The sequence below is a fragment of the Macaca nemestrina genome, chromosome 18, assembly GCF_043159975.1.
Source record: "Macaca nemestrina isolate mMacNem1 chromosome 18, mMacNem.hap1, whole genome shotgun sequence".
Taxonomy (NCBI): Eukaryota; Metazoa; Chordata; class Mammalia; order Primates; family Cercopithecidae; genus Macaca; species Macaca nemestrina.
In genome coordinates, this window is record NC_092142.1 from 69981690 (window position 1) to 71135122 (window position 1153433).

Genomic DNA, 1153433 nt, shown 5'->3' on the forward strand with positions numbered 1-1153433 from the left:
AAATTCAAAGAAAGAAAAAAAAATCCCAGTTCCGCTCCTCTTCCTTTCATGAGGACCTTCCTGTACCGGAGCCAGACAAACCTGGCCACGGAAGTGACCCAGAATTACTCGGAGGTGACGGGGATGGCTTCTGGGGCAGATACAGAAGCTAAACACCAAGCAGGCCTGGTGACCGGGAGAGACAGTGTCCCCTCTGCAGTAGAACAAAAGGTAATAAATGGCTTTTGCAGCAATTAAACACAAGAGCAAAGGGGAACCTCCAACTCCTCAGCATTATCCCTTTTTTAAGGAAAACAAAGATGACCAAGAGCCACCAACTCGGAAGAACCTCACCCCTAACTGGGGACACAAGCAACTGTCTGTTTTTTTTTTTTTTTCTATCAGTGAACTTTTCGCTGCGGCACCTTACGGCTTTCATAGATCAGATGTTCAGGAGCAGCCGGGGGAGTCCCATTCCATCTTGCATTTGCTAAAATGCATTCGGAATCACATTATTATAGATGACGCAAGATTGGAAGATAGCGAAGATGAAAATGTAGCCCGGGATACTTCTGAGAGAAGGAAGTCAGACTGACCCCGTGGAGACCAAGCTGCGGGCTCTTTGTTTGCCACAGATCTGCTTGCCTGAGGGAATGGTTCAGCTCTTCCTTCCTTTTCATTCCCGTCTTGTGGGAGAAATGAAAACATGAAACAGGGAGAGAATATCCCCGCAAACTCCCGTCACACACCAACAGCTCATGTACACGCACACACATGCACAAACAAAACGGGGCCACGGTTTTAGCATTTTGCTCAGACCTGCCACCTTGTTCATGCGGAAACTCGCTTGTGAGAATTGAAAATAAGGAAGGCAGGAACTTGTATCTTCTCTGGTTAGCTGTGTGGCGTCAGGGCAATCACTTACCCTCTCTGTGCCTCAGTTTCCTCATCTGAAAAAACAACAAAGCTTTGGATTTGATAACCTTAGTGATTTTTTTTTTTTATAGATTTGACTTTCTCTGATTCACTAAATTCATCTGTAAAGAAAAGCCTCACTCAGGAAAGCTCATGGGTTTTGTACACACGGGTGTGAACACCTATGTCTGTATGTCTGTTATTGTGTGTGCAGCCTCAGCTTTGCACAGGCAGTAATGCAATAATGCAGTAATCCATTTCATTCCTTCTCCAAGTCTAGCCTCTGGGGGTATACCCTCCGCTGTCTACACACACACACACACACACACACACCACACACACACTTTGCACACACTTGTGATGGTTCTGTTGTATCCAGACAGCTACATCTTCTGAAAATCATAATTAGGGTGATGCCGGAATGACACATCTCTCCAGTCCCCCAGCACGGAGACAAAACAGCACTCGATTCCTGTTGGAGGCAGTGGAGGTAACCACGGCCCGCTCAAGCGTGTCGGGGGATTGGCTGCATGCTCCAGTGCACTGCAGCATGTCGATACTCCTGAATAAACTAATCAACCCATTTGCACCTTCGTGAAAACGCATCTTAGAGTCAATGAAATAGGTGTGGTAGAGACAATGCCAAGACTGAGTGGAGGAAAAAGAAAGAAGGATTATAAAAAACAAACGTGCTATCATGGGGTGCTGTGTGTCCCCAGGGTTGGAGAGATGTCTTAATATCCAAAAAACTGGAGTCCCTTCTGCTTGCTTTCACGGGGTGAAGTATTTACCTCAGTGTTTCCACCCATGCCTCAGAGGAAGGGAACTCCCCAGGTTCCCAGATTGTTTGTAACAATTGTTTAGTAAAGAGAATATTCTACCTTTCTAAGAATTCCACAAAAATCCGGATACTCAGGTTCCCAACCCTTCCCTTTAACATTTTTCTAAGGCTGCTTAAGATCCACTGCCAGCCGGGCACAGTGGCTCACACCTGTAATCCTAGCACTTTGGGGGGCCGAGATGAGTGGATCACCTGAGGTCAGGAGTTTGAGACTGGCCTTGCCAACGTGGCGAAACCCTGATTCTACTAAAAATACCAAAAAAAAAAAAAAAAAATTAGCGGGGCATGGTAGTGCAGACCTGTAATCCCAGCTACCTGGGAGGCTTAGGCAGGAAAATTGCTTGAACCCAGGAGGCATAAGTTGCAGTGAGCTGAGATGGTGCCACTACATTCCAGCCTAGGCAACAGAGTGAGACTCTATCTCAAAAAAAAAAAATAAAACAAACAAACAAACAAAAAACCCACTGCTACTTACCATGTACTTGTGCTGGCAAGAGAGCAACGCTGGATGGAGGTCTCAGTGTTATAGGAGTTCCCAGCCAATGGGATCGTGCCATCATGTACTACAAATGGTGTGCTTACGGGTCAGCTTATGTAAGAAGTGAGTCAGATGGTATCTGGGCATCCCATGCCATTTCTCTGATAAGTCTGGACACAAAGTATGGAGGGCACCAGTGGTTTGCTAATAAATAGGCTCTCAAAAATTTTTAAAGATCATCCTATGGATAATTTGCTGATTTCTGTGTTATAAATGCTCCACCTGACTTCCACAATAATAGCTGTATTTAATAACTGGCTCACACGACTCCTGAAAATTTAACAAACAGCTCTCATGAGCCAATGCAGGCCAACACCAGCACTCGCAGAAAGAAATTCTCATGGTACCAATTGCAATTACCAACAGTGGAGGCTCTTCCCTGCTTCCCTAGAAATGCTGATGTGTTGTTTATCCTAGACACTGGTGAGAAGATGCGTAAATGTCTGCTAGACACTTTTTCCCAGGTCTTCTCCTCTTTTTCTCCCATTTCCCTTTCCCTAAGAGCACACATCTAGGTCTATGGCTTTAAATTCTATCGATTTCCCAAAGACTCCTCAGTAATCTCTCCTGAACCCCAGACTCTCCATGTCAACCTCTAACAAGCATCTTAAGCTTAGCACTTTTAAAACAGGCCTCCTGGCCAGGTGCAGTGGCTCACACCTGTAATCCCAGCACTATGGGAGGCCAAGGCAGTTGGATCACCTGAGGTCAGGAGTTTGAGACCAGCCTGGCCAATATGGTGAAATCCTGTCTTGACTAAACATATAAAAATTAGCCAGGCATGGTGGCCGACACCTATAATCCCAGCTACTCAGGAGGCTGAGGCAGGAGCATCACTTGAACTGGGAGGCAGAGGTTGCGGTGAGCCAATATTGCGCCATTGCACTCCAGCCTGGGTGGCAGAGGGAGACTCTGTCTCCAAAAAAAAAAAAAACACACACACACACACAAAACAGGTCTCTTGATGTCCCCCCATTTCCAAGACCTCCCAAAGTCTTGCCCAGCTTAATAAATACCACCACTACCCACATGCTCAAGATAAGAACTGTTTTTCACCGTCTACTTCCAATCTGTCAGCCAGACCCATTGAGTTTCTCTTCAAACACATCCCTGAATCCAGCCTTTTTCCACATCCCCACTACTAATAGCCTGGTCCAAGCCACCGTCATTGCTCACTGAACCACTACAATTCTGTCTTCGCTTTTCTCATTTCTATTCTTGATCCTTGCAATCTGTTTTCTATGCCATCGCCAAAGGTGATCTTCAACATGCAAATCAAATGCTATCTCTTTCCTTCTCTCCCTTTCTCTCTCTCTACACACACGCCTATACTCACTTTAAGACACTCTAGTGGCTTCACGTCACACTTAGAACTGTCTCCACTTACTCTTCGTCTGCCTCCTCTCAACCTCACCCAGTGACGCTCTGAACCCATCACTGCATTGCAGCCACATCACTCTTCTATTCCTCAGACACAAGTTAATTTCTGCCTTTGCATTTGATTTTCTGTCTGCCTGAGCACCCAGATCTTTGCATGACTGATAATCCTTACTGTTCAGGTCTCATCATAAATGTCACCTCCTCAGAGAGGCCTCCCTGATTATCTTTGGTATTTACTGTCTGTCTAGATTATGAAGTCCATGAGTGCATAGACTGCTATTAGACATTCGTGTAAGTACAAAGGCTGCTGACAAAGATGCCCCCAAATAGAGCAGCTGGATGAGCAAAGAAGTGAATTTCTTGCTCACAAGAGAGCCGCTTAGGTTCATTTTCTTATGCTGCTTCCACACTGCAGGGGGCATTGCCACCACCTACAGGATCAGTGTTAAGGTCTGGGTAGAGAAGTAGCTGGCATCGCTTAGGCTCATCTGCACTGGTAAGAACTCATCCACGTGGCCCCACCTCACCACAAAGGAGGTTGGGAAATGTAGGCCATCTGTGTACTCAGGAGGATACCCTGGTGCTTAGTGATATGGTTTGGCCCTGTGTCCCCACCAACCTCTCATCTTTAATTGTAATCCCTATGGGTCGAGGGAGGGACATGATGGGAGGTGATTGGATCATGGCGGTGGTTTCCCCATGCTCTTCTGGCGATAGTGAGGGAGTTCTCATAAGATCTGGTGGTTTGATAAGTCTGGTGCACTGCCCCCTTCTTTCTCTCTCTCTCTCCTGCTGCCGTGTAAGACGTACTTGCGTCCCCTTTGCTGTCTGCCATGATTGTAAGTTTCCTTTCCAGTCATGTAGAACTGTGAGTCAGTTAAATCTCTTTCCTTTGTAAGTTACCCAGTCTCAGGCAGTTCTTCATAGCAGCATGGAAACAGATTAATACACTTAGTATGTGTTGAATGAATGAATGGAAAAAAAAATAAATGAGTCTTCCAGTTAACAATTAAATATGTCAATTCCCCTTTGAAAACTTTCATTAAAGCTGCAAAAGGAGGTTAAGAAGGTAAAATACAGCCTTCTCCAGTTTGAGCCTACATGGTACACTTGCACTGTGCAAGACATTCATAAATAAGCCAATCTTCAGTTATCATGGGTGTGACCTAATTCTCCATCCCCTCCTCCGCATAAGCCTCTTCCCATCATACAAACTAGAAAGGCGTGGAGAAAGATGCCCGCTGGGAGGCTAACAGGGAATATTGTGTCTTTCCATTTTCTAACTCCCCGTCTTCCATTTAGGCCCTTCGGCCACTTTCCCATAACTTCAACAGAATTGCTACATTCCTCTAAGGCCCTGGCCTATTTATTCCAGGTAGGGTGATGATTATGAAATAACAAAGGGAAAAGAAAACCCAAGAAGTGTATAGTAAGCATTGTTTTCTTCTAAACCTTGTTGAAAGTGTAATTCTAAGATGTACATATAAGCATACTTAACAAAGTCCTGTGGGACAACTGGTGTGTAGTGAAACCAATTGGTAGATGTCTTATATATCTGCACTTAAGGTAAGTACTTAGGGTCTATTCCTGGGACTTCTATAGCATCCCTGGGAAATTTTACTTATCAGGGCCCCTGTTCCAAGCACCTGTGGTAAGGTTCAAGTCTATAGGCCTTTTTAAAGTATTAGGCACATAATCACTTATGAAAGAAAAACAATTGGTGTCTTTTTATGTAGCCATATAGGGTCTTAATAATTTCAGAAAAAGAATCCATTTGCTAATAGTTAGGAGACAACAGCCTACTATGTGCCAGCCACAAGTCTAGATGCTGTGGATAGGATGATGTGCAATTAGTTCAGAATTTCTTAAAGAAAAAACAAGCAGAGCACAGTGCAAGGTGACCCTGTGGGCATGGGGGCCAGATGATTGGTTTTTTGGGGGGATTTTGGAGATGGACCCTCGCTTTGTTACCCAGGCTGGAGTGCAGTGGTGTGATCTTGGCTCACTGAAACCTCCGCCTCCCAGGTTCAAGCAATTCTCCTACCTCAGCTATCTGAGTAGCTAGGATTACAGGCAAGCGCCTCCACACCTGGCTAATTTTTCTATTTTTAGTAGAGAAAGGGTTTCACCGTGTTGGCCAGGCTGATCTCAAACTCCTGACAGTGGTGATCCACCTGCTTCGGGCTCCCAAAGTGCTGGGATTACAGGCGCTTTGTAGTCCTGGCTTTACTAACGTGAACTTTCAATCCCAAGGCAAATGTCTTTACCCTTCTGGGCCTTGGTTTCCTTATCTATCAAATGGGTTAATAAGAATGTGACACAATACAATGAATATAAGATGCTTAGGTCAGTGTCTGGCATGTAGTACACTGAAAATGTTACCTAAGGGGTACAGAGTTCAATTTACTTTGGGACCATGTCAAAGCCTCAATTAATATAAAATCTAAAAAGTTATTTACCATACCAGTTTTTATGATTTCAACAGGGTTTTCTGTACCATTACAAGTATATCTGGGTCCTTTTGTCTCTGTTCATGTAAAGTATTATTTTAAAATATTAAATAGGGCTGGGTGCAGTTGCTCACACCCATAATCTCAGCAATTTGGGAGGCCGAGGTGGGTGGATCACTTGTGGCCAGGAGTTCAAGTGCAGCCTGGCCAACATGGTGAAACCCCATCTCTACTGAAAATACAAAAAATTAGCTGGATGTGGTGGGGGGTGCCTGTAATCTTAGCTACTTGGGAGGTTGAGGCACGAAAATCAGTTGAACCCAGGAGATGGAAGTTGCAGTGAGTCAAGATCGCACCACTGCACTCCAGCCTCGACAACAGAGCAAGACTCTGTCTCAAAAAGAAAAATATGTGTGTGTATATATATGTGTGTGTGTGTGTGTGTGTATATATCATATATATCATAAAAGGATATCTGTAGTGTTGGCATATAGGTAGAAAACCACTAAAGAATCAATGTTCTTAATTGAACAATTCAGTATTTTCTAGTACTTTTCCTTTTGAAACAGTGCTTTGACCCACTGGATACTATGGTGATTCTCAAGAGAATGTGTTTTCCTGCAAGAATCATCATCCTTTCGTTTTGGAGATTAGGTCCCAACTTTCATAGTGTATTCAGTGTGCTCAGAGCTAGGAAACAGCACACAGTATCAGAAGGAAGATTCATGTGAGAAGGGATGCACGTGACTAGTAGCAACTCGATTTTCTCGCCAGCGACTTTAAAGTCGTGAACAGCACCAAATACCTTTGGTATGTTATCATCTCTGCTTCAAATTTGAGTTCATAATTTTGATCTCAAAGGAACTAGCATATGAACAGCTGTCTAGATTGAGAGTACTGAATGTGACGTTTGTATGGAGGAAGGGGGAGGACCAGGAACTGCAGTTTCAGGAATGGTAAAACACTGTCAGTGATCACGGGGGATGTCATGGGCCCAATCATCAGCCCGCTGAGACTGACAAGAACATACTGACAAGCAACATACTGACTTGATCAAAGAAATGTTCAGCTTAAATTGGAGGGAAGGACCGGGTACAATGGCTCCCATCTGTAATCCCAACATCTGGGGAGGCTGAGGTGGAAGGATTGCTTGAGCCCAGCCAGTCATGCTGACCTGTGAGCCAATGAAACTTCTTTCCTGGTCAGGCATGGTGGCTCACACCTGTAACTCCAGCACTTTGGGAGGCTGAGGCGGGCAGATCACCTGAGGTCAGGAGTTCAAGACGAGCCTGGCCAATGTGGTGAAACCCCATCTCTACTAAAAATACAAAAATTAGCTGGGGGTCATGGCAGGTGCCTATAGCCCCAGCTACTCAGGAGGCTGAGGCAGGAGAATCTCTTGAACCTAGGAAGTGGAGGTTGCATTGAGCTGAGATCATGCCACTACACTCCAGCCTGGGCAACAGAGTGAGACTCTGTCTCAAAAAAAAAAAAAAACAAACCAAAGATACACTTCTGAAAACACTCTTGACCTGCCTTATTCAACGTTTCATCTGTCAGAAGGAGCAGAGAAACTGTTAAATCTGGTCTTAATCTTGATAAATCCAGAGGAACTGGTGGTGAAATCAATTGATGGGACCCATTTCAATAGGAATTTTATTTCATTTTACTTTTATCGAAGTTACTTATATACACAGTTTGTAGATTGATACAGTCCTTCTAGCTTTGTTGCAGAAATACACCAAAATCCCCCATCTAGCTCCTACTCCCTTATGGATAAACTCTTTTAATGCTTTAAACTGATTCCTTAGAACTTTACCTCCATACCGCTCAATAAAATGCTTTTTTTTTTTTTTTTTTTTTTTTTTTTTTTTGAGACATAGTCTCATTCTGTCACCCAGGCTGGAGTACCGTGGTATGATCTCGGCTTACTGCAACCTCCACCTCCAGGGTTCAAGGGTCCCGTGCCTCAGCCTCCTGAGTAACTGGGACTGTAGGCACATGCCACCATATCCAGTTCATTTTTTGTGTGTTTTTGAGTAGAGATGAGGTTTTACCATGTTGACCAGGCTGGTATCGAACTCCTGGCCTCAAGTGATCCGCCGGCCTCAGCCTCCCAAAGTGCTGGGATTACAGGTATGAGCCACTGCACCTGGCCTTGTTGCTATTTCTTGATTTTTATTTCTAGGAATTATCTACTAACTTCCCACTGTGAAAAATGAGGGCCCAGCTCTCTTTTAAATTCCCCTTCAAAAAACTCTCCTAAAATTCCCATCTTGCCAATATCGTGGTATTGTCATTTTTATCAGATCAATATTTAGCCTACCCAAGCCATGTAGTGTATTCCGTTTACTCTCCTTTCCTGAAGAACTCTGTTTTCAGTGGTTCTGTTTTTGCTTTTCTTAGTCTTCTGTCATTGACTTATACCTGAAGTCTCCCCCAGTTGTGTGCATTGTCTCTCAAGGTATCCAAATATATTGGGTATTCTACCAATTTCATCTTATGAAAGTTCTTCTAGAGCCTTCTGATCTGCCCCGCTTGGCACTGGTTGATTTCTAAGCCCAGAGCCCAGCTGTTGCTTCCAGATGTCCCTCCCTGTCCATCATCCTGTAGATTCCTTTCTTCTCTTTGATATGTTAGAGTCTGTTTCCTGCTTCCTATTTCATTTTGTCTCCACCTGGTAGTAGGTACTATTATGGGATCCATTTCACAGATGAGCCAAACCAAGGCATGAGGAACTTAAGTAAAATTCCCTAAAGTCTTAAGGTTTTGGCACAAGCAATGCAGCTAAGCCTCAAACTTAGAATCCAACACCAAACCTAGACTTTTTTTTTTTTCGAGGCAGAGTTTAAGTTTGTCACCCAGCCTGGAGTGCAGTAGTGTGATCTTGGCTCACTGCAACCTCTGCCTCCTGGGTTCAAGCAATTCTCCTGCCTTAGCCTCCTGAGTAGCTGGGATTACAGGTGCCTGTTACCATGGCTGGCTAATTTTTAGTAGACACAGGGTTTCACCACGTTGGCCAGGTTAGTCTCGAATTCATCCGCACACCTTGGCCTCCCACAGTGCTGGAATTACAGGCATGAGCTGCTGCATCCGGCCAAAACCTAGGCTCTTAATTACTCACTGGGCAGTCACTGCACAAGCTGGGCCCTGTCCGCCCCAGGTGACTAAGGGCCTTGTGCAGGCTGTGCCTCCCACGTTCAGGTCAGTCTGTTGCCACAGTCCTCTCCTAAAGCACTTTTACAGGCCCTGACTCACTGTCCCTCATGGCAATTTCTTATTTCTGGGATTAGCTGGTTTAAAAAAGAAAAAAAATAGCTTCTGGGCATGTGACACTATTCTCGGGCCTTTAATGTCAGAAATAATGATGGCGTTAAATTGGAGCTCATTACCACGGAATGAGACCTCATTGAGCCCTCTTTTGCGGGGGGTGGGGGGGTTGTTTAATGATTTTATTTTTTTAAACCTCCTCCTCAGTAACTCTGACATGGTACACCAGGGGGAGAAGTGGGTGTTTGGAGTAGCAAATTTTTAAATAATAAGAAAGATCTCCTTTCATCGATGAAAAAAAAAAAAGGGTCCATCCTCCATTGTTCCCACCAAATGCTGGCTGTTCCTTTGTTACGGTCTCATGGAAATTTCCTGAGCCCCTTAAGCCACTAATACCAGTTGTATCCCCAGCAGCAACAACACGTCCTTAAGGCATTATTTTCAGGGCAGCTTTTCCCATAATGAGTCTGACAATCCTGCTTTATGATTTGTTGAGTGGTTAATTCAAAATATACCATTCTCTAGAACCAGCTTTCCAGTGGAATCCCCGCTAGGCCTCCAGCCACCGATGCAAAGGCTTGGCATATCCAGCTTCAGAGGGTCTCTTAGGACCCGATTAGATGATGGTGCCACCCTGTGCCGCTGCTTCAGAAAGAGAGCAGCAAGCCTCTGCTCCTGCCCGCCAGAGGCTTCTCACACTTCGTTGGTGAACTCTCAGCACCATGGTGACCAGGAATGAATGCTCATCTTGAGAAAGCGCGTGATGTCTTCACAGTCCTCATGGCTTTCGAAGTTTAAGAGGGATATTGGCCACCAAGAGAAAGTACAGAGGTGGTGGGGCCTTGAGACCATACCACCCCAGGAACAGGTAAAGGGACTGGGGTTATTTTTTAACCAGGAGAAGCAAAACATAAAGGTGAGGCACGTCAGTTACCTCCAGATACTTGATGCTTTATTTTTTTATTATTTATTTATTTATTTGAGATGTACTCTCGCTCTGTCACCCAGGCTGGAGTGCAGTGGTGCAGTCACGGCTCACTGCAACCTTCACCTCCCAAGTTCAAGTGATTCTCCTGCCTCAGCCTCCTGAGTAGCTGGGACTACAGGCGTGTGCCACCATGCCGGGCTAATTTTTGTATTTTCACCATGTTGGCCAGGCTGGTCTCGAACTCCTGACCTCAGGTGATCCGCCTGCCTCTGCCTTCCAAAGTGTTGGGATTACAGGCACAAGCCACCGTGCCTGGCCGATTTTTCAAAGAGGATTGTCCTCCTTTTCCTGACTGGCCCCAAAGGGTAGAATGGGAACCAGTGGGTGGAAATGATAGGAAATCAAATTTTCACTGCAGATAAAAAAGAACTTTCCAGTAGAGCTCTTGGGAAGCATCACAGCTTCCCTGTGAACAGCTGTGTGCTGCCTTGTACTGGAGCCATCAAGAGAAATGAGACGTCCATAGGTATCCTATCAGAGAATCAGGCACTAGGCCATAAGTAGGACTAATAATCTAAAATACACCTTCTAATTACATGGCTCCATAACTCTAAGAGGTACAGGTTTATGAATCACTTTTAAGATGAGAGAAAGACCTTTTGACAATTTTTAAGAAATAGATTTTCTAGATACAAGATGCTGCTTTAGACTAGGGGAGCAGCAAACTTTTTCTTAATGGGCCAGTGAGCAAATATTTCAGACTGTGTGGTCTTTTTTTGTGACTACTCAGTCCTGTTCTAGTGCAAAAGCAGCCAGAATGATACACAAACGAATCAGCAGGTGTGTGTTCCAGCAAAACTTTATTTACAAAGCAGGCAGTGACGGGATTTAGCTTATGAGCCATAGTGTGCCACTGCCCGCTTTGGAGGATGCTGGGTGCTGGGAAACACAAGAGGGACTTGCGGGGGAGGGGGGAAAGGCTATGCTAATACCCCACGCGCGTGTGAGTGTCACACTGATGTACAATATACATATGTGCATCTTTGCATATGGGGATGTATATTTGTGTGAGTGTGGTTTGGAGAGTGGTGAGGAGAGAAAGAAACAGAGCACATGGACGCCCACAGAGAAACAAAACCTCTAAGACGCGGTAGCCATAGTCCGTGAGGGCCAGTTCTCTGTCGTTGTGATGTAAAGACGCCAGCCCCAGAGGTATCCCAAGGGGAGTTGTTCAGAGTGTCTGAAATTCTGACTGCTTCACTCTCTCTGCTTTGGGCATCTGCCTTGGGAAGGAAAAAACCGAGCTGAATGTAACCATGTCCTGAAGGAGGGAAAACACAGTTACTCAGATTGGTGCATCAGATTGGCTGGTTGTCACAGAGGCCTTCCAGTAGGGAAGTTGAGCCAGATTGGTGTCTGATGCAGCCAGGAGCATTCGGAAGTCTTCAACTCTCAGGGGGAAGGGAGCTAGCAGTGGGAGGTTGGGAAAGGCAGAAACTTGCCTGCCTGCCTGGCAGGTTGGCTCAGGGATAGCCCTCCATGGAGCCTCCAATCCCCTGCCAACTTACCCGGGGTAGTGAAGGGGTCATTTTAAAGGGGATATTTAAAAAGTGGCTAGTGAGCGTTTACAGGGACTAGGATATTTTTGATTACTTGAGCTGGCATGGTTATATAGTCTCAGGGTGGCTAAAATACTGTAAATTCTGTTTCTTGGGGCCATTGTACTTTCTTGGAGCCTTGGGTTTTCCCAGATCATTACCCTTTGGTGCTGTCTGACCACTTTCCTTGTCAATTGTCCATTCCTTCTAAATGCCTCCCTTTTCTTCACCCTGACTTTAAAAGCCTGCTACCCTAGGAATACCCCACACAGGCCTGGACACACGTAGACACTTCCTCAAGCATCTAGGAAGACCTGTGGCAGCCATTTGCTGCTGCTTCCTGTTTCCATGGCGGCCATTTTGTCATATCCAAGGAGAGGGCAAGAACAGCCTCCTGCGTTGCTTCTCAAGTACACTGTGTAGCACTGATTTTTTCCAATCATCTCTAAATAGAGGTTTCTCTCCCCCTCCTCCCAGCTCAGCATCCGAGGGCACAATGAGCGTGCCCTGCATTTGAAATCTGACGTCTCCCTCTCTCACTCATTCGCTCCGTCTTCAGCTTGGCAGAGCGTTTAAAAATTGGTATCCCTTTAACTAGGCGAGCTATTCTTCTGCTGGGAGATGACCTTTTACACAGAAGATAAGACTGTCATACATGATCTCTGACATATGGAAGTTTCCAACAAGGAACAGTAAGTACCACACCAAAAGCAGTGGGTGTTTCTGTGCAACTTGTGTGTAAAGATATATTACTATACATGGTTCTAAATAAATTATTACCAGTTCTTAAAAGTACCACCAGCCCTCTTGAGGCACATCTGTTCAATTTTTTTATTTTAATTGAAAAGAAAAATTTTGTCAAATTTAAAGACTCTTGGGGAAAAAGATGGGGGAAAAATTATTGAAAAGAGGCAATTTTTCCATGAGTTTTGTAGAAATTAATTGTAGTCTCAAAGTTATGAAAATAACCTTTTCTTTAAAAAAAAAAAAAAAAACCCTCCCACAGACTTGGGGAGTGACCCACTGAATGGCTTTTTCTTCTCCAAGGTATGTTATCCTGAAGTCTTCAGCATGACCCCTTGTTTCTTATAAGAAGCCTAATGTCTGATTTTCCCTCAAGCAGAACATTATTTGTTATTTTTTTTGCAAAATGTTAATCTATATTATCATGAAGTTTTGGGATCCACAAAGCAGAATGAAATGTGAAATTTCCAAAATGGGAAATGAGAAGGATCTGCTCACCTGGCACAAATCCACTGGGTACCGCTCTCAGCGTTCATGAATCTTAACTTCAGAAGCTTGTCAGCTGTTCAGATAATGCAGGGACCGTGGGTTTTTAGTGTACTGTGGAAGTGGGGCTCATACAGTCTCATATAGTATGTCGTAAGAGGGAGTGGGTTGTGCCAGGGATGTACTGACTCCTTGCAGCTCTCTCTAGTTTGTCAGTTAAGCAAGATGGCTGCTCTTGGAATGGAAGAACTTCTCTCTTAGCTATCGTTGGTTCCTTTCTGAAAACTACTGGAAAAATGGATCCTGAGAGAATTCCTAGGTTATGCGAGGAAGATCACTAACAGATTTATTCATTGGATGATGCTACCCCTGACCAAATAGAAGGAAATCTGATGTGGCAGGAGGTGTATGTAATCCCACCCTAAGCCAGTTCCAGATAGCCCATCAGTGATTATAGCCTGATTATTGCTCAGTGACCCCTCCAATCTCTGGAATCTTTTTTTTTTTTTTCCCACATATATGGCCTGAGTTTCTGATTCTCAGTGTCATTGTCTAAGGACTGTGTAGGGCTCTTGAACACCTTCTTTAAGTAGCCATCTGTCAGATATAAACTTAGCAACAGGTCTGTCACCGAGGCTGAAATTCTGACATTACAGTTCCTAATGTTGGGTTAAGAAAGGAATTGCTCGTTATGAAAATGCAAACACCTCCAGGAGGCTAAAACTATATTAATGTTATGTCCGTAATATTATTTTTATGGTTTGATGATAGTCTTACACCTAACCACTATATGCCTTATCTCATCTCCCTATGATAACTCAGCAAAGCATGTATTTTAAAAATAAGCAAACTGAGATTCAGAGCATTTAAGTTGCTTATTTATACATGCACATCTAGTAAGGGGTGAGCCTGGAATTCAAATCCAGATCTATCTGGTTAAAAAACTGGTGAACCTGACTCCTGTGGGTTAATAAGATCCTTTCCTATCTGTTTACTAGTTGAAAGTTGTTTTGGTAAGAGAGTTAAACAGAGAGAGAGACGGAGGGAGAGAAACAGAGGGAGAAAGAGAGCGAGAGTGAGCATTGGTTACTTTAGGGTCAAGAAGACGCTAAGAGAACATGGAATGGTGCTAAAGAAAACATTACCTGGTATAGTTTCGCTTGAGATGATCTACCCTTTGGTAAGTTCTTTAGTGGTTCTTTGTGTTAGACCAAACTGCATCATTTTGTAAACCCACCCCCACCCTCTGCCATTTCATAGACCTTGGTCAAGTGAAACATTCCACGGGGGTTCGGGGCGTGAGACGCATCCTGCCCAACCACCTGACCACAAGGCACAGGAACGTCCTTATCACACCCTGCTGGGAGGAAGTGCAAGGAACATCACATTCCGTGGGAACAAAGGCCAAACTGCCTCATCATGGGCGTGTCTTATCAATATCATCCTGGGCAGCCAGTCATACTGCCCAGACCCCTCCTGCCCATACCTATAAGTACCCCAGCCTGTAAGCAGTAGTGGGCACTGGCATTAGGCTGGTCCTCCACCTCTGGAGGTCTTATGTTGGACATAAAGCCTACATTTTCTGTAGAGCTGCCACTTTCTCTCTCTCTGTATCTTTCTTTAACCCTCACCTTCCCTTCAAAACCTAGCAGTTGACTTGTAGCAGGATTCCTGAACCCTTTCCCAGGATCCCTTCTCTTGTTTTGACTGGAGCTGTTTACAGTTGGAGAGACTGGGGCTGCCAGGGTCTATAAGCAATAGCAGCCTTGGTGATGGTCAAGGCAGCAAGTGCCTCAGCTCTAAGACAGGCAGCCGTTGACTCATGCTCCTCCTGTAGATGTGCCAAAATGTGTCCAAACATGCAGGATTCTCATGCAGGAGTGTTCATGGCCCTAACTGCTCAGCCACAGTCAGATGGAAAGTTTTGGTAACTTTTCCTATCTGAATTTTTTTTCAATTGCAAAGCACAGAAATTGCAACTCCAAATGGCAGAAGCAAAAAGGGATGTATGGGCTCATATAACTGAAAAACCCATGGGAACATCCTGTGGCTAGGGGTATCATTGGATTAGGAGCCTAAACAAAGTCAGCAAGTTTCTTCTCCCCGTGTTGCTTGGAACTGTCCCCTCCATACTTATTCCTTTCCTCCTTAGAGTCCCTTCTTAGGGTCATGAGATACCTACAGCAGCTCAGATTCTATGTTGTCTCACGACAGATGCTCTAGGAAAGAGAGAACATTGTTTTCACAGAAGTCTCTGCAAAGGTCCCATAGGAACACACTGGGACACATGCTCACCCCTGAACCAATCAGAGTAACTTAGGAAGGATGCAAGATGCTGATTGGGCTAAGGCTGGAGTCAGCCCTGCCCAAAGCACATGAATGGAAATGGGAAGAGAGAAATATATCAAAATTGCTGCCATTGGGAGAGGGATGAATGGATGCTGGAAGTCAAAAGGCAATGAATGTCCACTGAGCTGTCTGTCTAGATTTGTGGCTATCGATGAACTAAACAGGAATGTTCCAGTATCTTCCTTGGTATATGCTGCTAGGCTCGTATCAGTAAGTGAGGCCAATGAGGTGAGAAACAGGGATATCCAAGACTTTCTTTGGTTGCAGCTGACTCAAGTTATGTGATACTGCAGGGCCGAATTCATGCCGTGTACGATATTGGTACTTAATGTTTAATGGTTCATCATACTTTTGTTTGTTTTGGAAAAAGAGAGTGCCTAAAACCTTGCTTCACAAAGGGTGGCTCCAAGACTGACTGCATCAACTTCAAGTGAAAGCTGCTTAGAAACATGAAATCCTTGACCTCACCTCAGACCTTCTATATCCAGGAAGTTGCCTAGAGCAGGAGTCTGCAAAATTTTTCTGTGAAGAGCCAAGTAATAAATATTTCAGGCTTTGCAGCCCATATGATCTCTGTTGTAACTACTCAAGTCGGCCTACTGTTAACAGCTCAAAAACAGCCCATAGACTATATGTAAACACAGGGGTGTGGCAGTGTTCCAATAAATCTTTATTTATAAAAACAGGGTGCAGGCCAGATTTGGTCCTTGGGCTGCAGTTTGCCAATTCCTGGCCAAAAGCATCTGACATCATGGCAGGAATTGAATTCACATGGTTGTTGCCTCTGTTTGGGAGTCTACATACCCAGATGGATTATTAGAACATGATTCCAAAATAATCTCATTCATTCATTTATTTCTTCGAATTGTGTTTATGGAGCACCCGCCGTTTGGGAGGCCTTTAAAATGATTGCAGGATCCTGAATTTCCTGAGTGTCTACCACATGGCAGATGCTCTTCAGAAGGCATGCGTTCTTCTGGATGTGCAGAAATGTGTATTTGTGAAGAGCACAAGGCGCTGCTGTTTTGTTAAAGACCAGCATCATTGGCAAGCAGGGTCCATTGTGCCCATCTCCCTGGGAAACCAGACACAGGCTTGGTCATGGAGAACAGAGCATCCTCAATTGGCCCGGATGCAGCTGTGAGGGGCAGAGTTGGAGGGGAGCTAACACTGCCCACCCCTCACCCCCGCAGTTCCTTCGGATCCACTTTCTTGTGCTTGCTCCACAAGGGATTTCGGGCAACAGAGAGGACTCCACAAAGATAAGCCGCAAGAGCTCTGTTGCTGGATTCAGGGTCCCTCTGCGGCGATGCTATTCTCTTCCCTTTGCAGAAAATGTCAGCTCCGCTGCCTCTCCCCGGCAGCTCTCGTCTGTGTGCGTTCTTTCATTTTTCTCCAGAGATCGCTCCTGTCCAGGATGGTTTTTATTTTACATTTGAAAAAGCGGAGGCTCTGCACGGAGCCACCGAGCCTGAGTTACCAGCTCCAGGCCCAGTGCTGCTCTACAGCCTCAGCTTTTTGCCTCGGGCTTCCTAAACCTTGCAGAGGGAGGGAGGGACGTTTCTTTGTGCTGCCTGTCACTCCAGCTGCTGTTCCAGCTGCTGGGTGGATGGCCAGAGTCTCCAAACCCGCTTCCTAGCTGAGGTGAAGCAAGTTGTTACTTCGTTTTGACTATTTATCGCTTGAAAACTGTTGGCTGCACGTGCGGACCAATGACTTGCAGTTAAGTCATTGGGTCCCCAAGCCTTATGAGAAGAGAAGATATTATTCAGTACAAGCCCTTCCTCCTCATGTAGGAATGTGGGGAGTGTCCAGGCATGTGGTCTGTCATCTCCTGTGTTAGTTTAGGATCCCACTTCCTTGTCAGTTTCATCCCCTTCCTCCTGTGTCCTGCCTCCTTAGACTAAGAATTCAGCGGTTCCTTCAGACTGCAACAGGTCTTCTTGCCTCCCCTTTCCATAACCAGAGCCAAGAGGGGCAACCGCACGGAGCCGTGGACGAGAATGGCAGGATTTCTCAGGGTTAGCCCTCATCCAGGCTCCTGGGTTTCATCAACCAGAGACACACGTTTGTTTCTAGTGAAAGTTGAAAAGAGTCCTACCACATTCTGAACCTCACACACCCTCAAGGGAAGGTCAAGGAGTCAGCTCAGGGACCCCTGGCCTAGATGCCATAGCGGGGCACGGCATAGACGTTTCCATCAAAAATCAGCCTACATTTATTGAACATCTATTAAGCCTTCTCTTGGGGGAAGTGGGGTAGTCTGCAAAAACATCCCAGCCAGCCTCCCTGGTTTCCTCATTGCCTCCTGCCCCCGGCAATCCATTCCCCACACAGAAGCCTGAGTGGGCTTTTTAAAACATAAATCATATTATTCTCTTGCTGGAAACCTCCAAGGGTTCCAATTGCACTTAAACTAAAATCCATACCCTTTGTTCATTTTTCGGTTGGGTTGTTTGTCTTTTTCTTGCCAATCGGTAAGAGCCTTTTGTAAATTAGAGATACCAGTCATCCGTACTGCAAACATTCTTCTCAAATCTGTTATCTTCAGACTTTGTATATAACATCTTTGTCGTATAAAAGTTTTACATTTTTATAAATTCAAATAGGTCCAGCTTTTCCTTTATGGCTTCTGAATTTTCTGACTTAAGATGGTTACCCTTCGTAATACGATCGCACCTTATCACATCTGGATTTTTCTTCTAAGAGGTTTCTATTTTACATTTAAGTCCTTGTTCCATCGGGAATTTATTTCTGTATTTGGTCAGAAATGGGGGACTACTTTATTTCCCTCTGAACCAGAGGTTGACACACTATGGCCCACAGGCCAGCTGCCTGTGTTTGTAAATAAAGTTTTATTGGAACACAGCCATGCCCATTCATTTATGTATTGTCTAGCTCTGCTCTCACACCATAATGGCAGAGTTGTGTAGTAGCAGCAGAGACCGTAATGTTTTAGACCAAAGTCTAAGCAAGCTTGTCCAACCCGCAGCCCATGGCTACATGCAGCCGGGGATGGCTTTGAATGTGGCCTGTCACAGATTGGTAGACTTTCTTTAAACATGAGATCTATGCATGGACTTTCGTTTTTTATTTATTTTTAGCTCATCAGCTATTGTCATTGTTAGTGTACGTTATGTGTGTCCCAAGACAATTCTTCTTCCAATGTGGCCCAGGGAAGCCAAAAGATTGGATATCCCTGGTCTACAATATTTACTGTCTGGCTCCTTATAGAAAAAGCTTGCCAACCTCTACTCTAGATGACTAGTCATTGGTGCCAGCCCATTTTTTTTTTAAATAAACCACTTTCTGCCCTCTGAAATGAAATTCTGTCTTTGTAATAGATGAAATTTGAATGTATCCTAAGATCTTTCCCAGAATTTTTCCATTCTTTTCCCCTCATCTCTTTGTTCTCTGTCTCTCTGCCCAAACCACTTAGATTTGATTACTGTGGCTTTATATACAGGTAGTCATATCCCTCATCACAATTTTTATTTTTCATGCTTTTTGTAGCTGTTCATAAAATTACCCTACCATCAGAATCTAAGATATTTTTATCCATTTCCAAAAATAACAAAAATCTTACTGGAATTCTAATTAGAATATCATTAAGTTTATATGTGTTTTCTGGGAAGAAAAGGCATCTTACAGTAGTAAGTCTTTCTATCTGAGAAAATATCTATTGGTTTAGTTCTTGTTTGGGCATCTTTCAGTAAGATTTTATAGTTTATTCATATAGGTCTGCATCAGTCAGGGTCTGGAGAAAGAAACCACACCAGTAATTTAAACAGGGAACATTTATGTAAGATTTTAACTAGTAAAATAGTGGTTAACTACTAAAAGAGTTAAAAACAAGACTCTAAGGAAGATAGGAATAGTAAATGCAAAAAGCAGCCACTATATCTAGGACTGAAAGACAGCAAGCAAAGATAGAATAGAGAACCCAGGGTTGAAATTCAGACCTCACTGGTGAGGATATAGTGACCCCAGGAATATATAACTCTGGGTCCAAGTTCCTTTTGTAGAGATGGGGTCTCAGGTTTCCCAGTCTGGTCTCAAACTCCTGGGCTCAAGTCATCCTCCCACCTCGGCCTCCCAAACAGTTGGGGATTACAGGTGTGAGCCCCTGCACCTGACCACCAAAGTTCCTCTTATGTTAAATTTCTAAGTATTTTTAAAGTTTTTAAAACCTTTTAATCTCTTGTCATTTTTTCCCATTCTCATTTCTGGGTGCTTAACGCTAGTGGAGAGTGAAGCAATTGATTTTTGTGTATTTATCTTTACTATCGTTACTGAGTTGTCTAATTTATTTGGCTAGTGTTTCATTAGAGTCTCTTGGGCATTCTAGGTATTCAGATATATCAACACAAAAGTGAGAATTTTATCTACGTTTCTCAATATTGATGCCGGTGATTTTATTTTGTTATGTCAGTGCATTTCACTAGTTTCTCAGATAATGTAACTTTAGCAAGTTATCTATTCTACTGAGTTCTTTAAAAAATATTGAATTCCCTCTGTTCTTATTTTTGTCTTGTAAATATGTCTAATTCTGAGAGATGTGTATGGATACTCCAACTCTTACTTTCATTAAAATCTTGTATTTTAAGCTCTTTTTTCCCTTATATATTTAACTGTCGTGTTGTATGTTGCATACAGGTTTATATCTCCTTTATCAGCTGTGCTTTTTAACATTATATAATGTCATTCTCCATTCTGTTGTATACCTTCAACCTTAAATTTCATTCTTTCTGATGTCCACATTGCTACTTTTGCTTTCTCTTTTGCTTGGTTATGCTTCATCTGTACTTTGCATTTTCACCCTCCTTTGCCAGTTTTCATTGCAGAATCAATTAATGTAGCTATACTCTAGAGTTCCTCCAGGAGCTTCACAGTTACTGTGTTTTTAGTCTCCAAAATTTCTGGTTGTTGTTTCCAGTGACTCTCAGTAGCCCTGGATGCTCCCTTCAGTCAGAAGTAAGCATCGCACATACACTGTGCAATTTCCATCCTAATTTACCCCCTGAATTGGAACAGGAATTAGTGCCCTACAGAGTAGGATAAGTACTTTAGCAGTGGACCCCAAATAAGACTCCACCCTTTGTCCCTTATTACCTTGGACATGCCTGACTTTATTTTAGCTCATGTTGACCCAACCTCTTGCTTCATGCCAAAACAGAAATGACCAGCAGGGTCCTCTTCCTTTCTGCTTACATTAATACCTTCCATGCATTGAGTTCTGGCTCTGCGGAGATAACTTTGCCTGCTCTATACACATTGTCTTACTTCATTCTCAGAAGAATCCTGGGGAATATATTACTGTCTCTGGTATGTGGGTGAAGAGAGTTAGGTAGCCTGCCTATGGAGACACAGCCCGTAAATAGCAGAGGTGGAACTTGGCTTTTATTCCATTTTATCTTGTATGCTGCTTTTCCATTGTCCAGAGACTGCCAGCCCACAATACAGTGCTGAGATTGGGGCTTGTGGGGTGATAGATTGGGGCCTGTGCTGAGACTGGGGCTTGTGGGTCGAACAGAAGCAGAAAGCCACGGCATTCCAGAATGACCCAATAATGGCTACTTACCAACTTCAGCAGACTTCACTATAACCTGTACTTGCCCTTAATACCTTTACTCCTCCGTGACTGTATTATCATTAAACATCTGAAAATTCAGTAAAAACATCATAAAAATATTTGGGATTATGCAGATATAAAGGTATAGAAATCTCATCTCCCCCTCCCCAACATGCCATTGACAGATCCTCCTTCATGGGATCATCAGAATCATCCACACACTGAGTTCTTGGGACTGTACGAAACACTAGCATAAAAGAACCTCAAGGTGTACTGTCTTCTTCCTTGAGAGTTTTACACTTCAGTTAGAACATGTGCCCCCAAAAGAACAATCTTAAAAAGGTAGATGGCATGAAGCATGGGAAGGTACTACAGTAAGTATCTCGGAAGGTCAGAGGTGATATTCTCCCAGGGAAAGATTTAAGGGGATAACGCACTTGAGCTTGGCATAAAGGGAGATAAGAAACTGAGCAAGTGAAAAGAAAATTCTGAGATGAGAGCAATGAGAGCCAAAGCATGGAGGGAGGAATATGTCACATGGAGAAGGAACAGAGAGCAGACCAAGTTGGTCAAGGACGAGGGTTATGGTGGAAGAGAATACTGAGGTTAGTTTGGTGCAGATCAACCTCTGGTGAAAGACTTTGGCCCTTATCTTGCAGGAAGCAAGAAGCATGTCTTTTATCTTAAATTTATCTGTACGTATTTTTATATTTTTTTTAACCTTTAGCATTTAACCTTTAGAATTTCTTAGAACAGCGAAACCAGGTACTCAAGAGTTGCTTAGAGATAGTAATTTCACAGTGGCATACCTGGTGGATTGCAGTGGTGTCAGAAAGAGCAGTTTAGTAACCATGTAGGAACAAAAACAAGTATTTTACAAAAGAAAAACCTTAAAGGGTCAATCATTTGTGGGGGAGGAATGATTAGTTTTATGTGTTATCAAGTAAATGCAAATTAAAACAACTATGAGTTACCCTTCCTTATTCCCGAAATGCAAAAAGATTTTAAAGTAACAATATTCCATGTTGTCAGAGGAAGCACGTTGACTCTTTCATAGGCTGTTAATGGGAGTAGCAGACCTTTCAGGAAAGATATGTGGACCATCCTTTCCCAAAATACCTGAGCCCTTTGACCTATTAGCTCCATCTGATGAATTAATCCTAACCAAGGACATAAGAATGTGTATAACATTTTTAAATACAAAAATCTCCATTGCAGCATTATTTGTAATAGGAAAAAAACCAAAAAAACAAAAAAAACCAGAGTCACTTAAATGTTAAGGGATAGGGATTGGTGAAATGAATGGTGGTGCCATGATGGTATGTTCATATGGCTGAGTACCGTGTAGCTACTAAAAGTGATGTCTGTGAATGGCAGCTGAGATGGAAAGATGTGCATGAGACAGTGTGCTCATCTTTACACAATGATTTCCAATACCACCTCTGTCATGAAGCAGGCATCTAAATGTGCAAGGGTCTGTTTCTGTCTCTCAGTTCTATTCCATTGATCTAGTTGTCCATCTCTGTGCTGATATTGTCTTAATCACTATGGCTTTATGGTAAGTCTTAATACCTGGTAGGTCTGAGTCCTCCTCGATGGTCACTATGTGCGGGACAGATTTGGGCGAGGGGGACAGAGTGAAAGCAGGGAGACCACTGGGGGCACTGCTATAGGAATCAAAAGTAGCCATGGGCCAAGCATGGTGGCTCATGCCTGTAATTATAGCACTTTGGGAGGCTGAGATGGGTGGATCATTTGAGATCAGGAGTTCGAGACCAGCCTGGCCAACATGGCAAAACCCCATCTCTACTAAAAATACAAAAATTAGCCAGGCATGGTGGCGTGCACCTGTAATCCCAGCTATTCAGGAGGCTGAGGCAGGAGAATCACTTGAATGTGAGGGATGGAGGTTCCAGTGAGCCAAGATGGTGCCATTGCACTCCAGTCTGGGCAACAGAGTGACTCTCTCTCTCAAAAGAAAAAAAAAAAAAAAGAAAAAAAGTAGTCATGGTAGTGAAAATGTTTCTGAAAAAACTGGAAAAATTGGAGTTACTATTTTGCAAAGCCCAGGATATTAAAGGGCAATAATTAGAAGGTCTTATCCCAATATATTAGCAGCTTAGTAAAATGTCTTAGATCATGGAGCAACTCTCCAACCAGTTTTATAATTGTCAAGACAGAGAAGTCAGTTGCTCAGCAGGACATCAAATGTAAGGTGGGTCATCTATGTCGTCCATTGACACCGAGGATGCACATCCTCCTCTTCACAACTGCCACACTCCATCCGCCTCTCAACCACACTTCCTGGAAAGCGTAAATCTTCTCCTACAGTTGTTGCCCTTATAAACACCATGAATTAAGATTTCAACATTGACTCCAGCCAATGATGCAAAAAGCACGACGTGGCTGCTCACACAACAAACATGAAAGAGTCCCAGATGGCTGTGCCTTTTTAGAAGAACTAATCAATGATTTCAAGGGATTTCCTTCCTTTCATGAAAATGAAATGAATTAAAGTTCAGCAAGTAGTTGGTAGAAGCCTTGCTGACGTGGCTGAAAAATTCTGTGGACGAGCTGAGTAAAGGTCAGAGAGTGAAAATGGTCCAGAACCTTTAAGAATTTTTCAAGCATTTTCTACAGTGTTAAAGAATTGTAACAAGTCAGTAATAACCTTCTTAAATTTGAACTGTTCTAGGATTTAAAACTGTACTTCAGCAATTATGATCCAGCAACAGTTTAGAAAACTTAATTCTATAATATATAAAACTGCTGATTCTATAACAAAAAAATTATATAAAATCTAACATAAAAAGGTAGCTGTTTATATTGTTTAAAAGAAACCAATTGAAGAATAAGCCATAACTTATCTCAAACTTACCTGTAGTGGGAAGGAGGAGGAATAGGATAGCCATGATGGCAAGGAGACAGACTTCTCTGAATATACCTTGTTTTGTACATTTGACTTCGGACATATGTAGATATTTACAGAGATATAAACCAAAAGTAAAATTTAGAAAGCCATCCTTCAAATCAAAATCAACATGAAATAAATGAACCCAATAGTATATCCAATGGATGGCATGATCACAGAGAAGGACCCATCTAAATTATTTTAAAGCATAGTAATTTGGTGTACATCCTTAAGGACAAAAAGACCTATAAAAAACAGTAAGCTGTTTTCAGTAATGATGTCCGATGGTTGGATTTCTGTTTTTCTGGGACTATTGGGTGTCTAGTATGGGATAAAGCAAATAAATATTTAGATTATTGTCATGGATAATTGAAATTATTTTAGCATGAAGAAAAGGAGATACAGCTGAAGGATCAGTAAAGTTAAATAAAAACTTGTAACTCTGAATTTGAATTTGAATGAGAAGTGTCAGTATAAACTTATAATGTATTTTATCTTAAATATCTATAAATGCCTATATAGTTATATAATTTTATATGTTACATAGAGTGTATGTGTGTCTACAATTTTTGCTGTGTTCACTGAAAAGGCTTGGAAAGGGTGACTAACCCATTAGTAGTGACCAACCCTAACATCTAAATTATGGTTTCTAAATGCTACTTCTCACTAAAAGGGCCCAGGGCTTTTTGGAGAAATGGCTAGTTTCAAATCTCGGGAAGGAAGTACACAAGATGAGCCTGGAACATTTTGTCACATCGAAAAGCAAGGATGCATGAGTCAACTTGAAGTGCCATTAGCCAAAGACGACACAAAATGATTATCAAAAGTAATAACTACCATGAATTATAATGGATTGAAACGCACAGATCAACTGTGTTTCAATCATGAGTTTATAATGATTCAGAATGAATAAATGAAAACCAAAACCTCAAGGTAACCAAATAGGGGAAAATTTCTCTTTATAGAAGTATTCTAGCTTTATTAAAAAGGGGGAAGAAGAGAAGGAGAAGGAGGAGGAAGAGAAAGAATGATAGAATTGAAAGATGCCCATTTTGTGAACCTTAAATAATTAACGGGTATAAGCAATGATTATAAATAACTGTTCACATCAAGAAAAGAGATGCAAGCAGGCAATGAAATCCCCTGATAGAGATCCATACCATCACCTATGACACAATCTTGCCAAAGAAGTTAACCTGGTCAAGCCATTGGATCTAACCACCAACTTGCCAGAGAAAAAGGAGACAGCAGAACATGTAAACACCACTGTAAGAATGCAATCTGCAAAATCAGTGTGTGAAACTTTATAACTCTCATGACCCAATTTCTTTGACAACAGTTTTTTTAAAAATCCCGGACAAAAAGAGATTGAAAGTTCACCACATTGATTAAAGAGACTTAAAAAGACCTATCAACCATCGTAATGTATGGGCCTTATTGGACCCTAATTCAGGCGTCAAAAGTAAAATGTACGGGACAATCAGAGAAATTTAAATACTGCCTGGATGTTTGATGACATTAAGGGAATCTTTTTAGGTGTAATCATGGTATTTTGGTTATGTTTTTAAACTGTATCACTGTGTTTTAGAGATGCATGCTGAAATAGTTACAGATGAAATTTTAAGTCTGAGATTTGCTTCAAAATAATAAAGTAAAGGAGAATGGGAGGAATAGATGAACCAAGACTGGCCTTGATCGTTGTTGAAGCTAAGTGATAAATACATGGAGGCTTGTTATTTTCTATAATGAAAAAAATCTAAGTTATAATTTGTGTAATTTCCTATACTATACAATTATATATGTTTGTATATATGTTTAAAAATTCCAAACAAGTCATTCTTTAAGAAATAACCTACCTGCTCTCTTTTGCTTCACATTTTTCCTGTTGCCGGCTCCCTCATTTTCTCCGCTAACTGCTTTTCTTGCCTCTGCATTGATGGACCTGCAGAAGGGCTGGAGGATCTGGCAAATCTGCTGCATCCCAATTTACCCCGTGCATGCTGCATTCCATCCCCGTTCTCATCCCGAGAGTGCACATACTATGTAGCTTTGATTTTTGCAGATCCCGTCAATCTCGTGTGCAATAACATAGCGTTTATTTTAGCAGCATAACTTTCTTCAATAGCTTTGTGAGTCATTTGAGTCCAAAGTTTGCACAATCATTAATAGTCTGAAGGGTTAACTCAAAATTTCCAGTTACATTTTCTTGTATTGTGTAGGGAAATCGTACATCATAGGAATGTCAGAGATGGGAGTTTGTGAAGCCCTCTTTGTAAATTTCTAAACCAAAGACATATTCAGAGGCATGGCCTGAGGCACAGAAGGAGAATTTTATCATGTACCGCCTCATTTTGTTCTTTGAACACAGATAATCTTGTGCACCTGTCCTTAGCAGAACCTATACTTTCTGCTTTCAGTTTTCTTCAGCAGTCTAGTTCATTTGGTGGTAGCTCGGTTTTCTAGCTAGCAGGAGTTGAACTGGAAGGCGACAGGACCCCAGGGAGTTTCCACATCCTGATCCGCTAAGACTCTTGGGGGTCACCCCTGAAGGAATCTCTCGTGGACAGGACACTATCAAGAGGCTCTTCCATATTGCCTCCACAAAGATCCATTTCCTGAGGACCATTTGCCGCAGCATGCTCGTTGACCTAGGGGTCAGTGGGGGTAGAATGCAGTTAGTCTCTGCCTATCTGATCCATCTCACCCAAAACTCCTGACCTGAGAGCAATGTTTCATAAAACACAGCACAATTCAGCCAAAGGGCTAGGGAGTGAATAGCTAAACTGGTGAGAAAGTAGAAGGTGAAAAGCAGTCTGACAATTTCTCTCTCTTAAAGAAAATGGATCTGGAGACTTTGGAACCACTCCACCCCCACGCCCCACCACCACCACCCCACAAACTTAAGTCCCCAGGCCCAGGTGTCTCTAATTCTTCACACTGGAAAAGTTAGAAGTCTCAGGACCAGTGGCAACTACAAGTGTGTCTCTGGATGTTCAACTCGTTAAACTCTGTGAAAGCAATTTGACAGCATCTGGGATGTGTTTTGTCATTAGGGGTGGGGATTGGGACTGTTATTTATTTTAGCTAGGAAGAGGTGTGTGTGAAGGTGTCTGCATGCGAGGGTGTATGTTTCGGATGTAGGTGTCACTGAGTTTGTGTTAATGGATGAGTGTGAGATTTTTGAGGGTTTCATTACTATTTTTGTTTTGTGTCGGCCCTCTGAAGAAATCCCCCTAAGCCCCAGGACTTTGATTCATCTGGAAATTCTGTGCTTCTCTCCAATGTCACTGGAATCATCCAAGGTCCTGTCCTTCTTCAAAATCATGGGCCATTTTGGCGGTGGTTATTCTGAGCAGCCAGAGAAAATCATCTCTGAAATTTACATTTTCCCTTCCTTCTACCTAGAGGAGCAAGTTGTCATTCTAATTAAACAACAACTTTATTACACGATGCAAGGAATAAAACCTTTGAATTAACTTTGACAAAATTCTAGTTTGAATAAAGTCTTGCAAATAATTACTTGAGTATAAATTATTTACCCATTAATTCTTTATTTGAATTTGGGGAAATTCAAATACGTTTTCTGGCAAGAGCTTCGTGATAAATGACTTGTGTAATTAGTAGTAAACGTGTTATTCTTATAATTTCTAATGTATAATAAGCAGAGCGCAGACATTTCTGTCTCACATGTTCCTTTTTAAACCCTTTATCGCCCTTAAAAAAAATCTTGTTTAATAGATCACAGACATGATCTTTTAAACTGTTTTCAGTAGTTATGCAAAATCTTCACAAAAGTACTGGTAGGCGGACTACAGGGACTTCTGGACTTTAATCAGCCATGAGAGTAGACAGGATTTAGAAGTCATTTCTCAACTCGGGATCACCTGCAGAAAATGAAAAAGTCCCAGGGAAGACTGCTGAGTATAAAATGCCATTGTGTACATAGACTTTCATGGACTCTGAAAAGCCCTTTGACTCCTTGGAAATAGAAGCTATGCTGGAAGTGGAAAGAGTAGAAAAATTCGCGTGACATGTGCATGTGAACGCAGCACTGATGTTTAGGCTTGAAAAAGAGTGGAGAGGTCCAGGAAGGGGGCTCATAGCCACTGAAAATCTTAACTGCTCGCCCAGAGGGGCTGGGCCGAGACCTTGAATGGGAGGGAAAGGGCATCGCGATCAGCGAGAGAGACTTTGAACTATTTACCAGCGACATTGACTTCAGGGCCCCAAACCAGGCAGCAATAAACCAGGAAGTGGAGCAAGGTATGAAAAATGGGCTTAGCATGAGGATGAAGAAACCATATTTAAAGGAAGTATGATAAAGGATAACTCCTGTTCCATAGATGATGCCTCTGTGAGCCTCACTAGTGCTTGCTGCAGCAAACCAAGATGGGCTGAGGGGTACACACTGTGTACCAGTTTCTGTTGGTGGAGGGAGCTTCCTGCCCTGCCTGTGCCACTTCTTATCGTTTAACACTGGGCAACTCACTTAACTTACTTGGGCCTTGGTTTCTTTACCTATACAATTGGAAGTTGGCAGGAGGCAGAGGTTGCAGTGAGCTGAGTTCGCACCACTGTACTCCAGCCTAGGTGATAGGGCGACTCTGTCTCAAAAATAATAATAATAAAAAGTAAAAAATTTGGGGTTGGAATGACTGACCTTAAGAACCCTTGCATATGCAACATTCTACAATTCAATGATGAGGTCTTTTTGTTTTGAGATGGAGTCTCGCTCTCTCGCCCAGGCTGGAGTGCAGTGGTGCGATCTCTGCTCACTGCAACCTCCACCTCCTGGGTTCAAGTGATTCTCCTGCCTCAGCCTCCTGAGTAGCTAGGACTACAGGCACTCACCACCATGTATTTGTAGTAGAGACAGGTTTTCACCGTGTTGGCCAGACTGGTCTTGAACTCCTGGCCTTGGGTGATCCACCCACCTTGGCCTCCCAAAGTGCTGGGATTACAGCCATGAGCCACCACACCTGACCGATGATTAGGTCTTAAGAGAGAAAAACTTGGCTTCCCAAAAGGATTCCAATCAGGAGAGCATCATCTCAAAGAGCTTCTTTGCTCCCTTCATTCCCAAGCATCTTGCACCTCTGGGTTGTCAACCACCCATACATCCATCACAGATTGTCCAGAAAACAGGGAAGAACCCATTACGTCCGAGATGACTGGAAAAAGAGAAAGTGAAGGACAGACCCGTGGCCAGTGAGGCATATATCGGTTGAGTTTTTAAGCAGTCAAGTACCAAAAGAAAGGAGCCAGCGGCCTCCATGGCAGTCCAGGATGGCCCTTTGATTGGATCAGGATGGTCAGCTGTGCATGGCACCATGGGGACAGAAGCCTTCTGCAGTTGACCGTCATAACCTGGTAATCACACTGACAGTCCCGGGATATATAGTAGGTTGAAAGTTACCGCCTGGAAACTCGAGTTGAGCTTGCATCATGTTATGGGGTTAGCACATGTGCTTTACTGGCCCCCAGCTAGCCACTCCAGGGAGCGCTGAGCTTCCTATTCATGTTTATGTGCCACCCAAATGACACCCCATTAATGGCACATGCATGTGCCAGCTTTGCCTTGTCACCACTGCCCTGAAGCTCTCAAATGTCTTAAACCTGCCTCCCCATATGCTCGAACCTTCATTAATACTTTTGTTCAGGGAGAACGCAGTCTGCTAAAAAATAAAAAAAAAAAAAATCAAATGACTTTGATGAGAGGATGCACGTGACTTGTTGGTCGTGGCCATTCTGTGACTCCCGAAGCTGACACCAGGTGACAATGCAGCTGAGTTACAGCGGCATGTGCCAGGTGGCATGAAAGCCATCACCTTATGATCAGTTTTCTCCGTGGACTGAGGTGTTTCCAAAGAAAGGCTGCTGTGGCATACCCATTCTCACTGGCACTGGTCTGTTCTGGTTATGTGGCAGCAAGAAGCCGGAAGACTGGGGGCGGGAGGCACAAACCTCTGTGTGAAAACTTTGGCCTTGACATTACAGATGCAAGTGAGGAATCGTTCCATGTCTAGTGGTATAAAAGGGATCTTTTGTGTGCCTGGAGCCATATCACAAACAATCTGACCAAGTGATATATTGAAACAATTTCATAGGTGAGTTTCAAAAGATTGGCCCTGCAAATATGCCTTGACTATAATCTTGAGAGAGATGAGAGAAAGGACCATCCTAATTCTAAGTAATTAAGCTTAGTGTTCTTATATTAAAGAATATCTTTGCCGGACACGGTGGCTCAAGCCTGTAATCCCAGCACTTTGGGAGGCCGAGACGGGCAGATCACGAGGTCAGGAGATCGAGACCATCCTGGCTAACACAGTGAAACCCCATCTCTACTAAAAAAAAATACAAAAAAACTAGCCAGGCGAGGTGGTGGGCGCCTGTAGTCCCAACTACTCAGGAGGCTGAGGCAGGAGAATGGCGTGAACCCGGGAGGCGGAGCTTGCAGTGAGCTGAGATCCGTCCTCTGCACTCCAGCCTGGGCAACAGAGCCAGACTCCGTCTCAAAAAAAAAAAAAAAAGAATATCTTTGGCTTGTTAGCACAATCAGAATCACCTTGAATTTTTTAATAACACAAAAGCACAGCCTTGCCCTCCTGATCCAAATCTTCAGGAGCAAGAGCCGCCAGAATCGATGGTTTTAGCAGGCTCACAGGTGGTCCTGGTGCATAGTTAGGATTGAGAACCGCTGGCCTGCTGTTTTGTGGTGGAGCCGGACTTTTTCATCCAACAGCTTGTTTATTTCTTCCTATAATCTGTGAGGCAGGAATGGTCTTCATTTTACTAATGAGCAATCAGAGAGGCTCAGAAAGTTCCACTGCATTCCCCAAGACCACAGATTGTAGCTAAGGCAGCCTCGATTCCCACCACAGGTGCTGGCTTCATCGGCATTCGATTTGTGCATTTGCAGAGATTCTGGTGCTTAGAAACCCAGTGCTCGGTTCAATGCTCTGCTGTCACCATCTTGAAGTCCTTAATGTTTTTTGACAAGGACACCACATTTTACTTTGCAGTGGACCATGGAAATTATGTAGCCAGTTCTGCTGCCTAGACCTGTGCACTGTATTGTTTCAACCCTACTAAATCCATGCTGGCGAGTAGAAAGTATTTCTCTCCAAATCGAACCCCAGCCCTGGAGTTGTTAGCTTAAGTGTGCTAGAATGGCATTTCAGGAGACAACGACAATAGAGAACAATGCTTTCATTTATTGAGCACTGTGTTCTGAGCTTTTCTTATTCATCTCAGTCCTCACAGAAACCTAATATAATTACTGTCACCATACTATAGGTGAGGACACCAAGGCAGAGAAGTCACAGAGGTCACATTGTATCTGTCTGTGACAGTGGATTCTGGAGATGGTTTTCCCAGATTCCAATCTCAGCTCTGCCATTTATCAGCTGTGTGACCTTAGGCAAGTCACTTGACATCTCTGAATTTCAATTTCCTTACCAGTAAAATGGGGCTGGTAATAATTGCCTCCATGAGTTAATTGTTTCAAGAATTAAATGAATTAATGTGGACAAAGTGCCTAGCACATAATAGATACTCAATGAATATTGGGTCCGTTAACAACCTTTGCACTGAAGAATATTACCCATTACAGACCGAAATAGGTATTTAAATGGTACCTTACTTAAGGATCTGAAGTGTTTTCACAGCACTGGATAATATAGTCAAGGTGCAATTAGCCATACATTATAATATTTTTAAGTGATTCAAGTGACACTTCTTACGTCTAAGTGTAATCTTTCCCACTTTAGCATTTATCATAGTTTAATAACTACTGAATGCTGTTGAATTAAAATACGATTCTGTCTGGGGATATGTTGACCCTTAGCATGATAAAACTCATCCAAGGCTCAGCTAGAGCCTAGAAAAAAAGCTTACCACAGCCACTGAATTCACACACTCTTTGGAAGCACAAGAAAAGACCATAAGTAAAATGGGGAGCCTGTGACCTCTGGAAAACGAGGCGGCTTCACACCTACACAGGCTAGGAGCTTACTCATATCATGATATTTCTGTCATATTTTACAGAGGCTTTTTGTTTTGCAGCTCTTCCTTACTTCATTAATTCATTTAATCTGCGCAACAACCTGGGTGATAAAAGGGGATGTAGTGTTAAGACCTTCCAGCTGGGCGCCGTGGCTCATGCCTGTACTTCCCCAGCACTTTGGGAGGCCAAGGTGGGTGGATCACCTGAGGTCAGGAGTTCGAGACCAGCCTAGCCAACATGGTAAAACCCTGACTCTACTGAAAATAAAAAAAGTTAGCGAGGTGTGGTGGCATATGCCTGTAATCCCAGCTACTTGGGAGGCTGAGGCATGGGAATTGCTTGAAAACCCAGGAGGTGGAGGTTGCAGTAAGCTGAGACCATGCCACTGCGCTCCAACCCGGGCAACAGAGTAAGACTCTGTCTCAAAAAAAAAAAAAAAAAAAAGACCTTCCTTAATTATTACCTCTATGTATACGCCAGAGTAGACCTACTACGTGCTTGTGTCTTGTGTTTGGTGCCGTACATACATTCACTCACGGAGTTCTCATGTGATTTGCATGATAACTAAGGCCACCCATTTTACAGATGAGAGGAATGAGGCTCCGAGGATACCGTTGATTTGCCTGGTGGCAGAGGTATTCAAGCCCAAGGTAGGCTGGCCAGCATCTGTAATCCTTAATCCCTTTCATTCTTTCCACACCCACAGCCACATGATTTTCTTGTTCTTTGATGGAAAGGGAGAAACCAAGCATGTGGGAGGTGGCCAGTAAACATTTGGTGACTGAAGGACTATGAGCTGGACCAGAATAGCACCAGAATGTTTTCATGTCTCTGTGAGCCGGCTTGAACCCAAGACCCAGTCAAATGTACCATCATTTTTAATTATTCAAAAGCCGTGGAACATTTGTTTTTCTAAGTGGCTATTTTTCTTTGTTGCATATTGTTCTTCCTGCTGCACGCTGTGAAGTGTGCCACCTTGATATAAGGGCATGTGGTCTTCTGGACAGTGAGCCATCTTGGTTCATCAGCCTCATGGGATCTCTTTCTGCCTTGAGTACCTCAGATTGGTTCCAAAGCCATGGATCTCGATTTTCCCATGACCACGCACTGGGCGGTGATGTAATGTTTCGTAAAGCCCTATGCGGTCCCTGAAATGATTTTCGTAAGAGATTCCTTCACTCCTCAGAAGTGTTCCCTAGTGAGGGAGAACCGGGAGAGCAGATGAAAATTACTCACTGTGCGAGAGAAAGTGTGTGTGTGCCTGTGTGTGAGTGTGTATGAGTGTGTCAGCATTGACTCCAGCAGAGGGAATGCCTGGGCCCGCACACAAATCATTTGTAATGTGGGTCATCAGAATGTTGGGAGTCAGATGTTAGGCAAAAATACTTTTTAGTTATTTCAAAGAACTTTAGAATCCCAACCAAAAATGAACACTCTTTGTGGTACAATAATTCGAACTTTCCTCTATAGTCTTGATCATAGACCCTTTTAGGAAGTAATGAAATCTTGGAGCTGTCACCTCATCTCAGGAAAAATTGACCCATGCATTGCATGCAGACACACACGCATGTGCACACACACACTTTTGCCGACAATATCACGTAATTAATGGGATCTGTGGGCTACTCTGGAACCATTGCTCCATGGACTTGCTTACCTCTCTCTCTCTCTCTCTTTCTTTCTTTTTTTTTTTTTTTTTTTGGTTTTGATTTTGTATTTTTGTAGAGACAGGGTCTCACTATGTTGCCAAGGCTGGTCTCAAAATCCTGGGCTCAAGCAATCCTCCTGCCTCAGCCTCCCAAAGTACTGGGACTATCAGTGTGAACCACCATGCCTAGCCCCTGTCTTTCTCTTTTCATCTATTTCTTTGTTTTTTTTCCACTTAGAAATCAAAATAGAGCAGAATTTTATTTTCTGTAGTTTTCCCCCACTGTATTACATCATGAGCCTTTTAAAAAATGGTGCTACAAAATCTTCATAATGATCTCTATTAATAGCTACATGGTATCCCATCCAGTGTCCTTCTCAGAATTTTCCTCGGTACTCCCCTATTGCTGGACACTGAGGTAGTTCCACTCCTTTGCTATTTTAAATAACATTTCAGCAAATGATTTGCCAACATAATTCCCATTGCCAAACCTTTTCCATTCTCTTGGAGTATCCTAGTGATCATCACTTGCCTTTATTTAATTTAAATGTTCTTGCATCTAACCTTCCTGCCTGCGCAGAAAACATCTTCCTTATCACCTCCGCTGGATGTTTGGTTTGATCCCATCCTGCCACCATCAATTGTTCCATTTTGTTTTCTCTTGTACCTTTCCTGGGTTCCTTCCTTTTGACCAAGCAGACCCAAGTCCCCTCTTCTAGATAAATCTCTGTTGCCTCTATGAATTTGTATGCGCTGATTCCCTTGTCTGGAACATCCTTTCCTCTTGCCTGCACCTGGGAATCTCTATCAAGCCTGAGCCTAAGAAAGATGTTTTTTAAGAAGGTAGCTCCAGGATCGGGAGGGGAGGAATGTGACTTTCTACAGGCTGTGTCTATTTTGGTGAGCGGGGGGCCAGAGGGCTGATACAGATCTGTGCCCATGTTTAAGGATCTCAGCTTCTGTAGAGATGGAGATCTTGGTCATCTTTGTAAGTTCCTGAAGCAAAACTAGAAAGATCACAGTGTTTAGAATTGGGCTGACATCAAACCAAGTCTCAGCTGCATCATTTACTAACTCTGTGCCTCTCTATATGTCACTGAACAGCAGTTTCATCTGTAAAGGGATTAATGAGATATTATTTGGCTCGGTGGTGAGCCCCATAGCTAGCAAGTCATAAACAATTTCTCTCCTCCATTATAAGCTTTCATGCCCCAGCAATGTCTAGACTCATGTAAGGGCTCATAGTAGACACTCAATAAATATTTGCTGAATGAATAAACATGGACTGATAGCTCAGAGGTGTGGGCACCAGCTCTCGTCTGCATCCCCTCCTGTTGCCTGCTGCAGCCCCAGGCAATCTGTATGTGAAGCAGAAAAGCCTCTGATTGCAAATGCACGGGCGGCCAGGCAGCAGCTGTCTCCAGATAAGGGGGTGGCACCATGCCAAGTACCGGAGGTCTCTCCACAGAGGCTCAGTAATCATCACAATCCCTCATGGAATTCCTCTGGAGAACGCCTCTCTTCTCGGAACATGTGGCACTTCACAAACATCGTCTCAGTGATCTTCGCCACATGCCTGGGAGGGGGCGAGGCGCCACAGGGCACCCCAGATGCCCTAAGGACACATGGCAAAGGAGGGCCGATAATGAAAAAGGAGGGGGTGGGGTGGAGGTGGCACGTGTCCTCACTTTACAGGTAGACAATGGCAGAGACAGGTTTCAGTGGCTTACCCATGTGAAATGGGGCACAGGAAGCAAATCCATGGTATCTTGTCCCAATATCTAGACTTTAGCTATAGCACTCCCATGAATGAAAAAATGCCCACAAATGGCAACTATGAGATGGGAGACAAAGGGAGACGGAACCACACAGTCCCAGGGTGCTTACAAGCCAACAGTTCAAGTCCATGGACTCCATAAAACTCAGTCCCAAGTCCTCAAAACCTTATATTAATAAGAATGTCCTAAAACTCACCAGCTAGAGTCATGATGCCATTATACCAAGCCTCTTGCTATGCCTGAGTTCCCTGGCTAGACTAGGCCATTGCTACCCTGTGACCACACTGTGGGGCTTTCCTTTGTAGAACTTGGCTAATTTGTAATTATTTGCTTAGTAGAGTGATTATACATATAATCTCTGTCTCCCTGACCAGACCGAAAGAACTACGAGGTCAGGAAATACTTTTATTTAGTTTCTATTATGTATACCTACTACTATATTGGTTGAATGGCTGGATTTATTATAAAATTTAAATAAATAGGAAATAATAGACGCCAGTCAGAAATCAAATCACAGGCAAGAAAATACCTGTACCAGGATGAGACAGCATTTGTTATGGTTATATGTACCCATAACTTTACTTGTTGCTACTTAAAGGTTTTTTTTTTTTTTTTTTTTTTTTTTTTTTTTCCATTTTTTAAAACAGAGTCTCACTCACTTGTCACCCAGGCTGGAGTGCAGTGGTACTATTTTGGCTCATTGCAACCTCCGCCTCTTGGGTTCAAGCAATTCTTGTGCGTCAGCCTCCCAAGTAGCTGGGATGACAGGCACGTGCCACCATGCCTGGCTAAGTTTTGTATTTTTAGTAGAGACAAGCTTTCACCATATTGGCCAGGCTGGTCTCAAACTCCTAATCTCAAGTGATCCACCCACCTTGGCCTCCCAAAGTGCAGGGATTACAGGCATGAGCTACCGCGACCAGAACTGTAGCTACCTACGGTCCTAACATGAAATTAATTCTATGTTAGGCACAATTAATGGTGTACATTCCTACAGCTCCATGAGGCCAAGGATGCTATCCGTCTTGCTTATCCATTGTATCCTGGGGGTGAGCATAGTGCAAAATACAAATTATGTACTAAGTAAATATTTGTTGAAGAGTGGATAGAAGGAGCTCACAGATGCTTTAAAATTCATCAATCCATGCCCCATTAATTAAGAATATTGCATAATTAAGACATAGTCTAATTGTGTTTTTCCTTTCTATTTTATTCATTTATCTTGTATTTATCATTATTTCCTGCCTCATTTGGGAAAAAAAAATTAAAGTGCCAGCAAGAGAAGTCTATTTCACACTATTGTTTTACTCAACAAATACTTGAGTGCATACTCAGGGGTATGCATAGGGTAAGGAGATGGAGATAAAATGGGAGAAAAACGATGCTGAGTGTCTTTCTTCATAGATTGCATTGTTGAAATGATGTTGGCTGAACAAGTCAATAGAATTTGGAGTCTTTTAAAAATATGTAACAGTTAGCTTTCGCTGCATAACAAACCACCCCAAAACTCTCTGTTTTGAAACAACAACCATTTATTTAAAGTGTGATTCTGTGGGTCAGCAATTTGATCTGGGTCCTCTGAGTTGCTCTGCTGCTGCCCTGAGCCAGGCTCACTTAATCACAGCTGGGCTTCTTTGTGAACTGGTAGGTTGGCTGGGGACTGGCTGACCATCAGCCTGGTGCCTCAGTTCTATTCCATGTGGCCTGGCCACCGGGACTCACACAGTGTCCTTTGTGCTGTCCTCTACAGCTGAAAGAAAGGCATGAGGCCAGCCCAGATCCCAGGTGGAGAAATAGACTCAACCTCTTGATGGAATGAGTTACAAAGTATTGTGATCATTTGTTTAATCAAATACAACACCTTTACCAAAAATGTTTTAGGTCCTATAGGTTACTTTAGTAGTTCTTACTTGTATATAAACTAAGCATGATGATGAAAGAGATATAAACCTACCAGGAGTTTTATTTGACAGTACTCTGTTTGCTATTTTAGCTTCCTAATTCAGACAGCCTATCTGCCCTCCCCCTAATTTCATATTAGAGTGATGTTATTATTCATTTTCACCTCCAGGAGATAAGGATGACTTCATAACTGTACAGTCATGAGGACAGTGCCATTGGCTGGTGGGCAGGTACCCTGTTTGCCCTGCCTTGTCTTATATTATGCTGCACATTCTGTTCACATTCTAGGTACTGAAATATTAGATGAACTCATCGGTGGTTCTGAATGTTTCTTTGTGATTCATTTGCAGGATGTTCACTGATCCTTCTTTACACTCTGTGAAGTGTGCGGTGTGTGTCTGGTGAGGCCTAACACCCATTAGACGCTCCTGCTGTAAATTGGATGCGCCATCCCCCGTGAGCTGGTGCCAAGGTGTGAATTAGATAGAGACACTCTCAACTGTTCCTCTGGCCTCTGACTCGGTTCCTGGGCCATCCCATAGGTGGCCAAGCCCCCAGGCAGCAAGCCTGATCTTGGCTGCCCCAGGATAAGGAGACTCCAAAGTAGATAATGGGGGGGGGAGCTCCGGAAGCCCCCATGTCCGTTTGCAAACTCACACAAAACATTGTGCCTCTCGGAGACCTGAGCTTCTCCTGATTCCTCTCCCTAGATGCAAATATTCCTTACGTAGGGAATGTAGCAGGGAACAGAGGTACTGGGTGGGGGTTGGCAAGGAAGGCAAGGAGGCATGTGGCCCGGAGTGGAAAACCAAACCATTCTTAGCTGTCATCCTCCCAAATCATGCTGGAATAAGTTGTCCCGGATGGATTTATCCTCCATGAGGATATGAGAAATGACAATTGGCTCCTAAATCCCCTGGCTCGTTGATTTGGGTTCATGACAAGCATGAGGGCAGACGGATGGACAGCATGATTAGGGGCAAGTTGATTTTTTTTTTCAGACAATGTCAATGTTGAAAAAGAGAAACCCCTCCTATTGGCCAAACTGTACCACATGTTATGGGGGAGAACTGTCACCTTCATCTTCAAGTACATCAAGGCAGTCGCTTACAATATTGCCCCAAAGTTGCAGTAGGAAGTAATCTCAAAAACTGATGTATTATCTATGAGTACATATTTGTGTATGTGACAGTTTCTTTAAAAATCTTTGTTTGATGGACACCAGACCCCTAATTTGCTTACTTTTACAATGAGGGGAAGGAGACCAAGACTGAGGATGGAACTTTGGCCTTTATCTATAGTATTCTATTTTTAAAAAAAGAATAGATTCCTATATATCATGTATAATTGAAAATTATATTTAAGAGAGAAAAAATCATTGAATCTGTTGTTTGTTTCTGCATAACCAGACACCTCAAGATTGAGTGACTTAAAACCACAATGGTGGTATTCTCCATGATTTCAGCTGGGCAATTCAGCTGTGAGCTAGGCTGAAGCGCTGTGGTCCCTCTCTCATCACTCAGACCAAAGCATCTTTGCAGGATGGTGGCTGGCTTCCAAGAGGGCAAGCCCCAAGTGCAAGCACCTATCAAGCCTCTACTTGCTTTGAGCTTGCCACTGTCTCATCGGCCAAAGAAAATCACACAGCCAAGGTCAGAGTTGGTATGGGAGGAGGCAAACAAGGGCATGAATCCCAAGAAGTGTGGTTCACTGGGGGCCACCAGTGTGCCAGCCTACCAGAGTCCTTTAGTTATTCCAGACCAAACGATGCTCTTGGGAACAGGACTTAGGCATGCAATGTGGCATTTGTTGACACTTTCCAAGCTTTGATGAGCTTTCCTACATCTCAAACTCAAAATGCCAAAACTACCCCCATTTCCTTATTTGCTTTTATATGTGTGTTTTTGCTTTTTCATTATCTTTCTTTTTATCTTCTTGTCTCCATCATCCAGTATGGAGGCTGGGGTGGCTTATGACCTCTCATTACTTTCTTTTTCATGGATCCCTGCATTGTCCCATCAGAAAAATAGTGAGGCCCTCCAGAATCAGAACTATGATTTCAGCAGCTTGTAAAGACCAAAAGTAAGAGACAGCATGGACTTCTAGGTCTCCTATCAACATATATGCTGTCAATTATTCAGTATCTATTTAGCATCATATACCAGACACTGCAGTCTTATGTTAAAACTGTATTCTCCAGAGTTAACAGTGCCAGCTCTGAACACAGACTACCCAACTTCAAATCCTGGCTTTATAGGGCCGGGCATGGTGGCTCATGCCTGTAATCCCAGCACTTTGGGAGGCCAAGGTGGGTGGATCACTTGAGGCCAGCAGTTCAAGACCAGCCTGGCCAACATGGTGAAACCCCATCTCTAGTAAAAATATAAAAATTAGCTGGGCATGGTGGTGGGCACCTGTAATCCCAGCTACTCAGGAGGCTGAGGCAGGAGAATCACTTGAACCCTGGAGGCGGAGGCTGTAGTGAGCCCAGATTGCACCACTGCACTCCAGCCTGGGTGACAGAGCAAGCCTTCGTCTCACAATAAAACAAAACAAAGCAAATCTCGGCTTTATGCTGTGTAAGCTTTGGCAAGTTTCCTCATTGGGTGGTTGTGATAATTAAATTAGTCTATACACAACCCACTGTTGTGTTGTTGCAATTATTATTATACTATTATTGTCACCTGTATCTTGCTGTTTAATTGTCACAACGACTTCGTGCTATAGATATTGACTGTCTTATTGTCCCTGTAAGGAACCTGAGGCACAGAGAATTTGGGTAACATATCTAATGCCACCCAACTAATAAGTGATAAACTCAGGACTCAAACCCACATCTCTCTGCCTTCAAAACTGTGCAGTCAATCACTGCATTATGTCTTACTCAGGTTTACAGCACCTCAAACAAGGTAGGTTCGGGTGGGTCATTCTTACTTAGTTTTCTACCAATAGTTATTTGATCATTTAAAAAAATCCCATCTAACAAGAACCACCCCCATGATCAATACCCATCCACACTGAATCTTTAATGTTCTGTCTTATCAAATTAGCGGCTTCTGCCACAACTCAGGGCGGAAATCAATGTTCCCTTGACCTTAAACACGCACCAACTTGCAGACACTCATGCCTCGGGGCTTCAGTGGCTTGTGGGTAATGGGGGCTACTCTCAGACTCACCCACTTCCGGAGAGAAGATAGCTCCAGACGTTCCCTGCTACAGCTGGTCCGGCAGGGGTGGCCTCTCCATCCCCACGTGGGGCCTTTCCTTCCCAATGCCCCTGGGCTCACAGACACAGCCAGCCAGCCTCTGGTCTCCAGTCCTAAGAACATGGCACCTCTCAGCCTTCGGGTTCTTCTGCCTCTAAACTCTCCTGTTTGCAGCACTTTTCACAAATACTGAGCTAGCCACAGAGTTCCCCAGTCCTAGAGTTGAGATTGAGCCTTTGCTGATGGTGTGTAAGTTTCTACGCTAATTGATGTCCTTTTCCCCCAGTACTCACCTTCCACTCCAGCCAAGCCTCTTGCCCTCTTATTCACCCCTGTGTCCCTACCTCTGCTTCTCTGCTCATGCCATTCCCTACTTCTTCCTTTTGTGCCCACTTGGAGTCTAATAATCTTTCTTGCCTAGTTAAAGCTTCACTGTGAAACATTCCAGGGGAGTCTCGCCCTTTTTGTTAAAAAAACAAAAACAAAAACAAAAAATAAACCCTCTTCTAAACTCCTTTTAGAACTTAAAGAACACGATGTAGCACCTAATTGTCTATTACCTTGTATCATCTTCCTTTATGAGCTGTGGCATCTAGCAGAAAGCAAGATGCTCAATTTCCAAAAATTATATTATACCCTCTCTTATCATCCTCGTAAGAGTGATAATAGGCTGCATTTATTAAATACTTATTATGGACCAGGTACTGTTTGAAACAACGTACAAGTGTTATCTAGTTTAATCCTTGCAACCACTTTATAAGGTGACTCTTATTATTACCTCTGTTTCGTAGATGAAGAACTGAATCCCAGAAGGCACGTAACTGACACAGAGTCCTCTGGCTGGAATTCAGATCCTGGTGGTCTGACTTCAGAGGCCCTGCTCTTGGCCACTAGGCCATGGTGCCTCCCATAGCTGGACACAGAGTTGTTTTACAGTCCATACCTGTTGTAAAACTGTCCCCTAAAGCATACACTGTGTGCGTATATGGATAAGAAGTCATCTGCATTAGTTATCTATTGCTGCCTAACAAGTTACCCTAAGACCTAGTGGCTTGAAACGTTTACCATCTTAGTTTCTACAGGGCAGGAATCTGGGCACAGCTTAGCTTGGGTTCCTCATAAGGTTGCATTTGGTGTCAGCCAGGGCTGCCCTCATCTCAAGGCTTGAATGGGGAAGGATCTGCTTCTGAACTCACTCACCAGGTCGTTGGCAAGATTCACCTCCTCATGGGTTCTTGGCCAGAGGCTGCACTCGGTTTCCTGCCACGTAGCCACTTCACAGGGCAGCTCACATCAGAGCAAGTGATGGAGAAGCGAGCGTGAGAGGCCGCCATCCTTGTGACTTAATCCTGCAGGCGCCACGCCTTCACTTTTGCCATATTCTATCCATTAGAAGTTGGTCACTAAGTCCAGCCCACACTCGAGGGGAGGGGACTACACGAGAGTCCAGATGCCAGGGAGTGGACAGTGCTGGGGGCCATTTCGGGAGCTGCCTACCACAAATCCATACAAAGCAAGGCCTCCCGAAGAAGCTCCTAAGCTGACACTTGACAGATACGGAAGAGTTGGCGCAGGTCCATGCCCAGGCCTGGGAAGTCAGGCAGAGGTAGGATATGGTGGGAAGCCCTGGAAGGAGCAGGGCTGATTCACGCAGCAGCAAGATGCTTCCGAGTGGGGATGGGAGAGGGGTACAGGGAAAGATCCAGACGTAGCTGGGTGGGCCCAGGGTGCCCTTCCTTCTCCTGAGAGCAGTGCGAAGTCCCTGAAGGATTTTACACAGCAGTGGGTGGGCATGGAAAGTGGGTTGGAGCAGACCAGCCTGGAAGAGGGAAATGGGCAATTCCAGATGGAGCCAAAGAAATGTGAGGAGTCTGAGAGAGTGACCCGGAAGCGGAATCCACTCAAACTACACACCTCCCAACACAGGCTAGGGTTCAAATTCTCACGCCCTAAAAATTCCTGCCAGGTGCAGCCTGAACGCTACCACTCCCCTGTCTACTGGTCCAAGGGGAACCTATCATTTTAGGCTCCTTTTAGAACCTGGAGGAATGGGGCCTATAGGGTAAGCCCTCTGGTTTTCTGGCAAAACCGCGGTGACATTGAAGTAGCTCATCTGTAACAGGGCCCAGTGTGCCTCCAAGGGGTGCTCTCTCTCTCTCTCTCTCTCTCTCTCTCTCTCTCAATTCTAGAAGGCTCTGGCCTTCCCTCTACTCTTCTTACTTGCCATGTCAGTTGCCCTAGGTTACTTCTGTCACCATTTGTTTGCTTCCAAAAGACTTTACCATTATTTTTCCATATTCCTGTTTTCTCTCTCTTTCCCTCTCAATTTTTATTATTTTTTGTAATTAATTTCATTTTAACCTTCTTCCAAGTTGCAAACCTGCTGATGCATTTTGTGCCTGAAATTTTCAGTTGAGTAACAAGTATTATCGCTGGGGTTTTGTGGTGGGGGGTATTATTATTATTATTAATATCTATTATCTTAGTTTGGGTTTTCCCAGAAATAGAACCAGAGATAAAAATTTGAGAAATCATCTATTTGGAAGGTGAAATACTGGTAGAGGAGTGGGGAAAAGGAAAGAGGGGAAGGAAAGAAGCCCATGAAATGTGTATTATGAAGCACATTTCCACCATGGCCAATTGGAGCTGAGCTCCGCTGGGTAACTTTGGGAGGTGGGAGGTGATATGGGACACATACTCAGAGTTGTCCCACCCGAGGGAGGAGGAAATCCCAGTCAGTCTCTGTTTAATGGCTGCTTCCCACCCTGTTAACTCTTGGGCAACTCCCAGCACAGGCCTAGTGGACTCCCATGGCCAGGAAAAAAAAAAAAAAAAAAAAAAAAATCCCTCAGGTGAGCATCATAGGTGTTTGCAGCAAACAACCTTCATGTATAGGGTGAGTGTTGAAAGGACGTGAGTGAAACTGAACAAAATCTAATGATAATATTAATAGCTACAAATACTTTCAGGTAATTAGTCTACTTAATCCCCCATGGAAATGCTGGCTCCATCCTTGACACAAGAAGGTGCTCAGCATATGTTAATTAAACTTGTTAGCATTGCCATTGTATTGTCCAAGGTCGCTCAGCTTGTAAGTGTCGGAGCTGGGTCTCCCACTGGATGATCTGGTGCAGAGTCCATTGGTCTTTAGCATGTAGAACAAGGAATGTGTCACTACAGTGAGGGGTCCTGTCTCAGCGTGGGGAGAAGTTGAAGACAAAGCTGGAACTGGTATTACAGAGCACCGACTTTGCCAACATCACCATCTTGCTCTAGGTCAGTCCAATTAGCAGGGTTTGTCTGATAAAATTATGAAGAGGAAAACCCCAGAATGACCCCTGGGGCTGTACGTGAGACTGCAGGAAGAACAAATGAGGGTGTTACAAAGTGCATGCCAGCTGTCTCCATCGGGCCAGCCGTACCAGGCTGAAAAGCAATCAGTTAGGTCCTGTCTTGTGTTTGTTTCTGGAGACCCAAGTAGCTTGCTTATCCAGTGGGTTGGCAATGGTCGGCAGGGGGTGAATCCACCATTCAGAAACTGCTCATTCAACTAAAACCTAGTTGGTTTCTTGGCTGTATTATTCTTGGCCTGGATCTCTTCTTTAATTCTGAAGCCTTGATGTTATTTCAGAAATGTGGGTCTCCGGGATGAATTCTAAACAGAATGGAAAGTGTGCAGTGGAAGGGTTGCGGGAGAGGCAGCATGAATGTGGGGGAGGAAAAACTCTGGACTTGGGAAGGACAATGGCTCCAGGCTCAACTCTCTCAGTAAGGAGCTGTGTGACCCTGAGTAAGAGAAAGGGAGGGAGCAAACCTAGACACAAGCGCTCCTACTATGCGTCAAGCCCTGTCCTTGGTACTGTCACGCCCTCTTGGAACTGATCAGCAGCACAGCCCTGGAAAGCAGGCATTATGGTCACCTTTGTACATAGTCTGAGATGTAAAGCGACTCGCCCAAGGTCACCTAGATATTAAGCAGAGGGAGCATTTGAACTCAATTCTGCCTGACTCCAACGTCCTTGATCTGTCCTCCCTGCTGTGCCACAGTTTCCTTATGTCCTTTATAGGGCTCTTGTATCACAGAAAGTGCCTTTTCTAAAGTGTCATTTCCTGTACATGACGATGTTGAGGATTGGATGAAGCAGAGCACCCCAGCTCCTGCCCTGCTCTTTAGTGTCCCTATTTAGGAAGAGGTAGCCACCAAAAACTCCATGGCACCTGCCTTTTCTGCCCCTAGTTGAAGGAGTCTGTGGCTCAAGAGAAGAACTCCTCAGTATGTGCAAATCAACGGGACAGGATCTGGTTCTAGTCACAGAGTTAGAAAAAACCCAAATGGAATTTTTTAAGCCAGGTTTCCTCTTATTATTATTATTCATGTCAGGAGTCCACTGGGAAAATCTTTATCTGCATTAAAACATACATAAGAAGAGGACAGAAGAAAAGGCAGAAAAGAGTGTGTCCTACAAAGCGTTTCTTTGAGCCCAGCTCTGTTCCTCTGTAAAGTTCTTTGCTGCGCTCTCCACAAAGATGGAATCTGGGTTCAAGGTTGAATGGAAGCCGGCTCCTAATGGAACACGTATCCCCCGAACACACCTCTAGGAGATTAGCCCGTCATTAAATATTTGTAGGATAACAGGGGAAGCCTAATTTAGTTTTTGTTTCTCTCTCTCTGTGGTTTAATCACAGATGAAAGAGACTAATAGCACTGCAGAGCTTTCTGGTGATCAAAGGCCAATCAATCCTCTTTGTGGAGTAATTAACTATTTGCTAAACTTGCAGAATTGATTTCCATTTAGGGCTAAGAGAGAGGGTTTTAAATGAAGACCGATTCAGCAGGCGAGAGGAGGGAATCTCGGGGCTGATGCCAGGAGATACTCAGGGTGATGAATTGGAATCTGCTAATTAGAGACTGAAAAATACAGCCAGAACCTGACCCTATTCAGGAGTACTTTAGGGGAAGGACAGGCAGGAAGAAGGGTGGCTGAGGTTGCTGTCTCTGGCTGCCAGGCAGCTGTGCACACTGAAAGCGGGAAAATCCTTGGCATCCTGTTTGGGGCAGAAAGAGCTTGAATGCAGGCAGATGCTGGACTGGGGAGGAGGTCAAATGCACGTCGTCCGGAGGCCATGCTGGGGTCTGCAGGTAACAGGGCGTGGAAGGGAGACCTCGTGAAATGAGGGCCCCATACGGAAATGCCCCCCAGCACAGAGCTGGGCAGTCATTGTGCATGCCTGAGATTCTACTCGGGCACTTAAAACTTGGTTTTGCAGCCAGTTAAGAATTTGGATCCTGTTGGCGTCTATACAGATGCACTGAGAATCTGATCAGATGAATACACTCGAGACCTTACGTTTCAAGTTTCTGCCAGCTTAAAACTAGAAAAACTTGAGACAACCTCATAATGCCTCTGTCTGGGGATGCCAGACGAAACACAAGATGCCAGTTCAGTTTGAATTTCAGATAAATGGATACATTTTTTTAGTATAATGTCTTAAATGATTTTTAGTTTTAATGTAAGTGTGTGCCAGATGATTTGGGATTTCTTTGGAGTTCAGATTGAACTGGGTGTCCTGTATTTTTATTTGCTAAATCCCACAGCCCTACTCTGGTTAGATTTTGTTCCCATATGACTGAGTTATAACCTCTCTGAGTCTCAGTTTCCTTCTCTCTGAATGAGATTCATAGTAATAAGTGATGGCTTCATTGTGAATATTAAATGAAATAACCGAATGTGAAGTACTTCATGCAATGCAGCACGTGGCATATTTTATGCTCTCCATAAATGTTACCTGTCGTTATGGCGAACACTATTTATTTGGTAAATAAAAATAACAATGTTAAGTATTAATAATGTATTTCTCTTTTTCCTATCTCCCCCTGTTCTTTATGCCAAACCTCCTTTCTTCCTTTCTCCTCCTGCCTCTTCTTCTCCCGCTTCCTTTCGTTTTTCACCGCACACTGGGTCTGTACTAGCAGCATTCATGTGATTTTGTAAACTGCAGCGTCTCCATCCACTTTCCTCTCTGCAGAGGGGCAGGATGGCTAAGTGGCCACGAGCTGGTTCAAAGTCCCAACTCTGTGATCTCAGTCATGCTCTTTAACCTCTCTGTGCCTTGGTTTCCTCAGATGAAATGACAGTGATGTTACATGTCAGATTAAGTGAACTGATAGAAGAAGAGCACTTAAATAGTATCCAGCATATCATCAATCTTATTGCTAATAGCATGCATGTGTTAGTTTGGGCTTCTCCAGAAATGGTCCAGAGCGTGCTCATTTCAGTCAGGTTGTTTGAGCCAAGCAGGATCCTGGGCCAACCCAGAGTGAGTAAATGGATGGGAGTCTCCGCCTTGGCTTTCACAGATCCGCTCTGGCCAGGGGAACTCGGTGAAAACCAAAACACCTTTGGCGAAATGAGCCCGTGGGTGATTTCAGTGTTTTTAAACAAACGGGAATATTTTTCTTGTCTCTCGCAGACAGGTTCTAACTGTGTCTTACCATTTGCCTGAGTGGAGCCTCCCAGCAGGTCAGTTGTGAATGAACAGTGTTTCTTGAGAACTTAGATGATCAATTTCTCTCATGGTCGCTGCCACCATGAACTCATTGCCACTGCCTGTGTGGATTCCCCCTAGAACTAGGGCGGGGCAGGCAGGGACACATCTCTTCATGTCCTGCTCCACATCTCCCCATCAGCAACCTACCCCTGGACCATGAGGCTTCTGGTCAGGCACACACACAGGCTTGGGACCCCGGCCCCGAACCAAGCCAGTTTAGGGAGGCCAGGCTGGATAGCATGGCTGATTGATCAGTAGACTGAGGGTTTCACAGCAGATGAAGTCCCAGATGAAGAAAAGCTTCAGGAAGGCTGTTTCTATTGGACACCCCTTGTACTACCCTGTAAGTGGCTAATTGTGTCCCTACTTAAAGCTTCTATGTGTCCCAGGTGCAGTTTCAACAGCTTGATGAGTATTGAAGCCTAGGCAACATAGCAAGGTCCCCATCATTACCCCCCGCCCAAAATTTTTAAAATCAACCTGGGGTGTTGACATGTGCCTGTAGTCCCAGCTACTCGAGAGACTGGGATGGGAGGATTGCTTGAACCCAGGAGGCGGAGATTGCAGTGAGTCATGATCTTGCCCAGTGCCCTCCAGCCTGGGTGACAGAGAGAGACCCTGTCTCAAAAAAAAAAAAAAAAAAAAAAAAGAGAGAGAGAGAGAAAGAAACCAAAGACTTGACAAATAGTGTCTCAGTTTATCCTTATAACAACCTCATGCTACAGGAGCTATCCTTATTTCAAAGATGAAGAAATGCAGTCCAGGCACAGAGAGGTTAAGCTATTACCCATGCTTACACAGCTATTTGATGGTCATTTTGTCATTAAAAATCACTTTAATTCAACTCCACACAGAGTTGCTGAGTACCGCTTTAGGCCATGCAGTGCACTGGGTGTCAAGAGGACAAGGATGCCTTAGACCTCACTCCTGCCCTTTCTGTGGGTGACAGGCATGAGCTAAAAGGCTGTGTATAAAAGGTAGTACCAGTATGGCAATTCCCCAGACTGAGAGAAATATGTAAGTTTCTCTCAGTCTGAATGGAAGTGATGAATGGAAAGGAAAATTGTGGTCTTTGAGGCTTGCCACTATTCTTGCATCCAGGGAGAAGTTATTTTATTTGGATATCCTGGAAATGGTATAAAAGTTCTCATACTCCTTATAATGGATCTGCCAGCTTTGGGAAGCCATTGACATTTAGATACTTTTGTAATGTTCAGCTGAAAGTTTGAAGGTCATACTACATTTGACAGACAAGGACCTGGACCAGAGGCTTTGAGTGAGAGCCTTTTGGGGGAAGGCACTGTGCTGGAAGGTCACCCCTATGGACCTGCCCCCCAGAAGGCTGGAGACCCAGAGGTAATGAAAACCATGCTGCCAAAAAGGCTTTGAAGAAAGGAAGAGGTTAAACATTGAAGCGTTTTAAAAGGATTCCATTGATTCTTTATCGTAAATTGAATTCGCCTATCAAACAGCCAGGACTTGATATTCATTGGCACATGAGACCAAGGCCTCTACCACTCCTTGTAAACAGGGGCAAGACAATGCCCACTTAAGACGGAGCTGCGCAAAATCCCCACTGCTCTTTAAATTTTTTAGGAAGCGGGGAGAAAATTGGCTGGGGGGAAAGAAATGGGTTCCCAAGTGATGTTTGAAGAAGGCCCCTCTGCACAGCTGTCCCCTCTCCTGGGCTGACCAACAGCGTTTAAATGCAGGGGCCGCCGTGAACTGACTCACTGCTGGATAATTACGTTAGGGACCAATACGGCCTGTTGAAAATCAATTCTGTTGGACCAGTGTGTTTGTTCTGAAAGCCACTCAGCCAATTCAGGAGTATATTAGGCAGCAGGCCCAGTGCGGTGACCTCTTCCGGATTGGGGTTGACACTTGAACGAAGGCGTTTGTCCAGTTAAAGGACAGTACTAGCAGCAGGCTCTTATCTCCCCTAAATTGGATTACTCAGATCTGCTTGTTCTCTTTAAAGATAGCTACTCTTGGGTTTTTTCCCCTCTCTTTCTATCTGTCTGAGATGGTTACCTGGTGATTACTGTTTAACTTGCCATCCTTACGTATCCTCGGACTGTTAACGCCAAATGCCACCAGTTTCACTTCCCTTTCCTATGCGGGGAAGGTCATTGGATGCTGACACCTCCATTTTTCAGGTCACCGATTGGACCGGCGCATGGGTTTGGATCCCGATGAGCTGGCCCGCGTGCCCCCTTGAGGAGCTTATGATACGCTTTCCAGGAAGCAGAACTCAAGCTCTGGGATTGCACAGACTTCCTTGCACACATGCTGCTTCCCTAGAAAGAGATTTCTCCCAAGAGGCCGTCTTTGGCTCGCAGACTCTCAAAGCTGCTCACCAGTCAGTGTCCCTTGAGTAGAAATGCCACTAGTCACCAGGACCATAAACAGCATTCAACTGTCTCGTCTTCTGGAACATTCTAGCACTTGACCGAAGGGTCAGGATACAGGAGAAATGATGAGTGAAACAGGAGCCTATATGAGAAGCCCAAGAAATCCGACATAGGGCCAACTTTCTCAGTTGAGTCTTCACCACCTGAAGCTGCAACAGCTGCCTTCACCACGCCTGAAGTTGTGTAGGGTGTCAAGGAGACACTCAGGAGTCCAGGGAGTCCCAAGTACCACCTCCTGAAAGAATCCAGGAAAAACGTGTGGCCAGAATTATGGTTCTTTTAATGACACATAAAATGAAACACTCCACATATCCATTTGCTTTGACAGCTGAAGTTTTCAGTGTGATAAAAGTAGGGCCATGCACACTGTCAGCAATTTACATTTCACATCCCAAACCCTGTCAGCCAATTAGACTGCAAGAAGGAGCGGCCGCATTTTCTAATGAGGCTATCATCAGGCTGCTCCCTCACCCAGAAAGAGCAGATATTCTTGTTCAGAATGGAACAGGTAATCATCAGGGAAAAAGGGTTGAATAAATCAGATGTGATTTCAGTGCAGCTTGCTATAGGTCCATTATAATTGGAATCTAGGCTGATGAAGACTCAGCATCCCCCCCTCAAACTGTTTTGCTTAAAAGAAGGCAGATTTTTCTGTGTGGAAAAAGGTGACTTTCCCTACACAAGGAGAAAGGCTTCTGCCTTGCCAGTTCTTTATTTCAGAATAAAGAACTGAAAAGGCAAAAGCCATGGGTATCAGGCCTGAGTTCTCAAGGATCCATGGAAAGGGGAGAAAAGGAGAGGAGAGGAGAAAGGAGGGGAAGGGAGGGAAGAAGAAGGGGAATAAAGAAGAGTGGAGGGGGGAAAGAAAGGAAAAGAGGGAGGGAGCAAGGGAGGGAAGGAAGAAAAAAGGGAGAGACAAAGGGAGGGAAGGAGGGAGGGAAGAGGGGAGAAGGATGGAAGAGGGGGGAGAAAGGGAGGGAGGGAGGGAGGGAAGAGAGAAGGAGGAAGGAAGAGAGAGAGAAGTGGGAGGAAGGAAGGAGGGAGGGAAGGAAGGAGGGAGGGAATGAAGGGAGGGAGGTAAAGAGATAGACTAGCTCTCTACCCAAGCTTCCTCACTTACAAAAACTGATAGCATCTGTACTCCTTATCTCTTGAAATGATTGTGAAAATTAAACAAGATCACCCCAATGAAAGTTATAGTTACAATCACCTTTTATTAACACAACTGTTAACACCTCCTGCAAGAGCACACTACACACTGTATGGGATCTCACAAATCCTGTGTGAGTCTGCTGACTGTGAACTTGGCTAGAGATAATTCTTCTGATCAGGTGATCAATCTCCAACTAGGTGTTGGGATTCCAGTGTGACTCCAGTGGGAGGGCGTGAGAACGGTGTGCGACAAGCAGCTTGGGGAATTCTCGGGGAATGTTGCCTTCCAAGCCTTGGCCCTGTCTCCTTTCCAGATTTTAAGATGTTTGATACCTTTGCTGTGGCATAACAAAAGTCTAGAGGTACCAGGAAGCCACAAGAGCTCCCTCAGGAGATCCCTGGGTGGGAAAGTGTGAAAAACACTCCTTGGGAATCTGTTCTGTTTTGATCTGTGTTATTAATTGATGCCCCCAAAAGAAGGCTGAGACACACAAGGTCCTGTGGACCCCCAGGGTAATAAAACCATCCCCATTCTTGCTTCGAAATCTTTTAAAAGTATATTTTCACACTGTGTTTTAATGAAGTCATGGATTTTCCACTGAACCAACGTATTGAAATGCCACAAGACGGTATCTGATTCCCTACATAGGAACATAAGCGTTGCCTCCAATGAATGAGAAGTCCTTGGGCTTCTGATGGCTGAATTTGCCTCTACACCTGTCTTGGTGAGGGTTGGTCATCCTCAAGGAAATTTCCCATCTTTAACTGAGAATGCGGGTCCCACAAGAGCCTCCCAAATGAGCACCAAGGGTTCAGTGCAAAGAACATGAGTGTGTTGCTCGTGCCAATTGGGCTTGTGTGGCTAATTGCACCGTGTGCAGAAAATAACACCTGCGAAGATCAGTACGTCTTCTGAACGCCAGACTCTCAAAGTCAACGACAAAGCTCTCCGGGTGAAGCCCGTCAGTAGAAACGCCCGTGGAAACATCAAACACGGCTTCAAGTGGGAGGGTGACTGAGAGTGAAACTTTAAAGATGAATGAGAAGGCCACATTGAACGGAATTCTTTCAGGCTCTGAAGAGGATGGAGGCTGGGGTTGGGGGGCTGGGAGGAGGGCAAATGACCCACCCCAAGGGTGACGGACCCTTGCCAGAGAGGTGATTAACAACCCATCGCAGGGAGACTTAACAGAGCTGCTCCCAGTTGCATGGAAGATTCCAACAACACTAGGCTTTTCCTGAGGACTTATTTTCTCACCAATGTCAAGTAAACTTGGAGAAGCCGAGTGCTTGGGATGTAATTACATGGAGTATGTCTTGGTGGCCAGCAGAAAAATAAACCGTGGCTTTGGCTGGTTGGAGGCAGTTTCCTTTTAAGCAGTCGGCCTGCCCAAGTTCAAGAAGATTAGTAAACAGAGATGGAGAGGCCTTGTTTATAGTGAGAATGAAGCAGGCCACACAGTTCCTTTAAAAGGTATTTGTGAAGTTGCTTTTTTTCCCCCTTTAACCAGTCAACTGCCTAAGGAACAAGCTTGATATTCTGCTAGCTTTTTAAGAAAATACTTAAATATCAAAAGTTTTCAGTCTTTCTGTGTGTGCAAAATATCAGCTTCAAGCCCAATGGGAATCAAAGTTCTTGCTTAGCATACAAAGGCTTATGAGTTTTATAGTGTTCGGGACTTTAATCTACAAAGTATAATTTAATCCTCTTTGAGCTATCTGCACCATGGAGCTCTGGTTGTAAATAAACCATATGGTTACAGTGGGTGCAGCCACAGCTGCCTGCCTCCATCACTCACCCTTAGTAAATATTTCTGCAAAACAGATGAAATTAACTACTGTAACAGACAAATAGAGAGTGTAGTCCTCAGTGCAAATGTGTTACCACGGCACTCATGCTTAAACACAACTGATAGCTCCAAGTCGAGCCTCAGCCACCTGCCAATAACAATGACTTTCTCTCTCACTGAGTCTCACTGCCCCTGGTTGCTGGTATCTACCTCTTAGAAGGGTGAAGACGGTGCAGAGACACCCGCTGGGCAAGGAGGTTATGTGTGACGAACGGGCTGAGTCCCGGATGCCCTAGATGGAGCAGATACTGATATCACAGAGTGTTTCCAGGGCTGGGTATCCCAACGAAGCTGTGAACACCATTGTGGACTGCGGGAATACCTGTTATGGGGCATCCAGGCCTGGAGAGCAGACAGGAATGAAGCTAAGAAAAGGTAGCAATTCCCTCCGGGCTGAGGGTACTCCCAGTAAAAGGAATGGTTGCGATTGTGAGCCCTGCTGTGTCAGGAAGTAGAATCAGATGGAAGAAGTTTGTTTGGGATGATATGAATTGGGGACTTAACTGTGTAAACATAGAGTTTGCAAACATTTATTTGTGTGTCTTCTGTATGGCTCTGGCATCACAGAGACCTGGATTTGAATCTGGGTTCAGCCACCTAGCAGTTCCAGGATCCTGTGCTGGTTATTTCATGACTCTGAGCTTCAATTTCCTCCCCTTGTAACATAGGAATGACCATACCTCCTTATAGTGAACATGAAGATTAATTGGAATCATCATCATTATCATTCTTAAATGAAATAATAAGGATAATTACAACAGTGGTAAATAGTTAACTTCATGATTTAGGGAGGAGAGAAGTCTCCTCTTCCTTGGCCTCTTTAAGTCACAGGTCTCTTTGGCCAGGTCTGCGGTCCCCATTCTCAGTGTCCAAAGAGCATGACAGGCTGGGCACAGTGACGCACGCCCTTATTCCCAGCATTTTGAGAGGCCAAGGTAGGCAGATCACTTGAGGTCAGAAGTTTGAGACCAACCTGGCGAACATGGTGAAACCACACCTCTACAAAAAATACAAAAATTAGCCAGGCGTGGTGGCATACACCTGTAGTCCCAGCTACTCCAGTGGCTGAGGCACAAGAATCGCTTGAACCTGGGAGGTGGAGGTTGCAGTAAGCCGAGATCGCACCTCTGCACTCCAGCTTGGGTAACAGAGTGAGACTCTGTATAAGTAAATAAATAAAGTGCATGACAACTTGGGATGACCCATTGCATAGCTGTTTTGGCCAATCAGTGATTCTTCTTCACCGTGGGTATCACAGGTCTGGGCTGAGTGGGTAGATGCTGCCTGCCCAAACAAAGGGGGCCCTGTGCATCCATGGTGGCAAGAGGACAGATGGTGGGAAAGCCCAGAGTGTTACAGGTGTATGAGGCTTTCAAAGACAAACTGTCAGTGGTCTGGGAGGGACAGATGTTTCCCAAATGCTGCAAAAGTTCCAAAAGGCAGGCAGAGGGTGTATCCATTGGATCATCACACTTGGTCTGTGCATCTGAATGTGATGTTGAGATGGGGATGGTTCGGCTGGGGGGTCTCTCAATGCTCACAGCCAGGAGAGGGGCTGATCATAAGGTGCAGGGCCCCTGAGCCTTGAGGGAAAAACCCAAGGGTGAGAAGGGTCTCAGAGGGGCAGCTCCCTCATTCTGGCCTGGGAGCCCTCCCCAAGGAATAATACATAGCCCAGAAGGTGCTCAGTAGAGAATCCCAGTGTCTTTGTGGCTCAGTTTCACACCCCAGAACCAAGATGTTCTAAATCCTGGCCACAGCTGTGTCGGGAACCCATCTGTGCCCTAGGGAAGCAGGGCCCTGGGCTGGAGTCACTGAGCACCACAGCCCTTCAGGGCAGCTTTCAGGACTTCACACTCACAGATCAACATCATATAGAAAATCGCTGGGTCTCAGCCATCCCATTACTGGGTGTATATACCCAAAGGATTATAAGTCGTTCTATTACAGAGATATATGCAACCGTATGTTCATTGCAGCACTACTCACAATAGCCAAGGCATGGAATCAGCCCAAATGCCCATCAATGATAGAGCTGATAAAGAAAATGTGGTACACCATGGAATACGATGCAGCCATAAAAAGGAACGAGATCATGTCCTTCACAGGGACATGGATGGAGCAAGAAGCCATTATCCTCAGCAAACTAACGCAGGAACAGAAAAACAAACACATGTATCTAACTTATAAGTGGGACCTGAAAAATGAGAACACGTGTATGCAGGGAGGGGAACAACACACACTGGAGCTTGTTGGGAGGGGGTGGGGTGGAGGGAGGGAGAGCATTAAGAAAGATAACTAATGCATGCTGGGCTTAATACCTAGGTGATGGGTTGGTAGGTGCAGGAAACCATCATTGGCACATGTTTACCTATGTTTAACAAATCTGCACATCCTGTACATGTACCCTGGAACTTAAAAACTAAAATTAATTTTAAAAAGAAATAATCAAATAATATTTTTATTGTCTGAAAATAAAAGAAAATAGCTGTGTCTAATTGGATAATATTTCTGTATAAAAAGGATTTAAATCCAGGGCTATGAAAAAAATGCTGTTAACTAAGATTTTGCTCCAAACCATTGACATTCAACCGCTTTAAGCTGAGTAAGGCTGAGAAGTTCCACAAACAGGACAAGGGATACAGGGCAAGTTGGTGCAACTTGAAAAACAAAGGCCCAAGGGACCCGGGTTCTCTATGCAGCTCCCCAGGTTCCCAAGCAAGTGTCAAAACTGAGATGTAGCAGTCGTCCACTCTCAAAGACCTGTGAGCAATGCTTTCTTGACTTTTCATTTTTATTGTCAAAGTTACAAAAAGCAGCAAGTATAGTAGAAAAATTACTGACACTTCATCCAGCTTCCCCAGCAGTTTACGTTTTGTCCCATTCCCTTACCATTCATGCCTTTTCTCCTCTTCCCCACATCCCTGTCTCCCTGTCTGTCTGTCTGTCTGTCCCTCTCTCTAGAGATGTAATTTTTCTCAGTCATTTGAGAATAAATTGCTGGCTTTGTGCTCTTTATCCCTAAACATGTTGGTGTATGTTTCCTAAGAACAAGAACATTATTTTACCTAATCACCGTGCAATTATCTAAATCAGAAAATTGAACGTGAGTACAATACCATCAATGAATCCATAGTCCAAATTCAAATTTTTTCCATCCATCCAATAATGTGCTTTATCTGGAAACACATATTGCCTTTCATTGTCACATCTCTCTAGTTTCTTTCAAAGCAGAACAATTCCTCATTCTTTATCTTCACCCATTCTTTTACTTTCTTTAACCTTGACATTTTTGAAGAGTACAGACCATTTATTTTGTAGAAGGTTACTCAATTTGGGTTTGTCTGATGTTTCCTCATGATTAGATCCAGGTGATGAATTTTTGGCAGTAGCACCCCAGAAGTGATACTGTGTCTTCCTCAGTGCCTCAAGTCAGAGGATATGATTTTGGGTCAGTGCCATTATTTGTGATGTTATCTTTGATGACTTGGCTGAGGTGCTATGTGCCAGGTTTATGCATTATTAGGTTGCTATTTTTCCCTTTGCAACTAATAAGAAATTGTGGAGAGATACTTTGAAGCAACATAAATATCCTGCTCTTCATCAAATATTCACCCCCTAGTTTTAGCATCCATGGACACTTTTTGTTTGAACCAGTTATTACTGTGATGTTTGCCCAATGATTTTCTAATTCCATCATTCCACATTTATTAGTTAAATTCTACTGCAAGAAGGAGCTTTCCCTTCTCCCCATTTAATGGCATATTTATGCATCCATTTATATCAGTATGAATTCATGGATTCTGATGGATTATTCAAGGGGTTGTAATCCATTACCATCATGATTTATTTTGATACTCAAATTGTCCCAGAGTTGGATAGCAGGAGCCCTTTCTGTTCTTTTCACATGTCTTTTTGTTGTGGTGGTGGTTGTTTAAGAGATGGGATCTCACTGTGTTGCCTAGGCTGGAGTGCAGTGGCATTATCATGGCTCACTTTAACTCCTGGGCTCAAGCAATCTTCCCACTTCAGCTTCCTAAGTAGCCAAGACTACAGGTAGGCACCATCATGCCCAGCTAACTTTTTAAATGTTTTAGAGAGGTGGGCTCTTGCTATGTTGCCCAGACTGGTCTCAAACTCCTGGGCTCAAGCATTCCGCCCACCTTTGCCTCCCAAATAGCTGAGATTACAGGTGTGAGCCACCACACGTGGCCTCCTCTTCATGCTTTGAGCACTTTCTTGTTTTCTGTAGCAAGATGTTCAGGATCAGCTATAACTTACCTGACCTGGAATTCAGCCATCTCTCCAAAGAGTCCTGTATTCTTTTGGTGAAGAAGAGAATTTTAAAGATCTGAGCCTCAGGGCTACTGGGATATCATTAAATCAAGACTCTTTCAGTGGACAGAATGTATATATACAGACACACACACACACACACACACACATACATATATATGAGAAACATACTGATACTTTCCATTTCAGTCCTACAACATTTTAGCTTTCCCCTTCCTGTATATTTGGGGGAAAATAAAGTCTTCACTAAAAGAAACCAGACACCTAGCTCTCATGTTTCTCAATATATTCATTCATTTGTTCAATCCTGGAATACATAGGAGGTTGTTTTGGAATTGTTCATGCATACCGCTGTGAAAAAGATACCTGCTAACTAGACTGTAATATTTCAGCGAGTATTTAGACTGAGGATAGCTGGCCAGAACTCTGTTGGAAAGTCACTTGGGGCAGTTCCCCAACCCCACACAGTGTCACTGTGTTGCTCATTTGAAATACTGTTTGGTTCATTTGTTTCTATTAGGGGTGTTCTCCCCATCCCTGTGGATTTTTTGAGTATATAAAACATTAGCATGATCATAAAAGTTAAAATTAAGTAAAAAGGCATATTCAGAGAAGTGCCACTTTCCTTCCTAGCCCTTCCACCTGTTCCTACCCACTTCTTGCAGGAAACCAATCTCTTCCATTTCTGATTTTCTTTCCAATGTTTCCTTTTGTTAAAATAGGTAGATACATGTATAGTTTATTTCCTCTTCTTTCTTATAAAAAATAGAGGATACTAGAAATGATCTTTTGCACTCGTTTTCTTCCCTCAATATATCCTGGAAATCATTCCTCATTGACACCTGGAGCTCTTCCTCATTCTTCTAAAGCTGAATAGTACTGCATTGTCTGATTGCACCATCGTTTATCCAACCAGTCTTCTATTCGTGGCCAATGAGATTGTTTCCAATATCTTTCCATTGTGAACCATGCTTCAATATATAACCGTGTGAATATGTATTATATTGTTGGACAGGTATCTTCAGGGTAAATTACCTAGGTGAATTCCTAAAAGTGAGATTGCTGGGTCACTAGGTGTACAAGTACGTAGTTTTGTTAGCTTTTGCAAAGGCGCTCTCCTTAACTGTTGTACCGATTTGCATTCCCTCTAACAAGGTATGAAAAGGCCTGTTTCCCCCTAACCTCACCAGCAGAATGTCTCAAGCTGTCTAATATTTGCGAGTCTAATAGGTGAGAAATAATATTTCAAGGTAGTTTTTCAAAAACCACTTCATGTAGATATAATTCACATACCATACAATTCACCCATTTTACACTGCACAATTGAGTGAATTATAGTATATTCACATATATCTGCAACCATCACCATAGCCGATTTTAGAAATCTAGTACCATTTACCTATCACTCTCCTGATGTCCCATAACCCCCCACCCTAAGCAACCATAAATCCATTTTCTGTCTATAGATTTGGCTGTTTAAGATACTTTGTGTAAATGGACTCATAGAATATGTGGCCTTTTGTGACTTGCTTCTTAACCTGAGCATTATATTTTCAAGCCTTATCTATATTATGGTATACATCAGTACTCCATTCCTTTTTATGACCCAGTAGTATGCCATTGTATATATACCATATCTTGTTTATCCATTTATCTGTGGAATTTATCTGTTTGTCTGTTATCTAATTAAGTTGTTTCTACCATTAGTCTATTATGAATAATGCAACTCCAAGCATTCATGTATGTTGTGTGTGGACAGATGTTTTCATTTCTTTTGGGTATACCTCTAGGAGTAGAATTTCTGGGTCATATGGCAACTCTTTGAGTAATCATTTGAGGAACCGTCAAACTGTTTTAATGTTTCATTTGCATTTCACTTATTATGTATGAAGTTGAACATTTTTTCTTATGTTTAAAGGCTGCTTACATATCTTTTTTTTGGAATCATCTGTTCCCATCCTTCATCGATTTTTTTATTGACCTTTTTTCCCTCTATTATTATTATTATTATTATTATTATTATTATTATTTTGAGATGGAGTCTTGCTCTGTCACCCAGGCTGGAGTGCAGTGTTGCAATCTCAGCTCACTGCAAGCTCTGCCTCCCGGGTTCAAGCAATTCTCCTGCCTCAGCCTTCTGAGTAGCTGGGATTACAGGTGCCCGCCACCACGCCAGGCTAATTTTTGTATTTTCAGTAGAGACAGGGTTTTACTGTGTTGGCCAGTCTAGTCTTGAACTCCTGACCTCATGATCCACCCACCTCAGCCTCCCAAAGTTCTGGGACTACAGGCGTGAGCCACTGCATCTGGCCCCCTCAATTTTTAAGAAGCCTTTGTATATTTCAGAAATTAGCCTTTGGCCTGTGATACATATTTCAAACAATTTTCTCCCGTTTGTCACGCATCTTTTGATTTTGCTTATGATGTTTTTTTCCATGCAATTTTTTAAAATGTTATATAATCAAATTTATCAATCTTTTCTTCTATTGACTGTGGATATTGACTCAAATTAGAAGTCATTTCTTCGTGACCAAGAATTCACCCATATTTTTTTCCAGTACTTGTAGGGTTCATTTATTCACGTAGCTCTTTGATCCACTTGGAAGATAGTCTTTTATGTAGTTGGAAGGGATAGATCTAACTTTACTAACTTTATCAAAAAACTGTCTAGCCAGTCGTCCTAGCACCACCTAGTAGAAAGATCAGCCAGGCATGTGACTCACACCTGTAATCCCAGCACTTTAGGAGGCCGAAGTGAGAGGGTCGCTTGTACCCAAGAGTTCAAGGCCAGCCTAGGCAACATGGTGAGACTTCATCTCTACAAAATAAAAAAACACGCATACACAAAAACCCAAGGTAGCTGGACATGGTGGCATGCACCTATAATCCCAGCTACTCAGGAGGCTGAGATGGGAGGATTGCTTGAGCCCAGCAAGGCTAGGGTGAGCCATGATCATCGTGCCACTACACTCCAGCCTGGGTGACAGAGCAAGACCTGTTTCTAAATAAATAAATAAGATCATCTGCACCCCAGTGATTGCCAGTGCCACCTTTATTATGTCCTAAATTTTCATATACACTTGGCTCTATTCCCAGACTGTCTGCTCTATTCCAGTGGTTTATTCAGGCACCAAGACCATGCTGCTTTAACTCTTATGAGCAAGTTCAATAACCTTCCTCTGCTAAGACCTTAGCTCTCTGGAAGTTCTTCCTTGTATCTGAGCATCAGTCTTCCCTACTGCAACGTAAGCCTGTTTCCTCCTTGAGTCTTCCTGATCCCAGAGTTCTCCTTGCTCACCTCCCTCTGAGCTGTCAGGTGCTAGGAGCTGTCTCTTTTTATGCAAATGTGGCCGCTGCTTTCTGGCCCAAAGGTGACTCTCTCATTGACAGCCCTGACTGCCAACTCTACAAGTAATTTGCTGCGTTTGTTGAGCACTGCTGAATCATATCAACGCCATGATCGTTTTTGTCATCACCTACTCTTTAGAGCAAATGAAGGAGCTGCTGATGCCCCAAAGATAGGCTTTATCTGTGAAATATCCAAAGTCCTAAACCCTTGTAGGTCAGTTCATGCCTGGAACTCACCAGAAGAACATCCTGCCAGGATCAATATTACCATATGCCTCCTACTCTTCATGATTGATTAGTTGGCTTATCTCAATGGTTGAATAAGCAACCCACTCCCGCCCCATTGCACTTTTTCTTCTGCTCTTGGTGTGGTGGCAAAATGTCTAATAGAAAAATATAGGCTGGGCGCGGTGGCTCACACCTGCTGGTGGCTCCCAGCACTTTGGGAGGCCGAGATGAGTGGATCACGAGGTCAGGAGATGGAGACCATCGTGGCTAACACAGTGAAACCCCGTCTCTACTTAAAAATACGAAAAACTAGCCAGGCGAGGTGGCGGGGGCCTGTAGTCCCAGCTACTTGGGAGGCTGGGGCAGGAGAATGGCATAAACCCGGGAGGCAGGGCTTGCAGTGAGCCAAGATCACGCCCCTGCACTCCAGCCTGGGTGACAGAGCGAGACTCCGTCTCAAAAAAAAAAAAAAAAAAAAGAGAGAGAAAGAAAGAAAAATATATTAGTGCTTTAAAATTGTTATGGAACAAAAAGACAAAATAGACCTTATATACCTATTTCTCCCATTGTTAGATGGTAGACTATAAGGTTACATGCTTGGAGCAGTTAACCACTATTTGAGTTCATTTAACAAATACCTGGTGAGCAGCTCCTCTGTGTAGAGCTTCGTAATAGAACCTCTGAGGGACTCAAAGATGACTAAGACAAGATGGAGTCTTCTGGGAGTTCACTCAAAACTGGAGGAGATAATGAGAGAAGAGAGACGGGCACAAACAACTTCATTACAAGGCAGATGAGAGCAGGTGAAGAAAGAAAAAGTTGCAAAGTGCTATGGGAGGGTAGGAGAAAAGCTCTTCATTTGGAGCCTCTTTGGAAGGGATGAGACTTAAAATCAGATTCTGGAGCCCAAGTTGGGTGGCCCGAAGTGTATTGGCACATTCTCGCATTGCTATAAAGAAATACCTGAGAATGGGTAGTTTAAAAGAAAAGTTTAATTGGCTTACAGTTCTGCAGGCTGTACAGGAAGCATCGCACTTGGATCTGCTGGGGAGGCTTCTGGAAATGTGCAATGATGGTGAAAGGCAAAGGGAAACAGACACATCATGTGGCGAAGGCAGGAGGAAGAGAGCAAGGGAGGTAGGTGCCACACACTTTAAATGATCAGATCTTGCAAGAACTCACTCACTATGGCAAGGACAGCACCAAGGGGATGGTGTTAAACCATTCATGAGCAGTCTGCCCCCATGAGTCAATCATCTCCACCAGGCCCCTCCTCCAATACTGGGGATTACATTTCAGCATGAGATTTGATCAGGGACACACATCCAAACTATATCACCCAGAAAGATAATCTGGCATTTAAAATGGCTTAAGCAAAATCACAGAGGCAGAAACATATATTGGCGGGAGTGGGGGTGCATATGAAATTGCTGTTTTGTAGGTCAAAGCAGTCACATAAGTTTGCATGATTCCGTCAAATCTATCATATTTTGGGGATACTATAGTCTGTTTGTAGACCTAATAGAACTGATAGACTAATTTGAAGGGGTTAAGAGGCCCCATATAGGAGATGTGGCTGAACCAAGTTGCAGAGGATTCTGACTGTTAAAATGAAAAAAAGTTGACCTTTATTTAGTGTGATTCATTTAATTACTTACATATCAAATATTTGCTGAGGCCCTATGATGTGCCCAGCCTCCCGGTTGGGGAAGCTCTGAGAACACAGCCATGTTTCAAAAGGATAAAACTGTCAGTAGTGTGTGTGGTGGGCTGGAGACAGGGGAGACGGTGGGTGACAAGACTCCTTAGGGGCTGCCTATAATGGTGTGGTGGGGATTGCTAGGCAGGGCTGAGGGTCCACGTGACACTCCTGGTCATAAATTTAAAGTGAGGCCAGGCAGCCTGGCTGTGCTGTTTTCTTCAGCACATTCTGATGCTCATCTGCAGACTGGGAAACAAATTAGTTAATTAGACATAGGGTTGTGATGAGCAAGATCAGTTAGGGTTTTGATTGGGCAACTTAGGATTTTGATGATCCAGGAGGCTGAGAGTATGCACGAGTTTTAGTTTTAGTCATGAACCCTGGAATCTAAACTGTGTAAGAAGGGAAGCAAAACATGAGGCAGAGGATGGGCATAAAAAGGGGATTAGGACCCCCCCAAGAGGAGACGAAGACTTGTTGAAATTGGAAAACTAGAAAGAGTGAGCTGGGAAGATAGAAGGTTCAAAAAGAGTGGGATGCTTCTAAAAGAGCATTTTAGAAGTGATGACATTGCTGGTGATGACAAGGTCCAGGGTATGACCAGGACAGTGGGGACCTAGAAAAGGTAGGAAAAAGGGTCATTAGAAGTGAGCAAGTCAAGCAGCGGAGAGGCCAGCACATTAGATGGATTGTCTACGTGGATATTGAAGTCATCAGGAGTAATGACAAGCAGGGATGGAGACAAAAACGGTGAGTCAGGCATTAAAAGATTCCATGAGTCAGCAGATGTGCTATGCAAGGTGATCAGTGGCTACAGTGAGGAGGAGGATTCGGTGCACGGTGTGACGGGATGTGCCTCAAAGGAGACTTTGGAGAACAGTAGCCTGGAAGCAGTAATGAGAGGTGTTGAATACATCCACCCACCTCCTGGCACTATTTGGGATGTGGAAGGAACAAAGCTCACCACTGAAGGGGCCTCAGAGAAAGCAGTGGCCTCCAGAGAATACTGTGGCAAAACAGTCAACAGAACATGTGGAGAGGAGGTTCAGGGACAGGGGGTTTTGGTGATGACAGAACAGGAGACCCACATGACATAGGATAAGGATTTGGGGGGCTAGGAATGGATGGAAGATTGGGTCAGGTTAAGAGCACACAGTCATGAAGGATAAGCATCTGGGAACATATGGATGATTGAAAGCCTGGGACTAACAGGTAAATGGAAATAAACAGGGATTTTTGAAACATGATGGTATTGAGTCTGATGGTCGTTTAAGGGAAAGTTGTAAATTATGCCTCACTTTTGGGAGGTCCCTTTGGCAGGCAGTGGTGGTAAGAAGCGGTGGTCAGAGCAGGAGTCCAGGGAACCTTGCAGTTCTGCCTTAAATCTTTCTGAGGGTGATATTAAGGCTGGATAGGGGGCTCTTATGGAGAAATGGTAGAGGTTTGGGCAAGTGGGGGAAGGATCATGAGAAGGAAATTTGAAATTATGATTGTTTTAAATTTAGTTAAGGGTTGATGACCCTTGAGAGTGCAGGGGATGAGGTTGCAAAGATGGCAGAGAACGGATTCTGCTTTAGTGGGTGAAAGGTTTGGACCCAGAGTTGTTAAGAGGATTTAATGATTCTACCCTAAAGATACATGCGCACATATATTCATCATGGTACTATTCACAATAGCAAAGACGTGGAATCAACCTAGATGCCCATCAGTGGTAGACTGGATATAGAAAATATGGCATGGATACACCATGAACTACTACACAGTCATAAAAAAGAACAAGATCATGTCTTTTGCAGCAACATGGATGGAGCTAGAGACCATTATCCTAGGCAAACTAATGCAGGAACAGCAAATCAAACACCACATGTTTTCACTTGTAAGTGGGAGCCAAACACTGAGTACACATGGATGCAAAGAAGGGAACAATAGACACAGGGGCCTCCCTGAGGGTGTGGGGGATGGGAGGAGGGTAAGGACCAAAAAACTATCAGGTGCTATGCTTATTGTCCAGGTGACGGATTACTCTGTACACCAAACCCCCGTGACACGCAATTTACCCATGTAACAAACCTGCACATGTACCCCTGAAACTAAAATAAAAGTTAAAAATATAAGAAGATTCAAGGAGATAATTAACACCCAGTGCCTTGGCACAATCCCTGGTGCTTCACAGGTTAATAATGGAGTTAGTTCCCTGCCTCTACACCACCTTCCACTGCCTGCAACTGCCACCCCAGATACACACTGGTGGACACCCCAGAACAAATAGGAGCCTGGGTGTGGAGCTGTAAAGATCCATCTCCAGCTGTTAACACAACTTAGAACATGTGCACAGCTGTGAATGGCTAGAGGCAGAACTGGGCATTGAACTAGAAGAAAAAGAATCTGTGATGTGCTCTCTGTAGAAATGTAGAAATGTGGCCAGACGTTTCAAGACATGGTGAGGGCGTGAAGGCAGTGAGAATCAAAAACTCATTAACTGCCCAAACTGCTGAGGACAAATAGAATAATGAACTTCTAGGCAAGAATGAAATACAGTTTTGCTTCCAGGAGACCATTTCCGCTCTCAGAGCTGAAGGCAGGGGGACTCTGTGCCTTCCTCCACTGTCAACTTCTGGTCCCTTTCAATTCAAATCACAAATGCTCATGATATTGAATTCAGTTATTGGGAGAATCAAACGACAGGACCTTGGGGACATTCAGGGACATAATTGTTATGTACATGAAATTTAGCCAAAACAAAGGTGACTGATACCCTGATCATGAATCTTCATTGGCCACGAACAGTAGAAATAGCTGTCAGAGTTGTATCTGAGTTTGTTTTGATGGCTTTAACTATACAGTCATGGATGGTTACATCAGTGCTTTAAATATATCAATTAAAGGGGAAAAATATTCTGTAGCAGGAACTTGACTCCTGGAAATATTGGATAGATTCAGCAAAGTTACACGGGGTAAAAGAGAAGTCCTTTACTCAGTTGTTGAGTTTTTTAAAATCACTTTTTATCTTTTAAGTTCTAATTCACTCCAGTGTTTGTTTAATTCGGAATTGTAAAATTTCTGGAAAAATCGAAGTCATAGGGAAAAGAAACCTGTCTTTGTTTGTTTGATTTCTTCGTTTTCTGGGGAAAAACCCAGGGCCTAGCACATAACACTTGGTAAATATTATTATTATTATAGTTATCACTTCAACAGTTTGGCACTCTTTTCTTACTAAAATTTATCTTCTTAACGTAGGAGAGTGAAACTCTTTATGTATGTCTCGGTTTTTCTGAGAAAGACTCACATTTTGGATGTTGAAAACTGTGTTTGGTCAGCTAATAATTGGTTCTACATTTGCTAATGGAATTTACCTTGAAATGTTTTAAATTTGGCTGTGAATAGAGCTGCTGAATTCAGTTTAGTTTTGAGGATTTTTTCCCCCTTTGTGCAAAGCAGGCAAACTCAAGAACAAAACAAGCCATCAACATTAGGGTGGAACAAAGAGAGTTCTTATGTCAAGCAGATTCAGAAGCATTCATTTTGCAAAAAAATGAATGAGAAAGAAAAGGAGGAAAAGAGATCTCCTTATCCAATTTAATGGAAGATCACAGGACTGAGAGGAGGAGGGGCCAGGTTCAAACTTGGGGACTCTAAAACCCCTTCCACTTGCCCGGAGCGTCTGTCTTGGAGCCTCTTGAGCTTCCGTTCTTCGTTTCTAATCTCTCCAGGCACAAAGAAGAGCGACTGCGAGTGGCCACTTGGCTGGCAGTCCTTTGAGGAGGGGCAGAACAATGGCCCCTCTGCCAACCTCGGGGGCTGCAGGGGACAGGAAGTTGACAGCAGGGGGAAGGCACAGAGCCCCACTTCCTTCAGCTCCAAGAGCTGAAGTGGTCTCCTGGAGGCAAAACTGCATTTCCTTCTTGCCTAGAAGTTTGTTATTCTATTTGTCCCCAGCATTTAGGGCAGTTAATGAGTTTTCAGCTCTCACTGCCTTCATGCCCTCGACATCCCCTTCCTCCTTAACCCCCTGCAGTCTGTCCTCTTGCCTACCTCCCTGAAAATGGCCCTCCCACGGATCAGCAAATTCAACAACCTCTTCTCTCTGATCAGCCTGTGTGGCTTATTCTCAGCAGAGAGGCAGCGATGAAGCTGGTGACCCTCTGTGGCCCCCTCTGCTTTCCTAGAAGGACGTCCTCCTCTGGCCCTGACGACTCCATTCTCCTGGCTCTGCTGCCTTTGGGGCAGACCTTCCTGTCCCCTTTCTCCTTCCTCCTTCAGCACATAAGCCTTGTCCTTGACCCCATCCTCTTCTCTGTCTGACTGCATCCTGGACATTCTCCCTCCTTGATGAGTGGGTGCATCACCCATTCTCAAACCAGCATCCCAGACTTGACTTATCTGAGACTGCACCAGCTCAACACTTCCACCTGCACCAGCAGCAGGATCTTCAGCCTGCCTGTTACAAGGTGGAAGTCAGCAGCCGTCCTTACCCTGCTCCTCCTCTTGTGTACCTTCTGTCTCGTGAAGGGACCACTTTTTGTTTTTTTGGTTTTGTTTAGTCACTTGGGATAAAAACCTCCTTTGACCTCATTGCACATCTGATTTGTTGCCAAGTCTCACTGTTTCTATTTGAAGCAGATCTCACATCTGCCTTCTCCTTTACCAGTTCCTATGCTGGTTATACCTGGTATAGAGCCCTTGTTACCCCTAGAAAATCCAAATGCTTTCTGACTACCCCACACATACACCCTCATTATTGTTCTTTGTCAAATCATCCTATACCCCACCATCAACTGAATTGCTCTTCAACAAGATTATGATCAGGACACCACTAGCCTGGGCTAACTGGCTGGCTGGCTTGCCTGCTTGCTTGCTTTCTTGCTTTCTGTCTGTCTGTATGTCTATGTATCTGTGTATCTACCTATTTATGTGTCTATCTATGTATCTTTCTATGTGTCTATGTGTCTATGTATGTGTCTACGTATGTATTATGTCTATGTATCTATGTGTCTATGTATCTATGTATTTATGTGTCTGTCTACTACATGTCTATGTAACTGTATCTTTCTATGTGTCTATGTATCTATCTATATATATATATCTTTCTATTTATGTATCTATATGTCTACTTAACTATCCATGTGTCTCTGTATCTATGTATTTATGTGTATATCTACTATGTATCTATCTATGTAACTATTTATGTATTTATATGTCTATGCACCTGTCTATCTAAAATCTTTGGGAGGCCGAGACGGGAGGATCACGAGGTCAGGAGATCGAGACCATCCTGGCTGACACGGTGAAACCCCATCTCTACTTTAAAAATACAAAAAACTAGCCGGGCGAGGTGGCGGGCGCCTGTAGTCCCAGCTACTCGGGAGGCTGAGGCAGGAGAATGGCGTGAACCCGGGAGGCGGAGCTTGCAGTGAGCTGAGATCCGGCCACTGCACTCCAGCCTGGGCGGCAGAGCGAGACTCCGTCTCAAAAAATAAATAAATAAAATAAAATAAAATAAAATAAAATCTTTCTGTCCTAGAACCGTATAGTAAGTAAATGTGAGGGAGAAGACAGAGAGATGGAAGGAGCGAGGGAGGGAGTAAGGAGGGAAGGAAGTCATAAAGGAAGGAAAGAGGAAAGAGATGAAGGCAAAAAGAAAGGAAAGAAGGAAGTACAAGACAACAACCATAGGTTTGTTTCTAGGTTTGTTGCTAATTTGGTCTCTAGAAAATCACTAGTCTTCACTATGTCTCAGTTTCCTTTTTGGAAACTGTACAAACTCTTGCCACCACTCTTGCTGCATGGAGTACGTTCACTGACTACCTTGAGGGCTCTGTGAGCTCTTTATGGAAAGAGATCACTATATATTTATTCATGCCATTGCCTCATCACTTTTGTTGGTGGTTTGAATTAGTCCCAGGTCCACATAAGTTTTTGCTGTTCCAGCGGTCTTCCCATATCCAGTACAGTTAATATTCTTACACACCAGCAAAGGATTTAGTTTCTTCTCCTGACCGGAGGAAAATCTTGAGAGGACTTTATTTGCTAGAGGAAACTGAAAGAGGCAAAAAGAAAATACGTAAGTTTTTCTCTGGGTGGTAGTTCAGCCAGAGACCTGTGCTGCTGGGAAGATGTACAACCCTCTGTAACTCCAGGTGCTCAGAAACATGTGCAGCTAGTGGACATGGCCAAGTCGGGCATCCTGACATCCTTGCAGGAAGCAGGGGCAGCTCAGGCCCCTACACTGTCGTGTAAATGATTTAATCACTCACAAACACAAGTTAGGTTCTTTTCTTTTTCTCTCTAGTAGATAGAGAGCTTTGTTATATAATTTTTTTTCTCCCGGTGTGTAATCTCTGTCTCTCAATGACTTCTTGTTTATTAGCTCCAGTTTTCTCCAAATTTCGTTTCTATCATCATCTGCTTTTATTACATAGTCAACTTTTTTAGGATACTGGAAATGTCTCCTGGCCAGCCCGTCTTTGAGAAGGAACCTTGAGAAAGAGAGAATCAACATTACTCTGATGGCTCAGGCTCTATACAAGCCACATTGTCCGAAGCCACTTAGCATAGGGCATGGAGTTGACCATGGGTAAGAGAATCTTGGAAGATCTCATTTTTTTTCTTCTGCCTTGTTTTTCTTTGGGTGTGTGGTATAGGACTTTTAACCACTGATTTCCCAACTCTTCCTGTGTGATGCTAGCTGTCTTCTTTTAGAATAAGGATACTATGGCAGATGAAAGTTTTACTTGTGGCCATCTTTTTCTAATCCCCAGATACAAATTATTGAAGAGAAATGTCATCACTTAAAATCCAACCCCTCTACTGGTTTTAAATGATGACATCTTCTCTGCATAAGACTCAAGTTCCAGGTCCCTGGGAATGTAGCAGAACTTGCATACAAATGTGTTACTTTAATATACTATATCAACAGCTCATGATCTTCTACAGAAAGTAACAAGACTTCTAGGCATTCTCACCACTGAGAATGAGTTACTCCTCTTAACTACATCTCATGGGTACATCATGACACTTAGGAAAGCACAGCTGTGGATGTACTCTCTGTACAGACCAGATAGCATGGTTTTGTTCTGTGGTGACAGAAGAACAAAGGACTCCAGGCATAAGGCCAGGGATGGCTCAACTCAAAGCATGGCTCTTGTCACATTGAGGAATAGTTAACACATTCTTGCCAATCATCTCTCTTGGACGTTTTCTACTCTCAGGATGCCCTTTCTACAAATGCTGCTAATATGGTTTAGCTGTGCCCCTACCCAAATATCATCTTGAATTGTAGTTCCCATAATTCCCACGTGTCATGGGAGGGACTCCATGAGAGACGATTAGATTATGGGGGCGTTTCCTCCATGCTGTTCTCATGATAGTGAGTTCTCACGAGATCTGATGGTTTTATAAGGGGCTTTCTCTGCTTCACTCTGCACTTATCTCTCCTGCCGCCATGTGAAGAAGGATGTGTTTGCTTCCCCTTCCACCATGATTGTAAGTTTCCTGAGGCCTTCTCAGCCATGCGGAACTGTGAGTCAATTAAACCTCTTTCCTTTATAAATTACCCAGTCTTGGGTATTCTTTCATAGCAGCGTGACAATGGACTAATACAGCTGCCCACAGCTTTTCCCCTGAGGATCACTAAGCTAGTCCATGACCAGCAAGAACACTGGAAGCGTAAGGATTCATCAGAACAAGGCCAACATGGAGAGAAAGAAGGAAAGCCACCAATGAGTATAGGGTTGCTGTCACTCTTCCTTTCAGAAGGGACAAAGCCAGACCACTGGGAAAATCATCGTGTCTTAAGCCTATTGTCTTACTATCTGTCTTTTAATTACCTCCATGCCTCCACCAAACCACAATCATAAATATTTGACAATGACCCTTCCTCCCCTCAACCTCAGCATCAACATGCCCTTGCCTCCCCCCTTGTTCAGCGATCATCGTAGCTGAACATATCCATATCCACCCATCAGCCTAGACATTTTTCCTTGCTCAAGCCCACTTCAAAGTTCAACCAGGCCATCTGTGTCTTAAAGAAGACCCTTAAATAAACAACCAAGGCAGTTTCTGACTACAAAATCCTGACATTTGCCTGTATTCCATTCCCTATGTGATACTCAGTGCAAAAGAGTATCTTCTAGTACATGCATGAATTGTTGTCTTCACTTTGCATGATCATCTAACAAACACAATCTACAGCTACTCTTAACCACACCTGTAATCAATCCCCTTTTTAATATCCATATTAACCAGAACCTGACTGATACCATCCTGGTAACTATATTCATTAACCTGCCCAGATTAATTATGAAATCTGCTTTATTTGCCACTCCTACTTTCCTTTCTTTCTTTCCTTCCTGGTCATTAGCTACTACCTGGGCCACCTGGGCTATTTCCCTTGTTTAGCAGTAGGTGGCTCAAAACTCTCTCCTCTCTTCCCCCGTTCTGCCCTAAGTATGAGGCTCCTTCTGCTATTGGAGCGACTGCTCAGACTGACTCTACTTGATCCCTGTCACATTCCTCTGGGCTTGTCAAAGGTCTGTATTGTGTCCCTGAGTAGCTAGGGCATGCCATGAAGAGTGAGCCCAGCCCAGCCCTAATCATGACAACCCAGCCCCTGTGAAAGATGAATAATAACAACTGCTCTAGCCAGTCCCAGAAGAGCCCACTGAGGACGTTTGTTTTGGAATAATGAATATGGAAATTTGGAATCTGTAATAAACTGCAAGCAGTCTTTCAACTCACTCGTGCCGAAAATTCACGCTCGCCTTTCCCATAACTTGTCACTTGTGTTTTTTATTGTTCGATATGTAAACAAGGCCGGGAAGGCCTTTGTTCCTTGGTGCCTACTTAGATTTGCCCATTAATCCCAACTCCCCCCTCCCTGCTTTCCCACCAATGCATGCAGGATTACACAAAGCAAAAGTCATTAATTTTTATCTCTGACTATCTGTAGGGTTTTTAATGTGGCCTGGCTTGCTTATGCACCACCAATTACATGTCATAAGTGCTTGTAGATGCTGGAGCAGCATCATGGGCTGATGAATCACTGCCTCCTCTCCTGATTAGTATGCAAGGGGCCGTGTTCCTCTTGGAGCAGCTGGCATGCCAATGAGGATCTGGCTCCGCCGGTCAAGGCATCTGGACATGAATTCAATATGGATTGCTTTAATTAAATGGCTAAGCGCACAAGACGCTGAGAAACAACTCCATCATTGAGTGAAACTCGAAAATATAGTCGACACAAGCAAGAGGGTGGAAAGGGTAGGAAGATATTTCATCAACACCGCCCACTACCTAAAATCCTTGAAATCCCCGCCGCTGCTCCCCACCGTGTGAAGCACAACCACTTGCTAAGAGCATGAGGAATTGTGGAATCCACAGTGAAACACCAGAGGCGAATCTGGTTCACCACCCTTACATTTAGAAATCAAAACAGCAGAAGCAAAACCTACTAAAACCTACTCTTCTGCCCTTTGGAAAGGTTTTATTTTAACTAGACACTTGCTTTCACACTACCAATGAGGCTGATTTTGAGAAGGAAGGCAGCAATGAAAGGAGGGTGAAAAGTCTGAACTGAATGTACCTGTGACCAACAGTCCTAGAGGAAAAGAATGAGTTCATGTAGCTTTGCAAATATAAGGAGGACAGAGAGGTCCCTCGATGTGCTAATTCGCTGAAGAGGAGAAGGGAAGAGCAGTGTGGATTTGCACTGCCCACTTGGGATGGGCTTTGCATAGATCAGAAAGATGAAGTATCTGCTTGCTTATATTTGCTTTCAACCTGTCACTTGTTAGTCTGTTTCAACAGGAAGCAAATGGAATATTTTCATAAGGAACAGATATTGCAGCAATCACCCTGGTTTTATCCTTCTGAGCACTTGTCTTTAATTCTGTTACAAGTTCCCTCTTATGTCCACCACACATTGTATTTGGTTTGCCTGTGTATTTCATCAGGAGACAGTATCAAATAATAGCTGAGAGAGAACTCTGGATACAGGTGAGCCTGAGCTCTCATTTCATCTTCATTAACTTCTAGCTATGTGGTCTTAGGCAACTTATGGGGCTTCTCTGAATCTCCTTTTCCCCATATTTAAAACAGGGATAAGAATTAAACCTACCTCATCAAAATGTCACGAAGATTGAGTTAATCCACACCAAACCTATAAAGCACGTCTTAGACTCTCAAAAATGATGGCTACTACTAGTATCTTGTGGAATGCAATCTGGTCAAGCAGTGATGTTTCACTGACCAAATACAGGGAATACTACTTCCTGATATTGACCAGATTTACCTATCTACACCAATAGGTATTTAAGGAAGACCTTTAAAATGGATGACTGTGCAACCACCGCCTCTCCAGTTTCTACCACTTCTCTGTTCCCCACCGAAGATCTGGTAACATCCGTTGATTATAATACTCCCTACAGATGGATCCAAGAATCCAAGACTATTTTCTTTTTAAAATAATGTGAGACCTCATTGTTTAAAAGACCCTGAGTTGCTCTGCAAAAAAAAAAAAAAAAAAAAAAAAAAAAGGCATAGGAAAATGGTCAAATAGGTTCAGCATTCTGGCTGGTGTTCCTCCCTGATCCTGAGCTGAAAAGGTTGATGACTAGTAAAGGAAATTAAATGCTTGTGTCTATGTTCACCCTGAGTCTGCACAGCCCATTCTCTGGGATTTTATAAATCCATAGAGAATTGATGCATTCTAGGCCAGCAAGACCATTAAGGTCCTAAGAGTCCCCTGGCGGCAAATGACAGAAAGAAAACTGTCTACTGTGCACAAAATTCAGTTAAAACACACATGAGTGTATGTAAGATTGCAGTTATGGTTAATCACAAAGATTTTATTCCAGGGCAACTCAACATATGACACTCCAGCCTGTCAGGTCTAAGCTTCTTGACATAAAGGTGGTATTCTTGAATAATAAGGCAAGATACTTGCTGAATCCTGTCAGTGTCTTTCAAATTTTCAGAAAGAAGTCCAATCTAGTTTCTCCTTGGAGCATCATTCATTCATCTGCCAGGCGACACCTTTGTAAGGAACTATGTTATTAAAAGTAGCCATCATAGAAGAAGGGACCTGAGGACTGTGGTTTCATCCAACCATGGGTCATCCTTGTTTTCAATAAGGCAGACCCAGATCTGCTTCTAGGGAAGTTGGGGAGGGAATAGAAGTGGGTTATTTGGTTAAGCACTGACTCTTTGAGGGGTGGGAGTGGATTTAGGGAATGAGTCATCATACCTGGTCTCGTGGAATACTTGGAATATTGATCAGCAGTCACCGCAGTTGTGGTAGGTTGTGGCAGTAGAAGCCAACCTACTTGGGTCTTAAAATCAGCTCACATGCCATCGATTGCTTCTCCCTGTTCTACGTGCGTAAGAGGAATGTAGAGCATCCACAGAACTCAAGAACAAGTAAGCCAAAAGGCTTCTCTGAACACTACTCTCCCAGCAAATAAAAACAAAAAATAGTTTAATCCTTAAGACCCATGACCATTTGTCTGGGCTTCGTTCCTGCAAATGTTCTGTTTTGTGTTATTTAGACAAAGCCTTTCAAAGAGCCTTTGTGAGATATGGTTTTCTCAGGGCTGTGACTTCTCTTATCCCCAGGAATGTTTATGTCCTATTCTTTGAACCACAAATATGTGTGGAGAGCTATCTAAGATGTCAAAATATGGACTTTGATGAGTTTGGCAAAGGAGTTGATGGCATCGCCTCCAAGGTATGTTGATGTTGGGAGTTTTAATATTTAAATAAATACACTGGAGACCCAAATAGGGGCTTATAGCTTCAGGTTTTGTTAACAACTTTACTGAGATATTATTCATTTACCATAAAATTCATCCATTTGAAGTATAGGATTCAAGAGTGTTTAGTATATTCACAGGTCTGTGCACCCATCGTCATAATCTAAGTTGAGAATATTTTCATCACCCCAAAATAAAAACCACACCCCCATTATCAGTTATACCCTATACTTCCTCCCCTCAACCCTTGGCAACCACTAAACTACTTTCTGTCTCTATAGATTTGCCTATCTTGGCATTTCAAATAAATAGACTCATACAATATGTCGTCCTTTGTGTCTGGCTTCTTTCACTTAAAGTCGTGTTTTTAAGGTTTGTCCTCTTTGTAGTGTGTGTCAGAACTACATTCCTTTACGACTTCAGTTTTAAAACTGGTGAGCACACACTGCATCACACTGAGAACTGGCAAGTCAGCTCAGAATGGATTTCTGAACTTACTAACTGTTGAACATTAGCCCGTTACTGGACTTAAGGCTTTTCATATGTGGTTCATTGTCTTCTGGTCTGTCCTTTAGCTGCCTTCCAGATTCCCAAATTCTTAAATGGCCGTTGACATGATACATCATTCTTTATGATTTATCTGTATTAGGAAATACAAAGTATAATTGAATAAATGATAAAGTATTTTGTCAATCCTGCAGATCTTGAGGCCATGGGCATGCCACTCAGCCGCTTCAGCCTCTGTCTCTCCACCTGTAAAAGGACCATCCCATTCCTGGGCCTCAAACCTCCATGATACTTCCATGACTTGGCAATGAAATGCCAACTTCTTAGTGTAATCACATGAGGTTCTCACAATATAGCCTCAGTTGACCTCAGTACACCGTCCCCTGTGTGTGTATGTAGTATTAGACCAAACTCCCTAATTCTGGGACACATGCATTTCTGTATATGCTGCTGCTTCTAACTGGCATGGCCTTCTGCCTTTCTCTTCTACGAAAAATCACTTCTCATTTGATATTGCTTTGATATTGCTGGATGGTTTTTTTTTTCTAACAGTATCATTCTTGGAGGTGAAGAGGCTTAACCCATGTTTTAATCGTCATGGATAAATTAGCAGTGGTATGTTTTCTGTTGTAGGCTTGTTGGATTGATCTTTGAATGTTGCAGACGTGACTATCATTCACCAATACCCATTCTCCTCTACTCTAGACACTTAAAGGGCTACTTCCCACCTACCTTGAAGCAAGGCATGGCCATATGATATGAAATGAGAATGGATGTGACTCGTGTCGCTGTACTGGCCAGCTCCCCTGTGGAAACCTTCTCTAGATTCCCCAGGCAGAGTCATCAGACTCACCCCAGTTCCTAGGGCACTTAGATTCATTCCAGCCATTCTCTTATTGTGCCATAGCTATTTACCCACACATCTGTCTTAGCACTGTGCATGCCATTTTTAGGCAATCTTAATACAGAGCACCTCTAAGCACCCAGAACCTAACCCCATGCTTGGGCCATAGTATAGCCCCATAAATATTTGTTAAACTTATAAATTAATTAGTTTGAGGGAACTGACCTCAAATCAACCATCCACCTCTCCCCATCCTCATGGCACCATCCTGGACTGAGCTACCACATTGCCTCTTGCCTGGACTACTCCAGGGCCCCTTGTGTTCTTTCTTCTGTCCTATAATCCATTCTCTACTTCGCAGCCAGAGAGGCTGTGAAAGAGTCAAATGAGCTCTAACATACACAACAGAGATTTACAAGTTCCAAAAGCACTATACAAAAATATAAGGTTTTTTATTATTTAATTTTATGCCTGTCCAATCTTGATTTTTAGAATAAAAGTGATCAAGAAAAGAGCAAATGTTGATCCCCTTGAGATACTTGGAAGCACTCTGGCTGTCACAAGACCGAGGCTGAGAACTTCAGGAGGCACGATTATTCTCTCAGGCGTGTGCTCCACACCCAGGGCCCAGAAATTCTAACTTGACCCTTCCAGTCCTCGTTTATATCTTCTCCAGAAGTTCTGTAACTCCTGCCAGAGGACGTGAAATCACAGAGTTCAGGTGAAGCCTCGCTAATTTGTACAGTTTCTGTAGCCTAATACTCCCTCGACCAAAGGCCTCTCCCTTCTGTGTGTCATGTTGCAAGTAGTGGCTGGTGCCACACCCATTCTCAAATCACCAGGACAGCTTTCTTCAACCCACTTTCATGATTGCATTCTCTTCTTGTTCTCCATCATGCGATGAGACAGCTCGTAGGGCCACCTTACTTATTTAGTTTGCTTTGTGAAAACTACCATATCACTTCCTCTCTTGATCTTCCCACAAAAATGAATGCCTTACTTCAAGGGAGCTGGGCAGTCCAGCCCTTCACGTGTCTAGAAGTAGAGGTGAATGGGTATTGGTTAATTGTAGTCAAGTCTACCACACTCAAAGATCAATCCAGCGAGCTACAACAGAAAACATACCACTGCTAATTTACTCAGGATGATTGAAACATGGGCCAAGCCACTTCACCTCCAAGAATGACACTGTTAGGGGAAAAAAAAAATAAATCCAGCAATATCAAAGACTAATCCCAGGTGAATTTCAGCAAGCCTCCTATCTGACTCAGTTGCTTCTGTGAGTATGAGTCCATTCCTCTCCATGTGGTCCACTAGGTCCAGTTTGGCTACGCTTGGCTCTATGCCTAACTCCGAGGTTCTTGTCAGCTACTCCAGTTCCTTTTTACTCATATCATAGATAATCCCATTCAGTGGGCTTTCTTCTGGGTCAACATCAACCTGAACTACCTCTACCACACACTCAGGGCCAAGCCAAAGACCTCTGCCGAGAAATGTTATCACAGTAAGCAGTCATGGCTCCCATGGAAGGTTGCTTTGATGCTCAAAGAGCCCTTCTGGCACCTAAACAGATCTTTTATTCACTTGCCAATCCTCTTAAGCCCAGATGGGTCCATCAGCTTTGCTTTTCATCCTTTATGAGATGAAGGAGACCATCTGGGAACATTGCCTAGCTACCCACTGCTCTACCCAGAATGTATGTCTGTTCTCTCAGGGTCTTCACTGGTCTTAGAGGCAGGAAGTGATCCTCCTCCTCCTCCTCCTCCATTCCCCTGACTTTCTAGCTTCCTAGATCCTCAGCCCCTTCCTATCTGCTGTTGCCCTTTTACCCAAAGACATGTACAGTCTCCTTTAACCCGGCAAATTCTGCAGTCAACCTTACCATTTACTCAAATTATTAACCTGCTTCTGTTCCTTCATGTCTTGGTCCAACTTCTCTAGCAAGTGGTCCATACTTATTACTTCCATTTCTTTGTTTTCCTTCAATTCCTTTATCTTCCACACTCTTGTTCTTCTGAACGATAGCACCAGATACTGCTTACCTCCCTTGTTCCCTCGCGTCTTGAAAATCCACTTCTCCCTTGGCTTCAGGAATCCCATACTTTTTTGGTTTGCCTCTCACTTATCAGACCATCCTTCCTGCCAACTGCTTTGGAATGAAACAGGCTATCCTAGCTGGATGGTTAATCTTGCCATCCCTCAAACAGTGGTGCTGCCTCTTTCCTTTGCACCCTTTACTGTACTGTTTGCCCTACCAAGGATGCCTTCTCAACTCTGCTGAGTCTGTCCAGGTCCCACCAGGCCCTCCTGAAAGGCCATCCTTGCATGATCCCCACCCCCAGCCGCGATGATAGCTGTCCTTCCCAACCTAGAACGACCCTTGTTCTTGGCAAACTCTTTTGGTAAAAGGCCAGATAGTGAATATTTTAAGCAGACCACAGGGTCTCTGTTGCAGCTCTTCATCCCCGTCATTGTAAGGAAAAAGCATCAGTAGACAATATGTAAACAATGTGTCTTCGAACACATTGAAATGTATTCCAATAGGACTTCATTTACACAAAACAAGTGGCAGACCAGTTTGGGCCCATCCAGGCTGCAGTTTGCTGACCGTGAGCTAGACCATTTTATTTTCCAACTAAATTATAAACTCCTTGAAAGTGGAAGCTCTTTTTCATACTTCTTAGTGCTTTGAAATGCACTCGAAGAGAATTTATACACATTAATGGGCATTCAGTAAATAGAGAATGGTCGAATATGGAGACAGACCTTATAATGATCTATGTCGTTGGATGTTTCCTAGTTAGATCACCCAGCATAGCTCTCACCACACATTCAGAGTTCAGCATTTTCTGTTTGCTATTCTTCCTACAAAAACACTTCCCAAGCCAAGGGCTACTGGGGAAGATTGGAAACCAAGAGCAATTCTGCCTACAAGATAAGGGCTGTTCCTATGTTTGCTATTCCTGCGTTTGCTCTGCGACACTAGAAGCCGAACATCCTTCTCTAGGTGTCCTATTCAGATTCAATATCACAGCATATTTCCATCACCATTCTACCTGATGGGACTGTACATCAAGACATGCCACATAACCTTATTATTCTGTTATGGCACATTTAAATGGGAAAGTTTCTTTAAACCTAGCTGCGTCGCCATTAAATGTGTGAAAAGTATATCATAAGCTGCCAAAAAAAAAAAAAAAAAAAGTCATGAAGATTCAAATGCCTTCTCTCTTTTCAGTGCTTTCTGGCTTATTTCATCTGCCTCTGGGCTCCCCCACGCCCCCATGCCTTCATTATGCAGACCAGGCTGGTGGACCAGGCAGGTCAGGGGCCCAGCCTTCCTCCCTCTCCTCTCAGAGCTGTGTGTAGGGCTAATGTTGCCAGCTTACTGAGCAAAGTCAGATCGACGGAGGGAAGCAAATGAACTGTGAGGGCTGGGCTTTGATGCCTTTTGGTTGGGAAATCACGAGTTTTATTCTCAGCGTCTACCTCCGGGATTTTTATGTGCTTAACGATTTCATACACTTTGTAGTTATTTTGGTCCTCAGGAGGGAACATGAGTGCAGCTGTCATGGAAAGTTGATAGGTACCAGAAGGTTTCCCTCTTTCTCTCTCAATCTCTCTCTCTCTCTCTGTCTTTTTCTGTACATATAGTTTACCATGCTTAGGAAGAGACACTCGCCCACCCTTTGGAGGAGAGGGACAAAGCTGGTGTTTTGTCAGTAGTCAAAATATAGAACAAAAGGAAAGACATCTAGCAGAAGAAGGCAAGTTGAGCTGCAGGCCAGGCCTGCCTCTCTCTGGTGGCCTGTAGCATGTAGGGAAGAAGGTTCTGGGATAAATATGTCCAAGCTACATCCTATTCTGGATCCTTCCAAAATAGGTGAATAGCCTTTGACCTGTTGTTCAAGAACTTATCATCTGAAAGTCACGTTTTTGTCTGTTGCTAAAATTGCAATGGAAACAATGCTGTATGCCACGAGTGGCTGGGTCCAAAGGGAATAACAATAATTCATAAAATGTACATGCCCTGGACTGAGTTATGTCCCTTTATAACTATTATGTAATTCTCCTAACAACCTGAGGAGGTCAGGTACCGCCGTGCCCCCATTTTTCAGGTCAGAAAACTGGGGCTCAGAGAGGTCACCCAGCTAGCTAGTGACAGGGCAGGTCTCTACTGCAAAGTTTAGGGTCTCACCTCCTGAGCTATCCTGCTTCCCTGTACTGCTTATATGGACTCCTAAGGAAGCCAGAGCATGTTATGGAACCCTAGAAAATTTTAGAGAGCAATATTCTATCACCTAAGACTCAGGAGAAATGTGGGGATGGGAGTGGAGGAGGCAATTTATGAGTGGGATTGGCCTTCCTCTCTGTCCTAGTATTCAGCTCCTTCTGCAGCTCTTAGAGCACCGTGCCTTCCCCCTTCTCGGCCACGACAGGACCTCCTGGGGCTCAGATCCCTCTGTCGGCACCCAGGCATCTACAGCATTGGCACAAAGAAGGAACTGAGTCAGTGGCTCATGGTTAGAGATGAGCCCTGTGCTGGTAGGATTGCTGTCATCCGAAACTATGACATTGCCAAGCTCATCTTCTGCCATTCTCCAATTCAAAAGATATTTGCAGGTGTGAAGCCTTCACTTCACTTTATGGTAATGAGATTTTCAAATAAAGCACAGCCAGCCACACTGAGGTGGGAAGGGGGCAGAATAAGTGAGGGATATGGGAATTTGGGGGCCTCAGGCATCCCACAGATGGTTTATGGTATCACTGGGAGCCCCCAGTGGGATGACAGAGCCCTGAGACTTCTGGCTGTCTCATGTGTGCCACAGCAGTGCTTGCTAAATAGCAGAAAGAAATCAAGCACAGGTAGATAGGTAGGGCTACTGGGATAATATCCACTGAAATATTACCACCCTTTCGATATCAGTAGGAGGAAAAATTGTCACTACGTTAAAGGAAACAGGAAACCCGATTTCCAAAGGAAATCTTCCCCACTAGCTCTAATGTGAGATGATGTCGATCTGTAGCTGTCAATGGACTTTTATGTTCAATAAATAAATGCTGTGTAATTTGCCACCCTCGCAGTTATTAGAGTATTTTATTTAAGTGGCATTCGCGCTTGGCTATTGGTTACAGCCACAGCTCATGGATGGGTTTTGTTCACTGTTGATGTTTTCTAGAGCCAAGGTACAGCAGGTTCATCTGGAATATGTTTTTTTTTTTTTTTTAAATAGGGGGTCATTAGCCTGATGGGCTGATTCGAACGATGAATTCTGTGTCAAACAAAACTCATTGTCCACCTTCTGAATCCCAGGCCCTTGACTGAGACACAGAACTGAGGGTCTTCCTTTTCATAGTGATTGCATCCCTGCGGTTCTTCCCTCTTCCAGACCTCCAACCTTTACCACCTCCTCCTTTTCTCCCTCGTTTGTACTGGATGCCAGTCTCTGTCCAGCTCTCTCTGGAGATAAAGACTCGCTTTAGCATACAGCACACTCTCCTTAATGCAACCGAGTTCACTCTCATCATTTTAATAGTGGACCTAAGGTATGTTGCCATGTGAACAAACCATCACGTCGCCATAGCAACCAGCCAGATTGCAGCACACCAGTCTGAGGACTGGACCTTTCTCTCTCTCTCTCTCCTCTCTCTCCTTCGCCTGGGCTCTTTCTTTTGTTAAATTTGCTGAAGTGCTCACAATAGGAAGATTCAGTCTGCTTTTTCAAGCGGGGTTTCGTTTAAACCTATAAATTGTTGTATAAACAGAAAGGCCAGTGTGGCACTAGACTTACTTTCAAAGCCAACTGGATGAGGACTTTGAATGTGGACCCCACCCCCACTCTCTGCCATGCCTTACAGTTTGATCAAAAAGAGATGATCACACGTATTGGTGGCATTTGGACTTAACCAACCCCCCGCCCCTGAGTTTCTTCTTAGCTTCCCCCAGCGGGACTTCGTGACTCTCCCGTCTGGGCCTGGTGACCACAGCTAGCCCTCAACGACGCTCGGAAGCCCTTTACAGTTTCTGAGCTCTGTGGGACCCGAATTAGACCCAATTAAAGATGTGGATTCTCCTTCCCCATCCCCTATTGCCAAGTAACCTGTGCTGGTTCCAATTCCAACCGCGTGGGGAGAGTGGGGATGTTGAAAGGATAAAATGATAAAGGGATATGGATCTCGTCTGCCTGCCCATATTCATCAACGTTGCTTGGCCTTTGATGCTCCTAACCTTCTCATCTTTGTTCAGGGAAGCATAAAGAATCATTTTTCCAAGCCCTCACATCTTTTCCTATTTGATTCCCTGCTTTCTTGCACATGGCGCATCTATTACCTGCTCCAGTCCTCGTGCGTCCCCTGCCCCCCATCCCCCACCTCCCCTCCCCTCCCCTCAGCACCTCACCCCCTCCATGGTATTGACTGCTGAGCCGGTCCTGAGAAATGCACCAGTGGGCCAGGCTGCGTGTGGGCCGACCGCAGGCTCAGCTGCAGACGAGTGTGGGGTTGGGTGCACAGCCCTCCACAAGCAAGAAGGTCCAGTTGGGCTTTGTGCATAAAATCACAGCAAACAAGCTTCAAATAATGTAGGACACTTTCATAATTGATTTATGCAGGGGCGCTGAAAGTTCTATTACCTTTTGTTTAGCTCAGGGGGCCTGACTCTATGCAATCCATTGCTGAAACTAATTACAAGATATAATTAAACTGTGACACAAAGATATTATACCGTTAGTTTACTAATGACACCGCGAAGCTGTACCACTAGCGCAGGACAGTGATTACGCTTCATTTATTATTTATCCTTTTGCTAAATGAGACGCTGACATTTTCAAAAATTACTTTGAGGTTTCTTAATTGTCGGCAGCAGGATGGACTAGAAGGAGATCTCCTTCCTCTTAGTTACTTATCCAAACCTCAGAAGCATTATTAGCCAAAAGAAAAAGGAATAAAGAAAAAAAAAAAAAAAGCAAAAACAGTCACCCAATAGTAATAAGTAAAGCCTAATTGCATCTTTGGATATTTTTGAATTTTTACAAACAGTGCTCTACAGTATACAGGGTTGCTGACCTGGGGTTTAGGTCCAGGGGAGAGAAGCTGTGTCGTGAGATTAAAGGTGACTCTAATTCTGTAACCTGGACAAGTGCAGGTGGCCCTGGATGTGTGTGGGAAGAGGCTGGGCCGAGAATGGCTGGAAGAAAACTGACCCCATGGTTCCAGCTTTTTCCAGGAGCCCATTTCAGCAGGTAGGGCTCTGATACTATAATATGGTTGGGTTTGGGCTTTTTCATTTTGTTTTGTTTTTGCAGCTTTTCACCTTCTCCATGTCCCCAAACAAAACAACTGATTGGCATTACTGACATGGAAACTTTTGCATGTGAGACACTCAAGTCTACCTGACAAGGACCAGGACTAATGTGCACTTCTGGTTTGGCCTTTGCATTCTTACCCTCTGTAGCTGGGAGGACTCCCTGTAAGGACTCCTACCCCAAATGGATGCTTTTGCTTCATTGTAAAGGTTGTTGCCCACCTTTACCTTAATTGTCAGCATCACTCTGGCTATTGGCAAGAAATGCTCTGGGAAAGATTGGGAATGAGAATTCCCTCTGTCCACTTTTAGGACCGGAATTCTCTGGGCCCATTTATTTGCCATCCCTTCATCTCCATGTGTGAACCTGGCTTTATTACCCCTCTCATTTATCACATTCTTGGAACAATGAAAGATTAATTTACTGGCTGCCATTTGATGAGTATTTGATGCCGCGCATGTGTATGTGCACGAGTGGGTCTCCTTAGGGCTCATCTGGGTCAGGCTTCCTTACAAGGTACTGCTGGCCCCCAATGGCCACTAACCTCTCCGTAACCCCAGCAGTGATGCAATCACAGCAACCGCTGTTCGGCTTGAGACAGGGTTTAATTTCTTCTGAGTGTAATGGCATCCGGCATCTATAATTATGCTATTTTCTCTCCTGTGCTGATTAAATACGATTTACCCAGAGAGCTAAATGATGAATATTTGAGTGTAGTGTGTTGAGCCAATAGCTGGTAAAATAGCCACAATAAATAAACTTGGGAGGGGCCCAGCGACAGCCGTGACTCTGCCAGGTAACATTAGCAGGTGCAGATGGGAAGAGAGCAAGCTTAATACTGAAACCAGAACAATACTATCACCACCACCACCACCCAGAACAATACCATCACCACCACCACCACCCAGAACAATGCCATCACCACCACCACCACCCAGAACAATACCATCACCGCCACCACCACCCAGAACAATGCCATCACCGCCACCACCACCCAGAACAATGCCATCACCGCCACCACCACCCAGAACAATGCCATCACCGCCACCACCACCCAGAACAATGCCATCACCGCCACCACCACCCAGAACAATGCCATCACCGCCACCACCACCGAGAACAATGCCATCACCGCCACCACCACCGAGAACAATGCCATCACCGCCACCACCACCGAGAACAATACCATCACCGCCACCACCACCCAGAACAATACCATCACCGCCACCACCACCCAGAACAATACCATCACCGCCACCACCACCGAGAACAATACCATCACCGCCACCACCACCCGGAACAATACCATCACCGCCACCACCACCCGGAACAATACCATCACCGCCACCACCACCCGGAACAATACCATCACTGCCACCACCACCCCCCGGCTGCTGTTTAAAGGGGAAGTGGCCCTGGATCATGGAAGTCTCATCTTGGGAGCTTCCTGAACCTCAGCAGTGGTTATACAACCAGACCTGCCCATCAATATCATGGTTGGGTATTGTTTTCACCACCACCCACCCACCTCTTAAGAATAATCTTTATTCTCTTGTATATAGCTAAGAAATGAAATTCAATATCACCTCTTCCCATCACCCTAGACCTGCCCATCTCATGTCTCCTGTGTTTATTAAAACGAGGCCTGGCTAGTCTCCAAGCTCCTCTGTCTGTATCAGTGTCTCATAGATTGAGTAAAATGTCTTTACATATCTCACAAAAGGGCGATACCAAAATCAGCCAGGAAACACTTGCAAGCATTCCCCCCCTCCCCCCGCCTTAGCTCAGGAAACAAATCAAGAATCTTGAGAAATGACAATTCCTTTCTCCACCATATCCGGATTTTTCTCCAAAATGATGCCTTGGGTGTTTGTATTCTCTGGTCAGGAGTGCAATGTGAATGTGAAGGCCTAAGCATAGCAACTGTTCGGAAGTATAGGTATGAAGGTGATAAAATCAAGCATTTTATCACAAGAATTTGCTGAGGTCACCAAAGTACTAGATCTAGTGAAGTGGGGAATCCCCAACAAGTATAAGACAAGATCCTTTCTTTCAAGGCACGTGGCATATTATTTGGTAGAAAAGATCTGTGTACATGAAACCATTGGAAAAGAATATCGAAGAGTGTCTACTAAGTATTAGGTTGAATGGTAGAGATTACTTAAATCATCCGAGGTCAGAGAAGGAACAGGCCATTGTGAGTTGGGAGCAACAGGGAAGGCCCAGCATAGGTGATGACCTGTGGACAGTCAAGAGTGTTGGGGGTGAGGGTGGGGCGGACATAAAGGGGCAGGTCTGGAGGGGCTGCCACTACAAGAAAGGGAGGCAGCCTGTGCCTGGAAACAAAGCCTCGTGTCCTGTCACCTTTAAATTGTATTGCCTGAGACCCTGCTTTTTCTCTCCATTCAGGTTGGTTTTCCTCAGTGACATTCACTGACCTCAGGGTTAGACTGCAAGACAGAGATTTGCAATGGGGATTTTCTCCTGGGGCAAGAGACCTGCTGTCTTTGCTAGAACACCTGAGGTTTGGGTTAGACTAGAAGCTTCCGGATTTATTTTTCCTGTGGTATCACCTTCTTTGTGATAAAACATCCAACAAAGGAGAGAGTGTCCTCTGAGAGCCTTCCCCATGGTCTGGCCAGTGCGGGCCCACGGTTTCCAACGCTCACTAAGAGGTCAGGGAGGGCTGGTCCAGGCAGGATGAGGAGGCTGATGAGTATGCATCTTGTCTATCCTTGACTTTCAGGCTGAGCATTGCCTACTTTAGTAGCAACACCTTCTTCCTTGCAACTCCCAGGGGGGCTGAAAATAGAGTTAAAAGCTTCTCTTACACATAACTGAAAACAGGAAGCGAGTGGGCAATGACACCCTTGTAGGGAAATACTCTTTGAGTGTATGTTGATGCATACAAAGAAAACACCATTTCCTTAGGCACTTCATGTTTGTTAGTCATTTTGCTTTCCTTTCCTCTTTTGCTAACCTTGCTTTTTCCTTTCTTCTTTACTGCTGAAGGCTCGTATAATAAAACCATTGTATTTCTGTTTGGGTCTGTTTCAATGCCTTTTTTTTTCTTCAATACCTGGTCCCATGGCATGTTTTTGTGCGGCTTTTGTCTGTGTTGTCTTTTTGTTTGGAAATTATGTGAAAGATGAGCCTCCAGAGGAGGATAGCTTTGGATGGTCCAAAGAGATACTGGTATTCATGGAAATCTGGTAAAAGTGAAATTAAACTGAGAATATCAAGAGCGATTTTCCTATCGGTGAGAGGTCTAGTAAACTAAAAGGTAGAAACTTTACCATAGAAATTGCTGAAATCAGGGCAAGGCTTCAAAACTTTGGAAAGGCAATAACGTGAGTATTTGTGCATTTCTACCACGTAGGGGAAGCTGAGGAGACATTATATCATTATATGTCACTTGAACTATTTTAAATGTTCTTTTTTCTTTCTTTTTTTTTTTTTTTTGAGATGGAGTTTTCACTCTTGCCATGCAGGCTAGAGTGCAATGGCACTCACTGCAGCTCCCAGGTTCAAGCACTTCTCCTGCCTCAGCCCCCTGAGTAGCTGGGATTATAGGTGCACCCCACCACATCCAACTAATTTTTGTATTTTTATTAGAGACAGGGTTTCACTATGTTGGCCAGGCTGGTCTCAAACTCCTGACCTTAGGTGATCCGCCAGCCTCGGCCTCCCAAAGTGCTGGAATTACAGGCATGACACCCAGCCTGAATTATTTTAAATATTCTGTATTCAAATCACAAATTATCTAATGAGAATCAAGAGTCAGGAGACAAGACAGTTGCCTCTAATTTATGGGAAAGTGGAAGGTGCTCAGTAAATTCTTTTTCTGTTGAATTGAACAATACCAGGAGGAAGAAAAGTTGTTGAGTCTTTTACCCTTCAATCTGTCAAATATTAAGAAATGTCCTAATGTGACAAGGGCTATCTGGAAGAATGAATAAACAGCCATCTGGTAGGAGGAGGAGCAGCCCAGGGATGTCATTCTTTCTCTGCGACTAGCAACTTTTCCTGTCTTGAGAGTTTACCTTTTTCATCCCCTCATTTCATGTCACCTAGACCATAACACACACAACAGTTGAGAGAGGAAGGAGCTCCAGAGATTGCCATGTAGGAGCACAGACTACAGAGCCCAGTAGTTGGAGTTTCCATCCCGGTTCTGCCATTTATTAGTCATGTGACTTTGACCCATTTCTTGGATGTCTCTGGGTCTCTTATTAAAATGATGATAATAGTTGTACCTACCTATATTAGGGTTCTGCAGAAAAATAGAACCAATAGGAAATGTATAGGCAGCAAAGGAGAATTATAAGGAACTAGTTCACAAGGGGTGATTATAGAGGCTGGCAAGTCCAAAATTTACAGGGTCAGCCAGCAGGCTCAAGACTCAGCAGTGTTGATAGTGCAGATGAAGTCCAAAGACAACCTGCTAAAAAATTTCCTCTTGCTCAGGGAGGCCTATCTTTCTATTCTATTCAGGCCTTCAACTGGTTGGGTGAGGCCCACCTCTTAAGGAGGATAACTGCTTACTCAAAGCTCACCAGTATTTTTTTTTCTTTTGAGACAGGGTCTCTCTCTGTTACCCAGGCTGAAGTGCAGTGGTGTAATCTTGGCTCACTGCAACCACCACCTCCTGGGTTCAAGCCAGTCTCCCACCTCAGCCTCTCAAGGAGCTGGGACTACAGGTGTGTGCCACCACGCCCAGCTAATTTTTGTAGAGATGGAGTTTCCCCGTGTTACCCAAGCTGGTCTCGAACTCCAGAGTTCAAGAGATCCACCGGCCACAGCCTCCCAAAGTGTTGGGACTACAGGTATGAGCTACCATGCCTGACCAAAGTTTACCAATTTTAAATGTTAATCTCATCCAAAAACACTCTCCAAGCTGAAACTTAAAATTAAGCATCATACTACCTCCTAGGGCTGTTGTGTTTGCCTGACACATAGTGTGGCCTATGTACGTATTTGTGCCATTCTTATGACTGGGAAAATGACAGTGATGATGATGAGGATTCCTAGTACTACTGTTACTAATAGCACTAGGGAGTCTGAAATGCCAGGTGTTAAAACCCAGCTCTGTTGCTCATTAGTTGTGTGACCTTGAGCAAGATCTTTAACCTCCTGGAGTCTACATTTTCTCATCTATGAAATAGGGACAATAAGAGAGATCTTCTAGGGTGTTATGGTAAATAAAGTCTTGTAAGTGCAGCATTCCAAATTGTGTTTTTTGACATGTAGTACAGACTGTATGAGTGTTTGTAGCCATGGTTGTGATGATGATGACTAGTACCATTTTAGCATTACTACTGAATCTGGCTGTATTCGTCTGTTCTCACACTGCTATAAATAACTACCCAAGACTAAGTAATTTATGAGGAAAAAAGGTTTAATTGACTCCCAGTTCCACAGAAGAAGCATGGTTAGGAGGCCTCAGGAAACTTACAATCATGGCGGAAGGGGAAGGGGAAGCAAGCATGTCTTTACCATGGTGGAGCAGGACAGAGAGAGAGAAAAGGGGGAGGTGCCACACACTTGTAAACTATCAGATCTCGGGACAACTCACTATCACGAGAACAGCAAGAGGGAAATTTGTCCCCATGATCCAGTCACCTCCCACCAGGCCCCTTCCCTGACACATGGGGATGACAACTCAACATGAGATTTGGGTGTGGACACAGAGCCAAACCATATCACTGGCCCATTGCTGGCCTTGGACAAGATTCTTTACCTACCCAAAACTTATCTGTAAAATGAGGATAGAGGCATAGCACTTTGAACTCTGATGCATAGTACGCATTATACAAATGTTTGCAACTACAGTTTTGATGATGATGACTGTTACTATTACTGGCATTACTGTAGAATCTGATACGTTAACTAGCTGTTGACCTTGAGCATGCCCCTAAACTTCCCTGAGCCTGTACTTCCTCATCAGGAAAACGAGGCAAATGTAGAGTCGTGCCTTTCTTGCAAGGTGGCTATAAGGAACAAGTTGGACAGAGCATGTGAAGCATTTGGCACCATTCCTGGCCCATGGCCCATGGCCCACTGAAAGCACTCAATGAATGTTGAACCTTCTGCCTTTGCTCATGCATTGAGCGACAGGCACCAGGAAGGCATGAGTAACATTGCTGCTCTCTCATTTTCCCAGCCCGCCATCCTCTCAGCAACAACCTTGATACACTGTCATTAAGTCAGTGATCGGGACCGGATGACTTCCCAAGTTAGCCACTCTATTTTGGACAACTCTTAAGATTTAGAAGAGTTGTTTTTTTGTTTGTTTGTTTGTTTTTTCTCTGTGTTTGGAAATTATGTGGAAGAAGATAAGTGATCAGTTCTCATCATTGATTAGTGCCAGCTCTGTGGTCTGGGCCCATGCATAGCACGTGTGACCCTCTCCTTATGACAGCCCTCCAAATACTTAAAGATAGCTCTCACACCTCTCCTAAGCGTTCTTGTCATCAGACGAAACATCCCAACCTCCTTCATCCTTTTGTCATGTGACACAGTTTCAAGCTTCTTACTACTTTGGTTGCTGTCATCTGGACCTACTCCAGGTTTTCAACAGCCCCCTTAAAATACGTCACACACGACTGCATTCAGCAATCATGAGTGCCCCACAGAGGCCTGCTGCATGCGTCATCCTGGCGCAACCTTTCATCAAGGTGTCCTAAGTTCGGATCACTCTTTCAGCAACCTCATCAGGTCTCTTCTGTTTGATTTTGTGCTTCCATTGACTCACACCCTTTTTACGTAAATGGCTCATAAGCTAAAGCATCCTGCTCCTGCCTTTGACAACTGACTCTTTGAACCTATACGTAAATGTTGCACAGTCCAATTATATTTCATCTTGTTAAGTTTGGCGTATGTTTCAAATCACTGAGATGTTTAGAAAAAAACATTTATTTTGATCAGAAAATTAATTCATGCTTATCATATTTCAGAAATATAGAAAAGTTCAAAGAAGAGAACAAACATTTATATCTACCAATCCAGAGATAACCATTGTTGGCTTTCTGGTGATTTTTTTTTTTTTTTTTTTGAGATGGAGTCTGTCTCTGTCGCCCAGGCTGGAGTGCTGTGGCATAATCTCGGCTCACTGCAACCTCTGCCTCCCAGGATTAAATGATTCTCGTGCCTCAGCTTCCCCGCAGCTGGGATTACAAGCGTCTGCTAATTTTTGTATTTTTAGTAGAGACAGGGTTTCACCATGTTGGCCAGGCTGGTCTTGAAATCCTGACCTCAGGTGATCTGCCTGCCTCGGCCTCCCAAGGTGCTGGGATTACAGGTGTGAGCCACTACGTCCAGCCATTTTGGTTACTTATTAACAGTCTGTCTTGGGGTGTTTATGCTGGTTTTTTTGTTTGTTTGTTTGTTTGTTTTTTGGTAGAGGGAGACGAAGTCTCGCTCTTGTCCCCCAGGCTGGAGTACAGTGGCGTGATCTTGGCTCTCTGCAACCTTCGCCTCCCGGGTTCAAGTGATTCTCTTGCCTCAGCCTCCCAAGTAGCTGGGATTACAGGTGCCTGCCACCATGCCCGGATAAATTTTGTATTTTTAGTAAAGACAGGGTTTCACCATGTTGGCCAGGCTGGTCTCAAACTCCTGACCTCGGGTGATCCACCCGCCTCGGCCTCCCAAAGTGCTGAGATTACAGACGTGAGCCACCATGTCCAGCTGGGGTGTTTGTGTTTATGATGTGTGTGGGATGCATTTGTTGTTACAAAATTGGGATTGCAAGTATACACAGCTTTGATTCTTATTTTTTTATTTAATATTACAGGGTGAGCCTATATCAAGTTATAATGGAAAACATGACTGCAAAGTACATCCTGTGGACATATGATAATCCATGATTTTTTAAACCATTCCTTTATTGCTAGAAATGAAGATTATTTCCAGAATTTTGCTGTTAAAAATAATGCTTCATTGAGCACCTTTGTATATATCAGTGTTTCTGAGCCTCATTACTATTGACGTATTGGACTGGATAATTCATTGTTGTAAGGATGGTCCTATGTACTATAGCATATTTGGCCTCTCCCTATTAGATGACAGCAGCACTGCTGCCAGCCCAGTTGTGAAAACAAAAAATGTTTCTGGACATTACTAAATTTCCCTGGGGGTAAAATTGCCCCTATGGAGAGTTGCTGGTCTTTGTCTCTTCAGTTGCATATGCAGGAAAGGAGAGAGTGAGAGCAGGGAGCCTGAGTGCAGACGGCAAAGGAATGCATTGTCAGTTTTACAACAATCACAAACCGACTAAAAGTTGGTCACTTTTTATTACCATCCTGTGCTAGTAATATTAATAATAAAATTAGTCTTCCTGCCAGGGTAGAATGTTCCCATTTCACTACCACCATCACTACCTCAGATGGTTTTGCCATTGTCTCTGTTAGAAAGAGTCCCAAAGCAGGCCAGGTGCGGTGGCTCACACCTGTAATCCCAGCACTTTTGGAGGCCAAGGCGGGCGGATCACAAGGTCAGATGTTTGAGACCAGCCTGGCCAATATGGTGAAACCCCGTCTCTACTAAAAATACAAAAATTAGCCAGGCAAGGTGGTGGGCACCTGTAATCCCAGCAGTTTGGGAGGCTGAGGCAGGAGAACCGCTCGAACCCGGGAGGCAGAGCTTGCAGAGAGCGAAGATCGCTCCATTGTACTCCAGCCTGGGTGACAGGATGAGACTCCATCTGAAAAAAAAAAAAAAAAAAGCAAGGAGAAACAGAGTCCCAAAGTATGTTTATGCCTCCTAAAGTTTTACAGAATTTTAAGAAAACTGCTATTTTGGTCCTCACAGGTCTCAGACCACTTGAGGACAGGGCCAGGAGACTGTGGCTATACTCAGAATCATCTCGTCCCTCTGTTAAGCATTATCGTCCTCCTGGATCAAGTTCAAAGGGCTTATCTCTTCTCTAGGTTCCTGAGAGTACATGCTTGAGGCTCTGGGATCCTGCCCTAGTTTCTCAAAACATATTCCCATTGTAATACTCCTCTGCTTAAAAATCACTTTCAGTATCTTCCTTTACTGCTAATCAAGTATAAATCCCACTTTCATCTGTCACTTCCGAGATCATCAAATTTGATTTTCCACAGCCCCCTCATGGGTTCATTCCACTGCTGTGGACTAGTTTCCTTGCAGGAGTGCACATTAAACTCCATAAAGAATTGTAGTTCATAGATAGCATGGAATACTATGCAGCCATAAAAAAGAACAAGATTATGGCCTTTGCAGGAACATCGATGGAGCTGGAGGCCATCATCCTTAGAAAACTAACACAGAAACAGAAAACCAAATATCACATGTTCTCACTTATAAGTGGGAGCTAAATGATGAGAACACATGGACACAGGGAGGGGAACAAGAGACACTGGGGCCTACTTGAAAGTGGAGGGTAGGAGAAGGGAGAGGATCCAAAAAACCAACTATGGGGTACTAGGCTTAGTACTTAGATAACAAAATAGTCCATACAACAAACCCCTGTGACACACAAGTTTACCTATGTAATCAAACCCGCACATGTATCCCTGAACCTAAAATAAAAGATTAAAAAATCATAATAAAAAATAGTAAACTAAATAGCTTCCCATGTATGTTCCACAATCTTGGAATACCCTTGCTTGCAAGTTTTTCTATATAAACCCTGTCAGGGGAAGCCTTTCTTGGGATCTAACTTCCTCACTGATAATTCTGCTTCTCCAGATTCTTACCTTGATTGTGTAGTCCCTATCATATCATGTCATGTAATTTTGTCCTTAACTTACGTATCTATATATTTTTAATTGTTTTAATGACTTAGTCCCATCTCAACAATTAAGAATGTAAACTTCCTGCAGGAAAAAAAAAAAAATGTCTAATACTCATATGTCTTCTCAAAAATGAGTCTGAAAACACTCAAAAAATAGTTGATGATAAATGCATAATTTGTTCCATTCTAACATTACTTAATCAATTTCTTCATTTCCTAGCTTAGCGCTATAAAATTCAATGTGAGAATTAAAAAGTAGGCTGGGTGTGGTGGCTCAGGCCTGTAATCTCAGCACTTTGGGAGACCCAGGTGGGTGGATTACCGCCTGGTGAACTCCCACCTGGTCAGGAGTTCAAGACCAGCCTGGCCAACAGGGTGAAACCCCGTCTCTACTAAAATTACAAAAATGAGCCAGGTGTGGTGGTGAGTGCTTATAATCCCAGCTCCTAGGGAGACTGAGGCAGGAGGCGGAGGTGGCAGTGAGCGGAGAACCCAGGAGGTGGAGGTGGCAGCGAGTGGAGATTGCGCCATTGCACTCCAGCCTGGGTGACAAGAGTGAAACTCTGTCTCAAAAATAAATGAATAAATAAATAAAATATATGTATAGATATATGCATGCACATGGCTCAGATAATCTAAACTTAAAATTAACTAGGTAGACATCCAAACCTAAATCTCAAAATATGTGCTAGATTTTTTCATTACTTATCTCTCTGACAAGTATTTTCTACAGAAATCAAATGATCGGTAACACTCTCTAGTTGTAGGTGCCTTTTTACCCTCTTTGGCTGTTTATATCCTTTAGCCTTCAAACCCAAGCCATCATTTAGCATAGGCTGCAGAAATCACGGGAGCTGGCAAATTTGGGGGTGAGTGCTGGTCCTACAGAATTAAGGAACTTCCTGAACTTTCTGTTCAGTGTTCCCGTAAAAGCAATTGCTCATCTTCGAGGTACCTGGTGCCCATTTCTAAATGTCATCCTGTAGTTCATTTAAACTGAAAATAATGCTGAGTACTTCTTGTGCCTTCCCCCAATTTTTCAAACTCTGAACTTTTAGGAAATTATCATCACCTCCTGGGTATAAAATTTTAAGGAAAATTTCAACTGTGACTTTTAACAACCCAGGATACTAAGAAACCAAAAAGATATAAGAGAAGGAAAGGGTGAGAAGGGAAGAAAAGAAAGATCTCATCGCTGTGTTCCTCTTGAGAATGAGCCTATTTCTCCTGTTTCTGCAGCTGTGGTACCCACCTGTATACACCAGAACAAAATGAACTTAACCTTGACTTGGTTACTGGCGTGACTGTTTTGAAGGACTGTCCTAGAACAGACCAAATTCTGTTCCGAGAATATGTTTTTGCAGGAAGAAGCAGTTTTTCCCGTTTCAGAGAAATGAGAGTTCTTTTAAGTCCAGCCTCCAAAAGCTCCTTGGTCAACAACCTTCAGTGCTCACTGTCCTCGTGGGGTCAGCCCAGATTGATTTAGTGATTAACTCCAACATTTTTCTGGCTTCTCCACTGCACCAGCACATTTCAGGTTTCTAAATATAGGTCAACCCAGGCAATTAGGAGAGAGCTTCTGTTTTTCAAAGGTATTCAGCAGGCAGGAAGCCCAGTTTACAAATGAGTGATCATGTGTACGATGGTTGGCCTCAGATGACTTGATGGACAGGGGCTGCTATCTTCTCAGCTACTGTGTTTAAACATGTTGGGATGTATGAAAACCTTCTGCATTTCTTACTCCAAAGATCATCTTAACCATAAGAGACTTTATCATCCAAAGAGGAATTCGTCAATGATCTTGTTATCACCTCCATTTTAGGTTGTCAATTGTGTGGTCTTCCTGTTCTTGTTGTGTAGTAGATGAACTGGTCCCACTGACCAGCCTGCCATTGGTAACTTGATCATGAATGTTTTCATTTAGTCTTCACCTAACTCTATACCCTTCTCTCAGTAACGTCCCAGCTGGGAAATTGATCTTACTGCCCCAGGAGGCTAGAAATGATCATGTAGCATTGGCTGTGGGTAGAGCATTTGCCACCAATATTCTGCATAAACCATCTGATTCCCTGTGGGCAGGGTCTAGCAGCCTATCACTGCTGGGCCCAAAGGTAAATTGGCCTCGATCTTACACTCAGAGAGAACCTCAAATATGGATTCTTGTCATCATCTCCAAGTGAGATGACACTTTCCATCTGGAGGCATTAAAAATATTCATGTGGGCCAGATGCAGGGGCTCACGCCTCCAGTCTCAGCACTTTGGGAGGTCAAGGCGGGTGGATCACTTGAGGTCAGGAGTTTGAGACCAGCCTGGCCAACGTGGTGAAACCCTATCTCTACTAAAAAAAAAAAAAATACAAAAATTAGCTGAGTGTGGTGGCGGGCACCTATAATCCCAGCTACTTGGGAGGCTGAGGCAGGAGAATCACTTGAACCTGGGAGCCAGATGTTACAGTGAGCTGAGATGGCACCACTGCACTCCAGCCTGGGCGACAGAGCAAGACTCTGTCTCAAAACAAACAAAAACAAGTATTCACGTGTTAAATGCAAATATTCAAATCATCACAATTTTTTAAACTCTGCTTTGATATATATTGATTTTTTTTTAATATATGAAGAACAAAGAACAAAATATTTGAGAACGGAGAAACAGACTGGGTTCTCTTGGGTTTGGAGCCACATATACACTCTAGGGCAGGAGAGCAGTAGGTACGCAGTAGAAACGTGGTAGAACCTAAAACCTCATTCCTTAACGTGTGGTCCACAGGTCGCATCAGCGTCACCTGAGATTTTGTAAGAAATCCGGACTTGCGGGTTCCACTGAACCAGAATCCGCATTTGAGGATCCCCAGGTAATTCCTGTCTGCTTCACAGTTGGCAATACTTTCATTTAAAAGTCTGCCAAAGTTTTGGTCTGTGATTGTGTGGCTCTTCACGCACAAAGAAGCTAGGCCTATGTGTTTTTCCTGCCAGGATGCTGAACTGTGCCCTCTTCAAAGAGGAAGTAGCTTATAACACAAAATATTCCACCATCGTGAGACGTTAACATATCAAAGCCAGCTTTTCTTTCTTCCTTTCCTGGGCACCTCGCCCACCGTAATGGATATGGCTGGCAAGTTAGAAATGCAGAAACTCCCAGGGACTTGGGGCATTTCGAGGAAGCGGAAATTCCTGGGCATCGGTGAGTTTTGGCTTCAGCTCTGCCGAGTGGTCTCAAGTTGCAGGGCTGATAACTAGGAAAATGCACACGGCCATGTGAGCGCTCCCTTCTGGATTAGCAAAGACATGTGAGTTAGTGAAATCTGGGAATCAACTGATTGTTATTCCTAAGCTACAGGGGTGTCTTTCTTCCTCATCTTTCCGACCATAACAACTCACTTTGGAAGTCATCTCTGGGCTATTTCTGAATCCACCATCCTCTCTGAGTGGACTGATTGCCCAGTATCTTCCCAGGGCAATGACCACCTAACTAATGTTTAGGAACAGCTTTCTGTTGCTCTCCTTTATAATGATGTATTGACCCAAACTTGGGCTTTCTTCTTATCTGACAAGTGTACCTAGTAAGAAGCTCCTTCCTCCAGGCTCCCCTAGTGAATTGCTTCCATCCTGAGGACTGTGAAATTGCCCAACTTGCACCCTCCTTCCTCCCCCTGGCCACCCCGCCTCATGTTGGCAGCTCATGCCGCTGCTGTGAGGTGAGCGTGGCTCTTTCTCTCCGATCTTGGGCCATTTTTCCTAGGCTGCTTTTTTTTTTTTAATTTTTTATTTTATTTTATTTTATTTTATTTGTGGTCTCTGTCATTCTGCCGGGGCAAGGGGGTAAAGAGATCTGACACTAAGTGCAGGGAAATGCTGAATCTGGAATCTATCTTCCAGACGGCGCAAGAATAAAAATTCATAGCAGGACAGCAGCTACTGACACGCTCCCAAAGACATATTGCAGGTAGCATTATTTATTGTGGCAAGGAGTTCATAGAAGTGCTACCTCAAAGCACCCTGAGAGATCCTAAAAAGCCCATCTCCCATCAGGTGAGGCAGATTTATGGAGGCTGCTCTTAGAGAGGTCAGGCGGTGCAGCTCAGGAATCAGGCTCCTCACAGAACGCCTGGATTCCCTTAACATATTCAGTGCAGTTTGATTGGTTCAAAGGAGGGCTTGAGTCTGTAATGTTGACCATAAAATTGCAGTGACATGCTGCTTTAGATAAGAGGGCTGGAGGAAGGGGGCAGGGATGCTGTGGGCACTAGAGCAGCCAACACAGGCGAGACCAGAGCATGCGCTCATATTTTAGGTTAATGTGCGGGGGGAGAGTGGGGGATGGGACCAGGCAGATTAATACTTGCACAAAGGAAAGCTGAACCCACCAGCCTGGACACAGCAGACAACCCTGCCTCTGCACATAAGACCACTTGCACACAAACACACAGAGGCAGCGGGGACCTCGAGGTGCGTTATGTCTCCACCCAGATAGAAACAGCATGGCAAACCCACACCAGCCAGTGTGACCTCACTATTGTTCCAAAGTCACCCAGAGGAGGGGCTCTTTTCCCATGACCCCTGTGAACTTCATCAGGGGTCTCCCAGCTCTTCATCTGCCCTGTCTACATGACATCATTTCCCATGCTGCTGGCTAACCAGCCTCGGAGGCACAAATCCCGACTCGCACCCTGAACCCAGATACAGACCAGAAATGAGGCTCTTCTGCAAGCTCCGTGAGACTGAGACTGGTGGGAGGCTGCCAGAGAAGGGCACTGAATTCCTCTCTTCCGGAATCAGTGACATTCACGCAGGACCAAGGGTGGAGCAGATAACTTGAGGATGCACAATACAGAGAGATGACTTTCCTGCATTTCTTTCTTTCTTTCTTTTTTTATTTGTTGCATCTAGGGTTTTGGAACCTCTATCAGATCGGGTGAGCATCACTTAGTGATTCAATGCCAATGTCTTCCACATCAGTTTCTTCATCCTGGTCGGTTTCCGCTGATCCTGTTTCGAGAGTACCACATTTGTTAGTCCAAATCGGTGGCCTCCTGTGGGGGGCTTGGTCAAGAGACTTAATTGCTGTCGACTTTCCACATCCAAGTTAGAGAGATGGAGTATATAAGGGAGTGAGATGGCCGTCTAAATAATTGAGGTGATTATCTTTTTCTGAATTATTCAGCTAGGACCTAAATTGTCCTATAAATTCATAGAAAGGTAGGTTTTTGGTTTGACTTATACAGATAATAGCTTTAATTCTTCACTCAAACCCAGAGGTCCAGTTATAAAGTGACTTTTTCTCCTTTTGTTGAAACTGACATCATTGAGGCCTTTGGCTCCATCTGTTTTTAAATGAGCCTTCAACCAGGTGTCTTATTTGTGTGAGGTGTTTGGAATGTCCACGTCAATTGTAAGGTCAGCCTCCGGAATGTGAACCATAGGAAGTAGGAGCATGAGAGTTTTTATATATTGAAATGAGCCTTCTCTCATTATGTTCTCATCAAAGTGGAGAAGCTGTTAACATTTTTCCATTGCTCGGCCCAACGTAATGGCTCATGCCTGTAATTCCAACTCTTTGGGAGGCTGAGATGGGAGAATTGCTTGAAGTTAGGAGTTCAAGACTAGCCTGAGCAACACAGCAAGTCCCCATTCCTAATAAAATTTACAAATTAGCCAGGCATGGTGGTGTGTGCCTGTAGTCCTGGCTACTAGGGAGGCCGAGGTGGGAGGATCACTTGAGCCCAGGAGTTTAAGGCTACAGGGAGCCAAGATCACATCGCTGTACTCCAGGCTGGGCAACAGAGCAAGACCCTGTCTCAAAAAAAAAAGTCTCCATTGCTTTTTACTCTTTCAGAATCCTGCCCATTTAGAGAGTCCCCTCATTATTTGCATACTCTGTTGATCTCTCCCATCTGTGATTCTAAAAATGTAAACACCTGCCGTTGTTTAATGCCACCTGCTCACAGCAAATAGTCCAAGGCATTGCTGTTTTTCTATTTTGCTCTCAGTTCTAGCCTCCCTGTGCAAGCTCTGTCCCGAGGGATGTGGCCACTGCCTTCTCCAAAGCGAGGAGGATGCTCAGAGCCTCTGAATGCCACTGCTCAGATGGTCATCATCACCCACCGGCCTTGACAGTCGTTCCTCCGAGTACCACTGTTGAACCCCTGAGGTCCCACGCTTGACCTCATTAATACAAAAGGGGAGAAAGCTAAGTGAATGTTTTCACAGCCTCCTTTTTCTCCAGGCCAACTGGAGGTTATCAAGGCCAGAGGCTGCTCTCTAGTTCATAAACCTGTTAGGGTATTCGGAGTCATGATTCTCTTATTCAACTGTCTGTGCTTTTCCTTGGGACAACTAATCCCTCAGCGTGACTGGTGGAAGCCGCAGTATTGATTTCTGTGTCTCTCTAAACCTCAGTTGTGTTCAACGCTTGTTAGACATCTGAAGGAATATCCAGTGGGCTCTGGGGGCAATTTGAGAGCCAGGCTCAATAGGCGGCTCTTGAGAGAAGTTTCTGTAAGGTTGCTGGGCAAGCCAGTTGAATGGATTTTTAAATGAGAGGGAGAGAGAGAGGAGAAAGGGAGGGGAAGGAGGGGATGAGAGACAAGAGAAAGAGAAGGGAGGAAGGGAAAAAGATACAAAGGAAAGAGAGAATCAAGAGAGAGGAAAACTAGAAAGGGCAAAGAGAGGGGGAAAAGAAAGAGAAAAGGAGCTTTCTTCTGCTAAGAGAGATCTTGAAGGATTTCCATCTTCTGCTCCTTTTGTCTTCTGTCTCCCTTTGTTAATAAAAGGGGATTTTTTTTTTTTTAATTTTCCTGATCAGCACTACCTGGAATGAGAAGAGGGTGTCCCCAAGTAGGCATCTGGCTGGTGCACAGGTTGGGGCGCACCTGTGTGGGTTTGTGACTTACGTGGACTCTGTTGGGCCTTGTGGTGGCTGCAGCACCCACAGCCCTTGTCCAGGTTTCATCTCTGCTTCTTGGCAAAGGTGGGGGCTTGAGTGATCCTCCTGCCGGATCAGATTGAAGCTGTAAGAAAGGCTTATGCACACTGCAAGATTCTCTTTAGTGTTAAGAGAATCTTAAATGAATGCTTGTAACAAAAAAAAAAAAAAAAAAAAAAAAAAAAAAAAAAAAAAAAAAAAGAGGCTGGAATCAAGTTTCTTTCCAGGGAATATAATCACGAGGTGAAAGACTGGCTCATTGCATTAAGCCATGAGGGACTTGGCCATGATATTTCTCTGCTTTTTGGTATCTGGACCTTGTTGAGGTGCCCACATTGCAAAGCCTCTAGGATTGTCTAGGCCAGTGGTTCTCAACTGGGGCTAATTTTGTATCCCCCTACCCCTGTCCAGAGGACATTTGGAAGTATCTGGAGACGTTTTTGATTGTCACAACTGATGGAGGTTCCAGTAGGCATCTGGAGGTTAGAGGCCAGGGGTGCTACTAAAAATCCTACTATGCACAGGACAGCCCCCTACAGTAAAAAATCATCCCATCTGAAATGTCATTAGATCCAAGATTGAGTGACCCTGATGTAAGCTCTGAAGAAGTATGACTTCCCATTTTTTTCTGTCCTATTTGCTCCCCACTTTTACCTCAAACCCTTCTTTCTTCCTCCAGAAACAAATGATAGTCACCTCTAGGAGGTTTCTTTAAAAATAAGAGAACAAAAAGGAAAGACAAAGGATGTCCTTAAGTCCAGGCCACAACTGCCCAAGTCCTCCTAAACCAACCTCTCTAGGGATGGCCCCAAGAATCTCTACTTTGAAGTTATCCAAAGGACTCTGGTACACAACCAGATTTGAGACTTCTGGGAAAAGCTGGTCCCTTCAAGATGCCATTGAGTGTCCAGATGCTGAACATGTCCAGATTTCTTTCAATCAGAAATCTATTTCCTGACTTCTAGAATTGGATGAGGGTCCACCCATCTGACACAGCCCACAGCCATGCAGGCCCATCTTGTCAAGCTCTCCAGCATCACAGTCCCCTTCTCCAGCAAAGATCAGAGACTGCTCCAGCATCAACGTGCTGGACACTTCCCCATCACAGCATTCGGAACCAGTAAAGCCTGGACCACTGGTCTGCAAAGTCAAAGAAGACTAGGTCAGTCATGTTGGCTCACGCTTGTAATCCCAATACTTTGGGATGCCAAGGTGGACAGATTGCTTGAGGCCATGAGTTCCAGACCAGCCTGGCCAACATGGCAAAACTCCATCTCTACCAAAAGTACAAAAATTAGCCAGGCATGGTGGCATGCACCTGTAATCCCAGCTACTCGGGAGGCTGAGGCATGAGAATCACTTGAACCTGGGAAGCGGAGGTTGCAGTGAGCCAAGATCACATCGTTGCATTCCAGCCTGGGTGACAGAGCAAGATTCTGTCCAAAAAAAAAAAAAAAAGTTAAAGGGCACCTTTGGCTGTTAGACTCCCAATATCCCATATCCTGGCACCCACAGCCACCTGTGGGCCATGCCCGCAGGACATCTTTGTGCCTCATTGTCCTCCAGGTAGAGTCCAGAGGGGCTGCTCAAGTATTCACATGCTATTTCAAACACATCAAACCTCATCCTTATAATGACCTCATGGAATCTTTATTTTCTACAATGAGGCATTTTAGGGAGTCCTTTTTTTTTTTTTTTAAAGATAGAGTCCCGCTCTGTCACCCAGGCTGGTGTGCAGTGGGGCAATCATAGCTCACCACAGCCTTAAACTCCTGGGCTCAAGTGATCTGGGCTCAAACCTCAGCCTCCTGAGTAGCTGAGACTACAGGTGCACACCACCATGCCCAGCTAATTAATTTACTTTTTGTCCTTTGTCTTACCAAGTGGCCCTTGGAGCACATTTGGGAAGGAACAATAGCAAAGGGATCACACCAAACTTGTTAACTAAAAAAAGCCAAAGCAATTCATGGTAGTATCTATCACAGTCAAAATAAAGTAGAGACTTCAGATGAGAACACAAATCATTCAGATTTGTAAAATGTTTTCTTTCTGCCACAGAAGAAAGAGAGAGATCATGAGACTACCCTAACTGTTTTTGGTAATTGTCATAGGTGTGCTTTGCTGGGCCAGTGGAAAATTGACTTAGAAGCATAGAACGCTTCTCATTACCTTTTGTTTGCTTCTGTCAAATCCTGCAAACATGGTAGACCCTGTAATGTGCACCGTGAAATACAGGGCATTTTGGGTAAATAAACGACTAGTCGGCCTGCCCTTTGCAGGCCCAGGTCTCAGCCTGCTCCTTCTGGGCTGGGACATGTTCTTGGTTTTCCTCTTCATCTGCAGCATGGGCTCTTGCCTCTCGTCATGATCATTACTTTTCCAGAGACTCGGGCCTGCCCCTCATCAAGATTTATATCGCCACATTCATTAGGTGATACAATACTGTCAACAGAATCAGCGGTGGCAGCGGTGGCCTCATTATCTCAGTGGTTAACCCCTGCTTCCCCAGTGTTGGGCCCTGTCAGGGATTTTAAATTCAAATTAAATTTTAATGCGGCAGCTTTGATGTTGGAGGTAGAACTGCCTAGTCAGGAGGTGGCTGGGGATGGAGACTCCATTGTTAATGTTATTTCACCCTCTTATGAACTCCAAGCAAAATGTCCCTGGAAAATGCTTTTTCTCTTCTAGGGGATGAACAGCAATGTTCGAATGCTATAACTTATTTCAATTTGTGGCTGCAATAATAAATTAAGGAATGTATGTTTCAAATGTATAGATTGTACTAGATTGTCTAAGGACTATCGTAGTAGGGGTCAGATGCTGTATGTGACTCTAGCAGCTGGTGAAAGGACCCCAGTCTGTAAAATAATCATCATCATAATTTATATTTAGAGAGAAAATTAGTCACTTTAGAGACTCTTTGACATTAAAAAGTAACAGCACTCTTTTCTGGAACTTCATCCCCTTGTAGTTCTCCCTGTCTGCACAGATACTGGTGGTGTTTGAGATCTTTAAAAAATACACATAGCTTTTGTTTTCATGCGTTTACAAACTGAAGTGAAATTGTTCTGGCTGTATTCACAGCTCTGCAAAGTAGAGACCTTACCTTATGTCAGGCATCATGATCAGTAATGAAACAAATTTTCACTGTGGTAACTGGCATAGGGTAGGTATTCCCGGAATGTTAGTTTCTTTTCTGCTTACAGCATCTTCCTCGCCTGCCCCCATGCCTGTCTAAGTTGGGATTCTCAGTAAAAACCCGTCAGTTCACATGGCTGAGCTCGGCCTCCATCCATCGGCCTCATAGTTAAGAACATCACATCACAGCTGGTCACTGCAACCCCTTGGTAAGGCCTAGAAGTCTAAAATTTGTTCTGTGAGCTTTCTGCTTAATCGCCCTCTATACAATCAGCAGTCTCTCTTAAAATTGTTGATTAAAGGAGTGAAAAAAAAAAAAACCATAAATAGGCCAGGCGCAGTGGCTCACACCTGTAATCCCAGTACTTTGTGAGGCTGAGGTGGGTAGATCACCTGAGGTCGGGGGTTCGAGACTAGTCTGACCAACATGGAAAAACCCCATCTCTACTAAAAACACAAAATTAGCCGGGCATGGTGGCGTATGCCTGTAATCCCAGCTACTTGGGAGGCTGAGGCAGGAGAATCGCTTGAACCTGGGAGGGGCAGAGGTTGCAGTGAGCTGAGATCAAACTCCGTCTCAAAAAAAAAAATCTGTTTTTTGTTGTTGTTAGAGACAGGGTCTTGCTCTCTCACTCAGGCTGGAATACAGTGACTCATTCATAGCTCACTGTAACCTCAAACTCCTAGACTCAAGCAATCCTCCTACCTCAGCCTCCCACATAGCTAGTGTTATAGGCACATGCCACCATGTCTGGCTAATTTTTATTTATTTATTTTTTTTTAGAGACAGGGTCTTGCTATGTTGCCCAGGCTGGTCTCAAATTCCTGGCCTCAAGCAATCCTCGACCCTGTCGGCCTCCCAAAGCACTGGGATTATAGGTGTCAGTCACCAAGCCTGGACAAAGGCTAATATGAATTGTGTTCTCATTATGTGCCAGGAACTGTGCTAAGTGCTATCTCATTTATTCAGCTGAACAACCCTACAAGATAAGGTTATTATCACACAGACACTTTTCAGAGAAGAAATGGAGGCTCAGAGAGGTTCTGTAACTTGCCCAAGGTCACATAATAAAAGAACAGATTTGAACCTGGTCTGCATATCTCCAAAGCTCATCGACATTCTCCTTACACTCCTTCTTGTTTCTCTTTTAAAATGAGAAGTCCATGAGGTATCAGGGCTACATCTGTCCTGTTTGACTCCTACATGCTAAAGTAAGCAGGTTGTGGATAGAAGGATTTGGCTTACTTCTACCTTTAATAGTTAATCTTACATTTACAGGTTTACCTACTGAAGCTGCATTATAAATAAGACCAAAAATAGGGGTTGGATACTTGTTGTAAACATACATGTTGGTAGCACTCCTATTGTGTCCATGTCAGATAACAGGGTTACCAGCTGTCTGGGGAAGGACAGTGCTTTTCAACGCACAGGTAGGTTTGTCCTAGGATCAGTGGCTACAGCACCAGGAACATGAGAGGGTTCTTCATCATTAAACACGTGGGCTTTGAGACCTGGGTTTGTATCTTGGCTCCACCACTTGCTAGCTTGGCAACTTTAATCAATTACTTAGCCTTTCTTAACCTCAGTTTCCATATCTTAAAAAATTGTTAATAATCATGCCTGCTTCACATGGCGATTATAAAGTAAATGAGAGGATGCCTCTGAAGCCCTTTGAATAGTAGATGGCCCATGATAGGTGCTTTATTGTCACTATGACGTTGTTCATTGCCATTATCATTGTCAATATCATTATTAGTAGTATTTGTCTTAGACAAATCGATGCAAAGAATCTACCTGTACCCATGATCCAATACATAACTGCCTATCTTAGGTAACAGATCAAGGGTATTAATTCTATTTATACATCTCTCTGAATAAGGGACTGGGGAATAGAGGAGTGAAAAGCAAGAAGGAAGCCATTAACAGAATTGTTATCTGGTAAATTCGTTGGGCCTTGTAATGTACAAGTCAATCTTAAACACTGCTGAGAGAGAGTAATTTTCTAATTGTATTCACATAGATTATCATCATATTCGGACAGTACTGTCCTTGGGTATATCTTCAGAGCGAGTCCTAGAAATGCTGCTGTTTAGCATTCATTTCCCACATCGAGGGCACGGAAGGCCCATTAAAGTTCTGCCATCCTTCCTTTGTGGACTTTATTTCTGCCATCTTCTTAATTCAGTTGTAACATTGCACTTAACCATTACCATACAAGGTCTTAGCTTGTAGTGATGTTTTTAAATGAGAGAGTTTGGACATTTTTATGCTTTTTCAGTTATGTCTCTTAAATGAAATTTCATAAGCATTTAGCCGGTGATATGAACCAATTGCCTACATTATTTCCAAACAGAATATGCAAAAGTCAGGATATTATGGTTTGAAACAGACACAGACACAGACACACACACACACACACACACACACACACACGATTGTAATTAAAGGACTAGAACTGTGCATTTCCCTAGGAATGATGCATGGACTGTGGCTGAACCATTAGACCCCATCCAGGGAGCCAACAGTGCCTGGGGCACCATTCCTGCTGGTGCCATTGGAATTGGGGGAAGAGCCACAGGTGGCTTTTCCACAGTAGGATTGGAGAAAGCTATTTCCTGCAGAGGAGGTGCCTGTTGGGTAAAGCCCAGCCAGAGCTGTGGTCTCCCTCTGTCCCCTGTTCTTCTTGCTTATGCATCTCTTCCATTGTCACCATCCCTTGTGCCCCCAGTCCCTTGATAAAGTGTGAAAGGGCAGCCACTGCCTTGCCATCCATCCCCTGTCTGGCCCAGGCCCCCACTCCTTGCTTTTTCCTGGTGACCCTCCATCAGCCACTTCACAGCAGCTTCCCATCTGTGCTACTAACTGAAAAGCAAATGGACTTGCTGACATCGTAAACGTTCTTACCCAGTTCTGCAAGTGGAAACCAGGCAACCCTGAAAATTCTGCAGATTGCGCGTGCAAATGGTTGTCAATGTTCAGAAAATGTGCTGAAATGTAGTTGGAGCTTAATTCTCAAAGCCAATGAGAAATGTTTAATAACTGTACAAATTAAACCTTTAAAAAATTCATACCTTACATTCGATACTCTTTCCAAACCAGCAAATGCCCAGCCACTACCAAATTTTGTTTTCTAACGCTAAAAACAATGAGGAAACAGGACATTGGAAGAGGGAGAAGCAAAGATTCGAAATCATCCCTCAACTGGCTCAGTAGTTGAAGAGTCAAGAGTTGGCCATTCTGGAAGAGCGTAACTGTGGATGTTTGTTTGTTTGTTTGTTTGTTTGTTTGTTTGTTTGTTTTTGAGACGGAGTCCTGCTCTGTCCCCCAGGCTGGAGTGCAGTGGCGCAATCTCGGCTCACTATAAGCTCCACCTCCCGGGTTCACGCCATTCTCCTGCCTCAGCCTCCCAAGTAGCTGGGACTACAGGTGCCCACCACCATGCCCGGCTAATTTTTTTTTTTTTTTGTATTTTTAGTAAAGATGGGGTTTCAGCATGTTAGCCAGGATGGTCTTGATCTCCTGACCTCGTGATCTGCCCGCCTCGGCCTCCCAAAGTGCTGGGATTACAGGCGTGAGCCACCATGCCTGGCCATGGCTGTGGAGGTTGAGACTGATATCTGTCCACAAAGGAAAACCATAAGAATTCATATTTCTGCCTCTTCCATGGCCAATATGAGCTCTTCTGTTTGCATGCTTTGGTCCCAGGCCTGTTTTTTTTCTTGTTTTTTTAAATTTTTATTTATTTATATATTTATTTTGAGTCAGAGTCTTACTTTGTTGCCCAGGCTGGAGTGCAGTGGTACGATCTAGGCTCACTGCAACCTCTGCCTCCTGGGTTCAAGTGATTCTCCTGCCTCAGCCTCCCGAGTAGCTGGGATTATAGGCGCTCACCACCAAACCCAGCTAATTTTTGTGTTTTTAGTAGAGACAGGGTTTCACCTTGTTGGCCAGGCTGGTCTCAAGCTCCTGACCTCAGGTGATCTGCCCACCTCAGTCTCCCAAAGTAATGGGATTATAGGCATGAGCCACCGCGCCCAGCCCCCCGGCCTGTTTTTAAACTGTATGTTACTGAGCACCATCTTCTTATATTCTACTGTCTCCAAAATAAGCACATTATCCAGCCCCCCACTCTATAGTTTTAAGAATCCTTGCCGTTGTTTGTAGAAAACTTAAATATGATCGACATGTCCATCCTGGGGGAGAGGGACTGCTTATCTTGGGAGAGGCTTTGAGGCTCAGCATGACATCCATCACCTGGCTGTTTTTATGATCTTTGCAGATGTGGTTCTCAACCTTCTAGGCTAAGAAACAAATGACGCCTACCTTCCAGGAATGGACCCTCCTCCTCTCAGGGACAGACTCCCTTAAGCACATTTGCGAAATAAAACAAGGACAGTTTACAAATGTACAGTACTGTATATATCCAATTGTCATAAATATCCCAACACAACAAGCTCTGTCACTAAAATCAGAATCCAACTATAAATGTATTAATTTACAGTGAGAATAACTTTTCCAGAAACTAGATATTTCAGAGTTTTAATATTGAGCTTTGTTTTTTTTGGCATAATGACTTAGAAAGCCAAGGAATAATGCAAAGGTTTTCTAGTGAGCATTGAATCTGATCAAAGTAAAACAGGTGAAACAAATGTACAATGGAAGGTCTTGCCAGTGACCCCAAGTCCCCGAGGTCTTTGGCCAGCGCTCACTGAATCTTTATCCACGTTGACTTTGCCAATAATACTTGAATACTGCTTCAGCTCTAGTGAATGGTTCTTAGTAGGTGCTGGCAATGCTGGTTTCCGTGCATCACCTTGCCCTGTGCTGCCCAACCCTGACCTACCCTGCTTCTGATGGACACATTCTTCTATTACATCCAACAGGCATGGCCACGCTGGCCTGGGCTTTAGTCTGTCTCTTTGAAGTGACTGTGTCCAGAAAGAGTTAAACTTTAAAATCCACACTCCTTTAATTCATTTTCCTCATTCCCAGACCCATGGGGGAATCTCCTCACTATTGTCTTCATGCACCAATAGCAGAAAATAGAGAATAGAAGATAGTTAATTAAACTACAGGGACATTATAGGCACCAAAATCTTAAAAGTACTATTTATAATGATTTCTGGCTTTCATTTAAATTTGTAATCCCCTTCCTAGAAATTCCAGTGGAAACTCCTAGTTCTCCTCCTGCAAATCAGTCAGTCTTTACCCTCTTGGTGTTGGGTGCTTCATCAAGGGCTTTGTGGAGTTGTTTCCTGGTCTAGCGGGATTCAGAGTCTTGTTCATAGCCTGTTTCCCAAACTTTTACCAGCTGTGACTCCAGTGTTGCCCGGGTATTCTCTCTCAAAAATTCTAACTTTGCAGTGATTTATTACACCTGCCTCTGATGTGATTCTCGTCCCCATCCCCATCTCCTCATCCAAACCTATGTTCCTCTTCTGGTAGGTTGGTCTAAAACACATGCAGCAACTGGGTTTGAAGGTGGGTTCTACCTGTAGACACAGCGCAGTGTCTCTGTCCTTTTGTTTCAAGGCAGTTAGGACAGCCTCTCTCGGGAGGCCACGTGCTTTCATGGTAGATGCCATCTCTGAATCCCAGGTGTGTTGACTTGGCTTCTTCCAAAACTCTCAGCAGACTATCTGCCTTCTTCAAAATTCAGGTCCCCTATAGAACATACCAGAAAGTTTCTGCTTCCAGCCCGAGGAATACCTCCTCCTTTAGTCCGTGAACAGAACAAAGATGACTGATGTGTCTTGGAATCAAGCCTACCTGGGCTCAAGAGGCCACCCCTCACCATGGCCTCAGGCTCTCCCTTGTGACCCATCAGGAACGCCATCCCCTCCTTATGTGTAGCACCCACCACACACACACACACACACACACACACACACATCACACAATAGGAAGCATTCGCACCAAGGGAAGAGCTGGGCAATTTCTCTTAGAAGCTTCAGGAAAATGTTTTACCTTAAGATTTGAAAGGAGCTGATGGACATAAAGGATCCTTTTTCAGGAGATTATTCCATTCCCTCCAGAATTTACATATTTTGAGTTTTCATTTTAGCCTCCTAGAAGTGTTCTACTAAAATAAAACCTGGCATTTCTATAAACTAACTCACAATGTCAAGGGGTTCTAGATTTGGGCTGGAAGTTAAAGCCACGGAATGCTGCCATGGACCATCACCCTGGAGTAGGGACGGTCAGAACTTCTTTGCAGGCTCTGAATACCTTAACTGCAGGCCTGAGATATCCTAGCCATCTCCCTGGAGAAATATCTGCACCCAAATGTCACACCCTGTGCTGTGCTGGGTAAAGTACACTAATCACAGTCAAGGTCATTAACCTGCCCTGATTCCACTTCTTTCTCTTCTTAATAATAAATTTCCTTCTGTCTTCTAACATGGGCAGTGTTTCCCTTTGATTTGTTTTATTTTTGCTTTTAGGGTTTTCTCCCCAGTCTATACCACTATCTATAAGATAAGTAACATAATGAAATTGAACGTGGTCTTAAATGACTTCTCAGAACTTCACTAATACCAATACTTAGAAACTTCGGTTCTAGGCATGCCCTCTGCTTACCCAGAGGGGAGGTACAGAGTGCTCTATTCAGACCATTTCTACAAATGTACATAAAACATTATCAAACAAAGACGAAAGTGAGATGCTTGCCAAGTGACTAGCACCCAAAAGTTCTTTCCAGAGTATGTGGCATACTCAGAGGCAGCCCCCAAGCCAGGCCCTGTTAACCTTGACAGTTTATATAGATCTCTCATGTAAAATGATCAAAAGCATCTTCTCAGAAGCCTATCCAGCCTTCTAGAAATGGCCATGATGGCTCATGACAGATTCTGGGCAAGGCATATAGTTAAAGGGACCTGCCTATTCCTTCAGGGACAATACAGCTGCTCACCAGGTGCTTAGACCTCTTCTGGTGGCCGTCCATTACAGAGAGGGAGAGGCGAAAGAGCAGATGCCATTCATACTTCAGGCTTTCTAATCAGGGGTGAACAGATGCTCTCCTGAACAACTCCATGTTGAGATGCCATTAATGTAAAAATTAGTGTTTTTTTCTTTCTGCCAGAATGCGGGATTTACATGATCCTTTGCACGTGTCTCTGGAGGACTGGGGTATAATCTCATAACCAGCAAGGAGCCAATAAACCTTTATTCCAGAGAAAATGTTCAAGTACCTGGAAATTCCGAGAGCATTTTTCCACTGGCAGCTCCCCAGATTCCTCAACCCTGCTGTCCCTTTGATGATGGTCATGATGATGCCCTCCCTTTGATGATGGCCCAGCTGTACCCTAGGCAGCCAGAGACGTCAGTGGGGATGAAGAAGGGGTAAAGCCCATGTCTAGGTGAACATATACAGAGCTGGTGTGGGGTTTGATTGTCAGGAAGCCTAAACCGTGGGTACCGTTGGAAGGAGAATGGGATAATTCTACAGACATTGAGAGCACTTGGGCATCAGCTTCACAAGCTGTACTTCTGTGCTGTGGGGTTTGGTTGGATTGGGTTTGTTGTGGCAGGCGAGGTCAACTTGATTGACTAGAAGGTGTTTCTAATGGCTTTACATCTTCTGAGCCCTCCTGATCTGCTGCAGATGTCGCCAGCCCTGGTCAGAAGGTTCTCATGATGTTTTTTCCCAAGGCCATGTTTTCTAGTTCTCTATGTTCTGCATTTCCCATTTGCTCCCAAAAGATCCTCCTGGCTTTGCTTTGAATAGAAATTTACCCCACTAACCAAGGTTTCTTCATTCTGCCAACAGAGCTAAGCCCCCAAGCTATCTGGGAACTTGAAAAATAGACTGAGAGGCTGGTGGCTCTGCAAAGCACCTTTGTGGCTATTTCCTCCTCTGTCTACCCTGAAACCCAAAAAGCACCAGGGAAGGGGGCAGGCCCCCATTGAAAGCCAGGCACCTTTGTGATGTGTAGCATAAGAGAAGAAACCCATCTCACTGTTGGTCCCACACTCTGAGCCCATACCCAACTGGGGTCCTTTTCCACCTCTCTTCCCTGTCCACCTCTGTTTCTCCTGGAAACCTACTAGGCTGAAACCTACAAGTTAGACTTCAGGCTTATAACATTTTTAGCTGAGGACCCCATGGCGTCCTCGTTCTATTGCATTCAGCAGGCCCTTGCCTACCCCAGGACCTTTGCACAGGCTCTTCCCTCTGCCTGGAACATCTTTTCACCTGCTTCATGCCAACTCATCTTTTCCATCTCCACTTTACTGTGTTTTTTTAGAGGAGCCTTTCCTGACCTCCCAGATGAGCTCCAGTGTTTCTATTAGGTTCTCATGGTGCTGAACATTGCAGTTTTATACTCACTTCCCATCATTTGGTCAGGGGCTGTTGGTTAGGAAATTCACTAAGCTGTAATCCCCATCAGGGAAGGCGCAGGGTCTGTTTGGACTCATCCCTGATTCCCCTGTGCCTAGCCCTGGGGAATATGGCGAGCACTCAGTGAATACTGTTTGAAACCTTGTGATTTACAGAGATGAGCTTATATTCTTAGTTCATATATAAATGTCTGTATTTGTGTGTGTGTGTGTGTGTGTGTGTGTGTGTGTGTGTGTGTGTGGTTATTTCTGTCTAACACCTGTCACTTCCACATTATAATCTTCACATTAGAATTGAAGCTTAGAAAACACCTTTCCTCAGCACCTCTGAAGGGGGCACCCCAAAGGGGCCCCACGTAACTTGGCACAGGGGGCCTGGTGTAGACACCCCACCCAACAAGGCCTTCTGCAAAGCCCCTTCCTCTCACACTCCCTCCTGGATTCCTGGTTTGTAGCCACATTTTGGTGCACCTGGTAGGGTCTCTTGCTCCCCCGGGGGCGCACCAGAATGGTAAATGGGTGGTAGTTTTGTCTCATTAGCCACCACTTACCAGTAGGACTGAGACCAGCCGCCCTGGCTTTGCAGAGCGGGTGTATAGGAAAGGATGATGCAGCTCCTGCTTGGGGATGGCCCTCAGGGTGCCCTGGGGACAGGACTTGGACTGCCAGCCTAGGACCTCAGCTGTGGATTAGAGAGTAGCAGCTCTGAGCTGCCGAGAAATGTTTCATGTGCCTCATCCCCTCCTTATTAGAGATACATGTCTGGGGCTATTCACATGGGGTGCAAAGCCAGGAGGTTCTTTCTCCACCTCGAAAACACACAGCTGGGCTCCCCTGAAGATGCTGTTTTGAGTCACCCTCTTACATCCCCACCAAAAGGGTAGAGTAATTGCTGATGAGGGAACCACCTACCTCCCCCTAGCCTGCCCTTGCTCTGAATGACTGGAGCGGGAACACACATATAATGAGTTACAGGAGCTTTAAATCACCAACTAAAACCACACGCTCGATTTCCCCTTTGGAGGGGTGTTCAGCCAGACACCGGCATTTTCCTCCCCAGCCACACGGTTTTTAAATATTGCATTTCAAATAGGAACCGGCCAGCGATCAGAGGACCTCTCCCATTTTAGGAGAGGAGCCCCTCTTCAGTCCTGGCCTTCAGTTCATCCACTTTCTGCTTTCCTTTTGAAGGAGTCGGGTTGATTCAGTAGTTTGGGGACTTGGTGACATTAATTTATCTGTTTTATGTAACACAAAGTCGTTATTAACAGCATCCTAGATCATAAAAAAGGTATAACAAGAGACAAAGAGGGGTTTTTTTTCCCCTTGAAGATAATAGCAGTCTTGCTGAAGAAGAGAGGGGTCGCGGAGCCGCTCTCCGATTGGTGGCTTAGACCCCGCATTGACATTTCTGCAGTTTCATCAGAAATTCTAAATAATCCATGTGAAAACGGGCAGTTATTTACCGAAGATATACGCACTGCATGTGCCCGTAATGCACTGAAGACATAATCTTGGCTCTCAGAGCTGCCTTTTGTGTAGGGCGGCAGCAGCTGCTGCAAAAGCCTCAAACGAAGCAGTCCAAGACATCTGGGGGAAACTGAGTTTGGGGGCGACAAATATGAGGGCTTGATAACACGAACGATAAGGAAATCCATCTCCGCTGTGGACAGCGGGAGGAGTCGCTAAGTAGGCACATCTGGACCACATCACAGAGCCTAGACCCAGGGCCTTTTTGTTTTTTCCAAGCTGGTTCTCATTTTCTGTAGGTGAAGAAAAGCATCTTCAGCTATCAGTGCAGGGCCAGATCCTGTGCGATCTCGTCCCGTCCATTTTGTCAGTGCCCATCAGCAAGGAGGTCTCAGCACCTGGCCTTCCTTTTCCTTCTTATGCTAATAGGACGGGATCAAGAAACAACCACATGGAGGGATCGAGAGTCCAGCGTCTGTCTGGGACTGGGATTCTGCGATCCCCTGGCTGGATTTTTATTTGGGAAATAATTCCGGCTGCTTTCAAAGGTCCCCTTCCATCTTCTTCCCACCTCTCCACCCCCAGCCTGCAAAGTCCCCCTTCTCTCCCTCCCTCCTTCCATGGGGTGACAGGCAGGAGAGGCTGATAAAGAGCCAGACCCCCACCCTCCTCCTTGGCTCCCCGCTGAGATTGAACGGCTAAGAGCAAATGTGCAGGGTCAGAACATTAATGGGGGCACAGGCAGTCCATCTCCGCCGGCCCAGATGCTGGGGACGCTCTCCATCCTGTGAGAGGGAGGAACGGAGAGGAGACAGCAAGGTGGGTAGGAGGAGGGCCCCTCCTGAATGGGGACGTTTGTTTTCCTGGATTTTCATGAGCCTGCTGCTGGTTCACACCCACACAGCCGCACACCAACCCACACATCCCCACATATCCACACATCCACACAATGACCCACACACCCACATATCAGCCCGCACAGCCGCTCACCAACCCACACAGCCACACAATGACCCACACACCCACATATCAGCCCACACAGCCACTCACCAACCCACACATCCACACAATGACCCACACACCCACATATCAGCCCACACAGCCGCTCACCAACCCACACAGCCACACACCGGCCCACACAGTCACACACTGACCCACACACCCCACAGCCACACAGTCACACATCAGCCCACACAGCCGCTCACCAACCCACACATCCACACACCGGCCCACACAGCCACACACCCACACAGCCATACAGCCACACAGCCACACACCAACCCACACACCCACACACCGACCCACACACCCACACACCCACACACCAACCCACACAGCCACACACCGACCCACACACCCACACACCGACCCACACACCCCACACACCCACACACCAACCCACACAGCCACACACCAACCCATATAGCCCTCACCAACCCACACAGTCACACACCCACACACCCACACACCAACCCATACACCCACACATCAGCCCACACAGCCACACACCAACCCACATAGCCCTCACCAACCCACACAGCCACACACCGACCCACACAGCCACACACCAACCCACACACCCACACACCCACACATCAGCCCACACAGCCACACACCAACCCACATAGCCCTCACCAACCCACACAGCCACACACCGACCCACACACCCACACACCAACCCACACACCCACGCACCCACACATCAGCCCACACAGCCACACACCAACCCACATAGCCCTCACCAACCCACACAGCCACACACCAACCCACACACCCACACACCGACCCACACACCCACATACCAACCCACACACCCACACATCAGCCCACACAGCCACACACCAACCCACATAGCCCTCACCAACCCACACAGCCACACACCGACCCACACAGCCACACACCAACCCACACACCCACACACCCACACATCAGCCCACACAGCCACACACCAACCCACATAGCCCTCACCAACCCACACAGCCACACACCGACCCACACAGCCACACACCAACCCACACACCCACACACCAACCCACACACCCACACACCCACACATCAGCCCACACAGCCACACACCAACCCACATAGCCCTCACCAACCCACACAGCCACACACCGACCCACACAGCCACACACCAACCCACGCACCCACACACCAACCCACGTAGCCCTCACCAACCCACACAGCCACACACCAACCCACACAGCCATACAGCCACACACCAACCCACACAGCCACACACCAAACCACACAGCCACATACCGACCCACACACCCAACAGCCACACACCAACCCACGCACCCACACAGCCACACACCGACCCACACAGCCACACACCCACACACAAACCTACACAGCCACACACTGACCCACACAGCCTTACCAAGGAGACCAGGGTCTGGAACACTTCCTATTCACCAACTGCACAATTTGATTTCAGATCAAGTCTTGTACTTAAGGTCACAGCTTGGGGTATTTGAAGAACATACTTGACGGGGGTTCATAGAGCCATTTCCCTAATTTGGAGCCGCCCAATCTATAGGGTTCTGAATTGTTGCTTTTCCCAAGGTTACTTCACTTGATGATTTTTGTGCAGCTTTGAAAATCAGATTTATTCCTAACAGAGCTTTCCTCTGGGGCTGTTGTTCCATTACTGTTTTTATTATTTATCTGTATGGGTGTGACTGCAGGAGGAGGGGGAGAGGGGCATGTGTGTGAGAGAGAGAGACAGAGAGAGAGAGAGGGAGGGAGAGACCATGGGAGCTGCGGGGGGAAGAATTGGTTGGCCCTGTCTAAAGCATTTGTATGAAGGCCCTTCCAGAAATGTGTTTACATGACAGACTGTCTCAGATCCAGCGAGGCAGAGGCTGCTTTTCTGCGCATATTATGAATTCCAAAATGTATAATAAATACGAGTTTTGCAAAAGCAATATGTGTTTTAAAATATCATATATGCAAACAATCTTGTAAATCACCAGACTTGACACTAGTCAGCCAGAGAAGCTTCTGGGGAAATGGCGTTGTGCGGGTGCGTGTGTTTTTAATAATGTACAAATATGTGTAATATGTTTGAAAAACAACAGCCAAAAACCTCTTCTACCTGCCAACTTTACAATACTTATTTCCCCAGAGCCGGCTGTATCCTAGACTCTCAGAGAAATAACAGGGGGCTTAAATAAAAAGTGTAAATATGAGTAAGATGTGAAAGCTCCACCCATCTCGGATATATTTCCCTGATGGACATGACCAGCCAAGACTTCATATGTCAAAAAATATGCATTTCATGGTCTTCACGCAGAGGTTTCCGTAATATTAGTACATGAGGTAGAGCCACAGATGGCAAGAGAGGGGAGTTTCGTCGGATCCCCGGTCCCGACGCACCCCACAGAGCCTCATGCTGTCGTGGTGTGTTAAGGGCTAAATGTCAACCCAGAGTATGAATTTTGTGCCCTTTGTCAGCTGACGACACCCTTTGGATATTTTTTCATGCCCACTTTTAGTATTTAATGGTTTAATGGCGCTCTCCTGGTGTTAGGTGGTAATGGTCACAATGGGATTTCTGACTCACACAATTACCTTCTACCAGATCCCTTAATCTCTTCAGGTGGTTATGTGGACCTCATCGCCTTGTGGGTACTGCCTCACAGAGCATCGATATCCTAATCCTAATGAAGGTTGTCTACCATTCCTCCCACCCCACCAAAACTAGCAAAGAGAACCACCATTTCTCAAGTGTTGCAACCAAGTTTTCAACACAGGAACGAGACCAGCTCCCAAAGGAGGTAAAACATATTTATAAAGAAGAACTCTTTTACCAAGGGCATACTGCTAGCCTGGGCAACAAAGGGAGACCCCATCTCTACAAAAAAGAAAAATTTTAAAAAGCATTAGCCAGACGTGCTGGTGCATGCCTGTAGACTCAGCTGCTTGGGAGGCTGAGACAGGAGGATCCGTTGAGCACAGGAGTTTAAGGTTACAGTGAGCTGATCCCGCCGGTGCGCTCCAGCCTGAGCAACAGAGAGAGACCCTGTCTTAAAAACAAAACAAAAACGAAGCACCCTGGCAGGAAAAAAAAAAAAAAAAAAAAAAAAGAATATATGCCTATTTAGGCGAAAGGATACTCATTCCAGTGTTGATCATAGGATTGAAAAAATAGAAGCAAAGTAAATTCCCAAGAAGGAGAGATTCTTTAAATAAGTTATGGTACATCTGTGCAGTGGACTACTATGCAACCATTGCCAAAAAAAAAAACAAAAGAGACTTATAAAAGTTTTCATGATATATTCATAAAGGCAAAAAGCAGTTTATAAAGCAGGCCAATTTGAGAGTATTTCACACTCTGTGACATATGTTATTGCTACCATGTATTACTTATTGATGGCTGCAAAGTGCTACATATTCAGTATGAGTCCATTTTAATGTTAATGTTTTAGTATTAATAATAATACATTTCACATATATTCATATTTTATATAGATTTATATTTTGAAGAATGTATCTAGAAATGTTAACATTAGTCATCTTGGGATAGTGGATTCAGGATCATATTTATTTTCTTTCTTTCTTTCTTTTTTTTTTTTTTGAGACAGTCTCACTCTGTCGCCCAGGCTGGAATGCAGTGGCATGATCTCGGCTCACCACAACCTCTGCCCTCCGAGTTCAAGCAATTCTTGTGCCTCAGCCTCCCAAGTAACTGGGATTACAGGTGCCTGCCACCATGCCCAGCTAATTTTTGTATTTTTAGTAGAGACGGGGTTTCACCATCTTGTCCACGCTGGTCTTGAACTCCTGACCTCGTGATCCACCTGCCTCGCCCCCTCAGTGCTGGGATTACAGGCATGAGCCACCGCGCCCAGCCAGGATCATATTTATTTTCTTCTCTTTGCCTATCCGCATTTGTCTCTGCAGTGAATAAAAACTGTTTTCCAAAATAAGAGGGCTTTTTTGAGACAGGGTCTCACTCTGTTTCCCAGGCTGGAGTGCAGTGGCACGATCATATCTCATTACAAATTCAAACTCCTGGGCTCAAGCGAGGCTCCCATCTCTGCCCCTGGAGTAGCTGGGATGACAGCTATGTGCCATCATGCCTGGCTAATTTTCTTCTTTCACTTTTAGTAGAGATAAGGTCTCAGTATGTCGTCCAGGCAGGTAATAAGAATTTTAAAATGTATTTTTAAAGTATTTTTGTGGCCTAGGAAAATAAGCTGACCCTTACATGTTTAAGTGTACCTACCATGTTCATAAAAGGAGCAGGCGGTAGAAGCAGTACTAAGTCAGCAGGTGTCAATGCAATGTGCCTGTGACCTCTTACTCCATTAGGGAAATGTCATCGGTGGATCCCCATGTTTTCTTATTATCTGGGTCCCCCGTTAGTTGATAGTCATCCCAGTAGCAGGCCTGGAGAATTGCAGGATGAAGCCAGTATCAGATTCCAACTTTCACGTTCTTACATACAAAAAACCAGAAATAGATCATGGCCAGGAGAGGTCAAAATGACCCTTTCCCCTTGGTCTTGAAATAATTGTAAGTGAAGGAAAGGGCTCAACACATGTCCTTGGGGATGGTCATCATCCTCCTTTCTCTTCACTGGCCTGCCCAGGACTTTATACCTCATTGTCATACCATCAGTAAGCGAAATGACCTCAGAAAGCAATACCAAAACGAGGACGAGAATAACATTGGTAAATGTAAATAGTTGCCTGGAAGCACGTGTCAGCAAAGTTTTCTTGGAACACAGCCATGCTCATGAGTTTACCTATTGTCTGTGGCTGCTTTTGCAAGGCAGTGGCAATGGAGAAGTTGAGAGTTGAGCAGTTAGCCAGGAGCTCACAAACCCAAAATACTGGCCATCTTGATGCTTTATTATAGATTTATTTATTTGTTGTTTGACTTCTCTGTCTGAGATGTAATGTCCATGAGGGCAGGAATGTGGTTTCCCTAACAGGCCTTTCCCTAACTTTAAGAATAGTGCCTGGCACAAAGTAGATGCTCAGTAACTCAATATTGAACGAAGAAAACTGAACACAAAAATGACAAATGAAGGACTTAATCTGGAAGAAAACATAAGCCAAGAAAAGGAAGACAATTTTATGCAACTGCACATGTTGTTAAAGAATGAAATAACATACATAGTTTAAAGGAAATAAAAGATTATAAACAATGAAACAAGAATAAAAGAAAGACTGCAGAGTTAAAGAAGAAACTGAGGGCTAAAACAACACTACCATAGAACTGGTAGATAAATTAGAATAGCAAAGACTGAAATACAATTAGCTACCTTAAAATTCTGATATAAAGCAAAGGCTTAATTTAATCGCAGTGAGTGTAGAGAACACAAGGCAAAGCAATAAGAGACAATGTAATCAATATGGAAGACAGTCAAAAAGTGATCAATATAAAAACAATTGATGTTCCTGAAGTAGAGAACTCACCAATGAAAAATCCTTCAAAGATGGAATAGCCAGAAGATTTCCCTAAAATAAAGAGATAACAGCATTACAGATAAAAAGCAAGTTAATAATAGACTTGTAGAGAAATGCTAACCTTAAGCCATATGCTGGTTAAAATTTTTCACCTTGAAAACAGAAAAATTGTGTAGATTTCTAGGCAGAAAATGCAAGTCACTAACAAAGGATCACCATCCTTCCAGGATGAAGATCAAATAACCTCTTGGCTTTGCCAAACCATTGCTTACTGATGAATAAGGGGGTAAAGGTTCCTCAGGACTGAAATAAGAAATGCACCTGTGGAATGGGGGAAAAACACAAAGGTAAAAGTTTGTTAACTTTTCAAACAATTTCTGGAAAAATAAAAGATGCACACAAACGCACACACATAATTTGTGGACTTCATTTTCTTTAGAATTGCAATTAGTTTTTTTCACGTTGTGTGTCATTTTGGCATTTTGGATTCCTTTGAGGTAGCTTTGTGCTGTGAGTCTTAATGAATCCTCATTTAGTTGTCCCTAAACTTGGCTTCTCCATGTCTGGCCCCAAAACAGGCCGAGTAATCAGGTATGCTGCCTCTGCAAGCCCAATGATATTCATATTCTCTGATTAGTGTGTTCCACAAGCCTTTTGTTTGTTTGTTTACATATTTAATATATAACCTTATGATCAATTTGGGGATAAACTATTCATGAAACCCTCACCATCATCAAAGGTATAAACATATCTGTCACCTCTCAAAGTTTCCTCCCATGCCTTTTATTATGACTGTTGTTGTTTGTTTTGTTAAGATGACTTAATACAAGATGTACCCTCTTAGCAATTTTAAGTACACAATACAGTACTGTTAGCTATAGGCACTAGGCACAGTATTGTTAGCTATAGCCTTAGCTATAGGCACTAGGCTGAAACTCTGTACCCTGTAACCATCACTTCCCAGTCTTCCCCTTCCCCCAGCCCCTGCAACCACCATGCTACTCTCTGCTTCTATGAGTTTCACTCTTTTAGGTTTCACATATAAGTAATATCATACAATATTTGTCTATCTGTGTCTGGCTTATTTCACTTAACATAATGTCCTCTGGGTTCATCCATGTTGTCACAAATGGCAGGGTTTCCCTCTTTTTTAGGGCTAAATAATATTCCATTGTGTATATACACCACAATTTCTTCATCCATTCATCTATCAACTGACATTTAGATTGTTTTCATATCTTGTCTATTGAGAGTGCTGCAATGAACATGAGAGTGCAAATATCTTTCCACCATACTGATTTCAATTCCTATGGATAGATACCCAGTAGTGGGATTGCTGGACCACATGGCAGTTGTATGTTTAATTTTTGGGGAAATCTCTATACTATTTTCTTTCTTCCTTTCCTTTCCTTTCCTTTCCTTTCCTTTCCTTTCCTTTCCTTTTCTTTCTTTCTCTCTTTCTCTCTTTCTTTGATGGAGTTTCCCTCTTTTTGCCCAGGCTGGAGTGCAATGGCAAAATCTTGGTTCACCACAACCTCCGCCTCCCAGGTTCAAGAGATTCTCCTGCCTCAGTCTCCCATGTACCTGGGATTACAAGCATGCGCCACAACGTCCAGCTCATTTTTTGTATTTTTAGTAAAGATGGGATTTCTACATGTTGGTCAAGCTGGTCTTGAACTTCCGACCTCAGGTGATCTGCCTGCCTCAGCCTCCCACAGTTCTGGGATACAGGTGTGAGCCGCCGTGCCCAGCCACCTCTATACTGTTTTCTATAATGGCTGTACCAATTGACAGTCCCTCCAGTAATATACAAGGTTTTCTTTTTTCCGCATCATCACCAACACTTACCTTTAAAAAAAGAAAAAAAGAAATGAGTCATCCTAACTAGCATGAGGTGATACCTCATTGTGCTTTTGATTTGCATTTCCCTGATGATTAGTGATAGTAAGTGACTTTTCCTGTGTCTGTTGGTCATTTGTATGTCTTCTTTGGAGAAATGTCTATTTAGGTCCTTTGCCCACTTTTTAATCAGGTCATTTGTGCAGTTTTTTGCTATTCAGCTATATAAGTTTTTAATGTATTTTGGATATTAAACTCTTACCAGATATATGGTTTGCAAATATTTTCTCCCATTCTATAGGTTACCTTTTCATTTTATTGATTGTTTACTGTGCAAAAGCATTTTAGTTTGATAGAGTCCCACTTGTTTATTTTTGCTTTTGTTGTCTGGATTTTTGGTGTTATATCCAATATCCCTATGTTCCCGTATGTTCTCTTCTAAGAGTTTTATGGTGTCAGGTCATTTAAGTCTTTAATCCATTTTGAGTTGATTTTTTTAGTACGGTGTACAACAGGAGTCCAGTTTCATTCTTTTGCATGTGTATGTCCAGTTTCCCCAACATCATGTATTGAAGAGACTCTCATTTTCCTATTGTGTATTCTTGGTACCCTTGTTAAAATTTAGTTGACCATCTATACATGGGTTTATTTCTGGGCTCTCTATTCTGTTCCATTAGTCTATGTATCTGTTTTTTACAAATCTTACCGTCATGCATAGTTGTTATCACAGACTACAAGAGCATCTGAGGTACTTTTTAATTTGTTGCAGTGTCTTATTTATGGAGCTAGTGATTGCTTCATTTGCTCAGTTGCAGGACTCTGCTCTGAGAGAAACAGGGTTAATATTCCGTGCAACCTCCTTCAAGCTGCAGCTGTATGTCTTCATGTCTTCAGCCTGTTCTGCTTGAGAGATGAGTTCTAGTGCCTGCCAAGCTTCTAACTACAAAGAATAATACCATTGTTGAAAAGATCCAAAACCACGTGAATGAAAAGACCTGATTGCCTTTACAATGCCGTATCAGACATGAGAAATGTACAGACAAAAGAATCACTCAGTACCGACACCTTAGAGAGTCTGCTAGCACTTTCCATTGGGTTCCTCGTTACCTTTGTCTTAAAATTATTTTCTCAATATAAAAGATGCAATATTCCACTGAATATGAGCTCATTCTTTTTTCTTTATAACCATAAGATAGTATGTCACTTTCAGATCCCTAATATATGATAAAATGTAAATATATTGTATACTTCTGACCCCTAGTAGGATAAAATACCCAATAATTTATGGGTATTTTGTGTATGACAGATATATTAATCTTTGGGGATGTTTGATAACAAAAACCTGATTACTATCTGGGACTCAGTTTTCTGAAAACTCCTTGGAGGGAAAAAACCAATACCTTTGATAGGTTCCTTGGGTCAAAACTTCTGTCCTAGCTTAAAATTTGTGCAAAATGAATTAACTCTAAGGTGAGAAAAAAAAAAAATCCCTAAGATGATTAGCATTGTAATTTGTAAAGACTACAAAAAGAATGCATAGACAGGAAGTTTAAGACTGTAAAGGAAGATATATTACATTTAACTGAGAAGTATGGGGATGCCCCCTACTTACTAGTAGAAAAAACAGAAGACAGGTGAAAATTTTTTGAAGCTGTCCTGCTAAGAGGTGAACCCAGCTGGACTTCCTAGGTCGAGTGGGGACCTGGAGAATTTTTCTGTCTTACAAGAGGATTGTAAAATGCACAAATCAGCGCTCTGTAGCTACAAGGGGATTGTAAAATGCACCAATCAGCACTCTGTAGCTAGCAAGAGGATTGTAAAATGCAGCAATCAGCACTTTGTGAAATGCACCAATCAGTGCTCTGTAAAATGCACCAATCAACACTCTGGAAAAAGCACCAATCGGCAGGATCCTAAAAGTAGCTAATCGCAGAGAGGACTGAAAAAAGGGCACTCTGATAGGACAAAAATGGAACATGGGAGGGGACAAATAAGGGAATAAAAGCTGGACACCTCAACCAGCACAGGCAACTGGCTCGGGTCTCCTTCCACAGTGTGGAAGCTCTGTTCTTTTGCTCTTCACAATAAACCTTGCTACTGCTCACTCTTTGGGTCCATGCCATCTTTAAGAGCTGTAACACTCACCTTGAAGGTCTGTGGCCTCATTCTTGAAGTTGGCGAGACCACGCACCCACTGAAAGGAACCAACTCTGGACACACTGCAAGCAAGCAACCAACCACAGCTTACTTCCTCCATCATTACACTTTACCAAAAACATGCATGCTGGGATTAACTCACACTTTTGACTGTCTGAGACTATAGTGATAAAGTTGATTAACAAGAGATTTTCTGCAACAGCAGTAACAAAAACTTTATTTTAACTTAGAATATCAAGATTCTTATTTTTGTAATTATTTAGTTTGAGAAACTTGGGTTTAAATGATCATTTACCAAATTAATGGAAAAGAAAAAAGTATCCAAAAATATTCCCTTTTGGACACAAAAATGTAAATAGACTGGTAGGGCTTAGATTTGTATCCTCACCGAATTTCATGTCAAATTGTAATCCCCAGTATTGGAGGTGGGGCCTGGTGGGAGGCGACTGGACCATGAGGACAGATACTCCCCTCGCTAATATCATTGTGATAGTAAGTGAATTCTCATGAGATCTTGTTGTTTAAAGGTATATAGCACCTTCCTTCTTTCTCTCTCTCATGCTCCTGCCTTGTAAAACACCTTGCTCCCTCTTTGCCTTCCACCATGTTTGGAAGCTCCTTGAGGCCTCCGCAAAAGCCAAAACCACTATATTTCCTGTATAGCCTGCAGAACCGGGAGCCCACTAAACCTCTTTTCTTTAAAAATTACTGGGTCCCAAGTATTTCTTTATAGCAATGCGAGAATGGATTCTCGCAGAGACATTTCCCTTTCCACCATAAGCAAGGCAGATGAATTCGAAGATGAGTGAATCAGAAAATCTTCAGCGATGACTTCTCTAGCTTTATTAGGTACATTGGTGACCTACAGACACAAGTGCTTGCATTGGGTGACATCTACAAAGCAGACAAGGTCATGAGAATTTAATTCATCTACAATTTGGGGAGTTATTCTCCTCTATAAATGGTAGCCCCTGAGGATAAATACTATAAATACTTTCGGATTTTAATAAAGATTTCATCTACCCAGTAAGAAAGACAAATGGGAGGACACATAGAGCTAAAATCCAGAGAGCCTGGCCCTGCTGTGGGCCTCTGGAGACACAGTGCTGCCCTTGAGAATGATTTGTCATCTGAGGCAAGGTTGGTATTAAGTAAATCCGGGGTGACTTTCAGTTCATTCTGAAAATTAAATATTTTCATTAGATAGAAAACAAGGACATCAACATGCAGTTTGTCGGCCCTGAGATTTGTCACGATTAAAATGCTGAGATCGTGCCAACCATGTTTTGTAAGTCAACTTAGCAAGTGTTTGTCAGGCCCTTAGCAAATCCTTTGGAGAACATTTTTTAAAGTGTGAGGCATATTCACTCATCTTAAGGAGCTTGCCAGTACGTTTAATGAAAACAACTCAGGATACCCAAAAATGTATCATGTAAATTAACCAGTTTCTCAGTTTCTATAGAAGCTCTCCTCTAGAAAACATGGCATTTTGTCCATGTCTGACCTCTTCTAATAGGGAGAAATTCCTCCTAAACCTTGAAGGTAGAAAGGAACATGGCAGAGGATAGTTTCAAGGACGTCACAGTCTGACTTAGCCCATATGATAGAAAGTTTGTCTCATCCCCAAACATCCTTTCTCCTTATGTAATCGACTATTTCCCACATTCATGGACAATTTAACATTTGTCTTGAGTGGTTCCCCTGTGAGAATATGAAAGCATTACTACCTTTGAAAAAATGAGAAAATAACCACAGCAGAAATATGACAAGATTTCACATTTAAGATCCCAAAACATCATTTCACTCTGTATATCAAAACATCATTTTGTACACTTTAAATACATACACTAAAAAAAGGAAACATTTTTAAAAGAACCAAAGAAATGGGAGAGTATATTTTTTTTACTTTCTGTTGTTTTCAATATTATGTAAACCTGTACCATGTGCAATACTGTAAGAAATACAACCACTGGGGGTGGGCACAGTGGCTCACACCTGTAAATCCCAGCACTTTGGGAGGCCAAGGCAGGCAGATCACTTGAGGCCAAGAGTTGGAGACCAGCCTGGACAAAATGGTGAAATCCCATCTCTACTAAAAATACCAAAAATTAGCTGGTCTGGTGATGTACACCCGTAATCCCAGCTACTCTGGAGGCTGAGGCAAGTGAATTGCTTGAACCCAGGAGGTGGAGGTTGCAGTGAGCCAAGATCACGCCATTGCACTCCAGCCTGGGTAACAAGAGTGAAACTCTGTCTCAAAAAAAAAAAAGAAAGAAAAGAAAGAAAAGGAAGGAAGGAAGGAAGGAAGGAAGGAGGGAGGGAGGGAGGGAGGGAGGGAGGGAGGGAGGGAAGGAAGGAAGGAAGGAAGGAAGGAAGGAAGGAAGGAAGGAAGGAAGGAAGGAAGGAAGGAAGGAAAATACAGCCCCTCCAATGCCTGGTTTTCTAATCCAACAGCACAACCAACTAGATCAGAGAATTCATATTAAACAATCTGCTGTGTAGGAAAAATGATAAGAGTTTTAAAAATGGGGCATGGATGCTTCATCATGTATTAAGTTCACAGTATCATCCTTCCCTATCCCCACCCATCACTCTTGACTGCCCCTAACTTTCGAGTTAGATGTGGAGCAAAGGATACTGCCTATAGACTAAAGCTCAAAAGTCTCACTGGAAGGCTGAGCAAAAATATATACCAGGATACCTTCTTTTATTGTCCTTCACTTTACGGCACTTCACAGATACTGAATTTTTTACAAATTGACGATTTGTGGCAACCCTGCATCAAGCAAGTGTATTGGCACAATTTTTAGCACAAGAGCATGTGCTCCCTTCATGACTTGGCATCAGCATTTGCTAGCAATAAAGTGTTTTAAATTGGGCTTTTAAACATAAGGCTATAGCTCACTCAGTAGACAACAGTATAGTGTAAACATTAACCTTTCCATGCAGTGGAAAACCAAAAAATTTGTATGACTCACTTTATTGTGCTACTCACTTTATTGAGGCAGTCTGGAATCAAACTCAGAATATCTCTGAGGTATATAGTGGAAATCTTGATTATGCATGGGGATTTTAACATATTGGAGTTTCTAGATGTAAAAACAAACCTCCAAAACAACCCCTAATGAAAGATAACCATGTGATCTTGTCCCTAAGCCCCAGCGGTCATGACCACCCGAAGCTTCGTCAAGTGATAATTATGCTTCTAGATTCTGAGAATCTCTTTTTAAAAATCTAAGAAGGAAATACACACACACAGATTTCCTATCAGGAGGGCATGGTAAATTCACACATTGACTCACTCCCTCTGTTCTAACATGTAAAATAGAGGAAGAGAAAGGTAAGTACGTAACTGGACTCAAAAGCATGGTAGATTTCCCTATGGACCAGAAATGGAACACAAATACAAAGTAACAAATAAGACTAAAGCCAGGGACCTCTCAGACTCTCTGTCCAAAAACAGTCAGGGGCAACCTGGAATCCGGCTACTGCATGGTGATATAGACTAAATGTTCTTCATAAAAGTTGGGAAATTAACAGGCTCTTTAAATCTCCGTGCTTGAATCTAGAGGCTAAAGCAAGTTTTAAAACAGAAAAAAAAAAAAAATTGAAGACAAAAGTCCTGCTTGCTTACTGCCTGTAGACATAGCTTTATAGGGAACTACAGTTTCTCAGACCAATAAAGGGTATCTATCAGAAATACACACCAGATGTCATTCAGAATATTTACAGCATACCAAGAGGCATTTCCTTTTGGTAAAGAAAGTTCAGAAAATAATACTGGTAATTATTGTGGCATAAATATAGCAAGGATTCTTCAGGGAGGAGGTAGGGAAGTCTAATGGAGTAAGCTGTGCCTATTAGATTATGAAAACAGATTAAGAAGCAACAATAATTAAAGCAATTTGGTATTGCTAAAGAACTAGACAGATGGGTGGCATCCAGAAGTAGACTTAAACATAAAAATAGGGTATCAGGTCAAGAAAGAATAGAGAAATTACTCAATAAATAGTGTGGAACACCTGGCTAAACATTTGAGGAAAAATAAAGTGACATCAGTAAACCCAAATAAATTCCAAATGGATCAAAGACTTTCAAGTAACAAAAGCATAAAAGTTACGAAATAGAACATAAGTGAACTCAGCATACTGAAGTAGGCACACTTCCTAAAACAAAGATGAAGACCGGAAGCCACAAAGGAAAAGATGAGTAAGTTTGACTATATACAAACCACTAAAGAAAAGCTGAACAAGCAAATATGAAAATAAGCAAAGTAAAACATCGATATCATATCAAAAGTCAACTAACAAGTTGGAAAAAATACAAAAATTTGAGAACACAAATCGCTGGCCAAGAATTACACCACTGTTCTTCACAGGAATACAAATTTATGTACCTCTTTGCAAGGCAATTTGGTAATAACTATTACAATTTTTTTGCTGAGACAGAGTTTCATTCAGTTACCCAGGCTGGAGTGCAGAGGTGTGATCTCAGCTCACTGCAACCTCCAGCTCCTGGGTTCAAGCACTTCTCCTGCCTCAGCCTCCTGAGTAGCTGGGATTACAGGTGCGTGCCACCACAGTGGGCTAATATTTTGTATTTTTAGTAGAGATGGGGTTTTACCATGTTGGCCAGGCTGGTCTCAAACTCCTGACCTCAGGTGATCTGCCCGCCTCGGCCTCCTAAAGTTCTGGGATTACAGGCGTGAGCCACCGCACCCAGCCTACAAATTTAAATATATATATATTCTTCTAAGCAGCATTCCACCTGTAGGAATTTGCAGATATGCCTCAAAAGTACACTAAAATATCTATACAGAGACACTCGAAGTCATTATTTGTAACAAAAGACATTAAATATCTGGCAAATGGGAGATTGGTTTTTTAAAAAAAGAATAGCCTCTGATAGAATACTATATATCCTTTAAAAAGAGGGGGATAGATCTTAAAAAACTGATAGAGAATTATCTCTGGGATATATTTTCAAGTAAAAAGCAGTGGAGAAGAGTGTGGTTCACTATGAGTCCTTTGCCTTAAAAAAAAATTGATGGATTATGTGTATTGTATTATGTGATGTGAGTTTTATATATAAATTTTGATGGTATATGCATGGAAAATATGTCTGAACAGATACATGGAGAGGGCCTACTGAGAGGAGTCAGAACTCATTTTTATTTTATGCTCTCCTATTTTTAAGTTGAATTTTCTAGCCACATGATGAAATGCTTTTTATTTTCATATCCAACAGGAGTTATTTAGATAGTAGGTTTATGGTTCATTCTTTGTATTTTAATATTCTTTATATTTTCATAAATGTCTTTCAAATGATCCATAGCCCTTATATCTATGCTTTTTTGTTAGAAATCTCATTGCTGTCTGCACTTCCTCCTTGTAGCAGGTGAACCCCAAGAATGTTACCAAATGAGGGTTAGAATACCCTTATCAGTTTAGCCTCATTAGCGGCTGATAGACTGGTGGAGAGATAGAAACGTTGTGCCCTGTCTAGTGGTATTTTTCTTCTAAGGGTTAAAAGACACCCTTGGCTGGGCACGGTGGCTCACACATGTTATCTCAGCACTTTAGGATGCTGAGGCAGGAGGATCACTTGAGCCCAGGAGTTCAAGACCAGCCCAGGAAACATAGGGAGATCCCATCCCTACAAAAAATTTTAAAATTAGCCAGGTATGATGGCACCTGCCTGTAGTCCCAGCTATGTAGGAGGCCAAGGCAGGAGGATTGCCTGAACCCAGGAGGTTAAGGCTGCAGTGAGCCATGTCACTGCCACTGTGCTCCAGTCTGGGCGACAGAGTAAGACCCTGTCTCAAAAAAACAACATTGCATTAAAAACACCCTTAGCAAATATTGATATTCATTGAATATTTTTACAATATTGATATTTCTGTTGAAATATTGATTGGTTATGCTAGCAGCAATGTTCCTTTTTCTCCCAACCTAACTGTTGGGCATGATGCTAGGTTCTTTGAGGGCAGCAGTCATGTTTTATTTGTGTCCATAGACTCTAGCACAGTGCTTGGCACAAATTAGGTGCTCAATAAATAGCGGTGTAAATTAAATTAGGAACTGAAAGATTTTCTCTTCCTTCCTTCTGTTGGCAACAAGTTTGCATCAGGAGTTAATGTAAAGTGTCATATTTATTGATTTAACCAATACAGATTGAGCATCATTTTATATACAGCTGTTTTTTAGACTAACAGGTCTCAGATTTTTTTACTTCAAAGACCAATAACATTTTACCGGAAAAAAAACTGGGAGAGAAAAATATAGAATACTCAATTTATTTTGCAATGTAAAGTCATTTAAAAAATCTACTGCAACCTCCTATCACTACCATGCCGTTAATGAAAGAGCATTTAAAATTTTTTTAAAAGGGAGTAATATAATCTCCAAATAAAAGCCAGTCCTTTAAGTAAATGCGGTTAGCTCTACCTTCTCTTTTCTTATTTTTGCCTCAGATGAGTGAAAACTTCGGCATGGATGAATGTTATCCCATAGGCTGTGTGATCTTAGATGATTATACAGCTCCCTGAGGTATTAGTTGCTTGTCTGAAAAACAGACATTCAAAAAATGTTAGCTATTATTATTTTGTGGATGATGATATTGTAGCCTTGGAATGACCACTATAGAAGGAAGGGTGTAAAACCTTGTCTCTCCCCTCTAAGAACCCAGCATCTAACTGAGAAAGGAAGCAGGTGATGAGACACTGCCCTATCAGCAGTGTGGCCGGTAGAGACAAAACATTGTCAGAGAAAGAAGGCAGTTCGGTGGAAGGGAGGAAGCATGGCATAGGGTGGACCAGAAGATGGGTAGGCATCAATCAGCCAGACAGAATTCCTCCTTTTTCAGGCACTGGCCGTGCTCCTGGCCTGCAGCAGGAGCTTTACCATCCTCTTTTCATCTTCATTTGGAAGCTATGCGGCTGTTCCTATTATCATCCCCATTTTACCGATGAAGAAACTGAGGCACAGGGAGGTTAAGGAACATATCCAGGGGCACAAAGCTGGCCAGTGGCCGAGGTGGGATTTTGATCCAGTTCCCTCTGACTCAGAAGCGGAGCTGCAGTGTGGACTCGAGTGTCTGCCCCTACTCCGGAGCAGCCTGGACTTTCACCAGTGGCTCGGGAAAAGCCACTGGGGAGGAATGAGCAGGGGCTGTGACCTGCCAGTGGGTGCCATAGGGAGATGGCCTCTGGGACACATTGAAATAGGAGGGTCTCAAAACAAGAAGACTGACTTAGAGGAAAACAAAAAGGGCCCGTTTGGTTGAAGGGCTGATGTTTAAAATGACAAGGGCTCACACATGACTGGGATCTTTCCTGACGGCTTGCAGCCTACACCTGGTCATTAGTGGACGCTGTAACCATGTGGTGCAACCCTGAGGCACATTCCACTCAACGCCAAGCTCTAAAAATTGCCAGGGCCTGGGCCACACCCCAGACAAATTAAATCACAACCTCTGGGGTGACACCCAGCAGTGGCAGATCCAGGTTTTGTGAGAACTTCTTAATGAAAAACAGAACAAAATGAAATCACCAATTAAAAAAAAAAATTCCATGCTTAGTATTGCTTTAAAAGGAGGGAAGAAACCATACACATTACCTAGTCAGGTCCCTTGGTTTGGAGATCTTTTCGAGTGTTATAATTGCAACCTAGTTTCTTCCCCTCCATACCTAGAACACTCTAGAACTCCGAGGACCTCCCAGCACCCAGTGGGTACCATGCAGGTGAGCCTTGAAGCTTGAATCTCATTAGCATCAAGGTAAATCCACCTCTGGTCCTGGGCATCCATATGTTTTTAAACTCTTTCCCTGGTTCTAATGAGCAGCCTGATAGGGGACCACTGACCTCCATATACCATGAATGCCTTCCACTGGGCAGATCTTTTACTAAGTGGTCAATCAGCCCTCTCTAGTTCTAACACCTCACACTACACAGGCACACACCCTAGTCATGTCCACTGGGAACAAGAGCCACCATCTTGCTTCAGTCAATCATCAAATATTTATTGAAGCACCTGCTGTTGTGTTTGACCCCGGGCTGGGTGCTGTGGGAGATGGAGAGGCTCGGTTCCTCCCCTGAGATGAGCTCAGCATGGAAGAAAAGTTAAATAAAGCAGTTCCTGTTCTCCAAGCACATCGATGGTCATGGCTATGTTTTCCTTTTCCTGGGCTGCATGTTTCTAAGCACGTGGGAGAGATTTGACAAATTCCCACTAAAATAAGTTGCATGAGACCTGTCTTCAACATGAATTTGAGCAGAGTAGATTTAAAGTGATTTTTAAAATAAATTATAACATGAAAAGAATCTCAGTATCATTAGTCCTTAGGAAAATGCAACCTAAAAATCCCAATTAGATACTTCTAGATCCTTATCAGAATGACTAAACTTTTCAAAACTTGCAATACCAAGTGTTAACAAGGAAGAGCAATTTTAGCTTGCATATGTTGCTGATAGCAATGCAAGTTGAAAAATATATGGGCAGGCCAGGCACAGTGGCTCGTGCCTGTAATCCCAGCACTTTGGGAGCCCAAGGTGAGTGGATCACCTGAGCTCAGGAGTTTGAGACCAGCCTGGTCAACATGGTGAAACCCCGCCTCTACTAAAAATACAAAAGTTAGCCAGGCATGGTGGCGCACACCTGTAATCCCAGCAACTCCGGAGGCTGAGGCAGGAGAATCGCTTGAACTCAGGAGGCAGAGGTTGCAGTGAGCCAAGATCACACCACTGCACTCTGGCACTGCCTGGGTGCCAGAGCGAGACTCTGTCTCAAAAAAAAAAAAAAAAAAAGAAAAGATAAAAAGAAAAATATATGGGAAGTTTCTTGTAAAGTTAAATATATGACAAAGGACCAAGCAATCCCCCTCCTAGGTATCTACCCAAAAGGAATAAAAAATATATATATACTCACACAAAGATGTACATGAATATTCATGGCAGATTATTAATAATAACTAAAAGTTGGAAATAGCCCAGATGTCCATTTGCTGGAAAATAAACTACAGTACATCCATGCCGTGAAATACCACTTAACAATAAAACAACAAACTGCTGATACACAAAGGAACATAGATGGATCTCAAAGGCATTATGCTAAGTGAAATAAGTCGCTAACAAAGAACACTGAATTATTCCATTTATATGGCATTGTGGAAAAAGCAGAATAATAGGAACAAAAATTAGATCAGTAAATTCCTGAGCTGGGGGCAGGGAAGGGTAACTGACAAGAAATGAACAAGAAAGAATGTTCAGGGACAATAGAACCATCCAATGGCTCCCTGGTGGTGGTGGTGGTTATGTGCATGTTGACATTTGTCAAAACTCATAGATCCATACACTTTAAAGGGGAGAATTTTCCTGAATATAAGTTATTTTTCAAACCTAACTTTAACAGGAAAAAGCACAAAAATTAATAAATGATCAATACCAAATTAGGACAAAAAGTATATTCTTAGAATAAGCCCAGGTACTAGGTTAGATGATGAGGCTAAAAGAAAACAATAACCAAAGAGCTTTTTAGCTTAAAAGTGGAGGCAGTCCAGGTCTTTATTCCCAAGTATTGTGTCTGCGGTGACTTTCGAAGAGTCTCCAGTGGTGGTTACTGCTGTAGACCAAGCTTCTGCACCTCTGTGGAGTGTCCCTGGGGCCCACCCTGTCTGCAACTGCCCACAGTAAACAGCTGCTTGGGCTCCCTGTAGCTCGCTGTGCCCCTTTGTAGGAAGCACGTCCCGGGGATGGCCACCAGGATGCACTCCAGGTCTCCCCTGGGTCTCCATGGTTATCCCTGACCAAGGAGAGAATGCAGTGTTTTGGGTTGCACCAACCCCTCATTTTAAAACAAAAGGCTGATGAAAGGGCAGGTGCGCCCCGAGCCCTCTGTGATTAGCTGTAATTCTTGGCAGAGTTGCGACAGGCTTATTCTTCTGAATTAGCACAGAGCACAAGGCATTTACCACGGTGCTAATTGCTATTGGATGAAAACAAGCAAGTCCCAGTGTGTGGGCTTGAGGCAAGACAAAACAGATGCCAGAGCCATTCAGAGCCATGCCCTGCGTCGGGCGCGGCGCCGGTGGTTGAGAACAAGTTTGTCTAAATGTCAGTCTCCTGTGGGTAGGGTCCAAGACATGATTCTCGCTGGATAACTGGGCAACCACACATCCTTGTCCCTCCCCAGCAATGCACTCAGCATTCTGTTCTGTTCTTCAGATTCATGTACAGTTTGAGAGGAATCGTGCACCACATTCTAAAGCATCTCCCCCAAAACTCCAGTACACGGAATTTCCTACTCCATATGGGAATAATTGTGCTCAAGCAAACCCAATCGGAGGCCAAGTTTAACTCGTACCACCACGCTTGTTACAAAACCCAAGTCTAGGGAAAAAAAGGAAGAAGAGTATGATTTCAGTCATTTATTGTGGAAAAAAATGGATTTATTCACATCCTACTTTGTGTTTCTTTTTGACTTCCCACTCATCACCATAGCCATACAGAGATGGAAATATTGGGTAAATCAAATCCTCTGAAATCTTCCAAGTATAACAATGGGGGTTAATAATAGCGCTAATATCACTTTCCATTTTTACCAAGAAATACATTAGAGGTGGTGATGAGGAGACACCACAAATTGAAAAAATAAATACACATCCTGGGATCCTTAATTACTTCTCCTTTAGTTAAAAATCAAACTCTGGGGGAAAAAGTAAAATGAGGAAGAAGTTCATTTAATGAAAATTTGCGTATCATCTTCAAGATGAATGGAAGCAGCAATGCTGAGTCTTTGAGAATCTACTGGGATAAACTGGTCTAGCCCAGCGTCCCCTCAAGGTCTAGCCCAGCCTCCTCTCAAGGCTACCCCAGGCTAGACCAATCTGCCCATGGAGGGCTTTGACAGGCAGAGGGGTCACAGAATGCAAAGGTTTCATGGCAGGTGGTCAGGGTTCAAGAGGGAAAAGACATCCTGTAGCAAGGAAGCCACCATCTGATGTCATCGAGGCTTGTCCCTTTTGTATAAAAATGCCCCATGATTTAGTACATGTCCAATTTGTAAGACTGGGATGCTGTATAAATACAGATCTGAGCCTGGTTAGTCATCACCAGGGACGACTCCATATGCCCAAATTTCACTTCTTCAAACTGAGTCAGAAGTACTCTCCCCGCTGAAACCTAGCTGTTCCATCATAGTTGGGGGTGGCCATGTTGAAGCCTTGTGTTTCCTGTGTAAGCAAGATGACCCCCAAGACCCTGTGCCCTAGACCCAAGATGAAGTTACAAAGGAAACGTGTATTCCACAGGCCCAAGGGAGAGATGGTAATTCAGTGAAGTGCTTGATGCTGCAGAAAGATGCATCAGAACCCCCTTCTCCTTCTGCCCTTCCCCTAATCCCAGTCAAATGTATCTGCCATAGATTTTCCCTCTTCAATGACACCACAGCCCTGAGGCTCTCATGAAAGTGTAATCAAACCACAGGTCATGCTTGTGCTTTTTTATCATCATGCACTTGACTACAAGTGTATCCTGAATGTATACTGGGATTGGAGTCAATATATCTAGGCTCAAATCTCCTTTCTGCCTTGCAGTACCTGAGTGTATTAGTATGTTTTTGTGCTGCTGATAGACATACGCAAAACTGGATAATTTTTAAAGGGAAAATGTTTAATGGACTCACAGTTCCATGTGGCTAGGGAGACCTCAAAATCATGGCGGAAGGCGAAAGGCCTATCTTACATGGCAGCAGGTAAGAGAGCGTGTGCAAGGAAATTCCCCTTATAAAACCATCACATCTCATGAGACTTATTCACTATCATGAGAACGGCACGGGAAAGCCCCACTCCCAGGATTCAGTTACCTCCCGGCAATTCCCTCCTGTGACATGTGGGGATTGTGAAAGCTACAATTCAAGATGAGATTTGGGTGAGGACACAGGCAATCCACATCACCAAGTAATCATGGCCAAGCTCCTTATGTGCTTGGAATCTGTCTTCACGTCTGCAGGATGGAGACATGTGGGTGACTGTTACTCCTTCACAGTAGCATTGTAAAAATTCCAGGTGCTAACACTTCTCATGATGCCTGGCACCTCCTAGCTCTTCATTTAGTTCTTGAATCTCAAAAGGGAAGTATAGATATTATGTTGTATGTAAGTTTGCTTTGGAAACTAATATTAAATAGAAATAATATAAACTATACTAAATAGAAACTAAATATTAACTAATACTAATTCTTTAAAATGTGTAGCAGTAACATTCTGTACCCACCCACCAATAAATGCAGAATTTGTGATGATACGTTTATAAAAATACTAGAATTGAGAAAAGAACCCAGCCTCAACTGCCCACTGGGTAGAGGCGGTGAGCACTGCCTTTGCCTATAGGACCTAAAGGTTACATTTGCATTTGTAATCACTGTCCTGCCACATTTTGATGAATGGGAGAGCAGCTAGATCTTTCTCCTGAAAAACTTCAGTCCCTTTGCTGTAAAGAGTAAGTGGTTTGTTTTCGAAATGGACTTCCCCATTGCTGTGTTTCCTCTCCTCTCTGTTAGCAATGGAGAAAGTGATCAGGTTTGGGAAATTTCTGCTGGAAGATGAAATCGCTCAGATGGCACCCACGCCTGGTAGCTGTTTACATTTTCCTTACTGTCCTTGGGAGTGCTTGCTTTTCCCTTCAGGACCCTTTATGCTTTGACCAGCATCCTTAATGCCCCTACAGAAGAGAGCCTGAACTGCTCTCCTGCATCACCAAACAAAACGCTGTGAATCACTGCTGCCATTTTTATACAAATGCCCAGAATATTCTATTAATGTAGGTGATTTGCATTTAGGACAGAAAACTGACCAGGGAAATTCCAGGAGGGCTGTTGAGGTCATGGACCAGAATTTCCAGGTGATGACACAGATTTCCTCATTCCTCTTCTAAAGCATTTCTCAAAAGTACCAAATACCTGACAGGTGAATGGGAATGGGTGAAACCACTTTGCTCTGAACTGCATGGTCAGTGTACCTCAGCTTATTCCAAGAGTCTTGGGTAGAAACTTAGCATTCACAAAAAACAAACAAACAAAAAAACCCCCACCATTTTAGAGTTCAAGGGTGATGGAATTCTGAGAACTGTATCCAGCACCAAGTTAGGAAGCATAGGAACTAGCCCTGGCAAGAAGGAAACTGCAGCAAAGCTGACTCCAGCTGACTCCTCCCACCAGCATGGCTCCTCCCATCAGCCTGGCTCCTCCTCATGACTGCTGCTCCGCCCCAGGATTTCCAGATACCCAGGTGATTCCACCCTTGTCTCCACAATCAAATGTTCCCAAGAAGTCACTGGATGAAAAAGATACTTGCACATGTGTGTTTATAGCAGCACAATTCACAATTACAAAAATGTGGAACCAGCCCAAATGCCCATAAAAAGGAATGAATTAATGGCATTCATAGCAACCTGGATGGGATTGGAGATGATTATTCTAAGTGAAGTAACTCAGGAATGGAAAACCAAACACTGTATGTTCTCACTCGTAAGTGAGAGCTAAGCTATGAGGATACAAAGGCATAAGAATGATATCATGGACTTTGGGGACTCAGGGGGAAAGGTTGGGAAGGATGTAAGGGATAAAGGACTACAAATTCAGTTCAGTGTATACTGCTTGGGTGATGGGTGCACTGAAATGTCACAGATCACCACTAAAGAACTCACCCATGTAACCAAATACCACCCGTTCCCCAAAAATATATATAAATAAAAAACTTTAAAAAAAAAATTGAGTGTTCCTTTGTCCATGTGTCTTTGGGCTCTTCGTAATACTAGAGTAGTGGAACTTCCTAAGATTCTGATTGAGAGAATCTTGGGGCTTTCGTCAGGAGCCTGGCATTTCTAGAATCTTCTATGTGAGGGCAGTTAGGGGGAAAGTTGTAAAAGAGAAAAATGAAAAGATTCCTAAAGTTGGAAGGAGGGGGAATAAGTAGAGGATATGGGCATTAAATTTAATGGAAACCAGGAAACCCTTCATGTGTTTCTAGAAATGGATATGGATACCTTGAGGAAACAGGAAAGAAAATATTAATGGAAGCCAAGGAAAAGGGAAATGAGGGATAAAAAGAAGAGGGGGAGTGAATACTTGGAAACCTGATACTCAAGAAACTCACTCTCAGGCCCTTTTTTTCCCCCCCAGATAGAGTCGTCCTCTGTTGCCCAGGCTGGAGTGCAGTGGCGCGATCTCAGCTCACTGCAGCCCCTGCCTCCCAGGTTCAATCTATTCTCGTGCCTCAGTGTTCCAACTAGCTGGGACCCCAGGCACCCGCCACCACGCCTGGCTGATTTATGTATATTTGGTAGGGACGGGGTTTCGCCATGTTGGTGAGGCTGGTCTCGAACTCCTGACCTCAAGTGATCTGCCCTCCTGAGCCTCCCAAAGTGCTGGGATTACAGGCAGGAGCCACCATGCCCAGCCATCAGGGCTCTCATTTTTAAAGGATGTTCTTTCCCTGTTGCTTATCACCTTCCAGCCAGTGCCAGGTAAGGACCTTTCCTTCTAATCCTGAGTAATTTAATGATAGTGTAAGTGGCATACCCAGTAACAGGGGTCTAGAGTCTGTGAAGTAAGAGGTGGGGCAGTAGGACTCCTGCAACTAGCAGCTATGTGGGTCCTATACCAATCTCTGTTGCTGCTGCTGCAGAAGGATGATGGTCTGTGACTCTGGAGGTCATACATTTATCCCTCCCTTCATAGGATCCCAGGGAGAAACAGAAGCTGCTGCTGGGAGGAGAGGGACCCGGACCAGGCAACATGTGGGTGGGGAGAGACAGTCAATCTACGTGGAAAATTGGTCACCCAAGACTTCCTAGAGGCTGGGCACAGTGGCTCATGCAGTGGCTCACGCCTGTAATTCCAGCAGTTTGGGAGACCGAGGCAGGAGGATCACTTGAGGCTAGGAGTTCAAGATCAGCCTGGATAACATATTGAGACCCCCATCTCTTAAAAAATAAAAATAAAAAGAAATTAGCCAAGTTTAGTGGCATGTGCCTGTAGTCCTAGCTAGTCAGGAGGCTGAGGTGGGAGGATCATTTGAACCCAAGAGGCTGAGGCTGCAGTGACTGACTGCACTCTAGTCTGGGTGACAGAGTGAGACTCTGTCTCTAAATTTTTTTTTTTAAAAAAAGGACTTCCTAAAAATGAATTGTAAATATGGTTTCATTGAAAAGAGGCTATCATTGGGTTTGTTATCAGTTAGCTTTTGCTGTGAAACAAACGCTCCAAACTTAAAACAACAAGCATTTTATTGATTTATCTCATGGTTCCTTGGGGTGGCTGGGATGGCTGGGTGGCTAGGGCAGCTCTTCTAATCTGAACTAACTCAGTTGGTTTCTGTAGCCTGCCGGTGGCTTGGTTGGGCCTGGGAGCTCTGGGGCCCCTCACTCTCATGCCTGGCAGTCGGCCAGCTGATTGGCATGGGAGGGCTTCCTCTGGGGATTCTTGTCTCTGCTCCACGTGGTCTCTCATCATCCCACAGGCTAACCCCGGTTTTTTTTTTTCACATGGCAGCAGCATTCCAAGCGTGAGAGGAGCAAAAGGAAACCCAAAGACCCCTTACAGCCCAGGCTTGACTCTCCCACAACTTCATTTTCACTACGTTACAGGGGTAGAGGGAAAGACTCTTTTTCTTGATGAGAGGAGCTGCAAGGAATTTGTGCCTATCTGCAGTCTACCTCCTATGTTCTAGGGCCAAATCTGCTTCTGGGTGATGATGCCACCTTGGGCAACCACTTTGTCTCCTCATGCCCTTTTTTACCTTGTCTGATCATCTGGAAAATAAGAGACACAGATTAGATCATCTCTGAGAACCCTTCTAGCTCTAGAGGAACCTGAGGCAGAGAGAGGTTGAAAAACTTGTAACTTGCTCCAGGTCACACAACTAGTATGGCAGAGTCAGACTATGAATGTAAGTTTCCTGACTCTAAAACCTGTGGCATCAGCTGCTAGGCTGTGTTGCTTCCCTGGAGTATCACAATTCTTATGTGAAGTATTGGATCACAAGATGCATTAACACAATCTGTCTACCTTAAGTCTGCTCCTTAAATTTATTCCTGTGCTTTTGAGAGGTTTTTCTTGAATCTCAATCAATTCAACATAATTCTTCTCCCATCTTCCTTCTCCTATAACTTTACCCATCCATGCGTTCATTCTTTTGTTCACAAATATTGATTAAATTCACCTAAATGTGAAAATGTGGCATTATTAATAGTTACAGTAGCCTGGTACTTTGTGTTTTTAGACTGCTTCTCTTATTACTACTGCTTCAGTTTCATTTTCTCTGGTATATGGGTTAGTGATGTTATTATACCATATTACAGATGGAGAAGTTAAGTCATGGAAGAATCACAGGGCCGGGCGCAGTGGCCCACACCTGTAATCCCAACACTTTGGGAGACTGAGGTGGGCGGATTACCTGAGTTTGGGAGTTTGAGACCAGTCTGACGAATGTGGAGAAACCCTGTCTCTGCTAAAAATACAAAATTCGCCAAGCATGGTGGTGCTTCCCTGTAATCCCAGCTACTCAGGAGGCTGAGGCAGGAGAATCACTTGAACCTGGGAGGCGGAGGTTGCAGTGAGCCGAGATCGCGCCATTGCACTCCAGCCTGGGCAACAAGAGCGAAACTGTGTCTTAAAAAAATAATAATGATAAAGAATCCCAGGAATGTTTGCATTTATACAAAGGAATAGTGACCAAATTGGAGTTTCACTATTAGTTAGCCAATTTTCTTAGAAAACAGAATTCCCCTTCTGATATTTGAGTTATCAATGAATAACTTAGGTTAAAATAATGCTTTTTTAATGCTATATCTATTTTATGTTTTATAGTATTTTATTTTTAGTACTTCATATAGTCCCAAATTTAAGTGGAACAGCAAAGTTTATAGTAAACATCATCTTCCCTCTGTTCCCCATGCTACCCAATTCTCTTCCTCACAGTCAATGTTTTTGGCTTCTTGTGCATTTTTCCAGCGATATTTTATGCATTTATCAGCAAGTATATACACATATACATGTAACCGTATGTATATTTCTCCTTTTTGTAGTGCATAAATGGTAATGCACTAGACACAAAGTTGTATTTTTTAACAATATATTTTTGAAGCACTTATTAATCGTTTATGGATACATAATATTTCATTGTATGGATTCAAATAATTTTTTTAACCAGTCTCCTATTAATAGATCTTTAAGTTATGTCTAATCTTTTGCTATCCTATATAATGCTGCAGTTAATAACCTTGCACATAAATCCTTTAACAAGTATGTGGGCATATCTGCGGCAAGAATTCCTGAAAGAGAAATTGCTAGGTTAAAAGTTAGGTGCATAGGCTGGGCACAGTGGCTCACGCCCGTAATCCCAGCATTTTGGGAGGCCAAGGCAGGTGGATCACCTGAAGTCAGGAGTTCGAAATCAGCCTGGCCAACATGGTGAAACCCCACCTCTACTAAAAATATACAAATTAGCTGGGCCTGATGGTGAGTGCCTGTAATCCCAGCTACTTGGGAGGCTGAGGCAGGAGAATTGTTTAAACCCAGGAGGCAGAGGTTGCAGTGAGCTGAGACTGCACTCCAGCCTGGGCGACAAGAGCGAAGCTCCATCTCCAAAAAAAAAAAAAAAAAAAAAAAAAAGGTGCACCACTAACAAAGAACATGCCTAGTACCCAGATCTTGGTTTCTAAATATCATTCTCTACTTATTGGAAAATGGCCCATTCCAGGACAGTAGCTGGGAAAACAGAAGATGAACCTGGGATATCTTATTGTGCCAGAAAGTAAGGAAATGCTCATGGAAAAATGGGGACATGTCAGAAGACACACATCAGGAGCAAGAATGAAGGGGTCCACACTGGCCAAGCATGGAAAAATTTGGACATGAAAATAAACATTGATATTACTCAGTATATAACACAGTATAACTCATTATATCCGTGAGTCCATGCTGATATAAATAGAATGTTTCCACAGTCTCATAATATCTCCCAAAAAGATACTTACCAATTACAAAAAAGACAATAGAAACCTGGCAGACACCACTCTAACCAAGCAATTGAAATGACGTCACCAGTATGGGGACAAACTGACATATGGAGCACACAATGTCAATTCCATGTTATTTTTGTCAAAAATGCATACTCTGAATCTAATCATGAGGAAACATCAGACAAACCTAAAATGAGGGATATTCTTCAAAATAACTGACCGGCGCTCTTAAAAAATATCAAGGTCCTAAAAGACAAAAAAGGGCTAAAGAATTATTCCATATTAAATGAAATTGAAGAGACTTGACAACTCAGTACAATAAATGATCTCAGAGTGGATCCTGGAGGAGGAAAAAAAATATTTTACAGTTAAGGACAATAGTAAGGCAGTTGATAAAATCTGAATAAGATGTACAAACTAGGTAATGGTATTATAGCAATGTTAATTTCTTGATTTTGACAACTCTTCCATGGTTATATAGCAGAATGTTTATAGAAAATTGTCAGAGTTAACATCATTGGGAAAATAATGTGTGTGTACATATAATACACATGCACATAAACATTATAATTTAAATGTGATTAAAATGTTAATGCTTAGACAATCTGGGTGTACAGAAATTCTCTTCACTATTTTTGCGACTTTTCTATAATTTTGAAATTGTTTTTTACGTTCAAAGAAAATACGTCTACGTTTGAAATTTTGATAGATTTCATCAAATTGCCTGCTATAGAAACCACATTTTCTCTCCACTGCCAGCAATGAACAAAAGTGGCACTTCATATTTAGAAAATGCATTCGCATATTACACCAGGAGAATTTATTACTACTCCAAGAAATCGAAAAAGGTATTTTCTCCATTTTACATAACTGAAGCTTCAAGAAGTGTAGACAGTAAGAGTAGTGGTTAAGAACACAGGCTTTTGAAACAATAATTATATGCTATTTCACCCCAATCAGACTGGCAAACATTATAAAGTTTGAAAATACTGAACATTGGCAAGGATGTGAAGAAATGAATACTCTTGCAGTGTGTTGGAGGGAGTGTAATTTAGTACAATCATTTTGGAGAGCAATTTAGCAATATCTAATAAAGTTGAAGATATGCACATCCTGCAACCCAGGAATCCCACATCTAGCTGTCTTTCCTAGGGAAACGCTCACACGTGTGTACACACACACACACACATGCCATGTTCCCCGCACTGTGACTTGTAACAGTGAAAAACAAGAGACCACCCAAATGTCAAGCCATTGTGGTCTATTTATTCTCATACAATAACAGTAAAGGAATTGAAACTGTAGCTCCAACATAGAAAAAACTCAAAAACTTAATGTTGGGTAAAGAAAACAGAAAAACAGATTGCACAAGCATTTGTACCTTTATGTACTTTTCTTCAAGTGCTATATATCATTTATGAGACTACTCATGTACATGTAAGAAAATATAAACTCTTTTGCGGGAAGGACATGGCAACAATCTCAGTAGAATGGTTATTTGGGGGAAAAAGTGAGAGGGAAAGAATTGAGAAAGTCTAAAAGAAAGATCCATCTCTATTTATACCATTTTATTGTCCAAAAACATAGATATAAAGCAATGGGAGAAAATATTAGCAGTGATCAAAATGGAATTCTAAGTATATAGTATAGGTCTTTATTAGGTTATCCTCTGTACTTTTCCAAATGCTTAAAATATGTCATAGCAAAATAATAGGGAACAATGAACATAAGCCTTGAAGTCAAATAACTCTGGGCTCAAATCTTTTCCAATACTTGCTAATTGTGTAATATTGGATGATTCCCTTAACATCTCTGGACCTTAGTTTCACCATGTTTTGAATAGAAATAAGAATGCTTGCTTTGAAAAGCTAGTGTCAAGACTGAATGTGAAGATATATATTAAGTCCTGGCACAATGCCCCTAAAAAATAGTAGTTACTACTATATTCCAGTGGTTCTTTTTTTTTTTTTTTTTTTTTTTTTTGAGACGGAGTCCTGCTCTGTCGCCCAGGCTGGAGTGCAGTGGCCGGATCTCGGCTCACTGTAAGCTCCGCCTCCCGGGTTCACGCCGTTCTCCTGCCTCAGCCTCCTGAGTATCTGGGACTACAGGCGGTCGCCACATTGCCCGGCTGGTTTTTTTGTATTTTTTAGTAAAGACGAGGTTCCACCGTGTTAGCCAGGATGGTCTCGTTCTCCTGACCTCGTGATCCGCCCGCCTCGGCCTCCCAAAGTGCTGGGATTACAGGCGTGAGCCACCGCGCCTGGCCCACTCCAGTGATTGTTACCAGGGACATTTGGCAAAATCTGGAGATGTGTTTGGTTGTCATAACTGGAGGGTGGGGTGATGCTACTGGCATCTAGAGGCCAGGAATGCTGCGAAACATTTTACAGTGCACAGGACAGTCCACACGCCCCAAAATATTTATTCATCCACAAGTATCAATACTGTTGAGGTTGAGAAACCTTCCTATAGCCCAAGGTCTCCCAGAACTTGACCCAGGCCACTTTACTCCCACTTAAGTGCTCTTGCCTGTATAACCAACCTGTAAGGTTGTTAGGCCTTGGCCTTTCTTCTAAATTATTATAAGATTAATAACTAATGATGGGTATTTGCCCTCCTTTCAGGCAATCTGTTTCACATTGGGTTAAAACCTGCCATCTTACTGAATAGAACAACTGCCTAGCACATGAAAAGTTTTCATAAATCATTCTTGAATGAATGAATGAGTCAATCAACCAACCCATCAATGAGTGCAAATATAAACTCTGAAATCTTGAAGATCTAGTCACTCTTCTTGGCTTGCCTTCTCTGACTTCCCATTCATTTGAAATAAGGTCGTATTCAGTTTTCACTCTCTTCTAAAAGGGGACCCCAAAAAAAAAATGAGTCAAAAGTTCTCAGCGCTTCATATCCCATGTCTGAGGGAGTCTTCTATTATAACAATTCAGAGTCAAGTCCATGGGCTAATCTTCCAATGGCCCTTACCAAGACACATCTGGAATTTGCTGAGACACAGAACTCTTCAGCTTAAACTGACAATGGAGACACAAAGTCAAGTGAGGTATTGACCTAGTGGTGATGACCATATTTATGACACCTCAATCTGGTTTGACTCTAGAAAGGCTTGTGGAAAGCATGTCCTGTTCTTTTGATACAATATCAGGAATATGTACAATAAAATAGTTTTTTGAAACTATTTATTTTTTGCTTTGTTATAGACTCCGATTTGGGGAACCCAGATGTTGTGCTTGTTCACAGAATAACTTTGAGACCTTGCTATCTTCATCTTAACCATCGATTTGGAGAAGGTAGGTGCCACTTCTTTCTGAATTCATTTTTTCTAGTGTTTGTTTTGGCAACACTGAAGTTCTCAGCAGTTGTTTCAATGATATAAAAATTATCCACGTCATTATAATTATATTATAATTTAAATAGTATCATTATAATGCGTTTGGATTATCATCCAATGTACACTAGTTTTTTCTACTTACTTGTGTACATGTCCAACAGGACTTGATGGAGAGGAGATTCACCAAATGAAATGGTACAAAGGGCACTATGATTAAAGGTTGCTTGTCATCCTAACTTTGTACTTGTGACTGTCTGAGTGACCTTGAGAAAGTAACTTGACCCCTCAATTTTTTCACCTGCAAAATAAGAAATTTAAACTGGATTACTTTGAACGTATTTCCCTAAACTCTACATTGCACCCTTGCAAAGATTGAGAAACACTGATTTAAAGCAATGATTTCCAAAAGCATGGTGGACAGGCCATCTGCTCCCATCACTGGAGTGCCTGCTAAAAACATCCTCATCCCGGATCTACCAAGTCAGAATCTCTGAGGTTGTAGAACAGAAATCTGCTTTTTTTGAACTCTCCAGGTGATTGGGATGATCAGTAATGTTTGAGAACCGCCATCCTAACCATTGGAAACATTATATTGTTCACATGTATATTCAGTTCTATAAGATGTGATGAGCTAGGTCTGCACCATGCGGAAACTGGCTGGAATCATCTTCTATTTGTAGAAAACATAGCAAGGTCAGCACTTGATGGCTGTATTGCCTTTTGATTCCTGGCTCTGTAATCCTCTATTCAATACTTCATTGGTAGATCTAGTTGTCTGGTGTATGCTCATTGGCTCTGCTTCCCTTGGCTGAAATTGAATGAGAGTAAAATTGTTTTGGAAGTGACCTCTGAAGAATGGCATCTCCTCCTAGATGATGTTCAAGCGTGATCTTGCCAGTCTGTGTCACTCCCTGAGATGTCATGGTCATCGCCTCCTAATTTGCAATGAGCTTTGCTGTCGGTCTTTTGTTATGCAAGGTTGCGCTTCGCTCCTAAGGGTGTCATCACTGTGAAATGACTAAGGGAATGTGAGTCCTAGGAAATCATGTTTATACGTGCAACCAAGATGGCAGACTCCTAGAGAGAAGGGGCCATGCCCAGATCAAACAGCACCAGGCCATGGTCAGAGCTCTGGACTGTGAATCAGAAAACCACTCAGACCATACTGTATCCAATTCAGTTGCCAATACAGGATTATGTGGCATTTCAGGCTTTGCAGATTGTGTGCCTAAACCCTCAAGGAATCGCAGGGACCCCTGAAAAGACTTATGTCTGAAAGGAAAACTAAATCCTGGCTTTGAAATACAAACAGTGTCTCCCAGTACTGCCTACAGAGACTCCCCGCCAGGATCAGTCTAATTGCTCAGTGGGGTGACTGTTACTCTTCTCCAGGGCTTCAGTAGACATTATTTTCTGGCATCAAATAAAGGGAATTGGAGCCTTAAGAATATAGTGTTGCTATTGTCTACTGTGGGCTGGATATAAAACTCTTCTCCCAAATCACAGGCAAGGCATAGTATGTGATCTGTCAGGTAAAATACTAACAAGTGCCCCTTCACGAGATAACCACTCACCCATAAAGAGCATTCCACACAACACCCACTGCTGGCTGGGATGGATGTAGGCTTTATTTGATTTGGGGTTGATTTATTTGTTTGCCTTGTTTCTCGAACAGCATAACTTGGATTTAATGTCTCGAATACTGAATCCAATACTTCTAGGTTCACTGACTTGTTATTATTTAGCATTTATGAAGTATATGTCAATGCACTTGGCACTTTACAATGACTCATAAAAAGGCATGATCTTAGCCATTGAGCATAAGGTTGCTATCAGTTGAATTACTGCCAATGTGGAAACATTCACAGGACTGATTTGGATATTCTTTGCCAACGAGACACCCTGGTTCCTCATTGCATCTGAGCCCAAACAGAAGCACAATAGCTGCTGCTACCATTTTGATGTTAGTATCTCAGTGCAATAGAAAGTGCATAGTTCCTGACGCAAGGGAAAGGCTTAACAAACATGGATGGATGGGTGGGTGGGTGGGTGGATGGATGGATGGATGGATGGATGGATGGATGGATGGATGGTGGATGGATGGTGGGTGGGTGGGTGGGTGGGTGGATGGACGGATGGATGGATAAACAGGTGGATGCAGAACTCTTTCCTCAATGGACATCTCTCATTTTCTATTTCCTTTTCACCTGCAGCTTTATTTATGTGTCTTACAACCCTTGCAGTTATAGAGCCGGTTTACTTAGAAATAAACTACTACTTAAGTGACTTTTTGCAATGAAGATGAGATCAATATATCTATGAGACAAAAACATGATGAGAATCTGATTGCATAAAATCATATAAACTGGTTGTGAATATTATATCGATGTCAATTTCTTGGTTTTAATATCCTTCTAAACTTATATAAGATGCTGCCATTGGAGCAAGCTGGGTGAAGGGTATAGGGGATTCTGTACTATTTTTGCAACTTCCTGTGAATCTATCATTATTTCAAAAAAGAATCCCATGATTCTTTCCCGTCGGCCTCACATCTCTGTAGTCACACCTCACTGCCTACACTTTTCAGTTACTAAACGTTTACCTCCATGAATAATTAGCAATTCCAGTTGTGTCAGTTCAGAACCTCCAACAAGCAGAAGCCAAAACAATTAGACATGCGAGAGATGTATTGGGAGAAATTTCCTGTGAATCATAAAGTGAGAGGGAGCTGGAGTGGGCAGGGAAAGCTTCAACCTGCTAAGCAGTTCCAACACATGTGAAAGGAGAGAGGGAAGGAAGGATCCGGTAAGAAATGCTTCAGACCACGTGTATGTAATTCAGAGAAAAATCTCAGCTGGGCCAGTAAAAAGTCCCCAAGCAACCATTGCCTGTTAAAGGAGTCCCACAGGGTTGGGAATGGAATGCCACAGTTCTGGTATCCCCACTGTTCTCAGTCATTACCTGGAACAGCCTGGGAGCAGCATGGCCTGGAATGAAAGCCAGATGGATCCAAAGGTGCAAAGACAACTGTAGACTGCCAGTCAGCTCTGCTTCCAGAGCAGGTTATCTTAGAGGGAAATTTGAACTGGATACCTCCAAGGACACTATTAGCAGGCTTTTTTTTTTTTTTTTTTTTTTTTTCTCTTAGTCTTCTTACATTTCTAACCTGCCCTTTAGGGACCTTGACTCCTTCTCCCTCTGTTGGCCTCATAATCAATCTCCTAAACCAGAGTGACATCTGCTCTGTGTCTTCTGTCCCTGTTTCTTGCCTACCCAGTGCATTATAAACAAAATCATAGAACCAATCCAACTGATGCACCATTTGTGTGTGTGTTGTCCAAGATCAGGTGGTCCTCAGTGTTCCTTGGTGTGTTTCACTTTCTCTTTCCTGTTGATTTCATTTCTCACAGTCTTTATTGCAACCCCATTCTCCTTTTATTACACCCACAGTCTTGCTGTTTTCTGGATACAGCCTTCCCTTGTGAAGTCCCTAAGTATTCCTCATCTCCCTGCTCCATATCTGTAGCTTTCTTGATCCTCTCCTTCTTTCTTTACATCTCAGCCAGGCCAAGGAGGAGTCCTTGAGCAAATGTTGCCTGTTGGAGGAGTCCCATGGGGTTGGGGGTGGAATGGTGCAGTTCTAGCACTTTGCCATGCTCAGTCATTGCCTGGAACAGCCTGGGAGCAGCGTGACCTGCAATGAATGCTGGGTGAATCCAAAGGTGCAAAGACAGCTGGAGGTTGTCAATCAACTCTGCTTCCAGAACTGCTTTCCTGCTCTGCTTTCTCTGCTGGAGAAAGGTCATTCTCTCTAAGCTCCCCTCTCTTTGGACTCTTGGTGGCCTTCCACCAGAGTGCTTTGGTTGCATTGGTTGTTCCTTTCTGTCTCCTGCATTTTCTTTCTCTTTGTTCCACTGGAGTCTGCCCCTTGGTCTATGAACATTGGCTCCTTTATCCTCTGCTAAAGTTTCTCTGGCTCTTTCCGCCCCTTTAAACTGTCCTGACATCTCTCTTCTTTCCTCATCATCAGTCCGTGTGACAGATGTTTCTACATTTGCTGCTCCTCCCCTTGCTCACCAAACACTCAGCCCCAGCTCCTTTCCTCCTGCTCTGAGCTTTTGAAACTGCTTCTGCATGGGGCTCTGCTGCAAAACCCAGTGCCTGCTCTTGGGTCTCATCTCCGTGACCTTGCATCTTGCCTGTCACCCCCTGCGTTCTCCAAATATTCCCCTTTCTTGGATTCCAGGTTATGCCGCCTTCATCTCTCTTCCTATCTTTCTGGCTTCAACTTTTCTGACTTCTCTTCTTATTGCCACTAACCATAAATGTTCCCTAAGGTTCTGCCTTCGTCACTCCTGATTTGACTCCACATTTTCTCCCTTCGCATTCTCATCTATTTCATGCTTTTACATCTCCATGCTCTGCGGGGGTTCTTGGTCCCAGCTCTGACTTCCTTCTTAAACAACTCCCAGAGCCCCTGTGCATCTCGCCAGGGCCTCATATTCTGTGCCTGTACTTCCACTCCCATATTCCCTTCTTCTCCCAGCTTTCCTATTTCTCTTCATGAGACCCCCACAGCCTGTTAGCCATTCAGGTTACAATCTTGCAGTCAACTTGACTTCCATACCCACTGTTCTACCTGTGCTGCTTCTACAGGGTCTCTCTCAGCTTCTCTGTCCCCAGGCCACTATCCCAGCTCCAGCTCCAGCCCTCACTGCCTGCCCTGCACATTCCTGTAGACCCCTCTACATTGGCCTTTCCACCTCAAGTCTTTTCTTCTTCCAGGCCCTCATACTCATGGATCACAGTTTTATTTTCCTGAAAGTATAGCGTTCATTATGTCCCTTTTGTGTTGAAATCCTTCAGTAGCCCTGCACTGTATACTCAACTCCTTCCTGCCCAGCAGCTGAAAATAATCTCTTCCCACCTAAACTGCCATATTTTTTCTAAATGTTTTTGTTTGAGCAGTTATTACTGACTGGCTAATTCCCCAAGCTCCCTCCCCACCCCTCAATGACCCCCAAAGACATAAAGATGTGTTCGTGTGTGTGTGTGTGCATGGTGCATATGTATGTGTGCATGGTGTGTGTGTGTGTGTGGTGTGTATGGGGGGGTGTATGTGTGTGAATGTGTGTTTTACTCCTGTCACTAACCTAGTCTATCTGTTTTTCATTTGGAATATCCAGCCTTCCAGAAAGAATGTGAAAGTCGAGTATTCTTCTGGATTCTACTGTTCGTTTGGGGTTGTGGTGCAGTGACTAAGACCAAGGTTCTGGGATTATCCTGACTGGGCTCAGATGCTGTCACTTGGACACATGATTCACTTCTCTGAGCCTCAGTTTCCCCATCTATAAAATAGGCTAGTAATTGTCCGTATGCCATGGGGTTGTCGTGATGACCAAATAAGGTAATACATGTAACAGATTTAGAGCCACGTCTGGCCCCTAACGGTGCTCCGTGTTTGCTGTTGTCATTATCATCATCGTTACCGTTTTATCAAACTTGCGGCGTGACATTTTCCACAGCTTAATGATTCACTGTTTAGCAAGAGAGACTAACTTGGGGATTGTACACAGTTGGTCAGTTAATACCCATAGTACCCCCACTAAGAGTCTGAGCTAGTCATTTTTGATACTTTGGATTATCTGTGAGGGGTCTCAGAGGATTCTGAAACCAAGAGTCTACATTATTCCTAGTAAGAAGGGACACTTTTTTGAGTTTTAACTGCCCGTAGTTTAATGGCAGCTTCTGTTACTGGACAACTGTAAGCCAAATTGAAGAAGAAAAGAAATTCTTTTGAAACAGAGATCTCTGGTCGCCCAGATAAATAATACATGTAACTCAGATTGTAAATGAGACCAGGAACTGGCAAAGATAGTAAAAGATGAAATGTAGGAAGAAGGAAGGGCTATATTGAAGGAGGGGAAAAAAGAAGAAATTTGAAATACAAAAGTTGACTTTTATAATTCAGATATTAAAATGAGGGTAGCTGGGCGTGGTGGCTCATGCCTCTAATCTCAGCACTTTGGGAGGCCGAGGCAGGCAGATCACGAGGTCAGGAGATCGAGACCATCTTGGCTAACACAGTGAAACCCTGTCTCTACTAAAAAATAAAAATAAAAATAGCTAGGCATGGTGGCAGGCGCCTGTAGTCCCAGCTACTTGGGAGGCTGAGGCAGAAGAATGGCATGAACCCGGGAGGAGGAGCTTGCAGTGAGCCAAGATCTCACCACTGCACTCTAGCCTGGGCAACAGAGCGAGATTCCGTCTCAAAATAAATAAAATAAAATAAAATAAAATAAAATGAGGGTTGACACTGGACAACTAGATGGTTATTTATTGTGAATGTAATTAATGCCACGGAACTGTACAATTAAAAATGGATGAAATGGCAAATTTTATACTATATAAATGTTACCACAAGAAAAAATAAAAATGCACACCCCCCCCCAAAAAAAAAATGGAACAGCTAGAATATATAGCAATTGATAACATCTTACTTCAGGAATGTTTTATTATATGACAGATATGTCAACTTAGTGTTCACTGAGCATCTATTGTGTACAAGCACCATGCTTGGTATATCACGATATGTAGCTATTTTATGTATTAGTACTCAAGTGATACATTACTGTTGATGAAAGCACTCGATTGTACCTGAAAGGGTAAGAACCTATCAGTGCAACCGTATCATAGACTTGTGGGGAAAGTACACCTGCCTTCATTGAAAGAAAAGAAAAATAAGGACCTGGTCTCAAAATCGAAAAGTACTTTCTGCATTACATGGACAACACTGAAGTATGAGCCAAGTAGCACCAACAGTGTAGGAAGTTGCTGTCATACTTTATATCCATGCTGACACTTGTTATTGTCAGACTTCAATATTTGCCAAGTTGGTGGGTGCGGGAATGGTCCCTCATGATGATTTTAATTTGCATTTCCTTAATTGCACCGATTGGTCATTTGAGTTTTGTGTGTGTGTGAAGTGCCTGTTCAAGTCATTTGCCCATTTTTCTTTGAGTTATCTGGGTTTTTTTTCTTACTCATATGTCAGTACTATTTACTGAAGAAACTACAATAGAATTTTCACTAATGAATTTTTAAAACCTAAAGAAATCTTAGTATAGTGTGACAAAATATCTGATGTGGTTTGGCTGTGTCCCCACCCAAATCTCTTCTTGTAGCTCCCTTAATTCCCATGTGTTGTGGGAGGGACCTGATGGGAGATGATTGAATCTTGGGGGCGGTTTCCCCCATACTGTTCTTGTGATAGTGAGTAAGACTCACGAGATCTGATAGTTTTATGAGGGGTTTCCCCTTTCACTTGGCTCTGATTCTCTCTTGCCTGCTGCCATTTAAGACATGCCTTTCACCTTCTGCCATGATTGTGAGGCCTCCCCAGCCATTTGGAACTGTGAGTCCATTAAACCACTTTTTCTTTACAAATTGCCCAGTCTTAGGTATTACTTTATTAGCAGCATGAGAACAGACTAATACAATCTCCTTTAATAATAGCAAGAAAAAATTAGAGAATTATTTTGATAGCCTCTTTTTGCAAATGGCTTCAAATAAAGTAAGTTAGGGACATTTTCTTCAAACAAGTTACTAAGTCTAGAGGCAAAATCATGGGGAGGAATTATCAGCATTCCCTATACATCTGCTGAAAATGTGTCTGCAAGTACAAGGCCATCTTTAAGTGGCAATAATGCAACTGAAATAGATTATTTAAGGAAAGGAGGTGTATTATTGAAGCCAACATGACTACTGGCACTCGTTAGCTTGTCTCTGAAGAACAAAACACTGAGCAACAAAAGTTTAAAGTGAATGAAAACGTATCTAATCCCAATCTAATGAAAATGCCTTGGGTGCTAGGCCAGAGAGTAGATTTGGACCACAGACTAAACATTTTTTTAAGGTCTTAAATTTAAATTACTTGAATTATTTTTAAAGTGCCATCCTACTCAGTCTTTGGAATAAAAACATGTTTTTCAATTAAAAAAAATACTTCAACATAAGGATGGAATGCAACTTCTTTGACATCACTCATGTGGTCCAGAAAAGCAGACGTTCCATTCTAGTGCATACTCAGCACGTAGTGGAGACACCCAGCATAGCCTCCATTGACCCACAACATGCACACGCATGCACACGCATGCACATACCTTCTCCACATACAGGCACATAGACACACAGACACAGACACAGTACATATACACACATGCACATATACACACAGACACATTTTATACACAGTACACACACATATATGTACACACACGTATACGGAGTATCTACACACACACGTATACACATAGACACGTTATATACACAGTATACACACACATGAACATACACACAGACACATTTTATACACAGTACACACACACATATACACAGTATACACACACACCACATACAGGCACATAAACAGACACATTGCACAGTATACACACATATATACACACAGACACATTATATACACACACACACTCCACATACAGGCACATATACACAGACATATATACAGTATACACACACTCATACACTCCACATACAGGTACATATACACAGACACATTATATACATAGTATATACACACTCATACACTCCACATAGAGGCACATAGACACACAGACATATATACATAGTATACAAACATGCATATAATCCACATACAGGCACATAGACACAGTATACACAGTATACACACACTCATACACTCCACATACAGGCAGATATACACAGACACATTATATACACAGTATACGCACACTCCACATACAGGCACATATACATAGACACATTATATACACAGTATATATACACTCATACACTCCACATACAGGCACATAGACATACAGACACGTTATATACACAGTATACACATACACACTCCACATATAGGCACATATACACAGACACATATACACAGTATACACACACTCATACACTCCACATACAGGCACATATACACAGACACATTATATACACAGTATACGCACACACTCCACATACAGGCACATATACACAGACACATTATATACACAGTATATATACACTCATACACTCCACATACAGGCACATAGACATACAGACACATTATATACACAGTATACACACACACATATACTCCACATACAGGCACATATACACAGACACATTACATACACAGTATACACACACTCATATACTCCACATACAGGCACATATACACAGACACATTATATACACAGTATACACACACTCATATACTCCACATACAGGCACATAGACATACAGACACATTATATACACAGTATACACACACACATATACTCCACATACAGGCACATAGACACACACATTATATACACAGTACACATACATACATTTACACTCCACATACAGGCACATAGACACACAGACACATATGCACAGTACACACGCACACACAAATGCATACAGACATGTCACATACACAGATATGCATACACATCCACACTGGCACTTAGTGCCTGAAAACCTTGAAGCAAATACACACATACATGAAGGAGCATAAAGGGACATAACTTCCTCTGAGGACACTAAATATTACATTACAAAACTTCTACAACCCTCAGTTTCTCAACCAGTCAAGAATGAAGGAATCATTTTAGAATTACTAGTTTCTATAATACTTTATTATCTAGGAACGGAAGTCAGTTGCAAGTTTTAAAAGTGAAAAAGTGTACCCTAAATTGCTGCTTATTTTAAGCACATCATGTCTAAAGAACATGTAGACTTGCTTTAAGATACGAGCATTTAGAAGGACATTGTGTTGTTATGGCTCTCTCCTTTTTAAAATAAGTATAGATGAACAGCAAATAGAGATTAATCAAGAGATATGTTCAGCTGGGAAAGATCACTTTACAAGGCTATGGTCATGGAGGAGACGGCTTCCAAAAGCCTGGCCCACCCAGCACCTCAGGGTTTGATGGCTGGCGATGACCCAGCTGGCTGTTTAGGGGTGCAGTCAGCCTGGATTCTGTACCATTACCCACAGACTTCTGAACCGGATCCTTGTGTTCATAGCTCCAAACCTGGATAGGGACAGAGACCTCGTAGATACGTGACTTATGAGCCTTTCATTGGCCAAGCCTCATTCTCCAAAGCTCCTGGCTGGGAGGGGAAAGCCAGTCCCAGCACTCACCTGATGTTGCCAGCCATGCTTGGTGTTCAGGATGCTTCACTCCTGGCTCATAATGCCTCGGCTGTCTCCAAAAAGGTCACAACTCTGCGGCTTGGAATCAACAGACATGTGACGGCCCTGTCATCTAGTGGAGCTCCTCTGGCCAAAGTGCCACCCTTATTGGAAGCATAACCAAGAAACCTTGGCTGGGAGCCTGGGACTGCTCACGGGAGTGGAGCTTCCTTATTACATCCTGAGAGAAGGAAACAGGGGAATGGTCTCTGTCGTGTGGAATGGTCTCTGTGCACATCCCACAGCAGCCCAAGGCCCACACCTCACTGAAGTATAGCCAATCATGGGCCAAGCCCAAGGACCCAACCCTCTTAAAGTTTGCAGACCTAAGGAGACAGGACGAGTTCATCTGTCATCTCTTCTCACCTTCTAGGACCCTTACTCTTACCCTTTCACGTCTTCAATTACTGAGGGTTTAAAGTAGTTGAGTTGTGACCCAGCCACCCTCTCTGCTCACCTCAGGGACACCTAGATCAACACTAGGAGCTACAATCTGATGAGTTTCTGGGGGTTTCTGGAAGGGTTCAGGTAGGGGCCAGCTCTGGACCATACAAATTCCTACTAACTCCTCATGACAGCCTCCCCAGAAGGAGCTCTATGTCTTTGGAACAACATCCTTGGACACCATCTTGGCTTATTTACATAACCACCTCTCATTTGAGGCCATCTCATTATTATGACTTATTCATCATCTGTTTATTCATCCAACACACCTGGATTGCGTGTCTGCTGTTTGCCTGACACAGGTGTTGAAAATTTGGGACATGGGCCGCATGCAGTGGTTCATGCCTGTAATCTCAGTGCTTTGGGAGGCTGAGGCAGGAGGATCGCTAGAGCCCAAGAGTTTGAGGCTACAGTGAGCTATGATCACGCCACTGCACTCCAGCCTGGGTGACAGAGTGAGATTGTCTAAAAAAAAAAAAAAGCAAAAACCAGAAAAGTGTGGATGTGAAGATGAATAAAATATAATTCCTTTCCTCAAGGAGTTTACATCTTGCAAATTGAGACAGATGAGTAAAATCAACAATAAGAGGACAGTGTGGTGACTGCTGTGAGCTTTGGGGGAAATGTAGGCGCAAGGTTCTAAATCAGTTATCATTGTCCATTCAAGTGGAGTTTGACCACCCATCCTCCCTTCACAGAGTTTCCAGGAATAGGTTGCTGAGATCACCAGTTTCTCCAGTACACATATACACAGCTTCCACAGCGTGGAAGGAGACCTGAGTGGGTTGCTGCTGCTGGCTGGGGTGGCCAGCTTTTATTCCCTTATTTGTCCCCTCCCCATGTCCTGTTTCTGTCCTATCAGAATGCTCTTTTCTCCCACAATTGATTACTGTTAGAATCTTGTTGATTGGTCCATTTTACAGACCAGGTCACAGCAGTATACAGCTGGGCTCTGTTAATGTAGTTGGCTTTGACCTCCACCTGCAATTGAAGGACCCCCACTTCTGCTCCAAATTTCCCCCAGGTACTCTGGGGAGTGAACTGGGGAAGGGGATGTCATGTGTGCTCACATCAGTCTTCTCAGCCCCCACTGGCTTCTAAGTCCTCTGCCATGTATCAGTCTTTGTGAGGGTGCCTCATCCTGCTCTGTCCCTGCTGCTGGGAGGGCTCTTGGTTGCTGTCCACGCAAAGGCAGTCCCTCCTGTCCTTTCTCAAGCTGGTGGCATCATTGTATGGCATCACCATAGTTGGTGATATCACATGTTCCAGTCACTAAGGGATCCCACTGGAGATGGGGCTGGTATGGCCATGAGCACAGGTGTCTGCTTTGGGTTGAAATTCCCTCAATTCTACTTTGTCATTTTCACCTTTGGCATTTCCACAGCCTGGAAACTCCGCCATCGCTGGAAAGAATCTCTTTCCTTAACTTTTATGCCATAATCAGTTACCTTGGTCCCAAAGCCCTTCTGGCCCCAATGTCCTGTCCCTCAAAGAGGCTTTGTATGAAAGTCGTTCTTGAATGTTTCACTTGTCACTGGGACTCAGCCTCTGTGCTGGGATGTGGCTTGGAGGATGGAGGAGACAAGGACAATCTGTCTTCTTCACAGTGGAAGGCATGCTGTACCCCAAATCCGCCCACCCCTTTCATTACCGTGTCATCCTTCTTAAGTCAAGCCTGTGTGTCTGACCCTCTCCTCGGGATGAATACTTTTCTAGAATCCTTCATCTGTCACTCAAAAATATTCCCAAACAACCTCCTCCAGTGGACCAGTGCTGCTACCTCCAATCCTTGCAAAGACCAAACTTGCCTTCCTGCAAATCCCACACTAAAAAAGATCTAAGATCCCAAGTCCTGACTTTACAAGCCTTTCTTTGAAAGGAGGACTGCCTAGCATGGTGCATGATCCCCAAGGGCTCCTGGCCATCAGTGTACCCTTCTTAAAACAGACCTCACAGCCAACTGAGACCAAGCTCTTGAGGCGCTCTCTGCCATCTCTGAATGTCCATGATGTCACTTCAGTGACAACTTCTCCAGCTTCTTAGAAAACATTTATGATTATCAATTCCAGACAAGTAACATGGTTGCTGAATAGTTAGATTCTGGGTGAGTGATCTGTTACATAAGTCCAAATTAAGCCACTGAACAGACTATACAAAAAAAAAAACACATATCATGTTGGATATTTATGTATATTTGTTGTGATTTTTTTTTTTCTGTCTGTAGGGTGGTGACATCACTGAAGCAAAACCCCAACGAAAGCTATTCACAATTTAGCATTTACCATTGTATGGAAATGTCAGTTCCATCTAGCAATGAGAATATTACAGGGATGTTCAATATAAAATGCAAATATAATAGCTTAGTGGGTTGGATATGTCAGCTGTGTTTCACTTAAACCTATTACCTTGGCAGATTAAATATAGCTACAGATCTTTCAGAAAGAGGATATTCTGATGAAGTTATATCTGATATCAGCCTTTGTGGATCCTCAGTTCAACTGGCTATGAGTACAATGAGGACAAAAATGGGGGAAGAATAGAGAGTGAATGGGGACACAGCCATGGAGAAATAGGATCTGCCTGTTGCCTCCAGACCTTCCAATACCCATTAAGAAATATTGTTCTTTGCTGAAGCATGAGCAATTTATAGCAAAGATTTATCTCTTATGTGATGAAGGAGCACCCATCCCACCAGGCCTATATAACCACTTCAAAATGTTGATACCTGCTTATATAACCCAACTTAGCTAAGCAGAGGTGAGGCAACCTGAGCTGTGCCACTAGCTCCAATCTTGGTGCTTCTGTAGCCATCTGGACCACTCAGCCCTCATGGCTGAACTGCACAATGGTAGACCCTTCTCATTTAACCACACACTCCAGCTTCTGACCTCCTCTTCACTGTCAGGGCCCACTAAGTGCTTCATGATTTGTCTTACTATTGCCGCATCCTTCTGGTTATAACTTCTTGCCCAAATGCCTTGTAATTCTTTACTCTATGGCACTGCCCAGTTCCTGCAAGTGCTTCCCCAGGACTGTGCTATCTTACCCTCTACCCCACACCTCCACACTGATGGCAAGGTTGCTGGCACCTTGAAATGGCCCATGTTAAGCCTGTACTCCACTCCAACACAGGCTTGGTCGAAATTAACCAGCCTCATCCAGTTTGTCCAGCACAGCTTTCTTGTCTCATTATTGCATGATCAGTTATAAGCTTTAGGGTTTATGTATCCAGCAGCATTTCCCTGTGGGCTTTTCCAAGGGAGCATCTTACAAATTGCTACAGAGAACTGAAGAAATAATTGATCTCTTTTAAAAGGAGCATTCCTTCTGTAGCTTCTGTGATCCGTTTTGCTTTGTCTTATATTAATATGCTGTGAATATTATCTGTTCATAGCTATTTATATGTATAGTCAAGAGACATGAAAAACTCACACTCAGTGGTTCCTGCTCTAAAAAATTCTACTTGGCTGATGTAGCGCCAAGTCTTTCTGCCAAAGAAGACACTAACCCATGCAGCAGTAACCACTGCTATTGGGGTAGGGGTGGGGGTGGGGGTGGCAGACAGTTCATAGTTGTAGAAGGAGGATCTGGAGTGGAAATCTAGGCACACAGCACCCTACTGTATAATTGTGAACTGGGCTTCAGGGAGCTGGGTTCTCCTTCTGATTCTGCCCTAACTACCTTTGTGATACTCGTACTGGTTGGACCCCACTCAGCCTGCTTTCTCCCCTGGAAAGTAGGAAGTTGACCCAGAGCAGTTCTCTTCAACTCCAATCTTCCACATTTCCATGAATATGCACAAAAAGTCAGATAGCTAGTTAGGAACCCAGAAGATGCTAGCAAAAGCAATGATTACCAGCTTTCTGCTGGACTTAGAACCCAGCACTTGACATAAGTTATCTCGTTTAAGCCTCACTGATTCCGAGAGTTTGGTATTGTGGTCCCATTTCACAGAAGACAGTGCAGTTCTCAAAGGGGTCACTCAACTTTTTAGGATCACAGTGCTAATAAATAAGAGCAGAGAGTCTGATCCTGATGGAACTAACTCCAAATGCACTTTTAATAAGAGGTAGTAAGAAGTTCCTTTTTTGGTTTTTTTTGTTTGTTTGCTTTTTTAAGCGGAGCTTCACTCTTGTTGCCCAGGCTGGAGTGCAATGGCTCAATCTTGCTTCACCGCAACCTCCGCCTCCCAGGTTCAAGCGATTCTCCTGCCTCAGCCTCCCGAGTAGCTGGGATTACAGGCATGCGCCACCATGCCCAGCTTATTTTATATTTTTAGTAGAGATGGGGTTTCTCCATGTTGGTCAGGCTGGTCTTGAACTCCCGGCCTCAGGTGATCCGCCTGCCTGGGCCTCCTAAAGTGCTGGGATTACAGGCGTGAGCCACCGCACCGGCCCCCAACCCTCCTTTTATTACTCTCAGTTTCTGAATCTCACTACTCTTCTCCTCTCGGTCCACTCTGCATGCCTGAGTGACCCCCTTTCCTGACATCTAAAACACACGTACCTCTGTGCCTTTGGTTAGTGTGAAAAGGGTAGCATTGCATTTTAGAATTCTCTATCCATTGTTTGCAACAAGATGGGACTCAATAAGCAAAAAGCAAAAATGAATTTCTAAGCAGCTGCTTGCCATATGAAATGTCATGAAGGTATAACTCAAAAAGGGCAAGATTTAGCTCAAAAGAATACTTTTCAGACTATCATGTGTAATCCTCTGTATATGGGCACAGGTGTCTAACGTGAGTCATCTGTCATTTCGCCAAGGCCAACTTTAAATCATAAACAGCGGGAAGTTCTTCAGTTTCCAGTGGGGTCTCATTGATTGCCTAGTCTTTGCCTCTCCTGGAAGCAAACCAGTTTTGTTTCTTTGAGAAAAATGCGTCACCCCATCCCCAACAATTAGATAACTTCTGGTAAGTGCCAATTATTTATATGAAAACTTCTAAGAAAGCACAGATGAACTTTGCCAGAAAGTAGATGTTTTGTACAATTTAAAGAATGGACTTCAAAGTCAGAAATGCCCTGTGAGTTTGATGATCCTATTCTCCATTTGGAAATAAGCAAAAGCTCTACGCTTTCGTCAATATATCCTGATAGTATATATTACCTCATTATTCACAGTCAATCCTCATTATTCATAGATTCCGCACTTGCAAATTCACCTACTCACTGAAATTTAGTTGTAACTTCAAAATCAATAATTGCAGCACTTTCATCATTATTCACAGACATGTGCAGAGAGGTGAAAACATCAAATCACCCAACGTGTGTGTTCCCAACTGAGGTCAAATAAGGGTCTGCTTCCTGTTTTGTCTCTCATACTATAAACAAGTGTTCTTTTCACAATGCCATGTTGTTGACATTATGTGCTTTTAGTTGGTGATTTTGTCATTTAAAATACCCTGCAACGCTGGGCACAGTGGCTCACACCTGTAATCCCAGGACCTTGGGAGGCCAAGGCGGGCAGATCGCTTGAGGTCAGGAGTTCGAGACCAGACTGGCGAACATGGCGAAACCCTGTCTCTACTAAAAATACAAAAATGATCCAGGCGTGGTGGTGTGTGCCTGTAATCCCAGCTACTCAGGAGGCTGAGGAAGGAGAATCGCTTGAACCCAGGAGGCGAAGGTTGCAGTGAGCCAAAATGGCACCACTGCACTCCAGCCTGAGTGACAGAGTGAGACTCTGTCTCAAAAAAAAAAAGAAAGAAAATATTCTGCAAGCATAGTGCAGAAGTACTATCTGGTGATGCTAAGCACAAGAAGGCTGTGATGGCCCTTACAAAGAAAACACACGTGTAAATTAAGCTTCATTCAGGCATGAGTTATAGTGTTATCGGCCATGAGTTTAATGTTAAGTAACTATATGTGTAGTTACATATATATATACACACACACACACACACACACACAGACACGCAAAATAAGATTCTTAAACCAGAGGCTTGCAGGAACCTAACTGTCTGTTTCCCCTAGGAGCAGTGGTTCAGTACCCGAATTCAGTGTTTGTGGCAACTTTACAGAGCATAACTACTGCAAATAACAAGAATCAGTGCATTTCCAAATTTAGAAATTGCAGATAATATCTTGAGATATTTCTTGGGACTGCCAGGGAGGTCTGGTACTACTGATCTCATGCCCTTTTCTGCTTCATGGAAAATGGGAACTTACGAAACCATCCCCATTCCTTCTTCTGTGATGAGCAGATTTTCTCACTATTCAACTCCGCCAGGTACTAACTGAGTGCCGCAGAATCTACTGCTGCTGGAAGATAGGCAAAGAATCAGTCCCTGACCTCAAGAGCTTTCACCTGTGTTGGAATGACTGGGCTGAGGGTGGCAAACGTACCCAGGTCAAAAGGAAAATGGAAACATCTTAGAAATGGCAGAGAGAAGAACAAACTCTCTGAGGCATAACATAGGGAAACAGGCCATTTTTCTAGTAGTAACCTTGAACTGTTAATTTAGTGTTTCCTCCCAGGAACTCCGCAAAGGAAGTTTGGCCTTAGCCAGAGTTTCTAATTAACTCCAAAGTTTCTACCACATCAGCAAACACCTAAAGGCCACCCCAGTGCTTGTCTCTCTCCTGACAGAAGTCAAAAAAGTGATGTAGGTGAGAATTGCCCAATAGGAAATCCTTTTTTCTCTATGGGAAATGGTCGCTGTATTTCCCTCAGCTTGATTATTTTGGAGGCCTGTAATCTTACAGCTGGAAAAATACCATTTATGATACTTGGAATAAAGATAGTAATATTAATTTATTAAGCACCCAGTTTATGTCGGGATCTGTGCTGGGTGCTGGGAAGACAGGGATGAAAGACACGGTCTCTGGCTCTACGTGTCTCCTGGTCAAATGGGCAAACTTGGTCATTGTGAAAGTGGAGTCATGCCGTGGGAGAGGGAAGCAGGAATAGGGGCTTGCAGCAGCACATAACCCAGCGCGGGAGGTTACGGTGTGTGGAGAAATGCTTCTTGCTGGAACAGTCTTGAAAGGGGAGGAGGAGTTGGTCAAATGAAGGAAGCCGAGGTGAACATTCCAGGAAGCAGGAACCTCATATGGAACCCTAGAGGCATGAAAGCGTTATGGGGCATTTTATGACCTGAAAGCACAGCGTGGGCAATGGACGAGTTAGTAGAGAGCAGGCAAGGGAGAGGCAGCACCCAGGTCATGAACAGCCTGGAAGGGCATGTGGGATCCTCAGAAGGATCTCACAAAGGCGAGCAAGTTAATCACGTTTGCACTTTCTGTAGGTCAGTTAGACATAGTACAGAGAATGCATTGTGGGCAGGGTATATCTGAGAATGATGAGAACAGTTAGGCTTTTGGAAAAGCCACTAGGAAAATAAGAGAAGAGCAGTAGGAATACAGTAAAAGAGAGAAGTTAGAGAGAAATAGGGAAAGAAATGACAGAATTTGAAGAGCAGCTGGGGGAAAAAGAGAAGAGGGTGAAGGAAGGCAGGTTTGGGGATGATTTGGGGTACCCTGAATTGGAGGGCTCATGGACCATCCCAAGGAGGTTACAGCAGGGAGCCAGAGATCCTGGGTTGAATTCAGGAGAGTGGTTTGGGATGGAGATGATAATTGATGATCATTCTGTAGATGATCATTGAAGCCAAGGCTTTCCATTACACAAAGCAGAGTGTATACAGTTAAGAATAGAAGATGGCCACAGAAACCCTCTTCAGAAACACTAATATTTAAGGTATTAATAAAGGAAGATAAGTCTGACCTGAAGCTAGAGAGGAGGTAACCAGAAATGAAGAAGGAATCGAATGATGCCAGGTATGACAAAGGAGACATCTTGCAGGAGGGAGTGGTCACCGAATAGGATGATACAGGGAGGAAGGCACAGTGGAATTGGTTGTTAATGACCTAGAGCAGTTTTAATGGGAAAGCAGGAATGAAAGCAGATAGCTCTGGGTAGAGATGCAAAGCGGGGCGAAGAAGTAAAAACAGTACAAATGTAGACCAGCTCGTGTGTAAAGTTGACTTTCAAGGAAAGAAGGAACAAATCGAGGGGAATGGGAAGTTAAGGAGGGTTTCTACCTTTGCCAATGGAAATTAGCTGTGGTTCTTCCTTGCTGGCAGGATACAGGGAGCATTTTCAAAGTGCACATAACTACAAATAACACAGGCTATGAGACAAAAACAAAAACAACAACAAAAAAAACCTCATGGTGAAGAAGTGACGGGGGATGAACGTGGATCAAGAATCAAGGAAGGGGCTGGTCATGATGACTCACGCCTATAATCCCAGAACTTTAGGAGGCTGAGGCAGGAAGATCACTTGAGGCCAGGAGTTCAATACCAGCTCAAGCAACAAAGCAAGACCCTGTTTTCTCCAAAAAAAAAAAAAAAAGGCTGTGTATGGTGGCTCACACCCATAGTTCCAGCAATTTGGAGGAGGATTGTTTGAGGACAGGAGTTCCAGTCCAGTGTGGACAACATGGGAAAACCCCATCTTTTAAAAAAAATTAGCTGGGCATAGTGGTGTGCAGCTATAGTCCCAGCTACTTAAGAGGCTGAGGTGAGAGGATTGCTTGATCCCAGGAGAATAAGGCTGCAGTGAGCCGTGACCACTCCAGCCTGGACAATACAGCAAGACCCTATCTCTAATGACTTTTTTTTTTTTAAGAATCAAGGGACCTTTTAAGTCACGGGTTCTAAAGAGGATGTTTTTTATAAGAACCTATGAAAAATACTAAAATGGCACCAGATTAAGACCCAGAAGACCTGCAACTGCCTCTTATTAGCTTTCAACCTTAGGCAAGTCCTCTCTTTGTGAGCCTGAGTACCCTCATCCATAAAGTCAGCTAAAGACTATCTGTCTCGCCTGTATCACTGGTTGTAGTGAGAATTAAACAGGATAATATGTGTGAAGAGCACCGTGGAAATTGGAAAGCCCTGCACGATTGTGAGATGTCATTGTGTGAGAAGAGGAGCCTCCTTGCTGCCTTCACCATTTGCTGAAGTGCCCTTTGCTGTTGAAGTTATCTCAGGCACCGTGTGGCTTCTTCCAAACTACAGGCAAGATCTCTCTCTTCTGGGGATTTCTGTCTTTTTCTTACTCACTCGAAATGAAGAGTGCTGTGGAGGGGTAAGAAGAACATTTTTTTAGATCAAAAAGAAAAATGTTGAACTGACACTAATCACTAATCATTTTAAATCGTTTTGATGAAAGAATTTCTAGTCTTTCATCAAAAAACAAAAACAAAAAAACAAACACAAAAAAGGATCTGACAGAGGACATAGTTAAGTGGCTGGCGCGCATGGCTGTGCCGGCTTCAGAGAGACGAGACGGCCATTTACTGATTGTGAGGAGGGGGTTGACGTCCTTGGTTATGCAAGTTCATCTCCTGCATTTAACATGTAGATCTGCATCAGAACTATTTGAGTGCATTTCTTTTTAGATATTTAACCTTCCCAGTTATGACCCTTTGGGGGGAAAAAACCCTTTGTAGAGATCACACTACTTACATTTTTTTTAAGATGGAGTCTTACTCTGTTGCCCAGACTGGGGTGCGGTGGCGTGATCTCAGCTCACGACAACCTCCGCCTCTCAGGCTCAAGCAATTCTTGTGCTTCAGCCCAAGTAGCTGGGATTACAGACACATGCCACCATTCCCAGCTAATTCTTTGTAGAGATGGGGTTTCTCTGTGTTGGCCAGGCTGGTCTCCAACTCCTGATCTCAAGCGATCCGCCTGCCTCAGCCTTGCAAAGTGCTGTGATTATAGGCGTGAGCCACTGCGCCCGGCCAGAGATCACTGCTTTAAAGAAAGATGGCATTACATCGTGCCTGCTAAAATGGTGGTGACCATAGGGCAGGCAGGCCACACTGACATCCATTCTCTTCCTCTCTTTATTGCTTTAAATTAGCATTTCTCTCCTAGTCCAGCAAAATGCATACTCCCTTAACGTATGCCATGTCCTTGCTAATATCTATATTTTTAATTAATACAAAATAGAATAAAAGCCAAAACACCTGTGCTAGGAACTTTAACACAAAGACTACAAAGTAATGTCTGTAGGCAAAGACTGTCTTTGTGAATATGTTTCACTTAACTCATAGATGGTTTTAAAAAGATTGATATATTTGGGCCAGGTGCAGTGGCTCACGCCTGTAATCTCAGCCCTTTGGGAAGCCGAGGTGGACAGATTGCTTGAGCCCAGGAGTTCAAGACTAGCCTGGGCAACATGGTGAAACCTGGTGGCTTCAAAAAATACAAAACTTTGCCTAGTGTGGTGGTGCATGCCTATAGTCCCAGCCACTCTGGAGGCTGAGGTGGGAGGATTGCTTGAGCCCAGGAGGTCAAGGCTGCAGTGAGCCATGAATGCGCCACTGCACTCCAGCACAGGTGACAGAGCGAGATGCTATCTCAAAAACAATTGATATATTTGATATTTCCACATACCAGTCTCTACCACCTCTTGGAACAGTGGAAGATCAGGCAACACATGGCAGGGCTTTTATTCCCCCAAACATCAGGTGACCAGAGCCGAGTGTCTCTCTGGTCCATTTCGTCCCAAGCCCCACTCCTCCTCATCATCTCTTCAGGCTGGTGTGCACAGGTGCCTGGAGATTTCAGAGTGTATAACCCCTGGTTTAAAGCCAAATCAGTGAAGTACAGTAGAAAGAAAGAAGTTTGTTTCTGAGGATGAAGTAGATAAAATAAACAAAAAGTGGCCAAGCGTGGTGGTTCATGCTTGTGGTTCCAGCACTTTGGGAGGCTGAGGCAGGTAGATGACGAGGTCAGGAGATTGAGACCATCCTGGTGAACACAGGGAAACCCCGCCTCTACTAAAAATACAAAAGATTAGCTGGGTGTGGTGGTGGGCACCTGTAATCCCAGCTACTCGGGAGGCTGAGGCGGGAGAATCGCTTGAACCCAGGAGACGGAGGTTGCAGTGAGCTGAGATTGCCCCACTGCACTCCAGCCTGGGTGACAGAGTGAGACTCTGTCTCAAAAAAAGTAAATAAATAAAAAAATAAAGAAAAAGTAAGTAAACATTTCCCAGCTTAAATACTGGGGCTAGTATGCCTGATTCTCAACTTTTAGACAACATTGTCTGCTTTAGGATGAGATTCTCTAAGAGTGGACATCAAATTGTTTTCTCTGTGTACTTCTTTGTATGACAGAGATTAAAATAAAAGCAGCTACTATCTTTGGGGAAGGCCTAATGCACAGCCCAAAAGAAAAATTCATGTCACTTCAAAAGCTGAGGCAATTGGCCAAAAAGGTCCAGAAGGCACTTCCTACCCCAACGAGGTCAAGAAACTTTGATAACCTTGAGCCTGGTGGAGAGACATCTGGTAGACCACACTTCTCTTTTACAGTTAGGAAGATAAAGTTCATTCTCAGTATTATTAACGCAGACACACCAGTCATGGCCGATCTGTGCCACACAGAAGAAATATTCCCAAGCAAAGCATTCTTTGGCTCTCGTCAAGTGGTCTGCTGTCTGCGGAATTTCCTATTCTCCAGCCCCAGAGCAGAAAGCAATCCCCGCCCGCCTGGCTTTGGCCGTCATGAGGTTTAAAGAGGATCATTTGTTTTCATTACAGCCCCTTGAAGCCCTTCCTTCCCTCCTCATTAATGAATTTCCAGTCTTTCATCAAAAAACAAAAACAAAAAAACAAACACAAAAAAGGATCTGACAGAGGACATAGTTAAGTGGCTGGCGCGCATGGCTGTGCCGGCTTTAGAGAGACGAGACGGCCATTTACTGATTGTGAGGAGGGGGTTGACATCCTTGGTTAGTATGCTAATTTCATCTCCTGCATTTAACATTCAGATCAGGTCTGTACAGGCCCTCCACAGCCACAGAGTCCAGGGATGGGTGACTGTCTGCCTTGCAGCACTGAACATTCTCTGCATGAATTACATAAATACCCAAACATTCCGCCTGTTCTGACTTCGCTCCCTTTCCCTCCCTCTCGGAGAGACACATAGTCACGGAGCCACACTCATGCAAGCATACATTCCCCACGATGCCATCACACACACGCACACACTGCAGACACGGGTCTCTATGAATGCCAAACACACGCGATGGAGGGTGCCCGAGTCATCCACAGCTGGCTTATTTCCTCCTCATTTGGGTCTCCGCGGCTCACTTCTGCAAGATCTATTTCTCCTGCTCAGGAAACTTGGAATGTATTGGGGAATCCTAAATAAGGAAGCAATATGAAATTAAAACCTCAATCAGAAAAGAAGGAGGATATCTTAAAAGGGTGACCTTACAGTCCCAGAAATCCTTAAAGAGCCCCGATGCCACTCATGTGAAAGAGAACCATTTAGCTCAGTTAACACCCAGAAAGAAAGAAAACCCGGCTCATTTTATTACTTGGGGTCCCCACTTTGTCATGTGCGTTTGGAACACTGTATTAAGAGAGTCCTATTTATGGGTGGTTTGGGACTCACCAAGCCACAGCTGGGTGACAACAGAAGAGGAATCCCAAACTGGCACCCCCATGGCTGTCCAAATGGCAGACAATCGCCTGGCACATTTGCCAGAAACCCAACCAATGGAAAACTGAATTTCCTCAACCTCCTTTTTGCAGCGTCTTTCCGTAACCTTGCAGCAGCTTCTGGAGACAGAGACTCAGCAGCTCCTACTATCAGAAGGCACATTTGGGGGTTGCTTTTAATAAATTGAAGCAGAAGCCTCCCATAACAAGGAAAGGACACAAGTTGGTTTTTATTGTTTTGGTTTGATCTGGTCTGGTTTTGGGGTTTTCATTTTTTTCTCCACGTACGACATCACTGTGTACCCTGGCATATCGTGGCTCTTTCCTCCAGACTCTGGTGGTCCCTCGTTCTGTCCCCTTGTGCCCACACAATATTCCATACTTGGCTAAGGAACATCGGGCAATTCCTGTCGGAGCTTCCCACTGGAGCGACGGGTGTTTTCTCCGAGCTGCAGACTTGATTTGCCTCGATTTTTTTTTTTTTTTTTTTTGGCTCTGGTCCAAGATGTTTTCCTGTCATCATTTCACTGTCTTTTCCAGTAATCCCTTTCTTAAACATTGCCAACAATTAGTCGATCTATCTCTACCATCACCACTACCCCCCCAACCCCATATCCACGCAAACACACCCTCCACTGAGCCCATCACTGTCTCGGCTTGCCTTGAAGTATAAGAAATTACAGCTTCTCATTAGCTGGAGAGCACGATTGGAACGGCTCTGTGTTTACTCACTTAGTAAGTGATGCTGGCCTTTTTAATTATTCTCCCTCCGCGTGCCATCAGAGAGCAGCAAGCTGTTCAAGTCAAACCAAACGACTGCACATCCTCCGCAAGGCAGTTGGAAGTAATCGTGTTTTACCTCACTGCTGCTGCTGTCTTCCTTGCCTGTCAGCAAGCCAAGGAATCCCCCCAAAGCTCTTACGTAGGAGATACCAAAACTGTGAGTCACTTTTCACTCCCAGAGCAGAGAAAGTCCACTGCGTCCTGCACGTAACAGCAGACCCAAGATGGGGGTTTCCTCCAAGCCATCGAGATTCCCTGGGACCAGATGTCCGGTCATCGATTCCTTTTTTCTTGCTATTGCTCCCTCTTTCTCTTCCACCCTTGTCCATTCCTTGGTTTTGAGGTGCTTTTCTCTTTTTCTCTTCCCTTCTGTGTTGCCGACAGCCGCAGACCCAGCAAGAGCTGGGTCCCTCTCGCCTTCTGTTATTTTTTTCCCCCTGCAGCAGCCTTTGGCTGCTACCTCTGCAAGCTGGATCACCAAAGACACACGACTCACTCACAATGAATAATCAATACGGATATTGATCTGGGGAAAATGTTTGTAAATTCCTGAAAGGGAATCAGGAGCAGGGGCAGGGAGGCTCGTGGAGGACGACACTGCAGTGCTCCACGGCCGGAGGAGGCAGAACCGCATTTGGATCCCAGGTCTCGCTGGCTCCGAGGTGACGGGTACCGGAATGCGTGCGAACCAGGGTGTGCGCGTGTGAGGAGGGGGTCCTGTATTCTCATTTCGCTACAGCTGCTTTCCCCGAAGAATCAAGAGCCAAATGGTCGGGGAGCTCCCGTCAGCGCCATGTCTTGGCTGCGGGCCAGCACTGTTTTGTTTTCATTATCACACGCTACTTTGCAATTTGCATAAATACAGGGTTATTTTTTATCGTGTCGCCCAAAAGATAGAAAAAAAAAAAAAAATAGAAGTCTTTGTTGTATGCAAGAAGGGCTTGCTGCCTACTCATCGAGGCTAAGGATTTACCTCCAAGGCAGGGCTTCGGAGCCTATGTAGAGAGCTCCAGAAGAAATACGCAAAGAAGTGGTAATCACAGAGAGAAAAGAATACAGGAGACAAAGAATGGAATTTAACGAGAACTGAAGGGCACTCGGCGTGGCGAAACCCAATATTAGGGATACATTTGCTTCTTGGAGAAGTGGCGTAGACTTAGACAAGCAAAGTAGAGATAAGGACCACCAGGATCTAACCCGTGTCCCTGTTAGACAACATTTCACGCTCTCAGCTGGAATGAACTATTGATCCCTGGAGGAAAAGGTATGCAGGACAATGAACTCGAACTTGCCTTCTTACCCCCTTGCTGCTTCCAAAACGTAGAAAGAGTGAGCACAGATAGATAGAGCGTTCCCTCTCAGCTGCTATGCGCTGATGGTTTTCCAGCAGATGAGGGGTTTTAAATCTGGTCTTTTTCCCTCACTTGCCCTACACCTTGAGCAGTTCAGCTAAGCTCCCTGAATTGCACTTGCTCTAGTATTGAATGGGATTTGCATTGTCCCCTCGGTTCTCTCATCTTCAGGAAAGTGAATGCAAGAGTGTGTTCAGCTAAACAACAAGATATAGGTGGCTTTCTCCTGCAAGCGCCTCTTGGCTTTGGGGATGAGACCTCAGATTCCTGAAGTCGTATCCCACAGTGATGCTGGGCATGCACCTGTGTCCCAGGGAGTGGTACCTCATTTCAGAAAAGCCTTCCAGCTCTCTCAGGCCATTGGATGGTGGTCCCCGCCCCTTTCATCTCTCCCCACACACTCTGTTTTTGCAATTTGGTAATAAAATCTCTCTGGGCTCACATCACCCTTTCTCCCATTGCCCTATCTATCTCCTCCTGGTCTGGTGACAGAAGGGCTGTGTCGCCTTTGAGATAGCCATCTAGAGTGAGACCTCCGCATGAGGATTCAATTCCAGCTCCCCCTGCCCTCCTGTCCTGAAAAGAGCTGTCTGCTTTATCAGCCAGCAGCAGCAGCGGCAGCAGGAACACTGATTTTTTTATTCCTTTTCTGGCTTCTGATTAGCTCTAGCAATCCAATTAGCAGAGGAATTTATATCACACGGGCTGAGGTGCCCCTACTCATCACAGTAGCTCAAACCCACTCATAAATTCTGCCAATCTTACATCTGCCTGTGACATGGATTAATTACAGCACCAGGCCTTCCAGAGTAGGTCTACTGATGAAGGTATATGTGAATATCAGAGTTAAGAACAGGCAAAAAGGGATGACTTTTGTGTATCACTAAGGATGTATAAAGGCTGCCCAGTGAAGTCACTTTTTTCTTCCACTTGCATGTTGTTCTAAAGAGGCCAAATGGGCCAGAATGGGGCACTAGGGAGGATTCAGAAGTGGCCTAATCATGGCACACTCATGTATTTTTTTATATCATTGAGTCACATATTATGAAACTTCAGGGCTCTTTGAGACTAATTTTCTGCCACCAGTCCATACGTTCCCAAAACAGTTAAACTATTTAAAATAGTTCCATGAAGAGAAATGTCATTATCTTCATTAGTTTTCCATTCCAGTTGAGTACAATCATAATATTGTCATACCCTTGCATCTATCTACAATTTCATTCCAAATTCACCCTTACATTCATCAGTCTCTAGCATCTATCCATTCATCTAGCGATATGCATTTATATATCAACTATTTATTCTGCTTCCAAGTCATCTATTCATCCATGTGCATCCCGCTACTCATTTTCTAACCATGTATTGATCTATGAATATCTTTCTATTATCTGTCATCTCCTTGTCTATCCATTTGTGTCTCTATTAATTCGTCTGTATTATCCATCTATCTGCTTTTCTATCTATTCATTAATCCATTCATGTATCTATCCACTCAATCATCTATCATTTGCTTATCAGTTACCAATCCCTTTTTACTTTACTTTGTGCCTTTTGTTAGCTGTAATCTTAGCAGAATCCTAGATTCACATTCTCAATCATTTTTAAGGTAAATAACGCCCAATTTCCAAATGAAGTCTATAAAGGTTATATATTTGGTTCTCTGTCCTCTTTCAAAGAGTCTTATGAACTAAAGTCAGTCACTAGAATCACAAGATTTTAAATGAATTAAAAATTACAAGGAAACTATTTTATCCTGGATTTCTGCAGCATTTTCCTTACTGAATAAAAGCATGTGTTACTAGTCCCTTTTGAACCATGCTGCCCTTAAAAGAGGGGAATTTCAAATAACGTCTACATGTAAATCTCATTCCATCTGTCATATCTACCACTGAGAGACTTTCATGAAAGGGACCCAATTCAAGTAGACCTTAATTGAGATTACTTTTATCATGAACCAAAACGGATATTAACCCTAAAAGTATCATGTAGTTATACATGTTTGGCTTTCTCCTATATCCAGGTTGGAGTTGAGGAACAATTTGGAAACTAAAAATAGTATTTTCTCCCACATTACTTTTATTCAAAATATATTCAAGTCTGGACCAAACCTTAAGATTCAACACCTTCTCAGAGTGGCCTCTAGTCCTTTAGCTCCAAAGACAATGGGTCAAGCAAAGCGTCACTGGGTTGGGGAAAGATTCTAATGGATAAATCATATTTCTGTCTAAGACAGAAACCCCAGTTTGTTGCTGTGAGCAGAGAGTGCTGGGGAGCTTGGTTGGGCTTTCTTTCTGTTTCAGAGAATCACTTCCCAAGCAATAGCACAAGTCAGAATCCTAGGTGAGCAGCAGCTCTTGTTATCTCTGACAATACTGACCATCTCTAATATGCTATTACTTGCAGGTAGGATTATCAGTTAAGAATCCTGAACAGAATTATACTGAGGTAAAGTCCATAGAGACCACATCAGTTCTGGAGTTGTAGTCCTAAAATAGCAGGCAGGACCCAAGCCATGATGTCTTCCAAAAACACAAGGGAGAAGGAAACCAGCTGTTTCCTTTTCTCCTGTTAATGACGCTTATTCTGTCACCATAGTTTTCTGGATTCCATTGTCATCAGAAATGAGACCACAGAATCCCAGGTTCTGGTCATGGATTTATCTGTGATGCTAACCAAGGCTGACTTCTTCATGAACTACAGTAACTCAGTGCCTCAGGCCCACAACATTTTTAAGGGCCCTTAAAAGTGGTTTTCGGTTTGGTCTTGTTTTTTGAGACAGGGTCTCCCTCTGTCACCCATGCTGGAGTACAATGGTGCAGCCACAACCCACTACAGCCTTGACCTTCCAGGCTCAAGCAATCCTCCCAGCTCTGCCTCCCAAGTAGCTGGGACTACAGGCACATGTCACTACACCTGGCTAATTTTTGTATTTGTTGTAGAGATGGGGTTTCACCATGTTGCCTAGGCTGGTCTGAAACTTCTGACCTAGAGTGATCTGCCCGCCTCAGCCTCCCAAAGTGCTGGGATTATAGGCGTGAGCCACCATGCCTGGACTTGATTTCTTTTAAACTCATTTAGAAAGTAAACTTTTAGGTCAAAGAAAATGTTTTAACACATAATATCTTTAATTTTAATATTTATCTCTATACCAATGCAGTCATAAAATATAAGTTTAATAATTTTTAGAAAGGAAGGGGCCCTGTAGGTAAAAGCACACAGGGCCTGCAAAAGTCATATGTAATGTGGCTTCAATGTTAACCAGATTATCAATAACTTGGTTGTTATGCTCCAAAAAGCATGATGTCTAAGTACCTGTATAGGAGCCAGACTGCCTGGCTTCAAATCCTGATGGCACTATGTGCTAAAGTCATTTTCTTTCTCTAGTCCTCACTCTCCTTATCTTTAAAATGGAGATAATAATAGTGCCTAATACATAGGGATATTGTGAAGGGATGTCAGTTGCTTAGTATAGAGTCTATACATAATGAAGCCTACATAAAATTTGCTATAATAATTGTTGTTGTTTCAGCTTTGATGTCTTTTTTTTTTTTTTTAGACAGAATCTTGCTCTGTTGCTCAGGCTAGAATGCAGTGGTGCGATCTCAGCTCACTGCAATCTCTGCCTCCATGGTTCAAATGATTATCATGCCCTCAGCCTCCCGAGCAGCTGGGATTACATGCTCACACCATCACGCCTGGCTAATTTTTGGATTTTTAGTAGATATGTGGTTTTGCCATGTTGCCCAGGCTGGTCTCAAACTCGTGAGCTCAAGCAATCTGCCTGCCTCGACCTCCCCAAAGTGCTAGGATTACAGACTTGAGCCACCACGCCGGTCTAGCTTGCATGTTTTTGCCTTAAAAGCATATCTCTCTGTAATCCAGCAGCTATGACCAAATCAATTCCTTTTCTTAAAAAAAAAAAAAAAAAAAAAAAAAAAAAAAGATTATCTTCTAGTCACCATGGAAGGAAGAAAAAGGTGGTAATTGAAGTTTCCTCCCTTCTCTGAAAATCAGAAAATTTTCTCTCCTATAAGTAGAAAGTTCTGCAGTCTACCTGGAGCTAGGTCTTTATTCTGCATTATAAAACTCCTTCAATAAATCAGCGTCATCTCTCCTGATCGGGGATTTGATTCTTTCCTAACCTAAAACAATCCTGCAAAAATCTTATTAAGAACCACAGGTTAAAAAGAATATTGTCAAAACTTTCTCTCTCCTTTTCTCTCTTTACTTTATTATCTCCTCATTTTTTTTGTCATTTAACTCCAATTATGAGATGCTAAGTGCTTTTGGAAATTCATTGTTAATATCTTCTTACAGTGCTATTAACGTAAATCAAGTTTAATAGTGTCCCAGCAAGTGTAAAAGCAATCAAAAATTCAGTACTCACGAATCATTCTGTAATTTCAGCATAAAATGTTAATAGAAATAATATCTAATACCATAAAATATCGGTAAATTCAACTTTAAATATACGTGATGAATTACTTCACTATCCTATAGCATTGGTGGAATATTCTAGTATGAAATACTTAATTGGCCAAGCCATACCTCAGTCATGCTGAGGCTGCTGGAAGACCCCTCCTCTGCTTCATACTGACTAGCCAATCCTGGATGAATGAATAGTTCAATCAAAGGCATTTCCTTATCCCAAACAGACTGATGTAATTGGCAATAAGAAAAAAATGTGTAAGATTAAGGTGGGAAGTACCATCAATTTGGAAGAATTCAAATACATGCAAACAAAGACATTGGAGTTCAAGTGTAAGAACACTGATGCATAACTACAAGGCCTTATTCTCTGTGCAATCGGCAAAGGTGGCTACAGTACACGCTCTGTCTTTGGGGAGCTCACAGCTCATGAGACAGGCCAAGGCCAAGACCCATGGCTAACATTTCAGACCCAGCAGTTAAAACGGCTTTCCTCCGTGCTCATAGGAAATCTCTCATGAATCCGTACTTGGTCAATTAATTTTAAATGTTGACTAAAGCAGGAGCACACTTTTTAAAATAGCATATGCTTTAAACATTTCGGCTTAGAACATGTGTACATTCACTCACAGATTCTTAGATGTAGGACGAAGCCGTTCCTGTGAGTGATCCACTTAGAGTTCCACACTGTCTTATTGCAGGAACCAGCTCCCTGTTGCTTGTCTACAGTTTCCTGTTTCCATTTCTTTGGAAGGAAGGGAGATTTTGAGGCACTTGGGAGGCCCTGGGTGCAGAATCCTTCAGTTACAGTTGTCCTGCCTACATGGCTATTTATAGTGACTGACGTGATTGTTTTCACAGAGCTAGTTTAGCTGTCACAGAAGCAACTCTTTTTGTGCCCCTATGTCCCCAGTTTATTTTTTATTTCATGAAGTGGTGTATTTTATGAACAAGAATTACTTCCATGAAGAGGCTTGGGGGCAAACACTTTTGACTCCTAGGAAGGACACATCTCAGCTTCTGGGGCCAGGAGCTCAGGTGCTCAAGAGTGTAGGGTATTACCTGGGACTGTGTGGAGTGCAGTAGGCGTCGGTCAATAGGGCTTCCAAAAGGAACGGACGGTGACTTCAGTTCAGTGAGTTAGTGAAGTGGATGTTGCTTACAGAGCTTACAGACAAGCAGTGCAACAGTGGGTGGGAACGAAAAGCCACATGGGCCAATATTCAGCCTGTGTTCAGATGACACTATGCAGAACACAGTCTTCATGGGTCATGACATCAGAGGACCAAGTTGGTATCTTCAGTACCCCTACCTGAACAGCTTGTGGCGGATATGACCTCTAGACATTTATTCAAATCTTTTCAATTTTTTTTTTTTATTTTGAGACAGGGTCTTGCTTTATCACCCAAGCTGGAAGGCAGTGTGTGATCACAGCTCACTGCAACCTCAACCTTCCAGGCTCAAGTGACCCTCCCACTTTAACTTCCTGGGACCATGGGTGTGTGCTACCGTACCAGTAAGATCTCCCTATGTTGCCCAGGCTAGTCTCAAACTCCTGGACTCAAGCATTCCTTTCACCTCGGCCTCACAAAGTGCTGAGATTATAAGTGTGAGCCACCACACCAGGCCCTCAAATCTTTTTAAACCTGGCTTGATTTATAGCCTATAAGGCTGTTCAGAAAAATAAGCCTCAAATGTTTACTCTCTGTTGTAGACAGTCATATTTTCCATATTTGTCCCCAAAAAGGATTCCTTAAACTAATGCCTCTCCAAGTGTGTAATACATACCCACGGTGATGTGAAAGACAAGACTTGGCAGTACGCTAATAATTTTTTAAATTTTAACATCTATGCATATATAAAAATATATAGCCAGTACATAGTCTCATGATTTCATAGATATTATCTCTTAGGATGAGGCTAAATCTATTTAAATAAGTATGAGTCCATTGCAAGAAAAATAATCACAGTGAAGGTGGCACAGAAATAGGGCAAAATCATGAAGGTGATAGGCAGGTGACTGAAGTTTAGGAGAACCAGCTTAAGCTTTAAGAGGTATCTCTAAATCAGAGCATTCTGCAATTCAACCACCTCCACCGTTCAGACTTTCCAAGCAGAAGATCATGGAAGATAGTCTGTGTTTATGTCAAGCAACTTTCCTTTTTGATCTTGTGCCAGTTACTGGTACACCGTCATTGTCTTTGTCCATTCAGTTGAAACATTCAGGTTTCCACTCATGAGCCTGTGTTTGAAAAAGACACCTAAGAGGCATCTTTTTAGCAAACAGTCTATGTGGCTACTATAGCATTTCATCAGTCAGGAGACAATAGAGTCCTTTTTCCTATAAGGGAGACTCTTTTGGCCACGTTTCTGCAAAATGTCTAGAAATGTGGTGCCAGGTACTTACTCAGAAACAGCCTTTGAGAAATGCTAGCTTGTGTTCCTTGACTTGTCTTGGTCAGATGAGGCCCATCTGCTTTTCATGACTTGTCCTTGGAAAAGTGCATGTCAAGCAAAGAAATGCAACCACATAATGTGGTAGCTGGTTTGAACAAGAAAAACCTCCAATTATTTTATATGTACATTGTGATGCTAAATCTACTTTTTGTAATACGCTTTCGAGCAGTGTACGCTCACAGCAAAATTGAGGAGCAGGACAAAGAGTTCTCATTTACTCTCTGCCTTCACACATGTGTTGTCTCCGCCATTATTAACATCCACCACCAGAAGGACACATTTCTTACAAATGGTAAACCTACATTGACACATCAGTATCACCCAAAGTCCGTAGTTCTCATTAGGGTTCACTCTTGGTGTTGTATATTCTATGGGTTTGGACAAATCTATTATGACATGTATCTACAATTATAGTACCATACAGAGTAATTTCACTGCCCTAAAACTCATATATGCCCTGCCTACTCATCCCTTCCTCCTCGCTAGCCCGTAGCAACCGCTGATCTTTTCCTGTCTCCACAGTTTTGCGTTTTACAGAATGACATGTAGTTAGAATCATGCAATATGCAGTCTTTTCAGACTGGCTTTTTTCACTTAGTAATATACATTTATGTTAATAGTGTGTTTCTTTTTAGCACTGAATAATATCCCATTGTCTGAATGTACCATGGTTTATTCATTCACCTACTGAAGGACATCTTGGTTACTCTCAAGTTTTGGCAATTATGAATAGACCTGTTATAAATCTCTGTGTGCAGGTTTTTGAGTAGATGTAAGTTTTCAACTCATTTGGGTAAATACTAAGAATAGTTGCTGGATCATGTGGAAGAGTATGCTTAATTTTGTAAGAAATGGTTAAACTGTCTTCCAAAGAGGCTACACAATTTTACATTCCCATCAGCAGTAAATGAGAGTTCCTGTTGCTCCATATCCTTACCAATATTTCATTTGATGTTGTCCTTATTTTGGATGTTGGCCATTCTAATGGGTGTGTAATTTGCACTTTCTTAATGATGTATGACATGGAGCATCTTCTCATATGCTCGTTTACCATCTATATATCTTCTTTGGTGAGATGTCTGTTAAGGTCTTTGACCCATTTTTTACTTAGACTCTTGTTTCCTACTGTTGAGTTTTAAGAGTTCTTTGTATATTTTGGGTAACAGTCCTTTATCAGATATTTTGTTTGTAAATATTTTTTCCTAGTCTGTGGCTTGTCTATTAATTCTCTTGACCATGTCTTTGGCACCGCAGAAAATTTTAATTTTTATGAAATCTAGTTTATCAGTTCTTTCATGGACCATGCTTTTGGGGTTATAGCTAAAATGTCATCGCCAAACCCAAGGCCATTTAGATTTTCTCCTATGTTGTTATCTAGGGGTTTTATAGTTTTATGTTTTACATTTAGGTCTTTGACACATTTTGAGTTAACCTTTGTTATGGGTGTAAGGAGGTTTATGCCTAGATTCATTTTTTTATACTGGATGTCCAGTTGTTCCACCAACATTTGTTTAAAAGACTATCTTTCCTCTGTTCAATGGCCTTTCCTTCTTTTTCAAAGATCAGTTGACTATTTATGCAGGTATATTTCTGGGCTTTCTATTCTGTTCCATTGATCTGTTTGTCTATCTTGTTACCAATAATTTACTGTCTTAATTGCTGTGCCTTTACTGCAAGTCTTGAAGTTGGCTAGTACCTGTCCTTCAACTCTTTTCTTCTCTTTCAATATTATGTTGGCTATTCTTGGTCTTTGCCATCTCCATATAAACTTTAGAATCAGTTTGTCAATGAACATAAAATAACCTGCTAGGGTTTTGATTGAGATTACACTGAATCTATAAATCATGTTGGGAAGAACTGACATCTTAACAATATTGAGTCTTTGAATCCATGATCATGAAATATCTCTCCATTTTTTTGAATCTTCTTTGATCTTCCATCAAAGTTTTGTGGTTTTCCTCATCTAGATCCTGTACATATTTTGTTAATTTTTTACCTAGGTATTTCATTTTGAGGAATGCTCATTTAGATTGTATTGTGTTTTTAATTTCAAATTCCATTTGTTCATTGCTGGTATATAGGAGAATGATTGAGTTTTGTATATTAAGCTTGTATCCTGCAACCTTACTATAATCACTTATTAGTTCCAGGAAGGCTTTTTGTTGATTTCTTTCAGATTTCCTACATAGACAATATCATCTGTGAAAAAATCTTATGATATAAGAGAAAGTAATAATACTTTAAAGTTAAGTACTTTAAATGCACAACTTTGCATTGTCTATCTTAGTGTATAACACTCATATCAGGAAAGATTATTCACACTTAGTATTGCATTTGTCTTTGGGAAATAATTACAACCGGAAGTGACTACATCAGGGTTAGCAGTATTATAGGAGTATGAAGAAAAGATGTAAGAAGCTCTGAGAAACAATCAGAGATGTGAAAAAAAGAGTTCATCATTGAGTTATATATAATAGGGAAATTTTTAAAATAATGTCCAACAATGTATTAAATAAAATACAATTAAATATTTAACTTTATTAAATAAAATATGGTATGTCTGTACAATAATACATCGTGCAGCCATGTTGTGAAGCGATACTTAAAGATATGGAAAGAATATACAATATATTGATATGTGATTTTTTCTTTTTTTTTTTAAGAATGAGTACAATAGAGGGTCTTTTTATTTGAATAGTACTTTATAGTTTACAAATCACTGATAACAAAAGATTTTGATCTTTTTTAGGACGTGATCTCTTTGAGAAGATGATAAAAACTACAGATCTTATTTTCAGAAAAAAGAAACAGTACGTTACGTACACACACAAACACAATTTTACATACAATTCAGAGAAGATGGGAGTTCCCATACATCTTTTCTTTTTTTCAATAGTTTTTGGGGAACAGGTGGTTGTTGGTTTCACGAGTAAGTTCTTTAGCAGCGATTTCTGAGATTTTGGTGCACCCGTCACCTGAGCTGTGTACACTGTACCCAATGTGATACGTGATTTTTTAAGAGGTTACAGATTAGTATAGATAGGAGATCGCAATTTTATTTCAAAATCTATAAAAATGTATGCAATTTTAAAAATAAAATGTAGGCCAGGTGCGGTGGCTCACGCCTGTAATCCCAGTACTTTGGGAGGCCAAGGCGGGTGGATCCACGAGGTCAGGGGATGGAGACCATCCTGGCTAACACGGTGATACCCTGTCTGTACTAAAAATACCAAAAAAAAAAAAAAGAAAAGAAATTAGCCGGGCGAGGTGGCGGGCACCTGTAGCCCCAGCTACTCAGGAGGCTGAGGTAGGAGAATGGCGTGAACCCAGGAGGCAGAGCTTGCAGTGAGCCAAGATCGCACCACCGCACTCCAGCCTGGGTGACAGAGCAAGACTCTGTCTCAAAAAAAAAAATAAAATGTATACTCATGTATAAGTAATCTATAACAATAAAATATATCTTCATATATGAAGATGTATAAAATAGATACACCAAAATTATAACCATGAATAGAGGTATTAACAGTGATTTTTATTTTCTTCTTTGTATTTTTTTGCAGATTACAAATTTTATACAGTGGGCACACATATCTTTTGTAAGCTGAAAAAATAAGACATGTATAATATATAGAAAAGCACATTCTCAAGTTCAGTCTTCTACGGAGGTCAGAAGCAAGTCAAGTTCAAAATCTCAAATATGATGACTCTATTTCAACAATAGGGTTATGCTGTGCCTCCCAAGAGTCTTTGTCCCTAATGAATTCCATGGTGGAATGCCCCCAGAGATCAATCTTTGGATTCCTTTGCCCTTGATAACAGTGCTTCTCCCCAGCTCTAGGGCTTTCCCCATATAGGATAAGCCCAGAAATTCCCTGGGTCACTGTTGTCCCTGAGTACACCTCCCTCCCATACACAAAAACATCCATCCCCCATGCTCCACCAAAAAGGGTTCAGGGACTTCACTATCCTATAGAGCATCCTTATGAAAATTAGAAAACGGAGGACATCAGTAGGCAAACTGTAAACACACACACACACACAAAGAATGCAAGAATGCAACCCCTCTGGGTGAACACAGCCCCGCAGACACTTGCCTTGGCAAGCAAAGTGCAGGGTACATACACCTCAGCTCCCACTAGCCCCCTTCACCAGATGCCTTTGTATAGCACAAAAACTGCACAGTGAACATAGCAGCATGAAGGGATTCTATAGTCAAAGAATTTTGGAAAATACTGCATACTATGTGTCTGGCCTATTGGAGCTTTAGGATGTACATTGCAATATTAAAGCCTCTGGGAAGGCCTGTAAACCACAACCTATTTAACGTCCTTTAACATAGTATTTCTGATTTGTTTGTCAATGGAAGCCCAGTCCTTGTTTGTTTGTTTGTTTTATTGGTTTACATTTCACCTAGCTTTCCCCCATGTTTTCTTTTTTTATGTCAAAATGTTATTTTATTGTTTTATAATTTCAACTTTTATTTTAGATTCAGGGGTACATGTGCAGATTTGTTATATGAAAATATTGTGAGATGCGGTGGTTTGGGATATGATGGATCCCATCACCCAGGTAGTAAGCATAGTATCCAAAAGTTAGTTTTTCAACCCTTGCCCCTACTCCCTTCCTATCCTCTCTAGTAGTCTCCAACATCTATTGTTGCTGTCTTTATGTCTATGTATCCCCAATGCCTAAACATGTTTTTTTTGTTGTTTGTTTTTTGTTTTTGTGTTTGTTTGTTTTGAGAGGAAGTTTCGCTCTTGTTGCCCAGACTGGAGTGCAATGGCACAACCTCAGCTCACTGCAACTTCCACCTCCCAAGTTCAAGCAATTCTCCTGCCTCAGGCTCCTGAGTAGCTTGGATTACAGGCATGTGTCACCACACCTGGCTAATTTTTGTATTTTTAGTAGAGATGGGGTTTCACCATGTTGGCCAGGCTGATCTCAAACTCCTGACCTCAGGTGATCGCCTCACTTAAGCCTCCGAAAGTTCTGGGATTATAGGTGTGAGCCACCACACCCAGCCTCCAAACATATTTTTCGAAAGAAGCTTTGCCCAATTTCCTGGGTCCCTGCTGACTGGACGAGGCAGCCTTCAACTCTCACCAACATGATTCCAAGATAGGACCAGTCCGGAAGAAGCCATCACAGTACTCTCTACACACTGCCTTGTGGGCCATTTCTTTATTTCAGAATCTCTTATCAGCTACCATTTGTTGAAATACTGATAGGAAATTGCAGTACCCCTCAGACAGCAGGGTCTCTTAGATGCAACAGGGCTTTAACTGTCAACTGGGCATGCCTCAGTATTATCCTGCCCCAGTTGTAGGGTGTCTCTACAGCATGACATGTTCATATACTGCCTGCACCATTCCTTAATATTTCCTGTAGTTCTTTCTTTCTTTCTGGCCTGCCCAACCACAGCCCTAGAAGCAAGAATGTGAACTTTCATCAAGCAGCATGGGTTGAGTGCCTATCATGCTGGTACTTATTAATGGTGATTGACAGTACAATCTGTTAATAACATGGCGTGTTAGAAACAATCACAACAGCATAGGTCTGTATGCTGTTTCTATGAATTTTGGTTACCATAAGGAGAACCAAAAACCACATCTAAGAACCTAAATGTCCATTGACAGATGCATGGACAAACAAAATGTGATCTATCCATACAGTGGAATATTATTCAGTCATTTAAAACATGAAGTTCTGATACATGCTTCAGTATGAATGAACCTTGAAGACATTAGGTTAAGTGAAAGACCAGACACAAAGGGCCACATATTGTAGGATTCCATTTATGTGAAATATCTAGAATGGACAAATCCATAGATTCAGAGAATTGATTTGTGGTGGCCAGAAGCTGGGGGAAGAGGAGATGGGAGAATGACTGATGATAGATATGGGATTTCCACCTGGGTGATGAAAACATTCTGGAATTAGATAGTGATGGTTGCACAACATGGTGAATGTACTTCATGACACTGAATTATATGCTTAGAATGATTATAATGATAAATTTTATGTTGTATGTGTTTACTTTTTTATTTACTTATTTATTTATTTTTTGAGACAGGGTCTCACTCTGTTACCCAGGCTGGAGTGCAGTGGCACGATCTCGGCTCACTGCAGCCTCCACCTCCCGGGTTCAAGCAATTCTACTGCCTCAGCCTCCTGAGTAGCTGGGATTACAGGCGCACACCACCACACCCAGCCAAGTTTTGTATTTTTGGTAGAGACGGGGTTTCGCCATGTTGGCCAGGCTGGTCTCGAACTCCTGACCTCAAGTGATCTGCCCACCTCAGCCTTCCAAAGTGATGGGATTACAGGCATGAGCCACCACACCTGACCTGTATTTGTAGTTTTTAAAAAACCAAACTAATTTTAAGAAAGCTCTGGCACTGCTGAGATGCTTAAAAGAGTTAATTGGGTCATTCCTACAGCCAGCTCAGCACTATTCTCCATAATCCTGTATTTCCTCATCCAAGAAGTTTCACTGGACAGACTAATCATCACATCTCTGTTATGAGATTTTAAGACTGGAATTTCTTTTAATCATTCAGGCCAAACCGAACCTGAATGAAAAAGGAGTTTCCTTTTTCTTATTTAGGCATGGTTGTGACGCACTACAAAATTTTTCTGATGTGCTATCTCTAGCCTCCTAATGTCTATAAATATTGATAAGGCCACACCATGTGCTGGGCTCCATTCTGGCTACCCTATTCTGCAGGATGGGCGGTTCTACACTGCACTAAATACGCAATCACTGAAGGCCCATTAGGGTTGGAGGAGAGGATGGAGTAACAAAAAGCTTTTATTCTCGGAATAAAACTGGAGGGCACCAGAACTTCTATACTCTAGCCATGACTTATGGACCATATCAATCCCTAATAAAGATTGTTTAGTTTTGGCTTTTTTCAATCCTGGTGTCTGTAGGTTAAAAGAGTTGAATTTTTTTTTAGGTTAACTACAAAGCCACCAGCAGGGGGAAGTGTGCAAAGAGAAGTCTGGACCGCCTTTGGGGCCCCAAAATGTCCTGGGCTCCTCTGTAAATAGGGAGGCTTCTTTTGTGCCTTGGGTAGAAAAAAATAAATAGCCCTATTGTAAGACTGTGAGAGAAACAACCTTTAATCCTTGCAAAGCCCAATAATATTATGTATATTGACTGAAACCCCGTGGAGTGGGCCTGACGGGTTTTTTCATTACCAGGGTACATTGTAACCTAGCTACCTTTGAAAAGTAACCAACATCGAGAGGTACTTGACATTTGCAAAGTATTATGGGTGTCCTCTCTATGTCTTCTCAAGTTCACAAATTTACAATGGTCTTAATTTAAAAGTTAAGCCAGGGGATCAATTGCTTAGTGTAGGGCCAGGCTGCCCTTTTTAAAACAAAACAAAAAATACCAAACCCCTGTGGGCCAGTGTGACCTGACTTCCTTATTTGACTCAGATTTTGGTGGGTTGCATGTTGCCTTGTGTTGAATTTCAAAGGAAGGTGTCTGAACTCAAATCGGACAGTCATGTTCCACTTCTCCAGGTGTTGCTGAGACATACGAAGGCTGCAGCAGCTGGTAATGAGTTGGTGAAAATGAAAAAGGAACATAAGTAGCTTCTTTAGCAAATCCCCTGGAAATGACATGGAGCCTTGAGGATCGATAACATCGACCCATCTGAGGGCTACAGCACTGCTCCGTCTCACTCATCTGCAACAGTCACAGCCCAGGGAAACAGCAGCATTATTACGGGCAAAATTGTGACCAAATCAACTGGGAAAATCAAACTCCAGCCTGCTTTCAGCTCACTGTATTTGGGCAATGGCTGTGGGTCAACATTAGAGCAAGGATCAGGCTGAAATCCCAAGGGAGAAGTTAAGTGGGCCACGGCCTTGCTTTCGGAACATGTCTTTAAGACCTTCGGCGATATTTGCACCACTGTCTCCTTCTGAAACCCAGATCATTGTTCAGGAAGCTGAACTCCTGAATTAGAAAATTAGAGGAAGGGGACACAGAGTCCAAGTTACTTTTTTGAAAGTATTCAGATAATATTTGAGTTTTTTTTTTTTTTTTGAGACGGAGTCTCGCTCTGCCCCCCAGGCTGGAGTGCAGTGGCACTATCTTGGCACACTGCAAGCTCCACCTCCTGGTTTCATGCCATTCTCCTGCCTCAGCCTCCCAAGTAGCTGGGACAATATTTGTGTCTTTTGTAGTCAAATGATCTATCAGTGTTTCCTATCAAAATCAGGCAGGCTATCATCTTTGCTAAGTAAGTTCAGTTTGTTTACCATAGGTTCATGCTGAGACTACAAAGATGAATGAGTTGACTCTTGGCTTTGGAGTTCATGGTCTTTTGAGGGAGATGGATATAATACTAGCGATATCCATTTTTATCAGTACTGTTGCAGCAGATCACTGGAGGGCTCTGGAAACTCAGAGGAGGGGAACCAATTCAGTTGGGGAAGGATTTGCAGAGAAACTGACACTTAAACTAGAGCTGGATTGCTGGGGACCTTGAATGACATGGCACAGAGTTTGGACTTGACCTGTAAGCAGCAAGAAGCCATAAATCAAGGGACTAACATAATCCCATGGCAGTGTTGGAAAGATAACTTAGGTGGCAAGTGTATCTGTCAGCGACTGCCACAATAATGCTGTGTAACAAAGCTTCCCAAAATGTAACATCTTAAAACAGCAAGCATTTATTTTTCCCTTGTGTATCTATAGGCCTGCTTTGGTTCTTCTGTGCTTGACTGGGATCAGCTGAGCTTGGCTCCACATTGCAAGATGGGTTCAAGTTAGCTGTGCTTTCTCATTCTTCTCAGATCAATCACTATCTACATCGTATCATTCTCATGCCACATCATCTGAGAATAAAAGCATGAACAGAAATATGCAGTGTTTCTTGAGGTCTCATTGTAGACCTAGCATGCACATACACACGCACGTGCGCACGCACACACACACCTCTCTCTCTCCATTAGCCAAGTCAAGTCATATGATTGAGCAACAGACCAATGCAATGAGGAAATATGTTCCACCTTTAATGAGAAGAACCACAAAGTCACAGGCAAAAGGTGTAATGTATAATTCTCATTCACAGAGGGCATGATCAGTTGTGAACAGTGATTCATTCTGCACCGGGGGAGAACAAGCTAAGGGTGGAGAAAACACAAGCAGCTTGTGATACTTTGAGTATGGGGCCATGTCAAACAGAAGGAAATAATCCATTGAGCAACACAGAGAACTCTTCTGAAACTGCAGGGTCCTAGCAAGTTAGCCTCACTCATATATTTAGAACAGGGAGAAAACTCCAGCTAGAACATTATTAAATGGCTGGTTGAAACATTTAGGAATTCCCAGTTGAATTATAGTCTTGGCAGCAGCTGCCTTTCAGACCCATCTGGTTTGAATTGGCAAAACTGCAGCTGTGCTTGTTGGTATGGGTGAGCCTTTCTTTTGAGTAATGGGCCTGCGTGGAAGGGGTGGAGAAAGGATGAAGCCGTTGTCATGAAAAATGGGTAGAGAGAACAACAGAGCTACTACTGTTTTGCTTTGTAACATGGAAGTAGGCCTGTGGTTCTGGGCTGGAGGACAGATTCTTGCAGGATTACTGGGTCTCCTCAGCTTCTCTAGAGCTGTCATACCCAGTAGATGCTGTCACATCACATACTTTGGTTATGAATTGGTTGTTTTGCTTTTATGGGACTGGTATAATTAGTTTCACATTTTTAATTTATAGCATCAGCTAAGCTTTTTAATCCGTTATTTATGGCAAAGAACTAAGAACTAAATTGCCTCCTGCCCCCTCTACAGAAAGCATTGCAGTTCCATAGTTTGTAATCAGTTGTTTGGCTAAGCCTTGTGGCCTCCTTAAAGGAAAAGTTTTCCCACAGAGGAGTTGGTGTGGTTTCTTTGGATTTCTTCATCCTGAATTATGGAAACCCTGAACAACAAGAGAAAAAAAAGGTGGGGCCGGGGGGCCTCCTGCGTTTCAATGGAGTAATGTTTCTCCAAAGCCCTGCTTTAGAAGAAAGTGAAGCTGGCAGGGATGAGAAACTCATGCCAGAAAATTTCCATCTGAAGAAAGGCTACTGTGTTGGGTTGTATTTTCTGTCTTGGGCTTCCCCGCCATGTAGTACTCAGGTGTATCATAACTGAAACAACTAAGAGATCTTGATCACATGGGAAGTGAACTCAGATGTCTTGGATGTGTGTGAAGAGGTCACCACCATGAATCAAGGGTCGTGAAGATTAGGCAAGTGAAGGACAAAGCAGAGGGATGGACTCAGAGAGCATCCTGGTGTATATCTAGTTTATTTAACAGGGCTCCGATGCATCTAGCCTGGTTTGAAAGAACAGCTGGGAGATTTTGGAATCTTCCTCCTTTTTTTGCAAGGAATTGTATTGAAGGCCATACCGTAAGTCACCGAAAAAAAAAAATTCACAGTCACACTGTAGGGCTGGAAATACAGGGCACCCCATAGCTCATACTTGGCTCTGTTGCTGAGATGGCATGAGGAGAACGTGGACTGCATCCAGCCTGGTAGCCCCAGTGGGAGCCTGAGCTGTATGTAAGCTACAGTTTAGGCTTTCATCCCGACTTTGACTCTTGGCCCAAGCCCATTTGAGCTGGAGTGTTGAAGGGTTAAAGATGAAGCACTGGGCTGTGCAGGAGCAGTTTCTATAGGACAAAGGGGCACACTGACACTGAGCTGGGGTCCTCCCCCTTCCCCCTATCTAGGCTGAGGGGTCTCCGTGTTTACTGAATGTTAAATAAATACCGATTGAATCATATGTTTAATGAGGTGTATCAAACATGTAATAAGATACATATCTATTAAACAGTTGTGAAATCTCTGTAAATATGTTCTTAATAATAAAGGGTGCAGATGGCTTACAGATTGGAGCAGAGAACAAAGACCAAAGCAGCTTATGGAAGGAATAGGAGAGCCATCTTCTGAAAACCGAGAGGACAGCTGATTTTCAACCAGAATTTGAGACACGCATCTGCACTCAACTAGAGGAAAAATGGGACCTGGGCCCATAAAGGAGAAAGCCAGAAACTTCAAAACCTCAAGACTAGGATAAACAGCAACTAAAATTGAAGACAGAAAACATGGCTATTCACAAAAGCATCACCCGTGTTTTAAATACACCTTCAGATTTCAGTAGTACGCAGTTCTCATTATCATGCACTTACCCCCTGAATGTCCCCAAACTGCGGGGACCAGCCAAGTATTAGAAAACAAAAGAGTTACATGAGATGTAGGTAAAGGATTATTAACTTGTTTTTCTTTCCCTAAAAAGTGATAATTACGATATTATATTGCAAAATGCTATTGAAATGACCTCAGCAAACTACTGTTGAAAACCGATCTCTTTCTCCTTGCACATGTAGGTCAAGCTAAGTGTCTGGTTAGTTGTGATTGTTTGCCAAATAATCGGTGCTTACAGTTGAGAGAAAAGAGAAGGAAAGGAAAACTTGGTGAGGCAGGGTGTCAAAGTAAAATCTGAAATAAACACAAAGCCCATGACCACGTTTCCCCACCTTTCTCAAGTCATTGCACATGACAGAAGTGATTCTGTTTGTAATCAAAGGTTGGGTGCTATCAGCCCAGGGGCTCTGATCCCTCAGGCCTTGCCAGATGATCTTCAGGGCAAAAGAATCCCTCTCTCATCATACCTTTTGGGGAGCTATGTCCTATGCCATATGGAGAGACACAGATCATCAGGGACAAAGGTCACGTTCTGTCTTTCAGATCAGAAACCATCCCAGCTTGGAAATAGTCAAAAAGAGTCAAGGACACTAATAATTAACATCCTGATTACTTCCTGCATTTCTGACGTTGTTCTGAGTGTTTATACGTATGCACTTTTTAAACAACACGATTACTAGGAGGCAGATATTATAATTACTTCCACTTAAGAAATGAGGAAATTAAGGGACACACACACAAAAGTCACTTACCCAAGATCCCCCAGCTGATAGAGGGTGACCCTGAGACTCAAAGTCTGCTGCGCTGGCTGCAGAGGGCATATTTGTAATTCTAACTCCATATCAATACTCTGCAAGAATTTCAGAGTCATGGGTCACATAGAAAAGCACATGTGTAGACTATATTGAGGTAAACACTAGGGGCTGCTCACAGCCCCAGGTGATGGTCATGAGTTGGGGGCAGATCAGCAAATGACCCAGGTGGTTCCATATCTCCACACACCTGTGACCATTTGCAATCTATCAGTCTGCCAGAGCACAGCAGTTAGAAGCTCTGCTCTATATAGTAATCTAGAATGTTCACAGCAGGATTGTTTATGATAGCAGAATAAATACCTTACCAGAAGGCACTGGATAAGCTGGACGTATGATAGAAATGGATCAAGTCTACATGCTAACATACTACACAGCCTTTATAAAGTATGATGTAGAAGTATGTTGATTGCCATGGAAGTTTGTTCATAATATACATTAATAAAATCAAGTGACGGCCGGGAGCGGTGGTTCATGCCTGTAATCCCAGCACTTTGGGAGGCTGACGCGGGCGGGCGAATCACGAGGTCAGGAGAACGAGAGCACCCTGGCTAACACGGTGAAACCCCGTCTCTACTAAAAATACAAAAAAATTAGGCGTGGTGGCAGGCGCCTGTAGTCCCAGCTACTCGGGAGACTGAGGCAGGAGAATGGCTTGAACCCAGGAGGTGGAGCTTGCAGTGAGCCGAGATTGCGCCACTGCACTCCAGCCTGGGCGACACAGCGAGACTCCATCTCAAAAAAAAAAAAAAAATCAAGTGACAGTGTGTAGAGTATGTAGAGTTTTTATTTCTTTTTTATTTAAAAAAGGATGTATAGATATATATGCACAGAAAAAAAAAAAAAAAAACAGGCTAATAAGTTGTTACCAAAGTTTACAGCTGTGATTTCAGGATTGCAGGATTAGGATGGGTGCTTTTGTTGTTTTCTTTTTGCTTATCTATTTTTCTCTGTACTTTTTAAAATAATGAATATGGATAACTTGAAACTTTTTTAAAAAAGAGAAGTCACCTGCTGATTTCCTACAGAAGAATTATTAATGTTCAGGGTCCATTTCAGTCTAAACATAGTTTCCCTGGATCAGTGACTTTCAACCTCTCATTGTCATTGTTTTTAGCAGCAAAATTCTTTTTCTAATAAAATCTTACTCCTAGCCTCAATATATAAAAACAGATCAAATACAGCTGCCCTGATTGAAGCCAGGTGTGAGGCGCAGGCCCACTACTCACTTGCCACCCGCCTCCCCACCATTCCATCCCCAAGACTCCTGGTTCAGAAAACACCACTCAACCACTGCAGGAGAATCATGCTAACCCCCAACAAATATGCTTTGCAGGAATAAATCTATTTAAATAATCAAAATCATAATAACCAAGAGAAAGAACAGAAAACTTGATTGGTTAGAAAAAAAAAAAAAAAACATAGATTCTTTGGGATTTAAATACAAATACATGGAATTTTGCCAGATCCTGCTCTGTGGACACAAAATAGGCTCCACCAGGGGCTTTCTCCATCTGGCAGCCTCACTGGTAGCTAGCAGGATGCCTTCATCGTTGATACAGGTATATTTCTCCTTGCTTTGTATTTTTACTTACGTTGAATTTCTGCTCATTTCTATATTACCCTGTGCTTTGCCTCTCTTTAAAAAAAAAATGGATAAATTTATCTGAATTGATACATTTAAGTGATAAAATCTGAGTGATAAAACCAAGCATATCCATAATCACTCTCAAGTGTCATTGGTCATTGACTTCAAGAAAAGTCCAGAAAGAAGCCCAGTGCCCAGAAACTCTGTTTTTCCACACTTTGCTTTCATGATATTCACCTGCTTCTTAAAGAAGCAAATCAATTGCCATTTGGTAAAAAATGATTGTGAAGAAAGCTGGGGGGCTTTAAAGTGATATGGTCCTCGTCAACCAACCAGTATTTGTGACTGGTAAAGTAACGGCAAAGTGAGAAAGATCAGAACCAATCCATGACACTGTCCTGATGTGGACTTCGAATGTAAAGCCAGGGGTCGTGGGCCTCATCCTCTATTTCTGTGGAATGGACCCAAGAGTCAACTAAAGAGACTGCTCATCTGTACCGTTCAGTCTTAATGGGAAAGTTGAGTAGAGCCGTAATGCACAAGACTATGATGAGTCATCATTCAATCGTTGGAAGGCTATGGTTCTGCTATCTGTGCATCCTACCTGCTCAGGAAACCAAAATGACATTTGAAAAAAATCTTTTAGGAAAAAAAAGAAGCTAAGATGCTTCTGCCTCTTTCCTCTTTCCGTGGTTTTCTTGTCTGCCATCTCTCTTGTTCCCCCACATTAGAGGAGCCTCATGACTCTGAGAGAGGATTAATTGTGACACTTTAAGCTCAGCTCTGCAGAACTGACTTGAAACCATGTTCTGTATGCTACAGGTTATTAGGGTTAGCTGAAAGAATGTGCATTTATTTACTGAAGGTACTTTATAAATCAATACCTTGTTTTTGAATTCAGGTCAATAGGAATAACTCTGAAACACAACCAACAACTACAGCAACCCTAAAACAGCACTTTCAACGTATTGATTTTTAGAAAAGTATCTTTTCCTGGCATTATTCACACACTCTTGATAAGCAACTCAATGCAATCAAAAAATTTAATGGATTTCTTTTACCCCCAAAATATATATTTATATTTTTTCAACCTGTCTTTGAATTGCAGCCAGTTAGGTTCTTTGAAAAAAGACAAGTTTGGGAGAGAAGTGAAAGATGGAGTTTGCCCTTATCCCTTGCCATTTGTATGGGGAGGCATTTTGCTGACTCAGTGTTAGAGCACAGCTAACCAGATCCAGCAGTTATTTACCATTTAATTTCATTTAATCTTTTGGCGATTTTAGACATTTCTCTAATTTTGCTGAGAAATTTTTATTTCATTTCATGCAACAGTATTTATCAAGCACCTTAACTGAGCATGGTCTTGACCTGGGAACTTCAGCATGCAAAAATAGCCAGAATAATTCTTACCTTCCTTCCAGGCCAAGTTCTTAATCTGGGGTGTCCATAGACTTCAGGGTATTAGTGAACCCCCAAAGTTATTTACAAATGTGTGTGTACATATGTGTGCATGCTCATTTCTTAGAGAAGGAAGAACATGTATGGCTTTTTGGGGAACCATGACCCTGAAAAAGTCATGAACATTGACTGCCTCTCAACGTGTGGTCTGGGGACCCCGGGTTTCTACGGTCTCTGAAATCAATACAATTTCCATATTAATACAAAGGTATTATTTGCCTTTTTCACTCTCATTCTCTCACAAGCGTACAGTGGAGTTTTCCAGAAGCTACATGATGTATAATATTGCAAAAGATTGAATGTCAAAGCAGATCAAAGAATCTAGCATCCTTCTCTTAAACCAAAGATTTACAAAAATGCAAAACAATACCTGCTATAGTTTGAATGTTTGTCCCCTCCGAAACCCATGTTGAAATTTTACTCCCAACACAACCATGCTGGGAGATGGGAGCTAACAGAAAGTGCTTCATGGATTAATGCTGCTATAAAAAGGGCTTGTGGAAGTGGGTTTGCTCTCTTTTGCTCTTCTACCATGTGAGGAACAACGTTCCTCTCCTCCATAAAAGGATGCGGCATCCAAGGCAACATCTTGTAAGCAGTGACCAGGCTGTCATCAGACACCAGACCTGCAGGTGCCTTGACCTTGGACTTCTCAGCCTCCAGAACCATGGGGGAAAATTTTTATTGTTCATAAATTACCCAGTCTATGGTATTCTGCTCTAGCAGCACAAACAGACCAAGACAATGCTATTCCTCTCCTAAATTATTTTTATTTGGGAAATACAATCATTTTCACTGAAATATATTACTTATATTAACATGCAATGGGTTATTTTGGTTTTAAATGAATTTTTTTAGTATTTCTCCATTTCAATCTCTAATGTATTAGTAGATATAACTCACACAAACAAAACTCTTGTTTTTATGTTGTTTGGCCTTGGCTTTGTGGCTACAGAAGTAGAGAGTATGATAATTAATTTGATAAGTAGCCATTTCTTCCTCATATAGTGGGTTAAACCATATGAAATTGCCAATATTTGACCATTATTTGCTTACAAAAAAATGGTAATTGCATTGGCAAAACCCAATAAAAGGATGACACATATTATTAATCTACCAGATGAGTTACTGTCATGTGGCATTTCCAAGTTGTTTGGGGCAGTACTGATAAAAAGATTTTCACTGTTTTATCTGCACACTCTCACCTAGATTCATTTTGCAAAATAACATTTTCTTTCCCAAGTATTTTATTCATTATTTCCAATTATAAAAGTAATACATGGCTTGGAGGAAGTACAGAAGAGTAGGCATCTCTAATCCTACCATCCAAAGATAGCTACCTGTGTAGCATTCTTAGCAGTGTATTACTTTCGGTCTGTTTTATAGGCGTACTTACCTAGATAAGAGCATATTGTGCCTTTCCATCTTGAATCCTACTTTTGTCATTTAATGCTATTTTATAAACATTTCTCATTTTGTTTAAATTTCCTTATTTTTAAAGACGTAAATATTTTTCCAATTATGAAAATTAACATGCTATTTTCATTTAAATCTTTGAACATTTAGAAAACTGTGAAGAATTAAGTCACTCTTCATGTCACCATCTGGTATAATCCTGCCTGTGATGTTGGTAGATTTTTCTCCATCTACACATGTTGTTTGGCACCAATGCTATATTGTGTACATGGCTTTATATTCTGTTTTTCATATGATAAACATGCATTGTGTCAGTGGAAAACTTGTCACACACATCAGTTTCTTACAGAATAATATTTTATCATATGGATGTAACATAATTTACTAACTATCCCACTGTTATTATGTTGCTTATACTTTTTCAAAAACAAATAATGTGCTAGGAACGTTTTGGGGCAGACATAAATCTTTTTTGCTTTACTAGAGGCTTTTTGTGTGTTGTTCGTTTGTTTCTTTGTTTGAACCTTGTTTCTCAAAAATGGAACCATCCAGTTTGCTCTTGGAGGCTTTTGTCACTCAAACGCCACTGCTGATGTTAAAGTCTAGGAGATAGTGCAAAGAATGTTCTGGAGGAAAGTGACAACTTCCACAAATCCGTAGGATAGATTCCTTAGAAGTAGAAAAACCAAAACAAAGGGCATAGACATATATTTGGCTCTTCTCTTGTCATTTTTTTTTTTCCAAAACGTTGGCCCAATTTACACCTGCCATGTTAGAGTGGCTATTTCACTTCTCCAGGTCAGTACTGGGTTTTCTCTCTGTCTCTTACTTACTGTTACTTATTACTTACTGTTTCCTCTCCTCTCCGCCCCTCCCCTTCTCTTCTCTTTTCCCAAGTAACTTAATGGACAAAATGTTCCCTTATTTTAATTTGCATGACTTTGATGTTTACTGATGTCAAAATTATTTTCCCAAATAATACTTGCTGGCCACTGATATCACCTCTCTAGTGAGCCACTTATTTTCGAGATGGTTAACTTGTACTGGAGTCAAACCTTAATGTCTACTCTGTTTATTAAATGAGTGAAGCCAACTGGCCCAAGGGGTACTGCTCTCGTTCTTTTGGCTTTATTATTACCTATTTACTAACCAAATGAACCAACTGGCCACTGTTGGAAATATTTCTGGCTAGAAATACAGAATGTTGAAACCACAGGTAGTCTTCTCATTATATCCTACATTGGTAAACACCCTGCCACAGTCTAATTTTGTGCCCTATAATTTAAGAGGAAAGTGAACAACGTTTACTTCATAAAAGAGCAGTAACAGAAGAATAAACTTGAAACTGGCCTTATTTAACTGGTCCAGAAGCTCTAGAACCATGTGTCATCTAGTGCTTGCTGGCTCTTTCCTTTAGGTTTAAGTTTCATGAATGTTCTTGACAGCCTTTATATATGATCATCAATATATTTGAGATAGTAAACCTTGCAGTATACAGACTGAGTCAATTCTCTTGTTACCATTCTGCACAAATAGGTCCTTCTTTTTATTTTTATTTTTTATTTTTTTATTTTTATTTTTTATTTATTTATTTTTTTGAGACAGATTCTCGCTCTGTCACCTGTGCTGGAGTGCAGTGGCGTAATCTCAGCTCACTGCACCCTCCACCTCTCAGGTTCAAGCGATTCTCCCACCTCAGCCTCCCAAATAGCTGCAACTACAGGTGCCTGCCACCACACCCGGATAATTTTAATATTTTTATTAGAAATGGGGTTTCACCATGTTGACCAGGCTGGTCTCGAAATCCTCAGATGATCCACCCACCTCCCAAAGTTCTGGGATTACAGGCATGAGCCACCACGCCCAGCCCACAAATAGATACTTCATGAGAATTCTGTTTAATTGTATATCGAGATGATGGCCATGTGTAGTGGGGAGAAAGAAAAATGAGTAGGAGAATTGTCATAAATGTATTTAATTGGAAAAAAAATACTGAATACATGTTGATAAAGGAGAAGACTACAGATGCCAGTATGAATCTTTGAATGAGAAAATATTGAGAAATCTTACTATGATGTAACCAAGCTCTGGCCTAGATAAGAAAGGCAGTAGCGAACTATAAGCTTCCCTAGGGATATAAAGAGATCAAAATTGAAAGGGAGACACCCTGACATAAATGTCTAAAACAGCAGACTCCCTGTTTTCCTGTGTTTTGTTGGCCAGATCTCTTCATTAACTATCTCCCATGCCTCCCCAGTATCAATAGTGGTTCATAATGATGACCTGGGGGCACAGCAAGATCTTGAAGTGCCCTCTGACTCATCAAAGAAATATTAAATTAAATGTATTTTCTGGTGGCCTAATTCTTTTAAAATTGGTAATCCATGTGTGGTATATATGATAATTCCCTATTAATTCAATCTTTGATTCAACCAGAGCAATATTTGAGTTATCCATTTCCCAACCACAGGAAAGCGTTGACGGTAGTTTTTAAAATGTAGTCAATCGCATCTCTATTGTATGTTGCCCAAAGAATTTACATAAGCACGGCAGACTATCTGTTGTTTTCTTGCTCTGTGATAAAAGTTCATTTTTAAAACCTCAAATTGCGATTTGTCAAAGTCCATTTGCCAGTTCTTTAACAATTTCAGCCAAATTGTAAATTGTATAACTGTCTGCATCATTTGCATACATAATCATGTTAGAGTGATGGTATAATCTGGGCACATCATTTATGAGAAGAAGGAACAATAGAAGCCAGCTTTCCATTCTTGGGATACTCAAGAGTAATTTATTACAAGGCTGATGTTTTCTTTCTAATTTCCACCAAATGATCTCTTTTAGAATGATGAGCGCTAAGGACTGCTGTCCCTTGTGTATTATTTTTACTGCTTTCCTAATCTTGAATTGAAAGCCAAAATGAGCACCATGTTACAAAGCTGCTTCATTCACGCACACATACACACTCACAGCCACACGCGGTCATTTCAGTCCAAATAATATCACAAGAGTTCAATGAAACATCCTCCTCAAATGGTGCCCCCATGTTAAATTAATTTAATCTCTGGATCTCGTTATTGAGGATTCTTTTTTCTGTGCATTGACAATTTGCCAATTGCCCACTTCCTATTTTTAATCAATCTTGCAGATAATTTACCAGCCAACTAAATCGTTTTACTGGCCTATCATACTTCTCAACCCAACAGAGAGCAAAAGTAAATACAATCAGTCTTGTGTTGCGTCATCAGAAATTTATGATGACCCCGGGCAAGTAGCTTTCTGCAAGACTAATTTATGTATAGTCATATCTGTCACTGTGGCACTTGGACACGTCCTAGGCTTTTTTATTAGTTATTTCTGGTAACAACCCTGTGAGATTGTAAGGTGGGTTAGGTACACCCTTTCTCGAGAGGCCTCTGAAATTGCATTAGATACCTACATTTTGGGACTCAGCCCTTCACTCAAGACTATGGTCCAGACCATCAATCAGGGTCACTCGGAGTCCTAGGACTCTGAATCTTTGAGCAGCCCACATTCGTTATTCCACTTGCTAGTTTCTTACCCCAGAATAAACACTGCAGCCCAGAAAGAAAATCACCTCCCTGGGGTCATAAAACAATTTAGTAGTAGTAAGATTAGGCTCCCTTGTAAGTTAATGGTTAATACAGACTCAGATAAGCATGGATTGAAATCCAAACTCAGCCGTCTACTCACGCAACAACTATGGGCAAGTTGCCTAACTCCTTTTGTAGCACTTTTAACCTCTTTGAAATGAGGAAAACCGTGACTACCCTGCTAAGGTTATTGTGAGGGTTCAACTAGCAACAGCTCCCCATCCAAGTGTTTTCTGTGCTAGGCTATTTATGCTCTTTACTATGTTCAGTCTGCACTGTATCCTTGCAAGGTGGAGGGTTCCTGATACAAGGGGTATAGAGCTCCCAAGACAGCAGGGATCCCGCAGAGACTGGTACCAGTCCATGGCCTGTTAGGAACCAGGTCGCACAGCAGGAGGTGAGTGGCAGGTGAGCAAGGGAAGCTTCATCTGTATTTACAGCCACTCCCCATCAGGCACATTACCACTGAGCTCTGCCTCCTGTCACAACAGCAGTGACATTAGATTCTCACAGGAGCACAAGCTGTATTGTGAACTGCACTTGTGAGGGATCTAGGTTGCGCACTCCTTGTGAGAATCTAATGTCTGATGATCTGTCACTGTCTCCCATCACCCCCTAGTTGCAGGAAAACGAGCTCAGAGCTCCCATTGAATTTACATTTTGGTGAGTTGTATAATTATTTCATTATATATTAGAATGTAGTAATAATAATCGAAATAAAGTGCACAGTAAATGTGATGCGTTTGATTCATCCCCAAACCATTCCCCCGACCCCCAACCCATCATGGTCCATGGAAAAACTGTCTTTCATGAAACCAATCCTTGATGCCAGAAAAATTGGGGACCGCTGCAGTGGAGAATACCACCTCAATTATCTTTCTTTCCTGTCTAAAACCAACTATTTATTTACTAAAAACGTCTTGAAATTCAGAGAGGAATCTTTTCCATTCAAGTTGTAAAATCATAGGTTAATGGAATTCAAAATAATTTTGGCTTAACATAGTCAAGTGTGGGCAGAGAGCAATCGATGAAGCTCTCTGCTAATTCTTAGAACAATTCCAGCTTTCATATACAAGCCTGAAACCCACCAGACCCAACTCTCTCCCCTGAGGTATAGATGGAAAATTGTCAGTGGCTCAAATGGAAGTCATGTCCAGGTACCACTGAGCATTTGTAAAGTAGTGGTTTGATGCACATAAGTCTCTTAGTACAGCCTGTATACTGCAGTAAGTGCTTGGTAAGTGTTAGCTAAGCATTATTACTATGAGCATTCACCTATCCCCAGCCCACCCTACTGCTTAGGTTAGATGGACCAGATTTTTAAATATCCAAAACTAGGAAGTTTCCTGTCCAGCTCAGAATTTGTTTGAATGGTTTTCACATGTTTTCTGGCCGAACGGTACCATATAATTTTCCACAAATGTTTACGGAACAGAAACAAATATGTACCCACTATGAACAAGGCATCTTTAGGGATATAAAGATGGAGATTGAATTCTGACCTCAAAGAGCTTACACCCTATTGAAAGAGAGAAGCAGGGCCTATCTGTAATGCCAGTCAAATTGTGGGAATTTTAAAAAAGAATGTCTATATGTAAAGTACAAAAGGGCTGGATGGGCTATGGAACTTTCTAGAGGAAGTTACGTGAAAGCAGGGCCTTGAAGGATTAAGTCACCCTTCCTTCCTTCCAGCCAGCTTTCTCTCCACCCACCCTTCCTACTGAGTGCCAGACACTAAGTGAAAGGAACGTAAAGTCAGTTGATGCATGGTCTTGACCCTCAAGGCCATTCCAGGCATATGGAAGAGATACACATGTGGGTCAGTGACTCCTGGACAATGGAGTAGATGCTGATAAAATAGGCATTGAGAGACTGTATGGGCATGAAGGAGGGTCTTCTGAATTAAAAGGAGAGATCAGGGAAGGCTTCCAGGAGGTGGTGATGCTTCAGCTAAATTTAGAAGACTAGGTTGGGGAGATCAAAAAGAGGGTAGAAGACAGGAAGGAAAAGAAAAAGTTATGTCGAGACATGGAGGAAAAAAAAAAGAGAGAGAGAGAAAGATGAAGCCTTGTGGCACCCCAGGTAGTTCAGAGTGTGCAGAAGGGCTGGGGATAAAAGCACAGTAAGGTGTGTGGCATGGTCATGACTTTGATGGGGGTGGAGGAGAGCAAAGGAGGTGGTTGTTCCAGAGAGAAGGACCCGCATAATCAAAGGCAAAGAGGTGTGAAAAGTGCATCACATGAAAGAAGGCCAACAAGCAGTGGAGTGTGGCTGGAGCAGAGGGTAGCGGAGAGGTGAGCCTGGAAAGCTAGACTAGAGCCGAAGTCCATCTTCCTGCTGTGGAATTCCTGCCTGGTTCCCTCAGCACCATCTGGTTGGCCCAGTCTCAGCGTTACAGTGTAGTCATTTCGACTCCATCAGCCCAAACATCTTCCCCTGCCATAGCGATGGTTTTACGACTTTGATTTTGATTCTGGGCCAAACTGGCCATATGGCTGGGCTGCCTTAGTACAGAAACTCTTTGAGCTATTCACCCTGGGTGAGGTTCATATTTTCTTCTCAGGCTTCATATTTCTCTTCCATGTGGCTTTTGATTGGCATTCTCTTTTGGCCAACAGTTAGTATCAGAAAGAGATGGTTAGGAAATAACTAAGAGATGGTTGATTCAAAATGAACACATTCTTTTAATGGTGTTCATTCTAGAGAGTTTCAGGGGCTCAGAAATATTGAGTCTCGCCCAGGTTTTGGCCACATTTGTGAATTCTAACAAGGACAGTACTCTTACACATCATCCAGGGACAAAGAATGGGTGGTTGGCGACATAGACTTATAGTGAATAATATTGAGCCTCAGATCTTTGCATTTAAATGCCTTTTTTAAGAAAATGATTGTGAGTCACAGTAGGAAAAAAAAAAAAAAAAGGTTCTTCCCGCTAATTTATGTTCTTGGTATTTTCTGGGAATTTTGTCAATCTTCAGAGAAGTCTGATCATTTTTGGATTGTGTTAAATTCCTGAGAAACACTGCCACGCTGTAAGTGGCTTTCATTTTTTTAATACGTAGGAAGCATGAAGAACAGACAGCAATTCTATCTAATGAGTTTAGTCCAGTAATCCAGTAAATGCCTACTGTGTACCTAGCTCTTTGTTTGGTATTGCAGATGCTGAGGAAATACAATGCCTATTCTTAAGAAGATTTCATGTAATTCAGTGTTACCTGAACCAAAACAAAACAAAAATAGTGAATCTTCATCTTCATTATTACTTTTAAGGATTTTTCAGCATCTCTCTTCTTGCTCTAGTAGAGCTTTTCTCATACCAAAGCATTGCACAGTCAAGCCTAAGATGCTTTTTCAGCATTTTCCTCTTGGATGGACAACAAAATTGTTGAAGCCTTTCAATTTAGTGAACCTGCCTAAACATTCCAAATTTATTTCAGATTAAGTTTGAAACATGCAGATTGTTCACAGACAGAATTGTCCTAATTAATCAAGCCTCTTTGGGTTGAAACTAACTATAACCAAATTCACATTAGCTTAAGTAAAAATGGAAGTGTTTTAATTCATAGACTAAAATGCATGGGGTTGGCTGCTTTAGGCTTAGCTGGATTCAACAGCTCAAACAGTAATATCTGACTCCCCTACTCTCCCCACACCTATTTTGGTTCTGTTTTCCTCTGTGTTTGCCTCATTTCCAGGTGGGCTATTGGCATGTGGTAGCCCCTGGCAGCCCAAGTTCATATCCCACCAGCATAAATACCCCAAGGGCACAGAGCCCCCCATTGCCAGTGGTTTCAGCAAAAGACCTCGTTTTGGCTCTCATTGTCTCAGCTCATGTCCATCACTGTAGACAGGGAGGTGTAGTGTCCAGTTGGCCTGGCTTGGATCAACCTAGAGCCAGGGAGTAGGGTCTGCCCTGCCCAAAACAGGGAAGAGAGCAAGGAAAGGTGCTTCCCCATCAAAGAAATCTAGAGTGCACATTTCAAAAGAAAGGGAAGCAATATAGAGCAAGCAAGCACCATGTTCATTACAATTATCTCAGTAAGTCCCAAAGCATTGGAAAATTGGGTGGTATACATCAGGTGAAGTATGAATAATCATAAGCATAACAGGTAATAGATAATTAAAAAATAAAGTATGTCATCAAAAAATTGGCTTTTAAAATCTTCAAATGCTAAATAGCTCCTTTGATAGGATTATTTTTCCCTGATTTCAACAAATTAACTATAATTGATCCAGAAGCTTTCTAAATTCACTTCAAGCTTAAAAAAAAAAAAAAAAAAAAAAAAAAACCTCTGTGATTTGTGAATTAGTTAGGTTCATTGTTTTGGAAGCATCCAGAAATGGTTTTCAGGTCATAGAGTTAGGTAAGCTACATGACACTGTGTAAACAGTCTGACATTTATCGGTTTTTTCAGACTATGGCTTCCTCACAAGGCCAATCTAAAATACACTTCTTCAAGGGATCTTTTATTTAATATCATTTTGTAGTGGAAGTAACAAGAGAATTCAATCCTGTCTTTGGTTGAAAAGGCATCACATCATTTTTCATATGATTATTTGATAATATTAAATTTTCCTTCAAATGTATAAATCACATTCTCACCATAATTCTAAATATATAAAATAAAAATTCATGAAGGGGTTTTATGGCTGAAACAAAAAATATTTCCTGGTAATATATAACAAAATAGCTGAGTAATTTTTTTAATTATAAACTTTTGAAGGCAAAATAATGAAATCTGGATAGGAGACTTTAGAAATTCTACCAGTTTAATTTGATTTATTACTATTAATCAGAATTATACCCTTCTGCATAAAATGTGCATTTTTAGTTTATTTTCTTCTTCATAACACTGGAATGTTATACCCAAAAACTCTTCAGAAGACACTTACTTTATTCTATCATGCTGACATTTTTCTTTACTTCCATTTCTTTTTTCCATGTGGAACCTTAATTACAACAAAGGCAAACACATATTTTACAAATTGATTAGAGTGGTGATTAATTTTTTAAAAGATCATAATAAATCCAGTGTTACCAGCTTTCGGGTTATTTCATAGGCTTTCTTTTTTTTTTTTTAACTAAGAACTGCCAATCTATAAAACTCTGTATTTCATTCCCGAAATAAAAGTTGCACAGACTTCAGTAGTGTAACAAGAATGTGACAACATCCATTTTGGAGTTGGCCTCGTTCACCCTCTCACTGTAGCACCTGGAGGATTGTGATGCTACTTTCCATCCACCGTGGCCTCCCAAAGGAGCCTGTGTTAGCAAGGAGACTCACCAATTTTTCATCATTCTAGAAAAGAATGTCTCTCTCTAGTGGACTCAGTGATCTTACCTTGAGGTGTTAAGAATCGCTAAGGGCTGTAAGGACTTGTGTAAATTACAGCCATGCAGAGAGGCGTTGAAAAATCAATAAGTAATGAAATAGTACTGGAGTGAAGTAGCCAAGAGAGCAATGGGTGGGAAACTCCCAAGGACGCAGTTTCATTTTGTCAAAAGGTAAAAGAAGATGTTCTGATGCGTTCCTATAAAACGGGCTTCCTTGGAAACAAGAGGCTTTGGGCATAGATGGCAGCAGAGTCACTTTCATGGGCCATGGACTTGGTGCCACTGTTTCATTTTAGACATTTCATTTTAGTGCATTTTATCCCACTAAAGCAGTAAATATGGCAATTTCTTTGTCACCTTAGGTGTCTGCCTGTCAGCAGGTCTTCTGTACTCTGGGTACCCAAGTGTACCCCCTTATGCCCCATGTTACGAGGGACCAGCCGCATTGTCTACACAAACCGTCCTCTTCCTTTCTGATCATACGTTAGCAATCTTCTCCAGAATTTGATGATATAGTTGAACCTGGACATCAGTTTCTAAAGGTTCCCCCCTATTCACAGATGACTCTGGAAACATACACCTGGAAGGTAAAACTGTCTGGTCTCGGCCTAAGAGTCAAAGGGCTATGTTTTGAATGGGACATTCATAAGGTCGAGAGTCCCTGAGCTGACATTTGAATCTGTTTATTTCTTTTCTTTTTCATTTAAAATGACATGCAAACCATGTTTTTGATGTTGATGGTTTGCTTCGAGAAGGCAGAACTGATTTTTTATAAAAAGAAGAGGGTGAAGTATTTGAATATAACAAGCAGGTTGGGGGAAAGGATCCAATTCCGTTGACTTTGCCTGGGAGAACTTGCTTCCCTCCTTTCCCTCCTGCATCTGAGTGAAGGTCCTCTTGCGTTTCTGCCCTTCCCAATGATGACAGAAGCCCTTTGCTTCTAACATGTCCCTGTGGTGTGTTAAGGAAGTTTCTGTAGCGAGGATGAGCCACCAACTGAATCTGAAGGTCTAGATGTAGGAAAAGGAAACCATAAAGATGTCACCCAATAACTCATCTAAATGATGGGATTGCATTTGCTTTTTGTGTCTCTTTGTTTTACATGCAGTTTTGGGGCTTTGTTTCTCAATAGACCAATGAAAGCTAGAGAAGATCCCCAAGCTCTCATTTGAGTCCATTGGTGTCACTCCAGCAATGGAGTTAAACTTCAAAAAAAAAGATACCAGCATGGAAGAGAATAAAGTAACCGATGGTGTTCATGCAGTTAAAAGACTTACAGTCTTTGTGATAATGGTGACATGATTCTTAAAATATCAAATAAGGGGGGCCGGGTGCGGTGGCTGACACCTGTAATCACGACACTTTGGGAGGCGAGGCGGATGGATCACGAGGTCAGGAGCTCGAGACCATCCTGCCTAACACAGTGAAACCCCGCCTCTACTAAAAATACAAAAAATTAGCTGGGCATGGTGGCACATGCCTGTAGTCCCACCTACTCAGGAAGCTGAAGCAGGAGAATTGCTTGAACCTGTGAGACAGAGGTTGTAGTGAGCCAAGATCGTGCCACTGCACTCCAGCCTTGGTGACAGAGCGATACTCCATCTAAAAAAAAAAAAAAAAAAAATCACCAAATCAGATACTCTACTTACCTTCTTTTTCTTTACCGACACCCAAGTACATTTGGAACACTGACAAGAAGAATCTTTTATACCTGAAATAAAACAGGGTAATAACCATAAACTGAAAAGCACTGGGATTTGAACCAATGGCCAGCCCATTCCCGGCCCACTTAGTCTATGTCAAGTAAGTTTTGTGATAATGAATGAAAGAGTTGTAATTATTGTTTTTTACCCTCAGGCTATATCTGCCTATAGTATGTAACATTAGAAAGGAAGACATCTATCATGTTTAGTAGAAATACACATGATCAAAACCCAAAAAGAAATATACTTGTCTCTGAAATATCCAGATAAGTCATGGGGAAGTGGTTTAGGTGGTTTGAATTATCTGCTTAGTTGACTTTCCTCACCTCCTTGCATGAGCATATACAATCCAATTGCTTTATGTTTACTCATGATTTGCTACAATGTCTGGATCAGGGTACCAAGATGAAAAATACAACAGACATGGTACTTGGGCCAATCACCATATCCACCTTGCTAGCTTGTCCTCTGCTTGATGTGCTCATAGTAAATCCTTGCTAGTCACGCTCTCATGCCGTGGATATAGCAATACCCACCTCCTCCAACAATTCATCTGTTGATGCCATTATCCATTGTTTATGACATTGTAACCGCAGTAATGAATTGATATGTCTTGATCTTTGAAATGCTTAGACAGGAGGCCACACATTATAAGAAAACAACAATGTCAAGACTCATTTCTATTCGGCAGGGGTTAGAAGTGGATATTGTGCAGAAAAATGCATTAAAGTTGAAGGGGGGGTTGTTTAACATGATGGTTTTAAAGATATAAACAATTATGGTGGGTAATAACTCCTTCGGTCAGAAGATGGTAAAGAGGCCCTACTTAGGCCAGGGTTGCTGGTGGCGTTCCAAGTCGTGCTACCAACATGAAACACTAGGGGTCACCATGTTAATACCAGTGCCCCAGCTCCATGGCCCTCTAGAACTACCAGAGTCCTGGGCTCCCTGCTCATCCAAGGAATGCCGCTTAGTGCCTTTCATGTGGTATGGGACCATTTGCAGTTATTTCAAGCATGGCTGAAATAGTGAGGTTGAGTCCCCTCTAAACCTCATTCTGGTGAATGGTATTTTTTAAGTGCCACCTACACTTATGGGTCCATTATTTGGGCTAGATGTCATTATAAGGAGTGGACAGACCGGTCATTCAAATATGGCACATTTTCATTCCATAGCTACATGGGATTCCAGCTCAGACGTTCTGCTAAAGTCAGATTCTCTAAAACCAGGAGAACACTTTTTTTTTTTTTTTCTGGCCAGGATGGACACTACTGTTGAGTGTTAACCACAAAATTAGTGTTTCTCTTGTCCTTTGTTTCTCAACTCTATGTTTTCAAGCCCCAGCTCAGAAATTATTTTTCAGAGAAGAAATGTAAGTAGTTGTCTATAATCTACAGATATGATGTCACCAGGCTCTATCGAAGTCTGTAGCCATCAGGATGGAAGATTGCTGGCCCGAGTCCTCAGGGAGCCCCCAAGCTCACCGTGATATGATTTCTGCATCCTCCTATTGTAATCTTGAGGATAATCTGACCCTCCCCACCACCCCAAGTAGGAAGCTCTAGATATCCCATTTGGGGCAGAGCTTCTGAAGCCTGGGATTAATTAAAGTAGTTGAAGATCTGTGAAGAGCATTTAAACTGTACCACCCCACCTCACACCTCCCCACCCCGAAAAAAAATATTTCAAGATGGCACTTGATAATAATGGTAAGATCACAGCCTAGATTAAGCACACTTCTAAGTCAAAATTAATCTGAAAGCTTCTGGTGTTTTACACATCCTCTTTGTTTCTGTTTCATTAACTTATTGAGTACCTAATATGTACACGGCATGTGGGTCAGGCAGTGAGGGAGATATAAAGTTATACGTGTACGAAGACGGTAACTAGTGGTTGCTGCATTCTCTTCCCTCTCTGCACCATTGGCATAACTGCCTGCCCCAAATCTATCTCTTCTCCAACCACCACTTCTCTCCTACCTGTTCAGTCAGGCCCCTCACTCGCTCTAGCACTTCCTGCCGTTCCTGATTCCCCTTCACTGACCTTTACCTGTCCTTTTTTTTGCTCTTTCTAGTCACTTTAATTAGTTGTAATAGCAAAGACACAGGCCAGGCACGGTGGCTCACGCCTGTAATCCCAGCACTTTGAAAGGCCAAGGAGGGTGGATCATGAGGTCAGGAGTTCAGGACCAGCCTGGCCAATATGGTGAAACCCCATCTCTACTAAAAATACAAAAACTAGCTAGGCATGGTGGCGCATGCCTGTGGTCCCAGCTGCTCGGGAGGCTGAGGCAGAAAAATCACTTGAACCCAGGAGGCGGAGGTTGCAGTGAGCCCAGATCACGCCACTGCAGTCCAGACTTGGTGACAGAGCAAGACTCCATCTCAAAAACAAACAAAATAGTAAAGACACAACCGTATTTTGTGGTATTTCTGTATCTTCTCTGTACTTAATTTTCAAAACAGGTATTTGTTTCCCTGAGAAAAGAAAATGCAGATACTTGATTTTTTTGGGTAGCCTTCAATCAGTATTTCCTGTGGGTTGTCAGCCCTTAATAGGAAAAACAAAGGGTCCTCCCCTTCTTCCTTTTCCAAACCATATACATGGTTTGGTGAGAAAGTGATTTAAGTTATTTCCATGTGGCAAATTAATTTTGCAAAGCCAATGGTATAGAAGTAGAGAAATAAATTGAGAACATGCAAAAGGCGGTATTTGTTAAGTAGGTATTTGGGGAGACTTGAAATATGCTTCTGTCTAACCTGAAAATGAAACTTTTGTGGGTCTAAGCCTTAATTCCTACCAAACTATAATGAAGTCGTCCACGTAGAATCCTATCGAAAGGTATAGTTGCCATTATTTGCTTTTTGATTCAGGTTTTTGCAAACCCTAGCCTATAAACACCATACTTGACAGTTCTTCATAAAACTTAAAATAAGGAAACTTCCACTATTAACTGAGAGGTTCATGACTTTGACGTTCCATTTCTCCAGAATTAGGAATTCTTGACAAAGTGACTCTTGGCTATTCACAATTGACACGGAAATAGAAGCAAAGAGAAAGTGTCTCCAGGGTTCTCTCAGAGCAGTGTACATTGGGTGTGTACAAAAACTGCAATGATGTGCATCAAAGGCATACCATTCGAGAAAAAGATTTATGAAGCCTAGCTTGGGTTCATTTATATCATACATTTTCTTTCTTTTTTGGACCTCTAGTTGATGTAACCGTAACATAATTTTCTGACCAGATACTTATCCTTACTATATCCAAAGCTGTACTTGGATGATCCTGGCAACCTAGCAAATAAGAAGGCAATAAGGTTGGATGCAGTGGCTCATGCCTGTAATCCCAGCACTTTGGGAGGCCAAGGTGGGAGGATCCCTCGAGCCCAGGAGTTTGAGACCAGCCTGGACAAACATGGTGAAACCCCGTCTGTACTGAAAATACAAAATTAGCTGGATGTGGTGGTGCATGCCTATAGTCCCAGCTACTCTGGAGGCTGTGGTGGGAGGATTGCTTGAGCCTGGGAGGTCAAGGCTGCAGTGAGCCGTGATCGCACCACTGCACTCCAGCCTGGGTGGCAAAGTGAGACCCTGTCTCAAAATAAATAAATAAAATAAAATAAAGGAAGGCAGTAAAATAAGAAGTTCCTAATCCAGGGTCTATGAACCCCAGCAAGTTCATGGATGGGTTGAAACACCCTGAAGATATATGTGAAATTTGGGGGCATATGTTAACTCTTCTGCAGAGAAAGTTCATAACATTTATCATACAAGCCATGACCCCCAGAAGCTTAAGAAGACACAGGACTAGAGGGTCCTAGCAAGGTCTTTCAGAAACGAATCAGGCTTCATCACTGCATGGACCAGAAACATTTGACTCATGACGATTATACTCTCACTATGTCTTGAGTGTGTGCCATGTGCCAGGGCACGGTTTAAGCATGTGGTGCACACTTACATAATCCTTATCAGATGGAAACTCTTATTATCCCCACTGCAGCTGAGGATGCTGAAACACAGAGAGGGAGGCGGCTTCCCAAGGACATAGGAGGGAAAGTGGCAGAGTTAGAATGTGACCAGGGTCTGGCCCCATAATCTGTGGTTTTAACCAGCTGCTTCACCACTATGCAGTACTGCCTCTTGACTGAAGGCTCCTCCCAGCCAGGAGTTGTCCCCTTTTGAAACAAACCAGAACTGAGAGTCTGAGGAACTGTGAACCCTACAAAGTGAGTAAGATAATACATACCTTAACTTGCTTCACTCCAGTCCTTACCCCCAGGATACTGGAAATTCAGGGGGATCCCAGCAAACTGCCAATGTGCTCCTTGGCGCCAGGGAAAATGCCAGTGGCAGCAGCAGAGCTAGTTAAACATCGACCTTCAGGACCCTTCACACCTAACATCTGATTACCGCTTTCCATTGGCAGTTCGCCGCCCCCATCTCTCCTTTCCTCTCTTGCTCCCCAGCTGCCCTGCAAAGCAGACAGGGTAGAGATGAGGTTACAGGCTAGAAAACTGAGGCCCAGAGAGGAGGTGCCTTCCGGAGTGAGGGTCACAAGACTAGGTTATAGCAGAGCTATGAATAGGACCTACATCTTCAGGCCCCCAGTAACAATTCTCTTTCCACTGCTCTTTGCTGTCTCACCCACCAGTATCACTTGGCATTGAAGAACAGGGCACCCCAAAAAGCAAGAATTCCACTTGCATCCAACTTTCCTGCAGAGGGCACATTTTTGTTTGTGAACCTATAGGAGGCATTACCCTGAACCCATGCAAAGCACTTTCCTTCCATTATTTCATTTAATCCTCAAAACAACCCAATGAGGTGGCTGTTATTCCTCCAGTTTCACAGACAGGGAAACCACGGCTTAGTAGCATAGTTAGGAAGTTACAGACTTCAGACCCACATATGTCCAACTCCCCACCGTTGGCTCTTCCCCGTTGGGCCAGTCTATCCGCCGAGAAGACAGGAAAAAGGAGAGGGAAGGAAATGAATGACCTCGTTTGTACGATGAGCAATGCTTTCTACCTTCTCTGAGGACGGACAAACGGAAATCTGTTTAAAGCACCAGCGCATGAGGTTAAAATTAACGAGGACAATTACGAGCGATTCGTCACTGGAGCGGGGCTCCGTGGCTTCTTCAAAAACAGGACCGGCCCTCACTCACTTGGACCCAGCACAGAGGAGCCATCAAAGAAGTCTTTTTCTAGGCCTGTGATTCTGTGATTAGCTGTTTTAAAGGAGCCAGACAGCTCAGACGCATCAGAAACAATGACTCCATTTCTCAGGAGCTGTCGAGCCCAGCGGATCCTGAGGAACTTTCTTTGGCACCCGGCGATCGTGAAATTAACACCAGGGCCGCTGGCAACCGGATCGCTCTCCCTGTTGTGTCCCGGGGAGGGGAGAAGTCACTCAACCTTTTTTGTCCAGAAATCCCAGGAAGCCAGGGCGGCAGGTGGTTTGGGTTTCAGCACTTCTCAATGCCTCGTTTCAGTCACTCTTCCTAAATTTTCATTCATTCCAAGGTCCTAAGAGAAGCATCCTGAACAGACAGAGGGGCAGGGAGGGCTTTGAAACAGCGGTGGGATACGGTGTTTGGGGAGGAGATCACTGGACATCTGATCCCAGGGGCTGAGACTTCCAGAACTGGAGGGAAGGTAGCAAGTGAGGCTCGTGTGCTAGTGCCAGGGAGGAAGGCGCCCCTCTCTCCCCAGAGCGCCTTGGAATAAGAAGAAAAGCAACCTGAACAGTTTTGCGTGAACCCCCATCACCCGGCCAACTAGGGCGACTGAGCTGCTGCCAGCAGCACTTCTAACGGGGGAGGCCCAGGGTGCTGCATCTTTGATGTGTTCAGTGGGTCAGTTTCCTCTTTGTGGAAACTTCCCTCTGCTCCCAACATATGTCCACTAAAGCGTGTTTGCACAGCGTGAGGGGGCCTGGCCCCACCGCAGCTGCAAGCCAGAGAGGCCAGCTTCTCTCCTTCTCCTCTTTTAAGAGATTCCCAGGGCAGCCCAGTGCAGGTACCTGACCCCAGACCACAGGGAATTCAGGATTCTCTTCCAGCAGAAAAAAAAATACAGCTCTAGGGTTGTCTCTGAAAGAGCTGTGGGTAAGAGGGGACCAGAGAGAGATCTGACTTACTGCCACTGTAAAGAAAAGGCGAGAAGCTGGGGGGAAAAATCGAGTAGGATGGAGGCGAATAAATGGGAGGGGTTTGGTTTGGGTTTTTGTTTTTCTGCAGCAGTTTCTCTTTTGGAGATCTAAAATCTGCAAGTGTTACGTCAAAGCTTTCTCCAAATGACTTGATGAGGGTTTTTTTGTTGTTGGGTTGCTGTACCCCCGGGACTCATTGGGATGGCAGGATAAAAATTAATTAGAGGCAGTTTGGAAGGGGCTTTGCAAGACAGCCTGAGGCTACGCTTCAGTCTGGTTGTTAGAAGCAATATCATCACCGCCTCCTTGCCCAGCGAACAGACCTGTGCTGGGGCAGCCGGGGGGAGCCACAGAACGTTCAACACAGACATCAGAGCCAAGACTTCCTCCCAGAGAGATTACTTACCACAAACCAGTGGATCTACCTGCTGACAACCTCAGAAATATGTCTTCTTTCATTTTCAGATTTTTAAGAGGGGTTGCATAGAAAGCCCACAGAATCCTCATGAAACAGCTCCTGCAGGAGGGGCTCTGCCTCTCCCATGCCTCTGAATATGACATCAGGCTGGGCAGAGCCACCACGTAGCTACCAGGAAAGCAGGATCCTTTTCAGCCCTGGATTTGGCCCTATTTTTAGGGGGTGGCAAACTAAAAAGGGGTTTTAATAAGCCAACACGTTTCTCCTGACCAATGATTATTTCAAATTCAGGCAATTTACCAAAAAATTAAAAAAAAATCTGGTCCCTCTTTACTCTGGTCTCTGTCCTTCTCCCTTTTCTTCCTTCGCCCTGTAGCCCCTCATGTCCTCACTGTGCTCTTACCCACACGTAATCCTCCTCTACCTGAGACACTGGTTCAGTGAGTGACCTTGGAGTCTGATTAATTGGAAACTGGCTCCTTAAATCCGGATAAAACAGTTCAAAGCATGATATCAGTGCTGGCATTTCATCAGCCACAACAAGTAGCTTTTCCAGCTGTGTATCTCACCCTGGAAATGGAGACAGAAAAGTGAACAGATGCCTGGGTCCCCTTCTTACGTGCACCTACACTGTCATGAAGGATCCTTTTCACTTATGTAACAGAGTGTGTCTCCAGGCCAGTGTAAAAATGTGAGCTAGTTCGTCCTTACAACATTTTCTGTGATGCAAGCAATCATTAAGGTCCCTGTTTTATGGCTGGAAAACCTGAAATTGTTCTTCTTTCCCATGTCCAGAAAAAGGCAATCTATGTGTGAGCTCAAAGAAAACTTGGAAACTCCTAGGGCCTGTCCCCATTCTCTCTAAACTTAGCTGTGTCTTTTTTATTGCCTATAATTGTTTCCTTGCATCATAGTGGGGATTGGGGTGGGGGAAGCCAATGGGAACAATTACCAAAAGAAAAACAGCAACTTCTTCCCCCAAAACAGCCACTTCCAGAATGAATTCACCAGCTGTGTAATACAAAGTTGCACCATTGCACGTGTCAGCAGCTTCCTGCTTCCAAAGGTGTGTTTCTTAAGGTGACTCTTAGTCCCTTGGCCTCAGATAAGGAACGGTCCAGATGTTCATTCTATCTTACGAAGAAACAAAAAGACTTCTTCCTAGGGAGGCTCACCACTGACTCTGAGCACTTGGCTTATTTCAAGAGTGGATGTGAGATGTTGGTGAGCCCATAACATCACCTCCATTTCTCAGTTGTGTTCTTTAGGCTTTTCGTTTTTAATTTTTTTTTTTTTTTTAGAGATGAGGGTCTCCTTATGTTGCCCAGGATGGTCTTGAACTCCTGGGCTCAGCCTCCTAAAGCTCTAGGATCACAGGCATGAGCCACCATGCCTGCCCAGTCCTTACACTTTCACAATACAGACAAGGAGTCGTCCCTGGTACACAGAGACACTCCTACTGGTTGGTGAGCTCAGGGGGAATGCCCAAGACAACTCCTTCCCCATTTGCTCCCTACCAAAGAGAGGTGAGAGGAGAGATGCCAGGGTTGCCCTCAGAAACCACATGTGGCCTAAAGTGGGCATCAAGGAACATGGCTGCAAAAAGCCAAATCGTCTCCACTCACTGCTTCCAAAACTAACCAGTCTGCCTGAAAATTGATCTTCCGCTCTATAAGCAGCCAGCATATTTAGAACCATGGAAATTAAAGACGGAAAAGACCTATTAAGTCTTCTAGATCATTCCCTAGGGCCCAGTGCCGGCTCGTTCCCTGTAGTACATTTGTTATTGCTATGTCAGGCCTAATTTCAAGTGTCTCAAGCAATGAACGTAAAGGAAGCAGAGACAGGGTGTCTGCCCACCCCAGTGAACAATGATCATGTGATTAGAATTCTGCTAGCTGCTCACTGGCCTTTGGCATGCCTGGAAAGGGTTTGGAATCCGCGGGGTGTGGCCCAGGAGCTTCTAGAAGGTAGAGATATTGGAGAATGTCTTCACCCTTTTGTGTTAAGCAGGAAAACATACTGCCTCTTAGAAATATCCAGACATGGCCAGGCGCAGTGGCTCATACCTGTAGTCCTAGCTACTTGGGAGGCTGAGGCAGGAGAATCACTTGAACCCGGGAGGCGGAGGTTGTAGTGAGCCAAGACCGCGCCACTGCACTCTAGCCTAGGCGACAGAGCAAGACTCCCTCTCAAAAAAAAAAAAAAAAAAAAAAAAGAAATATCTAGACTCTAACCTCCCTGTAAATAGACAGCCATAGGGGAAAAAGAGAGAACCTAGGTGTTTCAGGATTTATTCTGAAACTAAACAAATCCTACACCTGGAAATCTAACATTTTCTCTCCCAGGTTTTCTTCTGGGTTGGTCACCAGTCAACAGAGCCACCTTTCCAACCAGTAGCAAACTAGCGGAAATATTTTCAGAGATGCCAGTGCTTCACTCTAGAACATGCAGGACCAAGTGATAGGAAAATAAGGGCAGGTGACTTCACCGTAGTTTAGCCAGGGTTTTCTGAAAAAAAACTGTTTCTCTCTTTATCCCTGTTCCCCCGCTAGAGAGGAAGCAAGTCAAATTCACCATTTCAGGTGAGAGTGTCTTCACAGGAAAGTGGACGGAAGCTCATCAGCTCAAGAGGACGAAGGGATCCAGACAAACTATTAGCAAGGTTCTTTTTCCTTCTCTATTTTGAAATGGCTGCCAAAGTCCCTTTAGGGATCCCTTTTAAGGGGTAGGCCTGGTGACTCATGCCTGTAATCTCAGTGCTTTGGGAGGCCAAGGCAGGAGGATTACTGCAACCTAGGAGTTCGAGGCCGCAGTGAAGTATGGTTGTGCCACTGCACTCCAGCCTGGGTGACAGAGCCAGACTCTGTCTCTTAAAAAGAAAATAATAATAATAAAGATATCCCCGTTAAAAATTCCAAACCTGGGCCAGGCACAGTGGTTCACACCTGTAATCCCAACACTTTGGGAGGCCGATGCGGGCGGATCACGAGGTCAGGAGCTCGAGACCATCCTGGCTAACATGATGAAACCCCATCTCTACTAAAAGTACAAAAAACTAGCCGGGCGTGGTGGCGGGCACCTGTAGTCCCAGCTACTCGGGAGGCTGAGGCAGGAGAATGGCATGAAACCCGGAGGCGGAGCTTGCAGTGAGCAGAGATGGCACCACTGCACTCCAGCCTGGGCAACAGAGTGAGACTCCGTCTCAAAAAAAAATAAAATTCCAAACCTGTGCATTACAAAGCGCAACTCTGTTATACAACGTGAGTGAAGTGAAAAGGAGTGCTTGGTCCACTGTAGAAACTACACAACAGTTTCTCTACACCAAGCATCATGAAAATGTCACCACTTCACGTGATCAGACAGGATCACCCAAAGAGGGCAAATCGCTGTCATCCAAAGAGACGCTCCTGCTCCATTTCTGGTCTAGAGGATGAGACCCATTTTCTTTACCAGATACTTTAAGCAAAACTGAACTTTGAAAAGCCTGAAGTTTGACTCACAGGCCAGCAGCACATTCACTTCTGAAATGCCCCCATCCTCCGCAGGAGTCTCAGCACACTCCGTTTCTCTTTCCTTTAAAACATTATCTCATCTCAGCATTGCAGCGTTTTTAAGTTCAATGTCAATAGCTAGTTAGGAGAGGGCAGGGAGGTCAGGGATTAGGACTACAAACTGTCCTTGACGTCTCTCTGTAGGCTGATCTGCTGTTTGCATCAGCCCAATTTAAAAAAAAAAAAAAATCCCTCTTTACTATCTGAGAAAAGATCAGAACAGGAAAATGTCAGTTTGAGAGCTGACAGAATTCTGATAAGAATGAACTGGAAATAAGAGAAAGAAAGGAAGAAATGCTGTCACTCTAAGAAGTTGTTAATTTAATGTTTTTAGACAAATACGTTTCCCATTGAGTGTGTGTGTGTGTGTGACATACAACTTGTCCATTCCTCCACCTCTTTTTCAAACCCTCTTCTTGAGAGAAAGGCTGTCTATTTTGACTTGATTTGATTTGATTTCTACAGTCTTTCCACAACCTTTCAAAGATCTGGAAGGGTCAACCTTTCTGGCCTGAAAGCTGTGAGCACATTCACTCCCACAGAATTTCTTCTAAGCCCTGAAATAGTTTCCCCTTTCAGTAGTATCTGTACATATTTTTAGAGTTAGAGAGATAATTTAAATTCTCAGGCTTAATTGAACCGACAGAATGGAGAATGGAGTGCTACAGATGGAAACATTTTCCAAGTGTGACGACCTCTGAGGTCAAATTTAATACCTACATAATAAAGGCCTGAAGATAATGTAATGGGCATTGTTTCTGTTGCCCTATTTTTTTTTTAACTTGTGTAGCAACTTTATCATTAAAAGAAATGGCTGGTGTTTTTAAATACAGGATACATGAAACATCGAAAAGCGACCCCCATTAAAAGATGTTTTTCATGAAGAAAAGGCCAACTTCTTTGATGCATAAAACACTCAATAGGAGTTGAGTGTTCTGAGTTAAAAAAGAAAAAGAAAAAAAAACTTTTCCTGGAAACTAGGGAATTGCCTTGTAGATCTACAAAGTGTTTCTTGAGTAGCTACTATATACCTAGCACACTACTGGGCATTGGATGTCATCTCATTTCACCCTCTAATAACTCTACCAGGCGAATGCTATTGTCCATGTTTTGCTGTTGAAGATAGTGAGGCTGGGTGAGGGGGGTTCTAGTCATGATCACACAACCTAAGGTGTGACAGACCCAAGGTACACACCTGGTAGGGCAGCAGTCCCACACCTTTTTGCCACCAGGGACCAGTTTCATGGAAGGCAGTTTTTCCATGGATGGTGAGGGGGTATGGTTTTGGGATGATTCAAGCCTGTTCCATTTATTGTATACTTTATTTCTATTATAATTACTTTGTAATATATAATGAAATAATTATACAACTTACTATCATATAGAATCAGTGGGAGCCCTGAGCTTTTCTTGCAACTAGATGGTCCCATCTGGGGGTGATGGGAGACAGTAACAGATCATCAGGCATTAGATTCTCACAGGGAGTGCGCAACCTAGATCCCTCGTGCGCAACCTAGATCCCTCGCATATGCAGTTCCCAAAACAGTTTGCACTCCTGTGAGAATCTAATGTCGCAGCTGATCTGACAGGAGGCGGAGCTAAGGCGGTAATGAGAGGGATAGGGAGCAGCTGTAAATACAGACGAAGCTTCACTCGCTTGTGCACTGCTTACCTTCTGCTATGTGGTCCAGCTCCTGACAGGCCATGGACCAGTACTGGTCTATGGTCTGGGGATTGGGGACCCCTGTGGTTGGGGATCTAGGGGGCCCATGTATACAAGTCATGTCCTGTCCTTAATCATTTTGTCTTCTGTCATTATTCACTTTGTCAAAATGCCCAAATTGTCCTGCATTCAGCTATTTTTAACACATTACAAAAATTCATTAGAGCAATTCTTCAAATTTAACTGGGAGTCAGTCTTGCATTTTTATGTGCTAAAACTGACAAGCCCAACCTCTGAGTCTCATGCCCTCAAATCCAGGGGTTTGCCCATTCCACACAAAAGGAATAGCTTTTGGAGGACATTTGCTTACTCCTTGATAAAGCAAACACTGTATACATTCAATTTGATCTATAGTAGTTAAGAGTGTGGGCTCTTGATTCAGTTAGACTTGGGTTCCACCCTTTGCTCTGCCACTTGCAAACTGTGCAACGTTGGGCAAGTGTCTCAACCTCCCTGAACCTCAGGTTGCCATTCGGTAAAATGAGGACAGGAATAATGCTTACCTCATAGGGTTACATGGGGATTTAAAAAGAGAATGCATATAATAAGACAACCCACTTCCCGGCACATAGTAGGTGTTCAAGAAATATTAGCCATCACCTATGCCCTCAACATCATTCTAATATGGCTCTTATAAAGCACAGCTCTGCTCAGGTCCTCCCTTCTTTAAAACATTCACTGCGTATAGAAGATGGTACATGTAGTCCCAGCTACCAGGGAGGCTGAGGCAGGAGGACTGCTTGAGCACAGGAAGTCAAGGCTGCAGTGAGCTATGATCGTACCACTACACTCCAGCCTGGGTGACTGAGACCCTGTCTCAAAAAAAAAAAAAAAACAAAAACAGATGGTGCAAGTTCCTTAACTTTGCACACAGTATCTGCTGTGCACTGACCCTGCCAATATCGCCAGCCTGGCTCCTACTTCCACACACAGGAGATAATCAATTTACGTTTCTCAGGATAACCTGTTGAATTTCAGGTCAAAATTGAAATTCACTCTGAATTTCATTAAGGGAACAATTATGTTTTCAGGTTTACGTTTGAAATTTTTTTTCTCCCAAATAGGGTTTCACTGACATCGAATCCTTGGGCCTCCTCATCCTTACAAATGGATTTCACTTTTTAATTAAAGATGCCAGGCAGGTGGGGATGTTCAAGGACCCTGCAAGCAAGAACCCCACACTGGGGTGGCCGGAACGCTAGGGAGAGTGTCGCTGGGAAGGCTTTTCGTAGGAAGAGTCAAGATTTTGACTCTCCACCTGCCCCACAGGCTCACGACCTGCCCTTCCCTCAGGCTGAGCCCATTTGAAATAAATCCCCACTTGGGCAGTGGCAGCGTACCTCCTGGCTTAGAAGTAGCCAAGCCATAAACACAAAGAAGGAATTTTACTGGCTTATCCTCACCTCACTATTTTATTGTCTGTCTGGCATTTCCACTTCCACTGCCTTCTCTTGAAAACTGACAAAAATGTCTTCCATAAAACCCTCGTTGGTCTTCCAGGCTTGGATTCACATTGGCTGCAAAAGTCTGTAGGTAGCTGCCTTGCTGTCTCTTGATCACTCTGAAAGTAGAGGTGTGGGCCCCTGCCTGGACGCATCCATCACTGACCTGAGGAAACACTGGTGACACCACTGAGCCACGTGGCAAGCCCTAGCACCCCTGGAGGTGGGACAGGGTAGATGGTGAGGTCAGAAGGGAGGGTCTGGTCACAACCCGAAAGAGCCCACATACCTCTAGGAGAGAAAAGACGCAGTAGACCAGAAGCTTGGGGCGCTCAAAGCCAGACCAGGCCTCTTTAGAGACACATGGCCCGCATCCCTGAGGCCCTGCTCTTTACAGATTCATGCGCTGACAAAAGTTCTAAATTGCTGCCAGTTTCACAACTGTTTTTAATTTAAAGGGCTCCGGGCCATGATATTCCAGGGCAAAGAGGTTTTTTCAGCAAGCAGAGCATAAGAACGAGATCAGAGCGCCCCCACGGTTCGCAGGAGCCTTCCCAGCTCCCGAAATCGTCATTTCTTCCCATCTCCAAAACGCGCTTCAGCTCACAGATAAGGACGCACCCTGGAAACCATTCAGAGAAGAAGGCTCGCAGAGGGCAGAGCAGTTAAGCACAGCAGCTATAAACATAACTTCCTTTAGGAAAAAATAATCATAATAAAGGACAGCACAGAGTTTTCCGGAACGTGTGACGTCTGGGCAGTAGCAACAACCATCTCGAGAGGCTGATGGAAAGAGGGGTTCAGTGACAGCCCTGGTCAAGGAGTTCCCTCACTCAGACAGGGAACACTGGACGGATCCCTTCAGGGAGAAAACACAAAGAAACGCCCACCTCACTTTACAGTAAACCAGTTGCGAAAGGACCACAGAGCCAGCCAGGATCGTTCTCCAGACATTTTATTATTCACTGCTGCCTTTTAAAAGGCAAAGAGTGAACGTCTTTCTTTTTTCTTTTTTTTTCTTTTTTTTTTTTTTGCGTTTTTATATATTTAGAGGGTACACATGCAGGCTTCTTATATGTATATATCACACAGTGATGAAGTCTGGCTTTTAGTGTCCCCATCACCCAGATAGTGAACATTGTACCCAAGAGGTAATTTTTGTTTGTTTGTTTTAGACAGAGTCTCACTCTGTTGCCCAGGCTGGAGTGCAGTGGCACGATCTTGGTTCACCGCAACCTGCGCTTCCTGGGTTCAAGTAATTCTCCTGTCTCAGCCTCCCGAGTAGCTGGGACTACAGGTGCCCGCCACCATGCCCCGCTAATTTTTGTATTTTTAGTAGAGATGAATTTTCACCATATTGGTCAGGCTGGTGTTGAACTCCTGACCTCAGGTGATCCACCCACCTCGGCCTTCCAAAGTGCTGGGATTACAGGCGTGAGCCACCACGCCCAGCCCCAAGAGGTAATTTTTCACCCCTCAGTCCCCTCCTACCCTCCCGCCTTTCACAGTCTCCAGTGTCTGTGATTCTAATCTGTGTGTCCATGGGTGCCCATTGTTTAGTTCTCACTTAGAAGTGAGAGCATGCAGTATTGGACTTTCTGTTTTTTAGCTATTTCAGGATAATGGCCTCTAGTTCTATTCATGTTGCTGCAAAAGACATGATTTCATTTTTCTGATGGCTGAATATTATTCCATGGTATATACACACATTTTCTTTATCCAGTTCTCCATTGGATAACACTTAGGTTGATTCCAGGTCTTTGCTATTGTGTATACTGCTATGATAAATACATGAATGCATGTGTCTTTTTGATGTAATGATTTATTTCCCTTTGGGTAGATACCTAGTAGTGGGATTGCTAGATCGGATGGTAGTTCTATTTTTAGTTATCTGAGAAATCTCCATACTGTTTTTTTGTTTTGTTTTGCAACAGAGTGTCGCTCTGCCACCCATGCTGGAGTACAATGGCATGATCTCTCAGCTCACTGCAACCTCTCCCTCCCAGGTTCAAGCGATTCTCACGCCTCAGCCTCCCAAGTAGCTGGGATTACAGGCGTGCGCCACCACACCCAGCTGACTTTTGTATTTTTAGTAGAGATAGGGTTTCACTATGTTGGCCAGGCTGGTCTCGAACTCCAAACTTCAGGTGATCTGCCCGCCGTGGCCTCCCAAAGTGCTGGGATTATAGGCATGAGCCACCACGCCTGGCCCTCCATACTGTTTTAGAGGATGAACTTCTGAATGCTCTAGTTGGGATCTTCTTCACCTATACTTCCTCCCAGCTCTGAGGAAAAGGTCAGAAGATTCTGAGCCTTGTCTAGCCTATTCTGTACCCTTGTATCATATGAAACAAGATGCCCTCCTCCGGAGGAACAATTAGAAAAAAGTGCTCCCACTCAGTAGACAAAACTCAAAGAGCTGCTGGCTTGAATAACCAACTTCTCCTTGGTGTGAAGAAAAAGTTACCTGTCCCTCTCGGTGGATGCCACCCTGCGTCAGGGCATGCATGGCAGATTGGCAGGTAGAACGTCAGCTGCTTTCAGCCCACAATTGCACCTTCAGCTGGTGCCTTTACATAGTCCACAGAACGCCCAACCACACACAGGGGCCCTGACAGGAACTATATCCCCAACATACTTCTGTTACTTCTTGACATTGCATAGATGATCATTTCCCACCTCCCACTCATTAAAGCCCATTTGTCCCAGAACACGTTTGCTCAGTTCTCTTTAAGTGATGATTGTATATTCACAGTCAAGGGCACAAGAAGAGGGGATAGAACTTGGGTTACAAGGGCAAAATTTAACACCAAGACTACTCATGAATAATGGAGCCAGTGGTGACGTTAAACAGCCTCTTGCAGGTTTCCCCCATTCATCAGACATAAACCTATATTGCCTTTTATTGGGATACAGTGGTTTGGGATGATGGTCCTACTCCCACAGGCAGAGCTGGGAAGAAGAAATCCATGAGGCTCTAAAAACTAGCTGCAGCTGGCTGGGCGGGATGGCTCATGCCTGTAATCCCAGTACTTTGGGAGGTCGAGGCAGGTGGATCAGTAGGTCAGGAGATCAAGACCATCCTGGCCAACATGGAGAAACCTTGTCTCTACTAAAAATACAAAAATTAGCTGGGCATGGTAGCATGTGCCTGTAATCCTAGCTACTCAGGAGGCTGAGGCAGGAGAATCCTTGAACCAGGGAGTTGGAGGTTGCAGTGAGCCGAGATCACGCCACTGTACTCCAACCTGGCGACAGAGCAAGACTCGGTCTCAAAACAAAACAAAACAAACAAAACTAGCTGCAGCCTTGCTTCTAAAGCCCTGCCTACACAAATGACTCCAAGACATTCCCAAAAGGTATTTCTCTTACTCAAGGAGAATGCCATTTAAAGAAGCACAATGGGCGGGGCTCACACCTGTAATCCCAGCGCTTTGGGAGGCTGAGGTGGGTGGATCATTTGAGGCCGTAAGTTTGAGACCAGACTGACCAAAATGGTGAAACGCTGTCTCATCTAGAAGTACAAAAATTAGCTGGGCGTGGTGGTGCGCACCTGTAATCCCAGCTACTCAGGAGGCTGAGGCATGAGAATCACTTGAACCCGGGAAGCGGAGGTTGCAGTGAGCTGAGATAGCACCACTGCACTGCAGCCTGGGATATAGAGCAAGACTCTGTCTCCCAAAAAGAAAAAAAAGAAGCAGAATAGCAGTAAGCATGTGATACACACTGAGGGACTGGGGTGGCAGAGCAGAGATTCATTTCCCCTGGAAACACCAACATGAGCACCCCAGAGAGGGTAAACACGGTGGATTGGCATAGAAAGCTGATTGGCTCTACATGCAAGTCGTGAACCTCTGATGGGCGTGGCTTCGTGCCCACTCATGTCTCCTACATCTACCTCCCTTCCGCATTTGTAGCCTCAGCACCTCTGCTGGCCGGCAGGGTATACAGAGCAGCTTTCTGAGTCTTTCTAGTGAGTCTAGACCAAACTTCAGCGTAAACACACAAAAAAATAATAATAATAATAAAGAGAAGAATGAAATAAGAGGATTCCTTGTGAATGGATATGAGCCCTGAATCTCTTCCCAACACGCCTTTAAATTTTCCCTACAAATATTTGGATCTGTGTACAGCAAGCCTGCGTTTCGTGGAGCAACTTGCTCTCTCGGTGACCCCTGGGTCCAAGAGTTGGCTGGAAACAGGAACGACTGGCCAAAGCCTGGATGGATTCGGCTGGTCTCAGTCCCTGCAGGCTTTGTTCTTCAATCTGTTTATACAGTTTCCCGTAGGAGTCTGTAATTTTAATCAGTAAATATCTCCCTTGATTTATCACCTTCTATTGACATAGTGGTAATTCAAGCAGTGGAGCTAAAGCTGGGCCTGCTGTGTGTTTTTTCCCTTCATTGTGCCCGAGCTCTGTTTGATTTTTCTCAGTCCTCTTAGGTAATTGGACCGCCTCTGACACACTCTGTATGACAAGGCTGTGGTCAGGGGTCAGTGAGTCCCCCTTCTGAAGGGCAAAATGCTCAGACCAATCATGGCGAAACCCCATCTCGAGTTTGCTAAAAGCAGAGCAGACAAACCACAGACTGATAGGGCCCAGTGGATTTCATTTAAAAAGCAGAAATCCAAGATGCTTATAAAGGACACTGTTATTCATTCCCTCTAGCCCCAGAGACAACTTGGAGACTTAATCTCCTGATTTAGTGTCTCTGAGTTGAACAGGGAGACCCTCCTTCCCTAACCTTCTAAAGCTGCCAATTTCCACGTGAGCACATTGAGCCCTCTACAAAAATGGGGTTGGATAAGGCCTGGTACTTAGTTCTACTATTTTTTGTTGTTGTTTTGGTTTGTTTTTTGTTTTTTGTTTTTTTTTTAGACGGAGTCTCGCTCTGTCGCCCAGGCTGGAGTGCAGTGGCGCGATCTCGGCTCACTGCAAGCTCCGCCTCCCGGGTTCACGCCATTCTCCTGCCTCAGCCTCCCGAGTAGCTGGGACTACAGGTGCCCGCCACCGCGCCCGGCTAGTTTTTTGTATTTTTAGTAGAGACGGGGTTTCACCGTGGTCTCGATCTCCTGACCTTGTGATCCGCCCGCCTCGGCCTCCCAAAGTGCTGGGATTACAGGCGTGAGCCACCGCGCCCGGCCCTATTTTTTTTTTTTTTAATTAATGCACTTATTTGTTTGGTATTTGTCCTAGTAAATTTGTAACATTTTTTGGGCACTCAGCATCCTGATTTCAATATCACCTTTGACCAAAAGTGTTCATGAGCTCCTTGATGGTCAAAGAAATGAAAACTTGATAGTCATGGAGGGGAGTGGAGTCGAAGCTGTCTTGAAAGGCCCAAGTTTCTGTGCTAAGCTACTTGTGTTAATTGTAGGTGGCCCAGAAATAAAAGGAATGGTTTGACGTTGGAGGACAGGATCTAGATTCCCAAAAGATCTCAATGAACTAAACAGTCGACTGAAACTTAAAATGGTAAAATGAATATAAGTGCTGAACTTTGGTTCCAGAAATCAAATGCCAAGCCACCAAACACGGGCAATCTGTGTAAGCATAAATTTTGTGAGAATATGTTAGAAGTCCAGGTATCCACAAGATCAGTAGATGCTAACTGTATGAGTTACGGCTGCCAAAAATACTAATAAAATCTTTGGTTGTGTTGGTGTGTGAGCATGGTTCCCTCCAACCATTGTCTCACTCGATTTGACTTTCATTTACAATTTTCATCATTGTATCCCCTGTAGTAACTAAACAGTGCCTCATATCACAAAAGCTTATTTACGTATTGTTGGATGGGTGGGTGCATGGATGGATGGATGAATGGATAGATGGCAGGATCGATGGACGGATAACGGGGCAGAACTGACTCACTAGTCAACACATATCTAAAATAATATATTGCTTCTGCCATGCTTCTGTGCCTGTAATCCCAGCTATTTGGAAGGTTAAGGTGAGAGGTTCGCTTGAGGACAGAAGTTTGAGACCAGCCTGGGTAACATAGTGAGACCTGGTCTCAACAAAAATAAAAATAAAATAAAATATTGTGTTGAATTTTCAATGCCATGTTTAAGGATGAACATGAATAAAGTGGAATTTATCAAGAGAAGAATGCCAGAGAGTGAAGGACTGGGGAATCATGCCATAGGCAAATGAGTTGAAGAAATTGGTACATTTAATCCAAAATAGGAAAATGGTGAAGGAGTCTTTGGGGTAGGGGCACTGGGGAAAAGGAAAGAAATATCATCTATGGCCAGGCACGGTGGCTCATGCCTGCAATCCCAGCACTTTGGGAGGCCGAGGCAGGCAGATCACTTGAGGTCAGAAGTTCGAGACTAGCCTGGCCAACATGGTGAAACCCCATCTCTACTAAAAATACAAACAATTAGCTGGGTGTGGTGGCGGGTGCCTGTAATCGTAGCTACTCAGGAGGCTGAGGCAGGAACATTGTTGGAACTGGGGAGGCAGAGGTTGTAGTGAGCCAAGATCACACCACTGTTCTCCAGAGTGAGACCCTGTCTCAAAAAAAAAAAAAAAAAAAAAAAAAAGTTATCTACATTTAGAATTTTGAAGGATGGTGTGTGGGAGAGGGATTAAACTAGTTTACATTGCTTCAGAGGACAAAGCTAGAAGCACACAGTGGAAGCTACAGATAGGTAGATTTAAGCTCTGAATAAGGAAGCTAGAAGGACTCCCTGATGCCTGCATAGAGGTAGCCTGCCCCGACTGATGGTCTGTTTCTCACGTGCGGCTGACTGTTATAGCGGCCCCTGTTCGCGGCAGCTCTTTCCCTACCGTGCCTCTGCAACTAATTGCCAGTGTCCCTTGCTCAATGCTTTATTTAACAGTGCTTTGCATTAAAGTGAGCTCGTATGTCTGTCTCCTCCACTAAGCTATAAATTCCTTGAGAACAAGGCCTATGCCTTTCCTACTCTTTATATGTAGCAGAAACACAATCAACATTTACTTCATTTGTTCAGTTAAATAGGAATTGGCTGCCTTTTCTCTTCAAGTCCACTACCCAAGAAAATGCATTTGGTCTAGTCTGAGATCTGCAGAAACACAGCAACTCCTGAATGGTAATATAACCATACTGGCTGTATGCCAGTGTTCTGTGTATTTTGGGAAAGGTCACATCTGTGAATCCGTTCTTCCCATCTTTAAAGCAGGGATACCTACATTCTTGAGGCTCACAATGCTGTGCACATAATGTTTCATATGCTTTCAAAGAAAAGTAATCTCTAAATGTAAGGTGCCATTAGGATGATATATGTCACATTAAATAAACATTTTCTCCTTCCCCTTTAACATTAGCATTCTCTTTTGTTTCCCAAGTTTTCACCATAAGATTCTAGAAAGTTCATTTCAAAAAACCCCATTTATCTGCTACCCATTCAAACATCTACAAACCACTGGAACTTCTTTGGCATAGAATGGAAGATATGTTTATTTTCCCTCCAACCATTATCTCACTTAATTTGAATTTGACTTGGGTATTTGGTTGGTTGGTTGGTTGGTTGGTTGGTTGGTTGGTTGGTTGGTTTTGAGATGGAGTCTTGCTCTGTCACCCAGGCTGGAGTGCAGATATTAATTTTAGGAATTCATCGTTATTTGGGCTGTTTCTAATAACTCACGTCATTGAGTATTTTGGTCTGAGGGATATACAAATGTCACCTTCAAGTCACATTAATTGGACGGAGTGCCTCCAACGTGCTGATGAAATCAACTTGCCTCCATGACTTAGTCATGCTGATGCTGCAAATCTAGGTGGGGCCAAAGATGAAATGATGAAGGCACTTTTCTTTATGCTTATTCTGTGGATGAAAAAAAATTGCTCTGATGCAAGCCTTGTGCTTGTTCTCATTATTACGTCACTGCATTCCCAGCATTTTAGATGGCAGGGTCTTCTCCACTCTTAGCTCTTGTCTAGCCTACATTTTATCACACTGCCACATTCCTTCCCAAAGGTGGCAGCATTCTGGAGAATGGTAAAGTGAAATGATTTCCAGAGAAGTAATTAGCAAAATGCATAGAGGCTTAAAGAAAAAAAAAAAAAAGGAGAAGAAGAAGAAGGCTATCAATCAATAAATAATAAAAAATTCAGCCAAGAGCATTTTCCATCTTGGTGTTCTTGGCTATGAGAGCGAGAAAGAGAGATTCATGAGGACAGGTCAGGTTACCCCTCCTTAGCTCACATTACACAGCTTCAATATAATGCAGTGTACTCGCATAAAGGGAGGTGATAAGGAACAAAAATGGGAACTATGCTTTCACCTGCACTTGACTTCCTACCATCACTTCAGACTTTCAGGTAGCACTGTAAGATACCTGATCTTAGATATTCATGGAGTAATTGCATCGACATTGATCTCTTAATGGTAGATGATGAGTTAATTCATCCCCAAACCCTTCTGACTTGGCAGATGAGGAGTCATTAGTCATTGAACTTATTCTGGGCATTACAGATTCTATTATTTATCATTTACATATAAATGAAAGTGTGAGCCTCCTAGAGTGATGGGACGGTGCTAGATGGTTTAGAGATTTTTCCATTGCCAGGAGACCAGAGTCAATAATGCAACCGGATGAGAGAATAAGTAAATACAGGATTTGGAGAGAAGAGTTGGCATAGCTGACGAGGTGGGTTGGGGATGGCTCTGGTATTAGAAGAAGAAAGGTAAGGAGTTATATTCACTCATTTATGCATTCATTCCACAAATATTCCTTGTGCTAGATAAGATTATTAGACATAGCCCTGCCCCTCCAAGTAAACAAATCATATGTCATCCCAAGTTGGGAAAAGTGCTTTGAAGGAAACAGACAGGGTGTTGTAGGAGAAAATAATGGGAATGGGGGTTCAAGGGTTGGGAGTGTATTTGAATAGACTGGTTAGAGAAGATCTCTAAAGAGTTAACATGTAAACTTGAACCCAAAGGATAATAAAGAGCCAGCCATATAAAGGGGAAATGATAAGTGACAGAGGCTTTGTGAGGCCTTGAAGCGGGAAAAGTCCTTGGCAAATTCAAAGAAGTAAACTGTTAATGGCACTTCCCTTTATCGAGTACCTATCATGGCCAGACCCTGGTCTAGATGCTTTGTGTGTGTTAATGCATTTACTCCCCCAGCCCTCTGAGCAGGCGTTGTCACATCCCCACTCTACTGGTGATGAAAATGAAGCTAGTGTGGCTGGAACATAAAGGGTGAAGGGGAGATGGCTCAAGACCAAGTTGGAGAAGCAGGCAGTAGCCACCAGTGTTTTTTTGTTTGTTTGTTTGTTTTTGTTTTTGGAGACAGAGTCTCACTCTGTTGCCTAGGCTAGAGTGCAGTGGTGCAATCTCAGCTCACTGCAGCCTCTGCCTCCTGGGTTCGAGTGATTCTCCTGCCTCAGCCTCCCAAGTAGCTGGGATTACAGGCACAAGCCACCACGCCCAGCTAATTTTTGTATTTTTAGTAGAGATGGGGTTTCACCATGTTGGCCAGACTGGTCTCAAACTCCTGACCCCAAGTAATCTGCCCACCTCGGCCTTCCAAAGTGCTGGGATTACAGGTGTGAGCCACCGCGCCCGGCCAAGTGGGGTTTTCACCAGGGAAATGGGCTTAATCTGATTTTGGTGTTTGATTGGTTGGTTGGTTGGTTTTGAGAGGGAGTCTTGCTCTATCACCCAGGCTGGAGTGTAGTGGCGCTATCTTGGTTCACTGCAGCCTCCACCTCCCAGGTTCAAGCGATTCTCCTGCCTCCTGAGTAGCTGGAATTATAGGCATGTGTCACCATGCCTGGCTAATTTTTTTTTGTATTTTTAGTAGAGACGGGGTTTTGCCATGTTGCCCAGGCTGGTCTTGAATTTCTGACCTCAAGTGATCCACCCGCCTCAGCCTCCCAAAATGCTGGGATTATAGGCATGAGCCTCTGCACCCGGCCCTGATTTGGGTTTTTAAAGGATCCCTCTGGGCTGCTCATTGATGAGCGGACTGCAATGGGGCAGGAGAAGAAGTGCGGGGACCATTTAGAAGGCATTACGGGTTTCCAGCAAGAGGAGATGTGACTGGACCAGGAGGGTTACAGCAGAGGAGATGACAGGAAATGATGGGTTGGAGGCAGGTTTTGGCTGCGTGGAGAGTTGAGAGGCAGCCCAAGCAGTGAGGATGCAAAAAGAAAACACATGAACTCAAACCTAATACCAGCCTTCTTCTACCACTAAAGAGAGGGAAGAGAGAGAGTCGCAGAATAGATTCCTTGAAATTGGAAGAGTTTCAGGCATCTGACCAGGATCCTGCCTCGCTGTCAGTATAAAACTTAAATACCCATTGCCTGCATGTTGCGGTTTGGCAGTTCTTATTCCTCCTTTTTGTTGTTGTTGTGGTTGTTGTTGTTGTGTGAACACACACACCACCCCCTCCTGATCCACTGGGGCCTTAGAAGGCATCAGAAAGCGAGGTTTCCTCCTGTGGCCAGGAAGGTCTCCATGCAGAGAAGAGAAGTCTGCTACCCAGAAACTGAAGTGAAGGAAAAAAAGGTGGCTCACCTGGAGGAAACAGGTCCAGCGAACTGCAAGCCAATCATTAACTCTGCCCAAAGCCTTGAGGACACTCACACACGGGAATTTTGGGAGCCCGGAAACTAACTGCAAAGTTTACTTTCAGAACAAGGCCCAGAGAAGGAAGCAAAAGATAAACAGGGACCGAATGTTTTAATTATTTTACATGGTTCCACCCCAACACCATTCCCTAAATCTTAAAGGAATGAAGGTCCAAAGGGGTTTATGGGAGAGCATTTTCTTCCTTCCCCTCTCTGCCATACAGGCTTGCAACTGCCCTGCGCCCCCACTTCTACAGCGTTCCCTTCATGGGAATGGCTGGGTATATCCGTGGCTATCTTGTGACTTTGACCAAACCTGGGTGTCGGAGCCTGGTGAGTTTCCTGGGCGGTTGTGGTCGGCTTCACAACAGTAGCCACACGGGATGCTCTCCAGGGACTGCCTCTGAGTTTCGTGGATACAGTTCTTCATCTGGGTTTTATAGAGAACAGGGGTCCTGACCTTGGAGTGCAAGAGAGCAGAGCTTTGTTAGTAAACTGTCCAGGGAAGACTTTAAGGAAAACGAATGAGGTGGGGAAAAGGGAAACTGGGAAGGGCCAAAGGAATCCAGACCCTTCAACACGTTCAGGCACAAGCAGACTCCCTGGGTGTGGCCGTCGGACTCACAAAATCAACTCCAGATATCTTGGGGAGAGCAAGAAGAGAGGACAAATATGCAGGGGCAGGAGGGTCAGGGGGAGGGTCGGGGGAATACCTGCTAATGCAATCAACTGCAAGTGGAAACGACGAGCCGTCGCCCACGGAAGATCTCAGAAAACACAGCTCGAAAAAGTACAAAAGTCCTTCAGTGTGAGGAAATGAGGCGCATCTAATTATATTTAAGAAAGAAACAGCAAGAACTGCTTTAAAAGCCTCCTCTTAGTCTTCCCCTCTCAAACCAGTAAGGATCCCAAAGCCAGAGACATCGTTGCTTCACAGAAAGTGAGGAATTGAAGAGCGCATCACAGGAAACAAGGTTATTTTCCCAGAACTGAGAAAAACTATCACCCAAGACCTTCCCTGCCTGTTCTCTTTTCCCCTCCCAAAAAAGAAAAAAAAAAAAAAAAAAGTCCCATCAGGAAACAGCAGGGGGAGAAAGAAAGAAAAAAAAAACCACAGGCAACGCCACCATGAGAAATGAAGGCAGTCGAAATGACATTTGACACCGCCAGGCCACAGCTGAAGAACAAGGGAAAAGTTTTAGGGCGACTGTCAATGACCCATGCTCCTTCACTCCTAACCTTGCTCCTAGCATATGTTTCTCATTTCCTTGCTTATAGCTGGTCCAAGCTAATGATATGTGTTTTGGCCGGGATCCCGTGCTTGGCATACAGCCGGTCTTGTTCTCATTGTCCGGGCTACTTACAGAAACCTCTTTCTCTGTCTCTTTCTCTCTCTCAAAAAACCGGCTTTAAAGAACAGTAAATATGCAAAACAGCCCCCACGCTCTATAGAGCTACCATCTTGAACACGGCCTACGCCATCCTCACACACCCCATCAATAAAGGCCTGAAGAGACTGCCCACAGGAGAGGGGTAAGTTCAACACAAAAGCAGTGGAAATTCAAACAAATTGGCCCATTAGAGTCTCACACGGCTATAAATACAGCTCGGCTGGGGCTATTTTGAGGGACGGTGGCATGGGAAAGTTCGGCCTGGAATCTTGAGTCTGTCAGAGGAGACGGATCTCTCCCAAGACATGGGAAGAACGCGAAGCGCCTGGCGGGCAGGAGGAAGGAGGGCGCTGGAGCTGGTCAGTTTCAGGGCCAGGTTACACGTGGATGGCTGAGACAAGGCCGGGCCTCGCCCCTGCACTCCGGGGCTGCCGGACTTGCTGTTGGAGGCTTGGGCTCCGGTGTCACTCAGAGTGTCCATAACCTCTAAAAAGACCGAACATGCCCTTTTGCTCCTCAGGGGTCAATGGACCATTTCACTCTTCCTGAAGGACCCGGCAGGCGGGTGGAGGAGGGGTGGGAAACGGAGGGGCTGGGGAGTCTGGGCAGGACCCGGTCTGCAGTCAGCATCTCTGGCGGACCCGGAGGGGAATTTTTTTTTTCCGTTTTTTTATTGATACATAATCATTGTGCCTATTGATGGGGTAGATGTGATATTTTGATATAATGTGTAATTATCAAATTAGGGTATTTAGGGTAACCATCATCTCAAGCATTTAGCATTTCTTTGTGTTGGGAACGGTTGAGGAGGGCATTTTTGCCCATTCAACCCCAAAGGTTGACACCGGGTACGTATATGTTACGAAATTAGGGGCACAGTAGCATGGATTTGAGGAAATGGATCCCATTAACAAGAGTTAGTAAAATATGTAGGCAGAGAATATATATGCAGATGTCAAGAACTGCTTAACATTCCCCCTCAGGGTGTGTCAACAGATGGCAATTAACTGCTAGCAGTTAGGAACCAGTAAATACAGAATACACAGATGCTTATGCTTCGTGTACCTGCCTGAGCTGCAGGAACACAGATTCCCCTTTGTGGCTGTGAAATTGCGAGGAACGTTTGGGTTCTCTCTGCACCCCCCGCCTATTTTCTGTTCAGAAAGCACACCCAGGACAACTGTGGACTTACTGAATAAGTCTGAGCATTCACTGTAGACCAAGCACTTTCCCAGGCACGAGAGTCACACAGACAGAGCTCCTACTGCCTGAGGCTTTCAGCCCAGTGGATGCATTTGATTGGTCCCTGACCCTATAGTTTCCTTGACAATGCCTCTGCATTTCCCTGGAACAGCCCAGTTTATATCTGTTATCCCAGAGTAATTATTAATAGCACTTCTTTTCACTCTCCAAAGCGTCCCAGTTTGGATGATAAATTATATGGCTACTCTATCTAGAGTCCCTTTTTTAAAAGGGTTTTTTTTGGGGGCGGGGGGTATGAAATCTAATACACAGAGATAAAAAGTGCAAAAATATAGCATCCTCTATTTGAGAGGCTCTTTGGAACTTGCTGAAGTCAAGAGAGGGTTCCCAAATGATGAAGAAAATGGCTTTAGCAGATTAAATTTTAATTAGTTCATAACAGGTTCCACCTCATTCTGGACTTGAATCTCTGCCGCATGCTGTCGCCGGTTCTGTAGTCCCAGACATTGTCGGCTCTGGATTTTCCACAGTGCGTCAGAAAACTCAAACTGACTGCCCTCTTCCACCAAGCCCGGGGACAGCTGGGGCACATGAGGGCACTTGTCCCCACACAGCCTGATGGGGAAGAGCCAATTCAGGTTACCATGACAACACCCTTTCCTGAAAATCTCTAACTGACACTTCCTGGGGAGACAGGAAGTACCGACAGGAAGATCCCGAGGTCATTCTTTTCCTTTGTCCAGCTTTTCCCACCTCCCAGACTCTCTGATGATTTGACCTTTCCTAGCTCAGCATATCTTCTGCCAGCCCCATCAGCAAAGCTGGGGGCAAAAAGCAAGCAACTGTTTCTGTCCGCTTCTTCCCAGCAGGCCGGTGGAACGCCCAAAATATTTTAGTAATAACCTGCATCAAAGTAACTACGGAGGGCTGGGCATGGTGGCTCACTCCTGTAATCCCAGCACTTTGAGAGGCCGAGGCAGGCGGATCACCTGAGGTCAGGAGTTCGAGACCAGTCTGGCCAATATGGTGAAACCCTGTCTCTACCAAAATACAACAAATTAGCTGGGTCTAGTGACATGTGAGTGTAGTCCCAGCTACTCAGGAGGCTGAAGAATGAGAATCGTTTGAACCCGGGAGGTGGAGGTTGCAGTGAGCCGAGATCATGCCACTGCACTCCAAACTGGGTGACAAAGTAAGACTATGTCTCAAAAAAAAAAAAAGGAAAAAAAAAAAAAAAAACTAGTGAAAGGACGATGCTTCAAAAAGTGATAGTGCCGATTCGAAAGTAAACGAATAATTTATGGACTGCCTGCACTTTTGCAATTAACATCAGGACATTAATAATCATCCCACAAGTGTTACTGAGTGCCTACCACGTGCCAGGCCCTGTGTTGCAGACAGGGTATTAAGTATTGAACAGAATGGATATGGCCCCTGCCTCCATGTAGCTTACAGTGTCCTAAGGAGACAGACATTCAATGGATAATCATACAGTAAATATGCAACTACCAATTGTAATAAATGCAGCAAAGGAAAAGTGCAGAGTAGGAGCGGCCGGGCTCAGTGGCTCACGCCTGTAATCCCAGCACTTTGGGAGGCCGAGGCGGGTGGATCACGAGGTCAGGAGATCGAGACCATCCTGACTAACATGGTTAAACCCCGTCTCTACTAAAAAATACAAAAAAATTAGCCGGGCGTGGTGGTGGGGCGGGGGTGCCTGTAGTCCCAGCTACTTGGGAGGCTGAGACAGGAGAATGGCGTGAGCCTGGGAGGTGGAGCTGGCAGTGAGCCAAGATCACGCCACTGCACTCCAGCCTGGGTGACAGAGCAAGACTCTGTCTCAAAAAAAAAAAAAAAAAGAAAAATGCAGAGTAGGAGAGAACCTACAACAGGGGTACCTAATTTACAATTGGGTGGGTCAGAGAAACACCAACTCGTAAAAAAAGCAGCTTTAATCTAAGACCTGAAGGATGACAAGAGGTAGGCAAAGAATGAATATCTGTCATCCATTTAATAAGAATCCAGGCGTCTCCACCATACCGGGCATAACCTTGATGCTTTACTGAAATATTTTACTTCTAGTCCAAAAGAAGATTTCCCTCACTAGTTACTTTTCTTTTTTCTTTTTTGAGACATCGTCTCACTCCGTCGCCCAGGATGGAGTGCAGTAGCGCGATCTTGGCTCACTGCAACCTCTGCCTCCCAGGTTCAAGTGATTCTCCTGACTCAACCTCCTGAGTAGCGGGGATTACAGGCATGCGCCAGCACACCCAGCTAATTTTTTGAATTTTAGTAGAGACGGGGTTTCACCACGTTGCCCAGATGTTGCCTAGAAGTCATACCTCATGGTATGACTTTCAGGCCTACGTGTTTACAACCTGCATTAAAAACAATACAAGAGATTCATAATGCCACCATTCTAGATTGTTAGTTAGCTGTGCTTGAAATGTAGGAAAAGTTCAGAGCATGCCCTTCATCTATTTCAGCAAATCTCTCATATCTGAATCCCCAACACCTAGCATGACTGAAAGCATTGTTACCATGTAATCGTTTTATGTATTAGGCGCTCAGTGTGCATTGAATAAATGAAGGTATCAATGAACAAATAAGTGAACTTTAATAGGTGTCTTCTATGGACTAGGCGTGTGCCAGATACCCTCACAAATATCCTCCAATTTCAACACCCTAACCTTATTGCACCTTTCTCAAAGATAGGAGTCTAATGTGCTGAACCAAACAGTAGTTCTAAAAATAATTCTGAAATATAAGCTGAATGAAGTTTGGAGATGCAGATAAGGGAGAAAATGCATTTTCAGAAGCATTTTGAAATAGCAAGGCAAGATGGCAGTCAGCAAAACGAAAGGGTGCCATGCTCTCAAGGGTCATAGATGTGGACAAGGAGGTGACTTGAAAGGGAGCAGAGGTGTAAAGAGGAGTACACGGTCAGTATTGCTGAAACCCAGAGGGCAGCTGAAGATCCTGAGACGGTGCACAGAATGTGTTGTCGATGGAGATGATACATTTGTATTCTGTTGCTCCTGGAACAAGTGCTGAATACACTCCCAACAGTCTGGGGGCAGATTGGGGGATGTGGGGAGGGACAGTGTGGGTTTGGAGAGAATGGAGAGAAGAGAATTAGGGCTCGGTACAACATTTAGGTGCAGAGAAGCTTCCAAAACTGTAATGCTAGACCAGATACAGTGGCTCACACCTGCAGTCCCAGCACTTTGGGAGGCTGGGGTAGGAGAGTTGCTTGAGGCCAGTTCAAGACCAGCCTTGGCAACACAGCAAGACCTCATTTCTTGGCTGGGCGCGGTGGCTCACGCCTGTAATCCCAGCACTTTGGGAGGCCGAGGTGGGTGGATCTCGAGGTCAGGAGATCGAGACCATCCTGGCTAACACAGTGAAACCCCATCTCTACTAAAAATACAAAAAACTTAGCCAGGCATGGTGGTGGGTGCCTATAGTCCCAGCTACTCTGGAGGCTGAGGCAAGAGAATGGCGTGAACCTGGGAGGCAGAGCTTGCAGTGAGCCGAGATCGCACCACTGCACTCCAGCCTGGGTTACAGAGTGAGACTCCGTCTCAAAAAAAAAAACAAAAAAACAAAAAACACCTCATTTCTACAAAAAAAATTTTTTTCACTTAGCCAGGCACTCCTGTAGTCCTAGCTACTCTGGATGCTGAGGCAGGAGAATCTCTTGAGTCCGGGAGGTCAAGTCTACAGTGAACTATCATCACAGCACTGCACTCCAGCGTGGATGACAGAGTGAGACCTTGCCTTAAAAAAAAAAAGAAGAAAGAAAACAAAAGAAACTATAATGTTAAAAGGCTGGCATTTATGGGGCAGGTGATAATAGAGAAGTCTTTTGAAACAAAAGTAATGAAAAGAAGTGTGAATTCAGAAGTAGCTTTACATCTCACTAGTATAAGAAAGAGCATTAGAAAAGGAAGGAAAATAAGCAGATGATTTTATATTTTAAGAGGTTCTTCTAGTCTAAAAGGAGCAGGTCTTACTGTGAACAATTTAGACAAAAGAAAGTTTAAACAGAGGTAGGAATTTATTTCAACAAAGACGACAGTGGGAAGCATTGAGTCGTTTTAGGGTTGGAAATCTCTACATTTTTAAACCATTCACATTAGACTGGGGATGAATGGGAAAGGGAAGTGTCTAAAAAGGTTCAAGGGGGTAGGAAAAAACCCAAAGGCAAAAATTATTGCCCCTGGTAGGAACCTCTAATATTCAAGAGAACTTTCTGCAGAAAAGGATGTTGGTTTGAAGTTGCTGTTCTTCTCTTGAATCTCTGCAGTTCCCTGAGCTGGTGACATGTTCCATAATTGTTCTAGCTTTATTGTTTTTTCTCCACAAAGCTATTTGTGAAAGAGCCATAAAATTGTCTTACCCAACGTTCTCAGTTTCAAGAAATATGATACACAGCAGATCAGGAGAAATTCTTATTTTTTTTTTCTATTTCACAGCATCTTGGCACAAGTTCAGCACTGAAACAGTTAAAATATCAGCACATTTCACTAGTCTTGGGTTACTCATAAACATTCAGCAAAGCAATTTCACTCAATCGCACATATTAACTGCTTAAGTTCTTCTCTCTGAGGATGTGGACTGTTATTTTATGCCAAAAGTCCTGTAATTAAGTTTGACATAAGCGCATGGATTAAATGTGTGGCTGGGAGGGAGGGGAGCTGGTCCAGAATGGAAGAGTTTCTCCCCTTGCCTTCTTGCCATATGGAAACTGTAACCAAATAATGTGCAAAAAATTTTAAGAGAATTTCCAATCCTATTACTCAGTGTTGTTTATCAGGTAAATCTCAAGGCCAATATAGTTACAAAGCCAGTTTTTCTTTTCCCCAATTTTGCAATAAGTACAACAACAAAACATTAACCATCCAACAGCCCAGGACGCTCAGATTATCACTTTTACAGGGCAGAGAACAGAACAGCTATTAGAAACTCTTCGGATGGGCAAGGGACTGTGGCTATGGTTTGGAACTAATTTATCAAACTGATCTCATTCAGGGAAGTCATGAGGAGGATGCTGTGTGTTGTGTTGTGTTGTCAATGACATTAAGGAATGCAACATTCTGATGCACTTTGTTCAGATGGCACTTTGATCTCATCAAGATTTTCCCTGTCTGGAGGGTCCTCAGGTGACTCTGAAAAGGCTCAAATCACTTAAGCAACATAATAACAAATTTACTTTCAATTTCTGGCCATATTCATGAAGGTTTCTTGCGGTTTGAGAGAGGAATGCTCTTGTTCCTGCCTTCCTAAAAACAGCTGAAAATAGCTTTTCAAATGTGTGAAGGAGAAAACATCCTCCTTGAGTTTCCCCCAAATCAGGGGGAGCACGCAGGAAATTAACCCGACAAGGGTAACCAGGCAGTAGGCCCCTCCCTGCCTCTCCTGGTAAATGCTGCCCCGCACTCTTGCCCAATCCGGCTCTTCCTTGCTCCTCTCTTTCCATCGGTTGAGCTGGGTTGACTGCTGTCTTGGTGGCTTCGTCTAGCCATAACTTCCTTAAAGCATCCAGAAATGTTATCCAAATGCCTGCCAGGTTCAAGTTCTTTATACTTGAGCCATCATTCTAAAAAAATCTCATTGCAACTATTCCCAGCTTCCTTCTTGATTTGTCTCTGTTTGTCCAAACCCGACTCTGAATCTCTTCCTCTTAGAGGACCACAGACCAGGCAGTTCATAACACTGCCGTGCGAAGCCCCATAAATCTCCATGTCACACCGATTTCTGGTATGGGTTTCTGACCATTTTCACATATCCATTTTTATTTTATAATAGGTGGCTCAAGGGGAGCCCAGCATTGAGATAAAGCCTTAAAAATCTGCTACACAGGAGTGAATAATTTACTTAGGCCCAATGCGGCTCTCTGTATTCCCCCTAATTTGGGGAGAATATCTGCCACATCTTTTAAAAGCCCATCCCAAGCCCTCCAGGAATATTCTTGTTTCTCAGTTTATCCTCCTGGTTTTATAGTTCATATTTCTGCTCATTAAATTACATAAACCTGTTATTAGGCCCACAGTCTTAATGTATTCCAGGCATTCTGAATTGTCCTGTACTCTTCTATATTATCCCCCAATTTGGTACAAAATATAATTACTACCTTCGACTCTACTCTCCATGTCATTGTTGGGAATTGCCTGGTTCTCTTAAATAGCTTTCACTTACCCGGGGCTTCTTTTTCTTTGATATCCCAGGTAGTTCTTTTTATTCCCCAAACTTATTCTTTAGAGGGGCCAGCTTGTAAGACTAGCCCAAGAGAGGTAATGGAACACGTACCTCTACCCCACAGCTGGGCTCTTGCTTTGGTAGGGAGGGGTAGGAAGAAAAGACATCAGGGGTTTGCCATTTTCTGAGTCTAGTCCACGACTTGACATTAATGGGATTGACCCAGGCCACACTGAGAACAGCGAGCTCGGTACACTTTCTAACTATGTCTGGTTACGTTTTCCATAGACCAAGTTTGCCATTTGATTCTGCCAATATCTGATTCCTCCACAACAACTCCAGAATGAAGCCACAGCAAAGACACATTGCCATAGGCGGGGCCCAGGCAGAGTACGGATGGGGTTCCCTGCAGCTGATTGAAGTGGGGCAAAGTGTGGTATGTTAAGAATCCGGAGGCTTCAGCATAATCGTACAAGACCTCCTTGAAGTCCCGTTGAAACACTTTCTGCACCTGAGCCTCTTCTACGTTTGTCCCCAAATATAATAACTTAGTCCAATTTTTCCTCCCAGCTGCCGGCGTGTTTTGCATCTAAGCTGGGGTAATTCCAGCTTGGACCTTGCATTCCTCCTGCACTCCCTGTCTTCCCTCTGAGAAATCTGTAAGACTAAGAACCTGGTAGAATTTTTTGAGGTCCATGCTCACAGCTTTCTAAATCTGACCTCGCCATGTCAAAGAGCATGGCCATTTCCTGTGCAGTTTATGCATAGCATCTTTTGGTTCCAAACTTCTTGAGCATAATTCAAAATTATACATCCTCATGCTTCTCAATGAGTTGCATTATGGAAGAATGCAGTAAATAAGGATGCAAGCTCTGAAGCCTGGATTCGAATTTTGACTCAGACATTTTATTAGTTGTCTAACCTCAAGCGCGTGAACTCCTTGCAACACATTTGCCTCATCTGTGTAATAGGTACATAATAGTACCTACTTCTTGAGGTCATTGTGAGGATTGAACACATAAAGCGTTAATGAGAGTGCTTGGTCCATGGCGAAGCCTTCAGGAAGTGTTGGCAATAGCCAAACAGATGGTGTGGATTCCAAATTTTCTTTTTCTTTCTTTCCTTTTTTTTTTTTTTTTTTTTTTTTTTGAAACAGAGTCTCACTTTGTCACCCAGGCTGGAGTGCAGTGGTGCGATCTCAGCTCACTGTAGCCTCTGTCTCCCCTGTTCAAGCCATTCTCCTGCCTCAGCCTCCTGAGTAGCTGAGATTACAGGTGTGTGCCACCATGCCTGGCTAGTTTTTGTACTTTTAATAGAGATAGGATTTCCCCATGTTGGTCAGACTGGTCTTAAACTCCTGGTCTCAAGTGATCCACCCGCCTTGGCCTCCCAAAGTGCTGGGATTACAAGTGTGAGCCACCATGCTCGGCCCCACATTTTCTAAGGGCATCAGCCACATTGTTTTTGGGAGATGAGCTGGTCCTTGAAAGATCTGAGATGCTGAGGCGTTCAAGAGGATGAGCGACAAGCATATCCATGTCTTTGGGCTTATCTTTACTTTGCAGGATTTAAACATAGCCTTATATCCAGACTCACTGTCAAACCATGCATGATTCAGCTTCTCACAGCCTAGCATTACTGAAGGACAGAGAGATTCAGGAAATGGAAAAATTGATATAAAAATTAATAAAAGAATTTAGTTTCAGATTTCTTACTGTTTTGTCTGCTGCATATAGTCACAAATTGCCAAGTTCTCCTGTGAGCTCCCTATAAAAATCAAAACCTTGCTGCAGTTGTAGGATTGGCTTAGCAGCTCTGCAATGCTTTCAACTGACAGCAAGGCTTTCAACCGACAGCAAGGCTTTCAACCAACTTCTCTGACGGTCATCTGCCAAACTGGGGTAATTCACTACCGTGCCTCACAAGACTATAGCAAGCAAGAAAGAGAGTGAAAATGTTTGGAAATATAATCGTTGTTATTATTAAACATACAGCGTCAGTTAATCTACCTTAAAATTAATAAGAGTATTTTCATTTATTTATGTATGTAAAATATTGATATGGAAAGTTGCCACATACCCTTGGATTACTCCATCTTTCTCATCTCCTTATCGAAGTTCTACTTTTCTCTAATTCTCTAAAAAGCCACCCCCTCACATACACACACAGACATTGCAGGAAACATTCACTCTTCTGAACTCTTAGTCCACTTACCATTGTCCTTTCACTTGCTTTGGTATTTAATCATCCACTTCCAGGAGTCAGCAGACTTTTCTATAAAGGTCCAGAGAGCAAATATTTTCATTTTTGCAGGCCATACTGTCTCTGTTGCAACTACTCTCAACTGTGCTTTTGTAGCACAGAAGCATCATAGAGAATACATCAATGAATGGACATGACTGAGTTCCAATAAAACTTTATTTAGAAAAACAAGTGGAGGGCTGGATTTGGTCTGTGAGCCACAGCTTGCAGCCACTAATGTGCAGCCTGGTTTTGTTATTAAGTCCCTTTCCTGGTGCCTTTATTTTTTTTTGTCTACCTGATTAGACTGTCAGAACCTCAGAGACAAGACTCATTGTTAGGTCTTTAGAATACCCTATCCCCCAGGTCTCCAAATCCCTGCACCTGGCTCAGTATGTGCTTGTTGGATTAAGCTGTCTCGTGGGACAATTGTATATTTATTGTGAGTAGATGGACTTAGGCAATCAAGCCAGGCAGAGTTAAATTAGAAAAAATACATGTGCTGTCCCGACTGAATGAAAGACGGCCATCTATGTGTCAAAGACATCAGTACAGGAAAAATGCTGCCTACCAATCACTATCAAATCCTGGGGGAAAAGCTATGGAAAACACCTGAAGACCACATGTTCCTGGAATCTGAGCTCCGTGCATGGATCATGCCATATAAGACCAGCAACATGGGTAGCCTGACTCTTTTCTGAGGACGTAGTTATAATTCTGAATTCACAGATGACCACCATTCTTTAGAGACAACTCTTTCATCATTATCCTTGAGTGTAGAAGAATTTCCCTTTTGTTTCTCATTTAGATTCATCTGAAAATAAATATTTTTATTTGTGGAAAATATGATATTCCAAGGTTAAGAGCGGTTAAGCCTGTAATCCCAGCACTTTGGGAGGCCGAGGCGGGCAGATTGCTTGAGCCCAGGAGTTCAAGACCAGCCTGGGCAACATGGTGAAACCCCATCTCTACAAAAAAATGCAAAAATTAGCTGGATGTGGTTGTGCATGCTTGTGGTCCCAGCTACTCAGGAGGCTGAGATAGGAGGATGGCTTGAGCCTGGGAGGTGGAGGCTGCAGTGAGCCAAGATGGAGACACTGCATTCCAGCCTGGGTGGCGGAGCGAGACCTTGTCTCAAAAAGAAAAAAAAAAAAAAGAGTGTTTAAGAGCAGCACGGCCTAGAGTTTGACCTAAACTCAAATCTGTGAGCCTTTAAGTAAGTCACTTAACTTCTCTATGCCTCAGTCTTCCTTTCTGTGAAATGGGGAATTTGTTAAATGAGACCATGTATGTGAAGAACTGAGTACAAGCTCGGGATAAACACTCAATAATTATTAGCATCCAGTAATAGCCATAGTTTAGCAGTCAAAGTCACAAAAGTAAAAGATATTTCTGGCCAGGTACAGTGGCTCACACCTGTAATCCCAGCACTTTGGGAGGCCAAGGCAAGCCGATTGCTTGAGGTCAGGATTTCGAGACCAGCCTGGGCAACATGACAAAACCTTGTCTCTACAAAAAAACAAAAATTAGCTGGGTATGGCAGCACATACCTATAGTCTTAGCTACTCAGAGGGCTGAGGCATAAGAATCACATAAGCCGGCCGGGCACGGTGGCTCACACCTGTAATCCCAGCACTTTGGGAGGCCGAGACAGGCGGATCACGAGGTCAGCAGATCGAGACCATCCTGGCTAACACAGTGAAACCCTATCTCTACTAAAAATACAAAAATTAGCCGGGTGCAGTGGCGGGCACCTGTAGTCCCAGCTACATGGGAGGCTGAGGCAGGAGAATGGCGTGAACCTGGGAGGCGGAGCTTGCAGTGAGTGGAGACCGCACCACTGCACTCCAGCCTGGGCGACAGAGCGAGACTCCATCTCAAAAAAAAAAAAAAGAATCACATAAGCCCAGGAGGTGGAGGTTACAGTGAGCCAAGACTGTGCCACTGCACTCCAGCCTGGGCAACAGAGTGAGACCCTGTTTAAAAAACAATAATAATAAATAATGATTTCCTTTGCTAATCATAGAGCTACCATATGACCCAGGAATTCCACTCCTAGACATATACCTGAGAAAAATGAAAACCTTGTCCCCAACACAGACTTGTACACAAATATTCATAGCAGAATTATTCACAATAGCCAAAAAGTGGAAATAACCAAAATGTCCATCAAACGGCAAGAAAGAGAAACAAAATGTGGTGTATCCAAATGATCAGTATTACTTGGCCAGGAAAAGGAGTGGAGTGCTGATACATGTTACGACATGGAAGAACCTTGAAAGCATAATGCTACACGAAAAAAGCCAGTCACAAAAGACCACATATTGTATGAGTCCATTTACATGAAATGTCCAGAATAGGTCAATACAAAGAGACACAGAGTAGATTCGTAGTTGCCAGGGGCTGAGGTGGAGGAAGAAGGGAGGAGGAGTGATTGTTCATTGGTGTGGAGTTTCTTTGGGGGGGATGATGAAAATATTCTAGATCATGGTTATTGTTGCACAACTCTGTGAAATACTAAAAACCACTGAATTATATACTGCCAAAGGGTACCTTTTATGGTATGTAAATGATATCGCAATAAAGCTATTATTTTTTTCAAAAGCATTTTCTTTAAGAAAAAAAAAAAAATTCAACCGGGCGTGGTGGCTCACGCCTGTAATCCCTGCTCTTTGGGAGGCCAAGGCAGGCAGATCGTGAGGTCAGGAGTTCAAGACCAGCCTGACCAACATGGTGAAACGCCGTCTCTACTAAAAATACAAAATTAGCTGAGCATGGTGGCAGGAACCTGTAATTCCAGCTACTTAGGAAGCTGAGGCAGGAGAATCACTTGAATCCAGGAGGCGGAGGTTGTAGTGGGCCAAGATCATGCGTCTGCCCTCCAGCCTGGGCAATAAGAGTGAAACTTTGTCTCAAAAAAATCAAATTCACTCAGCTATCCTCATCACAAATTAATCTACATTAAATGCTGCTTTATCCTTGATATAAGCTAGAAGTTTGTAGTTTAAGAACTCCACACACACACACACGCACAAATGTGTTATGTGCAGATCTTTTAAAAGCGGATTTGCTTTTGTTAAGTTTCTACATTCCTGATGCTTAATGTACTTGTTGAAGGTGTGCATCCATAATCTTCAAACTCTAGTTAATGATAAGAATTACTCAAAATAAATAAAATTGTGTATTGAGGACCTACTGTGTGCCGTGCATTACCTTGGACATGGGGACATGGCAAAGGATAATGACTTTATTCGTAAAATGAAGGTTCCCAACCTTTTTGGCACCAGGAACCAGTTTCATGGAAGATATTTTTTCCATGAACTGGGGGTTGGGGAGATGGTTTTGGGATGATTCAAGTGCATTACATTTATTGTGTGCTTTATTTCTATAATTATTACATTGGAATATATAATGAAAAAATTCTACAACTCACCATCATGTAGAATCAGTGGGAGCTCTGAGCTTGTTTTCCTGCAGCAATACAGTCCCATCTGGGGGTGATGGGAGACAGTGACAGATCATCGGGCATTAGATTCTCATAAGGAGCACACAACCTAGATTCCTCACATGCACAGTTCACAATAGGGTTCCTGCTCCTATGATAATCTAATACCGCTGCAGTCTGGCAGGAGGCGGAGCTCAGGCGGTAATGAAAGTGATGGGGAGCAGCTGTAAATACAGATGAACTTTAGCGCACTCACCTGCTGTTCACCTACTGCTGTGTGGCTTAGTTCCTAACAGGCCATGAACTGATACTGGTCTGTGCCCCCGGGGTGGGAACCCTGCTCTATAAAGTCATTAAGCTAATCATTCAGCATTCTTTATGCATCACACCAACTGAGATTTGGTCATTCTCCACTTGCCTGAAGTTTGTATCATTATAACAATGGGCTGTTCCCAAGTATAAATCATATTATTATCTCAAATGATGCCTTTCAAACCCTGTTTCTTAGAGGCAAACCCCTCTTCTTCTCAGTTGAAAGTCACAGTTCTGAGTTCTAGAAGGTTCAGTAAGTCTAGGATCCCTAGGTTTTGCGTCAAGAATTAAGGGGTCCACCAGGCCACCTATGGATTCAATTTGCCCACTTGAGGGCCTGCAGAAAAGAGGGATTCTCACATTTTTATGAACCTAAAAATGACCTTGACAGGTTGTTTACCATGCAGATTCCTGGGCCTTCCTAGCAGAAAGGCAAACTTATTAGGTCTTAGAAGGGTCCCAGAGGTGGTGAGACAGTGTTTAACAAGCACTCCTCATCACGCTGATGCAGGAATACACAAACCACACTTTGAGAAATGCTGCTAGCAAAGGTTGGAAACCAGTGCAGTGCTAAATGTCTACTGAGCACCAACCTTAAACAATGCCCTCTGCTAAGCACTTTGGGGGCACAAAGACATAGAATCCCTTCCACAAATAGCACATAATCAAGTCTGAAGACAGTATGATAACTGAGTATGCTTGTGGAATGTGATCAATAACCATTGAGCAACTGAGACTCTAAGGCTCCAAGAATTCAGAAGAGCAAAGCATCTCCATGAGCCGAGGTGGTTGGAGAAGACTCTATCAAGGAGAGGGGTCATTTAGGTCTAACCTTAGAAAGTGACTGTGGGCAGGGTGGTGACTCACACCTGTAATCCTAGCACTTTGGGAGGCTGAGACAGGAAGATTGCTTGAGCCCAGGAGTTCAAGACCAACCTGGGCAATATAGGGAGACCCTATCTCTACAAAAATATGTTAAAAAGATTAGCCAGGCATGGTGCCAGGTGCCTGTAGTCCCACCTACTCAGGAGGCTGAGGCAGGAGAATCACTTGAGCCTGGGATGTGGAGGTTGTAGTGAGCTGAGATGGTACCACTGCACTCCAGCCTGGGTGACAGAGCCAGTACCTCTAGAGGGTTTGTGTCACCTTAGCTATCAACCCATTGGCCAAAGAAAGTCATAGACCAGAGTCCGTGAGAGGGCATCACTCAAGGACTAGACTAAAAGGGGAGAAAATGTGGACCATTTTTATCACCACAGCAATATACATCTAATATATTATGTACCTCTAAAGGAAGTGCTAATTATCTTGTAAATTCTGTCTCAAAAAAAATAAATAAATAAAATAAGTGTGCCATGACAGAATTCCTGTTTTGCTTAAAAGGGTAAAGCAATCCAAATATCCTTTCTTTCTTGCACTCATGGTAAGAGAGATGCTACCTTGAACCAAGCAATTAAGGAATGTGATTATGATGGCAGTAATGAGGGAAATGCAGATGGAAGGAGGGTTAAACCCTCTATGTAGATGGAGGGAGGCTCAGAGATTACAAAACGTGACTGTGGGGTAGGAAAGAGAAGGGGACAGAAAACCACACCTGCTAAGCCCTGTGTGGGTGCGGAGTTCTCATCCTTAGAAATTTGCTCAGGATAGCTAGAATGAGAAACACTGCTTCCCGTGAAAGAGGGCCATCAACATGCTAGAAACAACCTTGGCAAATCACCATACTCACTATTCAGGAAGACTCATCAGGTCCTTGGCTTTTTTTGGTTGGTGGGCTATTTATTACTGATTCAGTTTTGGAGCTCATTATTGGTCTTTTCAAGGAATCAATTTCTTCCTGCTTCAGCATTGGGAGGGTACATGTGTCCAGGAATTTATCCACATTTTCTAGGTTTTCTAGCTTGGATAAGGAAAAGGAACAACGCTCTTACCCAGAAAGGGAGCACTGCCGTTGCATAACAGCTAATCATCTCAAATCCGAACAATGCCTTATATTTAAGAAAAGATGTCCCTAATAATCTAGCTTAGGCCAGGCATGGTGGCTCATGCCTGTAATCCCAGCACTTTGGGAGGCTGAGGCAGATGGATCACTTGAGGTCAGGAGTTCAAAACCAGGCTGACCAACATGGCAAAACCCCGTCTATACTAAAAACACAAAAATTACCCAGGCATGGTGGCGGGCACCTGCAGTCTCAGCTACTTGGGAGGCTGAGGCAGGAGAATCGCTTGAACCTGGGAGGCAGAGGTTGTAGTGAGCCGAGATCATGCCACTGTACTCCAGCCTGAGTGACAGAGCAAGACTCTGTATCAAAAAATCATAATGATAGTAATAATAATAATTGAGCTTAACTGACAAAAATAACAACTTTGGTTATGGCGTGTTATGCAGCTTTTGCCATAATAACAAAGCACCTCAAAACTTAGTAACTTAAAACAATCAATTATTTCTCACAATTCTTGGGGAAGCTGGGCCATTCTCCTAGTCTCAGTTGGCTTGACTGAGATGGATAAACAAGAATGGCCTCCCTTTGGTGGTCTGGAGTAGACTCCGTGTCAGCTGAAGTAGTTCCTCATCTCTCAGCAGGTGACCCTGAGCTTGTTCACATGGTGGCCTCAGGGCTCCAAAGGACAGCAAAATAGCAAGCTCCAGTGCACACGTACTTTTCCAGTTTGGGTTTGTGTCACATTATCTATCATCCCATTGGCCAAAAAAAGTAATATGGCCAGACTGGAGTCTGTGAGAGGGCACCACCCAATGACATAGATAAAAAGGGGGAAAAATGTGTGACCATTTTTACCATGACAGCAATGAACATCTAATATATCATGTTTCTCTAAAGGAAGTGCTGATTGTCTTGTAAATTTAAGTTCCTTATAGATGCTGGATATTAGACCCTTTGTTAGATGCACAGTTTGCAAACATTTTCTCCCATTCTGTAGGTTGTCTGTGTACTCTGTTGACAGTTTCTTTTGCTGTGCAGAAGCTCTTTAGTTTAATTAGATCTCATTTGTCAAATTTTGCTTTTGTTATGATTGCTTTTGGCATCTTCCGTATGAAATATTTGCCTGTTCCTATGTCCAGAGTGGTATTGCCTAGCTTGTCTTCCAAGTTTTTCATGGTTTTGAGTTTTACATTTAAGTGTTTAATCCATCTTGAGTTGATTTTTGCATATGATATAAGGAAGGGGTCCAGTTTCAATCTTCTGCAGGTGGCTAGTCAGTTATCCCAGCACTGTTTACTGAATAGGGAGTCCTTTCCTATTTGCTTGTTTTTGTCAGCTTTGCCAAAGATCAGATGGTTGTAGGTGTGCGGCCTTATTTCTGGGCTCTCTATTCTGTTTCATTGGTCTATGCATCTGTTTTTGTACCAGTACCATGCTGTTTTGGCTACTGTAGCCCTGTAGTGTAGTTTGAAGTCAGATAGCATGATGCCTCCAGCTTTGTTCTTTTTGTTTATGAGCGGCAATGATGTATTCAATTCTACCTAAAGAAGCTAGAAGGGTAAGGGTCAATGTTGGTTTATGCAGTATATGTCTAAATGTAAACGTTTGAACTCTTGTGAAAAACATTTACAAGCGTATATAACTGATTTTTTAAAAGTTTTTAAAAGAAAGAAGAGAAAAGAGAAGGGAGGGGAAAGGAAGGGAAGGGAGGAAGGAAGGGAGCGAGAAAGAAAAGAAAAGAAAAAGACTTTCTTGTCATATTTAGTTTTATTACTTTGCACTGGCAGAATACTACTAGTCGTATACAGATTTTAAACTATTCCGTTGTCATTACTTTTTCTTGTAAAAAGGCTTCCTATCTCCTGAACTCCTGGCTGGGTTAGATTTCAACACTGTAGAGAGGTACTCGTGGTATGTGTCCAGGAACCCAAGTTTCTAATCCCCAGAGTGGTAAATGCCGGGGCTGCCGTCCCAGCCTTGGAAAGAACAAAGATGCAGACCTGCAATGTCCCATTCTTAGGACGTAATTAATGTGCTGGTAATTTTTTTCATCAACAAAGGATTACCAAAATACCGCATGATTTCCTCCAAAAATGTGACCCTCCCTTTCCTGTCTCATTTTTCTTTTCCTGGATCCAAACATGGTTTCCATTGGCCTCACAAAAAACAGTTATTTCTGTTCATTTTCCTCAACTCATCTCAGTTCCTGCATCCCAAGAAGTCCAGAAATGCTAATGCCAATTATTAGCAGAGTTTTAAGGGGCTGCTTCTCTCTCTCAGAGGCTCTTCTCTGAAATGTTCCTTCTCCCTTTGAGGCCAATGGCATCCACAGCAGCCCACAGCAAACCTCATGGTATTATAAAAAGCCAACTAACTAAATAATGCCATAGGAATCTTAATGACTAGGGCCATTTGGCCAACAACATTACACAGTTTTTTCCTCTCAAAATTCAAGCATTCAAAATTACAAATATCCCATCCAATTTAGATTTAATTACCACTGTTCAAACTTTAAGAACTTTCTCAGTTTCAGTTAAGCCATATTGGAAACAATAAACTGCTAAGGGATGGTGACTCGACCCCCTTTTTTAAGGAGGAGCAGAAAAATGGCATAATTGTTATGGCAGATAAAATGTCTGTCGTGGACTGGCCGTTTTTTTTACCAAACATTCCTAAATCACCCAGGACCATTTCTCCACATTGATCATAGCCAAGAATGAAGTTAACCGGTGGCAACCCCTGATGTCTGATTGGGCCACAGACACCATTGTTTCCACAACACAAGTCCATGTCTGATAGCTGAGCTGATGCAAGGTTTTAGGTATGGCAGAGGGTATTTAAGGGAACAACTGTTGTGGAAAACCCTGGACTTAAGAGGCACCATCTACCCAAACATACCTGGAGCTACTCTGTACCGTCTGCTGGGTAAGGAAAGGGAACTAAAGGAGACAGCCCTTTGGGGCCTTCAAATGACTACATTCATGACTTGTCCTCCCTCCTGTGGGCGGCTACACTTCAGAGTCAGGCATATCTGAGTGTGCTTTAGAAATGTGGCTTATATCCTCGGCAATGTAGTAAGAACTCGTCTCTACAAAAAATTAAAAAGTAAGCCAGGAGGCCGGGTATGGTGGCTCACGCCTGCAATCCAAGCACTTTGGGAGGCCGAGGTGGGCGGATCACAAAGTCAGGAGATTGAGACCATCCTGGCCAACATGGTGAAATCCTGTCTCTACTAAAAATATATAAATTAGCTAGGTGTGGCGGCACGTGCCTGTAATCCCAGCTACTCGGGAGGCTGAGGCAGGAGAATCACTTGAACCCAGGAGGTGAAGGTTGCCGTGACCCGAGATCGCACTACTGCACTCCAGCCTGGCAACAGAGCTAGACTCTGTCAAAAAAAAAAAAAAAAAAAAAAAAGCCAGACATGGTGATGTGCGCCTGTAGTCCCAGCTACTTGGGAGACTGAAGGTGGGAGGATCACTTGAACCCAGGAAGTTGAGGCTGCAGTGAGCCAGGATCATGCCACTGCACTCCAGCTTGTGGGACACAGTGAGACCCTATCTAAAATTTAAATTATATTAAATTAAAAGAAACATGTCTTCTAAAAAAGCAAGACCAGGAGCAAAGGCTTAGTTTAAGAGAACCCTACCTATTTGGGAGATGTCTTCTTGAAATAATGATGGATCCACGGTAACAGTTCTCTGAAGATCCATTTCAGTCTGCTTGGCAATCTACCCCATTGTCTGTAATGATCATCTTTTTTAAAAACCACAGTTTTCTTTTAGTACCTCAAATCATTTTTTTAAATAGGAACTACCCACCCACCTATTAGCTAGTTCTTATAATAAGCCTGACTTTTGTGTTACTGGAAAAGAACACTTTATATATATTCCCTTTTTTTTTTTTTTTTTTTGAAACGGAGTCTCACTTTGTCACTCAGGCTGGAGTGCAGTGGCGCAGTCTCAGCTCACTGCAAGCTCTGCCTCCCAGGTTCACGCCATTCTCCTGCCTCAGCCTCCTGAGTAGCTGGGACTACAGGTGCCCGCCACCACGCCCAGCTAATTTTTTTGAATTTTTAGTAGAGGTGAGGTTTCACTGTGTTAGCCAGGATGGTCTCGATCTCCTGACCTTGTGATACGCCCACCTCGGCCTCCCAAAGTGCTGGGATTACAGGTGTGAGCTACTGTGCCTGGCCACTTTATATATATTCTTATACATATATATGTATATGTATATGATATGTACTATATATAATGACATATGTGTCTCATATATACACATATACATGTACTTTTTTTCTCTCTCTCTCATCGCTCAGGCTGGAGTGCAATGGTGCGATCTCGGCTCACTGTGACCTATGCCTCCTGGGTTCAAGCGATTCTCCTGCCTCAGCCTCCTGAGTAGCTGGGATTACAGGCACGTGCCACCATGCCCAGATAATTTTTTTTATTTTTAGCAGAGACGTTTTTTCACCTCATTGGTCAGGCTGGTCTGGAACTCCTGAACTCAGGTGATCCACCCGCCTCAGCCCCTCAAAGTGCTGGGATTATAGGCGTGAGCCACCGCGCCCAGCCTTTATATATGTTATTATATCATTGTGTCATTATATCACTAGCACTTGTTTAAAATGTGCTTCATTTTGTCACCATTGGCTGTTCTGCTTCCATGGAAAGCTGAGATATTGGGGCAAGGGCTGAATTTCCACTCTGTTTCCTCTTGGGCAACAAGATCCTTGCCATCTGGGAGATGCTCCTAGCTTCATGTAGGACCAACGTCCTTTATATTGACCACTGAAGCCTAACGCCCTAAGAATTATTTACCTTTAAGCTTAATGTTGTTTTGGCTTGGTAGATCAAGTGGAACTATTCAGAGTATACCTGCCAACTTTTTTTTTTTTTTTTTTTTTTCTGAGACAGAGTCTCACTCTTTTGCCCAGGCTGAAGTGCAATGGCGCAATCTTAGCTCACTTGCAATCTCTGCCTCCAGCGTTCAAGCGATTCTTGTGCCTCAGCCTCCGAGTAGCTGGGACTACAGGTGCAGCCACCATGCCTAGCTAATTTTTATATTTTTAGTAGAGATGGGATTTCGCCTTGTTGGCCAGGCTGGTCTCGAACTCCTGGGCTCAAGTGATCCATTCACCTCGGCCTCCCAAAGTTCTGGGATTACAGACGTGAGCCACCACCTGTAATCCCAACAGATATCTTTCTTTATCTTTATGCTGGAATCCAATTTATGCTTCTTTATTTTCAAAATCTTAGCTTTTGATTTTTTTAATGGCCTTCACTACACACGTCTCCCCCTTTCTTCACTCATCTTTAGTAGTATGAAGCTTTTGAAGGTTGAGCATTTTGCATCTGATGTAATGTCCACTTTTTGCCCAGAACGTATTTCTATTTTTCAAAGTCTCAAATTACCATAGTAACTATCAAGAGTCCCTAAAATGTATGTTGCATTCTCTGGACTCAAACCTACTGCAGAGTCACCGCAAATGCCCTGGGGATTGTGAGCTTCATCCTGAGCTGCGAGAAGAGCCGCCCACCCCCAAATCATTCATTTCTATCCATTTTAGTGTGTCTTGGGGGAGACTGAGTGCTAGACCTGCAAGGATAGTGGAATCGTCAGTAGAGGCTCTGGTTATTGCAGACAGGGAGTGACTGTCCAGTGGCCGCCTGTGCCCAGTCACTGGTGTAGGAGAAAGAAGAGGAAGTACAGAAAAACGGAACAGGAAACAGATGGGAGACATGATCTCTCAAAACTCGAAAACTTCTGAAAAACCTCAGACTAGCCTGGTTGCTTGAAGATTAGGACAACACTGAGATCTGTGCATTGACCAAAGAAAGGCCATCGGAAGCAGGCCCCAGCAAGGAGCCATGTCACGTGGATGCCAAATCCTGGGGGCTGCAATTCTGCAATACCCAAGGGAAGTGAGAAAGCAAGACAATCACTGAGTCCATCTGGGCTGAGATGCCGACCAAAGATTGCACATTTTCGCAATGGTCGCCTTCACTCCAGCATCACGTTGACAGCCAGAATCTCTGCAGACGTGTGATTTGGGGTTAAGAATGCTTGTTTTGAGGTCGGGCACCGTGGCTCACGCCTGTAATCCCAGCACTTTGGGAGGTCGAGGCGAGCGAATCATGAGGTCAAGAGATGGAGATCATCCTGGCCAACATGGTGAAACCCCGACTCTACTAAAAATACCAAAATTAGCTGAGTGTGGTGATGCGTGCCTTTAGTCCCAGCTACTCAGGAGGCTGAGGCAGGAGAATTGCTTGAACCTGGGAAGTGGAGGTTGCAGTGAACCGAGATCATGCCACTGCACACCAGCCTGGCAACAGGACTAGACCCCATCTCAAAAAAAAAAAAATTGAAGTAAAATAAAGAGTGCTTTTTTCTTCCCTTGAACTTAAGAAATATTTATTTACTGAAAATTAAAGCCCGTAATGGTGACCAGAGGGAAAGGACTCAGTCTTCCTCATCTGCAGCCTTTAGGGCTCACACAAGGGAAGGAAGGGGACAGAACCTGGAGTTAATGTGTTGAGGCCGTTTTCAATGACTACAGTGCAGAAAAATATAAAATAATCTAATGGGCTTCATTAAAATTCACCCCAAGGCTAGGCGTGACTGTAATCCCAGCACTTTGGGAGACCGAGGCAGGAGGCTTCTTTGAGTCTTTGAGCTGGAGTTTGAGATCAGCCTAGGCAACATAGGGAGACACCCCGTCTCTAAAAACATAAAATAAATTTAAATTTAAAAATTCATCCCAACGTGCAATTATTTATCAAAGATGATTCTTACGCCCAAAGTTGAGAGCTCTGGGAGAAACTTTCCAGGCAAGAATGAACATTCAGGCCTCCACGTTCCCTTCCTTCACTGGTTTGGCAAGTGGTTTGGGGTGGTGGGGCTGGAGGGATGGAAGAGGGTCTCTCCCTAACAACCAGAGAGTTGAACCTGCTTCCTAAGGAGATGCTAAAATCTGACAACCTATCTGACCTTCTCCTAACAAAGCCTGATAGCAAAACCATCCAAAAATTCCAGACACCCCTCCCGCTTCCCAGCAACTGCATTTCACTTGTGACCCTGCTCAGCCTGTGGTCAGGAAAGAGCCTTTGAACACATCCCCAGAGCTGCAGCGATTAGAAGGGCTTTGATTACCCAGCTCAGCTGGCCCTCTCTTCTCGTGATTACTCCCCTCCCTTCCCCCCAGTCCCCTTCCCTCGCCTCCTCACCCCCAGTAGCCCAGACCAGGGCTTTTTTTTTTTCCCCCCCAGTAACCGATTTTTTTTTCTCTCTCTCTTTTCATTTTCCTATAGCATCCTAAACCTCAAGATGTGGTTAACACTAATCCTGATTTATTTAGGGTTTATCTGCATTATTAATTCCAATCACGTGAAAAAAAAAAGAAAAGTGCTACAGGCTCCTAGTTTGTATACAAAGTTTGGGTGTTTGTGAAAAGAGCCAGCAATCCCTAAGAAACATATTTTCTTTAGTTATCATTTAAATCCAAACAACTTTCTTTTCTAGTCTGAAAATATTCCTTGAAATGGGCCCTGTCCTTAATAATTTCATTTATTATTATTTCCCCCCCAGTCAATATCCTTTGAAGCTACTTCCTGCATTAATCTGGACTTAATATGGATTTAAACATTGACAATGGAAAATAATTTGGGTTAAAAAATAATCTTCCTTGATAAAGCTAGAAAAGTCCCCACAACTGTCACCATCTCTGACAGCTGGGAATAGAATGAGATTCTTGAATCTGCATATTGAAGACGAGGAAAAGCAGAACTAACAGGCTGTATGTTATATTTTATATTTGTCAGCTGTTATGACTGACTGGAGTTGAGTGATATCCAGGGTCTTGACTTGTTGTTTGAATGAATTCATCATCGTTTGGGACATATGAGCAGTTATTTGGTGCCTGGGATGCTAAAAATATCTTGTTGGAGTGAGGGAAGTGTCTCAGGCATGGAAGCTTGCGTGTCTCCTCCACAGAGTGGCTTCTCAGTAACTAACAGGGTCTGGAGGTTCTAAATCCCCTTCCCAGCTCTCGTCTCCACCCCTCTCCATTTTTTAATTTTTTCTGGGGGCGGGGGAGTCTTTTTTCTTTCTTTCTCTTTTTTTTTTTTTTTTTTAATACATTCTTTTTTTAACTGGTATAATGCTGGAAATAGTAAGTTCACTTTTCTTTGGGTTAGGCCCCCGGCAAGGCCAGTGTTATCATGTGAATTCTTCCTGACTTTGACTCAAGGAACCCATGGAGATTGAAATATTTTCATGGGAATTTAGAGGAATTCAGATTACATCTCCAACTCTACTTCGTCAGACCTCAACACGTAGGACAGACCTAAATGTGTTTTGATTTCTCGGGTACTTGCAGAATGAAGGCTCCTGGAGGAGTAGAAAATGTGTGGCATTGATTCATCACGGCCCATTCCTATGCCCGAGCAGATATCACCAATCAATCACGATGTGCTTTCCCACTGAGCAGGAGGCAGCAGCCTCTGTATCCTGATATCAGGCCCAGATCCTTCTCACAGTTCCTCAAGGCCTTCCTCCCACCTGCCTCTGACTGGTTCCCCCTTTCACTCCTGCTACGGAATGCTGTTCTCTACATGTGACATTCTTTTCCCAACCAGGAAGCCTTCTCCAACCCCCACACACCTTCCTTTCCCCTCTGAGATGCCTGACCTCAGTAACCAAGTCTCCCCTTCCCTCCACGTCCCTCACCACTTTTTGTTTGTGTTGTACGTTTTATTTTAATAACACTTACCTCTTTCCAAAGTAATATAAATTAATTGTAGAAATTATATACAACATAGATATGCAAAAAAGTGGGGGATTTGGTTGCCCTTAGCAATCACTAATCTATTTTCTGTCTCTATGAATTTTTGTGTTGTAGACATTTGATATAAATGGAATCATTCAATGTGTGGTCTTTTGTGACTGGCTTCTTACATTTAGCATGTTTTCAAGGTTCTTCTACATGGTAGCGTTCCTTTATTCCCTTTTATTGCCAAATGATATTCCATCATATTTGCCCATTCTGTGTAAGCCTTCCTGTGTTGCTTTTGTTAGAGTGATGCTGGTTTCAACACTGTATTCGTGTCTGTCATCTGTGCGCACACTTGAGTTGTGACAGTGATTATTTTTGGTAGCATTCTACTGAATTTACAAAGAAATCCAATTCAGGGCCGGACACAGTGGCTCATGCCTGTAATCCCAGCACTTTGGGAGGCCGAGGCTGGCGTATCACGAGATCAGGAGATCGAGACCATCCTGGCTAACACGATGAAACCCCGTCTCTACTAAAAAAATACAAAAAATTAGCCAGGCGCCGTGGTGGGCACCTGTAGTCCCAGCTACTTGGGAGGCTGAGGCAGGAGAATGGTGTGAACCTGGGAGGTGGAGCTTGCAGTGAGCTGAGCTCGCGCCGCTGCACTCCAGCCTGGGCGACAGAGCGAGACTCTGTCTCAAAAAAAAAAAAAAAAAAAAAGAAATCCAGTTCAACTTAGTTCAACAGACACATGCTAAGGGTTAAAATGTACAAGGTTCTTTGCTAGAAAATGCTGGAGATACAAAGATGTGTACAGCCTCTGTCATCCGGGAATTTGAAATTTATTTACACCAAATCATGAGAGCAATTCATGTCCACCAGTCACTCTGATACCCCTGGCTTTTAACTAGTCTTTTAGTTTACATTATATAGATGAAGACGTGTAAATGTTTTTCAAGGTTATTTCATGTTTTTCTGTTTATATACTGTTATCCTCTAAGCCACTCCAAAACAGAAACTAGGGCTTCTATTTCTTTTCTATTATAATAATATAATTACAACAGCTGCCACTTGCTGTGTATTTATTTTATTTGATATGCAAAGCAATGTGTGAGGTGGTTATTGTTACTTTCATTTATTGATGAGGACACTGAAGCTGACAATGAGAAGTAACTTGACAAAGGTCATCTGCTGGGAAGGGGCAGGAGCAGGACTTGAACCCAGGGCCATCTTACTTCAAAGAAGCTCACACATTTGACCACTGAGCCACACCAGCCCCAAACTACAGGGAGAATATTCTTAGCAACCAGTAGATGACATTGTCCGCCTACCACTCTGGCCAGCCTCTCTGCACCTTGGTCTGGACGACCTGAACCAGTCTATGGTGGGGGAAGAGTGAATCCAAAGGGGTCTGGAGCCTCCATCCAGTGGCATCTATGGTTGTGTCTGTTCTGCTCTTCTGTTGACAGTGGTGGAAAATGTAACTGCCCCAAGGTACATCTTGTACCAAAATGTAACTTGCTTGGTACAAGAAATCATTGAATGTCATCTTTGGAAACGACCACTCTGGACTCAACCTGTAGAAGATGCACTTAGGGATAACAAATTAGAAACCAGTCAACCCAAAATGTGCCCTTTGACAGCGCAGGTCTCAGATGAAAGCGTCTGAGAACCTGGGCCTCCAAAGCGGTCCGACTACTTCCCCAGACACACCTGCCTGCACTCTGCTGTCATCTTCAACAATAAGGCAGGTTACATCTGTGAGTCTGCGTAGCACAATGAATACAATAAATATTAAATAATAATTATTGTTTCTTTCACATTCTCTGACAGGATAAAATCCAGGTAAAGAGCCTTTAAGGTCTAATTACTTCGTAAGCGTTGAAACCAAACTGCTAGTTGAAAAATTAATTGTGGAGCAGTCGGAGACGGAGTAGTAGGAAGTTGTTTTGAGCGGTGGTGTCACTCTGAGATGCCGCAGAAGATGTAAAGCAATAAACACCAACGCAAAGTGCCGAGAATGACTGAGCAAGAGAGGACTAGACGTGCAGCTGGTATTGCATGGACCTTGGTTCATTTCCTGATTACTTTGGCACACAACAGATGTGTGGAGTGAGTGGCCAACTGAATTAATTAACTAATAAGCAGAAATGTCATTAGGGATATTTAGAACAATATGCAAGTGATCTTTACAGCATGAGTGAAGGCCCCACGTATTAATAACAATAATTTAGGCCGGGCGCGGTGGCTCAAGCCTGTAATCCCAGCACTTTGGGAGGCCGAGACGGGCGGATCACGAGGTCAGGAGATCGAGACCATCCTGGCTAACACGGTGAAACCCCGTCTCTACTAAAAATACAAAAAACTAGCCGGGCGAGGTGGCGGGCGCCTGTAGTCCCAGCTACTCAGGAGGCTGAGGCAGGAGAATGGCGTAAACCTGGGAGGTGGAGCTTGCAGTGAGCTGAGATCCGGCCACTGCACTCCAACCTGGGCGACAGAGCGAGACTCCGCCTCAAAAAAAACAAACAAACAAACAAAAAAAAAAAACCACAATAATTTATACTAATATAACAAAATATTATATTAATGTCAATATTATTAATAAAGTATATCTGCTGATAATGTTATATAATAATGTCATTAATGTAAAATATTATGTTAATATTATAATAAAATATAGTAATGACATTAATATTAATATTATAAATATAATATAAAATATATTATAAGATAAAATAAAATGTATTGACATTAATCTTATTAATAAAGTATAATATCTGTTGATAATAGTCTATAATATTAATATAATTAATATAAAATATCAACAATAATTACATTTACTGAGCTCTATGAGCCAGGCCCTATTTTAAGTGCTCTATTTATATATATAGCACTTAAATATATATATATAAATATATATATAATCTCATTTAATTCTTACAACAAATTGTGAAGCAAATACAATTATCCTTTTTTTTGAGATGGAGCCTTGCTCTGTCTCCCAGACTGGAATACAGTGACACCATCTCGGCTCATTGCAGCCTCCACCTCCCAGGTTCAAATGGTTCTACTGCCTCAGCCTCTTGAGTAGCTGGGACTACAGACTCATGACACCACACCTGACTCATTTTTGTATTTTTATTAGAGACAGGGTTTCTCCATGTTGGCCAGGCTGGTCTTGAGCTCCTGACCTCAGGCGATTTGCTGGCCTCAGCCTCCCAAAGTGCTGGGATTATAGACGTGAGCCACCACTCCCAGCCCAACTTCCTTTATTTTTAAAATGAGGAAATGGAAGCACAGAGGAGTTAAGTAACCTGCCCAACAACACACAGATAATAGTAAAAAAAAAAAAAAAAAAAAAAAAAAAAAAAAAAAAAAAGCCCAACATTTGCCAGACGAAGGCACATTTGCTGCCATTCTCTAATCTCTTAAGAAATGACTGAGTTTCTAGGACCTTAAGGAAGTATCCAGAGATTATCCAGTTGATAGTTTTCAAACTGCTCCATGGAACCATGGAAGTTGCTGTAGAATTTCTACCAATGATGGACTTTTTCTGCCAAACAAGGAAGAGTTCAGCTTCCTGTGGAAATATTTGTTTCTTGAACCTGCTTTGCATATTGAATTTCCACATAAGATTTTACTTTTAAAGAGAGGAAAGAATGTTCCATTGTTGCAGGTCAGGGCTGGCAAACATTTTCTATAAAGGGCCAAATGGTAAATATGTTAGGTTTCCTAAGCCACACTCTCTCTGTCGTAACAAGTCAACTCTGCTGTCATGGTGCAAAAAGAATCGTAGACAATACATAAATGAATGAGTGTGACTGTGTTCCAATAAAACTTTATTTACAATAGTGGGCCATGGGCAAAATTTAGCCTGCTGGCCATAGCTTGCTAAGCTCTGGGCTAAGTCATCTTCCTGTGGTCAAATGGAGTTTGCCGAAACTTTCTAAATAGATACTAGACTTTCTTGCTCACAAAGAGAAAATATATCATCCAACACCTCATATTTAACAATGTCCATCATCAAAAAGCCCGGCTATGGTCTTTTTTATTTTTGTTTTTGGGAAAGGATCTCGCTCTGTCACCGAGATGGAGTGCAGTGGCATGATCACGGCTCACTGCAGCCTGAAACTCCTGAGCTTAAGTGATCACCCACCTCAGCCTCCTGAATGGCTGGGACTACAGGCACACGCCATCATGCCTGGCTAATTTTTTTATTTTAATTTTTGTTTTTCAGTAGAGACGCAGTCTGGCTATGTTGCTCAGGCTTCAGGCTATAGTATAAGGCAAAAGGAAACTATTGTGTTTTGAAGGTTGAATTTGTCTAACAGTCTAACAGTTCTACATCCAAATTCATCCCCGTTGTACCTGTGTTGGGTGGATGGCATGATCCCCTTTAACAATGAAGAAAATAGGCTTAAAGAGGTATAAGTAGTACCTTGAGTCATGCCAATATCTCCCCATATGCCATCACACCATATTGGCATGGCCAAAGCAACATGGCTTATCCTACCATGGAATACAGTGGAAGGTCATTCATGTCACCCCTAACCTGTTCTTTTCCAAGAAAAATGATTCCACTTCACTTCCCAGCCTCAATTTACTGCCTAAGATGTTTTACTACTTCTATTAATAAGAGGCTTAAGAACTAGTACTTCCAGCCAGGCATGGTGGCTCATGCCTGTAATTCTAGCACTTTTGGAAGACCAAGGCAGGTAGATGGCTTGAGCCCAGGAGTTCGAGACCAGCCTGGGCAACATGGCAAAATCCCATATCTACAAAAAATACAAAAGCATTAGCTGGGCTTGGTGGCTGCACTTGTAGTCCCAGCTATTTGGGAGGCTGAGATGAGAGGATTGATTGAGCCTAGGAGATCAAATTTGCAGGATTGTGGCACTGCACTCCAGCCTGGCAACAGAGCAAAACATTGTCTCAAAAAAAAAAAGTTTAAAAAACTAGTACTACCATGTTCATATGGTTTTCTCAAGGCACAACTCAAGAGGAGAATAACCTTGCAATTTCAACAAGCCATTCTCGCATTCATGCTTTCTAGTCATTTATTGTCTGTCTTAGCAGAGGCTGCGTTGGGGGTTTGTATTAGCTGATCCTTCATGGTCCATATGCCTTTTAGAATATCTTTTTTTTTTTTTCTTTTGAGACGGAGTCTCGCTTTGTCACCAGGCTAGAGTGCAGTGGCTTGATCTCAGCTCACTGCAACCTCCTCCTCCCAGGTTGAAGTGATTCTCCTGCCTCAGCCTCCCAAGTAGCTGGGACTACAAGTGTGTGCCACCACGCCCAGTTAATTTTTGTATTTTTAATAGAGATGAGGTTTCACTATGTTGGCCAGGATGATCTCAATCTCTTGATCTTGTGATCCACCCACCTCAGCCTCCCAAAGTGCTGGGATTCCAGGCGTGAGCCACCGCGACCAGCCAAGATCATTTTTTTATCTCTATACTTTTTCTCCTCCTGTTTTTGTCTCTCTTAAATTCACACTATCTTGGGAAATTTTTGAATTCTTCCACTTTGGTAACCTCATTTTCATCAAATATTTAGTGGCACTACTAGCCTGGTTATAGGCCACCAGTAGATAAAGAAATATAATTTCTTCCTCCTGCCTGAGATAGGTGGAAAATTTGAGGCTGGGCTATTGATAGTTAGAATACTAAGTCTCTTCCAGAACACATTGATTGTCTCCTTTTTATGTTCGCCGAACTGTCTTGGACTTGCAGGACCTCTTACATCTATTTTTCAATTCATTCTGGATTGATTTCATTTCAAGAACCCAATCAGCCCCATTCAACTGTCAATAGGAGGTTGGTGCCATCCCAGAAGTCAGTGACAGTACCGCCTCTCGTGGCTCTCAGTTCCAGAAAAGTCTGTGTCCATGCGTCACGCAATCCACCTCCATGACTGAATGGAAATCCAGCTACATGTGAAACAGAAGAGAAATCCATCATAAGTGGAAAACTCAGTCATCAATAAGTGGCTCTGCAGGCCTTTCAGTTAGGGACCAACCAGAGAACCGGCTCTCCATCAACAATCAAACAGTCTTTAGCTGTGATCAGCCACTTCCATCACCTCTGAGACTGGCAGGTTTCCAATAAAGCCAATCACCCCCTCCCCCCAGGGTAAGGTCCTCAGCGGGAGGCCGCCATTGTCTTTTAGCCCAGCAATTTGACAACAGTGTTAGCTGACACTCTATTAGCCAGCAGCTACACCCTGACCTCTGACCCTGACATTGGCCCCTGGCATTGGACCCTGACGTTGGCTACACCCTGACCCCTGACTTTGATCATTTGAGGTGGCCCGCCCTGCTGGTTAGCGTGAGAGAAGGCTGGCCAGGACAGAGCGGGGCTTTCTGATCACCCTGCTCCCCCAACAGGAGACTTAGGCTTGAAGTACAGAAACAAGCCAGAGTTGAACCTAAGATGGCAAAGGTGAAAGTTCAGAAGCATGTCCATCAGCAGCCTGTCACCACAGGACGATGTACAAACCATGGGGGCTTTTAGCACAGGGATAACCGTTGTCACCAGACAGTTCTGCTCCTTAATGGAATAGACGTATCAAAATATGGCTTACAAAATACAAAATAATGGACTGAAATGTACATTATATGAGGGTGTTAGATTGCAATGTACTTTACAGTGGGGGAATTAGATTGCAGTGTTATGCCAGGGTAGTTAGGTTGAAATATGGATTATCCCAGGAATGTTAGCTTGAGATGTGCTTTATAACACAGTTGTTAAATTAAGATGTGCTTTTCAGTGCAGGCATTAGCCAAGAGATGTGCATTATAGCCAAGTTGTTAGGGGAAGATGTGGATTCCACTTTGCGGGGAGGGGGGGGTAGGAGAGAGGAAAAACATCTTGGATTGAATATCATTCAAGGTTAGGGAATGTCTTCTGCATTCGATGGATTTCAGGGGTCCGAATACGTGGAGTAGGACAGAGCATGGTGTATAATGTTCCTTCTCATCTCCTTTCTCCCCGGCCAAACAATCTGCCACTTTCCCCACTTTTCCTGTTAGAGACTTAAAGGCTTCCCCCATCAATAAAAACATTAGCTCACTAAACAGCCTGATGGCTTTTCCTTCCCTGGCTTAACCCTTCGGGAGCTGGGGTTTCCTTTGGATTTGTAAAGATATTGATTCCAGATAATGTTTGCCTTTCTAACTCTCTCTTCCTTAGACTTGATGGATAGGTTCAGGGCTACATCTCGGCAGCCAACTCACCGCAGCTACCCGGGGAAAGAGGAATGGAAAACGAGGCAAGTGTTCAGTAGTTAACACCATTTGAATCCTTTCCCCGGGATGGACAGGCAGAAATGCGGTGGCCGGGAGAAACTCGAAGGCTGACGGTCACATTCAATGAGTATGGGATTTCACTCTCAGTTTCTCTCATCCTTGTCCTGATCCCGCTACCAGTATTTCTTTAGTTCAACTTAGAGTGTTTTATGATTTTTAATTAATATCAGATGCTGTCTTGAGGTTGGCTGCCCTGAGTTGCATTTTTAAAAATGCCTTTCCCAGTTCAAGAATGTGCTTTTCTACAGCCTAGGCAACATAAGTGAATACAGGGAACTGTGTCATTTGCCTATGATGCTGGCTGATGAGGGGGTGACTTGAATAAACCCTCAACCTAGAAACAAATCTTATTTAAGAAAAATAAGTGAAAAGCAATGGGAGAATCATCTCATTCATTAACCATTCGGCCTACGACGGTTTGCCAAACATCTCCCAACCGTGTTTTTCTCCTTTCTTTTCTTCCTCAGCTCAGAAGATATAAGTTACAGCCCCCAGAAGTCTAGCCTAGTGCTATTGGATGGTGTCCAGCTTTGCCGGAATTAGAGAGGTGAGTTCTAGCTTTCTTGTTTCTCAGTGAAAGAAAATGTTATACCAGGTGAGTTAACGCAGTCAAAAAAGACTAACCAGCCAGACAACGACGCCAAACAAAACCAAACAGTTCAAAGGAAATTGCTGTGTTACTAGACACCTCTGCAGTGTGCCTGGGGTTTCAAGAAAGAGACAAGCGGGCATTTCTGTGTGCATTTTTCAGGCTGTATTTCTCTAGTTAGAAAAGCGGGTTTGCTGCAAAACAACAGCGTTTACCTTCCCTGGCTGAGCTTTCCATGGACAAAACACAATGAATGTGACAGAAATATGCTGTTTGGGTGAAGGAAGAAGAAAAAAGCAATTTCACCCACCCTACTATGTCTCTGCCAATATTATCTTTGTCAGTCTTCTCAATTCTCCTCTCTGAGCATTTCTTGGTGAAGCATTTGTTAGAAGTTGACCCTATTCTCCAGCCTGGTGAGTTTTCTTCTCTTCTTGGGGTCCATTCCTGTCTCATTTTCTAATGTCATGCTTTCCTTAAAAAATAGGCTACGAGAGCTAGTTCTAACCTCCATCAAGGGATCCGTCCAACCAGACTCCCATGAGATGTGAGAGTGAGCTTAAACCAATCCTGGAGAAGAAAGGGGGAAAACAAGGTTGGCTTATTCCCAGACTCAGTTTTAAAAGAAAAAAAAAAATCTGTTGGATCAAGTGAGATATTTGAGGCCCCTCCCTAGAAGGGAAATGACAATATGGTTCTCCTTAAACATCACCTAAAACCCCACCCCAAAGAAGAGACCAAATTGTATCCTGGCAGAATCATGGAAGCCTGGGGATTAGGAGCAGCTTTGGAGTCAATTCCTTCCCCATCACTTAATTGCCTTGGAATATGGACCAATCACTGGGCCTTTCTGGATGTCAGTTTCTCCATCCATGAAATGGACATAGTAGTATCTGACGTATAAGGATATTACGACTCTCAAACAGGGTAGTGCATATAAAATGCTTAGTCTTGTGCCTATAACCACTCAACGGATAGCAGCTGTTAACTTTATCATTTTCTTACCGTATCAACAGCTAGCCAGAGCCTCATGCCAATTCACACTAGCAAGAGCGGCACTCTTTATCACATTCCACACTACCCCTCACACACTCATTAATGCATCTGGTTTTAAAAACACAATGTATCTCTTAGCCTCACTCCTTTATGTGACTACTGTTTATAAGGATTTTCTCTGTACAGGAAGAAAGGTAGCCCTGCTGATGGGGGGAGAAACAGATTACAAGGGCCTCACTGATGGAATATAATCCCCCTTCTGTACTCACTGGTTAACTAGCCATGATTGTATTTCAAAGGTAACAGTTCTTCTCTACGGCGGGTATTGGCGTGCAGTCCGTAAATAGGACCTAATGTGATCCGACAGCCCTGATTTCTCTAGATATATATTAAAACAACATGCCCAGTGCTGATGGCTCAGAGGTCCTGACCTTTGACAAGGACTTATGACGTAAGGTAACCTGCCCAGGAGAGCAGGCAGGGCAAAAGGCCAGAGGGACAAGGTCATCGGCTAATGAAGTGGTCAGCATTGAGTTTCTGTCACTCAGCTGGTTAAGAGGAAACCGAGAGAGAAGTAAAGGAAAATGGGAACATTTAAGAAACAAAGGGAGGGACCATGTTTGAGCTAATGCTCTGAAGGTGAATGATACTGTCAGAAGGCAGGGTGATGATGTGCAACCACCTGAGCCTTTATCGCGGCCTTGTTCAGTTTCACCTGCTCAGCACGGGCTGGTTGAAAGAGCATCTGCAAGAAGCCAACTCAATATAAACCCTGAGTTAGAATGAAAATAAACAGGTCCCAAACCACCCTGCTCTTTGTTGCAAATCTGCCCCAGACACACAGTCAGGAAAGAGATCAAGATTACAGGCTGGGAAGTGGCTTCCAGACCTATTCTTTCTCCGCATGGGCAGACTACCTCCTGAGCCTCAGAATCAGAATCTGAAAAACTGGAATGATAATGCCACCTACCTCAGAGGGAGGTTGGTAGGATTAAATTAGAAAATTTATTTAGCTCAGCATGATGTGATGCCTTATGCCTGTAATCCCAATACTTTGGGAGGCAGAGGCAGGAGGATCGCTTGAGCCCAGGAGTTTGAGACCAGCCTGGGTAACACAGCAAGACCCTGTCTCCACAAAAAATTTAGAAATCAGTCCTACACAGTGGAGAACAACTGTAGTCCCTACTGCTCGGGAGGCTGAGATGGGAGTATCCCTTGAGCCCAGGAGTTCGAGGCTACAGTAAACTATGATCGAGCCACTGCACTCCAGCCTGGGTGACAGAGCAAAACCCTGTCTCTGGGGAAAAAAAAAAAAAAAATATATATATATATATATATATATATACACACACACACACACACACACACAAGTATACATATATGTATATGTGTGTATATATATATTTAGAGATTAGCACAGTGCTTGGCACAAAGTGACCAGTCAAATGTCGGCAACTACTTTTGTCATTCCACATACTCTAACAATCTCAGAAAGTGTGTGACCTTTTTTAAATGGGTAATACATCGTATATTTCAGAGTAAAACAGTTCCATGAGTTTCTCTGTTGCAATCTCTAAGGTATTTCCTTGGTGGAGTACTTTGAATTTCTGAACCATTCACCCAGTCGGCAAACATCTATTGAAAACTGCGGTATTAGGTCATAGGCGTGGTATTTATATTGACTCAGAATCATTCTTGACTTTGTTCTTTCACAGCCCGACTGGGGAGGCAGAAACCTCAAGATGTAGAGTGTAAGTGGCAGCATATTACAAGAATGTGCTGTGGAGTAGGATGACCAGCTGCTCTCGAGAAGGCTAAAGAGAAGTCAAAGAGAGGGACTTCTTAGCTCTTCCATCACTTGATCCTCCAAATGATGCCTTCGGGAGTGTAAGGCCAAGCTTTCTCTCCCATTCATGTTTTTTTGGTTCGGTTGTTTGTTGTTTTGGGGGCAGAGTCTTGCTCTGTCACCCAGGCTGGAGTACAGTGGCACAATCTCAGCTTACTGCAACCTCCACCTCCTGGGTTCAATTTATTCTCGTTCCTCAGCCTCCCAAGTAGCTGGGACTACAGGCACTTGCCACCACATCTGGCTAACTTTTGTATTTTTAGTAGAGACAGGGTTATGCCATGTTGGCCAGGCTGGTCTTGAACTCCTGACCTCAAGTGATCCACCCACTTCGGCCTCCCAAAGTGCTGGGATTACAAGTGTGAGCCACCACGCCCGGCCTCCCCACCTGTTTTAGGTATGAAAAGGTTGAGACCTAGTCAGGTTAACCCTTGCCTTTGTTTGTCACTGTTAATAGTAGAACTGAAACCTTTAATCCAAACTCCAGACTTCCCTGAGAGCACTGTCTCAGCAGATAAGGACGAATCAGGACCCATAATGGCCATAAGAGGCCCAAAAATATTCCTCTTAATGAGCACTTTGATCACAGCCAGATTATAATCCAACTCTTGAACATCCCTACACACAAAGATACAGATGGTTTTAGTTTCATTTCCTGAATTATTAAAAAGGTTATTTTATTTTAAACTTTTGTTTTTTTTGAGACAGGGTTTCACTCTGTCTCCCAGGATGGAGTGTAGTGACATGATCATAGCTCACTTCAGCCTCAAACTTAAGCAATTCTCCCACCTCAGCCTCCCAAGTAGCTGGGAATACAGGCATGTGCCCACCGTGCCCAGCTAGTTTTTAAATTATCTGTAGAGATAAGGTCTCACTATGTTGCCCAGGCTGGTCTCAAACTCGTGGCCTCAAGCGATTCTCCCACCATGGCCTCCCAAAGTGCTGGGATTACAGGTGTGAGCCGCCATGCCTGGTTCCATCTCACTTCTGAAATTGAAGCACTAGGGGTTCATGGAAGAAGCCCTGAGCTGAGAGATTGAGAACCAGTACACTAGTCTCGGCAGTACCATTGTCTCCCTCAAGTCCCATAGCCACTGATGTCTCGGGTCCTGAAATTTTTCTTCTTATTCCCTACCTACCTCTGCCTTACAAAGATGATATGAGGATGAACTTGAAAGCATTGATCCAAGGAAGCACTTTGAGTGTTTAGTAGGGAGCATAAAGTTTTAATGGAAATGATTATCAAATTAGACTGTCGTAGCCTGGGAATAAAGAGTTGGAGCATCACAGGGGCAGCCAACTCCCTGTTCCCATCATGACCCAGCCAAAGCTCTTTCCCAGGATTCAATGCCATGGGAAATTTTTTGGGTTTGGAGACTTTAGGAGAACAGCGTAATGACTCACATACCATTAACCAAGGCTGTTCTTTTTTCTCTCAAATGTAGACCTAGCTTTAAGCTTTATTTTTCTGATTAAAAGATGATGTACAATATCTTGAGAAATGCAAGCAATTTATCAACGCATAAAAATTAAAATCGCCAAAAATTCCACCACCCAGAAGTAAACATGGTTAACCTGGACTTCATCCTATCAGATGTCTCTTATGCATACACATATACATGTTTTATTTCATGCCAGTGGTATCATGGTATGCATACTGTCTGCAACAGTATACCATGTCATTGGGTTATAGATTTTCAATAATGTTTGATGATTTTTCATAGTTTCATTGCAATGACCACATTGCATTCCAGTGTTGGATATACCATCATTTATTTAACTAATTTCCCTATTAATGAGCAGTGATGTTGTAAACAATGATGTGATGGACATCTTTGTGCTTGGTGAATCTGTCTCATTGTCTCATTAGGATACATTTCTATAAGGTGGAATTGCTGGAGATGCTGTCCCCTTCAACCAAATGTTGAAAGGGATTCACATGGTGTAGTGAGAGAATAAAAGGGCAGTGACCAGGCAGGGTGCAGTGGCTCACACCGGTAATGCCAGCCCTTTGGGAGGTCGAGGCAGGAAGATTGCCTGAGCCTAGGAGTTTGAGACTGGCCTGGGCAATACAGTGAGACTCTGTCTCTACAAAAACGTTTTCAAAAATTAGCCAGGCATAGTGGCGCATGCCTGTGGTCCCAGCTACTCAGGAGGCTGAGGTGGGAGGATTGCTTGAGCCTGGGCAGTCCAGGCTGCAGTGAGCCATGATCATCCCACTGCACTCCAGCCTGGGTGACAGAGTGAGACCCTATCTCAAAAAAAAGTGGGGGGCAATGACCAGCCAAGCTGAAGAGTCCCATCAACCCTGGTGACCTGTAACAACTGCAGGAAAACATCCACTCATCCATGGGGAGTGGAGGGTGAGAGAAGGGGAACTTTCATATCCCTGAGGTTAAGCATCATGCCTTGATATTCGAGAACCAGATGTTTGTTTTCTTTCACTCCCTCCAAGAGAGTCTCCTACTCTTCTTGTCCTGGTCTTTGGAGCCCTGGCATATCTCACAGCTCTCTCTGCAGTGGGCAGATCCAGTCTTCATCCCCGACCCTCTGACCATCAGCGGGTGGGTGCCACCTCCTCTTGAATGGGCTTCCTTCCTGATTGCTTCTCTCTATACAGGGTCCAAACATTGATTAACCCCTTTGGGTAAAAGCAGGCACTGGGGCCAGCCAAGCAGTGAGTGGAGTTGGGTGATTACATTGCAATGTTTTAATTTGTCTTCAGACAAATTCTCATAAGCTTTCACGAGAAAATCTCCCATTAGATGTAGTCATTTAATTTAAGAACAGTTGGGAGAGGAAGATGAACTAAGATGACAGATGGAGGAATGCAGATGTATGTCTTAGAGGGACTCAGAAGCACTCTGAGGATTTGGCATCCAGCGAAACACAATGTCGGCTTCTACTGATTGTGTCCATGGACTTGAGAAATTGTCAAGAAATCATTAGAATACAGGGGATTTTCTCCGATGACAAGCAGTTTTCATTATTTCCTTCTGTCGGTAAAGTCATAACAAGATCAACTAAAGAACTGGATATTCCCCCACCCCCCAATACCCCAAATCTAAGAAATACAAAAAAAAAATTTGAGTAGCCTTATAGGAAGGCAAAACAAAACAAAAAAACATTATAACAAAGCTGCTGTTTGAGAAAAGTTTCCTTTGGTCACACTGCCACAAAGATAATGTTTTTAATTCCATGCTTTCTCTGGCTTCCTTCATACAGATTTTCTGAACATCCTAATTTGGTGTTTGTATCATTCAACATCTATTATTGTTTTAGGATGACAGTTATTATTTTAATTATAATTTAAAGCTGCCTAATATACCCGGAGGTCACTGGGCACCTAAAAGAAATAAATAAAAACAACTTGCCATTTTTAAAAGCAGCATGTTTATTTGCAAGTCCCACGAGCCACTCAACCAAGACATCATAAAACCTTCAAATAAACTAAAACGGAAACAAAATAAAATGCCCGTTCTTAATCTCCTTAGAAGGCAAGCAGGAGAAAGTTGCAGCTAGCTGAATGCTGGCATGAGAACTCTGCGGGTGATTTCATTACTGAGTTCAGGAACTGAAGTATGTATCTCAACATTCATATTCCATATAGTCCAAGCTGCCGTGGGTTTATAGTCCCTGGGCCTTGATGTAAAGTTTTAGCCAATGAAAGATCAGTATAGTAATGAATCTGGTGCAGAAAAAGAAAAAGGGTAGGTGAGAGGCTTGCAAATGCCTACCCACTGTCTACTTTATCCAGATAGCACTGGCTGGCTCTCTGCAGTGTAGGTATCTACAAAGGAGTATCGATCTCATCAGCTCTGATATTTTAAAATGTAGAATTGCTGAAATATCAAAGTCTAGTGATTTTACATTTAGAAGGCAAAAGAAATTTCAAGACAGTTCCATAATGTTCCTACATGTGAGTTTCCATAACAGAAAACAGTAAAATCATTTTCCAATCATTTACTGCTAGCATTTTCCATATAATCAAAGCTGTTATGGTTTGTTAAGCAACAGAATTATCTAGTGGGCAGGAGGCTTATGCTGCTCCAAGACCTGCTAGCTATACAAATATGCAAATCACCGAGTACTGTAGAAGCTATTAGATAAACATTGTCAGGATCTTCAGCAGAAAGCATCCCTTCCCTGCACCCCTAGAATTGTCTTATTTGATTGGTGCAAAAGTCATTGCAGTTTTGGCTATTACTTTTTTTTTTTTTTTTTTTTTTTTGAGACAGACTCTCACTCTGTCACTCAGCCTGTAGGGCAGTGGTGTAGTTTCGGCTCACTGCAACCTCTGCCTCTTGAGTTCAAGTGATCCTCCCACCTCAGCCTCCCAAGTAGCTGGGACTACAGGCATGCACCACCATGCCCGGCTAATTTTTGTGTTTTTAGTAGAGATGAAGTTTCACCATGTTGGCCAGGCTGGTCTCGAACTCCTGACCTCAAGTGATCTGCCTGCTTTGGCCTCCCAAAGTGTTGGGATTACAGGCATGAACCACCGCGCCCATTGGCCATTACATTTAATGGCAAAAACTGCAATGACTTTTGCACCAACCTAATAGATAGTTTAGAATGATTCTTTTTGGGAACCAAAGAACTGGACTGTCAAGTTTGGGTCATCCCAAATTCCAAAAACAAGGCAGAAGAGTGATGTCCTCAGAGTGACAAAAATAGAGTCCCCGAGATCTCCTTTTTCACTGTGAAAGACATAGGAATAAAAGAAGGACAAGAAGAAGGAAAGGAAAGGAGTTAATTGATACCCAAGGTGGCAAACTCAAGTGGTTCCATGGGTTAAGTAAACAATATAAATAATCACATCTGTAATCTCAGCACTTTAGGAGGCCAAGGCGGGTGGATCACAAATTCAGTTCGAGACCATCCTGACCAACATAGTAAAACCCCATCTGTACTAAAAATACAAAAATTAGCCAGGCATGGTGGCGTGTGCCTGTGATCCCAGCTACTCAGGAGACTGAGTCAGGGGAATTGCTTGAACCCAGGAGGCGGAGGTTGCAGTGAGCCGAGATCGCACCACTGCACTCCAGCCTGGGCGACAAAGCAAGATTCCATCTCAAAAAAAAAAAAAAAAGAATATAAATAAGTGAAGTGAGCCTAGTATAAGGCAATAGGGAGAGGTAGGGACTATGGAAACTATGCCCAGCCTAAGAAGCAGCTGCTGCTCAACTCTAGTTGAAGTTTCCTAAGCCCAGTGTAACCAAGGCTTTCAATTAAGAGAAGCTTGAACTATTTTTTTTAACTTGAAATATCTCAAATTTTGATTGTTGGCAATCAATTTGATTCAAACATCTGCACATAGAATAGTGTTTTATTTGGTATGTTAAAAGACTTCCACAGGCCACATTCAGTTCATAGGTCATAAGTTTGCAGCCTCTAAGAAACATGAGCAATTTGGAACCAAAAATGGCAGCAGGGTCGAAAGCTTGGAATGGATAATTTACATTGACAAGTTCTTTCATTCTCTGTCCTTGGATAAGGGACAGTCTCATCAGGCCTTTGTACTAATTCCCATCTATGAAAGAAAATAAATCCTTTTTCTCTCCCATTCCATCCAATGTCCTGGAACCTAAAATAACATTTAGTCTTCTCCATCTCTTCCTTCTGATTCTCTTTGTACATATTGAGTGGTGAATGAACTCCATGTGTACTGAGCTAGGCAAGGGTTTATGATCTTTTAGCCTTCTGAGATGGAGATGGATAGATGCACAGAAAGTATTCACAGAAGGTAGAAAGCTGTTTTGCAAGATTTCTTGGATATGCTATAATATAGTTTATTGGTTATTTAAGAGTATGCTTATTGATTAAAGATATTATCCTTACAACAGTCCTGGCATTTCACTTAAATATATTGGTATTCAGAGAGTGTATCAGTCAGTTTTTACTAAGTAATGATGCAGTAACAAACAACCCCTGAGTCTCGGTGGCTTGCAACAAATATACATTTTTTTTGCTCACAGGTTGATTGCATCTCCCCTCTATTTTGTCTTTATTCCGAGACCTGAGCTGAAGTTGCTGCTTGGGCCTAGCTTCAAAGTATTCTCATGCTAGAAGGGAGAAGAGAAAAATTGCATGATGACTTTTAAAGTTTCTGCTCAAAAGTAGCAAACATCACTTCCTCTCACATTTTATTGGCAGCCAAAGCAAGTCACATGGCCAAGTCTGATGTTGATGAGATGGGAGAAGGATAATCCTCCCATAGGGAAGGGTAATATTTGGAAACAATAAAAAAAAAATTTCCCACAGAGAGTACTGTCTCAGGCACTTAGAAATAGAGAAATAAGAACTAACAGGGAGCCAGGTACAGTGGGGCACACGTGTAATCCCAGCACTTTGGGAGCCTGAGGCAGGAGGATCACTTGAGCCCAGGTGTTCAAGACCAGTCTGGGCAATATAGCAAGACCCCATATCTTTAAAAAAAAAAAATGTTTCGTTAGCTGGGTGTGGCACATGCCTGTGGTCGCAACTGTTAGGGAGGCTGAGGCAAGAGGATCACTTGAGACCAGGACTGAGCCATGATCATGCCACTGCATGCCAACCTGGGTAACAGAGCAAGACTGTCTCTGGAAAAAAAAAAAAGAGGTGGGGAGACTAACAGGGAAGGTCACTAACAGCTATTGTTAGAAAAACAAAGCTAGTCCCCAAAGTCTGTTCTGACCCTGCTAGGGGCCATTGAGGTCATCTGAGTGGTGAGTGGTTAAAAGCATGGTACCTGAAGTCAGACTTCCTGGGTTCAAATCATAGCTCTACCATTTACTGTCTGTAAAACCTTGGATATATTACTCAACCCTTTTGTGCCTCAGCTTCCTCTTTTAAGCACACCTACCTCATAGGGCTATTGGGGGGATTCAACGAATGAATATTAGATACAGATGTAGACATAGATATAGACAGACACAGAGAGACAGAGAGAGCACTTGGAACAGTATTTGGCACATAGTAAGTATTGGCTGTCACTACAGCTATGATGACTGGAAAGCCATCAGTCCAAATGCATCTCAGCTACCTAGATTACTCCAGGTAAGAATCCCGTATTAAAATGCAGGTACTTGTGAGAGGGCTAAAACCTTAAGTTCAGCTAATACCTTCTTGGGGATTACTGTGAGAGCAGCTTCTAACAGGATATGACCCAAGAGAGGAATCTGGAGATGGAGAAAACGGAAGTTGGTGGACAGGAACCCCCAAAATACCACAAAGAAAGTATGACAAACTAGGCGGCTTCAATGACAGAAATGTATTTTCTCATAATTCTGCAGGCCAGAAGCCCAAGATCAAGGTGTTGGCAGGATTGGTTTCTTCTGAGGCCTCTCACCTTGGCTCGTAGCTGGCCATTTCCTCCCGGGTGTTCACATGGTCTTTGCTCTGTGTGTCTGTGTCCGAATCTCCTCTTCTTTAAAGGACCAGTCTTATTGGATTAGGGTCCACCCATATGCCCTCAATGTACCCTAATTACCTCTTTTTTTTTTTTTTTTTCTTCCAAGTGATTCTCCTGCCTCAGCCTCCCAAGTAGCTGGGATTACAGGCACCCACCACCACGCCTGGCTAATATCTGTATTTTTAGTAAAGATGGGATTTCACCATGTTGGCCAGGCTGGTTTTGAACTCCTGGCCTCAGATGATCTGCCCACCTCAGCCTCCCAAAGTGCTGGGATATAGGCGTGAGCCACCACGCCCAGCCTCTTTAGTATTTTTTGTAGAGACGGGGTTTCGCCATGTTGCCCAGGCTGGTCTTGAACTCCTGACCTCAGGTGATCCACCCACCTCAGCCTCCCAAAGTGCTGGGATTATAGGCGTGAGCCACCGCGCCCAGCCTCTTTAGTATTTTTTGTAGAGACGGGGTTTTGCCATGTTGCCCAGGCTGGTCTACCTCAGGTGATCCACCCACCTCAGCCTCCCAAAGTGCTGAGATTACTGGCATGAGCCACCGCACTCAGCCCCTAGTTACCTCCTTAAAGGTATTATCTCTAAATACAGTCACATTCTGGGATACTGGAGGTTATGGACATAATTCCACCATAACACTCAGTTACACATTAGAATCCCCAAGAGATGCCCAGACCAGGCCCTAGACCAAGAGCATCAGAACTTCTGTGAGTGAAATACAGGGCTCTGACCTTCTTAAAACACCCCAGGGCCTCCTGTGTGTTGCCAAGGTTGGTCAGCACTGGAGGAGCTGGACTTCCACTCAGAGCACTCTTTGGTGGTCCATATTTTGCTGTGCCATGCATCTTCATGAATTTCTCCATCATGATCCAGCCGAACTGACCAGGAGAAGAATGCTTGCTGACGAAGACGAGAGAGAGAGATGGCCAACATCGAGCATTTGTCTTCCCTCTCCTCCTGATTGATCACTTTATACAATAATAAAACTTTTAAAAGGTTGAACCTGAACTGAGGCTGTGACTGTGACACAATTAATCAAACTCTTGAAGAATCATGTTACATTATGTGCTTCAAGCATTGATCCACTTCACTAAAAGTTGGGCTGAAATACAGCCTAGACACAGGATATTGGATCTGTAAGAAACGGCCGGGATGCTGTCAATTGCTTTGTGTCTCTGTGTGATATGTGGTCCTCTAGCAGACCAGACCATAAAGCCGGACAAATTCCAATGCATCAGAGAGGACATCATCCAGTCCCCAGCTGGCCTCAAATTGCTAGGAGTGGAACTACAGAGAGGAGAAAGCTGATTACAGCATGTTCCTGAAACCTGCTATCATAATACCTTCATCCACGGGGCTCCCAGTCTCCTTCCCTCTTCTTGAATTGACTCCAGACAATACCAGGATCTCTGACACCATAAAGTTTTATCCAGAGAGGCACAAATCTGGGTCCTCTCTAAATCAAAGTTTTGAAGGACCAAGTGCATCACCTCTCCACTCTTTTTTTTTTTTTTTTTTTTTTTTTTTTTTTTTTTTTGAGACAGAGTCTTCCTCTGTCACCCAGGCTGGAGTGCAGTGATATAATCATAGCTCACTGTAGCTTCATTCTCCTGGGCTCAAGTGATCCTCCCACCTCAGCCTCCTGAGTAGCTGGGACTACAGTTGTGTGCCACCACATGGGACTAATTTTTAAATTTTTGTAGAGATAGGGTTTCACTATGCTGCCCAAGCTGGTCTTGAACTCCTGGCCTCAAGCAATCCTCCTACCTTGGTCTCCTAAAGCACTGGGATTACAGGTGTGAGCCACTGCACTGGACCTGCATCCCTCTTGCATTCACAGGGAGGCATCAAGCCAGTAATAATGTCTAGCATCTCTGTGCAGTGCTTTCTAGTTAACCGAGCAATTAAACATCCCCAAACATTTGAGCCTCACAACAGCTCCGTGAGGTAGGGGAGCCTCGATTTCTGATCCCCATTTCCCAGAAAATGAAACTTGCTGGGAAAGGAATGTGAGTTACCAAGATCATAGAATATGTGGTAGAACTGGAATACAGTACCTAGTTTTAGGACTCAGATCCCAGGTCCTGTGGCTTTTGGTAACTCCCTGCTCCAGGCAACATTGGAGACCACAAAAGAAATCAGATATTGTACTGGCCCTAGGCAAAATCAGGTAAAGGCAAAGTTCCTTTGACGCTTTGGTCCTCTCCTCTGGATATCCCTCCCACCCTGTGGCACTCATTGCGTCAGCTCACACTTTGACTAGCATCTCTGGGTCCTAAAGTCTCTCTGTCTCTCTGTGTTCCCCTCTTAAAACTACCCTGTCTTAGCTGGCCCAGTAGGAAGAATCAGACGTGCCCTCAAAGCCCAGCTTGACCTAGCTGCATGACTTTGGGCAAGTTACATTTTGCTTTTGTGTTCCCTCCTCTGTGAAATGGGTTTTTACTAGAACCTACTTCCTTAGGGTTGAGTGAAAGATTGTATGAGTCTTGTACATCAAACACTCTGGACCATGAATCGTGTTTATCAAGTACTTCACAAGGGAAGTTGTTTTTTTTTAAATGATTTATTTTTAGGCGTTCATTATCTATAACAGGCATAGTAGCTGACCTTTTGCAGGTCCTGCTATGTAATGCTGTGCATCGACTTGTTCTCATGGTATTTTCATATATTCTTTCATTGAATTATCATGTCAACCCTAGAAAACAAGTCCTATTATTATTCCCACTTTACAGATAGAGAAACTGAGACACAAAGAAGTTAACAAGAGCCAGCAAGGGACAGGACCTGGAGTGCAGCTCAGAGGGTCTAACTCCAGAACCAGCACCACTAACTCAGGCACAAAGCTGCAGTTGCAGAGGGGTTGGTGACAAATGTCTACTAGTGCCCCTAGCCATTTGCATTTTTAAAGAAGACTGTCTGGTCTCAGCATGGTGACTCGCGCCTGTAATCTCAGGACTTTGGGAAGCTGAGGCAGATGAATCACCTGAGGTCAGGAGTTCGAGACCAGCCTGGCCAACATAGTGAAACCCTGTCTCTACTGAAAATTTTTTTTTTTTTTTTTTTTTGAGACGGAGTCTTGCTCTGTAGCCCAGGCTGGAGTGCAGTGGCCGGATCTCAGCTCACTGCAAGCTCCGCCTCCCGGGTTCACGCCATTCTCCGGCCTCAGCCTCCCGAGTAGCTGGGACTACAGGCGCCCGCCACCTCGCCCGGCTAGTTTTTTGTATTTCTTAGTAGAGACGGGGTTTCACCGTGTTAGCCAGGAAGGTCTCGATCTCCTGACCTCGTGATCCACCCATCTCGGCCTCCCAAAGTGCTGGGATTACAGGCTTGAGCCACTGCACCCGGCCTCTACTGAAAATTTTTTAAAAATTAGCCAGGTGTGGTGGCAGGTGCCTGTAATCCCAGCTACTTGGGAGGTTGAGGCAGGACAATCGCTTGAACCTGGGCAGCAGAGGTTGCAGTGAGCTGAGATCGCCTCCACTGCATCCCAGCCTCGGAAACAGAGCAAGACTCTGTCTTAAAAACAAAAACAAAACCAAACCCTTGTTTTGTTCTTTTTTATTTTCTTCCCTATATACTCCACACTTTAAAAAGTGATGAACCTCATGTTTTAAAATGATAGTGTAAACCCAGTCACTGGCTCCATGTCAGTGTCACTCTCCTTGTCCTCCAGTTGCCTACTGTCTCACTGCAAAGCTAGACATTGTAGACCCTCTCGAAGAAGAGCGTATGGTGCCAGGGATCCTGGTATTGTCTGCAAAGACCGAAAGGATGAAAGAATTGGAGCACATAGCAAGATGGGATATAATTAAGTGCCCGAGAATGCAGAGCCATCTCTTGAGACTGTAGGAGTACAGCTCTCTTTCCAAACATGGTATTTTCCCTGATGTGTTTTTTTTCCTCCACCAAAAATTTTCCACTTTAATTATGTGGGTTAGGTTAGAGGAGCTCACCTTCGGAACTTTACATGCGCAAACAGCTAATCCCTTCCATAAGACACATTTCTGGGAAAGCCCAAAAATAAATGTTTACAGTCTGTGCTGGGATAACAGAACCCAGTGGGATTAGAAATGATTTAAGCATTATAGGTCTATGCCCTAAGAAACAATTTTGGGAGAGCTCTCGCCTCTGCATTCTGGAATTCTGGCCTTCATTGTCACAAAGAGTGGAATCACTGGCAAAGCTCTCGGGTTAGACGCTTTCCCTGTTTTCCTGCTTTTGCCTTAAACACAAGGAGGATGGTTAATTAAAACCATATTTAAAATATTAAGTCAACTACCTAACGGAATGAAGTTTATTAAAATTGCTAAGCATTAAGTACAGAAACTTAAAATAGCCTGAGCACACTCTCCTTAGCCCATGCCCAAAATATCGGTTGAAAAGAGCCACCAGACATTGGTGACTGGGCACACACACGCACACATGCACACACACACATACACACACATGCACACACACACGCACATGCGCACACATCTGCATGCACACACGCACACATATGCACACACTGTACACGTCAATACATTGATATATCAGTAAACAGAATTCATTTCTCAAGTAACCAGCATTTGACAAGCAGAGGGCAAAGAAGATCTCCTAATTAAGGTATTTAGAAGACTGTTACTCCTCACAATTGTGAAATGGTCTCATACAGGCTCAGAGAAAATAGAGACGGACACTAGATATCACTTCAACTCTGTGTGTGTGTATGAGAGAGAGAGAGAGAGAGAGAGAGAGAGTCTCTGCCACCCAGGCTGGAGTGCAATGGTGTGATCTGGGCTCACTGCAACCTCCACCTCCCAGGCTCAAGCGATTCTCATGCCTCAGCCTCCTGAGTAGCTGGGATTACAGGAACCCACCACCACACCCGGTTAATTTTTGTACTTTTAGTAAAGACGGGATTTCACCATGTTGGCCAGGCTGGTCTTAAACTCCCGACCTCAAGCAATCCACCTACCTTGGCCTCCCGAAGTGCTGGAATTACAAGCATGCCCCTCCATGCCTGGCTCACTTCAACTCTTTGAGGCTCAGTTTCTCCATCGGTCGTCTGGGGTCAGTGGTATCCCCTTTGGAAGAGTGTGGGGAAGGTTTAAGGAGAGACTTAGCACAAAGTAAGTAGGCACTTGTTCAGTGTAATGCCCCTTTCTCCCTAGGATCTCTTTGGGGTTCAACTGATAAAAGATGAGCATTACTCCAACAACCCCATGAGGTGAGTGTTATTATCCCAGTTATATAGATGAGAAACTCTTCCGAAAGGTATTCTCTGATGGTCTCTTCTAATGCTAAGGAATTCCCTTGTTTGTATCGCAAATGAGTGGGGAATTGATCTGGAGTTTTAGAAATAACCAGGATTTGGGGAACAAGTGGAGAAGGATATTTCAGACAGGATCAAACCCTACATAGGCTTGTAAGGGAATAGGGAGTATAAAATGGTAAAAGATCAAAAGAAATGCAATCTTTTTTTCTTATCCTCCCATATGGAGTGCTTGAGTATGGGTCAGTCAATGAATTTATTCCTGGGCTTACAGTACCTGTCATTTATTAAGTACCCAAGCTGAGAGGCAGTATAGGAAAATGGTTAAGAAAAAGTGTTCTGGAATTGATCTGCCTGGGTTTGAACTCTTGCCTGTCATTTATAAGCTGTGTGACCATGGGGAATTCTTTCAACCTCTCTGAGTGCTAGGTTTCACCATTGTAAAATGAAGATAAGAATAGATTCTTCACACGGTTGCTTTGAGAATTAATCAAGTTAATATATGCAGAGCTTTTGCCATGCCTGCACCTGTGAGCATTCAGCACATGGTAATTTGTTGTCGTTGCTGTTTTCATGTGCTTTATATAAATAAAACAAGATTGGGGTGGATTAAGAAATAGACCAAATCACCCAAATAGTAACAACTGGTAGAGACAGGATTCTAAAACCCAGCCCCCCTGTATTAGTCAGGAAAAGTTCAGTTATGCTGGGTAACAAACAAGCCCAAAAATTAAGTGATGTGACACAATAAAAGTTTATTCCTTATTCACACAAAATTCATTGCAGTTTTGGAAAATTATCCATCCATTTGCTTAACATTCCAGACGGTTTCACTCTTATCCATATCAACACTAGTACCCAGGATCACAGTGGCAAGCAAAGAACAGGAAGGTTGTATACAAGTAATTAAATGCTTCTACCCAGCAGGGACATGCATCACTTCTATTCAAATTTCATTGGCCAAACAAGTTACGTGTTCACATCTAATTCAAGGAAAAGAACTACAATCCTTCGGAGGGCATAAAAGTTCAGGAAAATAAGTCATCAACCAGTCTTTTAACTACACTACATGGCACCATTCTGCTTCTGTCTGTGATAGGACCAGCCATTGTCCAACTTTCTCTGCAGCCGTTAGTTTCAACAGCCCTTACTGAGGTTCAGGAAAAAGGATCATGGTTTTAAATGAACTAATTAATCAGCAACTGTTCCATAACATCCAGCCTGCACCCTGTTCCTTTCTTGCCTGTGAGCAGTGCTCTGTGGTCAGTGGCGGTCCTCGAGTGCCCCAGTCAGCTCGGCTGAGCCCAGACACTCCCATCTCTGCATCTAGGGGCTCTCTTCTTCCCCCATCCATCACCAGGGCCCAGTGATCGTGCCTGTCGATGCCCAGCTCTCGCTTGATGTCTCAGTTCCGGAACAGAGATGCTCCAGCTGCTACCTGGGAAGGCTCTGGCCCCAAAAATATTTAGTTAGCAGCCATTCAGTTAAGTGGAATTGACTTTTTATCGGCTTTCCTCTGTACGGCTGCCACCAGCGAAGGCTGTTTCCTTCTTCCCTCTTCTCTGCCTGTCAGTTTCCTCCACATTCCTATCGGCAGCCTTTAGCTCTGATCGATACTAACCGCTGTGTAACAGCTCACGCACGACTGCTCTGGTTTGCATCGATCAGACCCTTCTTCCAACAGGTAGTCAGCTATTTGAGGCAATGACTTGAGATAAACACCTACTTTTACTTCAGGCTAATTCATTTCAGGTGGATTTCAAGGAGGCTGTGCACCCCGTCTCTTAGACAAGCTGAAATTGGAGAGTTGAGATCCACGCATTGCATGCTTGAGATCCTAGGAGACCTTTCTTCCTCTCCCCTTTTCTTTTTCTTTCCCTTGTATTTTGTAAGTGCCACTTATAAACAAGATACCAGGACTCCGGACGCTGAAAATGACACTTCAGAAAATGTGTCGGCCATCCATCCCTCTATCCTTTTAATGAGATGCATCCGGGACTGCAGGAAACCAAAGCTGCTGCGGAGGCAGCATTGTTGCTGGGCAACCAAGCATCCTTCTGGCTGCCCCAGAACGAAACTGACAGTGTCCTGCAACCCTGGTCCTCTCACTGCCTTAGGGAGAGGTCCTTGAATCCACCCCTATCCTTGTTTCAGGCTCACAAGTGAAATTTACCAGGAGCTGATATTGCAAAATAGATTGCTATTTCGCAATTGATTGCGGTGTGTGGGAGTGGTACGACTTATTAACATGTACACTGTAGCTAAAGAACATGCAAGACTGGCTGATATACACTTTTTTTTCCAACACTTTTTACACTAAGTGTTGCTGAATGATACATCTGATACTATCACTTACCTATCACCTGGCTCCCAAACCTCCCATCTGTTTCTGTTTCTTCAGCCCCTACTTGACACATCCCGTACTTCAGTTCCCAAGTCCTGTTGTGCTTCCCCTGGCAGCGCAACGCCCTTGTCTCTTCCCTTCATCTAGGCTGCTATCATCCTCATTCAAGCCCTCATCACCTAGTGCTTGGACCGCTGCAGTATCCTCTGGCTGACTGCCTGGCTTCCAGTTGCTCCCTGCTTTGTTAGTTTGGCCTTGCACACAGATAAATTTCCTGGTGCCCCACTGTGATTGCCTTCCTCTTCTCTGAAGTCCTCAGTGGCTTCCCAGAGCCTCTCAGAATGGAGGACAAATTCCTCCGCCCATCATTCTGGTCCTTGGCTCTCTCCCCAGACTGTCTTTCCCCATTCTCCAGCACAAACCCCACACTAGTCCGTGTGAATGACTCACTGCTTCCTCTATGTGCATTTTTCAGCTCTGTGCCTAAGAAACAAATGCTGTGTCCCACACCCTCTTTGAAATTGGTTCAAATCCTGGCTCCATTACTTATTACTGTGTGACCTTGACTGAGTTATCCAACTTCTCTCTGCCTCAATTTCTCATCTGTGAAGTGGGATAATGTACTGTATTAGGGTTCTCTAGAGGGACAGAACTAATGGAATAGATATGTGTGTGTGTGTATATATGTGTGTGTGTTTGTATATGTATATGGGAGTTTATTAAGTATTAACTCACATGATCACAGCGTCCCACATTAGGCCATCTACAGGCTGAGAAGCAAGGAGAGCCAGTCCAAGTTCCAAAACTGAAGAATCTGGAGTCCAATGTTCAAAGGCAGAAAGCATCCAGTATGGGACAAAGATGTAGGCTGGGAGGCCAGGCCAGTCTCTCTTCACATTTTTCTGCCTGCTTATATTCTAGCCGCACTGGCAGCTGATTAGATGGTGCCCACTCAGATTAAGGATGGGTCTGCCTTTCCCAGCCCATTGACTCAAATGTGAATCTCCCTTGGCCACACCCTCACAGGCACACCCAGGATCAATATTTTGTATCTTTCAATCCAATCAAATTGACACTTAATACTAACCATCACAGTACCTACCCCATAAAGTAGATATGAGGACTAAACAAATTAAGGTATGTATGACATCCAGAATGGTAGCTGCACATAGTAGGTTCCATGTCAGTGTTTGCTCTATTATTTTCTTCAACTCTCCAAGCCACAACTCAAAGCAGACCTCCTCCATGAATATTCTGCAGGTCACCCTAGCAAAAAAAAAAAAAAAAAAAAAAATACTCAATTCCTCTTCTGCCACCCATAGCTCTTGGTTTCTTCTGATAATATAATAATATTACAGCAAACAGTGATTCGGTGCTAGGTACATGATCAGTGCTTTCCTATGCATTATTGCTTTTAAATCCGTGAACTGGATACCTTCCATTTGCTCCAGATCTACTCTCCCACCTTCTCCACCTTGCGTTTTGCCACAGGAGGCTGATTTGAAGCCCAGTGGCTTCCAGTTGGATTTGGCCAAGAAGGATCACTGGCAAAAATAGGCAAGAGGAAGAAGTTAGATCAGAGTTTGTATTCTCCCAGCCCCCTCCCAGCCATGTCACTGCAGAACAGACTCGTTTCTCAACACAAGGTTATGGGTCCTGTTAAGCAGCCCTCTTGACCCTGCTGCTCTGTCCTCAGCTTCTCATCACCATGCCCTGTCCTTGCTTCCCACCTGGGTGCTATCACAACCCCAGGGCACTACACCCTCTCTTGTGTTTCCCTGAACCCTGACCACATCTTTGTAGATGTAGTAGTCCCTGTATAAACTCTCCTCAAGTTATCCTTTTTTTTTTTTTTTTTTGAGACGGAGTCTCGCTCTGCCACCCAGGCTGGAGTGCAGTGGCCGGATCTCAGCTCACTGCAAGCTCCGCCTCCCGGGTTCACGCCATTCTCCTGCCTCAGCCTCCCGAGTAGTTGGGACTACAGGCGCCCGCCACCGCGCCCGGCTAGTTTTTTGTATTTTTTAGTAGAGACGGGGTTTCACCGTGTTAGCCAGGATGGTCTCGATCTCCTGACCTCGTGATCCGCCCGTCTCGGCCCCCCAAAGTGCTGGGATTACAGGCTTGAGCCACCGCGCCCGACCTCCTCAAGTTATCCTAATGCAGGTGTGTGACCCTGGCCGACAAAGTTCTCATTACAACTCTGCAAAGCATGTACTGTCACTGTTACCGTTGTTACCAAAGGTGTCCAAGATTATATCCGAGTGGCAGGACTGAACCTGCCTGGCTTCAAAGCCCACACTCTGAATCGCTCTAGGGTATGGTCTGAATGTTGAAACCTAACCCTCAATGTGATGATATCAGGAGGTGGGGACTTTGGGAAGTGATTAGGTCATAGAGGTGGAGCTTTCATGAATGAATGGCTTTACTGATCTTATAAAAGAGACCTAGAGAGCTAGCTTGCCCCTTCCACCACATGAAGACACAGTAAGGAGACACCGTCTGTGAACCAGAAAGCAGGTCCTCACCAGACACCAGATCTGCCATCCTCAATGCCTTGATCTTGGACTTCCCAGCCTCCAGAACTGGGACAAATATATTTCTGCTGCTTAAAAGCTACCCAGTTTGTGGTATTTTGTTATGGCAGCTTGAACAGGCCGAAACACACCGTTATAATAGCTTTCCTATACAAGGTTGTAAGGTGGTTATTTCTACATGGATTTTTCCACCTGTGACTCAGACTGTATTAGTAGGTTGGTTGGTTGGTTTTGCCATCTGTCTTAGTCCATCTGTACTGCTATAACAAAACACCACAGACTGGGTAACTTATAAACAATAGAAATGTATTTCTCACAGTTTTGGAGCCTGAGAAGTTCAAGATCAACGTACTGGCAAATTTGGTATCTCGTGAAGTCCTGTTCCTCATAAACGGCATCTTTTTGCTGTGTCTTCATATTGCAGAAGGGGCAAACAAGCTCCCCTAGGCCTCTTCTATAAGGGCACAAGTCTCATTCAGGAGGGCTGCATTCTCATAATCTAATCACTTCCCAAAGGCCCTACCTCTTAATGCCCCTAAATTGGGGATTAGGTTTCAACATATTAATTTCCAGGCAACACAAACATTGAGACCATAGCACCATATTTTTAAAATATCCAAAACTTAAGTGGCTTAAAACAACAATCATTAATTAGCTCACCATCCTAGGAGATGGCAGTTTGGGTTGGGCTTAGCTGGGAAGTTCTTCTGCTGAGTTCACCTGAACTTGTATATGTGGCTACAGTCACATGAGGACTGTCTGAGGCCTGGTGGTCCCAGATGGTGTCACTTATGTGCCTGGAACCTTGGAGGGATCCACAAGGGTGACCAGGCTATGTGTCTCTAGTAAGCCAGTCTAGATTTCTTCACATGATGGCTGGATTCCAAAAATAGCAAAAGAGAGCAAACCCCCCTGTGCAAGCACTTGTCAAGCTTCTGCTTGCATTAGGTGTCCTGATGTCCCGTGAGTAGTATAACCCAGATTCAAGGGCTGGTGAAACTGACTCCACCTCTTGGTGGGAGAAGCTGCAAAATACTGCAGCCATTTTTTTTTTTTTTAATGTACCACATGGGACACTCCTTTCCGGAAAGATCTATGCCTTGACAACTTCACATCCTGTATCCTCATAACCCAAGTCAGAAAAGCAATGTGGGGGCTGGCCCTGTGTTTTAGAGGGTGGGGAGTGTCCTCTTTATAGCTTGGTGAACATCTGACACTCTTCCTGCCTGTTACCACCAGACTGAAAATAATTCTGAAAGGGAAGTCTCTTAAAACGTAGCATGAGGGAGTGGAATTTTTTTTTAATTAGGCATCAGCCGAATTTTTAAAAGAATCTTTTCTTTTCTTCAGTTGCCTCTCCCTTGTTATACATTTTAACTCCACCCAGCGGCCGACCACATCCAGCCTGGGCTCTCCTTCTTGCTGCTCCACACCAGTGTTTGCTTGGCAGCAGTGCTCAGCTCCCAGGGCCACGGAAAGCCGAGGGAGAAGTCTTGCTTCCTGTTCTCCTCACTTCTTATTTTCTTTCCTCTGCTCCTTCTGGGGCTCACCCTTAACTGCTTACTCCTGCTCTGTGCCCTTCCAGTGTCCCACTAAGGACAGGATGCTAGGAAGGGCTGGACAGTTTGTCTATAGGGAATCCCCTGATGGCCCCCCAAGTGGGGCACTGCACCCCACTGTGGCCTAGAGACACAGCCAGAAGACTTGACCTCCAGGAAGCCCCAAGACAGAAAACAAATCCTAAAAGTAGTTATATGTGGCCAGGCACGGTGGCTCACACCTGTAATCCAGCATTTTGAGAGGCCAAGGCAGGCAGATCACTTGAGGTCAGGAGTTCGAGACCAGCCTGGCCAACATGACGAAACCCTGTCTCTACTAAAAAAAAAAAAAAAAATTACAAAAATTAGCCGGGCATGGTGGCATGCACCTGTAGTTACAGCTGTTCAAGAGGCTGAAGCATGAGAATCGCTTGAACCCAGGAGGCAGAGGTTGCAGTGAGCTGAGATTACATCACTGCACTCCAGCCTGGGTGACAGAGTGAGACTCCATCTTAAAAAAAGTAAAAGTAGTTGTATGTGAAATTATATTTAAAGATTCTTGTGAACTTGATGTGGCTATCCATTAATTAATTTCACAAGTATGGATAGAGTACCTACCATGTGCCAGGCCGTGGAAATATAAAATATAGCTCCTGCCCCTGAGAAACATATGGTCTTAGTGGGGAGAGAGACACACGAAGACAATATGAATTAATACTCATGAATAATAATATTCATGAAGAGAATACAATTAATATGAATAGGTTGGAGCAAAAGTAACTGCAGTTTTCGCCTTCAAAAGTAATGGTGAAAACCGCAATTATGGTGGGGCGCGGTGGCTCACGCCTGTAATCCCAGCACTTTGGGAGGCCGAGGTGGGCAGATCACGAGGTCAGGAGATCCCGACCATCCTGGCTAACACAGTGAAACCCCATCTCTACTGAAAATACAAAAAATTAGCCGGGCGTGGTGGCGGGCGCCTGTAGTCCCAGCTACTTGGGAGGCTGAGGCAGGACAATGGCATGAACCCGGGAGGCAGAGCTTGCAGTGAGCCGAGATCGTGCCACTGCACTCCAGCCTGGGGTGACAGAACAAGACTCCATCTCAAAAAAAAAGAAAGAAAACTGCAATTACTTCTGTGCCAACCTAATAAATCCTATGTAAGAATATATCATGAAATATGTTAGAAGGCCCCTGTGCCTAGCCTGAGTGATTGGGAAAACTGTTCTCAAGGAGATGCTGTCTGATATGGTCTAGCCCAAAGATGTCCAGTAGAAGCATAGTACAAGCCATGTGTGTAATTTTAAATGTTCCAGTAGCCATAATTTTAAAAGTAAACACAAACAGGTGAAAATAATCTGAAAATATTTTATTCGACCCAATATATCCAAAATATTACCATTTCACTATGCAATAATGTAAAAATTATTAATGAGATATTATACATTCTTTTTATTGTACTAAGTCTTTGAAAGCCAGTGCATATTTTATACTTACAGTACATCTCAATTTGGATGCCAAATTTTCAACTGTTAAAGTAAAATGTAGTCCTATCAAAGCAATAAAGCTGTGTTTAACGGAAACATATATTGCTTTGATTTAAAATTTGTAATTTAAATTAATTGAAATGAAATAAAGTAGAAAATTCAGTTCCTCACTGGCAGTAGCCACATTTCAAGTAATCCATAGCCACGAATGACTGGCAACTGCCATATTGGAGAGTGGAGGCTTAAGTGGATAAATAGATGTAAAACAAAGAAAGTAGAGAGGATAGGGGACCGACACGGTGGCTCACGCCTGTAATCCCAGCACTTTGAGAGGCTGAGGCGGGCAGATCACGAGGTCAGAAGATCAAGACCGTCATGGCTAACACGGTGAAACCCTGTCTCTATTAAAAGTACAAAAAAACATTAGCCGGACGTGGTGGTGGGCGCCTGTAGTCCCAGCTACTTGGGAGGCCGAGGCAGGAGAATGGTGTGAACCCAGGAAACTGAGCTTGCAGTGAGCCAAGATCACGCCACTGCGCTCCATCCTGGGTGACAGAGTGAGACTCCGTCTCAAAAAAAAAAAAAAAAAAAAAAAAAAACACGAAAAATTCACCAGGCATGTGCTACTCTCTGGAGGTTGAGGCAGGAGAATCGCCTGGACCCAGGAGGTAGAGGCTGCAGTGAGCTGAGACCACACCACTGCACTCCAGCCTGGGTGACAGAGCGAGACTCCGTCTCAAAAAAAAAAAAAAAAAAAAGTAGAGAGGATAGTGCAGAAAAACAAAACAAAACAAAACAAAAAAATAATATGAAGAAAGGCACATGAAGAAAAGTATGGGATTTGGCCAGGCACAGTGGCTCATGCCTGTAATCCCAGAATTTTGGGAGGCCAAAGTGAAAGGATCACTTGAGCCCAGGAGTTTGAGAGTAGCCTGGGCAATGGAGTGAGACCCTGTCTCTACAAAAAAATAAAAATATAAAAAATGAGTGGAGCATGGTTGCATGTGCCTGTGGTCCCAGCTACTCAGGAAGCTGAAGCAGGAGGATCATTTGAACCTGGGAGTTTGAGGCTGCAATGAGCTATGATTGCACCACTTATGTGCACTCCAGCCTGGGCGACAGAGCAAGACTGTCTCTAACAACAATAACAACAACTACAACAATAGTATGGAATGTGGAACTCTAAGCAGCTTAATATTACTGTGATTCAAGGGGCAGGCCTAGAAATGGGAAATGAGCCAAGGGTGGTGAAGGGATAGATCAGAGACAGTCAGAAAGAGCCTTGGGTGTGAAAAAAACAAACAAAAAAAATCGAATATGAACTGTATGTTTCACTTAGTATGGGCGAAATTGAGCACAGAGGAACTTTCAGTAAGGATGCCTATTGGCTCACATGGAACATGGCAGAGGTAAAGCAGGCCACATGGCTGGTTGGTCCAAGTACTCAAGAGTATAATGAGGGGCCCAGAGCCCTTCTTCCTCTCTACCCCATCATCCAGAGTGTTGCCCTCATCCTAAGGCCGGCACCCCTTGGAGTCACAGTGTGGCTGCCAGCTTAGTGTGGAACCCCATGGTAGAAAGTGCTTCTGGGCCGGGTGCGGTGGCTTATGCCTATAATCCCAGAACTTTGGGAGGCTGGGGTGGGAGGATCACTTGAGCCCAGAAGTTTGAGAACAGCCTGGACAACATAGTGGGGCCCCATCTGTACAAAAATTGTTTTAAAATTTAGCTGGGCATAGTGGCATGCACCTGTGGTCCCAGGTACTCAGGAGGCTGAGGCAGGAGGATCACTTGAGCACAGGAGGTTGAGGCTGCAGTGAGCCATGATTGCACCACTGCACTGCAGCCTGGGCCACAAAGTGAGACCCTGTCTCAAAAAAATAAAAATAAAAGAGTTTTAAAAAGAGAGTGTTTCTGCACTGTCATCTCAAGTAGGATCCTGAAATTTACCTGATAGGACCATCCCAGGACACAGTGCCCACCCTGAAAGGAGTGACTGTAATCAGGGAAATAAAAGGTGCTGCCTGGCTCAAGTTATTCAGGGCTCTCAGCTGGAATAAGCAACAAATTCCATGGGCTGCATGGGGATATAATTACCTGAAGGAAAATCTGGATACTGCTAAAGTGGAGGATAGTTACATGGGTGCTGGGTGGCAACCAACAAATGTCAAGTGCTGTGCACCCCTTTGGCTACTCAACATGTGCTCATACCTATCTTCCACAGAAACACCCTTACAAATGCCCATACCCACATAAAAATGCATGCAACTCAAATGCCCATACCCATATAAAAATGCATGCAACTCAAATGCAAGAGCCCAGAGGCTTGTATAATTACTACACCCTGTGAAATTTCTCTTCTTGAAATTCACAGGTGACTCCTAGTGGTCCAGTGACCTGTGATTAAATAAGTTATCTACCCCCAGTACACCCAATACAGTGAAGAAAGAATCAAATCCTAAAAGTAGTTATATGTGGCCAGGCACGGTGGCTCACACCTGTAATCCAGCATTTTGAGAGGCCAAGGCAGGCAGATCACTTGAGGTCAGGAGTTCGAGACCAGCCTGGCCAACATGACGAAACCCTGTCTCTACTAAAAAAAATTCTTCCCCAAGAATTGCTGGTGGCCGACAAAGAAGGCCTAGGTATACAATAAAAACTTTGGGAAGATGGGAAGCTGCACATATCATATCCTAAGAACAAAAAATAGGCCAGGCATGGTGGCTTACACCTGTAATTCCAGCACTTTGGGAGGTGGGGCAGGTAGATCACCTGAGGTCAAGAGTTCAAGACCAGCCTGGCCAACATGATGAAACCCCATCTCTACTAAATTTACAAAAATTAGCCAGGCATGGTGGCACGCATCTATAATTCCAGCTACTCAGGAGGCTGAGGCATGAGAATCGCTTGAACCTGGGAGTCGGAGGTTGCAGTGAGCCGAAATTGTGCCACTGCACTCCAACCTGGGTAACAGAGTGAGACTTTGTCTCAAAAACAACAAAAAAACTAAGAACAAAAAATAAGTAAGACATCTGGCAATAGAAAGAATTATTGGTATCTAATATAGACCACAGAGGGTCATTTTTGTCCATCTGTCCTCCATGGGCATCTCTGAGGAAGGCATTGGGAACATGCGTTCTCTGAGGACTGTAGTGCTTTAGCAGTTCACTACCTTTGGTGCGAGTTTGGGTGTGTTATGGCCATAACAAACAACTCTCTAGACTGGATGGCTTATAAACAACAGAAATGTATGTCTCATGGTTCTGGAGGCTGGAAAGTCCAAGATCAAGGCACTAGCAGATTTGGTTTCTAGTGAGGGCTCACTTCCTGGTTCATAGACAGTCATGGTAGAATGGTTGAGGGAGATCTCTCGGGCCTTTTCTATAACGGCACTAATCCTATTTGTGAGGGTTCCACCCTCATGACCTAATGACCTCCCAAAGGCCTCACTTTCAAGTACCATCATATTAGGGGTTAGGATTTTAACATGTGAATTTAGGTGGGGACACAATCTCTAGCCAATAGGGGCTAGAGATGGACTAAAAGTATGCCTAACAATTTAAACAATTGCAGACTATTGTCACCCTTTATTGCCATTTCTTTGCAATACACATCCCCCAAAAAACTAATAGGCTTTTCATATTTTTGCCTCTAGACAACTCCATTAGGCTGAGACCATAGCCAGAGGTTTTGTTTGATCATGTGTTTTCAACCTGGAAATTTCTACTTTCTGGCCCCAAATCTCTATGCTTCACCTGTCTACTAGTTTTCAAATTTTTTGGCCATGACCCATAATGAGAAATGAATTTACTTCGTGACCTAGTATACAGTTATGCATGTGTATATTGATATGTATTTATGTATACCTAAATCATAAGTTTTACACAACAGTATTTATGGTCACTACCTGTGCTACATGCTAATATTTTCTATTCCGTTGAAAGAGGAAGGAAGGAAAGAAGGGAAGGAGGGAAGAAGGAAGGAAAGAGGGAAGGAAAGAAGGGAAAAGAAATGAAAAACAAGCCAGTAACAATCCACCCAATTGAGTTTACAGTCCACTAATGTGTCATATCCAGAGTTTGAAGCACCACCTTTAGTTCAGGCCTAGTGTGTGGCCTCTTCCTTCATTTTAGCCTCTGCTTTGTAGGAAATAAAGACAGTAACCTTGGGTAGGCAGATTCTTATTTCTTCATGCCCTCAGACTGTTTCCAGACACTTCACAAAGTGCATGCATCCCCCTTACTTAGACAGACAATGTTCCCCGGGACAAGCCGGGAGACAGCCTAGGATGAGGCAGGCCAGGCTTTTTCTGTGTTCTCATCTCATCTTCTGAGAACCCTCCCTGTTTCTGGGTGAGTAAACTGGGTTTGAGATAGAAAAATGTGGATTTTCCAGCCCTGCAGGACCCAGGGTTAGGACTTTGGGTCATTTAAATTACAGGCCACAGGTGGAAAGAACCTCTCTTAGCCAACCAGAGTGCTTTGACTTCTTGCTGGAAAACAGAGCGCCTTCAGCCTGCCTCCCAGAGTGCTTCGTTGAAGGCTGCTGGAAGAAGCCAACCCACTCCAACATCCTGAATGTTTTTTACTAAACTAAGCTTTGATAGGTACGCAGTCTGCATCCCCAGGTACAAAAAGTGGCAGTTTCATCCTCAGCATAATGGAGGCCTCCAGCTTCCCAGCCTGCAGTCTGGCACCCTCCCCAGCCACTCCTGGCCTTCTCCACTTGCAGTTCCACAATGTAGGGAGTGTTTGTTACACACTTCTGGTTCAAACTCTCATTCCTCCTCTTGTGAACAAGCCTCTCTTCTCCAAGCCCTCCTTGTCCTAAGGAAAATGCCTGTGAGTGAGTGACTGCCAGCAAATCCCCATTAATGACATAGTCCATATTTTCATGGGACACTCCCCAGCCACCCACCCATTCAACACGGCTCTGGAGTTTCTGGATTTCAGCCAGGAGACTCTTGAAGGTACGAACAGTTTTCAAGACCCAAAGGGCATAAGCACTAAAGGCAGAAGGAAGCAGTGGAAGCAGAGAGCAACTTGGTTTGTTTGTTTGTTTGTTTGTTTGTTTGAGACTGAGTTTCACTCTTGTTGCCCAGGCTGGAGTGCAATGGCGTGATCTCTGCTCACTGCAACCTCCACCTCCTGGGTTCAAGCGATTCTCCTGCCTCAGCCTCCCGAGTAGCTGGGATTACAGGTGTACGCCACCACGCCTGGCTAATTTTGTATTTTAGTAGGGATGGGATTTTTCCATGATGTTGGTCAGGCTGGTCTCGAACTCCTCACCTCAGATGATCTGCTCTCTTTGGCCTTCCAAAGTGCTGGGATTACAGGCGTGAGCCATCGCGCCTGGCCAGAGCAACCTTTTAGAACCAGGCAACCCTGGACTTGATTAGTGGCTTCATCACAAACAATGTGAACTTGAACAAGTTATCTCACTAAACTTCAGTTTCCTCGTCTGTGAAACTGTCTATAGCAGTGCCTCCTATAATTGTCAGGGCCAAATGAAAGACGTAAAGCATCTAGCCCTATGCCTGTCCTTGAGGAGGTGCCCCAAGAAAGTTGCTATCTGGTTCTAGAAGCAAGGAGATGCTAGAAGGTAGGAGATGCTAAAGGAAGCCAAGTACGGATACTGGACTCCTGGGAGAGGGTCCCACTTTGTCACCCTGGCTGGAATGCAGTGGCATGATCCCAGTTCACTGCAGCCTCGACCTCCCAGGTTCAAGCAATCCTCCCCACCTCAGCCTCCCAAATAGCTGGAACTATAGGCACGTGCCACCACACCCAGCTAATTTTTTTTTTTTTTTTTTTTTTTTTTTTGTAGAAACAGGGTCCCATTATGTTATCCAGGCTGGTCTCAAACTCCTAGACTCAAGCAAGCCTCCTGCCTAAGCCTCCCAAAGTGCTGGGATTACAGGCATGAGCCGCCGCGCCTGGCCTGGACCCCGTAATCTTGGGGCAGTGATAGATCTTGGACCTCTGGAGTCAGACTTAATGGTCTACCACAAGGCACCAACTCAGCAGCATCTGCTGAGACTTGGAGATAAGGGGCAGCCAGGATCAGGGTCTAGTTTTTCCAGCAGTTGGTCCTGAACTTCAAGACGTTGACTTCCCCAAGAATTGCTGGTGGCCGACAAAGAAGGCCTAGGGAGAGAAGCTGAAGAGAGTAGACTCTTGAGGAATCGCTGTAGAAGGGCCTGGGGTCCCAGGGTAGAAATCGCAATCAGCTAGGCATGGTGGCCTGTGCCCGTAGTCCCTACTGCTTGGGAGGCTGAGGTGGGAGGATTTCTTGAGCCCAGGAGTTTGAGACCAGCCTGAGCAATACAGCAAGACCCCATCTCTTTAAAAACAAACGAAAATTAGGAAATAGCAGTAATCCTTTGCTTGTGAGTTGGCCTTGTCATCAAAGACAGGCTGACCATTCACGATGTGGCAAAACTTATTTCCTTGCAGAAAACTGCTAGTTTTCCCATTTTATTTTATTTTATTTACATTTTTTGAGACAGGGTCTCACTGTGTCACCTAGGCTGGAGTGCAGTGACGCAATCATGGCTCACTACAGCCTCGACCTCCTGGGCTCAACGGATCCTCCCAGCTCACCCTCCTGAGTAGCTGGGACTACAGGCATGTGCCACCATGCCTGGCTAGTTTTTAAATATTTTTCATAGAGATGGGGGTCTCACTATGTTGCCCAGGCTGGTCTTAAACTCCTGGCCTCAAGTGATCCTCTCACTTTGGCCTCCCAAAGTGCTGGGATTACAGGCATGAATCACCATGCCTGACAGTTTACCAGATTTCTGATAGCAACCCAAGGGATGATTAATAAAGAATATTAAAAAGGTAACTTTAGTTAAGAAAAGTCCAACTTACCTTCAACCATCGTATGAGACCATCACCAAATAGCCTCAGAAAATGAGTAACATACACGCAAAATCCACTCCCTTGAAAGTTTCCAGCCAGACACAGTGGCTCACGCCTGAATCCCAACACTTTGGGAGGCTGAGGTGGGAGGATCACTTGAGCCCAGGAGTTCGAGACCAGCCTGGGCAACAGAGTGAGACCCCAACTCTTTAAAAAAAAAAAAAAAATAGCCAGGCGCGGTGGCTCATGCCTATAATCTCAGCACTTTGGGAGGCCAAAGCGGGCGGATCACAAGATCAGGAGATCGAGACCATCATGGCTAACACAGTGAAACCCCGTCTCTACTAAAAATACAAAAAAAGTAGCCAGGCATGGTGGTGGGCACCTGTAGTCCCAGCTACTTGGGGAGAGTGAGGCAGGAGAATGGCTTGAACCCAGGAGGCGGAGCTTGCAGTGAGCCGAGATTGCGCCACTGCACTCCAGCCTGGGTAATAGAGCAAGACTCCGTCTCAAAAAAAAAAAAAAAAAAAAGTTTCCAAAAAAGAGTCTCAGTCATGGGAAAAACTATTTGTTTTAACCTTCTGCCCTTGAAATGTAGAAACGGACACATGGTACCCCATTAGTAGGAACCAAGACCCGCCATCCGTGTTTAATTCCACTTTCTCGTATCTCTTCTAGAACATTCCTTCCTGTGCATTTGTTGCTGGCATTCACCTCCTTGCCTCTTCCCAGTAGCTCATGTAGTGGGTGTATGAGATTATAGCCCATGGAATTCTTGCGTAATTGTAATTACTCACATTAAAGCAAGGCCTCGAAGGATGCCTCATTCTCCAGGCTGTCATGTGGACATGGGTGTGGATAGACGTGGGCTGTATTTATCGTGGCCTGTGAGTTTTAATTTCTTGGAGGCAGCTTTATGAAAGCTGGCAGGAGTTTTTGTACTTCCTCGGGCCTTTTACTAATCCTCAACGACAACTTGTTCTTAATTTCCCAGGCCAGTTTATTGACCTCCGGGACGTGGTGAAAGATCTTATATTGTTCCTTCCTAGGAATATAAAATGTCTCCTCCCTCCCTTTGCTTCCTCTGGCAGCTTCTCCACCTCCTCGCCTGGTTCCGTCTCCCCGTCTCTTTCTCCAGGCCTCTTGCCCTCCTCTCTTGCTCTCCTTCTTTCTGACCTTCTCTTTCTCTAACTCCTCTTCTCTCCTCCTCCTCTCATTCCCTCTTTCTTTCTCATATTCTCTCTCTCCTTTCTCCCAAAGACTAATCCAGCTGGTTTGCTGGATCCTAGGGAAAATCCCTAAGACACTAGGGATTTTCAAAGTTTGTCCAAAGAGCCAAAGTTTGTCCTGTGAACCAAGACGCAGGGCTGCTGTGGGTGGCTGGGTCCAAAGTGTGCAGGATAACTCCAGGGCGCACCTGGCTCCGCTGGGGCTGCGTAGCCGCTCACCTGGTCAGCCAGGCCCCAGGGGCAGCAGCTGGAACCCTTCTGCCTGGATGCAGAGGAAGGTGGGTGGGGTCTGGGCTGCTTCTTTCCGCCCTTCACTAACCTCCCCCTTTCTCAGTATATTGGGGGAAAGCACTTACTTTTTTTTTGTTTGTTTTTTGTTTTTTGATATGGAGTCTCACTCTGTCGCCCAGGCTGGAGCGCAGTGGCACAATCTCAGCTCACTGCTACCTCTGCCTCCTGGGTTCAAGCGATTCTCCCACCTCAGTAGCCTCCCAAGTAGCTGGGACTACAGGCGTGTGTCACCATGCCCAGCTAATTTTTGTATTTTTAGTAGAGACGGGATTTCACCACGTTGCCCAGGCTGGTCTCGAACTCCTGACCTCAGGTGATCCACCCACCTCAGCCTCCCAAACCTGGGATACAGGTGTGAGCCACTGGGTTCGGCCTTTTTAAAATTTTTTAAAATCCTTCCTGCCTGGCTTTGTTGTCATCCTTTTAATTGATGAGACTGGGACTCCCAAAGCTCCTTGCCTCACAGGCCCCGTGCTTCTTCCCTTCCTTCCGTTTTTCTCTGTCTTCCTATTTTGTCGACTCCTCCGTAGGCTCCTGCTTGGGGTTCTCCCTCTCTGTCTCTCGTTATCCCACCCCTCTCTTCTTCTCTGCCTTCCCTCTTTCTCTCCCTCTTTTCCCTCTTGAGATCGCGTACTACGGGCAGACAGGAGCAGAGAGAAATGGAAAATCTGGAGAGAAGTTTGTCCAACGTGCCCGGGGCATCTCCCCAGGTGTTTTCTAGAGCACTCCTCCTATAAAAGGAGGAAAAGGACTATGAACCACCTAGACTCACCAGTTTGAGATTCTACAACTGCAAACCTGTTCTCCAGTCCCCTCTAAAGCGATTCTTGGTAGAGGACAGCTTTGGAGTCAGAAAGGACTATGTTTGAATCCAGATTCCTTGAGAACTTACACGAATTTGTTAAACCTCAGTTTTCCCATCCATAAAATGGGGACAAGAAATACTTCTTGGAGTTTCAAAAACTAAATGAAATAGCATATATGGCAGGGGTTTAGAATGTGTTAGGTACACGGCGAATTCCTTCCTTCCTTCCTTTCTTCCTTCCTTCCTTCCTTCCTTCTTCCCTCCCTCCTCCTTTTCTTTTCTTCTCTTTTCTTTTTCTTTCTTTTCCTTTCCTTTCTTTCTTCCTTTCTCCTTCCTTCCTTCCTTCCTCTCTTCTTTTCTCTTTCTCTTTTTCTTTCTTTCTTCCCTCCCTCCCACCCTCCCTCCCTCACAGAGAATTTGGAATCTGCAAAGACTTAGGATAAACAGCAAAGCTTGGCAGCTGAAACATAAGAAAGTGTAGAGTTCCGTTTATTCCTTTCTGAATGGGTTGGTGCAATTTCCTATAGATGGTAAGAGCCCCCAGGTCAACTTTTATTCTGTGTATGCTGTGTAACTGCATTTGAATCTTTAATGTTTAAATAGTGGCTGCTTCCCCTAAGCTAGCATGATTGTTAGACGTCCCTTTAGTGTGTTTATCTATTTTTAATTTCACTAGCAATGTGTGAAAGCATTCTCAAGGGAAAAAACAAAAACAAAATCAAATAGGATAATAGAAAAATGCTGGCTGGGTGCAGTGGCTCATGCCTGTAATCCCAGCTCTTTGGAAGGCCAAGGCAGGCAGATCACTTGAGGCCAGGAGTTTGAGACCAGCCTGGCCAACATGGCGAAACCCCGTCTCTACTAAAAATACAAAAATTAGCCAGGCATGGTGGCAGGCGCCTATAATCCCAACTACTTGCAAGAGTAAGGCAGGAGAATCGCTTGAACCCTGGAGGCAGAGGTTGCAGTGAGCTGAGATCGTGCCACTGCACTCCAGCCTGGGTGAGAGGGTGAGACTCTGTCTCAAAAAAAAAGAAAAGAAAAATGCCCCTTGGCTATCCCCAGAAATCCTAACTCTGTCCCCAGAGGTAACAACAGCTTGGTGTGTGTCCTTTTCCATTTTTATTCATATGCATATATGTACATGCAGAAATGCATAGGTTTATCTTGTGATTGTAAACATAAAATGTGGCCAGGTGCGGTGGCTCGTGCCTGTAATCTCAGCACTTTGGGAGGCTGAGGAGGGCAGATCATGAGGTTAGGAGTTTCGAGACCAGCCTGACCAACATGGTAAAACCCCGTCTCTACTAAAAATACAAAAATTAGCCGGGCATGGTGGCGCGCACCTGTACTCCCAGCTACTCAGGAGCCTGGGGCAGGAGCATCGCTTGAACTCTGGAGCCAGAGGTTACAGTGAGCCAAGATTGCGCCACTGCACTCCAGCCTGGGCAACAAAGTGAGACTCCATCTCAAAAACAACAACAACAAAAAAGAAACATAAAATCATACAATGCATCCTTACTGTTATTATTCTGCAACTTGGTCATTTGTTTCTTTATTAGTTTAACATGCTAGTCCAGGCACAGTGATTCACACCTATAATCCCAGCAATTTGGGAGGCCAAGGCAGATGGATCACTTGAGCCCAGAACTTCAAGACCAGCCTGGCCAACAGCGGGAGACCCCATGTCTACAAAGACAAAAAAATTAGCTGGCTGTGGTGATACGCACCCATAGTCCCAGCTACTCAGGAGGCTGGGGTGGAAGGATCATTTGGACCCAGGAGGTTGAGGCTGAGCTATGATCGAGCCACCATACTCCAGCATGGGTGACAGAGCAAGACCCTGTCTCCAAAAAACCTGTGACAAAATACAAAGAATTAGTGGACCTGTGTAAAGAATGTATGGAAATTTTAGGAGTGTTTTTTGTAATTTTTCTTAAAACTTGAATTCTTTATGTTTTTTAAATTACATAATAAATACAATGTCGTGTCAGGGAAATTCAAGTTAAAATATCACTGACATATCTTTTATTACAATTGAATTGTCACAAACAAAATTATACTATCCAAGGACCAAGGAAAGGGCATACTCAGATACTACTGTTTGGTGTGCAAATAGACACAACCTGTTTGAATGTATCCTACTGAGATACTTGCACAAGTACGTGAGAAAATGTATAAGGATTTTTAGGATTTAAATGAAACTCTTTTTTTTTTTTTTTTCTGGAGACAGTCTCGCTCTGTTGCCCAGGCTGGAGTACAATGGCGCGATCTCGGCTCCCTGCAAGCTCCGCTTCCTGGGTTCACGCCATTCTCCTACCTCAGCTTCCGGAGTAGCTGGGACTATAGGCACCCGCCACCATGCCCAGCTAATTTTTCGTATTTTTAGTAGAGATGGGGTTTCACCATGTTAGCCAGGATGGTCTCAATCTCCTGACCTCGTGATCTGCCCATCTCAGCCTCCCAAAGTGCTGGGATTACAGGCATGAGCCACCACGCCCGGCCCAAATGAAACTCTTTAATGCCGTTTCGTTTGTTTTGTTTGCTTTTAAAAGTTTTTAATATGAAAAAGTTTTGTGGTTTTTTTCCTCTTTTTTTGAGACCAAGTCTCGCTCTGTTGCCTAGTCTGGAGTACAGTGGTTCGATCTTGGCTTACTGCAACCTCTGCCTCCCGGATTCAAGTGATTCTCATGCCTCAGCCTCCCTAGTAGCTGGGACTACAGGTGCACACCACCATGCTTAGCTAATTTTTGTGGTTTTTGTAGAGATGGGGTTTCACCCCATTGACCAGGCTGATCTTGAACTCCTGGCCTCAAGTAATCCATCTACCTTGGCCTCCCAAATTACAGGTGTGAGGCACCACGCCTGGCCTAATAGGAAAAGTTTTAAACAAAAAAATATGGAATGCTTCACAAATTTGTGTATCCTTCCTGCTCAGGGGCCATGTAACCTTCTCTGCCATTCTGATTTTAGTGTGTGTGCTGCCAGAGCAAGCACTGCAGCTTTATTTGTAATACCAAGACACGGGTGGAGATGGTCAAAATGTTCAATCACATTTATGTGGGTAAAATGTATTTGGCTTTGTTCATGATCTGGATTAATATGAAGCTCTTCAACAGAATGACATGGAAGAGTGTCCAAGATAGATTGTTGGGTGAAAAAAACAAAAAAGCAATTTACAGAACAAAATGTTTCCTATGATTGCATTTTTGTAATAAAGACACGAAACCTATGCACACGCATGTGTTCACATCCTCATTCACTCACTCACGTTTGAATGTGCACAGGAAAAAGTTTGGAAAAATACACATGAAACAGTTACCAGATCATTCTCTAGAAATTCCTCTAGTCCTGCGGAAAGACCACCCAGCTCCGTCTCTCAAGTCCTCAGGCTGGCTGTGGAGGGTCCTCTCCAAAGAGCCTTGTGCTGGAACAACAGGGGTGCCTCCGGCCAGCCAGAAATCCCCAACCGGTGCCTATCGGCTTGTTAGCTGCACCTCTTTGCTGTGCCACCAAATTGCTGGCAAACGCCCCTACCAAGGGCTGCTGTTTCCAGCCCCATAATGGCCAGGGCCCCTCCCCATCGCCACCAGGCCTGCAGGGCAGGCAGGGTCATTACTGAGTTCCAATGAAAGGAGTGTTTATTATTGTTGTCGGTTTGATGCTGATCCCAAAAGGACCTAATCAACAGGTAATAAGACCTCATGGGAGTGATTAGAAACCTCAACTTTAACCCTGTTAGAACTGCAGTGGAGAAAGCCAGAGTCACTTCAGGACTGTGCCCCACACTCCACAGGGCCTGATGGGGAGGGGGCCAGAGAGGTACTGGTGGGTGTGCTCCAGGACCAGCAGAGAAGGGGATCTAGAGGGAGGAGGAGAGATCCAAAATTTAGTTTACACAATAATATACATCCACGGGGCATATCCCAGCACTTTGTGAGGTTAAGGTAGGAGGATCATTTCAGCCTAGGAGTTTGAGACTGCAGTGAGCCGTGATCCCACCACTGCACTCTAGCCTGGGCGACAGAGCAATACCCTCAAAACAAACAAACACAAAATAATATACATCCTCCTCCTCTTCATCGTCATCCTCCTCCTCATCATCATCACTATTCTCTCTCTTTTTTTTTTTTTTAAGGTAAGGTCTTGCTCTGTCACCCAGGCTGAAGTGCAATGGCGTGATCACCACTCACTGCAGCCTCAACCTCCCAGGCCCAAGCAATCCTTCCACCTCAGCCTCTTGAGCAGCTGGGACCATGGGGGCACACCAGCATACCCAGCTAATTTTTAAAATTTTCTATAGAGACGAGGTCTCACTATGTTGCTCAGGCTGCCCTGAAACTCCTAGGCTCGGCGACCCTGCTACCTTGGCCTCCCAAAGTGGGACTGCAGGTGTGAGCCACCACACGCAGCCCATTATCATCATTCTTGATTGAAAACCTGTGCTAGGTGCATGGGGTTCCAAAGCAAATAAGCATGGTGCCCTCAAGATGCTCACAGCATGGGAATAAAGACTCAAAACGCCATAGGAGCTATGCTACAGAACAGGTTTGTTCCAGGCACGGGAGTGATGCGGAGGAGGGAATTCTCAACCTTGCTGGGTGAGTCAGGGAAAGCAGATGCCCCAGTAAAGTGATATCTTGTCATACACAGATGTGACAACATTTGTCGTTTGAGCAGAAAGGGCTTATATCTAAACACCCACCTCTAACGTGGATCTCCTTTTGTCTTTGAAGCTGCCTTATATCCTTTTTTTTTTTCAATAAGATTTGATATGAAATATATAAAACTAAAGAGGAATCAATTTTATTTTATTTTATATTTTATTTTATTTTATTTTATTATTTTTTGAGACTGAGTCTCGCTGTGTCACCCAGGCTGGAGTGCAGTGGTATGATCTTGGCACACTGCAACCTCCACCTCCTAGATTTGAGCAATTCTTCTGCCTCAGCATCCCGAGTAGCTGAGATTACAGGTGTGCACCACCACACTCAGCTAGTTTTTTTGTATTTTTAGTAGAGACAGTATGAGATATGTTGGTCTCGAACTCCTGACCTCAAGTGATCTGCCTGTCTCGGCCTCCCAAAGTGCTAGGATTATAGGCATGAGCCACTGCACCCAGCCTAAAGAGGAATGAATTTTAAAATACATACTTAAATACTTGCTTTTTTGATATTACAAGTGACTCACCTGCTAACCAGTTAGATGGATTGTTAGTCCCATCCATTAGCAAAACTTAATGCCTGATACAACAGCAGTGTCCTGACCCATTTGTCATTACCCACATGGTGACCAAGTGCATTGTTACATAACTGTCACATGAGGACACCCTTGGAACTAGACTGACTAATATACGCAGGGGCACCATCATTATTGTCAATGGATAGTTGATAAATGTTTTGATTACTTAAACTTTCTAAAGCAGGGCTTCCATGATGAATGATGGGAACTTGGAGACAAAGTCACATCTACACAGGCCAAATTGGCCCCTGGCTTTTTCCAACTTGCACAGAATTACAACAGCCTCTCTAGTTATTGCTGTGCAAGATTTTGCATCTTGCATAAAACTAGCTGCAAATGTCATATGAGCTGGGATGACTGATTTGACCAGGCCCAGGGGCACAATAAAGGGATGATATCAGATAGGACATGCAGCCATCTGACTGCTTGGCCCTTTGTAGCCTTTTAAGAGCACTCACCCTTAGAGAGGGAGAGTTTGTACATCTTCCATCTTGTGTAATCCTGGGTTCTCATCCTGCTAGAACAAAAGTCTTGGAGCCCAAAAACTGACACCATGCAAAAAAGCATGGGCATTTAAAGTCTTCTCAGAGCTAAGGAAGCTTCACCACCATAAAAGAATGTTAAATTCCGCAGATTCTTATTTTACAATTCATCCAGCCACCTAGAACCCAGCAGTGGGTGTGGAAGAAAAAGAACAAGACAAGATCCTTGCTCCTAAGGATCTTGCACTCTAACTGAGGGAAATGGGCGGAAATCATTGGAATACTATGAGAAAAGTCAGGCAGTAGCCAAAGCTCAGGGAACTAAGAGAAGCCCCAACATGTCATGGGGACGAGGGGTCTGGGACGGCTTCCAAGAAACATTGAAACTGTGTTTTGCATGGCAGAGAGGATTCCCTGGCTCTGAGGTTGGTGTTCCAGGCGGCATGTATTGCTCAGCGTAGAGGTAAGAGTTGTGGACGAGGGAAGGGGGTCCACGTACATATAGGGAATGGGAGAGATGAAGGGGTAGAAGAAAAGCTGGATCTAAAGGAATCTTGATCATGATGATCATGAGGGCCACGAAAAGAATTTTTGACCTGGAAAGCCATGGCAGTGAAATGGTTTTTTTTTTTTTTTTTAATTAACAACAAAAATATTTAATTTAATTTTATTTTTTGAGACAGAGGCTCACCGTCACCCAGGCTGGAGTGCAGTGGCACAATCTCAGCTCACTGCAATGTCCGCCTCCCAGGATCAAGTGATTCTTCTGCCTCAGCCTCCCAAGTAGCTGGGATTACAGGCGCCCGCCACCATGCCCAGCTGATTTTTGTGTTTTTAGTAGAGACGGGTTTTCACCATGTTGGCCAAGCTGGTCTTGAAACTTCTGACCTCAAGTGATTCACCTGCCTTTGCCTCCCAAAGTGCTGGGATTGAGCCACCACGCCTGGCCTGGAAAAAAATATATATATACACACACACACACACACACATATATGTGTGTGTGTGTCAATGGATAGTTGATAAACATTTTGATTACTTAAACTTTCTAAGGCAGGGCTTCCATGATGAATATGTGTGTGTGTGTGTATATATATAATATGTATTATATTTTATATATATACACATGAAACCTATGCACACGCATGTGTTCACATCCTCGTTCACTTATGTTTGAATGTGCACAGGAAAAAGTTGGGAAAAATACACATGAAACAGTTACCAGATCATTCTCTAGAAATTCTAGAGCCACCACGCCTGGCCTGGAAAAAAATATATATACACACACACACATATATGTATATATACACACACACGTATACATATATGTACATACATATACACACATATATGTATATATACACGTATATATATTATGTATGGTGCTTTGAAAAATATTTGTTGAATTAAATAGGTGAATTTCTTAATCGCATGCCCACTGCTGACATGTAGCGATGTGTGTATAGATTTTTGACCTTCCAAACACTTTCACAATCACAAGCATAGCTAGCAACCTGTGTTGCCTAGGCTGGTCTTCAGCTCTTGGCCTCAAGCCATCCTCCCATCTTGGCCTCCCAAAGTGCTGGGATTACAAACATGAGCCACCACACCCTGCCCAGCAACAAAAAACTGACTATTAAAGAAAACAGTGGCCAAGGGTATATATGTGCAAGAGTTCATCACCAAGCACAGTGAGTGACGGCTGCAGTAGCTTGCTGTTTTGTAGTCCTCTTCCCTCTGCAGTATGCTTGCATCACTTTTTCTTCTCAGAATGGTCCAGTGACAAACATACTTGACAGGTCCCTGCCTTTAGGGATCTCACAGTCAAGAGAGGGACAGACTTGGGTTTGATCACTCAGCCATATGACGATGAAAGCGAACATAAAATGCTGTAGGAGCATATGGGGGAGAGAATGGTGGGGTTGAAGGAGTGGCCAAGGAAGGCTTCTGAAGTAGCCACTTTTGAGCCACATGTTAAAAAGTTAGCCAGGTGAATGGAATACTATGCAGCCATAAAAAAGGATGAGTTCACATCCTTTGTAGGGACATGGATGAAGCCAGAAACCATCATTCTGAGCAAACTATCGCAAGGATAGAAAAGCAAGCACTGCATGTTCTCACTCATAGGTGGGAACTGAACAATGAGATCACTTGGACACAGGAAGGGGAACATCAGACACTAGGGCCTGTTGTGGGGTGGGAGGAGGGGATGGCATTAGGAGAGATACCTAATGTAAATGACGAGTTAATGCGTGCAGCACACCAACACGGCACACGTATACATATGTAACAAATCTGCACGTTGTGCACATGTACCATAGAACAAAGTATAATGATGATAATAATAAAAACAGTTTAAGAACTAAATAAATGGAGAAGTATGCCCTTTAAAATAAAAAAAAAAAGAAAAAGCCAGGTGAAGAGGATACAGGATCAGGCCTACACCTGAGGTGAACCGAGGCCCTGAGAGGTTCTTCTCTAGAGACCCTGTGTGTTCCCATTATGCTCATACAGCTGAGCCTGTGAACTATGAACCAGCCTCATGTGGTACATACTCCCCCGGAGTCTCTCATAAAGAAAGTGTCCCCACTCCTTCACTGAGAGATTTGCCCAAATGGTCATATTTAAATCCACAGGAGGCTGGGCATGGTGTCTCATGCCTGTAATCCCAGCACTTTGGGAGGCTGAGGTGGGTGGATCACTTGAGTCCAGGAGTTGAGGCCACCCTGGGCAACATAGCGAAACCCTGTCCCTACCAAAAATTAGCTGGACGTGGTGGCCGCGCACCTGTTGTCCCAACTACTCGGGAGGCTGAGGCCCCAGAATCACTTGAGCCCAGGAGGTGGAGGTTGCATTGAACTGAGATCATGCTACTGCACTCCAGCCTGGGTGACAGAGTGAGACTCTATCACAAAAAATATAAAACAAATAAATAAATACATAAAATAAATACATAGGGAGCACATAATTCCAAAACGTAGAGATTAAGCATTGAGTTACCCAATGATTGTGGCAGTGGCCTCAATGCCTGTCCATCTGGAGACCTCCTATAACAGTCTGGGTGGAGATCGGTGCATTTCATAACCTAACATGTCAATTTACTTTGTCCCAAAGATGCCTAGCTAGTTCTTCCTTGGAGGCCACCATCACACAGCTTCCATGGGAAGTCGTGAGACAGGGAGATAGACCAGTGGAATCAGTGTCTTCAGTTCGTTTGGAACTTTGGCCAAATCACTAAACTCCTTGCCTTGGTTTACTACATTATTTCCCGCCATATCTGCCAAAACAAGCCTAGTTTTATCTGAAGATCTAGGAAGATGATCTATGTTAAAATGTCTCTGTAAAGAGGCCTACAGATAAAAGCCTACACCCAGACTGTTATAGGAGGTCTCCAGATGGACAGGCATTGAGGTTACTGCCACAGTCATTGGGTAACTCAATGCTTAATCTCCACATTTTAGGAAACCCGGAAAATATTAATCAGACTCTTAGAATGTTCATGCACTATGAGTGGGCCAAAAGGAGGTATAAGCTATGATTCCTACCCTGAGGAGTTCACAGACTCACAGAGGAGTTTGGATACAAAAACAAATTAACCGTACTGCAATATGAAAGTGCTGTAATAGAGGAAGGTTCAGAGAGCTATGGAAATAAGGATAAGGAAGTAATTAATTCTCGCCAAGCATCTTCCTGTGGGCCACCAGTGGGAGGAGAGACCCTCTGGGAGGAGGGAACTGCTGGAGGACAGCCCTAGTGGTGTGAGGGCACAGGGCTTGTTGAAGGAAGAGGCAAAGTCTGGTTTGGGGTGCCCAACATTGGGGTACATGAGTAAGGACAGGAGACAAGGCTGGGAACCCGAGATACTCATGGCCCAGGATTTTAAGCCTTATCCAGTAGAACTGGGAGCCAGTAGAGACCTTTTCAAAGATAATAGGCTGGGCGCAGGGGATCATGCCTATAATCCCAGTACTTTGGGAGGCTGAAGCGGGTGGATCACTTGAGGTCAGGAGTTCGAGACCAGCTTGGCCAACATGATGAAACCCTGTGTCTACCAAAAATAAAAAATTAGCTGGGGGTGGTAGCAGATGCCTGTAATCCCAGCTACTCAGGAGGCTGAGGCAGGAGAATCGATTGAACCTGAGAGGCGGAGGTTGCCGTGAGCTGAGATTGCACCACTGCACTCCAGCCTGGGCAACAGAGTGAGACTCTGTCTCAAAAAAAAAAAAAACCAAAGATGTAAATGTAGGAACACCAGTACCCAATGGTTACCATTCACTGAGTGCCTGATCTAGGCCAGGAACCATGTTAAGTACTTAACGTTTGTTGTCTCTTTTGACTTTTATAACAACCTATAAGAGAGGTGCTATTATTACTTCCCTTTTACAGAAGATGAAACTGAGGCTTAGAGAGGTAAGGAACTTACCAAAGATCACCCAATAAGCAATAGAGCTGGGGTTCTCACCTCAAACTCAGATGGTGGTTTTTGTGTGTTTTTATTCAAATTTCCATATTAGCGAATGCAGGCAGATTGACAGCCAGCAATACCAAAGACAGAAAGGCTAGCTACGCTTATGAAAGTGTTTGGAAGGTCAAAAATCTATACACACATCGCTACATGTCAGCAGTGGGCCTGCAATGAAGAAATTCACCTATTCAATTCAACAAATAGTTTTCAAAGCACCATACATAAGGTCCTATGCTAGAGAAAAGCAAAGGTGACCTGAAGAACCTCACTTCCAGGAGCTTCCAGTCTAGTGGAAGAAATAGAAAAGCATGCAGAGATACGTATTTCACAAAGCAGACGGATGCCGGAAAAGAGGGGCAGTGTGTACCCTGGATTTCGATACTGGAAGTGGCAGCATTTGACATCTTGAGGTGAGTGAGCTCATGTGAACATTTCCAAGTTCTTTATCTGCAAGAGCAGAAGTGAGGATGGAAGCGGCCAGGCACGGTGGCTCACTCCTGTAATCCCAGCACTTTGGGAGGCTGAGGCGGGCCAATCACCTGAGGTCAGGAGTTTGAGACCAGCCTGGACAACGTGGTAAAACCCTGTCTCTACTAAAAATACAAAAATTAGCCAGGCGTGGTGTCAGGTGCCTGTAACCCAGCTACTCGGGAGGCCGAGGCACAAAAATCACTTGAACCGAGGAGGCAGAGGCTGCAGTGAGCCAAGATGGCGCCACTGCATGCCAGCCTGGGCGACAGAAGGAGACCCTGTCTCAAAAAAAAAAAAATGGTGAGAATGGAAGAAATATTACTGAAGAGGTAGCACCCAGCTAGAGTGAGGTGCATATTGGAAGGGGCGGCGTACTAGGTGAGGAGGACTGGAAGGTTGAGGTTTGAAGCCCACGGTCTGCAAAACAGTGATGTCATTAACAAAAATAAGGAAGTCAAGAAGCAGGAAATCTGAACATGAAATAGAATCTGGAAGAAATGCCAAACTTCGGCCAGGCACACTGGCTCACGCACGTAATCCCAGCACTATGGGAGGGTGAGGTGAGTGGATCACTTGAAGTCAGGACTTCGAGACCAGCCTGGCCAACATGGTGAAACCCCGTCTCTACTAAAAATTAAAAAGAAAAAATTAGCTGGGCGTGGTGGCGGGTGCCTGTTGTCCCAGCTACTCAGGAGGCTGAGGCAGGAGAATTGCTTGAACCCGGGAGACAGAGGTTGCAGTGAGCCGAGATCGCGCCATTGCACTCCAGCCTGGGTGACAGAGCAAGACTCTGTCTCAAAAAAATAGAACAGTACCTTTCAACATGGTAATTATATTACTTGTGCCAAAAGACAATGTTCTGAAATTTCTGAGTGATGCTGAGGAGTCCAAAGCCTACCTTAGAAATTCTGATTCAGTAGATCTTGAATGGGGCTCATCAATTTGTGTTAAATTTTGAAATTTTGAGAAGATGGTTTATGGGCCACAACTGAGATATAATGGTGCTGCAATGCTCTAATGGTGCAAATGGGATGGAGGGGAATCGAAAGTGAAGCAGAGAAGATTGTATTAGATTGGCCAAGAGGAAGGCAAGCGGGACTCAGCTGATGGGATTCGGAACAGGTGGATTTAGATGGTTTGAGAATGAACAAGGGGGTGAGGGAGGCCTGAAGCACCAGAGTAAGGACATGGCAGATCCTAAGGACATGAATAAAGCAGAAAGCAGCAGTCAGGTGCTGGGGATTCCTTGTTTTCCGTGTTTAATTCTCAGAATCCTTTCTTAGAGAATCCTGGAAGTTGGCCAGGCACGGTGGCTCACCCCTGTAATCTCAGCACATTGGGAGGCCGAGATGGGCAGAACACCTGAGGTCAGCAGTTCAAGACCAGCCTGGCCAACATAGTGAAACTCCATCTCTACAAAAATACAAACATTAGCCGGGCGTGGTGGTGGGTGCCTGTAATCCCAGCTACTTGGGAGGTTGAGGCAGGAGAAACACTTGAATCTGGGAGGTGGAGGTTACCCAGGAGGCAGAGGTTGTAGTGAGTCAAGGTTGCACCACTGCACTCCAGCCTGGGTGACAGAGCAAGACTCCATCTCAAAAAAAAAAAGGAAGGAGGGGATTCCTGGAAATTGAATTCTAACCTGGAAATCAGAAAACTGGGAGATGTTTCCATTTAAGCATGGTGAAGGGGCTCTCTTGCACTCCGCCACTTCCTGATATTTCTGAGAACCAAATTCTGCCAAAGATTTGCAAAGTTAATCAAACCCAGCAAACCTGGGCTAGATCAAAGAAAAAGGCACGCCTGTTGGTCAGATCATCTCAGCTCTTGAGTCCTAGTGGCTGATGTTTATTTGTTCATCAGATCCAGGTGTTTTTGAGTACTTACCATTGGCTTCAGGCTGTTCTAGAGTATGTCAGGGTCATCCGTCAGTTGTCCGTCTTCTCTGCACTGTCTATTCCTTCTCTGCTCAACTAGCTCAACTCTCAGAAATTAGGAAAAGGAATGAAAAAGAAATGGAATGAAACCCAATACGTGTGGCTACTTCCTAATGGTTTTAATGAGAGGCTCAATGGTGGAGCCCCGGAATTGTCAACAGCACAGGTATCTTTCACCTGAATTCCCCTTGCCCCCAACCCCACCCTGTCTTCATGTGTAATGGGCTGATACCCATAGTGAGATGGTGAACATTTAAATAGCATCTCAAGTCCTCAAGACAATACAATGTTCCCAGGAAAGGGATTCCACGGAGAAGGCCCCAGGTAGCCAGAAGAAGTAGTTCCAAGGTATTCCAAGATAATCCAAGGCATGGCTGATGCATATCGTGGACTGGATGCCCCAGATGACTCTGAACATTTGGCCTGTTCCTGCTTTCTCCTTCCCCTTCCCACCCCATGTCTCTTCCTGCTGAGAGCAGGACACACAGAGCTCATCTCTCTCTTTTCTTTTCTTTTTTTTTTTTTTTTTGAGATGGAGTCTCACTCTGTCACCCAGGTTGGAGTGCCGTGGCATGATCTCAGCTCAATGCAACCTCTGCCTCCAGGGTTCAAGCTATTCTCCTGCCTCTGCCGTCTGAGTAGCTGGGATTAAAGGCACCTACAACCACGCCCAGCGAATTTTTGTATTTTTAGTAAAGACGGGGTTTCACCATGTTGGCCAGGCTGGTCTCAAACTCCTGACCACAGGTGATTCACCTGACTCGGCCTCCCAAAGTGCAGGGATTACAGGTGTGAACCACAACGCCTGGCCAGAGCTTATCTCTTAATATTTCCAAATAAAGCTGTGGTAAGAACCTAACCGTCTGGTGTGACAAAAATAAAAAACTCTGACAACAAAAATTACTATTCAAAGTAAAGTATTATTTTAGGGTGACATTATTTTTTAAATTCACATTTTTCATTTGTTGTAACATGTAGCCGTTCTGTGAACACATAGATAAGAGGATACAATAGCTATTTGACAGTGTAGTTCTCAGAATATTTGCATATCCAAGAGATTATTTCAGCAAGTATACTTAGACTGACCCTATTAACCATTCACAATATTTTGTCTTGAATCCAATTCACACTCTATAGACACATCCAATTCACATTTCAGCTCTTATGCTGTTTTCCCTTTTAGACTGTATATTAGGAAATAAATCCCTAACATCAAATTTCATGACAACCTCTGCTCTGGCTGACATGATTGAAAGGGAATTTCACTCATCCCAGGTGATTCTATTTCTTAATTTGTTCTTTAGCATACCTGAGAAGCAGCTTGTTTTATGAAGTCCAATTTAGGGGGTGGAGGCTGCTGGTGCAGAATTCACAACCGGCAGCAGCCGTGGCAACGCCAGAGGATGACTGCAGGAAGTCCTTTGAAGCGGCAGCATTGACAGCCAGAGAGGAATTCCCAGGCATGAATGGCTTCGCCACTTGTGCCCAGGCCAGCTCTGCCAAGCTAGCCAACAGAGCATCCAAGATAAAGGTAGATCAGATGAAAATAACGTGATGGTCGAAACATAGGCATACGGTCGGGTGCAGTGGCTCACGCCTGTAATCCCAACACTTTGCGAGGCTGGGGTGGGAGGATCACCTAAGGTCAAGAGTTCGAGACCAACCTGGCCAGTTGGCAAAACCCCATCTCTACTAAATATACAAAAATTAGCCAGGTGTGGTGGCATGTGCCTGTCATCCCAGCTACTCAGAAAGCTGAGGGAGGAGAATCACTTGAACCCAGGAGGTGGAGGTTGCAGTAAGCCAAGATCGTGCCACCGCACTCCCAGCCTAGGTGACAGAGCAAAACTCCATCTCAAAGACAAAACAAGCGGGGCACGGTGGTTCATGCCTGTAATCCCAGCACTTTGGGAGGCTGTGACGGGTGGATCACGAGGTCAGGCGTTCGAGACCAGCCTGAACAATATGGTGAAACCCCGTCTCTACTAAAAATCCAAAAATTAGCTGGGCGTGGTGGCCCACGCCTGTAGTCCCAGCTGCTAGGGAGGCTGAGGCAGGAGAATCACTTAGGAGGCAGAGGTTTCAGTGAGCTGAGATCACGCCACCACACTCCAGCCTGGGAGACAGAGCAAGAATCCATCTCAAAAAAAAAAGAAAAAACAACATAGATACACTAGGAACTCAGATACTTGCACACTCATGTTGACAGCAACGTTATTCCAATAGCCAAAAGGGAGTAATAACCCAAGCGTCCATCATCAGGGGAGTGGATAAACATAATGTGGTATATGCATACAGTGGAATATTATTTGGTATAAAACAAATTAAGGTTAGATACATCTTATGACATGGATGAACCTTGAAAACTTGTTCAGTGAAAGAAGCCAGATACAAAGGAACAAATATTGCACAGCACCATTTATATGAAATGTTCAGAAGAGCAAATTCATAGACACAGAAAGTAGATGAGAGGTTTCCAGAGGCTGGAGGGGCCATGGGGAGGGGGGAAGAGGGAATAGGACATATTGCTTAATGGGTAAAGAGTTTATGTTTAGAGTGACGAAAAATTTTGGAAAGAGATAGTGGCTATAGTCTCACAACATTGCCAGTGTGATCAACAGCACTGAATTGTACACTGAACGATGAGTAAAATGGCAAATTTTATGTTGTCTATATTTTACCACAATGAAAAATTAAATAACTTGAGACACACACACACACACACACACACACACATACATATATATATACACACACACACACACACATATATATATATATATAAATGCAGGTAAAACCTAAAACCAGATAATCCAGTTGAAGAGTCATGAAAGCTATACATGGGAAATTAAATAAACAAGTTAGAAAAGACAGTAAGGGCTGTGTCAAGCTAACCCTATTCAAACCGTCCAGAAAGAAATCTTTCTAGGCCAGGCTCAGCAGCTCATGCCTGTATGGCCAGCACTTTGGGAGGCCAAGGTGGGAGGACTGCTTGAGAACAGGAGTTCAAGACCATCCTGGGCAACAGAGCAAGTCCTGTCTCTACAAAAACAAATTAAAATTAGCTGGGTGTGGTGGGGAGGCAAGCGCCTCTAGTCCCAGCTGCTTGGGAGTCTGAGGCAGGAGAACTGCTTGAGCCTGGGAGGCTGAGGCTGCAGACAGTTGTGATAGTGCCACCGCACTCCAGCCTGGGTGACAGAACAAGGCCCCACCTCAAAAGAAGGAAGGGAGGGAGGGAGGAAGAGAGGGAGAGAAGAGGAGAAAGGAGAGGGGAGAGGGGAGAGGGGAGAGGAGAGAGGAGAGGAAGGGAAGGGAAGAAAAAATATTGCTCCTCTGCCTTGGCTTCCCTGTGGCTGTTTCTTTACAGCACATACTTATGACTGTGTTTTAAGATCTTATCTCCTATGTTTTGGGCAAAGGTACCAGTCTTCTTGACTGAGTTCCCCTCTGTGCCAGCACACCTGACATGAACTGAGGTTCTAAAGGCAAGCTTACTTCCGGGCATGCTTCTGCCTTGACGAAGAGTTTTAACATGATGTCCCATTCTCTGCCTCCTCCTGTCCCACTCCCTTCCCACCATCAAAAGTTCAGCTTGAATGCCGGGTGTGGTGGCTCGCGCCTGTAATCCCCTGTAATCCCAGTATTTTGGGAGGCCGAGGCAGGTGGATCTCTTGAGGTCAGGAGTTCGAGAGCAGCCTGGCCAACATGGTGAAACCCCATCTCTGCTAAAAATTAAAAACTTAGCTGGGCGTGGTAGCACACACGTATAATCCCAGCTACTTGGGAGGTTGAAGTACAAGAATCGCTTGAACCCGGGAGGCAGAGGTTACAATGAGCTGAGATCGCACCACTGCACTCCAGCCTGGGTGACAGAGTAAGACTCTGTCTCAAAAAAAAAAAAAAAAAGAAGTTCAGATTCAGCTATTACATAGGAAGACATCTGCGTTTTCACTGGTTTAAGAAATGTGCAGGGATGCTGTAAGAGCGCCTGCGAGATGGAGGGAGATCCCCTGAGCTCCCAGACAATGAAAGACCCAGCCACCGCCCATCCTCCAGCACTGACTTGGTGTCATAAGGAGCAAAAGCTACTTTCTGGAACGGTTATGGAGCCCAGTTCAGGGCAGGCGGCCACAGCAGGCAGGCAGGCAGGCAGTAAAGAGTTTCCAGGTCCCTGGGGGACTGTAATCACATTCCCCAACCAGGTGCTGGGAGGAGGGCTAGTGGCTTCCAACCTTCTTGGCCTGGGGCCAGCATCTCCAGGCCTCTCTCCACCCTTGGCTCAATCACATCATCTTTCCAACCAGAAGCTTGTTAACTGTTTTCCTGTGCTTTTATTCAGATTTCAAGGCACCCTCTGTGTGTTAAACTTCAAAGAAAGTTTGCTACAGTAAGTGCAATGTTGTAACAAGTGGAAGCTCCTAACAGCTCTGTTGAAAATGGTTTATTAAAATGAAGGGGCCGGGATTCTTTTCCCCCCTCTACCCACCACCTTCTTTCAAATGAAATTGCATTTGTGTTTGAATTAAGTTGCCCGGTATCAATCCTGAAGTTTTTAAAGATGAAAAGCAGAACAGCCACACAATATTTAAAATGTAAAATGATTACCAAATGGCACCAGGCCAATGTTTATGAATCACTGAATATGATCATAAAATCATAAAAAATAATCACCAAAAGGTAAATAAATTACCCAGCTTACTGCTTATTTTCACATAGGGTCTGACACAAAAGCTGCAGCCATGAATGATTTATACCTGTTTTAACAATAATACTCATTTTACTGAAAGATGGTCAGCACTTGGGCCGCTGTGGGCAACATGCCAGTTGTCGAAAGGTTAATGTTTCAGCAGCAATACATTAAATTATGAATAACACCGGTCCCAAAATGGAAGGTTATTAGCTCAGTCTGCTTAATTAGCCCAGCTAGAACTTTGCCATCTAGTAACAGTGCCCATTACTTCAGCAGTAGCTGCGATGGGGGCTGGCAGTGTGGGATTCTACAGCCAGAGTGGGGACAGGGAGAGGCAAGATGGGTGTGGGATGTCTTTTCTTTTCTTTTCATCCGGTGTAATATTAAGAGAAGCATCCCAGAGCCAGGTGTGATGGCTCATGCCTGTAGTCCCAGCACTTTGGGAGGCCAAAGGGGGAGGATCACTTGAGCTCAGGAGTTTGAGACCAGCCTGGGCAACATAGCAAGACCCCTGTCTCTATTTAAAATAAAAAGTGAAAAAAAGAGAAGCATTTCAGAAGCTGGTTTTCAGGATTTTGAACTCTCCCATGGTTTATCTATGAAGACGTCACAGAAGGGGCTGGGCACAGTGGCTCATGCCTGTAATCCCAACACTTTAGGAGGCCGAGGTGGCCAGATGACCTGAGGTCAGGAGTTTGAGACCAGCCTGGCCAACATGGGGAAAACCCCATCTCTATAAAAATATAAAAATTAGCCAGGCATGATGGTGCACACCTGTAGTCCCAGCTACTCAGGAGGCTGAGGCAGGAGAATCACTTGAACCCGGGAGGTGGAGGCTGCAATGAGTCAAGTTTGTACCTCTGAACTCCAGCCGGGGCAGAAGAGCTAGACTCCATTAAAAAAACAAACAAACAAACAAACAAAAAACCCTTCACAGGAGGAAAGAGCAGAAATTGTTCAGGAGGAGCTTGGTCCTTGGTCCTTGTTGGTGTGGACCCACCGTGATCTGGTTCTACATGTGTTTGTTGCTGCTACACCTGAGCCCCACCAAAGTAGCATAAGGTACCATCCACTTTGGCACCCACCATGGCCCATCAGCACTCATCCAACACAGGCATGTATTGGGTAGCTACTGTGTACCTAGCACTTACAAAGTCGGGAATAAGACAAACACATTTTTAATCTAAGGGAGGGGACAGACAACCATGTTAAACAATCAACTATGCAATTAGTGCATGAATTACAGTCACATGGCTGTTCTGAAGAGCAGGTTTACAGGACCAACCCCTGGACTGGAGTCAGGGTAGGGGTTCTTAGGGACGGCTTCTTACTGTTCAGATCTCTAAAATGTGTGAGTAGGAATTAGTTGGGTGAATTTCCAGGAAAGAACCTTCCAGGGAGAAAAATACCTAAACTATACCTGTGTATCCAAAAAGGATGCTGCTGGAGAAAGATCAGGCATTATTTTAAAAGGTATATTGGAAGAGGATTTGCCTACCTGGGCTATAAGAAAGCTATTGAGCGCCTAGCTTGTGTGTGCATGTGTCGGGGGTTGGGGGGGTCCACACTCAACCCCGCAACTTTCCCTCACCCCATCCCGCCTTTGCCCTGCCAGGTGCTCCAGTTCTAAGTTTTCAGCCAGGAGCAGGACCGGGACTCACCCGTGCCATGCCGGCCACATCCCTGCTAGAGCTAAGCTGTCTGCACCACCGCCCAGCTCTACTTAGTACTATTAGTAGCTTGTTTTTCTAAGCCCTAAAATTCATTTTCTTTTCCCGCCTCGCTTCCAGAAAAATAAATAAAAGTGAACACATCACTCATTTAAGACGAGGAATGGAATTTAGGTTGCGTTTTTCTTTCTATTTTTATGATTAGTTAGAATTTTCCTGGGAACGCCGCCAGGAGGGCATTATGGTGAGATAATGTCCTGTATTTAATCAGCGCTGTAATGGCGAACTGTATTCTGTGGGGAGAGGCCGAGTTCACTCATCCTTCTCTGTCTTGTCTGTTTGCAGGAGACGGCCGGTTAGCCCAAGATGAAGACAAGGCCAAGAAGTGGCCGGGCTCCAGGCTTGTGTGACAGCCCGAGAGTGGATAGGGCGCAGCCATGACTCCATCTCTTCTTACAGGACCTGGAAGCTCTGAGAGCCCTGGAACCCCTGAAGGAGCTGAGCGAAAGGACCCCTCAAACGGACCGAAGTGATCAGCTGTGGTTCTCCATCCCCCGGCCTCTTTCAGGGTCATCCCCTGTGGCTTTCAGACGTCTGTTGGCCTGGGCACACTTCTGGCTTTCAACATGCATCTTTCCCCTTTGCAACCCAAACACGACGTTCAAAGGGTGGCACGCGGCCTTTGAGTGAACCTGGAAGTCAACGCCAGGTAGGACTGGATCATTTCCTTACCTCTGCATGCACGTGGTCGTCCAGTTTTCCGCAAACCTCTGCTGGAGGCGAGGGCTGGTGGTTTGCAGCTGTCGGGGTTATTCTTGTTTTCAGAGTTCTTTGATCCATTGCTGAAGAATGAAGGGATCTCTGGGAGGGGTCAAATAGCAAAGGATATGTTAGAGAGATGTTTGAAAGGATGGAAGAAAACAGGGGCCCGAAGAAAAAGGAGAAGGGATTTCACCTCCAGGAAGGGCACACACAGCATAACCGAAGGGATACAGGTTGGCCTTTCTCTGCAATTAGCATGGGTGGCCAGGAAAACAGGAGCGCGTGGGGCGCACACAGCCTCTCAGATTTACTGTTGTCCCTATTAAACTCGGGGTCTGCAGGAGCCGTGTGTTCAGGTAAGGGCAGTAGAGAGCACAGGATGCCCCGAGCAAGCCATAAATAGCAGGGTGAAGACAAAGTGTTTATTACTTAGCCTCATGAAGCCCATATAAGCGCTCTCCCAGAGCGCGCGAGAGCAAGAGCATGTGTAAGCCCGCCCACGTGTGTGTCCCGGGAGTGGGAGCCCCAGACACGGCGTTCGCGCTCCGCTTGATTCTATGAAGGCATCTATTTGATGGAACGTACTGGAACAGTTCATAGCCAGCCCAGTAAACCTTGTGTGGAGACAGAGCTTGCTTTTTCTCTTTCCTTTTCCTGTTTGCAGTGAGAATGAGGCCTTTCTCTCCTCAGCCCTTTGCTCTCCCCAGAGTTGTCTCACGAGGTCACTTCCTGCTGACAGGCTCCTTTCAGTGCAAGGTTTGGATGGAAACAATACTCTGTTTTCTGGGGGACTGGTGAGGCTCTGGGCTTCACCAGGCTGTCTTAAACTTAAATGGGATATTGTTTCAGTAGGGCTGATGGTTTCTTCAGACAACTGGGTCTATGCGATGCAAGACTTTATCCTTTTATGTGTGTGCATGTGTTAATATATTTATGGTATCTTCATACCATCAACACACAGTGGCAGAAAGGTGGCTTATGATCACGATGTTTGCTTTCAAGTCAGGTTCAGCCACGCACTAGCTGCATGTTCTTGGGCAGGTCACTAAGTGACTTACCCTTTTTAGCTGGGTGTTAGTGTCCTTAATTCAGACTAGCCTGTCTATAAGAAATCTTCGAGCTCAAACATTTGTTGACTTTGTCATTGCAAGACACTACATTACCATGTTCAACAACGAACTTAAAAGCACTTTCTTTGAATAGCTGATGTATTGACAGAACTGATTTCTAAGAGCAGTTAAGGATATGTGCTGAATGTTCTATTGAATATCCTGATGAATTGGTTTGCTAAGGTGAGGGGAAAGCAGAAGAGACCTATGTCGTCACATTCTAGTGTCTTGAAATACCCTTATAGATATTCTCAGGGTTTTCGGCTACAATGATCCTTGTGGCCATTGGATAGTATTTTGAAAATTAAGTGGCACTGTCAAATGCTGTATTTTGTGAATTTCTGAATGAAGACTCAGCTTGACAAATTCTTTCATCCCATGAAGATCGTAAAATAAATGAAAGCAATTCACCACAACTAAGGTTAACTATTTGGGGTCAGAATATCAAATATCAGGGGTCTCAGAGGAAACTGACAGGATAAAGACAGGATTGAGCAAGGCTCAGTCTCTGAGATGCTAGGGACCGTTTGACATAGCCAACCTCAGGCTGCTGCTGGCCAGCTCTACAGAAGTGTCGCCAGCACAGGCGTATGTGCTGGCTTTTGAGGAAGGTAAGTCCCTGGCTGATCCAAGAAAGAGGGATTCCCTGGGGTTCCGCCAATAGGCGCAGTGGGAGTCACAGCCCTGCAGCCGCTGAAAGCCATTGCCAACTCCTTTGTTGATCCCCATGAGGTTGTCTCTCCCAGGCTTACTGGCCAATGCCCCTTTCAGAAAAGCCTGACACTGCTGGCTGGCTGGAGTGCAGCCGCGGGATCTCCGCTCACTGCAAGCTCCGCCTCCCGGGTTCATGCCGTTCTCTTGCCTCAGCCTCCTGAGTAGCTGGGACTACAGGCACCCGCCACCATGCCCGGCTAAGTTTTTGTATTTTTAGTAGAGACAGTGTTTCACCGTGTTAGCCAGGATGATCTCAATCTCCTGACCTCATGATCCACCCACCTCAGCTTCCCAAAGTGCTGGGATTACAGGCATGAGCCACTGCTCCTGACCTTTATTTATTTATTTATTTTTTATTTTTAATATAGGGTCTCACTCTGTCTCCCAGGCTGGAGTACAGTGCTGCAATCATGGTTCACTGCAGCCTTGACCTCTTTGGCTCAAGTGATTCTCCCACGTCAGCCTCTCAAGTAGCTAGGACTACAGATGCACACCAGTACACCTGGCTAATTTTTTTTTTTTTTTTTTTTTTCTGTAGAGGCCAGTTTTTGCCATGTTGCCCAGGCCGGTCTCGAACTCCTGGGCTTAAGCAATCTGCCTGCCTCGGCCTCCCAAAGTGCTGGGATTATAGGCATGAACCATCACACCCCACCCTTTACTGCTTTTTTAACATCCAGCCTGCTTTCCCTCCCTTTCTTCCTTTCATAGACATTTACTGAGCAAATACTATGTGATAGGCACTGTGATAAGCACATCGCACTCATATTTAAACAAATGGTCCCTGAGTTCGAAGTGCTTTTTGCCTTGTGAAAAAGATAACCAAGTACACAACGACCAGTGTTCTTTAGTTATTTATTTACTTCATTTGAGACCGGGACTCTGTCATCCAGGTTGGAGTGCAATGCCACTATCTCAGCCCACTGCAACCTCCATCTCCCAGGCTCAAGCCATCCTTCCACCTCAGCCTCTCGAGTAGCTGGGACCATGGGCGCGTGCCACCATGCTGGCTAATTTTTGTATTTTTTCATAGAGATGGGGTTTCCCATGTTGCCCAGGCTGGTCTCAAACTCCTGAGCTCAAAGGATCCCCCCACCTCGGCATCCCGAAGTGCTGGGATTGCAGATTTGAGGCACCAAGCCCGACCCCAGAAATACAGTTTAAATATAGTCATTCCAGTGAACTTGGAAAGCACGGATTAGGGGAAAAAAAGTGATTCAGCCTGGAGGGGTTGATATTGTTGGGGGCAAGGCATTGTCAGCAGAGGACACGTGGCCTTTTTAGGCATCACAGGTAGATATTTTGTTCATTGTGTGTAGGATCTGGGAAGGAATCAAGACCGGAGATGAGGTTGGGGGCCACTAGCCTTAAAGCAAGCACAACTTGGGTTCAGGAATATTTCTTCATCCTTATATCCTACAGATAATTCCCCAGCCTTGAACACTAAGAGGGGAATCTTCAAATCTTGTCAGTCATTAACAAAAGGCTCGACGATCATTAGTAAAGCCTGCAGGTCTGTCTCCCAGGGCAACATGGTGCCTCACGCTCTGTGTCTGCAAGGATGAGAGCCTTGCCTGGTACGTTCATCCCATCCAGGGATGAATCTTAAATCACAAGATTCCTGTTGTCAGAGACCTGCCCTGATTCATGCCAGTCAGTGCAGGGTCAATGGATAGTGTGGTCACTGCATCCATCACTTAATCACAGTGGCATCCCTGATGTCACTTGCATTAGACCCTTGTTCAGTGACACAGTTGGCTTCATGGAGGCCCAGCTCTCTGCTGTTTGATTTTTCCTTGGTAAAAATATGTGCATGGAGTAAGGAGATGCAAGGACACGATCTAAAGGTGTAACATTAGGCCGGGTGCGGTGGCTTGCGCCTGTAATCCCAGCACTTTAGGAGGCCGAGGCAGGTGGATCACCTGAGGTGAGGAGTTTGAGGCCAGCCTGGCCAACATGGTGAAACCTCATCTCTACTAAAAATATAAAAATTAGCTGGGGTGGGTGGAGGGTGCCTGTAATCCCAGCTACTTGGGAGGCTGAGGCAGAAGAATTGCTTGAACCCGGGAGGTGGAGGTTGCAGCGAGCTGAGATGGCATCACTGCACTCCAGCCTGGGCGACAGAGCAAGACTCTGTCTCAAAAAAATAAAAATAAATAAAAATTAAAATTAATTTAAAAAAAAAAGTGTAACATCACCTTTGCCTTTGGAAGTGGGTGTCTGTGCAGGCTACTGAGATCCTCACCCAGGGATATGTTAAGTTCAAATGCAGACACCCATCCAATCCTAAGGTCTTCAATGAGCTGTGCCTTTTTGCCTCATGCTTTCTCTGGCTGCCACCTGCCCTGGACCCCCACCATGGATACTAAACAGTTGGACTTCCCTCTCAGGATCTATGTAGGGTCAAGACTCTCCGATGAGTAGTGGGCATGGCCAGCACTATGAGTTAGAAGACCAGCCTTCTTATGATAAGATGAGCTCCTGTCAGTAGTCTGCTTTCTGATACTGGTGTCTCAATCTCCCTGATCTCCTGCCTTGAACTTCAGGATATACCTGAGAATGTTTTAACTCTCATTTAGTTACCTGGATCCATGCCCCCTACTACCTATTCTGACCTGCCATACCTACCTGATCCCCAAAAACTTGCCTGAGTATGGAACTGTAATCCTCATTCTGCCACACTCATTCCTCCTTTGTTCTTATCCATACCTAGATTCGACATTCAGATAGAATTCATTTAGGTTGTTTCTTATATTCTAGGCTTCATGTAATCATGGGGATGGTAAGTACAGGTATATGAAATAAAAGAAATGGGGCAGGCACAGTGGCTCATGCCTGTATTTCAGCACTTTGAGAGACTGAGGCATGTGGATTGCTTGAGCCTAGGAGTTTGAGACCAGCCTGGGGAACACGGTGAAACCCCATCTCTACGAAAAATACAAAATACAAAAATTAGCTGGGCATGGTGGCACACAGCTGTGATCCCAGCTGTGTAGAGGGCTGAGGTGGAAGGATTGCTTGAGCCCAGGAGTTTGAGGCTGCAGTGAGCTATGATCGCTCCACTGTGCTCCAGCCTGGGCGGCAGAGGGAGACACTCTCTCAATAAAAAAAAAAGAAATGAAATTTAGCCCAGGCGCGGTGGCTCACACCTGTAATCCCAGCACTTTGGGAGGCTAAGGTGGGTGAATCACCTGAGGTCAGCAGTTCGAGACCAGCCTGGCCAACATGGCAAAACTCCATCTCTACTAAAAATACAAAATTAGCTGGGCACGGTGGTGGGTGCCTGTAATCCCAGTTACTCAGGAGGCTGAGGCAGGAGAATCATTTGAACCCAGGAAGCCAGAGGTTTCAGTGAGCCAAGACCATACCACTGCACTCCAGCCTGGATGAAAAGAGCGAGACTCTGTCTCAGAAAAAAAAAAAAGAGAGAGAGAGAGAAAAAAATGAAAGTTTGTCTTGGCTTATAAATTTCTTTGTCCCTTACAATTTAAGACATTTCCTGATCCTTGAACCACATTAAATCTCAAAATGTATTAGACTTTGGGGACACTTTCCTTGACTGTTGGAAAGAGCCCAAACTGACATTAAAAAGTCATCTTCTCCATGAAAAAAGACGCACAAATGCCAGTTGCTTAGAGTCCTAAGCGATTTTTGTCCGTCACCCCCCATTTTTAATTAGAGTTATAATCATCTCTCAGGGGACATCTTGAGGCTTCATTAAATCCAGCAGCTTCCCTGTGATATATAAAACTAATGATGTTTAAAATCGTGGCTATATCAAAAAGAATGGCAATTTGGGGAAAACGTATCTGTTGTCTAGGGGCTTTAGGTGAAATGAGTTTCCCTTTTCCTCCTGTAAGACAAGGACTTTCCTGGAGTTAGCCTGAAAAGCAGTACCTCTTGTTGTCCTGCTGGGTACACTGGTTTCACATTCACGTCACATTTCCGGATCCTCAGAGGCCCCAGTTAAACCTCTAGAAGCTCTAGAAGCTCTCAGTCAGGGTCTATTCATGACCAAGAGCATGCTCCTTGAGGAGTCTCACAAGACCCTACTGAGTCTGCGTCCCTCTATCTACAGAGAAGTAGGCTGTCCTCTGAGCAGAGTTCCTCAAGGGCCTTTGGTCCCAGTAAGCTTCCATGTGCTATCATGAATGTTCCAGAACCTCTCTATCTCTACTCAGGCTGCTCTCCAAACCGGTCCACTGGGTGGGGTTTTTGGCCTTGGTATCCTCACCTCCCTATAGAATTGCAAAGTATCTTCTGGTGTTTGCCATCTGTGACTTACTTCACAAACCCACAACAGGTAGTGAGTTACATGACCCTTTGAGATGGACCAGCCTGTCTAGGTGTAGGACTAGTACTGTGTTCCTAGACCAGGAATTCTCAATGGCAGTACTCATTATACTTTTTAATTAAATTTTTAAAAGTTTTTAGTGTTTTTCTAATTGATACATAATAATTGTACCTATTTGGGAGGGTACATGTAATATTTTGGTACATGTGAACAATGGGTAATGATCTCATCAGGGTAACTGGGATACCTGTCACCTCAAACATTTATATTTTCTTATGTTGGGAGCATTCCAGTGCTTCTCTTCTGGCTATTTTGTTGTTTTGTTGTTTTGGTTTTCTGTTTTGTTTTGTTTTTTGAGACAGGGTCTTGCTCTTTGACCCAGGATGGAGTGCAGTGGTGTCATCACAGCTCATTGCAGCCTCAACCTCCTAGATTCAAGCAATTCTCCCACCTCAGCCTCCCAAGTAGCTGAGAGCACAGGTACGTGCCACCACGCCTGGCTAATTTCTGTATTTTTTGTTGAGATGGGGTTCTGCCATGTTGCCCAAACTGGTCTTGAACTCCTGTAATCAAGCAATCTCTCTGCCTCAGCTTTCCAAAGTTCTGGAATTACTGGTGTGAGCCACCATGCCTGGCCCTAGATACTGTGAACTATACAGTAAGTTATTGCTAATGATAGTCCATTTTCATTCATGTTGCTTCAAATTACAGGATTTAATTCTTTTTTTGTAGCTGAATAATATTCCATTGTGTATATATACCACATTTTCTGTATCCATTCATCCGTTGATGAACACTTAGGTGGATTCCATATCTTTGCTATTGTGAGTAATGCCACAATAAACATGGAAGTGTAGATTTCTCTTCAATATACTGATTTCCTTTCTCTGCGACATACACCCACCAGTGGCATTGTCAGATCATATGGTATTTCTATTTTTAGACTTTTGAGGAACCTCCACTTTTCCATAGAGGCTGTACTAATTTACATTTCCACCAACAGTGCACGTGGGTTCTCCTTTTTCTGCATCTTTACCAGCATTTGTTATTTTTTGTCTTTTTGATAAAAGCCATTCTAACTGGGGTAAGATATCTCATTGTGGTTTTGATTTGCATTTCTTGGACAATTAATGATGTGGAGCATTTTTAAATAGCATTTTTAATATACACCTGTTGGCCATTTGTCTTACGTATGTCTTCTTTTGAGAAACGTCTGTCCATCTAGATCTTTTGCCCATTTTTAATTTGATTTTTTTTTCTTTTTTTGCTATTGAGTTGTTTGAGTTCCTTATATATTCTGGTTACTGATCTCTTGTTCGATGCATAGTTTGCAAATATTTTCCCCCATTCTCGTAGGTTGTTTTTTCACTTTGATAATTGTTTCCTTTGCTGTACAGAAGCTTCTTAGCTTAATGTAATCCCATTTTTCTATTTTTGCTTTTGCTGTCTGTGCTTTTAAAGTCTTATTCCCAAAATTTTGCCCAGACCAAAGTCCTGAAGTGTTTTCCTAATGTTTTCTTCTAGGAGTTTCATAGTTTCAGGTCTTAGATTTAGTCTTGTCTATTTTGATTGATTTTTATTTATGGTGAAAGATAGGGGTCTAGCTTTATTCTTCTGCATTTGGTTATCTAATTTTCCCAGTAACATTTATTGAAGAGACTGTTCTTTGCCCAATGTATGTTCTTTGTTGAAAATGAGCTGTAGGCTAGGAGCAGTGGTTCATGTCTGTAATCTCAGCACTTTGGGAGACCAAGGCAGGCCAATCACTTGAGGTCAGGAATTCCAGACTAGCCTGACCAACATAGTGAAACCCCATCTTTAAATTAGCTGGGCGTGGTGGTGTATACCTGTAGTCCCAGCTACTCTGGAGGCTGAGGCAGGAGAATCACTTGCTGGGAGGCACAGGTTGCAGTGAGCCAAGATCGTGCCATCACACTCCAACCTGGGCAACAAGAGCAAAACTCCATCTCAAAAATAAATAAATAAATAAATAAATAAATAAATAAATAAATAAAAATAAAAATAAAATGAGTTGTAAATGCCATAAATGTGTGGACTTATTTCTGGTTTTCTATTCTGTTCCACTGGTCTATGTGGCTGTTTCTATGCTAGTACCATGCTGTTTTGGTTACTGTGACTTTATAATATATTTTGAAGTCAGGTAGTGCAGTGCCTCAAGCTTTGTTCTTGCTGTTCATGTTTGCTTTAGCTATTTGGGGTCTTTTGTGGTTCTAGGACTTTTTTATTCTACTTCTGTGCAGAATATGTCTGGTATTATGATAAGGGTTGCATTGAGTTTGTAAACTGCTTTGAGTAGTACTCTTGACATTTTAACAACGTTAATTCTTTCAATCCATGAGCATGGGCTATCTTTGATCTTTTTGTGTCCTCCTTAATTTCCTTCATCAGTGTTTTATAGTATTCCTTGTAGAGATCTTTCACATCTTTGGTTAAATTTATTTCTAGGTATGGCCAGGTGCAGTGGCTCACACCTTTAATCCCAGCACTTTGGGAAGCTGAGGCGGGTGGATCATGAGGTCAGGAGACCGAGACCGTCCTCGCTAACACAATGAAACCCCGTCTCTACTAAAAATACAAAATAACATTAGCTGGACATGGTGGCGGGCACCTGTAGTCTCAGCCCGGGAGGCTGAGGCGGGAGAATGGTGTGAACCCGGGAGGCAGAGCTTGCAGTAAGTCGAGATCGTGCCACTGCACTCCAGCCTGGGTGACAGAGCAAGACTCCGTCTCAAAAAAAAAAAAAAAAGAAAAATTTTGTCCTAGGTATTTTATATTTTTGTAGCTACTGTAAATGGGATTGCTTTCTTACATTCTTTTTCAGATTGTTTGCTGTTGGTGTATATAAATGCTACTAATTTTTTAATGTTGATTGTGTATCCTGCAACTTCACTGAATTTGTTTATCATTTCTAACAGGTTATTTTGGTGGTGTTTCTAAGTTTTTCTAAAATAGGTCATCTGCAAACAGTAATAATTTGACTTCTTCCTTTCTAATTTGGATGCACTTTATTTCTTTCTGTTGCCTAATTTCTCTGGCTAGGACTTCAACTTTGTTGAATAAAAATGGTGAAAGTGTATATTCTTGTCTTGTTCTAGATCTTAAAGGCTTTCACTGATGAATTTTTTTATTAAGATTGTTGCTATTGGCATTTTGAGCCAGATAATTCCTTGTTGGTGGAGGGAATGTGTCTTGTGCATTGCCAAATATTTATCAGAATCTCTACCCATGAGATGTCAGTTGTCACTACTAGAAATGTCTCCAGACACTTCCAAATGTCCCTTGGGATGTAGGGGGCAAAGTCAGCCCCAGTCGAGAACCGTGGCCCTAGACCTCATGTAGAACAGTTGTGTTACCCTGGGGCTGTGTGGCTTTTCCAGTGGAGGCACATTCTGGGGTATTTGTGGAATCTTCTCTGGCCTATGCGAAATAGGAAAGGTTGGGCATGATGGCTCACACCTGTAATCCCAGCACTTTGAGAGGCTGAGGCGGGCAGATTGCTTGAGCCCAGGAGTTTGAGACCAGCCTGGGCAACATGGCAAAAACCCATCTCTATAAAAAACACAAAAATTAGCCAGGTGTGATGGTGCGCACCTGTAGTCCCAGCTACTCAGAAGGCTGAGGTGGGAGGATGGCTTGAGTCCAAGAGGTCAAGGCTGCAGTGAGCTGAGATTGCACCACTGTACTCTAGCCTGGGCAACAAAGTGAGACCCTGACTCAAAAAAATAAAAAAAGAAATAGGAAAGACATGACTACAAAGAAAGTCACTTGACCATGAAAACTAGAAGACTTTCCACCATTCATTTACAGCTTTTCACCCTTTGTGTTTTATATATCAGATGATTATTCAGATGTGTTACCAGTTGTGATGCAGACAGGAACCATAATGGAGAGAGAAGCCAGATATCCCTCTCCAGCCACATCGCGTCCTACTGACACACTTTGTCTGTGCCATCACAAGAGGTCTCATTAGCAGTAAGCTTATAACTCAGGTTTTATTTGCATGTTATGCTGACTTAGATGGCTCTACTAAGGTAAGGTGTTGGGTTTTTTTGTTTTGTTCTATTTTTTTGAGACAGAGTTTTGCTCTTGTTGCCTAGGCTGGAGTGCAATGGCACAGTCTTGGCTCACTGCAGCCTCCACCTCCTGGGTTCAAGTGATCCTCCTGCCTCAGCCTCCCAAGTAGCTGGGATTATAGGCACCCGCCACCAAACCCAGTTAATTTTTTTTTTTTTTTTTTTTTTTAGTAGAGACATGGTTTCACCATGTTGGTTAGGCTGGTCTTGAACTCCTCACCTCAAGTAATCTGTCCACCTTGGCCTCCCAAAATGTTGAGATTACAGACATGAGCCACTGCGCCTGGCCGGGTTTTGTTTTGTTTTGTTTTAAGTACTGTTTCCTGTGTCTCTTTGGCCATTACTACAGATTCCAGTAATGTTGTGATGTTTCAGAAACTGTGTCATCCTTTCTGTGATTTCATCACACTGCATTTCAAAGACTGCTTTTATTCTAAGGAGCTGATTTTTACGAGCAGTGACTAACAGAAACAACTGGGACTGTTGGGATCTGCCCAGGCACACCACTTCCCTCATGCCTAGGGAGCTTGGTTGGCCAGTATTCACTCCAGGATCTGAGACACCACTTCCCTCATGCCTAGGGAGCTTAGTCGTCCAGTATTCACTCCAGGATCTGCTTTCATCTTATATAAAAAATGAAAGTAAGTTAGTGGGAATAAAATGTAAAATTCATTCATTTGCCTGGGCGTGGTGTCTGTAATCCCAGCACTTTGGGAGGCCAAGGCAGGCGGATCCCGAGGTCAGGAGATCGAGACCATCCTGGCTAACACAGTGAAACCCCATCTGTATTAAAAATACAAAAAAATTAGCCAGGCGTGGTGACAGGCACCTGTAGTCCCAGCTACTCAGGAGGCTGAGGCAGAAGAATGGCATGAACCCAGGAGGCGGAGCTTGCAGTGAGCCAAGATCGCTCCACTGTACTCCAGCTTGGGCAACAGAGCAAGACCCCATCTCAAAAAAAAAACAAAAAACAAAAAAACAAAAAACTTCATTCATTCAAAAATTACCAAGTAGGATCTTGTGCTAGTTACCATGAGATATTTTGAGGCACCTAAAATAAAAGCTCAGAGTTCAGGAGCTCCTTAATCTCATAGTTGAATCAAGATGTAGACGAGGGCTGGATGTGATGGCTCACACCTGTAATCCCAGCACTTTGAGAGACTGAGGCGGGTGGATCACCTGAGGTCAGGAGTTCAAGACCAGCCCGGCCAACATGGTGAAACCCCATCTCTAGTAAAAATATAAAAATTAGCTGGGTGCGGTGGTGCACACCTGTAGTCTTCAGCTATCCAGGAGGCTGAGGCAGGAGGATCCCTTGAACCTGGGAGGCAGAGGTTGCAATGAGCCGAGATCGTGCCACTGCACTCCAGCCTGGGTGACAGAGGAAGACTCCGTCTCAAAAAAAAAAAAAAAAAAAAAAAAATTGTGGACAAGAACATTTATAATTCAAGTCAAGGGTCCTATGACATAAGTGCCATAAACATCCAGAACAAGGCCGCTGGAAAAGAGGGTGAGTTCTGCACACTGGAGTCCACTGGCTGACCACAGATTCTAGAATGCATGTGTAAATGGCCTGTGAGAACACTTTATTTTCTTCTTTGACAGAATTGGCATCTCCCAGTGGAACAGGGAAATATAGAAGACAAAGAAAAGCCGGGCTTTAGTGAGGCATTTGATAATATGGTTAAAGACAATTTGGGCCAGGCACAGTGGCTCATGCCTGTAATCCCAGCACTTTGGGAGGCCAAGGTGGGCAGATCACCTGAGGTCAGGAGTTCGAGACCAGCCTGACCAACATGGAGAAACCCCGACTCTACTAAAAATACAAAATTAGCTGGGCGTGGTGTCACATGCCTGTAATCCCAGCTACTCAGGAGGCTGAGGCAAGAGAATTGTTTGAACCCAGGAGGCAGAGATTGTGGTAAGCAGAGATTGTGCCATTGCACTCCAGCCTAGGCAATAAGAGCAAAACTCTGTCTCAAAAAAAAAAAAAAAAGAAAGAAAGAAAGAAAGAAAGAAAATTTGCCCATTTATCTCATGGAAAAGAAGATGAAAGATGAAATACAAATTAGTTAGTGATTGGTATCAATGTGGAGGAGATTTCTGGTGCTGGGACAGTGAGGTTTTGGTAATCCATGTGTGGTTATCATGACATCATATGTTGCAAAATAAAGAATTCAAAAGATTTTTGATAGACCGTGGCAATGCACCAAATCTAGCAAGATGAAATGTAACACAAGAAAATGGTGGGTCTTGACCTTGGACCTGAAAACCCATCTGCACAAACTCCGGTGGAGGGAGCCAGGCTTGGTAAGAAGTATTGGAAAAGACCTGAAGCTTTTTTCTTTTCAGACTTTTGGACACATTTAAGAATCACCTGGCTGAGCACAGTGGCTCACACCAGAAATCCCAGCACTTTGGGAGGCCAAGGCGGGAGGATTGCTTGAGGCCAACAGTTCGAGACCACAGCCTAGTCAACATAGCAAGACCCTGTCCCTAGAAAAAGTTTTTTTTTAAAAATTAGCCAGGCATGGTGGTGTGTGCCAATAATCCCAGCTTCTGGGGAGGCTGATGTGGGAGGATCATTTGAGCTCAGGAGTTTGAGGCTGCAGTGAGCTCTATTCATACCACTGCACTTCAGCCTGGGCAACACAGCAAGATCCCATCTCAAAAAAAAAATAGTCACCTGGCATAAATGCTTAAAATGTGGATTCCCAGGTGCTACCCTAGATTGTCAGATTCAAGTTTGAGGTGTGGTCCAGGAATCTCCATGTATTAAAGTGTCTTAGATAGCTCAGATTGCTATCAGAAAATATCACAGACTAGGTGGCCCAATCAACAGACATTTATTTCTCACAGTTCTGGAGTCTGGGGTCAAAATACCTACACATTCAGTTCCACCCTCTTTTTGGAGGACACAAACTTTCAGTCCATAACATGAAGCTCTCTGGGTCATTCTGAAGTAGGAGCTCCGTGAGCCACACTTTCTGAACCACTGTCTTAGAGGTTTAAGTTAATGGGTGGAGGCTTTCACAATTGTATTGGGCAAAAGTGTAATGAGGAGAACAAAAGAGGTGAGAATCCCGCTCTACTGCGGTAGACAGAGCAGATGTGGACAATTTACATTTAATCTTGGGCCATGACACTTTTAAGAAGAGAGTCAAACTGGAAACAGGAAGGCAAAGGGGACTCAGAAGCAGATCCTATGAAAAAGAGTGGAAGAAACTGGCAGTTCCTATCTCAGAAAGATCAGACTGAGAGAGGAGGCCAGGACAGGGGAAAGGTTGTCTGCATCGGGGAATTAAACTTGCTCTGTGTGACCTCACAAGGTGACACTAAGACCAGTGGGCAGGAACCACAAGGGATCTATTTAAAAGGCTCAAAATAATGACCATCTTCTCTTAACAATCAGAGCCATCTGTCCACAGTGCCAGAGGTGTTCAAGCAAGGGCCAGAGAACACGTTTAAATGATTCTTCGGGAAGTTGGGTAATGAATGGAAGGATGGCACATCAAAAAGGTGGCAGAACCAAGGGAAGTGTTATTGTTCTTGTTCTTGTTTGATTGGAGAGAATACAGCATGTGTAGGTTTCCAAGTAGAAATGGAGTAAAGATAGGAGACCAGGTGTGGCAGCTCACGCCTGTAACCCCAACACTTTGGGAGGCCAGGGTGGGAAGATCACTTGAGGCGAGGAGTTTAAGAACAGCCTGGGCCATATAGTGAGACCCCCCTCTCTATTTTTTAAAAATTAAAAATAATTGTTTTTTTCTTTTTTTTTTTTTTGAGACAGAGTCTCGCCCTGTCGCAACCTCCGCCTCCTGGGTTCAAGTGATTCTCCTGACTCAGCCTCCCAAATAGCTGGGATTACAGGCATGTGCCACCATTCCTGGCTAATTTTTGTATTTTTTGTAAAGACGGGGTTTTACCATGTTGGCCAGGCTGGTCTTGAACTCCTGACCTCAAGTGATCCACCCACCTTGGCCTCCCAAGGTGCTGGGATTACACATATGAGCCACCATGCCCGGTCTTAAAAATAAATTTAATAAGAGAAAGATATGAAAGTGATGGAGGCAGGCATGCCATGGGGACAGCACTAGAGAGAGACAAGTAAGTGAAGGAGAAGGGGACTAGAAGGACCTGGTCAGGTTGAACTCTAGAGATCAGGGAAGATTTGCAGTGGAATCACAGCAGAATAGAAGGAAGGAAATAATGGTTAAGGATACAAAGATATTTCATGGTGAAAAAGAGGAGGTGTTATAAGGCACCATAAGGTAATGTGACAGGCAAGTTGAAGTTCATTCCAATCATGGTTTTAAGAAACAAAGGGTCCGGGTGCAGTGGCTCACGCCTGTAATCCCACACTTTGGGAGGCCGAGGTGGGCGGATCACGAGGTCAGGAAATCGAGACCATCCTGGTGAAACCCTGACTCCACTAAAAGTACAAAAAATTAGCCAGGCTTGGTGGCAGGCACCTGTAGTCCCAGCTACTCGGAGGCTGAGGCAGGAGAATGGTGTGAATCCAGGAGGTGGAGCTTGCAGTGAGTGGAGATCGCGCCACTGCACTCCAGCCTGGGTGACAGAGCCAGACTCCGTCTCAAAAAAAAAATAAAAAATAAAGTTCTTTAGTGGGCAAGGTTTATAATCCCAGCACTGTCTTGCAATCCAGAGGCAGGTGGCTCGGGGTAACCTGGGCTGGGAATTGGCATGGTGGGCCAAAGAAAAAGGATAAAGGAATTTTAAATTTCAGGCTCACAAGATTGGTAAATACCAAGCTGTGACCTGTCCAGGGTAGTGTGGGTTTTCTGTTTCCAGAGCCTTTAAACAAGCAAGTATCTTGGTTAAGCTTAGAAACTCCAAACCCTAGAGATACCCAGAAGTACCCAAGATACCTGAATTTCATTTCAAGGATGCTGCCTTTGTGCTCCTGCCTTGGTCTTGACAGAGTTGGGGCTTTGACTTTGAGGTTGTCTCTGTGCCATGCGTATTCTGAAAATGTTGGGTTTTTATGAAGCCCTGAGATTTCAGGAAGGGCCCAGATCCTGTGGCCACCGTAATTTATCTTAAGACAAACAATGAAGTTTTTCATGCGTTTTCTCCTGTCTTTCTCCTGTACTGCCTAGTGGATTTCCAATGTGTTTATGAGAAATAATGGTTTTGGCCAGGCATGGTGGCTCATGCCTGTAATCCCAGCATTTTGGGAGGCCAAAGTGGGTGGCTCACCCAAGGTCAGGAGTTCGAGACCAGCCTGGTCAACATGGTGAAACTCCGTCTCTACTAAAAATACAAAAATTAGCTGGGTATGGTGGCAGGCACCTGTAATCCTAGCTACTCGGGAAGCTAAGGCAGGAGAGGAGAATCGCTTGAACCCAGGAGACAGAGCTTGCAGTGAGCCGAAATCATGTCATTGCACTTCAGCCTGGGAGCAAGACTGCATCTTAAACAAACAAACAAACAAAAGCAAACAAAAAAGAAAAATAATGGCTTTGACGTGCATGAGATCTACATAATCGACATGATCTGCAAATTTACTCTACCTGTCTTTGGTCTTAACCCCATTTAATTGAGAAATAATTCCTAAATCTAACACCTAAATCTATGGGAGAGATCTGGAAATAGGCTTGTCAAAGTAGAGGTCATATACGTTGACCATTTACTTCCTCATTGTTTTTGCAGGATGAACTCTTAAACATTTCTTAAACACTAGTAGAAATGCCTTTTTTTTTTTTTCCTAAGCAGATTTTTTTGCAGGATAAAGTTGTTTATAAGGGAAGCTGTTGTTATTGGCTAAAATCATGGGAGAGTCACTTCATTTTTAACAACTTGGAAAGACTGAAAGAAAGCAGGATTAATGCCTCTATTTTTAAAAACAAACAGGGAAGTGCGCGGTGTTCTAATCTGGAAGTTCACCTGGAAAAAAAAATTACCAATTTATTTCTAGAATAATCTGTAGTGAATGCAGTGTTAGGAACTTATATCACTTGACAGAACAAGTCCTGTCAAACTGATTTATTTCCTTCAGTGAAAGAGTAACAAGATTTTAGTAGACTGAGGGGAAATGATCAATATAATCTATATTTTATTTAGCAAGATGCTTGAACCTGCTCCATCCAACATCTTGGTCAATAAATTCAGAAAATTTGGGGATTGGCATTAGTTGTCTAGAGGGCAACTAAGCTCCTATCCTGGGGCCTAGGTTTAGTAGCACATCCTTTTTGAAAGTCCCAAAGGAGGGGAATAGTTACCTGACCTATTTTAAGAGGAAGACGTGCTAGTGAATTCCCCTAGAAGATCCTCTGAGTTCTGATGAATGTATCTGACACGTTTGTCATTCATGGTTTTGGTTATTCAGATATGTTTGGAAGATCAGTCACGTGTGTGGTGTGTGTATACATATATATGTATATATACACACAGCTATTTTATAAAATAAAGTTGATGCTGCTGTGCACAGCCATTCACATACCCTGCATTCACATCCTTCTGAAAATTCCCCAAGAACTTCCTGACAGGATGGGTTCTCAGGCTTCTCTGTCACCAAAGGGGTGGGGGGAATAAGAGGAAACAGTAACTCTGAAAGCAAGTGAGATGTGTAGAAATAAATCTGTCCTACTCTGTAATTCTAAAAAAGAAAGATACTTCTGGAAATTCTATCCCAGCTTAGGAAACAGTCGGCTGTGAGAAACAGTGATGATATTACTTTTATGATGAGTCTCTGGATTTACATATCCCCTCTGCTCGAGGGAATCCAAGCACCTTAATAACGGTGACATCATTCTAAACTATTAATCTTCACAACACCCCCCTGAGGAAGTCTGTTAGGCACTGGCATTCCTCGTATTTCAGCAACTTTATGGCTGGAACTAGGTATATCAGGTATCTGTGTAAAGGGAAAGTTTGTCCTTGATAATGTATCTTTATCTCATTGCTCCACTTGCCAATACTAACAGATTTAACTTAGAGCCCAGTAACACCTAAAAAGAACATCTGAGATTTGTCTCGGTCCCTCTAGTTCATGCAGTACTTTTACAGTCCCTTGATCTTCACGCTCCAACCCTTCAATGCCGACAGGTAAGAAATATCAGAATATTATTAATCATTTCTACCATGGATTGAACCCCCTTCATGTGCCAGGGATTGTGCTAGATACTTTATATCTGCAGTCTCATTTAATCCTGAAACAACCCTGTAGGGTGTGTACTGTTATCTCCATTTTACAAGGAGAAGTTACACAGTGAGGATTAAGTGATTTGCTGGGGGCCATCCAGCTGTTAGTGGCAGAGCTAACACTAGAACCCAAGCCTTTGGTAATCTTCCTGCTCTGTAAATTTTGTTTTATTTTTATTAAGAAAAGCCTTTGGCCGGGCACAATGGCTCACACCAGTAATCCCAGCACTTTGGGAGGCTGAGGCGGGTGCATCACGAAGCCAGGAGTTTGAGACCAGCCTGGCCAACAGTGAAATGCTGTCTCTACCAAAAATACAAAAATTAGCCGGGCATGGTGGCATGCACCTGTATTCTCAGCTACTTGGGAGGCTGAAGCAGGAGAATCCCTTGAACCCAGGAGGCGGAGGTCGCAGTGAGCTGAAATTGCACCACTGCACTCCAGCCTGGGCCACAGAGTGAGACTCCATCTCAAAAAAAAAAAAAAAAGCCTTTGATTCTTCTAGGTAATTCTTTCTTGTATGTATTTACTTTTCTATATATTTTTAATTTATTTATATTGTATGTCACTGCAAGATCATGTCTCTGACTTTTAGGCTTTGAGTATAAGGTAAATCTGTCCTGAGCTACCAACACTGCCTCTCTGACTTGTCATGAGAGAGAGAAGTATCAGGTACTAAATCATATTTTTAAAAATATGCCAACAATGAAAAGTGATTGTTTTATTGTTACGCCATTCTAGCCCAGCCCACAGGCTCAGCAGTAGATATGATGTCCCCTCTCCCTCCCTTCCTTTCTTTCTCTTTCCAGTTTGGGATCATTCTCTTGTTCTGTTGCCCAGGCTGTAGTGCAGTGGTGTCATCATGGCTTACTGCAGCCTCGAATTCCTGGGCTTACGTGATCCTTCTGCCTCAGCCTCTCTAAGCACTATGATTACAGGCATGAGCCACCACGCCTGGCCTATATTCCTTTTAGTAGGTAATAATAGGGTAATTATGCTTTAAAACAAACAAACAAAAGGCCGGGTGCAGTAGCTCACACCTGTAATCCCAGCACTTTGGGAGACCAAGGTGGATGGATTGCTTGAACTCAGGAGTTCAAAATCAGCCTGGGCAACATGGCAAAACCCCGTCTCTACAAAAAAATACAAAAATTAGCTGGGTGTGGTGGCATGCACCTATAGTCTCAGCTACTTGGGAGGCTGAAGTAGGAGGATCACTTGAGCCCAGAGGCAGAGGTTGTAGTGAACTGAGATTGTGCCACTGCACTCCATCCTGGGTGATGGAACCTGACCCTGTCTCAAATAAAAAAGAAAGAGGAAAAGGAAAATAAAAAAAGGAAGTTAGTTAGTTAGTTAGTTAAGGACTTACATTGAGTGTTTCAATGAGATCTGATCCTCCCTCCCTCCCTCCCTCCCTCCCTCCCTCCCTCCCTCCCTCCCTCTCTTCCTTCCCTCCTTCCTCATTGGTTAAGCATGTCTGTATGCCCAGAACCGTCTTCATCCTGGAATCGATATCTGCAGTTCAGTGTCGTCATCATTGTCGTCATCATTGTCATTATCATTCTCATTATCTTCTCTTCTCCAAGGGTACAGCACTGAGTACCAATTAGCATGGTGGGCGTTTATGGAGATGTGTACAGTGAACACTCCATATGGTGCCTATCCTTGGGGAAGCAGGCGGGTCATCCGTAACATGAATACAAATCTACTCATGAATGCATATGCATTTCCACATCATCACAGGTATTCTGTAGTGACACAAATGGATCTTGTTGCTGTTATCTTGGTTCCATACAGTTTTACACAAATGCAGGAAACCCACTCAGAGAGCTGAATGTGAGGAGCTGGGTGAGGTCACCTCCAACACTGGGCCTGAGACAGGGTGAGGAAGGGAGCCTGAGCCATCTCAAAGATGGAGAAAGAACCTCCTTCGTGTTATTCTCCACATCCCTCCAAAGTTGAAAGATGCCACAATAAAGGTCATATAATTCTGCTGGGTTGGTTGCTTTGTATGATTCTCTCTACCCTCTCTTGTATGTTTCCACCACTTGGAGTTTAGTTTGACAAAAAACTAATAAGAAGTGAAGAGCACACATTCACTGACAGAGGCATCTCAGACCCACAGCTGGGAGTCAGGAACCTGTGCTTCACCTTATCCTTCCGTACTCATAATTTAGCAGCGGCTCCATAAATGATGAGATATGGAGATGATGAGAATGACATTGAGAATTTCCAGCACTACTTTTATTTGGAATCAAAAGCCACAATAATCATTTCATTGACCAACAGAGTTATCTACCTAACCGATGTCTCAAAACAGCAAGTCCAGGCCGGGCTCAGTGGCTCACGCCTGTGATTCCAGCACTTTGGAAGGCTGAGGCGGGTGGATCACTTGAAGTCGGAAGTTTGAGATCAGTCTGGCCAACATGGTGAAACCCTGTCTGTACTAAAAATACAAAAATTAGCTGGGCATGGTGGCAGGTGCTTATAATCCCAGCTACTTGGGAAGCTGAGGCAGGAGAATCACTTGAACCCGGGAGGTGGAGGTTGCAGTGAGCTGAGATTGTGCCACTGCACTCCAACCTGGGCAACAGAGTGAGACTCTGTCTCAAAAAATAAACAAAATCCAGCAAGTCCTTGACCTATGACATTTAGAATTTTAAAATTAGAACTTGTACAAAATGTTTAAAGCCTGTAGGAAGTTCTAGACTTCCAGCATATCTGAAGAGGATTTAGATCCTGTTGATCCTGGAGAGATATATCTATGACTGACCTCTTCCACCACACCCCTCCCTGCCGTATTTATGCTTTGCTGAAGGGATAGGTCTCTAGAAGGTAGCCTCATGATAACTGGATTCTCTTCTGACTGGTTGCCAGGATCATTTCAATGGGCATAGTACTCGAAATGTGTCTTAAGAAATAGGAGGCCGGGCGCGGTAGCTCTCACGCCTGTAATCCTAGCACTTCCGGAGGCCGAGGCAGGTGGATTGCCAGAGCTCAGGAGTTTGAGACCAGACTGGGCAACACAGTGAAACCTCATCTCTACTAAAATATAAAAAATTAGCCAGGCATTGTGGTGCTTGCCTGTAGCCCCCGCTACTTGAGAGGCTGAGGGAGGCAGGAGAAATGCTTGAACCCGGGAAATAGAGGTTGCAGTGAGCCGAGATTGCGCCACTGCACTCCAGCCTGGGCGACAGAGTGAGACTCCAAAAAAAAAAAAAAGAAAGAAAGAAAAGAAATACGAATGGGCTGGGCACAGTGACTCACACCAGTAATCTCAGCACTTTGGAAGACTGAGGTGGGAGGATCACTTGAAGCCAGGAGTTCGAGACCAGCCTGGGCAAAAAAGCAAGACCCTGTCTCTACAAAAAATGTGTAAAACAAATTAGCCTGGCATGGTGGCATGTGTCTGTAGTCCCAGCTACTCAGGAGGCTGAAGTGGGAGGATTGCTTCAGCCCAGGTGTTGGAGGCTGCAATGAGTTACGGTCATGCCACTGCACTCCAGCCTAAGTGACAGAGCAAGATTCTGTCTCTAAAAACGAAGAAATAGGAATGAACCCAAACACTGAAGTCCAGTACTATATTGACATTCAGAGTCCCACCTCTAGGTCTTAGTAGGGTCTTCCAATAGGATACTGTATTTTTTATTTTCTTTTTTCTTTTTTTTTTTTTTTTTTTGAGATGGAGTTTCGCTCTTGTTGCCCAGGCTGGAGTACAATGGCATGATCTCAGCTCACTGCAACCTCCACCCGCTGGGTGCAAGCGATTCTCCTGCCTCAGACTCCTGAGTAGCTGGGATTACAGGCGCCCCCACCACACCCAGCTAAGTTTTGCATTTTTAGTAACAATGGTGTTTCACTGTGTTGGCCAGGCTGGTCTTGAACTCCTGACCCCTAGTGATCCACCTGCCTCCTCCTCCCAAAGTGCTGGGATTACAGGCATGAGCCACCGCGCCTGGCCTGCATTTTCGATTTTCTATCCAACCCAGTGGTGAACATGCCCATCAAAGTACTCATGCCCTCTAGGTAGAATCCCACCTTTCTGAGTGCTGGGGATTATGAGTTTACCCCTAAGTAATGACTACTAAATAGTCTCACTCTCATGTGACCCTTCATATGTCCTTCCACGTCCCACTCCCAAACTAAAAGGGGTATCATCCCACTCAGAACAGCCTAGGGTGGGAGGTGGAAGCAATAGGGCCCATCAGTGTCTGCCTTGTGCCCCTTCGCCTGAGACAGCTGTTCCCTTTGATTCCCAGTGGTGTCACCCTCTGGCCTCACTATCTTGCCGTCCGCTTTCAAAGCAGTTTCCAGGCACACCCCATCTTCATCTTTCTGTGAGAATAAATAAACACTTGGAGGCTCCCATGTCTTCATTAAACATTTTCTCTAAACTGCATGCTCTGGCTCTGTGCCCACGTGCACCAAGAAAGCTGCCCAGGAGCAGCCGAACCCCAGAGCCCTGCCTGCTGGTTCTTCCTATAAATAGCCCTTTGAATAGGCAGGAGGCACCTGCACGAACTGCCACTCCTCCCCTCCTCTCTGCATCCTGGCTTTCCCAGCTCCCTGAGGCTCAGGCTGGGGAGGATGGTGAGCAGCCTCCCCAGCCCCCGGCAGAATGAGCAGCAGTATTGGCAGCAGCAGCAGCAGAGAAAAGACCAGGAGCGAGTGGCACGTGCTCTCTCCCTCCCTCCCTCCGCTCAAGGCCAGGAGCTGCTGGGACCTGTGGTCCGGCAGTGGGGAAGGGAGGGGACCCTGGTAAGCAGCAGTGTGGGAAAACGTGGAATGGAGACTAGAAGAAGAGAAGCTGTACATAAATAAATAAAGAAAGCATGTTTGACCAAACCCCCAACACCAAAATCTCGAAGCCCAGTGGAGCAGGAAATTGAATGGCTGGACTCAGCAGCCTCGCCTGGCCCTCCTTCCCCTCCCCCTGGCCCGGAAGATTTTCTAGGCCTCCAGACTTTTTTTTTTTTTTTAATTTAGAAATCTCAACTCGAGAGAGAAAGAGGAAAGGTGTTTTTAAAAGAGTGAGGGCTCAATGGCCACAGATCTGAAAAAACTGAAAAGCGGGGCGGGGCGGCGGGGAGGAAAAGAGCACCCAGTTCTGTGTGTGTGTGTGTGTGTGTGTGTGTGTGTATGCGCGCGCGCGCGCGAGCACGCGCAAGACGGTCTAGGAACCAGCCCGCAAGGGGAAAAGAAAACAAAGGAAAGTATGACATGAGAAAGACAGAGAAATAAGTGGTGGAAGGCGTGAGTGGTGGGGGAGGGGGCCGGGCGCTGGAAAGAGGCAGAGAGGATGGATACCGGAATGCAGGCGGCGCGGGGAGGGAGGGAGGCGCACATGTGGGAGAGAGAGACAATGATGTCAGCATTTCCTTCTGGATTGGTCACGTGGTCCTTGCCAGGTAAACAGACTGGAAATAGACTCCATAAAGGCAGTGCCTGGCGAGGGAGGGCGGGAGACGAATCCCGCTTCACCCTTTCTTCTCTGCTGCATCCTCAGCAAGCAGGTTTTCACGTCTGCGACAAGGTGGTCTCAGAGTGGAACTGCATTCTTACAAGTCAAGGAATATGATTCAGAGAGGAAAAGCTATTTGCTTTTATAATTAGCTCAAGGGGTTTGGAAACATTTTGATTAAAAAATCATAATAGAGGCGGGGACAAATGTGAATCTAAGCTCAGATGCTATGAGTGTCTTGGGCCAGGGATAGCTTATCTTTGTGTCTTCTTTGGAAGGGGCTCAGATGGATCTAGATTAAGGATGGATTGCACGGCCGCAGTTCAGAATGAAAGGATCAGATGCTGTAATTATCAACATTAGGAAACAGAAAATGCTAACAGATTCAATGAGAATACATTAAAAGAGTTTGATACAGTTCAGTGTGTGACCCTGGTGCCCCAGGAAGGAATGGAGACCCCACAACAGAAAAGAGGTTAAAAAAAGGTACAATAACTTTCAAGCAGTGTTCTTTAAAAATGATATGAAAGGATTCTCAAGCAAAACATGGCAGGAGTTCAAGGCATTTTAAAATGGGAAAGGGACATTGGAAACTTTATCTGAAAGCAAACTGGATGAAGCAGGTAATTTTTCCACCTGGAAAGCTCTAGAATCCAAAATGGTAGTGGGAGGGAGAAGTGTAAGAATCTTTCTTCAAATGCCTGGAAATAAGGCTTTTGCATCCGTGATGAAATATCTCATTCAGATCACTCTTCGAATAATTTTGGATTGACGGGATATACCATTATGATCAGTTATTTTCTGACCGGGTGGAAATTTGGCCAAAGCCTGTGGGAAGTGGAGTGACCACTCAGTTTTTCAGAAATGAGTGGGTTGCTAAGATGCTGTTTTAAATCTGGGACAGTCTTCGGTAAACTGGGACCAGTTGGTCACCTTAGTGGGGAGCTAGGAGTTCTAGTCTAGTCTTCATGAATAAGACAATTCACCCCTTCCGCCTCTCTACCCACCAAAAACCAAAACAAAACCACCTTTCATTCTGTTTTTCTCTCATTTCTTATTCTCTCCCCTCATTTCTTTCGCTTAGTCTTCCCTGATCAGTTTATAGCATTGCATGGCTAATTTGGGTATGCATGAGTCTGTAGACAGACACATGAGCTGGCAGAATATAGCTAAACTGAACAGTTGGCTTTAGTTGCACCTGGGGAAAAGAAGGGGAGAAAATAACTATGCATTGTTGCTGTTTCTTTTGCCCCCCACCTGCCACCCGCTTAACATCCCTTATTGGAGGAGAGGGTGAGAGCCCAGTCAGTACACACAAGTGTACTTTCAGCCCTTGGGTTAAAAGACAGATATTTGATACCCCTCTCTGTTAACAAAATACGTCACTCTCAAGACTCCTAGCCCAGAGTTATTTTTGCAGCATTATGTAATTGGATTGCCTAGTCAGAAGTACTTCCTTAACAAGGCTTTCAGCAACCCCTCCGTGTGGGCCTGGCTGGGCCTCGCCAGTCCTGCCCAGTTACACAAACTCACACTTGGGCAGTTATCAGTCAGAGTCAACCCAGCCAAGCACGCCGAAGAGTGATCAGCCCATACCACTGGACTGACCACCCTTCCCCCTTGTTGCAGGTTCGCCCAAAGGAGTGGTCAGTATCTGCAGTGCGCATGGAGGCCAGAGTTGGTGGACAACCATCATGTGGCCAAGCCTCAATATTGGCAAAGCAGGCATCATCTTTGTTTCAAGGGAGCTGTGGAACTGCCCCACCCACAGCCTTCCCTACCTTAGGGCCTGCAAATGGAGCACTCAAGTGACCAGGAGTTCCCAAGGGGACTGCCTTTGGATATCTATCTCTGCCTGCTCTTATTCCCTGTCTACTGGATTTCCTCATATTTTTTCATGAGCAGTTGGTCATCTGATCATCCCTTCCTGTTAGCCCTGCTGACTCACAGAAGTAAGGAACTTGTCTGAGCTTCAGACACTGTCAGAAAATTTACAAAGAAAAACAAAAAGGACTGGTATGAACTTCCCCTGGTATGGCCAGCCGAGGCTGGAAAACCAAGGGGCACACCAGGCAATTGTTACATGGGTTCAAACCCTGTAATCCTAGGATTTTGTTGATATTTCTCTATTGCATTGTCCCTTTTGGCCTTTTTCCCTTTAGTGAATAACATCCCCCATGCCTATCAGTGACTTGTCTCTTAGTCTTGAATCTAGCCGTGAATCCATACAAAACCAGAGCACCCTTCCCGGAATATTTTTCTTTCCTGCCCCTCAGCCCATGTGCCCTACACATCTATCTATTCTCATCCCTTGGGTCCCCTGATTCTCCTGACCTTGATGAGAGGCAACTGGTATAATAGAAATAGCTTTAAAGCTTGACAGGCCCAGGTTCAAATTCAAGCTGAGCCACTTAATAGCTGTGTGACCTTACGTGAGTGACTTAACCTTTCTGAATCTGGTATTCCTCATGTATAAGATGGGACTAATAATAATATCAGTTTCCCAGGGTTGCTGGGAGAACTGAATGCAATTATTTGCAAAGTGCCTGGCAGGGAGCTAAGGCATGGTAGGTGCTCAGCAAATGTGGGCTGTCCTGGGAGGAAGGAAAAGAGCCACCTTCCCTGGCTCCTGAGAGCTAACCTCCATTCTCTTTACCATCTGTCTCCTACTGGAATATCCTTTTTAGTGGTGCTAAATTGAATCTCACCATCATTTGGTGGGGGATTGAGGGAGGGGCCCTTGGTCTGTGGAATAGAAACTCCCTTGGCTATTCTTTTGGGGAAGCTTTCCACCTGACAATCTGTCCCCCGCCTGCCTCTTTATAGCCAGTATCTCTCTGCAGACCCCTCCAAGGCTGGGCACTAAATTAAGTCTATTAGCCTTGGTTTTATCTGTGCCAAGCTACAGGGGCCACCAAGTGCTCTGTGCAAAGGGACAAGGCATGAATGCAGTTTCTCCCAAAGTGTCCACCTGTGTGAACCCTGCATCTTTGTTGCAAAGGTGGATTCATTCCAACTCCACAGCAGGAACTCGTTGGAACCCATAGGGCAGGATCCTGGGGACAAACTGAGGTATCAACCAGCCACAGGCAAAATAATGGGGGAAACCAGGAAGAAGAGGTTCCCTGAAGGTGAGGGGCAGGGACAAGCCAGAATCCAGGGGCTCCTTTTGCTGAAGTTCACAAATGCCAAGAGCCGTGCTGTGAGCTGTACCTGGAGGGACCAGGCTGGGGTGGAGGAGCGCCCATGGCAGCACACACCACTGTTCCAGTTGGCAGGAAGCCCTTCCCTGAAGACTGCAAGTTTAACCTTTAGCATTCAAGTGTCGAGGCTTAAGTGTCGTTATGAGCAATTCTTCCTGCTGCAGCGTTCCCAGGCTGTGGAAAGAGGGGTCGGCGCAAATCTGCCCGCTTTCCTTTTTCTTCCCAGACAGAGTGAGAGGGAGGGAGACGTGCAGCACCAAACACGCAAACACAGGCACCCCTCTAGTCGGCCCTTCGCTAACTCTACACACGCACTCCCGCCTCCTTGGCCGGTCCGGTTTCTGGTCTGCCTTGGAGGTGAGCAGGGCCCCGGGGGTTCTCCACTCCCAGCTCTTGCACCTGGGGCTGAGGGGTACAGAGGCGCCTTCCCTCTCCAGGCCTTGGCTGGAAGGGGCTCCAGGGGACATCGGGGTCCAGCGTCCTCCTACAGTCGGCTTCAGGGTCCCCACCTCGGTGCCCACACCTCGGTGTCCCGCGGGGCAGGGGGGTGTGGGCGCATCTGTGGCCCTAAAGAGACTGGGCAGCCCGGCGAGAACGACGGAAAGAGAAGTGAACCACCAGCAGCCCCGGGTGCGGAGTTAGGGTGACCGGGAGGCAGGCATGGGGCCTGGGCAGCGAGGGCGCTGGGCGTGAGGTACGCCCCCGCCGCGCCCTCTCCTTCCCAGGCCACTGATGGGGCGGGCCCCCGGTAGTGGTGGCTTTTCTGGGCATCCGCAGGGGCATAATGGGATGATCGAATTGCTCCGCCCGGGCCTGTTTCCCCGCCCATCCGAGGGGCCGCTGGGCCATGCCCTGCGTGCACCTGTGAGGGGTGCCTGGGTCCCAGTGCGGCGACTCTGCACCGGCCTAAGCGCCTCAGCCGGTGTCTCCGGGGACAGGAGGGCCCGGGGCTTCCTCCGGGAGTCCAGAGCCCGCAGGAAAAAAAAAAAGGGTCCCGAAATGGAGTTGGGTGTGCCGGGCATTAGGGGAGCGCACGCTGGCTCTGTGAACTGGGATCAGCATCTCAGGCCAACTGTCGAATTCTCGATGATAAGGTTTTGGGAATGAGAGAGTGGGGAGGGAAGGGGCCTGGTCTATACAACATCCAGCCCAGAGGTACGGAAGAGCAGACACGAGAAGGGTGCGTCTCACGCCCGGGCCAGAGGAAACTGGCGTCGAATGTCCCTGCAGCCCGCTGAGCTCTGGAATTAAACAGGGAGGTGGCTGCGAGGGCGCGCCCCGAGTCCACAGGGGACCAGTGCCCTGCCCGCAGCCTTCACACAGGCTGGGCTCTAGGCCACCCCACGGGGAGCCCGGCTGGCCGGAGCCCCAGCGGGTGCGCTCCAGGCCCAGTACGCACCGGACTCCTGCCGGCCCATGGGGCCGCGCCCTGCCTTGCACCCACCAGCCTTAACCAAGTACGGGCTCCAAATTTCGTGCCGTCAGCGCACGGGAAGATCGGATTCGCCTTTTTCTCTATTTCTGAGAATAGGAAACCAACGAATCGGAAATTTTTTGCCTTGGAAAAATATCTGTTCGATGTCGTTTGTTGCTTAAATTGTCCTTGGAATTTTTTTTCAACTTTATTTGAAAAAGATAAAGTTGATGCGCTCCCCAAACCCTGTTTTTCTTTAAACCGTCCCTTTAGACGTGCAGCCGGTTACCGCAGATGTTTTCTGGGGCGAAGAGAGAGAAATGGAATGGGAGGGAGGACGAGGACTGGGAATCTCTCATTTTAAATCCCATTACTGGCTTTGGGGAGAGGCACACAGACACACACATGCGCGCGCGTGCACACACACACACACACACACACAAAATCAGGAAAAGCTAGTTCGTCCCCCACTGATTTCCTTCACTTCAAAGATTTCCCTCGCCCCCTTAAATCAGAAAATTATAGCGCTAGGTATTTCTCAAGAAAAAAAAAAAAAACCCTCACGTTTATTCAGAATATATACACGGTTTAGGTTCCTTTTTACATTTCTCAGCAAAAAAATAAAGGGATGGGGGTGGTGGGTAAGAGGCACTCAATTCCCTGGCCATTAAATAAGCCATGCCTGCAAAAAATGCAAGCATGGAGTGGGGTGGGGTGGGGGGATTGTTCAGCCGCGCATCCCTCCATTAGCGCACGCCTGCGTGTCTGCGTGTCAACAATGCACGTGCCACCGTGGGCACCGTCTCCCGGCGCTGGTCCAGGAGGGCTACGTGCAGATGGGAGCCAGGTCTCAGTTGCCCACTCACAGCCCTGCTCCCAAGCCCGCCGCCCGCCCATCGCAGGGTTTCCTTTTTTCCTGGCTCAGGCTGGCAAGCAAGAAGTCTCGATCATTCCCCCAAGTTATGCCCTGGGAAATCCCTAAAGCGAACACGGCCCGACTGAGGGTCTCTCGCCCTCGAGTTGTTCACTTTGTTGCGTTGTGATGAAGTTGGTTCTCTCTCTCCTTCACCCGCCCCAGGCTTTAGATGTGGTGCAAACTTCTAGTACCTACCAGGTCACCAAAAGGGAAGTCAGGCGCTAGCCGGCGGTGCAGGCGGTGCGGAACCCGGGAGAGCCACCGGCTCCGTGCCTCCTGCCCCAAGGTTGGATTTCAGATTTCCATTGCAAAGGAGCTGAGAAAACTGGGAATCTGACTCAAACCCTGGAACTGACTAATTGCCCTGCATTTTCACAATGCGCCATGTATTCGAAATGAAGGGCAGGCTTTATCATTTGGAACTCTTTCAAGGACCCGGGCGCTCCAAGTTTGGGGCTAATTCTTTAAAGGTTTTACTTCTGAGAAACAGGAAAAAAGAAAGAATGAAACATACCCACAATCCATGTACTGGAGATGACACTCAAGAGTAGGTTGTGGTCTCTTTTGAATCGGGAGTTCAAAAGAAAAAAAAAAGGCTTGTTCCCTCCCCCTTGCCCCAGGGATGAAACCTCTCTAGATTTGAGCGGCCAATTTGGTTTGATTTCCGCGGTTTGGAGGCTCTGGCAGGGTTAGGGGCGGCAGGGCTCAGAAGACAGACCTCAGCTGCCTTCTAGACCAGCTGGTCTGCTCTTGGCCCTGGAAGCAGAAGCTAAAATCGAGGTGATTCACCCTCACCCTGGTAGCTCGAGTGAGAGTCAGGGGAGGGCGTCGTGGAACCTCCCTGGCCGCGCCCCACACGCCCTGGCCATGTACCTCCTGGCTCATCTCCTTATCTTCACACCGCACCCCCCACCTGCCTCCTGTGCCCCAGGGATCTAGTTCCCCTTTCTCTCTGTCATTTCGAGCCAGTTTTCTTTTCCCACCAAAAAACTCCTTTTTCTTGGAGTAACTTTCCGAAAGAGCTGTCGTCCTAAATGCCATCCTTATGGAGCTGGATTTGGGAAGCTCGTTCTCAATTAAAGCGCCTTTTGTGGGCACGGTGTGCATCCCTACAGCCCCCAGAACGTCACCTGGGTGCGGGGACCCTCAACCTCGCCGGGCCGGACACTGAACCGTGACAAAAGGGGACTTCAGACCCTCTGCTCTTTTCTCGTGAAAAAGCCCCAGAAACACATCTGAATTTGGTTCTTGGTTACCTTTCAGGTGTAAAAAAATATTTTGACAAAAGTATTCCCCAGTCCGCCTGAGTTGGGGGAAAGCAAGCTCTTGTGCAAGAATATAGGCACAAAGCAAGAAGCTGCATGTAGTGGGCACCACTGTGTACATCCGCTTATGACTGTGGGGACCATGACAGCAGTCTGAGGGTCTGGCACCAACATTCAAACGGCCTAGTCCTGCCAGGGACACCCCTGGTTTTCGTAAATGGGGAGGGGGGCGGTGATTTTTACTCAGACTCATCTACTCACTCCCTGGCGCATTGAGAGCAAACTTTGAGATTTGGTGGTTGAGGCTCAGGGCACAGTGGCTTAACCTTAGGGCAGCGCCTTGGATGGGTTCAGAAGAACCGCACCCCACATCCCTACCAGAAAAGGGAACTGTTCGATTTGTCCGGGGGTCAGGGGGTGGATCTGGGCGATGGGGGTGTCGGATGGATGGAGCCCACGTGCTGCGCCTGGCTGCCACTCTCTAGTTTCTCCCTCCCTATCTCATCTTCTGCCATTTCCAGAGGCAGGAGAAAGGTGATCTCGGACTTGACCCCTAAATCACAGCTGCCGGTGGCTGCACCTCGCTCCAGGATGAGCGCAGCCCCTTCCCCGGGCTCGGGCAGCTTAACCCTTTCCTCCCCGCGCGCGCAGAGGCCGCCGGTGGCGGCGCCTCTGACCCCGGCACTGCGAGCAGCCCGCCTCCTCCGCGCGGCACCTTGGATCCCGTGCAGAGACCACAAAAGGACGAGGCTGCCCGGCGCTGCGAGCCTGGGGCACGGGCCGGCTGGCCCAGAGCGCTGCCGAGGAGCCCGAAGAAGAGCCGGAGTTAGCGGAACGAGGAGGGATGTTTAGATCATGTTAACTACCCAGACAGATGCACTTCAGCATGTCTGCATTTATGGAATCCATATGTTGTGGGAAATGAAAGGACTGCAACACGTACATACAATAGACTTAGAATAACAATACACATTCAAAAAGGGACTCGCACATTCTTCACCCTCCAACCCCTTCCTTAGATCTAGCTCTGGAGTTGTACGGCGAGGCGTCCTTTCAACCTCTCCTGCCTCCACAAGGGTTTTTTTTTTTTTTTTTCTTTCTTTCTTTCTTTTTTTTTTTTTTTGTTTCTGTGTCCACAATCCCCCTGCAGAAGAAAACCCAGGGCCCAGAGCTAGGCTTTTTCCAAGTGAGATCTCCTAAGACCCCTTCATCCTCCTTGCCCCTTAAGATGGCCCATTGCCTCTTTAGCCTTTGGACCAAATAATAGCTGCTCACATTGCAACCCCATATTCTGATCGTTGCAGGGGAGCAGATTCTTACTCAAATTCACCATTCACATCTTCATCATTAAATCAACATTTTTGTGTTATATTTGCAAAGAAGTGGCTTCAAACAGATCTGGAAACACAAACCCCAAGCGAGCGGGCACTCACACAGCTCTGCCCAGTACCTGAATTTATGTACACCTTGTATATCTGTGTGCACAGATATATTCACACACACACACACACAAATGCAAAGACATCTGAAGTCATTCAAATGTATATTTATGTACCCCTTTATGCATATATTTTTGTTTTTATATCTATATCCATTCATTTGAATGAGAGCTAGAGAAATGTACACAGCAATGCAATATTTAGCCTACATTCCACTTTCCCTCCTAAATGTCTTAAAAACAGGTTGGTCTAAAATTTTCTGCCCTCTTGCTAGCTAAATGAAAGACTTAGATTCTGAATTTCTTGTTTCCTTCTTTTTTCATTTTGTACGTAAAATAATCCATATAGATGCTGGATTATCGTCTAAGCATTATTCAATCATACGAGCTTGGTACCTCTCCTCCTTATAACGAATTCACTCAGTAAAATTAGCATAAGTATTTACCAGATTAAGCTGACATTTTCCTATATTGTAACATGAAATACATTTATATCCAGAATTTCCTCCAAATAGCTTATACCAAAGGAAATACTGACTTCCTCCGCACCGTTTTATATAAGAAACAAGCTACAAGTTCACTTCTAGTACTATTTACATTTTAAAAGAAAATAAATACATAGTATTTAAGTGATTTTTCAAGATCTACAAAGAGAAGTTTAATTCTACTACATCTTTAAAAAAATAAACAGCTTTATGAGGATTCGTGAAGACAGATAAAAAGGAAGTGAATATATTCCTGAGGGTCTGAACAATTTTCCTTACCTGATATATTATGGAAAAATTCAGAATTTACCAGTCTTCCTTCAGTCAGCTACATTTTACACTGACCTGCCCTTTGGACTGAAAGGGAAAAAAAAAAGATTAACTGTTGCCATTGAAAAATTTAAAATAATAATCAGAAACCGGACAAACTGAAGGCAAAAATATACAATGGCTACAATAAAGATAAATATTTATTTAATCAAAGTAGAGGTTGTGTTTGGACTGTAGGAATGTTTCATCCTTCCTTTAAAAAAAAAAAAAAAGCAAGAAAGAAAAAAGCTAGAGTCTTTGCAGGCTCCTAGAGAGTTCCCCATTGTCCAGGGCTATCGAGAGCCCAGAATGGCATTAACCTCACAAAAGACACATTGTGCAGGGGACAAAAAAAAGCCCCTTCTTCTACAATAACTTTTAGCTTTTTTATTTTTAGAAAATGACAAAGGTTTTGCAAGCACTGACTGGTGAAACCTGTAGCAAGCCAGGCTGGACTTGGCTTTATTGATCAGCTGTCCTGCATGGAAAAGCAGCCAGGAAAAGTTTGAATGGCAACCCAGATTTGGCTCACAGAGAGGAAACCCCTGATTTTTCTAAATGTATTTTCTTTTTTTCCCCCCGTCTAAATAAAATAGCATTATTTCCCAGAGTGAATTCAGAAGGATTAGATGAGGTAACCCTGCAAAATCCTAAACCGGTTTTTTTCTCTCTAGTCTTGACTAAGAAGCTGCATGCTCTTAAGAGCATTGGAAAATCTCTCAAAATGAAGAATTACTTTCTAATCAAACAGATTTCCTGATTAATTCCCAAATTCCTTCTAAAATAAATAATCTTGGTAGGCTAGGGCAAAATTTTTTTCCAAGAAAAATAAGTTTTAGCGAGATATCTGATGTTACAGGGTTTACTAATAATGCCTTCAAAAACATAAATGTTTTTACATTTGTTTGCAGATCACTTAAAGTGCTGATTGCATTTTATTTTATTCCAGACATTGTAATTTCAATGGTATTAGTTCATATTTAGAACTTACATAAATACAACTTGTCATTTTTTAAAAATCTATTGCAGTAGCAGTGACGCTGAGGCTAGGATTTGAAATGGGGGGAAGAGACAGAGAAAGGGGGGAGGGGGGGAGAGGGGGAGAGAGAGAGAGAGAGGGAGAGAGAGAGAGAGAGACTCTTGTTCTTCCTGCATTTGTTTGCTTGCTTTTTGGAGGTACCGTGCACCAGCCTAAGTGATGGCTTTCATGTACTGGGAATCGGTACAGTAGCAAGGGTCCCTGGCTGCTGTCTTTGATTCCAGGGATCTCCTTTGGGCTCTAGTGGGATGTACTGCTCCTAGTCTTTATCTGAAATCCATCCTCTCATTTCAAGCCCTTTGGCTTCTTGACTCTGCTCCAAACTCTTGGAGGTAGCTGTAAGACTTTTTTTTTTTTTTTTTTTTTTTTTTTTTTTTTTTTTTGGCATTAGGGAAGGGGTATGTAATTTCCCCTTTCTACACCCTAGACCTTTCCTCTATATTTAAATATATTGGCTTTCTCTCTTATGAATTTAGTCTGAAATTATTTTTCGCTGCCTTTATTACATCCCTGCTTTTGATGGCAAAATAGCTTCCTGTGTTTTGAAAACATCTGCTTTCCAGGTTTCACACGAGAAAATTGATTTTACTTTTCTCTTAAGTCCAGAAAGGTAGAAAGTTGGACTGGTTTCCAAGTGCAACTTTTCCTTTTCTTGTCTTTCCTAAAGTTATCCCCTTTCAGTTCTGATTCACTTTCTCCCTTTTATTTCTTCTAATCACCACACCTCTCTTCTCCTCTCCTTCTAAAGAACCAGAGATTGATTGCGTCTTATTTCAGAAGACAAAATTAACATATATTATTTGTCTAGTCTATGGTATGTGTTAAAGTTTTCTCCATATTTTCCTCATTCGTCCTCTGATTTGGGGGGGAGCTAATTTTCCTTCAGGTAAAAAATCTCAGATTTGCAATTTAAAGTGGTCTCTATTCTAAGTCTCTGCTCTTTCACTTAAACCTTTACTCTAAGCTGTCCCCCTCCACTAATGCCCCCCTTCTTTGGAGATGCTCTTTTCCTAGTTAATCTAAACATTGCTGCATTTGCTTAAAGAGACAGAGAGATAGAGAGAGAGAAAGAGAGAGAGAGAGAAAGGGGAAAAGAATAAGAAAAGAGAAGGGGGGGGGAGAAGAAAGGAAAGAAAAAAAATCTTAAAAAAAATTCTTAGCCAGGTTCCTATTGTTGCTCCTATGCATTCCACTTCTCGGTGTGTGTGCGCGTGTGTGTGTGTGTGTGCGCGCTCGTGTGTGTGTCGTGTTTGTGTGTGTTTTTAATACATGCATAAACTTTTGGTGCCTCTCTCCCTCTTCCTAGGCTCTTCTCCCATCCTCTCTTCCTGCTCTCCTTGCCCTGCTCATCACTTTCCCCTGGTTTTTTTTTTTTTTTCCTCCCTTCCTCCCCTCTGCCTCCCTCCACCTCCCCCTTTTCTTTTTTGCTGAATCTTATTGATCCAGAAGGTGGCTAATTAGCCCTTCCCGTCGTGCCTGGGTAATGAAGCACATGCGCACTGAATTAATCACAGCCATTTTTTGCAGGAAACTAATTAGCAGAATAAAGATCCAAAGACTTTTTTTTCTTTTCACTCATCAGCTCCCACTTCCAGCGCGTCCCCTCCGACCGCTGCAGCCGCCACCGCCGCCGCCTCCTCCTCCTCCTCCTCCCGGCCGCAGCCGCCGCCGCCGCCGCCTGCTTTGCATCCCAATTACAGCCTAGAGCCGCTGCCGCCGCCGCCGCCGCTTCTCCTCCGTGGCCCCTGCCTGCTCCGGGGGCTGTAAACTCCCCGCCAACCATGCTGCTCGGCGGCAGCGGCGGCGGCGGCTCCGGCTCCCCGGCTGCGGCCGCCTCCCGCCCCGGGCTCCGCCGAGCGCGCTCCAGCTCCGCCGCCGCCGCCGCCGCCGCCGCCAGCAGCGCGTCCTCCGCCGCCGCCGACCCCCGCCAGCCTCCGCTGCTGCCTTGATGGGCTCCGCGGCCCGAGCGCCTCTTTTCGGGATTAAAAGCGCCGCCAGCTCCCGCCGCCGCCGCCGTCGCCAGCAGCGCCGCTGCAGCCGCCGCCGCCGGAGAAGCAACCGCGTAAGTGGCAACTTTTCCCTCTTTTTTTTTTTTTTCCCGCCGCCGCCGCCGCCGCCGCCGCCTGCTCCTCCTCCTCCTCCCGCCGCCACCGCCCGGACGCGGGGCTCCTCGGGGCGCCCGGGCTGCTTTGCATGGGGCTCGTCCTGCCCCCTCCCGGCTCCCGCGCCCGGCCGCCGCCGCCCGCGCTCCCCGCGCCCGCACCCTGCTCGCTCGCTGCGTCCCGCTCGCCTTCCCCCTGCGCCAAACTTTCTCTTTCTCTTCTTCTTCCTCCTCCTCCCGCCGCTGCCGCCGCCGCCGCCGCCGCCGCCGCCGCCGCCGAGCCCGGGCCGCCCCCTCCTCCCCGGCCCCCGCGCCGCCGCCGCCGCCGCCGCCGGCCGCCGGCGACCCCCGGGAGGGTGGAGGCGCCCGGGGCGAGGCCCGCGCGGCGAGTTTGGCGGCGCCGCCAGGCAGGGCCGGCCGGGACGCGGGCCGAGGGCGGGAGGGCGGCCGGGGTCCCAGCTCAGAGACAAAGGCGGCGGCCGGCGGTGGGGGGAGTGTGGGGGGGTCCGCGGTGCCGAGCGCCCCCGCCCCCGCCGCTCCCGGCCCCCAACTTTGCCCCACCCCGAGAGGCGCCGTGGCCCCGGGCTGAGCCGCCGCGCGGGGCGCGCACCCGGACCGGAGCAGTCGCCGCGGTCGCAGCCGCTGCTGCTGCCGCGGCCGCCACCGCTGGCCGGGCGGCCGGGCGAGCGCCTTCCTCGGCGGGGCTCGACTTGCCGGGGACGCGGGAGCCCGTTCGGAGCCCCGGGGTCCTGGAGGGGGCGAGGCGGCCGCGCGATCCTCTACCTGCGCGCTCTCCGCCCTGCCCCACTGGCAGCGCCGCGAGCGCCCAGAGGGGACTCTGCCCTGGACACTAGGGGCTCCCGGGGGCTCCGGGCTGCGCCGCTGGCCAGGGCCAGACCTCGCCTGGCCGGCCTTCCTCCGCCAGCTGAGCTCGGAGACATCCGAGGATGCCTTTTTTCTTTTTCTTCTCTTTCTTCTTTTTTTTTGCTCTCGCGAATCTGGGATTGTTTACGTTCGGTTCCCCACTCTCACCCCTCGCCCGGCTCCACTCGATGCAAAAACCATGTTCCTGAATTTTACATTATGCATTTTAATGTACATCTTTTTGCATATCTATTGGAGAGTAGATCTAAGTGTATTTCATGCAGTGTATATAATTGTGTATGGACTCAGTACTCGGAGGGTTCTTGTATAACTTGAATTAAAATATGTATATATATCACTTTACGAATGAAGCTGTTGCTTAGAATCTGACTTTTGTCCAATGTTGTGCTATTCTTTCGACTGTGGCAAATTCTTTGATTACAAGCGCTTTCAAAAGGCACCCAGTCTTAACTTTTCCCCCTTGTTGCTTTCAAGTAGGGTAAATATGACAATTTTTATTGGTCTCAATTATTGAAACTTGATCTAAGCACTGTATGGACGGAGCATGCTGATTGCCTTTTTCTGGCCTCCAGTTCTAGTGACTTTTAAAAGGCAGTTTGTTAAGTACCTTTGAAGAATATGACAGACGGTGATCGCTTGGCTGTAATGCAAATTACAGAACATAAATTCACTTTGGAATTTAAAAAAGACTCGAGCCCTTTCAGTGGGGACAATTGAGGATTTATTATGTTTTTTAAAAAATTACTTTTTTTCTCCCTACTTTGGGAGAATAGCTAGTTGCAGACCAACTTATTTGGAGGTCCTCCGAAAGAGGCTTGGGCAATGGGCGAGGGGAGAAGATTGATCACAATCTGCATAATCAATAGGGCAGCGTGCTGCAATCGTGTACCTACATTTACTGTAAATTTCTACCCTATCTGCAGCGTGGGTGCTCCAGCGTCTTGCTTGGTTTCTTAGGGAGGATTTAGAGGCAGAACAACCAGAATTTACTGCCCAGCCCTCTGGAACAGTATAGGGAAGTCCACTCCACAGTGGCTCATTCTAAAACTCCCATTTTGCTGAAGTTTTTTTTTTTTTTTTTTTTCAAATCTGTTTACTTGTGGGGGTTTCAGGAACTGAACCCCCAAAGGGTAGACATCCTGTGGGTTCAGGGAAGTGGGGGGTATTCAGGAGACCTAGGGGGTGGGAGTTTGCTTATTGAATGAGCACTTTGGGGGCCCTCTTCTCATCTTACAATGTTAGGTTTTTGTTTTTTGTTTTTTTTTAAATTGGAGCAGGTAAATTAGAGATAGGAAAATAAAAGAATATACTAGAGATTGAAGCAGTGTCAAAATATGAGTTGCTGTGTGTGTATGAGAAGAGAAAGAATACAGACACAGTCTTGAAAGCTTGGTGGTAGGTGAATCCATATTTGGAGATGATTTTGAAATAGTCTAGCAAATGGTGCACGAAGAGGATTTCGTAAAAAGTGTACACGGAGTCAGTTTTGAAAGGATTGCGGTTTGGGAAGATGAGGTGTGGGCAGGAAAACCCACTCTAGGCCAGCAGCCTTCCTCTGTCTGTGTGTCTCCCTTCCCCCTCCTTGGATTTTAGTTTTTAATTACTTAATGCTGAAACGCACAGGGCTTATATAAATATTTGCAAATGCTCTTTCCTATTGATTTCTCTGAATAAACTGCCCTGCTCCGGTCCAGAGAGGAGGCGATTCAGATCTGTGGACTTTTTAAACATATAAAGCCTCTGGAGGAGTGGTGTTCTCTGCGTGTGTGTGTGTGTGTGTGTGTGTGTGTGTAGAGTTGTAGGTATGAGGATTTTGGGGGCCCGCAAGGAGAGTTCAGGCTCTCCAGTGGTGTGACCCAAGGAAACTGGGGTGGAGCTGGCCCCTTGGCCTGGCAGTCCTGACGTGTGTGTGTGTTTGTGCGTGTGCGTGCGTGTGTACGCCTGCACCGTGTGCCTTCACTGGGGGAGTCTGGATGCATATGCACGTACTTCCCCCACCCCTGTTAAATATGGAGCAGCTTTCCAGCGCTCTGTGACTGCCTTCTCCTCAGGGTCACATTGAGTTTGAATCTGACCCAAGGTGCAGGAATCCTGCAATGGGGAAATAAAAGAATATACAGAACGGGGTCAGGTCAGCTGCTCAGAGGCCAAAACCCCTACAGCTGCTTTGATTTTATTTTTTGGTGTATATTTTAGGCTCCTCCTGCCATTCTACAAATTGTGCCTCCCCTTTCAGGTGTTTGGTCTGTGGCTTAAAGGCAGCAGAGCCTCTGCCTGCATAGACATAGGCTCCCAGCAACAACAGAAAACCCACAATACCGAATCCAAAACAAAACTTGGGAGGACGGGGAGAAAAAACCCCTATTGAGTTCAGGCAAATAAGGTTGGGTCTCTAGATCCGGTTACAAAGCAGCTTTGAATATGCAAGACAGTGCACAAGACCAGTTATTCCAGTTACAACAAACTATTAAAAAAAAGAGAGAAAAGAAAAGGCATGTTTAGGTCGTAATTTGTTAGTACAAGGAAAAGAATCCCACATAAAGCTGCCTTTTTTTTTTTTTTCTCCCTTTGCTGGCTTCACACAGAATTCACTCACCCCTTTCCAATTCATCTGCTGTATAGGTTCTTTTATTAAAATCTTTTGGGGTTTAGGAAGATGGCTGCAAGCAACACATTTTCTGTATTTTTTTCCCCTTTATCTTAGAGAGAGAGTTGGCAGGGTTTCTGTGGTTTGCAGTTACACAATATGTTATCATGTTTTTAATCACTAAATCATTGCAGTGGTTATAGATTTACAGTGTTGGGGTATTACAGAGAGGAGCAACGGCGGCTATATATATGCTTTTAAATTACACCAATGTAAACTGAGTGCGGCAGCTGTGAATATGGTCGGCAGACGTCTATCCCCTCCCCACCCCCCCCAAGATCTTTCTCTCTCTGTAATTTTTCTCTCAAATTTCTTGGTTTGCTTAAAATAAGCTACCCCTCTCCTCCCCTGTATTGTCTCTTTGCCCCCTCTTCCAAAAAAAATTAATTTTCATTTTAGACCTCTAACCCCAGAGAAGCTAGAATTCAAACTCTTGAGCTATAACTTCGGATGAGAGTATAATAACAATAATAATGAAAAGTGTGGATTTCCTAAGAAAAATCCTCCTGGTCTCCACACTGACCTCCTGTATCGGGATGGAGGGTTGATTGCACGTCAGAAAGTAGGGGGGCGGGTGTGGGGGAGGGGAGCCGGGCTGGTGGCGCTCGCCTGCCTGGAACCTCGAATGTCCCGTCCCCTGCAAGCCCACTTTCAGCTTCTGTTTTTCATATTATTATGTAACAGAATCCTTGGCAGCATTAAAAATTCAGTATTACAAGCTGATTGTAATGCTGCCTCATTAGACAACACTGTCTGGCCTTGTATTAAGTGAAACGTGGAGCATGGCTTTTAGATTATAAACACCAATAAATATTAAGGATCAGCAGAGGGGGCAGTAGCAACTGGGTTTTTGGCTCCTTCTGGCTTTATCCCTCCTCCCCCCAGCCCCCCAGATCATCTTCCCTTCAGTGCCTTTCCTCCCCCCTCCCCCCATGGTAACTGTCATGCGTTTTCTTGTGAGGATGCCGATGTGTCGACCCTGGTGACATTTTAGGAAGGCTTTTTATAGAGTTCTCTTGTGTACACAAAAGGTTTGGAAGTTTGTTTTGTTTTGATCTGCAGTAAACAGGTCCTTCACTTTGCTGACGTCATTTCCGTTCATATTTGAGTTGTTGATTGTGCTTCTTCTTTGCAGGGCCCTCTCATCCCTACCCCCACCTTGCCTTTCAGCTCAGAGCCTGTGGCTGCCTGGGGAAGAGGGAGTGTGCTCCTAAGCTGCCAGGTCTGGGTTCAAAGGCTGAGGGTCGCGTGGCTGTGCCTCGTCCTAGGGTTTGCCCGCTGGGGAAGATGCTTCCAGCTTCAAATCTGGTTAAACACTCCGACATCCACTCGCCCTGGTATTTTCATGGCACGCGGTGATTCATCTCAGCTTCCTTTCTTTGTAACACCTCCCCCCACTTTGCCCCTGCCACACCTTGTCTGTGTCTTTAATACATCCTTATTGTCCACTTCTCCATGCCCCCACCCACCGAAAAACCTTGTAATGACGACTCAGAGACTTTGATTCAGTTGCAAATCTGAAGCTGGCATTAGTGGACTTCATGCTGTGAAAAAAAGAAAGTGTTTCAAGGCCTTGCCCCCGCAGCCTCCCCACCACTGCCTTCTATCCCTGTTGGGTTTTTTGTACATGTGTGTTTTCTCCCCGTTTCCTGCCTTTTCGTAGATATAAAGGCCGTTCTGGTGTTACTAAAAATGACTATAATGTCCAGTGTCTCTTATTTCCATGTGATCTACAGTTGGAAACCCCTCCAAAAAGGAAAAAAAAAAAAGTAGGATGAGGAAAGGAAAGAGGAAAATCTGACTGCATAGGCCCCAAAGGCTTTCCTCTAATAGAATGATGGGTTTTAGGTTAAAAAAAATATTATTGTTTTGTTCTTTTAGGTTTAGAAATAATAGGGAGAGAGGGAAAAGCAGTCATTAGGAAGTTCCCTGAGCTGCTTTCCAACTAAGACGGGTGAAAAATGAACCAGCATTGACACTTGGCTCCATGTGAAAGCCCCTGTCACCTCTCCCCCCTTCCGTGGCCCTGGCCTTTTGTTTCTGGAGAACGGAGCTAAGGTACTTTTTCTCCCAGACCAAAGGCAGCAGGCAAGGAGTCCCCTTGTGTGCGCATCGCCTTTAGATGGCCTTCTCATGGTTATTGTCAATGCAGACTTCCCCAAACAATTGCTCCGGGGAGACAGAAAAGCAAAAACATTTGTCCTCTTTTTTTAACCTCTTTGTTTTAGACTTCTTTTTTTCATCCATTCTTTAAATTTCACAGTTTCTATTTGTCTGCAGAGAGACAAACGAAACAGCATGAAGCACGTTTTTACCGTAGGCCTCACTGGCGATTGGAACAGCCTCAATAGAAATCCAAATTCTAAAACACTGGCTGACTTGGAGGATATGTGAATTTTTCAGCTCGGGGGCTCTGAAGTCAGATTAGCACAGATTTTTGAACCCAAATGCCCTAAAATGAAAAGATAAGAAAATAGGATTCCAGAATTATTTGGGGGAAAGCATGAAAAAGGTCATCTTTTGTCTATCTTCGTGTCTTGTGCCCCATCCTTAGAAACTTAATAGGGGAGAACTGCAAACCTCAATGAATTCTTCATTAAAAAAAACAAAAAACTCCAACCCTGGTTGTTGTACTTTCGATATAGCATTTAATGGATCGTTTTAACTCACGTGTGAAAGTGCTCTTGGTGCATACTATGCAATGGATACTGTGTTGAGAATTTTTTAAAAAAAATCTACAATTTATATAAACAGGCAGTATCCCCTCACCCATTTCTTTTCCTCTTCTGTTTCCCTTTTCCTTTCTTCTCCTTCCAACCTGCTTCCCCTCCAAGAATTCAGTGGTTAGCATCAGACTGACTGTAAAGGGATGTGTCAGACGGTGGGGATGGCCTATGAACAAAATAGGAGTCCCACCTCTTTTTCCTTGGCCCCAAACAAAGCGCCTCTCTCTCTTGTAATGTATGGACCCAGATTGCGATGCTGTCCTTAAGCATCTGTCCGCCTTTTCATTAAAATTCTCAATTTCAAGGTTTAGAAACACAAATGTAAGAATCCCCCTGGGTATAAAAGTCTTGCATGGCACATTCCCTTTGCCCTTTCAGAAATAATATTTTTGTTTAAAAAAGAAGGAGCGAGAAAGAGAGAGCGCTTTACGCAACACGTAAAGCTGTTTTAAGGCAACTTCTTTATTTTGGCTTCCTTAAAACTTGGGGCTTTGTAACTTAAAATTAATTTAGAAAAACTCTCCCGAATCACAGCTTTTAAAAAATAGTTACTCATTTGTGTCTTTCTTGTGGGATATCATTGACAGATTTAGCACCTGAGCTGGGGAGGGTGGGTAAGGAAATTAGATAATGTTCCACCTATGATTTGGGGGTAAAAATTAATCTATGGAATTAGCACTGCAGGGATGGATGGAGGCCTTGAGGCTTCAGCAGAAAAATGTGAATCAAAACATGTGTGTGCAGGCCTTGGCACACCAGCTTCCAATGGTTATGAAGGCAAATGTGAGCTGTTCTGAGGAAGGTCTGCATTCTGTTCCATACCCAGGAAGGCCCGGCCACCCAGCGGGTACCAGGCCCCTAAATATAACTGCCTCAAAATCATGGGGTGAACTCAGGCCATGGAGCGAAATTCAGCTCCAAATGGTTCCTTGTTTATTTCAGGAACGTTTGTTTTTGTTTCTTGCCCTCTTCTGGATTTTTCTTTGTTAAAGCCTCCAGGTTATTTAAGCACTTGTTTTAAAAATCAATGTCTACATATAATTTAATAAAAATAGAAGAACCCGGAAGGGTGCACAAATCTGTTTAAACCCAGCTGTACTGTGAAAAGAGAGCCCAGGTTAAGCTGGAAGTCAGAATGCTGACATCCACTGTATCTTAGAGATCATATTTACCTTTGCAAAAGTGGAAGGATACAGCATTAGTAAGTGTGTATGTGTAGAGAGAGAGAGAGAGACAAGCAGGTTTGGCTCGGTAGAATCATTGTAATTTACCAGCCAGCTCAGTGTTAGGGGGCAGGCCTCTGGCTTGGAGAGTGAGTAAGGGGAGGAGTAGGGAAGGGGTTAGCGCTCCCTGATTTATTTTTAAATATTTATCCTTTCGGCTGTTGCCAATTACGCTTTCCAGATGAGACGAGACTGGGTATGGAGAACTGCGAGGGAAGAATTGCCTTTTCTGAGAGTGGGTTTATTTGTCAGCAGTGTTCAGGATGGAGCGATGAGAATGTCAGGCTGTCACTGCTGGGTAGGCCGTGGGTTTAACATCAGGCAGCTGCCCTTCGAAGAGCCGGGGCTTCCAGAGCTGGAGGATAGAATTTGCAAGGAGTATTTCAGAGAAACTCCCGATTTCGTATGTAAGTGCGGAAGTTGCCAGTTCCCTCTGAAGACGTATTGTTTTCATGAATAAGGAAAATGAGTTTTAGTAGCGGTGACACCCAGCTTGTGTGTAGTCCCTCATTTCCATAATGTACAGAGGCCATAGATCACTGGCCTGTGGATTACCTGTTAAATTTTTGCCTAGAACAAAGGCAGGCTTGACTAGGCCTCATCTTGTGTGTAGCTGGTGCCAGATAAAGAAAAGGAACTCAGGGTCACTCTCAGTTCTACTTGTCAGGCCTCTGAAGTGCAGGAGGCAGGTCGCAGGGTCTGCTTCTTGGGACAGTGGCAGTATTAGGGCAAATCCCCTCCGGGCCTTCTGCCCAGGCACTGTTGCATCCTCCCAGGTTACTTTAATAGCTTGTTCTTTGGGCTTTCTCGCTTTTATTTTATTGGAGGTATTTGTCTGTGGGCCTACCAGGATCATGATGTCATCAGATTACGAGGTTGTCCCCTGTTAATAAAAGTGAAGACAAAGCAGCAAAATTAGATTTTCTGAGAGTATCAACATTTTCTTGTTGTCTTTAATTTATCCAGCAGGGCCTTACCTATCCTAGGTAAGGAATCTTCGTTTTCCTGAAGAGATTGCCAGAGGCATCTCTGCATTGTGGGCCACGTTGCTTGCGGTCCTGCTAGGATACATCATCTTCATGTCTTATTCATAGTCACTTTTTCAATTAAATTAGTAATTGTTTTCTTTAAGGTGTTCTCAACTTATACGGCCAAAATAAATAACAGTGTGTTTTAAAACCACCACCTGTTCTTGGGCCTGAAGTCAGGTGGTCTGGAAGCAGCTCTGCAGTGACCATAGTCTGGTATGCAAACTCATCCTCCACCTTCCCTGCTGGCTCTTCACCACCACCCCACCACCTCCCAACCCCCGCCCAGCGCTCTCACGTGTGACTGAATTGGGCTTGTGCCCTCCTTTGTCCCTAATCGGACATGATTCCCTGGAGGCAGTCTTTTCTCCCAGGGTCTTAGCTGAAAAAAAGAAAAAAGGAAATTTTCCCAGAATCTATTCTGGACTAAAATGTAGAGAAGGGCTCTCTGTACCCAACAGGTTAGATACTTACATTAATCGGAACCCAAGTTACATTGTGCAGAAAGCCTTCTATACGGGGATGGATGGTTTTCAGCAGCTAAGCATCCCTCTTTCTCCCGAGTCAGTGTGTGCCTCATGCTAATACAATTCCATACATACTGCTCTTCTCTTGAGCTGATTATATTTCTGACACTTGCATGGTTCATTATTGTGCCCGAGGAAAAGACTCTCCAGGCTGTAAGGCCAGCCTGGGTGGGTGGTTTTCAGAAAGGGTAAAAGCAGGTGCCTTTCTGTGCTGTGAGAATCGGGAGTAAATTCAGACTGAGGGTGGGACTGTGACAGGGAGGACAGAGAACTTCCGGTGAGATTTCTTTGGGGCTAGCTTGCAGATCAGAATGGAAAAAGGTGAACTTGGGGAGATAGAAAAGTACCCAGCAATCGCTTTGACCAACTGGAAAAGGTGAACGTAGGGAGATAGAAAGGCGCCCAGCAATCGCTTTGACCAACTGGGGTGGCCGGTTTAAATCTTACCCTGGCGGTAGAAACTCCCTGGGAAAGGGCACGATCATTCCTATCTCTGCGGTGATGTGGCTTTATAAGGTGAGGCTAAGGAGCCTGGAGGCTTCCATTGTAGACTGCAGCTCCTTTTCTTCCCACTTCTTCTCTTCCTCTCTTTCTGGTGATCTCTCCTTCTTTTCTCTTTCTCTGGCCTCAAAAACTATCCTTAACTCTCAACGGAGAACAGGGGGATGTTTTTATAAGTTTCTGCAACTGAAAAACAGAAGTGCTCTGTAAAGCAGTTAATAGGATGGGTGTGTGTTTCCAATAAATTCCTGTCCACATTGGCTCCTGTCCCCATACTAGAGTGGCCGGGCCGTGACGTGGACGGGGCCCAGGGAGCGATGGCTCCGGTTCGGAGGCCCCAGGCTCCTTTTAGTGGCCGAGGGCGCGACCCTTTCTTCTTGCCCGATTCTAGGCCGGCCCCTGACCTTTGATGAGCGAGGGGTCAGCGCCTCCGGGAGGGCCCGGGCTTTGTTCCCGCCGGGGCCGGTTCCCCGGGCGGCGCAGGCCGAGCAGCGAGGGTTCCTGGCCCCAGGCGGGTGCGCGGGTCCCCCGGCCTGCCCCAAGGCCCGCGCCCGGAGCGGAGCGAGCGCAGCCGAGTGCCCGGGCCCCGCGCGTCCCTGTGCGTCCCCAGGTCCCTGCGGGCGGGCGGGCGCGGTCGCCGCCGAGCAACCCGGCCTGCGCCCGGCACGACTGTAGATGTCAGGCTTTGCCCGGGGAGCCGAGCGGCAGCGGGGCTGTGAGTTTCAAATTAACCTTCCGCTTTGTTGCTGTGTAATGTGGATCCCCGAAGGCCCCCCGCCCAGCCCGCCCCCCTTCCCCGGGCGGTGCGTGCTGCAAACTGCGAGTTGGGCTTCATTTACATAAAGCGATTCCGGGCGGGCGGCGGCAGAGGAGGCGGCAGCGGCGGCGGGCAGGCCGGGGACCGGGACGCGAGCGCCGCGCCCCGTGGGTGAATCCCCGCCGCGCCCCGGGGACCTCCCTCCGGGGACGGGCCGACCGCCAGCCCCACCGCCAACATGAGCTCCCCTCCCCTGTCTCCGGGCCCCCTGCTCCTAACCAGAGCCACCTCCGAGTCCCGGGGCCAGCGGGAGGTGGGGAGCATGCCTCCTGGGGTGGGTGAGCTCGGGGCTCGGGTGCCACTGGAATTTCCCGTTGTTGCGCATGGCGGCGCGGCCCCCGGACCTGCAAGTGCCGCCTCCCTCCGGAGGTGCGTGGAGGCTTGGTGTGCCAGGTGAGTGCAGCCTCCCTCCGGGTCCGCGCAGCCGGCCTGGAGCCGCGGGCAGGTGCTGCGAGTCTTGGCTGAACTTCCCATTCTCTTGGGGCGTGTGGGGGAAGGGAAGGCTGGATGCACTTGAACTCCCAGACTCCAGTTGCCACCTACCTAGGGTGAGAGCGCCTAAATTCCACTGGGCACACAGTAAAGCTCTTCCTCCTTCCTTCCCTTCCCTCTGTCCTCCCCTCCCTTCTCCTTTCCTGAGTCTGCTTTTGGATTAGTTCCTGCCTTCTGAATGCTTGTGGTACTGGTGTCATTTAGAAGTTTGGGTGCCTCCGCCTAAAAATGCACCCTTTTCAGCCCTGGAGAAGTCACTGGTCAGTTCGAAACAATGTGAAGAATGCACTTGTGGAGTAATTAAAGGGAGAATCAGAGTTTTGGAGCTGGAGGGCACCTTTGGAGAGCATCTTGTCCACCCTCTAATTTTAGTTTTTTTGCACTCTTGGAAAAGTCAGAGCATTTATTTCCTTGGGCCAGGGTGGGATGGGGAGCTAATGCAAAGGAGAGAGTCAAGATTTTTATCCTGTTAAAGGAGGAGGAATGCCTATGTTTAGGTCAGTAGCAGAAAAACAGTATCAACAAAAAGAAGCATTGTAGGCTTGGAGGGAAATGAACCTTCTGGAAAATAGTCTTTTCTGCCTTGGACACACCTGTGTTATGATAGGAAAAGGCCTGGAGGGCAAAGCCTGCAGCTCAATGCATGGTGTGTGCTAAGAGGGAATTGTGTGCCACAGTGGCACCTCATCTGTTCAACTTGTTTAAGTGAAAGCCGTGAGCAGGTGAATCCAGGAGGGTCGTCCCTCCCCCCGCCCTCTATTTGTATCATTTAACAGGCCTTGAAGACTCCCGAAAAGCCACTGACAGATAACCCCAGAGAGGACAGATGGCCCTGCCTGAGCACAAAGGGAAGGCCTCTCCTTCAGACTGGGGCCTTCTTGTCGGAATGTACCAGGGCAAAGCCTTGAAGGTATATTGTGAGAAAGTTACACGTCATCTTATTTCTCTCTATGCTTTGAGATCCTTGGAGACAAGTCACTAAATAAATAGAGTATAATTTAAAGCTCACCCTAGCTGGGGAAACTCTGTTTCATTGCCATCAAGCAGCAGGTGCGAGTTTGCAGAGTTGGCCCCTTGAGTCCCCTCATTCCTAAATTCAGGAGGTGTCAAATCTTCATGTTCAGTTAACGGCTGTGGTTTCTGGATAGGTTTCAAGGGAAACCCTGAAAATCACGAGTTCCAGGAGGCTGGGCTGGAGGAGAATGTGTGAGTGCTGTGGTGAGGACTGCCTTGGGTAGGAAAACATACACCTTCCAAGGTAACCTGATCGAGACAGGCCATAGCAAGGAACGTGAATCTGCTCCTTGTTATCAGAACAGCCCCTGGCACCCTGAGATTTGGAATCCCTCTTGCTACTCAAACATTAAAAACAATTAAGGCAAAAGTGAGGTGTGAGGGAAGTCAGGAGACCACGGTTCCAAATAATTGAAGGGTTTCAAGAATGGGGTCTTTGGAGAGAGGTACATACCTGGATGTTTGCACACCTGTATTTGCGTTCATTGCAGGCACCCTTTCAGAGAGTGTGTAGCTATGATGGCCCAAAGAAACTTTTTCTGTCTCCCTTTCCTAAATTACAGGACTGAGGAGTTGTCCGCATGGCGTTTCCAGCATAGTTTTCAGAAAGCATGTAAAGTGCCTCTCAGAGTGGGCTGGGGTCACACTTGGCTCTTTTATTTAATTACACAAGTGTTATTTAACAACATGGAGCAGATGCAGAAGCGAGCACTTTTACACTTTAAAAACAGCCCTTTCAGAATCACAAGGAATTAAGTGACTTGGAGACCTTCTGTCTTTTTGACGTGGGTCACTTCCCTTTCTCAACCCCCCTTCTCACTTTTTTTTTTTTTTTTTTTTTTTTGAGTGGCTATACTTTCTATGAACTAGAGCTACTGTTTTCCTTTTCTCCAGAAAACAGTATTGATGAACAGGGAACTATTGAGAAACACTTGCTAACTATTCCAGAATAATAATACTAATAATATAAATCCATGCTGCTTCCCCAACCACCTGAAACTTAATTTTGGTTCCTTTCCTTCCTTTTTTCGATAGCACAAATGAATGTTAAGGGCTGGTTGGAAAGGCCCAAGTAAAACGGTGCTCTCCACAGGCCCCTGCCTGGCTCTGCCCAACAGGACAGTGAAGTGCCTGCTTTCTTGCTGCTTTGAGGTTGAATTTAACTGCTGTGTCAACTCAGTGCCAATTGGACAGCCCAGTGGCAAGGAGCTAAAATAAGCAAGATTTCAGTTTTCATCATTATGACTTTAAATGATGCTTGCTAGACACTCCCAGGACCGGCCTGGCTCATCTTTGGTGACCCAAAAGTGGTTAGTTCATTAGAATAAATCTGTGATTACAGACTGCTGGAAAAGTATTATCTGGGGCTAGCGGTGATGTGGCTTAGTTCTGGCATCCAGGAAACATGTCCTTATTGTCACTGTGTGCAGTTGTTCCTTTTTGGTGTATCTTTCAGGGGTAGCAGCTTTTTTTCTTCCGCCTACAAAGTATCAGAATATGGAAATACTTGAGGGCTCAGAGCAGACCCTTACCTATGAAATTATTTTTATTGCAGAGTTGTAACAGTGTCATCTGAAAAAGTAAATATTGAAGTGACTAAGCAACATTTTGTAAAAGGGTACGGAACTGGCTTGAATTATTTAAAGGGGAAGAAAGTGAGCTGTCTTTATAAAACTTACCTTTTGACCCGGCATGGTGGCTCATGCCTTGTAAACCCAGCACTTTGGGAGGCCGAGGCTGGCCGATCACTTGAAGTTTGGAGCTGGAGACCAACCTGACCAACATGGAAAAACCCTGTCTCCACTAAAAATACAAAATTTAGCTGAGCGTGGTGGCGCATGCCTGTAACCCCAGCTACTCAGGAGGCTGAGGCAGGAGAATCGCTTGAACCTGGGAGGCGGAGGTTGCAGTGAGCCGAGATTGCACAGTTGCATTCTAGCCTGGGCAACAAGAGTGAAACTCTGTCTCAAAACAAACAAACAAACACTCACCTTTTAAGAGTAACTCACTTGTTTCTCAGCTCGATGGATTTAGCCTTGACTTGCAAGTAGGCAGCAATGATTCTGGCCTGAAAAACTTATGTAAACTCCATCTCACACTCACTTGTATAGCACACTGAAGATGCCTGTCAGTAACCTGAAGAAGTACAGTGTGTGCTGTGGTTTATACTTTCATTTGTTATTGAAATGATTGCTTGGTGTTCGCCTGCCCTATTTCTGTGATGTTTGGGCCTGTTGGCTTGCTCTGGTTCCCAAGGCTGGTGCAGTTAACCAGGATGGGGGTGTTACTGTAAAAACACAACAGGGAGGCAGATTCCATTACAGTTAACTTCATAGGGGCATCCAAATGCGCTGGTACGAGAATTTGGTGGTAATGGTTATTATTAGAAATCACAGCACAGCTCAGAACCCCCGTCCTCTGCCTGAGTTAAAAAACGGTGGTCAGGGGAAATGGGAACCCAGTTTTAATAGAATCCAGGCAAGGGAATTCCTTGGCAGGAGGTAGTTTAAATCATAAAGGGTGCCTGTTCTGTCCAAAGCACAGTGTCCTGTGTCCTTAGGCCACTCAGATTGAGAAAGGAGCACACAGAAGCTACAGTTGTGTCAAACCGCCCCGAGGGAGAGACCCAGGCAGAAATCTTGGCTCATTGGCAAGCTACTTTCAAAATCCAGATTAAAGAGAAGCACTACAAAATCAACAACTGTCAGATGGCTTTTGTCTATGATTTAAAGTTGACTGCCAGACTGATCTCTTTGAACATGTGCAAAGTGGCAATCAGATGTTGGAGGGCTTCTTTGGGCTAATATGGTAAATGACTCTTATATGGACAGAAACTGAGGACAGAGGTGCAGAGCAAGGCTCACTGCCGATTGACAGCAGCACTGAGCTGAAGCTTCAGAAGTAGGGAAACAAGTGGAATGTTTCTGGTTTTCATTCTTTGGGCCAGGGGACAGGTGGGTGAGGACAAGGCCGTGGTCTCGGCAGTGACGGGGGTGTCTCTGGAGAGTTATTTGCCCAAGGAAAGTACTTTGGCCTTTAACATTTAAAGGCGATTTTTTTTTTCTTTAATGTTTCTGCCTTTCTTTCACCCTTCATTCATGGAGTTTCTTGCTTTTACAAGAATAACGGCTCAAATACAAACAGGGAGGGAGACATAGAAAGTTTGCGAGGTGGCAAATTCAGCCTCATTTTGGAGCAAGACTTCTGGCCTCTTAGCAAAATGCCTGGGCTGCATCTGCCTTTTGGGTGACCCCCCTCTGCCTGTCCACCAGAGGGTCACCACAGCAGTCTCATCAACATGAGTGTTACTGCGTGGGGGGTTTGACGTGTACCTTCCCAGAGGGCCTTTGCTGGCTTGCTGTGTCCTGGAGGTCTTAGGTGGTTCCACTGTGCATTCTTTGAGCTTTGGTATTAACATATGTGTGGCCTCTAAGATGTGTCCATCCTTTTCCCTCCCTGGAGTCAGGTCTGAAGCTTCCAGTGAGGCGGGCAGAACATCTGCTGCCCTCCCACCCCTACTCCTGGCTGCTGGTGGTTTGGGATGAAGCCACTGAAACTCCCTTGCAAGGCCAACCCTTGAGAAGATGGGCTGGTGCTGGGATGCCTCTCACTTTCTATTCTGCTTGATTTCTGGGAGGAAGCTGATCATATAAGGGCCTTAAAGGCTTTCTTAAATGGTGACCTGGAGTTTCATTATTAAGTGGGTGTTTTGGGACCGCAGTTAGGAATGTATGGATCACCTTCCGTCATCTGCAGGGAGACTTGGATTGGAAGTGGGAGAACTGGCTCCACTGGACTCTGAAAAAGGCGGTGGCGTTTTCATCTGCCACTGATTTCATCCACTGTCCCGAAAGTTATCTTGGCCACAAACCTTTGATCTGGGAGTGAGACCCCTGGCCCCATGCTTCTAGGGCAGGAGTCAATGACTGCCTGTACCCCCTGTTCTGTACATATGGGAGAGAGTGTTAGTTAATGAGTGGGACTGAGTACTTGGGGCGATTTGGGGTGGTGAGGCGTGACTGGGGCTTACACACTGGAGGGGTCATGTGTAGGCTTCTTGATGGGGGTTCTTTCAAGAAGGAGGAGGCAAAAGAACAGTTTTGCTTGTTTGTTGGTTGTTCCTGACTCCATCCAGGAGTGTGACTGGAGAAAACGTCTTCTGAGTGTATCGGTTAGGCTGGGTTTTGGATAAATGGTTCCTGGTGCCCATCTCTATCATAGGCTCTGCATTTCTGTAGGAAAATTCCAGTTCAGAGGCAGTTGCTCTCTGTCTTCTCATTTGAATCTCCTTAGTGGAGAGGCAGGAGGCAGATTAGTTGAGTGCAGAAAGACCAAGGGGCTTAATCTGATAGTTGACCTCAGCCCTGCATCCCCCAAAAAAGTCATATAAGTGCCTGTTCAAATATCGACATCTGTCTCCCTTCAGTATCCAAACAGCGCCTTTCAGAAGCGTTTAAACTCCTGAAAGTCTATAAAAACCACCTATGTGTAGACGTGAACTGAGCTGCTCCCCATGCTTCCAGTCTCTGAGTGGCCTATGTCCGATGACTTCTCTCTTCCCAACATCTCTGTCCCATGCAAGCTGCTGAGGAACACACGGGTACCTTTCTTCTCCATCTCCCAACTTTTCTTTTTTCTTTTTTTAAACATTTGTTCTTAACTACTCAAGAAGCAATGCAAGCCTCTTCCACCATTTCAGGCCCTGCTTCCTAAAATGCTCTTTGGCTCAAGGCCTTGGTTCTTAATGTACATTTGGCCTTGACTGGGGGAGTGGTTTCTGCTTCCCTTTTAACAGCGCTGCTGTTTTTCTGTGGAGTATCTGCATCAATGTTAAAGTGTCAGGACACTTTTGGACACTTTGGAAGAGGCCCATGGATTTCAGTGTGTGCGGCAGGAGGTTGGTATCACTATTCAAGTGACTGCTTTTAAATGCCATCTCCGTCCTAACAGAATCTTGAATAGTGTTGAGATGGGCATTGATGAAGACTTTCAATCTGTGTACCTGGCTACATGAATGCGTGTTACCTGGACCCCTGTTGGTTCGTTTTTCATAAGATAGTATTTTGCCCACTTTAAAAATGTTGTTCAAGTAAAGAATGGCAGAAATGACAGTAATAGGGTCCCCTCAGCCCTGCACACCCTTTTTTAATGGAGGAAGTCGAAGCTGGTTTTTCCAACAGATAGGAAATCCAGAAGTATATTTGGGGAAAGCAGAGAACTTTTACACCTTTTGAAAAGGGACTGTCAATGTGTTTTGCCCTTCCTGGTGAAACTATAAAAATTATCCAGACAGTGGAAAAATCGGGTGACAGAGGAAACCCTGGTGCAGACTCCCAGATGTCTAACTGGAGGGAGGTGTGGTCTTCCTCATTGGTTGAAGGTAGGAAATAATTACAAAATAAAACAGGGCAGGGTCTGGCTGAGGACCAGAGTGCTGCTTGTAAATCCCCTTCAAGTGGGGACTCACAGTGAATGGGAGAAGCAAAGGTGAATCAAAAAAGCCCACTCTTTGGAAAGGCGGCCTCTGCTCTTTCCTCTGCTATGGGCCTTACACCCTCTGCTGAGGCCATTGGTGGGAGACTCGAGCTATGTGACTTTGGACCAGTAATTTAACCTCTCTGGGCCTCACTTCTTTTATCTGTAAAATGGGCATAATGCATACCTTACATTCATAGTGGGAAGTAAATGAAATAGGAATCAGGGCTTCACGGCACTTCGCATACTGAAAAGCCTCTCCAGATATTAGCTGCCATCTCCACGCCCTTTTCATTTCTTTCTTTGCCACTGATGGCCTCTGCTACCTTTCGTTTCTTACCACCTTGCAAGAAATAAACTAAAAGGTCCAGCAATTCTTCTGTTCTTCCCCATGGGGTGGAAATAGAGCCAACTCCTTTTGACATCTTTGCAACCGTATTCGGAAGTGAAAGAGTCGGAAATAGATAGTGTCCCCCATCTGCCCCAGCCCTCCCCATCCGTCCCCCTCCCCAGGCTGGCAGGCGGCCCTCCAAGTGAGCAGCCTCCTCAATGACCCACCTAGAGAGGCCTTCCCGGGCTGGCTTGTATATGCTAATAGGCCTGACTTGTCCTGGCTTGTTTGTAGTGATTTGTGGAGGCATTTATATGCAAATACTATCAACTTGCAGAGTTAATTATCATGTGCCTCCCCTCTACCCCCTCCTGCTCGGCCTCCCAGCCTGGCTGGGCTGTTCTCATTCAGCACCACGCTCTTCCTGTCTTGGCCTCGCCTGCCGGTTGCCCTGGCCTCTTCCTGTACCTGCAGGCCCCATCACAGCTCCTGTGCTGCTCCGTTGCCTGTCACAGGAACCCAGGCCTAGCCTGTGTGGTCAGGCATGGTGAACTGGGCATGCCGGTGACTCCCCAGGTTCAGACTCTGTTAGAAGCATACCGTTGCTTGAGGGGGAGCCTGCCTTATGTTGCTTTGAGTTTTAAGCCCCATTTTAACCTACTAGCTTGAAAAATAGAGCTGCCCAGACATATCAACCCTTGACACTCAACCCAGTCTGGCGACAAAGCGATTATAGTTTTTAAATTATTAGTCGTATTTTCATTTCCTCACATTGTTTATACCCCTCACACTTATGACCAGTTCTGAGCTCTGGAGAGAAGCCATTTTGCAGAAGGGTGTCCTCTCCTGCCCCCGGACATCTGAGTATTAAAAGTGGGCTTGGGTTGTGCACGGTGGCTCACGCCTGTAATCCTAGCACTTTGGGAGACCGAGGCAGGATTGCCTGACCTCAGGAGTTCGAGATCAGCTTGGGCAATGTGGTGAAACTCCATCTCTACTAAAAATAAAAAAATAAAAAAAGAGATATGCTTGAGTGGACCTCAGGCCTGGTCCGTTCCTCGTTGTGTGTTAGCACTGTTGATGTTTGGGGATAATTGTTTTTGGGGGGAGTGGGCCACGTTGTGCATTGTAGGACATTTAGTATCCCTGACATCTCCCCGCTGGATGCCAGTAACACCTTCTCCCCTTGATGTGACAATCAAAAATGTCTGCAGGAATTGCCCACTGTCTCTTGGGGAGGTAAAATCGCCTCCAGTTGAGAACCCCTGAAATAGAGGTTACATTTGCTTATCCTGGTCTAAAACAATGGCAGGTTCCCGGCCCCTCCCTCCATTTCAACACCCTCACTGCAGCCCAGGAGTTGAGCAGCCTCTGCCTATGTGATTCCACCTGATATCAGATGATACTACTTGCTTAATTTTACACTGGACTTTTTGGCATTTAAAAATGAAGAATCTGGGCTGGGCGTGGTAGCTCAAGCCTGTAATCTCAGCACTTTGGGAGGCAGAGGCGGGCGGATTGCTTGAGTTTAGGGGCTTGAGACCTGCCTGGGCAACATAGGGAGACCATGTCTCTACAAACTTTCTTTCTTCTTCTTCTTTTTTTTTTTTAATTACCTGGGCTTGGTGGCATGTGCCTGTAGTCCCAGCTACTAAAGAGGCTGAGGCAGGAGGATCTCTTGAGCCCAGAGGTTTGATCCCAGAGGTTCAAGGCCAGCCTTAGCAACATGGCAAGACCTTGTCTCTACAAAAACAATATGAAAATTAGCCTGGTGTGGTGGTGCATGCCTGTACTCCTAGCTACTCAGGAGGTTGAGATGGGTGGATTGCTTGAGCCCAGGAAGTAGAGGCTGCATTGAGCCGTGATTGCGCCACTGCACTCCAGCCTGGGTAACAGAATGACATCCTGCCTCAATAATAATAGTAATAGTAATAAAAAGGTAGAGTCTTTCCTTTTAGAGCATGGTAATATGCTAGCACTTGAGGTGGTAACATTTTCACCTCTCTAGTGCTGTCCAATAGAAAGAGAGTACAAGCTCATATGTAATTGTACATTTCCTACTAGTCATTCATAAAAAGTAAAAAGAAACAGGTGGAATTAAGTTTAAAACAGATATTTTCAGCAACCCACGATTTCATCACGATGTTCTCGTCTCAAAGCTCAGGACCAGCCCCATGTCCAGTGCTCAGGAGCCGCGTGGGGTTGTGGCCATTATATTGGATGGCTTACTTCTGGGATGATTCTGGTCCTTTGCAGCCGTGACGTCAGCTCATTTTCTACTGTTACTGAGTCAGGGAGGAAGTTTTTTTCTTGTCTGTGTTTATTCTCTGAAAGGTAAGGCCTTCCTTGGCTGCACAGCTGCAGCTGAGAAGCAGAGGCTGGAGGGGCAGGATCTGTAATCTCTAGGGAAGCTGCCCCGGCCTCCACGGGGGAGGCCCTCTAGACAGGATCTGGGGCTGAGCCTGGATGGTGGCGGGAGGACGGGGGGGCGGGGTCAATATTCCGAGGGCCCCGTGGACTCTCGCACCACACAGACTAATGCTTCAGGTTAATTTTGTGTACAAGTTCCCTTTTGTTGGACAAGGGGATGAAAGTCCACAGCTGTGACTGGAAAGAGGGGAAGGACCCTCTGGGATGACCTTGTTTTGGAAAGTCTAAATGGAATACTAATGGCTGAGATCTAAGACGGGTGATGTATGTGTGTGTTTGACTGGGCTTAAAGATAAGGTGAAGAGTATTTTAAAAGTTAGTGTGCAGCTTCCCAGATAACCGTATGCCTGGGGCCAGGTACAATTTATGGCAAGCTGGTAGTCATGGCTGTGAGTTGGCCTCACTTTATCTTTTGAATCCTGGCTCTATAGCTTAACTGGTGGTGCTCTGTTTGTTTATTTTATCTTTTTTGGGTGGGTGGGGGACCTGGGGTTTGGCCAGGTTTTACAGTGAAGCATAGCAGCATTTTATAATACACAAAGGGCTGTTCATATTTCTGCTCCTGGGTGCCTTGGGCTATGTCACTTTTTACTGTCCCTAATGATAGCACATACTGGGGTGTTGCATTCTAGAGTTTCCAGGAGCCTGAAGTGCAGGCCCACATCTTGTACAGTGCCACAAGCCTGCCAGAGCTGTGAGCCGGGGAGGAGGTGTGGAGGCCTTAATATAGCTCCAAGCCCCAGGTTTCTTTCATCTCTGAGGTCAGCTTTTTCCTGTTGCCTCTTGACTTATTGAAACTGTCGCCGGGCTGGCCAGCACACCCAGCAGACTTTCCTAGTAAACACAACAGCCCTGGGTGGCAGGCTTCTCGCTTTTTCTAGACGACAGATGAGCAGTGGGATCTTATGTTACTCAGTGGGATCTTTCATCTCTCCTCTGAGTCATTCCCAAAAAACCGCTTTTCTTAGAACTTAGAGAGATGCAGAATTTTACAGTGACCATGGCATTTCATGGATGCATTTGAATAGCAACCAGATATTTGAATACCTCCTTACCCCAGTATTCCTAAGGAAGAAATTTACACTGAAAAATACTCCCAAACTTTGTGTTTGGAAAACGTATGTTCTTGAGCTAGTGTGGACTCTGCTTTTAATAGTCGGGTGGTGATATATGGGTGTATCTTAAATCTGGCATTCTTTCCTATTTGTACTCTGATAAGGTATAGTTGATGGGAGGGTGGACTGAGGGTTTTTTATTTGGGCAGCAGTAAGGATGAAATGGACAGTTCTGATTTTTGGACATAGTCTACAAAAATAACTTATGATAAATTGGCATAGGAAGTTTGCGGGTGTGTTTTTTTGGAGGGTGAGAGATGTGGTCGAACTTCCCTCAGACTCTTCGCTTCACCTCTTCAGTAGGCCACGGCCATCTGCTTCAACAATTTTATTTTTTTCATTTTAAATCCTCAAAGACAAAGGGACCTGGAAGTTCAGACCTGTCCTGCCACATTCCTGAGTAATTTGGTTTTGATTAACCCAAGGAGAGAAGTTGGTTTCTCCTAGCGACCGACCGAGGGGATCAAAGCACCAGGAGGGGCAGTTCCGTTAATACACGCAGTCCCCCTCCTCCCGGCCCCTCTCCCCCTCCTCTTCCTCTTCCCTCTACCTCCACCTCCCTCCCCATCCCTGGGCCTTTTCACCCTCCCCCTCTTTAGAAGCTGAGCAGGAGTTATTTCCACTTTCTGACTCTCACAGAAGTGGAAGTGTATCATAGCGCTTTGGATGGACAGACGGGGGAGAAATACATCCCCCCACCCATCCCTTTCTTCCTAAACTCCTTTTCCCCCCACCAAGCTGCAGAGCACATTCCTGTGCTAATCCGGCTGCTGGAGGAATGCAAATGGCTGTAATTGTGTGCCTCTGGACCGGCCTTCCGCATCTGTGCCGCTTTTCTTCTTTGAGGAGGTGGCTAAAAAGTTCATTTACATAGAGAAATGAGACTGGCCTTGTGATCCCTAGTGGCAGAATAGGGACTTTCTAATAGGAAAGGGGCCACATCTGTGCTGCCTGCACCTTCCTCCTCCAGCCCGCCCCACTTGCAGAGAGAGAGAGAGAGAGAGAGAGAGAGAGAGCGAGCCTGTGCGCTCACACGCATGTGCTGTGTGGTGTGTGTGTATGGGGTGGGGGAGAAGGTGGACACCAGGCTCCTGCTGGGCATATTTTACAGAAGGGCAGTTAAAAGGGAGAAGTCTTCTCTTGACAGTAAGAAATCAAGCTGCAGTAGGAGACAGCCTACTTTTGGACAAGCCTCGTGGGTAGTCCTGGTATTAAACCACAATAAATGACTTATTTTTATTTTGTTTTTGAGACAGGATCTCGCTCTGTCTCCCAGGCTGGAGTCCAGTGGCACAATCTCGGCTCACTGCAACTTCCTTCTCCTGGGTTCAAGCAATCCTTCTGCCTCAGCCTCCCGAGTAGCTGGGACTACCCGTGTGGGCCACCATGCCTGGCTAATTTTTTTTTTTTTTTTTGATAGAGACGGGGTTTTGCCATGTTGGCCAGGCTGGTCTCTAACTCCTGAGCTCCAGTGATCCACCCGCCTTGGCCTCCCAAAGTGCTGGGATTACAGGTGTGAACCACCGCGCCTGGCCTATTACTGTTTTTTTTTTTTTTTTTTTTTTGGAGACGGAGTCTCGCTCTGTCACCCAGGCTGGAGTGCAGTGGCCGGATCTCAGCTCACTGCAAGCTCCGCCTCCCGGGTTCACGCCATTCTCCTGCCTCAGCCTCCCGAGTAGCTGGGACTACAGGCGCCCGCCACCTCGCCCGGCTAGTTTTTTGTATTTTTTTTTTTAGTAGAGACGGGGTTTCACCGTGTTAACCAGGATGGTCTCGATCTCCCGACCTCGTGATCCGCCCGTCTCGGCCTCCCAAAGTGCTGGGATTACAGGCTTGAGCCACCGCGCCCGGCCCCTATTACTGTTTTTTAAAAGCACGCTGTGGGTCTCAGAAGTGATTGAGAAAATTTTGGAAGAGGTTGTCACCCCACTGAGCTGGTCTAGCTTCTGGGTGCATATCTGACCTTGCCTTTTTTCTTAGTTTATACTTGAGCTTGGCAGTGGGTTATTGGATAGTAAGATTGTTCAGCCCAATTAAAAGTATCACTTGGAAGCCAGTACATTGTAGCTTTAGGGAGATATTCAAGACAGACAAGAGATGTCTGTCTCAGTCATATCCGAGAACAGTTAGAACCCTGCCTGAATCTGAAGTTGAAAGCCAGGCAGATGTTCTGAAACAGGACCACGCAGTAGAAATACAGTGTGAGCCACCTAGGTAATTTCAGATTTTCTGTTAGTCACATTAAACAATGAGAAACAGGTGGAATTAATTTTCATAATATATTTAGCCCAGTATATCCAAAAGGTTATCATGTTAACAGGTAATCAATATTAAGAAAACTATTAATGAGATATTTTATATCCCTTTTATTTGTACCAAATCTTTGGAATCCTGTATTTTTATACCTTCAGCCCATCTCGATCCAGACAAGCCACATGTCATAGGCTCGGTAGTGACAAGGGGTTAGTGACTACCTAGTGGATGGTGCAGCTCTGGAATAAGAGATTGCTGCCGTGTGCTCTTCTGAGACATTCTGTTGATGGAACCGAGTCAGCCATCACCCCTGTGACCAGCTGTTTGCATTTATTGGGGTCCAGGGTTGCAGGCTTAGTCTGCACACAGCGGGTTGGGTCAGAAATGCCTAGCTCCCCCGACATGCTCATGAGATTGTTAGGAGATAGAACTGTGACGTTGGGGTGCCAGTGCTCTGTAAACTGCTTCCTGGCATACAGGTGGGGGTGCTCACGTGACTGTGAAAACCTTCCCAGAGGCAGAAGACCAGCAGTGGCAGGTAAGGCATGGGCCACTTCCTTGAGGGACAGCCCCACTCTCATTCATTCCTGTGAGTGCTAGTATGTTTGTTACAACAGACTTACTGCTTCATGCATGTTACTGAAATCACAGACAGGGCTGCAGGGAGCCTCTAGAAACCCTCGTTTCACCCTCTCCATGGTGGGTCGCTAGTTTGTGGCAGGAGGAAGGCATGAATCTAGAACCTTCTACCTGTAGGTAATCGGTGTGGTTTTCCTGACTTCACAGTCATTTCTAACACCACACACACAGGCTTCCGGGTTGGCTAGTCCAGGGACAGTGCGGTGCGTTGCTTGGAGGGGACTTTCTTTTGGAGGCTCTAGTGCCCTCCAAGATGAGAGTTGTAGGCGCTACCACTGTTGGGAAGGTCACCAATCCCAGCAAGAAACCTCCCTTCATCTTCTCTTAGTGTTTATTTGGATTTCTGCTTTCTTGCCTTATCTTGATGCCACGGAATGGAAACCTCCTTCCGTACTCTAGGAAAGTCTCCCTCTGTCATTGGAGGAGGAGAAATGGAGGGACAGAGGGTGATATGGAAAAATCAGAAACAACCTTGCCCGTGAGAATCAGTGGTGTAATGGAGGCAAGAAGTCCCATCCTAGACTTTTTTTTTTTTTTTTTTAAAGTTTGTTACAGTTTTTCTTGTTCACCCAGGAAGTGACTTCTTTTCAAAGCTAAATGATTTCAGCCTTGCTACCATGACAGCTCTTCTCAGTGGAATAGCAGGGGGAACTGTCTGCTGGCTTCTAGCAGAAAGCACCACTGTGAAATGTACGCTAGAGAAGATGCTGCTTTCAGACCGGCCCGGGAAGTCCTGGAGTCTTCTCACGGTTGATCTTAGCGTTTCTTGGTCAATACATGTGACAAGAACAATTTTCTGTCGCCATTGCTATTCCCAGAGCACCCAGCCAGCCTCCTGCGATTCGAGGGTCTCCTCTAGGATGCCAGTGGGATTTGTGCCCCTGGTAAACTGAGAAGTGGGTGTGGATTTGGGTTTGCAGGGAGGGAGGTATCGAATTCCTTTAACAGACTGGCCTCCTGGCAGGCAGGAAAAAAACTGTGAAAGTGTGAGGTGGAAGGGGCCCCGGCGCTGGCCTCTGCTGGGGGACAGAGCATCGCAGCTGTCTGACCCCGGGTGAAAAGTTCAAATCTGCATTTAAAAGGAGTGCCAGTCCCCCCACCACCACCCCCCACCTACACCCTTTCCCCCCAGTCAAGTTGAAACTGTTCGCGTTTTGGAGGATATGATCTGGCCCTGTGCTGGGACGCCAGGCAGCCCCGCTTCACTTCTGTTGAGACCCAGTGCTGGGGGGCGGGGGGGCTCAGCTAAGATGCAGTTCTTGAATAACAATAGTTGTTGAGGACGAACCCTTGGAGGCGCCTGGAAGGGAGGGGAAGTTTCTCCCTCAGTCAGACACTGGGCATTTAACCCCTTTTTCCCCAGGTGCTTGGCAAGGCCTTTCCTCTTCTGTCCTCTCCAAGGCCATGGTGGGTTATGTGGGGGTGCTGGCAGGGCTCCAGGGGACTGGGGATGGGGGTAAGGAGGTGTCTGGCAGCCGAGGTCACCTGTCCATGGAGGGTGGTGGCACTCAGGCCAGGAAGGACTACTTCCCTGTTGCGTGGGGTCAGGGAGCGCCCAGGCTTGGGGAGAAACTCGGGTGGGTTAGGATGAGAGCCTGGCTTCTGTTTTCCATGCTGAGAAGTGACAGCATCTACCTTCTTCCGCCCGCATCCTACTCCTGCTGCCCGGCACCCAGTGGGGGTCTGGCCGCAGCCCTGCCCAGAACCCCGTCCACTGGGGCTCTGATTTGTTTACTAGAGCATTAGGTGAATGTAAACAGTTCAACCTCTCCAGTTTTATGTCCTTAAAGGGTCTGAGTGTGAATACAAATGGGTATTAGGCCCCTGCGGTTCCAATGACTGTCCTCCACCCCCTCTGGTTGCTAACTAGCAGGTCTTTAACCTGCGGGGGTGGGGGGCGGGGGTGGGTGGGGAGGGGAGGAGGAAGAGAAAGTCCTTTGCAAGTGTATGGACTCTGGGATGCCTCCTTTTTTTTTTTTTTTTTTTTTTCCCCCGTTCTTTTTTTTAATGTTGAGCTTTACAAAGTGATGTTGGGAGGCCCCCATCTGTAGGACTAAAAGTTGAAGAGCACGGAAGAGGGAAGCTGCCTGCTCAGGGGAAGGCTAGTTATTTTGATAGAGAAGTTTTTTAGGTTCCGGTTACTTAGTCGCATGCGCTCGTGAAGCCTGACTATGGCGTTGAAGAAATCCTTTAGCACTGGGCAGGTGGTTGAGTATACCTCTGGTTTTTTTGTTCTTTCTGAATCTTCTGTTTAAAATAGTAGTTAGGAATGGATGCCTTGGGGTCCTTGTCCTTGTATGAGTGCGGTCACTAGGGAAGGGTCTTTAGCCAGGTTTTTGTTTTTGTTTTTGTTTTTGCTTTTGCTTTTGTTTGTGTTTTTCAAGGCAGGGTCTTGCTCAGTTGCCCAGGCTGGAGTGCAGTGGCACGATCATGGTTCACTACAACCTCCATCTCCTGGGCTCCAGCGATCCTCCCACCTCAGCACCGCAACCCGAGTAGCTTGGACTATAGGCATGCATCACCGTGTCTGGCTAATTTTTAAATTTTTTGTAGAGACAGGATCTCCCTTCTCCTCGGCATCCCAAAGTGTTGCAATTACAGGCGCGAGCCACTGTGCCCAGCCTATTTGGCCAGTTTTAACACATCTTCTTCTTTTCTCCCTACTAGAGTAGGACCTTGTTTTTTTTTTCTTTATGGGATCTCAGGAGCCCGTAAAGTTTTGAGGCAATGCCAGACCACTTACTCTCATAAGGTTCTAGAATGTGCATTCTCTTGGGGTGCTGCCTTCCCTCTGAAATTTCAGTGCCCTCACTGCCCCCCGCCCACTCTAACTCCTCCCATTCTCTCCACACCTCTGCCCTCTTGTTCTAGCAAGGGTCACAGTGGGCCTTCTTTTCAGTCAGAGGGCCCGTGGTGATCTGCAAAGGGAGGAGCAGAGGATCTTCCGGCCTGCACACCCGCGTTCTGGTTCATGCATTCGAGGCCCAGCTCGTTCTGTTTGCTGTGGTGGCTCTGAGTCCAGTCACGCCATCATGGGGGCATTTTAATTAGCAGTGCCTTAGTCATTAGTGAGTTATTGTTTTTGTCTGGAAACACTTAAGTACTGTTTACTCGATGTCTCCATGAAATGCAAAACAGCAATTAAGCAGAAATTTGTTGTATGAGGCAAGGACCAAAATGGATCATCAAAAGCAGGTTGTGGTTCCTCCAAACCGAGGAAAATCGCTTTTCCCTTTGGCCTCCTGATACCTGGAATGCTCCAAACTCTCTCTTTCTTCCCTGACCTGCCCCCTAGAGTTATTGGCTAGAAACACTCTGGAACTTCGTGTCTTCCTGCGTTGTTCTTCCTTCCTTCGCCGGCATGAACATTTGGGTTTGGTGAAGTGTGAATGTTTACTTTCCCCCCTCCCCGGACTTTTCTGGTCGGCTACCTGGGATATTTCAAAACCTTTTCAAACGAAGATTAATTATTTGTGAAAACATTTGTGATGAGTTATGGAACTTGAGTTCGTTTTCTTTACGCTTCTTGAGACCAAGTGACATTGTTAGTGTGATAGATCCTCGTGACCTCTTGGGAGTATTGGGGTGCCGAGATAAATATCCTATTTACCGAAAAAGAAATCTTTTTATGGATTGGTAAGAAAGAAGCCAAGGCTAGGAATTCTGGCTGCAGTAGAATGGAGAGGCAGCAGGAAAACACACAAGGGGTGGAGAAGGGTGGATCTTCTGTAACTTGGACAAGTATGGCTGAACCTAAGGAAGGAATTGCTCCTTGCTAAGACACAACACAAAACAAAAACCCCAAACCAGCTCCAGTAGGATTCACCCCCTCCCCAGGATACAAGGTTTATGGAAAATGGAATCCCTGGGAAGGCTGACAGGGGTGTGCAAGGGAGGCAGGTTAAGTCCGAATGTATCATATTAGCCTTCTTTGCGAGAGACACATTGGGATGAAACTCTTGGCAGCAAGTGGCCATTGGGGACCCCAGTTTCTAACTGCTCTGGCTTTGGACTCATGCTTCCTGTTTCTTCTTCTTCTTCTTTTTTTTTTTTTCTCTTTTCCCTTCAAACAATATCTTCTGACTTCCAGATTTCTGATAAATTGATAAGAGGCATCGCGTGAGTCAATAGAGCTGTAGACACTTTGCCAATATAACCCCCGCTCTATTGATCTGCCAGTAAATTAAAGTCTTACTTAGAGGCTGCCGATATTTCTAATCTCCTGCCTCACCAATTACAGCCTCCCAGCTACCTGGAAAGAGGACTTGAGCCTTCTAACCTTTTTGTGGTTGTTGCGGGTGGGCTGCTCTCCTTCCATGGAACTGGGGGCACTTGCCTTGCTTATCTGGTAGGTGAAGGGGCAGTGTGGAGGAAGATGAACCTGCTTAACTCCTTATATGGGATCTGTCTCCATGCTACGAGAGTCATTAGTAAAAATGTCTGGCACACCAGTTCCATTGTGGTGGTCATGTACATTTTATAGCAAGTCTCCAGGCCACTCTTGCCCTTGGGTGGGCTCCAAGATTGGGGGTAGAGAAAGTTGAGAGCAGCCGGTCTTGGGAGTTATCCTAGCATATTTTATGGCCGTCTTCCACTTTTAAAAAATCTGTAAATAGCCTTTCCTTTGCCCTGGGAGGAGAATGGGGATTTGGATAAATGTTGGGTTATTAGTATTTATCACTTATTAAAACAAAACATGCCTAAGAGTTTATGGAAAAGGAGAGGATCAAAGAGGAGTCCCAAGATACATTAGGAAGGACTGAAGTGTGTTTACGTGCACGCTGTTTTTTTTTGGAGTTTGTTTTGTTGACATTTTGCATTCTCCTTATTGGAGCAGAGAAATGACAGAGAAAGAACTCATTTTTTGTCCATTGTAACTTTTGCCAATGTCTCCCCTCTGCCACTTCCCAGGCCAGCCTCTCTGTCTTTGGCATAGAGTTGAGTAATAACAACAGCCACCTAAAAATGTCCACGCAGGAACAGTGGGGCTGATCGAGTTCCCTGCTGGGATTCCTACTTGGGCAGTGGCCTTGTGAGCAAATCGTTTGTCCGATAAGCTCTTTTCAAGTCCCGTTTATGTGGTTGGCTTTGGGAAGAAATCTCCAGATAAATGCTGTTTTCTCTCTAATACTCCAGAGCGAAAAATCAATGGGAGGGATAATTCCTTCCCTTGTCCAACACACACTTCTCGTGTGTTTCTACCTGTGGCGTTACTCACAAAATTTTTTTAAATAAAATATCCAGTCCTGAGGTTCTGGCTCTTCTCCAGCATTGCAGGGAAGGGAGCGTTAGGAGGCGCTTGTGTGCCCTTTAGAAGGAACAGCATGGACCCTGTGACCAAGGAGGGTTTCTCATTTTCCTCTTTCTCACACTCCTTACCTCTCAAGGGGCCGGAGGTGATGGCGAACCCGGGTCAGGAAATGTGGGAAACACGCCAGTGTGGTTCACTGATGCTAGCTGAATTTGGGAGGTGATAGAAAGGGCCTGAGGCTCCCAGGAGCAGGTGGAAACCGTGGAAAGGTCTCCTGTTCCTAGCAGAGGCTTTCAGAACTGCCCCCTGGGCAGCTGAGGTGGCCCCATGTTGAGGTGGTGGAGGGTCTGGCTTTGGTGAGGTCTCTGCTGCTGGGCTTGAGGAAGGTGCACTTGGCTCCCCTGGGCTGAGTGAGTGAAGAAGATGTTAGACAAGGGGAAACCTCAGGAGGTTGGGATTGGCTTTCCCCTTTGTTTGGATTGCATTGTATTGTAGGAGGTGTTTAAATCTTGTTCACACCTGTCGAGGCTGAAGCCTGGCTTTCAGAGCAGTTTGTAACAAGACTTCTGTTGTTGTTGCCGAAGAGGTTTCCCTGCTCACAACAGAGGAACTTTATTGTAGCAACTTGTTAATGTTCAATTAGGCAAATTTTGGGTGCCCTGGGGCGGTGGGAAGGCCTGCTCACTTTTTCTGGGCGGCCCACTGCCCCCGTTCCCAGGGTTGGCCCCAGAGAAGCAAAGCCTGTACCACGGGCTCCTTGGAGAGCCACCAGCGGGGGTCTTGGCAGAGCTTGAGAATCCCTCCGAGTGGTTGAAGTTATTGAAGATGGAGTTCTGTGTCTTGAGTTCTAACAATCGTCCCCTGTCTGTTGGTGTTTTGGGGCTCTCCCCGCCCTTGGGTGTGGCCAAGGCTGTGCCTGATGCATCCTTAGCCTGTGGGTTGGCAGGAGGACTGACCAACCCCAAACTTGGTGTGTGGCAGCCCCAGCATCACACTGCCCTGGGCTCTGGAGCCCTGTTCTCCTGTGGGATCTGAGCCTGCCTGGCCATACCTGGGCATGTTCTCTGGCTTTCTTCCTGGCAGGACTCCTCCCGAACAACTGTCCGGCACCTTGATGGATGGTGTTTTCCACCTCCTGGTGGACTGAGGTCTTGAGACCGTGGAAAGGGAAACACAGGAAGCTCGTTTCTCTGAATAGGAGGTCTGACTCGGAGGTGCTTATGTTTTCCCACGTGAACACGGCTAACAGTTGTCTTCATGGTGGAAAAAAGAGGAATCTTGGGACTGAAGCTCTGTCCCCACACCCCCCGAAAAAAGAAGCCGCAGGGTCCCAGAGGGGCCATGTCCCATCCTGTCCTGCCCTGACCTGCTGTCTAGGTGCAGCCGGGACCAGGCGGCCTGGGAGGAGGTGGGAGATGGGTGCTGGCTCCCCTTGACTCTGGAGGCGTCTGTGCTGGCAAGGCCTGGCTGTAAAATATGGTCCCCATGGCAGCCTCGCTCTGCAGTGCTGAGCGATGAGGAGTGCGAGGCACCCGGCAGTGTATTAAACACTAGTTGAGCGCAGGAGGGGCAGTATATCACAGGAGAGAGATAAGCAAAGTTCTCTGATAGTGGATCAATAAAGGTTAGTGACATCATATCTCAAAGTGAGGGAACCTGCTTTCTGCACAGCCATTTATCAGATCCCAGCCTGGAAGGGCATTAACCCCTTTCTGGCCAGATTTCTTCTTACGCAGACCCGAATTCCTTCTTGGTGGTGGGGGCAGTGGGGAGGATAGAGGGTGTCACTCTCCCCAACGCTGTATTTAAGGAGGATTCTTCACATGCTGCTTTCGGAAATGCCTTCTGCAGTTAGCGTATGAAACCAGCCGTGGCTAGAGCATGCTTTGTGTATTTATGGAAAGTTTCTTAACTTGAAATTTTGTGCAAAAATTCCCGTAAGAAGGCATTGTTTTCCGGAGACGTTTGAACACCTCGCCCACATACGCAAGCTGTATTGCTGTCAGCTACCTGGAGCCTGGGTTACGTTTGGTGTTTGCTAGGCAAGCAATTCTGACTGGACCAGAGAGTTAAAATTGTAATAAGCCTGGGAATGATCACGGTTTGTCTTTTTTTCTTTTTTTCTTTTTTTTTTTTGGCTTTGTGATATTCTATTAGTAGATACTGAGAAGTCTCCCAGCAATCTGGGATTGGCAAACTGTAGTCTGCAGGCCAGTTCCGACCTGGCACATTTTGGCATGGCCTGCCAATCAAGAATGGCTCTTACATTTGTAAATGGCCGGGGGAGAATCAAAAGATGAATACGATTATGTGACATCTGACAATATGTGACATTTATATTTGTGTTCCTAAATGTTCATTGGCAAACAGCCGCGCTTGCTTGTTAGTGTTTTGTCTGTGACCACTTTCATGCTATCATGTGGTGTAGTTGAGTAGTTGCAGTGAGAATGCGTGACCCGCAAGACCTGAAATAGTTATGTGGCTCTTTATGGGAAAAGTTTGCCAACCCTAGTCTAGGCTCTAGCTCCAAGTCTACTGCTAACTAGCTGTGTGACCTTGGGTAAGTCACTTTAGTTCTCCTTTACCTGTGTTTCACTGGTCTCTGGAACAAAATCTTCTCCCCCAGCAATTCCAGGGTGTGCTGGGAGTCAAATAAAAATGGATGAGAAATGGTTTTGAAACATAGCTTGCATTTGCAAAGTGTTTACTATTAATATTAAATGAGCATACCCTTAACTATGTCTTCTTTTGTTTGTTTGTTTTTTGGAGACAGAGTTTCGCCCTTGTTGCCCGGGCTGGAGTGCGGTGGCATGGCACAATCTTGGCTCACTGCAACCTCCACCTCCCGGGTTCAAGCAGTTCTCCTGCCTCAGCCTTCTAAGTAGGTGGGATTACAGGTGCCTGCCACCATGCCTGGCTAATGTTTTGTGTTTAGTAGAGACAGGGTTTCACCATGTTGGTCAGGCTGGTCTCGAACTCCTGACCTCAGGTGACCCACCCGCCTTGGCTTCCCAAAGTGTTGGGATTACAGGTGTGAGCCACTGTGCCTGGCTTTTTTGTTTTTGTTTTTGATTTTGAGACAGTCTTGCTCTGTCGCCCAGGCTGGCATGCAATGGCACAATCTCAGCTCACTGCAACCTCCACCTCCCAGGTTCAAGCAGTTCTCCTGCCTCAGCCTCCCAAGTCACTGGGATTACAGGTGCCCACCACCACACCCGGCTAAGTTTTTTTTGTTTTTTTTTTTTTTTTGTATTTTTTTATAGAGATGGGTTTTGCCATGTTGGCCAGGCTATTCTCGAAATCCTGACCTCATGTGATCCACCCACCTCGGCTTCCCAAAGTGCTGGGATTACAAGCGTGAGCCACTGTGCCCGGCAGACCCTCTATTATGTCAGCCTGTTGGAGACTGCTAAGACATGGGTATGCTCCTTGTGGGAAGCATCGAATCTGGCATGAGAGGTTGAGCTTTGTGGAGGTCGCATAACTTGTCTCAATCCTGTGTCACGTTGGGTGAAGTTTGAGTCTCAGTCTGTCTGAAAACTTGAAGGCATGCATCTTCCCAGGGTGAACATCTTTTGCTTTGCAAGGGAACATCAATTTTCCTCAGCGACCGCTGCGATTTTTATTCTGAAAGAGTTGGATCACTTTTCTTTCCTTCCCGCCAGTGATTTATAGACGGGGAGAGCAGGCCTTTTCCTGTAGGTCTCCGACTGTTTATCTTTTTTGATTGGGCCCTGACAATACGCTGGCTGGGATGTTCATGTTGGCTGGGGCGTCGGGGGGCCAGATGCCAGGCCTGCAGCCCAGGGGTGCCTGGGGGAGGGGTAAGGAGGCCAGAGGTTGCAGCCCAAAGCTAATGGGCTGATGTCCAAGTGGAAAGTGTATTTTCATTGAGGAAGTGTAGGCATTAGAGGACCCTGGATTACTGTGTGATTGTGCTGTCAATACTGCTGTATCGAGTCCGTGAGGGCCTCCACAATACGAGGAAACACTTAACTCACTGCTGCTGCTTATTGAGAAGCCAATAGCAATTTACTTGCTGACATTTGACATCAAATCCATTCCCAGAGGTGGAGCTCTGCAAACCACCATGGTGTCCCTCCCCTTCCTGGGCCCCCTCTCTTACCTTGGGTGTCTGCCCATGTGTGAGTCTTGCATGGGCTGGTGGCTGCCTCCGCATTGGGAAGGACTTGGGGCAGGGTGATGGTTGCAGGGAGGGGAATGTTCCTGTTTAACTTTCATAGCTGACATGACATTTTCTTCTCCCCCCAGTTGCTCTCGTACTCATCTTCTTTCAACAAGTGCTAAATGACCCTCCCTTTGTTCCCCCTGGGGTATGTTTTCTGCATGTGGGAACTTTCTCCTCTCCATAAAAAAGTTAGCTCCTTATAATGGATACATGCGGAGATCATATGTGGGAGAGGGCTGAGGAATGTCTCCAGAAGGCGGGCGGTGTCTAAGGGGCAGTCAAGGCCGGGGGGTGTTGTGTTGGGGAGTAGAGAGCCTCCCATACAAGGTGCAGGGCCTTCCTGGGCCCACCTTCTGGGGGACATGTAGCCGCAGAGCTGTAGGATCCGGCACAGCCAGACCCTCTGGTCCTCCTGTAATTCTTTGTGGAGGGTAGTCTCTCTGCAAAGTGTCTGGCTGCTTGATTGACTGTGTTTTTACATAGCCAAGCTGTTGAGATGCTTTCAGACCCTAGAGTCTTCTAGAATAATCAGCTCACAAATCAGGGTAACCCGCTTCTGGGAGGTGGAACCCGACTAACACATGGCGGTTTAGGGGTGACCAACCCAAGGCTGCCATTGGGTCTGGCTTTACTAAGTGCTGGTGAGATTTCGTTTTATTGTTGCATTCCCAGGCCTTGAGAACCAGCGCCCTGATTCTTTCAGTGCAACTCACTGGGCTTATTTGCAGCTACCACTTGGAGATCGGGAACAGGAAGAATTGGCCTTGGGTAGTCAATGGTGCATGATCTCAAACTCAGTCTCCATGGGTGGTGCCTCCTGCCTGTGGCTGGGGGAAGGAAGGGGAGTGGAGACTGCCTGTGGGGCATAATGAGGCTTGATGGTGGAGACTGGCCATCAATTCAGTGGTGTCTGCTGCCTCCCATCTGGAAGTTTCTCCCCAGCTGGGAGATTGGGCTGCCTGTTCTCTTCTTTCACCCCTCCCTTCCCCCATCTCTCTTTGCTCACCTACCTCTTCGTTTCTCTGCCACAACATTCCAGCTATTTCATTTCTTTCAGGAAGAGCAAAGCTGTGTGGATGTGAGATGAGGGGGCTCTGTGGACTTTACCTTGTCTCCAGTGACCTTGATTGGATGCAGACTATGGAACAAGTGGGTGAGGCAGCCTCTGCCTCTGCTATTTATGTAGCACCACTGGGATGTGCACGTTGTTTAATGACAATACTGCATGTGCCTTGTTTCCAGGACATCCTTCTCTGGGAAGACAGAGCGCTCAAAAGAAGCCCTTCTACCCAGTCTGCAGATAGGGCAGGAGGAGCTGGTGTCCTCCCCGTAAGCCTGTCCTGAAACGGAAGTGTTCCGCGGAGCTCCCTTGCATTTTGCTGCCGTGGATGGAGCTACATGGCCTTTGGGCTGACGTCGTGGTGTGTGTGGTCATTGCAGCCTTTCTCTTGGTTACTCTAGGCTCAAGGATTGGTGTGGGTGGTGACAACATGACACGAAACATTTGAGGTTATGGATTTGAGCTCTGATTCCAGCCGTCTTCAAAATACTCACTTTAACCCTTTTCTAAGCACTGGTTTTCTATAAAGCAGAGGGACCGGCCTGAAGGATGCATTAGGGGTCCTCCGGCTCCTAGGTGTGTGACCTGCATCAGCAGAGCACTGCCTGTAGCGCATCGTGGGAGGGAGCCGGGGGCATTGGCTGTTGCGTTGGCCCTCGTGGCTTATAATTACAATGTGCACACTTGTCTTGCTGTGCTTATCTTATTCACCTTAAGAGTTTCTGGGATCCAGTCTTTCCCCCTGCCCCCAATCCTTACCCTCACAGGCCTGCTCCAGGCCCCTTGTGTCTAGTTGACAACAGGCTCCTAAGGGGGGTTTCCCTTCCAGCCCCATCCACCTCCAGGCAATCTCCATGCGGAGTTTGCACAGTCTTACCTTGTAGGTAAAACGTAGCCTGTAGATGTGTTTTGTTCAGCAAATACTGTATTTTATTTTATTTATTTATTTATTTATTTATTTATTCATTCATTCATTCATTCATTCATTCTTGAGACAGAGTCTTGCTCTGTCGCCAGGCTGGAGTGCAGCAGCACAATCTCAGCTCACTGCAGCCTTCACCTCCCAGGTTCAAGTGATTCTCCTGCCTCAGCCTCCTGAGTAGCTGGAATCACAGGCATGGGCCACCACCCCCAGGCTAATTTTTGTATTTTTAGTGGAGATGGGGTTTTGCCATGTTGGCCAGGTTGGCCTCGAACTCCTGACCTCAAGTGATCTACCCGCCTCAGCCTCCCACAGTGTTGGGATTACAGGCGTGAGCCACTGCACCTGGCCATATGCTATATTTTACACATGGGCACATTTCACAGAAAAATCAGTATTAAAACCTCTTGAAAAAATATCGGGGGACTTGGCCATTTTGGGTCTTCAGGGCAAAACCTGGCTAGAGCAAGGTGGTAACTGCCGCTTGTGGAAGGAACATCTGCTTTTTAGGTTGCCAAGGCTCACTGTTGCTTACCAGCTCTTACCCTACCACATTCTGTTTCCCAGCCAACTTCGCTCATGTGTGTTACCTGCTTGGTCCTGTGCTGTCTGGGATCATGGCATGTGGGCCATCATCAGACTGAAACTCAATTTCAGCGGTTCTCCATAGGGGGTGATTTTGCTCTCTCCCCGCAAGATTTGGCAGTCTGGAGACACTCTTGGTCATCACACCTTGGGGAGAGGATGCTGCTGGCATCCAGTGTAGAGGCCAGGCATACTCCTCAACATCCTGCGATGCCCAGGACAGCCACCCCCATCCCCAACAAAGAACTACACGCCCTGAATGTCAGTGCTTCTGCCCTCAAACTCCCGGCTCCGTGTTCTTCTTGTTCTGCTGACCAGGGGCCTACAGTGGCTCCTCTCCTTCATGCCTTCCACTGTCTGCCTGCCTGGCTTGCAGGCCTGACGCAGGGAGACCGGTGCCTCCCAGCCTGGCTTTCCCAGCTAGAGCTCCCAGCATTGGGGCTTCCCTGGGCTGCCCTTGATCTTTGGTTTGAGGGCCTCATGTGTACCAGGCACTGTTGTCGGTGCTGGCGATACTCCAGCAGGGGCAAAAAAAGAGAAATGCTTGTCTGCTTGGAGCTTATACTGCCTCATCTCCCTCACTGGACATGATTAGTAAGTGCATTATAGTATTTTGGATGATGTTAAGTGCTATGGAGAGGAGGCAGGACAAGGGCAGGGGGCGGGGCAGTAGTTGGCAGGTTTGGTGGATACAGTGAAGAGAGGCTTTAGGAGAAGGTGACATTTGAGCAAAGACTCATTCCTTAGCTTAGAGCTGCGTCACTCCAACCTCTGCCTCCCATCTGCATGTGGCTGTCTTCCTTGTGTGCATTTCTGTATGTTCCCTCCTCTTCTAGGGGTACCAGTCATTGATTTTTTTTTTTTTTTTTTTTGAGATGGAGTCTCACTTTGTCACCCAGGCTGGAGTGCAGTGGCACAATCTTGGCTCACTGCAACCTCCACCTCCCAGGTTCAAGCGATTCTCCTGCCTCAGCTTCCTGGGTAGCTGGGATTACAGGTGTGTACCACCACACCCAGCTAATTTTTGTATTTTTAGTAGAGACAGGGTTTCACCATGTTGGTCAGGCTGGTCTTGAACTCCTGACCTCAGGTGATCTGCCCACCTTGGCCTCCCAAGGTGACGGTATTATAGGTGTGAGCCACCGCACCCAGCCCAGTCATTGATTTAAGGACTACCCCAATGTAGTCTGAGGTCAATTTAGTTATAAATTACTTCAAAGACTCTATTTCCAAATAAGGCCATGTTCTGAGGTTCTGGGTAGACATGAGTTCTAGGAGGGATGCTATTCAGTCTGCTCCAAGGGCTTATCCTCTGGATAGATTGTGAAGGGAGATATGGTACAAGACAGGAAATAAAGTCAAGAGTGACTGCAAGATTTTTAACTTGAGTGATTGGAAGGATGGTATCCCTGTGACCTTGGCTGGGCTGGCCACCTCAGCAGGCCCTCGTCCCAGAACCTCAAGTCCCATTTCCTCGATTGTCTTTCCTCGCTGCTCTAAACCCCTTCAGTCTTTCCTTTTATTGAGCCACTACATGTCTACTTAGCATCACAATTAGGCCTCTGAGTTAGCTGCTCAAATACTTAATTCTGAGTAAAAGGGTGAGGTGCCAAGTCTGTCTGAGGACATTGGGAAAATAATTTAAGGAGCTTCATTTTTCAAAGTCCTTGGGCCTATACCCTTTCAACTAATCCTTGCAGTTGCTCTGTACAGTATGCAGAGTGGGGACACGTCTCCTTTTCTAGATGAGAAAAGCTTAGAGACTAAATGTCTTCGGGGGATCACTGAGCAGTTGGTTCAGATCTGCATTTGGAAGAGTATTTGGGGATTGGGATGAAATGGATTATACAGGAAGACATCCTGGTGCATAACGTTTACTCAGTTTAGCCAGATTTGAATAGGTTAAGACAGAAAAGGTCCAGCGACATGCCTGTGCCTCCCAACTTTACCCTTAAACCAGTAAATATTTGAGTGGAGAATATCCGGAAGACACGGGGCATTGAAGAATCGTTGAGTCAAACTCAACATTGGAGGTCTGAACTGATCAGTTCCTCTTGATTTCAGTTTCGATGACTTTATTGCTGAGTCATGGTCGACAAACACTGCCAAAGTCAACACCACGGGCCTGGCCAGGGCAGCTGGCTACACAGTGGTTTGTCCCATGTGTCCCGTGTTGCCCGTTTTCTGTGTGTTTCAGAAGCTGTCCCATATGGTGAGGCCATTCTTGGCCCTTCCACTCTGTGTAGGGGATGTTTTTCTTTCAGAATCTAAGACAGAGACCTTTTGTTGGGAAATTTCTTGTGAGAAATCAGAAGTATGTCTTTACTTTTCGATAGACTGATAGCAACATCGGCTCTCTTTGTGGTTTCCTTGGGCAGTTCGCTGTTTGATCTGATCAGAAATTTGGTCATGATCACTAGGGGAGTGTTCTGCCGTTGTAAAGTTTTCATATGTGGTTCTTTAAATGTATTTAAAAAAATTAAAATCAGGCCTCCTAGTGCCTCTGTAGAGTAATTGATGCAGGACTCTTGCTGGTGCCTCTTGTCCTGGTGACAGTGGCCTTTCCCACAGTCATGGTGCTTCCTTTCTCTTGCATACTCAGCTCTCAAACCAAGAATGTGAAGGATCTGTGTGAGATGTTGCAGGGTGCAGTGGATTTTGTCTTTCAGCGATGATAAGGAATGGTGATACTTCCCGTGGAATGTCCGCATGGCCCTTGCAGGAGGTTAAAGGGCTCAGTACGGGACCCAGGCGGAGTTGGAACAGACGTTTTTTAAAAACGTGTTTATGCCCAGCTAGGAATGCCAGACCGCTCTCTCGTTTTTCTTACCAGTGGGCTAAACAAATAAACAGTTCCAGTTGTGGGCAGATGGACGAGGAGATCTTGAAGAGGCCATAGAGAAAGGGAAGGGGGAAGGGGGCAGATGAGCCCTGATTGTTCTATGTGGGATGAGGGATGAGAGACAGAGCAGAGAAGGCTCTCTAGGAACAGGCTCAGGGTTTGGACTGAGAAGTTGCTTCCTGCGAATGATGATGACTCACAGTCTCCAGGTTCATGCCCTTTAGAGCAGAAAGTCTGTGCATCTCAGGGTGAAGGTGTGGATAGCAGAGCGGGGTCACCCAGTAGCCAGGGCAGGTTTGGGGAGGCAAAGTGCTGTTCCCTCGATGCTGCAGTGTGGCTGGGAGGGCTGCAGGGGCCCAGGCAGGGGTTTCCAGTGGGCACCTTGGTAAGGAAGTGTATGTGTGTTCAGAATTGGTGGAAGGGTTGTAGTGGCCTGTAAACGAGGCAGCCCATGTGCACTCAGGCACGCGCACACGTGCGTGCACACGTGCGCGCACACGCACACGCTGATGGAGGATTCGGAGGCCCTTCTGGGGCTTGGCGTCATGCCTGAGGGCTACCTTCCTGAGACTATGAAGTGGGAGTGAGGCTCACGTCCACTGGCAGCTGGCAGTTTCAACGGCATTAGGCCACTTTCTGAAACGAACTGGCCACCCGGTCCTGGCCTCATGATAGCTTTTGAAAGTCACAAGTGGCTTTAATCCCAGCTCTTTTGACTTGAGGCAGGATGAAAAGGTGCCGGATGTTTTGCTGTTTTATTCTTTCATCCAGCGACAGCCTTGAGGACTCTGGGAATGATGCATCGAGGGATGTGACAATGAGCGTGTGATAGCACGGAGCGCTGGGACTCTGAGGTGTGTGTCCTTAGAAGCGAGGTCAGAGTCTTGGTGGAACCGGAAGCTTGAGCCCCAACACTAGGGTGCAAGCAGAGCTGGGTAATGAGTTCTTTCTGGGTTGGCTAGGAAGGAGGGTAACCTTTGAATGAAAAGAGCTGTAGCTTTCAGAATAAAATCATGGTGGCGAGCATTGAGGAGACTGAGAGCCAGTTTCAGCATTTAGACTATGCAGTGGCTAGCTTCAGTTCTTCAGGGAGAGAATTCAGATTCCCAGAGTGAAGAGAGTATGAAAACACACAGCCAAGCCTGGGGTGAATTCCCCCCAAAAGGCCAATTAAAGAAAATTCTTGCCGTTTATTATTTAGAGTTATTTTATTTTATTTTTGAGATGGAGTCTTGCTCTGTTGCCAGACAGAGTGCAGTGCGGTGCAGTGGCGTGATTTTGGCTCACTGCAGCCTCTGCCTCCTGGGTTCAAGTGATCCTCCTGCCTCAGCCTCCCAAGTAGTTGGGACTACAGGCTAATGTCCAGCTGATTTTTTGTAGTTTTAGTAGAGACGGGGTTTCACCGTGTTGGCCAGGATGGTCTCGATCTCTTGATCTCATGACCCGCCCACCTCGGCCTCCCAAAGTGCTGGGATGGCAGGCACGAGCCACCGCACCCAGCCTTAGAGTTAATTTATTTTATAAGATCAAAACCAAAACTTTGGTCATGATCACTAAGGGAGTGTTCTGCCGTTGTAAAGACTCCTTCAAAACCATGACCAAAACTTATTTTATAAGACCAAAGACAAGTGATGGCTCACACCTGTCATCCCAGCACTTTGGGAGGCCAAGGCAGGAGGATTGCTTGAGCCCAGGAGTTCGAGACCAGCCTGGGCAACATAGTGAGACCCTTTCTCTATAAAAAAAAAAAATCAAGCAAAATTACAGGTGCGGTGGCGCATACCTGTAGTCCCAGCTACTCAAGAGGCTAAGGTGGGAGGATTCCTTGAGCCTGCCTGGGAAGTCAAGGATGCAGTGAGCCATGATCATACCACTGGACTTTAGCCTGGGTGACAGAGCAAGACCCTGTCTCAAAAACAAAAAACAAAAAACAAAACAAAACAAAAACTGAGAAAACATAGGTCCCACTTCATCAAAAAAATCAACTTTTCATCCAAAAGAAGGAAATCCTTTTCTGAAGAGGAGAGAGTAGAAGTGGGGAATTAAGGAACATCTGCAGAGGTAGGGATGGGTCAGACAGCAGGCGTGGCTCTGTGCAGGTGGCAGAGGTCTTAGCCTGTTTGGTTTGCTGCTTACCCCTATCTCTAGTCCAGAGAGAGCAGTCCCTGGCACACTGGGGCCACTTGGATATTTTAATGCATGGTCGGACAGTTCTCTGGGCAGGCTCTGTCTGTGGGGTGCTAAGCTAGCAAAGCTCTTGGTGGAGGACTGTGTGGTCTAGCTCCCTGGAGTTGGAGAAGTCAGCTGATAGATTGTGCTAAAGACCAGAGAGAGGTGGGTGGAGGGGAAGAACAGAAGGCATTATTTAGTCCTGATGGCAGCCAAGACATTGGTGGGGAGCCCAGGTGAGTGCTGGAGAGAGAACAGTGTTGGCAGAGTTTTCATGACTTGGCGAAGGGAACCACTGGAAAGTGGGGCAGGAAAAGACTTGGAGCATTTTCAGGTATACCTTTTAAGTATTCCTCCTCCTAAGGCCAACAGGGGATATTTTTTGGGACATCTTCCCATACCCACCTCCCTGAATGAAAGCAAAAATAAGATCCCACTCCCCTGAATCCAGACGTAGAAGGAAATTCCCACCACGTCTTGGGAACACATGCAGATTGCCCACTCAACCTTTGATATCTTTTCCCCTTTTTTTTGAGATGGGGGTCTCGCACTGTTGCTCAGTCTAGAGTGCAGTGGCACAATCACAGCTCCGTGCAGCCTCGACCTCCCAAGGCTGAGGGAGGTGATCCTCCTGCCTCAGCACCCCCGAGCAGCTGGAACCACAGGCACATGCCACCACACCTGGCTTATTTATTATTATTATTATTTTTGTAGAGACGAAGTCTTGCCATGTTGCCTAGTCTGGTCTTGAAATCTTGAGCTCAAGATTTCTGCCTTGGCCTCCCAAAGTGCTGGGGTTACAGGCATGAACCACTGCGCCCAGCCCGCTTTGCCTTTTTTTAAAAGGTGCATTAAGGCATAAGGAGGGTTCAGCGAACTCTCTTGGAATATACACCTGAACTTGGGTGGGGTCCTAGTGGGCTTCAACTGTAATGGGGAGATTCTGTTTGGAGCCACCCTGCTGTCACTGGGGTGTGAGTCCACATCATGAGAGGCACAGAGAACATTGTCAGTTCACCCAGAGGTTACAGAGAGGCTGTAAATGGACATTCAAATAGAAGAGGAGGAAATTACTGGAGTCAACTCTGGTGTAAGAGCTTTAAACAAAGGCCATAAATTAGTCATATGGTGACATCTAAGGAAGACAGGATTCTATTTCTGGGGTTGGTTTATTATTTTGAGAGGCATCAGGAGAAGCAAGAGGAAAGAGAAATGGGTCAAGTAGCATAAATACTTTGAATCAAGGCAAACTAGAAACCAGTTTTGCTCGAATTACCCTTCTTGGGACTTTCACTCTTCAAAGTCATATCTTTCACAAGCAGGAGGCTGAATGAGAACTCTTTGTGAAAGGTGGTTATGATTTTTTTAATTTAAACCACTTCATCTTGTACAAAGTAGCGCCTTGTACATGTGCACTAAAATTGAACATTTAAATCCTATTGAGTAGTCCTAGTTACTCCAACCTTAAAAACCAAAACACAATTCATGTTAATTGTTAACATAATACTTCAGGTTAATTGTTAACACAAAATGGGAAAGTGGCAACAAACATGTAGGAGTCGGAGAACTGGGAGAATTAAGTCATATCTGGGCCTAGAGAGTTAAGTGGATGGGTAGTCTGGCTTGTGATTGAAAGAGAACTGGAGTAGCCTGGGATAGAAATGAGATGGTGATGGTGGGATCTCCTTTACATAAGAGAAGACTGTTCTTTGCATAGAGGTGATTCAGAAATTGCTCTGTGGCAGGATGCCTTCTGTCCATATGGCCGGTCTTTGCGTGGGTCGTTCTTCAAGGTGCCATGCCTTGATTGGGTCAACATGGCCAGTGCCCGTATGGTGTTTAAAACCCAGTCCTGGAAAGCCGGCTCCTCTGGAGGTGTTGTGCAATTGAGGCAGCCGGCAGCCAGCTTCTGATGTGGTTGGCTGCCTGGCTCACACCTCTCAGGTGCTGCGGAGACGGTGAGATCCAGTGGCCCCAGGCTACCACGGAGGCGGGCAGGGTGCCACGGCCTTCCCGAGCCGATCTGTTTTCTTTGTCTTCAGGAGCCCAGTGTGCACGGGCCCTGGCTTTCCGGTTCTTCAGGCTGGCCGGCTGGCATCACAGCGAAGCTTCAGGCGGGCCCACCTGTGGAATATATTGGGTAAGGCTGGCTCGGCCTGGCTTCTGTCTGTTGATAAAAGGAACTATAGATCCGGGGATTCTTCTTGAATGTAGGTGTTTCTAGCTCAGTGTGTCCTATTAGATAAAATAAACATGTCGCAAACACAAACTCTGTCAAACTACTGTTTTTCTATTGTTTCCTTGGTTAATTTGGACATTTATGAATCTCAAATGCAGTAGGGCAGGATGGAAGGTTTTTTCTGTCTCATGCTAAGATACTCCACTGAACACTTCTCCTAAGACATAACCCTTGTGGCTGGTGTAGTGGCTCACGCCTCTAATCCCAGCACTTTTGGAGGCTGAGGTGGGTGGATCACTTGAACCCAGGAGTTTGAGATCAACCTGGGCAACACAGCAAAACCCTGTCTCTACAAGAAATACAAAAACTGGCTATGCACAGTGGTGTGCACCTGTAGTCCCAGCTACTCAGGAGGCTGAGGTGGGAGGATCACTTGAGCCTTGGAGGTGGAGGGTACAGTGAGTTGAGATGGCACCACTGCACTCCAGCTTGAGAGACAGAGTGAGACCCTATCTAAAACAACAACAACAACAACAACAACAACAACAAGACATAGCTCTTGCTTACAGCATCTGAGGCCTTTGGTCCTAATTTTTGGTGATGGAGAAAGAGAGGTTTCAGCTGGTCCCTAGGGTCTGGAGAAGGAGGGTAGTGTGAACCCTAATGGTGGGGTGAACCCTTCAGGGACACCCCTGCTTCTGTGTGTCCAGTGATTCTGTCCCCCTTTCTCCAGATGGCTGTACTAGTTTTCTCTTGATGCTGTGAGAAATTACTACAAAGGCCAGACACGGTGGTTCATGCCTGTAATCCTAGCACTTTGGGAGTCCGAGGCAGGCGGATCATGAGGTCAGGAGATCAAGACCAGCCTGGCCAACATGGGGAAACCCCGTCTCTACTAAAAATACAAAAATTAGCTGAGTGTGGTGGCACATGCCTGTAATCCCAGCTACTCGGGAGGCTGAGGCAGGAGAATCGCTTGAAGCAGGGAGTTGGAGGTTGCAGTGAGCCAAGATTGCACCACTGCACTCCAGTCTGGTGACAGAGCGAGACTCTGTCTCAAAAAATAAAAATAAAAAAATAAAAGAAATTACCACAAACTTGTTGGTGTAAAACAACACAAATTTAAGTTTGCATTTTGACGTTTTTTGTAAGGTTGTGTGTTGTGTGTTTAACCTTTATTAACTAATGTTCAAAACTGATGTGTGTGTAGAATATTACGTATGTATGTTCATGTCTAAAGAATGGCTGCTGATGATAAAATAAAAATCAGCTTTCATTTTTCTAAAAAAATTACACACACACACACACACAGAGATTGCCTTATAGCTGGAGCCCAGAAGTCTGAAATCAGTTACACTAGGCTGAAGTCAGAGTGTTGGCAAGGCTGGTTTCTTGTAGCGGTTTCAAGGAGGAACCCATTTCCTTGCATGGTCTAGGTTCTGGAGGCACCTACATGTCTGGGTTGATGGCCCCCTCCTCACATCACTCTGCATCATACTTCTGTTACATCTCCTTCTTCTGTCTGATTCTGTCCTCTCCTTTGCCCCTGTTGTAAGGACCCCTGTGATTGCATCAGGTCCCCCTGGATAATCCAAGATCATCTCCTCTATCTAAAGATCCCTCACTTGGTCGCATCTGCAAAGTCTCCTTTGCCGTAGAAGGTAACATATTTGTAGGTTACGGATATTAGGATGTGGGCATCTTTGGGGGTTGTTACTCAGCTACTGCACGGTCCTGTGGAGGAATTGGTGCAGTTGGCAAAGAAAGAAACCCCCACGTGCCTCTGGAGGTAGGTGACTCAGGAGGGCAAAGCTAAACCAAACGTTGCAGCCGTACCTGTTCCAACAATGCCTATTTCCTTGGAAACGAGGGAAGAGGCTTTGAGATGAAATTTGGTGGCCTCTCCCCTGCCCCAAATAATGTGACATTATTTTGTGAAATTGTATTTTGGTGAGGCCCTAAGAGTCATACTTGAAAGAGAAATAAAAGAGAGTGTTCGTAAAGGGTTTTTGGCCAGGCATCGTGGTTTAGGCCTGTACTCCCAGCACTTTGGGAGGCTGAGGCAGGTGGATCACTTGAGCCTGGAAGTTTGAGACCAGCCTGAGCAACACGGGGAAACCCTGTCTGTACAAAAAATACAAAAATTAGCTGGATGTGGTGATGCACGCCTGTGGTCCCAGTTACTTGGGAGGCTGAGGTGGGAGGATTGCTTGAGCCGGGGAGGCAGAGGTTGCAGTGAGCTGACATCATACTACTGCACTCCAGCCTGGGCGACAGAGTGAGACCCTGTCTCAAAAAAAATAAAAAAATAAAAATAAAAAAGAGTTTTCACATGAGTCCCTGTAAAGAAAGAATCCAAGTGTTGTGAGAGTAAGAGCAAAGGTTCAGTGGAGATGGGCACCGTACGTTAGCGGTCACTTGAAGGGCACAGACGGGCAGTCTGTGGTGTGTGCAGGATGGTGGCTTCCTCTCTGCCCGTCTTGTACAGCCTCTTGGCCTGGGCACCTTCACTCCCGTGATTGGTGGGTCTGTACCTCCTGAGTGCCCAGGTGAAATGTGCATTTGCTAGGTAATGGCTTATAGGCTGCCTTCGGGGGTCCAGGAGTCCTGGGGGGAGTGTGTGCATAGGATGGAGCTACGTTTCTAGAACCAGCATGGATACATTTTCTACTACAAGAGATACTGCGAATGACAGTTCATTCCTTGGCTGGCCTCTGATAGTATGTGTTTGAACCATATGGAATCACTATTTTTGGATTAAATTAGAGTTGTTAATAACATCATGGAAGAACATGTTAGGTTCTGGGCAAGGATCTTAACAGCACAATTTTGGAACAAGTATAGGTCGTTGGGTACCTAGATTACATCATTCGTGCCAGGATCTCAAAATTTGAGATGGAAAGTATTTCTGTCAAATTCTTCTCTCCTCTCCTCTTCTCTCCTCTCCCGTCTCTCCTCTCATCTCGTCTCGTGTCGTCTCATCTCTTCTCTTCTCCTCTCTTCTTTTCTCTTCTCTTCTCTTCTCTCTTCTCTCTTCTTTCTCTTCTTCTTCTTCCTCTTCCTCCTCTTCGTCTTCCTCTTCTTTTTCTTCTTCTCTCTAGCTGCCTAAATTAAGATACAAGTAGTTTCACCCAAATTCCTAGGAGGACTTGGAGGACGAAGGCCGCTTGCCGCTGTAGCCTGTAGCCACCGTTGGGCACTGGCCGTGGGCTTGGGCCCCTATACTTGTTCCAAAACTGTGCCTTTAAGATCCTTGCCCAGAACCTAACACATTCCTCCATGATGTTATTATTTAACAGCTCTAATTTAATCAAAAATGGCAATTCCATATGGTTCAAACGCGTACTATCAGAGGCCAGCCAAGGAATACATTGTCATGTGCAGTATCACTTGTAGTAGAAAATATATCTGTGATGATTCTAGAAACATGGCTCCATCCTGTGCACGCACTTCCCGGTACAGAGGTTGAGCTGCGATGGTACTGCAGAGGTGCCGTGGAGCTGAATGGAGTTTGAGGCTCTCTGCCTGTTCATTGTACCTATTCCACCAGGTGTTTTGGTGTTGGAAGACTTGAGATCAAGTTCTCAGTTGGCAATGGTTTCAAAGCCCTGCCGAGAAGACTGACTGCCTTTTTGGGTGCCTCTGTTTTTAAGTGGCTGTGACATTTGACTGTAATGTTTAGCTCGAATGTGTTTTGTGCTTGATGAGCTAATAGCATGCCTTCCTCTAAAGATAGTATTTCAGTGGTGGCAGAAGAGGCTTCCGCTTTGGTCTTGGGGGACGGGAACAGAAGTCAGCTTCTACCCCTCGATAGAAACTTACCTGGCGCCCCAGAATTAGTGCAAAACACCCAAATAACCAAATAACACCAAAATAAAAGGTATCCCATTGAATTGAGTTGAGGAGGGGCATCTTAATTTTGCTTGCATTTATTATCCCAGTATTTTGGGGGGAGGGGGATTAGCTTAAATCTTAAGAATCCACAGGGCGGCTTGTGATTTTTTTTTTTTTCTTGAGGCAGAGTCTTGCTCTGTCACCAGCCTGGACTGCAGTGGCATGATCTCGGTGCACTGCAACCTCTGCCTCCGGGTTCAAGTGATTCTCCTGCCTCAGCCTCCTGAGTAGCGCCAACATGCCCAGCTAATTTTTGTATTTTTAGTAGAGACAGGGGTTCACCATGTTGGCCAGGGTGGCCTCGATCTCTTGACCTCAGGATCTACCCGCCTCGGCCTCCCAAAGTACTGGGATTACAGGCATGAACCACCACGTCCAGCCCAGACTTGTGATATATCTAGTGTTGCTGGGTGTGGTGGCTCACACACCTGTAATTCTAGTGCTTTGGGAGCCCAAGGTAGGCCAGGAGTTTGAGACCTGCCTGGGCAACAAAGGGAGACCCCATCTCTAGAAAAAATTAAAAAAAAAAAATTAGCCAGGGCCAGGTGAAGTTGCTCAGGTCTGTAATCCCAGCACATTGGGAGTCTGAGGCAGGCGGATTGACCTGAGGTCAGGAGTTTGAGACCAGCCTGGCCAACATGGTGAAACCCCATCTCTACCAAAAAATACGAAAATTAGCCCAGTGTGGTGGCGCATGCCTGTAGTCCAAGCTACTGGGGAGACTGAGGTGGGAGAATCGCTTAAACCCGGGAGGTCAAGGTTGCAGTGAGCCAAGATCATGCCACGGCACTCTAGCCTGGATGCCAGAGTGAGACCCTGTCTCAAAAAACAAAACAAACAAACAAAAAATTAGCCAGGTGTGATGGTGCACACCTGTAATCCTAGCTACTCGGAAGGTAGACTTGGGGGGATCACTTGAGCCCAGGAGTTTGAGGCTGCAGTGAACTATGACTGTGCCAGTGCACTCCAGCCTGGGTGACAGAGCAAAACTATGTCTCTGTGTTAAAAAAAATAATAATAATAAAATATAAAATGTGCAGTGTTGGTCAGAGAGTAGAACTTGATCTAAGTAGAATCCATGTGCCCAAATGACCGGCCCTGGAGCGGGTCGTTTCTGAAGACAGACACAACACATCGGGCAGAGTGGAGACTTCTGGCTGCCAGCTCGGTCCTTTTATGAGGTGTGTAGAGTCAGCTCCCCTGAGAGGAGGAGGCTGAGATGAGATAACCTGGTTCTGCAGGTCAGCAGGGAGGCTCTGCCCTGAGGCTGTGTGCTGAGCTCTCTGATTATGCAGCATTTTCGCTTTAATGCATCTGAAATGTGGATTATACTATTAATTACTGCTGGACAAAAAGGGATTAGTGCAGCTGGCCCACTTTCCCCTTTGCACTTTTACACTTCCCCTTTGCTAGGGAACGGGCCTAAGGGCCAGTAGGTTTTCCTGTCATCGTCTTTTGTTTTAGTGGCAGTGGCTGCTGAACCTCCTGTGGGGATGAATGGGAAACGGTGCAGAGGCTTGAACTCCATTTGGCACACAGGCGATGCAGGTGGCACAGTTTCCTTCCCCAGAGCTGGGCATTCTGTGCCGGGCTCCTAAGGTGGCTGCTGGGTGGCTTGTCCCCAGCAGGGTGAGTGGCAGTGCCCTGCGGCATCTTTGCTGTTAAAGGGCCTTGCTCTGTGGTGGGAGCTGAGTGCCACCTTCCCATGGAGCGTGCCTCCATGGGTGTGTTCTGATGCTAATGGAAGCCCCATGTGCTGTGTACCTTTTTGTTTTTTGAGAAGGAGTCTCACTCTGTCACCCAGCCTGGAGCGCAGTGATGCAATCTCGGCTCACTGCAACCTCTGCTTCCTGAGTTCAGATGTTTCTCCTGCCTCAGCCTCCTGAATAGCTGGGATTACAGGCGTGTGCCACCACGCCCTGCTAATTTTTAAATTTTTAGTAGAGATGGGGTTTTGACATTTTGGCCAGGCTGGTCTCGAACTCCTGACCTCAAGTGATTCGCCTGCCTTGGCCTCTGAAAGTGCTGGAATTACAGGTGTGAGCCACCGAGCCCAGCCCCTTTGTGAGTTTCTTAAATGGTCATGTAAAGTACAAAAGGCTGGCCCTGCCATCTGCTGCTGTGGGATGGAGGTTTTGGTAGCCAGCAATTAGCCCATGACATTGTATTTTGAGACATTCTGAATGCGTAAGCTTTGGTACTAACACCTTATCTTTGCATAAAACGTTATAGATTTTAAGTAATATATGATTACATTTTCTATTTTTTTCCCATATTCAGGCTAGTATACTCATTTTTCATCCATATGGAATGAGTTTTTTTTTTTAAATAGATGAAGCATTAAATAACCACATCTCACTAATAATGCTCCCAAGAGTACATAACTTGGTGGTGTTTGCAATTACATACAATGTAATCTGTTGTGTGTGCGGGCGTGTGGATTTCTGTTTACTGGCATCCTTCATTATATGGTAACATAATACACAGAATTTCCCAGTTACAGAAATTAGAAAGTAGGAAATAGATTTCTTCAACGTAAATTGGAAAACTGATTTGTGGAGTCCATTTTTTTTTCTTTTCTTTTTAACTTGGCACTACAAAGTTTGTGGGAAGGAAGGGAGTTGACACGGTATGATGCTTATAATCACAAGTTAATTCAATTAATTTGGGGTTGAAATGCGTTTTAAGGTCTGTAGCAGGCAAGATCTAGAAGATGTAGTATTTGTAAAATGGGAAAGGCTGGGTAAGGGGATAGAGGGAACTGGCTGTTACACCGCCTCAGCTTCATGTTCCTGACATTTAGGTTTCAAAATAGTAGCCCAGTTGGAACCTCATTAAGCTTTTTAATATATATATATATGTACACACACACACACACACACGTATATACTTTATTTTTCTTGTGGCTCTTAATTCTTCTGAACCTGGAGATTGCAGAATTAGAGATTATTTTTTTCCCTCCTCCCTTCTTTAGTCACAGATGTAATCATTTGGGGCCAAGTCTTACTCAGTTGAAACCATCTTTAAATTTCATCAAAAAATATGGAAGTTTACTGGGTTATATAGTTAGATGGTATATCTGGGATCTTTTATTCCATTTATTGAGGGATGACTTTGCTTCTGAAATAAGCAAGCCGTATATGCCCCTGTGATAAAATTTTCAGAAGGCACAGAGACTAACTTCCTCTTCCCTCTCTCCTTGTGTTGCTAACACCCAAATCTCTCAGTGCCCCGGGATCAGTGCTGGTTATATCCCTTCTACAAGGTGTGTCTGTAGATATGGCCATCACGGCATTATATGAGTCATTTTTCACTCTTTTAACATTGTCGTGTTTTCTATTTAAAAGGGTTTTTTTGTTTGTTTGTTTGTTTGCCAGAGTTTCATCTTTCAGAGATGTTTTTATTCTCCATAGAATACTTAATATTAAACATGTTAATGAAATCCGCTCACTTGAAAATTTAAAAATATTCTCCTAAATCACACTTGGGTCAAAGAGGACATGAAATTACTGTTACAGGATCATTAGGAAATATTGAGAACTCTGTATATCTAAATGTATGGGATGTTACCAAAGTTATATTCCGGGGCACATTTGTAGCTTTAAAACACTATTAAATAAAAGAAAATGAAAATAAATGAATTAAGTATCAACTCAAACTTGGAAAGCATAAAACAAGCCTAAAGACAACTGGAGAAAAAGAATTATAAGATAAAAGTGATATTAATGAATTAGAAAAACAGATAAAAACACTGAACTGATAAACCTAAAAGCTATTTGGGAAAAAAGGTCAAGGAAGTAGACCAACTCACTATCATGTTTAATTAAGAAAGGAGAAAACCCCAAATGCAGAAAACTAAAAAGGAATTGATATGATAGAAAAAGTGTAACAAATATGTTACATTTGAAGTAATTGTTTTGTAATGTACAACACAGTAACTTAAAAATGCAACACCTTTGAAAATCCCAGTGGCATGGCTATTGGGAAATGATTTGGATGTCACAATTTAAATCAGAAACTGGGAAAGAAGCTGAACATTAAAAAAAAGTTCTGGCCAGGCGTGGTGGCTCACGCCTGTATGTAATCCCAGCACTTTGGGAGGCCGAGGCGGGTGGATCACGAGGTCAGGAGTTCAAGACCTGTCTGGCCAACATAGTGAAACCCAGTCTCTACTAAAAATACAAAAAATTAGCCGGGTGTGGTGGCGGGCACCTGTAATCCCAGCTACTCGGGAGGCTGAGGCAGGAGAATTGCATGAACCTGGGAGGCAGAGGTTGCAGTGAACCAAGATCTCACCACTGCACTTCAGCCTGGGCGACGGTGTGAGACTCCGTCTCAAAAAAACAAAAACAAAGAACAGTTCTGAAAAGGGCTCTGGATGCAAGAAGTTTAAAGGATAAGTTATTTTAAACTTAGAGGGATGAAATAATTGCCTGCTAAATAAACTGTTTTAGGGAGTAGAGAAGGAGATAAAGCATCCCAGTTGATTTGACAAAGCTAGCACAATTCTGGGAACCAACACCATCACGAAGATTACACAAAAAGAAAGCTGAAGATTGAGCTCAGACATGAGTGGAGATGCAAAAATGCCAGAAAAAACAGTCACAGGTTGAATTTAGCATTTTAAAAGAATCATAACCACATAGGGTTTATCCTGGAAATGTAAGAAGGGGCTTAATATCAGAATGTCTTCTCTTGAAATAATCATGTATGTAGAGCCGAGAAGAAAAACATAATATAGTCAGCCTTCATCTTCCCCCACTTCTGCATTTGTAGATTCAAGCAACTGCAAATCAAAAATATTTGGGGGAAAAATTGGGTCTTTACTCAACATGTAAAGACCTATGGACTCGACAGCCTTTTTGCTTGTCATTATTCCTTAAATGATACAGTTTAACAAATATTTATATAGCATTTACATTGCATTAGGTGTTATAAGTAATCAAAAGGTGATTTAAAGTATACAGGAGGTTGTGCATAGATTAGATGCAAATGTTATGCTGTTTTATATCAGGGACTTGGATCTGTGGGAGATATAAAAAGGGACAGCTGTCTGTGTGTATGTGTATGTGTGTGAGAGATGCATTTGGTCACCTTCCTTCCTTCCTTCCTTTCTTTCCTTTCTTTCCTTTCTCCCTTCTCGCTTCTCCCTTCTCCCTTCTCCCTTCTCCCTTCTCTCTTCTCTTCTCTTCTCGTTGCCTAGGCTGGAGTGCAGTGGAACAATCATGGCTCATTATAGCTTTGTCCTCCCAGGCTCAGGCAGTCTTCCTGCATCACCTTGACTAGCTGGGACTATAGGCACGCACCACCATGCTGGGCTAACTTTTAATTTTTTTTTTTCATAGAGATTGGGGTCTCACTATGTTGTCCAGACTGGTCTTAAAATCCTGGCCTCAAGTGATCCTCCTGCCTTGGCCTCCCAAAGTTCTGGGATTACAGGCGTGAGCTGTCCCACCTGGCTGCATTTGGTAATTTTCTACCCTTGTTCCCAGTCTGCTTAGAATTTTTAAAACTCAAGCTTGAAAGAGATTGCATTGATTTCTCGATGAAGAAACAGGCAGCCAGCACCCTCAGACTTAGTGATGAATCATGAGAGGCAGCATTCTGAAACCCAGAACAAAACAGACTGCGGAATATACTCATTTGCTGATTTCTTTTTCCTGCCCTATTGAATTGGTCAGAATGGACAAACCAAAGTCAAATAATGGTTAAAAAGAAACAAAGACAATTATTTCCCGATGTTACTGTCTTCCTAGTGGCCCAAGACACACTTACATTTAATTAAGTAAGGAGTTCAGTTACAACGTAACATTTTAAAAGATAATTAGCTTTTTCATATACTGGGAAAAAATGGTTAGAAAATATAGAGATCACTCAATGGGATGAAATCAAATAGAAATGTGTCTGGTAAAGGTTGTATTTCACATTAAGTGAGAGGAATCAGAGTAACAGCTCATTAACACTTCAGAACTTCTAAGTGCCAAGCATTATGCCGGAGACTTTTTTTTTTTTTTTTTTTTTGAGGTGGAGTCTCACTCTGTCACCCAGGCTGGAGTGCAGTGGCACAATCTTGGCTCACTGCAAGCTCCGCCTCCCGGGTTCATGCCATTCTCCTGCCTCAGCCTCCTGAGTAGCTGGGACTACAGGCACCCACCACCACGCCCAGCTAATTTTTTGTATTTTTAGTAGAGACAGGGTTTCACTGTGTTAGCCAGGATGGTCTCCGTGTCCTGTTCTTGTTATCCACCTGCCTCAGCCACCCAAAGTGCTGAGATTACAGGCGTGAGCCACAGTGCACAGCCAACTTTTTTTTGTTGTTGTTGTTTTTGAGACAGTCTTGTTCCCTAACCTAGGCTGGAGTGCAGTGGCATAATCTTGAGGTAAAACTAAAATCACAAAACAGCTAGAAGAAAATATAGGTTAATATTGATCTGAATATAGGGCAGGGAGGGATATTAGGCCTAAGCCTTGGAGGGAAGAAATTGTAATAGAAAAGATTGATGTACTCTACTTAAAAAAATTTGTGCATGCTGGTCACTAATCACAAAATTTTAAGGCATATGATAAACTGGGAAAAGGTGTTTAGAGCACATGGAATTCACAGTGTGTCCCAAATTCTTAATATATAAAGAGCTCTTAAAAATGAATGATACAGCTGGGGGCAGTGGCTCACACCTGTAATCCCAGCACTTTGGGAGGCTGAGGCAGGTGGATCACAAGGTCAGGAGTTTGAGACCAGCCTGGCCAACATGGTGAAACCCCATCTCTACTAAAAATACAAAAATTAGTTGGGCATGATGGTAGGCATGTGTAATCCCAGCTACTTGGGAGGCTGAGGGAGGAGAATGGCTTGAAACCGAAAGGCGGAGGTTGCAGTGAGCTGAGATCACACCACTGCACTCCAGCAGCCTGGGTGAAAGAGTGAAACTCCGTCTCAAAAAAAAAAAAGAAAGAATGATGCATACAGGTAGAGAAAAATGGAGGCCAGGCACAATAATCCTAGCACTTTGGGAAGCTGAGGTGGGAGGATTGCTTGAGCCCAGGAGTTTGAGACCAGCCTGAGCAACATAGTGATACCCTGTCTCTACTTAAAAAAAAAAAAAAAAAAAAAAAAAAAAAAAAGGTTGTTTTTATGTAGTTATTACTGTGGTAAACAAAAATAAAAAGATAGATATAAATGGGTAAAGAACATGAGTGGACAATTCATGAAGAATAAATCTAGGCTGCCCATTTGAAGAGCCAAATGAGACCTCATTGTTTTAACGTATTTGATTACTAGTAAGTTTGGATTTTATTTTTTTATTTTTTATTTTTGAACTAAGTGGAACAACAACAATAAAAAGCAAATACACTGTTCTTGTGATTGGGTGTAAAAATTGGTATACCCTTTCTGGAGGATCATTTGGCAGTATGCGTCAAGAAACTTTAAGGTTTATTTAAATGTGTAGCTTGTCCCCCCATGAATTCCTGACCCGCCCACTCTGTTCTGCGTCTGCATTCCTGTTCATACCATATGCCACTAGTAAAATACTGTACAATTAAAAAAATGTATTATCCTTTTTTTTTTTTTTTTTGAGACAGAGTCTTGCTCTTTCATCCAGGCTGGAGTGCAGCAGTGCAATCTCAGCTTACTGCAACCCCTGCCTCCCTGGTTCAGGCGACTGTCCTGCCTTAGCCTCCTGAGTAGTTGGGACTACAGGCGCCCACTATCCCTCCCAGCTAATTTTTTTTTTTTTTTTTTTAAGAACTGGCAGGGGGGGGGGGGTCTCACCATGTTGGCCAGGCTGGTCTCGAACTCCTGACCTCAAGTGATCTGCCCGTCTTGGCCTCCCAAAGTGCTGGGATTACAGGTGTGAGCCATTGCATCTAGCAAAAAATGTATTATCCTTAATTGTTTCCCCTGCTAGAATCTAAGCTTCACAAGGCGGGATCTTTGTCTGATTTTTTTTTTTTTTTTTTCCTTTAACTATCTTATCTCTAATACCCGGATCAGGACTGGTGACAACTCCATTTGTAATAAGGAAACCATGAGAGTCGTGCAAATGAAATTTATATGTAAAGATTTTCGCTACAGACACTTATAACAGATATTTATAATAGTGAAAAATGGAAACTATCTAAAAAATCTTACAGGGGATTGATTTAAACTGTGGTGCATCCATATGGCAGATGCTTATGTGGCTATTTAAAACTCCTGCCTCCTGGTTATAAATGTGGGAAAACAGTGATGTAAATGGAATGAAAGGAACTCTGTGGACTATAGGACTTCAGTTTAATTTTTAAAATACGCATAGAAGAGAAGCTAAAGAATACGTATGACTGATGGCTATTTCCAGCTGGTAGAAGTACAGGCTACTTTTAATACTTTGTTTTCTGAGCTCCGCATAGTGAATATCTATTACTTTTTGTCATGAGAAAAATATATGTGCTTAAAAGTTTGCAAAAATGTAGAATCGCTTAAATAGCACTGGCCTATGGCTGTGTCTGGAGGCTTTTTGGAGATTATTCAATCTTGTGAATTAGCGAGAACCTAATTAAAAAAAAAAAGCAGCAAAGATGCTTCACAAAATGTCCTTAGGCTACTTAGCTTTAATTATTTATGATATTTACTGTAAGCATCTATGGTATGTGTTTGTAAAAATAGTGGAAGTCTTAGTGATCTGCAAGCTTGTGGAATTGCCTTGGGTACTTGAGAACACCTTTGCCCAAGTTAGCTGTCCTGATGGAAATGTGTGTGCTGTCTTTCTGATATGTCATTGAATTTCAAAGCAAACTTAGATTACACCTCAGCATAAGCTGGGTGGGCAGTAGGCTGTTGTGATATGTGATATGTTGATTCTGATGTTAACCAAGGAGCAGACGCTCTGATCTACCTTCTGTATCTCGTCACTTTGTGCGTGGAAGGACTTGGGGGGCAGGTATAGGAGAAGCTGCCAAGTGCCAGGGGAGCCAGTCACCGCAGAGCATTAATCTTGGTGTGCCAAAAGAGAAGACCAGAGTTACTGATGGAGTTCTCCTGGCCAGCGAATTAGAAGCTTGTTCAGCATGTTTGAGCAGAAGTTTCCTGGAATCCCTAAAGAGTCACATGGTGTCCTGGCCGGGGTTTGAGTTCCATGTCCGCTACTTTATGGCTATGGGTCTGAGATTCTTTATCTGTAAAAGAAAATTAGGCTGGATTCTCTCCTCACTCTTTCTTCAACCCTAAAATTCCAAAGGAATCTGATGTCCTTTTATTTGGGGGCATGAATGTTAGGTGTCCGTGTCATCTGTGAGGATGGAGAGAGGCCCAGGGAGTTTTGCTGCTTTTCTGGTCTGTGGACCAGAATGTGGGCTTGATAGGTAATGCCACATGGTGAGAGGAAGGTGGCTACAGAGAGGCAGTCTGGCCTCAGTGAGCATTCCAGCTCTGCTACTTACTGGCCAAAATTATATATTTTCTTTTATTTTCTTTCCTTTTTTTTTTTTTTTTTTTGAGAAGGGTCTCACTCTCTTGTCCAAGCTGAAGTGTGGGTGGTGCAGTCAGGGCTCACTGCAGCTTTGACCTCCCAGGCTCAAGGCTGCCTTCCACCTCAGCCTCCTGAACAGCTGGGACCACAGTCATGTGCCACCACACCTGGCTAACCTTTTTTTAAAAGAATTTTTGTAGAGACAGAATCTTGCTATCTTGCCCAGGCTGGTCTTGAACCTCTGGGCTGAAGTAATCCTCTCACCTCAGCCTCCTAAAGTGTTGGGACCACAGGCATGAGCTACTACTCCTGGCCTCCATTATATCTTTTCATTTGCAAAATGGAGATGTGTATTGGTTTTCTATTGCTGCAGCACAGGTTAGCTCTAAGTTCAGTAGCTTAAAACGGCAAGGACTTACTATCTTACAGTTTCTGTGGGTCAGGAATCAGGCTGTGGCTTAGCTGGGTCCCCTGCCGCAAGGTCAAGGTGTTAATCCGGGGCCGTGGTCTCATCTGAAGGCTTGACTAGGGACAGACCCAAATCTGTGCTCACACACGTAGTTGTTGACAGGATTCATTTCCCCAAGAGCTGCTGGCTGGAGGCTGTTCTCAGTTCTTTGCTATGTGGGTCTCTCCACAGCTCACAGGTCACAGCGGGGCTCTTGGCTTCCATAAGGGAGAGGAGGAGAAGGGTGCAGGAGACCAAAATGACAGTTTCTTTGCAGCCTCATCTCAGAAGTGATGTCCTATCACGTTTGCCCTATTTCATTTGCATGCCCTTGGTTAGAAGTGAGTCCCTGTGTATTGCTCACTCCCAAGGGGAGGGGACTACACAAGGGTGTGAATACCAGGGACTGGGATTGGAGGAGCTGGCTTAGAGGCCGCCCACCAGGGATCACAAGGACTGAGTGAGGCGACAGTTTGTTAAAGTGTCAGGATCAGCTTCGTTGCTCAGTGTTGGCTGCTGTTCTTGTCCCCACCCCCTGTCTCAAAACTGCTTTACCTAAGGGGTTTGTGGGGTTCAGCAGAGACTCCAGGAGTGTGTCGAACGTGGAGGAGGAGGGTCTTGTCACACGATTTGACACCCATCCACTGTCCTTTTCCAGTTAGGCTTTGGAGTGTCTGCTGGGTGTGGCATGTCTAGCGTAATTTGAGAGGGAAATGGGTGTTTGGCCGCTGAGAACATCCAGTGTGTGTTTCTGTGGGTTAGGCAGCTGTTCAGAGAAACACCCAGGAGCTCTTTGGGAGCCCACAGATCAAGACAGAAAAGCTTCCTCAAGTTGTCCCTTTTTTGTGTGTCTGAATGCCGCCACTTACGAAGTCAAGGAGGAGGCCTGCCTGGCACATCCTTCGGTTAAAGGATACTCCAGTGGGTTGAGCCGGGTGCCAGACATTGCCACAACCCTAGGAAATGAGTTAGGAAAAAAATGGAAAGCAGAGTCCTCCCGCTAGAACAAGCTGAGCTTTGTGCAGAACAGGCTCCAAATATGAAAAGACCATTGTTCCCGGATGGCTTTTTAATTCATGCTCACCACTCACACCCATCAGCTCGCCAAGAAGAGGCGCCTCCTTCCTTCCTTTCTCCGCGTGCCCTCGGTCCCTCCCTCCTCTCTCCAGTGCCCTGGGGACAGGTCGAGGGACCCTGGGGGATGGGAGGGTGCTGAGCCTGGTGTTGACAGACAGTGGTGCCTGCTCTGTTCTCCTGCCTGGGATACTTACTTGGGTGAGCCCTCCACCTGTTGGAGAACAGCTCTCTGCGTTTCTAGGCTCAGAAGCCAGCCCTGTCCTCGTGGGGCTCCGGGAACAAAGCCCAACCTCAGCCCATTCCAATCCTGCCTTCAAAGCTCTGTGCACACCTTCTCTTGCTTACAGCCAAAGCAGCGAGCCAGAAATGAGCTGTTTTCTGTATGTTTCCGTTTCCCCTGGGTTGCCCTGCTGTTAGAGCTGAATCTGGATGGATGAGCCTGCAGAAGCTTTCAGCTTGCCAGTGTTGCTTTCTAGATCAGGTCCTCCACGCCGCCGGATAGGGCGGGTACAGCCGCTGAGCAGAGAGAGGGAAGTATGTACTTACAGTGTAAAGAAAATTGGCTGATTCAAGAGTTGTTGCCAAAGTTTGTGTGTCTCATGGGCTCATGTGAGACCCCTGCTCACCCTGGCATCGAAGGCTGTCCCCTGTCTGACTTGTGCCCAACAGAATGGGGTCATGTCAGCTCTCAGGATAGATGGGTCACCCCTGAGCCAATCCTGCCCAGATCTGGACTGAGCCTGCGAAGTTTTCTGGTTAGCGGTTGCTGCGAGCATGCCTCCAAAGTTTATGTCCTGTGGACATTTTTCTTCTGCTAACAGTGACTCCCCAAGCTTGTGGATTTGTCCTGTGTCTGTTTGTGCCTTAAGATTTTCCAGGTATCCAGGCACAGTGGCTCACGCCTATAATCCCAGCACTTTGGGAGGCTGAGGTGGGGGGATCACTTGAGGTCAGGAGTTCGAGACCAGCCTGGCCAACATGCGAAACCCTGTGTGTACTAAAGATACAAAAATTAGCCGGGTGTAGTGGCATGTGCCTGTGATCCCAGCTACTCAGGAGGCTGAGGCAGGAGAATTGCTTGAACCTGCGAGGCGGAGGTTGCAGTGAGGGAAGATGGTGCCACTGCACTCCAGCCTGGGCGGCAGAGTGAGACTTTGCTCAAAACAAAAAACAAAAGATTGTGCAGGCACCACCTCAGTTGATTGTTTTGCATAATCTCATGTCTGTAGCGTGCATGTGACTAGGGCAGAAATAATTCAGAATAATCTCAGATGAGGCAAAATGGGAGTCTCCTGTTTAAGAATGTGGAGATGTTTACGTGGCTACCACAGAGTTAACGACATGTCATTGCGCAGACAGTGAGTTTTCAAGTTAAAGGGTTATGAGGATTTTAAATTAAGAAACCCCAGGGGTCTAGTTTAATGGTGGACAAGCCCCGGAGAGACGATCTGATGGACCAGATAAGTTGTACACAATTCCATGAAAATCTGTTAACTCCAGGCCCAGGCAGCTTAACTTCTTGACATGTCACCCAAATATAATTGTTAATGCCGTGGGAAAGAATCTTGAGTAGCGGTAAGTTCTGTAAAGTCTGTAAGTGAGAACTATAAGCATGAATTATTACAGTGGGGCCACAGCAGAGTTATGTTTTAGGTTCTCATCAGTAGAGGAAGCCAGGGTTTTAGATTACTGCAGTATGTGGCCCCTAAGCACCCGAAATGTGGCTGGTTTGCCCTGAGCCATACCGTGAGTGTGGAAGGCATACCAGTTTTCCCAGGCTTAGTTTGAAAACAAGGGGAAACTGTCTTAATAAAACAATTACATTTGAAATAATGTGTAGACAGATTGGGTTAAATAAGACATATTACAATGAATTTCACCTGTTTCTTTTTTCCCCTTTGTATTATTAGTATTATTATTTTTGAGACAAAGTCTCGCTCTGCTGCCCAGGTTGGAGTGCAGTGGCACGATCTTGGCTCACTACAACCTCTGCCTCCCGGGTTCAAGCAATTCTTGTGCCTCAGCTTCCCGAGCAGCTGGGATTACAGGTGTGCACCACCACACCCGGCTAATTTTTGTATTTTTAGTAGAGATGGGGTTTCACCATGTTGGCTAGGCTGGTCTTGAACTCCTGACCTCAGGTGATCTGGCTGCCTCGGCCTCCCAAAGTGCTGAGGTTATAGGCATGAGCCACCGTGCCCAGCCTTGAATTATTTTTTTTGTTTTTATGTTTTCATTTTTGTTGTTTGGACAGGGTCTTGCTTTATCACTGGAGTACAGTGGTGCAATCATGGCTCCCTGCAGCCTCCACCTCCCAGGCTCAAGCAATCCTCCTATCCCAGCCTCCTGAGTAGCTGGGACCACAGGTGCACACCATCATGCCCAGCTATTTTTTTTCTTTTTTTTGTAGAGATACACTTTCCTCGTGTTGCCCAGGCTGGTCTTAGAACTCCTGGGCTCAAGTGATCTTGCCGCCTTGGCCTCCCAAAGTGTCAGGATTGCAGCCGTGAGCTACCACACCAGGCCCTTCCCCCTTTTCAACACGGCTCCTGGGAAATTTAAAGTTTCATGGATAGGTGGTTCCCCTTTTAGATGAAGGATTTACATGAAAGATGGTTAAAGAAGGAAGAGCCGTAGATGTGTGGGTTACAATTCTGGCCAGTGAACTTTGTGGAAAGTCAAACCTGGCTTCAGCTGGGAGTGCTGTGAATAAGTCCGGGGGAGACGAGCTGTATTTGCTTTTCAGGTTACCCTACCTTAGACAGAACTTTGTCAGATTGTGTCCCTCCAGCTGTGATCTGACTGGGAAGTGACGAGACAGATGTGTAGCGAGATGACTGAGTCGCTGCCTCCTTGGTGAGGCAGAGGCAATGGCTTCACCCTGGGGAGCCCTTGAGGGCAAGGGCGGTTACTCAAGAGTTGGAGTAGCCCTCTCTAGTAAAGAACTCCATTGCTCAACCATGGGCCCATTATAAGAAGGCAGCTGTTGCTCAGGTGACCTCTGGACCCTCAGAATCCAGTTGTTCAAGTTTCACAGCCCATAGGCAAGACAGCACCATTGAGTTCTGCAGTGGCATGGAGACCACCATGGTATGCAAGACAGATCTTACCCCGCCAGTGACAGATGGGAGCGATAGAGCAGATTCCCATAGAACCTGTTGGTGAAGCTGCAGGAACACTTGTGCAGTATGCCCTTATAGCAAAGTTAGATTGCTGTTTGTGATTTTCTTTCTCAGGGTTGGTTTGGGAGGGTCTGTTTTTGAGCCGGGCCCAGCGGTTCTCTTTCCAGAGCATCAAGATCTTGTGCTTCTGCCCAGAAGCTGGGTGGCTTTCTTGGCCACACTGAATGTCCAGCTTTACTCTTGGCTTTTACCAGCCTAGGGGTGAAGGGTTGACCATACCAATTGTCAGTAGTAATACATAGAGGACTAGCAAAACGAGACTGACCTTAAGCTTCTTTTAAGTTTGTCTTTTCTTTGTGATCCTGCATCCAGAGTACTGGTCAGACCAGTCCATATCTGGCTGATTATTATCAACAAAGTAAACTTAACTCTGTGGCCAGAAACAGTCCTTAGTATCCGGCAGCTTAGGTTGACCGGGTGAAACTGCCAGAACTCTGCGGTTGCATTGCATTCAGGGCAGGGCCTGGTAATGCAAGGAGTTGAGGCCATTTCTGTACAGCGGGGGTTCCCATGCCCCCAGCCCCTCCCCACCTTGCAGGCTCACAGTCAGTTATGGAATTTATCTTGTTATGAGGTTTGTCTCTCTTCGTAGAGAGTTGATGGATAGTTGTTAGCATTTTGCTGCTTAAGGATATCTGGGTAACTGCATGGATTATAGATTCTAACCCTTTATTGAGGACCTGCTTCTTGCTGCTTGGTGCTCTGGCTCTGGGCACACTGGTTTACAGAAGATGAGGAGACAGTCTCTGCCCATAAGAAAATCATGTCTAGTTGGGCTGATCATTGTCCATGCAAATAAGTATCTACATTGAGGGGCTTAGGAGATGTAAAATAATGAATGAATTAATTTGTTTATTTACTTATTTTAAGACGGAGTCTCGCTCTGTCACCAGGCTGGAGTGCAGTGGTGCGAGCTCAGCTCACTCCAAACTCAGCCTCCCCGGTTCAAGTGATTCTCCTGCCTCAGCCTCCCGAGTAGCTGGGACTAGAGGCACCTGCCACCATGCCTGGCTCATTTTTGTGTGTGTTTTTGTTTGTTTGTTTTTTTTAGAGTAGAGATGGGGTTTTACTGTGTTGACCAGGCTGGTCTGGAACTCCTGACCTCAGGTGATCCACCCGCCTCGGTGTCCCAAAGTGTTGGGATTACAGACGTGAGCCATCTCGCCCGGCAGTAAAAGAATGTATGAAAATACATTCATAATTGCCAAGCTAGGATGGTGCCTCTTGAGCAGAACATCGAAAAATTCTGGAGCCTAAGGCCCTGGGCAGCTGGAAAATACTGACGTTTATTTGTGTTTTCAGTTGGCACTGTTCTCATATGTGCTCATTTGACCCTTTTAATAATCTCAGAGGTCATTTGGCCAGGCCCAGAGCTTCCCTTTATTGATGGTGAAACACTGAGGCCCTGTGAAGTTGAGTGATTGGCCCAAGGTCTCACAGCTGGGGAGTGGCAGGACCCAGCATGGGGTGTGTGGGCGGATTCCCGTGTTCCTGCTGCACACCATGCCACATCCCTGGCTCAAGCCTCTGCAGGAGCTTGGAGAGCTCTGAGGACTGACAGCCTTTGTGTTTCATATTAGAGGAATTTGGGGGCTGGTCTTGGGGAGAGGAATATGACAGCTGTGGTTGTAGTTGTGATCAGAGGGACAAAGAAGGTGTCCATCAGAGAGGTTTGTGCCAGCGGTTTAATTTCCTTTATTTCAGGACTGGAAGTTATTTAAATTACTTTATAGACTTCCTGTTTCCTTCCAAGAGCTCATTAAGTCCGTGCTGAACTGCTTGCTGGGTTGCCATAATGGAGTGCCTGGACCTGCAGTTCCCGTTCTGTCCTCCAGGGCACCCAGATTGGAGCGGCACCCCCGAAGAGTGGAGGGAAAGTTTGAACAGCTTGTTTATGGTGACCCCTTTAAATGACATGCAGTTAGGACTCGACATTGATTATTTTCCTCAAGGATAAAGCGTACCCTGGACTCCGGACTCTGTAGAATATTTTCTGAGATGTGTTAATTTCACTATGCCGTTTTGGAGGAGGGGCAGGCACCTCTCATCTGGCTGTAGGAGTGGGAACCCTGTCTACATTTTTGGTGATTGGAGTGCAGCATTGGACTAAATGGGGAGTTAGGAGCAGATTACAGGGAAGGCTGAGGATTCCCCTGGTGATCAGGAAAACGCATTGGTGTAACTGGATTACCTTAACACTTTATTTTACTTGGTGGGAATGCTTTCAAATAGGGGTTCCGGAATATTGCTACAGCTTTTTCAACCCTGTCCACAGGCAGCTCTTGAAGAGATGTGCATTTGACTAGGTGATTTACCTTGAAACCTGCCAAGAAAATAATTTTAGGAAACACCCCCGCCCTTTGTGCCTCTTTAATTGTTCCGTCAGGGGGAACCTTGTGCTCAGCGCTGGTTCTGTTGAAAAGTGCTAATTAGAAATAATAGCTACAACAAACAGGTGTTAGGAGGCAACCTAAGTGGTGTCAACATCAAGAAGCTGTCACTGGCTCCCTGCAGATGTGTGGGCCAGCTGTGAGGCAGGGGAGCCCGTGCTGCTCCCTGCCATCCACCTGGGGAAAGGTGGAGGAGGTAGAAATCGGATAGGCTGCCATATCCAGGCCCCCTTGGCTCGATGACTTTGTTCCTTGGTTTGAGGTTCTGTTAATACACTCTAAGTCCCATTGGCACTCAATGTGGACTCAATTTCAGCTGGTCCAGAAAGTCTTGGGGGAATCCCAGAAATTGCACCTGGGGGGTTGGGGAGGGAAAGTCATTCCATTCCAGGAGGCAGACAAGAATCCTTCTAAACGTGGAAGTAATACAGCAACTTAAATATAGCCTGAGCCAGACTTGCATGTCTAAGTGAATGCTGAGTCTTAAATATTCATTTACAATGTTAAAGTCTGTAATTTCTGCATAAAGAATTCTAAAATAATAAAGATGACCTGGTAGGCAAAATTCACTTGTATTTTCTAAAAGCTTTTGATAAGGTCCCTCATAAAAGATTAAGAGAGAACAAAACCACAGTGTGGCACAAAGTCCTTGTTGTGGATTAAAAAATGATTAAGTGATAGGGAAGAGAAGAATTCTGGTGGAGACCCACTGCTTGTAGCGGGGAGAGGTTAATAGAGGGGTGTCTGAGAAGTCTGTCGTCAGGGCTGGAGTTATTAAGTATATTAATTGTTTGGAGAAGGAAATGGAGGGTGAATTAGTGCTCTCGGCTGCTGCTACCCCGGTTTTTATAACTGGATTCAACCCAGAGAGTCTCTACAGCCTCAAATGCATTTGGGGATCGGGCAGCACAATGGCAGAGGAAGTTTGAAGACGTCTAGGGTGTAATTCAGATTGGCAGAAAGTCTAGTCCACCTGGGAAAGCTACCGTGCCCCCTGAACTTGCTGCCTCTCCTGAGGACAGGGGTTCAGGAGTTATCGTGAGCAAACAGCAGTTCAGTAGTTCAGTGAAGTGACTTTTTTAGTACAAAACAGATAAAGGAAATTGGGGTTGGGGGTGGTGGGCTTGAAAAATTAAAGGGTTTTCTTAGGAAGGATGAAACAGGCGCTGCTGTGCTGTTGGGCATCGCTTGTTGTCCTGGTAGAGTGAGGAGGGACGATTCTTTTTGTCTGACAATATTCTTTTTTGTGCAGTTATAGGTATTTTTAGAATCATGAGGAGGGCAGCTGCTCTGTTTGGAAGTGCTCACCTCTTTATTTCTCAGTGGGGATTCTGCACATTATTCTGAAACATGTTAATACATGTAGGCAGCTAACGGGGGTGCCTGTGGACCGGTCTGATGGAATCACCAAATCATAGCAGATGATACTACAGATCTCTTAGGGGTAGACCACATGGCCTGGCATCTAGAATCTTCTAAGGTGAACAGTGGGGCATACAGGGTGCTTGGGTGAGGAGTGATTTTGGTTGAGTGGGGGATAGGAGCAGGTGGGGGAGGGTGCTGGCCAGCCAGGCTTGGGGGGACTTGTCGTCATGTGTCCTGCCTTTTTGCAGTTCTTTTTTGTTTGTTTGTTTGAGATGGAGACTAGCTCTGTCACCCAGGCTGGAGTGCAGTGTGTGATCTCGGCTCACCACAGCCTCCACCTCCCAGGTTCAAGCGATTCTCCTGCCTCAGCCTCTGAATAACTGGGATTACAGGCGCCCAGCACCATGCCCGGCTCATTTTTCTAGTTTTAGTAGAGATGGGGATTTCACCATGTTGGCCAGGCTGGTCTCCAACTCCTGACCTCAGGTGATCCACCTGCCTCGGCCTCCCAAAGTGCTAGGATTATAGGCAGGGGCCATTGCGCCCGGCCTTTTCACAGTTTTTGATGCCCCTCGAAGGCTCCTTGCTTCCTTCCTTCCATGGCTGGAATGAGTCTCTTGTGCACAGCCATCCACCTTGAGAGCTTGTACCTTTCTGAATGGGCTCTTCCAAGCAAGCCATACATTTCTTTCTTGGTCGGTCTCCTTTATTTGCTAATTTCCTTTTGCTGTCTGTCTCCTTACATGGGTCCCACTTTAATTAAGACCTAGAGAAGTGCTGGCCTCCCTGAGAAATGTTGCTGAGTCCCCCCTTTTGGCTGTGAGTAGATGCCTTTGTGTGGGTTGGGATCCCTAGGAGGCCCCCCCCTAGGGAATTTTTGCAATCTTGGCCCAGCATAGTTAGAAGCTGCAATTACTACTTGGTTGCTAATTACCCAGCCTCACATTAGATCCGTTTACAGGGAGAGCTTGGAGCCTGTCAGCAAAGGTCAGCCGGAGGTCCTCTCACTAAACAGCCCTCTTGTGATAGCTGTTGGAGGGGAAAGGCCTTAATGGGGGAAGGCAGGGAAGCTGCTTCTGGGTTGGAGGATCCTTGCTGGTGGGGACGGGAGAGGCAGAAGTGCTGTTGATGGCTGCAGAGGTCAGGGAGGCTGATAACCCATCTCATAACCTTTCTCAGGAGGCCTGGAGGAAGGCGGAGAAACGCTTTCGTTTTGGAGGCTCTGCTCTAGCAAGGAGGGAGATGGATACTTAGAGGAAACTAGGACCTGCGGGTTGGGGATGTTTAATGGTTGACTGTGTGAGAAAGAGCAGTTCGACGACAGCCTCTGAGACTAGAAGAGAACCCTCTGACCCCAACTCAGGGCATCATTTTTGTTGTGTCTTTGTACCACCTATACTGTATTATTCGCTTTACGTTTTTCTTTTCATGGGATCCTCCGTTAAAACCACAAATACCCACCTTAGCATCATCCCAAGCAGCTGTGTCTGAGGAATCACAGGCTTGTGCTGGTTGGATTGGCTCAGAAAGCATTGACTGGCTAATGATCAGAATGTACAAAGTTCACCCACTCCCACCTGGAACCATCTGGCCACTGGCCAGTGTTGCGTGGGTGAAACACCCTGGAAAAAGATGATGGAAAAGCCACTGGCCTGGAAGTCTGAGTACTTGTGTGTGACCGTGGACAAGTCTCTCTGCTTCTCTGAGCCTCAAAAGTGAGACTACGGCCTTTGTTGGATTGCTGTGCAAATGACATGAGAACGTGTTCTTTGTCTGTATAAATGTTAATAAATAGTAATATAAGCATTAATAGTGAACCCTTATTAAGCATCTACTGTGCTAAATACTTCACTGTCTCATTAATCCTTCAACCCTATGGGGTAAAGATGATCCTACACCCATCTTATGAGTAATGAACTTGAGGCCCAAAGTCTGTTGCAAATTCGCGGCTGTTAAATGGCCTCTGTGCTGGGATGCTAGCTCAGAGCATATACTCCTAGCTACGACAGGAGTCCCCCCTTTATCCTTGGGGAGACATTCCAAGACACTTAGTGGACACCTGGGAGGGAGGATTGTATCAAACCCTAGGTAGACTGTCTTTTTCTCTACCTACATACCTATGATAAAGTGTAATTTATAAATTAGGCCCAGTAAGAGATTAACAGTGATAACCAATAATAAAATAGAACATTTAAAACAATACGCTCTAATGACAGTTATGGGAATATGGTCTCTCCTCTCTTTCAAAATATCTTATTGTACTGTAACGTGGGTAACTGGAGTCATGGAAAATGAAGCCTCAGATAAGCAGGGACTGCTATACTATATTATACTAATGCTATACAATACATACTATGCTGTGCGTAGGACTTCTTTGTTATTAACCCATTTCTCTCTCTTTTTTTAAAATTTTATTTTTTGAGACAGGATCTCACTCGGTTACCCAGGCTGGAGTATAGTGGCGTGATCTTGGTTCATTGCAACCTCCGCCTCCCGGGTTCAAGCGATTCTTGTGCCTCAGCCTCTTCAGTAGCTGGGATTACAGGCATGCGTCGCCCACACCTGGCTAATTTTTGTATTTTAGTAGTGACAGGGTTTCGCCATATTGCTCAGGCTGGTCTCGAACTCCTGTTCGAGTGATCCACCAGCCTTGGACTCCCAGAGTGCTGGGATTACAGGCATGAGCCACTGTGCCCAGCCATTACTGACCCATTTCAAGGTGTTAGTTTCGTGCTTCTCTGATATCTGCCTGTTGGGTACATTATTAGACAAAAATCGTTTAAAGTGAGAAGCACTGGAAAGAAGAGGGTGCTGAGCTCCTCCAGGGTGGATCCCTTTTAAGATCCCTCGGCAGCTACAGCAAGGTCTTCCGCACTCAGTTCCTGTCTGTTTGGCCCATCCCTGGCTGGGACAGGCCTGGACTTCGCCGCAGCTCTTTCCCGCTTCAAATCAGGGCAAGATCAGTATGTGGTGATGGGGGCCTTGGAGGCAGGGGAATGATGTGTGAGACTGATAACGTTCTTGCAGCCTGAGACATGGGCTTCAGAGCAGTTTCGGAACTCTGTGTTCTTTCTATCTCTTCACAGGTACAGTGCGTTTCCCCGGCATTTACAGGCCAGGACCTGGGAGAACGCCGTGTCGTCTTAAACCTCAGAAATTGCCAAATGACAGTGCCAAGGGACGGGTGTACTGGTTTTCCCTCCACCGTACTGAGTGCAGCTGCCCTTCCCCACCCTGCTGTAGTTAGGGAGGCGTGTCCCTCTTTTGACTGACTGAGCCAGAAATCGGCCAGGACTTCGCACTTTTTGATTTGAACAGAAATGGCGGGGGGTGGGGGGAAAACCTTGTGGTATTTTATAAGTCGGGAAAGTTGGTCTAGAGAGGGCCAGCGAATTGGCTGTGGAACCCTGTTAGGGGAAGGTCTGGGCCTCCTGACTCCTACTTCCTCTTTTCCTGAGCCAGAGGAGCCCCAGGCCTGTGCATGAAACATGCTTGACAAAACTAAATTTTTACTGAATTTCCACCCCCTGGGTGCTGACTAACACCACTTCCCTGCATATAACTCTGCGTCCGCGTAATTAACATATAATTTGATACCTGGAAATTCATGCAGGGTGGAGCTGGAATGGATTACTCAGCTTTTGGCATTTCTTCCTGGGTTATAGAACTCTGTGTGCTGCATCCTGCTTCTCCTGTTACTGCTCAGTCCTTTGGCCCATATTCTTCCCACTTATTTCTTCCTTCTGCCCTGTAAAGATGAGTGAAATAAGTATGTGGTATATTTTTGTCATTGAAGCAACTGAAGGATTGTTGACTTATCCATGTGCACTGTCCACTTACCTAGTATGCGTGTTCTTAGCCTGCTTCTCGCATTGGCTGGTGGAGTTTGATAGTGCCATGGTTTCTTTATTTGTTGAGACAGAGTCTCCTCTGTCGCCCATGCCGGAGTGCAGTGGCACAATCTTGTCCCACGGCAACTTCCACCTCCTGGGTTCAAGTGATTCTCCTGCCTCAGCCTCCTGAGTATCTTGGATTACTGTCATGCAGCACCATGCCTGGCTAATTTTTGTATTTTTAGTAGAGACAGTGTTTCACCATGTTGGCCAGGCTGGTCGTAAACTCCTGACCTCAGGTAATCCACCCTCCTCGGCCTTCCGAAGTGCTGGCATTACAGGCATGAACAGCCACACCTGGCTCTTTTTTTATTTTTTGTTTTGAGACAGTGTCTTGCTCTCTTGCCCAGGCTGGAGTGCAGTGGTGTGATCTTGGCTCACTGCAGCCTCAAACTTCTTGGCTCAAATGATCCTCCTGCCTTGGCCTTGCTATTAGCAGAGATCACAGGTGTGTACCACCACTTCCTACTCATTTTTGTATTTTTTGTAGAGATGGGGTCTCCCTGTGTTGTCCAGGCTGGTCTCAAACTCAGGAGCTCAAGTGATCCTCCCACTTTGGCCTCCCAAAGTGCTGGGATTGTAAGTGTGAGCCACTGTGCCTAGTCAGTACTGTAGTTTATTTCATTGCCTGCTTCTTCATCAAGGTGATGCCATCAGTATTAAAAAATGCAGTCAGTAATTATCAGTGAAGAATAAAGATGAAAAATTATGATGATTTTGCAATTTAAATTTATAGTGTATGCTGATGGTTATAAGTTTTGTTGGAGAAAATTATTTATTGTGTTGACACATGTATTAATGTGGGGGAATCATGGCTCTTAATGTACATGATACCTGCCTTTATAGATTGAAAGACTGGGTGAACCCTGACCTGTTGCAGGGACCCAGTTAGTGCAATTGAAGTCTAATCAGGATCACTTGGAAATGAATCCGGAAATCCACGTTATTTGAAAAGTAGCGATTTAGAGCAGTGCAGGGGAAAGATTGTATATGGTGTGAGCTCAGAGGAATGCTGTAGTGAATCCTTTAATTGGAAGGGTTTGTCAGGTTCCAGCCTGCATGCCGACCCTCGATGGCCACAGCTTCCTGATCCAGTGGCTGGAGAAGGATTGTGGGTCCATGTCCCAGCTAAGCATGCACCCTTCAGTCGGCTGCAGGAAAGGTGGGAGCAGGAAGAGTAGCTCCGGGACTGGCTGGCTGTTGCCCGCCCTAGGCTGTGCTTGTGAGCCTTTCAGGTTTTGAGAACTTGACTTTGGAAAGCTTCTAAATTTGTTCCTAGTGGGTTGATTTATTTTGTGGAGGTCAAATTAGAGCTAATGGCCCTAATGGTTTACAGTGCTCCTAAATGGTTCTTAGCACTTAGGCAGGCTCGACCGGCCCTGTTGGGCGGGTTTCCAAGTGTGGACTATATTGTTCTTAGGGTATGTTTTGTGCTGAAGTTATTGTTGGGAGGACAGATACGTGCAAGTGAGGTTAAAAGGTAACAGCAGAGTTAGCCACGTTTAATATTCAACTTTCTTTTGGTATCAAATCCAGGGAGGTGTTTGTTAACATGGGCCCCATGGGCATATGTGAATGAATAGGGCGTCCAGCTTGGAGTTCAGTAGGTGGTGTTTGTCTGTCCTTTGCCACTTTGCCTAGGAGCAGATGATTCATGAAATGCGGTCCTAGGGAAGCCTCAGATTTCCTCCGGTCATTCCTCGTTGCCAAATAGTTCTTACAAGAGCAGGTAGCCAGGTTAAAGGAATCCCTGGTGCATCCCTTCCAGCCATGCTGTGGTATCCATGAGTTCATGGCAAGGTCTTTGGCAAAGGAATAATCCTCTACATAAAACTGGCTCCAGTGTTCTGATTTCTGTGTGATTGGGAGTAGGTGGGGCAGAGCCAGATGTCTACAAAGGAGCTGCATGTCTGCACTGGTCCGCAACATTGAAGCATACATGTGTACGCAGGCACACTCGGTGAGCGGTGACCTCCCAGAGCTGCTGGTTGCAGCTGAATGGGAAGAAAATAGGGCAGGTAGAGGTCTCTCTACCTAAACTGAGGTGACGGTGGCAACGGAGACCAGGAGCACTGGTGAATGATTTCTCCATGCTTTGATCGGGGAGGGTGGGAGGTGAAAGCAGCCTCCACATCATCTTCCTTTGGCCTGTCAGCCCTCACAGTAGTGTCCCTTCAATTGCCAATGTGATTTTGAAGGCCTAGTGCTATAGAAGTCTATTGCAGGCAAAATACTCTTGGCTGCTTTGGGTTCAGCCAAACCTGTTGAGAGTTGAGTGAGGGCTGGGTGCTTGCCTTCTAGTTGCTGATGGAATGACTACTGAGTTCTCCTTAAAACTTGGGTTTTTTGTTTTGTGTTGAGACAGGATCTCACTTTGTTGCCCAGGCTGGAGTGTAGTAGCTTGATCACAGCTCCCCAGACTCACTGCAGCCTCAGCCTCCTGGACTCTGGTGATTCTCCCACCTCAGTCTCCCGAGTAGCTGGGGCTACAGGTGCTCGCCACCACGCCTTGCTAATTTTTGTGTTTTTTGTAGAGGTGGGGTTTTGTTTTCGTTGTGTTGGCCAGGCTGATCTCAAACTCCTGGGCTCAAGCGGTCTGACTCGGCCTGCAAAAGTTCTGGGATTATAGGTATGAGCCACTGCAACTGGCTGGGTTTTTTTCCCCCCCCCATTTCACATTCTGAAAACACACCTTCGGTATATTTGCAGAGCCCTGAAGTCCGGGGGCTGCCATCTTTACTCTCACAACCCAATGGCTTTCCCCTGAGCAGTCTGAAGAACATGATTTTACTACCTGTGAGATGCCTACTTGTATTGAAAAATACGTCTGCATTGCAGTTCCTCTTGAACATCAGGTGACAGCATTGGAGACGGTGCCGATAATTCGAGAACTTGCGTCTTGAGGAAAACGGTGGTGTCTGGGACCAAGGAGGAGTTAATTTCTACTGCTAATCAAAACTAAATGGGTGCATTGGGCATGATAGAACTTGGGACCCAAGCCCAGTTCAGCAGCCCAAGTCACAGTTGAGTAGTGTTGGCGGAAATGCATTCTACAATCAGCGTTTGACCATGTTCAGTTAGCTTCATGGCCACCAAGTTCTCCAGAGAAGTTTTAATTACAAACCAAGGTGATGTGGTTTCTGAAATGTGTTAGAACAAATGGATGTCAGCCCAAGGAGCCCTGAGCAGCCCCCCTCCATCGATAAAACCCCATAATTATCACATGGTGGGTTCTAAGGAGGAAATCTGAAGGCCCTGAGTGGCTGTCGGCTGTGCTTCCGTCCTCCCCTTCCTGAAGTTGGGGGCAGGGTGAGGGTGGAGAAGGACAGTCTGTTCCTTAGAGGATCTGAGAGTGAAGCTCCACCCAGGATGGGCCACAGAGTGCCTGTCCCTGGGAAGAACATGTTAATTGCCCGGGGGTGAGGCCTGCTTTTTGGGAGTGGGAGATTGGAGGGAGGGTGGTTAAAAATGGAAGACCTTGAAATGGCAAATCTTTATTAGTTTTGTAAACAGCTTTAGGAAGCGCTGGGAGCATCTTGCAAGGACCCTGCAATTATCATAATAAACAGTTTTATCATCTGCTTGGCAATCAATATTGTGGCTTACACTGCTTTAGTATCTCAGTGGTATTGATTACCTTAACAACTGTGCTGCGGTCAGCTTCCATTAACCCCTGCTCTGCCGGCAGAGCCTGTGCCTTCCCTGGTTGGGTGGAAGACTGGTCTGGTCACAACCCAAGCAAGTGCCAGAATGTGACAGCTGGTAGTGAGTTCAACACAGCTTGTATCTGGGGAGAGCGTCCAGGAAGAGGGAGGGTTTTAACCAGGGGATCTGGAAGCCAGTGCAAGTTTTTAAAGGCGTCTTTTTGTGTGTGTGGAGACAGTGTATTAAAACAATTATAGCAGTGGGATTTCAACGATGACTCAGGAATTTGAATCTCAAGAGCGAAAATTCCATTTCTTCCCTGCCTTGAGTCTGTCCAGTCCAGTGTTGTTCTCAGCTCTGCCTCCACCCTCCCTGGGGGAAAAATTGACGTGTGTAGAATTTAATTGAGGACGCCCTTATGCAACAGGCGTGTCTGGGACTCCCCTCACATTTGTTTTGTGATCCATATTTGACTTTTACAGAGAAACCACTCATTCATTTGGGGACATCTAGTTCTAGGATTCAGGTTCCCCTGGATGTCTGGAGTTACATAGTTGATCATAAGATGACAGAATGCTGGAGAGAGGTGTCGGTGGTGCCTGAGATGATATCACCCTCACTGGATAGCCCATCTCTGGTGTGGTTCATGTTTACGTTCCCCTTTTCTCCTGATGAGAAGAAGGTGACAAGGACAGTTTAGGAGAGCAGCTGGAGTCCAGCCCCTAGACAAAGCCAGTAGGCAGACCCCATCATTTAGAGATGACGTAGTATTAAGTGACGTTTCTCAGAAACTTGGGACAAGATCTTGCCAGTGGGGGCATGGTGGTGGTGGTAGTGGTGGTGGTAGGGGTACGTGTGTGTTGGCTTTCTTTTTTTCCTCTTTTAATTGCTCTATTTTGTTTTAAATATGAAAGATGTATGTGTGTATATATGTGTATGTGTGTATAGATATACGTGCATTTACGTATATATGTGCATATTTATGTAAATATATGCACATATATATATATATATATATAAACATGTAATGCATATACATTTTATATGTATAAATTCTGTTGAGGCCTGGAATGAGCTTGCACATGATAGTGAGGTTTGGCCCCTTCTCCCCAGCCTTGTGAAGACCATCACGGGGTCCTCAACATTGCAGACCCAGCAACACAGGTGCTGTTCAACCTAAGGGACATTGACCTATAACACTGTCCTCTAAGCCATCTACCACATCTCCCCAGTGAATTTTTTTTTTTTTTGAGTCACAGTCTTGCTCTTCGGCCTAGGCTGGAGTGCAGTGGTATGATCATGGCTCACTGCAGCCTCGACCTCCTGAGCTCAAGTGATCTTCCCACCTCAGCTTCCCGAGTAGCTTGATTCACAGGCATGCACCACCATATCTGGCTAATTTTTAAGGATTTATAGAGACGAGGTCGCACTGTGTTGCCCAGGCTGGTCTCAAACTTCTGCGTTCAAGTGATCCTCCACCTCAGCCTTCCAGAGTGTTGGGATTACAGGCGTGAGCCACTGCACCTGGCCTCACCAGTGAATTTTTCAAGCGTGTGAACACAAGTTTCATGGAGTCACTGGGGAATGGAGGAAGAAGAGGCAGTAGATAGACTAGGAGGAAGGTTGAATCAGGGCAGCTGCCACCTTCCTGACTGTCTTGCCAGGCTGCATCCTGTGGCTTGCTTATTCCTCTTTGCTGCCCGAGAGGAGCCAGGAGTGAAACTATCAGATGGGGAGGAAGCCAGCAAACAGGTTATTCAGATAAGGGCTGAGGCCTGTGCTTGAAGGAGTGTGAGCAGATATAGGCAAGAAGGTTGCAGGTGTATGAGATTCCCACCCATGGGATTTAAGCTCCAGCTGGTCAAGGGTTCATGCAAAACAGGGTCAGGAAGCCAGGCCATAGAAAGCCAACAGCAAGATGGACGGTTCTGGACTATAACTGGTGGGGCCAGGGGGGTAATGGCAAGATAAGACTTTAGTATCAGACCACAGGCTTACTGAGTAGGGCCTTACCCTGCACCCACACATGCAGTGGGTAGTTAGAGCTGTGCTGGTGAGGGAAGAGACCCAAGGAGGGATGGTAGGAATGGCCTTTGACATGTGGCTGGAGAGTTGCATGGAGCCATGGCTTAAGCAGGCCTTCTCTCTCTGTCTCTCTCTCTTTTTTTTTTTTTTTGAGACAAGATCTTGATCTGTCACGTAGGCTGGAGTGCAGTGGCACGATCATAGCTCACTGCAGCCTGGAACTCCTGGGCTCAAGCGATCCTCCTATCTCATCCTCCTGAGTAGCTAGGACTACAGGTGCGTGCCACCATGCCCAGATAATTTTTAAATTTTTGTAGAGATGGAGTCTTACTATGTTGCTCTGGCTGGCCTTGAACTACCAGGCTCAAGTGATCCTCCCGCCTCGGCCTCCCAAAAAGCTAGGATTACAGACATGAGCCATCGCACCTGGCCTAGGCCTTCTCTCTTGACCCCTTTGGGGTTGCCCTCCTTCCAGCTGGGATGTTCGGGGACCCTGGTCACTGTTTTGTGTTCTGGATCTACTCACCCTGCCCCCTCTGCCCAGACTACCCCATTCCATAAACTGGAAAGGTTTGTTTTCAGCATTAATGCTCTTCCTAAAAATGTCACTCAGCTTAGTCAGTTGGACTCAGAAAGTGGTCAGTGGTTATGAAGTTGCCTCCTAAGTCTCATTGTTTTCTATCATGGTAGGAACAGGGGCTTCCAGGGCCTCCACTGTGATGGCAGAAAGTGGACTAAAGAAACCGCTCACACCCATACAATAAGCGACATCCGTGACAGGGAAGAAGCCAGTTTCCTTCTTTCTGGTTTTACATAAATACATGGACGTTGCTTGGGTCATACTACAGTAATCCTGGGGCCCAAATCACCCTTTACGTTACCCACACTGGTCTTAACCTGAACTCTGCATTGACGTGAGCTCTTCTGACTTCAGCCTCCTTCATGAGGAGCTCCTGGACGTTGACAGCTTATTACCTCTTTTTACAAATGGCTTTTTGAGCCGAGTGGTCAGTCTATTTTGGATAACAGTGTTGTCTGTGCAGTCGAGGGTCTAAGAGGAGGAGTTGCACCCAGGCTACTCCTCAGATCTTCAACTTTTTTTTTTTTTTTTTTTGAGACGGAGTCTCGCTCTATCGCCCAGGCTGGAGTGCAGTGGCCGGATCTCAGCTCACTGCAAGCTCCGCCTCCCAGGTTCACGCCATTCTCCTGCCTCAGCCTCCCGAGTAGCTGGAACTACAGGCGCCTGCCACCTCGCCCGGCTGGTTTTTTTGTATTTTTTTTAGTAGAGACGGGGTTTCACCATGTTGTTAGCCAGGATGGTCTCGATCTCCTGACCTCATGATCCGCCCGTCTCAGCCTCCCAAAGTGCTGGGATTACAGGCTTAAGCCACCGCGCCCGGCCAAATCTTCAGCTTTTTTTTATCGGCCAAAGATCCTTGCTTCAGCACTTAGTGCTTTAGTGGATTTGTTTCTCTGGCCCTCCACCATTCTGGTCTATGTAAAAATTTACGACTTAATGTCTTGCCATCACCGTTCTGGTCTGTGTGGAGCAACTCAATATTTGGTGGTGTCTATAACTCTACTCCACTGAGGTGTGATCAATGAAAATACCTCTTTTGGGTCTTTGGTGTCCTATCTTTTTCTCTTATTGAGATGATCTATGTTTTGGAAGGATTTGGAAGCTTAGGCATGCCGCAGGTAGGTTTCTTTCTTTCTTCTTGTTTCTCTGCAAGTTGGTGATTCTCTCTGAGGAAGTGATGCCTTCATGGAGCCAAGAGCACCGCAGTGGAAACTGGCGCTTGTGTCCTGGTCCTCGCTCTGCAGCTAACCAGGGGCAGGACCTTGAGAAAGAATGACACATGGGAGTCAGTCAAATGTTTGAATAAATTATTTTTTAAACCTGTAAAATCGAAAGTATGATTCCCATTCTGTTTAAAAAGATTGTCGGAGGTCAAATGAGAGTGTTTGAAAATGTGTACAAAGGCCGGGTGCAGTGGCTCACTTCTGTAATCACAGCACTTTGGGAGGCCGAGGCGGGCAGATCACCTGAGGTCAGGAGTTCAAGACCAGCCTGGCCAACATGGTGAAACCCGGTCTCTACTAAAAACACAGAAATTAGCCGGACATGGTGGCGGGTGCCTGTAATCCCAGCTACTCCGGAGGCTGAAGCAGGAGAATTGCTTGAACCCAGGAGGCGGAGGTTGCAGTAAGCCGAGATCGCACCACTGCACTCCAGCCTGGATGACAGAGCGAGACTCCATCTCAAAAAAAGGAAAATGTGTAGAATGCTGTGTGCATGGAAGAAGCATTGTTACGTGTCCTTTGGAAGGCTGGTGCTGGATGTGACTGTGCCCTTGGTCACATATTGGGGTCCCCCTGAAGAAGTCCATTGCACAGAGTGCTTCTGGGAGCTTGCAGCGTGGTGATGCAAATTGAAGTTGGAGGGTGTGCTGGATGATGGGGGTGGGTGTGGGCCCACATATGGCCAGAAGCCTACTTACCATTGGGCCGTTTACCTACAGAGCCACACTAGAGAACCAGCCCAATTGGGAGCAGTTCAGTTGAGGCTTTGCAAAGCAATTAAGGTGCTTATAAAACATTCATGTTGAGATAAAAGACAGTGTGCGCAAAAACAATGGCTGGTAAACATCTGATTTTTTAAACTCACTGAAAGTGTTAAAAATATTTTCTTAACCCATCGAGTCAAGAAGTGAAGGCTTTTAATTCATCAACGGATGCATATTTTTCTTAATCAGACTTTGGCTCAAAGCTTGAAATCAAGCTGTTATGTAACCTTGGGCTGTTAACTTTTGTAAACAGACTCATTTTTGCTCAGTACTGACTGTGATAGTTACCACTTGTAAAGGCTGTCAGGTGCTATGCCCAGGCGTGATGCATATTGTCTTTTTCTGTGTTCTTTTAAACAGCAGCAGCTTGGTGGTGCTTGGTACCTTCTAAGAGTAGGAGTAAGGGGGTCAGTAGATGGTGATTTTTGAAAGGAGATTTAGAGATAGCTGGGGCCTACCCTGGGAGGAAAGCCCTTCTGAAGAAAGGAGAAACCCACATTTCTCTGAAAAAAGGCTTGAGTTGCCGTGAACATATTGACTCAAGACTGAATCTCTTGGTTCTGGTCAATGCTGTTCTTTTAGAAGATGTTCCTGATAGCGAATGGTAACTTTTAAGGAAAAAAAAAATATTGTATAAAAGTAGAAAGAATGACATAATGAACCCTTCCATAGTTCTATCACTTTGACTTAACAATGAACTTTTGGCTAGATTTGTTCCATCTTTTTTGTTCATTGCTGAAATATTTTGAAGCCAACGATATCATGCTGCTTCATCATTTTCTTATGTAAATATAATATTATTCCCTAACAAAACTGACTTTTTTTGAGAGAAGGTCTCACTCTGCGGCCCAAGCTGGAGTGCAGTGGTACGATCACAGCTCATTGCAGCCTTGACCTCCCTGGTCTCAAGCAGTCAAGTAGCTGGACTACAGGTGCACACCACTGCACCCAGCTATTTTTTTTTTTTTTTTTTTTACTTTTGGTAGCATTGGGGTTTCACCATGTTGCCCGGGCTGGTCTAGGACTTCTGGGCTCAAGCAGTCTGCCTGCTTCAGCCTCCCAAAGTGCTGATATTTCAGGTGTGAGCCACTGTGCCTGGCCAAAACTGACATTATTAACATGATCTAATCCCAAGTTGCAATTCACACTTATCTGATTGTCCGCAAAATGGCTTTTTACAGTTGGCTGGTTAGAACTGGCATCCATATGAAATCTACATAGTGTATCTAGCTGTTGTTCGGTTCTTAGGTGCCCTTCAATCTAGAACAGGTCTCCTCCTTCTTCAACGTCCATGTGAGCCCCTACCCATCCAGCCAGCCTGTGGATTTGAAAGGGTGACGCGGAGTAGCTTCATGTGGGAGGGAGGCATTGTTAGCATGGTGTGAAGATACCCAGGTCTTTGTCCTAGCTCTGCCACTGACCAGCTCTCTGACCTCAGCAAACCACCAACACCCTGTGGGGTCATTATTCTTGTCTACCAGTGGAAACAATGAGACTAGCTGGCCTCACACTCAAGCCTTCTCATTATTACCTCCCCAAAGAGATCCGGGAAATAGGGCTGCACGCCCTGCTTGCTCCTAGCCTTATCCCATTCTCAGCAGTTGAGAAATGACTGGAGTTAAATAATCCTGACCAATTGATTTGTTTTTTTCTCTTGGACATTGTGAATACTGTACCTTTAAAGGCATACCTAGCATGCCTTTATCCTCTTGAGTTTTAGAAAGCTTAGAGCCAAATGTGACTCCATGTGTAGGTTATTCTTAGTGCATTTTAAGCTTGATTTTTTTTGGTTCAAAATTTCCTCGAGTTTCGTTTTTTCTTTCTTATTTTGCCTTGGCCTCGATTTCTGCTGTGATGGCGTATTATATACTGTAAACAAGATCAATAAATAACTGTGTGCTAGGTATTCTTGTGGGGCCATCACCTAGTCTGTAAGCTCATTGACTTCGGGATCCATGTCTCATATATTCTGTGCTTTGTTGAGGCACAGATTAGGTGCTCAATAAAAGCTTCCTGAGAGATTTTGGTTGGACACATTGCCGTCACTGGTCCATGTAAAATTTCCATTTTCACAGTGAAGAGTTGTGGGGAGCAGTATTCATTTGATGGCTGTGTCCTGGTTCTTCTCTGATGCATCTTTCCTATGGCAGAATGGCCCGTGGAGGTCTGGAGAGCCACCTGGCTGGTGATGTTTTTCATAGAACTTGTCTTTTTGAGGAGCTCCTTGCTGTTTTTTCTGTAGGCCTTAGGTAAGCAAAGCAATATTTGCCAGGCAAACAGTTGGAGGGATCTTAACTGCTAAAACAGTAACCATTCTACGCATTCTGAAGAGAAGCCCACCTGTGATTCCAGCCTTGGACACAGGAGCGCTGTTGTTGGGTGTTGAGGATGATGGAGGTGGATGAGTCAGAATCTATCGTCTGCTACATCAGTAAAAGAGTAAACTAGCCTATCAGATGTGCTCCACGCTCTCTTAGGACTCAGGTGTGAGCTCTCCTGTTGACAGTCAGCTTTCCTTTGCTGCTTGTGAGAGTTTGGCCTGACCCTCAGGAAGGTGTTGGTACCAACTGGGTTCTCTCCTTTACCTTCCTAGACCTCTGCCTCTTCGTCTGTCCAGGAGAGAGAGAGAGAGAAGAACATTTGTCCTAGAGGGTTAGGTGAGGACCAGAGTCTGGGCATGTTAAGCACCTAACACAGTGCCTGGCACACAGTAGGCACTCAATAAATGGTAAGTGCCTTCAGGATCATCTCTATGACTGGCTGGAGGACATCTTTACAACTGTTGTATAGTGGCCTCCTCTTTTCTTGTTTGTTGACATTTGGAAGGGGATCCCAAGGGGCTGTGGAGATGGGTTGTAAGGATGTTTATTCTGCATCCCTGGAAGACTTCGCTGTAATCCATAGAGAAGCACCGAGGTGCCCTGTTCGTTCAGAGAGTCCAACGATGTCCCCCACCCCCGGCCAGTGCTCTCCCAGGCCAGCAGCATGGCATTGGTCTTCTGTTTTTCTGGGAGGAGAGCACTTCCAAATCCTCTGGACAGTGTGGACACAGCCCGGAGGAAGGCAAGGCCTCGGTGGGGCACGGGCAGGGGGAAAGTGGGGGTCCTGGGTGTGGCTGGGAAGTTGAGGTTCATGGCCTGCAAGTTTTCGTCTAATGGAATTTCCCATCACTTACTGCCCTGCTGATTTCTGATCAATGAAAATGAAATTGCATCACCTCCTCAGAGGCTCCACGTATGCCTGCTGCTTCCAGCTGTGTCAGTTCCGGTAAAATAATCTCATCAGGCGTGCGAGAGGGTAATAGGAAATAAAAATAAAAACCCACAATTAGCAAGAGGCCTTGTAGCTGAGTAACACTTTCCATTCCAGAGCAGAAAGGGCTGGGTCGTGAATACTCAGGACAGAGTTCCTTAGAAAGAAAAACAAATCCCAGGCTGGGCGCGGTGGCTCACGCCTGTAATCCCAGCACTCTGGGAGGATGAGGCGGGCAGGTCACCTGAGGTCAGGAGTTCGAGACCATCCTGGCCAACATGGTGAAACCCCGTTTCTACTAAAAATACAAAAATTAGCTGGGCGTAGTGGTGCGCGCCTGTGATCCCAGCTACTCAGGAGGCTGAGGCAGGGAGAATTGCTTGAACCTGGGACACGGAGGTTGCAGTGAGCCGAGATCGTGCCACTGCACTCCAGCCTGGGCAACAAGAGCGAGACTCTGTCTCATTAAGAAAAAAAAAAAATCCCTGGTCCTTTTCTTCTTCCCCTTTTTCTCCTCACTTCCCCTCAATTCCTTCTCTCCCCTCCACACTGGGGTGCAGGGTTTGAAATTGTGCACAGATTTTCATTGCCCCGCTTTTAGGGTCAGTAGAATTTCTGTGTGATATGCACGTGCTGGTGTGGTTTTTGCTTTTTTTTTCTCCCGAGTCCCCTGCAGATAGACACCAAGTGAATCGTAGAGATCCCAGCCCCTCCTCAAGAGCTGTGTGGAGAGTGAATTTTTTTTTTTTTCCCACTGACCTATGACAGGGAACTAATAGTTGGGGAACAACTCAAAGCCGAGTGCAGGTTGTACATAGACTTCTCAGAGGTGGTTCATGTTAGTTCCTCGACTTTATGCTTCCATTGTTAAGTACATTAAGAATAAGACTCCCCGCTCTGCAGCATTCCTCATAACGCAGCATGTGTTGTGAGCATGCGACCGTGTAAATGGACACTGGTCATGTGAAAGCTGGGCTGAGCCACCTCCTCGTGGAGTGCAGTGAGTGTGTCAACCTGCCAACCCTCAGCACCTCTTCATAAGACCTGGGGAGGCTAGACGCTGCATCCGGAACATGCTGCTGCTTATGTGTGTGGAGCTTATAAAGTCGCTGGTCCCAGCTTAAAGAGGAACCAAGGCCAAAGAAACCAGGATGGGAATGCAAAGGGCAGGTGAGGAAGTGGGAAACCAGTTGGGTTACCTAAGAGGAGCCAGTAGAAATGAAATCATATCCTTTCTTGTCAACTCGACATCAAAGGAGAAGAAATGCTTGTGTGTAGGCCGGTTCAGCGGTTCTGGCAATTTCTCATCGCCATTTGTGGGATGGCATGCCCTTCATCCCAGAGAAAAACATGTTGGGCTATCAGGAAATGGTCAACCTAAAACATCCCTAAAATGCCTTTGATGGGTGACTCCCATGTGGACTGACGACAAGACCCCCGAGGGGGTTACAATTCCCAGGGGACCGGTGGAGCTGAACTGAGGTCTCGGGGCCTCTGGGTTCCCCAGCACGGCAGGGTCTCAGGGCAGCGGCTCCACTAGTCCAGCCATGTGTTGCTATGGTCAAACCGTGTTTTTAAACACGGTGGACCTCAGTCAGTTCACTGTGACCATACCTTGTTAATAGAAGGACAGATTCTGCCATCAGAGCAGGTAGACTCTGGAATGAGGGGAGCAGTAACCCAGATAATTGTGTTGATAGAGTGAATCCCGGTGGCCACGTGGAGTGCTGAGTCCATTTCTACCTGGTTTCTGATCACTGCCTTCCAGGTCCTTCCTTTGCCTGCCTGGACGCTATTGAGAGCAAGCTCGTAGGAGTCTGTATTGACAGGAGGGCCGCTGTGTATGTTGTAGGCACTTAATAAATATTGTGGCACGCATGAATAAAAATCATTAGAACAGCCAGTGAGTAGTTGGATAAGTATTATGCAGAGGAGCTTAAAACTATGACCACTGGGGCCAGAACCCCAGTAGCCTCTGTGTTATTGAAGTCAAAGAAATAAAGAAATTGGCTCCATTCACCATCCATATTTGATTCCCCGAAACTTACCATGGCTTAACATGGAAATCTTCTGGAACTGCAGGAACAGTTGCCAAAATTTGTTCCAGTGCTGTCCAAGATTAGAACTGCTGGCTGGAAGTTTTGGTGGGATGAGCAGAGCTCTGGGCGTGAAAGAAGAGAGGGTGCAGCTTCAGAAAGAAAACTGAAGTTCTTTATGTTAACATGCATTTTTCATATGTTTGTGTGTTTGCACAAATACGCTTCCCCTCTTTCATCCTAGACACTTAGCAGAGGGTCTTGATCTACATTGATCACATTTTATGACTTGAGCTGGCAATTTCCCCCCTGGGACCAGACCTAACCAGGGTGTTCAGGAAGCCATTAAGGAAAAATATGTAACCACACTCATTCCCAAACTCAATTGTTCCGTCTTAGCAGTGCTCAGATAAGAGTTTTTCAAGCATAATTAATCCAAGTACTATTTAACGTGGCCTTGGTGGTTCCTCTTAGCAGCTGTTGACCCAAACGCAGCATTGGGAGCAGCAAGAGGAGAAAGACCATCTGTGCCATTTTTGCTGAGTTGGTGGGGGTGTAATTATTGCCCACAGTCACTTGGTTCTCTGGGTGGCTTCTGGAAGGTTAAGAAAGTGTGAGCTCTTGGATCCTTACACATTAAGAAGAAATTTTCCTTTGTTATTTTAGCTAATTATCAGGGCCACTCTTTGAAGTGGCCAGCGGTAAGTATGTCTCAATATGGATTTCTTGATTAAAAGTAGCAGTGCAGATAATGGGCTTTGTAATTACTCTGTTGGATGGAGAAGGGGCCATGAAGAATGGGGCATGTGATTTAAGTTTCATGATCCCCTGTCTTCCCCTTGCACACCCCCTCTCTCCTGATTATATTGTATTTTATTTTGTTTGAGACAGAGTCTCACTCTGTCTTCCAGACTGGAGTGCAGTGGCGCGATAGGCTCACTGCAACTTCTGCCTCCTAGGTTCAAGTGATTCTCCTGCCTCAGCCTCCTGAGTTAGCTGGGATCACAGGCGCCTGCCACCATGCCTGGCTAAGTTTTGTATTTTTAGTATAGAGGGTGTTTCACTGTGTTGGCCAGGCTGGTCTCGAACTCCTGACCTCCATTGATCTGCCCACCTCGGCCTCCCAAAGTGCTGGGATTACAGGTGTGAGCCACCGCACCCAGCCCTGATAGGGTTTTAAGCTTTGGAATTTGGAAGTCTTTCAGACAAACTCAGAGTGCCAGCAGAATCCATGCCCCTTTCAGTCCGTCTCAGCCCTCGGGTCCTGGTGGTAGTTCCTGCTGCCAGTTCACTTTACCCTAAGAAAGAGAATTGAGATTGGAGCAACTCTCTGGGCCTGTGGGATTTGAGGACTATTCATGATGAAATACTCCTCTCAAGTCTTCAGTCTAGTGCAATGAGTTATTTAGGAGGGAATTCAATGATGGGGTCTATGTGCACAGCATGCCTCCACCAGATAGGAAGTTGGGGGGAAGCTTAGTACACACATCCCAAAGGGGTCTCTCGAGGGTGGCCAGTCAAGGCCTGGGGAAGACCCCGTATGTAGTTTTGCCTTTGCAATAGGCATGCCCTTTTCATGCCTTTGCTAATGTCTCTACCTCACAGTGGCCATTCCTGCTTTATTGAGTGTCCCTTCGGCTCCCCACTGCTTGAAAAGCTCTTTATGCTAACAAGCCAGGGACATCTGAAGAACTTGCTGTGCCCGTGCTGGTGAGAGGCTGTGTGTGTGTGTGTGTGTGTGTGTGTGTGTGTGTGTGTGTGTGTGTGTGTGTTCCCCTATTAATGTGCCTCCAAAGGGCAACCTTTGTTTGTTTTGTCATGGTGCCAGTTCCAGAGCCTCGTGCCAGAGCAAGCTGCTGATGGTAAGCCCACCAAGTGGTTTTCTTCCTGCCGAGAGGAAAACACACTCCTTGTTTCAGAGTCATTTTGGAGATAACTGCTGGGGGAAACTTTCCTTTGCCCAAGGCCAGCTCTCACCTCACCCTTACAGGCCTTCCCCATTGTCCTGTGTGTACCATTTGGCAGAGTCATTGCGAGGATGTACCTCTGTCCAGCAGCATTGAATGGGGTTTCCCAGGTGCTCAGGTGCAAAGAAAAGCAGCTGTACTATGTTCTTCATTTGTTCTCACGTAGTTTCGACGTGAATAAAAGAAAACTTAAGGCCCGTGGCTGCTTCTACCTGTATTCCCCAAACTGCCAAGTGCAAAGAATCTGCCCAAGTTCATTTCTCTTGGGTTTGTGCAGCCTTGAACGATAGCAGTGACTTCTGTTCAAATTAGTGTTCTCCTGACTAAGAGCTACCTAACGAGAACTTAGGAACCATAGTAGACTCATCTTTCTGTTGAACTAGTGAACTCGGCTTTGATAGCCCTTCCCAGGAAGCGGAAACCCAGGGGTTTGCTTGCATGTAGTTCGTACCTGATTTTTCCTCCTTCCGAGTAGAATTTTTTTTTTGGAGACAGTCTTACTCTGTCGCCCAGGCTGGAGTGCAGTGGTTTCCATCTCTGCTCACTGCACCCTCCGCCTCCTGGGTTCAAGCAATTCTCATGCCTCAGCTTCCCAAGTAACTGGGATTACAGGTGCCCGCCATGACGCCCAGCTAATTTTTGTATTTTTAGTGGGGTTCACCATATTGGCCAGGCTGGTCTCGAACTCCTGACCTCAGATGATCCCCCCCCCCCACCCCGCCTCGGCCTCCCAAAGTGCTGGGATTACAAGTGTGAGCCACCATGCCTGGTCAATAGGTGAGGATTTTATTGGCCAAGTAAAACTTGAGCTTGTGCTTCTTTAAGGATATCCCAGGTTTGGATGAGTGTTGAGGAAGAGAAAGGCTATTCAAAGGGCCTGGGGTTGTGGGAACGGAGCTGATAATGCATAAGAATGCGGAGATGATGGGGAGGAGTCCTCGCTGGGGGGAAGCGACACAGATGGTCGAATGGTAGTGTTGGCGTAGATCTTAGAATGATTTGAAACCACTCTGGAGAGTTTCCGTTTCAATGTGTTTTGGCAGTTGGTTCTTGGATGGGGAAGGATGGGGATGAACATGACATTGGAGAAGCCAGACTGATCTTTCCTTTCTGTTTTCTGCAAAGATGGCACCAAAAGTTCCTTCCAGAGAGACCAGGGCCAACAGTGGAGGGGCAGTGCCCTTTGGACATGTTGAGCCATGCTGAGTCTTGCTTGGTGGAACACTAGCCACATGCAGACATATTCTGGTCTTCTGAAAGTGTGAGACACATATTCAAGTGCCAAGTCAGGAATGGAAATTTTTGTTTTCGGAGTCAACTCATAATTTCAGTAATTGAAACCACAGAAGTAGTTAAGGTAGCTGATGTACAGAGTTAAGAGCAGAGAGCCAAGGGGGAAGAGTATGATGACGCTTAAATACCTACAGGAGAACAGGGAGGAGAGATGTCTGTGGGTTGAAATGATAAGAGAATTTTATCAAATAAGTGGAAAATATACCCGTGGAGAGCTGTAGGAATGCGGAGAGGACAGTCAATGTGGAGATGACAGAGGTGGGAGGAGGGCCAGAATATGTCAGAAGTGAAGTGGGGGAAGATTTCAAGGAGTAGGGGGAAGCAGTTTTGAAAGGAGGGGAAATTGAAGCTTAAAGTAGAAGAGGAGGAACCACTGACCAAGACCAGAAGGACACTGGTGACTCTGGACCGAGGACAGAAATCTTGGCAACATGGTGTCTTCCCACCCTCCTGGAGCAGACACCCGGCCCTTCAGAGAGCTAGTCCTGTGCTCTGGGCTGGGGCTTGACATCTGTGTGTATTTTTATTGTGCCCCATAGTTGGTTCCATTGCACAACAAAGCTTGAAGATGACTGATGCGGTTTGGCCCTTTATAATCACATAAAGGAGGAGGACCTCACTTGAATACAGGAAAATTGATGTGGAGCAAATGAAGCAGTGGACAGAGTCCACTCGTTGGAAGGAGTTGAGATCTGAAGGGCAGAGAACATCTTCGGAACTGGCAGTCTAAGTAGGTCGGACTCAGTCCTGTCCAGGAGCTCATAGGATGGTGGACTGATAGGAACTCAAGGGGGAGGGATCACCAGTCAAATTCTGCAAAACCCTCTCACTACTCAGAAAAGGAGAACACACACCTGCCATAGAAATAGCAGGCAAGGCCGGGCACAGATGCTCACGCTTGTAATCCCAGCACTTTAGGAGGCTGAGGTGGGTGGATCACCTGAGGTCAGGAGTTCAAGACCAGCCTGGCCAACATGGTGAAACCCTGTCTCTACTAAAACTACAAAAAATTAGCTGGCCGTGATGGTGCACTCCTGTAATCCCAGTTACTTGGGAGGCTGAGGCAGGGGAATTGCCTGAATGCAGGAGGTGGAGGTTGCAGTTAGCTGAGATTGCACCATTGTACTCCAACCTGGGCAACAGGGTGAAACTCCATCTCAAAAAAAAAAAAAAAGAACAGGCAATTCACAAAAGAAATGTAGACTGCCAGTAAATATCCATAGATGGGTTCTGTCTTACAAGTAAAGAATGTGAGTTAAAATGAGATGCCATTTCTTGCCTGCCAAACGGACTTTTTAAAATAACAAAGTAATACCTACTGTTGATAAGGGTGCAGGATAATTGATGCTCACACACCAGTACAAATAGGAGCGGAAAGAACTTTCCTGGGGGACAGTTTGGCATGTTCCAGAGGGCCTTAAATGTTCCTAGCATTTGAGTCAGCAACTCTACGTCCAGAAATGCATCCTAAGGCAATAGAGACAGAACGTCATGAGTAAGAGCCTGGTTTTAGAGTCATAAGGGAGGCTTACCTAGTTTCAAAGGCCGACTAAACTAGCATGCAACTTGGGCAAGGTACTTAACTCTCTAAGCCTCAGTTTCCTTGTCTATAAAATGGGCTGCCGCAAGGATCAAACAAAACAACGTGTTCAGAAAAATCGTGCTCAAAACCATGCTTGATTCAACCAGGTGGACAGTAATGGAGCTACTTGGTTTGTTGTTTGCTTGGTTTGTTGTTGTTGCTGTTTTTATGTGTGTACAAAGATTTAAGGGCCCTTATTGCAAAATGAACAGCAAAATATTGGGAGTTGTTTAAATGTCTAATAATAGCATTTGGTGGAAATTATGCAATGTGTGTAAGATATAGTATCTATATAGCCATTAGTTCTAACTTATGAAGAATATTGAATGGCGTAGGAAAAATTTCATACTAAATTAGGTTAAAAGGGCAGCCTACATGAAGAGCAGTGTGATCCGAGGTAGGGAAGGAAAATCTGTATCTGTAAACATGCAGAGGAAAAAAAGCCGGAAAAACTACCTAGCAGTGGTTCTCTAGCTGGCGGAATTGTCAGTGATTTTAACCTTAGCTGCTGAGTCTTTTTGTACATATCCAACTTTTTAAAATAATGAGCTCTCACAACTTTAATCATAAGACATTATTTAAAATAAATTTGACATCATGAGGTGCCAGATTGAAACTGTAATGGGCCAGATGGCATGTTTTTACATTGTCTCCTAGCTTTTGCCCTACCATCCCAATAGCAAGAATGGAGAGAGAGCAGAAATAGGATCTTGGAGAGGAACTTTGAGGAAATTGGGAGGAGATGAAAAAGTCTTGAGTGCTGGCAAAGGAAACACGTAAGTGTTGGTTATGGTTGGTGTTGGTTTAGCCAGGAAGGTGCCAGGACATGGGTGAAGATTGCGGTTGTGAGCTGTGGACTTGCTGGGTAGGAGAGGTGGGTTGGTACCATCAGGTAAAGCGATGGTATTTGGTGAAAGGAGGTTCTGCTGCAAATCCGGGAGGGGATCAGTGCTTTATGGTAATTAAATCCAAGTCAGGAGCACCAGTCAAGCCAGTCATGGGCACACGATGCTGGTCTTTCCTGTTCTGGATATGGTGGAAAGGCCTCCACGTGACTCAGGGTGGATACTTATGTACCCAAGTGTGAGATACAGTTACTATAGCTGTTTAAATTGCCCCAATCCCTTTTTTGAAAAAGGGAGAGCATAAATAATAGCTGGTTTGTCTTGCTTTTTATTATTATATTCATGGGTTTGGTTTTGATTCATGGTGGTTGAACTCTGAGTATGTTTACATATATAGAAAAAAAAAAAAGTCTTTTTTAATTCCTCTAAGTACACACAGACTGGGTTCCTAGACCTGGCTCTGCTCTCACGATTCCCTACTGTTCCCCTCCACGACTCCATTGTAACCAGAATATCACGGTGGTTGTGGATTCCCTGCAGAATGGGCTGAGCTAGCAGTTTTCACTTCCAGGCTGATTTATGTTCATGCTGGAAATAGCACAGATGTACTTATTAGCAAACATGGAGGCCCACGGCCTGGGCGATTCTCTGGGCCTTCCGGGCAATGGGCTTCCGGCAGCACAAGGCACCTGTTCAAGCACGTGTGTGTTCTCCGACCTGGCCACACTTGCAGAGCAATCCTGAAGGCTGCTGGGAAATTGCTACCAAGCAGATGGAATCACCGGTGTATGACTTAACACGTATTGCCTTCTGTGCAGCAGCAATAGATAAACGCTGTTATTGTAAAAAACACAGAAGGGAACTGGGTATGGTTCTTCAGTGGATTCCAAGCTAAACAGATGCAGGTATTATTTCGTTGACCCGTGAAGGAGGTTTCACCTTCTCTTGGAATCTGGATTGCCTTTGTTTTTTTGTGTTTGTTTTTTTAAGGAGGTGGGGTTAGTGAGGGGATAGTTTCTTCATTGTAGTGTGTTTTTCTCTCTGATATGTTTTAGTCTGGATTTAACAATGCTCACACTCTGGGGGCTGCTGGAGTTCTCCTTTTATCTGAGGGCTGCCCTTATCCATTTACTTAGAATCACTTTTCACAAAGTTAGGGAACTCTGTGAAAGTTCCCTAGGGAACTAGGGAAATCAGCCCACAGTCAGGATCTTGGGTGTCACGGGGAGATGGCTCAGTACTGTATAACGTGAAGTTCTGCCCAAGTTGGAATGGCCATTTATGTGTCTCCTCCAACTAGAAGGCTCCACCTAGAAGCCTCTCGGCTGGAGGAGGGAAAGACCAGTGTTCAGTTTTTTTCTCTCTACACCTCTCTGTCCTGCCTCACAGCCACTTCCTTTTATGAAGCTCTGCTGGGAACAAATTTCACATTAAGATTTAAGATATATGTCAGGGTAGGTTGACTCTTCATGTATAGTTTTGGGGTTTACTATGTTGAATTTTTACTCTAGACAGTTTCTTTCTCTTTTGACAATTTCAAGTGTACAGGGAAGTTTTAACAGTAGAACAAAGAATTCTCATGTCCTTCTTCTAGACTCCTCCTATGGTAACATTATCTCATATATTTATTCCTGCTATATATATGTGTATGTGTATATATGTATATACTGACACACACGTATACACTCACATATTTTTTCCTAACCCATTTGAAAATCGAGGCATTGTACCCCTTCACCTCTAAATATACCAGTGTATGTTTTTAAAAACAAAGACATTCTCTTTTATAAACACACTGCAGTTATCAAAATTAGGAAATGAGGCTGGGTGCGGTGGCTCACATCTGTAATCTCAGCACTTTGGGAGGCTGAGGTTGGTGGATCACTGGAGGTCAGGAGTTTGAGACTAGCCTGGCCAACATGGTGAAACCCCGTCTCTACGAAAAATACAAAAAAATTAGCTAGGCGTGGTGGTGGGCATCTGTACTCCCAGCTACTCAGGAGGCTGAGGCAGGAGAATTGCTTGAACCTGGGAGGTGGAGGTTGCAGTGAGCCGAGATTGCGCCACTGCACTCCAGCCTGAGTGACAGAGCGAGACTCTGTCTCCACAAAAAAAAAAAAAAAAAAAAAAGAAAAAGGAAAATTAACATTCATATGCCACTATTAGCCCATCTATAAAACCTTATTCAGATTTTGTCAGTTGTCCCAATTATGTCCTTTAGAAGAAAAGAGGATCCCAGATTATGTGTAACGTTCATTAATCACGTCTCCTTAGTCTCTTTTAATCTGAAACAGTTTTTCAGTCTGTCTTTCCGTCGCATGGCCCTGACGTTTCTAAAGAGCATAGGACATTCTGCAGACTGTCCTCAGTTGCATTTGCGTGATGTTCCCTCATGATTAGATTCCGGTTGTGCATTTTTGACAGGAACACCAGGGAAGGGATGTTGTGTTCCTCTCGGTGTAGCCTACCAGGAGGCACATGACGTCTGTTTGCCTCACTGCTGGTGATGGGAACTCTGATCACTCAATGAAGGTGGTCTCTGCCAGCTTCTCCACTGTGAAGTTGTTGTTGTTTGTTTTTCCTGCTATAATTAAGAAGTGTCCTGTCGGGAGAGACTTTGAGATTGTAAATATCCTGTTAGTATTCAAACTTTTTTTGTTGTTGTTGAGACGGAGTCTTGCTCTGTCGCCCAGGCTGGAGTGCAGTGGTGCGATCTCGGCTCACTGCAGGCTCCGCCTCCCAGGTTCACACCATTCTCCTGCCTCAGCCTCCCACGTAGCTGGGACTACAGGCGCTCGCCACCACGCCCGGCTAATTTTTTTTTGTACTTTTAGTAGCAACGGGGTTTCGCCATGTTAGCCAGGATGGTCTCGATCACCTGGCCTCGTGAGCCACCCGCTTCGGCCTCCCAAAGTGCTGGGATTACAGGCGTGAGCCACCGTGCCCAGAAGTATTCAAACTTTCATCCATTAGTTTGGGTACCCGTTGATTCTTCCCTGAGTGGATGATGATGATGAGGATGATAGTTATCAAATGGTGATTTTCTTACTCTATACCCTTTTTCTACGTTTATTAGTTGAGTTTCTACCCTGTGGAAGAACTTTCCTTTCTCCCACACTTTTTTTTTTTGTTGTTCTTAAAGTAGGGACTTGGGGATTCTTATGTTGCACATTGGGTTGCAATCCTTTACTGTCACCCAATTTTCTTGCTCACATTGTCCCTGATGCGGCCAGTGGGAGCCCCTCCAACCTGCCCCAGGTCATTTTCATACATCTTCCTTATTCTTTGAGCACAAGTAGATGCTCCGAGCTCATCTTGTACTTTTCCTGCTCCAGCCCAAGTATTGACCATGTCTCCAAGGAGCCCCAGTTCCATTTCATAGAGAATGGTTACACCAGACATACCTTAGAGAAAAAAAAAAAGAAAAGGAATGGATACAGGGATCCTCTTTTTTCCTATTTCCCCCATTGTTTTATTAAGCACCTATTACATGTCAGATGTGGAGGACTCAGAGATGAACGGCACAGGGAACCTGATTTCGTGCCACTCACAGCCTTGTAGTGGGGGCAGACAAGCCCACAGATAACACCCAGGAATGAGAAGAATCTTCACCTTTCACAGGCTGCCTGATACAGCCCCCTGGCCACAGCACAATCCCCTTCTCCGTACAATCCCATTCTCCGTTCTTGAAGCCACAGAGTGCAATATTTCACAGCATAAACATTCCATTTGGGAACTGTGATAATCTTGAGAAAGATTTTCATTTATAGTGACCCTGCCTCTCTTTCCTTACAGATTCCCCTCATTGCCCCTAATTCAACTCTGGAACTAGGTGGAAACCACAGAACCAAACTAAGGCAGGGGTTTCATATAGCCGAGGATAGCTGTCTTGCCCTGCAACGAGACTTCTCTTTCCTGCACCCTTGAGCTGTGTGTGTGTTCAGCCATGCCGATGAAGCTACAGTTTCTTTGTTGGTGTCTTTCTTAGGAGATTCCCTGCAAGTGGTGTGTTAACATTATTCATGCAGACAGAGAAAGTGATGGGCTGTGGACCTGCTGAGCTCCAACAGGTACAGAGTAGTTCTGTTGCCAGACCCCATTATGGTCTTTGGCCACCATGCCAACCTCGGGCTTCCTCTGAGTTTGTCATCAAGTAAAACCCGTAGATATTTTGTTATTGTTGTTTGCATGAACTCTGAAGACCCCAGGTCTCTTCCATCCTCCATTGGTTTAGCAGATTGCCTGAAATTAAATGTAGGGCTTCATGTTTTTCCTTCTAAAGTTTGGTCCTGTTAGTTTGGGCCTGTCGTTCCAACTCATGGAGATTTTTTTTCTCAGTCTTGATTCCACCATTGAGCATTTTAATTATTCCCTTGAGCTTGATGTGCTCTGCAAGTGGGCATGCCTGCATGGTCTTGTTCCTCAAGCTGTTGATTTCAATCAGCCGAGTAGGGACAAGACAGAGCCTTGTGGCGTGTCCTGAGACACACGGACCTCTGTGTTGACGCTTAAAGTAATGGCATCATTAGTCGGCTATAAAGTTGGCCACAGTTTATTATCTGAAAGCTGTTTTGCTGTCCTGGATATAAAGAAATGATAAATTTTGTGTTACCTTATTAAGATAAAAAAGCATACTTTACTGTATTTCTCAGATCATTAAGTCTAAGTAAGGATATTTTTGGGTTTATTTTATGTGGGTTTTCTTACCGGACCTACAGCTAATTGCTAATTCCTGAGGATCATCCCCCCACCTAAAATTCTTTTCCAGCAACTGTTGAATCTGTTTGAAAACGATGAAGAACTTGCAGTATATACTTTACAACATATTCTTGAAGTATATCCATATCCATTAAGTCACTCTGACATTGTGACTTTCTCCAAAACGATGCACACACATCACTCTTTCCCCTCCACTTGCTTTGTATTACTTTATATTGCTTTTTATTTGAGTGTATTTGTGTGTGGTCTCTCTTCTCCACAAGAATGTAAGCCGAGACCTTTTATCATGGATTCTCTAGCATTGGACACATAGTACATGCTCAGTAAATGCCGAACGAATGAATATGTTTCCTGATCTGTAGGTTCTGGAATCTGCCTTTTGTCCTTCTTTAAAAATCAGGATATTGGACCTACATTTCAGTTCTTTGCAGCAGCTTCTCCTACCTCCTTTATCCTCTCTTGTCTGTCTAAAGATATCCAAGCAAATCAGTCTGCTTCGAACTGTTCCCCTCATCCCCATCACTCTCAAGCAAGAAAAGCGTGTTTGGGTGAGATGCCAGTGTTGTTCTGCATGAGCAGTCCCGGGATCCCATCACCTTAGGACAGTCCCTGGGTGCTTAAAGACTGAGCGTGAATGTGAGATGTAGGGATGTTCTAGTGTTCTCTTTTGAAAATCAGATATTAAAGAAAAACAGGCTGGATGCGGTGGCTCACGCCTGTAATCCCAGCACTTTGGGAGGCCAAGGCGGGCAGATTGCCTGAGCTCAGGAGTTTGAGACCAGCCTGGCCAACACGTTGAAACACTATCTCTACTAAAAATACAAAAAAAAAAAAAAAAAGAAAAAGAAAAAAGAAAGGTTAGCCAGACATGGTGACGGTTGCCTGTAGTCCCAGCTACTCAGGAGGCTGAGGCAGGAGAATTGCTTGAGCCCAGGAGGTGGAGGTTGCAGTGAGCTGAGATCGCACCGCTGCACTCCAGCCTGGACGACAAAGGAAAACTGCCTGAGAGCACAGACTCCACACCCATACTGTCTGGTTTGTCAGTTAGGCCATATAACTGTGGGCCACCTCAGTTTTCCCATCTCGAAAATGGGGATAAAGATAGTATCTATTGGCCAGGCATGTGGCTCATGCCTGTAATCCCAGCACTTTGGGAGGCCGAGACGGGTGGATCACGAGGTCAGGAGATCAAAACCATCCTGGCTAACATGGTGAAACCCCATCTCTACTAAGAATACCAAAAATTAGCCAGGTGTGGTGGTGGGCGCCTGTAGTCCTAGCTATTCGGGAGGCTGAGGCAGGAGAGTGGCGTGAACCTGGGAGGTGGAGCTTTCAGCGAGCCAAGATTGCGCCACTGCACTCCAGCTTGGGCGACAGAGCGAGACTCCGCCCGAAAAAAAAAAAAAAAGTGTCTATCTCCTAGTGTGGGTATGAGGATCAAAGTGATATGCTGTACCTGTGGGTCTTAACACAACGCCTAACTCATTAAGTGATGACTTCCATTATGATGATTTTCAATTTTGTTTTCTTTCTTTCTTTTTTTTTTTTAAAGAGACTGAGTCTTGTTTTTGTCACCCAGGCTGGAGTGCAGTGGCCCGATCATAGCTCACTGCAGCCTTGAACTCTTGGGCTCCAGCAATCCTCCTGTCTCAATGATGGTTTTAATTTTACAGAGCTTTGAGAAATAAAGGCACAGAGGAGGAAATGAAGTCACCCATAACCTCATTCCCTGGAATTCACCATTGTAAAAATTGTAATATAAGTCTCTCCTATTTTCCTCTACATAATACCTATATGTGCTTTGCTCATTCAGCATCTGTATGATGATTTTCCCATGCTTATAAATAGTTTCTTTAAAGAAAGCATCTTTATAACAACATATGGAGCTCTGTGCACTGTAATTTATTTAGGGTCTCTGTTTTTGCCTAAATTTTTCCTCTTTTTTTTTTCTGTTATAAATGCTGTGATGAATAAACCTAAATCTCCACGCATTGCTTAGGTTGTTTCCTTAGGATGAATTCCTAGAACGGGGAATTGTCGAGTCAAGGGGGAGGGATGTGCATTTTTGAGGCCTTCAGTGTATGCTGCCTGGTCACCTGTAGGAAGGCGGTACTCACTTCCTCTCCCTCCGGCAGAGCAGGGCATCACCCAGGGAAACAGGCATCCTTGCCTGCTGGCTGATGTCTCTTGGGTGATCCCGCATGGGACATTCTTGGAGGCAACAGTTTCTCACTGCCTCTGTTCTCTCTTTGTTTTTCCTCCCTTCCCCTTTGTTTCCCTTCTTGGTTTCCTACCAGACAGCCTCTTGTGAAAGGACTGCCTAATTAACCCTGTGCTAATTAACAATTTAAAATTACACGGTGCGACTGTTCATGTTTAATTCTCCGGGAGCTGGAGCAACAGCAGGAGCCCCTCCCCTTCGTCATAACCGCACCCCTGCCACCCCAGCTTCCCTGAAACTGTTGCATTTTACCCAGTCCTGCCTCCTTAAGGGAACAGGATAAAACTGTCGTAAGCACGTTTTTAAAGAGGGAGATGAACGTTTTGATTAATAGGGAGTTACAGGGTAACAGGGTCGAGTTTTATCCTTTTAAACAATCTTTGAAAAGTAAAGATTGACATTTGCAAAGATGCAGTGGGCTTTACAGGTGGTTCCAAGGCAGCTTGGAAGATGAGCAGGGGTTGGGGGGTGCTTGATGAAGGTGCTGGAATTCTTCTGTACAAGATTACCTTTCAAATGGCAGATTGAAGTGCTAAGCAGAGAGTGAGCAAGCTAGGTCATTCCTCTATCTTCCCTTTAACTTTCTCATTGGAGAGATGTGCTCTATTAAAATCTAACTGAATTCTTAAAGCCCATATGTTTAGTGCAACATTGGGGGTTGTGAGTAGAATACCTGGACATTTTATAGAGGGAGTTCTGGGTGCCACCAGCAGAGAAGCGGGCTGCAGGAAGGGAGGAGGGGTGTGAACCTGTACGAGCTGGCCCTGGCACTAGGGAAGCACTGGGAAGGGGCACAGAGCCTGAAGAGAGGTATGCGTGTCGGGCTGGTGGGGCTGCTTGGAAAAGCGCGAGGACCCACTGGGTTCCCAGGCTGCCCTCTGTAACTGAAGATCATTGATTTTACGGGAAACCGTGTTTACAGACAGAGTGCTGATCGACCTGCCGAGTTGACTTCTGCCTCCTTAAGTAAGAACTACCTTTTTCTTATTGACTGGCTGATAAACAGAGCGAGAGAGAGACAGCCGGCTGTGGGGGGGAGTGGCAGATGCCCCAAGACCCTTGAGCCGCAGGATGGGGCCGGTTGGAGAGACTTCTTTATCTCCGTGCGCAGGTCCCCGTCTTCTCCATCTCCATCCCTGCACCTCCCAGGGACCACAGGGAGTCTAAGACTGACCTTCCCTGGTTACCTAGCAATACGGGTACCAAGGACAGAAGAGCTGTGCTTGGTACCTGTATTGGTGAAGATGGAGTGAAGTAGAGTGTCTTAAGTTTAATGCACGGTCCCTGAGGATGGTGTGAAAATGCAGATTCTGATGGGGCAGGAGGAGAGAGTGCATGTGTCTTAAGCTCCCCGGAGAGGATAGTGCTTCAAGTCCATGAACCACGCTTTGTTTGGCAACGGGCCTGCTTGTCGCAGCCGGTACACATGGGAAGGAGGCCCAGAGGAGGTAGCTTGGGTCCTGCAGTCGGTTCCTCCTCTCCCACCCGTGTCCTCATGGCTGCTGCTCCCCATGAATGGGTGGGCTCTAGTGTCACCACCACAGGGTCACCAACCACCATCATAGGTGGGTACGGTGTCATTCTTTCCTGACGTCTTCTGCTTTGCAGTAGAAAACAAAGTAAGGGAGGTTTTAAAAGTCCCAGCCCCTTGGCTGGATACTTTGTGGAAGAGGAGGAGGAATAAGAGGAGAACAGAGCAAGAGAAGCCCACCAATTAATTGGTAAACGCTTGCAGGTTTCTCTGGCCCAGCCCAGGCTGGAGAGGAGATTGGCTTTGCTGTCGATAAACAAGTCCCTGGTGCAGCATCAAAGCTGTTCTCCTTTATCAATCGTGGCCCCCCCCTTCCCGCATGTTCCTGTAACTTACCAAGCATTTATGACATTGATTTTACAATCGGGCTGTTAACCCTCCCGCCCCTTCAGGCCTGCCAACCTTTTTGGCCCAAGCTGTCAATCAGATGTCGTCCAGCCAATCAGAAGCATCCCTAAGAAGAGTGACCCTGTAGTCTCACCTGTATCCCGGCTCAACCTTGTGAGGAAGTCCCATTGCGTTTGCTGTTTGGTTTGATTTAGTGTAGTCGTCTCTGTTTAAAATGAATATGTCCTTTCTAAGGCGTATGGAACTTTGCGGTTGCAAAATCTGAGGTTATAAACGGAGAGATGGGGTGTGTGTTTGCATGTGTGTATTAGACACATCATAGCTTTAGTCTTCCAAAAAGTTATTTCTCCCTGAGACTTGTGGTAAACCTGCCGTCCCCATCTTTTCCCGAGGGGGAGCTGTTGACTCATTGTGCAGTCAATAATCAAGAACTGAAAAAAAGATTGGGAAGATAGGGGCTGTCGGGGAGGGAAGTAAGATCAAACCTGGCCGAAACCTTCACCGGCTGGCTATGAATGAGATGGTGGGTGGAGAAGCGGCCACATGTTCTCCAGGAGGAGCTGCAGGGGAATGGTGGCTGGGGACCTACGGGCGAAGGATCAAGGCTCTGCGAGGTGCTGAGCTGCCTGTAGGAGCAGGGCCAGACGAAATAATCACCCCTGCGATGATATTACCGCAGGAGCAGAGTGGCGGCGATCTGATGCCTCCCTCCCCAGGGACGTGAGGTCTCAGAGGGCACATTCAGCTCAGTGGCACTTTGGAGTCGGAAATGGAAAAGCCCCAGGGCTGAATGACAGCTGGTTGGGTAGCGACTAATAACTAAGAGGCAGGTGTGGAGCTGGGGCTTGCCGAGCCCAGCTGCCGTCTCGGCTTGCCACTCAGATCCTTGATAGCAAAAACCACCAAGCACGTGGGGAACGCACTCCCTCCAGCCAGGGCCAGATAGAAGCTGCTGGAGGGGGTGTTGGCAGATCCAGAGTCTGGTCCATTCCTGCTGGAAATACCAAGCTCACGTTTTGCACCTATGTAGTTTTAGTCTGAAGTCAGCTGAGTCACAGGCCAGGGAGCTTGACTGGTATGGGTGGAGGAGACAGGAATCTGGGGACCCATCTTCTCTTCTGTTTCACAGTGGTCAGATTAGCACTGAGCCAGTTTTTAGATTCAAGCCCCTCAGTTTTACTGCTTATAAAATGGGACTGATGCCTCCCAGACCTGCAGAGGACTTGGCGGAGTGCGTCTAGTCCTGCACGCCTGCCCTGTGAACCTCAGGTTCCTCACCCACCTTCTTTGAACTTCTGAAACTAGAACCACGGTCAGTAAAAGCCACGGCAACTTTTCTAAATCCATGAGCGTATCCCACGCTACCGTCGTTTTTCCGTGAACATTGAACCTTCCTCTTCTCAGCCCTCCTCTGTATTCCCCTGAGCCACAGACAGTGCGGGGAGCTGATGCTGACTTTGTGTGAGTTGTCCAGAAGTGGTAGGGCTGTGGCTGTGACCTTGTGTGGGGGCTGGAGAGATGATGCGTCTGTTCTCCACTGTGGCCTATCGAAGCTATGCTGGCAAAGAATGGATATTCCTGCTCGTCTTCAGGGGCAGAGCAGTGACAATTCGAAGTCGAAGAGGCCTGCTCCCGGCCTTCTTTCCCCATGTCCCTTGCTCAGGCTGTTGACCCGGCCGCGCCACCCCTGTGTGCTGGACCGTGCGGGGCAGTGTCCCCAGGCCCGCCCTCTGTCCGGTGTCTCCGTGTTGTGGGTGTTGTGGACAGAAGCCTCTTAGAGCGCTCCGTGCGGTGGGACCTCAGCCTCGGCCCTCCTAACCTCTTTCCTTTCTCTCTCTCTTTCCCCTCTCTCCCTCCTCCCCCCTTGCCTCCGCCCTTCAGGTCCGATCCTCCGTACTGGGTGCAATGAAAGCTCCACGCAGGCCTTACCATGGAAGGCTGTGACTCGCCCGTCGTCTCGGGGAAGGACAATGGGTGCGGTATCCCTCAGCACCAGCAATGGACTGAACTCAACAGCACCCACCTCCCTGACAAACCCAGTAGCATGGAGCAGTCCACAGGCGAGAGCCACGGGCCCTTGGACAGCCTGAGGGCCCCCTTCAATGAGCGCCTTGCGGAGAGCACCGCGTCGGCCGGGCCCCCCGCCGAGCCCGCCAGCAAGGAGGTCACCTGCAACGAATGTTCGGCTTCCTTTGCCAGCCTCCAGACCTACATGGAGCACCACTGCCCCAGCACGCGCCCCCCGCCGCCCCTGAGAGAGGAGAGCGCCAGCGACACCGGTGAGGAGGGGGACGAGGAGAGTGACGTGGAGAACCTGGCCGGGGAGATCGTCTACCAGCCGGACGGCTCCGCGTACATTGTGGAGAGCCTGAGCCAGCTGACCCAGGGCGGGGGCGCCTGTGGGAGTGGCAGCGGCAGTGGGCCTCTCCCCTCGCTTTTCCTGAACTCTCTCCCTGGCGTGGGGGGCAAGCAAGGGGACCCCTCGTGTGCTGCACCCGTGTACCCGCAGATCATCAACACTTTCCACATAGCCTCATCCTTCGGGAAATGGTTTGAGGGCCCAGACCAGGCTTTCCCGAATACCTCAGCCCTGGCGGGGCTCAGCCCCGTCCTGCACAGCTTCCGCGTGTTCGACGTGCGACACAAAAGCAACAAGGATTACCTGAACAGCGACGGCTCTGCCAAAAGCTCCTGCGTATCCAAAGATGTTCCTAACAATGTGGACCTGTCCAAATTCGATGGCTTTGTGCTCTACGGCAAGAGGAAGCCCATCCTGATGTGTTTCTTGTGCAAACTCTCCTTCGGGTACGTCCGTTCGTTTGTGACCCACGCGGTGCATGACCATCGAATGACCCTGAGCGAAGACGAGCGGAAAATTCTTAGCAATAAGAACATCTCCGCTATCATCCAAGGGATCGGCAAAGACAAGGAACCCCTTGTAAGTTTTCTGGAACCAAAAAACAAGAACTTTCAACACCCTTTAGTTTCCACAGCTAACCTCATAGGCCCCGGACACAGTTTTTATGGTAAATTTAGTGGCATTCGAATGGAAGGGGAGGAAGCTCTCCCAGCCGGCTCCGCCGCTGGCCCCGAGCAGCCCCAGGCTGGTCTCTTGACCCCCAGCACCCTGTTGAACCTTGGCGGGCTCACCAGCTCGGTCCTGAAGACCCCCATTACCTCAGTCCCCCTGGGGCCTCTGGCTTCCAGTCCTCCCAAATCCTCAGAGGGCAAGGACTCCGGGGCGGCGGAAGGAGAGAAGCAGGAAGTGGGCGACGGGGATTGCTTCTCGGAGAAAGTAGAGCCAGCCGAAGAGGAGGCGGAGGAGGAAGAGGAGGAGGAAGAGGCGGAGGAGGAGGAGGAAGAAGAGGAGGAGGAAGAAGAGGAGGAGGAAGACGAGGGTTGCAAAGGACTCTTTCCAAGCGAGTTGGATGAGGAACTGGAGGACAGGCCTCACGAGGAGCCTGGGGCCGCAGCAGGTAGTAGCAGCAAAAAGGACCTTGCTCTCTCAAACCAAAGCATTTCTAACTCCCCCTTAATGCCTAACGTGCTCCAGACGCTGTCGAGGGGCACAGCTTCTACTAGTTCTAATTCTGCTTCTTCCTTTGTTGTCTTTGATGGTGCGAACAGGAGGAATCGTTTAAGCTTTAACAGTGAGGGCGTCAGGGCCAATGTGGCAGAGGGCGGCAGGAGGCTGGACTTCGCTGACGAAAGTGCCAATAAAGACAATGCCACAGCACCAGAACCAAATGAAAGCACAGAGGGCGACGATGGGGGCTTCGTTCCCCATCACCAGCACGCTGGCTCCCTCTGCGAGCTTGGGGTTGGGGAGTGCCCCTCGGGGAGTGGCGTGGAGTGCCCCAAATGCGACACGGTCCTGGGCTCCTCCCGCTCGCTGGGCGGTCATATGACCATGATGCATTCTCGTAACTCGTGTAAGACACTCAAGTGTCCCAAGTGCAACTGGCACTATAAGTACCAGCAGACCCTGGAGGCACACATGAAGGAGAAGCACCCGGAGCCGGGGGGCTCCTGCGTCTACTGCAAAAGCGGGCAGCCCCACCCCCGGCTGGCACGAGGCGAGAGCTACACGTGTGGTTACAAGCCTTTCCGCTGCGAGGTGTGTAACTACTCCACAACTACCAAAGGCAACCTCAGTATTCATATGCAGTCCGACAAGCATCTCAACAACATGCAGAACCTGCAGAACGGAGGGGGGGAGCAGGTCTTTAGCCACACTGCCGGGGCGGCGGCGGCGGCAGCGGCGGCTGCGGCGGCGGCAGCGGCCAATATCAGTAGCTCCTGCGGGGCCCCCTCGCCCACCAAACCAAAAACCAAACCCACCTGGCGGTGCGAGGTGTGTGATTATGAGACCAACGTGGCCAGGAACCTCCGCATTCACATGACCAGTGAGAAACACATGCATAACATGATGTTACTGCAGCAGAACATGACCCAGATCCAACACAACCGCCACCTGGGCCTCGGCAGCCTGCCCTCGCCCGCCGAGGCCGAGCTCTACCAATACTACCTGGCCCAGAACATGAACCTGCCCAACCTGAAGATGGACAGTGCTGCCTCCGACGCCCAGTTCATGATGAGCGGATTCCAGCTGGATCCCGCGGGGCCCATGGCCGCCATGACGCCTGCTCTAGGTGAGGATGACTACGTGTTTGTCTGTTTTCATGATAGGAATTTAACCAGGGAGAATGGTGAATAGGGTGAGATAGTCCTGTGGATTCAGTTGACTCTGGTCTTCTTGAGTGGTTTTTGTGTAAACTGGATTGTCTTACAGTCAAGTATTTATTCTCAAGAATCCCTTGAACTCTGTGTGTGCATATGGAAAAGTTTATGCATTCAAGAGAGATACGATTGTACTCTGGCTACATGGGGCCGGGATTAAAATGTGAGTGTTTCCTCTAGTTTTCTGTTCCCATTCTGTCTTTCTCTGTCTCTTTTTTCAATTTGAAAAATCACTATAATCACCCAAAACTTTGGGGTTTCATCAGATATTTACTGAAACTTACAGGAAACTATAGCTGAGGCAGTCATCTCAATAAGAGGACTAGGGACAGTTATCTCTATGATTTAAATAGAGACAATCATCTCAATAATAGGAATTTGGAATAGGAATTGGAATAACATATGTATGTTATTCATATAGCCAAAGGCTGATTCTTTGCGGACGGAGCTGGGAGCCGCCCAGATAGACTCCACAAGGTTCTCTGTATATTTATGAGGATCTCGATGAAAGAGATGTGATTTTCTTTTTCTTATTTTCGATGAGTACTTGGTGATTAGAATAGTTGGGAATTAATTGGGAATTGAATTGCCCCAGTGGCACTGTTGTGAGGGGTGTGAGAGATGAATAACAAGTAAGTCGTAAACATTGTCCATGGAGGAAAGTTAACTGTTAATAGCAGTTAGATCCTGGTTAGCAGAGCCTTTGTTGCCGGAAAGAATGACCTCTGCTTTAGAGAAACTGATTTGGCTTTGTCCAGGCTCCCAGTCTTACCAATGAGCTTACCATTATCTAGAATAGGACGGATTTGGGTGCTGAAAACTTTGAGTTTTTACGTAGAACGAACCACAGCCACTTTGAGGATAGCTGCTGCCGCCAAAACAATCTACAGATGGGTTTCATGAGAACCCTTTGATAGCTGGGCCGTTCATGCCTCCACCCTGTATGCCTCAAACAGGATCCTGCCTGCGCCACATCCCGTGACCCTGCTAATGGACTTCGTGGGACCAGTGACAACGGCCTGAATTAAGCAATATGCCATTATTGACATGGGAATAGGTTGTTCTTGGCAACAGAGTGTCAGTGAGGACTTTTTTCCGGGATGGCTTAGATGACTGCAGAGCCAAGCCTCACCAGTTGGCAGGTGTTTATTTGTGTAGTGTTTTAGTGCTAATTGTTGCCTATGAGTTATATTTCAAAGCGTTCCATTGGTTTTTCTTGCTATGTATTCAGCTTTGAATCCTTAGTACTTTAATCTTTTCCTTTTGAAATATTTGCCCATTGATCCTTTATTACCAAATGATTTGAAGGTATTTGACCAACTGGCTAATCGTGGATGCACAAGCACCGGTCGCCTTATTTGTCCCCAGGGTGAACCATGCACGCCAGGGGATGGGCGTGAGTACACTATGGTTTTTTTTTAAACCAGTAGGAGTTGGAAGGAGTCAGAGAATCTTGGGAGGCAGATATTGGAGCAAATCAAACATAATGGAAGTGAAATGAAGACAGAACATGGGTAGGTTCATGTTGGGTCAAAGTGAGGTTTTTTTTTTTTTGAGACAGTCTCTCTTTGTCACCCATGCTGGAGTGCAGTGGCGTCATCTCGGCTCACTGCAACCTCCACCTCCTGGGGTTCAAGCGATACTCCTGCCATAGCCTCCTAAGTAGCTGGGATTACAGGCCCCCACCACCATGCCTGGCTAATTTTGTATTTTTAGTAGAGATGGGGCTTCACCATGTTGGCCAGGCTGGTCTCGAACTCTTGACCTCAGGTGATCCGTCCACCTTGGCCTCCCAAAGTGCTGGGATTACAGACGTGAGTCACTGTGCCCGGCCTAAAGTGAGGCTTTTTAATTATCTTGAGAACAGGTAACTAAGGCTTGCATTGAGAAGTAGAGAAATATTTCACTTTAACACCAAGTGTCTGTGAGTCTTTGGGGCATCATGCACTGTCCTGGGCATTGCGGCAGATTCAGAAGGAGCAGAAGAATGAAGCCCTGTGTTCTAGACACACATGGAAGGGCTGCACCTTATTTCTTGGAGAGACTAGAACTCTTCCTCCCAAAGGATTTATCCAACTCAGTCACAAAGGGCCCTTGAATTTCCAGTGTCACTACTTGTTGGCCAAGGGGAGTCCCTGGAAACCTGTGCCTTCCTTGGTCCACGAGAGCTGCTAAGAAGGTGTGAGAGCCACAAATCCTTTATGCCGGAAGCTCAAGTGGGTGTGGGGGCCATAGGAAGTGTCCAAAGGACTTGGAATTTGAGTTGTATGATCTCAGTAGGAGAAACCAACTTATGCAAATAAAAACAGCCATAACTTTCAGTTCTAGCTGTGGCTCTACTGATTTTTGTCTTTTTTTTTTTTTCCCCCATAGTCCATTTATAAGATGGCTGTAGGTGTTATTAGACGTGACTTGAGTTCTGAAGGGGGAAAAAAGTTTTTGTGAAATGCACTCCTCCTTACAAGGTGATTGTTCTCATACTTCCCTTGCCAGAGCCCTCTTTATTATCATCAAACAGACACTGATTCTGGGGATGCTTCTTTTCAGAGGCCTTTGAGGAAAGGGTTGGGGCTCCTTTGCCTAGTACAGTTGGATCTGCTGCTTTTTGTAGACAGCACATTAGATTTGAGGCCTTGTGAACATCCTCCCAAACCTTCCTTTCAACTCTGAAGTTTAGCATAGCACCAAGAAAGTGGTTGCTTGTGAGGGTGGCTGTGTGTTTCCCAAGTAGCCAGCCAGCCCCTGGACACCTGCACAAGGTTTAACAGCTCCCTTCATCTTCCTTTGATTCCAGAGTGTGCCTTTTAATCCATGTGCCTTCCTGACGATGTGCTGATGGGCAGGCTCACGTGTCAAGGTGTCAGTTCCAGTGTTAGAGTTAGGTGTATGCCCAGAGATGGGGACCCGCTCCAACACCACGTATCCAGTGTGGCTCAAGACTAAAGACCTGCCAAATTCTTTTTTTCATTTCTTTTTTTGAGATGGAGTTTCACTCTTGTCGCCCCAGCTGGAGTGCAATAGCGCGATCTTGGCTCACTGCAGCCCCTGCCTCCCGGGTTCAAGCAATTCTAATGCCTCAGCCTTCCGAGTAGCTGGGATTATAGGCATGTGCCACCACGCCCAGCTGATTTTTGTATTTTCAGTAGAGACGGGGTTTCACCACATTGGCTAGGCTGGTCTTGAACTCCTGACCTCAGGTGATCCGCCCACCTTGGCCTCCCAAAGTGCTGGGATTACAGGTGTGAGCCACTATGCTCAACTCCAGTTTCTTCTTTGTAGGGGCCCTGCTCCTAATTGTTTGTGAATTGGGTGAGATTACTCCACTTTGTGGCAGTTGAATTAGCAGATTTGCAGGATTCTAAGCCCTGGGGCTTGTTTCTCTGAGGCATAGTTCTTGAAGGGAGTTTTCACTTGCCTGTCATCCTCACTCGTTTCAGCACTCTGCTGCTTCTATCCTTTGCATTTCATTTTAAGAGCCTAGGCATGGTGGCTTATGCCTATAATCCAGCACTGTGGGAGTCCAAGGATCACTTGAACCCGGGAATTTGAGACCAGTCTGGGCAACATCTCAACAACAAAAAAAATTATTTTTAAGATCAGCCAGGTGTGGTGGGGTGCACCTGTAGTCCCAGCTACTTGAGAGGCTGAGGCGGGTGGATCAGTTGAGCCTTGGTGGTCCAGACTGCAGTGAACCACTCCAGCCTGGGCAACAAGTGAGATCTTGTCTCTTAAAAAAAAAAAAAAAAAAAGAGCTTAAAGTGGAAACTGGGACTTAGTTTCCTCTGCTTATTCCAAGGATTTCTCATTTTCACTCAGGCATCAGCAAGTGACGGCTGAATTTCTCTTTAGAGCAATATTGATGTGCCGAGGTTAAATCTAAAAAGTGGAGACGATTTGATACTTCAGGTGGTTGGCATCAGAAACAAATATATGTTTGCTCCTTGTCTTACCCTCCGGGCAGTTTCTGCTTTGACTGAACCCCGAGTATGTTTCATGGATGTTGCCTGGCCTTCGTCCCCGTTAAGGGATGGAGCTTTTAGGCTTTTTTTCTTTTTTTTCTTTGTTTTTCTTTCTTGTCCTAAAAAGAATGTCATAGTTATGGTTCCTCTCACCAGGGGAGATGGGAAGACAGACAACAAGCTGAAAGCTTCCTAAGCCTTCTGGAATGCATGTGCAAAAGATTTCTGTGGCTCACTAGACTGTCCGTGAGCTTCAAACGCAGCTGCTGGTCTGCTTAGCAGAGCCTGTACTGATCTTGTCACTCGAGGTGACTTGTGTAGCGTCAATAAGAAAATCATAAAACAAAGAAAAAATCTTTTCTCTGATGAGCCACTGACTTGGATTTTAATCAGTTATAAAAAATAAAATAACCTTGGCCCAACCACACATTAAAGGTCAAATTTAAATATCAGTTGGGGAGGTGGGGCAGACCCAGTAGCTCAAGAGCATATGTGTTTAGGAAAGAGAAACTAGACACCAGTGCCCAGCTTTCTGCTTGACCGTATACTTCTAGGAACTGGAGGGAAGGCTGCTCTCTTCAGGCCTTTCTCCCGGTAGAAATAAGCCCTTGCAGTATTAATTTACCGTAGCAAATGTGAGCTTGTCCCAGGTTTATGCAGGGCAGTGATGGACTGAAAAAGACCAGGGTGGGAGAGGGAGGAAGAGATCTTCTCTCGGCCCTTTTGTGGAGATGTGGAGCTGACCCTCCTGTCTCAGTGCCTATCTCGGTCCACTTCCTGAACATGTGACACTCCCATTCTTTTTTCACTCTTATCTAGCACAGCAAACATTTGGGCATCTGTGCCCTCTGTAGAGGGCTGGGCACTCTATAGAGGTCCAGCGAGGATAAGACTGAACCCCTGTCCTAGGGAGGTGGCACCTTGATGGGGATCCCAGCTATGGTGCATTTCTGTATGTAGGTGACTGAATGGCAAAGGGATGGTGATAGGTCCTAGGGTAGCTCTGCATGTCACACAGGGCAGGGGCTCAGGAAAGAGAACAGGCGGCCCTACTGGGAAGACATGGGAGGGTTGGCAACATTGACTGACGGGAGGGATATTGACCAGAGGGGAGTGGTGAGGAGTAGAGGGATTACTCCCCAAGTCTTTTTATATTTTGTTTTGTTTTGTTTTTGAGACAGGGTCCTGCTCTGTCACCAGGGCTGGAGCTGAGTGACATGGTCTCAGCTCACTGCAGCCTCAGCCTCTGGGGCTCAAGTGATCCTCCCTTCTCAGTCCCTGAGTAGCTGGAACTACAGGCATGCACCACCATGCCTGGCTAGTTTCTGTTGTATATTTTGTACACCATGTTGTCCAGACTGGTCTCGAACTCCTAGGATCAAGTGATCTGCCTGCCTTGGCCTCCTGAAGTGCTTGGATTAGGTGCGTGAGACACTGCGTCCAGCCACACTCCCCAGATCTTTGCTTTAGAGAGGCCCTCTCCAAGAGGTGTCACTCACCACCACATAGCTTCCTAAATTTAAATAACATTAAAAATTCAGTTCCTTAGTTGCACTACCCGTATTTCAGGTATTTATTAGTCACATGTAGCCAGTGACTGCTGCACCAGACGACGCAGCCATAGGTTGTTTTCAAGGTTGGTCACTGCCACCTCAGATACATTCTGGGCCCAATTCTGGTCCCCATGAAGGCTTGGTATATTAAGATTGCAGCTGTAACACATTTCCAATTTTGGAAGATCTGTGGTTTGAGATTCCTTTATATCCAGTGAATGATACATATTTCTATCTTTTCTTGGATCTTAGAGAGGGGATGAATTGAAATATTAAAGAGGTGGCTGGCCACGGTAGCTCACGCCTGTCATTCCAGTATTTTGGGAGGCCGAGGCAGGTGGATCAACTGAGATCAGGAGTTCAAGACCAGCCTGGCCAACATGGTGAAACCCTGTCTCTACTAAAAAAGACAAAAATTAGCTGGTCTTGGTGGTGGATGCCTGTAATCCCAGCTACTTGGGAGGCTGAGGCAGGAGAATCGCTTGAACCTGGGAGGCGGAGGTTGCTGTGAGCCGAGATCATGCACCTGCACTCTAGCCTGGGCAACACAGAGCAAGACTCCATCTTGGAGGAAAAAAAAGAAAAAGAAATATTAAAGAGGCAATGGCTCCTAGCTTTTCTAGGTGTTCTTTTCCTAAAGAAAGAAAATACAAAACCTGCCAGAAATCTCAGAATGTCCACAGGAAAGATCGAAACACATCAGGTTGACTACGTTTGTTTGCTTGTTTTCCAGCCAGTAACCCTTTGCAACCCTTGAAATGTGATCTTTTCCTTTTGGACCCTAGTTGAGGGTGGTGGAGGGCTGGGGGCTGCCTCAGCTGTGGCCGTGACCACGAGCCTGGTCTTTGACTCTCTCCTTCTCTCCTTCCCCGCAGTGGGCGGTGAGATACCCCTAGACATGCGGCTCGGGGGCGGGCAGCTGGTGTCAGAGGAGCTGATGAACCTGGGCGAGAGCTTCATCCAGACCAACGACCCGTCGCTGAAGCTCTTCCAGTGTGCCGTCTGCAACAAGTTCACGACGGACAACCTGGACATGCTGGGCCTGCACATGAATGTGGAGCGCAGCCTGTCGGAGGATGAGTGGAAGGCGGTAATGGGGGACTCGTACCAGTGCAAGCTCTGCCGCTACAACACCCAGCTTAAGGCCAACTTCCAGCTGCACTGCAAGACAGACAAGCACGTGCAGAAGTACCAGCTGGTGGCCCACATCAAGGAGGGCGGCAAGGCCAACGAGTGGAGGCTCAAGTGTGTGGCCATCGGCAACCCCGTGCACCTCAAGTGCAATGCCTGTGACTACTACACCAACAGCCTGGAGAAGCTGCGGCTGCACACAGTCAACTCCAGGCACGAGGCCAGCCTGAAGTTGTACAAGGTAAGGCCCAGCGCCTTATGGCTCAGTCGCCCTTTCTGAAAGGAGAGGGTTGCGCACCGGGGAGTTAGGGAGCACTAGGGAGGAGTCGGACAGTCTCTGGCATGGCCCGGGTGGCTGTTCGTTGGGAACCTGGAGTGGAGAGGAGAGTCGGCAGTGTCCACTTTGTCACCAGATGGAAATGTGACAGGTTCAGTGAGTAGCTTGAGTAGCTGAAGGTTCTCTTTTGGATGCCCAATTTGGGGGCAGGTTTTGTTGACAGTGCCTCTAGGGTTGGTTCTTTTCTTTCTTACATGGGCTCTTTTGCATCCTCTGCTCCTGTGGTTTCCCTCTCTCCTTTAGGCTTTCTGTTCTCCTTTTCCATCTCTTTATTCCTTTTTTTTTTTTTTCTCCTTTCCTGGATGCTCCTGGGGTGTTTTGTTCCTCCCTCCCTTCTTTCATCCATCCATCATCCCACCAACAAATATACACTGGGTACCTTCTCAATGCCAGGTACTGTTCTGGGCACGTGTCCACGTCAGTGCATGAAATTGACCAAATAAATAAATAAATAAATAAATAACCCTGACCTCATAGAGCTTCCATTCTTTTAGCAAGAGATGGGTGAGAAATGATGAATAAATTATGTAGCAGGCTAGGAGGTGCTAAATGCTGTGGGGAAAATGGGGTCCATAAGGGGCCATTTTTGTCTCCCCCCCCACTTTTGTGCTTCCTGGGTTCTGTGTCCTCTTTCTCTTCCTTATACTTTTTCTTCCTCTTCCTGGGCTTCTCCCATCCTCCCCCTTTCCCTTTGTCTCTTCTCCTCTTCCCTCTTTCCTGTCCATTTATTCTTTCTGTCCCCCCACCCCACTCTTTCCCCCCGGCCCTTGCCTCTACTCCACAGACGGTAACCGAGGAGGAGGTGCTCCGGATACTGTAAATAGTCCTTTCACTTGCACGGCAGAATTGCTCCAGACGTCTCTATTGATTTTCACTGGACTTAAAGCCTCACCTTTTTCTCTAATCATCCCATAATGGCTTTAGTATGAACAATCAGGTACAAATCGCCATAAATCTCCCCGGCCTCATCCCACACACTTTCCACTCCCTCACTCTCTCTTTTCATTTTGCTCACTCCCATGATCAGCTTCTCCTACTTTTCACACCGTTTCTCACGTCTTTGGGCTCACGAGTGTTTGGTTTCTGCTGGCCCTGAGCTAGCTGAGTCCCTGCTCTACTCAGCATGATTTTAAATGGAGATTCCACGTGAGGAAGACTTCTAGTCCTTTCCCCACATCAGCCTCTGCCGGGATTGATAGTTGTACTTCATTTTACAGTTGCTTCTTCTCAGGGTGTGGGGAGGCCTGCGTAACGCAGTGCTTAAGAAAGCACTTTAGGGAAAGGAGGGAGAAAGCAGGAATGAGGTAGAGGGGATAGAATGTTCTGGAATTGACTGTGGACTCAGCTATGGTGCAGTGAGGAAGGTCTGGACACCAGGCAGCCAATCCCCTTATCTCAAATGAGCAAGAACCTTGCTGGACTGGTTTAGTTTTGTGCCACCATTAAAAGAAAAAAGCTCTTTGCAGTCAGTTTAAATTGGAGGTCTGAACTGGCCACAGGATGGTGCCGACGTGGTCAAGAAAACCTGATGGAGAAACCAGTGGAAAAAAGAATTTCCAAAGGACCCAACTGAGTAAAATTTGTACAAAGGACTCGGCGTGGCCATTGAAGGTTGCATGCAACTTTGATGAAGGTCGTTTAGAGGTGGCACGAAGCTGGCCTCTTGCATCCAAGGAAAAAATTGCCCTTTAGATTCAAAAATGCACACGGTGGCGATTAACTCTCACGCTGCATCCTCCGTGTGGCTGGAGTCTTGAATAAGAGTCTATCAGACACTTGACTTTGCTTCTAATGGGCCTGGAACTTGGAGGATTTGCTGAGAACATCCTGTTTTGGTCCCCAAACCATGTCCACAGTCACACCCAGAGAGTCAGGGTGAGGTGTGGATGGAAGAGACGCGGTTTATTTCTGTGTTTCTGCACTGCTAGCCTGTCATCCTGGGACTTTTTTCTCATTTCTTTTTTTAAGGTAGAGGAAACTGTTGCTCAAAAAGATGGCGTGGGTAGAAGGGTCCTGAGTGTTGGGATGCAGGGTAGAACGTGGACCCAGCACCTGAAGGAGAGATCCCAAAATGGTGCATCTGGCCGGCACATCCCCGGGGTGACCAGCCCCTGAGGTTCAGGGCAGAATTGCCTCCGTCAGGAGCCAAAGGTCGTTAGTCTAGTCTCATTAGTCCTTGGGTAATGAATGGCCCTGTGCCTGCCTGGGCTCCGCCACGGGGCGGGGAGCTCTCCTGCTCACTCCTGAATGACACCGCTGGGATTATCATTCCAGTGCTCTCCCTGAGCCCTTTGGTCCCTCAGAACGACTAAGATCAAACTTCTCTTGCCACTAAGGGGGGCTCCCTCTCATAAGGTTTCATCATTCCATGAATTTAGGGTGGGGATTGGAGGTGGTTTGAGAGTCACTTTTTCTCTAGGCCCTGGTGTGGCCTGTAGTAAATGGAGATTGATTGCATGTTATTTTTCCTCTTGCTAATGTAATCCATTAGCCCGGCACATGCATAATCAGTTTAGAGCACAGTTAACTGGATGTAATCGAGTTCTTTACTGTCTGCTAGAGAAACCGCTCCAGATGCGGCTGACCCGGGGAGCTGACCGGGCTTCTCACACACAACCCTCCTTACTCACCCCTTCCCCACCCCACCCTGTCCCGGTTCCCTGGCACATTATTCATGATCAGCCAGGGCGGCTCTCCAAAGCTACTCTCCGCGGCACCTAGTGAAGTGGCGGTGATGTATGTGGCTTCCCGGTGGCCCTCCCAGCCCTCTCTTTCAGCCGAGGCTTTTATTATCCTCCTGTTCCTTTTTCATGTTGGAGGAGACAGAGCTGCATTCTCAGGAGATTCAAGCAGTGGCATGGCTTTTGGTTTGTCGTCTGACCTCACCCTGGGCGGGAGTCACTGTCCTTGCTGTCATACATGCCAGTGCATAGGTTGCTATGTTAAGAGGGAACTTTCTGAAAGTGTGAGATAATTTTTAATCCAGAAATGTGAGAGGGTTGTGCTAATCTACAAAACTTGATGGTATTGTCTTCGTTGCCTGGAATGGTATAGTTTTGATTTTTGTGTGATACTAATTTATAAATCAGAATTAGGTTCAACCTGTTTTTCTTCTGCACCTCCTGGAAGTAGAGTGGAGTGGGGGAAGGCTGCAGGGCCGCAGGCATCTGAGGGAAACCCCCAAGTTACTTCTGCAAAGTGCTCCTGATTGAAATCCTTGGGATCTTTTGGGCTGAAGCAGTGGCCGGCTCTGGCCCAGCCCCTAGTGCTCACGTGTCCATGTCCTGACACTTACCATCTTGGGATCCCTGTGATTGGCTGACATAGCAAGAAACCCAGAGACTCCAGTGAAGCTTGGAGACTGGGCTCTGTCTGTCCTTAGTGACCCATTTGAGCCAGAATGGAAAAGGCACTTGTCTCTCACTGAGGCTGAGCTCCAGCTTCCTTAATTCCTCATCCTTCTGCTTTCACATGTAAATGTATCACTCCTTTCTCAGAGGACTACACCCTGGCCCCACTCTCAATGTTCTCCACCCACAGAGATAGATGTGGGTGCCCTCGCTCCTCAGAACTAGGAGAGCAGCTGTCACTGACACATGCTTGCCCTCTGCCCTTTCCCACGGCTAGTGTAGAGCCTGCATCTGAGCCATGTGGGTTCAGAGCTGGCACGAGCTCTTCCACGTTTATCTTGCATTCCCAGCCAAGTGACGTCTATGGTGAACTCTCTGAAATGTGTGCTGCTTTCTGCCCGGAGGAGGAGGAGGGGCCACAGAAAGGGCAGTTAGAAATCAGTGCACACTCCCGCCATCTCCCAGAATCTGTTTTTCACTTTGATGTTTTTCTTCACCTGAGAGTCGCTGGAATGGAAATCTGTCAACTTTAGCAGATAGATTAAGGCCCCACCAGAATCTGTTCCTCAAAACAGTTTCCAGCTGGGGTTCCTTTGACTGGACCAAGACTGAAGGTTACCTATTAATCTTAAATACTGTACAAAGAGGGTTGTCTACCACGGTGTTGGGTCTGGGCCACATGTGAGCTGCCGTGGGCCAACGGGGCACACAGGAGAGGAGAAGGCGGTGTGCAAGCCAACTGTGCTTGGCCTGAAGTAGGAGGTAGAATGTGGTATTGATTCATGCACATGGCCAGATTCTCCACATAGAGGACGTCTGCTCATGACGTTCTAGGAGGATTGTGCAGTATGGGAGGATGTAAGAAAACCTCCCTCAGGCTTTGCATTGCTTTAGAACCCATCTTCTCAGTTCTTTCCCTGATGCATGAGAAACTCATTGGGACTCACATTCCCAGCAGGGCCATAAAATCATCGTATGGTAGACGGGCATATCAGACAATGTAGGCGAAGTCAGACAGCGATCTGGTTCGAAATCTGCATTCTTGGTGCTCCTCTGTGGGGGTGTTAGGAAGACAGCTGCACACTTTACGTCTGTAGGTGGTGCCTGGAGGCGTTTGCCTTCCACTGAGAGCAAAAAGTGTACATCCTTTGGGGGGCATCCCCTTCCTCCCTCCCGTGCTGCCTTCCCAGCTTGGCTGTGTGTTTGAAGCTCTGGGGAAAGTGTCATATGGTTCGCATCGGGATTCTGGAGCCAGTTTCCTCAAACCTTGTTTTCTCATTATTAGACTCTTTTGTTTTGTTTTGTTTTAAGTACATACTTCCGCCACCTTTCCTCCCTGCCTTGGTGGCTTCAACCAAAAAATGAAAGGAAAGAAATGTTTTTATGCAGGTGATTTCGAAGGTGTGAAAGGCCAGAAGTTTTGGTGAATTTTAGCAGATTTCGCCCTCATGCTCTCCTTCTCCTGGAGCAACTGGAGGCCCGAGGTTCATCACCATGGCTTGATGGTCGGCGCTGGTGGGACATGGGTCTCTGCAGCTGGGCTGGGAGGCTGCACATGGACCTGATGGGTCCTCGCTGAGAACCTGGGCTGACTCTGACAGCTCTTGTGGCCACCAGTTAACTTCAGGAGGACTCCAGGAAGATGGAAAGACCAAATATTTTGGGGGGTAGGGCTTGTGCTAGGACCAAGTTCATCCATCACTGCTGTGGGAACGTATGGCTCATGGTTCACCAGTGGTGTGCGGCATGAAAGCTGGGTACCTTGCTGGGAGGTCCCTTGTTCTTTCCTCCTTCCAGAAGCTTCCCACCTATCTTGATCCACATTCCTCCAATAGGTTGTATTTCACACTCTCAGCTGATGGCTTTAGGCACAAGCTTTGTGTGGGCCACTCTGGTTATAGCATTTTACACACCCTCATGTCAAGAATGTCAGGTCAGTGTTCTCTTTTGACTCCACGCTTTAGACACCACATAATGGAACTGAAATCATATTAGATGTGCCTGTTGGAAAAAAAAAAAGTTTAGTACTTAAAAACCACCTGTTGAAAAACCAGTTTTGCAACCATTAACTATAGCACTTTTATTCTCTTTTTTTCTAAATGCTTTTAGTTTTTTTTCTCTGTCTCTCTTTTCTGAGTCCTTTTTGTGGATAGTAAAGAACTGACCGACCCTTTTAGAATAGTATTGTATTCTTAATTATTTCTTACAAGGTTAGCATTCCGTGTTTACCTCAAGTGTAAGCTAGTAATAAAATGTGGATTCCCTATTTTTTAGTTAAAGTAATATGAGTAGTGCATGTTCACTGTAAAAAAATTGGAAAAATCCGGGAATAAAAAAGAAAATAAATATCTGGTTAATCCTACCGTGTGATGGATTTTTATATTTATTTTTATTTTGCATGTAACATAGGAATTTTACAGAATTGAAATGACATTGTGTAATACCTGGGACCTTTTTTACATCTTTAAATATTTTCCAGTGATTTTTAAAGTGGATGTCTTTTGTGTACTTTCTAACTTTACTGTCCAGAGGCAAACCCACTGGTACATGTAGTTGATATTTTGTTCTCTTTTCTGTGCTTCTATAGGTGAAAACTTGTGTATGTATGTATCTGTACACACACACGCTGTTCATTTTTTAAAATCTTTATAGACACATGCTATGCTTTCCATTTTGTTTTGTTTTGTTTTTTGAGACAGAGTCTCACTCTGGCACTCGCACAGGAGTGCAGTGGCCTGATCTTGGCTGGCTGCAACATCTACTTCCTAGGCTCAAGTGATTCTCCCACCTCAGCCTCCCAAGTAGCTGGGACCACAGGTGCACACCACCACACCCAGCTGATTTTTTGTATTCTTCATAGAGATGGGATTTCGACATTTTGCCTAGGCTGGTCTTGAACCCCTGGGCTCAAGCACGATCCTCCCACCTTGGCCTCCCAAAGTGTCAGTTAGTTTTATTCAGGAAACTCTTTTAGGTCAGTACATATAGATACTTTTTATGCAAATCATTTTAGGTCGGTAGGTATAGATACAGTCGCTCTTTTTAATGGCTACATAATATTTCCTTTATTATCCAGTCCCTTTTTGATGTACCTTGAGCTTATGTGCAGGGTTTGGATACTGCAGATAATGAGCTAGGAACATGATTCTCTACACACACCATGAAGGGGGATTGTTGGGCCCCAGGACCTAATGCCAGTAGATGCAGCACTTCCCAGAGGCCTTTTGGAAAGCAGGTGGCCATGTCATCCTCCCCTGTTAGGTGATGGCCAGACTCCCATGCAGTGACGGACACGGTGTTGTTGTTTTTCCATTTTCATTGTCAGATTGACAACATTGTTCTAATGTAAGTCCCTTTTCATTGTTCTAATGTGGGTAGATAGGGGAACATTTTTTTGTCATGCAGTTCTTCGTTTTTGTTTTTTGTTTTTTTTTTTGAGACTGGATCTCACTCTTGTCACTCAGGCTATAGTGCAGTGGCGTGATCTCAGCTCACTGCAACCTCCGCCTCCTGGGTTCAAGTGATTCTCGTGCCTCAGCCTCCCGTGTAGTTGGGATTACAGGTGCCCGCTACCACACCCGCTAATTTTTGTATTTTTAGTAGCGATGGGGTTTTGCCATGTTGGCCAGGCTGCTCTCAAACTCCTGACCTTGGGTGATCCACCCGCCTCGGCCTCCCAGAGTGCTGAGATTACAGGTGTGAGCCACCACACCTGGCCCTATTTGTGACTTTTGAGGAACATATTTTGTGTATAGCTGTAAGACTCTGCTTTTGTATACAGTGTAATTTAGGACTCTTTATTTTCTTTCAAATTCAATGGCTAGCTGTACAACGATTGCTTAAATAACCAGCCTTTCCTAGCTGGTGTGCAAAGCTGTTTCTCATTCTCCATTCTCTTACGTCTTGCAGAGCCTCTTGTGAATGATCCACAGATTTAGGTAAATCAGAACCTATTTACAGAATTCTGTCATTGGAGACACTGGGGAACAAGAAGAAGGGACGGAAAGGCCTGGCTCTCTTTCCTGGCATTTGGAATCTGTGGACCAAACGCCTTCCTCTCGCCTTTTCCTATTTCTCTCTGGCGTATTCCCCAAAGGAAAATTTCTTAGATTAGTTTGCCTTCATTAAACTCTCCAGGATGAGGGAGTTTCCAAAAGAAACAGAGTCTTCAAAGACGAGCTGGGTTTTTAAGGCACCTTAGTGGAGACTGTGGATCTCACCATTTATCTTTAGAAAGGGGTCAGGAATAAATTCTGAAAGCCATGGAAGTTCCCTTTCCTGAAGTTCTTGCGTAAATAGCATATAGATTTCATGACTGTGTCTACATATTTCCAATGTGAACTGTTCTCAGGTACTGGTTACAAGTCTCTTTTTGGATTCCAAAGGTATACCATGGCCCCTGACAGGCTGAGCAGCAAGGAGGTCTAATTTCAGAAAATCTAATAGCTACCACTTTGTGAAAATATTTACGAATCCCCTCGATTCTCTGTTTAGAAAGTTCTGGACCTTCTTATGAGACAGAAATCTCAAACTTGCAGTCCCTTCACCCACCCCCCACCCATCCAGAGGAATAAGTCACGCCGTGGAATTCTTTGCATGAATGACATCTGCCGTCTTAGGGGTGGTCTGTAACCCTTAGGAGAATTTTGTGCATATATTCCGTTGCTTCTGCATTCCAGAATAACGCGTTATGTCACGGTTGTTTTAAGTAAACACACTCTGGCAGGAAAGCCAGTATGGCAGGTGCCACATAATGGGGCAAAGGTGTGAACTCAATGTTGAATTCTTTCAGCTTGCTAAGAACTTGGACTAAAAGGGCAAATTTGAATACATCTAGTCCCAACAGGTGTTTCTGGTTTTTTTTTGTTTTGAAAGGGAAATCGTAAGGGAACAATTAGGCATTGTCAGGAACACTGTCAGGAAAAGACAAGAGTCTTTAAATAATTATATGATCTACCTGAACCATCTTCTTTATTCCGTTTTACACATAAGTTGAAACTATAAATACTAGTAAGTGTAGGGTGGGAAGGCTGTTCCTATGCAAACCATTTTGGTAGTATTGAGTTAGTGTATATTTAATACTTAACAAAAATAGATTTTTAGCATGTAAAGCAGCCGGGATGTAGGATGAAAGTGAAAATTTTCTAATGGCAGAAAATCTGTCACTCATAGAAATACTGGAGATTGTAGAAACTAGCAACATTAGGGTGGTGACTTGGGATAGTGTTGGCAAATACAGCAAAGAAAAATGTGGAATTGTCAGTGATGTGAGTTTCATTTTTTTTCTTTGTATAAAAAGAAATTTAAACCACATTAAAAAAATAGAGACAGGGTCTCACTCTGTTGCCCAGGCTGGTCTCGAACTCCTGGGCTCAAGTGGTCCTCCTACCTTGGTCTCCAAACATAAATTTCAGATAAGCAACAGTGATGTTTTGTGTAAGTATATCTCATAAATTGTGCTGACACTTACCTGAAATTCACATTTAACTGGGTACCTGTATTTTGTCTGGCAGCTCTGCCTCTGGATAGCCTAGAAATTCATTCATAGTGACCTCCCCGCAAACTCTGTAGAAGTGTAAAGAGAGCTCTGTGACTTCCTTGTTTGTGAAACCCCTCTTCTGCCAGTGGTTCCCAACAGAAGAAAGTTACAAATACCTCTAATGATGATACCCAATTTTTGTTATTTATAGAAAAGTGTCCTATCTGATATTCATATCTGATATTCACATTTTCTGTGTTAAGTAAAATGCTTTTCTATAAAGAAATCTGAAATTTTCTCCAGAGCTGTTTGTTCCAACTTACTTTTCGGTCATTTTTTTTCGTGAGTCCCTTTTATTGAAATGCTTTTGCGTCACACAGTGGATGTCAGGAGGCCTGGTTCAGTCAACAGCAACTTGGCCAGATGTTGAAGCTGCCTCTGGTTCGCTCCAGGCCTTCTCGGTCTCCTCCTGCGCTGGTTACTTATATGTAGACCATGAAAATTCACAGCACGTGAACATTGCTTACAGTGCATGGGAGACCCTGTGTGCCTATGGTATACAGGTCACTAATAAGGAATGCAAAGAGTAGGTTTAAATTGGGACTAATCATCAAGAATGATTAGGGGATGTTCTCTAGGGTCCCCCTCTTCGTCCTGTAAAAGGCCAACTAGTTAGAAGGTTAGAAATGTTTATCTACTGATAGTGTTTGGTTTGTAACCTGTTAATGAGTGGAGCGTGTTCCCAGACTCAGGACGAGACCCTCCAAAGCACAGCCAGTCTCTTAGGTCAACAGTGGTACCCACACTGCCTTGGCGGGGCCGGCCTGTGCACTGGGGTTGCTGAAGGGGTTTGCACCCACCTGCTGTCCCTTTTGAATCTCTCCTCCTGTCTTCTGTCGCTGGCAATAGGCTCTTCCTGGAGGATGACTGGACCTTTCTAACCCCTTCTGAGCTATCTTCTGTGGACTTTCTTGGTGGCATGTGTTACGCTTGGGCATCCCCGTCTTCCTGCTGCCCCTCAGGGTGAGACAGAAGGCTGGGTTCTGGGTAGAAGGCATCCTTGCATCAGCTACCCTGACTTCTCCTCCCGTGGGTTCAGACCCCAGCCCTCAGGACCCAAGAGGCCAGACCATAGTATTTCCCAGATTTCCCCGTGCAGCTTCTGGGAGACTGAAATCACTGGGAAGGGGTCTTCCTTCCCTGGGTCAACATTTGTTGAGTGCTGATTTTGTGCTGGGCATTGAAGTAGGATTTTGTACAGACTTAGGCTCATGCATGTGTAACGTGTTCCTGAAAAACTTGTTTGGGGCCGTGGTTCACACCTGTAATCTCAACGCTTAGGGAGGCTGAGGCAGGAGGACCACTTGAGCCTGGGAGTTCACGACCAGCCTGGGCAACATAAGCAGACCCCGTCTCTATAAAAAAATTTAAAAAATTAGCCGGGTGTGGTGGCACTCACCTGTGGTCCTAGCTGCGTGGGGGGCTGAGGTGGGAGGATCACTTGTGCCTGAGAGTTCAAGACCAGCCTGGGCAACATAGCCAGACCTCATCTCTACAAAAAATAAAAAAATTATCAGGGTTTGGTGGTGCTTGCAGTCCCAGCTACATGAGAGGGCTGTGGTGGGAGGACTGCTTGAACCGAGGAGGTCAAGGCTATACTGAGCCATGATCACAGCACTGCACACAACCTCCGCCTCTGGGTTCAAGTGATTCTCCTGCCTCAGCCTCCCAAGTAGCTGGGATTACAGGCACCCGCCACCACACCCAGCTAATTTTTGTATTTTTTGTAGAGACTGGGTTTCGCCAAGTTGGCCAGGCTGGTCTCGAACTCCTGGCTTCAAGTGATCTGCCCACCTGGGCCTCCCAAAGTGCTGGGATTACAAGCCTGAGCTGCTGTGCCCAGCCTGTATCTATGGGCCTTTGGGACAATGAGAATGATAATGTCGGGGTTCAGTGTTTGCTCCCAGACCCCTTTTGCCCTTGGGAGGGAGTCTGTGTCACTGCGGTGGTCCTGCAGATGCCTGTTGGCTCTCCTGAAGATCTGGGAGGAGCTCCAATTGTGTTTGTGGCAGGGAGTGTCTTAGCAGAGTGGCCCCATCCAGCTTCAGAGCATGTCTTGCTGGTTTCGAACAGGGCTCGTTTGAATTGAATGTTTCGTGTTCCAGATTATTTACGAACTGCTCACTGTCGCAGGCCCGGGAAGGTTCTCTGAGCAGCCTCAGATGTTTCTCCTGTCGAGGGTACTGTGTGCCTCGGGGTGGGGGTGGTGGAGATCAAAGGTAACCCCACAGGCTCGTCCCCAACTGAGGAGTCGCCTGCTCCAAGATGGTTTTCACTGTGGTCCTCCCGTAGCTCCTGTGCCTTTGTCTTCTATATTTCCCCTCTCCCACCATGTGTCTTGTTTTCTAAAATAATTATAGATAGAGAAGCGTGGGGGATATTCCTCGGCTCCTCTAGTGAGCCAGGCCAAGTGGCGCAGGTCCCAGGGCTACGATTTCCTCACTGTCCTAGACATGAGTCAGCAAGTATGACTCCGAAGCCAGCTGTGGTCGAGGAAGCACTGTGGGGAGTGATTTGGCTGGAGACATCTGTTTGTGCGTGGTTGTTCACTTTCTGGTTCTCAGATTAGGCTCTGACCATTTTCATTATTAATTTTTTTTTGCCCGGACTGGGTTCACATTAGTGATGGCTGCAGCTGTCAGCGTAGGAAGACTAAACAGCTCCTTCAGGGACAAGAGCTCTGACCTTTGTCCCATCCCTCTGTGTCCAACTTAGAATCCATATTCGGCTCTCCACCTCCACGGTCTTGCTGCCCTAGTTGGTGTCTCTGAGCATTTAGTGCTTTAAGTTTATCTAAACTCATGCTTTGCGGGTGTGCAGATTTGCTCTGAGGTGGTGAGTTCTCAAGTGACACCTCTGTGGATGGCTGTTCTTCCCTGATGTTCTAGCTGGGTTCCTGAAGGACCCAGCAAATTCTCCAGAAACTCCCTCTCCTTTCCCGCTGCCTCCCGCAGACACATTTGGACGCCTGTCTTCTTTTCCTGGCTCGCGCTTTCTTCCTGTTGGAGTGTGGCGTTTGGGATCAAGTCACCTGGGGAGATTTCAGACAACAGCCACAAAGCCCAGCTCCACTGAGGGGAGACTAATTACACAGCTAATTAATCCAGCAGATGTCATTTTAAGTGCTGATTTCCATGTGATTTGGTTACACACGCCCCGCATTGCCGAGATGGGCACGGGGGCCTGTTGGAAAGTATCTTTTATTTTTTAATCAGACTTTCAGGAAGAGCGTATTTCCTGTCCATCTTTTATGCTCTAGTGACACATCCCTGGTTTTCCAGAACCGTCTCTCCAGCTGCTTTACCCACAGACGGCATCTCTGCCCCACTTGGGGGTCACACTGTTTGGCACCACGCTGGTCTGCACGTCATGTGCTGGGTACTTTCACCAACTGGTTCGTAAACCTCTTGAGGACATGGATTGCCTTCAGTTCTGTGAGTTTCTCAAGAACGCAGCACAAGTAGGCATCAGCAGGTGGTTATCTGTTTCTTTCCGATTGCTTTCTTGTCTACTGAAAGCAAATTTCTTTGCAAGGAAAGTAGCTGAGGAGTGTCTGAAAGGCGTTGTTTTGCAAGCAGAGAGTTAAGAAGTATAGGACACCAGTGATTGTTGGAAAACTGAGTAAGTCGTGCATAGCACCAAAAAAAAAAAAAAAAAAAAAAAAAGGCTCTTGGAGGCAGAGGAGGAAAGTCAGGAAGTGAGGGGAGATGCTGTTTTCCCTCCTTCTCTCTGCAATGGTAGAAGTGGAACAGAGAGGATGGAAAGTACTGCCTTCTGCAGGTGGCCTGGACGCGGCTGCAGGATGTAGCATGGCTGTGGCCCTGAAGCTGGCAGCCTGTGCTCATGGAAGTTACCTGGTCCTCCGTGGGGGCTGGCACCTGCCCAAGGCCACATTGCCCAGCATCCCCTCACCCTGAATCATGCTCACTCTGGGAGTGGACTCACCATGTGTCCTCCCAATGGCTGGATCCGGAAGTGACACATTTCACCGCTGGTGGGACAGATCGCTGGTGGTTTCTGTGTTGCTGACTCTGTCGGCTGTGTCCTGATCCCCCCGGACCTTTCAGCTGCCCTTGCCCTTTGTCCATCTCTGTTGGCTTCTCTTCTGTGACTTCACGGTGAGTGTTGTTATGCCCCGGGCTTGTCCCAGAGCCCCTTCCTTTTTCTGTCTGTAACTCTCCCTAAGTGTCTCATTCAGTCCAGTGGTTTTAAACCCCATCTACTTTCCGGTGGCGTCTGAATCTGTCTCTAGCCCAGGCCTCTTCCCGTGTGCAGCTCCCCACCTGGCATTTGCATTCAAATGTCTGAGAATGAACTCCTCAGGCTTAGCGTGGTGCAGAGAGGACTCTGTGACCAGAACCCCCAAATGCTTATGGGCTCCCCCATCTCGGTGAGGGCCACTTCCAGCTTATCGTTTGCTTAAACCAAAAATCTGGGAACTATCTGTGGGGCTCCTTGTCTTTCGCTCCTCTACAGCCAAACTGTCAGCGAGTTCTGTGGGTGCTACCTTCAAAAATACATTTGCACCACCGCCCTCCCAGGCCAGCCCCCGTCGTCTCTCTGTATTTCAACTCTCCCCCTGCCTCTACTCTTGCCCTTTACAATCCCCTCTCCATACAGCGATTGTACGAAGAGGAAAATCAGGTCAAAGACCCCATAAAGGCTTTCCACCTCACTTAAGATAAAAACTCACCTTGGTACTGTGGCTTACAAGCCCCTTTGTGATCTGAACTCCTCCCGCCGTGCTGACCTCATTTTACAACCTTCTCCCCTTTGCCCCCTACACTGCAGCCACAGCGGCCTTCTCACTGTTCTTTCAACCTGCTAAGCTGGCGCCTGCCACAGGGCCTTTGCGCTTGCTGTTCTACTGAGTGTCTGTACCTCCTTGACCTTGACGTTCAGCTCTCATTCAGTGTCTGGTCCTCAAAGAGGCTTTCCCTGACAACCAGTCTCAAGGAGCTACACCATCACTTCACTCAAGATAACTTCTCTGCATTGAGAGGGATTATATTTATTTTTCTTGTCCGTTCATTAATTTAGTTGTCTCCCAAGACAGCAGGGGCCTACGTTGCCCCATTAACAGCTCTGTTCCTAATGCTTAGAACAGTGTGTGACACCAGCCCAGTAAATATTTATTGAACCATAGGGTACCAGCAGAGCGTGCCATGGCTTCTACCCTGTGCTAGAACAGGTACAACAGCCTCAGGCGCACACTTGGCATTTCATAATGTAGATCCCTAAGGCGTACACTGGTGTAAACTGGATGGCTTGTGTGAACCAGGTCATTGCAGAGTTTCTGCAGCCCAGGTCATTTACCATCAGCTTCACACAGAGCTCTATTCCTGTACTGACCCCTGAGACACAGCCCTGGCAAGATCGTGCAGCTGGTGTCAAAGTACTTTGAAAATTCCCACGTGCTGCTGGCCACCCGTGAGTTTCGACTCTGTCCCCCCAAACTCTGCCGGCGAAAATCACAGGTCTTTCTCCCCAGCACTGTCATCAAAATGCCTTGTTCCTTTCCCGTTCTTATGATAGACCATATTTTTAGTGGTCTTTCTCGTCTGCTTAGTGGTAAGACCCTTACCAGTGGGATCTGTTTATTGTCACCCAACTTTGTAACCTTGCTAGGGTCTTGGGGATATTAGATAGATTATCAGCAAGTGTCACCTGATGATTTGATGGCAAAAGATGGAATCTTCTTTTTTTTTTTTTTTTTTTTTTGAGACAGAGTCTCACTCTGTCCCCCAGGCTAGAGTGCAGTGCTGTGATCTCAGCTCACTGCAATCCCTGCCCCCTGGTTCAAGCGATTCTCCTGCTCAGCTTTCTGAGTAGCTGGGATTACAGGTGCATGCCACCATGCCCAGCTAATGTTTGTATTTTTAGTAGTGATGGGGTTTCACCAAGTTGCCCAGGCTGGTCTCGAACTCCTGACCTCAGGTGATCTGCCTGCCTCTGCCTCCCAAAGTGCTGGGATTACAGGCACGAGCCACTGCATCCGGCCAGAAGATGGAATCTTTTTTTTGTTTTGTTTTTTGAGGCAGAGTCTCGCTCTGTCACCCAGGCCTTAAGTAGTGCAGTGGCACCATCTCGGCTCACTGCAAGCTCCGCCTCCCGGGTTCACGCCATTCTCCTGCCTCAGCCTCCCGAGTAGCTGGGACTAGAGGTGCCCGCCACCATGCCTGGCTAATTTTTAATATTTTTAGTAGACGGGGTTTCACCATGTTAGTCAGGATGGTCTCGATCTTCTGACCTCGTGATTCGCCCGCCTCGGCCTCCCAAAGTGCTGGGATTACAGGTGTGAGCTACTGCGCCCGGCCAAGATGGAATCTTAAACATAGAAATTTAAAGATTAGGGGCAGCCCCGAGTTGGCTCCTTCCTCAGTTTCCCTAGAGGCTCCTCTGCTGCTTTTATTCCTTTCTCCTTGGGCAAGTGTCTTCGTCTGAATGACGCTTACTTAGTCCTGTGTCTGATCGTCCCCCCATGCTGAGAACCACGTTTTTGGTGGCAGAACGTATTCCCAGTGAGAGAAACTCTGACCTGCTTCTCTCCTCCTGCCCTATGTACAAGCCTCATGTCCTGGAGCACCCGCTAGCAGGATAACGTCCTTGCTTCTTTAGGGCAGTGACTTTTAAACTTTGTTGACGATAATCTAAAAAGAAATGCATTTTACAGGGGTGACCCAGCACGTACCTATAGCTAGATATTCTGTTTATTTGACTAAAACAGAAGTAGTACAGAATGATTTTATCCTTACTGCAGGTGCTACGTTCTGATGCTTTCTATTGCCTTCAATTCTGGTTTGTTTTACAAATGCTGGTTGTACTCACAGCGTGGATTTCATGATCCCCTGACATAATCCTGATTTCATGATCCAGTGACTCTCAGCCCAGGGGCCTTTAAAAAACTATGCATGCCTGGTTTGACCCCCAGAGGTTGTGGTTTCATTGACTGTCGGATTCTGATGTGCGGCTGCAGTTTGAGAACCACTGCTCTAATGGGTCACGATCTGCAGTTTAAAAAACGTTGCACTACAGAATACAAAGAGGAACTGATCATTCGGTAAGAGCCATCAAATGTGGACACAAGAGTTATCCAAGTTGACAGGAAGGTGGAGGGAGGGAGCAGCCACACCCAACTGGTTACAACCAAAAAGACCTCTGGGAGGGAGGGGCAAGCGGGAGTTTGAGCAAGATTTAAAGAGGGTATAATCATATCGAAAGGTGAACTGGACAGAGGACAAAGGCAGATTCATTCTCGTACTTACCGAACCTGTGGCTCTGGTACTAAAATAATTTTAATAACTAGAACTTCCTCTCACATACTTGGGGATACTATTCTGTTTTATTTTTTGAGACGGAGCCTCGCCTGGTTGTCCAGGCAGGAATGCAGTGGTGCGATCTCAGCTCACTGCAACCTCCAACTCCCCAGTTCAAGCGATTCTCCTGCCTCAGCCTCCCAAGTAGCTGGAATTACAGGTGCCCACCACCAGGCCTGGCTAACTTTTTTTGTATTTTTAATAGAGATGGGGTTTTACCACGTTGGCCAGGCTGGTCTCGAACTCCTGACCTCAAGTGATCCTCCTGCCTCAGCCTCCTAAAGTATTGGAATTACAGGCTGAGCCACCATGCCTAGCCTACTCTAACTTTTAAAAGAAAGTTGTGAGCTAAACATTTCATAATAACAACACACTGGAATTTGGGTCTTTTTAGTGTTTTGCTAGTGAGGAAGTCTGCTCACATGATCTATTAAAATAATAAAACCATGAAAAAAACCCCACAAACAAAAAAGAAAACTGTAGTTGAGGCTGTGCATGCTGGAGTAGGGGGAGGGGTAGAGTGTACTGCTTGTGCAGTGTACTTTGGAATGAATAAAAGATGTAAGGCCCATTGATAGCAGGATAAAGAGATGGCTAAATAGACAGCAAAGCATTAATTTCAGCAGCTGGGTGGTGGATACTTAAGTGTCTACTATATGATTTTTTTTTTCAACTCCATGGTTGGAGATGTTCATAATGCAATGCGAGGGTAAAATACTAAAACCTAATGGTGAAATGTTCTCTCCTCTCTGAGCTCCACCATGCAGAAGCTTTGAGGTCTCTACTCAACCCCTGCTGTCTTCCCCTCCAGCTTCCTACTCCTGGGAGAGTCATGCTGATGATCTGTTGTGTCTCTGAAGACGGGGCTCACGTCGGTTATTTCTGTTTTTGCAGACAAGGGCATACATTTCACTAGAGGTAGAAACATACCTGGTTAGGAGCGCTCAAGCTACTGCGGGAGAGACAGTGGAAACCTAATGGGATCTGGCCATTCAGGAGGTGTCTGGATGCCCACGAGATGCCCGGCGCTTGTTGGTGTGGCAGGTGGAATGGGGCTCAGTGAGTGCTGCCAACTAGAAAAATTTAAGATAGGACGTCCATGTGTCTTAAAGGAAACCCAGATGGCTCTTGGGATTTTAAAGAGGGAGAAGATCCCTGGTGTCAGGCTGCCTGCATTTGAGTCCCAGCTCCTGGGACTTAACATAAGTTAATTCCCGTTCGTTCATCATCTGTAAAGTGGGCTAACAGAACGACTTGCTTTGATAGGACTCTCAAATGGGTTAAATGAGATAACACATGAAATGCACCTAGACAGAGTCTGCATATAGCATCAGAGAGGTGTTAAAGGACTCCATTTTTCTACATTAGATTTCCCATCATCTTCTGCAGACCACACAACTGACATTATTTTTGTAATTTGGTTTTTATTAGCTTTGAACTTGACACACTGTTGGTTTGGAGGATAGAAAGATCAGTGGATTTTTTTTTTTTTTTTTTTTGGCGTGGAGCAGGGAGAAGGAGTTTCCCTGAAGATAGATTATGACTGATGTTTAGTGAAATGACCTTGAGCCAGTAATTTAACCTTGGTCAATCTGTCCTGGCCCCATCTGAAGGATGAGGAGCTTGGATTCCTCACTAAGTCTCCTTCAAGCACTAAGTGTGTGTTTGTAGGACTTTTTTATTTTTTCCAAAGGGATATCTCCATCTCTTCTCCTGAGTAATGGAGCAAAAAGTGATCTAGTGAAGTACTTAGGAAAATTAGAAAGTGATCCAAGTCCAGCTGCATTGTGGCTACGGTTTGCTCCACCTCATCCCTGAGAAGTACCCAAGACATCTTCCGTTGTGAGAAGAAGACGATGATGTTACTTTCACTGACATAATTTTATAATACTGTTCTGCATAACCTGGGAGATTTCAGTTATTTGTTTGTTTCTTTTTAAATAGGATTTCCCGCAAGCATCAACACATACGTATTTCACTTATGTGACCAAAATTAGGTGCAGGTTAGAACGTAGACTTGGAAACTGGCATGGAGTACACAGAACACTCGGGGGAACTGTATTCCTTGGTATTTTTCATTCCCTTACATGTGTACTTTTCTGATTAAAGCTAGTGCGTATTCACTCTAAAAAAATAAAATAAAGCCACAATCTAGAAATACACAGCTTAGAGGGCAAAGATGGAAAAATGAGAATATATTTGACATTTGTGTCTTGTTATGGTTTGTGTTTGTGTCTGTTTACGTTTTGTAACCTTGGCAATACCACAGAATATCGTAAAAGGGGGAACAGCTTCTGGATGCAAGTGTTAGCTGGTGCTGCAAAGCTCACATACCCTCCTTGCATAAGTGACTTCATTTGTATCGAAAACCGCAGTGTCCATGGTTTGGCTGCCTTAACATTGCCTTAGGAATCTCACTTTAATGTTTATATGAGTGTCCTTGCTTGTGGCTGCACCATCCCAATCTCCCTTCACTGTAGGGAGCACCTGCAGTCAAGTATGCAAAACTGTTCCATGGCAACCCTTTGTTACCCATTAATTTAAAATATTCCAAATTTTTTCTCCAGCTGAAACTTTTACTTTTTTTTTATTTTTTATTTTTTATTGGTACATCCCTCCTCCTCCCTGTCGGTACGTTGGAAGTTAATCTCCTTGGCTACTGAAGTCATGCTTGTTTTCTCCCTTCCCCCCACCTCTTTGAAAGCCGAAGAGTGTGTGTGTGTGTGTGTGTGTGTGTGTGTGTGTGTTTTCTTTTAATGAAATAAATGGCTAATCCCGGAATCTCTGATTACAGCTCTGAGTCAACAAGTGGGAGGAGATGCCTCCCTTCTTGATTTGAAAGAAGCAGAACTTAATGCGAAACCATCTTTAACATCTGAAACGATGTGCGAAGTATGTGCAACAGAATAAAAATCTCACCAAGCTCATGGCCTGCCTGATGATTAGATGCATAAGTGGATCTGGAAAGTATACTTGAAAAACAGAGCGGCTCTTTGTAATGTGAATGGTGAATTTAATGGGTACTAGGAGGACGGAGTTTTGGCAACGTATGTTTCATGCTGGTGTCAAGAGGTGTGTAAGGAATATGTCCACAGCTTATGTTTGGAAACTTTCACCTATGAAATGAAATGTAAATCAGTGGCAGTAAACATGTTAAGGTTGCAAATTTGAACACAAATGAAGAAATGCAAAAGAAAGTTTTGCATAGCAACACTCATTTCACATGAGTTAATTATTACTATCAAATATGATATTGTAATGGCCAGGATATGGGGTGCGGCTCAGTGATGGCGCCTTGTACCACATTTTACATTTTATGACTGTCATATGCAAGTCTTTTGCATTTCTTATGTGTATGTCATGATTTGGTCATTTATTCTTACTAGAACCATAATCTTCCTTATTTTGGCAATGTACAGGCATTATTTTTGTTTCCTTCCCTAGTAGGTTTTATGAGTATTTCTAAACCTATCAGTTCTGATCTGTTATTCACTATTGGCAGTTGCTGAAAGAGCTAAGTGCTGGCTGTGTTTTATAGCTGTGTAGCTTTCAATTGCTATTGTCTGCTCCATAGCCCTTTAATTTCTAGAAGCATCCTTGCCATTATGTCACAAGCAGATTGTGTTCACATCATTTTGCGTCTTAGGACTTTTGGGCCTCAAGATACTTTGCACATATAAAATCTGTCTGCAAGAGATCACACAGAATCCGTTATCTTCTTATCGCCCTTCCTCTTTTTTTTTTTTTAAGCTTGCTTTTATTTTTCTTTTTTCCCCTCCAATTCCAAATAGTTTGGCAAAGATTTTTAGGTGCAGAAGAACCATAAAGGGGTGTTTTGATCAGATGCCGCTCCCTTCCCTTGGGATGACAAAAATGGGTGAGAACCTGTGTTTATTAGGAGAGTATGAAGTATATTATTATTTTATTTTATTTATTTATCTCTTGAGACTGAGTTTCACTCTTGTCACTGAGGCTGGAGTACAGTGGCAAGATCTCACCTCACTGCAGCCTCCACCTCCCACGCTCAAGTGATTCTCCTGCCTCAGCCTCCTGAGTAGCTGGCTAATTTTTGTAATTTCAGTAGAGACGGGTTTCACCGTGTTGGCCAGGCTGGTCTTGAACTCCTGACCTCTAGTGATCCGCCTGCCTCGGCCTCCCAAAGTGCTGGAATTACAGGCATGAGCCACCGCGCCCGGCCTGTTTTCTTTTTTAAGTGAAGGTTTCTTTTCCTCTTGTCCTCCTTTTCATGCTGGGGGTCTGGAAGCCTAGCACATCCGTGTGAATGCAGTTGGTTCAGCATAATTGATGCGGTCTCCTTTCCCACAGCTGATGAGGATTATGTCAGCTTGGTTTAACAGTCTCATTTTCTGCTCCCAGTGCACACTTGTTTTAATGTGTTTCAGTTAATGAGGTAGAAGAGAGAATGAGGTGTTACTGTTTATGTACAGCCAGCTTGTGCGGAGGGCCCTGTCACAGCCCGCGTGGCCCCAGGCATCCTCTGGGGCAAGAGCCACAGAGCGAGGCTACCGTTCAGAACACAGTTTTTCCTGGCTGAGGAGTGCAGATCCTGATGATGACCTATAAGCTTTGCCAAATAGTTGTATTTCCACCATTTGTGTTCTCTAGACATATCTTTCTCATGTAATGATAAAAAGATTAAACTTGGCTTAGAGCTTGGGGTGCAGTTGAGGGAACTGATCAAACACTTCACCCCCAGAGCTTTTTCAAACTTGGCTTTTGTATTCCTTTCACCAGTCCCTCACCCCTGGGTGGACCCCTCCCCAAGCAAGGGTCAATTTAACATATAGGTAGAACCAATGTCAAAAATCCAAGTGGAGTTAAGCAGTAAGAATTTGAATTTTTGCCTCACTCTTTTTTTTGTTTTTTTTAGACAGGGTCTGGCGGCTCTGTCGCCCAGGCTGGAGTGCAGTGGTGCTATCTCTGCTCACTGCAACCTCCACTTCCTGGGTTCAGGAAACTCTCCTGTCTCAGCCTCTTGAGTAGCTGGGATTACAGGTGTGCGCCACCACACCCGGCTGAATTTTGTATTTTTCGTAGAGATGGGGCTTGTCCAAATTGGCCTGGCTGGTCTCGAACTCATGACTTTTAGTGATCTGCCCACCTCGGCCTCCCAAAGTGCTGGGATTATAGGCGTGAGCTCCCGCACCCAGCCAGGCCTCACTCTGTTGTCCAGGCTGGAGTGCAGTAGCACAATTATAGCTCACTGCAGCCTCAACCTCCTGGGCTCAGGCCATCCTCCTGCCTCAGCCTCCTGAGCAACTGGGACTACAGGCACATACCACCATGCCCGGCTAAACTTTTTATGGTAGAGATGGGGTCTTGCTGTGTTGCCCAGGTTGGTCTTGAACTCCTGACCTCAAGCCATCCTCCCTCCTTGGCTTTCCAAAGTACTAGGATTACAGGCCTGAGCCACTGTGCCTGGCCTAAGAATTTGCATTGTATCTTACATGGGTCAGAGCAGTGCTGCTGGTGAGGGAGGTAAAAGAGGTGAAAGACTTCCAGGGGTAATCTTATATGAACAAGCATCTGGTTTGGGTCATGACTTGGTTCTTGCTCATTTTTGGAGCTTGGGCCTGGAGTTTGGGGGCCTATCTTAAACACCATTTCCCCCCCCTCCTTAGGGTGCCTTGATGAGCCGGGTGCTGCCAGGGGAACAGCCAGGAAACCAAGACTTGGGCCAGTGGGTTGGGGTCAGGAGGGCTTTTGCATGTATTCAGATCTCCAGTCCTGGATGCATGGACAGCAAAGGGAGTATCACGGGTACAACAACAACTTTCCCTCTGTGGGACCAACCCAAGCCATTTTGTCAATTGCACACACATTGTGGAAGGACCTGTTCTTGTACCTCCTGCCCCTTCTTGCCATCTTCCCCTTAAGCCCTTTCCTTCCTCTCTCTCTCTCTCTCTCTCTCTCTCTCTATCTCTGTTGGTCTCTTCCTCTCTCCTCTCTCTCTCTCCCCCACCCTCCACATCATTGAGCACCCTAAATGGTTAAACCTGTTGCCTGACCTTGGCGCAGTGCCAGCCCCATGGGGCGCTGTGCAGCCTGGAGGCCCCCGGCGCATCCCAGCTTCCCAAAGGCATAGTGGCCATGGGTTTCAGCAGGAATTAAACAATTACTAAGTCTTAGTCCTCCCCACCTTCCGTGGATTGACTCTATAAATTGTCAGCCTGTTGACATTTTAATGCGAATTATGTCATGTGGTATCCCCTTTGATTTCGACATGCCTCAGTTTGTAAATACATGAGCCACTCAAAGGCTTGTGGTTAGTGTACACTCCGGAGGCCTCGGGGTTTTTGGTGGGGGAGAGCGCGCTGGAGGGAGCACAATGCTGGGAGTGTGCCTGGCGCTGAGAGCCTGCTGCAGCTCCCCGGGGCGGCTCCGGAGGGGCGGGGGGCTGTGCGGAGGGCCTGCTGCCAGCCCCAGTGCCATGCTGGGCACCTCCCAGCCCCTCCCGGCCACCGGGAAGGCCACTGCCTTTGAGTCCAAGTCACGAGATATTTTCATGGAGGGCATCGGTGGCTGAATGTTCCCCCAAAGTCAGCGTGCAGCTCTGCTCCTCCTTTTGTGAGGTGTGATGTCGCTTCCCCATCACCTGTACCTGGAGAAGAACTGACTTATTCCAGATTCCAAGGCAAATCAGGAGGCCAAGGGGGCGTGGCCTGGAGCAGGTGTTGCCCTCAGAAGAACTTGGCCATCCCAGTGGGAGAATGAATCGGGAGGATCGTGAACAAAAGAATCAATGGGGATTGAGAAATTGAGAGAGAAGGAAGACAAGGAGCAAGGGTTGCTGTGACACAGGGAGAAGACTCATGGGTGTAGGTCTGAACAAATTTTTTAAAAATTGTTTACTACTGTTTAAAAATGGAAATTATTTTAACCAATCTCTGACCAAGTGAAACTGACCAAGTGAAACTCTGACCAAGTAAAGAAGGAGTGGAGACCTGAAGGTTCTTAATGTTCAGATCTAAAAGCGAAATTCTAGGGAAGAAATACAGAAATAGATATTCAGAGGCAATTTCAAGTGAGAACAGCTGAGAAGCCCCTCTGCTGGGACTCTCCTCCAGCTCATGGTTCTTAACACCCTGTTCTCTGTCTCCTGACCTCTTGATTGGAGACTTTCCTATAAATTTCGTAACCCTGGGGGAGCTGGCTTCTCGGTAATCCTTTGTGTGTAAGATGTCAGTGCTCTAGAAAGAGAGAACTAGCCATCTTGAGGTCTGATGGGCTGTGCCCAGGGGAAGTTGGCCAGGAGAGACCCAGAGAATGGGCCAGGAGTAGAAACACTGGTCTCTGCTTTGTGTAGGAGAGGCAGGAGCATGTAATCGCCCCTCATCTGAAGACAGCAACTGCTGGGCCTGCTGTCTGTGTTGGAATTTGGCTGATATACAGAAATGTCATGGGATCTTTGATGCCCATGGGTGGTCGGGACCTGTTTCCCACATGCTGAGCAATTCCAGTTTCATGTGTGAATAATGCCTATATTAAAACAATTAGAAGTATCCATACTCCGAAAAGGAAGAAGGAACCCCAATTCACGTTGATCAGAGACACTTCTAGCTCATTGAGAAAGTACTGGTAACTTCCACAAGGGTCTGAATATGTTTTTCAAAGTGGATTCTATAATTCATTTTTAAAGAGTTGTAATACATACAAGTGTTTGGAAAGTGGAGTTGCTGTAGCTCTTCCACCTCTTCAATGGATTTATCTGGTTTTGGGGAGGAGAGTGAGTGTGTGAGAGAGACAGAGACAGAAAAATATACATTGCTTAGGGGAACTGTTTAGTTGGTTACTATGGGCAATTATATTCCAGCATCTAGTTTGAGTTTAGCTATAAGGTCGTATGCAAAATAAAATGATAAGACATTACAGTAATCATGACCCATAACAACATTACTCCTTGTTAAGTTTTTTTTTTTTTAAAGGTTTCAGATGATAGACGTGTTTCCAAGTTAAAAGAAACAGTGACTTCCAAGATGTAAAGGGAGGCCTGTGCTTTTTAAGTAGATCGTAAAATTTTGTTTGCAACATGCAAATAGGTCTCAGTTACCTGCTTCCTCTCTATTGTAATGATTATAAGTTAATTCTTGGAAATAAGCTTTCATGCACAAATACAAGGCCCTTTTCAAGAAACTGATGTGTTATATAATGAGTAGTGGGGACAGGGAAGTAGCTGGGGACAAGGGAGTAGCAGTCTGTACCTCTTTGCATTTCCCTCCTGTCTTCCAGAGGTTGTAAAAGCTGTGGTCACTGCCCACCCTTGGCTGGTGCCTGTTCCAGCCCCTCTGGGCAGTTTGGTCAGGGAAGGAGTAGGCACGAAGGTGACACTTGGTTTCCCAGCCCTATAAATTAGACAAATTCCGAACTATTGTAGATGATTGTGTGGGTTCATTTGCTTTGACTCATTCCTTTTTCCTCATGATTCCTTCAAAGTGAAAGGCAACTCAAGATAAGGGAAAGACACGGGATGGGTTTAAGTGGACACAGGTGTGGGCTGCCTCTTAGCAAACCTGGGCAATGTGACCATCAGGATCACCTGTCCTTGACCCTCCCGCGGCATGCGCATGCAGCATTGCTGCGGTGGTTGGGGACCATTTAACCTGACCTGCGACGTGCCTGTACCTCCTGAAATTACCTGGCATTCAGGGGCCTCTAGAATTCTCTTGCCCTTTCCAGAGTTAGGGACTTCAAGGTTCTTTCTATTGAACTTTGTATTTAAAAAGTATAAGCTAGCTCAGTGATGGAACAATTGACAGGGTAAAAGTGCACTTGACTCACTTTACGGCTGTGTTGTCAGTGGGCAAGGATCAGTAGGAAGGAAGAAGCCGGCCAGCTTCTGGGAGGCAGCCGCACGACAGATTTCGATAGCACAGCAATGGCTTTGTGTTAACTCCGCATTCCAGCTTGCTCCAGCTCCACAGGTTATTTGCATAGCACACAAAGCACAGATTGTACAATGTATCCAGGTATCACTGGCATTCGCAATTGACCACACATATGAATGGGACCTGTGTGTCCCCGTTGTAAGGCCTTCCCAAACCACCCCCGTGACTGCCTGGACAGAGTTCAGACTTGCCAGCCGGAGCGCCGGAGTAAGACCCATCTGCATTCTCCGTTTTCGGGTCTATAGATGCATTTCTGTAAAGGGTAGGAGGAAATGGGACTGAAGTCCCTTAGGAGAGAAGTGCCCTGAGGAAGAAAACCCAGGAGGTTAGTTGAATAAGAAGAGAAAAAAGGAAGTTAAAGGGAGGCGGGGGCTAAACGAGAGTGAAGGAGAAGGGTTTTCTGACAATTAACTAATTCTCCTTGCTCTAACCCATGACAGAATTAATCACACATTAACACACTGACAGCAAAATTAATGTCATATGCAAATTAATAGTGCAGGCTTGGCATTCAACAGCCTGTTGGCTTCTTAGGGCTGGTGCCATAGTTCTGCCCACCCAGCCCCGGCCTCTCTGTGGGCCTGGTACCATCTCACCCTCATTCTGCCTGAGAATATCCAGGGTGACTTTGTCACGGAAGCAGCATCTCATCCCATCTGCTGGCTTGAAATGACTTAAGTCAAAACCCATAACCAGTTCCTGCCATGTTGTTTTCATTGTGGACACAAAGGCAGGAATAACAGGAGCCTGGGTTGAGGAACCCTTGGGCTCTAGTACTTTTCTTACCTCCTTTGTAGTTTTACTCTCAGTGACTGTCCTTGTAGGAAATCAGGAGCTGTTTTCTTGAACAATTCCTGGGAAGGGTCTGTAGTGTTGCCCCAGAGCTGCCATATTTAACAGAGGGAGCTGGGTTGCAGGGACAAGAAGGGATAGCAGTATAGCACGGTCAAATCCAAAGTCATTTACGTTTTAGTTACATGGTACAAAGTGAATTGTTTTATGTGACTTCAAAGAGGTCTAACCTATTGCAACCAACTCTGAAAGAGAAAATGTGAGCCTCTCCTTGATGTTAATACATAAATAAATAATAAGAAGAAAGAATAGTATGTTTTATAGCATTTCGACTGCTGAACTTGAGTGCCCGGGGCAAGTGCTAGCTAGCCCGTTACAGCCGATGGCTAACCCACTTGTGAATTTGCCATCTGTGATGATTATTATTTTGACATGTAATGAGTAATCGTGTTGTGAACCAGGCATTACACGCAACTTAAAGACGTGGACCTGCCCGGTAGCCGTGTCTTGAATGTGGTAGGACGAGGCGATTCAAAGTAGAATGAAAACAGTCAACTGTGTATGTTGATCGGGAATGAGTATTGGCATTTTCTTAGTGGTGCTGATTTCCTTAGCTTTTTCATTAGCTGCCACTTCATCTACTACCAAGGAAAGAGACTTGAGATTGATGAGGTCATGACAGAGATCTGGGAAGCGTTGTTGTAGGCTGTGGAATGGTCTTCATATCTGGGTGCTACTGGTGGTGTCTGTATATGACATGTATCAAACAGGCTCAGAGATGCATCACCTGTATCAGGGCCATGAAAATTAGGTTCCTGGGAAATCATTAACCTAAAATTTTGATTTTATAAATAATGTGAGATGTTTGCCTCTATCAAGATAGAAGGCGTATGTATTCAAAACTTCTTTTTTTTTTTTTTTTTTTTTTTTTTTGAGGCGGAGTCTCGCTCTGTAGCCCGGGCTGGAGTGCAGTGGCCGGATCTCAGCTCACTGCAAGCTCTGCCTCCCAGGTTTACGCCATTCTCCTGCCTCAGCCTCCCGAGTAGCTGGGACTACAGGCGCCCGCCACCTCGCCTGGCTAGTTTTTTGTATTTTTTAGTAGAGACGGGGTTTCACGGTGTTCGCCAGGATGGTCTCGATCTCCTGACCTCGTGATCCACCCGTCTCGGCCTCCCAAAGTGCTGGGATTACAGGCTTGAGCCACCGCGCCCGGCAACTTCTTTTTTTTTTTTTTTCTTCTGGTCTGAGACAGATCTCACTCTGTCACCCAGGCTGGAGTGCAGTGGTGTGATCACAGCTCACTGCAGCCTCTGCCTCCTAGGCTCAAGAGATCCTCCCACCTCTGCCTCCTGAGAAGCTGGAACTACAGGCATGCCCAGCTAACTTTTCGTATTATTTGTAGAGATGGGCTTTCACCATGTTGCCCAGGCTGGTGTTGAACTCCTGAGCTCAAGCGATCCTCCCATGTCGGTGTCCCAAAGTGCTGGGGTTACAGGTATGAGCCACCGCACCCGGCCCTATGTTCATATCTACTATTCTTGTAGACAGATAGATGCCAGCCTCTATTTGTGTACACAACGTATACATAGATACATATACCTAAAAATATACATAGATATACTCTGATGTGTGTATGTATGTGGATATACTTCCTGTAATTTTCGTGTATAGTATAGTGCCTTAGATACTAATCATTTCGTCAAGTCCTTCTAGCAGCTTTACCATATATGGACTTAGTGCTCTAATCTGAGGAGCCTGGTATGGACAGAGCAGGAAGCAGGCTGGGGAGAGTCTGCCCTGCCCCCAGCCCTGACAGGTATCAGCCTCAGACCCTGTAACGTCAGCTGTAAAGTGAAGGTGTTTGCCTCCCAGAGTTTTTAGGAGTAGATATCCTAAAATAGAATATCCTGTTCTAAAAACTGTACAGCATGTTTCAGTCTGAAACAAATGTTTTATGGTTCATTTTTGATCACACAAAGCAATTTCATAGGAAGAAAGCCAGGTACGAAGAGAGTGCTGGGAGTGACGGTCGTTCCATAAGGCCGTAGGTAGGTTTGGCTACACTCAGGTTCGTGGGACATTCATTGTCACCGTAGTCCCTGGTTGAGGGTGACAAGCAGGTGGATTTCCTTCTGTGATGCTAAAGTCATCCTTGATGGTGGCCCTTTCTGTCTGTGCTACAGGTAAGGATTTGTGCTCATCTCCATTGCCACACCTCCCTCTTGACACTGGCATAATGGGTGGAGTAGGATGAGATGAACTTGGGCTGATAGAGAACTAACAAGTGACAGTGGCCAAAGGGAAGGTTGTTTGTCCGGGACGGGGGACCTCACCGTCCTAATGGAGAAATGGTTGGGCGAGGATGGAGGATTAAAGCTCCTTCAGCTGAGTGCAGTACCAAACCAGAGAGGGTGAGTTGCAGTAACTGCCAGGTGGAATTGGGTGCAAAGAGAGGAGTAAAGATAGGGTAGTTTGGGTGTCATCCCCGTGATGAAAGTTATCCACAAGAACCCAGGAGTGGGATTTCTGGTTCTGGTGCCCCTGTGGTGTGGAAATGCAAAGGTCTGCTGTTGTGGTGACTCAGTGGCAGAGTGTGGGCTTCCTGGCATGCCTACCATGCTGCAGGGCTGAGAAGGAAGCGAGACCCCCTCCGTGGCTGGTGCCCCCAGATGTTTCTGCATGGAGCTTGGTATGGGAGCTCTCTGGCAGGGGCCCCTGCTGCCTCCGTGCCCGGCTGGTAGGCAGGCCTGCTTTCGTTTTGCATCTGTGCATGTGGCCATTTTCATTTTTCCCTGGACAGCCTTGCCTGGGGTACTGCCTGCTGCCGGCGAGGGTTGCTAGGAAACCGGCCAAGGCCTGTCTTCTCCTGGCTCAGGACAAGGCCCCCGCCAGCTTCCCGGGGCCTGAAACCAGCGTGCAGCACGCTGAGCGCCAAGCCAGGCGCTGCCCCCTTTTCTCTCTGTCTCATCCCTTCCCTCGAGACCCCGCGACCCCTTTCTGTACATGCAGTGATCATTTGCTGCACGAAGCATTGGGGGAAAGTGAGGCCACGTCAGCTGTCTCCATGCTTCTCACTGTACTATTAAGGTGCTTTCGTCTGAGAATAGGAGTAGCCCCAAAGCCAAAAGAAAGTGAGATTCCCTCTGATTGTTTTCTGGGGTCTTTCTTGGCTAGCACCTGAGCCTCCGAAATCCCCGTTCAGTTCTCTGCCCTTTTGCATCGTGCCATCTTCCCGCTTAGCCCTATGTATCTCCTTCCTCCTGAGTGATAGTCGTGTCTGATGCCCTTTGAAGAACAGGAAAGCCGCAAGCATTTTTGGCCATGGGGTCTAGGAAGGAAGTGACCATGATCACATTTCTATGAAGCACTTGTCCAAGTTCCTAGAAGCTGCATCTCCTAGAAGCTTCGTTGATGACATCACCCAGTTACCCTCCAGCTCTCTAAGCATGATGTAGGCTGTGGCGCGAGAGGGAGAGCAGGGTCTGTAATTCAGAAGTGAGCTCTGTCGTTAAGTGAATGAATGCCTAGATGTTCTGCAAGGACACTCTGAGTATCTGAGTTTGGTTGGATTAGCTTTTTTTTTTTTTTTTTTTTGAGACAAGGTCTGGCTCTGCCACTCAGGGTGTAGCTTAGTGGCGGGATCACAGCTCACTGTAGCCTTGAACTTCTGGGCTCAAGTGATCCTCCTGCCTCAGCCCCTCAAGTGGCTAGGGATACAGCACACACCACCATGCCTGGCTAATTATTTTATTTTTTGTAGATATAGGGAGTCTCACTTTCTTGCCCAGACTGATCTCAAACTACTGGCTTCAAGCGATCCTCCCACCTTGGCCTCCCAAAGTGCTGGGATTACAGGCATGAACCACCTTGCCCAGCCTGGATTCGCTTTAAAAGCTAAAAAAGTTGTTGTCTTCCACTTGAGGAAGCTGCTCTGCAGATGACACACAGACAGTTTTTCCTCTAGGTGTGTTTCTTTTTTATTTTTTTTTTTGAGACCAAGTTTCACTCTTGTCACCCAGGCTGGAGTGCAATGGTGCGATCGTGTCTCACTGCAACCTCCACCTCCCAGGTTCAAGTGATTCTCCTGCCTCACACTCCTGAGTAGCTGGGATGACAGGCGCTTGCTACCACGCCCAGCTAATTTTTATTTTAAATTTTTTTATTTTTTGTATTTTTAGTAGAGACAGGGTTTCACCATGTTGGCCAGGCTGGTCTCGAACTCCTGACCTCAGGTGATCCACTCGCCTCAGCCTCCCGAAGTGCTTGGATTACAGGCGTGAGCCACTGTGCCTGGCCGGTGTATTTCTTTAAGTTGATTATATTCTAATCACAATGGAATCCAGGGGCTTACGTGCCCTGTTGGTGGCTGTGTGTATGAGTTTAATTTTTCCGCTGATAGCTATCACAGTGTAAAGTGGCTAATTCTGTGCTGAGGCCCAGTGGCTTCTGGGTGTTGATATGTATGAGATGCTCTTCTTCACAACAGTGTTTATTTTGGTTATTTGTTTTTTTTAAGTTGGCAGATTGCTCAGTGGGACTAGTTAAAATAATTACAGCATGTTCTTGTGGCTTACCATGCAGCTGTTAAAAATGATGGTGCAGGGACCAGGCACAGTAGCTCATGCCTGTAATCCCAGCACTTTGAGAGGCTGAGGCAGGCCAATCATGAGGTCAGGAGTTTCAGACCAGCCTGGCCAACATGGTGAAACCGTCTCTATTAAAAATACAAAAAATTAGCTGGGTGTAGTCACAGGTACCTGTAATCCCAGCTACTCGGGAGGCTGAGGCAGGAGAATCGCTTGAACCCGGGAGGTGGAGGTTGCAGTGAGCCGAGATTGCACCACTGCACTCCAGCCCTCGCGACAGAGTGAAGAACTCTGTCTCACAAAAAAAAAAAAAAAAAAAAAAAAAAAAAAAGATGGTGCGTATATATATTTTAGTTGGAAAGAAGGCCTCAACATAGTATAAAAATGTTACATATACAGATCATTGCGTTTATGTAAAATTGGAGGTATATTATAGATAGGAGATACCGAGATCAATGTTGGTAAAAAATGTTCACATTAGTGATAGAATGTGATGATTTATACATCTCTTTGTGTACTGCCTTAAAAAACAAAAACAAAAAACAGATCTTTCTTAAAGATAACAGCTGGCTCAAGGTTTCCTAAACCTAGCTGTGTGTCAGAATCAGTCAGAGAGCCCTTTGAAGTAGAAAATATGCCGGGCACAGTGGCTCACACCTGTAATTGCAGAACTTTGAGAGGCCAAGGCAGATAGATGACTTGAGCTCAGGAGTTCAAGACTAGCTTGGGGCCGGGCGCGGTGGCTCAAGCCTGTAATCCCAGCACTTTGGGAGGCCGAGACGGGCGGATCACGAGGTCAGGAGATCGAGACTATCCTGGCTAACACGGTGAAACCCCGTCTCTACTAAAAAATACAAAAAACTAGCCGGGCGAAGTGGCGGGCGCCTGTGGTCCCAGCTACTCGGGAGGCTGAGGCAGGAGAATGGCGTAAACCCAGGAGGCGGAGCTTGCAGTGAGCTGAGATCCGGCCACTGCACTCCAGCCTGGGCGACAGAGCCAGACTCAGTCTAAAAAAAAAAAAAAAAAAGACTAGCTTGGGTAGCATGGTGAAACCCCCATCTCTACAAAAAAATACAAAAATTAGCCAGGTGTGGTTTTGCACACCTGTAGTCCTAGCTACTTGGGAGGCTGAGGTGGGAGAATCGCTTGAGCCTGGGAGTTCCAGGCTGCAGTGAGCTGTGACTGTACCTCTCCACACTCCAGCCTGGGCAACAGAGTGAGACCCTGCCTCTTAAAAAAAAAAAAAAAAAAAAAAAAAGAACAGAATCTGAGCTGAGGTTCTGCCTGAGAGACTGATCCTATGAGCCTGGGTTAGGGAAATGCTCAGAATCTGTGTTTTTAACAACCTCCAGGCGCATCTCCCCTTGAAGGGCATTTAGGGAACACTGAACCCAGTGAAGGAACATCCTATAGAAATACCTCTAAACAAAGGTCATAGAGGTTCTCTGAACATTTCCATTTCTTTACACAAGGGAGTCCAGGGCCACCTTTAATTGTCATAAACCCCATCCTTTATGTTGAGATACTGTCTGCCTTGTTACCTGCAGGGGTAGAGATACTTTTGTCCTGTTCCTCTTCTGGAAGAGATATCTTCCTTGTGATATGATGACTTTTTTAAGTGTTTAAAGGATACCGCTTTTTGTGACTTTTTAAAACTTTGCAATATTTGATTTTTTTGGATGTCACTATTTTTTCCATCATAATTTTTAATAGCTGCATAGTATTGTATGAAGATATCATAAGCAGTTTAGCTAACTGTCCCTCCTTTTCTTGCCTCTTGTCTTCATGTGTGTGTATCTTCGTCATCCTCCTGAATGCAAATCTCAACCACTGTGACTATTCTTTATATGGTTTCCAAACCCCTTACCATCCTTGCCCCCTGCTTTTGACTTCCTTGCTTGTTGACACATCCCTTGAATGATGATGCCTTTGATGGGATGTGGTCTTCTGGACAAGGGCTCACTCATGTTGATCACAGGGAGTCTGTCCCTTTCCTTGGTATAGACACCAAATCATTAATGTTCTAGTCTTTCATTAAGCAGCCATCTCAAACCCTCGGCTCCTGTGGAACTTGGAGTCCCCTGAAACTCTCAAGAGTTTTGTTGTTGACTTCATTTTCATGGAACTGACAATTAAACCAGGCCTTCCTGTCCCCTCAACCTGGGGAAGGAACTTGACATTTATTGCTGTTTTTCTTCATCCTGTTTATTCCATTGACTCAGTGGGCTAGCTGATTGCCCTCTCAAATTTATAATATCTGAAAATGTGACAGTGAAGTGATCGTCTTTATATATACACATATATATTTCCACTTAGTTATTTTTATTAATTTTGAGTTCAAAAGTGCTTCATGTTTATTGTATGTAAAAAAAAAAATGGGAAATGCAGAGACACACACAAAAGGAAAATCATCCCTAATCTCATTACCAAGATGCCTTTAATTTGAAATGTTTTGGTATGTCATTTTGACCTCTTCTGTACAGATGGGATATTATTATTTCATAGAATTGAAATGATACTGTATGTATCTTGTAACTGGCTTCTAAAAAGCTTTGCAACGTGCGACCTTTTCTGGATGTCACTAAATGTTTTCTACAACATGATTTTTGATAGCTGCATCAAACACTACGTGGTATGAAGGTACTGCGATTTAGTTAGTTACTGCTACATTCGACGGTTGGCTTGTTTCTAGTTTTTTCCTATTATAAATTAAACGTTCATAGATGGATAATATAAACAAATTAAAATAGCTCTTTCTCTATCAAAGGTGTTAAACGTGTATTTGGTCTGTTACTGTCCACCCCTCCCCCAATTTATCATTATCTTTTGCTGTTTATGGTATGTTTTGAGATTCTAGCGTTTCAAAATTTTGCATGGCGAAAACTTCTCATTTTTGCTTCCTTCTCCTGTGTTTGTTTGTTTGTTTGTTTATTTATTTATTTATTGAGACAGGGTCTTGCTCTGTCACCCAGGCTGGAGTGCAGTGGTGTGGTCGTGGCTCACTATAGCCTTGGCCTTCTGGAATCAAGTGATCCTCCTACCTCAGCCTCCTGAATAGTTGGGACTACAGGCACGTGCCATGACACCTGGCTAATCTTTGTGTTTTTTGTAGTGACAGGGTTTCACCATGTTGTTCAGGCTGGTCTCAAACTCCTTGACTCAAGCATCCCACCTGCCTGGGCCTCCCAAAGTGCTGAGATTACAGGTGTGAGCCTCTGCGCCTGGCCTCCTTCTCCTTTGTTAAGCTTAGAACTGCCTTTCCCCTGCCAAGATCACATCACTCCATCCCCTTTCAGTCTTTCATGGTTTCATGTTTTGACACTTAACTGTGTTATCCATCCGGAGTTTATTTTGGTATATACTGTGCGATAGGAATTCCTCTATTTATTTTTTCTCAATTGTCTGTCCCTACCATGTTTACTAAGCAGTCTACCCATCCTTTGCCGTGGTGCCTAGAAATGCCACTATATCATGCATGAAGTTCTCATTTGGGTCTGTTTCTAGACATTCTCTTTTTTCATTAATTTGCCTTTACTTGGGCCCATACAGAACTGTCTCAATTTTTTAGTTTTGTACTGCCTGGAATTAAAATATAATAATCCTTGTTAGTCAATTCGTACAAATGATTTTCATTTCACCTGTTTCTTCCCCTATATGACTTTTTGACTAACTTTGTTGGGTTGATAGGCATGACTTCTGTCTCTGTTCAAATCTTGTTACAAACGCTGGACAGGAGAGGGCCACCTGGATAATTATATTTTACTGCAGGCATTTTCCTCTGTGTTGACTTTGATTTATCATCAGCATTCTCTGGGCCAACATTTTTAAGTACAAAGACCTCTTACCATAGTATAATCAGATTCCCGCATTCCAGATTGTTCACAAGGATATCATGAGATACAAAATCAAATGTCATTAATCTTTAATAGTCCCTGATCTGCCAGTTTGGTGTTAGTAATACAAGCAGTAGTCACCTTATTTGAGAAGAAGAAAGGGGGGGAAAGTGAAGATTTAAGGAAGAAAAGAAGTTAGTCTCTTGCTCTGTACTTGATATTTACTTCCAGTGATTCACTGTTCTCTTTTCTAAGTGCTTACAAACATCTTCTTAATTATTTTAGATTTTTGCCATGTATACTATTGCAGTCCATCATTTCCAGCTTCTGATGCCATTAAAAATCAGAAAATGTGCCTCTCTTCAATGCTATTTTATGTTTTCTGGCTGAAGTGAAACATTGAATTGCATGGAAAAGAATACCTTGAAATGTTAAGCAGTTATGTCTAGAGTGGGTGATTCTTAGAATGGGCCTTGGAACTCTGCCTGGCACATAGTAAGCACTCAGAGATTAACTTATTAATAACACTTCTCTGCATTTTATAAAATGATTATATATGCTTTTAAAATCACACTGAAATTCAGCCTTTTTTTTTTTTTTTTTTCTTAAAGACAGGGTCTTGCTCTGTCACAGAGGCTGGAGTGCAGTGGCACAAACACGGCTCACTGGAGCCTTGACCTCTTCGCCTCAAGTGATCCTCCTGCCTCAGCCTCCAGAGTACCTGGAACCACAGGCATGCATGTACCACCACACCCGGCTAATTTTTTTATTTTTTGTAGAGACTGGATCTTGCCATGTTGCCCAGCCTGGTCTTGACTTCCTGGGTTCCTCTTGAGCCTTGGATCCCAGAGTGCTGGGGTTACAGGTGTGAGCCGCTGCACCTGGTCTCAGTCTTGAGAGGTGGCAATTCTGTTTTCCTCTTGAGATCTGGTTGGGTGGACAGGTTTGAGCAGAGGCCCACCACGCTGATCCTGGACACTGGGTGTCGAGAGCTTTCTGTTTGATGTGTTCTGCGAATCCAGATGTTGATGAAAGATCTGCTGTCTGCCCAGTCACTGATGGGATCAATATAGTATTAGAATTTGTATGGTGTGATTCTTTATTAGTGTCGTTTTTTTAAAGGCAAATTTTTGCAGTTGAAACAATGGGAGAACAAAGGACAGGGTTAAATGGAGGAGAAATAAATGCCAGATATTTGGAGAATCCAGTGTGGGGTGGGTGTGCAAGTAGGGGACATTTGTTGCTTCCTACACACTTCATCATCTTTTCTCTGTGGACAGGATGATGGTAAAACTCAGTATTGGAATTTTGAATTTTGAATACCATAGGTTACTTGTTAGTTTATGTGTGTTTTTTGTTGTTGTTGTTGCTTGTTTGTTTGTTTTTAGATGGAGTCTCACTCTGTTGCCCAGGCTGGAGTGCAGTAGTGCGATCTCAGCTTACTGCATCCTCTCCCTCCCAGGTTCAAGCAATTCTCCTGCCTCAGCCACCTGAGTAGCTGGGACTATAGGCGCCCACCATCACACCCAACTAATTCTTGTATTTTTGGTAGAGATGGGATTTCAACATGTTGGCCGAGCTGGTGGTCTCAAACTCCTGACCTCAAGTGATCTGCCTGCCTCAGCCCCCAAAGTGCTGGGATTACAGGCATGAGCCACCACACCCAGCCTAGCCTATGTTATTCTTTTGGGTAAGAACACAGCAGTTCTTATCTAAACATTCCTTTTTCCTTTCTTATTTCTCTAGAAGCAAGAGCTTCCTTGTTTCTTTTTAATGTCAGAACATCAGATGTTTAACAGTTGGGATTAAACAAGCCCACGAGTGGATATTTGCAGGTTGTAGATGGGGGGCGTCATGGGCCAAGTTTCTCTTCCGAGTCTGCTTGCTGATCGCTTTTTTCCTGACCTCTGAGCTTTATTGCTTTGTCACAGTGAACCCTCAGAATAGCAGAAAAAGTAAATGTTTTTGGGGAAAGTTCCAAGTTTGTAAGTCTGTGGTAGATAGGGGCTGAGACAGGAGTAAGCATTATGGTCTGTGGGTTGTGAGCATCTTCCATGCCTGTTCATAGAGAGAGAGGTCCTTAGCCCTGCTCGTATGTTCTGGATTCTCTACCACACTATAGAGATAAAGGTGGACTGTCTTCTGTTGAAAACCCTCCAGACCATCTTGGTTTTGTTGGGCCTCCTTAGCGTTGTCACTCAGAATGCCACTGTGGGAGTGCCATGGTGCTGCCACATTTTAACTGCCCTGAAATTTCACAGTTGTATGTCAAGAAGCAGGATAGCAGAGAGGTCTCTAGACAGCATGATCTCTAGAGCCAGGGGGCCTGGGTTCAGCCCCCGCCTCTGTCCCTTCATAGCTGTGTTAACATGAGCAAGTGATTTAACCTCTTCGTTCCACATTTCAGCTACTGTCATTTGGGAGGATTGTTGTAATCCGGTGCCATCTCATTCATCTGGCTGTGGTGGGGATTAAATGGGCTAATATCTGTAAGTGCACAGCACCTGGCCTGGCACCGTGTGGGTCCTGAAGCTCTTGGCATTGTTTCATTTGCATTGTCGAGAGCCCAAGTATGCAAAACAAAGACAACAAACTCTGACTTCCTAGATAGACATTTCAGCCACCTCTGTTTGCATGAAGAGAAGTTTATCTCTTTTATGAGATATTTTTATTTTATTAATGGCGTAATAACCAGAAGGTGAAGCTTCACTCCCCTGCTCTTAAGTGCAGGCTGGGCTTAGTGACTCCCTTTTTAATGAGTAAAGTCTGGAGAAGGAAAAGTGTTAACTTACCAGTGGAGAAACCTAGCAGATGTCACCCGAACAAAGTGATCAAGGTCAACATCACCAGTGATGGGTCATGTTGATGTCACGAAGCCCCTGATGTGATACGATGGATGGGAAGGGTCTTTCCCCTTGGTGGCATTCTCTCCAGAAATCTGTAATCTCAATCTAATTGTGAGAAAACATCAGACAAACCCACACTGAGGGGTCCTCTGCAAATACCTGACCTGCCCCGGTCAAAAGTGCCCAGGTCTTTCAGGACAAGGAAAGACAGAGTGGAGGCGATGGAGGAGAATGACATTTCAGTGCTATGCAGGGACCTGGTTTGGATCCTGGATCAGAGAAAGGCCTTGAATGGAAAACCTGATGGCATCTGAAAAAAGTCTGTACTTACTTGGTCATAGGATTGTAGCAACGCTCCTTTCTTTGCTTTGACAGTGTCCCAGCTGTTAAGATGGAAGATGTTGATGTTAGAAGCGGCTGTGTGAAGGGCACGTGGGAACTCAGTGTATCTTTGCAACTCTTCTATGAATCTGACGTTACTTCAGACACAAAAATTTCAAAACCAGAATTCAAAAACCAAGCCTGTTTTACAAATCTTTAATTAGGGCTGGGCGGGGTGGCTCACGCCTGTAATCCCAGCACTTTAGGAGGCCAAGGCGGGCAGATCATGAGGTCAGGAGATCGAGACCATTCTGGCCAACATGGTGAAACCCTGTCTCTACTAAAAATACAAAAATTAGCCGGGTGTGATGGCGCGCGCTTGTAGTCCCAGCTGCTTGGGAGACTGAGGCAGGGAAATCGCTTGAACCCGGGAGGCGGAGCTTGCAGTGAGCCGAGATGGCCCCACTGCACTCAAGGCTGGTGACAGAGGGAGACTCTCTCAAAAAAGAATAATAAAATAATAATAAAAATCTTTAATTTGTTTAGAAGAAAAGGAAATAAAAGTGCAAGCCCCATTCCTGCTCCCCATTCACCCCTATCCTACCTCCCGAGGACAGTGACCCTTAGGAGCTGCTGTTTCTCCCAGACCTCTAAGTGCATGTAAACATTTTTATTAAAAGTCTGAAAAAGCCTTTTTGACTCCCATTCTGATCATATGCCTTAGAAGCTTCCAACCTTTTAGCTTTCCTGCAACAATTTTCCAAATAAGTTTCTTTTCAGACGTATTTTGGCTCTTCCGTAAGACTTATTTAAGAGCAGCGTTTGCCCAGTGCTTAATTTTGTTTCCACTCGTACCTCGAACCCATCCAGGTCCCATTTATATTGCCACTGCCCTTGCCAGTCTTTCTAAAGCCTCCCAAATTAGCATCATCTGAGAATTTAATTAACTGGCTGTTTACTAACCCTCTCCTTTCAAGATAATTAATGAGGATGTTAAGTGACACTGGGCCTGACATTGCTCCCAGCGGCACCTGAGCAGACACCTACCCGAGCGGAGCCTGGCAGGGTCGAGCTCCTGCCTTTGTCTACCCTTCAGCCAGCGTCTGGACTGCATGGCCACGCTGGGTGCTGGCAGCGATGGCACATGTTTGCTGAAAATCAGCCTTTCCTGCCTTGCCTTTTATCCTCTCGTTTTCTGCTTTGTTAATTAAAAAGCCTCATTTTACTTAGAATGGAATGCTTATTTTTTATGTTATTCCCTAGACAGCGTCTACATTACCGGGCTTGAAATTAAACTAGCCGAGAGAGTCCGGAGTTACAATTCCCTTTTGTTTCTAAAGTGGCAGTGTGACGTCTTCCACATCCCTCTCCCCCTGCCCTCGGCTTTCTACTTAATCCAGGTAACTAGATGTGATTGTTGGTCCAGAATTCAGCACCATCCACTAGAACTTTCTGTGATGATGGAAATGTTCTGTGATCTGCGCTGTCCAATGTGGTGGCCACCAGCCACACGGGGCCATCGAGCAATTGAAACGTGGCTAGTGTCACCGAGGGATTGAACTTTTCATTTTATTTAACTTAATTTAAATTTAAATAGTCACATGTGGCTAATGGCTGCTATATTGGCCAGCCGCTGTGAGTGATCTTTTATCTGCCTTGGGTTATCCGTGGCGGGTCTGAAATGCCCAGCCGTTTCCATACCTTCCCCAACACTTTGTTTCTCTGACCGAGAAGGTAAACTGATTTCGCCACTGCTTTCAGCAAGCCCTAATTAGGAAGGTAAGTTTTCCGAAGGAAAAAGATGTTACTTTCTAAATCCAAATGTAAATGACTTGGATTATCCGTGTCACTGAGCGCTTCATTCATGCAGATAATTGAGAATTGACAGTGTCCTTTTCCCGCAATTACTTCCTGATAGTTCCATGTGTTACAATGGGGGAAACATGGAGCTGTTTTTAAATAGCTATGTTAATGTCCTCATTAATTTTACCTTTTTCTACCAATTAACAAATATTAACTCCTGTGGCAGAATTAAGCTGGCTTCCCTTGTGAAGCTACACTCATTCTCGACCCCCTTACCGCCTGAGTCTGGTGAAGCTAAGCTTTTCACCTTGTGTTTTGCAGTGTGCAACCTGAGCAGCAACATGACGTTTTGTAGGGGAATCTTTGTACTGGGTTATTCACAGACTAGCATAGCACGGGGTGACAAACCCCGGCCCAGGACTGGTAGATCCCAGGGTTGACTTCTGTGATTCCCACTTGCCAGCCACATTCTCTTTCCCATTTGGACCCAGGGATTGCGAACCCAGATGCCTGCAGGGGCCACACAGGTATCGTAAGTGGGTGACTGGTGTGGGGCTGCAGGGCTCCTGCACCATCTTGTTTAGATAATTGTTGACATGAGGGAATGTACAGCCAGAAACCCCCCTTTTTAAAAAATGTCTAAAGAGGCAAAAAATCTTGATTGTATGGGAAATTGGCAGATTTTAAAATGTTCTCCATTAATTAAGAATTTTTAAAAACTCCCAAGGGTTATGAAGCTCCCACCTGCAGCCTTCCCAGCCACTGCCAATTTGCCATCTCTAGATTATCTCTCTCCTGTGTCCATTAAACAGAGGAGAAAGCCATCTGCCATGCCGCCATCCGCTGCCTAATGTCTCAAGGTGCTTGTGAGAATCATTTGAGCTGTGTAATGGCCAAACCCTTTGAAATCTATGCAGCACTATGTACATGTAAGATGATGTTATTGAGAAGACCCTTAAATACTTCATTTTTCTCAATCCAGATTTCCTGACCACTTGTTCTTAGATGTCAGGATCCAAGATTCTTGGATGTCCTAGCATCTGCTTTTAAGAGCATCTTAGGAAGGAAGCAAGAGCATGGCATGACGCAGGGATGACAATGACCTGATTTTTCACCTTCTCATTTTTTTCCTCCCTGGCTGTTTAAAACTGGATAGTTTTCAGCTACCGGAAGGTGTAGAGTAGAAGGCTACATTTTTGTTGTTGTTAGTAATTCCATCACTAGATTCGCTCAAAGTGGTGTCAGTTACAGGTATTGTTAAGCTCTGAGTAAATGTTACAACCTTAACCATTATTCCTGTGGTGTTATTTACCTTGGTTGTAGAGTGGGATGCAGAACGCGAGAACCAGTGCCCTGTGACTGAGAGCACATTGATGAGAAAGTTATGTTGGAAAGCCTGAAAACAAGGAGTGAAGTTGAATTGTTCTGAAGTCATTTCATAATTCAAAGTTAAATGTTTCTTAAATAGGTGTTGACTTTCAGGTTGAAACAGCTTATTTTCATATGAAGTTTGCAAGTCTGACTTAATTTTTTTTTTTGAGACAGGGTGTCACTTTGTCACCCAGGGTAGAGTGCAGTGGCACAATCTCGGCTCAGTGCGGCCTCAACCTCCCAGGTTCAAGTGATCCTGCTGCCTCAGGCCCCCATGTTGCTGGGACTGCGAGTGCACGCCACCATGCCCAGCTAATTTTTTATTTTTATTTTTGTAGAAACAGGGTTTCACCATGTTGCCAGGCTGGTCTCGAACTCCTGAGCTCAAGCAATCCTCCCACCTCAGCCTCCCAAAGTGCTGGGATTATACCGCACCCGGCCTGAGCCTGGCTCTTAACTCGAGTTTTGAAAACTGTAAGAAACTTATTTTGCTTATCAAAGAGTGTGTGTGAGAGGATGTGTGTGTGAGAAAGAGAATGTATGTGTTCCCTTCTTTATTGAGAGCAGGTGCGTGATTTTTCTAGATGATTGTATAAATTTGTTGTGAAGTTTTAGGTCAGGGAACAGCATATCACTGCCAGAAGAGGGAATCCAGCCAGCCATTTGTCTTCATAAATAAAGTTTTATTGGAACACAGTCATGCCTATTCTTTTATGTGCTGCCGTGGCAGAATTGAGTAGTCGAGACAGCCATGGTACGGGCCGTAAAACCTAGGCTTTTTACCCTCTGAATATTTACAGAAAGTTTTCTGACCCCTTGCCTAAATTTTAGAAACGTGCCTTCCAAGAGGCTGTATTTTTATGAATTCTAGGGAAACTGGGACTAAAACATTATTCTCCCCAAACCATTCTTCAGGCAGTTGTTGTCAGGTCGGTGGGCTCTGGCTTATTTCTGTGATCGTAAGAATTTGCTTATTAGATGTTGAATGCAATGGCCCTGGTTTCATGGTAACTAAACCTGCATCCGCGTCTCGCTAATGTACTGCTAGTCATTTTATTCAGCAGACCGAGTAGCTTTCACTGTTTCTATGGGAAGGACAGTGCTCATTAGTGGATGTGCTCAGCCTTCAGTTTAGCTAAAATCTGAATGCTTTCTCAACCTGAAACAGTGGGTATTATTCTAAATGTTAAGTAATATGGCTCTCTACAAAGACAAAGTGCTTCCCAGTCATTATTAGCTGCTTCATCATCGTTCCTCATGATGATGCCTTGAAGTAGCTTCTCGTATCGCCGTGCTGATTTTAGCACTGGAGCAGGGACGGGAGGGTAACTTGCTGAAGGTCACATAATAACAAAGCCCGATGGCAATTTGTGTCATCGCATGAGTCATGTTGGCGTTGGGGATGCAGCTGGCACCAGCGGGACTGACACCCAGAGGCGAGCCAGTCCTCCTAACAGGTTCTTCCCCAGAAAAACCCGCTGATTTCATTAGCAAGGTAAGTGAACGGGCGATCAAGTAATTAATTCCTCTTTGTGTAGACAGTCCTAGGACCCCGATGAAATCAGATGGCAGGGGAGGCTTCCTGAATCTTCAAGTTCCCCTTTCCACCCTTCGTCGCCACCTGAGCAGCTGTTTTCTTTTAATTTTGCTTTATTGTTTAAGGAAGTTCATTCACACTGATTTTCCCGCTCAAGCCTCATGGCCCCTTGTGGGGTAGGTGGCCTTATTCCTCCTTTTACAATGGAAGAGACAGCTCAGTGTCAGTCCTCTTCACCACGGCTGCTCGCTCCCATTCCCGTGTCCTCACTGCAGAATGATGTGGCTCCTGTGTGTCAAGCCCCAGGGAGGAGAGTACAGCATCCCTGCCCTCAGGAACCTTCCAGTCTCGTTGTGGGGTGTGCCACCTACAATAAAGTAGATTACGAGCACTCAGGGTGGCAGTGCCCATAGCCATGCCGAGAGCCCAAGACTTGGAGTTCAGAGGAGAAAGGATCACTGCAGACAGAAAAAGGGTGGGAGGTGAGATGCTTAGAAAGGAGGATAGAATTTGGAGGAGCAGGGGCTGGGCGCAGTGGCTAATGTTGTAATCCTAGCACTTTCGGAGGCCAAGGCAGGCGAATCACTTGAGGCCAGGAGTTTGAGACCAGCTTGGCCAACATGGCGAGACCCTGTCTCTACTAAAAATACAAAAATGAGCTGGGTATGATAGCACAGGCCTGTGGTCCCAGCTACTCGAGGCAGATATGGGAGGATCACTTGAGCCTGGGACTCGGAGGTAGCAGTGAGCCGAGATCCTGCCACTGAACTCCAGCTTGCGTGACAAGAATGAGGCCCCATCAAAAAAAAAAAAAAAAAAGAATTTGGAGGAGCTGGCATGGATGTGTGCACAGGAGGAAGTGGCCTGAGCCAGCGCCTGTGTGCACACACACAACACACACACACACACACACACACAAATAGAGGAGACCTTTGGAAACAAGAGAACTGGTAGAGCTGCTGGCTGGAGACAGGGGTTGTACAGGGGAGGAGTGGTGATAAAGACCCTGTAGTGAAAGGCCTTTCTCACGTACAGAGAATGATGAGGATAATTTTTAGAGATGATTGACGAACACTCATTTTGGGGAGAGATTAGAGTGTGAGGAAAGAAGCAGCGGGAATGTAGATAGCCACATGGGGAATGAATGAATGAATCAAAGCCGGAAGAAAGACCATTATAAAAATATCGGTGCTACCAGAACCTGAGACTGGCTGCTCTTTCCTCTGGCCTTATGCTATTATAGAGTCATCTGGAAAGGTCATCGAAAGATTTGTGTTTTAAGACTTAAGCCTTTAAAATACTTACTAATAAAAAGCGTCCATAGACTAGATTAAGGCTAGCAGAGCAGGCTACTAAATTTGAGATTCCAAAAGGCATCATATGTGCACTGGTGTGATGGTGAGCCATTGACTGCATCTTATTACTGTAGCCCCGGGAGAAAGCACGGCCAGGTCTGTGTCCACGTGCCACTGTGCACGTGTCACATAAAAACTTCCAGCATGCGTGATGTGTCCTGATGCTTTCCACCTGGCAGGGTCTGGGTAGTCCTCCCTCTAGTCCTCGCTTCCACCCACCTCCTTTGCTCCTCCCCATCCCCTGCCATTTTGCTCAAAGAAAATTTTCCTAGTCATCAGTTTGTTTGTTTGTTTTTTTTTTGAGACAGGATCTCGCTCTATCACCCAGGCTGGAGTGCAGTGGCACGATCTCGGCTCACTGTAACCTCTGTCTCCCAGACTCAAGTGATTCTCCTGCCTCAGCCTCCTCAGTTGTTGGTACTGCAGGTGCGTGCCACCATGCCCGGCTAATTTTTGTGTTTTTAGTAGAGACAGAGTTTCACCTTGTTTGCCAGGCTGGTCCTCAAACTCCTGACCTCAAGTAATCCACCTGCCTCAGCCTCCCAAAGTGCTGGGATTGTAGGTGCGAGCCACTGCGCCCGGCCAGCTCTTATGGTGCAGTTTTCTGCAAACTTGATTTTTACTGAAGAAAATTCCTCACAGTTCTCCAGAAGGTTTTATAAACTATCATCTGTGTGGAATGAGATTGATGATGCCCCCCCACCCCGATCCCGTGCCCCCCAGTGAGGTCATCGACCACGGCTTCTTCCTGTGTCATCACTGTTTCTTGGGCCTGTTAGTACAGTGAACTTAATGAGTATAAGCAGGGGATGTTTTGGCCATTGTGGACTGGCCGATGAAAATTCTCCCTGTATTTTGCCCCTTAAAAATAAGTTTTAAAACGTTTTCACGGACCGGCCTCCCAGTCTCATTCCACTAGGAGCTGGAGAGCTGACCAACCGGGAGGCGGCATCTTTGGATCGGATTGCTTGGATGTCCCTGGGAGGGAGCTTGTCGGTGGGTTGGCCAATCAGAAGACTGGGGATCCCGGAGTTTGGGCGTAGCTGAAGAGGGAAGGAATCACATCTGAACATGCAACTCTGACCCCATGTAGAGAATGGTTCATTCCTCCTAGGTCCTAGAATGGAGAGTAGAGGAAGGTGAGAGCCTTAACCACACACATTATAGGACTTGGAGATCCAGTCAGCAGCAGTCTCTGGCAACAGTTAGATTAGGAGGACAGGAAATTCAGGAAGAAAATAAAGTTGTACATGTGATGTGTGTATGAAACAGATGTCCCCCTCATTCTGACTCATCGGAGCTGTAGACAGTCAGACTGTCTTATGTTCTAGGCATGCCTTTGTGGCCACTGCCTTCAAGGTATCTCAGCACTTTCACACCACTCTGTTGGCCTGGGTGGACATTTTATGTTTGGAACTAAAATGTGTAGCACATTCTTTTTATCTGCAAAGGTGTGTGCGGTGAACACTGGGCGCACACATGCAGAATTCTGACAGCCTGAGTTACTCCCTGTGGGAGGCATCTGCGGAGTGTACTCCCTCTTCCTTTCTTCTGTGGTCTTGATCGTCTAGATGTTGCTCAGATATCCAAATCTTGCAATTATTTGTCAGTTTAATAGTGAAAGAGCATAGTGATATTAAACCCATGTAAATAACATAGCTAGGGACGTAGAAGCAATGGAGGAATGGAATGAGGAGGACCAACTCAGTTGTCCTCTGGCTGGGGGACATTGTGGCTGATTGGTGGGGAGGGGCAAGCCCTTTTGTGATCCACATACTAAAAAAATCAAGTCACTGAGTACAGCCATTTAGTGTAATTATCTCCTGGCATTAAATCTTATTTAAACAAGCAATAAATATTAGCAAACATTTTTATTCTCTTCAGCCCCCAACCTCCCATCTCAGTCATCGAGGGACAGAGAGCGCCATGTAGAAATCAAGTGATGCATCTGCACAAAATAAAAGGCCAGGCTTAGTGGCTCATGCCTGTAATCCCAGCACTTTGGGAGGCCTTGGTGGGCGGATCACTTGAGGTCAGGAGTTCGAGACCCACCTGGCCAACATGGTGAAACCCTGTCTCTACTAAAAATACAAAAATACAAAAATTAGCTGGGTGTGGTGGCGGGCACCTGTAATCCTAGCTAGTTAGGAGGCTGAGGCAGGAGAGTTGTTTGAACCCAGGAGGTGGAGGTTGCAGTGAGCCAAGATCGCACTACTGCACTCCAGCCTAGGTGACAGAATGAGATTCCGTCTCAAAAAGAAAAAAAAAAAGAGAATACTTTGTGGTGGGCCCTGATAGGGACCGCCTGGTGGTGTGGGACCCCCACAGGCAAGGAGCCACAGTTCTACCTCAGGTGCAATGCCTAAAGGCTTCCGGGTGGAGGTGCCACCAGCCTACTGTGGGAGATGTGTGGCATTTCAGCATGGGTCAGAGTTATCTGGGAGGGTTTCCCAGCAAGAAAAGGCACTGAGACCAGAATGATCAGAGTTGGTGGGGAAGGTGGGAACTGACACGAGTAATTGCATGTGGAATGTGGAATGTGGAATGGAGCGGAGGATTGAAATCTGAGATGGGGGAAGTGAATTTGAACTGGATTAGATAGGTCTTGAAAGGCAAGCTAAAGACCCAGGAGTAATAATGGAGCCTTAGAAGGATTTTCTTCATTTGTTCAAACTTTCAGCCCACAATTTTAATTTTTTTTTTTTTTTTTTTTTTTTTTTTTTTTTTTTTTTTTTTTTTGAGAAGGAGTCTTGCCCTGTTGCCAGGCTGGAGTGCAGTGGAGTGATCTTGGCTCACTGCAGCCTCTGCCACATGGGTTCAAGAGATTCTCCTGCCTCAGCCTCCTGAGTAACTGGCATTACAGGTGCCCAACACCATGCCCAGCTAATTTTTGTATTTTTGGTAGAGGTGGGGTTTTGCCATGTTGGCCAAGCTGGTCTCTAATTTCTGGCCTCAAGCGATCCACCCACCTTGGCCTCCCAAAATGCTGGGATTATAAGCATGAGCCACCACAATTTTTAAGTCCCTGCCATGGATCAGGAGCTGTGCTGATAACTGAGGAGAGAAAGATTCGACTTGGTCCCAGCCTGTGGGATGCTGTTGACGGTGTGGTGGAGGAGCAGAGGTGGTGTACAACTCACACAGCATAGGAGCTGCTTCCAGTGGGCTGGAGGGCCCAGAGGAGGAAGCGATGGAGCCTGGGGCTTGAGGACGGCTTTGGAGTAGGAGTGGCCTGTGAGCTGGGTCTCTGCATAGTGCAGGGATCTGATCTTTCTAGCTGTATATTTATTTTCTCTTAGTCTGCTGATCCCTTAGAGCTTTCGAAAGACCCAGTTATTTTCATTTTTACTTCAGTCACAATATGAGACCGTTAACTTCTGAAATTCAGTAGTGTGACCCATTTCATGATCTTTCCCAACTAATAAAATGGTGTTGTCACAAGGGCCTCTGTGTTGTTTCGGTTTTATTTTTCCCGGGGGCCTTGCATTCTGGAGCAGATGGGTGGTGGGCTGGAATAAATAGTTCCTCCTCTGAGCCAAACCTCAGTGAAAATAGTTCCTAGCTACCTCTTGGGCATCTGGACTATTTCTGATCCAGAAAGGTCCAACTCTATGCAACGTACAAGAAGGTTATCCCTACTAGAAGCCTGCCCTGTCTAACCCCCGCTGTAAGACGGTGGTCACCAAGTAAGCTTGCCTCAGAATCGCCTAGAGGGCTTGTTAAAAGCCAGATTCCTGGCCCGATCCCCAGAGTTTCTGTCCGTCTGGACAGGGTCTGAATTTGCACATCTGAGATTCCCAGACGGTGCTGTTGCTGTTGGTTGAGGAACCACACTTTGAGAACTCCCTGCTCTAACCCAAGTGTAAAAGGAACTGCTGGATTCTTGGGACCTGCCCTTGGCATGGGCCTTTCTCGACGACCTCTAACGCAGTGGGCACCCTCCTTGAACTCTCGCAGCAGGAACAGATGCACAGCGGCCTCGGAGGAAGGGAAGATGTTGTCCCAGCTTCCCCATAGAGCCCTCTCTGGTTATCCTGGTGAGAACTCAGACTCCTGCAGTGCCGGGCTGGGTGCAGTTGCATTCAAGACTCTTGACTTCCCACATCCTCATCTGGAAGGAATAACCATTCTCAAGACCAAGACTTGGCCTCAGAAACTTGGACATCAGCCTCAGAGTGGTGGTTTTTGTTCCTGTTCAACTTTAGCCCCCGACTGGCCTGCGCGGCTGTCAGACTTCGAAGTTCAGCCTCATCCTCCGTCTCTCTGGCTGTTTGTTCCTAAGCCCCTTCCATGAAAGGCTCCTCAGCCCCCCGTCAGCCCCTTTGTGCTCTGAAAACGGTGTCTCAAAAATGAGGGTGCTCATATTCAGGGACAGCTTGAGATCCTCTACTCCAGGGGATGCTCACAGGTCTTTGCGCTCAGGCCCATTGGAATGATTAATTGGTGTCCTCCACTCTGCCGGACAATTAAGGAAAGCAGGAAAAGGAGGGAAAAGTCTTCAGTGAGACCTAATTTGGCACCATGTTGTTTTCTGTTAATCTATTTTGTTTTCTGTCCGTCTGTCCCCAGGGATGGGTGCCTTGCTGCTTGCTGAAGCATGCATAACTAATGTCCTCATTAAGGGTTGATCTGTTTATCAGGGCCATGCGAGGAAGCCAGCCTGCCAAACCCAGGCGCAAGCTGGGGGCTGTTGCCTCCCTCTGGGCCTCAGCCCCACCTCATTAAGCTGGTCCAGGCTATTGATTGGGAGCCTGTGTTTGGAAGAGTCTTACTTACTCCATGCATTATCTTGACAGATTGATCAGACCTGATTGAGAACCTCTTAAAGGAACGAACAGCTGTAATGGGAAAGTTGGACTCTGTCATCCGTTAGGATGATTCTGGGAGCAAGAAGAACAAGGCTGACATCTTGGAGCAATTGTATTTACAATTAACATGGTTGAAAACGATTGCCTCTATTGATCCCCCCTTCCTGCAATTACAGCCCCATTGTTTACATTCCAGCACTTCAGTTATAAAAAGGAAATTCAATAATTATTGCATTATTTAAAGTTAAAGTGCCACAGAGTTTGCTGGCTGCGCTTGCTGGTTGATTTAACGTTCAGTAAAATCCATGCTGAGCTCTCCATCTTGAGGCCGAACAATATCGGCTTTTAATGAGACTTAAAAAGGGGGTGAGGGAAGGAGGGCAGAACCCAGTGCATGGGGTGTTTGTCTGGGTTATTTATGGGGGAACCCAAAAGCAGAGCTGGGAAATGAGCAGTGTCATCGTTTGCAGAACTGTGGCCCTCTCGCCACGTGGCCGTCCATTCTGCACACAGCCATCTCCTGGCCTCTTGACGCAGACTCCGCTGTCCCTCCTCAAAGAACCATCTGTCTCATTTCACTGTCGGTTCCTTGCTTCCCTCCCACAAGTCTGTCTCTTTCAGCCTTCCACAAAACAAATGGAATTTAAGGAGAAAAAGTGAAATGTCTGCATCAGCCAGAGTGATCGACGCCAGAAGTGTTGATTTAGAGGGAATTTTTCTGCCTCGCCCTGTCACTTTCTCATTCTGTCTTTTAAGAGAAGAATAAAATAAAAAATCAAGCCCCTTGTATGAGGCAGAAGGCAGCCTTGTGAAGGTGCTGCTTACCTCCTGCTTGTGTTGCACCGGCTGCCCTGTCTTCTCTCATAATGAAGGTGATGAGGGTATTTGTCAGCAAATAGTAGGAACTCAAGAGGAGCCTCTGGGTTTGAGCACCAAATTCATGCTCTGCAGCAACAACCAGAAAGTTCAAGAGCATGGGAGGAATTTTAAAGAGCATTTTCTTCTCGCATTTGGTTGAAATTCTTCCGTAGGCTTGGTTCCAGCAAGACATCTGGGCAGGTGCGCTCAGCGGGCTGCAGAGCAAGGGAGGAAAAAAATGATGTCTCATGCTTTGCCATCAAGAGCCACGCTGCCAGCGACAGCCCCGGGAAGTTTTCGAGTGCAGGTGTGAAAGGGGAGAGGAAGATGAATAGAGCCAATTCTGACTTTTATAAAGTATCTGGAGCAGGCCAGTAGCGGGCAGCTGCTTCCGTGTGACTTTTTCATTAAGGAGGTGAATTCTTGTGTGCAGGCATTGCATGATTTATCAAGTGCAGTTTGCTAGGATTTAAGATACTCTTTGGGAAAAGCCAAGTGCAGAGATTTTTGGTCCTGGAAGTTTTCCTCGCTGCAACAGAACATCTCTAAGTATTCCGACTTGGGTCCTTTTTCCGTGGCCATTGCTGTCCTGACCAGAGCATCGGTTCTCAAAGTGTGGTCCCAGACTGGCCTCATCATGACCTGGGAGATTGTTAGAAATGCAGATTCGTGGGGCTCACTTCCGACCCACTGAATCAGAAACCCTTGGGATGGCCCCAGCGATCTAGGGCGTAGCATGCCTCCCAGGTGCTTCCGATGCACGCTCAAGTTAGAGAACCACTGAGCTGGAACACCAATGGCGTCATCCATCACCAAGCCCACCTAGCTGTACCTGCCCATCAGAAGCGACGAAGCAAGATCTGGACTCACAGTAGAAAGACCATGACTGTCTCAAATATTTGGGTAGTTCTTCACGTGTTCCGAAGGATTTTCACATATGTGGAAATTTTCTTATGCGGTTTTAAAAATTGCTTTGAGGAAGACAGGGTGGGTAAAATATCTCCAGTTTACAGATGAAGTAGCACACCTGTTTTGACCAATAGACAACGTGTTTTTTTCTGCTGGATTGACTGTCATGGGATTGGAGACACAAATAAGCAAATTCTTGAGTGGATCTGGAGAATCAGGGAAGTGTCTCCCAGACGATTCAGCCCAGTTCTCCTCCCTTCCCTGCTCCTCACCTGGGGTATTGACAGACATGAGAAAGAACGTGGTCCTTACATTCTGTTATATTGGTGCGCAGATGGGCAAACAGACCCAGTAAACTTTTTTTTTTTTTTTTTTTTTGTGGCAAGGGCATGGGCTTAAGGTTTGGATTCGGGCTCTGCCTACACCAACAGCCTGACTTTGGCAAGTTTTGCACTTCTTGTAAGGGAGAAGGCAGCCCTGTGTGTGTTCAGTATCCTCTGTCCATGTCATAATTCCTATATGTCAGTTTCTTTATTGTCAACCAAGGATTCCTTTTTGGAGCCTGGGGAGGAGTGAGGGTTGGTTGTAAGGAGAGAAATATCAAATAGGTATGTTCAGTAGATGTTCACTTCTATCCCTAATCCTGAAGATTAACTGATGAGAAGTAACATTACTAATAGCCTCACTTATTATGAGGGCTAACCATGTATCAGACACATCGTATGAAGCATTTTATGTGAATTATCCCATTGATTCCTCCCAGCAGTGAAATGAGGCTCTGTTATTGCCCGTGTTTTGCACATAAGGAAACTGTATGTGACTTGCCCTACATGGCACAGCTGGTGAGATTCAGAGTGAGGGTTTTCCACCGGGCCGCTTAATCTAGAGTGCCCCACAAACCATCATTATTGGCAACGGTTTGACATGGAGTTGGATGAGCTCAGGCTAGAGTAGTATGTATATGGCAGCGTATTAGTTCATTCTCACGCTGTTAATAAAGACATACCCAAGACTGGGTAATTTTTAAAGGAAAGAGGTTTCATCGACTCTCCATTCAGCATGGCTGGGGAGGCCTCAGGAAACTTACAGTCATGGTGGAAAGGGGAGCAAACACGTCCTTTTTCACATGGTGGCAGGAAGAGAAGTGCAGAGTGAAGGGGTGGGGAAGCTCCTTATAACACCATCAGATCTCATGAGAACTCACTGTCACAAGAACAGCAGCAGGGGTAACTACCCCCATGATTCAGTTACCTCCCACTGGGTCCCCACCATGATACGTGGGGATTATGGGGACTACACTTCAAGATGAGATTTGCGTGGGGACACAGCCAAACTATATCAGGAGGCTTTTATTTTTGTATGGGGACCTAAATTTGGGAGAGCTGGAAAGTAGTGCTAGGGAAGAAGTACATCTTACAAATGAAAGAAAGCTGCTGCTCCTGATATGATATCCTAGCGAAGAGATGATTGTCAGATTCTGGAAGTTCTAGGTTGTTTCTGAGAGTAGTCAGTTTGAGGTTAGCCTGGTGGGACCCACTTTGTTGTTTTAACCACCCACATACTCCCCTCAGCTTCTGAGCTCTGTGCACACTCACTCAACCATTGTGGAAACCAGTCCTCATTTTGCTTGTGACATTATGCTCTGGTAGGCCCCTTCCTCAGAGTCCTACCATGAAATAAGATGTAGGGGGTGTTCATTCACCATCATATGCATGCATAGCATTTACTATGGGCAAAGCGCCTACACACGCTTTTTTTTTTTTTTTGAGACAGGGTTAATAATTTGCTCCCATAATGGTAAAAATGCATGCCTGATAAATTTCCTCCCCATGTATAAACAGTGGCTCCACACTCCTTTCTGGAGCTCTCCTAACAGAGGAAAGTGAAATCTATTTACATGGAGGCGTCGACATTCCACAAGGATCCATGTTTGTGTTTTTCCAGAAAAGAGTCAAAGCCAAGGCAGATACAACCTATAGACAGGTATAGACTTAGATAGTTATTTTCCTTCTAGAACTTACTGTTTTTCTCAGGGCCACTAATGTTGAGAATTTTGAATCAGGAAATGTGATTTGTGTAAGGGAAAAGGTAGAGGAACGGGAAGTCTTCGCTCTGGCCTTGGATATGGAGAGCGAGCAATCATGGCTTGTTCCACGGCCTAAAGAGCCTGGCCTAGAAACCAGAAACTAGGTCAGAGCAACCCAAATGGATTGATCTAAGGGAACATTTTTACTTCCTTTTACTTTTTTCTTATAAATCATGGTTGGGGCTTCTATCTTATGGTGTCTGCAGGGATCCTACAATGAAATGGAACTAAATTAGCATGTGTCAAGGACGAGAGCTTGAGCAGATGAAAAGCCAGCATTGAACGGAATATACATATATATTTAGGTTGACCTTTCAGGAGTCTTCCTAAAAATGTGACATTACATTTGGAACTATAACGCGATCTCACTGATTAGAAAATTAACCTCCCCCACTCCTGGCTGCATTACCCCTGGAAGGATTTTCTTTTTAATTTTAGGCATTCGAGGTGAACACCTGGGTCTGCAGAGTCTCATGTTCCACAACCCCCTGCAGTCTGTGCAGCGTAGCTTGGCGGCTGTGGACTTGGAACTTGGACTCAAGTCTCAGGCTCTGGTCCTGCTTCCTCCATGCTCAGTGTGACCTTGCAGGCTTCTTTGAGCTTTGGGCTCCTCCAAGGATGAAAGCCAAATGTGACCCACCTCATGGGGTTGTAATGTGAAAATTTAAAAGTGTGTGTGGACCGGGTGTGGTGACTTACATCTGTAATCCTAGCACTTTGGGAGACCGAAGTGGGGGGATTGCTTGAGCCCAGGAGTTTGAGACCAGCCTGGGCAACTTGGTCAGACCCTCTCTCTACAAAAAATTAAAAAATCAGTCAGGCGTGGTGGCACGCACCTATATCCCAGCTACTCAGGAGGCTGAAGTGGGAGGATCATCTCACCCTGGGGAGGTTGAGGCTGCAGTAAGCTATGATCGCACCACTGCACTCCAACCTGGGCGATAGAGTGAGACCCTGTCTCAGACAAGAAAGAAAAAAGAAGTGTGTGTGTAGATGCTTCACCCACAGTAAATGCTCTGCATGCATATGATGGTGAGTGAACACCCGCTATGTCTTCCTTACTTCATCTTATCAAATTGAGGAATTAGCAGACTTACTGATCCCCATCTTCTCCCCATCCCTCTCACCAGATTTGTTAGTGAGATTTCGTAGTCCTGTCCCTGAAGGGAGAAGCTGAAGCTGTTGTGTGCTGTGGTTGCTGTCTTTCCCTGGAGAGGGGTGCTGTGCCAGGCAGCCTCTTCCATCATGGGGCCTCCAGTTCTATGGACTGGGAAGAGTTACAGGCAGGCTGTCTTGCCCGCCTTTGGCCTGACAGGTGTCTTGGGGGTTTTCCGGGACATTCCACTATGGAGTTTCTCCTCTGCTGGGCAGGAAGCACCTGGCGTCTCCTGGAATAGCTGGCTGGCTCAGAGGGGCTGCTGTGGAAATGGAGTTGCCCTCTGTGCCTGTGTGCACAGCACAGTGTGCTAAGAGGGTGGCTGCGGTGTGTTTGTAGTAACAGGTGGTACTCCCCGAGGAAGCTTTGTTTGTGAATTGAGTGTGTTTGTGTGTGTGTCAGAATGTACTTTGTCTATTTCTACTTTAAAGGGGAGGCTTTGACAAAACCTGATCAATATTTTGCATTCCATGCATGAGGAACCAGATGTTAGAAGTTTCCTATCGTTGGGGAGGAGGAGGGAGCTGGGGCCCTTCCAGATTTATAGAAATCAATGTTCTCTGACAGAAGTTGGTTAGTTTTCCTGGGAAACAAGTAACAGGAACACATTTTTTTGATTTTCACGATGAATTATTTTCTAACAAGAGCCCTCTTTTCGTCTCTTTGACTTTCAGTGTTTGACTAGGGTGAACGAGCACAACATACTAATGGGGTAGAAACCCACAAAGTCGCGCAGCGGAGCCTCTGTTCTCTCCCTTCTTTTTAAATGATTAGTTTGCTTTTTGCGCTTGGTGTCACGTGCCAGCCCCTTTATCCGAGGCGCCTCTTGTTGCAGGGAGGGCTTTGCTGTGTTCTTCTCGGTGGACCAGACCTAGAAGGGAAGGCACAGAGGCGGATGGGGGCTGTGAGATGTTTCCGTGTCAGAAGCATTGGAGTGTCATCTTCCAGCGAAACTGAGACGGGATGAACATTTTAAAGCATGAGTAGCCCTAATAGGATTAGGAAGAGGTGCAAGAAAAGGTCTATTTGACCGACGTGAGTGAGCCCTCGTATGAACCCTGGCTTCGTTTCCAGCCATAGCCATTGACCCCCTAACGTGTGCCAAGTTTCCAGTGAATCCAGATGAGGACAGTCTGTTATCCACTGCGCAGCATTTGGAGGACTTGGAGTTAGTTGGGCTCTTTTTCTGCTCCCATTTATGACTCCAACTAGATACTTCCTTCCGTCATCATACTTCTCCAAGATTTCAGAAAGTAAATTCAATTGCCAAGCATAGATGTTTCTTTCTGTGAAAGCTACAGTACCTTTGCAGTTCTTATGATACAGTCTTTTGCAGGTGCTATCTGTTTTTATCTATCTGTCTGTCTATTTATCTATCTATCTATCTATCTATCTATCTATCTATCTATCTGTCTATCTAATCTAGTCTGTTTATGTAGTCTGTCTAATCCATTTATTGAGACAGGGTCTCACTCTGTCAGCCAGGGTGGAGTGCAGTGGTGTGATCATACCTCCCTTCAGCCTCCACCTCCTGGGATCAAGTGATCCTCCTGCCTCAGCCTCCCAAGTAGTTGAGACTACAGGTGTGTGCCACCACTCTTGGCTAATTGTGTATTTCCTTTTGTAGAGACCGGGTCTCACCATGTTGCCCAGGCTGCTGTTGAACTCCTAAGCTCAAGTGATCCTCCTTCCTTGGCCTCCCAGTGTTAGGGTTACAGGTGTGAGCCACCATGCCCAGCCTCCAGGTGCTTTCTTTTTTTTTTTTTTTTTTTTTTTTTTTTTTTTTTTTTGAGACGGAGTCTCGCTGTGTCTCCCAGGCTGGAGTGCAGTGGCGTGATCTCGGCTCACTGCAAGCTCCGCCTCCCGGGTTCACGCCATTCTCCCGCCTCAGCCTCCCAAGTAGCTGAGACTACAGGCGCCCGCCACCACGCCCGGCTAGTTTTTTGTATTTTTTTTTAGTAGAGACGGGGTTTCACCATGTTAGCCAGGATAGTCTCGATCTCCAGACCTCGTGATCCACCCGCCTCGGCCTCCCAAAGTGCTGGGATTACAGGCTTGAGCCACCGCGCCCGGCCTCCAGGTGCTTTCTAAACAAGCAAGTGAGTTGGAGTGGCAGTGATCAAGGAAAAGTATAGTCAGATTTAAGGTTATAGGGAGAGGTTGGCCCAACCAAGTGAGTTTGGGTAGACCCGAGTTCCCACTCTTTTTTGGTTAGCTAGGTTGACCTCGAGCTACTGGTTGGTCTTGCTTTCTCATTAGTAATTTGTGGGAAGATATTGGATTTTCTTGAGTTAGCTAGGAGGCCTCTGTGATTTTCAGTATTCCAGGAAGTATATTCTCAAAACAGTATTCAAGCCAAAGGGGGATGCCCTCATTATACTCTTCCTTATGCTCTTGGAGTTGCTGCTGTCACTGCCTGCATCACCTGCAGGTTAAGTCCCTGGGGTTGGACATACTCTGTGTGCATGTGTGTGCCCGTGTGTGCGTGTGCACACAGTGTCTTCTGTTGTAGACACTTAGACTCGAACTGAAACAAACCCCGCCAGATGGGCTCACCAGCTGCTTTTCGCTGGGTCTCCGGGTGGCATGCATCCCAGCACACTACCCACAGTTGGAGCTGTTGTTTTGTTTTCTTTTTAAAATTACACTCCTGACCCGACAAAGGAGAGTAGGTAGGAATTGTGAGCACAGAGTAAAGAAAATGGAAAAAGTAAAAACAGAACCCGGTTGCCCTCCTCCCCAGCGGGTGAGCTCTGTGATAGAGGCGGAAGGGGTTGGGGAATTCAGGATTTGCGTGGGAGAAAAATTTCCTGCCTGGCGAGGAGAGCAAGAACTCTGAAAGCAGGCAGCTCCTTTCTTGAGTGCACCACTGGGATTTGTGCCTTGGTGGATTCTTCATATATTACAGTGAATTTAATTAAATACATTGTGATCCCAATTGAGGGTATTCTAATTAGCTGGGTCAGGAACAAATTATTCTCCCTCCTCCTCCAAATAAAAACATCCACTGTCTTCTGCGGGGAAGGCATGTTCTTGGCTGACTGACTTGCCCCGTGGAGTGCTCATGGGCCTCTTAGCACACTCCCCACCGCTGCTTTTTATTAGGCAGGTTCCAAGGGTGGGATTCTGGGGATAAGGCCAGTGCCACTTGGAAGGAAAGGAGAGAGGATCTGACCAACGGGGTCAGGGGTTGAGCCGTTCAGGGCCTAGGAAATGGCCGAATGATGTGGAGAAGGTCACAGAGGTCAGGACCCTGCCGCTAGCTTTGGGTCTCTGTTTACTTCTGGTTGGACAACTTAAAAAATAACAAGACACTTGGAAAATCTGGGGAGAACAGGACTTGTCACATGCAGGTAGACATCAGTAGAGCCAAGCAGAAGTTTGGGTTGGGATGTTAGGTTTATGCACAGCTGTTTCTTGGCAACCAAGATATAGTTTATTCTGTATTTTCTTTTTTTTTTTTTTTTTTTAATTTTGAGGCAGAGTTTTGCTCTGTCGCTCAGGCTGGAGTGCAGTGGCACTATCCCGGCTCACTGCAACCTCCACCTCCCAGGTTCAAGCGATTCTCCTGCCTCAGCCTCCCAAGTCGCTGGGACTACAGGCATCCGCCATTACGCTCGGCGAATTTTTGTATTTTTGTAGAGATGGGGTTTCACCATGCTGGCCAGGCTGGTCTCGAACTCCTGACCTCAGGTGATCCACCCGCCTCGGCCTCCCAAAGTCCTGGGATTACAGGCATGAGCCACTGCACCCGGCCCATTCTGGATTTTTTTAAGTGTGTTGGAGAATAAACTTGGAATACAAGGCAAGCTTGGAATTTTGAATGAATCTTTCATGGAAGTTTCTAGGAGAGGACCCTAGGTGTGTTCACTCGACCAGGGTAGGTGGGAGCAGCCACGGCTCCATTTTCTTGTTTCCTCTTTTTCTTTTCTCCACGATTTTTAGTATATGCCCAGTTTCTTGCTAAAATGGCTCTCAAAGTGGCAGACAAAAGAATTCATGGCAGTGTAAGAGATTGTAGTTTACCAACATGAGCTAGAGCGTGGAGTGGATTTTAGAGTATCTTTATCATATCCATTTTTTAAAGTGTGAGTCCCCGGTATGATGTTTATTTCAATCCAGGGATTATACGGTCCTATGACCCAAGAGCCCATGGATTTAAGGACAAAAGACATTTGACATCGTATTTCCATCCAACTCTTTTGGCCACGTTATTCCTCTCTTCTGGCTCAGAGATTGAAGACTCCAGCCATTTGGAATAGAACTCTCACACATCCATATTCAAATTTGATGTTTGAAATTCAATGCCTTATTGTGAGGAAATCCTGTTTCATAGGGAAGTAGTGGGGGATTGGAGGTAAGGCTTTAGTGATTCTTGATCTGATTTCATAGTTTATTCTACCTCCAAAATCTCTTGATGGAACGTATTTCTTTGAATTTCATGGCTATTGTCTCTGCTATCTTTTATTCATTCAGTTTTAGTTGAAGCTTTAATGAATATCATTCTTTTGGTCCTGGTGACCTAAGACAGCAGTTCTTGGCTCCCTTACAGGTTTCCAGCTCCTCGGTTTTAGGACAAACTAAATGGAATATCCTGGAATATCCTGGTCCTGTTTGTGGCTTCTGAGTTCTGAGGGGCCTCGTGGAGTAGTTTGGGGGAAGGGATGTGGGCTAGCTCATCTTCTCCGTTCACTTCTGCCTGCCTTCTCCCCAGGATTGTAACCTCCAGAAAGCACTGCCTCAGCACATTGCGTCCTCCTGACACCCTCTGAAAGGAACCTTATTGCAGAGAAGGCAGTGAAGTTAAATCATTTTTAAAAAACAGCTCAGAGGTCAGGCACAGTGGCTCACGCCTGTAATCCCAGCTACTTTAGGTGACTGAGGCAGGTGGATTGCTTGAAGTCAGGGGTTCGAGACCAGCCTGGCCAACATGGTAAAACCCTGTCTCTACTAAAAATACAAAAATTAGCTAGGTATGCTGCCTCACGCCTGTAGTTGCAGCTGCTCAAGAGGCTGAGGCAGGAGATTGCTTGAACCCAGGAGGCGGAGGTTGCAATGAGCCAAGATTGAGCCATTGCACTCCAGTCTGTGTGACAGGGCAAGACCCTGTCTCAAAAAATAAATAAATAAATAAATAAAAAATAAACAAAAAGCCCCTCAAATTTATCTCCAGAAAAGTAGCTTTTTATCACCAGTTGTAATTTTTCTAATACTTAAGATTGAACTCACTGGTTCTTCCAACACTTTCTTGTTATAGAAATTTTACTTTGTCCAAGGTGCTGCATTTGAGTGTGTGAATCACCCATTTTGGGGGCAGAAGGGATTGTACTCTCTTGGTGCCTGTGAAGCTCGTCGCATTCTTATGTACAAGTTGGCAAGATTTGCTGTGGGATACTTGAGCCAGTTTATGTGATTGAGGACTTCAACCCCCTCCCATGAGTTTTCTGTGACACTTAGTTGGTGCATTTATGTTTCTTCTTCCAGCAAAGTACAAATGTGCTTCTGGATTTTTCACACGTGATCCGTGAACACAGGACATGTGCATGTCAGTACATGAGCCTCAGGGCAGTGTCCCTTGATAGGAAGCACTCAACAGGGCCACTCTGGTATTTTCAGGATTGCGTGGAGTTCAGGGCATTCTAACCATTTTAGCTCGTCAGTGTCTTGCATTCTGAGCTGGGCAAGGATGAGACATCCAAGCAAGACTAGAAACCATTATCCCGGCATAGACATCAGACAGAAGCAGTGTGGGTCAGAAAGGAGACAAGCAACATGGGCAGTTCCGAGATGTTTGTTGTGTGCCTGCCATGGCTCCAAGGGCCAGGTTTGGCTGACTGGGCTGGGGGTTGAGGGCAGGTGGTGAGGAGGAAAAAGGAAGGACACGTAATCACAGGAACACATAAAGCACTCACATGACCTGAATTTCCTCCTTCAAAAGGGTGCTGGGTACGTGGCTGGAGGAGACCAGCCTCAGGTTCTACATCTCTCTCTCCCCTCAACTAACTGGGTTACCTTGGGTCAGTCATTTAAGCTTTTGGGAGTGTTTCCCTTGCTTCATGTGTACCCAATAAAAGAATTCCCTCTTCCCCTAAAATGAATCATTGGAAATGAAGGAGACAGCCTTTCTACACCAGGAGCACATTCATTCTGTGTTAGTCAAAAAGAGTCTACAGCTTTCATTACATTCCTAGGAGACTCAGAAACATTGTGAGTTTTGTTCTTAGGTCGCCTTTAAGTCTTCCTAGCCACAGAAGCCTGGGGACTGCCACCTGTCTGCATGACCTCTTCTATTCTGATACCCCAGACATGAATCCTTTCTGTGCCTGCCTCCTGGGGGCTCTTAGGCTGCCATGCTCTGGGATCAACACTGTGTCTACTAAAAACAACAGAGGACGTAATTTGGATGGTCTGACCATCTGATACACCAACTTACCAATGATATTGGCCAATGATAAGCCAGGTGACTTTGAGATACTGACAGGGAGCTCGTCTGAAGAAATTTATTTTTCTGGCATTTTTTAATCTAGGGGAAAACCTAATTTGGGGTTCTCCCAGTAGACTGTGGTTTTTAATACAAACACTGGAGTTGTCTTGTGAAAAAGCCAGATACTAGCTCTGGCTTCATGTTCCTGACCTAGGGTGCTGTACAGGCAGGATGACCAGAGGCTATTACCTGAACCAGGGTTTGGCTTAACTTTTCCTGTCATAATTTAGTACATTTCTGTAGTAACAATCTAGACCTTGTGGACTATACCATCTCTGTCACAGCTGTTCAACTCTGATGTTTCAAAAACATCCATAGACAGTATGTAAATCAATGGACGTGGTTGTGTTCCAACAAAACTTTATTTACAAAAAACAGGCCGTGGGTTGAATTTGGCCTGTGGGCCGTAGTTTGCCAACCCCTGATCTAACAAGAGAAGGACACTTTAGAGAACAAAAGGGGAAACCTTTAACCTTGCGCCAGGAAAGCCAGTGTTGCACTGAGAGGGCCCATGTGATCAGGATTATCAACATTCTGAAAAGCCACATGGCCGGGGCTGTTTGGGGGAGACAGGAATGGGTATCAGCTTGCTGTGCCTCTTCAAAGAACTGCTAGAGAAGGGTACTCTGGGGAAAACAAAACCCCTCTAAGGAGTCTCACAGATGAAGACTACATTAGTCCATTACTGTGCTGCTACCAAGAACTGCCCAGGACTGGGTAATTTACAAACGAAAGAAATTGACTCAGTTCTACAGGGCTGGGGAGGTCTCAGGAAACTTACAATAATGGTAGAAGGGGAAGCAGGCATGTCTTTCTTCACATGGCAGCAGGAAGGAGAAGTGCTGAGTGAAGTGGGGAAAAGCCTCTTATAAAACTTATCAGGTCTCATGAGAACTCAGTATCACAAGAACAGCATGGGGAAACCACCCCCATGATCTAATCACCTCCCACGAGGTCCTGCCCCCAACACGTGGGGATTACAGTTCAGATTACAATTCAAGATGAGATTTGGGGTGGGGACACAGCTAAACCATATCAAAGACTGTCCTGTTTGGCTGTGGAGATGTGTCCCCTGAAGGCATGCCTCTGCCTGTGACCAGGATGGTGTGGGCTGATGCCAGTGGTGGCTTTGAGTGGCTTATCCGAGGCATGTCCTTCTCTTTTGTCCCTCGCAGCACCTGCAGCAGCATGAGAGTGGTGTGGAAGGTGAAAGCTGCTACTACCACTGCGTTCTGTGCAACTACTCCACCAAGGCCAAGCTCAACCTCATCCAGCATGTGCGCTCCATGAAGCACCAGCGAAGCGAGAGCCTGCGAAAGCTGCAGCGGCTGCAGAAGGGCCTTCCGGAGGAGGACGAGGACCTGGGGCAGATCTTCACCATCCGCAGGTGCCCCTCCACGGACCCAGGTGAGTGATCTTGCAGGCGTGGGAGGCCCAGGTTGGGCCTGGGTGTTCACCTCCTTGAGGCTTCCTGAGGACTTCTGTTTGAGGGAGACATTACTGATTTAGCTGGTCCTCATGTTCCTTACTGACTTCACAGGTGAGCATTGTGTTTTGGAAGGAACGTGCAGGGGTTGTTGCCTGCCTGCCTTTCTGTCTTTTTCTTTTCTTTCTTCTTCTTCTTCTTTTTTTTTTTTTAAAGGAACTTGGCAGCACTTTTCTTGGAGCAAGGCTCAGTCTTAGGAAGGTCACAAGCTACTACCCAGCGAGCAGGCCAACAGAAGATATTCTCTATTCTAAGATTCCTCCAGTACATACTTTAGATTCAATTTATTGGTTCAGATTGACATAGCAAATGCTACATCGTGTGTCCTGCTCAGTATTAAGAGTAGACAATTTGTGGCCTCAAAGTCTGGTCAGTGAAATTGAACTTTAGAGAGGAATAAAACACGTGCTTGTTATAAAAATTTCAGTTGTATTTGGGAGTGATTTTGGGTGCTTCTTGGGTCCACGCTGCTTGCTACTTCAATGTGTCTAGACCTTCTAGTGGGAGCTTGCCTCGTTTCTACCTCCCCATGTCTCCTCCCTGCAGCCACCTTTTTCCCCACTTCCCTCCCTCCACCCATGACTCCCCCTCCCATTGGGACTTCATTGGGTAGAATCACCTCCTCTTTTCTATTTTTTCAATCTTCCGGTCTCTTGTGCTCAACTTAGATGCATAAGACAGTCACTTGCCTCTTTCGAAATGAAAACTTTCCAAGAAAAGCTCTCCTTTCATCCTAGGTCCCTTGCTCTCTCTATGACAGAATCTTCCAGATTCTTAAGAGAACCCTCTGACCTGCTCACCTCTATTCCATGGCTCAACCTCCTACAACCCATTTCCTCTGTCACCAAGCCGCTCTTGGGAGGGTGCCGCTGATCTTTGACTGACACAGCCCAGGATGCGCTGGGTCTGACTGTTTTCTTTTTGCAATGTTTGAAATTGTTGCCCAGCCCTTTCTTGAAGCTCCCTTCCCTCCCCTTGGCTTCCAGGGTGTTTTCCTCTTGTCCTCCAGCTTCCCTTGACAGTCTCCAAGCCTGACCCTGGCTGGTGGTTCTCAGCCTGCCCCATGTGCCTGGGCATTGGGCACTGTGGCCTGGTCCTTGGCTCTGAGCCTCTTGAGCTTTGATCTCTTGGTGCTGCCACATGCTCTTGAACAGCTTCCTGGATGCCACAGGCCCCACCTCCCAGATGCTGAGCTTCCTGGACATCTCATTGGTCACACTTCCTGGACCCCTTGCTCACCACTCTCTCTGCCACATTTCTTTTTCCTTTTAATGACAGCTTGTCTAACGGCCTGGCCCAGCCAGAGACTCGAGGCCACTCCTGGTCCCTCAGTCTCCCGCAGCGCCTTCTCAGCCATTCAGCCATCATGGGTGTGTGCAGCTTTAACCTTAATATAATAAAATTACACGTTTTTATAATTTTTAAATGCAAAAAGTTACATAAATTATGTGAAGAACAGCATGCCCCTTTCCCATCCCCTTTTCCAGGGGATCAGCTTTCGACTTGCAGATGTTTCTTTTGTTACTTATTTCCATGTTTCTCCTCATGCTTCTACAACTGTATCTTGTTTTTAAGTTTTAGATGTTACCTCTTGACTTTCCACCTGGGCAGATGAGGATTTCACTGGTGTGCTGTTCCACAAACCCACCTGCGTATGCACCTACACCCATACCCCAACCACAAACTCACTGAGATGATGGCACACACACCAGCCCCGATACCTCATACACACACATTCTTGCACCTGTGCACGCACGCGCGTGCACACACACACTTTCTCTGCATCCCACACATTCCATCGACATTCACATACACAGCCCACAGACAAGACACCATATCCACATACATTATATACACACACACACACACCCTGTATACGCTCACACACCCACACAAGCCATATACTGCACCCACACGCACCATCCGCGTGCACCTCCCCCACATACACTGCACCCCCCACATGCAAACATCATAAACTCATAGACACTGTACCCCCACACACCCCACACACACTGACAAGCACCCTCACTCTACCCACAAATACACAGGCGCTGCCCCGCACACACCTGCACCCTCCATACCCCACTTGGACTCCCTCCCATTCCCCAACCCCCTCCACACTCAGTCCTTCCTCCCTCCACCTTCTATTATGATTAAATAATAATTGGGGGTTATATTAATATTCAGTGTTTTCATTATTATAACTATAAATATTAATTGCAGCTGAGCCATGTAGAGTTTTATAATTTCATTTACCTTCTTGTACAACTTATTGTTTTCTCTGGTTTTCTAGGTACCTATGATTAATTCATGGTGAACCTTACTCTGCCAGAAGTAGACATTTCCTAATCTCTGAACGCTCTGCTCTATCAGTTTTTCTGTCAGCTTCATTTCCTCCTGGAGGCATCCCTCCTAAGCCCCTCCAAAGCCCTCTGCCCACCTGCTCCTCTCCGGATCATCCGACTGCTCCTTCGCTGCCTCCTCATATAAATGAAACAGCAATTCCCAAATGATGGGATAGACCACAATTCAGGAATTTTTCTCCCAGCCAGAGTGGTCGAGGTTTGGACAGTCAGTAGGAATCGTTTGTTCAGGAAAGGGCTGTTGGGTGCTGGGGTAATTTTTGTCACTTGAAGGTCACTGCAAGACTGTCTCTTGCCATGTGTTTTTCAAATGCCTCTTCTGGTTAAAGTTGAAACACCTTAATTGGTGGAGCTTCTGCTTTGCCTCTGATCCCATCTATCTGCATGGGAGCACTCTCAGGAGTGAGGGACCAGGACGGGCCTGAGGCTGAGGCCATTGGGCCATCTAGCTGTGGGGGAGCCCGTGCCCCACCCGGGGATTGTGGCCTCCGTTTGATCCGCTGCTCTGCATTAGTGCACTGTCGAGTCATTCCCCGGGTTCTCTTTCTTTCTACCAACACACCTAGACCTGTTTCTCGCTCAGGGTTTGTGTTTTGTTTGGGGTGTTTATGTGGCCAGCTCTGCAGACATCATTGTTTTAATCGTCTGTTAAAACCTGGTCCATTTCACCCCTCAATTCTTTCTTTCACTCTGCTCAGAATTCCTTTTGTATTAATGAGATGCCCACAGTAAACAGTGTACAACTGCCACTTCACCCAGAGTCTGTGGCCTGGAACAAACAGTTCCCTGTTTTGGAATGTGGTGCTTCCGTGGACGCAGTCCGGCACCAGTGCCTTCGAGGTTCCTCTCATTTAGTGTGTACTAGGGGTTTTTCCCCGAGACGCGTGTGAGCAACTTCAGTGAGATGATGGACTTCCCCTCCGCATTTCAAGATCCTTTGGGGTCGGCTTTGACCTGGAGTCATGTTTTTGCTCTCTCCCCTGCTCCCTCCCCACGCCACACTCTTCCCCTCCCACACACAGGCTCCAGTTCAGTCCATACTACTGATGACAAAAGGGACAAAGTATTACGTATTATTTCTTCATGTTGACATTAACAAGAACTTGGTTCTGTTTTAGGAACCACTTAACTCATCTTAAGATATATCTTCCTTCTCCCCAGGGGTTGGCTCTTCAAAACTTGAAAGGATATCTTCAAGAGAGTGGACATTATGGACCTGGTAGAATTGAGACATTTAAGATGATCAACTTTAAATTTTGTAAACATCGACTCTATAGACTATTCCCAACTCTGTCCTCTTCAACACAAGGGTCAGGACATGATTTTTCAGCTAGAAACGTCATTCTGTGGCATCAGGAGCATTAGGAAGTCCTGGAGCACCTTTTAGGAGCCCCACCCGCTCTGACTGGAAGCTGCCCATCCATGGCTGTGCTGTCTCAAGTTGGAAGTTCTGGCTTTCTGTCATCATCCTGCTAAGTGATGACATTCCTTCTCCTTTCCTCTTCTCCTCTGTTGTCCACTTGCCACAGAATATTACACAAAACCCTTCAGAAATAACTCCCTGTCCCTTCTGAGTTCTGGACCTCATCCCCAGTCTCACTTCACCACCTGCGGGTATCTAGATGTCGCCTCCTAAGGCAGGAGGGGTGAACTCGACAATAGTTCCTGCCCTGTGGATGACAAAAAAATACCATCTATTCCCAGTTTACCTGTTATTTAAGTCACTTGTTTGCCAGTCGGTCCAGTTCATCATGTAGCCTGCCAACCCATGTGAACCTGTGGGTCTGGAGGAAGGAGTCAAGGTAGAAGAAATTGCAAAGGTCTCCTCCGTCCCTTCAGAATTTTCTGGTAGCAGCCAGAATCTATATCTGCCGTGACTGGCTACGTAACCCTGTGAGAGGCCTTGTGGTTGGGCACATACATCTAAGTCCTGCCCTGCACCAGAGGACGGAGCCCTGGCCGCCAGCTGAGTGCTAACAGTTAGGCTGCTGTGCCCGTGTGGTCCTGCCGTGGTGGAGTTCCACCCTTATGTCAGTGGGCAGGCCACGTCCTGTGTTAAATTGTCTTTGGTTCAGTGTGATGGTCTTTGTCGTTACACTTTTCCACCCTTACCCCACAATAGACACAAGCACGCATGCCTGCTGGGCCTTCCTGTTTTAAAAATGGCTTGGAAATACATCTTTCAAAGACAGTAACTCACCAGGTGAGGTTCCTCTTCCAACCCCCACAATTTATTTTTATTGGCTTGAGTGTGTTTTCTACAAGACCAACTAGTCTCTGGAATTGGTTGGGATTTGGTCTCGGCATTTCATACTTACCCACCCACAGGTAGAAGCCACTCATCATCACTGGCCGATGCCCTGGGCCGGAGCCCTGAGTTGCCGGCAGCTGCCATTTGCTTCCCTAGTTGACCAGAAGCTCTTGAAAAATGGAGAGCTCTCAGAGGTGGGTCATGTGGAGGATCAGCTTCCCTGTTTGCTTATTTAAAAGGCATTTCTGGCTCCTGGGTGAAACTGTAGTTAATTTCATTCTATCAAGTGCCCTGGGCTTTGAGAACACAGGCCCTTTGTGTTTCTGCTGTCAGCCTTTCTCCTTCTCCTCCTCCTCCTGTTTTCTCTCTTACTCGCCTTGTCCTAAGTACTTTCTCTTTCATGTAGACATAGACCTCCAAATTTTACATGCATGTAATTAAGTTCAACAGTTCTTTACTGATGACCGATTACATATAAGGCTTTTTCTGAGCTGGAGAGCATAGCTGATCACTGATGGACATACTGCGCTCTCAGTATGGACACACTGATGACTAGACCAGCTCAGGCATTGGAAGTAACTGGACCCGGACTCAGTTTACAGAGGGCGCACGATGATTCAGAATTTAGGAGACTAGTTTTGCTTGGAGCAAAAAGCAGTATCCCCCCTTTATAGATACATCTTTGGCATTCATGGTAGTGAATTTCTGGGGCCAGAGAGGTGCACACAGCTTGCCAAGCGACAGTGTGGTTTTGGTGACAGCCTTTAACTGTAGCACTCACTGGCCTCATTTGATGGATCATTTTTTAAACCAAGTTTCAGGGAGTTCTGCTTAACTTATACAGCTTAAAAGACCAAGAATATATACTGTCTTCAGCTTTCTTACTTGGTTTTGTTTTTATTTTTCAAAGTTGGTGTAAGGCTGCTCTCTAAATATAAAGTATATCTTTTTTTTTTTCATAAATAGCTAAATTATATGCAATTTCAGTGTAATTTTTCTGATAGCACTAAAATATGTTGTGGCCAGCTCTGAATTTCTGAAATATTGTTTTTATAAAACCAGCACACCCATGCTTTTTTCTGCTTTCCTTTTTACTGTACTTCTTGTTGACCGGGCTTGGGGAAGGTATAGGAACTTAAAGTATTTTTAACTAGAGAAGTTAAATGTAAAAGTGCATCAGAACAAATGGGGGTGACTGAAATTTGAAGCGTTTATGGAAGCATGGAGAAAATACGACTTTATCTGTCTAAAGGACATTCCCTGATGAAGAACTGTTTGGACAGGGATTGTAAATTTCAGCATGCTTTTTAGAAAGATGCTTCACAATGCAAGGGTAAAGAGAGGTCATTATGTATGAACATGAAAAGAGAACATAATGTTGTTAAATGAAAAATGAGTTTACAGGATAACATAGGTTGATTCCCTTTTGTAAGTATTTTTCTTACAGCTTTTAAAATCATCATTCAAGCAAGGAGTTCGTGACTGGTGTCTGGCTGTTTTGGGGTGGGATGTATTTATATGGACTAACAGAATGTCAGATGTGTGGCGAGGGCTCAGATGGTGGTGGTGTTTGTTGATAGAGATTTTAGCAAAATCACTAACAGGCTACCAAGAAGTAAATCTTGATTGTCTTTTGTTCATGGAGGTGTCTTTTATTTGCCAGTATTGGTAGTTTGATCACTCTGTGATTCTCCTGCATTTTGCATTTACATAGAGAGGACAGGAGTAGTTCTCAGGGTGTACACTGCCTTGTTTTTCTGTTGGAACAGAGTTCTTGATTTGCCTTAATTAGTCCTCTAACAATCTACAAAGGTCAGTGCCAATTGCCTGTTCATTTACATTTGTAATTGTGATGGCTTCTGATTACATATTTCTTGTCTTAGTCCTTCCTAAGTACATGCTAGTGTGTTCTCCCCCACCCCCACCCCCCCAACACACACACCCCAGAGTGGTGTGAAGGCCAAAAATCTGACTCCTCATAGATGAAACCTTTGTAGCAACTGCCCAGCCTCACTGGAACTTCAGTGTCTGTTCTGGAAAGCCATCTTGGAGAGGCTATTGCTTCTAAGTTAGGGATATAATGAAGCCAGAATCAGGGAAATTACGTCGATACCAGGCAAGAAATCCGAGAGCCATTATCTAGGAGCCTTGTTGAACTGAGTAATTAAGGGCAATTAAACTTTTCTGCTTGCTCTCTGCAAAATATGCTAATGATCTGGTCTGCTGGAAGGTGGACATACACAGTGCTGTTTCACTGCTGTCAGATGCTGCTGGCCTGTAAGGTCTCCTGGAGAAAGTGTGGCATCACCAGGATGGACAGGTGGGCAGTGGGTTGAGTGTGCAGCCTCCCACCCAGCCTCCTATGTCCTGGCTGGCTGTTCCAGGACTTGTACCTCTTCACCAGTTACCTAGACCTGGCTGCAGTGGCCTGGGCTGCAGTGATTCATATTCACTCATTCTTTGATATTCTAGACCCATCATTCATTCGTTGCGTTATTTTTCTGAGATGATGAGCTCCCAGGGTTTTGTGCGTGTTGTTTCAGCATGTGACATTGTGGCATCAGCTGTACACTGCCCTTCTGGTTAGTGTTGTTCTTGGTCAGGGTCTCCAGGCTGTCTTCCATGCTATCTTCATGAGTAGGTGGCAGTGCATGCCTAACGCTGCCCGCTGGGAGAAGCAGTGATACTGTAGCCTCTCACTGCTAGGGAGGGTTTTTTTTTTTTTTTTTTTTTTTTTGGCACAGCAAAAAATAAAAGGAAAAAGGGGTATCTGCTGGTGGTTCCTGGAATTAGGAGAGACAGTATATGGGTGTGTTTGTATGTTGAGGGGTGAGCATTGGGCAGGGGGTCCTCTGTTTATGGATGTGAGCATGCCAGAGACCCCCGTTGGCTCGTCAGAGCCCAGTGACATGGGGACCCCCAAGGGAGCCACAGGACATCATGTCACACCAAGTGTTCTTTTTGTGAAACCTTTATTTTCAAACATCCCAAGTCACCTTCGAAAGGTATATCCAAGAAACTTGACAATTTGAAACTCTGCCATAGAGTGAATGTGGATAGCTAGCCAGTGAGTGGGTGTTTGTGCTGGGGGGAGTTGGGGGTTCTGTCCCTGGATTTCACCGGAGGGGAGCGACGTTCTAAAGCCGACTGTAGCAGAAAGTGGCAGTCTCCTGCCGTGTGTGCAGACCCCTGCCATATGGATCCCCCATCCTAGCCTCTGGAGTTCACACTTTCTCCATTGCCTGAATGGATGTTTCCAGAGAAATAACGATTTGTACCTGTACCGTCTTTAGTAACGTCCAAAGAATCCATTTCTAGGGCTACTTACATCCTATATGAAACTTGTTCCCGACCTTGGTAGGGGCCAGGGAGGAAATAGAACATGCATCTGTCTCTCTGCGTACAGAAATAGCTCAAAGGCTTTTTCTCCGAGTCACAGATGTTAAGGAACCCCCTTCAAACTGTGACCCAATTATAAGAATTATGGTTCCAAATTATTTTTTTCAAACATTGACGAGCAGTGGAAAGTTTTGTGGCCTCACAAATCAGTCTAAGCACTACCCATACCTCCCTGGTTCCTGGGCTTTCAGATCCCCTGAGAGCCACAAGGAAGCATCTCAAAATTCTCTGTTAATGCTAAATAAAATTTTAAATCCAGTTTCTGCATCATACTAACCAGATTTCAAGTGCTTAATAGTGCCATGGGGCTCATGGTTAACTTAGTACAGATTTCTAGAACAGTTCAGAAAGTTCTGTTGGACCATGCTCAGCTCCTCCTCACTGGGTTTCCTCAGACTTCTGGTAGACCCAGACTAGGTTTGGGCGACATTTTCCTTACTCTTTTTTGGCTTGCATTTTGGAGAAGTGTGGTTCCCGCCAGCCTGGATGGGGTACATCTTTTCTTGCTGATCTTTCTTTCTGTTTCACGGTTTTTCTCAGTATGGGAGAAACGTCTTCAAATAAGCATTTAATTTTGCGTTTTGCCACTTATGTCTTATTCCATTAGCAGTTTTGAGGGACTTTGAAAGGACTTTGTAAAGATGTGTTTTTCAGAGTGGATGTTAAATGGCTTTTTATCGTTTTATACCTCAAGACTATCTTGAGACCTTTTGTGTATATGTTAATGAAAGGAGCCATTTATTGCTTTTAAAAGATCTTTGACCTCTGCTCTAATTAGAATATCAAAAATCAGACAGTGTGTGATTTTCTTGGTACAGGGCCATCTGTTGTTTCAACCCAAAATTTTATCCACAATTGTCATATTATAAAGTCAAAAAAGAATGTGTGTATTTTTCACCCCCCATTTCCATTGGTTGGCTTAAACAAAAGAATTGTATTTTCTCACAGTTCTGGAGGCTAAAGGTGCAAGATCCAGGTGCCGGCAGGTTTGGCTTCTCCTGAGGCCTTGGTCTCATACAGCCTTGTCTCTGTGGGAGTCCCCCTGGTGTCTCTCTCTATGATTAGGACATACCAGATAGATTGGATCAGGGTCTACCCTAAAGGCCTCATGTTAACCTAATCACCTCCTTGAAAGTCCTGTCTCCAGTCATACACATCCTCAGGTACTGGAGGTTGGGACTTCAACCTAGGATGCTGGGAGGAACCACAGTTCAGTCTATAACCCGGACTTTCTGATATCTGAGGCCAGTTTCTTGTTTCCTTTTCTATGCTTACTTTGGGTGGGGCAGGAGAGTAGGACATAAAGGTGGTGGGAGAGATGAAGGGAGGTCATGGAGATCCTGGAAGTTGCCTCGGGCAGAACCGTCAGCGCCCACCAGGCCTTCTCTGGCTTCCTGCTCTCAGCACACGGTTCTCAGTGCTGGCTTTGGTATGGGATTAACTACTGCGACCACTGGAAGGGGAATCCGAATGAAGCTGGAAGTGCTCAAAGACACTCGTCAGGACAGGAAAAGGGATCACAGCTGTGTTTCCTCTGAGCCCATTTTACCATGACTCTTTCCACAGCCCTCGCTGAAACCTCCCTGCTGGCAAACACCAAGAGGACTGACAGCCAGCCGCATGGAGGAAGGTTCTTGTGCCTGGGAAATGTGATGGTCTTAGCATCGAGAAAAGCTGCCTTTGCTGAGGGTGCTCCTTCAGGCTGGCCTGTGTTAGGCTCCTTTTGGAGGGATTTATAGAAATAGAAACTCCTTGGCCGGGTGCGGTGGCTCACGCCTGTAATCCAGCACTTTGGGAGGCCGAGGTGGGCAGATCACTAGAGCTCAGGTACTGGAGACCAGCGTGGCCAACATGGTGAAACCCCATCTGTACTAGAACTATAAAAATTAGGCAGGCGTGGTGGCAGGTGCCTGTGATCCCAGCTTCTCGGGAGGCTGAGGCAGGTGAATTGCTTGCACCCGGGATGCGGAGGTTGCAATGAGCAGAGGCTGCACCACTGCACTCCAGCCTGGGCGACAGAGCGAGACTACGTCTCAAAAGAAAAAAAAGAAATATAAACCCCTCCCTGCTGCCCCCTGCGCTTTTAGGAACTCAGCAGATCTCACTAGGCTTGTGTGCGGTGTTGGGTGGCCCTGGTGTTTGTGCTCTGGTTGGGGTAGATGCTTGCTAGAGCCTTACACTTTTCTATGGCCTGTTACAGTGTAGAATTCAATACGGTGCCAGTTGATTGATTGGACTTCCATCCAAAGGATTTCAGTCACTGGAAGTACCTGAAGGACTTTTTATTCCTTGGTTTTTCCTTACCCTGTGTTATATACTCCAGGCTAGACATGATAGAAAGATCCCAGTGTGTATATTGTTACCCTGTGTAGCTTTCATTCGGAGCCCGTCCTTCACTTGCGCCTCCAGGGCAAGTCACATCCTGCTTCCCAAGGCTGGTCTTTCCCAGATTGAGCCTGTGATGCAAGCCCCGAGGGCAGCCTCCACAGGGCCATTCCTGTCCTGCACGAGCGTAAAGCAAAGGTGAACTCGGGCCTTTCCTGGCAATCCTGGATGTCTCAGGTCGCTAGGTTCCCATTGCACCAGCCCATCTGTCTCAGTGCCATGTTGCCAGTGGCTGCTGTATTGGATGTGCAGACAGAAGCCATTTCCTTCCCTGTAGAATGTTCCTGAGGACAGGGCTGTTGTAGACAGCAGCAGAGTAGGGACTTGGTGCTGAGGCCCAGGGCCCAGGGCTGTGCTCTTCTCGCTGCTGTGCTCTCCTCCTTGCTGCGGGCTGACAGACTCATCCATGGGACAAGTAGCACTTTGCCCGAGGGGTGGGATTCTTTGTGTCTAGAAAACAAAGCAGTGTGATCCATCGCTGGATTCTCTCCAGGATAGAAATGAAGAAATCCTGAGACTGAGGTGAGCAAAGAGGCAGCAGTTCTCTGTGACTCTGCACACTCCAGAGCGCGTGCCTCGGGTTGCTCTGAGAAGTGGGAACGCTTTGGATGGTTTTCCTAATGTCCAAAGCCCTGTGTGATTTTCTTGTGTGAGTCCATTTCAGAAGCATTGAGAAACCCCACAGCATGGAGGGCAGCCCTGATCTGATTGGCCCTGGCAGGGGTCCTCACTGGAGTGGCTTCTAGCCTGTCACCGGCACTGGCACCAGTGAAGTGTGTGTGTGATGAGGATGTGGCCTGGCCATCTGCTGTGCAGCGCTGAACCCAGCCCATATGTTTTTATGGCAATAACTGGGATTTTGTAGTAGGTGTCAGCTGGACTTTTGGTTGGTGAGTTTTTTTGTTCTTTTGTAGAAACAGGATCTCTTCACAGGCTGGAGTACTGTGGCACAATCAGGGCTCACTGCAGCCTCCCATCTCCTGGGCTCAAGTGATCCTCCTGCCTCAGTCTTCCAAGTAGCATAGGCATGCACCACCATGCCTGGCTAATTTTTTTATTTGTAGACAGGGTCTCACTATGTTGCCAGGGCTGCTCTTGAACTTTTGGCCTCAAGTGATCCTCCTGCCTCAGCCTCCCAAAGTTGTGATTTGCCCTGTTCAGGTTTACAAGTCCACTATAATTCAGGTGTGAGTTGCCTCCTTCGCCACTCAACCCGTGGTCCCCAGTTAAGGGGAGCCCCTTCGGGCAGGGAGTAGAGGTGCCATGTCTCCAGCAACCTTGAGTACAGGGCTGACTGCAAGGAGGGGGGGTCTGAGTTGACCTGAACTTTGAGGAATCCATGCACGTGCTTGTCTGGGATCAGCATAGCGCTTTGGGGCTCTCTGTTTTAGCCCAGGGATCAGAAGATTTTTTTCCTAAAAACTAAATCCTTTCCTAGTGACTCACTGCCCAAGTATGAAACACAGGAACGACTTTTGTCCTTTTAACTTGAGGACGAGTCGTCTCTACTACAACATAAACACCAGACACGAAGAATTAGAAACTAGCTGTGCTCAGGGTGTGTGCTGTGATGACTAAGGCAAATTGAGATTCTCCTCCTACACTGGACCCTCTGATGCGTAGTCACTTTCTGCAGACCATCTTCATACTGAAGACCGTGATGTTTATTTCCACAGTAAGAATTTGATCTCACTCTTAGATATTGTAACAACAACAAAAACCTACACAGTGCCTTAACACCTTTGTTCTCTTGGTGGCCCCAGTGCTGCGTGTCCAGAGGTCATTATCCCATTCTTGAGGGCTGATGACCTACTTCTGGTTTCCATGTCTAGCTGGCCTTTGACAGACAGGCCTGATCGAATTCTGCAGCCATTTGATTCTCTGAGGACCTGTGCCCAGACCCCAGGCGGATCTGGAGACTTCCTTAGAACACATAAGACCGGGGAGATTTGTGCCATACTGGGCTGTTTTCTCTGGGCTTTGCTTTAATCAGGAATGTAGACTGTTTTTTGATTTTGGTAGATGGCATGCAGGGGCAGGGCTTCCAGTCATTTCTGTAAGGCATTATTACAGGGCTAATTGGGAAATAGTGATTCTTTTTCAATAGCTATTTTGGAATCACCCCCCTTTCTCCCCCGCCAAGTCCCTGTTCCCCTTGGGATTGTCAGGCTCACGTTGAAAGACCCCCAGAGGGAAGGATGTTGGCATATATCATAGATATCTGGAAAGAATGCTTCAACCACACCTGGCTGCCGTGTGTGAGGACAAATTTAATTTATTTTAAAAATCTGGCCACAGGCAGCTTTTTCTGTTTGTTTCTTTAGGGGGGAAAAAAATTGAAAAGCAGCAGCAAGCTATGGTTCACATTTGTTTTCTTCCAGATTGGACCAGCCAGCAGAAGAGAGATTATCTCTAAAGGATATGAAAGGTTTAATCATTTTAATTTTGTTTTTATTAAAGTTTATCATAACTTTTTTTTTTTTCCAACATGCCTGGGTAGAACAGAAGGAGAGAAGAGGAGGTAATATAAATATACAGAAACCCCCAAGCATTTGGTTAATAAAACTTTCCAACGGGCGATGCCTCTTGGGGAGGAAGTGGTTGGATGGCTGGGGATGGCGGGCCGACTGGAGAAGGCGGTGACTGTGCTGAATCGTGGCCAGCATCTTGCAAGCTTCCTGTCCAGTTCCAGCAGACACTTGTGGGAGCTCAGAGCTTTCATGAAACGGAATGAGAAGCAGCTCTGACTGTGGGCTTATTCCATCATGTTTCTCAAGCAGGACTGAATCCCTGAGCCATCTGTGGCTGAAGAAGTCTGAATTTACAGAGAACAATAAAATTTGCTTCTGTGAGATTCTTCCGCCCCTACCATCTCAGTGAAATATTTGAACCTGGATATTTTGAAAACTTGCTTTAGGCCAAAACCTCTGAAGTTGCATGTGTGCACGTGTGTTTTATGAAGCGGTGAAGTTGGGATAAAAATAGCCTTGGTTTTTGGATAGAAAATCTATCCCGTAAATTATGATGAAACTGAGTAACTAGGATGCTAGATTAACAGGACTTTAGGCTCCTTTTCCCTTTAGGACAGAAAAAGAAGCTCATTTCAACATTAATTCAATTGTCAAAAATCACCTGGGCGTGGGCTGGAGTTATCATCACAGGTGTTCAGTGCGGCCTCCCGTCTTCCAGGGCTGTAAAGCTCGGCGGAGGCGTGACTGTTTGGAATTCCAGTCCTGGGACCGGGCAGGATGTTGCATCACCTGATAATCGTGAAATTATCTTTACCATTATGTTCTTACAAAGGCTTGAAATTTGACTTGCACATTTTAGACATCGTTTTAAGCAGCAGGATTAAAACATTGTCATCTCGTTATACCTGACTTAACCTGGCAGTTCAGTTAACCCCATACCAGTCTTTAAGTTTTTGGCTGCATTAGCGCTTGCAGTACTTTCTACAGCATTTTTATGGGTGGAATGGTTTGTTCATCAAGGAGAAGTGGCTCTTCTAGTGAAAGCTGCAACTCCAGTTCCTTGAATGAAGTAGAAACTCACTGAGGCTTCAACTCAGCCATGTGAGCAATGACCTGGCTGTGTAGATAGTCACATGTTTTCTGAAGTTTCCCTCAGGGATTCCCAGGGCATCTGGGCTGTGCCTCCTGGCATAGAGGGCCTCCATTGGATCTGCAGCCTCCCTGCAGGGCTGGGCTCACAACGAAGCCAGTTCTCCCTGCTGAGAAAGGGACCCAGAGCCCAGTGGCTGCCCCCAGTCTGCAGGGATCTGCCATGTTCAGTCAGCATGTGTTCCAGGTGGACGGGCGGCCAGGCCACCTTACTGGCCTGTAAGTTTGGAATTCTTCTATGGGAGTTACGTGAGCCAGTAAGGGGCAGTTTTCTTGGTTCCTCTCAGCTCAAGTTGTATGAACACTAAAAAGGAACAGACACTGGCCCATATCATTCTCTGTGGGCTTCTTGATGGGAGGACAGCATCAACAGGTTAGGCTTTCATAGGAAGAGAGACCTGACACCTCTCCCGTCCAAGACTTCTGTCCCGGGTTGGACTGGATGACCCCAGCAGTTGTGGTGTGTAAGTTTGGTCCTTGATTTTGAAGCTGTATCACAGGTTATGAAGACAGCAGAAGGTGGGGAAACAAAAAATTATTCTTCTGTTTCACACCACTCAGCTATAGATCACAGAAACACTCCAAAGTGGCTTCAGTGAGTTAGGAGGGCATGGTGTGGTAGCTCACACCTGCAATGCCAGCATTTTGGGAGGCAGGAGGAACCCTGGAGCCCAGAAGTATGAGTCCAGCCTGGGCAACATGGTGAGACCCTGTCTTAAAAGAAAAAAAAAAAAAAAAGAGGTTTCATTTTTCCTTATATAAGCAGCCTTGGGAGGAGGGCAGTCAGGTGCACAAGTGAAGGTTCCACTGAGTCAGCAGACACCCCCTTTCCTTCTATCCTTCCATGTAGCCGTTCTTACCAAGCACTTGTTGGCTCCTCCATCTGAGCTCCAGGAAGGAGAAAGTGGGGCCGGTGAGAGTGCATGTGCCACCGTAGACCACCTCTTTAAAGTTTCCTCCAAAGCCCCGTCCACTTGCTTTCTCCTACATCTCATTGGCTGGGACTGCATCATATGACTGTCCTCAGGCACAGCAGACAGCATTTTTTGGGTGAGGGTATTGTGCTTTGAATAAAGTGAGTGTTCTGTTAGCAAGGAAGTACGCTTTTTACGAAGGCTATTAGAAATGTCAGCCATATGTCTTTTAAAAGATAAGATTAAGTAAACTGTGTTATGATTATGTGGTGGAAATCTGTGTAGCCATTAAGAATAATGTTCTTGATTAATATTTAAGGATATGGAAGCAAGCTCCCTAGACTGAGGGGTGGGTAGCAAGACCCTAAACCACATATAATTGTCACAATTTCCTTAAAAATATCTATATGTAGACAGCACTGATTATGGACAATTTTTATTGTCTTCATACTTTTTCTGTTTTCAAGATTTTTGACAATAGGCACTTAGGCTTTTATGATCAGAAAAGAATGGGCGAACTTGAAGTGTAAGGAGTAGAGAACCTGGTAATTACTACCTCGTATATGAACTATACTTGATGGAAAAAATAAAATGAGTAATAAAAGGGAAAATCTATAAACACATAGCGATAATGGAATGATGACGAGTAGCTGAGGTGGTACGGATTCATCGAGAACAAATCTCATCATACTAATAAGATAAAATGAAAGAACCTTACGTGAATTCTCACTGAAGAGAGAAGTCGTGCAAATGCAAATTTATATTCTGGGGCCTCTAAATGTGCAGCAGAAACATTTGCCATTTTCTCCAAGCGTGCTTTTTGAAGTCACTCAGAGGCATTCTTTTCCCTTCATTCTTGCATTGGAAACATTGGGGCATGTTGAGCTTTGCAGCTGTTTATTAAACATCTGTTGTTAGTTGTAAATACTGGTTGCTGTGAGGGAATATAAAAAGAACAGAAGAAATGAGCCCAGTCTATGATCTTTTGGAAGGATGTGAAAACTACGCCCATTGAAGGTTAACAGGGTTCAAGGTGGTCCATGGTGAGCACCAGAGAGTGGAACAGGAAGTAAATGCTCTGGGCCTTCGAGATGGTCCATGGTGAGCACCAGAGAGTGGAACAGGAAGTAAATACTCTGGGCCTTCCGGATGGTCCATGGTGAGCACCAGAGAGTGGAACAGGAAGTAAATACTCTGGGCCTTCGAGATGGTCCATGGTGAGCACCAGAGAGTGGAACAGGAAGTAAATACTCTGGGCCTTCGAGGTGGTCCATGGTGAGCACCAGAGAGTGGAACAGGAAGTAAATACTCTGGGCCTTCGAGGTGGTCCATGGTGAGCGCCAGAGAGTGGAACAGGAAGTAAATACTCTGGGCCTTTGAGGTGGTCCATGGTGAGCACCAGAGAGTGGAACAGGAAGTAAATACTCTGGGCCTTTGAGGTGGTCCATGGTGAGCACCAGAGAGTGGAACAGGAAGTAAATACTCTGGGCCTTCGAGGGTAAGGAATTCCTGGGCTGAATGATGGAGAAGCTCTAAGGAGAGGGTTAGGCTGAACCTGGAAAGATAAATGGATAGAGGAAGAGGACCCCGGGCTGTTGTGGGAGTTTGGGACTCTGGTCGGGAGCCAATGAGCAGGCCATTCTGCCTAAAGAGAGGATCTTGGGTAGGGCCAAAAATTGGAATCCCATTTGCTTCCATCTTTGGGAAGTCTATAGTTTCGCCCATCCCCCGGCCCATGCCCCTCCACCCCCACCCCGCCCCGTCTTTTGAAAGACGAGTAGGTGAGTGTGAATATCATAGATTTATTTAAAACAAATACTCGGCTGGGCAAGTGCCCCATGCCTGTAATCTGAGCACTCTGGGAGGCCGAGGCGGGCGGGTCACTTGAGGTCAGGAGTTTGAGATGAGCCTGGTCAACATAGTGAAACCCCTTCTCTACTAAAAATACGAAAAATTGGCCAGGCATGGTGGTGTGTGCCTGTAGTCTCAGGTAGTCGGGAGGCTGAGGCACGAGAGTTGCTTGAACCTGGGAGATGGAGGTTGCAGTGAGCCGAGATCTCCCCACTGCACTCCAGCCTGGGTGACACAGTGAGACTCCGTCTCAAAAAAAGCAAGAAAGAAATACATGAAAACTCCTGTTTTTCTCGTAATCTGCTAAGCAAATTGAGAACCTAGAGAGTGCTTTCACATGTTGAATTCTGACTAAAAAGAAAGCCTTAAAGATGGAAATAATATGTTGATTTGGGGGCTATTTGTATTGGAGGAGAACTGCAAGTGCTGATAGAAGCTCTGTTTTCATTGAACATTTTCCTTAATATGGAAACAATAAATAGTAAATGAAATTTATATATGATCTGAAGTATGCATAATACGTATAATTGCAAACTGCTTAAGAATACAAAATTATATAATTGGACTGAGGGTTATTTTATTTTCAATTTGTAATTCCTTAAAAATTTTTAAAATTTTGGCCAGGTGTGGTGGCTCATACCTGTAATCCTAGCATTTTGGGAGGCTGAGGCTGGTGGATCACATGAGGTCAGGAGTTCAAAACCACCCTGGCCAACATGGTGAAACCCCGTCTCTATTAAAAATTAAAAAAAAAAAAAAAAAAAAAAGCCTGGTATGGTGGTTCACACCTGTAATCCCAGTACTTTGGGAGGCCGAGGTGGGTGGATCACAAGGTTAGGGGATTGAGACTATTCTGGCCAACATGGTAAAACCCCGTCTCTACTAAAAATACAAAAATTAGCTGGGCATGGTGGCGCGTGCCTGTAATCCCAGCTACTTGGGAGACTGAGGCAGGAGAATTGCTTGAACCAGTGAGTTGGAGGTTACAGTGAGCCAAGATCATGCCATTGCACTCCAGCCTGGCAACAGGGTGAGACTCTGTCTAAAAAAAAAAAAAAAAAAAAAATTAGCTGGGCATAGTGGCTACTTGGGAGGCTGAGGCAGGAGAATCACTTGAACCCTGGAGGTGGAGGTTGCAGTGAGCCGAGATTGCGCCATTGCACTCCAGCCTGGGCGTCAAGAGCAAAACTCCGTCTCAAAAATAAATAAACAAAATGTTGATATAATTTCAGACTTACAGAAAAGTAATGTACTTTACATAGTAAGAAAATTTTCTCACCTGCATTCCCCAAATATTAGTATTTTACCACATTTCCTTTTTTGACTTCTCTCTGGCATTCACACTCTTAGTCTCTCCATAAATGTGGAGAATAAATAGAAATAATACACATTGCTATTTTTTTTGGAACCATTTCAGAATAAATTTCAGACATGGTGCCCCTTGACATCAAAATAAGTTAGTGTCTGTTTCCTAAAAACAAAGATATTTTACATAACCACAGAACAATCATCAAAATCAGAGAATTAACATTGCTATAAAACTATTAGGTTATTATAGTTCTTATTCAGATTTTCCTAATAATATCCTTTGTATGAAAAGAATATCTTAGATCACAAGGTATATTCAGCTGTCCTCTTTCATATTCCTTACCTTTTTTTTTTTTTTTTTGGAGACAGAGTCTGGCTCCTTCACCCAGACTGGAGTGCAGTGGCACGATCTTGGCTCACTGCAAGCTCCGCCTCCTGGGTTCACACCATTCTCCTGCCTCAGCCTCCCAAGTAGCTGGGACTACAGGCACCCGCCACCACTGCCACCACTCCCAGCTAATTTTTTGTAGTTTTAGTAGAGACAGCGTTTTACCGTGTTAGTCAGAATGGTCTCGATCTCCTGACCCCGTGATCCGCCTGCCTCGGCCTCCCAAAGTGCTGGGATTACAGGCGTGAGCCACCGCGCCCGGCCATTTTTCTTTTTTTTCCGTTTTTTTTTTTTTTTTTTTAAAGACAGGGTCTGGCCGTGTAGCTCTGTCACCCAGGCTGGAGTGCAATGGCAAGATCTTGGCTCACTGCAACCTCCGCCTCCTGGGCTTAAGTGATCCTCCCACCTCAGCCTCCTGAGTACCTGGGACTACAGGCATGCATCACCACGTCTGGCTAGTTTTCGTATTTTTTTTAGAGATGGTGTCTCACCATGTTGTCCAGGCTGGTGTTGAACTCCTGGGCTCAAGCAGTCTGCCTGCTTTGGCCTCCCAAAGTGCTGGGATTACATCTCACCTGGCCCGTATTCTTTAATCTAGCATTGTTCCTCAGTCTTGCCCTTTTCTTTTGTGACCTTGACATATTCAAAGAGTGTAGGTCAGTTATTTTGTCAAGTATCTTTCAACTGGGATGTGTGGTGTTTCCTTATGATTAGAATCAGGCTGTGTATTTTGGTAGAAATGCCAAAAAAGAAAGTGTGTTCTTTCTCGTGTATTGTTTCATGAGATACATGATATGGATTTGTCTCTTTATTGCAGGCATCAGCTTCGGTCAGTTAGTTATGGTGGTTCCTTCTAGGGTTATCCATTCTCAAGTTTCTATTTTTCCCTTTGTGATTAATGAGAATCTAGTGAGGAGATACTTGGAGATGATTTAATAAGGAATTGAATTGTTTAAATGAGATTATTTTGAAAAAATAGCTAATAAAAATCAATAGGGAGAAATATTTGGCAAATGAAAGTGGTGGTCATTAAGGATTATTTTTAGCCTGTACTCTCCTTCCCAGTTTTCCAGATGATTAGGAAATTCAGCAGGCCAGAACTTCAAAAAGACTAGGAAGAATTTTCCAAAATGTCACTGATCACTGTTGGTGTAAATGAGGGACGGTGGCTTTGGGAAGTGGACAAAGAAACTATTATAGAATAAGAAGGAAGATCTTGTGTTACCTTGGCCAGGGCCTGAGTAACAGGGTCTTAGGAATGTGAAAGTTGTTATTATGATAAATTGTAACTTATTTCTAACTCCTAAATAAAACAAAAACAAAACTCTTTTAGCTCTCATCAGTGTGTTCAGCCATAACTGAGCCTCTGGTTGGCGAGGGCTCTGGCTGGCTGGTCCTTGATGGATGATGGCAGAGGGGTTGGTAACTGTGCAAGAGCGGACGGAAGGGAAGGTGAGGGCTCCGGGGCCAGGCTCGCTGTTTCGCATTTCTAGTGTCCCCCGTATTTTTTAAATGTAAGACCTGGAAATAGCATTTGATGAATTTTCCATTTTCTCTACTAAAACTATTAAAAATTTGAAGTTCTTCCTGCCTGCCTTTCCATCCCCTGTCCCTTATCTGAAGGAAATGAATGAGAAGGCAGATGTTTGCCCTGGGATGGCTCAGGAAGCATAGTCTCATCTTCACCTTTCACCCTTTTTCTGTTATTTGGATTCTGGAAATACAGCCTTCTGATTTTTCTTCCTCTTGTGTCAAATCATCGTCAGCTTTTTCTCCTGTCCATTCTTAGAATTCCTGCCAAGCCCCACTCTTCCTTTCCTGAGGTAATTATTCCTGCTTTCATCTCCAAAGCTGTACGTACAATAGGGTCGTTTCTCACGACTCCTGAGGTGAACAGAGGGCTATTGAGCCCTTGAGCCTGGAGAAGCAATCAAGGTGGAGGTGCAGAAGGTGACCAAGAGGCTCTGTGTGCCTGAGGAATCTCGCTGTCTAACAGGAGAAGATTCCTAAGAAGCCTGTTGATGTGGACACTGAAAACTGAAGATCTCGCAGTGTGTAAAGGTCATGGGATGTAGTTGTAGCCAAAGATAGAGCGCGAACAGGTGGAGGGGGAGAAGCAAGAGCCGATGGGCGCTAAGGACTTTCCCCTCTGGGGAGTGCGGAGCCCTGAGATTTGGGGGACCTGATAAAGTCACGTGATCTCTCCTTGTTTTAGAGGGTAAGACTGGCTCCCTGGTGGAAGATGGAAGAATGTGAAGGAAAGCTTACATAAGGTGAAAGATGCCAGAGGGTCTAGGTTAGATTGAGACACTTAATGCTGTGTTTAGGTGATTCCACCTGGGAGAAATGGGAAAGAGAGCAGGTAGGGATGATCTGAGGATGTGACCTTGGGCCTTGGTTGGGTGCTGATTCTCCAAGTGGGAGAGAACAAGATGAGGGGCAGGAATGGGTAAGAGGGGAGGGTGAAAATGATGTTATCATCAAAACCACACAAACCTCCCTCATTCCCCACTTTTCTAAATGAATATAGCAGAGAATCTGTACTGCTGACTTTTGCACACAATTATATTTATATATTGTTTATGTATCTCATTCCAGAAAGATTGGATAGCCTCATTTGGCTGATTATTTAATGTTTGCTTACTATTCATCCCTAAAATTGTAAACCTCTTGGGGCAGGGGTCATGTCTTACATTACTTCTGTCCAGAATCTATCCCACTGATCAGTGGCTCAGTCAGTTCCATGCTTCCTTGGGTGCCATCTTGCCAGAGCCCCGTGGGTTCCTTGGCAGACTCTGTGCGGCTCTTGCTATTGTCACCATTTTTTTGCCTCCACAAACACCCTTTTCAGTGATTGGCGAGAACTTTCCAGAAAAACCAACTCAACTGGTTGGTGCAATGACCAGAGGTATCATTAGAAGAGGAAAGCTGCCACCTTAAGAAAATAGTGCCTGGGCACACACAAGCATCCCTTTTTTTTTTTTTTTTTTTTTTCTGTCAAAGAGTCTACTCTGTGGGTTCGCTACTTTTCGCCTTGGCTAGAAACTTGACAGGAAATGACTACAAGAGCAAAAATAGATGATCCAATCAAAATAAATGTGGATTACATGTTTAAACTGGTGTCAACAATAAATGGAAGAAGAGTTTGCTCCTGGGCGGTAGTACTCCATGAGGGTACTAACGCGTGGGATTGCGATGTTGCTTCTTTCGGTCTTAGATTTTGGCATGTTTTGTCTTCTGAAAGGCGTTCCACGTGTCTTGCCATCTTCCAGATAGAAGAGGACCCGCTTAAAAAAGAGTTCTCATCTTCCTACTCAGGATTAGACAGAGTGCACTTCTCCATTGCATCAAGTGCACATTTCCAGAGCTGTGCTCTGTGAGTGATGCTGTTAGTGCAGTTTTTTCTTCTAAAGTTTGTGTAACCACTCAGAGCAATCACATAATATGCTACACTGACATTATTGACACCTGGTGGAGTAGAATTAATGCTGAGCTTCTCCCAGCAGAGTTACAGATGACAGCTTCCTGTGGGGTTGAGGATGCCACCTGGACAGTCTCGTGCTGGCTTAGTGAGACTTGACACTGGACCCACCAGATCATCTTTTGTTCAGCCCATGGTGGGAAACACTCATGCCAATGAGATGCATTCTTTCTAAACAGTTCCCTCTCCAAAATAAGAAAAGCAATACAGGCAAGAATAATGACTGTTTGTATTTTGCAGAACTTCCAGAAAGATGATAATTTAGGGAATCTGGATATTTCCTGCTTATCCCATTGTTTCCAGGTCATTCTCTGGCTTCAGTTAAGCTGGAACTGCAGGTTGGTGGGTTTGTGCCTGTGTGGATGGTGAATGGGTGGGGTTGTTGGTGGTGGGGTTGGTTCATGTCACTTCTGTGCATGCACCGAAGATGTTCAAAGAGGTGACATTGCTTTGAAGAACCTCTGGGATAGAGTGAAAGGGGCTTGTAAATGTCCTTGGACATTCTGCTTAGACCCAGTGCCCATCTCATTTCCTTTTCCATCTCCTTAACTCAGAGGGACTCTCTTATGCTTCTTTTTCTTTCTCACTCAGTGAAGACTGGGGGCTTTCAGATCAGACCTGGTTGCAGGAGCTTTTTAAGTGACATAGGAGTTTAGATCCCAACTTTTCTGAGCTTTACGACCTTGGTCAAGTTATATAACCTGAGGATTTCTCACATTTTCAGGTAACCTAATGAAAAAAATGATCCCACACCCCAGAAGAATGTTCATGAATGCACATGCACAAAAAGCATCCACATGTTTGTTTCAGGGGCTCCCAACCGCACCCTTCTTGAGCCTCAATTCTTTTACCTATAAAAGGGGATGCAAATGCACCCTCAGGGGTCTACCTCATTAATCTTTGTTTGACAGTTAAATGAGGGAATGTACATAGAGTGTCACCATACTTAGTGTGGAGCCTGGCACATAGTGGGTGCAACCTTCTTTCTTTCTGACCCTTCCTCTCTGGCTACTGTTTTCACTCTCTCTCTCTCTCTCTCTCTGTACATCTGCCAAGGGAGAAAAGTTAGTCTTATTTCATTTTAGGATCATTTGTTAGGACACAGCCCTGCCAGATTTTCATTTCATCTGTCCACAGTGATTTCTTTGTTCCTTTTTTTCCTCCTTCCAATTTGGGCATCTCACGACTGCATCACATTATCTTTCTGGGCTGCAGCCTCGGTACACCCATTTCCTCTGTGTGGGAGGAGTATGTTGAGCTCAGATAAGCCCCGGGTCTCCCTCTCCCACTTAGGGCTGTCCCAGTGGTATGTGGAATCTTCAGCATGGCGTTTCCTCCACTGTGTAGGGCAAGGGGAGCCCTACTGCAGAGTTCATGCCTGAAAGGAGCATGAGTGGCGTAACCATGACCTCAGCCTGTGGGGCACACAGCAGCACAGAGGGCTCCTCTGCAGATACGGAAGCCTTGGTCAGCAGCAGAATTGGGAAGAACCAGTCCTGATGGTGGAAGCCCTCATTTGTGATGAGGTGGAGGTGACCCTGACCACCTCCAACCCACAACCTTCCTCCTTAGGCAGTCACAGGTAGTGGGAGGTACCCTCCGTCTCAGTAGCAAAAACTGGGCTTCTCTTTCTGTTTCCTATACCTGCTCCCATAGCCTGTGACAGTGTACTCCTTGTCAGTGTGCCCTTGGGTTGGCGCATTGGGTGGGGAAAAGATCCAAATTCATTCTCAGAGCTCACCAGAGAGCGAGCCAAGTACTGCTGTTAACAAGGGGCTGTCACAGCCTAAATGCCTGATATAGTCCAGCACAGGGCTGCCATGAAGGTGAAGACAGATCCCAGCACTCACAGCCCAACTTGGGGCTGAACGGGCTTGTGTGTATAGTGAGGGTTCAGCTGGGCTGGTGGATGGTACCTTGGAGGGATCTTAGCCACAAGCCCTTTACCCATTGATGTCTTCACCTTCTGACCTTACCTGGTTCTCAACTGAGTCCTCAGTCTTGTGCCCTGCCTAGGCATATGGAAGTCATCCATAAATACTTGTTGGTGAGACTCCTTCGAGTCACATATTCATCTTAAGAAAGTGAAAGCTTCTCTCTCAGGTTCTTAAGTTAATGTTTCATCTTCTATTTAAAATAATTCATTAGGGTGGTTCAGCCAGCTGTCACTATCCCGACAGTAGGCAGGAATGTAAAATCCACTTTTTAAAATAGCCTCATTGGTAGAGGAATATTGGCCTCACCTAACACCCACTTGGGCTCTGCTGGCTGGAAATGCACTGGCCCACATCTTTATTTGCGTCCTCCAGGATTCCAGGACAGTCTGTCATTTTTCAGGTGGCATCATCATGACTCATAAATTGAGCAACACTTCCGTTAGATTGCCCTAGGCATCATCTTCAAAACTCTACCATCTGGATGTTTCCAAATACTCTGCCATGTAGATGATTGATGGCTTTCATTCTTGGCTGGATTCTGAGATAGGCCATAGCTGTTGGGATTGGAATTGGTGGTCCTGATGTGCCACTGTGTGATCAACTGATCGATAACATTGGTGGCCATGCAGTGAGGCCCAGGAGTGTGGGCCACCTGAGAGGTCAACTGCTGCTCTGTCAACAGTATTTGGTGCTTCATTCACAAGTGTAGAGAAAGATTTCAAAGCTTTATGTGTGTGTCTATTGATACACGACAGTCTGTTGCCCAGATACAATGCTTAAACTGTTTGGGTGGCCTGGGAATACTTTCATATCTTCCTAAGAAGGGGGATGAACGCCCCCTCAAGCTTCCTACAAAGACAAGAGAGCGCAGTGCTCTGAGTTGCTGCTGAATGATTGATGTGGTCTTGTTTGTACATGTGCTTCTATGTTTTCTGATGTGTATTTAATGAAGCTTCCCATGTGCCAGGTATCTTCAAAACCCTAGAGACATGGTGGTCAATGTGGGTAACCAGGCCCCAGGTCTTGTGCAGCTTACATCAAGAAGGGTTTCTGAGGAGTAAATAAAAAGAAAAATACAAGGATCAGGTAAAGAATTAAAATCAAATATAAGATGGGTGACTAGGGGTTGATGGGGTACCTGTTGTAGAGGGATAGTCAAGAAAGGAAGTTTTTTAAAAAAATAAACCTTCTGTGTTCCTGTGTTGGATAATTTCAAACATATCCATAAGTAGACCAGGAACCAGCAGACCCCATGAACCCGTCATCCATCCTTGGCAGATACCCACTCACAGCCAGTCCTGTTCCATCTATACATACCCCTCACTCCCTGCTTCCCTGTACTCAATTACTTTCAAACAAATCCCGGTTATATTATTTCATCCATATTTGTCTCTCTATCTCTCTCCCTCTCCCTCTCCCTCTCTCTCCCCCTCTCTCTCGGCGGTCTCACTCTGTCACCCAGGTTGGAGTGCAGTAGCGTGATCATTTACAGTCTTGATCTCCCAGGCTCAAGCTATCCTCCTGCCTCAGTCTCCTGAATAGCTGGGCCTGCAGTCACGCACCACCATGCCTGGCTAATTTTTTTTTTATTTTTAGTGGAAATGAGGTTTTGCCGTGTCGTCCAAGTTGGTCTTGAATTCCTGAGCTCAAGCAATCCTCCCACTCCGACCTCCCAAAGGACTGGGATTACAGGTGTGAGTCACCATGCCTGACCTGTATCTCTCTTTTCTAACAAGACTACAGTGTCATTATCAGACCCCTAAAAATTATAAACTCATGGAATCATCAAATATTGGGTTCGTATTCAGAATTCCCCAATACATAGATTATTTTTATTTATTTTAATTTTGATTTTTGTAGAGGCAGGTTCTTGCTTTGTTGCCCAGGCTGGTCTCAAACTCCTGGGCCTAAGTGATCCTCCACCTTGGCCTCCCAAAGTGCTGGGATTACAGGTGTGAGCTGTCATACCCAGTCTAATACATGGGGTTTTTGATAGTTGGTTTGTTTAAATCCGGATGCCAACATGGTGTTCACGTTACATGAATTGACATGTCTCTAAAGTCTCTTTACCTGTGTGTTCCTCTTCTAACCTGTTTTTTTCCTTCCTTGCAATTTTGGTTGAAGAAACTGAGTCATGTATCCTGTAGAATCCCTGCAGTCTGGATTTGAATGTTCTGATGATTATAGCCCCACAGTGTTGTATAACATGTTCTTCTTTCCCCCTGTGTTTTCTGTGAACTGATAGTTACATCTAGACACTTGATCTGATTTAGGAGCAGTTTTACTTTTTCTCCATGGCTTCTTCATATGTGTTAGTCAGTGAGTCTGATCAGGAGATACATGATGTCTCACTGATTCTTTTGTGATGTTGGTAACCTTTGATGATCATTGCCCAAATCTCCCATTTTATTTGGAGCTGGCAAAGTGGTGATAGTCTCATTCTATTATTTCTTCACTTATTAGCTGGGCTACTCTTTGTCAAGGGAAAGCTTTCCTCATTAAATATTTGTTTATCCTGTATACTGTAAAGGCTGGTTAAATGCTAGATCTTTAAGGTGGTGACATTTAGCCTGTGACCTGACTTGACCTTGAAGAAGGCAGGAACATGGCAGGCTTAGGGCCTGGTTGGTACAAAGGCCCTGGGGCAGAAGGTAGGCCAGTGCAATTGGCATGTCCTAGGGAGGGCTCAGGTGAGTGGCACCTACCACCAGACCCACCTTTGTAAGCAGGGTCCTGAGTTTGGGGTTTCAGTGCTATGGGAAACGCTTGGAGGTATTAAACAGTGGCCTAACATGATGGATTTCCCTTGAAGTTGCATGGTATACAATGTGTTCCTCCCCACAGAGCATGTGGTCTCAGGGAGCAGAGGACACAAACAATGAAACAGAAAATTCCACTTCTATCTATTCTTTTTTCCCCCCCCCACAAGATAGAGTCCTTCTCTGTTGCCCAGGCTAGAGTATAGTGGCACGATCTTGACTCACTGCAGCCTCTGCCTCCTGGGTTCAAGCAATTCTCGTGCCTCAGCCTCCCTAGTAGTTGGGATTACAAGCTTGTGCCACCACACCTGGCTAATTTTTGTATTTTTAGTAGAGGCAGGGTTTTACCGTGTTGGCCAGGTTGGTCTTGAACTCCTGACCTTAAGTGATCCGCCTACCTCTGCCTCCCAAAGTGCTGGGATTACAGGCATGAGCCACCATGCCTAGCAAGTTCTATCTATTCTTGTGCAAATTTTAAAAATATGTGGACCTTCAGGTTAGGCTTTCTGGTTCTTGCATCTTTTGCATCTTGGTAATTCCACATTTTCAGATAGAATTTATCTCTGATGTATTTTCCCTTCCTGGACTCTGGTTTTCCAGGAAGCATTTGGGGCTTCCTTGGGGGTGTTAGGTTGTTCTCTTGCTCTGCTAAGCTTGAAATTACCCAGGTAAAAAGATTCACTGGTGTCATGAAATGTGCATGTGAATGGGGAAACAGTCTCTTTTTCTAGACTCTGAGGAGTAACCTACCTCCCAGTGAGGGCTTGTCCTTGTGTCTGGGGCTACACCCAAAACAGGATGGCCGGCCGGCTTCGGAGTGGCTTCTCCAGCCTGGGGGTTGGGTTCACACTGCATTATTACTGATGTGAGATTTTCCACCCAGTGCTTACAGGGAAGATCTGATACCCTTTTATCTTTGTTAATATTCTTGACATAGAGATTTAAATATGCAAAATGAGGACATGCCATATGGCAGTGTGTGACAAGACAGCCCAGTGGCTGTAGGCGACAGTCGATACCAAGCACTTCCAGAAGGGTGATGTAGACACAGCACAGAGCACACAGGTGTCTGCCAGGTGGATGGCAGGTTAGGGAGTATTTGGATGGGAGAGGGAAGGTGCGTGAGAAAAGCATCTGCTGGCCCGTTGCTGTTGGCCAGGTAAGAGAAGATGAAGAAAAGTGGTGGTAAGTGGTGTCTGTAACTTGGGAAAACCCTGAGAGGCTGTAAAGTCAACTTTGTGCACACAAAAAATAAATGCATGATTTTTAACTGTCAGACCAGGGATGAATTTTTGAGAGCTGTCAGAGGAACAGCCAGGCTTGCGCAAAGATCGAGAAAGGACAGACGACTGAGCGTTTAGCCAGCCCGTGCCCTGAGGTGATGTGTTCCGTGAGGGCGGTCCACAGGGTGGCAGCTCCAAAGAAGACTTAAAAGTTTGTAAATTTTGGCTGGGCGTGGTGGCTCACCCCTGTAATCCTAGCACCTTGGGAGGCTGAGACGGGTGGATCACTTAAAGTCAGGAGTTCAAGGCCAGCATGGCAACATGGTGAAACCCTATCTCTACTAAAAATACAAAATTCGCCAGGCGTGGTGGTACACACCTGTAGTCCCCGCTCCTCGGGAGGCTGAGGCAGGAGAATCACTTGAACCCGGGAGGCAGAGGTTGCAGTGAGCTGAGATCGTGCCATTGTACTCCAGCCTGGGCAACAAGAGTGAGTGAGACTCTGTCTCAAAAAGTAAAAAGTTTGTAAGTTTGGAAGGTGGTTTGGAGGGACACGTTTGATATTTGTTAAACACTGAAAGGAAAGAGGGGGGAAGTGGGCAAGTTTTTAAGAATTGTTGACTGTGTGGATTTGGAACTTCCTGGGGGAAAACAGAGCCATTCCATCGAGGCCTGATAAAACAGGAAGCGGGTGTCTGTGGCTCCATCCCAGAACCACCTCTGCAGGGGGACCAGCTGGAGGGGGCTCTGTGTTTTCCTTCCTGACCTAAACAGAAAGCCGATCTTCTAGATGGGAATTTGGATCTGTTAAAATATAATCGGTGACAAGACCAGCATTATTTATTTAAGCTGAGGGAGTGTTGTACTTCCCAGCCGGGCTAGGAGCTGCAAACGTCCACCACGTCAAGGGGCATGGAAATAAGAACTCACCACCCCCTGAGAGATGCCCTCATCATGTCCTTATAAGCTTCTCTTCTCCTTGTTTTCATTGTTATTTATCCTCCATTTCTGTAAACTAGCGTGTCTTATGGCCTGGAGGCTTCTGTCGTGACACCTTGGAGCGGAGTCCTGTTTCTGTAAACTCTCCTGATGTCAGAGATATGAAAACGGAGTGGCCGGATTGTGTTCTTAAGGCCATTACCAGAAGTGACCACAACCCAACTGTTCATTTCCTCTAACCCATGTCCTGCCGCATTCTCCCCTCACTGGGCAACTCCTTGTGGACTAAAGGATGGTCTCAGGAAAGCTCATTTCTGCTGTGAATTTTTCTTGCACTCCAGTGGGAACAATGAGTTTTAGCCTGTGGTTTCTTCTGTTGTAATTTATATGAAATTAAAGCTATATTTCAAATCCCTAAACGTGTTTATTTCCCTCTATGGGAGACAGAAAAAAGTGGGGCCTTGTAAGTGGACCTCACATGTCCAAGTTGGGAATCTCTTCTAGACTTCCAGAGATTTTAAGAGAACTGTAAAAGAGGAGTTGGGAGAAGAAGGCTGAGGTGGGATTTTGTCTCTTGCCCCCTTGCGGCCTCTCTGGGATGATAACGGTTGTCATGGAAATCCAGACCCACAGGCAACCCTTTGCCCCATTTCCACCCACAAAGAATGGAATCCAGAGAACTTTCTTGCCTTTTGGATATGAAGAGAATGGCTGAGTTGGTGACAGGGGAAAGGAGGAGGATTGGCCCAACAGTTTGTTTATGTGGGCTGGCTATTTCTGGAGAGCGTCATCTTTTCGGTAGAAATGCCCTTCTGTGGATTGCTTTAAAAGAAGAAAAACAAAGATGAAAGTTCTCATTGCTTTTTGGAAGCATCAAGCTGTGACCTGGTTGGAGGAGTCCAGTCCACGTGGGGAGGGCTTTCAGAGGCACAGAAGCCACAGGGCAGAGGGTGTGGAGGGAGCCTGGGAATACCCCGTGCTGGCTGGTCCAGCCTGGCTATCAGCTTGGGGGACTCAGGATCTGATAGTGAGAAGCAGAGAGAAAGTGAAGTTGAGCTAGGCACAGCTTTCTAGATGAGCTGTCTGAAGCTGCCATGTTTGGTTTGGCCTGAAGCTGAGCAGGAGGCCTGGCCGGCTTTCCAGAAGGGAGGCCAGCCCCACCCTACTGCAGGGCCTGGGGCTCTGCCCTCTGTGTCGCCCAGGTTGCGGCAGCTCGTGCATAAATGGGGCAGCCAGGTCCACATCTCTTCCTCCCTCTGCACAAATTGGAAACGACTAACCTTGCCATATTTAGTGCAGCACTCACGGCTGCTCGCCTCCAAGGGGTAATCATGCAGGCATAAATTCGGAAAGTTGCTAAGCTATGAGCAGTCTTACGAGCATTAAAAGTGTCCTCTTTGCCAGAAAGGTCATTCATAACTTGGCTACCCTGCTGATGTACAGCCAGTGATATTGATTGATTAATGTATAAAAGCACCAGATCCATTTGCTTCTATGAAAGAGAATAAAGTGCAGTCAACTCTCTCTTTATTTTCACCTCATCCTTTTGTTTGAAGGACATTTTTCCCCCCTCTTTTTGTTTTGCCGGCTATGTTTAAGGGGGTTACAAAAAGCCAGTTTCTGCCAAGTAATGTGTTCACAAAGGGAACACTGATTCACATCAGTGTCGCTTGAATTACCCTTAAAGGTTTGCCAAGGAGTTGCTCTTATATTAACCTTCTGTTCATGAAGGAAGAAATAAATAAATAAGTCATAAAGTCAGCCTCTTTGCTTTGGCTTTCATTTTGGGCTTGATCTAAAATAATTTCTTCCACGGCTGCTTGTGGCGAAAGGTGTTGACCAGAAAGGCCCTTGTTAGTTTTTAGGGTATGGGATGGGGGCACCAAGGGAAGCAAGCCGCCCCCCCCGCCGAACCGCCGCCACCAGAGCCCCCCTCCTGCCGCACCAGATCAGGGAAGAGAACATTGAATATACTTCCAGCGCAGAGATTAGCTCTGATTGGCTGCCCCGCCTTTCAGACTGAGGAGCTGCCGGCCCTGGTCCTTGCTCTCTTACTCAGGCAGTTCACGCTGTCAGGTGTTGGAAACGGCAAGAAAACCCTGCCTTTGTCTGAAAGATGAAGGATTTTGGTGGGGAAGGCAATTTTGCTTTTTAGCACCAGTGGCACGAATTATCCAACCTTCAGAGTCATCCTTAAATTTCCCAGTTCTTTGCAAACCTAGCAGGGCTGCAGCCTGAAGTTGGGAAAAAAGAACTCAGCTTTTGTTAACTTCGAATTAAGTTTGTTAGTGTTTTGTGTTGTTTTGTTTTCAGTTACAGAGACAGGATCTTGCTCTGTCACCCAGGCTGGAGTGCATGGCGTGATTGTGGCTCACTACAGCCTCATACTCCTAGGCTCAAGCTATTCTCCCATCTCAGCTTTCGTAGTAGCTGGGACTACAGGCATGTGCCACCGTACCTGGCTAACACTTTTATTTTTTGTTGAGATGAAGTCTTGCTATGTTGCACAGGCTGGTCTCAAACTCCTGGGCTCAAGTGATCCTCCTGCCTCAGCCTCCCAAAGGGCTGGATTACAGGCATGAGCCACCACACTCAGCTTAGTCTTTATTTTTTATTTTTCTGTTATCTCTGTAGGTGGAGGAACTTCCTGTCCTTGTGAAACCCGAATGGGACTGGTCCTCTATGAAAACTAACAGATACTGATTACCCTGTGATTTGGTTAGCCCAAGGTATTATACAGAATAGAGCATCTTGCCAACTAATTTGCTCTGGTGTTCAGGTTTTCTTTCAGTGACTTGATCAGAAATGCCTAGGAAGATAGCCATGTACTAGGCAATGTATGAGGCCATTGGTCAGTATCAGCTGGCTGGCCATCTTAGATTCTTTATCATTTGACATGGCTCTTTTCAGAGTTGGAAGGATTCCAGGCAGGTGGGAAGGCAGGGGAATGCAAAATTGTGGAAACATAAGGCTGCATTTAGCTCCTGTGGAGGTGCGATCTGAAGCATCACCTGCGGGTGTCAGTGTGGAGTCTTCCTTACTGGCTGCCCCAGGGGCAGAATGGCCTTGCTTTTTGAGGTCTGTGTACTTTTAGTGGGTGCTGTGGAGTGAAAACTGATCAATCTTCCTGTCTGTATTTATAAGCGAGGCCCCACTCAGTTGACACAATCCATTTCACCAAGGGTGGAGATGGCCCAGGCTTTTCCTGCAACATGGTTTACATGGTTTACAACATGGTGTCCACCTTCTGCCTACAAAGCTGATGTGTATAGGGAAGAACTAATTTCACTTCATTTTGCAGCTCTTGAGCATTGAGGTTGATGATTGCTGGGAGCCACAGAGGAGTTTTCCGTGCGCAAGGAAGATTAGACATCTCAGTCTCTCCTAGGAATCTAAGCCCTTGGACCTACACGTACCTCTGTCTGCCCTGGGCAGCCGTCCCCAGGTGGTGTAAAAGCAGCAGGTGAAAAAGTAGATTGCTTTCTTCTTGCAGAGGCGGTTTGGGATTTTGAAGGCATCTAAGCTCCTGTGAATCCGTCTTAGTTAAAAGAGGCACAGAGTAAGCTAGCTGCACCTGGCCTGTGCTTTGATAGAGAAGCAGTTCTTCACTTGGGAGCACCGGAAGCCTCATGAGCCCCCCAGGTCTTGCATGACACTTTGAATAATCTCTTCTGTTCAGCCATGGGTAGTACAATGTTACTGATGGCTTGTGGTCTGACCGCGTGTGTGCTCGTTGTCAGTCTCATTGGCTTTTTCTTTGTTCTAGAACATGGGAGGGGAGCTGCAGACAGGTATAGCACCTAGCTTTACAGTTACATGCACGCTGTGTCATCAGTTTCTTTCCCTTCATAGCAGCCAGAGCTCTAAACGTTCATTGCGAAGCTAACCCCAAGGCGCTGGTGAAGTGTTGGACTATACAGGGAGCCAAACTAACTTTTATGTAATTGTTTAATTAAAACCTTGGTTTTCTAATTGCAGCCTAAACACAAGCGCCTTTTGTTAATGAAAGGCAGCCTCTGTGCTTGGTGTTCCCATACACGGCATTTCTTTCCCACTGTTTTCAACTTGAAAATCGACATTTAAGTTCCCACCACGGGGAAGGTGGCAGTTGGCGTTTCTTGCCATTGGGGGAGATGTTCCACAATCCCTTGTCAGTTCTTGTCAGCAACTTATCTAGGCTGCAGTTGCCTTTCGGATTTCCTATTGCAATGAGTCAAATTTGTAAGCTTCTTCACCTGCTGGAATTATCGGAAAGCCAGAGAAGAACCCCTGCGTTTCTCTGGCGTGAGCATTATTTTCCATATTCCTGGTGCAGGATATTGAAATAGATATATTTTAATGTTTGCTTTTTAAGGGGGAAAGCTTCTCTTCATTTCTAGATGAATCTTGGAACCTTTCTTTCCCTCCTCCCTCTGCTGAGGTGATAGGAGCTGGCTCAGAGGATATACTGAGAATGAATCCATTTTCGTTCCTCTGTCTCTGCAGAATAAATTAGAATTTGCCTGATTTAATAAAATGGCTTCATCTCCCTGCCATCTTTTCCATCTCCAGAGTATTTCTTCCTTAGTGGCCTGCCCTTCTATAATGGATCTCAGCTCCGTATCTCCTTATTACAGGCTGGTGGTTTCGTATGTAATGCATTCACTCACGCTCTCACACATACACTGTTTCACACGCGTGCACGCACTCCAGCGTTGGGGGATCCTGATGGCTGAAGGTGTGGAAATTTGTCACCAGATCTCATTTTCCCCATTGTCAGGCATGATGGTCATAATTGATGAGGTTGGTGCAATTTGCCATCCATCTGCCATTAACCGCAGCCTCGTGGAGTTGATGTGACCACAATGTAGAATATATTTTGGGAGAAGAGGGAGAGGTTGAGGATGGGGAATTGCAGTATAAATCTTCTCAATCTGCCCCAGCCCTCTCTCTGTTTAATTGGAACATATTTATCTCTGTGTATCTCCCCATGGCCCTCAGATGGACTGATAGGAGTTTGTTGTTTGAATTTGGAATGGTTTTCCAGTAGAGTATTTTGCTATCTCCCCATGGCCCTCAGATGGACTGATAGGAGTTTGTTGTTTGAATTTGGAATGGTTTTCCATTTGATCCCCTCTCGCCCCGCCCGCCAATTTGTGTTTTAATTTCTATTTCCTAGGTTGATTTTTTTTTTCTTTCCATTTTGACACTAATTATGCCAGCCGCATTGGGAGTGCGCGCTGCTGGGAGGTACCCAGCTAAGTGTTAAGAAGGGTTTTAAAAACAGGCTGAACTCCCTCTTAATGAGGCTCAATTGGGCTCTCCTCCGGGTGGTTTTGTTTTGCTGATCTGTCAGTTTTTCAAGGATTTAATTGCACTTTTTTCATATTAGTCTTTGAAATTGGCCTATCCAGTCTTACTATAGAATACTTTTTTTTTTTTTTTTTTTTTTAAAGCAAAAAGTTCGTGGTTTGTCCCTACCCCCCTATTGTTTGGGAATTTTTACTTTTCGCTGTCATTTCTGCAGGACCGTCTTCTGCCAGTCATTCTTGGGACCCAGAAATAGTGAAGAGCCGGACCGGGAGTGGCAGGAGGGCCTTACAGCCCGGATCTGTAGGCCTCCGAGGCAGCATCCCCGTGCTTTAAGTCTTCCCTCTTTAGCCTTCAGTAATGCAGCTTGGTTTATATCTCCTCTTCCAGATTTGCTCTTGGTCAAGGGCAGGGAGAGACTCCACACAACCGCCATTTCTTTCAGTGTAGAAGTGACAGATTCCATAAAGTGGTGCCAGGCCAGCTCACCAGGATCTCGAGTCTTCAAACATGGGAGGCAAAGAAAAGGAAAAGTCCAAAAGCTAGAAGGCAGAAGTTAGCAGGCAGGGGAGGGAGAGAAGCAAGGCCGTATCCTTTATGCTATTATCTTTATGGCATAGAAAACATGCTTAGAGCAATCAGCATGAAATTCTTAATTGCTTCGCTTACTTCTGCTCTCCTCATGGGACAGATTGTGCAAATGCTGGAGCTGCCAGGACCCTCATGTTAGCACACTGTCCCTGCTGCATACACTATTTTTAACTAGTGCTTTGTTTTGCAAAGATGCACAAAGCTTTTTCTTTTCTTTTTTTTTTTTCCTTCTCAAGGATGCTAATAAACAGCAGAGGCAATAAAGAGCTGTTCCAGCCACCTTGACAGCAGCTACACTTTATTAGGCTATGCACCTAGCTCTCTCCCCCTGCCGCTCAGCCTTCTGCTTCCTCTCTTTGGATTTCTTCATTCTCTCCCTTTCAGCATGAGTTTTGGCTTTAAAAAGAAAAAAATTATGTGACCAAACCAACTTCCCTTTCTCCCTTCCCCGCCCTCCTGAATCTGATTTGCATCCTTCTACTGCCCTCTCTTCCAATGCCTACCTTCCTCTTTGAGATTTCCAGTCTCCTCTCATGAGAATGTAAAATCCAAGAACCAGATCTCAGAGATTTCAAAATAAAATAAAAGTAAACTCTGCTTAAAAAACACTTTAGCAGGAAAGCCAGGCTAATTGTAAATCAATGGGTCTTAAAATGCAGCATCGATCTCCAGTTAGAAGTTTGAAGGGGAAAGCAGTAATTACTGCACTAGAAGGTAGTTTTTCCTCTTAGTAAGTTCTGGGCAGAAAGAAGGCTCATTAGGGCAGCACTTCAGAATCTGAGTAATTAGTTTAAAAAGTACTTTTGTGGTGTTATTCCCTTGGCTAGAAATTATAGGAGTCCTCACAGATTTATAGCTCAATTCTGATAAGATTTGATTTCTTATTGTGTTTGGTGGTGGAAGAACCTTGATCATAATCACCCAGGTGAAGATTCAGGGAAGCCTGGATCAGACAGTTTTTTTAGAGTGAGTGAGGTTTAATTCTTTAATGATTCCTGCTATTCGTAGTATTGAAGGTGTCCAACTTAGTACCTTAGCATGATGGCCCTGTTAGACCACCCAAGGTCAACCTCAGGTGAGCAAACAGAGTCAAAGAGGTGATTTTCTTGCCCAAGTACATGTTGATGTGATGGTTCAGTGAGAAAGCTCTGGACATAACGCAGCCATCTTATGTTACCTAAGTGGATCTACTGGAGGGTAAGTTCCATGAGGGCAGGAATGTGACTCACTTGTCCAGTTGGATCCACAATGACTGGAACCTAGGAGGTGTGAACTGATAGGTTTAACTGATGACTTTGTGAGCAAATAAATGAATAGAGGACTCTTCCGTTCCAAAGAGAGAGCTTCTAAGCTCTTGTCTTTGGAGGAGAAGACTACCATGGGGAACATTCTGTCTGGTTAGATTATCAAAAGCAAGGACAACTGCCCTGTGAGCGTTCAGCATTGCAGAGAACAGAAGTAGCCCCTCTCCCTCTTTTTTTAAAGGAAACTTTTTGTAAAAGGAACTTGGTTTTGCTTCTATGAGGAGTCATCAAGAGATCTTTCTCTTCCCTCATTTTTCACTTAAAAGAAAATAGACAACATAAGCAATACTTTTAAGTCATCCATCATTGCACAGCTGCCTCCATTTTGGGACATTATCTTTTTTGTGCCTGTGTAGTATTAATAGCCAGTCAAATGTATGTGAGAGTGTTTTGTCGACTTAAGAGCTGTGAAGTTCTTAAATTCTTCCTAGAAAGTTTCAGTTATCCGTGCTGTTTCTCAAGGGAGGCTCTCTGAAGAGTGCGCTCCACTTTTAGTCTAGAAATAGACATCAGATAGAGCGGTGGTTTGTAAAATTTTATTAGTGGAGCCCTCTTTTAGAAAAAAAAAAATGAAAACTAATTTGGACCCAGTATATAAACAATGTTTCAAAAGGCTTGAAAATGATATTTTAGGAGTTCAGATTTTAAACATTTACTTATTAAGTTAAAAAATTAGAACGAAACAGAGTTGATCAACAGATCAAAATTAAGCATTGTGGAAGGTAGTTAAATAGTATCAACTAAGCTGCTGTTTTGTTTCTATATTTCGTTTAAGTCCATTTCTATATAATCCTCTTTCAAACAGAAATAGTTCCAAACAGGACTGGTTTTAATAGCCTGCCGTGTGATCCCAGAAGAGTCTTCCATTAAGTGAGAATGGCAGAAGTTTTATGCTGAAGTCTACGCAAAAGCTGTTTAACTTGGCCGCATAACTAGTTCACCTAGCCGCCTGTGTGTGAAATTTTGTCATATACCACATTTGAGCATGCCTTATTATTACAGCATTCGAAATGAAATTGAGGTCATGTGCAGTGGCTCACACCTGTAATCCCAACACTTTGGGAGGCCGGGGTGGGCAGATCACTTGGGGTCAGGAGTTTGAGACCAGCCTGGCCAACATGGTGAAACCCCGTCTCTACTAAAAATACGAAGATTAGCCGTGGTGGTTGGGGCCTGTAATCCCAGCTACTCGGGAGGCTGAGGCAGGACAATCTGTTGAACCCGTGAGGCAGAGGCGGAGGTTGCAGTGAGCCGAGCTTGCGCCACTGCATTCCAGCCAGGGCGACAGAGTGAGATTCCATCTTAACAACAACAACAAAAAAAGTGAAATTGGAATCAAAATGTGCAGAACTCTTGTGGTTCCCCAGAGAGGAATTTAGACACCATTGTATTAATACTATAGGAACTCTATCCAGAAGTACACTGGGATTTTTGCCATTGGAAGAACCCAGGAGTACTCTCTCTGGAAGAATCGTTGTGGTGTTGAGTGGCTGATGAAGAGCCCCTCGTCAGGGTATCTCCCTGTCACCCACATTGGGTGACCTTTGCATATAATGTTTCATGTAAACCTGTTTCATGTAAAGTCACTTCATGGGTTGCAGAGGTCTTGGCCTCCCCTTGGAGGCCTCTTGTCCCTCTTCTTCCTGATATCTGTTGGTCCTCACCCTGAGAGTGTGACACCTGGCTGGGGCATCTCTCTCTGGTCCCTGCCCTGTCTGCTTAGGACTCTCCTCTCCTCCGTACTGTGAACATGGAAGTGATGACGTTCCACGTGGAAAAAAATGGCACTTTCTATTTATAAGTGAAAGGAAATATTTCTGCTGTTTATCCTAGAAACCCCGAGCCATTCTTTCAGACTGCATTGAGAATTATGTCCCTGCATTGCAGCCTCAGTCAGGCTCCTGGGCCCTGTCACCACTTGGCCCAAAGCTGCTTTCTCTCCCCAACCCCATCTGCTTCCCACCAGTTTTCATTGCTTGCACCCCCTCTCCTTGAGTCAAATGTTCCTGCTTGCAAAGTTTATTAATAGCTCTAGCATCACTGAGTAGTGTTTTTTCTTCCTTTTTTATTATTATTTTTTTTTTTTGGAGTTTTAGGCTTTTAGAAACAAATGTGGAATAATATTTCAGGCTGCTCCCATCTGGGGCAAACTCCAGTCAATCTTCTGAGCCCAAAGCACGTCTTAGGGGGAGGTGTCCTCCATGTTCCTTCCCAAACCTGTGGGCCTGGCCGAGCTCGGCCTCTTTGCTCTGGTGTTAATGCCCTGGTGATCACTGGTCATCAGTAGTCCAGCTCTACCATGGTCCATGGTTCTGTGGATCCACCCTACGTCCCCAGTTCCTTGAGCCTCCTCTAAAACAATGTCCCTAAAAACTTCTCGCTGCCCAGAGAAATTTTTTCCCCAACTTCGACTCTACAGTGATATAAGTCCTGTTGAAATGATTGTCTGTATTTCAGCACACATAAAAATAGCACTTCTGTGCACAGATTTACTGCACACTTGGTAGTGACAGTGGGATGGTCGTTCCTCCTGTGATAAGTCCTTTTCCACACTGAAGCGTGGGAGTGAAGATGGGCGGGTGATGTTTCCATGTGGGACCTGCGGTCTGAAGTGCTAAGTGAGGTAGACGCTGGTGGGTGTGACTTTGTGGGTGTGACTTTGTAGGTGTGACAGCAGGTGTGACTGTGGCTTGGGGAGGCCGGGGTCAGGAAGGCTTCTCCAGGGCAGGCAGAAGGCTGATGATGGCTGTGGCTTGTGTTTTCAGGCTGGGCCCATCTGGAGTGTTGTCCAGAGTCCAGTCTGGGGCCTGAACCATTTCTGTCAGTGCCTAACCTAAAAACATCTGATTTCTCTAATCCTCTTGTTTGCTCTAACAGTCCCCCAGACTACTCCCACCTTTTCCTTCAGCTTATGTCCCCTGACACAGCTTAGCCCTTCTATCATCACTGGAACACGGAAAGGTGATTTTCAGATGGAAGGGTAGGTGTGATTTTTTTTTTTTTTTTTTTTTTTTTTGATAGGTGAACTCCAAGTGGCAGAGAGCCCACCTGGAAGTCAGCTGAGAGCTGGAGCTCTAAGTAAAGGCATGTTTGACAGGGCTCTGTCTCCTACCCTCGAACAACCAGGGAAGCGAATGGCAGCCGCTGGCCAGGAATTGATTGCATTAATTGATATGCCAATAAGAGCGCTTGTTACATCCGCCATTGGTTAGGAGGCCAGCTAACAAGTCTGCTGATCAATGGCACCAATAAAGATTTCATCCATTAATGAGGAACGTGGTAATTAATGTTATCCATAAACCTATTAGCCTGGCTAGCTAATGCGCTGGTTAGTGCCATGAGTGGCAGTGTCGAAAGTGGGCAGGGCTTGGGTTGGGACTTAGGCAGGATCGTGGGCACCATCTTGGCAGGATCGTGGGCCTCATCTTCAGGCAGGTTTATTCCAAATATAAGCACATTTCAAGCCCCTGGCAAAGAGAGAAGGCAGGCTGAGCCTGCTGGGCCCCAGGCTGGAGTATGGCTGAGCCCTGCTTTTGTCCCCGTACCTGCTGGGAGGAGACCAGGCCACGTTCTTCTCTTCCAGCTCCTCTGGCTGCAGAGCTTTCCCACGCAAGTCTCTCAGGGGCTGTTAGGGGCGTAAATGGAATGACTGAGTTCCCGGGTCATTCCAGTCCCAGCTGGGCACACTGTCCCCAGGGACATTCTCCGTCAGTGGCTCACACGCACTGCCCTGTGCTCCTGGAGGGCGGGCGTTGGCCTCTTCTGGGAACCATGAGTGAGTGGTAAAGTAATTAACATCCCCCACCCCCGGGCTTCATTAGGAAGAAAAATTTTGCTAGACGAAAGAAAGAAGGAGAAACAGATGATTTGAAGCTGTGCCTTTTTCCTTCCCCCCTGGTTTTTTGAAATGACATCAGTGGGTTGTTTGCCAAGCATAACCTGGCAGCCCGGCGGCTCTGCCTGCCTGCCTGAGATTTCTGGGGACCGTGCAGCTCGCCAGCTCCAGCCGTGGCAGCGTGCCAAGGTGACGTTCCGTGACTAAGCAGAAACGAGGGAAAGGGAAAGAGGGAGGAAGAAGGTATGTGTGGTTGGGGAGCTGGGGGAGAGAGTGGTCCTGGGTCTGGGCGTGGCATGGGGAGATGAGGAGGCATGTCTGGGGGCATCTGATCAGGAGGGCAGGCAAGAGGGGCAGGCACTGGCAGGCCAGGAAGTGTTCCAGTGGCACAGGAGATGGGGGGGGAGGCACAGGGTGATGGCCGCAGACCCAGCCTGGGAGGCCGCTGAAGGGGTCTGAGGTAGGAGGGAACCAAATGAGCCACAGCGAAGGTGACAGTCCAGAGGGCCTGAAACTGTTGAGGAGGAGGCTTGGGAAGCTTTTATCAGCATCAGGCCCGATACTCCACAGCGGAGTTTCCTTTGCATTGTTAGGTATTGACCCTCAGAGACCCCTTGTGGATTCCCTAATTGAAAATTAATACTAGATCAATGCCATGGGCAATTTGCATATTGATCATAAACAACTTTGAAGGCATCGAGTGTGCGGCAGATCAATAGGGCTCTTGAATAGGCTGCAGAGGGAGCACCTCCCAGTACAATGCGCTCAGAGAAAGGTTAATGATTTGGGAAGTTCCTAACTGCTTAGCGCAGGGAACAGCCCCCACGCCACACAGCATCCCCAAGAGCAATTAGTGCCAGGCCTGAGTGCCTGCCCTCCGTTCCCCTCAGCACCCCCATCCCCAGGAGCAGAGGGAGGGCCACTGTGCCCGTGTGAGGCAAGGGGCTGGTGACCTGTGTTTTTGCAGTTGCCTTTTTTGGTGATGGATGAAGTCTTGGGGCAGTTTATTCTGGGAAGTCTACGGAAAAGGCAGCAGCCAAGTTCAGGCTCCAATCATTGTCCTGGCCCCTTCCCCAAAACACAGTTTTCCTGATGCTGTGAATGAAATGAGATGGAGGAGGGGAGGAGCCTGGCTGCACCCAGCCTCCTCCCCCTCGGGCTTCTGATCAATGTGGAACCTACATTAACATTTGCTTTAAGCTGTGATGGGTTTGGCCCTGGTTCGCTTCCTGTTCCATTCAGCTTTCATCCTTGGGCTTTTACCTCTTCACCCATCGTTTACTCTCCCCTGCTTTGTGCCTGCTTGGTTTTGCTCTGGCTTTAGGCCTTGCCTTTTGGGTTTTCCCTGTTGGGTCCCCAGCAAGCCTGGAGCTCCTCTGGGGAGATTCCCTTTACCTGCCACCCCTCCCCTTCTTTATCCTGGCCTCCATCCATCCCCTCTTTTCCCTTGGCTGTGGAAGCTGTGTGTGGATCAGCTGCCCTGGGGGTGCTCCGGGCTCACTTCTTAACGTTCGGCAGCAAAACCTGGAACACTCGGGGGCCTGACCACTGAGTTTCTTGGAGCTCCCAGGGTACCAAGAGATGGTGGTCCTAGGATCAGGGCCAGATGCAGCCTGCAGAACTAATACTGCCTGCCTGTACCTAGCTGCCTAGCTCCAGCCCCGAGACAGTGCAGGGTGGTGGCGCCAGCAGCAGAGAGGTCTGCGTGTCACTAGGGGGAGACACCTCTTAGGTAGTGCTGAGTTGAGCAGACTTTCTTCCACAACAGCCAATTTGAGAAAAATAAAGCCCCCCTTCATCCTCAACACCAAATTCATCTTGTACTAGGAAGTGCTAGCTTAAAATAGCCCTGCTGAGGTCATGTAGTTTTCTATGGCTTTTAAATTTACAAAGTCCACTGAAATACATTTATGTGCAGGGACAATGCACTTCCATAGAAGGGACACGCAGAACAGTCAGGAACTAATTTCTGCGTTTGCACCGCAGCCATTCTGAGCCTTGAGTGCTTCACCCCAGTCTTGGTGCTGCCCTGTCCTCTTCTCAGGGAGAGGCTTCAGAGCATGATGGTCAGATGGGTCCTTTGGTTTATGGGTGTCCAGACTGTCCAAGTGCTGCAGCACGGCCCGTGGCAAAGGACAGCCATTGGTCTCCTTTCCCTCTCTGTGTTTCTTCATCATGAGGCCAGCTCTGCCCCCACCCCCGCCAGCCCGCAGTAAACAGAAAGATTCAAAGAGATTTTATCTGTATCTGCAGCCATATCTCTATCTGCACTTTTATATTGAACATGCATGCTTAGGGAAAGACAGGAGTCTTTCTACTGGACATCCCCACCAGGGCCACCGGCTAAAGCTGTACAGGTTGTCCCCCACACAAACAGCTCTCTGCTAAGGGGGACACATAAGGACTGCAGTCCATCCCAGACGCTACCTTACCCAGCAGAGCGAGTGGCGGGTCCCAGGACCATCTGTACCCAGAGGAAGGGGTGCTGGAGGAGCACCTTGTTCTGACTTTCACAAAGGGACCTTTTGTGTTCACAGTGCCCGTGGCCCTGCAGTGGGTAGCAAGGCCTGCAGGATGCTGCCCAAGACCTCTCTGAGCTTATCCCCTGCCTTGTCCCTTCTCTTCCTGCTTAGTGCTCAGCGCTTCTCCAGCAGGCCAGCCCTCCTGCTGTGCCCTGGGCCTTTGCACGTACCATGCCTCTGCTGTGTGAGCCTCCTGTGGCTCCCATTCTCACTTCTTTCACGTCTGTGTGCAAATGCCACCCTCCCTGAGATTCCCATATTAAGGAACTCCCTGGAATTCTTTTTCTACTTTATCGTTGTCCCTTAGCAGCCCCTGACTTAGAATATGCTCACTTACTGAGCTTCTTACTGTGTTTTACCCTCCCCCTTCCTTCCTGCCCCTGCCCCATGAGAGCAGGGGCTTTCCTGTTGTGTTCAAGCTGTGTTGTCAGTGCCTGGAGTAGGTACCCCATGGATATGTGATGGGTGGGTGGGTGGATGGACAGACAGCACAAGCAGAAGTGTGTGTTCTTCTGTGAAGGCCACCATGGTTCCTCTAGAGGTAGCCATTAAACATATGGTCCTTGGCATCAGCTGTCACCTCCTAGCTATGTGACATTCACCAGTAATTTAACCTCTCTGAGCCTCATCTGTGAAATGAGAGTCCTAATACTATCTACTTCAGTTGAGTGATGATTGTGTTGCTATTGTTAGATACTTGCTAATGACTTAAGCCAATGGAGGCTTTCTGGGCACGTGGTATTGGTTTTCATGATCAGGCTCTTTGTGGTGAAGGGGTCTACACAGGCAGGAGAAGAGGAAAGTCATCAGCGTTTTGTACTGATTGGTTCGGTCACAAATCCTTTGCAATCAGAGCATTTGGGATTGGGTCAAAGAAGATGGCAGCTGGAGCACAGGCTCCTGGAGCAGGATGGGGGTGCCGTGACACAGAGCGTAGGAGCACACGGCATGGGGGAGTGATGTGGGTTGGGGGTGAAGAGCCCACGCAGGCTTGGTTCAGGGCCGGGTGTGGCTGCAGCCCTGCCAGCCCAGCGGGCAGGTGCTGGGATGTCCCTGTGCATGTGATTACTTCATTATGGAGCCTTTCATTGACTTGGCTGCACTGTGCTGATGAACTGAGACTGGGGACAAGAGCACATAATTGAGGGAAATAAATTCCCATCACAGGCCGGGCTGCAGCCAGGAGCGTGCGTCCTCTAGGCGTGTGTGTGGTGGTAGGGGGAGGGGATTCCTGTATTTTCTCAGGTGCATCTCCCTTCTTTCCTTCCCTTCCAGACCTTCACAAGCACTGGGCGCAGGGGGAGGAAGGAGTGTGCTGCATCTCCCCAGTCCTGCCTCTGTTTCCCCCGCTTGGAGCTGCTTTTCCAGAAGCAGGCTTCTGGTGTCCTCCCCTTGCCCTCTTTTCAACCACGCGGAGGAGCAGGAACCTGCCGGGGCCTCCCTCGTTCCCCTCATGCACCTGTTCATTCTCTCATTCATTCTGTTACCCTTTGTTTGTTCACCTTCAGTTCTGTCTGCGCTCTCGGCTTAGATATCTATGAAGACAGGGAAGGGGAGCAATGTTACTGCCAGTCTTAATTGAAATAGTGTTTCATTCATCTGGGAAATGAGGCAGGGGAGGGGGCGGGGCAGGGTTTTCGGGGCAGTCTACTTGCCTCTGATTGGACACAGAACCAGGCCTGAAGATACCAATGCCACAAACGCATAGCAAGATCTTAAGAATTTAGGAACCAGAGTCATTTGCATAAAACTAAACCAAAAACCACACAACCAGCCAGCCACATGGTTTAACCACCACAAAGCCAATGTCCTGCTGCAGTGCATTTTCTAAAAACTGGGATATCAGCTGCTCGGGTCGCCAGAGCATCTGAGGTCAGTCATTATTATTAATCAGTTGTTTACAGCAAAGAGACACACTCCCCCCCATCACCCCCAACCCGCAGTGTGTTTTGGGCCTTAAAAAAAATTTCCTGGAATGTGAAGTCTGTGTGCTGGGGGTGCGTGTAATGGTTGGGCGAGGGAGGCAGGTTGCCTCAGTTACAAAGAAGCATGGGCGGTGTGAAGGCAGAGTAGAAAAGAAATGGAGAGCCCTCACTTGACACCCTCTGACCTCAGCCAGTGGAGCTGAATGCTGGAGAGCCAGGACTGAAATTGCAGTCACTTTAGATTATTTGGAGTGAGGAGAGGCAGGGAAAAAAGGGTCTGTTGACTACAGGAAGCTGAATTCTTCCTCTGCTGAAAAGCTTATTAGTGGAAGGGGAAAAAGCAATTACTTGGCTTTTGCTAGTTCTCTGTGGCTGGGATTCGGGGCTGTGACAGCAACCCCGTCACCAGTGCCTTCGACCTCACCCTGATCCAGAATATCAATGATGAGCTCTGCCCCAAGCCATTTGGGAGCAGTACTTCTGGGATTCCCCCCTTTCCAGAAAAGAGCATGGAGGGGAGGAGTATGTGAGTGAGTGAGTGTGTGCAGATGTAGGAGAGGGGGAGAGAGAGCTATCTCTCTGTCTCTTTAAAGACTTGTCCTGTCTTTAAATGTGATGCTTTTATTTGGGGCTTCATGTTGCCACTGGGTAGGAAGTTAACAGGGTACCAGGTGCCTGGAAACAGGATGGCTGGTTTTGTGTTGTGTATCGTGGGGTTTGCTTTGGTTTTGGTGAGTTCATTTTTTATCCTTGCTGTGCCATTTGTCTTAAAATGTAAAGAAAAATTAGGCATTGCTTTGAACAACTATGGTACCATTATTAGAATCCACCTGCCTCAATATCACCACCTTGATTGAGGGAAGATTCCTGCAGAGCCAGCGCCCAGGGAGGGGGGTGTGAGGCTGCACCACTCACACTGCCCTTGGCTTCTGTCTTGTTTGACTGTGTAAGCGTCTCCCAGAGCACTTCTTCCCTCCGCAGCTGATGGCCTTCATCTTCCTTTAGACACCCTTCTTCAGGCTTCCTCACTATGTGGCTTTGGAGCCCTATCCTGCTCTAATCCCTGGTCTCCTAGTCTGTAAAATTAAGCTACTTGTGGTCACCTCCCCCAAATACCTAAAAACACAGGTAGAAGCTTCCAGTGACCAGGCTTTTGCGAACAGCCTTCATTCCTCCTTCCCTCATGTTTATGCTCTCTTCGTGTTTGAACTGTTCTGCCTAGTTATCCTTGTTATATTTTCTAAAACACCTAAGAAATTTCTGCTTTTGCCATCCTAATTGTATCCAGCTAAATTTTACACAGCTAGATTTTTAATCCAATGTCCCTTCTATCTTTTCTTGCTTATGTATCTCCATTATTTAGGTTACCTGTCTTCAAGGCTGTTTTCTGTCTTAATTTCCATTCTCCTGGAACATTTCCTTTTCTTTTTAACCTTTCATCAAAGTTCTTTAGTAGCTGAGTCAACTCATAGGCTAACTCTTCTTAACAGAAATTGATCTGTTTTTTTTTAACCATAATATATATTTAATTTTAAGATACAGCCTTACCTGGGTTTGTTTTTTGAAAGTTTTCATTGGTTTCCATCTAAATCACCTTCCTCCTCCTCCTCCTCCTCGTATTTGAAGATGTTGCTTGGCAAGTGAAGAATCACTTACTTTATTCTTTCTAATCATGGGGCGGTCTCATCTTCAGTGTTGCATTGCCCTTTGGTTAGTTCACCCTCACACCTCTGGCTTGTTTTACCCTTCCTTGCTAAAATCTTGGCCTTACAAAATGAAATAGAACCTTTCACTTGTTTCGAGTTTCCCTTCCTTATTCTCTCACTGTCCAGTTTCTATATTTCACTTGTGAAATGTTGCTGGCTGGGCATGGTGACTCACACTTCTAATCCCAACACTTTGGGAGGCTGAGGCAGGAGGATTGCCTGAGCCCAGGACGCTGAGGCTGCAGTGAGCTGAGATGGTGCCACTGCACTCCAGCCTAGGCAACAGAGCAAGACCTTGTCTCAAAAAAAGAAACAACAACAACAACAAAAAGCAAAAAAAAACAACAACAACAACAACAACAACAACAACAACAACAACAACCACCAAGTTGCTCACTTACGAAAGTTTGGGGAAGTCTGAAGTAAGGATTTTTCTGTCAGTGGGTTTCTAGTACTTCCTCCAACTGCAGTGTGCACACGGAAGGATCTCGGCATCCCAGATTATTTCTTTAAAATGTAATTGTGTGCTACGAATTTCTGTAGATCCCTTATTTCTGTCTCAAGTACCAACTCTTTGTCACTAAACTGCACCTTCTGCCTGATCCCTGATGATTTTGTCATCTCATGGCAACGTTTTCTTTCTCTCTGGTTTCATGTATTTATGGTTTTTGAATATTCCCCCCACTAAACAGGATGGGGTGTGAGTCTAGAAGTTAAATTACTTTTATTCAAGTGTTTGCCTTGATGACTATCGCTGTGTGTTTTGGGGCTTTGAGAGGTATTGCTGTATGCATTTGTGGAACGGAATGTATTGCTTTTCAAGGGTTGCTAGCCTGTTCTTAGGTTTGAGAAACACCTCACGGGAGGAAAAGCTAAATAGATAAACAGCGAGTCCTGAGGCTGAATCTACAGGGCAGTTTAGTAGCTGTGGGAGATTTGAGGAGCGCTGCTGTAGCTAAAATCATTGTGAAAGGGATGTGGGGGTGGCATTTTGTTAAACCCTAGCAAAAGACCATTTCATTGTACAGGATCCAAGCTTTAAAAAAATAGAGGCTTTGGATCCAACTACTGGCATTACTTTCTGAGTTTCTAAAAAGGAGGAGGAAGATCCAATATTCTTTCTCCCTTTGGACATAGAATAGCTGTACAAGGTGCCTATTAAAAATGACAAGTTAGCAATTCCATCTGCTTTTCCAAAAACCCCATTAATGGAGGAAAGCTCTTGAACACAAACCTCTGGACTTTTTCTGTACCTCAGCTTCCTGCTTCACTTTTTTTGCAGTTTCCCAGGAAATAACTGAAACATGTTGCTTCTGTTGCCTATTTGTTTCAAACATGCACGCTTTGGGACTGGATGGTTTTTGGAGAGTGGCCCAGTTTTTGACTTTCCACGTGTAGATGCACCTTGAAATGTCTTGGGTCTGGCTTCTGGCAGAGTTAGGTTCTTCTGCGCTGGCACCAGGGAATTTGTGGTAGGCACCCGAAGGCTCCCCAGGATGCTTGCAGTTTGTAAGGGTCTTTCCTTGGCCACTTCCGGTGTTCGTTCACACGTTTCTAGCATTGCATTCTTGAATGTGCAACCTGTAAATACACAGTGACCTTTGTGGATGCTTGGGGCTGGCCAAGGGAGAGCAGATTTAGCTGGTGTTTTTCTGGGGGCAACATTGCCTGAAGTTGGCCTGATTTCTGTTCCCCAGATTTGGTTTGGAAAGTGTAAGCCTTTTGTTTGTGCTTTGTTTTTATGAATCAGCTTGTTTTACCAGCTGTGCATATTAGTGGCTTATGATCATGCAAAACGAAGCTCATTGACAGTCAGTTCCTGATTCTGCTGTCCACTGGTGGGAGTAAACTCATATTTCTGCCTGAGTTCTGTGCTTTGGAAGGGTGAAGCTGTTTTCTGAATAGGCTAGAGATTCTTCAGACACTGTGGGCTTCACAGTAAGGTGGCAAACAGGGAATTCAAGTCCCTCATTTGTATCCTCATGTGACTCAGACCTCTGGAGTCATGGTTTTATTTTTCTCTGTTGTGTGCCGTTTGTTTCGATGGTCAGACACAAAATGTTTACCTCTCTCTTTTTCTGTTTGCTTTTTTGCTTCTCTTTGCCCCAAATATTCCATCATTCCCATTGGTATTGTCAAACTGTGTCTCCCAAGCATTGCAAATGCCTTGGGCCTGCATGGCTGCCCCTCCATCTCCCCTTCCCTGGCTGTCGTTCTTGTATAGATTGCATCCATCACCGTTGATGTTCCCGTTACGAGAGCCATCCCACAAGGTTTCACTTATACCCATTAGGTTCTAATCACCATCATTTAGTATCACTTCTGGTACATCCTGTTCATTTCCCATACACCTTCATTTGTATATAGATCCTTAAGTACACTTACAGGCCCTTCTTGACTCTTTTTCATCCATATATTTCCAACATTTTCCAATTAAAAATAAATAAAGAAACACAGATTTTTTTTTTTTTTGCATTAAGCATAAGATCTCTCCCTGACAAGCCAAGTCAGTTTTGATTCAGAAGGAGATACCAGTCTTCTTTAATGGAAACTGTTAAATTTTTTTAATTTACTCTCTATCACTCATGTGTGTTTATCTGTCTTGTTTTCTTCCCTCCCAGCATGGAAACCTGGCAGTGTTTATTTCCGGCAGGTTGTTATTGAAAGACAGATGCTTGTAGGGACTGCTCAGCCTCACACCTGGAATGCTAAAAACCTTTCAGGCAGATCTGCTCTGTTGAAAAATGCCGCTTCCTACAGAGGAAGGGGACAGGAGGGAACTGGTACTCCATCAGGGAAATTCCCCTTCTTCATCCCCCCCACATTGTCATGAACCCCCGATTCTGACCATAAATCTAGACACCTTAGATGATGCCTCTGAATCCACAAAATGGTTAATTCTGATGAGCAGATACTCCATTGAGACCTTCCTCTTTCTATCAACTCCAGCTTTTCTTTGGCCTTTATCAAATTTTCTGTCTTTAAGACATACTATTTCCTCTCTCACATCCTCCTCTCTTTCCCAGTAGCATACTGTGTTGGAATCATTTTTCTTGACTACTTTGTTTTTAATGAGATGGGGGACACCCTTCTGGGTATCAAGGACCTTCTATTTTGCATGCCCCTTCTTTCTAGAACATTCCAGTTTGGTGTGAGGTTAAACTGTGTAAAATACTGTTTGAAAGAAAGGAGAAAAAGAGAAAGGAACTTGTCAAAATGCATTTGTTAGATCACGTTTTAAATGAAGTACAATTGAAGGTAGTTTTTGTCCAAAGAAAGGAAAAACCCCTGCAAATCCGCTGAGCTCCCAGAGAGCGCGCCTCCTTTGTCGTCGCCCTGACATTGAAGTGTAATTTTTCATGGTTATTTGGACTGGAAAATGGGGGAGGGAGAAGGGAGAGATGGGCCTGCGATTATTTCCCATAAATGACAACACAATCACATCACACTCTGCTACAGACATGCTCGGGGAATTTGCCTTTTTTACATTTCATGTGTGAAAGTAACAGCAACAATCATGGCTCCGTAGAAATCCCAGGGAACTAATCCCTGCTGAATTCCGTTTACTTCAGAGTGCTGGGACCTAGCTAGGTTTCTTACTTAGTGTGTATTCCGAGAGCGTTTTGGGGTTGGGTTTGTATTTTACAAACTGGAACTCACACCTTTCAGTTATTTAAAAAAAAAAAATCTTCCTGTGAATAGCCACCAGGTGAGTCTGCAACATATTTCGTTCCGTTGTGCTTTGTCGCCGCACATTTACTTTTATCCTTTCTGGATTTCTGCAGGGGGCAACCCAGGTGCTTTTGCTAAGAACACAGATAAATGGAACGTGTTGCAATACTGGCTCTAGGCGTTTCCTCCCTTTTTCTCCTCTCTTGACCCCCACCCACCCCCGTAATTCTAGTGTGGTTTTGACAAACTGTTCAAATGGCCAAGTGGTCTTGCCTGGGAGAGGAAAAATGGCAGGACCCGTCCCTCACCACACAACGGCAGCATTTTTCACTTCATGCTCTGGCATTCTGTGCTGTTCCCACAGGAGGGACAGCTCAAAAGAGGGGAAATTTTCTCCGGGAGGCCTTAATAGGCCCTGGCCGCTTTGGACTCTTAACAGGCTCTCTCCTGTCAATGCTCAAGTTGGAGGTGAAGTTAAGTAAAAAGGCAAATAGAGAGGCTCCCCCAGGCTTGCGTTCTTGTTGAGCTGGGCCACACTCTGCCCAGCAGGGGCGGAACACGAAGGCAGGCTGCAGCCTGGCCCTCCCTTCCCAGTCTGCCTCTTGCCACACAATCCCCATTTTTCTTGTTTCTGTAAACAGTGGTAAGATCTTCAAATATACAAAAGCATAAATGGTCTCTATTCTCCAATTAGTCATTTTTAATAATACTCAGAGTTGCTTTCAGAGTGTTGATTCTTACAGCCTGATGCCAAAACACAGGGATGGTGGTTGTGGGGGACAGGAACGGGGGTCAGGGTGGGGGCGGTCAGGAGGCTGAATTCCTTCAGTGTGGGGTTTTCCTGCAGGGCCTCCCTGCTGCAACCCCCTTGGAAGCTGGCAGCTCTCCACCACCTTTCAAGCTCTGTCCAGAAACTACAGGCACTGTGGCCCTAGGTGTATTTGGTAAACGAGCATCTAGTGGTAAAAAGAATTCTTGTGGTAAAATGATTATTTAAAGGATCCATGTGAAAAAGAGTATGTAGGGCCAGGCATAGTGGATCACATCTGTAATCCTAACACTTTGAGAGGCCAAGGCAAGAGGATCACTTGAGCCCAGGAGTTTGAGACCAGCCTGGGCAACACAGTGAGACCCCTATCTCTAGGAATTTTTTTTTTTTTTTTTTTTTACTTAGCTGAGCATGGTGAAGTGCACCTGTAGTTCTAGCTACTCAGGAGGTCAAGGCAGGAGGATCACTTGAGGCCAGGAGTTCAAGACCAGCCTGGGCAACATAGTGAGACCCCATCCCTACTAAAAATACAGAAAGTATTCTGGCGTGGTGGCATGTGCCTGTAGTGCAAGCTACTCAGGAGGCCGAGGCAGGAGGATCGCTTGAGCCCAGGAGTTTGAGGCTACAGTAAGCGATGATTGCACTACTGCACTCCAGCCTGGGTGACCAAGAAAGACCCCGTCTCAAAAAAAAAAAAAAAAAAAGAAATCATCATTGGAGCCAGGGTGTGTGTCTGATGTTTTCTGTGACCCCAGTTTCTTTGTTTATTCCATCCTCTTCACTTTTAGAGGGTTGAAATCTGTTTGTGTCATTGTCATCTTCAAGAAGGCTGTTTTGTTTAAAACAAGCTAGCAGTTTGTTAGCAGTTTGGCTACTTATTTTTGGTAAGCCACCAGGGTGGGAAAATTACCTGTAGGAGCGTTAGGCTGACCCCTGACTGTTTAGTCCAGCAGATAGTGAAAGGTCTTTCGCATGGCAGAGAGCTTAAGTGGGTGAGAAAATGGAAAAGGATGAAGGCAATGGCGCCCCTGGAGGGAGACCTGCCTCTGTTTTTCCCACACTGTGTCTCACTGACTCAGTGCACTTGGGTCCTAATGAAGAGGCAGCTTCTAGAGGCCCAGGCCCACAGGAGTGCGGCAGGCCCATCTGCTTATCATCCACGCAGAGAGCAAATGGGCATGAATGTCTTGAGCTTTATTCATGCACTGGAGTTTGCCCATTGGAAAAGAAATGATATCCTGAGAAGATGGAAAAATATTACACTTCTGATGAGTAAATAGATGCTCCAGCTGTAGAGCCCCTGCCTGCTTCCCCTGCCCCCACCGCCCACACACATCTGCACTCAGTCTCACCCCTTTGAGGTTTCCTGCCTGGACTACCATCGGGTTAGCTCAAGATGTCCCACTCATCAGTGTTGGTTTGGATCCCAGGCCCTTCCTCTTGTGATGTGGCATTTTCCTCAGTGAATGTATATACTCTGCTAAGAGGTGGAAGACGGAATGGGCAAAGTTGGTTGGTAATTTTTTTTTTTTTAATTTAGATGATTATCCACAGAGGATTTCCACGGAGATTGGTAAATTCCCTTTTCCGTGGACATCCATGAGAACATGCAGTCACCTTTACTAAGATGCTGAGTGTAAGGTGTGTGAAGAGAACAATTTGTACTTGTTGTAAGCAAAACCACCTTGATTTAAGGGAAAATTTCTGAGGCAGGGCATTGTCACCCAGAAAACCTGACTGCTTGGAAGTTACCTCTCGGGCATCTAGCCGGGTTGTCGGGGCTGGAAGAACACCATGGAATAAAACCACAGAGTAAATATTTGAGAAGATGTGTCAGGGATGCTGCAGAGTAGGCTACTACATTCTGGATCTGGCTGTCACGGTACAGGTAGGATATAAGCTGGGGCACATGGAGAGTCACTGGCAGGACTTCTGGTCACTATTCGATGAGATTCCACTTGCCCAAAAGTCACAGAGGGAGAATGGCATAGAGAGTGGCCCACCTCCATCGGTGTAGTCACAACACCTCCATCGGTGTAGTCACAAAGATTACCACCACTAGCCTCTTCCTTTCTGGCTTGGAGAGAGAAAACGGGAGTAGAAGTAACAAGCTGGGAGCAACACAATTGCCCGTCTATCAGCATTACAGATTGTATTCTAAGTTTCTATTGTAGCAGAATTATAACGCACTGGATTTTATTTGAAATAAGTGGTCTAGGCCTTAGTAGTCATCTTTTATATTGTGGGATTTGATTTGACCTGTATTTGCAAAATAAAGCATGCATATTCTGTAGAATATTTGCAGCCAGTAGAGGTTTCCCATTGATAACAAAATGCCAAGAGGATTGGACACGCTAGAGTGTTCTGCCCTCGTTTTCCAGTTGTGTCAGCCAAGGCTTAAAGAAAAGTGATTGGCCAGGGTATACAATGAGTCTCAGGATGCCGCACCTACACAGGAGTCAGAGGAACAAGAGAGCGAGACACATCCCCGAGTCCTTCCTTCCACCCACTACAGAGACACCAGCAAACGCCACTTGTAGCTGCCACCCTCCATGTCACTCCTGATGGTCAGGGTGTACCCCGCCTTTCCCGCCTGCTTCAGTGGTTGTCCTTGGGTTAATTAGGTTGAAAATGGAGAAAGGAAAAGCTTTAACTCTATCTTCAAAGTAAGCAGATTGGTTATTTTGTTTTTCAAAGAAGAGGTCCTATATACAATTAAAACTTGTTTCTGGTAAACCTCATTCCAGGAAAGATGAGCTTTTAACAAAAGGCTTTTGACAGCTGCAGGCTATTTCATTTTTTTAATGCCGAATGAAAAATCAATACATTTTTCTGGGTTATACATATTCAGAACAGGCCTGATATTTCCATTATAATGGAAAGTGGGTGTCTGTGCACATCTCGCCTGTCAGAGCTGCACCGCCGCATTTTCCAAGCCACTGCTAAATATTTCAAACCTGATTTGATTGTGGTTCATGACAGCTAATGTTTCTCAGCTCTTGAGCCTGCCGACAGGCAAACGCACTTTATTTCACCCCCACCCGCAAACATCGCTCCCTCCAAAGAAAAAGGAAAGAACAATTTCATTCTTCGGGGATCACAGATTGGTGTATTATTTAAGTAACATGATCATGTGAGAGCCTCGGGTACAGATACCCTGATTCTTAGGAGAATTTCCAAATTTCTATCACACCAAGGCACTATGGGGGCTTTGTCAGGTTTGGGGAAGGTTTGAATTAATCTGCATTATCCTGTTAAGAGTTAGGAACAGAGGGACTAGTCTTAATCATTGATTGACTCCCCTTCCTTCAAGCTTGTAAGTGATTCGTAGAATACCCCCCATGGACATGTCACTCGGCCCCATTATTTGGGAAAATAGTACCTTTTTTTTTTTTTTTTTAAACAACTGGAACATATTCTTGGGTGATGCGTTCAGGGAGTGTGTTCAGTGAGGTTGCGGGGTTGAATGCTGACTTTGTGGTGATGCCACCTCTATTTTTGGCTTCTGCCTGGTGCTGCTTTCACGAACCAGTTTCCAGGTTGTTCATGAGATTGGTGCAAATTCCCATAGGGCTGCCAGTTGGCACGCTTGCCTCTTTTGGAAGCAGATTTCACCACCGATGGGGGAATTGTGCAGTCACCTTTACCAAGATGCTAAGTATAAGGTATATTAAGAGATCAATTTGCATTTGTGGTCAGCAAAACCATTTTGATTGAAGGGAAATTTTCTGGGACTGGGGTATCATCCCTTTGAAAACTGAAGCTATCCTAGGAAGCTTTCCCCTTTAGAAGGTATTTATCTGCTGGAGTTCTTGCACTTGAGGGCTCTGCACTTAACCAGGTGGCCTGACTGATGAGCAGGATGGAATGGATTTGGCCAAGCACTAGTAAGTAACTGCTATTTGGGAGAAGTAGTTGTAAAAAGGAGGTGGTGATGGAAAGAGTTTTGTTTTGTTTTTCAGACAGGGTCTCACTCTGTTGCCTGTTGCCTAGGCTAGAGTACAGTGATGCAGTCATGGCTCACAGCAGCCTCAACTGCTCAGGCTCAAGTAATCCTCCCACCTCAGCTTCCTGAGTTAGCTATGACTACAAGGGTGTGCCATCACACCCAGCTAATTTTTACATTTTTTGTAGAGATGGGGGTCTCACTCTGTTGTCCAGGTTGGTCTCAAACTCCTGAGGTCAAGCAATCCGCCCACCTCGGCCTCCCAAAGTTCTGGGATTACAGGCATAAGCCACCATACCCAGCCAGAAGAGAGATTTTTAAAGGCCTTCAGTCACCGTTGAAGATGGAAATGAAAGGCAGAAGGGACCCTAGGAAGACATTACAGTTTTCCAATATTTGCTTTTATTTCCCTAACTCTTTAATATGAAAACACATACAGGAGGGGGTACTCCAGTTTGAGACTACTCTGGGCTTCCACAGGGGTTTTAAAGGCACCTTCTCTGGTGTCTTCTAAAACACAGAGCTGTCTGGGAGGCACTGGGCCTGCTACCTCCTGCCCAGAACCAGGGTGGGACTAGGGGAGTGGGGATGACCTCCTCTCCCAGATCCTGGCCATGCCCTTGGGAAAGCATTCCTAGTGTGCTCTGGTTGGGATCAGAAATACCGTTAAATGCTTGAAGGAGAAGATGGTTTTGATTTGTCTGTTTCAGCCTTAAAAATGGCACAGTGGCTGTTATGTGTCTTGGTCTCTTTTTCTATAGGAAAGACAGGATTTTCCAGATAAAACTGATCATCAGTCCATCAAGTCTTCACTTTTCCCATCATCTGTCAGTAGCTGATATTATAGGGGGAAAAAATCTGCAGCCTCTGTAATAATGACCCAGCCAGTTGCCACTGAACTTCGCAGAAGAGGGGGGAATGCAATCCGTGATCCGTGGGGAAAAATAGCAAGAAACAAAAAACCTCCCCTCCATTCTCCAGCATGTGTGTATCAAATCTACATTCCTAAAGAGAACAAGGGCTCCTAGATAACAGCCCTAGGAGCTTAGCGTGTGGACGCAGACTTCTGTTTCAAAGTGGGATGCCATTTTGCCCCTGGTTCCCACGTGTTTCCAGGGCGGGGAGACCAAGCCCTTCCCCAGGCCTGGCTCTTGGTAAGCAGCTTGCTTTATGCTTTCGGAACCAATAAAACACACCCTGCCTGCAAAGCATCGTGGGCCTGAGCTGTCCAGAGGAATTTTCAGTTTGCGTCTCTGTTTTTTAATCATTTCTCTACCTTTATTGGTATTCAGAGCTCACAGTTTTCCGGTTACTGTCAGCCTGGGCTTTCATCCATTTTAAAGAGCTATTTTTCCTCTTGCTGTTGATGATGATGGTATAAAGGCAGATGGTGTAACTGCTTATGAACATCCTATTTTATATCTACAGGATCAGACAGTTCACTTGAAGACATATATTATTTCCACATGCTCAGGTTAGGTGTCCCAGACTCGTCTGCCTCCTGCAGCCAGCAGCCCTTCCGGGCCTCGCCATGCGGAGGGCGACACCTGTAGGTCACAGCTGGAACTGCAGAGATGAGCTGGCTGGGCTGAATGGGACCTGGTTTTTAGGTGGGGGTGGGGGGCTGAGGACACTACACTGATCCCCTTGAAAGGGAGCTGGCTTATCCAGGATTTTCCTAATCATTTCTTCTTCCACCACGCATAGAGCAGTCTTTTAGTGAATGAATCACAAATGATAATATTAAACCTAGGAACTCAAGAAGAGGACTTGATTTGTAAATCTTTTAAAAAAAAGAGAGATAAGCAAAATAAGTTCTTGAAATAACCTCTTTCGTTGATCCTCTCATCGGAACTCAGCTGCCTTCATTTTCTGCTTGCAGTAGGGCAGGGAGGGAAGAAAGCAAAGGCCCAAGTGGGCTCACAGAATGAGAGCTCCAGGAATATTCACAAAGCAACATGCAGTTTCCATGCTTGATGCATCAATGATCTGCTTATACATTACAGTCTCTAGCTTCTCAACAATTTGTTTGGTAAGGCTCAAAGAATTGGGGTCAGTGTCGGGTGACCGTGAGTTTTTAATGCTCTGCTGTGATAGCTGCAGGCTGTATAATGTGCTGGCTTGGAGATGGTCCCCCAGTGGGTACATCCCTTCCCATGTCTGCTGAGCAGCACCTTCAGACACTGCTCATCACCATCTCAGGGTGTTCTGTAGTTTGTAGGTGTCAGACTCTCCCCATCTAAGGTGGTCATGTGTATGCACTAGAGATGAGAGGCCACTGAGCCATCTCTTTGCCTAATCAAATTTGGTTAACCCATTTATGCCAGAGATTGAAAAATTTTTTTGTGTGAAAAATCAGACCCTGGTGATGACCTTCAGCAGCAGGATATAAATAACTCCCACAAGCTTAGTGTTCCAATAATGGAACACTAGGCATAAATGTATCAACACTACAGATATTTTGTGTCACAGCATGTATTAGGACAAATAAGGATCCTTTAAGGGACCTAGCTCATCTGGGTAGACCTAATGTAATAATATTCATTGACCGAATGCTGGTATCACCATTCAAAGATGAATTTTATTATAGTGTTGAACAATTTTATTGAAAGCCTAAAAATGTGGTCGGAACATCCCACTTGGACATAATGAAGATAGTTCCTGTGTCATGCTGTGTAATTTGTTATTACTCTACTGACACCTATACATGTTTTCTCTGCTAAATGATGTATGGTGTCGAAATGTGGGGCTCTGTAACTGATTGACTTCAAGCTGTGGTTGCCTAATTTTTCTCTGTTTGAACTAAGGGTAGAGTAGGGAAACTTGATGTTGACTTTATTGTGCAGTGAGACAAAGAAGGAGACATAGAAATTATATGTGGAATATGAGTTGGAGATGAAAATAAGCAGTACCGTATTTCACCTGTGTTCCCAGTGACTGCCTCATAAGCTCCCTCTTGGTGGTAAGGAAGAAAGAACGTTTATGACACTAGTTCAGTTTTCCAGACCTTGGACCTCTGTCATCTCTTGAGTCAAGACAATCTGATTCTAAATAGACACCTTCTTCCTCAGTGTTTTTGAAACTCTTTAAGACCAATTTACTTTGTACTCCTACTTTCTTCATGAGATACATTTAGAGGCTGTTTTCTAGACAGTCAGAAGGCATGACACTTTGAAAAACTGAAAAGTAGCGTCAGGGTAGAGGCTGTTTTCTAGAGGGTCAGAAGGCATGATACTTTAAAATACCGAAAAGTAGAATTGGGGTTGGAGAGACCTCTGGCGGTGCTCAACAGAGGCCTGATCCAGTGTTCTTAAGCCAGACCCAGTACTTCCTTGCTGGGGTCTGGTCTACTGACAGATGTGGGCATCCTTGCCCTCATGCCTGTGCACCTGAGAAAATGTCCTCTTCATAGCCTCCTAATAATTTCATCTTTATTAAAATTATTTCACCTTGGTTTGTCCACTTTATTCATTCCCTTAGCCCATTCTTACTGAATGCATGCTCTGGGTAATGTGACTCAGAGGGCCAGGAAAGCAAGAGAGAAGTGTCTCCCCTTCTTTCCCTCAGTATCTAGAGTATCTTACTCTCTTCTTCCCCACTTGGCCGAATGACATTTCACTTCATAAGCAACCTAGCGTTGGCAGCCATCATTCTGCCTTCACTGTAGCACTGTGTACTGAACTGGAGAGACATTTCCTGCATTAGTTTTAAACCTGTAGTGAGTGAAGGATGGAATTGCTTCAAAAAGAAAGTGTGTGACTCTGTTACAAATTTTTATCCTTTACTCTACAAATCTCACTTCCCACCACTGCCTCCTGGCATGCTCACAAGATGCCATTTGGTTTTTGGAACTCTTCAAACTGATGAACTCATATCACTGATACTCTATGACTCTTCACAACCTGAATGACTTCCAACAACTCCCACACCCTCTGGCACATGCATAGGCACTGTGAGCCCTGTGAGGGGTCAGTGACTGGGGGGTGGTCTAGGCCAATGCCTAGACCGGCATTGGGAGGCTCTGGGAATGGAGCTAGGCATGAAGTGAACAGGTGGCCACGTATTGCATTTTCAAGTGTAAAACACTTGCATGCAACTTCAGGGATTCAGGTGGAGCTGCTGCTTCAGCCAGGATTGGTTTTTTAGTTAGAACTAGTCAAGTGAAGCATTCAGAATCTATCTGGAAATACCTAATGGCCACATGTCTGGGGCAAGTCACAACCTCATACCAGCTGTTTACCCAGAAGGAAAGTCCGCACTGCTTACCCAGACCTTGGTATATCCTTAGCACAGTCAGCCTCTCAGGAGCCTCTGGAAAGAGAAGGGGGACGAGTCATTGGTGTCTGTTTTGTGGTTGGCAGTTCTTTGCAATAGGGGCCAAAAGTCCTTCATCTTCTTTTCATTTTTAACCCTTGACATGTTTTTCTTCTGTTTCAGAAGAAGCCATTGAAGATGTTGAAGGACCCAGTGAAACAGCTGCTGATCCAGAGGAGCTTGCTAAGGAGCAAGAGGGTGGAGGCGAGAAAGACCAGGGCAAGTGGGCAGGTAGTGTGCGTGGCTGCCCTCGAACCTTCTAATCTTTCCTTCCCTGGAAGAATGGAGCTAACAAGTCAGGGAGCAGACACATCCTTAGTCTGCCCAGAAAAACTCTGTTGGCTTTGGTCATGTGGGAGGGGGATTTCATTTTGCTTTTTTGAGCAGTCACCTTTATTCTCCTTTATTATACTATATTATACTATATGTTTTAATGGTTAAGCTTTTTAAGTGGCACCAAAGCCAACTTGTTTATTGAGTATCCAGGTAAGTGCCAAGCTCTGTGCAAGAGCATCTCAGTTTTGGTCACCTCTCTTTGGTGGCTCTTCACCAAAATGCCCTTGATGTCATTCTTCCTCTATTGAAGGTCCAGTCGCTGGTCCCACCTGCTCCCAAGGCCAGTGGAGGGATTTGTCATGTGGAACTTGATCAGGGTCACCCCTGATTCTTAGCCTCAAGATTCTCTAAGGGTCAGGCACAGGGGCTCATGCCTGGAATCTCAATACTTTGGGAGGCTGAGGTGGTAGGATCACTTGAGGCCAGGAATTCAAGACCTGCCTGGGCAACATAGCGAGTCCCTGTCTCTACTAAAATTCAAAAAAAAAAAAAAAAAAAAAAAAATTTGCTGGGTGTGGTGGCACATACCTGTAGTCCTAGTTACTCGGGGGGCTGAGGTGGGAGAACCACTTGAACCCTCAACTGGAGGTTGAGGCTGCAGCGAGCCCTGATCGTGCCAGCCACTGCCACTCCACCCTGGGTGACAGAGTGAGACTCTTATCTCAGCAGGGGGTGGGAGGAGTGGTGGGCGGGGGAAGGATTCTCAGCTGAGCATAATGGCTCACGCCTGTAATCTCAGCCCTTTGGGAGGCTGAGGTCGGCAGATTGCTTAAACTCAGAAGTTCGAGACCAGCCTGCGCAACATGGTGAGACACTGTGTCTACAAAAAATTAGCCAGACATTGTGTTGCATGCTTGTAGTACCAGCTGCTTGGGGGCCTGAGGTGGAAGGAGTGCCTGAGCCAGGGAGGTCAAGGCTACAGTGAGCTAAGATCATGCCATAGCACTCCAGCCTGGGTGATCAAAAAAAAAAAAAAAAAAATTCTAAGGGAGTCAGCAGTGAAGGGTGATCTTTGTCCTGCATCTGGGGGCCTGGGCAGGGCCCTGCACAGGTGGTGCCTGCCCTGGATATTCTTCCTGTCCTCCCCCTCCCCCAGGGTGAGCACTCACATGCTGAAAACCACCCAAAGGGGAGACAAGCAGTGCAGCCAGGAAGGGGGACATCTTACCCAAAGCAGAAGACATTGAAGAAGCCAAGACAGAAAGTGCTATTTCTGGAAAAACTGGTGTTGAGAGGAGGACGGCCATTTCTCAAGATGATAAGATTTCTATATTGAAGGGAAGAAGAGCTGAGACTAAAAAAGCTTAGGGTTTCTGAGGAGGAGCAAAGTCACTTCAGAGAAGACTTAGGGGACAGTTAAGTCTTTTAGAAAATAAGAGGAAATGATGTGACAGGCAACAAAAATGATTTTATTTGATCAACGTAATTCTTACTACCATGATTAATATTACAATACTTTTGTTTTTGAGAAAATATTTACTTTCTAGAGCCCATATTCATTGGGCCTTTGTTACTTTTCCAGGCATGACTGTTCTTAAATCATATTCAATGTTGGCCTTCACTATTTAAACAAGATACAGAATCTTGGAGAGAGGCCAGAAGAGAGCAATGAAAATGACTGAAGGGCTGAGAAATATTGCCTTTGAGAAGAAGCTGAAGAAATGGGTCATTCAGCCTAGAAAAGAGAAATTAGAGAGGTAGTACAATAGTTCCCAAATATCGGGAGGGATACGCAGGGTGGGCGATGCACTACTGTTCAGTGTTTCCTGGGAGACAGAGACAGGGCCATACTGCAGCCGAATGAATGGACGGCACACCAGGTGGACTCTGCTGCCCACCGTGCTTAGCGTTCCCCTTCAGATTGGCCTGTGTGGTGTCCAGAAGCCTGAACTCCAGAAAACATTGAGGGTTACGGCCAAACACCCTAAGAGGATTTGTAAGGTAGGACCGAGGAATAGAGGATGACCATCTGTGCTCAAAGGAAGGCCCTAAATGTAGTGGGGGACGTATCCTCCTGTGGGGCTTTGCCTGGACCATGATCCTGGTTTTGCCTCAACGTTGAATGCGAGCGAAACAAATGGCTCAGATAGCAGTTAAACAGATCACCAAGTGAGCTGGGGAAAAGGATTTCACAAACACAGTTTGACGACTGGGTGACCTTCTGGGCCATCTGTCCTTTGTTGTCACGATTTGGGTGCTTGATTTCTAATCCTGACTCTGCCACTCATTAGCTGTGTGACCCCACTCAAGGTACCTTGACCTTTCTGTGCCTCAGTTTCCTCAGATGAGATGAGGATTAAAAATGGTACCTATTTCTTTAGGATTGCTGTGAGGATTATTTGACTACGGGAAGCTCAGAACAGTGCGTGGCATGTTGTAAGCTCTATGTAAGTTGTTTGTTTAATGGTTTAGTGATATATAAGATGAGGAAAACTGGTAGCAGTTTCTCTTTGGGTCCTCTGTTGCAAGGCAGCATGTGGCTCCTCGGAATTTTGAGCTGAGGGAGGCGCAACATACAAGGATTTAGTGGGATCGTGCGAATGATGTTTGGTGCATATGTTTTCTGCATTTTGTGTGCTAAGGCACTACAGAAATAATAAACAGGAGCCACCATTTGCAAAGCCCCTACTGTGTGTGCTGCCCTATGATAGCCACTCAATATGTGCTTCTCTAATCCTTCCAACCAGTTTAGGGCAGGCTTTGTTGAGAGCAGTTCAATTAAATCTTATTCAGAGTGTTTCTGATTCAGTGGGAGTGTGTCTTCACAGCACTAGTGGACATGCTAGGCAGTCAGGAGACTACTAAAAGACGTAAAATAAGCACCATAAAAAATGAATGTCCTTAATAAGGTTCCCGTTTCTCATGCATTCATTCAAGCAACAGACCTACTTAATCTTTACTTCCAAAAGACACACAGAAAATGGATGAATGAGTGATTGAATGAATAACTCAGAGGTGCACCTTGCCAGCTGCACAGTAGTAAAGAGAGGGGAAAATTCTTTCCCTACTCCTGCAGATGATCCTCTTTTGACCTGAAGCATAATTTTGTCTATAGTATCTGAGTGTGTAATGACAGGCTTTATTAAGGTACTTGGGCCAGTTTGATCTTGGAATCGATATAGGTGCCAGCAACCTCCTCTGAGCTTTCTTCTGGATTCTTAGTATTTTATATATTTTTTAAAAATCTACGTTTGTTCTATTCTCTCCCTAAATTGAGCTGTTCCTATCTGATTACGTGATGGGGAATGCTTCCTCCTGGCAAGTAAATAAATAGTGATTTCACAATTTGTTATGTTGATTAGCAGCTGTTCATGATGCAGATTAATAATATTTCAAATGGGCCTGGATAATTGGCATTTTCTCAGCTATTGATTTTGTAGTTTTGGGGTATGTGCAGGAATGGGTAATCTTTACTGAACACTTTCAGCTACTTATTTCTACATTTGGAGTGGGCCTCCTGGTTTCCTTTTTGGGTGTCCCTCTTTGGGATTCTTTTATTCAGATGTCAGGTCTTTTACCCTGGGTGGCAGCACAGCAAGCAAGATAGTGATCTGAACCAAGGTAGGGTCAGTTCCACGATCAATGGCTGGGTCCCTACCCCATGCAAGGCACTGGGCAGAGTTCTACTGATCACAAATTCAGTGAGATTATAGGGCCTGCCTTCAGGGAATCTAACACTCTTCTGGGGATTTTAGGAACGCCTATAGTTGTCAGAGCAATATTACTATAGATCAGTGCTGTTGAATGGAACTTTCGATATGGATAGAAATGTTCTGTATCTGACCTGAACAATACAATAGTCACTTGCCACATATGGCTATTGAGCCTGTAAAGTCTGGCTAGTACCACTGAGGAACTGAACTTTAAATTGTATTTAATTTTAATCAATTTAAATTTAAAGAGCCACACATGCAGCTTATGGATACCCAAAAGGAACAAAACTAACCCTGAAAGAATGCATCATAGGTATAGCAACTGTCCGGTAATTATAAAGGCTTCATAAAGCTCTAACCCTGTGCCAGGCACCATTCTAGAGCTTCACACCTGTCCTTCCCAGCAGGCATGCCGTGAATTGCTCACAGGTACACAGGTCCTGCTTCATCTGTTTATCCCAGTTTGCCATCATTTTGTGTGTGCCATGATGTGAAAAAAAGGAAGGTTAGAAACTCTAGCAAGTTGCCAAAAGGTATACAGACAGGTGCAGATTTACACACTGGCTTTTCCACTTATTCTAATTTAGGACAGAGCCCAAGCTCTTACCAATATACCATCTCTCAGAGAAGGATCATTTTCACTTTGATCATTTGATCTAGTTTTCATCTATGTCTGAGTATAAGGAGCAGAAGTCTCCTGACATTGTACAGTGATTATAGTAACACGACAACATCCAGGATGTTCAAAATGAACTGGATTATCAACCATGGACATATATCTTGTAAGGAGTTGGTGTTGTGCTCAGTCTGAAAGCAGGATGGTGATGTGGAAAGACTAGATTTGGAGTCAGGAAGCCCACCAGCCAGCATATGACCTTGGTTGAGGCACTTGGCCTCTTTCGGCTCAGGTACATCCTCTGTGAAACACAGACAAGGGATATCCACTAGTCCCAACCACCTGAGAGTTCCAAGATGGTGAGTGGTAGCACATGTACAGGCCCTTGGGGCACATCTTGTCAAGGAAAGTGTGATGTGCTCCTGTGGGCCAATGAAGGGTGTAGGAAAGTTCTTTGTTCTCTTCCCTAATGCACAGCTATTGCCACTGTCCAACTTTGTGGTTTTCTCTTTTGAAACATGAAAATGACCCTTGTTCTCTTTTACTGGAATAGATTTGAATGTGTGTATTCTCGAATTAAGAGCCCCCCCATGTTATCAACTGAGCAATGATTAATGCAGTGATTATCCAATTAATCATTAATTGCAATAAGTTAAGTGATATACAATTAATGTGATGCTTTATCACCAATAATTAGGGGAAAAATTGAACTCTTGGCAAAGAATCATAGCAAGATGGTTATTTAATTCCTGTAGTCGTCATGGTTTCCAGCCACAGAGCACCAAGCTGAGTCTAGTTAAGGTAATTTGGGACAAGATGACCAGAGGGTATTGGTGCTTTTAAAAAATGGGGGTTGGAAGGGAAGCAGGGAAATAGCTCAACTTGAAATGACACCACAGCAGTGCTTCAGAAATCCCTAACTGACATTCATGTTTATATTTTTGTAAATTTTTGAGTTAGAATGGTAGTTTGAGTGTTTTCATTTTTCTAAAGGATTGGCCTGAAGGAATTTTACTTTATTAATTTTTTTAAATCTATGATGCTCACCTAACACAGCAATTAGTGTAGTGGAGCATCCCTGATTTGAATCTATGGAAGACTGCTATTAAAGGAAGTATTAATGGGCTGGCGAGGTCTGGGTGACAGTTAGGGAAAAGAATGTTTATGGAATATGGTGCTGGCAGGCATGATTTCAATCGGATTTGACATGTTTAACATAAATGTATAGTGTATGGCTCCTGCCGCATATGAATAATTCCTTCAGACCTGCTGCCTTTCTAATTACTAAGGTTGAAAAAAAGCAGGTCAGGCACATCTTGGTGCAAATCTATTACCAGCCCTCCCCCTATTTTCCCTGTTGTTTACAGCTTTGTATAAATAGAGATGCCTTTGTATGGGGAACTTAGTGCCTGAAATATAATCTGTGACAAAGAATGGAAAGAGGCTGAAAAAATACTTTTTTTTTTTTTTTTTTTTTCCAAATTGAGTCTCTAAAGACAAAAGAAGGTATGTGCTGAGAGAAAACATGTGTTAGGAAAAACACAGGACTCACAGGAGTCGGAAGCCCTGGGTTCAAGGCCTAATTCTGCCACTAAGATTACCTTTGTGACCTCAAGTCTCTGGACCTCAGTTTCCAAATCTGTAAAGTGGCAGGTTGGACCAAATGGGTTCTTAACAATCTGGAGCTCCATAAAATATGACTGGGGGAGGGAGAGTTGTAGAGTAGTATAGAATCTTGGAGCATATTAATTACTAAAGTTGGAATGCTGATAACTTTCCAAGATTTTCCTTGTCTGTGGCTAGTTAATATACCCTGGATAAAAGGTTCAAGGCTTTCTTGATGGAGGTCAGGCAGCACCAAGCCTACTTTGCTTGATGGGGTGTCAGAGCACCATATGCCCTTACCTAGTTCTGTGTTCTTGGGACAGACTCACTGTGGTATCAGAGCCAGTGTGATGAGGACATCAACAGAGGAGTCCTTGGAGACTCACATGGATGCCTTTGAGTGGCCACCTATATCCCAACCCTGTTGCTGACTAGAAACCAGGCCATTCACCACCACCACACCTCTACAGAAATCATTTTGGCCTAACTCTGTATCTTTCCAGTGCTTGGTTTCATTTCTCCACCTCACCCAAAAGTAAATTTGTCTTTGCAGTAGGGTGCATGTGAGGGAATGCTGGGAGCCCATTGTGCGTGGCCCCTTTATGGTTCACGGTCCTGCCAATGGAAACCGTTTTTGGTTTTATGTTTTCACACATAGATGGGAATTGTGTGACTGTGTCAGCTTTTTCAGAGTCAGCTTGTCCCCCCTTCTCTCACTGCCCACTCTTTTTTCCAGGCCACTTCCAGTATACTTGGCTGCTTAAAGTCACTGCAGGCGGAATTCTGTCTCACAATTGAAAACAAACCATGAACTATTTTTATGTTGGGAAGCCAAAATAGATACAGGCTGTGGTGTATATCTGGACTTGCCCGAATTCCAGTTAATTCAAAGGTCTTGGCTTTGAGAATTTATATTGTAAGTCATAAGAGAGATAGGGACTACATCAGTTGAACAAATACTTTCTTGCACAGATATATCTAAGGCAGGTACAGGACATGCAAAAAAAAAAAAAAAAAACACTCACTTTCTAGAAGTGTTATCATATGTAATCACATAATTATGACACAGTATAATGAGAATTATCATCAAGGTATAGATAAAGGGCAGTGAAAATGTAGATTAAGGAGCAAATCATTGTTCATCACTATAGAAAATACCTTACAGATTTGCATATTATTCTTACAGAGTGGCCATGTTAATCTTGCCTGCTTTGTTCTGGCTTTAATTTTTGTGCCAATGAGAAAGTACCTCTGTTATTATAATCATGATTGTTAAAAAAAAATTACCATTGTGCCTTTCCGTGGGGGATATTAGAGCACGTTCATTAGGTTCTCATATTCTTCTTGGGTCCAATGTTACCTTCGTTTTGCAGCCTCGAGAACTAAGTAAGGCTCATAGATTGGGAACTTTTGGGTGTCAGAATTGCACTCAAACCCCAATTTGCCTTCTGAGTCAGATACATTTCCTACATTATAAAGCCAAAGAACATGTAACATTATCACTTTCTCTACTTACAGGAAGATTGGAGGAGGAGAACTTAAGTTCTGTGCTTCTCTTGTCAGATAGAGTTGTCAGCTGTTTATGGTCAGGAGCTGTGTGGCAACCATTGATTTTTGTAATCCCTAGCACCTAGCAAGTGCTTAATACTGTTCAGATGTTTCATTAACAATCAATTGGTAAAATAGCATGACATAAGTACCTTCAAGTCCAAGTTATTCTACTTTCTGCTTTGTAGACATTAAATCCATGGGTTAATAGGATTGTCTCATCCTGGTATACAGAAAAGACAAATTTAGGGTGCCTTTGCTTGTCCTAAAAACCAAGTTTCAGTGTTACAGCTTTTAGAATTTGTCTAGCAGGCTTTCTGGTCTTCACTGGAAAGCCCGTAAAAAAGCAAAAATAAACAAGTTTCTCCCCTCGTTCTATGGTTTTATAGCCCCACCAGTATTATTTTCCAATCCTTCCAAAAAAGAAACCATAGCAACAAATGTTTGCACTTTCACCATGTGCCAGACTCTGTGGTAGGCGTCATATGCCTGATCTCTGGCTAGCGGCACAGAAACCGTGTGTAGTCAGTGTTACCCCACTGACAGATGAGGAAACGGAAAGTTCAGTGTAGTCAGATAGGATGCTTGAGGTTACACAGTCAGGATCTGAACCAACTGTGACCAGCGCTACAAAGCACTGTGCTTTATTACCTAGCAAGGGGGGCTGACTGATGCTTTTGGGTGAAGAGAACTTGGCCTTAGGCAAACAAGTGAAAAAACATCAGTTCCTGAGGAGTCCCTGAAGGCGCTCCAGAACCACCTCCCTGCACTTTCACACAGGTCACTTATCCTAGGCCTTTGGAGTACTGTGAGTGAGCTGAATGTGGGAACTCAATGGAGATGGAAAGCAGCACTGATATTAAATATAAACGTTACTCAATGTAGGGTGTCTATCTCTCTGTACTGTACAAAATACCAAGAGAAGATGTTGACAGTCTTCGTAGTGCCTAAATCTGGAGGGGAAAGTGGAGAATCATTCCCATTTCCCACCCTTGCAGGAACCTGAGTAATGTCTTTCTTCCCTAAGTACAAGTTCTCACACTTTCCTGTGGAACCTGGACTAGGAAAAACAAACCCTAGGTGGATCACGAGGGAAGACCAGTTTGTAAGGTTCTGATAAGTTACATTCAGCAGTTCTCTGTATCTGTCACCATTCTGGACACACACCCATATTTTATCTGTTTATGTTCACAAGTTCACTTTCACTCATAAAATTTAGTATTTTAGGAAGACAGATTTGGAATGGAGAAGAAACTAGAAGAATATTGCTATATTGCAGTCTCTCAGAGTCTAGACTGTGTTGGGGCTCGGAGACCCTAACTAACCTAATTATTGTTTGACTCGGTGGAGACTGAATGGTCCTCTGTTAATTAACTTTGGCCCGATCCCAGAATGATTCGCATGCCACTGGTTTTGATCTAGGTCCTGCACCTCTGGGCTTTTTCCTTTGTTGGTCCAAAGGTCTCTGAGGTTCCTTCCCGCTCTGGTTGTCTTCACAGTCCTGTAATGAAGCCACAGGGAAGCGTGATAAGTGCAGACCCCCTAGTGTGTCCCTGGACTGTGGCCACCCATCCTCACAAGATACCATGGCCATAGCTGCAGGAAGCCATGCCAGGGGAAGACAGCATATTTTGCAGGAACCAACAAGAGGCCAAAGACAGGCAGGTCGACTCAGTACCTCAAAGTCAGGAATCAGGTCAAAATCAAAATCAGGAATATTTAGCAGGCCTCCAAAATCCTGGCATGAGCCAGGCTCATGGTGGCAGTCCAATGCCTATAATTGATTAAACAGACCAACAGCTGATGTTGGTCTAAACCAGGTGGTGGCTCTGTTTTGACTGGTGGTTCATTTGCAAACCTGACACAGAGGGAGCAAGGTGTCTTGAAACTGAAATGTGAAATGGCCTTTTGGGAACTCAGATCAGTGTGGTTAAGCAGCCTTATGCATATTTCAGCAAGGAATTAGTGCAACAGATTGATGTCTCTGATTTAGGGCTCAGCACTGTTTTTCTCCCCAAATACGCAGAGCAAGCAGCAGCACCCACCGGTCATTGTGTGCCCACCATCCCACCTTGAGGCTTCCAGAGCCTGCCAGAGAGGCTGCTTCCTGCAGAGAAAGCAGAGGCCCCACAGAATGGTGCCTGAACCCCCATTCCCAGATTGCTGACTTGTGCAAATGGGGGCTAGCATAGATCTGTGCATCCTTCCAGAGCTGAAGCATAGAGGGCCTTCAGCTGCTGAGGCCCGCAGGTGCCTGGCCTAGGGAAGCCAGCACTAAAAAGATGCTTCCTCTTTCTGCAAGGTGGAAGGGGCCCACAGGTATTTGCGCCCTTTTCACAGAGGCTCTCCAGGATAGGACATGTGGAAATAAAGAGATTTCTGTAAACAAGGGAGTCTGTCCTTTTTCTGGATTACGCTGCTAACAGAACACGTGGAGCTTATTCCTTCTGAATTTCTGGTTTTGAAGGTGTCTGCATTTGTTTTAGAGTAAACAGGTGGCCTGAGGGTATTTTAAAACATCTAGGCTATGAGACCGGACCTGGCTATCATCCCTGAGTTTAGATGAGAGTATCATGTCATCAGAGTCATTTAAAGTGGACTGACAGATTGGCCCATGCTTGCTGGGCCCTCTCATTTAATTCTAGTTAGACCGCAAAGCAGCATGGTTCCTACCTATTACACAAAGCCTTGGCTCTGACCGCTGTTCTCAAAGTGTGGTCCCCAGACCATCAGCATTACCTGGGAACTTAACTGGAAATGCAAATTATCTGACCCAGACTTACTGAATTAGAACCTTAGGACAGGGGCTGTGATCTGTATTTCAATGAACCCTGCCTGGGAGTCTGACACATTGTGGCATTTGCTGAACCTCAAGGCTGCGATCTCAGTGACAAGCGTGAGGTTTTGAGATCTACTTCTTAACTAGACAGGAGGTCCTGAGCCCTTGCTGGGTTAGGGAGGCATGGAGCTTTCCTAAAGGACAGGGAAGGTGTATGACAGGCATAGGGCCCTAGGTTTTGGTAGATGTAAGCAACATTGGGGGTTGGGGAGAGAGGGAGGGAGCCAGAGAGGCAGGGTCACGATGAAGAGTGATTGAAGACCTGGAAATCTTTATCTAAACTGCTTAATAAGTAACACCTGGGTGAAGTATACGTGGGCTCTTTCTATGCTGTTCTTGTGACTTCCTGTGAAGCTATAATTATTTCCAAACAAAAAGTAAAATCATAACAACACCTAAGAGCTGCTGGAGTTTTAAAGTGCTGACCTATTTTGTTCATATTTAAGTTGGAGAAGAAAAATAATTAGCCTTTCCCTGAGTAACTCGTATAACTATGTGTAGTATAAATCAAATTTTCTTTGAAATCCTTTTTAGAAACAAAAGGTCTGTGAAGTTGATGGAACCTCTGTGTCTTGCCATACCTGTGTAGGCATATTCTGCTTTTGGGGGTAGGTGTTTTCTAGGGATATATGGGAGCAAGATAGCTTGCATTTCCAGAGAATAAGACTGTGTTTTGAATAGAAGGTTCTTAACTTCACCAGGTTGGATGTTGAGACAGATCCTGCTCCTTTGGATAGGGAAGAGAGAAGCCTCAGCTCTTTTCTAGCTGTGGCATGAAGACCGCCCCCTGCTGAGTGGACATGTGCATGCATCTGCTTCACACAAATCCTCTTCCCCTCTACCCCTGTTCCTCTTTGAAACATCTCTAAGTGCTTGGTTGGAGGCAGAATGAGACCGTGCATGTTTAAAGACCAAGCTGGCAGGAAAGCAGATTCTTTAAAGGAACTGTTGTTCTCTCTATTGGGGGAGGAAGAAAATTTAGCCAGATCTTTGGCCACTTATCAAGTGCAGTAGCTCCACAGGAGATTTGAGTAAGAAAGCCCAGCCTGTCCTCTGGGGAAGGAATTGCAAGCAAATGCCAAGAGTAACTCTACTTTCAATGAAAGTCAGAAGATCACAAAATCCAGAAGCACAGATGACCCTCTGGAAACATTGCATTTGTGCTGTCTAGAGGGAGCATGAGGTATGAGAAGCTGAGAGAGAGGAGCTATGGGAAACACACATTGCACCTTCCATTTAATTATGAGCTGAAGGACCATTTTCAGATCTCATGATACATATATGTCTCGTGTGTTGGAATAGTTATCCCAACTCAGACATTGAGTATGGAGTTGTGTGAATTTGTTTTTTCGCTAGTCAACGGAGATAGAGAAAAGATTGCTGTAAATTTCTGGGGCAGGTGGCAAGCTGGTTTACGGAATGCAAGGCGATGAGAACCTCTGGCTTACGGAAAGTAGCATGAATTAATAATCATTTAATTGGTTCCTCCATTATGTTGCTGGTTTGGGAGATGGAAGTTTAGATGGAGGGGCTGTCAGTGATACTTTTTAGCTAAGAGTCTGATAGTTGAGAGGTGGGGGTGGTGGCTGCCTTTGGATTCTCCACAAGGTTCAAATGTCAGGCAGCATCCCAGGCCCTCAGTGGGCTCACCTTGGGACCTCAGAAAGGAAGAGGATCAGCACTTTGGTGACTACCACCTCCAAGAGTCACTCTACCATGAAGAGATGCAAAAGAAACTTCCCAGTAACGTGGACACCTCAGTGCCTGCCCAGGATCTCACCAAGGGAGGGAGGCCGCTGGCCAGAGGGTTACTGGTCTGCATCGTAGGATGCCTACCATGCCAATAGCTCACTGGTGTGCTGAGTGATGAGAAGATGAATTTTGCTCAGGAAACACAGAAACTAATTCTGCCAGTATGTTGGTTTTCTTGGAGGGCAAGTGGATATCTTGAAAATGAGGGACCTTAAGGTTCCATATTTACTTCACTTGCAATTTTTCTTCAGGTTTATCTTTGATGAAGCAGCAGCTCCACGCCTTACTTGGCTTCAGAGTTGTATAGAGTTACTAGATGAGAAATGAAGCCTGTGTTGGCATTAAGTCCACTGGGATTGCAAGGACAACTCTTAAGTTTTCCGTGGCCAGAATTTCAGTGATTCGGATGTCGAATTTGTTAGCAAAGATTGGGATCACATGAGAATTGGTTCTAGCAAGAATGGTTTTATCAGGTAAAGTTATAAGGGACTGTGAATGTTGAAAGGCTGTGCTTCTACCGTCTTTGGCCACTTTATAAGCTTTCTAAGTAATACTGTTCCTTAAAGTAAGTCACCTTCTACATGAAGTTTTGCTAGCCATATTTTAATTATTCTATATGCTTATGATATAATAAAACCATTTCTTGCAAATTTCAAACAAAACTTTGCATGAATGCTTATCAGCTCTCTTCCCTATTCCCTCTAACTAGCTTGAGTAGAGGGGTAACTTTTGAAGTAATTATTTTTAGAGGTTAAATACTTCTAAAACAAATATGATAAAATCAAAGGATATCTGGAAGTTGGTGTCTCCATGCATAAATGATTTTCCCCCTAAGGGAGCCATGTATTGACAACTGTGCTTCCCTTTGAAATGAAATACTTTTGCCTAGAATGCAGAGGAGCCCAAGAGGATAAAATAGACAATCATGAACAGGTTTGTCTCTCTCAGTATTTGTCTTTGTGAGTTTTAGTTGGCCAACTCATCACAGTATGAGGAGAAGTGGTGACTGTTGGCCCAGAAAGCCGACTTTTGAATTTCTGAACTCCGTAACAGGGACATGCCAGCCTTTCCTGTGCCTCATCAGCGCGCATTGGGTAGGGCCACCGTAACACTAACAAGCAGAGCAAGTGCTTTCTCACTCCCTAGAAAGTCTGTGTGGCGTAGAATCCATAGCGAGCACATCCGGTTAAGTTTGAGTAGGAGTTTGACCCAGCATTTCGTTGTCACAATATCCCATTTTCCTAGCTTTATAGAGTTTGTCATCTATAGTGCATTCAGTTGCATGATTCCTTACCACATTTTTATCCCCTTTGAAATCCCAGGAGCCCAACATGTTGCCTGTGGAAGATTCTCTGAGATTTAACACATATTTTCATATTTTATAGCTGCCAAAATGAGAGAAATTGCTTTTACCAGCAAAGTAAAAAATATCATCTGATGTTTTGCACAGTATAGAGCCAATACCAACTTTTTCATGGGCGGTTGAACTTAACTGATAACTATAATATTAAAAATGAAATGACTGTGAAAAACTTATAAAGTGGTCCTTGATGTCATCACCTAAAGACAATGATCATTCTAGTCTTTTTTTCTAATACCTGCTTTTTACATAGCTGTAAAATGAGATAGTACACATTTTATCTTCTTTTCTGATTTGCATTCTCAATGATTTTTCCATATTGCTTCATAGCAGTCAGTGTTAATGTCTTCTAATACTCAGTAGAATGGCTGTACCATTGTTTACTTACACCATGCCCTATTGTAAGATATCTAGATTGTTTCCAAATCATTTTGTCATTATTGTACAAACCAGTACAGTTACTAACGCTTCAAGTTGTTTGTTTTTTTGTTGCCAGTATAAACCAAACGTTCCAGGCAGCAATTGTCTGAACTATGTCTTGTCTCTGGAGTGCATGTATTTCCATTTCACTTATGTGACATCATAGCAGGCTTAAAGTGACCAGTAATTGATTTTTAAGAGTGTTTTGTATATTGTGACATGTCTTCTGGACTTTAAGTTTAGAAAAGGCTTCAAAGTGGGAAACCACAGTACTTTCTCTCTTGGTATTCATCAACTTCATTTACTTATGCCTATGATGTATGCTAGTGACAGAACTGACGTAGAAATTGATTCTGAGACTCTGGCCCTTTTGAAGTTGTTCAGAGAGAAGAAACTTGAGAGAACTTCTGACTGTGGCCTGTGATAAACTCTCATCTAGCATGTTGATGGAGAACTTGCAAAACTTTTTTTTTCTTTTTTTTTTTGAGACAGTCTTATTCTGTCACCCAGGCTGGAGTGCAGTGGCACAATCATGGCTCACCACAGCCTCAACCTCCCAGGCTCAGGTGATACTCCCACCTCAGTCTCCTGAGTAGCTAGGACTACAGGCACCCACCACCACACCTGGCTAATTTTTGTAGAGATGGAGTTTCACCATGTTGCCCAGGCTGGTCTTGAACTCCTTGGGCTCAAGTAATCTGCCCACCTCAGCCTCCCAAAGTGCTAGGATTACAGGCGTGAGCCACAGCACCTGACCAGAACTTGCACAACTGTTTGTCCGTCTACAGAAATGTTGTAACAACTTTGGTACCATGTCATAATAGGGATTGACATTTTAATGTCTAAGGTCAATTAAGGGAGGGGCATGGGTCAGCCATAGTTAACTCTTACGAGCCATTCCCACATCACTCACGGAAACACAATGAGATTGTAACTGGATGTTTATAGAATCTGTTATAAGAATGGCATTGCTTTATCTTTAGAGAAGGGGCCAGTGAGCTGCAGGTGGCTAATGTCCACTTCTAGACAGATTTGATCTAATAAAGATGAAGATTGTCCTAGATAGAAAGGAGATGAACCTGAAGTTTGTGCACCAGTGGATGCAGCATTTCATGTTAAAGCAGGGCTGTTGTATTACTGGGAAGAAAGAGAAATGAGTGAGCAAGTGGTGATTTTATTTTTTAAAACACTTTATAATGGGTCCTTAGCTCAAGCTCACAAAAGAAGCTTTAGAATTCCAGAGCAGTTTGAGTTTAAAAAAAAAAAAGAAAAAAAAGAAGTTCCCCTCTCCATGCAGGGGGAAAGAATAGTGGCTTCTGAAACCAGAATTCTCACCTCTGCAACCTCACCACAATTCATCATGTGTTCAGCATTCAAGGAAGAGGATGGACTCTTTGGTCCTATGAGGAAACTAATGCTGCACTGGGTTACTGTGTTTGCTTTTCAGCTCTGGGAGAGAGATGAGTTGGGTGGTCTCAGCCTCGGTGCCCATTCATCCACACTATTGAGCAAGTGCACAGTTGACTCATTCCATAGTAGGGGGGCAGGTAGATTGAGGGCATTTACAAGGCAGTCACAGTCCTGTAAAACAGGTGTTGTTTTTAGTCAGGCAGAGTAACAAAAAGATGGGGATGGGTGTATGGAATAGAATCTATGTCTCAGTTTGCCTCTACCGGAAGGAGGAGCAGACAGCAGCTTTTTCCTAACTATATATACCCTGAACATAACCTAATGACTACTGATTGGGGTTCACAGTAGAGAAGGTAAAGAAATGGCTCTGACGAATAAACATTGGAAGTATTATTTGATGCGCTCACCCACCCCATGTTGAGAATACATTTGAAGAGTTAATATGTAGAAGATAACCACCAAGCAAAAATCAAAATGATGGAGAATAAGGAAGTTTATGGGGGCAAGGGAACTTAAGTTCCTGAAAACGTTAATTAGACTCCAAATGTAGACGTGTTCAGGAGCAGCCCATCGCACTGCAAGGTCTAAAACCTGCCAACGCAACGTTCCGTAGGATCAGGTCTGAGCGGGGCCAGGAGATGGGAAGTGGGCCATGGGGGAACTGGTGTAGAATGTTACAGCACCTAGTTAATCGGCAGCCAGTCCATCACATTAAACATCCAGCCGTCATGTATTACCTTTCAAGTGAAAATGAATAACTCCCATTAAGAGCAAAATGGGTTTGAAGTCGATTCGAGACAGATTAAAGTACTGTTATGAATGTGTGTGTTGGGAGGAGGAGGATCTGTGTGTAATATGCTTGTCCTTGTACTTTTTAAATAATAGATGCCCTACAAACTTATGTAGACCAGGTTACCAAGATACTGGGGTTAAAGGTCACAATATGTGCATTCTGGGAAGAGCATCAACTTCCTGGAATATATTTCCTGCATCTGGCAAATTTTTCTTTTCAAAATTATATTGTGGCCTTATGATTTTAATGAATAAAATTGATTTTCTAAAATTGTTTATTAAAGTAATGACAGCATCTTGGTGTCCACATCAGAACAAATTTCAAACCCAAGCATAAATGGAAATACATGACAGATAACTAGACAGGGTAAAAAAGAAAGCAGTTTAACAGGGAATAAAAATTGGGCTTTCTAATTCAGTGACCTGAATGCTGAGTCACATTATTTTTTCATGAGGGCAGTGGGTATGTATATTTTCTCACTACCACTTTTATTCTTACTGCTTTAAGCAAAATTCTGAAAAATGGAGTCCCACATTCAAAACAAATGAAAGAGCCAACACTCAGATATTGACCAGGTTATGGAACAATCAGATCCAACCACACTGTGTTTAAACTGGAGGAGCCTTGCTTATCCTGGATAAACCCTCAGCCTGGCTGTTTTCTTATCAAAGTGTTTGCCTCTACCGGAAGGAGGAGCAGATAGCAGGTTTTTCCTAACTATAAACCTTGATCCTAACCTAATGCTTACTGATCAGGGTTAACAATAGAAAAGGTAAAGAAATGTTTCCTTTCCAACCTTCAGAGAACTCCTTCCACCAGCACTTCTGTACATGCTGTGTGCTACTGAATCCTCATGGGCTGCTCCTCTTTAATTAGTGTTTGGTTTTTTGGTGGTATAGGCAAGAGGGGCGTGGAGGCATGGTTTGGGCAAGCTGATAGGAAACTTTCCCTATTCCCACCCACTCTGAATAAACTCTTGGGTCTGGAGCATTGGCTAGATTATATCCTGGATTCAGGCCCTGCCGAGTTCCACTCCTCAATTATATTCTTCCCCAAAAGCAAACTGCTGAATCCAAATTTGATTTTTCCCCCCACATATTTGGTGTGCTGATATTCATGTGAACCTTTCTCAAATCACATTTTTCATGTTGCTGGTGCTGTACCATGTTGTGATTCCAAGAGGAGGGACAATAGAGTTGAGAGCACATCTCTTCTTAGATTTCTGAAGCACAGCATGTCTGGTACTGAGGTTGGCAAAGCAGCTGGTGAGACTTTCCCACCCACCCTCAGCCCTACTGCCCCCCACAAGCCAGCAGATTGTGTCTAGATTGGGGGAGGTTAGAACAGACTGAATTTAGCTTAATCCAACTCCAGAGCCTTTTATTCCATTTCTTTGCCTTCTTTTCCTAATGTTCAGTTGTTAAAGTAGTGACAGAAATTCATGGGGGAGAAAGAAACACTTGCTTCTTTTCCAACATGCTTGATAAATCAGTCCGGATGTTCATCCTTCTTGAATTGTGGTGTTTTAAGAAAATCCTGTGCTATAAATGAATGTTGATTTTCACCCAACACAAACCCTCTGGGAGCTGGCCTGGTCTGGCTGCTGTATTGCATCTTCTACTTTCTCTTCTAGCATCGTCCAGCCAAGCAGAGAAGGAGCTGACAGATTCTCCTGCAACCTCCAAACGCATCTCCTTCCCAGGTAGCTCAGAGTCTCCCCTCTCTTCGAAGCGACCAAAAACAGCTGAGGAGACCAAACCGGAGCAGGTGAGGCTGGAAGGGACTCTGCTGGTGGGGAGGTGAGGTGTTTTAGACATTGGTAGGGAACAAACTTTTGGGTGGGCGGACTTGGGGGCATACACAGTTGCTCAAAGCAGTGGGTGTGTTCCCCACAGATGTACCAGTGTCCCTACTGCAAGTACAGTAATGCCGACGTCAACCGGCTCCGGGTGCATGCCATGACGCAGCACTCAGTGCAACCCATGCTTCGCTGCCCCCTGTGCCAGGACATGCTCAACAACAAGATCCACCTCCAGCTGCACCTCACCCACCTCCACAGCGTGGCACCTGACTGCGTGGAGAAGCTCATTATGACGGTAAGGCAGCCAGAAGCAGCACCCTATGGTCTTTCTCCAGGGTCAAAGGTGACGCAGTAACATGGGCAAGATACTGTGTTATTGGACGAGAAAGCCAGTGTAGAGTTGGAAACGTCAGAAAACAGTCCTCATTCTGTGACCTTTGTTGTACTGTCCCTGCCTTAGACTTGGCATGACCATAGCCCAAAGTGCTGAACATGTTTCTCAACCTCCCTTATCATCCTCTCTCCCCTCAGGGGACAGAGGTATGGATTAGCTAACCATTTATGTGAAGAAATCATTATTCAAATTCTTTAAACCTTTACTGAGCAGGTCATGGACTAGATTGCTCTTACCTTCATTGTGTCTCATTTCATCCTCATAACAAATTCTGTTTTTGTTTTTGTTTTAAAAGGGAGCCAGGCACACTAGCTCACACCGCTAACCCCAGTTCTTTGGGAGGCCATGGTGGGGGGATTGCTTGAGGCCAGGAGTTTGAGACCAGCCTAGGTAACATAATGAGACCCCCGTCTCTACAAAACATACTTTAAAATTAGCCAGGCATGGTGGTGCATGCACCTGTAATCCTAGCTACTTGGGAGGCTGAGTTGGGAGGATCACTTGAGCCCAGGAGTTTGAGGTTGCAGTGTGCTATGATCAGGCCACTGTGCTCCAGCCTGGGTAACAGAGGGAGACTCTCTCTCTTTAAAAAAGGAAAAAAAATTTTTTGGCACATTCCCATCAGCAGATAAGGAAGCTGAGGCTCAAAGATGTTAATTGACTTGATGCCATTTGTAAGGAGCAGAGATGAGATTTGAACCCGCAATTTCCAACTCTAGGGGTAGCCCTGTAATGGAGGAGTTTCTCAGTGGATACTTTAATTTTCAAAGCAAGAAAATGTTGAGCTGGATTTGCTGATTCGTGAATGTGGGTTTTGCATTTGAACATGATATTGCTACAACTGCAGATTTTGAAAGCATGCCCCTGAGTGACCACTATAAACATGGCCTAATTAGTGTAAAGATGTAAATCTAACTGTAATATTAAAACTTTTCAAAATAGTGCCGGTGATGGTGATGTCCTACTTTTGACTATGCTGGTGCTGTTATGAAAGTCATTTCCTGGCCAGGCGTGGGGGCTCACGCTTGTAATCCCAACACTTTGGGAGGCCGAGGCAGGCGCATCACCTGAGGTCAGGAGTTTGAGACCAGCCTGGCCAACATGGCGAAACCCTGTCTCTGCTAAAAATACAAAAATTAGCCAGGCATGGTGGCAGGTGCCTGAAATCCCAGCTACTAAGGAGGCTGAGGCAGGAGAATCAATTGAACCCCGGAGGCAGAGGTTGCAGTGAGCTGACATTGCACCACTGCACTCTAGCCTGGGCGACAGAGCGGGACTCCGTCTCAAACAAACAAACAAACAAAAAACACCAAAGCCCTTTCCTGATCATTAGAGGAAAAACCACCAAAAAGAACTATTCTCACCTCTTCCTTAGCATTATTTTAGCAGTGGAGTAATAAGAAGTTAATTTGATTGCCGTTTCATTTGAAGATACCCAGAGAGGTAGTCTGTTCACAACTGCACATTATAATGTGCAGGTCACAGACATGTCACTTCTAGGCATTTCCTATTCCATTTGGTTCTGCAAAAATTAATGAATAATGTTGTAAGTGATGTTTAGTCGTGAAGAACATATAATCGATGATGCATCACGAGAACCTTAGCAGCCAATGGGAAGCTCAAAGGTGACCTAGCATGAGTTGCCTTTCAGAGGTCTTTCAAGTATAAATTAACTTTCTGTGGGTATTTTCAAATCAGCTGATGAACATTGTGTAAAGATTCTGTGTAAGTGATAACCTCCTTCTGTGGACCCGTAGGTTTCTGTGTTACTGGTTTCCTCAGCTTTCTCATCAGCCTTGGAAGTAACAGGCCTTGTTGTACTTCCCAGTTGATGGACTAGAACCATGGGAGCCTGAAGGAACAGAAAGAGATGTGGGGAGGGAAGCATTGTCAATACTGACCTACATTTTTCTTTTACTTAGGTGATTGTTTTTGCTATTTTAATATAAATCTAGTCTAGGGACTGAGCCTATAGTAATCTGCACGACTGGTTTACATTAGACAGTAAAAACTTCATTTATACATCTCTAGGGACTAGAGTATAACTTATATTTCAAATATTCATTGTCATATTTTCATAACAGCAATAGCAAGGTAAATTTCAAGTGGCAAGTGTGGTGGTCATTGTGAATCTTCATTTACCAACAGAGTCTTCAAGGGCAGGATATTACTTCTGTGTTTGCTTAGGTATCAATCCCTAAGATATTTCTGGAAGTTACCCATTAACTAGCACCTTTGGAAGCAGTGATCCTTAACCTTTATGGAGACTCTCATGAAAGCTATACAACAGCCATACTGGATTATTCTTTGCACACCAATGTTTGATAACCACTGTTACCCTCCATCAAGTATTTTGCAAATATAAAATTGTGTGTACAATGCCAGGGAGCATAAGGATATATCCATGGGACTGGCCAATAAAAACTGTTCTAGAACCCCTGACAATGTAATTATGTAGGAGACACTGCTCCCTAAAGCACTGCTGTGCTTGGTGCCTTGTATAGAAACCCCTATGTGCCTAATCTTTCCATAGCAGACCATGGAAATGTTTTCTAGACATTTCTGAGAAGTATGCAGGTTGTGGGAAATGCACTGGTAATAGGAAGTCAATTTGTTAGCAACAAGAGAAAGTTAATGGATTCAGGAATAAAGTTGAAAGTTATGAGAAATATAATCATGTAAGTATTTTACTTTTTCCCGAAAGATGTATATGCAAGGATGAGTTTTCTCTTTGCATGGGAAGATGGAGGTATGGCATGGCTGTCAGTATTGAACTGGTCTGTCCAGTCATGGGGATAGTTTGCATTGAGCCAAACTATGCATTTCTATCTCAGTCCTTTAGTTCAGCAGGAAAAAAATGAGCAACCAGGGTTGTTAGAAGGAATTTGTGGGCCTACCACAAGGTGAACCCGAGATCCTGTTTGAGGACTGGAGTACTGATGATCTTGGTCTCTGCCCTGATGAATCAAAGCAGATGCCAGTGTCTTTCCTCTGAAAAATTTGGTATAAAAATGGAATTTGCAATTGTTTTAAAACTAAGTGATTATAATGAACCTATGGTTAAAATCATGTCACGGGAGAGTATCTTACTGTCATTTTGTTAGAAAATTGGCCCTGGGAAAGTATTGGTTAGGCTCTCCAACGATATATCTGTTTGTTCATGGCCAACTACAGCAGGAAACTGAAAACAGCATGATGAAAAATGCCCCTCTAATCAGGGCTCCATTTTCTAAACCATATCGTTAAGGAATGGCCAGTTCTACGGTCATTCATCCTCCAGGAGAAGAAAGTTATGTCTGCTTTGTCCCTGAGTGGCTAGGATGAATAGCAGCAAGAGGAGTGAATCTTCTTTCTTTCCAAATGGGTTGACTGAGTTAGTTGCCGTTGGCTGCAGAATAGGAAAAGCTTGCAAAATCTCCCAAACAGATGATTCCTGGCAGACATGGGGTGTGTCTGGGCTATTTACAGCTATAAATTCTGGTAAATATTTTTTGCTGTCTGGGTCCAAAGTCTCAGGATTTAGCTTGAGTTCGGTTCAGTCCCACTAAAAGTAAATTCCACCCTGATAAATGGAAACAGATTACTTTCTACACGTCTTTCCGTTCAGTTGTAAATGGAGTGCGTTTTGAGGAGGCTTCATTTAATAATACCTTATCAGACAGCTTTCAGGAACCTGCAGTGTCTAATATGTCTGTTGCTATGGTAACAGCTGCTTGCTTATGCTCTGCATTTCATATCTATGTCTTCCATGGGCCCCCTTCTTCTTACTGATGAGGGGGCTTGAGAAATATTCTCCACTAGGAACAATTGCAGTGCTGGCCCTCCACTATGGAGACCGCACCCACAGCACTTCATTCTTCTTGGCCTATTGGAAACAGAGCTGCAAAGAGTGTCTCTGCACACGTCATATGAAAAGGAAATCTATAAAGCTTAAGGGAGATGAGACAAGGGCCCCTCCACAACTGGCTGGGCAGCCCGCCCCTAATGTCAGTTTCACATAAGAACTCTCACCTATTTACAAAGAAGCTTGAGATTTCAAATTGGTGAAAGAGATGTAGGAGCTGCTGCTCAGTGCCCTTATTTTCCTATTCTTTCAGGAAAGGAGGGTGGAAGGCATGGGGCCCATGTTTCTGGCCCCTGGATGAGAATAGGAAAGACCACCTACCATGCATTTCAATACTCTTAAATTATTCTAATTGATCACTATCTTTCTAAGTGACAGGACATACCACTGGGATCCTGAAGCACTGATATGGGGAAATTCTCTTTGTTCTTTCATCATTTAACAAAATATGACCTCACAGTGGAGATGGGATTGGCTCCTGGGCAGCTTAGGAACATATTCTCTAGCCCTTTGTCTTCGCTCCCTTTGGTAGTTCTTAATTATTCTGTATTTTTTTACCTGCACAGATTTCCCTTCCATGCTCCTGGCCCTGTGTTGCCTGCACTTTTCTCTGTATCTCTTTTGAGACCAATAATTTGTAACCTTGTGATTTTTTTTCCATCAGTGTCTGTGACTCTCTATGCCTCATGTGTGCCTGTGTGTCTGTGAGTCTCTGGGACAGGCTGGTCATCTGGGGCTCTAGGGCGGCCACTGGCCTGGGGATAGTCACACCCACCTGGGTACCAGCTCTCTCACCTTGCCTGTATCTTAAGAGGAAGGTAATGAAAATAATCGAGGTTCATTAATTCCAAGCCCTGTGAGATGATAGCCATTTGGAGCCTGTTTGCCAATTAGATGGTCTAAATTAGAAGTGACCTTGGTATACTGCCACTGCTTGCCTCTCAGTCTAATGAAGCTTTTCTCTCCAATTCATTCTCCTTCTCAGTTCTCACCTCTCTCTGCACACATGTGTATAACTCTTCATGTGTTTCCTGTTCTCCCATCTACCTTTTCAATCCTCAGTTTAAAAAATCTGGTCCTGAGCTACATTTGTTTCCAGCCCACATGAATGTTAACACGGCCCTACAGTATTTTCTTTTGAGCTTGATGTATTTAAAAATTGAATGAACTACCATACAGAAGGAGTTTTAGAAAAGAAACAAGAAGGCCAAAGTGGGAGGATGGCTTGAGTCCAGGAGTTCGAGATCAGCCAGGCAAACATGGCAAGACTGTGTCTCTACCAAAAAAACAAAACACAGAAAAAATTGCTGAGAGTGGTGGTGTGCACATGTAGTCCTAGCTACCCAGGAGGCTGAGGCAGAAGAATCACTTAAGCCCAGCAGTTCGAGGCTATAGCGAGCCATGATCGTGCTACTGCACTCCAGTCCAGGCGACAAAGTAAGACTATCTCAAAAAAAAAAAAAAAAAAAAAAAAAAAAGAAAAGAAAAGAAAACAAAGAAAAGGAAATGGGACAAGGAGAGAAGAAGCTGGGCCTTTTAGACGCCATGGTCCAGTTCTCCGTGGGAGGCAGAGGTTGCAGTGAGCTGACATTGCGCCACTGTACTCCAGCCTGGGTTGACAGAGCGGGACTCTGTCTCAAACAAACAAAAAACACCAAAGCCCTTTCTACATGTAGAAGGGCAGTAAAGGAGAATGGGGAACATGTTCTCCCTGGCACATGCAGAAGGCAGTAAAGGGGAGTGGGGAACCCAACTCTGAAACTACTGGCAACAGGCGCCCTGGTTTGTTGGCTCTAAGTGTGCAGACACCAGCTAGTGGGCCCCAGTGGCTGTCTAGGTACAGGACAGGAAGTGAGCAACTGGCCTCTTGCTGGAACAGCTGGCTTTAGATATACCACTAGCTAGACTGCTCAGCCCTAAAAGCAGCTGGGTTTTAACTTCATGCTTAAATGACCAGCCTCATCCACAAGGATGTAGAGACTGGCTTGGTCTGTGCCAAGAAGGTCTGTGTCTGAGGTCTCTCTTCTTTTGTCTGAGTTTCTTCATTCTATTCATTTTCAATTAAAAGTAAAGGATTTGAGGCATCCTTGGGAGCCTAGGTATTAGCAAATCTACACTTTCACCTGTAATAGTGGGCTTTTCAGAAATAAGTCCTTAAAGTAAGCAATGCCAAGGCGGTAGGAATAAGGGTGTCAGAGAAACTAGTTTCACCACTTTTGCTAAGAAAATCTCTCTGCTGGCCAGGCATAGTGGCTCATGGCTGTAATCCCAGCACTTTGGGAGGCTGATGGGGGAGGATCCCCTGAGGTCAGGAGTTCGAGACCAGCCTGGCCAACAAGGTGAAACCCCATCTCTACCAAAAGTACAAAAAAAAAAATAACTGGGCGTGGTGGTGCACACCTGTAATCCCAGCTACTCGGGAGGCTGAGGCAGGAGAATCGCTTTAACCTGGGAGGAGACTGTAGTGAGCCAAGATTGCGCCATTGCACTCCATCTTGGGCCACAGAGCAAAACTCCGTCTCAAAAAAAATCTCTCTGCTTTCCAGCACACGGAAAGTGTCGGGGGCATCGATCTAACGTAGGCAAGCCTGTCTGCAGGTAGCCTTGAGAGATGAATTGGCATGAGCAGTCCCATAAGAACTTAGCAAAGGGTGACCTTGGCTGCACAGGGTGTTGTATTTGGCCCTTCCACATCTGTGACCTGCAGGGGTTGGTGTAAGTGGCAGGATGGTGTTCCTTATCACTCCAGCTTCTACCAAGAAATTATACATTTCAGCAGCCCCTCCCAAATGTCAGAGTGGGAGACTAGTCCCATACCTCAGACCCTGGGCTGTATAAGGTGTGCCCTGGAGGCTTTAGGGTCCACTCACCTCATAGAATCTTGAAAAAGCATTAAAACATAATCCGAAATAATAATGAACCAAACTAGGAAGAGCTTGGAACTATGTATTTATGAACCTATGTCGCTTCTCCTAGTAGATCAAGGGCAGTTCACTTGAGTACATGGACTTCCTTCTGGGGAGCTTGTGATTTCCTGAAATTATCTGGAATATTTTTTCTGTGAAAGTATTTTCCTAGGAGTCTGCAACTTGTATTAGATTTCTAAGGCTTTTGTGACCTCTAAAGGGTTATTTATTCTGCATCATAAGCTTTTTGGAGACAGGGACTTTTGTCTGGCTCTCTGCATCTCAGAAGCATGCAGCAGCACATAGATCCTGTACAGTGTTTACTTAGTAAATGATGGTCAATTGAATGAACTGAGAGTCACTCAAGGCTACTCTTTCTCAACTGTGTTATTTTGGAAGTACTTAAGTGTGGAACGCTTCTGCTTCTATCATATATGAAAATTGCTTAAACTGGGAGGTTTTGAGCACTGGAGTAGAACTCCACATTTCTTTTGTTATGCATGAGACCTGTTTGTTAGGAATATGTCAGAGCCACTGTTTGCTTCCAAATTTTCTGCACTCCAGTCAGCTGATGGTTTCTTCCCAAGTTTCCATGAAACCTACAAGTACTCTGGGAGGAAGGTAGCTGAACTGGCTCAGAAGGTTTGGGAGGAAAACGTGGTGTCTAGAAGATCACCATGGAACTGCCTTTTGCATGGCAGAGGCCAGCCTTGAGACCCAAATGTTGTAATGGCTGTAATCAATTGAATTTTCTTAACCAGAAAAACTTTCGTCTTCTTATTACTTCTCAGGTTTGTTAGTGAATAAACTGGGGAATATAATTTAATATATTAAATGTTTATTGATGTATGGATCATTGGAATAATCAGTGTGGATGGTACATTCAATGTAGAAAGTGTAGGTATTTGGGCTGATGTATACTGTCATCTGGCCAAACCTTAGAACTTTTTTTTGTTTGGCTTTTGAGTCCATAGCTGGAAGTATGGACATTGTAGGATTGTGGCCAGAGATAGAGAGAAGAGGAGGGGAGAAGGAAGAGAGAGAAAGCATGTATATTGTTCTGCAGGAAAATTCGTGGTAGGACCAGTTATTTGAGGGCCTTTGAAGTCTGGCACACTTGGCATGACCCTGGTTATGCTATAACCAGGTTTTGTCTTCTCATAAACCTACATGTTTCAGTGTTCCTGGCAAAAGGGAATTGAGTCATTACCTGTGCTCAGCACAACTGGGATGGATGGATGGATTGATTGGAGACAGAATCTCACTCTGTCGCCCAGGCTGGAGTGCAGTGGCGCAATCTCAGCTCACTGCAGCCTCTGCCTCCGGGATTCAAGCATCTCTCTTGTCTCAGCGTCTCAAGTAACTGGGACTACAGGAATGCGCCACCACGCCTGGCTAATTTTTGTATTTATAGTAGAGATGGGGTTTCACCATGTTGTTCAGGCTGGTCTTGAACTCCTGACCTCAAGTGATCCACCCACCTCAGCCTCCCAAAGTGCTGGGATTACAGGCGTGAGCCACCGCACCCGGCCGACAGCTGGGTTATTACTTTCCCATTTTCAGCTATCCATTAGAGACTATGGCTGGGACAGTCTGAATTCCATGCAGTTTAGTGGCCAGATATGATTGGAAAACAAAGGGGGTGCCAAGGCAAGTGTTGAAGGAAGTCTGCCTTTGGATATATATATCACCTCAGTGAGCAGAAGGACTCCTCAGTGTGCTCTGTTGATAGGATCATGTTTATGGCTCTTCAAGATGAAGCATGAAAGCTTTGAGTAAAAAGCTTTGGAAGCTGGTAGGAGAGGGAAGAGTGGGGCAAAGGCATGGGAATGTTAGTGTCTGACTGACATGGGGCCCTCCAGTAGCCTGTGTAGCAAGGCTGCTTCCATTCTCAACCTCTGTTCAGACACATGTGCAGACAGACCCCACCTGCATTTCCAGATCCTTGGGATTCTCTTTAGGGATCTTCTTGTTTGCCTCCTGGGAATTTCTTGCCCATCAAAATTTCATGTACCAACCCCCACTTTTTTTCAGGGAGAGTTTGGGTACACTATAGATGAGAAGATGCAGGTGGTAAAAGTAGTTACTTAAACACATATGGGGCAAGACTTACAGGTTTGGAGGCCCAGATTAAGATGCAGAGGAGCATGTGAGGTTGATGATTATATTTCGGGGAGAGTTAATTGATGGAAGGTGAAGGCAGACAAAGAACCGCTGCTTACTGCCTTCTTGAATCCCAATCAGGAATTATGATTAAAGTCGCAGCGAGACAACAGAGGGCTGATGAATTGGTGTCTTTTTTTTTTTTCTTTTTTGCCGTCATTCACACTTGATTGACTTCAACCTTTCAAGTGCAAAAGTCTCTCTTTTCCATTATTATTCATAGCCATCTGAGTTTTTCTAATTAAAGTGTATGAAAACAATTACTGATCCGTCGTACTGAGTCTGTTAGAGGGGATGTCTGCCTTACTGTAATGCGTATGAAAAGCCCACAGTTTTCTATAATGATGTGCAGCTGAGGTGTTAGATAATTTTATTCTTTTTTACTCTGTAGGGCTTTTTTTTTTATTTCTCATGATTCATTTTTCATAATTCCTAAAGATCCCAGGAAAGGACTGATCCTGCAGCTACAACCGAGAAAGGAGGTGGGGGGGAGTCTTTTTTCCTTTCCCTTTCTCCCCCTCTTACCCCCAACCTCGTGCTCCCCCTCGGCTGAGGACTGTAAATTAATCGGTGACCTTTCACTTCTCAGATTCCCGCTGGACTCCCCAACCACACTGGTCAGAAATGCCTTCTATTAAAAAGAAAATAGATGGAATGAGTTTGGCAATCGCTACTCCATTCCTAACGGTTCAACAGCTAGCCTTAACCAGCTGCCGATGAGCTTTGTGTGAGGTGCAGATGTCTGTGGAGGCAAGAATGCTATGTCACACACATTCACCTGCCATGCACCTGCTCTTCGTAAACACAGCATTTCTCAGAATGCTTCTCCATAGTGCCTGTTGCTTACTTTTTGCACCCGCTGGCACCTGGGTTGCTGAAATGATTCTAATACCCCTAGGGGTGATGTGGAGTTATCTTATGTTGATGGGGGTGGCTGTCTGGGTTTCCTCTAGTTGTCAAGCCTATTGCTGATGATTCTAGTGGACATTTCAGTAGCTATTTTGAGCAAGGCTGGGATCTTCACAACCATTAAAAACTAATAGTAATGTATTTAAAATATTTAATTTTGAACAGAAATCTAAGTATTCCAATCTTTGCAACAGATAGTGAAGATGTCTGTGCAGTACGGTTGTGTTTGATGGAAAAATAATGTCTCCAACTGGGGCTGGGCACCATGTAGAAAGGTTAGTGGTGACTGTAGTTTCTGGTCCTGTAGCTTCTAGGTCAGTCCATTTCTCTGGCTATCATCAAATGGGAGGCGGTTTCTAATTCATTTGCAATATCATCGCCACCTACCCTTCCCACCCCATATCAGGCAAAGGAATATTGCTTCTTTTTGAATGAAGAACCTTTGATTTTTCCATTGGATATCGAGGGCTGCTTATCACATTAACATAGGGCAAATGATAACTTGTTTGGACAGGCTTCTGGCCGTATGGCAGGGAGACCTAGAGAAATACCTGAGGCTCTACCCAAAAGTTGCAGCTGTTTGGATCCAGGCGATTTCCAAAATTGCTGTATTGAGAACAAATGGCCATGGTCAAGGTGGGGCTTCCGTGTTGTAGAATGCTGTGCAGGCTACCCTCTATGGCTGGGACATTGGTCAGAGGTTCCCTCTGATGTTGTATACCTTGGGCAGAGACTCCAGAAGAAATCGTGGCCTAAGTGAGTCACAAAAAAAGGCTTGTTTGTGCTTGATGTCAGCTTGTAAAGGGTTACAAATGTTGTTTCCTGGAAAATCTGCCAGCATGTCTGCGTGTCCTTAGCCTTCCCTTTGTTCTCTTCTTTTCTTCTTACCCTTTCCTTCACTCTTACTCCCCTCCTCCTCTTGCCTGAATACATTTTGAAAACAGTACTACAATGCTCCCTGCTTCAAGATTACAGTGTACTTTACTAGGTATGATTTAATTAGGGCCCTTATTATGTTTTCAGCAGCTTAAGGTGGGCCTTTCAACTTATCTACCTAATTGGTTGCACAAGAAGTTTCACAGCCCATGACAAAACATTGTCAGTGATCAAAGTCAAAATTCTGCATAAAGGAAAAATATTAATAATAAGATTATTCTTCAAGTGTGCACTGCTAATTATGTCCAGAATGTAACCGTAGAAACACTTTTGACTGATGTGAGCTTTGTCTAATAAACATGAATCTTCAGTGAGCTATGAAAAGTGAGACACCTCTAGCTTTTCTGAAGGCTAATTTTGCTTATTAAATACTTTTTAAACATTTCCTATTTTGTGTTGCTTTCCTCTCCATTTGACTCGCCTTGCTCTTCTCAGGTGACCACCCCCGAGATGGTGATGCCCAGCAGCATGTTCCTCCCAGCAGCTGTTCCAGATCGAGATGGGAATTCCAATTTGGAAGAGGCAGGAAAGCAGCCTGGTCAGTATCATTATAATTGAAATAAGATGGAATGCCAAAATGTTCATGGAGAAAGGCTTTCAGGAATTCTTTACAATACTCTTACGGTGAATGTAACTGATCAGGAGATGAGGGGCACTGTCATTAGCTACTTTATACTCTGGTTCTTGGCATGTATTTGTATATTACTCACATGGTTTAAAGTGAGAGAAAATCAGTATGAGAACCAGTGGAAGTCTGGCAGAGACACATGCGTCCCCTTAAACTATACAATTAGGGAGTGAATAAGCAGAGACTCAGTCAGTAGGCCCCACCGTCGTAAGCCATTAAACACTGTATTTTTGAGGACTTAATTAGTAGGGACTTGTGGGTTGATTTTTAGGTACACTGGATTAGTTGTCTTTTGTTCTGAGTTTTCTGGGATTGGCTTAGGATGAAGCACAGAGGTGCCTTTGGAAAGAACACTGCTGTAGACATGTATGCTGCAATAGTTGGTGCCACATAGTGTTTCCTGGCTAGATGGATGGTTAGACCTCTGTGAGGCTGTCCTACATCTTTCACTTCTAAGGTGGGAAGAGTTCTAAGTTGGGAAGAGTTGGCCACACTACTGCCCCGCCTCCTCTCTTTCTTGTGAGTTTTCCATATCAGACAATGGACAAATGACCTGATAAAGGGTCTCAGTATTTATAGGTGTGATGATCTCGTTGTAGGAAAAAAAATGTATTTTAAATAATTGAACACTTGAATGTTGATTGCTTATTGAATAGAGATGGCAATCAGAAGTCACATTATAATAAGAAATTAAATGCCTACAAATATGTATCCCCAAATTTCTTATATTACAATGTTCAGCAGTTCTTGTAAATTCCTCACAACTTAGGACAGCATTAATTCACATATTCTACACTTCAGATCTACTGTGCTAAATTCTTATTACATAAAAGATGAACATAAAAGGGAAATCCAGTCTAAGATCAGTAACCTTCAAACCAGTTCTTGAGAAATTGAGGATTCTGAGTCAAGCAATTAAATGCTATTTAAAAGACTGTTAGATCTGTGATATGACATGGGTCTATTATGCATTGAAACTTTTTGTATTTCCTTTTATTCATCTCTGTTCATGTGCACCCTGTTTATAATATGTGCTCTATTGGAGGAACAAAAGAAAGCAGGAGGTGCTCCGCAGAGATTCTGTCATTCAGGTTGGGCACTTCCCTCATCATCAGATTCTGTGTTCATGAGGCCTGACTAGGTAGACTGCTCTGGGTGTCATCCTTGAAACAAAGCCTTCTTTATCTTTGGGTTTGATTTTTTTTTTTTTTTAAACAGAAACCTCAGAGGATCTGGGAAAGAACATCTTGCCGTCCGCAAGCACAGAGCAAAGCGGAGATTTGAAACCCTCCCCTGCTGACCCAGGCTCTGTGAGAGAAGACTCAGGCTTCCTCTGCTGGAAGAAGGGGTGCAACCAGGTTTTCAAAACTTCTGCTGCCCTTCAGACGCATTTCAATGAAGTGCATGCCAAGAGGCCTCAGCTGCCGGTGTCAGATCGCCATGTGTACAAGTACCGCTGTAATCAGTGCAGCCTGGCCTTCAAGACCATTGAAAAGTTGCAGCTCCATTCTCAGTACCATGTGATCAGAGCTGCCACCATGTGCTGTCTTTGTCAGCGCAGTTTCCGAACTTTCCAGGCTCTGAAGAAGCACCTCGAGACAAGCCACCTGGAGCTGAGTGAGGCTGACATCCAACAGCTTTATGGTGGCCTTCTGGCCAATGGGGACCTCCTGGCAATGGGAGACCCCACCCTGGCTGAGGACCATACCATAATTGTTGAGGAAGACAAGGAGGAAGAGAGTGACTTGGAAGATAAACAGAGCCCTACGGGCAGTGACTCTGGGTCAGTACAAGAAGACTCGGGCTCAGAACCAAAGAGAGCTCTGCCTTTCAGAAAAGGTCCCAATTTTACTATGGAAAAATTCCTAGACCCTTCTCGCCCTTACAAGTGTACCGTCTGCAAGGAATCATTCACTCAAAAGAATATCCTGCTAGTACACTACAATTCTGTCTCCCACCTGCATAAGTTAAAGAGAGCCCTTCAAGAATCAGCAACCGGTCAGCCAGAACCCACCAGCAGCCCGGACAACAAACCTTTTAAGTGTAACACTTGTAATGTGGCCTACAGCCAGAGTTCCACTCTGGAGATCCATATGAGGTCTGTGTTACATCAAACCAAGGCCCGGGCAGCCAAGCTGGAGGCTGCGAGTGGCAGCAGCAATGGGACTGGGAATAGCAGCAGTATCTCCTTGAGCTCCTCCACGCCAAGTCCTGTGAGCACCAGTGGCAGTAACACCTTTACCACCTCCAATCCAAGCAGTGCTGGCATTGCTCCAAGCTCTAACTTACTGAGCCAAGTGCCCACTGAGAGTGTAGGGATGCCACCCCTGGGGAATCCTATCGGTGCCAACATCGCTTCCCCTTCAGAGCCCAAGGAGGCCAATCGGAAGAAACTGGCAGATATGATTGCATCCAGGCAGCAGCAACAACAGCAGCAGCAACAGCAACAACAACAACAAGCACAAACACTGGCCCAGGCCCAGGCTCAAGTTCAAGCTCACCTGCAGCAGGAGCTGCAGCAACAGGCTGCCCTGCTCCAGTCTCAGCTGTTTAACCCCACCCTCCTTCCTCACTTCCCCATGACGACTGAGACCCTGCTGCAACTACAGCAGCAGCAGCACCTCCTCTTCCCTTTCTACATCCCCAGTGCTGAGTTCCAGCTTAACCCCGAGGTGAGCTTGCCAGTGACCAGCGGGGCACTGACGCTGACTGGGACGGGCCCAGGCCTGCTGGAAGATCTGAAGGCTCAGGTTCAGGTCCCACAGCAGAGCCATCAGCAGATCTTGCCGCAGCAGCAGCAGAACCAACTCTCTATAGCCCAGAGTCACTCTGCCCTCCTTCAGCCAAGCCAGCACCCTGAAAAGAAGAACAAATTGGTCATCAAAGAAAAGGAAAAAGAAAGCCAGAGAGAGCGGGACAGTGCCGAGGTGGGAGAGGGCAACACCGGTCTGAAGGAAACACTGCCAGACGCCTTGAAGGCCAAAGAGAAGAAAGAGCTGGCACCAGGGGGTAGTTCTGAGCCTTCCATGCTCCCTCCACGCATTGCTTCAGATGCCAGAGGGAATGCCACCAAGGCCCTGCTGGAGAACTTTGGCTTTGAGTTGGTCATTCAGTATAATGAGAACAAGCAGAAGGTGCAGAAAAAGAACGGGAAGACTGACCAGGGAGAGAACCTGGAAAAGCTCGAGTGTGACTCCTGCGGCAAGTTGTTTTCCAACATCTTGATTTTAAAGAGTCATCAAGAGCACGTTCACCAGAATTACTTTCCCTTCAAACAGCTTGAGAGGTTTGCCAAACAGTACAGAGACCACTATGATAAACTGTACCCACTGAGGCCTCAGACCCCAGAGCCACCACCACCTCCCCCTCCACCTCCTCCACCCCCACTTCCGGCAGCACCGCCTCAGCCGGCATCTACGCCAGCCATCCCCGCATCAGCCCCACCCATCACCTCACCTACAATTGCACCGGCCCAGCCATCAGTGCCGCTCACCCAGCTCTCCATGCCCATGGAGCTGCCCATCTTCTCGCCGCTGATGATGCAGACGATGCCATTGCAGACCTTGCCAGCTCAGCTACCCCCACAGCTGGGACCTGTGGAGCCTCTGCCTGCAGACTTGGCCCAACTGTACCAGCATCAGCTCAATCCAACCCTGCTCCAGCAGCAGAACAAGAGGCCTCGCACCAGGATCACGGATGATCAGCTCCGAGTCTTGCGGCAATATTTTGACATTAACAACTCCCCCAGTGAAGAGCAAATCAAAGAGATGGCAGACAAGTCTGGGTTGCCCCAGAAAGTGATCAAGCACTGGTTCAGGAACACCCTCTTCAAAGAGAGGCAGCGTAACAAGGACTCCCCTTACAACTTCAGTAATCCTCCTATCACCAGCCTGGAGGAGCTCAAGATTGACTCCCGGCCCCCTTCGCCGGAACCTCCGAAGCAGGAGTACTGGGGAAGCAAGAGGTCTTCAAGAACAAGGTTTACAGACTACCAGCTGAGGGTCTTACAGGACTTCTTTGATGCCAATGCTTACCCAAAGGATGATGAATTTGAGCAACTCTCTAATTTACTGAACCTTCCAACCCGAGTCATAGTGGTGTGGTTTCAGAATGCCCGACAGAAGGCCAGGAAGAATTACGAGAATCAGGGAGAGGGCAAAGATGGAGAGCGGCGTGAGCTTACAAACGATAGATACATTCGAACAAGCAACTTGAACTACCAGTGCAAAAAATGTAGCCTGGTGTTTCAGCGCATCTTTGATCTCATCAAGCACCAGAAGAAGCTGTGTTACAAGGATGAGGATGAAGAGGGGCAGGACGACAGCCAAAATGAGGATTCCATGGATGCCATGGAAATCCTGACGCCTACCAGCTCATCCTGCAGTACCCCGATGCCCTCACAGGCTTACAGTGCCCCAGCACCATCAGCCAATAATACAGCTACCTCCGCTTTCTTGCAGCTTACAGCGGAGGCTGAGGAACTGGCCACCTTCAATTCAAAAACAGAGGCAGGCGATGAGAAACCAAAGCTGGCGGAAGCTCCCAGTGCACAGCCAAACCAAACCCAAGAAAAGCAAGGACAACCAAAGCCAGAGCTGCAGCAGCAAGAGCAGCCCGAGCAGAAGACCAACACCCCCCAGCAGAAGCTCCCCCAGTTGGCGTCCCTGCCTTCGTTGCCACAGCCTCCTCCGCAAGCGCCCCCTCCGCAATGCCCCTTACCCCAGTCGAGCCCCAGTCCTTCCCAGCTCTCCCACCTGCCCCTTAAGCCCCTCCACACATCAACTCCTCAACAGCTGGCAAACCTACCTCCTCAGCTAATCCCCTACCAGTGTGACCAGTGTAAGTTGGCATTTCCATCATTTGAGCACTGGCAGGAGCATCAGCAGCTCCACTTCCTGAGTGCGCAGAACCAGTTCATCCACCCCCAGTTTTTGGATAGGTCCCTGGATATGCCTTTCATGCTCTTTGATCCCAGTAACCCACTCCTGGCCAGCCAGCTGCTCTCTGGGGCCATACCTCAGATTCCAGCAAGCTCGGCCACTTCTCCTTCAACTCCAACCTCCACGATGAACACTCTCAAGAGGAAGCTGGAGGAAAAGGCCAGTGCAAGCCCTGGCGAAAACGACAGTGGGACGGGAGGAGAAGAGCCTCAGAGAGACAAGCGTTTGAGAACAACCATCACACCAGAACAACTAGAAATCCTCTACCAGAAGTATCTACTGGATTCCAATCCGACTCGAAAGATGTTGGATCACATTGCCCATGAGGTGGGCTTGAAGAAACGTGTGGTGCAAGTCTGGTTTCAGAACACCCGAGCTCGGGAAAGGAAAGGACAGTTCCGGGCTGTAGGCCCAGCGCAGGCCCACAGGAGATGCCCTTTTTGCAGAGCGCTCTTCAAAGCCAAGACTGCTCTCGAGGCTCATATTCGGTCCCGTCACTGGCATGAAGCCAAGAGAGCTGGCTACAACCTAACTCTGTCTGCGATGCTCTTAGACTGTGATGGGGGACTCCAGATGAAAGGAGATATTTTTGATGGAACTAGCTTTTCCCACCTACCCCCAAGTAGTAGTGATGGTCAGGGTGTCCCCCTCTCACCTGTGAGTAAAACCATGGAATTGTCGCCCAGAACTCTTCTAAGCCCTTCCTCCATTAAGGTAGAAGGGATTGAAGACTTTGAAAGCCCCTCCATGTCCTCAGTTAATCTAAACTTTGACCAAACTAAGCTGGACAATGATGACTGTTCCTCTGTGAACACAGCAATCACAGATACCACAACTGGAGACGAGGGCAATGCAGATAATGACAGTGCAACGGGAATAGCAACTGAAACCAAATCCTCTTCTGCACCCAACGAAGGGTTGACCAAAGCGGCCATGATGGCAATGTCCGAGTATGAAGATCGGTTGTCATCTGGTCTGGTCAGCCCAGCCCCAAGCTTTTATAGCAAGGAATATGACAATGAAGGTACAGTGGACTACAGTGAAACCTCAAGCCTTGCAGACCCCTGCTCCCCGAGTCCTGGCGCGAGTGGATCTGCAGGCAAATCTGGTGACAGCGGGGATCGGCCTGGGCAGAAACGTTTTCGCACTCAGATGACCAATCTGCAGCTGAAGGTCCTCAAGTCATGCTTTAATGACTACAGGACACCCACTATGCTAGAATGTGAGGTCCTGGGCAATGACATTGGACTGCCAAAGAGAGTCGTTCAGGTCTGGTTCCAGAATGCCCGGGCAAAAGAAAAGAAGTCCAAGTTAAGCATGGCCAAGCATTTTGGTATAAACCAAACAAGTTACGAGGGACCCAAAACAGAGTGCACTTTGTGTGGCATCAAGTACAGCGCTCGGCTGTCTGTACGTGACCATATCTTTTCCCAACAGCATATCTCCAAAGTTAAAGACACCATTGGAAGCCAGTTGGACAAGGAGAAAGAATACTTTGACCCAGCCACCGTACGTCAGTTGATGGCTCAACAAGAGCTGGACCGGATTAAAAAGGCCAATGAGGTCCTTGGACTGGCAGCTCAGCAGCAAGGGATGTTTGACAACGCCCCTCTTCAGGCCCTTAACCTTCCTACAGCGTATCCAGCGCTCCAGGGCATTCCTCCCGTGTTGCTCCCGGGCCTCAACAGCCCCTCCTTGCCAGGCTTTACTCCATCCAACACAGGTGGGTTCTGCTCTAGCAGATTATTTCAGGGCTAAATAGCTGCCCAGTCAGCATTCTGTTCTGTGGATACCACCCAAACCCTCTAAATGCGGGGCAGATGGGAAGTTTCCCTTTCTAGTTCTTTAAAAGCAACAAGACTTCAGTTCATTCCTGTTGAGTCTCTCAAGTGCTGGTGTGTCAGGGATGGGATCTCCTGGTTGGAACAGTCTCCTTAGAAACCACTCTTATCCCCTATAATAGGGAAAAACTTGAGGGTCCTGGTATACTAATTTCTGGAATATTTCAAGAAACAAGTTTCCATCATAGATCCTTTCATTCAGTCCTTGTGAAGATGCTGATCCTGTTGAGATATTTGTTGTAAATATAAGACACCTTAGTCCGTCCTAGCTAATTCTGGATTACGCCCTAAGAAAACTGGTCCAAGAGCATTTAAATCAACTCTTTGCTCTCAACCTAGGGTCCCTGCCTTCTTGAGAGAGCTACAGTGGCAAAAGAACTGCTATTAGGGCCAGGCGCAGTGGTTCATGCCTATAATCCCAGCACTTTGGGAGGCCGAGGTGGGTAGATCACGAGGTCAGGAGATCGAGACCAGCCTGGCCAACATGGTGAGACCTCCGTCTCTACTAAAAATACAAAAATTAGCTGAGTGTGGTGGTATGCACCTGTAGTCCCAGCTACTCAGGAGGCTGGGGCAGGAGAATCACTTGTACCCTGGAGGCAGAGGTTGCAGTGGGCTGAGATTGTGCGACTGCACTATAGCCTGGCAACAGAGCAAGACTCTGTCTCAAAAAAGAAACAAAAAAAGAACTGCTATCAGAAAGAAGCTCTTATGTGTAGATCCTTAATGTTGGGGTTCTCTTCTAGCCAGAACAATAGTGGCTGTTTCTAACAAGATGACTATTCTACTGGAATGCACTGACCAGGAATCTTGTATTGGGCAACATGGTTCTGCTAAAATACTGATGCATGTTTCAGAGGTCCTCAGTCACCTCTTTTTTTTCCTTTTGCCCATTTCCCTTTCCTTGATCCTGATCATTGAGAATCATAAATACTTGGTTGGCGCTCTTATAGTCTCAATAGGGAGTTTTGCAGTTCTTCATACATACCTCTCATTTTCCCTTCTCTGTCCTCACATCTCTGGATCCAGCCATCTTTGCTAAATTGGACCTTCACCTCCAGGGTCCTGTTAGGCTTAGACACAAGTCTGCAAATTCCCCCAACAATGGCCTGAACTGATTAGTTCCCGTTTACCAAAGGAGAACTCCTCCTAATGCTACCTTGCTTTCAAAATGTGTCCCTGTTCCCAGGGGTTAAAGCAGCTGTAATGCTTCTCACAGCAGTCTTAGTTTCTGGTTGAATTAGTTCCACATTTTACACTTTGGGTGGTGTTTTACCAAACATGAGGCTACTGCATTCCTGGTCCCCATTTCTTACTCAAACAGAAGAAGAAAAGAAAGCATTAAGACATAGAAGTTGTTGCTTATATGTGTTGACAAGTCATGTCACAGAAAGCCAGCTAGACATAAGCCAGGAAACAAACTATGGAAAACAGCACATCACTTAATTACCCCTGCAGCCCAAAACCCTGGCAGAGGGGCTTGGGAAGACTTAACACATCACAGTAATGTGAAAAAAGGAGAATCAGAATGTATGATTTATTCCGCTTGTTTTACAGATTGAGAAATCTGAGGCCCAGAGAGGTCGAGACCATTCAACAAGCTAGGGTAGGAGCTAGAGCTCCCACCTAGGCCTCTGGGCTCCCAGTGCTATGTGCTTCTTCCACAACACCCAGTATGAGCCAGTGAGTCAACAGGTATATGTTTAGTGCTACTCAGGTTCTGACCACTTAGAGTGGACTCAAGATAGAAAGATAAGCTGCAGACATGCCCCAGTTATCATCACCTGACCATAACACAGCTCTCAAGGAACACTGGATCTGGAATGGAAGGGAAGGAATGAACTTGTGTTTATTAAACATCTATTATATGTCAGGCCCAATGCTAAGCTTTTTCTATAAATATGGTCTTTCATTTAATTCTTATAATCATCTATTGTTGAAAGCTGAGGTTACAAGTGTTCAACTGACAGTCCCAGGGTCACACGTCTGATGTGTGTTACCATATCGCACAGAGTCAGTGTGACTCCAGAGTTGTAGGAGTAAGTCTTGGGGGGATGAAGTATCTTGCCAGATTCTGATCTTACAGATCAGAAAAAGGATGTCACAGAGTTGTGAGTGTGTTGAGCTACTGTGTCTAGCATGACTAGTGCAAGGCTTGGTAAATAGAGATATGTAAACATTTCTTAAAATGTGAACCTCTTATATAGACCATCAGTTGAAGACACACAGTTTAAGGCTTTTTGACTGAATCTCCTAAAAGCCTGGAGCCATAGGGATGGAGAAATCTCTAGATACTCCTTCCTTGCCCCACTGATCTTTTGGCCCCGGCTCCAAACCTAAAACTTAGTGCAGGATCATTGCCTAGTGGAGACAGAGCCATGTGCCAAGTTTAGAACTCAGAGTCTACTCTCTCTCTGTCTTGTTTGTGCCAATTTAACCAAGTCTTGACTAAGCTTTTCTGAGTAGAGTCACACATATCTTCTCTGGTGTCTTATGTGCACTGAGGACACTGGATGATGAGATGCTGAAGGAACCTTCCTCCTTAGCTATCCAGTATTAACAGATGTTTGGGATTGGCAATTTGAAGCAGTCTTGTTCTTTCCATCTGAAATATGAGGGTTTTGATGGTGAACACTGTACCACGATAGCCAGAAATCAGCAGTCTTCCCCCAGGTCTGAGCTTCAGAGTGCTTTTTCTTGCTTTTTTTCCTCAGTGTCATGTTATGGAAGTCCTTCCCCAGCTTTCTAGCAGAAGGTGATCCAGATGAAATAAGATTGTTTTGATTTTGCATTTTGGTATCCTCTGAAGAGATGTACATACCATACCATCTAGTTTGTTGGATATGGTGAATATAGAGGTGTTCTGAGAGTTGTTGCCTGTGGGATCCTCGTGTCTCTCTCTTTCCTCAGCTTTTCATCATCCAGCACACTCTGCACGCCACCCCCATGCTGTCCTTCCCTACTATCTTGCTAGTTTCAACACACCTGAAGCTTGGAGTAGCATCCACAGCAACACCCTCTTGCATTACCTTGGAACTGATGACTCAAACCAGGAGATAGCTATGGGTCAGAGAAGGTATCAGGCTCTCAGGTCGGTGAAGGCACTGCAGGAAGTGGTGGTAGATTAGGGGTGAGTATGATCAAGGATGGGGCTCTAGTCCATCAGGGCCTGGTGACACAGAGATCTTTGCTATCCATAGGCAGTGGTGCTTGGGGTAGGTTGTGATGTCTTGGGAATTGGTGTCAGTACCTTGGGCTGTTCCATTTTCTGACATGGCTTTTCTCCTTTTCCTGTGGTTGTTTCTTAACTGTCTACAGTCCCACTGGCCCTCCTGTGTTATCATTCAAATGGGCAGGAAGAGAAGGTGGTCATTTCTCCAGCGGATTCCAGAATCCTATTCCGAGGTGGTTATACTGTTCAGTAGACTTGTGGAAGCAGATCAGCTGGGCCAAGGCACGGAAGCAATTTTCCCTGAATGGATTGTTCTTATTTCTTCCCAGGCCCTTCCTCCACACTTTTCCGTTCATCATCTTCTCTCTACCCTCCCAAAGCATCCAGTCAACTGCAGCAACAGAGGTCCGAGAGGAGGAACACATGTAGAGCCCGTTTTGTTTGTTCATGTGGCCGTGCTAGCTTTCTTGCTTTTGTTCTCTTCTCTCTTCTGTTGTCACTCTCCTCCAGATAACTTCTCTGGGGACCTCGTGGCCATACTATTTCTGTGATGAAGGCCTTTGGTGCAAATGGGCCCCAGCTAGAAACAGCTGGCTTTGGGGCCTCTAGACTAATTGCAGTTGGGCAGAGTGAATGGTAGCTGGGAGTGCTTGGCAAAGAAAATGTGAACTAGCAGGTGTGGCACATTGGGCAGGAAGGTGTTGGAAGTTGTTTGGCTGAAAGAGGAAGCATGGGAGCTGACCCAGGACTGAGTCCTCAATAGAATAAAAGGTTGTCCAGCCCTGAGCCTGGTGGGATACTTCTGTTGAAAACGTTGGTTTTGAGAGGATCCTTCAAGCCTTGACATCTCAGACTGTGTGCCAGTGACACTGGTAAAATGTCTTGAGCTTCAGCCCTACCCCTGCCCAGACTGACCGGTGATTTCTGTCTTCATTCCTTTCAGCTTTAACGTCTCCTAAGCCGAACTTGATGGGTCTGCCCAGCACAACGGTTCCTTCCCCTGGTCTCCCCACATCTGGATTACCAAATAAACCGTCCTCAGCATCGCTGAGCTCCCCAACCCCAGCACAAGCCACCATGGCGATGGCCCCTCAGCAACCTCCTCAGCAGCAGCAGCCACAGGTGCAGCAGCCTCCCCCGCCGCCAGCAGCCCAGCCGCCACCCACACCACAGCTCCCACCACAACAGCAGCAGCAACGCAAGGACAAAGACAGTGAGAAAATAAAGGAGAAGGAAAAGGCACACAAAGGGAAAGGGGAACCCCTGCCTGTCCCCAAGAAGGAGAAAGGAGAAGCCCCCACGGCAGCTGCAGCCACGATCTCAGCCCCGCTGCCCACCATGGAGTATGCGGTGGACCCTGCACAGCTGCAGGCCCTGCAGGCAGCCTTGACTTCGGACCCCACAGCATTGCTCACGAGCCAGTTCCTTCCTTACTTTGTACCAGGCTTTTCTCCTTATTATGCTCCCCAGATCCCTGGCGCCCTGCAGAGCGGGTACCTGCAGCCTATGTATGGCATGGAAGGCCTGTTCCCCTACAGCCCTGCACTGTCGCAGGCCCTGATGGGGCTGTCCCCGGGCTCCCTACTGCAGCAGTACCAGCAATACCAGCAGAGTCTGCAGGAGGCAATTCAACAGCAGCAGCAGCGGCAACTACAGCAGCAGCAGCAGCAAAAAGTGCAGCAGCAGCAGCCCAAAGCAAGCCAAACCCCAGTCCCCTCGGGGGCTGCTTCCCCAGACAAAGACCCTGCCAAAGAATCCCCCAAACCAGAAGAACAGAAAAACGTCCCCCGTGAGGTGTCCCCCCTCCTGCCGAAACCCCCTGAAGAGCCAGAAGCAGAAAGCAAAAGTGCGGACTCTCTCTACGACCCCTTCATTGTTCCAAAGGTGCAGTACAAGTTGGTCTGCCGCAAGTGCCAGGCGGGCTTCGGCGACGAGGAGGCGGCGAGGAGCCACCTGAAGTCCCTCTGCTTCTTCGGCCAGTCTGTGGTGAACCTGCAAGAGATGGTGCTTCACGTCCCCACCGGCGGCGGCGGCAGTGGCGGCGGTGGTGGTGGCGGTGGCGGCAGCGGCGGCTCATACCACTGCCTGGCGTGCGAGAGCGCGCTCTGTGGGGAGGAAGCTCTGAGTCAACATCTCGAGTCGGCCTTGCACAAACACAGAACAATCACGAGAGCAGCAAGAAACGCCAAAGAGCACCCTAGTTTATTACCTCACTCTGCCTGCTTCCCCGATCCTAGCACCGCATCTACCTCGCAGTCTGCCGCTCACTCAAACGACAGCCCCCCTCCCCCGTCGGCCGCCACCCCCTCCTCCGCTTCCCCCCACGCCTCCAGGAAGTCTTGGCCGCAAGTGGTCTCCCGGGCTTCGGCAGCGAAGCCCCCTTCTTTTCCTCCTCTCTCCTCATCTTCAACGGTTACCTCAAGTTCATGCAGCACCTCAGGGGTTCAGCCCTCGATGCCAACAGACGACTATTCGGAGGAGTCTGACACGGATCTCAGCCAAAAGTCCGACGGACCGGCGAGCCCGGTGGAGGGTCCCAAAGACCCCAGCTGCCCCAAGGACAGTGGTCTGACCAGTGTAGGAACGGACACCTTCAGATTGTAAGCTTTGAAGATGAACAATACAAACAAATGAATTTAAATACAAAAATTAATAACAAACCAATTTCAGAAATAGACTAACTGCAATTCCAAAGCTTCTAACCAAAAAAAAAAAAAAAAAAAAAAAAAAAAGGAAAAAAAAGAAAAAGCGTGGGTTGTTTTCCCATATACCTATCTATGCCGGTGATTTTACATTCTTGTCTTTTTTTTCTTTTAATAAATATTAAAAAAAAAAAAGAAAAAAAAAAGCCCTAACCTGTTACATTGTGTCCTTTTGAAGGTACTATTGGTCTGGGAAACAGAAGTCCACAGGGCCTCCCTAATGTCTTTGGAGCTTAAACCCCTTGTATATTTGCCCCTTTTCAATAAACGCCCCACGCTGATAGCACAGAGGAGCCCGGCATGCACTGTATGGGAAAGCAGTCCACCTTGTTACAGTTTTAAATTTCTTGCTATCTTAGCATTCAGATACCAATGGCTTGCTAAAAGAAAAAAAGAAATGTAATGTCTTTTTATTCTCAGGTCAATCGCTCACACTTTGTTCTGTTTTCAGAATCATTTTTTTATATATTATTATTTTTTTCAGTTGTTTTTTTTTTTTTTTTTTTTTTGGTTCCAGAAAAGATTTTTTTGTTAATTTAAAAATGGGCAGAAAGTATTCAAGAAAAACAATGTGAACTGCTTTAGCTTTCTGGGGATTTTTAAGGATAGCTTTTCTGCTGAAGCCAATTTCAAGGGGAAAAGTTAAGCACTCCCACTTTCAGAAAAAAAAAAAAAAATAACCCACACACACAAAGAGTGTTGAGGACTTGTAGCTTAAAAAAAAAAAAGTTTTAAAAACTGACTTTCTGTATTTATGATAGATATGACCATTTTTGGTGTTGAGTAGATTGTTGCATTGGAAATGAACTGAAGCAGTATGGTAGATTTAAAAGGAAAAAAAAAAAAACCTTTTGTGTACATTTAGCTTTTTGTATGGTCCAGCTGACAGCTCCTCATTTGATGTTGTCTTGTTCATTCCTAGCAGATAGATTGCAATCCGTTGATTCGCCTAAGCTTTTCTCCTGCTTTGTCCCTTAATTCCACTTTCTCTTTCCTTCTCCCACCTCCCATCCTATAATCTCCCACTTAAGGTAGCTGCCTTCATTTCTTAGAGGGAGCTGCAGAATTATTTTATAAAACTAAAGAAAGAATTTCAAGGGATTCTAGGGGTCATTAGGATCCTCACAGATTATTTTTGGTTGGGGAGTTGAAACTTTTTAAAGGCATATAATTCTAGTTACCTGTGTCTGTTAGCCTTGTGCATTTATTTTTTTATTTATCCTTCTTTTGGCCTTTTCTTTGTACCCCTTCTTTTCCTCCTTGTTTGGTAGATGCTTCAAATATTCTTTTCCTTTACTAAAGGATTTGTTTCCATTTGTGTAATTGGCTGTGTACTTTTATTTTCTAAAAAAGTTTTTGGTTAGGGATTTGGTTTTTGGTTTTGTGTTTGTTTTTTCTTTCTTCTCTCAGAAAAAAAAAAAAAAATTCATGCTTTAAATAAAATCCAAAGACACACCCTTTCACTGCTGATGCAGAAAAAAGGGAAAGGGTTCTTGTTACTTGAGAATTTGTTTCTGATTTAAACAAACAAGACTTACTTTAATAAAAGAAAGAGAAAAACAAAAGATTCCCAGGTTGTTACGTGCTTCTTCTGCAAGCAGAGAGGCAACTATTAATGACAATTCCATATACCAAAAGACACATTTTTTACTTCAAAGTTTTGTCCTTGTGTTAGGCAGTCTGAGCGGCGAGTGATCCGGAGCGCAGCCAACAAAGCAGCAGATAGCAATGTACAGAAAGCAAAAAAGGAACCGTATGTTAGGCACTTGTTTATGTTAATATCCATATTCCTGTAACACACACCCTTTCTCATGTAAAAAAATAAAATAAAATAAACGGTCTGAACTTTGAAAACTTTGTGCTGCTAAAACATAGATTTTGGAGACAAATAGATGCTTTGCTGTTTCACTTTCATAGCTAAACATCAACAGAAACCATCTCCCCTTGCCCCCAAAGTGTGAAAACCTTCTCCCCTTCGTTTTCTTCCTTATGTTTCAAAAGGGAACTTTGAAGACTGTGAATGCAGGTTCCATTGGTCACCTTTCGGGCTTCTTTCCCCAGTGCTGAAGCCACTCATCGACTTTGCAAAAGACTGGAGCATTCCAAGATCTGAAAATGGATTTTTTTTCTTTTTTTCTTTTTTAGCCGGGACTATTTTATTTTTATGAATTTTAGTTTAATGAAATAGTAGATCCTGAAATGTTGTACATATTTCTAACTAGGCTGATGCACAGTGCAAATTCCTTTTTTAACTTTTTTTTAAGTAGAAATACTAAAGAATACCATCTAACTATTCATACCAGTATCCAGTTGTAGCATAAGGTGTCAAAAGCAAGTACGCAAAACATTTACTGTTTTAACAAGCTATTTCCTTTTAACAAGAAATCTTGTATTTCTCCCTGTGTTTGAGATGAACATTTTTAAATTTTAAAGTTGTACAGTTTTTTGTTTTCCATTATTTTATCTTGTTTGTAACTCTATGAAATATATATATATTTTTTGCCATTTAACTGTTGTATGTTACTCTGTGTCTGTACCATATAGAAAAAAATTGTTTTTGTTTTTGGTTCTCTATGTGATATCAGTTAACAATTTAACACTAGCTTTACCTGTCAAATTCTGCTAGGTCTTCTCTGAAAACGTTGTTTTTAAAAATGATACTGCTTGGTAATAGTGCAATTTCTATCCCTTTCCCTCCCCCCTCAACTTTAAGTTCTTTTCTTTATAATTTTGCTGCCCCCTCCCTGATGGTTTGGGTTTTAGTTTTTTTGGGTTTTTTTTTTTTTTTTGGAGCTACTATGCCATCCTCCCTCTGTGAGGCAGAGTGACTGTCAGTGTTTTGTTACACCATGCCTTGAGCTGTGGGTGTGTCTGGCGACAATAAGGTGGTTGAATAGATTGGCTGAGCACGCTTCCACCCACCTAGTGGTATCAGAGGGGTTATGTGATTGTTTCAACCTGGAGTGGGTTGCACCCTTAATGCTTTCCTCTACAACTAAACCGCCCACATATATGTTCATTGAAAAAAGTAAGAATAATTCTCAGCACTAACCCAGAAGTAGCAAAGCAGTCAGTGATGGTGAACATTAGAGGTCAAACATGAGTTAGATGTTTGTGGGCTGACAGCCACCGTGGCTATGACCAGTACTATTTACAAAGCATGAATTCACTACAATGCTCAACTGTTTAGCTTGATCTCACTTGGGGAATTTATTCCTGTCTGCTGCACTGTAGGTAGCTGGGTAGGATATATTTCCACTTGCTTTTTAAATTAGTTCTTCACCTCCATTGACACTTCGTTTTTTGGTTTTCTCCCTATAGTATGGGTTGGTGCTAGACACCAGTCTGTCATAGCACCATACTGACTCAACGGAATGGGAGTTATTTTATCCATCTTTCCTCCATCCTTCCAAAAACCACACATCTACATGAGGAAAAGTTTAATACATCTAGGAATTTTTTTTTAATTAAAAGCTATTTAAAGAGATGAATGTGGCCAAAGTTTTACACAATTGAAAATAAAGTAAAACAGACGGCATGTGTTTAAACCTGAGTTTATCAGGCATGGCAGGAAGTTGCAGGAGAGAGAGGCAGTGACCCAAGCCAGTGCACTTGATGTTCATGGACATATATTTTTTTTAAATAATAAATTAAAACATTTTAAATAGAAGCATAAATTGAGTTGGTGGTTTGTTGGCGCTGAGATACTGCCCACTGTGAAACAAAGCTTTGACTAGTTTTTTGTTTGTTTGTTTACTTTCTTCAGGGGGGAGGGGGGCAAGTTTGGGTAGGAAAGAAAGCATAAATGAACGTGACCCTGAGGTGAAGAGGTATATGAACAGCCTTTGCAATGTACAAAAAGAAAAAAACAAAAAACAAAAAAAAAATAGAGCAAGTGAAACCAAAAATGATGTTCTTGGTGTTTTTCTATAATGTAGTCTTGTTAGCTTTTTTGTTACTGTAACAATGCTGATCTCGAACTGTACCAAAATACATGGAGACTAACAAACAGAACCACATGGAACTTTCAAACTGAAAAAAAAAAAATTTGTCACGAAAACTTTGTTGTCATAGTTAAGTTGATTGTAGATGGTAATTGAATATACTCCTTTGAAAATATTTCATCAAGTATGTTTCCTGCTCATTGTGATACATTAAAAAAAAATATGAGCAAAAGTTCCTGTCTCTGTTACCAGATTTGTGCACATGCATGTGTGTGTGCAGGAAAGAGAGGTTGATGGCTGGCAAAGTATAAATGTGAATACCTTGAGGTTATGTGTGCAGGGAGTACTTATCCCAAGGTACCAAAGGATGTACACAAGCTCTTTAGTGTTTCTAAAGATGGTTGTATTTCCCATCTCCTGGGCCTCATGAATGTCATAAATTTGGGCCATGATGCTGTCTGTGTTACTTCATTGGGAGGGGTAAGCCTGATAACTTGAACGATATTTGGCCCCAGAGTGCCCTAATAGCAACTAGATTTTTAATTCAAATATTTATATGAAAATTTTTTATGCTTGACACAATAGCAGGCAAAAAAAGTTTTACTGATAGCCAGGAGAAAGGTAGGTTCAACTTTTTTGAAATGGGAATTGGATCTAGTGTTTATGACAGAAGGATATGAACGGTAAGTTGAACCAAGTGGATGACTGACTACATTTACCTGTCCTAGCAAAGGACTTTTCCAAACCTCTGTTAGAGCAGAATCTCTCTTGAGAGGTCCAGTCTGCACAACAGCAGTATCAGTAATGCCTGCATACAAGAGATGATTCAGTCCTCTTACCAAAAACCCTCCCCTACCACAGCAAATGCTTGAACTTCATTAATAAGGAGTGCCTTTAAGATCAGGCCTGAAGGCCTTCCATTCATCTCTAATTTATAGCCACAGCTAATAAATAATTTACAAAACTTTAGCGGGTGGGCCTGGATGACATTACAGACTGGCTATGTCACTGTAAGGTCTACAGCATCTGCCCTCTGTCAAAAGAAGTATTTTCTTCCCCAGGAGTTGAGCTACAAAGTCCTCTTCTATTGGCTCAGACAGCCATTTTTCTTAGTTTCTGCAGCAGGCATTCAAAAAGTAGTGACCCTATTAACTCAAAATTTCAAAGAATTCTACAACTGACACAGGTATTACTAGTGCTCAGGGAGCAAAGGTGGTTCCCTGGCCAGCGCTGGAACCTCTACGCCAAATAGGTAGTGTCACTGTCCCTAATGAAATCCAATCTTTCCCCAAGCGTTGTACCTTTCTTTTCGGTGTTCCTGCGGAAGTGGATGGCTTCGATCTCGGTATGTTTTCTTGGCACCCAGTTAATGTTTCTGATCTCTCTTCCACCCTTTGAAAAGGTACAGTAGGATAAAACTTGTTCAGACCCAAAGCCACGTCTGCCTTTCTAAACTATAATTATTTTAGGATCTGGCAGGATTGCATTGAAACATTTTAAATGGAACTGGTTTTGCAGAGAGGTTTTGCTGCTTCAGCTCTTTGGAGGAAGGTGACTACAATTCAAATTCTCCTATGGATAAATTTCTAACAAGAAAATAAGACAAAACTTTATTGATGGTTGAGCCCTTTGTATCAGAGAATCTCTGAGCACCTAAATTACACTAAGGAAGGGCTGGGTAAGAGACCTGAAGCTCTTTCTGTTACTGGAAAGGCTATTTTTCTTAAGGGAAAAGAAGTCCTCCAATCTGGCTTCAATATCATCCTCATGTGGATGAAATTAATGGCTTTCTCTCCCTTGGAAAATGAAATGGCAACATCTGAAAATGGCAGATATGTGTTAGGTAGCTGTTTCTAATTCTGCTTTAAAGAAATGTCTGTAGTGCCTAACCCCTGTTATAGACTAATGACCTTCCAAATCTTACTTTTAACAAGTTTAGACTTTAAGTTACAAGAGCACAAGCAGTTTAAGAGTCAAGTTAAAAGGATGAGAATTTTGCACCTGCTGCTCTACTCTGCAGCCTTAATTACAGCAGGACAGATGTGCTCACTCAGCCTCTGTACATTACTGCTGGGGATGAAACAGCCAAGGTTCTGGAAAAACTTGCAAAGAAATCAGTGCTCTCAGAAACAGTAAGGTAGAAGCAGCTTTCCATTCCTGTCTTCATGATGAAGGTCGGTATTTTCCTTCCCTCCTTCCTGTTTCATTCTTTTTTTAAACTAGAGGCATCTATATTTAGGATGTCCTAGTCAGTAAGCTTGGGTTCCTCTGAATCTGTCTTCTTGACTTTTAAAATTATAAGCAACATAAATAAATTTGCTTTTGATCCTTTATGTATGTTCACTTCTTATTCTATGTAGAAGAGATGAACAAAGAGGCTATTTAATTCAACTTTTCAATCCCTTATTAACATGGGAATGAAAAATCTCAGATGAACTGTTTTACTTTTGGGCCAAGATCCCTTGGCCTGAGAAGTGAGTGCTGAGAAGCAACTAATAGTAACAATGGAGAAAGGCATTGGTGGCTATTCTCTACCTCTGCAATGTTCACAGCTTTTATTTTTTTTAACATCATTCTTCCTTGCCTTCCTACTCAATACTCTCCTAAGCCCCCTCACACATTGCTGCTCTTTTAATTCCTGTGTATGCCTTATATTTGCATAACACTTGTAAAAATATTTTGTAAAATTACATACTTCTTGTTTGTTCCTGAAATGTTCTGTAAGGTAGACAAGGTGGGTGACATTTATCCCCAGTATTCAGGACAGTGAGGTAATGAGGGGAGAAGGCACTAACCAGGTGTTTAGCCTTCATCCAGTGCTCTTCCCCCATCACACTATTTCTTGAGAGACTACAGAAGAGTGAGAGTGGGGGCTCCAGAGTCAGATTCATAGGGTTCAAATTCTGGCTCCATCATGGTGACCTTGATTGAGTTCTTTATTCCCACTGTGAAATGAGGGTAATGGTACCTGCTTCATAGGGTTGTTGTGAATTTTAAATTAATATACGTAAAATGCTTAGGACACTGCCTGGTACATACTAAGTGCTAAAAATTAGTTGTTACTATCAGTCATTATAACCTCTCCATGTCTCCTTTCTGTAGACCCCTTGGAACTGCTGCTTTCTAACCCTGGCTTTCCTTCACAGAGGTTTGGGAACTGCAGCTGTAAAGTTAAGTGCCATCAAGCCTCTGTCATCATTTATTTCTGATATTTTCCTGTCTGTACATATCTCAGAGGGTGCAGAGATCCTTTAGGAGGTTTCTGCTTAGGAGTTGTACAGGAGTATGGTATAGGAGTTTGGATTATAGTATTTCAGTGCCCACCATGTAGTAATTAATTTGGACATGAGGAAAAGATGGCTTGTAGTTTGCTTTTGTTTCCAAGACTATATATGTCTGTTTCACCATGCCTTGAAAGATGAGCCACTTAGATGTACAGGGTTACAGAATAGGGAAAATAGAATACCCTGTGACAGTTTGCCCACTGCCTGATTTGAGGTGGTTCAGATGTGCAGGTTGAGAGGTGTAGCATCTGAAATGAGACTCCGCATGAATTGTAGGTGAAACAAAATTGAAAGGGGAATACACGCAAAAGAATGCAGCAAGAGGATCTCTTCACCCCTAGACCCAGGAAGAGGTTTTAAAAATACTATTATTAGAGTAAGCTGCAAAGTAAATATTTAAAAGATGCATGGGGAAAAAATGGGTAAAAACTAAATCAGCACAGAGAAAAGACTTAGAGTGTTTCTACAATAGCCTCTGCAGATAAGAACTCATCAGGTTTTAGGATACAGGCTTTAGGAGGCTATTGCCCTATATGAGAACTTTGTCTATTTTTAAGCAGAACAATGATGGCCTTAGAAATAAAGTTGCCAACATTGATATCAGAGGGCTAGTAGAGGCCTCTTTATTAGAGAATGACTGGTGGGTGATTTTTCTTTTTCTCTGAGGATAACAACCCATAAATGTAGCTTTGTCATACTACCTCTCTAGATAGGACATTATCATACAGTGTCTTCATTTGTTACATGGTTGTAAGTTTGACACTGTTTGAATAGTTAGCAAAGTGTGATTTGTATTCAGCTTAATTTATCTTTTTTTTCTTTTTCTTTGAGTACTTTAAAGGTAATGCTCCACTGGTGCCTCATTTGCATGGTTTCCAATAACAAATCTGCTGTCATCCTTATTTTTTATGTATTTTTTTCTCTAGTTGCTTTTAATTTTCTCTTTATCACTGATTTTATCACATCACAATTTCATTATGATGTGCTTTGGTGTAGTTTCATTCACGTTTCTTGTGCTTATGGTTTGTTGAGTTCTTGGATCTGTGGGGAATTACTTTTCATCCAAATTGGAAGGTTTTCAGCCTTTATTTCTTCAAACACATTGTGCCTGCCCCTTCTCCCTTCACTTTCCCTGCTACCACCCCCACCCTGCCCCCACAGGGATGCCAATTATATAGGTATTAGGCCACTTGAAGTTAACCCCTTACTTACTGATGCTCTAAGTTTCTCATTTGTTTGCTTTCTTGTTTTGTTTGCTTACTCTTTTCTCTGTGTGTTTCCTTTTGGATAGTTTCCAATGCTAGGCCTTCAGATCCACTAATATTTTCTTCTAATCTGCCATTAATCCCATCCAGTGTATTTTTTCACCTCGATATTAAAGCTTTTATCTTTAGAAGTTTAATTTGGGTCTTTCAAAATATCTTTCATGCCTCTCCTCAAATTTTGAACATATGAAAAAACAGTTACAATAATTGTTTACCATCATCCTCTGCTAATTCTAACATCTGTGTAAGTTCTGGATCAGTTTCAGTTGATGGTTCTCATTAAGGCTATTCTTTTTCTGCCTGTTTGTATGCCTGCCGATCTTTGATTGGCTACTAGACATTGTAAATTTTACCTTGCTGGGTCCTGGATATTTCTGTATTCCTATAAATTTCCTTAAGCTTTGTTCTGGGATGCACTTATTTGGAAATACTGTGATCCCTTTGGGTCTTGTTTTTGTTTTGAGCAGGACCAGAGCACTATTTACTCTAGAGCTAATTATCCACCACTACTAAAGAATGATCATGCTGATGCTCTACTCATGTCCCATGAACTGTTCCCCATCTTGTATGAGCATCAAGTACTGTTCCCTTTTTTGCTTTCGGCTGGTTCTTTCCAGGGCCAAAAGTAATTGGTACTTTTCTGAATACTTATGAGGGACCCCATGAAGATCTCCAGGTTATCTCTTTCCTGTGGCACTTTGTCCTAATAATTCTAGCTGCTTTGGTCTCCCTAGACTCAGCTATCTCTTCAACTCAGGGAATCAGCTGGGCTTCACTCAGGTTCCTCACCCTGTGCTGTGGTCTGGAAACTCTTTCAAGGCAATAAGGTGGGATAATCATAGGGCTCACCTTGTTTGTTTCTCATCTCTCTGGGATCACGGTCCTTCACTGTGTGATATCTAGTACCTTGAAAACCATTCTTTCATATATTTTGTTCTGTATTTTTTGTTGTTGTTGTTTCAGCTGGGAGGGCACATCTGGTTTCTATTATTCCATCTATGCTAGAAGCTGAACTCAAATTTATTTTTTAGATATATGTGGTAAGAGTCCTGCATACCTTTCCAAAGTGCTGCCAACACTTATGAAATTTCCCAAAAGGTTTGAACACAGGAACCTGAAGTCCCCAGCAGACTTCTCTGGACATAAGGTGCTGATTGACCTCTTAAGATTAAGGTTGCAACTAATTCATCCTTTTGCTTACCATGATCAGAAGTGGAAGAAAGGTAGGCAAACATATGAATTCTTCTAGCCACCTTTTTTGGTTTGCCATAATGCCACATAGAGTGGGAAAACCATCTCTTAGGTTTTGAAGTTGTAAGACGGCCCAGAAATATGAGGGAGCAGATGTATGACTGACCCTAAAACAATATATTAGCTCTTTCCCCTTAACTACAAGAGTTACCACTATTCATAAAGTTATTATAGTCTTTTTAAAAAAAAAAAAATTTTCAATGTCTTCCTTCACACAGATAATTGTACAGGCTAACCAAATATGGCTCAAAGAAATCCACTGATTTGAAAGTATAGCTCTCACTCTGACATGAATTCACTGCACTGAGTAATAGAAGGGAGTGAGAAAAGTTAGACCCCAGCAGAGGCTAGTCATTTTGGCTAAACCTAAATAATGTCTTCTGTATGTTTATTTATTTTGCAAAACTTAGTTCCCACTTAAACTGGGCATATAATACGTCCATGATAACTGAAATTCTTAAAGTGTTAACTCATTACCTGCTTTCATAACTCAGTATTTGTTCCAGGCTACGTTTCTCACTATACTTATCTGTGGATAATCTGTTCCACCAAAACCAGCCTACCTTCCAAACATGCCCTGTACTTTCCCCTCTACTTTTACAGGCTTATCTAATGTCATTTATTCCACGACATTTACTCTCATCATATCTGCCCAGTCCTTTTTCTGATACCTTACAGTGGCACATGAAATACCTTGTTTGGCAGTGCTTCATGTATGTGTCTTATCCTTAGGTAGTCTGATAAACTGCGTTTACATTGAATGTTCATGTAACTGAGTAAATTAAAGAATGAATGAAATACAGGGTATTCACTCTCACCTTTATGCTAAGGGGGAAAAGGTCTTAAGTGAATGAATGGGTATATATTAAATTATATAATTTAGGATGGAATGGTTAAAAATATATTTAGTCCCCAAACCCTCTGTAAAGTAGAAGGAGAGAGACATTTTTCAGTAAGGAGAGAAGTAATGGAGAATCAAAATCAATTTAAAAATTAAATTGGACAGATTAAAAACTATGCTAGGTAAACATTTTATTTAGATTATTCTATGTAAATATTTTATTTTTAAGGGAGAAAATGATTACAATAAAAAACAGTCTAGATATTTGGAAGTACCAGACAAAATCCTTTATAGCGGTCCCCAAGTTGAAGGGTGGTGTTAAATACTATCAGAAAAGAGTTACATGGTTATGTTTTTCTAATTAAAATGGAAATGTCTGTAGAATATTTGAAAGCTAGGCCTTACCCTAAACCTAGAAAAAATACCAGAATATCACCCTAATAGACAGTTAGATAATTATGAAGTCTGAAATCTGCCTTCAGTCTTTACTAGCTGGTAGATTAGGGGAAAGGAAAGATACATGGATTTTTTTTTTTTTTTTAAATAGAGACATGGTCTCACTATGTTGCCCAGGCTTGTCTCAAACTCCTGGTCTCAGGCAACCCTCTTGCCTCAGCCTCCCAAAGTGCTGAGGTTACTGTGCTCAGCCACATGAAAAATGTTTTGATTTTTCTATCTGTAAAATCTCACACCAATGAAATTTCCATGTCATGCATAAATGCAATAGAAAAAAATTGAGTACAGAAAAGACAGATGCAGACTTCTTGAGCTCCATTTAGTGGAGCTACATGATCTGAAAAGCTACAAGAGTTTTTCATACTCCAATTGTGTGGATAGGGGGCTGTGGGCAAGGCAAGGGGTCTCTGGTAAGATCTGAAAGGGATGAAACTGAGTTCCCTTTTAGGACAAAACCCACAGTAAGAAGAAACTACAGGCAAGAGAATTCAAACTGAGCAAGACAGGGGCAAGAGGGACTGAAGATAAAGGGAGGGGAAGAGACCAAGAATCCTTGGAGAATGAGGCCATGTTCTTGAATGCTTCATGAAAACAACATAAAGCTAGAAGGACCACTGGAGCTGTGAAGCTAAAAAAGTTATCCCAACCTATCTGTTTCTCCTAAAATTCAGAAAACTAGTTACACATGAAAATGATCAACAGAAAAGGACTGTGGTTGAATTCCATAAAAATTTATTATAAGAAAAAATGGTAAAGAGCAGAATAACCTTCCTGCAGTTAATGAAAGAAAAGACATGCCCATAAAATAGGTAAGTTATGTAGCCAAACATTTCAAAATGAGCCAATGAAAAAGTTTTAAAAGATAAAAGATATAAAAGAACAGCATCAGAATTAGAAAAATCTACAAAATTATCATTTTTCCTGCATCCATCAGAGAGCTGAGGTTAGATAACAATGAAGAAAACTGAATTCCAAAAAGGAGCAAGCCCCTTCAGGAAGAAAGAAGACTCACAACTACCTTACCTTTAGCACAGCATAGGAGAAAGGGCCACTCTAACAGCCTATAAGGAGAAATAAAGTACAAATGTGACAAAATATTAATGACCAACTGAAGGCTAGTTCAGTATGGAATACCTGGGATGAGGGTGGGGATAGACATAGATAAGTGAGTTTAGCATTCACTTGCTACTCTTTTCCATGGGCCTCTACCAGGCCTACTGGAGGTGATCAGCTAATGTTAGGAAACAAGCATTAAGCACAGCCTGTTTCACAGGACCTTCTCCCTTACAAAGCAAAAGCACTGGAGGAAGGAATAGCTAACCCTACTGCCCCATGGACACGGGCAAAAGACACTTCGTGGCGAGAAAAAAGAGTAGAAGGAAAAAAACCCTACATCCCTGGGGCAGAGGCAGGAGCAGGAAAAGGTCTTGGGTACAGGATCCTACACCAATATCCATCAGGTATCTGCTACCACTAAGGGAGAAGCAGAAAACTCTTGCCCAACACCAACGACTCAGAGTAGAGTTTGCTGCTATGGGGAGGAGGAGCAGGAACACGGAGAAAGTCCTTTTGGGAAAACTCTTGCCCAACACCAACAACTCAGAGTAGCGTTTGCTGCTATGGGGAGAAGGAGCGGGAACATGGAGAAAGCCCACTGCCAAGTGCTTTTGCCAGGGCCTGCCTATGATGGACGCTAGATCTGGATCACCAAGAATACCCCCTTCCTACTCCTACCATGAACCTAACACTGAGTGAGAAAAACCCACTGTATGATACCCAAGCCTCCACCCAAAACACATGGCAACAGCAGCCCACAATTAGAGGATTTGAAGTGTATGGTATACTGAGGTTACTCTTCTTGACTTATTGACTCAATCCCCCAACAAACAAAAAGCATGTCCCTATCTGGGCATAAATACTATTTACCTTACTCTCTACTGTTCTACACACAATGTTATAAAAAAGCAGCAATCAAACATCATGTCACTATCTATGGAAAAATATAACATTAGTCAGGCATAGTGGCTCATACCTGTAATCTCAGCACTTTGGGAGGCCAAGGTGGGATGACTGCTTGAGCCCAGGAGTTTCAGACCAGTCTGGACCACATAGCAAGACCTTGTCTCAACCAATTTTTTATTTTTTTATTTTTTTTTAGTTAGCCAGGAATGGTGGCATGCATTTGAAGTCCAAGCTACTTGGGAGGCTAAGGTGGGACGATCATTTGAGCCTTGGGGAGGTGGGGTCAAGGCTACAGTGAGCCATGATTGGGCCACTGTACTCCAGCCTGATCCTGTCTCTAAATCCAACTATCAATTCCTAAGGTGTTACAGGCTGAACTGTGTCTCCCCTCACTCCCAGATTCATATATTGAAGTCCTAGGAATGTGACTGTATTTGGAGCTAGGGTATTTAAATAGGTAAAGTTAAATGAGCTTATTGAAGCGGGCCCTAATCCAACATGACTTATAAGAAGAAGAGATAAGGACACAGGCCCAGGGGTAAGACCACATGAAGACATCACAAGACGACAGCCATCTACAAGCCAAGAAGAAAGGCCTTCAGAAGGGCCAACATCTTGAGTGTGGACTTCCAGCTTCCAGAATTGTGAAGAAATAAACTTCCGTTAATTCTTCCAGCCTATGGTATTTGTTTTGGCAGCCCTAGAAAACTAATACAAAAGTTATATAAAGAATAGAGGAACACATTAAACTACAGCACAGGGACACAATAAACCAAAAGCAGACTGTGGGAAAGTCTCTATATTAAACAAAGAGATTTCTTCTTCAAATAAATTGCAAGGAGAGTGAGGACATTGGAAGGAAAAAGCTTATGCATTAAAATATACCTAAAAACTATATTTTTAAAAACAATGGCAATATAAATGTAATTGGATCCTGATTCAAACTGTATATTTTTTAAAGTTATGATATTTAAGACAATAGAAATTTGATCATGACTAGACATTTCATAATATTAAGAAAGCATCATTTAAAGGAAAAAGGAGTATGAAAATTAAAGTCCAGGGCCCCTACAAAAGAGGATTCTAACAGGAGACACCTTACACTATAAACTAGGACCAAAAGAGGCTACAACCTTGAGGTAGCCTCAAGGGGTAATCCATAGATACAACAGGCCTCATCCAGATTGACAGTCTGAGTTCAAATTCACTAGGAAATCCATGGAATCGCAAGATTTAAAGTTGGTTTTCTGGACTGATAGTAGCCACAGTTACCTGACACAGCAAATATAAAGCTTCAGTAGAAGAAAGTACATTCATTATATACCTAAAATTATCTCTACAAATAATTTTCAAACACAGTATTATGTCTGTAATTTATTCCTTCCAGTGGGTTCTTGGTCTCGCTGACTTCAAGAATGAAGCCATGGACCCTTATGGTGACTGTTACAGTTCTTAAAGATGGTGTGTCTGGAATTTGTTCCTTCAGCTGTTCAGATGTGTCTGGAGTTTCCTCCTTCCAGTGAGTTCGTGGTCTCGCTGACTTCAGGAATGAAGCCACAGACCTTCACAGTGAGTGTTACAGCTCTTATAGGTGGCGCGTCCAGAGTTCTTTGTTCCTCCTGGTGGGTTTGTGGTCTCACTGACTTCACGAATGAAGCCACAGACCCTTGTGGTGAGTGTTACAGCTCATAAAGGTAGTGCGGACCCAAAGGGTGAGCAGCAGAAAGATTTATTGTGAAGAGCTAAAGAACAAAGCTCCCACAGCATGGAAGGGGACCCAAGCGGGTTGCCGCTGCTGGCTCAGGTGGCCAGCTTTTATTCCCTTATTTGGCCCCACCCACGTCCTGCTGATTGGTCCATTTTACAGAGCGCTGATTGGTCCATTTTACAGAGTGCTGATTGGTGCATTTACAATCCTTTAGCTAGACACAGAGTGCCGACTGGTGCATTTTTACAGAGTGCGATTGGTGCATTTACAATCCTTTAGTTGGACACAGAGCGCTGACTGGTGCATTTTTAGAGTGCTGACTGGTGTGTTTACAATCCTTTAGCTAGACACAGAGCGCTGATTGGTGCATTTACAATCCTTTAGCTAGGCGGAAAAGTTCTCCAAATCCCGACCCAGGAAGTCCAGCTGGCTTCACCTCTCAGTATCAGCTCACAAAGATAAATAAAACACAAGGAAATTAGACTCCATGAGTGAGAAACAGGAGACAACAGAAATAGAGCCTTAATGACTTAGCTGTTCAAATGATCAAAGGCAGAGAATGAAATGACTATGCTGAATATACTTGAAGAAATTTTAAAAAGAGCTTGGGGATGTAGTCACTGGACAAGAAAGTAACTTCAAATGACAAAAATACAATAACTAAAATTAAGGACTCAATGAATTTAACAGCAGACTGGGCATAGTTAAATAATTAACGAATCAGAAAACAGAACAGAAGAATTTACCTAAAATGCAGAACACAGAAAAAGAAAATACAGCTGAAAGGGTAAGAGATACAAAGCACATGGTGAGAAGGCCTGACATATATTCAGTCAGTGTCCCAGATGGAGAAGAGAAAGACAATGGTAAAGAGCCAGTATTTGAAGAGATAACAGCTAGGAATTTTCTAGTAATATTGAAAGACACAAATCCAGAGATTCAAAAATGGAAAGTAGAGAAGAAAAGGGAAGAAAATAATTATATAGGCCAGGCACAGTGGCTCGTGCCTGTAATTCCAGTACTTTGCGAGGCTGAAGCAGGTGGATCACTTGAGATTGGAGTTCGAGACCAGCCTGGCCAACATGGCAAAACCCTGTCTCTACTAAAAATACAGAAATTAGCCAGGCATGGTAGCACATGCCTGTAATCCCAGCTACTAAGAAGCTGAGGCAGGAGAACCCAGGGGGTGGAGGTTGCAGTGAGCTGAGATCTTGCCACTGCACTCCAGCCTGGGCAACAGAGCAAGACTCCATCTAAAAAAAAAAAAAGATTACAAAAAAGAAAAGAATTATACATATCAGAGTGAAGATGCATAAAACTAAGGCCAAAGTAGGCATAGAAAGCAGACTTGTTATCTTCAAAGGAATAGCTTTTAGACAGTCAATTGGTTATGTAACACAAACAATGGAAGCCAGAGGACAGTGGAATAATATCTTCAATCTGCTCTAATAAAATAACTACCAACATAGAATCCTATACCCAGAAAAGGATAATTTTAGAATAAAGGCAAAATAAACACATTTTCAAATGAACAAAAACAGAGTTTGCCACTTGTAGACTGATTAAAGAATGTACTTCAATTAGAAGGAAAATGATCCTAGGCAGAAGATCTGATACAAAAAAGACATGAACATTTAAAAAATATTGAAACTGTACATAGGCAAATCTAAATGAATACATATAGTATGAAACAATAACTGTGTAGCTTGAAAAAACTATATAGAAATAAAATACACGACATTAGCATTTAGGTTAGGAGAGGGTAAATAGAGTTAAAAATCTTTTAAAGTTATTGTTTTGTCCAGGAAGTGAGGATAATTATTATCATTAGCCTTTATATGTAAATAATGATGGTTTTAAGTCTTAGGCATTTACGAATTTGTATTTAATACTCAAAATTACAAGGCAAATGAGAGGCGAATATTCCATGAGTTCAATACATGGTCAATAAATTGAGAAGGCATTTTTGCCATAGAGGGGAAAACAACATTCAGAAAAAAGGTAAATATATTTTAATTTTCAAAAATTCATTAGCAAAATAGAATATATCCATTAGCCAAACTTCAAACTCTACTGTTTTTAACAACAAAAAAATCCTTGAGTACTACTGTTTTTACTTGCTTGAGTCAGATTTATTTAGGTATAATCAACATACAGAAAAAAATCATCCTTTTCAGGTACACAGTTCTATGAGTTTCGACAAATATGTGTGTGTGTAATCACACATATTTTAGTGTGTAATCACCAAATATAAAAATAAATACTAAATTGTTTCCATTACCATCAAAATGTTCCCTCCTTTGTTGTTAATGCTCTTCCAATCCCCAACCCAGGCAACTACTAATCTGTGTTCTTTCCCCATAGCTATACCTTTTATAGGATATAATATAAACAGAAGTATATAGTATGTAGCCTTCTAGTATGTAGACTTTTGTGTCTGGCTTTTCTCACTAACCATAAGACTTTGGAGATTCATCTATGTTGTTACATGTATCAGTAGCTCCTTCTTATTGCAAAATAGTGTTTCATTGTATGGCTATGCTATGATTTAACTATCAGTTCATCAGAATATGAATATTTGGGTTATTTCCAGTTTGGGGCAATTTTTAATAAAGTTGTTATAAACATCCATGTTTAGATCTTCGTATGAACGTATATTTTCAGATATGTAACTCTTACTCTGTGGCTTGCATTCTGTATTCTTTGTAATGCCTTTTGATATGCTGAAGAAGTTCTTAGCATAGCCAGATTTATCAGCACTTCCTGTTCTCATAAATGATTTTTTTTTGAGACAAGAGTCTTACGCTGTCACCCAGGCTGGAATGCAATGGTATGATCTCGGCTCACTGCAGTCTCCATCTCCCGGGTCAAGCAATTCTGGTGCCTCAGCCTTCCAAGTAGCTGGGACTACAGGCATATACCACTATGCCTGGCTAATATTTTGTATTTTTAGTAGAGACAGGGTTTTACCATGTTGGCCATGCTGGTCCCAAACTCCCAACCTCAGGTGATCTGCCTGCCTTGGCCTCCTAAAGTGCTGGGATTACAGGCGTGAGCCACTATGCCAGGCCTCATAAATAATTTTCTTTAAAAAGAAATCCCCCTTGCCCCAAGGTCATGAAAACGTTCTTCTATATTATCTTCTAAAAACTTTATTATTTTGCTAAAAGGGATTTTGGGTGTATAGTCTGCCTTAAAGTCATGCTACATAGGGGTCCAGTTTCATATTTTTTTCATACATGGATAAGGAGAAAAGGTAGAAGAAAATCTTTGTGACCTTAGGTTATCAGAGATTCTTGGCTTAGTCACAGAAAGTATCACAGAAGGAAAACTGACAAATTGGACTTGAAATTCAAAGCTGCTGCTCTTCAAAGTACATTGTTAATGGTACATTTAAGTCTTAAGCCCTTTTCTATATTTGTGTATTTTCTACAATAAAAGGATTTTTAAAAATACAACATGGATGCAGAACAAGTTACACAGTATGCTAACATTTGTATAAAGCAATAAATAACATTTATTTTATATGTATATATACTGTATCTATGCAGGAGTATATGAGAGAGTATGCTCGTGCAAGCAAGCACACATACTGAGTATATGATGGACTCACAAGTAACAACTGTCACTTTTGAGGAATTGAGAGCATTAGGGATGGGAGAGAGACTTAATTTTTATTGTATTCCCTTTTTACTGTTTGAACTTTATACCAAGTATATTACTTTTACAAAATGTGTTTTAAATGTTATTTCAAAAATAACAAAACAAGAATTACATGTCATGCCAGATGTGCCTAATATTACAGTGGGCCAAGAAAACTGGTCCATCTCAGGTTTATTTTAGTGAAGAAGAGATTTAAATATAAATGTTGTTTCCTGACACCACAGCTTATTGCCTTGGGCTCTTTTGTAGCTGGTTACATCCCTGATTTTAACTGGTTTGGTACAGTGATGCCATAGTAAAGTTTTATACACTAGTGATGAAGTTACTTGGGAACAACAAAACCCAACAGGTTATTTGACAAGGCTTAAAAGTAGCCATTGATCTACTTTGGGTTTCATCTTGATGTTTATTGGAGATAAAGGCATTTCTCCATTTCTCTCCCAGAAACCTGGAGATTTACTCCCATTCATATCACTTAAATATAATGGCAAAGCAAACCTACTAAAGCAAATGTCCAGAATCATGAGGTAGCTGGCCCAAACAGTATTATGGCACTGCGGCTCATGCCTATAATCCCAGTGCTTTGGGAACCCAAGGAGGGAGGATTGCTTGAGACAGGAGTTCAAGACCAGCCTGGATAACATAGTGAGACCCTATCTCTACAGAAAATTTTAAAATTAGCTGGGCATGGTGGTGTCTGAAAGTAGTCCCAGCTACTCAGGAGGCTGAGATAAGAGGATGGCTTGAGGCCAGGAGTTTGAGGTTGCAGTGAGCTATGAACGTGCCACTGCACTCCAGCATGAGTGATACAGCAAGACCCTGTCTCAAAAAATAAACAACAACAACAACAAAAACACAGTTCTAAGAGTTCTCTAAAAATTACTTCTTGTTGTTTTGGATTGCTGTAAGTGAATCACTGTGGGCTTTTTAAGTACTCACAAAAGCTTTTCTAGATGGCAGTACTCACAGGAGGAAAAATTGAGACAATCAGAATGAAGCTCCTATTTAGTAATGTGTTTAGCAAAGTAGTAAAATTTTAGTAATGTTTTAATGTTAGAAATATGAAAGAAAGAAAATTCTATGCAATAGTTAACAACTGATTCAGCTGAGAATACTTCACTTAATCCCCTTTCCTAAAGGCCCATTATGTACAGCTTTTGTTTCCACCACTAGGTCATCCTGTTCTATTCTCTTGCTTCATCCTCAGCTTGCTGTCTCAAATCCTTTTTTGAATGAGGACTACATGTGCACACTCCTCAGGCGTGCTCGCTTGCTTTCCTTTCTCTCTCCCTTTCTCCCACCCTTGTGTATGGGGGGAATGGGGGTGGGTTAAGATCCCACTTCCAATGACTGATTATAAATGCCCTTCCTTATAATACACTGAGGGAACCACAGGATATCTTTTCCTCTTCTATGAATTTCCGTAGTCAAAAGCTCAAGGAGGGTAGTCATGCTGCTCAAACCTTTTTTTTTTTTTTTTTCTTCTTCTTCTTCTTCTTCTTCACCTGCTGAAATGTTCTTTGGTAAAACACACCATAACACAGTATGATAAAGATAAATGAAGGACATTTACTGAAGGAAATGAAATATTTTCGGAAACCTCACTTCTGAAATTTCTTTTTCAAGAATGATCTATGTCATAGTTTGGTGTTTTGTTTTTATTTAGTTTAAAGTTCCATTTGATATAAAGACTGGCTATATTAACATACAAGAAATGGTGATTTCCTAGCAGGAATTTACATACTATTTCCTACATTTTGATATCTAAATATAACCAGCACAACTAAACTATATAAAGGTAAGCACTCAAGATCAGACTAATTTATTCAATTTTAGGTTTGGACTCAGCACTTTAAAGCCATGCTCTTTATTAAACGCCATGAAAGAGTGAATCATCACAGATTCTTGGCTGATGTAGTCGTGAATTCTATCAGTGGTCATTCTCCCTCTACAGATAAGCGAGATTCAAAAGCCAAGTGTGTTTTTGTAAGTAACCACCTTGTTCTTGTCTTCTCTACCATAACTTTGAGAAATTATGACATCCACTCTGTATTAATGTAATAGGTCTTATAATGAGAGAAAATATGTTTTTAAAAAGAAAAACCCAGGCCATCAGATGTTCTAAGAATGAAATATCATATCTAACTATGTGACAGTTTTGCTACCAATATCTACCTAACAGTCCCCTTTCTTCAGATAAAAACCTCAAATTCTGCACACACACGTGTGTGTGTGTTTAGAGACAAGGTCTCGCTCTGTCACCCAGGTTGGAGTGCGGTGGAGCAATCACAGCTCACTGCAACCTCGATCTCCTAGGCTTAAGCAATCCTCCCGCTTCAGCCTTCTGAGTAGCTAGAACTATAGGTACCACCACCATACCCTGCTTGCTTGCTTATTTATTTATTTATTTATTTACTTAGGAGACAGAGTCTTGCTGTGTTGCCCAGGCCAGTCTCAGACTCCTGGCCTCAAGCAAATGCCTAGAAATGACTGACTTGGACTGTTGCTGCCTTTTGTTTACCTTTTGTTTGCTTGAAGCATTTCAGGACTTTTCTAGGATTTATCAATTGCTCAGCACCTTATAGGTTGTACAGGATGAGGACTGGAGAAGTGGAGGACATCCTTATGACATATATTTGTTTTCAGAGAAGGCTGTGTCTCTGTTTATCATTGCAGGCAAAGAAGATTTGAATCTGAGACATTGTAAAACTTGAAACAGAGTTTACAATCTGTGCTTGAGGCTCCCAAAGACACCATTCAACACATCTCACTATCCTCTAACAAGGACTGCCCTGTGACACATCTGAAAGAGAAGCGACAATTTTATTCAGACTCTTCATGGACTAGCCCTCTATTTAGGCAACTGCATAATATCTAGATCTTTGATATCATATCTGAGAACAAAATTTTGTCAACTGTGCAGGAACCAGATTATCCTGGGATATAGTAAAATAAACCACAAACTACTTTTTTTCTATTTATCGAGCAGAGCAAAATGATATCGCTTCCTTTAAATCTGGGTTGTTTCCCTTTTTCTTACCTAACCAGCCCTTCAACCTGGGGCTGGAACTGATTGGGACTTTAAAATGCTTTGTTACCATTCATTCTTTTCTCTAATAAGCACAATGGTTTACTCCCTTTTGAGGCAGGGGCCCCGTGTAATGAGTCAATGCTTCTGCTAACTCCAAGAACCCTTAATTATTTCCACCATTTTCTCCATATGTTTCCATCACTGACTGTGTGAATCAGAGGCAGGCTGCTGGTTGTCAGAGACTGGAAAAGTCACTGGCCTTCCATGTTGGCAGGGAACTGAATTCTGCAGCGTCTGTATTCATGGACAGAGTATCCTGTCTCAGAGTTTATGCAGCACCTTCTGTTTTTAGTTTATTGGTGAACGGGGCACATCACAAGAACTTGGAGTGCAGCTAAAGCCAAATCAGACTTGACAGAAAATTATTAGCAGGGTACAGAAGGAAAAAAGATCCCCCTTCCTTTCTGTAATCAGGTTAATATGTGCATGGAATGTTTCACTTAAAAAGGTAGTGTGTTTTGGCAAAGCTGGTTTCTTAAGTAAAATTTCAGTTCCCATTATGTGAGGCTATCCACTGCTGCCCTGGCAGAGCCTTTGATCAGTGAACTCAGTGGGGGAGAAGGGCATAGGCATATTAATAACTTCAACATGTGGCCCTTCGGCCCAGCTGCACCCTGTCTTGGAAAAAGGCCAACTGGAAAGGGTTTTCTTAACATGACCTGTATATGCGTATTTTGGAAAGGGGAAAGAGAAGGTAGGGATTCAAAGAAGGAAATAAAATCTGGTTTTATCGTGGTTCCTTCTCTTGTCCCTATTACCTATTTGGGGCATGCTACTACTACTTATGTGGATCCTGTGGAATCTGGCTCCATCTTCAACTTTTAGTATCTTTGTTCCCCCTCCTTAATATTATAAAAATTAAAACTGGGGGTTTAATTTACATACCAGCTCAGGACAAGGTTAAGGAGAGGCATGAGGCACCATAAGAATCTACAGGGATGAGAGATTAATGGAAACCAAGTGTCTGAAATAAGAGCCCAGGGTCCATTTTGCCAGGATTGTATCTTTTGCCCTTTCCCCTCTGCCCTGGTATTTTTTTTTTTTTTTACTGTTTAATTTTAACAATCACAGAGTTTAGGACTCATTACATTACTGCTGCAAAGTAGAGGCTAGCCTGCTCTTTTACTGTGTGTTTCCTTTTATTACTTTATATCATTCTCATTTTCTACTTCTGAGAGGTTCATTTTCCATGTTTCCCTGTCTGATCCTGAAAAGGTTCCTGAGTGACTCTTCATCATGGTCATGGAGCACGCTTCAGTTCCCATCACAAGTGGCTATGCAATGATGACCTCAGCTGACATTCATCTCACATTCCCTCACCCTCCTCCTCTTCTTTCTTCAATTTTATAATATTCTTATCATTTTCTTGATCCAAACCTCCCATGCTTCCAATTTCCTAGCTGCCTGATACCAACTTGTCACAAGGGATTAGCAGGGAATGATCCCAGAGGTGGGATGCAATACCTAAAGGCACTATATAAGTTAGCATATAGATTTGACTTCTGTAACAAAGGCCAAAATATTAACGGCTTAAACAAGAGAGTCGTTGATTTTTCTCTCATGTAACAATCTGAGCATTAGCAGCATGGGACTGAAAAGATGACACCATCATTTCTGGTAACGGAACTCCTATCCTTTTGCTTTCTGATTTTCAACACATGGCTTACATTTTGTAGTCTAGGATTGCTTCTCCAGTTCCCATGCCCACATTCCCATGTAGGGAGAAAAGTGAGGGGAGGGCACACTCCTTCCATCTTGAAGGTGTTAAGTTTTACTTATTACTTCTCATATCCCATTATCCAGAACCTAATCACTTGGGTACACTTAGCTACCAGGCAGAATGGGACATAAATTCTTTACCTGCTGGCTTTCTTTGGCACAGAAACCGACTTAGCATTTTGTCTCAGACAACTATGGCAGTTGTGAAATTGTGAAATAGTTATAAAACTGAACTATCACAGTTATGTTATCTTCTTGGAAAGGGTGAGAATTAGAAGAACAAGTAACAGTGTAATGGCAATGTTTTCCTTTTGTTTTTGAACCACTCTTCTTTGATCATTTCAGTTCATTTATTCCTTCAACAAACTAAGCTCTAGACCTATAAAAGCTCCCCCAACATAAACTCTACCTTTATGTATCTTCACACAGGCATGTGAAGGAGTCAGACAAAAACACAGGTGTGCATGCTGGGGATCGTGAGTTCAGTAGGACTCTAGTAAAGAGTTTCTACAAAGAGTGAAAGGAAAGGAGCTAGGCAAGAATGAGATTAAGATCAGGATAAGGAGATTCAAATTTATCCTATACAAGGCAATAGCAAGATATAAAAGGTAAATTAGCAGGAAATACATGGATAAATTTCTTTTTTAAGGACAGAATTCCTCTATAGAAGAGATACTTGATCAATGTGACTAAATGAAAAGTTTTAAAAAATTTTTTGGCACCCATTGTGGAAGACAGTGTGGCGATTCCTCAAGGATCTAGAACTAGAAATACCATTTGACCCAGCCATCCCATTACTGGGGATATACCCAAAGGATTATAAATCATGCTGCTATAAAGACACATGCACACATATGTTTATTGCAGCACTATTCACAATAGCAAAGACTTGGAACCAACCCAAATGTCCATCAGTGACAGACTGGATTAAGAAAATGTGGCACACAAGCACCATGGAATACTATGCAGTCATAAAAAGGGATGAGTTCATGTCCTTTTTAGGGACATCGATGAAGCTGGAAACCATCATTCTGAGCAAGCTATCGCAAGGACAGAAAACCAAACACCGCATGTTCTCACTCACAGGTGGGAATTGAACAATGGACACAGGGTGAACACTTGGACACAGGAAGGGGAACATCACACACCAGGGCCTGTTGTGGGGTTGGGGGAGGGGGGAGGGATAGCACTAGGAGATATACCTAATGTAAATGACAAGTTAATGGGTGCAGCACACCAACATGGCACATGTATGCGTATGTAACATGTACCCTAGAACTTAAAATATCATAATAGAAAAAAAATTTTGTTGGCACAAACATCATGAAGAAAATCAAAAGATGAATGACAAATGTGAAAAATATTATCTACACATATGAAAGACAAGGAGCATATTATCCTCATATAATACAAAAGCAAATAATCTGAAGACCAGTAACCCAAGAGAAAAGTACCCAAAAGATATCAACAGACCCTTCACAGAAAAAAATGATTTACTATTGACTTTCAAGTAAAGGAAACAAGCTCAACCTTACATTAAAAAATTAAAACAAACACTTGATACACTACATCCAAATTCTGCTCATACACCATATTGGTAAGTATTGTAGGGAATAAGCACTCAAGGCAAAAAGGGTTACTCAAAATGAAAGGAATGCTTTTTAATAATAATCGTTTTAAAGGTATACCCCACTATGGTAAATAGCCTCTAAAATAGCCCCCAATCCCTGCTTCCTGGTATTCACGTCTTTGTATAATCCCCTCTCCTTGAGTGTGGGCTGGACTTACTAACTCTCTTGTAACCAACAGAACATAGCAAAAGGACAGAGATGTCATTTCTGAGATTAAGTTACAAAAGAATTCTGGATTCCGTCTTACTCACTCTCCTTCTTTCTTCCTTACTTACTCTGAGAAGGACCAACTGCCCCACTGTGAGGTGCTCTGTGAAGTGGATTCTCTCCCAGTTGAGCCTTGAGGTGACTGCAGCCCCAAATGACATTTTGATTACAGCCTTATAAGAAACTCTGAGCCTGACAGTCCAGCTCAGCCATGCCCAATCCCTGGTCCACAGAAACTGTGAGATAATAAGTGCTTTCTGTTTGAAGCCACTAAGTTTTGGGACAATCTGTTGCACAGCAAGAGATAACTAATACAGACTTTGGTACCTGGAAGTGGGGTGTTACTTTGGCTTTGGAACCAAACATGGGCAGAGGCTGAAAGCATTTTGAGGATTCTGTTAAAGAAAGCTCAAGTTGCCTTGAAAGACTATTAATAGAAATCTGGACTTTGAGGATGCCACCAGTAAGGGCAAAAAATGAAGTCAGGAACTTGTTATTAGAAGGTGATAAAAGAGGGATCCTTTTTATGTCATGGTAGAAAGCTTAACAACACTATTGCCTTCAGTAACATGGAAAGCAGGATATGCATTGAATGAACTGGGTGATCTAGCTTAGATTCTCGAACAAAGTGTTGAAGTTACTGCCTAAGTTGTTATGCTGTTTATTGTAAAATGTGAGATAAATTGAAGGAATAATGGTAAAATGAAAAGAAATCAGGACTGGAGAGGAGAATTCCAGGAAGATGGTGGAGTAAAAAGTAGCAGAAATTATCTTCTGCAGAAACTAGCTGATGTAACTATTCTGGAACTCTGGAGTCTATTCAAAGACTTGCAACATCCAGACAAAGGCTTGGACAGTTAATTAATTTTGTTCAATTTCAGTTCTTAACCTACTAGCTTGCCCACCCACTAGCTCCAGGGCAGGCAGTTACATATGTGTTCCAGCAGCAGCTTATACACGACTTGTAGAGGCATGGGCAATAAGGGGTCTGTCCTCCAGATATAGAAGATCTGTGCTCTGATGACTGATTGCTACTTCCGAAAGCAAAGATGGAGACACAGAAGAGAAGCCATTGTTGCCACCCTCACCACCATTGCTGTAAGCCCCTTCCCCTGTGGCTGAGGCAACTTCTAAAAGATTTAAAAAGCCAACACATTTCCCCTCTTCAGTTTTCTCTTTTTCCCCTTTTGGGAGTCAGACATTTAAGGACTAGGACATTCAAAAGCAACTACATGTAAAAGACAATTTAGAAAGTAATTACACATATTTAGAGAAAGGTGCCAGCTAAGAAAAGACATAAGAAACCTTAAACTTACTGATCCCAGGCACAGAGAGAGCCTATACCAATTTAAAAAAGAAAGAAAAGCAAACTCTGAGAAAGGAGAATCTGATTTCCAGACTTTCCACATTATAAGATTCAAATCTCCAGTTTTCAACAACAGCAACAAAAAATCACAAGGCATAAAAAGAAATAAAACAGCATGGCCCATACAAAGGGAAAAAATAAATCAACAGTAAACATCCCTAAGGAAGACCAGATGGTGGACTTATCAAAGGCTTTAAAACAACTGTCTTAAAGATCCTCAAAAAACTAAAGGAAAACATGGAGAAAAATGTTTTAAATGTATATGAACAAAGAAATATCAATAAAGGGACAGAAAGCATTTTTTAAAAATCTCAAAAGTGGTTCAGAGCTAAAAAGTGCAATATCTGAATTGAAAAATTCACTACAGGGATTCAAAGGCAGATCTGAGAAGGCAGAGAAAGAATAAGAAAACTTGAAGATAGGACAATTGAAGTTATTAAGTCTGAAAAATAGAAAAGACAGGAAAAAAAGTGAATACAGCCTAAGGGACATGTGGGACACCATTAAGCTGACCAACATGTATGTAATGAAAATCTCAGAAAGAGAAGAGAGAAAGAAAAGGCAGCCAAACATTTCTGAAATTTGATGAAAGACATGAATATAGAAATCCAAGAAGCTAAACTGATGCTAATAGGATGAAATCAGAAGCCAGTATCAAGACATACTATAATTAAACTGTCAAAAGACAAAGACAAAGAATCTTCAGGCCAGGCGTGGTGGTTCATGCCTGTAATCCCAGCACTTTGGGAGGCCAAGGCGGGTGGATCACTGGAGGTCAGAAGTTTGAGACCAGCCTGGTCAACATGGCGAAACCCCGTCTCTACTAAAAATACAAAAATTAGTCGGGTGTGGTGGCTCACTCCTGTAATCCGAGCTACACGGGAGGCGGAGGTTGCAGTGAGCCAAGATTGTGCCACTGCACTCCAGCTTGGGTGACAGAGCAAGACTCCATCTCAAAAAAGAAAAAGAATCTTCAAAGCAGCAAGACTGATGCAAGCATTACATACAAGCGTTCTTCAATAAGGGTATCAGTAGATTTCTCATCAGAAATTTTGGAGGCTAGAAAGCAGTATAGGATGATACATTTCAAGTACTGAAAAAGAGTAACTATCAACTAGAATTCTACATACAGCAAACTGTCCTTCAAATGTGAGGTAGAAAGTAACACATCCCCAGATAAACAAAAGCTGAGGAAGGTCATTACCACTAGACCTGCCGTTCAAGAAATGGTAAAGGTATTTCTTCAGGTTGAAATGAAAAGACACTAGAAGTTAACATGAAACCATATGAGGAAATAAAGGTCTTAGTTAAGGCAAATATAGACAATTATAAAAACTAGTATTATTGTAACTTTGGTTTGAAACTTCACTATTTGTTTTATACATGATATGAGACAAATTTTTAAGGTTATTAGTCTAAAAGTTAGCATCATTGTAATTTGGTAACTCCACTTTTTGTTTTCTGCATGATTTAAGAGAGCAATGCAAAAAAACTCAGTTATTAGTCTATGTTTCTGGACACATTATACATACAGATATAACATTGTGACATCAATAACTGAAAGTAGTTATTGAGGGGGACAAAGCTGTACATGAGTAGAATTTTTGTAGTTATTAAACTAGTATAAATTCAAATTAGAGTGTTATAACATTAGGATGTTAAATGTTATACCCATGATAACAACAAAGAAAATAGTTATAGAATAAATTATGCTGCTATAAAGACACATGCACACGTATGTTTATTGCAGCACTATTCACAATAGCAAAGACTTGGAATCCACCCAAATGTCCATCAGTGACAGATTGGATTAAGAAAATGTGGCACATATACACCATGGAATACTATGCAGCCATCAAAAAGGATGAGTTTGTGTCCTTTGTAGGGACATGAATGCAGCTGGAAACCATCATTCTTAGCAAACTATCACAAGAACAGAAAACCAAACACCGCATGTTCTCACTCATAGGTGGGAACTGAACAATGAGATCACTCGGACTCAGGAAGGGGAACATCACACACCGGGGCCTATCATGGGGAGGGGGGAGGGGGGAGGGACTGCATTGGGAGTTATACCTGATGTAAATGACGAGTTGATGGGTGCAGCACACCAACATGGCACAAGTATACATATGTAACAAACCTGCACGTCATGCACATGTACCCTACAACTTAAAGTATAATAATAATAAATAAATTAAAAAAAAAGAAAAGAAAATAGTTATAGAAGATACATGAAGGGAAAGAAAAAGGGAATTAAAACATCTCATGACCAAAAGTAAAAAAAAAAAAAGACTAATGCAGGAAATGAGGAACAAAACAGCTATCAGGCATGTAGAAAACAAATAGCAAAATAACAGAAGGGAGCCCTGCTGTATAGGTAATTATTTTAAATGTAAATGGATTAAATTCTCCAATCAAAAGACAGAGGCTGGCATAACGGATTTTTTTAAAAAGGAATCCAACTATAGGCTGTCCACAAGAGATTCACTTTAGATCCAAAGACACAAAGAGGTTCAAAGTAGAGGGATGAAGAAAGATACTATATAGGTAAACAGTAACCAAAAGGGAGCAGAGGAGCTATACTAATATAAGGCAAGATAGATTTTACATTTTAAAACATTGCAGAGGACATAGAATGACATTATATATTAAAAAAAAATTTAATGCAGCAAGAAGAAACAATAATTCTAAATATTTACACACCAGCAACAGACCATCAAACACAAGAAGCAAAAATTGCAAAAAGATTAACAAAATTGACAACTTTTAGGTAGACTGACTAAGGAAAATAGATGTCTCAAACAAATCAGAAATGAAAGAGGGGACATTACTAGCAATAAAAGGGATTATAAGAACTAGCAGAGTGACACATGCCTGCAGTTCCAGCTACTCAGGAGTCTGAGGTGAGAGGATTTCAAGGAGTTCAGGTCCAGCCTGGGCAATATAGTGAGATCCCACTTCTCAAAAGAAAAAAGAGGAAAGAAAATAAAAAAGGATTATAAGCAAGGACTGTGAACAACTGTATGCCAAGAAACTGGATAACCTAGATGAAAGACTGTACAATGAAAACTACAAAACACTGCTGAGGGAAATTTATAAAGACATAAATATATGGGAAAAGATTCCATGTGTGTGAGTTGGAGGGCTTAATATTGTTAAAAATGTCAACACTACGCAAAATGATAGAAAGATGCAATGTAATCCCTATTAAAACCTCAGCAGCATTTTTTGCAGAAATATAAAAATCATCCTCAAATTCATATGGAATCTTGAGCAAAACAGCCTAGAAAAAGAAGAGCAAAGTTGGAGTACTCACATTTCTTCATTTCAAAACTTACTACAAAGCCACAGTAAACAAAACAGTGTGGTGCGGGCTATTCTATTCCAAATGATTTCTTAGCTATGACACCAAATGCACAGGCAACAACAAAAAATTGGGCCAGGTGTGGTGACTCATGCCTGTAATCCCAGCACTTTGGGAGGTCGAGGTGGGTAAATCACTTGAGGTCAGGAGCTCGAGACCAGCCTGGCCATCTCTAATAAAAATGATGAAAGCCCATCTCTAATAAAAATACAAAAATTAACTCGGTGTGGTGGCACGCATCTATAATCTCAGCTACCCAGGAGGCTGAGGCTTGAGAATTGCTTGAACCCAGGAGGTAGAGGTTACAGTGAACCGAGATCATGCCACTGCACTCCAGCCTGGGTGACAAAGCGAAGAAAAAAAAAGAAGAAGTGGTGCCCAAGATGGCCAAATAGGAACAGCTCCAACCTCCAGCTCCCAGCATGAGTGACACAGAAGATGGCTGATTTCTGCATTTTCAACTGAGGTACCGGGTTCATCTCACTGGGGCATGTCAGACAGTTGATGCTGGTGCGGGTGCAGCCCAACCACCGAGAGCTGAAGCAGGGTGAGGCATCACCTCACCTGGGAAGTGAAAGGGAGAAGGGAATTCCTTTTCCTAGCCAAGGGAAATTGAGACACACAACACCTGGAAAATCGGGTAACTCCCACCCTTATACTAAGCTTTACAAAGAGCCTTAGCAAACGGCACACCAGGAGATTACATCCCACACCTGGCTGGGAGGGTCCCACGCCCACGGAGCCTCCCTCGTTGCTAGCACAGCAGTCGGAGATCTAACTGCAAGGTGGCAGCGAGGCTGGGGGAGGGTCGCCCGCCATTGCTGAGGGTTCAGTAGATAAGCAAACCCGCTGGGAAGCTCGAATTGGGTGGAGCCCACTGTGGCTCAAAGAGGCCTGCCTGCCTCGGTAGACTCCACCTCTGGGGAGAGGGCATAGCTAAACAAAAAGCAGCAACCTCTGCAGATGTAAAAGTCCCTGTCTGACAGCTTTGAAGAGAGCAGTGGTTCTCCCAGCACAGAGGTTGAGATCTGAGAACGGGCAGACTGCCTGCTAAAGTGGGTCCCTGACCCCTGAGTAGCCTAACTGGGAGACATCCCCCACTAGGTACAGACCGACACATCACACCTCACACGGCTGGGCTGGGTACACCCTGAGACGAAGCTGCCAGTGCAAGAATCAGACAGCAACACTCGCTGTTCAGCAATATTCTATCTTCTGCAGCCTCCGCTGCTGATACCCAGGCAAAAAGGGTCTGGAGTGGACCTCAAGCAAACTCCAACAGACATGCAGCTGAGGGTCCTGTTAGAAGGAAAACTAACAAAAAGAAAGGACACCCACACCAAAAGTCCATCAGTACGTCACCATCATCAAAGACTAAAGGCAGATAAAACCACAAAGATGGGGAAAAAGCAGGGCAGAAAAGCTGGAAATTCAAAAAATAAGAGCACATCTCCCCCTCCAAAGGAACACAGCTAATTGCCAGCAATGGAACAAAGCTGGATAGAGAATGACTTTGACGAGTTGAGAGAAGAAGGCTTCAGTCGATCAAACTTCTCAGAGCTAAAGGAGGAACTATGTAATCAGCGCAAAGAAACTAAAAACCTTGAAAAAAGAATGGATGAATGGATAACTAGAATAATCAATGCAGAGAAGACCTTAAAAGAACTGATAGAGATGAAAACCATGAAACGAGAACTACAGGACAAATACACAAGCTTCAGTAACCGACTCGATCAGCTGGAAGAAAGATTATCAGTGATTGAAGATCAAATGAATGAAATGAGGCAAGAAGAGAAATGTAGAGAAAAAAGAGTAAAAAGAAATGAACAAAACCTCCAAGAAATATGGGATTATGTGAAAAAACCAAATCTATGTCTGATTAGTGTGCCTGAAAGTGACAGGGAAAATGGAACCAAGTTGGAAAACACTCTGCAGGATATCATCCAGGAGAACTTCCCCAACCTAGTAAGGCAGGCCAACATTCAAATTCAGGAAATACAGAGAACGCCATAAAGATACTCCTCAAGAAGAGCAACTCCAAGACACATAATTGTCAGATTCACCAAAGTTGAAATGAAGGAAAAAATGTTAAGGGCAGCCAAAGAGAAAGGTCGGGTTACCCACAAAGGGAAGCCCATCAGACTAACAGCAGATCTCTCGGCAGAAACTCTACAAGCCAGAAGAAAGCGGGGCCAATATTCAACATTCTTAAAGAAAAGAATTTTCAACCCAGAATTTCATATCCAGCCAAACTAAGTTTCATAAGTGAAGGAGAAATAAAATCCTTTACAGACAAGCAAATGCTTAGAGATTTTGTCACCACCAGGCCTGCCCTACAAGAGATCCTGAAGGAAGCACTAAACATGGAAAGGAACAACAGGTACCAGCCATTGCAAAAACATGCCAAACTGTAAAGACCATCGATGCTAGGAAGAAACTGCATCAACTAATGAGCAAAATAACCAGCTAATATCATAATGACAGGATCAAGTTCACACATAACAATATTAACCTTAAATGTAAATGGAGTAAATGGTCCAATTAAAAGACACAGACTGGCAAATTGGATAAAGAGTCAAGACCCATCAGTGTGGTGTATTCAGGAGACCCATCTCACATGCAGACACACACATAGGCTCAAAATAAAGGGATGGAGGAAGATCTACCAAGTAAATGGAAAACAAAAAAGAGCAGGGGTTGCAATCCTAGTGTCTGATAAAACAGACTTTAAACTATCAAAGATCAAAAGAGACAAAGAAGGCCATTACATAATGGTAAAGGGATCAATTCATCAGGAAGAGTTAACTATCCTACATATATATGCACCCAATACAGGAGCACCCAGATTCATAAAGCAAGTCCTTAGAGACTTACAAAGAGACTTAGACTCCCATACAATAATAATGGGAGACTTTAACACCCCACTGTCAACATTAGACAGATCAACGAGACAGAAAGTTAACAAGGATATCCAGGAATTGAACTCAACTCTGCACCAAGTGGACCTAATAGACATCTACAGAACTCTCCACCCCAAATCAACAGAATACACATTCTTCTCAGCACCACATCACACTTATTCCAAAATTGACCACATAGGTGGAAGTAAAGCACTCCTCAGCAAATGTACAAGAACAGAAATTATAACAAACTGTCTCTCAGAGCACAGTGCAATCAAACTAGAACTCAGGACTAAGAAACTCAATCAAAACCACTCAACTACATGGACACTGAAAAAACTGCTCCTGAATGACTACTGGGTACATAACGAAATGAAGGCAGAAATAAAGATGTTCTTTGAAACCAATGAGAACAAAGATACAACATACCAGAATCTCTGGAACACATTTAAAGCAGTGTGTAGAGGGAAATTTATAGCATTAAATGCCTACAAGAGAAAGCAGGGAAGATCTAAAATTGACACCCTAACATCACAATTAAAAGAACTAGAGAAGCAAGAGCAAACACATTCAAAAGCTAGCAGAAGGCAAGAAATAACTAAGATCAGAGCAGAATTGAAGGAGATAGAGACACAAAAAACCCTCCAAAAAATCAATGAATCCAGGAGTTGGTTTTTTGAAAAGATCAACAAAATTGAAAGACCGCTAATAAGACTAATAAAGAAGAAAAGAGAGAAGAATCAAATAGACGCAATAACAAATGATAAAGGGGATATCACCACTGACCCCACAGAAATACAAACTACCACCAGAGTATACTATAAACACCTCTATGCAAATAAACTAGAAAACCTAGAAGAAATGGATAATTTCCTGGACACTTACACTCGCCCAAGACTAAACCAGGAAGAAACTGAATCCCTGAATAGACCAATAGCAGGCTCTGAAATTGAGGCAATAATTAATAGCCTACCAACCAAAAAAAGTCCAGGACCAGACGGATTCACAGCCGAATTCTATCAGAGGTACAAAGAGGAGCTGGTACTACTCCTTCTGAAACTATTCCAATCAATAGAAAAAGAGGGAATCCTCCCTAACTCATTTTATGAGGCCAAGATCATCCTGATACCAAAGCCTGGCAGAGACACAACAAAAAAAGAGAATTTTAGACCAATATCCCTGATGAACATCGATGCAAAAATCCTCAATAAAATACTGGCAAACTGAGTCCAGCAGCACATCAAAAAGCTTATCCACCATGATCAAGTGGGCTTCATCCCTGGGATGCAAGGCTGGTTCAACATATGCAAATCAATAAACGTAATCCAGCATATAAACAGAACCAAAGACAAAAGCCACATGATTACCTCAATAGATGCAGAAAAGGCCTTTGACAAAATTCAACAGCCCTTCATGCTAAAAACTCTCAATAAATTTGGTATTGATGGAATGTATCTCAAAATAATAAGAGCTATTTAGGACAAACCCACAGCCAATATCATATTGAATGGGCAAAAACTGGAAGCATTCCCTTTGAAAACTGGCACAAGACAGGGATGCCCTCTCTCACCACTCCTATTCAACATAGTGTTGGAAGTTCTGGCTAGGACAATCAAGCAAAAGAAAGAAATAAAGTTAGGAAAAGAAGAAGTCAAACTGTCCCTGTTTGCAGATGACATGATTGTATATTTAGAAAACCCCATGGTCTCAGCCCAAAATCTCCTTAAGCTGATAAGCAACTTCAGCAAAGTCTCAGGATACAAAATCAATGTGCAAAAATCACAAGCATTCTTATACACCAGTAACAGACAAACAGAGAGCCAAATCATGAATGAACTCCCATTCACAATAGCTTCAAAGAGAATAAAATACCTAGGAATCCAATTTACAAGGGATGTAAAGGACCTCTTCAAAGACAACTACAAACCACTGCTCAGTGAAATAAAAGAGGACACAAACAAATGGAAGAACATACCATGCTCATGGATAGGAAGAATCAATATTGTGAAAATGGTCATACTGCCCAAGGTAATTTATAGATTCAATGCCATCCCCATCAAGCTACCAATGACTTTCTTCACAGAATTGGAAAAAAATGCTTTAAAGTTCATATGGAACCAAAAAAGACCCGTATTGCCAAGACAATCTTAAGCCAAAAGAACAAAGCTGGAGGCATCATGCTACCTGACCTCAAACTATACTACAAGGCTATAGTAACCAAAATAGCATGGTACTGGTACCAAAGCAGAGATACAGACCAATGGAACAGAACAGAGCCCTCAGAAATAATACCACACAACAACAGCCATCTGATCTTTGACAAACCTGAAAAAAACAAGAAATGGGGAAAGGATTCCCTATTTAATAAATGGTACTGGGAAAATTGGCTAGCCATAAGTAGAAAACTGAAACTGGATCCTTTCCTTACTCCTTATGTGAAAATTAATTCAAGATGGATTAGAGACTTAAATGTTAGACCTAATACCATAAAAACCCTAGAAGAAAACCTAGGTAATACCATTCAGGACATAGGCATGGGCAAGGACTTCATGTCTAAAACACCAAAAGCAACGGCAACAAAAGTCAGAATTGACAAATGGGATCTAATTAAACTAAAGAGCTTCTGCACAGCAAAAGAAACTACCATCAGAATGAACAGGCAACCTACAGAACGGGAGAAAATTTTTGCAATCTACTCATCTGACAAAGGGCTAATATCCAGAACCTACAAAGAACTTAAACAAATTTACAAGAAAAAAGCAAACAACCCCCATCAAACAGTGGGCAAAGGATATGAACAGACACTTCTCAAAAGATGACATTCATACAGCCAACAGACACATGAAAAAATGCTCATCATCACTCGCCATCAGAGAAATGCAAATCAAAACCACAATGAGATACTATCTCACACCAGTTAGAATGGCAATCATTAAAAAATCAGGAAACAACAGGTGCTGGAGAGGATGTAGAGAAATAGGAACACTTTTACACTGTTGGTGGGACTGTAAACTAGTTCAACAATTGTGGAAAACAGTGTGGCGATTCCTCAAGAATCTAGAACTAGAAATACCATTTGACCTAGCCATCCCATTACTGGGGATATACCCAAAGGATTTTAAGTCATGCTGCTATAAAGACACATGCACACGTATGTTTACTGCGGCACTATTCACAATAGCAAAGACTTGGAATCAACCCAAATGTGCATCAGTGACAGACTGGATTAAGAAAATGTGGCACACAAGCACCATGGAATACCATGCAGTCATAAAAAGGGATGAGTTTGTGTCCTTTGTAGGGACATGGATGCAGCTGGAAACCATCATTCTCAGCAAACTATCGCAAGAACAGAAAACCAAACACCGCATGTTCTCACTCATAGGTGGGAATTGATCAATGAGATCACTTGGACACAGGAAGGGGAGCATAGCACATCAGGGTCTATCGTGGGGAGGGGACAGATGGGAGGGATAGCATTAGGAGATATACCTAATGTAAATGACGAATTAATGGGTACAGCACACCAACATGGCACATGTATACATATGTAACAAACCTGTACGTTGTGCACATGTACCCTAGAATGTAAAGTATAATAATAAAAAATAAAAAATTAAAAAAAAGAAAAAAAAAAAGAAAAAATAGACAAGTTGGGCATCATGAAAATTTAAAATTTTTGTGTCTCAAAGGACACTACCAACAGAGTAAAAAAGCCACCTCCAGTATGGCAGAAAATATTTGTAAATCACGTATCTGGCAAGGGATTAATATACAGGATATAGAGAGAACTTCTAAAACCCAACAACACACACAAAAATAAACAAACTGATTCAAAAATAGGTAAAGGACTTGGATAGACAGTTCTCCAAAGAAGATATACAAACGGCCAATAAGCATGTGAAAAGATGTTCAACCCCATTAGTCATCAGAGAAATACAAATAAAAACAAAATGAGATACCACCTTCACACACATTAGGATGGCTACTATAAAAAACAAACAACAAAATGGAAATAGACAAATGTTGGCAAGGATGCGGAGAAACTGGAAACGGTGTACAGTTGGTGGAAATGTAACATGTTGCAGCTGCTGTGGAGAACAGTATGGTGGTTCCTCAGAAATTAAAACCAGAATTACCATATGAACCAGTGCTTCTACTTGAGGGTATATACCCCAAAGAATTGACAGCAGAATCTTGAAGAGACATTTGTACACCCACGTTCATAGCAGCATTATTCACAATAGCCAAATGGTAGAAGCAACTCCAGTATCCATTGATGGGTGAATAATGTGGGGTGTGTATATACACACACATATACATATATGTATACATATATATATACACACACACACACACATACATACATACACAATGGAATATTATTCAGCCTTAAAAAAGAAGGAAATTCTGACATGTTACTACTTGGATGAACTCTGAGGACATTAAGCTAAGTGAAGTAAATCAGTATCTGAAAGACAAATACTATACGATCCAACTGATATCAGGTACCTAGAGTAGTCAAATGCATAGAGACCAAAAGTAGAATGGTGGTAGTCAAGAGCCAGAGGAAGGAATTGGGAGTTGTTATTTAATGAGTATAGAGTTTCAGTTTTTAGGATGAAAAGTATTGTGAAGATAGATGGTGATGATGTTTGCATAACAATATGAGAGTACCTAATACCAGTAAACTGGACACTTAACGGTTAAGATGGTAAATATTATGTGTATTTTACCACAATTTTACAAATTTTTTAAGAAATCAGGACTTGATGTTTTTGAAAATTCTCAAACTCTCCAGATTTAGAAGATGCTAACATTAAGAAATAGCTCCTGGCCAAGCATGGTGGCTCATGCCTGTAATCCCAACACTTTGGGAGGCCAAGGTGGGTGGATCACCTGAGGTCAGGAGGTCAGGACCAGCCTGGCCAACATGGTGAAACCCCGTCTCCACTAAAAATAGAAAAATTAGCCGAGTGTGGCGGCGTGTGCCTGTAATCCCAGCTACCTGGGAGACTGAGGCAGGAGAATTGCTTGAACCCAGGAGGCAGAGGCTGCAGTAAGTCGACATTGCACCATCACACTCCAGCCTGGGTGACAGTGACACTCCATCTCAAAAAACAAAACAAAAAAATAGCTCCCAAGAAAAGTTCATACTGTGGGCACTGCCAGGAGAACCCTGGTCTAAAGGTGACACTAAGAATGTGACTGTAAAAACTTCTGTTATATTAAAAAAGATAAAAAGTGGTACCATCAGAGCTCTATTCAGTCACACAGAGGGCCTTTGAAAAAGATGAAGGGTATGCTTCATAGATCCTCTCAAACAGTAAGGACTTCAGAAAACTTACGTGCCTTGACCCTCAAATTTTTAAGCATGAACCAAAGGTAAAGAAAGACTTATCGAGAAAAGATTTCTGGTTTGACTTTTGTGTAATGGAGTAAATGCTAATAAGAGTCACAGGAAGCCCACAAGGTTTTTGCAAGAATTTTATCAGGAAGAACTCAGCCAGCTTGAACTGAAAAGGACAGAATGAAAAGTACAGTATGAAATGAAGAAAGGCTATTAGACTGCCAATATGAATGACAAGAAAAGAAGGCTGAAGCAATTTCTCAACTGTAGCATGTGCTACCTTTCTTGCAAAAGGAAAGGTGACTCTGAGAGTGAAACCTGAGGCCAAAGAGCAGAGCTGAAGGCCATGGAGGATCATTCCTAGGTCTTGAGACCTAATCAAAAAGCTAACACTGGAAGGCCAGGAGTGGTGGTTCAGGCCTGTAATCTCAGCACTTTGGGAGGCTGAGGTGGGTGGATTGCTTGAGCTCAGGAGTTCAAGACCAGCCTGGGCAACATAGCAAAACCCTGTCTTTACAAAAAATTTAAACATTAGCCAGGCATGGTGGCATGTGCCTGTAGTTCAGGCTACTCGGGAGGCTAAAGTAGGACGATCGCTTGAGCCCCGGAGATCAAGGCTACAGTGAGCCACGATTGTACCACAGAACTTCACCTAGGCAATGGAGTAAGAACCTATATGAAAAAACAAACAACTTCTCACATTGGAGGAACTGGATTTCAGAATTGCACTGGACCTTTATGCCTCCCATTTCCTCTATTTTAAAACAAAAATGTCTAAAATGGTTATCCTGTGTCTGTCTCACTACTGTATGTTGGGCTTGGTTGGGGAGGGTTTTTACAGATTGAGTGGAACTGCAGAGGAACTACACCTGAGGCGCCTCATCTACACCTGGAGATGACTTAGGTGATGAGATTCTGAACCTTAAGCTGATGCCATAATTGGATTAGACTTTGGGGGACTGGAAAGGGGGATGAGAGTATTGCAGGGATGAGGGACATGATCACTGGGGACAGAAGGAAGACTAGAGTAGACAGCCTCTAAAATAGTCCCTGGTATTCCACAGTTTCTCATATTTATGCCCTAGGCAATCCTCTCCCCTTGATTACGCACTGTACCTAGTGACTCTTCTAACCAAAATAATACGGTAAAAATGATGAGATGTCGGTTCCCAGGTTAAGTTATAAAAGGACTCTGGTTTCCATCTGGCTACATTCTCTCTTGCTTTTTCCCTCACTCACTCTAAGGAATACCAACTGTCACACTGTAGGCTGCCCTGTGGAGAGGCCTACATGTCTCTGAACAGTAACCCATGTCTCTGTCGAACAGTCGGTAAGGATCTGAGGCCTACCAACAGCCAGGAGAGTAAACTTGTAAGCAGATCCTCCCCTAGTTGAGCCTTAGGATGACTGCAATCCTGGCTGATACCTTAATTGTAGCCTTGTGAGAGAGACTGACCCAGAGGACACAACTAAGCTGAGCCTGGATTCCTGATCCAAAGAAACTGAAATAATAAATGTTTGTTGTTTGTTTGATGTTGCTAAGTTTGGGGGTAATTTGTTATACAGAAATAGAACTAATACAAGCACAGTGAAGGTTTAGCAATCCATTGATGGCAAAAAGCGTTCTTGATACAAACGTCTTTCAATTTTTTAAATAATTTTTAAGTTTTAAGAAAGTTAAAATTTTTTAACAATTTGTAATGTTTATGTTCAATACATATCTAATATACATATTATATTCATATTATACATACATACATTTTAAGAACACTGGGACATTTACAAAAGTTAACTCTATATTGGCCCTTAAAAAAAAATACATTCCACAAAGTATCATGAAACAAGATAAAATTATGTGATCAAACGGGGAAAAATTCCCTAGAAATATTTTTACAACTTTCTTAAAAACTCTTGGGACAAAAGGAAATCAAGATCAAAATTACACAATTTCTTTTTAAAAAATGATAGCAGAAAAAGATTTATCAGACCTTATAGATAACCACAGTGCTCAGAGGAAAATATATAACATTAAATATCTATGTTCATTTATGTTATTCACATAGGAATAAAAGTTTAAGTTTCCAATTCAAGAAATTGGAGGGCACCAACAAACCATTTAGCTAATTAGTAGTCTAAACAAAAAAAATAAACATAAATAAAAAAAATTAGAATGTGGAGATAACAGATTCAGAGAAAACATAAAACAAATTATAACAGATTGCTTTTCTCATCTCTACATATTTATTTGAGACAGAGTCTCTGTCACGTAGACTGGGGTGCAGTAGCACGATCATGGCTCACTGCAACCTCGAACTCCTGGGCTCAAGTGATCCTCTTGCCTCAGCCTTCCAAGTAGCTGAGACTACAAGTGTGTACCATGACGCCCAGCTAATTTTTAAAATTTTTTGTAGAGACAGAGTCTTGCTATGTTGCCCAGGCTGGTCTTCAGCTCCTGGCCTCAAGAGATTATCCCATCTTGGCCTTTCAGAGCACTGAGATTTCAGGCATAAGCCATAGCTCCTGGCCCCTGAAAACATTATTAAAATGGATGTATTTTTAGGAAAATATAAATAATAAAAATCTACCTTCAGAGAAGACAGCAAATCTAAATGGACAAATTATGATAAAAAAAAAATTTGATCGTCAGAAAGCTATACCTCAAAATGCACCAGGCCAATAAATTTTTAGTAAGTTCACTTTCACTACTATTACTTAGCACTGTCACAGAAGGAATAGCAAATGCAATTAGGAAAGAGAAAGAAAAATGGGGTCTTAAATTGGAAAGGAAGAGGCAATACTTTCATTATTTGTAGGAGACACATGCCTATTAAGCCTTCTTAGGTTCTGGAGGCCACACATTCCACAACTAGGTGTACTGATCTGGCCTACGTATCAGGCAATATAAGAGGCTGCTAGCTTTGAGTGGGGCTAGGAACAAGAGCTCTTTAGAAGGTACATCCTGTAGTGCAAGTGGCCCAGCCACTTGAGTTATACAATCCAGCAGACCCTATGGTGTTATGTGTATCAGTTGTGATAAAAAGTGCAGTGTTTATAGTAAACTCTAGGGAAGAATCACAGTGCAGAACCTGGGATCCATGACATCTGTAGCATAAAATTACATGACTTTTTAAAAACAGCTTCTGGGCCAGGCGTGGTAGCTCAGGCCTGTATTCCAAGCACTTTGGGAGGCCTGTGTGGGTGGATCACCTGAGGTCAGGAGTTCAAGACCAGCTTGGTCAACATGGTGAAACCCCGTTTCTACTAAAAATATAAAATTAGTTGGGCATGGTGGTGTACACCTGTAATCCCAGCTACTGGGGAGGCTGAGGCAGGAGAATCACTTGAACCCCAGAGGCGGAGGTTGCAGTGAGCCAAAATTGTGCCATTGTACTCCAGCCTGGATGACAAGAGCGAAACTTTGTCTCAAAAACAAAACAAAAGGCCGGGCGCGGTGGCTCAAGCCTGTAATCCCAGCACTTTGGGAGGCCGAGACGGGCGGATCACGAGGTCAGGAGATCGAGACCATCCTGGCGAACACGGTGAAACCCCGTCTCTACTAAAAAGTACAAAAAAACTAGCCGGGCGAGGTGGCGGGCGCCTGTAGTCCCAGCTACTCGGGAGGCTGAGGCAGGAGAACAGCGTAAACCCGGGAGGCGGAGTTTGCAGTGAGCTGAGATCTGGCCACTGCACTCCAGCCTGGGCGACAGAGCGAGACTCGGTCTCAAAAAAAATAAATAAATAAAAAATAAAACAGCTTCTGATATAGTACTGGGACCCAACAGAGATGGAACATTTGGGCATGTGACACTTAGTGACCTTGTGTCCAGAACTGCTGAACTCAGTAAGTCATAAAGTTAAGATGGCTCGCCAACAACCCATTTTAAAATAGAAATACTACATACAGGATAATCACGAGCAGGACAACAGGGCACACGTAAGCTGCATGAGCAGACCCACTCCCCATCATCCACCACAGTTCACCCAGAATTCTTCCCTAAGTCACACCTATGGCCTGCGTACCATAACCTATGTACACACATTTATATCCAATACACATATATACAACCATGTGAAGGAGGTAGACAAAGCCTGGGTTTTGAGGTAATGAATAGGTTACTCAAGCCAAAAATGAATGGCAGCTGCATTACAACTTCATTGGCAGGAGGCCTTGAAAGACAGTGAAGAGAGAAAATCTTTCTGATGGTCCCAGTTCAGGCAATGGTCATCCACCTTGTGTGGAAGGAGGAGTGGGCCTGTGATGACAGTATATATGTATTCATGGGCAGTGACAAATGGCTTGGCCTACTGGTCAGACACATGGAAGACTGAAAGATACAGAGACAAGGAGTTCTGGGGTACCAGCATGTAAACAGGCCTGTGAGAATTGGCATGAATGAAGTATAAAGATTGTTGTATCACACATTAATGCTCATTAGGAAGGTACAAGGGTCTTGGCATGATGCCCAGGCTGGTCTTAAACTCCTGGCCTGAAGCAATTCTCCTGAGAGTGCTTTGGCCTCTCAAAGCACTGACATTACAGGCCTGAGCCACAACACCTGGCCCCTGAAAACATTATTAAAATGAAATTATTATCACAGAAGGAGCATTAAACAATCAAGTAAACAAAATGACTTGGTGAGTTAATATTAGCCAGTTTTTGTCACTGGCCACCCCAGCACAATGGCCCATGAATGAAGTGACCAGAGAGGCAGAAATGGAGGCTATACATGGGCTCAGTGGCATGGACTCTCACCAAGGCTGATATAGCTACGGTTGTCTCTGAATATTCCACTTGCCAGCAACACGTATCAGTGCTGAGCCTCCAATGTGACAACCAGTCATTAGACGGAAAGTTGATTATGTTGGGCTCCTTTTATCCTCGAAGGGTCCACAGTGTTTTGTTTTGTTTTCTTCCTCACAGCAATTGGTATCCATTCCAGATATAAGTTTGCCTTTCCTTTCCTCAGGGCCTCAGCCAGCGCTACTAACCAGGGGTTTAAGGAATACCTGATCCATAGGCATGGAATTCTGGCCTGTTGTATAAGGTTCATTGTTTTTCTCCTCTCTCTTCCTCGGTATTCAACCTAGACCTTGGCCAGGTAGTCCTGTGTTTATGTCTACCCAAGTCATGATCACTCCAGTCCAGATGAGGTCTGATAAAGGCATATTAAGATTCTTGTCCCAGGGTGACAGTGGAGATAAACCTGATGCTGTCACAAGCTCACAGTCACTTCTGTTCTGATTATGAGGCTGTACCTTCCTTCAAATGTACCCTGAAGTTTTCTAAAAGTCACAGCCCAATGTAGTGACCAGAAACTTTGTTTTCCCCTAGGCTTTTTGCCTTTTTTCATGAGAAGAAGATCCTTTTCCCCAGCCCCTGGTTTCACAAGGCAATCAGGATTCATCTCCTTGTTCATATACTTTAAATACTCCTTATCTCACAGCAGCTAAACTCCCAGCAAATACTGCCCCTTAAAAAAAACAAGAAACCCACAACACAGAAGCCCTTTGACTTCAGCTCCACTCATTGTTTTGCTTTTTTGTTCTATATTTGGTTCACAGAGAGATTTATCTGCTTCTGAGATTGTGTCTTTTGGTGTTTTAATATTTCATTGAACATTGCTAAGTATTGGAGTGTTTTATATCAAAAACTTATGATTATTGTGATTGGAAACACCCTAAAGGTGGCATTTAAAATATTAATTGAGAAATGTTTTTAGAGAAGTTTAAAAGCATTTGGAAAAAAATAAAATTGGATCCCTACCTCATATCTCTTACTAAAATTCTAAATGGATTAAAGATTTAAACTTTGAAATAAAGCAGCTGAAATATCATAAAATATCTTAGAGTAGACAAAAGTTTTTAAAATAGGACATACAAGTGCTAAATATAAAGGAAAAAACTGATAAATGTCACTATATTAAAATTAGGAACTTATGTTCATCAAAAGACACCATTAAGAGAGTAAAACAGCAAGCCACAGACTGGAAGAAGATATCTGCAAGATGCATATCCAGTAAAGAACTCATATTCTAGAAGATATTTTCTTTTAAACTACTAATCAATAAGAGAGACAAAAAACCAAAAAAAAAAAAAAAAAAAAAAAGAAAAACAGAAAACAAAAAAACAACCAACCAACCCTCAAAAACCTCACCTCATTTTTAAAAATAGGCAAGAAATTGGAACAGGCACTTTACAATATATGATATCTAAGCATCCAATAAACATATGAAAAAGTGCTACATACCATTTGTCATCAGAGAAATACAAACTAAAATCACAATGAGAAACCACCATCCACTCATCTGAATGTTGGTGAGGATATGGAGACACTAAAACTCTAAAAAATTGCTGATGGGAATGTAAAATGGTAAAACCACTTAGAAAACTGGCAACATGTACTAAAAATAACTGCAGAGCTAGCAAAGGTCATACAGATTAAGTCATAGGCCCACCTAAAGTCACATAAAAAGGAAGTAAAAGAAATGTCTATTAGATGTCTGAGCCTTTTTTCTTTACTGCTACTCCTACATAACCCAGGTCTTATACAAACACACCAATGCCTTAAACAGACTTTATGTCTCTTTCTGGTTCAATGTTGTTTGTGTTTGTTTAAAATGGAAGACTTTATCATAGCCCAGCCCTTGGTCTATTGTCACGGTTTATTGAACCTTAATAGGAACCTACAACTAAAATACCAGATAAGAATTAAAAGAAGCATCACATAAACTACTAGTGGTTATTTTTCTGATTTTAAGTTGAATAAAATCCTTCCCAATATACATCAGAATTATTTTTTAAACTGATTTGCCTTGCTACTGTTTCTCTTGGTTTAAATCCTTGGGGTTCAGAATATCCTCAATTCCCAACTCTAATAAAAGTTCAGGGCCATGGCCTTGCCTAGTACTTATTTTGTTTCTGATGTCATATGTCTATCACCTTAGACCCCTGACTAACCTCATGTTTGTGAGTCTACTAAACCTGCCAATATTTTATTACTTCAGGATCTCATCTGAAGTCCTTTACCTAGAAATCACTACAGGTTCTTCTTCTAGAAAATGCTTTTCACTCCAGTTGTTCATCAGGATCCAGTAAATCTGCATCACTAGACTAAAATTTATGACCTTTGTGGTCAAAACTTTTTAAAGTTTTTCCAAATCTTTGTCTTGTGGGCAATCCTAAACTGCTGCTTTCCCAGTCAGTCCATGGGTGTCCAATCATATAAACGCACCAAACCTGGACACCTAAACATTCCTGGGATAAATAATATTGCCACATAGATCTGCTAAGTTAATAAGTCTTGCTAATATTTTATTGGAATCTAAAAGTTATACATTAAACGTTCTATTAAAAAGCAGCAACTTGGGGTGTAGTGGCACATGCCTATAGACCCAGCTATTTGGGAGGCTGACATAGGATTGCTTGAACACAGAAGTTCAAGACCAGCCTGCTGGCCAACACTGTAAGACTCTATCTTTAAAAAAAAAAAAAAAAAAAAAAAAAAAAAAAAAAAAAAGCAGTAGCTTAGAAACCATAAAAGTTTAATTTGTATTCAGTTATTCAATAATAGTAATATTCACCCTGGAGGTCCCTCAACTAATTAGAAATCTTTTTTAAAACACTGAAAAATTTTAGACAGTACCTAAGGGACAGAAAGAATACTCAAATTTCGGTCAAAAGCCTGACTATTTCAAACAGTTTGCTGGAACAAAGTGAAACAAAGAAATCTTCTCAGATGTCAACCCTTTCCCCAGAGATCAAGAGGCTTGGGCATGGACAGGAGCAAGGAAGAGTATACTTCTGAGCTCTGAATCTGCAGGAGAGCGTTTTCTTGATTGATTAAAGTAGCAAAAAAGGATATGAATTAAAGCAATCTGGCTAAATGAGAGAATAGGTTAGTAATGACTTTTTCCTCCTTAAGAAATTTTATGATGATTCTACACATGTGGGAATGTCTAGGCTTCTTCAGCACAATTTTCATTTTAGGCTTTGAAACTGAAGGCTTCTTCCCTATGAACAATGAAGACTAAGCATCCTTAAACTGAAGTTAATGTTGAATTCAGATAAGCAATAAATGTATATTATGGATATTGTGACACTGCTTTTTATCAGTTTGGTTCATATTATGCCATTATATATGCCCTATTGCTCATGTTTATTTTAGAAACTGTGACCCAACGTCCTTTGTTCCTCTTCTAATTAAAAAAAAAAAAAAAAACACAGAAAAAAAACCTGTCCCAAGGTTTAGGTTTCTTCATTTTCCTATGTTTCTGAGACTGCTCTGCCTCACTTGAGGGTGCTCCTTTCTGTCTCCAAACCTGGGTGTAAAGGTTCACAACAATAAAATTCTGAGTCAGGAACTTAGAATCTGTAGGATGGAACTGGCCAGAAGGGTTTGAGTGAAGGCAGTGGATGTCAGGACCTAAGGCAGAATGACAATAATCAGGGATACCCCAGAACCCACTTTGCCTTTACCTTTGGCCACCTTGGAGAAGAAACTTACAGGTAAATCATTATGAGTATTAATCCTCACTCATTCTTACCAAATAATAGATGTGGTTTTTTTTAAATCTTAGAAGAGAGAAGGATATTTCTTAGAACTATCACTGTCCTTATGTTATTACCATTATTCTCTCAATTCATGTCAGAATTCATTTTTAGCCTTCCACAGCAAATTTCCTACAATAGCCTTCTTGTACCTCCCTGGAATTATATTTGCCCCCAAAGGTAATTTGTTCACCTCTTTTTTTTTTTTTTTTTAACAAGTAGAATAGTGAATGCCAAAAACTCATAAGAATCATCATAGATAACTGTTAAAAATACAAAAACACCAGTTTCCACCTCTGACTTACTGAATTAAGATCCATGGGGGGAACACAGGGATATTTACCTTTAAAAGAACCCCAAGTGTTATCTTGGTTAGATAACTTTAAGATACATTGCAGAAGATCATAGTACTTCTGGTCACACATATGGTGACCATATAGTTTATCATCCAAACAGGACACTTTTGAAAGTTAAGGCAGAGCAATTAACAATTCATTGGCATACCTGGCAAAATACTGGTAATTCGGGGCAATCACAACATATGGTCATCCTAGTTGTGGATCACCATCTTCCTCCTCACCTACACCCCTTTTTTATAATAACCTTGAGATAAAATCCTCACATTTCTCATACCATGCAATTCATCCATTTAATGTGTCCAATTCAATGTTTTTTAGTATATTCAGAGTTTTGCAACCATCACCACAGTTAACTGAGAACATTTTCATCATTGCCAAAAGAAACCCCATATCCTTTAGCAGTCACCCCCAACTCCCCTCTTATATGTGGAATCATATAATAAGTGGTCTTTCATGACTGGCTTCTTCTACTTACATAATGTTTTCAAGGTTCATCCCTGTGGTATCGGGCATCAGTACTTCATTCCTTTCCATTGCCAAATAATATTCCATTATGAGGATATACCACATTATATTTACCTATTCATCAGTTGATGAATATTTGGATGGTTTCTACTTTTTAGATATTATGAATAATGCTGCTATGAATGTTTGTGCACAAGTTACGTGTGAATGTATGTTTCCATTCCTCTTGGGTGTATATCTATGTTCTCCCCCACCACCCCACCCACTTTTTTGTCACCCCTGTGCAATGCACTTACCTTGGACGACTCTAATAGTTTTCACAAGCCATGCAGAAGAGCAAGACATCAGTAAGAAGGACCTAAAAGGTAGAAAAGTATGTTACTTAGATCAAAGAGCTATTTTTGTCTTAAAACTACATGTATGCCCTTTTTAGCAATGACCCAAATATTGGTTCAGAAATTAGTGATTGAGAAACAGACCCAGTGAGGGAAGGAATCAGCCTGCAGTATCAACAGAAGTCCCTGCTGGGCTACTAAAGGTCCTTGTTTCAGAGCTTAAAGTCATTTATCTACGAGCAGATGGACTAATACATTGAAGCTAATATAATGGTTCCAAAAAGCTCCTGGGGTCTTTGTTCTCTGACCAAATATTTGCATCCTGTGTCTTGAATAAAAAGTTTTAATTTCTACTTAATAGTTTACTCACTGATGACTTCTTTAATTTGGTCTTTTTCTTTAAAATGCATGACACAGGCAGGCTAAAATTTGAGGAAATGTGTTTAACCTTATAAAGATCAACACATAGGTGTAATGGTCTTATGTGAGGAGAGGCATTGCAAAGTTAGTTGTGTTAAAGTAAAATCAATACCTATAGAAGAGAAAATTAGAAAGTAAACTGCTGATTTTCCATCCCTCTTTCTTTTTTCTTGTCAACAGTCTGTGTAGGATTGGAACTCTAGGAATCACTACATTATAAAAGTCTCCAGGTCTCCATTCTAATGGGTTCCAGGTTTTCCTGTTATGGGGATGAAACTAGCAGACTTAGTAAATCCTTATTTATTTGTCCCAAAGGCCAGACAATACTCTTTCTTCTCTGGTGCTGGTTTCTATTCATTCACCACCTCTTCTCACGTTCTTTCGCTGCCCATCATTAATCTTTCAAACTACAGCTGGGTGGGTTCAGAACAAAACCATCAGAGGAACTGAAAAATGAAATATTTACCTGCACCAATGGGGAAAAAAGGTCTATCAAATTTATCCTTTCAATGCAATCACATTCTCAAAAATGTTAATTCTACTCACTTTCTAGATAGAAGACAGGATGTATACATACACACACATATATATTCACTCTTGGGGGGTGTGTGTGTGTGTGTGTGTATATATATTTTACTATCTATCCTCATTTGTAATGAGGTATAATATATAGAGCTCAGTTAGTTACCATGGAGACACTGGTCCTCTGTTTCTTATCACAGAGCCACACTATCGTCTGGTGTCAGCCAAGGAGGGATGACAAAAGCCTCCCCAAGAACCTAGCTCTGCAATTACTGAGCAATCAAGCGCCTCTTTTAATAGAGCACATCCAGGTATACACGGCTCCTCTCCCAGCACTGTCTTCTCTTCTTCCTTTTTAAACTTATACATAGCAGGATGCACTCACCAAGTGTAGATATCTTCCTCTGTTGGATGGCTTGTTTATTTAGGATTTCAATGATATTCTTTGGTTTAAATAACAGAGCTCACTATCGTCCTCTTTGTTTTTAAATCTCTAATTTTTAAGCAATTATTTTCTTCTAATGATACACACTGATCATCCTTTTATGCATTAATCCATTTTTATGGTTTATCATAATTAATGAAGTGAAGGAGTTGATAAATGAAAATCATAGTCTCTAAATTTTCTTAGTCCTGAATTTTCCCTACTTTCTCTAACCAAATTGCTAGAGCTATCAACAAAAAAAAAATTTTACACCTGAATGACCAGCATTCATTCTTTGTCTTCTGGTGGTGATATAAATGAGAAGCTAAATGAATTGAATGCATTTAAGAGGAGAAACAAAAAAGTCTAATTTTTCTTCAAGTATGTTTATTTTATTTGGGGGTTGGCTCCTATTCCAAGGTTTGCTTTTGATGCTCAGACATTCTCAACTCACTCAGAAATCTAAGGTGAAACAAACATGAAAAAATGCTCAACACCACTAATCAGAGAAATGCAGATCAAAACCACAATGAGATAACATCTCACGCCAGTCAGAATGGCTATTACTAAAAAGTAAAAAACAACAGATGCTGGTGAGGTTGCAGAGAAGACAGAATGCTTCTACATAGTTGGTGAGAATATAAATTAGTTCAGCCACTGTGGAAAGCAGTTTGAAGACTTCTCAAAGAACTTAAAACAGACCTACTGTTTGACCTAGCAATCCCATTACTGAGTGTATACCCAAAGAAAAATAAATTGTTCAACAAAAAAGACACATGCACTTGTATGTTCATTCCAGCACTATTCACAATAGCAAAGACATAGAATCAACCTAGGTGCTCATCAACAGTGGACTGGATAAAGAAAATGTGGTACATATACACCACAAAATACTATGCAGCCATAGAAAAGAATAAAATCATGTCCTACGCAGTAACATGGATGCAGCTGGAGGCCATTATCCTAAGCAAATTAATGCAGGAACAAAAACCAAATACCGCATGTTTTCACTTATAAGTGGGGGCTAAACAATGGGTACATACGGACACAAAGATGGCAACAACAGACACTGGAGACTCCAAAAGATGGGAGGTGGGGGTGGAATGCTGAAAAACTACCTATTGGGTAGTATACTCACTGCCTGGGTGACAAGATCAATTGTACCCAAACCTCAGCATCACACAATATACCCATTTAATAAGCCTGTAAATGTACCCCCAGATCTAAAATAAAAGTTGAAATTAAGAAAAAAAGAAATTGAGGATGAAATAAGGTATAGACTGAGGCATTCAAATTAGCCTGAATCTATTCTTGTAGATAGGCTTCTTGCAGTAACAGCTAAGCTTTGCCCTGTGTAGTATCTCTAATGTTACAAAATATACCACTCTCTTTGATTTTGCTCAAGTTATAGAACTCTGACCTGAGAATTCGCGTGTCAGAGGAAAAAAAAAAAGGTCATAGAGCTTTGCTAACATACCCTTATCGTCAAGGAAGAAGGAATGTTCAGGTGTTTATAAAGAAGTATGATTATAGTTGGGGTAGGGAAAGATAAAAACAGTGAGATACTATAAATATGTATGACACAATCCCTGCTCTGAGTAAATTTATAATCTAATTGGAGAAACAAGCCTTTAATTTATGCACCAGGTTCCGTAATATGAATTAAGTAGCAAAAAGTATACAACAGTGTAAGTGTTGAGTGGCAGGGGATCAATCAAGTCCAGAGTTAGTAAGATGTAGTAGAAGAAGTAAGATTTGAGATTATTCTTGAAGAAAAGAAAAAAAAAAGCAATCTAGACAAGGAAAATAGTAGAAGCTAAAATGTAGTAGAAAACTGGTGATGGTCTTCTCAGGGGATTGTGATGTTAGTATTAGTGAAGCAAATCATTTTTGAGTTTCAAGAAAACTTCTAGAATCAGTTTAGGTGATGATGTAAGTTTCCTCCTCTAAGACCAATGCCCAAGGTCCATCCCTCTTCCCTTTACTAGGAAGGGTGGAAGCAGTGGGGGAAGGGAAAAGAGGGAGAGAGAGAGAGAGGAAGGGAAGGAAAGAAGAAAAGGAGGAGAGGGAGAGAGGGAAGGAAGAGAGAGGGAGAACAATGACATCAAAAAATGACACAAAAAAGAAATGAAAAGCAGAGGTTGCCTTTTTGCAGGTGGAGAACAACGTGGGTTTTCGCAGGCAGAATATGGACACATTCTGTGCTATGTGATCCCCATATGCCAAGAATGTCATTAATTGGATAGAAAGGAAAGACGAGACTGGCCGAATGCAGCTCAGGAGATCAAGGGCTATATACTCATGCATTTTCACCTATGTTATGGAATCTTTAGCTACACAGTATGTATAGGCTTTGTTAGGAGATTGACAGGAGCCTGAATTAATACTAGGATTTTAATAAATCATTGATTCCTGGCATTTTTGTTACCAAAAGATGGTCTCATAAACATACAGAGTCTTTGAGCTGGACAATAGAGAAAAAGGTATTTGGACAATGGCATAAGCTGGCGGAGGGGGGATGCCAGCCTAAAAGTTTATTGGAACTATTTGAAAAAGTTTGCAGAAAAGGTTTACTGGGAAGTGATTCGAAAGAATAAAGATCTTCATGGTAATATAACAGTAAGGACAGGCATGGTAGCTCACACCTATAATCCCAGAACTTTAGGAGGTGAAGGTGGAAGGATTACTTGAGCCCAGGAGTTTGAAACCAGCCTGGGCAACACAGTGAGACCCCGTCTCTGCAAAAAATACAATAGTTAGCCAGTAATGATGGTGTGCGCCTGTAGTTCCAGCTAGTCAGGATGCTGAGGTAGGAGGATTGTTTGAGCCCAGGAGGTTGAGGCTGCAGTGAGACAAGGTTGTACCACTGCATTCCAGTCTGTGTGACAGAGCAAGACCCTGTCTCTAAAAGACAAACAGTAAGTGCTCCATACACATTATCTATGTGCCAAGCACTGTGCTAAACACTTCATGTGCTTGATCTCATGTAATTCTATAAGATAAATAGTAGTCACCTTCTTATAGAAGAGGAAACTGAGGCTCAAAAGAAATTAAGTAAGCTGCCCATGATGACCTGACTCTATTATAACAAAGGCAGTATCTGCTTCAAAATATATAATTACTATAGTATCTATTTCTTCAGTGTTTTCCTCTATTTCCTTTGATAAGGTTATATGCAAAGGCATAAAAGAAAAATAATCTGCATTTCCTTTGTAAATTTTGTTAAGAAGGGAAACAAAAATTGAAAAGGATATTTCTGAATAAAGAGGGGGAATGGAGACATGGTGCTCATAGAGAAATACTTCCTAGGACACTAGGGGAAAGTAGTAAAACAGTCAAGATAATTCTCTTCTTTAACATGCTTCATCTAGCTATGTAGAGACTCATGCAAAAACAAAAAAAATGTACAAATAAAGAAAAGTTAGTGTATTTCATCTTCCCTCATTCACTTGCCATTCTGCAGGCATGAGATTATAAATTCCAATGAGCTTTGCTCACTTCATAACCTGGTCTTCTTGTCATTCTGGAACATACCAACCTTCTTCCTATCACAGCATCTTCACACTGCTTGTTCCCTCCACTTAGAACTTATGGCTGACTTCTCAAGAACCATGCCTCAGTTCAGATGTTAGTTCTTCAGATTGACTTTTCCTGAACAACCTAGGTAAAATGCTTCACTTCTTCCCTACTCAAAACCCACCCTCTTCCTCACACACTATCTAAATATCCTGCTTTTTCCTCTTCACAGCATGTATCACTATCTGAAGTTATTTTTTATTTTTATTAGTTTTTAATAGAAACAGGGTCTCACTCTATTTACCAGGCTGGTCTCAAACTCCTGGCCTCAGGCCATCTTCCCATCTTGGCCCCACAAAGTGCTAGAATTATAGGTGTGAGCAACCATGCCTGGGCTATTTTTTATGTTTTATTTTATGTATAAAAATTTATTCATATGAATATAAAGTTTTATTCATTACTATATCTCTAGTACTTACAAAAGTAGTTGGCACATAGTAAGCACGTAGTAAATATTCGTTGAATGAATGAATGACCACAGTACCTGCCAATAGGAATAGGGCAAACCTAAAACAGATACATTTGGTAATGCTTCATAATTTACAAAGTGCTTACATATACTTCAATAGTCAATATCCCACTGGGGACTAATCTGCATATCAACTGGTTATATCAAAACACCTACAAATTAAAGAATTCTATTTGCTATTCCAAGTCTTAGCCTTATTTGCATGAAGGCCCTCAACTCAATTAAAATTCTTGGCATAGTTGTGTGCCTAGTTACTGTCTAAACTCCTTTCAAAGCACTGGTAAGAAGGACTTTTGATAGAATACAGAAGAGCAACAAAATATGCTATATTAATGAGTTCCGAAGTTTTTATTGCCATTTGCAACACACAAAGTTCCTGCTTTCATTTGCCAGAAATGTCCTTACAAACACTAAGGTTTTTATTTCTGCTTTTCAGACTAATACAAGTTATACTGCTCTGCACAGCTAGAAGAGAACACCATGGTTAACACATGAAAAATAGCTGGTCAAAGCAGGTAACTTTTTTGTTCATAACCCAGAGTTACTTTGAAATTTTCTGGGTATCTGAAGAGAGAATGACATTGAGGGTTGAGAATTCAATCTCATGTTCATACATTTTCTTCGCTGACTTACCCAAGAATTAGGATAAATTCTTTACGGATTTTATCCCATTCCAGTTTCACTGGCCTGGTGTTATTCTGAAGAATTAGCACCTCCATCTCCTACACGGGGCTTGACAAGAATCAACATATTTGGAATTGGTAGAAGACACAGGTAGCAAACACTTAACTTGCAGAAGTAATGACATTTCAAAAACACCGAATTATTGGTGTCCCCTCTACCAAATGATTTTTTGTTTTCATTTGCAGAATGAGGCTTAGGTGGCCGGGCGCGGTGGCTCAAGCCTGTAATCCCAGCACTTTGGGAGGCCGAGACGGGCGGATCACGAGGTCAGGAGATCGAGACCATCCTGGCTAACACGGTGAAACCCCGTCTCTACTAAAAAATACAAAAAAAAAAACTAGCCGGGCGTGGTGGCGGCGCCTGTAGTCCCGGCTACTCGGGAGGCTGAGGCAGGAGAATGGCGTAAACCCGGGAGGCGGAGCTTGCAGTGAGCCGAGATCGCGCCACTGCACTCCAGCCTGGGCGACACAGCGAGACTCCGTCTCAAAAAAAAAAAAAAAAAAAAAAAAAAAAAAGAATGAGGCTTAGGTAAAAAAAACACCATTCAGAAAATCCTATGTTGGGGCCGGCCGCGGTGGTTCACTCCTGTAATCCCAGCACTATGGGAGGGCGAAGAGAGCAGATCACCTGAGGTCAGGAGTTCGAGACCAGCCTGGCCAACATGGTGAAACCCCATCTCTGTTAAAAATACAAAAATTAGCCAGGCATGGTGGCGCACACTGTCATCCCAGCTACTTGGGAGACTAGGGGAGGAAAATCGCTTAAACACAAAAGGTGGAGGTTGCAGTGAGCTAAGATCACACCACTGAACTCCAGCATGGACCACAGAGAGAGACTCCATCTCAAAAAAAAAGCTAAACAAAAATGTTTCACTTAGTTTTAATTTTAAAATAAGTATTAAAAAAAGAAAATCCTACATTGGACTTAACAAAGAGAGCCCAGGTCCTTTCAGTGTCTCCAGTGGGAGTTATAATTATTTTTGCTGAACTGATGACTGAAGGTTTTTCCTACAGGGTATTTTCTTTTCAACAAGAGGCAGAGAGACTACAGTTCTCGTTGACCTCCATCCATCCAGATATCTGCTCTTAACTCATCAAACAGTTCTGTCTCATTACTAGGACATTACACATTGTTTCAGACCTCTTTTCACTATAAGAAATGAAAACAGATGTCTAATCCCTAGGACTTATATGGTGGAAAAGACAGTCCCACTCCTGGTGTAGACTCCAGTTACGAGAGTCCTTCTTAACTGACTGAAAATAACTAATCATTCGCTTTTTGTGATTTTATTACTGTGCAGCCCATTAGGTATTCATTAACTGATAATTTAAAAGATTTTTGTCTATAAATAGCATGTTTATCTTGGAAACACTGCTAGCAATTTCAGCTTAAAATTTTGCAATGTGGTTCATTTGCCAAAAAAGGGGGTGTTTTAAGTAAAATGCAATGTTCAATGCATCACATACACTTATTTTATGAAAGGTTTTTGGTTTTTTATCACGTCAGAGCAGGTACAACGTGAGAGGAGAAAGCTTATTGGATGAGCACATACGGCCGTACTTATTGAACTGCACATGGGTAAACAATATGGTAAGGAGACCATTAATAAACTCAATAATGGTATCAATAAATTGCAACAGAATACAGAAAATGGTAGTGCAAGCACGCATCTTTGAAAAGCTATGTAAAGCATTTGAAATTACCCAAATGAAGTCCCCTCCCTCACTTTGGTAGTAACTAAAGTTAACAAATCCTGGCTTTTGTCCTTCCCCTCCTGTTCTTCATTTTAACAAAGTTGGTTTTAAAAAAATGGTTGAGTGTGGTGGTTCATGCCTATAATCTGAGCATTTGGGAGGCCAAGGTGGGAGGACTGCTTGAGGCCAGGAGTTTGTGATCAGCCTGGGCAACATGATGAGACTTTCATCTCTACAATCAATCAGTCGAAATATAGAAGATAAAAGCAAATAGTAACAGAAAGAAGGGAAATCAACAAGATGTGGGAGCACCCAAGAGGTACACATATCAGTAAATGCTAAGTAGAATGAATAAAAGACCAAATTTTGGTCTTTAAATATATTTCTATCTCCATTCTGTAAGTATGTATTCAAGAGATTATCATAATAAATTAGTAACTTATTTTTCAAATTTAATTTCATTAAGAAGGGAGGATGTATATTACTGATGATTAGATAAGCACACTAACTTTTATACAACAAAGTGCATATTTTCCTTTATAGTAATAATTGGGAAATTATACATTTATTCCACCACTAAATGTACTATACATTTTTTTAAAGCAAATCTCCTTTGGATTGCCTTTAGTATCACTTTAAAAATCCATAGAAGAAAATTTGCCTCATTACTTTAAAAATCCATCTCTTTTTTAGTTTTTGAGACAGGCTCTCACTTTGTCACTCAGGCTGAAATGCAGTGGCATGATCACAGCTCACTGCAGCCTCAACCTCTGTGGGCTCAGGTGATCATCCCACCTCAGCTTCCTGAGTAGCTGAGAACACAGGTACATGATATCACAAGTGGCTAACTTTTGTATTTTTTGTACAGACAGAGATCCACTATGTTGCCCAGGCTGGTCTTGAACTCCTGGACTCATGTAATCCGCCCACCTCAGCCTCCCCAAGTGCTGGAATTACAGGCATGAATCATCATGTCTGGCCTCTAATTAAAAAAAAAAACACAAAAATCCACCTTGGTCACTATACTTATTTCGAAATGACTTTTGATTATTTCAAAAACAGAGATACCTTCAGTTTAAACACTTGAAAAGTATGGCAGGGAGGGGCCAAGATGGCTGACTAGAAACAAGTGCGGTCAGAGGCCCCCACTGAGGATGAAAATAACAAGTGAATCCTGCACTGGCAACTGAGGTATCCAGGTTTTCTCACTGGGACTGACTAGGCGGTTGGCATGACCCACAGAGAGCAAGGAAAAAAGCAGGGTGGAGTGACCGCCCACCTGGGAGCCACACATGGCAAGGGGAGCTCCCACCCCCAGCCAAATGAGATGGTGAATGATTGTGCTATTTCACCCGAGAAACCATGCTTTTCCCACAGATCTGTGCAACCTGCGGATCAGGAGATCCCTTCATGAGCCCATCCCACCAGGGCCTTGGGTCTCAAGCACAGAGCTGTGGAGATTCTCAGTGGTTGCTCAGCTGGAGACTGCTTAAGACTACTGAGTTCCTGGCAAGTAGGGGCAGCAGCCATGACTGCAGCTCCAATCTGCTGTTTTCCCCTGCCTGTGCCAGGGAGTCTGGGTGGTTTGGACCCAGTGGGAATTCCCCACAGCACAGCACAGCACAGCATAGCAGCTGTGGAAGACCATGGCCAGACTGCCTCTTTAGGCTGGACCCTGACCCATCCCTCCTCACCAGGCATGGTCTCCCTGTGGGAATTTCAGCAACTCCAGCCAGGGGGTTAGGGACAGAACTCTGATCTCCCTGGGATGGAGCACCTGGAGGGAAGGGTGGCCGTGATCTCCACGGATCAGTGGACTTAGTCTTTCCCCCTGCTGGCTCTCAGAAATCCAAGCAGTCCAGACAAGTGGGATTCCCCCCAGTGCAGTACAGCCCCTCCAGCAAGGGGCAGCCAGAGTGCTTCATTAAGCAGGTCCCTTAGAACCCCAAACACAGGTCACCAGACACTTTATACAGGAGCATTCCTCCTGGCATTAGGTTGGTGCCCCTCTGGGATGGGGTTCCCAGAAGAAGGAGCAGGCAGCCATCTTTGCTGTTCTGCAGCCTCCACTGGTGACACCTTCAGGTACAGGAGAGACCCAGGTGACAAGGGTCTGGAATGGACCGTGAGCAAATGGCAGCAGCCCTATGGAAGAGGGACCCAACTGTCGAAAGAAAAACAAACAGAAAGCAACAACAGCAGCATCAACAAAAAAGTCCCCATGAAAATCCCACCCAAAGTTCAGTAACCTCAAAGATTGATGTTAGATAAATTCATGAAGATGAGAAAGAATCCACAGAAAAACACTGAAAACTCAAAAAGCCAGAGTGCCTATTCTCCTCCAAATAATCACAATACCTCTCCAGTAAGGGCATAGAACTGGGCTGAGGCTGAGATGGATGAACTGACAGAAGTAGGCTTCAGAAGGTGGGTAATAACGTACGTTGCCGAGCCAAAGGAGCATATTCTAACCCAATGCAAAGAAGCTAAGAATTATAATAAAACATTGCAGGAGTTGTTAACAAGAATAACCAGTTTGGAGAAGAACATAAATGACCCGATGGAGCTGAAAAACACAAGAGAACTTCACAATGCAACCACAAGTATCAATAGCTGAACAGACTAAGCAGAGGAAAGAATTTCAGAGCTTGAAGACTTTCTTGCTGAAATAAAACAGGCAGACAAGATTAGAGTGAAAAGAATGAGAAGGAATGAAGAAAACCTCCAATAACTATGGGATTATATACAAAGACTGAACCTATGACTGATTCAGGTTCTCCCCAATCCCTGAAAGAGATGGAGAGAATGGAACCAAGTTGGAAAACATACTTCAGGATATCATCCAGGAAAACTTCCCCAAGCTAGCAAGACAGAACAACATTCAAATTCAGGAAATCCAGAAAACCCCAGTAAGATACTCCATGAGAAGATCAACCCCAAGACACTTAATCATCAGATTCTCCAAGGTCAAAATGAAGGAAAAAATGTTAAGCGCAGCCAGGGAGAAAGGCCAGGGAAGCCCGTGAGACTAACAGTGGACCTCTCAGCAGAAATGCTATAAGCTAGAAGAGAGTGGGGGCCAATATTCAACATTCTTAAAGAAAACAATTTCCAACCCAGAATTTCATGTCCAGCCAAACTAAGCTTCATAAGTGAAGGAGAAATAAAATCCTTTTCAGACAAGCAAATGTTGAGGGAATTTGTCACCAGCAGGCCTGCCTTGCAAGAGCTCCTGAAGGAAGCACTAAATATGGAAAGGAAAAACCATTACCAAACACTACAAAAACACACTGAAGTACAAAGACTAATGACACTATGAAGCAACTACATTAACAAGTCTGCAAAATAACCATTAAGCATCATAATGACAGGATCAAATTCACACATAACAATATTAACCTTAAATGTAAATGGGTTAAATGCTCCAATTAAAAGACACAGAATGGCAAGCTGGATAAAGAGTCAAGACCCATTGGTGTGCTGTATTCAAGAGACCCATCTCATATGCAAAGGCATGCATAGGCTCAAGGAAAATTTACTGAGCAAACTGAAAGCAGACAAAAGCAGGGGTTGCAATCCTAGTTTCTGACCAAACACACTTTAAACCAACAAAGATTTTTTTAAAAGACAAAGATTTTTTAAAAAGACAAGGAAGGGCATTACATAATGGTAAAGGGTTCAATTCAACAAGAAGACCTAACTACCCTAAATATATATGTACCCAATACGGGAGCACCCAGATTCATAAAAACAAGTTCTTAGAGAGTTACAAAGAAACTTAGACTCCCACACAATAATAGTAGAAGACTTTAACATCCTGCTATCAATATTAGATAGATGATCAAGACAGAAAATTAACAAAGATATTCAGGACTTGAACTCAGCTCTGGATCTAGTGGACCTGATAGATATTTACGGAACTCACCACCTAAAAACAACAGAATATACATTCTTGCTGCCACATGGCACTTACTCTAAAGTCAATCACATGATTGGAAGTAAAACACTCCTCAGCAAATGCAAAAGAACTGAACTCATAACATTCTCTCAGACCATAGGGCAATCAAGTTAGAACTCAAGATTTAGCAGCTCACTCAAAACCACACAACAACATAGAAATTGAACACCCTGTTCCTGAATGACACCTGGGTAAATAATGAAATTAAGGTAGAAATCAAGAGGTTCTTTGAAACCAATGAGAACAAAGAGACAATGTACCAGAATCTCTGGGATGCAGCTAAAGCAGTGTTAAGAGAAAAATTTATAGCACTACATGCCCACATCAAAAAGCTAGAAAGATCTTAAACTGACACTCTACAATTACAACTAAAAGAACTAGAGAACCAAAATCAAACAAGCCCCAAAGCTAGCAGAAGACAAGAAATAACCAAGATCAAAGCAGAAATGAAGGAGACAGAGACACAAAAACCCTTCACAAAAACCCCAACAAATCCAGGAGCTGTTTTTTTTTTTCTTTAAAAAAAAAAAAATAGATAGACTAATGAAATAGATAGACTACTAAGTAGACTAATAAAGAAGAAAAGAGAGAAGAATCAAATAGACACAATAAAAAATGATAAAGGGAATATCACTGCTGATCCCACAGAAATACAAATAATGATCAGAGAATATTATAAATACCTCTATGCAAATAAACTGGAAAATCTGGAAGAAATGGATAAATTCTTGGACACATACACCCTCCCAAGACTGAACCAGGAAGAGGCTGAATAACTGAATAGACCACTAACAAGTTCTGAAATTGAGGCAGTAATAAATAGCCTATCAACTGAAAAAAGCTCAGGACCAGACAGATTTACAGTTGAATTCTACCAGAAGTACAAAGAGGAGCTGGTACCATTTCTTCTGAAACTATTACAGACAATTGAAAAGGAGGGAATCCTCCTTTTCATTGCCAGGATGCAAGGCTGGTTCCACATATGCAAATCAATAAATATAATTTATCACAAAAACAGAACTAAAGACAAAAACCACATGATTATCTCAAAAGACATGGAAAGGCCTTTGATAAAATTCAACAACCTTTCATGTTAAAAACTGTCAATAAACTAGGTATTCATGGAATATACCTCAAAATAATATGGTATTATTATTTAATGACAAACCCACAGCCAATATTATACTGAATGGGCAAAAGCTGGAAGCATTCCCCTTGAAAACCGGCACAAGACAAGGATGGCTTCTCACCACTCCTATTCAACATAGTACTGGAAGTTTCCAGCTAGGGCAATCAGGCAAGAGAAAGAAATAAAGGGTATTCAAATAGGAAGAGAGGAAGTCAAAGTGTTTGCAGATGACATGATCCTGTATCTAGAAAACCGCATTGTCTCAGCCCAAAAGCTTCTTAAGCTGACAAGCAACTTCAGGCAAAGTCTCTGGATACAAAATCAATGTGCAAAAATCACAAGTATTCTTATACACCAACAACAGACAAGCAGAGAGCCAAATCATGAATGAACTCCCATTCACAACTGCTACAAAGAGAAGACAATACCTAGGAATACAACTAACAAGGAAAGTGAAGGACCTCTTCAAAGAGAATGACAAACCACTGCTCAAGGAAATCAGAGAGTACACAAACAAATGGAAAAATATTCCATACTCATGGATAGGAAGAATCAATATCATGAAAATGGCCATACTGCCCAAAGTAATTTAGAGAGTCAATGCTATTCCCATCAAACTACCATTGACATATATTCTTCACAGAATTAGAAAAAAAAATCTCCTTTAAAATTCATATGGAACCAAAAAAGTGCCCATATAGCCAAGACAATCCTAAGCAAAAAGAACAAACCCAGAGGCATCATGCTACCTGACTTCAAACTATACTACAAGGCTACAGTAACCAAAACAGCATGGTACTGGTACCAAAACAGATATATAGAGCAATGGAACAGAACAGAGGCCTCAGAAATAACACTACACGTCTACAACCCTCTAATCTTTGACAAACCTGACAAAAAGAAGCAATGGGGAAAGGATTCCCTATTTAATAAATGGTGCTGGGAAAACTGGCTAGCCATATGCAGAAAACTGAAATTGGACCCCTTCCTTACACCTTATAAAAATTAAATCAAGATGGATTAAAGTCTTAAACATAAAACCCAAAGCTATAAAAACCCCAGAAGAAAATCTAGGCAATACCATTCAGGACATAGGCACCAGCAAAGAGTTCATGATGCTGTCCCCAAAAGCAATTGCAACAAAAGCAAAAATTGATAAATGGTATCTAATTAAACTAAAGAACTTCTGCACAGCAAAAGAAATTATCATCAGAGTGAACAGGCAACCTACAGAGTGGGAGAAAATTTTTTGCAATCTATCCGTCTGACAAAGGCCTAACATTCAAAATCTACAAGGAACTTAAATTTACAAGAAAAACACAACCCATCAAAAAGTGGGCAAAGGACATGAATAAACACTTCTCAAAAGAAGACATTTATGCGGCCAAGAAACATGAAAAAACACTCAACATCACTGATCATTAGAGAAATACAAATCAAAACCATAATGAGATATCATCTCACGCCAATCAGAATGGCAATTATTAAAAAGTCAAGAAACAACAAATGCTAGCAAGGCTGTGGAGAGAGAGAATGCTTTTACACTGTTGGTGGGAATGTAAATTAGTTCAACCATGGTGGAAGACAATTCAAGACAAAGGCAATTCCTTTCCTCAAAGACCTAGAATCAGAAAACCATTTGACACAGCAATCCCACTACTGGATATATACCCAAAGGAATAGAAATCATTCGATTATAAAGATATATGCATGCGTATGTTCACTGCAGCACTATTAATAATAGCAAAGACATGGAATCAACCCAAATGCCCAGAAATGATAGGCTAGATAAAGAAAATGTGGTACATATATGCCATGGAATACTATGCAGCCATAAAAAGAAATGAGATCATGTCCTTTGCAGGGATATGGACGGGGCTGGAAGCAGTTATCCTCAGCAAACTAACGTAGGAACAGGAAACCAAATACCGCATGTTCTCACTTGTAAGTGTGAGCTGAATAATGAGAACACATGGAAACAGGGAGGGGAACAAGACACACTGGGGCCTGCTGGCAGGGGTGGGGGAAGTTTAGGAGAGGGAGTGCATCAGGATAAATAGCTAATGCGTGTTAGGCTTATTACCTAGGTGATAAGTTGCTAGGTACAGCAAACCACCATGGCACATGTTTACCTATGTAACAAACCTGTACATCCTGCGCATGTATCCCAGAACTTAAAATAAAATAAAGTATGTACAAGTCATGGGGACCCTCCAATGTTTCTTGCATCCAGCCCCTCCTTTTCATTCCCATAGCTATTGTTCCAGTGCAAGCTGGCATTTCCCCTTCCCAGGAGCTCTCTTAACTAGCATCTCTCTCATGATCAACTGTACACAGTAGTGCCAGGATCATGCTCTCAAAGTATAGCACCTATCTTTTCACCACCTTGCTCAAAAATCTTCAGTGGCTTTCAGTACAGTAGAGAAAATACTCCACTCTCTCATTTTCTAACACTTACATGGTGCTTGTTATGTGCCAGGCATTGTTTTAGATGTATTATTGTGTATTATTCCTCATAACAACCCTGTGATGTAGGTACAAATCTTATCCCCATTTTACAGAGGAGAAAACCAAGACACATTTCAAGTCACTTGTCAAAGGACACGGTATGTTTCAGCATTGGGGTTAGTACCCTGGGACTCTAGCTCCAAAGTTCTATCTCCCTCTTTTTCTGTCTCACCATTCTCTGACTGAACCAAACGCTTTTCTGCTTTGGGGTCTTTGCTTACAATTTTCTCGTTTCCTGCTATACTCTTCTCCCATATTTTCCTATATATACCCATCAAGATCTGAAATGCCACCTCTTCCATGATGCTCACCCAGAGACGCTGATTCCACTGTATACAGTTATCTACTATAACATTGTATTTTCTCCTTTTTTTGGACCTCTGAACTTTTTACTGGCCTCCTGCTCCCCTAAGGGCACCCTGCTTCTGCTGGCTTCATGTTTCAGAACTTTGGTGTCATCGGTCTCAGACACCACTTCGCCATCCACTGTCAGGCAGGTGGTGGTCTTTTGGATGGTTTGCATGGAGTTGCTGCTGTCCAGGGCATCACCAAGATTGAAGTCCTCGCCCTCTTCCAGCAGGCGGCGGTAGGTAGCGATCTCAGCCTCCAGGTTAACCTTGATGTTCCGGAGGGCCTCATACTCCTAGGCCTGGCGCTACCCCTCTGCCCGGGTCTGTGCCAGCTCTGACTCCAGGTAAAGCAGGATCCCATTGAGCTGCTCCATCTGCAGGGCATAGTGGGTCTCCACCTCCCTCAGGCTATTCTCCAAGCTGGCCTTCAGATTTCTCATGGAGTCCAGGTCAATCTCCAAGGACTGGACTGTACATCTCAGCTCCATGAGTGTCATCTCAGCAGCTCCAACCTTGACGGGCTGCGTGATGACCATTGTGGTGGTCTCTTCAATCTGCTGAGACCAATACTTGTCCAGCTGTTCTTGGTTCTTCCGAGCCACCTTGTCATATTGGGCCCAGATGTCTGCCATGATCTTGACGAGGTCCTGAGATTTCGAGATCTACCTCCACAGTCAACCCAGAGCTGGCAATCTGGGCTTGTAGGCCTTTTACTACCTCTTTGTGGTTCTTCTTCAAGAAGAGCAGCTCTTCTTTGAGAGCCACTATCTCTATCTCCAGCTGCAGCCGAGTGACACTGGTGTCATCAATGACCTTGCGAAGCCCATGGATGTCGTTCTCCACAGACTAGTACATGGCCAGCTCCGTCTCATACTTGACTTTAAAGTCATCAGCAGCAAGACAGGCACTGTCGATCTGCAGAACAATGTAGGCATTGTCCACAGTATTTGTGAAGATCTGAGCCCTCAGGTCCTTGATGGTGTGGAAGTAATGGCTCCAGTCTCTGAAATGGGGTCCTTTCTTCTCCAGGTGCTCCCAAATTTTGCTCTCTAGCTTCCAGTTTTCCATCTCCAGGTTCCTCACTCTGTTCAGGTAGGAGGCCAGGTGGTCGTTCAGGTTTTGCATGGTCTCCTTCTCGTTCTGGATGCCTCCCATTCCTGCCAGATCCCCGGCCATCCCCATGGCCAGGACCCAGACCCCATGCCGCCCTGGAAGCTGGTAGAGTGGGACACAGAGATCCGGGAACTAGAGCCCCCGGTGCCTGCATAGACGCTGGCCGTGCTGCTGACTGGCCAGGCACCGTAGCTGGGCACCTGGACAGAGCCCAGGGACTGGTAGTTGGTGGAGAAGGTGGAGTGAGTGGTGAAGCTCATGCTGTCCACAGAGAAGAGTGAGAGGACAGGACTCAGGCTTTGCTGATGACCTGTATTTTCTAGTATGTTAATTTGAATGTACATTTCTAAGTTATAATTCTTGGAAGAGAACCATTTCTTATTTTTATATTATATTATTTTATTTTTATTCTATCTTATTTCTCACTGTCCACCTTCAGACTTAGTAACTGTTCCTGACACAAGGGAGACTGCTGCGCAATAGCTACAACTGCAGTAAATAAGCTAATGGTTGAAATCATGATATTTAAACAATACAGGCCAAGTGTAGTGGCTCATCCCTATAATCCAACACTTTGGGAGGCTAAGGCAGGAGGATTGCTTGAGGCCAGAAGTTCAAGACCAGCCTGGGCAACACAGTGAGACCCCCATCTCTACAACAAAAATTGAAATACATACATTATAGACATTAAATAAATATTAATTGACCTGCAAAGATAAGTATATTCAAAAGACTCTAACACAAGCTCTGAGGGCAATTCCAGAACAGTTTTTGACACTGATATAATAAATACATAGCATTCCAAGAGAATCACTTTGAAAATAACCAAAGATTTTTATGGCTTCAACTATTGAGTACCTACTACATGCCAAACAAAAATATGAAAAGACAAAAATAAAACTCCTGAAGTGTTTAATAATAAAAAAAAAAATCACTCTAGCTCCCTCATATTTTTAAGGAAAGAGGTCTAAATGATAAAGTATCATTGGGAATTCTGCTGTGGTATAAAAACATGCCAGCTGGGCACAGATCTCCCTTCAGTGGGAATAATCATCACTAGGAACCCAAAGAAAAATTCCTAAAAACAATGGGATATAATGCATATACCCACCACCCCTGCTCCACACCCTGCCAGGAATTTGCAGGAAGCCTCATGTTTTGTATATTTCACATATAATAACTACTATCTATGAAATTTATGGGAATTTGATATTCCCGGGTAAAAGATGCCATATTTGTTCAAAGTATAAACAAAAACAATAGCTTCACCTGCCATTAAAAATACAGCTTTAAAAGAAAATCAAACAAAAAGAGGGGAAGATGGAAATTCAGCTTTAATATATCTATTAAGGGGTATGTTTAAAACTGAACTATTTCCTAGATCTCTATATGATAATATCCTCAGCAGAGAGTCTAGGCTTTTAAGAACTGTAGATTTTTCTTCATTTCCACAGATGTCTGCTTCTATTTTGAGATGTCTGATTCTTCTGATGAAATAAACCCAATCAAAATGTTCATTTTCTTTCAGTTTTTGTTTATTTAATTAACATGATTTTCTACATGATTATAAAGGCCATAATTATATTATCAAATCCCTGTCAAAGTAATGACTTAATGTAAAACGTTAACACTTAGCAGTGCTTAAAACAATATTAAAAAAAAAAACACAAAACACTGTATGAATAGGGTGAATTTATTCAGACTATTTCCTCTGGAGTGCAAATGAAAATTTTGGCTATGCTTATTTTTTTATTATTATATATTATTGCAAGGAGAAACAGTTTTTAGCCTTTATGAACAGTAAATGTCTATCCCAAACCAAGATCTTTTTCTGATTGGTTTATAATGGGCACCAGCTATTATGAAACCAGGAATGATAATATGACAAAATAACATAGGACAAGCAAGGTACACACTACCAGGTAATATTTATAGTTAAAATATTTGGGGATAACACAATCAGAAGTATGGTACTAAAAGGGATTTCATTAGAATTTTCTCTTTCCTTTGGTCAGAAACACATGCACATAGCAATTCTAAATACGTTAAGAATATTCTTTGTTTTTAGCCTCTCAGAGTTAGAGAGTCTATCATTCTCTTTTGTCTTCCATTCTGTGTTTGTATGCTCCACTGAAGTCTATTTCTCTTCTTTTGTCCTGAAGATGGAGAACTGGCAGCCACCTTTCTGTAGTAAGAACCTTTGTGTACTTGAAGATAATGTTTAATCACTCATCAGCCTTACTGTTTCCAGAATAAAAACAAAGTAGAAGGTTTTGTCTTGTTTTTTAAGGATGTCAGAGGATATGGTTTATTATTGACCCATATATAACATTCAAAATCCTTACAAGCAAGTGAGGGAAGAAGAAAGGAATACACAAGAATAAAGGTCCAGCAGGCCAGCTGGAATGTAAAAGAAAGGCTAAAAGGAAGAAATAAAGAAAACATTCATGGAGAGCTTCAAAAATAATATTTGAGAGCTTATGATATGCAAGGCACTGTGCAGAGTCCTTTATACAGTTGTCGTCATCACCATCCTACTAGCTAACACTCACTGAACACATACTTTTTGTCAGGTACCATTCTAAGTGCTTTTCATGAGTGAACTCACATAATCTTCAGGATATCCCAAGGATGGGGTTATTACTACATTTGAGAAAGTAAACTGAAACATAAGTTCATAATACCTTCATATATTTGGTGCTTTCTATAAGGTTAGACATATTATTTCTTTTTGACAGATGAGAATACTCAGGATCACAGATTAAGTAACATGCTCACGATCAAAACGGCTAGGAAGTGACAGAGCTGCGATTTAAACCCAGCATTGTCTGATTCCAAAGTATTTTTGACTACAGTAAATCTTCAATATCATCAACAGGTTCTTGGAAACTGACTTTAAGTAAAACAAGATACATCAGGTCTTTGAATAACAATGTGTCATTATAATGCTGACAATTAAAAAATCATTTTTTTTTTATTTGTTGTATCACTTAAAGTTAGTTTTCAACAACCTCTCAATGTTAAGTGAGGACTCACTGTACATGCCTAACTTGATTGAGAGAAGAAAACTAATAAATGATGATGATAAGCACGAGCAGTTACAGAGCTTGTGTTATATGCCAGGCACTGTTGAAAGTGTAACTATTAACATATTTAATCCTGATAACAATCCTATGAGAATAGGTACTATTATTATTTCCATTTCACAAATGAGGAAACTGAGACACAGAGAGACTAATGTACTTAGTGTTATTCAGCTGCTAATTAGGAAATTGGGCCTCAAATCCAGTCCCAGAACCATGCTCTTACCAAAGCACTATTAAAATATATAATGAAAGCAATTGTTTGGGATACTAAGAATGATCTCACAGGTAAATATACATTGACACTATTATATAGCTAATATTCATTGAGTGCTTACTAAACTCTTCTAATAGACATTGTAATGTGCCACCCAACTCCCCCTTCAAGAATAAAGGATTTATTTCCACAGCTAAAAAGATTGGTAAAAGACAATACCCCTTAGTTGCTCTCAGCTCCTAGGAGGCTGAAAAAAACCTGCCTCAGTGTTGGCTGAGGTCTTTCTTGGAATGTACTGCAGCTCACCTACCACAGGTATTGACAGCACCCCCTAATAAATACACTTAATGTTAATCTCAGGTCTGCTTCTCTAGGAAAGCAACCTATGACAATACTCTACTTAATCTCATTTAACTCACATGATCCTATACATTAAGTGTTATTATCCTCATATATTCATTTTACGAATGAAGACACTCAAGCTTAACTTGCCCAAGGTCACAGAGCTAGTCAAGGATGGAGTCAGAACTTGAACTGAGACTGTCTAATTCGGAGGCTTCACTCTCAACATCTGTGTGATTGCAGAGGAAAAATACTTCAGTGAGACCTATCATTGGTTTAGCATGTATTTTTTGTTTAAAGCAGAGGTAAGAATAGTAGTTGAAATGACCTGAAACACAAACAAAGTCTCCTGAAACAATTTTTCCTTTAGGTCTTCTACAACTTATTTCTTGGGAAGAAAGAACTGAGGATAAAGTTGCCATATGATAGGGAAGAGGAAGATATTCAATTAAAAATATACCTTTATATATTAAATTACCTTGAATTCAAAGATAAAGCTTTCACACTCCAATATGAAATGTTTATAATTTAATACACCTGTATAGCATCTTTCCTCATATGAAGGAAGTTGAGAACATAAAATGCCAGCATGTGGCCCTAACTTTAATGAGAAGTTACAGTATGTTATCTGCCTATAATATCCTAAAAATATGGAGTACTCTTAAATGGTAAGATGGGATGAGATGGCTTGAGGTGGCATAGGGCCATAGCTTTTGCCTCAGTTATGATGGTATACAATCACAGATTTTATCCAATGTTGTAAATTTCCTGGTGCTTTTCTCCATCTTTATTGCTTTTTCCAGGATAGAATCACTCAAGACATATACAAATCTCTTCACTCATGTAGGCTTAAGTTGTGTGGAATCCACTTTTTAAAATTATACTTTTTTGTAATTGCCCATATTTCCAGCAGAGAAAAGGGAAAATTTGCAACTAAAAAAAAAATTCAAATATTAAATGTATCCTCTCAGTATTTGTATGTTCTGATTTCAATTAAAATACAGAGTAAATAAAAAATATACCCAGACATAAGAGGGCCTGAAAAATCCAGTTCAGAGAAAATGAGATGCAGTTAGCAAAGATTACATGCATCAGTGAACTGTACTAAATTGAACACTTTTAAATGCCACAGATTTTCACCGTGAAACTGGGGAGTTTGAAAGAAAAATCAATAATGTTGGAGAAGGGAAACCTTCTTCACACATCTCTAATTAGTCAAAGCAGAATCTGGTGGATTTCCATATTATGACTCAATCAAACTTGTGAAATTGGTTTTGATCCCAGACTCACTTGGTACATCTTCCAGAAGAAGCTCCACTCCAGATAATCAAAGGTTTTTTCAACCTTGAGTGAGCCTCAAGATCACTCTTTCAGTGTGCACCCATCCTATATTATGTTCAGTGTCTGTATAATGACAACAGCAATCTCCATGGGTTTACCCTGTAAGAGCTCCATTTCTAAGAACAGGCAAAGTATCTTCAAACTAGTTGGCTTCAATTTTAGCATGAGCCTTCAAAATCTATATTAGTAAGTGAAACCAGGCATAAAGAGGCACACTTCTTCAAATCTTTCTTTTTTTAATAAATCGAATAAATACTGGCCACATTGTTTGTATTAGGGCATGCACCCTTCTGTAAAGTCATTGCTCAAGTCTAATAATGGAGTAGGTAAAAGGTTTCTGTATTTTTCTGCATAATCAATACCAAAGCTGCTGATGCAAATTTATTTGAACTCCAGGGAACATATCCTTTGAAGTTCTGGGAAAATTTTAAATATAGTGTGCAAATCAATAAGTGAACAAAAACATCTCTGTCAATGTGTTCATTTTTATTCAGAGAGGAAATATATCTTTAAGTGTAATCTCTCTCTCACTCCCTCTATGAACCTTTTCCCCAAATCATTTCTTTTACAAAAGAAACTCATGACAATCAGCTGAACAAAAAACATCCTTTTTGGCATAATTATAAGTGGTATGGAGGTACCTCTCTGAACAGGATGATTCTTCAAGCCCTAAATAGTCTTCCTCTTTCTACCCTTTTATAACGTTCTATTTTTCTCTTTACCCATCATTTCACATCCAAGTTTTGGAGCCTGAGTTAACTAGGATGGTTTGAGGGCATTTCCACAAGGCCTAATTTGGTAGCATGTCTTGTTTTGAATGGGATGCATCTATGAAATTAAAAAAAAAATTTTTTTCATGACTGCCTATTTTCACAGTCCACTAAGCAAAAACACAAAGCGATTTTTTTTTTCTTACCCCTATCTTCCCTTTCTCCCTTCATTCCCTCTCTTCCCCTGTGGAGTTCAAATTTTAAAAAGGTGAAAATTGAAGCTGTTGTACACAAGGCGATTGCAACATGCATATTTGATTTTTATGATGGATCTAAATTGCTGAATAAGGCCATGGAACAAAGGGAGACTGCAGCTTCCTGCCCATCACATGCAGCCACTGAATGCAGAACAAAAGCTTCGGCCATTAGGGGCTCAGCAGGGAGACACATTATATAAATGACTTTGTCTTCTCTGCCCCCTCCCCCCCACTGGGTGCACTGGACAGGGATGGGTGTGTGTGTGTATGTATGTCTATGTGTTATGATTTGCTAGGGCAAGAGATAAGAAATCCTAGGAGTAGCAATGGGAATAGAAATGAACAGCACATTAAGATTCAAAAGGGCCACGTTTTCCTTACTACATCAGTATAGCTCTTAGTGCTGTGGTGAGAGCGCCACCTAAGACAACTACTCCCCTACCAAACTTGGTGTGTATTCAGAGTAACCTGTAGCTTTTCTTTATGCTGTTTTGTTTCTTTCAACAGGAATGATGAAGTAGAAGGAAAAAACATTTAGAAAAATACAGAGGCCTAGAATTCCAAGGTAATTGCTAGGTTGGCTTCAAGAACAAACAGACATACAGTTTACTGTGGCACCAGTTTCTTAGGAAAATACACTCAAATTCCTCCTTCCAGGCTCAAGGCTTTTCTATGGGCAGGACAAGAGATGATATCAATAAAAATGTCCTAAGCTATTACATAGTAGAGTCAGTCTATTTTTAGGAGGCCCCCTGTGGTGGTGACTTGAATAGGTACTACTGTTTTATCTAGCTTGAAAACCCAGCAATCCCGCACATACCTTCTCAACAATCTCTGCACAGTATTTCAGTTTCGTAGAGGAATTTTATTAATTTTATTAATTTTTTCTTTTTATTTTCCTCATCCCTGTGAATTACCTGAAGATGTGGAAGAATTTTAGTAAGCTTCACAAAGGTGAATCTTTTTACTACTGCTGGTATCAATGAAAGGGGTAAGGACAGGAGAGAGTCTCTGCAGATTCTAGGCTGAAGCACAAACTGTACATTATTAAAGATGACACAGTGAACTGGGTATGACAGGACTGACACCCAGGGTCAATGGACCCCTATTTCCACTCCAACTGTCACTAAACATTTCATGTGGGGAAACGTCTCTGTGGTAAGTTTCTACTTCCGAAATTGTACTAGGATTTTCCGATAATCCTCTAACTCTCTAATACAGTGAAGAAAGCAGTCCTACTGTGAGCCAAAATAACTGAGGGCCTTTCTATCGTGTGCGTGGAACCAGAACTGAGGGTTCTTGGAGAAAATCAGTCTCAAAGACAAAACCAGCATAAGGGTGTATCTTGAAGTCACCTAACAATAACTGAACTGAGTAAAGCTAGCTAAGGGAAATGCCATGAGACAAGTGCCATTTGTCACATACCATCATTACTCTGTCAAAATGGGCTATTCATTTAAAATAAGGTAGAATCTTACGACTTATATAAAAGCTGAGAGGTTATGAGGGACAAAGAGGGGGTTGTCACTGTAGAGTAATTCAGTTCTGAGCTACAGAGGTCACCAGGCTATCTTTTTATCAGTTCTTTTGGGTCTCACTTTAAGGGGGTATTGAAATATTTTTTAAAAAGATATTTAAATCTTTTTATTGGATGGGAGACGGTCTCTGCTTCATGGATTACAGATAATAGAGAGACTTACGCTTATCAATAGTTTTAAGTAACCAGGATGAATAGGTTAGGGAGAGTCCTTTAACTCTATATGGCCAGTGGTGAGGGGGTAACAGTCAATATGGATACATAAGCAGATGGATGAGTACAATAGAGATGAGATTGCTGAATACTTTATTCACTTACTCAGTTATTAAATATTCATTATTGGACTACTAGGATTTCATATACTGTGGATTCTATGTGGATAAGACAGGCACAGTCCCTGCCCTAAATAATATAATAATCTTATGGTTGAGCGTTGCACAGAAGATATAGAATAGTTATACAAATACATACATAGGTTAACAAATGACAAAAGATAAAAAAAGTGAAATGTTCTATGAGAATGTTAACTGGGAGGACCTGTCTCATCCTTTAACGAGCAGGCGATATTAAGTTCAGGCAGGAAAGAAAAAGTTAGATATGCTGTCACCACCTACATTTCACCTTTTGGAGTGCATCTTAAGATATCAATTAAAAATATGAGTCAAGGAAATTATGTATTTCTTTAGGTTCTTACATATCTTCACCTCTCCTTTACCCTATCAAAAAAGGAAACTTTATTATTTTGCTTAAAAGTAAAACAAAATACCAATTTAGCTACAGGCCTTAGGTAATTCAAATTTAATTCAGAGTAAAAGCCCAAGGTCACAAGGCTGTAACTGTTCTATCCAATATGGCAGCCACTAGCCACATGTGGCTGTTCATACATTTAAATAAAATGAAGTAAAATTTTAAAAATTCAGTTTCTCAGCTATACTATCTACCCTTCAAGTGTTCATTAGCATACTGTACTCTACAGCTAGAGGCTATTAAATTAAAATTAACTAACATTAAATATGCAGTTCCTCAATGGCACTAGCCATGTTTCGAGTACTCAATTTCAAGGGAGTAATGGCTATCATAGTGAACAGTGCAGATACAGCATTTCCATCATCACAGAAAGTGCTATTGGATAGTACTGCAAAACTACCTGGCACACTGTTCCTTCTCCAACTTCACTTTTTACTCTTTTCTCCTTGCTCATGCCCCTCCAGCCATGGTGAAATTCTTACTGCTGCTTGGGCATACTAGGTATGCTCCTACTTCAGGGCTTTTCCATGATTTGGCCCCTACTTTCCTCTCCAGTTCCTTGTCTCTACACTAGCCATGCTGGCTTCCTCTCTCTGTCATTCCCAGTCTTTCTTGTCCTAGGACTTTACACCTTTCCCTGGAAGGCTCCTCCCTCCCTGCTTTACTTTTCCTTCAAATATAACCTCACTTATCACTTCATTAGGAAAGCCTTTTCTGACTAGATCAAATTTTCCTGTTACAAACTCATGTTCCTTTCTCTCATAGCACTTATTACAGTGGCAGGTTTACATTTATTGTGTCATTTTTAAATTCATGACAGACTTTTCAAATCCACTGAGAGCTCCATGAGGGCAGGGACCATGTCTGTTTTTGATTACCACTGTATTCTCAAAAGGTAGCAGAATGAATGCAAAAAGTAGGAGTTTAACGAACATCTATGACTGAATTATGAATGAATGAATGCTGGGGAATGACAGCCAATGGTATAATAAGTTAAAAGATGTATGTTGTGTTGCATCTTCCATGCATATCAAGCACCCAAATTTCAAAGGTTATACACAGTGAACAAAAATGAATGACAGAGATTGTAAAAATGTGGGAGGTGTGAAGTACTTCTTTTAGGTTGATTAAAAAAGTACTGCTCCCCCAAAGAAAAACTATTATTTGAAAATGATAGGATTTATGAGTTATTTGTATTATTTTTGCTTAGCTAAATTATCTAATATTTTCCATAATCATATATTAATATTGTAAGAATGTCATTTTTTACTGCAACATAAAATCATTCTGGCTTCAGTGCAGCAGAAAACCAAAGTATCTCAGAGGGGCAGCAGTTAACCATAGGAGAGCTTTTTCCCACCCCCCCTTCTAGACAGATAAGAGTTGAATTCTTGGTTCATGGCTAGCTGAGCATAGATTTCAATAATCATTCTCATTCTTATATATTAATTTCAAAGTAAAATATTTTAATTTACAGATTGGTTTCTGATACTGGGTTTGCTCCCAAAATTACATGATCTTTCTTTTGAATGTAACGAGTCCACATATTCTACCAATTGTGATTAGTTCTGAGGAATTAAATATATTCACTTATTCAACAAACATTTTTGCATTTTTTTTTTTTTTTTTGAGACAGGGTCTCACTCTATCCCCCAGACTAGAGTGCAGTGGCGCGATCTTGGCTCACGGCAACTTCCGCAGCCTGGGTTCAAGCGGTTCTCCTGCCTCAGCCTCCCAAGTAGCAGGGATTACAGGCACGCGCCACTATCACCTGGCTAATTTTTGTATTTTTAGTGGAGACGGGGTTTCACCATGTTGGCCAGGCTGGTCTCGAACTTCTAACCTCAGATGATCCACTCACCTCAGCCTCCCAAAGTGTTGAGATTACAGGCATGAGCCACTGTGCCCTGCCTTTTTGTATGCCTTCTGTACATAAGGCATTGTGTTAGGGAAATGGTTGGCAAAACACGTATTAATACATCTCTTTCAGCCCTACTAACCTAGCTAATTCCTAGGTGAGCATGTAAGATAAAAATTCACTTACCAACTGTCACACATATTATTTCATCATACTCACAAGAAAATATTTTAATAAATAATTTTTTAATGAGTGCTATTTGTAGATGTGTGAAAAATACTTTATTGGTATTATTTTCATAAGGGGTCTCTGTCACCCAGGTTGGAATACAGTAGCACAATCATAGCTCACAGCAACCTAAACTCCTGGGCTCAAGTGATCCTCCTGCCTCAGCCTCCTGAGTAGCTGGCATTACAAGTATGAGCCACTATGCCAGCTGAAAAGTAATTTTTTTTTGGGGGGGGGGGGTGATACGGTTTGGTTCAGTCACCCAGAGTGGAGTGGAGTGGTACGGTCTCAGTTCACTGCAGCCTCAACCTCCCCGGGTTCTGATGATCCTCCCACCTCAGCCTCCTGAGTAGCTGAGACTATAGGCATGCACCACTATACCTGGTTAATTTTTTTATTTCTTGTTAAGTTGGGGTTTTGTCATGTTGCCCAGGTTTGGAAAAACACTTTTACAGAGATATTCTCTTAGCACTGTTTTTACCATTGAAAATTTAAGTGCTCAATAATAGTTACATAAATGATAATATAACCATATAATGGAATATTACACAACTATTAAAACATCATACAACTATTAAAATGTAGTGGCAGAAGTATATTTACTGCTATGGCAAGATATTGATATGCTGGTAAATGCAAAAGGTTTCAAAACTGTAACAACTTATTATACAAGAATTGTATAAGCAAAAAGGTTGAAATGACATCAAAATGTTATTTGCTATATCAATGGTTCTCACCTGTGCTTCATATTACAATCAATGGGGGCATTTAATAAATATACTAATACAGAAATACAATTAGAAATTCTGATTTAATTGACCAAATGAGGGGCCTGGGCATCAGTATTTTTAAAAAAACAACAAAACACTCTAGGTAATTCCAAAGTGCACCCAGACCTTCTTTTTAATACCTGAATTTGGTTAGTTATGCCTTTCTTATCCTTCCTCTAGAACCAACTTTTGACTTTGCTGATGTGCTATACTGAATGTTTGTTTATTATTTCATTAATTGCTATTTTTAAATTATTTTCTTTCAGTTCTTTTTGGTTTTCATTTGTTCTTTTTTCTACTTTCTTCAGCTGCATGCTTAGATCACTGAGATTTTTGCTCTTCGTCTTTTCTAATATATGCATCTAAAGCATCTAATATATGCATCTAATATATGCATCTAAGCATCCCTTAGCTATGTCCCCCACAAATTTTGATATAAAGTATTTTGATTATAATTTATTTTAAAATATTTCCTATTTTTCTATTGTGATTATTCCTGAGGCATGGGATATTTAATAGCGTATTTTGAAATTTCCAAATATACAGAGGTTTTCTAATTATCTCTATGTTGTTCTTTTCTAGTTTAATTCCATAGTGATCTGAGACTATACTCCATCTGAATTTAATTTTCTCTGAAATTTGTTGGTACTCTATGGCTAAAATATAGTTGTTATAGACTGAATATGTGTGCGCCCCTACCCCCCACATATTCATATGGTGAACTCCCAATCACCAATGTGATGGTATTAAAAGGTGGAACCTTTGGGAGGTATTTAAAATCATAAGGGAGGAGCCCTCATGGATGAGATTACTGCCCTTTTTGAAGAGATCCCAGAGAGTTCTCTACCTCTCCTCCTGCCATCTTAGGATATAATAAGACAGCAATCTACAGGCAAAAACAAGGCCTTCACCTGAACCCAAACATGGTGGCACCCTGACCTTGGACTTCCAAACTCTGAAACATGAGAAACACATTTCTGTTCTTTATAAGCAACCCAGTCTATGATACTTTCTCATAACAGCCTGAACTGCCTGAGACAATGGTCCAATTTTTAAGTGTTGCGTGCACTTAAAAATAATGGGTATTATGTAGTTGTAATATGTATTCTGAAGTTTTTGCATACAAAATAAATGTCACATTTGTTAATTGTGTTGTTCAAATTTTCCCTCTATAAATTTATCTGTCCTAACAGTTATTGGGAATGGTGTGTTAAAATCTCCTACTGTAAATATGAATTTGCATTTCTCCTTCTTGTCTTGTAAGTTTACATTTTGAGGCTATGTTATGAGGTGCATACATTTTCAGAATTATTTTAGTTTCCAGGTGAATTAAATATTTTCTCAAGAAGTATCACTATTTTTCTCTGATATGTTTTTAAATGACATCCTTATATGATATTAATATAGTTTTCCCATATATGTTTGCTTAAGATTTGAATGACTGGTACATTGTATTATTGGTTCCAGTTCTTCATCCCTTCCTGTATCCATATCCTTTGCCACATGACTGCTGTTCCTTAAACTAGAGGCAGGGTACCTCCCTGCCCTTTGACTTTGGGTTCAGTCATATTACTCATTCTGCCTTAAGATGTTAGTAACTGTGCTGCAATCAGAGCCTTGATTTGCACTTATTCAACTGAACTTGCCCATGCTTCCATTATCACCATGAGATTATGTCCTGACTTGACAGTCTAAGGCAGAACAGCAGACCTGGACCCAAACTCCGGTTTGAAGCCAAGCTAAACTTAAATCTGTTCATCCCAGGATGCATGAGAAAAAATAAATTATTTTTGTCACTAAATTAGAAGCATTACTATAGCAAAAGCTAATAGATAGAGAAGATGGTAACCTAGACATAGGATGCTCCCGTAGCAAAAAACCTAAAATAATGTGATAGATTTGGAATCAGAAAGCAAGAAGTATGAAACTAAAACAGCAAGCTGGAAAATGGCAAGGAAAATGGTTACAGGAGAAATGATGACTCATAGTGGCAAAACATTTGGTAAAAATATTGCATGGGATAATCTGAGAGAAAAATTATAATAAACTTGTGGAGTTCAGGTAGTAGACTATGAGGGAAAATGAACATATGAGCTGTCTGTTTTGTGCCGTATTTGGTAAGTTACTACAAGAAAGAAATGACATTTAAAAAAAAGTGGTCCATTTCCAAGTAGAATTAAAGGGACGATGAATTGTCCAGACATTTTAGAATTATAAAGTAAAACTGTTTGCTCCCAAGTAAAAGCTATGGTCATTAAGAAACAGCTTCAGAAAGAAGACCAAACCTAGGGAACTGGGTAAAGACCACATCAAGGATATGGCTGTCAGACCCTGTGCTAAGACCTCTGAAAGATGGTGGTGCCTCACAGGTCATCTCTACTTGAGAAAAAAGGGTGACTTCTAGAAATATAAAAAGCATAGTCCCACAGATATGTGATGTACCGCCAGGTACCTGTAATATAAGTCTAAAGAGAACAGCATGTCTAAAAAAGAATTGTGGGTGTGGGTTTTGGCATATAGAGTGAATTGGAATCAAACATGAAAACCTAGACAGTTTCTGAGAGAGACAAATTAGTAGAAGCACGGCCGGCCTGGCCTAAAAGAAATGGTGATTATTTGAGGTGTAACATACTTGTGGGGCAAAGGATTCTGGGAAATTACTGGAGTAAGAAACACCAAGAATCCGTCTTACAACCTGGACAAAAATTTCACTGGTAGAATCTAAGATAACTATTTTGAAACTCTGGGAACTACTTTGAAGGCTTGCAACTTCTAGAGGAAGTCTTGGACAGTAAACAGTGATTGTTTTCAGGTAGCTCTTAGCAAGGTGGCAGCTACGCATTCCGCATCCCCCAGCCCCATGGCAAGCAGCCATGCAAATGTGTTCCTGGAGCAGCTTGCACACAATTGCCAGGTTGGGCAATAAGTGCCCCGTGCTCCAAATATTGAGGAGCCATGCTGGTAATCACTGATTGCTGATGATAGAGGGACAGACACAGAGACAGGCAGCCATTGCTTCAAGCCCTTCCCACTCCAGCTAAATCAATTTCCAGGGGATTTAAAGGACTAGCATATTTTGTGCCCCTAAAGTTTTATCTTTTTCTCTTTTTGGGAGTTTAGTATTTAAGAACTAGGGGATTCAAATGCAGCCACATATACAGAGGATTTAGAAAGTCATGGCATAGGCCCAGGGAAAGGCACAGGCCCAGGCAAAGGCATCGGCTCAGAAAAAAACTGAGTTTTTAAAATCTTAAGTTGAACCCTCTGGCTGATTCCCAGCACAGAGACAGCCTAAAATAATTTTTTTTTTTTTTTTTTTGAGATGGAGTCTTGCTCTGTCACCCAGGCTGGAGTGCAGTGGCACGATCTCAGCTCACTGCAAGCTCCGCCTTCCGGGTTCATGCCATTTTCCTGCCTCAGCCTCCCGAGTAGCTGGGACTACAGGCGCCCGCCGACACGCCCGGCTAATTTTTTTTTGGTATTTTTTTTTTTAGTAGAGACGGGGTTTCACCGTGTTAGCCAGGATGGTCTCGATCTCCTGACCTCGTGATCCGCCTGCCTCGGCCTCCCAAAGTGCTGGGATTACAGGCTTGAGCCACCACGCCCGGCCCCTAAAATAAAAATTTTTAAAGCAAACCCTGGGGAAGAGAAGGATATGACTTCCAGAGTAAAAGTTCAATTTCTGTACAGTGATTTATCAACAAAAAATTCACAAAGCATACAAAGTCATAGGAAAGTATGGCCTATTCGAAAAAAAATATTAAATAAACAGAAAATGTACTTGACAAAGACAAGATGGCAGATTTACCAGACAAAACCTTCCAACAACTATCTTACAGATGCTCAAAGTCTTAAAGATAAATTTAGAAAAAGTCAAGAAAACATGGTATGAACGAAGTAGAAACACCAACACAGACAGAAAACATAAGAAACTAAAAAATTCTTGACCTGAAAAGTACAATAATTGAAATAAAAAAGTTTACTAGAAATATTCAAAAGCAGGTTTGAGCAGATGATAGAAAGAATCCGAAAACATGAAGACAATTGAAATTATCAAGTCTGAGGAAGGAAAGAAGAAAAGAAAAGTGAACACAGCCTAAGGCAATCAAGCTGACCAACACAGTGAAATCCTGTCTCTAATTAAAGTGAGAGCCCCAAAAGAAGAGAAATTATTTGAAACAGGAGGCAGAGAGATTATTTGAAGATAACGTTAACAACTCCTCAAATTTGATGAAATGCATGATTATAAGTATCCACCAAACTCAACTAACTCCAACTAGGATAAAATCAAAGAGGTCCCACCAAAACACACTAAAATCAAACCATCAAAAGCCAAAGCCAAAGTGTCTTCAAAGCAGAAAGAGAAGGAACTCATCACATATAAGATTTCTTCAACAAAAGTATCAGCATATTTCTCATCAGAAACTTCGAAGTCCAGAATGCAGTAGGCCATTTTACGCAAAGTGCTAAAACAAAACAAAACAAAACTGTTAATCAAAAACTTTTATCCAGAGAACTGTCTTTCAAAAGTGAGGGAGAAATTAAGACATACACAGATAAACAAAAGCTGAGGGAGTTTGTTACCAACAGACCTGCCCTTAAAGAAATGGTAAAGGGAGTGCTGCAAGTTGAAACAAAAGACACTAGAAAGTAACACAAAGCCATATGAAGAAATAAAGATATCCACAAAAGTAAATACATAGGCAATTATAAAAACTAGCATTATTTTGACTTTAGTTTATAACTCTACTTTCTGTTTGTACATGACTCAAGAGTCTAATGCATAAAAATTATTAGTCTATCTTTCTGGACATACAAAAATTATTAGTCTATGTATAAAGATGTAATTTTGTGATATCAATAACTGAAATGATAAGGAGCTATATACAAGCAGTGATTTTGTATGGTATTGTGTATTTGCATGCTATTGAAGTTAAGTTTGTGTAAGTTTAAATTTGAATGTTGTAACTTTAGGATGTTAAATGTAATTCCTACGGTAGCCACAAAGAACACAGCTATGGAATAAACACAAAAGGAAATGAGAAGGGAATTAAAACACCATACTATAAAAAATTAATTAAACACTGAAGATGACAGCAATGTAGAAAATGAGGGGTAAAAAAATGCTCTAAAGCATATAGAAAGCAAACAGCAAAAGAAGTGTCTCCTTAGCAGTAATTACTTTTAATGTAATTGAATTCAATTTTTCAGTCAAAACACAGAGATAAGCAGAATGGATTTTAAAACATGATTCAAATATGTGCTGTCTATAAGAGACTCATTTTAGATCCAAAGACATAAATAGGTTAAAAGTGAAAGGATGGGCCGGGCGCGGTGGCTCAAGCCTGTAATCCCACACTTTGGGAGGCCGAGACGGGCGGATCACGAGGTCAGGAGATCGAGACCATCCTGGCTAACACGGTGAAACCCCGCCTCTACTAAAAAATACAAAAAACTAGCCGGGCGAGGTGGCGGGCGCCTGTAGTCCCAGCTACTCGGGAGGCTGAGGCAGGAGAATGGCGTAAACCCGGGAGGCGGAGCTTGTAGTGAGCTGAGATCCGGCCACTGCACTCCAGCCTGGGTAACAGAGCGAGACTCCGTCTCAAAAAAAAAAAAAAAAAAGACAGTGAAAGGATGGAAAAAGATATTTCATACAAATAATAACAAAAAGGGAACAGGGTGGTTATACTAATATCCGACAAAATACTTTACATCAAAAGATATTACAAAAGGGTGAGTATGGTGGCTCATGACTATAATCCCAGCACTTTGGAAGGCCAAGGCAGCCGTATCACTTGTGTTCAGGAGTTCGAAACCAGCCTGGGCAACACAGTGAAACCCTGTCTCTAATTAAAAAAAAAAAAAAAAAATTACAGGAGATTAAAAATGGCATTATATATATTAATAAAAGACTCAATACAGCAAGAAGATATAATAATTATAAACATTATACCTTATAACTGACCATCAGAATATATGAAGCAAAAATGGACAGAACTGAAAGGACAATTCTACAATAATATTTGAAGACTTAATACCCTACCCTTAACTAACTGGGATTTATTTCTGGAATGCAAGGATGGTTCAACATATGAAAATCAGTTTTCTTCAGTTGGCTTTTCCATTTTATATTTTACATGTATAGATACATGTAAACATATGTCAACATGTAACAGATATTATATATGTACAGATACATGTAAACAGATACCAAGTTAACAGAATGGAGGAAAGAGAAAAAAAATAGATGATCATCTCAACCTATGCAGAAAAGCATTTGACAAAATTCAACATCCTTTCATAACAAAAACAACACAATAGAGATAGAAAAAAACTACTTTAACATAACAAAAGCCATATATGAACAACCCACATCTAATATCATACTCAATGATGAAAAACAGAGAGCTTTTTTTTATAAGACCAGGAACAAGGCAAGGATGTCCACTTTGCCACTATACCCAACACAGTAGTGGAAGTTCTAGCAAGGGCAATTAGTCAAGAAAATGAAAAAAAAAAAAAAAAGAGACATACATATTCCAAATAAAGAGGCAAAATTATCTCTGCTTGCAGATGTTGTAATTGTTTACACAGAAAATTCTTAAATATGCCACACACAAAAATTGTCAGAATAAACGAACTCTGCAGAGTAGTAGGATGCAAAATGAATACTCAAGCAGCAGATGCATTTCCAAACACTAATAATGAACAGTCCTAAAAGGAAATTAAGAAAACAATGCCATTCACAATAGCATCCCAAAGAACAAAATATTTAGGAACAAACTTAACCAAGGATGTGAAAGGCTTATAAAACAACAAAACATTGCTGAAAGATATCACAGGTTAATGGGTTTGAAAACTTGATATTGTTAAGATGTCACTACTACCCAAAGTGATGTACAGATTCAATGAATATCAAAATCTCAGTAACATTCTGCAAAAACAGAAAAATCCATCCTCAAAACCATATTGAATCTGCAAGATTCTGAATAGCCAAAACAATCTTGAAAAAGAAGAACAAAGTTGGAGTATTCATACTTCCTGATTCCAAAACTTACTACAAAGCCACAGCAGTCAAAACAGCATGGTACAAGCATAAAGATGACATATAGACCAACATAACAGAACAGACAGTGCAGAAATAAACCCTAACATACATAATCAAATTATTCAATGATGCCAAGATCACTGGGGAAAGACCAATGAGGAAAAAACTGTCTTTTCAAAAAATGGTGCTGGGACTTTGGGAGGTCGAGGCAGGTAGACACAAGGAAAGGAGTTCAAGACCAGCCTGACCAATATGGTGAAACCCCATCTCTACTAAAAATACAAAAAAATTAGCTGGGCATGGTGGAATGTGCCTGTAATCCCAGCTATTCAGGAGGCTGAGGCAGGAGAATCACTTGAACTCGGGAGGCGGAGGTTGCAGTAAGCCAAGATTGCGCCACTGTAGTCCAGCCTGGACGACAGAGTGAGACTCCATTTCAAAAAAAAAAAAAGCCGGGGGCGGGGTGGTGCTGGGAAAACAGGATCTCCATATGCAAAAGGGTGAACTTGGACCGTTACATAACACAATATGCAAAAATTAGCTAAAAATTAATAAAAAGCCTATACATAAGAGCCAAAACTATAAAACTCTTAGGAGAGAACATAGGGCAAAAGCTTTACTACACTGGATTTGGCAATGATTTCTCAAAAGTGACATGAAAAACAGTAAAATAAAAAATAAATTAGACCTCATCAAAATTAAAAACTTTGGGTATCAAAGGACACTATCCACAGTGTAAAAAGTCAATCCATAGAATGGGAGAAAATATTTGTAAATCACAGGTCTCATAAGAAATATCTGGAATAGAGAACTCCTATATTAAGCACAATCATTTTGAAATATATATCTGCAAACTCCATTATCTGAATCATCTGTGTGACTGTTTATAATGAGTGCTGCTTCTCTTGGTTTTCTATTATCCAGGACTTTTTGGTGTTTTTTTATTTTTGATAGAATACCAATACTGCTTATAAAAACATTGCAGTGAGACAATTGATGGCCTAGGAATTTTATCTTCCTCTAAAAATGCTTTAAATTTGTTTCTGTGACCAGAAAGGGCACTAGCAATTATAAATCAACTAAATCAGATTAGGATTTCAAATAATTTGAAGTTGGTTTTCACTTGCCTGGGTGAACTGGTCTATTATAGGTTTAACCTTCCTCTTAGATTTAATTAGACATTACTCCCCTCTCTGTGGACCTTGAACTCCAATTTCCCCCCAGGCTTCACGATTCTTGGTATCTCTATTCAGCTTTGTAGTCTTTTAGCCATCATTATTGGAAATGGCAGATATTTCTATCTATAGGAAGTGGCATACACCTATAGAGGGAATACACTTTTTTTTTTTTTTTTTTTGAGAGTCTCCCTTCACCACCCAGCCTCCCTTCATCACCCAGCCTGGAGTGCAGTGGTGTGATCTTGGCTCACTGCAACCTCTGCCTCCCGGGTTCAAGCAATTCTCCTGCCTCAGCCATTCAAATAGCTGGGACTACAGGCACCTGCCTGGCTACTTTATGAATTTTTAGTAGAGATGGGGTTTCACCATGTTGACCAGGCTGGTCTCGAATTCCTGACCTCAGGTGATCCGCCTACCTTGGTCTCCCAAAGTGCTAGGATTACAGGCATGAGCCACCATGCCCAGCCTACGGGCAATGCACTTCTAAGTGCCAGACATCACTCTTGGATGTTCTCTGAGTTGGGCTCATAATGTTTCAGTATTTTGTTAGTATGACGAAGTCTCAGGTTTTTGTTTCCATTTCATCCAGTTTTTTTTTTTTTTTTTTTTTGAAACAGGGTCTCACTCTGTCCTGTGTCACGCAGGCTGGAGTGCAGCGGCCCGATCATGGTTCACTGCAGCCTCAACTTCCCAGGCTTGAGTGATCCTCCCACCTCAGCCTCCTAAGCAGCTAAGACCACAGGCATGCACCACTACAGCCTGCTAATTTTTTGTACTTTTGGTAGAGATGGTGTTTTGCCATGTTACCCACGCTGGCAATCTTTCTAACTCTTGTCAGCATTAGGAATGGTCCAAATTACTTAGTCTACCATTATTACTAGAAACCAAACTGCATGCCTTAATTTTTAAAAGCATATTTAACTGTGAAAGTAAATTTTCATAAAATGGTCTTCATATCATTTACATAAGAATCATCTATGATGCTGGTTTAAAATTCAAATTCCTATATTCTCTCTCCAATTTAGCTGAGTCAGAATTGTATTTTAAAACAGAATCCCAGTTCACTGAGTAACTATAGATATATAAAAATAAATTATTGGAACAATATCTTATTTATATAATAGTACTCGACCATCAGTCATAAATTACTACTTTCCAGATGAGTTAATGGAAATATGTCTTCTAATAGAGTTCTTAGTGTAAGTTGCATCTTTAATATGAAATTAGATGAAAAGAAAGGCAAAAGTGAAGAAAATTGCTATAGTTTCCAAGCAATCATTCTTAAATGGATAAGCAAATACACTGTTAAATTTTCCACATAGAATTATCTTCCTGATTTTTTATTTAAATATAAACTATTAGTTTAAAACATGGTGACTGGGCACAGTGGCTCATGCCTGTAATCCAATCACTTTGGGAGGTGGAGGCGGGCGGATCAGCTGAGGTCCACAGTTGTAGACCAGCCTGACCAACATGGAGAAACCCTGTATCTACTAAAAATACAAAATTAGCCAGGCATGGTGGCGCATGTAATCCCAGCTACTCGAGAGGCTGAGGCAGGAGAATCGCTTGAACCCAGAAGGCAGAGTTAGCGGTGAGCCAAGATCGTGCCATTGCACTCCAGCCTGGTCAACAAGAGCAAAACTCCATCTCACAAAAACAAAAAACAAAACACACACACAAAAAACATGGCTGTAAGATCTGTATCTACACATGTAAATTATGCAATGAAAAGAGCCAAATGAGAAAATTTCTTCCCATTAATAAGATCAAGATGTGTTATAATGGGAAACTATCCAATAACAGAAACCATTTTATCTTTTCTGTCCTGATTTAAAATTCTTATTTAGCAAACTGTCAGATAAAAGAATTTTAAGATCAAGATAAATGACAAGGGTGAACACTACAGAATATATTTAAAACTTAGCCTAATGACTCTTGATTAAAACTTCCTAGTGGTGAACTTAAAATTTCATGTTTAGGAAGAAATGAGAAATAAATTTGTTCTCTTATATACATAACTCCCAGTGGCATGTTAGATAGCTTCTATATCTTCTTGAAATTTTTAAGTATTCACTGCCAGTCTTAGTTTTTACTTAGACAAGCCATGCATATTAACTTCCATTAAACTTGAATGAGAGATTAGTTCCCTTTAACCCATTAACGTCTGTAAATACAGTCTTGTTAATTTATTCCAATTTTCTTTTAATATAATGTTCAAAATGCAACACAATTTTCTTGTGTAGTCTTGCTGGAACAAATAGAAATATAAAATTATATTCTTTCAGTTAGAGTAGTCTCCCCTCATCCACAGCAGATACTTTCCAAGACCCTCAGTGGATGCCTAAAACTGCAGAAAGTACCCAACCCTACATATACACTACGCTTTTTTCCCCTACACATATACATAATTATGATAAAGTTTGGTTTGTAAATTAGGCACAGTAAGAGATGAACAATAACTAATGATAAAATAGAACAATCGTAACAATATACAGTAAAAGTCGTGTGACTATGGTCTTTCTCTCTCAAAACGTCTTATTATAAGGTACTCATTTATTTTCAGATTGCAGTTAACCACTGTTAACTATAACCACAGAAAGCAAAACTGCGAATAAAGGGAGACTACTGTATATGCTTCTTTCATTTTATTGCTTTTCCAGGTAGGAACATTTTAATCAATTTTTTATTTCCCTATTGCTTGTTTCTACCTACTGCTTAGTCATCTTCATAAATTTTCTGTGCAGTCCTTGATCTTTTAACTCAATCTAATCATAGTGCTTCCCAGCATGCTATTCATCCGTTCAGGATCTTCATCTTTGGTAAAAAGGTAATGTTCAATTTTGAATTGAAGGGATTTTGAATTGTTTGATTTTATCTGTCTCTTACAACCAATGTATTTTTCCCCTGCACTATAACTGACCCTCATTGTAAGGCTTTTTATAAAACATTTTACAAAAACTAAATCCAAACTGCATGTTCATAAGGGAAAACAGAAAACCAACAAGACAAATCAGCTCTACTAGTCTTTATAAAAATAACTTAAAGTCTGGAGAATGCTAAACATATAAGCATAGTCCATAATTGATAATCTCTCTTAGTTGTTAGGTGAGAAGGCATAATGCCAAGGCGAAGGTTAGGATTCAATTAATGGAATCATTAATATTATTCATTAAGTAAAAAATAATATTTGCCCAAACTTCATGCATTAGGAGCAGTTAGTTTTCATGTATTTGGTTCATACTTGTTATGGAAATATGAAAAGAAAAATCACAAGAATAATGTTAGAATCAACGAAAGTAAAATTTTAGAAAAAAACTTGCCACATTAGAAATCCATTGCTATAGCCATAAAACTTCTTATTTCTCACATTTTCCTTCTTAGACTCAAAAAAGAGCCTAAGATTTAAATTAGGGGCTTAGAAGGTTTTCTCTTTCTCCTCTGTAAAAGTGAGAAGATAAAGAAGGGTGAAAGGAGCAGGACTGCTTAGACTCCCATTCCTCTATGATGCCACCTTCAACATAAAAAATCCGAAATGGTGGCACACCAAATGATGCCTCAATAAAAAAGAAGTCTACAAAAATGCTGTAGGCAATTAAATTATACTTTTTCTTTGCTGCTTAATCTTTATTTGTTCAAGGATTTGCAGTGGGAAAGGAAGCTGCGCCCGAGACACAATTCCCAGAATGCACTAGGATTTGTGTTGTATTTGAGGGCTCTGCTTATTAAGGAAACCTACAAATTTCTTTTTTGTGTCTTAAGAGGGCAGAATCTAGTAATAACTCAAATGCCCAGAACTCTCCTCAGACATCATTTTTCTAACAGTCCAAGAGGAGCTGATTCAAGGTCAGAAGTCATAGTCTGCACTCCATTTGCCAGCTGGCAGTAAGCTCCAAGGACGGAGGGTGCAAGAAGTGTGACGATTCCTCAGGATGCTCATTCACAGATCATTGAGAGTATCCCCATGGATACCTCAGAAATACTCATTTTATCTCAGTTTGGTGGGTTAGAGAAAAGGGGGTCAATTTTCTGGGATAGCCTTGCAGAGCTTCGGATGCTATGATCCCATCTCACTGAGGCTGACTTTATTTTACACTAACACAATAAAGCTTAAGAGAGGACAAAAAGTTTCTATTAAAGATAAATATTATCTGCTCTGTGACTCTGAACCGAGCAATACTGACTAAAACGCAAACATCTGGAACTTCAGTTGAGGGAGAAACCATGACTAGCATGAACACTCTATCTGGAGTGATAGGAAAACTTCCACAAAGAAATCATGATATTAAAATGTTGATCTACAATTATTTTGGGTGAGTTCTTGCTTATCTCAAACTTCTACCTCAGATTTTTTGTGCCAGTCTCACACCTCATCCAGATTTAGACTGTTTTTCCTTTCTTAAATGGCTAAACTGAGATGCTGTGTGTAAGAAATAGAAAGTGACAAGATATGACCAAAGCATTGGAAATCAATCCAAACGAAATGTGCTTCTTAACTATAAGTGAACAGTTGAAAACAATCCTCTTTTATAGCCATGGAGATAAATACTCTGTTTTTATTAGGGAAAAATTGCTTTGGACTGAATAAAGTCATTTGATTAACAAGTCAAAGCAGATGGTTTATTGATATTTCAAAAAGGAGTTTACAAGGTCTAGTGAAAAGAGAGACCCAGGTCTGAATTAACAAATTACCCCGGTATATGGGACACTGACAGTTCACTGTTAATAGATTTATGGACTACTGCTGGGTGTTTCATCCCCATTTAGAGTATTATGATAAAATACTGGGGCATGAGTAACCTATAGCCTTACTGCAATATACTATGTTGACCTTTGACCTTTAGGACCTCACAGCAAAACTATGTATTAGATTTTTAATTTGTCTTAATCTCACAGGATCAACATCAGTATTTTGTGGTTTATTCTGAAGAGGCTATGCAGTGTAACTAACACATGGCATGCTGGCTTGGGATTTGCTAGAACTCAGTAAGCTCTCAGAGGTTATAGGAGTCACATGTTAAGATCCAGAAATCACTGGCAAAATATGCTATGTGGCTTGAGTAATGGAGGTGCATATAAAGAATCTCACTGTTCAACATAGGAGGAGATACTTCTTACCTCTTGGAAAATTTCAGAATCTTTTTATTTGAAAATGGATCTTTTAATTTTAATGAATTTAATTTTTTATTTCTAGCACTTCCTTTTATTCCTTCCAAAATCTGCCTGGCTATTTGATACTGCCTGTTCTTTTCTCATATTTTCCATTCCTTCTTTTTTTGTGACACAGGGTCTCACTTTGTCAACTCTGCTGCCCAGCCTGGAGTGCAGTGGTGCAATCACAGCTCACTGCAGCCTCAGCCTTCAGGGCTCAGGTGATCCTCCCACCACAGCCTCCAAGGTACCTGGGATTACAGGTACACACCACCACACCCAGCTAATTTTTTGGGTTTTTTGATTTGTTTTGTTTTGGTTTTTGGTAGAAACAAAGTTTCACGATGTTGCCCAGGCTGGTCTCGAACTCCTGGGATCAAGTGATCCACCCAGCTTGGCCTCTCAAAGTGCTGGGGTTGCTAGTCAGTCACTGAGGAACTTTAATTCCATTCTGCCATTTTAGAAATGTATTGTTTTCTGCTCAGATCCAAAACGAAGGAGATGAAGAATAAAAGAAAGGTACTTTATAAAACATGTCTGAGATACTTTCCTTTTGAAGGTAGAGGAAGCAATAGAATAAACTGGAGTAGTTGTTATTTTTCAAAAATTATACTTATAAATTCAGTATTAACTCTGGTGCAAGAAAAAAAAATCACCCATACATTTTGAAAAATCATCTAAAATAAAATGAATTAGATGACATTTTCTTTCAGAAAATAAAAGGGAAAAAGGCTGAGCTATTCTGAATTAGTGGAAGAAAAAAATATGTAATCAGGGAGTATATGTAAATTTGCAACAAAGTTTAACTCTGCAGCAGTCTAGACGCAATACCTGCATCTGAAGATGAAATTGTGATGAATGGGACACAAATGCATCTTTTATTTCCTCTCCCACTTTTTTGTAGTCACTGGTAGACAGATGGATACAGGAATTCTTATCATTTGTTCTGCAGTCTCTCCCTGCCCATCCGAAGCCCCAACTCTATTAGGATCTGCAGAAATAATTTAAAAGTCTTAAAGATAATTGTTTTCTCTCAGCTTTTTTTCTCCACACCCTCTACATTTTCCACAAGCACTAGGTACCCTCCAAGTGAACTAACCCTGCTGTAAAATACAGTAATTCTTATCTTTATTCTTCTAGTCTATCAGTTGTCTTCAGTTGTATGTATAAGGCTTTAGATTAACTCTGATGAAAATCATTATTCTTGATGTGTCTTCTCTTTAGATTTAACTTTGTATCATTTATTCTTTTAAATGCTATTTGTGTTCCTCCCTCTATTTCTCTGTCCTCGTTTTCTCTTTGTCCATGAGAGGGGTGTTATATAAAATAGAATTATAAAATCCCAGTTTCCATTCTATCTCAAATTTTATTCCAGAATCCCTGCTTTTTAGAAAACTAAAACCCCAAGTATTAATGTGGCTTTAAATATCTTGAGTTACTCTTTTAGTAAGTGGAAACTTTAATTTTATATTTGAAAGTTATAAACCTGTAAGTGAACCTGTAGAATAATAAATAAGACTTGTTAACCAGTCTGGGCAACACAATGAGACCCCATGTCTTAAAAAAAAAAAAAAAAGCCAAAAGTACAAAAATTAGCTGGGTGTGGTAGCTTGTACCTGTAGTCCCAGCTACTCAGTGGCTGAGGCAGGAGGATCCATTGAGCCCAGGAGTTTGAGGCTGCAGTGAGCCATAATTGCACCACTGCATTCCAGCCTGGGCAACAAAGCGAGACCGTGTCTCCAAAACAAAACGAAACAAAACAGACCTGTTAAATGATACAGCTCAAATTTAGAGTAAGTTGTAAAGAGAATGTTTGAACAGCTAAGAAGCTGGGCATATTGGCAGATGACTCTGGAGCAGAATCTACTCTTCAAGGACAGAATACTGATAATGTGATAACGAGTCTACAGTTAGCCTTAAACCACAGAAATACAAACCTAAGCATTTTTTTGTTTCCATAAAACCACCTCTAATGAGATTATGGACATGTTTCAGAAGATAGTGAGGCATTTTGAATTGTGTGTATCTTTCACATCTGAACTAATTGTCATGGCTCGTGTTCCTCCATTCCTTTCTCCTTTGAAGCAATCTTTAGGAGTTGAGTAGTACTTATAAAGAAATATATGGTAGACTCCCAAGCCAAAGCCACATAGTTTTAAGAGCACGAGATGTGATAAAAGGCAATGGTAGGTATAAGTGCCAGCCTAAGTGAGCACTGAATAACTCTGCTTCGTTAACCAAGTCTTTCAAGTAGCTCCAGCATGAACCCATAATGATATCCCAATTTCTACCACTCCACTCCAAAATTAGCATAAATTTCCTTTTATCAATTGCCCATGGCTTGTCTTTCATCTTGAGTTTTTAACCTATATAAAGAAATAAAAGCATATTTAAAGGTAGAAGGTAATTTGGGAGTTTGTAGGCAAAAAAAAAAAAAATCAAATTTATAATATAAAGGAAGGTTGCAGTTACAACTAGACACAATGGAATATATTCTTTAAAAGCAAACAGTTACAATTAAGAATGTAAGAACTACTATAAAATATTTTATAGTTGGAAGATAGGACAGAAGAATGAGAGAATTTTTTAAAGTTTAAAACAGATTTTAAAAGGGCAAACAATTCCACCTCAAATTAAATATAGAGGAAGGCAAAAAAAACCTGTTTGGATAGAGTGTTGGTGAAAGCAATGAGAAAAAGAAAGAACTGTATTAGAAATGGAGAAGACGAGTCAATGAAAGGACACGGTATACTAATTGCCAAGGAAGGCAGACTTAGAAAAAAAAGTACAATGAAATAATGCTCAATAAGGGAATTAAAGGAGATCAGAAAGGATCAAAAATATATTCAAAGGGAGTGGGACAGGACTACCATAAGAAATGAGTATTTGAGAAATGAGTATTTTGCAGGAATGTTAAAAAGAGGCCAATGCAATGGCTCACACCTGCAATCTCAGTACCTTGGGTGGTGGAGGCAGGAGCATCACTTGAGCCCAAGAGTCTGAGACCAGCCTGGGAAACATTAGTGAGACCCCACCTGTGCAAGAAATTTCAAAATGTGGAAATTTCAAAATGCATGATGTGCGCCTGCAGTCCCAGCTACTCCGGAAACTGGGAAGGAAGGATCACTTGAGCCTGGGAGGTCAAGGCTGCAGTGAGCTATGATTCATGCCAAGTGCACTTCAGCCTGGGTGAGAGAATGAGACCCTGTCTCAATAAATAAACAAATAAATGATAAAAATCTCTCTTTTGCTTAGCTTCTGTAAAAAGGAAAGTGATAAGAAAACCAAGAACATGGGTGAGTCTGGTGACTCATGCCTATACCAGCTCTCTGGGAGACCAAGGCAGGAAGATTGCTTGAGCTGAGGAGTTCCAGACCAGCCAGGGCAACACAGTAAGACTCCATCTCTACAAGAAAATAAAAAATTTAGCCAGGTGTGGTGGTGTGCACCAGAAGTCCCAGTTATTTAGGGGGGCTGGTGGGAGGATTGCTTAAGCCTGGGAGGTTCAGGCTGCAGTGAACTGTGATTGCACCACGGTATTCCAGCCTGGGCTACCGAACAGGACTCCATCTCAAAAAAAAAAAAAAAAAAAAAAAAAATCAAGAAGAAAAGAAAATCAAGAACATTATACAAGAAGCCAGCAGTTGAAGCCACCAATAATTTTTTAAAAATACTATAAACCTAAAGGATTAATAAAGACACTGAAAAGACAATTATATTTAATTATATTTACAACTACAGATTTGTATGAAGTAGTCCCAAGAAGGTTTAAAAAATACTGTAGAACACCCATAACTCATCTTGGAGTCCACAGTTACATTCATGATCAAAGGACGATGACAACAACAAGAAAAAACCAAAGGGATTCTACCTCAACATTCTCAAGATAACAGAATTTGAAATCTTGTGTTATACGTTCTGGCACTGGCTCCACAAACACTATAAACTCACTGCTAATTCACATCTAAAGAGCTAAGAAAAAGACAACTAATTGATTACTAGCAACCGTAACTTTTACTAGATAAATCTGTGTCAAATAAACCACACAGGCTTTGCATAAAAGTTAGAATTTACTTAATAATGACAATTTAGAAGGGAGAAAGCAAGAATATTTGGATATTCCTGAGATCATCAGGAATTTTGAAATACCTAATTATCATTTATAAGCTTCTTGTGACACTGAGTAGATTCCAAGAAAATAAAATTATTACAGCCTGGTTTTTATAGGACAGAGTCTGTAAAGATGACACTGAAGTCCCGCTATTTCATTTTGGTCACATATTGCCTGATAACATGCAGCTGCAATAAATTCAGTACAAAAGAAAGTGAACTTAAAGCTCTCCATATCATATGTTAGAGTTTGATTAATGAGCTCGTAATAAAGAATAGTGATCTATGGTAAAAAAAAAAAAAAAAAAAAAAAGAATTTAAAAAACTAAGAAATGGAGTTAAACCCCACATTACTTTCCTTTTTATCAGTATCTAAAATATGAACAGACTCTTATTTTAAGTTAATACAACAACATAGCCTATTCCCAGGTTTTATGCACAAGGAAAACATGACTGTCTTGAAATTTCTTGTCCAAATTCTGTGGAAAGATAGCGCAGCTACAGGGAAAAATAAGTTGGAAAAAAAACCACCAAAAACATTTTAGTTTGGCATTTGGAGATATTAGCAGAATTCAAGGATGCTTCAAAACTCCATATGGGACCACTGACTTAAAAGACATTGCAGATTCTATCATGAATACCATTTATAAATGTCAGTGTCACTGTAAAGAAAGTAACATTACCTCAATGAATTCATATGATGATGAAAGGATTAGAGAATAAACATTAGATGATGTTTTCCAAGTGATCTAAAGGGTCTTACATTTTGTATCCAGTTTGCATACTTGCTTTTTGTCTACGCAGTGTAGGAGGTAGATTACAATAAAAAAAGAATAGAGAGATGATCTCATTCCATAGTTGGGATTTGTGCTAACAATAAATCAGGAAAACATGGAAATTCAGTGCCATGATTAAGATAATTCTGTAGTTTTTATATTTGTTTAGTTTAAATCAAAATACGAACAATAAGGGTCAATAATCTGAAATTACAAAAAAGTTCTTAGGGAATTCTCTGAAGAGATAGTACAATTCAGAACATTTTAAAACGAAGACAATAACAGAGGAGCCAGAACCAGAATAAATTATCCCTTTGATAAGAATAAATAGTAATGATATCTTTAAAATCATAAATTCCTGGCCAGGCACGGTGGCTCATGCCTGTAATCCCAGCACTTTGGGAGGCCGAGGAAGGCAGATCATTTGAGGTCAGGAGTTTGAGACTAGTCTGGCCAACATGGCAAAACCTCATCTCTATTAAAAATACAAAAATTAGCCGGGCGTGGTGGCAGGCGCCTGTAATCCCAGCTACTCGGTAGGCTGATGCAGGAGAACCGCTTGAACCTGGGAGGCAGAGATCTCGGCTCACTGCAACCTCCACCTCTGGGATTCAATCACTGAGGTGATTCTCCTGCCTCAGCCTCTCAAGCAGCTGGGACTACAGTCGTGTGCTATCACACCCAGATAATTTTTGTATTTTTAGTAGAGATGGGGTTTCACCATGTTGGCCGGGATGGTCTCGATCTCTTGACCTCGTGATCTGCCCACCTTGGCCTCCCAAAGTGCTGGGATTTCAGACGTGAGCCACCGTGCATGGCCGGTTATAACATGGTAAAAGATTTAACAATAAAAAGATATGCCAGGCATCAAACAGCTCAAGGTCAAGGGAATATTTCTGATTTTTAAGGAAGTGATATAGATGTTAAGACCTAAATAAAACTCAAGAAATGGTAACTAGTGGCTTCTAGAATGACAAGGATATCGAAGATTCCTAAAGAAATTAAGTTCTGAGTAATCAGAATTAAATGTTTAATATCAACAGTAAACTGGATGCTTTTATGCTTTCAGTCAGTGGACATGATTAGCGTACTATCTATTTTTTCGTTGTTTTTTGTTGTGGTTGTTTTTGGAGATGGAATTTCACTCTTGTTGCCCAGGATGGAGTGCAATGGCACACGACCTCAGCTCACTGCAATCGTTGTCTCCCAGGTTCAAGCGATTCTCCTGCCTCAACCATCCGAGTAGCTGGGATTACAGGTGCCCACCACACCAGGATAATTTTTTGTAGTTTTAGTAGAGACGGGGGGTGGGGGTTTCGCCATGTTGGCCAGGCTGGTCTCAAACTCCTGACCTCAGGTGATCCACCCGCCTCGGCCTCCCAAAGTGCTGGGATTACAGACATGAGCCACCATGCCTGGCCTATATTTATTGTTGCAATGATTGTAGAAATGAAAGTTATGCCTCTGACAGATGGGTAAGGACCAATATTATGACAGGGTTACCTCAAGGAATATAAAGAAGGCAGCCTCTTGGTGTTTGCTATTGAAAAAAAAAAAAAAGTCCAAAATACTGAACAACATGAGCTATTTCGGGTATAGGAGCAGCATTCCCTTTTTCATTCCTCATCACAAAATTTTATAAGAAATTAATGATAATCACAATTATGCCCAGTCTTTTATCCTCCTTGTCCTTCTGGCCTTCAGGGTTCTACATTTTACTGGAGTACCAGGTTGTCTAGTAATAAATAATGTAATAACCAGCCATACTACTTTAGGCGACTAGAAATAAATTGAGGGAGCAGTTCTTGTTGTACTTTATATACTCATTCTTGTTGCATATTATATGAAATTTATTATGTTTCATATGGAAAAGTTGTATTTCCACAGTTGGGAGGTTTACTGCAAGAAGTAGATGGGTAATGTTCTACTTCTCCTGTAAAGCTTTTGAGACAACCAAATTGTCTTTGTATTGTGCAAGTATTCAAGTAGCCAAATGATCAACACAGTGTATCCTCAAAGCACATGAAGGGACCCTAGAAATGATCTGGTCCAATCATCCATCCAACGTAGGATTCTCCTCCATCCAATGTAGGATTCTCCTCAGTTTCTCAAAATGAAGATCAACTTATCTACAAGTAACACCTTTTTCCAACCAGGTGGGAGTGTCCCTTCCTTCTTCCCCATGCCCTCCATGACTTTATGCATAAAAGAAGGAGAATTCCTTCAAACTCATTGCTTCTTAAATATTTGTTGCTAGTTGGAACTTACCAAGGGCCTAAATATTACATGTGGCCTCATGATTTTTTTCAGTGCAAAAGTTAAATAAGCATTCCTAAACTATAAAAAATGGAGATCCCTACAGACTTTTTTGTGTTGAGACAATTTTTTAAAAAGCATCCATCTTATATCATTTAATAAGTATAAATATTCATCTAGATGGGTGATAACATCTTGGGGTCACCAGATGCTGTGGTCATTAAAATACTATACTGCTACATGAATTCAGATCTGTGGTTTATTTCTTTATCATTCATTTAGGTCTCAATTGCAACACACTTCTGAGATGTTACTCTTGTCTACACTCTTTGTTCTATAGTTGCTGATAAGGACATACACCTGTATTTGCAAATAATGCATGCCGCAGTGGGACACAGACATGACCTACACCTAAGATAGTTTCAGCAAGTAATCGAGGAAGCCTATATGTACTTTAATATAATGGAAATAGAACATATTAGGAAGAATCATTTTGTAAGTTTAATTTTGGAGACAAAGGAGGTTAAAGAGAGTTAGGTAAGGTGCTCTAAATGAGGCCCAGGATAAGTTACATATCTGAGGATGGAAGTTACTTACATTCAATAAGAAGTAGAATCAGCAATTATGAATGGAAAGACTTGTAAAATAGTCCAGTGTAATTTGCTTAAGATGTATATACTTGTCTGCAGTGTTATATGGCTTAATCATTCTTATTACTACTTCCATTTTGTCAGCAGTGGTTAGGTACCAACTTGAGACAAAATGAGTTCTATCTTCCTGATGTCATTTACTAGAGGTATGAAGAACAGACTATTGTATTCTTTCTCCGATACGCAGTACATGTAGCCATAATCTTCAAAATCACTGTATCATAAATTTATACCTACTTTGTTATTCACTGCCACCCTTAGGTCTTTTTGACCATTTGATGACTTTCAGATCTTGTTCTCTTTGAATACTTATTTTGTTTTATTGTTTTTCTCCTAATGCAGTAGTAGTTTCTATCCTGGAGGAACAGAATCTCATTTTATTATTTCCTCTCCATATTTCTAAGCTCTCTGAGTACCTTTACATTGCTTTTGCTGCTCTCACTGCTATTTGCATCACCTCCTAATTTAATAGCATCTGTGAATTTCATTAACATGCTTTTCACTCCCTTTTCTACATCATTAATGCAGCAGCTGTATAAGACAAGACATAACACTGATCCTTCCAGCACCTAGACACATTCCCCAACTTGATACATTACCATTTATGGTTTATCAATATTTTTTATGGTTCTCCAGCCAGTTTTTAATCCATATGACTCTGCTTATATCCAGGACAACTTAAATTAATTGTATATAGACGTCATAAGATACTACATCAAACACTTCACTAAATTTAAGAAAGACTACATCTACCATATTTTTTCATTTACTGATATTATATTTAAAAACATAATTTCAGATTAGCTTAATGTTTATAATTCTAGTGATATATTTACTTCTCTTTTAATATTTGTACCATTATTTTCATATGAATACAGATGATACAATAATCTTTATCTTTAAACACTCCTTTTTTTACTTTTATAATTTTGGAATAATTTTAGACTTACAGAAAGGTTACAAAAACAGCAGAGTTCCCTTATGCCCCTCCCCCCAACTTCCCCTAATATTAGTATCCTCTAAAACCACAGTAAATTTATCAAAATTAAGAAATTAACATTGATATAATACTCTAAACTATAGACTTCATTCAGATGACACCTGTTCTCCCACTACTGTCCTTTTTGTGTTCCAAGATCCAATCTAGAATATCACACTGCATTTAGTGGTCATGCCTGCTTAAGTCTCCCATGATCTGGGACAGTTTCTCAGTCTTCCTTTGTTTTCCATTACTATTATAGACTAAATATTTGCAGTTCCCCCACCTCAAAATTCAGATGTTAAAGCCAATCCCCAGTGGTATTTGGAGGTGAGAGCTTCAGGAGAGGATTAGGTCATAAGGGAGGTATCCTCATGAATGGGATTAGGGACCTTGTAAAAGTGACCCCAGAGAGCTCCTTTGTCCCTTTGGCCAAGTGAAGTCATAGGAAGAAGGAAGACGTCTACGAACTAGGAAGCAGGCTCTCAACAGACAGCAAATCTGCTGATATCTCAATCTTAGGCTTCCCAGCCTCCAAAACTGTGAGAAATAAATGTTTGAAGTTTGTAGGTCACCCAGTCTATGGTATTTCACTATAGCAGCCAAAATGGACTAAGACAATCACCTCGACACTTCAGAAGAGGTCAGGTATTTTGTAGAATGTCCCTAAATATGGGTTTGGCTGATGTTTTCTCATAAGAGTAAAGTTTTGAAAAGACTACTACAAAAACAAAATACAATCCTCTCTGCATATGAGGGTATATGGTATTAACATGACTTATCACTAGTGATATTAACTTTGATCACTTGATTAAGGCAGTGTCTGCCAGGTTTCTCCAAGTTAGAATTACTCCCTTTTCTCACTCTATCTCATGTATTCTCAGTGGCCTTTGTTAAAATGCCATGGAAGGAAAAAACCGGTTCTTGGTGGGCAAAAATAATTTACTATTTTATGCATAAAACATGGATACTCACGTAGTACATAAACACACATACAGTATATTTGTGGCATTAATATTTCACTGGGGCAGGGAGGATGTTAGAAAAAAATTTCCAAAGAAGCTCCTGCATGTCAGTGTTTGGGAAGGGGGAGAAAGTAATAACAGAAAAAAAATACTATTTTATTCACTGGAAGCAAATCACTAAGCACAGACCACAATCAAGGGGACGGGAATTATGCTCTCCTTTCTGGTGGAGGGAGTAGTTACATACATTATTTGGGATTTTTCTTTAAAAAAGAACATTCTTTTTTAAAAATCATCATTTTGGTACCTTTTCTGTCACTAGTTTGGGTCTGTGTTTCTTTATTACTCTGGATTTTCCAAGAAGCAAATGCCAAGATGAGACTAGATATGCAAAAGATTTATTAGGAGATTTACCTATAAAAGATGAAGGAAGGGGAGGAAGAGAAGACAAGAGAGCCTTCAAGACTGTGACACAGTTTTGTTACTTGTGATGGAGAAAGGAAGGAAGGAGGATTGGGTAGGAAGGGTCTCAGACTGCAGCACATTTCTATGACAGTTTTGGCCCAGCTGATGGGGAGTCCCTAAGCCAAAGTGTCTCATTAAAGGGTCCTGCACTTCACAAGAAAGAGCCTGCATTAGAACTCCTACCATACATAGTCACGGCCTAGAAAGACCATTTACAACCACAGTCTGGGCACAAAGTTGGGGGTGATTTCTAAAGGGCAGCAACTGTGGCCATAAGTCAATTACGCTCCCTGCAGCTGGAGATCTGAGCAGTATATTTTCATGCCCATAGTCCCTAATTTTATAGTCTTATGGACAGACACTAGAAATTATTTTTGTAAGATTGTCTAACTTTTTCCCATTCTAGGTAGTATCGTTACTTGTCTAAACATAGTTGGGTACAATTTTTAAAACCAGTAATTTCTTAGAAACCACCCCTTTATTTTTCCATCTAAAAATACTGCTTTAGTATCTGCTGGCTTTCATAAATAGTGGCATATCTTAAATGAGATAACCCCTCTGATAACAGCAATTATAAACCCTTTCTAAAATATAAGAAGACAACTATTTGAAGGCACTGTGGAGCCATCAAAAGCAGACAGAAACTGAAGGCGATATGACCCTTGAAAGAAGTGAAGCCAGGTCGGGCACAGTGGCTCATGCCTGTAATCCCAATACTTTGGTAGGCGAAGGTGGGAGGATCACTTGAGCTCAGGGTTTGAGACCAGCCTGGCCAACATGGCGAAAGCCCTTCTCTACTAAAAATACAAAAATTAACTGGGTGTGATGAAGCATGCCTGTAATCCTAGGTACCTGGATGACTGAGGCAGGAGAATCGCTTGAACCCGGGAGGTGGAGGCTAAAATGAGCTGAGTTGTGCCACTGCACTCCAGTCTAGGTGACAAAATGAGACTCTGTCTTTAAAAAAAAAAAAAAAAAAAAAAAAAGGAAGCAGTAGATGAGTAGATGATACCTACATTTATCTTGACTTTTTAAGTGAGGTTATTCCCCAGTTTGCATGGTACACAGGGAATAAAGCTTACACAGAAGGCAGCAGCTTCTCGTCTGAGGAGTCAGAAGTTAGAGTCTGAAGCTGCTGATGCAGCTGGAGTAAGAGGTAGGAAATCTTCAGGAAGGGGAAGTCACGGGGTCAGGGGAAACGGGATGCTTCAAAATCTGACTCCTGAACTGTGTACATGTAGGGCAACACCCAAGAAACCTAGAGGAAAACAACAGCAAAAAAGAAAGACAGAAATAGCTAAGCAGAAATTTTAGCAGCTTCCAAATGATTAATCAGTTTAGAGGGTGAACCCCTTAAAGCTGGAAGGATATGGTAAACACTAGACTTTCTAGAAACCCCAGAAGAAGCATACTGTAAGAGTATGGTTTATGCCTCAGAATAAGGGAAAAACTGAAGTAGATAAATTTGAACAAAGCCTAAAACCAAGCCTCCACAGAATCAAGAAAACCTATCAGTAAATTAACTACCTGCTGGAACAAAATTAAAAACACTCTTCTCAGAAAGATAACATCAAGAATGTCATAAACATTTACAACAGTAATACACAGTCAAAAAATTATAAGAGAAAAAGCAAGAAAGTATGACCCATAGTCAAAGGAAAACAGTCAATAGAAACAGAATCATTGACAATCGCAATGTCAGGATTAATAGATAAGTATTTTAATGTAGCTATAATACATACATATGATAAACGATATACAAGAAAAGGAGGATATAATGAGCAAAAATATAAGGAATTTCAGCAGCAATTAAAAACTGAAAATAAAAATCAAATGGAAATTCTGGAACTGAAAAAGACAGTATCTGAAATGATTAAAGAAAACCACTATAAAGTTAACAGCAGATTGGACAATGTAAAAGAAAGGCTCAGTGCACCTTTAGACAACCGAATAGAAATTATCTAAACTAAAGCACATAGAAAAAAAAGATCAGAGAAAATTAACATCCTCAATGACAGGTGTATTCAAGATTAAGCTATTTAACATACTTATAAATTGGAGTCCCAGAGAGAAAGAAGAAAGAGAATGGGGTAAAAGTTTTGATAAAATATTGGTCAAAATTTCCAAAGTTGGTTTAAAACATAAACCTGTACAACCAAGATGGACAGCAAATCCCAAGCAGGATAAAGGGAAATAAAATCACAGCTAGACACATCACAGTCAAACGGATGACAACCAAAGATAAAAAAGAAATCTTGGCCGTGCGCGGTCGCTCACGCCTGTAATCCTGACACTCTGGGAGGCCAAGGTGGGTGGATCATGAGGTCAGGAGATTGAGACTATCCTGGCTAACACTGTGAAACTTCGTCTCTACTAAAAATACAGAAAAGTGGCCAAGTGTGGTGGTGGGTGCCTATAGTCCCAGCTACTCAGGAGGTTGAGGCAGGAGAATGGTGTGAACCCAGGAGGTGGAGCTTGCAGTGAGCCAAGATTGCGCCACTGCACTCCAGCCTGGGTGACAGAGACTCCATCTCAAACAAAAAAAAGAAAAAAGAAATCTTAAAAATAGCCACAGAACCAAAAATTATACAGAGGAACAACAATAAGAATGATGACTGGCTTCTCATTAGAAATAACAAAGAACAGAAGATAATGCAACAATATCTTTATTTTAAAGTCACCCTAATAGTCTATAGTCAATGAAAATATCCTTCAAAAATGAAGGTGAAATAGACACGTTCAGATAAATGAAAGCTGAGCTAATGTGACACTAACAGACTCACACTACAAAATTTGCTAAAGAAAGTTTTTTATCTGGAAGGGAATACTATATGAAAATTCATATCAATGGAAAGGAATACAAAGAGTTAAAATAGTAAATACATGCTAAATAGACATTATTTCTTTCTTTTCTTACATTCTTCAAAAGTCAGCTGACTTTTCAAAAAATGATGCTGGGAAAACTGGATAGTCACATGCAAAAGAATGAAGTTCTTTGGACCCTTACCTTACACCATATACAAAAATTAATTCAAAATGGATTAAAGGCCTAATTATAAGTGCTAAAGTTATAAATCACTTAGAAGAAAAGATAGAGGAAAAACTTCATGACATTGTATTTGGCAATAATTTCTTGGAAACAATACCAAAAGCACAGGTAACAAAAGTAAAAACAGATAAATTGGACTGTATCAAAATTAAAAACTTCTCTGCATAAAAGGATAAAATAGAGTGAAAAGGCAACATACAGAACTGAAGAAAATATCTGCAAATAATCTAATAAAGTGTTAATATGCAGAATTAATAAAGAACTCCAACAACTCCACAACAAAAAAATAACCAACAGCCTAATTTCAAAATGAGCAAATTACTTGAATAGACATTTCTCCAAAGAAGATATGCAAATGGCCTATAAGCATATGAAAAGATATTCAAAATCACTAACTGGAGAAATGCGAATCAAAACTTCAATACCCATTAGAACAGCTACTATGACAAAAAAAATAGAAAACAAGAGCCTTAAAAAGAAAAAAATTGTGACACATGCTGTTTACAGGGATGAACCTTGAAGACATTAGGCTAAGTGAAATAAGCCAGTCACAAAAAAGGCAAATACTTTATGATTATATTTATACTAGGTACCTAGGGTACTGAAAATCATAGAGATAAAGTTAGAATGGTGACTCCCAAGTGCTGGAGGAAAGGGAATATGGAGCTGTTGTTTAATGGGTATAGAGTTTCAGTTTTGCAGGAAAAAGAGCTCTAGAGATTGGTAGCACAACAAGGCAAATGTATTTAACACTATTGAACTGCATGCTTAAAAATGGTTAAGATGGTTAATTTTATATGTATTCTACCACAATTAAAAAAACCAATTGATGACTTTTTTTTTTTCTTTTTTGAGACAGAGCCTCACTTTGTTGCCCAGGCTGGAATGCAGTGGTGCAATGTGAACTCACTTCAACCTCTGCCTGCCACATTCAAGTAATTCTCCTACCTCAGCCTCCTGAGTAGCTGGGACTACAGGTGAGCACAACCACACCTGGTTAATTTTTCTATTTTTAGTAGAGATGGGGTTTTACCATGTTGGCCAGGCTGGTCTCGAACACCTGACCTCAGGTGATCGACCTGCCTCAGCCTCCCAAAGTGCTGGGATTACAGGCGTGAGCCACCACACCTCGCCAAATTAATGACTTTAAGCAACAACAATAACATACTATGGAGTTTACATAAGTAGATGTAAAATATATGACAAAAATACAAAACATGAAAGGGAAGTAAACAGAATTATACCAGTGTAAGGTTCTTGCATTGTAAGTAAGGTAGCATACCATTAATTCAAGGTATAATGTGGTAACACAAGTATATATATTGTAATCTCTAAAGCAATCAATAAAAAAAACAAGTATGGCCAAATAAATAAATAAATAAATACTTTATTAATCTAAAAGAAAATAGGAAAGACGAAACAAAGGGACAGAAAACAGATGGGACATACAGAAAATAAATATCAAGACGGTAGACTTGAATTCAAACAAATTAGCAATTAAATGCAAATTGTCTGAACACATCAATTAAAAAATGTTGCATTTTATTTTTATAGACAAGGTCTTGCTCTTATATCCAGGCTGGAGTGCAGTGGTGTGATCCTAGCCCACTGCAGCCTCAACCTCATGGGCTCCAGCAATACTCCCGCCTCAGCCTCCAGAGTAGCTGGGACTACAGATGCACGCCCACAAACCCAGCTAATTTTTTTTTTATTATTATGTTTTTGTAAAGTTGGGTGTCTCACTTTGCTGTCCAAGCTGGTCTTCAACTCCTAAGCTCAAGCAATCCTCCCACCTTGGCCTCCCAAAGTGCTGGGATTACAGGGATGAGCCACACTGTGCCTGGCCCAAATTGCTGCTTTTAGAAAATACAGTGACAAATATTAACGGCCCCATTTGAAAACGCCTTCTAAAAACAGGATTTTAATGTAAAAATTTGAATTATAGAAATGATGCCCTCTATTCTTCAGATAGTTCTGATTTTCCCCTATATCACAGTTATATACAAAAGAAACGTGCTATCTATTATTGTTATCTGCATTATGATGTTTAAAATGCTTCCAATGAGACCTACTATCAACAGCACTGCTCCAAGGTAAAAAGATGGTACCAAACAAAGAAAACGTCTATTAAGTGGGTTGTTTCTAGGGAGAACTTTCGTCATCGATGAATCTTTGTTTTTTGTTTTGTTTTGTTTGAGACGGTATCACTCTGCCACCCAGGCTGGAGTGCACTGGCACCATCACAGCTCACCACAGCCCCGACCTCCCCAGCTCAAGCGAGCCTCCACCTCAGCCCCTTTTGCCCTGCCATCCCACAAAACCTGGGATGGCAGGTGCATGCCACCCCGCCTGGCTAATTTTTGAACTTTTTGTAGAGATGGGCTTTCGCCATGTTGCACAAGCTGGTCACTAACTCCTGGGCTCAAGTGATTGGCCAGCCTCGGCCTCCCGAAGTGCTGGGATTACAGTCATGAGCTGCTGTGCCCAGCCAAACCTTAACTTTTTCATCTAAACTGTGTCTCACTCTTTTCTCCAACTGTTTCTATAGTCTGTCTCTTTTTAGTTCTACAGATTTTACATAGTATAAAAAGACAGATTATCTAAACTTCTTATGAAAACTGTTTATATATCAAGCCAGTTTGTAGAACCAAGTTCACATTAGCAAAAATATTTTTTAAATGGGGATACGAAAGAAGGAAACAGGGAAACTAAAGCATTTCCCATATATATAACTATATAATCACTCCCTCCTTTTTAATAAACTCCTATGTATCATTAAAATAATGTTTTGTGGACCCTTCCTTGTATTCCTTCACAAATATTTTGTCATATTATAATTGGTTCTCATCTTGGTGCTGCTAAAATAATAGACTAGCTAATCCAGATAGAAAATAAGTGGAAAATAACTTTTTAACTGATTTTTTTTTAAGCCTAGAAAGCAAAGTTTTATAAGTTAAGTATAGTAATGCTTCTGTCCCAAGATAAAATTCACCTTAGGAAAGTAGCTAGTTTGCAGCCGGGCACGGTGGCTCACGCCTGTAATCCCAGCACTTTGGGAGGCCAAGGCGGGCGGATCACAACGTCAGGAGATCGAGACTATACTGGCTAACACGGTGAAACCCCATCTCTACTAAAAATACAAAAAAATTAGCCGGCTTGGTGGTGAGTGGCTGTAGTCCCAGCTACTCAGGAGGCTGAGGCAGGAGAATGGCGTGAACTCGGGAGGCGGAACTTGCAGTGAGCTGAGATCACGCCATTTTACTCCAGCTTGGGCGACAGAGAGAGACTCTCAAAAAAAAAAAAAAAAAAAAAAGAAAGTAGCTAGTTTGCATGTCATTTATGTTTTTGATCTGTCTCAAGTAATCCTGATAATCCTAGACATTTTCATTTTTTTGAGACGGGGCCTCACACTGTTGCCCAGGCTGGAATGCAGTGGCACCATCATGGTTCTCTGCAGCTTTAACTTCCTGGGCTCAGGCAATCCTCCTGTTGCAGCCACCAGAGTAGCTGGGATTACAGGCATGTGCCACCACTCCAGGCTAATTTTTATATTTATTTTTGTAGATACAGGGTCTTGCTATGTTGCCCAGGTTGGTTTCAAACTCTTGCAAGGCTTAATAGATCCTATAGGTTCTGTCTCCCGAAGTGTTGAGATTACAAGTGTAAACCACTGCATTTGGCCTATTATTTGCCATTTTCAGCTGTGACACTTCAATAACTTTGTCAGTAGCAGCAACACTACAGAATGAAACAAGTTTTTTAAAAGACTGACAAAAATGAAATTGGAGTTACTTTGTTTAATAAACGATGGCAATGATGTATCTGATGGATAGCAATGGGAAGTAACCGAGCAGTTTCAGGAGATACTTGAATCACCTTTACAGTCAAATACTCCTTCAAAAAGGAATGGTAAATATTCTACTATGCATAATAATATAGTAGACACCCATTCCCCCCTTATTAATAGAACACCAATGTTATTTAGGCATCCACCCTTTAAAAAAGTGATACAACAAAAAACTTGGAGATAAACTGATTTGTGTAAACCCATCCCCTAGGTAATTCATAACCCCACTCTCTTCACCAGTAATCATTCAGGAGGTGGGGACGTGACCCAGTCAATCAGTTAGGAAGGGAAGTATGCTAGAAGGCTTCTGGGAAAGATTTCCTTGTTCTTAACAAGAAACTCAGATAAAGAGATGCTTTTCTTTGTTTTTCTGGATGCTGTTTTGACTGGATTTGAAGACTGAAACTGCAGCAGTCATCTTGTCACCATAAAGCTACCTAGTCTGAGGACAAGGACTACCTCTCTGAGGATAGCAGAGTACAACAATAGATATCTGGATTCCAATGAAGTCACTGAGCATCTGAAATAACCAATTTGGGAGCTGTCCAACTTTGAAACTTTATTAGAGAATGTTTTCCAAATATTTAAGTAATTTTGAGTTAAATTAATCATGGCTGAAGTTACCCATATTTTGTATTTACTATGTATCTGGTATTGTGCTAAGTGTTCTACTTGTATCATTTAATACAATAAATAAGTGAGATTTTTATTATAATACTCACTTAACACATGAGGAAACTTTGTTTTATATGGTTTAACTACATCACTCACAGATGTATAGCTAGTAAATGACACAACTGAGAATCCAACACTTTTTTAAAGTTAGGGTCTTAGCTACTGTAGTTCTTGAGATACTGGCTCAATGTTATTTTATCATTAATTCCACAAAAAATTACTGACAACAGATTATGAGCTATGTACTGTGTCAATCTCCTGAAAATTGTCTTCAGATTTTTAGGTTTGTTTTTGTTTTTGTTTTTAAGAAAAAGCAGTATCTTGACTTAGACGGTACATAAGAAAAAATATTAAAGGTAACCCAACAAACAGGCTTGGAAATAGCGTTTTCTATTTGGTAAGGAATACCTTCACTAGGTAAGTAATCTTCACTAGGTAAGTTAAACTTATTTGAGTAGCTTTAGGTTTAGAGTATCCTGGAAAGCAACGTAGATTGCAAAGATCTGTGTTATGGATTAGAGAGGTATGAATCACTCTTGTCAGGTTTGCATCCGTTGGGATATACAGGAAGGTTACCTTTGACTGATGGTAATTCTCAGGTGTGTAGCAGCAATCTTATGTTCAAAGTAACATTAATTCCAATTGCAATTATGATGTGCTTAAGAGATTACTTAGAAATCACCAACTGCTAAAAATAAACAAATGTTTACTGAGTATTTGACTAAGTACATAGTGCTCCACGTAGGAGATACAAAACAAATATGAGCTATGAAATATTAGTATGTATAGGAGTGTATATACTGGTTTGGGAGATGAAATTAACACCCACAAAATAATCACAGCAAAATGCAACGACGTGTGTAATTAAACAATTATATGATAACGAAAATAAGGACTTCAGAAAAAAGATTATAATCAGTTGTCAAGTGAGTATCTATATACCAACTTCAATTTTCAAAAAGTTCTTACACTATGCCATTTGATGTCCACGAAACTGTATGAACATAGAAAAAGCCAAGTAATATTCAATCAGTAATGACAACTGCCATTAATGATAATCTGAAGTGTATCAGACACTGTGAAACACTTTACATTCTCTCATTCTCATTTTATCCTTACAAGAATTCCATGTGGTAGGTATTACTGTCCCCATTTTCAGATGCTGACATTGAGTTAAAATGAATTGCTTGAGAGAACATACAACTAATTCACACAACTAATTTACACAGGTGGTTCTCAACACTAGCATCAAAGTTGATACCAGTATCAAAGTTGAGAGTTCTACTGAATTTTGCCAGTACTATGAAATAACGAATCTCCAAAACCTGTAAATATCTTAAATATCTTGTCTCTATAGAAATCTTGTCCTTATTTTGTCTGAAATAAATTTAAGTAAATCTAAACGTCACTGAAACATCACATAGCTCACTGTGAAGAAATTTTTTAAATATAGATTACTATGAAAGAACCACTGACAGATCTTCATATGAAATCTGCATTTTCCATCTTTGAGGTAGTTAGATTGGTACTAAATATAAGGGGAACTCTCAAGCCTCTCTTGTGGATAGTTGTTGATGAGAAGGTAACATCACACAAATTTAGGGGGTTACTTTCCTCCTGCAGCACAGTCTATCTTATCCTGACTAATGAAAAGGTAATATTTTGTTTTTAGTTACTTCAATACATAATGTTAAATAGGTAATTTAAATCACCCTGTTTGTGCAGCACAAGAGTCACGTACTTTGTTTCTATTGGGCCTCCATGTTTACTATCACCAAGATATTCAATATTCTGGACTCTCAGTGTCAGAACTCCAGCTCAGCCAAGTCTAATCAACCCCAAAAATCTAGGCCTGTTACCAAATTCTTCTGAGAATGACTTGTATTTGAAAAGTACTCATTAAATTATAAAATTTAACAGCAGAATACTAGAATATTTCTGATGCCTGGCCAGTATATTTTATTCTTTTGAGACAGAGTCTTATACTGTCGCCGGGGCTGGAGTGCAGTGGCATGATCTCAGCTCACTGCTACCTCTGCCTCCCAGGTTCAAGCGATTCTCCTGCCTCAGCCTCCCAAGTAGCTGGGATTACAGGCACCGCCACCATGCCCAGCTAATTTTTTTGTATTTTTAGTAGAGACAGGGTTTCACCACGTTGGCCAGGCTGGTCTCAAACTCCTGACCTTGTGATTTGTCTCAAACTCCTGACCTTGTGATTTGCACACCTTGGCCTCCCAAAACGCTGGGATTACAGGCGTGAGCCACCGAAAAATCTATCTGGAAAACCCAAATAAGATTAAAAGATAAAGAATTTGAACCAAAAAAACCTAAGGGTTTTCCCATTGACTGTTAGGTTAGAATAGGGATTCTCAAAAATAGTAACTACACTGAATTCTTATTCATATACATACATAATACAGTTTGATTGTGGAAAAAAGTTTATAACATAAAATTTACCACTATAACAGTCTTTAAGTGTATGATTTGGTGGCATTAAGTACATTCACAATGTTGTGCAATCATCACCACTATTTCCAGAACATTATTATCCAAAAGAGAAACTCTGTACCTGTGAAGTAGTTAACTCCCCATTCCCCCTCCTCAACCTGCAGCCCCTGGTAATCTACTTTGTGTCTTTATGAGTCATACAAATTTTGAATCATACGATATTTGTCCTTTTTCTTATGGCATTTCAACCAGCATATTTTCAAAGTCCATTCATGGTATAGCATGTATCAAAAACTTTACTCTTTCTGTGGCTGAATATTCCATTCTATGGGTGTACCACATTTTGTTTATCCATGCATGTGTTGATGGACAATTGAGTTGTTTCCACATTTTGATTACTGTGAACAGTGCTGTTGTGAACACCAGTGTACAACTATCTCTTTGGGTTTATACCTAAGAGTGCAACTAGTATGTTTAACATTTTGAGTAATTGCCAAGCTGTTTTCACAGAATCTGTATCATTTTACAGTCCTATCAGGAATGCACGAGGGTTCTAATTTCTCTGTATTCTTGCTAACATTTGTGATTTTCCCTTTTTTAAAGTAATAGCCACCGTAATTGGTTTGAAGAAGTATCTTATTGCTTTTAATTTGTATTTCTCGTATTACTAACAGAGTTTAGCATCTTTTCATATGTTCATTGGCTATTTGTATATCTTATATGGAGAAATGTGTATTCAAGTCCTCTGCCCATTTGAAAATTGGGTTTGTCTTTCTGTTGTTGACTTGTAGAAATTCTTTATATATTTTAGATGGTACACCTCATCAGATACATGGTTTGCAAATATTTTCTACTTTGTGGGTTATCTTTTCACTCTCGATAGTATTCTTTGATACACAAAAGTTTTTACTTATGATAAAGTCCAATTTATCTATTTTTTCCTTTTGTTGTGAGTGCTTTGCGTGTCATATTTAAGAAATCATTGCCAAATCCAAGGGATAATCTGTCCCTATGTTTTCTTCTAAAAGGTTTACAGTTTTAGCTCTAAAATTAGTCCTTTAATCCATTTTAAATTTTGGATATAGTGTAAGGTAAGAGTCCAAACTTGTGCTTTTGCATGTGATATCCAGTTTTCCTAATACTATTTGTTGAAAAGACTCTATTTTCCCCATTGAATGGTCTTGGCACCATCGAAAAAAATCATTTAGGCCGAGCGCGGTGGCTCATGCCTGCAATCCCAGCACTTTGGGAGGCCAAGGTGGGCAGACCACAAGGTCAGGAGATCAAGACCATCCTGGCTAACATGGTGAAACCCTGTCTCTACTAAAAACACAAAAAATTAGCCGGACATGGTGGCGGGCACCTGTAGTCCCAGTTACTCGGGAGTTTGAGGCAGGAGAACGGCATGAACCTGGGAAGCAGAGCTTGCAGTGAGCCAAGATGGCACGACTGCACTCCAGCCTGGGCGACAGAGCGCGACTCTGTCTCAAAAAAAAAAAAAAAAAAATCATTTAACCCTATATATGAGGGTTTATTTATGGGCTCTCGCTTCTACTTCATTGGTCTATATGTCTATCCTTATGCTAGTATCAAACAATGTTTTGGTTACTGTAGCTTGTCCCTCAACTTTTTCATTTCAAGATTATTTTGATTATTCAGGGTCTCATGAAATTCCACATAATTTCAGGACAAGTTTTTCTACTTATATAAAAAAACACCATTAGGATTTTTTATAACGATTAAACTGAATCTATAGATTGCTTTGGGTAGTACTGCTATCTTAACAATATTAAATTTTCCAATCCATGAACATGAGATGACTGTTTAATTTCTTTCAGCAATATTTGCAGTTTTTAGAATACAATATTGTGCCTCCATGATTAAATGTATTCCTAAATATTTTATGTTAATGTTTTGGGTGCTATTGTAAATAGAATTGTTTGCTTAATTCGTCAAGTTGTTCATTGCTAGTGCATAGAGGTACACTTATGCACCGCATAATGACATTTTTGCCAATAATGGACCACATATATGATGTTGGTCCCACACGATTATAACAGCTAAAAATTCCTATCGTTAACTTAATGTCATAGTGCAATGTATTACTCATGTTTGTGGTGATGGTATTAAAAAATCTGCACAGCCAATCATACAGAAGTGAACAGTAATGTGCAAGGCCTTCACATTCACTCACCACTCACTGACTCACCCAGAACAATTTCCAACCCTGCAAGCTTCTTTCGTGTTAAGTGTCCTATACAGGTGTACCAATATCTTTTGTGCTTTATTTTTACTGTACTTTCTCTAAGTTTAGATACACAAATACCATTGTATTACAATTGTCTGCAGTATTCAGTACTGTAACATTCTGTGTAAGTTGGTAGCCTAGGAGCAACAGGTTGTACCACTTAGGTTTGTGTAAATATACTCTATGATGTTTACACAAAGACAAAATTGCCTAACAACGCATTTTTCAGAATGTATCCCTGACACTAAATGACTCATGACTGTATAACTGACTTCTATGAATTTTGGATCCTACAACTTTGCTGAATTAGTTTATTACATCTAGCAAAGTGTTTGTGTGTGTGTGTGTGTGTGTGTGTGTGTGCGCGCGCGCGCGGATTCTTTTGAGTTACATATGATTACATCATCAGTGAATAAACATAGTTTTACTTCTTTCTTTTTCTTACCTAATTGCTCAGGACAGAACTTCCACTACTATGTTGAATACAAGTGGTAAGTGTGGGCTTCCTTGTCTTGTTCCTGATTTCAGGGAAAAAGCTGCCTATCTTTCACCACTGAGTATAATGTTGGCTATGAGTTTCCACGGATGGCCTTTATCATGCTAAGAACTTTTTTTTTTTTTTTAAGACAGGGTCTCATTTGTCACCGAGGCTGAAGTGCAGTGGCACAATCCTGGCTACAGGCACACACCACCAGGGCTAGATAATTTCTTTTCTTTTTTTTTTTTTGGTAGAGATGGGGTTTTACCATGTTAATCAAGCTGGTCTTGAATTCCTGAGCTCAAGTAATCTCCCCACCTCAGCATCCCAAAGTGCTGGGATTACAGACGTGAGTTACCATGCCCAGCCTGAGTACATTCCTTTCTATTCCTAGTTTATTCAATGTTTTTCATCGGGAGATGTTTTCAGATTTTTCAAGTACTTTTCTACATAAATTAAGAAGATCATGCAATTTTATTTATTAATGTGGTATATAAAATTATTAAATTACCTATGCTAGTCCACCCTAACTTTTCTGGGATAAATCCCACTAGGTCATAGTGCATAATCTTTTAAACAGGCTGCTGGATTTGGTTTGCTAGTATTTTGTTGAGGATTCATGCATCTATATTCATAATGAATACAGTCCTATAGTTTTCTTGTAATATCTTTGTCTGGCTTCAGTATCAGGGTAATGATAGCCTCATGAGTTAGAAAGTATTTCCCATGTCTTCAACTTTTTTAGAAGGATTTATGTTAACTCTTCTTAAATATTTGGTAGAATTCATCAGTAAAGTCATGTGATCCTGCGCTTCTCTTTGTTGGGGGATTTTTAAAATTTTGATTCAATCTCTTGTTATAGGACTATTCAGTTTCTATTTCATCTGTAATCAGTTTTGGTACTTTGCATCTTTCTAGGAATACAGCTATTTCAACTAGGTTATCCAATTTGTTAGCATATTTGTTGGTATACAACTTTTCATAGTATTCTCTCATGATCCTTTTTTATTTCTGTAAAGTCAGTAGTAATGTCCCCATTTTTATTTAATTTTAATAATTTGAGTCCTTTTTTTCTTAGCCAATCTAGTTAAAGGTTTATCAATTTCATCTTTTCAAAGAACCAGGTTTTGCTTTGTTAATTTTTCTGTCTTTCTATTCTCCATTTCTTTCTGTTCTCATATTTATTTCTCCCTTCTAGCTTTGGGTTTAGTTCGCTCCTCTCATACTCATTCCCTATGGTATATACTTAGGTTACTGGAGCTCTTTCTTCTTTTTAAATGGAGACATTTATAGCTATAAAATTTCCTCTTAGCACTGCTTTCCCCACAGCCATAATTTTTGGCATATTGTGCTTTAGTTTTGTTTTGTCTCAAGGATTTTCTAATTTCCCTTGGGATTTTTTTCTTCTCATTTCTTTTCAAAGAGGGAAGCCCTTGTGACTCCTTCCTTGACCCATTTGTTATACAGCAGTTTGGTTTTTGAATGTCGCATAGTTGTGAATTTTCCAGTTTGCCTTCTATTAGCAATTTCATTTTTTTCTTTTTTTGTTTAGAGACAGAGTCACCCAGGTTGGAGTGCAGCGGCATGATCTCGGCCTACTGCAAGCTCTGCCTCCAGGGTTCACGCCATTCTCCTGCCTCAGCCTCCCGAGTAGCTGGGACTACAGCCACCTTTCACCGCGCCCGGCCCTTTTTTTTTTTTTTTTTTTTTGGTATTTTTAGTAGAGATGGGGTTTCACTGTGTTAGCCAGGATGGTCTCGATCTCCTGACCTCGCAATCCGCCCGCCTTGGCCTCCCAAAGTGCTAGGATTACAGGCATGAACTACCATGCCCAGCTTTCTTTTTTTATTTGAGACACAGTCTCATTCTGTTGAGAATAGAGTACAGTGGCAAGATCTCAGCTCACTACAACCTTTGCCTTCTATTCTTGTGCCTCAGCCCCCTGAGTAGCTGGGATTACAGGTGCCTGCCAAAACACCAGGCTAATTTTTAAAAATATTTTTAATAGAGACAGGGTTTCGCCATGTTGGTCAGGCTGGTCTTGAACTCTTGACCTCAGGTAATCCAACAGCCTTGGCCTCCCAAAGTGCTAGGATCACAGGTGTGAAACACTGTGCCCACCCCCTAATAAATTTTTAAGATTGAAATCATACAAATTATCTTTTCCATTAACAATGAATCACTTGAACCTGGGAGACTGAGGCTGCATTGAGCTGAGATCACACTACTGCACTCCAGCCTGGGCAACTCTGTCTCAAAAAAAAAAAAAATTATTAGGACTTCCTCTGAGGCCTACCATATGCGATATCTAGGAGAATGTTCCAGGTGCACCTGAAGAAAAATATGTATTTTGCTATTGCTGGAAGTGAAGAAGAGTAATCTTTATGTCTCTTAGGTCTACTTGGTTTATGTTGTTGTTCAAGGCCTCCATTTCCTTATTGATGTCCCATGTGGTGGTTGTTTCAATTCATTATTGAAAGTGAGATATTGAAGTATCCAACTACCACTGTAGAACTATCTATTTCTTCCTTGTATTTTATCAATATTTGCTTCATATATTTTGAAACTTTGCTATATATGCTTATAATTACCATATATTCTTGATGAATTGAACCTTTTATAAAGAAATAATGTTCTTTGTTCCCTGTAACTTGTTGACTTAAAATCTATTTTTCTGGCTGGGCATGGTGGCTCATGGCTATAATCCCAGCACTTTGGGAGGCCAAGCCAGGTGGATCACTTGAGCCCAGGAGCTTGATACCTGCCTGGCAACATTGTGAAATCCTGTCTCTACAAACAATTTTTTTTAAATAACAAGGTGTGGTGGTGGCACATGCCTGTGGTTCAAACTACTCAGGAGGCTGAGGTAGGAGGATCACCTGAGCTTGGGAGGTCAAGGCTGTGATCACACCACAGCACTCCAGCCTGAGCGACAGAGCAAGATTCTATCTAGAAAAACAAAAAACAAAACAAAACAAAAAAAAAAACCAAAACCGTCTATTTGGCTGGGCACAGTGGCTCACACCTGTAATCCCAGCACTTTGGGAGGCCAAGTGGGGGCGGATCACCTGAGGTCAGGAGTTCAAGACCAGCCTGGCCAACATGGTAAAACCCCGTCTCTACTAAAAATACAAAAATTAGCCGGGTGTGGTGGCAGGCGCCTGTAATCCCAGCTACTCAGGAGGCTGAGGCAACAGAATGGCTTGAACCCAGGAGGCAGAGGTTGCTGTGAACCGAGATCACAGCATTGCACCATTGCACTCCAGCCTGGAGGACAAGAGAGAGACTTTGATTCAAAACAACAACAACAAAAAAAAACGTCTATTTTTCTGACATTAATATAGCCACCTCAGCTTTCTTTTGATTACCACTTGCATAGACTATCTTTTCCCGTTCTTCTTTCAACTTCTTTGTTTCTTTGTATTGAAAGAGAGTCTCCTGTAGACAGTATATAGATGGATTGTGTTTTTCCAATTATGACAATATTTGCCTTTAAATCACAGAGTTTAATTCAACTACTTTCAAAATAATTACTGATAAGGACTCACTGCTATCATTTAGTTATTTGTTATCTTACATATTTTTTTAACTTCAATTCCATCATCACTTAAAAATATATATATTTAGTTCATATTTTCTAGTGTACCATTCTGGTGTATGTGTGTGTGTAGGTTATTTTCTTTGTGGTTATTTTGGGGATTACAATTAATATCTTAAAGTTATAACAACCTAGTTTGCATAATGTCAACATTGTTTCACTAGTTTGTAAGACTGGCATATAACATGCAATGTTTATAAAACTATTTTGTTGCTAAAGTATTATTTTCCCTCCAACTATTTTTCTTCTTTAAAGCTTAAAAAACTCCATTTCACAAATTACTTTTATTCTTTTGTTTTCTTTTACTTCTTAAAAAGGGGACTTTTAATCAATTTTATTAATTCATTTCTTTTACCTTCCCCTACTAATCAAGAAGAACGTTACAAAAATCTAGGTTTGGCTAATAATGAATGATTACTATTAATTTTATCATGGCCATTTTCTCTCTCACTTTTTATTTCTTTTGATTGTGCTCTTAAAATTATTTTGTTACAAAAAATGGAAGTCTCGGCCAGGCACATTGGCTTACGTCTGTAATCCCAGCATTTTGGGAGGCAGAGGTGGGTGAATCACCTAAGGTCAGGAGTTCGAGACCATCCTAGCCAACATGGCAAAACCCTGTCTCTACTAAAAATACAAAAATTAGCCAGGCATGGTGGCGGGTACCTGTAATCCCAGCTACCTGGGAGGCTGAGGCTGGAGAATCTCTTGAACTGGGGAGGTGGAAGTTGCAGTCAGCGAGATTGCGCCACTGCACTCCAGCCTGGGAGACAAGAGCAAAACTCTGTCTCGAAACAAAACAAAACAAAACAAAACAAAACAAAACAAAACAAAAAAACTATGAATTAGAAGCAACTTGAGGGGTTACCTCTTTGTTATAATAACTTCTCACTCTTTTTTCCACATTATAAATTATGCTTAATCATCCCTAGGTTTGATTTTGCTGTGAATTTATTCTTCAATTCGTAGAAACCCCAACATTCTATAGAACTTCCTCTATTCAACAATACACACAGATGCCAATTCCAGAAACCTCTCTACACCCACACCACAACCCCTGTATTTCTTATTCACCTGCTATAAATATTATTTGCTTGAGACCCTTGTTTTTGTTTCTGCCAGTTTGTTTTTCTTTCCACTTTGTTTCATGCGCTGCCTCCTTCAACGTCTCTAAAAAGAGAACTACTCCCTCAATTCTCTTTATAACCGTTTTCTTTTTCTTTGATCTCTTAGAAATATTTATTACACAAATATTTTCTAATTTTTTCTTCACTCAAACCTCTTTTCCAGGCTCTTAAACAGCATTTCTTACTTGCCGAATAGCTTCACGGATGAACTTTATTTCCCTCAAAACCAAATTTTCAGGGTCTATTAATGGCTTATCATATTCCCTGTCACTCAAGATTTAATCTTTAGAATTCTTTTTCAATATTTCCCCTTCCCTACTCACCATGGTCAACAGATCAGTGTCTTCTTACATTGAAGTTTTCAATTTACTCTAAATCAAAATCATGAAGAAATGTTGTTAAAAATGTAGATTCATGTGCTTTATCCTGAATTTGCTGAACAGGTTTTCAAGAATAGATCCCACAAATCTTTTAAAATCAACAATCCATGTAAGATTTAGGCATACTACATTTTGAGAACTACTGCATTATATCAATTTTCACCTAATTCTGCTCATTCTACCTTCTCAGTGTTTCTCATCCATTTCTCTCCTATTGTCTCTACCCTAGTTCAGGCCTGCTACATCTCTTAGCTAGACATCTGTAATAGGATTTTCCTGCCTCTAGGATATTTCCCACTTTAATTCATCCTACACACTGGAGTCTTATTAATCTTACGAAATTGCAGCTCTGCTCATTTAATGTGACAACAATTTACTGAGAGCATACTATATACTAGGTGCTCTAGGGCAGTAGGTTCTAAATGGTGTGATCACCAGGGAAAGGGAAAACTTTTCAAAACAGATATCCTCCACCACCTCTCCAGGCCTACTTAATTACGATCTTCAGAGCTAGAATTAAGACAAGTTTCTTTTTAAAAAATTCCCCAACTGACTCCTTCGGGTAACACTAGATAATTTTGAATAACATTAGACCGGAACAAATAAAGATTAAGACATTCTTGTGTATTTTAGAATGTATTGGGAGGGGATATGAACATATGCAAATAGCTACCATATAATATACCGATTATTGTTATATTGGAGGTACCGAGTGCCATGAAAAGATTAATTCGAACTGCATTAAATACCTTCAGCAACACACCCAGCTGGATGAAATCTGTTTGCCCTCTGATCTCCCATAGCACTTTATCTATAATCCTCTCATGGTCTTCTTTTCATCTTGCTCAATAATTATTTTTTTATTTGTCTCATTTCCTCTACCCTTGTACTTGAGGATGCAGTCTTGGTCTTTGCAGTGCATATGGTCTGACAAGAAATTTTTTTTGGAGTTCGAATTTATTTACAGGATAAAGTTACACAAAAATTAAATTTTGTATAGTTACATATTTAATAAATTATCTCAAAAATAGGTCCTTCTAACTCTAGGGTATATGTAGCCAAACTTACAGATCTTAAACTCTGTATGGCACTTAGTACAGTTCCTTTAACACAGCAAGTACTCAATAAAAAAAGCTGTGTGTAAACCAATGGGGTCTGGGAAAAATGTATTTGAATATGCAATAAAAATACCTAATAAGTCCAATATCCACCATAAGAGGTTATGAATCCAAATGAAATAACAGAGTGGTGGTTTTTGCAAACTGATAACCTGTAAGTCAAAACCAGCCAAATTGTTTTGTTTGGATGGCTCAGGTGGGGATGGAGGGTTGTTGACAATTTTAATTCGAATGTCTTTGGTCTGGGCAAATATACCCTGAATTGCCACAGGCCCTACCACTTCCTATTATTTTACACTAATCTGACTTACACATTTATGCTATCTATAGGTCTAAAGATGAGAGTTCTGAAAGGTGTCAGATAACTGCTCCCAATCATTTCTGCTTTTTGAGTCTTGGCTACTGTTATGGGCTTGAGTCCCCCCAAAAGTTATGTGTTAAAGTTGTAACCACTAGTACTTCAGTAAGTAACGCTATTTGGAGATAAGGTGTTTGAAGGGGTAATTAAGCTAAAACGAGGTCTTTAACACGAGCCTGAATCCAATAGGGTTGGTGTTCTTACAAGGAAAGAAAATTTGGACACAGGTGTGCACACGCATGGAGGAAACACCATATGAAAACAAAGAGATGTGACAGTGATCTGTAAGTCAAGGAGAGAGAACTCAGAAAGAAACCAACCCTGCTGATACCTTGATCTTGAACTTGTAGCCTCCAGAATTGTGAGAAAATAACTTTGTTGTTTAAGTCACCTAATCTGTGGTATTTTATGTTTGCTCTAGCAAACTAATATGGATCTCAACTATGTTTAACATTAATCTTGGCATTTTTACATCAAAACTTATTTGTTCAAGTCTGTCTGCCAGGTACATGGTGAACACAATTCTGAGTAGTTTAGGATTTAGATGATGCAAGTTATATGTAAGATATATTCATAAACATAAATAAGAAACATTATAGGGAATACAACAAAAATGCCAAATAAAGACTATTATAGGCACACAAGAGGGAGAGAGGTGACTATGGACTAGTTCACAAAAGAATCACAATTTGAGCTGGGTCTTAAAAGCATAAGTAGGATTCAGCCAAGCTGAGGGGAGAGGACATCAAGGAGAGAATAGTGTACAATGGCAAATACATGTCTTCTACCAGAGGAAAATTTTCTCCTTTTAAGTAACTCTATGTTCAAGTTTCTTTTCTGTGCTTTCTAACCTCTAAGATCACTATATATCTTTAAATGAATGGTCTAAGTCCTTAGAAAATTTAGGCATTTTTTTTCTTGTCAGATAAATAACAGTTCAACTGACTTTGTTCAGTACAACACTGACATCCAAAGGATACTCAGGTTCATCTGAAGGCTTCTTGGGCTTCTACTGAGTTGATTTTCAAATGGTCTATGTAGCCAGTAAGTAGCTCATGGAACATTCTCTTTTGAAACCCTGGGCATTTTTTGATCTCTTGCCCATTTATCAAATCTCATCACATTAAATGGCTCCACAATGCAGGTGGCCTGTGTTTTCTTAAGTGCCTCCTCTTCTTAAGAATGTATTACTCAGTTCATTAATGTTTCATACCTAAGTATTCTGTGTATTTAATTTTTTATTTAACGAAATTTCTAACCTTCAGGCTGAGGAATTATTCAGAATGTTTCATCCAAGTTGCTGGAAAAGTGCTCATTAGCAGGGAGTTTTGAAAACGGAATTTTAAGAAAGGGGTTGGCAGGATCCCAAACATACAGATCTAAGCTTTCATAAACGCTTCCCTACCTTAACTATGGAGGAAGAAATTGTTCTTAATAAGCAGATAAGTTTTGCTTTAGTTTTTCCATTTTGGTGACAAGAATTTAATAATGATTTCTGCGGTCTGATAAAAGATGTTCGTTTAAAGAGTTCTCTGCACAAAGCAGAGAACTTTAAGTGTGGTCACTAAAGTTTACTTTCATTGACAAATGAGATCGTCCTGTGGGAGACTATCATCATCAAATGAGATACAACTGAAACCAAAGCAGCCATGTTTACCATTTGGTTTAAAATATTTTAGATTAAAATAATGCTCCTAACGAAAGGAGTCTCAGCTGAATTAGTTAGATTCTTGGTACGGCCTGTGCTCAAATCACATGCTCATCTTTACCACCTGCCTTCAGATTTATGGGCGATTAAGAATTTAAGTCGGAGAACCTATGAGACTATTACAGAAAATAATTTCAGGTCTTCGTCCATTAACTGTTTCAGATGAAATTTGGGGTCAGAAAGAACCAGAACGTTAAATGTCATTGTAAACTCAAATCACATTCAATGGTTAAAGACTACAAAACGTGTGCAGTGCAGTTAAAAAACCTCACACAGCAAGAGGTTATTGAATGTTTAAAGATCCCAAATTTCAACTTTTCCTGGTTAAGTACAGGTATGTTGTGTAACAAAGTTGACAGCGGGTTTCTGTTACCCCCGAGTTGGAGGAGGGGGCGCTACCACACGCTTACCTTAGGGAAATAACGTGCACTTTATAACCGTTCAGGTAAATCGTTGGGCGAGAAAGAAGAATAAAGGACACGGCCGGTGGAGTGACCCCAGCACACAGTCCCGTGGCTGCTCCCCAGGAAACGGCCGCAGCCCCAAATCTCCTCGTCCCTCTAGCAGGGAGAGTTTTCCCGCGGAGTCTCGCCTTGCGGCCGGAAGCCACCTTAAGGCCGCCCACCCGGAAGCCGTCGTCTTGGCAACTCGGTATCGTCCCACCTCCTTTTCTTAGCAACGTCTATCACCTTAGACCTCTGAGGCCAGCCGGGCTTCGATTGGTTCCTGTATCCTTCACTCTGGGAGACGTTTGAGACAGAGTCTCTAGAGCTCGTATTTGAATTTGTGGCGCTTGTTGTCCGCTAGTTGCCGAATGAAGCTGAGCGGTTCGGAACCAGGGATCTCAGGGGTGAGCGACCGCGAGGGGAGAGAGACGAAAAGGGCGGCCGGAACTGGAGGGGTGCCGAGTTAAACAGAAAAGGGCGGCCGGAGCTGGAGGGGCGCCGAGTTAAACAGGCCAGTTCCAGATGGAGCGCTTCAGGCGGGCTGCTTCGCTCCCCTGAGGCAGGCCCTCCGTCTGTTCGCCTGCTCGTAGCCTCTAGGTTTTTCCCTCACGTCGTTTTTCGGCAGTCTCAGAGACGCCACGCCCGCCCCCGTTCTGCTGCCCCTGATGGAAGGCTCCTTTTAATGCTACCTTCCCTCTTTCACAAACAAAATGTCTCTCAGCTTCCTTCCTTCTCCGACGTGCTTACACCTCCCCCAAGTATAATTCACTCCCCACTGATGTCTTTGGTAATTTCATCCTCGTCTTCATCACTAACACTGACACACGGGGTGCGTGCGCTTGACGATGTGGAAAAATGGCTTTCGCGCAATCTGCTGAGCGTCCGACACCTCACAAATTGAATCCAGAACGTTCCTTATCCAGAAAAGATGCTGCTGTCTTATTTTTCCCGACCGGGAATATCGTAACGTGGAAAGCAGCAAGTGACAGCGTTTTATAAAGCGCTACGAAAGTAAGCTATTGACTCATTCACATCGGAAACATAATTGTTTTGTTTTTGGTCGGACCTTGTTGATCTATACGTTTCGTATTGGGTTTATGGATACTGTTCAGACTTTGAAACGAATAATGCCAAAAGTTACGCTGGAGGACAAACTCTGAGGATTGATCCGAAGCACAAAAGTCGCCACTGATTGATACCTTCTCTTCATTAACCTTTAGCTTCTTTATCTATTATGATACTTCTCCCATCCCAGTGGATTTAATTTCCACTGAGATTTATGAACATTTTAGGAGTTTACAGTCTAAATAGACAGCTTTCCCCACATCTCCTGTATATGAAATGTGGATATCAGTGGGACCCAGTCCAGTTCTAGACGTTTCTTTATATATATATACACACACACAATTGTAATTTGTTGTCTATCTGTATATTATATATATCTATATGATTTTTTAAGTAGAAATAAGCAGCAAAACAGTGTTTTACTCCTACGGAATGGCTGTCATTTCTGAGTTTTAAGACTTGTAGTTTGGAGGGAGGTGGAATGAGAAGGCTGAAACTTACATGAGCACTGATTTAAGGATATTAGAAAAGTCATTTCTAAGTGTGGAGGTCCACACCTGTAATCCCAACCAACACTTTGGGAGGCTGAGGAGGAAGGATTGCTTCAGCCCAGGAGTTCAAGACGATAGTGGGACCCCATGTCTACAAAAAAATTTAAAATTAGCCAACTGTGGTGGTGGTCGCCTTGCTCCCAACTACTCAAGAGGCTGAGGTGGGAGGATCACTTGGGCCGGGAGTTCCGGGCTGCAGTGACCAATGCTCGTGTCTATCTCCAAAACAAACAAAAAATAGAAAGATAAAGGTAGTAAGGTAGTATATGAGCACAGGGGCATACCAAAAAATAAGTTGACAAGTTATTGCATCCAGAGTCTTTTTGAATTAACAAGAAATAGGAAAATTCTTGATCAACATGAAGAGTGAAAATAGTTTGTGTGCCTTAATTTTTTTGATGTTTTATATTAAAATAATTTTATGGTGAAATTCTACCAGCATATACCTGAATATAATCTCATAATCCTCTTCCTAACCATCTCAGGCATTATTTTTCACATGAGGACATTAGCTCACCTGAAATTTGCTTTTGTATATGATGTGAGGAGTGGCTTTAACTAAATTTTTTTTCACTGTTCGGTTGCCATTTTGGGGAGATTAGTCTTTAGTTTTGCTTTATTGTGATTGTCTGGTTTTAGAATTAGGGTATAGGTGTCTGACATCTTTAAATGATCTAGGATGTGTTGTATTCTCTACTTCTTGAAAAAGTTTGTATAAGATTGGCATTTCATTGTTAAGTGTTTGATAGAATACATCCATCTACGGCTGGTATTTTCATTATGAGGAAGTTTTCATGAAATTAAGAAGTAAATTCTATTTGCCTACATCTTTAACATTTCTGTCACTCTATTTCTTGTAGATTCATATTTTCAAAATTTTCCTTCAGTTTGAATAACTTCCTTTATTTAATACTGCATGTACATGAAGGATTCTATCAGTGTTTGTTTCTTAGAAAATGTTTTTATTCAACTTTCATTTTTGAAAAATCTATTTTTAAACTGCATATATAATTCTAGGTTGACTTTTGTTTAGCACTTTAATATTCTATTGTCCTCTGGCTGTTGTTTTTAGATACTTGGTGTCGTTCTTATCTTTGTTCTCCTGTATGTAATGTCTCCCCCAACCCCATCCCACCTCACCCTCACTTTTGAAAAAACAAAGTCGGGCATATTTAGGCATAATTTGCATATGGTAAAGTTGACCCTTTTAAGGAATATTGTTCTATGAGTTTTGACAAAGGTAAAGAGTTGTGAACTACTATCACAATCATTTTTAGTGTATCTGTAAGTCTGTAAAGTCCTCTCATGCCCTTATTATTGATTTTCTATCCTCACCATTGGTCCCTAGCAACCCTTGATCTGATATCTACTGCTATAGATTTGTGTTTGGAGGCATCATGTTAGTGGAATCACATAGTATGAGCTGGTTGTGTCTGGCTTCTTTCACTTGATATAATACTTTTAAGATTCATCCATGTTCTTGCATGTATCACTAATTTTTTCTTTTAATGTGTGAGTAGTATTCCATTATATGTATTACCACAGTTTGTTTATCCATTCAACAGTTAATGGACTTTGAGTTGTTTCCAGGTTTTGGCTGTTAGTAATAAAGCTGCTATAAACATTTGGCTACAGGTGTTTGTGTGGCCATAGATTTTAATTTCTTGCTTGCTTGCTTTTTGCTTTTTTTTTTCCCCCCCTCTCTCTCTTTTTTTTGTTTTGTTTTGTTTTTGAGATAGGGTATGACTCACCATAACCTCGAATTCCTGGGCCTCAGCTTCTCTGAGTAGCTGGGACTACAGGAGCATGTCACCATGCCTAACTAATTTTTAATTTTTTGTAGAAACATGGTCTTGCTGTGTTGTCTAGGCTGGTCTTAACCTCCTGCCTCAAGCAATCCTTCCACGTCAGCCTCCCAAAGTGTTGGAATTACAGGTGGGAGCCATCATGCTCAGCCTTAATTTTGTAAAATACTTTCAAACCTTTTTCAAAAGTGGCTGTCCCATTTTGCATTCCCATCAGCAGCGTACGGGCAGTTCCAGTTATTCAACAGTCATATCAGCCCTTGGGGTTATTAGTAGTTTAAATTTTTTTAACTATTGCTGTAGGTGTGTACTGATGTCTCACTGTAATTTTAAGTTATATTTCTCAGATGCTTAATGAAATAGAGTAGTAGTTCATCCACTTGTTATCTGAACGTCTTTTGTGAAGCATCTATTAAAATGTTTTGCCTTTTTTTTTTTTTTTTTTTTTTTTTGAGCTGCAGTCTCACTCTGTTGCCCAGGCTGGAGTGCAGTGGCACGATCTCAGCTCACTGCAGCCTCCCCATCCTGGGTTCAAGCAGTTCTCCCACCTCAGTCTCCTGGGTAGCTAGGATTACAGGCGCGCACCACCATGCCCAGCTAATTTTTGTATTTTTAGTAGAGACCAGGTTTCACCACGTTGGCCAAGCTGGTCTCGAACTCCTGACCTTGGGGATCCACCTGCTTTGGCTTCACAAAGTGCTGGGATTATAGGCGTTTGAGTCACCGTGCCCGGCCTGTTTTGCCTATTTTATTTGGTAGTTTTATTGAGGTACAATTTACATACAACAAATTTCATACTTTTAAAGTGTATACTTTGATAAGTTTTGACATGTACCCATGAAACCATCATCACAATCACATTAATGTACATCTATAACATGGCTGAACCTCAAAAACATGTTGAGTGAAAGAAGCCAGTCACAAAAGGACATATAGCGTATGATTTTATTTATAAAAAATTTGCAGAACAGGCAAATCCATAGAGATAGAAAGTAGATTAATGGTTGATAGGGGCCAGGGTAGGGGAGAATGGGAAATTACTGCTAATGAGTATAGAGTTTCTTTTTGAGATGATGCAAATAGTCTGGAATTAGATAGTTGTGGTGGTTGCACAGCTTTGTGAATACTCTCAAAACTATGAATCATACACTTTAAAGGGTGGATTTTATGGTATATAAGTTATATCTCAATAAAGCTGTTGCGAAAAAGAAAAATAACTCTAGTTGTGATCTAAGGGGCTGTTCAAAAAGCATTGTTTGTAATAGTAGAAACATGGAAACTAAATTTCCATCAGAAGAATGATAAAAATGGGTGTATATTTTTAAAATGAAAGTGATGCTATTAAAATAATGAAGCCAAACAGTATGTATCAATATGATATATCTCACTGTCAGTTTGAGGGGAAAACTATTGTAGAATAATCTATAACAAATATAACACAGAATTAGAATTTAGAAATATGTAGAATAGTATATAGTTTAGTAAAAGTATCAAAAATGCATGGGGATCATAAACATCAGCTTCCAGGTGGTAATTAGCTGTAGTGATCACTTATGGTACATGTACCTGGTGTGGATGGGGGGAAGACGAGGGGAATGTTATTAAGGAAGTGTTCATAGAATGTTTCAACTATATTAGTAGTGTTTTATTAAACTGCGTAATAGGTATACAGAAGTTATTTTTATTTTTAGAATATTTCAAATAATTTTATAAGAATATTTGCAGGATAGAGCAAAATGTTAGTAGATGATTTATCCCATGGAAGGGATAAATCATCAAGGTAAAGATTTTTCACTTACAGGAGTAGCAAAATCAAATGTAGAACTGAGGCCGTACGTGGTGTCTCATGCCTGTAATCCCAGCACTTCCGAAGGCCAGAGCAGAGGATCCTTTGAGCCCAGGAGTTTCAGATCAGCCTAGGCAGCAAAGGAGACCACGTCTCTACAAAAAATTTTAAAAGTCAGCCAGGTGCGGTGGCGCATGCCTGTGGTCCCAGCTACTCTGGAGGCTGAGATGGGAGGATGGCTTGAGCCCAGGAGGTTGATGCTGCAATGAGCTATGATCACACCACTGCACTCCAGCCTGGGCGATAGAGTAAGACTGTTTCTCAATCTGTTCTGCCATAGTAATAGAAGAAAAAAGAAAAAAAAAAAAAGTAGAACCAAGGGCAGACAAGAACCAACTGAAGAGAGGATGATTTGCATACATGAAGTCATAATCATGTACCTTCTTTTAAAGTAGTTGTGGTATCCTTTGGGAATGTTATACCAAGCACAAATGTAAAGTATGATGACCTAGAAGCAATTTCACTAATGCATATTTTGCAAAGTGTTATTACTCTCAGAAGTCAAATCAATGCCTTCTAGGAGATTTTTGAATGATGTAAAATAGTCTCAGAGGGAGGAAACAGTAAGGATGTGGAATGTGAGGAAAAACCTTAAGGAGATCATTCTTACATGGCATGGGAGCTCAGTTTTAAGGTAATCACCTAGTCAGGAAGTCCCCTGAGAAACAGATTACACAGCTGAAACAAGAGGGTACTTGAATGATTTCTAGTTCATAAAAAATATTGATATCAGACCCCATTCTAGTATCAAGGAATTATGAAGCTTTGATCCCTGTCCTCAAGGAGAACAGAAATTTATTCTAACTATACCATCAAGCCTGTTTCCTGGGAAGAGAAACTTCTGTACAGAGGGCTTTATAGGAGCTGTGAGTTCGGAAGTCTAGGATCATTTAAAAAGCATTACCCAGAGATCTGTGAGGGACAAAGGAAGCTCAAGGGATTTCCAAAAACCCAGACCTACAGAACATGGACAGGGATTATAAGAACTTTTAATAGCTTCTTACATTTAAAGGCATTCTCTCCTGTGGGTTGAATTGTGTCCCTCAAAAAGATACATTCAAGTCCTAACCCCTAGTATTTGTGAATGTGATCCTAATTCAGTGACCGGTTTCTTTATAAGAGAAAGCAGGCCAGTCACAGGGGCTCACACCTGTAATCCCAGCACTTTGGGAAGTTGAGGCAGGAGGAGAGCATGAGCTCAAGAGTTTGAGATCAACCTGCGCCACATAGCAGGACATCATCTCTACCAAAAATAAATAACAATAAAAAAAAATAACCAGGTGTCCCAGCTACTCTGGAGACTGAGGTGAGAGGGTAGCTTGAGCCCACGAGTTTGAGGCTGCAGTGAGTTGTGATTGTGCCTCTGCACTCCAGCCTGAGCAACAGAGTAAAACCTTGTCAAAAAAAAAAAAAAAAAAAAACAGAAAGGAGAGGGAAATTTGGATACGGAGACCTAGACACACACACACACAGGGAAAGAGGTCATGTGATGACAGAGGCAGAAGTTGCAGTTATGCAGCTGCAAGCCAAGGATCAAAGAATTGCCTGCAACCACCAGAAGCTAGGGAGAGGGTAGGAAGGATTCTTCCCCAGACACATCAGAGGGAGCACAGATGTGCTGAAATCCATCTGCACCTTGATTTCAGATTTCTAGTCTCCAGAACCCTGAGAGTAAGTTTCTGTTTCCAGCCACCTATTTTGTTGCAGTTTGTTACCACAACCCCAGGAAACATACCCTCTTCACTAGGTACTACCTAGTTGCCTATAGCAATTAGCAATAAAACACTTAAAATGACTGTTAGACTTGCTTGGTGGGGCATGAAGAACAAAATACAACATTGGGGATGTGTGTCCGTATTCTGCAGTCCTCAAGAAATAGAAGTACCAAGAGTAGTTGGTGACAGCTTTGGGGAAGAAAGGAATAAGACTTTTTTTTTTTTTTTTAAAGGATATATACAACATGATTTTTAAAAATCATTTTTTTATTGAAGTAAAATACACATATATAATTTGCTGTTTTTACCATTTTAAGTGTACAGCCCAGTGGTAATAAATACATTTATATTTTCTTTTTCCTCTTCATTTGCCCCTCCCTCCTTCCCTTCCTGGCCTCTGGTAGCCAGCAATCTCTATTTTCAAGAGATTCACTTTTTAAGCTCCTACATATGAGTAAGAACATGAGATACTTGCCTTTCTGTGTTTTGCTTATTTCACTTAACATAATGGCCTCCAGTTTCATCTATGTTGCTGCAAATGGCAGGATTTCATTCTTTTTGATGGCTGAATAATATTCCATTGTGTATATATATCACATTTTCTTTATCCATTCATCCATTGATGGACAGTTAGGTTGATTCCATACCTTGGCTATTGTGAATAGTGCTTCAGTAAAACATAGAAGTGCATATATATCTGATATATTGATTTCCTTTCTTTTGGATGTATACTCAGTCGTGGAATTGCTAAATCATATGGCAATTCTATTGTAAGTTTTTTGAGCAGCCTCCATACTGTTTTCCGTAGCACCTATGCTAATTTACATTCCTACCAACAGTGTGTGAGGGTTCCCCTTTCTCTACATCCTTGCCAGCATCCGTTATTGTCTGCCTAAGACCTGTTTCTCTGGTAGACTAGAGCCAGCCTATGGCAGACATACCCTGTAGGAGTTTCCTGTGTTACTATGTGTGATCCTCAAGGTACAACTTACCCATTCCTTAGAGTGGCTCATGCCAAGCATTTGACCTTACTCTCAAAAACAGTTACCATTGCTAAGACGTACTCCCAAAAGTAATGATTATTGCTGGGGAAAGATAATAAGTAGGAATCATAGCAACAGCTAACATGTATGGGAACTTACTGTTACCTCATTTGATTCTTTTGGCACACTCTGTGCTAGGTACTATTATCTCCCTTTTAGAGATGAGGAACTGAGGTTGCTAGAAAGTTGACTTATCTATCCCCCAATTTAACACCTCAAAAAAAAAAAGTCATCCTGTCTCAAGAGAATGAGGAAAACAAGAGTTTAGGAATTGAAGAGTACTGATTAACAAGCATATGAGATTCTGAACTTAGACCTGTTGGATAATGGAAGAGTCAGTGTAGATATTTTAATTACATGTTCTGAAGTTGAACTTATGCAACAAGTATCTTGTAGCTGCTATAGAAATAAAAATGTGATTTATCAGCTATTCTATGAAGATAATAACTCATTTACTACATTTTACTAGTTTTGTTCTCACTTAAAAAATGGATTAGAAGCTGGACACAGTGGCTCATGCCTGTAATCCTAGCACTTTGGGAGGTTGAGGCGGGCAGATCACTGTAGGTCAGGAGTTTGAGAGCAGCCTGGTCAACATGGTGAAACTCTGTCTCTACCAAAAACACAAAAATTAGCCGGGCATGGTGGGGCATGCCTCTAGTCCCAGCTACTCAGAAGGCTGAGGCAAGAGAATTGCTTGAACAGAGGCAGGGTTGCAGTGAGCCCAGATCGTGCCAATTCACTCTAACCTGGGCAACAAAAAGAGACTCCATCTCAAAAAAAAAAAAAAATGTATTAGAGATAATTTTTTTAACTTGTATATCCTCAAATGTCTTAAACCCACAGTTTTATTTTCTTTTAGGAAATTAAGTTTTCTTGTTCCTGCAATATGGAAAAAAAGATAACCTAGAATGCTATCCCTTACAAACACCTATATATAGCTTATAAGAGGCATTAAAAAATAAGGGAAATCCCTAGGGTCTAGAAACAATCAGGGAGCTGTAGGCTGGTAAAACTGCTGATAGAAAAGAGTTATAGGTCTCACTGTTCAAGAGCCATGGGTTTTAAAGTCATATAGCCTCAAGAGATAAGGTCTTGGGTCCTTAAGAGTTCAGTGGTTAGAAATGAGATGCCTGCAGTTAGACCTCTTAACATAATTACTGATATATTTGTGTTTAATCCCAGCACTTTGGGAGGCCTAGGCGGGTGGATCACCTGAGGTCAGGAGTTCAAAACCAGCCTGGCCAACATGGTGAACCCACATCTCTACTAAAAATACAAAATTAGCTGTTTGTGGTGGCGTGCACCTGTAATCCCAGCAACTCAGGAGGCAGAGGCATGAGAAACTGCTTGAACCTGGGAGGTGGAGGTTGTAGTGAGCCAAAATCATGCCACTGCACTCCAGTCTGGGTGACAGAGCAAGCCTCCATCTCAAGAAAAAAAAAAAAAAAAATGTAGACAGGATGCAGTGGCTCATGCCTGTAATCCTAGCACTTCGGGAGGCTGAGGCGGGTGGTTTGCCTGAGCTTAGGAGTTCGAGACGAGCCTGGGCAACACAGTGAAACACTATCTACTAAAATACAAAAAAAATTAGCTGAGAGTGGTGGCGTGCACCTGTAATCCCAGCTACTCGGGAGCCTAAGGCAGGAGAATCGTTTGAACCTGGGAGGCAGAGGTTGCAGTGAGCCAAGATCGTGCTATTGCACTTCAGCCTGAGCCAAGAGCAAGACTCTGTCTCAAAAAAAAAAAAAAGTACAGACCTTATAATATTTTATGTTCATTTATTCACACTTGTTTTTTACTACTGTGCATTTTAATTCTCTATTTTCAGTGCTTTAAGGCATTAATATTATTTTATACAGTCAATAATTGCTTAGATTTACCCTTTTTGTGGCTCTTCATTCCTTCCTGTGTCTTCTAGCTTCCCTTGGTGGGATTATTTCCCTTCTGCCTGAATAATGCACTTTCATAATTATTTTAATGTGGGTTTGTTGATGACAAATTCTTTTTATGCCTGAAGAAAAGTCTTTATTTCACTGTCATTGATGAAGGGTGTTTTTGTCATTTATGGATTGGCATATCCCTTTGAGGATGTAATTCCATTGTCATTTGGCTTCTATCATTTCTGTTGAGAAGTTAGCTATCAGACTTATTTTTGTCTGATAAAATAATGAAGAGAACTTGCCTCCTTTGCTCCTTTGAAAGTTTTCCCTTTGTCTTTGATTTTCAGTAGTTTTAATGATAGGCTTATACATATATTTTCTTCCGATGTATATATATTGTGTATCTTTTAGTGAGTTGAATCCATGGCTTTTTATCTTTTTGTTAAAATTCTTGGTCAGTATCTTTTTAGATACAGCTTTTCCCCTTCTCACTCTTTACCCCAGTAATTGCCCCTATCCTGTCTTCAGTCATTTTCTATCCCTTGTCCCTCAACCCTAGGCAATCATTAATGTGCTTTTCAATTTTATAGATTAATTTTGACTTTTCTCTAATGTCATGTAAATGAAATTAAACAGTGTGTACTATTTTGCATCTAGCTTCTTTTTCATAGTACTGTTTTTGATATTTACTAATATTTTTCTATGTATCAGTATGAGGATATTTCTTTATACCTAGGTCTATCTATAGATTGCTGTTTGTTTATCCATTCGTTTATTCTTTGACATTTGGGTTATTTCCAGTTTGGAGCAATTATGAATAAAACTGCTATGAACACTTGTTTACAGTCCTTGGGAAAATACTTAGGAGATGGAATTGCTGAATCATACAATCATTTTATGTTCAACTTTGTAAGAGACTGCCAAACTGTTTTCCAATGTAATTGTATTATTTTATATCATTTTCAGGAATGTATGAAAGTTGCAGTTACTCCACATCCTTGGAACTGTCAGTCGTTTTAATTTTAGCCACTCTAAAGGGCATTCATTGCTATCTCACTGTGATTTTAATATGCACTTTACTGATGGCTAATGATGTTGAATATCTTTTTATAAACTTATGGTGTATTCAGGTATCTTCTTTCATGATATGTCTGTTTACATCTTTTTCCAATTTTTAGATGGATTTGTCTTTTTGTTGAGGTATAAAAGTTCTTTTTGTGTTCTGTATAATAATACTTTGCCAATTATATATGTTCAGATTATCTTCTCCCAATCTGAAGCTTACCTTTTCATTTTCTTAATGGTGTCTTTTCAAGAGCAAAAGTTTTAATTTTGAATGTGCTATTTATTTTTATGCATTGTGTCCTAGCTAAGAAACTTTGCCTACCACAAGGTCACAAAGATTTTCTTCCTCTGTTTTGTAGATTTAGCATTTTTTTTTGAGATGGAGTCTCACTCTGTCACCCAGGCTTGGAGTGCAGTGGCATAGTCTCGGCTCACCACAGCCTCTGCCTCCTAGGTTCAATAAATGCTCCTGCCTCAGCCTCCTGAGTAGCTGGGATTACAGGTGCCCACCACCATGCCCAACTAATTTTTATATTTTTAGTAGAGACGAGATTTCACCATGTGGCCAGGCTGGTCTCGAACTCCTGACCTCAGGTGATCCACCCACTTCGGCCACCCAAAGTGCTGGAATTACAGGTGTGAGCCACCGCACCCAGCCAGATTTAGATTTTATGTTAGTTTATGATCCATTTTGTGTTGAGTTGCATGTGTGGGAAGTGTCAAGATTAATTTTTCCATGTGGATATCTAGGTCTCCCAGCATTATTTTTACCTTTCCTAATGAGATTAGCATTGCTTCTGATAACGAGAGAGTATCACCTATTTGAACAACTCTTCTGTGCTAACAACTGTAATCTGTCAACAAAATACAAACTTAACTACTTGAATACAATGGAGAACAACCAAAAGCCAGCAGAAACTGGAAGAATATCCGCTTGGAAATGGGTGAATTTCCCATTCTTATGGTAACTTTTTTTTTTAACCCCAGTAGACACTACATTAGACAGCTCTAACTTAAATAGAATATTAACTAACCTGAACGTACAGAGGGTAGGATTTGGGCTAACCCCCACAGCTAGAAAGTGAGTAGGAAAATGACAGATTGACAGAGAAGGATTCTGTTTATAATCTCTCCCTTCTCTTCACCTGACCCCTGAGCTAGATTTCCTTTAGATAGTTTTCAAGCAATTCAGCTAAAGCTCAGAGATGTGAACAGAGCTTTCAACTGCTATCCATCACAGGAAAGATAACTGGATTTTCTACTTCAGCCAAATTAACTCCTTGTTAAAACAAAAATATCAATATTCTTCACAGGAGCACAACATAATTCAGAATCTCCACAACACATCAACATGTCCATAATACTGTCAAAAATAACGAGACACCTAAAGAAACAGTAAAATACGATCTATACACAAGAGAAAAGGCAATTAATGGAAACTGGCCCTAAGAGATATTGATTTAGTAGACAAGAATTTTAAAGCAAATGTCATAAATATGCTGAACAATGTAAAGGGGAAATATTCTTGTAATAAATTAAAAATGAGGAATCTCACCAGCAAAGTAGAAACTGTTAAAAGAATTCTAGAATTGAAAAATACGGTACTCAAATAAAAATATGGTACCTCAAATAGAAAATAAAAAAATAGATGGGCTTAAAAGCAGATTAGAATAACAAGAGTTAGTGAACTTGGAGACAGACTAATAGAAATTATACAATCTGAAGACAAGACAGATAAAGAATGAAAAATGAAGAGAGAATCATTTACATGTGGGACAATAGCAAGATGTCTCATATACATCTAGTTGGAGTCCCAGAAGTAGAGAAAGGGAGCAAAAATAAATAAATGAATTGAAGACATATGAATGAAAACTTACTAAACTGCCGGGCGCGGTGGCTCACGCCGGTAATTCCAGCACTTTGGGAGGCCAAGGCGGGCTGATCACCTGAGGTCGGGAGTTAGAGATCACCCTGACCAACATGGAGAAACCCCTTCTCTACTAAAAATACAAAATTAGCCGGGTGTGGTGGTGCATGCCTGTAATCCCAGCTACTCAGGAGGCTGAGGCAGGAGAATCGTTTGAACACGTGAGCCGAGATCGCGCCATTGCACTCCAGCCTGGGCAACGAGCAAAACTCCATCTCAAAAAAAAAAAAAAGTACCAAATTAGGTGAAAGGCATAAATTTGCAGATTAAGAAACTAGAAATACAAAATTATCCAGGCGTGGTGGTGCATGCCTGTAATCCCAGCTACTTGAGAGGCTGAGGCAGGAGAATGGCGTGAACCCAGGAGGCGGAGCTTGTAGTCAGCCGAGATCACGCCACTGCGCTCTAGCCTGGGCGACAGGGTGAGACTCCGTCTCAAAATCAGTCAGTCTATCCCAATATACCTGAATTCTCTATTCAGCAAAAATATCTTTTCAAGATAAAGGTCAAATAAAAAGTTTTAGATAAATAAAAGCTAAGAATTTTCCACCTGCAGGTCTTCAATATAAGCGATGCTAAAGGAAGTTCTGAATTACTTTGACACCTTTGTTGAAAATCAGTCTTATATATGTTGTTCTATTTCTGAACTGATTAATCTGTTCTGTTTTATATGTCCTTTATGCTCGTTATATACTATTTTGAAATTAGGTATAATAAGTCTGTAAGTCTTAATATCTAGTAGTGTCACACATCTAGCTTTTGCTACCTTTAAAAGACATCTTGGCCAGGCATGGTGGCTAACACCTATAATCTTAAAACCTGAGGAAGCCGAGGAGGGTGGATCTCTTGAGCCCAGGAGTTCGAGACCAGCCTGGGCAACATGGCAAAACCGTGTCTCTACAAAAAATACAAAAATTAGCAGGACACAGGAGCTTGTACCTGTGTTCCCAGCTACTTCGGAGACTGAGGCAGGAGGACCGCTTGAGCCCTGGAGGTTGAGGCTGCAATGAGCTCTGATCATGCCACTGCACTCCAACCTGCAACAGAGTGAGAACCTGTATCAAAAAAACAAACAAACAAAAAAACCATCTGCAGTAGTTCGCCCTTTTTAATATTAGAGTCAAGGTCGATTTTTACAGAAGGCTTGTTGGAAACCTCTTTGAGATTTTACTGAATCTATATTAGACCAACAAATTGTTGCTTTTCCCAGTAAGAAATATGATCCTTCCAATCTGTGAACATGGTATCTCTTTTCATTTATTTGTATCTTTTTTTTTTTTTTTTTTTTTTTTTTTTTTTTTTTGAGACAGAGTCTCGCTCTGTCACCCAGGCTGGAGTGCAGTGGCACGATCTTGGCTCACTGTAACCTCCACCTCCCAGGTTCATGCCATTCTCCTGCCTCAGCCTCCTGAGTACTGGGATTACAAGTGCCCGCCACCACGCCCGGCTAATTTTTTGTATTTTTAGTAGAGACGGGGTTTCACCATGTTAGCCAGGATGGTCTCCATCTCCTGAACTGCTCACCTCAGCCTCCCAAAGTGCTGGGATTACAGGTGTGAGCCACCTCACCCGGCCCTATTTGTATCATTTTTAAATTCTCTCAGAAATGTTTTATAGTTTTCCATTTACAGGTCTTGTACATATTTTGTTAAATTTATTTGTAAATTCAAAATATGTACAAGTAAATAGTTTATATTTCTTGATAACACTGTAAATTTTATTCTTTATTTTTCTTTTGCTAATTTTTAAAATTTTTGTATATTGATCTAAAATTTTATGGCTTTCCTGAATGCACTATTAGCTTTTTATTTTTAGAATCTTCTGTGTTAACAATAACTTATCTGTGATGTTTTAGTTCTCTCTTTCAGATATGTATGCCTTCAATTTATTTTTTGTTTTGTGGCACTGTCTAGAACTGCCAGTGGAATGTTTAATAGAAGTGAAAGGCTACATCTTTGCCTTGTTTCTGATCTTGGGGAAAAAATGTTTAGTCTCATTTTAAATAGTTTTGGAATGAGAGAGGGAACAAAAATAAAGTCAGATATATGCACAAATGCGTTAATATCAAAAAGATTATACTCATAGCTATTACAGCCCTCACTTCTTTAACTTATCATGTGATTGTAGCCAGTATTTATAACTACTTTCTACTGCCAGTCTCAGCTTCTTTTTGCCCTCAGCAAGTACCTGTATGCACTGTGGTTTATTTTCTGGTGGGATGACTTAGACCTTCCTACAGGATTTGGTCTGCTAGTAGTCCCATCTTATATTGAGCTGTTTGGAGGGTATATTAACTTAGGATACAAGAGGGCTCATAGGTTCTTCCTGGTTCCACTGTATTCCTGGCTTATCTTTCCTTATTCCCATCGTGTATAATTAGCTTAGTTTTTCTCAGCAGTCAAGAAGTGTCATCCAACTTAGTAGAATAACCTTTTATTTGCCTGTTGATTCAGTGGCGAGAGAGAGCATTCCACAGGTGAAAGCCATTTGAGTACCAGTTGGAAGCTGCATGGCATTTATTATCTAGTTTCACTGCATCACTTCTGTCACTGTAACTCAACACAGTCACAAAGCTGCCCAGTTTTAAAATAAGGGGCTATAGACCTCATCTCTCAATAGGAGGAGTGTTTTGGGGCCATATGTTTTTTCCAGTAAACTTTCACTTTTAGAAGTTTCAGATTAAAAAAAAAAAAAAAAACTGCCAAGAGTTTGACAGTTCTCATATACCTGCAGCAGTTTCACCTACTATTAACATCTTACGTAAGTATGGTACATTTGTTACAATTAATGAACCTTCATTGGTTCATTATTATTAACTAAAGTCCACATTTTGTTCAGATTTCCTTAGTTTTTACCTAATGTCCTTTTTGTATTCCAAGATCCCGTCTAGTATCCCACATTACTTCTAGTACTCATGTCTCCTTAGCCTCCTCCTTCTTGGCTGTAACACTTTCTCAGACTTTGTTTTTGATGACCTTGAAAGTTTTGAGGAATAATGGTCAAGTATTTTATACAATGTCCCTCAATTGGGATTTGCCTGGGTTTTTTTGTTTTGTTTTTTCGTGATTAGACTGGGCGGTCACCTGGCTGAGTTAGTGTTTGTCAGGTTTTTCTGCTGTAAAGTTACTCCCTTTTCTCCTTTCTATACTGGACTCTTTGGAAGAAAGTCACTATGCACAGTGCACACTTAGGGAGTAGGGAGATATGCTCTACTTTTTTGAGAGCAGAGTATCTACAGAAATTATTTGGAATTTTTCCGCATGAGAGATTTGTCTATTCTCTCCCATGTATTTGCTTACTCAATCACTTATTTATGTTAGTATGGACTCACGTATATTCATTTAATACTTTGGGTTATAATCCATTACTACTTAATTTTGTTGCACAGATTTTTCCAGCTTTGGCTTTTGAAAATTTTCGTTTGTCTCTTGTGTTTCTTTGACATAATTTCTTTTTTGTGGGCTTTTTAAAAAAAAAAAAAAAATTTCTGGAGTCATATTTGTTGTGCTTTTTTAAAGGTGGATACACATTTTGGGTTGTTTTATCTCCTTCCTGGACATATTGAGGATGGGCAGGAAATATATGAACAAAGAATAAAACTTATATGAAAAGTAACAGGTAGTTTACTCTTATGCTTCAGTAAAGAAGTATGGGGAATAAGGTTGGACTTTTCAGATCATTAATTCCAGGTCTTCAAGTTTGAAATGTATTTTTTAAGGTAGTGGAGTATTATTGATGTTTTTATTGGGACACACAAATGGACGCGTCAACTTTTTGGAGATCAGAGGAACAAAAGGGAGAAAGAAAAATAAAATATTGAGATTTCTAAGCTTGGTGATTGGGAGAATGGTGCTGCTAGTAGAAATATAAAATATAGAGCAAAGCCATGTTTGAGGGTTGAATTGATGGAGATAGCTTATGACATAGCAATTTGAGAGACCCCCCCCCAGCCACTGCCCACCACCACAATCAGGTCAAGTTGTCTAGCCATCAGGAATAAAGACTATAAGTGGAAAAAGAGTTTTGTCTTGAGAAATGTATTAGGACATTGCCCATATAAAAGAGATATTTGAAGTTGTAAGTATGGTAAGAGCTCAGAAAGAAGAGAAAGAAGACAAAAGTAAAGGTGACTTTGGTAATAGCAGGACAAAAGGTAATATGACAAGTAAGTAACTGAAATAAGTAGTCTTCACTTTATTGGCTATTGTTGTGTTGTATATTTCTGGTAATGTTGAAATATAAGCATTTTATCAGTGAAGATGTTCATAGTAGCATTTATTATACTGTTAGATAAAGTAGTAGCAACCTAAAATATTCAATAATAAGAGACATATTTAGGGGCAGCATTGATAGTGGTTATGAACAGTATGAGCTTTGTGGTCAAAAAGGTTAAGTCCTGGCTCTATCACTTACTAGTTGAGTTCCTTTGGTACTTACTTGTTTAGTGCCTCAGTTTCCAACTTTGTAAGGTTGTTTTGAGTTTAAAAGACTTAATATGTTTGTTCCCCTGAATGTTGAAGTAAGAAAATAAAAATTTTAAAGTTTCAGAGTTAATATTTTTAAAGTTCTTCAAACTGGCTAGAATATGTTAAGTACCATATGAGTGTATCTTCAATAAAATGAATTGTGAAGTGAATTGTGAAGTAAATTGTATCTATTTGATAGAGTATCTTACTGTCTTTAAACAACGCTTACGAAGACAAAGAAAATGAGTATTTTATCAGATCACGAACAAGCACAATACAAAATATCTATGATATAATCTCCATGAATATAAATGAAATATAATAACTACTAAAAGGAAATACAACAAAATATAAACAATGGATATGGGAAGTATAGGTGACCTTTCGTAATTTATATCCTTCTGTAATATATTCATATATTCTTAAAAGTTTTCTCTTTTGTTTTTAAATAGATTTAGAACAGTTTTAGGTTGTTCACAGGAACATTGAGCATAAAGTATAGAGTTCTTGTTCACCCTCTGCTCCCACAACCACACAGTTTCTTCCCCTGTCAACATCCTGCATTTGAGTGGTATGGTTGTTATAACTGACATGTATCTATCATTTTAGTATCATACAGAATGGTTTTATTGCCAGCCTTGGCAACTTGCCAAAACTTTGTCTCTACAAAAAATGCAAAAATTAGCGAGGCATGGTAGATTGGCACCTGTGGGCCCAGCTGTTGGAGAGGCTATGGTGGAAGGATCTCCTGAGCCTGGGAAGTCAAGGCTGCAGTGAGCTGAGATCTTGTCACTGCACTCTAACCTGGGAGAAAGAGCGAGACTCTGTCTAAAACATATAAAAAATATAAAGAACAGTTTCATTGCCCTAAAAATTTTCTATGCTTTACCTATTCATCCTTCTTTCCCTCTAACCCCTGGAAATCTCTGATCTTTTTACTGTCTTCATAGTTCTGCCCATTCTAGAATGCCATATAGTTGGAATCATACAGTATGTAGCGTTTTCAGATTGGCTTCTTCCACTTAGTAATATACATGTAAAGTTCCTTTGTGTCTCTCATGATTTGGCAGCTTATTTCTTTTTAGTGCTAAATAATATTCTATTGTATTGATGTATCATAGTTTATCCATTTACCTGCCGAAGGGCATTTTGGTTGCTTCTAAGTTTTGACAATTATGAACAAAGCTACCGTGAACATCTGTGTGCAGGTTTTCATGTGAATATAAGGTTAACTCATTTGGGTAAATACCAATGAGGAAGATTGCTGGATCAGATGGTAAAAGTATATGTAGTGGTATCTCATTGTTCTTTTAATTTACAGTTCCTTAATGGCATATTTTGGTGAACATCTTCTGATATGCTTATTTGCCATTAATGTATCTTCTTCAATGAGTTATCTGTTCAGAATGTTTTTCCCATTTTTAAATTGGGTAGTTCATTTTGCTATTGTTGACTTTTGAGAGTTAGGTTTACGAGTTAGATTCAACTTTTTTCTAAAGTTATTTTTGACAAACACTCTAGGGAAAATGCTTTTCACACTGGTAAGCTCTGGATCCGTTCAAATAAAAACAGTATATGTGGAGTCTTCCAGGTCCAATAATGACAGTACTCTGGGAATAGGGCTTTGAAAGAGTTTCAACTTCTTGGACAGTCGTTGTTGATTCTGGCTATTGTTTTTCAAGACTCCTGTGTTGCTGTGGTTGGGCAAATGGGCATAGAGCAAATTTAAATGCCACAAATCTCAGCGTTCTTACCAAGATTTAGCTGCGGTTTTGTTGTCGTTGTTTTTGTAACGGTCATTTTGTGGATTGCTGCAAGTCTTTGGTTAGTTTCTAGTGTTCTGAAAAAGTTGGAGTTTGTTTGTTTGTTTGTTTGTTTTTTCTTGTAGTCTCATTGATTTTATGGCAGATTTTCAGAGGTTTTTTTTTTTTTTTTTTTTTTTGAGATGAAGTCTGGCTCTGTCACCCTATGCTGGAGTGCAGTGATGCCATTTCTGCTCACTGCAACCTCCGCCTCCCTGGTTCAAGCAATTCTCCTGCCTCAGCCTCCCAAGTAGCTGGGGTTATAGGCACCTGCCACCACACCTGGCTAATTTTTGTATTTTTAGTAGAGGCAGGTTTTCGCCATGTTGGCCAGGCTGATCTCAAACTCCTCAGCTCAAGTAATCCACCTGCCCTGGCCTCCCAACGTACTGGGATTACAGCTGTGAGCCACAGTTCCCTGCCAGAGGTCTTTGAGTTTTTTAGTGTTGTCCACTATCTTTTTTTGTTAATAAAGCCATAGAATTTATAAGCTAATGGTCTGAGATCTGAAAGATATTCCTTTCCTGTGGAACAAGACAACAAGATCTCAGTTATTTGATCAAGGAAACTAATATGCTGTAAGCATAGCATGTCAGTTTATAAATTGTATTGATGCCAGAACTGGATGAGCCAAACTTTGCTCTGTAAATAATGACTGATTAGATCTCATTAGCATATAACATAGAATGGTTTATATCCTTTAAGTTTCAATGAAGAATTATTATTTAAATAATAGTTAATCTAATAATACACTATTTCACGGAAAACTGTTTTGCTTTCTGGAATGTCTCTTGACAAAATGGCTATGTTTATTTGTTTGTTTTCCCCGAATGTTTTATAAGCAGTGTAATATTTAAAACTGGTGTTAGCTTTTTATTTGAATTTCCTGAATATGCAGCAAGGATTTTTGAATCTTTGTTACTAGATTTTATTCTTCTCTCCAGTTGTTGCTGTATATGGAGTATTGTAGGTAGAAAATAGAGGAAGATTGATTTGTAAATAATAGGTCAATCTGGCTAGACCAACTGTGTAGAGGTCAAGCTGTTTGAGGGTGACCTGCTAACATTGTGGAAAGATTTTATTGTACTTTCATTTTATTAGTTTAATTATACATGCAGAGTGAATGGAAGGTGTAAATGCAGTTGGTTTTGTGGTGTTCCATTCAATGCGATGGTCATTTTACATATCAAGTGCCTACACTGAAAATACTGGGGAGAGAGGTTCCGAATCTGTCTTTTATTATCTATGAATTTTACAAAAAAGTGCAATGTAGCCAATCATATTTGAAATTCTTACCTGTTTTGCTCTATCTGATCTGGTTCAGCTATATTTGCAGTCTAAAAATTAGGATGCCAGTTTACTGTTGCCTGAGGATATATTGTGATATTTAAAATATATTTCTTTTTTTAAAAAATTAAGCATATTTATATATTTATTATTTTTTCCGAGACAGGCTCTTGCTTTGTCACCCAGGCTGGAGTGCGGTGACCTGCACTTCATTCTCGGCTCATTGAAGCTTCAACCTCCCAGGCTCAAGCAGTTCTCCTGCCTCAGCCTTCCAGTAGCTAGAAGTACAGGCGCATGCCACCACACCTGCCTAATTTTTGTATTTTTTGTAGAGACAGGGTTTCACCATGTTGCCAAGGCTAGCCTCAGACTCCTGGCTTCAAGCGATTGCACACCTCTGCCTCCCAAAGTACTGGGATTACAGGCATGAGCCACTGCGCCCAGCTGAAAATACGTTTCATAGTTGTAGTTAAATCTCATAGACTTTGGTGATCTTCTCGTTTTTCTTGTGATCTGAAATGGAGGAATGAGTGATGGATATTTGAATAGTTTCCTTCCATCTGGTGTTATTTTAGTAACCACATTAATAGGTGGGACTTAATAAAATGTAGACCATTCAAGTTTTCCAAAGGATTAAATGTTATATGAAGACCTACCTTTTTTTAACCATTTATCTTTGATACAGATCAGGTACTTATTAAATTTGTAGTTCTACTACAAATGGTAGGAAAACAGAATGCTTTGTGTCAGTGTTGTTGTGTGTGTTCATTGCTGGTGGATGCATTTAGAAGGCATTACAAGAAAGCAGAGCTCAGAAAAGAATTGTCATTTTTGAAAATAGGAATGAAAGGGAATTAAAGGGAGCTATGGTGTTGGGAGAGGCACAATTGCTTCTTAATCCTAACTTCACAAAGATAAAATTGATAAAGGCTTTAAGTGACAACAGCCAATTAAAACTCAGTCTTTTAGTAAGGATCAAATCAAGGGCCTGACCTTCATGCCCATTGTTAAAACCTTAAAACTGATCACGTCTCAAAATGAATTTCACCTATGGGTATACTTGAAAGTTCTTTGAATTGAACAGAATATTTCATGGAAAAGAGTCCCTGCCTGAAATCCTTGATGGGCCCAAAATTCCCGTAATTAAGAAGAGAAATGAAAGCAAAAGGGAAAAAAAAGATGTAGCAGACCTAAGAATGTCTAGAAAAGAACGGTGGATGTAGCTGTTGCACTAAGGCTCTGACTAAAATAAGATAGATGAGAAGCCTATTTATTAACTTTGTGAGAGAAATGCATATTTTAGCTAAGTAGATATATCACAGTTTTCCAAAATGGTTGCACCAATTTACACTCTCACAAATAGTGTATCAGGCTAGTCAGTCTTGCTTGAGTTGTAGCAGTCTTTTAATTAACATTTCTTTGACGTCTAATGAAGTTGAACATGTTTTCTGATCTATATTTTGTGTGTGTGTGTATGATGTGTCTGTTCATGATTTGTTTTTGTGGTTTTGGTTGTCTGACATGCAGTAAACTGTACTAATTGCAGTGGCTTTAAGTGTATAGTTCAAAAAAATTTATTTCTTTACATCTGTAGATAGATCTTTTGTTCTGTTTTTTTGTTTTGTTTTGTTTTGTTTTGTTTTTTGAGACAGGGTCTGTCTGTCACTCAGGCTGGAGTGTGGTAGTGTGAACATGGCTCACTGTAGCCTCAACCTCCTGGACTGAAATGATCTTCCCACCTTAGCCTCCCAAGTATCTGAGACCAACAGTGCATGACCCTGTGCTTGGCTTTTTTTTTTTTTTTTTAATTTTTGTAGAGACATGGTCTTGCCATGTTGCCCAGGATGATCTCAAACTCCTGGCATCAGGCAGACCTGCCTCATCCTCCCATAGTGCTAGGATTACAACTGAGAGCCACCGCCCAGCCAGGGCCTTTTTTTTTTTTTTTTTTTTAATCTCTTATCTCTTATTTTCTTCTTTCTCTTTACCATCATATGTCTAAGGAATCCACTTCTAAGTCACAGTCCTCTCCGCAAGAAGTGCTTTTTTCCCCAAGAGTGTTACTTCTCCTTCTTATAATTGGAAATCCCTTCCTTTTGATTCTATAGTAATCAGTGCTCTGTCTTGACAGGTCTCACACCTAATTTTAGGATTTCTATACTTTCTGGGGTTACTTTATCTGTATTTTGCTTCCCTCCTTCCTTCTCTGTTTTCCATATAGTGTCTATCTTGTTTTTTTTCTGGCATGGGCTCTAGAGACAGCTCCTGGATTTTAGTGTCCAATTTTCTGCTTACATGTTGTGAGACACAGTAGCAAATGTAAGAAACCATGTTTGCTCATTCTGCTTGCCAGAAGAATTTCACAAAAGCTCTGACTCAGTGACTGAGGGCAGCCCTCTGGAAAAATGCCCTGGAGACTGTAAGCAGGATACACAGGTTACCACATCTCTTGATGGAATCATTGCTTTTTTTTTTTTTTTTTTTTTTAAGATAAGGTCAATAATCGTAGCCCTTGGCTCTTCCTGTATATAAGATAAATTCTGAGGAATTAGTGACTATGCCTCTGTAATCAGTAACGAGAGGTACTCTCACACCCAAACTTTGATGGCACTTTGCAGTAACATAACTTATGAACATGTTTAATGTAACTTCTGAGCAGATGGAGAACTGCCACCCCCTGATATAGGGGCTGAAATACTGCTTTGGAATCTCTCTGAAAGATTCTCCTGGGTTACAGTCTTCAGTAAGACTGAAGAAAACCCAATTTTCTTTTTTAAAAGCCTGATTTTTTTCCTTTAGTTGACAATCCATTTGAAGTTTGTATTATTCTGTGCCTCTTAGTTATGCCATAGACATGGATTATGCGGGTTTTTTCAGTTAAGTTTTATTTTTTCTTTCAGCAATACCCATCCATATAGCTTCATCTCTTCATTATTTTTAAAGTTTTATGGAGGTTATGTGGAGGCATTTGGATATAAGTGGTTAGCAGTCTTTTTTAGGGGAAGCTATAGTTCTCTTCTGTTTTCTTGAGCATATTAGTCAAAGATATTTTAAAGTCTGGATCTGATAACTTTAACACCTGTGTTTCCTAGAGGTGTGTTTCTTTTATTTTTTCCTCCTTCTTATAGATTTGTCTCCTAGTATGCCTAGTAATTGTCAGTTGAATGTCAGATACTAATTTTTTTCCAAAGAGGGTCTATTTTTGTTTCTGGCAGGTAGGTAGAATAGAGACAGTTTAACAATGTAGTCAGGGATTGAGATGATATATAGTTGGGTTTCATTCTACAGACACACTTCTGGTTTATCACGAGCAGTTCCCAAACTTCAGGTTTTTTTCCCTCTAGTCTGTGATACTGCTAACAGCTCTGCTTAGCTTCCCGGCCTCTTGAGAATTGGCAAATGACTTGGGAAAACCCATGCTGAAAGTTGAGGTTACTTCTCTTACTTCTCTTTTGTTCAAGATCTTGAACCCGTTAGTCTTGACTGCGTTGGCAGCTCTCTCATGCCTGCATGTAGATGTTTTCTGTGTTTTAGCTAGTTTTTCTAGTCTTATTGGAAGGGTCAGTCTGTTTTAAACTAATCTTCCATAACCTCTCCAGTGAATTTTTATTTTAAATTAGTTCATATTTAATTTGTTCAAATGTCTTTTCAACCTTCTAGGTCATTTATTTTTAATTTTCTTTCTGTGGAGGTATTTTCCCAGTGTAAAAAAATTATTTTAAATATATTAGCATGGTTATTTTATAATCTACATTTGATAATCCTAATAAATGAAATCCTTGCAGGTTTGTTTTGGCTGGTTCTTTTTCATGGTGCCGTGTTTTCTCGTGTACTGCATTTAATAGTTTGTTCTACCAGATAACATTCGTGTTTGCTGCAGTCTGGCACCCAGGAACACTACTAGTTGGGCACCACTTTATGTTTGTTTATTTGTGGTGGGGGGGTACTTATTTTTATGACGTGGATTTGGATCGTATCTCTATTTGAGTGCCCATTTGCGGTTACGAGTTCTTGTGGTTTTCTGTTTTCCCCTGCTTTGCTTATCATCAAGGCAACTTTTCTTTTAGTCCCCGAGGTCCAGACTTCTCATCATCATTACATTGAGGGGATAACTCTTTGATGTTCCAGCTTTCTGGGAGGAGAGTCTCCTGTTAGACTCTTAGGTGGTAGTTATTTTTAAATTTTTATTTTATTTATTTATTTAATTTTTGGGGGAGGAGAGCATCCTGTTAGACTCTTAGGTGGTGTTTATTTTTTAATTTTTATTTATTTATTTATTTAATTCTTTTGAGAGGAAGTCTCACCCTGTCGCCCAGGCTGGAGTGCAGTGGTGCCATCTCGGCTGACTATAACCTCTGCCTCCCCTGTTCAAGCAATTCTCCTGTCTCAACCTTCCAATTAGCTGGGATTACAGGCGCCCACCACCACGCCTGGCTAATTTTTGTATTAGTAGAGACGAGGTTTCACCATGTTGGCCAGGCTGGTCTCGAATTCCTGACCTCAGATGATCTGCCCGCCTCGGCGTCCCAAAGTGCTAGGATTATAAGTGTGAGCCACCATGCCTGGCCCTATTTTTGTTTTCTGTCCTTCATTTGAAATAAGCTGTAAGTCTAAAGGTCTTGTCAGAATGGCTGACCAAATATCCTCAGGGCAAAGACAGAGTCAGCACTCCTTACCATCTCTGAGTTTTCTCTTTCACTTCAATTTTAGATTGGTAGTTTCTTCTCAACTCTTGGATCCTGTCAAGATGATTTTGTATTTTGCCTTGCATTTTTAGTTGTTTTCACTTATGGAATTGGTGCAAATACTTTGTTTTTCTACATTGCCTGAAACAGAACTCTCTGTTGTGTTACATATTGGAGAGCCATTCATAACACCTTCTTTTTCACTTACCATTTTCTTTCCACTACACACACATACCTACCTTTAAAAGGAGACAAATTCTACTTTTTAAACTTTGCTTTTAGAGAAAAGGTTTTGAAATGCATCTAGTGTTTTCTGTAAAGTTGAGTTTTACTTTTGGTTCAAAATTGTAATTTCTATTTGTAATATTCTTCAGTCCTATGAAGCTCTGAAATCGTTTTCAGAAGGCAGAGGTTTAGGCTATAATCAATTTATTTGGGATATTTCTATAATTTGAATAATTTATTTGTATTTAAGTCACATTTCTTTTAGTAGTGAAAAATAAGTAAAGGTGTAACAAGAAAAGCAGGGGTACCCACCTTCTATTTTTTATTCCACTCCTTAGTTTCCCATTTCCTGAGTGATTAGAATTTGGTAAATTGGTGGAATTTTTTTGTCACTTTTTATATTCATGGGATTAATTCTTCTAAATAATTTCAGAATTTATATCTTTTAAGGCATGAATACCTCAAAGACAAGGACTTGTTTTGAGATGATTTAAAATTAGTTTCCTTTTATGAAAGATTACCTAATCAATATTAGGTGACAGAGATGTTTTCTGTTAGAGTAATATAGAACTTTAATGTTCCTTTAGTATTTAGTTTTGTAATGAATATGAAAAGTGATCATCTTATAACATGTTTTTAAATTCACTTTCTTCTTTCCTCAGAAAGTAGCAAAGGTACTAAAACCATCATTTGTTTCCTAATCTTCATGAATAATTTCTTACTGGCCCTGGGTGAGAGGCTGTTTTCAAGGCCATCTTATGGTATCCACAAAGGTAGAGTTTAGACCTTGCAGTTTAGGCCTCTGTGAAAGTGCTTCTAAATTACCGAAGTGAAGAGAGCTTACACTTAATCTTTGGATAATTTCAGTTGTGGACCTTAGAATGAATCAGCTAGGGGGAAAAAGGTTCCTTATTAGAAGCATAAAACCTACTGACTCTATCTTGGCCAGTGTTCGTTTTTTTCCAGTAAGCTGTCTGCTATACAGAGGTGTATAACCCTAATGGCTTGTTGTATGCCATTAAAAGGTATTGTACACTCATAAAAGAATGACATTTTGATCAATGCTGTTAAAAGAATTACTATCTTGACACAGAAAAGCTTTCCTGCTGCAAGTTTAAAAATATGCCTTTAAAAGCTTTTTATTGAATACCTTTGCATCCCTCAGAAATGTGCCATTTTGGCATGAGGTTACTCTGAAGTATTGCACATTGTAACTTAAATGCAAAACCCCCTATTCACTTTTAGAAATACCAGAGGTATTTCCCTACCAAATGGAGCTTAAAGACTTGGTAGCATCTTAAACCACTGTTGGTGATCTAAAAATAGAATTTTTAAAAAAGAGAAAGCTGGAAACTAAATTATTCTTTTTTATTTTGTGAGTTATTGATTTTTTTGTGCTGTTTTGTTTAAACTTTGTGGTTTAATTTCCCTTTGGATTTAAGAATTATGCCTTTCCACCCAGTTCAGAGAGAGATTTTTTCTAATCATCTGGGAATTTGTTGTCTTAAATGGTGACATGCTGGATGTGGTACTGTTTCTTTTTCTTTTATTATATTTTTGATTAGGAGTTGATGAAAACCACGTCATAATAGACACATTTCTTTCATGTTCCTTCTATACACTGCTGGTCCTTTAGAAATTTTCTTATCTATCATTGCTGTTGTTTTAGCTTTTTTCATACTTTGTAAGCCTTCTACTGTTACCTAACTTCTGACTTTTTATCTTTTGTGAAACCGAGCATTTTAGAATTCAGAATCTTGAAAACCATTTATTACATGTGTCACTACAAAGTGATTATTTACCAGATAGATAATATTGTACTTCTTGAATCTGATTTTAATCCCACTCTAATGAACTTTTCACACATTTCAGGGTATGGACATATTTTAGGATAGATTAGCATTGATTTTATTTAGCAGGTTGGCTTTATCAGTCTGGTCTACTACTTATGAAGGAGGTGTTTTTCGTGTTGCTGGTGATGGTGGTTGTGTTTTTATTATTCAGTACCCATTAAGTGTCAGGTGATTTATATATATTGATAACACTAAAATGTGTTACAGTTATGTGCCATGTTCTCTGCTAAAATACTTCCTATGGCTCAGAGAAATCATAAAACTTGGTCCAACAATGAGTAAGTTGTAGAGTTGGGATTTAAACAGGTAGTCTGCCTCTCAATAGTTGTGCTCTTCTAACTCATTTTTTAATCTTATGTAATTGTTCTAGGTAGTATTATCCCCCTTTTAACAAATAAGGGACCTGAAGCTTAGAGTTCATACTTTGCCCATGGACACACAGTATTGTACTAAGCATTTTGTGTACATTATATCATAACAACACTCATGAAAACACTGAGGTAGGTACTATTGTCCCCATTTTACATACTGGTAAATGGAAAATTAATGAGGCTAAGTTATTTATCGCAAGGTTACATTCTTGATAAGTGGCGAAGCTGAGAATACCTCAGAGATTTTCCTCATATTTACAAGTGGAATAATTGTCAGAGGTTACCTCTGATAACACTTAGTGAGGTGAGTATGATTTAAACATGTGACTTTAGGAAGGAGTGTATTTGATGACTTGTCAAAAATGGCAGTTTCTAAGTTCTCAGATTTGATCACTGCCAGTTACATACATTATTGATATAGTCATAAGTAACAGCTTTTGGAAAATTTTACACCACCACATATTTTCTGAAGAGTGAGTAAATGCATTATAAGTTTTAGAAAAGCATTCCTTATTTTATTTTATTTTATTTTATTTTTGAGATGGAGTCTGGCTCTGTCTCCCAGGCTGGAGTGCAGTGGTGCCATCTCGGCTCACTGCAAGCTCCGCCTCCCAGGTTCATGCCATTCTCCTGTCTCAGCCTCCCGAGTAGCTGGGACTACAGGCGCCTGCCATTATGCCCAGCTAATTTTTTATATGTTTAGTGGAGATGGGGTTTCATCGTGTTAGCCAGGATGGTCTCGATCTTCTGACCTCGTGATCTGCCCGCCTCAGCCTCCCAAAGTGCTGGGATTACAGGCGTGAGTCACCACACCCAGCCTAGAAAAACATTCTTTAGAGTTGGGGATGTGGATGGGTAAGGGAGAGTGTGTATGTGTGTGTGTGTGTGTGTGCGCGCGCGCGCGCGTGTGCACGCACGCATACACATGCTCATGCATCAGTTGGTAGGCGTAGATTAAGGTGACTATCTCAGTTTGCCCAGGCTGGAATTCCTGGATCATGGAACTTTCAGTGCTAAAACTAGGAAAGTTCTGAGTAAACCAGCGCAAGTATATATGTATATATACACTTATATATGTATGTATGTGGGTGTGTGTATGTATGTATAATAGAGGGCTATGGGAAGTCAGGTCTTGCAGAGAGTAAAACTGCTCTGAATTCAGTGCCTAGACTGATACTTGTCTGTTTTATTAACAGGCAGCTTTAGTCTCCTGGGTTTTCCCCATTTCAGATAACCTTTTCCTGTCATCTAAGAAATTAATTTCTTTGTTAGAATCATTGCAAGTAAACTTGATAGCAGGAATGCTGTTGCTGAGGCAGGTTACACAGTGATTTGCTAAGTATAGCGTCTTCCTAAAAGGTGAAGCAGAAGTCAATTTATCTATCACTGCTAGGAACCTGTTGAACTACCTGATTTTTCCGCCGCCTTCTGAAGCCCACTATTTCCATATCTCTTTATACCTTAGCATTTAGTTGGAAGCATTTTCTAACATGTATTTTCACATCATGTTTTTATTTATTTTTATTTTTTTGCTATTTACTTATTTCTACCATAGAGTTGGAACTATTTAAAAACCATTTTTAGGCTAAGCCACATGAAATTATCAAGATTTGACTGTTTTTGATGCACAGAAATGGAATTTTATATGATTCAATGAACAGTTCAACTTTTGGTTATTTAGAAACATTATTAGGCTACTAATTTAAATTTATGTGGAGTTTTCCATTGAAACCCTGGTTAATGTTAGAGGAGAACTAGGATGAACTTTGGGCTAATAATTTCATGCTGCGTATTTGCTAAAAAAATTTTTTTTTAAAGGTATAACTTGCGGGAACCCTGAGCATTGCACAGCCATTAATATTAGTCATTTAAAATTTATCTTAAATGTTAAGACTAAATTTAATAATTTTTCTTAGAATTTTGACCTACTATGTTAATTTTAAGCTAGAGTGGGTTATGTACATGTTCATTTTTTTTTTTTTTTTTTTTTTTTTTTTGAGGTGGAGTCTGGCTCTGTCGCCCAGGCTGGGGTGCAGTGGCCAGATCTCAGCTCACTGCAAGCTCCCCCTCCTGGGTTTGCGCCATTCTCCTGCCTCAGCCTCCCGAGTAGCTGGAACTACAGGTGCCCGCCACCTCGCCTGGCTAGTTTTTTGTATTTTTTAGTAGAGACGGGGTTTCACCGTGTTAGCCAGGATGGTCTCGATCTCCTGACCTCGTGATCCACCCGTCTCGGCTTCCCAAAGTGCTGGGATTACAGGCTTGAGCCACCGCGCCCGGCGGTACATGTTCATTTTTGATTCATGTTCCTGAATCCTCCTTTCATGGGATCAGAAGTAAAATTGTTGCTGTATTGTTAATAAAAATAAATACCAACCAACAAGATAACTTCGTTTCTTTTGGGTGTTCAGTTGGAGTCAGGGTTTGCCTTTTTGGATAATTTAGGCTCCTAGAACCTAAATGAGTTAAACGAGTGACTACAAGGAGTGACTATGTTTTTTTTTTTTTTTTTTAAAGAAACGTAGCCGCTGGACATGGTGGCTCAGGCCTATAATCCCAGCACTTTGGGAGGCCGAGGCGGGTGGTTCACCTGCGGTCAGGAGTTCGAGACCAGCCTGACTAACATGGAGAAACCCGTCTTACTAAAAATACAAAATTAGCCAGGCGTGGTGGTGCATGTCTGTAATCCCAGCTGCTCAGGAGACCGAGACAGGAGAATCACTTGAACCCAGGAGGCAGAGGTTGTGGTGAGCAGAGATTGCGCCATTGCACTCCGGCCTGGGTAATAAGAGTGAAACTCCGTCTCAAATAAAAAGAAAGAAGAAAAGAAAAAAAAAGAAATGTAGCCAGTTACTATTTGTTTCAGCCTTATATGCTATTATAATTTTGAGATTCTTGTGGTATGTAAAAAATTGCACATGTGAATATGTGATAATAAAAATACTTTTTTTTTTCGTCTCTTGCCCCATTAATTCCATATAGTACAACTCTTTGCTATACAGTAGATTAAGCAGATGCTGAGAATTTTGACTTAATACAATGACTCTTCTTTATAGAAATAGTAAGCTATCATGGAATTTTGGGTAGTTGCTGGGCGCAGTGGCTCACGCCTGTAATACCAGCACTTTGGGAGGCTGAGGTGGGTGGATCACTTGAGGAGGAGTTTTAGACCAGCCTGGCCAACATGTGAAATCCCATCTCTATTAAAAATACAAAATTGGCTGGATGTGGTGGCACACACCTGTAATCCCAGCTACTTGGGAAGCTAAGGCAGGAGAATCGCTGAACCGGGAAGGCAGAAGTTGCAGTGAGCTGAGATAGCGCCACTGCACTTCAGCCTGAGCAACAGAGTGAGATTCTGCACCACCCCCACCGCCTCCCACCCCCAAAAAAAAGAATTTTGGGTAACTAACTGTAGCTTTAAGACTTGTATCTCTTAAAGTCTAAAAGTGACCTTGGAGACAGATGTATATTTTAACAGTGCATTGAAAAATTGGAGTTGATTCTTTTTTCTATCATGATCTTTCTTATATACTTTTGGCAAGTGTATATGTCTGTCGTCCTGCCTCTGTCATCAGTATCAAACGTTTTGACTGTTCCTTATTATTGAAGTATTATACTCAATCTTATGTATTTTTCACAAACTACTTTGTGACTATTAAAGAGTAATATGCATGAGTTGTGGTTTGGTAGATCTTTTCAGGAACAAATGGGGCTATTTAAAAAATACTTTCATGACTGGGCCTGGTGACTCACACTTCTAATCACAGCATTTTGGGAGGCCAAGGCAGGCGGATTGGGCCCAGGAATTCAAGACCAGACTGGACACCATAGCCAGATCCTGTTTCTGCAAAGAGTATTCAAAAAAATTAGCCAGGTATGGTAGCACACACCTATAGTCCCTGATACTCAGGCAGGAGGATTGCTTGAGTCCAGGGATTTGAGGCTGCAGTGAGCTATGATTTTACAATTGCATTCCAGCTGGGTGACAGAATAAGACCCTGTCTCTAAATACACCCCCCACACACACACACACACATACACAAACCCAAAAAAACCTCTCTTAAGTCTTTGGAATGTTATTATAAACTCCATTATGAAATAATAGACCTAAATGTAGTGAAACATGTTCCATTGCTCTAGTATGTCTAACTTGAATTGATCCTTAAACAGTTTAGCTTGGAAAGCTGAAAAACAAGTGTGAAGCTTGATCAAATGGGAATCTGAACTATAACTTTTCTTAGAGACTAAATTCTTGGGGCAGTTGACTAGAGGACATGATATTTCTTGATCACAAAGCTTTTTTGATCACAAAGATTCACATATTGTAAATGTATAGTTTGATGAATTTTTATAACCTAAAGATACCTATGTAACTAGCACCTTGATCAAGAAACAAAACATAACTGCTACTCTTAGTGCTTGTATCTAAACTAACATCGGGCTCTATCCACCTAGCTAAATTTTAGTTGAGTATTATGTAATTATTTAGACTTAAAAACTGTGTGAAGAGCAAGACTACTTAGTATTTATGCAAAATATCCAGGTAGTTACATTATTTTTACCTTTGGCATACTAACTATGGCATACGACTATTCAATTTAATTCTACAGAATTTTAAATGTCTAGTGTTTCATTAGTTGACTTTGTGATTGCTGAAAAAAGACCTAGACTGTTTTCTGAGTGCTATCCTGATTTTTCTGATTAACTACATTGCTTGGACAGTGACTGACATTCAAAGCTGATTTGACTGGCTCCTTAAGTTTCTCTGTTTTGAGCTTCTGGGATTACAAAACTCAATCATATGCGGATAATTTGCCATTCATACTGACAGTTCTGTCAGGTCAGATGGCGTGATTATCATGCATGCTGCAAGAGCATTGTTATTGCTAGGTGTTTGGTTTTCTTCTTTTCACCCCTTCTTGAAATCCAGGTAGAAGCTGTGCTCTCTGAAGGCGTAAAGCTAGAACGTCAGTCTGACACTTCCACTTGGCTTTAGTTTCTCTGTTGAGTTTCCATCCATGTGTGCTGAGCTGTTCCAGTCACAGCCCCAAACTCAGTGTTTTTTAGTAATGTTTTGTCAGAGAAAGGTCTGTCCTCTTTGGTGAGATTGAAATAAGTAATACACTCTCGACAGTATTGGCAAGTGGCTTTCACCGTCCATGGCAGATCTAATGAGCTACATCTGCCTGCTTGGAAAATTCAGCATTCAGTGGTCTGAAAGGATCCCTGGAATATGGACTTTAGTGCCTGCATGCATTAAAACAACAACAACAACAGGAACAACACAAACTTATAAATATACTATAAATTGCTTTGTAAGCTATTTTGTAACCTAACATTCAAAGGTTTTTAGTTTCGACTGCAATAATTAGTTTTTGCAGAAACCTGGGAAAATGAATGATATGAACTATTTGACAAAACTAGTTTTGCATAAGACAATGAATTTATGATATGCTTGTTCTGCAAAGTCAGTTGTACATTCATATTTAAGAGTAAGGAAATTATATAAAACTGCATTCTACAGTGTCGATTATGTACATTAATCTTTTCTGGGGCCGTCACCTTCTTTCTGCCTATACAACTAGGCATACCATGAAATGGGAATAAATTGTGATGCATGTAAGTATATAAAGAGTATGCTAGATTTGTGGTTCAGTAGACCATCTAGTATATAAGCACAGTTATTCCTAAGGATCAGGGTTTCAACTTCACTTATTTCTGTTATTCCAATATGGACAGTGATCTCTTATATTTATAATGCTCATGTAGAAAAGTAACTAGACTATTTTGTCTGAGTTCATGTGAGGTAAGTGTTCCATCTCAAAGTTGAATGAAACCCTGTTTATGGTATCTTATTAATCTAATTAAACTGCTTTAATGTATCAGTTTCAAGAAAGTTTTCTCTTGAAATGGCTTGATTATTCAGGGAGACATTTGGGGGTTATATAGGTGATTATTTTTATATCAACTATAAGAATGGCTCAAGCAAAACATTTCCTGACATTTGTAAGCAAAACTGCCTACCTTTGAAAGCCAGTTTTTGCCTTCCTGTGAAAAAAGGGGACTGTCATTGCCCTTGAGAAAGAAGATGTAGGTACAAAGAAGTACAAACAGAGACAAGTCCTTCAATAGTATTGCACAGATTAGTGTATTCACTATTGGGCGTTGTAATCGTTATTGCTATAAAATAGAACAAATGGAGCTTGTCTGCTAGCATGTGAACTTTCCTCATTTGCAAGTAGATACAAGTTCTTTGACTTTAATATGAGAATCTAGATTCAAGAAGGCATGAATCTGATAGAGCTCTTGTGGTGCGTGGACTGATTTAGGGCATACAGAGAATCTGCAAACAATGCAGAACAAGAGTAAAAAAAATGAGCCTCTAAAACAGGATCAGGATAGGAATGTCTTCCTTGTGCATACTTTTTCTCTAGTAAGGAGCTTGTAAGTTAACATCAGAATGACATTCCGTATTTATAATTGGAATATGTTTGTTGTAAATTAGTTGATGAGTAAAGTAAGAAACAAAAGGAGTGGAAAATTGTGACTTTTCCAAGAACAGAATCTGTAAAAAGCTAAGGTAGAGAGAAAAACAAGGAGGACAGTAGTAGAATTAAGGGATCTTCACTAAGATCATAAGTTGCATAAAGCCCCTTGTTTTTTTCCGGTACCTCTTCTCATTGTCTTCTTTGTGACCCAATTTCTTTTTTTCTTTTTTTTTTTTTTAAATTTTCAGATGGAGTCTTGCTCTGTCGCCCAGACTGGAGTGCAGTGGTGTGATCTCAGCTAACTGCAACCTCCACCTCCCGGGTTCAAGTGATTCTCCTGCCTCAGCCTCTGAGTATCTGGGATTACAGGTGTGTGCCACCACGCCCAGTGAATTTTTTGTATTTTTATTAGAGACAGGGTTTCACCGTGTTAGCCAGGATGGTCTCAGTCTTCTGACCTCATGATCCACCCGCCTCTGCCTCCCAAAGTGCTGGGATTACAGATGTGAGCCACTGTGCCTGGCTGTGACCCAATGTTTTTACAAATTTTCATTGAGATATAATTCATATGCCATATAATTCACCCATCTGAAACATATAGTGTAGTGATTTTTTGGTCTGTTCACAGAGTTGTGCAATCATCACTACAATCAGTTTTTTAAAAAATGTATTACCCCAAAAAGAAACCCTAAACTCATTAGCAGTCACTCTTTATTCTCCCTAAAATGCTCCAGCCCTAGGCAACCACTAATCCATGTGATCCAAGTTTTAAAAGTTGTTGGTTTGAAATTCCCTGCTGTCTTCCAAGGACATTCTACTTCAAACCATTTGATTGATTACACAGGTGCAATCAGAAAACTGACTACTCTCTTTGTTGAGACAAGTCTTGTAAATCAAAGGGAGTGACACATAACTGCATTCTTAGATATATATAATTATATATAGCTTCTTAAACATGCTTTTCAAAAGGTTATTTTTTATCATAGATACAGACTTGTTAACTATGCCCCCTCCCTCATCCCTGACTCTGATCCTTAACTTAAAGATTCTGAATATTGATTGTCTGAGTCTTAGAGTTTTTGGAGTAAGAGATTCTGATTCATTCTGACAGCACTCACAAGACACTAATGTATAACTCAGAAAACAAATTATTCAATATAATATAAAATGTATTTGCCCAGGGGATTGAACACTGTATCCTCTAAACAGCACATTCTCTTCCTATAAGTAAGCCATAGGGTAAGCCAAAATATTATCAGTAAATTGTCTTGTACATTTGGAACCAGAACTAAGGGGCTAGTTATATGATTCAAACAGTGAAAGGCTCTACTGTCTTACAATCAGATTGTGATAGGCAGAATATTGGCCCCTCTAACAACCTTCATGTCCTAATCCCCATGATCTGATTATATAGCAAGAAGAACTTTGTAGATGTGATTAAGTCAGGGACCTTTAGTTGGGGAGATTATGGTGGGTTATCTGGGTAGGCCTAATCTAATCACATGGGTCCTTAAAATTGAAGAACCTTTTTGTGATGAAAAGGAGATGAAACTATGGAAGAACCAGAGAAGCATCAGCTTGAGAAGGACTCAACTGATTATTGCTGGCTTTGAAGACAGGAAGGAGCCATGAGCCAGGGAATGCTGGTGGCCTCCAGAAGCTGGAAAAGGAAAAGAAGTAGATTGTGCTCTAGCCCCTTCAGAAAGGAATGCAGCGCTGTGACACCTTGATCTCACTTCAGTGGACTCGTTTCAGACTTCTGAGCCAAAACACTGTAAGATAATAAATGTATGTTGTTTTAAGTCACTAAATTTGTGTTAATTTGTTACAGCAGCAGTAGAAAACGGATGAACAAACCTCTAGATTTCCTCCTGCGTGAATCCAGTTGGTGAGTCTCAGGCAAGCACAGCCTCTTAGAACAGTGCATGAGGGAGCCTTTCCTATGTTTGCTTCGATGGCTGTCTTTTCTCTGTATCTCAAGTGCCTTTCCTAAAGCCCTTTCTTAAGTAACTTATTTATTAAAACACATTTAATAAAAACACAGACTTAAGAGTTAGATGGATCTAGGTTTGAATTCTGGCTCTGCCATTTTACTAACTGGATATCTTTAGACAGATGACTTAATATTCTAAGCCTTGTTTTTTTTTACGGGCAAAATGGGACTGATACCTACATTTCAAGGTTGCTTTGAGGATAAAGTGAGATTATATATGTAAAGTAGCACAATGCCTTATGTATAGTGAGCACCTAATAAATGATAACTGTTATTCTCTCTTAAAGGCTAAAAGTGGAGTTTGTCAATGGCATGCATTCTAACTCTTGATCAGATATAAATATACTAAGAAATATTGGTACAGCTATTGTGTTTAGGGGAATATTCTACAGAATTCTCCTCATAACCCTCTGGCTGTTGACATTGAGCCTTCTTACCCAAAGGCTTGTTTTTTGAAGCTTTAATGAGTAGGTTACAACCACCTTTGGTTTATGGTGCAATATGTTACACCTTTTAATACTCCCTTTCTTCTTAGCGCTAATGTGCAAGAGAATACATTAAGGAAAACCTGGAATTCTGTTTCTACAATTAAAAAATTCCCTAATAACTGGAATTTTTCTTCAATTTTTAAAATCCCTAATGCCCGGCAAACAGCTGACACATAATAGGCAGCAATGAATGTTTATGGAACTGAACTAAACTTAGTTCTAAGCAGTTATTCTTTCACAACCTGTTTTGAATTCATCACTTTTGTTACCCTTAGTTTTCTTGCCTAGCTTATTGCAGCAGCTTTTAAACTGCTGTTCTTTCTGTACCTTGTCTTTTCCCTCTTTGATATGGTTTAGCTGGGTCCCCACCTAGATCTCATTTTGAATTCCCATGGGTTGTGGGAGAGACCCAGTGGGAGGTGGTTGAATCATGGGGACCGGCCTTTCTTGTGCTGTTCTCATGATGGCGAATGAGTCTCACAAGATCTGACAGTTTTAAAAAATAGCTTCTCTGCACAGTCTCTCTTCTCTTGTCTGCCACCATGTGAGACGTGCCTTTTACCTTCCGCCATGGTTGTAAGGCCTTCCCAGCCATGTAGAAATGTAAGTCCATTAAACCTTTCTTTTGTAAATTGCCCAGTCTCGGGTGTGTCTTCATTGGCAGCATGCAAATGGATCAATTGATCTTCCACAGTGCCACCCACCTAGGCAAAGACTACTGTACATTATATCCTCTCCTACCTACTCCTCTTTGTATCTGTTCCATTGCATATCGCGTAATGGCCTTATTGTTTAACCCACTGCTTCCCAACTTTTTATGGCATGATACACTTAGACAGTGATGATATTTGTGTGACACACTGGGGTAGCAGGACAGCCACCTTGTGGCTAGAGGTTTTGACCTCAAGGGCTGATGAGATCACTATCTCAGTACACCTGTCACCCAATTTAGGCACACTAATATGCCTTGGCATGCCTGTTGGGAAGGTCTGTTTAATCTAGCATTTGAAACTAATTGTGATGGGAATTCATTCTGTCTTTTACATAGATATTTAATGAGCACCTACTGTGTGCCTTATAAGTTCTAGGGGAAGGAATTAGGAGGACTAAGGAATTAAGAGGTTCTGTAGGCACCCTCACTTCCAGGCAGATAGATGTGTAATGGCCTCCAAATAGGCCTTCTGTACTCCTTTCCTACCTTTGCTCCTGTCTTTGACTGTTCTGAATAACCTGCACTTCCTTCATCATCATCTGCTACAGTTAAAATATGGTAGTTTTATATGTCGTATTCTTTTTCATTTCCTTATACCACTAACACATTTAGTTTATTGCCCTCTATAAAGCATTGTTTCTTTCTTTATGTTCTTATTTCATTACTTCCTATCTTGTATTTATCATTTTTCCCTTATGTACCTATTGTTCCTATCATGTTTATTACTACTTACCAAAGTATTTACCCTGCTTCCTCTCCTAACAACTTTATCATATAAATTCTGAGAAATATTTAATACTTACACAATATAAAATAATATTCATTGTGCAGATCTATTATCAGGTAATAACAAATGTCTTTTGAACTGATACTTGGACCAGGTATTATTCTAATAGCTTTACATATATTTTATATATGTAATCTTCATAATAGCCCTGTAAGTCTAAAGTATTATTATGTTTCCATCTAACAAACTGAGACATAGATAAGTAACTTGCCAAAAGTTATATAGCTATTAAGTATCGATGATGTGATTGAAATGTAATCGGTTAGTACAAGCAATCTTGATATATCAGCTCATGCTGATAACCATTCTGTTACACTGTGCTGTGACAAAATAATTTATATATGGGTGAGCAGACCAGGAGGTATTAATACTTAATACTAAACATTCCCTCTAAGGTGAGATAGGCTATTTTATAGGGGTGAAAGAAATTGTAGTCCTAAGCAACATACGATCTAGAGGGCATGATAATACACAATCAACAAATGCTCAGTATTATAAAAATCAAAAGGTAGTGAGAATATTATTTGTGGATCATCTACTATATGAGCCAAGAAGTGAACTGAGTGTTTCACATATATTATCTCATTGAAGCCTTGCAATAACACTTGAGTAGTTGCTTTTATTTCTATTTTATACATGAGGAAAAATTATCTCAAATAGATTCAGTGACTTGCCCAAGAGTTACTAAGCTAGGAAATGGCAGAGCTGAAGTTAGAACTTTGTCATGTCTCCCCTGTTTTCTATTCATTGTGCTGTACTGCCTCTCTGACAATAGGATGTCCTGGCAGAAGGGCAGGACAAGTAAAGCAAGCTATTGCTAGAATGTAGTTAGAGCTGTGCTTAATTTGGGAAAACAGTTTTGTGACGATGTTAATTTGCCCTTCAAATTAGTGTTTGAGGAAGGAGCATAGCCAGTATTCTGAAATAAACCCAGTAAAAGCAACATTCATTGTTGCTAAACATTACCTTGTGATCGTGGCTTTCTCTTTGTGCTTCAGCTGTATCTTCTACAACATATATGTGGCTAATAGGCATCTATAGCCAAAGATGTTTTATGATGTTAGGAGTAGTGTTTGGACTCTGGAAGTACTACATAAATACTATTTTTTAGTTCCTAGTCTCAACACTGACATTTGATTTCACCATGTTTTATCTTTATAGCATCACACTTTTACTTTGCTTTGTCTCTCTTCTTCTTCTGACACTGACAAAGAGATCTGTTCTTAGAGAACTGACTCTGAAGGTGACAACTCTTCGTTGTATCTCAGTGGCTTAGGCTCCACATGCAGTTTCTTCTCTGTCTTTAATTAAACTTGTTTTTTCAATGTTGTAGCTGGGAGCACTGTGTTGACACAACTCACTCTTGTAAAGAACAGATTAAAATGTCAGTGTTCTAATGTTCTCATCTGTGGGAAAAAGAAAATATTTGGGATATTTTATTTATAACTTTTAAAAGACTCCTTGGTGGAGAAAGATTACTTGTGAGATGGAAAACCATTTGACAGTTAAAGGGACAGAGCTCTCTAATATTAGTATAACAAAAAACAGAGAAAAATATGAAAGCTTACTAAGACTATTTCCTTTGGATTTAGAACACATCCTTCTCTCCATTCCTTCTTAATTTTCACTTCATTGTGTCTTTTAATTCCCTAGTGTTTTGCTTAATCCTTCCAGATGCTGTGCATGCAGAGTATTGACAGTTTCCGCAAAGGCAGTTAGTCAGTCATTACAGTAAACACATATATCACGCGGAAGAGGACTACTAGTCAAGGGAAATGGAGTTGGTATATTGAGCCTTTAATCTTCAAATCTTAAGTCTGAATGTATCTATTTTTACAATGAATCATTAACATTTGTTAGTTGTTTGTTGGTAAATAGGCCAACAAATTCAACATGCCACAGTTTGAGACCCTTTTTTGACTATAAGGCATTCACAGAGTATAAATCACATAATTTAGCACTGTGTGCCAATTTTAGAAGTCATAGTAAAGAGATGAGCTTGCTGCAGATTGATAAGGTAGAGACTTAGTAATAGACACAAAGACTTTAAGGGCATTTACAATGTATTTGGAGTGTTTGTACGTGTCTGTATTCATTGATTGTCTAATCCTCACAACCCTATGAGTAGATAAGATTCTCTCCATTTTACAGATGAGAAAACTGAGGCCTACAAATGTAAAGGGATTTGTCCAAGGCAACCCAAAAAGTGGAGAGGTAGGACTTGAATCCAGGGAATCTGGTTCTGTAAACTATTCTATTAGACAGTTTCTGAAAGTTTATTAACTTTTGGTGCTGTACAGTTGGGAGCTTTTACTCTCTGGTGGTATTGTTAACCAACATGTTAATATTGGGTAGATGAAGAAGATAAACATTAAAATAACAAGGGAATTTCTTTATGTTCATACATTAATAGTAGGTGGTTACCAGGCAAAATGCCTGGTCTTCTTTGAGTATATCTTAATTAGTAAAGGAATTATGAACTGTTCTCGTTTGCCCATATAAAGGCAAAAGGCAGCTTTCTAGAAAGGCACACATTAGTATTTCAAGTGCCCACTCCAAACTCCTGGTTTTGGAAGTTAGCTGCCCTCTAGCAGAGCATCTCCCTTTCATACCTTATTTAGAGATTTGCCTGGTTTGAGTTGTCCCCTGGGTTAACAGCTGTGGAATCTGAGTTTCTTTGGCATTGCTCCCTTCTATGTAAATTACAGATGTTCTCTAATGCCCTTTTGGACTGCTTTTGGAAAAAGAGGAAAGAGAAAAAGCTTTTTTCTCTTTAAAGGGATCTATCTTAGGTTCCGAGTAGGAGGAAATACATTTACTGAGTTTTTCCCCTTTATGTTTCTCTTCAATCTTTAAAAGTACTTTCTGCAGCCCTGGTGCTATGGGATCAATTTGTTGGCAAGGGTTATTCAAACATGAGCAGAATTTGTGTCCTCTTTAGATTAAAGCACTAAAGCCAACAATAACAATTTTCGTGTGGGAACCAGTGCTTGATATCCAAGTCAGGCTATAGTTGGTGGTCTGTAATTTACTCTAGAATAAAAATATGCATTTGAGGGGAGAGAAGGTCTTTTCCTAGGTTTTTGTTTATTTGGCTTCAGTTTTATGCTTTTTGTGACTTATTAAAAACCTACTGTTTTTAAATAGAAGTTGTTCTAGAGGTGTTTTTTTGCCTTTTGATTTGGAAGGTTTAAGGTTGAGTACTGGAAATGAGACATATAATAAAGTTCTTTAAAAAATTAACATTTATATTATGATATAACTTATAAACAAGCAAACAAATCTCAAGAATATAACTCAATGAATTTTTGCATATATGTAATTCAGTTCTTTCTTCTTCACTTCCATTTTGATTAACTTTTACTCTTTTTTTTTTTTTTTGAGGCGGAGTCTCGCTCTGTCGCCCAGGCTGGAGTGTAGTGGCGTGATCTCAGCTCACTGCAAGCTCCGCCTCCTGGGTTCACGCCATTCTCCTGACTCAGCCTCCTGAGTAGCTGGGACTACAGGTGCTTGCCACCACGCCCGGCTAATTTTTTGTATTTTTAGTAGAGACAGGGCTTTACCACGTTAGCCAGGATGGTCTCAATCTCCCGACCTCGTGATCCACCCACCTCGGCCTCCTAAAGTGCTGGGATTAGTGAGCCACCGTGCCGGGCCCCAACTTTTACTCTTTTAACCCCCATTGTTGGAGAGAAATACTACATTATTGTGAAGACTGCTACTTAGTTTATACTTTTGGATTTCAACCTCATTTGGACCCCACCCAATACTGCGTGCAGTTACTTCAAACCTTTTTCACTATCTCCAGGACTTCTTTCTTTTGTTCATTCTTTTTGTCTTATTTTATTTTATTTTATTTTATTTATTTTTTTGAGATAAGATCTCACTTTGTCACCTAGGCTGGAGTACAGTGACTCGATCATGGCTCACTGCTGCCTTAACCTTCCTGGCTTAGATGATTTTCCCACCCTCAGCCTCCCAAGAAGCTAGGACTACAGGCATATGCCATAATACCTGCCTAATTTTTTTTTCTTTTTACTTTTTTTCTTTTTTTTGAGACCAAGTTTCGCTCTTGTCCAAGCTGAAGTGCAATGGTGTGATCTCGGCTCACCGCAAACTCTGCCTCCCAGGTTCAAGCAGTTCTCCTGCCTTAGCCTCTCGAGTAGCTGGGATTACAGGCCTGTGCCACCACACCCGGCTACTTTTGTGTTTTTAGTAGAGGTGGAGTTTCTCCATGTTGGTCAGGCTGGTCTTAAACTGCCAACCTCAGGTGATCCACCCACCTTGGCTTCCCAAAGTGCTGAGATTAACAGGCATGAGCCACTGCCCCCAGCCTTTTTTTTTTTTTTTTTTTTTTTTGAGATCGTGTTTTGCCGTATTGCCTAGGCTGATATCCAACTCCTGGGTTCAAGCAATCCACCTGCCTCGGCTTCCCAAAGTGCTGGGATTACATGGGATTACACATATGCGCCACCACACCCAGCCTCCAGTGCTTCTTTGTTACTCTTTTCCTGTTAGCTTTTACGAGATAGCTTACCTCTTACTTCACCAAGAAAGTAGAGGCATTCTGAGGCCGGGCGCAGTGGCTCAAGCCTGTAATCCCAGCACTTTGGGAGGCCGAGACGGGCGGATCACGAGGTCGGTAGATCGAGACCATCCTGGCTAATACAGTGAAACCCCGTCTCTACTAAAAAATATATATATATACAAAAAACTAGCAGGGCGAGGTGGCGAGCGCCTGTAGTCCCAGCTACTCGGGAGGCTGAGGCAGGAGAATGGCGTAAACCCAGGAGACGAGCTTGCAGTGAGCTGAGATCCAGCCACTGCACTCCAGCCTGGGTGACAGAGCGAGACTCCATCTCAAAAAAAAAAAAAAACAAAAAAATAGAGCTTTCTGGAGGGAACTCCCTTTGCTCCTGCTAGGCACCCTTGTCATTCCTCAATATTTAGGAACAGTACCCATAACTATCCTTATTTTTCCTTTCTCCTGTTAAAGCTATGCTCTCATACCCTTCTGTCTTCTCAGTGACTGACATTATCTGTTTATCACTTTTCCCCATTAGCCTCTGTATTGACTTATTTTTCTCAGGATATATGCGTGATTGAGACTTGTCAGTTAAAAAATAAAAACAAAATAATATAAAATTTGCCTTTGACTCTGTGCCACCGTTACTATCCCCAGCATTCTCCTTCACTTCAAAGTTAAGCTTCCTAACTCTCACTATTTTTACTCCCTCATCTCTCATTGGCTCTTGTTCAGCTATAGGTTGGATTCCCCCTACCCCCAACCTTTCTCCACTGAAACTGCTTTTGCAAAAATCACGTGACCTTTGCCAAATCCAGTATATACCTTTTTGTCCTTAACTTCCTTGATATTATTCCTCTGATTTTTCTTTCTTCCTCTGTAATCCTCAGAATCCTTTTGAGAGTTCCAGTTACTTTGCCTATCTCTTATATGTAAGAGTTTTCCAGAATTTTATCTTCATCTGGCTTTACTTCTATCTTATGCTTCTTGTAAGCAATCTGGTCCACATACACAAGGTTTTAGTTACTGCCTCTTCCTCCTATATCATGATGCTTACTAACTATTCTGAAACTCACTTTTGATCTCCAACTTAATAGAACCAACTTTTCATCTGACAGTTTTGTGTTTGGATGTGTTGTAGGCATATATGAAAAACTGACATCGTTATCTTTCCTCAGCATGTCCCTATTCCAAAACTAACCTGTTTCCCTTGTATTCTCTGTCCTGGTTGGTGACACCTTCTTCGCCAGTCACTAAGCTCTTGGGGGGTACAGAGCTACAAAGACATTATGAAATAAAGTCCTTACCCTCAATCGCAGAGACTAATGGGGGAGACAGACACATGAACAGACAATTACACTACATTAGGATGTAGTAAATACAGTGATAAAGGTATGCACTATGTATATTTGTAACACAAAAAAGGACATTAAACTCAAATTGTGGATTGAAGAAAAGTTTAGGAGAAGGTGATGCCCAAGTGGAGTCCTCAGAAATAGGGTCCATGATTCCTCCCTTTCCCCTTTTTTTCCCTCCACTATTTGCTGAATCCCATTAATTCTTAACTCTTAATATCTTCCAAGTTTGTCCCATCTTTTCCATCATATCTCTTACTGCTTTAGTTCAGGCATCGTGGGATTACTTCAGCAATTTCCTAATGCCCTTCCTTTCTCCATTCTCATGATTTCCCCCTAATCTGTTATCCACATTGATATTACAGTAGTCTTTATTTTGTACAAAACTGATCATGTCCTTCACAGGTTAAATCTTTAGCAGCTTTCCATTGTTTTAGAAATATTACTCTTCAGTTACATTTCTAACTAAAACAACCATTTCTAAGTGGTCCCTTTGAGTGCTGGCCCTGCCTCTTGCTTCATCTCATTGTTAGTGTTGTTGTTGTTTTAAGGGCTTTATTGAGATAAGATTCCTATGCCATACACCATTCATTTAAAGGGCACAATTCATGGCTGGGAGCAGTGGCCCACACCTGTAATCCCAGCACTTTGGGAGGCTGTGGTGGGTGGATCACTTGAGCCCAGGAGTTTGAGACCAGCCTGGGCAACATGGTGAAATCACATCTCTACAAAAAATACAAAAATTAGCCAGGTGTGGTGGTGTGTGCCTGTAGTTCCAGCTACGTAGGAGGCTGAGGTGGGAGGATCGTTTGAGCCAAGGTGGTCGAGGCTACAGTGAGCCAAGATCACACTATTGCACTCCAGCCTGGGTAACAGAGCAAGACTCTGTCTCAAAAAATTTTTTTAAGTTTACAATTCAGTGGTTTTTAATATATTCACAGAATTGTCCAGCCATCACCAGAATCCACTTTAGAATACTTTCATCACCACAGAAAGAAGTCTCACCAACCATACCCATTAGCAGTCACTCCCCATGTCACCCCACTTCACCCCTAGGCAACTAGTAAGCTACTTTTTATTTCTATAGATTTGCCTATTCTGGGCATTTCATATAAATAGAATCATGCAACATGTAGTCTTCACTTAGCATAATGTTTTCAAGATTCGTCCATGTTATAGCATGTATTAGTACTTCCTTTTAATTGCTGCATAATATTTCATTCTATGAATATATTACATTTTATTTATCTATTCAGTACATTTGAATGGTTTCTACCTTTTGGCTCTTATGAATAACGTTACTGTGAAATTCATCTGAAAGTTTTTGTTTACATGTATAGTTTTTAGCTCTTGGGTATAGACATAGGAGTAGAGTTGCCAGGGTATGTGGTAACTCTATGTTTAACTTCTTGAAGAACTGCCAGACATTTTTCCAAAGCAGATGTACAATTTTACTTCCTCACCAGCAGTGTATAAGGGTTCCACTTATCCCACATCCTTGACAACACTTCTTTTTCTTTTCCTTTTTTTCTAAATATAGGCCATGCTAATGACTGTGAAGTAGTATATCATGGTGATTTTGATTTGATTTTCCCTGATGACTAAGCATATTGAGCTTTTTTTTTTTGTTTTTTTTTGGTTTTTTTTTTGAGATGGAGTCTCTGTTGCCCAGGCTGGAGTGCAGTGTTGCCATCTCGGCTCACTGCACCCTCCGCCTCTCCGGTTCAAGCGATTCTCCTGCCTCAGCCTCCAGAGTAGCTGGAATTACAGGCACCCACCAGCCCCACCTGGATAATTTTTGTATTTTTACCGTGTTGTTTTGCCGTGTTGGCCAGGCCGGTCTGGAATTTCTGACCTCAGGTGATCCACCCCCCCCCTTGCCCTCCCAAAATGCTGGAATTACAGGCGTGAGCCACCATGCCCGGCCTGAGCATTTTTTTTTAATGTGCGTGTTGAGCATTTGTATATCCTCTTTGAAGAAAAGAGTTTCGCTCTGTCACCCATACTGGAGTATAGTGGCACACTCTTGGCTCACTACAACCTTCATCTCCTAGGTCCAAGTGATTCTGCTGCCTCAGCTTCCCGAGTAGCTGGGATTATAGATGCCTCCCACCACACCTGGCTAATTTTTGTAGTTTTTTAGCAGAGACGGGGTTTCACCATGTTGACTAGGCTTGTCTCGAACTCCTGGTCTCAAGTAATCCGCCAGCGTCGGCCTCCCAAAGTGCTGGGATTACAGGTGTGAGCCACTGCGCCTGGCCAAAAATTCAGTTTTTAAAAAAAACTATCAAGTTATAGCAGTTCTTTATATGTTCTGTATACTAGTTTTTTATCAGATATATAATTTGCAAATATTTTTTCTCTATCTGTGAGGGTATCTTTTCTTTTTCTTGGTAGTATCCTTTGAGGCATAAAGGATTTTAATATTGATGAATCCCAAAATACTAGTCATTTCTTTTGTACTATGTGATTTTGGTCTCACAGCTAAGAAACCATTGCCCAACAGAAGGTTACAAATTTTACACTATATATTCTACTAAGAGTTTTATACTTGTAGTTCCTTATATTTAGATCTATGATCTATTTGGAATCAATTTTTGTGTGTGGTGTGAGGAAGGAGCCTAACTTCATTCTTCTGCAAGTAGATACTCAGCTGCTCCAGGGCTATTTGTTGAAGACTATTTATCCCCCATTGAATTATCTTGGCACTTTTGTTAAAATATATATATATATATGTGTGTGTGTGTATATATATATGTGTGTGTATATATATCCATTGACCATAAATGTAAAGGATTATTTATAGACTCTCAATTTTATTCACTTGATCTATATGTCTGTCCTTACAGTAGTACCACTTTATTACTGTATCTTGTAGTAAGTTTTGAAATTGGAAGATGTGAATCCTTCGATTTTGTTGTTTCTTAGGATAGTTTTGGCTTTTCTGGGTTGCTTTCATTTCCCATACAAATTTTAGGATAAGTTTCTAAATTTCTAGGAAAAAGGTAGCTGGGATTTTGTTTTTTTGTTTTTGTTTTTTGTTTTTTTTTTTAAACGGAGTCTTGCTCTATTGCCCAGGCTGGAGTGCAGTGGAGCGATCTCAGCTCACTGCGAGCTCTGCCTCCCAGGTTCATGCCATTCTCATGCCTCAGCCTCCCGAGTAGCTGGGACCACAGCTGCCCACCACCATGCCCGGCTAATTTTTTGTATTTTTAGTAGAGATGGGTTTTCACCATGTTAGCCAGGATGGTCTTGATCTCCTGACTTCGTGATCCGCCCACCTCAGCCTCCCAAAGTGCTAGGATTACAGGCGTGAGCCACTGGGCCCGGCCAAGTAGCTGAGATTTTTATACAGATTGAGTTAAAATCATAGATCAATTTGAAGAGCATTTTCATCTTAATATTAAGTGACCTAATCCACAAACATCAGATGCCTTTTCATTTATTTAGATTTTCTTTGTTGTTGTTGTTTTCAACAATATTTTGTAGTTTTCTGGTATTTTTGTTTTTGGTTTTGAGACAGGGTCTTACTCTGTCATCTAGGCTGGAGTTCAGTGGCACAATCATGGTTCATTGCAGCCTTGAACTCCCAGGCTCCAGCGATTCTCCTGCCTCGTCCTTCCAAATAGCTGGGAATACAGGCCCATGCCACCACATCCAGCTAATTAAAAAAAATAATAACAAAATTGTAGAGATAGGATCCTACTATGTTGCCCAGACTGGTCTTAAACTCCTGGACTCAAGCGATCCTCCCACCTTGGCCTCCCAAAGTGCTCAGATTATAGGCCTGAGCCACCGTGCCTGGCCTGTAGTTTTCATTGTATAAGTTTTAAAATCTTTTGTTAAATTTATTTCAAAATATTTTATTCTTTTTGATGGTATTGTAAATGGAATTACAGTATAATTAATTTCCTTTTTGGACTCTTCATTTCAAGTTTATGGAAATACAATTGATTTTTGTATGTTGATCTTGTATAATGCAACCTTGCTGAAGTGACTTATTAGATCTAATAGGTTTTTAGTGTATTCTTTAGGATTTTTTGATATCCAGTAAGATCGTATAATCTGCATGGAGGGATAGTTTTATATTTTGCTTCCAACCTAGATGTGTATTACTTCATTTTCTTGCGTAATTTCCCTGGCTAGAGCTTCTGGTACAGTGTTAAATGCAAATGGTGAGAGTGATCTTCCTTGCCTTTTTTGCTTTTCTTAGGGGGAATTCATTCAGTCTTTCACCAATATGTAAAATGTTAGCTGTATGTTTTTCTGAGTCTTTTTTCCTGATTAAGTTCTCTACTACTAGTTTGTTGAATGTATTTTATCGTGGAAGGGTCCTAGATTTTGAGAAATGCTTTTTCTATTTCTATTTAGATGATCATGTGGAGTTTGCCCTTTATTCTATTGAGGTGGTGTTTTACATGAATTGATTTTCAGATGTTGAGTCATTCTTATATTCCTGGGATATCTCTCACTTGGTCATCAGGTATAGTCCTTTTTGTGTGCTTCTGGATTAGACTTTCTAGTATTTGTAAAGGATTTTTGTATCTATATTAGCAAGAGGTATTAGCGTGTAGTTTCTTTTGTGTGATGTCTTTGTATGATGTTGTTATCATGGTAATATTGGCCTCTTACAATGAGTTGGGACATGTTCTCTGCTCATGAGTTTTGGAAGAGTTTGTGAAGACTTAGTATTACTTTTTTTTTTTTTCCAAAGTTGTGGTAGAATTTCCAGGTTAAGTCATCTGAACCTGGGCTTGTAAGAAGTTTTTAAGTTACTAATTAAGTTTCTTGTTATACGTAGCTATTTGATGTTCTATGTTTTTCTTAATCCAGTTTCCAGAAGGAATAGTTTGTGTCTTTCTAGGGATTTTTCCATTTCATTCAAATTATCTGATTAGTTGGTATATAATTATTCGTAGTATTTCCTTCTAATCCTTTCTGTTTCTGTATGGTCAATAGTGATGCATCATCTTTCATTCCTGATTTTAGTAACTTAAGTCCCCTGTCATTTTTGTTTTTGTTGTTGTCATGGTGGTGGTGGGTTCTGTTTTTGTTTTGTGGGGTTTTTTGTTTTGTTTTGGTTTGGTTTGGTTTTTTGTTGTCGTTGTTTTGTTTTTGCTATGGACTCTCACTCTGTCACCTAGGCTGGAGTGTAGTGGTACAATCATGGCTCACTGCAACCTCTGCCTCCCAGGCTCAAGGGATCCTCCCATGTCAACCTCCCAAGCAGCTGGGACCACAGGCCGACGCCACCACACCTGGCTAATTTTTTGTGTTTTTTTTTTAATAGAGACAGGATTTCGCCATGTTGCTCAGTCTGGTCTCGAACTTAGGAGCTCAGGCAATCCACCTGCCTCAGCCTCCCAAAATGCTGGGATTATAGGCATGAGCCACCGTGCCCCACCTCCTGTTTTGTTTTTTTCCTGGTCAGTCTAGCTGAAGTTTTGCCAATTTTGTTGCTCCTCTTAAAGAAGCAACCTTTGGTTTTGTTAATTTTGTCCGATTTTTTTCTATTTCTATTAATTTGGTTAATTTTTAATCTTTTTTATTTCATTTTTTTTGCTTGCTTTAGGTTTAGTTTCCTCTTTTTTCTTGAGTCTTAATGCAGAAGTTTGACTTACTGATTTGAGATCTTTTTTCTTATTTAATATAGGCTTCATAGCTATATACTTAGTATGTTTTAGTTATATCCCATACATTTTGCTCTTTTTTTCATTTTTCTTAAAGTATTTTCTAATTTCTTTTGTTATTTTGTTTTTAATTAATTGCCTAAGAGTATGTTGTTATTTTGCATGTATTTGCAGATTTCCCAAGTTTGCTTCTGTTACCTGTTTCTAATTTCAGTTTACTGTATATGACTTCAGTTGTTTTAAATTTATTGAGACTTATTTTATGGCCTGATAAATGTCCTGTTCTGGAGAATGTTTCCTGTGCACTTAAGAAGAATGTGTATGCTGCTGTTGGCTAGAGTGTTATATAGATGTCTGTTAGTTCCCTTTTTCTTTCTTCTTTTGAGTCGGAGTCTCCCTCTGTTGCCCAGGCTGGAATGCAGTGGCGCGATCTCAGCTCAATGCAAGCTCCGCCTCCGAGTTCAAGGCATTCTCCTGCTTCAGCCTCTCCGAGTAGCTGGGACTACAGGCGCCCGCCACCGCTCCTGGCTAATTTTTTTTTTTTTTTTTTTTTTTTTTTTTGTATTTTTGGTAGAGACGGGGTTTCACCGTGTTAGCCAGGATGGTCTCAATCTCCTGACCTCATGATCCGCCCACCTTGGCCTCCCAAAGTGCTGGGAGCCACTGCGCCCGGCTAGCTCCTGTTAATTGATGGCGTTGTTCAAGTGTTCTGTTTCCTTGTTGATCTTCTTCCTGGCTGTTTTTTCCATTACTGAAAGTGGGATACCGAAGTCTCTAACTATTATTTTTAAATTATATATTTTTCCCTTCCATTTTGTCAGTTTTTTCTTCATACATTTTGTGGCTCTGTTGTTAAGAGCACATATGTTTAAAATTGTTAAATCTTTTTACTGGATTTACTTTTTTACTATTATAAAATGTTCCTCTTCATCTCTAGGAAATTTTTTTTTGTTTTAAAGTCCATTTTGTCTGGTATTAATATAGCCATTCCAGCTTTCTTATGGTTGCTGTGTGAATGATTTATCTTTTTTTTCCATTGTTTTACTTTCAGTCTATTTAAAATATGTCTCCTATAGACAGCATATAATTGAATCTTTAAAAAAATCTAGTTTGACAATCTCTGCATTATCATGGTTTATAATAATACAATTGTGTTATAAATTGTTGGTTGCACTTCATTGCCTAAGTAAACCTTTAAAGTACAGTGATGCTCATGGAAGCTTCATACTGAGTACTTACTGAATTTCTTTTCCTTGTCCGTATTCCTCATTATCAATGCTGCCATTGTTACAGACCAAAGCCAGTATGCCTCATATTAGGTAGGTTGACTGATTAATAAAATAAGTAGGTTATCTAATTAGCTTTGAAACTGGGGAGTTTAGTGTTGGTGGTTGTTGAGTCATAGTCTTTTGAGTCAGTAAAGTCTAGCCATATGTATTAGAATTCAGAGGAACTTTTTTTCTGTAGTAGAAATCTCTTTCTTCTACTCCCAGCAATGTTAAAGTTACAGTTTTGGCTTTAGGGTTGCCAAGAATAACTGCTTTGCATAGATAATTAACCAGATTGAGTAAAAGAGCAAAAAAAAAAAAAAAAAAAAAAACCCAAACAAACATAATTTATTTCTACACTGTGGTAATAATAGTTACCATTTTTGGAGCTCCACATTATTTCTATTATTGTATATGTCTTAATAAGGGAACGGCTTCCTCTCGCTAACTTTAAGTCACACCAAGAAACCTGCTTCTTCCTGAAGAAGGTATAACTTATTTCTAAGCTAAATGATTTTTTAACACAGGATGTTTAGATACTTGTTTTCCTTCAGACTGTAATCTAGAATTCGTTGGTAGAAAGACAAAGTGCACAATGTATGCTTTTGTAGATCCAGTGTTTTTCAGTCTAAACTGTTCATTGAGATATGCTCTTTTTCATTTCTGTTTTCTTCCCTATACTCTGAAAATCATAATTATGGACACCATAACTATGAGGTAACCTCCATGTTATACCCTGCTTATATCATGCTTGCTTAAGTTTATACCCTGCTTGTTTAAAATTGGGAATTTTGGCAAGGAGAAGATACTAGAAAAGATGAGTAAAATATAATTAAAAGAATTTTATAGCCCAGACTTCTTTGTAGTGACTTTTATAAATAAAACTAGGAAAGGGGTTTTGAGTAATATTTCCAGGTTTCTACTTAATTTTTGGTTGGAAATATTCAGTGTTCCATCCGTTTCTTTGCTTTCCTTAAATAAACAGGACAAAGAGTTCAAATTGTAACCCTTGAGAGTGTTTGTAACTTATATATTACTCGAATGTACTTACTTGGTGTAGATTCACAATAATTTTAAAGCAAAATTAAAAGAGCATTGAACATTAAATTGTTTCTTAAGCAATTTCTGCCCTTTTTATTTATGTTGAAAAACTATTTAGCTTAAGGGAGAAAATAACATCTCATGGCAATTATTTCATTTTATCTGTTCTGTCTTGGTAATCATTTTATCTTTTTCAGATACAATATGGCAACTTCCACATGATCTCATTTTAACAATTTTTGTTGGTTGAACCTAATCATCTTTAATGGTTTTATGTCAATTATATTTTCAAAATGGGAATGCCTCATAAAAGTTTTCCTTCCATGTTCCAAATCACTAAAACATTTCATTTGAGACTAGAAGGCATCACTCACTGTTCATTCATTAGCTGATGTTTGTTCCTTATCTGCTATCTTTTTGAAATCATATGTCGGTATCCACTGTGAAAGGAACTGGAAGCCACCTTGTCAGTAATATCCTCGCTCTGTTGCTTGGGCTGGAGTGCAATGGTATGATCAGGGCTTACTGCAGCCTCTCCCTCCTGGACTCAAGAGATCTTCCTACCTCAGCTTCCCAAGTAGCTGGGGCTATAGGCACATGCTACCGTGTTCGGCTAATTTTTATTTTACTTTTTGTAGAGACCGTGTCTCCCTATGTTGCCCAGGCTGGTCTTGGATTCCTGACCTCAAGGGATCCTCCCACCTTGGCTTCCCAAAGTGCTGGAATTATAGGTGTGAGCCACTACACCTGGCCTAAAAAACATTTTTTTGAAATTTTTACTTATTTGGAGATGTGATCTCACTCTTTTGCCTGGGTAGAGTGTAGTGGTATGATCATAGCTCACTGCAGCCTCAGACTCAGACTCAAGTGATCCTCCCACTTCAGCCTCCAAAGTAGTTAGGAATACAGGCATGCGCCACCACACGTGACTAATTTTTAAGTTTCTCTCATCTTGTAGAGATGAGATTTTGCTGTGTTGTCCAGGCTGGTCTTGCACTTCTGGCCTCAAGTGATCCTCCTACCTCAGCCTCCCAAAGCACTGGCATTATAGGCATTAGCCACCACGCCTGGCCATCTCCTATACATTTTGGAGGTATAATTTACAAATAGTTAAAAGCATAAATTTTAAATATACATACAATGAGTTTTGACAAATGTATACCCAAATGTAAATACTATCCCCGGTTTTAGTATAGAATACTTTCATCACATCGGGAAGTTCCCTTTTGCCACTTGTCAGTCAGCAAGGAAGTGAATGCTTTAGTTACAAACCTGATCTGAATGCCTACTTTATTGTATGACTGCTGCTAATAACTGCCCCAGGCTGGGTCCCCCAGAATGTGGACTCCAAAAGGGAGTTTAGCTTGCAGAGTATTAAGGAATGCCCTTAGGGTCAGCACCTATGGAAGACAAGGGAGGAAAGCAAGGGTGGGCAGAGGGAGAAATCAAGCTGCATGAAGGCCAAATGCCAGCCTGGACTCACCCTTCAGGGAACTCTGGGGCTTACTGGCTTCACAGAATTGTCTGCAGTTGGGGCAAGGGGTCAAGCCTTTATATTTCCATATTTATCAGTCATTGGATGTAGGGTACCCAGAAATGGGACCTGAGGCCATTGTAGAAGGGCCTATCATATGATAGGTATAAACTGACCACTCTCCCAACATCTAGGAAACAAATCCTTCATCTAAGGGGAATCTGGAAAGTTCTTCACATTGTCGCCCACATCATGGTTAAGGAAATTCAAGCTGCTTAGAAGCACAGGTATTCAAGTCTGGAAGGAGGAAACAAGAATTGGAATAAATAATCATTGATAGGTAAATACTAGAAAATTTATAATAACATGTATTTATTTAAAACTTGCTCTAATAATATTCAATTTATTTTAGGATTTATTCATTGAAAAATGTTTGAGAGCTTATATAAATAGAGCCATTTATCTTGTATTTTGGCCATCTGGTTGCTGAATCTTCTATATGGGAAATCCTCTGTATAAGGCCAAGCTCAACTAGCATTATAGAGGCTGAAAATGGAAGCCACTTGCTTTCCCAACCTCCCTGAATGGGATGCAGGCCCATAGCCTCAATTCTGCCAAGCCCATAAAGTTTTGAATCAGACCTGGTGATATGAAAGACTTAAAAAAAAGGTTTTTTTCAAAAAAGCGTTCTCATTTTATTTTTACTTTTTAAGTTTGAGGTTTAGGGATACATGTTCAGGTTTGTTATATAGGTAAACTCGTGTCTTGAGGGTTTGGTATACAGATTAGTTTGTCACCCAGGTACTAAGCATAGTACCCAATAGTTGTTTTTCTGATCCTCTCCCTCCTCCCACGCTCCAGTGTCTGTCCCTCTCTTTCTTCCCACTCAGTGTCTATTCCTCTCCTTCCTCCCACTCAGTGTCTGTTCCTCTCCCTCCTCCCACGCTCCAGTGTCTGTCCCTCTCCCTCCTCCCACTCTCCAGTGTCTGTCTCTCTCCAGAGTGTCTGTCCCTCTCCCTGCTCCCACTCAGAGTCTGTCCTCTCCCTCCTCCCACTCTCCAGTGTCTGTCCATCTCCTTCCTCCCACTCTCTAGCATCTGTCCCTCTCCCTCCTCCCACTCTCCAGTGTCTGTCCCTCTCCCTCCTCCCGCTCTCCAGTGTCTGTCCCTCTCCCTCCTCCCACTCTCTAGTGTCTGTCCCTCTCCCTCCTTCCACTCAGTGTCTGTCCCTCTCCCTCCTCCCACTCTCCAGTGTCTGTCCCCCTCCCTCCTTCCACTCAGTGTCTGTCCCCCTCCCTCCTCATACTCAATGTCTGTCCCTCTCCTTCCTCCCACTCAATGTCTGTCCCTTTCCCTCCTCCCACTCTCCAGTGTCTGTCCCTTTCCCTCCTCCCATGCAGTGTCTGTCCCTCTCCCTGCTCCCACTCAGAGTCTGTCCTCTCCCTCCTCCCACTCTCCAGTGTCTGTCTCTCTCCAGAGTGTCTGTCCCTGTCCCTCCTCCCACGCTCCAGTGTCTGTCCCTCTCCCTCCTCCCACGCTCCAGTGTCTGTCCCTCTCCCTCCTCCCACGCTCCAGTGTCTGTCCCTCTCTTTGTTCCCACTCAGTGTCTATTCCTCTCCCTCCTCCCACTCTCCAGTGTCTGTTCCTCTCCCTCCTCCCACTCAGTGTCTGTCCCTCTCCCTCCTCCCACTCTCCAGTGTCTGTCTCTCTCCAGAGTGTCTGTCCCTCTCCCTCCTCCCACTCAGTGTCTGTCCCTCTCCCTCCTCCCACTCTCTAGTGTCTGTCCCTCTCACTCCTCCCACTCGGAGTCTGTCTCTCTCCCTCCTCCCACTCTCCAGTGTCTGTCCCTCTCCCTCCTCCCACTCTCTAGTGTCTGTCCCTCTCCCTCCTTCCACTCAGTGTCTGTCCCTCTCCCTCCTCCCACTCTCCAGTGTCTGTCCCTCTCCCTCTTCCCACTCTCCAGTGTCTGTCTCCCTCCCTCCTTCCACTCAGCGTCTGTCCCCCTCCCTCCTCCTACTCAATGTCTGTCCCTCTCCTTCCTCCCACTCAATGTCTGTCCCTTTCCCTCCTCCCATGCAGTGTCTGTCCCTCTCCTTCCTCCCACTCTCCAGTGTCTGTCCCTCTCCCTCCTCCCATGCAGTGTCTGTCCCTCTCCCTCCTCCCATGCAGTGTCTGTCCCACTCCTTCCTCCCACTCTCCAGTGTCTGTCTCTTTCCCTTTTTCCAGGCCCCAGTGTCTGTTGTTTACCTCTTTGTGCCTGCTGGTTCTCATTATTTAACTCTCACTAATAAGTGAGAACATGAGGTATTTGGTTTTCTGTGCTTGCATTAGTTTGCTGAGGATAATGGCCTTTAGTTCCATCAGTGTTCCTGCAAAGGACATGATCCTGTTGTTGTTATGGCAGCATAATATTTCATGGTGTATATGCACCACATTTTCTTTATTCAGTCTACTGTTGATGTGCATTTAAGTTGACGCCATGTCTTTGCTATTGTGAATAGTGCTGCAACGAACATATGCATGTATGTGTCTTATAATAGAACAATTTATATTCCTCTGGGTATATCCCCAGTAATGGGATTGCTGGGTCAAATGGTAGTTCTGTTTTTAGCTCTTTAAGGAATCACCACACTGCTTTCCACAATGGTTGAACTAATTTACATTCCCTGCAGTAGTGTATAAGCGTTCTTTGTTCTCCACAACCTCACCAGCACTTGTTAGTTTTTGACTTTTTAATAATAGACATTCTGACTGGTGTGAGATGGTGTCTCATTGTGGTTTGATGGGTTATGGCAGTAGAAACAGTTAAGTACCAACATCCACTTTCCAGAGACAGCAGCATTTGTATCCCCAGACTCCACTTTAGTGGTGTCAACAGTGTAAACACCCAGAGCCAAAGACAAGTTTCCTCACTCTGTAGAGTGCTTGTTTCTTCCAGTTTCTGACTGGGCAGCCCATCTGCTGAATTACCTGGGATAGGTATCTGCTGTTTCCTCTCCCAAATCCCTAATATAGCCTACCTGGTAACAAATGTTCTGGGCTCTAGGATTATTATGGTGAAAAGGAAGATGAGGTTTAGTGGGAAGAGACTAATGGTGAACACAAAGACAAGTAGACAGTACAATTCCAGAACGTGATAAGTGGCATGAAAGAAATAAACAGGGCAACGTGATAATGGGGGAGTGGTGCTGGAGGTGGTGGGCATTGGCTCCTTAAGGAAGACTAAGAAAGTAAAACAATTGTGCTGAGACCAGTAACTAAGAAGAGTGATTACAAGTGAAGCAGGGAAAGGGTGTGATAAAAAAGAATTTTATAGCCAAAGAAAATAATAATTGCAAAGGTGGTGAAAATCAACTTGACTTACTATTAAAGGAACCAAAAGGAGCAAAGTTGTGAATTACGTTTGTTTAGCCATTTTAATAGTTTTTCTTTTTTAAACAAAAATATATTTTAATATGGAAGCCTATGCTATAATTGATGTCTGTCAGTTAACTCAGTGGTAAGCAACACTGTTTAAACTCAAAAATGTGTCTGATTGACTGCATTAGAATCACCAGGGAAGTTTTCTATATATACAGATGTATGAGTCCTGCTTATAGAGAATATAATCAGTCACATTTTAAAATCGCTAGTGTTACACTATAATGTCGTATAAGCAGTAGCATTTAGTTTCAGGTAAAGCACACAGGAGTAAGAGTTCAGGACAGTTAGTCTGCATATGCTATGCATAGGTTGTACATGTAAGATTGGTACATGCCCCTTTACTTGACAGACATAAAGTTTTCATCTGACTAAAAACAAAACAAGGCAAAATCAGTTTTTTTTTAAATTGTTGTTTATTGATTGATTGCTTGTCTTGCTCTGTCACTCAGGCTGGAGTGGTGTCGTGATCACAGCTCAATGCAACTTCCACCTCTTGGGTTCAAGCAGTCCTTCCACCTAAGCCTCCCAAGCAGCTGGGGCTACAGGCACATACCACCACATCTGGCTAATGTTTGTATTTTTTTATAGAGGTGGGTTTGGCCATGTTGACCAGGCTGGTCTCAAACTTTTGGCCTTAGGGGATCCTCCCACCTCAGCCTCCCGAAATACTGGGACTACAGGCATGAGCCACCACTCCTGTCTAAAATCAGTTTTTGTTTTTCCACTAAATTTTGCCTTTTTAGGTAGAGGCCTATGCTAGTTGTATTCTACAAGGCAAAAAAAAAAAATTAATTAATTGGAAGTCCAGTTGCTAGGTATATCTTATAAAGCAAAAATTCTAGTAATTCTTAGTAGCTAATAGCCTGAATTCTGGTCTGAGGCTATTGGTAATAAAAGATCAAAGACTTTTTTCTTTCATCTGTAAGACATGCCTTTTCTCCAGAGCCTTCATGGATACTATGGATTAACTTCAGGTTTGGCTAATTTGAAGGAAACTCCAGTCCAGCTTTTTATTAACAGATACCATACCAAATAGTTCCTACCAAAGGGTCAATCTAGTTGGATAACTCTGAGTGGAAGGCAAACTATGTTTAAATTATGAAACCATTGATGATTTAGAGTTCTAAGTGAGGACCAGTGAACCTTGGTAGAATGTATGGAGAACATTTTCCCTGCTCTGCTTGTTCTGATTACAATTAGACAATTTTGTCTTCCCGTGTATAAAATTTTACCAGAAGAAACAAAACCCATACAACATAATATTCAAATGTGAGAAAACTATTTTCCCAGGCCCTGTGCTTCTCAAACTGGTGTCTAGATATCATTACCACACTTCATTCCTCTTAACTGAGGATAAACATTCCACTTCCTAAGAGCATCACTTTCCCTTGATACTTATAATGTAAAACTTTATTTTCATCTGGAAACAAAAATGCATATATCTTATAGTAGAAAAAATTCTTACATAAAAATATGCTGTTAATATGCAATTTTTTTTATTGTTTTAAAATAATTTAGTAAATGTTTTAATTTTTTGTTTTAATTATTATTATTATTATACTATTAATTGTTATAACCACACAAGCAAGCTCTTTGGAGTCCTGAATACTTTCTAAAAGCGTGAAGAGGTACTGAAATCATAAAGTTAGACAACTGCTAGAAAAAGACTACTCCCTATCAACTAAACTGGCATTTAAAAAAATTCTCACAACCTTGTTCATGGACAATATCTGTAACTTCTTTTTTCAGTTTGATTTTTATGGCCGGGTGCAGTAGCTCATGCCTATCATCCTAGCACTTTGGGAGGCCTAGGTGGGCAGATCTCTTGAGCCTAGGAGTTCAAGACCAGCCTGGGCAACATGGTGAAACCCCGATCTCTACAAAAAAATACAAAAATTAGCCATGCATGGTGGCATGTGCCTGTGGTTCCAGCTACTCAGGAGGCTAAAGCAGGAAGATTGCTCGAACCCAGGAGGTAGAGGTTGCAGTGAGCCAAGACTGTGCCACTGTACTCCAGGCTGGGTGACAGAGTGAGACCCTGTCTCCAAAACAAGAAAAATCTTAACTAATTTTCACTTTTTATTTTCTTTCAGTTCTGCACAGAGTTCAGATAAAACAAAGACCTAGATTGAGAATGGAAAATAAGGAAACAGATGAGCATACTTCTATTATAAGGGTGTAATGAAAAGTATTAGGAAATCTCAGAGAATATCTTTTGTTTCTATGATTCTGACTTAAAGAAGTAGGATTTTAAGCTTAATATATGTTGAACATTGTTTTTCTTTAAAAACATTTACTTTTTCTTTTTCCTTTTTTTTTTTTTAAGATGGATTTTTACTCTGTCGCCCAGGCTGGAGTGCAGCAGTGTGATCTTGGCTCACTGCAATCTTCGCCTGCTGGGTTCAAATTATTCTCCTGCCTCAGCCTCCTGAATAGCTGGGATTACAGGCATGTGCCACCATGCCTGGCTAATTTTTGTATTTTTAGTAGAGACGAGGTTTCACTATGTTGCCAGGCTGGTCTTGAGCTCCTGACCTCAGGTGATGCATCTGAGTGTTAGGATTACAGCAGGTGTGAGCCACCACTCCCAGCATTTGTTTGTTTGTTTGTTTGTTTGTTTGAGACACGGTCTCACTTTGTTACCCAGGTTGGAGTGCAGTGGTACAGTCATGGCTCACTGAAGCCTCAACCTCCTGGGTTCAAGTGATCCTCCTGCCTCAGACTCCTGAGTGGCTGAGACTGCAGGTGTGCACCACCATGCCTTGCTAATTTAGATTTTGTAGAGATGGGCGTCTCACTATGTTGCTCAGGCTGGTCTCGAACTCCTGGTCTTAAGCAATACTACCACCTCAACCTCCCGAATTGCTGAGATTACAGATGTGAGCCACCATGCCCAGCCTACTTTTTTTAAATAATTTTTTTTCCCTTTCTTTTTTTAATGCTAATGCATTTCCAGTTTTTAATAGATGTCATGGGGAAATTATTTTGCTTATAGCCGGGCGCAGTGGCTCACGCCTGTAATCCCAGCACTTTGGGAGGCCGAGGCGGGCGGATCACAAGGTCAGGAGATCGAGACCATGGTGAAACCCCGTCTCTACTAAAAATAGAAAAAAATTAGCCAGGCGCAGTGGCGGGCGCCTGTAGTCCCAGCTACTCGGGAGGCTGAGGCAGGAGAATGGCGTGAACCCGGGAGGCGGAGCTTGCAGTGAGCCGAGATTGCGCCACTGCACTCCAGCCTGGGCGACAGAGCAAGACTCCGTCTCAAAAAAAAAAAAAAAAAGAAATTATTTTGCTTATAATAGAAGTCATGGGGAAATTATTTTGGTTATATTTACTTTGCTTCTAATGCTTCAGGGATGATATTTTATATATAAACATATACATACATATGTACATATTTAAATATATTTGTTATTTTTTGGAGGGTAGAACCAGAGTCTGCTATGTTGCTGAGGCTGGTCTCAGACTCCTGGTCTCAAGTGATTCCCCTGCCTTGGCCTCCCAAAGTGCTGGGATTACAGGCATGAGCCACTGTGCCTGGCCCTATATATATATTTTAAAGTGAGGTGAGTACTCCGATTATATTAAAACTTCTATTCAAACTTTCTGATATTATAAAAGAGGAAAGATTGTTTTTGAGAATGAATACCCATTTCATTTTTTCTGAAAGAAAAAATCATTGCTAGTTGCAAGAATAAATATCTCACTAAACCTCTCATGATTCCATGTAGACACTTGGCATTTATTCCACCATTAATTGGGAAATTGTCTGTGGATGCATTTCTTTGCATTTCAAGGTTATGAGTTTTGTTTGTTTTGTTTTTGTTTTTAGGGACTGGGTCTTGCTCTGTCACCCAGACTGGAGTGCAGTGACTCAGTTATAGCTCACTCCAGCCTCAAACTTCTGTATTCAAATTATCCTCCTGCTTCAGCCTCCCAAGCAGCTAGAACTGCAGGTGCACACCACCAAACTTGTCTAATTTTTAAATTTTTTTGTAGAGATAGGATCTTACTGTGTTGCTCAAGCTGGTCTCAAATGCCGAGCTTCAAATGATCCTCCTGCCTTGGCCTCCCAAAGCGCTGGGATTGTAGGCGGGAGGCACTGCATCTGGCCAAGATGAATATTTTATATTTTAGCTAAGCCGCCATTTTATTCATGAATATTAGGTTTAGGGCATCAGAACATCTGGAAACTGGAGTTAGCTTTTGAATAAGGCCATTTCCAGAATCAGTACCTTAACGTTTTTCCCATTTGTGAAAATGGGAGTCACCACAAAAAAATGCCAGTGTCAATGAGTACTAGTTGGGAGAAGAACAGAGTGGAGGGAAAGTATAAGAGGGTATAAAAGAAAAAGAAAAAGTCAGGAGTAGTGATGGTAGAGTCTTTTAGTAACATGCAATGAGAATATTTAAAATAATTTAGGGCCAGTATAGGCTTTAGGAGCTAACCAACAAGGCCAGCAAATAAGGCCAGCACATCCCTACTGTGATTTGTTGGTTAACTGGTTAGTCCCTTAAGGCAACATCACCAGAATGATAGTGGGTAGTGTTGAGAAGAGAGTGAGAGAATATTTGTTGAACATACTAGCCATATCAGATGCTGGTTTGAGTGCTTTGCTTAACTCGGGGTCTTGCTCTGTTACCCAGACTGGAATGTAGTGGCACAATCTTGGCTCACTGCAGCCTTGAGCTCCTGGGCTCAAGCAATCCTCCCACCTTAGCCTCCCCAGCAGCTGGAACTACAGGCATGCACCACCACACCCAGCTAATTTTTGTATTTTTTGTAGTGACGGGGCTTTGCCTTGTTGCCAAGGCCAGTCTCAAACCCCAGAGCTCAAGCGATCCACCCACCTCAACCTCCCAAAGTGCTGAGATTACAGGCATGAGCCACCATGCCTGACTGGCTTAATTAAAAAAAAAAAAAAAAAATCTTGTAAACTTTGGAATCAGTTTATGGAGTTACAGAAAAGTCGCAAAGATAATATAGAGAGTCCCCATGTACCCCTTACCCCATTTCATTGCCCCCCCCACATTATCACTGTGCAGTATTACACTATACAGTACTGCTTGATTGCTTTTAATCCTCACAAACAACACTTGAAAGAAGCTACTCACTTTCTAGAGATGGGGTTTCACTATGTTTCCCAGATTGGTCACAAATTTGTTTTTCACAAGAAGAAACTTAAGCCACATTGTGAGGAATAATTTATTTGTTCTTTCAACAAGTATTTGAGTTGAATGGCGGGCATGATTTTGGGGTGGCCATGGGAATACACTGGTAAGTAAGATGGCACGCCTGCTTTCACGGAGTTGTAATGTTTATATAATTTATTCTGTGTAATACTTCATTTAACTAATTTCCTTTTGTTTCTCTAGGTAGTCATTATAGGAAAAAATGCTGAAATGTTTTATCTTATGTGTAAAGTAATATTGAATATCCCTTGTCCTCACCATTACCCCTGCCCCCATAAGACATGCTTCCTCAAAATTTTGAGCTCTAGTTAACTCTATATCTCTATGCTTAGAGATCTGTACAAAATGCTTTGTAATGTTAACAATGCCAGTTTGCATTTCTGATCATCTGTTTGCCCAGTTATATTTGTTGCTGTTTATATGTCATCCTCCAAACATCCTTTGTAATCTTTTTTTTCTTTTTTTTTGAGACGGAGTCTTGCTCTGTTGCCCAGGCTGGAGTGCAGTGGCGCGATCTTGGCTCAGTACAAGTTCCGCCTCCAAGGTTCACACCATTCTCCTGCCTCGGCCTCCCGAGTAGCTGGGACTACAGGCGCCTGCCACCACGCCTGGCTAATTTTTGTGTTTTTGGTAGAGGCAGAGTTTCACTGTGTTAGCCAGGATGGTCTTGATCTCCTGACCTCGTGATCTGCCCACCTCGGCCTCCCAAAGTGCTAGGATTACAGGCGCGAGCCACTGTGCCCGGCCTGTAATCTTACAACCTATGCTGTATGGGCTCTGTACCTAGTACAGGTTATATGAAAATATAGTTTTCAGCATCAAAAGAACTCTGGGTTGGAATTTTCAGTGAAATAGCCTGTAACTCCTGTTAACAGTAATGGGAGTCCCATGACTACCTCACCACACCCCTTGCTGAAAATGCTACTATTGCTGAGGGAGTCACTGACCTTTGCATCTATTGTAGAGGTATGGGAGGAGCAAGGTGGGAGAAATACCTTAAAAGTAAAAGGTTTGCCACACAGAGACAAAAGAATAATCAGAGCACTTAGAAGCTGGAGGAATCTTATGAAAGAATGGGGAAAAAAGTGAGCTTCTTGTACCAGGGATCCCTGCTGTTCTCTATTTTCAGTGTGGGCAAGCAAACCAGGCCCCTATGGACTCTAATCCTAAAGAATGAATTATAGACTTGAATAGTAATGTGGTAGGGCTAATGATTTCATCAGTGACCACGGTCCTTGTCATTGCTTTTTAGATGTGTGTATGTTTGGGGATGCTAATGTATTAAATAACTTATTTGTTTTAAAACATAAATTGTGTTTTTAAAAAAATACTCAAGATGAATTTGACAGTATGAGAAATGCACTTTATATATATATATATTTGCAGTCGTAGTGATGGAATAATCAAGTAGGTTACATCATTAATTTTTGCAGTCATCCCATGTACTATCCCTCTTAGTTAGGTCCTTTTCCATCAGTCTTTTAGACCTTTCCTCAAATTATTATATTTAAAAAAAGGAATTTTTTTAAATGCTAAGTAATGATATTTATAAAAAGTTACTTTATTCCACTTTTTTTTTTTTTTTTAAGTTTTTTTGTTTTCTTTTGTTTCTAAGAGTTAGTCTCTCTTTGTTGCCCAGGCTGGTCTCCTCCCACCTCAGCCTCTCAAGTAGCTGGAACTACAGGCCTGCACCACCGCACCTGGCTAAAAACACTGATTTTTTTTTTTTACTTTTCTCTCCAAACTTGTTTTTCCATTTTTCTTCCAGCCTCTTGTAGTTCATTTTCATATATTAGTTTTTATTACTTTGTAAAGGCATTCAGATTTCTTTTTGTTCTAATTTATATTTTTTCAGAAATTAGATTTTAATCTTGATATTTTTGAGTTTTGTTTAATGCCTACCTATTATAAATTAGAGATTTATATGCCTTACTTGTCAATGGGAAATGTTATACCACTATTAAGATTAAAAAGCATAGTAATGAATATTTTTACAGATGTATTTGTTGTTCCTCCAGACCAATATCTAAGCTTCAATCCAAAGCTCAGTTTGATTTTAGAAATATTTCACATGTTCTCATACTTCCTTATCCAAACTTTCTGAAGAGTTTCTATGCTTTTCATGTTCTCTGTCTCTGAACTGTACTTTTATAACATTAATGTCCTTAGAGTTGTAGTGTTGGACTAGTTTTCTGGAATCTCATGGTCTTTTTAAACCTTCTTTTGATTCCATACTGTTAGCTTTAGATTTTTCCCAAGTTCATTAAATGGGATCCTTCAGGGAGGTGAAATTGTAGTTCGTGGGAAAATCACAAGACATTATTCAGTCTGTGCTTAAGTATGCGGCATGGGCCGGCATTTTGGTGAGGACAAATGAAATATCTCTTAGCTTTAAGGTAAAAACTCACCTCATTCTCTTGATATTCCAGTAAATACCAAGCTACAAACAACCAGACACCACAAGGAAATGTAGATATTGTACTACACTATGAGAAAAGTTCAAAGATGGGCTATTGTCTTTCATTTACATGAAGATTTATGTAAGAGAAATGTATCTGGAGGAGATGGACATCCTTCAAAGAGTGTGTCTTCTACCTAAGAATACCGTTTGCCATTGACAGTAAATAGCAACTTTGACCTAGTTGTGTGTGGCCCAACATGAAACAGAGAATTAGTAATTATCTGTAAATCTGGATTGTCATCTGGATCATTTGTGGTATCAGTCTATATTTTATTCTCCTGCCACTGGGGCATGACCCTTGTGCAGGTGACAGGATTTGCATTTTTCTTAAGCTTGTGACTTCTAAGAAATCCCCTTTTTTACAAAGGGAAAATTTAAGGTCTCCCATATTGTCTTATATGCTGAATACTGCTCCTTGAGTTTAGACTGCCAATTTTGGCCTAATGGTTTTATCTTCCAGAGATCTCAAAAGCAAATAATTCTGCTGCCATTTTTCTTAAATGCCTTTCAAATATTTGGTTGGAAACAGAAGACTGCTCCTATCTTACTCATCTGGGTAAAACTCATTTACTGTTTTTCTTTTTAAACTGTTAGCTCAAGTGACCTTACACACGAGTCCCAGCTGTGCATTAGCATTGCTTGGGGATGTGTTTGTATCTTTTGTCTAAAAATACCCAGCCGGTAGGATTCATGATCCATGAAAGCTAATTGAAACAATTTCTCTTCAAGTTTTGGCAAGCGAAGCATGCATTATAAGCATTAATATCTATAAATTGAATTGTTAATGAATCTAGACACTAATAATGAATGCAATTTTGCAGGCTTAACTAGAAACACTAAAATTATCAGGATCTGGAGCAGAATTTTCAATCATTTTTGCTTATTAAATAGCAAAGCTATGCTTTTAATAAGCTAATCATTTTTATTTGACCCCATAGGAATAGCTCAGTTGATTAGAAACAGGTTTCCTAGTGCAAAACAATGTTGTTTTTCTCTTACTGTTTTAACCACCAAAGCACTGAAATTTTAAGACAGATATTTCATCTCATACTGTGTCTTTTAATCACATTTGTACCTGTACATAATGTTTCCAGAGATATTTACTTATTCCATTTCTCCTCTATTATGCTGTATCTCTCATTCATATATATGTATATAGAAATAGATAGATACTGAAGTTTTTAAAATAATGTCACAATCATTTTTAAAATGGCCTCAATAGGCCGGGTGCGGTGGCTCACACTTGTAATCCCAGTACTTTGGGAGGCCAAGACCAGCGGATCACCTGAGGTCAGGAGTTCAAGACCAGCCTGGCCAACATGGTGAAACACCATCTCTACTAAAAATACAAAAAAATTAGCCAGGTGTGTTGCTAATCCCAGCTACTTGGGAGGCTGAGTCATGAGAATTGCTTAAACCCGGGAGGCAGATGTTGCAGTAAGCTGAGATTGCACTACTGCACTCCAGCCTGGGCAACAGAGTGAGACTCTGTCTCTAAAAAATGAAAAATAAATGGTCTTATTTCACATGTAACATTTTAAAAATTACATCATCAAGGTAATACAGTTTTGAGCTTTATGGTTGCCTTTCTGACTCCATTATTTTCTGAGACTTAGGAAAGGATATATATTTCCATTTGAATATCATCTTCTAAAATTTTTGCATAACACTAGTTTATAGAGCAGCAACATTCCAACATTAAACAACAATGGAATGTTTTCTCCCTAGTGCTTGAGTGACTTTGAGATCCTAAGCCATGCACTTAGAGGCACACTTAGTGCATAGTAGCTGTGCACCAAATAGTTGCCAAGTTGCCTGAGAGAGTTAATGCACCTTTCTGTGTCCGTTCTCTTACTACCCAGGAATGACTTAAGCACTAGGGAGAATGAAACAGTAATAACTGGGAATATGTGGCGTCTCTGTATATATTCTCATGGAGGTGCCTGAAATTGGAATTCAAAGTACCTTATCTGATTGTATCTTTCCCAACAAATTTTAAGGATAGTGACAATTATCTGGACTTCAACTATGGGAAACTAAAATGCTGAAGTCTAGAAGTTGAGTCTGATAGTAAGTATGGGTTTTTGCTTTGAAGGTTATGGGTTGGAACTTTCATGGAAGGGTAAAAGGAAAGGGTTGTTAGGATTCTTTGGTATTGTTTATTTTTCTTCAGTATTGTTGCATATTTCTTTTGACTACCAGGCTGGAGAATCTATAATTCATTTAAGGGAATGAATTCAGGAATTCATACTCATGCAGAATTCCTTAGGTATATAGAGTATATTCATTGCATTACCATTTATATATACCACTTTCAGGATTTGTCAACCAGCATAGATGTGATAATTATAGACATGCACATTTGTTTCTGATAGCTATTCACTTTACTGAACTGAAGCTTCTACTTTGATTCTCTTATAAATGGCTTCATCAAAATGGCAACTGAATGCTCTTAGAGCATTTTGTACTGCATTTCTCAAAATGACTGCATAGGAAAAGCTGCCTCTTTCCCCAAAACCTTCAGAGAAGACTCATTTCTTACATATTAAGCTTTTACTACTTTCTGAGATTTTCAATCAAGATTTTAAAGTGTTTTTAAATTGAATTTAGTCTTTTTTTTTTTACCCTGCTATTAATAAAATTTGTGTTGATGAGTTGACTTTTTAAAAAAATCTATAAATCTGATGAAATGAGTCCTTATATTACAGTCTTCCCTGGATTTAACTACCTACTTTTATTGCAAGGATATGTAATTTTTTTCAAGAGACAGGATCTTGCTCTGTTGTCCTAACTGTAGTGCAGTGGTGCAATCATAGTTCACTGTAACCTCAGTCTCCTGGGCTCAAGCCATCTGCCTGTCTCAGCCTCCCATGTTGCTGGGATAACAAGTATGAGCCACTATGCCCAGCCCAAGGATATGTAATAATCTAAGTTCTATCATCAAAAAATATCACCAGAATTGCCTAAGTCACTTGGCAATCATTTTACATGACTTTTTGAAGTAGAGAAATAATATATGCTTCTGAATAAGCAAGAGGTTTTTGTTTTTTATTTGCCATTATCTGATCAATTTCATGAAAGTTAATTCCATAGGAAAGTCTTATTAATAGCCTGCCTCAGTCTCCCAAAATGCTGGGACTACAGGCATGAGCCACCAAGCCCACTGCAAAAACCCAGTTCTACAAAAATAAAAAAAAAAAATTAGCCCTGCTGGGTGATGCTCCTATAGTCCTGGCTATTCTGCAGGCTGAAGCAGGAAGATCACTTGAGCCTAGGTGTTTAAGGCTACAGTGAGCTACAATTGAGCCACTGCTGTACATCAACCTGGGTGACAGGGTGAAACCTTGTCTCTTAAAAAATAAATTCATAAAAAGCAATTGATCAAACATGAATATAAGAACAATTCTTACCAGGTGAAGAGGCTCATGCCTGTTATCCCAGCACTCTGGGAGGCCAAGGCCGGAGGATCACTTGAGCACAGGAGTTCCAGTCCAGCCCTGACAACATAGCAAGACCCTGTATCTACAAAAAATTAAAATATTGGCCTGGCATGACTGGCTCAGGCCTGTAATACCATCACTTTGGGAGGCCGAGACTGGCGGATTCCAAGGTCAGGAGATTGAGACCATCCTGGCTAACATGGTGAAACCCCGTCTCTACTAAAACTATAAAAAATTAGCCTGGCATGGTTGTGGGCACCTGTAGTCCCAGCTACTGGAGAGGTTGGAGCAGGAGAATGGCCTGAACCTGGGAGGCAGAGCTTGCAGTGAGCCGAGATCACGCCACTGCCCTCCAGCCTGGGCGACAGAGCGAGACTCCATCTCAAAATAAATACATAAATAAACAAACAAATATTGGCCAGGCGCGGTGGCTCACACTTGTAATCCCAGCACTTTGAATGGCCAAGGTGTGTGGATCACCTAAGGTCAGGAGTTCAAGACCAGCCTGGCCAACATGATAAAACCCTGTCTCTATTAAAAATACAAAAATTAGCCAGGCATGGTGATGGCTGCCTGTAATCCCAGCTACTCAGGAAGCTGAGACAGGATAATGGCTTGAACCCAGGAGGCAGAGGTTGCAGTGAGCTGAGATCCTGCCACTGCACTCCAGCCTGGGCCACAAGAGCAAAATTCCATCTCAAAACAACAACAGATTAGCTGGGCGTGATGGCACATGTTTGTAGTCCCAGCTACTTGGAAGTGGCTGAGGTGGGAGGTTGGCTTGAGCCTGGAAGGTTGAGGCTACAGTGAATCGTGATTGTGCCAGTGCTCTCCATCCTGGGCAACAAAATGAGACCCTGTCTCAAAAAAACAAAACCCAAAAGAACAGTTCTTATTGCAAACTTAATTCTTGACCATCATCTTAAAATATTCCTTTTGTTAAAATAACAAGATTTAAGCCTCATTAGTTTTAAAAGTCTATTCTGTAATTCTCACTGTAAAACTGCAACAACAGGAATGATTTTATGCCAACTCCCAAGCTAATACCTAAAAGTCATATGATTAGACATAACCAAGAATCAGAATTACTCTCTTTAAATCTGCCCTATGCTTCTTACAGTATCTTCCTACACTTGTGTAAGACAAGAGATCAATGGAAGCGTTCACATTGATGAGAAACCCAGCCATCCAAACACATACTAAGATGGGTAAATTATGGGACTTTGAAATTATGGTTACTTGTTAATATCATATTCTTAGAATTTAACTTAGAAGTGCCTTGAGAGCATTATGTTTCTTGTGTCACCTTATTTCTGTCATCATGACCACCCATTAGCCTCTTTTGCGTTATGTTGCAGGATTTTAATGTGGGTTCTAAGACTATATCAGTTACAACTTCATCTTAACTACTGTGGATTAATGTAATATTTTATTATTAAACAAGTAGTTCAGCACTAATTAGCTACTTGAGAAAGTCATCAATGACCCAATTTCTCTCTTAAAGCTTCCTGTTTTTCTATCTTTAATGTGTAACTTTTGTTCTTCTAGCCAAAAAAATGGTTGCTCCAATTGCAGCCATTATATCCACATCTCAGGTAATAAGGAGGGAAAAATAACAAAGACAAAAGGCAAAAATCTTCTTGCTAAGCTATATGTTCACTAGGAAAGAGAAACCCTCCTCAAGGACTTTCATTTATTTCTCATTAACTAAAATACTGTTACCTGGTCATCTTTGTGAGGGAATATGAGATGGCAAAATTAAAAATATATTTTTTTACGTGTTTTTTTAGTAGCCAATACATTTTTAAGCTTAAAATATCAGAGTGTAAAAGAGTTTATGATCTCACTTTTGTATCCACATCCCTCTCATTCTGTATCTTGCCCTACCCACCCTCCTCACAACAAATTACCACTGGTATTAATCTCTTTTTTAATCCTTCTAGAGATTTAAAAATGTATATGCTTGCAGATCAAATATGTATTCTTCCCCCCTACTTCTTTTTTTTTTTTTTTTTAACATAAATCGTATATACAGTGAGTATCTTTAACTGGGCACAGAGCAGCCTCAACCAGAATAAACCGAACAAGAGCTTGTTTTCTGTGTTTTTTTGTTGTTGTTATTGTTGTTCTTATTGTTTTTTTTGAGATGGAGTTTTGCCCTTGTTGCCCAGGCTGAAGTACAATGGCGCAATCTTGGCTCACTGCAGCCCCTCTTGGGTTCAAGTGATTCTCCTGCCTCAGCCTCCCAAGTAGCTGGTATTACAGGCATGCGCCACCATGCCCTGCTAATTGTGTATTTTCAGTAGAGACAGGGTTTGACCATGTTGGTCAGGCTGGACTTGAACTCCTAACCTCGGGTGATCCACCCCCTGCAGCCTCCCAAAGTGCTGGGATTACAGATGTGAGCCACCGCCCCCAGACTTTTTTTCCTTTTTAAACAGGATCTCACTCTGTTGCCCAGGCTTGGGTGCAGTGGCAGGATCTCAATTCACTGCAACCTCCGCCTCCTGGTCTCAAGCGATCCTGCTGAATAGCTGATACCACAGGCATGCACCACCACTCCAGGCTAATTTTTTACTTTTTTTGTAAAGATGAGGTCTCACTATGTTGCCCAGGCTTGTCTCGAACTTCTGGGCTCAAGCGATCCTACCACCTTGACCTCCCAAAGTGCTGGGATTATAGGTGTGAGCCACCACAGCTGGCAAGAGATTTTTAATAAGGAGGAAAGGAGGCTGAATATTGGGAAGACAACTAATAATACCTGTCTGTCATGGACTGTTTTGTTTTTGGTTTTGTTTTGGTTTGACTTTAGTCCAGTTGTATCCAGACAGCAGTGAAACCATTGATTCTACTTAGCAATTGACAAAAGCTTAATGTTCTTTAAAACAGATACCTGTGAGTTCTATGTAACACAGTGCCTTGTATAGAGAAACAGATCAATAAGTGTACAAAATGGAGCCCTTCCCCCTTAACTGCTCATCTTCAACTCAATTAATGAAACTACTGTTTGATAAGTTATTCAGACAGAAATTAAGAGGCTATTCTTGATTCCAATCACTTCAGCCTCCAGATGCTTCTCCTTTTCTCATACAACACATCTCTTCAATCAGCAAGTCCTATTGGCTCTACTTTCAAAAGATATCCTCAGCAGCTCACCCGGCTCCACCACTACCTCAGTCCTGGGCCTGATTGTCATACTCACTTGCCCATACTCTTGCAGTAGCTCCTTTACTTATCTCCCTACTTCCCTTGTTGCCCCCTACAGTCAATCTAACAAACAAAATGACCTTAAAAACATATCATTTCCCTACATAAGACCCTCAAAGGCTCCCAACTGTAATTAGAATAAAACCCAAAGACCCCACTGTGGCCCATGAGGCCCTTGGTAATCAGATGTTTGTCTGCTTCTTCATCTCTTACTACTATAGGCGCTCTTTCTGTTTTTGAACAGCAAGCTTGTTCCTGCCCTAGTGTCATTACATTTTCAGTTCTCTTTGCCTAGAATGGCCTCCCATATGCATATAAGACCCTGTATTCAGAATTCAGCTTATTTGATACCCCCTCATGGCAACTTTTTAAAAAAATCACCTATACAACTCTTCCTGTTTATACTTAATCGTTTTCTATTTCATCACTGTTTTTTCCTTATAACACTCATAACTAATGATGATTATGTGTATACTTGTTAATTTCTGTCTTTCCTCACTAAAATGTAAGTTCTGTGAGTATGAGTACTTTGGCGTTTTTCTTTAAATTATTCAACAAATGTTTACTGAACACTTGGTATGTGCCAAATGCTAGTCTTGGTGCAGGAGTGATAACAATAAACAAAAGAAGCAAAAACAACTTTGGAGCTTTTATTTGTGTGTGGATGTGTATATGTTGAGGGATAGAAAATAAAGTTGTAAAATACATAGTATCTTTTTTTTTAATTTTTTTTTATACTTTAAGTTCTAGGGTACATGTGCTCAAGGTGAAGATTTGTTACATATGTATACATGTGCCATGTTGGTGTGCTGCACCCATTAACTCGTCATTTACATTAGGTATATCTCCTAATGCTATCCCTCCCCCCTCCCCCCACCCCATGACAGGCCCCGGTGTGTGATGTTCCCCTTCCTGTGTCCTAGTGTTCTCATTGTTCAGTTCCCACCTGTGAGTGAGAACATGCGGTGTTTGGTTTTCTGTTCTTGCAATAGTTTGCTGAGAATAATGGTTTCCAGCTACATCCATGTACCTATAAAGGACATGAACTCATCCTTTTTTATGACTGCATAGTATTCCATGGTGTATATGTGCCACATGTGCTTTGAAGAAAAATAAGCCAGGAAAGAGGGTGAGGACTGTCTGGATGTTGGTGGTTTTCAGTTTCTAATTGCTGGTTTCACAATAGTGCTGTATAACAAACTGCCTAAATATCAATGACTTACAAACACCAGACATGTATGTTGGTGGATCTCCTAGGGTTCTATATGTATACCAGGCTAGATAGGACTCCAGGGTATGGCTCAGGTTCAGGTGTTCTCCACATGTCTCCCATTCTTCTGGCACCAGTGGAATGCCGAATTATGTTATTTTTCCATGGCCAAATGCAGGAGTGCAAGAGAGAAAGCCTAGCAGTGCAAAGCATTTCAAGTCTCTACTTGAATCATGTCTGCTAACTTTCCAGCGACCAAACAAATTGTATTGTCAAGGCTGAAGTCTAGAGGCTAGGACATACATTTGGCTACCATGACACCAGAAATGTAGATATGTGATAATACCACAGAGGAGTGAAACATGGAGACTGATAATGTAATCCAGTTTAAGGTCAGGGGAGTCCTTACTGTCATTTGAGTAAAGTGGGAGGTGAAGGAGAGAATCATCTGGATATCTGGGGACAGAGTGGTCCAGGCAGAGATTACAGCAAACACACTGTTTTTGGGGGATGTTTATGTCATAAAAGAGTCATTAGTTTTGGTTCTGAGTTCCCTGATAGAAACCATTAGTTTAAAAGAAGAGGCTGGGTACGGTGGCTCATACCTGTAATCCTAGCACCTTGGGAGGCCATGGCAGGCAGATCATCTGAGGTCAGGAGTTAGAGAGCAGCCTGGCCAACATGGTGAAACCCTGTCTCTACTAAAAATACAAAAAAAAATTAGCCAGGCATGGTGGTGCATGCCTGTAATCCCAGCTACTCAGGATGCTGAGTCAGGAGAATCACTTGAACTCGGGAGGTGGAGATTGCAGTGAGCCGAGATCGTGCCACTGCATTCTAGCCTGGGCGACAGAGCGAGACTCTGTCTTTAAAAAAAAAAAAAAAAGAAAGAAAGAAAGAACCAAATACACATTGAGTATCCCTTATCTGAAATGCTTGAGACCAGAAGTGTTTCATATTTTGGAATTTTTTGGATTTTGGAATATTTGCATTACACCAGTTGTACATCCCTAATCCTAAAATCCAAAATCTGGAACACTTGAACAGCATTTCTTTTTTTTTTTTTTTTTTTTTTTTTGAGACGGAGTCTCACCTTGTTGCCCAGGCTGGAGTGCCGTGGCGCGATCTCGGCTCACTGCAAGCTCCACCTCCCGGGTTCATGCCATGCTCCTGCCTCAGCCTCCTGAGTAGCTGGCACTACAGGTGCCCGCCACCACACCTGGCTAATTTTTTGTATTTTCAGTAGAGACGGGGTTTCACTGTGTTAGCCAGGATGGTCGCGATCTCCTGACCTCGTGATCCTCCTGCCTTGGCCTCCCAAAGTGCTGAGATTACTGGCATGAGCCACCTTGCCTGGCCAGAATTTTCATTCTTACACATGTTTTTATATTTCTACTATAAGTGTATTTATCTGCAAGCAATATAAAACTTGTATGTTTTATAATGCGAATGGAATGATGTCCTTTATTAAAGCAGTAGCTTTTTTGTATCAGGAGAAAGTAGTCTTTCAGGAAAACCTTTTTACCTATACTACTGGTGACTTATTTTTCTCCCGGTTTCTCACTAAAATATTCCACCTTTGGAATTTGGATTCTCACTGAAATATTCCACCTTTGGAATTTGGAACTCATGCTATTTTTATTTTCGAGAAAGAAAATAGATTTTCTTTTTCCCTACAGAGGGGAAGGTATAAAATTTTCAAGTGGAGGAGTATACCTGAACCTAATCATGAATGTGATTTTATATAAGTAATATGTAAGGTAAGTATTTTAACTGTATGTTAATGAGATAAAATTTTGCTACCATTGATTTTAGGCATTTTTACCTTTTGCTTCATTGACCCACGATGCTATTTCTTATGCACGTAGGCAAAATAAATAAATGATAAACAGCAAACAAATAAAAGGTAATCTAAATTATATATAATATATTTCAAATCCCCCAAACCAAGATCATTCTATTTTTATATATAACATTTCTGTTTAACTTTTGCACCAAATATAGAGTAGAAAAAAAATAGTTACTTTTTTTGTTGGATAGTTAGTGATGACTGGAAGTAAATTTGAAGAATTTTCTTGATTGATTTGCAAGTCTGATTTGGCTTTTCCCTAGTTGTACATTCATTTTTTACTAAAGTTTAAACGTGTTGAAGTGCTTTTTGCCTAGTTAAGCTGTATATCAGATCATGTCTGTGTTTCAAGAAATGATACATGGGCCAGGCATGGTGGCTCATACCTATAATCCCAGCATGTTGCAAGGCTGAGGTGGGAAGATTGCTTGAGTCCAAGAGTTTGAGTCTGCGGTGAGCCATGATTGCGCCAGTACGCCCTAGCCTAGACGACAGAGTGAAACCGTATCTCTTAACCAGCCGTGGTGGCACATGCCTATAGTCCTAGGTGGCACATGCCACTGCACTCCAGCCTAGGTGACACAGCAAGACCCTGTCTCAAAAAAAAAGAAAAGAAGAAAAAGAGGTGACACAGGTATACATATTTGCCTTTGTTACCTACTACTGTAATGCTTATTGACATGGTTAAAGGAACCTATTATTACCTTGCCTGAAAAGAGTGTAATAATTTCCCCATGGGTTAAAGAAAACAATGGAGATTTAAATAGAGTACTTCATGGAAAACTTAAGAATTCTGAAGATAAATTCCAAATACTAAGACTTCTGTCACATCACTTTTCAGTATTAGTGGTACTGTTTTAATAATTTAATTGGAAAGGATTATTTTGTGGGTAATTTTAATAAAACTAGGTGCATTATACAAAGATGAATTGAAATAAGAAGTGACTTTTGGTAGCCTTTTATAAAATATGCTGCCCCAAGATTGATAATATTTAAATTGTTATTTATTAAAATAGGAAAGATACTTAAACCACAAAAAACAAAAGTTATTATTTCAGAAGAAGATAACAAAATCAGAAAGGAGAAAATATTGTAATATCAAATATCAAATCTGGCTGTTTGGAGACCTATAAACAACATCACACTCTCTCCATAGTTCTGCATATAGTAGGTAACTTTAATTTTTAAATCTGGAGAATTTAAACATTTTATCCAAAGGAAAGGTAAATATTTTGATTTTACTTCCTGATGAATGCTTTTATCCGGGTTCTTGATACTGAAAATACCGTAACAGCAAATTCTGACTGCTGGCTTTTGTGACACCCCTATGTATATGTGGTCACGCAGCAGTTACTGCACAATCCCTTTTTTCTCCATCTTGGATTGAGAGCAAAGGACACATGGTAGCTTGGCTAGGTAGGATCTGCAGGCTCAAAGAAAGATTCATGAATTTGGGCTGCTATAGCAGTAAATGGGAAATCCTATGAGCTTGTCCATCTGTACCTTTTTAATCCCCTTGGGTGTATATTTAGCTAAGGACTCCTGCCATGGTTGCTTTAGACACACTGTAAGGTAAACAGAAAAAGGCCACAGAAACTTTTGTTTCTCAGCTATCTTATCTAGATAAACAATGACCTGCTGCCTCAAAGGAGGCTGCTTATTCAGAAAGTCAAACTGTCTAAATAACCAGTCTAGCCCTTCTGACTCCAGTCCTTTTTGCTTTTGTTTTTCCCATTTCTCCCCTTTCCTTGTGATATTTATTACCCTTTTTTAAACTTGAGATATTTTTAAAAATAAAAATGTTTACACAGTATTAAATTCTACAGGGCAAAATGGTACCCAGTGAAATATAATACCACCTATATATAGAAGACAAATAGGTCTTCTTTCTGGAAGCAGCCACTATTACCCGTTTCTGCTGTGTATTTCTAGAGATGTTTTATGCATATGTGAATATATAAAAATAAATGCATGCACATATTCTGTAAAAAACACACACCAGAAAAATAAAAAGCACACACCTACACGTATGGTAGTATTCTTTACATATCGTTCTGCATCTTGCTGTTGTAGCTTGATCACAGATCATGCCACATTAGTGCCTATAAAGCTGCCATTTTTTAAAAAACTGAAGCATTGCATTCTGTTGTATAGATGTCTGTCTAACAAGTTTCTTCATTTTTGTCACCTAAGTCTTTTTCATTTTCTTGGTTATAAATTCATATCTCATGTATGTCACTGTCAAATAGTGATTTTATACCTGTATAGGTGTATCTAGGAACTGTAGATTAAAATGTATGTACATTTTATTGGTTTTCTCTGTAATTTCTGTTTTTCTATTTCAATAATTTTCACTCACATATTTTCTTTCCTGTGCTTTCTTAGACTTAAATTTGTACTTTTTAAAACTTAGATGATTGATTTTAAACTTTTCCCCCAATATAAACATTAAGAGCTATAGATTTTCCTTCAAGTACTGTTTTAGCTGCACCCTTAATTTTTGATATGTTGTATGTTTATTATTCAATTCATAGCATTTTATACTTTTCTTGTGGTTTCTTATTTGTCCTGTATGTTATTAAGAAGCATATTACTTTAATTACAAATACTTGGGGCTTTTCTAGATATCTTTTTGTAATTGATTTCTAATTTGATTCTGTTTTGGTCACAATACAAACACCGTATGAGCTCACCTTTTAAAGTTTTTTGAGACTTTAAAAAATTTATTGAGATGCAGTAGAAGAATTAGTGAATGTTTTTTCTGCACTTGAATGTATGTTCTGCAGTTTCTGGATTTACTCTTCTAGAACTTAATTAGGTCAAGTTGATTGTTCAAGTTTCTATTCCCTCCCTCCCCCGCTTCCTCCCTGCCTCCCTTCCTTCCTTCCATCCTTCCATCCATTCATCCATCCATCCATCCTTTTTTTGTTTTTACTTATTCATCTTACATAACTGAAACTTTGTACCCTTTGATCTACATACTCTTATTTATTCTAATTTCCTCTTCCCTGCCCTACCCCCCTTCCTTGGTAATCACCCGTTTACTTTTTGTTTCTATGTATTATATATATGTATATTCCAAATTCTACATATAAATGAGATCATGTAGTATTTTTCTTTCTGTGTCTGGCTTATTTCACTTAATATAATATCCTCTGCGTTCATCCCCATGTTGTCATAAATGCAGGATCTCCTTTTTTCAAGACTGAATAATATTTCATTGTGTATGTATATATGTATACCACAATTTCTTTATCCATTCATTCATCAGTGGACACTCCAGCTGTTTTCATCTCTTGCCTGTTGTTCCTAAAGTTGCAGTGAGTGTAGGAGTGCAGATATCTTTACAAGGTGGTGATTTCATTTCCTTTGGGTATCCTTCAAATTAAATTAACTATGTCACATATGTCTTTACATTCCTGTCATTCTTTGTGTTTTTGTTATCATATATTTTGCTTTGATTTCTACCATAAAACAACTTTACAATGTTTAAAAAAATTAAGGTATGAAAAAAATACATTCTATATTTACCCACACATTTTTCACTTCCAATGCTCTTCATTCCTTGTAGAGATGTGAGTTTACATCTGGTATTTTAGTTCAGCTTGAAAAACTTCCTTTAACATTTTCTGTAGTGCAGGTCTAACAGCAAATTCTCTGAGCTTTAGTTTGTCTGGGATTTGAAATTCCTAGAAAAATATCTTGATCAAACTACAGATTTTAGGTGACATTATTGTTCTTACATAAAGTAACCAGTTTCCTTGCTTTTTTTAAACCCCTTTTTCTCCCAACTTTCCTTGAAGTCAAATGCTTCATTTCCAAAGTACAAGACGACTGAAACCATTAATCAGTTGAAACCAGTTTGGAAACTAAGGGTTTCAGTAACTCTTTCCAGATGACTTCCTTTCACTGCCTGTCTCCTCTTTTCATTGTGCCAGTTGTTAAGGAATACCAGTTTATGTGACATTTTATGTAGGTATTCTGTTTACAAAACCTCTAATTTTATTACCTGTGAAGATTTGGTATGGTAGTCTCAGCTAACTCATTGCACTAGAGGCCTTTCTAAGAAGAAACAACACTAGAGTGTTGATAAGACACTGCGACACTAATAGAAGGGTATTTTTTAACTTCTTGAACATTGTCTGCAGTGATTAAAAGTTCTGGTTTTGTTTTTGTTTTTGTTTTTCCAAGAGCAGTTGAGGCCATAAAGAAAAGGAAAGTGAAGGGTTTTAAAGTTACACAATATTCATTTCCCTATTTTATAACTTAAGATCTTATCCCTCTCAGTATCAAGATAAATAACTTTAGCAGGAGCATATACAGACCAGTCTTATCTCCATTATCCTTAGAGGACTGCTTTTCAATTGCCAGTCTTCTCTCTCTCCACAGAGAGGTCCATCAGCAAAACCTCTCAGATTTACCTCCAAAATAGATCCCAAACTTGACTACTTCTCCTCACCTCCAGTGCTTCCACTTAGTCCTAAGGTATTTCTTTCTTTCTTTTTTGAGACGGAATGTCGCTCTTGCCGCCCAGGCTGGAGTGCAATTTCGTAATATCAGCTCACTGCAATCTCCACCTCTCAGGTTCAAGCAATTCTCCTGCCTCAGCCTCCCAAGTAGCTGGGATTACAGGCACCTGCCACCATGCCTGGCTAATTTTTGTATTTTTAGTAGAGAGGGGTTTTCACCATGTTGGCCAGGCTGGTCTCGAACTCCTGACCTCAGGTGATCCGCCTACCTCAGCCTCCCAAAGTCCTGGGATTACAAGCATGAGCCACTGTGCCCGGCCACTATTTTTTAAAATTTTAATTCAATTTAATTAATTAATTTAGTGTCAAAGTCTTGCTTTGTCACCTAGACTGGAGTGCAGTGGCGCACTGTAGCTTCGAACCCCTAGGCTTAAGTGAACCTTCTGCTTCAGCCTTCTTAGTAGCTGGGACTATAGGTGTGTACCAGCATACCTGGCTAATTTTTTATTTTTTGTAGAGACAGGATCTCATTATGTTGGCCAGGCTGAGAGTCCTAAGGTCTCTTGGTCTCTTATTTAGACTTCCCTAATAGCCTCTCAACCTGTCTCCCTGCTTCCACTTTTACCTCCTAAAGGTCTATTCTTCACACAGAAGCTAGGGTCAGCCTTTTATAATCAAAGTCATATTATGTTAATTCTCTGCTGAAAACCCTCCAGTGTTTTCCCTTTATGTTTAGAATAGCAACATTGGTGCATGCTTGTAGGCCCAGCTACTTGGGAAGCTGAAGTGAGTTGGAAGGATTGCTGAAGCTCAGGAATTGGATGTTGCAATGAGCTATGACCATGCCACTACACTTAAGCCTGGTTGACAGAGACAGACCTCATCTGAAAGAAAAAAAAAAAGTGGATTGGTCGTTTCAAAATTACTTCCTTTGCAAAGGTTAAAATAGGCGGTACTTTTTTTTTTTTATCATGCTGGCTAACACTAGCCTATTGGAGATTTGGCTATTATCTCTCTCCTGATTTCTTGGAAGGTCAGATAAACAACTTAGTTTTGGCTTAGTGGCATGGAACTTCAACATGAGTAAATCCATTTTGGTTTGGTCTGTTGAGCGTAGTGAAGGAGCTCTGTCCAAAACAATGGACACCTATAAGTTTAATTTAACAACATGTTTACCTGCATTAAGAATATATTATGTGGCCAGGCGCAGTGGCTCATGCCTGTAATCCCAGCACTTTGGGAGGCCAAGGCGGGCAGATCACGAAGTCAAGAGATCGAGACCATCCTGGCCCATCTCTGCTAAAAATATAAAAATTAGCTGGGCGTGGTGGTACGTACCTGTAGTCCCAGCTAATCGGGAGGCTGAGGCAGGAGAATCACCTGAACCTGAGAGGCGGAGTTTGCAGTGAGCCAAGATCACACCACTGCATTCCAGCCTGGTGACAGAGCAAGACTGCATCTCAAAAAAAAAAAAAGACAATACATTATTTATTATTTCATTCTGTTTCCACCTTTGTTTTTCCCTCCTTTGTTTCACATTTAATTTACATTCTGTTGTTATTTAACATATTATTTCATTCTGTCTTAAATTCTTTCTGAAACAATTTTGGACATAAATGTGTAAACTTGAAAGTTGTAGCATTACCTACAGAAGTTTAACTGGCAAACAAAACAAGATCAGTTCTTTTTTCTGTAGTCTTTTTTTTTGTTTGGACAAGGTCTCGCTTTGTCACCTAGGAGTGTAGTGGTGTAATCACAGCTCACTGCAGCCTCTACCTCCTGGGCGCAAGGAATCTTCCAGCCTCAGCCACCCAAGTAGCTGAGACTACAAGTACATGCTACTATGCCTAATTTTTTATTTTTTATTTTTTATTTTTTATTTTTCATTTTTATTGAGACAGAGTCTCACTATTTTGTCCAGGCTGGTCTTGAACTCCTGAGCTCAACAGATCCTCCCACCTCAGCCTCCCAAAGTGCTAGGATTACAGTTGTGAGCCACTGTGCCTGGCCAATAGTTATTATTTTTAATTCAATAGGAAAAAACCATAGTGACATTAATAAGTTTTAATGTAAAAAGTTATTGAAGATAATTTGACTTTTTAGAGTAGTGAACTTCTGTGTGTTTAACACACTTTTTTGGGAACTTTCATTCCCCATTCATATGTTTCACATACCTCTTTGTCCCATGTGTGTACTTAAGGACTACCTAGCTATTCAAGCTGGATATGGTTCCCCACCCACCTAATCAGAGTTAATTTGTCCAAGAGTGGACATATAATTTATTTGGGCCAATGAGAACCTTCCCTGACAATTTTGCATTTGAGACTGAAAGATTATGCTTCAAGTTATAATATGTGCAACTCTCTAGCTCTAGGCAGCCATGTTTTTCTTTATGTGGAAAAAGCCATTCTGCAGTGAGGAAAGATTAAGCTAGCCCATGAAAACAGATGTGATTTTAGAATAAAACCTGCCATAGTCCCAACTGTGTCTTTGTCCACTTTCTTGTCTTTGTATAATACTTTTCAATAAGGTACTCCAGTGTTGTTTTAGTAAATTCCTCTTTTTGCTAAGCCAGTTCAAGATAATTTTGGTGACCAGAAGAGTCCTTACTAATAGTTATTTATGGGCAAGGTTGGTAGCAGGAAGTACATGTGGGTAAGGAATCCGTATGCTATCCTAAGCTGCCTAAACCTGGGAGCCTGCTCAAATAGTAGCTTTTATTTCTCAAACCAAATTATGAAGATATGCAAGTTGATGAGTAGTTAAGAGTATGTAACAGTTTTTATCGAAGCCATTTTCTCCAAGCTTAGACTGTTTCAGGATTTTCTGTTGTTTAATATTCTCATTTCAATCCAGTGCCTAAGCTTTTATAGGAGGTAATAAAATCAGAGATTATAATGTCAGGCTCTATTTGGTCATTTAGATGAAAGGAAGTCCTTGGAACAGAACAAAGTTGTGTCATGTGACTAAATGTTAGCTAAGTCTCTAGGGACAAAGCTTTTATCACTGGCCGAGTGTAGCAGCAAGAGCTTTCCTCTTCTCTTGCAATCAGCACTTTGTGTTTAATGTTTAAAAATCTTTGGCAAACACAACAGAAGAAAGGTTGTAGATGTTACCTTTAATTGGACTTTAAAAATTAATACAGCATAACAGTGTTCTGGTTTTTGCCCTTTTGCCATTGACCAGATGAAGAGAACCCAGAATACTTCTCTCAGCTCTGTCTTTAAAAAGGCAGTGGTATCAAGAAGAAATTATTTGCTCTTAATGGTACTTTGACTAGATGCATTTTTGAGTTTTGTTTTTTTGTATACATAATCTATGTACGATAATATATAATGGTTTTTATATAGGAGAGGGATTACTCAATTAAACATAACTAGACCTCATTTCTACTAGTCTCAATTTCTTCAAACAAAGATTCTAGATTCAGGAAAACTGACCAATTTGATTTTTTTTTTTTTTTTTTTTTTTAGACAGAATCTCGCTCTTGTCGCCCAGGCTGGAGTGCAATGGCGCAATCTCAGCTCACTGTAACCTGTGCCTCCCAGGTTCAAGCAATTCTCCGGCCTCAGCCTCCTGAGTAGCTGGGATTACAGGCACTTGCCACCACGCCTGGCTAATTTTTGTATTTTTTTAGTAGAGACAGGGGTTCACCATGGTGGCCAGGCTGGTCTCGAACTCTTGACCTCAAGTGATCCGCTGGCTTCGGCCTTCCAAAGTGCTGGGATTACAGGCGTGAGCCACTGTGCCCGGCCGCATATTTGATTTTTATCTGCTCTTCTAAGCCCTTGCCACCTTCTTATGGAGGTACGAATGAAACACTAAAACAGACAATAACAACTAGTCTTGATAATCTACAAAGTGAAATGTTAACTTTCCAGTTTTTCAATTAACTAAAATTAACTGAAAGTTAAAACACATATTTCTTCTGTCTTCAGAATTAGGTTGCTGCCACTAGAAAGTAAACTAGGGTCTTGAGAAAAAATGACTTTTGACTTCTTTTTGGGATTAATGTTCCAAGCCACTAGTCTATGCTATATGTTCTTTCATTAAGAAAGTTTCTCCACCACTTGGGTGCTCTTATGATTTCCACCAAGACAGAAGAGGCCAGGAAATGAACTTCACTTTTCCCAGGATATCTGCACTAGTATTAGTATTCCTTTGGTGGTACCACTTCAGTCTGTTCAGAGATCCCCATCTGCTGGTCAAGCCCCCTACACAATAAAAAATAACAGTGCAACAACAAAATACAACATTGGAAAGCTCAGTTGTAATAATACAAATAAAAAACAACCTAGCATAACAACAAATTACATAGCATTTACATTGTATTAGATATTAAATGTAGAGATAAAGTGGATGAGAGGGTGTACATAAGTTACATGCAAAGAGTAAACTATTTTATATAAGGAACTTGGATATCCATGGATTTTCGTATCCTTGAGGGTCCTGGAACCCAGCAGATCCTGAGGGATGAGTGGATTCTACAAGTTCCTTTCTGTTGTTTATAAGCCATCACTCCTCTATTCTTTACTAAAAATAATTTCCAAAGATACAACTAACTTTCAACAATATGACTATTTTTTCATGAGGTCACCTTATACCAATCTCCAAGTTACTCCTTTGTGTTAAATATAAAGCCTCATACTGGGTAGTATTTCCCCCTAATCTCATATCTTGGTATTTTTCTATAATAAATGCCATCAGTGGTCCAGTGGAGATGGGCTCCTGGTTGGGGCTACTTTGCCAGTTTTTCTTTCTTTCTTTCTTTCTTTTTTTTTTTTTTTTTTTTTTTTTCCTGAGGCGGAGTCTCGCTCTGTCACCCAGGCTGGAGTGCAGTGGCCAGATCTCGGCTCACTGCAAGCTCCACCTCCCGGATTTACGCCATTCTCCTGCCTCAGCCTCCCGAGTAGCTGGGACTACAGGCACCCGCCACCTTGCCCGGCTAGTTTTTTGTATTTTTTTAGTAGAGACGGGGTTTCACCGTGTTAGCCAGGATGGTCTCGATCTCCTAACCTCGTGATCCGCCCGTCTCGGCCTCCCAAACTATTGGGATTACAGGCCTGAGCCACCGCGCCCGGCCGCCAGTTTTTCTTTCTTTCTTTCTTTCTTTTTTTTTTTTTTTTTTTTTTTTTTGAGACCGAGACTCACTCCATCACCCGGGCTGGAGTGCATTGATGGGATCTCAGCTCACTGCAGCCTCCGCCACCTCCCAGGTTCAAGGGGTTCTCGTGCCTCAGCTTCCTAAGTAGCTGGGATTACAGGCATATACCACACACCCGGATAACTTTTGTATTTTTAGTACAGTTGAGAGTCTCACCATGTTAGCTGGTCTCAAAACTCCTGACCTCAAGTGATCTACCTGCCTCAGCGTCCCAAAGTGCTAGGATTACAAGCATGAGCCACCACACCCTGCCAGCCAGAGTAATTTTTATCAGTGCTACTGCTGCACCCTTGGGTTTAAGTCTTCCTTGTGTACTTGTACCACGGAGAATGTTTCTTTCATGTCCCTGGCTCAGTAGTAGACTGTTTTTTTTCTTGTTGCTTGATGCTTGCTAGTCTGGTAGTGGGTACCAAGGTAGATATGGTATTGTCCTGGTTTGATTTGAGCCTTAGGTAGGCCCTTGTGTACCTGAGGCTTGTGGGTGGGAATTTCTTAGTGATTCTGCTGCTTGCTAGCCCTTAGGAGATCTCTAATGTTATAGATCTAGGATAGTTTGTTGCCTTTCTCTGAGTGGCTTAAGGCTTGTGTTCTGTCAAGGGAAGGATCAGGGTGTTCCTGCAGCGGTGACCACTTGCCTCTTCTGAGCCTATACCATAGAGGGAAGCTTTCTCCAGTCTCCCTCTCTGCCCCGGTCTATCTTTTGAGCACTCAATAAAGGTTCATTTGTATAAATTCCCTATGAATCTGTGGTTCACAGGGTTTTTACATTTTTACAGTAGCCCACATTTGGACTTTAGTAGTTTGTTAAAACTTTAGCTGGATTCCTCTTACTAATTTCTCCTATGTTATTTTAATGTCCTACCAAAGTAAGTCAGTGCTCAGATCGTATATCTCCTTAGAGGCATTTGTTTCTCCTTAGGTTCCAGGTTGGTTTGTTTCCCTGTGAATTTAGCTCCAGGAAGTCCAAGGAAAGTTATGATTTGTACATTGGTCAGTCTTTTCTTGTTAGTTTGAGAGAGATGTCTTTTTCCTAGCTTTGTACATCCTAAGTGAAAGCTGCTTTAAAAAAAAAAGAAAAAGACAATTTATTTACTCATTATCTCTGCTTTCTTACTTTTCATTGTATTCTACTCTCTTATAGTGTGGCTTATGACACTCTCAAATCTGCCAGAACGTTAACAATAACCTCCTTGTTTGAAATCTAATGGACCTTTTCAAGTTTTATCTAGTCTACCTCTCTGGTACATGTGACACTGTTAATCATTCCCACCTACCTTTAAATTGATAACACATTATGCTGCTTTTATTTCTTCCTCTTGCTGTTCTTCTTAGTTTTTAATCTTCTATTTTAAAACAGAAAACCAAATAATATGTTACTTATTTCATATTATTGAAGTAATTTAATTTCTGTTAATACAAATCTTAAAAACATAAAAGAATAAAGAAAAAATCACTCATAGTGCTACCATTCAGAGATGACAACTATGAACCTTCTGTCTAAATAACCAATGGTTTTACTAAGTATTTCACATAAAGACATTTTAAAAATCATGCATTTTGGCCGAGCGTGGTGGCTCACACCTGTAATCTCAGCACTTTGGGAGGCTCAGGTGGGCGGATCACCTGAGGTCAGGAGTTCAAGGCCAGCATGGTGAAACCCTATCTCTACTAAAAATACAAAAATTAGCTGGGCGTGGTAGTGGGCACCTGTAATCCCAGCTACTTGGGAGGCTGAGGCAGGAGAATCACTTGAATCCGGGAGACGAAGGTTGCAGTGAGCCAAGTACAGTGACCATTGCACTCCAGCCTGGGCAACAAGAGCAAAACTCCATCTCAAAAAAAAAAAAAAATCATCCATTTTAGCTGGCCACAGTGGCTCACTCCTATAATCCCAGCACTTTGGAAGGCCAAGGCAGGCGGATCATTTGAGGTCAGAAGTTAAGAGACCAGCCTGGCTAACATGGTGAAACTCCATCTGTACTAAAAATACAAAACTTAGCCAGGCGTGGTGGCACACACCTTTAATCCCAACTACTTGGGAGGCTGAGGTGGGAGAATCATCTGGACCCAGGAGGTGGAGGTTGCAGTGAGCCAAGATCACACCACTGCACTCCAGCCTGGCAACAAAATGAGACTAAGTAACAAATAGATAAATAAAAATTTAAAAATACATTATGCATTTCATACTTTCATACCTGGATTTTTTTTCAGTAAAGTTTATTTCACATGACATTTTTCTGAACTATACAACTCTTAAAAATTAAAACACTCATCATGCAAATGTATCACGATTTATTGGAACAGTCGTATAACTGGAATTATAGGTTATTTCTAATTTTTCCTGAGAGAATTTAGTAAAACTTTTTCTATAGATAAACATTACTTACATATCTCTGATTTTTTTGGTTTTCTCAAAGTGACAGTATTGAGTCAAATGTTGTTATATAGTTTTAAAATGTGCTTTTCTGGTTTTTTAAACTACATAATGGATAGTGGTTGATGGGGTTTTTTTGTAACTGCTTTATTGAGATATAATTCACAAATCATTCAATTCACCCATTTAGAGTATAAAATGTAATGGTATTTAGTGTATTCACAGAGTTGGGCAGCCATCACTACAATCAATTTTAGAACATTTTCATTACCTCCAAAAAGAAATGCCCTACCCATATTCACCTCAACCCCCTGCCACCCTCTATCCATAGGCAATTACTAAGTTACTTTCTATCTCCATGGATTTGCTTATTCTGGACATTTCATATAAATGCGATTATATAATATGTGGTCATTTGTTTGTTTAAACCTACAGATCAATTTTAGAATTGTCATCTTTACTAAGTTGAGTCTTACATTTTATGAACATGGTATGTCTCTATTTAGGTCTTTGATTTTTTTCATGAGTACTTTTTAGTTTTCAACATACATATTAGTACCTGTTTGGCTACACTAATACCTGTATATTTTAAAATAACTATTTAAATGGCATTATTATTTTTATTATTGTCATCATCATTTTAGAGACAAGTTCTCACTCTATCACCCAGGCTGAAGTACAATGGTGAGATCATAGCCTACTGCAGCCTCAAACTCCTGGGTTCAAGTGATCTCCCTACCTCAGCCTTCCAAGCAAGCTAGGACTACAGATGCAGACCACCATGCCTGGCTAATTTTTTAATTTTTTATAGAGATAAGGTCTTGCTCTATTGCCCAGACTTATCTTGAACTTCTGGCCTTAAGTGATCCTCCTGCCTTAGCCTCTAAATGGTATTATGTTTTTAATTTCAGTTTCCAATTGTATATTGCCAGTGTAGAGACATAAAATAAATTTTATTTTGTGTTGACCTGTATCCAGTGATCATGTTTGCTCACTTACTAGTTCTAGCGTTTTGTTGGTTTTTGTCCTTTGTTTTTATAGATTTCTTCGCATTTTCTACATGAGACAATCGTGTCCTCTGTGAATGTACAGTTTTATTTCTTCTACTCCAATCCTTATGGTTTTGGTTTTTTGGGTTTTTGTTTTTGTTTTTTTTATCTTTATTGATTTGAGTAAGACTTCCTTAGGACTGGTGGTCAGCGTGTTCATGAAACAATGAAATAAAAGGCATCTAGATTGAAAAGGAAATCCCAACTGGTTTTTTTTTTCTTGTAGATACGGATAAGCTGATTCTAAAACTTACAAGAATGGCAAAGAAACAAGAAGAGCTCAAACTGGTTAGTACTTTTTGTTGTTGTTGTTGTTCTGAGACAGGGTCTTAGTGCTCAGTCTGTTGCCCAGGCTGGAGTGCAGTGGTGCAATCATGAGTAACTGCAGCCTCAACTTTCTGGGCTCAAGCAATTCCCCAACCGATTAGCTGGGACTACAGATGTGAGTCACCATGCCCAGCGTTTTTTCTTTTTCTTTTTCTTTTTCTTCTTCTTTTTTTTTTTTTTTTTTTTTTTTGTTGTAGAGACAGCATCTCACTATGTTGCCCAGGCTGCATTGCATTTTGTACATCTTTATCTAATTACTTTTTTTTTCTTTTTTTCTTTTTTTTTTTTTTTTTTTTTTGAGATAGAATCTTGCTCTGTCACCCAGGCTGGAATGCATTGGTGCGATCTTGGCTCACTGCAGCCTCCACCTCCCAGGTTCCAGTGATTCTCTGAGTAGCTGGGATTACAACTATGCCCAGCTAATTTTTGTATTTTTTGTAGAGATGGCATTTTGACATGTTGATCAGGCTGGTCTTGAACTCCTGGTCTTGTGTGACCCGCCCGCCTTTGCCTCCTAAAGTGGGATTACAGGCGTGAACCACCGTGCCTGGTCAAGTCTCCATTATTAGGAGGAAGACAATTAGTCCTTAACTAATAGGTATTATTAGCTATAGATCATCTCTAAATTCCCTTTGTCAGGACTGGTAAGTTCCTTCTATTCTTAGTTTACTGACTTTTTATTATGGAAATAACCTATGTTTTGTCAAGTGCTTTTCTGCATCAATTGGTTTGATCATGTGGATTTTTTTCTTTAAACTGTTGGTAGACTGATGATTATATTGATTGATTTTTAAATAACAAACTAGCCTTGCATTCCCTAATAAACCCCACTTGGTCATGTTTATTATTCCTTTTATATATTTCTGGATATGACTTGCTAATATTTTGTTGAGGATTTTTGTTTGTTTGTTTTGTTTTGTTTTTTGAGACGGAGTCTCACTCTGTTACCCAGGCTAGAGTGCAGTGGTGCTGCAAGCTGCACCTCCCAGTTTCTCGCCATTCTTCTGCTTCAGCCTCCTGTGTGGCTGGGACTACAGGGGCCCGCCAACACCTCGCTAATTTTTTGTATTTTTAGTAGAGACAGGGTTTCACCATGTTAGCCAGGATGGTCTCGATCTCCTGACCTCGTGATCCTCCTGCCTCAGCCTCCCAAAGTGCTGGGAATACAGGCATGAGCCACTGTTCCTGGCTGAGGATTTTTATGTGTATGCTTATGAGAGGTATTGGCCTGTAGTTTTCTTTTACTTTAATGGCTTTGACTGGTTTTGTCACCTGCAGTGTATGGGATCTGCCAAATCATACTGCCTAAGTGACACAACTGTTATCTAATAACGTCAACCTGATGTGGAGCTCTTTATGCTCTGTGCCCCCCTCAAAAGAAGCAACCTTCCACATCCACTGATAGTGGGTCTGAGCAGTATTCTCAAATACTGCATCTGTTCTGAAGAAGTTTACCACATTTTATACATTTTCATTAGTGTTGGAGGTACAAAGTGCAATACATTTTTCTAATTTGGAGAAGAGATCCAGCATGTTCTGTGCTGCTGGACCCCTGAAACCTTTATCATTGGGGCAGGATTCTCTATCTTTGTGTTTGGTCTCTTCCTGCTTGGAGTACATTTTTTTTTTTTTCCTGCTAAGTATCCAGTATATTTGGTACTTCTGGTGAATCAGGTTTTGATGAATATGATGCCATCAACATAGTGGACCAATATCATGTTACTTGAAATGTTCAGATGGAGCAGGACCATGACAGTATATGTCAAGTAGACAAACTATGCTTCACATGCCACATCTGGCCTGTGACCTCTTTTTATGCAGCCCATGAGCTAAGAATTTTTTAGAAAACATTCTAAATGTTTGAAAAAGTCAGAATAGTATTTTCTGGTATGTGAAAATTTTGTAAAATTTAAGTGTCCGTAAGTAAAATTTTATTAGAACACATTCATGCCCATTTGTTTACATATTGTCTATCGTGGTTTTCTTGCTACAATGGGCAAAGTAGTTGTGATGGAGACTATGTTGACATTCTTCTCAATTTGCACTCTTCCACAGCACACTACAAGTCTCAGTGATGTAGTCATAACTTAATAACATATCAAGAGTCACACATACCATTGTCATGTGTTTTAAAAAATTACCAGTGAGTATGCGTTATGTTAAATCAAGAAAAGAGAGAGTGGATTTGAGTGTTACACTTTTAAGACACAATGGAATGTGGTTAATTTTTATTGAATTAGATGTCAAAGTATTGTATTTATTATGCAGTGACATTATAGCTATGCTAAAATAATATATGTCAACTTTACCAGACTAAGCTCTCAGCACAGTGTTTTCAACTCATAGGAAAGCAGTGGTCAAAAAAGGTAGAAAACTTCAGATGGGATATCTCATGAAGCATAATTTAGTCACATACACAGACACACAAATGGGCTGAGTGTGGTGGCTCACACCTGTAATCCCAGCATTTTGAGGGGCTGACACAGGTGGATCACTTGAGTCTAGGAGTTTGAGACCAGCCTGGCCAACATGGCAAAACCCCATATCTACAAAAAATACAAAAAAATAAGTTACCCGGGCATGGTGGCATGTGCTTGTAATCCCAGCTACTTGAGAGACTGAGGTGGGAGGATCACTTGAACCCAAGAGGTGGAGGTTGCAGCGAGTTGATATTGAGCCACTGCACTCTAGCCTGGGTGACAGGGTAAGACCTTGTCTCAAAACAAAACAAAACAAAACACAACAAAAAAATGTAAATGAGGATGCACCAAAGTAAGTTCCTAAGTGGTGCTTTTGTTAGCCAAGCAAGGAAAATCATTTACTGATAGTGAGTTAATTAAATTGTGTTTGGTTGTAGTAGCTGAAGATATATATCCTGAGAAAATTAGCATTTAAAAGATTGTTAGCCTTTCCATAAGGAAAATTGAGGACACTGGAAACACCACCAATGGTCAGTTATAAAACAAGACCAAAAAAAAAAAAGAAAAAGAAAAAGGCACATGAGTTCCTTGACTCTTGAATAGTCTCTTTGAGACAACTACAGGCAAAATGTATAAAAAACATTAATATAGTATAACCTGAAGTGGAATCTGCTAAGATGTATTATAACTGTTAGTGGTAAGGATATATATGAAGCAGAAAAAGACTTAGTTGGACAAATTTACAAAAGCCATATTTAAGCCATAGTTATTCATTGTATTATTTATCAGCAGGTACTTTGTGGAAAATATTTGAATCTCTTTTTTGTGTGTTATTGAACCAGTAGTGTTAACAGTGAACTTCAGTGTTTATGCCAACTTAAACATCATTTGTTCTGTGAATTTTTGTCCAAAAGAGAAGCCGACTATCCTGAATTTATTTACCACACAAAAGTTCAATGCCTTTGTAATTGTAAAGTTTTATTTTGAATTTTTGAGCTCAGGGCCAAGACTGAAACTTTTCTAAGTAAGAAGAATCTCTCTCAACCAATATGTCAGACAATGAATGACTCTGAAATTTTTTTTTTTGCTACAGACTTAATAATTATTTTAATTAATTCAATAGCAAATCACAGTTATGTGCTGCAGTAGAGTCATTTCAATGTTAACTCACATTGTTCGAATCAGAACAAGAAGTGGGATCTATCATTCTCATATGACTTCGAAGTGAATATATTTTCCAAGCAATTCCAGCTCCAGCAAGAGTTTTTGGACCTCGATTCAAGTGCAAAGGAAATTTCTATGTTTAAAATCCATTTAACTTTGTGATTGAGCAGCTTCCACCTGACTGTCAATTGGAAGTGATTAATATACAATGTAATGAAATGTTAAACTGCAATTATCAAGAAAAGAATCTAATCTAATTCTGTGAGTGCCTTCCAATTGATGAATATGCTCAATTAATATCATATGCTCATGACTGATATCAGTATTTGGTAATATGTATCATCTTTGTTAAAGACATTTTCAAAGATTAAATGTGTAAAATCTCATTACAGATTAGCTTTAACAGGTGTACGTTACAATTAATTTTAATAATTGGGAACACTAACTTTGTACCCCCATTTTTAGCAAAATGTTATCTCCACACAAAAAGGATTCTGTTCGTATTAGGAGACTTGTATTTTCAAAAAATTATACTAAAATATTATTAATATGTTTTGAACTTAATAAAAAGTTTGAGAAATGTGCATTTTTTGGATAATACAAATAAGTGCCTTTATCATATCCTCCATTTTGCCTCTTGGCTCACCAAGCTTAAAATATTTACTATCTGGCCTGTACAGATAAAGCTTTGACAATTCCACCATATATTATTTTTTCTATATATATTAAGTTATATTGTTTTTTCAATGCATCCTTCCTCTGATTCTCCTTTCTTGTGAATAGATATTGAAAAGAATGCAATCTCCAAATCAATAGATACACAGTATGTACCAAAGGCCGTGTTAATTTACTAATTATAGTTTCTTCTCTAAATACCACATCTGGCACAACAGCTACATTCAGTATTACTGTTTGGCTAAACTTACAGTAGTTCATTGTTTTCTGCCATAATTCATCCAGTTTTTATAGAAATCTGACCTGTGGATTAAATGGGGATGAGATGAGGACTACCTGCCTATATTATTCACAATTCTCCAGAGAAACAAAACCAATAAGATGTGCATATATAAAGAGATTTATTTTAAGGAATTAGCTCCTGTGATTGTGGAGGCTGGGCCAGTCCAAAATCTGATTGAGGAGCCCAGCAGGCTGGAGATACAGGAAGGGATTGCATTGGGAGTTATACCTGATGTAAATGATGAGTTGATGGGTGCTGACGAGTTGATGGGTGCAGTACACCAACATGGCACAAGTATACATATGTAACAAACCTGCACGTTATGCACATGTACCCTAGAACTTAAAGTATTAAAAAAAAAAAAAAAAAAAAAAGTTGCAAAGGGAGTCAGCTGTAGACCCAGGAAGAATTGATGTGCAAATGAGGTCTGAAAGCAGTAGGAGAGAGAATTCCCTCTTGCTCCAGGGAAATCAAGTTTTTGTTCTCTTCAGGCCTTCTCCTGATTGGATAAGGCCTGCCCACGTGATGGAGGGCAATCTACATTACTCAGAGCTCACAAATTTGAATGTAAATCTCATTCAGTAACCCTCGTAGAAACATCCTGAATAGTGTTTGATGAAATATCTAGGCATCGTGGCCCAGACAAGTTAACATATAAAATTAACCATTAATCCTATATACTTTACATTTCTGAAGGTACGTCTGATCTCTGCATATCCTTTAGGGATACAATGCTATTTTTTACTTACTATCTGCTATTTTTTACTTACCATTTACTTACTAATGGTTGGGGCATTTTTAGGAACTTTACTAATTAATTATATTTGCTTTGACTCCACAGGTCAGGACACCAAGGTAAGGGTTCTACCAACTGCTACTATGTCCATTCTGGTTTTGTTTTTTATTTTTTATTATACTTTAAGCTTTGGGATACCTGTGCAGAACATGCAGGTTTGTTACATAGATATACATGTACCATGGTGGTTTGCTGCACCCATCAACTCGTCATCTACATTAGGTATTTCTACTAATACTATCCCTCTCCTAGCCCCCCACCCGCCAACAGGTCCCGGTGTGTGACGTTCCCCTCGCTGTGTCCATGTGTTCTCGTTGTTCAACTCCCACTTATGAGTGAGAACATGTGGTGGTTGGTTTTCTGTGCCTGTGTTAGTTTGCTGAGAATGATGCTTTCCAGCTTCGTCCATGTCCCTGCAAAGGACATGAACTCATCCTTATGGCTGCATAGTATTCTATGATGTATATGTGCCACATTTTCTTTATCCAGTCTATCATTGATGGGCATTTGGGTTGGTTCTAAGTCTCTGCTATTGTGAACAGTGCTGCAATAAACATAGTGTGCATGTGTCTTTATAGTAGAATGAGTTATAATCCTTTGGGTATATACCCAGTAATGGGATTGCTGGGTCAAACGGTATTTCTGGTTCTAGATCCTTGAGGAATCACCACACTGTCTTCCACAACGGTTGAACTAATTTACACTCCCAACAACAGTGTAAAAACATTCCTGTTTCTCTACATCCACTCCAGCATCTGTTGTTTCTGACTTTTTAATGATCGTCATTCTAAGTGGCATGAGATGGTATCTCATTTTGGTTTTGATTTGCATTCCTCTAATGATCAGTGGTGATGAGCTTTTTTTCATATGCTTGTTGGCTGTATAAATGTCCTCTTTCGAGAAGTGTCTGTTCATATCCTTCTCCCACTTTTCGATGGGGTTGTTTGTTTCTTTCTTGTACATTTGTTTAAGTTCTTTGTAGATTCTGGATATTAGCCCTTTGTGAGATGGATAGATTGCAAAAATTTTCTCCCATTCTTTAGGTTGCCTCTTCACTCTGTTGATAGTTTCTTTTGCTGTGCAAAAGCTCTTTAGTTTAATTAGATCCCGTTTGTCAATTTTGGGTTTTGTTGCCATTGCTTTTGGTGTTTTAGTCATGAAGTCTTTGCCCATGCCTATGTCCTGAATAGTATTGCCTAGGTTTTCTTCTAGGGTTTTATGGTTTTAGGTCTTACATTTAAGTCTTTAATCCATCTTGAGTTAATTTTTGTATAAAGTGTAAGGAAGGGGTCCAGTTTCTGTTTTCTGCATGTGGCTAGCCAGTTTTCCCAATACCATTTATTAAATAGGGAATCATTTCCCCACTGCTTGTTTTTATCAGGTTTGTCAAAGATCAGATGGTTATAGATGCGTGGCATTATTTCTGAGGCCTCTGTTCTGCTCCATTGGTCTTATATATCTGTTTTGGTTTACCATGCTGTTTTGGTTACTATAGCCTTGTTGTATAGTTTGAAGTCAGGTAGCATGCCTCCAGCTTTGCTCTTTTTGCTTAGGATTGTCTTGGCTATACGGACTCTTTTTTGATTCCACATGAAATTTAAAGTAGTTTTTTTTCTAATTCTGTGAAGAAAGTCAGTGGTAGCTTGATGGGAATAGCATTTTATCTATAAACTACTTTGGGCAGTATGGCCATTTTCACAATATTGATTCTTCCTATCCATGAGCATGGAATGTTTTTCCATTTGTTTGTGTACTCTCTTGTTTACTTGAGCAGAGGTTTGTAGTTCTCCATGAAGAGGTCCTTCACATCCCTTGTAAGTTGTATTCCTAGGTATTTTATTCTCTTTGTAGCAGTTGCGAATGGGAGTTCACTCATGATTTGTCTCTCTGTCTATTATTGGTGTATAGGAATGCTTGTGACTTTTGCACATTGATTTTGTGTCCTGAGACTTTGCTGAAGTTGCTTATCAGCTTAAGGAGATTTTGGGCTGAGACAGTGGGATTTTCTAAATATACAATCATGTCGTCTGCAAACAGAGACAATTTGCCTTCCTCTCTTCCTATTTGAATACCCTTTATATGTTTCTCTTGCCTGATTGCCCTGGTCAGAACTTCCAATACTATGTTGAATAGGAGTGGTGAGAGAGGGCATCCCTGTCTTGTGCCAGTTTTCAAAGGGAATGCTTCCAGTTTTTGCCCATTCAGTATGATATTGGCTGTGGCTTTGTCATAAATAGCTCTTATTACTTTGAGATATGTTCCATCAATACCTATTTTACTGAGAGTTTTTAGCATGAAGGGATGTTGAATTTTATTGAAGGCCTTTTCTGCATCCATTGAGATAATCATGTGGTTTTTGCCATTGGTTCTGTTTATGTATGGATTACGTGTATTGATTTGTATATGTTGAGCTGGCCCTGTATCATTCCAAGGATGAAGCTGACTTGATCATGGTGGATAAGCTTTTTGATGTGCTGCTGGACTCAGTTTGCCAGTATTTTATTAAGGATTTTTGCATCAATGTTCATCAGGGATATTGGCTTGAAATTCTCTTTTTTTATTTTGTCTCTGCCAGGTTGTGGAATCGGGATGATGCTGGCCTCATAAAATGAGTTAGGAGTCCCTCTTTTTCTATTGTTTGGAATAGTTTTAGAAGGAATGGTACCGGCTCTTCTTTGTACCTCTGGTAGAATTTGGCTGTGAATCCATCTGGTCCTGGGCATTTTTTGGTTGGTAGGCTATTAATTTCTGCCTCAATTTCAGAACTTGTTATTGGTCTGTTCACAGATTCGACTTCTTCCTGGTTTATACTTGGGAGGGTGTATGTGTCCAAGAATTTATCCATTTCTTCTAGATTTTCTAGTTTATTTGCATAGAAGTGTTTCTAGTATTCTCTGATGGTAGTTTGTATTTCTGTGGGATTGGTAGTGATATCCCCTTTATCATTTTTTATTGTGTCTATTTGATTTTTCTCTCTTTTCTTCTTTATTAGTCTGGCTAGCGGTCTATTTTGTTAATCTTTTCAAAAAACCACCTCTGGATTCATTGATTTTTTTGAAGGGCTTTTGTGTCTCTATCTCCTTCAGTTCTGCTCTGATCTTAGTTATTTCTTGTCCTCTGCTAGTTTTTGAATGTGTTTGCTCTTGCTTCTCTAGTTCTTTTAATTTTGATGTTAGGGTGTTAATTTTAGATCTTTGCTGCTTTCTCCTGTGGGCATTTAGTGCTATAAATTTCCCTCTTGCCACTGCTTTAGCTATATCCTAGAGATTTTGTACATTGTGTCTTTGTTCTCATTGGTTTCAAATAACTTATTTATTTCTGCCTTCATTTCATTATTTACCCAGTAGTCATTCAGGAGCAGTTTGTTCAGTTTCCATGTAGTTGTGCAGTTTTGAGTGACTTTCTTAATCCTGAGTTCTAATTTGATTGCACTGTGGTCCAAGAGATTGTTTTTTATGATTTCCGTTCTTTTGCATTTGCTGAGGAGTGTTTTATTTCCAATTATGTGGTAAATTTTACAGTAAGTGTGAAGCGGTGCTGAGAAGAACGTATATTCTGTTAATTTGGGATGGAGAGTTCTGTAGATGTCTGTTAGGTCTGCTTGGTCCAGAGCTGAGTTCATGTCCTGAATATCCTTGTTAATTTTCTGTCTGGTTGATCTGTCTAATATTGACAGTGGGGTATTAAAGTCTCCCAATATTAGTGTGTGGGAGTCTAAGTCTCTTTGTAGGTCTCTAAGAACTTGCTTGATGAATCTGGGTACTCCTATAGTGGATGCATATATATTTAGGATAGTTAGCTCTTCTTGTTGTATTGATTCCTTTACCATTATGTAATGCCCTTGTTTGTCCTTTTTGATCTTTGTTGGTTTAAAGTTTGTTTATCAGAGACTAGGATTGCAACCCCTGCTTTTTTTTGCTTTCCATTTGCTCGGTAAATATTCCTGCATTCCTTTATTTTGAACCTATGTGTGTCTTGCACGTGCAACGGGTGTTCTGGATATGGCACAATGATGGGTCTTGACTCTTTTTCCAATTTGCCAGTCTGTGTTTTTTAACTGGGGCATTTAGCCCAATTACACTTAAGGTTAATATTGTTATGTGTGAATTTGATCCTGTCATGATGATGCTAGCTGGTTATTTAGCCCGTTAGTTGATGCAGTTTCTTTATAGTGTCTATGGTCTTTACAATTTGGTATGTTTTTGCAGTGGCTGGTACCAATTTTTCCTTTACATATTTAGTGCTTCCTTCCAGAGCTCTCGTAAGGCAGGCTGGTGGTGACAAAACCTCTCAGCATTTGCTTGTCTGTAAAGGATCTTATTTCTCCTTCACTTATGAAGCTTAGTTTGGCTGGATATGAAATTCTGGGTTGAAAATTCTTTTCCTTAAGAATATTGAATATTGGCCCCCACTCTCCTCTGGTTTGTAGGGTTTCTTCTGAGAGATCCGCTGTTAGTCTGATTGGCTTCCCTTGTGGGTAACCCAACCTTTCTCTCTGGCTGCCCACATTTTTTCCTTCATTTCAACCTTGGTAAATCTGATGATTATGCGTCTTGGGATTGCTCTTCTCGAGGAGTATCTTTATGGTGTTCTCTGTTTTTCCTGAATTTGAATATTGGCCTTTCTAGGTTGGGGAAGTTCTCCTGGATAATGTCCTGAAGAGTATTTTCCAGTTTGGTTCCATTCTCCCCATTACTTTCAGGTACACCAATCAAATGTAGATTTGGTCTTTTCACATAGTCCCATATTTCTTGGAGGCTTTGTCCGTTCCTTTTCATTTTTGTTCTCTAATCTTGTCTTCACACTTCATTTCATTAAGTTGATCTTCATTCTCTGATATTCTTTCTTCCACTTGATTGATTTGGCTATTGATACTTGTGTATGCTTCATGAAGTTCTCGTGCTGTGTTTTTCAGCTCCATCAGGTCATTTATGTTCTTCTCTAAACTGGTTATTCTAGTTAGCAATTCCTCTAACCTTTTTTCAAGGCTCTTAGCTTCCTTGCATTGGGTTAGAACACACTCCTTTAGCTCGGAGGAGTTTGTTATTACCCACCTCCTGAAGCCTACTTCTGTCAAATTCTCAAACTCGTTCTCCATCCAGTTTTGTTCCCTTGCTGTCGAGGAGTTGTGATCTTTTGGAGGAGAGGAGGTGTTCTGGTTTTTGGAATTTTCAACCTTTTTGCGCTGGTTTTTCCTCATCTTCGTGGATTTATCTACGTTTGATCTTTGATGTTGGTGACCTTCAGATGAGGTTTCTGTGTGGATGTCCTTTTTGTTGATGTTGATGCCATTCCTTTCTGTTTGTTAGTTTTCCTTCTAATAGTCAGGCCCCTCTGCTGCAGATCTGCTGGAGTTTACTGGAGGTCCACTCCAAACCCTGTTTGCCTGGGTATCACCAGCAGAGGCTGCAGAACAGCAAAGATTGCTGCCTGTTCCTTCCTCTGGAAGTTTCCTCCCAGAGGGGCACCCACTAGATGCCAGCCTGAGGTCTCCTGTATGAGGTGTCTGTTGACCCCTGCTGGGAGGTATCTCCTAGTCAGGAGGCATGGGAGTCAGGGACCCACTTTAGGAGACAGTCTGTCCCTTAGCAGAGCTTGAGCACCGTGCTTGAAGGTCCACTGCTGTCTTCAGTGGCAGGCAGGAACGTTTAAGTCTGCTGAAGCTGTGCCCACAGCCACCCCTTCCCACAGGTGCTCTGTCCCAGGGAGATGGGAGTTGTATCTATAAGCCCCTGACTGGGGCTGCTGCCTTTCTTTCAGAGATGCCCTGCCCAGAGAGGAGGAATCTAGAGAGGCAGTCTGGCTACCGTGGCTTTGTGGTGGTGGTGGGCTCTGCCCAGTCCAAACTTCCCGGGACATTGTTTACACTGTAAAGGGAAAACGGGCTACTCAAGCCTCAGAAATAGCGGTCGCCCCTCTCCCCACCAAGCTCGAGTGTCCCAGGTTGACTTCAGACTGCTGTACTGCCAGCGAGAATTTCAAGCCAGTGGATCTTAGCTTGCTGGGCTCCATGGGGTTGGGATCCACTGAGCTAGACCACTTGGCTCCCTGGCTTCAGCCCCCTTTCTAGGGGAGTGAACGATTCTGTCTCACTGGCATTCCAGTCACCACTGGGGTATGAAAAAAAACTCCTGCAGCTAGCTCGGTGTCTGCCTAAATGGTCGCCCAGTTTTGTCCTTGAAACCCAGGGCCCTTGTGGCGTAGGTACCTGAGGGAATCTCTTGCTCTGTGGGTTGCGAAGACTGTGGGAAAAGCATAGTATCTGGGCCAGAGTGCACTCTTCCTCACAGCACAGCCCCTCACAGCTTCTCTTGGCTAGGCGAGGGAGTTCCCCAACCCCTTGTGCTTCCCGAGTGAGGAGACACCCCACCCTGTTTCGGCTCACCCTCCTTGGACAGCACCCACTGTCTAACCAGTCCCAATGAGATGAGCCAGGTACCTCAGTTGGAAATGCAGAAATCACCTGCCTTCTACATTGATCTCGCTGGCACCTCCAGACGGGAGCTATTCCTGTTCGGCCATCTTGCCAGCCACCCCCCCCCCCTTTTTTTTTTTAATACTGCACAGAAACATTCATAGTTTTTGTTTAGGAACAGTGAAAATAATATTTGGGTTAGTCTCTTAACACAGTAAACTTGCTGTGAGACAGGCTTGGGTTAAGACTCTTTATTATCGCATGCTCCTATGTCTTTTTGAGGCTTTTCTTTAATTATTATTTAATTTACTATGAAACAATTTAGAAATGAAGATCTCAGAATTTCACACATCGTTGGCTGGGTGCAGTGGCTCATGCCTGTAATCCCAGTTCTTTAGGAGGCCAAGACAGGCAGATCATGAAATCAGGAGATCAAGACTATCCTGACTAACACAGTGAATCCCCGTCTCTACTAAAGATACAAAAAATTAGCTGGGCGAGGTAGCGGGCACCTGTAGTCCCGGCTACTCGGGAGGCTGAGGCAAGAGAATGGTGTGAACCCAGGAAGCAGAGCTTGCAGTGAACCGAGATCATGCCACTGCACTCCAGCCTGGGAAACAGAGCGAGACGGCATCTCAAAAAAAAAAAAGAGAATTTCACACATTGTTTTGAATTGGTAATTAATCATCCTTTCCTTTCTTCATAGTATCACTAGTGCTCGTTAACAGCCATTCAGTTCTGTGATACTGAAGCGGCATTGTTGTCAGGTAAATACTAGGGGTTCGTTGTCTCACGCCAAGAGGATTAAGAACAACATGTGGGTGGGTTAAGGAGTAGAAAGTTAAATAGGCAGAAGAAAGGAGGGAGGAGAGAAGCTCGCTCTCTCTTGCAAGAGAGAGGCATCTGAAAAAGGTAAAGTGGAGGACTGCAGCAGATTTTATAGGCAGGCTTGAGGAGGCAGCATCTGATTTAGGTAGAGCTCACAAATGGGTTTGACTAGGTGTGATGTTTACATAGCAATGGGGAAGGCTGGTTGCCCCACCCTAATCTTATGCAAATGAACTTTCCACTTGGCCGACTCCATCTTGCCTGCTTCTTACTGTACACATGGCTGGCAAAAAGAGAAGACGGAGCCACCATATTGAACATGTCTCGTCCCAGGTAGTATATTTCTGTACACACAACTGCTGGCATTCACCTGTGCAAGCTTTCAGCTTGCTTGTTTATGTCTGCGGCTTAATTTTACAGGTTGCTCTTTGTTAGGAAAAAAAAAAGATTTTGGGGCTGCTTTTCGTTAAAAGGAAAACCTTACCGAGGACTAACATACCCTCACTATCTGCCCAAGTAATTTCTTTTCAACTCCTGTATCAATACTTACATACTTACCACTTAACTCATTCCTGTTAAATCTGGAAGTATGGCACAAGCCAATGCATTATTTTCTACATGTATTCCATCCCTGTTCAAGTTTTAGCAGTTGCATTACTGCTACAGAATGCCAAAAACACCACTAATTTTGGGGTCCTCGACAGCCAGCCAGTCACTGAGTGATCCAGAATCTCAGTCTAGGAGCCTGCTTTCTAGGATCACGTCTGTAACTGATTCTTTGGGTCAGTGGGTCCCCTTAGAAGCAGAACTCAAGAAAGAGATTCTTGTGCAGTGATTTATTGAGTGCTCTCAAAAGAAAATGAGAAAAGAAGGAAAAAGAGCAAGGATAGAAGCTAGGCAAAGATGAAGATTCAAAAGCCTAACTTCAGCTTGATCCCCCAGGGAGCTCTGAGGAGTGAATGGTGCCACAGAATTGTCCCTCTTGAGATGTAATGACTTGGCTTTTGTAAACCCATATTTTCCCTCAACTGTTGTGGACCACCCTGAGACATTTGCTTTTATATCTCAGGTATTACTAGGTGAAGAGACTCTCACTGATAGGCTAAAACTGGTAATGGCCAATTTTAATTAGGTTCCTAATATTCTATTGTAGGATTGTACTGTATTTTATTTAGCTAGATCTCCAATTATTAGACATTTTGATTGTTTCCCTTTGTTTCTATCATAAACCACATGGAGATGAACATCTTTCTCTAAATAATTGAGTGTAATTTTAAAAGTATGAACAAGATAACTGGTAAAATATGAAAAAGCCTTCAGCTTGTCAGCTTTCTACTATGTGATATCAGTACTATATAAGGATGAAAGTTGAGTTTTTGTTTAGCAAATGGAAATACATTAAAGTTATGGATATGGAGATGAGAAATGGAAATTAAAATGGAATAAAAAATTATAGGAATAATTTGATATTTAAAAATAGAAGTTTAGGCTGGGCGTGGTGGCTCACACCTTTAATCCCAGGGCTTTGGGAGGCTGAGGGGGGCAGATCACAAGGTCAAGAGATCGAGACCATCTGGCCAACATGGTGAAGCCCTGTCTCTACTAAAAATACAAAAATTAGCTGGGTGTGGTGGCGCGCACCTGTAGCCCCAGCTATTTGGGAGGCTGAGGCAGAAGAATTGCTTGAACCCTGGAGGTTGCAATGAGCTGAGATCACGCCACTGTACTCCCCCCAGGTGACAGAGAGAGACTCCATCTCAAAAAATAAATAATAATTTTTAAAAATAATAGAAGTTTAAATCTATGAGGGAATAAATATAGATCTTATATTTAGGTACTGTTTGGGGAAAACTCTCTAAGCATGTTTTTCCTCTGCTTTCATACCACCACAGCAATCATCGACGCAGAAGTCTTCTGCGACCAAAGGTGAGGGAGTTTTTTTTCACACACCAAGCGGCAGACACCAGCTGAATGTCTGCTAATTAAATTCCAGCACAATCTACCTAGAGATAGCATCAGATCCCATGGATTGAGGGTTTAGTCCCCAAAACTGAGCCCTCTCCCCACACCAGTGGCAAGTCCAAGCCTCTGGAGCTTCTGGCCAAGCGGCTCACAGAACCCAGGGAAATGCTTACTTTAGTTTATTTGTTTATTATAAAGGATATTACGAAGAACACACATGAAGTGATGTGCAGCGCAGGAAATGGGGGAAAGGGCTTGGAACTTCCATGTACTCTCTGGGCATGCCATAATCTAGGAACCTCCACATGTTTAGTTATCTGGAAGCTCTTTGAACCCAGTCTTCTTGGTTTGGTTTTGTTTTCCTTAATCCCAAATGTGATAGTACTTCTTGGGTTTTTAATGAAGAATCATAGGCATGAAATGTGATTGAATAAAAAGGGTACAATCTCATATTAATAGGCTGAATGGGGAAATCTACCAATGCCTGTTTAGATTCTTCTTGGCCTCTCTGTGCAGCATTTCTTCCTCCAGAGTATGGTGCAGGACCTTCTCTGGAATGAGGGTCTTTTGACCCACAATCAGATCAGAGTTCTGCCTTGGGCAGGTAAAGGGAGGACAGGAGAAGGCCAGAGAGACAGATTCTCTGTCCTGATGCTTGCTCCTGAAGCCTGCTCCTGAGGCCTGAAGTGCCCCAACATTATAATGAAAGACAAACAAGGGCTATGAGAGTTATGAGCCAGGAAGCATGGATGAAAACCATGGGTATCTATGACGTATGTAGACATATGTCATAGGTATGTATATATATGTACTCATAACTCATATATATACACGTGTGTGTGTGTGTGTGTGTGTGTGTGTGTGTGTGTGTATGAGAGTTACGAGCCAGGAACCATGGATGAAAACCATGGGTATCTATGACATATGTAGACATATGTCATAGGTATGTATATATATGTACTCATAACTCTCATATATATACACACACATATGTGTGTGTGTGTGTGTGTGTGTGTGTGTATATATATATGAGAGTTACGAGCCAGGAACCATGGATGAAAACCATGGGTACCTATGATGTATATATCCATATGTCATAGGTATGTATATATACGTATGTATATTAATGTATGTAGGTATGTATATATATGTCATGGGTACCCACAAGAATTTTCTGATTTCTTAGAAATTAGAAATAATTTCTAATAATAGAAATTATTAGATAAAATTAGAAATTATTATATAAAATTAGAAATAATGAGATATAAGAATTAGCTGAAAAAGCATGTTACTCCTTGTTATTCTCCTTGACATGTCTATATATACATCATAGGTGTATATATATATGTACTCATAACTCTTATGTGTATATGAGATATGTATGTATATACATATATATGAGAGTTATGAGCCAGGAACCATGGATGAAAACCATGAGTAACTACCCGCAAGAATTTTCTAATTTCTTAACAAATATAATAAGATATACAAATTGGCTGAAAAAGCAAGTTATGCCTACCGACTTAAGTATGTAAAATCAGATCTATATGCCATAATTGGGCCATAATAAGCAATTTATAAATATGTATACACCAATAAATGAGTACAAGAAACTGTCCCAAAATATGTAAGTTAAGAGGATGGATTAATAGGAAAAAGAAAAGTCTGTGGTATGTAAAACTAATGCTGGGATTTAGGTAAAGAAAAAATTGAAGAAAAAAGAATGTATTCTTTTTTCCAAGATTATTGAAGACATGGCAAAATATTCATGTAGGAAAAGAGAAATACTTACAAAAAGTAAATTAGTGTAAGATGGAAATTGATAACTGAAATGTCTGAGATATTCAATTTTTTTAAAATGCATCTTAACTATAGGGATACATATATAGATATATAAACAAAACAAAGTAAATTATTTTTATAAAGTTAATAGCATCAGATGCTCCTAAGGGAGAGAAGAGGTAAGCAATTGGAAAAATGTATTCCATAGCTGATAAGGTGTACTGGTGGTGGTGGTGGTGGTGTTTTCCTAACCTAGGTGGTGGATACATGTATGTTGTTTCTAGTATTATGTTTCAAAACATACTTTTGGAGGTCTAATGTATTTCCTTATAAAAATGAAATTAAAAGTAGGTTTTAATACCTCAAAAGAATTTTAAATTACCAATAAATTCAAAAGAAATCGCAGTTACAAATATAAAAGAGGAACAAAATAGCTCTTGTTCAGTTCATATGAACCATATTGATCTTGGTTCAACTTACCATTTCCAAAATACTTAAAATAGAAACATTCTAAATTTATCTTTACTCATTTAATATAACAAACTCTTGTCACAGTAAATTGGAATCTAAAATTTAAAAAACTCACTCCACAGCAGAATTTGGAATATGGGATCTTTGACCATTTTACATCATGGGCATGAGAATAACATCATAATGTTGTTCTTCTATGATGTTATTAATAGAACATATTTATGGAAAAACACAGCAGGGTAGAAAATTGTCAGTAAAAGCTTTGTTATGTACAGAAGCAATCATAAAAGTAATTTAGCACTAATATTCAAAAAAGGATAGCAGTGACCCTGAACATGATTCTGTTGTTAGTCTATCATGCACCACTCCTAAAATAATAAAACAAATATTAAGTGGCAAAAAAGTGGTGGATTCTTAAGATTATAAACATTATAAGCAAGATCATAAACATTAAGCAGCATTAGAGTTTTTAAAAATAAACAAATCATTGCAGAGAAACTTCATTAGTGATTTATAAGAGAGGATACACATCATGTTAATTAAATTTACAGATGATGCTAAATTGGATGGTGTTGACAAAACCAGTAAGGGCAGATAAAAGGGACCTAAAGTGGTTAGAAATATGGGCAGGAAATGAAATGCGATTCAACCTGGAAAAATGTAGCTAATACATCTGGGGAAAAATAATCAGAAACACAGCCATTCAATTGGCAGGATATACAGTATTTGGAAAGCAGTATTACCAAGAGACTTTGAGATGACAGTGGTAGCAAATTATATATGGCCTTGTAATGCAATGTGGCAGTAAAATCAGTCAATGAGATTTTAGTCTGTATATGCAAAAGCTTCACATCATGTGGCTGAAAGATAAAAGTTATTTAAATGGTGCTGCTGAGATCACAAAGAGAATATAAGTTTGGAGCATGCACATGCCCCAAATAAGCAAATTGAGTAGTGTTCAGACTGGAAAATAAATGTATAATGGCCTTCAGACTTTAATCCTTAAAAAATTAAAATAACAAAATGTATATTGTTTAATCATCTCTGAGTATAGTTATAACATTTTACAAATATTTGTAAGATGCAAACATTTTAGAAGTCAAGATATTTTTAAAGGTAGTATAAGAGTTTATAGTCAAGTAATGGGATGAAATTAGGTAACAGAAATTTAAGACTGAATCCAGGAAATGTTTTCTGACAGTGAAATCTATTAGTCTCTGGAATGGAATCCCTAGAGAGGTGGGGAGAATTTCTATTCCTTTACTCATTGGACTAGATCAAGACTTGGATAACATATTATTTAAAATAAAAAAAAAAGAGGTAAAAACTGATTTGACCATTTTGCATTGGCTGGGCTGCACACAATGACACTGTCAAATCTTATCCAACTGTCTTATATGGCCTCAGACTTCTCTGACATGCTATGTCCTATCATTAAGTAGCTGCCCATTATTTTTAAAATGAATACTTTCTAAAAGACCAAATTCATATTTTCCAGTTCATGGACTTCAATTTCCTAGATTTTTTTTTCTTCCAAGTCATAGGAATCCTAGCAAATAAAACACTCCTCCTTTTCCCTGTTGATGAGATATGGTCTTAAATATTCCAAGCCTTTTGGATCAAATCACATGAGGTAGCTGAACTCTGAAGTCTCACTTACACCAGTGCATTGAAAACATATTTTTACTGCAGTTTTGCAACCACAACTATGCAATGTATAAAAATTCATTCACTTCCTTTTCTGGCTTAATCCACAGAGAGATTTTTACCAGATGGTATCCTGGTGATATTATTTACATTTAGCAAAGCAATATAACTGAGTTTGAAAAATATACAGTAAAGTATGCACTTCATCCCAACATTAAAACATTCTTTCAATTGTACTTTTAAATTATATAGACTCAAGTTTGTCTATAACTTTGTTCTGTGTCCTAACAGCAAAATGAAAGTGGAAGCAGAATACTTTAAAATGGCAAACAAATTTTAACCCAAAATGTTATTCTTTTAAGGAAAACCTAAACCAACCAAACAAAAATTAACATTAAAGCATGTACCAGACTGTAGGCAAGAGGTAGATTATATATATAAATTTACATATATGTATATAAATATACATTGTATATATTTAAGGTATAGATATGTATAAAGTATATATATTTAATAGTCTTTATATTTCACATTGTTAATCTCTGTTATCATTGTAGAAAGAAGTAAAGAAAATAGAGACTCCTGTTTTCAAAGTAGTTAACATCCTAGCTGGAGAGATACATGTGAGAGGCAAGTGTAGGTGGTACAAATGCATATCAGTTATTTAATAAAAGCATTTCAATGGAATTATGCAAATTGGGTAGAAGTTGACAAATAGATTGATTTCACTGTAGTAGAGAATATTTTGAGGTCTAATAAGAGATGATCTGGAAGCCTGGGCAACATGGTGAGACTTTTTCTCTACAAACATTTGAAAAACTAGCAAGGCATGGTGGTACATACTTGTGGTTCCAGCTGCTCAGGAGGCTGAGGTAGGAGGATCACTTGAGCCCAGGAGGTTGAGGGTGCTATGAACTTTGTTTGCACCATTGCACTCCAGCCTGGGTAACAGAGCAAGACACTGACCAAAAAAAAAAAAAAAAAATCTTATGAAATGGTATTACAGAGTTGGGATAAACAGTATATTAGTCAGTGATCTTCAGAAAAATGGAACTAATAGGAGATACCTTTCATGGGATTATGGACACATTGGCTAGTCCAAAATCTGTAGAGCTGGTATCTGCTTTCAAGTCCAAAGACTAGAAGCTGCTATAGCTCCAGGAAGAGCAAATGGCATAGTTTTGAGTCCCATGAGGCAGGATAATTTTCACTTAGTCTGAGGAAGATCAGCCTTTTGTTCTATTCAGGTCTTGAAATGATTGGATGAGGCCCATCGTCGATTATGTCCTTTGTCTAGTCTACCAATTTAAATGTTAATTTCATCCAAAAACACCTTCACAAAAACAGAATAATGTTTGACCAAATATCTGGGCACCCTGTGGCCCAATCAAGTTGACACAAAATTAACTGTCACACAGAGATGGAGAGGAATTTGAACTATAGAGAACAATTCTGTTTTTGAGTAAGGAAATAACATCATAGAGCACTTGAGGACTATTCTAATAGCAGTACATAGAAAAAGTGTGAGAAACAGACTTGACTCAAGAAAAGTTGGTAGCTGTGGAAAGAGGTAGCAGGGAGGAGGAGCTCCAAAATTCATGTCTAAAGGGGAAAGATTATGCCTTGATTATCAGCTAGGACTATAAAGAGAGGCTATTAATTTGAGTTTAAAGAGATATCAGCCTGAGGATTCAAAGTTAAGTTGAAATAGGGAAATTGGGAAGGTTTTGCTTTTTGGATTTCTAAAAAAGATTTATTTTGTCTGCCTCTGAAAAAATAATTCTGAAAACCACAGTGTTATTCTACTTTACCCTTAAATATATTAAAAATATGTTTAAGAGAAATAAATGATCAGTTCTGTTTTTGGGATAATTATAATGTAGTATAGTGTAATATATCACATATAATAATAGAATATAAATTTTTGATGTTAATAAGCCATACAAGTAGAAGGGTCTGTGGCTATGTAACTACAAGTGAGTTGGAAACTGCCCTTTTTTTCTTAGCCAAGTAAATGGTATTGAGCCAGGAAAACAGCACTTCCAATATCACAGATCTAGGGCACCTGTTTTTTTATTTGGGGATGTTTACATATTTTTTGTTGTACAAACAAAAACACAAAAATTCCTAATCCAAATAGATAAAAAAAAAAAAAAAACATAAATTAGAGGTAGATCTTATCTTGACTTTAGAATAATTCTCTTAAAAAAAAAAAAAAAAAAAATGCGGCGGCGCTGTGGCTCACACCTGTAATTCCAGCACTTTGGGAGGCAGGCGGATTGCCTGAGCTCAGGAGTTCCCGACCAGCCTGGGCAACATGGTGAAACCCCTTCTCTACTAAAATACAAAAAAATTAGCCCGGCATGGCAGCATGTGCTTGTGACAGTCCCAGCTACTTGGGAATCTGAGGCAGGAGAATTGCTTGAATCCGGAAGGCGGAGGTTGCAGTGAGCCGAGATCGCGCCACTGCACTCCAGCCTGAGCAACGGAGCAAGACTCCATCTAAAAAAAAAAAAAAGCATGCAACCTGGGCACGGTAGTTCATGCCTGTAATCCCAGCACATTGGGAAGCCAAGGCAAGTGAATGATTTGAGGTCAGAAGTTTGAGACCAGCCTGGGCCAACATGGTGAAACCCAGTCTCTACTGAAAATACAAAAAAACAAAACAAAACAAATTCAGCTGGGCATGGTGATCCACACTTGTAATCCCAGCTACAGGTACTGGGGAGGCTGAGGCAGGAGAATCGTTTGAACCCGGGAGACGGAGTTTGCAGTGAGCCAAGATTGTTCTGCTGCACTCCAGCCTGGGCGACAGAATGGGACTCTATCTCAAAAAAAAAAAAAAAAAAAAAAAAGCCCAAATCTAATTACAGAAGCAGAATTCAAAGTTCATAAATAGAATTCAAATGTTTGTATCTTTACTAACACAAGATAATTCTGATATATTATTACATGGTACCCTGCCAACTAACAAACAGTTCAACTTGCAGAGTTTTTACTTTTTACTTCTTTGTAGTTACTCAGTTTTTTGTGTTGCTTCTTGCTTAACTTCCAACTTGATTTCCTCCAAACGCTGGGGAGATTCTTTAGATGCCAATATTGAAGGAAGGGCAGGGGTCTGAGTGGGAGGTGTATGAATCCTACACGCTGCTTCAACCAAGACAGCTCCAGATTATTTTTGTTTCGTTGGCTTCCAAAAAAGATTTATTTTGTCCACCTCTGAGAAAACAATTTTGAAAACCACAATTTTATTTCACTTTACCCTTAAGTGTATTCGAAATATTTTTGTCAGAGATTATATCTAAAAGTAAAGGGATATCCTAAATAGTCCATAATTTATATTTAGCTCTTAGGAGTAGAACCCTTTATAAACATAAAACTTTGATTCCCCCTTTTTAAAAACAGTATTGAGATTTAATTCACAGGCCATACAATTCACCCATTTAAAATATACAATTAAATTTTAAAATTATTTTTATGTAGTTTTGCAACCATCAGCACAGTCAATTTTAGAACATTTTCATGACCCCAGGAAAACACTCCTTACCCTCAAGTGATCAGTCTCTGTTTTACCCCAACACTCCAAATCCTAGGCAACCTCCAATCTACTTTCTGTCTGTATGAATTTGTCTATTCTTGACATTTCATATATGTGGAATTATAATGTGTGGTCTTTTGTGACTGGCTTCTTTCACTGAGCATGTTTTTTTAGTTTCATCCATGTGGTAGCATGAATTGATATTTCATTCCTTTTATGGCTGAATAATATTCCATCATGTGGCTATAACACATTTTATTTTTATGACTTCATTTTTTTTACATTCAATTTATACTCTGATTTTAGAAAACATTATGTGCAAGTGTAGAAGACTACCTATAAGCCATGTAAAATTATCAGTTGATTCAGTTACAGTTACTATGTACAAGGTGATGTGCTAGACGTTGTAAGAGACACCAAAAGAAGGTAAAATAACTATCTTAAGTATACTGTTTAATGATTTACTGAGCTCCTTGTCATATTTTCTAATATTCTTACTACAATAATCTGTGGATTGGCATCATTGTTGTTAATCCCAAAGAATTAGGACTTGATGCAAGTTATTTAAACTTTCTTTGACTCAGTTTATTTATCTTAGAATGACAATAGAAAAGCATTAATGAAATGATAGGTATAAAATGTTTAAACAGGGCCTAGAACATAATTATTTCTCAGTAAATATTCTATGCATCAGAAAACTAATGTATTGCCCTCCAAGACCACACTGTCTAGTATGTAGGCACTCATCATATTTTAGATGCTCAGTAGTCACTTGTGGTTAGTGGCTGTTATGTTGGATACACAGATAACAGTTTCATCATTGTAGAAAGTTATATTTGCAGTATTATATACTACAGATGACTACCAAACAAGATAATTTTATGGTCGTGATTTAGATAGCATCACAGATGTTCAGAATGGGTTGGGATCTCTTCCTTCTGTAATGATCAAAGCCCAGGGAGGAGATGCTGCTTGAGCTAAACTTTGAAGAATAGATATACCACAAAGAGAGGGGATCATTTAGCAATATCAGGTGCAATATATACATACCAAAAGTATAAGGCACTTAAGAAGAAAAGGATTTATGGGACAGAGTGGTAAAAATAAAACTAGGGACTTAGAAAAGAATTCTAGAGGATTTTGTTGTTTTGTTTTTGTTAACAGTGAAAGTCATTAACTTTTTGTTTTTTGTGTTTTTTAAGACAAGGTCTCACTGTCTTTGTGTTGCCCAAGTTGGTCTTGAACTCCTGGGCTCAAGCAATCCTCCTGCCTCAGCCTCCCAAACAGCTGGGATTCCAGACGTGAACCACTGTGCCCTGCTGTCATTAATTTTTGATAAGGGAAATTTTATGTCAGGAAGTTTGATCCGACAAAATGGTTAGAATTGATAGAATGGATCAGAGTCTAGAAGACTTATTCACAGGATGTTGCTACAGATCAGGTTGGGCCATTAACAGCCTGAATTTATGATCATGTCACAAGAACATACGGTAGATAAATAAAACTATGTACCTACCTTGCACAGGTATTTGTGAGTATTAAAATGTGTAGGCCAGGCGCAGTGACTCACGCCTGTAATCCCAACACTTTGGGAGGCTAAGGCAGTGGATCCCCTGAGGTCAGGGGTTCGAGTCCAGCCTAACCAACATGGAGAAACCCATCTCTTCTAAAACTACAAAATTAGCTGGGCATGGTGGCACATGCCTGTAACCCCAGCTACTTGGGAGGCTGAGGCAGGAAAATTGCTTGAACCTGGGAGGCGGAGGCTGTGGTGAGTTGAGATCCAGCCTAGGCAACAAGAGTAAAACTCCATCTCAAAAAAAAAAAAAAAAAAATCTATATTTACATATGGGAACATTGAAGTTCAGAGAGGTTAATGTGAGGGCACTCACTACTTTAAGAATCTGCCTATTATTTCATTATTGGTACAATTCTAATTGTAAAGAATTTGTTTCCCTGTAACTTCACCATCAGTAAAGCGTCTGTTCTGTGAAGTAAATGAACAGTGCCATAACCTTATAACCTCCTTCCACCCAACATTGCCCCCTACCAGAAAGTACTCTTTACATATTTGAGTACTGCTATGTCTTTTCTTAATGATATCTTCTGATGACTCAACATCCTAAGTTACTTCAACATTTCCTCTTATACCCTGAGTTTTGTATCATTTACTATCCTGTTTCCCTTCTTTAGATTCACTCAGATTTGTCATGGCCTCTCTGAAAATGTGGTGCCAAATGAATCTCAGTGTTCCAGATATGGTTTAACCAGTCTAGGATTCAGAGAAACTATTTCCTCTACTGTATAGGCATTTTATATGTTGATGTGTTGATAACTAAAGGGAATCCCTGGAGAAATTTTAAGCAGGAATTTGGGAAATTAGAACTGGTGCCCATTCATTTAGTATTTATTTTTAATTTATACCTACCATAAGCTGAACTCAGAACTACCGATAGATATTTCATGATAGTTGACCTGAAGAGGAAATACACACACACACACACACACAAACACACAGACACACACAGAGTAGTGTACCAAAGACAGATATTTGGACACAGAATGTTTTTGAGTAACTTTCTCTGGGGAAGAGGAGCTCGGGAAAAAGGATGTGAAGTATCTGAATGAAGCAGACATAAAAGCAAAGAAAGGAGAGAAGTTCGAGAGAGACAAAGAGTTAACAGGGTCTGGAACTTCAAAGAAGCCAAGGAGTTCCAAGAAAGGCTATTGGATTTAGCAGTTATGAAATTCTTGATTGGCTGGGCGTGGTGGCTCATGCCTGTAATCCCAGCACTTTGGGAGGCTGAGGTGGGTGGATCACTTGAAGCCAGGAGGTCAAGAGCAGCCTGGCCAACATGGCAAAACCCCATCTCCACCAAAAATACAAAAATTAGCCAGGTGTGGTGGCGCCTGCCTGTAGTCCCAGCTACTTGGGAGGTTGAGGCATGAGAATCACTTAAACTTGGGAGGCAGACGATGCAGTGAGCCAAGATCAGGCCACTGCACTCCAGCCTGGGTGACAGATCGAGACTCTGTCTCGAAAAAAAAAGAAAGAAATTGTTGATTGCTTTTTTTGTTTAATGAGATAGAATCAAGCTTTTTAAGAAATCAAAGGTTTAGTGTGAAAAGGAAGAAAGTAGAACTCTTATGAACAGAAAGAGTAGGCTAAAGAGGATAATAGTAGGACACATGTATAGATGTTTTTCTGGGTGAAGTTTGGAATTAGTCAAGGAACTCAGTTGTTTACATGAAAAAATATAATAACCAGGAAAATTCTTAAAAAGTAACATAATGGGCTGGTCACAGTGGCTCATGCCTGTAATCCCAGCACTTTGGGAGGCTGAGGCGGGAGGATCACCTGAGGTCGGGAGTTCAAGACCAGCCTGACCAACATGGAGAAATCCCTTCTCTACTAAAAATACAAAGGTAGCCAGGCATGGTGACACATGCCTGTAATCCCAGCTACTCAGGAGGCTGAGGCAGGAGAATCGCTGGAACCCGGAAGGCAGAGGTTGTGGTGAGCCAAGGTCGTGCCATTGTACTCCAGCCTGGGCAACAAGAGCGAAACTCCGTCTCAAATAAAAATAAAAATAAAGTAACATAATGAGGAAAGACTGTCTCACTAAGATGCTAAAACATAATACAAAGCTAAATTGATTTAAATTATGTGTAAGAATACATTGATAGGCAGATCAATTGATTGAATAGAAAGTACAGAAGTAGACTCAAATACATATGGAAATTTAGTACATGTTAAAGGTTATGTTTTGAATTGGCATAGAAAAGGTGTATTATGAAACAATAAGTGATAGTGTGACAGTGGGCTAGGCATCTGTACACACACAGAATGCTGGATTCTTATCTCACACCTTACAACAAAAATTTCAGATGAAATAAAGGTTTAATCTTGAAAAATAAAAACAAAAAAGTACTAGATTAAACCCTGGGAGAATTATTTCTTTATTCCAAAGGTGAGAACTCCTTTCTAAGTTGGTCACAAACCTCAAAAGTCACAATGGAAAAGATTAATTAATTTGATTAAATAAAAATATAAAAAATTCATGGTTAAAAAATACTAAGCAGAGCAAAAAGACCAACTATAAACTGCAGGAAACATTTAAAATTCTGTATTGCAAATAAGATACCTTAGTGTATTAGGAGCCTCTACAAATCAATGAGAAATACCAACAATTTCATAAAATAAAAAACAGACAAGCAATGAAAAGGGTAATAAATCTAGTAACTCCTAACATTTTGATGAGATTGTCATTTTTTTAGAAGAGAAAAGTGAATTAAGACTACACTGATGGACCATTTTTTTAATCCATCAAATGGGCAAAGGTAAAAATTTTGATTAGTTCTGTGGAGGAAAAGCACTCTCACACATTGTGAAATCAGTTTGTTGTAACTGTGTGAATTTATTTCTAGTTTCTCTATTCTGTGCCATTGCTCTATGTGTCTGCTCTTATGCCAGTGCCATGCTGTTTTTGTTACTATAGCTCTGTAGTATATGTGATGCCTCTAGCTTTGTTCTTTTGCTCAGGATTGCTTTAGCTCCTTGAGGTTTTTTGTGGTTCCATACAAATTTTAGTATTATTTTTTCTATTTCTGTGAAGAATGTCATTGGTTTGTATTTCGATAGAGATTGCATTGAATATGCAGATCACTTTGGTTAGCATAGAAATTGTAACAATATTAATTCTTCCAATCCATGAGCATGGGATATCTTTCCATTTTTTGTGTCCTCTTCAATATCTTTCATAGGTTTTCCTTGTAGAGCTCTCTCACTGTTTTGGTTAAATTTATTCCTAGGTATTATTTTATTTTTCATAGCCATTGTAAATGGGATTGCTTTCTTTTTTAGATTGATTGATGTTGGTGTATAGAAATGGTACTGATTTTTGCATGCTGCTTTTGTATTCTGCAACTTTACTGAATTTGTTTATCAGTTCTAATAATTTTTGGTGGAATCTTTAAGTTTTTCTAAATATAAGGTCACATCATCTGCTAAGAAGGATAATTTGACTTCTTTTTAATTTACATGTCCTTTCTTTCTTTCTCTTGCCTAATTGGTTTGGCTAAGACTTTCAACACTGTGTTGAATAGAAGTAATAACTTGAGATTACATTTCACCTTTTCTTTTTCCAAAAATGGTTTTACAATGGGTCAGCCCAATATGAACTATTGGAAACATCTCTAAGATAAATAAAGCAAATACACACACTATGGAATAAAACAGCATGAAGAATCTATGCTTAAGAGGCAGCTATCTATTCTCCAGAGATTTATGTTACCCTTCCATAGAGTAAAGTTGAATAAGTACCAACTCAGAGACTACACTTCCCAGCTTCTCCTGCATTTAAAATCACTGTTACTCTTGTGGAATATGTGCAAAGTGATCTGATAGGACTTCTGGGCAGGGTGATTAGGAACCAATTATATCTTAACGTCTCTCTTTTTTTCCTCCATTTGCTGCTAAAGTGAAGACTGAAGCCCTAGGCTATTGCAGAAGTTGGGTGCCTGAAGTACATGTGGAAATATGCCAACTGAGCATTGGACTACCACGTGAGTGCAAACTAAACTTTCATTGTGTTAAACCACTGAGGTTTTAGGGTTTAATTATTGCAACAACTAGCATTAACTCAACTAAGCAGTATGTTGTCATTCGAATGTATCTGTGGAATGTAATACATGTGTGCCTCTATATGTACAGAGTGTGAGAGAGGGAATACATAAACTGAGAATGGTGTTTCACTCTTGGGATGGATGGTATTCAGGTTCAACATAAGGAGACTTCTCATGTTCTGTTCTTTATACCATATTGTTTGAATGTAATATCTAGCAAAAGAAATAAGGAAAATATTTGACCTTAGAAGGAAAGGAAAAAGTAGGGAGAATATTAAAGATATGAAAGAGACAGAAGGAATAGGGAATACTTGAAGAAGTAATTTCTTAGATGCATTAGGAAAAAAAACTGATTCAAAGACATAGTTAGAGACATAATCAATAGAGATCCCTTATCCTCTGACATGAGAGGTGGTAGAAATAGCGGTTATATTGCCCATAACACGAAAAATAGTGCAAGTGAAAAAATACTGTGACATAATTTCTCACCTGTCAGATGGACAGAAACCCAAAAGTTTGATAATACATTCCATTGGCAAGCCTGTGGGGAAACAACACTCTCATATGTTAGTGGTGGAAGGAGCAAGAATATGGTAAAAAACATATCCTTGACCTAGGACTTCCCCTGTGGTTATCTGTCCTGTAGGTCATGGGTATCCTAGCCCTGGGCCATGGATCAGTACCAGTCTGTGACATGTTAGGGACCAGTAGCAGATGAGTAGCAGGCTAGCGAGCATTACTGCCTGGGCTCCACCTCCTGTCGGATCAGCAGTGACACGAGATTTTCATAGGAGCAGAAACCCTATTGTGAACTCTGAACACAAGGGATCTAGGTTGTGCACTACTTATGAGAATCTAATGCCTGATGATCTGAGGTGGAACAGTTTTATCCTGAAACCACCCCCTCCATATGTGGAAAAATTGTCTTCCACAAAACTGGTCCCTGGTGCAAAAAAGGTGAGGGACCACTGCTGTAGGTAAACCTGCACTGGTACAAAATGACAGAAATATACACAGTCATTTATTATAGCATTGTTGGATGAATACAGGATTGGAAATAAATCAAGGATCTAGCAATAAGGGACTGGTTGAATAAACCATGGAACATACTTAAACACACACAAAATAGAGCTATATATACTGGTATGGAGAGCTATACAAAACGTATGAAGCTGATGGAGGAAAGGGAAACAATGTGTAGAGCAGTGTATATTATTTGTTACCTTTTGTAGGAAGAATGGAAAAACAAGAATATGTATTTGTATTTTCTTGTATTTTTGTAAAGAAACTAGAAAAATAAATAAGCAACTAATAAAATGGTTACCTATAAGGAGTTGACAGGAAATATGGTGGCAGGAGTGGGACAAAGATTCTTCTATTGCGTTTTTTTGACTGTTTAAAAACCTTTTGTTGTGGACTTTACACAAAAGAAGAAAGAATAGGTTAACTAACCTTGATACCCATCACCTAGCCTCAACAATTATCAATGCATAAGCTATATTATTTCATCCATAATCCCACACCCATTTCCCTTCACTAAATTATTTTAAAGTCAGTGTCAGACATCATATTATTTCATCTGCATATATCCACAAATATTTTACTGTGTATTGCTAACAGATAAAGGCTGTTTTTTAAAAAATCATTATCACACTAAAAATTACTGTAATTTCTTATGTCTAATGAAAATTTAAATAATATCTAGTTAGACTACATTTTTGTGACCATTACCTTATATTTCAGCTGCCCTGTTTCCTTCTCTATAGGGTCTAAGTTTATTGTGGATCTTCTTAGTACAATTTAGCAATAAATTTTCTCTTGGAAATAATCTCAATCTCAGAGAAAAGCTGCAAGAATATTACAAAGAATTTCTGTATACTCTTCCCCAGATGCCCAAATTTACCATATTTGTGTTTTATTATCCCCACAGTGTGTCTCTATGTACGATATCATATATTTAATTATATATAAGTGTTATTTTTTTCTGACCCATTTGAGAGTAAGTTGCAGATACAATGCCTCTTTCCCCCAAAATACATTCATTTGTATTTCCTAAGAATATTCTGATATATAACTGTATACAATACTGCTATGAAATATACAAATCTGATTCATATTACACCTTTTTTCCCTTGTGTTTCTTTGCCCTTACAGGAAATAAAATAAAAATTTTTTTCTGGATCAGAGTGCAATCCAGTATCTCACGTTGCATTTATTGTCAGATCGCTTAGTTTCCTTTAATCTGGAATCATCCTTGTTTGTCTTTCGTGACTTTAACCTTTTTTAAGTAGTGCAGGCTAGATATTTTGAAAAATATCACTCAATTTGGGTTTGTCTGATGTTTCTGCGTGGTTAGATTTAGGTTATGAATTTTTGGTTAGGATACCACAGAAGTGATTTGGTATCTTTCTCAGTGTATCATATTAGGAGGGACGTGATGTCCTTTTGTTCGCATGTTGACGTTTAACGTTGATGTTAACTTGGATCATTTGGTTTATGTACCATCTTGTAAATTTCTCCATTGTGAAGTTACTCTTTTCGCTCTTATAATTAACAAGAATTGTTTTGGTAAAATAGTTTGAGATGATAGAGATATCTTGTTCCTCATAAGGTTTTGACCTATGAATTGTAATATATATTGATGATTCTTGACTAAATCTGCTTTTACTATAATACTTGCCAAATGATTTTCTTACCAAATAGTCCTTTCACATTAATTGGCTGGTGTGTTGCTATGAAGAAAAGCTTCTCCTCTTCTCCCATTAAGAAAAAGTATCAGTATGGGCTCATGGATTTCACATTTTTCAATGCTTATATTGTCCCAAATTCAGCCAGTAGAAATCTCTTCAAACTGGCTCTTGTGTTCCCCCAAATGTCCCTTTTTTTTTTTTTTTAACAGGGTCTTACTCTGCTGCCCAGGTTGGAGTGCAGTGGCACAATCACAGCTCACTGCTGCTTAGACCTTTTGGGTTCAAGTGATTTTCCCACCTCGGCCTCCTAAGTAGCTGGGACTGCAGATGTTTACCACCACACCTGGCTAATTTTTTTGATTTTTTGCTGCTGTTGTTGTTGTTGTTTTTGTTAATAGAGACAAGGTCTCACCGTGTTGCCCAGGCTGGTCTCGAGCTCCTGAGCTCAAGCGATCCTCCTGCCTCGGCCTCCCAAAATGCTGGGATTACAAGTGTGAGCCCCTGCACCTGGCCCCTATAATTTAAAATATATATATATATCTTTATTGCTTTCTGGTATAACAAAATGTTCCAGACTCATCTTCTACATTCCTTGCCGCAGTTCTTCTATAAGCCATTTCTCCAAGGAGCCCTGGTTTCTTTTAATGATGTAAATCATCATCTGTATACCAGATATACTTACTGTTACCAATTTTTGATTCTTCTTGCCTCAGTGTTGACTTTTAAAGCATATAAATGTATTGTCTTTTTAAAACATTATAATTTTTAAAAATAGACCTGAAATCTCAAATAGATTGCAAAACCAAGTGAATACACCATTAAGAAGAAAAATTTAATACTGTCTGAGGACACAGCCTTTAGAGTTGAATAGTTTAGGGTTCAAGTACACCACCCCCAATTAAGAGTTTTGTAATTTCATTTTATTTACCTGCTAAATGGTGATGGACAACTTCATCGGGTTGTTGATGAAGATTTAATGAGATTTAAACCTAGTGACTCATATTTTACATCTAAATGTAGTGATTGCTTTATGAATAACTATTTATACTTAGCAAGTATTGAACATTATATTCAGGAAGTATTTGTTGAGTTGAATTACAACTCTCAACTATGAGATACATTTCTAGACTTATTAGTAGTGGACTATTTCTAGTATTCCCTAATTCCATATTATTAATTCATAGACATGGGGACACAAAGCAAATTGGAATTTCTCTTCAGCTCCAGGATGTTGTGAGTTGATAGAAACTTGAGCCAACAATGTCTAGATCAGACTTGTTAGATATAGATGGAAATAATTTATAAAAACCATTTATTTCAGATTAAACCTATATCTGCCTTATTACTAAATTTCTGCAGGTATACTATTATAGTATTTTAAACTTTGACACTTTAGGATTCTAGGATGAAAGTGAGAAGCAGGGAGAACAGCAGAATATTGGATTTAACATAATAATGGAACTCATGTAGTTTAGCATAAGAAGGAAAAGACAGGAGCATGTTATTATAAATTGGATTTTCAGTTGGTTCATACATGTCATACAGTATAAAAGTGTTCATTTAGGTTCTTATCAACTTCAGGAAGATGGCAAGTTGACTGCTTTTGCACCTGCATCTGTTATAATTTCTTATTCCCCGATAATTATGAACTATATATACTCAAGATATAATATGCACATGGCACTGATGGAACTATTATGCTATCATTATCAGTAGTATTCATTCCTACCCTGCCAAATCAGCACCATATTGAATGTTTTGGATGGGGAAAAAAGGGACGAGCCAGAGCAGCAATGGTGGTGGTTAGTCACTTATATTGTAGCAAAAAATTGTACTGGAGAAGGACCACTTCCTTCAGCATAACTGTCTATATTTCATAACCTTTGCCAAAAACTATTTGGCCCAGCAAAAATGACTTATCCTAATTTATAAAATGTTTGCCAACATTAATCAGATGTTTCTTCTGCTTCTCTTTATATAGATTACCTTGAAAGGATGTATGCTCTTCAGGTGGATGGAAAGAGATGGAGTGTGTGTATATTTTAGAAATACTGTAGGAGTATAGAAAACATAAATAAAATTTGTGATGGATAGTTGAAAGGTTACCTTCTACAGACATTGTATTAGTCAGGGTTCTCTTAGAGGAATAGAACTAATAGGATAGATATATGTATTGTTATCAGGCTTACTTAACTTACATGATCACAAGGCCCCACAATAGACTATCTGCAAGTTGAGGAGCATGGAGAGCCAGTCCGAGGCCCCAGACTGAAGAACTTGGAGTCTGATGTTTGAGGGCAGCAAGCATCCACCATGGGAGAAAGATGTAGGCTGGGAGGCTAGGCCCATCTCGTTTTTTCACATCTGTCTGCCTACTTTATATTCCCTGGGAGCTGATTAGATTGTGCCCACCAGATTAAGGGTGGATCTGCCTTCCCCAGCCCAGGGACTCAAATGTTAATCTCTTTTGGCAACACCTACACAGACATACCCAGGATTAATACTTTGTATCCCTCAATCTAATCAAGTTGACACTCAGTACTAACCATCACAGACATGCAGGCAAAAGTACAAAAAGAAAAAGAAGGAACTGTGATAGCTATCATTTGAGAACTATGTAATAACTATGTAATGGGATTTTATAAATATTCTGATAAATTTTTAAATGACATAAGTAAGCTAAGGTTTTCTTATATTCCACACTACATGGTGAGGATTGAGTTACTCTTTTTATAGTATCTTTAAGGTTCACAATTAAAATATGAAATCTGCTAGACACAGTGGGCCATGCCTGCAGTCCCAGCACTTTAGGAGGCCAAGGTGGGTGGATCATTTGAAGTCAGGAGTTTGAGACCCACCTGGCCAACATGGTGAAACCACAACTCGATTAAAAATACAAAAATTAACTGGGTGTGGTGGTATGCACCTGTAGTTCCAGCTATTTGGGAGGCTGAGGTGGGAGGATCGTTTGAACCCGGGAGGTGGAGGTTGCAGTAAGCCAAGGTGGTACCACTACACTCCAGCCTGGGTGACAGAATGAGACTCCGTTTCAAAAACTAAATAAAGAAAGAAAATATATTATGAAATAGTTATAGTACTGTAAAAAGTATTACAGTATGGCACAAACTTGTGGCAGCATGTGCAGCTGTTCTCAGAAAGCAATGCAGAGTGGTGTGGGCATGTCATTGCTCTGAACTTTTCAATGATTGCTAATGACTGTTTCACTTGGGCATGTAAAAACCATAAACTAAATTCCATTAATTCTCAATACAAGAAGATGTGTTCATGAAATGTTCAGGTTTTCATTTTCCATTGCTTTTCAGAACCTAGGGAAACCTTGAAATTGTTCCTTAAAATCTGAAACAAGAGTTTAGATGTAGACCTTCATCTTTTGTTACTGCTGACATTATCCCTGGATAATATCATTCATTCTAATAATTTTAACCACAATACATATGTGGTGACTTAAAGCACACCTCAATACCACCATTTTCTTTTCTTTTTTTTTTTTTTTTTTTTTGTTTGTTTGTTTGTTTGTTTAGACGAAGTCGCCCTGTTGCCCAGGCTGGAGTACAGTGGTTTGATCTTGGCTCACTGCAGCCTCCGCCTCCCGGGTTCAAGCGATTCTCCTGCCTCAGCCTCCCAAGTAGCTGGGATTATAGGCACATGCCACCACGCCTGGCTAATTTTTATATTTTTAGCAAGGACAGGGTTTCACCATGTTGGCCAGGCTGGTCTTGAACTCCTGATCTCGTGATCCACCTGCCTCGGCCTCCCAACGTGCTGGGATTATAGACATGAGCCACCACGCCCAATGCCACCATTTTCTACTGCATCAATACTGAAACAACTAGTGAGCCAAATAGACCATGCTCTTTTATTTCTTCATATTGTTTGCTCTACCAGAAATACCTGATTCTCAGGAGCTCCACTGTTCTAATCCATGTCTTATTTAGTTGACTAACTTTTGCTTATATCCCAAGATAACTTGCACACCACCTCTACTAAAAAGCTTTCCCTGACTACCTGCCAACATCTGTGGACCTTGCACTTCCTGATTTTCTGCATCAAATCTATTCCTGAAAGTATACTGAATAATAAGTTTTTGGATAATAAAAGCCTTCATTGCATTATTTTAAATAGAAAAAACAGATTAAGCATTCTAATCAACCAACAAGGATTTGCAGAATGAATAAAAGAGCAAGATCCCACCATATGCTCTCACAAGAGACATACTTTGGATTCAAAGACACAAAGAGGTTACAACTAATGGATAGGAAAATTTATACCACAGAAACAGTAACCAAAATAGAGCTGAAGTGGGTATACTAATATGAGACTTTAAGACAAAAATTATTATTAAAGTCATAACAGGACAATTTATAATTAAAGTGTCAATCCGTCTAGAAGATATAAAAATTACAAACAAATATGTACTAACACCAGACCCAAAAACATACAAAGCAACAACCAACAGAATTGAAGGGAGAAGAAGACAATAAAATAATAATAGTTGGAGACTTTGTACCCCATTTTCAGTAATAGCACAACTAGGAAGAAGATCAACAAGGAAGTGTCATACAAATACCACTAACTAACATGAACTAACAGGATCTATAAAACACTCCTCACAGCAACAACAAAAGTGTATATTCTTCTCAAGCATACGTAGAATAGTCTCCAGAGTAGCCCATCTATAGTCCATAAAATAAGCCTCAATAAATTTAAATCATTGAAATCATACAAAGCATGTTTTCCTACCACATTGGAATTAAATTAGAAACAAGTGAAGGAAATTTGGGAAATCCAGAAATATGTGAATAATTAACAATACACACATGACCAATTAATGAAAAATTTAACAAATGAAATTAGAAAATACTTAGAGATGAATGAAAATAAAAGTAAAACACAGCAAAATATATGAGATAGTGTTAAAGCAGTACTTACATGAAATTATTGATATAATGCCTATATTTAAAAAAAGAGTTGAGTCAATAACTTAAGAAGTAATAAAAAGAACAAACTAAACACAGTGAGGCAGAAGAAAATAATAAAAATTTGAGCAAAAATAAATATAATACAGGAAAGAAAAACAATAGAGAAAATCAGTGAAACCAAAATTTGCTTCTTTGAAAAGATCAACAAAATGGACAAAACTTTAGAAGACCAACAAAAAAGAAGATTCAAATTATTAGAAATGAAAGAGGAAACAACACTTAAACCGCATGTTCTCACTTATAAGTGGGAGCTGAACGATGAGAACACATGGACACAGGGAGGGGAACAAAACACACTGGACCCTGTTGGGGGTGGAGTTGGAGGGAAGGAGAGCATCAAGGATAAATAGCTAATGCCTGTGGGGCTTAATACATAGATGATGAGTTGATAGGTGCAGCAAATCACCACAGCACACATTTATCTGTGTAACAGACCTACACATCCTGTACATGTATTCCAGAACATAAAATTAAAGAAATGAAATGAAAAGGATCATAAGGTAACACTATAAACCACTGTACACCAACAAATTATACAACTTAATGAAATGGAAAATTCCTAGGAAGACAAACTACCAAAGCTGACTCAAGAAAACATAAAAATTTGAATAGACCTGTATAAAAAGTAAAGAAATTTAAGTAGTAATTTAAAAAATTCCACAAGCCCAGGCCCAAATACCTTCATTGGTAAATTGTACCATATGTTTAAAGAACATTAACACCAATCCTTTACAAATGCTTACAAAAATACCTGAATAGGAAGTACTTCCCAACTCATTCTTGTCAAGCCAGTGTTGCCCCAATACCAAAACTGGACAAAGCAAACAAGAAAAAACAGTGCTGACCAATTTCCCTTGTAAATATAAATGCAAAAATATTCAACCAAATACTAGCAAATCAAATCCAGCCATATTATAATATATATATTCACTATAGCCGAATGGGATTTATCCTAGGAATGGAAGTTTGTTTTGACATCTGAAAATCAATCTGTAACACATCAAATTAATACAACACAGGACAAGAATACATAATCATTTCAATAGATACAGAATAAGTTTTTGGCAAAATTCAACATTCTTTCATGATAAAATCATCCAGCCAACTAGGAGTAGAAAGACAATCTGCCAACCTGATAAAAAGCATCTTCAACCACACAGCTAACTTACTTCTCGGTGAAATACTAAACGCTTTTCAGGAAGATCAAGTACAAGATGATGTCCACTCTCAGTACTTCTATTTAACCTTGTACTAGAAGTTCTAGCCAGAGCATTTAAGCAAGAGAAAGGAATAAAAGGCATCCAGTTTGGGAGAAAAAAATGTAAAACTATTTCTGTTTGCATGATCTTGTATAAGCATACTTCATTTTACTGTGCTTCATAGATACTGCCTTTTTTTTTTCTTTTTTAAACAAATGGATGGTTTGTGGCAACCCTGTGTTGATGAAGCCTATAGGCACAATTTTTCCAACAGCACGTTCTCACTTTGTCTGTCTGTGTCACATTTTGGTAATTCTTGCATTATTTCAAACTTTTTTATCATTAAAATATCTGTTATGCTGATCTACGGTCAGTGATCTTTGATGTTACTATTGTAATTGTTTTGAGGCACTACAAACTATGTAAGATGGTGAGCTTAATGAATGTGGTGTGTGTTCTGACTGCTCCACTGGCCATTTCCCTGTCTCTTCCTATCCTTAGGCCTCCCTATTCCCTGAGATAGAACAATATTCAAATTAGGTCAATTAATAACCTTGCATTGGCCTCTTAGTGTTCAATTAAAAGGAAGAGTTGCACATCTCTCACTTTAAATCAAAGCTAGAAGTGATTAAGTTTAATGAGGAAGGCATGTCAAAAGCCAAGGTAGGCCAAAATCTAGGCCTTTTGTACCAAACGATTATCCAAATTGTGAGTGCAAGGAAAAATTCTTGAAGGAAATTAAAAGTGCTACTCCAATGAACATACAAATGATAAGAAAGCAAAATAGCTTTATTGCCAATGTGGAGAAAGCGTTAGTGGTCTGGATGGAAGATCAAACCAGTCACAACATTCCCTTAAGTCAAAGTCAGATCCAGATACAAGGCCTTACTTCTCTTCAGTTCTGGAAGGCCACGAGAGGCAAGGAAGCTGTAGAAAAAAAATAGACAGACTGGGTACTGTGGCTCATGCCTGTAATCCCAGCACTTTGGGAGGCTGAGGCTGTCGGATCATGAGGTCAGGAGATCGAGATCATCCTGGCTAACATGCTGAAACCCCTGTCTCTACTAAAAATACAAAAAATTAGCCAGGCATGGTGGCACACACCAGTAATCCCAGCTACTTGGGAGGCTGAGGCAGGAGAATCACTTGAACCGGGAGGCAGAGGTTGCAGTGAGCCAAGATCGTGCCATCGCACTCCAGCCTGGGCCACAGAGTGAAACTCCATCTCTAAATAAATAAATAAATAAATCTAGCAGAGATTGGTTGATGAGGTTTAACAAAAGAAGCAGCCATCTCCGTAACATAAAAGTGCAAGATGAGGCAGCAACTGCTGATGCAGAGGTCTGCAGCAAGTTATCCAGAATATCCAGCTAAGGTAACTAATGAATGTGGCTACATTAAACAACACATTTTCAATGTAGAGGAAACAGCCTTCTATTGGGAAAAGATGCCATCTAGGACTTTAATTGCTAGAGACAAGTCAGTGCCTGGCTTCAAAGAATTAAGGAACAGGTTGAGTCTTGTTAAGGGCTAATGCAGCTAGAGTCTTTAAGGGGAAACCAATGCTCATTTACCTTTCTGCAGATCTTAGGGCCCTTAAGAATTATGCTACTTTGGGATGTTTGGTGGCTCATGCCTGTACTGCCAGCTACTTGAGAGACTGAGGTTGGAGGATTGCTTGAGCCTGGGCCAACATAGTGAGATCCCGTCTCTAAAAATAGTAATAATAATAAAATAATTATGCAAAATCAACTCTACCTGTGCTCTATAAATGAAACAACAAAGCCTGGATGACAGCACAACTGTTTACAGCATGGTTACTGAATATTTTAAGCCCACTGTCAAGATCTACTGCTCAGAGGTAAAGATTCCTTTCAAAATATTCCTGCTCATTGATGATGGACCTCATCACCTAAGAGCTCTGTTGGAGGTGTACAAGAAGATCAATATTGTTTTCATGCCTGCTAACACAGGAACCATTCTGCAACCCATGGATCAAAAGGTCATTTTGACTTTCAGGTCTTATTATTTAAGAATAGATAGCCATTCCTCTGATGGATCTGGGCAAGGTAAATTGGAAACCTTCTGGAAAGGAACTAACATTCTAGATGCCTTTGAGAACATTTGTGATTCATGGAAGGAGGCCAAAATATCAATATTAACAGAAGTTTGGAAGAAGTTGATTCCAACCCTCTAGGATGACTTAATAGAGGAAGTAACTACAAATGTGATGAAAATAGCAAGGAAGCTAGAATTAGAAGTAGAACCTGAAGATGTGACTGAGTTGCTGCAATCTCATGGTCAAACTTTAATGGATGAGGATTGCTTTTTTTTTCTTTTTTTTTCTTTTTTTTTTTTGAGACAGTGTCTTGCTCTGTCACCCAGCTGGAGTGTAGTGACACGATCTCAGCTTACTGCAACCTCTGCCTCCAGGTTAAAGTTATTCTCCTGCCTCAGCCTCCCAAGTAGCTTGGATTACAGGTGCCTGCCACCATGCCCGGCTAATTTTTGTATTTTGAGTAGAGATGTGGTGTCACCATGTTGGTCAGATGAGTCTCGAACTCCTGACCTCGAATGATCTGCCCTCCAAATATTTGAAGAATATATTAACACATATGATAAAGTATTTTATTCATAAAAAGTTAAAATAACCCAAAGGTCCATCAGCTGAAGAATGGAAAAATAAAATGCCACATATTCATACAATAAACATTCTTTGACCATAAAAAGGAATGAAGTAGCATTTTACACTACAGTATGGGTGAATCTTGAAAGCATTGTACTTAGTGAAAGAAGCCAGTCACAAAGGCCATATATTGTATGAGTCCACTTATAGGAAATGTCCGGAATAGACAAAACAATAAATATTTTGAGTCATCAAGGTTATTCCTTCTGTGGCTCATATTGTCCCCATCAGGCCTATCGTCGAGTCCTGTATATTTCCTCTAATTGAGAAACTCTTCCTTTTCCCTCAGTTTATATTTTTCTCTAATGACATGTGCTAGTAATTATTTGAATTTTGTTTAAATCGTTTAGGTATTAACTCACTTTATTACATATACTCAAACATATCTACTAGTGAGTAAGTATGATTAGTTCTTTTCTGTCATTAACAGATATAAAATCAGGCTGGCAAATACTTGGCTGGCATTTCATCATTCCTTTTCCCTAATCTATCCACTACTCTGCTTGTAAGCTCAGATGGCCTAGGAACCTGTCTTGACACAGTCCTGAGCAGTCATTTATAGTCATTCAGAGTTGGGCCATGAGAGGAGACCTGTTTGTTGTCCCTAATAGGGAAGTAGGTAATGGCGTAATTAAATATACCTGGTGGTATAAAATATTTCGCTGTCTTTATCTTGTTATATTTTGGGGGGGAAATGTGAGTAAAGGGTAATCTATGTTTGTTACAATTATAAAAAAATGTGGTCTTAAATTTTCTGAAAAGGTAGACTTTTATATGATGATAACAATTGCGAATGATTGGACTTCTGTAATACTTTCCTTCAACCTGGAAAATCCTTTTTTTAAATGGTTCCAAAATTTAAGTCATCATTACCAAAAGATGGAAAGAATCTGTTAACTTCCATGGCTTAGGGGCTAAATGGTACCTTCTCCCTTCTTTTGTAATAATGTTTTTCTTAAAGCATTCATCTCTTTTCAATAAGAGATGATTTTGTGTTAATTATTCTACTTGTTTCATTTGTATCTTTGGTAAGTGGAATAGTGGCAAACAGAATTGCTTCTTTTGAATAGCAATGAAAGGTCAGAAGTGAAGACTTCCTATTTATTTAGCTGTCATACGCTTTACTGATATAAAGGAAAACTGGAAGGATTTTCTTTTAGTGCAGTGCAGTGTGAAAGTTCATAAGGTTAGAAATAATTTTCATCCTGACTTAAAACTCATAGGTAATTTTTTTAAAAGATTTAATTACACTTGTCATTTCTGTGACTTCTACTGAGAAAACAGTAGGGAGACTACCCCACTGAATGTTCTCCCTCATTCCTCAATAATTACTGTATTCTTGAAATGGTGACCTTGTCAGGTGACACTTTAGTGGGAAGGTCAGAGAGCATCTGATTTTTAAAGTGCTTGAATTCATGCATACTAATTTCACCTTTAAAAAATTTTAGCATTTTGACTAAATGAATCCTTTGACTTTTAGTAGTACTCTAATGCTGGCTCAGGTGAATATTATTTGCCCTTGGTATATTGATTGCAAAACAGAAAAATCATTCTGAGAAACTTTGCTGTTTGGGGGAAGTTTAAATTTGTTCGATCATGCCGTTTTTGTGTGTGTTAAAATATATTTTAAACATACTGAAAAAAGATGGAGAGTAATATAAGCAGTACTCTTAGGCCTGTTACACTGGTTAATAAATTGCTATTTTGTCATGCTTGCTAAAAAATTTTTAATAATAATAATGGTACATTACAGATATAAATCATGTTTTAACAAATCCCCTTATGTTTCTTCTCAGAAGTAAGCTATATCTTGAAGATAGTGGTTTTATTCCTAAGAAATTTTATTATTATATGTGTATGTATCCAAAAATGGTACATATTGTTGTATAGCAAGTTTTTGAGCTATAAATGGCATCATATTGTGTATGTCGTTTGCAGTTTGCTTTTTTGTCAACATTCTCTTTTCGAAATTCATTTTCATTGACACATTTTATGGTATTTCATTTTAAAAATATGTATCAGTTTATCATTCTTTATTTTATTTTTTTGAGATAGAGCATCACCTTGCTCCGTTACCCAGGCTGGAGTGCAGTGGCACAATCTCGGCTCACTGCAACCTCTGCCTCCTGGGCTCACATAATTCTCCAACCTCAGCCTCCCTACTAGCTGGGACTACAACCATGCGCCACCACGTGTGGCTAATTTTTGTATTTTTTGTAGAGATGGAATTCCGCCATGTTGTCCAGGCTGATCTCAAACTCCTGTGGTCAAGCGATCTACCCACATCTGCCTCCCAAAGTGTTGGGATTACAGGCATGAGCCACCGCACCCAACCTCTCCATTCACTTCTTAATAAACATTTGGGTAGTTTCCATTTTTTCAACTATTATAAACAGTGTTATGAATATTTTTTGTCTGTCTCCTTGTACTTGTATGGAAGATTTTTGCCCCATTGTTAACCTAAGAATGGATTTGCTGGATATATGTGTATTATAAACTATATTAGATGTTGGCAAATTGTTCTTCTAAGTGGTTATAGCAATTTACATCTGCATCCCCAACCATTTTAAAAATACTTTCTGAGATATAATTTACATGTCATAAATATGCATCACTGGTATATCATGTACAACTCAGTGGGCTTTAGTATATTTATAGTTATACGAGCATTATAAAAATCTAATTTCAGAACATTTTCATTTCATCACCCCCAAAATAAACATTGTACCTATTGGTAGTCACTTCTCATTACTCACCCTTCCATTTGCTCATGCCCTCCAGCCCTATGTCACCACTAATCTACTTGTCTCTATAGATTAGCCTATTCTGAACATTTGCATATATGATACTCTACAGTATACAATATATGGTCTTTTATAATTGGCTGCTTTCACTTACCATAATGTTTTTGAGGTTCATTGATGTTGTAGCATGTATCGGTGTTTCATTCCTTTCTCTCTTTTTTTGGGGGGGGGGTCATCTTGTATTATCCTGTTTTCTTTCTCTATTCATCATTTGATGGTCATTTGAATTGTTTCCACTTTTTTTATGATTGTGAATAATGCTGCTGCAAACATTCGTGTATAAATTTTTGTGTGGTTGATATGTTTTCTTTTCTCTTGAGTATATTCCTAGGAGTAGAATTGTTGGTCTGGGTCATACGATGGCTCTATGTTTAACATTTTGTGGAATTGCCAGAAGTGGCTGCACCATCTTACAATCCCACAAGTAATGTCTGAGGGTTCCAGTTTCTCCACATCCTCCCAAATAGTTGTTGTTGTCTTTTTTGTTACATATCCTAGTGGGTATGAAGTGGTATCTCATTGTGGTATCTCTTTTGATTTGCATATCCTTAGTGACTAATCACTAATGAGCATCTTTTACATGCTTATTGGCATTTCTATATCTTTTCTGGAGAAATTTCTATTCAAATTATCTATTTTTAAAATTGGAGTTTTAGTCTTTTATTGAGTTACATGTATCTTTAACATGTTTTGAATACAAGTTTCTTATCAGATATATGATTTGCAAATACTTTTTTCCTGTCAGTTATCTTCTCACTTTCTTGATAGTGTCCTTTGAAGAACAAAAGTTTTTTTCAAATTTTTGATGAAGTTCAGATTTATCAATTATTTTTTATTGCTTGTGCTATCGATATCATATCTAAGGAATCACTGCCTAAGTCGAGGTTAAGAATATTTACTCCTTTGTTTTTTTCTATGCGTTTTATAGTTTTACCTCCTACATTTAGGTATTTGATCCATTTTGACTTAATTTTGTATAGGGTGTGACGTAGGGGACTACTTCATTCTTTTGCATGTGGATATCCCTTTACTACAGCATGATTTGTTAAAAAGGTTTTCTTTCCCCCATCAAATTATCTTGCCATCCTTATTGAAAATCAATTGACCAGAAATATAAGGGTTATTTCTGATATCTTAATTTGTCTCATTGATCTGTATCTCTATCTTTATGTCAGTACCATACAATCTTGATTACTATAGCTTTGTAGGCAGTTTTGAAACTGGGAAGTATAGATTCTATGCTTTACTGGCCAGGCGCAGGGGCTAACGCCTGTAATCCCAGCACTTCGGGAGGCTGAGGCGGGCAGATCATGAGATCAAGAGATCAAGACATCCTGGCCAACATGGTGAAACCCTGTCTCTACTAAAAATACAAAAATTAGCTGGGTGTGGTGGCAGGCGCCTGTAGTCCCAGCTACTTGGGAGGCTGAGGCAAGAGAATCGCTTGAACCCGAGAGTTGGAGATTGCAGTGAGCCAAGATCGCAGGACTGCGCTCCAGCCTGGCAATAGAGCAAGACTCCGTCTCAAAAAAAAAATCTACACTTTATTCATCTTCCTCAAGATTTTTCTGGCTATTCTGGGTCCTCTGTATTTCCATATGAATTTTAGGATTAGCTTGTCAGTTTCTGCGAAAAGACATCTGATATTTTGATAGAATTCCTAATGAATCTGTAGATCACAATTTGTGGAGTATGGACATTTAATACTATTAAGTCTTTCAGTCCATCGGAAGACCACTGGCTATCTTTCCATTTATTTGAATCCTTTAAAATTTTTTAATTTCTTTCAATTATGTTTTATAGATTTTATGTACATGTCTGTCCTGTTATTATATTTATTCCTAAGTATTTTATTCTTGTTAATGCTATTGTAAATGGAATTGTTTACTAAGTTTTATTTTCAAATTGTAGTTTATACATTGGTAGCATATAGAGATACAATTGATTTTTATATTTTAGTCTCATGTTCTGCAACTTTGCTAAGCTCATTTAATAGATCTAACAGCTTTTTTGGTTTATTCCTTAGGGTTTTGAATGTACAAGATGCAGTCTAGAGTTTATTCATGCTCTTGAGTTTTTAATTTCAGTGACTGTATTTTCATTTCTATTTTTTTCACATATACCAGTTGTTATTTCATATCCGCCTCTTTCATTTTATAGTTTATTGCCTTTTGCCTGAAATATTTTATATTTCTTTTATTTATGCCTTCAAATATTCCAAACATACTTCTGTGAAAGTCATTGTTAGGCGTTTTCAATTAAACTAATTCTATGTGGAGTTAATTCATTTTCTTTTCCTCTAAGGTTGTTTTTTTTGTTTTTTTGTTTTTTTGGTTTTTTTGAGACAAGATCTCACTCTGTTGCCCCAGCTGGAGTGCAGATCTTGGCTCACTGCAACTTCAGCGTCCTGGGTTGAAGCTATCTTCCCACCTCAGCCTCATGATTAGCTGGGAGTATAGGTGCATGCCACCTCACCCAGCCAATTTTTTATTGTTTTTTGTAGAGATGGAATCTAGCCATGTTGCCCAGGCTGGTCTTGAACTCCTGCCTCAGCTTCCCAAGGTACTAAGATTACAGGTGTGAACCACCACACCTGGCCAGAGCGAATTCATTTTCTGACTGTTGATTAGTTGATTTTGTTTGATACCTTTGTTAGGATTTGATCTCTGTGAATTTTGGTTTTCCGTGCTATTTGAGTGGGAGGTTTTATGCGTGTTTTGTTCTTTTTGTCTTTGTTCATTCCGTCCTGTGATGATCTTTCAGTTACCTACAACCAACTTCCCAAGGCTTCTGTCCAGACATATGCTTTATGATGACAATTCAGCTCAGAGTGATACAGATTCAGCCACTGAGCTTTCAAGTGAGGGGAAGCCCCACACCAGCCTCCAATATCAAGCTATATGCTCTCTATTCCCCATTTGTCCAAAACCTATTTAGTCCCCCTTACCATACTGGAGCCGAATCCTGGCTACCACTGTTTCCCTCCAGAGTCCAGCACACAGTAGCCTCAGCCCTGCACGCTGTTTTGCAATTCTCTCTTCATACTGGTCCATAGAAATACATATCTTGTTTGTGAGCCTATTTATGTCTTTTGTTTTTGGTTATCCATTTTTATATTTTATCTCTCATATGCAGAGGGCATGTGTCAAATTTTATATCAAATAGTGAAGTCTTTATACCTTCATTATTGGAAACCCAATAATATTTGTTCTGTTTTGTTTTGTTTTTTATAGAGATGGGGTCTTGCCATGTTGCCTAGGCTGGTCTTGAACTCCTGGCCTCAAGCCATCTACCCACTTGGTCCCCCAAAGTGCTGAGATTACAGGTGTGAGTCACTGCACTGAGCAATATTTATTCTTTAGGTTAATTTTGAATTGTCAACAGGGTGAAACTTGTATTTGTTCTTCCATATTGAATGTTATTTTCTTATTATAAAACAAGTCATATAAAATGAATATTTTCATTCTCTGAGAGATCCCCCTCCCCCGGGAAAATTCTTTCCATAGTAACTAGTATGTGAATATTTATTTGCTATATGACAAGCACTATGCTGAGCATTTTACCTATATTATTCAGTCACAATAACCCTTCAAAGTTATTATTATTGGTTTTTTTTTAATAGAAGAATAAATTGAATTTTAGACTGTTCAAGAACTTGTCAGTAGTCAACCGAACCAATATTCAAATTCGGATTTGTCTGATTTGAACGCCTGTGCTTTAAATCATTTTTAAATGCTTTTTTATTTTAATTGTTGTGACGTGTGCATTATATTCTCTTCTTCCTTTTGGCAAATTTGTGCAATTTTAATGATGCTTTGGTATAGAGAAATAAGAAACCCGAGACAGGAACAGACTGGATGATTTTCGCATTATCAGAGCTTCAGCTATTGTATAAGGTACCGTAAGATTTCGGAGTATGTTTGAGGAATATTCCCTGAACTAGTGGGATCTTTCATGATAAATTATTATTTTTACTACTGTTAAAGTCTTGGAGGTGGTGATGAGAGACTTCTTTTCCCCATCTTTTCATTTTTATTCCTTTTTTTTGAGACAGAGTCTCACTCTGTCGCCCAGGCTGGAGTGCCGTGGCACGACCTTGGCTCACCGCAACCTCCGCCGCCCAGGTTCAAACGATTCTCCTGCCTCAGCCTCCTGAGTAGCTGGGACCACAGGCATGTGCCACCAAACCTGGCTGACTTTTGTATTTTTAGTAGAGATGGGGTTTCACCTTTTTGGTCAGGCTGGTCTTGAACTCCTGACCCCGTGATCCACCCGCCTCGGCCTCCCAAAGTGCTGGGATTACAGGCATGAGCCACCGCACCTGGCCCTCATTTTTATTACTTTTATAAGCTGACTTACATAGAGGTGTACTTGTGAGTATGTGGCTTTGGGGACTTTTAAAAATAGGATTACTTATTATAATTTCACATTCTAAAGGGAAGAATCATTTTTTCGATGTTAACAGTTCAGACTCTCCATATATTATCATATGTGATGACATTCAAAAAAGAGACGTCCTAATTACAGAAGGGTAAAAGAAAGGGAGAGAGTTGGCATTAATGAATTGAGTGGTGTCTGGAAGTTTTTAGCAAGGTTCCTATATTAGGCACCTATAGATGAAGAATTAAACCTATATCTCATGCCCTGCCAGCATTTATTAACTAACTGAAATCTGCAAGTATTTCTTTTATGGAGAATGATAGGCAACCTATACTGGACAATTGAACTTAAAGAATAATGATCAGGTAAGTATAGTGTTGAAAAGGATATGAATTTATAAGAAATCAGGAATCAATATAATAGGTATCAGAATCAAGAGACCAATCAGAAAGATGTATATATGCCAGTGCTCAACTAGGCTGATTATTAGAGTTTTAGGTTCAGTTTGGAGTGGAGTATTGGAAGAACATGATTTTTGTTAGACTTTTAGTGATGAAATAAGTAGGAGAGAATAGAATAATTCTAAATGGGTTGGAACTATCTGTTGAAATGAATCTCCTCTGTGCCTTTCTTCTAATTGTAGGAGATGGTTTATTGGAAATCTCAAGTTTGAGCTACTCAGACTCTGTATCCCATCCCTCTAGGGCCAACTCAGCCCTTCATCCTGTCAAAGCAGATAAAACAGAACAGCTTGCAATTTGCTATAAAGGGGTCCTTGGGATGAAGCATTTTAATGTCCATAAAGAGTAGACAAGATCTTCTTTTTTAAAGACTCCCATGGAACATTTCAAACAGCATGGATTTGTCTTGGTGCCCTTTGCCAAAACTAATAGATTTAGGCTGTGGAGTTGGCGGAAAACTGAGCATTCAGGCCTACTTATCATCCAATAACATTTTACTATGTTTATCTTATTTTAGCCCACATACCCTAAAACTGACAACACATTGAGTAAATAATACTTACATAAGAAACGCTACTAATCTTTAGGCCTATGTCAGTTAAACATAGAAGGAATGCAGAATTACGATAATATTACTTAAAAGTAAAAAATCAGGTACAAAGATCTAGTTGATTTAACTTGACTGTTATTTTTGTTTTGTTTTGTTTTGTTTTTTTGGGGTTTTTTGTTTGTTTACTTGTTTTTAATTTTATCTCTATTTATCAGCCTGAGGGTGAGCTGCCTTTCTGGTTCAGGTAGCTATTCCAACCAAGAGCCCTGAAGAAGAAATGGCACAGAGGGACTGAAGTGTAGTAAAATACAAAGTATGTTATTTTGAATTCTTCTCATGCTCTGAGAACAGGAATATCTTAAGCTTTGATAGAATGGTGCAATTTTATATTTTCCATTTGACTACTTTAAAAGGTTCATTGTCTTTTAATTAAACGACAGGGGGGAAGAGTGGAGATTAAAAGATATAGTACTATAAAGGGGATGGCTTTTAGCTACATGAGTGAAGACACCACAATAAAGCAAGATGGAGTGCAGCAACAAGTTTTGTGCCTTGAAGCCTCCTCTTGTCTGACTGTGGCAGTAATTTGGAGTTAATTTGTGCAGCTTCTCAATAAAAGACTTTGTGTTTTCTATTCTTTGATTCTTCATAGCATCTCTTCACAGCTGTTCTTTTATCTTTCCTTTTATGTGGTCCAGTGCATCTTATGCAACTAGATGTGATAAGGAGGCAAACCATTTTAGGTGAGAAGCTTGGACCAGGCTCAGTACATGGATATTTTCTATTTATCACCTGCTTTTTATTTTCTACAAAATGACTGTCTCAAGTAACACCGTCCATGAATCTCCCACTTTCTACCCTCGCTGACAAATAGAGGCCCACTTTTCTCCTGTAGTAATTATGTAGTTTTAGCATAGGGTGAATGTTTGGGTTTCTGTATTTGGCAATATATTACAACTAGTAGTTGTCTTATATTCCTTTGTCTGCATGAAGATTTTTTTTTTCTTTGTGTCTGTTTTTCTCCCCTTGCTTTCTACTCCCCCACATGTCCCCAAGTCCTTCAAGCCAATGAGGCTGTGGTGACACCTTCTGGGCAGTGCTGGGAGTGAATTACAGTCATAAGTTCCGTGGTGGTGTTAACATACAAAAGATTGGACGTACAATACTAAATTTTATTTACTTCGTTAGAAGAATTGATATTTCATTCTACATGTGCTGAGAGTGTCTCGAACTTGTTAAATATCAATGTTATTTCTTAGTAATAAGCAGTGATTTGTAGTTAATTACACAAAAAGCCAATGGGCCTGCATGCTTAATCAATGGAAGAGTATGGTGCCTGGTTGGGCCTGAAAATGAGTGTTAACAGAGAAAATATTAATGTTTTCATGTTATTATAATATCAACACTGTACTTCTGCTTTTTTTTCATGACATAGCAGTATTAGGTTATATGCCAGTGTTTTGTAGCAGTGGGAAAAATATCCCATAAAGAGTCTCAGTAGAAACAATATCATCCACCTCAACCATCCACTGTCGGAGAGGACAGGATGAAGGTTTCTCCAGGGCTGTTCTTATCTATTCATGTCTTGTGTTAGCTTTAACAGATATGTAAGGAGCCTTCTATGTGGCCTTTGTTGGAAGCTTGCCTTTTTCTGAACAAACTTCATTCCCTCCACCTCTACTTCAAAGCAGATGTAACTCTTTCTTGTATTAAAAGATTTTAATGCTGGGTGCGATGGCTCACGCCTGTAATCCCAGCACTTTGGGAGGCCAAGGAGGCGGGTGGATCACGAGGTCAGGAGATCGAGACTGTCCTGGCTAACACGGTGAAACCCCGTCTCTACTAAAAATACAAAAAATTAGCCGGCCGTGGTGGCAGGCGCCTGTAGTCCCAGCTACTTGGGAGGCTGAGGCAGGAGAATGGCGCGAAGCTGGGAGGCGGAGGTTGCAATGAGCCGAGATCGTGCCACTGCACTCCAGCCTGGGCAACACTCCGTCTCAAAAAAAAAAAAAAAAAAAAAAAGATTTTAAATGATAACTTCTTCACACAGATAGCATGAAATACAATATGCATTTACTGTTACAAATTTACTTATTTTTTGTTGACCTCTGCTTGGACCCTAATTATGCTAAAAGCTTTAGTTTCTAATGAAATCACTAGATAGTTTTAGCAAAGTTGCCATTACTGTATGTTCAAGAAATTGGCTAATATTAAAATACTTATAAAATACAAAACTTATAAAGTTTATTATTAAATAATTTTAGGACTCTCAAGAATATTTTCTCCAAATGTAGAGGCACCAGGCAACAAAGGTGTGACTGGCTGTCAGCGTGGCTGTAAAACTTCCCACCTCTATAACGTCACCTTAGGGCAATGTCAAATGGAAAAGCACTAGGCATTCAACTTAAGGGTGAGGATGACCAGTACAGTTGGATATGCAGCCTTTAAAATGGCACCACATTCCTTATCTTAGCTTTTTGCATCATCCTTTGGTCAAATATTGCATAGCCAATGTATAATATATACATTTATGTTTGGTATAGAACCCAGTATTTCTACTATTACTGTATAATAAAATAAAAGCAAGAGCACATTGCTTTGTAATTTTGATTTGCAAACAGATGGTAGATAGCTGGAAAATAGACTAGAGCTATAAAAAAATTGGGAAAAATGCTTTCATGAAATTAAAAGAAAACTGACTTAAAATACTAAGGGTGTGAATGGCTAACAAAATATCATGTAGTAAATGTGAAGATGATGGTTTTATTTGAAGTAGGGGGAGGGAGGAGAAAAGCTAGAAGGAGGCAAAAACACAATTTGGCCTAAAATTGAATTTCTCTGATAAGGCATTTCAGAAGCGGCTTGTCTTATTCACTCAGCAGCAAAATAATCATATGCGCTTTAATAATCTTTATTTTACAGGAGTGCGTTGCCAGGGTAACGGAATGTAAGCAGGGGAACAGCACCTTGCAGATCACAAAGGCAAATCTCTGGAAAGAAATTTCACTGAGTTTCTCTTTTCCTTACCAGTGTAATAACAACTCGTATTTTCCCTGCACTATTTAATAGTCTCACATAAACATTCTTTCCCATTTCCCTTTTTTGTATCTGTTTAAACATGAACAATAGCATAAATCTGAAACTATCGAGCTCAGTGAGCTAAGCAAAAAAACAGATGTCATACCTTTAGCATTTTTATATAATTACTTTTTATTGCTATTTTACCCCATCTCCATTCCTCCTGACCTCATTGTTATTTCCTTCTCTCTGTAAACCAAGCTGATGATAGTATTCCAAGTAAAGGGGGTTTGAAGTAGGAGTTGGTATTTGGCTATATTAATCAAAAATTATTAGCTAAGCTTGCTTGCATGGAGATTCTAAAGAGGCGAAGATTGCAACTGAAGCATCTATTTTTGGAAGAGCATAAATTGAATTATATAAAATAAATTATGTAAAATGGAGTGACAAGCATTCAGGCCAAAAGCTGCAAAAATAATCATTTCTTTATACTTGTGCACATACACAAATATGTATACACACAAAGAAAGGAGTGAAGAAGGAAAAGAAGCAAATTTAGGTTCTTTCAGCTTTCCATTGGACACTGGAACCTCAATTAGTTCTGGGAAATTGTCTGATTTGAAATTAACAAAATGAAAGTTTCCAATGCCTTTCCAAAAGAGATAATAACAACTGGCAATAAGAATGTGCTTACTGATCATTTGATTGGATCAAATTTATAACTAATCTCTGGCTTATAAATATTTGCCTGTCATTGTCTTCGCCAAAGGCCATAGCCTGTGAAGGAGAGTGCAGAAAGAAAATAATATTAGACTGTAGAACTGGCAAAAAAAAAAAAAAAAAAAAGGCTTCATAAAATTAGATATGAAAATCTATATTCACATGATGGTTAAAGGTTTGACTTCTGCCAAGAATTTTACATTAATGCTACATCTTAATTTTAACATGCTCACTGTGTACCCAAGTATAGTTCATATAGTTCTTTCTCTACGTCTATGGGACAATCAGTAACCACAAGCAAGTGCTCACAAATCAGTTTCTGGATAGATTGCATTGTAAATTATATTATTCTCAGTTTTGATGAAATGTACTAAAGTGTTTTAATTAGTTATTAAATTTTTTTTTTTTTTTTTTTTTGAGACGAAGTCTCGCTCTGTCGCCCAGGCTGGAGTGCAGTGGCCGGATCTCAGCTCACTGCAAGCTCCGCCTCCCGGGTTCACGCCATTCTCCTGTCTCAGCCTCCCGAGTAGCTGGGACTACAGGCGCCTGCCACCTCGCCCGGCTAGTTTTTTTGCATTTTTTAGTAGAGACGGGGTTTCACCGTGCTAGCCAGGATGGTCTCGATCTCCTGACCTCGTGATCCGCCCGTCTCGGCCTCCCGAAGTGCTGGGATTACAGGCTTGATCCACCGCGCCCGGCTAGTTATTAAATTTTTTTAGAAATTATTCGTTTTTTGCAATATAAACCCTGCACTAATACTTAAAATTCAAGCCAATTAAAGCTACCTTAAAAACAGATAATGGTAAAAGAGCAAGTAAAATTTGAAAAGGCCGAGAAAAGACTTGTTAAAATGGCAAATTATAAGGAAAATGTTCCATAGTGATATAACTAGTGTATTTCTGATGTTCACAAAAATGGAAAAGGGTCATATTGAAATTTTAATAGTAAGATTTCTGATGTTCCAGAAGCATTTCAAACCCAAGTGCTATGGAAGTCAAAGCTCAGTTCTCATCAAGCACCATTGAAAGTTCTGGAAAAAATTTTTAAACCCACCAGAATCCATTTGAAATCATTTCTCCATGTTATAAAACTGTTGACTTAAAATCAGCTCCCAATTTTCATTCTGCATAGAATCAATTTGACACTTTCCTGGAGCCAATATCTTCTTTATATAAAATCTCTATTTGATGTCTATGAGGTTAATTATTTCTTAAGAGCTTATAATATGATAATGTTGCCAAAAGGACAGACATTTTCCTCTCCCTGGGCTCTTGTTTACCTCTGGGTTCTATATAGAGATTCCTCTATGGAAATAAGGTTAGCAGTTTTGGGTGCAGAGTAGTATGAATGTTTTCTTAGCATTTGAGCATTCATCCTTGGTACATGAAAATCATCAATAATTTTACATTTTTATTGTTATGAAGATAGCATATGGTTGGCAAATGAAAACATGTTGGTAAGTAAGTACTGTTCATTTAGTGATCTTCAGCAATAAAAATTTTCAAATTATCTGCTAGCATTTGCTCTTTATTTGGTAAAATAAAATAAAATAAAATAAGACAATTCTTTCCCATAACTTCTTGAGTATGGTGCGAGTTTGCAACCATGTGTAACAGAATTTTAAAATGGAACTCTCCTTATTTGTTTTAGCTATGGCCCCTAAGACAGAAGATTTCAAGGTGAGATATGAAGACACCCTTCAGTTCTTACGTGAGCAGAAGGGAAAAAGCCAGTTATGTGATTCTTAAGCTACTTAATCTTGTCAAGGATATAAAAGGATTGAGAGGGTCAAAATTAAGGAAAGGAGGATGTTTGGAGAGAGTTGTTAGTGTGCTAAGTGTCCCATCACACCTCCAAGGGGAAGGAAAGGAAGGTCTCCTTTCATCTGAATCCAAGAGAGGAAGGCTTTAAGAGATGTAGAACTTAGTAAGTGACCCCTTCCATTTAAGACCAGCTAGCTTACACATGCCTAAGAAATCTAAAGAACATGAGACTGATTGGCCAGCTGCTTTGAAGGTGGAGTGACAGGTGACTGTTAGGCAAATGTTGCTTAAGTGTATGTCATGGATCAGAGGTGGGCCATATCCACAAAAAAGATGATACAAGGTTGTCTTAACTCCAAAGACTGCCTGGAGGGTCCTAGTGATCCCAAAAGTCAACTGAACTGCCATCTTCTCGGGAGCAGTAAGCTGAGAAAGAGCCTCAATTAAATCAAAGGATCTGCAAGTGGGATTCTAACCACCCTGTCTCATGGCAGGTGCCTGTAACAGGACTTCAGCATTTTTAGTAGTGGGCTAGACTAGACATATTAATTGCTGAGTATTTTGATTGCCTATAAATGAGTAAAAACATGAAATCTGCCCTAAATTTTATGAACAGACATGGGAAGCTCCATAGAATACATTAAAAGAGATACTGAAAGTCAATAATAAAGTCATTCATTACATAACAACAGTTTTTTAAATTCAAATTAATGATTTTTTTATACATAAATGCATGAAAATGTGATCTTGAAAGAAGGATTGTGTGTTAGGAAGTAGCATTGCACATTTCTTTTGACCCCTACTGTATTACCTGTATTTCTGTAGTCAGTATTTCTACCCCTTCTACTTTACCATTCATACTTCAGTGAGAAGGTACTAAAGTCAGGCAAAAAAAGTATTGTGATCAGGAAGATTTTTGTTATATTGTTTTATCTATGTGAATTTCTCTCTTTTCCAAAAGCCCTTCTACAGCTTTTCTTGATTTAATAGTTTGCCACTTTTTTTGTCCAGCGCTCAAGTGGGGGGGTATGAAAATCAAGGGGCCTTGATTAATCTACAAACAGGATCACACATTAGTAGATATCTGCAAGTTAATGGTAGTATTTTTAGAAGGATATAATCAATTTCTTAATACAGTATAATGGATTAAATAATAAAAATAGATATTGTGTGTTAATGCAATATTCTAAAGGCTAATGGTCTAAATTATCTTTAATAAATTTTAAACATATAGGAAGAATCTCTAAAACATTATCCAAATAAATATTATTAGCATTATTACTTTCAGGTTGGTTTCCTTGGGACAATCTGGCCTCTGAGTTTTGGTGGGCTGGCTTGGGCTCTAGCTATACTTATACCTTTTATTTAATTTCTTTATAAGAATGTAGACTTCTCAGAATGTAGGAGATAATGACAGGGAAGCCCGGGTAGAGAGTGAGATACTAATAGAGAAATGTTAGAAAAAGCAGTAATAATAGAACTCTGTTTTGGAGAACATATGATATAAAACAGCCAGCCGATGCAATGATGTGCACATGAACAAAAGGAGGGATGATGTGAATGTCTACCTTCATAAATTAGGTCTCACACCCTTCAAGGCGACCCCATAATGTCCTGTATAAAAAGTATTCTTTTCTCTTGACCTTAACAAGCATTATGTATCTTAATTCAGACAGAGAAATCAACGTATTTTCTAATGTCATAAAAAATGCTAAGGGCAGAAATCCAATTATTAAAGGTAGTTGGTCTCGGTGCTTTTATATAGTTTAATTATTCTTATTAGTTGCATGAGACCTTTCCTGTCATTAGGAAAGCGATTTCTATTGCAATCCATGTAAATGGTCAGTGTTGTTTTCCTTTAAAGTTTATGCTTTTTCTGCATACATGCACAGAGCTGTAACTTACTATAAAAATTAGTTGGTACAGATAGTACTAAAAATTGTTATTGAAATATGTTATCAAGGAAATTGATTAAATATTGAATATTTCTAACAGTGCTTATAATTTTATCACAGTGAAACATACTGAAAAGACTGACTAGTTCAAATCTTGGCTATGCTACTTGATAGGTTTGAGAGTTTGAATCAGTCACTTAACTTTCTGAATCTTTTTTCATTTCACCTATAAAATGGAAATAATATTTCTTCCCCTGTGTAAATGATAATTGTAAAAATCAAGATAAGGCAAGTTGAAGGTAAAATCAAGATAAGGAGTACTATATCAATATAGATATAGCTCCATATGTACATATATATGATGTTTTCATTATGTGAAAACATCATATATGAAAAATATATATGATATATAAAGTCATCCTTCCATATCATGGGTTCCACATTCATGGATTCAACCAACTGTAGATTTAAAATATTCAGAAAAAAATGGATGGTTGTGTCTGCATTAAACATGTACAGATCTTTTTTTCATGTCATTACTATCTAAACAATATAACAATTATTTACATAGCATTTACATTGTGTTAAGTATTATCAGTAATCTAGAGATGATTTAAAGTATATGAAAGGATATGTGTAGATTATATGCAAATACTACACCATTTTATATAAGGGACTTGAGCATCCATGGATTTTGGTATCTGCAGGAGTCCTGGAACCAGTCCCCCTAGGATACCGAGGGATGACTGTACGTGTGTGTGTATATATACAGTCGTCCCTCAGCATCCAGTGTATATATTATATATACATATATGATTATTTGTTACATGAAAATATCATATTATGATATTCTTTTTCATTATGATTTTAAATGCACAAAAGTATCCAGTTGTGATTTTTCCTTTCTATTGCTGAGAATTGTTTGTTTTTTTGTGTGTTTGTTTGTGTGTTTGTTTGAAACAGAGTTTCACTCTTGTTGCCCAAGCTGGAGTGCAATGATGTGCTCTCAGTTCACCACCACCTCCGCCTCCCGGGTTCAAGTGATTCTCCTGCCTCAGCCTCCTGAGTAGCTTGGATTACAGGCATGCGCCACCACGCCCGCCTAATTTTGTATTTTTAGTAGAGACGGGGTTTTTGCATGTTGGTCAGGCTGGTCTCAAACTCCTGACCTCAAGTGATCTGCCTGCCTCAGCCTCCCAAAGTACTGGGATTACAGGCGTGAGCCACTGCGCCTGGCCTGAGAATTGTTTGTTGAATGAAGATATAAATATATTTTCAGTCAATAGGAGAATTCATTGAGTCCCACAATTATGGGCAAGTCATGGATTTTAGGAGAAAATAAGAATTTCAATAGTTTTCCTTTATTCTAGAGGATGGAGTTAAAGTTTTTAGACTAGGAACATAGGAAAGAAATAATCTTATTTAGAAGAATGCTGAAAGAACTATAAGGAGATTTCCTGGATATTTCATTTAGATACGTTAGGTTGCATTTTGGCTTTTGGATAATAGAGCTTACTATGTCAGTAGTAGAATAAAATGAAACTCTTTAAAAAAAAAAAAGACAACATTCGCGTTACTCATTTTTTATGGAACCCACGTGCCTCCATAGAAGTCTGTTAAAATAAAGATGATATTCCATCTCTAAGAGTGAGAATAATGTAATTCATCACAGATAAAATATGTAGACCCTTAAAAGCAAGTCTGGGGCTAAACTTAAAACTTAAATTATTTAATTCAACAATGGAAATGATTTTTAGAAATAATGGTTTTTTATTAACCCTGAGAATCCCTCCCAACCTTTGTTTGTTCCTCCCTTCATCTCTCCTCTCTCACCACAGGCCCTTGAATCACAAGTGATGGAACATATTTGAATAATTTGCTGTCAGTAAACTGACAAGCAAGTTACCTTGGCTATAGTTTCAGCCAAGTAATGTGTAACAGTCAAAATATTTTAAAACTTGCAAATAGAGCTCTAACCAGAAATGTTGTCAGCCAAAAATAGGAATGGGTGACTAGAGATGATAGTGAGTACTTGTTCATTTCCCATATTTTAAGACTCATAAACTAAGAACTTTTTATTTAAATTTAGAATACCAGACACAAGGACCTTTTGACATTTTATGCTTAGTTTATAAACAGAAAATTTTACAATAAGCATCACAATTTTTGTTCTTTAAGGCATACCCTCATAATGCCTTCTTCCTCATTGTAGAATAGTAGAGGCTTATATGAGTCCCCCACCACACACACAAATTAACTTAGAACAGGTATGTATAGGTCAGTGAGGAAGGCCTGAAATAATCCTTTTCAGATTTCATCATTAGTATTAATTAACACTTTGCAGTGACTTCTGTGTCAATGAGTTAGAAAGCATTTTCCAAAGAAAGGACAAATATGTTCCATGAAGTAGGAATTTACAATTTGGGAGATTATTTCTGTGTTTCTTTTAGGAAAGACAAATTCCTTTTGTTTACTGTCTTCAGCTTGAATTCATATTTTTCTAGCCATAGGGTGTGTGTGTGTGTGTGTGTCTAAAATAAAAGGATGTATCATGGACTGAGAGGCAAATATTTATTTGTTAATATGATTGTATTAACCTTCATAGTATGAACCATCTACTTTATAAGTGATTAACTGAGATCTTAGTAAGATAGTAATTATAAGTCTAGCTTGAAGTTTGAATTATTTGATTTTTATTATAGTAGACCATATACCCTGGTAATAATTATGGGGGTCTTGTGGCTATTGTGTCTGAAATGTTTGCTGACTTATATGTGATCTCTTGTCATTTGAGAGTGGATTTGGCATGACCTACTTCAATATAATTCCTATTAGTAACTCCACTGAAGTGTTAAATGATAAATCCTTTGAAATTTTTTCCTTGGGTAATCCTAACTTAACCATATTATGAAAATAGAAATCGCTCTCTAAGGAGGCAAGCGTGCGTGCATGTGTGCGTGCACGCATGCGCATGTGTATTAGCATCTAGTCTTTATGAAGAGCAGCTACTTTGGGCTTCCTTTTGTCTCACAGAATGTTAGTTAAAGCTGCAGTTGACATTTTCCTGCATAATACAAGGATTTATGAGAATATCTTTTCATTTCAGGGCATGTATATAAGATTTAAATATAATCACAAGACTTAAAAGAAATGATCCAGTTTCTTATTCTAAAGCAGAATGACAACATTACTTTATCCCACCACAAAGTATCATGATGAGGGTGACATGTTCCAATTGTGATAAATCTTGTCAGAAACAAAATAGTTTGTCTCTAAAATTTAAGTGTATTTACACCTAAGTTTTCAGAATGGAATTGTCTGCAAATATAAGCGATCGACTAATGGTTCTCCATTTAAAGCAAAGATAACTGTTTATCTTAGCTAATTACAGACCACCAAACCTAAGGATATTTTGTAGATGATTATAGCTGAGAAGGGATACAAAAAAGGAACACCAACAAAATTGCATAAAGGAAATGGATTCTTGTCATCATTATAACCAAGTGTTTGTTACTGACTGCCTTCTCTCTTCTTTTTCTCCACCTCCACATCTCCCTGGACATCTTTCCATTTCAGGGGAAACTGTGAACATTTTTATGATTTTTTTTTTCTCTAATCAAGCTCCGTTCTCTCTTAAGTGGACAATGACATGATAACTTAGTTGGACTAATGTAATGTTACATGGTGAATCTTTAACTGTCATGCCTATTGAGGGTCTGCTTTTTTAAAATCTCTTTTAGCTGGGAAAGTATTAATTCATAATTTACTGTAATTTTCACAAGGGAAGGTAGAAGTTTCTTTTTTAAAAATAAACCATGATATCTTCAACAGCATAAATTAGGTGATTTACTTTTTGCTATCATGGTAACCTGGATTCTTCCATCTTTTGAAATGGAAACTGTCCTAACCCCATAACCTCAACATCACTGTGAGTAAAACTCTTTCTAATTATATGACTGTGTAGTGTGCACATTAGCATTGCTAATCAGCTTGCTGCAGTGGATTTGTATCTTCACTACTAATATTCATAGAATGTCCATTGACATAATTGCAGGTCTGTGTCAGTGCTTAGATGCTACTGTATTTAAAACCACAGGTCGGAATTTATTAGTGAATACCACAGTATGTGGAAAAATTTTAAACCCTATACAATTGTATGTCACTAACTTGAGTTTACAGTTTTATTTATCTGAAATCTTCATGGTACCTAATGCTATAATACACTGGATCTTTAGCTTAAAAATAAAAAAACTCTATCTCACTTGTTTTTGCTGTATTTTTTTCTTCTATGATTGAAAGGCAATCATCTCTTCTGGGGGAAGGTTTTTAAATCTATGTCAAAGAATAGCTGATGATTTCTGAAAATCACTTTCAGAGACCTGTGTGAGATTATCATGATTGTCACAAATGAATATTTATTAAATGTCCATTGGGTTGTTGACATCATACTCGGGTTTGCAGATATTTCACTGAAGACATACAATAGTGTTGAAGTATAAAGGAGAGAAGATTCCTGTGAATTTTGTTTTATACATATATAAATATGAAGAAAATTATTGCATAATTAGATGGTATGTATATATTTTAGTAAATATATGGTATATTTCTAATGCCTGTGAAGATGACAGAAATATGAAAGAAGTATATATGGATCAATTTCTATTATTTAGATATATTTTTTATATTTATAACATTTATTAATATTCTAATATTTCCTTCTGGAAAATAAAACAAATTTTTATGTAAATCTTCCTCAAAATAAGAAGTTATAAGAATAAAGCAAACTATAATAGCAGTCAATGATTAAGAATCATCTTATGTGCTACCCACATTTGACACTGCCTTATTTAGTGGAAAATGCAGTTGAATATAACTATTGAAAGAAGAAAAGAGTTTAAGATGATAAAAATGATCAAAATAAGATTTTTGCAAACCCATTGACAGTAAAATGACATAGCAGGAGTTTCATGGTAAAAAGAGGACCAGCAGGTCCACGCAGGGCAAATAGAAGGGAAGAAACTGAATGCAGGATTACCATGACTGGTATAATAGTGTGAGAAAATTATGTTAGTCTAAATGAAGTTCATAAAATATGTCATTCACAAATTTATAATGAGGAATTTGGGAAATCAAAGTTAGAGAAAAATAATTAATGAAGGAAATAAATGCTGAGAAAGAATGGTAATTCATTCAACCAGTCACTCATCACATTTATGATATACTGCTGCCTACCAGACGCTGTGCCACGGGCTATGTGAAGAATAAAAAGATTTAGTAGAGAATTCCTAGACAGACAACTTATTATTAACTTGAAAACTCTCATACTACTACATATTTAGAAATGCTATAATATGCAACAAATATCGTTTTGGTTGTATAGCTGTGCTTACAAGAAAGTAAGGAAAAATCTTAAGACCTGAAAATATAGAGGGTTTAAAAAACAGAGTGGGAAGCATGAGTAGTGACATGGACTACCACGAGAATGGGATGGAGGGATGTCTTGGCCCAAGGATATAGATTTAATAGCTAGTCAAGATTTGGAGACAAGATCTGGGGCCTACATGGTGAACAGAGTTAGAAATGAAACACCAGTATTAAGCAGGAACCCTAGGAGCATTGTCAAATAACAAGATATTAAAAACAAAAACAAAACATCTGCTTTTCAGCATAGACCACAAGGAGAATTTTTTTCTCAACCTAGACCCAGTGTCTAAGTGGAGAAAATTTTAAAAGCTTCCCCATGAATTTCTGATCATGATCATAGACATACCCTTTTTAGGTTTGAGGTTTAAATTTATACTCCTGCCTAGTTTTATACACTGGGAAATCAACCAACATATAGTTACTGAATGTTAATACTCCTGAGGTGCCTTACAGAAACTTAAGACAAAAGCCGTTTTAGAAGGGTGTGTTCTCAACCCAGGCTACACTAGATTCCCTCAGGAAATTCACTGGTTAGCATGGGCTCACTTTCTAAAAGTTATAAAATATGCAGGGAAACAGCCAGTATGAACAAGAATCAGTAGAACCAATATATACCAGTAGTATCCTCTATTAACTTCTGATAATTGAGCACATAATATAAATATTAAAATACAGGCTATTTTTAAGCAAAATATTTATAAAAGAAGAATATCTAAAAAATGAAAAATATGGCCAGTGAAGAGAGAATTAACAACTGTAAGATAAATTTGAGGAAATTATCCTGAAGGCAGTACAGAGTTATAGAAATAGAAAATATGATAGCGAGTTCAGCATACATCTACTAAGAATCATAGATGAAGACCATCAAAGAATGAAGGAGAGAGAATATTTGATGAAGAAGTGATTGAGAATATTTCTTACAGTTTGTAGCACCTAAATTTCTGTAGCAAGATACCTTTTAATTTTAAATACCTGGAATCATTTCTTTTTTCCCAATTGATGCCTGATTGATATATATTTCTACCTAAGCTATTATTCAAGAATAAGGGCATAATAAAGACATTTCCAAAACAAACAAGAAGTGAAAGATTCCACTTACTTACAGACTCTGTGAAAGAATTACTAAACAATGTACTTAAAATAATAGAATGAGCCTAGAAAATGAAGAGCATTATACTGAGTACACACAAAAAAAAGCCAATCTCAAAAGGCTAAAGTATGATTCCATTTATATAGCATCCTCAAAATGACAGAATTGAAGGAGAGCATTAGTAGTTGCCAGTGTTAAGGATGGTAGGTAGAAGTGGGCAGAAAGGAGCAGGGGGGTGAGTATAAAGGAATAGCATGAGAAAGAACTTTGTGATGACAGAACATTCTGTATCTTGATTGTAGTGGTGGTTATATGAATACATGTGATAAAGTGATGTAAAAATTACACAAAAATGTCATATCAATGGCAGTTTCCTGGTTTTGGCATTTTACATAGCTATTTAAGATGTAACCATTAGGGAAACTGGATATTTGGACTTCCCTGTATTAATTTTGAAACTTTTTAAGAATCCAATTATTTTAAAATAAAAAATTTAAAGGGAAAATAGGAGTAAAACTAAAATACTGAACAAGAATACCATGTAGAAAGGAGGAAGACTTTGCTTTAAGAGTCTGAAATTCCTTGTATTGTTTGGAAGGAAGATAAAGGATTGACGTTGGAATTTAAATCAGTTTTCAATGGTAAAAGCTTAAGTGAATCTATTAAAAATTAAAATTCCAATGTGTAATTTTCAAACCAGTATAAAGGGAAAATATCAGAATTAAGAACATTTAGGAGATTAATTTTATTTCTGACAATGTGGCTAGGTACTAATACCAACTTCCCAGTAAAATATTAAAAATAATGAATAAGACTTTTAAAAAAACCTTAATTATATTCATGAGTTGGTTAGAAAATAAAGGAAATTCAAACCTAAAACTAAATGAAAGCAAGACCTAAGTCAGGCAAGCAAAACACTGCAGTCAGCTTTCACCTTGAAGACATTTGCTAAAGTGAGCTAGCTATAAGCTTTGGTTTTTGTAATTTTCCAAAGAATAAGAAACAGGTATTGAAATCCAGGAACTTCTCAAGTAAATGTCTTCTTAAAGCTGAGAACCCAAAAGGATAGAATATCAATGTAAGAGTGAACTAAAAATAAACCCATCCTATACCCGTGTCCTCAAGAGACTGGAAGGAAAATGACTATGTTTAAATATAGTGCTCTATGGAGAGGTTGTGAGTATGTGGGTGGGGGACTCTAGGGGGGAGCTGATACAGCCCCTGAAAATTCATAGTCACAAACCAGATATAACATGGGTCTGTATCCCTAATACATACTACTCGTGGTCTGAAAATCCTCAAGCCAAGAATTTTAAAGTAAATTTACTTAAAATGTTTTAAGAATAAAGGAGAGATTTGAAAACAGCAGCAAATAATTTGAAGAAAAACCAGTTTCTAGTAATTAAATTACCATAGCTAAAATTTAAAGCTCCAAGAATGTGTTTAACTGAGATAAACAACTAAGGGAAACTATGTGAATTAAAAGATATATCTGAAGAAATATGTAATGGAATGTTGTAACAAATATATGGAAAATGTCAAAGTGATTAAGGAACATGGGAAATGAAATGAAAAAATCTAAATTATTACTAACCAAAATTTAGGAGAAGAGACAAAGAATGGAGTAGGGATAATGGTTGACAGCTTTTCTGAAAGACACTAATCTACAAATTCAAGAATCTCAGTCGAATCATAAGAAGGAGAAATAAAGATATTAACTGCCAGGAACATCACTGTGAAACTACAAAACAGTAAGGTCAAGGAGAAGATTTTGAAAACAGCCAAGGGAAAAAAAAACAGATTATCATCAAAGAAACAGCTGTTAGACCAACAGCCAATTTCTTGACACAAACAGTAGAAGCCAATAAACTATAGGATTATATCCTCAGTGTACTGAGAAAAAAAAAAAAACTGTCAACCAGAATTGATCAAAAGTATTTTATGAAAACAAGAAGAGAAAAAAAGACATTTTTAGATATTAGAAATGGAGACAATTTGATACCAGCCAATCTTTGCTAAAGAAAATTCAAAAAATATACACTTTAGGCAAAAAAGTAATTTCAAGTGGAAGATCTGAAATTTAAGAATGAATGAGACATAGACAAAATGATAAAATGGTATATAAATTTAAATAAAAATTGTGCAAGATGATACTAGTAAAATATTGTGGTGTTAAAAACAAGTAGAGGCTGGGCACATTGGCTTACGCCTATAATCCCAGAACTTTGGGAGGCTGAGGTGGTCAGATTACTTGAGGTCACGAGTTCAAGACTAGCCTGGCCAACATGGTGAAACCCCACCTTTACTAAAAATACAAAAATTAGCCAGGCGTGTTGGTGGGTGCCTGTAGTCCCAGCTACTGGGGAGCCTGAGGCAGGAGAATCACTTGAACCCAGTGGGCAGAGGTTGCAGTGAGTTGGGATTACACCACTGCACTCCAGCCTAGGCGACAAAGGGACACTCCGTCTCAAAAAAAAAAAAAGTAGAGCTAACATGTATGAGAGCAGAAGCCTATAATGAGGTTATAGAGTGATTGGAATTAAAACTTAAGATAAAGACAGTCATGTAAGTATAAAAGTTTCTTTTCACTAGAAAGATATTTCTAAATGCACATAATAAGAGGGTGTAAAAATAAATAAAGTAAAAATTGACAACTAAAAGGAGACAAGTTTACCACCAACCTATTTGGAAAAGGTTTGACATATCTTTCAATTTTTACAAGATTCATCTAATATTAATAAATTGATTACTGTATTTAATCACACTATTAAAATCAAGAGAAAGGAATAGCTTACATATATTTTGTAGATTTTTTTTTATTCCCTCAGTACTCAATATAAAAAAAAACTTAAATTGGAAAAAACCTTCTCAAGTTAACAGAAGGCAGAAAAAGACAAGGAAGTTCTAAGAAAGAGAAAAGTAAAATAACAAGCCAAAATAAGATGATAGAAAAATACCCAATTATCAGTTTTCAAAACTGTAAAATACACTAATTTACCAAACTAAAAACTAATATTGTCAGATTTTTAAAAATTTACCTAGATTTTACTTATAACAGGCATGTGTGAAACATTAGGGCACAGAGATTAAGAGTTAAGGAGGCAAACACTAATAAAAAGAAAGCTAATATAATAATATGTTAGACCCAATAACCATACTAGGGCACTAAGCAAGTCTCAATAAAAGCTTAAAAATCAGTTTGATATCTCCAAATATAATACAACAAATTAGAAATGAAAAATAAAAAGATGCTCAAAAGCACTCCTTAGCATGGAAAAATTTAGAAACACACCTCTAAACTCATGAATCAAAAATATAAATTATAATAGAACTTTGGGAATATTTAGAATGGAATAGTATTAAAAATGTACTATTTTTAAAATTGTAGGATGAAGTTAGGGAGGTACTTAGACTAAAATGTATAGCTAAATGCTCAGCTCAAAGAGTAAACCTAAAGAAAGTCAAAAATATATATAGAGAGCAGAAATGGAAGAATTAAAAAACAAGATAGAATTTAAAAATTGTTCTTTGAAAAGACGAATAGACAAAGCAAAATTGTTAAAGAAAACTAATTATTTAAAAACATAAGGGAATACAATTTACCTAGCTCTGTTCCCCTGGAAACCTGTTTTCTCCTTTCCCCTGGAGTTGCAAATAATATTGGCAGCTGACTTTTGGAATGTGAGCTGTGTTTACCAGGCACTGTTGCTTATGTTAAAAATGACACTTCTTGGGTAAATTGCTTTGGCCTGGGAGGGTTTTAAATAAGCTAGTAATACCTGGTAGGAAATATTCGTGTAGTGACTAGGAGTTATACTTGTGGAATTATTACAGGACATGTCAGTGACTTGTGCACCCACATAATGTGATCTTATTCCCTCACACCTGAGATTAGCTGCTTGGTCGCTGTGTGGCCTGTTGTGATGATTACTCCTACTTAAGAAGAATTTCTGGCATTGCCTTGTCAATACGCTGTGTATCCTGACCTGTATTCTGCTAAAAAAGAATTTATGGCCGGTGGTCATTTGGGGAGAAATGACACCACTGCTAGGCTGAGTCTTCCCGTCCATGGACACAATGTTTTTCTATTTATTTGTAGTTTTCAACCTACAAGTCCTTATATGTTTTCTTAGATTTACATCTAAGTATTTCACTTTTTAAAATTTTTATTACCAAAAAATATTTTAGAGACAGGGTCTTGCCCTATTGCCTGGGCCGGAATGCAGTGGCTTGATCATAGCTCGCTGCAGCATTGAACTTCTGGGCTTAAGCAATCTTCTACCTCAGCCTACTGAGTAGCTGGGACTACAGGTGCATGCCACCATACCCAGCTAATTTATTTAATGTATTTTTATTTTATTTTATTTTACTTTATTTTATTTTATTTTATTTTATTTTATTTTATTTTATTTATTTGTAGAGACTGGGTCTCGCTTTGTTACCCTGGTCTTGAACTCCTGGCTTCAAGTGATTTTCCTGCCTCAGCCTCCTGAAGTGCTGGAATTACAGGCATGAGCCACCACACCTGGTGAAGTATTTCACTTTTTGAAGGATTGTTAATGGTATTGTGTTTTTTAAAAATTTGGTGTCGTGTTCATTACTAGTATATAGAAGTACAGTTGATTCTTGTATGTTTATCTTGTATCCTGCTGAACTGACTTTTACTAGTGTTATGAGTTTTTTGTAGATTCTTTCAGATTTTCTACCTAGATAATCATGTCATCTGCAAATAAGGACAGTTTTACTTCTTCCTTTCCGATGTATATGCCTTTTATTTCTTTCTCATGACTTATCCCATTGGCTAGAACTTCCAGCACTGTTAAATAAGGGCAGTGAAAGCAGATATCCTTGCCTTGTTCCCCAATCTTAGAGGAAAAACACAGTCTGTGATCATTAAGTATAATATTAGCTGTAGGTTTGTTTTATAGATGTTCTTTATCAAGTTGAGGAAATTCTAATTCTCCTCTATTTCTGTTATTCTGAGCACTTTATCATAAATGGCTATTGGATTTGTCCTTTATTTGCATCAATTGATATGATCATGTGATTTAGCCTGTTAATATGGAGGTATATATAAATTGATTTTTAAAATATTGAACAAGTGGGCCAGGCATAGTGGCTCGTGACTGTAATCCTAGCACTTTGGGAGGCCGAGGCAGGTGGATCACCTGAGGTCAGGAGTTCGACACCAGCCAGGCCAACATGGTGAAACCCCATCTCTACTAAAAATACAAAAAATTAGCTGGGCGTGGTGGCACATGCCTGTAATCCCATCTACTTGCAGGGCGGAGGCAGAAGAATTTCTTGAATTCGGGAGGTGGAAGTTGCAGTGATCCGATATCATGCCACTGCTCTGCAGCCTAAGCAAAAGAGCGAGACTTTGTCTCAAAAAAAATTTTTTTTTAATTGAACAAGTGTTATATACCCAACTTGGTCATGATGTATAATTCTTTTTCCATATTGCTGAGTTGATTTTTTTTTTTTTGCACCCTTGTAAAAAGGGATATTGGTCTGTAGTTTTCTTTTTATCCTTCTTTCTTTTAAAAAAAAAAAAATTCCTGTTTTTGTCTGATTTTAGCATCAGTGCAATCCTAGCTTCATAAAATGAACTGGGAAATGCTCCCTCCTCTTCTGCTTTCTGGAATAGATTATGTAGAATTGGTGTTAAGTATTCCCTGAACATTTGGTAGAATTCTTCAGTGAAATAATCTGGACCCGGAGATTTTTCTTTGGTAATTTCAAAATTATAATTTTTTTTTTTTTTTCCCCTAAGACAGGGTCTCACTCTTTTGCCCAGGCTGGAGTACAGTGGCCCAAACCTGCCCCACTGCAGCCTCAGCCTCTTGGGCTCAGGTGATCCTTCCACCTCTGCCTCCCAGGTAACTGGGATTATAGGTGTGTTCCCCCATGCCCAGCTACCAATTTCTTTAATACTTGTAGGCTATTCAAATTATCTGTTTCATATTGGTGAATTATGATTATCTATTTTTTGAGTAATTGGTCCATTTCATCTAAGTTGTAAAATTCATATGTGTAGAGTTATCTGTAGCTCTTCATTTTTAAAATTTTTTTCAGGGTAGGCAATGATGTTGTTTTATTATTGATGTTGATAATTGCTGGAGAATTGTCAACTTTATAGATATCTTCAGAAAAAGCAGTTCATCATTTCACTCATTTTTTTCTGTTGTTTTCCTGTTTTGAATTTTATTTAGTTCTGCTCTTTTATTATTTCCTTCCTTCTGCTTGTTTTGGGTTCATTTTGCTCTTCTCTTTCTAGATTCTTAAGGTATAGCTTAGATTATTGATTTGAAACTTTTTCTCTTTTTCTGATGTATGTAGTTAGTAATGTAAGTTTATTGTATGCTGTGTACTACCACCAAAACCAAAAAATATATATAATTTTTAAAATGCCATTTACAACAATAAAAGACATTAAGTATAGAGGAATATATCTATAGAAGGTACAAAACTTTTAAAGAACACGTGATAAACCTTACTGAAAATTGAAAAATCTGAATATATGGTCAGAGAAACTATGTTTATAAATTATAAAGATGATGGTTCCCCCCAAATTAGTTCTAATCATCCCAATGAGATTCAAGTACTGTGCAGCCTAAAAGAATGATAAATGCTTATTATAGATACTGTTTCGTACTCATCAGATTAACAAAAAATAAATTATAATTGAAAATATTTATAAGCACAAATGTGGGGGGAAAACTCAAAAACTACAGGTAGTAGCATATACAGGTGCAGTTACTGGGAAGAACAGTTTGACAATATCTAGAAAAGTTGAACATTTTTATATGTCTTTATGAAACTCTCTTATATATCCACACTAACAGTTAAGATTAATGTTCACTTCTGCATTGTTAATAATCATGAAAAATCCAGAAAGCCTAATTGTCCATCCATAAGAGAAGGGATGAATATATTTGGGAATTTTTATTCAGTGGAATACATATAGCAATTAAGATAAATGAACTAGAACTACATGTATCATTAGGAAGAAAACTCTAAAACATAATATTGAGCATGAAAATATTATTGCAGAGTGTTTGCAGTATGCTAACATTAATATAAACTTCTAAAATGTGTGAAGCATTCTTGGGAATAATCAACATTAAATTCAGGGTGCAGTTTACATCCTGAGGTGGAGGAAGTTGGGGAATTTCAATAATGCTTAAACTAAGTATTTTCCATAATGCTTAAGCTGCAACTGTAATGTTCTTTTTTAAAAAATTAAGCAAATACAGAAATGTTAAATTTGACAAAACTAGATGGCTATATAGGTGTTAGTGGCATTATTCTTTTTACTTCTTTGTTTGCTTGAAATATGTGATAATTTAAAAAACTAAGAATAAAAACAAAAATATTTTGTTAACAGACCCAGAAACCATATGTACAACTTATTTTAACCATAAAAATCCCAAAAGAAAGAGGGGTAGTAAAAATTCTCAAAGATCACAATGAAAGAATAGTCAATGTGAGTAAACTTAATCAGTTTGTTCCTATGGGGCTAGCTAATAAGTGTTCGATTTATACCTCTGTATTTCAGGTACTGGGTATCTAGGAGCCCACAGGCTGAGCCTCACAGGACAACTATTTCTTCTCTTTTGTTGTTTATTTCTCTTTACCTATGTTCTAATATTTCTCTCTTCTATCTTCCCTAGATGTGATACTAGTCTAATGTTTTGTTCTTTCATCTGTTGATAAGAAGCAGGACACATATCTTTATTTCAATTGATCCCTTTTCTAAGTCAAAGGGCACACACACGAGAGACTTAAACCAAGTCTCTATGCCTATAAAAATCCTCAAAGAGGGTTTTTTCAAAAAGTAGGAGGTAACATTTTCAGGATCCTCCTGTAGAAGCCGATTTTCTTCTCCCTTTTATCTCTAGCCTTCTTCACATAGAAAGCTCTCTTTGTTGAAGTTCACTACCAGAACAAGTATGTATGTCAAGTGTTTGTTATCTATTGAAGGAGCTACTAATATGATAATATATAAGCTTAAACACACCTACAAATTATTTGTTAATTTATGTGAGAAAGGATCTAACCCATTTAATGTAATGTATTACATAGATTCATCTGACTATGAAGATTATGCCTGATTCATCTTAAAAATTGAAGACTTTGCTAATGTGTGTCACTGTTTTCTGAGCCAGCACAATAAAGTAATAGGACAAATTTTCAATTAGCAATCATTATATTTAGTTAAGCGCTATATATTTCGTTATCACCAAAAGGCAAATTTATGTTATTTATGTTGGGTGGTAATAAGTATCATAGAGGTGAATAAATCAGGTAAAGGGGGTATAGGGTGCCAGGGGTTATGGTGATTGCTCTTTTATAATGAGTGGTCAGGAAAAGTTTTCGACTCTGGGGAGAGAATGTTTCAGCTAGAGGGAGCAGCAATTATAAGGACCTGAAAGTGAGAGTATATTTGACACATTCCAGGAACAACAGGCAGATGAATGGAGGCTGGAATAGAGTGAGAGAGAAGAGAAATAGCAGGAAATGAGCAGAAGAGTGGGGATGAGGGAGTTTGGATCAAGTAGGGCCTAGTATTGGCTTTTATTTTGAACGAGACAGAAAGCCATTGAAGCATTTTGATCAGAGGATGGACCTGACCTGACTTCTGTTTTAAAAAGATCCCTTTGGCTATAGAGAAGAGAAGATACCTACTTGCCATTCCACCTTTATAATCTGGGGAAATTAATGAAATAATAATAGTAATGGTTAATTTTTTATGCTAATATTAACTGCACTATGTTTTTCAAGTATTCATTTCTTACCACAACACTATGAACTAGGATTATAATTATCTCTCATTTTACTAATGAGGAAAGTAAAACACAAAGAGGTTAAGTAAATAGGCTAAGGCCTCGTAGCCACTAAATAACAGAGGCTGAATTCAAACCCAGGCAGTCAGACTTCATCGCTTCCACTTTTAATTAACGAAAATGCCATACTGTCCCTTCTACTTCAGGTGGTATTATGAAGAATGCATGGATGTGGGTGTGAGTATGTATATCTTTAAAATGTTAAAATCCACCAAGTATATAAAACCAATGAAGTAATGGAAAGAACAGCGGTGGCTCACGCCTGTAATTCCCAGCACTTTGGGAGGCTGAGGCGGGCAGATCATGAGGTCAGGAGATCAAGACCATCCTAGCTAACACGGTGAAACCCCATCTCTACTAAAAATACAAAAAAATTAGCCAGGAGAGGTGGCAGGCCCCTGTAGTCCCAGCTACAGGCTGAGGCAGGAGAATGACGTGAACCCGGGAGACGGAGCTTGCAGTGAGCCGAGATAGCGCCACTACACTCCAGCCTGGGCGACAGAGCAAGACTCTGTCTCAAATAATAATAAATAAATAAATAAATAAATAAATAAATAAATAAATAAATGACTTCTATAAGTAGTTTTAGGGAGAGGGGGTAGAACTCATGGTAGATTTTTGATTTAAGGGAAAAAAATTGCTTGTAAAAGATGTGTGAAGAGAATATTACATTGAAGGAAGAACATTTCTGAAAATAGTTCATTAAAAGGCAAACTTAAAGATAAGAAAAGATTAAAATCTAAGTGGTAATGTTTAGTCTGGGTGAGAATTGACTGAAGCTGGATAAAATTAAATTTGAATAAGATCAGCAAGCATCATAAAGAACTAGAAGTGTTTTCGTCATCCTATAGAAAACTGATCCTCTGGTATACCACAATACTTTCTGAAAGTGTCTACATTAGTAATGATTAACGTGTTTGCTGGATTGAACTGGGTTTTAAAGATCAGTTCCATTTGGAAGGAGAATGTTTCTAGTGGTGGTTTAAGACACTTTTTTTCCTGTTCGGTATTTAAACTGAGTCATACAATTTGAGACTATTGTGTCACATTTTCCACCTTTCATTCTCCTCAAGAGGCAGTAGTCAGGAGAAACAGGAGTGATGAACATTAGTGGCAGAGTATGTGGTTACAATAGTCAATAAACCACAGGATGCTTCAGATTCTTAAACAGTTAAAAGAAAAAAAAAAGCCACTACATAGAGTCCATAGAAAGAGTGATTGTCTAAAGCTGGCACTCAGAGAGCAAGGACCCAGCCATAATTAAAGCTTCCCTATCCCATTGTAACTCCTTTTACATAGACATCCTGAGAGAACCCATAACCTTGACTGTCTGAATATTTTACAAACTAACAAAGCAGTTTTGTAAAGAAATAAACAAAAACAGTCTAGTACTTAATTACAATTGCAACAGTGTTAAACAGTCTTGCATGCAGATTAAAGAAAGCCTTCAGGCTTAGATTTTAAGACTTTAAACCAGTTCATTCTAATCTCTCCAGTCTCTTGTGATGACATAAAGTATCACGTCTTCAAAAATAACTGTTTAGGATTTGTATTTCAAATTTTTATTAAAATTCTTCCTTTCCCCTGGACTGATTTTTAAAGTTTGTCTGAATATATTCCATATTTAATTGCATAACACAGACTGATAAACACTTTTGGAGTGCCAGCTCTTTAACTGAACCTTTAATGGAACAGATATAAGCTGTTACTCTGTGAATTCTAAATTAGCCAAAAAGAGAAAACTGGGAAAATCCTGACAATACCTCAGTTTTAATATATCCCCTTTCTTCATTTCTTCAATTCCAGCTTTTATCTACTTGAATCTAATTAAGTTAGCTTAGATACAGACTTCCTAATAGAAGTAAGCTTTTAGAAATAAATTTAAAAAGCAGAAGACTTGTTTTGTTTCAGGAATAAGGTACAGAACATAACACAGTAGACAAGGAACAGAAGAGTGAATATGAGCTAAATCGTTTTTAAAACCACAGTCTTCAGGGTTGAAGAGAAGGGAGATGTTGATAGGGCAAATTAAAGAGGATTTTTGATATGAAAACAGAAAGTAAAGCTGCTTCTTGAATATATTTAAAATTAGCTCTTTAGATTGCCTATATAAAGCCGATATTTACTGAGCACCCATTATGTACCCAGAAGCACTTAGCTTGTATCAACTTACGTAATGCTCACAACTATATGAGATCTTTAGCATTATTTTCCCTATTTTACAAATGAGTAACTGAGGCCACAAACAGTGTATGTAATTAGATCAAAGTTATATACTTTGCGAGTAGTATTGCCTGGTTTGAAACTCAGTCTAGCATCAGAGCATGTGCCCTTAGCCACTGTGCTCAATCAACTCTAAATTAGCAATCCTTTACTTTGATGCCATACAGCAAATTTGAAAAAATTTTTTGTATGAGTCTTAGTATATTGTGTATCAGAGATGAAGATACCTTAAACATAAAGATATACCAAGATATGGGACCTATCAGACATGTAATAGCAACTTTCTGAGTTGGGAGCCAGATATGGTGTAAGTGTCATATCTGACTGGTTGAGAAACAGAATGGAGCTTCATTTCATACATTCAAACACATTTTCCTAATCTTTATACTTGTTTTGTTAAGATACACACTATTGAAGCTGTTTTCTAAATTTATCTTTTAAAAAAGTTTTGGAAAATCCTAGACAAAAATGGAAAGTTATTTGCAGCTGAAATTAATAGGAAATATTAACTATGGAGGTATCTGCCTTTAAAAAATAGGAGAATGCAACACATTGAAGATTATCTAATTTATTACAAAATTTAAATGCTAATAATGGTTGTGTTTTTTGATGGAACTATGAATTATTTTTTACCTTCTTTCTGCTTTTCTTTCCAGTTTTTCCTTCATTAACTTGTTTTCCTCATTATACTAGAAGTCACTTTGTTCATAAACTTGAAAGAAGAAATTTAACTAAAGATGATTCCATAATTAATTTATAATTTTTAAAAGGGACTGATTTAGCTTACCAGATTATAAACTCTTTTAGGGAAGCAAATTTCTTCTTCTTTGTAACTTCTCATAATGCCAATTCCTGCAGACAGTAGCAGCATAAGGTGTAATTATTGACAGAAGCCATTACTGTGGACCATTGAATTCACCCTGCCAAGAAGTGAAATGAAATTTAGAAAATTTAGAATTTTCAAAAGGTTGTGTAGAAGAAGCGAGTACTGAGGAATAGCGAGTCATGAAATGTAGGGAACTTAAAGCAGAGCAAGAAAAGCCCAGAAGTATCAGAGCTCCCCATACATTATTATGAAAGTATAGCCAACTTCAATTTCCACCAAAATTTTGCAATTTGCCTAAAGTAGCTCTTATGATTTCCTCAGAGACTTTTTATAAATATAAGGAAGGTAATATCAAAACCAAGCAAGGATAATACAGAAAAGAAAATTACAAACTGTCTTTCTCATGAACATAAATATAAGAATCCTAAACAAAATGTGAGCCAATTGAATCCAGCCATATATAGAAATTATTGTAAATTATGACGAACTGTGATTTATTCCAGAAATACACAGGTGGTTTAACATTTCCGAATAAATGTAATTCACCATATTAACAGAAAAAGGAGAGAGAGAGATCACATGATCATTTTGATAGATTTTTAAAATCTTTAATATTCATTCATAGTAAGACCTAGGAATAGAAAGATTAACTTCCTTAATCTGATTAAGAGGATCTACAAAAACCTACAGCAGAATTCAATATAAAATGCCCACTATCACTACTTCCACTCAGCATTGTATTGGAGGTCCTAACCAGTTTAATAAGTCAAGAAAAAGAAAGCGAAAGCATAAGCATTGGAAGAAGAAAGAAAATTGTCACTATTCACAAATAACCTATTGTATACATTAAAAATCTAAATGAATTTGCAATATTTATGTCTTTGGGATAGGCCATATTTCTTAAACAGAAAAAATAGTACTCTGTCAAGAAAAAATGGATTCATTAAACTTCTGTTTATCAAAAGACGCCCTTAAAAACTAAGAACTGTTCATCAAAAGATGCCCTTAAAAAGAGTAAAAAGGCATACCACAACCTAGAAGATATTTATAAAAGATGATCTGACAAAAGACTTGTATCCACAATATACAAATGACTCCTACAAATCTATAAGAAAAAGTCAGGTAACCAAAGGGAGAAATAGACAAAAGATTTAAATAGATGCTTCACCAAAGAGGATACCTAAGCAGTAATAAACATTTGAGAAGATGCTCACTCTTACTAGACATAAAGGAAGTGCAGATTAAAACAACCAGAACAATTAATATCCCAAGAGTTGGCAAGTAAACAGAGCTATTGGAATCCTCATTCACTGCTAGTGGAAGTATAAGTAGATTTTTAAAACCACTATAGAAAAGTGGCAGTGACTGCAAAGCAGAACATATGCATACCCTGTCCCAGCAGGGTTCCATTCTTAGGTGTGTACATGTCCACCAAATACATGTTTTAGAATGTTTACAACATGTATTTATAATAGCCCAACATCAGAAACAATCCAAATGTTTTTTAGCACTAGAATGAATAAATAAATGTGGTATAGTCGCGCAATGGAACACTTTACAGCAGAGGTCAGCGGATGTTTCCTGTAGAGGACCAAATAGTAAATATGCTAGACCTTGTGTGCCATGTGGGTTTCTGTTGCAGCTACTCAACTATATTGTGATAGCATGAAAGTAGCCATAGACAATACTTAAACAAAATAGAATGACTGTTTTGTAAAACAAACAAACAACATTTTATATGTGGACACTGAAATTTGAATTTCATAGAATTTTCACATGTAATGAACTATCTTTCTTTTGATTTTTTTTTTTTTAATGTAAAAATCTTTGGCTCACAGGCCATACAAAACAGGCAGTGGGCCAGATCTGACCTTAGTTTGTCAATCTCTGCTCTACAGCAATGAGAATGGACAAACTATAACTACATACATCACTGTGAATTAATGTCATATAATTTTTAAGTAAAAGAAGCTAGACACAAAAGAGTACATAGTAGAGCATTCTATTTACACAAAGTTCAAAAGTAGGCAGAATTATCTGAGATGTTAGAAGCAAGACAGATACTACCCTTGAGGGAGCTGGTAGTGACTGAAAACAAGCAAAGGGGAGCTTCTGGGTAACTAATAAAACATTCTGCTTCTTGATCTCGATGCTGGATACACAAGTGTGTGCAGCTAGTGAGAATTCATAGCATATTTTTATTTGTGCACTTTTCAATATGTATGTTACTTGAATAAAGACTTCATTAAAATGGGAAGCTATTAGTTATATGGAGTAGGAGAGGAAAGAACAGGTATATGTACAACAGTACTTTTCTACCTAAAAAAAAAAAAAAGAAAAGGCACAGCAACTAATGACAGATTTTTTTAAAGGACCATTAAAACGTTTAAAAATTATTAGGTCAATAACAAAATTCCAAAACAAAAGTGTGAAGATGAAATGAAATATTGTTATTAAATGGCTGAACTTTTCAACTCCTTTAAACTCTCTGATTTAAAAGATCATTTTTCTGTTTCTTAAGGCAAATAATATAGATAAGACTATATTGCTGAGGAAGTTCCCAAAAGGAAGAAATCAGAGGATCATTTGACATTTCACTAAACCTCTAGCCTTTTCAAGCATCTCTACATATGTACTGATTAGTTTTCTTCTGATGTCTTTGGATCCTGCTAGTGCTGTAGTTATAAGTCAGCCATAGTTGAGTCTCGACTGTGCAGCCTCGAGAAAATATAGCCTTTTCATATGATGCTATAGAACTGAAATGTAATTTTCATTTTTATACCCAGAGGACAAAAAAAATTATCTAAAAAGATATATACTTAAACTTGAAGTGATTTATGTTTCCATGGGTTGATTCCATTGTTTTGGTGGCATCTATGGGAGCTCTAAGAACTTATTTGGGATTTGCCATAGCAGCCAAGAAGAGAGTCCTGTGGCTACAGGACTCTATGAAATTTTACAATTAATGTTTAAGAAAGTATGGAGGGTAAAGCAAGCTATTATGTAATGACAAAACAATAAAAGAATTTTTACTTTTCATCTGTTTGTCACTCAACTTTGGAATAAGAAAAATATTGTTTTTTAAAGCTAGAATACCTTACTTGCTGAACTCTATAGCTCCTTGGAGTATTTGCATATTGTAACATTAACATATTTTCCATTGCTCTTATCATTCACCCTCATGGCAACATTACTGATAATTTTTAAACCAAATTTATTTTGTTTAAAACTTGCTTTATGTATATATATTTTGTCCTCTTGAATTGTCATCTTCATTCACATATCAGCACATACAGACTATTCTATCCTGATTTCTGGAATTTTTAATATTTAAAAAATTCTGCTGCTTATAGCTGTGATACCTGGTATTATTTATGGGTTTTCATAAAGGGGGGAGTCAAAAGGAAAAATACAGTACTGTCTGGCCTCTCTCTACCTTCTCCTTTTCTATCCCCCCTTTCCACAGAGGAGTTTAATTTTAAATGATAAATGTGGAAATTAGAGACCATCGAGAAAATCCAATTTGGTGAGGAGTTTTAAAAATCCCATAATAAACGCAGAGTGAAATGTATGATTTAATGCAGGGCACCAATGGCTGTTATTATGGGCTATTAGCAAATCGGGGCTGAGAGTGAATCTTTATCACTTGGTGAGTGCGGGTTGGTCCTGCCTTTCCCTCTGCTATTGATTTGTAGCCGCTTGTCATAATGACACCGGGAAGCAATGAATGGAAGATGTGCTTTTGATAGGATTCAGGGGGGTCTTGGAAGGGGGAAAGAAAATTCAGCAAGTTTTCTATCTCTTCTGCCTGATTAGATTTTTTTTCTTCTTTTAAGAGCTTTCACATTCCAATAAAAATGCTAAATCAGCGCTGTACCAGAATTGTTATGGTGTAAATAGCTAGTCACATTTAAAGGAGGAAAAGATAAAGAAATATCAACGAGACTATGTAATGTTAGATGAATTTGACTTTATAGAAATGGAGTTGCACGTGTATATGCTTGTGAGCACATGAAGAGCAGTGTGAAGAAGTGTCAGGCATAATACTGTAAGTATACACACTACATCAAGATACACCTATATTTTTGTAAGTATGTGATCATTTGCCTTCAGTATGTGACAGAAGGTGATTTAGCTTTGTATGAATGTGTCAATTTTATGAAGATCAATTCAGTTTTTGTTATGTGTTTATTTTGATAAAGACCACATAAGAAAGAGGTATATTTGTACTGATAATTAAGTAAATTTAATCTCCTGAATCTACTAGTCGTAGTAGAAATTTACTCAACATTTTTCAGATAGGAAAACCATACTGTTTGAGGACAAAGACACTCATGGGGTAATCCAATGAGGGTAAAAAAGATTTCTCTATAGAAAATCTACCTAAAATTTTCTTAGGGTAAGTTAGCTGTCAGCATATGGAAATAGTTATTTGTAGCCCAAGTATGTTTTTTCTATCCCCTTTAAAAGGAAACAATGGTTTTCCTTCCAGGCTCTTTTATTCCAAGACAATGCTAGGGATAAAAGTTCCTCTCTTTACATGCAAAAGTGCATGCATGCAGGCAGTGTGATGTTACAGCAATGGAAAGGGCTAATGTAAGCATGGAGGGAGGAGTACATTCAGTGAACATGTGACACCATTTTGACAGTTACATCAAATGATAAAATCTGCCTTCTCACCTGCTTTACTTCTCAGGTAGGTCTAGATGAGAGTAAGAAAAGCACAAATATTCCCCCTATAGTAAGTAGAATACCACGGTTAGATACTTATTAACTGCTTGTGGTGATCATTTATCCCTTTATCCTTTCTAGTTGAGGAAGACTAAAAAACTTTAAAATATAATGTTGCATGTAAGCAGAAACCATATATGAAAAATAAATCCCATCTGGATCCTTAAAAACAAACTTAAACACCAGAAGGTCTTCTAATCTATTGAAATATACCATGAAAAAATATATTTGGAGGCCTGGTTTACAGAATTTAATGTCAGGGAACCAAAAAGCAGCTGTGAAAAAAAAAAATCAAAACTATTAATCTAAGTGTATTTCTCACGTTTGTGAAGTAAAAAGGGCTGTATTATACTCTAGGTATTAATCTCACTAGAAGAGTGTGTGATTTAAAACCAACAGTAAATGAAATGGATGTTCATAGAGATGTGAACCAAGAACAGATAGACTATCTGTAGTTGGAACTTTGTGCTATAGAAGGACTACTTCCCATTAGTCATGCATACCTGAAAGGACTTTATGAGAACTTGCGTCTTTTCAGATGTTGAAACAATGAATACCCTTTAACAGAGAAGGTTTCCCAGGCAATGCAAACAGATACCAGAGTTCATATACTTCCATACCCCCGCACCTCCCATAAAAGGAGTATGCCTAAATTGTGATAAGTTAGAATGTTGCCATTTATTATGTATCATTTGTTAAAAACTAATTAAAGGCAGAAAGAGGCATTTCTCTTTTTTTCAGTGGCAGTTTTATTCTATGTAATGTAAGTGATTATTATTTGGTCTATATATAGCTGTTTCATACTACAATGAATTACCTGTATTAAAGTAATAATACCATATGTTCCCACAGCTTTTGTTCTAATGTAAAAGCACAATTAATCATTCCAAGAGCACGATGAGAGGTAGTCGTTTCCATATTTCATATCTATTAAGTGATTTCCACTGTTATCCACCCAAAAGTAATAGAGTTGAAAATAGAAATGTGAAACATTTCTGTTTTTCTCACCCTGTGGTTATATAAAATATATCTTATTCTATAAATTGAGATAAATTTAGAAAATAGTTTTTTCTGTCTATATTTTTATTTACTAGGAAATCTATTAAAAACTATAATAAAGTTTACTGTTGCTTTATTACATCCAGTGGTTATTTCTTCTTTCATAGTGACAGGATGAAAATTTTACTACTATTAAAAATTTTGGCTGGATGCAGTGGCTCACACCTGTAATCCCAGCACTTTGGGAGGCCGAGGCAGGCGGATCACAAAGTCAGGAGATTGAGACCATCCTGGCTCACACAGTGAAACCCCATCTCTACTAAAAATACAAAAAAAGTAGCCGGGCGTGGTGGCAGGCTCCTGTAATCCCAGCTACTTAGGAGGCTGAGGCAGGACAATGGCGTGAACCCTGGAGGTGCAGCTTGCAGTGAGCAAAGATTGCGCCACTGTAGCCAGCCTGGGCGACACAGCAAGACTCCGTCTCAAAAAAAAATAATAATAATAATAATTTACCTTTTGAGGGCTTCATAAATAAGATATATAAACTATCAACAATTTTTCTAATTGAGAGTAACTTGAATAAATACTGAAATGAGATTAGCGTTTGTTTATGAAGCACTTTCAAATATATTAAGTGTTAGTATCATTGTTATGATTGCTTTTATTATACTTGAACAACAGAGTAGTAGAAGAAAAAATAGTACTTGTGCATACATATAGAATGAGGGAAGGGAGAAACTCAAGACAAGAATAAATTCTTGTTTTTTTTAGAAATAGAAAACTGAAAAGAAAACAAATAGAATAAGATAGAAAGGGAATTAAAAATTCCCAGACATGAAAATATTAACACATAAGAGGTAATAAAAAACAGTAGATTGAAGAAACTGTCAAGATAAATGAAAATGAAGATGTTAAGCAGAATTTAACATAATGTTTTATACATCCATTATCTTCTTTAAGCTTTTGTGGGATAGGAAAAAAAAACATGATCTTTCCCAAAAGTGTACACAGCACACTAAAATTTCTATAAGCTCTGTGCATTATCACACTAATCCTCCCATTATCAACACTCCTATGTGGTTTCTGGCAAGAATTATTGCTCCCATTTGACAGAGGAGCTGAATCACAGTGGAGAACACTGACTTTTTCAAGGTCAATGGTGAGTCAGGGATAGAAATAGAACCTAGAGTTTTTTTTCTTACTCCAAGTATGTGGCCTTTTTATACCCATTTCTCTGTCTATTTTTGTCTTGGATTTGTTAAGTCCCTGTTCTATTTAGACACCATTCAAGGGATTTAGATAATACAAGTACCTGAAGAGCCATGTTTCAATAATATTTTATTTCTAAACATTGCCCCACTCTGGAAACATTAGGATATGTGCTACTTTTTCTTTGTACCTCTTATATTTTGGGTTGGTATTTTTTACAGATTTGTTTAATCTTTCATATGTTGCACACGTTTAACCTTATTTAGTGTGCATAATGCAGAATAACATTCCCCCACCTTAAAAACAAACTAAAAGAAGAAAATATTAAGCAAATCTAGTGGGTTCGTGAATTCTGATCCTTTCCTCAGTGTTTTTACTTCCTTATTTACCAGAAGACAATTTCAGAGATCTTATTTTTGCCCATGTTTCTGAGCCAAGTGTTTGATTGATCTTCACTTTAATTATTAAAGTGATAGAAATACGTAAACATATATATGTATATAGACATGTCACATACTTGTGTTCATTAACATTCTTCTTAGTCCTTTCTTAGTATTGAGCTTTTCATAATCTTTCTCATGCTATGTCTGTAATTCATTATGTAAATAAGCTCTTTTAAAAGAGAAAAAGTTATGCCGAGGATAGAGTGATAATTTATGAAGTTACTAGTCTCACAGTTCAAATTTCTTGGTGTGTATTAGACAATGAAAACACTGATTTCCTTCATTTCTTTAAATTTCTTTGTACTTGTGTCAAAACTGTTCAGAGGAATATATTGATGTTATGTAATGCTCTCTTTTGAAATATCCCATTTTCCCCCCCTGGAATTTAAAGATATACTCACTTTATAGTCAAGTAATTTGTTTTTCTTATGTTCTCCCTTTTGGATTTTATTAAGCATGAACAAAATCTTGACTGTCACCAGAAATAAAAATTTCAGCACAAATACACTTATGAGAAATTAGGGAAGTTTCCAGAGGTTGAGAGAAGCAAATTATTGTCACCACTATTTTTTTCTGATGGAACAAACTCCTGTTTTCCTAAGTACTAAAATTCTTAGTACATTCTAATGTTAGCAGTGTACTTACATTTTATGCAAATTGTTTTCTTTAAAAACTAGCCTTTGAACAAAAGGTGCATTATTTTTTAAAGTGGATGTCCCTTATTTTATAAAAGTTTTTAAAAGAAAACCTATAACTCTTTAATATAGTGTTATAGTTTTACTTAGCTGACATTAAAAGCCAGAAAATTGTTCTAAAGCGTCATTTATCTTTCTTGGCTGCAATGCCAAGGAAAACCTAAGGTTCAGTGTAACCAGAACACTATGGGGGAAAAAAAAAAAAGTTATTTCATGTGCATGCAACACTAGAGGGCACTCTTTAGCAGGTTGCAAGATAGGGACTTTCTTACTGGTATCAAAGCCTGGCTTGGTGATGGAGGTAAGGGTTTGAGGAGTTCAGAGGTTTGGGCAGGTGCGGGGTGAAAAAATGGCATTTAACCTTTTATAATATCTACTCTTCCCAAAAAACTAGAATACCACAATCAATGCCAATAATACTATGTCTCTTAAAACATATTCTTAAAATTGTTCGTGAAGCATGTATTTCTTAGAGATTAATAATCTTAGTTACTTCTGCATAAGTGTTTCTTTATATATGAATTGAATACCACTTATTTAACTTGTTTTTAAAATTAAGTACTGTATGGTTGTTCACCCTATGTTTTGGTTTACATCAGTATTTTCTACAGCAGATAGAAAAAGTAACAAGTTTTGATACTTTGTGTCTGAAAAAAGAAGTCTATTTTTTATTTTTTTAATTTGAAAAAGCTGAAATTAAAACCAAAGTAACATTTTTTGTCCTCTCTAATAAACCTTTTATTTCTGTCTTTTGATCCACTATAGATGAGACCTCCTTTTTCTTTTGATTTTGCTTTAAAGCAGCCTCTTTGCATATACTAATCGCATTCTCATGCTTATTATTTTATCCTGGTTCACAAAAGGGATATGATCTCTGAATCATGTATTTTCTCTTACAATCTTTTGTTTTTTCCTTCTTTTCTTTTTTTACATTTCATTTTCCCTTTCTTAGTAAACCATGCTATAAGGCTGCAAGAATAAGAGTACTCTAAAGCTTATTAACCAGTTTTTCTGACATGAAAAATGCTAAATCTACTTAAGCAATTAGCATGTCCAAGCCTAACTATAGTAGAGATACAATCAACAGATCACCAGTATTAAATGATATTTAGAAGGCAGCAACGCATAGCAGTTAGAGATTGGACTTTTGAGTTAGATCAACTTCAGTTCCTACTCGCTATGCGACAGTGAGCAATTTTTTATTTGACATCTGTAAGCCTTAATTCCCTACCCATAAAAATGGGAATAATAATGGTAATTATACTTTAAGTCAGAGTTGAGGACTGAAGAAGATTTTATATGTGTGTGTGTATGTATGTGTGTGTGTCTGTGTGTTTATATATAAATATGTTATATATATAATTGCATATAGCAAATAGTAAAAACAGGTATGCTGTTATTTATTATTCAGATTTAGCTGAGATCTCTATTAATATTGCCCTGTATGCATTTCATTTTTTTTGCAGTACCTTTTAGATACAAAATTTTAAAATTATGTACTTGATTTTTGTTAGCTTTTGAGCAACAACAAAACGATGTACATCAGAGATAGCACTGCCTTGACTTTGAAAGACCTTTGACAATAAAATCCAAGGCCAGGACTAGGGTGAGGCTAGGAAGGTGCTTATATAGCAAAATTTAAGGAGGTACCCACTTTCAGGTGTCAGCCTAGCGCTTACATGACCCTGGGATTGAGAGACTCCTTAAATTTTACACCATAGGCATTTCTCTTACCTCATCCCAGTCTTGGCCCTGATATAAACCTTAATTTTCACTTTGGCTTTTTCCTTAAGTTCATGAAATAAATGCTTATGGAAAAAGATAATTTGCATATAGCTTAATCAGTCTGCAGAGGCTGGGCACAGAAAAGCTTCAAGAACCTTATTCAAGACCTTCCAAACTGTGGATGGACTTGAACACTCAAGGCATCTTTGTTGTTCAGATGGGTATTTGGCTCATAATAATAAAATGCCTTAAATATCTTTAATGCTAAAAATGATACAACCCTTTTTTTCAGGCATATTATGACCTAAAAATTCAACTTCAGTCATTAAATCCTTGTGGCAACTAAACTTATCTCTGGCACAGCATGTTTTAGGACATTCTAGTAAGGTTACCAATCACGTATATTGCACACAAGTCATTTCAGCTGCAAATAAAATAAATAAAATTCGAATCACTGATGTTATATCCAGAAGCTGAAATTGCATGCAAGTTTAGACTATAAATACCTACATTGCAATTTATTGAAGTGACAATTCTAGTATTTGTTCTGGTCATCATTAAGAGTTACACATGTATAAAAATTTTGTATCTGATCAGAGAACCAGCATTCCTGCTCTTAAGAGACATTGTGTCCACATTCCACTCAGTTCCAAAGCACTCCTTATGCTAATAGTGCAAACACTTGCTCTCTTATTACTGCTATAGTTTGGTTTGTTTGACCCCTTCAAATCTCATGTTGAAATTTGATTTCTAATGTTGGAGACGAGGCTTAATGGGAGGTGTTTGGGTCATGGGGGCATATCCTTCATCATTAGATTTGTCCTCTCTGGGGGTAAGTGAGTTCTCATTCTATTAGTTCTTATGAGAGCTGGTTGTTAAAAGTAGCCTGGCACAAACCCCCAGTCCCCCTGCTTTCTCTGCTTCCTCTCTCGCCATGTGATCTCTGTGCATGCCAGCTCCTCTTTAACTTCTGACATGAGGGGAAGCAGCCTAAAGCCCTTAGCAGAAGTAGATGCTGGTGCCAAGCCTCTTGTACAGCCTGCAGAACTGTGAGCCAAATAAACCTCTTTTCTTTGTAAATTACCCAGCCTTAGGTATTTCTTTATAGCAATACTAAGCAGACTAAGACAATAACTTTATTTTGAAATTTAAACTCAGTTAAAGCTTATGTATTTGCCTAATTTGACTTTATTCTTATACTTTCTGGGGACCCCAATATTTCAATACTTACAAACATAAAGGCACAAGCATTTTTTTTAAAAAGTATAAGCATAAAATAAGGTTTCTTGATTTTATAATAATACCCAAAGCTATCTACTTACAAGCCTTTCCTAGTTCTCTTGATTTTCAAATTCTTGTCACTTAGTAAACTTTCAACTTTTTCTATGGCTGTGATCCTTATTGGGTATCGTAAACTGAGTTAGATTTTCATATAGCCCAAGAAAAACTAAGTCTTTTGACATTGATAACTTTCTGGGAAATACTACTTTCTGTGAGTCAAAACTGAAACCAGTTCCTAAACAGAGTTACTGTTGGATGCTGTATTGCTGATGATTATACTTTTTATGGTTTTATGATATGAAGCAATTTAAGGTAACTGAGCGGGAGATTTCTGTCATTTGTGTAAACCAGACTCATTTTATGTTCCTAAAATCTTTGTTCTCCCATAGTTCTATCAAATTAAAGCTGCCGTACTCTGTTCCCACATTATTACTTCAAAAATCCAGTGTTGCACTCTGCACACAAGTCTTCACAAGACTTTGACTGTTAAAGTCTTCACAAGACTTTGCTACTGTTTTTGATTTAATATAAGAAGTACTAAGAAAGCAGCCCAGTAGAATAGTCAGGAGCTCAGCCGTATGTTTGAACTCTGGCTTCTGAATAAGTTAAATTACTTCCCAAAGCTTTACCCTCTTTATATGCACCATGAGAATAATGATAGTACCTATCCCATAAAATGATTATGATGTTCAATTAAGATAAAACATTGAAATGCTGATTATTATTTGACATTGGAAGGCTTGTGAGAATTTGATACGGTAAATATGTTCTTTTTTCCAAAAAGCCTTAAAATTATGTGTTTTTACATTTTTTAAACAGTTATAGAATGCTTTCTCCCTTAGGAGATCTCATTTATACTCAGGTTTCCATTATATGCCTTTGATTCTTTTAATTTGCATTCCTTGTTCTTATTCTGTTTCTACATGACATCTCTAAACATAGCTCAAAATTAACATGTCCAAATATGAACTCCTGATCTTCAAATAACCCCCTACTTTAAAAATAAAGAAAAAAATCTGTTCTTTTGTCCCGTATTCCTTACTTTTTGTAAATGACTTAACTAATTGCAGAGACATTAGAATTATTTTTGATAATTCCCTCCCCATGTCTACTTCATCACCTAACGTCCATTTTACCTTACAAATATCTTTTGAATTCAGCCACTTATGTCAATTTCCACTGCTACCGTCCTAGGCCAAATTACCATGATGTTTCACCTGGCCTACCACAAAAGCTTCCTGTTTTTTCAACATTCGTTCTTACCTCTGACAACTATTTCTCCATATCACAACCAAAGTGATCTTTTAAAAATCTGGTCATTTGTCTCCTGTTGGTGAAACTTTTCAAAGGCTTCCTATTTTCCCTAAAATGAAGACTACCATCTTTAATATGGCATTCTAAGCTAAGCATGATCTGAACTTAGTGTCATGCTCCAACTTCATTACATCACATTCTTCCCCCTACTATTTCAGCTACATACCTATTAACTTGGATCTTTGGACAAGCCTTTCCTTCTACCTACAAATACCATTTTCATCCCATTCCTCCCTTTCCTAGATAATCTCTACTCATCCTTCAGATCTCAGCTTAAAATTGAGTTCCTCATGAAAATCTTCCTATACTCTCATACGTTCCCCAGCAAACCGAATCAGTCCCCTACTGTGCATTCAGAGCTCCCTATGTTTTTATAACACTTACACAATTTTTTATAAGATATAGTTATGTGATTAATGTCTATAAACTATGGGATCTATATCTAGTTTTTCTCTCAATTGAGTAACCTATGCTCACAAAGCTGGCTGGAACATAGTAAATATTGCCAAGTGAGAAAGAGAAAGTCGTCTGACTTGGTAAAATAATGGCAATGTTCTGGATCTTTAGATAGCCAAGAAACCTTAGAAATCATTACATTATATATAATTGTTTTATAGATTAGGAAGCAACAGGCCGGGCACGGTGGCTCATGCCTGTAATCCCAGCACTTTGGGAGGCCGAGGCAGGCAGATCACAAGGTCAGGAGAGTGAGACCATCCTGACTAACACGGTGAAACCCCGTCTCTACTAAAAATACAAAAAAATTAGCCGGGCGTGGTGGCGGGTGCCTGTAGTCCCAGCTACTCGGGAGGCTCAGGCAGGACAATGGCATGAACCCGGGAGGCAGAGCTTGCAGTGAGCAGTGTTCGCACCACTGCTCTCCAGCCTGGGCGACAGGGTGAGACTCTGTCTCAAAAAAAAAAGCAACATTTTTGCTGTCATTTGTATTAGCTTCCTTAAATTATGCTTGTCTTATTGTACATCATCTATCAATAATCAGGATAGTCTTTGAAATTCTCTGTGTGAAATATTATTTATTTGTTAATATTTACAGATCTGGTGTATTTTAAAATAAATGGTCACATAAACAAAATATTGTATTACACCGTCATCCACAAACGGTTATCGCATGCTGGTGCTCACTTTACACATATGCCATTTTGGCTGATGCACTCACCCCATGGAACCTATTGTTTGCAAACAGTGCCTAAGGATCCCTATCTTTTTTTGAAGATTAACTCTAAGCAGATCTTGTTCCTTCTTACCATGTGTACATGGGAATTATCAGCCTTAAACATGTATCTTTTTATGAGACCCTATTGAGAATAAGATAGCTCCCTCTGTTTCATTTTACAAAGAGAAACTTGCCATTGGTGGTCATTCTTCAGAAACAATAGCTTTATCATGACATCTGTTTTTTTCCTAGAGACAAACAAGCAGGTACAATACCTGCCCTTTAAGGTATTGCTTACCTTAAAGGGCAAAATAGAGGAAACAAATAAAAAACAAAGAAGAAAAATCTATGGTCTTCAGTTATCTATGGATATTTGGCTTACCTGTTGTAAACAATTGGCTTTTAGGTTCCTAATACAGCTCCTAGAATTACTGTTTTAGTCTGTACTTTTTATTTTCACTGACGTGAATTTATCTTTGTCATAATGAGTTGAAAACTCTGAAGACACAAGAAATTGGTTCTCAAACCTACTAATTTACTGTCTTCATTAACTTAACATATTCTTTCATAATAGCTCTCTACATCTAAGCCAAGATTTAAAAAAAAAAAAAAAAAAATGGTTTTCAACCCTGTTACTCATTTTGGGTTTATTTGTTGAGACGCCACACAGATGAATATTAGTTGCCCTTGTGGTTTGGAAGTGCAGAAATACATAAACATAAACTGAGTGTTAGTATATTCCTTCAGAATACTGCAAAATAGCAACAACTTTCATTTGTTGTTTCCTGCAGTAGATTTGTTACCTACAAGAGTGTAGGTAAAGATCTTAACATCATGGTTTTTACTGTTTGAGTTACAAAATAATAACCCCCAATCTCAGAGTTGGGTTTTTTCTTTAAAGCTGTTAGATTTAAAACCTTGTTAAATTTTACATCGATTAAATTGTCTTAATATACTTACTTTCCTCTACTGAAACTTAAGGAAGACTGCAAGTAACATTTATAACAATGTGCGATTGCTTTACTGAAAATATCCTAGTATTCTGACTCCCAGTGAGAGCGGTTTTGAATAATGCTTTGTGGTGCTCAATGCTATGGGTCCTAGCATCCTAGTTTCCCTTTAATAACACATGATGAATTTAGCATGCATTTATTTATTTAGATAGTTTTTAAACCTGATTTTTTTTTCTCTCGAAGCAACGATTTTTTATTTCTTTCTTTTTAAGGGCAGGATCTTGCTGTGTTGCCCAGGCTAGTCTCAAACTCCTGGATTCAAGCGATTCTCATGCCTTAGCCCCTCATGCAGCAGGAATACATGTGTGTGCCACTGTGCTCAGCTAGTATCTCATTAATTAGTTTTTTTTTTTTTAGACAAAGTCTCACTATGTTGACCAGGCTGGGAAATAGCAATTTCTGAAACTTTACTTTGTTTTGTCAAGTAATCTTCTGTCTTGTTTTGTTTCATCATATTGGTTCTGTGTTTACCACTTTTAAGCTTCAAAAGATGCTCCTGTCTGGGTGTGGTGGTTCGTGTCTATCATTCTAGTGCTTTGGGAGGCCAAGGTAGGAGGATCACTTGAGGCCAAGAGTTTGAGACCAGCCTGGGTAATGTAGTGAGACCCCATCTGCCCCCCAGAATTGAAACAAACTAGCTGAGTGTGGTGGTGCATGCCTGTTGTCCTAGCTACTTGGGATTCTGAGGTGAGAAGATTGCTTGAGCCCAGGAATTTGAGGCTGCAGTACGCTATGATTGTGCCACTGCTCTCCAGCCTGGGTGCAGAGCAAGGCCCTGTCTCTAAAACAAGCAAACAAAACAAAAAACAAAAGGTGCCCCTGATTTTAGGATTTGGTAAATCAGTTTTCATTCTGTAAAAAACCTCCTTTATTCTCAGCTTTCCAGACAGACATCTTAATTGTTTTGAGTTTGTCTTCCCATTCCCTGACTTCTTTGATTGTAGTGACCTTTATTTAATGTTTAACATCTCTGATCTGAACCTAGCATATCAAGCATGAGTGAATCATAGTTACTTTTTGAATTCATTCTTATATGGTATATTTTTCCAATGGTGCCAGGATTTTGTTTTTTAATTATAACTTTTACTGCTCCAACACAGTACGTTAAACTGTGCAGGGAGCACTTAGTAACTCCCTAAGAAAGTCACACATTAACATAATGGATTATTTTTTGGCCTCTAAAAGTTGAATTGCCTTTATTAGTTAATATTTCTCTAAGTGTTACTTCTGACATTCATTGTCTTTTGAGCATGTAGCTTTAATTCGGATGGAAGTTAGCTTCAAATTTTTACATTTTAACTTTCTCTGATCAGTGAGTTGATTTGGTAGATAATGCATTTAAAATAGCATTATAACCACATATGCACTTATTCATACCTAATATACACAATATGTTTCCTCAGTACCTCCCATCTTTGGAAAAGTTTGGAAGAGAAAATTTCAGGGAACTGTGGCTTTTGTTATTTTATAGAGTTATTTGCCTTGATATGTGGATACTTTTACTTCTATTTGAAAGATAGTTATTCTCAACCATTAATCAAATATTGTTTCTAGTTATGTTCAATTACAATATGAACTAAGTGTTTGCTTTATTTTCTATATCATTTATTTTTATTATACTGGCACTGCCTGGTTTTGAGATGCAGATAGCTGTGTTTCTGTAGTGATGAGAATTGGAGGAATGAGGGAACTTATACACCAAAAATGGTTAAGTTATTCTTTCTTACAAAGAAGCCTCAGAATGTTCCTCTACAAAGAAAGCATCTAGGGAATGTGACATCATCAATATGGCAGAACAGGAGAATCTAGCTTTCATTCCCCTCAAGGAAACACCAATTTGTGTAACTACCCACAGACGAGAATAGATTTTGTGGGAGCCACAAAATCTAGCTGAGAGTTTCCAGCACACTGGTGGAGCAAAAAATCTGAGAGTGGAAACATTGAAGAGTAAGAAGAGCAATTTCATTTTACTAATATCACCCTTCCTTAAAGTACCACATCTTTGTGCCAAAAGAGGCCCCCTTGACCCACAATTTCTCTCATGAGGGAAAGTGAGAGCAAAGTGAGGGCCTGAGTTACCCAGCCTTGTGGGATGCTGCCTGAGAGTCTCACATCATCTTGCCCCACCCAGAATACCAAGGGGATCTACATGGCTGAATAATCCAATGGTAGCTAGGAGTAGGGAGAAGAAGTGAACACTCACAGCAACTGGCATGCAGTTTTCAACGGCCAGCCACAGATATAGTTAACTGGTTCATGGAGTCCATCAAGAGATCCGCCCACAAATCCTGCAGGACAACTTTCCCATATACACTCCCAACAAGTTGCTGTGCCCCCTTAGGACCCCATTCACCACCACCACCATGGATGGTACCCCGTGCGTCCCTGGTGCATGGCCTGTGCAAGCTCCCTCAGACAGTGTATGGATCTCAGTAGCCAATATGTATCTTAAAAGCCTGATCTACTGGTTTGTGAGAAAGCACACAACCTTAAACACTTCAGGGCACAGCTCTGGGGAAAATAAATGAAAGGTTATTGGCACCAGTCCCAGCTTTGTAGGATGACGAGAAGGCACACAGTATTAAGATTTCCCCATAAGAGGAAACAAGAGGAGTGAAGCAAATGCATTCATGGTAAAGGTCTGAGAAACCTTCAGCATCTCTAACCAGGCTCACTGGTGAAAGTCTTTCTCTCTTCATGGTAATCAATAAAGACAGGAAAAGTTGACTGTTTCTTCAAACATGAAGGCTTCAAGGAACATGAAGATTCAAGGAAGTATACTACCACTAAAGAATTACCAGTCTTTTGAAATTATCTAGTGAGAAGAACAAAAATATAAAAGAATGAAAAGGATGAAGAAAGCATATGGGATGATGGGACACCATCAAGTGAACCAAAATATGCATTATGAGATTCCCAGAAGTAGCTCAGAAAGAGAAAGAGGAAGAAAGTTTATTTAAAGATAGAATGAAAGATAGCTTCCCAAATCTGGAAATAGAAATAAGCATGCAGTTCCATGAAGCCCAAAACAACTCCAAATAGGTTAAGCATAATGAGGTCATCACTGAGACACATTAAAATCAAATTATCAAAAGTCAAAGATAAAGAGAATTTTGAAAACAGAAGGGGTTTTTGTCACATACAAAGGGCCCATTATAAGACTATCAGCAGATTTCTCAGCAGAAACTTTACAGGCCAGGAAAGAGTGGGATGATATATTCAAAGTGATGAAAGAAAATAGCTGCTAACCAAGAATAGCATGCCTGACAAAGGTGTCCTTCAGAAATAAGGGAGAGATAAAGATTTTCACAAGCAAACAAAAGCTGAGGGAGTTTATCACCACTAGACCTGCCTTACAAGAAATGCTAAGGGAAGTTCTTCAGGTTGAAATGAAAGGATGCTTATTAGCATCAGGAAAATATATGAAGGTATAAAACTCAGTAATAAAGGTAAATACATAGTCAAATTAGAATAGTCTAATACTGTAATGGTGGTATGTAAATCACTTTAACTTTATGATGAAGGTTAAAAATACAAATGTGTAAAAATAACCAGCTACAAAAATTTAATTGATACACAGTACAAAAAGATGTAAATTGTGGTATCAATAACAGAAAATGTTGGCAGGGTGAGTAAAAGTATAAAGTTTTTGTATGTGACCAACATTAAGCTGCTGTCAGTTTAAAATAGACTGTTATAAACTATAAGATGCTTTATATAACCTTCATGATACTCACAAAGCCAAACTCATAATAAATACGTACAAGACAAAGAAAAAGAAATAAAATCATACCACTTTAAAAAAAAAAAAAAAAGCAAGAGAGGAAGAAAGGAACAAAGGAACTATAAAATAATCAGTTTTATTCAAATGGCAACAGTAAGTTCTGACCTATCAATTAATTTAAATGTAAATGTATTAAATTCCCCAATCAAAAAGCAGAGTAACCCAATGGATTAAAAAAACATGATTTGACTATAGGCTACCTGCAAGAAACTCACTTTAGAATTAAGAAGACACATGGGCTGAAAGTCAAGGGATAGAAAAAGATATTCCATGCAAAAAGTAACCAAAAGAGAGCAAGAGTGTCTGTCTGTCACAGAGATAAAGAATATTTCTGTGTAATCACAAAGGGATCAATTCATCAAGAGGATATAATATTTGTAAATTTATATGTACTCAGTGTTGGAACACTGAAAAATACAAAGCAAATATTAACAGAATTGAAGGGAGAAATAGACAACAACATAATAGTAGAGGACTTTGATACTCTGCTTTCAACAATGGATAGATCATCCAGACAGAAAATCAATAAGGAAATGTCAGACTTGAACAAATGGACCTAACAAACATATACAGAACGTTCCATCCAATAGCAGCAGAATACACATTCTTCTCAAGGGCACAAGTACGATTTTCCAAAATACATTACGTGTAGGCCACAAACCAAGTCTTAACACATTTAAGAAGATTGAAATCATATCAAGTATCTTCTGACCACAAAGCTGTGAAACTAGAAACAGGAGGAAAATTCACAAATATGCAGAAATTAACACACTCCTGAGGGCGGAGCAAGATGGCAGAATAAAAGGCTCCACTGATCACCCCGAATTGCTGGGCTATTGAATTGCTAATGCCACCTCTCTACCTTCCTGACAGTGTTGGCATGGTGCCAAGAGTGTTTCTTTGCTCTGGGAAGAGGAAGAGCACAGCAGTTGTGAGGCACTGAACTCAATGTTGCCCTGTTATAGCAAGGAAACAAAACAGACCAAATTCAGCTGATGCCCACCCACAGAGTGAGCATTTAAACCAGCCCTGGCCAGGAGGGATTGACTGATCCCAGCAGTCTGAACTTGAGTTCCTACAAGTCTCACCATTGTGGGCCAAAGCACTCTGGGACTCCAAATAAAGTTGAAAGGCAATCTAGGCCACAAGGACTGCAACTATTAGGCAAGTCCTAGGGCTGAACTGAGCCCAGAGCCAGTGGACTAGTGGGGTATACAGCCTACTGAGACACCAGCCTGAGCAGCTAAGGGAGTACTGACAGCATCCCTCCCCTAATCCCAGGCTACACAGCTTACAGCTCCTAAAGAGACCACTTCCCTCCACTTGAGAGGAGAGCGAAGAGTGGGGAGGACTTTGTCTTGCATCTTGGATACTAGCTCAGCCACAACAGGATAGGGCACCAGGCAGAGTCATGAGGCCCTTTTTCAGGCCCTAGCTCCTGGACATTTCTAGACATACCCTGGGTCAGAAGGGAACCTGTTGCCTTGCAGTGAAGGACCCAGTCCTGGCAGGATTCCTCGCCTGCTGATTGAAGAGCCCCTGGACCCTGAATAACCAGCAGCAATAACCAGCTACTACACTGAGGACCTTGTGTGAGACTCTGAGACCTGCTGACTTCATGTGAGACTCAGCACACTTCCAGCTGTGGTGGCTATGGGACAAGACTCCTCTTCTTGAGAAAAGCAGAAGGAAAAGTAAAGGGGACTTTGTGTTGGACCTTAGGTACCAGCTCAGCCACAGGTAGGTAGAGCAGCAAGCAGGCTCTTGGACTCTCTTATTCCAGGACTTGGATCTTGAATGGTATTTCGGACCTACCCAGGGCCAGAGAGGAACCTACTGCACTAAAAGGTCAGTTTCAGACCAGGCAGCATTCACCACAAGCTTGGTGAAGAGCCCTTGGGCCTTAGCGAATATCAGTAGTAGTCTAGCAGTATACCCCATGGGCCTGTGATGACAGTGGCTATGGGATGAGGCCTTTGGAAAGAGAAAGGAAGAGTGGGAAAGACTGTCTTGTGGATTGAGTGCCAACTCAGCTACAGTACAGTAGCACACTAAGTAGACCTTGAAGCTTTTTTATTCCAGTTTTGGTTTCAGTATGGCAACTCTGGACCTGCTTGGGGCCTGGGGAAACTCACTACCCTGAAGGGAAGGACACAGGTCTGGCTAACTTTGCCACCTGCTGATTGTAGACCCTCAGAGGCTTGAGTGAACATAGGGAGTAGCCAGGGAGTGGTTACAGAAGGCCGTGGGTGAGACCCAGTGCTGTGTTGGCTTCCAGTGTGACCCAGCATAGTCACAGGGTCATGGTGGCCACAGGGGTGCTCATGTCACTCCACCCTCAGCTCTAGGTGGCCCAAAACAGACACAGAGAGAGACTCTGTTTGTTTGAGAGAAAATAAGAGAAGAGAACTAGAGTCTCTGCCTTGTAATCCAGAGAATTCTCCCTGATCTTGTCCAGGGCCATCAAGGCAGTACCTCTATGAGTCTCCAAGAACCACAGCATTACTGGACTTGGAGTGCCCTCTAAAGCAGACTCGGCTTTGATCATAACATCCAAGTCCTTTCAAATATTGGGAAAGCCTTCCCAAGATGGATGGGTACAAATGTGTCCAGACTGAGAAGACAGGAGTAAATACCTAAGGGTTCAATGCCCAGATACAGATGAACATCTGCAAGTATCAAGACCATCTGGAAAACATGACCTCACCAAATGAACTAAATAAGGCACCATGGGCTATTCCTGGAGATAGAGAGATTTATGACCTTTTAGACAAAGAATTCAAAATAGCCGTTTTGAGAAAACTCAAAGAAATTCAATATAACACAGAGAAGGAACTCAGAATTCTATCAGACAAATTTAACTGAGAGATTGAAATAAAAAGAAGCAGAAATTCTGTACCTGAAAAATGCAGTTGGCATACTGAAGGATACATCAGAGTCCTTTGATTGCAGAATTGATCAAGCAGAAGAAAGAATGAGTGAGCTTGAAGATAGACTATTTAAAAATACACTCAGAGGGCCAGGCACAGTGGCTCATGCCTGTAATCCCAGCACTTTGGGAGGCCAAGGCAGGCGAATCACAAAGTCAGGAGATCAAGACCAACCTGGCTAACATGGTGAAACCCTGTCTGTACTAAAAATACAAAAAATTAGCCGTGCATCATGGTGGGCACCTGTAGTCCCAGCTGCTCAGGAGGCCGAGGCAGGAGAATGGCGTGAACCTGGGAGACGGAGCTTGCAGTGAGCCGAGATTGCACCATTGCACTGCAGCCTGGGTGACAGAGCAAGTCTCCATCTCAAAAAAAACAAAAAACAAACAACAACAGCAACAACAAAACAGAGGAAATAAAATAAAAAAGAATAAAAAACAATGAAGCATGCCTACAAGATCTTGAAAATAGCCTCAAAAGGCAAATGTAAGAGTTATTGGCCCTTAAAGAGGCAGTTGAGAAAGAGATGGGGTAAAAAGTTTATTCAAAGGGATAGTAGAACTTCCCAAACCTAGAGAAAGATATCAGTATCCAAATACAAGAAGGTTGTAGAACATCAAGCAGATTTAACCCAAAGATTACAACCTCAAAGCATTTAATAATCAAATTCTCAAAGGTCAGGGATAAAGGATCCTAAAAGCAACAAGAAAGAAGAAACAAATAACATGCAATGGAGCTCCAATACATCTGGCGACAGACTTTTCAGTGGAAATCTTAGAGGTTGGGAGTGATTGGCATGACATATTTGCTGAAAGGAAAAAAAAAAATTTACCTTAAAATTGTATATCTGGTGAAAATACCCTTCAAACATGAAAAAGAAATAAAGACTTTCCCAGACAAACAATAGCTGAGGGACTTCATAAACACCAGACCTGTCCTGCAAGAAATGCTAAAGGGAGTACTTCAATCAAAAAGAAAAGGATGTTAATGAGCAATAAGAAATCATCTAAAGGTACAAAACTCATTGGTAATAGCAAAGTACAAAGAAAAACCTAGAATATTATAAAACTGTAACTATGATGTGTGGACCACTCTTAAGCAGAAAGACTAAATGATGAACCAATCAAAAATAATAACTACAACTTTTCAAGACACAGTTCAATAAGATATATTAATAAATAGAAACAACACAAAGTTAAAAAGTGGGGGGACTAAATTAAAGTGCAGAATGTTTATTTGCTTTTTGCTTGTTTCTCTGTTGTATACGCAAACAGTGTTCAGTTGTGTTCAGCTTAAAATAATGGGTTGCAAAATAGTATTTGCAAGCTTCATAGTAACCTCAAACCAAAAAATCATACAACAGATACACCAAAAAATAAAAAGTAAGAAACTAAATTATATCATGAAAGAAAATCATCTTCACTAAAAGGAAAACAGGAAGGAAAGAAAGAAGAGAAAACCACAAAACGACCACAAAAATAGCAAAATGGCAGGAGAAAGTTCTTACTTATCAATAATAGCATTGAATGTAAATGGACTAAACCCTCCAATCAAAAGACATAGAGTGGCTGAATTGATTTTTTTTTAAAAAGACCCAGTGATCTGTCACCTACAAGAAACATATGTCACCTATAAAGACACACATAGACTGAAAATAAAGGAATGAAAAAAGATATTCCATGCCAATGGAAACCAAAAAGCAAGAGTAGCTATACTTGTATCAGGCAAAATAGATTTCAAGACAAAAACTTTAAGAAGAGACAAATAGGTCACTGTGTAATGATAAATGGGTCAATACAGCAAGAGAATATAACAGTTGTTAATATATAAGCACCAAGCACTGGAGCACCCAGATATATATACTAAATACTATTAGAGCTAAAGCAAGATAATTAGAGCTAAAGCAAGATATAGGCCTCAATGCAATAATAGTTAAAGGCTTCAACACCCTGCGTTCAGCATTGGACAGATCTTCCAGATGGAAAATCAACAAAGAAACAATGGACTTAATCTGCACTATAGACCAAATGAACCTAATAGAGATTTACAGAACATCTCATCCAATGGCTGCAGAATACACACTTTTTTTTCTCAGCACATGGATCGTTCTCAGGGATGAACTATATGTTAAGTCATAAAACAATATTCAAAAAATATTGAAATAATATCAAGCATCTCCTCTGACCACAGTGGAATAAAACCAGAGATCAACAACAAAAATAATTTTGGAAACTATAGAAACACATGAAAATTAAATAGTATGCTCCTGAATGACCAGTGGATCAGTGAGGAAATTAAGAAGGAAATTGAAAAATTAATTGAAACAATAATGGAAACACAACATTTCAAAACCTATGGTATACAGCAAAAACTGTACTAAGAGGGAATTTTATAGTTCTAAGTGCCTACATCAAAAAAGAAGAAAAATTTCAAATGAATAGCCTAATGATGCATCTTAAAGAACTAGAAAAGCAAGAGCAAACCAAATCCAAAATTGAGAGAAGAAAATAAATAATAGATCAGAGCAGAAATTGAAATGAAGAAAACAATACAAAAGATAAACGAAACAAAAAGTTGTTTTTTTGAGAAGTTAAACAAAATAGGCAAACCTTTAGCCAGATTAAGAAAAAAAGAGAGAAGATCCAAATAAATAAAATCGGAGATGCAAAAGGAGACATTACAACTGATACCACAGAAATTGAAAGGATCATTAGTGGCTACTATGAGCAACTATATACCAATAAATTGGAAAATTTAGAAGAAATGGATAATGGATCATTAGTGGCTACTATGACCAACTACATACCAATGCATTTGAAATTTTAGAAGAAATTGATAAATTTCTTGACACATACAACCTGCCAAGATTGAACCTTGAAGAAATCCAAAACTTTAACAGACTAATAACAAGTAATGAGATTGAAGCCTTAATAAAAAGTCTCCCAGTATAAAAAAGCCCAAGATCCTATGGCTTCACCACTGAATTCTACCAAACATTTAAAAAAGAACTAATACCAATCCTGCTCAAACTATTTTGAAAAATAGAGGAGGAGGGAATACTTCCAAACTCATTCTACATGGCCAATATCATCCTAATACCAAAACTAAAGACACATTAAAAAAAAAAAAAAAACTGCAGGCCAATGTCTCTGATCAATATTGACACAAATATCCTCAACAAAATACTAGCAAACCAAATTCAACAATGCAATAAAAAGATCATTCATCATGACCAAGCGAGATTTATCCCTGAGATGCAAGGATGGTTCAAAATGTGCAAATCAATCAGTGTGATACATCAAACTAACATAATGAAGTGCAAAAACCACAGGAGCATTCAATTGATGCAAAAAAGCATAAATTCAACATCCATTCATGATAAAAACCCTCAAAAACTGGGTATAGAAAGAACATACCTCAAGAGAATAAAAGCCATATATGGCCGACCTCAAGCCAATATCATACTGAATGGGAACAAACTGAAAGCCTTTCCTCTAAGATTTGGATCACCACAAGGATACTCTTTTTCACTCCTCTTGTTCAGTTTAGTACTGGAAGTCCTAGCTAGAGCAGTCAGACAAGAGAAAGAAATAAAGGGCATCCAAACAGGAAGAGAAGTCAAATTATCCTTGTTTGCAGATGATGCGATCTTATATTTGGAAAAATCCAAAGATGCCATCAAAACTGTTAGAATTGATAAACAAATTTAGTAAAGTTGCAAGATGCAAAATAAACATAGAAAAATTAGTATCATTCCTGTATGCTGACTGAACAATCTGAGAAAGAAATTCAAAAAGTAATCCCATTTACAACAGCCACAAATAAAATGAAATACATAGGAATCAACTTGACCAAAGATGTGAAAGAGTTCTATGATCAAAATTAGGAAACACTGATAAAAGACATTGAAGAAGACGACAAAAAAGTGGAAAGACATTTCCTGTTCATGAATTGGAAGAATCAATATTGTTAAAATGTCCATACTACCCAATGCAATCTATAGATTCTATATAATATGTAGACTGCATTCTGTGACATTCTTCACAGAAATAGAAAAAAACAATCCTAAAACTTACATGGAACTACAAAAGACCCAGAATAGTCAAAGCTATCTTATGCAAAAAGAACAGAACTGGCAGAATTACTTTACCTGACTGTAAATTGTACTGTAGCGCTATAGTAACAAAAACAACATGATACGGGCATAAAAACAGACACATAGACTAATGGAACAGAATAGAGAACCCAGAAACAAATCCACACACCTACAGTTATCTCATTTTTGAGAAAGGTACCAAGAACATACACTGGGGAAAAGACAGTCTCTTCAATAAATGGTGCTGGGAAAACTGGATATCCATATGCAGAAGAATGAAACTGGACCCCTGTCTCTCTATATATATACAGAAATCAAGCAAATGGATTAAATAATTAAATATAAGACTTCAAATACGAAACTACTACAAGAAAACATTGGGGAAAATCCCCAGGACATTAGTGTGGGCAAAAATTTCTTTCTTGAGTAATAGCCCACAAGCACAGATAACCAAAGCAAAAATTGACAAATGAAAACATATCAAGTTTAAAAGCTTCTGGACAGCAATGGAAATAATCAGCAAAGTGTAGAAACAACCCACAGACTGGGAGAAAATATTTGCAAACTACCCACCTGACAAGGAATTAATAGCCAGAATATATAAGGAGCTCAAACAACTCTATAAAAAAAAATCTAATAATCCAGTTTTTAAATGGTCAAAAGAAGACATACAAAGGTGCTCAGCATCATTGATCATCAGAGAAATGCAAATCACAACTGCAATGAGATATCATCTCACCTCTGTTAAAATGGCTTATATCCGAAAGACAGGCAATAACAAATGCCAGCAAGGTTGTGGAGAAAAGAGTACCCTCCTATACTTGATGATGTATGATGATGTTGATGAGACTGCAAGTTAGTGCAACCACTAGGGAGAATAGTTTGGAGGTTCCTGAAAAAACTAAAAATAGAGCTACCATATGATCCAGCAATCCTGCTCCTAGGTATATACACAAAAGAAAGGAAATCAGTATATCAGAGAGATATCTGCACTCCTATGTTTGTTGCTGCATTGTTCACAATAGCTAAAATTTCGAAGCAAGTTAAGTATTCATCAACGGATGAATGGATAAAGAAAATGTGATACATATACACAATGGAGTACTATTCAGCCATAAAAAGGAATGAGATCCTGTCATTTGCAACAACGTGGATGGAACTGGAGGTCATTATACTAAGTGAAATAAGCCAGGCATAGAAAGACAAATATCACATGTTCTTTCTTATTTGTGGAGTCTGAAAGTCAAAACAATAGAACTAATGGAGATAGAAGTAAAAGGATGGTTACTAGAGGCTGGGAAGGGTAGTTGAGGGATAAGGGGAAGGTGAGGGTGGTTAATGGGTCAAAAGAAAAAAAAGAATGTGAACAAGACCTAGTATTTGATAGCACAATAGGGTGTCTATAGTCAATAATAATGTTATTGTACATTTTAACATAACTAAAAGAGTATAATTGGATTGTTTGTAACACATATGTAAATGTTTGAGGGGATATCCAATTTTACATTATATGATTATTGCATGTTGCATGCCTGTGTCAAAATATCTCATGTACCCTGTAAATACATATACGACTATGTACGCACAAAATTAAAATCAAAAATCAAAAAAGTAAACACTCAAAACTAAAGAGTCACAAAGAAGAAATCAAAAGAGAAATCAAAAAGTATATTGAGAGAAACAAAAATGGAAACTCAACATACCGAAACTTATGCAGTGCAGCCACAGAAGTTCTAACAAAGAAGTTTATAGGAGTAAATGCCTACATTAAGAAAAAAGAGAGATCACAAATAAACAGCCTAACTTTATATCTCAAGGAACTAGAAAAAGAAGAACAAAATAATCCCAAAGTTAGCAGAAGGAAGGAAGGAATAAACATCTAGAAGAAATAAATGAAACAGGCTAGAAAAACCATGGAAAAAATCAACCAAAGAGTTGTTTTTTGAAAAGATAATGAAAATTATAATGAAAATCTTTAGACTAAGGAAAAATGAGAAAATAATCAAATGAATAAAATTATAAATGAGAGAAGAGACATTACAGCTGACATCACAGAAATACAAAGGATCATAAGAATCTTCTGTGAAGAAGTATATGCTAACAAATTGGATAACCTAGAGGAAATGGATAAATTTGTAGAAGCATACAAATTAACAAGAGTGAGCCTTGACAAAATAGGAAATCTGAATAGACCAAAAACAAGTAATGGGATTGACTAAGGAATGCAAAACCTTTCAACAAAGAGTATCTCGGGACAAGATGATTTCACTAGTGAATTCTACCAAGTATTTAAAGAAGAATTAATGCCAGTCCTACTCAAACTCCTCCAAAATGTGAAGAGGAGGGAACACTTCCAAACTCATACTATAAGGCCGGCATTACCCTGATACCAAAGCCAGACAAGAACACTGCAAGAAAAGAAAATTACTAGCCAATATTTGTAACGAACATAGATGTGAAAATACTAAAAACGAAACTAGTAAACTAAATTTTACAGCACATTGAAAAGATTATATGCCATTGTCAAGTGGGATTCATCCTTGGGATCCAGTCATGGTTCAACCTACACAAATCAGTAAAAGTAATATACCACATTAACAGAATGAAATATAAAAATCATATGATCATCTCAATAGATGCAGAGAAAGCATTTGATAACATTCAACATGATTTCTTGATTTAAAAAAAACGAAACAAAACACCTCTCAATAGATTAGATGTAGAACGAATGTACCACAACATAATAAAAGCCATGTATGACAAGCCCAAGCTAGCATCCTACTCTGTGATGAAAAACTGAAAGGCTTCCTGCAAGATCAGGAACAAGACAGGGGTGCCCATATTTGCCACTTCTTTTCAACACAGTGCCTGGAGGTCCTAGCTAAAGCAGTTAGGGGGGAAAATCCATCCAAATCAGAAAGAAAACAGTAAAATTGTCTCTGTTTGTTAAGTTAACAAAATTAAGGTAAGATAACTTTACCTTATTTCAAAAAAAACTCCTAAAGAATCCACCAAACAGTTGTTATAACTAATAAATTCAGTAAAGTTGCCGGAATAGAGTTATATTTATATCACTAACAACAAATTCTCTGAAAAAGAAATTAAGAAAAACAATTCCATTTACAATAACATCAAAAAACAATAGAATACTTAGGTATAAATTTAACCAAGGAGGTGAAATATCTGTAGTACAATAAAATACTGATTAAAGAAATTGAGGTAGATGCAAAGAAATGAAAAGATACCTCAAAGAAAATGAAAGATATCTCATGTTTGTGGATTGGAAGAATTGATATTGTTTACATGTAAAATTCAGTGTGATCCCTATCAGAATTTCAGTGACACTTTTCACAGAAATAAAAACACAATCTCAAAATTGGAGGCACAAAAGGCCCCAAATGGTCAAAGCAATCTTGAGCAAGAAGAACAAAACTGGAGATATCACCCTTCCTAATTTCAAATTATGTTACAATGCTATAGTAATCAAAACAGCATTTAGTACTGGCATAAAAACAGACCCATTGACCAGAGGAGCAGAATCAAGAGCCCAAAAATAAACCCACATATATGCAGTAAACTAACTTTTCACGAGGGTGCTGAGAATACATCATAGGAAAAAAAATAGTCTCTTCAATAAATGGTGTTAGGAAAATGGGATATCCACATGAAAAAGAATGAAATTAGACCTTTATATTACACTATACACAAAAATCAACTCAAAATGGATTTAAGACATAAACATAAGACCTGAAATTATAAAACTCCTAGAATAAAAAATAAGATAAAAGCTCCTTGACATTGGTATTGGCAATTATCTTTTGGATAGGACACCAAAAGCACAGGCAACAAATCTAAAATAAGTAGGACTGCATCAAGCTAAAAAGCATCTGCACGGCAAAAGAAACAATTAACAAAATGAAAAAGCCACCTACGGATTGGGATAAAAGATTTGCAAACCATGTATCTGATAAAGGATAGCTGGGCACAGTGGCTCACCTGTAATTCCAGCACTTTTGGAGGCCAAGGCAAGTAGATCACTTGAGTTCAGGAGTTTGAGACCAGCCTGGGCAATATGGTGAAACCTTGCCTCTATAAGAAATACAAAAATTATCCCGGAGTAGTGGTGCATGCCTGTAATCTCAGCTACTTGGGAGGCTGTGGTAGGAACACCTGAGCCTGGGAAACTAGAGGCTGCAGTAAGCCAATACCACACCACTGCATTCCAGCCTGGGCACCAGAGTGAAACCCTTTCTCAAAAAAGGGGGGCTAATATCTAAAATGTACAAGGAAATCATACAACTGATAGCAAAAATGAAATAACCTGATTTTAAAATAGACAAAAGACCTGCATAAACCTTTCTCCAAAGATAACGTACAAATAACTTTTCAGGTATATGAAAAAATGCTTCACACCACTAATTATAAGGGAAATGCAAATCAAAACTTCAATGAGCTATCACCTAACACATGTTAAGATGGCTACTATATTAGATTAAGAAAATGTGGCACATACACACTGTGGAATACCATGCAGCCACAAAAAAGGATGAGTTCATGTCCTTTGCAGGGACACGGATGAAGATGGAAACCATCATTCTCAGCAAACTAACACAAGAACAGAAAACCAAACACTGCATGTTCTCACTTATAAGTTGGAGTTGAACAATAAGAACACATGGACACAGGGAAGGGGATATCATACACTGGGGCCTGTCAGGTGGTGGGGGCTAGGGGAGGGATAGCATTAGGAGAAATACCTAATGTAGATGATGGGTTGATGGGTGCAGCAAACCACCATGGCCTGTGTATACCTATGTAACAAACCTGCATATTCTGCACATGTATCCCAGAACTTAAAGTATAATTTTTTAAAAAGATGGCTATTACAAAAAAGACAACAGATGACAGGTGTTGGCAAGGGTATTGGGCAAAGGGAATCTTTGTATACTGTTAGTGAGAATGTATATTGGTACAGTTATTATGGAAAATATGGAAGTTTCTGAAAAAATTAAAAAATAGAACTGCCATATGACCTAGCCATCTCACTTCTGGTTACATATCTAAAGGAAATGAAACCAGTGTCCAAGAGATATTTGCACTTCCATCTTCATTACAGCATGATTCACAATAGTCAAGATGTGGAAACAATTTAAATGTCCAACAGATGAATAGATAAATTATGACATATAAATACAATGTAGTATTATTCAGCCTTAACAAAAAAAAAAAGAAGAAGAAGAAGAAAATCCTGTCAGTAACAACATGGGTGGACCTGGAGTGCATTATGCTAAGTAAAGTAATCCAGGCACAGAAAGACAAGTACTGTGTAATCTCACTTACATGTAGAATCTTTAGAAGTTGAAGTTACAGAAGCAGAGAGTAGAATGATGGTTGCCACAGGCTGGGGAGAGGGCAAAACAGGGAGGTTATGGTTAATGGGTACAAAGTTTCACTTGTACAAGATAAGTAAGTTCTGGTGATCTACCATATAATATGATGCCCGTAGGCAAATTTGCTAGGAGAGTAGATCTTATGTTACGTGTTCTTACCATACACACAAAAAAAAGCAATAACAGCAACAATAATAATGGTAAAGCAGGCATGAGAAAACTTTAGCAAGTGATGGATATGTTTATGACCTTGATAATGGTAGTGGTTTCTTGGGTGTATACGTCTCCTCAAACTCATTGAGATGTATACATTAAATATGTGCAGCTTTTTATATGCCAACCATACCTCAATAAAGTTAAAAAGAAGCATCTAATGTAATCAAATAGATTTTCTGGTGGGATATAATTTCACAGAAATTCAAGTATTACCAAAAAAATAATGGTAGGGTTATGGGCAGGGGCATCAGTGGTTTGATTTCTACTATTCGGTGCTTTGGCATCTGTACAAGGTACAAAGGATTTGATTCATAATTTTATTTGACTCACAGTGTGTCTCTGTCGAGTTTGCAAGTGGAACTTCAGGCTCAATTACATGGAAACCAGATGACTGTTTAAATTTGAAGACAGAGAATAGAAAAGGATGGAATTCCAAAGTACTGTATCCAGAACACATAGAAGCTATGACTCACGAAGTCAAGGAGAGATGACTTTTTCTGGCATTTAAGATTATGAACACCTTTAGGTCTTGACCAGTCACTCTCATAAAGAATGAAAATTCATCCTCCCAGGTAGTTAGTGCATAAAAGAAAGCCTTTCCTCAAGAAAGAGCCAACATTGTCTTAATAGCATCCTATTATCTCAAACTCTAGAATGACTATGGAGAGGCAGATTATATTGTTTCTCTCAGAGAATATATAGATTAAAGTTTTATCCACTGAAAGCTTTTTTTCTCTTAAAACCATCATCTAAACTGAATTGAAATATAATTTTATGAGAGAAAGAGTTCACAATTTCTAACTGATGAATAAGGTTATGAATAGCAAAAGCCCAGAATTTTCATTTTAAAAAGGGATTGGCTAAAGAAGGTGATGCTATGGGAAGAATATTGATCAAGGAGATAGGAGACCTAAGTTTTAATCTTAATTGTGGTGTTAACCAGCTGTGTGAACTTGGATCAATCACTTTACACCTTTAAGTCCTAGTTGCTTTTACTCTAAACTGATAGAATTAGATTAGGTGATCTGGTCTCTAATGTATATGATTCTGAAAGGAAGGGGGATATCTTTCTTTGAAATTATATAGACTTTGTTATCTGATAAGAAAAAAGTCAGAAGAAAATAAAGTGAGTTATATGGATATCTAAATCTAACATCTATTAACTTGGAAGTGAGCATCCATAAAGCCCTTGCAGTTCTCTGTGCTTTGCAGCTCTTTACATTAGATGGAGGTGGAAGGATCAAAGAGAAGTGTACTTTTTGTTCACTGAAAGCTTTTGGCATATACATCAGCTTGAGTTGGTGTGACATTGCTGGCTACTGTGTCCTATTCTTCTGGTCTGGAAATTCATAGCTAACTTAGAGAATTTATAAAGCATTTGTGCTCTCCATTCTTTATCAATCACTGACAGACTCATTGTTTTATAATGTACTTCTCAGCAAGCTGTTTGCGACTCATCGCCTGCTTGCTTTATAGTCTATAAATATTTAATTCTTTAATAAGCTGCTTATATGTAATATAAAATGACTGATGCTATTCTCTCTCCTCTTTTAATAGTGCTACTATTTGCAAAACAATTCTTTTTTTTTTCTAAATAGCAATATGTTTCACAAATGTTTGACTTTCCTTTTTCTAAGTAGCAATTTATTCTGGGAGGTTGGTAGAATGACAGGCAGGAAAACAGCCCCTTACTTCTGGGAGTGCAATATAACTCTTCTCTCATCCTCACCCCTACTAAGCTGCAAATTGATGAGGTAAAGAAGATGGACTTTGAAATTGTGACAGAGAGCAATCGCCTGTCTCTCTATAGACTCAGTGTGCAAAACAGCCTTTAAATCTCTAGACTAAATGTTTACAATGAACAAATACGGTTCCCTCTTTGCTCGACATCCTTTGTCTAGGGGAATCATAAAAAATAGTCAGGGATAATATACCACCACCTTAGTGTGCCCTTCTTTTTAACTGTGTACTTTGTTTTTTAATGTTGGCTGATGTGCTTTCTGTGCCATGAAATAATTTTTCAATATTTAATAACTCATTTTTAAAGTTGGATAAGTGAGATGCTTATTGAGTGCTTGTTGTGTGCCCTGCACAGCTGTTAGTATGTTTTCAAGCAAGCTACTCTTATTTTTCTATGGTATTTCAATATAATTTATAAAACCCTACAAATTGTGAACTCCCCTGTGCTAAGGCAGGGAGGAAACATTGGAGAAACCAGAACAAATAACATTTCTTCAGTGCTACCATTAATCAGGTACATTTGATCTTGGAAAAATCGTGCAGAGAGTGGGGATAGAACATTTATTTCCAAGTTTTTAAATCTTGATTTGTATGCTACTTCCACGAGGTATTAGCTGTTACTTTAAGCTTTTCATTTACCCTTTCTTACCTGTAATATGGGCATAAAAATTATGCAGTTTATGTAAACACCTGACATATACAGACATACCTTGTTTTATTACCCTCCTCTGCACTTACAAATATTGTGTTGATTTGTTTTTAACAAATTGAAGGTTTGTGGCAACCCTGGGTGAGCAAGTCTGTGGTGCTCACTTTGTGTCACATTTTGTTAATTCTCTCAATATTTTAAACTTTTTCAGTCTATTATGGTATTCTGTGGTCAGTGATCTTTGATGTTACTATTGTAATTGTTTTGAGATGCTATGAACTATGCTCATGTAAGATGGCTAACTTAGATTATCAATGTTGTGTGTATTTTGACTGCTTGACCAACTGGGCATTCCCCCATCTCTGTTGCTCTCTTCAGGCCTCCCTATTCCATAAGACAATATGGATGTTAGACACAACAATATCGAACTTAAACCAATTTATAACCCAACAATGGCCTCTAAAAAGTGTTCAGATGAAGAGTCACACATCTCTCGCTGTAAATAAAAAACTAGAAATGATTAAGCTTAGTGAGGAAGGCATGTAAAAAGTGAAGACAGGTCAAAAGCTAGACCTCTTGCACTCAACACTTAGCCAAGTATGAGTGCAAAGGAAAAATTCTTGAAGAAAATTAAAAATGCTACTCCAGTGAAGTAGTGAAAGTAAAACAGGCTTATTGCTGATATGGAGACAGTTTTGGTGGTCTGAATAGATCAAATTAGCCACAACATTCCCTTAAACCAAAGCCTAATCCAGGACAAAGCCCTAACTCTTCAATTCTGTGAAGACCAAGAGAGGCAAGGAAGCTGCAGAAGAAAAGTTTACAGCTCGCAGCCGTTGGTTCATGAGGTTTAAGGAAAGTAGCCATCTACATAATATAAAATTGCAAGATGAAGCAGCAAGTGTTAATGGTAAAGCTGCAGCAAGTTACCCAGAATATCTAGCTAAGTTAATTGATGAAAGTGACTACACTAAACAACAGATTTTCAATATAGAGGAAATAGCCTTCTATTAGAAGAAGATGCCATCTGCGACTTTAATAGCTGGAAAGGAGAAGTTAATGCTTTGCTTCAGAGCTTCAAAGTACAGACTGATTCTCTTGTTAGGGGCAGCTGGTAATTTTAAGTTGAAGCCAATGCTCACTTACCATTCCAAAAATCCTGGGGCCCTTAAGAATTATGCTAAATCTACTCTGCCTGTGGTCTCTAAATGGAATAACAAAACCTGCATGACAGCTTATCTGCTTTCAGCATGGCTTACTGAATATTTTAAGCCAACTGTTGAGACCTACTGCTCAGAAAAAAAACTCCATTCCAAATATTCCTACTATTTGACAATGCACCTAAGTCATTCAACATCCAAGAATTCTGATGGAGATATACAAGGATATTAATGTTGTTTTCAGGCCTGCTAACAGAGCAAACATTTTGCAGCCTGTGGATTATGGAGTCATTTTGACTTTCAAGTCTTATTATTTAAGAAATACATTTTATAAGGTTATAGCTGCCATAGATAGCTGTTCTTCTGCTGGATCTTAGCAAAGTAAATTGAAAACCTGTGGGAAAGCAGTCACCATTCTAGATGCCATTAAGAACATTTGTGATTAATGGGAGAAAGTTAACATGTCAACATTAACAGGAATTTGGGAGAAGTTGATTCCAACCCTCTTGGATGACTTGAGGGGCTCAAGACTTCAATGGAAGAAGTAACTACAGACATAGTGGAAATAGCCAGAGGACCAGAATTAGAAGTGGAGCCTGAGGATGTAACTGAATTGTTGCAATCTCATGATAAAACTTGAATGGCTAAGGAGTTGCTTCCTATGAATAAACAGAGCGGTTTCTTAACATGGTATCTACTCCATCTTGAGATGAAGTCTGCTGTAAACACTCTTGACATTGACAACAAAGGTTTTAGAATATTATATAAACTTTGTTAACAAAGCAGCAACAGGGTTTGAGAGGATTGAGTCCAATTTTGAAAGACATCCTACTGTAGGGAAAATGCTGTCAAACAGCACACGTGCTACAAAGAAATCTTTCATGAAAAGAAGAATCAATTGACACAGCAGACTTCATTGTTGTCTCATTTTAAGAAACTGCCACAGTCCAGTCACAAGAATTGCTTGAACCCTGGGTGCGGAGGTTGCAGGGAGCCAAGATTGTGCCACTGCACTCCAGCCTGGAAGACAGATCTAGACTTTGTCAAAAAAAAAAAAAAGAAAGAAAGAGAGAGAGAGAGAGAGAAAGAAAGGAAAGAAAAAAGAAAAGGAACTGCCATAGCCACCCCAACCTTCAGCAACCACCACTCTGATCAGTCAGCAGCCATCAACATCAAGACAAGATCCTTCTCCAGCAAAAAGATTATGACTCACTGAAGCCTCAGATGATTGGTAGCAATTTTTAGTAATAAGGTCTTTTAAATTAAGGTATGCACATTTTTTAGACATGCTATTGTACACTTACTAGACTAGACAGTATAGTGTAAACATAACTTTTATATGCACTGGGAAACAAAAAAATTCATGCAACTCACTATATTGCAATATTAACTTTACTGTGGTGATATGGAACTAAACCTGCAATATCTCTGAGGTATGCCTGCAATAGGCCCTCAAATAATGTTAGTTTTCTGAGTAAATGTTACACTCTGAAAGAAGAACTTCAAGACAAATTAAAAAATCAGCAAATGTTAATGCAAAGATGATATTAATTTTATGTAAACAGGGCCTATAATTTCAGTTGTTTATATAATAATAGTGATGGCTACTTTAAGCAATAAACACTTTAAATGGAGGCTCCTTGTTTAACTGAGAGCACACATTTGTAAGGAGACTCATTAGGATCTTTTGCTTAGGAGCAGAGAGGTTTTTTGTGCCAAACTGCAGGTCAATCTTTTATCCTTGTTCTTTTAATCTCTGTGATCAATCTAAGTGAGCTAATGTGCTTATACAAATTAAACTATTCTAGCCTCATGTTCCCTGTACCCCTCTTCACTTTATATGATATTACTTCTTATTTTACAGATATGATTCTGTTTTCTTTCATTTAACATTCACATCACAAACAGGCTTCCATTTTACTCTTCCTAAAGCAAAATTGCCTGTGATGCTTTTAGTATAACTTTCTACCCTGTTTAAGTATCATAAATTTAAACCAGTTTAGGTGTAACCTCGATTTTTTCTAATGAGTTCCATCTCCTATGGTATACTGTCTCATCTGCTTCCAAAATAGACTTTCACCTTTCTTCCTCACCTGATCTATGATCTAAGATCAGTCATTGTCATATCTAATTATTTACTTTGTATAGTATGTTTTATTGAAAGATTATGAAGGTCAGTGGAAAAGAATAGATCATCTTAATAATAAAAGTAACATTTTCATTATCATCTTTATGTATTGAGTTCCCACTATATACCTGGTATCAGCAATTCTATGTGTTGCTTTAGGATATGTAAAAAGTTTTTCATTTAATCTGACTCTATGAGGTTCAAATTCTGAATTCAGAGATGAGGAAAATGAAGTACAGACAAGTTAAGTTGCTTGCTCAAATTCACACAGCTAGAAAGTAAGTAAAATTAGGATCCCATTATAGGTCCTGTTGATTCCAGAACCTACGCTTTGCCATACCTCCTTTTGAGAAGCTCAGCAAAATGTGTTTTGTTGTTGTTGTTGTTGTTGTTATAACATGATAGGCATGGTTTCTATCTCCATTTTAAGAGTGCCAGTATTCATTGAAAAAAGTTAGTATCAGTTCACTTTCTTGTGATGCCATTCTTTTAAAAGAAACAGTGTATGTAAAAGTACTTTGTACATTGTAAAGTCCTAGACAAATGTAAGGTATAATTATAATAATGGTAATGAATATGAAGCACTTTTATTATAACTGTGTTGATAGTTATGCATTTTATCCCAAAGGCAAGTATGTCTTATTCTGTGTGATTAAAAAAAAAAATTCCTGAAAATTTGTAAGTAATTCTACAAAAAAATGTAAAAACATAATACTATTTTTAATGCCCAAAGAGGCTTTTTAATTCTGGGTGAAGCCTGTAACAAGTAAAGAACCAATTTGTAATGTGACTAATTCTCTAATTATCTGTTTAAAATCTTAAATTTTTAAAGTTTTAAAGTTTTTAAAGGAGGACATTCTTAAATAATGTTGACTGACACCTATAATCTCTTAAAATACTATCAAAAAGACATCATGGGAAAGCTGCTAACTTATTTTTCAGGCCAGGAAACATCATAATTAGAGCTATATATTACAGAATTCCTAGGTCTGTATTATTCCAAAGCCTGAACTATCATCCCTTCACATTGAAATCCACTAAAATATGGACAAACGTATTTCATTAGAAAAATATTTAAATGACTATCTAGAAATCAATTAGTATTTCATATAGGCATTGAACACACATATTGCCCAATACTCAAATTTGGGAGATATTTTGAGAGTCCACATGTTATTTTTCTAGTCTCATTTACTTTCAGATAACATCTGATTCTCTCTATGAAATGCTATTCTTTATTTTTTTAAGACCAATGGAAACTTTTAAATATTCTTCTATAATTCTTATTTTATTTATTTATTTATTTATTTATTTATTTTGAGACGGAGTCTTGCTCTGTCGCCCAGACTGGAGTGCAGTGGCGCGATCTCTGCTCACTGCCACCTCTGCCTCCTGGGTTCAAGCGATTCTCCTGCCTCAGCATCCCAAGTAGCTGGGACTACAGGTGCGTGCCACCACGCCCAGCTAATTTTTTGTATTTTTAGTAGAGACGGGGTTTCACCATGTTAGCCACGATGGTCTCGATCTCCTCACCTCATGATCTGCCTGCCTCAGCCTCCCAAAGTGCTGGGATTACAAGTGTGAGCCACCGTGCCTGGCCTTTTGTTTTTGTTTTTGTTTTTGTCACAGAGTCTTGCTCTGTTGCTCAGACTGGAGTGCAGTGGCATGATCTTGGCTCACTGCAGCCTCCACCTCCTGGATTCAAGAGATTCTCCTGCCTCAGCTTCCTGAGTAGCTGAGATTACAGGCATGTGCCACCACACCCGGCTAATTTTTGTATTTTTAGCAGTGGCGGAGTTTTATCATGTTGGCCAGGCCTCGTCTTGAACTCCTGACCTCAGGTGATCCACCTACCTTGGCCTCCCAAAGTATTAGGATTGCAGGTATGAGTCACCGTACCCAGCCAGTAATTAATTCTTAATACAGGACATCCCTCACTTCATAAAACTAAATTCTTTATACTGAATTCTTTAAATTTAATCATTTATTTTAACCTTCTGGAAAATGCTGTTTCTACTTCATACAAATCTATAAAATACATGCATTATGTATATATCTATCTGCACATATATAGAAGCACACATAAGCATTGTAATAATTAGTTACAAGTTTTGTGTTAATCTCAAAGTTGGCCATTTAGTTGCATTCTCTTTCATGAGATTGCATTCTTGACTGTAGACACGGCATTCATAAATGACTATACATTGGCAGTTGGGAACAGAATTTGAGAGGAAACGTGATAGAAAGCACCTGGGTAAGCATAAAAATAGAGACCAGAAGTAATTGCTTCAAAAGGATATGCTATAATTTGCTTGGTCAAATAAGTAGTATATTTCTAGAAATCCTGATTCAGATCCTTTTAAAAAGTGTAGACTCAGGATATAATAATCATGTGGTATCAGCTATTCAAATGCATTCTCAAAATCCATTTTACTAAAAGTCGAATTTTGGACATATTTTTGCTTTGCCTTGCTAATAATCTGCATCCTCAATAGATGAAAGAAATGATAGGGAAACTATATGAACCTAATTTTGATCAACACCTAAGTACTTATAGGTTAAAAACAATTAGAACTCTTAAAGAAAGTAGTCATTCAATTTTAAGGCAAAATAGGCAGGACTGATGAATATTGGACATATTATATAGCTACATGTCCAATAAGTTCACCCCTAGCCACATGTGACTATTTAAGTTTAATAAATTAAAATTAAGTTAAAATTAAGTTAAAGATTTGGTCCATTGTACTAGCTATTGGTTACCCTATTAGAAATCACATTTCCATAGTTTCTGAAAGTTCTTTTGGACAGTGTTACCATGGACGTGATAAGGCACATTTTAAAAACATTCAGATAAAGGGTAAATATAACTTCATAGACATAATCTCTAAAAAAAAAAAAAAAAAAAAAAAAAGGAAGAAAGCTAAAAAATAAATGAAAATAACACAATAACACTAAAATTGCACCTAACACATATCACATTGTATAGTTATTGACTTACTGCTTATATCGCAACCAGTCTTTAAAGTAGCAGTGTGTTTGTCTGTAATTGATGAATAAATTAATTCCCCCCTTTTCAGGAAAAGGGAGAGGGGGAAATGTAAAGAAGACCAATGTGATTTTATATTAAATTTAGGTATAAATAATTATATTAAAATATAAGGAGGAGCATATAAGGCCAATAATTTGTGGGTTGCTTCTAGGGAAAAGTAAAAGAGACTTGCTGCAGGATTTTGATGTCAAGAGATTACTAAACGAGGCCTGGGCACAGTGGCTCACGCCTGTAATCCCAACAGCTTGGGAGGCCAAGGCAGGTGACTCACCTGAAGTCAGGAGTTTGAGACCAGCCTGGCCAACATGGTGAAACCCCATCTCTACTAAAAATACAAAAATTAGCCAGGCGTGGCAATGTGTGCCTGTAATCCCAGATACTTGGGAGGCCGAGGCACAAGAATCACTTGAACCCTGGAGGTGGAGGTTGCAGTGAGCCAAGATTGCACCACTGCACTCCAGCCTGGGTGATAAAGTAAGACTCTGTCTCAAAAAATAAAGAGAGAGATTACTAAAAGTGAGAGAAGGAAAGGGAGAGAAAGAGAATTGTTCTTCAGATTCTTTTTCTCTGTCAAGAAGAATAGCCTTTAGGGTAGGAAAGGACAAAACTAGCATTGATTAGTGAGGATTGCAGCACAGGATCAGTCACAGAGATTGAAAGAGAACAACTAATTATTGGAATTCAAGTCTCCTATCCCAGACTTATTATTTTCACAGGTACTATGATAATTTGCCATTGATCGTGAAGAATTACATCTGCAGTTGAGCTTAAGGAATTGCGGACTTAAAAAAAAAGAATACAGTTTGGGAGAGACGCCAAAAGTCTGAATGAGAGGAGAAATTATTCTCAATTTCATTACTAGGAATAAATACAGGTTCACAAAGAACAAATGTCATCACTTCCTTTTTTGATGGTATTATTTCAGAGAGATTTTATAGTAAGCATATAGCTCAGAGTTTCAGTTTGTCTTTTCCAGAATAAGATCCTAAGCAGAAGTCTACTGAAAGCCTAGTAGAGCTTTCAGTAATCTCATAGTGCTGGGAAGACAAAAATCAAGTGTCAGGGTCTGTCACGGAAATGGGACCTAAGAGATGAGATGAACCAGATGCAATGTGAGTCTTAAAAAGACTAACATAGCTTCAAGCCAGTTTACTGTTTTATTGGATTGGAGGTAATCTGCCCTTGTTCTATCCTGCTACCTCCCAGGTGATATGGTAATTTTTCTTCAAAAGAAGATATCTTACAGAACCTCTAAGATTTTTCACACACAATATGTGGCATCCATTCAATATTTTCTAGGAATAGCAAAACACAGGACCAAAGGGGGGGAAAAAGCAGACAGCAGAAATAGATCCACAGTGAAGTGAATCAGATATACTTATCAGATATGGCTCTTAACTAGCTCTAAAATGATAATATATTGGAGAACAAAAGAACTGCAGCTTACAAAAGAAGAATTAAATGTATATTCAGGAACTGAAAATACAGCAACTTAAATTAAGGCATTTATAAATAGGCTTAATAGCAGATTGGAAATAAAGAGAGAATTGTTGAGTGTGATAAATCAGTTAAAAAATGCTAAAACCAAAGCATAAAGGGATAAAAGGCTGGAAAATAAACAGCATAAATCCCATAGGAGATACACTGAAAATATTTAATATATGTGTAATTGGAATCCTACAAGGTAAAAAAAAGATTGCAGTAGGTAATTTTCAAACTGCTAAGGACTAACAGTTTCCAAAAAGGGGAAAGACATTAAGCCATAGGTATCCCAGGCAGGATAAATACCAAGAAAATCACGCCTAGGCACATTAGTAAAACTTCTGAAGTTGAAAGAGAAAATCTTAAGTGAAGACAAAAAAAGAAGACATGCTACTTGAAGGAAGCAGCAATAAGACTGACAGCTGACTTCTCAATGAAATGATGGAGCTCAAAAGACAATGGAATGACATCTTTTAAAAGCAGAAAGAAAATAACTGCCAATCTAGAATTCTGTGCTGTGAAAATATCCTTGAAAATTGAAGATGAAAATAACTATAGGAAAACAAAAACTGAGAGAACTTATCAGCAGCATACCCAACCTAAAAGAAACACCAAAGGGAGAATTTAGGTAGAAGAAACGTGACCTCAGAAAGAAATGTCAAAATGGAAGAATAAACACAGAGCAGTGCACAAGGTGTATATGTGAGCGAGTCTGAATGAATCTTGACTGCAAAATAGAAAAATGAAAATATCTTGTGAGACTTAAAACACATGAATGATCAAATGCATGTCAATAATAACAAAAGGTGGGAGGAAGTAAACAAAATAATACCAATTTCAGTTCTAGCATTGTGTGGGAAGTGACAAAAGTACTAATTTATAATAGACTATAGTGAGTCAGAGATGTATGTCGCAATATTTGGGGTACCACTTAATAGTAAAATAATGTATTACTATCAAACTAAAAGAAAAAATGTAATAAGAGAAGGACTTGGTTAATTATAAGTGTTGCAAAAAAGAATTTAAAGAAAAATCAGGTAGAACAAATAGGAAACAGTAAGATGATATGTTTATAATTCAAAATATATCAGTAATTATGTTAAATATAAATTGACTCAATTTCGCAGTTAAAAGACAAGTTGTTAGACTGGATAAAAGACAGAATCCAATAGCCTATAGGCAAAAGAGGAAATTATGGTATAAATTAGAAAGTACTTTTAACCAAATGATAATCAAAACATGACATGTGAAAACCTGGGGGTTGTATCTAAAGCTGTTCCTAGAGGAAAATATATAACCTTTAAATGTATGTTTAAAAGGAAAAAAAGGCTGGAAAATCATGATATAAATATCTCATCAAGAAACTAGAAACAAAATGTAAAATGAAGCCCAAAGAAAGTAGAAGGCAAAAAATAATAAGAAAAATTAACTGAATGGAAATCAAATGTTTAACTGAAAAAATCAACAACAGCAGAACAACAATGGATTCTTCTCAAATGCACATGGAATTTCAAAAAGATAGACTATATGTTGGGGCATACAAGTCTTGAGTTGAAATTGCATAGAATATTTTCCCTGAAACAGTGGTATCAAGTTGGAAATTTATAGTAATAAGATACCTAGAAAAAAAAACAAATATTTAGAAATTAAACAATATACTTAACACCTGTAAAAAAAATGACAAGGGAATTTTTTTTTTAATCTCAACTAAATGAGAATGAATACACATCCTATGAAAATGTGTGTGATGAAGCTAAAGCAATTGTTAGAGGAAAATGTATCACTTTACACATCTGTAATAGGAAGTAAAGTGTAAAATTATCTAAGATTCTGCCTTATGAATCTAGAAAAAGAGAAGCAAATTAAACCTAAAGTAAATAGAAGAAAGGACATTATATAATGAGTTGAAATTAAAAAATTAACAATCAGATTGATTCTCTGAAAAGATTAATAAAATTGATTTTAAAAAGATTAAGGAAAAAAACAAATCACCAATATCACAAATGAAATAAGGACATCACCAAAATTCTGACAGATAAGAAAAAGGATAGTAGGATATTATTAACAACTGTATTCCAATCAATTTGATAACTAAGATGAAAATAGACAAATTCTTTGAAAACCCCAGCTTACCAAAATTGACATAAGAAATTAGAAATCTGAATAGTCTAAGATCATTTTTCTAAAATTGAATTTGTAGGCCAGGCACAGTGCCTCACGCCTGTAATATCATCACTTTGGGAGGCTGACACAAGAGAATCGTTTGAGGCAAGGACTTCAAGACCAGCCTGGGCAACAAAGTGAGATCCTGTCTGTACAAAATATAAAAATAAAAACAAATTAGTCAGGTGTGGTGGCATACACTTGTAGTCCCAACTATTCAGGAGGCTGAGGTGGGAGGATCACTTGAGCCCAGGAAGTTGATACTGCAGTGAGCTGTGATCATGCCACTGCACTCTAGCCTGGGTGACAGAGTAAGACTCTGTCTCAAAAAAAAAAAAAAAAATTGAATTTTTTATATAAAAATTGTCCACAAAGAAATCCCCAAGCCTCATAGCTTTACTGGTTAATTCAATTTAGCATTTAAGGACAAAATAATAATCTTATACAAACTTTTTCAGAATATAGAGGAGGGAGACACTCTCCAACTCATTCTATGCTATTAGCAAGACCCTGATAACAATAGCAAAGTTACTACGCCCCCCAAAAAATTATAGACTAATGTCTGTCATGCACATGGATTCAAAAATTCTTAAAATGTTAGCAGGTCAATTATTGTAATATATAAAAAGATTAGTATATCATGATCACTGGGGGATTGTCCCAGGATTGCCAGGTTGATTTAGCATATGAAAACCAGTCATTGTAATTCACTATACTCACAGCTTTAAGCTGTTACGTGTTTCAGTAGAGGCTGAAAATGATTTGACAAAATTTAATAACCATTCATGATTTTTTAAAAAAATTGTTAGCAGCTAAGGATGGAAGGAAACCTCTTTCACATGATAAAGAACGTAATTCTTAGTAATGAAAGGCTGAATTCTTCTTCCCCTATGACCATGAACAAGACAGTGACATCCCCTAAGATTGGAAACAAGGTAAGGATGTTTATAGTCACCTATCACTACTTCTATTCAACATCGTACTAGATATCCTCACCAATGAGATAAGGACAAAGGAATAATTGGCATGATTACTGGAAATGAAGCTGTCTAGTCACAAATGAACTTACTGTGTTGACAGAAAATTGTAAGGAATCTTCATAAAAAGTATCATTTGTGTAAGATGTAGGAGAGAAATTATATTAATATCTTCTTAATATATTAATAGCTGATAGAATAAACAAGAAAACAGTAACAGTGATTACTTATTCAGGGGTTGGGTGAGGAACTCATGGGTAGAAGAGGGGAAAGACAGAGACTTTTTCCTTTCTACATTTTTTAAATTATTGATACTTCATTGTAATGTATTATTCAAAAATATAACTTATTTTTGTAAAAAAAATACTGAAAGTTGGCATTGCTTCATAATTGTAGTTAAATAATGAGCACCTTTCACTTCCCAAAACCCTCCATACCAATCACAATAGAACTCTCTTATCAGACTATTGATGTCATGCAACACAAAAATTTCAGAATTATACATACATTTTTAATGGAACCCTTTCATGGGTCTATTATGCATTGACATAAGCTGTAGTTTGACTTCTGATTACAGATCATTCACAGTCTATTCACCATGGATATCTGTTTAACACTTTTCCACTCAGCCTTTTACCTGCATTGCTATTTAATAGTAAAAGTAAAGATTGAATTTTATTTTCTTTTCCTTGTTTTTCTCAAATGGTAACCAACACACTGAAGTAATAATAGTAATGATAGCGGTAATAAAATCTAACACTTATTTAGAGCTTGTTATGTGCAGATACTGTGCCTAATTCTTTACATGTATTCTTTCAAAATTCTATATCCGTAATTCTGACAACAGAGATGGAAAGTATAAGAGGTTAAATATAAATAATTCAGATTAAATAGCCATTCTCCAAATAATCATCAATTCACTGTACTCTGTAGTTTTGTACACTGTACCAACAGTTGAGAATCGTGTAACAGTTGAAAATTATTGGAAGGGGAGTCTTAAAAGAAACTTATAAATGGAAGTTTTAGAGATTATAGGTGAAGAGCAACAGTATTTAGAACATGCTTATAATCAGACCAGTTCCAGGTCAACATTATGCTATCATAATAGAAATTTATGCAGATATACATATCAGATCAAAAATGTCTTCATGTAATTTAAACAGAAGTATAAAATTCTTTTAGCTGAATTATGAAAGTAATTTGAACTCTTTGTCCACCTGACCAAGGGAGGTAACAAAATCTTTTTTTCCAACTACTGCTTCTTTGACTTCTCTGTTAGTCCTTGGAGACCATGAGTAATAGTCCAAATATTTTATCAGTTTTGAATCCACCCAATAGGCTCATTCACTCTTTGTCCCTCTCTATTCATTGTAAACATGCATTAAGCCACACTGGTAATTTTAACATTCTGAAAATACTAGACAACTGCAGTTATCATTATCATGAGAATTAACCAACATAAATATTATCAGGACTCCTTAAGCAGCCAATTTCATCTGCTCTTTAGCAATGTATACTATGATAGCACCAAGAATTCCATCTTTCACAAATACCTGGATCAGTAGGCACTCTACTGCATCCCCAAATTAGAAGTAGCTGTGCTTTTGGCTTCTGAACTGTAGACAGCTCTGGGGGACAGGCACCAAGTTGCCGCTGCTTTCCTCAGCCTCAGACCTAGAAAGGCCTGTCTCAGTGCTCATTTTGGTATACCCTGATAGCTCCCTACATCAGGAGCCCACATGGGAGACTAACGAAGCAAAGATGGTTTCTGAAAACCTCCTGTACTAAAAATGCCATGCAGTGGCTCTGAATGTACTCCTCTTCGTGTATTCTCTCTTCTCCCCTCCCTTCCATATCCGTGCCCTTGTTTAGTTCCAATTTCCATTAGAAATGCTATTTGGGCAGCAAATTTCACAAGATTGGATCCATCTCAATGCTGCTATGCAAAGAAAACACATCTGTCTGACTCTTCATTTAAAATAAGGGAAAAAAATTGAAATAACAAAATGCTGTAGTCGCTCTGAGCTGTTTCCTAATGAACCTGTTTGTCCCAAGAGCTGTAGTGAGGAGCTTCTCCTCGGTGAGAATTCTTTATGCATATTAATATTATTCATGTTTTCCATGCGACTCTGTCTGACTTGCCCTCACCCCATCCTTTGAATTCATTTAAATAAAAATAATTTATGGGGACATTCCTTCAGTCAGGATTTTCTCTCCCCCTTTCTTAAAGACATCCATAATATTTCGTTGATGCTTTGTGTCCAAACCAAATCGTTATGCTTTTGCATATCATTAGGGCTTTATAAAGAACAACAGCGACATCTGCATGTGCCGCAGTGCCAAGGAGATAGGAAAAATACCGAAAACAAAACTCTGTATTGGCTTGGAGGCTGGCTGACTCTCTGTCTCCCTAGCAGCCCCTGCCACCACCATGGACAGGAGTAATTGTACAGTGTAATCACATCATGCCTCATCTGCATATTCATAACAGAGACAAAGCTTTGGAGGATAAGGGGGGAGCAGGGGTAATTTAAATATAAAACAGCGTCTCATTTCCAAATCAAGTTGTGCCAGTTAGACTGTGCACCAGGCTTCAATATTAAGCCAACATTGTTTTACAGTTTGGAAACTGGAGTGAAGAAGAAGATGGAGAAGAGACTCAAAAAAGAAGGGGTGATACTACATTTTCATTCTTAACTGAGGAAAAACAAAACAAGACAACAACAACAGCGACAGAATAAAAATAAAGTAATATTTGAAGAGTCACCAACAGTGGCTAACCAGCTGCGGTTTTACCAGGAATGAAATAGCCCATTGAGGAAGCTTTAAAAGCCCCCAATTAATATGTTGTGCATGTATAAGATCTACAAAGAACTCACTGTATTCTTTCTCTCCCCCACCAACTCCCCCCCAATACTCACATATTCCCTAACCACCACCTTTCTTTCCTGTCGGGTTCAGGGGAAAAAGATCAGAGCTACAAAATGATTGACTAATTGCTTCAAAAGTAACAACATCCCTCTTCAAAAAGAAAGGACAAAAACAAACACATACAAAAAGGTGACTGTTCATTAATGAAGGGATAAATTACCGATGGCTTCTTCATTCTCTTTAGTTCATTACCCCCCAAAAGAAACAAATATAATCCACGTGTTAATATTTCTTGTCTTCGTTTTCTTTGTTTCTAATATGATGCTCTTTATTATATATTTCTAAGTGTTGGTATTTGTAGAAGCCTCTGCCACTGCATTCCCCAAAGAGCTACTAGTTTCAACCCACTGGAGTTTATATTCCTTTAATTGTCTAGTGCAGGAACATTTCTGCTGTTTTTTAAAATACACTGCTCTGCAGGAATTAGAAGAATCCAAGGTTGTATCCAACTTCAAAGGTTTCCAAGTCATAATGATTTTAGCAAAAGTAGAAGACAGATCATGGAACAAGTCCCTGTTTGAAGATAAGCATCATAGGGACCTTTTTTTCTTCCCTCTCTCCCCAACTTTGTACTTCTCCTGGCTCTGAATGCCCCTCGCTAACACAGTTTAATGATATGCAAATGAAATATGCATAAAACCATTCTACTGTATGATGATTAAACACTGGAGACATTAACAGCGGAGGCTTCACTCTTTGTAATAATCCTTCCCGACCATCCACTTTGATTGCGGAGTTATGGAAACCCATAGCAGTTGGCAGAGAGAGCGAAAGAGAGAATGAAGGAAAGACGCAGGGACACATCACCCATCTCGGTGCTTCTCCCACTCCAGGAGAGGTCCCCCCCTTTGTACTGCATTCCTATTGCTGTCTTTTGTAATCCATCCATGCAGTCGCACCAGAGCGATTAACGGAAAAAACCTCTTTTCTCTTAATGTTTCAAAGCTCATTAGCCAAACGATTATTCCTCATTAACAGCGAAAGCTCATTCATTAAAAGGAAGAATATGCCCAAAAGATGCCAGCGCAGCTAATCCTGAGTCCCGTAACTGGGCTGTTAAATCCCATACTACTTGTATATTCCATGCAAAAGGGACACGCGCCAATCCACATTTTTTTTAAGAAAGAAAAAACAGTTTGTGTGTTTTGTAAAATCCACAAGAGCAGCAATTAATATTCCCATTGAATGACTTTATTTTTTTGTCTCTCCCTTTTGTTTCCAGCGCCTGCCCCTGGCTCAGCGCCCGGTGCCAACAGAACACCTTTCAGGATCCACAGCAACGCAGACAACGTAAGTACCAGCCGCTCCCTGAAACCCTTTTGCAGATTTTTTAAAAACAACCACCTAAAACATAGAGAGACAAGCCTCTTTCCCCTTCTTCTCCCCTGCATTATGCCACCAGTGTTTCCTCAGTAGCCCCTTCCAAATCCCTCTGCCTTCAAGTTTGTGCATGTCTGTGTGGCATCCCTCCTCCTCCTTCACTCCCATAGTGGATCTTGTAAAAGGGCTTCAGATCGGCCCCATTCATCTCCCTGGTGATAGCAGTGAATGTAGATAAATCTCTGGCTGCCTGCTTGCTGCTGGAGTATGATTTTTATTTTGTCTTCTGTGTATACCTGGGTCAAAAAGTGGGATGTATGCGTACACATACATGCACATACACATATTTCCTTCTCTCTCCTCTGTCTCCCTCCTTTTTCTCACACATGCATACATCCTACATATGTGTATATGCATAAACATATACACCTATATATACATACCCATACCTACAGCACAAAATATATACATATCTAAACGTTTCTCTCAAAATATGCGTATTTATATACACATACAACCTTACACATGTGTTTATATGCAATCGATAGGTGCCTATCTCTTAATTTATACCCGTCTATATCTCCATTTAAATATTCCCTCTCTTCTCCCAGCAGAGGCTGTGTGCAATTGCAATCCAGGATTATACAAGCAGTATTCTTTCCTTATGATTTCTAGTTGTAGACCTTTATGCTCCCTTCTCTGCCTTCTTCGCAGCTGTAGAATTGGCGTCTTTCCCTGAGGTTTTCCAAGTGGCAAGTGGCACAGGCTGTGGCATGTATTCATGCCGCTTCCTATGGCATTTCTCTTCCGATGTCTGCTTTTTCTTTGTTTGTTGTTGACTAGGCTGAATGGTGGGGTTTTTTTTAAGTTAATTATAAACGAAGTTGAAATAGCAAACAAGCCAACAGCTTGCCCCCCACCAAAAAAAAAAAAAAAATTAGCCCCACACAAGCGCCTTCTGCTGCAACAGATGCCCAGATCACCTCTGGCACGGGCAAATGGGCAAACGATTTTGGTTTTCAGTTTTTTCTGTTTGTTGCTGTATTTGTTGTTTGTTTTCCTTGTTTCTTTTGATTTTTCGAGGAGTCCAGAATCCCGGCCTCTGCCTGAAACGGAACAGTGTCATGGCGGAGACGACGGCCTTTGTCTTGCTGGGTGTGAAAACATCCGCTGTGCTGGCTCCACTGCGGCAGAATCAAGTTTAAAGGAAAAAAAGTGATTAAAGTCAGCTTTGTGCCTCTGTGGTGTGGAAGACCCCCAAACCCCAAGTAGCCGAGTCCCAGGGTCCGAGGAAGGGCTCATAGTTGGAGCAGCCTAGGCTGTAATCCTGGCACTTGCGCCTTCGGTTGCTGCTTGCTGTTCGCTCCTGGGGGTCTGGATAATCTCCCTTGGCTTTACCGCACTGTCTGGCCCGCATACAGGGCCCCGTAACATATACCCGCTGCTGCTATCACACGAAACTGTGGCGTTGCCCCTGAATGGATGGCACCGTGCCAACTCTTCTGCCATCCGCCCTTGCAGCTTTTTTCTTTTCTCCCTCCCTCCCCTTCTTCTTCTCCTCCTCCCGTCGACTTGACGTTAATTAACACACGGGTTAATTGATTTTAAAAGCCGAAGAATTACAGTTAACTTTTCCCACAGGGTACAGACGCCAGCCGCTTGGCACACTCTGCTTTTCGCACTGGTGCAGGGGAGCAGGGAAAGCCCGCAGCAAAGCTAGCAACTGCTGAGGGAGCGTTGCCTGCTTATTGGAGTAGAGCCGATAGAAGTCGACGTGGCATTGCCTCATCCTTTACAATATATATAGCCATTATATTTTTGTTAAATAATCAAAACACCACCCTGTTTTTCTTCTTCTCCGTTCTCTTTCAAAATAGGAAAACCATTCAGAAGTTCACCTAGAAAGGGATAAAATCCTTCCACCAAACCTCTCTCTCATCCATAATATGGTTTTATTTCCAATGACAAATAGCTGGTGCCTTAAATTTTTTTATTTTTTTATTTTTTTAGTTACAAAAAGAAAGGCTTACCTCTTCCCTAAAAATTACAGACATAGAAGTTTTGTTTTTTGTTTTTGTTTTTGTTTTTTTTTAAGAAAAAGTTCCATAAAGTTTTTCTGTCTCAATGTTTTGTTTTGTTTTGATGTCTGTTGGCTCAAAAGGGTTATTTATGGTGAAGGATTTCAATGAGAAAGTGGGGTCATTGTAATTAAGAACAAAATTCATATGAAAGCTCTTTGTTTATATGTCTGTATCTCTTTGCTTTTTGTCCCTTTCCCCCCAATCCTCTGTAGGAAATGAAAGCAACTGATACTGTAGTTGGGAAGAAGATAGGCAAGACTGGGGACTTGATGCTTTCACCTTTTCATGCTTTCATTTTATTTCATTTTGTTTTTTTAAAGCATGCAGCAAGTGAAGCGACAAGAGGAATCCATTATGCAAATCATGTCACTTTGCATAATGTCTCATGACTGGAATATGCAAATGAACTGTATAATTTATGAGTGCCAGTGTCTGTCTAAAAGTGTTTCACATAATTTACAAAGTGAGCCTGAGAGGCATGAGGAAGGCAGCTCTTCCGATTCCATTGCCAGGAAAGCTCTGTATATTTTTCTGTAAGTGATCCCTTATAATATCATCAAGTGCTATTTAACATAAATGAAGGTTTCAAATGTACATGAAAGGCAAAGGTTTTCCTCTCACTTCCTTCACCCATTGATTTTTTTTTGTCTAACATTTGCAAGAAACTTGGACTCAAAAGCCTTAAATTTTGGATTTAATTTGGAAAAGAAAAGTTATTTGAGCCAAACTTGCTCTTTGTATATGGGTTTTCTTTTCTTAAGCAAGGAATGTCTTAGAGAAGCAGACACTATCTATTAACATTTGCCTGAACCTATAGAAAGCAGAAGAATGGGATTTCTCAATTTCGTTGGTTTTATGTGTGCCCTGTAACATTTTATAAATAATAGTCTCCCAGATGTATTAAATATTGTTATGGAAGACTCATACAATCAATATTCTTCTGAAAGTATAATTCTACTTTCAGAATAGTCTTCACAGGAGAAATTATATCCAGTAAAAATCAGATTTCAGTTAAGTGAGTTTAGTTGGCCACTCTATGTCTCATTGTGCTGACTTTTTTGAGTAGGGGATTGTGAACCTTTTGAGAAGTCATAACATCTTTGATAATATGGTCTAATCTGTCCTTATAGTTTTTATTATAATCATAAATTCTGTGAAAGAGAGGTGCAGACCATCATGAAAGTGCAAACCACTGATCCTTAACAAAGAGGACATAATCCTTGGAGGGAATGTCAAAAAGACTTTCTAAAGCAAGTGAATTCAAGGTCAAGTCTGAAAGTTGAAGAGAACTTAACAAAAAGAGGGAGTATTTTTCAGATAGAGATTATATTCAGTAAGTCCTGATGCAGAAAAAGAACATGGCTACTTGGAAGAACTAAAATAAGTCCAGTGTGACTACAGTATAGAGAATTGGTTATTGGCTCAATTGGGAACAGATTAAGAGGTAAGCATGTGAAGAGTAACTTGTTCATTATCTGCTTTTATTTGATGGTGCCTAATCTCTTACGTTATTATTATGTGTACCAGTACTTCATTAAGTTCATATGGAGAACTACTTCAGATTTCTGAATCCAACCTTATGTGACATTCCTTCTTTTTGCAAAGTTTTATTTTCAAATAATAGCCATTTAAGAAAACAGGAAAAATGACCCATCTGATGAGAGCAGAATATAAATTATTTTTAAGTGCACGCAAAACATGTGCTAAAATAGGCCACATTGTGTTCCCTTTTAAAAAATCAGTGAATTTAGAAGTATTCAAGTCAAAGACAAAATATCATCTCTTGACCACAAACAAATTGAACTAGAAATTAACAACAGAATAATATATAGAAAAATCCCAATTTTTTTGGAAATTAAACACATTTCTAAATGGCATGGGTCAAAGAGGCAGTCACAGGGAAATTTTTAAAATGTTTTTAATTAAATGAAAATAAAATTTCTGAGACGCAGCTAAAGACGTGCATTGAGGAAAATATGTTTTAGTGTCTTGTTTTAGAAACCTAGAAAGTTTTGAATCAATAATATGTGTCTTAAGAAAACAAATTAAACTCAAAGCAAGAAGAAGGAAAGAAATAATAAGAACATAAACCAGTAAAGTTGAAAATAGAAAAACACTAAAGTCAGAGTCCTCGAAAGCTGGTTCTTTGCAAAGATTATGAAAATCAATAAGCATCTAGCCCAACTAAATGAGAAAAAACTAAGAAGACATAAATGACCAAGACTAAGAATGAAAGAGTGGGTATCAATCACTAAGGCTGACATATATTAAGTGGATAATAAAAGTAAATAGCAACTTCATTAATACATTTGATAACCTAGATGAAATAGACAAATTCCTCAAAAGACACAAACTACCAAAACTCATTCAAGTAAACTAAACCTGAATAGTTTTATATCTTTAAATAAATAAATTGAGTTTGCAGTTTAAAAACTTTCCTGTAAAGAAAATACCATGGCCAATGGCTTCCCTGACAAATTCTACCAACCTTTAAGGAAGAAATCATACCAATTCTAAACAATCTCAGGAAACAGAAAAGGGAAGAACATTCCCCCAACTCATTTGATGAGGTCAGCATTACCCGATGCCAAAAAACAAAGACAGTGTAAGAATAGAAAACTACAAACCAATAACTCATAAACATAGACACAAAAAGCACAAAATATTAGCAAATTGAATCACATTTGCTAATATGCCCAAAGAATGAGAAATAACAACCAAGCCAAGTTTATTCCAAGAATGCAAGGTTGGTTCAATATACTAAAATCAATGAGATTCATCGTATCACCAGGTTGTTATTTTAATAATCATTTCAATGGATGCAGGGCAAAAATGATAGAAATTAATATCCATTCCTGATAAAATATCTTTGCTAACAAGGAATAAGTGATAACTTCCTTTGCGTAATTAAAGGTATCTATACAAGAGAATAACAGGTTAGAAAGGAATAGATAAAATTATCTTTATTTTCAGATGATATCATTGTCTGCATCAAAATTCCAAATTTATGAAAAAGTTTCTAGAACTAATAGGTGTGTTTTGCAATGTCATGGGATACAAAATCAAAATTCAAAAATGCACTCGTAATAAATAGTTAGAAATTTTTAAAACAAGTACCATCATAATAATATTAAAAAGCATGAAGTTTTAGGGATAAGCCTAAGAAAATATGTTCAAGGTTTACATAGTGAAAACTATAATACACTGAACAAACAAATTAGAAATACCATGCTCATGGATTGGAAGACTCAATATTATTAATGTAATTTCTCTTTAAATTGATATATATTGAAATTTAATTCAATCTTCATCAAAAACCCAATAATTTTTTTCTAGAAATTGACAAGCTGATCTAAAATGTATAAAGAAAAGCAATAGAAAGCTAAGACAATTTTGTAAAAAGAACATTAGAGGACTCACATTAGCTTTGTAATATTGCATAAAGCCACAGTAATCAAACAGTGTGATAATTACATAAGGATAGAGGTAAAGATCCATGGAAAAGAGTAGAGAGCCCAGAAATTGATGCACAATTTTTTGGCAAAGTTTCAAAGGCAATTTGATGTAGAGAGAATAGTCATTTTAATACACAGTACTGGAACCATGTGAATGAGAGACTTGACCCACTCATTATTTATACAAATACTAATCTTAAATGGGTATTAGAATAAAATAAAAACATAACACTAAAATAGTTCTTCAAGAAAAGATAAGTTTTGTGACCTTGGGCTAAGCAAAAGATTTCCCTGTAGATAGCACGGAAAGAACTTACACCACGAATGAATTAGATAAGTTGGACTTCAGCAAAATTGAAAACTTCTACTATTTGAACGGCAAAAAGTAAATGAAAACATAAGCTACATACTAAGATAAAATATTTTCTACCAATAACAAGGAGGAGAATTAAACAAGACTAAAAATGACACAGAAGATAGAATTAGTGGATGAGGACATCTAAACAGCTGTCATAACTGAGTAATGCAGAAACATGTTAAGTAGAGACATGAAAGACAAAGATTGTAATTTAACTTGTAGAGAGTAAAAACTACCATGTCTGAGATTAAGAATACCACTAGAGGTGATTGACAGGAGATTGGATATTTTAGAAGAGATTAGTGAAGACATAGAAATAATCCACCATAACACCCAGAAAACATTGGAATCAATGTGAGCTAGAAGACAATGGAGAAACACCTATAAAATATCAAAAGAAAAAAGTTCAATTAAAATTTTATACACAGCAAAAATACCTTTTAAAAGCAAAGATCAGACCGGGCATGGTGGCTCACGCCTGTAATCCCAGCACTTTGGGAGGCCGAGGCAGGCAGATCACGAGGTCAGGAGTTGGAGACCAGCCTGACCAAGATGGTGAAACCCCATCTCCACTAAAAAAAAAAAAACACACAAAAATTAGGCAAGAATGTGGCACGTGCCTGTAATCCCAGTTACTCAGGAGGCTGAGGCAGGAGAATTCCTTGAATCCAGGAGGCAGAGTTTGCAGTGAGCCAAGATCACGCCACTGCACCCCAGCCTGAGCAATAGAGCGAGACTCTATCTCAAACAAAACAAAACAAAAAGGTGAAACAAACTTTTTCAGATGTACAAAAGCTGAAAGAATGAATCATTAGCAAACCTGCTTTACGAGAAATGTTAAAGAAGCCCTGCAGACAAAAGCAAAATTATACCACATCAATAAAAGGCCTTGGAAATGGTGATTATGTTGGTGAATTTAGAAAACTTTTTTTTATTACAAACATTTAAAAATAATTGATAGCTTAAAGCAAAAATAATAATAATGTATTTGTCTTATAACATGTAAAACTCATGACAACAATAGCATAAAAAGTATTGAAGAAAACAAATGGAAGATTCTATTATAAGGTGTTATACTATACATGAAGTGGTATAATGTCGATAATATCACTTGAAGGTAGACTAAAAATTAAAGTCTTATTTTTTAAAAACTAAGTTAAATGGCAGTTATGGTTAATAAGCTAACAAAGAAGAGAAAATGAAATTACCAATAATGTTCAATTAATCCAAAACAAATAGCAAAATAATAGATTTAAACTTAATCTTCAATAATCACATTAAATGTAAATGACCTAAATTCCCTTATTAAACGGCAGATATTCTCAGATTGCATTAAAAAATAACAAGACTGATATATAGGCTGCCTACCACCAAACCACCTTAAATATAAATAGTTTAAAAATCAAAGTAGGGGGGATAGATATACCATATTAACACTAATCAAATGAAAGCTGGAGTCAGTATATTAATATAAGACAGTATTATTCAGACCTCATAGAACCAGATCCCAGAAAGATGAAGTTAGCCACTAATGTATTGATTTGCTGTCTTGTGGCAACAAGTGAACCCTAGTTTCTCTTTTAGTTGATGGATTCTGAGTCAGAACTAACTTAGGTGTGGAAACTGAGCACAGGATTACGACTTTTCATAGTGGCTGACTTCATCTTCCTGCTCATCTAATCTCAGTCTCTTGAATATGTGTTTTATGGATCTGTAAAATATTATATAATTATGTGTGTGGTATACATTTCCATCATGCACCTGATAATTAAGTGCTGGCACCCAATCTCTGCTATTCCTGGATCATATCATCCGCATTGGTAGAGGAGATTCCAGTTCTGTAACACCATCACCTTCAAAGTCCCCATCTACAGAACAGTCATTACTAAGCTTGATGCTGGTAAATGAAGCAACTTCCAGATCCTTCCAGGGAACATCGTGAACTGGTTTTTGGCTTCATATAACATGTCTACTTCTGCATACCCACTTTTCTGAGGTTTTTATTATGCTCTGAAGAGTTTACAACATCATTTAGCATGTCTCTGTTTAATGGGAGCTTTCACTTGTTTGAAGTATACAAGAACCACTGCATCGGTGTATTAAAAAACTGATTCCAGCTGGGTGCAGTGGCTCAGGCCTGTAATCCCAGCACTTTGGAAGGCTGAGGTGGGTGGATCATGAGGTCAAGAAATCAAGACCATCCTGTCCAACATGGTGAAACCCCATCTCTACTAAAAATACAAAAGTTAGCTGGGTGTGGTGACGTGCACCTGTAGTCCTAGCTACTCAGGAGGCTGAGGCAGGAGAATGGCTTGAACCCATGAGGCAGAGGTTGCAGTAAGCCAAGATCACGCCACTGCCTGGCAAAAGAGTGAGACTCAGTCTAAAAAGAATAAAAATAAAAACCTGATTCCAAGGGCCTTTGTCAGAGTGTTAAGTCAGAGTTATGGAAAAGTTTCTTCATTAAGCAGCTTTACATTATACTTCCCCTGGTCCAGCACCCTTAGGATTTACTCCCAGGCATACTCTGCCAGTTTCTGCAGTACTTATTAGCCAGGTACTGCCACTCTATTGGCATTAAATCTCCTTTCTCCCTTAGCAGATCCAAGATTTTCCCATGGGGCTATGCTGAGACTTGACATAAGTTATTCCTCTAGTGGCCAAGGTTTTGAGGTTAAGCTCTAAGAAAGGAAAGCATTATTCTATAGGGTACTTTGAAGTCTCTGCATGGTCATAAGGAAGATAGAGCTCCTATATGCTAATGAGGAAGAATGGGTTCCTTCCACAGGCCCACAAGATTCAAAGTAATATTTTCTATCAGGAACTTAACTTTGGCATAGAAAACTTGGCTGGGATGAGAAAGTAGCCTTCTCTTAAATCCTGCCACCTCTTATCATTAACTCACATTTCTATTCTTAAACCATGTTTGCCTATTAATTTTTATTCTTTACTATAAGTTGGTGTTTAATTGACCTAACTTGTCATTCTCTTTCTTCATTAAATCATTGGTACTCAGCAATAATTACCCAGCTTCACAGTCCTAATACCTACTCTCTTACACAGGCTAACACTATCTTTCTGCTTTGTATCATATTCCCATTTACTGTAGGTGAAAGTCTTATAATTTACACCACAACAACCTGCCAGGGACTCCACAACCTTTTCCATACTATTTTTCCGGTGATCATACTGGTAGCAGCTGTCCTAAGGTAGGACTGTCTAAAGGCAGAGCCCTAAACAGCAATTTTTGTATGAGTGATATATTAAGATACCAGTCTCAGGAGATTCTTGTAAGGGAGGAAATGAAACAGGATAGGACAGAGAAAAAGTTAAACAAAGATAGGGTTTCAGAAGATGTCTAGCCTCAGCTTAATCCTATAGGGAGCTCTGGAGCATGCATTGTATCCCAAAGCTTGTCCTTATCAGACATAAGGTAGCTAGCTGGCCTGTTGTACCCCACATCAGTCAATCATTGGTTCTGGGCTGCCTCTGGTGGGGTGGCATATCCTAGCCATTCCAAGCAAAGTGGCTTCTGAAGGCTGAGGTGGTGCTCCCATCAGCCAACAACAATCTTATAAGAGGCAAATGTAAGCTATTATGGTCAGTTGTATAGTTGCAATGTCCTGGTTAACAAGATCTGGGCAGAGCAACAATAGCATCTGCAATAGCCAGGTAGTTAATAATTATATGAAGGTATGTTTATGTTCATTCATTATAAAAATGGAAATTAAAACTCGAGATACCATCTTTTCCATATACATTTGAAAAAAGTGTGTATTTTGCAATTGTTAGGCATAGAATTCTAATTGATGGTTGTTCACATCTATATCTTTTCTGATTTGCTGTCTATTTATCAATTACTGAGGAATGACTTAAAATTTTCAATTATGAGCAGGTACTTTTTATTTGTCTTCATTTCTATCATTTTTGTTTCATGTCCTTTGAAGTTCTGTTATTAGATGCAAACACATTTAGGAATGTAATGCATTCTTAGTGAATTGAACCTTTTATCATTATGAAATCTTTTTGACTCGTAGTATTTCTTGTTTTGAAGTTTACTTTGGTATTAATTGATTAATCGTGTCTCCATAATACATCTTGTACCTCTGTAGTGGTTTTGGTTTTGGTTTTGGTTTTTGAGATGGAGTCTCACTCTGCCACCCAGGCTGGAGTGCACTGGTGCGATCTTGGCTCACTGCAACCTCCACTTCCCGGGTTCAAGCAGTTCTCCTGTCTCAGCCTCCTGAGTAGCTGGGACTACAGGCGTGTGCCACCACGCCCAGCTAACTTTTGTATTTTTAGTAAAGGCGGGGTTTCATCATGTTGGCCAGGCTGGTCTCAAAACTCCTGACCTCAGGTAATCCACCCACTTCGGCCTCCCAAAGGGCTGGAATTACAGGCATGAGCCATCACGCCTAGCCACCTCTATAGTTTTTAGTAATGACTACTTAGGTGGTAAACTTATTAGAAGAAACAGGGAACTAGTTAACCTAAAAATCAGAGCATTAGCTGGGTGTGCCTGCGTGTACCTGTAGTTGTAGCTACTCAGAAAGCTGAGGCAAGAAGGTTGTTTGAGCCCAGGAGTTGGAGGCTGTAGTGCACTATGATTGCACCTGTGAATTGCTTCTGGACTCCATCCTGGGCAGCATAACAAAACACCATCTCTTAAAAACAAAACAAAAAAATCAAGGCATTGGTTTTCTTCAGGAGGAAGGCTGGAACATGGTATTTGGGAGCCTTTTCTGTCACTAGGTTCTGTTTTTTCACGTAGGTGGTAGTAACACAGGAGTCTGCTTTATAATAGTTCTCTAAGAATTTAATTGTATTTGGTGTACTTTCTATGTGTTTTATGCTTCACAATGAAGACTAAAGCAAACAAATAATGTTTATTATGTCATACATATAAAGAATATTTACAAAAATTAACCAGATGCTTTTCACAAAGGAAATTTCAATAAATGTCAAAACTGATATCACTCAAATGGTATTTTCTGAGTAATACACAATTATATTCAAAATCAAACAAAAAAGTAATTTTTAAAACCCCATGTAAGTAGATTATATAATGCAAGTAATGAATTAAAACCTATAGTATTAAATATCATTGAATCTATACTGATTTAAAAAATTGAATAAATAAATTAAGGCGAAAGGACACAGCTTGTCCTTATAGTAAATTCTAATAAATAAACGCAGAAAAATAATGGAAATAGAAAATCACCATTGGTAAATACAGAAATCATTTTTACAGGCAATAATCATCTATGGACGCTAAAATTGAAAAATGATTAAAAAGATTATTTTTTATATATTTCCTTTTAAAAATCTTATCTCAAATATATTCATGAAAGATATGTATTAATTACAAAGGGAAAAATAGTAACTTTACTGTGGAAAAACAGGTAGATGCCACCTTAATTACATGTTCAGAGTTAATATGAACCACTCTCTTGACATCAGGTATCTCCCGATATTATACACGTAACATCATGTTATGTACATAACTTGGGCTTAACATCGCCTTGGCAAAAATGAGTAATTTCAGTCCAAACATGAGAGAATTTCAGACAAAACCAAATTGAGGGACATTCTACAAATTACCTGTCATGCCTTTTAACCTTTCACCTTGGCAAAAATGAGTAATCTCAGTCTAAACATGAGAGAATTTCCGACAAAACCAAATTGAGGGACAGTCTACAAATGAACTAATCAGTGTTCTTCAGGAGTGTCAAGGTCATGGGAAAACAAGGAAAGACTGAGAAACTGCCATTGATTGGTAGGGACTAAAAATACATGATGACTAAAGGCAACCCCTTCTTCCTATACAGACATCTCAGTACAAGGTTTGTCCCTGTGTTAAGACTACGATAACTGTTTTTTAAATCTAGTAGGAGATCCTCTATAAATATACCAAGGGCTTCTCACATTTATCAGTGCCTTATAGCACTGTGGCAAAGACTCCCTTATATGTGCTTGTCATGGACCTTAAGTATGTCAGCATACCATTTCCACTTAATCACAGGTGGTAGTCAGCCAGTTCACTGAGGGGTATCCTGCTGGAGAAACGACACAAGACTACAACAGAGGCACAAGAAATCCATGATGATCAACTGTCAAGAACTTAGTCCTTCATTTGTAAACACGAACATACACGTAAAGATCACCAGACATATGAGGAAGATCAGTAAAATGAAATTAGAAAAATGAATTATTGATTCCAGAGGAAATGTAGATGACACAAGAAGCAAATGGCAATTTTCTTTTTTTTTTTTTTTTTTTTAGATGGAGCTCACTCTGTCACCCAGGCTGGAGTGCAGTGGTGCGATTTTGGCTTACTGCAACCTCTGCCTCCTGAGCTCAAGCAATCGTCCCACCTCAGCCTCCTGAGTAGCTGGGACTACAGGCATCCACCATCACGCCTGACTAATTTTTTTGTGTGTTTTTTGTAGGGACAGGGTTTTGCCGTGTTCCCCAAGGTGGTCTCCAACTCCTGAGCTCAAGCGATTCGCCTGTGCTGGCCTTCCAAAGTTTTGGGGTTATAGGCGTGAGCCACTGCGCCTGGCCAAAAGACAACTTTAAAAACTTTAGTCTGAAGGCTTAGAGAGAGAATCAAGAGGATTGATATCCACCAAAGACAACTAGAAAGATAACAGATTTCCATGCAAAGCAGAAATCAGCAGGAAAGGTTCAAAGGCATGACAGTTAAAACAGAAAATGTAATAGAATTGATAAAGTGACACATCACTGACTGAATAATATGAAAGGAATCCCCTATAACATAGTGCTCTAGAAATACCACATAGGAGTTGAGATGTAGTTACCAACATTTATTTCATTATTCTGTTTTAGAGCATTCCCTTAGGCTTTCTTAGCCATTCCAGTTTGAAAAAGTTGTTTCACACTATTTTTCTACTATCACTCCAGAATTCATAGACCTAGAAACATTAACAATATCCAAAGTATTTAAACTGGGATATAAAATAGTTTTTCTATAGCCATCAATTCTGTTCTTATATTTTCATACAACATTTACTATTGCCTTTTCCAAAGCTGAATGGCTGTTATTTACTTAGGAAAGAAAATATTGTATGAAAATGAGCCCTATAAAAAGTATACCCCTCACTACTATCCTCACTGCAAGTCTCCAGAGTAGCCACTGCTGACAGCTTTCTTTGTATTCTTTTCTGTGCATTGACAACTACATATGCAAAATGTTGAACAAAAATGGGATTGTATTTATTTTTCAGCATCTTGGGTTTTGTTTTGTTTTTTTTACTCAATAATAAAGCATCAGAATCTTTTCATGCCTATGTCTACATATCTGTCTTCTGGGGGTTTTTTTGTTTGGTTGGTTGGTTTGTTTGGTTTTTTTTTGTTTTTTTTTTTTTTTTTTTTTGAGACAGGGTTTCACTCTGTTGACCAGGCTGGAGTGCAGTAGCATCATTATGGCTCACTGCCACCTCGACCTCCCAGGCTCACGCGATCTTCTTTCCTCAGCCTCCCAAGTAGGTAGGACTTACAGGCACGTGCCATCATGCCCAGTTGGTCTGGAACTCCTGGGCTCAAGCAGTCTGCCCAACTCAGCCCCTCAAAGTGCTGGAATTACAAGTGTGAGCCACCGTGCCCAGCCTCTGTCTCATTTTTAACAGCCAGAGTCATGTGCCGTATAATGACATTTTAATCAGTGACAGACCACATATACAACAGTGATTCTATGCATATCATGGAGCTGAAAAATTCCTCTCACCTAGTGATAACGTCATCAATGATTACTCAAATGTTTATGGTGATGCTAGTGTAAACCTACTGTGCTGCCGGTTGTATAAAAGTATAGCGCATACAATTATAACAGTATATAATACTTGATAATAAATGACTATGTTACTGGTTTACGGGTTTATTTTTTTTGTTTCTTTCTTTTTTTGTTTTGAGATAGAGCCTCACTGTGTCACCTAGGCTGCAGTGCAGTGGCATGATCTGCATTCAGATCATAAGGCATTAGATCCTCTTAAGGAGCATGCAACCTAGATCCTTAGCATGTGCAGTTCACAATAGGGTTCACACTCCTATGAGACTCTAATGCTGTGGCTGATCTGACAGGAGGCGGAGCTCAGGCAGAAATGCCTTGCCTGCCACTCACCTCCTGCTGTGTGGCCTGGTTCCTAAAGGGACCAGTGCCAATCTGTGGCCTGGATGTTGGGGACCCCTGCTCTATTATATTTGCGCAATGACAGATTCACCTAACAATGCATTTTTCAGAACATATCCCCATCATAAAGCAATGCATGACTGTACATAGAATTCCACACAATGAATGCATTGTACTTAAACCATTTTCCATTTGATAAACCTGTTTCACTATAGCAATAATTATAATAGTATCTTCAGCTTTCATTCAATCAGTCGTCCGTCTTTTAGCATTACTTTGTTTGCTTTTGATTTGCTGTCCCTGTTCTTAGTATGTTCATCCTTCCTTCCTTCTCCCCTTTCTTTGAAAGTTGTGTTTTTGGTATACCCATTTATTCTTGCTTTTCTTCCTGCTTAATATTCTCAGTTGTGATTCTTGTTGTTACAAACACTTTGAAATTTTAAATTAAATTTAGCTAGAAGTCTTTAAGTTCCAGTGAATGGCTAATGTTTGTAGCAGATGCCTTTCAGCAGAATTTGAGGGTGGTGGGACAACCGGGCATCTGAAGCTTCCAGCATTCTGAGACTGAGGAGGAATAATCAAGATTAACAGAGCAGAACCCTCTTAAATAATACAATCGGGACTTGTAATTGGGCAGTTAACTGAAAAAGTTGGTTATAGCTGTGACTAATAAAATGTTAAGACTTAAGCATTTTACTTTCTTTAAAACATAAAACTGCATTTATTCACCAGTCCTTAGATGTAAAGCTGCCAAGATCTTTTCTTCGAGTTTAGATTGTTGGATGGTGTTCTCAGAGCTCTCACAAATATCACACTCTTAATGCATGATGTATGATTTCCCATTTTGATTTCTTCGGAGAAAGAAACTAAAGACATTTTGAAACAATTTAAATATAGAATACTTTTACATATTGACAGTTGTTCTAATCTTTTTCAATGTCTCATTCACAGGTTAACTTTTAGTGACCTCTTTATTGAGTCCTTTTGAAGCATTCTGCTTAGTTTGTTGCTGTTTTTATAGGCTACAGTTCTTTTGCTGCACTCATATTTTATCAATTTATATATAGTTAATTAGATTTTGTAATAAAAGTAACAAAACAGGCATAAACAGTATTGGAAACAAACACAATTGATCTTTAGTAAGCTTCTACTTAACTAGAGGAACAAGTATCTGGCCATACTAGAGAAGAGATTATTAGCCATGAGCCTTCAGCAAGGTGGATATGTCATGTTTTTAAAGAGCAAAAGGGCCAGGTGCAGTGGCTCATGCCTGTAATCCCAGCACTTTGGGAGGCCGAGGCAGGCGGATCACCTGAGGTCAGAAGTTCAAGACCAGCCTGACCAATAGAGTGAGCCCTGTCTCGACTAAAAATACCAAAATTAGCCAGACATGGTGTTGGGCGCCTGTAGTCCCAACTAGTGGGGAGGCTGAGACAGAAGAATTGCTTGAATCCAGGAGGTGGAGGTTGCAGTGACCCGAGATCATGCCACTGAAGTCCAGCCTGGGCAACAGAGCGAGACTCCATCTTGGGAGAGAAAAAAAAAAAAAAAAAAAAGCAAATAGTGCCAGGCAATAGAGTGAATCACCTATGTGGAGACTGTTTAAGATAATTTTTACTGTACCTTAAGATTAAAGGAGATCAGCAAACTGCACACTGGCAGAACTAGGTGACAAGTAGTCACATAGTTTTCTTGCCTGTTAACACCTGGGTTATTTTCAGGAGTGTATATCATATTTAACTATTTTTTATTGTTATTAGGATGTTGAAGGGAAAATCCATTTTTATCTACCAATACCTGTTTGCATTGTTGGAACATGGCTTGGGTTAAGACTGAATTTAGCCATCCAAAATTGCTTTTTAGTGTGTGCTTAACTGTGAATACTAACGATATATCCCTGCTAATAAGTAGGAAATATTTTATCCCCTCTTTTTAAAATAAATAAGGCTTACCTAAAAAGATCTTAAATCTGCTTTTATTTCCAAAGTATTTTGAGAACTCCATTTGGCAGCAAAATTTAAACCAATAAATACACTGCTTTTTCTTAATATAAATCATTTTTAACCTCTTCCTTCAGTGGTTATGGGATATTGCAGTAAAATGCTGAGATCACCTCTCTGTGTTCTCCAAATACCCCGCTTCCTGGCCGTGCACACTGCCTAAGGGTTCAATAAGCAGGTTAATTCTTCCTTCAGGGTTGGCCTGAGGGTTAAGGTTCCTGATGAGCCAAGTAGAGCTTACGAGTAGGAAGAAAGTGAGTGGAGAAAGTGTGCATGAATGATGGGGGAGAAAAACCACTCCCATGCAGCTGAGGTCACACAATGATCTCTATTCTATTTTACATGTTTTATGCGTTTCTATTTTCTTTTTGATGCTTTGTTTTCAGCTTATCTTATGACTCTGTTATAACACAGCTCTTTCAACATCTGACAAAGGATTGTTAGGAAAACATTTTCCAGTGTTTTCATATAGCTGTTTTGGTGAAAGTTTTGGATTCTATTCTTTTTTGCTTTTTCATTTATCCTGAACCTGTTTCTTATTTTATATTTTTATGAATAAGATGAAATAAGGGAGGGAATAATTGTGATAATATGGAAAAGTTCATTTTTGCTTGATTATATATTTTTCTATGATATCTCCAATAGTAATAATAATGATGATCACCATATCTGTTGGTATTTTATATATTTTACATATTAACCATTATCCCAATTTTAAACTGACTTCACATTTTACTGATTTTCCTGGCAAAATCAGACTCCCTGAGTTTAAGTCTAATAACTTGTCCCATGTTATGTAGGTAGTAAGCAGATGAGTAAAAGTAGAAAGCTAAGACATAAGCCTCTAAGCCAAAGCTTTTTCCTTCTTTCCAGCATTTCTCAATCTATGAATCCTGAAAGGTTGGGATGTCCCCAGATGTCATCTTATAACAAGTTTTTTATTCTTTCAACAAATATTGACTGAGTGCTCATTATGTGTTAGACACTTTTCTGGGCACTTGAGATACATTATGAAAAAAGAAACATGTTGCTGCCCTGAGCTTAAATGAGCTTACAGTGTTGTGGGAATAGGGGAGATAGACAATAAACAAGTAAAGAAGTGAAATACATAATATGTTAGAAGGTGACAAGTGCTGTAAAAAAAGAAAATTCAACAGTTTTAAATTGTGCTTTCATCTTTTTAATTATATTTAACAACGATAATGTGAATAATCTTAGTAACCTTTTATAACAAAATACTCCAGCATGGGCAACAAAGTGAGACTGCCTCTTTGAAAAATTAGCTGAGCATAGTGGCACGGGCCTATAGTCCCAACTACTCAGGAGGCTGAGCTAGAAGGATTGCTTGAGCCCCAGGAGGTCAAGGCTGCAGTGAGCAGTGTTGATGGCTGCATTCCAGAACAATTATTTGGTGTTTTCTCTAGAAACACAATTATTTGATTGTGTTTGGCTAGATAGAGAATACAAAAAATGTCATCATACAATGTAAAACTGAAGGTGCCATAGTGGTTTAAAGAGGATTGATCTGTAACATAGCATATGGTAGTAAAGGCAACATGAACCCAAATGAACACTGCTGTCGTTGGTATCATCTTGAATTTGAAATAGTCATTGTATTGCGGAGACCATATTTCCATATTTTTGTATGTGCATATTTGAAATAATTCCATGGTGCCAAATACCCTGTTCCAAATCCCATCAATCAGATTATATAATGCAAATTGAAATAATAGGAATATTTAAACTTATATTTAAATAAAAGTTCTATAATGTTAACAATGACACTGATACAGTTTGGCTGTGTCTCCACTCAAATCTCATCTTGAATTCCCATGTGTTGTGGTAGGGACCCAGTGGGAGATAATTGAATCATGGGGGCAGTTTCCCCCATACTGTTCTCATGGTAGTGAACGAGATCTGATGGTTTTATCAGGGGTTTCCCCTTTTGCATCTTCTTCATTCTCTCATTTTTTGCTGGCCATCATCCACATAAGATATGACTTGTTCCAACTTGCTTTCCACTATGATTGTAGGCTCCCCCAGCCACTTGGAACTGTAAATCCAATTAAACCTCTTTCTTTTGTAAGTTGCTCAGTCTCAGGTATGTCTTTATCAGCAGCATGAAAATGGACTAATACAGACACCTTATTAAAATAGGCGTTCAAAGATTGTTTCTGAGCAGGACTTTGTTAAATATAAGTCTGATCATACTGTACTATCAAACAAAGCCTTTACATTGTGAAACTATTTTTTAAATAAAGGTTTAACATGTTAAAGTACATAAATCTTTAGTTTTCAACTCAGTGAACATTAGTGCCATTTTATACAATATACTTCTGTAAAGAGGCAGTGTCCACAGTAGTAACATGAAAATTTTAAAACAGTAAATTTAGAAATATAGAACACCAAATAATAAATCTAAGTTTAGACCCATACCTGAAGAAATACCACCTTACATTAAACCTAACATTAGCAATTTTAGTAAAGCAAAATAATTTATATTATTTTTATTTAAATATTGATTTTATAAATTTTAAAAATTTAGTTTTATAGTTATAAGAGCTTAAGAACATGCATTAAAACCTAACTTTATGATTTTATGTTTATATGTTTAAAGTAATATAACATTAAGATTATGCAGAATTTCATTTTAAAGGGTCTGTATAGTTCTTACATTTGAGAAGCACTTTACTATGCAGCATTGTCTTCCTCTAAGAAGAAATTTATTTGATAAACAATTGATTTATTTGAGTACCTTTAATGAAAAGCTGTAACTGTTCTTGTTTATTGCCAAGTTGCAATTTGGTAGGGTAATAACTTCTATTGAAATATAATCTACATCTATCCAGTCCTCATTTGTGATCCTGTCAACAATTAGTGGTTACTCAAGTTGGTGATCAGCCTCAAACTATATTGTCATTACAAAAAATTTACTTTTGTTGGGAAATTTTTATACATATTAATTTTCCTATATAGGTTCTTATTACAGAAACTTTAATCATTCTATCCTTTGCCCTATTTTTATGTTAACATTTTTATAATTCCAAATTCCTGAATTCTTGAATCTAAATTATTAAAAGACTTGATTGAAGTAGACTTAACTTAGTAACCACAACTTATGAGCAATGACTAATCTGTGTTTTCCAGGTCAATTCTGGGGAAGATTTGTGGATGTGAATTGGAGCATGTGTTTACATCATGGCATTGAAAACAATTTTAAATTCAGTATTAGCCATTCCCATTCTTTTTTTTTTTGAGACAGACTTTCACTCTGTCACCCAGGCTAGAGTGCAGTGGCACAAGCTCGGCTCAGTGCAACCTCCGCCTCCTGGGTTCAAGCGATTTGCCTGCCTCAGCCTCTTGAGTAGCTGAGATTACAGGTGGGTGCCACCACACCTGACTATTTTGTATTTTTAGTGGAGACAGGGTTTCACCATGTTGCCCAGGCTGGTCTCAAACTCCTGACCTCAAGTGATCCACCCAACTCGGCCTCCCAAAGTGCTGGGATTACAGGCATGAGCCACTGCAACTGGCCGCCATTTCCATTCTTACCTTACTATGAATATAATTAAAGCCATTACATTGTATACTTTAAGTGGGTAGGTTGTATGGTATGTGAATTGTATTTCAATGAAGCCACTTTTTAAAAATTAGAGCCATGTGGCCAGGTGCGGTGGCTCACGCCTGTAATCCCAGCACTTTGGGAGGCTGAGGCGGGTGGATTACCTGAGGTCAGGAGTTCGAGACCAGCCTGGCCAACATGGTGAAACCCCATCTCTACTAAAATTACAAAAATTAACTGAGTGCAGTGGCACACACCTGTAATCCTAGCTACTTGGGAGACAGGCAGGAGAATGGCTTGAGCCTGGGAGGTGGAAGTTGCAGTAAGCCAAGATCATGCCACTGCACTCCAGCCTGACCGACAGAATGAGACTCTACCTCAAAATAAATAAATAAATAAATAAAAATAAGAGCCATGTAACAGTCTATTTCTATTTCTATTTACCATCTCATCCTTTGTGATATTATTTTATATGTAATGTATACATTAACCCAAAAGGTGACTGTTGTTATATTTCATTAGTCATTTTCTTCTGAAGATAAGAAAAAGTTTATAGTTATCCAAGTATTTACCATTTCATATTTTCTTCATTCTATATAAATTTTCATCTAATTTTCCTCAACCTGAAGAATTTGTATTTCTTGTAGAACCATTCTGCTGATAACAGCCTCTTTCAATTTTTTCTGAAAATATATTTATTTTGCTTTCATTTTTTAAGATGATTTTTTTCCTTGATAGAGATTGTAAGTTTGGCAGCTCCCGCTTCCCTCAGCACTTTAAAGATGTTCCATTATTTCTTCACCTCCATTGTTTCTGATGAGAAATCTGCAGTAATTTCTATAATTGTTCCCCTGTTTATAATGGGGCTATTTTTCCTCTGGATGCATTTCTCTTTATTTATGTTTTCAACTGGTGAAAATGTGCCTGGTTCATCAGATCTTGTATCTGTAAATTTATGTCTTTCATAATTTAGGAAAAATTTGGTCATTTTTTCCTCAAATCTTTTATTATACTGCATTTTCACAGCTTTGAGTATACATTTAAATATAATTTAAACCACTTAAATATAGTCCCACAGAATACTGAGTCTTTCTAGTTTTTTTTTCAATATTGTTTCTCATCTTCAGATTGAATATTTTCTATTGATGTATCTTCAAGTTCACAGCTTCCTTTCTTTGGCTTTCTCTAACTTACTTTTGTTTCCATCCACTGTTTCTTCATGTGTTTAGCAGTTTTTAATTGTGCTATTGTGGAGGCTATGGCTATCTTTAAATACTGTTGATTTTGTTCTAGCAAGAAATTCAAGGGGCTGAGCTCAAAAATGAAACTCCTCCCTGAGCTAAACTCTTTGCTCATTTTTTTTTTTGGCCTTCTAGCTGTTGTTTTTTTGCCAGGTCCTCTGCATATGCATTAATCAAGACCAGCCAAGGATTTGAGAGGGGTTATATGAAGATTTTGTACCTCCAGGCCCTCAGCTTTCTCCTGTCTGAGGTTTTCCCAAGATTTTCTAGCCATTCCATCAGCCCAAAATTTTTGCCTCTGAATCCTCAAATCAGGTAAGACTATAACTTTCTGCTTGAGTTCCAGCTGTTCCATGTGGTGTAGACTGACTGGAAAGAGCCTTCAAGTGAAAAGCCAGATGCAGAATCAATGCAATTCCCCTTCCAGTTTCTACCTGCTTTAAGTTGTCCCAGTGCCTTCAAGTAGTTGTTTTTATATTTTTCCCCAGAATTTATTGCTATCTATTGGAAGGTTAACATAATACAAGTCAATCTACCATCACCAAAAGTGTAACGGCATCATAATTTTAAAATTTGAATAACACTTTTGTACACAGAATGTTCCTTTTTCGTGACCTCTCGTTCTTGTCTCATGAATGCAATCAAAATGCTTTCTTATTTAACAATATTGATTATGGGTCTTACAAGATTATTTTTGGCTTCCTGTTCTCTTTTCCTCAATTTTTTTTTTTTCTTTATTCAGCTTTTTAGTGTATGAAGAGAGGAACTTTGTTTAGATATCTGGTCCTTGACTTTCCATTTGTATTTGAGGGTGAGGTACTAAAAAGACAATTGAAATCTTCTTGTGCATAAATGTGGATTGTTATCTGTTGAAATCAGTGTTAGACAGAATGACTAGTCATTTTATTAGGGATCTCCAAATGTCACTATTACTAAGTCTCTTATTTTATGTTGGTGTTATTTCAGAGAGGATTTTTCTAAGTTCCTGTCTTAAGATTATGAGTTTGGTTGTCAGCATTCTTGGAGCCACACTGGGGAAAGAAGCTAGCATGGTGATATGGTTTGGCTGTGTCCCCACCCAAATATCATCTTGAATTGTAGGTCCCATAATTCCCACCTGTCATGGGAGGGGCCTAGTGGGAGGTAACTGAATCATGGGGGCAGGCTTTTCCTATGCTATTACCATGATAGTTAATATGCCTCACGAGATCTAATGGTTTTATAAAGGGCAGAGACTAAGTCTAGAAAGTACTTCAAATCAGCCTCACGAGATCTGATGGTTTTATAAAGGGCAGAGACTAAGTCTAGAAAGTACTTCAAACTTATTCACCCTGGTACTATGGGCACACTTAGAGAAAATATTTGTATATGTATGCCCAGATTCAAAGATGTGAGCCTCGTCCATTGGTACATGAAGACCTGGCTGTGAGCCAAAGTCACAAGAAATGTGGGTAAGTACAGCTGAGCCTCTCCCATGCATTGAGAGGTACTCACAGGCTCAGCGCTAAGCAGGCTTGCACTGGGTAGGTTTTCAGAAAAGAGCCATGCCCAATTTATTGTGGCTTATCCAGCAATGACCAAGAATTATGGCATCAGAGTATTTCAATAGTGACAACAAAGAACATTCTGGGGCTGCTGGATTCTCTTTGTTTCAATAAGGGTATCTTGTGCCAGTGACATTAGTAACAGCTATAAAGAATTCAACTCCTTGGTTGACTGGTCAGAGGATGCTTACCAGAACTGACCTTTTAAGTCTGAATAAGCATCCCTAGAGGTCTTGGAGCTGTCAGCAAAGCAAACATCCTGGGGAGAAAATAAAGGCATAGAGACATTTAATTTGAAAATTAAAAGGAATGTGACATTATTGTGTATCTTAGGCTGATGATAACAGATGTGTGTATACACATATAACAAACATTATATATGGACGGGAAAGTACTTGACAGTGATACCATATCAACAACTGTGTACTTAAAAGTTGTGACTAAAGAGCACAGATACCAAGAAGAGACAAATTTTATCCATGAACAATCAGTCCCAGTAAAGATTCCTGAAGTTAACTTTGGATTTTGAAGAGGATGAAGCCTATGTATCTTTATAGATGAAAGAGGGAAGTGATATAAATTCTAGGCTACCAAGCCAAAAAAAAAACCAGGTTGAATTTTATTTATTTAATAACAACTCTGAGACCTCTAGGGATGCTTATTCAGACTTAGAGGTCAGTTCTGGTAAGCATCCTCTGACCAGTCAACCAAGGAGTTGAATTCTTTACAGCTGTTACCAATGTCACTGGCAAATGATCATCAGCAGAAGTCTCCCCGCTGACCACTAGCCACACACACACCCTTTTTTAATGATCTCCCACTCAACACAGTAATGAAGATGTTCTTTAGGCAATGTTATGCCTTATGGCCTAAAAGCTTAGAAGGCAAGAAAAGTCCAACTTGAGAATAGCAAACATAGTGAGCAGCTGAAGTGGAATATCTTTTATGGAAATAAGGTCGTAGTTAATAAAACAGTAGTTCTAATGATGAAGTACCTTGAGTAATGAACTTACTGATTAATAGGCAGCCAGTAGGATACTTGAACTGAAGAATAATATTGTGCAAATATTCTCAAAGTTTAGTTGGTGTATGGTGTAGGAAAAGTCAGATGATGAGAATTTCCCAGCAATTCCTTGTGCAATCATCTACACATGAGATAGTTAAGGCCAAATGATACAGTCGGCTGTGTCCCCACCCAAATATCATCTTGAATTTTAGCTCCCATAATTCCCACATGTGGAATGCACCGGGTGGGAGATAACTGAATCATGGGGAGGGTTTCTCCCATACTGTTCTCGTGGTAGTGAATAAGTCTCAGGAGATCGGATGATTTTATAAGCGGTTTCCCCTTTCACTTCGCTCATTCTCTTGCCTGCCACTATGTAAGATGTGCCTTTTGCCTTTCGCCTTTCACCTTCCACCATGATTGTGAAGCCTCCCCAGCTATGTGGAACTGTGAGTCCATTAAACCTCTTTTTCTTTATAAAATGCCCAGTCTCAGGTATGTCTTTATCAACAGCGTGAAAACAGATTAATACACCAGAGATTTGGGAAGTAGAGGAATTGGAAGCTGGAAGTGGGAGTATGGTGGGACCAAAGTTGTTACAAAGAAGGGATTAGCAGAATTTTCAATTGTAGGTTAAAATAGAATTAGGGAAAAAAATGGTAAGACAGCTTTGAGCCTGGAAACACTCAAGATGTTGTCAATAGTGATGGGGAAATTTGTGAAGATGGCTCTTTGGGGAGATGGACTTGTTTTTAAATATGATGTTTGAAGAGTTGTGTGGCATTCAAACTGAAATGTTCTGTGGACAATGGTGGATAGAAGTATAATCATAGATGGTCGTATGGTAGCCCAAACTTGATAACATCTGAAGCCATAAAACTTATCTAGATCCTCCAGAAGGGAGTATCAAAGGAGTAAGAAATTTGGAATTTAGCCTTGAAAGTGCGCAGTTATAGGAAATGAACTAGAGATGGACACATCAGAGGGAGTTGGAAGAAATTGTTGAATCTCCAAATTGTCATAAATCCACACAATCCATATAATAGACAATGTTATAAATTCATCTCAAAATCTACCAAAGGGGACCTCCAGTAAGCTATTAAGAACCTGAAGACACAGTGTTTTACTCAAGGCAAAGCAAGAGAAAAGACAAGTAACTGTGCTGGTTTACACTGAATTACATTGCAGGATTGTACAGGGCTTTCCCAGACAGTATCTTGACTTCTACAACAACTTACTGAAATGATTGTTACTATAGTCCTTGTACTGATGAGGAATGGAAAGAAGGGGTAATTGTCTAAATTTCTAAAAAATGAAAACAATGTGGAGAAACCACTGAATTTGGACAAGGAGGAGATTTGAGAAAAGATTGAGTCTCTCAAATTTCACATTGTGATTGGAGAAAAATTCTTTCCACATAGGCCTTATTTTTTATTTCCTTTTTTTTTTTTTTTTTTTTTAAATGAGACAGAGTCTTACTCTGTCACCCAAGCTAGAGTGAATCTCGGTTCACTGCAACCTCCACTCACTGGGTTCAAGCAATTCTTGTGCTTCAGCCTTCTGGGTAGCTGGGACTACAGGCACCAGCCACCATACCTGGCTAATTTTCTGTATTTTCAGTAGAGATGGGGTTTCACCGTGTTGGCCAGGTTGGTCTCAAACTCCTGACCTCAAGTGATCCGCCCACCTCAGCCTCCCAAAGTGCTGGGATTACAGGCATAAGCCACCATGCCTGGCCAGCCGTATTTTAAAGATGAGAATTTCTGCACTCTTAAAAATCCTTGCTGATAGTAGAAGACTTTCTGTAGTTTGTCATGGAGCAGTCTCCCATGATTCATAGCAGTAATAAGCAAACCAAAGCATCTATGCTGTTTCAATTCTGCCAAAGTGTATTATAAAAAATCAGGTTTGGTGGTGAATAAACTATCTTAATATTTTATTCAAAATTCATGTATGGGCTAGACGTGGTGGCTCACACCTGTAATCCCAGCACTTTGGGAGGCCAAGGCAGGCGAATTGCCTGAGCTCAGGAGTTCGCAAACAGCCTGGGCAACATGGTGAAACCCCACCTCTACTAAAATACAAAAATTAGCCAGGCGTGGCGGCGTGCGCCTGTAGTCTCAGCTACTCAGGAGGCTGAGGCAGGAGAATTGCTTGAACACGTGAGGCGGAGGTTGCAGTGAGCCACAATTGCGCCACTGCACTCCAGCCTGGGCGACAGAGCGAGACTCCATCTCAAAAAAAAAAAAAAAAAAGTATGTGTTTAGCTAGAGATGTTTTATTTTGATATGACTTTATCCTTCTATATGTACTATTCTTGAGGAACATCTCTGTTTTTCCACAAACTACTAATTTAAATTGTAGATGGGGACTGTTTGTAGAAAATAACAAGGGGAAATATATTTATAAACATAATGAGGAAAATACAACTGTCTACCTTTCATTGTATATTTAAAGATGCTCACAATAGCCTGTAATCATTCGTCTTCCTCTTTCTAAACCCTTCCTAACATTCTCTTCAATTCGTTGTCCTTCTCTTTCCCACTTAGAGCACTTTTTCTTCTCCCTCTCCCTCTCCTCCGTTTTCTTCTCCCTTTATCTCTCTGCCTCTCTCCCACTCCTCCTCACTTCCCCCAACCCACACCTTTCTTTGTCTCTCTTCGTTTATGTAAATCTTCCCAAGGTGGATCTACTCTGTTAGCCTGGTCGAAGTGAATCATCAAAGAATAGCACATTAGACAATCTCCTCAGTATGTGGCCATAAGCAACCTCCATAGTGGGAAGATGAGATGTGGGCTAAGAGAGGCTTATTTTCTAAGCTGAACACAGCTTTTTACAGACCTAACAATTAAATCTTTTTCCTGCTGTAGGCACTGATATGTTTAAAGTATATGTGCATATCAATCCATTTCTTTGGTAGGACATTTCATGTAAAATTCATAATTTATTTGTGTACTCCTAGACAGTCGTACCATTCACTACTGGTCTGTCCAAAAATTATTTATAATTTTTTAAAATTATTTAAATCTGCCTTTTTACAGGTGTTTTATATATTTTCCGTTAGTTAAATGACTCTGGGAAACTACTTGTAAACATTGGAAATATAAGATACTCCCATGTGTTATTTATCCAGATTTGCCAGTTGTTTCATTTTGTAGGCCCCAAAGGCTCTAGTTCCCTGGATCCCAAACTGTGTACCAAGACACCTCTGAGCATTACAGCCAACTCATTGCAGGGGCTCTGCCGGATATTTTGAATTTTAGAGAGAAACACAGCGACATCTGTTGGGCATGACCTGAACTACCACTACTAAGTTGGGACTTCTTTTCTTTTAGCCCTAGAAAAGCCCTGAAAAAAAACCTATTGCAACACTAAGGGCCTCAAGAACTAAGTTTGGGAATCTCCTCTCTAAGCATTAAAATATCTTTGTATCAAATTATCACTACATATATTTTTTACACAATTGATCAAAATAACTTAATTACCCAAATTTTATAAGTAATTATTAAACAAATATAATTGTTTTATCAAAAGCAATTAAATTTTTAAAAACTTATTTTAATGCATCTCTATTAGTGAGATGCATAAGACTTGTTTCCCCAATTAGCTCATGTGCCTGTATGTCAATTTTACTGATTGACTGAATGAATTTTTTTAATTTATATTTTTGTTTTGCTGATGTAAGCCTTGAGAAGTCTGTTAGCATAAATAAATAGATGGAAATAGGAGGAGACGTATTATAGCAGTGTCATCATTCTTTGAACTCAACTTTTGAGTAATATACCAAATATATAAGAAAAGAGTTGGGGAACTACCATACTTGTGGAAGAATGTATACTCTAGACTTGTGTTAACCAGTAGCCATTAGTCACCTGTGGCTATTTAAATTAATTAAAATGTTAAATTAAAATTCAGTTCCTCAGTTGCACCAGCCATATTTTAAGTGTTCAATAGCCATATTTAGCTAGCGTGTTTGACAGCACAGATAATAGAACATTTCTGTCATTGTAGAAAGCTCTATTGGATAGTGTTAGTCTAGACATTCTTCTTTTTTCTTTTTTTAGAGACAGGGTTTCTCCATGTTGGTCAGACTGGTCTCGAACTCCCGACCTCAGGTGATCTGCCCGCTTCAGCCTCACAAAGTGCTGGGATTACAGGTGTGAGCCACCGCACCCGGCCAAAAAACCAGGGAGATTTTTTAATTTTTTTTTAGTATAATTTTTTTTTTTTTTTTTGAGACAGAGTTTTACTCTTGTAACCCAGGCTGGAGTGCAATGGAGCGATCTCAGCTTGCCATAACCTCTGCCTCCGGGGTTCAAGCGATTCTCCTGCCTCAGCCTCCCACATAGCTGGGATTACAGGCATGTGCCACCACGCCCGACTAATTTTTTGTATTTTTAGTAGAGATGGGCTTTCTCCATGTTGGTCAGGCTGGTCTTGGACTCCTGACCTCAGGTGATCCAGCCACCTTGGCCTCCCAAAGTGCTGAGATTACAGGTGTGAGCCACCGCACCCTGGTCTAGATATTAAAGACATCTTCTTTCTCAATACTTGCACCAATATTTTTAATTACTTTCATTTTTAGTACCCCAGAGCTTTTCTACCCCAGAATAAATGCAGCATAGTTTTTTATTTTAGTATGCATGTTATCATACTGACATCTTTTTTAGTAATTTGCCTTTTTTACCCAACTTCATGTGTTCGAAATTCACTCATTGAGTATGTAGCTTTGTTCACTTGTTTTTGCTGTTGAATAGTATACCATTGTATGAATATCCTTTATCAATTTTCACACATGGATAGTATTTTTTCAGTTGTTTTTTGTTATTAAAACAAATGCTGCTGTGAAATTCTTGTTAGAATTCTTGTCTCCCATGGCCCATGTGCAGTTGTCTCTAGGGTATATAACTAGGAGTAGAATTTCTGGCTCATAGAATGTTTGCATCTTCAGCTTTACTGGATAATACCAATTTGTGCTTCAAAGTGGCTGTATTAATCCACACTCCCATCAGCAGTAGGTAAGAGTTCTGACTACTTCATGTATTATTTCAAATTAGATTTGGTTGTGCTTGACAAAAACAAAGACATGAACAAATGAGTAACAGTAACTTCAACAAAAGTACAGTTTATTTCTCTTCATGTAGATAAAGTTCAGAGGTAAACAATTCAGTGCAATATGGTAGGTCCAAAATCGTTAAGGTTCAAGTTTCCTGTCTTGCTCTACCATCCTCAGGGCGTGCTTTTTCACCTTAAAAGGTGAAATGCTACAAAATTGTCATTTTCTCCCTCCCCACACCCTCTCTTCCTCTCTCTCTCTCTCCATCCCCATCCCCACTCCCCTCCAATCCCTACTCCCATCTAAGAGTAATGTGGAAAGTTAGCAACATTATGCCCCTTTACCCCTGATACTTCAATATATATTTTCTAAGAATGGCCCACTCTCTTACATAACCAAAGTACAATTACCCAAATCAGGAAATTTGACATTATATAATACTATTATGCTTTAGCCCATATTCATATTTAGTCAGTTGTCCCAATAATGACCTCATAGCTATCCTCCCACCTACTCAGTCCAGGATCTAATCAATAGTTCAAATTGCTCCAAATTAAATTTAGCTGCCATATCTCTGTAGGCACATTTAATCTATAACATTTCCTCAGATCTTTTTCTTACTTGGCCTTGAAATTTGGGCTTGCATAATGTTTGCTCATAATTAGATTTTGATTAGGCATGTGGGGAAGAAATAGCACAGAACTGATGACATGTCCTTCTCAGCCAACTGTATCAGAAGGCTCTTGATACTGGTTTGCTGTAATATTGGTGATGATAAGTTATATCACTTGGTTAAGGTGGTATCTGCTAGGGTCTTTCCACTCGATAAGTTACTGCTTTTCTCTTTCTAATTAATAGATAATGTATGAGTAGCTACTTTTGAGACTATGTGACTATTACATTTCTCATCAAACTTTTACCTATTAGTTTTAGCAACCTTTTTAAAGTATTATATGACACCACTATTCCTTTTCTGTTAGTTCACATTTTACTGTAAGGAAGCTGTTTCCCTTCTCCCTTATGTTTGTTTGTTTTCTTGTTTATATCAGTATGAGTTTACTGACACCAATTTTATTCTATAGGTTTTAATCTACTATTATTATTTTGATATTTAAGCTGTTCCAAAATTCTCAAGTGGGAGCCCCTTTAAACTGTCTCTTATACTCTTTTGACATGTCCCCATCATTGTTTGAGCATTTCCTCATTTGCTGGAGCAAGATATTCTAGACTTACCTTATATTTCCCTGTACCGGTCTAAAATTAGCCTTTTCTCCATGGAGCCTAATTGCTTTTAGTAGACAGTGGCATTTTTAAACCAAAATCTGTGTACTAAATGTGCTCACTGATGTTGGTGTATCATTGCATCTATGCTCCCTCAACTGATAGAACTAGGAAATTTGTTTTTATAGTTCTAAAACACACATATTTTATATATACCTATATCTATATTTTTAATCATTATTTTAAAAGTGTTTATCTTGATAACTTTAATTCCACTTCAACATCATGGGTTAAATTCTAGTCTTCCCCCTTTCCATATTTGTAGCTCCTGTCTCTAACACCGAAGAAACCTGGTTTCCATTATTCTCAATGTGTTTATTCATTTGCTCAAGCCTAGACACAGAAGTTAGTTTGACATTATTCACTCAGATTATTACAAAAACCCAAGCCTACTAATTAGAATTTAATATTTCATAGTTCTTTTTTGAGATAAAATTCACATACAGCGAAATGTCCATTTTGATAAGTTTATTTTTTTCAAATATATCTATCCATGTAATGCATGTCCCTATTAAAGTATTGAACATCATTCAAGAAAGGTTTTTTTGAGAACCCTTTTTTACTTAGTCCTCCTGATACAATTTTCTGGTATATTTTTCACAATAGATTAGTTTTACCTGTTGTATAACTTTATGTAAATTGAATTATATAGTGTATGTGCTCTGTTGTGTCCAACTACTTTTGCTCAGCATAATGTCTGTGAGATCCATTTATGTTGTTTTGAGCGTCAGTAGTTTATTCTTCATTGCTGAGTAATATTTCATTGTATGAATATACCATGATTAATTTATTCATTCTCCCATTTGTGAATATTTGAGTTTCCATTTTGGACTGTTTTGAACAAAGCTATTGTGAATATTCTTTTACAAATCTTTTGTATGTAGGTTTTTATTTCTCTGGTAATTGCTGGACAAAGGGCAGGTGAATATCCAACTATATAAAAAACTATCAAAAAGTTTTCCAAAATAATTGTGCCATCTTACACACCGACCAGCAATGGATAAGAGTTTGAATTGCTCCAAATCCACACCAACATTTAGTATTTTTAATTTTACCAATCTAGTGAGTATGTAGTGGTATCTTACAATTTAATTTTGCATTTCCTTGATCACTAATGACTTTAAGTACTTTTTCATGTTTTTAATGGTCATTTATATCTTTCTTTGTGATGTGTCAGTTCAAATCTTTAGCCCTTTTTAAAAATTGAGTGATTATTTTTAGTCATTGACTTGTGTTTTTTACAAGTCCTTTGTCAGATACATATTTTTCAAGTATTTTTTCTCTGATTCTGTAGCTTGCCTTTCCATCTTATCAATGGTGGGTTTTGTTGTATATTTTAATGATGTCTTTTTCTTCTTTTTGAGACAGGATCTCACTCTATCATCCAGGCTGGTGCAATAGTGGCACAATCATAATGAGGTTTTTTTTTTTTTTAAGGAGATTAATGTTGCTTTTATTTTTTTTTAATTTTTTTATTTTTTTTATTTTTTTATTTTTATTTTTTATTTTATTTTACTTTTTTATTATTATTATACTTTAAGTTCTAGGGCACATGTGCATAACGTGCAGGTTTGTTACATATGTATACTTGTGCCATGTTGGTTTGCTGCACCCATCAACTCATCAGCACCCATCAACTCGTCATTTACATCAGGTATAACTCCCAATGCAATCCCTCCCCCCTCCCCCCATAATGAGGTTTTTGTTTTTTTGTTTTTTCGTTTTTTGACACAGAGTCTTTCTCCATCACCCAGGCTGGAGTGAAGTGCTGTGATCTCGGCTCACTGCAACCTCTGCTGTCCAGGTTCAAGTGATTCTCCTGCCTCAGCCTCCTGAGTAGCTGGGACTACAGGCGTGTACTACCACACCTGGCTAATTATTAATTTATTTTATTCCATTTTTGTTAGTAGAGACAAGATTTTATCATGTTGGCTAGGCTGGTCTCAAACTCCTGACCTCAAGTGATCTGCCCACCTTGGCCTCCCAAAGTGCTGGGATTATAGGTGTAAGCCACCATGCCCAGGCCTGAAGTCTTCTTTTATAACTATTGCTTTTTGTGTCCTAAGAAATATTTACATGCCCTCCCCATGCCCCAGCACACACACCTGTAAAGAGATTCTGCTGTGATTGTTTCTTAGACACTTGATAATTTTAGCTTTGTCTATAAATCAGTCCCTTCGAATAGCTCTTTTTAAAATATTTGTCCAGAATTTATTATTGTTATCTGCAGAATGGTTCGCCTGATAACAAAATCTACTTTACTAAAGCAAAGCCCTATGTCTTATCATTTTACACAGCAATGTTTATTTAGATATATCCATATCTAATATATTCCTTTTCTGATTGTTTGTGGTTTTGGCTGCCATTTCTTATTGCAGCACATACCTTCTTTCTGGGATCATTTACCTTCTTCCTGAGGTACAGCCCTTAAGAATTATTCAGTGAGGGTCTGTTGCTCGTAAACTTTGTTTTTATCTGAAATGTGTTTATTTTAACCTCAGACTCTAAAGATAATTTTCTGGGAATACAATTATAGATTGTAAATTATTTCCTCTCAGTAATTTAAATATATTATATTCTAGTTTCCAGTTTTCATTGTTGCCATTGAGAAATCAGATATCAATGCTGTTTCTCTCATGGTGAATTGTCATTCTCTCTGACTACTCTCAAGATTTTCTCATCATGTTTGGTGTTTTGAAGATTCACTCTGATGAGGTATGGTGTAATTGTGGATTTCTTTATATTTATCCTGCTTGAGATTATTATGCTTCCTGATTCTAATGACTCATGCATTCCAAAATTTCTTGAAAATTCACAGTAATTATCTCCTTGAATATTGTCTCTTATTTTCTGTATTATCACTTCTTCTAAAGCTAAGAATATATTAGATTTTTTCATTGTCCCCTCCATGCATTATCATTTCTTTCACGTATTTTTCATCTCTGTGTTTCTGTATGCTTTATTCTGGCTAATTTCTTTAGTTTTATCTTCTAGTTCACTAATTCTCTCTTTGTCTATGTCAAATCTGATGTTTTAGTTATCTATTGAATTTTAAATTTTAATTATTTTTCATAAGCAATTTAGTTGAATCTTTATTTAAAAATCTGCCTGGTTATATTTTGTAGTCCCTTTTTTCTGGCTCATATTTATATTCCCTCCTTGCATCTTTATACATGTTAAACATACTTATTTTATATTCTAAATTATGTGATCCAAATATTTGAAATACTGTGTTTCTTCATTAGATTTTTTCCCTGTTATTTCTGTTTGCTTTTGCTCATAGAATCTTGTTTACTCGTGGGCTTTTTATGACTTTTCTTTGTCTTTTCTATCATAAGATCATGTAAACTTGAAAATCTGAGCAAATTCTATGAGTTCAGGGTTGAGGATGCATTTTCCTAGAATGGATTTGCATTTTTTTTCACTGCTGAGTGCCTAGAAAGAACTACGAACTGAGGATCACTTTAATTTCTAAGCTTGGATTTTTTTTTTTTTTTTTTGAGACGGAGTCTCGCTCTGTCGCCCAGGCTGGAGTGCAGTGGCGCGATCTCGGCTCACTGCAAGCTCCACCTCCCGGGTTCACGCCATTCTCCTGCCTCAGCCTCCCGAGTAGCTGGGACTACAGGCGCCCACAACCGCGCCCGGCTAATTTTTTGTATTTTTAGTAGAGACGGGGTTTCACCGTGGTCTCGATCTCCTGACCTTGTGATCCGCCCGCCTCGGCCTCCCAAAGTGCTGGGATTACAGGCTTGAGCCACCGCGCCCGGCCTAAGCTTGGATATTTTTTAACCTACATAGATGGCCTGATTTCAATCCCCATGCCAACCTGGCAACTAACCTGTGGTTATAAATTAGAGTGTTCATACATCCTGCTTTGCTCAAGACAGTCCTAGTTAATGCCCTTTGTCCTTATTATTAATAATGTCCTCTTCTACTGTCAGGAGAATCCTTGTTTGGATTATCAATTACATGTGCCCCTATTAAGAGTATTAGGAAGAGAGACTTTTTGCCTGTTCCAACCATACCCAAGACTGAACAGAATTTTTACTGTTTCTCCATTTGCAGGGCAGAATTTGTAGGTTACTCTTTCGGGGAAGGTGTATCTCTTCCAGAATCCTGATTTTAAGTTGGGGTTTGCATTCCAGCTACACAAATAAGATGCTTTAGGTTTCTGGGGAATTGGCAGTTGCCCTCAGGGCAGCCTCTGGCTTTAGCTTGTTTACCTCTCTGAATTCATGCTTCTGCTTAGTTCTTTGCCTCTAAGGATTTTCCTTTCTTTATTGTGAACTCAGCTATATATTTAAAAGGATGTTGTAAATCTTTTATCCAGAATGTTTAGTTGTGTTTGCAAGATTTTTTTTCCTCCTAGAACAAAATTCCTGGACTCCTCATAAATACTGGCTTAGCGCATTTGGTATTGAAAGAGCCAAGTTTTCTAATGTTAAGTAGCCCAGAAGCTTCAAGGAGAAGGTTTTCTATTTGAAAACTCTCACTTGTCCCACTTTGTTGAAAAGAGATGAACAATTTTCTTGAAGGAAAAAAATATATTTTTATTTTTAAATGTTTTATTTTCTCCAGAAAGGAATGAGAGCATAAAGTATAATCACTTTTGTTTTTCTAATAAAATAAATAGACAAGCTCTAGCATGGGAGATAAAGATACTATGGCTATATGCATTTTATAGATGAGGAAACTGAGGCCAGAAAGGCTAAATAACTTACCCATGACCCACTATTAGTAAGTGATAACACTGGAACCCACACCCAGCTTTTCTCTGATACTCATGCCATTAACAACTACCTCATATGCCCTTTACACAATTATATGCATTCTTCTACCTCGTCAACATAAAATGTATGGTCATGGAGAGAGTACTGCTATATTTGTATCTACTAGAGCCTTCCTACTATTTTGCAGTATTGATACATATCTAAAAGCCTCTCAGTAAAGGGTATAAAGGATACACAAGGATAGGAAAAAAAAAAAAAAGAATGTCAGCTCTGTTACAGATTATTAGTACTATGGGAGAAATTCTGTCCTTTTAATCCTAAATCATAAATGCTTCCCAATTCTCCATCCTTTTCCTCATTCTCTTTCATCTCTCTGGAAAACTCTTCCCTATATGTTTACTTGAAATTTTCTTGCTTATACTTTTAATACAGCTCGAATATTATGTCCACTTTTCAAAAATTTTCCAGGAATTCCATCCTGCACATAGACTTGTTCTGATAGATTAAATTCACTTATCTGTGTTCCTATAGCATTTTTAAATATTTTGTGATAACAATTATTAATTATGTTATGCTGAACCATATGAAATCACCATTTTTTTCTAGGTAAAAAAAAAATGGTTGAATGTCAGCAATGTCATATGGTTTGACCTGAATTTATTGTGTATATGTATACCCCACTAGATGTAAGGATGGGGCCATGTGTCATTTACCTTTCTTTGTTTCTTTAATTTAGTGTCTGGACATATACTCAAAATATGCTTGCTTAATTGAATGAATGCCCATAGTCTGCAGGCAATATTAAAAAATATTAAACTCTGACATCTACTGCATGGACATTAACCAGTCAAAAAAAGACATTGGAGGTTTTAGTGAACCCTAAATGGGGTTCTAACCAACATTTATTGCTTGAAACCTCTACAACAGTGACACCAAATATCACTCTGACCTTTAATGACAGGGAATCAGAATTTTCTGGAGTAACCAGTTCTGTCTTTGAGCACATCTCACTCTAAACAATTATTTCTTCCATTAGACATTACAGACTCTTTCTTAATTTACACAGAGCCTAATTATATACTGAAGGACCTTAGCATAGTCTGTTCTTCTAGATATTTGAATAGGGCCATCATATCTGCCCCTAAGTAATTTCTTCTAAAAATTGATATCCTTGTTTTCTTAAACTAATCCTTATTTTTTGTGATTAATATTCCCCCATTATTGTAGTAGTCTCTGTTTTTTGCTTAGCTATGATGCTCAGAGCTGAGCTGTGTAGGATATACCAATTTAGGTTATGATTTGAAAGAATGTTGTCCGTGACAGTGGGATTATACTAAGGGATTTCCTGTGGCATAAAATGAGAGTATAAGCCCAATTCCAGGGAGCCATGCTCTAGGAAGAAAAGGCTAGGCAACTAACACTACACGTGTGGTCCTTAACCGTGGCTATGCACTAGAGCTACGTATAGAGCTTTTAAAAACCACAGATTCCTGAGCCTTATGCCAGGCCTACTGAACACAGCAATCTAGATATGGGAGACAGTATAAAGTAGTGGTTAAGAAAGAGTACATGCTCTGAGGCCAGACTACCTGGACTCAAATTCATACTCGTGATTTTATAAGTTGCTTAAATCCTCTGAGCTTTCTCATCTCTAAAAAGGCATAACAACCTTGAAGGGCTATTGTAAAGATTGAATCAGTTACCATAAGTAAAAAACCTAAAAACCACTTAGTACCTGTTAAGTTAATATTAACCATTATTATGACCTATGTGTATTTAAATATTTGCTGCTGATTTTCATGCATAGGCTGAGAAAGCACTGATATAGGACATCGTGTGACAGTATAGTCACCTCTGCCAGGAGGGACAGAGAGCAGGTGATCCTCATACCTTTCGTGAGCAAGAATTCCTCATTCCTAATTCTCTCCTTCCCCATCTGCTTATCGCCACAGGGAACTCACACAGGCTTCGGTTCTCAAGAGGCCATCAAAACATAACTGCTGTAGAGGCAATACCTTTCCTTCCCCTCACTATACTCACTGAATGTTCTGGATCAGTGCGTCTCACATCTTTGGATCTTATAAGCTACTTGGAAAAGTGAGTACACCAACAGATTTGCCGACACATGTTATCAAGCGAGAACGTTCAAAAATTATAATCAAATATAGTCATAAAAGATATTGTAACACGAAAAAAGTGGGAACAGTGTAATATCAGGATAAATAATAAGCCTACCATAATCAAGTTAAACATACAGCCTCTCTTTTTATATATGGCTATAGTTTGTTTAATTGCATATCTTTGTTTATTACAAATGGAAAAAATTTATTGTAGTTAACATAATCACTTTCTTTGCCTAAACCTTCACTTGCAGTTATAATTATGGCATATGCACAGAAATCCTCCAAATTTGGTAAATGCTACCTGAATAGAAAAAAAAGGCCAGGCGCAGTGGCTCATGCCTGTAATCACAGCAATCTGGAAAGACCTCGAACACCTGAGGTCGGGAGTTCGAGACTGGCCTGACCAACATGGATAAACTCCATCTCTACTAAAAGTATAAAATTAGCTGGGCGTGGTGGCGCATGCCTGTAATCCCAGCTACTCAGGAGGCTGAGGCAGGAGAATTGCTTGAACTCCGGAGCTGGAGGTTGCAGTGAGCCAAGATTGCACCATTGCATTCCAGCCTGGGCAACAAGAGGCCGTCTCAAAAATAAAAATAAAAATAAAAGTGCCACTCTTGATTATAACTAAGTTTTGGCATATTTATGTTTCTGTGGCTTTATTTTTATTTACTAAGTTGAGTTCATTTTGATAGTCTCTTTTAGCAGAAATTTATGTACCCATATTTTAGAATTAAAAAATAAGATCTATTTTCCTATACAAGTATTTTTTTGTTTTAGCTAATGAAAATTCTGCCAATTAGACACTAGAAAAATATCTGTCAGTAGTTAATGCTAATAGAGACACCAGAGCATTTGCTCCACTATTAATCTATGGATAATGGAAGGCCCATTTCTTAAGTACACACAGAAGAAAGAATAGAAAAAATACTGGCTATGACACCAAATGAATTGCCTTCCTTCCACACTACTGTGCCCTTGTAACCTAGGGCATGTAGAGCAGGCTGGCAGCCATCGCATTACAGATTTAAAAGTGATGGAATCTCTCGGTCCTGTAGCAGGTTGCCTGATGGATTGGTGGGTAATGTACTTGAAGAGTGCATTACCGAGCTCTGGACTAATGGCTACCTCTTGCCTATGGCCTTTATGGTAGATCATTCATTGTGCTGCCTCATCAGCTTCCTGCCAGTCTGTATCTGGCATGAGTACTGCCTGTTCCAAAGCTGATTAATACCCTGGGAATGAGTCCCACTGCAGGTCTCAGAGTGGATTACACAAGGAATGTTCTGGTGCTTGGGGGCAACATAACTTTTCTTTCATGAATAAAACAGAAAAAAATCTTTATATATTGTCAAAGCAGAGGTCTGCACAAATTATAAATTTTCTAAATTGCTGTTGATTACAGTCAGCATGTTAAAGGAATGATAACAGACATTAAATACCAGACTCTTTGATGCTTTAAGCAGCACAAGGTTTCTTCAGATTCAGTTTCCTGAAATTGTGTGTGTGAAATAAGAGCCAAGAAACAAAAGCAAATAACAGAAGACTACATGTAACTCAGGATTAAGTGCAGACTGTAACTCTAGGAGAAGTTGGGGGAGAAGGAAGTTGACAGTGACCAGAGATACAGGAACCATGGAGGAAATACAGGTTAAGCTGACTCTTAAAGGCTAGAATTGGGCAGGCAATGGAGAGGGTGGGTATGATAACTCAGAAAATAGCATGAGCAAAAGCATAAAAGTATTAAAGAGTATGATGTATTAATGGGCTAGATAGAAGAAAAGTCTGACTAGAGCAGAGAATGTGGGTTTGGAAGTAGACGTAGTTAAAAAATCAAGCATAGGCTGACGGGGCTTCTGATAGTGGGATAGACTAGCTCACCTAAAAGACAACCTGCTATAATGACCTAGAAATGGTACATATAACATAGAATATATTTCCTTTGGAATATATGGCTGACCTTCTAGAAAAATGAAAAAAATATATATACAGGGGTCAGAAATGACCTAGAAACTTATAATCAGAGTGATAAACACGTGTACCAAGTCTGTGGCTCACCCGAGATGTTGGACCTGATAAGAGACAGAGATTATTAGTCTTGGAAATCTGGAAGCTTGATTTAACACCCGTGAGTGAACAGAGAATGAGACCTTGAGCTCACATAGGCCAAGAACTGAGCTACCACTTGCTTTTCACTCCCTCCTTATAAAACCAGCACCTTTAAATCCTTGACTACACAGGGAAATGACAAGGAAGCTTGTCAGTCTTTCAGTGTTTAAAAAAGATGGTTTTTTCTTTAAATTGAGAGTAATAATGATCAGCTATATATGAGTTTGGGGAACGTATTATTTATAGGACCTGCATGGTTCGGGTAATTCTGTAGGCCAAAAAATAACATAAGAAGTTGTCATGGAACATTACAACCCCTTGAAAGAACTAATACAAAATTCTTTGGAAGGACATTTTACAGATAAAACCCATTGAGGATTAGCTCTTTAGTCAATATTTTATAACACTAAAAGAAACAATCCATAATAAATGGCAATTACTAAACATAATAGCAGAATTAAGCTCCTCAAACAGCCAATAAAAGTTATCTAGAGATATATTAGAACAAATAGAGAGAGCTAATAGAAAGAGAATGACAATTTTTCAGAACAGATGAAAGCTGTGAGTCTTCAGATTTAGGTTACATAACAAAACCTGAGTGTAATAACCTACTCCAAGATACCTTATAGTGAAACTTCAGAATAGCAAAGACAAAAAGAAAACTTTTTAAGTGACCAGAGAATTTAAAAAGACATTAGTGAAAAAGGAATAATAAGATTTACAGCAGATTTCTCAATAGCAACAACAGAAGTGAGAGGGCAATGGAGTAGTGGCTCCATTGAGGAAATTTGTTTTCCAATGAGGAAAAGAATTAAAACTGTCAACCTGAGATTCTATACTAAATTATTCAAGTGGGAGGATTTTAAACATTGTATTTCCAGACAAAACTGAGAGTTTTATGTACTTTCACTGGAAAAAAAATAATGTTCTTCAGAAAAAGAACTCAGAAGCAAGGCGGATAAGGGAAGGAGCAATGCTGAGCAAAGAAAATGACAAACATATAGGTAAATCTAAATAATTTTTAACTATATGAGACAATAATAAGAAGGTGGAATCTTGCTCTGTTGCCTAGGCTGGTGTGCAGTGGAGTGATCTCAGCTCACTACAACCGCCTCTTCAATTCAAGCTATTCTCCTACCTCAGCCTCCTGAGTAGCTGGGATTACAGATGCACACCACCATGCCCGGCTAATTTTTCCATTTTTAGTAGAGACAGGTTTCGCCATGTTGGCCAGGCTGGTCTCAAACTCCTGACCTCAAGTGATCCACCTACCTTGGCCTCCCAAAGTGCTGGGATTACAGGCATTAGCCACCATGCCTGGCCAACAAAAAAGCATTTTTAAAAACACTTTAGCATAATTATTATAATATAATAGCTATATTATATTGTATATTAGTATAATAGCTATATTATACTTTAGGAATGCAGTGGCATATACCATGTTCACAAATGGAAATGCTTAATATTGTAAAGATTTAATTTCTTCCAAAATTAACCAATAAATTCAATGAAATTTACATAAAAACCCATGGAAGTTGACAGATTTGCAGTAGATTATAATATCTGATAGGAATAGTGGCCTCCCATACATTTTCCATTTCATTGTTTCCAGGACTATTCTTGCATGTTTGTTTTTGCATATGAAATTTAGTATCAACTTATCTAATTCCATAAAATTGCTTGCTGATATCTTACTGGGATTACATTTAATTTATAAATCGACCTAGGGAGAAATGGCATTTCTGTAATGCTGAGTTGCCCTATCCAAGAATAAGTGATATATTTCCATTTGTTCTACTTTTTCCCAAAAGTCTCCTTTGGAGTCTTTGGGGGAGTGTTTTAACATTTTTTTCTATGAAGTTTTGCACATTTATTGTTAAACTTACTTATAAGCATTTAGTATTCTTTATTGATACTGTAAATGAGGCTTTCTCTACTATTATGTCTTCTGTTTATTATTTGTATATAAGGGCTATTGATTTTCTCTGCTAACTTTAAATCTTGTTACCTCACTGAACTCTTTTATTGTTTGATTTAGTTTTATTATTTATTTTTTCCGAGATTACCCAGGTATATACTATCATTATTTGCATATAGAAATAGTCTTACTTCTTTATTTATTCCTATGCCTCTAATTGACTTTTCTTGTCTAATTGCATTAGCTAATACCTCTAGTACAATGTTTAATATAATAAAGGTAGTGGTCTTCTTACTTTGTTCTCATCTTAGTGAAAATGTCTCTAGTATTTTCCCATCATAAAATAATGACTTTTAGATTAGGTATATAAGTTTTATCATGGTTACAATATATTCTATATTCAAGAATATATTCTCTATATTCTTGAGTGTTTTTCTAATGAATCGATGTTGAATTTTGTCAAAGCTTCCACAATCTCTGGAGGTAATCATATGATCTTTTACTTGCAAATATGGCATATGGTATTAATGGATTTCTTTTTATTGAATCAGCCTTGCATTTCTGTAATAAATCCCATTTGATCATGGAGTATTCTTTTCTTAATGTGGTTAATGTGGTGTTAGTTTTGGTTTGCTAATGTATAGTTTCAAATTTTTGCATCAGTATTCATTGGATATGGACACTGGACCACTTTTCTCTCTTTTTGTACTACACAGTTTAAGCATCTCTAATTCAAAAGTCCAGAATCTGAAATGCTCCAAAGTCTTGACTTTTTTGAGTACTAACATGATGTCACGAGAAGAAATCTCCACACTTACTTCATGTGACAGATCACAGTCAAAGTGCAGTGAAAACTTTGTTTCATACATAAAGTTATTTAAAGTGTTATATAAAATTACCTTCAGGCTATGTGTATTAGGTGTATATAAAACATAAATGAATTTTATGTTTAGACTTGGGTTCCATCCCCAAGATATCTTATTGTGTATATTCAAACATTACAAAACCTGAAAAAAAACAAACCTGAAACACTTCTGGTCCTAAGCATTTTGGATAAGGGATACTCAACCTGTGTTTGTCTGGCTTAGATAAAAGGAATTAGAAAGTTTCCTTCCTTTTCAGTGCCTTGGAATAATTTACAGACCACTGGGATCTTATAAATATTTAAAGGTCTTTAAAGGATTTGTAGAATTCCTACGTGAAAACATGTGAGCTTGGTGATTTTTTGTGGGGTAGTTCCTTAAAAACATACTATTTCTTCTATGAATATTGGTCTGTTTTAGCTAATTCTACTATGTGTATCTAAGTAATTATTCATTTCATCTAAATTTTGAAATTTATTTGTATAGAGGTCTGCAAAATGGTCTCATAAGTTTTTATTTTAATTCCTTCTGTAATTGTTCATAGTACTTTCTTAGATCCTTCATATTTCTGTGGTATCAGTAGTAATGTCTCTTCTTTCATTCATAATTTTGAATCTTCTCTCTTCTTTAGTTACTCTTCTAAAGGCTTATCAGTTTTCAATTCAAATCAATGCAATGGGATATAAACCAAAAATAAGAGTTAAAATGTATGAAAGAAGACAAAAGTATTAATTTTGGGAACGTCATTGTTTTCCTGAACTTCCTAAACAATTAGAACTAATAAGAAAGTGTACACTTATTAAAGTTAACAAAGTATACACTTACAGAGTCAACATACACAAAAATTAATAGTAATGATTCTATTCATATGAGGTTCAAGAACAGGCAAAATTAATCTCTGGTGATACAACAACAGGTGCTCTGAGGGAGACTATTGCCTGAAAAGGAGTTAAAGAAAGTTTGGGGTAGCAGGGAATGGAGATGTTCTAAATCTTGATTACTGTGTTAAGTAATAGATGTATACTCTACATTTAAGATATGTGAATTTTACTACATGTAAATTGGAGTCATATATATGTAGGCTTTTAAGACTGATTTCTTTCACTTGACAATGTGTTTTTAAAGCTCTTCCATGTATTTTTGTACTTTAATAACTCATTTCTTTTTGTTGCTGAGTAATATTCCATATTGTAAATGTACCATAGTTTCTGTGTCTATTCACACATTGAAAGACGTCTTGGTTGCTTCCAGCTTTTGACAGTTGTGCATAAAGCTTGCTATAAGCAGAAAAAAAATTATTTCATTATTGTTTCAGAAAACAGCTCTTGGTTTTATTGATCTTTTATTCTATTGTTTTTCTGGTCTCTTTCATTTATTTCTTCTGTTATCTTTGTTATTTCCTTGCTTCTGCTGACTTTAGACCTAATTTGTTTTCTTTTCTAGTTTCTTGGGTATAACCATAGGTTGTTTATTGTGATCTTTCATTTTTCTTAATGTAGGCATTTATCATAATAAGCTTACCTCTCAAAACTGTTTTTGCTGCATACCATAAGTTTTGATAGTTGGGTTTCATTTTTGTTTGTCTCAACATACTTTTTGATTTCCCTTTTGATTTTTTCTTTGACCCTTTGATCGTGAGTGTGTGGTTTAATTTCCACATATTTGTAAATATTTCCATGTTACTCCTGTTTTTGATTTCCAGTCATACCATTGGGGCTGGAAAAGAAACTTCATATGATTTCAATCTTAAAATTTTTAAGACTTGTAGCCCAACACATGACCTTCTTAGAGAGTGGTCAATGTGCACTTGAGAAGAATGTGTATTCTGTTGATCCTGGATGAAATGTTCTGTAAATGTTTATAAGGTCCTTTTGGTCTATAGTGTTATTCACATCAGCTGTTTCCTTATTGATTTTCTGTTCTATATATTATTGAAAGTGGGCTAAGTCCCCTACTATTGTGGTAACCTTGTCTCTTTCTCTCTTTATATATTTGCTTTATATATAAACAGTCCTTGATCTAAGATGGCTTAACTTACAATTTTTTGACTTTATGATTGGGTAAAAGTGATTCAGTAGAAACCATACTGTGAGTGCCTAAGTAAAAAACCAATCTGTTTTTTACGTTTTGTACAGTATTTAGTAAGTTACATGAGATATTCAATACTTTATTATAAAATAGGCTTTGTGTTAGATGTTTTTGCATAATACAGCCTAATGTAAGTGTTCTGAGCACATTTAAGATAGGCTAGGCTAAGCTATGATGCTTGGTTAGTTAGATGCATTTTCAACTTGCCTTATTTTCAACTTATGTTGAACTTTATCAGCACACAACCCCATCATAAGTTGACAAGCATTTGTATTTACATACTCCAATGCTGGTTGCACCAAACCTTGCATTTCTACTATAGACCCAGTAGGTAATTTGTGTCATCTTTTTATTTATTATTAGATGCAATTTGATTAAATTTTGTTTTGAATATTTACATCTACATCCATGAGGAATACTGGTTAGTAGTTTTCTTTTCTTCTAATGTCCTTCTCAGGTTTGTAATCCTTGTAATTTCCAAGGTAATCCTCATTTCATAGAGTGAGTTTGGAAGTGGTCTCTCCTCTTCAATTTTCTGAAAAGTTTATGTAGAATTAGTATTGCTTACTTAAATGTTTGATAAAATTCTCCAGTGAAGTAATTTGAACCTAGAGTTTTCTTTGGGGAAGACATTCAAATCAAATGTGATCTCTTCAATAGGGCTTTTGAGTTCTGTATTTCTTCTTGAGGGAATTTTGCTAGTTTGTGTTTTTTTCAGGAATTTTTACATTTGACTTCAATTGTTGCATTTATGACTATAAAGTTTTTAAAAATTATATCCCCTTACTAGTCTTTTTATGTGGAATGTGTAGTGATGTTCCCTTTTACATTACTGATTTTGGTAGTTTGTGTTTTCTCTCTTTTCTTCCTGGTTAGCCTAGGTATACATTCATCAAGTTTATTGATCTCTTCAACTAACTGGCGTTTGGACTTTTCATTTTCTCTATTGTTTTTCTTTTCTCCTACTTCATTGAATTCTGCTCTGATTGCTGTCAGCTCTTCTGTTCATATTGGGTCATATTTGCTACTTTTTTTCTTTTTTCTTAAGGAGTCTGAGGTCCTTAGTTTAAGACCTTTATTTTTTTCTAATATAAACATTTTATGCTATAAATTTTCTCCTAAGTACTACTTTAGAGATATTCCACAAGTTTAGATAAGTTATTCTTTCCTTTTTATCCAGTTCAAAATAATTCCTAATTTCCCTTTGGATTTTTTCGTTGATCCACATGTTTGTTTTTTTTTAAGTGTGTTACTTACTGGATATGTGTGGACTATAATATGCATTATTAACTCATCAAAGTTGATCTTGAGTTATTATACTAATTCACATGTAAATTTAAAAGCTTTAATGTTGGCCGGGCATGGTGGCTCACGTCTGTAATCCCAGCACTTTAGGAGGCCGAGGTGGGCTGATCATGAGGTCAGGAGATTGACACCATCCTGGCCAACATGGTAAAACCCATCTCTACTAAAATACAAAAGAATTAGCCAGGCGTAGTGGTGCACGCCTGTAGTCCCAGCTACTCTGGAGACTGAGGCAGGGGAATCGCTTGAACCCGGGAAGCAGAGATTGCAGTGAGCCGAGATCGTGCCACTGTGCTCCAGCCTGGCAACAGAGCGAGACTCCGTCTAAAAATAAATAAATAAATAAGCTTTAATGTTATAATTTTATTTATCCCCTTCTATACCTGGTGCTATTTTGTTACATATTTTACTGTACTTTAAAACTATACGTGAAAGTATTATTTTTGCTTTCAAAAATCATTTTTCTATTAAAGGAAGTAGAAAAAAGCATTCTTTTCTATTTACCTGCTTTTTATTTTATTTATTTATTTTTACCATTTTCAGTGCTCTTCATTCCTTCCTATAGGTTGGAGTTTCTATTTAGTATCATTTTCTTTCAAGCTGAAAAACTTCTTTTAGCATTTCTTATACTGTAGGTTTGCTCTTAATAGATTGTCTCAGCTTTTGTTGATCTGAAAATATTTTTATTTTGCCTCCATTTTGAAAGCTCTTTTCACTGGCTATCAAATTCTAAATTGACAATTTTCTTCTGTTAGCACTTAAAAAATATAATTCCATCTTTTCCTGGTTTTCATTGTTTCTCAAGGAATCAACCATATTTCTTGTCATTGTTTCCTTTCTGGGACTTCAATTACATATGTTGCTTTGTTCATTGTGGCTGTTTTTATTTTTTTTATTTTTTATTTGCCTCGGTTTGGATAATTTATCTTGGCCTATCTTCAAATTCCCTCATTCTTTCTCCTGCAGTGTCCAGTCTGCTGTTAAATACATCCAATATGTTTTTTATATCAGATATTTTATTTTTAGTTCTAGAATTTTCATTTGATTCTTTTTGAAATTTCAGTTTCTCTGTTGAAATTACCTTTCTGTTCATAAATTCTGCCCATTTTGTGCTCCAAACTTTTGAACATATTTATATTGACTTCAAAGTGCTGATTCGCTTATTATACTATCTGAGGCATCAGTCTGTTTGTGAATGCTTTTTTCTCTTGATTGTGCATCACGTTTTCTTGCTTCTTTACATGAGTCATGATATTTTCTTATATGCCAAACATTGTGTATAGACAAAGCATGGGGAGACTTAAGCATGCTTTGCTTTGTTTTGTTTCAGTTTTCCCCCAAAAGGGTAAACTGTTTCTTACGTCTGGCATCTAAAATGAGAGGTGACAGAACTTAAACTTTTTGAGGGGTCAAGTTAATCTGTGAGTGAGCTACAGCCTTAATAAAAATTAATCTCACCTCTGATAGCTCAGTCCTTCATCTCCCAGGCTGCCTCCACTGAGAAGCTAATCCCTCTTATTTTATCAGTATTTGAGCTTAGAGGAGGTTGGCCTGTAATTTCACCTATTTTCCATTCTTTGTATTTAGCTTCACTAGAGCTCTATGGCACTAGGTTCCAGGCACCCTAAGAGTGTAAAAGATTATTGAAATTCTTCACTCTTTTAAGCCTGCTTTAACTGTTGCTTTCTCAGCAAAATTTGGGGTAGAGAAAGGATTATTATGCCAACTAAATTATTGGTATGTATGGGGCTCCTCCAGACTTTCAGTCTGCCCCCGTCAGCCCTCACTATTGCTATTAGCTTGACTGATTACCTTTTGACTCCAAAAAATCTTTTCATCTTTTATAGGATTTTTCTTTCTGCTTACCTTCGAAGGGTTCCTTTTTCTAGAAATGAGTTCATCAAAACTACTTTGCACCCACCAGTCTTTAAGAGTACCCTACATTAGTATGATTTTTATTTTGTTTGTTTTCTCGTTACCACAGGGCAAAGGCCACCCGTGACTTTTTACAACCTAGATGTAAAAACTATGTGCATTCATTCTTATATGCATTTTATGGCTGACCTCAGAATCTCAGAGATCTACAAAAAAAAAGAGAAAGATTGAGAAACATAAGTGTAGGGCAATGAGTTACTGTTGAAAAACTTTAGGCAGAGTAATGACCTAGCTAGGTTTATGATTTAGGAAAATTCTACAGCAGCTGTATGGTTTCTGCATTGAAGCAGTGAGAGAATAGAGATAACTGTGAGATTTGTTATAAGTGATTGTTACAGTCTAGACTAAAGACAATAACCTTAACAAAATCTATTCTGGAAGAAAGTGAAAGAGAGAACCAGTTTGAGAAATTAAGATCTGTATCTATGGCAGAATGGAGATGCAGAAGAATGGAGATTATTAATGGGAAATAAGATTACAAGATTGTCTAAGGTCAGTTTATGAACTTGGCAGAAGGGTTTTAAAATTCTGTAGGTCTTGAGAATTTTTTATCAGAGAATTTTGAATATTAAAGTAGTGTTTTAAAAATACTAGCGTAGAAATGGCGAGGAGAATTGGTTACAGAGGAAAATAAATTTAAGAAAGGGAAACCCATCTGGGGAGTATGTTGGTATAAAACACAGGAGTTACTAAAGGCCTGAGCTAGAGAAGTATAGCAGAAATAGAGATGGAAGAACAATCATGATAAGCAATAATAATCTTAATAAGTTTATTCCTTTCCACATTATAAAGGGGCACATAATTACTAGTCAAAAAATTAACTTGAATCTGTTTCATCATATTCAAAGTTGGTATGCATCTTAGCATTTGGTACCATATTATTAAGTAATTACTCAATGTGCAATAGGAGAATAAAAGAAAAATAGCTGGGCGTGGTGGCTCGGGCCTGTAATCCCAGCACTTTGGGAGGCCGAGGCGGGCAGATCATGAGGTCAGGAGATGGTGACCATCCTGGCTAACACGGTGAAACCCCGTCTCTACTAAAAATACAAAAAATTAGCCCGGCGTGGTGTCAGGTGCCTGTAGTCCCAGCTACTCGGGAGGCTGAGGCAGGAGAATGGCGTGGACCCGGGAGGCAGAGCTTGCAATGAGCCGAGATCGCGCCACTGCACTCCAGCTGGGTGACAGAGCGAGACTCCGTCTCAAAAAAAAAAAAAAAAAAAGAAAAAAAGAAAGAAAAATAAATCAGTTAAAATGATTGAAAACTTAATAGTATCTGGCTGCAATTAGAATCCAAACTACTAAATGAAGCCTCATAGATTCTGAAGCGTATTCCCTATTAAAAGCATTTTAAAGTGGGAACAGAATTATGCTTTCAATAATATAAAAGAATAGCGCAATTAAATACACAATTATAAAAGGTAAAGATTCTAATTCTGATTTTCAACTACTATGAGAATATTTTTCTAGATATAGTCACACATTTCTGTAAACAAAGGCTTTGTATGCAATCTGAAAGTGAATCCTGAACCATCCTGAATTAGAAAACAATGGGGCCTCTTCATCTTCCCTCTATGGCAAGGTTCAGCAAACTTTCTCTGTAAAAAGCTAGATAATAACAATTTTAGGCTTTGTGAGCATACATTCTGTGTCACAGCTACTCAACTCTGTTGTTATAGCATGAAAGTAGTCATAGACGATGTGAAATAATAAACCTGGCTGTGTTCCAATATAACTTTATTTAAACAAATAGGTAGTGGCCATTGTTTGTGAACCCCTGCTACACAGTATGTCTGTATGGGAGAGTCTTGGAGGCGTGACTCTTCCAGTATGGTCTAGAGAAGTGCTCTCGAATAGAAATGTAATGGAAGCCACATACAAATTTTAAATTTTCTAAAAGCTACCTTTAAAAAAAGGTGAAATTCATTTTAACAATATATTTTGTTTAACTCAATATATTCCAAATATTATATCAACATGTTGTCAACATTATAAATTTATTAATGAGATATTTTACTTTCTCTTATTCATAGTAAGTCTTTAAAACCTGATGTGCATCTTACACTTACAGCACATCTCAAGTCACACCAGCCACATTTCCAGTGTTAAGTAGCCACATGTGGCCAATGGCTACCATATTAGAGAGTACAGCTCTGAACACTTCATTGCTCTCCCAGATTTGAATGCTTCTCCTATGGACTGGAAATTACCCACTGGTAAGACCACTTCTCACCCAGCAAGGTGTTTCTGGTACCCTTTCCCTTCCCTGGCCTCATCTTCATCAGCCTTACCACTTGAAAATGCCCCAAGCAATGTTTCTCAATGTTTAATGTGCATAGTACTCACCTGGGAATCTTGTTAAAATGCAGATTCTGGTTCTGTAGATAAAGGACAGAACCTGAGATTTTGCATACTTAAGAAGCTCCCAATGCTACTAGTCTAAGAACCATACTGAAAAAGCAAGGATTGAAAAGATCACTCCAAAGAAGATGACCATAACTGGAATTGATGGCCTACCCTCCTCTAAAAATCTATCAGGTCTAATCCCAAACTTGCTAAACATCCCTGTTAGGTCACCACCAGAAATAAAAGCTTCTAAGGCAGCACTGTGCAGTAGAAATATAATTTAAAATTTTCTAGTAGCCACATTTAAAATAGTTTTTAAAAAGTGAAATCAATTTTAGTAACATTTCTTTAAGTGAAAATATCAAAAACATTAAAAAATTAATGTAAAAATTATTTATTTTTTAACTTCTATTTTAAGTTCAAGGGTACATGTACCGGATATGCAGGTTTGTTACGTAGGTCAACTTGTGTCACGGAGGTTGGTTGTACAGATGATTTCATCACCCAGGTATTAAGCCTAGCACCCATTAGTTATTTTTCCTGCTTCTCTCCCTCCTCCCACCCTCTACCGTCCAGTAGGTCCCAGTGTGTGTTGTTCCCCTCTATGTGTCTGTGTGTTGTCATCATTTAGCGCCCACGTATATGTGAGAACATGTGATATTTTGATTTTCTGTGCGTTAGTTTGCTAGGGATAATGGCCTCCAGCTCCATCCACAACCCTGCAAAGGACCTGGTGTCATTCTTTTTTGTGACTGCAGAATATTCCAGGTGTCTATGTACCACATTTTCTTTATCCATTCTATCATTGATGGGCATTTGGGTTGATTCCTTGTGTTTGCTACTGTGAATAGTGCTGCAATGAACATACACGTTCATGAGTCTTTATAATAGAACAATTTATAATCCTTTGGGTATATACCCAGTAATGGGATTGCTGGATCAAACAGTAGTCTTTAGGTCTTCGAAGAATCACCACACTGTCTTCCACAATGGTTGAACTAATTTACACTCCTACCAACAGTGTAAAAGTATTCCTTTTTCTCCACAACCTTGCCAGCATCTGTTATTTTTTGACTTTTTAATAATAGCAAAAAATATGGAATTCTTCACAAATTTGTGTGTCATCCTTGCACAGGGGCCATGCTAATCATATGAATCTCTGTGTTCTTCCAATTTTAGCATATGTGCTGCTGAAGCAAGCACTGACAAATTATTAATAAGAAACTTTACATTCTTTTTTGTACTGCCTTCAAAATCCAATATATGTTTTAGAGTACCTCTTAATTTGGGTCAGATACATTTAAAGGGCTCAATAGGCACATATTTGCTAGTGACTATCATATTGGACAGTGCAGCTCTAAGGTCATCATCAGACCTGTGTGCTTATCCCTCTGTGGTTCGGTACATCTCCAAATCTGACCCAGTTTCTCATCTCTTCTTATTCTCCCAAATCCTTTTCCTATATTCTCTGGAACTTATGGTCTGTCATTAGAAAAAAAAAAAAAAAACTCCTCTATTATTAATCTCATGTCAAAAATGTTCCTTTCAACTTCTTGTTCTAACCCAAACCTGCTTATCCCTTAGCACCCTGCTTCTCGTTCTGCTCTGTTAAAAGTGGTGGCTGCCTCTTCTCACATATCTTCAGGATATTTATGTGGGATAGATGCCTTCCTTCTGCCTCACTGCCCTGTTCAGGCCCTTTCTCCTCCTTCTTCTCTCAAAAACCAAATCCTTTGAATCAGATGCCAATAGATTATGGTACCTGCTGTGTCTCCTTTGTTGTGGTCATTTGTTCAATCTCCTGGTTGAGCAATTTATGTAGTCAGCATTTGATCGATCCTATTCTTCTCCACCATCACACTTCTCAACATTCTTGGTGACTTCAGCATCTGCCTGATTCTTTTACCTCCTTACTTCCACTCATCTTTTCCTCTATCCGTTCTCAGATACCCACCACACCACATCCAAAATCTAGATTTAAGAATCCCATTTAAAAGTGTTTCTAGCTCACTCAAAGTTCAGAATTCATTTGCCAACAATTCTTCAGCCACATTGTACCTACCCATCAACTGATTCAACTTCATATTTCCTTCCTCATATCATCATTTCTTATGTCACCAATAATGAATCCCATGGTCCATCACTATAATTAACCTGATGTATATCCCCTTGTGCCTCTTTCCCTTATATGTGCTGTTAACCCTAAAGCTGATAAATCCAACATCTCACCTACTCTCATCCTTACGTGAACAGCTAAATGTGGTTAAGGAAAACATACAATCACACTGACTGGTCTCATTTAAAATTTTTACTACAAATCTTAAACATCCTTGGTATTACTCAGTCTTAGTTGATAACTTAATGTCTTATTTCATTGAGAAATTAGAAACCATCAAAAGAGAACCTATTCCTCCCACAACCAAATCTACCACCTATCATCTCTGCCTTCCCTGCAATTACACTGAATGGCATGTCCCTGCTCCTAAGGCCAGTGCCTTGACTTGGGAATTGGATTCCATCTCTTCCTCAAAGCCTTGGTCCCTGCAATTATATACTCTCTTACACATCATCCTTTTCCTTTTCTATTATAATTGTTCTTAATGGTACACAAACATGCTATGGTTGCTCCCAATGTAAACAAAGCCTTTATCTAAATAGAATCCTCCAACTAACACCCCATTTCTCTGCTCTCCTTTGTAACTCATCAATAGAGTTATCTATACTTGCTGACTCCATTTTATTCACCACCATTTCCCACTTTGTCCTCCAATCAAATGGAACTCTATGGTCAAGGTGGCCAGTGACTTTCATCCAGCCAAATCAAATAACCAATTCTCAGTTCTTATTTTACTCAAAGTTTGGTGGCATTTTTTACAGCTCATTACTCCCTTCTTTTTCAAATCTCTGTTTTTGTTGTTTATGGTAGTTTCTGGTTATTCTCCTGTAACACAGGTCACTCCTTTTCTGTCTTCTTTGATGCCTCTTTTTCCTCTTCCTGGCCTCTACTTTCTGGAGTACCCCAAAGCAATCCTTAGGCCTTTTATCTGTCTAAACTCACTCTTACAGCGATACCATCCAGTTACATGGCTTGAAATGGTATCTATAAGCTTATGATAACAAAATATATGTTTATCTTCATTCCAGACTTCCTGTGAGCCTCACTCTGTCTACACTTGGATGTTTAATGGTCATCTCAAATTTAACCTGGTCAAACTGAAGCTTTTTATTTCATTTTCAATTTGCTCCCTCTTCTGTCTTCTGCCATTTAGTTAAAGGCTTACTATTTACTCTCTCATCTGATTCCTCTACAGACTGCAAAGCTCTATCTTCAAAATATATCCTGAATCCCTCTACTTCTTACCACCTCCACTGTTGCCATTTTAGTCTAAGGTACCATAATCCATAATCATCTCTTGCTCAGATTTCTGTGATAACTTCTTATGTGGTTTTCTTGCTTTCTTTCTGCTACCCCATCCCACCCTTCAGTTTAGTCTGATTGTAAGGTACACTTTAGGCAAAATTGTAAGGTACGTTTTGATTGCTTTCCTCATGGCTAGAATAAAATTCACACTCCTTATCATGGCCTTTAAGTATCTACTTCTCTTGGGTACTGGGCTACTGCCTGTTTCCCCCACCACTCTCTCCCATGTTACTTTACTCCAGACACATTGGCTGTATTTAAAATTTTTGAATATGCCAAACTTGTTCTGGTCTCAAAGCCTTTACATTCTATGTGAAACATTCATCCCCCAGATCTTCACAGGGCTTGTTATTTTACATCATTAATGCCCCAGTTTGAATGTCAGTTCCTAAGTAATAGATCACCCTGTTTCAAATAATTCCCTTTAATAATCTCTACTCTTTTACATGGCTTAATTTTCCTTCATAGCACTTATAGCTACCTGAAGTTCTATTTTTAATTAACTGTTTACTTTTTATTTTTTTTATTATTCACTAGAAAGAAAGCTTTGTGAATGAAAGGACGTTGTACTACTCACTGCTGTGTATCCTTCATCTAGAACACTACCTGGCACACAGTGAGTAGTGAGTAAATGAGTCTGAAACATTTCAGGAAATAGATCATGTAGTTGATGAAATCAGAATTTGTTGTTTGAATTGTCTTCTAAGCCTTCTAAGAACAAAAGGCTCTAGTACAAAGTAAGCCCTGCAATCTAGTCCATATCAGGAGCTTGCCCCAATGCTCATTAGTGGTTGGATGCAGAAATTCCCAGTGATTCCTGCTAATCAGCTAATTTGCCTGTTTCCATCAATAGTTACTGGCTATTTGTTTCTGCTGCCCAGTCTTCACCTAACTTGCCTTACAAGAGCTTGCTTTTAAACTGAGAATTTCTTTGCTTGCTTTGCCATATCCTTGCTTGGCTTTTCTTTCTTTAACAAGCACAACAGCATGCTGCTGCATCTTCAAAGAGTGAATTAATTCTGTCCGCAAAAGGGTCAAGTGCTAGAAAGTGCATAGCCATGCAGTTTGCATGGCAGGATACAGAAGATATGATGCTAATAAGATTCTAAGATGAGAACAGCAGACTGTCTCTGGGGATTCAGATGAAGGGGTCTGTAAATTTTAAAAGAAATGGTCTCCGAAAACTAATGATGTCTGCTTTCCAATTCATTAATAATGTGGAGTGGGGAGATGGGAGTGAGATCCAGGCCATGCTTTGAAATATCAAAATGTAACGAGGAAGAAAACAGTAAGAGCCATCTCAATGGGGTCATAAAGCTGGGAGAAGGAGGCAAACCGTAAGAAGATGTGGTGGTGCTGTATGGAGGGGAGGGAATCAATCCACCCCATGTGTGTATATTTATGTGCATATAGTACCTTTATCTGTACACGAGTAGATAAAAAGTTCTGTTAGAAAAAAATACTGCAACATTGATAAGGCTTTTGCAATTTTCATATTTAAGGTGACTCAGAATATTTCAAGTATTGTAAAAACATGTCTAAGCTGTCTGCCTTTCCATATTTACAAACCCTGCCCTTCACCTCTTTGCATTGCATACAAGGAACTGAGTAATAAGAACCTCAGCCTTGTTTGTAGTTAATAGTGGAAGAAAAAACCTTCAGGCAAAGCCTAATGAACCAAGAGCAATTCTGAGCTCTCCTCTGTAATATCTGCCAAGGCAGTGTCTTTCCAAGGGCTGCCTGGACATATTGTGTGACCTTGCTGCTTTAAATCATTAAAATTTCCCATTACTGGAATGGTGTTTGCATGGAGGGGCTGTTGTGCAGATATTATGGCTGAGTTTCTCCCTGCTGCCTTCCAAGTTTGCTCTAATAGAAAATGCCTCTCTGCGTGAACAGTTCCCGCGAGCTGGGAGGTGTGCAGCAGCAGGAGAGTTTAGCTTTGGCTTTTATTTTGACAAAGCTATCACATTTTGCAGATTGAGGTTATGGTCTTTCCTTCTATCTCTGTATTTTATCTGCATGATATTTTCTGATCTCCCTTTTAAACCCCCATTAGTTACGATTGAGGCTCTAGGGTGGCAGCCTGCCTTGGAGCCATGATATCGTCAGCTTTTCTTATGAGCCACTAAATTGACTGACTGATTCAGTGGGGTTCAGTCATGTGGAACCTTTCCAAGGGGCCTAGACTCAGAAAGGAGACCCCTCTGTGCCAGATAGAGGCCTAGGGGGTTAGTGCAATCCCTAAGGGGCCAACAATTTTAAAAGCAAAAAGAAGTGCTGCCTCATTTTCCAGGGCCATTGGTTCTGTCGGCCACATCCTTCAGAGCTTCCTTCTTCCGCAGGTAGCCTGCTGCACCATGAAGCTATGGACGTTGAAGAAATTGGTGGCATTTCCTAATCCAGGCCGCAATCCCCAGCCCCGTTTTACCACCCTCCTAAGAAGCTGTTATACTTTCGTGCAACTCCGATCTTATGATTTTAGCAGAAAGTTTCACAATAACAAATGCTTTTGCCTAGAGGGAGTAGAAATATTTCAAAGTACTGGTTATACAGCTGTAAACTGTTTAGAACCAATTGAAAGGGGGAGAGATTCATTGGCTAGCTCTCCCAAGTCTCTAAACAAACCATGGCAGATTGAGAAGTTTTGAACCCAAAGCTAGTGCTCTAATTTCTAAAGCAAGATAGTGTGACCATTTCTTTTTCCACGGCTTTCCTATTTTCAGTGAGACAGTGAATTCTTCCTGATAAATGCTTCTGAAGCTGAGAGGATAGCACAACCACATGCCTCAAACACTTCACTTTGTTCACCTTCTCTTGAATGTGTGGGACGTGGCAGTCTAGAGTGGGGGCTGTCGGGAGAGGTGGTTGTAGAGGTGAGGAATTTATTTCCCCAGGAAATCTCATTAGTGATGCAGTGCCTGTTTTTCATTGAGGTTTCTGCTCCTTAGCTTTGTTTTCAGCTGAGTAACCGAGCCTGAAAGCCGTCTGGTGACTCACAAAAGGTCACACTGAGAGTCGGGGGCACGGACCAGAGCACGCTGCCTACCTGTGATTGATGTGTATTAAAGCTGTCTTAAGCCACTCATAAACACAGCAAGAATCCTGTTCTCTTTTCATCAGTGCTCTTGACCAAGACTTGATTTACTGTTTTGAAATCAGCTGCTGCTTCAGTCCTCTACAATAGCTTCTTTAATAGCTTGTCATAACAGTTGATGACAATTTGGAAAAGCTCACATATTCAATATATTTTTTAAATTGACTTTGCACTATGCCAGGTACCAAGGCTTTATAAACAGTCTAATTGTTCCTTGAGTGTTTGCTGACCTAAAGGAAAGTGTTGATGAATCACACCCTCCTCTTCTATCTATGAGGGTATTGAGATGTGTATTCAATATTGTAGCAAATCACTGTTGAAAATTGATTCCATGTCCCTGAGGCTACTTACCTGAAAAGGTGAAACAGCAGAAGTACCTGCTAGAGAAGACTGACCAGCTCTGCTATTTCTGGATGAGATTGCTTTAAAGTTTGTAGGAGAAGGGATTGAAATTGGATCAGACAGTACAATTCTCATTCTGGTAAAGAATAATCATCATCATCTATAGCCACTGAGTGGGTTTTCTCAGTTTGATACTTATGGCTATGCTATAATGAAGTTTAAGACTCATGTCAATATGACTGAGACAGTAATTGTATAATCTTAGAAGAAATGTGTGCACAGAATATGTGACTTATCTGAAGTGCAACAACAATTAGATGTAAATATTTCTGATCAATTTGATTGTTACTTTTTGATGGCCTGCACAAGTTGAAGGGCTCCCTGACTTCCCAAAAGCTGCTCTATACCTGTGTCCAGGAATGCCCCCGGAGTGATTTTCAGAACAGGTACAGAAGCCATTCAGAATGGATGCACCACTTGCACAGAACAGATGCTCCCCACAGCAGCCAGTGCCACTGTACCAAAACATCCAACTGAGTATCAACTCTGCTTCTTACTCCTCTCCATATGCACAAATCTAACCTATCCTTCCTTGGCATAAGTTGTACTTCCTTCATGAAACCTTTCTTATTCCATAGTCTCCTTTTTTTAAATTCTGAATTCCTACAACACAGCCTCTGCCTCCCAATTGTCCCTATATTGCTATTATTCTACTTTTTTATATTCATCATAGCAGGGTGTTGTGCACATGCAGACATTTCAGAAATATTTTTGAACATGGAATATTCTGGTGAAAATGCCCAGAGATGATGTTTGAAAGTGCTATGTTTGGTATAGGGCTCATTTGAATTTTTTTTGTGTGCTTAAACTTGGTATCCAAGTTCTCCATTTTCTTTTAGAGGAGCCACCTGAACAAAAATTACATTTCAGCAAAGAACTGTAGCATCAGGACACTGTTACCAGTGCCTCTTTTATTGTAAACATTCTTTTCTCATATACTGTACTCTGCACATTTTCCAGATGAGAAACTGCTCCATTCTCTTTAATGTGGAGTGGAATTATGAGTGAGGTCTGCTACAGTAATGGAAGAGTTCAGTTTTCACCAGGTCCTATGGCGAGTTGTATAAATTATAGTTGATTCTGTATACTATAGGCCAGAGTTTCAGATTTGTGCAGCATGTAATTTCTCTTCAGAATAGCAAAAAATACATATTGAGATAAATTCACAGGAAGTTCCCCAGGGTTTGGCTTTTTTTGCTAAAAGGTTAATTTTATTATTTGAAACTGGGAATGTGGTTTTTTCTTCCATAAAAATGATATCAAGAGAGACAAGGTTTTAAGCCAGCCCTACTGTGAGTTATTCTCAAAGCCTCCAGCAAAGAAGGGGACCTGAACTCTGCCAAGAGGGTTTTAAAAAAGAAAGACAGAGATGGATCTTTGAGTAAGACTGTGAGGGGAGAGCCCTCAAAGCATTGGGTATTGTCCCCAGATGATGGCTAATGTATTTCTTTTGTAAAGCTGGAGTAGGGTGTCAGGGGTCTTGTAAAGCTAGTGTGAATAAGTGGGGAATTACCAGTTGCTTCTTGGAAACAGCTAGGATAAGCCATGTGTGACAATAAAACAGACATCAGAACAGAATTAGAAGAGCTAGTTCTAGTCCTGGCTGTGCTACAAACTCTCTGGTTAACCTTGAGCATGTCACTGCACCTCTCTGGGCCTGTTTCCTCATGTACAAGTTGGAGGGTTTCACTATACAAGGCTCATTTCAGCTAAACATACTATGACAATCATCTTTGTTTGTTTGTTTGTTTGTTTTTTGAGACAGAGTCTCACTCTGTCACCCAGGCTGGAGTGCTGTGGTGCAATCTCGGCTCACTGCAACTTCTGCCTCCTGGGTTCAAGCGATTATCCTGCCTCAGCCTCCTGAGTAGCTGGGACTACAGGCACCCGCCACCACGCCCAGCTATTGTCTTTTTTATAATGCCATCTCTACTAAATCTCTATTCTGTCCTCCTTTTCATGATGCCTCTGTATGTTCTTATATTTCTTTCATTCTGCTGAATCCAGCCACTCCTTCCACTCAACCCACTCACAGGCTAACAATAATAAAACAGAGAAGGGAAAGATACTTAAACACATACTGGTTATCACAGTATGTATTTTATTTACTATAAGTATGTCCATGTTACCTCTGTCTTAATCTGAAAGCCCCTGAGAAAAAAGACTATGTCTTCTTTTGTTTATTTCTATAACAGATTTTAAAGCACCTGATGGATTTGGAAAATATTTGATGAAGACAATGATGCTGACATTTCAAGTTAAAAGGTAGTATTCCTTTTTCTATTATTTTAATATTTCTGAATGCATAGCAGAATATTGCTTCTTGTACATACACTTATCGTTAATTTTTTGCTAGTGCTAATGGATACAATTGGTACAATTGTATGACACTGACAAAGCCACCTTGTGACTGTATTAATTTGGTTTGAGTTACATATAGTTTCACAGTGAATTGAAAACCTATTCAGTTATATGCCAGTATGTGCGTGTGATCATCTTCCCTTACAGAAATAAAGGTAGCATTCTTACTTCAAGTTGATTGTTCAGACTTTCTGTCCCTATTTACCCAAGACTAGTTTTTGTAGCTCAAATTTTAGCATTTTGTCAGGTAAGATTGCAGGTGGCAGGTGTCACCTAATATTTGGATGAATATTTTCAAAACTCAGTTTTTTCCTATAAACCCCTAAAGGATTATAGAACAACTTCCAAGCCTGTGCTTTCATGAGTAACTTAAGTTCTTAACTGCAGTATCATTGAATGTGAGAAGAATTGCAAGTAATATGCTAAAAAACTTTCAGATCTTTTCTTTTCTTTCACAGCAAAAGGATTATAGCCAATGACATGGCTAGTTACATTTCCCAGCCTTCTTCCCAGTTAATTACAACCACATGAGTAGGTTTTCTCCAGTATGAGTTGGCAGGATATATACCACTTCTGGGCTGGTCTTTTGAGAAATCAGGTGTGCCTTCTCCATACTTTTTCCTTCCACTGGCTAGAGAAAAATCATGTTCTTGTGTGTTTTTCTGCATTAGTGACAGTAAAAAAAAATATTTTTTCATATGCCTCTAGAACACCTCCTCCTTATATCTGGAACACATGACCATACCTAACTCCAAGAATATCTGGGAAATTGAGTATCTAGCTATTTCCACCTCTATGGTTGGAAGTGGGCAAGGGAGAAGGAGGTCAGAAATGGATAGCTAATAAACCATGTCTGCAATAATGACCTAAACACATAATGCAAGAATTTTGAAGCAAAACAAAATAAACACAATTTGGGTGGAGATAATTTAGAAAGTAGCAGAAAATAGTGAAGTAAACAAAAAGCCTGAAAGAACTAGCTAATAGCCATTAGAATAGCTAATAGAAAGAACTAACTGATAGCTAACAAAAAGCCTGAAAGAACTAGCTAATGACTATTAGCTTTTTCAGTGCCTCTTTTATTGTAAACTATGACTATTAGCTACTTCTTTAAAAGTCCAACCTAATTGACTTAATGACTATTAGCTAGTTCTTTAAAAGTCCAACCTAATTGTGAAAATTCTGGCAATTCTGACAAAGGAAAACAGAGTCACTAATAAACAACTTAAGGCAGCAGACATAAATGCAGACAAAGAGTTTTTTCCAAGTGTAAAAGAAAGCTAAGTATGCATTAATGCCAACAAATTTGGAAATCTAGAGTATAAGGTTGATTTTTCTAGAAAATGTAAATTATAAACATTGACTCAAGAAGAAGCAGAATACTATCATGGAAGAAATTTTTCAAATAGTCAAAGATGTAATCCTTAAAAAGCCTTGAGACTAGATGGTATTGTGGGTAAACTATTTTAAAACTTAAAGAGATAATTCCTAGGATATATAAATTTTCCAGAATAGAAAAAGATAGAAACCTTCCTCATTGGCTGTATATGGCTATCATAATCTTGTTTATAAATTCATACAAATAATAAGGAACAACAGAATAAGCCAATTTATGAACATGTTTAAATTCTAAATATTAGCAAATTAAGTGCTGTTTTGAAAGAAAATAATGTGTTTCTAGCTGATATGAGATTTAAGATCTTGATTGATTAAAATTTTGTTTCTGGAATGCAAGGATAGTTTAACATTAGGAAATCTATTAATTTAATATATTACATTGCCAGACTAAAGTAGAAAACCAGACAGTCTTCTTAAAAGATGCCAAAGAACAGTTTGATAACACTTATTTCTAATTGAATGCAGTTTTTAAAATCTTTTAGTAAACTGAGAAAAGGAAAAAACAAACACCTTTATCCAATAAAGGTTTATGCTAGAAATCTACAATAAACATTATAATTAAAAGTATTTGGCAGAGATGGCTAGCTGTACTCCACTATGTGTTTCCCTGTTCTTCCTCAGTTATATGATGAATCCTGTTTTTAAAGCCAGGCTCCTGACACCTGGAATAAAAATTACATTTCTCAGTTTCCCTGGCCACCAGGTATAGCCATGTGATGAGGCTGGCTAAGTTTGACAAGTTAGCTATAAACAAAGTTATCAAGAATAACTTCAAGGGACTGTCCTTGTCAACAGAGATGAATTTCAAAAGCCCACAATATCAAGTTACAAAAGGCTACAGGCATAGTAATACCAACTGTATAGATGTTTAAAACATACAGCTTAATAAATATGACTTAAAGGTACACATAAAAATATAGAAAATGTTCATGAGAATGAAACACCAATATCAGAGGGAATGGGAAGGGAATGAGATGCGGTAGGGGCGTCTTAGCTTTATTTGTAACGTTTTATTTCCTTAAAGCTAACAAAAACAATAGCGAAGTGTTCCAAATCAACTGTGGCAAACAATTAACACCTAGCTGTTAATGTGTTTTTCTACGTGTATAAATGTTGCGTAATTTAAAAATCTTTAGTTGTATAAAATAAAGACTTGAAACAAAAGGAAGTCAAAATAAAATATCAGAGGTTTCTTTGTTCTTCTCAAATTCCAGGATGATTGAACATATGTGAGCCTCAGGGCTTGGCCTAATTGCCTCCTCTCCAAGTAAAAAAAATGTCCCAAAGCAAAGGCTAAAGGTAATCACTTTGATATGTCATATCCCAGAGATCGTTCTGATGAAGGAATCAATTCAGATGCTCTGTAACTAGCAATAGATTATTAAATGACTACAATCAGAGTAAAACTACCCTTATATTTACTGCAAGGATTCTTTTGCTGAATTTGTCCACTAAAGGTAATAACAGCAGAAAATGAAATGTAATATAGCCCATTCATAAACAGCAACAAAAAGCATTAAATGCCTAAGAATAAACCTAACAAGAATTACGCAAGACTATAAAAATTTACCAAAATGTATAAAAGGTAATCTAAATAAATGGAAAGATACTCTATCTATTCCCTAGATGGAAACACTCAATATTTCACCGGTATTAATTCTCCTCAACTTAATCTACACATTTAAACAAAATCCCATAAAGTGGAACCTGATAATCGAATTTTCAGATTCATCCAAAATAGGATATCCAGGAATACTTTTTAAAAGATAATGAGGAGATCCATATCAGAAATATAAATATATTATAAAGCTTTAATAATTGAAACAGCATGGTATGAACAGCAAAATAGAAAAATAGATGATTCAGAAACATTAATATATATAAAATTTTAATATAATATGTGGTATATTTGAAATCAGCAAAATGGGTAAGAAATGATATATATACAATTATTATGTATATGGTTAGACCCTAACTATAATGTTCACGAATATAAATTCCAAATTGATTACAGAGATAAACCTAAAGACAAAAAATTTACAAAACTATCAGAAGAGAAGAGAGGAATATTTCTCTATTTTATAGTAGGGAGGACCTTCTTAAGTTAAAAACAATACCCAGAAGTCATAAGTGAAGAAATGTATAGGTTGGATTTCACAAATGGTAACATAAGGTGGGAGAAGATATTTGCAACATGTATAACTGAAAAAGTGTTCATAACCACAACATGTGAAGAGGTCCTAAAAATCAGTAGAGAAAAATTCAATCAAAAATGATAAAAAGATAGAGGCAAATACAGAATAATATTAAATAAGAAATAAAATGTTCAAGACTCATGTGAAAATATTCTTCATCTCATTAGTAATCAGACAGAAAGCAAATTGAAAAAAAGGAGTGAGATTTGCCAGTTGATTGGCCAGTACTTTAGATTGATAATTATCAGTATTAGCAAGAACCTGAGGAAACAAGTACACTCTCATACACCCATTACCTATCTATTCCATTTTCACCCTTGTTCACTCCCGTCTTGCCACACTAGCCATCTTGCTAGTACACACTAGCTCTCTCTCCACCCTTATATACTTTGACTTGCTGTTTCCTCTACCTTGAATCCTCTTCCCTCAGATAGTGGGGTGGCTAACTCCAATACTTCCTCCAAGCTTTTTTTGGTATAATTTGTTACAAGTATAATACTTGTACCACCTAATTTAAATATGCAACCCACCCCGTTACTTCCAATACCTCTCAACCTGCTTTATTTTCTTCCACCATGTTAAATAGGTAGTAGGTAGGTAAGTAGCTGCTGAAAAAACATTTTTTGAAAGAATAAAAAAATATGCCACTGGTAAGAGTATAAATTGGTACAAATTTTCAGCACATTTTGCATTGAATTAAATGCTAAAAGAACTAAAATGTGATCCAGCAATGCGGCTACTAGGTATCTTTTCTTAACAAATATATTTGGTCTGGGCACAGTGGCTCCCCTCTGTAATCCCAGCATTTTGGGAGGCCTAGGTGGGAGGATTGCTTGAGGCCAGGAGTTTGAGACCAACCTGGGCAACAGAGTGAGACCTCTAGCTCTACAAAAAAATAATTTTTAATTAGCTGAGCAAGATAGTGCATACCTGTAGTCCTATCTTCTCAGGAGGCTAGGTGTTAGGATTGCTTGAGCCCAGGAGTTCCACATTACGGTGAGCTATGATTGCACCATTGCACTCTAGCCTGGGTGACAGAGTAAGACCTTGTCTCTAAACAAATTAAGTAAAAATTAAAACATTCGTACACAAGGAGACATGTACAAAGATAAGCAAGTATGTTTTGTGTAATGTTATTTTGATAATAAAAAAGAAACAGCCTAAATATCCACCAATTTGGAAGAGGTTGAATTTAAATATTGTATATTTATGTGATACAATACTATGCAGATGTTATAAAAATAAGATGGGCTGTATGTACTTATATGGAAAGATATCTTATGTTGTAATGTTAAGTGGAAATTAAGTCACCAGAAAACATCTAAACTATAATTTTATTTATGGAAAAAACATACTATGCATGCATATGCATATTTATACACACATTTGTTTTTAGATATATAAACACATGCATACATATAAATAAATGGAAGTGCAAATTTAAGATGCACACCAAATTTTTAATAATTTATTAACTTCTCTGTGGAGAGTAGGAGTTTGGGTGTAGAGGAGCTGGTACAGGAGTGTATTCTATATATTTTCCTATTTCAGTCTTTTACAATGAGAATATACTCATGTATTACATTTTTAATTAAAAAATAGAATGTCTCCAAGGTTATCCTCTTCCAATGTCAGTCTCACTCATTTGTATCCTGAAATGCTCTCTTGGGTGGCAGTGAATGAGATGAAGTAATGGCCAGTATGCTGGAAATTGGGTTTAGAAGAGCATTGTGATAGGGAACATTAGTCAGCCACGTGTGCCCCCATAGAAAAAAAAGATTAAAAACCATGTTCCTGCCCCATTGTTTCATTTCCTCCTGCAGCATCTAGAAACAAAAGAAGCCTCATGTTGCCTTCACTGTGGTCACGATATGTCAAAGTACAGGAGGGGGATTTTTTTTTTTTTTCCCAGCTTAGACACATTTCATGCCTACAGAATAGTTTATACCTACAAAATAGCTCTTTGTGTTGTATTCTGAGTAATTTTAAATAAATAAATGCTTCCCTGCCAGCATCAAATAGAGTGAAATAAATTGCAGGACTCAGGGTGTGTAAATGAGTATTCTGGCAGTCCCTTCTTTTAACTCATATATGTGGATCACAATATGTAAGATTATATATGGTACACTGACCTCACATTTGCAGGCATTTATAAACCTTTCCTAATGTGCATTTATTCTCAGTTCTTGTATTGTTTACTTGCAATTTATACACAAACTTATTTGTGCTAACACATGAGAACACACATGCACACCTTCACAAACACACTCACACAGCTAAATTGACTGTCTCACTCCCAGGCTTTTTCTGGGTAATCATTACATTGCTTGACCTTGCATCTATTTGTCATCGACATCCTTTTAATGACTACCTGGGGTTACAACTCACTGACCCATGGGCTAGTGACAACCTTTTGGGGCATCTCTGTTTAAATCAGATTCCTTTCTTTTCCTTCTCCTTTTCTTCTTGATTTGACAGGACAGAATTGAGTTGATAGGGTATGAGAAGGAGGAGAGTGATTTCCACTTACATATATTAATAATGATAGAAATAATGAAAATAATGATAGTGATGACTAATGTTATTGAGCACTTACTGTTTGCAAAGCACAATTCTAGGCATTTTGTGCATCTAATTTAATTTATACAGTAACTGTACAAGCCAGGTGTTATCATTCTTATTACTGTGTCCAGTAGAGAAATTAAATAACTTGTTCGAAGTCACACAAATAGTAACTGGCAGAGATGGGATGTGAGCACAAGAACAACTATAATATGATAAAAAATCAGAAAGAATTGAAGGCCTGTGTGAATTCATTTTGGTTTTTGGTATTTTTAATTCATTCAATATTTTTAAATTACTAAAATAGTAATTGCTTATAACAAATGGAAACAATAAAATAACAAGTTGTATCCTGGCAAGACTGATCATCTACCTTTTTATTCATAACCCTGGTCATATCCCTCCACTACCATCTCCTCCTAATGAAACCAGGCTTCACAGTTGGGGTGTATCCTTCTGTGCATTTCTTTTTATCCATACCAACATAAAGGTATGCATACACTTACATAGGGGTCTCATTTATTTGCATGTGTGTATGTGATAGCTATGTTTCCCAGAATTTCTCTCTCCAGAATTCCCTTCCCTGAATGGTTCTGGGCTAGGATTGGCCACAAAACAAATTTGCCTGAGATTTGACAGGTAAAATAAAGCACCAGGTATGATTAGATTGGGAAGGTTGAAATAAGTTCAGGTGTTGTAGAAGCTTACACACATTGCGGATGTGCTGGCTCACCTGGTTGGCATCAGGTTGCATCTGGGCCCACAGATTCTCCAGCTGCCACAGGATTTCCTCTTCCAGCTTCTCCTACTCCTATTCAGGTTCTGCTCCATGACCAAGGGCATCAGCTTCTCCTGCAGGACACCCACATCATAAAAGCTGGAGGTTTGAAGGAAATAAAAGAGCTACCTAGGTTCCCACTTGACCTTATGGGTTCTAATATGTCCTTGGAATGGCATGTCATTTCCTGTCCATCTTTCCTTCCCAGCTGCCTGCCCTGGAGACGTTAGGCCTAATACCCAGTGCTAAAGCAACAGCTCTACAGAAGCTGTTTAACTACCTTCCACCATTGCATAAGGTCAAGGCTCTATAATAAATTCCTTATTCTATATGACTCCTTGAATTCCTACTTCTCTGATCAAACCCTGACCAATACAGTGCGTTGGTGTCTTTTTATCCACTCAGAATCAAATTGTACATGTACTCTTCAACTTGTTTTCTTCACTGATAGATTGTGCATATTCTTAGACATCAACAGATCTCTCTCCTTGCCCGCATCCATTTCTCTATATATGCTTACACACATCACACTAAAATATAAATTTACTTTCATGGTATACATCATACATTCTAAGTTTGCTTTACAATTTATTATTTTTCTTTTTGTCCTTTCTACCCCAATTCCTGCCTTATGTCCCACACCCACCCTCTAGACAATTTGCATTAACAAACTTATGCATTCTTCTGAATTTTTCTTTATGTTCATGGATCCATATATTAACTATGAATGCAAGCACTATTGCTTAAGTCAATTATACTTTACTTTCCCCACAAAGCTGAGCTACCAATTTTTTCACATGCTGAATTCTCACATATATTACAATCTATTTCTGAATTTTCTGTCATATAATCTATCTTATCTCATGCTGATACCATATTGATTTGATTACAAAAACTGTATATGTTCATACATACAGTAAATTAAGAATCCTCACACACATACATTGTTCTTTTTCATATCATAGGACATTTATTCTTACGTATAAATTTTAAGATAACAAAAACTTACTTTTTAAAAATTCTGTTAGGATCCTAATTGGAAATGCACTTTCTTTTACATTAATTTGGAGAATTAACATCTTATCATCTTTGATCTCCCTGTCCAAGAACATAAAATGCCTTTTCAGTTACTTAGATCTTATTTTATGTCCTTCAGTAAGATTATATACTTTTCTTCATATAATCCTATTCCCTTCTTTGTAACTTTATTCTTGTTATTTTATGGTTTTTGTCACTGTTGTGGGAAAAAATTCTATTATTTTCATTTTGTTTCTAGTTTCATATTGCTAAAATACAAAAAAAAACCATATTTTTTAAACATTTATCTTATATCCAGCCCTGTTAACCAATTATTTTACTGATTCTATTATTAAGGGTTTTAGTCAGGGAAGCAGAACAACTAATATCATGAAATAGGGTTTAATTGTAGAAAAAAGACCTTACATAATTGTGAGAGATGTTCGGAAGTAAGGATTCAAAATGGGGAGTTGGAGGATTAGAGAGAAGTCATTAACAAGCCCTCTTCAAGATATGTTCTTAGAAATCTGGTGCCAGAGAGAAAACATAAAGAGGACATGGCAGAAAAGTTTCTGGAAAGCTGGTACCTCTGCATAGCTCCCACTTGTGGAGCCATCAGTCAGGTAACTGGTGGAGGACCTGGGGCTACTTTTGGTCAGCAGATCTAGCAGTCGGGAAGTAGAGCTGGACATGGAGTGGGGAAAACAATGACAAATGAATTTACTGGCCACTTCTGCATCCATCCTTCATTGTATCTGACTAGGAAAATCTTCAAAGATAATGGCTGTTTTTGCTTCCCAAGTCTCATATGACCTCTGATTTTTGTCAATTCTTGCACAAAACCATGAAAGAAAAGATTTCTGAAAAACACAGTTCCCATTGTAACTTCATTAACATTAGAACAATCCAGCACACCTGTCTTTGTAGTTTCTTTCCCATGCCTTTCCTGCAGTCACTAATAACACTATTATTAATAAATAATAAATATTTATTATTATTATAAGCTCCAAGACAACATTAAAGTAACAATTAGTATTAGTGACCCTTCCCAAATTGTTTCTGATTTTAATTGAAATGGTCTTAGGATTTTGTTAAGAATGAAATTTTCTTTTGGTTTCTGGAAATTGCCTTCATTATAGCTAAATGGATTCCTTGTACTTATTAAGAATAACTTTGGAATTGTATTAAATGCCTTTTCAACATCTACAGATGTAATAATTTTGGTAATGTAATGAATTATGTTGACAGATTTTCTAATATTGAAATACTCTTTCATTCCCGGAACAAACCCTTCCTGGTCTTACTGCATTATTATTGTGATACATTGCTGGATTCCATTTGTTAGAACATTATAACTTTTGTTTATGTATTCATAAATGAGTTTGCCCTTTTTAGCTTTATCTGTGTGCGTTGTAGAGTATGTTTCTGGGACACTTCACACTGAAGACTCAGTAATTTGAATAGATCATTTGCAACATTAATAGGTGGCCAGCAGGATGGAGAAAGAAGAGGGGAATGTTCACTCTCACAACAGCTTTCCCATTGGTTGACCCCTGTGTCCTGAGATAAATTACTCACTGAACAACTGATCTGCAATTTCTCATGTCTTTCTCTTCAGCATGTTTATTGTTTCATTACATACTTATTAATGGGAAGGACCATCTGCTATGATGTTTTCATATAACAGATTTAATTAGTCATTCATTTAGTGCTGAGAAGATAGAGGAAAGTATTCAATATAAAATGCTCTTTTAAATGCTTTTTCCAAATTCAGTAAGAAACAAATACTATTTTCTGGTCATCCCCTGAACAAAATTAGTATTTAAACATGTTAAAAACATAACTTTGACTCCATGAAGACCTCACTAGGAATCCAAGTTTTTTTCATGTATGTCAACCACAGTGATTTCAATAAGTTCATATTAGGTTCATTCCATGAGTTTCATGTTATCACTCAATAAAAAATCAAATCTACTTCACATGTTCTCTGAGCAGATTTGCTATTTGAATTACTAAAAGCAAGCAAGGATGTGTGTACATTTAAAATTTATGCAGTTTGCTGTGAGAGAAGAGAAAAAGGCTGCCTTAGTTCTTACTTGCCTTTGTAGGGGACAAGTAGATATAGGTTTGTGGGGCTAATTCCAGGCTCATGTTGGAAGAGCTCAGAAACAGCAAGAACGTTTAGGGGTCAAAGAATCCATAAAGGCAAATTGGTCTGTGCCTGCCTCAAGCTGGGGTGTTAATATTAGTAGACAGGATGCTGTAGAAATGTGAGGGAGAAAACTATAAAAAGTGATATTTAAATTGCTATGAAGCTCGAATTGAGCCCTTTTCCATTATTCCAGAATCATTACTAATATGAGGAAAGCAGAGAGAGACCCAAACCCAATGAAAAACCATAGGAAGCTACGGAACACATGAAAATCCCAGCTGGTGAATAAACTCTATCACGATGGCAAAACAGCGTGAGTGAAAATCTTTTAAACATGCTTCAGCTGCAGGAGCTAAATGTTGAGAAATTCAAGATTAAGATGATGCTTGAGAGAACTGAGGGGCACTCACGTTCACCCCTCTAGGAAAACCCTGCCTGTGGTCTACTGAGTCATACACCATTAGGGTGATAAGGCAAGCTCAGCTGTTAAAGACATGTCTTTCCTATAATGTATATATCAAACAACATGGCAGAGACGTTATGGCTCAGCTCCCTGAATCGAGTTATCTCTAAAATGAAGATTAGATATTAAATAGTTTTATTACTCTATTATTAGAGTTATAACGAATCTAAGTGCTAAATTCCTTTGAATATATTGTCCTTCATGCCAAGCTGGCAATACCATAAAGATAATAACTGAGGTAGAATATTTAACAAATATTTATTGATCACCTACTATGTGCGAAACTACAAAGATAAATCAGACTTGGTCTTGGACTTGCAGGAGTAAAACTTCATGTTCCATGAGGATAATAGATATACATAAATAACACCCACACTGACTATAACATGGGTGTGTGTAGGGAGGAAGGTGAGGAAGAATGAATAAAGATGACAGTTGGGAAAAGATAGTTTATATAACATTCCAGTGTGGTCTTGGAGTTTTCATCCTGACTGGATTACTAACGAGCTGCGTGACCTTCAGCCAGTCTCTGTGCTTTCGTTTTCTCATCTGTAAAATGAAGCGGTTATTCTGTAATGATCTCTGAGGTCCCCCTTCAGAACAAAGACTCTTTAATTTTATTATCCTATTCACATAGGATAATAAATAAATACATATAATGTAAGAATATAACTGCTTTCAAAAATAAAATTTAAAAATTTTTTGCCATAAAACAGTTTTAGTAGCAGAGAATCTTACATACACTTTATAATGTATGTTTCTTCTTCCTGTAATAGGAACTGTCTATATCAAAACATTAGGAAGTCAAAAGGGAACATCTCTCAAAGTAGCATATTAGACTTTTGGGAAATAAATGTTAAAATATAGAAAAGTACAAAGAATAATACACCAATCACATTCTACACTAAAAAATAAAATATTACACATAAAGCTAAAGTCCTCATAACCACCATTCTTCTGTCCAGTTCTGCTCTCTTCAGTTCCCCGAGGCAACTACTAGATTTTGTTGTTGGGTTTTTGTTTTTGTTTTTGTTTTTGTTTTGTTTTTGTTTTTGAGTTTTGCTCTTGTCATCCAGGCTGGAGTGCAATGGCGTGATCTAAGCTCACTGCAACCTCTTCCTTCCGAGTTCAAGCGATTCTCTTGCCTCAGCCTCCCAAGTAGCAGAGATTACAAGCGCCCACCACCATATCTGGCTGATTTTTGTATTCTTTTAGTAGAGACAGGGTTTCGCCATGTTGGCCAGGCTAGTCTCGCACTCCTGACCTCAGGTGATCCACCTGCCTCGGCCTCCCAAACTGCTGGGATTACAGGCATGAAGTACCATGCCCGACCTTAGAATTTGTTTCAATCTATGCCTCAAATTCATTTTTCTTTGTTTGTTTATTTGTTTGTTTTTGAGACGGAGTCTCCTTCTGTCACCCAGGCTGGAGTGCAGTGGCGTGATCTCAGCTCACTGCAAGCTCCGCCTCTCGGGGTCACGCCATTCTCCTGCCTCAGCCTCTCGGAGTCACTGGGACCACAAGCGCCTGCCACCATGCCTGGCTAATTTTTTTGTATTTTTAGTAGAGAGGGGGTTTCACCATGGTCTCAATCTCCTGACCTCGTGATCCGCCCACCTCGGCCTTCCAAAGTGCTGGGATTACAAGCGTGAGCGACCGCGCCCAGCCTCATTTTTCATATCTTAACATACATTTATAGGTACATACATAAGCAATACATAGATTACTTGGTATATATTAAAATATTATGTATCCTCTATTATTTTGCTTCTTGCTTTTAATGTTTAATATAATTTTTTTGGACTTACCCATCTGATAGTTTATTCTTTTTCATTGCAGTATAAAATTCAACATAATTTTCCCTTTTTGTGGATTTTTGGATTATTTTCTTTTTTTATTATTATACTTTAAATTCTAGGGTACATGTGCACAACGTGCAGGTTTCTTACATATGTATACATTTACCATGTTGGTGTGCTGTACCCGTTAACTCGTCGTTTATATTAGGTATATCTGCTAATGCTATCCTTCCCCCCTTCCCCACCCCAAGACAGGCTCCAGTGTGTGATGTTCCCCACCCCGTGTCCAGGTGTTCTTATTGTTCAATTCCCACCTATGAGTGAGAACATGCAGTGTTTGGTTTTTCTGTCCTTGTGATAGTTTGCTCAGAATGATGGTTTCCCGCTTCATCCATGTCCCTACAAAGGACATGAACTCATCCTTTTTTGTGGCTACATAGTATTCCATGGTGTATATGTGCCACATTTTCTTAATCCAGTCTCTCATTAATGGACATTTGGGTTGGTTCCAAGTCTTTGCTATTGTGAATGGTGCTGCAATAAACATACGTGTGCATGTGTCTTTATAGCAGCATAATTTATAATCCTTTGGGTATATGCCCACTAATGGGATAGCTGGGTCAAATGGTATTTCTGCCTCTACATCCTTGAGAAATCACTACACTGTCTTCCACAATGGTTGAACTAGTTTACAGTCCCACCAACAGTGTAAAAGCATTCCTATTTCTCCACATCCTCTCCAGCACCTGTTGTTTCCTGACTTTTTAATGATCACCATTCTAACTGGTGTGAGATAGTATCTCATGGTGGTTTTGATTTGAATTTCTCTGATGGCTAGTGATGAGCATTTTTTCATGTGTCTGTTGGCTGTATAAATGTCTTCTTTTGAGAAATGTCTGTTCATGTCCTTTGCCCACTTTTTGACGGGGTTGTTTGATTTTTCCTTGTAAATTTGTTTAAGTTCTTGGTTCTGGATATTGGCCCTTTGTCAGATGGGTAGATTGTAAAATTTTTCTCCCATTCTGTAGGTTGCCTGTTCACTCTGATGAAAGTTTCTTTTGCTGTGCAGAAGCTCTTTAATTAGATCCCATTTGTCAATTTTGGCTTTAGTTGCCATTGCTTTTGGTGTTGTAATCATGAAGGCCTTGCCCATGCTTATGTCCTGAACAGTATTGCCTAGGTTTTCTTCTAGGGTTTTTATGGTTTTAGGTCTAACATTTAAGTCTCTAATCCATCTTGAATTAATTTTTGTATAAGGTGTAAGGAAGGGATCCAGTTTTAGCTTTCTACATATGGCTAGCCAGTTTTCCCAGTGCCATTTATTAAATAGGGAATCCTTTTCCCATTTCTTGTTTTTGTCAGGTTTGTCAAAGATCAGATGGTTGTAGACGTGTGGTATTATTTCTGAGGGCTCTGTTCTGTTCCATTGGTCTATATCTCTGTTTTGGTACCAGTAGCAAGCTGTTTTGGTTACTGTAGCCATGTAGTATAGTTTGAAGGCAGGTAGTGTGATGCCTCCAGCTTTGTTCTTTTGGCTCAGGATTGTCTTGGCAATGCAGCCTCTTTTTTTGGTTCCATGTGAACTTTAAAGTAGTTTTTTTCCAATTCTTTGAAGAAAGTCATTGGTAGTTTGATGTGGATGGCATAGAATCTATAAATTACCTTGAGCAGTATGGGCATTTTCACAATATTGATTGTTCCTATCCATGAGCATGGAGTGTTTGTTCATTTGTTTGTGTCCTCTTGTATTTTGTTGAGCAGTGGTTTGTAGTTCTCCTTGAAGAGGTCCCTCACATTCCTTGTGAGTTGTATTCCTAGGTATTTTATTCTCTTTGTGGCAATTGTGAATGGAAGTTCACTCATGATTTGGCTCTCTGTTTGTCTGTTGTTGGTGTATAGGGATGCTTATGATTTTTGCACATTGATTTTGTATCCTGAGACTTTGCTGAAGTTGTTTATCAGCTTAAGGAGCTTTTGGGCTGAAACAATGGGGCTTTCTAGATATACAATCATCTCATCTGCAAACAGGGACAATTTGACTTCCTCTTTTCCTAATTGAATACCCTTTATTTCTTTCTCTTGCCTATTGCCCTGGCCAGAACTTCCAACACTATGTTGAATAGGAGTGGGGAGAGAGGGCATCCTTGTCTTGTGCTGGTTTTCAAAGGGAATGCTTCCAGTTTTTGCCCATTCAGTATGATATTGGCTGTGAGTTTGTCATAAATAGCTCTTATTATTTTGAGATATGTTCCATCAATACCTAGTTTATTGAGAGTTTTTAGCATGAAGGGCTGTTGAATTTTGTAGAAGGCCTTTTCTGCATCTATTGAGATAATCATGTCGTTTTTGTCATTTGTTCTGTTTATGTGATGGATTACGTTTATTGATTTGCGTATGTTGAACCACTCTTGCATCCCAGGGATGAAGCCAACTTGATCATGGTGGATAAGCTTTTTGATGTACTGCTGGATTCAGTTTGCCAGCATTTTATTGAGGATTTTTGCATCAATGTTCATAAGGGATATTGGTCTAAAATTCTCTTTTTTTGTTGTGTCTCTGCCAAGCTTTGGTATCAGGATGATGTTGGCCTCATAAAAGGAGTTAGGGACAATTCCCTCTTTTTCTATTGATTAGAACATTTTCAGAAGGACTGGTACCAGCTCCTCTTTGTACCTCTGGTAGAATTCGGCTGTGAATCCATCTGGTCCTGGACTTTTTTTGGTTAGTAGGCTATTAATTATTGCCTCAATTTCAGAGCCTGTTATTGGTCTATTCATGGATTCCACTTCTTCCTGATTTAGTCTTGGGAGGGTGTATGTGTCCAGGAATTTATCCATTTCTCCTAGATTTCTAGTTTATTTGCATAGAGGTGTTTATGGTATTCTGTGATGGTAGTTTGTATTTCTGTGGGATTGGTGGTGATATCCCTTTAACATTTTTTATTGTGTCTATTTGATTCTTCCCTCTTTTCTTCTTTATTAGTCTTGCTAGTGGTCTGTCAATTTTGTTGATCTTTTCAAAAAACCAGCTCCTGGATTCATTGATTTTTTGAAGGGCTTTTTGTGTCTCTATCTCCTTCAGTTCTGCTCTGATCTTAGTTATTTCTTGCCTTCTGCTAGCTTTTGAATGTGTTTGCTCTTGCTTCTCTAGTTCTTTTAATTGTGATGTTAGGGTGTCTATTTTAGATCTTTCCTGCTTTCTCTTGTGGACATTTAGTGCTATAAATTTCCTTCTACACACTGCTTTAAATGTGTCCCAGAGATTCTGGTATGTTGTGTCTTTATTCTCATTGGTTTCAAAGAACATCTTTATTTCTGCCTTCATTTCGTTATGTACCCAGTAGTCATTCAGGAGCAGTTTTTTCAGTTTCCATGTAGTTGAGTGGTTTTTAGTGGGTTTCTTAATCCTGAGTTCTAGTTTGATTGCACTGTGGTCTGAGAGACAGATTGTTATAATTTCTGTTCTTTTACATTTGCTGAGGAGCGCTTTACTTCCAACAATGTGGTCAATTTTGGAATAAGTATGATGTGGTGCTGAGAAGAATGTATATTTTGTTGAATTGGGGTGGAGAGTTCTGTAGACGTCTATTCGGTCACTTGGTGCAGAGCTGAGTTCAGTTGCTGGATATCCTTGTTAACTTTCTGTCTCATTGATCTGTCTGTTGTTGACAGTGGGGTGTTAAAGTCTCCCATTATTATTGTGTGGGAGTCTAAGTCTCTTTGTAGGTCTCTAAGGAGTTGCTTTATGAATCTGGGTGCTCCTGTATTGGGTGCATATATATTTAGGATAGTTAACTCTTCCTGATGAATTGATCCCTTTACCATTATGTAATGACCTTCTTTGTCTCTTTTGATCTTTGTTGGTTTAAAGTCTTTTTTGTCAGAGACTAGGATTGCAACCCCTGCTTTTTTTTGTTTTGCATTCGCTTGGTAGATCTTCCTCCATCCCTTTATTTTGAGCCTATGTGTGTCCCTGCATGTGAGATGGGTCTCCTGAATACACCACACTGATGGGTCTTGACTCTTTATCCAATTTGCCAGTCTGTGTGTTTTAATTGGGGCATTTCACCCATTTACACTTAAGGTTAATATTGTGATGTGTGAATTTGATCCTCTCATGATGATGTTAACTGGTTATTTTGCTCATTAGTTGATGCAGTTTCTTCCTAGCATTGATGGTCTTTACAATTTGGCATGTTTTTGCAGTGGCTGGTATCAGTTGTTCCTTTCCATGTTAAGTGCTTCCTTCAGGAGCTCTTGTAAGGCAGGCCTGGTGGTGACAAAATCTCTCAGCATTTGCTTGTCTATAAAGGATTTTTTTTCTCCTTCACTTATGAAGCTTAGTTTGGCTGGATATGAAATTCTGTACTGAAATTTCTTTTCTTTAAGAAGGTTTGATATTGGCCCCCACTCTCTTCTGGCTTGTAGAGTTTCTGCCGAGAGATCCACTGTTAGTCTGATGGGCTGCCCTTTGTGGGTAACCCGACCTTTCTCTCTGGCTGCCCTTAACATTTTTTCCTTCATTTCAACTTTGGTGAATCTGTCAGTTATGTCTTGGAGTTCTTCTTCTCGAGGAGTATCTTTGTGGTGTTCTCTGTATTTCCTGAATTTTAATGTTGCCCTGCCTTGCTAGGTTGGAGAAGTTCTCCTGGATAATATCCTGCAGAGTATTTTCCAACTTGGTTCCATTCTCCCCATCACTTTCAGGTACCCCAATCAGACGTAGATTTGGTCTTTTCACACAGTCCCATATTTCTTGGAGGCTTTATTCATTTCTTTTTACTCTTTTTTTCTCTGAACCTCTCGCTTCATTTCATTCATTTGATCTTCAATCACTGATACCCTTTCTTCCACTTGATAAAATCGGCTACTGAAGCTTGTGCATGCATCACGTAGTTCTCGTGCCATGGTTTTCAGCTCCATCAGGTCACTTAAGGTCTTCTCTATGCTGTTTATTCTAGTTAGCCATTCATCTAATCTTTTTTCAAGGTTTTTAGCTTCTTTGCAATGGGTTCAAACATCCTCCTTTAGCTGGGAGAAGTTTGTTTTTACTGATCATCTGAAGCCTTCTTCTCTCAACTCATCTAAGTCATTCTCCTTCCAGCTTTGTTCTGTTGCTGGCGAGGAGCTGTTTTCCTTTGGAGGAGTAAAGGCGATCTGATTTTTAGAGTTTTCAGCTTTTCTACCCTGGTTTCTCCCCATCTTTGTGGTTTTATCTACCTTTGGTCTTTGATGATGGTGATGTACAGATGGGGTTTTGGTGTGGATGTCCTTTCTGTTTGTTAGTTTTCCTTGTAACAGTCAGAGCCCTCAGCTGCAGTTCTGTTGGAGTTTGCTGGAGGTCCACTCCAGACCCTGTTGCCCGGATATCACCACCAGAGGCTGCAGAACAGCAAATATTGCAGAACAGCAAATGTTGCTACCTGATCCTTCCTCTGGAAGCTTCATCTCAGAGGGGCACCTAGCTGTATGAGGTGTCAGTTGGCCCCTACTGGGAGGTGCCTCCCAGTTAGGCTACTCCGGGGTCAGCGACCCACTTGAGGAGGCAGTCTGTCCGTTCTCAGATCTCAAACTCCATGCTGGGAGAACCACTACACTCTTCAAAGCTGTCAGACAGGGACGTTTAGGTCTACAGAAGTTTCTGCTGCCTTTTGTTCAGCTATGCCCTGCCCCCAGAGGTGGAGTCTACAGAGGCAGGCAGGCCTCCTTGAGCTGCAGTGGGCTCCACGCAGTTTGAGCTTCCCAGCACTTTGTTTACCTACTCAAGCCTCAGCAGTGGCGGACTCCCCTCCCTCAGCCTCACTGCCACTTTGCAGTTCAATCTCAGACTGCAGTGCTAGCAGTGAGCAAGGCTCTGTGGGCGTGGGCCCTCCGAGCCAGGTGCGGGATATATTCTCCTGGTATGCCGTTTGCTATGACCGTTGGAAAAGCACAGTATTAGGGTGTGAGTGTCCTAATTTTCCAACGGTCGTCTGTCACAGCTTCCCTTTGCTAGGAAAGGGAATTCCCCGACCTCTTTTGCTTCCTGAGTGAGGCGATGCCCTGCCCTGCTTCAGCTCATACTCCATGGGCTGCACCCACTGTCCGACAAGCCCCAGTGAGTTGAACCTAGTACCTCAGTTGGAAATACAGAAATCAGCCATCTTCTGCATTGCTCAAGCTGGGAGCTGTAGACTGGAGCTGTTCCTATTCAACCATCTTGGAACCTCCTCCCCATTATTATTTTTCTAGTGAAAATATTTTTTTGAATGTGCTTATTGGCCAAGCAGATTTACTTTTCAGTGAGCTGCTGCTTTGTTTCCTTTGCCAACACTTATGTTGTCAAATGTTTTAATTTTCAATTTTATGGTTTAATCTTATTTAAGAAAGCCTTCTTTACCTTGAAGCAACTGTAATAGTTTGAGTTTGTTTTTCCCTTTAGGTCAACAATCCAATATCTGAAAAATATTTTATGTGGGCACTGAGGTAAGGAGTCTATTTATATTTTTTTCTGTATGAACAGGCAGTTGTCTAAAACCACTTATTGAATAATCTGTTCTTTCACTCAAAAATTTGTGAGGTAGCTTCCTTCAAACACCAAGTTCCCACACATGCTTGGGTCTGTCTCTGGGCTTTTTATACTGATCTGTTGATCTAGCTGACTCTTCATTATATGTTTTTGGTTCCTTGAGTGATTGGCTATATTTAATAAAAGGAAACTAGTTCAATGAGTGTGTTCATTTCTAATACCTCAGCCCAAAGATTTTCCTCCACTGCCCTCTGGGTAGCCAAAGCCTCCTGGGAGCTACTGTGGGGAGATGTCCTCATGGAGTAGGCAAATGGTGGCAGAGCAAAGTGCAACACAGGCAGGTCGGCCACTCCCAAGGTGGCAAGGTGACCAGTTGGCAAGTTCAAGTTGAAGACTGGACAATTTGGTGACAAGATTCTGATTTAAGGAAGTTCTGGGCATTTGTCCTTGCCACTTCAGGATTGGATCCTTCTTTGACCTTTCCCTGGCATCTCCCAGCCAGTGACCCACACTCAGACCACTCTGCTATTTCAGGATATTTGGGATGGCCTCTCTTTTTCCCTTCCTTTTTAGTCTTCATTGCCTCCCTACCATGTCCCTTTTTACTCCTTTCTCCAAAAGTTCTCTTCTTTCACAATAGTCTTTGATGAATGGTTAGAAAGACAGACAGAAATAGAGACTTAGATAACCAGATCTTAACAACAGTAAATCTAATTTCTCCAGGGCAAGAAAGAACTTTCCAGGAACATAACTGCCTGAACTGCATTCCTTGAAAGGCAGGGAAAATATTTTAGCTCTTGCCAGCATCATGGTCATAGTAACTTCCAATTCACAAAAGAAAAAAAAAAAACCTTAAATCCAACAACCAACTAATTTTCATATAAAAAGTAGGCCGATATCCATTTTCTGCTCCATGCAATTTAGAAAAATTCAGGATGTAGAATATGCTTTTTCCTTTGGACCTTTCTAACCTACAATGCTAATATAGAAAAAAAAATCACTTTTTCCTTTCAAAAGGAATTCCCTCTCCATGTACACCATTTATCCAAGTCCTTTCTAACTCTTAGAACTCACTTTTCTGAAAGAGAAAGTAACTTAATTGTCTCCCTTTGCATGCAACAATGCACTTCCTGGTGTCACTTTCAAGAGATTCCTAATTGTACTACCAGATGGAACAAGGAAGTTAAAGTTGGGAAACCTCATAACAATTGTCAGATGATTGTGAAGACTGGCATCCCTGAACAGATACTACATAGATCCAACCCCATGGCAACATCCAGAGTATAGATGGAAGGGTTCTTGCCTGGTCCCATGATGGTAAAGAGCTGGGCTCCAGGGCTGTAACGTATTTTGGACTTCTTGAAAGACAATCACAATTTAAAATTCAAGTACTATTATTAATTTCTCAGTTTCAATTATTTGATATACTTCATTAAAATATATTCATTTATTTTGTTTCTGTGTATTGTTGATTTTATACTACATGAAGATGTTGATTTACCAGCCTTGGATCTTTTTTCACTAATTACAAGATTATAGAATTATATTTTTACTTTCTTAAATTGAGAATTGGGAAGAGGATACTCTGAATAGTTTTTTAAAACAAACTTTTGATAGCTGGGCACAAAATTTGCCTTTCTCAGATATTTTTTGTTATTTTTAAAAACAGGTATACATAAGTAATTGTAAATATTTGTGCTTACTGATTTGAGTCCATTTACTCTCAACAGGTTTTTTTAAAAAATCACAAATGATGAAATCAAAGATATTTGAGTGAAAATAACATTCCCACTTCTCTCCTTATTTCAGAGGCATTCTCTGACTCAGCCCAGGGGGGCAATATCTGCCCTTCTCTGTTAGTTTTCCGGGGATCTCCTTTAAAAGAACTGTGGCAGAAGACATACAGTAGCCATCTTGTCTGATGGAAATTTTTATGATAAATGTGTTCCCATTGTTCTAGAATTAGAGCAGCATTATAATTTTATTTTACTGACCATTTTTTAGATCATTCTTGAATCTACCCTACTTTCTATCTTCTTTTTCTTATTATTTATCTTAATTGGCTTTCTCTAAAACTTATGAAGAAGTAACTTAGGCCAAGCGCGCTGGCTCACACCTGTAATCCCAGCACTTTGGGAGGCTGAGGCGGGCGGATCACCTGAGGTTGGGAGTTCAAGGCCACTCTAATCAACATGGAGAAACCCCATCTCTACTAAAAATACAAAAGTAGCCAGGCGTGGTGGCACATGCCTGTAATCCCAGCTACTTGGGAGGCTGAGACAGGAGAATCACTTGAACCCAGGAGGTGGAGGTTGCGGTAAGCCAAGATCACACCATTGCACTGCGGCCTGGGCAACAAGAGCAAAACTCCGTCTCAAAAAAAAAAAAAAAAAAAAAATGAGTATCTTGAACTCAACAGGATGTACATACAACATAAAAAGTCATTTTAAAAGATTAGGGAAAAGACATTTTGAGACCTCTGTATATACTTTTTGTTTGGATTTCATTTAGCCCCAGACCATGTTTGATTTCTAACCTAAACCTAAATTTGTTTGTCCATTCGGTAAACATCTATTGGATTCTTGTTCAAGACACTGCTAAGCACTGTGTGTAACATTAAATGAACAAGTCATTGTCCCTACCTTTGTAGAACTTACCACCCATAGAGGAAGTAAAACATTATATTCTGGCTTTCATTATTTGTGTATCAGTTATCTAAAAGAAGCATTAACTAAGGAAGTTTCAAAAAATGAATAAAAAATTTCTAACTGGGAAAACAAGGAAAAGTGAAATTGGGGTACTTCTAAAAGCAGAAATGACAGAGCAAGAAATGGGATGAAAAAAGATAATGGCAAAATAGAAAGGAGGGTGTTTGGAAAAAAAGAGAATATAATAATTTAGAGGTTGAGTTCTGAGAGCAATAAATGTTTAAACCATTGGATGGACGCTCTTGAGCCCTTGTATTTAATTTGGAGTCAAGTGTAAATCCATAGAAGATTTTAACAGGGATGGCAGGTTGGAACTCTGTTTCAGGAAGATTGATTGGTAGTGTTGCTTAAGGTGGTATGGATGTGGTTTGGAGAACTTTTCGGGAGGCTTTACAATATTCTGTGTTTGAAGTAATGAAAGTTAGGCAAAAGGTAGCAGAACAGGGAAGACAGAGGTGATAAGGCCAAATGGGGACCAGTGCCAAGGTGGCAGAAGTAATAAAGTATAATCCAGTTGGATGGATGTTCAAATCCTGGATTTTAGTCCCAATTTAGTTATAATCTTGGGGTTACAAGTTTTCCTGGAGTCCACTTTTAACAAAGTTTGGTAGAACAAAGTGTCACCATAGAATGGCTGTTTTGTTGTCTGACAAAAATTTTTCTTCTTGATGAGAGTGAGGGGTGTTAAAAAGTATCTTCAGGGAAATGGAGCATGTTAGAGTATCTGATTCAAAGAGAAGCCTGGAGTAAGAACTGCTTTGAATCTTAATCTAGAACGAGATACATAACTTCTCTGAGTCTTTGTGTTTTTTCTGTCAAACAGAGATAATAATAGCTACTTCAGGCCAGGCACAGTAGCTCACACCTGTAATACCAGCACTTTGGAAGGCCAAGGCGGGTAGATCACTGAAGCTTAGGAGTTCAAGACCAACCTGGGCAACATGGCAAAATCTCCATGAAAAATACAAAAAATTAGCCAGGCGTGGTGACATGCACCTGTAGTCCCAGCTACTTAGGAAGCTGAGACATGAGAATTGCTTGAACCCGGGAGGCGGAGGTTGCAGTGAGCTGAGATCACACCACTGCACTCTAGCCTGGGCAACAGAGCAAGACCCTGTCTCAAAACAAAACAAAACAAAACAAAAAACCCTACTTCATAAGTTCTTTGCAAGGATTCAGAAGTGTGTGGGCATGCACAAAATGTGGGGGAAGCATAAGATAACTAAATCATAATCCACTCTGAGAAGTCAGGATGTTGTGCCTAAAATAGAAAAAAATCAAGACTTTGTAAGACCAGCGTGTTATTCGGAAATACAGAGACAGATACTAGAAGAAACAGCTAAACTATTTGAAAGTAGTTGACTTTAGATAGTAGAAGTTGGAAGTAAGAAGAAATGGAACAAAGGACTACTATTTTCTGTTATAATTTATAGGATATTTTGACTTTCAAAAACATCTACTTAAAAATATTGATAAAAATGAAAATGAAATAAATAAATCATCAAAATTGCATTGAGACTAGGTGCAGTGGCTCATACCTGTGATCCCAGCACTTTGGGAGACCAAGGCGGGAGGATTGCTTGAGGCCAGGAGTTCAAGGTCATTCTGGGCAGCAGAGCAAGATCCCACCTGTATAAAAAAAGGGGAAAAAAAATTAGGTGTGGTGGCACATGCCTGTAGTGCTGGCTACTCAGGAGGCTAAAGTGGGAGGATCACTTTAACCCGGGAAGTTAAGGCTACCACGAGCTGTGATTGATCCACTGCACTCCAGCACGGGCAACAAATCGAGACCCTGTCTCAAAAAGAAAAAAAAAAAAACATGCATTGAAACTGAAAAGGCCATTGACTGCTGCTACCTAATCATCATGGAAAATGATGTGTAATCAAATTACCTGAAGATTAAGTTGTAGAAAGGACTCAACATACAAACATTTAGCAAGGAGATACTGAGTAATGAAATAGCAAGCTTCGTATTTTTTAAACATTTTCTTTCTTCACCGACAATTTATATAATTTGTCAGTGAAATGCTGTGTTGTTTTGGTGAAATGCTATAATGTGTTTCAGTTGTCATTTTAACTCCTCTAAGTCTTAGGTTATTACAAAGTGGGAGTAATGATTTCACCTTTCTTATTAGGTTGTTGTGGGGATTAAATAAGATGATACATATGCAGTCTTTGACTCTGCCACACAAAAAGGGCTTGGTGAGTATTAGCTATTATTAATGTTTAATAATAATATAACATTAATATTATCAGACTGTTTTCAATATAAAATACATTTTTATATTTTCAACAAACAAAAATAATTTTTTGAATTTATAACCCATAGCTTTGGACAATGTCTGTGATTGTTAATTGAATTCATTTGCAGTTATTAATATTGACTGGTAGAATTCAATCATTATGGATGATGATGACACCAAAGTAATAATTTCATGTGGTTTCAGTGTAAAGTATTGATCTAATCATGTGACCAATACTGATAATAACCTATCATTATTAAGTACTGAATGGATATTTTAACCTGTATCTAATTGTGACAAATAATTTCTTCTTCCCTTTTATGTATGGGGGCCTCTTTTCTGTGTTTTCCAGGTTTTATAGAGAAGGCAAAGATTTTGAAGGCAGAGGAGACTATCATAGATATTCACAATGGCATCTCCCTAAAGGATTTGAAAGCTTTGCATCAACCAAAGGAAAAGCACCAGTGAGAGTCAAGATACAGTTCCAAACAGGTGCTACTTGTTATTCAAAAGATATCAAGGTCTTGTTCTTATGATGTGTTTAGATCAGTGCCGGAAATGATGAAGACAGAAAGACTGGAAGGAAGAACACAACAGTTTAGTGAGTAGTAAGTATTCTCAGTTAGATCAGGGGTCCCCAACCCTCAGGCCAAGGACCGGTACTGGTCTGTGGCCTGTTAAGAACAGGGCCTCGATCTCCTGACGATCCTGGCGAACACGGTGAAACCCCGTCTCTACTAAAAAAATACAAAAAACTAGCCGGGCGAGGTGGCGGGCGCCTGTAGTCCCAGCTACACAGGAGGCTGAGGCAGGAGAATGGCGTAAACCCGGGAGGCGGAGCTTGCAGTGAGCTGAGATCCGGCCACTGCGCTCCAGCCCCGGCGACAGAGCGAGACTCCGTCTCAAAAAAAAAAAAAAAAAGAACAGGGCCACACAGCAGGAGGCGATCAGCAGGTGAGTGAGCATTACCACCTGAGCTCCACATCCTGTCAGATCAGCAGCAACATTAGATTCTCACAGGAGCACGAACCCTATTGCAAACTTTGCATACAAGGGATCTAGGTTGTGTGCTCCTTATGAGAATCTAATGCCTGATGATCTGAGGTAGAAGTTTCATCTCAAAATCACATTCCCCCTGACCCCTGGCATCCGGGGAAAAACTGTCTTCCACAAAACTGGTCCCTCGTGCCAAAAAGGTTGGGTACTGCTGAATTAAATCATAATATTTAATCCTGATAATAACTCTGAGGAAAGGTTTGTTCAGCCCAATAAACAGCAGGAATATGGGTCAAATCTAGGTTCACAGTTGATGCTCATTCTACAATACATACTGCCTCTTATAACAGGTATCCTAATAAGTACCTTCCTGGAGAGTTTTGTTGCCATATGACTTTTGTGTAGTGTTGTTGTTTTTTTTAAACGGAGTCTTGCTCTGTCGCCCAAGATGGAGTGCAGTGGTGCGATCTCAGTTCACTGCAACCTCTGCCTCCTGGTTCCAGCAATTCTCCTGTCTCAGCCTCCCGAGTAGCTGGGATTACAGGCACATGCCACCATGCCTGGCTAATTTTGGTATTTTTGTTAGAGACTGGGTTTCATCATATTGACCAGACTGGTCTCAAACTCCTGACCTCATGCGATCTGCCCACCTCAGCCTCCCAAAGTGCTGGGATTACAGGCATGAGCCACTGCACCTGGCCTTTGTAGTTATTTTCTTAGGCCTGTCAGACGATCATCTGCATGCTTGTTATTTCCGAGCGAAGAACTAAGCTTAGGTGATTTTGCTCAGTTATTCTGTATCAGGGATAAGCAACTCTTTCTATAAAGGGATAAATAGTTGACGTTTTAAGCTTTGGGGACCATACAGTCTGTTGCAGCCACTCACTTATGACAGCCATAGACAATGTGTAAATGAATAGGTGAGCAAGGCTATGGTCCAATACAACTTTATTTACAGAAACAGACAGTAGCCATATTTGGCCCATGAGCTATAGTTTGGCCAATCCTTGTGATATATCAAAGACATTCATTTTTTACATATTTTAGTCTACATAGTTTCAGAGTACTCTGTCTCCTGTAATTCTTGAAACTCCCTAGTTCTATATCCTGCATTAATTCCCCAGTGTCCTTCACCATAGAAACCTCCATGCTTTATTATAACAGAGCCTTGGAAACAAGGGTGTGAGGCAAGGACTTGTGCCCATCATGGTGAAATTTGCATCATTAGAAGAATGTTTGTAAAGGACTTTAGAGAAGTCCGAGTCAGTACCCCACTGCCTGCATCAGAGCTAGCCCTGTGGTAGGAAATCTCATACAGAGGGTGGGCTCTAATTTCAGAGGATAAGAACCTGGCCTCCCACAGAGGTCTCAGTTGGAGCTATTGATTATATGGTAGAACAAGATGAGATTGACAGCACTTGAGCTACCAGTATCTAAATTCTCTTCAGGGAATTTTATGCCAGTCAGCTGGACCAATATACCCTGCCATGCTAGCAAGTGTCTTGGTTTAAAACCCTCCCCCGCTCCACAGCTCTACCAAATTATTCATGTTCGCCTGATTTTCTTACTCTTCCATCTTTTCTGGCATTTTTTGTTTTATGTGTGTGTATGTGTGTAGCTGCTTTAGAGACATTCTGCCACCTTTCTGGACTTAGCTAGATCAGGGAGAGTAGGCAGGTTGTGATTGGAATCTTAATAACCTGTCAAAACTGAGCATTTAAATCCTGTTCATGTTATTTTCTGTCCTTCCCATGGAACACAGATAGCCAAGAAGACAAATAAGAGAGGCCCCTTGGTTTTCTTTTTTCCTTGTTTGTATGATCCTGAGGGTTTTGATGAACTGGCTTTTGCAAGTTACATTGTCATTGTTCAAGCCAGCGTCAGCTGATTGATTGGGCAAGGATCCAAGGCATCGAAAATCAAAACAAAACAAAAAAAGAAAATAAAAACTCAGATCAGATCAGCATACATCGTAACAATATAATCATTTAGCATCTCATCTGGTTACTTATAATAGGTTGTGCAGTGATATAAATGGAAATAATTTACTCTGGCCACTCTGTGTTACCGTTAAATCATTTATATGCTGTGAAAAGAATTGCAAACTGTTGAGACTCAAAGATCCCCTAACTGCATTCTCCCAATGAATTCTCCACCACCATCCCCAGTTCTATATCATATTTTAAACATTTTCTTAGGGTGTGAGCTTTATTATCCATGTTCAAATTCAGCAAGACTTACTTGTCCAGATAGATCACCATCAAGAAATACAGTAATGTGAAATTGAGCTACTTCTGACATTTTTATGGTTTGTGATATATGATATAACATGATATATGAAGCTCTTTGTAATAATTTTTAATTTTGAAATAGATGATTCTTTGGGGATCATATAATACATAATTCCATGGATTTTAGTAATACCATGTATCTTTCAAGTATCATTTTAATTGAGCTCTGGTGCTTTTTGTCCTATCAACAGTGAATCAAACAGGAGCCTATCAAATCCTATTGGGTGACAAATCATAAAACAAGAAAAAATTGGTTCATAAATTATGTCTGAAGATAAATAAGATTTAATCCTTGCCTTCAAGGAGCATAGGATTTAATATAGAGAGAAGACACAGAAAACTACAAAATAAAGTAAGAATGGTATAGGCTTTAATAAGAAACATGTCATGGGAGTTGGAGAGAGACAACGGGTAGTTATTATTACAGCAGCTACACTTACTGAGCTACATGTACTTGCTATATGCTGAGCACTATTTTTTATACCTACATGTATTCTTTTTAATTACTTAAAGATGCTATCTGTTGTACAGATGAAGAAAAGAGGTCCAGAGAAATGAAGTAACTTGGGCAAAATCTACATAGATTTAGATGGTAGACCTGGGTTCAATAAGCACTAATCTGATAATATGGGATATAGGAAGAGTGAGTTGAAAATGATTATAGTGTTTTGAGCTCCAATAAGTAGAATGAGGAAGTAGGGAGGAGAGTCTCAGGGGATTAGCCAGTATCTCTGGGCACTGGGCACACTGTATACATTTCTCTGTTCCCAGCCCTTATCACACCGTTATCTGTAACTATTTGTTTATGGATCGCTCTTCATCATTAATTCTGAGCTCCATACACCTCATGATTTATATAAGCCCAGCACCCAGGACAGTATTCCAGGCATAGGTAAGGCTTCCATAAACACCCCTTTGGAATAAACTTTAAGCATATTAATATAGAAAGTACCCACTGATTAGCCAAAATATGGCTGTTTATGCAATTGGAAATATGCAGTGGACATTTTTGAATGTTACTAGGTTGTAGAAGTAGATTTTGATTATCAGAAACAAAATTTGAAATCCTGAGAACAGATTAACATTTTGAAACAGGATTCAAAAATTGATATCTTTATTTAAAGGCTGATCAATAATGTCAGATACTCAAGACTGAGGGAGTTTCTAATGGTCTGCAAGAATACAGAGGATATTTGTGTTTTTTTAATTACTCACTTTCTTTTTTTTAAGATGAGGTCTTGCTATGTTGGCCAGGTTGGTCTTGAACTCCTGGCTTCAAGCAATCCTCCCACCTTGGCCTCCCAAAGTGCTGGGATTATAGGCATGAGGCACTATGCCCAGCCCCTAGTTATCCATTTTCTAACTGCTATTGTAAATTATATTTTAAAAGTATAAATGCTGTATTAATTAGAAGTTTTATTAGGCATTATATTAATTAGAAGGTTTACTAGGCATTAGCTTTTGTTTCCTTTAATAAATGTGTGTTTACTCCCCAGGGGAAAGGAAAACATTTCCATAAGCTAATCAGTTCGGATGACAATAATTAATACATTAAAATGAGCTAATCATAAACTAACTCATTCAAACCACTCTCATTTAATCACCCAATGTGGAATAAAAATTAAATTTACTTAAAATTTACTATTATAACTTTCATACCAACCACTATGTTACAATGCCAAATATTCTCCATTAAAGATCCCTATTTTTAATCTCTTAGCATTTCCTGTACACAATTCTTTTTAGACAAAAGCGTTACATGTTTTGGATAGGTTCTGAAATCATTTGGGAGAAATTCAACAGAATGGCTGTTTAGCTTTTTATTTGCATTTAAAATATTTAAAATGTACTCATTATTCAGTCTTCCTTAATGTATTGAATTAAGAAAACTGGGCCGGGCACGGTGGCTCACGCCTGTAATCCCAGCACTTTGAGAGGCTGAAGCGGGCGGATCACAAAGTCAGAAGATCGAGACCACAGTGGTCAACATAGTGAAACCCTGTCTGTACTAAAGTACAAAAAATTAGCCGGGCGTGGTGGCACACACCTGTAGTCCCAGATACTCTAAGAGGCTGAAGCAGGGGAATCACTTGAAACAGGAAGGCAGAGGTTGCAGTGAGCCGAGATGGTGCCACTGTACTCCAGCCTGGCGACAGAGCAAGACTCTGTCTTAAAAAAGTAAAAATAAAAATAAAAATAAGACAGTCGCAGTGGTTCACGCCTGTAATCCCAGCACTTTGGGAGGCCAAGGCGGGTGGATCACGAGGTCAGGAGTTCAAGACCAGCCTGGCCAAGATGGTAAAACCCCATCTCTACTAAAAATACAAAAATTAGCCTGGCGTGGTGGCAGGCGCCTGTACTCCCAGCTACTTGGGAGGCTGAGGTAGGAGAATTGCTTTAACCTGGAAGGCAGAGGTTGCAGTGAGCCAAGATCGTGCCACTGCACTCCAACCTGAGCGACAGGACAAGATTACACCTCAAAAAAAAGAAAAAGAAAACTGACTCCAAACATCCTTGCTGTATTATTTTGAAAATACAGTTGTTTTGTTGCTGTTCTTTTTAAACAATCGCAAAAGGTCTCCTCTCCTTAAAGAGCTTTAAACTCAGACCATTGAAGAAAAAGAATAATCAAAGTTACTAACATTATCCAAACATTATTCTTATAATGTATCATAGGAATAAACAAAACTAGGTTTTGTTAGGCAAGATAAGCCATATCTACTTAGTTATGAAATAACACAATTGACACACTATAAGAAATTGTCTCTTTCCATGGATTCTGGGGTGCACAGTTCTCAAATTCAGAACAGTAACCTTAGGATGATTATCTTTTAAAAATCTATTCTGCATTCAAACTAGAATAGTATCTTAATATCTATAGGTGGAAAATTTAAACTCACTAGATGTAATAAAATGTAGGTTTTGCACAGGCAAATAAATAATTAATGACATATAAGGCAGTAGTAAAAAATTCACACAGAATGACAAAGAAGTAAAATAAAAATGGTTAGGATAAAGAGGATATATTGTGAGGCCCCAAGCCACAGCTAAAAGTTGATCTTCAAGAAACAAATAGAAGGAATGAAATATGAAATAGAAGGAATATTTGAAACATGACATCTTGGAAATTTCCAGAATTCAAAAGTCAGCAGTCTTCATGTTTAAATTGTGTCTTGAATAGTGAGCAGGATAAATAAATATAAAATCACATCATATCACATTATAATGAATACCCATAAATACCGTCATATAATGGTGTTTGGGAGAAAAAATAGCCAATTCAAAATTTTATACTCAGCTATACTAACATTCAAGGAGGAAGGCAAAAGTACAGATCCTTACTACACAACTAGAAAGGATTCAAGCATATAAGAAGCAAAGTCAGCCAGGCACAGTGGCTTACACCTGTGATCCTAGCACTTTGGGAAGCCAAGCTGGGAGAATCACTTGAGATCAGACATTCAAGGCCAGCCTGGGCAACATAGTGAGACCCCATCCCTAAAAAAAATAAAATTAACAGGATGTGGTGGTGCACACCTGTGGTTCTAGCTACTCGGGAGGCTGAGATAGTAGGATTGCTTGAGACTCAGAGGTTGGGGTTGCAGTGAGTTATGATTATTCCACTGCACTCCTGCCTGGGTGACAGAGCAAGACCCTGTCTCAAAAGAAAAAGGAAGGAAGACAGGAGGGAAGGGAAAGGGAAGGAAATGAGAAGGGGAGAAAGAAAGATAGAAATGTTAACCCAGAGGGAGGCGTGGGACATAAGTACAAGCAGCATAAAAATTGATACATATCTAGTCACCAATCCTAAGAAATACACAGATATACAAGGAGGCATGAACAAGAAAGGCCACTGCAGCGTGTTTGTAATAGTAAAGCACTGGAAACATAAATCTCTATAATTAGGGAATACATTGCAGTATGTTCAGAGTCTGCAATGGGTGCAGCAGCTACGTATGAACTAGATCTCTGTCTAGACTGCCCTTTCATTCTCTGTTCAGCAAAATTCTATTAAATCATTAAAACTCAACTAAAGTAAAAAAAAAAAATTGATACGTATGTTGTTAATTGCCAATTGTAGAAAGGTTTAGTGATTTTTTTGTTTTAAAAAAAGTTAATCCAAAAGTAAGAGAAAAATAAAATGGTAGAGGGTGTTATTTAATGTTTAATGGGCAATTAAAATGCACAAATATCCATGTGTTATGTGAGAGGGAGAGATTTGTATCTAATAACTTAATGTTTTAGACTTTAGAAAATTTTATTTATAAATGAATACTTTATAGTTTTCAAACTTGAAATGGAAAACAATATGAAAATTTTTATCAATATGCAGATTAAAAAGGAAATAAAAGCAAAGTAAATAGAAAATGCAAAATAACAATTTAGAAATGAGTCAAGATATATCAGTAATTACAATACGTGTTCATTGAACATGTTGGATTCAGTAGGTTTCAATCAAGAAATAGTCTTGTATTCTTCCAACTAATCCCCTTCACACTTCTGTCTGATCTACTTCCTCTGAGACAGACCCCACAGGGTTTTTTGTGTGTGTGTCACTTTCAGATATTAATAAACAGCCTTCATTTTCAGGTAGTAAAAAATCTAGTCCATTGTAAATCCAGTTTAAAGCTACTACCCTTCTCTACTCTCCTGCAGCTCAGTTCTGACCCAGACCTGGGAACTTCCAGTGGGGAAGGAGTCTCCTGGTTTGTCTTTTTGTGACTCCTCCCTGCTCTTACTCCACTTCCCTATTCTCTGGGCTGCCTTTAAAAGAAAATCTACGAAGCAAATATCAAAAGATTTAGATAGAAATGAAAATTAAAATTCTATATATTAAAATTCATGCACTGTAACCACATGGTACTGAAACATAAATGTATACCTTTAAATATATTTGTAAAGAATAAAAAAGATTGTAAAAAAGTAACATAAGTGTTTGACTCATGAAGCTAGAACAGAATAAATTGAAAAATGTAGGAGGAAAGAAATAATGGAGAAAAAAACAGAAATTGATAAAATTAAAAACAAAGAAATAATACAGAGGATCAACAAGTCAAAAACCAGTCTTTGATAAGACTAAAGTAAAAAAAAAAAGCATGTAGCCAGACGAATTAAGAACAGATATAAAAACAAGGATGAATAAAAAGTAGGATTTAAAATAGAACGGAGGTATAAATCTGTAGGTAATTTTTCAATCACTTATGAATATTATGAATAATTGTATGCCAGTATATTCAAAAACATTTAAAATGGACTTTCTTTTTTTTTTTTTTTTTTTTTTTTTTTTTTGAGACAGCATCTCACTCTATTGCCTAGGCTGGAGTACCATGATGCAATCTCGGCTCACTGCAGCTTCTGCCTCCCAGGTTCAAGTGATTCTCCTGCCTTAGTCTCCCAAGTAGTTGGGATTACAGGCACGCACCACCACACCCAGCTAATTTTTTTTTTTTTTTTTTTTAAGTAAATACGGGGTTTCAACATGTTGGTCAGGCTGGTCTCAAACTCCTGACTTCGTGATCCGTCTGACTCGGCCTCCCAAAGTGCTGGGTGTCTTGCAGGTCCCTGTGAAGAGACCACCAAACAGGCTTTGTGTGAGCCATAAAGCTTTTTAATCACCTGGGTGCAGGCAGGCTGAGTCTGAAAAGAGAGTCAGTGAAGGGAGATGGGGTGGGGCGGTTTTATAGGATTTGGGTAGGTAAAGGAAAATTACAGTCAAAGGGGGTTGTTCTCTGGTGTGCAGGGGTGGGGGGTCACAGGGTGCTCAGTGGGGGAGCTTTTGAGCCAGGATGAGCCAGGAAAAGGAATTTCACAAGGTAATGTCATCAGTTAAGGCAGGAACAGGCCATTTTCACTTCTTTTGTGGTGGAATGTCATCAGTTAAGGCAGGAACCGGCCATCTGGATGTGTACGTGCAGGTCATAGGGGATATGATGGCTTAGCTTTGGCTCAGAGAGGATTACAGGCATGAGCCACCACGCCCGGCCTAAAATGGACTTTGTCTTAAATTATAAAAATGATCCAGAAAGAAATAAAAATCTGAATAAATGAATAATCATTAAGAAAATTGAATTAGTAATCAATGAATCCATGTAAAAAGGACCAGAAATGACGATTTTACCACACATTTAAGGGAAATTAATTACTATTTTATATAAACTTGATTAGAAAATAGTAAAAAGAAAAAGCAAGATATACCAAATTTTTCTTATGGAGCAAGAATAATTTTGGTACTGATGGAAAGAACTGTGGAAGGAAGGACACTGTTAGACCAATTGCATTTTGATATATAGATTCAAATCCCAAGTAAAACACAAATCAGATTCAGATAGGCAAAGTAAGGTTTGTATTAGGAATGCAAGCATTGTTTAATATGTTAGTATTATTTATTATGTAAACAGAATAAACAATAAAAGTTATACAAGCATCAACATGATGCAAAGTATTAAATAAAAATAAAACCCATTCAAAATATTTTTAATTTAGAAACTGGGAATTGAAGAAAATGTCATTAACCTGACAAACAGTATCTGTCAAAAATGGCAACAATCACCAAATAAAAGTCTCCTTCCCTTCAAAAATATTCATCTCAGTAGGTGCAGAAGAAGTGTTTAACAAAACCCAACATTTGCTCATGATTTTTTAAAAAAGGCATGCTCAGCAAGTTAGGAATAGGAGGGAATGTCCTGTAATTAATAAAGGATATCAACGAAAACCTACAGCTAACATCATACTTAATAGTGAGAAATTGAAGGTTTTCCTCTTAAGATCACTAACAAAGCAGCCCTTTAACATTGTACTGAGTGCTGGGTGTATTGTCTCCTGCCTGTAATCCTAGCACTTTGGGAAGCCCAGGCAGGCAGATCACCTGGGGTCGGGAGTTTGAGACCAGCCTGACCAACATGGAGAAACCCCATCTCTACTAAAAATACAAAATTAGCTGGGCGTGATGGCACATGCCTGTAATCCCAGCTACTAGGTAGGCTGAGGCAGGAGAATCGCTTGAACCTGGGAGGCGGAGGTTGCAGTGAGCTGCAATTGGCCATTGCACTCCAGCCTGGGCAACAGGAGCAAAACTCCATCTCAAAAAACAAAACAAAACAAACAAAAAAAAAAAACACATTGTACTGAAGGCACTAACCAGTGCAATAAGGCACAAATAGGAAATAACAGGCATGCAGAATGGAAAGAATGAAGTAAAATTTGTCTTTATTCACAGATGGCATAATAATGTTTATTGGAAATTCCAAATAATCTACAAAAAAAGGCTCCTAGAACGAATATGTGAGTTTAGCAAGTCTTATGTTACCAGGCCAATGTTATAAAAATCAAGGCCGAGATGGGCGGATCACAAGGTCAGGAGATCGAGACCATCCTGGCTAACATGGTGAAACCCCGTCTCTACTAAAAATACAAAAAACTAGCCGGGCGAGGTGGCGGGCGCCTGTAGTCCCAGCTACTCGGGAGGCTGAGGCAGGAGAATGGCGTAAACCCGGGAAGCGGAGCTTGCAGTGAGCTGAGATCCGGCCACTGCACTCCAGCCTGGGCGACAGAGCGAGACTCCATCTCAAAAAAAAAAAAAAAAAAAAATCAATTGCATTTCTATATAGCAGCAGTAAACAAGTAGAAAATGAAATTTAAAAACAATAGCATCAGAAATCCTGAAATACTCAGAGGCAGTTCTAACAAAATATGTGCAAGATGTGTAGCCTGAAAATGTAAAACATTGCTAAGAAAAATTTAAATATATACAGATAAATTGAAAAATAATGCCATATTTATGGACAGGAAGACTCAATATGGAAAAAAATATCAGTTTCCTAATTGGTCTAGAGACTCAGTGCAACTCTGATCTTCCAAATCTCAGTAGCTTTTTTCCCCACTATGAATTGTTAGGTTGTTTCTAAAATTTCTTTAGAAAAGCAAAGGACCAAAGGGGAAATAATTTTGAGAAATAGAACACAATTAGAGAACTCATACCATCTAATTTCTAGACTTAATAGAAAGCTACAGTAGTCAAGACGTTCAAACTGGTATAAGAAAAGATCTGTAGATCAATGGAACAGGATAGAGAGTCCAAAAATCGATCCACACATATGGCCAATTTGACTTTTGACAAAGGTGCCAAGGCCATTCAATGGAGAAAGGATAGTTTTGCAACAAATGGAGCTGGAACGATTATACATACGTCTGCAAAGAAAAATAATCTCAGCCCTTAGTGCATTTGTATATAAAATTTCTTGGATTAGAAAAAGATTTTTAGGTAGAACATGGCACAAACCATAAAAGAAGAAATTGATACATTGACTTTTATAAAAAACCTTGAAATGTTGCTTTTTAAAAGACATTGTAGAAAAATGAAATGATATGACACAGAATGGAAAATATTTGCAAAATGTATTTCTGATAAAGGACTTATATCCAGACTATATTTTAAAATGTTCAAAAGTCAACAATTAAAGAAAAACTTAAAATGGGCAAGAATTGGAAAGACACTACCAAAAAAGATATAGTTGGTAAGTAAGTACATGAAAATATGCTCAGCAGCATCAGTTATTAGAGAGGTGTAAGTTAAAACCACAATGAAATACCATTATATGCCTATTAAAATATCTAAAATTAAAAATATTGATCGTAACAAGTGTTGGCAAGAATACAGAACAACCGAAACTCAAAGAAGGGATATTAGAAATCAGTGGGAGAATGACAGACAGTTAAATTAATTTGATGTACCAATTGGTAATCCATATGAAAAGAAAATTAGTTTTCTAACTAATTCACCAAAAAAAAAAAAAAAAAGCTAGAGATTAAACACCCAGATATGAGGGATGGAGTAAGCGAAAGCATTAAGCTTCACAAAGAAAATATAGGAGAGTGTGGTAAGAAGGAACATATTGACCAAAATGCCAAAAGCACAAACCAGAAAAGAAAATATTAATAAACTTGTCTACATTAAAATTTTTAAAATTTCCTATTCTACAAAAGACACCACAAACAAAATTCAAAGGTAAGAGATAGGTGAGGCAAGATATCTATAATATATACTATTGATGTATAGTTACAATATACACAAAGAATTTGTAGCCACAATATACACAAAGAATTTGTAGCCACAATGTATCCAAGATGCAATCAACTCTTATAAACAAATAAGGGAAAGATAAATATGCAATAAAAAAGTAAACAAAGGATAAGAATAGACATTTCACAGACTAGACTGAACAGAAGACTAGACTACGATGGCTGCATGAAAACATGTTTCGTTTCAACTAGTATCCCTAGAAATGCAAATTAAGAAAATAATGAAACACAATTTAATTTTTATTAAATGTGCAAAAAATTATAAATTTTGATAGTCACAAGTGTTGACAAGGTTGTGGCATTAATAAGAACTGGTGGGGATATAAATTGGTAAAACTAGATGGAAAAGCCATCTTTCAATATCAAAATAGTTGAGGAGGATTTACATACTCTGATACAGTTTTGTCACATACAGAGATATATTTAGAATAGTGTTCTTAGTGGTGGACTTATTTGCATTTGGAGTGAGATAGTTCTTTATGTGTTACCACCCAACACATTGAAGAACATTGAGCATCTCTGGTTCCCAGTATTAAAGCTGGTAGTACTACTGCCAGTAATTTGATAACCCATACTGTTTTTATACATTTCCAAGCACTTCCAAGTTTGGGAGGGGTCCAATACCCCACCTTACTTGACAATCACTACTCTATAATACCTTGTTCATATGCAAAAGGAAACATTTACAAGACTGTTTGTATCAACATTGCTTATAATGGTAAAACCTGGGGGAAAAAATAACAACTAAATGGCAGTAGAAGAATGGATTAAAAGCATGATTTATTTATATACTTAAAAACTTTAGCTACCATCATCAAAAATGTTCACAGGTGCTAGCAATACCACCCCCCCTGCACCGCCACCACCACCAATGCGAATATGCTCATAGACACCAGCAGCTTCGTCCTCCACCTGACACCACTCCTCAGGTGAACACACACGCAGACACCAGCATGCCTGCGCCTTCCAGCATCCCACATCCACCAACATCCTGTGCCCACCAGTGTCCTGCCCCCTGCTGCCACTACCACTGTGAGTGCAAGCATGGACACCAGCAACCCCACCCCTGCCAGTGCCCTGCTCCTGCCTTCTGCCACCACCACTGGCACAAGTGTGTGCAGGAGTGCTGCATCCCTACTCCCACCAGTACCCCATCCCAGCTGATGCACACACACCCCACTGTGTTGCCATGGCTGCTAGCATCCAAGTGACCATGGATCCTGCTGCCACCATCTTGACAAAGTGCTTTGGCCAGCACCACCCATTAAAGTGTAGTGACCAACAGATTGGGAACACCTCAGCCCCTCCAGCACAGCAGGTTCCTAATCTCAAGGGGCCAGAGAACAAAGCCAGGGGCCTGGTACCAGCCCCCCAAGAGTTACAGCACACAGTCCATGAGTAGTGAGCTGAGCCTTGGTCCCCTGAAATCTTCCACAAATGAAACCAGTTGACTCAACCCCCCCTTACTACAAGTAAACCCCCAAAGACATCAAAGAGGATAAGAGAAAAAAAAATCCAAATACAGTAACTTCAAAGATTGAAGGAATATCAGCCCACAAAGAATAAGTGAACCAGTGCAAGAACTCTGGTAATTCAAAAAGCCAGAGTATCTTCTTACCTCCAAATTACCATACTAATTCCCCAGTAATGGTTCTTAACCAGGATAAAATGATTGAAATGACAGAAACAGAATTCAGAATATGGATAGGAACAAAGAGCATAAAGATTCAGGAGAAAGTCAAAACCCAATCCAAGAAATCTAAGGAATACAATAAAACAATACAGGAGATGAAAGACAAAATGGCTATTTTAGGAAAGAACAAAACTGATCTGATACAACTGAAAAACTCACTTCAAGAATTTCATAAAACAATCACAAGTGTTAACAGCAGATCAACAAACCTGAGGAAAGAATCTCAGAGCTTGAAGACCAGTTCTCTGAAATAACTTAGACAAAAATAAAGAATAAAGAAGAATAAACAAAACCTCCGAGAAATATGGGATTCTCTAAAGAGACCTAATCTGTGACTCACTGGTTTTCCTGAAAGAGAGGGAGAGAAAGCAAGCAAGTTGGAAAAAATATTTGAGGATACCATCCATGAAAGTTTCCCCAGCTTCACTGGAGAGGCCAACATTCAAATTCAGGAAATGCAGAGAACCCCTGCATACTATACAAGACAGCCATCCCCAAGACACATAGTCATCAGATTCTCCAAGGTCAAAGTGAAAGAAAAAATGTGAAAGGCAGCTTGAGAGAAAGGGCAGATCACCTACAAAGGGAACCCCATCAGGCTAACAGCAGATCTTTCAGCAGAAACCTTACGAGCCAGAAGAGATTGGGGCCTGTATTCAATGTTTTTAAAGAAATTCCAACCACAGATTTTATATCTAGCCAAATTAAGCTTCATAAGCAAAGGAGAAATAAGATCCTTTTCAGACAAGCAAATGCTAAAGAAATTTGTTGCCACCAGATCTGTCTTACAAGGGGCCCTTAAGGGATTGCTAAATAGGGAGAGGAACAACCATTACCAGTCATCACAAAAACACACTAAGTACATAGACCATTGACACTATAATGTGACCACTCAATCATATCTGCATAATAACCAGCTAACACCATGATAACAGGATTAAATCCGCACATATCAATATTAACCTTGAATGTAAACAGGCTAAAAGCCCCAATTAAAAGGCACAGAAGTGCAAATTGGATAAAGAAACAAGACCCAACTGTATGCTGTCTTCAAGAGACCCATCTAACATACAATGACATCCATCATCCATAGGCTCAAAATAAAGGGATGGAGAAAAATCTAGCTAAAAAACAGAAAAAAAGCAAGGGCTGCTATTCTAATTTTAGATAAAACATAACTTAAGAAAACAATGATCAGAAAAGACAAAGAAGAAAATTACATAACAGTAAAGAGTTCAACAAGAAGAGGTAACTATCCTAACTACATGCACTCAACAAAGGAGTACCCAGATTCTTAATCAAGTTCTTAAGAGACCTATGAAGAGACTTAGATAACCATACAATAATAGTGGGTGATTTTAACACCCACCTCACAGGCAGATTATCGAGGTAGAAAACTATCAAAGATTTTTGGGACCTGATCTTGACACTTAACCAAATAGACCTAAAAGATATCTACAGAATTGTCTACCCCAAAACAACAAAGTATATATTCTTCTCATCTTTACGTGGCACGTACTCTAAAATTGACCACACAATCATTCTTGGCAAACTCAAAAAAAAAAAATCATACCAACCACACTCTCAGACCACAGCACAATAAAAATAGAAATCAATATTTAAAAATCACTCAAAACCATACAATTACATGGAAATTAAATAAACAGCTTCTGAATGACTTTTGGGTAAACAATAAAATTAAGGCACAATCCAAGAAATTCTTTGAAACTAATGAGAACAAAGATACAACATGCCAGAATCTCTCTCTCTTTTTTTGATTATACTGTAAGCAACGTGCAGGCTTGATACATTGGTATACATGTGCCATGTTGGTTTGCTGCACCCATCAACTCATCATTTACATTAGGTATTTCTTCTAATGCTACCCCTCCCCCAGCCCACCACCCCTCAACAGGCCCTGGTGTGTGATGTTCCCCACCCTATGTCCAAGTGATCTCATTGTTCAATTCCCACCTATGAGTGAGAACATGCAGTGTTTGGTTTTCTGTTCTTGTGATAGTTTACTGAAAATGATGGTTTCCAGCTTCATTTATGTCCCTGCAAAGGATATGAACTCATCCTTTTTTATGGCTCTATATATTCCATGGCATATATGTGCCACATTTTCTTAATCCAGTCTATCACTGATTGACATTTGGGTTGGTTCCAAGTCTTTGCTATTGTGAATAGTGCTGCAATAAACATACATATGCACGTGTCTTTATAGCAGCATGATTTATAATCCTTTGGGTATATACCCAGTAATGGAATTGCTGGGTAAAATGGTAATTCTAGTTCTAGATCCTTGAGGAATCACCACACTGTCTTCCACAATGGTTGAATTAATTTACACTCCCATCAACAGTGTAAAAGCATTCCTATTTCTCCACATCCTCTCCAGCATCTGTTGTTTCCTGACTTTTTAATGATTGCTATTCTAATTGGCATGAGATGGTATCTCATTGCGGTTTTGATTTGCATTTCTCTAATGACCAGTGATGATGAGCATTTTTTCATGCATCTGTTGACTACAGAGATGTCTTCTTTTGAGAAGTGTCTGTTCATATCCTTTGCCCACTTTTTGATAGGGTTGTTTTTTCTTGTAAATTTGTTTGAGTTCCTTGTAGATTCTGAATATTAGCCCTTTGTCAGATGGGTAGATTGCAAAAATTTCCCCCCATTCTGTAGGTTGCCTTTTCACTCTGATGGTAGTTTCTTTTGCCATGCAGAAGCTCTTTAATTAGATTGCATTTGTCAATTTTGGCTTTAGTTGCCATTGCTTTTGGTGTTTTTGTCATGAAGTCCTTGCCCATGCCTATGTCCTGAATGATATTGCCTACGTTTTCTTCTAGGGTTTTTATAGTTTTAGGTCTAACATTTAAGTCTTTAATCCATCTTGAATTAATTTTTTATAAGATATAAGGAAGGGATCCAGTTTCAGCTTTCTACATATGGCTAGCCAGTTTTCCCAGCACCATTTATTAAATAGGGAATCCTTTCCCCATTTCTTGTTTTTGTCAGGTTTGTCAAAGACCAGAGGGTTGTAGATGTGTGGTGTTATTTCTGAGGCCTTTGTTCTGTTCATTGGTCCATATATCTGTTTTGGTACTAGTACCATGCTGTTTTGGTTACTGTAGCCTTGTGGTATAGTTTGAAATCAGGTAGTGTGATGCCTCCAGCTTTGTTCTTTTTGCTTGGGATTGTTTTGGCAATGCAGCCTCTTTTTTTGGTTCCATATGAGCTTTAAAGTAGTTTTTTTCCCCAATTCTGTGAAGAAAGTCATTGGTAGCTTGATGGGTATGGCATTGAATCTATAAATTACTTTAGACAGTATGGCCATTTTCATGATATTGATTCTTCCTATCCATGAGCATGGAATATTCTTCCATTTGTCTGTGTCCTCTTTTATTTCACTGAGCAGTAGTTTGTAGTTCTTCCTGAAGAGGTACTTCACATCCTTGTAAGTTGGATTCCTAGGTATTTTATTCTCTTCGAAGCAATCGTTAATGGGAGTTCACTCATGATTTGGCTCTCTGTTTGTCTCTTATTGATGTATAGGAATGCTTATGATTTTTGCACATAGACTTTGTATCCTGAGACTGCTGAAGTTGTTTGTCAGCTTAAGGAGTTTTTGGGCTAAGACTATGGGGTTTTCTAAATATACAATCATGTCATCTGCAACAGGGAAGATTTGACTTCCTCTTTTCCTAATTGAATACCCTTTGTTTCTTTCTCTTGCCTGATTGCCCTGGACAGAACTTCCAACACTATGTTGAATAGGAGTGGGGAGAGAGGGCATCCTTGTCTTGTGCTAGTTTTCAAAGGGAATGCTTCCAGTTTTTGCCCATTCAGTATGATATTGGCTGTGGGTTTGTCATAAATAGCTCTTACTATTTTGAGATATGTTCCGTCAATACCTAGTTTATTGAAAGTTTTTAGCATGAAAGGCTACAACTGTTGAATTCTGTCAAAGGCCTTTTCTGCATCTGTTGAGAAAATCATATGGTTTTTGTTGTTGGTTCTGTTTATGTGATGGATTATGTTTATTGATTTGCATATATTGAACCACCCTTGCATCCCAGGGATGAAGACGACTTGATCATGGTGGATAAGCTTTTTGATGTGCTGCTGGATTCGGTTTGCCAGTATTTTATTGAGGATTTTTACACTGATGTTCATCAGGGTTATTGGTCTAAAATGCTCTTTTTTTGTTGTGTCTCTGCCAAGCTTTGGTATCAGGATGATGTTGGCCTCATAAAATGAGTTAGGGATGATTCCCTCTTTTTTTATTGATTGGAATAGTTTCAGAAGGACTGGTACCAGCTCCTCTTTCTAACTCTCATAGAATTTGGCTGTGAATCCATATGGTCCTGGGCTTTTTTTTGGTTGGTAGGCTATTAATTATTGCCTCAATTTCAGAGCCTGTTATAGGTCTACCGAGAGATTTGACTACTTCCTGGTTTAGTCTTGGGAGGGCATATGTGTCCAGGAATTTATCCATTTCTTCTAGATTTTCTAGTTTATTTGCATAGAGGTGTTTATGGTATTCTGTGATGGTAGTTTGTATTTCTGTGGGATTGGTGGTGATATCCCATTTATCATCTTTTATTGCATCTATTTGATTCTTCTTTCTTTTCTTCTTTATTAGTCTTGCTAGTAGTCTTTCAATTTTGTTGATCTTTTCAAAAAACCAGCTCCTGCATTCATTGATTTTTTGAAGGGTTTTTTGGGTCTCTAACTCTGTCAGTTCTGCTCTGATCTTAGTTATTTCTTGCCTTCTGCTAGCTTTTGAATTTGTTTTCCCTTGCTTCTCTAGTTGTTTTAATTGTGATGTTAGGGTGTCAATTTTAGATCTTTCCTGCTTTCTCTTGTGGGCATTTAGTGCTATAAATTTCCCTCTACACACTGCTTTAAATGTGTCCCAGGGATTCTGGTATGTTGTGTCTTTGTTGTCGTCTGTTTCAAAGAACATCTTTATTTTTGCCTTAATTTCGTTATTTACCCAGTAGTCATTCAGGAGCAAGTAGCTCAGCTTCCATGTAGTTATGTTGTTTTGAGTGATTTTCTTAATCCTGAGTTCTAATTTGATTGCACTGTGGTCTGAGAGACAGATTGTTATAATTTCTGTTCTTTTACATTTGCTGAGTAGTGCTTTACTTCCACCTATGTGATCAATTTTGGAATAAGTGCAATGTGGTGCTGAGACGAATGTATATTCTGTTGATTTGGGGTGGAGAGTTCTGTAGATGTCTATTAGGTCTGCTTGTTGCAGAGCTGAGTTCAGTTCCTGGGTATCCTTGTTAAATTTCTGTCTCTTTGATCTGTCTGATATTGAAAGTGGGGTGTTAAAGTCTTCCATTATTATTGTGTGGGAGTCTGAGTCTCTTTGTAGGTCTGTAAGGACTTGCTTTATGAATCTGGGTGCCTCCTGTATTGGGTGCATATATATTTAGGTTAGTTAGCTCTTCTTGTTGAATTGATCCCTTTACCATTATGTAATGGCCTTCTTTATCTCTTTCGATCTTTGTTGGTTTAAAGTCTTTTTTATCAGAGACTAGGATTGCAACCCCTGCATTTTTTTGCTTTCCATTTGATTAGTAGATCTTCCTCCATCCCTTTATTTTGAGCCTATGTGTGTCTCTGCATGTGAGATGGGTCTCCTGAATACAGCACACTGATGAGTCTTGACTCTTTATCCAATTTGCCAGTCTGTGTGTTTTAATTGGGGCATTTCGCCCATTTACATTTAAGGTTAATATTGTGATGTGTGAATTTGATCCTATCATTATGATGTTAGCTGGTTATTTTGCCCGATAAATGATGCAGTTTCTTCCTAGCATTGATAGTCTTTACAGTTTGGCATGTTTTTGCAGTGGCTGATACTGGTTGTTTCTTTCCATGTTATTGCTTCCTTCAGGAGCTCTTGTAAGGTAGGCCTGGTGGTGACAAAATCTCTCAGCATTTGCTTGTCTGTGAAGGATTTTATTTCTCCTTCACTTATGAAGCTTAGTTTGGCTGCATATGAAATTCTGGCGTGAAAATTCTTTTCTTTAAGAATGTTTAGTATTGGCCCCCACTCTCTTCTAGCTTGTAGGGTTTCTGCCGAGAGATCTGCTGTTAGTCTGATGGGCTGCCCTTTGTGGGTAACTTGACCTTTCTCTCTGGCTGCCCTCAACACTTTTTCCTTCATTTCAACCTTGGTGAATCTGACAATTATGTGTCTTGGGGTTGCTGTTCTCAAGGAGTATTTTTATGGTGTTCTCTGTATTTCCTGAATTTGAATGTTGGCCTGCCTTGCTAGGTTGGGGAAGTTCTCCTGGATAACATCCTGCAGAGTGTTTTCCAGCTTGGTTCCATTCTCCCCATCACTTTCAGGTACACCAATCAAACGTAGATTTGGTCTTCTCACATAGTCCCATATTTATTGGAGGCTTCATTCTTTTCTTTTTATTCTTTTTTCTGTAACCTTGTCTTCTGGCTTTATTTCATTAATTTTATCTTCAATTACTGATACCCTTTCTTCCACATGATTGAATCTGCTAATGAAGTTTGTACATGCATCACAAAGTTCTCATGCCATGGTTTTCAGCTCCATCAGGTCATTTAAGATCTTCTGTACACTGTTTATTCAGTTAGTCATTCGTCTAATCTTTTTTCAAGGTTTTTAGCTTCCTTGCGATGGGTTTGAATATCCTCCTTTAACTGTGAGAAGTTTGTTATTACCAACCTTCTGAAGCCTAATTCTGTCAACTCATCAACGTCATTCTCCGTCCAGCTTTGTTCCGTTTCTGGCGAAGAGCTGCGATCCTTCAGAGAAGAGGTGCTCTGATTTTTCAAATTTTCAGCTTTTCTGCTCTGGTTTCTACCCATCTTTGTGGTTTTATCTACCTTTGGTCTTTCATGTTGGTGACCTACAGATGGGGTTTTGGTGTAGATGACCTTTTTGTCGATGTTGCTATTCCTTTCTGTTAGTTTTCATTCTAACAGTCAGGTCCCTCAGCTGCAGGTCTGTTGGAGTTTGCTGGAGTTCCACTCCAGACCCTCTTTCACTGGGTATCACCAGCGGAGGCTGTAGAACAACAAATATTACAGAACAGCAAATATTTCTGCCTGATCCTTCCTCTGGAAGCTTCATCCCAGAGGGGCAGCCACCTATATGAGGTGTCTGCTGGCCCCTATTGGGAGGTGTCTCCAACTTGAGGAGGCAATCTGTCCGTTTTCAGAGCTCAAACACCATGCTGGGAGAACCACTGCTCTCTTCAGAGCTTTCAGATAGAGATATTTAAGTCTGCAGAAGTTGTCTGCTGCCTTTTGTTCAGCTATGCCCTGCCCAGAGAGGTGGTCTAGAGGCAGTAGGCCTTGTTGGGCTGTGGTGGGCTCTGCCCAGTTTGAGCTTCCTGGCTTCTTTGTTTACCTACTCAAGCCTCAGCAATGGCAGACACCCCTGCCTTAGCCAGGCTGCCACCTCGCAGATCGATCTCAGACTGCTGCACTAGCAGTGAGCGAGGCTCCATGGGTGTGGGACCCGCTAAGCCAGGCACAGGAAAGAATCACCTTGTCTGCCAGTTGATAAGACTTTGGGAAAACCGCAGTATTTGAGTGGGAGTGCCCCAATTTTCCAGATAGTCTGTCACGGCTTCCCTTGGGTAGGAAAGGGAAATCCCCTGACCCCTTGCGCTTCCCAGATGAGGCAACACCCGGCCCTGCTTCAGCTCACCCTCTGTGGGCTGCACCACTGTCCAACCAGTCCCAGTGAGATGAACCAGGTACCTCAGTTGGAAATGCAGAAATCACCTGTTTTCTGCGTTGATCATGCTGGGAGCTGCAGACTGGAGCTGTTCCTATTCGGCCATCTTGCCAGAATCTCTTATAGCACTAAATGCCCACATCAAAAAGTTAGAAAGATCTCCAATTAACAACATAGCATCATGTCTAGAAGAACTAGAAAAACAAGAGCAAACCAACATTAAAGCTAACAAAAGACGAGAAATAACAAAAATCAGAGCTGAACTGAGGGAAATTGGGATGTGAAAAACCATACAAAAGATAAACAAACCCAGGAGTTTGTTTTTTGAAAGATCAAATATAATTGATAGACCACTATCTAGACTAGTAAAGAGATGAGATCCAGATAAACACAATCAGAAATGACAAAGGGGACATTAACACCCTACAGAAATTCAGAGAACCCTCAGAGACTATGAGGGTGCTATGAACACCTCTATGTGCACAAACTAGAAAACACAGAAGACATTGACAAATTCCATTTCTTCTCTGGAAGAAATTGATAAATTCCATTTCTACTATGGAAGAAATTCTATAAAACATAAAACCTCCCAAGATTGAGCCAGGAAAAAATTGAATCCCTGAATGGACAATAATGAGTTCTGAAGTTGAATCAGTAAGAAAAATCTTACCAACCAGAAAAAGCCTAGGACCAGACTAATTCACAGCTAAATTCTACCAGATGTTTAAAGAAAAGCTGGTACCAGTTCTACTGAAACTATTCCAAAAAATTGAGGAGGTATTTGATTGGGAGGTACCTCAATAGGGAGGTACTCCCCCCTAACTCATTCTATGAGGTATCATCATTTTGATACCAAAAACTGACAGAGATACACCAAAAAAAGATTAGGCCAATATCCTTGATGAACATAGATGCAAAAATCCTAAACAAAATACTAGCAAACCAAATTCAACAGCACATCAAAAAGCGAATCCACCATGATCCAGTAGGCTTTATCCCTGGGATGCAAAGTTGGTTCAATATACACAAATCAATAAGTGTGATTCATCGCATAGACAGAACCAAAAACAAAAAACCACATGATCATCTCAATAGACACATTACAGGCTTTTTAAAAAATTCAGGCTGGGTGCGGTGGCTCACGCCTGTAATCCCAGCACTTTGGGATGCTGAGGCGGGTGGATCACGAGGTCAGGAGATCGAGACCATCCTGGCTAACACGGTGAAACCCTGTCTATACTAAATATACCAAAAATTAGCCGGGCGAGGTGACGGGTGCCAGCTACTCGGGACGCTGAGGCAGGAGAATGGCGTGGACCCGGAAGGCGGAGCCTGCAGTGAGCCGAGATCACGCCACTGCACTCCAGCCTGGGCAACAGAGCGAGACTCTGTCTCAAAAAAAAAAAAAAAAATTCAACATCCCTTCATTTTAAAAACCTTTAACAAACTAGGCATTGAAGCAACATACCTCAAAATAATAAGAGCCATCTATGACAAACCCACAGCCTGCATTATACTGAATGAGCAAAATCTAGAAGCATTTCCTTTGAGAACCAGAACAAGACAAGGATACCCACTCTCACCATTCCTATTTGAGATAGTACCAGAAGTCCTACCCAGAGAAATCAGGCAAGGGAAAGAAAAAAAAGGAATCTAAATAGGGAGAGAAGAAGTCAAACTATGTCTGTTTGCAGACAATATAATTCTATACCTAGAAAACCTCATACTCTTTGCCCAAAAGCTCCTAGATGTAATCAACAACTTCAGCAAAGTTTTAGGATACAAAATCAATGTACAGAAATCAGTAGCATTTCTATACATAAAATCCAAGCTGAAAGCCAAAACCCAAAGAATGCAATCCCATTCATAATAGTCGCAAAAAGAATAAAACACCTAGCAATACAACTAACCAGGGAGATAAAAGATATCTACAATGAAAATTACAAAACACTGCTGGAATCAATAGCAAAGACATGGAATCAACCTAGATGCCCATCAACGATAGAATGGATAAAGAAAATGTGATACATAGACACCATAGAATACTATGCAGCCATAAAATAGAATGAGATCGTGGTCTTTGCAGCAACACGTATAAAACTAGAGGCCAGTATCCTAAGTGAACTAATGCAGGAACAGAAAACCAAATACTGCATATTCTCACCTATAAGTGGAAGCTAAACGTTGAGTTCACATGGACACAGAGTAGGAAACAACAGGCACTGGGATGTACTTGAGGGTAGAGAGTGGAAGGAGGATGAGGATTAAAAAACCATCTGTCACATACTATGCTTATTACCTGGGTGACAAAATAATCTGTACACAAAACCCCTGTGACTTGCAGTTTACCTATATGACAAACCTGTATATGTACCCCTGAACCTAAAAGTTAAAATAACAATCCAACAACAGCAACAAAGTGTTGCTACAAGTATCTGTGTAGATAAATCTCAGAAACATGTTGCATGAAAAAGCAAGTTGCAAAATCATATACTTATTGTATCCACTGTTAGTCAACTAATTTAGAATTTATGAAATGCATAACAGCCCTGTATATTATTTATATATATATATGTGTACACATATGTGAGATACATGTAGTGTAAAAGCATAAAAACAGAACCTGAATAGTAGTGGTCACCAATGGAGAGGGAGGGAGAGATGAATAGGATCATGGAATGATGCCAGAGGGCTTCAACAGTACCTATAATGTGTTATTCATGTAAAAGAAAGGAATTAATGAAATAAGCCATAACATTAAGATTTTGTTAAAGCTCAGTGAGCTGCAATTTCCTTCCACTCCTCTGGTTGCCTTGAAGGGGTATTTTTCCGTACACACGCCTCATTTTTCACCACACCCCTTTGTTCTCCCTCTGACATAGAGAAAGTACCCTGATTAAGGCATTTGGAGAGGAACTGAGCATTCCCATCTTAGCCCCATTCTCCTCCTTTCTGGTGTCTTGCCTTCTGCAGATGGCTTGTGCTCTGGTCTGCTGTTGGCTACAAGGTGAGTGTAGTGTTGGAAACCCAGGAAAACTGTCCGGGTAGGTACAATTGCTTAATTCTGGGGTAAAGGGTTATGAAGCCAATTGTTGATCCGCACCCAAACCATGTTTTCCACACTTACCAGAAATAAGTGGCTATTTAGATCTGCCTGTCTTTATCTCCCTTATTTGGTTTTTAGAACTTGGAAAGGAAGGTGTGTTATGTGTTGCTATGCATACTTAAGCCATATCCTCCAATACAGACTTTATTGGTTGATGCAATTTTGCTCTGTGTTCCCACCCAAATCTTCTGTTGAATTATAATCCCCATAATTCCCACATGACAAGGGTGGAACCAGGTGGAGTTAATTGAATCATGGAGGTGGTTAACCCATGCTGTTCTCATGATAATGACTGAGTCTCATAAGATTTGATGGTTTTATAAGTGTCTAGCATTTCCTCTGCTTGCAATTCTCCTTCTTCCCGCCTTGTGAAGAAGGTGCCTGGCTTCCCCTTCACCTTCTGCCATGATTGTAAATTTCCTGAGGCCTACCCTGCCATGCTGAACTGTAAGTCAATTAAACCACTTTTTAAAAAAAAAAATAAATTATCCAGTCTCAAGTATGTCTTTATTAGAAACATGAGAATGGACTAATACAGTGAATTGGTACCAAGGTAGTGAGGCACTGCTGTAAAGATACCTGAAAATGTGGAAGCGATCTTGGAACTGAGTAGTAGGCAGAGGTTGGAACAGTTTGGAGGGCTCAGAAGAAGACAGGAAAATGTAGGAAAGTTTGGAGCTTTCTAGAGACTTGGAGGGCAGAAGACAGAAAGATTTGGGAAAGTTTGGAACTTTGATACTTATTGAATGGCTTTGACCAAAATGCTGATAGTGATATGGATAATGAAGTCCAGGCTGAGGTGGTCTCAGATGGAGATGAGGAACTTATTGGGACCTGGAGTAAAGGTCATTCTTGCTATGCTTTAACAAAGAGACTGGCGGCATTTTGCCCCTGCCCTAGAGATCCGTGGAACTTTAAACTTGAGAGAGATGATTTAGGGTAGCTGGCAGAAAAAATTTCTAAGAGGCAAGGCATTCAAGATGAAGCAGAGCATAAAAGTTTGGAAAATTTGTGGCCAGGCAATGATAGAAAATAAAAACCCATTTTCTGGGGATAAATTCAAGCTGACTACCCCTGCAGAAATTTGCATAAGTAACAAGGAGCTGAATGTTAATCACCAAGACAATGGGGAAAATGTCTCCAGGGCATGTCAGAGATCTTCATGGCAGTCTCTACCATCACAGGCCTGAGATCTAAGAGGGAAAAATGTTTTCATGGGCTGGGCCCACAGCCTCCCTGCTCTGTGCAGCCTCAGGACATGGTATCCTGCATCCCATCTGCTTCTGCTCCAGGCTGTGGCTAAAAGGGGCCAAGGTATAGCTCAGCCTTTGCTTCAGAGGGTGCAGGCCCCAAGCTTCCATGTGGTGTTGAGCCTGCAGGTGCAAAAAAGTCAAGAATGGAGGTTTGGGAACCTCCGCCTAGATTTCAGAGGATGTATGGGAATGCCTGGATGTCCAGACAGAAGTTTGCTGCAGGAGTGGAGCCCTCATAGAGAACTTCTGCTGGGGCAGTGTGGAATGGAAATGTGGGTCAGAGCCACCCCCCCCCCACCACAGACTCCCCACTGGGCCACTGCCTAGTGGAGCTGTGAGAAAATGGCCACCATCCTCCAGACCGCAGAATGGTAGATCCACCAACAGCTTGCACCATGCACCTGAAAAAGCCACAGACACTCAACACCAGCACGTGAAAGCAGCCGTGAGGTAGACTGTACCCTGCAAAGCCACAGGGATGGGGTTGCCCAAGGCCATGGAAGCCCACCTCTTGCATCAATGGGACCTGGATATGAGACATGGAGTCAAAAGAGATCATTTTGGAACTTTAAGGTTTAATGACTGCCCTATTGGATTTTGGACTTGCATGGGGCCTGTAGCCCCTTTGTTTTGGCTGATTTATCCTACTTGGAATGGGTATATATACCCCTTGCCTGTACTGATTGTATCTAGAAAGTAACTAACTTGCTTTTGATTTTACAGACTCATAGGCAGAAGGGACTTGCCTTGTCTCAGCTGAGACTTTGGACTTGGACTTTTGGGTTAATGCTGGAATGAATTAAGATTTGGGGGTACTTTTGGAAAGGCATGATTGTGTTTTTGAATGTGAGAATATGAGATTTGGGAGGGGCCAAGGGCAGAATGATGTGGTTTGGCTCTGTATCCCCACCTAAATCTCACTTTGAATTATAATCACCATAATCCCCACATGTCAAAGGGTGGTGGTCGACCAGGTGGAGGTAATTGAATCATGGGGGTGGTTTCCCCCATGCTGTTCTCATGATAATGAATGAGTTCTCACGAGATCTGATGGTTTTATAAGTGTTTGGCATTTCCCCTGCTTGCACTTCTCCTTCTTGCCACCTTGTGAAGGTGTCTCTCTTCCCCTTTACCTTCCTCCATGATTGCAAATTATTTCCTGAGGCCACCCCAGCCATGCTGAACTGTAAGTCAATTAAAACTCTTTCCCTTATAAATTACTCAGTCTTGAGTATGTCTTTATTAGCAGCATGAGAACAGACTAATACATTGGTTCTACAGTAGATTTTATTTCCATCTTCCTGACTTCTTTGTCTTTCTCAATTGAATCAGAACTTGGCTTAGGAGGATTTATTGGCCCGCTCAAACTTCAACAGTAAATACAAAGATGTTTGTTATGTTATCTTCTATATGTGTTTTGTAATGAAAAATATGTTTTAAAACACATATATAAAGATTATAAATAATTATGAATACATATATGTATGTGTATGTACATATCATATATGTAAAATATATGTATTTATGTATATATACATATTATATAAATGTATACTGTTATGTGTAAATCTTTATACATATGCTGTGGATATATGTGTTTGTGTGTGTGCATATACACACCTCTAAATAGTTGACTTTTTGTGAGAAAAGTTTCTCACAATTACTTAAAAACAAGTAGTAATAGTTACTGGAGTAGAAGGACCTGGCTGAACAAGTGCCACTTTTAAAGCAAAGTCAGAAATTCCATGATGAGGAAATAAGCAACTTTGTTTTTTCTACTCACATCAAAAAAATAAAAAAAGCACTCTGGAAGCAAAATACCCATGTGTTGTGCCAACAAGGAATAACTTTGTATCATCTCCATTGGAAAATATAAATAAAATGGAAAATAGGTTTTATAGGTAAAGATTTTAGTTTTTTAATATATATCAGAATCATGAAGCATAAGAGTTAGTAAAACAGGTATGAAAAGAGATGCCTGGTTAAAATAACACTATCCTGGTTAAACCCACTGAACTTGTAATTCCTTCAAGTTTTCTAACTCCTTCCCTTCAATTCTCCTACTTTGTTCTTTTCCTTTTGAACACATTTCTATACTTTCAGGACAAGGGCTTGCCCTGCAGAAAAGAAAAAGCTGAGGTGAAATTAGAAGGTTTAATCAAAGCTTTTCTAGACAGCATGAACAATCAGCAAACATTGAATTGGACAAAATGAAATGCCATTTAAATGGAAACAGCCAGAGCTTGCAGTTTTCCCCAACAAAGAACATGATTCCAAAACTTACTGCCCTTTGTCTCTTGACCACATACATTTTCCAGCATTGAATGTGAGGGAAATTTGGGTTGCTGGCAGAAGGGAGGTTGTGTGAGGGATGGGGGCTGAGTAGGGAAGAGTCACACAACATTGCTTTCTGGTTGCTGCACAGAATGCAAGTCATTATTTTTCAGTGACAGTACCCAGAGACTATTTGAATTTGTAGAGGTTCTGCTCTCTGAGTCTTTTTTTTTTTTTTTTTTTTTTTTGGCACTGGTTTTCAGTTCTTAGAAATTGGCTCATACTTCAGCCTGTAGACACATCCCAATGTGTCATTTTTAACCACTATGGGAGAAACAAAATGTGCTTCTGACTTTGGAAAGGAGGTCAGAGAAGAAAGAGCATGTGTCAGAAGGACTTCTACTTCTAGATGAAAAAATAAGCATAAACTGGTTTCTTTCCCAGCAGGCTGGCATGTTATGTTATATTCTCAGCACTGTAGCTTTATTAATTATGACTCATGGATAAGCATTTGTCAATTAAAAAGGCTGAAATGTGATTGGTTAAGCTGGTCCAATTATATTGCTTCTACAATTGACTATTTTCAAATAACTACCCAAATTTTATAGCCACTAATTGGAAATGCAATAAGAATATATGAAATGTCAGATTATTTCAATAATAAGTCCACAAATTCTTTTTACAGAGCTAAATTTAAAAGAAGACATTAATATCCTTCCTTTTAGACTGTAATTCATTAAAATAGATAGTAATCTTTACTCCTGAAAAGATAGGATTTTGTGGTTTTGAGGGTTTTGTTTTGTTTTTTGTTTTGTTTTTGCTTAAATGAACTTAAACTCACATTTGCTCATTTCTCATTTAAATGTATTTTACACTTATCACCTTTATCAGAGTACAGCAGGAAACAGGGATTTATCTAAAAATAACGTAGTAAATGGACTAGATATAGATGTGTGGGCAGGGTTAAAGGAAGCAAGAAGAAATAGTGAGGTACCCAGAAACTAGCTACAGTGAAAGCCATCACCACCCATGCCTTAACCTGAAGGGACAAGGGGTGAAATGGTGTTTACCACAGCCCCTTGAAAGCTGAGCCATAGAAGAAAGGCTGTTAGATGAGAGCTTCAGCCATGGGCAACCTGGCCCCTGTCACAGAAGCAGAACAAGGGCAAAACATGGATGAAGTAGGAGGAATAGACACCCACATTTCCTCCTACCCTTCCATCTCTTGCTGGTGCCTCCAGTGCATAAGGAAGTCCAGATGATGCAGTTAGTAGAGGTCAGCCTCCCAGACATGGAGCTACAGAAGAGCAAAAAGTGGTCTGGGAATATACAGAAAAACGAGCACACCATCCTTAGACTGTTACATCCATCCACCCACCCATTCACATTTCAGTTCATAACAGAGATCATTGTTAATATTATGTAAGAATATAATAAACATAAATCCCATTTCTCATTCATTCTAAACATTGCATTTCAGCTACACAGTACATCCCATCATCATACATTCTGGCCTCAACCTACTCTTCCCACATCACTCCTACTAACAATTTTGAACTTTATTCTCTAGGTAATAGACAGTAGAAGTCTTTAAAGAGATTTAGGGTTGCATTGTTGCTTGTTTGTTTGGTTAGGAAAATAAATCTGAAAGATGAAGTCAAGTGGGAAGACACTGGTGGCAGGGAGAGTGTTGCTGGCACTCAGCCTGGAGAGATGATGAATGTTTGGACAAAAATGGGGTCAGAGAGGAGAGAGCAGGGCGCCAGAGTCAAGAGTTGCTGCTGGGATAGAGTCCTGTAGACTCTATCTTTGGTGACATATTTAAGATGATGAGACAGGGAAAGCAAAGAATCGAGAATGAAGTGGATGCTTCTAATTTTGGAAGCCAGATCCCTTGTGCCATTCATCAAGATAAAGTAAATACAGAGGAGCTGCTTCTGGTGAGAGAAGATATTGAATTTAGTCATAGAAATGTTCAATTTGAGATGCCTGAAGGAAATCTGTGGAGGTTAGTTCAATGAGGAGAATTCTGGTCAAGATGAACTTCTATGAGGTTCATCTTTTGAGTAGCCCCTCCCATACACACACAAACATTAAAAAAGCAACAATTGGATATAAAATGTAAGAGCTACATTTTTGTTTTTAAATGACATAAATACCCAAGAAGCCAAAAAATGAAACAAAAACTCAAATCAGTGAGTGCTGAGAGGGATTGAATCCACAGATCTGGAGAGTTGTAGGTATGGAAAGAGTGATGACTGGGAGGCCAGCCCGTAAGGATGATGGGGACCGGGGACTAAAATTGTTGTTCCTTGTGAGGATGGGAATGGGAAATAAGAGCCAAACTCTATTTCTGAAACCAGGGAGCAAGATGGGGAGTCCTCACAGCCCAAAAGGTGGCTGTACAAAGATCTGCTGCTAATTCTTGTCTGGGGCTTCAGGAGAGAGCAGACAGTCTCAGTACCAGAAAATAAACTAAATTTTCCACTGACTCAGTGATTAATATGGGGATGTCCCCAATGTAGGTAGTTTTGGATTTGGATCCCTGACGGGTTGCCTGAAGTCAACTACAAACCATCAGGAAGGTCTCCTCAAAAGACCCTGAAAACACAAATTCTGAAACACATCTATGCTAAGAAAAACAGACATAAAAATAGAATCAGAACATGAATTGATTCTGAATGCTACTGATTTAATAATCTGGATTGGTAAAGACTTTGAAATACCACCACATGCCCACTAAAATGACAAAGGCAACACTAAGAGTTGACAAAGGTCAAGCAACTGCTGAAAGGGTGTAAACTAGTTGACCACTTTGGAAAACTTTTTGGAAATATATACAAATGCTGAATATATGCATACCCTATAGCCTAGTAATTTCACTCATATACCTACCAGAAATGGAGTACCGTGTATGTGTATATGTATATATATATACACACACGAACGGCATTTACAAGAATGATCATAGCATCACTATTCATAAGAGTTGAAAAGTGGAAGCAGTACAAATGTGCAACAACTGTAGAATGGATTTTTAAAATGTGATATATGTCCTGTACAAAATGGAATATTGCACAGTAATGAGAAAAAATGAACTACAACTATATGCAACAACATGGATAAATCTCACAAGCATAATATTGAGTAAAAGACACATAATTGGAGTGAACATGAAAAGAAAAACATTATCTATTACATGAGTTACAATCTCCAAAAGATAAGGGCAGGGGCAGCAGAGAGCAATTTTCTAGAAGAAATATAATTGTTCTTGCTAATTCAAGATAATTTTCTTTTCCAAATTTTCTTACAGAGAACCCCGTGCAATATAGTAAATGATGTATAAATAACCATGAGCTATATGAGAGACATATGATAAGGCAATATTATAACATCTCATTTTCCACTGACGACCTGCCAAAAAAGCTCATTTCAGAAAAAGAATGGCTTTTATGGACTCTCAAAACAAGAATGTGAGATCATAGTAATGACAAGTCTACAGAATTTTCTTACAAAATCTAAAGTTTTTTAGTATTTCCATCTTACCTCAAACACAACACTACAACTATTAAGCATGATAACGTAATTTTCTGTGTATATCCAAAAAGTATATTCAACAGATAGTTAAGGGTAATGGGGAAATATCAGTAGATGTCCCTCTTCTACAGCTTGTTTCGTTTTACTTTTAAAACATAGAGAAGAGCACTAAATGGCCAAGGGTTAATTATATTTACATTTTATCCATTCCTGTGCCCAGCATGTTTCTTGTGCTCCATGCTGTCTCTCTGGGTTCACCATGCTAGATTGTCACAAATGATTCCTTAGAAGCAGGGTGTAGGCTGTAAAGTCAGTCCTAGGTTCAAATCTCCTCATCCTTTTATTGGCTGTGTGGCGTTGGACAAGTTACTTAATCTTTCTCATTAGATAGTTTTCTTCACTCTACAATGGGAATAGTACTACTTAACAAGGCTTTTGCCCACTGGCACATAGAAGGTTTTCCATTAGAGCCTGCATCACATTTTAAAATCTCATTAGCCTGCATCTCATTTTAGTATCTCATTGATTTTTTTTTCTTTGAGGAAAGATTTGATACTTTTTAAATTGATATAATCAATTCATGGAGAAGTCTTGTAACATGGTGAGTGATTAAACTGAGTAATACTGTCTAGGATTTTTTAAAATGAGGTGTTAAGAGGCTTGTTTTCTCATGTATCTTGTGTACTGATGCTGAGAGCAATTTCGTAAGAGAAATTTCAAAAATGCTTTAGCAGCGATTAGTGCTTGTGGTGTTATTGTATAATATCCTGAGGTGACTTCACCATGTGGTGTGTGAATTCTGATTTCTTTTTTTGTTTGTTTTGTTTTGAGACGGAGTCTCGCTCTGTCGCCCAGGCTGGAGTGCAGTGGCGCCATCTCAGCTCACTGCAAGCTCCGCCTCCCGGGTTCACGCCATTCTCCTGCCACAACCTCTCCGAGTAGCTGGGACTACAGGCGCCCGCCACCTCGCCCGGCTAATTTTTTGTATTTTTAGTAGAGACAGGGTTTCACCGTGTTAGCCAGGATGGTCTCAATCTCCTGACCTTGTGATCCGCCCGCCTCAGCCTCCCAAAGTGCTGGGATTGCAGGCGTGAGCACCGCCCCTCGCCATAAATTCTGATTTCTTATTCTACATCGTATCTTTCCCACTATTTGTATATACCTTATAAGCACATAAGCATATTTATATATATCTTATAAGCATCCCACTTCTTTCTTTCTCTTGCCAAATATTTTTCCTAGTGGATTTCTGTTTGAGGTTGTACTTTTTTCACCTAGCCCAGAAAAGCCACTATACTACTAAACCCAAGAGACAGAGATAGAGCAGCTTTGTGCTCCTAGACTCGGATTCGAAAAGTGTGGGTGGAGGAAAGGGAGGTCAGAAAATAGGTTGTTATTTCCATTGCTGGCAATTTAGATTCAGAGGCATTTCATCTGCAGTTCCCTCAAGTGTTGAATTGAATAAAAGTAGTAGCAGAAACAGTGAAAAGGGTGGTTGGGGGAGGGGCTGTGAACACTTCCAGCTAAATGCAAAGAGACAGGCAGCTTGTAAGCGTGCATCCTCAGCTTGGAATAAAAACCGCAAAAAGCTTGAGAGCCAGCCTTTATTGAAACAAGATGCTGCCATAGTGAAACAAAATACAGACTGAAATCCATCTACACGAGCAGAATAGTGTGATAACTTGTGTGTGCTCCAACGACCAGGGTGGGCTGTGTAGACGACCGTGTGAATGAAAGGAATAGAGCATTTGCATCCTGCCTAACGTGAATGATTTTATAATAGACATGTTTCACGTGCACCTTTACTAAGGATCAATGTGTCCACAAAGATTTACTCCATACATTACGTTTGATTTAACCAGCATTCACATTTGCATTGAGGTAAGCACTACAAAATACAGATTGTGTACAGGAAGCTTGTTGTTTACAAAGACATGATATCCCAAATTTCCTGTTTAGCCATTTTAAGCCAGTTTTCCTTAGAAATATTGTTACACATTATGGTAAGCATCATAAACTAGCCCTCAATGTTCTTTTTAACAAGTAATATTCCTAAAGGATAAGACAAATACAGGGAAAATGAATAGAAAATAATGTAAAGGAAAACTAACAATTTAGGGGAAAAAATTGGATACTGATTTATTTATCCTGTTTGCTTGCAATACTGAGAAAATTAATGGTTTAATTAGGAAAATGAAGAAAAAGACAAAGATGTAAATGTATAAAGGACATTTTGATGTGTTTCAAGGGTTGTAGAAGTTTGTAATACTGATCCTTTATTGTACCTAAATTTACCTAAAAAAACAAGACTTTCTTTTTCATTGGTATAGATTTCAGAGTTATATAATAGATATTGATTAAGCTCCTTCTACACAAAAGGCACTGCATGATGTGCTATAAGAGAGATACAAGAACTGTTAAAGACAAGAAACCCTTCCTCAAGATGCTGACAGTTTGGTTGTGGAGATAAAATATACATGGTACGAAAGTGTATATAATCAATACCATGTACAGAAATATAGACTAACATAGAGACGTAATGTGGCTAATTGGGAGAAGCATGACCTCGAAGTCATACAGCCTTTGTTTTTAGTATAGACTCCACTGCCTAACTTGCTAAATAACCATGAATAGATTTCTTAATTTCTTGGAGCTTTGGTTTTCTTACCTGTGAAATGAGGATAGCAATATCTACCTTATGAAATTATTGTGAAGATTAAATAAACTAATATTAAATAGTTGACATGAGAGGTAAAAAGAATTGCTCTATGCTTCTTTTAGTTTGTATTTTTGTTTTTTAATCAGCAGCTAAGCACTGTCTCTCTCTCTCTCTCTTTTTAGTAGAGATAAGGTCTCACCACATTGCCCAGGCTGGTCTCGAATTACTGGGCTCAAGAGAGCCTCCTTCCTTGGCCTCCCAAAGTGCTGGGATTACAGGTATGAGCCACCATGCCCAACCCTAATCCTTTCTGATAACTGGGAAATTCCTTTCCTCATAAGTCGTGTAGGAAACACCACTCAATTTCCAAGTCTGTTTCCAGCTCGACATGACCAATCAGCCCTTGCAACTATTAGCAATATTTTTATACTTCTGTCTTGATGTTTCAACTCTGGCTGGTACCAAATAGATTCCATAATAATAAAGGCTGAGGTTCTTTGTACATTTAACATTACTTTCTGTCTTCTTTTGCACATCTCCTTCCCTACCCCCAGTATTCGTTAGCTATATATTTTAAATTCGTCTAGCGGTTGCCTTCATGATTTTAAATGACATATTTTTTAAAAACCTCTTCCTTGATTTCTTATCCTTTGAAAACCTTTTTAAAATATTATAGAAATAGTGCTCCACCTTTCACTTCTCTGCATCTGCCACCAAATTTTTGGTAGTTACATTATTTTTATTTTTTTCAATATTTATAACATTTATAATATTTTCTATATAAATCTTACATGCATTGTCCATAGGGTGATTCTAAAGACTCAGGATAAAATGCAGCTTTTAAAAAAACTTTTAAGTTGAGGGGTACATGTGCAGACTTTGGTATTTGATTTTCTGTTCCTACATTAGTTTGCTAAGGATAATGGCCTCCAGCTTCATCCATGTCCCTACAAAGGACATGATCTCATTCTTTTTTGTGGCTGCATAGTATTCCATGGTGTATATGTACTACATTTTCTTTATCCAATCTGTTACTGATGGGCATTTAGGTTGGTTCCAAGTCTTTGCTATTGTGAACAATGCTACAATGAACATACTCATGCATGTGTCTTTATAATAGAATGATTTGTAACCCTTTGGGTATATACCAGTAATGGCACTGCTGGAGCAAATGGTATTTCTGTCTTTAGGTCTTTGAGGAATTGCCACACTGTCTTCCACAATGGTTGAACTAATTTACACTCCCACCAACAGTGTAAAAGCATTCCTTTTTCTCCACAATCTTGTCAGCATCTCTTATTTTTTGGCTTTTTAATAATAGGCATTCTGAGTGGTGTGAAATGGTATCTCATTGTGGTTTTGATTTGCATTTCTCTAATGATCAGTGATGCTGAGCTTTTTTTTCATCTGATTGTTGGCTGCATGTATGTCATCTTTTGAAAAGTGTCTGTTCATGTCCTTTGCCCACTTTTTAATGGGGTTGTTTGTTGTTTTTCTTGTAAATTTGTTTCAGTTCCTTATAGACACTGGATATTAAACCTTTTCAGACACATAGTTTACAAAAGTTTTCTCCCATTCTGTAGGCTGTTTACTCTGTTGGTAGTTTCCTTTGCATTGCAGAGGCTCTTTAGTTTAATCATATTCCATTTGTCAATTTTTGCTTTTGTGGCCATTGCTTTTGGCATCTTCGTCATGAAATCTTTGCCCATGCCAGTGTCCTGAAAGATATTGCCTCTGTTGTCTTCCAGGGTTTTTATCGTTTTGGGTTTTACATTCACGTCTTTAATCCATCTTGAGTTTTTTTGTATATGGTATAAGGAAGGAGTCCAGTTTCAATATTCTTAAAATGCAACTTTTACATTATGATTGTGCAGTAACAATAGAACCATATCAGAATGATTGAACCCATAGAGAAACAAATGTAATCCTAGATCATTAAAAGGTTGCCATTTGAAGGAAAGTGCCCCAAGCCCCAAGATCTCTACTCAGTTCTCCTTAAATATCTTTCTAGCTTCCTTTACTTCTTTCACTTGGCCACCACTGTTTTTATATTCTATATAATCTTCTTTGGGTTATTTGTTATTTATTCAAAATAATCTACTTAAGTAATTTTTTGTGTAAATAAGTGGATGATAAACTTTCTGAGCACTTATACATCCAAAATTGTGTTAATTCTTCACTCATATTTAATTGATAGTTTAATGTTATGTTACTGTCTAGGTCCAGGTCCATTTTGCCCAAGTGCAGTAAATCAATCAATGTGACATGGGTTTTGCAAAAGAGAAGAGATTTATTCATAAGGCCACCAAGTGAGGAGGCAGGAGAACATCTCTCAAATCTGCCTCTCTGGAGATAAGGCTTAGAGATGTTTATGGGTTAGGGAGGTGAGGTGGTGTAAGGCATGGGTAAAGGTGATTGGTGATGGAGAAAATGAAGTCACAGGTTCATTATATGCAAGTACAACTGGGTTCATAGCATTTTATAGGGCATATATATAGAAAATGGCAGCGTTAGCATGATCTGAGGGTGAAATATCTGTTGTCAGAAGGCCACTTCTCAGGCACTTGCACAGGCCCAGTGGAAGAGTTCATGGTCTCAACTGGTTTGAACTAGACAGGAGCTGGGCCAAATTCCTTAAAAACAACTGAAGTAACCATTACCATGGTGACCTGTGAATGTTATCTATAAAGTAGCCAGTGAAGGCTAAGTTTCGGGATTCAGCAGTGAGATCTTCAGCCACTACCACACTCAGGTTCATGGAAATGAAAAAAAGATAACAAAAAGCAAACAACCAAAAGCAAGCAGGGTAGACAGACCTATTCAAATTCACCCCTTGGTTTCAAATATTGTACAGATTTTTCTTTTCTTCCTAAGAGCTTTGAAGGTATTGCTTCAAGGTCTACTAACATCCAGTATTGCCAGTGAAAAATTTGGCATCAGTTTGCTTTCTTCTCTATTATAAATAACCTTTCCTCCTTCACTGAAAGCCGTTAGGATTTTCTGTTAACTCTGGAAGTTCTGAAATTTCATAAGGATATGTCTAGGTGTGAGCCATTTTTCACTTGTTCTCTTTGATATTCAGTAGTCCCTTCCAATACACAGGTACATGTCTTTTTAATCACTCAGGGAACGTGTTTTATTATAGCCCATTATATTTGTGATTGTCTGCTCTTCTCCATTATATTTATTTTCTCCTTTTGAGACTTCTGTTAAACATATGATAGAATTCCTGATTCTATCCTCCATGTATTTTGACTTTTGTTTTAAATTTTCTTTCTTTTTGTCTTTTTGTTCTACATTCTGGGAGATTTCCTTGACTTTATCTTCCAGTTCACCAATACAGTATTCAGCTATGTCTATTTCATTAGTCAACTCAACCACTGAGTTCTTTATTTTTGAAATTGTATTTTTAGTTTTCTGGAATTCCTTTTTGTTCTTTTACTGTTTTGTTCTTATACTTTCTTGTCTTATTTAATAAGTACAGTAGCTTTTCAGATTCATATGAAGGTATGATTTAGAATTTATATAAATTTCATTCCTGTTTTCTCAAATAGCTCTGTTTCTCCCATGGTAAGGTCTTCTGTTTATAAATTTAGGGATTTCTCTGTCACTTTGTTGATTAACTTCAAATAGCTAATGTTCGTTTAATGTCTATGCATCGTATGAATCAGGATCATGGTTTCCTCTGTGATTAATATATTCATTTCCCTGGTAGGCCTTATCAGTGAAAAGAAGGACTGACTTCCAGTTCCAGGCAAGTGACTGAGTAGATTTTGACAGACAGGTGTGGAGCAGGAAGGCTGGCTGGGAACTTCAGTGATTATAAAAGTTAAGGAGACTTTCTGAAAGTAAAACATTTTTGCATCTACCATTCTTGGGTAGGATTGTCCTTTCTTTTTCTTTCTTCCCTCAAGGTCTTCCATGGAGGAAGGTCAGTCTTGCTCTTCTTCTCTTTTAGGCCCCAGCAGCTTCCAAGAAGCCATCCCTAAGCAGACCAACCACTTCCTTCAGAGAGTAGATCTCAGGCTTTGACCAGAAAGCAAAAGAGCCTACTAACAAATGCTTGGTTTACTTAGGGAAAAGAAAAAAATCCCCCCAAGCTCAGATGCTATTTTTTCATAAGTCATTCAACTCCTGCTATTTGTAATTGTTCAAAAGATTCCCCACTTATCTCTGAGGCCATGGAGCTATTGTTTACACGTTTGTTTGCCAATGTGAGCCTATCCACTGCGTGCCTGTCTGTCTTTCTGTCTGTCTGTCTGTCTATCTATCTTACCTACTTACCTAGCTATCTTTTATCTATCTAACTCTATATATGTGCATGTATATGTATATACTATAGCTATTAGCTTTGTGTACCTTTTTATTATAAAATATTAATAAAACACATACAGAAAACTATATGGCACAAATGTATAGCTTAGTGAATTATTGTAAGGCAAACAACCTTAAAATCACCACCTTGATAAAGAAGTAGTACTCTACTAGCCACCGAGATGTCCCTCCCTGTTTCCCACCACAATTATAGTCCCCTTCCTCCCTCATGACTTTTGTAGTAGACATTTATATTTCTTTGTGTTTTGTCACCCAACTACATCTTTAGCTTCTACAGTTTAGTCTTCTCCACTTTTTACACTTGATATGTCATTGAAGTCTCTACAGTTTTCCTCTCCATTCCTTTTCTTTTCTTATAATTTATGTGTTAAAGAACCCAGGCTGCCTGACTTGTAGGATTCTCATAGTTTAAGTATTGACAGTTGCAGACTCATGATGAAGTTCAACATGGTCCTCTGTCCTCTGTATTTCTGCAATTTGGCAGCTAAATCCAGAGACTTGACCTCTGAAGGTTCCAACCATTTGGCAAGACCATAGGTGAATTGTGTTCTTTCATCAGTAGGCATATAATAACTGTTTTTTTTTTTCTTTTTATATGTTGTAACAATTATTAATGCTCAATCCCTAGATCTGTTAATTCAGTCGGTATCACAAAATGGTGATATTATCAATCTATTTCAGTTCATATTTTAACTGAACAATTTTATAAAGAGGTGCTTCTCCTTGTCTATTATTTGGCTACCTAGTAGGACGATTTATATAAAAAGAGCAAAATAAATGCTTGATACTATCTGTGTTTTTACTCTGTTGTCAAGATAGTTAATTAGTTCCCTGTTGTCCTCAGAAAGTAACCAGTTGGTTGTTTTTAACATATATGTAATTATTAATTCATGGATTTAAACAGTTGATAGATTTCAAATCATTGCAATTCTTGAAGCTCAAAATATCTCATCTTTGCCTGTGAGACGAAATCTCTTCGTGTTTGTTCCTTAGTGTGTTGAAATGACCCCAGTAGTCTCTGATAAGCTTCCATGCTATCTTGTATGTTAAGAAATGCAGACTTATCTTGTGTGTTTCCTGCCTCAAACCTAGAATCAGCTGCAGAAGAATGAAACTAGAACCCCACCTCTCACACTATACAAAAGTCAACTCAAAATAGAAAAAAGACCTATATGTAAGACCCTAAAAAATAAACTCTTAGAAAATAAATAGGAAAAGTGCTTAAGGACACTGGTCTGGGAAAATATTTTATGAATAATATTTCAAAAGCACAGGTATCAAAAGCAAAAACAAGTAAATGAGATTATGTCAAATTAAAAACCTTCTGCATAGCAAAGGAAACAATTAACAGAGTGAAAAGACAACTACAGACTAGGAGGAAATATTTGCAAACTACTCATCTGACAGGAGATTAATATCCAGAATACATAAGAAACCTAAACATCTCAACAGCAAAAAAAAGAAAAAGAAAAAAAAAGGCCAAATGATCTAAACAGACATTTCTCAAGAGACATATAAATAGCCAAAAATATATGAAAAAATGCTTAACATCACTAATCATCAGAGAATTGCAAATCAAAACTACAGTGAGGTATCATCTCACCCATTAGGATTGTTATTATCAAAAAGTCAAAAAATAACAAATGCTGTCACGGATGCAGAGAAAAGGGAGCTCTTACACACTGTTGGTGGGAATGTAAACTAGTACAGCCACTCTGGAGAACAATAAAAAAGTTCCTTAAGAAACTACAAATAGAACTACCATGTGATCCCATGGAATCCCACTATTGCGCATTTATTTAGAGGAAAGGAAGTCATTATTCTGAAGATATATTTGTCCCCCATGTTTATTGCAGCATTATTCACAATAGCCAAGATGTGGAGTCAACCTAGGTATCCAACAAGAAATAAATGGATAAAGAAAATGTAGTATATATGCTATTATATATATATACTATTTTGCCGTAAAAAAAATGAAATCTCATCATTTGCAGCAACATGGATGGAACTGGAGGATATTATGTTAAGTGAAATAAGCCAGGAACAGAAAGTTAAACACCACATGTTCTCACTCATGTTGAAGCTAAAAAAACTTGTTCTTATAAAAAAGTGAAAGGTAGAACAGATGATACTAGAGGCTAGAAAGTGTAGGAAGAATGGAGAGATAGGGAGAGATTTATTAAAAGATACAAAATTACAACTAAATAAAAGGAATAAGTTCTAGTGTTCTATACCACTGTAGGATGACTATAGTTAACAATAGTATGTTATTTAGATAGCTAGAAGAAAGATATTGAACATTCCCAGCACAAAGAAATGATAAATATTTGAAGCAATAGATACACGAATTACCCTGATCTGATCACTATACATTATATACATCAAAACATTACTATGTACCCTATGCATATGTGAAATTAAAAATAACTTTTTAAATGGGAAAAAGAATGAAAAGGAAAAAAAAAAAAGGATATTTGATACAGTTTGGCTGTATCCCCACCCAAATCTCATCTTGAATTCCCATGTATTGTGGGAGGGACCCTGTGGGAAGTAATTGAATCATGGGGGCAGGTCTTTCTTGTGTTGTTCTCATGATAGTGAATGAGTCTTACAAGATCTGATAGTTTTAAAAAGGGGAGTTTCCCAGCACAAGCTCTCTCTTTGCCTGCTGCCACACATGTAAGATGTGACCTGCTCCTCCTTGCCTTCCACCATGATTGTAAGGCCTCCCCAGTCACGCAGAACTTTAAGTCCATTAAACCTCTTTCTTTCATAAATTGCCCAGTCTCAGATATGTCTTTATCAGCAGCATGAAAACAGACTAGTACAATATTCCAACTTATCGTGTATGTTTCCTGCATTAGACCTGGAATCAACCATTTCTCTAAGAAGCTTCGATTTCTGTTAATAGAAAATAGTATTTCAAGACCACAATCTGGGCACTAAAGATTCTTAATGCTAATGGATTGGTTGTTATTTCCAGGCGTTTTAAATGGATTGAACTATGAAATTTTATATATATATATGGATATTTTTAAATATAGCATTTATTTCCTATATTTATGTTTATAAATATCTAATTACATATACTTATGTTATTATATTTATTATATATATGTAGCCTATATTTCCCATGTAGTGAGATAAATACATCATAAGTATCATAAGTTCATATTGATATCTCCAATTCAAATTCAGGACTACGGGATTAATTTAAATGTTCTGTGTTGCACCTACATCTTTTTTCTTCCACACCAAGAGTTCTGGTTCTCAAGGACATATGGGATGATAAAATTAGAATATCCCATAATTACTCATTTGCTTTATACCATATTACATATATGAGTTTGAAATTATCCTTATTCTACCATCAAAAACCATTTTTGATTACTAAAAACAGTTAAATATTTTTGGCATACGTTATCCTTATTTCTCTCTGCCCCTCCACTATTTTTAATGGTTATACCGTCTTTAGATTTTCAGATCACATAGGTATTATATACTATAAACTCTTTTTTTAATCCCCACTTAGTTCTACAAGTAACTATTTAATGTTTAATGCCTCTCTAGTAATTTTAGTCTAAAGTTTGTCCTCTAGTAGTTTCCTTAGGAAGAGCTTATGAGTACAATTTCTCTTCCCATCACCTCCACTGTTACTACCCTAATTCAAGCCACCATTATTTCTCTTTTGGTGCTGTAATACTCTCCTAACTGATGTCTGTTTCCAGTTTTGCCTCCCTGTGCTTTTCCCCCACATAGTGGCCAGAATTAGCCCTGTACAATGTCGACCAGAGAATATCATTCTCTCCTCAATATCTTCCAATGATTCCTCATCACTATTAGAATAAAATATAAGGTCTTACTTGGCCTGCATGGCCCAATACAATATACCCCCTGGCTACCTCTCTGATTCATTTTCTGCTACTCTTCTTACTGCCCTTCAGCCATGCCAGCCTCCTTGCTGTTCCTTAAATATACCAAGCACATTCCCATCTTTCAATTTAGGACTTGTGTTTTTTTTCAGCCAAGTATATTCCCCTGCCCCACAGATGTTCCCATGGCTCACTCTACTTCAAACAGGTTTGTGCTCAAACGTCACTTCCTCAGTGAAGCCTTCCTTGATTGCCCTGTCTTAAAAAAAAAAAAAAAAAAAAAAAAAAAAAAAAAAAACTCCATCAGTCTCTCTCTTCTGATCTTGTTTTATTTTTCTTCATAGCACTCAATTGTTACTTGACATTATAATGTATGTCAATTTATTTATTTGCTCAAGTCTTTCTCTTCTACTGGATATAAACTCTGGAAGGCAAGGACTTGATCTGTCTTGCTCACTGCCTTCTAAAGCACTGGGGACCCTAAAGAGAGAACATCCTCAAGGCCAAGAACAGCCTTAGGACAAAACAAACAAAAACATTACAGACATTAAAGGTTTCAAGGCAACACTTTGAAATATTTGTGGGGCTCTTCCACATAACCACATTTATCTCCAAACCCCTAAAATAAGGTAATTTGGGATTTTGTTGTTGTTATTTATACTTGATTCCATTTTCTGAAATTTTCAGAAAAAAATTTCAAAAATCACAACAGTGGAAAAAAACATGTCTGAATTCCTTTCTAAGAATCTGTGTTTATTCTTAACTTTCCTAGGAAGTATGGGCACGTACTTCACTCCCACAACCTTAACTATTCAGTCCACAAAAAGAAAAACTTTCAGTGGTCCTAACACAAAGCCAAGTGTCTGTGGTGTGTCTTTGTGTTGATCACAGGATTTGTGAGGGTTTTTTTCCCCCATCTTTACTCGCTTGCCATCAAAGGAGGAACCAATTAAGCCAAATAATAATATTTAAAACCTGACAGCCCTCGGGAAGCTGAAATGAAAACCTGTATTTACCATGTGGATGCTTTAGAGCCCATGTTCTTTGTGTGACCATAGATTCACCCCAGCTTGATGCCATGTGCATTACCGGTGCCTGGACACAGCAGAACTAATTATAGACGGAGCTCACATTTTCTGTGTCTGAATGTCACTCCTTGTATTTGTTGATGCAACTTAGAATCCCTCTTCCTGACCCATGCCATATGAGAACAAAAACAGAATAGCCTAGAACACAGTGAATAGTGTGGAATACTTAGCTTTCCCCTGTAACTGCGTACACAAAGCAAAAATGGTCTGAGAGGGGTTTTAACACGTGAAGTGTTTGTGCAGAGACCTAGGACTTCTGTGATTTGTACAGAAGAATTAAACAACAAAAGCAATTTAAAGAATTTGTGTATTTTGTTGCTATGACTTCTCCCTGTATTTTCTTCCTTCTTTGACTTTATCTCTTTTAGTATAAGAATAAAAATTTTCAGTGTTTTATAAAGGAAGAAAAAATATAGCTTTTAATATGGGCCAGATACTATGCATTGCTTTTATTAAATTAGTCAGAGATCACAGTATTTTTTCCTTGTATCACGCAGGAAAATGTACATGCATAGGACCTAGGGGTACATGAATATGTGCGTGAATATGTACATGCATAGGACTTAGAGGTACGTGAATATTTTCCTGCACACTCCATCATGTGTGTTTATGCCTTAGCACAACCATTTGTGAAAGTTTGTGTGTGTGTGAATGTGGCTGTGTACAAAGGAAAGGGACTCCTGCTCCATTATTCCAAGCAATTAAACTCCAACAGCACAGGGATGAAGAGGGGGCCCTGATTTTCTTTTCCTTTGCAGTAATTGCCTCAGCATTCATCTTTGATCGGGAAGAGAAGAGGAGGAGAGTCCTGCAAGTTGACATCCCTGGTATAAATATATACATTTACATACACAGGGGCAGCGCAACTCGGGAGCTTTTTACTGACGTCTCTCTGACCTGAAACCATTGTAGCTCCATTGACACCTCATTTAATTGAACCCTTCCCTAGCAGTGCAGAAGCCAGAGACTTGAAAGGGGGAGGGAAGAGGAAGGATGGGTAATCAAGGCAGACTCTTCTGCCTGAATGTCTAGAAATGACAGAGAAGTAATTGCTTTTGAAAAGCAAAAAACCAGAAATAGCACAATTTGTTCTATTTAGCAAGATGCTAAAACAGCATAAAGATATGGGGATTTTGCCCCAAATATAGCAAAATCCCTACCCTGAGAATGAAATTGATTTGGATTTCTATGCAAATAGGAATGAAATAGATTTTTTAAAAGAAGAAAGAAAGAAAATACAATCCTAAAAAAAAATAAAAATCCAGAGGCTTTCGTGGTTCAAAACGGCCAGAGACAATAGTAAGATAATTCTGAGCCCAGAGCCACAGCACAGCCCCTTTTGTCAGCTTCAAATCAGTGAGCCAGAGGGTCGAATCAGTTTAACCTGCCTGTGTGACACATCACCCACCCGCCTGACCCAAGAGTGGCCTCATTTTTATGGATGCAGAAGCTCACGGTGTAATTCATTCCCCGGCACACCCCAGTCGTTCAATCTCCTGCCTTTGCCACAAAGCTACACTGCATATTCTCTGCCAGCTGAAGGGATGAGATATCAGTCAGCTTACTGCTTAATGCAGGAGTTACCCTGCCTTATAGCTGGAGAGTAATGTCCCTTCCACAGCATCAATCTGGGGGCCAAATCACCCATGCAAATTAGCGCATGTCCACAAACTGAGGGTCTTAAAGTAATCCTTCTGGACCTGGAGGAATCAGCAAGTTTAGGAAAAATAAAACCTAAAGGATGATCATTTGGTAATCTTTGCCTCCTTGTCATCAGCTCTTCATTCGTGATTTTTGGTTATATGTTAATGAGGACACTAGAGCAGGTGCACAGCAGACAGGTGCTTTACCCTTCCATTAGTGCATGGTAAAATGGCAAACAAACAAAAAAAATGGCATATTAACAATACATTACTAGTATATAGAATCTTTACAAAGTACTCACATACACTGTTAAATTTACATGGATCTCTCAACAACCACGTGTAGTAGCAGAAGCAGCCAATTTAAGACCCCACATACAGATCAGGAAACTGAGGCTCATATAGGCAAATACTTGCATAAGTCCCCACTGCTGACAAGCAGCAGAGCAGAGAGTCTAACGTACAGCAAGATGGGCCCCAGTTCTGTGCCTCATATTAGAGGGCTCTACTCTGGCCCCACTCAGACTCCATCTCATCCCTTCCCATTGTGTGGGGATTCCATGGGATCAGGGGGACAGGGAGCAGGGTGCCCACTCATCTCTTGCCAGCCTCCCTTCCTCTAGACCACTTTCCACTCCTCAGGACTCTAGAAATTCAAACGTGCCTGCAAGACCTGTACAGGACTCTTCCCTGGGTCCATCCTTTTGGTCTACAACACTAGGCCTGAGGGATATCCAAGGGGTGACTGTTTGCAGGACTGGGGAATGAATGAATTTTGGATGTGTAGGCAGAGTGCCCACACGGATCTGCATGAAATAATTCATAGTGAGAGACAAAGCCAGAGGTAGAAAGAGAAGGGGGATGGGTTGGAGTCTGGGACCTGTGAACTAAATACCCACACTGTCATGGTCTAAAGTCCAAGGGTTCCTAACTAGAATATGTGGTTTCTCAGGGTGTAATGAAGGTATGTATTTGTCAGAGTAAGAAGATACAACATGTTATATGTTTTTATGTAACCATTTGATTTGTAACTTTTAAATATTTAGATATATGGAATACAGACCTCCATTTGAGCTCCCACCTCAGGTTCTGTGACTGTTAACAGCAAGCTGGTTGAAGTGGCACTGGGGTACATGGTAGAGACGAGTGAAAATTTGGAAGAAATTACATAACCTACACTGACATAAATTTTCTTTAGCTCTCCTTAAGGGGCCAAACAATTTATTGGCTTTTATAATATAGCAGTTTCCCCAATAAATCATTGAAGGCTAAGAACCAATATTCCTGATAGTTAAAGGTATTAATGATGAATCTGATGAGAAAGTAATAACGATTTTATGTTTTCTAAGTGTATTAGCACAAGCTGCTGGTTAATTACCCTGCCATGTTCCTAAATAATATTAAAGTGGCCCAAAAAAGTTAGTACCCTGGATTAAAGTGAAACATTTCTTCCAGGCAAATATGAATTCGTCTTCATCAGCAAGATCAGGCTTAAAACTCTGCTGCAGATTCATGACTAAGTTGATTAGCTGTCCATTTTCAGCAGGAGAATCCATTCTGAGAGAAGGCAGCCCAAAGCAGATGGGACAATGCTATGTATATGGCTCTCTGCAGCAGTTTACATCTGGCTTTTACAGAGATGCTCATGCTAACCTAAGGGACATGCCAACTCTCACCTCTTTGATGAAGTTCTCTCTCCTAATACTGAACTTTCATACCACTTTGTATCTCCATAGGGTGAAAATTGTGGTCTTTGTTCGCCAGTCATTTCTCTATCTCTTATCTTTCCTAATAGACTGTAGAGGTCTGGGACCCTACAACTTTCACTTTTGAATCCCCACAGGGTGAGGTGCATATAACAGGCATTCAATGAATATTTAGTGAATGAATAGACAGAGGATTTCTACTTTTGTCATTTTTTGTACTTTTTTTTGTTTCTTTTTTGCCACATTTTTATATGTTCTGCAGTATTCTTCATGGTACATCCATGATTTTTTACCAACCCCTGAAGAATGCCATTAAAAGCATAGACAAGGCTTTTCTTTTAGCTTTGGGAATAGCCATCGGCTAAAGATATTCCTATATGTGAACAGAGCAATTTTGTATTAGTTGGTGTAGAGACTGATTGTGTCCCCTACAAAACTCATATGTTGAAGCCCTAAGCCCCAATTTCATGATACTTGAAAATAGGGCATTTAGGAAGTAATCAGGAGTAGATGAAGTCATTTGGGTGGGACCCTCATTATAGGATTCATGTCCTTATAAAAAAAGATCTCAGAGAGCTTGCTCTCTCCTGAGGCACAGGCATGTACTGAGGAAAGACCACGTGAGGACTCGGTGGAGAAGGCAGCTGTCTGCAAACCAGGATGCCCTCACTGGGAACCAACCTTACTGAACTTTGATCTTGGACTTCTAGCCCCCAGAACTGTGAGAAAATCTCTGTTGTTTAAGCCACCTGGTTTATGGTATTTTGCTTATAGCAGCACGAGCAGACTAAGACAGTTGAGAATGCTTTTAGCAGAAAAAAACAGAAAACTTGACATCTGTTAGTTGAGTATGTAATAAAGACATTTAATTTCAGACAGTAAGATGTTAGAAGGTTGGTAGTTCCAGAGACTCAATATTATTATCAGAAACTCAAAACCTTTTCCTCCTTCTATCCTGTCATCTTCAATATATTGGCTTTTTGTCCCTGTGCTTTTACTTTTGGTAATGCTGATGAAGCATCTAATCAGGAAGGGAAACAAGACATACAAAGGCCCGCCTCGTTTTTAGAAAGCAAACTATTTCCCAGTAAGTCAATAGACTTACCCATAAATATCATTGGCAGGGACTCTGTCACATGGTCACCTTAGCTTCAAGGAGCTAGAAAGGTAAGTATCAAACAAAGAGGCATAGATTGCCAAATGGTCCCAGGCCAATTGTCATCCATCCCCTGAGGCTGGACACATTACCCTTTGAACAAAATCAGAGTTTTGTTAGCAAAGAAGAAGAGCCGTAATGGTTGTTGAATGACAAACAAATAGTGTCTGCCACCTCTTCTGTATGTTTAGTTTTAATATTATCAGTGGATATTTTACTCTCTGTCTTAGGCTATTTGGGCTGTTATAATGAGATACCATAAACAGAGTAGCTTATAAACAACAGAAATTTATTTCTCAAAATTCTGGAGACTGGGAAGTCCAAGATCAAAATGTCAGCAGATTCAGTATCTGGTGAAGGCACATTTCCTGGTTCGTAGGTGGTGCCTTCTCACTGTGTCTTCACATAGTGGAAGGGCAAGGCAGCTCTCTGGGGCCTCTTTTATTAGGTCACTAATCCCATTTGTGAGCGTTCTTCCCTCATGACCTAATCACCTCTCAAAGGCCCCAGCTCCCCACACCATAACACTGCTAAGTTTTAGCTTGAGTTTTAGAGTGACACAAATATTCAGACCATAGCACTGTTGTCCCCAAACACTTCATCTTGAGATTATTCTAAATTTAAAGTTCACATTTCAGTAGAACCCCTGCTTTACCATGACAGACATATAGTTTGTCATACATAAAACCCACAAACTCAAGAAAAAAGGAAAGCATCCATGGAAATATATAAGTAACATTTTATAAATCATGATGGATTCTGGAAAAAGACTCCAGAGCTCCAAACAAGACCAGCTAAATCAGAATCTCTAGGAATGGGGCCCTACCATTGGTAAAGATTGCCTTGTGATTCTAACATGGAGCCAGGATTGAGAACTACTGCGAGAAGGATTTATAGAAAGCAAAGATACAAGTCATCTCTACTTTTAGCCTCTCTGGAAATCTTTTCCTGGCCCATGATAAATTTTGTCATTGTTTCTCAGTGTTCATATTTGTTTACTCATTAAGATACTGCCTATGTGTGTACTGTGTGCATATAGCTCTGTGTGAGAGGCTGTGAATATTAAGGAGATTTTAAACAGCCTATATTTCAAGAATTTTCTGTTCTTTGGAGTAAATGAGTGAATTATTTCTATTTAAACAAGGTCATGTTTATTAAATACCAAAATGAAAGATATTACAGGCTTTAGGAGGTCCCATGAAGGCCAAATAAATGTGGACTGGAACAGTTAGTTAAGGCCTCATATCCGTGTTAGAAAACTTTGGATAGGCAATGACAAAGGAAAGGCCATACTTGGAAATCACAACATGCTATTTCTAGTGTGTTTGGAATCTGGCTAACTCTATTGATTCTCTTGGGGAATGGAAGATAAGACTAGAAGTATTGAAGGAACTGATGGTTTGGGGGTTTTGTTGACTTTCTAATTTTTAATTTGTGTGGGTACATAGTAGATGTATATATTTATGGGATATCTGGGCTGTTTTGATACAGGCATGAAATATAAAATAAGCATGTCATGGGGAATGGGGTATCCATCCCCTGAGGATTTATCCTTTGTGTTACAAACAATCCAGTCATACTCTTTAAGTTATTTTGGAACTGGTGTTTTGATGGTTTGATGTCACAGCTGAAGAAAATATCAAAGCAGGCCATTAGATCCTAAGTTTGCAGGAAAAAATTCAGTTTGTTGGGGCTAGGGAATGATAATTTGGAAATGTCCAGTAAGTAGTCAGAAATATAGGAGTATGCATGGGACAGAGGTGTGTTTGGGGCATAGAGATAATTGTAGAAGCTTTGCGGGTGGACACAGAGGTAGAAAACTGGAAGCTCAGTTCCCAGGACTCCTCCTAGCTCACCCCCTCCTTGGAGCCAACACTGGGCTTTGTATATACCATAATGTAAGCATTTGACACCACTGTAGTGCAATTATTCATCAGTCAACAAATATTTATTAATCACCTAATGTGTGCCAGGTATAGGTGATGTAGCAGCAAATGATATAAACAGGACCTAAATTTGGAGGGAGAGTAAGAAATAAGCATGTTCAGGAATGGATAAGTTCAATGAAAAAAATAAGAGAGGATAATGTTTAAGTGCATGGAGTTGGATGTGTCTCTGAGCTAGGGTGGTCAGGGGTCCTGAATGATGAGAAGGAAACAGCCATGTGAAGATCTGGGAACCAGCATTCCAAATAGGAGGACCAACATGTGCAAAGGCCCTGAGAAAGGAATAAGTTGGCACATTCAAGGCACAGAACAAAGGCTAGAGCATAGAGCCCAAGGGGGAGAACAGAAGGGCATTCACCCATTTCTGTATTGATTTATGTTTTACAAATATTCATGAAGGGACGACTCTTCTAGGTTTTAAGGTACAGCAGTGAGCAAGCAGAGTTTTTCCCACATGAAGACTGCATAAGGTCAACTGCATAGACAGAGCCTTGAAGGCTCTAGTAAGGAATTTAGATTTTCTTATGGTTGCCATGGTAAGTCTCTGGAGGGTTTTTATTGTTGGAAACACATGACCCAGTTTGTGTTTTATTTTTTCCCCATCTACTTTTTGCCAGACCCTGAGGCCCTTCAATGAAGAGACTGTCTTGCTCACCTTTGAATCCCCCAACATCTGAGCAAAGGGCCTGTCCCTTGGTAGACACTTAATAAATATTTGTTGATTGAAAGAGCCTGTCATGAATGTCTGCACCCTGAGCCTGAGAAAACTGCTTCAAAAAGAGACACAAAAAGTTTTCAAAAAGTTAAACATAGGATTACCATGTGACCCAGAAATCCCCTTCCTTAGGTATATACCCCAAATAATTGAAAACAGGTTGACCAAATATGTGTACACTAATGTTCATAGCGGCACTATTTGCAATGGCCAAAAGGTGGAAGCAACCCAGATGCCCATCAATGGAATGAATGGGTAAACAAAATGTAGCACATCTGTTCAATGAACTGTTCAGCCATGAAAAAGAAAGAAGTCCCCACAAGCTTGTCCAGTATGCAGCCTGCAGACCACACGCGGCCCAGGATGGCTTTGAATGTGGTCCAACACAAATGTGTGAACTTAAAACATTATGAGTTCTTTTGCAATTTTTTTTAGTTCATCAGCTATCGTCAGGGTTAGTGTATTTTGTGTGTGGGCCAAGACAATTCTTCTTTCAGTGTGGCCCAGGGAAGCCAAAATATTGGACACCCCTGTTATAATATGGATGAACCTCAAAAGAATCCAGACACCAAGGGTTGCATATGTATGATTCCATTTATATGAAATATACAGAATAGGCAAATCCATAAAGACAGAAAGTAGATTAGTGGTTGCCAGTGTCTGGGGGGAGGAGGGAACAGAGAATGACTGCTTAATAGGTGCAAGGTCTCCTTTGAAGGATGATGAAATGTTTTGGAACTAGATAGAGGTAATAACTGGACAACATTGTGAATGTACTAATGCCCCTAAATTGTACATTAAAATAGTTAATTGTATCTTATGAGAATTTTACCTCAATAAGGGAAAGAGACAGATAGAAGTATCAGTCAATTTAAATCATGGGAGAAGTATAATTCCCATACTGGAGAAATTTGACAGAGAAAAAGAAGAGTGATATAGAAGGATAGCCAAATGGACCATTGGCTCAAGAGAAGGTTTTTTGGGGTAACAGGAAGACTTGTGTGTATTTGAAGGCAAAGAGGAAAGGTGTCAGACTGAGATCCTAGGAAACACACTGAGGTCTTTCCAGGTCTGAGAAGCTGAAGACTTCAACATAACCCTATATGAAGAGATTGGTCATTCACTCAGGTAAAGAATGCTGCAATTAGGATACTTCCAGGAGAAATGTAGTTGGGGGAGCATTAGAAGTGATCTAGTCCAGGCTCCCTACTCACTAGTGATGCAGTGAACTGACAACCCAGTGTTGGAAGTCAGGTCTCCAGACTTACTGGGCACAGCAACTGTGATGATTTTTACTTTACTAATAGTTTGGGATTATCCACAAAGGCCATTTGCTGTTAAACCTGTATTTTATCCTTCATTTTTTTTTTTGTTTCTGAATTCAACAAATGTGCCTGGTGTGTGCTAGGAATTGAGAAGACGAATATGTTTGACTGGTGAGTTCCACTTACCCTAATTATAGCACAGGTGTCAATATGTCAGTAACTCCCAAAGCCCAATAGCCTGGTAATGTTGCCGAGAACTTCACTTGCCAAGGATTTATTCATCTTTCTGGGTCTGAGGTCTGATTAGCAAATGAAGTTTGATCTGTGTATACATGTGGTTATGGGTATGTCTATGTGTAAGAGCTATTTTTATAATATATTTATTTATTAAATAGAGAATATATCCTTCGAGTTCAAAAAGCAAAATACGAAAGGATCACAGTGAAAATCCTGTTTCTATCCACCTTGTTCCTTTTCCCAAAGGCAAAGCATGTTATGTTTTTGCGTACCCTTTTAGATATTCCATACGTATATGAGCAAACATTAATACATGTGTATGCTCCTCTGTCCAATTTTATACAAACAGCACACTACACAACCTATTCTACACCTTTTTGTTTTCATTTACAATGTATTATGTTCTTAGATATTAAGACCTTTCTTGACCCCTCCTGTCATCATTTTATTTTCCTGCAATGGTTACAAAGAAAGAATTTCTGTTTAGGAGAATACTCAGTGTTTTCATAGCTTCATGATATCTCATTGTGTGGACACACCATTGTTTATGTAACCAGCATCCTACTGATGGCCATTTAGGTAGTTTCTAATCTTTTACGATTACAAAACTGCAATGAATAGCCTTCTACATGTGCCATTTCACATGTGTGCAGGCATATCTGTAGGATAAATTCATAGAACTGGACTTGCTAGATAAAAGGGTAGCTGCATGTAATTTTAGTGGGTCTTGGAAAATTTCATTCCATAGAGTTTGTGCCACTTTCCACTTCCACCATCAATGTATGAAACAAACCTATTTTACCACACCTTCACAAGTTCATTGTATTATCAGTAGTTTGGGGGTTTTGCAAATAGTATCTCAGTGTGGAGTTAATTTGTGTTTCTCTTACTGTGAGTGAGCTTGTTTACTTAATATGATTAAAAGTAATTTTATTTCTTTTCCTATGAACTATTTCCCTGTTTTCCGTTAGGTTATTAGACTTTTATATATTGATTTATAGGAGCTTCTTATCCATATGTTATAGAAATTAACCGTTTGTCTGTTATATGAATTATAAATTCTTCCCAGCTTGTCATTTTTCTGTTTACTTATGATGATTTTTTTCATATAGAAATTTGTTTTACTTTTATGATGATGAATTTATAAATCCTTATGTTTTGACTTCTGGGTTGTGTGTTATATTTAGAAAAGACTTCTCTCCAACAGTATTTTAAAGAATTCTCTCATGATTTCTTCTAGTAATTTTATGGGCCTATTTGTAATACTTTTATTTATCTGAATTTATTTTGGAACATTTGGCGCATTGTTGGATGTTGTCCCAGCACCATTTTGCCATCATCAAGTGAATGCCATTTGTATTTATTCATCTAGTACAATTTAAATCAAAATATTGCTGTCAATTTCCAAATGAAATAAATGTTGATTGAATTCCTACTATGTGTAAGGCATAATATCATGTTTTCTTTTTAATTTTTTTATTCAAGAATAAATGGAGACAGGATTTTAAGGCCAGAGAGCCAGAAACTTCCTCTAATAGGTTAAAAAAAAATATTTAGCAATAGTCTCTTCGTATTGGTAGGAACTGAATACAGCCATATTCAGTGAGAAAATAAGCTAGTCAAAACTGCAAGCAGAGAAAAGAAAACATAAGTGATTATTTATAGGTATGAGTTTTCCTCTGTAACCAGGGAAGGAAAATGAAATAGATAACAGGAGAGATTGTCAAAGACCACAATATCTGTGAACATATGATGCTACAATATGAAGATCATAGCTATGAACACTATGTAAATATTCACTTGAAATAGAGCTTGTGAAATGGAGCTCAAAACGGATTAGTACTAAGAGATTCTAAAATAAGTCATTATCTTTTAAGTATTCTTTCCTTTGGCATGAGAAAGACCATCATAAAGACTATAAACCTTAAATGCTATATTGAAACAATCCTAGTTATATGACTATTAATAGGAACCCTATGACTCAGCTATTGATGAACTGTTCCTCCAGCCTTCCTTTACCATGGCCTGGAACCAGTGGGTGCTCTTCTGCCTAAGAGCTATTATGCTTCTAGCTAGAATTTATCTGATTTTTGGAACATCATTGGAATCTATATCCTAGAAAAGTTTCTAAAGAAAACCAAGTTGTACCATTGCATGGATTCATAATGTGCATGTTTGTGTGATTCATCCATATAGAATGTTACAGAAATATTACTGGAAGGGGAAGAGACAGGGATAAGAGCCAGTGGTGGTATGAGTCAGAGGCAGGGGAGAGAACAAAATGCAAGGAGAAAATATATAGGATCCCTGTTCTTTTAAAGAACATACAGAAACTGAGGATGAACAGGAAGGTGATGTTTACAGTTTCATACTGCCCGTCTTTAGTGGGTTGAATAATGTCCCCCCAAAATTCTTGTCCACCCAGAATCTCAGAATGTGATCTTGTTTGCTCCTTGCAGATGTAATTAGTTAAGATGAGGCCATACTGGATGTGGATGGGTCCTAGAGCTGGTTACTGGTATCCTTATAAGAAGAAGAAAGGACACACAGAGACTACAGTGATGTTGCCACAGGCCAAGCAATGCCAAGAATTTCGGGAGCCACCAGAAGATGGAAGAGGCAGGGAAAAATCCTCCCCTAAAGCCTTCAGAGAGAGCATAGCTCTGCCAACACCTTGATTTTGAACATCTAGCCTCCTAAACTGTAAGAAAACACATTTCTGTTGTTTTAAGCCATCCAGTTTGTGGTAATTTGTTATGACAACCCTAGGAAACAAATACACCACCCTACAGAAACATCATATACCACCCTAAACAAAAGCCTTTCCTCTGTGTATCCTATCTGTCCTTTTCCCAGTGTGACATAAATGAAAATATCCTCGTAAGGTTAGTCTTTGGGCCTTCAGGTTTGCCAGGCCATATTGTGACCTGATACTCACTGGCTATAGTGCCATTAGCACTTTTTTAAATCTGTAAAATGCAGAGAATGCTACTTGTCTCTTTCATAAAGTTATTTTGAAAAAAGATGAGTTAATATATAGTAAAGTGCTTTTGAAAGTAGAAAATACTATATTGATGTAAACGTAATTATACATACTGCAACTTCGTAAATAGTAAGCTCAAATAGTTACTAGTCCAGACTTTTATTTTTATCAGTCGGATTTCACCCATAGTTACACATAAAAAATAATATTTATTCTGATTTCCTTACATAAATGGTCTATCTTGAGACAACAGGCCAAATACTTTCTTTCCAGGGCAGACCAATTAATAGTAAGTTTTCTTAGTCCTCAGGTGTCTCATTTCCTCTGTCTTAGAAGTCATGGATGTCAATGAAGATATGGAATTCACTTCTTCATTCTTATAAATATTGCTTAGTTTCCTTGTGCCTAGCACTGTGCTTGGTCACTGCGATCTACTGTTCAAAAGCAAGATCACATACAGGGTAAGGTGATGGGATCTGCCTCTGAGGTGCATAGTCTCTGAGAAGATGGTATTTGAGCAAACACCTAAAGGACAAGAGGTGGGGCAGACCTTGTTTAGTAGACCTTGACAAAGAGGTGGGATTTTAGTCAAAGTGCAATGGGAAGCCCTTGGAGGGTTTTGAGTGAGGGAGTGGCATTATCTGATTTCAATGGTAAAAGATGGAGCTGGCTGCTGTGGGGAGGACTGATTGTAAGTTGCAAAGTGGAGGCAGGAATGCCCATTAGCAGGCTTCTGGGGCATGCTATGATTGGTGGTGGCTTGGAACAGGATGATCTTGGGGTGGTGGGGTGTGAATAGCCCAGGACACATCTGAAGGAACAAGAAGCAGATCCTGTGGATAGGTGGGATGTTAGGGTGGGGAAGAAATAAGTGGGGCTCAGATAACCTGACCTTTTCATCAGCAGCCCTGATTGAAAGCAGCCCTACTGGATACACCAAGTTTTGCAAATCGTTGTTGTCTGAAGTATCTCTCTTCCTACCTGGTAAATCTGCATTCACTGCTAGAAGACAGATGAATGTGGTTGAACTCAGTTGCCTAATTTTGGCTGCTTAGAACAACTTGCTTTGAAACCATGCAAAGAAAGAAGTTCTCTATTAGCCCCTGCTCTTCTTAGGGCTCTGAATGACTTTGTCTCTATTTAAACCTGCTAAGGAAGGCTAAGGGCATTTATCCTATCCCTGGTTCTAACATAAGATGAGAATATTCGGGTCATTTCATTTTTCTGTATCTTTCATCCAAGAAGTGGGAATATTAGTGTCCACTCTGCAGAGGTTTTCTGACAATAAGATGAAATAACATGTGGTCAGGCAGATAGTTGAACTTCAATAAAAGATAATGATGATGGTGATGGTGATAAATGTCTCACAAGACAGAAGTGAGTGAAATTGACCTGATTCCAGCTGAGCTTGGAATCATCTAGTTCCATCTAAGTCTCTCCACTACCAAAAACCCTCACTACAACTTTAGCCTGGGTCCATAAAGAAATATGCTAGGATTTGGTTCATCCAGAGCACCAGCTCAGGCTGACTGGGTAACCTCTTGAGGTTAGTATATTACTTATTCTCAGTTATTTTGTGAGACATGGGAATAATTTTTGAAACAGTAACAAGGAAAAGTAGTTTCTGGTAAAATAACGAGACTTCCTTATTTTGAGCTTTCCTTTGATGCTTGCCACCTCCCTCCCATTATGGCTTTTTGTCCACCGTTGAAAAGGCCAGTGTCCTCAATTTGTGCCCAGCTGGAGAGAGAACATTGAGCTGAACAGTGCAAAGAAGCAAAGAAATCACACTGAGATGATATTTTCCTTTATGAGACATTTCAACAACCACAACAGAGAGAATATCTTATGAGCTGATCATCAGTTTTAAATATGGAAAATGTTTCTTGCTTTGGAGCCATCATTATGCCCTTATATATTTGATGTCACTGACAGAGCAAGCGAGAGATTTGTCCCATATAAATAACATATTTAACAGAAAGAGAGAAAAGAAAAAAGTATGATTGCTTCCTAAATCCTGATATCATACCAAGAGTCCCGCACATTTGGGAAGAAGTTGCATTCTTTTTGAGATGGGGGTCTCACTCTGTCACCCAGGCTGGAGTGCAGTGGCATGATCATAGCCCACAGCAATCTCCACCTCCTAGGCTCAAGCACTCCTCCCCTCTCAGCCTCCTGAGTAGGCAGGACTACAGAGGTACACCACCAAACCCAGCTAATTTTTGTATTTTTTTTTTTTTAGAGATAGGGTCTCATTATGTTGCCTAGGCTGGTCTCAAATTCCTAGTCTCAAGTGATCCTCCCACCTTGGCCTCCCAAAGTGCTGGAGTTACAGGTGTGAGCCACCATGCCCGGTCTAAAGTTGCATTCTTGATCTGAATGCATGACTTTTATCTTCCTCTAGTTTATTCTCTTTTTTTCCTTCAAAATGCTTTGCTATTTTTGCATGACACTTTCCTTTATGTCTTTAATCATTTTAAGCATACTTATTTGCAGTCTCTACCAGATTGTTCTATCACCTGAAGTTCTCAAAGGTATAAATCTGCTATTTACTTTATCTACATTCACTCTTGGTCTTTAGTTTTGTGATGTGTGGGTACATCCTCACCAGGGCTTTATTTACAGGAATTCTAGGTGCCCTTTGTGAAAGTGTGGCTCTCCAGAGCATTTTGAGTTTGCTCCTGCCAAATGCCACAGGGATATTCCTGGCCTGAGACTAAGTTTGATTTTAATTTTTCAGCTTAGAGGTTTCTCAACTTGGTAGATAGTAACTATAAATCCCCTTACCTTGTAAAGCATAGTCATAGATTCTCAAAGGACATTTGTTTCCTTCCTATGCACCATGAAAAGACAAGCACTGTTGTGATAATAGATGGATTTTTTTCCTCTTAGGCCATCTTTTTAAGGGTCTAGTTTTATGTGAGGATTCAGTTTCCCCTTGCTAGTTTTCGTGGACCCTTGTCCCCATGTGAATACTAAAACCTAATCCCTGTAGTCACTGAGTCTGGGCAATTCTCCTCAAGGCAGATACACATCCCACAGCTTACTGATTTTGTTTCAGTTCCCTCTTTGTACCTGGCATTTGGGGAATTTTCTACTTGCAAGCTTAGCTCTACACTTAAAAGAATGTGTGTTCTATTTTATTCAAAATAACTTTCTGGTGGAAGGGTTTTTGAGTTATCCGGCCTACCCACCATATGGCTGGAAATGGAGCTACCAATTCCTTCTTCATGCTTGCAGCCAAAGAGACCTTTCTACAATACAAGATTTTGTTACCAACCTTGCATAAAACTCTTGAATGGCTCCCCAGTGATCTTAGGACAGACACTGAAATCTATAATCTATAAGGCCTTGAATGGATGGGTCCATACCTCTTTCTCTAGTCTCATGTTGCATCATATCCTTCTTATTCTCTGTGTTCTACTCATACTGGGGTTTTTTGGTTTCTGAACTGTACCTTACTCCTCCTTACCATATCAACTTCCCACGTTCTGTTCCTTCTTAGTGGAACACCCCTGTGTTCTCTCAGTATTCACCCTTCATATCTCAACATCATTGCATCGTGGCAGTTGTCTAGGTTGAGTTTCCTCTGGCTCATGTTTGTTGCCTCAGATACCTATCCTTTATTATACTTATCACAATTGTGTTTTTACTTTTATTTGTAGTTATTTTATTAATATCTCTTTCACCCACTGGGCTTCAGGCTCTGTGAAGGCAGGGGCCATATCTGTTTTTGCTTTGTATTTTTGTTAGTCAGTAAAAGTAATGTTAGCTTCTACACTCACACTAACATAAACAATCCTAAAATCTCAGCTGTTTAACAACATTAAAATTGGATTCCTTTCACCATAGTCCAAAGTGGGTCAGGGCAGTCTTTTCCAACTGGATCCCCAAAGACCCAGGTTGCACCCCATCTTCAGCATGTCACCATCAAGGGTCACATTGGAAGGGAGGAGAAGGAAGGGCCATGAGGAAGGTTTTTATAAGCCAGCCCAGGCATGCCTCTGTCTCACCTACATTCCATTGGCCAGAGCTCAGTCATAAGGCCCCATTGTAAAAGAGCTGGGAAATACAGATTATCTGTGAGCCTGGGAAGAAGAGGAGAAAATGGTTATTGGCAGGCACTCAAGTCTCTGCCACACCATCCTATTTTTAGCAAAGAGTAGTTCCTGGTAATAGGAAGTTATTGATAAGCACAAATTGAATGTATCAATGAATAGATGGCTGGCTGGTTGGTTGGGTAGTTCGGTGGATGGATGGTTTTGCTGTCAGTGAATGGCTCATGATTCATTTAGTCTGTAAGCTCTTTAAATATAATGACCATAATAACCATATATTTAAGTATAATGACCATATCTTAAGTATAATGACCATATCTTTTAAGTGTATTGACCATACCATGTTGTTCATTATGATATCCCACTGCTAGAGAAGTTTTTGGCATAAGTAGAAGCTCACACAGGAATGCATAATTACCACTGCTTGGGAGATTTCATGAAGGAGATGGAATGCTAGGGGATCTTTAAAGAAGTGTATGAAAAGAAATTAGGAGAGCAACTTAAGAAATAAATTTGTGAAGACATGGGATGGATAGGGGAAAAAGTAGAAAACATGATGAAAAGTTAGTGTGCCTATAGCCGAGAGTAAGAAAGGAGGGAATCAATGACAAGAATGAAGAACCTTAGAGAGGTAATATTTCACCTAGCTAGTGTCATTTGAACACCATGTCTGCTAAGTTGAAAATTCCTTCATTTTCTCTTTCGATGTATGATAGCCTTACACCTAGGAATAAAGTTGTCAGTGAAATAACATCTTTCCCTCTCCCTTCTTGACCCTTACTGATTGAAATGAGTACTATGTGCACAGTAAGTGTGTATTTGGATTGGCCAGAAGTTGGTACTGTGAAAGTCACTTTGCCCCTGACCATGCAGAATGGAAAACCACACTAGTTCCAGCCCCAGCTGTCAGGCCAGGATTTCGCCCTAGCCGTTTTCCAATCAATACATAGAAATGCCTGGTGCCATCGGGAGGGAGCTGCATTTTAAAAAAATGAATAAAGTAGGACAGCCAAAATCTTTACATTCTTTATGCTCTTCTCTGCAGCTTTCTGCCCAGGGATGGAGACTACTATGATAGCTGCAGATGGGCAGCCTGAAGGTGCCATCCTCCCCTGCCCTGAGAAGGGGATTGGGGATACAAAAAGTAGCCAGTCCTACAATACAGGCTTCCGAAATGCACCATCAGAGTTAGTGACAGGGGAGCCGCTCTACCTCTGGGGCTACAGCAGTGCAGGGAGCTTTAGTGGATCAATACTTTAGTCTTGTCATGCTAATTGCTCATTGGTTGACATTCATGATCCTTCCTTGCTCCCTCCCTATGTAAACTCTTTACAGCTGGAACAGCGAGATGCAAAAATCCCGAGCCTTCAAAGCCAGCTCCTGCAGAAGAGAGAGGGCCTAGCAGCTGAGGTATGGTGCTCCCCAATTTTCTTGCTCCCCTTAAAAGAGCTTCATGTGTGTCTGTGTGGTGGTGGGATAGGGAGACGCACGAAGAAATGCCTCAGGAACTCTCCTGCGACATGTAAATGGTATTATCTTTTCAGAACAAAACAATGTCTCCTCCTCTTCCACCCCTGCCCCCCCCCCCAAAAAAAACCCCAGAAAACAAAAATATCCACCGGTTCTATAAGTTTGGTTGCAGCCCCTCTTCTGTTTTGGTGAATGTGTTGCCCTCCACCAGTTCACAATGAACACGTACCTGCACTGTCCTCTTTGCTCTCAGACTAGGGCATGTCAGACCAAGCTGCTGAGAGAGAGAGAGAGAGAGAGAGAGAGAGAGAGAGAGAGAGAGAGAGAGAGAGAGAGAATATGTGTGCGTGTATGATCACGCCTACCATATTGGCTTCCTGTCCCTGGAACATCAGGTTTTCTAGCTGGCTGAGCCTGTCCCTACACTCATTGTTGCCACTGAGACCATCCCAACTCCTACCCTGTATGCTCCAGGCCTGTGCTATGCAGGGTTTTGTTAAGCCGGTTAGTATTAATTGATTTTTTTTTTCCATTTTTTTCTTTCTTTCCCTGGGCGGGTCAATAGCTGGATGCTTCAGGAGCAGAGGATCTATCAACTGCAGACCAAGCATAGGGAGACGCAGGCAAACCTGGAACAGTAACCCAGCCAGCTCCAATTGCTCCCACAGTACTTGGTGGCCAGACAGTCAGCAGCAGAAAGCATGCCCCGGGCCATGAAGCGAGAAATCGACTCTGACTCAATCCTTGAGGTCAGGTAAGTTTCTTTACTTTTGGAAAGTAAGGCAAATGTTAACCAAGTCTTTATGTCTTGCTCAAGAGTGTCAGCAGCATCTGGGCCGATTTCAGTGAGTGAGCTAAAGATCAAAATTGGAATGCTCCAGCAGATCTGGAAGGATGGAGGGGTTGGGGGAAGGAATAGGGGCTTGCGGGATAGACAAGGGCTAACCAAACTCCGATCCTAAGGTGAGCCACTGCAGCCAAGCAGATGTCCTGTGTATCGATCCCTGCATCCTGTTATTGATTTCCTCTTGGGGCCAAGAATGGGGTGGACCCATGCAGGACAAGAGGGGAACTGACACCCTCCCAGAGGGCCAAGCAGCCTTAATCGGTGATAACAGTGTTAAGTGGTCAGCCTGGAGATGAGGTTTGCTTAGATCTATTGATCTGCATTCCCCTGGGGTATGAATCCTTCTGAATTTGCTTCCATAGATATAAATATTTATAATTAAAATAGCCTAGGAGCTTTTTACAGGAACAGAGAGAGTGGCCCATCCCAGGATAAGGCTTGATACCGATCTCTTTCGTCTCCCTACTCCGGACACTCTTCTCACTGTCTTGCATCTGTTTATACATCTCTGTTCTCTGTTTTGAACCCTATTTTGCTCAGCCTCTGAGTGACAGGCACAATATCTCAGACTATCAGAGCTGGAAAAAATCCATTCTTTCTGAATGCAGCCTCCAGCTGAGGAGGGAGTGCCGATCCCCCCAGTCAAGGCTACACAGTTTCATGTGCATTCAGGAGCCTGGACTCAGAAAGGAATGGGCTATTTTGGGGGCAATGAGGGAAGACTTTTTGAGTTGTTGCTTTGTTTTTGCTTTGACTGGGGCATCCATTTGGATCCAGTAACAAACAAGCTTTGTAGCACAAACATGTTAGCCAATGCTAAGATCCTGTGTTGACTCACTTGTAGTATTACATCTGGGAGTACAACTTGAAGGGCCCCATACTCTTGTTTCTCAGCACCTCATAAATCTAAGCTCACGTGAAATGAACAGAGCATCCCTTCTTCAAGAGAATGGAAAAAGAAAGGATGCTGAGGAACTGGTGGGGGCAGAGTCCTTGAAGCCAGCTAACAAGACTGAGACCACTGATCAGTGTTTCTCCCCTGAAAGGACAATCTTATAAAGAATTGGAACCATTAAGCTTTAATTTTTAGAAATTTGGACGCTAGGGGGAATGGTCTTTAGGGACTACTGTGGTGCCTAAACCCATCATCTGCTCTGGCCCCACGATACAAATCTGTTCACCCTGAGTCGTTCATCTACTTGAATGTCCAGGATACAATATTTTCAGTTTGGGAACTTCTGACTGTTTTTCTCAGGTGTCTGCCTTGCTTCAATGCTTATATCTTGAACAGCGTGTCTTTATGTGTCTGTCTTCGGCAGGTTTCATTAATTTGTAATTTATGCCTACAAAATTGTTTAAGCACTTCTGGATCTTACACTGGTCAAGGGTGTGTGGTAGTGGGTGTGTGTGCACTCTACAGACTGTCGGGGAGAATCTACTGGGTTTTGCTTCTCCTGATTTAAAAATGTTTAGTCATTCTGATCCATATGTGTGAGTTTATAAGTGTGTGTCTCTGTATCTTGGTGCAAGTGTCTGTACTCGGGAAGCAGTGAACACGAGCAGTTTAGAATAGTGTTCCACATTTCTCTACCATTTGCGTTAACTGTGTCTTTCCCAAATGCATATTCAGCTTCATTGTTTTTCTTTTTATTCAGAGGTGGTAGTTTTCAAACTCAAATCTAGCTCATTTGTCTCTTTTAGCACGTGATTGAGGATTAGGGACTATTCTAACTGGCAGTCAAGGGTCAGTATTTTGGACTCCATTTGGCTTAGATAATTTATATGGAATAAAAGTCTAACAGATATAATCACAATAGCCTTGGCTTAATAATTTTCCAAGCATACTTGAAGTTGAAAAACACTTCAAACTAAAAATGGAAGAATGTTCTAGTTAGTAAGTTATATGCTTCTGTAATAATGGAGAGAATTGGAGTGCAGTTCTCTTTGTTTGATTTATATGGCAACACCAAGAATGTGAAACATGTGTTTTACTGTAGAAATAAACTTTCAACATTGACCTAGAGAATGGAAGACTCAGGTTGATACTTAAATCCTGCTCTGCCAAGTTATAATGAAAAGCATCTTAATAAGAACAGATATTTTTAGGAAGAAAAATCCTAAGATTTGTGTCTTTCTCCCATTATTTGCAATATTTGTCAACATTTGCTTGCATGATTCCTGTGAAGAACCAGCTTATTTGGAGAAAGTGATTTAAATTTTAGAATTGAGTGTACTCCACTAATTAAATGTGTATGTCCTTGTGATCTTAGTGCCACTAAATCTAAATAGCACATACATAAATTCACTGCTGTCTTATGCTACAGGTCATATTTGAAAGCTTGTTGCCAGCTATAAGAAAGTGATTTTATTATGGAGTTATCTAAGACTTAAGATAACACGTTTCATTGTCTACAGTCTTGTAAGAATTTAACTCTTATGTTACAGATATTTCATATGCTACATTTACATTTTATATTTTATACATATAGAGGTCTTTAAAATACTATGTCTGAAAGGTTTCCTCTTCAATATATTTTATAATACAAGGATAGAAAATTTCACTTTATTTCTATATTCAAAACATAAAATGTTATAATATTGATATTTCACCTTTATTTCCATATTAATAACATATGTATTATGTTTCAAACCTTTCTAAGCATCTTGACATACTCATTTGATCTTTAGAGCAAATTTACAAGATAAGTTAGAGCAGAAGTCATTATCTTCATTTTACCAATAATAAAACATGCACAAGGTGACACAGATATTAGTGTCAGACTTGAAGCTGTGGCCTGAAGCTAAGGACTCCTGGTCAAGTACTCTTTCCACAGCTACTGCTGCTTCTGTTAATGTTTGATAACTTTTTGGCATACTCTGTATTTCCAGCACCTATTATAACCATTACAATGCATGTAAGGCAAATGTTGGTTGCTCTTAGATGATCCTTAGCATTCTTTTTTTTTTTTTTTTTTTTTTTTTTTTTTTTTTTTTTGAGACGGAGTCTCACGCTGTTGCCCAGGCTGGAGTGCAGTGGCGCGATCTCGGCTCACTGCAAGCTCCGCCTCCCGGGTTCCCGCCATTCTCCTGCCTCAGCCTCCTGAGTAGCTGGGACTACAGGCGCCCGCCACCGCGCCCGGCTAATTTTTTTTTTTTGTATTTTTAGTAGAGACGGGGTTTCACTGTGGTCTCGATCTCCTGACCTTGTGATCCGCCCGCCTCGGCCTCCCAAAGTGCTGGGATTACAGGCTTGAGCCACCGCGCCCGGCCTGATGATCCTTAGCATTCTAACCACACAAGAAAAGGTAGCAAATAAGTATTTCAGGCATCTTTCTTGGGCTTTTATCACAGCACAACCTGCTGCAGAGTCTGATGTCGTGATGGACCTTTATTGTCAGCTTCAGAAATTCTAGGTGAGCTATTAATATGCTTAATGAGTTTGCTCCCCAGCAACATGTTCCTGTGAAAACATGGGGAGTATATATTGCTCACTATGTTTCACAAAACAGTTAGGTACATATTTTGTCTTCATGCCTATCAACATTTGCCTTAAAGACACATTATATATAATTTGAAACATCCATGAAGCTTTTCCTCTTCCTGGAATAACTAGCACCCCTTCCTCAACCTCTTCCCCATTCAGGGGTTCTTGACCTTCACTGTGTTATGGACCCCACTGCCAATCTGCTATATACCTAAAGCCTATGTACCTTTCTTAGTATAATGCTTTTAAATACATAAAATAAAGAATAAAGCATGTAGAATTACAAAGAAAATCAATTTATATTGAAATTTAGCTATCAAAATATTAAAACCAAATATAAACACCAATATTTGGTATGATAATATGTATAGTCTCTGTTAATACATTAATAAAGTCCAGTGGTGGTTCTACTACTATAATTTTAAAGCAGTGATGAGTGTAAGGGATATTTTGAAATATCTACAATATCTGATATGGATGAGATATGAAAATAGCTATGATTTCTATTGGTGATGTTGTCACCAGTATGTTAATATTACTGTAGTTTGTTTTCTACATTTTTGTTTCTCACTTTTACATCCATTATATTTAATTTGATTCTTACAACAACCTTGTGAGGTAGGCAAGATGTGAAGTCGATATTTTATAGACAAAGCAGCTGAAGCATAGCAGGAGCTTAACTGATGGAATCCATTTTCTCTTCCATCAAGCATCTTCTTGTATATTGTCTTCATCCAAATCCTTGACAGAAATGCTGAAGAGGACCTCTGTAGGCTACACCGGTCCTGGATTCTTAAATAGTTTAAATAGATTCAACTAACTGGTACAGCGGTTTAAGCAAGTCAGTTTCACCTAGAAGTGTGATTATCCAACCCACATGTTGCCATTCTGTTCAAAAAGGATGGCACAAAAGACAGTCACAGTCACCTGGCTTACTGACAGAAATATTAATATTAATCCAATGAGTAAAAAGCACATGAGGATTGGATGCCACAAAAACAAATTTCGACCTGTATCTACCAAGAAACTGTCATACCAACTAAAGAAGCCAAGTCTCTCTCTCTTCCAAAACCCTCATGGGGCCATGTTTTATTATAACGGTTTGTCACAGGTCCTAACCCACACTGCATTTGATTATATACATGTCTCATAATTAAGTCATTCCTCTTTATCACACCTGGCACTTAGTCCACTGCTGCCCATGTAGGAGGCACTCAAATTGGTAAAAGAGAAATCTATTCAAGCGAATGTTCTTCCAATAGTATCTGGCCCCCCTCCAAAAGCAAACTTGTGACTAGAAGAGGTACCAGTCTTTGCCACATTCCTACTAACATGACTGATTTAAATGCCGTTATAATTGGCTTGGTCATAGTTTCCAACAGGTGCAAAGGCTTTTGCTAGTTAAACCAGTTTTCATTGGATCATTTTGTTTTCTATGTGTGTTTTGACCAAAAACAAAGATGGGTTCTCTAACAACAGGGAGAGAATACATGAAATAGGAATACGTCTATAAAATGATGGTCTATCAATAAGGAAAATAAGTGATTAATAAAATAAAACATCTGACTGTAGGCCTACCCAAAGAAAGGAAAAAAGACTAACAAACAAGAATATAGTGCTTTACCATTTACGTATCTTTCACATACATTCTCATTTGACCCTCACAACAGCCCTGTGAGGTAAGCATCACGGATATTCTTTTCGTTAAACAGATGGAGACAGTAAATCTCAGAGCAGTTCACTAATATGCCCAAGGCTCTACAGTTAGTGAGTGATTTGTATTAACATCAGTCTTTGGCCTAAAAATTCAGCACCCAACTTCCCCTCATACTTGTCCCCACGTACTTCACAGGGATAATGAAGATAAAATGAATTCAGGCCTAGAAAAATACTTTGAGGGAAACAAGCGCTATATAATTATACCTACAAACTATGATTTTCCACAATATATGGCTCATTCCTCTTCTCATCCCAGCTTGTGTGTGAACCCAGAGTTGTATATTGCCTCTGTCCTGTGCTCAGTAAGCAAATAAGGCAGGCAGGGGGTACAGTGTGATCCTGTTTAAAGTTACATAAATTACAATCAGGGTAACCGCTATTATTAGGCAAATTGAAAAACAGCACAGAAAGGTCAGTGTGCAGCTAGGACCCACTAAAGCTCAGAGCAAAGCAATGCAAGATTATCAAACAAGGCATGATTGCATAGAAGGAAAATGTGGTATCAGAGTTCAAACTGGCACACACACACAATTATCTAAGGCAAAGTGGTGGCAAAGAAGAGTTATTTGTTCGATGTTATACAAACAAGAGCAGAAGATTCATGGGAACCCGTACAAAAGCATCTTGTGTCACACGGATCTCTCCAACTGCCTATAGGGAATGTACACAACTGCATCACCTTCGAAGAATGACTGTACCTATGTTCATGTCCTGAACTACACCGAGGAATAGCTCCATGCTAAACTGTCTTGGCTAAAATACAACCAGTGCCGTCATTCCTAATCAGACTAGTGAACAGAATGGCTTTTAAGGTACGGAGTTACATGGCTGTGTTTAGTTTTTTTTCAGGATTTACTTTGGATTCTCCTGCTTTAAGACCCAAAGAAAGTTATATTGAGTTTTTATTGATGATTCTGTGTGTTTATAACAGAGTGTGATAGGTGAATTAAACATATTAAAAGAGTTCTATAGCATCCATTCAGAAAAGATTACACACTATACAAAGTATTCAAGTCATACAAAACCGTTTTTCCATGTCTTTTCAACTGGAAAGAATCCTATTCAGCACGCTTCTCCTCCTGAGGTGGTTCGTACTGAGCAAGCTGTGCTTTCAGTTTTTTTTTTTTTTTTTCTACAGTAGCTTTATATTTCTCTTTCATTTTGACTAGTTCTAGGTGAAGCAGCTCTATTTCTGGATTTTCTGGGGTAGCAGCTCCTAAGTGATGCTTTAAGAAATCCAAAGCACTGTTAGGTTTCTCTGGTTCTTCATACCAACACCTTGGTCAGCGTGTCCAGCACACCTGACTTCTCCAAGTACCTCCAGAACGGCTCATGCTTCGAGTTGGCAGCTTTGTAATGGGCCATAGTGACAGCGGCAGCAGCATAGCTGGCCAGTTTTCTACATTTGTAATAGAAGGAAATGGTAAACTGTAGTTCAATATTAATGAAAATAAAGGTGGATTTTTTTCCCATCTAACATTCATAAACACATTGAACCCTATCCTTGGCTATCAGTGGATGACAGGTTAAGAACCCCTACTCTAGCTAGTTCCTACTTATTTTCAAAACTATATCATTTCTTCTAAAGAACTTCACCAACCTGCCTCTAGACAGAGTTAGCTGCCACTCTTCTGTGTCCCAAGAGCACTCCACAACCTCTCCAGCCTAACACTTAGTACACCACTGGCTCTGCTTCAATGTGCTTGTTTGTCCCTCCTACAGGAGCACACATTCCTGAGGCATGGACCGTGGCTTGTGAGGCTTTATATTACCACCATGTAGCCCAATATCTGGCATATAGCAGGGGCTCACTAGACATTAAAAGGGAGGAGAAAGTAAAATTCAAAGATAAGGGAGCCATAGATCATAGACTATGATCTTTAAAACAGAAAATTCAAGTTAGTAGCTTGAATGTTTCCTTGAGTCAACTTTCCTATCAACGAGATCTTCATATTTCAGGGAGTAGAGATGACTATGTGCACCTGTTCTACTTCCCTTTCAGCGCAGCTCTCAGTTTTCAGCCTCCTAAGGAATCACAGTCCCGTACTACCGATCTAATAATAATAATATCCCAATTTCAGACCTGTTTCTTTTAGGTTCTCATTAGTACAGATGAGGAAAAGGGGCAGCAGAGACATGAAGATAAAAGGCTTTCTTCACACCCTGAGCTATTTAGGGCTTTATCATTCAAATTTTCTTTATACTTTAAGTTCTGGGATACATGTGCAGAATATGCAGATTTGTTACATAGGTATACATGTACCATGGTGGTTTGCTGCACCTATCAACCTGTCATCTAGGTTATCATTCAAATATTAAAAGCCAGGAAAAATGATTTAATTTTAAGGCACATACATAATGTATATATTCTCCCTAGAACTCTGTGTATTTGAAAAAGATTGTTAATATTTCCCTAAAAAATAGAACACTAGTAATAAAACCCTCCTAAGTCCTCAGCACAGATGCTTTATGTAGAATAAACATAGATGCTTGTACACAGCAAGATACATTTTCAGACATAACTTCTTCCTATTAATGTCATATAAGCATTGGGACTTATTCATGCATATTCACTTAATTTTGTATGCGTCTCTTCTTTCCCAGTAATAAATACTTGCCATTCCTACCCAAATGAATGGACATTCACATATCAATGTGAGGCTGCATATTTCTTGGGTACAAGTTGATTTTTGCTCTATAATGAACGTGTTTATTATAGGAGGAAGAAGGTAGAGATCCACATGGAGATAAAATTGGAAAAAATTTATAACCATTTTTATTGTCTAATAGCGGTCTTCTATTCAGTGTTCTAATGTATGAGTACAGGTTGAACCAAGTCTTTAATTAGCATTTCAATGGCATTCAATAAACCCCTACAGACTATCCTATTGAAATATACTAGTCACCCTCACAAATTTAAGTTACTAAATTGAATCTGATTTAATATAAAGTTCTAAGATCTTGACTTGAATGAAGTTTATTTCACCTCATCATTTTATAAGGCACTGGCCCATTCTCACTGCATGTATTCTGTAAGCGGTATCTTATCAGGGTTTTTGGTAGGTAACCAAGGAGCAGATGCTAAAATATCCTTGTGGGCCTTGGTTCAGCATTCACCACCCTTTACCTACCAGGCAGCAAGTTGAAAAGCAATATTCTGTGTCCTCCTTCCCACTAACTTTCCTAAATGGAGTGTTGGTTGTACACAGAAGAAAAGCTGGACAATGATTATGATGACAGATGAGAAGTCACTTGCATTGGAACTGTGGGTCAAGGAACTGATCTCAAAGAATTAGTCTATATTTGAGCCTCTACATCTTTTGAAAGGAAACCCCACAGCACCTTAACTGTACTTAGGATTCTAAAGTTCCACAACTTATTGCGTGCTCTTTTACCTGTTACATACCTGCATCTCTGATTTTATCATTCTTTTCTTATGTTATATTATTCCTTTCATTCCTGCTCTCTCTCCTCTTTTGAAAACATCTTATATTTTGAATTAGCTATTACCCTAAATTTACTGATTTGGTATATAACATTTGAGCTCTTCAGAAAAAGAATCTACCCCAAACTAAAAGTTTAGAAGTATGTTTAGAAGGCAGGCAAATTGATCTAATACATATAGAGAAACATTTGCTAAGCTTTTTTGCAATTAAACATAGTCATTCATAGTGGATATATTAGTATTACAGCAATAATTTTATACTGATTACCACCCTTAATTTACATAATACTGTACACATCTTTCCCAGGCAGAAGGGGAAATAGGAGGCTGGAAAAAACAATTCAAACAAGCAGAACAGGAAAGACAGCTTAAATACTGTTTTATGGTTCATAACAAAACTTATTTTAAAAGAAAATAAGGCCTGGGAAAATGTTTTCAGAATCATGGCTTGAAGTAAAGAGATTGTATTAAAGCAATTTGCTTGCAAATTTAAGTCAGTAGATATTTTCAATAATCCACATTTTAAAGATTACTTGAAAACCTTAAATATTTTCTAAACAGAAAGAAAGGTGTTACCAGTAATTATCATCTGTTAAAATATAAACCCTGTGTCTAACAGTATAATGAATCAGATGTGAAGAGGGAAAAACTGAAAGGATGGAGAGGATAATAGAGCCAAGAGCAGGAGGCAGCTTTGGGGATGGATAAAGGACAAATCATTCCAGACAAATGTGATCACTCTTTTAAATCGCATTACAAGATTAATGGATGAAGGGAATGCACTAGAGGTAATATATATGGATTTTACTAAAGCATTTGATACACTACTCCATGAATTTCCACTTGCAAAATTAATTCAAATTGGGTAGAATATGTGCTATTGAAAATTGGCTCAAGGACCATAAACAAAGAGCAGTGACAAACATTGGTCCCTTATATTTAGGTGGGAGACAGTGTCCACTGCATTCGTGAGGACCCATGCCCACTTTGGCATCACACAACCACTTCACTGATGATCTGGAGGAAGGAAAATGAAAGTACAGAATTCACAAATCTTGACTTGGGGCATCACACAACCACTTCACTGATGATCTGGAGGAAGGAAAATGAAAGTACAGAATTCACAAATCTTGACATGGGAAGTATCACAAACCAAGGCAGTTAGAGCACAAAAAGAGTTAATAAAAATAGAAAATAAAATTACATATAAGCAACACTTAACCTCTTTTAATGACTAAAAGAAGAACAAAGAATTACTAGAAAAATTGTTACACATAATTTTCATTTTAATTGTTAAAACACTGATTGGGGAAAGTGCTCTTAAAGTCATGCTGTCAGCTGGGCACAGTGGCTCACGTCTGTAATCCCAGCACTTTGGAAGGCCGAGATAGGAGGATTGCTTGAGCCCAGGAGTTCAAGACCAGCCTGGACAATATGGCAAAACCCTGTCTCTACAAAAATACGAAAATTAGATGGACATGCTGGTGTGCACCTATAGCCCAGCCGCTTGGGAGGCTAAAGCAGGAGGATGGCTTAAGACTAGGAGGCAGAAGTTGCAACAAGCCGAGATCATGACATTGCACTCCAGCTTGGGTGACAGAGTGAGACTCTGTTCCCCCACCCCCAAAAAAGTCATGCTGTCATTAAATAGAGTTGTTCTTCATTTAGTTAGAATCTGAGGCTGGGCGTAGTGGCTCATGCCTGTAATCCCAGCACTTTGGGAGGCCTAGGCAAGAGGATTGCTTGAACACAGGAGTTCGAGACCAGCCTGGGAAACATAGCAGGAACCCCCATCTCTGCAAAAAAAAAAAAAAATTTTAATTAAAAAAAAAAAAAAAGAGGCCTGGCGTGTTGGCTCACGCCTGTAATCCCAGCACTTTGGCAGGCCGAGGCAAGTGGATTACCTGAGGTTAGGAGTTTGAGACCAGCCTGACCAACATGGTGACACCCTGTCTCTACTAGAAATACAAAAAAAGCCAGATGTGGTGGCGGGCGCCTGTAATCCCAGCTACTCGGGAGGCTGAGGCAGGAGAATTGCTTGAACCTGGGAGGCTGAGGTTGCAGTGAACCAAGATCTTGCTACTGCACTCCAGCCTGGGCAACAGAGTAAGATTCCGTCTCAAAAAAAAAAATACATTGAAATGCTGTGCTCCTGTGTTGCTCCAAAATTTTAATTCATCCAAAGAAACTCATAGAAATGCTGAAGGAGCAAAGATAATTGATAAAGAATTCTTTTATAAATAAAAATTAAATAAATTTATAAAGAATTTATTTATAAATAAAGAATTCCTTCTTTATAAAGAAAGAATTTAATGTCTACTTAAGTGAGTAACTATTTAGGTATCAGTAATTTCCCCAAATATGTGACGAAAACAGGACAAATAATCATCTTAAGTGAATCTTGGCTTATTGTAGGAATCTTTCTGATGAAAAGTCTCCAAATACCATTTCGATAACTGCCAGGTCAAACTTAATATTGTTTCGGATTTTTTTTGTTAGAATTATTGAAATTATGTAAAATTTAATTGTTTAGAAGCAGCATGAGCTCTTAAAAAGTGGATGGGTAAAATATGATTTTCCTTTTACAGAGAGCAGGATCTTATTTATAATCAAAGCCATTTCATATTCATCTCATCCATTCCTCATGACCACCTTGTGAGGGAGGTATCATTATCCCTGAATTATAAATGTGGAAACTGAGGCTCAGAGGGGACAAATCCTTACCCAAGACTATACCTTTAGTAATGTCAGAGTTACTAAACCCAAATTTTACAGACACCTAGTCTTGGAGTCTTTCCACTAAACAGAACTGTTTCTCATGTGTATGCCATGAAAGAGACTGTCTCAGAAGCCATGTGCCAGAGTCTGACATTGACTTTAACTGTTCATTTTGTGCTGAATTAGATAATGTAATGGAAAGGGCCTAGCATAGAATCTGGGACAGAGAGGCGCTTAGTAATGTTCAGCTCATTTGCTTTTACCCTATTTACAATGTCTTCATTCAACAGTTATTAAGCACCTAAGAGGTGCTGGGCACTGCCCAGCAGGTCAATCATCTTAGCTCTTTTTAAGCTCAGGTGTCCTAAGTGAGACCTGAGGCCCCATGAGAGAAGACCCCTGTGTCTGCCTGTTCACTGCAGTGTCCTCAACACCTAGCACATACTCAGTGAAGACTTTCTGAGTTACAGAGAAAACATTTCACCTCATCCCTCCAAAGTTCTCGTGAGCTCTGGCCAGGCTAAAGCCTCATGTGCTCTCTTCATACAGCATCAGATAAATGACCAGCAACTCCCTGCACCCACTAAATTCCTGGATGGGACCATTAGGAAGCTACTTGGCTTCCCTTGTCAAGGTTTTGGGTTTGTTTTGTTTTGTCTTGTTTTGTTTTGTTCTTTCTTTTCTTTCACCAAAGCATCCCTGGGGCCTGATAACAAGTTAAGGGCCATGCTCAAGCACTTGATGGCTTTGCTAATGTAGGGGACGGGTCTTCTGCTTCCCTTGTGCCTATTCTTGAACCTCTCCGCAGAAAATTCTGTAGAGGAGCAGTAAGAGCGCATGACTTTGTAGCTTTTGAACCATCTTTCCTGCAAATTTGGAAGGAGACTAGAGTAGGGAAGGCCCAGATGATGGAAAAGCTTGGAGCTTCCTTAGTGACTAGGCCAAATCTAAGGACAGGTCATGGGGCATGTAGCTCAGGTAGTGATGCACAACATAGAGATTCCCCATTGCCAGAGAAAAGACCTGCCCGTAACACAAAAACAAATGTGTGCATTCTGCCTGGGAATATTTTACACCACAGATATTTCCACCCACAATTGAATTAGTCTTGTTATTTTCAAAAAATACTTTTGTCATTTCCAAACCTCTTCTGCATCAAGCTTATTGCAGTTGGGTGAGTGCACCTGACGTCTTCAGTGAAGTGTCAGGTGTAATTTAGCACTGGGAGATGAATTATGGGATTGCCCTTTAGGAAAAGGCTAGGAGCTCAGCCCTGCCTGTCAAATAGGTCCCTGCCTTAAAGTGAACTCTGCAGGTGAATGAATCAGTATTTGGCATATCAGCATTTCATTGAGCCTCTATGCTAATGTCTTTTTGAAATGAAACCGAGAAAGCTGTTAACCTCAGTTAGCTGGGTGTCCCCTCTGTGACCGGGATAAATCATTAATGTAGAGGCTGAGAACTCTGTTCTTACTGCTTTGGGGAATGAGAGCCGGGGCTGTGGGGAAGCTGACGGAAGGAGACTCCAAATCTCAGAAAACTAAATCAGGATTTTTATCTTCCTTAAAAGGCGAAATAAATATTACTTCTCCTTGCCTCGTGATTTAGCAGATCTAAAAGGATTTTGGAGAATTTTATTCCATTAGATAGCATATCCTTATTTATCCTTTTTTCCAAGCCCTTTGATCATATATATATATGCATATGTGTGTATATGTTCATATACATAAATTCCTGGGATGTCTCACAACTGAAAACCTGGTCTTAACTGCCTGAGTAGTTATGGTCAGCCAACTAGAAATTCTCCACCATTTGTTTTTTGTTTTGTTTTGTTTTGTTGAGACGGAGTCTCTCTCTGTCACACAGCCTGGAGTGCAGTGATGCAATCTCAGCTCACTGCAACCTCTACCCCCTAGGTTCAAGAGATTCTTCTGCCTCAGCCTCCCCGGTAACTGAGATTACAGGCATGTCCCACCATGCCTGGCTAATTTTTGTATTTTTAGTAAAGATGGGGTTTCACCATGTTAGCCAGGCTGGTCTTGAACTCCTGACCTCAAGTGATCTGCCCACCTCGGCCTCCCAAAGTGCTGGGATTACAGGTGTGAGCCACTGTGCCCGGCCTCCACCACTTCTTGAATATTTTTCCAAAACTCGGTTTCAAACAACATCTACATGAAATCTTCACGTCAACCTTGTGAAGCAGGAGTCATTATTTCTGATCTTCCATCTGAAAACACTGGGGTGCAGAGAAGTTTCGGGAGTGGCCAAGCTCAAGGTCAAACCCAGAGCTTCTGCTTCAGTTGTCTGTTCCTCAGTCGGTAGCTGCTGTGCAACCATTGTGGCCAGATGCAATGCCAGGCACCAGAAATCTTTCCCCTAACAATCCAGTGCAAACAGAAGGTTTATGACCTGGGCTTGCAGGCTGTTTTTTGCCTTGAAGACTGTGGACTACTTCTTCCTGCAGCTGTCCCAAAGGGAAGGCTATTTGATTACTACTTACGTCTTTAGCCTTTGGTATTTACAATCAGTTGTACAATTGCTATTTATAGCTCCAATGTGCATGTTATTCCCTTTTTTACTTTGCCTGCCTGAGCTTTCTGAACTGGAAAAGGAGTAGATGAATGAAGTTAGGGCCCATGATTTTGAGTGTTCAAGAGGAACACAGGGCAAGATGCTAGAAGGATTCTCAATTAGCAGGAAAACAAACTAGGTTAAGTAAGCTGCAAGGTTTTTAGAACAATTGAAGATTCATGATAAAATTTATTCTCTAAAACTTAAATCCCAGAAAAAAAATTGAAAAGCACAAATTATGAAAAGGGCCACAGATGGCCTGTAAGCATGTAAGTGTCATGCTTGGAAGAGGAGCTTTCTTGCTTGCTCCTTTTATTCTTTGGTTGGAGGGAGGAGCGATCAGAGTGGGGATGAAACTGGCTTGTAAGGACAGAGTTCAAACATTGATAGAATGCAAGACACAAAGGTTTGAGGACCAGTAGGAGGGTCCAACTGCATGATTTTACAGAGGTGAAAACTGAAGCTCAAAAATGTCGGCCAATTTGTCCAAGGCCACAAAGCTTGTTAAACTGAAGAATTAGGACATAAGTACAGATCTTCCGGTGCCAAGTCAGTGTTCTGTATGACATCTGAGGTGGTCTAATTGAGTTTCCTTCCTTTGTTGAAAGTCCCAAGTGGCAATTCCAAAGGAAAGAACATAAAATGACCATCCAGTGCTACTCAGTTTTGAAAGAATGCAACCTTTATTTCCAGGCCTGTTTTTCACTTTTGTTTACCCACACCCAGGTCCCACCCACCTACTCCCACAAAATCACATCCTCCACTAGCCTTCTGTTACCTCCCCGGAAAAATTTAACCATGTCTTCATTCACACTACATCTATAACTTTGAACATACCTCTATACTTCATTTATCCCTCATGTTGTAATTTATTTGTTCACAGGTCTCTTAAGATTCTATATATTGTGTTCCTATAGATTGTGAATTTCATGAGAACCCATTCACCTTAGCGCTTCCCCATATCTAGGACTGTAATTGGAAAATGACAGGAACCCCATAAAAGTTAGTTGAATTGAATACCATCTGCTCTCCAGCAAACTGAAGTGGTCAGGCAATTCCATCTGAGTTTCATATAATCTGGCAATGACAAAGATCTATTGTCTTGGGCTTCATGTTGAAGTTTGAAGGTTCATTATAGCTTCTTCTCATCCCCTTAGCCTGTTTAAGGGCTGATCAGGGCCAGGCACAGTGGCTCACACCTGTAATTCCAGCACTTTGGGGAAGTGAAGTGGGAAGATAATTCGAGCCCAGGAGTTTGAGTCTGCAGTGAGCTATGATTGCACCATGCATGTCAGCCTGGGGGACAAAACAAGACCTTGTCTGAAAAAAAAAAAAAAAAAAAAAAACACTGATCAGAATAGAAAGAAATTTATAAGTGTTTTCTTGTGCTTGTGACTAACTGTACTTGTGCGAATAAAATTTGCAGTGATCTGGAGACCCTCGAAATGTACTTTCTCCTTGTGAATCCACTGAAATGGCATTACATTAGTTTTACTTCTTATTCTTTAATGGCAGTGAATCAAAACTTCGTGGCAACTTTGCACTCTTTTTATATTTCCAGAAGCAGATATGTAGACAGAGCCAGAAATCACTCCTCAAACAGCAGAGAGATATAAGGAAGTACAGCTATATGACTTCACCTTTAAAGGAGTTACACTGATTGTGGAAGATGGTTTTCTTGTGAACCCCCCAAAGGAAAATTCTGAATCCACCTAAAGGAAATTTCTGGGTTTTCCAACTTGAACATCAAAATTAAATGCAGGGGAATTTAATGTTTTGCATGCCCAAATATTCATTGGTTCCTCAGCATGTCAGTGGAATCAAATCAGAAGAGGTTCCCAATTAAACATTTTAAAAATGCATTCACACAAATCAAAACTACAATGAGATATCATCTCACCCCAGTTAAAATGGCTTATATCCAAAAGACAGGCAATAACACATGCTGGCAAGAATATGGAGGAAAGAGAACCCTCATACACTGTTAATGGGAATGTAAATTAGTACAACCACTATGGAAAACAGTTTGAAGTTTCCTCAAAAAGCTAAAAACAGAACTACCATACAACCCAGCAATCCCACTCCTAGGTATATATTCAAAAGAAAGGAAATCGGTGTATCAAAGATATCTGTACACCCATGTTTATGGCAGTACTATTCACAATAGCCAGATTTGGAAGCAACCTGAGTGTCCATCAACAGACAAATGGAAAGAAAATGTGATACATATACACAATGGAGTACTAATCAGCCATAAAAAAGAACGAGATCCAGTCATTTGAAACATGGATGGAACTGAAGGTCATTACATTAAGTAAAATAAACCACACACAAAAAGACAAACTTTGCATGTTCTCACTTGTTTGTGAGAGCTAAAAATTGAACAACTGAATTCATGGAGATAGAGACTAAAAGGATGATTACCAGAGGCTATGAAGGGTAGTGGGGAGGGTGGGAGAGAAGTGGGGATAGCTAATGGGTACGAACAAAATAGTTAGAAAGAATGAATAAGACCTAGTATTTGCTAGCACAACAGGGTGACTATAGTAAAAAATAATTGCACATTTAAAAATACCTTAAAGAATATAATTGGGTTGTTTGCAACACAAATGATGAATGCTTGAGGTGACAGATACCCCATTTACCCTGATGTGATTATTACACATTGCATGTCTGTATCAAAATATCTCATGTACTCCATGAGTATATACGCATACTATGTACCCACAACTTAAAAAAAATGTTTTTAATGCATTCACAATACATTAAGATTTTGGAAACTGGCTTGGTCTTTCTCTGTTCCATAACAGAAAAAGAAACTGCAATTCATTCACATTTCCACCACTGACAGGGAACTTACTTACAAAGTATTCCATGGAAATAGGAAATAGGGATAACATAATAACTTCAATCCACAAATAACTCCCAATCCAATGTTAGCTAATAATTCCAACGCCTACTCACCCTTCCATGTATCAGAGCTGCCTTAACGAAGAGAGAAGAGGTGACAGATTGAGCCGCATCTCCTCGGATTTCCTTGGCATCACTTGAACATGCAAGGGCCGAAAGAAAGGAAGGAAAGGTAGGAAGGAAAATAAGAGAAAATCCACAATTCATATAGAACCAGAATCACTGAGATTTGATTATATTCACAAGACTAATAACCATCACAGGTCTCTCACATTCACTAATGGGAGAGGAAAGTGAAAGTTCTCCTTCACTGACTCCTTTATAAGAAGATCTATGTTGAGAGGGAAATCTCATACTATTCTCTGCACTCTCCAAACAGTATATGCTGGGGAAATACTTCTCCCAGGGGAACTCTAAATTCCTTCTGATTTGGTTTTAGCTGAGGGGTTGCAATCAGTCTTCCCTAAGGATCCCTCAGGTGAAGGGGGCAAGAAGGAAAAGAAAATGGACTGACACTGTCAGATCTAGGTAGAAACCCAGGACCTGTAGAAATTTGGAGCTATTTTCACTTTCTCAGGTGGGCTTGACTAAGATCAGGCGTTGACGAACTACGGCACATAGACCAGCTGCCTTTCTTTGTACATAAAGTTTTCCTGGAACCCATCCACACTCACCATTTACATATTATCTATGGCTGCTTCCACACTACAATAGCAGAGCTGAGTAATTGTGACAGAGATTTGGCTCATGAAATCTAAAGTATTTACTATCTGACCCTTTATAGAAAAAGTCTGCTCACCTCTATTAAGATTATCAACTGGCCGAGTGAGGTGGCTCATGCCTGTAATCCCAGCACTTTTCGAGGCCGAGGTGGGCGGATCACGAGGTCAGGAGATTGAGACCATCCTGGCTAACATGGTGAAGCCCTGTCTCTACTAAAAATACAAAAAATTATCCGGGTGTGGTGACACATGCCTGTAGTCCCAGCTACTTGGGAGGCTGAGGTGGGAGAACTGCTTGAACCCAGGAGGTGGAGGTTGCAGTGAGCCAAGACTATGCCGCTGCACTCCAGCCTCGGTGACAGAGCAAGACTCTGTCTCAAAAAAAAAAAAATCATCAACCCTGAGCAAAGATAAGAAATGAGAAATCGGTATAAAAGCATAGACCACAATCAAGAGTTTGTTATAAACTATGTCTAGAGCCAACAATTACAATAGAATGTGACACATTTGTAATAAGTATAAATTTGTCTTTTCAACCAGGTGGGACTCCATTCGGCTGCAAGGAATAGAAACAACAATAGCAGGCTATAGCTGGGGGGTGGTGGTGTGTACCTGTAGTCCTATCTACACGGGAGGCTGAGGTGGGAGGATCACCAGAAGATCAAGTGCTAATGAGCTGAATCAATGATATACTGTCTATATCTTTCTACCTAGAAATGAGCACTTGATCTCCTAGTGATCCTCCCTCCTCAGCCTCCTGAGTAGCTAGGACTCCAGGTACACACCACTACACCCAGCTATAGCCTAGTGAGGTGGGAGGATCACTAGGAGGTCAAGGTTACAATGAGCTATGATTGTGCCACCGCACTCCAGCCTGGGTGACAGAGTGAGACCCAGTCTCTCAAAAAAAAAAAAAAAAGTGAGCTAAACAAATAGGCTTTATTTCCCTCAAATAAGTCTAGGTGGCATTGATTCAATACTCAAAAATGTCATCAAAGAACCAAGCCTTTTCTATCTATGATGTCAGAGCCAAAGATGCTGAGATTCTTGACTTTTCCTTCATATTGGTTACACAATGAGTGCTATGGCATCAACCATGATGTGTGTGCCCAAAGAAGGAAAAAAGGTGAAGAAGGGAGAAAAATCATGCCCTCTGTGCCTATATCTTTCTACCTAGAAATGAGCAGCTTCCCCAGAAGTCCCATCCCACTGGTCTCGCAGACATCTGCTTATACCTCACAGCCAGATGGGTCCCAAAGCCACCCTCACTGCCCATGTTGCTGGGAAAGCAAGAATTTACCACCCCAGTCTCTATGTGGGAAGGCTGCAAAAGACAAGGGGTTAGGAATGGCTTTGGGCTAGCCAATCAGTAGTGTCTTCCATAGATAGTTTTTCTCATTTTAGGTATGTAGGCACAGAGGGTAGTATCTATGAATATTTATTAGGTGGCCAAATGTACAGGTGGTTCAGTTGATTATTTATTTTATTCCATATCAAAGCAGTTATGTCCGGACAGGAACTGCAAAACCTTTTCTACAAATACTTCCAAAGATCTCTCAAGAGAACGTCGTTGAAACAGGGCAATCAGGTGGGAGAAAGAAATAAAGGTATTCAGTTAGGAAAAGAGGAAGTCAAATTGTCCCTGTTTGCAGATGACGTGACTGTATATTTAGAAAACCCCATCGTCTCAGCCCAAAATCTCCTTAAGCTGATAAGCAACTTCAGCAAAGTCTCAGGATACAAAATCAATGTGCAAAAATCACAAGCATTCTTATACACCAATAACAGACAAACAGAGAGCCAAATCATGAGTGAACTCCCATTCACAATTGCTTCAAATAGAATAAATACTAGGAATCCAATTACGAGGGATGTGAAGGACCTCTTCAAGAAGAACTACAAACTACTGCTCAACAAAATAGAAGAGGACAGAAACAAATGGAAGAACATTCCATGCTCATGGATAGGAAGAAGCAATATCGTGAAAATGGCCATACTGCCCAAGGTAATTTATAGATTCAATGCCATCCCTATTAAGCCACCAATGACTTTCTTCACAGAATTGGAAAAAACTACTTTAAAGTTCACATGGAACCAAAAAAGAGCCCGCATTGCCAAGACAATCCTGAGCCAAAAGAACAAAGCTGGAGGCATTACGCTACCTGACTTCAAACTATACTTACTACAAGGCTACAGTAACCAAAACAGCATGGTACTGGTACCAAAACAGAGATATAGACCAATGGAACAGAACAGAGCCCTCAGAAATAATACCACACATCTACAACCATCTGATCTTTGACAAACCTGACAAAAACAAGAAATGGGAAAAGGATTCCCTATTTAATAAATGGTACTGGGAAAACTGGCTAGCCATATGTAGAAAGCTGAAACTGGATCCCTTCCTTACACCTTATACGAAAATTAATTCAAGATGGATTAGAGACTTAAATGTTAGACCTAAAACCATGAAAACCCTAGAAGAAAACCTAGGCAGTACCATTCAGGACATAGGCATGGGCAAGGACTTCATGTCTAAAACACCAAAAGCAATGGCAACAAAAGCCAAAATTGACAAATGGGATCTAATTAAACTAAAGAGCTTCTGCACAGCAAAAGAAACTACCATCAGAGTGAACAGGCAACCTACAGAATGGGAGAAAATTTTTTGCAATCTACTCATCTGACAAAGGGCTAATATCCAGAACTTACAAAGAACTCAAACAAATTTACAAGAAAAAAACAACCCAATCAAAAAGTGGGCAAAGGATATGAACAGGCACTTCTCAAAAGAAGACATTTATGCAGCCAACAGACACATGAAAAAACGCTCATCATGACTCGCCATCAGAGAAATGCAAATCAAAACCACAATGAGATACCATCTCACACCAGTTAGAATGGTGATCACTAAAAAGTCAGGAAACAGCAGGTGCTGGAAAGGATGTGGAGAAATAGGAACACTTTTACACTGTTGGTGGGACTGTAAACTAGTTCAACCATCGTGGAAGACAGTGTGGCGATTCCTCAAGGATCTAGAACTAGAAATACCATTTGACCCAGTCATCCCATTACTGGGGATATACCCAAGGGATTATAAATCATGCTGCTATAAAGACATGCACATGTATGTTTATTGTGGCACTATTCACAATAGCAAAGACTTGGAACCCACCCAAATGTCCATCAGTGACAGACTGGATTAAGAAAATGTGGCACATATACACCATGGAATACTATGCAGCCATAAAAAAGGATGAGTTCATGACCTTTGTAGGGACATGGATGAAGCTGGAAACCATCATTCTCAGCAAACTATCGCGAGAACAGAAAACCAAACACTGCATGTTCTCACTCATAGGTGGGAATTGAACAGTGAGAACACTTGGACACAGGGTGGGGAACATCACACACTGGGGCCTGTCGTCGAGTGTGGGGATGGGAGAGGGATAGCATTAGGAGATATACCTAACGTAAATGATGAGTTAATGGGTGCAGCACACCAACATGGCACATGTATACATATGTAACAAACCTGCACATTGTGCACATGTACCCTAGAACTTAAAGATAATTTTAAAAATGTAAAAAAAAAAAAAAAAAAAAAAAAAGCCTCAGAATGAAATCTACCTTGCTGGCACCTTGATCTTGGATTTCCCAGCCTCCAGACTGTAAGAAATAAATCTCTCTTGTTGAAGCCAAAAAAAAAAAAGAGTTGGGGACCAGGCAGGTGGATGCTTTGGGTGAATGGCAGAGCTAAGATGCTCTCAAACACAGATGGTGCCTATCTGTTTGCTCACCAGATGGTTCTAATTGGATTGGCACAGGGTGGATTTATGGCTCATTTTAGGGACGGATTTTATCTTGGAATTTATGTTGAAGCTAAAAGTGTCCACACCATTTCCTTTAGTAATGTGAACCTACTCACTTGACGTTAAATATTAAACTAGTCTCCTTAAATAAACCAATAAAATAGTAAGATAAGGTCAGAATCTGTAGGTTGACTTAGTCTCATCTACCTATGAAATTACAAAATAATTTCTCCTTTTTATTTTTCTTAGTCTTACTACTCACAAGGCTATTGTATTTATGTTATTATTCAATTCGTCTTTATAATGGAGAACCTCAAGAGTTGAAGATTTGTAAGTTTGAAACATGTTATGTCAGTCCTCTTAGAGGGTTAATGCCATTGTTATAGCCATGTCAACTTCGTCTCTTTGTCTGTGAACTTTCTACTTGTGGCTGGATCTCACCTCCTAGTCAGACAGGTGGAGGACAGAAAGTAATCATAGCTTGACAGGGATTTTGTTTTAGCGGAAGTTTGTCTATGATTTTATTGGGATAATAATAAAATAGTAATAATAATAGTAAAAGGTTGCTTGTTCTTTCAGGGTTTCACAGGAAAACAGAGCAATTCACAAATTTACAACTGAGGGAATTTAATGCAGGGAATTACAGGGAGACACTGAGAAGCCAATGGGAATGGTGAGGTTAACAACAGCAGGAAGCCACTACCCTCACTAGGCTGAAGAGACAAAGCGAGGAAGTGGCGTTACCAGAGCCCAGAGGCCAGGGTCATCTCATAGAAACTGGAATCATGGAAGAAGGCCTGTGTGGGAGAGCTAGAGCTACAGAGGAGACACAGCTGGGGCTGGAGCCCTATCCCAAAACAGAGTGGGAGGCAGAGATGTGCCTAATTTCTCCCTCCCAAACTCCATTCTCCCTTCAGCTCCTTCCACTGCCTGAACCTATCTGGAAGCTAACTGACTGGTGAGCCTAGAAATACAGGCTTTGGGGGATCAGATCCCAGCCACACAGAGCATAACAGGGGAAAGTGGGGAATGGAGTTGAAAGCAAACAGGCTTAGAAACAATACAGAAGCTCTATTCCTCCTCTTACCCCACTGTAGGTGAAAACATACACTTTGGCCTCTAGTAATTATTAAGTTGTGCCTCTCAGCCATGTGTGGGTTTCTTTCTAGTTTTGGTTACGATGGTTATGTCAGCACATTAACAATCCTTATTGCATATCCAATGGATGATAAATATTACTAGACTCTGTAGGAAATAGAAAGAAATCAGAGACAACATCACTGACTATATGTCATTTACCCTTACACTTATAGTTACTTGGAGGTTTTCTAAAACAGGTAAATCCTAAAACAAGAGGTAAAAGGTTTCCTATAGAGTAGATAAGAAGAGTGTTTTAGGTAGAGGAAGTACCCTAAGGAAGTGTGAAACACATTTTGCTTGGCACACAAATATCCTTAACAGGAATACACAGTCTAGATGGGCTTGGGTGACAGAGAAGTCAGTGGAAAACTTTGGAGGTCCAACAGAGTACTTTAAATGTGATCACTAGGAAACACGGTAAACCTTCCATGTGAAAAATGATATTGAGCTCTGCTTGGTGCCAGATAGAGCACTAAGGAGCTATTGGGATAGACTAGTCAGGAGGTAGAGAGCAAGTGTCTGAATGTAAGGAGGGATCATAATGTGGTGGTTAAGAACACAGATTCTGAAGCAAATCTGTCTGGGGTCAAATCTCAGTTCTACCACTTACTAGATCCTTCTCTGGAGGACAAAGATGATAATAGTAAGCTCCCCTGCTTGTAGGGTTCCAAGCATTAACTCCATGCCTGAGACATGATAAATGTTAGCCATTATTGAAATCATATTAGAGGACGAGCTTACCAAGGAAGGAAAAGAGAAAGAGTAAAATGCCCTTCAGGCAGCTCAGATGTATATTTGGAACTGTTTGTAATATAAATTGTAGTTGAAATCACTATGAATGCATAAACCACTGCAAGACTGAATTCAGAGAAAGGAAAAACAGAGGATCCAGGACAGACAGGAGACAATAGAAAAGCAGTCAAGGAAATAATAAGGGAATTCTGTGGAACAGCATATTAAAACCTCAGAGAATAATAAAGTCATACAAAACAGTGGTCACTTGACAGGATATTGAAGCCCTGGATGAATGTCTTCTGTTCAGTTTGCTGAGTTGGTTTTCTGCTTACCATCATTTTTGCACGTTGCAGCATTTAAAATATCCCAATGTTGTATAATACAAATCCCAATGTTGTGTAAGTGCCTGTCATCAGTGACCATAAGTGATACATTTTTTAAATCATCCATAGGGAGTTGAGTGTACATCTTTAAATCTTCCAAGGAAGCTAATTTGGCAACAACAAGACCACAAGACTTTCTTGTAGGGTGCCAGAGCCACGTCGCTAGTACCAGTTTCCCTGCTTCTCACTGGAGCCTAAAAACAATAAGGAGAAGGAGTTCAGGAAATGAAGACATTACCAACAGCCACAAAGCACCCAGAATTGCTGCAAACGGTCTGGCGTTAGCCCAATACCAATTTTGGCTGAGGCTGTACATCTATATGACATGTCGTTATTGAGCCTGACGTTTGGCATGAACAGTGAAGTGCTGGCCTGAGAGTAGAGATAAGGAAAGGAGATGAGGAAGAGAGAGATGGGTGGACAGATTTGCTGTAGGGTTTTGTATGTTCAATTTCCACCACTGCTTAAAGAATAGGTGTGCAGAACTTCATTTGGTGGCAACTTAGAGAATGTGCCTTTCTGTGTTTCTCCTTTAATTAAAACCAGTAGGGTTGAAGTGCTTAGTAGTATGGAGGCCACTAGGGTTGTGGAAGGGGCTGTGATCTTACCAAGGGAATCAAAGAAGCTGGCTCTTGTGGGTCTTGTAGTGTGTCCTAGAAAGGCAGAGCCATTTCATCTATTTTTCTTAAGTGCCTTACAGTTCTTAGTCTCTATACATCACATGAGCCAACATTGAAGAGTTTGAAGAAAAGCCCCGTGGTTGATCAGTTTCTCTTATAACTAAAGTAACCATGTAATTTGTCCTCCAGGATTTTTATTGAAAGAGCATACAATGAATAGTTTTGCTGGGACAACAAGTATAAACTGGACCATCCCAGAATGATTAGAATATGTAATCATTGGCTGGGCGTGGTGGTTCATGCCTGTAACCCCAGCACTTTGGGAGGCCAAGGTGGGTGGATCACCTGAGGTCAGGGTTCGAGACCAGCCTGGCCAACATTGCAAAATCACGTCTCTACTAAAAATACAAAAAATTAGCCAGGTATGGTGGCACACACCTGTAATCACAGCTACTCAGAAGGCTGAGGCAGGAGAATGGCTTGAACCCAGGAGACAGAGGTTGCAGTGAGCCCAGATCATGCCATTGCACTCTGGCCTGGGTGACAGAGCAAGACTCCATCGCAAAAAAAAAATTAAAAAATTTTAAAAAGTAATCATCCTACTTATAACCCATTTCAAAACTTTTTAGTTCATATAGTAGAGTGATTAAGACAACAAACCCTGGAACCAGACTCACTAAAACCTCGGCTATGCTGGCAACTAGCTATGTGACCTTGACAAGTCACTTAACTCCCCTGAAATTCAGTACCGTCACTGGCAAAATAATTGTTCCTACATTTGAAGGTTATGGTTCTCAGTTAATATGGTTAATATGTGGACAGGCACTTATAGCAGTTCCTGGAAGATAGTGCAAGCTGAGTGTGTACTGTTCTTGTTATTTCACACACTGAAGAGTAAGTAACCTAATCTTACAAACCTGATGCCCAGCCTTCTTTTCCCATGACATGGCATGGAGGGGCATTCAGCAAATTATTTATATGCTGAATGAATAAATTAAGAGAAAGAAGGAAGAAAAGAACATGATTTTTATCCTTTACCTACATTTTTTCTTTATTATTTATTCTTTCACTACTTTTAGGCTACTTTGAAGGACAAGGAATAGACATTCATGCAAGAAGCCTTTCAAATGCCTGTTCTAATCTAGCCTTTACTGTGACCTGGGATCCCTTGTATTTTGAGCTTCCTCTGGAAGGAAGAGAGATGGATTTGAATTAAAGAGAAAATTAGGCCTATAACCACACTGGCCTCTCTTCATCATCTGCTTTTCCACCTGCACGCCTCTCCCAAGCTGGTAGACCTTGTTGTAGAAAGTTATGTCTTGTCAATTAAAATTAAATATGTCAGTTAGCACTATTGCTACCACCTCAATTAGGTCTGTTAGCAATTATTTTATTTACTCTCAATCATATTCCCCAAAGATACCATCTTTCCCATCCCTCAAGCTTGCAGCCCACTCACCCACACATCTCTCTCCCAAGTTGATCTGCTTTCTGCTTTACTGAGATGAGACTTTCCAACATGAACTTCAACTTCCTCCTTCCACATCCAAGTGATTTACAACCCATCCTATTATTTCCTTGCCCATGCCAGAAAGGAAACTGCCCCATCTGCTTTACAAAACTAATTTGCTCCTTAATCGAAATCCATCCTTCTTCCTTCCAGAGCTCTGTTCCATCAGTTATCCCATTCTGTTTTGTTTTTTACAAGTCTTCCAAATTTCTAGTTTCTTCTCTTTAACATATTAATATACTTAAATATTTTCCTATCATAAAATGACAAGAACAACAAGAAGTTCATCTTTCTCCTTCTTTTCATTACCAAACCTGCCAAAAGAATAATCCATGAATATTAGCCTCTCTTACTCTTAATCATTTCTAAACCCTTTTAAAGTGACCTCTTATACCATTAATTTGAAATTGTCCTCTCCTAAATTGCTATTGACATTCTAATCCCTATATCTGATGACTTCTCCTGAGTCCTTGTCCTCCTCAATCTCTCTGCAGCATTTTATGTCATTGATCACCCTGTCCTTCATAAAACACATCCTTGGCTGCCTTGACTTGGATTGATCTTGGCTACACTCTTGGAACTCTAATTTACATTTGCCTCATCCTTCCGTCACATAGAGGTGCTCCCCCAGTGTTCAACTCTTCCATTGATGATCACTCAACTCTTGTGGTGATTGCAACCATTTCCAGGCCCTTGACTATGTCCTCAGTGCAGCTGGCTCCCAGATCTATATTTCTAACCCAACACATGCTGCAGGTCCACATTTCCAGCATTCTGCTGGACATAAACATTTACTAAAAACTAGACTTTTCTCCTCAACATATTCTCCCAAACAAACTCTACCCCCTGGGTTTCCTGTTTCCCATCTCCAGACTCAAAAGTAAAAATTATTTTTGTGCCTTCTTTACCTAATTAGTGTCCAGGTTCTATCAACTCTACCTCCACCCCTGTCAAATCTATCACTTTCTTACTGTGAGCACTGCCACTGTCCAGCATGTCACCTCTTGTCTCAGATTTCACAGCAACCTGCCACCTGCTCCCACTTCTTCCAGTCTGTTCTTCCAGCACGTCCTGAATCTTCCATTATTCTCTCTCCTAATAGTGCTTTATATGCTACAGATAAAAGCCCCAAATGCCACCATCTGGACCCTTTTTTTTCTGAGACATAATCTCTATAATTGGTCTTTACACATACTGCTCTCCAGCCAATCCAAACTTCACCTTTCAGAATAAGTCCCACACTTCCTACCTTTGGGCCTCATCTTTTTCCCTCTTGCATTAGCTTCCTAAGGCTGCCATAACAAAGCACCACAAATTGGGTGGTTTAAAGCAACAGAAAGGTAGCCTTGCCCAGTTCTGGAGGCTAGAAGTCCAAAATCAAGGTGTCAGCAGGGCCATCTTCTCTTTGAATGCCCTAGGGAAAGAACCCTTCCTTCCCTCTTCTAAATTCTGGTGTTGCTGCAGCCCTAGGTGCTCCTTGGCTTGTGGATGCATCACTCCAGTCTCTGCCTCCATCTTGTCATGGCCTTCTTTCCTGGATATCTGTGTCCAAATTTCCCTTTTTTTAAATAAGGACACCAGCTCTAATCCAGTATGAGTTCATCTTAACTTGATTACATACATCTGCAGACTCAGTTCCCAAAGGGGGTCACACTCTGTATGCACTGAATGTTTGTGTCCCCATCAAAATTTTTAGGTTGAAATTCTAACCCCCAGTGCAATGGTATTAGGAAGTGGAGGTTTGGGGAGGTAATTAGATCATGAGAGTAGAACCCTCATGATAGAATTAGTGTCCTCATCAAAGACACCCTAGAGAGCTCCTTGACCTCTTTCCACTTGTGAGGATACGAGAAGATGGTAGTCTGCAAATCAGAAGAATGCTCTCACCAGAACTTGATCATGCTGGTATCCTGATCTTGGACTTCCAGCCTCTAGAATTGTGAGAAATGAATTTCTAATGTTTATAAGCCACTCTGGCCATGGTATTGTCTTATAAGTGCACTTACAGAGTGTGGCTAAGACACACTTACAGATTCTGGTGGTTAGAACTTCAGCCTATCTTTCTGGGGGACACAATTCAACCCCTAACACTTCTCTGCAGAGACCTCTCCCTCCACCCAGTTCCATAGGTCAAAATCCTTCCACTGCTCCAGAGTTTGGTTGATTTTGACCTCTCCCAAGAAGTTGCTTATTTGACCTCTCCCAAGAAGTTACTGAGATAACACAGTATTTTGCCCCTTTTTATAGTGTAGCTATTTCTATATATCTTCTTTGTGCTGCTAAATTCTAAACCCTTCCAGACATAGGACACATATATCACTTATCTTTGTATTCCCTCCCTCACCCCATGCCTAGCAGAGTACCTTTTACTCATGAACTTACCTGGTTAAATCAAATTAAAATAAATTTCCTTTTAGATATGAAATTTTGACCATTCCTATATTTTTGTCACTTAAAGTAATTTTTCACTTTCATCATTAAATCTAAATGTTGGCCAGACCCAAATAATTTCAATCTGGATTTACTTTTCATTGAAATGTTTCCACATTAATAACATATGTCTTTCCCCTTCTTTTGAAACTCTATAAATTGGTTTCTATAGGTCATTTTTCTATGCATCGATTTCTTCCTTAGATTATTTTGAAGTTAATATTGCAGGTGCCCTGAATTCTGTTGGAATCTAATCATCTAGCATTCAGAAGATATATCAAAGAGTGGTCCAGGGAGCCTGGCTTGGACCTTCAACTTCAGCCTTGCAGGTAGTATGCTGAGATTAAATAAGCATAGTCAAACACAGATTCCTTCAGGCCTAATTTTTATGTTTTAAATATGTAAGTAACTCTTTATTGTAGGGTGATCATAATTAATATGGTATCCCCAATCCTATATTAATTAATTTTTTATTCCTGCAGTTTTCAAGTTTGAAAAAAGATAGAATAACTAAATGCTTCGCTAGCTCACAGCATTATTGCTCAAGAGGAATAATGCTCTTGTACTTTAGAGTAGGTAACTATCCTAGTTTTTCATCTAGAGTTGCTGCATATGTATATTCCTCTGTGTGTGTGTGTGTGTGTGTGTGTGTGTGTGTGTGTGTGTGTGTGTTCATGGAATGGCTGGAATCTGTTTAATCTCCTAAATAGATTGAGCACATACACAGCAAGAGCATTCAGAATTTGGGCTTTTAGTCAAGGACATGATTCTCTTTCTAATGCATATTTGGGACTGACAGACAGAATTACTGAGGATCAGCAGTCATGGGGAGAAAAGAAAAAACAAGTGAAATGGTAGATTGAAATGGTGTTTAAGGGCCAGTTTCACTGCATGTGCTCGCTCTACAGAAAGGGTCCTAGGGGCTGTGGGGAAATAGGTGGCCTGCGGGCTGTGAGCTAATACGGCACTCCTGCTGTTTGCATAGCTGTACAGCCCTAGGAGAGACCTGGGAAAGCTAGCTTGAATTCCAATGAATATTTACAATTACACTGCTCCATAGCAGAATGCAATCACAGCGCTCCAGTCTACAGGTTTTATGCATCAAAAGAAAATGAGAGGAGAGCAGCAAAAATGGAGTTGCCTTTGGAGAGACTTACAAACACAGATCTCACTGCTTGTGGCAGAACTAAAATGCTTTCTTTCTGATAGGAGCAATTTATTCTTCAGGCACCTTCCTTGATAGTAGAAAGCACCTGACTGGGTTTTGAAGTAAGAAAGTCTTCAGTAGACGGTTTTTAATTCTGAGCAAGAGAAAGGCATGGAAGGAATTGTATTGCATAATTTCAATTTTGTTTTCTAACAGCAGACCCTTGAGAGCGGTGGGAAAATCCCTAAGCCTGTTCACAAACTCCTTCTTTCAGTTTGTGTTTTCATTCTGTTCTCACAGATTGTCATTGCTTCATTGGGTAGCCCTGGGAAAAGCTGCCACCATTTTGTATCTCCAGTTTAAAGCCTTTGGATAATTGATTACCAGTAAGGCATGCAATCCCCTTGCTCATTTTTTTTCTCATGAGCTGTTGATCCACACCAAAGATTCAGAGAGAGCTAGATGGGAAAAATTAGTCAGAGCCACTTGGACCCAGTGAGGCAATTCTTAACTTTTAAAGGTGCCAGAGTAGATGAAATGGAATGCTTTAAAAGGACTTGACCAGAATCTGGTTTTGGACTCAGCTGACTAATCTCCCTGACTATTAAGATTTATATTGGATTACTATCTGCTAGCAGCCTGGGTTGCTGCGCTAAGCAGAAGCCCTGTCTGCTACCCATCCGCACGTTTACCTATCATCAGTCCATTTCCTCCCATCAAGATATCCACCTGATGCCACTGTCTCCCATCCACCTCCCTGCCTGCTGCCCTGTCCTACCACTAATCCACGCATCTTTTCACATATCTATATATCAACTTGCTTGTACATATCCAAGCTTGGAGCAGAGGCAGGCAGGAGTCAAGAACCTATATTTTTGTGACTAGGCATTGGCAGATCTGAGAATGCATTTTTCCTTCTCTGATTATATCTTCTCAGATTCTCAGTGGATTATGGATGCAGCGGAAGTGTCAAACCAGGAGCTGGGAAAAGGGGAGGCTTTAGGTCCTCATGACCTCCATCAACTTTCTGCTGTTCTTTGTTGTACATGAATCATGTGTTCTCAGTCATACATAAGTGCTATGCAAGCACAACTTCAGGGCACTCCTCCTGCCAACTGGATCGCTGCCTCTAAGTCCCTTCTTCAAGGAAATTCGGTATCCACTAAAGTTATTTAGTAAGTCTTATGGTATGCAAAACACATATGGCCTATGAGTTTGCAATAAACGAGTAGATATTTGTTGTAAAAACCCATGGATGTGGTATTACTTAGTGCAGGACAAATAATCATCTTAAGCTAATGTGATTGCTTGTTCTTTACTCTTACAGTCAAAGAAGTATTACACTTAATCCCTAGTGATGCCAGGAGGCCAGGCATTTGTTCCAATATGGCTGCTACTGCTGAAAACATTTGAGTCTCGTCTTCTGGAAGTGCCCATTAAAAAGTTTAAAGTAAAGGACTTCAATAGACATTTTTTCCAAAGATGATCTACAAATGGGGCTGGGCACAGTGGCTCATGCCTATAATCCCAGCACTTTGGGAGGCCAAGGTGGGTGGATTACTTGAGCCTAGGAGTTTGAGACCAGCCTGGGCAACATGGCAAAACTCCATCTCAATTAAAATTTTATAAATCTTTTAATAACAAAAAAGATATACAAATGGCTAACAAGCACATGAAAACAAGCTTAACATCATTAATCATTAGGGAAGTGCAAGTCAAAACCATGCAACACCACTTCACATCCAGTAGGATGGCCACATTTTTTAAACGAAAAACAATAGGTGTTTGTGAAGATATGGAGAAATCAGAACCCTCATACATTGCTGGTGTAATGTAAAATGGTGTAGCTACTGTGAAAAACAATTTGGTGGTTCTTAAAAAGGTAAACATAGAATCACCATATGCCCCAGCAATTCCACTCTTAGGTATATGCACAAAAGTATTGAAAACAGGTGCTCCAACAAGGACTTGTAACTGAATGTTCATATCAGAACTATTCACAATAACCAAAAGACATTTGGAGCAACCTATATGCCCTTCAACAGATGAATGGATGAACAAAATGTGGTACATACATACAATGAAATGTTGATTTTAAAAGGATTGCTACATGCTACAAAATTAATGTACCTTGAAACCATTCTGCTAAGAAGTTAGTCACAAAGTACCACCTATTATATAGTTCTGTTTATATGAAATATCTAGAATAGGCAAATCTATAGAAAGTAGATTAGTGGTTGCTTAGGGCTGGGTTGGGGAAAGAAGGGTTTGTGAAAAGTAGGGACATAATGGCTAAAGGATGTAGGGTTTCTTTCTGTGGTGATGAGAATATTTTTAAATTGCCTGTAGTAACGGTTACACATATCTGTGCCTATACTAAAAATCATTGAATTGTACACTTTAAATGGGTGGATTATATGGCATGTGAATTAATTTTCAATAAAGCTGTTTTATTTTTTAAAGCAGGTTGTAAACTGTACTTATAAAAAGTATTAACTCATTAGTTTATGGTCCTACCCAATATTTTTAAGTAACAAATAATATTATCCGCTTGTTGACTTACTTATTTTAGAAGTTTGATCCCAAATGACCTTTAGCTATTTTTAGAAATCTACTTTGAAGTGGTAAATATTTGCCACCAATGATGATATTCACAATAAAGGCCAGAGGTGATGAGAGAACTGCCCAGAGAAGAGTTCCCAAAATGTTTACTTGTATCTGTGAAATAAATTGGTCATCTCATGACTTCAGAAAGGGAACTCTCATTTGGAGCTAAATGTTCTGGTGTGTTAAAAAAAAAAGTCACACTTCATCATATATCTGTGTATACTCTGGTATACACATATAAGTGGTATACACATCTACATTTACACATCTAATTTAGTATACACATATAATAGGTAAATCTCCGTGTGTGTGTGGTCAGTCTTTGATTTGTAATAGGGCAAGTAGAAAGAAATGGAAGTGAGATTTTTTTTTCTACGCTTTCAATGAATGTTTATTGGGCATTTAATAAAGGGTGTAAAAATCATAAGACACATTTGTCAGGAAAACCCCTCATCCAATTAAATAGACGTAGTGCAGATTTTTGGTAAACTCCAGACTAGAGTTAGGGGCCAAATAATTCATTAGTGCTTAAGAGCAGAGAAAACTTTGTACGATAGTTGAGGCATGTGTTCCCCCGAAGAAATTCCCTGGCAAATATTTTTTAAAGCTTCTAAAAGGGCATTTGACCAGCAGAATATCCAAAGGTAGTATAACTAATTGTCTTGGCAAGAACTTATGTACAGTTGTTATTTACCTACAGAGAGGAATCCATCTTCAGTTCTTCCCATAGTTTCAAGCCCTCCAACAGTAAGTACCCAATAAATTTTATTAAAATGGTTCCTGTTGGCCCTCTCAGCTGATGACAACTGCATAATCATACAGCAGGAGAGGGTGTTATAGGTATTGGCTTCTTTGAAGTACTGTACACTGTACCAATGAGCTATGGGTAAAAAGAGTCACTCGTGTATTTGTATAGAATTATTTTAGGTTTTTGTCATTTTTCCTTCTGCTAAAAATGTACTAAGTAAGTAAAGTCATAATAACTAGCTAACTAATTGCCTCCCCCACTGATGTCCAACTTCTGTAGCAACTGGGTTTGAGTGGAAACTTAGCCAGAAAATGATTTTTGTGAACTTAAGTGAAACTCTAATGATACCACCACATAAGAGAAAAACTGCTGCCATCATATAAAAAAAGTTAACGCAGAGCAGATTGATATCTAACAGAGGCCTTTTCAACCCTGCAGGCAATGGTGTTTTCAAAAGTTTGCAAGCTGACCATTCTATCTGGTATTGTTTGAATGTTCAGATGTGCCCCAGAAGGACAGATAACATTTTTTTTCTAACCTTGAAATAGACACTCAATGGAAATGGGAAATAATGAGATTTGCCTATACATTTCTACTAATATATCAGTCCTCACTAATGGTTGATGTATCCAAGATTTCATTCCTTAGTCAACTTGAATCCCTAACAAACCACCTTCCACGAGTATTAGTTTTATTGATGATAGTTCAGCATTTATTGTTTTGGGGAAAAAAATAGTTATTTATTTATAGAGTTAAAAACTACTTGGATTCCTACCTCTGGGTAACTACTGGTCAGTCACATCGCCCTTCTATGTTTATGTGTACATTTATAAAATAGGTATAAAATGCGCACAACTATACCTGGAGGAATATGGGAACCAACATCTGTTGCAAACATACCACATTTCAGACATTGTACTTGTTATTTTACAGACATGATTCCATTTGAATCCTCAAAATAATTGTGCCCGGTTAATGAGATTCCCATATTACAGACAACAAAATAGGAATTCAGAAAGTCACTCAACCTGTGACCTTTGGCAAATGATGGTACAAGGATTCAAACCTAAGTGGAAGGTCTGTATAATGTTTAAGGTCCTTGTAATTTTTAAGGTATTGCATGCACACCCACTCCCTACACCTTATGTCTCGGATCTCAATTCCTATTATCTCCTCTCCTTCACTCTCCTCCAACCCTGCAAGCCTACTCCCACCTCAGGGCCTTTGCACTGGCTGTTCCTTCAGCCTGAAACCTCTACCCCCCATGTCTAAATGACTTATTCCCTCACCTTCTCGGGTCTTTGCTGCAATGTCACCTTCTTAGTGAGACTTCTGATCATCCTATTTAAAACCACAACCTACAACCCACTCCCCACTCCCAATCATTCTTACCCCAATCTGTTTTCTTTTCCTGTAGCATTTATCACCCTCTAATGCTATTTTTATTATCCGCTCCTCTTGCTAGAATGTATGCTCCACTAAGACATCAATTTTTGTCTATTTTGTTCTTGATATTTCTCAGCTACTAGAACTGTACTTAGCACATAGTATGGGGCCGTTAAGTGTTGACTGAATAAATGAAAGACTCAGTTGACTCCAAAGCTGTGCTCTTTACTCAATGGCCCCAGTAATGAGCTTCTAGAGATTTTCATTTTAAACATTATTAATCTGAATCTCTCCTGCTCTCTGACTTTCCCCTTTTACCAAGTAGTGGGAAGAAACCCTTCCCTCAACTACCTGGCTGGTGTTTATGTGATTGAGGGTCATGGTTAAGGATCAGACTATGCAGGATATTATTTGTCTCATATCCATGAGGGTCTCTGTTATGTGTAGAGCTTTGAGAAGATGACCAGGGGTTCTGTGTATACAAAAGCTAGATGTGACATGCTTCTAGTTACCTAGCAAGGGGATTGTCAGCTCTGCTAGCCATCCCACAAGCAGGGTGAGTGAAGCTCTGGTGCTGGCCAGCATGGACACTGGAGCTGCAGGGGAAGGCAAGGAGCTCATTCCTCCCCTGTCTTCTTAAAGCCTCCTAGGCCTGAAGACAAGGTCCATGCTGTACTTGGCATTTGCAGTCTTGGAGGATGCAAAATAACCCTGAGCTTGGATTATATTTCTAGATGGTTACAATTCAAAATTTCATAACCATCATCAGGCTTACTGGATTTTGTGCTTTGCTTTCACTGTTGGATATTTGTTGAAATTCAGTGTGGAACTAATTCATCTTTGAAAGCCATCTTAAACTTTCTAATAACCCATAAGCCTGTTGGAAGAAAGGCAATGATAGAAAAGAGGCTCTTGGCCAGGGGTGGTGGCTCACGCCTATAATCCCAGCACTTTGGGAGGCCAAGGCGGGCGAATCACGAGGTCAGGAGTTTGAGACCAGCCTAGCCAACATGGTGAAACCCCGTCTTTACTGAAAATACAAAAAATTATCTGGGCGTGGTGGTGGACGCCTGTAATCCCAGCTACTCGGGAGGCTGAGACAGGAGAATCACTTGAACCCGGGAAGCAGAGGTTGCAGTGAGCCGAGATGGCGCCACTACACTCCATCCTGGGTGATGGAGTGAGACTCCGTCTCAAGAAAAGAAAAAGAAAAAACGTTCTTATCATTTCCTTGGTGTCATTCTTTGTAGGCCTGAAATGAACCCACTTTTTTTTTACTTTATTAAAAAATTTGTATTTTTGGTTGACTCACTGTATAATAAAGGAAAACTGTGTAATAAAGGAAACCCAATAAAGTGTTCAATACAAACATACATAAATGTGCAAACTATCTATCTCCTTTCAGGCTTTTTCAATGTGTACGTGTGTGCGCATATATACTAACAAGAAAAGTTGTTGAGGAAGTTGTTATTTCTGAATCATAGGATTCAGGGTATTTTTATTTTCTTTTTCAAAAATGTTTCCAAAATCCACCCTCCCATCTGCACAGTGATACTTTCTTTACCTGTCTGCATATTTTTCACAGTTTTTGCAGTAAATGTGTATTACTTTGTAACCATGCAATTAATTTTCTCAGTAATGTTTATAATTTTTATATCATTTTCTTTGAAGATCTACAGAAAATTTTCCCTATATTCATTATGTTGCTTTGAGTCTATTTGCTTTTTCTGAATCCCTGCCATAAAACTAAAAGCAATGAAAGTGTTTTACTAATTAAAATTAAAAAACACTTTTTGATTTTTCATGCTAAAAAAATACATTTAAAAAATCATGAAACTATTTGTTCAATGATTTGTCAGGAAAGATTGGTAGTCTCCTCTATGACAGGATAGGACAATATTTATAAACCAACAACTTAAATGCAGACTTACCTTCTGCCTTTGGTTAATACTGTCCTGCCATTCCATATTGCCATCCATGATAATAGTGGGGAGCCATAAGATGGAATACTCCATAGTCATTGAGAAGAATGGGGTAAATCAGCACACTTAGTGGCTGGAAAAGATGCTCATGAAACACCCTTAAATAGAAGAAAAAGCTCAAATCAGGATTAAGTCTGCTCATATGTTCTTAAGAAATTGTTTTGTATATATATTTGTAAACAGACAGAAATCCAAAAGGACATATAGCAAATTACTCATAGTGATTATTGCTTAGGAGTAGAGTTGCCAAAGGTGTTGGTGTTTAAATTATTCTGTGTTTTTGAAATGTTAAAAATAAAATAAAATGATGTTCATATTTTAAATATGTTCATTTACTCCATTTTTCTAAGCATTCCTTTCTAAGATTCCAACAACTATTGACTGGTGCATGATATCTTTTTTTTTTTTTTGAGATGGAGTCTCGCTGTGTCACCCAAGGCTGGAGTGGAGTGGTGTGATCTTGGCTCAGTGCAACCTCCACTTCCTAGGTTCAAGCGACTCTCTTGCCTGAGCCTCCTGAGTAGCTGGGACTCCAGGCACCCGCCACCATGCCTGGCTTTTTTTTTTTTTTTTTTTTTTTAAGTAGAGATGGGGTTTCACCATGTTAGCCAGGATGGTCTCAGTCTCCTGACCTCGTTGTTCGCCTGCCTCAGCCTCTCAAAGTGTTGGTATTACAGGTGTGAGACACTGCACCCGGCCTGATACATGATTTCTTTCCCCCAAACTCAGATATCAGATCAAGGTCACTGTTATCTTCCCAAGAACGTGCAAAGTGCTTGACATAGAGTAGGTGCCAGTAAATAATTATTGAATGAAAGAATAAACATATCAAAATGGTATCTACTTTCTAAAGGTTAAAAAAAAAACCTTAACAAATTTTTCTTTATAGTTTGAGAAAAAAATCTTGTTTCCTGGAGAGCTAATGAAAGGAAACATACATTCACATATACAATACTTTTTTTTTCAAACTTTGGGGAATGGATCCATAGTAAATACTCCTCCCCATACATTCGCCTGCTTCATGTTTTTTTAATTTTCTAATATATTATCAAAAGTCCTGAGGTGACATCTAAACTTCTTCTCTCCTCAACTTACAGGCAGAGAAAACAAAAGCTCAGCTGGAAGAGACTGAAATGGAGGCACCTACTTTCAAGCCCAGACTTTAAGAGAGGTAAACCACATACCTAATCCTTCCTAATAGATTCCAGAAAGAACATCGATGAAACTTCTCTTGATCTTTTTTTTTTTTTTCTTACACAAATTTAATACTTTGATCGCTTACAACCAAAAAGCAGTATTTAAAGAAACAGCACAGGCCACTTTTATTATATACAGCTCTGTTAGCAAGATACTACCTTGAGTAGCTGTTTAAAGGAATCAGACTTCAAAAGGTAATTGACCTAAATTCTTCTTCCTGCTCTGCACTCAGTGAGTCTTCCCCATGTGCAGCCCTCCCATGGATATCACACATGGAAGAGATACAGTGAGGTCCTGGGGAGCATGAGAATCTAGGTCACTGTGATTAAAACTAACTCAAACATTATTTTAATGGCTGTGTTTAGTTTGCTAAAAATTCTCAACTTCATTGGGTGCCTAAAAGCTGACAGCCCCACTTTAGAACAAACCAGAAGTTGATTTATAGAGAAGAACACTCTAAAATGATCACACCTGTTCTGATCCCATCTGGTTGGGATATGCTGAAATGGAATTCTGTGTTGCTGCTTTCAAAGTATTTGTTTTGGTCTGAGTCATTAACAAAATTACAAAAAACATCTCAAAGAAGAAACTGTGCTCTAGCCAGTTGTCCTATGAGTAGCCTCATGCTACCTCATTTCTTTTGTTCATCTCAAAGAGATTTTTTTCTTTTGGCAGATACTCACTGATTCAGTCACATTATCTGGTAATTTTCCTATTCCAGGTCCATATCATTGCTTTGCCCCAATGATATAAGGTGTTTTAACTTGTACGTTTAAGCAATATCTCGTAGTCATATTCTTAGGATAATTGTGCAATTGGTTGAAGTTCTTTAGAATTTACTGGAACACTGATTTAAAGTTTTAAATGTCCAACAACACATTTCCTAGTTGTAGAAATCCTGTCAGCACCAACTAATCATTGTTCCAAACATCTTTGGAACAAAACAAAATCAACCAACATCTTTGGTACATGATCTTCCTGGAGTGTTTTTATGGCTTTCTCCCATTATTTTGGAAAATAATATTGTTGCTATCATTTTAGAACACTTCCAGAAGCCGACTTGGCCTTGAAGTTCTGACTCATTTATAAGACCATGTGTTACAAATCACAGCTTTCGGTTCGATACTTGGCAGACCAAGGCAGATGTTTGGCTGGAAAAATTGCTGTTACCTGAAGTTGTGTGTTAGCAGAGAAAGGTATGCGAACCAAATTTCTAACTAATATTCATAATTCTGATGTGTGTCATCATATGAGCAAGTGTTCTCATTGTGTGTTCCCCAAACAAAACCATAGCCATTGCCCTTTAAATTCTAAAATTAAACAGGATAAAAATAAAGAGATATACATAAAATCTCTGATACATAAAAAGGGAAATGGCTGGGGAAAGGAAACAAAAATCAAGCTCTTTCTATCCTAAGATTATATGAATATGAGCAAAAACCCATATGAAGTCACTTAATAATGAGGTCAAGAATGCTGAATAATTTAACATACCCTTGGATCCTGATTTGTGATTGTCCAAAACTAATATTTCACAAGCCACATTGCACCTTGTCACTGAATCCTATTTCACCCTCAAGATAATGTCCAAGTATTAATGGACCCAATTTGGTGGAAATTACCTAATTGGCTGCAGTCACTTCAACTTGAATGTGACATTTTGGGCTGTTCTGTAGTCACAAGGATAAGTTAGAAGCTTGGGCAGCAGACTTGCTCTTTGTGATAATTGTAGCTGAAGCTTGTGTTATCACTGAAGCTTATTATTTTGCAAGTTGTACACTCAGCTTTTTGTAAAAATTGTACTCTAAGGAAAAATCCCTGAGGAGGCTGCTTTTCTCTCCTGGCTTTTCTAAAACCTCCAGATGAAAATGACCAAACAAAATGCTCTGTGATTGCATTTAAGCACACTTAACTACTTGCCACCTTATAAAATATCTTAGTATCATGCATTAGACAGAGATCCTTAAGTCTCTGTGTTCTTTACTTTGTGTGATTATTCAGTTAACTAAATTACTGCTAGCAAATGGCATTAATGAAGGGCATTCCTTGTATCCTGGGGAAATCGTGTACCTCTTCATCGGGCAGGTAAATGGGGAGTGAGAAGTCAGCTTCCTGCTCTCATGGTTGCCTGCCCCATTTTGTGTTGGAGCATTTTGCCTGTGAAAACAGTAAGCTCATTCCTGAACAGTAGGAGGGCATCCAACAGTGGGCATCTTTCTCTTGTTAGTAATACTTTGTATTTGTAGTATATAGTGCTTTATAGTTTCAGAAGGGTATTCCTTCCCTCTCTCCCTCTCTTTCTTCCTTCCTTGTTTATTCAGAGTAAATAAGATGGTCCATGCCCTTTGCTAGGCACTGAAGATACAAAGAGAAATAAATATAGTCTCTGCCCTCAATAAGCTCCCTGGTTAAGAAGGGGAGAGAGAAGAATAACCAATCAATCATTATCCTATACAGTGAGCATTCTAACCATGTGTACTACGGAAAATGCTGAGAAGACAGGAAGCCTCACAGAGAAAGTAACCTTGTGGCCAGATTTTGAAAGGTGAACAGGTGTTTACAGCTGGAGAAAGAGGAGTAATGAGAGGGGACTGGGGAAGTGGTCACCTCAAGCAGAAGGGACAGCAGGTGTGAGGACATTAAGGCATGAAAAACGTGACTGAAATGGCAGGTGAGGCCAGATAACAAAGGACCTATATGCCTTGTCTAGGTGTCTGGAATTTGTCATATGGTGCTTTCATTTCAGCTGTTCCTCACAGTAACCTGAGGAGTCTGATGTTATCCAACAGCAAACCAGTGTCCTGAGAAATAGAGGACCTAGGCTGTAGTAGGGTTCTGCCACCTACCACCACTTGTCAACTTGAGGCAAGGGAAGTGGCAAGCCTGGGGAGTGAAAGGGATTTGTTGCACTGGAAGAAATAAAATTTAGCCTAACTTTAAATAAACGAAAGAATATTTCTCCCAGCATTTACAGCTCAAACATCTTCTGTTGGTCCCCATACCAGTAGGAGATTTGATCATCCTTTTGGAGAAAGTGAAGGGATTTTCCACCCAATTTGGGGGAAAAAGAAATCTTTAGATGTGGCCCTTTGTCTTAACCACCCATTGCTCTTGTTTTATGTGGCTGGAATCTCAGTCATACTTGTTTCCTTTCTGGTGCAATTATGGCAATTCTTCAAAGGTCCAGTAAAACCTGAAGAAGCGGGGAGAGGGGAGAAGAAGGAGAGGGGATGTATTTCCAAAAAACTGACCTATCCTTTATCCTTTAGTGTCAATTTTGGCAATCTTTGCATCTATATTCTTTTCTACACATTTACAACCCACTTACACATAATAGAGACTCTGGTCTCTAGCTACTGGAAATGAAGCTTTCCTCTTTTGTTTATTATCTCTCTTTTTTCTTGTCTGTGTCCATTTCGATATTAGAATAATCATTACCCCCTTAAAAGCTAAAATATCTGTGCAGGGTTTATTTTTTTATAAGTATTTTTCATTTGACTGAACCAATTTCATCAAAGGAGGTTAATGTGATCACTTTAATTTGCAAAATGTCTTCCTCTTTTTATTTCTTCTACATTTGATTTTGAGCACACATTTAATTGTTTTTGACGGTTTGTGTTTCAGCCTCAGCTGGACATGCAGAATAGGCTCTAGACAGTCTCAGAATTTCATTATGACCAAGGAACCACTATTCTATAAACACTGAAAATTGGAAATTATCTCTAGAGCTGTTTGTTAACGAAGTCGAAGGCTAACCTTTAGGGCTCATTAAAATTCCACTGATGAAAACTCTTGTGCCGGTCGGTCTCTCTTTCAGGAATCTATCCCCATGTTACGAGTGCTGGTGTGCAGAAATCGGTCTGGGCCCTCCCCTTTGCCCTCCCCCTTTAATCTCTTGGTCTGGTTTAGGCAGAGATTTTTAAAGCTTATAGATTTCTCTTTCTCCCTACCCAGAGTATGTGTTGTGAATCCAAACAAACATGAGTAGGTCTCTGAATATGTAACTGTGAGTGAGCCACGTGGACTGGCAGTCCTGCCGAATCTCCCTTCCTCCATCAATAAGGAACAGAGTTATTGATACTAGGGATAATTAAGAGGGGCAAAAAGAGGGGTACATTTTCTGTACCTGACAGTAGAAATAAACATGGTGGCAGGGGCAGTAAATGACAAATCTCCAGTTTACACCGGTATACAAGTACACTGCACAATTGATGGAATGCAATGAGTTGTTTTAATGAATCTATTTGCAAATGACAGTTAAAATACAGCCATTCTTTTCCAGAGATACCTGCATGGTGACAGTGGCCACTCTCCTGTCCTGCTGGCAGATGAAACCTCCCAAATCCTCCCAAAGTGCTGCAGCATCCACGTGCAGAAGGGTATTTGCATTCACTTGATGCCTCATTGTAAGGAAGGACACCACTGACAGCACATAGCATCACTATTATTATTGCTAAACAGATGGAAAATAATTGTTTATGGAATTTGTGTTTTAATCACATTAATGTCTTTGGCAGGGAGATCCACCTAAGTACACAATTCAAAGCCTGCCTTTGATCTGGGCCCCGTGGGGGCATTTTCCATGACTGATAAAATGCTCCTCTGAGTTCATAGGCAAATGATGAAAATGATAAAAAAAAAAAAAATCAGGCACCAACCTCCCATTTGGATATTTTGTCTCCTTGGAGAATCACAAGCTCACCAGGCTTGCAGTCATGCTGATGATACAACACATCTCACCCTGTTATACCTACCCAGGCCTCAATATGAACGCCCTCATCTCTCTCCTCCCTCCTTTTCCAGTTCCCTCCTCCCCTTTGCGCACAAACACACACATGCTTGATGCAAGAATTCATGTGCTCTCTCTTTCCAAAGATTATTACTGCCTTTTTATATGGGCCAGTTTAGATACTTATAAAGTATTTGTCACTAATAGCCCTTACACATATTTTTCCCCTCTCATCCATTGCACATTTCTTGGTTAGCATTATATTGTGAAAAGATAGAAATCAAAAGCCTTGCTTTTAATGAAAATGAACGTTCTAATTGTGAAAGTTTGTCTTCTAAATATTCTGCCATAAATCAGGCTGAATGCAGTGTAGTCAAGACCAAACCCTGAAAATTTGACAGTGTTCCCTCTTACCAAGACCCAAAGAACAGAAGCTAGTGTAGAAATTTTGATAGCCAGTGAAAAAGAAAAGGTTCTATAGATTTTTGGCTCAGAAGCACAATCCCCATCTTTTCTTCTCCTGAGAAGGTTGATTACATACTTTCTTTTCCTCTTAGAATACAGAGAACTAACGAGGTTTTAAATTCATAAATGTATTTTTTTGTTTATTTGTTTGGTGGATTTTTCCCTCTCATTCTTTCTTCTCTGCAGAACACAACTAGTAAATGATTGGATCTTTGACAGAACAAAGGTATTTTTGATGGGCTCTGTAATCTAGTGCGCTAATGCGCCCAGTCCCCTCATTGTCTTGCTGTCTGATCCCATCCCTTCTGCCAGACAGTCACTGCAGGATGAGTCACTTTTAATGTCTGATAATCAAGGTGAATTTTCAAAAAGCTGCCATTTTGGAATTATGCACTATATCACGGTGTCAGGGAGGAGAAGAGAAAGAGGGATGAAGGGAAGGCTAAGATAGACACCTACTGCACATTGAGAGAACTGCAGGACACGACCAGCACTGTGCCAGACAAGATGTGTCCGGAGGGTCCAAGTCGATCAAGGCGTACATAATGAGAAGGAGACTATGTTAATTATAAATTAAAAATAACTTCTATGATAATGAAGATTATATGCACAGGAGGAAATGTCTTAGTTAAAACAGACTGGAGGGATGGAATTAAACACCAGCCATTTGGGGGTATGAATTCTGTACCTACTGAATATATTGTGGTCCATTAAATAACCTAATACAAACTTACATTTGAAAAAGAATAGAAGTGAACTGTGGCTGTCTCCACGGATGCTGTATTGTCTGCCATCCTTATTTAAAGCAACATCAGCGAAGGGATGTTACTTAGTAGATGAATACAGCCTTCCTTCAACTAGGGAGACTGGTTCTTTCTGGAATCATTTAAAGAACTGAACCCCCACCCCCATGAAGTAGAGAGGGAGATACTGGAAACCCTGGGTAAACAAAGGCCAATCAAATATTCTTGCAAGGCTTCGGCTGTTCAAATATATGGCAGTCAGTGTCTTCTCTAAGGTAATTAACTGAACCCACTGTTAGGTATGATGGCTTTGAAATTTTTTAAATTATTGGCATTGTATTAAATAGTAGGATAGCTAAAGGAAAATGATAAAATATGATAATAACTTGCTACTTTTGTTTATTATTCAGAGAAGTGAATACCTATAAATAGAACCAGGATGTTTTGACTAGGGAAATGCTGTCCTCATTACAGCTGAGAGATGCTGGAGCGATTTAAAGCCAAAGCTTCAAAGCTTTGTCCTGCTTTATAAAAGCATGAAGGTTTTCATGGCTGTTTTCTGTGGTCGGTCAGAGCCTGCAGGTGCTTTATCTGTCCTGGAGGAGAGAAGAGAGACATTTCTGAGAGTGCTATTTTATAACCATGATGAGTACTTACATATTTCCTCCAACAGAGGTATTTAAATACCTACATATCTTCTTCAACACAAGTTATGTTTACAGATTATTACACTTTCATATTGTCTACCAAGGTTAACTAGTCCCTCCTGTCCTTAACCCCCTCCACCTTCACCTTTGCCACTATCTCTCTCTCTCTCTCTCTTGCACGCTCTCCCACTCTCTCTGTCTCTCTCTTGCACGGTCTCCCTCTCTCGCTCTCTCTCACACGCTCTCTCTCTCTCTTGCATATTCTCCCTCTCTCTCTCTGATACACACACACACACACACACACACACACTACCTAACACACAATTGCAAAATAAGCAAAGATAACATAGTTACTGTGTTACTACTGTCATATTTACATATAAAAAGATTCAAAATATAAATAATATTTGAGATGGAAGGGACCCTTTAGAGATCCTTTGGCACAGCCCTAATTGTACTGAGATAACAGAGAAGTGACTTGTCCTAGGACACTTAGCCGGAGAACAGCAGATGCCAGGCTAGCATGCTTTCTGCCACAGCATGCTATCTTCCTATTAAAAGAATTAAGCCTCTACAGCTTGGCTACACGATGATTCAAGCACAGATGTCACAATGAAAAAATAAAAACCTAAGGAAGAGATAAGAATCGTATGCACTTTCAACCATGATACAAAGGAATAAAATAGAATATGGTATGAAATTAAGGAAACCAAAATGCTAACGAACATCTATCTAACAAAATGATCTGTCTAGTCAGGAATTCTGTTAGAAGGCAGAATTGTCCTACTTTTAGTGGAGACATTTGGAATTAGCCAAGAAAGCAAGTGCTGCTTGCAAAAATCACAATGCTTTATTTCTCTCTATATATTTTCATCTGCAATATTAGAATAATTCAGTCATATTCAAGTATGTAGTCATTGAGATCCTGCCTAGGCTCTGTAAACTAGTGAAACAACTGAAACTAGAAAGAAACCAGCATTTCTTTTTATTCTTCCAGAATCTAGGTCTTTAGCAGGTACAGCCTCCTTGCTCTCTGCGCCAGAGTCTACCTGATATGACCTGTTAGGTATTTTTGCCTCTATAACTTGTATTTACCTCCTGATATGTCCTACCTCCTGTTGGACTAATCTCTAGCTGAAATGTTCTGTGCATTTTTATTAAAATACTTCCCTGGTGCTTAAGGAACCTGAGGTTCTGGGTAAGAAATCCCTAAACCCTCGAGTGTATCTCCTATTTTAATATTAAACCTTACGGATTTTCTTCACAAACACCTAATGACAACAGGAACATTCTTTTTTTTTTTTTTTTTTTTTTTTTTTTTTTTTTTTTTTTTGAGACGGAGACTCGCTCTGTCGCCAGGCTGTAGTGCAGTGTTGCAATCTTGGCTCACTGCAAGCTCCACCTCCTGGGTTCAAGTGATTCTTATGCCTTCTGAGTAGCTGGGATTACAGACACGTGCCACCACACCCAGCTAATTTTTATATTTTTACTAGACACAGGGTTTCACCATGTTGGCCAGGATGGTCTCGATCTCCTGACCTTGTGACCCGCCTGCCTTGGCCTCCCAAAGTGCTGGGATTACAGGCGTGAGCCACCGTGCCCAGTCAACAGGAACATTCTTGGAGATACAAGATGATAGTAATGATAAACCTGACATTATTGTAAACCAAATAGGACTTCTCAGTAGCTCTACTTTTCCTTCTAAAAAGTTTTAAAGAAAGGCCCACACTAAGAATTAAACAGTAAAAAAAAAAAATGCATATAAATTGAGAATGTGTTTTATTTAGCATCGTGGAGAATTTTGGGGTAGATAAAGGAATGGATCAAAAGATTATGTATCATGTAAAAAGCCTTAACAAAATAAAAGATGGAGATGTGGTGGTCAACAGACAATGAAAGGGTTACAAAAGAACAAACGGTGATTCCTTCAAATCTCAAAACAAATGGCCTTTCATAGTCTTCCTGATCCTACTTTTTGCTTCTGAGGAAGAAAAAAATTGAAGAATATATGTGTGGCTGGTGGGGTAAACATGGAAACATGTTATCTTTGTTTTTACTTAGAGAGCCATCAGGAATCTTAATGGGATTTCAGTTTCAATGGTACTATTAGGAAAAAAAGTTTCTCAATCTCAGCACTAATAACATTTGGGGCTAGACAATTCTTGTTTTGTTTTTTTTTTTTTTTTTCCTTACTTTTTGAAAAATCTCTTTCCGGTTTTTTTTTTTTGTTTTTTTTTTTTTTTATTATGCAACACCCTCTTCATAGAATTGGCAGGATAATTATTTGCTGAGGGGAGGCAGAGGAGGGGCTGTCCTATGCATTTTAGAATGTTTAGCACCATCCCTGGCCTCTACCCACTACATGTCAGTAACACCCACCCCACCAAGTTGTGATAATTAAAATGTCTCTAGACATTGCTCCATGGGGAGCAAGAGCACCTCTGGTTGAAAACCACTAGACTAGAGTGAATGATCATTATTTTAGAAAATGGGCTTGGTTGTCTCATGTTTTGGAGACATTATCTATGCAATAAAGTCTCTGTTTCTGAAAATATGCTCAAAACATAGCAGGTACTTTATGGTTCCTGATATTGCCTGTGAATAGGCCCTTCCACAGAACTCTGAAAGCTCAAGACATATAATTAAGTCTAAAGGGAAGCATGTTTCAAAAAGAATGGAGCAATTGATTACTGACTATAGACTATAGACTATAAGGAGCTTATACAAATTTACAAGAAAAATTCCCATTAAAAAGTGGGCAAAGGACGTGAACAGACACTTTTCAAAAGAAGACATACATGCAGCCAACAATTACATGAAAAAAGTCAACATTGCTGATCATTAGAGAAATGCAAATCAAAACTACAATGAGATGCCATCTCACACTAGTGAGAATACCTGTTATTAAAAAGTCAAAAAATAACAGATGCTGGCAAGGTTGTGGAGAAAAAGGAACACTGTACCCTGCTGGTGGAAGTGTAAATTAGTTCAACCATTGTGAAAAGCAGTATGGCGACTCCTCAAAGAACTAAAAACAGAACCAGCATTCAACTTTGCAATCCCATTACTAGGTATATACCCAAAGGAATATAAATCATTCTGTCACAAAGACACATGCACACATACGTTCATTGCAGCACTATCCACAATAGCAAAGACATGGAATCAACCTAAATGCCCATCAATGGTAGACTGGATAAAGAAAATGTGATACATATACACCATAGAATACTACGCAGCCATAAAAAAGAATGAGATTGTGTCCTTTGCAGGAACATGGATAGAGCTAGAGGCCATTATCTTCAGCAAACTAGTGCAGGAACAGAAAACCAAATGCCACATATTCTCACTTATAAGTGGGATCTAAATGATGAGAACACATGGACACACAGAGGGGAACAGTAAAAACTGGGGCCTATTAGAGGACGGAGGGCGGGAGGAGGGAGAGGATCAGGAAAAACAACTAATGAGTACTAGGCTTAATACCTGGGTGACAAAATAATCTGTAAAACAAGTCCCCATAACACAAGTTTACCTATACAACAAACCTACACATGTACCTCTAAATTTAAAATGAATTTTTTAAAAAAACGACACATACAGTTGGCCAGGATCAAGTAGATACAAAACTAATGACATTTTTTAAGAGATTTGATGCCAAAAAAAATTTTTTTTGAAAGACATTGAAGACCTAAATAAGTGGAAAGACATCCCATGGTCATGGATTGGCAGACTTCATCTTGTTAAGATTTCAGCCCTCCTCCAAAGAGCCACCACCTAGAATGTTTTTTAATGTGACTATTTGAAAGAAAGATGGCCTGGAATCCCCAGACTTCTATGGAAAGCAGGCCAAGCCACAGTGGAAAGCATTTTTTTCAGTGCCCTTCTTTGATGTGGCCAAGGAGGGAAATGAGAAAAAATTACCTCCCTGAGCTATGGACAACAACAATATAGGAAGCTTCCCCCAGGGAGCAACCAGAACCAAATAACAGCTCCTCCTACCTCTAGGGGTCTCTTACCATGTCATCCCACAAAGAATGTAGAGTTGGCTGTGAATCAGTAACTGCTCAATGATTTTCCTTCTTTCTCTTTCTAAACGGGAGTGTTTATGGTAGTTACTCTGTCCCTCTCCCACCACATGTTGGGCATGTGGGAACAGGTAACTTGGCTTTTAGTTCACAAGTCTCTGGAGCAAGAGGAGTCACGTGAGATCCGGTGTTTTGAGTTTGAAATGTGATTGAATAAGACTTTGGGACTTCTTCAGAGAAGAGGTGAAAGTATTTTGCTTATAAAAGGGGGAAACAAATATTTATCACTAAAAGAGCCAAGTGTGGTAGATTTTATTACTCTTCTCAATTATTTGTTGCCCTTTCCCGTGAAAGTACTATACATATCACTCATTTTCATTTTATTTTCAGCACCTATCCATATGGGATGACTGTCTCTTTGACATCAAGCTTGGTAAGACTTTCTTTTGCCAATGAAATGTGGGTGTAAGCGAGGTGTACAACTTGCCAGCAGAAGCTTACACAGCCGTGTTATGGTTTGATCTTTGTTTTTTGTTTTTTGTTTTCCCCAAAGTGGGGGTTTCAGTCACTTTGTCCAACTGAAAACGTTTAGTGGGTACTGCCAAATTAGTTCAGAGATTACAGCAGAAGGAATGATGGCCTTAATTTTTTTTTTTTTTTTTTTTTTTTTTTTTTTGAGATAGAGTCTTACCCTGTCGCCCAGGCTAGAGTGCAGTGGCGTGATCTCAGCTCACTGCAAGCTCTCTCTCCCGGGTTCACGCCATTCTCCTGCCTCAGCCTCCTGAGTAGCTGGGACTACAGGTGCCCACCATCATGCCCAGCTAATTTTCTGTGTTTTTTTTTGTTTTTTTTTTTTTTTTTGAGACGGAGTCTCGCTGTGTCTCCCAGGCTGGAGTGCAGTGGCGTGATCTCGGCTCACTGCAAGCTCCGCCTCCCGGGTTCACGCCATTCTCCCGCCTCAGCCTCCCAAGTAGCTGAGACTACAGGCACCCGCCACCACGCCCGGCTAGTTTTTTTTTTTTTTTGTATTTTTAGTAGAGACGGGGTTTCACCATGTTAGCCAGGATAGTCTCGATCTCCTGACCTCGTGATCCACCCGCCTCGGCCTCCCAAAGTGCTGGGATTACAGGCTTGAGCCACCGCGCCCGGCCAATTTTCTGTATTTTTTTAGTAGAGACAGGGTTTCACCATGTTAGCCAGGATGATCTCGATCTCGTGACCTCATGATCTGCACGGATGGCCTTAATCTTGATCACGTCTTGGATGTGAGGTTTTAAAAAATCAACCTTATTACTAAAGACATTTCTCAATTTTATCTTTTGCTGGTTGGAAATTAAAAATAGTTACTTTTTGCAATCTCACTTACAAACTAGCAAGTTCCTTTGAGGACTGTCTTTTTTGTAGTACCTTTGTAAATGTAGCTAACAGAAACTAAGACAAACTAGTACCATTTTGTTTCCTGTCCTCTTCACTTAAGTTTACAAGTTCATTAAGTACATGATCTGCCTTTCTGGAAAAACTAGACTTAAACAATGCAACTTTTGAATTCAAAATCAGAGAAATAGCAGAATAAGCATTTGACAAAATCTAATACCCATTCGTGATAAAAACAGTCAACAAACTAGGAATAGTAGAAAAATTCCTCAACCCAAAAAGCAGCATTTACAAAAACCCCAAAACTAATATCATATTTAGTGGTGAAAGACTAAATGCATTCCCCCTAAGATCAGGAACAGAGAAAACATCTACTCTCATCATTTCTATTCAACCTTGTATTAGAGATTTAGTGATGATAGTGAGGCAAGGAAACCAATTGAAAGCTTCTAGATTGGAAAGGAAGAAGGGATACTCACTTATTTTTAGATGGCATGATCTTGTATGTAGAAAATCTTAAGCAATCTAAAAGCAACTCTTGCAACTAGTGAACAAGTTCAGCAATGTTGCAGGATACAAGATAATAGGCAAAAAATCAATTGTATTTCTATACGGTAGCAATAAACAATCCAAAAATGAAATTAAGAAAACAATTCCATTTATAATAGTATTTTTTAAAACTTGGGAATAAATTTAATAAAAGAAGTTCAAGACTTGTAACTGAAAACTGCAAATCATTTTGAAAGAAATTAAAGACCTAAATAAATGGTCATGGATTGGAAGACAGCTGTCAAGATGGCAGTATTTCCCAAAATGATCTATAGATTCAACACAATCCCTATCAAAATCCCAGATGCTTGATTTCAGAAATTGATAAGCCGATACTAATATGCATACAGAAATGCAAAAAAAAAAAAAAAAAAGAATGCCAAAACAATGATGAAAAATAGGATTGTTAGAGAACTCACACTTTCTTATTTCCAAACTACTACAAATCTATAGTAATTAAGACAGTGTGGTAACAGCATAAAGATAGAAAATAGTAGATAACTGAAATAGAATTGAGAATCCAGAAGTTTCCCATTAGGTTATTATAGTCAACTGATTTTCAAAAGTTGTGGTATGACAATTTGATGAGGAAAGAATCATCTGATAAACAAATGGGGCTGGAAAAACTAGATATTCACATGCAAAAGGTACACCATACACAAAAATTAACTCAAAATCAATCATAGACATAAATGTAAGAACTAAAACTACAAAAATCTCAGAAGAAAACACAGGAGCAAATCCTGACCCTGGATTTGGTTTCTTAGTTATGACACCAAAAGCATGAGCAACAAAAGAAAAATAGACAAATTGGGCATCAAAATTAAAAACTGTTGTGCTTCAAAGTACACCACCAAGAAGGTGAAAGTACAACCCACAGAATGGGATAAAATATTTGCAAATAATCTATCTGATAAATAACTTGTATCCAGAATATATGAAGAAATATTACGACTCAACAATAAAAAGACAATTCAATTTTTTAATGGGCAAAGGATTTGAATAAAAATTTACCCAGTCCAAGATATCCAAGTGGTCAATAAGCACACAAAAACATGCTCAGGGCCGGGCACAGTGGCTCAAGCCTGTAATCCCAGCACTTTGGGAGGCCGAGACAGGCGGATCACGAGGTCAGGAGATCAAGACCATCCTGGCTAACACTGTGAAACCCCATCTCTAAAAATACAAAAAAATTAGCCGGGCGTGGTGGCAGGCGCCTGTAGTCCCAGCTACTCGGGAGGCTGAGGCAGGAGAATGGTGTAAACCCAGGAAGCTGAGCTTGCAGTGAGCTGAGATCCGGCCACTGCACTCCAGCCCGGGCGACAGAGCGAGACTCCATCTCAAAAAAAAAAAAAAAAAAACATGCTCAGTATCATTAGTCATTAGGGAAATAAAAATCAAAACAACAAAGTTGTCAGTGGGTCAGTTCAGGTTCTTGACTTTGTGACACAAAAGAATTTGAGCGCGAGTTCAAAGTAAAGTAGGCAAAGAAGTTTATTGCAAAGCAAAAGTATACTCTTATAGCAGCCTGCTCAAGAATAAGACAGTCCCATGTGACACTGGGGAAATTCCCTTTATGGGAAGCTTATATCATTCGTAAGAGGGTGGGGTTGGGCGTTGCTGTTAAGCATGTTGCAGGTAGTCTCCTGGGTGCACATGCCAATTGCCGTACATGCTACATACATCACATGTCTCATTAGCATCTTAATTCTCCACCCAGGGGTGTGTTTTTTACTATTATAATGAGCATAGGTCACCTCAGGGACACTAATCATGAGTTTATGTGTTTGCATGAATTTGGGGATTGTCCCTTCTGCTCGTTGTCCTCCTTGCTGTAGGCTGTTTTAATCACAAGTCCCAGATAGTTTGTGCACCGTCGGATGATTTGTTCTCTCTATCTATTTGGCAAGTTTGTTCCCCTTTAAGGGAAGCTATGACAACAAATGCTGGTTAACATGTAGAGACTGGAACCTTCATACATTGCTGGTGGGATTCTAAAATGGTGCAGTCACTTTGGAAAACAGTGTAGCACTTTCTCAACATGTTAAATACATAATTACCAAATGACCGATAATTCCACTCCTAGGTTTAAAACCAGGAAAATTGAAAACATATGTCCACACAAGAACTTGTACAGGAAACCTCATAGCAAAATTATTTATAGTAGCCCAAAGTGGAAAAAGCCCAAATGTCACTCAACTAATGAATGAACAAAATATGGTATGTCCATACAATGGAATACTATTTGACCATCAAAAAGAATGAAATACTGATACCTATTAACAACATGGATAAGCCTTGAAAACATCATGCTAAGTGAAAGAAGCCAGACACAAAAGCCACATGTTGTATGATTTGCATTATATGAAATGTTTAGCATAGGCATATCCATGGAGGTAGAAAATAAAGTAATGGTTGCCAGGGTCTGAGGGAAGGAGGGAATGAGGAATGACTGCCAATAGGTATATTGGTATATTTCTTTAGGGGTGATAAAAATATTCTAAAGTTAGATAGTGGTGATAGCTACACAGCTCTGTACATGTTGTGTACATGTACTACAAATCATTGAATACTTTAAAGAGTTGAATTCTGTGGCATGTGAATTATATCTCAATAAAGTTGTTATAAAAACAGAAATAGTGAAGGACAATAGTATTGGTAATTATTCTTATTAGTTACCAACCTATCACAAAGATGCTGTATTCCATTCAATCTGTTCAAAGCATTTATCTGTTGCATATTTGTTCAGAGGATCTAAATGTGTCCAAGCCCAACAAAGACGTAGGATGACCATCTCTTCTGAAGATTTAAGCCAAGTAGAGTTCATTCTTTTCATCAAGTATTATTTGCCTTTTTGTGGATCCCTCAGTACTCACTCAGAACGGTTATTTCTTAAAGACTTGATCCTGCTTGAATAAGAGCTTTACTAGGTGGTTTTGGGTTAGGGCTAGGGGTGTTGGTATGTGTACGTATAATTTTTGGTAGAAGGTAATTGTCCTAATGAAGAGTTTTTAACCTAATCCCTTATTATTGGGGGGTTCAAGTACATACTGGACTACAGGTAAATTAAACCTTAGTTTTCCCTTTAGCAACTTATAGAAATGATTTACCTTAACATTTTGAGAGTCACTTTACCAATATAAATGGCTTTGTAAGTTTTTGTTTGCTGACAATTCTGACAGTTAATCACTGTCTCATCTGTATATCAGTATCTTGTATAAATTCCTGTTTCTGCATATCTCCTACCATTTTGCAATCATTTATATACGTGTCTGCCTCTGACACCAGACTATAAAAATAGAGATAGTGTTTTATTAACTTTGCATCCCCAACACTTAGAACATATTCAATGCATGTTTGCTGACCAGAACTCCCACTTCCATAGAATTTGTTTTTCATTGCTTGAAGGCTATCTCCCTGAAGTCTTCACTCCTCTAACCTCTTCATGTCAGTTCTCTCAAATTAAAGTTTGATCTATAAATTAATACTTATCCTCTTCATGCACTATATCCATTTTCTTATTTCTAAAGTTACTACTAACCATTATTTCACCATTGGCTATAATGAGAAACAGTCCATGACAGTCATGTTAAATGTGTCTTCTAATGGGATTTCAAGCCACAGTATAAGGACACCTTATCTGTAAACAAGATTTTAAGTGGTAAGAAATAAATTTCTTTGTTCATTCTTTCTTTTGACTATCCCTGCTTTACCAACCTTTCTTAGCCTTTTTAACCTAAAACAATAGTGGGTCTGAGAAGCTGAGATCTTCTTTCTGATGTTTAAGCACAAGACTGTGCTTGTCTTTTCCAGAGAGAGACAGCTGCCCTTGTGTTTAGAATAAGGACAGCAAGAAGCCTGCATATAGCTTGTGCTTGACGGATATTTATTGTTCAGCAAAACCTGCCCTATCACTAGAGTTTCTATCACTATGGCTATCAGCCTCTCAAATCAGACATCATGATAATTGATTGAGATCTGAAAGGCATGGAGGGACATTCTTTATAATTGATTGAAAAATCCGTCACTAAACAATACAGTGAACATTATAGTCACAGCTTATATATTCTCTAATGAGGGCTTTTAATCCACACAACCATTGTTTTTCTAGAGATTGACTTCGAGCTCACTAGTTTGATAGGTATTTTCTCATGAAATCATGTCAACTTGACCTGACCAGAGATTGAAGTTCTCCAAGACCCAAATAGCCAAAATGTTTCCATCTTTGAAGGAAAAATCCAAGAATATCAGATGACAAATTGGTGTCTTCTCAAAAGTATATCTTTGTGAGGAAAATTTTTCCCATCTATCTTTAATAAATGCTTTAACACAGTGCTATTCAAAGTGAGGTCCATGGACCAGTTTGTTACTGGTTTATAATAAAATAAATATGAAAATTAAGAATGAACACTTAGAAAATTTTGCAGCAGCATGACAGAGTAATTATATATCTGGGCAATCCTCATCATTAAGTACAGGCCTTGTATTTTATATTTCTTTGATATTTTATATTTTAATATTAACTGTATTGTATTTTACAAAAATATTAGTCCATAATGTTTGGATATGTTTTAAAAACTGGTCTTTAGCACACACAGTTGGAGAAACACTAATCTAAACACCATGTCTCGTCTCTACTTGTTTCTAAAGCACCATGTCTCGTCTCTGCTTGTTTGCTAGTCTTATTTGCCTTATTCCAATTTTCAGGCTTCATCCCATTTTATACTCACTGCTATTTTCTCTAAACATGTAAAACTTCGGCTGTTTTCCCTTCTCTAACCTTCAGGCAGTGGATGTGTCAAAGGTTTGAGGCACTGGTAGCCTCCTCTAAAGCCTCTCATATTTGGGGGTTCATTGTGGTCATGAAACTGAAAGAGCCTCCTTTTAGAGACTGTAGTAATGTATTTGTCATTTTGAGGGGAGAAGAGTTTGTTCCTGTTGGTTGTGACTTTGGCTCCTGGAATTATCAAGCTATAATAGGCTTTCGTAAATGATCCTCCACCTGCCACGTTCACAAAGACCACGTGGCCCTCAAGACACTGGAGAAGTTCCCCTTAATCCTCTGTGCCCTTCCAGCACTACCCCCACATCATCTCTGCACAATCCAATCAATGTCACTTCTCCCTGAGTGTTATTTAAAGTGAACTGATATATCATTCATTGTTATATTTCATTTGATTCTCAAGCCAAGCAGTCAACCTGTCTCCAGGAGAACTATGTTTAACTGATTATGTCTTAACCTATGACATCATATTTTTTAAAGAACACGATTTGAAGACATTGATATCTATTGCCGTTTACAGCTCTTTTTCATCCAGATTGATTATATGCTTATGACAGGAATATGAGTGATGGAATGGAGGGAGCAAGACCAGAATCAGGGAGACCAGTTGGGAGGTCACTGCAGTAATCCAGGCAAGAAATAATGAGGAGCTGATTCAGGGTAGCAACAGTTGAGGAGGAGAAGGGATGGGTGTGAATGATATCTAGGTGTTGGAACATCAGGATTTTGTGACTAATTAGATGTGGGGGTGAGAAGAGGGAAGTGTTGATCGTGACTCCAAAGTTTTTGGCTTGGGGTAACACAAGCTAAATGATGATGATATGGGAAGTTACACAGGAAGAGCAAATTTGGACAGAAATAGTTGGGAGTGGGGATGGATCGAGCTTTGAGCATGCTGATTTTGCCATACCTGGACCATCTAGGCAGTTGGATAGATGAGTCAACTCAGGAGAAAGTTCTAGACTAGAGATTTGGATTTTTGAAGTCATGGACATATGAGTAATTAAAACCATAGGATTGAGTGTAATATTTTAAAGTGTCTTAGAGTCATCTCAACCTATTCAATTTCCCTTTAAATGTAAGATTTTTATAGTTGTGGTTTCTCTACCTTCCATGTGACAAAATGGGATAACCTGGTTATATCCTAATGGTTTGTGTATGAAAACTGTGGGATCTTATGAAAAGGGAAGCCAATCAGAGAGGTCAGTTTAAATACTTCCTAAACTTGGACCTCTGTTCTCCTAGTGCCTAGCTCTCCTCATTACCAGTTAGTAAAAACACACAAATGAATGTGTTAGGATTCTACGTGTGTTCACCCATTTGATTCAACTCAATCATCACATGATCCCCTAAGAGGTATTGTTAAACCCATTTACAGATGAGAAAATAGGTTCATAGAAATTACATGGATGGAAAGTGACTAAAGTCACCAACCTTCAGCAGTGTGTACCTCCAGCCCTCTGGTAATTTGTGCTGCTGGACAGCAACATTTTCTAGGGCCCTAGTTTGTACTAGTCACCCCAAGCACTGGTACCTCTGTTTACCTCAACCAAATCAGGCGCCACAAAAAAATAGCCAATTTTTATGGTTCAAAAATTGGCTTCTTTAGCTGCATTCCCAAACACAAATAGCAAACACTAATGGACACAGGAGAGACAGTTGTCTTTCAAATGAATGTCTTATAATTTTTTGCCATAAATCTTACCAAGAGTGCATCAAGAAGCCTAGACAAAGGACATGAACAGACACTTCTCAAAAGAAGGCATGGGCCACAAGCATATGAAAAAATACTCAATATAACTAATCATTAGAAAAAGGCACGTCAAAACCACAGTGAGATACCATCTCACACCAGTCAGAATGCCTATTATTAAAAAGTAAAAAACAAAACAAACAGATGTTGGCGAGTTTGTGGAGAAAAAAGAATGCTTAAGCACTGCTGTGGGAATGTAAATTAGTTCAGCCCTTGTGGAAAGCAGTTTGGCAATTTCTCAAAGAACTTAAAACAGAACTACCGTTCAACCCAGCAATCTCATTACTGGTTACATACCCAAAGGAATATAAATTGTTCTACCATAAAGACACATGCACACATATGTTCATCACAGCACTATTCACAATAGCAAAGATATGCAATCAACCTATATACCCATCCACAGTGGACTGGATTTTTAAAAGTGTGGTACATATATACCATGGAATATGCAGCCATAAATAAGAATGAGATCATATACTTTACAGCAACATGGATGGAGCTAGAGGCCATTATCCTAAGCAAACTAACACAGGAACAGAAAACCAAATACTGCACGTTCTCACTTATAAGTAAGAGCTAAATACTGAAAACACATGGACATAAAGAAGGGAACAACAGACACTGGGCTTACTTGAGGCTAAAGGGTGGGAAGAGAATGAGGATCAGAAACTACCTATGGGGTATTGTGCTTATTACGGGTGATGAAATAATCTCCACACCAAACCCCCATGCCACCCACTCTACTCATACAACAATCCTGCACATGTACCCCTGAACCTAAAATAAAGTTGGAAAGTTAAAAAAAAAAGTATATATATATATATATGTATATATAAAATATACACGAAAAAATATTGCACTCATCTGTAGAGAAGTAAGGGAAAAAAATACAAGATAAAAAAAGAAGCCTAAAAACGGTCATCCTTTTGACCCACTAATCTGCTTCTGCAAAACTGTCCTAAAGAAATAATCAGAGAGGCACCCCAAATTTATTCATAAGTTTGTAGATTTCACGAATAGTTTTGGTGAGCATTTAGCAGTACCAGACGTTATGCTGGGGACTGGGAATACAGCTGTCAAAGAGATACAGTCTCTGTCCTGTAAGAGCTCACAGTTCAGCTCTGTGTTCCCCCACAGTGATAGAGAACTTGACCAGGTATCCTGGAAACAGGGGAGAAGAGTGTCTCAGCAGCCTGGAGCAGAGATGGCTTCCTGGGTGAAGTAATGTGCAGATGGAGTCCGTTGTAGGTGTTAGCCTTGGGAAGATGGGAGTTAAGGACATCCCAGGCAAAAGCAACAACATAACAAAATCATAAAAATAAACTGCATCGGGGTCTTTCAGGAACGAGCAGTTTGGATGTATCATACGCCATACTCAGAGCCTTCCTTTTACCCGGTAGGCCAAAGTTACTCCCAGTGTGTTCAGAGTAGCCTTAGCATTCCTCAGAAATGCTTCAGGGGCCTATGTCAACGACGGTGGAAGAAGGGCTGGGAATTGGTCCAGGCTCTGAACCCCACCCCTGCCACAACCCAAGTTGCCTGGGAAGTTTTCCTTAAGATGTTTAACAAAAGGCTTCCACTTCTGAAAAGAAAGTTTGAAAACCTTTGATGGGGAGCTACAGATAAGAATAAGCATAACAGATACACATTTCAGGTAGGTTACCGTGGTGGCTACAGGGAAGGTATTTCACCTGGTGTTTAGGTGTTTACTTATAACTGGAAACAACCTAAATGTCCAATAATAAGAATGTGATAAAATAATAACAATAAATAGCTACCATTTATCAAGCACTCACTGTGTGGGGGCACAATGCTAAGTACATATATAAGACACATCATTTAACCTTGATAGGAACCACATGTGGTGAATATTATCAATATTTTGCAGATGTGAGGACTGAGGCTTAATGAGAATAAGCAGCTGGTTTTGCATCACCTAGCTGTTAGAGGGGTGGGGCTGGAATTCTATCCCTCGTCTCTCTGACTCTTAAGGGCATACTATTCTGCCTCCTGAGCAATGATAAATCCACATGGAATAATGTTATATGGCCCTTTGAAATCACATTTTCAAAGACTGTTTAATAATATGGGGAAATTTCAGTAGAATAATGTCAATTTTTTTAACTCAAGTACAAAAAAATATATGGAATCTCCCAATTTTATTAATCATGCCAAAATGTTAAAAATATTTATCACTAGGTGATGAACTGTAGGTAGTTTTAATTTTCTTTCTTGCACTTTTCTTCCAAATGTTCTAGAATAAGCATGTGTCCCTTTAATCATTGGAACCATAACAAAAAGTTATAAAAAGGATTCAAGGTGAATTGCTGTCATCAGTCATTCTCACCCTAGACTCAAGAGGAAGGATCAGTTCTTTAACACATCTTTCAGAATAACAGTGCAGACTATCCTGTGTGCAAAATGTAAGGGAAATCAGCATGCTAATTATTAGCTATATAACCTTGAAGTTAACGTCTCTGAATCTCAGTTTCTTTTCCTATTAAATGAGGACATTAAGCTAAGTAGTCTTTACAATTCCTAAAAACACTAAATTTTATAGGTTTTTTTTTTTAACTACAAATGAAATCAAGCAGAGGGGCATAAAGGAAATATATTAAATTCCTCTTGGTTTAGTTAAATTTTCATGAGCATTTAGGGAGGGTGGGTTTTTATTAGGTCTCAGCTATTTGGTAATATGGTAATATGCTCAGATGCATTTGACATCCAAGCCATGCCAGGTACTTTCATAAAATTTTTTCTCATCTCATCTTCGCTAAAACCTTTTTAGGTGAGCATTATTATCCTCATTTTTGCTGATGGAGATCAAGGGGTTAAGAAACTTACAAAAGATCTCTCATGTTGTGGTGAGATTGAAATCCAAACGCTTCTTTGTGAATCTCTAGAATATTGTTAGTTCAGATGTGGAATTGTTGTTTGTTTATCATTTCAACCACTTTATGTACTGGTTACCAAATAAAATACAGTTTCTGCCCTCAAATATTTTTTGTTCTAAGACAGAGACAAAATTCTTACAAAGAAACAATTCTGAAATTAAAATTAAAAATGGTCTATAATGGGGACAAATGGAACCTCTTGGCAATGTGTCTGTATCCTTTAGTGAGAAGCAAATAAAAGGACATTATTATAAAACTGCAAATGGGGGCAGAAACAGTCACTTGTCATTAGTGTCAGGGTCATTTTAATGAAAATTAACCCCAGAAATGCTTGACTAAGCAGTGGAAGCCTACGCACCACTTGGACCTTGACAGAACCAGGGCAGTTAAATCTTTCCTACCTGCACATGAGCTTAAGAGAATAAATCAGTCCAAAGCTACTGGCCATGCTAATTGCTCTAATTATTATCACTGGAAAGGCTAGATAATACCTAGGAGGTATTGAAAGATAACCACAGCCCAGAATAATCTAGTAACCCAAGAATTCCCAGAGGAATACTCAGACACTGCTCACAAAGCCTGGGCCAGTCAGATTGGATGATAAAGCAGACAAATATGTAGCTTGACAGAGAGGATGGATTCTATAGCATAGGGTGTAGTCTTCAGCTGGGGTTGACCATATTCAGTGGGAATAAAGCGCTGTTAGGAAGAATTGGGTAGGGAATCTCAGAAAGTAGTGTTTGGTAGCTTAGAGATGCTTTGGCTTCTAAAGACTGTTGCTCTGTGTGTGTGTGTGTGTGTGTGTGCACGTGCGCATGCATGTGTGTGTGCGTGTACATGCACATGTGATGTCGGGAATAAGAACTAACCAATTTTTCATCTGCGACCTAGATTGATTTCTTCAAATGTGACTACACACCTAGCATCTATAGGC

At 41.6% G+C, this 1153433-nt stretch overlaps 1 protein-coding gene, 3 long non-coding RNA genes, 2 other non-coding genes and 3 pseudogenes across 14 annotated transcripts; 3 read left to right on the plus strand and 6 right to left on the minus strand.

The window, feature by feature from the left end:
• Nucleotides 1-143738: 143738 nt before the first annotated feature.
• Nucleotides 143739-625781, plus strand: LOC105491339 (zinc finger homeobox 3). Of its 5 annotated transcripts, XM_071084854.1 has the most exons (12): nucleotides 143739-143808; nucleotides 260284-260363; nucleotides 312292-312655; nucleotides 446617-449387; nucleotides 455863-456359; nucleotides 517487-517718; nucleotides 576612-576719; nucleotides 594454-594587; nucleotides 594716-594916; nucleotides 606209-606311; nucleotides 607620-613064; nucleotides 617298-625781. In XM_071084854.1, the coding sequence occupies exons 4-12, from the start codon at nucleotides 446666-446668 to the stop codon at nucleotides 618956-618958; spliced, it is 11103 nt and encodes a 3700-aa protein (XP_070940955.1). In that variant the 5' UTR covers nucleotides 143739-143808; nucleotides 260284-260363; nucleotides 312292-312655; nucleotides 446617-446665; the 3' UTR covers nucleotides 618959-625781. The 5 variants fall into 5 exon arrangements, with proteins under 5 accessions (XP_070940955.1, XP_070940954.1, XP_011755976.1 ...); XM_071084853.1 differs by lacking the exons at nucleotides 143739-143808; nucleotides 260284-260363; nucleotides 312292-312655 and adding an exon at nucleotides 347532-347670; XM_011757674.3 differs by lacking the exons at nucleotides 143739-143808; nucleotides 260284-260363; nucleotides 312292-312655 and adding an exon at nucleotides 358331-358456.
• Nucleotides 295887-295990, minus strand: LOC112428309 (U6 spliceosomal RNA). Its single transcript, XR_003020346.1, has one exon. It is a non-coding gene; the product is annotated as a U6 spliceosomal RNA (small nuclear RNA).
• On the minus strand, nucleotides 354366-358690 carry LOC105491337 (uncharacterized). Of its 5 annotated transcripts, XR_011616556.1 has the most exons (6): nucleotides 358408-358679; nucleotides 357193-357432; nucleotides 356693-356956; nucleotides 356517-356600; nucleotides 356168-356248; nucleotides 354366-356073 (listed from the first exon to the last, which is right to left on the minus strand). It is a non-coding gene; the product is annotated as an uncharacterized lncRNA (long non-coding RNA). The 5 variants fall into 5 exon arrangements; XR_011616554.1 differs by having other exon boundaries at nucleotides 356693-357432; nucleotides 358607-358690; XR_011616552.1 differs by having other exon boundaries at nucleotides 356693-357432.
• LOC105491334 (uncharacterized) lies at nucleotides 577311-948962 on the minus strand. The gene is made up of 7 exons (XR_011616557.1): nucleotides 931193-948962; nucleotides 905139-905194; nucleotides 900420-900552; nucleotides 846564-846681; nucleotides 666729-666790; nucleotides 624302-624392; nucleotides 577311-585747 (listed from the first exon to the last, which is right to left on the minus strand). It is a non-coding gene; the product is annotated as an uncharacterized lncRNA (long non-coding RNA).
• Nucleotides 584527-584586, plus strand: LOC112428313 (U7 small nuclear RNA). Its single transcript, XR_003020348.1, has one exon. It is a non-coding gene; the product is annotated as a U7 small nuclear RNA (small nuclear RNA).
• LOC139359907 (uncharacterized) lies at nucleotides 665470-685882 on the plus strand. Its single transcript, XR_011616558.1, has 4 exons — nucleotides 665470-665566; nucleotides 672615-672693; nucleotides 674369-674452; nucleotides 685777-685882. It is a non-coding gene; the product is annotated as an uncharacterized lncRNA (long non-coding RNA).
• Nucleotides 680815-684459, minus strand: LOC105491549 (keratin, type I cytoskeletal 18 pseudogene; annotated as a pseudogene).
• Nucleotides 948963-999297: 50335 nt separating the features above from the next.
• LOC112428301 (U6 spliceosomal RNA) lies at nucleotides 999298-999410 on the minus strand (annotated as a pseudogene).
• A 100116-nt stretch (nucleotides 999411-1099526) lies between these two features.
• LOC139359906 (c-Myc-binding protein pseudogene) lies at nucleotides 1099527-1099833 on the minus strand (annotated as a pseudogene).
• Nucleotides 1099834-1153433: the final 53600 nt, after the last annotated feature.

Bases quoted from the DNA above. Each gene is read 5' to 3' on its own strand.
- LOC105491339 (XM_071084854.1), top strand. From the start codon at position 446,666: ATGGAAGGCTGTGACTCGCCCGTCGTCTCGGGGAAGGACAATGGGTGC. The intron at 456,360-517,486 runs GTAAGGCCCAGC...TGTCCCTCGCAG, and splicing joins CCAGCCTGAAGTTGTACAAG to CACCTGCAGCAGCATGAGAG. The intron at 594,588-594,715 runs GTGAGGCTGGAA...TGTTCCCCACAG, and splicing joins AGGAGACCAAACCGGAGCAG to ATGTACCAGTGTCCCTACTG.